This window comes from Delphinapterus leucas, chromosome 12, assembly GCF_059928025.1.
Source record: "Delphinapterus leucas isolate spDelLeu-1000000601 "Yukka" chromosome 12, BTC_Dleu_Yukka2, whole genome shotgun sequence".
NCBI classification, from domain to species: Eukaryota; Metazoa; Chordata; class Mammalia; order Artiodactyla; family Monodontidae; genus Delphinapterus; species Delphinapterus leucas.
Genome location: NC_143140.1, coordinates 19,621,887 through 20,714,621, shown reverse-complemented (window position 1 = coordinate 20,714,621; position 1,092,735 = coordinate 19,621,887). Strand labels below are relative to the sequence as shown.

At 37.8% G+C, this 1,092,735-nt stretch overlaps 4 protein-coding genes, 1 long non-coding RNA gene, 2 other non-coding genes and 3 pseudogenes across 11 annotated transcripts; 5 read left to right on the top strand and 5 right to left on the bottom strand.

The window, feature by feature from the left end:
• Positions 1-80,039: 80,039 nt before the first annotated feature.
• Positions 80,040-207,462, top strand: PHIP (PHIP subunit of CUL4-Ring ligase complex). 4 transcript variants are annotated; one of them, XM_089921755.1, is made up of 40 exons: positions 80,041-80,309; positions 80,425-80,483; positions 80,627-80,656; positions 80,846-80,905; positions 94,508-94,658; positions 94,756-94,854; positions 114,433-114,593; positions 127,924-128,145; positions 128,424-128,524; positions 132,744-132,814; positions 134,267-134,367; positions 134,465-134,505; positions 135,291-135,389; positions 136,204-136,357; positions 136,790-136,924; positions 148,370-148,498; positions 150,105-150,330; positions 154,202-154,339; positions 155,230-155,413; positions 158,879-158,996; positions 164,419-164,559; positions 167,228-167,304; positions 169,926-170,157; positions 174,443-174,562; positions 176,022-176,129; positions 176,701-176,825; positions 176,956-177,038; positions 179,968-180,079; positions 180,259-180,320; positions 182,729-182,884; positions 183,946-184,066; positions 187,462-187,587; positions 190,582-190,651; positions 190,985-191,038; positions 191,305-191,454; positions 195,516-195,668; positions 196,259-196,422; positions 196,878-197,137; positions 197,660-197,857; positions 201,964-207,462. In XM_089921755.1, the coding sequence occupies exons 1-40, from the start codon at positions 80,270-80,272 to the stop codon at positions 202,599-202,601; spliced, it is 5,469 nt and encodes a 1,822-aa protein (XP_089777881.1). In that variant the 5' UTR covers positions 80,041-80,269; the 3' UTR covers positions 202,602-207,462. The 4 variants fall into 4 exon arrangements, with proteins under 4 accessions (XP_089777884.1, XP_089777881.1, XP_089777882.1 ...); XM_089921756.1 differs by having other exon boundaries at positions 80,042-80,309; positions 201,967-207,462; XM_089921758.1 differs by lacking the exons at positions 197,660-197,857; positions 201,964-207,462 and adding an exon at positions 196,528-196,598 and having other exon boundaries at positions 80,040-80,309; positions 196,878-196,968.
• A 35,459-nt stretch (positions 207,463-242,921) lies between these two features.
• On the bottom strand, positions 242,922-284,238 carry IRAK1BP1 (interleukin 1 receptor associated kinase 1 binding protein 1). Its single transcript, XM_089921759.1, has 4 exons — positions 283,671-284,238; positions 263,855-263,920; positions 247,906-248,036; positions 242,922-247,798 (listed from the first exon to the last, which is right to left on the bottom strand). Exons 1-4 carry the CDS (start codon positions 283,983-283,985, stop codon positions 247,528-247,530), a joined length of 783 nt encoding a protein of 260 aa, XP_089777885.1. The 5' UTR covers positions 283,986-284,238; the 3' UTR covers positions 242,922-247,527.
• On the top strand, positions 253,995-256,927 carry LOC149747841 (KANTR integral membrane protein-like; annotated as a pseudogene).
• LOC149747839 (uncharacterized) lies at positions 283,905-723,855 on the top strand. Of its 2 annotated transcripts, XR_016395129.1 has the most exons (8): positions 283,911-284,120; positions 298,441-298,688; positions 342,556-342,647; positions 514,459-514,583; positions 699,888-699,958; positions 700,514-700,738; positions 716,691-716,749; positions 718,609-723,855. It is a non-coding gene; the product is annotated as an uncharacterized LOC149747839 (long non-coding RNA). The 2 variants fall into 2 exon arrangements; XR_016395130.1 differs by lacking the exon at positions 298,441-298,688 and having other exon boundaries at positions 283,905-284,120.
• On the bottom strand, positions 367,446-503,439 carry LOC149747840 (transmembrane protein 41B pseudogene; annotated as a pseudogene).
• A 67,325-nt stretch (positions 723,856-791,180) lies between the features above and the next one.
• LOC115801817 (U6 spliceosomal RNA) lies at positions 791,181-791,287 on the top strand. The gene has a single exon (XR_004022164.1). It is a non-coding gene; the product is annotated as a U6 spliceosomal RNA (small nuclear RNA).
• A 17,290-nt stretch (positions 791,288-808,577) lies between these two features.
• Positions 808,578-818,097, top strand: LOC149747838 (E3 ubiquitin-protein ligase RNF166 pseudogene; annotated as a pseudogene).
• A 44,524-nt stretch (positions 818,098-862,621) lies between these two features.
• LOC149747837 (large ribosomal subunit protein uL16-like) lies at positions 862,622-864,005 on the bottom strand. The gene is made up of 2 exons (XM_089922284.1): positions 863,872-864,005; positions 862,622-863,051 (listed from the first exon to the last, which is right to left on the bottom strand). Exons 1-2 carry the CDS (start codon positions 864,003-864,005, stop codon positions 862,736-862,738), a joined length of 450 nt encoding a protein of 149 aa, XP_089778410.1. The 3' UTR covers positions 862,622-862,735.
• Positions 863,096-863,232, bottom strand: LOC115801809 (small nucleolar RNA SNORA70). Its single transcript, XR_004022162.1, has one exon. It is a non-coding gene; the product is annotated as a small nucleolar RNA SNORA70 (small nucleolar RNA).
• Positions 864,006-889,992: 25,987 nt separating the features above from the next.
• Positions 889,993-1,088,947, bottom strand: MEI4 (meiotic double-stranded break formation protein 4). The gene is made up of 4 exons (XM_089921754.1): positions 1,088,647-1,088,947; positions 1,048,151-1,048,686; positions 960,229-960,360; positions 889,993-890,653 (listed from the first exon to the last, which is right to left on the bottom strand). Exons 1-4 carry the CDS (start codon positions 1,088,897-1,088,899, stop codon positions 890,384-890,386), a joined length of 1,191 nt encoding a protein of 396 aa, XP_089777880.1. The 5' UTR covers positions 1,088,900-1,088,947; the 3' UTR covers positions 889,993-890,383.
• Positions 1,088,948-1,092,735: the final 3,788 nt, after the last annotated feature.

The window sequence follows — 1,092,735 nt, the reverse complement described above, 5'->3', positions numbered from 1 at the left end:
CAAGTGCCAGGGATAGACGGGCTTCAGGATAAGACCTGAGGGAAGACCTTGTAGCTTGGCAAGCTCACAGAGAAGGGAAAGGAGAAGTCGAGCTATCTCTTTTGTCCTAGAGAAGATTTGCAGCAAGAGGAGAGAGACAGAGACAGGAGGGAAGACCCACTCCTGACCACCACTTTGCAGGCAGGAGCCACGCCGGAAGGGGCGGTGCCTTAAAAACGTTGGAGAACCCTGGAAGCAGAGGGCCTTTGCTTTACTTCCTCTGTGTGACACCGAGTGGAGACATGGGGTGAGTGGCCCTGCAACGGCACTCGGTGGAGAGAAGTTATCTAGACCAAAGCGTCTGGTCTCGTGGCTCCCCTGGCCTATGTGTGGTGAGCAGAGAGTCCAGAAGTAATTGTGTGTCCTGGTGGGGAAAGCAAAGATCTGAAAAGGCCCAGTGGACCGACAAGATCCAGAGGTGAGGCAAAGAGGCAAATGGTCCGCTGGTGTGTGTCCACACGGTGACTCACAGGGCAAATGGGACCATCAGCACCCTGCAGTCACAAGTCCAGGGACCAGACCAGACACTGAACTGTAGGGACCAGGGAGGGTCCACAGAGGTCATCGTCTGAATCCAAAGCCCCTTCTCACCACACACCCACACACCCCTTACATGACATCATGACTGTGTCTTGGAGCTGAGGAAGGGGAAAAGAAAAATCTTAAATAATTAGCATCTTCCCAAAAGAGACTGAGTAAGCCACCCAAAACTCAGTTACAGTGAATCTGTAAATATAAAACATACTATCCAGTAGGTGAGATGGGGTGGCGGGGAAAGTTATTGGATTTGCAACTCCACTGCAAACAGAAAAGGATTTGAATGCCAACCCTTCCCTGGCTGCTATGAGGATGACGCGGGACGGTGGTCGTGAAGGACTTTGGAAAGTGAGGGCGCGCACTGCGGGTGGTGAGGAGGCAGCTGTGGACCCTGCCACGCCGGTAGGACCAGACAAGCAGTGGGCACAACTCAGCCCTGGGCCAGGAGGCCAAGCGCAGACAAGAAGCCAAGTTCAGGCCAATTACAAGGTATCAGGTAGAAGAAAGCAGGAGTCTAGAGTGGCACATTCAGGTGAGAAGTTGTTGAAGGGAAGCCAAGTGGCAGCAGAGGACCAGGTCTGAGCACGACCTCCCTACTGAGAAGACTCGGAGGTACAGTCTCCAGGAATGACAACTGGCCTAGGGCTACCTGATGTTTTCCTTAGTTACATGTATGATGCAGAAAAGCAGTTTCACTGAAAGTATGCCCTGAGTGTGACTATTAGTGGCCTGGAGAGCCTTGAATTAAAGTTAAGAATCATGGTGTGACTATTAGTGGCTTGGAGAGCCTTGAATTAAAGTTAAGAATCATCTTATCACTTATATGCAGAATCTAAAAAAAAAAAAAGATACAATGAACTTATTTACAAAATAGAAACAGACTCACAGACATAGAGAACAAACTTGTGGTTACCTGGGGTTGGGAGGGGAGGGATAGACTGGGAGTTTGGGACTGACATGTACCTACTGCCATATTTAATATTGGGTTGGGCAAAAAGTTCGTTCGGGGTTTTCTGTAAGATTCCCCCAACGAACTTTTTGGCCAACCCAATATAAAATGCCTTGGGACTTCCCTGGCAGTCCAGTGGTTAAGACTTCACCTTTCAACGCAGGGGGTATGGGTTCGATCCCTGGTCAGGGATCTAAGATCCCACTTGCCTCAGGGCCAAAAAAGCCAAAACATAAAACAGAAGCAATATTGTAACAAATTCAATAAAGACTCTTAACATGGTCCACATCAAAAATAAATATTTAAAAAAAATAAAAGAAAATGCCTTTCCGTGAAGAAAAAAAAAAGAATCATCTTGCCAGGGTAGAGAAATACAAAAAGGATAAATCATAAATCTAAGTGGGATCAGGATTATTCATTCGTGAGAAATTTTTCTCAAAGTTTAAATTGAGGAAAGAGAGCCTTTGCTAGAACCTGGCCAAAAAAAAAAAAAAAAAAAGTTGCTTCAGGAATTCTGAAGGACCAGGTGCCATAAATATAAATGGGTTAATTCATTCATATTTACGGCACCTGGTAGGTGCCAGGTTCTTTGTCAGGTAATAAAGGGGCCCTTGCTAACCATCCGTAGGAACACAGACAACTCAATTGACCTTTAAAACAAACGCACCATAATGGGGGCGGTATGGGAGTGCAGAGGAAGGGCGGGGCGAGGGGGAGGGGAATGGTAGTTTTTATCCTGAACCTGCCAGTGTGTGTCTAGTTGATCAAACATCTCCTTAATACATATTCACGGAGGATCTGCAATGTGGGAGGTTGTCCTGGAGAACACAGAAGTGAATGGGGGGGGGTGCCAGAGGGGCTTCATGGTAACATCTAAGTTGACACGCGAAGGAGTAAGCAGTGGCTGGGTGAAGATGCTCCCGGACAAGCGGACAGCACGGGGCTAAGGCCTGGAAGGGAAGAGGATTGCGCGCTGCGGGATCTGCGCATGCTTGCGCTGCACCTGAGAAAGCGCGCAAAGGGGCGGCGGGGAATGAGGCAGGAGAGGTGAGCGGAGCCCCTAAGGTGATGGTGACGGAGTCCAAGGGAGCCGGGGGAAGAGGATGGATGCAAGATCTATTTGGCGAGTGCAGGTGACAGATTTTGGGGACTGAGTGGACATCGAGACAGATGAAGAGGAGCTCAGAACCAGTCCGGTTTTCTGGCTTAAGCAGCTGGTGGTGCCTTTTACCTGAAGAAGCTACGCCTGAGACACTGCGAGCAGGTGCGTAGGGCGAAGGCACACGGAGTTCACCTGGGACTTGCTGAGTTTGAAATTCCCATGAGAAGTCCACGTGGAACCCTGGAGAAGCAGTTGGCTCTTTGGGGTTGGGGTTCTAAAATGAGATGGAGATGAAAATTTGAAACTGGTTAGCATAATTTAAGATGCCTGACTATTGAAAAACAGTGTCCGTATTCTTTTCTTTGCCTCGATAGAGCTGTCTAAAATGGTCTTTAGGGCTTCCCTGGTGGCGCAGTGGTTGAGAGTCCGCCTGCCGATGCAGGGGACACGGGTTCGTGCCCTGGTCCGGGAAGATCCCACATGCCGCGGAGCGGCTGGGCCCGTGAGCCATGGCCGCTGAGCCTGCGCGTCCGGAGCCTGTGCTCCGCAACGGGAGAGGCCACAACAGTGAGAGGCCCGCGTACCGCCAAAATAAAAAAATTAAAAAAAAAAATGGTCTTTATTTTTCAAATTGTATATCTTAAAAACAAAGTTTCAGAGTGTATTTGAAGTAGGAATTAGGAATAACAGCTGTAATATTAAATAGGTACTTAGTAATTAAAAAAGAAATCAGTTTACTGATTTAAAATGTTGGGGTCTTTTGCTATGACATGTTTTCTAACACAATTATAAAATGCATGTTTACTTTAAATTATATATTGTTCTTTATAATCTTACAATTAAAATGCTTTTATTTCTCTAATTTCTTATTAGTGTTATTGGAGCCTGGGTATAGTTTTTTTCAAGCCACAAATCAAATTTTAATCATTTCTTACAGAATTCAATTAATTTGTGAGGTCATTTCATTTTTTAATGTTTCTTTTTTATGTTTGTATTGAGATATAATTGGCATATAACATTGTGCAAGTTTAAGATGTATGTGTGGTTATTTCTTTAGTGAGTACCTTCATCCAAGAATACATGAGCACCAAAATTTTGAGTCTTTCATTGTCAATAAATTGGGAAATTACTAGCATGGAACAACCTTGATCGGTGTGACTGGGGCCTTATTTATAGCTGTGTAGTAACTTGTGACTTAAGCCCAGCAAGCTGACATACACTGGAAGTATTTTTGATTTTAAAATGCTAATCATTGTTCTTCTCTTCACAGAACCAGGTGGGTTGAAGATCAGGTTCCAAGCCTTGAGCTCTGCCTGACAACAAGGCCTGGCACGATCACTGCCTTTGCCCAAGGCTGACGCTGCTTGACTGTGAGCCCAGTGTCTACAAGGTCAGGCCCTTACTAAAACCCTGCACAACAAGCTCTGTGTTCACTGTGGGTTTTTTACTTGATGCAAGTGGAATAGTTGGGCTAGATAGAGAGCTGCCTTATGTAAATGCCTGAGAAGACAATTGTCTTGCCATGTATGAGTTTCTGTTTTATCATAATGTTACAAAACTTCCAAGGGAATTGTGACATAAACTAAGCATTTGAAATCTGTTTACCAGATCTAAAGCATCCAGAGTTCCTGTCTGCCATACATATGCATAGCTTGGCAAAGAGCCGGAGGGTGAAAACTCTGTATCAAAGCCAGTGTGTTTGTCACTTGTGAAAAGGTGAGTGTGGGCAACTACTATTATGAGCATGACATGAAAATACCATTTGGAGTTTCATCCAAATGTCAGAGAAACTTTGAAATTGTTCAACTTTGTACCATTGGCAAAACTTAATCTTCTAGATCCACCAGCTGTATTCATAAAACTCTAGAAACCAGGATAAAGTCCCAAAAGAAAGAGAAGGGGTGGGGTTTAGTGACATATAGAAAATGTGGCTTACTTACCAGGAAAGAGAGATTTTGTTTTTACTTTCTTACATTATCTGGGGACAATTGATTTTTTTTTTCCGGTTTCAAATTATTTATTTAAAAATAGAGTATGAAAAAGAGATGTAGAAATCTATCAGACTACATTTTTGGAAGTAATGATAAAACAGAACATTTGCAAAGCTGTAGTCATGTAGGTGTGCATTCAAAAATCACACAGCACTCATTGGGCTTTTCCTGGGAGTAGAATTAATGCTGAGAAAAAATAAATGAAGGAAGTAGAAGATAAGGCTCATATGTCAACATTGTTTTTACAGCTAAAACAATTGTTTGATTTAAATCTGACTTTCCTGATGCATTTATTCAGATATGTGTGTATAATGTGAAATGGAATTTTGGAGTCACCCATTTGATTTAATGTAGACTGCCAGGCCATTTAAATAGTGTTCTTGAATGAAATTTTTTAGCCTGAATTATCCAGTGTAACATTCTAGTTAATTAGATATCTTATTAATACATACTTACTGAGCGCCTACTACGTGCTCAATTGTTCTAGAGGACGCAGAGAAATGTGAACCACTGTCCCTGTCTTGGGAGACTTTATACTCCAGCAAGATAATAACAATGTATATGTAAACAGCAGTCATTTACCATTCAGGCAGGGTGCGATGAGGGCCAAATAGGTTGAAGAGAGAGTGAATATCTTTGAAGTTCAGAGGAAGATAAGAGATCTACAGATTGTGAGGGTCTAGAAAGAATTCTGAGAGAAAAAGTTCAGGCTTTAGAGTGAAGATTTTCGTTATTTAATGGAACATTATTCTACTGTGACCAAAGAGTTATCTCCTACAGGAGCCCTCAGACTTGTTTGTGTTGTATAACTAATGTGGTATTGTGCATGCCATGCTGTTTAATTTTTGATGATTTTAGTCCTTAAATTCTTTCAGTTACCAGTTAAAAACCAACAAAACCCAAAACAAAATTAGTCACATGACTATGTATCTCCAGATAACGTATTTATATAAATTCATAGTTGTTATAAAAACAAGTGGTACTAACAAAAGACCCTGTAATGAATACGAAATTATATAACTCTTAATGATAATGGTACAGCTTAAATCTGAGTGGAGAAAGGTGACCAGTTGTTCTACAATTGTACATTGATGTATTTTCCTTCAGGTTTTCTTCAAATTCACAAGATCTTGTTTCTCACTTAGGAATTCATATGACCCAGAGTCACTATTTTTCATACAAACAAAATAACCACACTTTTCAATTTTCAAAAGAAGTTTCCTTTTGCTAACCCAAGAAAATCCAAATAGATCAGATTGTTCTCAGTTCTCGCCAAGTGTTAATTTCTGGCCAAAGATTCTGTCATAAAGGCTGAATTTGGGGGAGATTTAGCCCTAGGGTAAAAAAAAAAAAAAGAAGCAATATAAAGGAAATGATAGTGTAATTTTAAGAAGAATATTATAGCTATGGGTACTAATTTATTCTTCTAAACTGCCTCAGTATTAGGAATTGGTCTAAAACAGACAAACCCTACTAAATTTGTATTGGATGATTGCTCAGCTATTACATACGTGCAGAGAGGTGGTATAGCATAGGGGGTTAAATGCCCAGACCCCAGACCCTAGAATCCAACTTGCCTGGCTTCAAATCCCAAATCTGCTGCATTTTTAGAACATTACCCTGGGCAGATTGCTTCAGCTCTATCGTTTTCTCAACTGTAAAACAGGAATAATAACAGTGCCTGTTTCAAAAATAAATTGATACACGGCAAGCAATTAAAATTGTACCTAGCAAAGAGCAATCACTAAGTGTTAGCCATTTCGTATTATTTTGCTTTTATATAGTGACAGCTGCAGGTATACTGTTTTTTGACTTTTCTGTCTAAAACCCCTTTTCTTTCCTCTCCTCCCGCCACCCTCATTCCCATCTCCTAGACTGTTTGTCTTTCATTCTCATGGCCATTTTCATTGCCTAACACAGTGACTTCACAAAGGTGCTCCTAAAGATTGAATGAATGAATGAATGAATGAACCAAACCCCTAGTTCTTTTTTCAGTCCCCTCAGAATAATCCCTGGCCCCTGACCCTCTCCTGTAGTGGAGAGGGAGCCCTCCTTGCTCCCATAAGCACTTATGTGCACCCAACTACTACAATTAGGCTTGGTTGATCTGTATATGACTCTTTCTCTTTTTCCTTTAGGTTTCTTCATATTCACAAGATCTTGTTTCTTACTTAGGAATTCTTTGGACCAGAATCTGTGAGCTTCTTGAGAGTAGTGGCTCTCACCTGCATTGCCTGATGCTTGGCAAATGATTGATTGATTGAATGATGGTACGAATGAATGATTAGATTCATCCCAACTGCTCAGCAGAGGCTGGAGAGTCTCCCATCACTTGTCAACCCCCAAGAATTGTAAGCACAGGCCAGTGGTTCCTCTGTAGCATGGCCTGACCCTGGGAAAGGGTGGCAGGAACCAGCAGCACAGAGCTCTGCCTGCCACTGTCTGACCACAGAATGAATATGGTCTCTGGAACTTCTTATACCTTCATACCTTTGTTTTACAAATGAAGAAATTAAACCTAAAAAAGTTTTAACTAGCCAGGATCTCCTAGTGTATTAGAGAAACAACAGGAAATACAGCCTAGGTCTCCTGGCTTGTACTCTATACATATTCACACAAAGAGATTTTCCATATAAGGCTTGCATGTTCCACTGAAAGCGAAGGAGTAACAAGTGAATGGAGGAGGGAAATAGGATAAGTAAGAAATGTCCTTGTTTTTCTTATTCATTATTCTTTTTTTTAATATAAATTTATTTTATTTTTGGCTACCTTGTGTCTTTGTTGCTGCACGCAGGCTTTTCTCTAGTTGCGGCGAGCAGGGGCTACTCTTTGTTGCGGTGCGCGGGCTTCTCATTGCGGTGGCTTCTCTCGTTGCAAAGCACAGGCTGTAGGCACGCAGGCTTCAGTAGTTGTGGCACTTGGGCTCAGTAGTTGTGGCTCGTGGGCTGCAGAGTGCAGGCTCAGTAGCTGTGGGGCACAGGCTTAGTTGCTTCCCGGCATGTGGGATCTTCCCAGACCAGGGCTCGAACCCGTATTCCCTGCACTGGCAGGTGGATTCTTAACCACTGCGCCACCAGGGAGGCCCCTCGTACTCATTATTCTTAATAAAAAGCCTTGCTGGTTAAAATATCCTCCCGCACGAATGTTTTAACTACAAATGATCAAAGCCATATATAGTAATTACAAATAAATGTCATGGTATCCTACATTTTAGAATCTAAAAACATGCACTGCTTTTGCCTGCCCAGAATCTTGTTCCCTTTCTGGTCACCACACCTCAATTTCCCTTTGGAGGTCTATGTCTTCCCAACTGCCAGCCTTCTTTGTGGTAATTTCAGGGAAGACATCCAGATCCCCCGGTCAAGGTGTGGCCTTGTGAACTTGGTTAGGCAGATCAGACTCTCTCCCTGTGAATCTGGTTCCTGAGCAGAGCGGTTCTGAGACAGAAAATGGCGAGCACAGATTCATTCCAATAAGCTTTCTAAGGATGATGTCCACGGATTCCTCCTACCTAGATTCCTGGAACTGTTCTAGGATCTGTCCTTACCAGGATGGCTCATCAGCTCTATCTTTGATTTTGGAAGCTAACCGATATCCTTCCAACAAATTTCTTTACTGTTGAAGTGGTAGAGTTTTTTTTCATTGCTTACAACCAAACTCTACTAGTGGTTGGACTGCAAGTTGGTTTGTGTACAAACCAAACTAGCAGAAAAAGAAATAAATGTGGAAAAGGTGTGTGTGTGTGTGTGTTTTCTGCTAAGTATATAACTGCACAAGAGAAAACAGACTTTGTGCTACTATATATAGAAAGTGAAAACAGGTCAACTATGATTTTACCATGGAAATCTGTCTTAAGATGACCTTGACTTTTAATTACTCAAATGAAAGCTTTCCTTGCATGATTAAAGTTGTCATACTCTTTTTTTTTTTTTTAAACATCTTTACTGGACTATAACTGCTTTACAATGGTGTGTTAGTTTCTGCTTTATAACAAAGTGAATCAGTTATACATGTACATATGTTCCCATATCTCTTCCCTCTTGCATCTCCCTCCCTCCCACCCTCCCTATCCCACCCCTCTAGGTGGTAACAAAGTACCAAGCTGAACTCCCTGTGCTATGTGGCTGCTTCCCACTAGCTATCTATTTTACGTTTGGTACTGTATATATGTCCATGCCACTCTCCCACTTTGTCACAGCTTACCCTTCCCCCTCCCCATATCTTCAAGTTGATTCTCTAGTAGGTCTGTGTCTTTATTCCTGTCTTGCCCCTAGGTTCTTCATGACCTTTTGTCTTTTCTTAGATTCCATATATATGTGTTAGCATACGGTATTTGTTTCTCTCTTTCTGACTTACTTCACTCTGTATGACAGACTCTATGTCCATCCACCTCACTACAAATAGTTCCATTTCGTTTCTTTTTACGGCTGAGTAATATTCCATTGTATATATGTGCCACATCTTCTTTATCCATTCAGCTGTTGATGGACAGTTAGGTTGCTTCCATCTCCGGGCTATTGTAAATAGAGCTGCAGTGAACATTGTGGTGCATGACTCTTTTTGAATTATGGTTTTCTCAGGGTATATGCCCAGTAGTGGGATTGCTGGGTCATGTGGTAATTCTCTTTGTAGTTTTTTAAGGAACTTCCATACTGTTCTCCATAGTGGCTGTGCCAATTCACATTCCCACCAGCAGTGCAAGAGTGTTCCCTTTTCTCCACACTCCAGCATTTATTGTTTCTAGATTTTTTGATGATGGCCATTCTGACTGGTGTGAGATGATATCTCATTGTAGTTTTGATTTGCATTTCTCTAATGATGTTGAGCATTCTTTCATGTGTTTGTTGGCAATCTGTATATCTTCTTTGAAGAAATGTCTATTTACGTCTTCTGCCCATTTTTGGATTGGGTTGTTTGTTTTTTTGATATTGAGCTGCATGAGCTGCTTGTAAATTTTGGAGATTAATCCTTTGTCAGTTGCCTCATTTGCAAATATTTTCTCCCATTCTGAGGGTTGTATTTTCGTCTTGTTTATGGTTTCCTTTGCTGTGCAAAAGCTTTTAAGTTTCATTAGGTCCCATTTGTTTATTTTTGTTTTTATTTCCATTTCTCTAGGAGGTGGGTCAAAAAGGATCTTGCTGTGATTTATGTCATACAGTGTCCTGCCTATGTTTTCCTCTAAGAGTTTGGCAGTGTCTGGCCTTACATTTAGGTCTTTAATCCATTTTGAGTTGATTTTTGTGTATGGTGTTAGGGAGTGTTCTAATTTCATACTTTTACATGTAGCTGTCCAGTTTTCCCAGCACTACTTATCAAAGAGGCTGTCTTTTCTCCACTGTATATTCTTGCCTCCTTTATCAAAGATAAGGTGACCATATGTGCGTGGTTTTATCTCTGGGCTTTCTATCCTATTCCATTGATCTATATTTCTGTGTTTGTGCTAGTACCATACTGTCTTGATTACTGTACCTTTGTAGTAGAGTCTGAAGTCAGGGAGCCTGATTCCTCCAGCTCCGTTTTTCGTTCTCAAGATTGCTTTGGCTATTCGGGGTCTTTTGTGTTTCCATACAAATTGTGAAATTTTTTGTTCTAGTTCTGTGAAAAATACCAGTGGTAGTTTGATAGGGATTGCATTGAATCTGTAGACTGCTTTGGAAGAGTCATTTTCACAGGGTTGATTCTTCCCATCCAAGAACATGGTATATCTCTCCATCTAATTGTATCATCTTTAATTTCTTTCATCAGTGTCTTATAATTTTCTGCATACAGGTCTTTCGTCTCCTTAGGTAGGTTTATTCCTAGATATTTTATTCTTTTTGTTGCAATGGTAAATGGGAGTGTTTTCTTAATTTCACCTTCAGATTTTTCATCATTAGTGGATAGGAATGCAAGAGATTTCTGTGCATTAATTTTGTATCCTGCTACTTGACTAAATTCATTGATTAGCTCTAGTAGTTTTCTGGTGGCATCTTTAGGATTCTCTATGTATAGTATCATGTCATCTGCAAACAGTGACAACTTTACTTCTTCTTTTCCAATTGAATTCCTTTTATTTCTTTTTCTTCTCTGATTGCTGTGGCTAAAACTTCCAAAAATACGTTGAATAATAGTGGTGAGAGTGGACAACCTTATCTTGTTCCTGATCTTAGTGGAAATGGTTTCAGTTTTTCACCACTGAGGACGGTGTTGGCTGTGCGTTTGTCATATATGGCCTTTATTATGCTGAGGAAATTTCCCTCTCTGCTTACTTTCTGAAGGGTTTTTATAATAAATCGATGTTGAATTTTGTTGAAAGCTTTCTCTGCATCTATTGAGATGATCATATGGTTTTTCTCCTTCAATTTGTTAATATGGTGTATCACATTGATTGATTTGTGTATATTAAAGAATCCTTGCATTCCTGGGATAAACCCCACTTGATCATGGTGTATGATCCTTTTAATGTGCTGTTGGATTCTGTTTGCTAGTATTTTTTTGAGGATTTTTGCGTCTATGTTCATCAGTGATATTGGCCTGTAGTTTTCTTTCTTTGTGACATATTTGTCTGGTTTTGGTATCAGGGAGATGGTGGCCTCGTAGAATGAGTTTGGGAGTGTTCCTCCCTCTGCTATATTTTGGAAGAGTTTGAGAAGGATAGGTGTTAGCTCTTCTCTAAATGTTTGATAGAATTTGCCCGTGAAGCCATTTGGTCCTGGGCTATTGTTTGTTGGAAGATTTTAAATCACAGTTTCAATTTCAGTGCTTGTGATTCGTCTGTTCATATTTTCTGTTTCTTCCTGGTTCAGTCTCAGAAGGTTGTGCATTTCTAAGAATGTGTCCATTTCTTCCAGGTTGTCCATTTTATTGACATATAGTTGCTTGTAGTTATCTCTCGTGATTCTTTGTATTTCTGCAGTGTCAGTTGTTACTTCTTTTTCATTTCTAATTCTATTGATCTGAGTCTTCTCCCTTTTTTTCTTGATGAGTCTGGCTAATGGTTTAGCAATTTTGTTTATCTTGTCAAAGAACCAGCTTTTAGTTTTATTGATCTTTGCTATTGTTTCCGTCATTTCTTTTTCATTTATTTCTGATCTGATGTTTATGATTTCTTTCCTTCTGCTAACTTTGGGATTTTTTGTTCTTCTTTCTCTAATTGATTTAGGTGTAAGGTTAGGTTGTTCATTTGAGATGTTTCTTGTTTCTTAAGGTAGGATTGTATTGCTATAAACTTTCCCCTTAGAACTGCTTTTGCTGCATCCCATAGGTTTTGGGTCGTCGTGTTTTCATTGTCATTTGTTTCTAGGTATTTTTTGATTTCCTGTTTGATTTCTTCAGTGATCTCTTGGTTATTAAGTAGTGTATTGTTTAGCCTCCCTGTGTTTGTATCTTTTACAGATTTTTTCCTGTAATTGATATCTAGTCTCATAGTGTTGCAGTCAGAAAAGATACTTGAGATGATTTCAATTTTCTTAAGTCATACTCTTTTATAAAAACATATTATGCAATATTATAGGTTTCTCTCTACAGTATACATTTTAAATTTAGGTTCTTTGTAAACTGATATATTTCCCTTACAAGTTAATATTTTAAATAAACTGCTTTGTTTATATACATAATAGTAAAACAGTAAAACATCAAATTCGTAAATTAGAGAAAATAATATGTAATTGTAGCTTAATTTATTCACATTTATTACATTAAGCTACAAATCCATTGCCCTTTATGAATACATAGATATATGCAAAATTCTCTGTAAATCCTATGTTAATTATTTCACTATGAACTGTAGCTGTTCTTTAATTTTTTTTTTTTTTTTTTTGCCACACCGTGAGGCATGTGGGATGTTAGTTCCCCGACCAGGGATCAAACCTGCGCCCCCTGCATTGGAAGCACGGAGTCTTAACCACTGGACTGCCAGGGAAGTCCCCTGTTCTTTAATTTTTAATTCCAGATAATAAATTAAATTAGAAAGTTCATAAAAGGTGTTCATGTAGAAAAGCATTTATGAAAAATTTCTAAGAATTAACCTACAAGATTAATCATCTATGTTCTCTCTGAAAAATGATTTTTTTTGGAATAATGTGACACAAAGGTCTTCAGTAAATAACATGCAGAAATTTTTACCATCTCTCCTTTTGGTTGCGAAGTTTTAAGAGGTGTCATCTATTTAACTCTTGGGTGACTGTATTTTTTGCAGGCAGAATTTTACATCAAACACTGGAAATAATTCTGAGGCAGTATTTATAATGGTAGCAAAAAACTACCTACAAATTTGCCACAAAGTCTTTACAATGCCTGTAATACACATTTTGTATAATACATATACACATATTCTAAAACTTCTTCTAATAGTTAATATATCAGCCTCTTTTGGCATACTCCTGAATTTTTAAAAATGCATACAAGGCAACACTAGTTTTTATTTCTTCCTCAATACAGGAACCACATACATAATATTTACAACTAAGCAGAAAAATTAAAAAGACATGAGGCTGATACAATCTCCCTTCCCTTATTTAAGGTTGCTTTCCATTGCCTTTCACACCCTGACCTGTAGAATAGGCTGAAACACTGGTCTTCAGGAAGGGTTGACTTTGACGTGATGCGTGCAATGTTGTTTAGCAAACGTTCTCTGATAACACTTAGTAAAATGGTTTGGTGAGTTGGCAAAATCTTTAAGAAGACAGTCCTGGTTTCCTTAAATTCTGTGCTTTGTGATTTGTGGAAACTACTAGAAACGTGTGTGTGTGCGTGTGTGCGCGCCCATTTAGTTATCTGTTTGGTGTTGCTCTTTTGTGCCAGTTTTCAACTGAGAGGGAACTTTAAAAAACAAAAGATTTTCTATTGTTTGTGAGATAGAAATCTTTACTTTTAAATGTAAACTACATATATATATATATATATTAATTATTTTTATTTATTTATTTTTGGCTGCATTGGGTCTTTGTTGCTGTGCACAGGCTTTCTCTAGTTGTGGCGAGCAGGGGCTACTCTTCGCTACAGTGTGCGGGCTTCTCATTGCAGTGGCTTCTCTTGTTGTGGAGCACAGGCTTCAGGGGTTGTGGCATGTGGGCTCAATAGCTGTGGCTCACAAGCTCTAGAGCACAGGCTCAGTAGTTGTGGCAAATGGGCTTAGTTGCTTCGTGGCATGTGGGATCTTCCTGGACCAGGGCTCAAACCCATGTCCCCTGTGTTGGCAGGCAGATTCTTAACCACTGCACCACCAGGGAAGCCCCTGTAAACTATATTTTAAGATTTGGGAAAAATATATCCACCAAACTATTAATTCATGGTTACACTGGTGGAAGAATGTTTTAGGGAGGGAAAGAGCAATGGTCAGGAAGGGGAGAAAAAGAAAGGAGATTTTTATTTTTAACTCAAGATTTTTTCTTTTTTTGGTTTTTCAGTAATTTCTTTTTCATTTTGCATTTCTTTTTTTAAATTGAAGTATAGTATTTTGTCACATGTTTTTTCTGCATCTATTGAGATGATCACATGATCTTTATCTTTCATCTTATTAGTATGGTGTATCACACTGATTGATTTGAGGATATTGAACAATCCTTACATTCCTGGGATAAATCCCACTTATGATCCTTTTAATGTATTGTTGAATTCAGTTTGCTAATATGTTGTTGAAGATCTTTGCATCTATGTTCATCAGTGATATAGGCCTATAATTTTTTTGTAGTGTCTTTGTCTGGTTTTGGTAACAGGGTAAGGCTGCGCTTATAGAAACAATTTAGGAGTGTTCCTTCCTTTCAATTTTTTTTGAAATTGAGGGGGAATAGTATTAACTCTTCTTTAAATGTTTGGTAGACTTCACCTGTGAAGCTGTTTGGTTCTGGCCTTTTCTTTGTTGGGAATCTTTTGATTACTGATTCAATTTCACTGTTGATAATTGGTCTGTTCAGGTTTTCTAATTCTTCCAGATTCAGTCTTAAGAGATTGTGTATCTCTAGGAACTTATTCATTTCTTTTAGGTTGTCCAATTTGTTGGCATATAATTGTTCATAGTAATTTTTATGATCATTTGTATTTCTGCAGTGTCATTAGTAATTTCTCTTTCATTTCTGATTTTGTTTATTTGGGACTTTTCTCTTTTTTTCTTGATGAGTCTGGCTAGAGATTTATCAATTCTGTGTATCTTTTCAAAGAACAAGCTCCTAGTTTCAGTGATCTTTTCAATTTTTTTAGTCTCCTTTTCATTTCTTCCTGCTCTGATCTTTATTATTTCCTTCCTTCTACTAACTTTGAGCTTTGTTTTTTCTTTTCCTAGTTCCTTTAGGTGTAATGTTAGATTGTTTATTTGAGATTTTTCTTATTTTTTGAGGTAGGCCTCTGTTGCTGTAGACTTCCCTCTTAGAATTGCTTTTGCTGTGTCCTTTAGATTTTTGTACATTATATTTCAATTTCATTTTTCTCAAGGTATTTTTTGATTTCCTCTTTGGTGTTTTTGTTGTCTAGTAGCATGTTTGTTTTTTTTTAGCCTCCAAGTGTTTGTGTTTTTTCCATTTTTCTTCTTGTAATTGATTTCTGGTTTCAAATTATTGTGGTTGGAAAGGATGCTTGGTAAGAATTCAGTCTTTTAAAATTTATTGAGACTTGTTTTGTGGCCTAGCATGTGATCTATCTTGGAGAATGTTCCATGTGCATTTGAAAAGAATGTGTATTCTACTTTTTGGATGGAATGTTCTGTATAAATTTATTACGTTCTTCTGATCTAATGTGTTGTTCAAGTCTGTGTTTCCTTAGTGATTTTCTATCTGGTTGATCTATCCATTTATCCATGATCTATCTACTATTATTGTATTACTGTCAATTTCTCCCTTTATGTCTGTTAGTATTTGCTTTATATATTAGGTGATCCTATGTTAGGTGCATAAATATTTATTAATGTTATATCTCTTCTTGGATTGACCCCTTTATCATTATGTAATGCCCCCTTTGTCTTTTGCTATAGTCTTTTTTTAAAGTCTATTTTGTCTGATGTAAGTACTGCTACTCCAGCTTTCTTTCTGTTCTATTTTCATGGACTATATTTTTCCATCCTTTGACTTTCAGTCTGTGTATATCTTTAGATCTGAAGTGAGTCTCCTATAGTCAGCATATAGATGGGTCTTGTTTTTTTTAAATCCTTTTATCCACCCTGTCTTTTGATTGGAGCATTTAGTCCTTTTCCATTTAAAGTGATTATTGATAGGTATGTACTTATTACCATTTTGTTAACTGTTTTCTAGTTGCTTTTGTAGTTCTTCTCTGTTCCTTTCTTCTTCTTTTAGTCTCTTCCCTTGTGATTTGATGATTTTCTTTAGTGTTGAGTTTGGGTTTCTTTCTTTATATTTTTTGTGTATCTATCGTAGGTTTTTGGTTTGTGGTTACCATGAGGTTTATGTATATTGACCTATATATACTAGATAGTTTTAAGCTGATAGTTGCTTCAGTCTGAATGCATTCCAAAAGTAGTAAGTTTTTACTTCTCCTCCACCTTTTATGTTTTTGACATCATATATTACATCTTTTTACTTTGTGTGTCCCTTAACTGCTTGGGGTAGTTGTAGTTGATTTCACCACGTTTGTCTTTTAACCTTCATCATAGTTTTTTAAGTGGCTGATCTATTGCCTTTACTTTATATTTGCCTTTACCAGTGAGAGTATTTCTTTCATATATTTTTGTATTTCTAGTTATGATCTTTTCTTTTCCACTTAAAGAAAACGTTTAATGTTTTCTTGTAAGGCCAGAATAGTGGTAATAAACTCTTTTGGTTTTACTTGTCTGTAAAACATTTTATCTCTCCTTCAATTCTGAATGATAACCTTGCCAGGTAACGTATTTTTGGTTGTAGGTTTTTTCCTTTTAGCACTTTAAATATGTCATGCCACTCCCTTCTGGCCTGTGAAGTTTCTGCTAAAAATTCAGCTGATGGACTTATGGAGGTTCCCTTGTACGTGCTAGTTGTTTTTCTCTTGCTGCCTTTAAAATTTTCTTTTTATCTCTACCTTGTGCCATTTTAATTATGATGTGTCTTGGTGTAGACCTCTTTGGGTTCATCATGTTTGGGACTTTCTGTGTTTCTGGAGTTGGATATCTCTTTGCTCCCCTACATTAGGGAAGTTTTCAACCATGATTTTTAAAATAAATGTTTTACCCTTTCTCTTCTTTTCTCTTCTGGGACCCCCATAATGTGAATGTTGGTATGTTTTATGTTGTCCCTGATGTTCATTAAACTATCCTCATTTTTTAAAAATCCTTTGTCTTTTTTTTTCTCTTCAGCTTGTGTAATTTTGACTACTCTGTCTTCCAGATCACTGATCTGCTATTTTCTATCATCTCATCTACCACTGATTCTCTCTAGTGTATATTTCATTTCAGTTATTGCATCCTTTAGCCCTGATTGGCTATATATATAAATTTTTTCTAATTCTTTTTTGAAGTTCTTACTGTATTCATCTATTCTTCTCCCAAGGTTGGTGAACACCATTATAATCATTACTTTGAACTCTTCATTGGGTAGATTGCTTATCTCCATTTTGTTTAGCTCTTTTTGAGGTTTTTGGCCATTTTTGTTCATTTGAAATGTATTCCTCTGTCCTCATTTTGCCTAATTCTCTGTGTTTATTTCTATGTACTAAGTAGGTCTTTTATGCCTCCTGATCTCAGAGAAGTAGCCTTATGTAGGAGATGTCCTACAGAGTCCAGCAGCATGGTACCCTCTAGCCACCATAGCCACATGCTCCAGGGGTGTCTCCTATGTGGACTGTGTGCACCCTTCTGTTGTAATGAGGCTGAGTGCTCTAGGTGTGCTGATAGGTGGGGCTGGTCCCTGGCCAGCTAGCTGCAAGGCCCGATGACATCTGACTGCTATGGGTACACTGGTGGGTGAGGCAGGCCCCTGGCACTAATAGGCTAGAGGGAGAATTTCAAAATGTCTCCCACCAGCGCTGGTATCAGTGTGGTAGAATGAAATTCCCTCCAAATGGTTGCCAATAGCATCTCAGTCCCCAGGAGGTTTCCCAGCTGTCTCCTGCCTGTCTGGGAGGCTCTCCAAGATCAGCAAGTAGGTCCAACCCAGGTGCCATTCAAACTGGTGCCTCTGTGCTGTGACTTGGATCGAATGTTTTTGTGTATGCCCTTTAAAGAGCAGAATCTCAGTTTCTTACAGCCTTCCAGCTCTCCTGAATGTAAGCTCCATTGGTTCTCAAAGTCAGACATTTGGGTACTCAACTTCCCAGTTCAGGACTCCTGGGCTGGTGAGCCTGATGTGGGGCTCAGACCCCTCCCTCCTTGGGAAGGACCTCCGTGGTCGGGATAGCCTTCCGGCTTATGGGTCGCCACACCAGGAGGGTGGGTCCTGACTAGATTACATCTCCACTGCTCCTACTCATTTCATTGTGGTTCCTTCTTTATATCTTTAGTTGTGGGAAATCTTTTCTGCTAGATTTCAGGTTGTTCTCAGAGATAGTTGCTCTGCTGGAAGAGGTAAGCTCGGGATATTCCTACTCCATCATCTTGCTCCCTCTTCTAACTCAAGATTTTTATTTTTAACTATATTGTTTGGGTTTTTATAACAAGCGTACACTACCTTTATAATTAAAAAATAAATGTGAAAGTGTTTAAAATTTTATTAATATTGTAAAACAAAACCCTATAAAAACCAGAAAAATGTATATTTTTCATTCATTCTTATTGCTTTTGAAGTTTGATTTTTAAATTTTGATTAAGATCTTTACAGTCATTTCTATAAAAATGATTAGTACTATTACTAACAATAATGGTGATAGCAGTAGCTGCCAGGGCTTGGGTTAAGTACTTTACATTTATTATTTATTTCATTCTCATAAAATCCTATCAGTAGAGGCAGAGCTAGGTATGGTGGGGTTTGAAGTTTATGTGATTGGGGGAGGAAAATAATGAAAAATTACCAGGGCCCTTCACAGGGCCTTGGAAAGGAATCTGAGCAAATAAGAGGCCTTGAAGCCAAGCTTCATAGGCTTCCTAAGAAATCCACCTCTACTTATCATTCATGAATTAGCTTCATTATATGTGCAATAAACTGAGGCCTAGAAAAATGACTTACCTAAAGTCATACACCTAGCAAATGGCTGAGCAAGCTGATTGCAGTATTTTATTATTCTAATAGAATTATCCATATCTCAGCAATTTTTGACCCAAAGTATTTCCAATGGAGAGTTGGAGAGAGAACTCAACTCCTGCCCAGCTCTGAATGCTACAGAGATGGACCACCATCTCTTCCCTTCTTGATTACAGCACTAAATTCCTAACAGGCTTGCCTACCTTTCCTACCATTCTTCTTCTTCTGCATTCCAGTAATCATCTCGTCTTCTCTTGACTTCTAAAACAGGCCACATTCTCTTCCTCCACGTTTTTCCACAGATCATCCTTTTCCCTGAAACAATTTTTTCTCTGCATCTCGACAATATCTGCTTATGCTGCAGGTTTCCAGTTAATATCCTGTTTTAGTGAGTTGTTTCCAGATTCATAAGACAGGCTAGGTCCCCTTCCTGTATGTTCTATCATAATAATCAATTCACTTTATCGCATTTATTTGTTGAATGCATCTTCCCTGTAAATTCTTTGAGATACAGAGGTCTTATCTTCTTCACTCCTGTGCTCTCAGCTCCCCAAGTTGTACCCCAGGAATCTACAGGCTTCTAAGTCTCTATACTTTCCCTACCAAAGCCCAGGGAATCTTTATCTAGTCTGGGAGGGGTTGAGAAAACTTCTCTTCTTACACTTTCTACCTTCTTCCCAATACTTTGTCTTTGCCAAGGCCAAAGTTTTTGAAACTCAAAAGCAAAGAATTGATCCCTCTGTTCTCTGCATTCTGCTGTTTCATCCTTCTGCTGAGACAATGTCAGAAAAGTATGGGGTATAGGAATGTGTATGTGTGGGAGGGGACCAGTCAAATGTTATCTCAATTGTCAGTCCACCTCACATTCATAGCCAGCACCTGCCCCAAAGATGACACCTGTTCTCCATGATTTCTGGATCCTGTGCTGCACTGCCTAGATTCCCACTCCATGACTAAAGGTCTTATTCACTGGGGAGACAGCGATTTTGCCTGCTGACAGTTATCAGCTTGCAGCTTTCTCTGGGAATTGCCCTCAGCTGTAGAGAGCCTCCTTGCCTAGGTTCAAACCTCTTCCCTTCGATATCTCATATCCAGTATAAAGAAGGGTCCCTTCTGCTAACCTAATCCCAGGAGTTGGCTGAAGTCTTGTGACTGCATTACAGCCCATCTTCTTCCTGGCCTCCTTCCCTTCCATCTGGCCTCCTTCCCTTCCCCCATTGGTGTCAATCCCAAGACCAGTTCCCATAAATTTTCTGCATGCAAATCTCTATCTCAAAATCTACTTCCTGGGGGACTTATCTTGCAACAGACACCTTTAGACTCCTTCTATCTGTCATCATATATATATTTTTTCATCCATCTATCTCTCAGTTCCAAACACCTAAAAGTGGTGGGAGAAGTTTAGGTTGTTTGGAATCTTCTCTCAAACAAGTCACATGGGAAAAGCTATAGCTTATTTCTGTTCATTTTAGGTTTTGGATACAGTCAATGGGATACTATTGCAAGGGGAGGGAAAAGGTAAGGGAGAAAAAATTTTGCATATTTACTTCTTCCTAGATTGCATTGAGGAGGATTTTATGTAGCTATATTGGGAGAACCTGTAGGATTAAAAATAAGAAAGAAGTGTAAATGAAAGTTGCTGACAATTTTTAAGTACAAATTATAAAATCTTATCAAGTTCTCTAAAAACCAAAATAACTTAAGTCATCTTGAAGAGTAGAGCTGATGTATATATGCAGATTGGGAAATACCATATGCCAGGACTTTTAGTGTCAACTGCTTTTCACTGGAAAACTGAAGAAAATCAAGTTGAAGAAAAGGTAAGACTAAAAGAGACAACATTCATTGTGTTTTTAGGTGCAAAGGAATAATAATGTTACTTTTTTCCTGAAAGTTGGAAGGATCTTAGAAGTCATAGTCCGTAAAGCTCTGGCCAGTGCGGGTATATCTTCGGGGAGTTATTTAACTTTTGCTTAGGATACACAAATATAATATTAATTTTATATTTTCTTGTTTTGAAGTTTAATTAATAATCTTTGCTAAATATTAACTTGAGGCTATATGCACTACATTGCTTTTTCTTATTCCTCAATTGCATTCATATTGACACTTTTACCTATCTTCTATTTAATCTTGCCCCTGGGATCTATTACGCTTAGTTAGCACAGTGTCTAAAGGAGATAACATTGATTTACTTTGGTTTGCCCTCATGCTTAACCCACCCATGTTCATGATAGTTCAGGTTTTCCCTCTTTGCTGCAAAACTACAAAACAGAGGTGGAGAGTGTCCAAGTGATGTAGTATAACAACTACCCTGAGCATTGCCTCATTATGGACGGCAAAATTTAGTAAGTGATTTGCCTAAATTCACATGGCTGGAGAATTATCCTAAGTCGTATCTGATTTTATGAGCCACTGCTTCATAACTTTTAAAGCTTTTCACTTCAGGTCTTGACTGACTTCTCCCAAAACAGCCTCTGTGCCCTTAACTTTCCCTCTGTGTTTAAGTAACTCAATTCCATAGCTTTTCCTTCTTTCCACATAAAAATGCTCCACACTCCTTCCCACAGCGCGCTGTCTTCCCTTCCCCAGCCTTCTCTCGCCACTCAGCACTTTATCTTTGTTATCTCCTAGACCTTGCAAACTGGATGACTAGCTGCCAAATAAAATCACAGGAGGAAAAGATAAAGCATCTCATCTTTCTCTCTTTGAGCCTTTGCTCTCTTCCACTTCCTCGTCCGGGAGTGTTCAAGTTCTCCAGTTTCCCCAGGCAGGCCCGGTGCTAAAAATAGCGCACTCTGCGTGATGTCGCTGGTGGCATTTCCTGGGGTAGAAGAGTCCGAGTAAAAACAACTGGTGAGATGAGATGATCAAATTCTGAAGCGAGTCTGGGGACACCCTATACCTCTCCCCGCACCCACTGCTGGGATGCTGAGACTTCCGTAGGAATTGGTTCATGGTCGCTCTGGGACGGATCAGATCAAAAGGAACTAGCGTGTTTCTTCTTCTCAGATGAGAGGGGCGTAACTTATCATTGTTTCAAGGGCATAAAACAAGTGTAATCGTAGAAATGTAATTCGGGCCTGTCTGTCCACCATACCGTTGTTCCAACTAAGTGGAGAAGTTTGATGAGAAGTAAGTGTTCATTGAACTGCTAACGTTTAAAAAACGTAATTAAATTCATTGCAAATTTCTTCTCATGCCTACATAATGTTTTAGGGGCCATTTTAAAAGGAAGATTCCATTAAAAAAAAAAAAGCCTTCATGACAGGACAGAGATGGAAATGAAATGACAAAAAGAAAATATATGTAAATCCATACACTCCCCAGCTCTCTGTTATTATGAAATACACTTTTTCTACAAAAAAAAGCTATATCATTTTTTTCTGATTATAGTAATAATACATGTTTACTTCTAAAAATTCAATCTGATATTGAAGAAGAAAGTAAAAATTACACAAAATCACCCACACTGAGAAAGCCAGATTGTATGTGTATGCATAACAATCCTTTTATGCACACACACCTAGGTCAAAGCCCTTCAATTCATATCCCTCCCCACTGGGGATTCAGAAATGTGGCCAGTTGGGGCCAATGAGGTGTGAGAAGAAACCTGCTGAAAGGTTTTATCCTCACTCTAAGAATGGACCATTGGAAGAAATTGGCTGTTTTTCTCCTGGCCATTGTCAAGTATAGATGCTGCTTCCAGAGAAACTGCTGTAGCCATCTTGATACCAGCCTTGAGAAAGCCAATTCAAAAAAGTGGGTAAAGATGGGAGAATCACAGAGCATGATTCTGATAAAGACACTGGGTCGAGCCACCCTGCCTCTGGACTTCCCGGCATGTGAGCCTATAAATTCCCTTATTGTTTGTATGAGTTTGATTTCTTGGTACTTGAAGCTGAATGCATCCTAACTGAGACAGGTATATTTTGCCCTAAGAAAAAGTTTATTTATATAAGGTCAATCATGTATTTTCTTAATAATTTCTGGGTTATTAACTTGCTTTAAAAAGTATCCTCAACATACAGGTTATATATATATACAGTCTAAATTTTATCTTTTTAAAATTTTTTGTATTTTTTATTTTTTAACCTTTATGACTAATGCAGTGTCTTTAGATATTATATAACATCAGCTCTGCCAAAGATGTCTTGATCTCAGACTTTTAGCCTCCAGAACTGTGAGAAAATAATTCTTTTGTTTAAGCCTCCCAGTCCGTGGTACTTTGTTATGGCACCCCTAGCAAACTATCAATAATATATCCACGCTCACCCTCAAGCCCAAGCAATCAATGATCCATATAGTATCATTATAACTTTGATCTTTCTTGAATTTTATATAAATAGAACCACACAGTATGTACCATTTAGCATTTGACTCTTTTTACTTATAATGTTTTTGAGATTCATCCATGTTGTTGCTGTATTCATATTTTATTCCTTTTTTTTTTTTTTTTTTTTTTGCGGTACGCAGGCCTCTCACTGTTGTGGCCTCTCCCGTTGTGGAGCACAGGCTCCGGATGCGCAGGCTCAGCGGCCATGGCTCATGGGCCCAGCCGCTCCGCGGCATGTGGGATCCTCCCAGATCGGGGCACGAACCCGTGTCCCCTGCATGGGCAGGCGGACTCTCAACCACTGCGCCACTAGGGAAGCCCTATTCCTTTTTAATGATGAAGAGTTTTCCATAGTATGAATGTATCACAATGTCTTTATTCATCTTCCAGTAGATGTGGCCATTGTGAAATAATGCCCCTGTGAACACTGATGTATGTTCATGTGTGAGCATATTTCACTTCGAAAAATACCTAGAAGTGGGATTGCTAGATTCTATGATAAATATACTATTAATCTTCTGAAATACTGCCAATCTGTTTTCAGAAGTTGGTATCTGTATCATTTTGCAGTCCCACAGCAAGACATAAGAATTACTATTGCTTCCCATTCGTGTAAACACTAGATGTGTCAGATATTTCATCTTTATTCTGGTGGGTATGTTGTGATATGTGATTGTGATTTTGATTTGAATTTTTTCTGATGAATTGTTATATCGACCATCATTTCATGTGTTTATTTGCCAGGCTTATATCTTATATTATGAAGTATTCAAATTGTTTGCTCTTTTTAGATTAGGTTGTTCATTTTCTTATTACTGAGTTTTGAAATTTCTTTATATATTCTGCATACAGATTCTTTATCCAGGATGCATTTTTCTTTCTTTCTTTTCTTTTTTTCCTTTTTTTTTTTTTTTTTTTTGCAAATGAGTTGGAGAGTACGCAACTGGAAACAGAAATAATACTTAAAAGGTAAATGCAGTGGTCAAGGTAAAATATCTTGTGTTTGTCTAAGAAAATGGTTAAGGAGATGAGACATGAGTTGGTTTGAAGGTTGCTAATAGGTAAAATCAATAGGATTTAGTGATTGGGAATGTGGTCAAAGGGGAGAAGTAATTGTTGAGGATTTTTTTTTTTTAAGAAGATGTTGGGGGTAGGAGTTTATTAATTAAGTAATTAATTTTTGCTGTGCTGGGTCTTCGTTTCTGTGCGAGGGCTTTCTCTAGTTGTGGCAAGCGGGGGCCACTCTTCATCGCGGTGCACGGGCCTCTCACTGTTGTGGCCTCTCCCATTGCGGAGCACAGGCTCCAGATGCGCAGGCTCAGTAGTTGTGGCTCACGGGCCCAGCCGCTCCGCGGCATGTGGGATCTTCCCGGACCAGGGCTTGAACCCGTGTCCCCTGCATTAGCAGGCAGCTTCTCAACCACTGAGCCACCAGGGAAGCCCGAGGATATTTTTAATGTAACAATTTGGATGGTAGCACCCACTTAGCATTGGAGCATGACTGTTTTGGAAGTGGCTGATGGATAGCATAATTATGTTTTTGGACACATGGAGTTGATATCTTAGTGAAAATGCAAAATGGGCAATTGAATACATATGTCTGGAGCTCAGGTGAGAAGTGGGTATAACATTTGACATATAAAAGAGAACTATTGACATATAAAAGAGTAAATAAATCTTTGATGCAAAAAAAGCTAATGCAATGTTTTTATGTATCATATGAGGTAGTGGTTCAATTTTAATTTTTTTCAAATGAATAGCTAATTATGCTACTTACTAATATAAAAATAAAATGTACTCATTTACTAAACCATTCTTTCCCTTTTGAAGTGAAATAGCACACTTATCCTATATGGTACTCCCATGTATTCTGCAATTTTTGTTTTGTTCTGCTAATCAATTGGTCTATCCCTATGCTAATAACAGCCCTTTTGATTATGCTGACTTTATAACATTTTAATATCTGGCAAGGAATCTCATCATGATTTTTCATGTTTGTACATTTCTTAGCTTCTCATGGACATTTATTCTTCCATATAAAATGTAAGATAATTCAATTTTCTAAGACCATAGTGATTTTAACTGAAAATTTATTAAGTGTGTCACAATATGGGCAGAATTAACATATTTGTAAAATTAAGTCTTCCCTTGCAAGAACCAGATATGTTTTTCCATTTGTTCAGCTCTTGATGTAGCCCTTTAATAAGATTTTATAGTTCTTTTTTATAGGCTTTGTACCTTTCTTGTTAAATTTATTTCAAAATATTTTGAATTTTTTATATTATTGTATGTGGCTTATATTTTCCATTTCTAATTCTATCTGATTATTTCTAGTAAAGAACCACTATTGCTTTTGAAATAGATATTGTTTCTACAGGCTTGTTACTAAATTCCCTTATAACAGTTTTAAGATAGTCTCTTGGGTTAATATCTAGAATGATGTTTGCTCTTGGTTTTACATAAGTAGTATTTATCATATTTAGATTGTTTCCTTTTATTCTTATTTTGATTGGAGTTTCAGTAGAAACGGCTGCTGAATTTAATCAAATGCCTTTTCAGCATCTATTAGGAACATTTTAATCCATTAATATACTGTTGTAATAAGTTATGCTGTTAAAAGAACTCTCATATTGAAAGAGTTCCTGACATGAAACTATCTTTGCATCTTGGCAATAAACTATACTAGTTCACCACTGACACACTACTGGACTTTATTTGCTAGATTTTTATTAATAATTTTACATCTGTATTCTTAAGTGAATAATTGGACTATTATTTTTTTTCTCTTATTATTATTTATCTTTATTGTTAACATTATGCCAGCTTCATAAAATATATTAACAAGCTTGATATCATTTTCTATGATTTGGAATGGTTTAAATAACATTGGAATTATTTGTTCTTCAATAATTTTAAACGTAATAAATGTACTTATCTTTTGTTTACATAATAAAAGAGCCCCACAGTCAGCTCTTGGTTACACCTGAGAATAATACACTCTAAAAATATTACAAATGGTTGATGTAGAAAAGTAAATGGATATGTTAAATTAAGTTATATGAACATCAGAAAAGTAACTTGGGCTTCCCTGGTGGCGCAGTGGTTGAGAGTCCGCCTGCCCATGCAGGGGACACGGCCGGTCCGGGAAGATCCCACATGCCACGGAGCGGCTGGGCCTGTGAGCCATGGCCGCTGAGCCTGTGCGTCCGGAGCCTGTGCTCCGCAATGGGAGAGGCCACAACAGTGAGAGAAAAAAAAAAAGTAACTTAACTCCCCATCTCTTACCCCATGATAATGGCTCAAGGTGTGTAGACTTTCACTCCCCTTGAAAACTTTTTACCTTTTCTCTCTCCAATTCTACTCTTACTGATTTTGCTTAGAAAAATATCTTTTCCAAAGTGACTTTAGGACTCTTGATTCATAAATATCCACAGGTTTTGCTTAATTGCACCTCCTTTTATTCTCCTCCTCACTGCATCGACTAAAATGTGGCTTTTTCTTTTTTCCTTTTCTTTTCTTTGGCTGTGCCACATGGCATGTGGGGTCTCGGTTTCCTGACCAGGGATTGAACCCGTGCCCCCTGTAGTGGAACTGTGGAGTCTTAACCACTGGACCACCAGGGAAGTCTCAAACGTGGCTTTTTCTTGATAAAAGTTCCTGAAAACTCTTATTTTCATATGCATACATTATATATATATTTATTCATTTTCAGATTCTTTTCCATTATAGGTTATTACAAGATATTGAATATAGTTCCCTGTGCTATACAGTAGGTCCTTGTTGGTTACATATTTTATATATAGTAGTGTATATATTTTAATCCCAAACTCCTAATTTATCCCTTTCCCCTTTGGTAATCATAAATTTCTTTTCTATGTCTGTGAGTCTATTTCTGTTTTGTAAATAAGTTCATTTGTATCATTTTTTTTAGATTCCACATGTAAGCAATATCATATGATGTTTGTCTTTCTCTGTCTGACTTACTTCACTTCATATGTTAATCTCTAGGTCCATCCATGTTGCTGTAAATGGCATTATTTCATTCTTTTTTATGGCTGAGTAATATTCCAGTGTATATATGTACCACATCTTCTTTATCCATTCGTCTGCTGATACACATTTAGGTTGCTTCCATGGCTATTGTGAATAGTGCTGCAATGAACATTGGGGCGCATGTATCTTTTTGACTTAGAGTTTTCCTCAGATATATGTCCAGGAGTGGGATTGCTGGATCATATGGTAACTCTATTTTAGTTTTGTAAGGAAGCTCCATACAGTTCTCCATAGTGGTTGCACCAGCTCACACTCCCATCAACAGTGTAGGAGGGTTCATTTTTCTCCACACCCTCTCCAGCAAAAGTTCCTGAAAACTCTTGAAAGGAGAGGCTGTCATTTTCTCATGTTCTCCGTCTCAGCAACAAGTTGTAGGGGTGGATAACCTTCCTAGACTACTAAGTTACCAGTCTTGAAGGTCATGCCACAGTTATGCCATTCTCCTCTCCTCATTGTCATTATCTTATTATGTCATGGCATCAACTGAGGACATCATACTAGCTCATGATTTTCTTTCCTTTGTTTGTCCTCAGCATCTTGAGACTACGCAGTGCCCACATTTATGATTCACCAAATCTCTCATCTTAAGTTTCTTAACCCCTTTCCATCAGCAGTGCTCATCTCCTTACACCTCAGCACCCATCTCCATGGCTGTATAATCTCTACCATTATAACAATTTATCTTTAGAGAGCACTTTATGCCAAGCACCATTCTAAGAGCTTTATATATATTGACTCATTCAGTCAACACAAAAATCCTTCAATGGAGCTTAGTATATCCTATGAGGAGACTGAGGCACAGAAAAAAACATGACTAACTTGGCTAATACCATATATCACTAGTGAGGGGCAGAGCAGCTATTAAAACCCAGACAACCTGCTCTTAACAATCACATTATACTACCATCTTGATAAGCGTAACTCCATGTCTTTTAACCACCTTTACACCAATAACCCTGATAAACTTTCCCTTCAACCCACTGAAACATACAGTTTTTTGTAGTCTTTTTCTCTATCAGCTTCCTTCTGGCTTCACTTTCTTCCTGTTTGCATCAAATGCTATTGTCAGTCACTTCACCTCTACTTTCCCAAGCCTCCCTAATTTTTTTAGAGATCTCCTCTTCATACCATGACTTATTTTCCAAACCCTCATATGAGCATAATTATTTGCTTTTACTCTCAGGCTGGCAATCATTGCTGTAGAAAATGACAAACTCATGTTAGCTGACTCCAGTATAAATTCATGAGCTACAGACCCAGCTGAGCACTTACCTCTGCTCTGCATTTCTTTCCTTTCTATCTACCCCATTCTCTTTCCCATTCTGTATAGTAATTTTCCCCTCAGCAACTGCTCGATCATTTTATTTCCCTTAATCTTGCAAGTCACCTTCTCAGCAGAAGACTTAATTTCCAATATCAGAGGAACGTAGTAGCCATCAAGAATAAACTTCTTTAACTTCCTCTTTTCTACCTCCAAATTGTTCTATATTTTATCCCTCCCTAAACTTTCCTACATGTTTTGGAGGAAGAAGTAGCCCCATCTCTCTGTGACCTCTTAACTTATAACCTTGAATCCATCCTCTGCCTCCTTTGAATTGTATGCTCATTAAGTGCTAACTTTTAAATTTGTGTTTCGGTCAGGATCAGCTGTGCTATGCTGTAGTAACAAAAACGCTAAGTTCAATGACTAAATAAAAATTTTTTTTAATGTATTCCTTCCACCAGATCTACTGTGGATCTAGGCAGCCCTCCAGGGCAATTGTCTTTGATGTGGTGACTCATGAATTCAGGCAGTTATGATCTTGTGGTTCCTCACATCAACATAAGGCCCCCCTTGGTTTCCATGACAGAGGAAGAGACACTGGAAAATAACACAGGGGCTTTTCACTATCTCAGCCCAGAAGTAACATTAAAATTTTGTTTACAATGTTTTGGCCTGAACTATTCATATGACTTTGCCTAACAGCAGGGGAGCTGGAAATGGAGTTTTCCTTGTGCACAGGGAAGGAAAAATATGAAACAGATTTGAGGGCCACGTAGAATTGTTTCTTTTACCTTTTGTATTCATCTATCTCTCTCATTTTGCTGAGTCTTTTGCCTCTATCCCAAGTAATGCCAAGTCTAAACCACCTTGAGAAGTGGCCACCCACCATTTCATCTGCATACCTTCTCCGATGTATTCCCCACATTTCAGCCACACTGCACTGCCTGATGTTACCCATATGCCCCCTGCATTCACGTGCCTCCTTGTCCCTCCTGTGTGATTCCAGCTTCCATGCATATAGATGCTCCTTCCTGGAATGAGCTCTCTACATCCCTTGCCTCTTCAGCACCCCTGCTCATTCTTCAAAGCCACCCTGAATTGTATCATCTTTCTGTAGCTTTCCCTAAGTCCTGTAGACAGAAAGAAGGCCCTCATATCTGCAATTTATGAATAACTCTATTTTAACCTATATCATTGTGTATTATAGTTATTTGCATGATTTCTTGAACTTCCATTGTAACTATGAGATCATAGTGAGAATAATCATATTTTATTTACCCATATACTCAGCACCTTGCAAAGTGGTAGCTGGCATATAGAAGGCTTTCAGTAAATGTTTAAATGGCTGAGTAAATCAGTGAATAGTAAAATTTCTGAAAACTGATAGGGTGTATGTTGCAATTTTTGAGGTATTATTTATGTTAGAATTGTTTTATTTTTTTCAGACAACATAATAATTATTTATTTTAAAAAATTAGTTGATAGCAGAAGTAGAATGAGGCAAAGAATTACTAATAGTATTATAATGTATTATTTATGCAACATTAAATAAACATAGCATGACGCAAACTACAGACTAGACAAAGTATCCATTTCAAGGAGTTAAAGTACGTCTTGATATTTATGATAAAATGCCTTGCAATAAAGGCTGAGGTGCTCTGGCATGTCTCCCATAATTGGTGATTATGTTTACAACATGAGTAATATAGAAGTGAATTTTACTCCTGTATGAAGTATAGATGTTATAAATGAACATGTCCCCTCTAAGATATGATATTAATATTGGAAAAGAGTTGATTAATTAATTAATAATAATAATAAAGCTAACCAAATGTTTAAGGAAAGGTCTTTTTAAATATTCTGAGGAAAATTATAATTATTAGTCAGTTCTTATAGTTTAAATTTGAAATAGATGATAAGGCTTGGGTTATGAATAAAGCTAAAATATTAGAACATTATTTCAACCATTAATTTTGATGATTTCTGTAATGCTTATTCACTTGATTATCACATCCTACCACTTTGTTTGAATTGCAGGACAAAAATTATTATCTTCTGACCCTTTCTTTTGTCCTAAATTATAAGCAAATAGACAAGGGGATCCGGGCCAAATAAAACACTGGTTTTTTTTGTTTGTTTGTTTTGTTTGTTTGTTTTTCTTGTTCTGGGTGTGTGTGGCTCGCGGGCTCTAGAGCACAGGCTCAGTAGTTGTGGCGCACAGGCTTAGTTGCTCCGTGGCATGTGGGATCTTCCCGGACCAGGGCTTGAACCTGTGTCCCCTGCATTGGCAGGCGGATTCCTAACCACTACGCCACCAGGGAAGCCCTAAAACACCATTTTATTCATTCACTTATCAAAAGTCATGCCATATAGAATTTAGCCAATGTGGCCCTTGCTTTTCTTAGAAAATACTTTTTAAAACTAAGTTTCTTTCATGTATTAAGTTCATCACAGTCCCCCAAAATGGAGACTATTGATTATTAAGCTTCCCCCACTGCCACCCCTTTTTTGTTAACACATCCTGGTCCAGACTCTGGAACTGGTTGGAGGTAGTTGGGGAAGAGCCAGGAAACAGTCAGGACAGGTGGCTAAGCATGCAAATATTTATCAAGGGTTTGCCCTGAAATGGGTGTCAGAAACCAAAAGGATTCAAAGTGAGAAGCTGAAATCAAGGATCAAAGTCAAGCTGAGCCTTAGCAGACAGAGACATTGAAAAGAAAAGAAAAAAGAAGACCAAGCAAGAGGAGTCTAGGTAACCAAGGTGGTGAGCGAAAAACACAGTAAGGGCTTCCCTGGTGGCGCAGTGGTTGGGAGTCCGCCTGCCGATGCGGGGGACACGGGTTCGTGCCCCGGTCCGGGAAGTTCCCACGTGCCGCGGAGCGGCTGGGCCCGTGAGCCATGGCCGCTGAGCCTGCGCTTCTGGAGCCTGTGCTCCGCAACGGGAGAGGCCTGCGTACCGCAAAAAAAAAAAAAAAACAACACAGTAAGGGAGAGAATCAAGGAGGGGGCAGAGTAGTTAGCTGGGAATGAATTAGTACCAGAAGGATAGTTCAAAGAGCAAGAGTGCTTGTTTAGAATTCTTCAGGACATCTCATTCTGCTTCTACTTTTGTTTATTCCTAATCCCCCCATCCTGGGGTTTTGATCCCAGTCCTTGAAGGCATGAAGAATGGCTTATGACATTTCAACTTTTACAAACATTTTCTTTCTCTCCAAGAAAAAGTGCAAAGGTCTTAACATTTCAAACTCCAAAGGTAAAAGCATGCAACTGAGAATTCTTTTTAACACTGAGGAATTGTTTAAAAATTCATAGATGCCTTTTACCCCCTATATATTGTTTCAAATTCCATCCTACAAGAGGAATATATCTATATATACAAGAGGAATATATATGTGTTTGTGTATGTATATATATGTGTATATATATATATATATATATATATATATATACACATATATATACACATACATACTTTTCCCCCCCGGAGGGCAGTAACCAAATACTTGTCAATCATTCTGTATGCTCTATTCCATTTCACTTATTCATTCATCCTCTACTAAGTAAGAATGAATGGAAAGTATTCAAGTCAACTCTTTGCCATTTTGTTTATCTTATAAAAGATGATGGTCCGTTAAGGAAAGAACATATAAATCTACACAACCAATGGTCATATCTTGCCGTTACTATTCCCCTGGCAAAATGAAGTTTCAGATTCATTTCCAGGAGAAAACTTGGGCCAAGAAATTTTGCATGGTGGAGCCTTCATGAAATCATCCCTCCTTAGATAACAAGGAAAACACAGCCCAGATGGTGTCTGTGAATGCCTGGAGAGAAGTGGGCATCCACTCTTCCCTTGTGTGAGGCTGGCAAATGAAAGTCACAATGATAGCTACCTTCACTGGGCACTACTCTGCAGCGGGCACTGACATGGGCTCTTGTTTAAATCTTCACAGTAGGATCCTGACAGGATCCTATTAAATAGGCATTACCATCAACATGATTTAAATGCAAGCAGAGGCTCAGAGAGGTTTTAAAGTTTAGTAAAGGTAACAATGCTAGTGAATGGTGGAATCGGAAGTTAAACCTAGCTCTGCCTCCAAAATTATGATTCTCACCTTAGGCAAGGTATACATTTACTCAGCTTCAGTTTCTTCAAATGTCAAATGGAATTATTAATTTAACACAGATCCTGGCACACAATCCCAGGTTGTCCAGAGATAAGATATTTGACATGAGTGTGAGGATGACAAAGATACTGGCCTGTCTGTTCCAAGAGTAGGGAGAGCAGTATATTCCAACTGATTTCCTCCCCAAAGAAGCACTTCTGTAAGAGGCATGAAGAAGTAGTGGTTAAGAGCACAAAGCTTCCATTTCCTCATCAGTAAAGTGGGGATGGTAATATCTGGCTCATAGGGTAAATGAAATGATATTTTAAAACTTTTCAGCCCACAGCTTGCACATAGTAATCAGTCAAACATATTATAAATTATTAACACTATTATTATTATTATTAAAAAGCTATGTATCAATCTTGGATTAGAATTATCAGAAGCAATAATGCTGTTAACAGATTCCAAAATTAGAAAACTCCTAAGTAACTGTAAGTTACTCTCCAAACACAACAGTTTTCATATCCCTAATTTGCTGGAGAATTTTGCTTTGTAGGATCTACCTTTCTAAGTAGAGGCCACCCCAGATGGATGATGACTCCCACTGACTTGTACTCAAGGTGCTTGATTCTGAAAACATGATTGGCCAGCTTTTGGGGCATCCACACATGTTTGTCTGAAGGAGTAGGGATCTCTGAGCTGAGTCTGGGACCCAAGGATGCCGTGGTTGTCTCCCGTTCCCACTCTTAGCCACTATCAAACTGGACATATTCACAGAGAACCCAAGAACCCACAGCTTTGACCTGGGCATAATTTTGGCCACAGAACAATTTCACCTAGTGAAGACTTTCTTAAATTGTCAAAGCAAGTTAAACAGAAATAATAGGCAAATGATTTGATTGTAATATATTAAGACCCAACTTAGGCATTGTTTTTTTTATAATTTAGACTAGGTGAGCATACCCAAAGTAGAAATGTAAAATACAGCTTGAAATATATTTCTGATCTTTCCAGGGCTGTGAACCTCCATAGGTAAACCAAATAATTGCTGAATCAAACGATCCATTATTCAGAACTTCGTTATCACAGAGTGAAAGTCCAGATCACATTGTACATCCACATTTAATAGTGGAATTTCATGGCTTTAATGAATAAGCGAAAGTGAAATATTTTACTACTTCCACGAAACATTCAAATATCATACTCCTACTCAAATTATTTATTATTATAATGATGCTTTTTATAAAGATCAAGTATGAGTAACCTGAAAAAAAAAACTTAAGCTGTTTCTAAGGGCATAACATTTAGAAACAACATATGGTTCTTGTAGTCAAGAATAGGTTCCTTAAATTAGCCAAAGACATTCACAGAGAGATGAGTTGTAGGAAATGGGATCGTGGGCAAGAGGAAAAAAATTGTCATCTCTCTTCTCTCTGCTCTTCGTCTTCTTTGCCTGGCTGAACGTGGTTTTCATTTTCTACCCAATTCTGAATGTAAAAATAAAACAAGTGTAAGTCTCATAATGCAAGGTCTTTGAATGCACTCACCTTTTGTTTAGTTACTATCTTAAATGTTATTAAAATAGAAGAATACACTATATCATAAAATGTAAATATTCCATTCATTCATTCAATCAGCATGCATGGATCCCTTCTCTATGCCCAGGGCTGGGCTCTAAGGGGCAGCACCTGTTATCTAGTCACTGTTACAATCCAGATCAGGGGAGAAGGCCAACCTAACATGGCTCCTTTTACTCTCATGTTCTCAACTCTTTTCAGTATAGATAGGATCATGTAACTTATTTGTTGAAAATCCCTCCATGGCTTCCGTGTCAATAGAATAAAATCCAGACTGATTACTTTGTTTCATACAGTCCTGTACGATCACACCTCTGCCTCTCCAGGGTCAGCTCTTGTCCGAATCATCTACTGGCATTCCTTCAGCCTCTCACACTTATTTGCCTTGCTTTTTTCCATCATAGGGCTTTATACATATCTCTCCTCTATCTGGAGCATTCACACAGACCACACACACACACACATACCCCCACACACACACATACACACACACCATCACTGTCTCCTTTTCATTCTTCAGACTTCAACTTAAATATCACCTCTTGGAGAGACTCTCCCTGAAACTCATGTGTAAAATAAGTCACTTTCTCATGCTTTCTCTTATTCCCTATCGTTTCCTTCATTGCAATTTATAATCATATTGCTTACTTACACATTTTTATGTGTGTTTCATATATATGTGTGTATATATACATATATATGACAATTTTAATTCTAAATCTTGAAAGTAGGTAGGTAACACAGTTATAATACTTTAAAAAAATCAGTTAACTAAGTTATTTGCCTCATACAAGGTTGAATTAGGCCATGTGGAAAGTTCCTTTGCATAATCTCTTCAGGACTTTGCATTTAGTTATTTCCAAGCTAGTGTAGCTAACTTCTAATTTTAAAGGAATTGTAGACATAAATTTATTATTTTTCCCTTTGGAGAACTTTCTGATAAAAATTGGGTTGCTTTACTATTTAAATCTCATTATAGCAGTGGTCAGAAGTTCCAATAACAACTCTCTCCAAGGATCTGAGGTTTGGCATCCACCAATTCACTCTCTTTTTAACTCGTTTCCATGTAAGGAGTATGGGCTCATTCGCTTCACAAACCTAATAATTATATAGGCATAATGCTTCTCTGTATATATCACACGATTAATGGGAAAAGAAATCATTCCATAACAAATATGTATTAAGAGTCTACTGTGCGTCAACTATTATGGCAGATGTGGAAGGATGAGAATCAGCCTGGGAAGGGAAATCAGAATCAAGAAGGGAAAACAGAAAAGAAAACATCATTTCAATGCAGAGCGAACTACAAGGGAAGGATGTACAGGGTGGCACAAAGATCTGCTTAAGCGAAGTCGGGGAGGTTTCCTAGAGGAAACATTTAAACTGGGGTTGGAAGTAAAAGTAAGAATCTGCCTGGTGGATTAGGGTTGGAGAGTGGGTAGGAAGAAATCAGGATTCATTCCATATCCAGCAGAGGAAACATTAAAATAAATGTGCAGGGGCATGAAATGATGTGGTGCACAAGCTCAGCTTGGAAGAAACAACAAGTTTAAACGTTAGAATAGTTAGTTAGGCAACTTATTGGGTGCTTACTAAATGTCAAGCACCTTGCTCAATTTGGGGGATTCCAGAAGTGACTGAGAGGGACCCTCAAAGAGATGAAAGGTTAGCCAGGAAGATCAATATTAAACAAATGATTTCAAGTGTGTTATGTGCTTCAGAGAAGAAGTAAGTATAGGATGCTAGGATAGAACACTGCTAAGTCTGGAAGGATAATAATCTTGACATACCAACAAATGTTGTTCCTTTCCCTCATGTTTGCCCGTCTTTGCTTCCTTCCATAAATGCCTCCTTTTCCTCCAAATCCAATTCAGGTAGCTAGTTTTGTTGCCTAAGAATAACATTTTGACAGTATGGAGAAAAGAAATAATCTCCGTGGCTTTTCCTGGCTTTGCTATCAATGGTATAATACTTTAAAATCATGGAAGTGGATGATTCACCTAGAAGGGACAAAGGGTATAGAGTGAATAAAGGATGGTGCCTAGTATGCTCCTTTGAGAAGCACACAAAGGAATTTGTGAAAGAGCTAACAGACATAAGAGTAAAACCAGACAGTAAGAGAGAGAGTAGGCGAGTTAGGTGGAGAGGTAGGCAAGGCTCAGCTCAAGAAGGATCATGTAAATAATATGAGTTTTGTTCGAGATGGCTCTCCCTCAACAGTTCCTTGGTCACCCCTTCTCTATGGCCAAACCTATTATATTCCTTTTGCCACTTCTCTATGTACATTTCAGAAACTCCCTTTATTTACTCTTTGTTCCACACCCTCTGCCATGGGGCAACACTTCTCTTACCCACACTCAACTGGCTACTGTGACTTACTCAGCAATCTTTACTGTGAATAGTGTAGGGTCACTAAAAGGTCTATTTTCCCCCACTCCTTTTTTTCTCCTGTTAAACATTTTTGTTAGCTTTACTGAAGTTCAATTTATGTAAATAAAGTCCACCAAGTCTATACTTCAGTGAGGTTGGACAGTTGGATATAGTAGTGTAATCACAACGACAATTATGATATAAAACTTTCCATCACCATGAAAAGTTATTGCACGCTCCCTCTGTGGTTAATTCCTTCCCCCCCACCTCTTGAAAAATACTGATCACTTTGCTGACTCTATAGCCTTTTCTAGAATTTCATGCAATAGAATAATAAAGTTTGTAGTTTTTTGTGCGTAGCTTCTTTCACTAACTGTAATGCTTTATAGAATCATCGATGTTGTTGCATATATCAGTACCGTGCCTCTTTATTGTTGAGTAGTAAGTAGTCCAGTATATAGATATATCACAATCTGTTCATTCATTCACAAGCTGATGGTATTTGATTATTTCCAGTTTGAGGCTATTATGAATAAAACTTCTATAAACAGTCTTATACAAGTCTTTATGAAGATGTGTGCTCATTTCTCTTGGGTAAATCTCTAGGAGTGAAACTTCTGATTCATATGGATGTATAATAGGAGTAGTAAGAGTATATATATATCCTTGCCTTGTTTCCAAATGGAAAAAAAGCATGTAGCCTTTCACCATGATGTATTATTAGCCATAGGATTTTTTGTAGATGCCCTTTATAAGATGGAGGAAATTTCCTTTAATTCCTAATTTTCAGGGAACTTTATAATGACTGGGTGTTTAATTTTGTCAAATGCTTTTGTCTTCATCTATTACGAAGGTCATATCATTTTTCTTTTTAGTTTCTTAATACAGTGAATTACATTGATTGATTTTCTAATGCTGAACCAACCTTGCATTCCTAAGAAAAACTACACTTGGTCCTGATGCATTGCCTTTTTATATATGTATATAACTGTATTCAATTTGCTAATATTGTGATGAGGAGTTTTTGCATCTATATCCTTGAGAGATACTGGTTTGTATTTTTCCCCCTTGTTATGTCTTTGTCACATTTTGTTACCAGGATGATGCTGCTAGCCTTATAAAATAGGTTAGAAAGTGTTCCCTCTTCTCCATATTTTGGAAGAATTTGTATTATTTCATCTTTAAATACTTGATATAAATTGACAGTGAAGTCACCTGGGCCTGGAGTTTTCTTTATGTGCAGGTTTTTAGCTATAAATTCATTTTCTTTAATAAACACTGGCTATTCCAGTTATTTATATCTTCATGAGAAAGCTTACTTTGTGTCTTTCAAGGAGTTTGTCCATTTCATTTAAGTTCCCTAATTGATAGGCATAAAATTGTTTATAGGTACTTATTATACTTTTAATATAGGTAGGATCTGTACGGTGTCCATTTTCATATTCTTGATATTGTTAGTTTTGTCTTTTCTCTCTTCTTGATCAGCCTGGCTAGAGAAGTTAATCAATTTTATTAATTTTCCCGAAGAATCAGCTTTTGCCTTGACTTCTTAAATTGTTTTTCTGTTTTCTATTTTATTAATTTATGCTGTTAAGTATATTATTTCCTTTCTTCTACTTGCTTTAGGTTAAATTTGCTCTTCTCTTGCTATTTTCTCAAGTTGAAAGCTTAGATCATTGATTTAAGAACTTACCTCATTTCTAATATGAACATTTAATGCTATAAATTTCCCTTTAAACACTGCTTTCACTAGGTCCCACAAATCTTGTTATGTTGTATGTTCACTTACATTCAGTACAAAGTATTTGCTAATTCCCTTTGTGACTTTCTCTTTGACTGATATTTATAAGTATGCTGTGTAAGTTTCAGGTACATGAAAATTTTCCAGATAGCTTTCTTTTTACTGGTTTTTAGCTTAATTCCATTGTGGTTAGAGATCATATTTTGCATGATTTCAATTCTTTTAAATATACTGAGGCTGTTTTATCACCTAAAATATGCTCTATTTTGGTGAATGTTCCATGTGCACTTGAAAAGAGTTTGTGTTCTGCTGTTTTGGGATGGAGTGCTCTAAAAATGTCAATTAAGTCAAGTTGGTTAGTAGTGTCGTTCAGGTCTTCTATATCATGAGTGATTCACTCTCTAATTTTTCTATCAATTACTGAGAAAAGATTGTTTAAATGTCTAACTATAATTGCAGTTTTGTCTGTTTTCCCTTTCAGTTCTATCACTTTTTGCTCTATGCATTTGAAGCTGTTATTAGTAAACTGGCTCCTTATCATTATGTAATGTCTATTTTGCTTTTTCTTTTAAATTGGGGTATAATTGCTTTACAATGTTGTGTTAGTTTCTGCTGTACAATGATGTGAATCAGCTCTATGTATACCTATATTCCCTCCCTCTTGGACCTCCCTCCCCCACCATATCCCACCCATCTAGGTTGTCACAGAGCATCCAGCTGAGCTTCCTGTGCTTTATAGCCTGTTCCCACCAGCTATCTATTTTACGCATGGCAGTGTATATATGTCAATCCTAATCTCCCAATTCGTCCCACCCTCCCCTTCCCCACCATGTCCACATGTCCATTCTCTACGTCTACATCTCTATTCCTGCCCTGCAAATAGGTTCATCTGTACCATTTTTCTAGATGCCACATATATGCGTTAGTAGACGGTATTTGTTTTTCTCTTTCTGGCTTACTTCACTCTGTACGACAGATTCTAGTGTAGTAAATTCAGCTTCTTTTGACCAGTTTTTTTCATAGTATATTTTTCCATTCTTTTAGGGTTTTTTTCATCCTTTTTTGTTTTAACTTACCTATGTGTTTATATTTAAAGTGGGTTTCTTGTAAATAGCATTTAGTCAAGTCTTGCTTTCTAATCTAATTAGAAAAATCTCTGTCTTTCAACATGTGTAGTTAATTGGAACTGCACTGTCCAGTAAGGTAGCTCCCAGCCACATAAAAAATTAAAAGATTTTTTCTGGATATAGAAATATAGGTTAGGGCTTCTCTGGTGGTGCAGTTGTTGAGAATCTGCCTGCTGATGGAGGGGACATGGGTTTGAGCGCTGGTCTGGGAAGATCCCACATGCCGTGGAGCAACTGGGCCCGTGAGCCACAACTACTGAGCCTGCGCGTCTGGAGCCTGTGCTCCGCAACAAGAGAGGCCGCGATAGTGAGAGGCCCGTGCACCGCGATGAAGAGTGGCCCCCGCTCGCTGCAGCTAGAGAAAGCCCTTGCACAGAAACGAAGACCCAACACAGCCAAAAATAAATAATTAATTTTTTTAAAAAAAGAAATATAGGTTAAAAATTTTTGTTTTCTTTTGGTTTCATTTATTTGATGAAGTTCCTCCATTATCTTCTGGCCTGCATGGTTTCATATTAGAAGTCTGCTGTCATTTTTATCTTCATTTCTTTGAATGCAATGTATCCTTTATCTCTGGATACTTTTGAAATATTTATCACTGATTTTTAGTAATTTGATTATAATGTGTCTTGATGTACTTTTCTTCATGTTTGTGTTAATTGAAGCTCATTGAGATTCCTGGATCTCTGGATGTATAATTTTCATCAGAGTTGGAGAAATTGTGGCCATTGTTTTCTAAAATATGTTTTCTGTTTTGCCCTTTCTTTCTGGTACTCCAATTATACATATATTATTAGATTGTTTGATATTGTCACACAGCTCATTAATCTTATGTTTATTAAAATATTTTTTTCTTTCTCTTTATTTCATTTTAGATAGTTTCTCTTGCCGTGTCAAGTTCACTAGTCTTTTTTTCTGCCGTGTGTAAATACTATTAATCTCATTCAGTTACTTTTCATTTCAGATCATGTATTTTTTCATACCTAGAAATTCAAATTGTTTTTCTTTAATACCTTCCGTATCTCTCATCTTCATGTTCATATTTTCTTTACCTTCTCAAGCATATAGCATATGTTCATAAGAGCTGCTTAAACATCCTTGTCAGTCAATTCTACTATTTTCTCATCTCTGGGTCTGTATCTATGATTGATTTTTCTCCTGGTTATGGGTTGCATTTTCTGCTTCTTTGCATGTTTGGAAATATTTGATTGGATGCTGACAGTACTAATTTCTACATTGTTAGATGCTGAATTTTGTAGTACTCAAATATTGCTGGACTTTGTTGCTTGAAATCAGATTGATCCTTTAAAGATTTGCTTTTAAGCTTTGTGAAGCAGTCTAGGCTAACGTGTTCCCATTACTGAGGCATCTTTTTTCTGAGGACTCTACTTAATGCCCATATATTAGGAGGTTGTTTCACTCTGGCTAGTTAGAACACAAACTATTGCCTGCCTGTGTGAGCTTAAGGACTGTTTAGCCTATTCCTTCCTTAGAGTATTTTTCTTCAGTCTCAGACAGTTCCTTTCATATATTCACAGATCAGTATTCAGCCTCAAGACTTGTGGGGAACCCCTGAAAGATCTCTGTAGCTACCTCCCCACCAAAAAAGTTCTCCAATCTCTTTAGCATTTTTCTTCACAAATTCTAGCCACCTTCATCTCTGGACTCTAAACTGTGTCTCTTCAACTGAGCAACACTGCCAGGCTGTCTCTCACTCTTTCTAGGCAGTTAGCTGGGGCAATCAAAGGACTCACTTTAATAGTCTGCCTTCTCTTAGGGATCAATGTCCTGCACTGCCTGTTGTCTAAATGTCTAAAAATTGTTTTTTCCATTTCTAATTGTTTAAAGTGGAAATTAATATACTCTTTTGCTCTATCATGTCTAGAAGTGGATGTAGCCAACTTAAAGGCATAAAGAACATGGGAAAATGTATAGTTAAGTCACTCTGGTGGGCAAATAAAGTATTAACTGGAGGACAGTGAGACTAGGGACCAAATCAGGTTAAGATGCTAGTAGTCCAAACAACAGACAGCAAGAGTATGAATTCTTGGCAGTAGACATTGGTAGGTGTAAGAAGTGATGGATATAATAATTATTTAGAGTAATGGGGTGTAGTGACTGGTTGAATCTGGGAAAATCAAATGATATAATGAACACAAAATCATTTTCAAACATCCATTTAAACATTTATTGAATAACACTGTATGCCCAGCACTATGGTAGGTTAAAGACTGAAAATATAAACAAGACATAGTACCTGGGCTAAAAGAGTTAACAGACTTATAAACATAGCTATAAAAACAATACAGGAACTGCCATAATGAAAGTACAAACAAGGTGCTGTATTATATAAATAATGAGCAAAAACAGCTGAAGGGAGTCAAGGAAAAGCTTAAAGAAGAGGTATATTTGAGGCAGTTCTTAAATAGTAGGTGAAAGTTTTTCAGGCAGATAAGGAAGGAAAGAACATTGCAGGAAAAGAATAATCAAAGCATAGTGATTTCCAGGAACAAAATCACTGTGGATGAGTGCAGAATATGCTGGATAGGGACTTCCCGGGTGGCGCAGTGGTTAAGAATCCACCTGCCAATGCAGGGGACATGGGTTCGAGCCCTGGTCCGGGAAGATCCCACATGCCGCAGAGCAACTAAGCCCTTGCGCCACAACTACTGAGCCTGTGCTCTAGAGCCTGTGAACCACAACTACTGAGCCTGCGTGCCACAACTACTGAGCCCACGTGCCACAACTACTGAAGCCTGCGTGCCACAGCTACTGAAGCCCACACGCCTAGAGCCTGTGCTCCACGAAAAGAGAAGCCACCACAATGAGAAGACCACGCACCACAACAAAGAGTAGCCCCACTCACTGCAACTAGAGAAAGCCCTTGTGCAGCAATGAAGACCCAATGCAGCCAAAAATACATAGAATAAATAAATTTAAAAAAAAGAATATGCTGGATAACCAAGGTATATAAATATCAAAGTGTAATATAAAAGCAAGATATTATTGTATCTTCAAGGATTGATACTCTAGACATATATGCCATATGAAATATATAAATAACTTTTGGTGATGTCATGGTACTCAAAGTAGACTCGGTGTCATTATTTACATAGAACAGAAAAAAAGTCAATATTTATGCCTGCTTCCAATCCAGGATACAACAAATGCAATTACTTAAAATGTCTGCATTCATGTACCAAAATAATGTTCAGACAATCCATGCACTTTAGAAGAAATAGAAATAAATATTTGAAATGGCTCTAAGGAGTAACGAAAATTTTATATAGCATTCATTTTTTAAAGTTCCCTCTATGTAGGCAAATGCCATTGGCAATCATTGCTACACATCAAAATAATGTTCTTTTTGTTATGTGCCTCCATATCCCTAAGAAACATGCAGAGCACCTTCTTGATACTTCAGCTTTAAGCATTCTGATGTTAATTTTGACAATCTACCTGTTGGAGTTCTCATCTTCAAGGGTGCCTCTTGTTCTCCAGTCAAGACCCTCTCTTTAGTCCTCTCCAGAAAATAAAACCTCCAGTCTGTTGCCATGTAGGAGAAGGTTAATCACCTGCAGTGCAGAGTGGTGAGTGTGCTCTGGGTGTAACTGCCTCTCAAGCAGACTCTCAGCCAGTCTGTTGTTGCCCAGCACTTACCTCCTCTATCAGAGGTGCCAGACACCAATTCCTGTGCCTTCGTGGGGGGGTGGGGGGCGGGGCTGGGGGATTCTGAGTCCTCCTAAATCAGGCTACCTCTTGGCTTCTCCCCACAGCAGCCTCAGCTCTCCTGGGTCTAATAAGTTAGTTGCCATTCATCTGTCTTCTTTCAGCTTCCCATATTCTGGTGCTATTGTTTTACTCTTGTTCTCTTTGTCCTTGTGGCTTTATAGCTTCTTTTTAAAAATCCATTTACCATCACTGTAGTGGTCTTAAGAAGGGAGCTGAAAAATGCATGTGTTCAATACTTCCTCTTTCACTGGAAGTCCTTCAGCTCATTGTTTTTTTAGTATTATATGTGTGGGGTTTTTTGTAATGCACATAATATATTTGTACAATAATACATATATCATTTATAAATAAAAATCTACTGTCTCATTGCTTAATTTCAATTATTTTTTTCTTCTTCTTACGGATAATGGTATGAGATAAAAGTTTGAAAACCACTGCTCTGATGGGCCTCTAAATGCTGGAGTCCTCCAGGATTCAGAGCTTGGCATTTTCCTCTTTTTGTGTTCCTACTCCCCCAGGTGATCTTACCTAGTCCAAATGTCTGTGACTCCAAAATGTGTATGTTTAGCCTTGACCTCTGCATTCAGCTCCAGAAATCCAGATGCCCTTTTAATATCCTCAGCTGTATATCTAATAGGTACCTCAAATTTAACATCCAAATCAAAGATCTTGATTGCCACAACCCCATACCCTCCACAGACTGCACCTTGCCCAGGCCACCAGATATTCAGTCAAGAATTTGTATTAAATACCTATAGATTCCAAAGCCTGAGAATACAACACTAAACCAAACTGAAAAGAATGCTATCATGCAGCTTACCTCCTCCAGGTTGCAGGCGTGGAGGAAGGAGGAGGAGACAACAGAAAAATTTTAAGTAAATATGTATCTTGTGTTTTATTTACTTACATTTATCTAGGTTAAGTGCTATTGAGAAAAATAAAGCTATGCAAGCAGAATGGATGGTCTTTGTGTGTGTTTTCTGTTATCTCTTCTTTCCAGCTTCCAAAATGTTGTCATTAATGTCATCTCTTTTGCTCTTTTTGTCTTTGCGACTCCATGGGCTTAAAATACAGTCATTAACTGCTATTTAGTGGAGTTTGAAGAAAGTGCTGAAGGAAATGCATGTGTTCAATCCTCCATCTTCACTTAGAAGATTCAGAGTGTAAAGGGAATGTATTTATGAGAAAATGATATTCAAGCCGAAACCTGAAAGCAGTGAGGAAGTAAGCCATGTAGCCATCTAAAAAAAGAGCATTCCAGATGGAGGCAGTTGCAAGTGAGAAAGGTCCTAACGTGGGAGTGTGCTTAATGTGCTCAAGGAACAGCAAGGAACCTACTGTTGCCGGAGCAGAATTGAGAGGTAGGATGGAGAGGGAAGACGATTAGCAAAGGAGGCTAGAGAGATGGCAAGGGGCTGGATCATTTATTGGAGGCCATGTATGAATTCTGAATTTTATTCAGAAGGAAGTGGGAAGGCTTTGGATGATTTTAAGCAGACAATATTAAATTATGTTTTAAATAAATCACTGTAGCTGCTGTACAATATCCTGTTGGGAAATGAAGGCAGAAACAGAGACACCAATTAGGAGTGTATCGGCAAGAGATGATAATGACTTGAGCTAGAATGTTGGCCATTTTTGTGGTGAGAAGTGGTAGGATTCTGGATATGCTTTGAAGTTAGAGCCAATAGAATTTTACTGCTGGATTGGGCAACAGAAGAGTCAAGCATATTCCAGGGTTTTTGACGTGAACAAATGGAATTATAGTGTCACTGAAATGGAGATGGCTATAGGTGGAAAAAATATTTGGGGGGTTGAGGTCAGGGGGACAGGAGCTCAGTTGGACATGTTAAATTTGAGATAACTCTTATACAGCCAAATGGTGATGTCAAGTGGCTGCTGGATATACCAGTATAGGGTTTGAGGGAGCAGTCAGGTGGAAGATACTGATTAAGGCTCATCAGTGTATGAATAGTATTTAAAGCCACAAGACTTGATTAGATCAACAAGGGAGGGAGTATGGATAGAAAAAGTGAAGAGCTTCAATGATTGAGATTGGAGAGGTTCCACATTTACTGACTGTGAAGGTGAGCAAGAACTCATTGAGGAGACAGAGGAAAGAGCAGCCAGTGAGACAGGAGAACAAAGAGAGGATGGTGCCTGGAGGAGAAATGAAGGTGTTTCAAGAAGCAAGTAATGGACTCCGTTAAATCTGCTAAGAAGTTGAATAATATGAAGTCTGAAAAATGATCATTTGATGAACAGTATGAAGGTTACTGACGACCCTGACAATGATAATTTCAGTGGAACTGAGGGAGTGGAAGCTTAAGTAGAGTGCTGCAGATACTGACTGATGACACAGGAGAGACAGGTGTTACCTTTTGGAGCAACGCTCATAATTAGGCAAGAAAGACGGGATCCAGAGTTTAAATGGAGATGGTGGGCTTAGGTGGAAGACCAGACAGTTCATCCATGGTAGTTGGAGGAAGGGCAGAAAGGGTCATTTTAAGTAGGTTGGCAGATGTATCCAGAGGCATGAAAACTCACTTTTCATTGAACTAGAAAGCAAGGTCATGATTAGATGAGAAGACAGACAATGGAGAATTAATGGAGGTTAGACACTGCCCGGCCCGCAGAGCTGAGGTGTCAGTGCAGCCATTTCTCACTGGGCACTCTGATCTGAAGTGCCAGGTGTGAGGCCTCTGCATGAAGCACCCTGTGAACAAGTGAAACTAGACGAAGCACAAAGGAAAAGAAAAACACAAAAGGGGGACCTTCAAGATGGTGGAGGAGTAAGACATAGAGATCACCTTCCTCCCCACAAATACATCAAAAATACATCTACATGTGGAACAACTCCTACAGAACACTTACTAAATGCTGGCAGAAGACCTCACACTTCCCCAAAGGCAAGAAAATCTCCACATACCTGGCTGCATGGATGACAGGGTCTTGGTGCTCTGGCCTGGTGTCAGGCCTGAGCCTCTAACGTAGGAGAGCTGAATTCAGGACATTGGACCACCAGAGACCTCCCGGCCACACATAATATCAATTGGTGAGAGCTCTCCCAGAGATCTGTCTCAGCGCTAAGACCGAGCTCCACCCAACGGCCAGCAAGCTCCAGTGCTGGACGCCCCATGCCAAACAACTAGCAAGACAGGAACACAACACCACCCATTAGCAGAGAGGCTGTCTAAAGTCGCACTAAGTTCACAGACACCCCAAAACACACCACCGGACGCGGTCCTGCCCACCAGAAAGATAAGATCCAGCCCCACCCAAGAACACGGGCACCAGTCCCCTCCACCAGAAAGCCTACACAACCCACTGAACCAACCTCACCCACTGGGGGCAGACACCAAAAACAACGGGAACTATAAACCTGCAGCCTGCGAAAAGGAGGCCCCAAACAAAGTAAGTTAAACAAAATGAGAAGACAGAGAAATATGCAGCAGATGAAGGAGCAAGATAAAAACCCACCAGACCAAACAAATGAAGAGGAAATAGGCAGTCTACCTGAAAAAGAATTCACAGTAATGATAGTAAAGATGATCCAAAATCTTGGAAACAGAATGGAGAAAAGACAAGAAACGTTTAACAAGGATCTAGAAGAACTAAAGAGCAAACAAACAATGATGAACAACACAATAAATAAAATTTAAAATACTCTAGAAGGAATCAATAGAAGAATAACTGAGGCAGAAGAACGGATAAGTGACCTGGAAGATAAAAAAGTGGAAATAACTACCGCAGAGCAGAATAAAGAAAAAAGAATGAAAAGAACTGAAGACAGTCTCAGAGACCTCTGCGACAACATTAAACACACCAACATTTGAATTATAGGGGTTCCAGAAGAAGAGAAAAAGAAAGGGACTGAGAAAATATTTGAAGAGATTATTGTCAAAAATTTCCCTAACATGGGAAAGGAAACAGTCAAGTCCAGGAAGCGCAGGGAGTCCCGTATAGGAAAAATCTATGGAGAAACATGCCAAGACATATATTAATCAAACTATCAAAAATTAAATACAAAGAAAAAATATTGAAAGCAGCAAGGGAAAAGCAGCAAATAACATACAAGGGACTCCCCATAAAGTTAACAGCTGATCTTTCAGCAGAAACTCTGCAAGACAGAGAGAGTGGCAGAACATATTTAAAGTGATGAAAGGGAAAAATATACAACCAAGATTACTCTACCCAGCAAGGATCTCATTCAGATTCGATGGAAAAATTAAAATCTTTACAGATAAGCAAAAGTTAAAGAGAATTCAGCACCACCAAACCAGCATTACAACAAATGCTAAAGGAACTTTTATAGGCAGGAAACACAAGAGAAGGAAAAGACCTACAAAACAAAACCAAAACAATTAATAAAATGGTAATAGGAACATACATATCGATAATTACCTTAAATGTAACTGGATTAAATGCTCCAACCAAAAGACATAGACTGGCTGAATGGATACAAAAACAAGACCTATATATATGCTGTCTACAAGACACCCACTTCAGACCTAGGGACACATACAGACTGAAAGTGAGGGGATGGAAAAAGATATTCCATGCAAATGGAAATCAAAAGAAAGCTGGAGTAGCAATTGTCATCTCAGACAAAATAGACTTTAAAATAAAGATTATTACAAGAGACAAAGAAGGACACTACATAATGATCAAGGGATCAATCAAAGAAGAAGATATAACAATTGTAAATATTTATGAACCCAACATAGGAGCACCTCAGTACCTAAGGCAAATACTAACAGCCATAAAAGGGGAAATTGACAGTAACACAATAATAGTATGGGACTTGAACACCCCACTTTCACCAATGGACAGATCATCCAAAATGAAAATAAAGAAACACAAGCTTTAAATGACACATTAGACAAGATGAACTTAATAGATATTTATAGGACATTCCATCCAAAAACAACAGAATACAATTTCTTCCCAAGTGTTCATGGAACATTCTCCAGGTTAGACCATATCTTGGGTCACAAGTCAAGCCTTGGTAAATTTAAGAAAATTGAAATCGTATCAAGTATCATTTCCGACCACAATGCTATGAGACTAGATTATCAATTACAGGAAAAAGATCTGTAAAAAATACAAACACATGGAGGCTAAACAATATGCTACTCAATAACCAAGAGATCACTGAAGAAATCAAAGAGAAACAAATGACAATGAAAACACGGTGAACCAAAACCTATGGGATGCAGCAAAAGCAGTTCTAAGAGGGAAGTTTATAACAATACAATCCTACTTCAAGAAACAAGAAAAATCTCAGATAAACAACCTTACACCTAAAGCAATTAGAGAAAGAAGAACAAAAAACCCCAGCGTTAGCAGAAGGAAAGAAGTCATAAAGATCAGATCAGAAATACATGAAAAAGAAATGAAGGAAACAATAGCAAGATCAATAAAACTAAAAGCTGGTTGTTTGAGAAGATAAACAAAATTGCTAAACCATTAGCCAGACTCATCAAGAAAAAAAGGGAGAAGACTCAAATCAACAGAATTACAGATGTAAAAGGAGAAGTAACAACTGACACTGCAGAAATACAAAGAATCATGAGAGGTTACTACAAGCAACTATATGCCAATAAAATGGATAACCTGGAAGAAATGGACAAATTCTTAGAAAAGCACAACCTTCCAAGACTGAACCAGGAAGAAATACAAAATATAAACAGACTACTCACAAGCACTGAAATTGAAACTGTGATTAAAAATCTTCCAACAAACAAAAGCCCAGGACCAGATGGCTTCACAGGCGAATTCTATCAAACATTTAGAGAAGAGCTAACACCTATCCTTCTCAAACTCTTCCAAAATATAGCAGAGGGAGGAACACTCCCAAACTCATTCTACAAGGCCACCATCACCCTGATACCAAAACCAGACAAAGATGTCACAAAAAAAGAAAACTACAGGCCAATATCACTGATGAATACAGATGCAAAAATCCTCAAAAAAATACTAGCAAACAGAATGCAACAGCACATTAAAAGGATCATACACCACGATCAAGTGGGGTTTATCCCAGGAATGCAAGGATTCTTCAATATATGCAAATCAATCAATGTGATAAACCATATTAACAAATTGAAGGATAAAAACCATATGATAATCTCCATAGATGCAGAAGAATCTTTCAACAAATTCAACGCCGATTTATGATAAAAACTCTCCAGAAAGTAGGCATACTGGGAACCTACCTCAACATATTAAAGGCCATATATGACAAACCCACAGCAAACATCACTCTCAATGGTGAAAAACTGAAACCATTTCCTCTAAGATGAGGAACAAGACAAGGTTGTCCACTCTCACCACTATTATTCAACATAGTTTTGGAAGTTTAGCCACAGCAATCAGAGAAGAAAAAGAAATAAAAGGAATCCAAATTGGAAGAGAAGAAGTAAAACTGTCAGTGTTTGCAGATGACGTGATACTATACATAGAGAATCCTAAAGACTCTACCAGAAAACTACTAGAGCTAATGAATGAATTTGGTAAAGTAGCAGGATACAAAATTAATGCACAGAAATCTCTTGCAAAATATACAAGCAGTTCATGCAGCTCAGTATCAAAAAAACAAACAAACCAATCCAAAAATAGGCAGAAGACGTAAACAGACATTTCTCCAAAGACAATATACAGATTGCTGGAAAACACATGAAAGGATGCTCAACGTCACTAATCATTAGAGAAATGAAAATCAAAACCACAATGAGGTATCACCTCACACCGGTCAAAATGGCCATCATCAAAAAAATCTACAAACAATAAATGCTGGAGAGGGTGTGGAGAAAAGGGAACCCTCTTGCACTGCTGGTGGGAATGTAAATTGATACAGTCACTATGGAGAACAGTATGGAGGTTCCTTCAAAAACTAAAAATAGAACTACCATACGACCCAGCAATCCCACTACTGGGCATATACCCTGAGAAAACCATAATTCAAAAATAGTCATGTACCACAATGTTCATTGCAGCTCTATTTACAATAGCCAGGACCTAAGTGTCCATCAACAGCTGAATGGATAAAGATGTGGCACATATATACAATGGAATATTACTCAGCCATAAAAAGAAACGAAATTGAACTATTTGTAGTGAGGTTGATGGACCTAGAGTCTGTCATACAGAGTGAAGCAAGTCAGAAAGAGAAAAACAAATACCATATGCTAACACATATATATGGAATCTAAAAAAAGTAATGGTTCTGATGAACCTAAGGGCAGGACGGGAATAAAGATGCAGACATAGGAAATGGACTTGAGGACATGGGGAGGGGGAAGGGTAAGCTGGGACGAAGTCAGAGAGTAGCATTGACATATATACGCTACCAAATGTAAAATAGATAGCTAGTGGGAAGCAGCTGCATAGCACAGGGAGACCAGCTCGGTGCTTTGTGACCACCTAGAGGCATGGGATAGGGAGGGTGGGAGGGAGATGCAAGAGGGAGGGGATATGGGGATATATGTATACATATAGTTGATTCACTGTGTTATAGAGCAGAAATGAACACAACATTATAAAGCAATTATACTCCAATAAAGATGTTAAAAAAAAAAAGAAGTAATGGAGGTTAAAGGAGAGAGAAGAACGTATAAAATATTTACCGAGGAGAGCAGGACGGTGAATTACCTAGGAAATTATAGTAGGATTGCATGGCAGGACAAAGGCCCACTTGAAGTTTGAGGTCCTGAAGCGAGATCGGTCAGCTTGTGCACGTGCTTTTTCTCCATCCATGTTTCATTGCTCAGGTGCAGATGAAGAGTCAATGGAGATATATTCACCAGGTTTGAGGTTTTGCCAGGCAAATTTGATGGAGAGGTGCAAGGGAGCTGAAGGTGTGCAATGTGGTGGTTATACAGTGATGCGCCATCTCAGCAAATGCACTCTTACTCGCTTGGTTGTTCTATACTAAGACATAGGAGTCAACTTTGATTCTTCCCTTTTTTCATTCCCCACAACCATTCCGTCAGCAGGTCCTATTGTTACTTCCAGTATATAACTGGCATCTATCACTTTTTCTCAATCCCCATGGTCAGCACCTTGGCTTAGCCACTTGCCTCCTTTCGGTGCCAGGGTCTTGGCTGTCTAACTGGTCTACCTGCCTCATTTCTTACTATCCAGCAATCCATCCTCCACACGGCAGCCAGAGTCACCTTCTAAGATCTTCATCAGATTATACAGTCCCTTATTGCAGCCTTTAGTGACTTCCCACTGGACTTCTGTTTTAATCCAAAGGTGGCCACCAGGGTCTCTCCTCCTCTGCCCAGTTCTCCAGCCTCTTCTACAGCTGCTTTCTCTGATGACTGCTCTATTCCAGCCACACTGGCCTCATCTCTGGTCCTCAAACATGCACACTCTTTTTGTCTCAGATTGATGAAAATTTCTCACTCTACCTGAAATGCTCTTCCTCTGACTCGTTAATTGGTCACTGTTACTCATTCTTCAAGTCTCAGATCTAATTATAACTTCCTCAGAGAAGACTTCCCTGAGCTTCGTATTAAAAGCTCTTTTACCCATGATGTATCACATCACCCCGTTTGTTTTAGAGCCTTATACATCTGAAATCATGTTTATACATTTGTTCACCTGCACACCCCAACTAGAATGAGGTCGCGGACTCTGTCTCTTTACTCTCCTGCCTAGTCTTAGAGCAGTGGTTCTCAAACTTATTCATCTCAGGGAATTTACACTCTTAAAAAGCATTCAGGGGCTTCCCCGGTGGCGCAGTGGTTGAGGGTCTGCCTGCCAATGCAGGGGACGCGGGTTCGTGCCCCGGTCCGGGAGGATCCCACATGCCGCGGAGCGGCTGGGCCCGTGAGCCATGGCCGCTGAGCCTGTGCTTCTGGAGCCTGTGCTCCGCAACGGGAGAGGCCACAACAGTGAGAGGCCCGCGTACCGCAAAGAAAAAAAAAAAAAGCATTCAGGAACCTGAGCAGCTTTAGTATATGTGACTTACATCTATTATTATCTACTATATACCAGAAATTAAAACTGATAAATTTAGAAAATATTTACGTATTTTATTCCTTTATTTTAAAACAATAATACAAGAGGGAGGAGATATGGGGATATATGTATATGTATAGCTGATTCACTTTGTTATAAAGCAGAAACTAACACACCATTGTAAAGCAATTATACTCCAATAAGGATGTTAAAAATAAATAATAATAAATCTATTACATGTTAACACAAATAACATTTTTATGAAAATAACATTTTATAATTCTATTTTCTAGAACAGAAAAAATAGTGAGAAGAGTGGTATTATTCTTCATTTTTGCAAATATCTTTAATGTCTGGTTTAAGAAAAGTGGATTCTCATATCTCTATCTGCATTCAATCTGTTGTGATAGATTGTTTTGGTTGAGATATATGAAGAAAATCTGTCTTTACACTGACATGTAATTGGAAAGGGAAGAATATTTTACAGACTTTTCAGATACCTGTGTACAGATCTTCCTCAGCTTACAATGGGGTTATGACCCGATGAACGCATTGTAAATTGAAAATATCGTAAATTGAAGATGCATTTACTACACCTGACCTATCAAACATCATAGTTTAGCCTGGCCCACCTTAGATGTGGGCAGAACACTTACAGCAGCCCACAGTTGAGCATAATCATCTAACACAAAGCCTATTTTATAATAAAGTTTGAATACCTCATGTAATTTATTGAATACTGTACTGAAAGTGAAAAATGGAATGGTTGTCTGGGTACAGAATGGTTGTAAATGTATTGATTGTTTGCCCTGGTGATCGTGTGCCTGACTAGGAGCTGCAGCTGCCCAGCCTATCTAGAGAGTTATTATAGGGCATACCACTGGCCCAGGAAAAGATAAAAACCCAAAATTCGAAGTACAGTTTCTACTTGTGTATCACTTTGCACCATGATAAAGTTGAGAAATTGTAAATTGAACCATCAAAAGTTGAGGACCATCTGTATATGTTTAAAGAAGTTCCTTAAAGGCTAGTTGCAACATGGAATCTGAAATCATATCAATTAAATTTTTCACTGTGCACTGAAATTCATTGGTCTATTTTGAAAGTTGAATGGATCAGTGCCTTTGCATGGTTTTGTAACTTCATGCATTTGTCATTTGGTAACTAGTTTATGCAGATTTTTCAAGTGTTGACAAATTTTATTCGGCAATATCAAAAAAGATCACATTTTTTCTAATCTCATCCGAAAAGTCTTTAAATATTGGGGAGCCTTCAAGCCCATGGTGGTGGATAAAAATTCTCCAAAATTCTGCTTTTTATTTGGAAGTTTTCGTTTTTTATTAGCATCATCTGCTTCTTTTCAGATGAAATGCTCACTTTTCGCATTTTTGAGAAAAGATTTGCCAAATGCCCAATTCTGATCATCATAGTTTGTCAGCCATTTTTTCAATTATTAATGATGTTCCGTGAAAAAACTAATTCAGTTTTTAAATAACAGCAAAAGTCCTCTTCCTCAAGATGACCATTGCACTTCAGTATGCATACCTTCCATTTTATCACAAAATATTAAAAAAACATCTTCAAGGGTTAGATCTGACAAAATTAATAATATTATTGCCTCAGCAAGGAGATTCTTAATATAACTGGTATTTTTAAATTTTTTCACTATGAATGCATGTTAGTGAGGAACACAATGACTGTGCACACTTGTGCTACTGCCTTGATTCATGCTAAGACTCCAGCAGTTTTACCCACTATTGCTTTTGTACCATCCATGTAAATGTAAACAGAGTGCAAAAAGCAAATAAATCTTAGAATTGTTATGAATATAATCTTATCTCACAGACCTCTTGGAAGGGTCTCAGGGACATAGGGATCCACAGATCACAGCAGAACACGTGATACCAGATCACATAATGGTAGGAAGTTTTAATAAAAATTTTTAATATAAATGAGGGACTCGATAATTCTACTAGCGTCCATTATTATTGGTTCAGCAACTCTTTATTCTAAAAATAATTAGGCCTTAGAATTTATCATTTTTGACGCATTTTATAAGGAAAAAAATAAGGAATCATTTAATCAAAAGTACCCATCAAGGACTCCCCTGGTGGCGCAGTGGTTAAGAATCCGCCTGCCAATGCAGGGGACACGGGTTTGATCCCTCGTCTGGGAAGATCCCACGTGTCACGGAGCAACTAAGCCCGTGTGCCACAACTACTGAGCCTGCACTCTAGAGCCCAAAAGCCACAACTACTGAGCCCACATGCCACAACTACTGAAGCCCGTGCGCCTACAGCCCAAGCTCCAAAACAAGAGAAGCCACAGCAGTGAGAAGCCTGCACATCACAACGAAAAGAATCCCCTGCTCAGCGCAACTAGAGAAAGCCTGCGCACAGCAGTGAAGGCCCAACACAACCAAAAATAAATAAATATATTAAAAAATATATTTAAAAAAAGTACATATCAATATCTATCTTTACATGGAGCTGTGTAGACACTGCACAGATGAAGTTAAACAGATTTTGTCTTGAGGAGTTTATAAACACTACAGACATAAAGGGCATAAACAGGGCCAGTAGTGAACATGTACATTAAATTAGTTAATAATGCCAATTTGTAGAGGGATAACTACATATTAAATGAGATATCATTAATGCCTTAGCCCTCAAAGGAGAAAATTTAAAACACTACCAAATGGCATTAAAGATCTGAATAAATGGAGATCTACCCATGCATATAGATGGAGTGACTTGACAGTGTAAAAATGTCTACTCTCCCTGAATTACTCTCAGTCCCAATTCAAATGTCAGTTGTAACAGACAAATAGATGAATGGAACAGACATAAGAACAGATAAAGAAATAATAGCTAAAGCTATACTATTGTATGAAGGGAACTCCTAGAATCAAAAAGACTGAAAACCCTAGAGAGATGGAAATATATATGAATAAATAACAAGTATATTATCTCAGTAAGTAAAGAAGAAAATCAATGAGATACTACTTTACACCCATCAGACAAGGGAAAATTGCCCAGTTCTATAATGCTAAGTGTTGATGGGGAAACAAGAATTCTTTCACACTTGAACACTGCCATTTTGGAGGACAATCTGGCACAGTAGTTGCACATATACCAATTATGTAAGATTATACAATCACACTCCTAAAGGAAAAAAGGGAGAATCCTTACCAGAAAAAGCACGTAAGAGAATATGTTTTTCACAACATTGTGGAAGCAGGGAATTGGAAACAACCTTGTTGTCCACCACCAGAGGAAGAAAGCTGTGGGTGCATGCTCCTGAAGATGACACAGCAGTTAGAAACAGCATCTTGATTGTGTTGATGGTTTCATGGGTATAAGCATATGCCCAAACTTATCAAATTGTAGACTTTATATACGTACAGTTTATTTTCTGTCAATTACACCTTAATAAAGATGTAAAGAAATACATGGATTAGAAATGATAAGCCTCCTTCACTCTTCCCCACCCATAAGAAATCTCTTTGGAGATTATTAGGGTGTCAACTCATAATTCTTAAATTTGCTATAAAGGTAAAGAATCCAGCATTTACCTAGACACTCCTGCACAAACTGTATTTGAAGGTAAATCAAATAGTTGGTGAAACAAAGTTCTTTATAGAAAATCACAACTAATAAATGCAATAGGAGAAAAGAATGATAAAATCTCTATTTTCCATCCTACACTGAAATAATAGATTTTTAGACAACTATCATCAATGGTCCCTAAACCATGAGGTGAGAGGTGGATGAGGAACTTAGCATAATTGGCAAGTCAGGCCAACATCATCTGAAGGCACTGATTAATCTAACCAAAGGCATATCATGTGCCTCCCATCATGTTACACTAGGAAATACATGGTACTATTCATGAAGTATTCTTACCAAGAAAACAAACAAACAAATGAATCAAACCAAGCCTTTAAATCTAACCACTAGGTTAAACAAGGAACATTTTAAATGATGCCTCACGGACACAATCAGCCAAAAGACAAAATGTGGGAAATAATTTAGAAGAAATAATCCAGTTTCTACAAAGAAAGAAATATATATTAAAAAAATGTGGGGTGGAGGGTTGTCAAAAAAGAAAAAAAAAAAAGAAACAGCGTAGCTCGTAGAAACGTAATGCTTGGTGAAAATGGAAGAAAAGGAGTGAGATATATTTATGTACGTTTAAAGTACATACACACAAAATGACACTACATATTTCCAAAGATGCGTTTACACTTAAGAGTGTACATTAAACACATCAGAGCAGTTACCTGTTGGGGAGGGGAGGATGGGAGTGAGGAATTTGATAATAGGAGGAAATCCATTTAAAATTGCTTTTTTTGCCTTGCCTAAATCAATGATGATACTGTGCCATGAGCCAAAGAATAAGATTAATTCACCCTCTGTATGTATCCCCCCCTCCTCTAAAAAAGACAAGAAAGAAAATTATACATATCATAGGATGGTAACAAATTCACATGGTCTGCATATTTGGACAAGGATAATTAGAAAAACTTGCTACCTACCAATTTTATGATTAATCAGGAAAATTAGCCAGAGAGCTGTAGAATTCTTGGGAGCTGAAAGAAGATCTCAGTAAAAGCTTTTCTAGTTCCCAGATTGCCAGTATATCTATTGCCCGACCATACCAAATTGATTTGTGTCAATTCTTCTTTGGAAAAGTCATCAACAAAGGAGACTCCACATCTTCTTTTAATAGCCTGTTTTAATATTTAACAAACAACCCTCTCAGGAAATTCCTTCTTATCTCTGTACTGTATTTTCACAGTTACTTTCCAGTTAGTTCTCAGAGAAGATGGATAAAAGTTGGTCTACATTTTCCTTATGATAATGCCTCATGTATTAGGAGGTATTATTGTCTCCAGACTAATTAATTTCAACTCCTTCTACCTGTCCTCTTGGGTCTTATTTATTCACCACTTTAATCATATTATTAAACTACTCCGAACTTCTCCACTTCACAGCATCGTCAAGGTAAGGAGACATAAACTGAATGCAATACTAACTCCACAATGGCCCAATGTGCGACTAATTGAGAGAGAAATTATTTCCAACTATTGCTACCAGGAGTCCTTAAAGATAATAACTAGTGGCTGGGAGATCTCATCAACCTTTTTCTTTATGCATTTTAATTATAACAATTCCTTACATGTATAAATGTTATTGTTACAAAGAACTGTCTAATTTGGTCTTCCAACAACTCTATAATGACAGGAAAGATGTCACGATTCTCACTGCATAGATGAGTAATGTAAAGTGCAAAGAGGTTAAAGTAACTTGCCTGAGGTCACTGAGCTCTTAGGCGTTGGAGGTAGGACTTCTGATTCTAAGCATCTAGGAAGCAAGCTTGATTTCAAGCCTGTGAAATGCTCGAATGGGAGGCAGTACAGAGCAAGAGAAAGAACATTAATTTGTTGCCAGAGGACTTGGATTGAGACTCCAGTTCTGCCACTGGCAATGGTGTGACCAGACAGGGATAATAATAGGGTTGATGTGAACATTATGGTTAAGGTGCACTCTATAAACTTTTTGTTTGTTTGGTTTTATAAATTTATGTATTTATTTTTGGCTGCATTGGGTCTTCATCGCTGCACGCGGGCTTTTCTCTAGTTGCGGCTAGCGGGGGCTACTCTTCGTTGTGGTGTGCAGGCTTCTCATTGTGGTGGCTTCTCTCGTGGAGCATAGGCTCAAGGCGCGCGGGCTTCAGTAATTGTGGCACGTGGGCTCAGTAGTTGTGGCTCGTGGGCTGTGGAGTGCAGGCTCAGTAGTTGTGGCGCACGGGCTTAGTTGCTCTGCAGCATGTGGGATCTTCCCGGGCCAGGGATCAAAACTGTGTCCCCTGCACTGGCAGACAGATTCTTAACCACTGTGCCACAAAGGAGTCTCTAAACTTTGATTTTTCATGTTTTCTTTGTTCTGATGATTTGAATACATCTGCTTTAAGAAGCTATTCCAAAATAACTTTCCTTTTCTTCTTTTTAAGAAGTTATTCCAAGGTAATTTTCCTTTTCTTCTCTGTTCCCACATCACCAGTTTAATTCTTCTTGAAAATATGGTCTTTTGATGTTATCAGTTGTTTGGTTTTTCTTCCCTTTGCACCTGGAGCAACATTCCCTTGCTCCTCTTGTATTTTAGATATTTATTAACAAAATTGGGAAATAAGAAACACATTCACTCTGACACTTTTGTCCTTCCTTAGATTACATAATCAGCCTCAAAATATTAATTGACTATGGACAAAAAATGAAAAGCAATAGATATTTGTACTCCCTTATATTTGTGGGTTTTGAAGCAGTAAAAGAGGGAGCAAATGACCACAGGCATTGAGGGAAAAATAATTAATATCATGTAACTTATGTGAGTCTGATGACTCTTTAAACCTTTAAAAGTTAGTGTTGGAGAGCAAAACCTCAGAACGTGTCAATGATCCACTACTGCAATACTTTATTGAACAGAATTGTAGTAGTCATACACCAGATTTTCCCAACTAGAGTGTCACAAAGTCTTCACAATTATAAACAATGCGTAAACTTTATTTCTTGCTATGTAGGGAATTTCTGGAAGTATCTGATTAACACTCCACTTCTAGAAAAGTTCCTCTTTTCATCCACATAATTAATCGGTCCAGGGCCTCTGTCCATGTTTCCAAAGTTTCCAGAGAGTCAGTGATTACTGACTTACTTATGATTCGGTTATTCAATACTTCCTTGGATTACATGAGCCAGTTTATTTTTTCTTTTGTATTAATGTGGTAAAAACTGATACCTCTCTCACCATCCAACTAATACCTGCTACAACTAATGTTTACATGGTTGAGGTGCTGTCTGTCAGATGGGATGCTGAGCTGAGCTGGTCATGTGGAAATATGTAGAATAGAAAGTGACATTAAGCTGGCAACAAAGCAAAAAGCATGCAGCATGGGAACATGTAAAAACTTTACCTAGTGAGTATTAAAGAGTACACAGTCAGGGCATCACCAACATAGTATTGAAAGAACCATCAAGTGAAATGTCTGATAACTGTCTCTGCTTTTATAGACACTGTGAGATATTATTATACAGTTGCCATTGACTGTGTTGTAATTGTTGCTCACTTTAGCTTTGCTTCAAGTCTTTAACTGTTTCAATGTGCTGCCATAGCTAATATTAAAAAGTGTGACTGGAAAATAGAAGGTATGAGGACTCAGACTGACAAACAAAGTAGAAAAGAAAGAAGTTGAAACATACCATATTTTCTCAGTTCTAGTCTTTTCTCTCTTCACATTTAATGTGTCTAGAGTTGGAATGTATTTTACAGTGATAATTCCTTAAAACCTGCCAGTCATCAGGGAGGAAAAAAAAAAAAGTACGTTGTCTTGTCATTGTCTGCGTATGTGCAAACGTGTGTTTCGAAGGAATCTGTTCAACTTGTTATTTACTATTGAATTTTAAGTTAAATGGGGATCTTCTTTTTGTGAAGTGAAAGCCTTTTACTAAAGCATTGGACATTTATCTGTCAAAAGCTCCCAGCTGGCTTCTAAGAGAGGTAACTTTTCATTTACATAAAAACCCTGTGATTTTACTGAAATAGAAAGTGCAGGAAAAACACTGGTATTCCTCAACATGCCTATAAATTCTCCTGTCAAGTCTTAAGATGTTAAAGAGGTAAAGGTTTGAGCACGAACTATGAAATGTAGCGGGTCACCAATGCAGACCTCTTAGATGTCAGCCATGCAGAAGATTTACTCTCAAATTCTGATTTGCTGCTGAAGGAAAAAATATATATACATGTAAATATGTGGCTAAAAGAATGATATTATTGGCAAGTTAAAATAAACTATTTTTATTTAATATAGTTTTTTTCCCCCTTGAAAGCTACTGTAAAATGGGTGAGGTGGCAACTTATAATTGAAGGATTCATGTATTTTTTTCTGTGTTTCTAACAGATCGCTAGTTGTGACTCGAGTATCTGTTTTTCAAATACATGGGTCTAAAAAAAAATGTCGTTGAAATAAATACCCCCAGCTCCAATTGTAATTGCTTAACAAATAATTTTATTCTCTTCATCTTCTAAAACTTTCAGGACATCATTAGTTAATATACACTGAAGCTTGAAGGTTTTGTAAGTTTCTACTACCATATTTTTAAAATTATCTTTTTTAGAAAAAGTTGGAAAATTTTTTATGAGAGGTTTTCACCAGGAAGTTTACTGAAAACAATTGGTGATGATTAAATGTTTCATTGCTACTTTAGGAATTCTTTTTAAACTCTCACAGAGATTGGAATTAATTGGGATTGAAACAAGAATTAATCTCCAGCCTCAAAACATTTGAATGACCTGGCTCTGAAAAAAAATAGAAAACTGTATACTTACTTTGAGGCTAGTGATAACTGAGATGGAGTGATCATTAGTAAGGCAAATAGTAAATATAGCTGGCCATGCACTGGGTCTTATATACCCTTGCTTTTCTTTCAGTATCAATGGACCTGACAGAATATTTAAGTGATCTTTAGCTCAGAGTTGCAAAAGTGTTGAGACTTTTTATTTTAGAATCTCTCACTTAATTGAATTCTATAGCCTATCTAGAATCTGTGGTCTATGTCAAGAATACATAGCTTTCTTAGATCTTTCATATTCTTGTTTTATGAATATGTGTCTGATGTGTTAATGTTAATACGCCCTTTTGTAAAGTAAATTTCATTATGTAAAGATGTTTAATTATTTTTTTAAGTAATTGAATACCTTTGTTTATCAGGGCCCTAGTAAAAAGCAGTGTGGATTATTGTAGCTTGATACTAACAGATCAGATTCAGTGCCTTTGATCGGCTTGGATTTCCACAGGCATGGATCTTGAAATAGTCTCCATATCATGCTAAGATACTGCTTTAAAAAACTTGTCGCTTTTTCCACCTGTGCCACCAACTGCCCACCATTGTTCGAGGGAAGCCATGTGCAGGCATGACCAGACTTCATTATCTTTATCATTGTTATTATAGTCCATAAGTTAAGAGAATACATTCAAAGCATTTCCTACAATCATATATTACCTTTGAGATTACAACTGCTTGTATTAGATTTAGCTGCTTTTCAGCTGCCACATTTTATATCAGTATTGCATAGGTAAATGATCATTTCCTTCCAGGGAGAAAAATACTTTACCCAACACAATGGGTACAATGGACAAACTTAAATAATGATTTAAATTAATAACTATAGAAAGAACATATATGAAAGGTGGGTTTTCATTTACAAAAAAAGACTTGGTATTTTTTTAAAAATCAATATTTACTCATTGTATTAAAAAAATTTTTTTAAATGTAGTTCTTACCAAAAAAAAAAAAAAAAAAAAGACAGAGAAAGAGAGAGACTTAGTAGAAAAACTCAGAATATATAGCTCTATTTATTATATTGGATAATTGGCAAGTTAGATACATCCTCAAATATTAATGCGGAAGATGCTTCAGTGATCAAAGAAAGCACTTCCCTCTTTAAATAAATTTTATTTTGGTATATTACTGACTCTGTTGTTATGGGTGAACTGCTTTTTAGATATACACTGCTTAATTCTTGAATTGAAGAAACCAAAATGAGAAACTGACAAAGGGAGAACTGAGTATAAGTTGAGTCTGAGACATGACAGGAAAATAAAAAGGTGAACGGATGATGGAAAATATTTTTAAAGTATGACTTCATTGTTAATGATTCTTTTCACAAGAGGAACATTCCTAGGTATGAAAAATGAAACTCAATGGAGCTTTAGATCAAAAGATGGTGCTTAATAAGCATAATTAAAAAGTAAGGAAATGGACTTTCTCATGAACATAATCTGTTTTGGAGGTTCTGGATTGTTAGAAATGACATAGAAATAATTACACTTCCCCTATATATAAATCAAGATAGAGTGAATTATTCTAGAATGATTAAAATGACTAGTCTACATCCTGAGACCTAGTGTTGCTTGACCGAAAAGAGGAAAGTAGCAAAGAAATGGTTTACTGTGAGAAAGAATGATGTGAGGCCTGAGGCCCACTCTGAGGCCTGAGTGATCTAGATTCCTAATTTATCCTCAGAGGATAATTTTATGGGGATATCTTTCTCCTGTGCTTTTACAACGGGTCTGATTGTTCCGTTCTACTCTGCTATGCAAGTACATGGAGGACTCATTTAAAAACTCTCTGTGTATCAAATATAAGTTACAGATTCCATGTACAGAAAATATGAACACATATACAAACATGTGCACACAGTTACAAGATGTTCACAGATTCCTAAGCTCTGTGTACCTGCTTCCAGGTTAAGAAACTATTTTGCAATGTCACATATGCTATGAACTTGCTGTAAGCACAGCCTTTTCTCTGCCACTGAAGTCTATATAACTTCCATAATATGATAGTCTCGCCTGCCAGTAGGTAAAATGCTTGCTCGAGAATCGAACAGCAAAGAAGAGGAGCTTTGTCTGCCAGTAGTAAACTCCAGAGGGGTGCACACCAGTACACAAAAGGAATGAACAAGCCTTAAATATTAGACAGTCTGTCGTCACTGACAGCCCCAAACAAGTCAAACCTCAAATTTGTCTAAGGCTCAAAGTTTAGCTCTTGATTTTATGGTAGATTTGATAGACAAATGTATGCTTTATATAAGTAACTGTAGAATAATTTATATTTTTCTTCTTTTAAATGGTTAAAAAATATGTCTTTATGACATTCCAACAACTAACTAACCCTAGGGGCAAAAAAAAGGACATAAAAAAGAGTATGGCTGGTTTCCAAGCTTTTCTGCAAAGAATAGTGCAGTGATGAAGAAGAATTAGCCACAGCAGTTAAATCTCTTGCTTAGATTTTTTTTTTTCACAATTAGAGGATGCACTCATCATACAAAGTCTTACTGTCAAATTGATCCCATTAGCTTACACTGAACACCTTTTATGAAACTGATGGGTGAAAATTATATAAGTCAAGCACCAAGATGAATACAAAAGTGAAAAGCTTTTTTCCCCCTTGGGGAAAAGTCACGTTTTTTACAGCGTCAAAGTTTTAAAATATTACTTAAAAATTAGCATAAAGTAAGAGAGATAAGTTAGTCAAATTTGGGTGAGTTAAATATTTTAAAAGTTGAAGAATGGACTTCTGCTTTCAGCCAAGATGGAATAGTAGGGACTATATTTACTTTCCTGACCGAAACAAATGAAAAACTGAATAAAACATATGCATCATTGGTTTTTAAGAAACTGGACATCATGGAATGAGTGATAGTGATTCTAAAAAACAGGAGACAAATGAGATGAGCACCAAGATGGTCTCAGTTTATTGCCTACAAACAGTTTCTAGATCGTGGCACAGATTGGAAGAATTCAGGTGGATACTGGGTAGTCTCTCTGAGTTCAGAAAGCATAGCTGGAGTCCAGGGAGGCCAAGGCTGCTAGAGTTTGCAGGGCACAGAGGAGAGAACTTTATAAACGGAGATATCCTACACATACTAACAAAGCTCACTCAAGAAGAAATAGATCATTTTAATGGTCATCTATCTATTAAAGATATGGAATTTTTATAGAGAAAACCCCAAGTCCAGATGGCTCTATTGGTGAATTCTACCCAAATATTTTTTAAAAGATAACAATCTTACAAAAGCTCTCTCAGAAAAGTAAAAAAAAAAAAAAACTTTCCAACTTATTCTATGAGACCAGCTTTACTCAGATATGAAAACCAGACCAAGACTTTACAGGAAGAAAACTACAGACTAATATTTCTCATAACATAGATGCAAAAATTCTCAACAAAATTTTAGTAATCTGAAGCAAAAAGTGGGTTCCAAGTGGGTTTCTTTTCCCTCAGGAATGCAAGGTTGGCTTAACATTTAAAAATCTATCAATGTAATTCATTACATTAACAGACTAAAAAGGAAAACCACATGATCATCTCAGCTGGTGCAGAAAAGCATTGAACAAAATCCACATCCATTCCTGATTTAAAAAAACAAAACAAAACCTCTCCACAAACTAGGAAAAAAGGAAACTTCCTTAATCCAATAAAGGGCATTTATGAAAAGCCCACAGCTAACATCAGACTTATCGGTGAAAGACTGAATTCTTGTCCCATAATGTCAACAAGGCAAGTATGTTAGCTCTCAATATCTCTATTCAACATTTCATTGGAGGCTAGGGTAAGCAAAAGAAATAAAACGTATGGAGTTTAAAAATAAAGTAAAACTGCCTTAATTCATAGGCAACATGACTTTCCTATCAGGAAAATTTTATGGAATCACATTAAATGTTTTAGAACTACTAGAGCTTAGTGAGTTTGAAGCATACAAGATCATTATACAAAATTCAATTGTTTTTCTGTATGCTAGCAATGAAAAATTAAAAATTGAAGAAAATTTTGACGAAGCAAAGGCAATTCAGTGGAGAAAGGATTATCTTTTCAACAAATGATAATAGAAAATTTGGATATGCATGTGCAAAAAGTAAATTTGATCAGCATCTCACATCATATACAAAAATTAATTCAAAATGGATCAGAGTACTTAATAAAATCTAAAACTATAGAACTTCTAAAAAAAACAGACTAGAAAATCTTGAGTTAGGCAAAGGTTTTATAGATATGATTCCAAAAGCATGGTCCATGAAAGAAAAAATTGAGCTTCAGCAAAATTCAAAATTGCTCTTCAGAAGACACTGTTAAGAGAATGAAGAGACGAGCCACAGATTGGGAAAAAATATTTGCAAGTAATCATTACATATATCTCATAAAAATTTATATCCAGATATTTAGAAAAACATCTCCCAGGTCTCATTAATAAGAAAACAAATAACACAATTTTTTAAATGGCTGAAAGATTTCAATAGACCCTCCACCAAAAAAGATATAAGGATAGAAAATAAATACATGAATGATGCTCAATGTCATTAGTCTTTAGGGGAATGCAAATTAAGACTATAAGATACCACTCTGTGCCTATTCAAAAGGTTAAAATGAAAAATAATGACCATACCAAGTTTCGTTGAGAATGTGGAGCAACTGAAACAATTAAAAAAAAAAAACAAAACAAAAGTTAGGCATATCATTTTGAAACTACAGCAATCAAAGATAAAGGAAAGATGCCACAAGAAATCAGAGGGAAAAAAAACCTTACCTATAAAGGAAAAGGGATTATAATTACATCTGACCTCTCCTCAGAAACCAAGCAAGAACAGAGTACAGTACAATATTTAAAGTATAAAGAGAAAAAACCCATCAACCCAGAGTTCTGTACCCTGTGAAATTGTCTTTCAAAAGTGAAGGAGAAATAAAAACTTTCTCAGATAAACTGATATTGAGGATATTTGTTGCCAGTAGACCTGCCTTTTTTTATGCTAATATATGAGTGAAATGAATGTTAGTAATGATACAAGGGACAAGAGGGAGGAATTAGGATTATCAGGATTACTTTGTTATTAAAAGGTATTCACACTACCCATGAAGTAGTGTAGTTATTTGGATTTGGATTAGTTGAAAATGTATATTTCAAACTTCAGGGCAACCACTAAAAAAAATTAAAAAGATGTATAATTGATATGCATAAAGAAAGGAGAGAAAATGGAATCATATAAAATGTTCAGTTAGAACCACAAAAGGCAGAAAAAGAGTGGAAGAAAAAAATAGGAACAAAGAACAAGGGCAACAAATAGAAGACAACAACAAATATGGTAGACATTAATCCAACTATATCAACAATCACTTTGAATATCAATGGTCTAAATGCACCAATTAAAAGACAGAGATAGAGTAGATCAAGAAATAAGACCTAACTATATATTGTACACAAGAAACCCACTTTCAATATAAAGATACACATAGATTAAAAGTAAATGGATGGAGAAAACTATACCATGCTAACGCTAATCAAAAGAAAATAGAAGGGACTTCCCTAGTGGCGCAGTGGTTAAGAATCTACCTGCCAATGCAGAGGACACAGGTTCGAGCCCTGGTCTAGGAAGATCCCACATGCTGCGGAGCAACTAAGCCCGTGCGCCACAACTACTGAGCCTTCGCTCTAGAGCCCGTGAGCCACAACTACTGAGCCCACATGCCATAATTACTGAAGCCCACGTGCCTAGAGCCCAACACAGCCAAAAATAAATAAATTAATAAATTAAAAAAAAGAAAATAGGAGCAGCTGCATTAATTTCAGAGCAGACTTCAAAGCATGGAAAGTTATCAGAGATAAAGACAGGCATTACGTGATGATAAAGGAGTCAATTCTCAAAAAACAAAATCCTTAATGTGTATTTACCTAACAGCATAGTGTCAAAGTATTAATACATGAGGCAAAATTGACAGAACTTCAAGGAGAAATAGATCCATTCACTATCACAGTTGGAGATTTGAACAGCCCTCTATCAGAAGTGGACATATCAGCAGGCAGAAAATCAGAAGGATATAGTTGAACTCAACAACACCAAAAATCAACTGTGTATAACTGACACCTATATACTGCTTCATCCAACAACAGCACACTACACATTCTTCTCAAGCTCACATGGAACATTCACCAAAAGAGTTCATATTATGAGCCATAAAACATACCCTAATTTAAAACAATAGAAATCAAACAATGTCTGCTCTCAGACCACAATGAAATTAAACTAGAAATCAATAACTGAAATATAACTGGAAATTCCCAAAATATGTGAAGATTAAACAACATAAATAACATAGGAGTCAAAGAAGAAATCTCAGGAGAAATTTTAAAATATTTTGAACTAAAGGAAAATGAAACACATAACTTAAAAATTGTGAGATGCAGTGGAAGTAGTGCTTAGAAGGAAATTTATGATATTGAGTGCAGGTATTAGACAATAAAAAAGAGCTAAAATCAATAACCTAAGTTTTCACCTTAGGAAACTAGAAAAAGAAGAGCAAATTAAATCCAAAGTAAGCAGAAGAAAAGAAATAATAAGAATTAGAGCAGAAATCAAGGAAACTGAAAACAGGAGTTCAGTAGAGAAAATCAACAAAATCAAAAGCTGGTTCTTTGAAAAAGATAGGACATAAATCACTAATATAAGAAATGAAAGAGAGGACATCACTATAGATCCTATAGACATTAAAAGGATAATAGAGGAATACTATGAGTAACTCTATGCTCATGAATTTGACAAACTAGATGAAATGGACCAATTCCTTGAAAGAAAATTTGCCAAAACTCATACAAGAAATAGACAATCTGACTAGGCCTATATCTAGTAAAGAAATTGAATCCATAATTAATAACTTTCTAAAACAGAAAACACCAGCCTTCACTGGTGAACTCTACCAAACATTTAAGGAAGAAATTATGCCACTGGTCTGCAATCTCTTCCAAGAAGCAGAGAAAATACTTCCTAACTTAAAATATGAGGCCAACATTACCCTTTACCAAAACCAGACATTGTAAGGAAACGACAGACCAGTATCCTTAATGAACATAGATGAAAAGATCTCTATCAAAATATTATTTCCTATGTACCAATAATGAACAAGTGGAATTTGAGATTAAAAACACAATACAATTTATATAGCACCCCAAAACACAAAATATGTAGGTATAAATTAATAAAATATGTACATGATCTAATGAGGAAAACTACAAAATTCTAATGAAAAAAATCAAAGAACTAAGGAAATGGAGAGACATTCCATGTTTATGGACAGAAAGACTCAATATTGTCAAGCTGTCTGTCCTTCCCAACTTGATCTATAAATTCAATGCAATCCCAGTTGAAATCCCAACAGTTATTTGTGAATATTGACAAACTGATTCTAAAGTTTATACAAAGAGGCAAAAGACCCAGAATAGCCAACACAATAATGAAGGCCAAGAAATTGACACTACCCACCTTCAATACTTACAAGCAACAGTAATTAAAACAGTATGGTATTGGTGAAAGAATAGACAAATAGATGGATGGAACAGAATGGAGAGCTCAGAACCACCCTTCCCCTACACAGCCCTCACAAACATAGTCAACTGATCTTTGACAAAGGAGCAAAAGCAATCCAGTGGAGCAAAGATAGTCTTTTCAACAAATGTTGCTGGAACAACTGAACTTCCACATGCAAAAAATTGAATCTAGACACAGATCTTACATCCTTTACTAAATTAATCAAAATGGATCATAGACTTAAATGTAAATTATAAAACCTAAAAATCTTAGAAGATAATGTAGGAGGAAGTCTAGATAACCTTGAGTATGGAGATGACTTCTTAGATACAATACCAAAGGCACGATTCATGAAAGAAATAATTGATAAGCTGGACTTCTTTACAATTATAACGTGTTTGCTCCATGGAAGACAATGTTAAAAGAATGAAAAGACAAGCCATGGGCTGGGAGAAAATATTTACAAAACACAATCTGATAAAGGATTGTTACCCAAAATATACAAAGAACTCTTAAAACTCAATAAAAAAAACACACAACCCAATTAAAGGGCCAAAGACCTTAATGGACACCTCGCCAAAGAAGATATATAGATGGCAGATAAGCATATGAAAAAATGCTCAACATTATAAGTCATCAAGTAGATGAAAATTAGAACAACAATGAGATACCACTATAAATCTATTAGCATGGCCAAAATCCAGAACACTAAGAACGCCAAATGCTGGTGAGGATGTGGGGAAACAGGAACTCTCATTCATTGATACTGAGAATGCAAAATGGTACAGCCGCTTTGGAAGACAGTTTGAAGGTGTCTTACAAAACTAAATATACTCTTATTATATGATCCTGTCATTGCACTCAAAATTAATCAAAAAATTTGAAAACCTATTTCCACACAAAAGTAGGCACACAGATGTTTGTAGCAGCTTTATTCATAATTGTCAAAACTTGGAAGCAACCAAGATCTCCTTCAGTAGGTGAATAGATAAATAAATTGTGGTACATCCAGTTAATAGACTATTATTCAGTGTTTTTTAAAAATGAAATATCAAGCCACAAAAAGACATGCAGGAACCTTAAGTACATATTTACTAAGTGAAAGAAGCCAACCTATAAAAGCTACATACTGTATGCTTCTGACTATATGACAGTCTAGGACAGTCAAAACTATGGAGGCAGTAAAAAGATCAGTGGTTGCCAGGGGTTGGGGGTAATGGCGTTAGTGACTGTTCCAGATTAGAGGAGAGTTGAGAGTTACATTACATAAATGCAATGTGAGATATCTGATTGGACTCTAGATCAAAAAAAAAAAAAGAGAAAGGAAGGAAGAAAGGGAGGCAGGGAGGGAAGACGGGCAAGCTATAAAGAAGATTATTGGGACAATTGGAGAAATCGGGATATGTGTGTGTATTATGCTATATTATAGTACTAATGTTAAATTTCCTAAGTGTGATTAATACATGTGATCCTGCAGGAGATTCCCTTTCACTTGGGAGATTCATTCTGAAGAATTCAGGGGTTAACAACAGCAACAAGGTACTTGCTGGTTCTGGAATTCTAGAATTGTTGAATAAGTTTGTGTTCATACTACTCATTTTCATCCTGACTTTATTATATTATATCCCTTTTCAGTTTTCAAAGGTATTAATATTTTTAGTCGATTTTCTCGCAGCAAATTTTCTGTATCTTTATGTCATTTTAATTATCTTTCTTTAGATGGTTTCTAACCTTATGGCCTTATGTCTTCCTTGAGGCATGGCGACTAGAACTACACAATATTTCTAATGCCGACATGTAGTACCATGGATAATGCTTTCTGATACTCTTCCTTGCAGCACTTTGCATGAGTGTTTGGTACAAAAGCTCTTTTGGACAATGTTTTACAGGGAATAACCTAAAATGACAATAGATCCCCTGTCTAGCAGTCCATTTTAGGATCCTGCCATTTGATATCATTGGGTTGGCCCTTTTCTCCCCATAAAAGCTTACTATCAACTGAAAATTAATCAATTTTTATGTGTATTTGTATGCCCCATCATGCTCTAAAAATAAAACTTGACTAGCTCCAGTGTTGACTCTGGGGACAGCAGCCATTAGGTCTGCTCTTCAGAAACTTACTAAATTCTTCCTTTGCTACTATTTATTTCTTCCTTACTAAAATTTACTCACATATAAGTTAAATAAAACATTGATTTTATGTGTATATGTGCCTTACATCTTGGGTACATACCTACCCATACACCTAAGTGTGTTTTTGGTACAAGAGGAATAACAAATAACAGTACAGGCTGGAATGTAGTAAAAAGAACATGGGCTTTGGAACAAGACCAATGTCCCCCCGAATCCCAGTTCTGACTGGTTGAACCATGATACCTCTATGGGCATCTATGGCCTCCCAGGCTGGCTGTAAAGAGAATGCATTACACTTAAAGTAGGTCTTCAGTCAATATTAGGCCTCCTTTGTCTTCTTCCATCTGATAAAGTATAAAAATAGTAATAACTAAACTTACTAAGCCCTTATTACGTTACCTAGGCTGTGCATGAAAAGGGATTTGTGCATACTAATAGCACAAGAGGCAGGAGACTGGCTAAGAGTAAGCGCTCTAGAACCAGCCTTCCTGGGTTCAATTCCTGGCTTTACCAATAATTAGCTTCAGGACTCAGGACAAGTTACTTCTTTACTCTGTGCCTCAGTTCTCTCATCTTTAAAGTGATAAGATAACAACGGTATTTTCCTTGTGAGGGCTAAGTGAAATAAAATTTGTTATTACTTAAGAAATTGTACTTAATATATGTTAGCTTTTGTTATAAACAGTATTATTATCTCATTCAATCCTCACAGTAGCTCAGTGAGTTAAGTGAAATCACTTTTCTTATATTATTTGTGGGAAAATGATGATAAGTGAGGCAAAATAATTTGCCAACAACACTCAGTAAAAGCCAGAAATAGGACTTGACTCTTTATCAATGATATTAACTCTCAAATTTCTCCTTATTTCTCTCCAAGCCAATTTCTTATGGGGGTTGTTTAAATAGTCTGATATAGGAACTTGTCACAAGGCTTTTTGAAAGTTTAAATATAAATTTTCTCTTTAAATCTCCTTAGTCACGCTTATTTATCCCCTCAAACAACTCTAGTAAAACCAACAAACATCATTTCTAGTGCAGAACTCATGTTGACTCCTCCATGCTAAATTATTCTCTTTTCGCTATTCAGTTATCCTACCCTTCACCAATAACCTCAGAAAGATTGCAAGGCTGACTGAAATTTGAAAAGGAGGGTGTGAGTTTGGATAAATCATTTAATCTTTGAAAAGGTATTTGGACTAGATAATCTCTAGGATCCCTCCAGCTCTAAAATTTAGTGATCCTACACGCAGCATTGCCATAATTATGGATGTAGTAACACAGACCCTCTTTTCCATTTGCTATAGGGGCCCTGCTGATGCACTATTCCATTTATTTGATATCTTATTTACATGTATGTTTGTTTTCCATCTGATTCTTTAGGGCACAAGATATAAGATGGAGACAAAAGATACGTAAGAAAAATGTACTAAAAAAGACAAGTTAAAGTTAAGTGGCAAGGAGGGGAATGACCTAAAGTCATTCACGTTAGGTTAGGCTTTCGTTTTCTTTTTGTCATTATTTTCATATTGTGTGACCTTCTTTTAGTGACCATTTTATCCCTTCATTTTACATTCAAGTAATACTGTACTAAACATTCTGAAAGGGCAGAGCTGATATCCAAATATCACATGATATTCTGGTGTTTCTTTAAATACAGCACCTATTTTGTTTGCTTCCTTTCAGTGGGAAAACTATCAGTGGTTCCATGGGCCTCTGCTAGCCCTGTGAAGTCATGGTGAACTGGGGTCATTGTTGGGATCCATCTTAATATACCTCCAGAAATGACCATAGTTTGTTTATCTGATAAATACATTCCAAGAAAAAAACCACTGAATTTATTAAGTACCTGTTGTATATTCTGATTGTTGCATATAATGGGGATACAGAAATCCAAAATTCAGAGCCTGTCCTAAAAATTCTTAGTCTAGTCAGAGCAACATAAAACTATGATATACCTGAAAGCTGTGCTACGATAGCGACACACAGAAGACGTTCTGTGCTACAATAGAGGATGAACACCTAGAGGTTTGTTTTCTTGGAGGAGAGGTATACAGGGTTACTCAAAGAAGTGATGATTGGGGGTGTCTTGAAAACTGCGTCACAATTGGTCTGATTTTGAGATCAAGATTCCAGAAAGAGGGCCCAGCATGTACAAGAAAATGAAAGAAAGGCATATCGGGGAAAATATTTTCATACAGGAGTTTAGAGTATTCCTGGTCCAGTGGGTAAAGGTGAGTGTGGACAGGTTGAGGGGGTTAGATTATGAGAGATCACACATGTCATGTTAAGGGTTGTCCAGGAGCTCATGATACATCATTGGGTGGGGTTTAAGTAGTTGAGTGGTATGATCTGATTTCTCAACAGCATACATTTCCAGTTATAAGAGAACTTCTTAGAAATGGTCCCAAATGACCATATCCAGCCAATCAATTTCCAGGGCTTAATATGGCATCTAGAATATGGTAGATGTTCTACAAATGTTTAAAATATGAGGTGGTAAATAAATGAATGAATCAATCAATGAAAGAATTAAGCTAGTCAGAATTTGTTTCTAGACTACATACCAAATTATTTACAGGGGTATTGATGGCATTTACTTTAAAGCAAGAAAGGGGGTGGCTGGAGGATAGATAGTAGAGGATTGTCCAAATGTGGATAATTATGAATGCTGGGAATCTGATACCTGGGGATCATACTGCCATTTTCTTCACTTTTTTGGAATGTTTGATATTTTTCCACCACAAAGAGGTTTAAAAACTTCTCCCGAGTTAAGGAGACTTGATTTCTAGACTTCAAACATTAATGTGTTGATACATAAATATATTAGTTAAAAAGAATCAAATTTTTAAAGAATGGTAATATATGTATGTATCCTGCAGCACTATACAAATTTTTGGCATCAATGCAATTCTTGACCCTAGGTTTGTAAATTTTCAATCTAATTTTGACTTGAGATCTTCTTGACTCAAATCTCTTCATAGTTTATATTGTAGAACTGAAACTAATCTGTCAGAAATTAGTTAAACTTTTAAAAAAGATGGAAATCATACACTCATTTCAAAAGGCGTTTCCAAAAATGCTTTCACATTAATCTATATCACACTTGATTATTTCACAAAATTTTGTTACTTTGTATTACTAAAAATAACAGTGGAATTTAATCCTGCTAGTATTCATCAAATATGAATCTTTTATACTAAAAGCAATTAGGTTAAAACACAAAAACAGTCTATAAGTGCTGTTCATTTTTATTTCAGGAATGTGAATTCCTTGTAGTTAAAATGTGAATGGTATGTATAGCCATTGATCCATATCTCTTGTAGTCCATTCAATAAATTGTTATTGCTGCTAAATAAAGTCAGGTTTTAATAACTGATAATATCTGGAGATTGGCCAGACTATCACAGAAACCTCTGCTTTCCAGGTGTAGCCATCAGCGGGGGTCTCAGCTGCTTCAGATTAGCTCTCATCTCTACTGTCAGCCTCTAGTGAACAGGGCTCTCCATGTGTTGGACTAAAAGTACACAATGAGGGTCAAGGTGTAAGCCAGTGTTTAAATGATGATTCTTCAGCTGATGTACAGAATGCTGCAATGAGGATACTATAGCAGTAGAAATGGCACATGGAGACAAGGGAGAGATATTAAAGGTAGACTTTGGGTCCTTACGTCAACTCAAAAATTTTTGCCCAGGAAACAGGAAGATGGCTTCACAGAAGCAGTACAGGTCACTGGAACTTGTGACTGAAGCTCCTGTTTCTTTTTCATATTTAAAAAAATAAATTTCTATTAAAATATTCTCTTAGTAATAAAAAGAAAAAGAAGAGGCCACATGAGAAACTGGCTGATTGAAAGGGGAAATGACCTTTGTAATTATTATCCTAATAAAAGAATGCAATATTCACAGGCATGAGGGAAAAATATCTTACCGTTGTTGTGCCATGGAAATTTGCCATTGTGTGTTCATCCCGGATTTCTTTTTCGAACATTTTTATGGGCATGATGGGATCTGGCTCTGAAAATGAAGTGAATTTCCGACCTAAATATTTCAAAGAGGTGAAGTTATGCAGCACCAGAGAGTGCTTTGAGTCAATGGCAGTCCTCTTCAGTCACTATTAGACTGGAAACTTCACAAGCTAGAGTCAGAAAGATGCATTAATTACTTCAAAAATAACTTCTAAAAAAATTAGTAATTCCTCTAACTCAGAAAATCTAATGTCTAAAGAGGCCACACTTACCTTGACTTTGGCAAAAAATACTGAAATAGGAAAAATTTTGTAACACAAAATTGTATATATACTTCACAAACAGAAAATGCTTACTGCTTGGCACTTCGTTTCTCTCCTTATGAAAAAGTAAAGAAAGGCTTTTTCTTCCCTCCTTTTCATACCAGGTGTGTAAATTGTTTCTCTAGTCTTTTGTAAAATAACCAGGAGGCTGAAAATAAGAGAGGTGGAAGATTTTAGTGTGCAAGTTTCAACTATAAGAAACGAAGAATAGATTCATCTTCATATTTTTAGAGCTTTTAGGATATATCCAAATTAATTATATATCTTAATTCCTATATTTGGTTTACCATTAGAACGAAAGTTTCAATGATGGAAGAGAAGGAAAATGTTATAGAGACGCTGAAAAAACTGAAAAGGTGAGGAAGCAGGGGAAGGTGAAACTCTTATACATACACTTACCCCAAACCCCAAAACAATGAATGACAAAACAAGTATAAAGTGTAACATGTGCAAACCAGAGAGGTGAGGATGGTAAGACAAAAAGCAACATATTTCTTCGTTCTCATATGATACCACTTACTCAATATTCTTAAGAAAGATGTTTCCTAATGATATTCAGTGACAACACTTCTAATAACTGTTGAGAGGAAATAATACATATGTTCTTACCAGGAGATTCCATTTAAAGGCTATATTAGTTTTTCTATAAATCATTGTCAGTTGGAAGTTTGGATAAGCATGAAAAATTCCACTATAACCACTTAATATGCACCTTTATTCGTACGTGTTCAAATGTAAGCATGAAAACTTTGAATGCAATGGAATTTGTAGGTGTAATCTCAAAATCATATTCAAAGGTTCTCTTTTTTCTCTTAAATTTTTAACACACACATCTCATTTGAAAGATCTACTTGGTATCAATATTATTTTAAATTTTATAAATGTGTAACAGAACTCATTCTTTGGGCTAGTTAGCTAATCACCATTTCAACAAATAGGTATGATTATATCCATTGAAGGAAATAAAGCAACAGATGCATGAGTCAAGGGGATCTTTGCCAAGTATGTGTGTATATATACATATATACGTATACGTATATATATATATATATATAAATGAAGGCAATTTACAAATAAGGTGGTATAATGAGACATGCCTTTCTATAGGAATTTAGAAAATGGAAACACCATTTTTGATTACAAAGTCAGCTTAAATCTAAATTGGCTTCATTCTCAATTTTGAGTTGGATCTTACTTTTTGTACGTCTTATTCTCATATTTGAATCTCAAGGCAGCCTGTGGGCACTCTGGTGGTCAGATCTTATTCTTTTAAACAACCATTCTCTTTCTTCACTAACAGTGTCTGCTTTGGTGTCCTTGATTCTGATTATGTAGAAGTTCCTCACTAACTCGACAGACAAACCTCTCCCTTTCCATGAATAAAATAATTTTTCTTCTTGGGGGTTCTCAAAGTTTATGAATTCAGGTACATATGAATGCAAGTGGCTACACTTTCTGTCCTCAAATTCCATCTTAGAATCGCATTGATCATATATGCTTTATTTAATACACCACCACTAGCAACTTTTCAAGTCTCTGCATCCCTTCTCCTGAGTCTACCTTCACTTCTTCACTGTTCCCTGTTCGATAAAGCCCACTCTCAATCCATTAGACATCATCATATAATAGAACATGCCTACAGACTTCTCCTTTAAGTTTCCTGCCATCCGGAACAGCTCTTTCTACTTCATCCACCGTGTTGCTCCAAATCTTGGGGGAATGTGTTCTAAAATTGTTTTTCTCCTTTAATCTTTGTAGCCGTACTGTGAACTCATGAAGTGATGTGTGTGTATGTGTGTGTGTATATATACATGTTTTTTTTTAATGAAGATATGTATTTCTCCTTACCATGCAAACTAAGACATTTAAAAACTAAGCTACTAGAATAATTTAATTTGGAGGAAAAAAAGTTGAGTGGTAAATTACTAATAACATTTAAGTAAGTAAGGGATTATATGATTGTTGATAACCAGCTAATCTTTGTTACAGATTAAAAGGTTTCTCAGTGAGATATAAGGGAGACCATACAAAGTGTTGAATAATGAGTTGGCTTACTGAAGTTGGTTCTCTCTATTCTTTCTGTAGCAGCCAAATAGTATATCTACTTACATGGTTCAAATCTGATATATATTCAAGCTTTGTGAAGGAAGAAGAATATGTGTGTTGAGAGGGAGAAAGTCAGACCAACATGGACAAAACCAATATTGGGGAGCAATCCAGAAGGAGGAAAGTGGTGTGTGAAACAACACTCTTTTGACAATTGTATTTTGTTGTTAGGGCAGGTGAGGACCGAAAAAGAATGTGGTTTTTGAAGAAGAGTGTTTTCTACTTTTCCATTTCTACACTTTATAGGACAAAGCTTTTGCTATTAAAAAAAAGCATAATATCACACACACAAAAGATTTAATATATAATCTTAAAAGCTGTAATTGTAAAGTTTTTTTGAGTTCACCATACTAGTGGGAGCAAACTAAATTTCATAAATGTGGTTGAATCTTTTTACTTATAAACGATCCCATCTTGTTCCAGAAAGAACTTGAATGGTAGCATTTGATTATTTCATTAGAATAGTAACTTATCACAATCAAGACAGACTTTCTGTTAAATGTTTATCTTGTTTCATGTGTTGCCAAGTGAAGCAATGAAGCAATGAATTTCCCAGGAGCTTTTACATTTCACGAAGTTTGTAATCTCCTAGACACTGTATTATATAAAAACAGTAGTTGTTGGCTTTCCAAACTTTTACTATTTTTTTTAGCCTTCTTATAAAAAAAAAAGGTATGAAAATCTTTTAAAATTGACATTTTATTTTTGAAGTCCATGAAAAAGTTAAAATAAACAAATAGAAATGGATATAGATGAAATTTGAACTATCCTTATATGTAAAAGTTAGCTGACAATGCCACTGCCCTGGGAACTAAAATTTAGGACTTCAAAGTAAGATTTTCTTCCTATTTGATATGTGCTGACTTTTTGTGTACACATGCACAATACATGACATAATAAACCCTATAGTTAACGGATGATGTCAGATTCCAGAAATGTTTTATGTTTAAAGAAATTAAAATGTTATAAAGGAGTATTTGTCACATGTGAAGAACTAAGTAGATTTCAAATTAACATCTATTGTTAAAAACAAATAATTTATTTGGCTGAAAAGAAGTTTTAATTTTTAGCAGGTAACCTATATTTTCTTATTACAGACTGATAGCTATAAATTAGTTCAAAGGCAGGCTCACAACTATCTTCAAATTAGGTCTTTGAAAAAGAAACTATAAACATTGTCAAAGGTTAGTCAAAATGACAGGAACATCATATTCAGAAAATTTAGAAGGAAATTTTTCCGTAAAAATTTTTTAGGAGCTAAGTACTAGTAGCATACTTAGGAAAAGCTTCTAAATGAAAAGCATACATGAGATATTCATACTAGCTTTCCATATTTCCATACTACTCACAAGATATATATAGAAAACTTTACCCAGAGTAATATTATATTCCATGTCATAATTTGGTTTCTTTTCCTTAGCAAGGATAAACATCTATTAGTAAGAATCAGACTAATGCAAACATTTTAAAAATCACAAAATTCTAACTATAATGTTTAGTTCCTAAAAAATCTGTTTATTTGAAGAACATCGTAATGTAAAAAAATCACAATTATTTGAAGAATATGATACTTTTTTAAAAGTTAAGATAAAATAGAAAGCATGTGTCACGGAAATAAACAGAATTGCAAAAAGGCATATTAAATGTCCATCTTTTCAAACCTAACCATCTAGAAGCAAGCTACTTTACCTATCATAGTTACAATAGAACTAATGTCTTTAAAAATGCAAATATTTTTAGTACTTGAAGGATAGCCATTTCAATAAATAACAATGACTCTGATAACCCTACAGCAATAGGACAAGTCATGGTAACTTCCCTTTTTTAAAAAATTTGGTTAAGATTGTTATAAAAGGCAATTTTTACATCCTATTACTCCAAATAGGTTTAGGTGTTTTTTTCCTTTCTCACATGTACGGTGATTTCTGGCTGTTTCAGTACAAGGCATCACACCGGTGCAGTCTTGCAAGGCAGCCCAAGGCAGTTGCAGCAAGTATTTCCCACTAGGAATGTAAGGAGCTAGGAGGGTACAAGGGTTGAGGAAGCAATCTAGAAAACCACAATGCAGCTTGTTGGTCCTTTCCCCATAACTAACCTTTTTAGACCAGGTCCATAAAATGCAGTTTATTATCTAAATTTTTTAAGGAGACTCTTTTGTTAAATGTTAACAAAAGAACGACTATCCTAGTTCCCTTTAAAATGCAATCCTTAAAAAAAAAAATCAACTCTCAAGTCTTTTTGAAAAGTGCTTAAATCCTCTGGAGATAAATATCACTTGGTGTCCTTGTTTCCTAACAAATGGCTTTTTCCATTGTTTCCATTAATTTCACCCATATTCGTTTTTTAAAAAACAAGGCCCTTATCCTCATCAGCAAAAGACAGATGTATGATTTAGCATATAAAACCGGTAATTACATAGTAATTTATGAAAGATTAATTTTTTTCTCTTTTCGTCAGTCTCCAAGAAGTCTTCCCGTGATCAACTGTAAACAGGAATGGTTTACACCTCAAATTAGAAGCCATTAATTAGCATGACGAAGTCAACTGCAATATACACAGATAATTTGAATTATTTAATCACCAATCACCTTGGCTAAAAGCGTACTATACTCTTTCGTTATCCTTCGGTACGTTATTGATCTGTCAGTATATTACCTCTAGATCAGTTAGAGATAAATATTAACGTTCTTTCCTTTCGCTCAGGTTTACATTATTCCTTCTTGTAAACACTTAGAAAAGCTTTAAGGTTCTTTAATCCCAAATCCCTAATTAGCTATTACTAGCCTTTTTGTAACGAGGAAAAAGAGTATCTGAAGTACAGATCAGGAGTTCGCTTTGCCCATATAACAATGAAAAACATTTTTAAAATGTACGCTTAAGGCAATGGCAGTAATAAAAGACACGAAGAGGTGGCTTCAGCAAATAACGGGCTTGCAAACGCAAGTGCTCAACAAAAAGCGCCTGAACCTCTATTGCAATATACAGCCCTCCAATAAATTACACAACACTTTGCATAGGCTGCAGAAATAACGCAGGACAAGACTTACACAGATGCCAATCCGCAGCATTTATACACATGCACATGGCAAGAGCAAAAACCAAACACTATCATTCAACTCGGGCAGGGTAGCGCGATCCCGAGTTTGCCCAGCGTGAGAGTGCTGTCTGCGTGTGTGTCTGTGCGCGCGCGTGAGAGTGAGACCCATCCTCGGGGCATTTCCCCTCTTTGGGCAGTTTTGCTTCATTTGTTTCCTATTTCTGCTACATAGAAACTAACTTCCATCTCAGCCCCAGCCAGCGCCGCTGAATAGAGCCTGTGCTGCGGCTCCGTGTGCGTCAGATCCCTCCGCGGAGCCGTCCCCGGCCCCCTCCCTCCCGAGGTCGGCCTCCACAGAGAAAGCGCCTTCCAGCCAACCGGCGGCTCCGGCTCCGACATCTTCGACTGGAAATAAATAAATAAATCGCACCTTCGGTCGGAGAGCCGCGGGCGGGGGTCTCGCCGAGCCGGCTGCGGGGGCGCCGGGGCCGCGGGGTCGGAGGCACTCCTTTTTCTGCGCCGGGGGCGGGGGCGGGGGCGCGGGCGCGGGCCGAGGACAGGCCGAGCCCGGGGCCGCGAAGGCGGCGGACTCCTTTCTGCGGCGGAGGGATCCGCGGCGGAGGCGGCGGCGGCGCCTGTAGCCGCTGCCTGAGAGTTGTTGTTTCCTCCTCCTCCTCCTCCGCCTCCGCCGCCGTTGCTTGAATGGTGGAGCCGAGGCTCGGCTCGTGAACACACAGTGACAGCTATAGGGCAGGCGGCGGCACCATCCCCGCTTCCACTCGGCGGCGGGGTGTCCCGCCGGCGGCCCCGAAGTGACCCATAAACATGTCTTGTGAGAGGAAAGGCCTCTCGGAGCTGCGATCGGGTAAGTCGGGGGGCTGCCGGGGCCGCTGGCACCGGGCGATTCCGCCCGCGGTCCCCCGCCCCCCGCCGCCCGGCCGCTCAGCCTGTGTGTCTCCCCGTCCCTCTCTCCCGCGCAGAGCTCTACTTCCTCATCGCCCGGTTCCTGGAAGATGGACCCTGTCAGCAGGCGGCTCAGGTACGGCGGCGCGCGGCGCGGGCCGGGCCGGCGCTCGCCGCTCGCGGGCGTGGGGGAGGGCGGCGGCGGCGGCGGCGTTGGCGGCGGCGGCGGGGCCGCGGCCCGGGGCGCGGGGCTCAGCTCTCCCCGCTTTGTTGTTGCAGGTGCTGATCCGTGAGGTGGCCGAGAAGGAGGTAAGGGCGGCGGCGGCCCGCCGCGTCCCGCCGCCGCGCGGCCGCCCCTGGGCCGCTGCGCCGCCGCCGCCGCCGCCGGGGCGCGGGGCGCGGGGCTCGGGGTCCCAGGCGGGGCGCGGGGAGGGCGGGGGAGGGGCGCGGGCGGGCCGGGGCCGGGGGCCGGGCTCACGGGGCGTCCTCTCCCCGCAGCTGCTGCCCCGACGCACCGACTGGACCGGGAAGGAGCATCCCAGGACCTACCAGAATCTGGTGAGACATTCACGTCGCGGAGCAAAGAAACTTTTCCCCGAGTCGAATAAAAATTGAATTTCCCGCAATTTTTTTAGAGACAAAAACTTGGCCCCAGAACCTGAAAGCTCCGAAGGCCACGGAGAGGGTTGGGAGGCCGGCGCGGGGGTTGCGGGGGTCAGTGGCCGCGGAGACCCGCACCCCGGGGCCGAAGGGGCTGCCGACAATTTATTTGTGATATTTTGTTAATGTGCTAGAAATAAAGATACGTCATGAGTGTTGTGCAGTGCAAGGCCGGAGGAGGAGGGGCCGGCGCGCGCGTCCGTGCGGGCGCGGGGGCGCGCGCGAGGCGGCGGCGGCGGCGGCGGCGCGAGGAAGGAGGGCGCGCTCGCTCGCCTGCTCGCTCTGCACGCGCGCTCGGCTCGGCTTTCTCCTGCCGCACACAATAGCTGGTGACTAACTGCTCCGAAGTGGCATTAGCATTTCACAAGCCGCCTATTCAGCCTCTGCGGAACCGTGGCAAGACGTTATTTTTTTCCTCTTCCGTTTTTGTGGCTTTCCTTTACCTTCAGAGCTAGGTTTTTTGTTTTTTTTTTTTTGTTTTTTTTTCCGTCGGAGGGGTTCGGCCGGCTGATGGTCGTTGGCCAGCGGGCGCATCTTGCATCTACGGAAGCTTTTTTCGCAGAAGTATAAAGCGTGTAACACCCTAAAGCCAGAAGTTTAACAGGCTTTTTTTCATTTTGCTAATTTTCGCGTTAGGCCCCTCGTTAAATTAAAAGCTGCTATTGGAGGCCCCTGAAGAGTGTTGATTTTTTTACACGTACACTTACTGTGGAGTGGCGATTGGCAAGTAAATGTTTTTCAGTTTTACAGCGGGATGTATTTTGTTAGTCGCTTGAAAAATACCTCTCTTAATTTTGTGGGTTTCCGAATTGAGTATTTTAGTCATTTCTGAAAATTGATTTCTAAAAGTGGTCCTGACCCCCTTGAGTATTGTGAATGGAACAGTGGGGTATTTGTATTCGGGAGTTCTGCTTTCCGTGTTAATTTCTCCTCCTCCTCTGATTTAGGTTGTATGCGTGTGTGTGTGATGTGTGTGTTAAAGCAGTCACTGGGGCCCATCGAGCCTTTGAAATTTATGCAGTGCATTGATTTTTCGGAGACATGTTTGCAGCTGATGTTTTAAGATAGTTATAATGTTACTTCAAGAGGGCTTCTGAAAGGATCAGGAAGTTTCAGCTAGCTTTGAACGCCTTCAGCGAGATTGAGGAAGGCATGACATGGTTTTTGATGGCTCCTGTTTCATTTGCATATAGGACATCTAACTTTTGTGTCTAAATGTGTTATGATTTAGTATAGGTTGTTGGTAAGTGCTCACAGCTATTGAAATAAGCAAGCGTACTTAGGTTTAGTTAAATGAATAGAGAGTTAACAGCGCATTCATTTCCATACTGTTAGTTTTTCAAGTACGTAGTGATTTCAACTAGTCTTATTCAGTACTTGGCTAAAATGAATGGAGTTTGAAGCAAACTCCAAGATTCAGTAACAGCAGTGTTTAATTTTTTGGTTTGTAAATACTTGACAAAATCTTAAGTGGATTTCCACGTATTTCTTGTTATTTAAAGAATTATCATAAATATTATAATATTCCATTTTTAAGAACTGGACAGACAGAACTCATCTTTGCCTCTCTTTTAACCACACCCATCTTTGCGTTTTATAAAACCCCACAAACCCCAAGTCACTGAAGGTTGCTGTGTTCTTTTTAACGTGGAGACTATTGGTAACGCTATTTTTATGTTTTTTAAATGAAGCGGCCAATGGTATCTGGCCAAGTTATGAGAATGTCTAGTCCTTGTAGGAATATCATTTTGTTTTCCAATAAAAACAGGGTTACCAGTGTTTTTCAGCTTTTTTTGAGCGAGTTTCTTACCTCTCATATATTAGTAAAATGAGTTTATATTCCTAGTCTCTTTATCAGACTTGACTTAGGATACCATAAGCAGTGTCTTTATCAGTGTGTTATTTATCAAAATCCACCTATTTTGTATGGAAGTGTTTTTTCTTGCTTAGAGTATTTTCAGACCTTTTTACCAGAGCAGTCATGTTGGCACGCTCATGAGATAGTTAAGAATTCTCATTAGACTTCAGGGTTCTCTGGCTCATTTTCTCATTTCGTTCGTTCAGCATATTACTCACTCTGTATCAGCTGGATCCGAGGCACCATTTGAGGTACTTTCATACCCATCGAACTATATATCGAGGTGTGTGGTATTTGGTTTAATTTTGGTTGACTTTGTTTGACATTTAGTTAGGCCTAAAGATATTTTAGAACACTAGGTATTTAAGTACGTTTTTGTTTAATAGTAGGATTTTGAAATTTTATGGTGAGCTAGGTGAGCACATGCAAAGTCTCTTGTACATCATTCTCTGTTGTCTTAATTTATTCCTGAGACTGAAAAAAAATTTTATTTTGTGTCCTATTAAATTTAATTTACATAACGTTGGTTTGAAGATTATTTTGGTGAGTGAAGCCAAAGTAATAATTATTGTTTGTAGTTTCAGTAGTGTTTACCTCTACCTGGAAATTTTGTTGCTTATGTTAACCGATAAATTGGGTAATATTTTAAATGGTTTTAAATGGGAGAATTTGTATGTCAAATTGAAATTTCTAGAGAACCTCAAATTACAGCAATTTAGGATGGGGTAAAATATTTGTATTTGTGAGCTTAAAACAAGCATAGATCAGCATCTGCAGTCAGGCTGCAGATAAAATCACAGTGGTTGAGTTTTGACCAAGCAGAAAGTGGAGTTTTAAGAGCAGTTTAAAAGTTTACAGAGTTGAAATAAACGTATTATTATTTTTTTAAGTGTCATTGGTAAAGGTATTGTTAAACAGGATTATGGTTATTGCTGTCTAAAGACTTAAAACATTTTTAAAAGTGGATGGAATTTGATAGGAAGTTAAAGGGTTTAAAAATTTTTTTGGCTCAGTGGTATATGTTTAATCAGATTTTCTATTTTTAAAAAGTATGAGGTTGCTTTTAAAGTAAAAGGGCATTTTTTAAGCTTTCATTAGAATTCTTATTTTTTTAAAAGGACTCAAGCGTAAGGAGGCAACTTTACAGAATAAGAAAACTAATTTTTGGACAAAGAGAAAGCTTTGTCATTTATTTATTTCTTAGTTTGAATAGTGAAATTAGTTGGTTTATTAAGTTTAGCTCTCTAGTTGTCACCTTAAGTAGTGGCGACATAATTTAAGTTGCATATTTATGAGATCTTGAGGCGGAATTTATAAGCGTTTTTTGCCAGATTTGGGACTCTGATTACATTTCTTGCCTATGAGGCATTATTTTCCAAAACTGTGTTCTTGTTTTGCTAATCTGTTATGATATAATATTATTTTTTTGTAGTGGTATTTGCTTTTTAAAAAATGATTCCACTTTATTAGAAATCTTTGTATTCAAGGGAAAGGATTGGGAATCAGGAGACTGCGGGTTGTGATTTTAGCCCTGCCTACAGTTAGCCTGCAGGTTAACCTCTGGCAAGTCAGGAATTTCTCTGGGCCCCTGTTATCTCTTTCTTGTCAGATAAGCGAATTGAAATCTGATTTTTGACTAGAAGTCGCAATGCATTGTTTCTAAGAGCTCAACTTTTTCATTTTGGAGTTTCATTATCTAAAACACAGAAAAGTAGACTTAGACAAATCATGCATTTTAGTAAATTGTATAAATGCTTTTTGTAGTGCTGTTCTTAGTTTGTAGAATCATTTCTCCTTGAAAAGATGAAGAATTTTGAGACACAACCACTTTGTAGACTACCTCTTTATAATTAATATGTTTTCACCATGGTTTAAGTACTGGTTTTCATAAATTATTGGCCGTCTTAAATTCAGAGATGAATAGGAACCATAAATAGGATTTTCTTAAGTGTTTATTTAGAGTATGCTTATTAATGTGAAAGTTAAGGTATAAAACCTAGGAGACCAGTTTTAGAAAAAAAAAAAAGATAACATATTAAATGTTTTTGAATCAGGGATTCCCATTCCCATTAAAGATAACATAGTACTGTCAAAATTTAACCAGTATCAATTTTGGAGGGGGGTGGCATATAATGAATTAAATGTGTAGTAGACTTATTTCCTTTTTTAATAGAGTATCAGTGAAATAGTAAGCTTTGCTTGGTAGTCTCCATAACACGGTTTTCGTGTCTCATAATCATTATAATGAAGAAAAAATGTTAGGCGTGAAGGGAATAGCACATATTGAAGGGCTGAAGTAGGCAAATCTTCATCCTTTCTTATACATGCAATTATTCTATTGATACTTATACCATTATTTTAAAGAGTTTGAGGCATTTACAAAAATTTTAAAATAAATACCTGTTAAATTCTTAATACTCCTGAATAATTGTAAAGTGGCATGAATATAAAGGGGGAGTTGGATTATCCCCTCCCAAACTGCACAGTGGTGTTTTATGATTGTTATGAGGCAGAAAAGTACTGTTGGAGTCTGTTTCCCAATCTGTACAATGGGTTAATAATAGCTCCTACTTTGTAAGATTATGAGAGTAAAACCTGACTGGTAAAAATCAAATACTATGTAAGGGTTTGTGTTTGCTATTATCAGAACTTTAGTAGTAGTAGAAAGGTTGTTCCTACTATAGCTTTCTAACATTGTATAAAAATTTAAGAAAAAACATTTTTATTTCAGAAACAAGTATGCATAACTTTCTGAATATAGTAGTTGCCATATAAAACCGGCTGCTTAAAACTTTAGAAGGTACTAGTAGTATAGTTACTTTGTAGATTCAAGAACAAAACAATTAAGCCTAAGATACAAAGAAAAAAGTATAGTAAGTATCAAAAATAAATCATTTTTGAAACATTGTGGGTAGATTTCTAGAAAAAATTTGTTGGTCTGTATAGTGATTCTAACTATGACTGTATTTGTGGAACAGTTAACATTAAGAAATGTTTGGGTGGTTGAAATATGCAGAATTGATTAGAGGATATATGAAGCTCTTTCTTTTGGTAATGATCAGATGGCACTTAGGAATATGTGAAGGGAGCTTGGCTGTTGCATCTGGTTCCTTCTGTACAGAGATTTTTGTAATTTAAAATCATCACAATAGTTTGTATTTTTGGAAATAGGAGGAGATACTTTGTTTTGTAATGTGGCTTAAAGGTATTTCTGTTTTAAGCAGAGTTTTAGAAGGACCGTTTTAAATTTATTCTTAAGTGAGTATTTGGTTAAATAAATCCTATGAATGTCAGTCTTTTAGTCCATACAGAATTTCTTTGTCAGATAGACAAGTTTTTTGTTTCTTTTGTCTAGAAACTTTTCTCACCTCTTGCAGCCATTCTTCTTTTTCCTCAATTTTGTGGTTATCTATCGTATCACTACAGAATTATAGCAGATAAAATTGTATTTTACCCAACTTATTTTGGACAATACCAGGTAGGTGAATTTCATTCTTACTAGTAGTTTCCACATAGAAGTTTTAGAATTCATAGAAAAATATCCCTAGTACTAAGCAAAGTGGCCATTAGTTAACAGAGTACTAAGTACATACATTTAGAATAATTTCGTATTTTAATGTACTTCCCTTTCAGGAAAGAAAGTCAAGCATTAAAATGAGTGTATTAGAGGAAAAGATTTTAACAGCAAATTTGTTTAGAATACTTCAGTTGCTTTTGTAATTGTACTTAAAAGTGATAAAGACTATTATATAATAGGAACCAAATTGAAAATTCTGGAAGTTTTAAATGTGTAAAGTTTCTGTCTTGTTTGTGAGAACCTCTTTTGTTGACATATGAGTAATTTGTGAAAACAAATTATTTTGGAATTAATAAATACGTTGTTGAGTATATGGAATATAGAGGAGGGTAAGCATTTTATAACAGGTTAGGGAAAATGACAATTTTTTTTTCATTATGGCATTTGAGAATTCAGGGTACTAAAAATAAAAAATTGTGGTATTGAGCAGTGAAATACAAAAGTTTGAGAACCTTTGGTCACTACGGAGCAGGGAGACATTAGATGTGAAGCCGGTCCACCTTTAGTTATTTGCCTCACACACATGTACACACGTATATGCACATACACAAAAGCGGCCTTATTTAAGCTCAGGGATCACAGATAATGAAAAGGATGGTTGGATGAGAAGTTTTTGATATTAGGAAAATTGGGGTAGCAACATTGGTGTAATGTAGTTTCTGATTTAGTTAAAACTCATTTAAATTGTAAGAGGAGTGAGATTTGTAGTATAAGGCTTAAGTTATTCATGGCAACATGGGTGATAGCAGCCTGCTGCAAAGGAAGCACATAAGGAATCCGTTTATTCTGGGCTCCAGATGGCTGTGGTCACAGTAGCATGACCCGTTTGGTCTCTGTCTGGATAAAGAACAGGCACATAGCCTGTCTTGGCAGAGGTTATAGTATAAATGCAAAAAATACTTACCTTTACTTGTGTCACTTGATTCTGGTTTAGTTTTGGGGTGTGGAAGTACTAAATTCTAGTCAACTTGGAGGCATACGCATTTTCTGAAACTTTACACTGCCGTTATATGTGTGATGTTAGTTATTTTGAGTATGGTGTTTGAAACGGAAACATTACTAAAAATGAAACTGATTGTTCTCTTAAGATTATTTATATTGGCATTTTAAGAATAAACAGTTTAAGAATTTTTAATCTTAAAATCAGTGGACAATAACTTTTTCAACAGAATCATAGGTTTAAGTTTTAAATTATACTTTACTAAGTAAATAATGTTTTAAAGAAGATTTCTTATTGCACAGATTCTGCTTAGCAAATTTGACTTGATTTAAAAACAAAACTTCAAAATGTTATTTTATAAAGTTAAACTTTGTCATTTTGTTGTGTTTTAAATTATTTTTTATAGAGCATCTTTACTTTGTGGTTTGTGGAAACCTTAATTCTGGATAGAGTTTTGGGGTTTTTTTTAAACAAATATAGTCAAATTGTAATGAATAAAATTTGGAAGAGCAATATTGCATTTTATTTATTTGACAAATATGTATTGATAATTGCATTGATAATTCTAACTGAATTATTATCTAAATGAATTCTTAGGTGGTTGACCAAATTCTGAATATAAGACACAGTCTTTCGAGCATGTTTATTCATAGTTATTAAGAGTAAATAGACCACCAAGATTAATTTTGAGACTTAGTGAGATTCTATATTAATTTTATTATACTCTTAACTACAAATAAGTCATAAACTTGTAAGAGTCCTAAGAATTGTTACCCAGCTTAGAAGATTTGGCTTGAAAAATGGTTACATGGGTTTTATTTAAGTTTGGTAATCATAGAGCCTGCTTGACAGTGTGGGGGAAACTAAAGTTTAGAGAAGGAAACTATAGTGTTATAGAAATAACACTAAACTCGGAATCAGAAGACCTCGGTTTGATTACTGTTTCTCCTACTTTCTAAATGTGTGACCTTAACCTTTGGGCCTCAGTTTTCTTTACCTGTGAAATGAGGAAAATACTTAACCTTATTTGCTTGTGAAGATAAATAAATTTTGAGCATACTTGGCACAGAGTAAGTATTCCATATTTTTTTTCTATGTGGAAAAACTATTACAGTTTTAAAAAAATGCTCAGAAAATGTAAACTTGTTTTAAAAAGTGTAGATATAATTTAACCTGCACTTTGTAATAATGGTAACAGGTTTATAAATTGTAAGTTTAGAAGTTTTGAGAATTTTAGGGACTGGATTTTAGTAATAGGCCTTATAGAGTGATTAAACAGTGAATAGGGTTTTTAAAAATTTATGATTTTGTTTATATGCTAGAATAGACCTAAAAATAAGAACCATATTCTATGAAGCTGACCTTTTAGAGCTCAGAACCATAGTAGGAAGCAGAAGCAACTAGCCTATCAGATCTGAAAAAAATTGTGAGAAAACAGATGTGGGAGATCTGAAAAACTGTTTTAGAACCAGTCAGGTGTTTGGGACCTAGGGATAAAGTAAAGAGCCTGGTCAAATCAGATCGTTTTGGTGCCAAACATTAGGTGGATCTTATTTTCATTAGGACTTCTTAATTACATCCTAGAGGAAGGACTAGCATTTCTAGGTCTCACAGGTAAATCAAGTAGTTGGAATGAATATATTGATCTAAGCTCACTTTTAAAAGGTCCTTAAAAAGATATCCAAGTTTTTTTTCTCTGTTTAGGTCTAGAAGGATTTTTTTCAACATGAAAGGTCAACTTTTAAAACATTTCTTTCTGGCTCACTTTAATGCATATGTTGAAAACTATTCAAAATGTCTAATTTATAGCTTGCTTGCACATTGATATATACATATATTTGAGGCAGTAGGTACTTTGGAGGGGAGGTAGGGGACGGGCTGTATGATTGTGGCTCTGGAGTTAGATTGCCTTGGTTTGTCTCATCTCTGCCATCCACTAAATGTGTGTGACCTTGGGAGGGTTCTTTTATCTTTTTGTGCCATCATTTCTTTATTAATGGGAATAATAATAGAACATACCTCTTACGGATATTAAAATCATTAACTCAGCTTTTTCATGTAAAACAACAATTACCACAAGGCCTAGCATTTAGTGTGCAGCCAGTATGTGTTAGCTATGTTAGTATTATTAATATTCATCACACTTTACCATTTGGTCATACTTTTTTGTGTTGAATATCTTTAAGAGCTTGAAAGCAGCTCTGGTCCTGAAAAGTAATGGGTATATTAGAATTGAGAATGTCAAGTTTTGTTTTGTTTTTCCTTAATAATAGTGTATGGACAATTACTGAAAATCCAGATATAGACATTTTTGGATAAGGGATTTTATTACAATATTGTTTTGACTTTACCTTTTAATTATTTCCTAGTAAATTAAAAGTTCATTCAGACTAAAAAGCTTAAGTTAATATTAAAGATACAGGGTTCTTAATAATTTGAAAATTAAAAATCACATATGTATAGCCATGAATGAGCTATTTTAATTTTTTAAAATTTGTTTTTGTTTTTATATTTTAAATATTGACCATAAATACATGGATTAATATTCATGAAGAATGATGTTGAGAAAAAGATAGTACCAAAAAATAATTTTTATTCATTTTTTAAAATATGTATTGGGGATGTGTGTATATATATGATGCATCTAGGAATGAAAGCTGATGGTCCCTGTTCTCATGTAGTTTACGGTAAAGTGGAGAAGAAAAACATTAAATCATTACATTGTTAAAGGTATAATCACGAACTGGTACATGAGTTAAGGAAAAGTCACCAAAGACTGTTCACCTAAGATAATGTACCTAAACTGAATAGGGTGAAGGAAAACAAAGGAAGTTCATTGAAGGGAAGATCTGAAGCAAATAGAAGAGTTATCTGGGCAAGGGGACGTGGGGAAATGCTGAGAGTATATACCACATGGAAAAGCCTGACAGGAGAGAGTGCAGGTAAAGAACCTGAAAGACAGCCAGTGTGTCTAAATGTGGAAAGAAGTGGGGTCTGGAGAGTGTAGGGCTGGGAATGTGCCAGATGAGGCAGAGAAATAGTAATGGACTGTACATGTACTTCAGGGCTTGTAGACCATGTTAAGGATTTGGATCTCCAGAGAGCAAGGAAAGCCTCTGGAGTGCTTTAGGTAGAGGTGACCTGACCAGATCTCTGTTTTGGAAAGAGCATCCTAATTGCAATATAGAGTATAGATTTGAATGAGGTTGTAGAAGGCATGAGTGGATGTGGGAAAGATGGGAGTTTATAGCAAAGATGATTTGAACTTGGATTGTTATTATGGAGATAGAAACGGGTAGATGAGTTTAAGGCTAGGAAGGAAAAATTCAATTGGAGTTGGTGACTGCTTGGATATTTGGAATGAGGTGGGAGGGAGGAATGAACAGTGTGAAAAACGTGACTTCTTGATTTTAGGTTGGTTAGATGGTGTTGCCAGTCACCACCGTAGGGAACTTTTTTGGTGGTGGGGGGCTGGCATGAGTATCATGAGTTTACTTTTGGATATGCTGAGTTGAGGAGGCTTTGGGACGCCAAGGAGGGGAGTCTTTTAAGAAAATCTGATGTGCAAGCCTAGGCTATAGATACAAATTTGGGAAGCTTTGCATAAAGATTGTTCAGGGAGAGAGTGTAGAGTGAGAATAAGAGAGGGTCTGGAACTGGGCTCTTGGATCTCAGACCTTAAAGAACCTCACCCTTTAATGGCTAGATAGAGAAGTCAGTTTTTTTCTGCATATTTTCATATATTCATTTATCTAATAATTAAGCACTTACCTGTAAGTACTGTGTTAGGTACTGGGTAGACAGGTAAACAAGTTCTAATCCCGTGTGTTCTTAGGTAGGACATGGATAAAGTAAATTGGCAATTTTAGTATAGTGCAGGGTCTTATGAACCCCAAAACAGGGCAAGATAGTGGTAGGGCCTATATGTGTTTTTTGGGGGGGGAAGGGCATCATAGCTATCATTAGATTCCTCCTGAGGTCTAGGTATCAAAATATATTAAGAACACTTAATATGGTATGATAAGTACCACAGAGTTCTGGGGAGTGGGGTAAAGGAATGTTTGGGAAGGAGTTTAATGTGCTGTGGAAACACAAAGATAGAATGTCCCCAAAGAAGAGGCAGAGGCAGGTCATGGAAGACAGTGAGGCATAGACTGACATGAAGGAGAGTGAGGTGTGGAGCTGCAGGGTAAAAATTTCTAGCAGAGGGGTCAGTTTGCACAAGGTCTCAAAGCCAGAAAGCATAAAATTCTCTCTCCTAACTTTAAAATGAAAGTTGATTTTGAACAATTGAAATATACTAGATAATCAAGGAAAGATTTAGTTGGAAAAAGTGGATTCATAATATTTTATTAAGAAGATACAGTTCTGCAGTGAAGATTTTCAGGTTCACTACCTGAATTGTATTTTGCAAGAAGACCCTAAAACAGGATCATCACGAAACTAAAGTTAAAAAGTAATGAACTTTCTTGTTAAACACTTTAAAAAGAATTCCAGTCAGTTTTAAAAAGTCACATTAGAATAATTATCATGTACAAGTTTGAAAGTCGAAGGGACCCTATAAATATTGTAGACTTTTACTTTAAATTTTTAATTATTTTAGGGAAGGTTAAAGTATAAATACAATTGTAAAATTTTATATTCTGCTGTATTTTCTTCTGAATGCTTTTTCTGTTTAATCATACTAGTGTTTGAAAAAGTATGTTTTGATTCAAGGTGATAATATTAGGGAAAAAAGGGTTCTATAACTAAAGGAGTTTGTGAAATAAACAAAATTGAAAAGATATATCAAGATTTTTCAGAGGCTTTAATGTCATTGTGCTTTTGTGACTCTCCAAAGCTTCTCCAAAGAGAAGCATTCTCCAAAGAGACGTAGTATGTATAATTTGTATTAGAACTTCTTTCCCAGAAGTATTCATTCTACCAATAATTATTGACCATCTGCTATGTGCGAGACTCTTTATTATTTTAAATTATCTTTTCGAAGTGTGGCAATATGGCTACATATTGTCTCTGTGACAGTATATTATGATAAAAAGTAAGGTAGGTTCCTCTTAATTGGCTTGAGCTTAGAAGAATGAATATCAGCTAATTTTTTAAAAAATATCATTCACAGTCTTTTGCAGTTAGAGTATAACAGATACTGCAAGATGGAATGATTTAATCCCTCACTTCCCCCCAAATCTGTCTTACCATAAGGAATTCATACTAAAATTGCCATTACTAAGTGGACTTTTCTTTTAAGTTGTCGTGTCTTTTTTAGGCTATTCTTGGCTATGAAATTTTCTCAGACTTTCCTTGTTATTTATTTATTTATTTTTAATTGAGGTGAAATTGGCATACAACATTATTTTAGTTTCAGGTGCACAACATAATGATTTGATATTTGTATATATTGTGAAATGATCACCACCACACTAGTTAATGTCTGTCACCATATATACTTCAAGCATTTTTTTCTCGTCATGAGAACTTTTAAGATCTTCTCTCTTAGCAACTTTCAATTGTGTAATACAGTATTATTACCTGTAATCACCATGCTCTTCATGGTGGCTTGAATGTTTTATAACTGGGAAGTTTTGTACCTTTTAACTCCCTTCATCCATGGGAGTGGATGAAATGTGTAAAGGGAGTCAAAAGGTACAAGCTTCCAGTTATTTTTTAAAAAAGAATCTAAGTGAATTTGAGTAGCAATTCTCAAACTTCTTCACCTCAGCACCTCTTCACATTAGTAAAAATTATTGCAGTCCCTTTGTTTATGTGGATTCTAATCTATTCATATTTAACATTTAAAAATTAAAACAAATTTTAAAATATTTTTATTCATTTAAATATAATAAACTCATTCCATATAAGTAAAATTTTTTTATAACATAATTATGTTCCTAAACAAACCAAATTTGTGAGAAGAGTGGTATTGTTTTACACTTTTGGGGATGTTTAGCGTCTGGTTTAATAGAAGGCAGATTCTTACATCCACATCTACATTCAGTCTGTTGGAACATCACACGTCATGTGGCCTCTGGAAAACTCACAGTACACTCATGAGAAAATGAGAGTGAAAAAGCAAATAACGTCTTCATATTATTCATAATTTATTTTTAAATTTTTTGGCCGCACCGCGTGGCATGCAGGATCTTAGTGCCCCCGACCAGGGATTGAACCCATGTCCCCTGCAGTGGAAGTGCGGAATCTTAACCACTGGACTGCCAGGGAAGTCCCTATTCATAATTTTTACCTGAAAAATCCCTAGGGGTCCACAGAACACACTTTGAAAACGGCTGAACTGGAATATTTCGGTACTACACTGAGAAATTTTTTGTAACTTGATAACCTAAATATAAGTGAAAAAATAGTGTACTTTTTTTAAAATTTAATTCTCTTTACATTATTATGCAAATATTGTCTATTTACTAAAGACTTCCAGGATGGATAATAAAAATATAGCATTTTATATCTTGGTTTTGAATGTTAGCATAAATTAAGCAGTACTTTGAAGTTGTTCCAAAAAGTGCTCAAACTTTGTAGTCGGTAGATTTATAGTCAAAACTTGTTTCATTTAACACTTGGAATTTGGCCTTTCTCTCTGTGAGGTTTTTGGTATAAATAAATTATAAAATTCAGCATAGAAATCATGTAAGTGTTTTTAGATTTTATAATGAGAACGTGAACTATCAAGTTTCTTTAATCCTGAACTATTCTGGAGATTTTTAAAAAATAATGTCGAAATACAAAACGTTTATTATATTTGTAGTTAGGTGATTTTTTTGTTGTTTGAAGTTTTTGAAAATTGTTAAACTGAAACATACCATTTTAGGTTATAATGCTGTAGGTTTTTTCATTGTTCAGTATTTGCTCTGACTAGCATCTGTTAATTTATAACTTGCTGTATTTAGGTTACATTAATTCTTTAGCATTTTTCCTCCTCAGTGGGGCAAATCATGGTTGGGTAGCTGTTTTATTCTGTGAGTCAAGTAGTTTCACAGAATAAATGTGAACTTTTCCCCCAAGTAAAATGAAATGTTGACTAGCCAGAAAAAATTACCATATTTTTTAAAGTTTATTTACTGTAAAGAATTGTATCACTTTATTTAGCAAATATTTTATATGTCTTTCACATAATAGGTGAAGTATTATAGACATTTAGCACCTGATCACTTGCTGCAAATATGTCATCGACTAGGACCTCTTCTTGAGCAAGAAATTCCACAAAGTGTTCCTGGAGTACAAACTTTATTAGGAGCTGGAAGACAGTCCTTGCTACGCACAAATAAAAGTATGAAAAATTTCTATTAGAATTTAGATGTTTTTTTCCTCACTTTTCGTCTTTGTGTCTTATCTTTGTATCCATTAAAAATGTATATGTTTAATAGGCTGCAAGCATGTTGTGTGGAAAGGATCTGCTCTGGCGGCATTGCATTGTGGAAGACCACCGGAGTCACCAATTAACTATGGTAGCCCACCCAGCATTGGTGAGTTGCTTGAGTTCATTACCAAGTTGATATCCTCTCGGTAAAGAGCTTTTGAAAATAAAAATGTTTTTACCTGCTGCGAAGTCAGAGAATTTCATATTATGTACGTTAGCGTTCAGAGGAAAAAGCTCTCAGAATTTTTTTCTTATGTTAGTAATCTATAGTGAAGAAGTCATAATAATGTGTAATTATGGATTGTATATATTGTACCTATCTAAGCTAATTAGCTCATTGGTATTTTTACAAAAAATTGTTTATTAAGATGTATATCATTAGGCTGATTTAATGGGCAACTGTTACCATAATACAGATTAGTTGTACTGATGGAAAAAAAAATAGTTTTGTTATTTTTATAAGTAGTCATGCTTTTTTTTTGGCTTTAAAATTTCAAAGGAGGAAAACTGGTGCAGATAGGTCTTCCTCTTGAAATGGCCTCTAGATTCATCCCTTTTACCTCTACTATGAAAATGCCCTTGTCTTTCCCGAATTACTATAGCATCCTTCAAACTAGTATTGCTTCCGGTGTCTTCTCCCTCTCTCCCTTTCAGGTCATACTGCATAACACTGTAATTTTAATCTTATTTAATATGTCACTCTTCTGCTCAAGGTGGTATATGAGGTAGCTTATGCTATTTTAATGTTGTTGCAGTTCCTCTACCACCAAGTCTATACTTCTGACTTTCAGAGACCTTCATGTTTTAATCATAGCCTCCTCTCCTATCCCTACCCTCCTGCCTAGCCAGAAATGTTATTCTCCCTCTTTCTTCCACCTATCCAAATTATACTTATTTCTTCCTTTTCTGGATAATTACAGTCAATATTACTGTTTTATAATTCATCAGTATTACAGTTTTGTATAACTTTCATTTAATGTTTATATAGAATATATTTTTCTGTTGTTTTATTTTCAACCCTTTTGTATCCTTTTATTTTCCATATCTTAAAAAATAGCGTAGAAGTTGTTTTTTAAAAATACAATATGACAAATTTTGTGTTTCACCTGGGACATTTTGTCCTTCATATTGCAATTATTGATATATTTGGGTTTAAATCTAACTGTTGCTGGGAAGATGATCTCTTTTTCTCTGGCTGCTTTTAAGATTTTCTGTCTCTCGTTGGTTTTCTGCAGTTTGACTGTGCTGTGTCTTAGTGTCAGTTTTTTCTATTTACCAGGCTTGAGATTTATTAGGCTTCTAGAATCTGTAATGTCTTTTGTTGGCATTGGAAAATTGTCAGCCATTATCTTTTAAAATATCATGTCTGCTTCATTCTCTGTTCTCTCCTCTGGGACTCCAGTTAAACAGATGCTAGACCTTCCCACTTTTTCTTCTCTGTTACCCTCTCTTTTACGATTTACATCTTTTTCTCTGATGCATTCTGGATAGTTTTCTCTAACCTGTTTTCCAAAGGTATGCTATGTTTGTATGGTGGGTAATCATGGATGATGTTTTTTTTTTCAACATACAATTGTCCTGGTTAAATGATGATTTCTGTATAGTCTTACTATAACGAACAACTATTAAAACAACAAAGGATTTGAGACACTAGAGTTTATTTTCAGTTGGAACATTATGCTAGGAGGTTGAACAGTTTTCTTGAAAGAAGGGGAAGGTAAATTTAATAGGAGCTTCCCCTCTAGGGAAAAGTTTATCCTCTTTTTGAAAAAATGCATATAATAAGGGGAATATGTTACGTTCTTTCAACACATTGTCAAGCAGCCCTGTGGTAGGCAATGAAAGTGCAAAAATGGTTGATAGTAAATAACTTCCCTCTTAACATTTGCTATGTGAGTAATTACTCTGTTCTAGTCACTACTCTAACCATTTTCCATTTATTTTCTTTTTTAAAACCTTAAATGGTCTGTAGGTAGGAAATATTCTTACTTTACAGAGAAGGAAATTGAGGCATGAAAAGGTTTGGTGACTTGACCAAGGTTACACATTTAGTGAATCGTGAAGCCACAGTGACTCCCATCATGCTATGCCTTATTCTTAGTTAGCTAATAGTAACACTCGGCTACTCAAGAAAGTTGGTATTAGTCACTTTTTGGAAAAAGATACCAAATACTTATAAAGACAGATAAAAAATTTTAGGCCAGGTCATTTATGGTCAGATCAGTAAATATTGCTGACATGGATATAGGGGATGTAAATATGGCAAAAATATCTTGAGTTTTGTGTCACATCAGAGTGACACAACTGGTATATTGAGGTAATATATTGAGGTAATAGAATTAATTACCAGGCAGGTAATTGTACCTTTCTGAAAGAGTTTTATTTCATTTTTAAAGTTTATGATAAATTTTCTTCCCATTCAAATTTTCAGGAAAGTGTTCTTTATATTTAAAAAAACACCTGTACTAGAATGCCAGTTTTACCTGCTTTCTTGTTTTATACTCACACATAGTTTTTGACATCTCTAAAGAGAAGCTGGACTAATCAAAACGACTCTACTTATTAATAGTCATAGTTTAGTGTCATGTCTCATCAGTTCACCTTGGTGACAATCTTGGATGTCCTGTCATTGCTATAAAAGTTTGACTAGATGGTAATGGAAAGAAAAATTCAGTAGGCTTTTTGGCAGAATAGTTTGCCTGCATAGTGATACAGTGTATCGTTTCAAGTTATCACAGAGTATGAGTCAGAAGATTTTTTTTTTTTAATATGAACGTTCGTATCTTATTTTGTTGATTGCTCTGCCATTTTCTGTCTGGCTACCTCTAAAAATTTTCCTTGCTCTTTCCTTGGCAATGTAGTATTACCAAGGATCAATGTAAATAAGAAAAAAACCTTAGCTTTGTAGTTTTTCATAAAATATGGGTTGAAATGTTTAATGTAGATTCAGATATTTAAGTTTTCCTTGATACATTTGGGAAATAGGGTTTTGTTTTTTTGTTTAACAAACTTCTAATTTTGAAATAAGAAATTCGTTGCTGAAACATTGCCCAAAGAGCTCCTGTATACCCCTTATGCAGTTTTCCCTAATGTTATAGACCTGTATTACCTGGTATTTCTTAAAACTACTCCACCAACATTGGTACGTTATTATTAACTAAACGCCAGACCTTATTCATATCTCACCACATTTTTCCACTAATTACCTTTTCTTGTTCCAGGATCCAGTCCAGAATACCATACTGCACTTAGGGTTTGCTCCGTTTTTTAAATTGAACTTTTTGCTGTAACTCAGAAGATCATTTAAGTTCAGGGTGATGGTAAATTGGATTTTCCTTTCTTAGATTTTTTTTCCTGTAAGGCCTATATATTCTGTTCCAGTCTTTTGAATCTGTTTTCCATTACCATTGCCATAGCCACATGTTGGGCCTTGGTACTTTTTGCTTGGAGCTCTACGTCATTCATTCACTTAGCAAGTAAATATTGAGTCCCTACATTATATCTGATACTGGGTTAGATCTGGAGTTGCAAGATAAAGAAGAACATGGGCTCTGCTTTCCTAGAACTTACATGTTACCTGATCTACTGCCTCCAGTCTTGTTCCTCTACCCTAGGACTTAGCTCTAAACCAGGGTTTCTTAACCTCAGCACTGTTTACATTTTGGGCCACATAATTCTTTTTTGTAATTGGCTGTCTTGTGCATTGTAGGATGTTTATCAGCATCCCTGCCTGTATCCATTAAATGCTAGTAGCAATTCCTTTCCTGAAATCTTGACAAGCAAAAATGTCTCCACACATTCCCAAATGACCCTGGGGTAAAATTGCCTCCAGTTGAGAACCACTGCTCTGAACTTCGTAAAATGCAAATGTGATCATGTCATGCCTCCTTTTCCCCAGTGACTTTGAATAGTCTCAACTCTAATGTGGCTCACAAAACTGACCTTTTCCCACCTTTTCCTCACCTATACTTTGTGCTATAGCTTTGTATAACTATTGGGCAGTTCTTAAAATCAGCCATTTGTCTTGATCCCTTTCTCTCTGCAATGTCCCTCATTCTATGAACATTTATCTATTCATCCTTTAAAACCTAAATGTAACCAGGTAGGATTAAGTGCTTATACAAATCTCTACTGTAGCTTTTATCACATAGTCTTGGCTATTTATTTACCTTTTTTTTCCTACTATACTGTTAGGTTCTGGAGGTTGGAAATTACATTTTAGTGCTCTTTGTACACCCAACTCCTCAGCGTTAGTATTAAATAAAGAGGCAGTAGGTAATTGATGTAATTGGTGAACTGCAGTGGGACAAGAAAAGTTCAGAAGTGGTAGGGGGTAAAAAACAGAATAGGTGGTTGGAAGAAGAGAGACTTGGTCCAAGGATAGCTTTGAGGTAAGCAAAACCCCCAGACACTGATTTTTAGGAAATCAAGGTTTATTAGTGAACTGGGTTATCAATTCATTACACTTGGAATATTAAAACCCATACCTGTATAATTTCAAAACCAACTCTTGAGTTTATCTCAGTGCTTTCTTATCCTGTTGTATTTTGTTACCTGTTTATAAACCCTGACTACTTTGTACCTCCTATTATTTGATGTAAATTGTGAAAATTGAACTGGAATTCAGTCTCAGGGCAGGAGAACCAAAGTGGTTGGCTCCTTTCCAGCCCTTTACAACCTCCTTTAATAATGTTTTCGAAAGCAAGAAAACCAAAAGATACTACTAGTCCGTTGTTATCACTAGTTTCAATTTTCTATGGAAGATTTGTGAATGTGTACTTGGCATGGCCACGTTTATTTTCAAAGGTACTAACAGATCTCTGGTACTGTCCTTTCTTACCTCCTTACCCATATTATGCCTGTTTTCAGATATAGTTTATTCTGTATTTATTTGCCTGTGATAAACAGCCCTACTTCAATAGTAAGTGACATGGTGGGGGGAGAAAATAGGAAAGGAGATACCTAGATACATTAAGTCTGTTTTTAAAGTTAAATGTGGAGATTCATTTAATGCATGTTTATCTTGTGGAAAAGATTGTATTAAATTAAAGCAGTCATTTGCTAATTGCCTTGTTTGCACTTTTCTTAGGTTTACCATGTTAACAAAGTAAACTTTTTCTCTCTAGATTTTCCAGTTTTCATCTTTTATGTTGTTTTGCCTAGGTACTTCCATATGTTTGTTATTTTACTTGTTGCTTCTGCAGCACGGTTGCAGTCTTGGTGAGTGGAAATAAGGAGTATTAGGGAACCTGCTTCTTAAAGATGTATGCGTGTAAGGAAACAGCTTTGCCTTGAAAAACAGCTTTACTACACAAACATCCAATTAATGCTAAAAAGCCTATACAGTAGTTCCCCTTTATCCATGGTGGATATGTTCTAAACCCTCCAGTGGTTACATGAAACCTCAGATAGTACCGATCCCTATATATACTATGTTTTTTCCTATACATACATACCTGATAAAGCTTAATTTATAAATTAGGCACAGGAAGAGATTAGCAACAATAACTAATGATAAAATAGAACAGTTACAACAATATACAGTTGACCCTTGAACAGTGCAGGGGTTAGGGGCTCTGGCACCTCCATCCCCTGCAATTACGTAATACTATAGTAAATATTTATTGAAAAAATCCTAATATAAGTGAATCCATGTTGTTCAGTGGTCACCTATAATGTAATGAGTTTTGTGAATGTGGTCTCTCTCAAAATATCTTATTGTACAAATTTAATGCCTTTTTTTTTTAACCTCAACCAAGCACTTATCACACAGTGTGGCTATAATTTTTGTGGTTTGAAGTCTAACAGCAAAACTAGCACAAATTTCTTATTCCTTCTTCACGATTTCACGGATAGAATATTGTTACTGTAGATTTTAGCAACCTCAGCATAGGATTTTTTCTTTCTTTCTTTTTTTTTTTTTGCCCACGCCACTTGGGTTTGCAGGATCTTAGCCAGGCCCCAGCAGTGAGAGCACCGAGTCCTAACCACTGGACTGCCAGGGAATTCCCAGGATTTTTTTGTTTTGCTTTCCTTACTCACTTGAGAATTTTCACCTTTTCACTTAAAGGAAGCACTTTACAGCTTCTCTTTGGCTTATCCGAATTGCCTGCATTACTACTCTTGCGCTTCAAGCCATTAGTAGTAAAATAAGGGATACTTGAACATAAGCACTGCAATACCAGGGACAGTCAATCTGATAGCCCACAGGATCTGATAACTCAAATGGTTACTAAGTGACTAAATGGCCAGGATATACTGGGTAAAGGAATGATTACATCCTGGGTAGCATGGACCTGGAGGGCGAAAGGTTTTTCATCATGCTACTCAAAGTGGTGTGCAATTTAAAACTTAGGAATTGTTTATTTCAGGAATTTTCCATTTAATATTTTTGGACCATGATTGACTACAGGTAACTAAAACCATGGAAAGAGAAACCATGAATAAGGGGGGAGTACTGTACATTAAAAGGAGTTTTAAAGCTTGTCCACATTTCTGGTTTTCTCTGAGGAAAGTAGTTTGAACAAAGGCAGCAAATATTCACTTAAAATTAGGTATAAATCTTGACTGTGTTCAACATGTGTGGCCTTAGGCAAATTGTTTAACTTTTCAGCCTCTCAACCTTCTCATCTGTAAAACGGAGATAATATCTACCATATCCAGTTATTTGGAGGCTTAAATGAGTTAGCAAAGTGAGGCACAAAGCAGGTAACAATAAATGTTACTTTCTGCCCTTTCTTTCTGTAATTATCATTTAGCAGAATGAATTATTTTGCTGATAAAGCTTGAGTACGTTTTTTTTTTTTTTTTTTTTTTTTTTTACGGTACGCGGGCCTCTCACCGCTGTGGCCTTTTCCATTGCGGAGCACAGGCTCCGGACGCGCAGGCTCAGTGGCCATGGCTCACGGGCCCAGCCGCTCCGTGGCATGTGGGATCCTCCCGGACCGGGGCACGAACCCGCGTACCCTGCATCGGCAGGTGGACTCTCAACCACTGCGCCACCAGGGAAGCCCTTGAGTACGTTTCTAAAGAGAAGGTTCTTTTCCCTTCTCATTTTCACTGTTATATTTTGCCATATTTCCAATATTGTATTTGACTTAACTCTGCAACTGCTAATTTCTTAACATATCTGGCACTGAGCTAGGATCTGGAGTTGTAGGGTTAATTTTTTACTTATGTGACTATATTTCTTACAAAACTATTAGAAAGATTGTTTTATGTTATTATAAACCTTTGAGCTTCAGCATATAATGTCTAATTTAATATTTGGCATATAATTCAGTAAATCATAAGATTCTAATAATCTGTGGCCTCTTTCCTGTTCATTTATTCTTTCCCTAATATTTCCTATTCAGTCTTGTTCCTTTTCCTGCCTTCTGTACGATCCATACGTTAATCCTTAGTTAGGTGTTCTACTCATCACTTATTTGAATATATTTATTTCAATCTGTTATTTTCTCAGTAATCATTTTTTCTTCCAGAACTCATTTTCTTCTGCGATTTTAGTCTTCTGCTTTTCTAGTTATATAGTTTTATAATTTGTGGTGTTCTTTAACAATTTCTGATTTAGCTATATATGTATATATATATATTTTTTGGGGGGTGGGAGAGGGTCTTGGTTTTTGTTTTTTAATCTGTCCCCTGGATGATTCGCATTTATTTACATTTGTTTTCCTGACTACTTTTAGGGTCTGGAGGGTAGAGGTTACGTTTTATTGTTCTTTATAGACCCAGCTCATCAGCATTAGTAAATATTAAATAAAGAGGCAGTATGTAAGTGCTGTAATTGATGAACTGGGGTGGAACAAGAAAAGTTAATGACATTCAGGTTTTCACTTGTCACAGGTTTTTGTTTTGTTAACTCTCTTCTCCCTACCCCCTCCCTGCCCACCTCTTCTTTTCTTTGCTTCCTAAGAACAGGTAGCTGTGAGAGACTACTAAAATGTATTTGCATTTTTGGTTTTTAAGGGAAATAAAGCTAATGTTTATTATGCCAAAATACCAAATATATAAAATAGACATTATTATTTACATTTTTTTCTTTTGCTTAAATTTCTTTTCAAATTATGATTGACCAAAAAAGGGAAGGCACTTGGAAGAATGACAGTTTCCTTGGGTGAGTTTAAATTGTTGCTCTTGTAGCTGTGTTTTATTTTCTTTTGTAAATCGTAAGATGAAATTTGTTTTTAGGTTATAGATGTGATGAGAGGTCTTCTCCCCCGAACCCCCCCTCCCCCCCTTGTGATGTGTCTGGCAAGTAATTTCAGTAGTAATTAGGAAGCGCTGGCCATTGCCTTTTTTAGTTTGCATCGTATATTTTTCCAGATTGATTATTGGGTTTGATGTTAAATTTCACAGCTCTGTAAGTGAAGCAAGTTATTATATTTTCTTCATGAAGTCTCTGTTTACTTTGAATTCCTTCAGGGAACCTTTGAAGTTAAGGATTAAACATCTTCCTAGACATCTTGAAAACTGGGAAGTCCATGATTAGGCTGAGTAGATATTTACATAAACAGCAGCAATTTGTTCAGCTCCTTAAGGGAGATGTAGGGGAAAAATGATCTCCCACAAAAGTCTTTAAAATAAAAGAAAAACTGTTCAGTAAAATTTGCATTTATAACATCTGACGATTTGACTGTTTAAGGACAGTAAATATAGATGTTAGTACATAGTACCTTTGAGTTTACAAAACGTTTTGTTTTATTTGCTTTTCGTAGTAACTCTGCAAGATACCCCTACTTTATTAATGAGAAAACTGAAACTTAAGAGAGGTAGTAACTAACTGAGTTATATCCCTGGTTATTTTGTTTCTGATCTTCTTATGCATTGAACTTTATATCACATTTATATAGCACCTTTTTACCTGTTCTGTGAAATTCTTTTTTTTTTTTTTTTTTTTTTTCTTGCGGTATGCGGGCCTCTCACTGTTGCAGTCTCTCCCGTTGCGGAGCACAGGCTCTGGACGCGCAGGCTCAGCGGCCATGGCTCACGGGCCCAGCCGCTCCGCGGCATGTGGGACCTTCCCGGACCGGGGCACGAACCCGTGTTCCCTGCATCGGCAGGCGGACTCTCAACCACTGCGCCACCAGGGAAGCCCTGTGAAATTCTTTATCCATTAGTCTTGTTACCACCTGTGTCCATTTGTTGATTTGGGATAGGAGCCTTTTGAATTATGCCCCAGTATAAGAACTCTAGAAACAATAAAACGTGGTGTGTTCTCTCAAGTTTATATCTTGCCAGATAAATACTTAAATTTGAGAGAAAATAGTTCCGTGAGAAAACCTTTGTAATCTTGTTGGCGCACTGATTTAAGATTTTCTAAAATGAAATTTTGTTTTTGGAACCCTCTGATTTCTTTTGTAAAATCACCTTTTGCTTTTAGTTATATACCTTCTGATCTGTTCTTTTTGTAGTCAAGAGATAAAACTGCAGTTATCCCAAAGCAAATCTTTTACTGTATTACTCCCACTTCTTTCTCCCTAAAAAACTTCAACTTATTGTCCTCGGGAAATAGCCCAAAATGCCTCGCATAGCTTAGAAAGCACTTTGCAGTCCGCCTTCGACCTTCTTGGTCTCTCCAAGAAGGTCTCTCTTTGACACTTGCCCCTTTGTGCTCCGTGGGCTTGTCACACCCGACTTCTTTATGTAGCTTGAGTGTTAATGCTCTTTGCAGCCTCGGACCATTGCACATGCTCTTCCCTCCACCTAGGTAGAATATTCTCCCCTCTCACCAACATTCTCTGGCTGTTCATTTTTCAGGTCTTAGTTTAAATGTCAGTGTTTTAGAGAAGTCTACCCTGACTCCCTGATATCCTCCTGCCCTATGTGTTTAGGACCCTCTGCTGTATATTTCAGGATTTCCCTGTACCTTCTATTTGATGACACTTATCATTGTTATAAGTCCTTGTTTCATGTCTTTCTTCCCTGCTAAACTGCAATCTCCATGACGGTAAGTTCTGTCTTTTCTTTTTCTGTTATATCCTTTAGCTCATACTTGGACCATGTAGGTGCTCTATAAATGTTCGTTGACTCAAAATTGAATGGTTAAAATGTTTGGGGAGAAAATAACAAAACTAACTTTTTAAAAAATGAATTTTTATTGAAATAACTATTAAAATATTTTAAAATATTTAAAACTGAAAATATTATACCATTGTAGTATTTTCTGTATCATCACACTAGTTTCCAGGAAAGAAATGAGGAGGAAGAATAATAGAAATCAAGCAATTGTAAAATTCTAGTAAATTACCATCCTAGTAATTGTAATGTCTGTTTTTTTGTTTGGTTTTTTAGTGCTTATTTTGGTATTTGGCTTATGATATTTTTTGCTTAACTCTTGAAATCATTTTTTCACTTTCTGTATTTTATTTCAGTTACTATTTGAGTTCTCCTTTTCAGACATTATTCTTATTTGTGATACCCGCTAAATCTTAAGAAACACGGTGTCTTTCAAATGGGAGTTACAGCTAAACATTGAATTGAATATGTAGAGATTTCGAGGGCAGCTACTGTGCATACTAATTATTTTAGATACAGTTGTAAAATAAGGAGAGAGGCTCTCTTGGGCGTTATGTCACCCAGGTAATTATTTCCCTTTACTCTTGCATTCTCTCTTGCCTCCCCCCCCCCCTTATTTTGTGGACAGAAAAGCTAATTACAGGATTTTCCTTCAAATGTTGCGATCCCTTGTACTTTAAAGTTGGGACTTCTGTTCATTATAGTTACCGTTTCAGCATTTTATTTGTCTTGTTCATATGTTGCTTCCTTACTAGTTACTGGTGTAGTATGATAAAGAGACCAGATGGTGCTGTAGAAATTAACCAACCTGTGTTGAATTATTTCCCAGATTATCTCTGGCCCTCAAATTATGAATATTTGGTTGTAATTTCCTACTAATATCTATATTAGTAACCCCAGAAGAATTATTGTGGCGAACTTTTCAGTTGTGGCTCTAAAGAGAATTAAATGTTAGAAGTTCCTCCTTATACGATTCCTTCCCAAATAAAATTGAACCTAAACTACCTTTGACATCTTTTACTTTAAAAACTTAATGGGAGGGCTTCCCTGGTGGCGCAGTGGTTGAGAGTCTGCCTGCTGATGCAGGGGACACAGGTTCGTGCCCCGGTCTGGGAAGATCCCACATGCCGCGGAGCGGCAGGGCCCGTGAGCCATGGCCACTGAGCCTGCGCGTCCGGAGCCTGTGCTCCGCAACGGGAGAGGCCACAACAGTGAGAGGCCCGCATACCGCAAAAAAAAAAAAAAAAAAACCCGCATACTGCAAAAAAAAAAAAAAAAAACTTAATGGGAAAGATTTTAGAAACAAAACTTATAAACAAAATTGATGGCCCTTTGTATTTTATGGCTTTCGAATCAGACTAGATGTGAATTCTTTGTAGCCTGTCATTCAGTCCATGGTCAAATAGGCAATGGTTATTCTCTGTAGTGTAGTATACATTCAAATACTTTAATATACTTTCTTTCTTTTTTTATGATTAAATGAGTTTGAATTCCTTGCATCTTTATCCCTGGACCTGTTTTTATCAGTCTTGAATTTAAGTTAATCTCCTTAGACAGTTCATATTTTTCATATTGCTCTTTTGACCTCCTCGAGGTAGATTGAGCTATACTTTATTTAATAAAAAATCAGGATGTATATATGCTCAATAGAGAAAACTTGGAAAATAGAACAGCTCAAAAATTAACCAGTCTCACTGGTTGTCTGTTATTAATACTTTTGCATGTTTCCTCTCAGTCTTTTTTTCTAATATTTGTCTACCTAGCCAGCATGGTAAGAGTGCACTCTTTGGAATCAAACAGCCTGAATTCAAACCTGGGCTTCACCTCTGGGAAAGTTACGTTTTGTCCTTCAGTTCTGTTATTGGTAAGGAATATCCCCAGTAAGGAGGTAATAGTAGTAGCCATGTTAAAAGATGTGTGAGGATTAAATGAGAATATATGTAAAGTTCCTTGAACACTGCCTGGCATGTAGTAAAGTACTCAGTAAATATTAGCTATTATTTTCCAGATCTGCTACACATCATAATAGTTTTCCACAGCTTTTTTTTTCTCCCCACCACAAGCACAGCAGATAAGACTTTTTTTCTGTCAGATTCTTGAAGTCCCAGTAAGAACCTCTCTCTCTAGCTTCAGTCCCTGGTGACTTTTGTCTTCCTTTATATGCATTTTCTCAAGATAGGTGATTCTTGGCTTAAGCATAACTTCTTTTTTAGAAAATTATATAGCTGTTTTTTTGTGATCTGCACGGTTGCTTCATCTCCTTTTCATTCCAACATTTTTGTGATTCTTTAACAAAAATAAAATGTTATGTAATTTCACGCGTTAGCAAATACCTTATACCACACAATACTTTATTTAATGGAAATCACCAACACCATGTAGAGACAACTTTTTGGACTCGTAGTGAATTTGGAAGGTTATTTCTATAGAAATTGCCCTCTGAGTGCCTGATCATGGATATATGTAGCATTATTTTGTTGGGAAAACTAATTATTGTCTAAAGAGGTAAATCATTTTAGAATTTGTTTTCACATGGTCTTGCTTACCTGTTTATCATTATTTTTGTACAGGCATACTTCAGAGATATTACGGGTTGGGTTCTAGACCACCGTGATAAAGTGAATATCACAGTAAAGCAAGTCACACAAATATTTTGTTTTCCCAATGCATATAAAAGTTATGTTTACTCTGTACTGTAGTCTATTAATTGTGCAATAGCATTAAGTCTGAAAAAAAAAGTCGGTGTCTTAGAAAATAATGCTGTTGGAAAAATGGTGCCAGTAGACTTGCTCAATGCAGGGTTGCCACAAACCTTCAATTTGTAAACAGAAATAAAACGCAGCAGTATCTGCAAAGTACAATAAAGCAAAGCACAGTAAAATGTTTGTAGTTCACTTTAGTTCTGTAGGTTTCCAAAGTTTGGAGAGCCTTTATTAACACAGATTGTGGAGATTAAAATAAAATCTAGGTACTGATTATCCAGAATCCACTCTTTTTTTTTTTTTTTTTTTTTTTTGCTGGTATGCGGGTCTCTCACTGTTGTGGTCTTCTCCCGTTGCGGAGCGCAGGCTCAGCGGCCATGGCTCACGGGCCCAGCCGCTCTGCGGCATGTGGGATCTTCCTGGACCGGGGCACGAACCTGCGTCCCCTGCATCGGCAGGCGGACCCTCAACCACTGCGCCACCAGGGAAGCCCCATTCTCTTTTGTACTTTAATTTAGGAACTGTTTATATGGTTATTAATTACAAGTTACAACTACTTTTGCATTTTATTTACAGAAACTCTGGGAGCTTTCCAGGTGTTTTCTTTAACCAGAATCAGAGAATAAAATTGGTCAAAATATAGTACAAAAATGAATCTAATAAAAAAATTTTTTAAAAAATTAAAATCTTCTAGTAAAATACTCTGATGTTTCCTATCTGAGTACCCTTTTTTCTGTTATCAGAAAAGGGTCTAGGTTGCACCTTCTGAAATTACATACTCTTTCTTTTTGCCTCCTCATTTAATTCTTCTACTGCCACAAACATTAATTCTCCAGGTTTTGGCGTCTACAGCCACATGCCTCTCCTTGCATTCATTATGCTGCCAGCTGGGCTCTGCTTTCATGTGCTGGCAAAAGCTGTAGGCACTAGTCCTGGGCCCTCCAGTTCTGATTGTTAAGGCGGAACAGCTTTCCTACTGGTCTAGATATTGTATAGCATGTTATGTTGTTCATAAGAGTTAAAACAACAACAGCAAAAAACCCTAACTTGTGCATTTTTGTTAATTCATAGTAATTTTAGTATTTTTTCCCAATTCATCTTTTTTAACAATGACTAATTTTGATCTTGGGTAATTTATTGCAGTTGCACCATGTGCCCTTGTCAATTTTTGTTTATTGATTGATTGATTGGCCACGCCATGGGGCTTGTGGGATTTTAGTTCCCCGACCAGGGATTGAACCTGGGCCCTCAGCAGTGAGAGATTGGAGTCCTAATCACTGGGCCGCCAGGGAATTCCTCCATTTTTTAAAGTACTTAGTAGGATGGTCTTGGAGGGTATTATGCTAAGTGAAGTAAATCAGAGAAAGACAGGTACTGTATGATGTCACTTATATGTGGAATCTAAAATAATTCAACAAACTAGTGAATATAACAAAAAAAAAGTAGACTCACAGATAGAGTAAACTAGTGGTTACCAGTGGGGAGAGGGAGGGGGGAGGGGCAATGTAGGGGTAAGGAATTAAGAGGTACAAGCTTATGCATAAAGTAAGTTATAGGATATATTGTACAACACAGGGAATATAGCCAATATTTATGATAACTGTTAACTGGAGTATAGCCTTTAAAAATTGTGAATCACTGTATTGTACACCTGTGACATATAATATTGCATAACAAGTATACTTCAACTTTAAAAAATGGAAGAAAAAAAAGTACCTGTCAGAAGGAGGAAACCTTTTGGAGGGAGGTGATAGTATTTCTGCTTTAGTTCTTTCTTATTTGCAGAGATTTTGTCACATATTTTTCTAATATGCTCAGAAATGTAGTCACTAAGGTTATTGCAGATGCTCTTTTCTGGCAGCTACCCATTTTTTCCCCCGTGAAACTTGGTTCAAATGATACAGATTTGTATAATGAGGAAAACTGAAGTAAATCTGCTTATGTTTATCTTTTTCTAAAATCATCTGCATTGAAAACTTCGGCCCAGCTATAGGACCAAAGTACCGTGTTCCTGGATAAACAGATGTCAGTTGTTTATAAGTGAATGAAATTAAACTTATATTTCCAACAAATTAGTTTTTTTTTAAACTTTTCAGTCATCTTCAAATTAGATAATAATAAATCAGGAGTAAGATTTTTTAAATGGACACATGAAGAAGAATAGCCAGATAAAAGCTAAAATGCCATTAATTATAAATTAAAAATTTTGGTAGTATATAAATAGACATGCCATCAGCAACCTAGCACAGAAATATATATAAGATAATTTAATTGAATAGAGAAGGATTAGTTAGTGAAAAGACTGGAACAAATAGTTGATTAGGGGAATCTTTAGAGACTCACCTAGTAACATACTAAAACTCCAAATACATTAAGTAGTTAAGTGAGAAATTTAAACCACAAAAAAGTAAAAGTCAGTGGGTATTTATTGTACCATTGGCTGATAGAAGAACCTTCATATTAAAGTACTAGAACAAGTTACAGAAGAAAAGAAAAATATTGATAGAATTGGCTATGTAAGTGTGAAATCGTGAGATGTCACAGAATAGCATAATATGAAAACCAAGTATATTTGTGGAAAATGTTTCTGGAAGTATAACTTGAGAAATCAAAGTAGAGAGAGAATAACTTGCTTAAAATCTCCACAGTGTCAAATTTAAATACAAGTCTGTCAGACTTAAAGCCTAGCTTTTATTTCATTAAGGAATATGGAGTAGCTATTAAAATGCTGTTTATGAGGGAAGTCTCTGCAAAATTTTATGTGATTGCTTTAGGTGGTAGAGTTATGTAGACTTTATGTTCTTATTTTCTACATTGAGTATGCATTAGTATTATGATTAAAGAAATAAATCAATTCTTGAAAAATAATTTGGTGTGAACTAGGAAGAAATGGCTTGTGGAGAATTTTATTACCTAGGATGTATCCACAGAAGTAACAGTTAAGACCCTACTGGCTAGATATATCTAGTTATATATAGTAGTTACACCTAACTTTAAGAAATCGTGGGCCTTTTGTTTATCTTCAGTAATTAGTTCTATAGACTTGTGCACATAGACTTTGTTTCAAAGACTGTTCTGAGTGATTTGCTACAAATGACACTGTTCACAATTTTGCTCCTTTTCTCTCTTCAGAGAGAGTAATACGTCAAATGGATAACAGTGATTTCTGGAAGTTTTATTTCACTTTACTGGTCTGTTCCCTCAGAAGACATTGAGTAAATATTTTTACCTATCCCTTTGCCTCCAAATTAAGTAAATTTAGCAGGGCAGTTGAAATGAAGAACTGTTTCAAGATACTTTGAATCTATAATCTGTCCAATAAAGAAATCCATTTTTGTTTTTATTTCCTAAGCCAAATTATTTTATTGATGTGTAATAAATTTATTAAATCCACCAACTATATATTATCAACGAAGTGCCAGCCACCATTGTCAGCTTTTAGGCCAATCAAAGAACAAAACAGATGAAAAATCCTGCCCATGTGGAGCTTATTACGTTGTAGTGGGGGGAGGCAGGAAATAAACAGTGAACATAATTAGCAAATAAAAGGTGATAAGTGATGGAAAAAGAACAAATACTAAGCTACATAGAGGCGGGTCAGGAGTAATGGGTGGTGGTTGGGGGTGGGTTGTAATTTTCAAGAGGCTGATCAGGTTCTGCTTCATTGAGAAGGTGACAGACATCTGAGGACAGATATGAAGGTCAAGGAGTTAGCTATATGTGGGAAGAGTTTTCTGGCCGGGGGGACAGCGGGTGCAAAGACCCCAAGTCAGGAGCATACCTGATGTGTTGGAAGAATGGGGGAGATTAGAATGGTTGGAGCAGACCAAGTAAAGGGGTCAGAGAGGTGTAATGGGGGACAAGATTATGCAGGATCTTGGTAGGCTGATGCATAAGGAATTTGGTGTTTATTCTGAATCAAGTGAAGGACATTGCAGTTTTGAACACAGGAGTGATACTATAGGGCAACCGGTTAGGTCGCTTTTAAAATCAAAATTTTTAAGTTTAAAATTAAGATTCACTCCTTAATAGAGGAGATGACATTTAAACTGGCCCTGGAGGGTAAGAAAGAATTTTGCTAAGTGAAGAAGGTAGAGATTTGCTTTGGCAGGCTTAATTTAACGATATTTCACATCACCATACTTAAGAAAATAAATGTACTTTTAAACCAAAGTCATACATGTTACTTGATTTAAGGTTAAAAGTATAATAATGTCATATAAAGAACTTATTCCTTTATGACCTCTTATATCTGTTTAACCATGCTCGTTTTAAAAATTGATGTTCTAGTTTAATAAAATTTAAGGAGTTCCTATAATCCAAGAGACATTTCCTTTTCACTCAAAAATCCAATTAGTCTATTAAGAGTTTCTTTTGAAAGTAAATGATTGCCATTTGCCTTTCTGCCATAAAACTGTAAATTTAATTGAATCATCTTGTGTTTCTTATTATTAACTGAGATTCATTTATATACTTTTTTATTTAAAAGGCTCTACACTCAGTTGTAGGAAATACAAATAAGACAGTTTCTGCCCTTAAGGTACTTAAGATCTGGTAGGGGAGATAAGACATTATGCAAATGGTATAGTAAAAGAAAATGTGAGTTCATTGAATGGGAGTCCTACAACATCCTCCTCTCTTCCTTTATAAAAATTCTCTACCTATTTGACCTGGTCAGGCCATCTTTAAATCCAGTCTCAGTTGAACTTCAACTATTGAACCATACTTATATTTTCTTCTCTAAATCCCTGTATCAAGTTTGAACCACCAACTTATTACCTGGGAACTCTACATACTGTATGTCATATCTTTTGGTACTGTTGACCAAGTTGGTAAATTGGTTGAGAGCAAGGACTCTGCTAGGTACCTTTTCCCTTATTATGCAGTCATAGTATAGATATCTAGTAGTTAATTGGTAACCAAATATAGGGTAGGGTGGAATATAGTTTTAACTATAAAGGTATTTCACTTAATGTTTCTGAAAAGTTTTACTTGAAACGTTGACTTAAAGTAACTTTTCGAAAGGGATGTTCTTTTTCTCAGTCGATTCTTAAAATGAAAATAAAGATTTAATCCGAGTTTAGGTAAAGATTCAGTAAAAACTATGTTTAAGAGAGTAGTAACATTTTCTCTTGAAGGAAGTATTTTTTGCTTTATCAACTCTGAATTATAAATAGTCTTTATAACAAATTCATCTAAAAAAATCTGACATATGTAAAAGTGCCTGATCATCATTAAAATAATGGTTTTGATTTTGTGGTTATCTCCAATAATCATTTTTATTCCTGAACAGTGTTAAATATTTTTTTAAAATTTGACGTTTTGAGAATTTTGTAAATTTTGTATGCAGGGAATTAAAGTACGTCTTGGTAATGCAGCACTGTCAACATTTGTGTTACATGTCATCACTTATTTTCTTATAAAACAGACAATAAGTGAGATGTCATTCATTGATCCTCAGTGTTTGGATAAGATCATTTGAGTTCTCGTTTGGCAGGACAGTTGATGCCTGTGGTTTTGTGTGATCTTTGCTCCAAATCAGTTTGGAGCCAAAGCACAGGAGGATGTCTTTCACCAGGCCATTTCTATGCATAAGGAAAAATGTATCAGGGTTTATTAGAAACTTATTGAATCACTGTTATTATATAACTAGTTTAAGCCTAAATATGCTAATTAACAACTTTCAACATTTGTCTTAGATATTGCAGATGTTGAAATAGATTGTATCATAGGACTTGTATGCTGTGAACAGCAAGAGATGTACTCTATCAGAATATAAAATGATTGATGTAGTAAAAGAACATATAAGCATAATGTAACTATTCCTTGAATTATTATTGCTTTAGAACCTGCAAAGTATTCTTCTACGTATCTCCTCACCAGTCCCCAAGATTTTCCTTTTTGCTTGCAAATGTAGTGTAAGCCAAACATTTATTGTATGTGAATAAAATAATAAGCACTGAGATTCTTTATGATACGTCTGAGATATTCGTATTTCATCAACTTTAGGGCATAATTGTAGGCTCTAAACCTAGGTTAAATAGTACTTTGTACATATATTTAATTTTTTTGGGGACTAAATTTAAGTGAGAAACCAGTGTTTATTCTGTCCAATGTAGGTGGCAGTCACAGTCAGAAAGAAAGCCTTGTATTTAAAGATAATCTACAGGTGAATAATGTGCCTGCAGATCAGTCAACATGTATTTATTGAGTGCCTTCTTTGTCTATAATTATTGGTATAGAAAATAAGTACAGTAGTAATTTAGATGGAAAATAACATTTTGGGCTGGAGTCAGCATCTCAGGCTTTGGGACAGAAGATAAATTTCAGTCATGTCTTGAAAGATGGTTGAAATGGGTGAGGTGAAAAAAGAGAGCTCTAGGTTCTAGAAAAGGAATCATTATGCAGGTCTTTGGCAAGATCCCCAGTTTAATTATTTTTTTAAAATAATGCAACAGATTATTCCTCTGTCTTCATTTGTTGCAGAGTTTTTAAAAACATCATTCAGTGTGTCATATTTAGAGTGTTCACGAATTGCTGGTTGATGAAAAGTAAAAATCACTGGATCCAGTTTTAACTGCTTTTGTAAGAAAACCTATCTCATAGGGGCCTTTGAAAGAAATAATGTCATATAAAGTGATTCTGGTTTTTAAAAAGCACTAGCCAGAGAGTATAGAAGTCTGAGTTTTAATCCTAGCTTCATGCCTTACTTTGTGACTTCAGACAGGTCGTTTAACTGAATTTACTTGTTTGTAAAGTGAAGAAAATAGTGCCTGACTTATTTCAGGTGAAATAATGGGCTCTTATGGACTATTTTGAAGACTTTTAACTAGGAGCCATATACCTTAGAAAGCATCTTTATTTTTACCAACATATGAGAAACTGAAATGTGTGAATTCATAAAAGAGGATGATTAAGAAAATTAATTTCTGAATTATACTTATTTCCCCCCCTTTTCTTGGTAGCGGATACTTTGTTTTCAAGGAAGCTGAATGGAAAATACAGGCTTGAGCGACTGGTTCCCACTGCAGTGTATCAGCACATGAAAATGCATAAAAGAATTCTTGGACACTTGTCATCTGTGTACTGTGTAACTTTTGATCGAACTGGCAGACGGATATTTACTGTAAGTAGTTTTTTTTTTTTTTTTTTGCGGTACTCGGGCCTCTCACTGTTGTGGCCTCTCCCGCCGCGGAGCACAGGCTCTGGACGCGCAGGCTCAGCAGCCATGGCTCATGGGCCCAGCCGCTCCGCGGCATGTGGAATCCTCCTGGACCGGGGCACGACCCCGTGTCCCCTGCATCAGCAGGCGGACTCCCAACCACTGTGCCACCAGGGAAGCCCACTGTAAGTAGTTTTTAAAGTATTATCTTAATTCATATATGGAATTGCAGAAACATTGCTTAAAGTTGAACTTTGAAATAAAACCTTTGTTTTTTCTTTTAATGAAAAACAAGAAATTCAGGTAAATTAGCTTACTGTAACAGAAGGTTTTACTTAAGGTTGGACTTCAAGTTTGGAACATTCTTGAAAGACATGTTGTAGCACTGTTACAGTTATATTACGGTCCTCATGGATAAGTGTAATTTCCAACATTACATGAAATAATGCAGTGTGACCTTTTTAAAAATGTCATACAGTAGTTTTAATTCTAAACCAAGGACATTTCACCCAAAGTGTGTTAAGCAAATTAGGGGACTCTGAGAAATTTCCCTTAAAGCAGTGATAGAAAAAATTCTGAGCATATGTAACATTTTCTCCTTTTACCTTTTATCCTTAGCACCTCATTCTTCAGTGTATCTCATGTGTTCAGTCTCTTAGATTTGTTTGTTACTGTTTCTTTTATTAACAGAGAAAACAGAGCTTTTCAGCTTTAAGGGAGAAAATTGCTTTTGGAAATATTTCAATTTATTTTTAGGTGCCTTAACTATTATATCCACTAAGGGTAATACTTACTACACTATTATGGTTGTACTTACCATTAAATACTACTTATATTAAATACTCTGCTGAAGGTATACACTCATTCACAGGATTCCTAATTTTAAATGGGAAATGGAAGTTAACATGGAAATTCCTATCTCTGTCTTCGAAGAGAGCAGCTGCGAATTTTATACAGTCACAACAATTATAGATTCCTCTTTTAAGTAAATATGCTTGTAAACTGAGATTTATTTATGTCTACTTTCTCTCCTTTACCCGTTCACCCAGTCCTCTATGAAACAGCTAAATGGCAGGATGTGGGAAAGGATTTCCATACATATCTTTTCCCCGGTTCTAGAATCCACTTCAGGCGTTTGCAGATTATTTCCTACATTAGTGTTCTCCCTTTCACCTTCTCTTTTATCTCTGCTGTTCTCTATGAAGCAGAATAAAACTGAAATTTTAAAAATTTTCTGATGGGTTATTGTTTTTAGAGTGGGGAATAGTTATCCCTGTATTGGCTAAAGTCCTTGATATACCTGCAACAGTAATTTGCTCTCAGATGGTAATGGAAAATTACTTACAGCCTTTTTGAGTTCAGTATATTATCATTTAAATTTAGCTCTCAAAACATAAAGTAAATTTGGCATCTCTAATGTTTAAAAGGATTCTTTCAAAAATAATAATAAATTGAAAGAATGAGAAAGACACATTACATTGTGTTTATACTTCATTTTGGTGAGTATTAAGTTATGCCGTTGCACTGAGATTATAAAAAATATATAACCTCTTACTTAATTTTTGATGTCTGTAAAGTACCTTGTGGGAATTCTTTCTTTGAAAATGAGAGGAATGGTAAGCATTTGATTGTCGTACTTTATGAAGCACTGTGTATGTGTTGATTTGAATTAGACACATAATCTCCCACAACATTTTGAGGGAAAAAATGCAGTGAGACAATACACTGTTGCTGGCTCATGAATTAGTAGAGTAATAGGCATAGAGTTGGGCGAGCACTCTGAACCAGGGGTTAGTAAACTACTGCCTGTGGGTCAAATCCAGCTTGCCACCTTTTTTTTTGTAAATAAAATTTTATTCAAACACAGGCATGCTCAGTGGTTGCTTTTGTACGACAACAGCAGTGTTGAGTAGTTACGACAGAGACTGTATGGCCTGCAAAACCTAAGATAATTGTTACCTGGTCCTGTACAGAAAAAAATTGCAGCCCTTGTTCTAGATATTTAATTCCTACTTTTAAGAGCATTGAATGATATGTGAAGAGGGAAGCAATTTTCTGATTGTTTTCCTTTAGTTGAAGATACATAAATAAAGGCAGAAAATTATCACTGTACTATTTTATATGGTCTTATCAAGAGTCTAAAAATGTTGATGTTCTATGTATGTGATATAATCTGCTAATTGTGCCAAACTTATATTCTCATTTGTAATTTTTTACCGGTGATTTGCAGTTACAAATTCCAAAATGTTGCCTTGTGACAAGAAATGCAAAGATATGAGATCACTGTTACTTAAAATTTCTTTGTATTTTTATGATTATCACCTCGAGTTAGAGTACATATGTGTTTACTATTCATGTTATTTTATTCCACGGGGAACACATTAGCCACTAACTACTGCTTTGAAAACCAGTCTTGAAAAATGATAGGATAAGACTTTAGGATAGTAGATTATGACTGAACAATGAAAGATTCCTGTGAGAGAGTGACACACTGTTGTTATTTATTGGAATAACAATTCAGTAATGGACAGCTCAATATTTCCTTTTAATGTATTCAGTATCTGAAGACATTGTACACTTATTATTAAGTCCTAGTGTTAGATATATTTGAAAGCTTTTTCCAAGGGACTCATTCCAAGGGACTTTTGAGTCCTTTCTGGGTAGGCGCAGCTAGAGACAGTATAGTCCTGTGGTTAACAGCATCAGCTTTGGCATTAGGGGGCTCTTAGTTCAACTCATAGCTTTACCACTTCCTAGCAGTGCAGCTTACAAAGATTACCTCACCCTTTTAATCTACAGTGTTCTCAGCTGTTAAAAAAAGAAGGGAAATAGATAATAGTAGTACCAATCCCACAGGATTTTTGTGGGATTGCATGAAATGATGCATGCAGTTAGTATAGAACAAGATATACAGGAAGCAGTTATTAAGTTTCACTTGCTGCTTTTAATTTTATAGATGGATTTAAATGAATTCTTTCCACTTTATTTTCTTACCTAACTAAAATCTTATTTATAAATGCTGTACAAGATTGAAATCATTGTGATTGATAAGTGAAATTCTGTGTTAGGAAAAATTTTGTAGTAGAATATTTTAGTAATGGACATTTCCCAGTAGAATAATGAGAAGAACCCAGGGAGGAAGGTAGCATAATTAGCAAGTCAGACTACTCCCTAATTCTCTCTCTTTCTTAGTTTTCTAAAATTTTTTTACTTGATTTCAGAATCATTGCGTCAAATAATATTTGCCAAAGAAAAGCAGAGTTAATGAATTCTCTCAGTAGTAAGCCATTCACTCATAAAAGTATGTTGAGGACCATACAAAAAATTTCCCCTCTTTTTTCAGAAACATAAAATGTACCTCTTCAAATTAAGGCAAAAGAGCATAAACTGTTTATATAAATTCAGTAATTTATAATAAAGACTATGAGTTTATGCACTCCTTTAATGAACTTCAGTCTTTTAGGAGGCGGACTGTTCTAAAAGCTTAGGATATAGAAATGACAGACATAGTGTCTGCCACTGGAGAGTTCACAGAGAGTCAACACACAATATTGATACAATGTGATAAGCTTGCTAGAGGCAGCACAAGATGCTGAGGTGTACTATAGGAGAGAGGTACCTAATTCAGTGTGTGGTAGGAGATGGTAAGAGAAAATTCCTAGAGAAGTGACACCTCAACTGAGCTAGGTATTCCAGAGTTAGGGAAAGGCATTTACAGTCATTGGGAGAATGTTAACATGCAATTGTGTATTATTGGACATGGCAAAGAATAAATATGGACCACTGCTAAGCAAGAGCTGGAGATGTTGTTGGAGGACAAAATCATTAAGTTTCTTTTGTGACATGAAAGGATGTCTTTCCTGAGGGCATGGAGGAAAAGTGATGGATTTAGACAGAGGAGTGAGCAGAATTTCTCTTTTTAATGATCTCTTTGGCATTATTGTAGAGGATGGATTGAAACTAAGTCTTTATACGGAGGTATTGGTGAAAAGGTTGTAGCAGTGATCCATGAAAGATTCACAGTGGAAGTAGGGATGGAATTAACAGATTAAAAATAGAATCTCTAGGATTTAAAAGGTTCATTTGAATGTAGGGAGGAATGTAGGGAATGTTTTTTAACTTGTGTGACTGGTTAGAAAGTCGTGTCACTTACTGTGGTAAGGATTTAAGTGGAGAAGTTTGTGAAGGTTGGGACATGTTGAATTTGAGATACTTATATAGATTGCCAAATAGAAATGCTCAACAGGTTGTGAGAGCTCAGGAGAGAGATCTAGGCTAGAAGATTGAACTGGGGAATCGTTGAATATGGAAATTGATTTTTTTACCTCATATGTGTAATGTACAAAGGCTGAAACTTCAACTTTAAAGCAAACTAAAGAAGAGGAGAGGAGTCAATAATTAAGACTGAGAAAGAGCTGCCTAAGAGGCCGGGAGAAAAATAGAAAAAGAAGTGGTGTCTTAAAAGCCAAAGGATTAGTATTTCACGAAAGGTAGAAAAACGTAAAGTAAAATTAGAACTGAAAGGCATCTTTTGGATTTGGCAAGGCTATTAATGAACTTAAGAAAAAATGTTTTATTTTAGTTTTAGGGGTAGAAGTGAGATTGCAATGCACAAAGGAAGGTTTGGGAATTGAAGAATTAGAGACGGTATAGATTAATCTTTCAAAACTTGACAATTAAAAAAAATAGGCTATTTTCTGAATGTGGTGTATTACCACTGAACATACTTTTATTGTATTGTATTGTCCTCTGTGTTGCAGTGAATTTGTTTAGAGGTCTGTCTCTATTAAGTTGTGAGCTTCCTAACAACAAAGCCTTTTCCTTAAACATTTTTAGGTCTGCAGTGCTTTACAGAATATCTGGTGCATACAGTAGGCAGACAACAAAAAGATGAATGAATGAACCAGTCAGTTAGAGATACAGACGTGAATAATGTCCTTTCTTGTAAGAAACTTCTGTTAGGGAAGATATATACAAAAATGTCTGTAAGACAAATTCCCTTCTTCTACTGTGCTTCATTTACACTGGTCTTTTTCTGTGTTTCAAACTCGCAAAGCCCATTTATGGCTTAGAGCCTTTGTACTAGCTATTCCCTTTGCCTGGAATTGTCTTCTCCAAAATATTCCTGTGGCTGATTCCTTTTTTAGCAGTTCTGTTCAAACACTGCTTTCTTAGCGACTTTTCCCTGACTGCCTTCCTTCCTCATACTCCATCAGTGTCTATCACCTTATCTTACTATATTTTTCTTATAATATCTGTCACTGTGTGAAACTTATTTTTTAAAATGAGCTTTTATTGTATTTTCTTACTAATAAGCTCCATGAGGACGGATAGGACCTTGACTGAGTTGTTTATGACCACTGATTAAAGTAGGCATCCATGGGTTATACTGATGTAAATAAGTGAGAAAGAAGGGAAAACTCCTATTTACAGTGGAATGCCAACTGATAATTGTAGAAAGAATGGTGGTTTGGCGACTATCATAGTGGTGGTTGATTCATTTGCGGGAGGCTAAGACTGGTAGATGCTGGTTTGAAGATCTTAGCGTAATCTTGTATATGTTCCCCCAAGATACCAAGTTAATTAATTAAAAGGGGAAAAAGTGCAACTTTCCAGGGGAGAAACATGGGAAACATTAACAAGACAAAGTTATTAACTTTACTAGTGGTGGGATGGGTTGACATTGTGTATCCTCTGAAGTGGTACACTGAGGAAAACACAGCATCTTGTCTGTGGGATTCCTACCAAGACAGTATGATCTGGGTCTGGTCATTAATGAACATTAGACAGACTGAGGTTCCGGGTCATCCTATAGATGTAAGGTCTGTATTCTTTATGAACTTCTGAGGACATGAAACACAGAGAAAGCCTCAGGGAAATACTCCAGATTGAAGAGACTTAAGTGACAATACAACCAAAATTTAACATGTTGCTATATGGGGTCTTAGGCCAAAAAGGAAAAGGGAACATTATCGGGATAGTTGACAGAATTTGAATGGGTCCTGTGGATTGGATGGCAGTTTTATCAATATTGATTTCCCAACTTAGGTAGACGTGTGTCTTTGTTTTAGAGGAAGGCACACTGGGATATTTAGAAGTGACGGGGCGTCAAGTCTGCAGCCTACTATTAAATGGTGCAGAAAAAGACTAATGGGTGTGTGTGTGTGTGTGTGTGTGTGTGTGTGTGTTGAGAGAAAGGAAAGAAAGGTGGTGATGGAGCTGATGCAGTGGATTGTTAATAGTTGATGAATCTGAGTGATGGAAGACATTGGTACTGCTCTTGAAACTTCTGTAAGTTTGAAATGCAAAATTACTTTTTAAAAGTACATGGGAGGTAGTGTAGGGATGATGCTGTATATTCAATAAGTTTGGTAGTAATGGAAAGGAGAGCTAGAGTACAGTAATTTATAGGAAGGTAAATTTTTGAAAAACTGGGTCAAGGGTAAGGAACTAGGAGCACAGATATAAGAGGAGGTACTTGATGTACAGTGGTCTTTATGGAGGGTAGGTAAATGAAGAAATAGATACAGAGCAGTCTATTTGGACTGCTTAGAAAGATAGATGATTAGGGTTACAATGAACAGATTCTGCTTTTCAAAGTGAAATATTTTGCCTGATAAGAGTCTTGGTTAGGGAGTGGGACTGGGTTCTAGAGATGAGTGATCAAACCTGGTGATAAGGAAAGAGTGATGAATGGGGGAAAAGGATTGCTGATTAGCCTTAGCCTTCCAAACAAACAGGAGTTACGAATTTGCAGTGTTGCAGATTTAGTGTCCTTGTCTTCTTTTCCATAATGGTACTTGGTATCTGGGAGCAGGATAAGAGCAAGTGATGATTACATTGATACAAGGTTAGTCATTGGTGGTTTAGGTGGACAAGGGAGTGAGAAAATTTGGCATGTGTTGAAATGATTGACACTGAAGTTTAGGGTAATTTGTAAGGGAAATGAAATAGGGGTCTGATAGATGGGTAAGAAAGAAAATCAATAGCCTCTTCTCGAAAAAAACATTGAACTAAATTTAAATTACAAGCACTTTTAGCTGCCTGAATAGGCTACTTTTTAGCTTGAAAAGAAAATGACATTATAGTATGCATAACCATATACACGGTGTTTTAACATTTAATTCTGTTGTTCTAATGACATCAAGAGGTGAAATCTGACTCATAAGCTGTGCAGCAGTAGCGAGAAATGAGAATTCTCTTTGTTGGTTCTGCCAAGGACTGCCAAGTTCTCCAAGACACTATAAGATTAAAAATCACGTAATTTATCTTTATGTCAAAGTAGTAATCTTTGGTTGGTCTCTTCAATTGATGCTTCTCTTTTAGCAGGGAAAGGTTTACAGATCTACTTTTTAATTTTAAGGTCATCTGAGCAGAATCAACCTGCTGTACCGTTTCCAAATGTGTGCGGTTTTCTGCTCACAGAAGTCCACAATTCTTTGTCACTTACTGTTCCATCCTGTAAAGTAGCTTTCTTCATCATTGAATGGTTCACATAGTTGTTACCTCTAATCTTCTAGCTTTAGTTTAAATAAATAAATACATATATACATAAATAGTTCAATTAAGCTCTTTAAAACTTGTCTTCCAGAAACTTGAAATTTGACCTTAGGTTCTGCTTTAGTTTTTACATAGAATTTAAGTGATTGAAGAAGGCCCTGTGTCTGAAGTTGTTTCATAAAATTTTCATATCAATAGGTAGGACGTTTTTTGTAGATTTTAAGGAGCATTTTAATACCCAAGCGCATGACAAAGTAGAAAGCCATGTCACAGAGACCTGTCGAACTTCCTTTACCAGAATACCAAAAGCAAATGTGTACAGTACATTTATTGCCTGGGCTTAACTATAGAGAATGTCAGCGTTTGTTTTTATTTATCTGAAATTTGCCTCTCACACTTTTTATTTTGAAGAAACTTTGAGTTTCCAAAAGGGATTCACAAAATAGGAACCTCTTTTAGATAGACATAAAATGAGAATTACCTGCAGTGTAAGAGATCTAGTTGTACGCTGAAAGGGCCATTAGTGCCAACAGTCTACTTAAAAGTATTAAAGAAATAATGATTCCAGAGTAAATGTCTGATTCCGTTTCCTTCCTCTTGTCCTAAGCTACAGAGTATGTTGACAGTTTTAAAGGCACTTGCCTTAATCATTTTGTGTGTGTGGCTTTAGGTGTGGCTGTGGAATAAGAAAATTTATAGGGTACTTTAAATTCGTAAGTTTAGGCAAATCTAAATTTTGTTTAAGTTCCACCCTTTATCAAGCCTTTTCACAAATAATATCTACATTGTTGTTTATTCAGGATAGAGATAAGGTGCTCTTTCAGCTTTCTTGGCTTTATCTTTGCATTGATGAGATGTCTTGACGTTTAAGAGAAAGCAATGTAAATTTGGTATATCTCATTTGTTTGGGGATTTATGTAAGCCAAAGCTACTTGTTCTTTTTGTTATCTTTATACTAGGTTTGATGTAAACAGACAAATGATAACATATTAATGAGTACTCTTTCATGGTAATTATGACAATTTTACATTATTGAAAAGTGACACTAATGATCCACTACTGTCTTATATTTGCTTGGCATTAACCACTAGCTTAATATTATAATTTGATTAAAAAATGAATTCCATAAAAGCATCTTCAGTTTTCACCAGTTCGTGTATTTCTTAAAACTTATCGTGGTTAAAATATTATAGTGACTATGCCTTGTCTGCTTAAAATTCTTCAGTAGCTTCCTTACCAGGTTAAATTCAAACTCCCTAACAGGCATTTAAAACCCCTACCTTCTATTACCTTCCTCAGATAAAACCTTTCCAGCTTAATTTTTGTTTCTAGTTTCCCACTTATACTTCGTACTCCCAACTTTTCTCACCTTGCCAAATCCCCAGTCCTAGCAGCAACATCTAGATGTTACTGAAAATAAATGAATACTTCGTTTTCCCCTAGGCATTAGAACTTTGCTTAAAAAACTTGTCAGTTGAGATATTTTTCTAAAATCATGCTATCTAATTTTAGCAGGAAGTTCACTGTTGCTTCCAGGCTTTTTCCCTTTTTCTTATTGCTCTTAAAATTCCACCACATTTTCAAACTTTGCTCACCTTTTTTTGGTTCCTTCTTTGTTTCCCCCTTCTCCACTTGAAGGAAATAATCTTCAGATATTTGTCTTACTTGCTAAGGTTAGAATCATCTAATTTCTTTGCTGCTTGCATTAAAATTGCTATCTCCACCATACCTCTTCCCCCTTCATGAAGCCTAGGAGCCTATGTGTCCCTCCTACCAAGGCTGACCCCTGTGCCTGTGTTGTCCATCTCTTTCTTTTCACCATTTAAATAACATTACTTTTGCTTTAATGTCCGTACTGTCTTTAAAGTTTTGATTGAAAACTTATAATGTCCTACTCTTTGGTTTATTATTGACTTTACTAACATTTGAGGTAGGCTTCTGGGAAGAAAGATCATTTGTTCAAATTCTCTGCATTTTGGTGTTTTTAAAAAGAGTAGTTTTATCAAAGTTTAGTTCATCCTTCCACATTCAACTTAAACACATTTATGGTGCTTTAAAAAATGTTTTCCCAGTAAATTTGATTTTTCTTCTTGTCTGCAGTCCTTTTCAAACAATTATTTATGTGTACTTGTATTTCTGATAGTCATTTTAAAAGAACTTAGTTGAATTTTGTCAAATCATATTTAGTTTCACATTTCCATTAAAAACAGATGAATGATCACAAGTAATGAATGATGAAATAGAAGTTGCCTGAGGATGCTTTAGGGTTTGGTTTGAAATTCTGCCAGGAGTTCTGTGAGCAGGGATAAGGGTTGGGGATAGTATACTACTTTATATCATAAAAGAGGATAGTGAAGAGAGTGAAAGTACGATGAAAAATTTCTCTCCTGCAATTTAATGGAAGAAAAGAAAGGTTAGTTGGGATACTACACACTAGGGGGAATTGTGTACAGTGGGTTTTTTTAAAACAAAAGTTTTGGTTTTTGGTTTTGTGGGGTTTTTTTAGTACTTGTCTAAATAAAGCAGAATTATAAAGTAATATTAAATTAGTGAACTTAATAAACTCAATAAGAATATAGTGGGGCTTTTTGTTCAATTTTAATTAGTGAAAAGTCACTGGAAGCTGAGTTTAGATAACAGGTTGCCCCTGTCCTTTTCATTGAAAGCTGGCATTTTGGTCAAAAAGATGTGTGGGTTTTGTTTGTTTGTTTTTTCTGTTAACATGGAAAATATGTGCTACACCTTCTACAGTAGAATATACAGCAGACTCTTAATTCAGATACATAAGAAATAATGAGATGACATGATTTTACTCTTTTCATATATTCTGCCTGTATTAGCATACTTAAAATTTTATTTTTGTTGTGAATGTAGGTCAGAGGCAAATATTGCCTTAGTTTTTAGAAGGTAAGCAAATGAAGTGAATAAATTGACTTAATTTGTGGAATTTAGAGAAATTGAGGGTTGAATAAATGTTTTAAAGCCTTTTTTGGTTGTCCAACAAGTACCTAGTGCACTTCTTTCTACAATGCCAGGTGGTATTGTAGACCAGCTTTCTGGAAATCACAGTCTACACACAGGCTCCTTCTTCATTTCCCACAGTTGGCAGGGATGTAATCCTCATCCTTTTTGTTCCCCCAAATACCTATTGTAGCCATCTCTTCTGATCCTTCTCTTCTAGAATAACAATATTACCATTCTCTCCTGCCTGTACTATTTTAACAACTTTCATCTGGCCTCCTACTTTCTCGCCTAATTCATACTGATGCCAGGATGATCTTTGGAAAACAAATCTGATCCTGATATTCACCTGCTTGATCGCCTTAAGTGATCCCCATTACATACCATACGCCTTCGTATCCCATAAAAGGGCCTGCACAGTTCTTCCCTGACTTCATCCTCTCGCCTTCACCTCACACTTTGTTAGCTTACAGACTACTTGCAGTTCCCTGAACTTCTCACATTTTCATGCCTTTGATCATACTTTTCTCTCTAGTTGCCATCTGGAATATTCTTTTTAAAATAATAAGAATATTATTAAAGTAAGAATAAGAATACTACCAGCAACAAAAGCAGTAATAGTAGATAGTCCACATATATATAAAAATATGTATATGTATAGCTTTTACTCTATGCCAGGCGCTCTGCCTTCATTTACTCATTTCTTTTTTGCGACAACCCTATGAGGTAGGTGTAGATTAGAAGAATGAGGCAAAGAAGGTACATGTAACTCTTCCAAGGTCAAACGTGTAGAAAGTGGTTGCACCAGGTCCCATTCTCTCGCTTAATGGAATTCTAGATACGGTTGGATTTACTTCTACCTTTTTACTAATAGTTTCTATTTGTGCTATCTCTTTTTTGTTCTTCTGCTTCTCTTTTACTGGCTTGTGTTAGAGAGACATTTTTGTTTTGTTTGTTTGTTTTTGCGGTATGCGGGCCTCTCACTGTTGTGCCCTCTCCTGTTGCGGAGCACAGGCTCCGGACGTGCAGGCTCAGCGGCCATGGCTCACGGGCCCAGCTGCTTCGCGGCATGTGGTATCTTCCCGGACCGGGGCACGAACCCGTGTCTCCTGCATCGGCAGGCAGACTCTCAACCACTGCGCCACCAGGGAAGCCCAGAGAGACATTTTTGATGTAATTTTAATTCTCTTATTGATCTTTTAACCATTTTTTTTCTTGACCTCTAGAGTCTGTGCTCTTAAGCTACTACATTGTATTGACTGTCCAAACATCACTGCTTCTGGATTCCTTTCCAGAGTCTACCTCTCCACGTTTGAGGAAGAACAGACTGCTCTCCTTTTAGATCTCTACTGATTAACAGTATAGGACTTAGGACATGTTATTGCATTTATATTCTTCTGCCTTGCTTTATAAGGACAGGAATACTACGTCTTTATTCATCACCCTTGAATCTCCAGTGTTTGGCACATATTTAATCGCAAGGCAAATGGATAAATGAATGCATGAATCACTGAATTTTAAAAAGGAACCTTGGAGATCATCCAATTTAACTTCCTTATTTTATAGATGAAGAGCTTGAGATTAAGTGAACGTGATGGGAATACCAGATTTTCATGTGAATAATTCACCAAAGTTAAGTTTTATTACTAGTCTTCAGTGGTTGGTAACCAATTTAATTTGCTTCAAAGGTCAGTCAGAAGAACTGGTTTTATAGTTAATTGAGAGTGCTCTAGGTAGTGTTGGCAGAATGTGGTTTAAGGTACAGCATTTAACATATGCTGTTAATACTGTGTTTGTGATCATTTATATGTCATGTCTGTCATCAGTATGAAGCGGATACTTCTCTGTGTCACTTGCTTTTGTAGATCCTCTAAGTACTTTCTAATATCAGATAAAATTGTGTGTGTATTTTTTAACAAATTAGATTGGAAGATTGTAAAGAATTCTAAACTACAGTCTTTGCAATCTTTTGATAAATTTTGAATCTGGGGAATGGATATATGAGGTTAATGGTAATATTCTCTACTTTTTGTATGTTTAAAACTTTTTAATAATAAAAACTAGGGGGAAATAGGTTGGTAAAAGAGTAAACTTTGAGCTATAGGATGAATAAGGAAAATTAGAGAACAAAAAAAAGTCTAAAAGGTCTTACTGCTGCTTTGGCTAAGTGAAATTGAAGTGTTTATTTGTAAATATAGGAATTCATAGGAAACTCTGTATTCTTTACATTTTCTTCCTGAGCTTATGCTGCTGCAACAAACAAGTAATATATATATATTTTTATTGACTTCATACAGATAAAATTAATTTTTTTCTTATAACTGATGGGTAATTTTATATGTAATGTATTTAGCTGAAGATCAGTGATGGGAAACTCATGTATCATAGATTTTGGCTTCTTAGGAGAAAAAACCTCAAATATGCTTCCTTTCATTTTTATATTAACATAGATAGGATTAGTCACTGTTGTGTATTACATTTGTTTTGCAGTTATAATTTTGTTATTTTAGATGTTCAGATTCTTTTACAAGGTTCTATATAGAGGGTACCATATAGGTAGTGGGTAGGGGACCATAGGTAAATGTTAGCTATTGCTAACATCCTACTTTTCCTGTTAGATGATGGGCACACAAGTATTCTTTATAAGTGAATAATTTAATAAAGTAGTCTTATGTAGAGGAAAATTCATAACACAAGTATTTAACACTTTTTAGTACTTAAAATTATAATTGTTGGGAAGTGGATGTAACAGATATGATTTTTTTTTAATCTGTGTTAAGAATTCCAATTAAAATTTAGAGTTAATTCTATTAATATCCATTTTTATTTTAAGGGTTCTGATGACTGTCTTGTGAAAATCTGGGCAACAGATGATGGGAGATTATTAGCTACTTTAAGAGGCCATGCTGCTGAAATATCAGACATGGCTGTAAACTATGAGAATACAATGATAGCAGCTGGAAGTTGTGATAAAATGATCCGAGTCTGGTGTCTGCGAACATGCGCGCCTTTGGCTGTTCTTCAGGGCCACAGTGCATCTATAACGTCACTACAGGTAATCGTTTTAATCTCTGCAAAATCCTTGTTATAATTTAAAGTAAATTTTAAGAAGTCACTTTTATTATCCATTGTATAAAGCCAACTAAAATGAAAAAAGGAGTATTTCTCTTTTCTTTATAAGTACATGGACTTTAAATAACGTGGTAGCCATGACCTTCGTCAATTCTGAGTGTTCTGTCACTGTTAGTGTTAGTTGCTGTTTGTATGGTCAAGATGGGTTTATTATTTGGACTGTGTTACTCTTGTAAAAATTTTTTTTTCTTTGTTTTTCAGTTCTCACCATTGTGCAGTGGCTCAAAGAGATATCTGTCTTCTACTGGGGCAGATGGCACTATTTGTTTTTGGCTGTGGGATGCTGGAACCCTTAAAATAAAGTCAGTTGCTCTTCTATTTCATAGAATAAATGTGTATAATTTAATGGTTGAAATCACAAAAGTATGAAGTAGTCAACAATAGGAATAATTTTACTTTTTTTTCTCCTTGAGTAAGTAACAAATTCATTTTGTCTCTTCACTGACCTCTTTCATTTTTATGCTTTCCTTTTTGTTTTCATGCTTTAAAGAAAGATTTTTAACATGTTTATTTCTTTTTTCTCTTATCTTTTTTCCTAGCCCTAGCTCTTTCAGAATATACCTGTCTTATTACCACTTCTGTTTTGTATGCTGCAGTTACATATCAGTAACTCCTTTTGGTACTGAGAACATAATCTTCAGAGTTCCTAGTTCTGTAGAAGAATTGTAATTATTTCTGTTATCGCATCTATAGACTGTATTTTATTGTAGATCTAGGGAAATTTAGGAAAATGCAATCATTAAATTTTCACTAAACTACATCAAGGTAGATAGATGCACCCTTCCCTCTGCCCCATAATAGCATTTTGCATTTGTGCTTTCACCTATAATAATATCTTGGTTTATCAAAATAAGTTGTCTGCACAATATTATGTTTTGATTAAGGACACTGAGGCAAAGAAAAGTTAACCAACTTTCCCACAGTTAAAAGTTTTTAAAAATGGCAAGGCCAGGACTGTAACATTTCCCTGCCCTCTGGTTCTGTGCTGTGTCATGCCACCTCTTAAGTGGATATAGTGGGAGAAGTGCTGTATTTACCCCATGGAAATCTGTGAATGGGGAGGTAGTGCATACAGTGATTCCATAGTGTTGAAATGGCCATCTCTGAGCTCTCAAGGTAAAAAGTCATTTAGATTAGATATATCTCAATAATTGTTTCTGACATCTGTTTATAAACTATCAACCCAAATTGAGTTATTTAATAAAATAATTTGTGTATGTCTTTGTTATTTCGAAACAGTAATGTTTAGATAAACCTCATATGTGTGAACATTCCTGAATAGTGCCTCTTATGGCAGGGCATTTAGGGGGCTGTGGCAGCATGGGTAGCATAATACAGCAAACTATACTTCTTTTGCAGAAAGGATTGTGATCAAAGACTTGGCTCTTGGGAGAAGGCAAGCTGATTTCACTTTAGTTGCATTCTTAATATTTAGAATAGTAAAGGCTTTCTGTAGGCATTTAGATAAAAGTTGAAATGTTTCACTGGAGTATGGACAATAGCAGTAGTTAATTGTTTTCTCCTTTGAGTATTCTTTACCTCCTTATGATCTGATTTTGATACCTTCGTCTTGTCCTGTCTTGTTTTTGAAGAAAAAGTGATCAGCAATTTTCGAATCAACATAGGAAGAAAAAATGTGTTTACAAAATTAAGCTCTCACTTTGTGCTTCTGGAGGATTACATTGCTAAGTACAGTAATATTTATTTGGAAGTGAGAAGTGATGTATTCCATATAAATGATTTTTTTCAGAACCTTTATGTAGATTCACCCATAAACCCACTACCCTAACAATTTTTTTCACATAATTTTAATAGCTGCATTATATTCCATTGAGCTGTTCCATACTTTGCTTAGTGATTTTCCTATTTTTGGACATAAACGTTTTTTCTAGTTACTTATAAGTAATATTCTATTTGTTATTATAATTGTCCCATGAAAACTTTTAGCTTGAGTTCAGGCATAAAAGTAAGAGTAATTTTCCTCACACGCAGACTTTGAAATGCCTGTTTTCCTTTCTTTATGTGTACATGGTTGATAACTGCCGAAAAATGCGGCCTTAATTACTAATCAGAGGCAAAAATCGTATTGAACGGTAATGCTTTTGAATAATCTTTGGGGTAAGTGACTTCAGCAACCCAGTCTGCATTAATTGAAAGAATCAGTTCTATCAGTAAATGAAATCTGTTTTGGAAACCCAAATCTCTTAATAAATTCACTTTTATATAGGGTTTATGTATATGGTAACAACTCCCACTAGTAAAGACGCTGCTTCTTAGATGAGTAATTTGAGTGGCTGGTTGACTCGAAAACTGGCTCAAGAGATTTCTGAGTAGGAGGAAGGTGTCCAAGCCTAGACAGATGTGAGAAAAGAATTGGAATCCTAAAATGTGCAAATGATAATAATGATTACAAATTTTTATTAAGCACTTAGTCTGTCAAGCCTAGTATTAGGCACTCTATAACTGTTATCTCATTAATTCTTATGACACCCCTATGAGGAAGGTATAATTATTATCTTCAGGACAGATAGGAGAGAAAACTGAGGCAAATACTGGAAGTGCACTGTCAGGACCTCCTCTTAACCACTAGGCCAAACCAAATAGCAGTTATTTCTTGATGGACCATCTTGAACTGGTTGAACCTACTAAAATACTAATAATGCTAATAATAATTTACTGAGTGTGCTGGGCACAGAACTAAGCACTTTGTGTGCATTAAACTCATCTAATTCTCTCTGGGACTCTGAGATATGTTCTCATATTTACCCCCATTTTACAGATTAGAAGACTGAGGTACAGAAACGTTAACTTGCCTAAGGTCACACAGATAAGTGGCAAAACTGGGAACTGAACTCAGAGAGTCTTGAGTTCTAGGCCTTGTCTCGAAATAGTTCCTCAAATGTACATTTAAAAATAAATTATGTGTACCTGCTTATCTGTTTTTTTCTCTTTAAAAATATTAACATTCGTTTGAAATGACAATCTGTATGATTATTTGCATGTTCTGGTTATGAGTGCTAACTAACTGGTTGTTTGGCACATGTATGAGCAGTTGTGCCAAAACTTAATAAAAATGCAGCTCCACAGTCTACAAGGTACTAATGGAAGTAGTGCATTTAGTTGCCTTTATAGTTTCAGATAAATTTACTTAGAGTTAATTTTCCTCTGAATAAATGTTTAGGTTTTAACTGTTTTAGTAAGTTTCTCTTTCTCCATATCAGTTATGCTCAGCTGTATCAGAGCCTGTGAATATTAAGAAAATTTACAAATTTACTTTTTAAAATTTTAGAAAATAGTTTTTGTTGTGTTCTGTTGTTCTGAATATATAATTGATAGATCAGAGGTATTTTGTACTTTTTTTCCCTAAATGACCACAAGACGGAAACCGTTCTGTGTTCAGTAGTTGTGGATTGTGAAAGTTATGCAGTGCACTCTGGTTGAAGGCTCTAATTATTTTTTAGTTCTCTCTCCTAATATTCTGAGGAAAAACTTGGTCAAAATATATGTTAAGAAGGGCTTTAAATATGATCACTGTATTGGAACATTATGTATACATTGTACATATATTGGAGCTGGTATGGGTAAAATCTGTAATTTAATTTAGTATAGTTGGCACTAAGCATTAATGTCAATAGCATTAATATAAAACATATGATCTGTAATATAATTATACAATTAATGTAAGTATAGTTGAGTGTGACCTATTTTCTATAGATCACTATTTTTTTTTTTTTTTTTTGTGGTACGCGCGCCTCTCACTGTTGTGGCCTCTCCCGTTGCGGAGCACATGCTCCAGACGCGCAGGCCCAGCGGCCATGGCTCACGAGCCCAGCCGCTCTGCAGTATGTGGGATCTTCCCGGACCGGGGCACGAACCCGTGTCCCCTACATCCGCAGGTGGACTCTCAACCACTGCGCCACCAGGGTAGCCCTATAGATCACTATTTTAAATGAGCATTATAGTTGATGTGAGAGTCAAATGTCTTCAGATTTTCACTAGAATGTAAGATTCTTAATTTTTGGAGTCTTAAAGGGCATATTTTATAGAAAGTAAACAGAGGGAGATGTTTAATTAACACTGTCTAATACTGAAAAAGTTTGTTGATTGATGGTGTATATATGCCAATGAGACAGCACCTATTTTGCTAATGTTTACAAATGACCTGTATTTCCTTATATATTTGTGCATTGCTATTCTGCTGTATAAAACTGAGAACCTGTTAAATTGGATTAGATGATTAGAAGTGAGTGTAACCAATAACTACATGCCAGGTGTGACAGTGGCTTTGTTTCATGTGTGGATTGTCGTATAATCAGGAGCTTCTGCAAAATCTGTATCTAAAGTTTCCACAAGATCCTGCTGATCATGACATATAATGATTTTGAACTTGTTTTTAGGAAGGGAGCCCTCTGTTGCTTCTTATTTAATTTTGTCCTTCTGTAGTTATTTTTGGAGACAGCTGAGTTCTGGTGTTGCTGGTCCCTTTGAGATATTTTTAATTGGTTATTTTTTGTATTACAGTCCGAGACCTGCAAAATTTACAGAGCGCCCTCGGCCTGGAGTTCAAATGATCTGTTCTTCTTTTAGTGCTGGTAAGATTTTTTTTTCTTCCTAATTCTCCACTTAAAGTTGTATACGTTTTATTCTCCACTTAAAGGGTTCTAGTGGAACACATAAAATTTTGGAAAATACTTGCTGTTTTAATATAAATCATATTCTCATGCGCATACCAGGGGATGATCGTAAATTAGTTTATAAGTATTTGAACTTTGCTGAAGTTTAGCTTATATACTCATTTGATTGAGTGTATAAATGATTAAGATTTTTCTTTAAGAAGACCATAATTCTTTGGTAGGAGGGATAAAATAGTTTCAAAATTGACTGTTAAAGAATAAATCTTTGAATAGTTATCTCTTTGAAAGAATAAATCTTTGAATAGTTATCTCTTTGAAAGAAAAGTATTTTTAAATCTGTTTTATATTTTTATGGATTTTGGAGTCACACATAGCTAAGTAAAATAGGTTGATAGATATTTGTACATCTTTATTAATTACTTTGCTCCAGATTATTCTTATTCGCTCTTTAAAAAGTAGCAGTATAGCAATGCTAAGATTCCAATTATGTTTTGAGTTTATGTAGCATCATTTTGAATGGATATTAGAGTCTTTTTAAACAAATTATGAACTGGAGATTTTAAGCGAATTGATGAGAAAATGAAACACGAATTAATGTTCCTAATACCAGTTCCTTCCACGTTTATTTCCAGTTTTACCTTTTCTTTTCCTTTCATAATTGTGGAGAGCAGTAGTACCTGAGATAAGAGATTGCAAACTGAGGACATGAATCTATTTTTGCCATACTAATATCTAAACATCTTTAATTACTAGCTTCTAGATTTCCACTGCTACTGCCATGAAGACAGTTTTACTTCTAGTAGTAACGTAATTATAGGCACTACATATGCTTCAGAGTACTCTAGATGCAATTATATATAGCACTGTCTTCAGCACTATGGGAGGGTATTGATTCCAAGAGAGAGTAAATTGCATATACAAATAACTGTAATGCAGAGTAGAATGTATTTGCTACAGGACGAAGTCTGAGTGAGAGTTCAGAGGAGAGCAGGCGTATTTGATTGCAAGTCTGTAAAGCCTGTAGTGAAGGCGCTGGGCCCTAAAAATTTGATAGGATTTTAACAGATGGGAAATGAGGCAAGAGAGGGATTTCAGCAGAATTAAAAGACATGTTTTCTAGTAATGGTGACTGATAATTTTAACATGATTATGTAGTTACTTGGTGAAATCATTTGTTAGAAGAAAGCTTCTATAAATATTGAAAAATTCTTTCCAGGCAAAGCTTATGTTAGCAAACTTTCTTAATTTCAGGTTAGGTGTATTATATACATTAGGATAAGTATGAATAGTTTTAGAATGAAATATTAGTCATTCAACATATATTATGATAATGTTGCTTGCATTTATTATTTAATTCCCAGAGATTCTGACATTGTGTCTCACTCATAAATGTTTGGTGTTATTCCTCAGGTGGAATGTTTCTGGCCACAGGGAGCACAGATCATATTATTAGGGTTTATTTTTTTGGATCAGGTCAGCCCGAGAAAATATCAGAATTGGAGTTTCATACTGTAAGTATTGCTGAAAAGAGTTTAGATGAGTACAATTTAAATGAGTCTAACGGTTTATATTCAGGATCCTCTTTTTTGTTCATCTGTTTATATATAGGACAAAGTTGACAGTATCCAGTTTTCCAACACTAGTAACAGGTAAAATAATTATTTTTGTTTGTCAAATTTAATTCCAGTTTTTAAATTATGAAATAAAGACAATTCTTATGGTCAGGTTTTAGTTAGATTTGTATATTAATTAGCCACCTAAAATAAAGATCTTGACTAGTTATAATGAAAAGTCAATATAGCCTTCACATGCCTGTGAACACGGCTTTATGTTTTATCTGTAATAATGTTAGTTTATTTGGCCACTGTTTTTTTAATAATAGGGACTTTTATCCATCCTACATATTTTCTATACATATCAAAGTGTAAAGAAACTTAGTAGAGATTGGAAATGTATCATAATGTAGTATTTGAGGCAGAACTGTTTATGGATGATAAGCTTAGATGACATTGTATAAGTTTTCTCATGTTCTTGTTTTAAATTTAAAAAAGATATTTCTACGCCTGATTAGGATGAGTCAGATTCTTTAATGTTGAAAGGAAAATCTGTGTTTTTCCATTGGAAAATATCAATTCTCTTTCTAAGGTAATAAATAGTGGCCTTGAATCACTTTTGAATGTTATTTGTGAGACCTAGCTGTGCACATTAGATAGAATCTGTATATGTATTTAAAAATTTTAAAGCCCATGAAGTTTCAGAAATTCTTAGATTTGCAGAGAATATCAGATAGAGTAATTTCTATTATATTAGAATGCTGTGTAAGTAAAGATGAATGCTGTCTTTTTTAGCATTTTTAAAAACATAACTCTATTGGAAAGTGCACTTTGGTAGAGCACATATGATTTTTTTATTTGGGGGGTGGGCTCCTTTGCAGGTTTGTAAGTGGCAGTCGTGATGGGACAGCACGTATTTGGCAATTTAAACGAAGAGAATGGAAGAGTATTTTGCTGGATATGGCTACTCGTCCAGCAGGGTAAGAGATGAAATTTGAAATATTACGTAGATATAGCTAGAACATTTAAAGTTGTAAAGCTATATTACAGGTTGGTGTGACTCTCAGCCTGTAAGTGTATGTATCATAAACCATGTTAAAATGTTTACTTTTCTGTAACAACTAGAGGTGCTTTTGGAGATGAAGATGTTGATTTTTATAAAATGAATTTTTGCCCTGTTTGAGAAGACCTGCTGCATTAATGATTCCTTTCAGTTCAGTTTTGTTAAGAGGAGGATGAGAGTACTGTAAGAATAGCTGCAAGTTTTACTAGTTTTTTCAGAAAGCAGAACATATTATAATGTTCCGTCTGATACAGGGATGATGTGCTATATTCACTGGTTGTCTCCAGCCAAGAGAAATTATACTACACGTTGTAACTGTTATTTTGGTTTGAATATTTTATCATTTTTCTCTGTTTGTATTTGTGTGTAGTAGTCCCGGAAGGGAGAGCAAAGTAGTTAGCAGGGCATGACAGCAACAGTAAAAGATGGCGAGTGAGCAGCATGGCTCAGAGTTCCTGGATCCAGAAAGATTTAAAGCCAGTAATATTTACTCAAGGTCATCTATTACTAAGGACTTAGGAGTGCTGGAATCCTGATTTTGCTGACTCCGTGCAGTGATTTTTGCCATCGTTCTTTGTTGGTTCAAACTATTCTTAATTACCATGTTAAACAGTAGTTAGTTATCCATGTTAATAAATGTAACCTATAAGAAAATACATTTAGGTTTTTGTCATATTCGTATTTTAATAAATAATATCAGTGTAAACAAATACTGCCTCCATCACTTTCAGCCAAAACCTTCAAGGGATAGAAGATAAAATCACAAAAATGAAAGTAACTATGGTAGCATGGGATCGGCATGACAATACAGTTATAACTGCAGTTAATAACATGACTCTGAAAGTTTGGAATTCTTACACCGGTCAACTAATTCATGTCCTGATGGTGAGGAAAAAAGACTAATTTTTATTTGGTATAAACTGAAGCTGATTGTAGAATAGAATATTTTCATTAAGAAATAAAGTCTTTTGTATTATCTGAGATCTCTTGTTGGCTGGGTAACAGGTCTTTGTGGGAGAATGGAAATAATCTTTAAATGCACTTAAACAGGTTTGCCTTAGAAATATACATCTTGCTATTTTTTTAGTATGTAGGGCTGGATCAGTAAATAATATTCTCAGGTTTCACCAAATGATAGCAAATCCCTGGACAGTGATACTAGCTCAGCTTTGTTATTATACATCGATAAATTTGAAGATTTTTACCACTTTAATAATTCTTAAAACTCATATTTTAGAAATGTTGTCCTGTTGGTGTTTGAGTTTTCTTTTTATCTTTTAATATTTGTAATGCTTTGCCACTTAAAAAATATTTCAGGGTCATGAAGATGAGGTATTTGTTCTTGAGCCACACCCGTTCGATCCAAGAGTTCTCTTTTCTGCTGGTCATGATGGAAACGTGATAGTGTGGGATCTGGCAAGAGGCGTCAAAATTCGATCTTATTTCAATATGGTAATTATCAGTCTCTTCATTTTATGGCTGTTAAAGACCTGGGGAGTTCTTGACACAGGTCCCCTGCATATCACAAAGGAAATCCATTGAAGAAACGGTTCAGACATTGTTTCCACTTTAAGTTTTAAAAAAGAGTTATTATTTATTCCATACTTCTATTGAGATACTAAATTTAAAAGAAAATTGATATGTCTGTTTCAATACCTGTATATTGTGATAACTAGTTTAGTTTTTAAAATACTTTTAATAGTGAAACTTTTATGAGAAACTCACAAGTATGAAAAGACAATATAGAGAAGAAAAATGTTTGGAAAACCATGTGAAGAAATTATAAGTAAATATTTATATTGTGTTATTGTATTTCATCAGCAGTCCTCCAGTGCAGCAGAATTTGATTCAAATATATCCATTTTAAAATTAAAGCCAAAACAACAGATATTCTTGCCTTTTATCAAGTTATGGTACATTAGGTATTTATTTGGGTTAAGCCCTTTTCCCTCCACATTTTGTTTCTTGTATAGATATTTAGCATATTTTGCTGAGTATTTGAATTGCAATGGTTTAATATCACACACAACTCATGCAGTTTCCACTAACTAGTGTATGAAGGCAAAAGCGCTCCGCTCCTCAAATGCTGCTGTTGTGTATCTAGGCATACTTTTTTTGTGTACTTCCTGTATATCAGGGCTGCCTTTCAACAAAGAAAACAAAAAGGAAGGCATGTGTTTCTACTATTTCAGCATTTTTAAATTAAAAATTAATTATAAAAACCTCTAGTAATAAATCATAAAGCAATACAATTAATAGTGTGTGGCCAGAATTATTTTGCAAAAAAAACTATTTGACAAAAAACAGTCATTTGTAAAATGTAATGGCTTGTGAAAAATTTCATAAAAGTGACACTACTTGATTGATAATCATAATAAAGTGACTTCTATGTAGTAAGCAAGCAGAATATAAAAGGAATTTTTATTAGTGAAGAAATTAACTTTAGCTGTTGTTGTGGATATGCCTTAGTGTACATAAGGTAAGATACAATTGGTCAAATTCTTATTTTTCTAAAAAGACAGTGTTAATTATTTGGGGTACAAGTGTTAGTGATAGATGGATTTCCTTAGTGATTATTTGTATAGAGAAGAATTTTTAAAAAACGAATCTTTAAATATGCTCGTAAAGAATTTTTTCTTTTCTCCTCCTCTGTCCTTGTGTTTCTGATTTGCTTCTTTTTGGAACATCTCTGCTGAATAAGAAAATAAGTCATATCTCAGTTTGCCTTTATAGCTTCAAAAGAACACAAATTGTGGGCTATACATGTTAGTTTCATATTTTCAAAGGTCATTGATGTATTAGTAGAGTGTTTGGAGGGAAAGTGTTCTCTCATACTTGAATATTGCTTTCACCTTTAAGTTATAAAGGTGAATTTTTCCTCATCAGGTAAGTTGATCACACTAATATTCCACATATCAGTAGATATAAAAATTGCAGCACCTTGAGATTGAAGTGACTTGCTCTTAGACCAATAAAAATTAGTGATATAACCAGGAGTAGAAGTCAGCCATATTATGTTGTATGCTCTTTGAAATTAGGTAAGGAATTAGTTACATTACTGCCTCAAAAAGTATTATTTGCTTAATAAGAGTTTTAGATAAAGCTATTTTCCTGTTCTTTCTATGAATAATAGAGAGAAAAGCCTCTAAAGGGTGGAAGAAACCAATTTTTGTAATAGTAGAACTGGATGGGTATCTATTGAATCTTCAAACTGAGAAAAACAAAACATAGACTAAAAAGGATTAAAAATATATCTTGCATTTAAAAAGCTGGAACATAAGCTACCCCTCATCACATTAAAATACAGATACTCACTTTAATTTTTTGCATGGTTTTTAATAGCTTCCAAAATTCTTCTACTTCGAAAATACTTAATACCTCATTTGGGTCTCATGAAAACCTTGTAATATAACTAGGGTAGATTTTATTGTTACTGGTTTTATGAATGCAGAAACCGTACAGAGATGAAGTGATTTGCCCTGGTTTACGTAAATCACAAAGCTATCATACGGGCATTTGGGGTTTAAACCCATGATTTTTGTCCCCTGCTAATGTGTTCTTAATGCTATCTCTAGCTGTGGTTGGTCATTACATAGCTAATTCCCCAGCTGTGTCCAGTTAGTGATATGTCCAGGGGGAAAATGTTTTCATAGTGATAGTAACTTTGAGTAGATCTTTTGAGATCTTATTATGTAGCTTGATGATTTTTCTGTCTCTTAATTTACAAGTTGCCTAAGGGCCCTACTTTTTGCTCTTCACTCCTTTGTTCACTTCATTTTTTTTTTTTAATCTATAGACAGATAGAAGATAAAGCATCCAGCATTGCTATTAAGAAAATAAAAACCATTTGAGGGAGAAGTAGAAGCTTGTGTTCACTGTCTGCTATCATGAATGCTGAGTTTTGGCTATAGTTATAACTATTTGGTTGTGTGTAGCTAATCAGTAAGTTTTTGAGTTACTAAAATAACATAGAAGTTGATCAAGTACAAATTCAATCCATGATATTAGATTGTACTAGTAATCATAAGTTCAATTTAATAAATACCTTTTGATCACCATGTAGAGGGATTCGTTATAGTATCTTGGATGATTTAAAGATGAATAATTCTAGTGGAATATACCCCATTTCTAGACTAGAAATTGTAAAAGTTTACACAAAGTATTGAGATTAAGTAATATTTCATTTGAGTTTTTAGATTGAAGCTTAGAAGTATTGAATAAATTCACTATTACACCTATGGGCAGAAAATAAGGAATGTAAACTGTACCTTTAAAAGAGCAAAAATTCTATATACAAATTCTTAAAAATGCAGGTTTTTATCAAGTGTATTTTGAGAGTACTGCTTTAATATTAGTCTTTTTATGATAATTGAATTTTCTACTTGAAATTTATAATGCTTTGCGAAAAGTAATGAAACCATGTAACAAATAATTATTTTATGTTAATCAGCATTTTACTGCACTTTTCTTACCTATTACAGAAGTTAAAAATCTTTAAAACATTTTTAGAATAAAAAATATATCTTCAGTGGTTTCAAAGGTTGAATGTTTTAAAAGTCCATGTTTGACGTATGGTAATTGCATTTTAATAGATTTATTAATAAAGTTAATAAATTTTAAAATATTTTGATACATTAACTTTTTATTGTAGTATGGCACGTGATATTCATCATTCAGATAAATTTTCTGATTCCTTTTTTCTTTTTCCTGTATCAAGTACAGTTTTTAAAATATTTTAGCACCACCTAAATCTGTAAACAGATTAAAAGATTTAAGATTGAGAGTTGAGATAAAAATATTTAATTTCTTGTAAGCTTACATAATCCCCTAATTCATTTCATTTCAAAATCTTATAAATTCTCAACTTGCTGGTGGTGGTGTCTAGAAAAACTGATGGGGTTATTTTCCTCATTTTTATTGCTAGCTTTCCTCTTAATAGAGGATCTGAATGATAAAAGCAGTTGGGGGTGGGTGCTGGGTTTGTTTTTGTTACTTGTAAGAAGTGTATGATGAGATGGTATAACTCAGGGTATCAAATGGGATAGACAATACATGCTCCTTGCACTCCCCTGCCCCTCTGTTGTTTCATCTTTAACTAAAAATAAAATAATGTAAACTTTTAAAAGCATTTGTTGGAAAAGCATAATATGTAAGGTGGAAGGCTAGAGCCTTTCTTTCCTCTTTTTTAATGAACCAGAGAAAGGAGCTAAAGAGAATATTGTAGAGAACGTTGTGAACATAAGATAACTTTATTCTTTAAAAAACCTAAATTCTAGGCCTTAAGCTATACTTATTTAACATTCGTCTACTAACTCTGTCAATTATTCATGTTTCAGCTGAATAGATCCTATATAGCTTGAGTATTCAGGGCAAAAGTTGAGTATTTTGGGATATTTTATTGAAGACTGATAGTGTATATTAAGAATATTTCAAACTATTGATGTATAGTTGAACAAGCCCATGTTCTGTCTTTGGATGTGACAGGAGGTATCTTGTTTTGATAAGAGTTGTTCTAAATTCTAGTTAAAAGGCTGTAAACTCCTATTAAATGCTAAGAGGCAGATAAATTATTTCGCAGAATAACTTGAAAAAGTGTGCAAACTCTCTGAACTAAAGTTGAGGGTTTTTGTATTATATTCCCCATCCCCCCAAAAGAGGTAGGCAAGTTTAGAAGTTTAATACACCCATAAATGTTCCTAAAATACAAAGTTGTTTTTTATAGCCTTTTTTCCCTTTAAATTTATCACAGTACAGCTAAGTTTTAACTACAAGTTTAATGAAATGAGTATTAACTTAATTTGAAAAGATATGAAAAGTGACTTTGAAATTTCTTAGTACTAGGCCATTTTATGATTAGGTAGAAAATAAAGATGTTTGGAGGGGGATTTGTAGCTTTCCTCGTGTCTCTGGCACTTTTGCTTTATCTTTTCTGCTCTCTTTTCTCTATTTCAATTGTTCTAGCTGTGTCTGTCTGTCTGTCTCTTTCTCTCCATATCGTTCTATTTCTGTAATGTTATTCAGAGCTCTAGTTTGTTGCCTTTTGTCTGGTTTTGATTTTAATTGAAGAGTACAGTGTCTCTGGCTAGAAAGCAATTTTACTGAATTTGATTTTTGCTTTGCGTTTGTTGTTTCATGGGTAAATTCCAAATAACAGTTTTCATTTATTTAATTAAATTTTCCTTATTTTTTATAATTGTTAACCTTTCTTTTACTTGAGATTTTAAAAAAATGTTCCAGTGTCCACTAATCCAGAACAATATATTTCTCCTTGCAACGTTCCAAACAAGCAGAGGCTGCCAATCCACCACTCAGAATTTTTGCACATGCATACTTCTGACATTAACATGTTCTCAGTGTGACCTCTAGTTTAGTTTTGGACAATTGTAGCTGCATGTATCTAGGAAAGGGAGAAAGAAGCTTGAAATAGGTGTATCTCGTATCGTGTTCTCTTGTGAATCAAGATTTTAAGACCTTGCTTTCTCTTCCTCTCTCTTCCTCCATCTCTCTTTCTCCTTTCTTTTTCTCCTTCCTTCCCTCTTTCGTTCCTTCCCTTTTATCTCATTACCTATCTATCATCATCTAACAGGATGTCATATACCTGCACTCTGTTTGTTAAAAGGATTTTTCTGATACTTCCATTCTTTGTTTCAGCCTCTCTGCATAAGAAATTACCTTCAATCTTCTGATTGTAAACTTCAGTTATTGTCATTTTCTTTCAGGTTTCTGGGGTTCTTTAGATTCTGTCTCTTTCTCATTCTATATCTTGATATCAAAAACATATCTTAATATTTGTTGCCATGAATGTGAGCTTGTCATACTATATTATATTTGGTGAATTACTTTTTTTTATGTAGTAATTTTGACATGTTCCATGAGTTGCTATCACAAGGATATTTTGAGATTTGATAGTTATAAGGGAAAGTATGTAAAATTACAGAATGTAAACATGCAGGTGAAAACATTTTGATTAGCAGATACTTGAGTGATTTTGTACATAAACACAGAATATGGGAAGAGTAGGACGTGGTCCTTCTTTTGTTTTTGTTTTTAATCCAGCTTGCAGTTAAGTTGGGGAGATAAAATATACCTGAAAAGATAAGTATGGCTAAATAGTTTGAAGTGGTAGTGTGGCATATGAGAAAAGATAATTGGTATATCTAAAAATGTAAGGATAACTTCAGGGTGGATGGTCAGAGGAGGAAGAATTGGAATTATGCCTTGAAAGATAAATAACAGTTGTGTCAGAAGATAATTTTATAAGTAAGAGGAATATTATATAAATAGCCAAATAAGAAATGTTAAGACATGTTCATAGAGTAATTTGGAAAGTTTTTCTGGAATAGACTTTGAAAAATGGGTGATAAAATGAAAAGCATAAATTGAAGTGGCTTGTTGGTGCCCTCAAATTACTTGTAAACATAAAGAATAGCTAACCTAGTGGGGGTTTTGGTGAATTACTTTATATTCTAGAAACTTAAGAGAAAAATATTTTGGTTGCCAGTGGTAGTGTTTCAGGTATGAAATTGGATAGGTGGGGGAGACCAGCTTTCATCAGTGAAGTCATGATGAAACATTGTTAGCGACAGGTAGTAAATTTGTGAAAGAAAAACATACATAGGACTTGGTGTTCTGTGATGATAGAAGGATTAGAGCTAGAGAGTGACAGAAAATTTAATAAATGTGTTAAGAGTATTGAGCCTAGGTGATCTTGACAACAGTGATACTCTTAATGGAAATATGAGAGATGTGAAAGAAAACGGATTTTTTTAATATGTTTATCGTGATGTAGTGTTGGACTTTTTGTGGAAATGGACAGCCAGCACTTGGAGATAGACTACTTGGAGAGGCTAGTTGTAGAGAGAAAGAAGTGTAGTCTTCCATGTAGAAAGATGTCATGGAGATAGAGAGGACAGTGTAGAGGGCTTAAAACTAAACATTTAGAAATACAGTTGACCCTTGAACAACATCGGCTTGAGTTGTGCAGGTCCACTTACATGCGGATTTTTTCAATAATAAATACTATAGTACTACCCAGTCCGCGGTTGGTTGAATCCACGGGATGCAGACCGTCAATACAGAGGAACTGCGTATATATGGAGGGCTGGCTATATAGTTATATGTGGATTTTTGACTGTGCAAAGGGTTGGCGCTCCTAACCTCCTTCATCATTTAAGGGTCAACCTTAGTCATGTTTAGCAGAATGGAGAAGAGATTACAATCTCCAGAAAGTGTGTTGGGAAGACACCATGCTATGTCAGAGAGGCCAAAGGAGGAGAATCAGTTTCAAGGAGGACTTGATTAATAGTATTACTTCCCTCAGAGAAATCAGAATATGGGTAAACAAAATGGTGTTAAATTTGAAGATGAGTTATTTATTTTAGTAATACATTTTTCTTTTGATGAACATTAGAGTTGATTCTTCAGAATCACTTTAATATATCTACTGGTTTTATTAAGTCAGTTACAACAGTTTCCTTTTTTATATAAACTTATTTATCTTGGCACCATTTATTTTAAATAGCTATCTTCAATTCATATGTAATAATGTTACCATTAATTAAAGAATTTTCAATGTTAAAGTAAACATTTGTTTAGGAATAATCTTTTAAAGTAACTTGATGACACCTGGACTGTTGGAGTGTGGATAGCTTCCCTTAAGATATATTCTTGGTTTACACTGTTACTATAGTAGTAATTAGAAGGTGACCTAAGCATATTTTAATCATAGGTATGACAATGTCTATCTCCAGTATCTAGGGTACATTCTTAATTAAGTTTATTTTCCCCCAGGTTGATAGCTTTAAAGGTTCTTTATACATAAGACTTTCTAAGGGTAATTCTTAGCATAAATTTAGCTTCTCAGCTCTTTTATTCTTGGAATATGAATCTATCCCATAAAATTATTAGGATATTTTGAAAGGTTCCTCATTTGAAATTGTGGAGTATTTTCTAGGTGAGATACTTACTCCCTTCTAATCAATGGTATATTTTAAAAAATGAATGAGACCCCAAAATTGACTGTGGTCATAGACTTGGAATAATTCCATAAAAGGATGATTCTGCCTAAGAAAGCCAGTTTTTTAAGCATCCTGATTTGTGTTGAGTTCCTTTAGGAGTACATACTTCTCATATTCATCTCTGTGTGTTCCTCACAATAGATGTAATTTAGACCCTATAATTTTAGTCTGTATTCTGGTGCTTTTAGCATACCTCATTTTCAGATTGTCCAGTTCTTCCAAAAAAGGCTTCCTGAATATTAGGTGTTAGGATTTTAGAAGTGGTGATCTAGTGATCACCACTGAAGTTAAATCTAGTGATCATTTAAATGACCTTTATCATTTCGCAGAGATATTAAGTGATTTACCCATTACTAAAGGAGAGGTCTCTTCAGTCTTAGGCGTCAGTCCTCTGTCTCCTTTAATTATTCATCTTTCTATTTCACAAGAATTATATTAGAAGTTGTGGATTGTATTCTGCCTTGAAAAGGGTACTAGTATTCTTCATTAAATATGACAATTCTGTCATCATCAAAACTCTTTAATTCATAAGTTTTTGCATTGATTTTTTTCCAAGTTCAGTGTAAACTTCTAAACTAACAAGATTGTGCTGCTCATTTCTTGGAAATATTTCTAGAATTCTTTAGTCAGTATGAGAATTTTCCTACAAAGGAGTCATTATTTTAACTTGTCTGGTCTTTTCATCTCTTACTTTAAAAAACAAAACAAAATAACCTTATCATAGTTGCTGAATGTATTTTTCTGTTTTCTTTTAACTCCTATTCTTCTTGAAGTTTTTACACTTATTAGTGAATATTACCTCATGGATTTTCTCAGCTTTCCTTACTGTGGTTTAGCAAGTATGAGTTTTATTATGTGGTCTTTGTTTTCATATGTCCCAAATAATGTTTAGCAAGCATACTTGATACTATTAGGGGAATAGTTCATCTAAAATTCACTGATTTTGAAAATTTGTTATTATTCATTTCTTTCTGTTTTTAAACTTACTAGAGCATGCTATAAGTACTAGCATAAGTTATGTACAATGTTAAATTTTATGTTGACTTTTTCTATTGAGCATTTAATTTTATGATAGGTTCATATACCTTTTTATCTAAATGTATTTTTTAATTGAAGTGTAGTTGATATATAATATATACGTTCATATAACTTTAATATGAATAGAAAGGATACCTTTTAGTTTTTGAATGTAAATCTCATTGCTTTTTAGTTACACATGCATACTCAAATAGTGCCTTCATTATTAAATTTTTTCTTTAAGAATTCTTAGTCATAAGTATTCTGACCCTGGTTTAAGAAGATGAAATCCCTTTCAGAGAGAAGTATTTAACTATTTTTAACGGTTGGCTTAGGTAATTATAGCATAAATCATAAAAATAGCTAGGGTATATTTAGCTGTATAGGAAAGTAAAATATTTTCCTACTTTGATCAACTGGAAAGGCTAGACGGCATTTTGTAGTTAGGGCTGTTTATTATCTGAGGAGCTTTTTCTGAAGATAAATTTGGTATTTTACATAGTAAGGTTATGGGCACCTTTTCTAATTGGTTTGTAAGTAAAGCAGATCCATTGTCTTCTTTAATAGTTAATCCAAATAATGTACTTTCGAAATACACTTTCATATTCTCCATATAAAAGTCACTCTGGAGTTATACAGATGGCTTATACCAAGAGAATTTGTACCATCCTGCCATACTCACAGTGGCATGTGTTATTGTATAGCAACACAGTGATCTTCAATAGGATTGCTATTTTTTCTTTGCTTTTTTAGAGCTTTAGAAGTTCTGCCTCTCCCAAGTATTCTCTCAGAGATCTTCTACTAACAGTAAATGTGGCAACATTGGTAGGTAGCATGGGTATAGGGTTGATTAATCCTCACCACCACTCCCCCACCGCCACCTCCCCGAAAGAAGAATGTAGAGCAAGATGGTCTAAACATTATATAAAGGATACCATGCTTATGAACATCCATCAGACATACTTTGGCATTGCTGAGTCAGACTCTCAGATCTCTTCCTCTGTTCTACTGTATACTTAGAATTGTAAACTTAGAATAGTATTACAGTTCTGGGAGCATTTATTATATTAGATTTATAAAGTAGTTGGGGTTTCTTTGTTTTTTTTCTCTGTCTTTTGTGAAATTTTGAATGAATTGAGGTAAATAAAACATCTAACAACACATGGCTAAGACACTTTTAATTCTTTGGTCTTGAGTTTTTTATGTAAAATTCCATATAGAGCTAAACTTTGTTCGTGTGATTAGGTATTATAACAGTTCATGTAACTTTTTATTTCCCTAGACAACACTGAAAAATAGAGATGTGAATCCTGACATTTCGCTTATATTCTTTCGTTTTTGGAAAATACGAAGCTATATAGCTACTAATGCCCTTAGGTTAATCTAGAGAAGTAGTTCTTTCTTGTTTCTGAACAGTTTTAAAGTAGACTTGGAATCAGTTCCCTTTCTCTGTTATCTTATCCTCCAACTTTCTTCACAACCAAGAAATGATCCTGTTTCACTTACTCATTTTCTTGCTTTTATGTTATGTCTTTTAGTGTATTAGACGTTAGATTGCTTCACCAGTTTTCTTTCATGTGATTAAATTTTAAGGAAATTTATTCTTATTTCTTTTCCATTATTATCACCGTTCAAAACAGCATTAATAACCTGTGTGCTCATTCCTTCTTTTCAACAAGCCAAAGGAAAAATTAGTTTTCTTTTTGAGGTAATCCCATTTGTGGTACTATATAAACTTCTTAGGCAGAGCCCTTTCTTTTAGAACAACATTTTCTCTTTTGACCAAAATGCAAACCTTCCTTGAAAAATCAACTATTCTTCAAAGTTTTAATTTCACTTCTGTACTTGGTGAACTGTACATTCATCCCTGTGCCATATTTTTAACACTAAAGAAAGAAAATTACCACTTCTCTCTTTTCCAAGCATTTACTGGGATATTGGGATATTACTAATAAAACCAATTTGTTCTAGATCAGTGGATACCGGAACAGAGAGGAGGTATTTCTTACCTGATAATGTGTGTGTGTTCCGATTCTGCTAATCCAGAAATCCAGTCACATTTGTTGAAAATCATCCTTAGTTGTTATTTGTTAGGGAGTCAACTCCCTATTTTAGTTGTTTTCTGAAATTCAGTCCCTAGTTGTGCTTTAGATAGGGTAGAATTTTTACCTCTTTCAGAATACTGCTAAAGAAGTTTTCAACTGGAACATAGTCTGAAGAAGCACTGAGAGCAAAAAAATTCAGAGTGGTGATTGGCCACCTCTGTTTGATTGACAGGTTGCAGGGAGAAACCCATTCGTTCTGGATTAATGGAACTGGAAAACAGAAAACAATTATCAGGTAAAAAAAACCTTTTCTTTAACCTTTGAAATTCACCATTTAAAAAATGAGTCAGACCATCAAGGGAATTTATTACCAAGAAGAAAAATTTAGTGTCTTGTGAGCAGTGATCTCTGGCTATTACTTCAAGAGTTACCAAAAAATTGCTACAGTTACTCCACATTGTCAGCCTTTGCTGAAAGGGCTTGATTAAATGCAGATGAGATGGACTGTAAGGTGCAATTTCATTTTAAATCCGGGTTACAGACATGAAGCAGAACTATGGGTGGGGGAGAATGGTGGTGTTTTATTTCCTGACTTGTGTCTGGTCTATGGATAAAGATAATACGTTGTTTTTCAAGGCTTTTAATCTGGCACTTTTCATGAATATTCACAAATATTGTTACTATACTGTGTTTGTTATATCTTCACTTCATTAGGATATATACTTACATATCTTTTATCATAGAATTTTAGTAACAATAGTGACCAGTTCTTTATATTTTAATGGCAGTTTTCTGATTGTTGGTTAAATACATTTCAGATTGAAGGCCAAGGACATGGTGCAGTATTTGACTGCAAATGCTCTCCTGATGGGCAGCATTTTGCATGCACAGACTCTCATGGACATCTTTTAATTTTTGGCTTTGGCTCCAGTAGCAAATATGACAAGGTAGAGTACGATGACTGTATATCTACTCCTTATAGTTGTTTGTTTGTTTTTAAATCCATAGATGTTTAGGGGTTGTATTTTGGGGAGGGAAGTGATAATTTTATATTTCAGAAGAAATAACCTTTTACTTAGCCTGCTAGAAAGGTCTAGATTGCAGTTCTTAGGTTGGGGTATATAAGATGGGTGTTGGAGATGTCCATAGAGGGATTTGTTGAAATTCTGTAAAATGTTTTACTTATATGGAGAATATGCATTTGTCTGCGGTACAATTCTGTGGCTTTTATGTGGTTCTCAAAAAAATGTATGGCCTGGGCTTCCCTGGTGGCGCAGTGGTTGAGAATCCACCTGCCAATTCAGGGGACATGGGTTCATGCCCCGGTCCAGGAAGATCCCGCATGCCGTGGAGCGGCTTGGCCCATGAGCCATGGCCGCTGAGCCTGCGCATCCGGAACCTGTGCTCTGCAACGGGAGAGGCCACAGCAGTGAGAGGCCTGTGTACTGCAGCAAAAGAAAAGAAAAAAAAAAAAAGTAAAAAATGTATGGCCTACTGTGATGGTAGTTAATATTTTTAAATATTAAAGGCCCTATCTGAGATTAGTGACTAAAAGATTTAAATTGTTTATCTGTGGTAGAGTTGTTTAAAAGGTTATCATAGTAAAAACTGAAGCGTTCAGGTTTAAGAAATTCCAAATTAAATGATAAAATTTAAAGTTACAGATGTGTCAGGTATGAGTTCGTGTTAATAATTTTTATATTCAGAAATTTTAGAGAAAATGCTTATTCTCCTAGAAAATCATGTCGTTAATTTTTTATATTATTATTATATAAACCATGCTTACTGTATACTTACGGATTTTCTTAAATTGTATGAGTGGTTTCATTAAAGAGTTTAATTCAGAGAATAAATTGATTTCTCGTTGCAAAGTGCTAAAACAAATAATTACCATATTTAGTAATTTTAAAGACAAGATAAAGCATGATAGCCCTGGGAAAGTAAAAGTACTGCTGAAAGATTTATGCCTAGATTTAATTTTACCATTTAATTTGAAATTATGTAACTTACTTTTAATGTTTTTTTTATGAATACAGTCTCTTTCTATTCCAGGGAAACTTTAAAGCAGCTACTTTTTTTTTTTTTAACATCTTTATTGGAGTATAATTGCTTTACAATGGTGTGTTAGTTTCTGCTTTATAACAAAGTGAATCAGTTATACATATACATATATCCCCATATCTCTTCCCTCTTGCATCTCCCTCCCTCCCACCCGCCCTATCCCACCCCTCTACGTGATCTCCCTGTGCTATGCGGCTGCTTCCCACTAGCTATTTTACATTTGGTAATGTATGTATGTCCATGCCACTCTCTCACTTTGTCCCAGTTTACCTTTCCCCCACCCCGTATCCTCAAGTCAAAGCAGCTACTTTTCTAATCGTAAAATTTAATGTAGAACATACAAAGATTTATTTACAGTTAATTCAAGAAAATAATATTCTTTTATATTATTGTTTAATACCATGATTTATATTAAAATGTTTGCCTTCCATTAGAAATCTATAATGATAAATTTTTCTTTGTCCATTCTTTTATGGGCCTTTCTTTTTATAGATAGCAGATCAAATGTTCTTTCACAGTGATTATCGGCCCCTTATCCGTGATGCCAACAATTTTGTATTAGATGAACAGACACAGCAAGCACCTCATCTGATGCCGCCGCCTTTTTTGGTTGATGTCGATGGTAACCCTCATCCATCAAGATATCAGAGATTAGTTCCTGGTCGTGAAAATTGCAGGGAGGAGCAACTCATCCCTCAGATGGGGGTAACTTCCTCAGGTAAATGCTCATTTTAATTCCATGCTAAATTTTCCTTTTCCTATTGAAATCTTATAAAATTGATAATTGGGTAGAACTTTGTTTTTAATTGTTTTGAACAGATGAGAAGTAAAATGATTTTTATAATTCTCTAAAGTTCTTTGAATAATGCTTAAGTATTGCAAGACAGTTAAGAAGCATTGGAGGTTTAAAGCAATAATTTTGGTCTATATCTATTTATAACCTTCTGAGGACTAATAGGGTAAGTCTATATTTGGTATGAGATGAGTCAGTTCATTTATTTATTCATTCAGTAACATACATTGTGAATCTCCTCTGTCACTGACACTTGCTAAGCTGTGGTATTCAGCAGTGAACTAAACAAATGCAATCCTTGCTCTCGTGGAGTGAGTTAGATTACTAAACAGTTATAAACAAATACATAGTTAAAAATTATGAATAATTATTAAAGCAAATAATAGTATGATGTGAGAGAGAGAATAAGACTAGATAGCCTAGGGGACTTCCCTGGTGGTCCAGTGGCTAAGACTCTGCTTTCCCAATGCAGGGGACCTGGGTTCAATCCCTGGTCAGGGAACTAGATCCCACATGCCACAACTAAGAGTTCGCATGTGGCAACTGAAAGCTCCTGCATGCGACAAACGAAGATCCCATCCTGCATGCCGCAACTAAGACTTGGCACAGCCAAATAAATAAATAAATATTAAAAATAAATAAACGACTAGATAGCCTGTTCATGTTAACGATTGTTTTAAGAAGTGATCAACTTTTAAAAGTTTAAGGAAAGTTAAGATAGGAATGAAAAGTGTTGCTGTTTTGGAGGGTGAAGTAATGGAGGGTGCAAGTTGAATTAGTTGAAGAATCGAATGGGAGTTGAAATGGAGACAAGGTCTACAGGCTTCTTCCCTGCTTTTGGCAAGAAGAACAGCACTAATTTATTAAGTGAAAATAAATGGAAGGACTGTAAAGAAAGTTAAACCAGTTTTGCAATTATGAATCTTTGTTATATTTTAGACTAGAAAAATGTTTATGAAAACAGTTTAGGTTCTCAACTAGCATAAATGGACAAAACTTCTAAGTAGATGTGAAGGACATTATGGGATGTAATATATAATGAGTTAACTTTTAAATAATGAATTTAGAATCTGTAAGCAGCACAGAAAAATCAATCATCTCATTTTCTTAAAGGATTGGGCATGTGAAATTATAATAAAGAATCTAGAGTATGTGAAACTAAAATGTTTCAGTACGTGGACACAGCATGAACTCAATCCGAGAAAAGGCAGGATTTGAGAAATCTAGGCAGGCATTCAGATTAGAGAATTCACAATTGTTAGAGAAGTCTTGGTCATAGGACTGAAATTAAGATAAATGTCTTCATTCCCTTAGTGGGGAACTGGCAAGAATCAGATCTTTCCCAGGTCTAGTCAGGTACCTAGGCTGGGATTTCAGGCACAGGGAAATAAGAAAAGGACTCATTTATTAAAATATCAGTGCTATTTAATTATCGTGATTATTCTTCCCTTCATTTAACAGTTTTTAAAGGGCTTTCATAAATAACACTCATTTAATCCTTTTATCTGTGGTGTCCCAATTCTAAAAATTGAGAAAATGAAAATTTAACAACATTATGTCTTGTTCAAGTTAAAGTACACGGAATCGTAGGGACTCACATCCAGCTCTGACTCCCAGTCCATTGTTCTTTCTTCCATGCCAAGCTGCCCTTAGAGTAACAAGTGGACTTGATCTTGAAAATGAAATAGACACCAGTTATAGTATCGGGCTACAAGAGAACCCAGAGCAATAATTATGGCTTCAGAGTGAGTCACAGAATTTTTAAGTGTTCTAGTAGCTCACAGAATTCAGGGTAAATATCATTTCCTTCGTTATTTTAGACTTGCCAGGTACAAAAATAGAACAAAAGAAAAATACTTTTTGAAAAAATTTTAGCATCATTTCTAATTATGTTTCTATTTGCAAATCTAGATCTGTAGTAAAATTTATTTGGGGAAATAGAGTTAGGTAAACATACATGTTGGATATTGTAATAAGTTGGTTTGAGTGCAGTTTTGTTATATCTACACTGAACAATACACTTTAAATGTTTTCTCAGTTGTAAACTTGAGCTGTGTCAGATTCAAACATGAGATGTTTTCTCACCAGTATACCAGGAAAGAGGCGTCCATAGGCATTTTAATTTTTACCTCTGTTCACTTTTACCACTTTGTAGCTTTGTGACCTTGGTCAAGTTATTTTATCTCATTGAATTTTAGTTTTCTCTTATAAAATGCAATAACCTTATGTGCTTATTAATACATGTAATTTCCTCTTTTCTTATACCTTCATACTACTACTACTTCGTTTCAGAATATACTTTGTATCTTACTAACCCACTCTAAAAGTCTGATCGCATCAAGTCCTTGCTTACATTCCCACACACCCAATATTAATTGCTGTTTTCTCTCCTCTTGTGGCAATGCCTTTCATATATCTCATAACATAACATTTTCTTATTTGTTCAGCAGGATTGAGCATCTTTATATGCCTAGCATTGTTCTAGATTTAGAATTAGAATATTAAGATGGATAAGAAAATTCATGCTTTTGAAGAACTAATAAGTAGTGGGCTTCCTTTCTATATTGGGCTGAGTACTAAGGTATGTACACAGTCAGTCCTCCGTATTCCTGGATTCAGCATCTGTGGAGTCAGCCAACCCCGTATAGAAGATATTCGGGAAGAAAACCCCAGAAAGTTCCAAAAAGCTAAACTTGAATTTGCTACTTGCAGGGAACTATTTACATAGCATTTGCTATTACATAGCATTGTATTAGGTGTTTCAGGGGTAGTCTGGAAAGATTTCACATAGGAAATATGGAGATGCCATTTCTCTTGGTGCTTGAAGGATGTTAGCATTTATCACATTTGTACTTGAAGTGGTCAAAAGCTCCAAAGCGTAAAGGTGTATATCCTATTACGAGAGTAAAAGAGTCAGGTAGTCTCATATCACTGGTGTGGGTGAGAATTGATGTTGGAGGAAAAGCAGGATGGGTTAAAATACACCAAGTTCCTCCCTACTTCAGAGCTTTTGTATTAGCTCTTACCTTCTGTCCAGAGTGTATTTCTAGCTCTTCACATGGGTGACTAATTCTTTTTTTTCTTCAAGTCTCACTCAAATGCTTCCTTTTCAAAGTGGGCTTCTTTGACTTTTCTGACTCACCATAGGTAGTTCCCATTTCTCTTCTTCCCCATTTTCTCTATCTCATCACCTTCTTTATGTTGACAACATTTTTTCCCAATCTTCATTTGTGTATGGGTTTATCATTCAGTTTCCCCATTAGAACGTTAGCTCCCTGATGGTCAGGGACCGTGATGTATCTTGTTCACCACTGGATCCTCAGTTTCTTGGTGTAGTTCCTAATACATAATGGGCACTCAAGAATTTGTTGAATGAAGCAGTAAAGCTTTTTGAGAAAGTGGGTAATCAGATTTGCCTTTTTTAAAAGAAGATCTAAGATGAAATCCTTCTTTTGCCACTTACTAGATATATGACTTTGAATAGTTTTTTTGATTTTCTTATCTATAAAGTAGAATTAATAATACCCATGGGATTGTGGTATTGTAATGATTATATGAGTACCTGAATCATGGTAAACACTAAGTAAAAGTTATGTCATCATCATCATCGTTATTTTTAATGAAGATTGAAGGGGGCATGTTTCCTTTTTTTTTTTCTCTCTCTCTCTCCCGTCATTCACAGTTGCTCATTTTAGGTCTTTTACTCAAGCAAAATTAATGTTTAATTATGGACTCAAAGTGAGGTTGATAAGTAACATGGTTTGAAATATCCTTAGCATTTTTGTGGTTTACATAGGACTGAACCAAGTTTTAAGTCAGCAAGCAAACCAGGAGATCAGCCCACTGGACAGTATGATTCAAAGACTACAACAGGAGCAAGACCTGAGACGTTCTGGTGAAGCAGGTATCAGTAATACCAGCCGTTTAAGTAGAGGTAAGCAGTGATTCTTAAGTGAAATATTTAAAAAATTGAAGCAGTCTAAACCTACAGCAGTAGAGAAGCAATTAAACAAATATGGTAAATCCATTATGTGAAATATTAGGCTGCCAAAATGATCATGGTCTTGAAGAATATTTAATGACCTAAAAAAATATTCTTAATATAAGGTTTCACACTATGGACAATGAGTTTATTAATGTATATATTCTTCCAGATCTCGTATAATAAACATGAATAATTTAGAAAAATGTTAAAAATAAATTTATTTAATAATTTATGGAATACATTCAAAGCCACATTCTCGAACATCTCACCATCCTTAATGTTGTATATTATTAAACTTTAGAGAAAATTTATGAACCATAAATGTCCTTGGGTTTGTGTCTGTTTTTGCTTCTTATATAGTTTTCCCAAAAATACACAGTGGGCAATTTTTTTTTAAGTAATATTAGGTTTTACATCTTTGGAGCTTAACGGTCCATAGTCATGATTCATTAACTTATCTAGTCAACTGAATAGCCATGTTCTGTTTTCATTAAGCTTTTGCTTGTGGTTTAGCTCCTAATTTGGTGATGTGATTATTTGCCACAGCGCTGTGAAGTTTCATGTGGAAGACAGTATGGATTTTTTTCCCCCTGGTGTGTTTGCGTGTGTGTGTGTGTGTGTGTGTGTGTGTGTGTGTGTGTTTCCTGTTAGAAGCTAATGGAGAAGTGTCTCTAAATAGAACTTACTGATTATTTGCCACAGCACTATGAAGTTTCATGTGGAAGACAGTATGGATTTTTTCCCCTGGTGTGTTTGTGTGTGTGTGTGTGTGTTTCCTGTTAGAAGCTAATGGAGAAGTGTGTCTAAATAGAACTTACTGTATTAATTTTTTCACTTAGGCTCTACAAGTTCTACCTCAGAGGTTCATTCACCACCTAATGTAGGACTAAGGCGTAGTGGTCAAATCGAAGGTGTACGGCAAATGCATAGTAATGCACCAAGAAGTGAAATAGCCACAGAGCGGGATCTTGTAGCTTGGAGTCGAAGGGTGGTAGTACCTGAACTATCAGCTGGTGTAGCCAGGTAAGGAAGGGGAATTATGAATTTTTATGTACCACAGTTGTTTGTATTCATTTTGAATTACAGTCTTCAGAGTACCTTTTTAGCTCTAATTTGTTTTAAATTTATCTGCAGAGCTAATGTTTTAAACTATTCATGACTCTGGAGAAAAGTTAAATTTCAGTATATGTCCCTTTCTGGGATGATTCATGTAAATGATATGGGGGGAGTGTTAAGGTGAATGGGGGGGGAATTATAAATTTGGCTTGAACAAATATGAGATTTTACTGAGTAGCATATTTAAATCTTAGTTTGTCTTGTTTAACTGTATCTTAAAACACATTCATAGTTTGTTATAATTTATTTTTCTGTGGATTTTACGAATCATTCACACCACATCATTCAGAGGCATAGTGAAAATACATTATTTACTGGTAATAGATTATATAAGTATTTTTAAATATTTTTTATACTTAAAAGTATACATATGTAAATTAAAAAGTATTGATTTATGTAATCCTATTCTAAAGGTCATTGCTATGAGGGACATTTATATCCAATTCCTTTCGATTCTTTATTAATGAAATACTCATGAATGAGGTCCATATGAGCCCCAACTAATACTGACTATATATTACTGTACTATAACAAAAAACATAGGAAGATGAAATTTGATTTTAGGATTTCCTAGTTCTTAAAAGAGTAATTATATGATTAAAAATATTTGTAATCTGAATGTTTATATATATTATGCTTTTTTGATCGGACAACACTCAAATTTGTGTTAGGTTTTAGGATTATACACCTAAAGCTTGAATTTGAACCATAACTTTATCTGATGACAAATATACCCAGATGTTCTTTAGCTGTGTTCCTGTCTACTTTTTAATTCTAATGTTAAGGTTTGAAGAGGGTGCAATAAATAATACCCATCATTTTAAAAATAGTTCTGAAGGAGTAAAAAATAACACAAAAGAGTAAGACAGGAAATGAGCATATTTTATTATTCATACGGCTGTGAAGAACGTGACTTTTATCTGCATGAACGTGTGCTTCCTAATACTGAACCCCAGCGAAAGGTACCACTGGGCCACGGTATTTCTCCCCATGTGAGGCAGCTGGTTTGCTTCTTTAAAGTGCAGAGAAGAATGTATACATGGCAAACAGGGCATAGAACTGGGCCATGCTAAGCTGGATTTTCCTTCTAGAGCATCCTAATTAATTAGTTCACTCCTCCCCTAGACAAGAATGAGTAAGGAGGTGAAAAGCGTCCAGGAGTGGGTTGCTCGTTGGTGGTGGAGGTCCCTGCACATGGAACAGTGGGGAAGATTTGTTTCTCTCCAGATATTCGTCACCTTTTTATCTCTCTTTCTTTGGGCTTGACCATTGAGTGTATGGTCCAGCGAGGCTGTGGCCATTACTTCAAAGGGTATTCGGCCTTCCTGGAGCTTTGCATTAAAATTAAATCCAATCCCATAGCCAACAAAGGATTACTATCTATTATATATAAAGAACTCTCAAAACTCAGCAGTAAACAAAGCAATCCAATTAGAAAATTGGGCAAAAGCTATGAACAGACATTTCATCAAAGAGTATATACAGATGGCAAATAAGCACATGAAAAGATACTCAACATCATTAGCCATTAGTGAAACGCAAATTAAAACTTCAGTGAAATAATCTATGTACCTATCAGAATGGCTGAAATACAATGACAGCACCAAATGCTGGGAAGGGTGTGGAGAAACTGGATCCCTCGTGCATTACTGGTGGGAATGTAAAATGGTGCAGCCACTCCGGAAAAGAGTTTGGCATCTTTTTAAAAACCTAAACATAGGACTATCATATGATCCGTTGATTGCACTGTTTGGGGATTTATCCCAAAGAAATTAAACTTATTTTCACACAAAAACCTGTACACAAATGTGTAGCAGCTTTATTCGTAATAGCCAAAACCTAGAAACAACCCAGATGTCCTTCAGTGGGTGTATGATTAAACAAACTATGGTATTTCCACACCATAGAGTAAGACTGCATTAAACAGGAACAACCTGTTGATACACAACTTGATTGAATCTTCAGGGAATTACGGTGAGAACCAGTCTCAAAGGTTATGTATTAATCCATTTATGGACTACTCTTGAAATGACCAAAGTATAGAGATGGAGAACAGATTAGTGGTTGCTAGACATTGTGAAGAGGAAGGGCTGAGGAGGAGAAGAAGGTGGCTATGATCATTAAAAGGGCACCGCAAGGGACCTTTGTGGTAATGGAAATGTTCTTTCTGTATCTTCACTGGGCCAATGGATACACAAACGTACACATGTGATAAACTCGGAGAGAACTAAATACAAACACACACACATGAGTGGAAGTAAAACTGGGGAGCTCTGAATATCAGTGGGTAGTATCAATATCCAGATCCAGGTTATGACGTTGTACTACAGTTGTGCAAGATATTACCATTGGGGGAAGCTAGGTAAAGGATACAAGGAACCTCTTTGTATTATTTCTTAGAACTGTATGTGAACCTACAGTTATCTCAATAAAAAAGTTTAATTAAAAAAAAACAAATTAAGAACAAACAAAATTAAATCCAAGGGCATTCTTTTCACAAGATTCAAGTTCACTCATTTCCATTCAGAATCTTGACCAGCCTCATTAGAGATTCTGCAATTAAGTATAAAATGACAACATTGATATACCCAAGTAATAAAATGTCAACATTATAGAGCTCTTCCAGGTTCGAATATTAACTCCCTTCCAACTGTGATATCTCCAGGGAAAAATTAAAGTTCAAAGATTAAATACGCTTCCAGTTCAAAAACCTTAAAGTTTTAAGGAATTAAAATTTTTTAAGAATTCTCTTGTCCTTGTGAGTTCAGGTTCCATGAAGTTAAAGTTCACAGTTAATGTTCCTCAAAACTTATGTTGCTCAAATTCAGCTTGATACCTGAATAGAGTTGAAGTTTTTTCAGTGGCTGAAGCCCGACCTGCCTTTCACTGGAGAGAATGTAGTTCTTTCAGGGCTTCGGGAGTTAATGTTAGTTCTACCTCAAGGGTCTGTTGTGCCTTATTATTTTTTTTTAAATTCCAGCTATCTGTATTGCACATAAGATTATCACAGCGTAAGCCCAACACTGACATAAGTTTTGAAGAATAAATAAATTCTGTTTTTAATCCTTGGAGCAGTTACCTTAGGAGTAACCGTGTTCCCAGATCCTAAAACTTTATTTGCCAAAGACTATAGTAGAAACGGTAGTATCTAGTTCAAGTGGACAGAGTCTGTCTTTCCAGTATTCCAGTCATTTAATGCTCAATGTCCAGAGCTCACAATCTATGAAATTAAACTCAGAAATCTTTATCACATGCCTCATCTGAAAAGAAGGCATCAGGAGTAACATCCCCTCGCTGATACCTAACATTCCCTTTGGGGAGAAATCAGTTATAAACATTACAGATTATATGTGGCTTTTAATTCTCTTTCAGTAGGCAAGAAGAATGGAGAACTGCAAAGGGAGAAGAAGAAATAAAGACTTACAGATCAGAAGAGAAAAGAAAACACTTCACAGTTCCAAAAGAGAATAAAATGCCCACTGTCTCCAAGGTAAATAGTAATTACTTAGATGTTTAATATTTGCTTCATAAGTACAGTGACCATTTTGTAATTAAAGGCCTTTTTGTAATTAAACCTGTTAATATTGTAGACAGGATATTTAACTAATGAAATAAAGTTAACATAGCTAATTCTCGATTATCTTTGGATTATCTTTAAATCTTTAATATTACATTTCCTACTTTCTGGCATACCTTTTCCCCAAATGCCAATTGTAATATGCCTGTTAAATCTAATAAATTACACCTTAAGCCTAAGCAAGATCTTTTTTTTAGTTCTGCCATTGGTGGCACACTGTAAAACAGTGTTCTGGTTTTATTTTGTCCTACACTTTTTTTTTTTTTTTTTTTTACTGTTTTGCACCTATTATTGCAGGTAATTAAGACAGCTATGCTGCTATAAATAATAGTTCTCATTTTCTCCATTAAGATAGGTAAATTATCCCTACTAGTTTGCCTTGTTGGTTTGTCTGTCATCCTACTCTGGAAAAACTTTTCAGTCCAGTGGATTTCAACTGGTTATGCCCTAATCTGGGAGAGATATGTACTTAACCTTCTTGAGTGTCAAGGGTTGACTGGTCTCTAGACCCAGCTTTGTGCTCCTTCCTCTTATTTGAGTTCCTCAGACCTTCTAAAGTAGTTTCCTTTATTATAGCTACCTTTTCTGTTTTGTGACTCTTCAAAGGACTCAAGTAGTCCTTTGCAATTATTTTATGTTTTCCTTTACTAAGGGTATCATACCTTGGCATCAGTAGGACCCTACACTGCCACAGTTTCTGTTAGTATAATCTGAAATAATCTTTTCATTTTTAGGTTTTTGTTGTTGTTGTTGGTAGTGGTTTTTTTCATGGTGGCTGGAAAGCATACCCTTTTTTTGGTATCCTTGGCTCTGAATCCAAGGATGTGGGGACATAATTCATATAATGATTGTGAGCTTCTATTGGCTGCCACTTTTATGGATGGAATATGGTAATATCTGTAAAAATTAAAAGGATGTGCTTATCTTTTAATCCAGTAGTGGTACTTCGAAGACTCTTTTTTTAGAAAGAAAAGCATTGATGTGAATGTATGTACTTGTGTCTGCATGCAGATATTTATAGTGTCTCTGGTGGCAAAAACTGGAATAACTTTAGTGTTTATTGGTGGACGAAAGGTAGGATGTCATGACATATATATACCCATGGAATACTCTACAGCTTTTTAAAGAAATGAGTTAGAGCTCACTCCGTTGCCTTGGAGAAACGTTCATGATGTATTTGTTAAGTGAAAAAAAGCAAGTGGGACAGTAGTGTTTATAACATACAAAAAACATTTGTTTTTCAAATTTTATGAGACTGGAGAAAGGTTTGAAAGCACCTCCTGTTGATAATCACAGATGCAGAAGTTATGAGATGCTACCTTTCATCTCAGAGTTGCATTATTTTTTTTCCTCTAATAGTAGCGGGTACTAACTGTGCAGGGGGGTTGTATAAATTAATACAAAAAAAACTGTTTAGAAAGCAATTATAAAGTTGATTTTTGATAATAGGTTTGGTCCCCAAATTATAGTGCCTTAAATTTACTTAATTTCTCTTAAATACTTATTTATTCCCCTTGAGAGAAATGTATTTCTCTCAGATTTAAAAGCCTCGGTAGGTGGTCAAGATCTGGTTTGATGCCCTCTGTGTTGAGCACTGAAGCTCTTTAAATATTTCTGATTTTCTTATGTGTGAATTAGACTTCATGCCTCAAGATGTCAGCATTTTCATATAAGGCTGCAAGATGGAAGATCATATCAGTGAGGAAGGTGCAGAGGGTACATATGCTCCTGAGGAAGGTTTTTTGAAGTTTTTCTGCAACATTGTGCCAGATATCCCATTGACCAGAATTTAGTCACATGAAATTCTGACAATGAAAATTTCATTTTCTGTGCAAGAAGCGGGGAACAGATGTTGGTTGACAACCAGCTTTTTCTTACGCATTATACATTAAGGCATTAAAAACATGTTCTTTGACTTGGAATTTATTCTAATGAAATGCAAAATTGTGGATAAAGCTTTACAAAATGAAACAAAAAGCAATTTTTAATGAAATAGATTTGTGTAGATAAATAATATTTAAATGAAAGAAGCAAGATCCATTACATTCTTAACAATAAATTACTCAAAGCTTATGAGATTATAGTTGAATATTATTTCCTTTTTTACATATTTTCCCAAATTTTTACAAAATTACAGAACCCTTCAGTAATTCTTTTAGAGAATCTGTGTGGAGTAAATCTTGTATCCTTGTATGTGAAAATGTCTTTTATTTCACTTGGCTTTTACAAGTTAACAGCCCCAGCAAGAGTAGAGGTAAAGTGCAGGGAAGAAGTGACAAGACTGGGGAGGGAACTGGAGAGTGGAGGTGATGGAGAGACAGAGACTGGTTGAACTCAGGTTTGCAGTATTATAGGTCTTGAGGTACACAGCCCCATCTCCCCATACACATACAGACTCTTTTTTAGGAGACAGGGCAAGACCTAGATTTTTTCTTTTTCCCTCCCTTCCCAAGTGCCACCCAATACACTTGTGAAACCAGAGCCAAACATACTCAGATATTCAACACAGCATATTATTCTGAGAGAGATAAGAGAGGATATTGGAAACATGATGTAGCAGCAAGCTGTTTTGGAGAGGGTTCTGTTGGAGAAATTGGGATGAAACATCTTGTCTTTGAAATGGAGAACTCAATGGATGGGTTGAATAGAGGAATACAAAACACTGAAAAATAAGTTAACAAGCTGGAATGTCAAGTTGAAGAACTCTTCAGAATGCATCAACAAGGGATAAATTGATGGAGAGAATGAGGGAAATGTGAAAAACATGTATGTGTATGTTTATGTAATGTGTATGTTGTATACACAGAGAGATTAGAAGTACATAGTAAAAAAAAAAAAGCTTTATTTGGTAAGAGTCTTCAAAGAAGAAAAAATATACAGAGGGAGAAAAGAGTTGGAAAAATGATCCAGAATTTCCTAGAATTAATCTCTAGCTGAGCAAATGCATAGCATGCCAACTAGAATAAGGAAAAAAGAATACAAAATTAAAAAATTTAAAACCTCAATTAAGCACATTATAGTAAGATTTGAAAATATCTAAAACAGTATTCTGAAAGTTTCTGGAGAGAAAAAGGGAACCACATGAACTTGAACTTGACTGATATTAGACTTTGTTTGTTGTTAACAAAATGGATTCCACTGAGCACCCTACAGCCAGAAGAGTTAAGAGGAAATTAAAGAATCAACACCCACATTAGGAAAATTGTCTGCAACCCCAACACAGTCGTGTTTTTGCTGATTTCTTACTGGAATGGTGACAACGTGCTGGAGCCAAGTGCTAATGTGCGGTGGTTCAAGGGGTGGAAAGTCACCCGTAAGGATGGCACTGCCAGTGGAACCATGCGGCTTAAAACTCTGAATGGCATCCTGCCACCGACTTGTCTAATGGACAAGCCCTTGGTGCCTGCCCCTCCAGGTAGTGTTGGTACTGTCCCTGTGGGCCAGTTGCAGACTGGGGTTCTCAAATCTGGCATGTGATCACCTTTGCTTCAGTCGTCATTACAGCTGAAGTTTAAAAAAAAAACAGTCTGTTGAAGTGCACGTGAAGCCTTGGATGAAGCTCTTCTGAGACAATGTAGACCTCATTGTCAAGAACGTGTCTGTCAGAGCTGCTAGCCATAATAGCTTTGTGGTTCCTGACAGCAAAAATAACCCATGAATGATGGAAGCAGCCAGCTTCACAGCTCAAATGATTATCCTGAGCCATCCAAGCTAAGTCAGTGCTGGCTGTGCACCCGTTCTGGATTGTACCACAGCTCAGCTCACACAGCTTGCAGGGTTGCTGACCTGAAGGAGAAGATTGGTCACTGTTCTGGGAAGGGGCTTCTGGAAGATGGCCTCAAATTCTTGAAAGGTGGTGGTGCTGCCTGCCACTGTTAGGTTCCTGGCAAGCCCCCTTGTGTGTTGAGAGCTCCTCTGACTGTCGCTTTGCTGTTCGTGACATGAGACAGGCAGTTGCTATCGGTGTCGTCAGATCAGTGGACAAGAAGGCAGCTGGAGCTGGCAAGGTCACCATGTCTGCCCAGAAAGCTCAGAAGGCTAAATGAATATTATCGCCAGTACCGGGCACCCCAGTCTTAACCAGTGGTGGAAGAACTGTCTCAGGACTGTTTGTCTCGATCAGCCATTTAAGCTGAATAGTAAAAGACTGATTGATAACAATGCATCATAAAACCTTGAAGAAACAGAGAATGTTTTGTGGACCATTTGTTTTTCTGTATGTGGCAGTTTTAACTTACTAGTTTTTAAATCAGTACTTTTTAATGGAAACAACTTGACCAGAAATCTGTCACAGAATTTTGAGATCCATTAAAACAAAGTTAATGAGAAGAGAGAAAAAAAAAAGTGAGGATATAACTATAGGTTCAAAGGACTGAGGATATAACTAATAGGTTCAAAATTATTTTCTGTCCACACTTTAAAGATAGTGTTCCTTTTTCTTATTGTATGATTTATTGCATGATATGTTGTATATATAAGTCTGATGTCAGTCTCTTTTTTCAAAGGTAATTTTTAGTATTTTCCTTCTATTTTTTTATATTCACAAGTTGGGGTTTTTTTTTTCAGGTGTAAATTCTTTTTGTTTAGTTTTTTCCATCATATAACCATGTTGGACTTTCAGTTATTTTGATCAGTCTTAGTTGTTTTCTCATCTGCTGAAGAAGACTTTTCTCACATTTGCCTGCAGCAGAAGAGAGAGCTAGTCACCTGGTGTCCAAGTCTCATAGTGATCGGTTAGCTTTGTGATCACCATTTTGTTTTCTAGTTTGCCTCTGCCTTATTATGTATGCCTCCCAGTCTGTGGTCCTCTTTCTTATATCTGTTCTATAGGTTTGGCGTAGGTACAGGAGAGTTCAGTGTTAGGCTTAGTCTGTTATTATGAATCCTCATCAGAAAAAAAAAGTTTTTATAACCTGTCAATCAGCAAGTGAATTTCAACATATCATAAACCTGTGTTTTAACTTAATGTTAAGATATTTGAGGCGGTACTATACTTTAGTCTACTTATGGGATATCTTAAATATGAATGGGTTTTTTATCATTAAAAAATACAACTTTTAGGGCTTCCCTGGTGGCGCAGTGGTTGAGAGTCCACCTGCCGATGCAGGGGACGCGGGTTCGTGCCCCGATCCGGGAAGATCCCACATGCTGCGGAGCGGCTGGGCCCGTGAGCCACAGCCGCTGAGCCTGCGCGTCCGGAGCCTGTGCTTCGCGGCGGGAGAGGCCACAACAGTGAGAGGCCCGTGTACCGCAAAAAAAAAAAAAAAATACAACTTTTAAAGTAAAAGGTGTTCTTTAAGCATACTCCAAATAAATTTAATTTACTTTTTTCCAGAATCATACTCATGAACATTTCCTGGATCTTGGAGAATCCAAAAAGCAGCAAGCAAACCAACACAATTATCGTACGAGATCTGCATTGGAAGAGACTCCCAGACCTTCAGAAGAGATAGAAAATGGCACTAGTTCTTCAGATGTGAGAGCTCAGCACACTCATAGATTTCTGTTTCCATTTTTACTTGTTTTTTTTAATGTAACTTTTATTCTTTGCATTCATTGTTATATTTATAGATGTAGCTCAAACATGGTTTGTCTAGGTCTTAAAATGGTAGTGATAGTTGAAGGACCGTAGCGTGTGTTCTGGGCATGGCACAGATATTCATAACCTCAAGTCCACAAAACAAATGCATGTGAATTAATTATTCCCATTTTGAGGGCTCTGAAGTTCAAAGATGTTTAGATTACACATTTACCTAACTATTAAATGGTAGAGCAGGGATTAAACGCACATTCCTTTCACTCCAAAACCAGGTTTTTGAAATGGTACCATGAAGCTCTAGTCTGTAACTGTAACTGATCAATAGACATTTGACAATTTTGGTTAGTTTTTAATCTCTGTACCAATTTATAGCTTTCTCAATGTAAATTTTTAAAATATTCCTTAGGTACAATTATTTCCATAAATACCATTGTCCCTACTAAATTATATATTCTTTCAGCAAAGGGAATCCATTTGCAGTCACAAATCAGTCTTATTTAGCAATTACAATGGTCTTCCTTCCCCTGTCGCACTCTCCCTGTTACCCCTTCACTCACAGTTAAGTCAGAGACTCTATGATCTGAGATGTTGACAGCTACACATTTTTGAAGTCATGTTACGTTTTGCAGTGTTAGACACGTGTGGGGATTCTCCACATATATTCTCTATGGACAGGGCAATATTAGCACACACAGAGAGTATTCTAACCATAATTTAAAAGTAAGTCTCCAGTGTTTTCAGATCCTTGTATGGCCAGAACAAAACGATACATTCAATCTGGCAAAAAAAGATAAAATATACTCATTATATAAACTTGACACATAACAATTTAGATATGCCACAGAATGTAAAATATATGTGTGCTATTTATTTGCATTATAAAATATTTATTTTTGAAAGATTTATAATATTACTCTTAAATATTAAGTTTCTATAAAATTTTAAAAATATTAATTCAGCTCAAAATGTATTTCCAGGTACGTCTGTTACGTAAGAAAATTCTACTAATTCTTTGATTTGTCTTCAAAACTAATTTGTTTATGCCTTAAATTTGTAGAGGAGAATAATAATAAGAAAAGAATATCAACTTTGGCACAATATATTAGTTAAAAATGAAAGAATCCGGGCTTCCCTGGTGGCGCAGTGGTTGAGAGTCCGCCTGCCGATGCAGGGGACATGGGTTCATGCCCCGGTCCGGGAAGATCCCACATGCCGCGGAGCGGCTAGGCCCGTGAGCCATGGCCGCTGAGCCTGTGCGTCCGGAGCCTGTGCTCGGCAATGGGAGAGGCCACAACAGTGAGAGGCCCGCGTACCACAAAAAAAAAAAAAAAAAAAGAAAGAATCCTGGGTTTTTGGTTCAAATAATTTGTACTTCCATATAGTACCTTTTTATTTTGTATTTAGAATGTAGAATTATGTTTCTGTTCTCCCCCTTTAAAGAAGTAATATACTAAGAGTGGGAATAATCAGATCACTTGTTTAGATTTTTTTTTTCAGTTATATTGAGCAAAGGTTAAATTTGCTAAATAAAATTTACTCTGGATTTTGATCTTTTCATATTTGCCTAGTTTTCAAAGCCCTGTGGAATAGTTATGTAATACATTCTTCATTTTTAAGCCATCAAAACAGGAAAAATTTTCTCCCCAAGATATAACATTTAATTAGTAAAAAAATACATTTCATTATCCTTGTGAAAAATGATCTGGATGTGCCCAGCAGTTAGTAACACTGAACTGTTCTTGTGTAGAGTGGGGTCTAAGCTTTGAAGTAAAATGACATGAGTTCAAAATAGGCTTTGCTGCTTATTAATTGTTCTGCCTTGAGTAAATTTCTTAGCCTGGTTAAGCTTTAGTTTCTTTTATTTAAATGACTGATTCTTATCACCAGCACTGTTTGTCTAGATCAAATGGGATGATATATACAAAGTGCTTAGAACAGTTTCTGACATATACTAAAAGCTTAATGAATGTGAGCTGGTATTTTTATTGGAGCAAGATTTTGTGCCCCCCCCCAAAAAAAAACCAATTTTTATAAAGAAAATGGCTTCACAGGTAGTATCCTGTGTTAACCAGTGAATATTTACTAAAGAGAAATCAGAGTGTTTGGGTAGTTTTTAATCCTCTCCATTTGTATAAAATAATACCTGAGTTGGAATATCCTTTTTTTATATGATAAAGCTATTTTAATAATAATAATGAAAACATAAAAGCTCCTGAATTTAAGTTTCTCAATGCATCTATAGAAAAAGAAAACTTAAATTTTAAAAAAAGCCCAAGAAGTAAAGTTGATATCAAATATTAATTTGGTATCACCCAGTCTAGAAGATGTGTTATGAGGCTTTTTTAAAAAATGTTAATCCACCCAAGAGATTGCTCTGAATCCAGTATTATTAAGTATTTTATCTTTGGATACACTTAATATTTGGATACATGCAATAATTTTTGTATAGAAATATGAGGCCTGTGTTTTACAACTAACTTAAATCAGGTTTTAATATAAATATCCTAATATGATTCATACTATTAGATATCACTGATATTTTCTGTAATCATAGAATGTTATTCTGTAAAGCTATACAATAAAATATGTATTAACTATCTCTTAGGAAGGTGAAGTTGTTGCTGTCAGTGGTGGAACGTCCGAAGAGGAAGAGAGAGCATGGCATAGTGATGGCAGTTCTAGGTAATTTAATGAATTTTTATTCTTCCAAATGTAATGTAAATTCTTTAGAAAGCTGCCTTGATTCTTAATGTTAAATTCTTTTCTATCAGAAACATATTTCAGAGTCCCTTTGGTTTTAAAGTTGATCTTTCTTCAGAGTTTTTTTGTAGTTGTCCAAAATTTAGATTTCCTTTGACATGTTTTCGCTAGTAGAAAAAAATTTTTGGATATTGTAACTGGATCTACAGAATGATGCTTTTAACTTTTTCTTAGTTGATATTTTATCTTCTGAATGCTGTTATATTTGTAATACTGAACCACAAGCTAGCTTCATTACTGGCTTTGAGAAATATTTATGCATTAAATTATGAAAGTAATGAGATTCTGTAGTTAACTTTTTTTTAATGGAATTTGTTGAATGCTAATAATATTTCCTTCCAGCAATGAGAATAAACTTTCCCTTATTCCTGTTGTTCCCACCCCATTTGATCACGTAAGCGAGGATTCCTTCAGCTCCTTCTACTTGTGATTCACATTGTTACAGGGCTTAATGGCCTTGGCTGACCTTGGCGAGGTCTCAGCAGCAAGAAGTAGAGCCTTTGGGAATGGTAATTATGTTTAGCCCCTGATAGTTATTCCCTGGCAGAACTAGCTCTTAACATTGCCAAAGAAACCAAGAGCCTGTATTTAAGAATTCTTTACCTCTTTTTGTCATGGACTTCCCTATTTCCACAGTAGTTGCTCCCAGTAATGATATGCAAGTGTTCATTGTTATGTCTGGTGGTTTTCTGTATTTGAAAGAAGACAGTAGAAGAAAAACTCACTTTCTTTTGGCTCAGCGGTGGAAATAGAGTATAGGCATACATTGGTGATATCTCAGGTTTGGTGAGATCTCAGATTGGTGATATCCCAGACCACCACAATGAAGAGAATATTGCAGTAAAGCAAGTCGTGTGAATTTTTGTTTTCCCAGTGCATATAAAAGTTATGTTTACACTATACTGTAGTCTGTTAGGTGTGCAGTGGCATTACGTCTAAAAAAAATAATTAAACATTTAAAAACAGCATTAATCCGAAAATAATACTATTGGGAAAGTGGCACCGATAGACTTGTTGCCACAGAGTTGCCACAAACCTTCAATTTGTAAAAAACACAGTGTCTATGAAGCACAGTAAAAACAAGGTATGCCTGTATCTCAAACCATGAAACAACATAGAGGTTCTTGTTTTGAAAAAGCAATGTTGGCTTCAGCAGTTGGGGAAATTGTTGTGAAGTACGTAGACCTCTGGGGTTTGTAGTCCGTGCTGGTGGCAGCCGATTTTCTGTAAGAGCTGAGTGCTCCAGAGAGTAACAACAGTGAGTATTTGGCGAGTGCCATTTACAGTGACCATGGCTGGGGTTAGAGTAAATAAATGCTCCTAAGTTGAGGATAGCCTAGGTGGCTATTTGCCCTGCAGATGTGTTCCCACATATCCAGAGTAGTGTCAGAAATATTTTTTATTTAAGTTCTTCAAAATCATTTTTAGTTTTAAAATGAAGTCATGAAATCATACTAGAAAACACCTTAATTATTTGATTCTTATCTGTGATGATTATTTTTAGGGAGATAATGGGTAAATTACCCATAAAGGACACTCGGACCAGAGGGACAAGGTAGTAGAATAAAACTCCAGAAAAATATGCCTTCAGTGTTATCAGCAATATGTTTAGAGGAGTGAGGATATACATCAGTAAATCTAGGCAACCTGATTATTGATTTTAACACAGTATAATTTAGATTCCATTAAGGTAATTATATTTATAAAACTATAAAATCAAGTAATGAAATATTCTCATGTACTAAAATTAAAACAGAAGATAACATAATTGGATTCTTTATTTTGCAACATCAGTTTAGTAAAACTTAGGTCTGTTGAAGGTGAACTGAAAAGAAAGCTTGAGTTTCCAGTGAGATACAGCCAATGGCAAACACGATTGGTAGTGATACATAAAATATTAGGCCTGTGTTTTTCTGAATCTTACTTTGCTTTGAGGCATAAGATACACTTAGGGTGTACACTGGAGATGCCGTGCAAAGTTGGCAGGCTCAGTCTTCCCGCTGGGTAGGAGGACTTCTGGCCCTGTTAGTTCGGTATCTAGCTACCATGAAGGCATCAGGGCTCTACCATGGGCGTTCCCGTGTCAGGGGGCCCACCTCCCCTCAAAAAGGAATCCCTATGCTTCTTCCTCAGTGACAGTACCTCCTGTGCTATCTAGGGCTATCTTTCTGTTGTTGCTAGAATTGAGGAAAGTGATGCTGTGCTCCTCATTTTTGTATACTCCACAATATTTTGAACACGTGCAGCACTCAGAAATCTGTATGTTTGCTAAAATCATAGAAGGTACTTAAGTTCATTGTTTAACTAGCACTACGACCTTATTTATCTTAAAAATTTTTGGAGATACTTAAGTAAATTAAGCCTACAGACTTCTAGGAAACTATTTAGAAGATGAGTTGAAAGTTAGGAAATATTTTTAGTTCATTTAGTATGTACTGTTCTGTCATTACTTTTTATGATGATCTTTCTTTACGTTTTCATACAACAAAGTCTTAAAAGTGTATCTTGTCTGTGTATTTTTTAAATCTCTTCTTTCCTTCTAGTGACTACTCCAGTGATTATTCTGACTGGACAGCAGATGCAGGAATTAATCTGCAGCCACCAAAGAAAATTCCTAAGCATAAAACCAAGAAAGCAGAAAGCAGTTCAGATGAAGAAGAAGAATCTGAAAAACAGAAGCAAAAACAGATTAAAAAGGAAAGAAAGAAAGTAAATGAAGAAAAAGATGGACCAGTATCACCAAAGAAAAAGAAGCCCAAAGAAAGAAAACAGAAGGTTGATTTATATATATATATATATGTATGTTTTCTATAAAAACACAGCACGCATTTTAAAAGTGCAGCTGATGAACATAAGCATTTTTCAGGTGTAGAGCAAGTAATAGAAAAAACTCAGAAGTACGCAGCAGTAAACTAAAATATATTAAGATCTCTTTAGTTTCCTCAAGTTTTTAAATGTTTAGCATGTGAGAGTATTTACTTGTAGAATTACCATATTGTAAATATTGAGCACTTAATCGTATAACATGAGCAGATATTTTTCTTGAGACTCCAGTGGGATTTGTTTATTTATGTTAAAAAAATAATGCTACAAAACACACAGTTTATTAGTCTTTTAATTGCCTTTACTTTTCAACCATCCTTACTGTTACTGCTGAAAATACTACTGTGGTAACAAGCCTTCATTAATTTACAGAGCATGTGAGCCATCACTGGTCCTTAGGTCAGTAGTACTGGTTTGATTACTACGTCTTTAGTCTGTGGATACTTTGAGACAGATCAGAAAAAGCAAGAGATGAATGTTAATGCGAATAATATCTGTTAGCTGTTACGGAGTCGGAATTCTTTAAAAACAAGAACTGTTTAAATTTTGCTCTAAAGTAAATGAAATACAAGGGACACGTTTTGTATTCCCCAGAAGATTATAAATTCGAGGCACATTTGGTTAAACAAATGGAAGATTTTTTTAAAACCTCTGCCATTTTTAGAATCAAATAGAAGTTGTTATCTGTAGAATTAAATACTATACTAGGAAGACGGTAGGGTCTTTATCTTTAGAGAGCTTTGAAAAATTTTAGGACTACTTCTGTCTTAAGTGTTTATTTTATCTGCATCCATTGAGCACTTGTTTGTTTCAGCTTTATAATTATGGATTACTTTAATCTGCATTCCTCAGCCTACTATCCTTTTTGTCACCTCCTTTGCGTTTGTCTAGGGGATATTTACCAAAGAGAGTACCACACATTAGCCACAATATTTCTCTTCTTCCTTGTCAGTGATGATAAATGTAGGCTGACCTATTACTTTACATAGTAGACAGGTAAAACCGATTTAGTCATGTATCTGGCTAATGAGGTAAACTTTTTTTCATCTCAAGACAGTTTTGATGAACTTTTGAGGTTTGCAGTGTTACCTCACATAATTCTTTTATCCCAGGAGTGCAGTTTACTTCACCTGGTCCCCTTTTATTTGATGATTATCCATAAACTAATACCTCAGGCTCCTTCACACATGCTACATTTGGATCCACTGTTACTGTTTGGCATATTTTCATTTCACTGTTTTGCTTAAAGTATTACCCCAGGGTCTGTCTGCCACTAAATTTATGTGGGACAGATTTTAAAAAGCATAAGGTTAGGATCTTATAGGCTACTCCCTGTAATTTGGTTTTTGTTCACATGGTTTGTTGTCAGCCTATCAGTGAATCTAACAGTAGATAGAATTGTTCTTATTCCTTAGTCGTCTTATCTCAAGTAAACACAATATTTCCCTTCTTAACGCATAGAATTGTAGGGCTGAAAAGTAACTGAGACATCATTAATTAGTTGATATTTATTGCGTCTATGAAAAAAATGAAAATATTTTCCATATGATTGTTTGAATTAAGCAAAAAAAAAAGAAAAAACAACCCAGTTAGGCAAATATAGAAAATGCTCATTAAAAAATAGAATTCTCGAGAGATACAGTAAAGTTATCTCAGATATTATCTGACATATATCCCTTATGCTGTTAGGAGCTCTGGAAATCAGAGCGATGAATTTTGATCTAGTGCCTGCAGTTTATAAAGCAATACAGTGGATAAAAAGAAGTGTAAGACGTAGTACTTGCTCCAGAAACAATGTGTGACTAACAAGTTGTTTGAATCCCGCCCCCCCCCAAAAAATGGAATAAATATCACATGATAAAATATGTTTGATTGGCAAAGTAATTTTATACATAATAACTCAGAAACCAAATGGGGCCATCTTATCTTAGAGTTTCACATAAGCTTTCCAGAAGAAATAAGATTTTAGGTGGGCCTAGAAGAATATCCATGGATAGAAAGGAAATAAATTAGTTACCTGTATCTCCAAAATTAAAGAAATCGCAATTCATGAGGCTGGAAATTTAGAGACATGTCAAAGCATTTTATCCCCTAAGTGGTTGTAAGTACTAACTGACAGAAATCTACTTTAACCAAAACTTCTAGGTTCCCCAAGAATTGTTGAGGAATTGTCATAATGTTTATCATAATGATTCTTGTCTATGCCACAGTCTTACAGTTATAAATATGATTACTTCTATTTAATATCCAACTTACCTGGCTTCAGGTAAGAGTTGTTAGCCATCCTAATCGACATTCTGGGAAGAAATGCTTGCCTTAGTGTATTAATAGTTCATATTGAGGCTGGAATAAGTAATTTTTAGACTTTTCCTACCTTTTTTCCTTTTTACTAAGTCAAAGGAAACCTTTTTCAAACACTTTAACTGAACACCTCATCATATGTAAGAGTGATATGATCTGTGGATCTCACTCTGTGATGTGCTCAGTGCATAACAGTAGTGGCTACTCAGTAACTACGTGTAGATAAAATAACTGTTCACATGTCATGTGGCTTAACATCTCAAATCTAACACATAGCAAAATTTATTTTCTAAGCTTTCCCCTCTAACGTGCTGCACTTCAGCCTTCCTCATCTCAGCAGTGACAACTCCAGTTGTTTACACCAAAACCCTGTAATTCTCCTTTTTCTCTCATTCCACATTCAGTCCATCAGGGAATTATTATCATGGCTCTGTCTTCTAAATACATTCAGCACTTGACTGTTTTCACCACTTTTGCTATCATGCTAGTGTCAGCTACCGTGAACTCTCACTTGTATTACTGCAGTAGCCTTCCATCTCTCTTCCTGCTTCTACCCTCATCCCCCTAGCCTCTGTTTTCTAAAGCAGGGATCAACAAACTTTTTCTGTAGAGGGCCAGCTACTCCACCATTGTAGCCTAAAAGCAGCCCTAGACAATACATAAACGAATGGGTATGGCTTTGTTCTAATAAAATTTGATTTATAAAAGAAGATAGTGGGCTGGACTTGGCCGTGGGCCATAATTTGCAGATGCCTGCTGTGATGCATCCAGAGTGATCCTTTTAAAATATGTCAGATCCTATCACTCTTCTGCCTAAAATTCTCCAATGGATCCATCTCACGTATAGTAAATGCCAAAGTCCTTTACTCCTCCCTTACTCTCCAGAGAGAGTTCTCCTGATGTGCTTAACTGAGAAATACAAAGGTGGTTAATAGGAAGGAGAGTTAATAGGAAAATGAGTATTAAGTAGCAACTATAGCATACCTGCTGCAGATGGTGTTCTCGACACCCATTGTGACCTTTTTCCTTTTCATGAACTTTCATTAATTCACAGTGATAACTACCTTATAACCACCTTTTTTTTTTTTAACAAACGCAAGAGAATAAAATTTAGAAATCTTAGTTTACAAACACTGAACCAAAACATTTTTAATCAGCTGCATGAAGTTTCTGTCTCTACTTACATATGTTAGGTTTCAGCTCAAAGTCCATTTTTCCAAAGTCTAAGGTAACAATATCCAGGCTATGACGGCCACCTGTAGGTGACCAGAAAATTTTAAATTTTTCTCAAAGGCCTATTCAAAAAAGTAAGAGACCTGGCTTGACAGCATTCTGTTTGAAAAAAAAAAAAAAAAAAATCTGAAAAAAAATTTTTTTTAGAAGCTTGTGTGTGAAATGGCTACTTTAAAAGGAGTAAAGGAATGTTCTTGGGCTATGTGGAAGTATAATGCCCAGCCCATGGAAACAGTTAGCCTTCTGTATCTTGGCACTGCTCAGCCCATATGAGAGTATCTTAGTTAGTTCTTACTAACACGCTTATGACTAGGATTTTTTAAAATAAAATATCGAATATGCTTCGGTCTGTTACATGGAGTGTTTATGAAACTGATAGAATTTTGAGAGGAAAGAAAGGAGACAGAGCTTATACTTTGGTGTTTATGGGAATATCTTGTCATCTAGTTTTGTTTTGAATATTGTCTGTAGAGCTTTGGTTTATCTAGTTCTTTTTTTATGGAGTGATTTGGAGAAATCGAATATAACTATACTGCCACTGCTGCCATCTTCCCAGAGTAAGCTTTTTAATACTTAATATACATTTTTGTACAAAGATCCCTTCCCCTTTTATTTCTTAAACTACCTTTGTAGTTATTTTAAAGGGCAGATTGATAGATTAATGCTTTCATGATAATATTACTTTATATTGTTTTACACTTAGAGATTGGCTGTGGGAGAACTGACGGAAAACGGTTTGACGTTAGAAGAATGGTTACCTTCAACATGGATTACAGATACTCTCCCCCGAAGATGTCCATTTGTGCCACAAATGGGTGATGAGGTATTTTTTAGCTTTTAAAAAATATCCTTTGTTTCATTCAAGTAACTTTAAATACTTTTTATAGCTCTTGAAACAGAACTCCAGAAAATTGCAGCAGTTTTATAAAGTATCTCATTTTACATATTTGTAGCTGTATATGGAAAAAGGAAAATTAGGAGGAAAGCTTTACTGATAATCTTTTGAGGCTACTGTAAAAATTGCAATAGCAAATTAAATATTGTAAGAGAATAGAGGTTTCGTTGACATTTTAAAAGCTAATACGTATTTTTTAATAAGAGGATTTTATGGCCAGTTTTCTTTTTCCTAAAATATATTTATATGGTAAAGGAAAAACAAAATTCAGCCTTTTGTTTTTAATTTTATTTCAAAGAAGTATTTTATTTAAATAACTATAATGTTCATAATATGTTCCTTGATCTTAAAAAAATCTATTATATTCAAAATATCATTTCATTTTTAAGAAAATATGGTGGCTGGCCATCATTTTGGACTATGTTCTTGTGAATTTGAAATGAAAATGTAAGATTAGACCAAACTTTTCCACTCAGGAGTTCATGTCTCCTTGTTTTATGTGTAAATGTTAAGAGGCAGGGTTATCTGGTGTTCAGTAGATTCATAGTAATAAGTTAGGAGTTAAAATAGAGGCTTCTTTAGCAGAGCACACTAACAGTAGAAGGTGACAGGCAGTTGACAGTTCTAAAAAAAAAAAAAGGAAAACAAAACCTTTTTAATGCAAGAGTAATAAGTAACTCTAAAGTTCCAGGCAGCTGGAGCAATAATAATATTAATGAATAGAATGAATGTGTGTAACCTAATGGGTATCCCAAAATATTGCTAAGAACTTAATAGCATTTTTTGAAATTCCAGCAGCATTTTTTAACAAGCTCAACTATTTATTGTGGGAAGTGTCGTGGGAAGAACACTTGGGGTCAGACTGCTGTATTCACGTACCGGTTCTCCAGCGTGGTAGTCAGGAGTCACTTAAATTTGACCTCCGTAAATGAGGATAAATATATGCCTTGCTCTCTTTATAATGACAAAATATATGTGAAAATATATATGAAAATATATTTTTCATTTTAAAGTTTTCTGCATTTGTACAAACTGCTTGCTATAAAAGTAGGTGAATAATCAACTAAACATGACCCCTAGTTACAACTTACTTTATTATGCAACATAAATTAACTTATTTTGAATCCAAAAATAAAATGGTGAAACCAAAAAGCCAAAAAATAACTGCTTATCCTAACCTCTTAATGTTATTTAGAACACTGTGGTTATGATTAAGTGACAGTAGGACAGCTTGAGGAAAAGAAGGGGAAAAAAAAAATCAAAATATTAGAATTTTTTTTAGTTTAAGGGACATTAAATTCTCTCTGCAGTTTCAGCTGATACCGTGCATCTTGCGTCAAAGGAAACACATTCAAGTTTTAAAATTGTGATTTTATTTACTTTTTAGGTTTATTATTTCCGACAAGGACATGAAGCGTATGTTGAAATGGCCCGGAAAAATAAAATTTATAGTATCAATCCCAAAAAACAGCCATGGCATAAAATGGAACTACGGGTATGGTGTTTATAATTTAATAGTCCAAAAAGATGCGATTATAGAGGAAATTGTATTGAGTGTTACTATTTTCACTATAAGAAACTGTATCATGAAGATACCTTTTCTAATTGGAACAATCTGGGGAGTAGAAGGTGTTTAATTTCTAAAGAAACATAAGATTGAATTTATATATTCCAGTAGTTTATAAATTGGGAATAAAATGTAATTATGGTGAGAACTGGACAACATTAACATCTAAGGCAAACTTCATCTTTGTAAATTTGGAAGTATTTCTAGGTTTATCAGCAGTAGTTTAAAATTATTTCCATGTCCTTGGAACTGTGTTAGAAAACTCTTATTTCGATAAAGTTTTCCTTTTTCTTTTTTTTTCTTTCTTTTGTTTTCTCTTTTTTAAATTGACATATAACTTGCATACTATAAAGTACACCGATAAGTACACAGCTCAGTGGATTTTTACATATACATACAGAGTAATCACCTAGATCAATATTAAAATGGATAACTTTTTTTATTATGTTTAGCAGTTTATTTTGTGAAGATGGTTTCTTATTTTCTGTATCTTCCTCAGGAACAAGAACTGATGAAAATAGTTGGCATAAAGTATGAAGTGGGATTGCCTACCCTTTGCTGCCTTAAACTTGCTTTTCTGGATCCTGATACTGGTAAACTGACCGGTGGATCATTTACCATGAAGTAAGGACTGTTGAAAGAGGCAATAGTTTCTTAGTATTGTAGATTATTTTTCAAGATCCAGATAAATTTGAATGCCTTTTAGATATTTGTAAGTATATGACCTAATCAGTTTGTTTCTGTTTGTACTTAGGTACCATGATATGCCTGATGTTATAGATTTCCTAGTCTTGAGACAACAATTTGACGATGCAAAATATAGGCGGTGGAATATAGGTGGGTAATTTATTTAGAAGCTGTAATGTTTGCTTTATCTAATAAGTGACTTACTATTTTTCATAATTTAGGTAAAGATAATCAGAAATCTTGCCATTTGCAGGGATGTTAATAAGAAAGTAAGATGTTGTGTCAGGAATTTATTTATTTATTTTTAAGAATGAAAATACTTCTAATTTAGGTGATGCTGAAATTCCAGACATTTTCTCTCTTACATTTCTTAACTATGTATAAGATTGTTTATAGCTATTCCTTCTGCTGTTTTATGTGCTGAATTAAATTCTTATACAAAAGAATTAATGACAGAATTCAAACTTGAAGCAAAAGTAGTCTTCCAGTTCAAAATGTTTAATAATTTGGACTGGGACTAAAACTGAACTGACATTTTTCTTTTATTGGTTAACTCTGTTAAAATTAAAGCTAATATTGTAATCAAGACTCAAAAAAAAACTCTAAAATCCTTAGAAGTCTCCAGGCATTTAAGGTGCATTAATTTATGTACAGATGGATGTGCTATTTTCTAGAGTATTCCTTTTAAAAATTTCAGACAGGACCACTGTGTCATCTTGGAGTAGACTCTGGTGCCCCTATGGCTTATTTGGTTTGAAAAAGCACATCAGTTGACGTGGCATTTCATCCCTCTTCCAGTGCCATTGGAAGGCCTTTGTGTGGTGATTTGTTGTCTCTTGTTTGGTCTTGGTAAACGTAGAAATTTACATGTGTGCTGTAAAAAGAAAAATTATGGAAATGCAAGTCATTAAAATTAGGGACATGCAAGTTACAGAAAAAAATTTACATCCCATGTACCGTTTCTCTGGAAGCTTTGAAAGATGTGTTCCATCAAATAAGGGAGAAAAGAAAAAGACACGGAATCTCTGCAGGAGACAGGAAATTCAGAACAGGAAAGCAACAAAAGGAATTCCCAAATAACAGTCAACAGAAGTCTCAGGATAGCAGCTGTTTAGCAAGTCTGTAAAGCAAACAGTCCAGAAAACATTGTCCTCTAAGAGTGAAATCATCAGGGAAAAAAAAGTGAAATGGATAAATTGTATAAGATGTTTGACTTTGTGGGAAATTATATATTGAAGAGTGTTTTATAGTTTGAGCTATTAGAGAATGTGGGAAGACATAATCATAAATTCAGAGAAAACCAACCATAAGAAAATGAAGCAGTTATACAAAATTATATAGGAAAGGAATTGTGTGCTATTTGGCTCATTAGCAAACAATATTTATACAGTGTAGTCATGACAGAGGAAAACTGAATTAAATTAAATTAAATGCACATACCCTTTATATACAATTATAGGGAGAGAGACCAATACTTAATGTCTAAAATTGATGAGTGAAGAAATAGCTATATACTCATAATTTAGAAAACCGTAAGTAAATTCAAGAAGAAAGAGTTAAAAGTTCTTCTTGGTTTTAGATGTAAGCCTTTGGTACATATGATTTTTAAAATTATTTACATGCGTTAGTTGATAAGATCAATTTCATCTCTTATTTTTGAGGACACGCATCCGCCAATAAATTGGCGGAACAAATATTAGCAGTCAGAGTCCAGGAGAACATTCTAGAAATGCACTGACAACCTAAGCAAAGAAATACGGCAAGTATTGGACAAATCAGATATTTCAAATGGATGTACATCAGAATGTTATCATTTGGATCTTATCATTTTTCTCCCCTAAATTTATAGATTACTATTTCTTCTAAAGTTAATACTAGTTAGTCTTCTATTTCTGAAGATATTTACATGTATCTACCAACTGCCATTTAAAATTACATCAATAATAATTACTTCAGCTTGTCCTCAGGTATGTTTTAGGCTTGCTCTGGTAGAGTCTATTCCTTGCTTAACTTTATTGTCATTAGCATGCAGTATCGTTCATTGTGGTCAGGCACACATTATCCAGTTCTTCCTCTTTAGCGTACCGTCATCTGTCTAGGTACAATAGGATTGTAAGAAATAGCTTTATGAAACTCATTATTATGTTTACTGTAAGGTGTCGGAGGTGTCAGTAATGCTGTTTATTAAATTATGTATTAGCTTCTCACTAAGGGTAGTGTCACTAATATGCATCTGAGGAGCAATTAGTCTAGTAATAGATTATGTTTCCCTCTTAACATTGGCCGATGGAATGCTTGAATTTGAATCTAAATTTCATCCCAGTGCATACCCACTCAGAGTATATATATACACATATATATAACTCAACAACATGCAGTTGTGTTCTGTTAATTTAGCCTGACTCCAGCTTTCTGTCATTAAATTTCTTTTCTTTTTTTAAATACATTTTATGCTATATAGTTGGCCCTCCATATCCATGGGTTCTGCCTCCACAGATTCAACCAGTCTTGGATCAAAACTATTACAAAGATTAGTTGTTTTTGTTTCTTTTTTATTTGTTTCTATAGGAAAGGGAAAGTGAGTGTACAGATAAGTGTTAGTAACTTAAGGGTGATTGAGTCAAAGGAAAGCAGGTTGGATTGTTGTTGTTTGGTTTGTTTTTAGGCTGGACTCTTAATTGTTGGTTAGAGGAACTTCCCTACAGAAAGTAAGAATTCAAGATAGACTATAAATATTTTGGGGGAAGAAATTATCTGTGTTTTTATTTGAATGAAAAATTTGTGCATAGTCCTAATGATGTGCTAGATTGGTAAAAACGTTTAAGATAAGAGTGAATTTCTCCTTACCGGAATAAAATGTAAAAAATGGTGCTGAAAAGTCAGTCACACTTCAGGTGTGCTTATTAAATAACTTTTTCCCACAGTATTGCTGATTTTATATATTTATTTATTTTGGAGTGTGTAGGTCATTTTTCGTAGGTCTTTTAAAATCATACAGGCAATTTAAGTATCTTGAAAGAGGAGTAACAACAGCAGTGTTTCATTTCAGAGTAATGAGATGGCTTTTATTCTTGTCCAGGTGACCGTTTCAGATCAGTCATAGATGATGCCTGGTGGTTTGGAACAATTGAAAGCCAGGAACCTCTTCAGCCTGAGTACCCTGATAGTTTGTTTCAGTGTTATAATGTTTGGTAAGGAAGTATTGTATTTTTGTTCAGCCTAACTTGTTTTGAATGTTTTCCCTGCCTATTAATAAAATGATAAAGATACTACTTTTAAACACTGAAGTAATTATTTTTACAAGGTGATTTTATTAAAATTGCAATGCAATATTTAGATTTTTTAATATAAAGGTTTTCCTTCCTTTAAGCTGGGACAATGGAGATACAGAAAAGATGAGTCCTTGGGATATGGAGCTTATACCTAACAATGGTAAGTGTATGTTAAGCTTTTTGCGTCTGTATTATGGAATTAATTTCTTAAATAAAAATCTGATTTGCTAACTTGCAACTACAAAGAGTTCTTAATGAAGACCAAGTAGAAAATATTCATTCCACGAATATTTATTACCTATTATTGACCCTGGAGGTAGGGGAGGCATAACAGTGAAAAAATTAGACATAATCCTTGCCCACTTGGAATCTGTAATTTAACAGGGAAGGTTGAAATTAATTACAGCAAAATATGATACTGATTTGTTAATTATTATTCACTCTAGAACAGGGGTCCCCAACCCCCGGGCAGCGGACCGCTACCGGTCCGCGGCCTGTTAGGAACCAGGCCGCACAGCAGGAGGTGAGTGGCAGGCGAGGACCGAAGCTTCATCTGCCGCTCCCCATCGCTCGCATCACTGCCTGAGCTGTATCCCAGTCCCCCCCCAACCCCCCACCCCCACCTCCCGTCCGTGGAAAAATTGTCTTCTATGAAACTGGTCCCTGGTGCCGAAAAGTTTGGGGACTGCTGTTCTAGAAGATGAGCACTTGGGATCAAAGATATTTTTGTAACTCCAGCAGAATAAATACAGTGTAATACTTAGAGTTCAGGCTTTTGAGTAAGACTTAGATTCCTATCCTAGCTCTGCTGTCTTTTATCTATGTCATCTTGACAAGTTCCTTTAAATCTCATAACTCCAGATTCTTAGGATTCAGCTTTTGAAACTATGTAAACTAATACTTTCCTTATAGGGCTGCTATTAGGATTAAATGATATCATATGTGTAAAGTGCTTATTGTAGAGCCTGACACATGTAAGGGTTCAATGAGTAGGTAATTATAATTAATAATAATAACCATCATCTTGCATATGGCCTGCCGCATTGCCTTAGGATTTGGGAGTTAGCCTTAGGCAGTGAGTATGACATCTTCCTGGAACTGAGAAAAGACCAATGTGGCTGAAGCCTGGAGATCGCATTTTCTTTCTATTTCATTGTCCATGTTTGTTTCAGTTTTAAAAAAATACAACACACACAATTGTATATGCCTAAAAAGGTTTAAAAGGATATATACCAGATTATTAATAATGGTCATTTATAAAGCGTGGGGATATGAGGACTTCCACAAATTATCTTTTACATTATTCTGTATTGTTTGATTTTTTTAATAGTATGTTACTTTTACTATCATGTAAGAATAAAGATTTTAAAAAACAAAAAGAAAAAAAGCCTGACTTGTAACATAGTAGAAATAATCATTTATAAATGGAGTTCCTCACTAGTTATTGTATTCTAAAAAAGCAGAGAAAAGACAATGTGGGAAAACTAAACCCAATCTGGTAAATCTTAGAAATGAGAAAATGGTCATGCTGATTTTGTTCAAAACTAGTACTTTCTAGAAATTATCACTTTGAGATACCAATACCAGTAATGTCTTTTTCATCTCATTGCTAAATTAGAGCTGTTTAAAATATCTTAATCAACTTGTAAATGTGTTACATGGCTTTTCTTCTGGTTTTAGTTCTCTCCTTTGTGAAGGTTTGAATTTGAAGTCACATCAGACTATTGTGAATATGAGAGAAATGAAGCTAATCGATGTTGTAATGCCTGGGGTATTTCTTGAAATGAATTAGTGACAGTAATATACTACTTGTCTCCTACCTGAATATATTGCTATGTGGAGGGGGTGATTTTTGTTGTTTTTGTTCTATTTGGATACACGTACATAGGCACTTATAGAGTTTAATTACATTTTGGGAGGAGGAGAAATTTTGTAAACAAGTAGTAGCATATTTCAAAATGTTTCTCTCATGAAGTCTAGTTCAAAGAAAAAATTGCTTGGCAGATTTGTAGATTTTATGTCACCACCACCCCCTAATGATTCTGTTAAAGATTCAGGCATGCAGAAAGCATACCTTCATCATTTAAGAGCAAAAAGTGTAAGAATCATCTGTCAATATTCATAATTCTCTCTGTTCCCACATTTTAAAAAACTGAGCCTTTGATTGAAGCATTTCTGAAAGAATACCACTTTTGCTCAGTTTCACCTGTGTGTTTTATCAAAGTAAACATGGAGATTATACATTATGAAATGATTCAGAAAACTTTTAAATTTGCACCATTTTATAGGAATACTTTCTCCTTCACCTGTAACTGATAATAGAGCAAGTTGTCAGGTATAATTTTGGAGAAGTAATTATATGCTCATCTAGAGAATTATGAAATTAATGTTTTAAAGAATAAATTTTATTGACCCTTGAAACATACTTTCCTTTAATGAAAATAAAGAATATACTTACCATTTACAAAATTATACTTTATAACAATATTAACTCTGATTTCTAAAGGTAACCTAAATATTAGTAAATTACCACATATTTTCACTAAATCTGCTTTCTTTCTATTTCAGCTGTATTTCCTGAAGAACTAGGTACCAGTGTTCCTTTAACTGATGTTGAATGCAGATCATTGATTTATAAGCCTCTTGATGGTGAATGGGGTTCCAATCCCAGGGATGAAGAATGTGAAAGAATTGTTACAGGAATAAACCAGTTGATGACACTAGGTAAATAATAGTAACACATGAGTATAGATAGAAGATGTTGCCAGAAAGCAAAGGAAAGGAAAAATACTATTATTCAAGCAAAACTTTTTTCCATAATATCATGTCATTGTTTTCAAACATTTTTAAGTGGTATTTTTTTTTAATGCGATTTTACGCAGGGCTTAAATATCTAAAACAGTTATAAATGAGGTTGCTCTAGCTGAATTTCAGAGTAAGGGACCCCAGAAACACCAGGGGTACCGTTGAAAAACCTAGATCCTCCAGAACCTAATTTTAAAATCCTTCACATACTCACGCTGACATGATGCGACTTGAAAGAGGAGGGCTGAAAGCTGAATTATATGGGTAACTGTACCAGTTTTCCTCTTAACTTGATATACGTATACACAATAGAATATTTGTAAAGGAAAGGGAGAGGGTATATGAACTGCTTTGCTTTATTTAAAAAAAACAGAAAAAGAACAATGACCACAAAGCATGATTATCTGAACTTTTGGTGCCCAAAATAACTCTAAACTAGTGTGGTGGTTTGTATTAACCTAGACTTTCAGTAAGGAATGAGCTTTAAAGAGTCTAAGGGAGAAATTAACATGAATAAGAGCTGAAGATATTGGAGACACATGTTGGATGATATTTTCATCTGAAGTCTTTTAAAATATGGGCAACACTTAATTATTGTCTCAGATACTATCTTAGGTAATTTTAGTAATTATGTCAAAACAATTACTGTCAAACACATAACATAGATTCAGGAATGGCCTGGTTTTAATTATAGGAATACATGTAGATGTTCTTTAATATGTCAGTTTTATATATTGTCTGTCATCTCTTTTCTTCTAAGGAGTCCATAAATAAATACTCCTAGAATTTTGCAGTATAAATGTAGACATAATAAAAAGTGAGACTATGTGTTAGCTAAACTGTATGTATTTTCTATCAGAAGATAGTGGTAGACTAATGGTTATGTGGATTAGAACTTAAGGCTTAATTCAAGCAGAATTTTGAAGTATTTTAAGCAATACAAAAATAAATTTATAAACGTATTTGTTTGTTTATCTTAGATATTGCTTCAGCATTTGTGGCTCCTGTGGATCTGCAAGCCTATCCCATGTATTGCACTGTAGTGGCATATCCAACGGATTTAAGTACAATTAAACAAAGACTGGAAAACAGGTTTTACAGGTTAGAACCATTTGCTGTAGCTACTAACAAAAGAAGGCTAAGTGATTCTTTCACCCTTTTACTGATCCTCTCTGGCCGTGTTTCTCAAACTTCAGTGTGCATGCAAATCACCTTGGGCATCTTGTTAAAATGTAGAATCTGGTAGTAGGTTTAGAGTAGGACCTGAGATTGCGTTTCTCACAAGTTCCCAGTGATGCTGGTGCTGCTGGTCTATAGACCACACTTAGAGACAAATATGAATTGATGGTCACTGTCTTTGTATTGTATTTTATGAAACAATCCAACGTATTTTATTTTCTCCTAGATATCCCATTGAAATATTTGTTCATGGATTTTTTCATAGAATAATATTAAAAATTGGGTGTTCTCTTATTTATTTAGCTTATGAATACTTCTGAAAAATGAAATTAAGAAAATTTTGGGTACTTTTTATAGTTGTAGCTTAGTTTGAAATATAACTAGAGTTTTAAAAAGATGCAATTTCAGTTAATTTGCATATGCTGGTTAACAATTTTTGTAAACATTGAGTTCTAATGTTGGGCAGGCTTTGTAGGTTTATTGCCTAAAATGTCTTATCAAAAAGTGAGGTTAAGGGCTTCCCTGGTGGTGCAGTGGTTGAGGGTCCGCCTGCCGATGCAGGGGACACGGGTTCGTGCCCTGGTCCGGGAAGATCCCACATGCCGCAAAGCGGCTGGGCCCGTGAGCTATGGCCGCTGAGCCTGCGCGTCCGGAGCCTGTGCTCCGCAACGGGAGAGGCCACAACAGTGAGAGGCCCACGTATCGCAAAAAAAAAAAAACAAAAAAACAAAAACGTGAGGTTAAGTCCATTGTTTTCACGTAATGAAATCAGACTTTTAGCTTTCATATTTCATATGACTTTTGCTTACCAGGCCAACAACATTTTAACTTAAATAATAATTGCATTAAAACTTTATTTTTGTGATCAGTTTTATAGTACTGCAGTTCTTTACATTACTATTTATTTTAACTTAGGGAAGGTTTTGTTTGTTTGTTTGTTTGTTTGCGGTACGCGGGCCTCTCACTGTTGTGGCCTCTCCCGTTGCGGAGCACAGGCTCTGGACGCGCAGGCTCAGCGGCCATGGCTCACGGGCCTAGCCGCTCCGCGGCATGTGGGACCTTCCCGGACCGGAGCACGAACCCGTGTCCCCTGCATCGGCAGGCAGACTCTCAACCACTGCGCCACCAGGGAAGCCCCTTAGGGAAGTTTTTAATCATATTTTGTATTCATATTTTTCTGTGTAAAATGTGCCTTTAGTTCTTTTTAATACTTAAATTGTAATTCTAATTTGATACTGTGTGTACCTGGTGCTGAAAACACCATTTGTTATTCCTTACTGACTAAGGTAGGGTTTCTCAACAAAAGCATTACTGACATTTAGGGCTGGAAAATTCTTCATTATGAGGGGCTATCCTTTGCCTCTACCCTTAAGTGCCAATAGCAGCCCCTAGTTGTAAAAACCAAAAATGTCTCTAGACACTGCCAAATGTCTCCTGCTGGGCGGAGTCACTTCACCGAGAAACACTTGGAATAAAGAAAACTAAGGCATTTGGACTTTACGTTCTGATCTTGTTAGGTATTTCTGCTGCTGCTTCATTAATATTTGTCAAAAGTATTGAGATGAGGAGGAAATCACCTGTGATTTGTGCCTCCCAGCCGTCGTCCTCTCGAAGCACACTTCTTTAAGTAAATCATTTTCAACGTTAAAGGTTTAAGACAGGAAATGGAGAAGAAATTCTTAACTATATCCTTATTTCTCTCTAAGCCCCTAAGTTGTTAAACCTTAGGAGTTACACCCCGGGCTTCAGAGATGGAACAAGATGTGGGAGAATAAAAGGGAGAGAAAGAATTGTTTTCTACACACTAGTAGTTGGACTACATCTAGAAAGATAAACTTCTGCCATCTCTCACCATTGTTAAAAATATACTTTCTCATAGAAATACTGCTCAACATGAGAATTGCTAAGGTGTACTGTATTTCAATATACATTACAGCTTAATTAGGCTTTTTGGCATTAGCCTAGCTTAGCCAACTTAACCAACTTAAGAAGAAAATCTTTTGGAACAGAGTCCTTACATAAATTAGAAAGTGCCTGATTTTTAACTAAATAATGTAGTTGTAGACCTGAGTTATGTTCTTATTTCATAATAATGATGCCTGCATGTGCTATTTCACTGTTTCGAGCTTTTTTGCTTCTCCTCTGCTCATTGGCTTCAGACTTCTTACAGTTTGTAGTTTTCCTCTTTGATACTTCTAGTTCAGTCTTAAACCACTGTCAGTTTGCCCTACTGATATTAAATCCTCATGCCTTATCTTACACACAGTTTCTATAGGGTACTCTGAAAATGGCCTGTGATTCTTTTATTAGAATGAGCCTTGTAAATGCTATTGGAAATGCACAGAAGCTTTTCTGTATGCTTCTGTATCCACAATTATATGTAATTCTTTAAAAATTCCATATAATTGTTTTCTGTTCAAAAATCAGTAACATTTCCTGAGTATTTTCTTCCTTATCATTTTAAGTTGGATGATATTCTAGAATCTGCCTTTGGATTTTTCTTTAGTTACTGAAATAAAATAATAAAACACCAAAATTTTAGTACAGTTGACTCTTGAACAGCATGGGTTTGAACTACACGGGTCCACTTATACACGGATTTTTTTTTCAATAAATACGTACCTGTAGTACTACATGATCCATGGTTGATCGGAACCTTAGATACGGAGAGCCAACTCTAAAGTTGTATTCGGATTTTAGACTTCAAGGAGGGCCAGTGCCCCTAACTCCCCCATTGTTCAAGGATCGACTGCATTGTCTATTTAGTGTAAAAAAAAAAATTAATTTTCATTTCGTTAGGTTTCTTAGTAAACTAACATGTTCACCATATTTTTATATTTTTGTATCTCATAAGCAAGCTGTTAGTTAGCTTTTCATTTTTAAATGTCATTTGATTACCAGTAATAGAATTAGATTGAAATTGCTTGGTTTCCTTTTTTAAGTAAAAGTCAGATATGCTTATTACCAAAAAATTACACCATACATGAAAGGAATATGTAAAGCAAAAACTAAAACTCCACTGTTTCTCTCCTCCTGCTACTCTCCTTATAGTCTTTCTCCCTAAAAGAAGGCCCTGTTGATAGACTAATGTGTCAAATCCAGACATTTTCTATGCCAGTACATAACGTTACTACTCTTTTCCACCCGCCCAACACAAATGACGTTCTGTTTTTTTGAAAACAGCTTTTTAAGGTGTGAGTTTTGTAACTGATTTAAGACTGCAATTAAAAAGTCTGAATGTCTTGGTTTTAAAATGTGTGTATGTATTTCTAAGTATAAAGAGATTAATAAGACTTCTGCATTTTGTTTGTTTAAAGGCGGGTTTCTTCCTTAATGTGGGAAGTTCGGTATATAGAGCATAATACACGAACGTTTAATGAGCCTGGAAGCCCTATTGTGAAATCTGCTAAATTTGTGACTGATCTTCTTCTACATTTTATAAAGTGAGTATTTTTCCACACTTAATTATATTACTGTAATAATTAATGGCAGTATTTTAAAATGTAAAATGCCAAAACGTAGAATACAATCATTTTTTATTATACATCATGTCACGTGCTGTGCTATAAGCATAGTTCCACTCAAAATAGGAAGCGTATGTCTGTCTAAAGAAGCAGCGTTTAGTTCACTGGCTGATAATAATTACAGAGTCAAAGAGATTGTGTTACAGTTGTGTTCTGCAATTCAAGTAAGAAAATATGGATCTTTCTCTAAATCCAATGTTCAATAATAATAGCAAGCTTTTACTGAATGTATAATGTTTTACTTAAATTAGCTCTTCTAAGTCAGATAAAAATCTTACAGGTGGGAGAGATCATTATCTGGAATTTACAGTTAAGGAAATTGAATCTTTTAGAGGTTAACTTGTTTAATTTTCACAGTAAATGAGTGTCTGCCATTTGATTTGAGAACCTTTCATCTTAACATTGTATTGCCCCTATCAAGTTTTGGAACAAGTATTCAAATACATCAGCAGGAAACTGAATTTAACTTTCAAGGTTTTTCTTCTTCAAAGTCAGGTTTACTTCCTCATTCATTAATCCCATACCAACAGTGATGATAACTACAACTTCTTAAGACAGCAGGACTTTTACTTCCTTGTCTTATGGATTTTATGCATTCATAGAATGAATTGAGTCTTCTAAATTGAAGCCAGAGGAATGAATCATATGTATATTTTCTACGAAATACAGCTCTGAATTCATACGAAGTTTATTTACATTGGATAATTTTTTCTCATTAAGAGAATTGGGTATTTTATAATTTAAGTATTCACCTATTTTCAGCTTTCATTTTTACATGAAGGGATTATTGAGGCTTTTTTTTTTTTAAACATCTCCAGCTTCATTCTCATTACTCAGCATAATCATAGGGTCCCTTTTCTTGGTATTAGGTGAGTTTGTTTTTGTTTGTTTGTTTTGCTAAGGAATGTAGGTAATTGCAATATAAATAAACCACCAAAGAAAATTCGTAAGATAAACTTTATGCCCTTCCTCGACCTTATTTCTCTAAAGAAAACTGTTGCCTTCCAACTGGTTTCGGGGCTGTTATTGCTAAGCTTTTGCTGCTTTTCAGTAAAATTGATAATCAAGAATTAATAAGATAATAAAAATTAGTTATCCTCAGAAAACTATTTATATACTTGGTTGTAAAAGTTTATAGTATCTTAACTATAAAGTTTTTAATCTGTAATTTTGTGTTTTATATATGTTATGTACATCTATTTTTCCAAAGAGATAGGAATCAATAGAATCACATGATAAGAGTAAATTCATATTTTAGTGAAATAATTTAGATGAAACAATTACTTTTACATTTGGAATAATCTGTGAAATTGTATTTCTTTCAAATAGTTACTTTGAAATGCCTTATAAGAACAGATTAAAATAAAATAATAAAACATTTACATTGTATATATCTAAAAGTAAATCCCTGGCATTTTTTAGAGGTATACAATTTGTTAAGAACCATTTTTAGCTAGCGTTACTTTTCAAGATTCCTAGTATGTCTTGAAATTTTGGTAATGGTACTTCTTAATTGAGTTATTTGGCCAAATTTCAAGCAGTAGTTATATTCAAAGTGTTGTAATAGATACTTGGAGATAGAAAGAAATGCATAATTATCCTCTTAATACAGTTTTGTAGGGTAGATAAATCTGTAACTATAATATAAGGAAAAAGTAAAAGGAGTTTGTATGAATGCTTAGATGAGGGATAGGGTCACTTCTGGCTATAAGGGTGGGATTTCAGGTACAGGGAGAAGTATGTTAAGATGTTCTGGACAAGGTAGATACTGATTCAGAAGTTAGATGAAAGGAAAGCAGTTCCAGGGGTGAGGAATGGCATGATGGAGGAAGGTAAATATTTGTTAAGGGAATCGAGTAACTGAAATCAGGTGAAGTAGAGAGTACATGAGCAGAAGTAATAGGGATACAGTGTGCTAAACTCGAGTTTGGACCATATCGTGGAGGGCCTCGAATGCTGATCTGAGGAACTATACTTAAAATATGAGCACAGGGAGCAAGGAGCTATCGAAAATATTTGTACCTGAGAATAGCATGGTGCTTGCTATGCCTTAAAAATATTAATTTGACTGCAGTGTCTAATGTTAACAGATAGGGAGGAGACAAAAGGCAAGGGACTGTTGAAATTTTTTTAACATGAGAATAACATGATGCAAATTGCCCTAAAAATATTAAACTGACTGCAGATTGACTTCTACAGCTGACCAAGTAAGAGGTGATGGAGGCTTACTTTATGGAAGTGAGAAAGAGGCAGATGCCAAGAGATTTTGAAGGTAGAATCACAGAACTTGTCCAATGATTGGGTTTATGAGGAGGAGGCAAGGGAAGGAATAGTGAAAAACCATGCATTACTGTAAGAATGGTTGAAAAAAACAGTTAAAAAGAAAAGGGAGAAAGTGGAAAACAACAGGTAGGTTTAGACATGCGGAATTTTAGATGGTGTCAGGAATCTCAGAAGAGTCAGACCAAATTATAGGAATTTGGAGTTCACTAACACAGATAAACTGCAGATATATAAGATTATCTGGTCAAAAGGTATAGAAGATGGCTAAAGACAAAATTTTAGGGAATGCCTACATTTAAGAATAAAAGGAAGAAGGAATTAGAAGACAGGAGGTATACTAGCTATTCCTTGTAGACTGAAGAATGAAGGAAGGCATTCCAGGCCCAGTAGTGAACTGAGCAAAACCTGGGAGATGGGAATTGGGCTTGGTGTAATGAAATAGGCCAGAGTGGAGGCTTCACATAGAGTGGAGGGGCAGGGGCAGATGTGTGTGCCATAGGGTTTTGGAGTCAACTGATGAAGAAGCCTTCAGCTTCAAGTTTTATCTTAAAATCTTGTTTTACTAACAGGTTAAAAGGACAAAAATCTCATGACTCCAGTCTTGTATACTAACATTTCTTTGTTATTTAGGGATCAGACTTGTTATAACATAATTCCGCTCTACAATTCAATGAAGAAGAAAGTTTTGTCTGACTCTGAGGTATTTAATATTTCATTATGATTATTACTACATTGGTTATGTTCCATATATAAAAAGAAATTTACACACAGTAGTTTTCAGGTAAATGCTGTTATGAAAATTATTTTTGCCTAATGCTGTTGCTAACTTTTTTAAAAAAAAATGATTCAGAATTGTTATAATTTTTTTTAAACGGTGGGTGGAGGGAGACTTTTTAATGAGTCAGTAAAGTGTTCCAGCATCATATATACTATGGGTTTTCCAAAATGTAAAGGAGATAATTGGTATTAAAAAACTATAGAATATAGTGAAACCTAGAATATTTTATGAATCTGATAAATTCTTGCTTCAAAGGAAGAAGAAAAAGAAGACACTGATGTGCCAGGAACTTCTACCCGGAAGAGGAAGGTACTAAGTTCTTTGTTTTAACAGAAGTGCCTTATATGAATTAAAATGTATTAAGCATTTTTTTTTACTCTTACTATTTTTAAAGACAGATTAAGTATTAACTTCCAAATCAGTTTCCATCACAACAATGCATGGTTTTCAGAACTAGGTGAATGATGTTTTCTTTTATTTGAATCACTGTATATTACCTCATTATCCAAGATTAAAAATAAAAATTTTATTATATGTATTATTTTATTAATATTATTTGAACATTTTCATTTTAGGACCATCAGCCTAGAAGAAGATTACGTAACAGAGCACAGTCTTATGATATTCAAGCATGGAAGAAACAGTGTCAAGAATTGTTAAATCTCATATTTCAGTGTGAAGATTCTGAGCCTTTCCGCCAGCCAGTAGATCTTCTTGAATATCCAGTAAGTATTTTTTTTTTTAATGTGTTTGCACATAGCTTTTTTTTTTTAATTTATTTATTTATTTTTGGCTGCGTTGGGTCTTCGTTGCTGCGCGCAGGCTTTCTCTAGTTGCAGCAGGCAGGGACTACTCTTCGTTGCAGGGTGCAGGTTTCTCATTCGCTTGTTGTGAAGCACCAGCTCTAGGTGTGCGGGCTCAGTAGTTGTGGCTCACGGGCTCTAGAGCGCAGTCTCAGTAGTTGTGGCTCACGGGCTCTAGAGCACAGTCTCAGTAGTTGTGGCTCACGGGCTCTAGAGCGCAGGCTCACTGGTTGTGGCGCACAGGCTCTAGAGCGCAGGCTCAGTAGTTGTGGCGCACAGGCTCTAGAGCGCAGGCTCAGTAGTTGTGGCGCACTGGCTCTAGAGCGCAGGCTCAGTAGTTGTGGCACACTGGCTCTAGAGTGCAGGCTCAGTAGTTGTGGCACACGGGCTTAGTTGCTCCTCAGCGTGTGGGATCTTCCCAGGCCAGGGCTCGAGAACCCATGTCCCCTGCATTGGCAGGCGCATTCTTAACCACTGCGCCACCAGGGGAGTCCCCCAGTAAGTATTTTTGAAAGTACTTTCTTTATTTGTCAGTTTGATTTTGATATATATATAAAAATACATATACACCTCTTATACATGACAGTTTACTATTTATTTTTATGATTATAGTTTACTTCTTTTTTATTTCATACACCTTCTCATTATCCATTTGGCTACATAGAGCATCTAAATTGAACAGTGTGGTAAAAAAGAAGTAACCCTGAACTAAGACTCCAAAGAATTGGGTTATTGTCCCAGCTCTGCCTCTTACCAGTTCTGCAGTTTCAAGCAAGTTATTTAGTTTTCATATCTGAGTATATATTTACTATTTTCTTTTCCACACTAATTCTGTGAATTTACTATGGAAATTATTTGGGAAGCAAGAATAATTATACCTGTCTCTAACCTTCCTTACAGGTTTATAGAAGTGGAATGAGAATATTACTAGTTATTTATTCAACATTAAAATAGTTTTTACACTGAAGCACTATATATAAATGTAAGGTGGCACTACTATATATGTAGGTTATGCCAATTTATGATCTTTATGGAATTCGTGGTAAAAAGTTTGAGTATCAAACATGTTACAAGTATTTATTTTTGCATGCAGTCTTAGCAATCTAAATTTCACTTCAAGTGATTTTTTTTTTATTCCTTTTTTCAGTTACTAAAGATTGTATATCAGATAACATTCATGGTTTCAAATTAAAATTAAACGTTTTATAAGAGATCATGACCTGGATGTGGTATCACCAAAGTCTTTATTATCTGTTTTTTTATGTATGTGTTCTAATTTGCAATGATGAAAATAGAGAAATTTCATCAATAGATAAATATCATAAATGACTTGTCATTTTAAAAATCAAGCAACATGTAATCTTAAATGTAGAAGATAAATCTTTAATTCCAGCAATGTGATAAACAGGACTAATTCAAACCCTACCATCCAAAAAACCTCTTAGAAGAACTGAGCTAATGCTAAAGTGCTCTGGTTTTCATTTCTCTTTGTTTTTGAAACGTGTGGATTTCCTTTTGTTTCTTGCAAGCCCAAGTATGTATTTTTTAATCTCTAAGCCCAGGAGTCTTCACTGGAAACTTCTACCAGATGTTTAAAGAACTAACACAAATTCTACACAGTCTCTTCCTCAAGATAAAGAATGCTTCTACACTGATTCTATGAAGCCAGTGTTACCCTGATGTCAAAACCAGACAAAACAGTACAAAAGAAGAAAGTGCAAAAATTCTTAATATCAGCAAATAGAATTCAGCAATATATGAAAATGATTTTGTACCCTGACCAAGTGGGTTTTTTCCCCAGGGATATAAGGCTGGTTCAGTATTCAGAAGTCAGTCAATATGTCAATAATTCATTACTAAAGAAGAAAAATCACATGATCATATCAGTGCAGAAAAGGCATTTGACAGAATTCAGTACTCATTTCTTTTAAGAATGTACATGTTGGGTATGGTGTGGTAATCATTGTGGCCACAGGAGGAAACAAGAATGAGTCTTGGAAGAAAGAAATTTATTACACTTAAGGTCCCAGAGAGGGGTTCACCAAATACCACTTAGGGCCACAGGGGAAAGCACAGGGTCTTAGTTACATTGCAGAAGACAGGAGCGGGGGCTTCCCTGGTGGCGCAGTGGTTAAGAATCAGCATACCAAAGCAGGGGACACAGGTCTGATCCCTGGTCCGGGAAGATCCCACATGCCGCGGAGCAACTAGCCTGTGTGCCGCAGCTACTGAGCCTGCGCTCTAGAGCTCGCAAGCCACAACTACTGAAGCCCGCGCACCTAGAGCCCGTGCTTCACGACAAGAGAAGCCACCACAGTGAAGCCCGCGCACCGCAATGAAGAGTAGCCCCTGCTCGCCACAACTAGAGAAAACCCTCGCACAGCAACGAAGACCCAACACAGCCAAAAAACACAGGGGCAAAGGACAAGCTTGGGCCAGAGCCTTTACTGAGGTTTCCATGAGAAAGGCAAGGCAGGGCATAGTCAACAGCTTAAGACTGGCTACTTTGAATTACTCCAGTTGGTTTGGGGGCATAGGGGTGGTCTCTGGTTGTCTGATACCTGACCCTGGGATGATTCGTGGCAGAGGACATACTGGCTTGGTGTGTGAGGGTTGCTTAAGGACATGGTTGGTTTACATATGAAAGCTGTATTCCCAGTACAACCCTTTGCCATCTCTAAGAATTGCCTAGCCCTTGGAAGGTGGCAGTCTCTCCTTAGGTCTGTTTGGTCCCCAAAATGCCACAGTATCAAGAATACAAAAATAAGAAAATTAATATAGTTGGCCCTGTGCTGAATGGATGCCAAAAAGACAAATACATAATCTAAGAAAACAGAACACCATTAATAATAAAAACAGACTTAAAACTAGGAATAAAGGGGATCTTCCGTAACTTGATAAAGAACATCTGTTTAAAAACCTATAGCTAACATCATGCTTAATCATGAAAAACTGAATGCTTTCCCCCTAAGATGGGAGTGGAGCAAAAATGTCCATCCTCACAGCTGCTATTTAACATAGTACTGCAAATTCTAGCCAGTGCAGCAAGACAAGAAAAGGAAATAAAGGGCATTGCAGATTGTTATGGAAGAAATAAAACTGTCCCTATTTGTCAAAGGCAGTAATACTGTTTGCTTTATGGTCAAACATATTTGATCATAATTTAAACTTGATGGGGCAAAGTCAAGTTACTGTATTTCGAAAAATACAGTTACATACTCTGGGGCTATGGAAAAGGTATAGTATTATTTACTCCTTTAAAGATACCATATTTGGATCATTTTATCCTATTCTGTTGCTTTTTTCTCCTTTCATTTGCCTGTTTTTATTGCTTTATCTTATACAATTGTATATACAATATACAACTGATTAGGTGGAGACTTTGGGTGACTGCACTTTTCCTCCGTGGAATGAACTGCAAAGACTTTGTGACAGATATTTACGTTCATAATTCTTGATTACTACAAAGTTCCCAATTATAGTAATTGTAGTACCGCAGTTGAGGTTACTAGAACTCAGGCCTTCACGTACATGGGATGTTAACATATTTTTATTGTTTTTATCTCTTAATTTTAAAGGTACAATTATTTTCAGTGAATTAGCAGCCTTTAGAGTTCATGGGTAGTATAAAGTTTTGGGTTTTTTATATCAAACTTGTAGTTGTGGAACTGAGTTTTTTCGATATTCTTTTAATCTCCTTTTTCGAACACAGCTCTAACCTTTACCTCTTTCTGAAGGAAAAAAAAAGCAGAATTTATAGGTTCTTGAATGAGAGAAATCCTGTGTTGATTGCAGTAAAAGGTAGAGGACATGAAAAAAATAAAAATGACTTCGGGAATAAAGGGAGCCTTGATGAGGGAAACGAGGAATGATTATTAATAGTTCTAGGACTTGCAGTCATCACAGAAATTGAATGTGAATCCCTGTTATGAGAAGTAATGCATTATTATTATTATTAATATGACCTGTTTTCCCTCTCTTAGGACTACAGAGACATCATTGACACACCAATGGATTTTGCTACCGTTAGAGAGACTTTAGAGGCTGGGAATTATGAGTCACCAATGGAGTTATGTAAAGATGTCAGACTTATTTTTAGTAATTCCAAAGCATATACACCAAGCAAAAGATCAAGGGTATATAATTGAATTGTTTTCTGTTTAAATGAAATGAAATTAGTAGAAAAGTATGTCGAGTAACTAAATGCTGCTTTTATTTAAAATTTAAAACAAAATTGACAAACTTTCTATTAGGTTCTTAATGGTATTCTAGTGGAAAAAGGAATTCACATCTTTCTGTTTTATTCCTTCTATGAAAAAACACTAATGTCACTAATGTTTAGGAATGGTTACTTTTCTTGAAGGTAGTGTAGTTGAATAGACATCACGTACACATTGTCCTGATATGTGTTAGAGGTACGTGTGCTTAACTTTTCCAGCTGTTTTTTCTGCATTAGTGGAAAGGAGCATTTTTTTCCATATAATGCTCATACGAGTCATAAAAATGAGTAAAACTATAAATATCATTTACCTTTCTTTGTCCAAGAAATACAAAAATAATTTAATTGTAATAATGTTTCAGTTTTAGTCTTTGTCAAAAGAGATTGAGAAAAAGCAATGTTTTAAATTCTAAAAACTTTTTGTTAGAAAAATATTTAAATTATTATCTCAAAGGAACAGGCATTTCCTTTCAGGAATGTTTGAACAGTTTTTTTTTCTTTCCATAGATTTACAGCATGAGTTTGCGCTTGTCCGCTTTCTTTGAAGAACACATTAGTTCAGTTTTATCAGATTATAAATCTGCCCTTCGTTTTCATAAAAGAAATACAATAACCAAAAGGAGGAGGAAAAGAAATAGAAGCAGCTCTGTTTCCAGTAGCGCTGCATCAAGGTATCTGATTTCTTTTAAATATCATCAGCTGATCTATAACTTTGTCATCTAAATGATAGAACTTGGTGTTTTTTAATACTTCCTTTACTATTCCCTATATTGCAGAATGATATATTTGACATGCAAGTTCCTATGATGTGGAGGATTTTTAATCTTTTAACTAAAGCTATACTAGTGTAAGTGCTTAAATTCAAACTGCTAAATCTGTACAGTAAAACAGCATTTTTAGGATAGTGATGGCATCATGCTTTCTGTCATATAACTATAGCATTTACAGCGATCCTTCACTAAATATTCACTTTTCAAAGGCTCACAACCATATGAAATCCACTACAAATCTCATATTTTAACATATTTCATAACAGTACAAATATTGAATCCAACAGTATTATAAGACTGTTTTATTCATCCACATAGAGCTAAAAGAATGACTAATGATACTATTTTATTTACAGCCCTGAACGGAAAAAAAGGATCTTAAAACCCCAGTTAAAGTCAGATACTGCTACCTCTCCATTCTCTGCACCTACACGATCAATACCACCAAGGCACAGTGCTGCTCAGATAAATGGTAAAACGGAATCCAGTTCTGTAGTTCGAACCAGAAGCAATCGAGTGGCTGTGGATCTAGTTACCAGTGAGCAACCATCCACTTCTTCAGCAGCGAAGACTTTTATTTCGAAAGCTAACACATCTGCAGTGCCAGGGAAAACAAGTAAGAATCAGCTACAGTTTCTAAATTGAAATATATATAATGACTTTTGTAACTTAAGCATTTACTTTGCCAAATGGAATATATTGGATTTAGTAAATTCCGTCAGACATTGTTGGTTTTGCTTTTCTTTATTGTTTTTGCCCGTTTTTCTTTTAATTTTTTTTGATAAGGAAAAGAATATTGAGGTTTAGGAATGTCAGTATAGGATAATGCTCAAAAATGGCAACTCTGATCCAAACTGCCTAAATTTAAATCGTAGAACCCAGACTTGCTAGCAGTTTGCCAGCACTTCCCTTCATAATCTTGCAGTGACTGGACAGCTTCTGAAAGGTCTGAGACTATTATGTACGCCTTTTTCCTTTTTGAAAGTAGATTTCTTATGGAAGCTTTAAGCATCGCCCCAGGTTTTGTCCTGTTGGCTAATTCAAACAATTCACTTTAGAGGTAATCCCAACCTTCTTGCTTGTTTTAAGGTTAAATAATTTAACTCTTAGCTTTTAATCTTTTGTATGTGTGTTTTAGTTCTAGAGAATTCCATGAAACATTCCAAAACCTTGAGTACTCTTTCAAGTCCTGGTCAGTCCAATTTTAGTCATGCCACTAGGAATAATTCTACAAAAGAAAACATGGAAAAGGAAAAGCCAGCCAAACGTAAAATGAAATCGTCTGTGCTCTCAAAGACATCCGCTCTCTCGAAGTCATCAGCTGTCATCGAGCAAGGTACCGTAGATCTTAACAAATGGTGGTTCTATTGGAGATAATATTTATATCCACTTTTTAGGTTGCTCATTTAAAAGTCACACATTCTGTATTAGTTGATATATTTACTGAGACATCTTTTGATATGCAGCTTTGTGCCAAAAGCAAACTGTATTGTTACTAAATTTTAGAAGCCAAGAAAAACTTGCCCTATGAAAAATAAAAGCATTTTCTGTCCTATGAAAAATAAAAGCATATTCTAAAATCAGAGGCTTTTAATGATATAAATTTAGTAGTTTTTAACTTCAGTATTACAAAACCTAGAAAAGTATATCCAAGAAGTTTAAATAAAGTTGAATTTAGTTAACCCAGTATAGCACTTCTTTAGAAAAATTTTTGAGTTGTTTTTATATCACAAAATTCAACACACTGACCTTTAAATAATAATTCATTAGGATTGTCTATAGCCACATATCTATTCTAGCATACAACTTTTGACCCCTTAGAGTTATGCTTCCAAAGTTCTTTTGTCTTCACATTTTCATTGTAAAAGTTTTCTGTTTGAAAGATGAAGAAAGTAACTGATGAAATACACCCTACGACATGTTAAAATAATTATGGCTTCTTGACAGCAGACAGCTCAAGAATAAGCATTTTTCGTCATGACTTCCAGAGTGCGTCTAGACCATTTCGTTTTCAGTATTCCCCCCAGAAACCTCTCACAATTTAATTTTTCTACTGCAACGACCTCATTTTGATTAATGATATTGGGATCTTCCCACCTCTATAAGTTTAAAATCATCATCCAAATCTACTTATTTCTTTCTGCCTCCTTAACATCTCTGAGATCCATTTCCTCCTCTCCATTCTCACTTCCATGGACTGTCGCACTCTCCTAACTGGTATCCCTGCCTCAGTTCTCAACTCTACCTTATTCAGTCCATCTTCCACATTTAAGTCAAAGTGACCTTTCTGATCACGTGCACACAGACACACACACAGAGAATTAAGATCCTTCCCTGCCTTTGAATCATACGTGGAATCAGAGTTGAATGTTTTTGCCTGTTATACAAGACTCTTCATTGCTTGGCTGTTGTCTAACATTCAGCTGTCCTTACTTTTCTGTCTCCCTTTGATGTCCCAGCCATCCTGAACCACTTGGAAGTCCCTAAATATTGTTGTCCTTTCTTCCTTCTTTGGAATTTCTTTTTTCCTACTAGTTTAATAGTTTCCTGTTCATTGCCTTTTGTGGCCCTTATAATGTTGATAGAACTATTCTTTTTTTACGTTGTCTGTCTCCAGTAGAATCTGAGCTCTTGTGCTTGCCCATGCTCATTTTTTAATTGCCTATACTTAGTATATAGTGGACAATCAGTGTTTGAATAAATAAATAATTTTGTATGTGAGTGTTTTATATTTGCTTCCTTTCTGAACTGAATTCAAAGTTTTGAATGGTATATTGGCCTTGCTTCTGTTAGTCCTGAATCCTAGAGAAATCAAATGTATATAGAGAATTGGTTCTAGCATTATGATAGGGGAGGTCCAATAGCCAATTTGATTCATAGTTTTTGAGTATTACAAATACATAGGAATACCAGTACAGTATAGAAATATAATAAGCTACTATGTAACCCATTAATGATGACTTATCATATAAATATTGGCACTTGAATTAACTATCAGAAACGAGCAGTGCTGTGCAATTGAAATATAATACAAGCCACATATGTTCTAGTAGCTACATGTCGTAACAGCAGACAGGTGAAATTATCAGTTTTAATACTGTATTTTATTTACTCCTTTATATCTAAAATATTATTTCAGTGTGTCATCAGTGTTTCAAAATGTACACTGCTTCATATTCAAATTTAAACTTAATTAAAACTTCAATTCCTCAATCGCTTAGTTACATTTCAGGTGCTCAGTGGTCATGTGGTTAGTAGTGGCCTCATTGGATAGTACAGGTCCAGATGAGTGATTTTTAAAACTTCTTTTTAACTCGAATTCCTTTTTAAAAGAACTGCATTAGTTCTGAACCTTTTTAGGTTACATATTGCTTTGTAAAGTTGGCCAACCCTGTAGTATTTTTTCCCTAAAAAAATGCACATAGGCATATCCACACAAACTTTGGACCATTTCAAGGAGCTCCTGGAGTCCTTGAAGCCAGTCTGTAGAACTTTTGTAGGGTATATGAACTGGATGTTTATTTGCCAGTAGTCTTAATGTAAAACAAATTAAAAGATATACAGAATCTTACAGAATCCTCAGGCAGGTTAAGGGTACTTGTTTGTTAGAAAATACTTTTACTACTTTATGCACAGACACGTTTCTCCCCTGCGCCCCTCCCCTCGTCATTATTCAAAACCACTAATCTGAAGAAAGTCATTTGTACTGTGGGGTCAGGAAATGAGGGCTTTGCCTTCTTCCTCTGCTATTGGCTCAGAGACTTCTTCTCTGAGTCTCTTGACAGTTATTTCCCGAAGTTTGCAAGGCACTGTACAGTTCAAGCCCAAGACATATACCATTATGAAGAAGCATTCTCTTTAACAGCACTTTCCATCTCTTTATGGATTTCCTGTAAAATACTGCATTGCAGATCTCCCATCACAACCAAAACAAAAAACTTCAGAATTTTGGAGGAAAAAAAGTTAGTGGTGGGCTTCCCTGGTGGCACAGTGATTGAGAGTCCGCCTGCCGATGCAGGGGACACGGGTTCATGCCCCGGTCCGGGAAGATCCCACGTGCCACGGAGCAGCTAGACCCGTGAGCCATGGCCATTGAGCCTGCGCGTCCAGAGCCTGTGCTCCGCAACGGGAGAGGCCACAACAGTGAGAGGCCCGCGTACTGCCAAAAAAAAAAAAAAAAGTTAGTGGTAATGCATGTTTGTCATCTTTTTCGTCATCTGAAAGGGTAATAGCTTTTTTGTTTTTTTTAAACCATAGAAAGGCAGTTCATCATGATGTCCAGATTCTACAGATTTGGAATTTAATCTTCAGAATTTTTTTTTATTTTTTAATAAAGCATAATGGTCTTTATCATGGAGTTTGTTATAATGGGATTTTAATCCTGATAATAGTTGCACACATAGTGGATTTGATTGATATGTGCAGCCAGTATTGCTTATGATTATAAATCAGTCATTTGCCATTCAGTTACATAAGGAGATAGGACTGTTCCAAAAAGAGCCTATGAAGAAAACTGCCATTTAGTTGCTTTTTTATTTTAACCCTTTTTTTAAAATTCTGTGACCAAGAGTAACTTATATCTACTCTTGTAAAAAGGATAGATGAAGAATATCAAAGCCATGGTAGTGTTTATGGAGAACAACTGTTATAAATTATTCCAGTAGATGTACTTCCAAACCCCTTGCATAGGAGTTAGTAGGAAAGGAGATCCTTTTTACTTCTGAGGAACATGAGGAAATATTTAGACTATAAATTCTTCTCTGATATCAGAAAGGTCATGATCATCATCACATCTAAGAGAGGATTAAATAAGAGTTAGAATCATTCCAGTCTTGATAGCCCCTTTTTCCTCCACCTGTAATAGAAAAAAATGATTAGAGGAAAGTAGAGGGGGATGATAATGCTTATTTATTCCGATTACCAAGTTTAAAGGTCATGGATTTTATGCTAAGATTATTTTCCATGATGGAGCTGCTTGAAGGCAGGAAGACAGAAAAATTCTGTGTTAATGAGGGAAACAAAGTGCTTTGTGGTGGTGAAGTTCCATACAAGTAAACAGGGTCATTTTGTGTAATGAAAACAATGCTCATACATTAGAATGTGTAGTAAAGGTAGTAGGAATAAGAAACCTTGGCTAATCCCAGCTCTGTCATAATTTACAGTATTAACTTAGACAAGTAATTTATTTGCTCTGAGTTTCATTTCCCTCCTGTCAAGTCATCAGTGACTTCATTAAGGATGCTTCTCCTCTGTGAGTTTTAAATAGAAGATAAATAATATCATTAAACCGTTAGCCTTTTGTCAGTTCTTTTTCTCATATTAGTTAAAAAAAAATTAGGATTATGTCATTACGTATAAGTTTAGCAGTGGACTTATTGACTGGTTTGAGGGTCAAATAAAAAAGCAGTTCCATATATTAAGTGCACTGTTGTTCCCTTTCAGCAGATTGTAAAAACAATGCTCTTGTACCCGGAAGCATTCAAGTAAATGGCCACGGAGGGCAGCCGTCCAAGCTTGTGAAGAGAGGACCTGGAAGGAAACCTAAGGTGGATGTTAATACCAGCAGTGGTGAAGTTACACACAAGAAGAGGGGTAGGAAGCCCAAAAAGCTACAGTATGCAAAGCCTGAAGATTCAGAGCAAAATAGCATGCATCCCATCAGAGATGAAGTAGTTCCTTCTTCAACCTGCAATTTTCTTTCTGAAACTAATATTGTAAAGGAGGATTTGTTACAGAAAAAGAGTCGTGGAGGCAGAAAACCCAAAAGGAAGATGAAGACACAAAAACTAGACTCAGATCTCATAGTTCCTACAAGTGTTAAAATGCTAAGGAGAAGTAACCGAAAAAAGACAGACGATCCCCTGGATGAGGAAGAAGAGTTTGAGGAACTTAAAGGCTCTGAACCTCACATGAGAACTAGAAACCAAGGTCGAAGGACAGCCTTCTATAACGAGGATGACTCTGAAGAGGAGCAAAGGCAGCTGTTGTTTGAAGACACTTCTTTGACTTTTGGAACTTCTAGTAGAGGACGAGTCCGAAAGTTGACTGAAAAAGCAAAAGCTAACTTAATTGGTTGGTAACTTGCACCAAAATATTTTACTTCAAAATCTATAAAGCAGGTACAGTTAAGGAGTATGTAGAACTATGGCTTCTGCTTCCTTGCTGCTATGACAGATTAGGGAATGTTATGATTTGATTTGCAAAAAAAACAAACAAACTTACAAGACACTTCACTTCTTTAAATGAATATATATATATATATAAATATATACATATATATTTTAAATGTTCGCTATTTATTGCCCTTAGATAGGTTATGCATTTCAACATTCATTTCATTTACTGTTCAAAACAAAGGAAATTGAGGCGTTATAATGAATTCCCAATTTATTTCTGAAGAAGACAGTTCTGCTATACTCTTAAGGAGCATAATATTCCTAGTGATAGAGCATTTTATGTTAAAATGAATTATTTTTGACCAAGCCAGGTACATTTCTGTTGATACAGAAGTCTTGTCCCTAGGAGAACAGATGTTACCAGAGTAGCAGTAAATTAAGAAATGTGTTTCCTCTAAAGATAAATATAAAATTCCCACCATTTGATACCCTGAAAAGTTTAATTTTAATTATAGAATGTTCATCTACAAAGAATCTAGAGGAGGCTTTTGCTGTATTCCATTTCTGCCAAACTTAAGAGAAAATGTACTGATGCAAAGGAAACATATCCACATTGGAAAACATTTGACTGTCTAATTTTTCAGACCTTGATTCTTATGTCAATCACTCAATCTCTGTTTATTGTGCCAAAGACTGAGAATCAGTGCAGTGGAAAGCCTGTTTTTGACTGTCAGGACAGCATACACTTTTTCAATATTGGAAAGGCTATATATTATTCTAAAGAGCAAGTTATTAAAGAGTTATGCTGAGGTGTATCTTTTTTTGGTACTAATAGTAGAAAATAATGCACTGGTGGGTCCTTTGACAGAGATGTTTTAGAGAAAATGTTTAAGTGGTTAAAGGATTCAAGGAAAATACAGGAAAAAGGTATGGGATTTGATGTTTACTTGTTAATCCGGATTAATGTCATTTCTAAACTTTAGACATATCTAATAGGCTAAAATGACTTACAAAGAAATGTGTCTGTGTGTGTATGTGTATATATTGATAAATGGGTATAATTAAATATATATACAAACACATACTTATATACTATTACCCAGGTATAAATTCTTTTTTCAGGATTTTTTAGATAGTGGTAGAATAAAAATAATTTTAAAATGTCATACTTTATAGTTTAATTTTAAGGGGAAGATTGGTTATTTTCAATTATTAAAGGTTTAAAAATAGGCCAAATCACTTTTTATGCAATCATGTTTTATACAGTGGTCTCATTGCACATTGTGTTTTTTCTGCACTTTTTACGGTATCCTTATCACGCTGGTATGTCAGTATACACCCTAAAGAAAAATTCCATTTAATGATTGTGCCTTGTATTCTATTATTTTTTGCATCATTAGTAAAATTAAGTTGTCTATTGTAAATGATAACTATATGACTTAGGAGAATGTATTGCTATATGTACTGCTGTGGAAAAGGAAAGCAGTTATTTATTTGTTTATGGTACAGTTAGTTATTTTATACCTTAAAAACCAACATAAATACCATTTCTATTGTTTAAAGATTATTGTCCATTTTTTTTTAAAGTTTAAAGAATGTAGTATTTTGTGAGGACTGGTATGGTACAAAAATGTAGCCAAAATTTTCAGATACTACATTTTTAAAAAGCGAGGCTGGGGAATATATGTATCAGCATGACCCTGATATAGAAAAATAAAGTCTTTAATTGAACCTTGGCAAAATAACATTACATAATTATTTCTATAATATTTCTGGTAGGGATAAATGTTAGCTGTCATCTGATTGTCTTGAAAAAGGATGGAAAGTGATGCATTTGGGCTTTTTAGATTGTTTGTAACTAAATTTGTACAGAAATCCTCCTATGGAATTAAGTAAACCATTTTCCAGATCTTAACTGGATTGCTGTGATTTTGCAGTTGAAAATAATTTCAAATTTTTCAGGTTTTTTGTATATTTATTTTTTTCTAACAAATATATTTAACTATATAATTAAAATTCAGTAGTTAAACTCTTCATAATGCAGAAATGGATGGCTTGGTTGTATAGTAAAATGAGTCTCTCAGCTACACCAGTATTGAAAATAATAGTGTGTATGTTTGAAATTTAAGTCATTAATTTGTTGCTTTTGAAGGCAGTCTATTTGAAACATGTAATTTCCTGATGTTATCTGCATTGTGTTAGAAAATAAGACTATAAAATCCATTTTTGTAAAAAAAAAGTATGTGTACAGTTTTAAGGTGTGTACAGGAAAAGGAAGAGCGTACACAGTCTTAAGAGTGAAATATACCGCTAGTAGGGTGTATTAGTTCTAACTCGTGAGCAAAAAAATGAGTATTTACCATCTTACCTGCAACAAGTAAATGTATTATTCCTGTTCTAAAGACACTATATATTTATGACCTTATTTGGATATTATTAGACACTGGTTACTTAGTAAGGCAGAAATGACTTGGATCAGATTCTTTATAATTGAAACACTTAAAAATGTATTAGTAATAACCAGATATATCTAGATTTTATTTTTTTATAATTTAGCTTCTATACATTGCAAAAGTTGCATTGAGAAATTTAAGTCATCACCATAGTTTTGTTCTGTTTTACCACTTGGAAAATATCTTCTTTGAGACAGTAACACCATATATATACTGTTTATAGGTCAAAAGGAAATGTTGGCAGTTGTTTTAGGTGAGCAATAAAAGAATTTTAAGTTTCCTGAAAGTTTCAGAAATATAACTTCTTATTACATTCGTAGAAAATGTAAATCAGTTTATGTATTTTTAAGTACCTAACCCTAATATTCTCTCCCTCCACCCCAACATTCTCGAGTCCCAATCAAATCTTATAAAATTACAAAATGTTGCAAATCAGCAGATTAAACAGTCAGTCTAATTACAATCTCGTAACTCTGGGCAGTAGACATACTTCTTAAAAATTTTATTCTTTGCAGTCTGCTGTTGTGACATTGGACTGTTCTCTGCATATATTCATGAACTAAAGATTTGGCCTTGCTTTCATTGTTTTTATCATTGTACAACATCACAAATTTGAAGACTATTTGGTAGCACTGTAACAACGATCTTCCTCCTTAAGTAGAATAATTGTATAGAATATTTGTGAGCATGTTTAGGTCACATCTGAGACACGAAGTTTGGTTGAATCTAGTATCACTTGGAAATGATGTAATATACACTGATCAGCAAAAAGATCCTTGTGCAGCATGTATGTTAACATCTAGAACTGTCCCTTATCTGCAGTGCAGTAGATTAATCAGACATTTTAACAGAAGTATTCAAATAACATTTTTACCTTATATATTAGCAACATTTACATGTTTTGAAATATGATTTGTAATATAAATTAGTTTCTCCAGTTTATAGCGTTTAATTCTAGCATTCCATTTTATACATGCAAACATACCTCTCTCTCAGATGTCAACTGGAAGCAATTTTGACTGTTTTCTACCTAATGAAAACAAATTGTTATTCTGAATGTTTTTGTCCACCTGAAATTTACTGTTGAGTAGGTTGAAAGGACCAAGATACTTGAGTGTTTAAAAGGGCTATAATTGTTCTCATATGCAGGAAATATATGATTTTAAAAGTCATAATAGGGGAAGTACTTTTATGTTCTGTGAATTACACCCGTATTTAGTTGTTTTTTTGGTTTTGTTTTTAAACAGGTTGAGAAGTGGTTTAGTTAAACTTAGGCGACAATTTATTTTCCTACTAAAGTCAGAAAATATACCTTTTCCTCACTTCCCTCCTTGCAGTTCCCCTCATTTCCCAAATTTCCAAGTGATTTGAACTAAATATTACATTTACTAAGAAGCTATTTTTGTTCTTAATTATACTGAGCTAAGGACTCCAGATGGAAGGTCATTTTGTACTATGTACAATACCCAAGAAGAGGTCACATTGAGTCAGAAGACTGTAAGTACCGCTTTTGACGCTCCAGATATAAACCTTGTACACACTGTAGTAAAACAATTAGAAAATATTATGAGCTATAAATATATATTATTTTTAGTTTTGATAGCTCTGTGTTGAAATACTTTTTTAATGCAGATAAAATCATCAGGAAATTAACCTTATATGGCACAAACCAAATACATAATAGTGGGTGGCTATGAGTTTCTACATTTAAGGAGCTAAGAAAATAGGTTTGAGATGATATATAGTACACACACCTATGAGGCAGATGCACACACGCTTGTTACTGTTAAGATTGTGCGTGTTGATTGAAAGGCTACAAATTGCGACGAAATACAAAGTTACATTTTTGGACCATATTAAAACTGCAAGAAGATGGGGTCTTATTTAAAGATCTTTTAGAAAACTGTTAAATCCTGTCACACGATATTTAGACGTGTAGAATGTAGCTCAATTTTAAAAAGTAACTGACCTAGAGAGTTAATGTTGAAACTGACACATTTGCAAATTAAAATGCTTATTTTGTACAGAAAACAATGTTAAACACAAGCAAATCTGTTGTATGTAATAAGTAACAGAGTTTAAAAACAAATTAATTATTTAGCTTTATTGAGGTTTTTGGTTTTTTTCTTTCTGGAAACCTGGAGTATCATGTTATAAACGGCAGTCTCACACCAGAATAGCAGTGCCCTTTGTTTTTGTACATATTGATTGGACCTTTCTTTACTGTTAGGTGGACACTTTCTATGTTAGTTTTGAAGCATAATTCTTTGAATCCTTTTATACAAACTAGAATGTATGTGTAAGAATTCCTGTCCCTGCAATGTAGTAACTACAAACTTATTTTTAAATAAATAGAAAACTTGTTTTTCTAAGCTATTTTGTAGAGCCTCATGATTTCTTTATTTTTTTTGGTAACACATAAAGCACTAAGTACATAATTTCAAGAGGTATTATGTAAATGGTGGTACATTAGTGTCTCCAGTGCCCTGTCTACTTGGCAAAATGTTAAAATACATTAGCTAATTAAAGGATTGTGGGTACCCTAATGTAACTTAATTCCAAAATAACCAAAGGTTAAAAATGTCATTTGCTTTTCAATGTGTACACTTAAAACTATATTGATTTGCTGCTATGCATAAGTTACTGTACTGGGTATAATACTTCAATATTCAGACTTTCTTCTCTAAGATATATTTCAAAGAAACAGTTTACATAAGTATTTTCTCAAAAGTGTGAAGTGAAATTTCTGGGAAAATTAAATGGAAGAATGATGAAAACATTTCATTTGTTACGCAGTTATACAAAATGAGATTCATAAGGCTATTGCTGTTTTTCTAGAAATTTGTTCAGATTGGTATACATTTTTATTGACATCCTGAGAATCCCAATTTTAGTATAAAGAGTGCATAAGGCTACGATAAATGAAACTCCAATTAAGCACATGAGATAATTTGTGAATTTGTAGCTATTAGTGATCATTTCTCCTTAAGAAATTTGTTTAAATGACTTTGTATAAAATAAATTTCTAAGTTGAGGAAAGCAGGTAAGCATTCCCAGGTACCTTTTTTCTTTCTAAAGTATGCTGATACTAATACCTAGTTTATACTTAGGAGAACCAGCAAAGAAAAAAATTATTTTTAGCAACCACTTTTTACTAGTTTCTCTTTTGTAATAACATCAACTTTATCTTCTAGGCTAAGCGTTTCCATTATTTGAGAACAATAAGATTAAAAGCCAAAGCTCAAAATGTCTGTTTTTGCAATAGAATACCTTGTATTTGTAATCTTTTGCATTTAACATGTTTTACCATATATAGATTATTCTTTTTGGTTTTGTTTGGGGGAAAAATAGTGGAAAAGATTCATTTAAGTACCTTTCTGTCTAATATATTGGACATGTTGACAACACAGTGTAACGGGATGAACTGGGGTTGGAGTTGGGTCATTTCATCTCTGAGTTTCACTTTCCTCATCTGTAAAGTTAAAAAAATTGATTAATCTGCAATGTCCAATTCAATTCAAATAATTTATGATTATTTCTCATGTGTATATTGTCTTTACTCATGACTCAATCTTGGCTTTTCTATTTAGTCCCTAAAGAAAATATGCCATTTAATGTGTAGCTTTCAGGCAACCTGTGCCTTGTGGCCATGACCTGATTGTAGTTATGAGATCTTCTGAACCCTTAGTTACAACTGTGCTATTGCAACACACTATAAATTGTGAGTTGAGTTGAAATATTTGTTTACTGGTAATAAAAAGTACTAAAGTTTGTGATTTTCCCAAGGGCCCTCTAAAGAATCTCAAAGATAGTTTTAGTGTAAAACACATCCTGAAATTTTTATTTAAGGTCCAGTCTTGGGAAAGCAAAGCCAAAAGAGTTTGAGAAAATTTAATCATGGGTGCCTGAGAATAATAGTTGTTTCCCATTTAATTAAAAATGAAATAAAATATTTAAATATAGAAGGCAGAACTCTTTTAAGAAAACTTAGATCTTTGGCAAGTGGAAAACGTTTGTTCCTTGCTTTGGCCTTTGTTTTAATAAAAAGGACATAAAGTCAAAGCAAAGCAAATTACTCTGATGAGATATGGAGAATCTGAGCAGATTATTTAGAAGTTAAAGAGCAACTCAGTCTTCTTTCAAGCTCTTTGAAAACAAGATTATTGTAACAGAAAACCAAATTCTACTTTGGTATTGACATAATACTTAGCAATAAAGGTTTTTACAAGCTCTTCCCTCCCCCTCTTCACCTGAATAAGTGCATCAAAGGGAGGGTAACTGTCAAATTTTTAACGCACTTTATAGTTTCTTTTCAGGCTCTTCTCTCTGCTACTTGTATATACTTGTTTTTCATATTTTGGAACAAATAGACACTTCAGGACAAAACTCTTTGTCCTAGAAAAACTCATTCCATTATCCTGATATTCAGTTTTATTTCTCTGTCACTATTTGTTCTTGGTCTCAACTACCTTGAATTACAAATTTCAACCAAAGTAACTAAATTCGATTTCAGAGAAAATTGGAAGGAAAGTAATTTGAAAACTGTCAGGTGCAAGCATTTTTGTAGAATAACAAACTCATGAATACACATAACTTCTAAATCTTAAAATTGCAAAAATAAACATGTTCATTAAATACATGACCCAAATATAGCCACTCCATAGTATATAAATATAAGCAGATGTATATAAACTTGAAATCATGCTTAGCAATATTTCAGTATTGAATTTTATAATTAAATAGGTACCCAATGATTAACCATTAATTCTGTTTAATATTAGTCCAAAGTTTTAAGTTACCTGAAGATCTTGGAAATTATGTTCAAGCTGACATACTACAGAACATAATTACTGTTACAAAAACATTTGTCAGAATTATGATTCAGTTCATTTGAACACATATTTTATGTTTTTAGCTCTTCCAAATATTATGTAAGAGTAGTGTTAGCTTTAGTCAGTAGACCAGCATGAGAAATTTAGGGGCTTCAGATTAACTTGTCTCTTCTTGAGATAGCAGACCCACTTTTCATTTTTAAGAAAAGCAAAATAGGGCTTCCCTGGTGGCGCAGTGGTTGAGAGTCCGCCTGCTGATGCAGGGGACACGGGTTCGTGCCCCAGTCCGGGAAGATCCCACATGCCACGGAGCGGCTGGGCCCGTGAGCCATGGCCGCTGAGCCTGCACGTCCGGAGCCTGTGTGCTCCGCAACAGGAGAGGCCACAACAGTGAGAGGCCTGCATACTGCAAAAAAAAAAAAAAAAAAAACCCAAAATATTCTTGCATTATACTCCATATTTATATAGAAAAGACAGCCATTTTTTTAAAAACCAAAGTTATTAAATAAGTTTAATTTGTCCAAAGATTCATCAATTATATAATTGAAATTCTTAAAATATTTGTGAGCTTGTTGCTTCTGTAAGACTGTTTTTAATGTCTCTTACTTAAAATACTAGAAATTTAGTTTCTCTATTTTCTGTGAATTTGGGAAATATTGTTTATAAAAACACATTTATCTGTATAAACCAATCAGAAGAGAGCTCCTTTGAAGTCCTTTAAGAGATGTTTCAGTTCAATTTATTAATACTTTCTGGTAGTAGGAAACCATTTCATACTTAAGAGAGTAAAGGCTTTTGTTGGCTACAGACAGAAACACAGATCTTATAGCTTCATTTCTACAACTTTAGTCAGTAACAAGTCAAACATAAACGCTGTCAACTGAAAAAAAATAAAAAGCACAACCTAAAAGTTGAGAACGGTGTTTTGCTCAGTGGACAAAACTGAGGACTTAAGCCCAGGACACAGGATCTCAGATAGCTGAGAAACTGCTCAGAAGAGGTAAGGGAGGAGCCAGAATATATAGGAGTTTTTGCAACAAAAACCAGGTAGTCAGAGCATCAAAAGATTAAAGAAAAACAGACATCTCAAGTTTCAGAATTTAGTGCTTTTCTATGTATGGGAAGATGCAAGAGTCTGGGCTCTCTGAAATCATTCCTTTGATATGCATCTCAGCTATCTGGGGCCAGGATCCTGTGCTTTCTCACCCTGAGTCTCCTCAGGGTACACCGTTGGGGTGGCTGCAGCAGTCGACTGCTAGATGGGGCGCATCCTGCCTCCACCCTGAGTTCCCTCAGGACTCACTGCCAGGGCAGCTGTAATGTGGTGGCTTAATGGCTGCCTTTGTTTACTGATATGGCAGGTGGCATTCTTAGTTCACAGTGCTCCCTCATGATCATAAATTTGACCAATGTTTGGGAGGCATTTCATGAACAATTTTTGTCCCATGGCACTGAGAAATTCATCCCAGATCAGGCGAAGATTTTTTTTTTTCCGCACTGTGCGGCACATGGGATCTTAGATCCATGTGGGATCTTAGTTCCCCAACCAGGGATCGAACCCAGGCCCCCTGCATTGGAAGGTGGAATCTTAACCACTGGACCGCTGGGGAAGTCCCCGAAGATTTTGTTGATATGCCATTCCAGGGGCTAATTTCTGGATTAGGCCTGGTTGATAATTTAAAATTCTCTGGGTGGTGGAGACATGAGGACCTGCTGTCTGCACAGTGTCTGGGTGCTGGGCTTCTTCCTGTACCTCTTCTCGCTGCAAACCCCAAGTATCAGAAGACAGGCTGCCTAAAGTCATACTGAGCTCACAGCCACCTCAAAACACACCCCTTGACAAGGCCCTGCCCATTAGAGGGACAAGACCCAGCTTAACCCACGAGAGGGCAGGCACCTGTCCCTCCCACCAGGAAGCCTACACAAGCCCCTGGACCAACCTTGCCCACCAGGGAGCAGACACCAGAAGCAAGAACTACAAGCCTGCAGCCTGTGGAAAGGAGACCACAAACGCAGAAAGTGAGACCAAAAAAGAAATATGTTACAAATGAAGGAAAAAGATAAAAACTCACAAGAACAACTAAATGAAGAGGAGATAGGCAATCTACCTGAAAAAGAATTCAGAGTAATGATAATAAACATCATCCAAAGTCTCAGAAAAAGAGTGGAGGCACAGATCGAGAAAGTACAAGAAATGTTTAACAAGGAGCTAGAAGATTTAGAGAACAGAGATGAACAATACAATAACTGAAATGAAATACACTAGAAAGAATCAACAGAAGAATAACTGAGGCAGAAGAACGAATAAGTGAACTGGAAGACAGAGTGATGGAAATCACTGCCACACAACAGAATAAAGAAAAAAGAATGAAAAGAAATGGGAACAGTCTCAGAGACCTCTCAGACAATATGAAATGCATCAACATTTGCATTATAGGGATCCCAGAAGGAGAAGAGAAAGCGAAAAGCCCTGAGAAAATATTTGAAGATATAATAACAGAAAACGTTCCTAACATGAGAAAGGAAACACTCAAGTCCAGAAAGAGCAGAGAATCCCACACAGGATGAACCCAAGAAAGAACATGTCAATATACATATTAATCAAACTGACCAAAATTAAAGACAAAGAAAAAATACTAAAAGCAACAAGGGGGGACTTCCCTGGTGGTCCAGTTGTTGGGACTCTGTGCTTCCACTGCATGAGTTCAATCCCTGGTTGGAGAACTAAGATGCCACATACCATGTGGTGCAGCCAAGTAAATAATAAATAAATTTAAAATATAAAAGCAACAAGGGAAAAGCAACAAATAACATCCAAGGAAATCTCCATAATGTTATCAACTGAGTTTTCAGCAGAAACTCTGCAGGTGAGAAGGGAGTGTCACAATATATTTCAAGTGATGAACGGGGAAAACCTACAACAAAGAATACCCAGCAAGGCTCTTATTCAGATTTGGTGGAGAAATCAAAAACTTTACAGACAACCAAAAGCTAACAGAGTTCAGCACCACCAAACCAACTTCACAACAAATGCTAAAGGAACTTCTCTAGGAGGGAAAGAGACCAGCAACTTAAAACACTTCTGTATACATATAGACTGCTAAATCAAAACCTCTTGGGAACAGCAAACCCAAAAACTACAATAGATACACACAAAAAAGTAAAAGCAACACAAACACAACACTAAAAATGGTCATCAAACCACAAGAGAACACAAGAGGAAGGGAAGAAAAATGACTTACAAAAACAAACCCAAAACAATTAAGAAAATGGCAATAGAAACATACATATCGATAATTACCTTAAATGTAAATGGATTAAATGCTCGAAGCAAAAGACACAGACTGGGCGAATGGATACAAAAACAAGAATTGTATATATGCTGTCTACAAGAGCCCCACTTCAGACCTAGGGACACATACATACTGAAAGTGAGGGGATGGAAAAATATATTCCATGCAAATGAAAATCAAAAGAAAGCTGGAGTAGCAATATTCATATCAGACAAAATAGACTTTAAAATAAAGACAGTTACAAGAAACAAGGAAGGACACTATGTAATGATCAAGGGATCAATCCAAGAGGAAGATATAACAATTATAAATATATATGCTCTCAACATAGGAGCATCTCAATATATAAGGCAAATGCTAACAGCCATAAAAGGGGAAATCGACAGTAACACAATAATAGTGGGGGACTTTACAGCACTTGCACCAATGGACAGATCATCCAGACAGAAAATTCAAAAGGAAACACAAGTCTTAAATGACATATTAGACCAGATAGACTTAATTGATATTTATAGGACATTGCATCCAAAAGCAGCAGAATACACTTTCTTATCAAGTGCACATGGAATATTCTCCAGGATAGATCACATCTTGGGCCAAAAATCAAGCCTTGGTAAATTTAAGAAAATTGAAATCATATCAAGCATCTTTTCCAACCACAATGCTATGAGATTAGAAATCAATTACAGGGGAAAAAAAACTGTAAAAAACCACAAACACATGGAAGCTAAACAATATGTTATTCAACAACCAATGGATCACTGAAGAAATCAAAGAGGAAATCAAAAAATATCTAGAGACAAATGACAACGAAAACACGACAATCCAAAACGTATGCGATGCAGCAAAATCAGTTCTAAGAGGGAAGTTTATAGCAATACCATTTTACCTCAGAAAACAAGAAAAATATCAAACAAGCTAACCTTACACCTAAAGCAACTAGTGAAAGAAGAACAAACAAAACCTAAAGTTAGTAGAAGGAAAGAAATCATAAATATCAGAGCAGAAATAAATTGAAATAGAGACAAAGAAAACAATAGCAAAGACTAATGAAACTAAAAGCTGGTTCTTTGAGAAGATCAACAAAATTGATAAACCTTTAGCCAGACTCATCAAGAAAAAAAGGGAGAGGACTCAAATCAATAAAATTAGAAATGAAAAAGGAGAAGTTACAATTGACACCACAGAAATATAAAGGATCATAAGAGACTACTACAAGCAACTACATGCCAATAAAATGGACAACCTAAAAGAAATGGACAAACTCTTAGAAAGGTTCAACGTTTCAGGAAGTTTTCTTTTCTATTTCAGGAAGAAATAGAAAATATGGAGAGTCAAATCAGAAGTACTGCTATTGAAACTGTGATTTAAAAAACTGCCAGCAAACAAAAGTCCAGGACCAGATGGCTTCACAGAATTCTACCAAACATTTAGAGAAGAGTTAACACCTATCCTTTTCAAAAAATTCCAAAAAATTACAGAGGAAGGAACACTCTCAAGCTCATTCTATGAGGCTACCATAACCCTGATACCAAAACCAGACAAATATATCTCAAAAAAAGAAAAGTACAGGGCAATATCACTGATGAACATAGATGCAAAAATCCTCAACAAAATACTAGCAAACTGAATCAAACAACACATTAAAAGGATCATACACCATGATCAAGTGGGATTTATCCCAGGGATGCAAGAATTCTTCAACATACATAAATCAATCAATATGATACACCACATTAACAAACTGAAGAATAAAAACTACATGATCATCTCAATTAGATGCAGAAAAAGCTTTCGACAAAATTCAACATCCATTTATGATAAAAGTTCTCCAGAAAGTGGGCATAGAGGGAACACACCTCAACATAATAAAGGCCATATATGACAAACCCACAGCAAACATCATTCTCAATGGTGAAAAACGGAAAGCATTTCCTCTAAGATCAGGAACAACAAGGATAGCCACCCTCTCGTCTTTTATTCAACATAGTAGAGAAGAAAAACAAATAAAAGGAATCCAAATTGGAAAAGAAGAAGTAAAACCGTCACTGTTTGCAGGTGACATGATACTATACATAGAAAACCCTAAAGATGCTACCAGAAAACGACTAGAGCTCGTCAATGAATTCAGTAAAGTTGCAGGATACAAAATTAGTATACAAAAATATCTTGCATTCCTATACACTAACAATGAAAGATCAGAAATAGAAATTAAGGAAACAATCCTATTTACCACCACAATAAAAAGAATAAAATACCTAGGAATAAATCTACCTAAGGATGCAAAAGACCTATACTCATAAAGCTATAAGATGGTGGTGAAAGAAATAAAAGATGACACAACAGTTGGAGAGATATACCGTGTTCTTGGATTGGAAGAATCAATATTGTGAAAATGACTATACTACCTAAAGTAATCTACAGATACAATGCAATCCCTATCAAATTACCAATAGCATTTTTCACAGAACTAGAACAAAAAAAATTAACAATTTGTATGGAAATACAAAAGACCCTGAATACCCAAGGCAATCTTAAGAAAAATGGAGCTGGAGGAATCAGGCTCCCTGAATTCAGACTATATTACAAAGCTACAGTAGTCAAAACAGTATGGTACTGGCACAAAAACAGAAGTATAAATCAATGGAACAGGATAGAAAGCCCAGAGATAAACCCATGCACCTATGATTACCTAGTCTATGAAAAAGGAGGCAAGAATATACAATGGGTAAAAGACAGTCTCTTCAATAAGTGGTGCTGGGAAAACTGAACAGCTACATGTAAAAGAATGAATTAGAACATTCTCTAACACCATACACAAAAATAAGCTCAAAATGGGTTAAAGACCTAAATGTAAGACTGGATACTATAAAACTCTTAGAGGAAAACATAAGCAGAACACTCTCTGACAAAAATCACAGTGAGATCTTTTTTGATCCACCTCCTAGAGTAATGAAAATAAAACAAAAATAAACAAACGGGATCTAATTAAACTTAGTAGCTTTTGCATAGCAAAGGAAACCATCAATAAAATGAAAAGAAAACCCACAGAATGGGAGAAAATATTTGCGAATGAAGCGACCGACAAGGGATTAATCTCCAAAATATTCAAACAGCTCATGCAGCTCAATATCAAAAGAAAAAATAACCCAATCAAAAAATGGGCAGAAGTTCTAAATAAACATTTCTCCAAAGAAGACATACAGATGGCCAAGAGGCACATGAAAACATGCTCAACATCACTAATAATTAGAGAAATACAAATCAAAACTACAATGCAGTATCACCTCAACCAGTTAGAATGGCCATCATCAAAAAGTCTACAAACAATAAATGCCAGAGAGGGTGTAGAGAAAAGGGAACTCTCCTGGACAGTGGTGGGAATGTAAACTGGTACAGCCATTATGGAGAACAGTATGGAGATTCCTTTTAAAACTAAAAATAGAGCTGCCATATGATCCAGCAATCCCATTCTTGGGCATGTACCTGGAGAAAACCATAATTTCAAAAAGATACATGCACCCCAATGTTCATTGCAGCACTATTTACAATAGCCAGGACTTGAGAGCAACCTAAATGTCCATCAGCAGAGGAATGGATAAAGAAAATGTGATACATATACACAATGGAATATTACTCAGCCATAAAAAAGAATGAAATCATGTCATTTGCAGTGACATGATTGTCATACCGAGTGAAGTCCGACAGAAAAAGACAAATATCATATTATATTGCTTATATGTGGAATTTAAAGAAATGGTACAAATGAACCTATTTACAAAATAGAAATTGTGTCACAGACCTAGAAAACAAACTTATGGTTACAGGGCGGGGGGAAGGGGGAGGGAGGGATAAGTTGGGAGATTGGGATTGACATATACACAGTACTATATATAGAATAGATAATTAAAAGAACCTACTGAATAGCACAGGGAACTCTATTCAATACTCTGTAATGACCTATATAGGAATAGAATCTAAAAAAAAGTGGATATGCGTGTATGTATAACTGACTCACTTTACTGTACAGCAGAAACTAACAACATTGTAAATCAACTATACTCCAATAAAAAAAATTCTCTGGTTCCTGTCTTACTAGTATATTGTTATCCAGGAAATATTTTCCCTGTTGCTTCTTCCCATACCTAGAATCACACTATTACGATTATTTTATGAGTCATAAATATGATCTATTTCCTCAAGATGTTTAGCCATCATTAATTTTGTTGGAGGCCTATTTACACATTGTGTAATGTAAGAGATAACCTTATAAAATAAGATATAAGTAATACCGCTAGTAACATTAAATAAAATCACAGTGAGGCTGGGAGACACAAAGCATAAACAATTTGAAAACAAAGAAAAAATTAAAACAATGATTAATATAACTAGTTGTAATCCAGTTGCAATAAGCCATGAAGCCCACAGGAGAGCCAGCTGGAGAATCCAGATTCTGGAAGGATCAGGTAGAGAGAAAAAGATAAACGTTCCATCTTTGTTTACAAAGGTATACTTTATCAACTTGTTGTAGGTCATAGCATAAGAAGAAAGGTTTTCCTGAAAATCAGAGATTAAAAACTACTGTATTTCTCAAGAGTCACAAAGTTACAAATCATATTTATCAGTTCATTTAGTCCCATGTAATTAATTCCTATTTATCTGAATGAAGTCATCAGGTTTTCCCTTAGAGTTTTGTCATTTGTTATTTAGTTCAGTGGTATTATCTAAAGGCTATCAGAAACTTATATTTGTTTAAAAGCGCTTTTATGAGTCTTCTTGAAGATCTTCATTTTTTAAAGCATCAGTGTAAAATAATGATTGTCTATAAAGGTCAAAACTTAAAATGGCATAAAGATTTGACTACAATAAAATTGGCAAGAAACTTGGATATTTCTGTGACATACAACATTTTAAGATTACATTATTTCAAGGTATATGAGATTTTAGGAGTTCCATATAAATTTTGGAATATCTATATTAATGACATTTATCCATACACTATAAACTAAGATTCACCTCCAATCACTTGGCAATGTTTTTCAAGTAATTTAACATATCAAATAAGCCTATTTAATTTAACATTCCTCTGTGAGATATCTCAGGGTTCCTTCAAAGCATCCTAGAGTTAAGTTGGAGGCTAAAAGAACTTTAGTTAGAATTTGATATTTGGGAAGTTTTGTTTAAAAAGTTTTAAAACACAATAGGATCATAGGACACTGTGAAACAATACTTATTCATTTAACCAAAATAATAAAAAGATTTCAAAAATCAAATACAGATCACTTAAAGGCATGAAAGCTCAATCTGTTATCAAATAGGAACACTCAAGAAACTTTGTTCTCCTAAACAAGAGAGAAATCAAATACCAGTCTTTTACTAGCTTACTTTTAACAAGATCCATTTACTAATTTAAATTCAATCTAAATTTAGCTAATCCTGACCATGCTTAAAACTTTCTCAGGGTCCCTTTCCACAACCTTCCATCATTTTCTGTAACCATTAGTTTGTCCCTTATTTTTCCATCCAAAAACAAACAGCTCTAAACTTACTTTCTTTTCCCTTAATAAAATGCAATTCCGTTCCTCATACCTTCTATACTGAAGACACACATTCTACTTTCCTACTGTATACTGAAATGTTTCCTTATTATTTCTATTAGCTTTAATTACATGTTTAAATTAGAATCTTCAACTCTTACAAACCTTAATTTCTAGTGAAAACTAAGAAGCAAGCAATTAACTCTTTTACATTAGCATTCTGTAGATTGTGAACATAATACCAGGGACAATTTCTAAAAACATTTGCTTTCTTATAGAGAACACCTCAGTATAGCACCAAACATATTCATTAATAGTCTGAAATACCTTTAGTTTCTCTGTTTAGTAATTGATGTCTCAGTATTTTATATTTTGGGGAAATGATCTAGCTATTCAATAAACTTCCATCATTTAACTTAAATTAGTGTAACCCTAGAATTTTAAGTTACCAAGTATCTGGAGAGATCATTTTAAGTAGACATTTTAAAAACATAATTATTTTTAAAGAGTTCACCCAAAAGCTCTTATTTGCATTTAATTTACTTATAAGAATTTTATATATTAAACTGGGGTAAATAGAGCAGACTTGTTTGGCCTTTAATGTTAGGGACCAGTAGGGGATCCCTTTTGGCTCATTTAACCTTAGGTACTATAGTATCAAAACCTTGGTTTTTTAATCCCATAAATGTTCATTTTATTTATCCCATTTCAAATAACCATCTAAAGATTTCTTTATCCGTTTGGGATAAATCTTTTTAAAGTTTCTACATTGTTGGGAAAAAAATATCTAGGCTTTCCTTACTTTTTTTTTTTTTTTCTTGCTATACGCGGGCCTCTCACTGTTGTGGCCTCTCCCGTTGCGGAGCACAGGCTCCAGACGCACAGGCTCAGCGGCCATGGCTCACGGGCCCAGCCGCTCTGTGGCATGTGGGATCTTCCCAGACCAGGGCACGAACCCGTGTCCCCTGCATCAGCAGGCGGACTCTCAACCACTGCGCCACCAGGGAAGCCCTCCTTACTTTTTTTTTTTTCCTGTTAACATTAATTATTTTAATGTTTTTATTAGCATCTGTAATACCCATTGAGGGAAAGCAAAGACCGCAAGTAAATCTTCCCAAACCAGTTTTTTTTAATTTGTGTTAAACTAAGGAAGTTCTTAGGTTAACCATTAGATTTCTTTTTTCCACCTTTAATTTGATTTTTTATAGGTACCAATAAAGCTGCTGTTTATAATGGGAGCTCTTTAAAAATTTACAAATTTAGAAGTTTCTCCAATTTAAAGGATCCATCATGTGGCTATTAATGGATATATATTCATAGTGATTCAAACCAATAGGATGCAAGAGGCTTCCCCATAAGAGAGTGGGGAGGATACCACCTAAATAAGACCCAGAAAGTTTACTCCAAAAATAATATGGCAGAGGTCAAGGTTTCAATACACACACACACACACACACACACACACACGCACACACACACACACACGCACACACACAAGATCAGGTAGAACATTTACATCTCAAAGACACAGGAGGAGAAAGGCAAGTTCCCCCTACAAGGCTTTTGTTTAAGGTCAGAAATCTGAAAAGATATTTTTATCAAGCTGGCTTTCTAAATTTAACTGTATATGCAATAAAAGAGCCCCCTTATTTTCAGAGTGAGATTTCCTTTAATTTCCAATTAAGTAAGTACTCGAAAGTTTGGGGGTTTTTTTGTTTTTGTTTTTTGCGGTACGCGGGCCTCTCACTGCTGTGGCCTCTCCCGTTGCAGAGCACAGGCTCCAGATGCGCAGGCTCAGCGACCATGGCTCACGGGCCCAGCTGCTCCACGGCATGTGGGATCTTCCCGGACCGGAGCACGAACCCGTGTCCCTGCATTGGCAGGCAGACTCTCAACCACTGCGCCACCAGGGAAGCCCAGTACTCGAAGGCTTTGTACATACATAAATTTGGCTGGGGTATTAATTGGAGGCTGGCAATATGTCGCTCCTTTTTCTTTTGTTTTGAAAGTTTTATTCCCCATTCAGAGGTTGGTTTGTCAAAATAAAATCGCTAGTGTAGTCAATTCAAGGAAAAAGAAGAGGCCCGTCTTCCCTCTAATAACTCAGTCCAACCCTACTCAGTGTTTAACTGAGCAAAGTGTTCCCAGTCCTTCAACTGAGGATAAACCACTCAGTGTAAACTGAGTGAAATCTTCCCAGTGCCTTTCACTGAGGATAACCCAGGTACCCCTTCTTGAAACTAAGTTTCAAGGATAACCTACTCCTCCAGAGAGGAGTTTAACACCACCAAATAAGACTTAGGATTACCAACCAATAATGGGAGATGCTAGAACCAGGACAAACTCACACAAATTTGTCTGGACTCTCCAAGGAGGTGGATGGGCACAAGAGGCCTCTGCTGGTACCAAGGCTCCAGATCCCCATAGAGTTCAGGCAAAGGAGAGAAGTCCTCTCTGAGTCCCTTCATAATTAGTCACCAAAACTTTGACCAAAAAAAAATGCACAACCTAAAAGTTGAGTTATGTTTTTATTCAGTGGACAAAATTGAGGACTTAAGCCCTGGACACTGCATCTCAGATAACTCTGAGACTGCTCGGAAGAGACAAGGGGGGAGCCTGGATATATAGGGGTTTTTTGCAACAAAAGACCAGGTAGTCGGAACATCAAAAGATTACTGTTAGTAAAACAAAACCAGATATCTTATGCAACAGAAGATGCAAGAGTCTGGCCTCACTGAAATCATTCCTTTTACATGCATCTCAGCTATCTGGGGCCAGGATCATGTGTTTTCTCATCCTGAGTCACCTCAGGGTACGCCATCTGGGGTGGCTGCAGCAGTTGACTGCTAGATGGCAGGCATTCTTTGTTTCCATCCTGAGTTCCCTCAGGGCTCACTGAGAGGGCCCCTGTAATGTGGTGTCTAAAATAATTGCAGTTGTGTGTTTTGACTGGTCTAGTGGCTCCTGGAAGGATCAGGTCAGGGGCTTGCCTTTGTTTCAGCTACCTTTGAACTTTCACAGGGCTGAAGTGGCCCCCTGGGTGGCGTTTGTCAAAAGGATTTAAAGAAAAATGTACTAACCACAGCTGCCTGAAGCAAGGCGGAACAGATGGGGTAAGCAGCAGGCAGACTGAAAAGCTTGGAAGGAAGATAATACATGGGAGAATAAAGGCTTTGAAAAACTTCTATGTATACTAGATGGTCTAGGAGGCAATATGCATGCCAGGGCCGCATGCATGCTCAGAGAGGACCTGAGAAGATGCTAAACTTTCACCTGTGTCTGACCTTCAGGCTCCTCACAACAGAAAGTAAAGGCTATGGCAGAATTGTAAACAGGCTGCCTAAATCATGAGTCCATGTCCCAACACAAAGCTAACCTGGGAGGTACATCTTGCGGGGGAGAGTGAGGGCCCTAATTGTTTAAGAAAATCTGTCAGATCAATAGCTGACCCCTAAATTAATAGAACGGAGATTTCGGTGGCCACACATGACAAAGAATACAGTCTTTACAAAAATAGTTTAAAAAACTAACTAAACAAACAACTATGACATTCAACAAACAGAAACAAAAAACCCCGGGGGCTGGGGGGAAGAATCTGATTTCCAGTTACTAGAATAGAATATTCAAAATGTCCAATTTTCAACAAAAATTGAGGCATGAAAAGTAAGAAAATATGGCCCACTCACAGGAAAATAAAATTGCTGGGTTAGATACAAAACTGGTTAATGTTTAACAGAGCAATACCACAACTTTGTAGTTCTGTTTTCCATTGAACAGAAATGATATTTAACTCTACTGGACAAAATCTAAAAGTTAACCTGTAACTTCACTTAATGTGAAATCTTTAAGCAAAATCTTAAAAGTCATATGAAAAGGACTTCATATACTCAGCTGAAACTCTCACACCCAAAGGCTTGTGAAACAAATAATTTCATCAAGATTTCTGGTGCTCTCATAATATAAGGGCACCCCTATTAAACCATGGAGGCCATATTTATCCCAGAGAAATAACAAACATATATGCCCACTTTGCTCCTGGTTACAGCTGTATCCTAAAGACTCTGAGGCCCCAGTTTTGTTTTTTCAGATGAGTCACTAATTTTGCTAATCCCCATGGCAACCTATTTCCTCTTTAACCTTAACCAGTCCCCTCACTTATTAAGACCACTTGAATAGATCATCTGGAATATATTTCTCTTATTATTATTAAGGAACCAATTGAATGCTAATAAGTTCTCATAGTGGTCAGAGTAGCCATATTGTTTTACAAAATAAGTGATATTAGTTATTTCACTGGACACCAAGCTACAATAAAGTTTGGTATATAAAAATAGTGTAAAACTTGGAGCAAATGGAACAAGTTTCTCCTCCCCCTTTTCAGATATGCCATTGAATAAACAATTTTAGCTTTTCTAAACACTCTGACCATTTCTTTTCTAACTCTTTGTTCACTTAAGTGTAAATTTTCTATCCTAGCTGTCTTTGCAAACTACATGTTCTCAAGTGCCAAGCTCATGCTGCTATTAATAATGATGGTTAACATGTGGTGATTAAACCCTTGGGTCAATATACATTATTTATATATATATATTAGTTCATTTAGAATGCACAACTGTGAGGTAGGTACAATTATTATTCCTATGTTAAATTAGGAGAAACTAAACATCCAGAGATTAAGTAATTTGCACCCCCCTACCAAATGAATTGACTGGATTAATGAGTGGTTTCCATATATGATTTATAATATTGGTTCTAAAGGCAATTCTGCCTAAGGTTGGGTCTTATTATAAAAGGCCAGTATACAGACCACCACAAAGACCTTTTTGGACTACCCATAATCAGTTTCTGGTATCTAGGATTTAACAAACTTCACCAGTCTGGCATAGATCACTTTACTCTTTTTTTTTGTTTTTTGCGGTACGCGGCCCTCTCACTGTTGCGGCCTCTCCCGTTGCGGAGCACAGGCTCCAGAAGTGCAGGCTCAGCGGCCATGGCTCACGGGCCCAGCCGCTCAGCGGCATGTGGGATCTTCCCGGACCGGGGCACGAACCCGTGTCCCCTGCATCGGCAGGCGGACTCTCAACCACTGCGCCACCAGGGAAGCCCGATCACTTTACTCTTGTTACCAAATCCAAGCTGGTACTGCTCGCCAGCACAGCTTGACATCAGAGTCCACTAGGACATGAGGTAAGCCTACAGATGGTGCCCATGAAATCCCCAGAAAAGGAGACAGATATATACATATCTCCCCCCCTCTCCAACCCCAAGGTCTAGGAAATGTTAAGTCCAGAAGTGTGTGGTGACAGCACTCCAAGGAAGGCCAACACGGATCGCATTTAAAAAGGGACACTGGGGGCTTCCCTGGTGGCGCAGTGGTTGGGGGTCCGCCTATCGATGCAGGGGACGCGGGTTCATGCGCCGGTCCGGGAAGATCCCACATGCCGTGGAGCGGCTGGGCCCGTAAGCCATGGCCGCTGAGCCTGCGCGTCTGGAGCCTGTGCTCCGCAATGGGAGAGGCCATAACGATGAGAGGCCCGCGTACGGCAAAAATAAATAAATAAATAAATAAATAAATAACTAGACAGACAGACAGACACTGGGACACCTGATCTAAAACAATAGCCTCTGAGGCAAGAGGCCCAAAAGGGAATTCAGCCAATTCTTAAAGTTTTTGAAAACAGGACTGATTAAACAATGCAGGTCCCTGTGCAACACAAAAAGCCAAACTCAGTAGAGTGTCACTTTGTCCAAGACTTGAGGGTTATTAATGAAGTCGTCCAAGACTTGCACCTGTGGTACCTAATCTGTATACTGTGCTCACATCTATTACAGGAGAGTACAGCTGGTTCTCAGTTCTGGACTTGAAAGATGTTTTTTTCTGCATTCCTACTGCAGAAGAATCACAGCAGCTGTTTGCTTTTGAATGGCAGGACCCAGAAACACTGGTAGCCCAACAGTATTGTTGGACAGTCCTGCCTCAAGGATTTAAGAATTCCCCTACCGTGTTTGGGGAAGTGTTGGCTAGGGACCTTAGAAATTTCATATTGAATGAAGGATTCTGAACCCTACATATGATAAATGTGTACAAAATACCATCAGAACCCTGAACTATTGTGAATATAAGGTCTCCCAGAAAAGGATCCAGATACATAAGCAACAAGTCATATATCTGGGCTTTGTCCTTTGCCAGGGACAGTGGGATATTTTGCCTGACAAAAAAGGAGATTGCAGGCTTGGGAACACCCAAGATCCACAGACAACTGAGCGGGTTTCTGGGAATGGCCGGATTCTGTCGGATTTGGATCCTGAACTATGGGCTCATGGTAAAGCCCCTCTATAAGGCTTTAAAAGGGACATGATCTTGAGTCCCTTACTTGAGCTAAAGAACACCAAACACCTTTTGAAACAATAAAAACAAAATTAGCCTGGGCCCTGGTTTGGGGACTACCAGATTTAAAGAAACATTTCAAATTGTATGTTCATGAAAGAACAACTGGTGATTAATTCAAACTCTAGGGCTAAAAATAACCCAAAGACTGCCATCAGACCTCCCCAGAGGGGGACTCAACACAAAGCAACCTGCCCCACCAACGACTGGCAAATAGACTTTACTCAAATGCCTGATATATGGACACTTTTTCAGGATGGGTAGAAGCATATGCCACCAGACAGAAAGTCTCTGAAGAGGCTAAAGCTCTCCTTAAGGAAATTATCCCCTGATTTGCATTAAGGCATTGAAACTACATTCATCCCGGAGACTGCATTCCACAGGAAAAACTAAGAAAATGAATCATACATTAAACAGGAGCATTGCTGGACTTCCCTGGTGGTGCAGTGGTTGAGAGCCCACCTGCCAATGCAGGGTACATGGGTTTGATCCCTGGTCTGGGAAGATCCCGCATGCCACGGAGCAACTAAGCCTGTGCGCCACAACTACTGAGCCTGTGTTCTAGAGCCCGCAAGCCACAACTACTGAGCCTGCATGCCACAACTACTGAAGCCCGCGTGCCTAGAGCCCACGCTCTGCAATAAGAGATGTCACCGCAATGAGAAGCCCATGCACCGTGACGAAGAATAGCCCCCGCTTGCTGCAACTAGACAAAGCCCACACACAGCAACGAAGACCCAACACAGCCAAAAATAAATAAATTTATATAAAAATAAAAAGGAGCATTGCTAAAATATGTCAAGAGACTAATTTAACTTGGGATAAGGCCTTGCCAGTTGCCCTGCTATGGATCAGAGTGGCTCCCAGAAGCAGGCTTAAATTAAGCCTCTTTGAAATATTGTATGGTAGGCCATTCCAGGTGTCTGCCTGGGCAGGAGAATCTATAAAGTCTTTAAAAGACCTAGCAGTTGCCGATTATGTTAAAACTCTGGACACTATACCAATCTCTGTTCATGAGTTTGCCTCCAGCAGATCTGCCTATCCAACTGAAGTAGCCTTACATCCTTTCCGACCTGGAGACTGAGTCCTCCTGAAAACCGGGAGCGAAAAAGAGCCTGAACATCAGCTGACTGCAAGGTGGACAGGACCACATGTGGTATTACTTACCATGCTCTCATCTGTCAAGTTAGCTGGGTTGAAGCCATGGACTAAAGCAGCACCACCATCATCAGAAAATGACTCAACTCCCGAGAGGCCTGGGGAAAAATGGGCTTGTGAACCTATTAAGACTTAAGGTTGCTCTTTTTTAAACATATTGAGATGGTAATTTCACTGTAGCTGGAGAAGGGTCGACCTATTTAATTTTGTCCAAATAAATAGCACAGGAATTTAGTATATGTATTGGGAACTGGAACCCAAACCCCGAGATTAGAAACCAGACAACAAAATGCTCAGGGATTTCATCAGGTTAAAGTAGTTGTAGATAAAAAAAGAAAAAGGATTGTACTATTGACTAAAGATTCTAAGGAATATTTGTTGCCCCCTTTCAACAGGAAGTAGCCAGAGTAGGGTCTTCATCCCCCTTCCCACAAACGGATCACTGACAGTGGGGAATTGTAATAGGGAAGAACCTGTGTATTCTATTACTTGAGCATTCAGTTACTTGAGCATTTAATTTACAAAGGAGATCTTGGCCCAAAAGAGGGATTGGACATTCTGGCATATATAAGAAACTATGGGGCTTCCCTGGTGGCGCAGTGGTTGAGAGTCCGCCTGCCGTTGCAGGGGACACGGGTTCGTGCTCCGGTCCAGGAAGACCCCACATGCTGCGGAGCGGCTGGGCCCGTGAGCCATGGCCGCTGAGGCTGCGCGTCCGGAGCCTGTGCTCCGCAACGGGAGAGGCCTCAACAGGGAGAGGCCCGCGTACCGCAAAAAAAAAACAAAAACAAAAAACAAAAAAAAAACTAGACGGGGCTTACCTGGTGGCGCAGTGGTTGAGAGTCCACTTGCCGATGCAGGGGACAGGGGTTCGTGCCCCAGTCCGGGAAGATCCCACATGCCGCGGAGTGGCTGGGCCCGTGAGCCATGGCCGCTGAGCCTGCGCGTCCAGAGCCTGTGCTCCGCAACGGGAGAGGCCTCAACAGGGAGAGGCCCGCGTACCAAAAAAAAAAAAAAAAAAAAAAAAGAAGAAACTATGTTTCAGGGTGATGTCCATCAGAAAGTTAATCAGCTCATTCCCCACTGTCAATTTTACTGGGGGCTCCTGTGGGGAAATTGAAATTGGGCACCTCAAGCCCAAGGAAGCTCCTGGGTCTGTTCATTCATCAGAATGAGAGGCTCTTGTCTTTCTCTTTTTGTTTCTTCTTATGTTTTAGCCTAGGGAGATCTTTTTTCCAACTCCCTTCTTCCTTACAGTGTTCCCTCCCCAATGGGTTACTTGCCTTCCAGGAATCCAATGATGCTGCCAGAAAAGTGTCCTTTCATTTGACATCTTCTTTATTCTGTCGTTGTTCTCTGTTGAACACTTTAAAAGCAGCATCTACCAACTGATAAGGGCTCATTCCAAAAGCAGCATCTAATTGTTGCAACTTTTTCCTGATATCTGAGGCGCTTTGCCCTCCAAAAAGGTCAAATTTACCATTTTAGTATGTTCAGGGGCCTCAGGATCTGCACTAGTATAATGTCGAGACATGATAGATCTTTTCCAAAAATTCAGAGGGGTATTCATTTTTTTTTGCTGAATTCCTTGAATTTTTTTCAAACTCTTTTGCTTTGGTTCCCCCTTTCAAAGCCCTGCCAACTAACAAGTAGGGCTCTAATAAGGGCATTGCTCCCTCCCTGAGGTCCCAATTTGGTTCAGCTGTGCGTACTGCCAAGTGAGCTTCAGGTGTAGAGGATCCTGTCTATAAGGAGTGTTGCAACTCTTCCAATTAAAGAAGCCTGAGAAAACCAGCCAGCTGGTCATTTACATTAAGCCCCCTAGGAGATAACAGTGTAAGGGAAATTGGCCTGCTTTGGGAGTGGCTCCTGGCCCAAATTGGGTGCCCTGTTGGATCTTAGATGGTGGCAATACCAGATCAGGTCCCTGTGCCCCAGAAATTAACACAGGCTTTTCTAATTGTTCCCTAGAAGGAGAGTGGAGTCCTGAGCCCCAGTATCAGGAATTGGGGCTGGATAGGAAGGGGAGGTGGTGCAAGGGGTAGATATATTGGCACAGTGGCCAGAGCAGCTGAGACAGTCAGCTCGGCTGGAGGAGTTAAGGTCTGAAGCAATATATCCTCACTCTCATCCCCTTCCTTTTCTTATTTTCCCTGACGTAACGGCACAAAAGCTCGCACATAAAGGATTTCATCATTTTTCTCCACCTCTTCACAGAATAGCTATAGAGCCATTCAAAAGCCACTGGAAAACCATAAATAGCGACTGGTCATCTCTAACTATTCGAAGTGTGCCTTTTTGGCTTGCCATCAACAAACCGGGCTGAATTCTGGGATGGGGCTTTTATCGATCTTAGGAGCCTAGCGGAATCTTTCTTTTCTCCCTGGGAAAAGAAACAAACAAGGACAGGTTTTTTGGTTTGTTTGTTTGTTTTTTGTTTTTGTCCTGTTCCTTTCCTCCATTTGACATCAGTAGAAGTTTTAAACATCATAAAACTGACTTGGCTGTAACTGGAGAAATGGTCCAAAACAAAATGAAACAAAATACCCAGAGGACAAACAGGAAACCCTAAATAAATCCTCAGGTTTGGTCTTGGGGTTTTACATATACAAATGACACAGAAGACCACAGATGACGTAATTAACACAGCAAGGCTGACGGTACACGGTGCACAGGGTCCCAAGATAACCCTGCCTAAACCCCTTGTGGAGATCCTAACAAGTACTGTGGCCACACAATCTCACAATAAAATACCATCTTCCTCTCACTCATTAGTTCATAGCTGTAATCAGATCACTTATCCAAAATGGGCCTCAAAGGACTTTCTTCAGGGGTAGTTGAAACATTCCCCATTTTTTAAAGACACAAATACAGGACAAACAAACAAACAAAAAGGCACACACAAATGCTAGCATCCAAAGAAACAAGCAAACTGGTACACAAACTGGGCAACTATTTCCTTTCTGTAACAGGGTAACCTGCTGAAATTAGGGAAAAATTGGCTTATTCTGGAGAAAAAAACCCAAATGGAGAGGACACAAAGTTTCTGGTTGTACACACTGGAGTAACTTACCCTACTGTATGGAACTCGTCAGCTCCCAGATGAAAACTCTTTGCTCCCACTGCCAAGTGCTGGGGCAGCCGGTGGCACTTTGGGGAATTTTGAAGGGAAGATCCACAGGACAAGCGGTCCTGGCAGCTGCTTGGGCCTTACCCCAAAATTCCCTAACTGGGGCTGTCTGGCCCTGAGTAGCAAGGCTTCTAGCTGGCTTTGCCAACATTTGTTACCAAGTCCAAGCTGGTACTGCTTGCCACAGGACAGGCCAATAAATTGAGAGACGAGTTGACATTATTCCTTTTTGAGGCAAAGGAATATAGCAACCTTAATCAGACAGCTAGCAGACCCAGTCACGTCTCAGAGAACCATCTCGCCTGCATTAGAACTCGGGCATCTTTTATACCAAAAGGGGAGGGAGTAAAGTCAAACATTTCCTGGTTCCCATCAGCCTCCAGATGGGATGTGTTTAGTTCTTCCTCCCTGCAGTCATTCACAGGTGGGCCTGGTCAGGATGTTTCCCGTGAGCTAAACAAAGGTACTTTAGCTTAATGCTCATTACCTGGGAGGCAGGGTTCCCAGATATGGGTCACGATGTGTAATTTAAGCATATAGGCAACATCCCTTTAGTGATTAACTTGTAATAGAATACAAATGTTCTTCACTATTACCCTTTTAATTGAATACCCAGCAGATATTTCTAGACATATGTCCAGGTCTTCCAAGAAATAGATGACAAGTTGGGATTAAACATACAAGGATGTGAATAAGGAAGTGCTATGAAAGAAAATTGGGAAGGAGCCAGGAGAGGCAGGGAGATCCATCAGACTGCAGTGTAAGTCTGACCCCAGTGAAGCAGAAAGGGAAGTAAGGTGGGGTGAAAGCATCCCAACTGCTGTGCTGTCTAAGAAAGGTTCAGCTGGACAAATGGGAAGTCCTTGTGTCAAAGTTGCCCAGGGAAGTGTGAATGCACGGCACAAATGCAGCGATGGAATTCAGAGTGCAGCTTCTGGGGCTCCGGTCTAGGTTCCCTGTAGATGGAGTTCTTCAAGCCCCATTCTCATGGCTACCATGACATGCTTAAGAGTTTGGGGCTTTATTTTAATCATGAGGTCAATGTAACACTTCTACTTACATGATTGCCATTGATTCTAATCGCTTGATGTATACATTGTTAGGAATGCTGACTGGCCGTCCCTGAATAATTTTCTCTGCCTATCTCAGTTGCTTTTAATGCATGATATGCGACCCAGTATACAAGGATCCATATGATCCTACGGAAGGAAATGTGGAGCATGACGACAATTCTGCCAATAATAGCTAAGCTATGAAAACTATAACCTAATTGTTAGAATTAATTGGTACCAATAAAATGTATTCAGCTTCTGAAGCCAAATGTCATAATCACCTGGTAAGAGAGTTTTCCATTATCACAGATAGGTAATGGGTGATTCATTGAAAATCTTGAAAGTAGTTCTATATATGCCATATTTCACAGCAAGCTTTGAAATTGTTAGGGGTGTTGCCTTGAATTAATTTTTTACATGAAAGAGGTCATCAACCAGAAGACTGCAGACAGGCAATGTAGGCAAAGTGGCTCCACTGAACATAAAACAGAAATATCAGATTCCAACTTCATAAACAGAGCTTTTCAGCCTGAGAAACATTATTATTATTATTTTTTTCACTCAGTGTGGATGCTTGCTGTGGTGTGCAAAAGCCAGACATTTTATTTTGGAAACATGAAGGCTTATAATAAATAACTTTAATGTGCTGGATATTGGCAATACCAAAACTCAGATAATGGCTTATCTATAAACTTAACATTCATTTCAGTCAAAACTTTAAAAGAAGCTACCCTCTGGGTCACCCTTTTCATAATTCTTGTTATTTGAGAGGAAAGTTAAGAGAGACACAATTTTCCTTGAATTTTGAGAAAAATAATTCTCTCTTACTTGTAAGAGAAATTACCTAGGAGTAATTCTAGTAATTTCTAGGAGAAATTACCTAGGAGTTAGATAACAAATATATTAATTAGTTGATCTCTAATTAAATCAAGTTTCTTTTCATTTAGAAGAATGGTTAAAATGTCTTATATTACAAATGAAATTTTATTTGGGGACATTTCATATGACTCAGGCTTTTTGGCATAGTATATATTGTTACAGTTACAAATATAGATTTTAACTTTTGTCACTAAGGAGCAGCTGGAAAATGTCAAAAGACACAAGGTTATGTCATCTGCTCACTTCCTATTTACTTCTCCCTATTTTACTTACTATTTTACCTAATGTCAGTTTTTTTCCCCCCAAAATCTAAGAAATGCTATTTTTTTACTCGTTTGACAGAAATCATTGAAATATTGCTAGAAAAAAGAAGGGGCCATTTCATTTAACTAAGTCTTAGTCATTCTCATCACTTTTTTGATCTATTTTATCTTTAAACGCTATTTTATTTTTTATTTTAAATTCTTTTATTTTCCCCCAGACTTATTAAAGTATAATTAACAAATAAAAATTGTATATATTTAAGGTGTACAGCATGATAGTTTGATATGCACGCTGTGAAATGATTACCGCAAATTTGCTCATACATCCATCACCTCACGTAATTATCTTTTTCTTTCTTTGTTTTTGGTGTGAGAACAGTAAAGATCTACTCTCTTAGCAAATTTCAAGTATACAACACAATATTATTAAGTAGAATCACCATGCTGTACGTGAGATCCCCAGAACTTATTCATCTCATAAATGAAAGTTTGTACCCTTTGACCACCCTCTCCCCATTCCCACCTCCTCCCCAGCTCCTGGAAACCACCACTCGACTGTCTTGAGTTTGACTTTTTTAGATTCCACATATAATAAGTGAGATCATACGGTATTTATCTTTCTTCCTCTGTCTTATTTCACTTAGCATAATGTCCGCCAGTTTCATCCATGTTGTCACAAATGGCAGGATTTCCTTCTTTTTGGTGGCTGAATAATATCCCCTTGTATATAGGTACCATATTTGCTTTATCCATTCGTTGATGGGCACTTGCGCTGTTTCCGTATCTTGGCTATTGTGAATAATACTGCAATTAACATGGGGAGGTGCAGATATCTCTTTGAGATAATAATTTCATTTCCTTTGGATATATACCCAGAAGTGGGATCTCTGGATCACGTGGTAGTTCTGTTTTTAATTTTTTGAGGAAGCTCCATACTGCTAAACTCTATTTTAAAGATGCAATCACCTCCATAGTAATAACAGTTGTGCCATCAATCATGTTTCACAGTCCATTGTATACCAGTTGTATAATGTGCTTATATAGCATGCATATACATGTGCTTGTAGAGGCATTGTGGGTTATAAACATCCAAATATCTGTGAAATAAATTGCATATACTGTATGCAAGTGTATACATGGATATCACATTGTTGTTTAACAAATAAGGAGCCTGAGTACTCTCTCATATCTTTTATTCCTACATTTTTGGTGGCTGCTTTCTTCCTACGTTCTTTGGCTGTTTCTTCATACGACTGTAATTTTGTAATACTTCCAAGATTTACTCATATTTTACACAAGGTATACTTCATTCATTTCCACTTATGTATAATATTTATTGTGTGAACATCACAATTGAACCATTCTGTTTGCCATTAGACATGGTGGTTGTTTCCAGCCTTTTGTTGTTATTAACAACCCTGCTATGGACATCATTTCCTGTGTTTGCTTTTGTCCCTTGACAACCCATCCCCTGCACTGTTGCTGGTGGTGTGTGTGTGTGTGTGTGTGTGTGTGTTCAGTAAATCCAATTCTGATGTTACTCTTTCACTTAAAAATCCTTCAACCTAGAGGCTTAGCAGAACCACCTGAAATAATATTCCAGATGACCTGGAATGATCTCGAGATAACTCCAGTAACTGAAGCAATTCCTTTTAAGGATAAACATCAAAGATCGACGTTGCTCAGGTTGCTACTCCTCTTTCTTTCTGGCAGCGGAACCTACCCTGTCCCTTTGTACTCTGGCACTACAGATGCTCTAAATCTGATCAGAGGTGAAAATGAATCTCTTATCACCAAAGTTTTCCAGGAAGAATCAAAAGGAAATCTTTCTTTGGGAGGCTGTCCCAGAAAAAGCTACGATGGTGAAAAGAGCCCAGGGGAGTCAGATGTTCCTCGTCTGGAACATGCACTGCCATTTATGAACTGTAAAGTCACTCGACTTTCTGGATCTCTTTGCACATCTAAAAACAAGGCAGTTACGAGTTCTGAATGGCCCTGCCTTCTAGACTGGTGTAGAGGATCAAATAAAACCTCCATTCATTCCACAAACACCTACTGTGTCTCAGTCACTGTGCTAGGTCCAGAAGCATGGATGGCCCCCTTGTCCTAAAAGACCTCACAAGCCACACAGTGATTCTCAATCATGGCTGCATACGGGAATCACCGGGAGTGTAAGTTTAAAAAATATGGATGCCTGAGTCCCCTACATCCTGGCCATGCGAGATGAGACACATTTTTTAAGCTCTTAGCCTATGCTGCATGTGTATGATGGGAATAACAGAAGCCACTTCATAGGGTGGTTGTAAGTATTAAATAATTCGTAACACCTGCTTAGCCCCGTGCCTGGTACAAAGTAGCAGGTGATGAACTGCTGGGAGTGGGGTGGGGAAAACCGGTAACTACGTAGCTGGAGTAGTGATGTTTGCTACAATGGAGAGAAACATGCAGGTGCTCTGAGGGTCATCTCACTCTGCTGGCTGGGATGGCAGTCCTGGAGGATGTGATGTCAGAGGCGACTTTTTAACACAAAGGTGAGTAAATTAGCCAGATAAGCCTGGTAGGCATTGGGGGTGGGGAACATCGCAGAGAAGGAGTCTGGAATTCTTCTGGAGCGCGCGAGGAGAAGGAGGGGTGAGATTGCGGAGAGCACAGGGGTCAGATCTTGAGGGGCCTTGAAACCACGCAAGGGGGGTGGCCTTTAATGCTGCTGGCCACCAGGAGCCACCAAAAGGTTTTAAGCTGGGAAGAAGGCGATCAGGGTCGCGTTTACGTTGGGTCACTGCATCCTGGCGTGGCTTTGCGGTGATTTGAGACGGGAGGAGGGTGATCAGTAGGGACGGTGGCCTGGGATCAGGCAGCTGCAATAGAAACGGAGTAAAAGGCCTGAGAAGAAAGGGCGAAAAAGAGGTAAAAACCACGGCCCTTGCCGGCGTTAGGAGGGTGAAGGGTGCGGAGGACACGAAGGCCATCCTGACCTTTTGCGCGAACAGTGGGCAAAGCAGGGAAATGGCACGGCCTAGGGCTGGGGGTCTCAGCACGAGACGGGGGCTCTGGGTGGACTACAGCAGATCCCGCCGAGGGCCGGTGAGTCTGAAACGCCGGAGGCCTGCAGGCCGAGGTCGCGCTGGCGCGGCGCCTGGGACCGCGAACGACCGGGCGGAGCGCTCCCAGCGCAGCGCGCCCCCCGCAGCCCTGCCCACAGAGCGCCCGCTCGGGGAGCCGACCGCGGGGACGGAGCGCGTCGCCCCGGGGGCTGATCCCAGCCCGGGAGGGGGCTCTCCCGGCGCGCCGGCCGGGATCCCGGCTTCCCCGGGGAACAGGCCCGCGCCGCTCCGTGTGGATGGAGAGCCCGCGTCGCAGCGCGGCGACGCCTGAGCCTCCGCTCCGGGACTGCTGGACGGTAACTGGATTGAGGCGGAACCAGGGCGAGGGCGGCTCCTTCTCCTTCGCCTTGCGTCATTTTAGGTGTTTTGGGGTCGAGGAAGAAGGACCTGGGGGAGGGCGAGTGTTTGTCGAGGTTAGTTTTGGTTTGGTTTGTCCTTTGTCGTCTGCATCTTTCTCTCTTTTGTTTGATGTCATGTTTCCTCCTTTGCTATCACCCATTCTTCACTTTCTTTAGGTATCTTGGAGCTGTTACACAACCTGTCTACCCCTGTATATTTATGATTCTTCAAACAGTAACTATTGACTTTACCAGAAGTGGATTTTTTTTTTTTCTGTCAAATGTTGTCACCAAACTAACTAGTTTACGTGAATAGTTTACTCAGGCGATTATGTTCTGATGCTGATTCACGAGCTAAATTCTGGGATTTGTATTTCTCTAGAATGTTCCATAATGCCCGGGAGTGTGGTAGGCACACAGTTGCCTTTCAATATATTCTTGATAATCTGTCACTTTTTAAGATTCATAATGTAATTCTTTTGTTTTTTTATTTATCTCAAAAGATTCTGTGTTCTGACTCAACACACCATTTTACCTTAGAAGTTTTCAACACTTTTTAATGAAAATCTTTTATATTCCTTCGCATGCACTCATATGCAGCAGCTAGCGATTGAGATAATGAAGTTAAGTTGGTTTAACAAACCTATCTCAACGAATAAGTGAAGGTCATTTTAATTGATCTGTCACTTTTGTATGCAGAGAGAAAGCAGTATCCTCTTCTCATTCCTCTTGTGACCTGATTAGAAAGCCCCCCCACCCCCAAGCATGCCCTCATTCCCTCTCACAGATCCTGCCCTGCCTCCTAACTAGCAACACCAGTTTCTCGCATTATGGTCTAGCAACCCCTCTCCCGAGAAACTCCTCAGGCCCATCCTTAGTAGCACTTGAATAAATGTCAAGGTCTGGGCACCTGGCTTTTCAGCCTGCCTTTCAGACTCTGCATGTCCATCCTTTGTGACCCACCCAAGCCTTCGCATTCTTTTCGTTCTCTTCTCTTGTGTTGTTACTGGAAACAGCATGCAGTAATGGAAAGATGCCATTTCAAACAACCATATTATGAAAAAGAGCAAACACATAGAAATAACATCAAACATCTGGTATTTAAATTTCCAAATGTCTCCCGCTCTAGTTTTGTTTAGTTTGTTTGAATCAGGATCCAAATAAGCTCCAAATAATTGGTTAATATATCTTAAGTAATTCCTAAGTTCCCCTCCATCTGGACTTCATCTCAGCCTCTGGACCACTTTCTGCCGTTACTGAAGTAAATTATTACCTTTTTAAGGACCTTTTCCTAGAGGGTGAAATGGACTCACCAGTGATGTCTGGACTTAGAGTTGTGGAATTCCTCGGCATTTTGTATGCCTTTAAGAGCCCAGCATTTTGGCTTGGAATCAGAAAGTGGAAGAGAGCATACAGAGACAAAACTCATTCAGCGGCATCCTTGATGTACTTGAAAAACATACACATGTGGGACTTCCCTGGTGGTCCAGTGGTTAAGAACCCGCCTTCCAATGGAGGGGACGCGGGTTCAACCTCTGGTCGGGGACCTACGATCCCGTATGCCAAGGGGCAACTAAGCCCGCGCGATTTATAGCCTGAGCATCACAACTAAGACCCGATGCAGCCAAGTAAATAAAAACAAAACACACACACACACACACACACACACACACACACAGTGGATTTGCTGCGAGAAGCTAGGTTAGAATCTTTACATTGCAGGGATGTGCAACCCCTCAGCCAATGTGTTACTTGACTGCTTTCCCTTCTTAAGTCAGTAGTTTTCCTCTTCTTCAATATACACTTTTCCCTCTTCCCATTTCATACTTTCTCTCTCGTCCCCAAACTGGCCTTCATGCTATCATTCTTTCTAATTTTCTACTAATGCTCTAATACCAAAGACTGGCTGACCACTCATCAGAGATGCTGTAGAAGAAGTTTGGGTTTAGGTAGAAAGTGGACCCAGATTTGACCTCTATGGTCCAGCTCTAGAGTGCAGGTAAATCAGGAAACAAACCTGATGCTGGGAAAGAAATTGAAAGGAAGAAAAACCAGTCAGACCTCTGCCGGTGAAGAGTCAGCAGATGGCGGCTTAAAAATTTAGTGCACATTGTTTCTGCCCCACGACGTGTCTAAATCCAGAAGTTCTTCTGGTAGATGTACACACTGCAGTGGTAATGTAGGCACCTGCATTACACTGATCAACAACAAGTGCTAGCTAACTCAGACTGAGAATAGCCCAATTCAGCAAAGAAGTCCAAATTAGGCTATCTCAATATTTTTTTTTCTGTATGTGTGTGTTCTACACATATACAAAATAAACATTCTCAGTGCCAACTTCTAAACTTTTATTGTTTTAACTGTGGATTAAATTGGTCTTAGGAATTTCAAGTTACCCTTAAGAAAGGATATTCTTTTCCTACTGAAGGAAGCTTTTCTTGCAGTCTAAGATTTCTCTTTAAGCTACTTTTACCAAGTTTATCAAGTGAGCTTTTATCTGGGCTCACAAATGTAAGAAACCTGTTAAATGAACCCAAGTTTTGTGGAAAGTCGGGTGCTTGAATTAGGGGAAATAAATTATGCTATTTATCATTCATTTTAAGAAGAGTAGTTGTAGCTGGGAAGAAACCTAATGACCTGGTAATGCTTCTAGTTAGCTTTCAATCCAATACCCCAAAATAAAAAGTAGTAAGTTATTGAGTTCAGAGGTGGTAATTAAAAAACCTCTAGTGTTTCATATGTAAATCTTGCTAAAGGAGTTTGCACAGTGAAGGTGAATGAACATATTTTTCTTTTTGCCTGATATACTACATAGAGAAGCATCCTGGCAGACTTCTCACGGTGGAGATTCCTGAAGATGGTGTACTGATGGTTCTGTAGGCTGAACGCCTCTAGAAACTCTACTGACTCAGGTATGCCAAGGGTCCTGCTTAGAGTCTTCAAGGAATCAAAGGGTTGTACTGTACTGTAATTCTTGTATTTTCTTTCATCCTTAAAAAAAATAGCTACCGTCCTTCAGGGGAGAACTTTACACATCATTTAAGATAATATTTTGGGATTGTGGGAGCAGAAAATGGGTTACTCAATGTAGTGTCTTTTGGCAAATAAAAGATATTAAACAACATGTGCACAAAAGTGTTGAAAAGTAAAGTCCAAGAATAGAAATCCCTTAACACAATGATATAGTCATCCTTCTGTAAATATTAAAAAAAAACAAAAATGAATAAAGATCAGTACGCATTCTCCTTTTGTAGTGGAAGCTCCGTAATTAAATCTTCCCTCCTTATCTTTTTCTTGGAGGGGGGGATTGGGAGGGTGGCTCAATAAATTATAACACTACCTCTACTTATTGAGATTAGCACGGTACTTTTCAATAACATTTGGTTGATAAGAATACTTGAAAATTGCAATTAGCTTTAAGAACAAACAGGAACTCTTCTTAAAATCTTTTTAGAAAACTAGCTTGAGCACGGATGGGCAAATGGGGGCTCAAAACAATTTTGGAGAAAAATAAAGTCAGGTGGTTACCTTGGATGACAAAGTGTAACTTCTGAAAAGTATTTACTTTTTAGCTTTATCTCAAGGAAAATGAAGCAAGACTATGAGGGTAATGGGAACATGATCTTAGTCTGTTCTTTGCCCACTTTCACATATCATTTCCCTATATAGTTGGAAAAGAAACCAGATTATTTAGTAAAAAAAGAATATTTAGCATTCCATATACTCGAGGGTAGTTTATTGCAGCATACATGTCTTACTCTCAGCTTTTTATTGGTGTATACTCTCCTTACCTTTTGGGGGAAAGAAATTACTGAGTTACTCTCCCTATTTCAGACAGATCCTGTATGTCACATCAGTGAGGGCTGAGGTGGGGGATTGCAGTCAGTTTTTTGGCCTCGCCAAATCTGGATTTTACCCTGAGTTTTCTTTTGCTTTCTTTTTTTTTTTTTTTTTTTTGTAGTTTTGTGAACTCTTGGGACATCAGAGAACTGTAGTAAAATATTATTATAAAATCACATATCAATGCTGAATATTGGTATATAAGACTTTAGAATTCCTTTTTACTATTAGCTCAATTTTGACCCTACAGGGTGAAAAGCTCCACAGTATTCCAGAGGTGACTGATTGCCCCATAAGGTATATTACACTTTTTAAAAATAGTGTGCTCATAAAAGTTTTTTCTAAACAATAAATTTTGTCTGATGTATATTCCTTTTAAACATGTACAAAATGAGAAAAAGATCCTTTGTGGAAAAGACAAATTGGCTCTAATGGATAATAAAACTGTAATAAAAATGCAGAAAAAGACTATGTAGCTAGATTATACTTTTCTGATTAAAAAATTACATTCTTAAGATAAAATAACCTATAGTTCTGACACCTGATTTCTCACACAACAGAAAACTTACTGGGTATGATATGGACTGTGTGTGTGTGTGTGTGTGTGTGTGTGTGTGTTTTATGTATTTTAATACTCTTGTTTCATGGAAGAGGTCTATTTTCTCTAACTTTTACACAGATAAACTCAACATGGTTGGATAAAAGACAAGTTCCTCTCTCAGACATGATAGCTAGACTTAGGTAACAAGAAACGTCATTTGCTATATATTAATATGCGTTATGCCATTTGTTGTTTTAAAAGCATTTTATTTCTTTCTTTTTAAGGCTTTCTGACTGTTGGAATGGTTTTAGATGGTCATCCCAGAGAATGAAGGCATGGATGACTCACATGAAGCGCTGGTTGTTAAAGACAAGGTGGGAGCATTTATAAATCTGCTTTCAAATTTTGCCTAATCTGACTCCTGATTTGCACATACTCTTTCCAAAATATATTTTGAACTACGATGCCGTGTATAAAATAAAGGAAGTTAGGAATGGTCTTTTCTGACCATCTAGAAGATTCACCAGGCTTCTAGTAATCTATGTAAAACTTATTAATTCCATGTTATTCCTGAATAAATATTTTAAAGGCCGGGGAGCTAAGAGTAGGGATAATTACTTCCTATTTAAAAAAAGGAGACAGATTCATTTTTAAAATAAATTTATTTATTTTATTTATTTTTATTTTTGGCTGTGTTGGGTCTTTGTTGCCGTGCGCGGGCTTTCTCTAGTTGCAGCGAGCGGGGGCTACTCTTCGTTGCGGTGCGTGGGCTTCTCATTGGGTGGCTTCTGTTGTTGCAGAGCACGGGCTCTAGGCGCACAGGCTTCAGTAGTTGTGGGACTTGGGCTCAGTAGTTGTGGCTCATGGGCGCTAGAGTGCAGGCTCAGTAGTTATGGGCACACGGGCTCAGTTGCTTTGCGGCATGTGGGATCTTTCCGGGCCAGGGCTCGAACCTGTGTCCCCTGCATTGGCAGGCGGATTCTTAACCACTGCACCACCAGGGAAGCCCCTCATTTTTTAAAAAACTATACTGTTAGTAGTAATAGGGAAGTGGCAAAGGAGCAGTCCCTTTTATTTTGATAATTTATATATCTATGTATCTACATCTATATATACAAATGTTTATAAGATTTTTCAGATAACAGTGTAAAACCATGAATTTAAAAGCATCAAGGCCACTTGAGAATAAGAAGTGTTCTAAAAATAGTAATTGGCATAGGGATATAACTGACCACAGACATCTAGCAAACAGAATGGTTTAAGGGATTCTACAGGTGTAAGAAGATTATCCAAAGTTCATTTCAAACCTTGAAAATAAAAGTCATTTATTTTTGACATTTTCATGCTGTTTCAATACTGATTTTTTTTTTAATGAAAAAGAATGAGAAAAACTGTAAGAAATAATTGTAACTTGACATTTATTCGAACATTTGTCCTGGATTGTTTTAGGCTTGGCTGGAAAGGGGATATATTTTGGACAGGGTATGAAAAAAGAATTATGATGCAGGTAGCAAAATATAACCTAATATAACTGTTATTAAGACTTGATAAAAGTTTTTTTAACACATAATCCACTTTTCCCCAAATAAGTCATGAAAACCTCACCATCCATGATAATTCATCTTCTCAGTGGCAAAAATGAAAAGATGTCAGGCTTTATTTGCGATATGCAGACTCAGTTAAGGGCACCTATGTGCAAGATTTTGGGCTGTTTATCTTGACTATGTATGACTGGAGAGAGAGCATTCATGAGAAATAGCAGTTTGTATGTGAGACAGGGTAGGAAGGGGAGAAGAGTATTCAGAATTCTTTTTTTTTTTTATAGATAAAAACCGAAACAAAACTTTGATTTCTTATATGTTTTATTAATTTCAAGCATTTTAATTTTAGCTTTTGTCCCTTCTTCTTAAATGATGTTGCTTGCAAGTGTAGCATTACAACTACACACATTCCTGATCATGATTTTAAAAAATTCTTTGTATTCAGACTTTACATGTTTCTTTCTAGTCGTCATAAGCTCTGGCAGGTAGCAGGCTGCAAACTGCAAACTAAGCATTGAAGGAACTGCCTCCACATATACTTCTGGGAGTGATATGACAGCCTCTATCATGCCTGCTATCTTCCAAGAAGTTCATTATTCTCTCAACCCCCATATTCCTTTCTGAACACATAGAGAAGCAGTAGTTGGGTGGCTCTATAGACACTGCTGGGGTTTCTGCTCTTCTTGCCGTCAGGGCTGCGGTGGTGGAGTGAGGGTTAGAATCTCTCCAAGTCTCAGAGCTGCAGGTGTTCTCATACTTATTCAGTCGTGTGGTTATTGCAGGGTTATGTTTCCAGAGTTGTCACCAAATAATATGAAAAACCATTAGTTAATATTGGACAATGAAATGTCTAATCATTTGGATAAACATGTCTAAAGTGTTGGATTTAATGTTAGTGAGATCATCAATTCTCTATTTATTCAAATGAACAGTTGAATATTTTATTTATTTACTAAAATAAGTTTTATTTATTTATTTGGGTGCACTGGGTCTTAGTTGCAGCATGAGGGATCTTCGTTGCCGTGTGCGGGATCCTCATTGCAGCATGCGAGATCTTTTAGTTGCAGCATGCATGATCTTTTTAGTTGCACATGCAGGATCTTTAGTTGCAGCATGTGTGATCTTTTAGTTGTGGCATGCGGGATCTTTTAGTTGCAGCATGCAGGATCTTTAGTTGCAGCATGCGGAATCTTTAGTTGCAGCATGAGAACTCTTAGTTGTGGCATATGGGATCTAGTTCCCTGGCCAGGGATAGAACCCGGGTCCCCTGCATTGGGAGTGTGGAGTGTTAGCCACTGGACCACCAAGGAAGTCCCTGAATACTTTAAATGAATGTAACGTTTAAGAGTAGTAACATTTGGGGATGCTATGAATTCTCAACATTCCTACAGAATGAAACAAATATAGTCATTCCTCAAATATATGCCGATCTCTGTGGTTTGCAAAATTTTCAAAGGTTTCACCTACATATTCATAATGGATTCTTTGCAGAACACATCAGTCTACATCACTGCATCTTTATCATTTTAGGAATAGGTACATTGAAGAAGAAATCTGTGCTTTCCTTGCAGGTATTGAGCTAGTGGAACATTTGCTATATTAAAATAATTTTGTATTGTATTTGATTGACATTCAACTTTAAGTTAATTATACCTCACCTCCTACTCCAATATAGAATGTAATACTTTAGACCTTTCATCATTAGTTTAGCATAAACTAAGAAAAATTTTCTTTTGATGCTATTTACTTACTTGGGCTAGACTTGATTTATCTGAATCATTACACTCACTCTTTTTTTTTTTAAACATCTTTATTGGAGTATAATTGCTTTACAATCGTGTGTTAGTTTCTGCTTTATAACAAAGTGAATCAGTTATACATATACACATGTTCCCATATCTCTTCCCTCCTGCGTCTCCCTCCCTCCCACCCTCCCTGTCCCACTACAATAAACATGGCTGATTTGGTAAAAAGAAAAAGCATAAAAACTGTTTTTGTATGAGATAAAAATTCATTATTGCTATCAACCTTCTAAAATAGGTTTTGAAAGTAAAATTAATGGAAACATTCAATTTAAGCATCCGTTTATTAGAAGTTGTAAGTTAACTGAATTTATTAGATGCAGTTTTACAGCGGTTGCAGTCAGAATTTCAAAGAAAGCAACTTTCCCTGAGAGTTTGTCATGGCCTGTTGGTGAGCAATGTGTGGCACAAGTATAATCACTCTCAGTGGTGACAGGAGGGTAGGGCAAAGGTCCTCACTTAGAGCTGATCCAGTAGAAAATATGCCAACACAGCATGAACTCCATGTGGTAACTGGTCACTGAGAAGACCCTCCGCGGAAGAAAATTGAACAGGATGGTCACCAACAAGGCATCTTTGCCTTAAGTTTTGCTAATGTTGCTTGTCTGGGAGAAAGGTGGTTATGTAAATAAAAACAGCGAACTAGAGCCAAACAACAACAGAAAACAAAAAAACAGCCCATAGCACACTCTCAGGGAAAGTTGCTTTTGAAATTCTGACTGCAACCACTATAAAACCGCATCTAATAAATTCAGTTAAAACTTTTAATAAATAGATGTTTAAATTGAATTTGTTTCCATTACCATTAATTTTCAAAGCCTGTTATAGAAAATCATATTTGTACTTGACTCTGGAATCAGTGCCCTGCATTTCCCTTCCCCATGTCCATGTGTACCAACATTGAGGTACTCCGCTATAAATGCTATCCTTCTGATTTGGGAATAAAGCAGAATCACTGACAACCAGCTTTTCCTCTGCTTAGCCTTTTATTAGCCAGGTACTAGGAAATGTTTAAGACATAGCCCTACCCTTGAGGAGTTCATAGTCTTGTATAGAAACTGATGAAGAATTAGGATGTAATGAATGTGATTAGTGTAGATTTTTCTGTTTGAAGTATTGGAACTATTTACCTGTTTTTGGGTCTTTTGTGCAAAATCGTTTGTAGAAGGGAAGGAGCAGAGAGGATGACAGAATCTCTGTATTTAAAAAAATGGACACACACGCACACCCCCCCCACTGCCACCAGATGGCAACGTGATATTTGGAGGATTTTTTCTAAAATTCAGGGATCACTGCCTTGTTTCAGGATCATTTAGATTAGTACTTTCTCCTGCCACCTAGGCTTTTAATCTCTTAGTGTGGAAACTGATTTTAGTTTTTGGTTCACTTATTTGCCTTACTAATTGTATCAAGCATATGAAACCCTGATAAATCAAACTCTGTGTAGCAAATAATATGTTTTTGATGAGCTGTTTTGTTTTTTCACTGTTACGACAGTACCAACTTACATCTGAAGTCCAAAGCCAGCATTTGCTCATTCTGAGGTGGGACTGGTGAGCATCCATAAGTGGCATGGCTATTTGGGAGTACTTTTGGTTGGGACACTGAAGCCAGGGCTCCAGAGAATATCCCCCTGCTAAACAGGTTATAAAAGGATGTTATTCTTTTTAATAAGATAGTACAAATAATTCCTCTTGAAAAGTATCTATTACCTCACCCTGAGAAGCGTTTGACTTGGATAAGCCACTGTTAATTCTAGTCTTTTAACGTAACTGAACATGTTAAAGTGATTTAGGCCACAGGAGATTTTATGGCTATTAGAAACTATTTGGCTGCAAATATAATATGAATAAAATAATAAATGTTTTTTATTTTGATTAAACCGATTTATATAGTTTTTTTCTGGAATGAATCATAATACATTTGTCTTCCACAAAATTTTGTAATGTAGATAATATGTTAACTCCCACTTTTGACCTCATAATTCATGTTTTTATTGTTTGTAGGCCAGTGAGAAGAATTCCTCATTATCAAATTCTCATCAACAAGTCTGACAGAATTTGCGTCTCCTAAACCTACATTTCCAAGGAGGTCATAACAATATTTATGGAATATGAGGCACAGAATCTTAAGTTAAAAAATATTTTTCCAGGTCTCATTTGCATTGAACTCAAATTAACTGTCAAATAAGAATACTGATATAAGTAAGGTAAATACTACAAAAAATGTAATCTTTAGCATGTAGCTGAATGGAATCCTAAATTTTATCAGTAATATTCAGAAACCTTATTTTAATAGTATTTCCTTCTAAAAAGGAGCTTGGAACATAGTGGGTTTGTTTCAAATATCCTAATTAGAAAGAAATTTTCTTTCAGAAAACAGCAATTGCAATTTTTTGCTTTCTTGAAAGATTTTCTTTAAAAAGGGGTTCAGAAGAAAGAAATTGTCAGGATTAAGGATTAAGTTCGGGATAGGTTTATTCTAGCAGGCTTTGTGGCACAGGTCCCCTAAGTAATTCATTGTGATACTCCAGTATCTGCCATGTGTCAGAAATTAACTTGCCATTAACTGACAACTAAATTTGATACCCTTAGTCTTAAAGTACACAGGATGTCATACATAAACCAGTCCAATCTTTGAAGGATTACTTCTCTTAGATGCTCTACAGAATTGTAGGACTGTCCATTTTATAGGATTTTTTTTTGAGGCAACATCTTTAAAAATGCCTGTAAATTCTAAAAAGTGTTTGCTAACTTAAAATTTGTTTTTAGGTATTTATTGCTAAGTTGAAAACCTTCTTTACCAAATGTGATGGAACCAAAGACACAACGAAGCCATGGCTAAGAAAAATCAGCCCCCGTGATTAAATTTTATTGAGTATGAACAATTTTTTTCTTGATGTACAGACTCAATAGTACTTTTCTACCCAACTGGATAAATAAAAGCTAAAATATAATTTATTTAACTCTTTTTGGAAATAAAACTTCAACATACCTTAAACTGGTTTTCTGATAAGTTTATTTTTAATATGACTATTTAAAAATTCATCTTAATGATAGATTTGGAAAAGCCAACTTTTACTTGGGTTGACAATAATCAAAGAATGCAGCTGGTATAGTGGCTACCATTTACCAAGTAACTGCTATGTGCTAGGCATTATTCTTGTGGTCTTACAGTTATCAACTTTAATCCTTATAGTAACACTGCAGGGTAGGTATTATTAGCCTCATTTCATTGGTGAGGAAAGAGAAGCTTAAAGAAATTAAAGTGCCTTGCCAAGTTTCTATAACCAGTACATTGCTCAGCAGATATTTGAGAGCCTACTCTGCGTTGGCCCTGTCACTATGCTAAGACTGAGAATGCAGCTGTGAATGAGAAGGACAAAATCTCCATTCCAAAGGAGCTTACATTCTAGTAGTAAAATCAGGATTTTAAAATAGCGGTGTTGGATTCTAAAATTTTTCTTCTTAGCTTCCACACTCCTTCCCACCAAGGATACTACAGAAGAGATAGATTAAGCGGTTTTAGTGCCACTTAAGAAAGTGGGTGGGGATGAAAACTACATACTGGAATACGTTATAGGAAAGAAACATTGGTATATGAGTGTCAAGCTCTATCAAAGGAAAAACCCTAGGGCTTAGCTGTATGGCAGGGAATGGAAAGCCTGTGCTGCATAACAGACTTGGCTTAGGTAGACACACCTGCAGATGGTGTATAATGCAATAGCAATGATATGTACTTGCTCAGATAGCCTTAAGGATCAGTATTTTCTCAGTGTATGGCCCTGCACTGTCCAACACGGTAGCCATTACCTACTTATGGCTTTCGAGTCCTTGAAGTGTGGCTAGTGCAACTAAGGAACTGAATTTTAAATTAAAAAAACATTTTTAATTTAAAAACTGACACGTGATCCAGTTACTAGATCTTTCAAGAATGTCTGGAACAACTGGGTGTGTGAATCTATTTTTTCCACCTATATTTTAAGAAACTTAAATACAGATCAAGTATTTCTGATGAAAATTTAGCATCTGAATTGAGATGTGCTGTAATATAAAATACACACTGGATTTTGAAAACTTAGTATAAAAAAGAATATACAATATCCATTAATTATTTTAAGAATAATTACATGCTGAAATGATAATATTTTGGATATACTGGGTTAAATAAAATATTAAAATTAGCTTCAACTGTTTTTCACTTTTTAAAAAATGTATCTACTAGGAAATTTTAAATTACATATATGGATTGCATTATATATATTTGTACTGGAGAGTGCTGGTATAATCAAAGGAGCCCTAGTGAAAAGAGTCTGGTCCATATATTATTTTTATTTCTGTCATCAAAATATTTTCTTAGTATATCTCATTACCCTTTTATCAAAAGTTATGTATTGCTCATCATTCTTTCTATGAATGTTAAGAATCATGTTAATAACTGTGTCAATATTTTGTCCTGTAGTAGGAATATAAAATTTACACATACACTTATATGAACTGTCACTATGCAAGTGTGCACATATAACACATTTATTCCCAAAGAGTATTTCCCATAGTAAGTTTTCAAAAACAGAAAGTAAACATAAGTATTCTGTGGAACTATATTCAAGGATTGACAGGCTTGGGGGAGAAACACTTTATATACTACACAATATACATATATTCAGGACAAAAGCAAACATTATAAAAAGTATAAAAATAGACAAAAAGATACAAACACAGTATATTTTGGTCAGAATTTCAGATATGTTTTTTTTTCTTCTCTCTCCCCTTTACTTCAAAAGTTATAAATACTTTGGAAGCAGCATGTATTGTTGCACTTTTGATTTTTTGTTGTACAGTTAACGAACCTGAGAGTCTGGATGACTGGTGATCATCTATTTGGCCTTCCCATTCTTTCATTTCTTCTTCTTTGATTAATAAAGGTTTTCCTAGAGTTTGGCCAACAAGATTACAGACTTCTTGAGCTTTGCGCCATGCATTTTCTACAGCAACGACACAGGCTTGCCGTCTTAGGAATTAAATGCAGAGATTATTAATACGACAGTCAACAAACCGCAGCACTGAATAGTTTTGTTTAATTGGTTGATAATTAATTTAAAGACGTGCTTAACTTACCGAAGATTCTCAATAGAACCTGGAGTATGATAGAACTGGGGTTGGCTGATGACAACAGCGCTATCTAGCTTTTCAACAAGAAAGTTACAAATATTTTGCATTTTTCCAAATTCAGTAAATGTAATGCAGACCTATAAATGAAATGACAATTGAAATTATTTTCATGTCTGATGCTTTATTTCAAATCTTTCTCTAAATGTGAGTTAAAAAAAGTAAAGCCAGGTTACAATGAGGTCATTTTATAGTATGTAACAGATATGAAAGACCTACTTGGTACTTATAACAAAATTTTGTTATTAAATTTATTTTTGCTTATTAATTTTGTAATTTATCTAATGTTGACTTGAACATTTAAAACTTCATTTTAAATCAGTCAGAGACTTTTTATGAAAGAGAACTGGAGGGTTTCCCCTTCAACTTTATTATTCAGCTAAATTCTAACCCTGATAAATGTTTCATGACTCTTTAGTCATCTATGCCATTAGTTAGCTTCCTGATTAGCAGTAATTACTTCATACTTCACTGCTGTCATTTGAGGTATGTTTCTTCTTCCAAAAGTTATTTTCAGATCTATATGCAGAAGTTCATCTCTTTCACTATGTCCTCTGCCTTTAAATATGTGGAAGCAGCAAAGAGAAAGAGAGGGATGAGGTAACCTCCTGAGTCATCTTATACACTGAAGAACAGTTGCCTTTAATCATAAATGTTATCCAGGGAAGACTGATGTTCTATCTGGTTTCAATACTAAGTGAATAATGTCTTTTATAATCAGTTTGTCAATTTCTTTTTTTTTTTTTTTTTAAAGCTGACTGGGATTTTGAGTGGGATTGCAATGACTCTAAATATAGATTAAGGAAGACCTGATACCTTAATGATACTGAGTCTTCCAAATCAGGAACAAGGTATGTTTCTTCATTTATTTAGGTCTTCTTTAATTTCTCTTAGCAATATTTTGTAGTTTTCAGCATACACAGTTAAAAGATCAGATTTATCCCTAGGTATGTTATATTTTTGATGTTTATTACCATTAGATTTTCTACATTGATGGTCATGCTGTCCATGAATAAAGACAGTTTACTTCTTACTTTCCAGTATGGATGCCTTTTATTTCTTTTTCATGCCTCAGTGCACTGGCTAGAACTTCAAGTACAATGTGGGATAGAAGTTGTGAGAGTAGATACGTTTGTCTTGTTCCTGATCTTAGGCACAAAGCAATCAGTGTTTCATCAATAAATATGATGGTAACTGTAGATTTTTCATAGGTTCCCTTCGTCATTTTGAGGAAGTTTCCTACTATTTCTAGTTTGCTGAGAATTTTTATTAGGAATGGATGTTGGACTTTGTTAAATGTTTTTCTTCATCTACTGAGATCATCATATGTTTCTTTCTTGTTAATATGATAAACTAGATTGACCAGTTTTTGAATGTTGAACCAACCTTTTATTCCAGGGATGAACCATACTTGGTCATTATATATTATCCTTTTTATATATCACTGGATTTGATTTGCTAAAGTTTTGTTTATAATTTCTGCACATAAGTTTATGATGGACACTGGTCTGTAGTTTTCTTTGCTTGTAATGTCCCCCTGCCCTTCCCCCCTCCCCCACCGGTTTTGTTATCTTCTGGTTCCAAATAATGAGTTGGAAAGCATTCCAGCTTCTTCATTTTCTGGAAAGGTTTGTACAGAATTGGCATAAATTCTCCCTTAAATGTATGCACTTTTTAATTTCTCTTTTAACTTCTCCTTTGACCCATGGGTTATTGAGAAGTATGTTATTTAAATTTCAAATATTTCAGTTCTATCATTTTTGCTTTAAGTATTTTGAAGCTTTAATATTAAATGTATAAGTGTTTAAGACTGTTATAGTCTTGATTGACCCATTTATCATTATAAAATCATCTTTATCTGGGTAATACTCTTTGCTTTGAAATCTACTCTGTCTGATATTATCATAGCCACTACAACTTTCTTTTGGTTATTGTTAGCATGGTATATCTTTATGCACCCCTTCGATTTTTTTTTTTTTTTTTGCAGTACGTGGGCCTCTCACTGTTGTGGCCTCTCCCGTTGCGGAGCACAGGCTCCGGATGTGCAGGCCCAGCGGCCATGGCTCACGGGCCCAGCCGCTCCGCGGCATGTGGGATCTTCCCGGACCAGGGCACGAACCCGTGTCCCCTGCATTGGCAGGCAGACTCTCAACCACTGCGCCACCAGGGAAGCCCTGGTTTTTTTTAAAGGCAGGTTTATTAAGGCATAACTTATAGAGAGCAAAATACACTCCTTTTAGTATACGTTCTATGAATTTTGACAGATGCATTTACTCATGTAGCTACCATTATGATCAGTCCCATCAACTTCCTCAAATTCCCCTGTGCTCCCCACATCCCAGCCCCTGAAAGCCACAGATCTGTTTTTTTTTAAATAGTTGCAATTAATTTTTTTAATTTAATTTTTTATTTTTTGGACAATTTAAAAGGTTACTTTCCATTTACAGTTACTACAAAATATTGGCTCTATTCCTTGTGTTGTAAGTCTATGTCCTTGAGCCTATCTTATACCCAATAGTCTGTACCTTCCACTCTCCCACTCCTATATTGCCTCTGCCCCCCAACACTGCTAACCATTAGTTTGTTCTCTACATCTGTGAGTCTGCTTCTTTTTTGTTTTATTCACTAGCTTTTTATATTTTTTAGACTTCACATGTAAGTGATATACAGTATGTCTTTCTTTGTCTGACTTATTTCACTTAGCATAATGCCCTCCAAGTCCATCCATGTTGCTGCAAATGGCAAAATTTCATTCTTTTTTATGGCTCAGCAGTATTCCATTGTGTACACACACACACACACACACACACACACACACACACACACATACACATATATATATACACCATAGCTTCTTTATTCACTCATCTGTTGATGGACACTTAGGTTGCTTCCGTATCTTGGCAGTTACAAATAATGCTGGATGAACACTGGGATGCATGTATCTTTTTGAATTAGTGTTTTTGTTTTTTCCAGATATATACCCAGGAGTGGAACTGCTAGGTAATATGGTAGTTTTATCATTTGCAAATATTTTCTCCCATTCAGTAGGTTGTCTTTTCATTTTGTCAATGGTTACCTTTGCTGTGCAAAAGCTTTTAAGTTTAATTTGGTCTCATTTGTTTATTTTTACCTTTATTTCCTTTACTTTAGGAGACGGATCAAAAAATATTGCTGTGATTTATGTCAAAGAGTTTTCTGCCTATGTTTTCCTCTAGGAGTTTTATGCTATCCAGTCCTACATTTAGGTCTTTAATCAATTTTGAGTTTATTTTTGTACATGGCGTTAGAGAATGTTCTAATTTCATTCTTTTATATGTAGCTGCCAGTTTTCCCAGCACCACTTATTGAAGAGACTGTCTTTTTTCCACTGTATATTTTTGCCTCCTTTGTTGTAGGTTAATTGACTATAAGTGCAGGGTTAATTTCTGGGCTGTCTATCCTGTTTCATGGATGTGTCTGTTTTTGTGCCAGAGCCATACTATTTTGATTACTGTAGCTTTGTAGTATAGTCTGAAGTCAGGGAGCATGATTCCTCCAGCTCTGTTCCTCATTCTTAAGATTGTTTTGGCTATTAGGGATCTTCTGTGTTTCCATACAAATTTTAAAATTATTTGTTCTAGTTCTGTGAAAAACGCCATTGGTATCCTGATAGGGATTGCATTGAATCTGTAGATTGCCTTGGGTAGTACAGTCATTTTCACAATATTGATTCTTCCAATTCAAGAACAGAGTATAGGTGTTTTTCCTCCTTAGGTAGATTTATTCCTAGGTATTTTATTCTTTTTGATGAGATGGTAAATAGGACTGTTTCCTTAATTCCCCTTTCTGATATGTCATTGTTAGTGTATAGAAATGCAACAGATTTCTGTGTATTAATTTTGTATCCTGTAACTTTACTAAATTAATTGATGAACTCTAGTAGTTTTCTGATGGCATCTTTAGGATTTTCTATGTATAGTATCATGTCATCTGCAAACAGTGACAGTTTTACTTCCTCCTTTCCAACATGGATTCCTTTTATTTCTTTATCTTCTCTGATTGCTGTGGCTAGGGCTTCCAAAACTATGTTGAATAAAAGTGACAAGAGTGGACGTCCTTGTCTTACTCCTGATCTTAGAGGAAATGTTTTCAGCTTTTCACTGTTGAGAATGATGTTAGTGGTGGGTTTGTCATATATGGCCTTTATCATGTTGAGGTATGTTTCCTCTATGCCTGCTTTCTGGAGGGTTTTTAATATAAATGGATGTTGAATTTTATCAAAAGCTTTTCCTGCACCTATTGAGATGATTATGTGGGTTTTATTCTCCAATTCGTTAATGTGGTGTGTCACATGGATTGATTTGCAGATATTGAAAAATCCTTGCATCCCTGGGATAAATTCCACTTGATCATGGTATATGATCTTTTTGATGTACTGTTGGATTCGGTTTGCTAATATTTTGTTGGGGATTTTTGAATTTATGTTAATTAGTGATATTGGCCTGTAATTTTCTTTTTTTGTGTGTGATATCTTTGTCTGGTTTTGGTATCAGAGTGATGCTAGCCTCACAGAATGAGTTCCGAAGTGTTCACTCCTCTGCAATTTTTTGGAATAGTTTCAGAGGACAGGTGTTAACTCTTCTCTAAATGTTTGGTAGAATTCACCTGTGAAGCCACCTGGTCCTGGACTTTTGTTTGTTGTGAGTTTTAAAATTACTGATTCAAGCTCGTTACTGTAATTGGTCTGTTTATATTTTCTATTTCTTCCTGGTTCAGTCTTAGGAGATTGTGCCTTTCTAAGAATTTGTCCATTTCTTCTAGGTTGTCCATTTTATTGGCATATAGTTGTTCACAGTAGTCTCTTATGATCCTTTGTATTTCTGTGGTATCAGTTGTAACTTCTTTTTCATTTCTGATTTTGATTTGGGCCCTCTCCTTTCTTTTCTTGATGAGTGTGGCTAAAGGTTTATCAATTTTATTTATTTTTTCAAAGAACCAGCTTTTAGTTTCATTGATCTTTTCTATTGTTTTCTTCATTTCTATTTCATTTATTCCTGCTCTGATCTTTGTGATTTCTTTCCTTCTACTAACTATGGGTTTTGTTAGTTCTTTTGCTTTAGATGTAAGGTTAGGTTGTTTACTTGAGAGTTTTCTTGTTTACTGAGGTAAGCTTGTATTGCTGTAAACTTCCCTCTTAGAACTGCTTTTGCTGTGTCCCATAAGTTTTGGATTGTCATGTTTTCATTTTCATTTGTCTCTAGGTATATTTTGACTTCCTCTTTGATTTCTTCAGTGATCCACTGCTTGTTTAGTAGCATATTGTTTAACCTCCACGTTTGTGTTTTTTTGCAGTTTTTCTAAATAGTTGATTTCTAGTCGTATAGCATTGTGGTCAGAAAAGATGCCTGATACAATTTCAATTTTCTTAAATTTACTGAGACTTGTTTTGTGGCCTAGCATGTGATTTATCCTGGAGAATGTGCACACGGAACCATGTGCACTTGAAAAGAATGTGTATTTCGCTGCTTTCTACTGGAATGCTCTGTATATATCAATTAAGTCCATTTGGACTAATGTGTTGGAGAGGATATAACAATTGTAAATATATATGCACTCAACATAGGAGTACCTATATATATAAAAGGCAAATACTAACAGACATAAAAGGAGAAATCAATGGTAACACAATAATTGTAGGGGACTTTAAAATCCCACTAACATCAATGGACAGATAATCTAGGCTGAAAATGAATAAGGAAACACAGGCCTTAAATAACACATTGATCTGTTTTTCTAAAACTTTATTTTTTTAGAGAAGTTTTAGGCACACAGCAAAATTGACAGGAAGGAACAGAGGTTTTCCATATATATACCCTTCTACCCCCCACACACATAGTCCCCCCTCACCATAATCAACATTCCCCACCAGACTGGTACATTTGTTACAATATGTGTACCTACTGGGTTGACCAAAAAGTTCTTTCAGGTTTTTCCATAACACCTTTGGCCAACCCAATACACTGACACAGCATAATGACCAGAAGTCCATAGTTTACATTAGAGTTCATTCTTGGTGTTTTATATTCACTGGGTTTGTACAAATGTATGATGACATGCATCTATCATTATAGTTTCATACAGAATACTCTCACTGCCCTAAAATTCCTCTGTGCACCCCCTATTCATCCCACCCTCCCCCTAACTGCTGGCAACCATTGATCCTTTTACTGTCTCCATAGTTTTTCTTCTCCCAGAATGTCATATAGTTGGAGTCATACAGTTTGTAGCCTTTTCTGATTGTCTTAGTAATAGGCATTTAAGGTTCATACCTATTTTCATGGCTTGAGAGCTTATTTCTTTTTAGTGATGAATAATATTCCATTTTCTGGATGTACCAGTTTATGTATCCATTCGCCTACTGAAGGACATCTTTGTTGCTTCCAAATTTTGCGATTATGAATAAAGCTGCTATAAATATCCATGTGCACGTTTCTATGTGAGCATACATTTTCACCTCCTTTGGGTACATACTAAGGAGCATGATTGCTGCATCATGTGGTAGGAATATGTTTAGTTTTATAGGAAACTTTGTCTCCCAAAATGACTGCACCATTTTGCATTCCCACCAGGAATGAGTGAGAGCTCCTCTTGTTCCACAACCTTGTCAGCATTTGGTGTTGTCAGCATTCCAGATTTTGGCCATTCTAATAACTGTGCAGTGACATTTCATTTTTGTTTTAATTTGCATCTGGCTAATAACATATGATGTGTATCAGCTTTTCATATGCTTATTTACCATCTATATATCTTTTTTAGTGAGGCATCTGTTAAGGTCTTTGGTTTATTTTTAATTTTTCTTTTCTTACTGTTGAGGTTAAGAGTTCTTTGTGTATTTTGGATAGCAGTCCTTTAAAATAAGTGTGTTTTGCAAATATTTTCTCTGGGTCTGTGACTTTTCTTATTATTCTCCTGACATTGTCTTTCACAGAGCAGAAGTTTTTAACTGTAATGAAGTCCAGCTTACCAATTATTTCTTTCATGGATCAATGCCTTTGGTGTTGTATCTACAAAGTCAGTGTGATACTCAAGGCCATCTAGGTTTTCTCATACGTTTATAGTTTTGTGTTTTACCTTTAGGTCTATGATACATTCTGAGTTAATTTTTTGAAGCGTGCAAGGTATCTAGATACTTTTTTTTTGTATGTGGATGTCTTGTTGTTCCAGCACCAATTGTTGAAAAGTTGATTGTGCCCCATTGTACTGCCTTTGCTTCTTTCTCAAAAATCAGTTGATTATACAGGAGTCTATTTCTTGGCTCTCTATTCTGTTCCATTGATCTGTTTGTCTGTTCTTCAAACACTACTACACTATCTTGATTTTTGAAGCCTTTTAGTAAGCCTTGAAGTCAGGGAATGTCATTTCTCCAACTTTGTTCTTCTCCTTCAATACTGTATTGGCTATTCTGGTTCTTTTGCGTCTCCATATAAACTTGAATCATTTTTTTTTTCAATATCCCCAAAATAACTTACTGGGAGTTTGGTTGAGACTGCATCAAATCTATAGATCTAGTTCAGAAGAACTGACATCCTGACCATATTGAGTCTTTCTATCCATGAACATGGAATATCTCTCCATTTATTTAGCTCTTCTTTGATCTAATTCATCAGAGTGTCAAAGTTTTCCTCATATAAATCTTGTACATATATGTTGTTAGATATACACCCAAGTATTTCATGTTTTGGGGTGCTATGGAAAATTGTTTTTAATTTCAAATTCTACTTGTTTGTTGCTGGTATGTAGGAAATATTTTGTTGAATATTTTTGCCTCTATATTCATGAGAGATTGGTCTGTAGTTTTCTTATCTTGTAATGCATTTCCATAGGATTTGTGGTGATGTCTCCTTTTTCAGTTCTGATATTAGTAATTTGTTCCTTCTCTTTTTTTTCCCCCTTTAGTTTGGCCAGAAGCTTATCAATCTTATTGATATTTTCAGAGAACTAGCTTTTGGTTTCACTAATTTTCTCTATTGATTTCCTGTTTTCAATTTCACTGATTTCTGCTCTAGTTCTTATTATTTTCTTCTGCTTACTTTGGACTTAATTTGCTCTTCTTTTTCTAGTTTCCTAAGGTGGAAACATTATTTATTTTAGATTTTTCTTCTTTTTACTATATGCATTCAATGCTAAAATTTCTCTCTAAGCTGCTTTCACTGTATCTCACACATTTTGATAAGCTGTATTTTCATTTTCATTTAGTTCTAAATATTTTAAAATTTCTCTTAAGATTTCTTCATTGACCCATGTTATTTAGAAGTGTGTTGTTTAATCTCCACGTATTTTGGGACTTTCCAATTATGTTTCTGTTATTGATTTCTAGGTTAATGCCACTGTGGTCAGAGAGCAGACATTATATGATCTATCCTTTTAAATTTGTTAAGGTATAAGTTTTGGCCTAAAATGTATTTTTTGGTGGGGGGGGGAAGTAAAGGTTTACTGCAGGGCCAAGCAATGGGAATGGGTGGATTGTGCTCAAAAGACCCAAACTCCAAATGTGTTCTATCTTGGTGAATGCTCCATGAGAGCTTGAGAAGAAGAATACTGTTTTTGGAGGAAGTAATTTATAGATGTCCATTCTATCCAGTGAATTGATGGCACTGTTAAGTTCAACTAGGTCCTTACTGATTTATGCCTGCTGAATCTGTACCTTCTTGATAAAGGGAGTTGGAGACTCCAACTATGATAGTGGACTCATCTATTTCTCCTAGCAGTTCTATTAGTTTTTGCCTCATGTAGTTGGGGAATGCACGTTAAGGAGTTTTTTTTTTTGGCTGTGCCACCACGCAGCATGTGGGATCTTAGTTCCCCAACCAGGGATCAAACCCATGCTCCCTGCACTGGAAGTGCAGAGTCTTAACCACAGGACTGCCAGAGAAGTCCCCAGGGATTGTTATGGCTCTGGGAAAATTGCCCCTGTATCATTACCTAATGCCCTTCTGTATCCCTGATAACTCCTTGTTATGAAGTCTGTTGTGTCTGAAATTACAATAGTGACTCTTGCTTTCTTTTGATTAGTGTTAGCATGATTAATTTTTCTCCATGGATTTACTTTTAATCTATATATGTCTTTATATTTAAAATGGATTTCTCATAGGTAACATATAGTTGGGTAGTGTTTTTTGATGCACTTTGACAATCTCTGTCTTTTAATTGCTGCGTTTAGACCACTGATGTTCAAAGCATTACTGATATAGTTGGATTAATATCCACCCTATTCTTTACTGTTTATTTGTTGCCCTTGTTCCTTTTTCTAAGTTCTGTCTTCTGCCTTTTGTGCTTTTAAAAAAATTTTCATTTATTTATTTATTTTGGCTGTGTTGGGTCTTCGCTGCTGTGTGTGGGCTTTCTCTAGTTGCTGCAAGCAGGGAGTACTCTTTGTTGCAGTGCACAGGCTTCTCGTTGCGGTGGCTTCTCTTGTTGCAGAGCACAGGCTCTAGGTGCACGGGTTTCAGTAATTATGGCACACGGGCTCAGTAGATGTGGCTCGTGGGCTCTAGAGCGCAGGCTCAGTAGCTGTGGCACACAGGCTTAGTTGCTCTGCGGCATGTGGGATCTTCCTGGATCAGGGCTTGAACCCATTTCCCCTGCACTGGCAAGTGGATTCTTAACCACTGTGCCACCAGGGAAGCCCTTGTGATTTTAACTGAGCATTTCATGGTTCCCTTTTTTCTCCTTTCTTAGCATATCAGTTATATATTTTTAAGCTTTTTTAGTGGTTTCTCTAAAGTATGCAATACATATTTACAGCTAATCCAAGTCCACTTTTAAATAACACTATACCACTTTATGGGTTCTGTGAGTACCTTATAATAACAAAATAATCCTAATTCCTCCATCCCATCTCTTGTATCATTACAGTCATTCATTTCACTTATATATCAGCATACACAAGTATATATATAAGAAACATGCATAAGCATACAAAATTGAATATATTGTTGCTATTACTTTAAACAAACTGGTATTCACTAGATTGATTAAGAATAAGAAAAATATCTATAACACAGGGAACTCTGCTCCATATTATGTAACAACCTAAATGGGAAAAGAATTTGAAAAAGAAGAGATACATGTATCTGTATAACTGAATCACTTTGCTGTACACCTGAAACTAATGCAACATTGTTAATCAACTATAATATAAAATAAGAAGTTAAGAAAAAGAATAAGAAAAATAAAAGTATTTTACCTTCACTTACTCCTTTTTTGATGTTCTTCTTTTCTTTACATAGATCCAGGTTTCTGATCTATATTATTTTCCTTCTTTCCAAAGAACTTCTTCTAACAGTTGTTGCAAGGCAGCCCTAATGGTAACAAATTCCCTCAATTTTTGGACTTCCCTGCTGGCCTAGTGGTTAGGAGTCCGGGCTTTCACTGCAGTGGCCTTGGTTCAATCCCTGGTTGGGAAAGATCCTGCAAATTGCATGGTGCGGCCAGAAAACAAAAACCAAAAAACACCCCCACCCCCTGCAAAAACAGTCTTAGTCAAATTCCCTCAATTTTTGTCTGAGAAAGTCTTTATTTCTCCTTCAATTTTGAAGGATACTGTGTAGAGAACTCTAGGTTGGGTTTTTTTTTTCTCTCAACACTTTAAGTGTTTAAACTCCACTCTCTCTTTTCTTGTATGGTTTCAGAGGAAAAGTCAGATATAATTCTTGTTTTTCTTCCTCTATAGGTAAAGTGTTTTTACCTCTGGCTTCTTTCACGTTTTCTTCTTTATCTCTGATTTTTTGTAGTTTGAAAATAATATGCTCACCAGTAGGGGTCTTTCTGGGCATTTATTGGGGAAATTCTCTGTCATTATTGCTTCAAATATTTCTTCTGTTCCTTTCTCTCTTCTCCTTCTGGTACTCTCATTATGTGTATGTTATACCTTCTGTAGTTGTCCCATAGTCCTTGGATATTCTGGGGGTTATTTTTCCCCCAGTCTTTGTTCTCTTTGCTTTTCAGTTTTTGAGGTTTCTATTGAGATACCCTCAAGCCTAGAGATTCTTTCCTCTACTGCATCCAGTCCACTAAAAAGCCCATCAGAAGCATTCTTTGTTTCTGTTAACAGTGTTTTTGATCTCTACTATTACTTTTTGGGTCTTAGGATTTCAATCTCTCTGCTTATGTTGCCCATCTGTTCTTGCATGGTGTCTACTTATCCATTAGAGCTCTTAGCACATTAATCATATTTGTTTTAAATTCTCAGTCTGATAGTTCCAACATCCCTACCATCTCTAGTTCTGATGCTTGCACTGTCTCATCAAACTGCATTTTTTGCCTTTTGGTGTGCCTTGTAATTTTTTCCTTGATAACTGGACATGATATATTGAGTAAAAAGGACTGCTGTAAATAAGTCTTTAGTAATGTGGTGGTAAGATATAGGGAGAGGGAAAGTGTTCTACTGTTTTATGATTCTCAGTTTTTTAGTGAGCCAGTGCCTCCAGACTGAACTTCACAAGTATTTCTGAGTTGTTGTTGTTGTTGTTGTTTTCTCCTCCTCTTTAGGTAGAAGATGGCTAGAGTGGATTGGATTTCGGTATTTCCCTTCCCTCTGGTTAGTTAGGCTCTGATAATATACCAGCAGGTTAGGGTCTGCTTAACTAGTTTCTCCTGAGGACAGACTTTCTTAAGAAGAACAGAGTACTCTGGCATATTTCAAAATGGTTCCTTTTCCCCTCCCTCTGCCAGACACACTAGGGAAGTTTTTTCCCATCTTCACAGTGAGAACCTAGTCGAGCACGTGGAGGTAAATCTCACAAAACTGTGGGTCCCCCTCTATGACTGGATCCTCTAGAGTTTTAATTCTCAGAGTTGTCCACACTGAGCCTCCAGGAATTTGTCAATTATGGTTCAGAGTTTCCTACCCGGGCACCGTTTCTGGAGGTGGTTTCTGTTGTCTCTGCTCTAGTAAGCTGTGACTCACTGTGTTTGCCTGTCTGTCTCTCCAGTTTGGGGGGTAGCAGTGTGCCCTGTATGCTCACCTCTCTTATGGATCCTATAAGAGTTGTTGATTTTTCAGTTTTCTTTCAGCTTTTTACTTGTTAGGATGCAGTGGTGACTTCTAAGCTCCTAACACGTAGACTAAGAAACTGAAAGTCTGCCATTACTTTTAACCAGTTGGTGCCCTCATATTTAAAGTACATTTGTCCTATGTAGCAGCTTCCCACTAGCCATCCATTTTACATTTGGTAGTGCATATATGTTAATGCTACTCTCTCACTTCATTGCTGCATAGCACAGGGAGATCAGCTCGGTGCTTTGTGACCACCTAGAGGGGTGGGATAGGGAGGGTGGGAGGGAGGCAGATGCAAGAGGGAAGAGATATGGGGATATATGTATATGTATAGCTGATTCACTGTGTTATACAGCAGAAGCTAACACACCACTGTAAAGCAATTATACTCCAATAAAGATATAAAAAAATAAATTCTATTAATAAAAGAAAAAAAAATAAAGTATGTTTGTTGCAAGCAGCTTACAGGTGAGGTGTGTTTTTTTATACAATCTGAAATATAAGACTTCTAATGGAGGTATTTAGAATATTTATATTTAATGTGATTATTGATATGGTTACATTTAAACCTCTGATCTTGCTATACTATTTGTCTCATATTTTCTTTTTTCCCCCTCCCCATTTTCTGCCTTTTTTTGGGGGGATTGAGTATATTTTTATTATTCTATTTGATATCCTTCATTGGCTTCTTTGCTATAACTCTTGTTGTTGTTGTTAATTTAGTGTCTGCTTTAGAGTTTATAGTATATACATGTTTATCACAATCTACCTTCAGGAGATATACCATTTCATATATAAGAAACCTACAATATTCTACTTCTATTTCTCCCTTCTTGACCTTCATGCTATTGCTGTTGTATGTTTTACTTTGACATATGTTAGAATTCCTAAAGTTCGTCATTGTCATTTTTGCTCAAACAATTATCTTTTATATAGATATAGAGATATAGAGATGATATAAGAAAAATATCATATCTACCTGTGTAGTTACCATTTTCAGTGCTCTTCATTCCTTTGTGTAGATTCCTATTCCTTTTTAGTACCATTTCATTCCACCTACCCCATTTCATTTAGCATTTCTTGTATTGCAAGTCTACAGGTAATGAATTCTTTCAGCTTTCTGAAAAAGTCTATAGTTGGCCTTCAATTTTGAGCAGTATTTTTGCTGAACACAGGGTGATAATAACAAACTATAAGATAGGAGAAATATGATTTAAAAGCCCCAAGTGAGAAAGACACTGTTTTAGTTGTAATCATTGTTTATGACTGTAAGCTCAACAGAAGGGAAGAATGTGATGCAAGTGCCAAAGTGTTCAGGCGTATATGTGTTATTAGAAATGAACATTCCAGAATAAGGAAGATAATCATCTTTCTCTAATATGGAATCACAATTAGGACACGATAGTTGTAGATGCTTTAGGAGGAAATTGGTTAACAAAAGAGAGAGCTTGTCATCTAAGAAATGACCAAAGAAACTGGGGATCCTTACACTTGGAGAAGAAAAAAGTAGCATTAATATGATACTGAACCTCAAGTATATACTTCTAGGAAGAAATATTTGTTTTGTCTTTGGAGAGGTACGTAATTAAAATGGATAAGTACTAGTAAGTCAATTATTGGTTTAATGTTAGAAAATTGTATATTGATTAGATGTCTGAAAATGGAATTGGCCTTTTATATTCATACCTATCTATGTATAAAATATTTCACAACAAAGATGAAGAGTTAAAAGAAAATTAGATGAGATAACGTATGGAAAACACCTGACACACGGAAACATGCAAGGAAAAGGAGGGGGGAAACTGGTTATACTATTTTTTCTATTTAATAGACTTTTATTGAATGCCTACTATATCCCAGGTTTTTAAAATCCCTCCAACACTGAAATTGTAACAGGAAAACAACATGAGAAGTGGAAAGAGTAGAGATATAAGAATTGCAAAGCCAAGGTTTTACTCCAACCCCAAACATACAAACACCCACCCACCCTTAAAGAACTCACTTAGATAATTTCTAACTTTCAATATCTTATCTTTAAAATAAGCTGAAGCAGCAGGGTAGGCGGGAGGTTAGAAAAAGAATCTCTGAAGTGCCTTTCAGGATGAAAATTTCAGATATTATGTGAAAAGTAATGTTCTACCATCTAATCTTAGTCTGTATATTTAACTACCTGCGAGAATATTGGTATACATCAGATATTAGGTTTTGGTGTTCACTATAGCCATAGCCATAAAGCCACACATTGTTCTTTATGCGCAGGTTGGCATACTTTATACCTCATGACCCTACCGTCCTGGTCTCTGCTGATGCTGACTTAAGGGCAATCATGTATTAGACTATACTATATAAGAGTTCTGGCTACTGGGGAGCCCTATACAAAATATAATCAGATTCTCTCTTAAGAAATTCAAATACAAGACATTAAAAAGGTAAGTACAGCAAAAGGACGAGGAGTAGAGTTTAGCCAATTCCTCACTTAGCCATGTCTTACAACAAAATAAGCAGCTCTAAAGCACACTCTGTACGTGGTGGGTCAGTCCCTAGAATAAATCAGTCTGAAAAACTGGCCAGTTTTCCATGAAGCCTGGCTGAATGTTTGCAGGGACTGTTCCTTTTCCTCCTCGTGTACTTACTAGTGTACCCTCACAACAAACCCCATTAACTAAGATAACCAGAGCCCATCTATGTCCACTACAACCTGAAGTCCAAACAGGTAATAACTACTGGAGGATGCTAGAACAACTCCCAGTCTTTGACTTCCATAACATGGAATCTTACCAGACCACTCTTCATCCTGTTTTGAAAGGTATGTTTTGGTCCCCACTACTACAGAATAACATTTGCCAAATGGATCCCTAAAATATCATAAGATGGTTAAATTTTAAGTGAAGAAATTATAAATTTATTAAAGTAAGTATAGGGACAACAGCGTGTTATGGAAATTACTATCTCAAGAGGTAAGAAGCCAGGATCCTAATTTCCATTCTAATTCTTATAATATGATCTTTGAAAAATCTGAGCCTAAGCTATCTAAGCCTAAGGTCACACACTTAAAATTAGAAAAAATAATTTATTATCTGCCTGAAGGTAGGACTAGTTGATTTCTTGAGGTATTTTACACCTCTAATGGCAAAGATTCTCTGATTAGATAAACAATATTCCATTCTAATCTCATTCCTGTTTGTTTCCTGGGGCAAAGGAGGCAGCCTGACTGCCCCAAAGTACCCCAAGATGTTTGGAGCCAGGGAGAGAGAGCAGTCTTGTAACCTAGCCACAAGTACATATAACATACTCTGGTGTCATAAAATCCTGATCATACAATCTTTAAAGATAAATAAAAAGCTCAACAGTTTTAGGAACTAAATGTTTTCATTAATTGAGTGTACAAAAATATTTTGTTCTTTTTAATTTGTGCAAAGGTTGAGTAGTTTTTATTTTTAAATAAACCTGAACACAAAACAATAAAATTACATTGTGAAACAAAAGAATGTTGAAGAGTCTTTCAATCCTTTATTCTATGACTATTAATTTGCTATTTATCGGAGGAGAAGAAACTTTTCTTTTGTAGTGCTTCCTGCTCACTAGATGATAACATTACTAAAATTTTATTCACGTGGCAATTAAATGCTACCTCCCTCTGCTATTTTTATTCCACTTCAAAACAATTTCTCTTAAATCTCATTAAATTTATTTTAAAAGCTCACCCAGATATGTAACACCAAAAATGATTGAGAAAAATGATCTTTTATCAATACCATGAGAAGCATTTCTCATATACACTGAGTTTCAAGAATAAAATTAAATGCAAACTGTCCCCACAAGTCGTGCTGTTTCCAATTATTTAAGATAAGTACATACCTCTGCTTCCATGTGATATGCATTTTCTACCCTTTGAAAATCCTTTGTCACAGTTACATTTTCTGACTGAAACAGAAAGTACAAGAGTATGATTACTAAATGTTTGGCTACTAAATGCAATTACTCTAAAACATAAAGCATAAACCTGAACTTATTAAAATCAGAATGACAAAATATGCAGAAAGAACTGGTTTGCCTGGTGTTTTAAAACTTTCCTAAAAGTAACATAAAATAAATTCAGAAACTTATACATATTTGCTGAAATTTCATCATAATTGTCACTACACTTGTAGTAATTTTTACATTAGCTAGTACAAAAAGTATGAACTTAGGGTGGTGTATACATATATATATGAAGAATTATTTGTACATAAAGCATTCTGAATGTTGTAGGAATGTTAGAGTTTTAAAAATGTTTAATTTACAAATAATACAAATTTACTGAACATATCGTACACAACTTTGGGCAAGTTACTCAACATTTTTGAGATTTAGTCTCCACATTTATAAAATTAGGTTACACTACATGTGAGGTAGGAGGTAGACTGGCCCCAGGCTGAGCAGCTGGAGTGTGTCAGACTGAGCAATTGGAGCTTGTCTCCCTACCACACCCTGGCCCCTGACGACATTTCAAGGAAAAAGATAACAGCAGGAGCAGAGAGGAACTAAGCTCTGCTGCAGTAAAAAGATAAGATGACCACGTCTTCATTCTTCAGGTCAAGGAGACCTCCTCAACTTCACATGTACAGAAAAGTTCCTAGGGGATCAAAAAGGGAGGGAGCGCTAACCCAAAATATGTTCTGCCAGTCTCCTAGAGACCCTCACACTGGAATCCATCTTGGCCAAAAGATGCGCATGCACATTAGACAGGACCCTGAGTCAGATCGGATATGGGGAACAAGCAAGATGATTGGCCAGAGGAAAACAAAGACCTGGAAGATGGTCCCTACATAAGCAATTTAAACCACGCCTTTAGCGCTCTTTATTAGCGAAGATGCCCACACTCTTCTCTGAGTGTGTAGCTCTGCTTTGCTTCTGTCCTAAATAAACTGCTTTTCTTTGTGCTCTACCACACGTACTGTGCTTCTAATAAACTCTGTGTCTGCTTTACAACCTTGGTCTCTGTAAAATTCGTTTTTCAAAGAGGTCAAGAGCGAGGGCTCTGCTTCTAGCCACTAGCCCCTGGTGGTCTAGTGGTTAGGATTCCTCGTTTTCACCCAGGCAGCCCAGGTTCGATTCCCAGGCAAGGAACTAAGATCTTGCTTCAAGCTGCCATTCACTGCTGTTACCCCAAGATCACATGGGACTGTTTTGAGGATTTAATGAAAAGTTGTAAATAAAATGCTTGACACAGAAGGCACTCAGCAAACACACATGCTATATACCATTATGATATAAATATTTCCTGAAATACTGGACCCAAGCCAGTCTGTTCTTAGAAAAGTAATATTAATGCTTTTTGATTCTCTGGGTAAGTATAGGTTATATAATTCTGGTTAAAAAGTTAAATTTCTTATTTACATTTCAAAAGGGTTTTAAAATTTAGTGAAATGAATTCTTGACCTACTCCCATCCTTGGGGATAGACAGAACTTATATTTTATAAATTTTTGCATCTTTTTTTTCCCACTATTGCATTGCTTTATTTGCTGACCCCTAATAAATCGAACAGGTTATGATATTTGCTACAATCATACAATGTTGGAACTTCAGGGATGGAGCTATGGTCAACTCTTGGGCCCCACTGGTCTTTAAATGCAGTTTGTTTCTTAGATCATGGGTCCTTTGTGGCATTGGTAAGGTCACTGCCAAGAGTGACACATAGGAATTATTCAGTGCATGTTGGCCAACCAATTTCCCCTTAGGTGGATTATTTTTTTGGCTTAATCATGTCAAATACATAAAATACATATCAAAAGTTACATAGAAAATACATTAAAAATAGATACACCCCTCAATATTATTGCCAATGGTTGTCATGAAGCTTTCCCTTATGTTTTCTTTTAGTAGTTTTATAGTTTCAGGTCTTACATTTAAGTCTCTAATCCATTTTGAGTTGATTTTTGTATATGGTATGAGATAAGGGTCCAGTTTCATTCTTCTACATGCGACTATTCACCATTGTGAACATTCGATAAAGAATCCACTGTTGAAGAGCCTACCCTTTTTTTTTTTTTTAACATCTTTATTGGGGTATAATTGCTTTACAATGGTGTGCTAGTTTCTGCTTCATAACAAAGTGAATCAGTCATACATATACATACGTTCCCATATCGCTTCCCTCCTGCGTCTCCCTCCCTCCCACCCCTCCAGGCGGCCACAAAGCACCGAGCCAATATCCCTGTGCCATGCGGCTGCTTCCCACTAGCTATCTACCTTACGTTTGTTAGTGTATATATGTCCATGACTCTCTCTCACCCTGTCACAGCTCACCCTTCCCCCAAATTTTTGTATCTTTAAAAATATATGCTAAATAAAGAATATTATGCCCAATAATGATTTAATTATAAGTTATTTGGTAAGGGATTTAGCTGCACCTGAATTTTAAGGTATACACTAATTTCAAGCCATTATATGACCTAGAAAATTCTAAAAAGCTTTAACCTGAAAATCTGAACTTAAGTTCTAATTATAGCTCTGATGTCTGTTACCATGAAAATATTCATTTTTTATGATGAACGTAATATTTACTCATTGTAGAAAAATTACAATATGGATATAGATAAAATAAACCAGTACTGTATACATTGTTTGAAGTTGAAAACATGAAACTTGAAACATAAAGCATTTCTGTCATTTAATATTCTCTTATGACATGTAAACATATCTTCTATTTTCTTGGATGTCTTTTTTTCATTTTTCCCCCACTTCACTTAATAAATACATATAAAACTTCTGATTAAAAAATTATTAGAGAAATAATTTTAGGAAAGGTAGCTGAAAAGAAAGTAGCTTTTACTGTTGCACTTAACAATGTTATTGCTTTTATAAAAATAATATATGCTAATTAATGAATATCTAATACTAGAGAAAAGAACAAAGTAATAAGTCTCTAAACCCAGCAGTATTAAAATTTCAGGGCTTCCCTGGTGGCGCAGTGGTTGAGAGTCCGCCTGCTGATGCAGGGGACACGGGCCCGTGAACCATGGCCGCTGAGCCTGCACGTCCGGAGCCTGTGCTCCGCAACGGGAGAGGCCACAACAGTGAGAGGCCCGCGTACCGCAAAAAAAAAAAAAAAAAATTTCAGTAAACATTTTAAGTCATCTATCAATGCATATAAACATATCTATGTATAGTCTGTCTATGTATAGACTTTTCCATAAATGAAATTATACTCTACATGCTGTTCTGTAACCTTTTAATAACCTTTATTTTAGAAAAAATTAAAATCTACAGAAAAGTTGCTAAGATAGTATACAGTTCCATATAGCTCAGTTTCAGATTTCTCTGATGTTATCATCTTTTATTACCATGGTGCATCTGTCAAACTAAAAAACCATCATTGGTATATAACCATTAACTAAACTCCAAACTTTATTTGCATTTCACCAATTTTTCTATTAATGTTCTTTTACTATTTCAGAATCCAATCCGTGATACCACATTGCATTAATTCATCATGTCTCCTGTAATCTAAGAGAATTTCTCAGTCTTCTCTTGTTTTCATAAACTTGAAGGTTTTGATCAGGTATTTTGCAGGATGTCCCTCAATTTGGGTTTGTTTGGTAGCTCTTCCTCATGGTCAGACCACGGTTATAGGCTTTAGGAAAGAAGCGCCCTTCTCATTGCAACATATCAGGGGGGTACATGATATCCATGTGACATTACTCATGATGTTAACCTTGATCACTTGGTTAAGGTAATGTCTGACAGGGTCCTTTACTGTAAAGGTACTATTTTTCCCTTTCCATGTTTTATTCATAGAAGGCAAGTCACTAAGTCTAGCCCATATTCACTCAATAACTACATTATTTATTTTGTTGCTCAAATTGTTCTAGCTTTGGCTATTGAGACTTCTTTCAGGTTGGATCTTATATCCCTTTGACATCCATCCATCCTTTTATTTTTTGAGCACTTCCTTACTTTCTGGTGCAAGATGCTATAGGCTCATGTTGTGGTTTCCCTGCCCAGCCCTAGAATCAGCCACTTCACTAAGAAGCTTACCACCTTTTCTTTGAGATTGCTATTTAGAATCAAGACCTGGGTGTTGAGACTGCTCATCACTACTCAAGTGTCATTCTGTGTAGGCCCCCTCAGTGGACAGAGTTTGATAATACATTTATGTGTACAAACTCACATATACACATATATCTACAATTGTTTCTGTATCTATCCATCTGCACATATTCCAAGCTAAACATGAGTTCACCTTGATGTTTCCAACTCTCATTAAGAACCACAGAGTTCATTCTAAACTTCCTTTCTTATCTGTAACTTCCCTCTACAATAGTGAGAAACCTGGCTCCCATCACCCACCAACCACTTACTATTTTTCAAGCCTACTATACATATAAAGCAGTTTCAGAACTGTTAACCAGCATCCCCTTGGAAAACAAATTTACTAACTGGAGGATAGTATTTACGTATCTTTCATCTTTATCCTTAGTTTCTAGTAAAACACAATTTTCCAGACTGACTTAGGACACTCCTCTCACCTCCCACCCCCATGTTCAGTGCAGTTATTTCACTCATTTGTAATAGAGTTAGGTTCATCTGTCACAGTCTGGATTTTGTCCTGGAACTGATCTTTTTTCGATGTCTTTTTTTTTTTCAATTTGCATACATTCATGTTCTCTCTTTGTGATTTACAGTTTTATGGGTTTTGACAAATGTATTCACCACCCCAGAACCACAAAGAATAGTTCTTTCCCTTGAAAAGTTCCTCTGTGCATCTCCTTTATAGTCAACAACTTTGCCATCCAACAACCCCTGTCCACTGATTTATGTCCCTATAGTTTTCCCTTTTCCAGAATGTCACATGAATGGATCATAAAATATAAACCTTTTGGATCTGGCTCCTTTCACTTATAATATCTAAGATTTGCCCATGTTCTTCTGTCAATCAATAGCCTGTACCTCTTTATTGCTGAAAAATTTTCCAATGCACGGATGTAACAGTTATCCATTCCCCTGTTGAAGACATCTTGGTCGCTTCCAAGTTCTAAAGTTTTAGTTTTAGCAATTGATGAATAAAGCCGCTATAAACTGCTTGCACAAATTTATATGTGAACATAAGTCTTTGATTCTCTTGTGGGTTAATGGTTCCCATGGTAGTCTAACTTTATAAGGAACTGTAAGACTCTTTCGAAGTGGCTGTACCATTTTGCAATCTCACCAGAAATGAATGAAAATTTCTGTTGTTCTACATCTTTGCCCGCATTTGCTATCATCAATGATATTGGATTTCAGTCATTCTAATAGGTGCATAGTGCCATCTCATTGTGGTTTTAATTTGCATTTCTTTAATGACAATGTGAAGGATCTTTTCATGTGTTTACTTGCCATCTGTATATATTCCTTGGTGAAGTATATGTTCAGATATTTTGTGCTTTTTAATTGAGCTACTTGTTTTTTTATTATTGAATTGAGTTCTTTATATATTCTTGATGCAAGTCCTTTATCAGATATGTAATTTGCAAATTATTTTCTCCCAGGCTGTAGAATGTCTTTTTTAAGACTTTATTTTTTTGGTGCAGTTTTAGGTTCACAGCAAAATTAAGTGGAAAGTACAGAGATTTCGCATACGCCCCCTGCCCCCCACATGCACAGCCTCCCCATTATCAGCATCCCCACTAGAGTGGCGCATTGGTCACAACTGATGAACCTACACTGACACATCATGATCACCCAAAGTCCACAGTTTACATTAGGGTTCACTCTTGGTGTTGTATATTCTGTGGGTTTGGACAAATGTATCATAATATGTATCCACCACTATTGTAGCAAACAGTATTTTCACCACCCTAAAAATTCTCTGTGCTCTGACTCTTTATTCCTCCCTCTCTCCCAAACCCTGATCTTTTTAATGTCTCTATAGTTTGCCTTTTGTAGACATGTCATATAGTTGAAACATTAACATATGTAGCCTTTTCAGATTGGCTTCTTTCACTCAGTAACATCCATTTAAATTTCTCCCATGTCTTTTCATGGCTTGATACCTCATTGCATTTTGGCACTGAAAAATACTCCATTGTCAGTTTATTTATCCAGTCAGCTTCTGAAGGACATCTTTGTTGCTCCCAAGTTTTGGCAACTGGATTGTCTTTTCATTTTCTTAACAATTTCTTTCACAAAGCAAAAGTTTTTAATTTTGATAAAGTTCAATTTACATTTTTGTTTGTTTTTTCATGGATTGTGCTTTTGGTAATGTAACTAAAAAGTCATTTTCAAACCCAAGGTCACATAGATTTTCTCCTTTACTTTCTTCTTCTTTATGTTTTACATTTAGGCCTATGATCCATTTTGAACACATTTTTGTGTAAGATGTGAAGTACTTGTTGAGGTTCACTTTTTGCATATGGACATTCAACTGTTATGACACCATTTGTTGAAAAGACTCTCCTAACTCTACTGAATTGCATTTATACCCCTAGTGTTTTCCTCTCTGAGGAGGAAAAAATTCTTAGAAGCATTTTCGTTTAGTTTATCCCAGTGACTCTTAAAGCAAATGTGTGTAGTTTAAAGGCAATATACGTAAGATAGTTACCTTGCTTATAAATGTAGTAACATATTTAATAAACACTGAAATTCCAAATATTATAGGGAATAAGGAAATAAAAATTGCCTCTTGGCAATCAGAATATAAGCAGTTTTCAACACGACACAGACAGAACCAAAGTTTCTAACAGAAACTAACTGAACTGCAACAGCAAAAGTGATTAACATTCTTTCTCTGCTTGATTGCTGCCTTTACAGAAGCCAACTCTATCCTAACTTTAATCCTCTGGGTTTCCTGTGAAAAAAATGAATAAAATAGCCAATCACCAAACTGCCCCTTCTTCACTGATCCTTCCTTAGAACCACTCACAGCACAAGTCCAAAACCTATAAGAGGTCTCTCCTTACTCCCCCTTTCTGAAACACTCTTAAGGTCCTTTGAGATGCATTCTTGTTTGCTACATCATGCTAAATAAACCTAAATTTGTTTCGCTACAGATATATTCCTGATGTGTTTAGCTGGTGGGATCCCACACAAAGCATGAGATTTTTTTTTTTATCTATAGGGCAGTGGAACTCAACCAGAGGGTGCTTTTGCTCCCCACAGGACATTTGCTATGTCTGGAGATATACTTTGATTGTCACAATGGCTTGGGAGAGTACATGGCTGTGATGCAGTGATTAGACAAAGTGAACAAGTGTCCTTGTTTACCAGGAACTGAGGAGATTCCTGAGACATGGGGCTTTCAGTTGTAAAACTGGGACAGTCCTAGGTAAACTGGGATAAGTTGGTCACCTTATAGGTAGTGGCCAGGAATGCAGCTAAAATATTCTACAGTGCACAGGACAGCCCCTCCCAACAAAGAATTATCTAGTCCAAGATGTTAATAATAGTGCCGACATTGGGAAATCCTGCCATACTGGTGATAAACTAAAAAATATTAAAATATACAAACCTAGTCCATTAAGTTTTCCCAAGTAAGCTACTGATATTTTATATTTAAATACAAAAGACAGAGTTTTAAAATACAAAATGGTCAATATAAGAATAACTATTTAAATCTATGAAAGAAGCAAGGTAACATTCTAAATAGCCATAAAAAACCGCATGTTATTATAGGAATAAACTTAAAAAGGGTAAACAAAAGAAAACCATAAAAGTTTACAGAAAAAAAGCTCAAATGGACTAGGAAAACTACTGTAAACTCAGCAATTCTCCTGAAATTAATATATAAACAATACAAAATATGAACAGATATTTTATTTATAGAATAAAATATAGAATTTTCCATTGTCTGGATTTCCTGATAACATCCCCATGGTGTCGTTTAACATGTCCCTTGCAGGAAACCTTTTCAGTAGAAGAGTAATGAGGGGAGAACTTGCCCTACAAATGTTTTACAAAGATGTAATAATTTAATGTGGTACTAACACAACAAGGTGACCAAAAGAACTAAAAAAATCTGAAATAAAGAATGTCTGAATACCACAAATATAATACCAGTAACATTTCAAAACAATAGGCACAACAAACAATATGGAATCCTCATGTCTACATTCTGCCCCTACTCTCTCTGAGCAGCAACTATGTGGTTCAAGGTAAGCCCTGACAGGTCTAAACCATTCAGGATTACACATCTAACTTGCCACAGAATTACGTTAAAAAATGGGCAGAAATCAAATCTAATCTAATTAGTGTATAGCATTTCTCTGGCCACAAAGACAAGTTGAGGTTGTCCACTTAGAGTGAACTACAGGAATTTTTATTTTTACGTGGTTGCAGGAAATAAGAACCATTGTCTTTCTCTTTATGGTACCGTATGTCATGAAAGGCTTGGGAGTGGGGCAGTCATTTTGGTATCATACAGAAAGCTGCAGGTAAAGCCAAGAGAACTACATCAAAATAGAGCCTTGACCATTGCATAAGTGAAAACCATAATACAACTTGACCATAAGGTCAAAAAAAGCAATAATTTTTATTTTTAAGGGCAGTTGAGTTACATTCTTGCACATGCAGTAAGGGAAAGATAGACTTCAATAAATGATTTCGATATAGAAATACAGACTTCAAAAAATGATTTCGGTTAGTACAGCAACTTACCCATTTAGGAGAAAACAAAACCCTTTTCCTTATAACAAAATAAATTCCAAATGTAGTAAATATTTAATGTACTACAAAGGGTCCCTAAAATTTCCAGGAAATATTAGTTAATGGTTTTATGGCCTCAGGCTTGGGAAGGACCCAATAAGCATTACACCAAAGTCAGAAAACATATTGAAAACATTAATGAATTTGACTAAATAAATCTTTAAAATTTTGAACGTTTAATACTGTAAACAAAGTTACATGGCAAATATGAAATTGGGAAAATGTTTGCACTATATGAGGGCTATTGATAATCTTAATTTTTAAAGTTCTCATAAATTAGTAAAGAAAAGATAAGAGAAAATTGGCAAAATATTATGAACTGGCAATTACATGAAAAAATTTTAACCTCAAATGTAAAAAACCAAAGCATAAGAAATAACAACATTTTTTGGACTACTGAACTGGCAAAGTTAAGAAGAAAATAATGCCTACTGTGCCAAGGATATATTTCTAGTGAAGAATATATTTCTTCCTTGAGTGTAACTTTTCATAAGCCTTAAAAATATGCATAAGCCAGGAACTAATGTCAAAAGAACATAATGAATAACATGTACAAATACCTAACAAGGATATTCATTTTGTCACCATTTTTAATAATGAAAAACTGAAGCCAACTCATATGATATGTTCAGTCTATTCCCACCACTCCCTATCTTTATTTGGGTGCACCCAGAAAGACTCTGAGACAAGGATTTGAGTACAAGCAGTTAATTTTTAAGATGATTCCAAGAAACACCACAGCGGAGTAGGAAGTGAAACAGAGAAGGAAAGAAAGCCGTTGAAGGGTGTGTTGTCAAGCAGTCACTACTGTGGGCAACTGAAACTTACTCCTGCAGAGAAACTCTAGGAGCTGGGGTAGAACACATGCCTTAGAGCTATCCTCCCCAAGGGTGAAGGAATCTGGAGTCTCTTTCCACTCACTACCCTCAGCTGTTAGTTGAAGGCTGCTGGAGCAGGGGGAGGGGCTGCTAATTTTCTGGTAGTGTTTTCGGGCCCACCTGTAGGTAGAGTGGCTTCCTGCAGCCAGGGAAAGCTGTCAGAGAATGCACAAGTGTTGGCAGATATAAGGCGGGCCTGCACGTGCACCAATGTGAAGAGCCAAGGGAAGCAAATGTGGGGTATCAACAGCATCTGCTGCACCCTCTACCTGAACCTCAGTCACCTGCTGCCAAGACAATAAAGCAGCAACATGGTATAGTGGTTAAAGAGCGTGGGCTCTGAGGTCAAAGTTCTTGACAGGAGTCTAAACTCTACCCCTTCCTACCTAGGTGATCTTGGTCAAGCTACCTGCTAATAATCACTCTGGTCCCGAGAGTTCTCATCTGTAAAACAGCCACTGAGATACCAGTCTCATACAGCAGGAGTGAACATCAAATGAGATAACATTTGTAGAAAGTCTAGCAATAGTAAGCAGTTTTTTATTATCAATAATATCCAACCCCTCAGTATGGCACACAAGGCCTTCCTCCGTGCTCTGCCTACAGCTTTCTTCCTCAGTCTGATCTCGTAATTCCCCTGCATTTTCTCCAGGCACTCCTGTGTTCTAGCCATGCTGAACTGCACATAGTGCTTTGGACACATACGCTTGCTGCATTCTCGGGTGGAACTGAAATGCTTTCCCTTCAGCCATTGTTTAAGACTTGATACAAGTGTCACTTCCACTATGAAATCTTTCTGGAATTCCTCAAGTAAAATGAACATTATTCCCTTTCTTACTCTGCTGTACTGTATCACGTACATACTTTCATCACAACACTACATATTAGTCTAGTCCTGTAATGAGACTCCTTCAGCACAGTGCCTAAGTTTTACTCATTCTCTATTTCTGGTGTCTAGCAACATGCCTGAGGCATCCATTACACATTTATCAAAAAATACAATTATGAATAGGCAAACATTGGAGCTTACAGCCTATGGGGGGAACATACAAACCAGAAAACAAAATAATTACATGTCGTGTTAAATGCTATTTAAAAATGAAGTGATAGAGATGTTTAATTAATGTTTTATGGTTGAATGGTAAATACTGCTTAGAACTTTAAAACATTTTTCCATGAAAACAACACTAAAAATGAGGGTTATGCCTTCACATGTGAAACTATATATCACCATAAAACTATATGATCTACACGATTGTTGAACTAATAGTTTATTCATTTAGTGCTTCATTCATTTTTTTCTTTTATTCATTTAAAAACCATTTTCTAAGTACACATTATGTGATATGTATGAAACATAATCCATCAATACAAAGCAAACAAGAGACAAAACGGTCTGTGCTCTGGAGAGCTTCAGAATTTGGAGGAGAGACAAGGAGAGCAACAATTATAATATAGAGTGATACGTTTTATTAAAGGTGGGGAATGGAGTGTGGTATGGCAGGGACTAGTGCTACGTTAGGAAAAAAGTGCTAAGGAGGTGAACTTGGGCTGGATTTTAAAGGAAAAAAATGGGAGTCAGTTAACGAGGGGAGAGAGATGACAGGAAATGACAGAAAGTTAGGCTCCATCTATTAAGCAAAAGAATTTGGAATATGAGGGTCCCTTTAAGCAGGGGAGTGATGTTTATAAACCCAGATTTTAAAGTTTAAAATGAATAAAGACTTTGTGAAGACACATTATAATTCATCCTGGAAAGTAATATAATTTAATTTTTGCATATCTACTGAACAAATTATTTACATGACTGCTTTCCTCCATCAGCAGAGATAACTGGGAGATTAATGACCTTTGTATGTCTTGTCTTGAGCACTAAGTCTAAATGTAATTATAAATTGGATGTAGTGATTTACTTGGTTTTACATATTAGAAGTTACAGCCATGTGAGCTCCGTGTACATTTTAAGTAAATAACTTAAGATTTAGTTACATTATTCAAACAGGCCTGTAGCACTGGCAGCAGCTTTTTTGAGAAAATATTTTTTATATATTAATTCACTTTATTCACATAATTTATAATTAGCATTAGAATTCTTCTAAACTGTAAAATCATTTAGAGACATCTTTTCAAAATGTTTTTTAAAATAACTCTATGTTTATAGATGCAGTACAAATGTATTTTCTCCTTAAAATAAAGACTTGCTTTTTCAGGGTGTGTCATTTCTAACAAAAGCACTTTCATGAACTCAATGTTCGGAGGGCATAAATCACAGCTCTGGCCTTTAGAGTCCTACTCTCTAAAATGAGTGAACTGAGACAATGACCCATGCTGTGCTTTCTCATTCTCTTTCATTCTAATTATCCGGAGCCTAGGCTAGTTGGAAGAAACATAGATTTTGGTTTCAGGAACACAGAAGTTCAAATACAGCCCTGGCTGAAGTTCAGAGCATTACTTAACTTCCTTAAATCTGCAAAGTGGGGATATTAAAACCTGCCTAACAGGGCTGTTGTGCTGATTAAATAAGGCTGGTTCATTTTTTTCTTCTTTTCTTAGAAGTAGGCTTAAAACAAGATTTATTTAGCTATGTGTCTCATGGACATCTCTGGTAAGTAGAAGTATTTCATATATGTGGCATCTACAATATACTGGCTTAATTTTCTTTTTAAGCTACAAAAGAAAAAATTTGGAGAGATTTTTTGAGTCTTTATAAAAAGAAAATGGGTGCAATTCCACACCCCCTCGCGGGCCCCACGTTATTGTTTGCATAAAAATACTGAAGTATCACTTCATGCAAAGCTTTACCGGGGGAAGACCTTCAAGATGACGGAAGAGTAAGACGTGAAGATCACCTTCCTCCCCACAAATACATCAGAAATACACCTACATGTGGAACAACTCCTACAGAACACCTACTGGATGATGGCAGAAGACCTCAGACTTCCCAAAAGGGTCTTGGTGCTCCGGTGGGGAGTCAGCCTATGTCTCTGAGGTGGAGAGCTGAGTTCAGGACACTGGTGCACCAGAGACCTCCCGGCTCCATGTAATATCAAAGGACAAAAGCTCTCCTAGAGATCTCCATCTCAATGCTAGGACCCAGCTCCACTCAACAACCAGCAAGCTACAGTGCTGGACACCCTATGCCAAACAACTAGCAAGACAGGAACACAACCCCACCCATTAACAGAGAAGCTGCCTAAAATCATAATAAGGTCACAGACACCCCAAAACACACCACTGGACGAAGTCCTGCCAACCAGAAAGACAAGATCCAGCCTCATCTACCAGAACACAGGCACCAGTGCCCTCCAGGAGGAAGCCTACACAACGTACTGAACCAACCTTAGCCACTGGGAGCAGACACCAAAAACAATGGGAACTACGAACTTGAAGCCTGAGAAAAGGAGACTCCAAACACAGTAAGTTAAGTAAAATAAGAAGACAGAGAAACACACAGCAGATGAAGGAGCAAGATAAAAACCCACCACACCTAACAAATGAAGAGGAAATAGGCAGTCTACATGAAAAAGAATTCAGAGTAATGATAGTAAAGATGATCCAAAATCTTGTAAACAGAATGGAGAATACAAGACGCATTTAACAAGGACCTAGAAGAACTAAAGAGCAAACAAACAATGATGAACAACACAACGAAAGAAATTAAAAATTCTCTAGAAGGAATCAATAGCAGAATAACTGAGGCAGAAGAACGGATAAGTGACCTGGAAGATAAAAGAGTGGAAATAACTACTGCAGAGCAGAATAAAGAGAAAACAATGAAAAGAACTGAGGACAGTCTTAGAGACCTATGGGACAACATTAAACGCACCAATATTGGAATTACAGGGGTCCCAGAAAAAGAACAGAAAAAGAAAGGGACTAAAAATATTTGAAGAGATCATAGTTGAAAACTTCCCTAATATGGGAAAGGAAATAGTCAATCAAGTCCAGGAAGCACAGAGAGTCCCATACAGGATAAATCCAAGGAGAAACACACCAAGACACATATTAATCAAACTATCAAAAATTAAATACAAAGAAAAACTAATAAAAGCAGCAAGGGAAAAACAACAAATAACATACAAGGGAATACCCATAAGGTTAACAGCTGATCTTTCAGCAGAAACTCTGCAAGCTAGATGGGAGTGGCAGGACATATTTAAAGTGATGAAAGGGAAAAACCTACAAGCAAAATTACTCTATCCAGCAAGGATCTCATTCAGATTCAATGGAGAAATTAAAACCTTTACAGACAAGCAAAAGATAAGAGAATTCAACACTACCAAACCAGCTTTACAACAAATGCTAAAGGAACTTATCTAGACAGGAAACACAAGAGAGGGAAAAGACCTACAAAATCAAACACAAAAACAATTAAGAAAATGGTAATAGGAACATACATATCGATAACTACCTTAAATGTAAAGGGATTAAATGCTCCAACCAAAACACATAGACTGACTGAATGGATACAAAAACAAGACCCGTATATATGCTGTCTACAAGAGACCCACTTCAGACCTAGGGACACATACAGAAAGTGAGAGGATGGAAAAAGATATTCCAGGCAAATGGAAATCAAAAGAAAGCTAGAGTAGCAATTCTCATCTCAGACAAAATAGACTTTAAAATAAAGACTATTACAAGAGACAAAGAAGGACACTACATAATGATCCAGGGGATCAATCCAAGAAGATATAACAATTGTAAATATTTATGCACCCAACACAGGAGGACCTCAATACATAAGGCAAATGCTAACAGCCACAAAAGGGGAAATCGGCAGTAACACAGTCATAGTAGGGGACTTTAATACCCCACTTTCACCAATGGACAGATCATCCAAAATGAAAATAAATAAGGAAACACAAACTTTACATGATACATTAAACAAGATGGAATTAATTGATATTTATAGGACATTCCATCCAAAAACAACAGAATAAAACTTTTTCTCAAGTGCTCATGGAACATTCTCCAGGATAGATCATATCTTGGGTCACAAATCAAGCCTTGGTAAATTTAAGAAAATTGAAATCATATCAACTATCTTTTCCAACCACGATGCTATGAGACTAGATATCAATTACAGGAAAAAATCTGTAAAGAATACAAACACATGTAGGCTAAACAATACACTACTAAATAACCAAGAGATCACTGAGGAAACCAAAAAATACCTAGAAACAAATGACAATGAAAACACGATGACCAAAAACCTATGGGATGCAACAACAGCAGTTCTAAGAGGGAAGCTTATAGCAATACAATCCTACCTCAAGAAACAAGAAACATCTCAAATAAACAACGTAACCTTACATCTACAGCAATTAGAGAGAGAAGAACAAAAAAAAAACCCAGAGTTAGCAGAAGGAAAGAAATCATAAAGGTCATATCAGAAATAAATGAAAAAGAAATGATAGCAAAGATCAATAAAACTAAAAGCTGGTTCTTTGACAAGATAAAATTTATAAACCATTAGCCAGACTCATCAAGAAAAAAAGGGAGAAGACTCAAATCAACAGATTTAGAAATGAAAAAGGAGAAGTTACAACTGACACTGCAGAAATACAAAGGATCATGAGAGATTACTACAAGCAACTACATAACAATAAAATGGATAACTTGGAAGAAATGGACAAATTCTTAGAAAAGCACAACCTTCCAAGACTGAACCAGGAAGAAATACAAAATATAAACAGACCAATCACAAGCACTGAAATTGAAACTGTGATTAAAAATCTTCCAACAAACAAAAGCCCAGGACCAGATGGCTTCACAGGCAAATTCTTTCAAACATTTAGAGAAGAGCTAACACCTATCCTCAAACTCTTCCAAAATATAGCAGAGGGAGGAACACTCTCAAACTCACCCTATGAGGCCACCATCACACTGACACCAAAACCAGACAAAGATGTTACGAAGAAAGAAAACTACAGGCCAATATCACTAATGAACCCATATGCAAACATCCTCAACAAAATACTAGCAAACAGGATCCAACACCACATTAAAAGGATCATACACCATGATCACATTGGGTTTATCCTAGGAATGCAAGGATTCTTCAATATACGCAATATCAATCATTCTGATAAACCATATTAACAAACTGAAGGAGAAAAACCATATGATCATCTCAATAGATACAGAAAAAGCTTTCGACAAAATTCAACATCGATTTATTATAAGAACCCTCCAGAAAGTGGGCATAGAGGGAACTTACCTCAATATAATAAAGGCCATATATGACAAACCCACAGCCAACATCGTTCTCAATGGTGAAAAACAGAAACCATTTCCTCTAAGATCAGGAACAAGACAAGGTTGCCCACTCTCACCACTATTATTCAACATAGTTTTGGAAGTTTTAGCCACAGCAATCAGAGAAGAAAAAGAAATAAAAGGAATCCAAATTGGAAAAGAAAAAGTAAACTTGTCACTGTTTGCAGATGACATAGAGAATCCTAAAGATGCTACCAGGAAACTACTAGAGCTAATCAATGAATTTGGTAAAGTGGCAGGATACAAAATTAATGCACAGAAATCTCTTGCATTCCTATACACTAATGATGAAAAATCTGAAAGAGAAATTAAGGAAACACTCCCATTTAGCATTGCAACAAACAGAATAAAATACCTAGGAATAAACCTACCTAAGGAGACAAAAGACCTGTATGCAGAAAACTATGAGACACTGATGAAAGAAATTAAAGATGATACAAATAGGTGGAGAGATATACCATGTTCTTGGATTGGAAGAATCAACATTGTGAAAATGACTATACTATCCACAGCAATCTACAGATTCAATGCAATCCCTATCAAACTACTAATGGCATTGTTCACAGAACTAGAACAAAAAATTTCACAATTTGTATGGAAACACAAAAGACCCTGAACAGCCAAAGCAATTTTGAGAAAGAAAAATGGAGCTGGAGGAATCAGGCTCCCTGACTTCAGACTACTACAAAGCTACAATAATCAAGAGAGTATGGTACTGGAACAAAAACAGAAATATAGATCAATGGAACAGGATAGAAAGCCCAGAGATAAACCCATGCACATATGGTCACATTTTTGACAAAGGAGGCAAGAATATACAATGGAGAAAAGACAGCCTCTTTAATAAGTGGTGTTGGGAAAACTGGACAGCTACACGTAAAAGAATGAAATTAGAACACGCCCTAACACCATACACAAAAATAAACTCAAAATGGATTAAAGAACTAAATGTAAGGCCAGACACCATCAAACTCTTAGAGGAAAACATAGGCAGAACACTCTATGACATAAATGACAGCAAGATCCTTTCTGACCCACCTCCTAGAAAAATTGAAATAAAAACAAAAATAAACAAATGGGACCTAATGAAACTCAAAAGCTTTTGAACAGCAAAGGAAACCATAAACAAGATGAAAATACAACCCTCAGAATGGGAGAAAATATTTGCAAAGAAGCAACTGACAAAGGATTAATCTCCAAAACATACAAGCAACCCATGCAGCTCAATATCAAAAAAAGAAACAACCCAATCCAAAAATGGGCAGAAGGCCTAAATAGACATTTGTCCAAAGAAGATACACAGATTGCCAACAAACACATGAAAGAATGCTCAACATCATTAATCATGAGAGAAATGGAAATCAAAACTACAATGAGATATCTTCTCACACCTGTCAGAATGGCCATCATCAAAAAATCTACAAACAATAAATGCTGCAGAGGGTGTGGAGAAAAGGGAACCCTCTTGCACTGTTGGTGGGAATGTAAATTGATACAGCCACTATGGAGAACAGTATGGAGGTTCCTTAAAAAACTAAAAATAGAACTACCATATGACCCAGCAATCCCACTACTGGGCATATACCCTGAGAAAACCATAATTCAAAAAGAGTCATGTACCACAATGTTCATTGCAGCTCTATTTACGATAGCCAGGACATGGAAGCAACCTAAGTGTCCATCGACAGATGAATAGATAAAGAAGATGTGGCACATATATACAATGGAATATTACTCAGCTATAAAATGAAACGAAATTGAGTTATTTGTAGTGAGGTGGATGGACCTAGAGTCTGTCATACAGAGTGAAGTAAGTCAGAAAGAGAAAAACAAATACCATATGCTAATACATATATATGGAATCTAAAAAAAAAAAAAGTTCTGAAGAACCTAGGGGCAGGACAGGAATAAAGACGCAGACGTAGAGAATGGACTTGAGGACACGGGGAGGGGGAAGGGTAAGCTGGGACGAAGTGAGAGAGTGACATGGACATATATACACTACCAAATGTAAAATAGATAGCTAGTGGGAAGCAGCTGCATAGCACAGGGAGATCAGCTAGGTGCTTTGTGACCCCCTAGAGGTGTGGGATAGGGAGGGTGGGAGGGAGCCACAAGAGGGAGGAGATATGGGTATATATTTATATGTATAGGTGATTCACTTTGTTATAAAGCAGAAACTAACACACCATTGTAAAGCAATTATACTCCAATACAGATGGTTAAAAAAAAAAAAAAGCTTTACCAGGTTGGGAGGAAGCCCTGTTTTTCACTTGCTAATTCCGTGGTGCAGAATAAAACAAATGATTTGGTGTCTAGCACACTACTTAGGCAAGCATTTACATCTAATATTTCATGTTTAACACTTCGTCATTTCAACGTTAAAAACAAAATTATTGCAGCAAATATCGCCAAATAAAACCCCATTCAATTTGAATTCTTTTATTTTACAAGTCTCTGCAGCTGATAATTACTTTCATCAAGAAGGATGGGCCACACCTCCTAGAGAAATGGAAATAAAAACAAAAATAAACAAATGGGACCTAATGAAACTTCAAAGCTTTTGTACAGCAAAGGAAACCATAAACAAGACCAAAAGACAACCCTCAGAATGGGAGAAAATATTTGCAAATGAAGCAACTGACAAAGGATTAATCTCCAAAATTTATAAGCAGCTCAGGCAGCTTAATAACAAAAAAACAAACAACCCAATCCAAAAATGGGCAGAAGACCTAAATAGATATTTCTCCAAAGAAGATATACAGACTGCCAAAAAACACATGAAAGAATGCTCTACATCACTAATCATTAGAGAAATGCAAATCAAAACTACAATGAGGTATCATCTCACACCAGTCAGAATGGCCATCATCAAAAAATCTAGAAACAATAAATGCTGGAGAGGGTGTGGAGAAAAGGGAACCCTCTTACACTGTTGGTGGGAATGTAAATTGATACAGCCACTGTGGAGAACAGTATGGAGGTTCCTTAAAAAACTACAAATACAACTACCATATGACCCAGCAATCCCACTACTGGGCATATACCCTGAGAAAACCATAATTCAAAAAGAGTCATGTACCAAAATGTTCATTGCAGCTCTATTTACAATAGCCCGGAGATGGAAACAACCTAAGTGTCCATCATCGGATGAATGGATAAAGAAGATGTGGCACATATATACAATGGAATATTACTCAGCCATAAAAAGAAACGAAATTGAGGTATGTGTAATGAGGTGGATAGACCTAGAGTCTGTCATACAGAGTGAAGTAAGTCAGAAAGAGAGAGACAAATACCGTATGCTAACACATATATATGGAATTTAAGAAAAAAAATGTCATGATGAACCTAGGGGTGAAACAGGAATAAAGACACAGACTTACTAGAGAATGGGCTTGAGGATATGGGGAGGGGGAAGGGTAAACTGTGACAAAGCGAGAGAGAGGCATGGACATATATACACTACCGAACGAAAGGTAGACAGCTAGTGGGAAGCAGCCGTATAGCACAGGGAGATCAGCTCGGTGCTTTGTGACCGCCTGGAGGGGTGGGATAGGGAGGGTGGGAGGGAGGGAGACGCAAGCGGGAAGAGATATGGGAACATATGTATATATATATAACTGATTCATTTTGTTGTGAAGCTGAAACTAACATACCATTGTAAAGCAATTATACTCCAATTAAAAAAAAAAAAAAAAAAAGGATGGGCCAAAGATTCACTCTGCCAGGTACTCGCGCCTTCTAATGCCACCGATGACACAAAAGTGTCCCAGACGCTCCCCACCCCCCAACCCCCGCCGCCGGGTTTTCTTGGGCAGGCCAGAAGCTCCTCGCCCGCGGAGCTCTCACCTGCACGCCCTGCTGCTGGAGGGTCTGCGTGATGTAGTCCAGGCGGCGGCAAACGCTCTTCTTGGCCTCGGCTGCCGCCTCCTTGGTGCTGCTCATCTGCACGACCACCTGCGCCCGGTCGGGGGTCGCAGACACCTCCGCAGTGCCGCTTACATGCACCTCGCGGGTGGCAGTCTGGGTCTGCGCTGAGGAGAGAGGGCGGCGGAGGCCGGGCAGCGTCTCTCCGCCCGAGAGCAGATAGTTCTCCCGGCCCCGGTCAGCCCAGGGAACCAGTTCCACGAATACCCGGGACTGAGGGGCCTGTTGCACCGACATAGTGAGGGCAGCTGGGTTTCCATAGCAACTCAGAGCCTACGGCGGCCGCAGGGGTCCAAGCGCGTCAGGGATTGCTCCTGCGCGGCGCAAAGAATGCCGGGATGAGGTTGGAGGTCCAGGAGCTCGTGGCGCGAGGTACTTAAATCCTTGCGGAGCATCTTAAAGCGTCTCCTTTACAAGTTGTTGGCTGAGCGGGTCGCTCTGGTTTTTAACTTGTTTACCTTACGGCCTTTATAAACCGTAGCGAGGTTTCTCTGCGGCCTTCCTCTCAGTGAGCTCCCATTTCCACGCGCTCCGTCGGCCTCGGCCGGCCACGTACCTTGCCGGCCTCGGAAGTTTCCTGATAGGCCCCGCGGCGCTTTTATCTTTCTCTGATGCCAGTCTGCGATTGTCACAGCTTTGTCTTTCCTTTTGTCTGACTTTACCATTTTACTTGGGCACAGCTTTTTGGACCGCGCAGCACCTTGGATCGCCAGAGATTTGTGTTGGAATGAACAGCTCTTTACTAGTTTGATCTTGGAAGTTGATGATTCCTCGAATCTCAGTTTCATCGTCTATAAAGCCGTGTTGATAATACATTCACATTTGCAGTGTGGTTATAAAGTGTTTGCCATATGGAAAGCAGAAAATAATGGATAGTAGTAATAGCTAAAGCTTTGGCATGCTTTTCAAGTCTCTTGAATTTTCTCTAAAATTCCTGGAGTGGTTCTGGCCTTGAATAAGGAGAGGCGAAACTCAAGCGGTAGCAAAGCACATACAACATGGACATTACAGGGCCTGTACTACTTAGTTCTTGTCAATACCCTTTGCTTGGCACAACAACAGAATCCTTAACCCAGTGACCTGCATTAAGTAGGTTTTCTTCTTACCAATAAGTAATGATGTACAAAAATAGACCTCCTATACCATGAGGAAAAAAATTTTTTTTTGGATAACTAATTTAAAAAAAAAGGACAACTGTTCTCTTGAAAGGAGCCTGAACAAGCCAACTGACAATCTTCAGGTAGTTTCCTTTCTATCATTTTTCTTTTATTTCTAATTAGTATAATTCAATTAAATCAGATGGTACCCCCCCCACCTTCATTTGGCTTATTACTGGGTGAAGTAGTTTTGTATATATTTATTTTGATGTTTATTATTAGCTAAAAACAATTATATGTTAGTATTTTAATTTAAAAACTTTCCCACCATAATTTTTTAAGTAATTTGGGTCACCCAAAATAATGTTTCTTGAATTTCGTAGAAAATTCTTTTTCTTTAATGATAAATGTGGAAAAATATAATCTCCAAAATGAACTATTGAATGAATGAATGTCATAAGTAAGAAGCAGTAGGAGTTTTAAGTGCATATAAATATTTAGGGTATGATAAAAGTAGGTTTTAAATAAATGGGAAAATGAGTAAGTGGTACAGGGATAATTGGTTGGCTATGTGAAAAAAGAATTGATCTGGATCTTACATCATGCACTAAAAATAAAATTCAGATGACAAAAAAATAGTAAGAGAACATGGGTGAATATATATATAATTCTGGGAATGAGAAGAACTTTCTAGGAATGATTTCAAATGCAGCAACTGTAAGAAAAGGTCTGAAAAATTTGACTACACTGAAACAACTTCAGTATGTGAAACAAAACAAAAAGATGAGGGGGCAAATAAATTGGGGAAAATATTTGTGTAAAAAGCGAATAGTCAATGTTTAGTGAGCTCTTACCAGAATAAAATGAAAGAAAACTGCATAATGAACACAGAGGCAAACCGCTGGTTAGTCAGGGCTGCCATAATAAAATACCATGGAGTGGATGGCTTAACAGAAATTTGCTTTCTCTGGAGGCTAGAAATCCAAGATGAAGGTGTTGACAGGTTTAGTGTCTCCTGAGGCCTCTCTCCTTGGTTTGCTGACAGCCTTCTTACTGTGTCCTCACATGCCTTTCCTATGTGTGCAAGCATCCCTGCTGTTTCTTTGTCTTCTTATAAGAATACCAGTTCTGTTGGATTAGAGCTCTACCCTAATGACTTTATTGAACCTTAATCTCCTCTTGAAAGACCCTGTCTCTAAATAATCATATTGGGGTTTAGCACCTCAACGTATGAATTTGGGTGGTGGTGGGGACACAGTTCAGTCTAAAACACAAGCTAGTAATGCAGAAACACCAGTAGTCTATAACGAGAAAAAAAATTTAGTAGTTAAAAAATGCAGATTTTACAATAAATATCCTTTTTGTTGGCCTGTCATTTTGGAAAATGACAAAAGAAGTAGGAATGGAGATGGAATAGATAAAAGATTAATTTTGAAAGAAGAATGGAATAGTTCATGGTGAAAGAACTATATAGTAAATAAAAGAGAAGGATAAACCAAAGCTGACTAAGGTTTCTAGTCAGGAGAACTGGGAAAATGAGAATGATAAGAGTATGTCCATTGTTCAGCTAACAATGACCTAGTTCTCCTTTAGAGTCAATGCTGAGCCTCTAGCAATCATTTTTAATAACATGATTCTTGACTTTGTACTTTACACAATTTGATTAGATGTACTTTACACAATTTGATTAGATGCAGAATAGGCACTTGATTCCAGCTAGGCCAGTTAGAGGTTTTTTGTTTTTATTATTCATGGGAATCTATATTTACACCAAATTTTAAAAATTCAATCTCTCAGATGGTGGACCATGACACACACACACACACACACACACACACAACTTTGAGAGATAATAGATTTGCCATTTTTCACATACCATTTCTAGTACAGAAGCAGAAAATGTCAGTGTGTCAATGTATAGAGAAAAGGAAAGAAAAGAGAGAGGAAGTCACTCAGAGAGGAGCAGAGATGAGATTAAGAATCCAAATGCAGTTCCAATTTATGTTTATAGAATTTTCCTTAGTCCTGTCTTCATTCCTGGAGTTCTATAAAATATTCCTGTATCCTTATCGTAAAATCTCACCTGCCTTTTTTTTAATGCATAAGTAGGTTGATTGAGTTTTATGTTATCTTAAAACTAAGCATTTTGACTGATAACAGTGGATAATAGAGGAGGATTCAAAGAACACTTATATAGCTTTCAGCCATAAGGAATTTATAGAGCACCACACAAAGTGGATCATTAGGTGCACAGTTTAAAGCTTCACTCTTGGAGAAAATTTTGCTTTTCACTGTCATTCAGTTGAATGATTGTCATGCAGCTATTTTGCATTTCCAACTAGAACCTGTTTATCTAGGCAGCCTACCCATAAACCTATCCATAAAACCACAGGCTTTTCCCTCTTCCTTTAGCATTTTATACAAGAAGCCCTATATAACCATTGGTATGAGCTGAGAATGGTGTTATAGTGGAACCTTGGTGAGTGGCATGGGAGTCTGAGTAACCTCTTCATTGAGCTTGCTTATGTCCTCTGGTCCTGGTCATCCTTCCTTTTGTTAATGTGATGTATCACATTGATTGATTTGCAGATATTGAACCATCCTTGCATCCCTGAAATAAATCCCACCTGACAATGGTGTATGATCCTTTTTGTGTATTGTTGAATTCAGCTTGCTAATATTTGTTGAGGATTTTTGCATCTATATTCATCAGAGACATTGGCCTGTAATTTTCTATTTTGTAGTGTCTTTGTTTTTGGTGTCAGGGTAATGGTAATTAATTAATAATAATTAATGATAATGTGACCTTGTAGAATGAAAATGGGAGTGTTGCCTCCTTTTCAATTTTTTTGACTAGTTTGAGAAAGATAGGTATTAGCTCTCCTTTTTATATTTGGTAGAATTCCCCTCTGAAGCTGTCTGGTCATGGAATTTGCTGAGAGTTGTGTTATTTATTTATTTATGTATTTATTTTATTACAAGTTCAGTTTCACTAGTGATTGGTCTGTTCAGATTGTCTATTTCTTCCTGATTCAGTCTTGAGTGGTTGTATGTTTTTAGAAATTTATCCATTTCTTCTAGGTTGTCCAATTTTTTGGCGTATAACTGTTCATAGTATTCTCATGACTTTTTGGATCTCTGATATCAGTTATTTCTCCTCTTTCACTTCTCAGTTTGTTTATTTGGATTCTCTCTCTTTTTTTCTCGATGAGCCTGGCTAAAACTTTATCAATTTTGTTTATCTTTTCAAAAAACCATCTCTTGGTTTCATTGATATTTTCAATTTTTTTTTGGTCTCTATTTTATTTACTCTGTGAACTTTATTATTTCCTTCATTCTGCTGACTTTGGGCTTTGTTTGTTCTTCTTTTTCTAATTCCTTTAGATAGTAAGTTAGGTTGTTTATTTGAGATTTTTCTTGCTTACTGAGGTAGGCCTATATCACTGTAAACCTCCCTCTTAGAAGTGCTTTTGCTGTATCTGATAGATTTTGGAAAATTGTGTTTCTATTTTCATTTATCTTCAGGTATTTTCTGATTTTCTTTTTCATTTATTCATTGACCAAATAGTTTTTTAGTAGCATGTTGTTTAGTCTCTACATGTTTGTGTTTTTCCCATTTTTCTTTCTATAATTGAGTTCTAGTTTCGTATCACTGTGGTCAGAAAAGATGTTTGATATAATTGCTATCCTCTTAAATTTGTTGAGAATTGTCTTGTGGCCTAGCATGTGATCTATCCTGGAGAACATTCCATGTGCATTTGAAAAGAATGTGTATTCTGCTGTTTTTGGATGGAATGTCCTGTATATAGCTATTAAGTCCAGTTGGTCTAATATGTCATTTTTAAAAACATTTTTATTGGAGTATAATTGCTTTACAATGCTGTGTTTGTTTCTGCTTTATAACAAAGTGAATCAGCTATACATGTACATATATCCCCATATCTCCTCCCTCTTGTGTCTCCCTCCCATCCTCCCTATCCCATCCCTCCAGGTGGTTACAAAGCACCCAGCTGATCTCCCTGTGCTATGTGGCTGCTTCCCACTAGCTATCTATTTTATAACATGTCATTTAAGACCGATGTTTCCTTATTGATTTTATGTCTGGATGATCTGTCTGTTGACATAAGTGGGGTGTTAAAGTCCTCCACTATTACTGTGTTACTGTCAATTTCTCTCTTTATGTCTGCTAATATTTGCCTTATATATTTAGATGCTCCTATATTACGTGCATATATGTTAACAAATGTTATATTCTCTTCTTTATCATGATCCCTTTATCATTATATATTTCCCTTCTTCATCTTTTGTTATAGACTTTGTTTTAAAGTCTTTTTTGTCTGTTATGAGTATTTCTCCTGCTTCTTTCTTGTCATTTCCATGAAATATCGTTTTCAATTATTCACTTTTAGTCTGTGTGTGACTTTAGTTCTGAAGTGAGTCTCTTATAAGCAGTGTGTAAATGGGTCTTTTAAAAAAATTTATCCAATCAGCCACCCTATGTCTTTTGATTGGAGCATTTAGTCCATTGACATTTAAAGTGATTATTGATAGGTATATGTACTTATTGCCCTTTTGCTACTTATTTTCCAGTTGTTTCTGTAGTTCTTTACTGTTCTTTTCTTTAGGTTCTTGTGGTTTGATGATTTTCTTTAGTGCTATGCTTGTGTCCCTTTCTGTCTTGTTTTTGTGTATCTATTGTAGGTTTTTGAGATTATCATGGGGTTCATATACGTTGACTTATAAATATGTCTACTTGTTTTAAACTAGTAGTCATTTTAGTTTAAACACATTCTGAAAGATATATCATTTTTACTCCCTTCCCTCACATTTTTTGTTCTTGATATATTTTAACCTTCATGTTTATCCCTGTATTATTTGTTGTAGTTATAGTTGATTTTTACATTTTTTGTCTTTTAATACTAGCTTATTTATCTGATTCATCCTCAGCCTTTACTATATATTTGCCTTTGCTAGTGGGATTTTTCCTTTCCTATAGATATTTCTTGTTATAGCCTTTTCTTTTCCACTTAGAGTAGATCCTTTAACACTTCTTTTATGGTAGGTTCAATATTGATGAACTCTTAGTTTTTCCTTGTCTGAGAAGTTCTTTATCTCTACTTCAATTCTAAGTGATTATCTTGCTGGGTAGATTTTCCTAAGTTGGAGGTTTTCCCTGTTTAGCACTTTAAATATACCATGCCACTCTTTTCTGGCCTGCAAATTTTCTGCAGAAAAATAGCCTTATTGGGCTTCTCTTGTATATGACTCTGTTTTTCTCTTGCTGCCTTTCAAATTATCTCTTTATCTTTTGTCATTTTAATTACGACATGTCTTTGATGATGTCTGTTTGGGTTCATCTTGTTTGGGACCCTCTGTGTTTCCTGTACCTCACTATCTGTTCTTCAGGTTCAGGAAGTTTTCAGCCATAATTTTATCAAATGCATTTTTGGCCCTTTATTGCTTCTCCTTTTGGGACCCCCTATAATGTGAATATTGGTACTGTGTTGTTGTCCCACAGGTCCCTTAGACTATTTTTAAAAATTTGTTTTTCTTTTTGCTGTTCTTATGGGTGATTTCCATTATTCTATCTTCCAGATCACTTATGAGTTCTTCTGTATCACCTAGTCTGCTGTTAATTCCTTTTCGTGTGTTTTTCATTTCCATTATTGTATTCAGTTCTGAATGGTTCTTTTTTATATTTTCTAGTTCCTTGTTAAAATTCTCATTGTGTTCATCTATTATTTTCCCTTATTCAGCTAGCATTCTTATTATTCATGCTTTGAACTCTTTATATGGTAAATTTTTCATTTCTGTTTCATTAATTGTTTTTTCAGGAGTTTGCTCTTGTTCTTTCAATTGAAAAATTTCTGTCTTCTCATTTTGCTTAACTTTCTCTGTCTCTGTGAAATTTTTTCAAACAGTTAACCTATTGTGGTCTTGAAGGAGTGTCCTTGTATGGGAATGTACCTGTACTGTCTGTATGTATCCAGTGGCTTTGTTGGAAGAGCTGGATCTGACATGAGCATGAGTCAGTCTTTCCCCAAGGTTTGCTGGAAGCTGTCACCTTGGTAGGAGGTAGGGCTGGAGATGAAGGGGCAGAACCTCTTGTCCTGCTCATGCTTGGTGTCCCAGATATACTATTTTTATCTTTTGATGGATTTCTGCTGGACTGATTGTATGTTTTGGAGTGTCTGACAGGACCCATCTTTAGATGGGCAATTCTGTACATCTTCAAAAAAAATCTGTTAGAAGAGAATGGAGTAGTATATTCTAAATGCAGAGGTAAAAATGAAATTGAACATGAAGTGTGTATTAGTTAAACTGTCCCTCAAGAATGAGGGAAAAATAGAGATTTTTTCAGACATACAAAAACTTAGGGAGTTTACCAGTTACAGTCTCTCACTAAAATATTATCATAGAATATGCCTCTGTAGTATTAGTAATTCCAGGGACTTCCCTGGTGGCGCAGTGGTTAAGAATCTGCCTGCCAATGCAGGGGACACGGGTGTGAGCCCTGGTCTGGGAAGATACCACATGCTGTGGAGCAACTAAGCCCATGCGCCACAACTGCTGAGACTGCACTCTAAAGCCCACAAGCCACAACTACTGAGCCCATGCACCATAACTACTGAAGCCCATGTGCCTAGAGCTTGTGCTCTGCAACAAGAGAAGCCACCATAATGAGAACTCCGAGCACCACAACAAAGAGTAGCCCCTGCCTGCCACAACTAGAGAAAGCCTGCATGCAGCAAAAAAGACCCAACACAGCCAATAAATAAATTAATTAATTAAAAAATTAGTAAGTCCAAAGGGAAGGCATGGCATAGAAGAAACAACAACACAGAAATTGATAACATATGTCGAGAAAATTAATTACTTATTAAAAAGGATTTCTTATCTCTGTGTAAGTAGAACCACAGGATATAAAATTTTCAAAAAGGGAAAGGTGCTTAATAATGTCAAATGGTACAGATGGGAAAAAATTTGAGAATGGAGATAAGTCTATTGAATATAATATTTAGAAGATCATTAGTGACTTTCAAAGGATTGTTTCACTAGGAACTGAATGACAAGGGTTAAGGGATGAGTGAGTGACTAGAAAAAGGTAAATATTTGTTAATACTGTCTTAAGTTAATACTGCCTTCTGTTTTGCTTTTTTAAGAAAAAATAATTGTATTCAGGCTTTCCAGAAATGAAGGGAGATAATATCCTATTTTATCTCACAAATACCCCAGACACTTCAAATAGCTCTCCTTTTTGTCTTTTTTCATTATTTCCATGTTTGTTTTTTGCTTTATTAGAGGTTGCAGATGTTTATCTTCTGGTACCTGAAATGATATATGTAGAACAGGATAGTGGGCATAGTGTGTGCTGTGTCCATGGAGATTACTGCCAGTCATATTTATTTACTTGTCTCCCCTGCCCAACTTACACAGAGTTCCCAAGTCTAATGATTATATCTTCACCTTGAAAGTTACAAATTAGAGCCACCCCAGGACCAAGCCCCACCCACCAGTAGGCCAGCACTAGCCCCAAGGTGCCCCTAGCCAAGCTGTGCCAGGACCGAAGCCTTCCCACCAGTGGGCCGGCAGCCACAGTACAAGGCAGGGTCTGGCAGCCAACTGGAATGTGGGACAGCCACCTACCAGCCTATTTGTAGTAGTTGGCCCTGCCACAATAAAAGGGCCCACACAGCCCACATAAAGGGCACCCCTAGAGCATGTAGCACTGGTGACCAGAGCAGAGTGTGCTGCTGGGATCCACAGGACATCTCCTATATGAGGCCACTTCTCCAAGATCAGAGAATGTAACTGACTCACCTAATACATAGAAATAAACACTGAGAATTAGGCAAAATGAGGAGACATTGGAATATGTTCCAAATGGAGAAACAAGACAAAACCTCAGAAAAAGAACTAAACAAAGTGGAAATAAGCAATCTACCCAATAAAGAGTTCAAGGTAGTGATCATAAAGTTGCTCACCGAACTTTGGAGAAGAATGGATAAAAATAGTGGGAATTTTACTGAAGAGTTAGAAAACAGAGCTGAAGAATACAATAACTGAAATAAAAAAAATACATTGGAAGGAATCAAAAGTAGATTAGATGATATAATGGAATGGATCAGAGAACTGGATGACAAAGTAGTGAAAATTACCCAAGCTGAAGAGAAAAAAGTTTCTAAAAAATGAGAACATTTTAAGAGACCTTTGTGACAATATGAAGCATACTAACATTTGCATTATTGGGGTCTAAGAAAGAGATGAGAGAAAGAAAGGGGCAGAGGACTTATGTGAAGAAAAAATAGATGAAAACTTCCCTAACTTGATATAGGAAACAAACAAATTCATGTCCAGGAAGCACAGACAGTCCCAAGCAAGATGAACCCAATGAGGGCCACACCATAGTACATTCTAATTAAAACAGCAAAAATTAAAGATAAAAGAGAATCTAAAAAGCAGCAGAGGAAAAGCAACTAGTTACATATAAGGGAACACCCATAAGAAAACCAGTTGATTTTTCAGCAGAAACTTTGCAGGTCAGGAGGTGGAGAACTCCAAAGGAGTTCTTCCAATCCAAATTGGAAAGGAAGAAGTAAAACTGTCACTGTTTGCAGTGATATTATTTGTAGAAAACTATAAGTACATACCAAAAAAACTATTAGGAATAGTGAATGAATTAAGTAAAAGAGCTGGATACAAAATCAATATACAGAAATCTGTTGCATTTATATACACTAGTAATGAACTATCAGAAAGAGCAATTAAGAAAACAATCTCACAATCGCATCAAAAAAGAATAAAATACCTAGGAATAAATTTAACCAAGGAGGTGAAAGACCTGTACTTAGAAAATTGTAAGACATAAATAAAAGAACTTGAAGATGACACAAACAAATGGAAAGATACAATGTGCTCATGGATTGGAGCAATTAATATTTTTCAAATGTCCATACTACCCAAGGTAATTTACAGATTCAATACAATCCCTATGTAAATACCAATGGCAGTTTTCATGGAACTAAAACAAATAATTTAAAAAATTGTATGGAATCAGAAAAGACCCCAAATAGGCAAAACAACCTTGAGAACAAGGAGCAAAGTTGGGTGTATCACACTCCTTTATTTCAAACTATACTACAAAGCTATAATAATCAGTGGTACTGGCACAAAAACAGACACATATCTCAATGGCACAGAACAGAAAACCCAGAAGCAAACCCACATGTCTATGGTCAGTTAATCTATAACAAAGGAGGCAAGAATATACAGTGGGGAGAAGACAGCCTCTTCAGTAAATGGTGTTGGAAAAACTGGACAGCTACATGTAAAAGAATGAAACTGGACCATTTTCTTGCACCATATAAAAAAATAAACTCAAAGTGAGCAAGACTTAAATTTGAGACCTAAAACCATAAAACTCCTAGAAGAAAATGTAGGCAGCACCCTCTTTGATATCAGCCTTAGCAATATTTTTTTGGATGTGTCTCCTCAGGAAAGAGAAACAAAAGCAAAAATAAACAAATGGGACTACATCAAACTAAAAAGTTTTTCACAGCAAAGGAAACCATCAATAAAATATAAAGGCAGCCTACTGAATGAGAGAAGTTATTTGCAAATGATTTATCTGATAAGGAGTTAATATCCAACATATACAAATAATGCATGCAACTCAACATCAAAAGAAGAAACGATATGATAAAAAAATTGGTAGAGGACCTGAATACTGAATAAACATTTTCCCAAATAAGACATACAGGTGGCGAACAGACACATAAAAAAATGAGCAGCATCACTAATCATCAGGGAAATGCAAATAAAAACCACCATGAGATACTACCTCACACCTGTCAGAGTGGCTTTTATCCAAAAGACAACAAATAACAAGTTTTGATTATGATGTGGTCAATCATTAGAGATCTAACAGGGCACAGTGAGGTAGATGCTAAAAAGTCATCACAATTATCAAAGAAAAAAGATGTAAAAAATTTGATAAAGTAAGAGAGAAATACCATGGGAAAGAAAACACAGAATTTGGAAGCTAGAAGAAGCATAGTCTGATTTTACAGATGGACATACTAGAACAAACCAAAAAGTGTTTAAATTTACATACCCCAGATTATGGGGTGGAGGCAATCTAATGATCTTTCTACTGTGCCTTGCTGCTTCCCAGCAATCAATGATTATCTGCGCTACATAGAGGCCTACTGCTATTGTAAAAGCTCTTTTTCAAAGCAAATGAACAAATAATCTGCTTCATCTCTAGCCTTTCTTGACTTCTATAACACTCTATTCTTCTTGTTTTACTTCCTTCTCTGGTCATTTTTATACTGTATACTTTACTGACTTCTTTTTCTGACTGACTCAGTCCTCAGCCTACTTCTTCTGTCTAAATTTGTAACTATTTTCATGTATTCAGTTTTCACTTTTACTGACTCAGTTTTCTTATTTGTAAAATGAGAGAACCAGAGTAGCTTCTTTTTTACTTTTAAAAGCTGGGTCAATGACAATATAAAATGATGGATGTCATAAATTTTTATCTTAAAAGCCAGCATTGTCTGAACAGACACTTCACCGAAGAAGATGTACAGATGGCAAGTAGGCATATGAAAAGGTGTTCAACATCATATGCCCTTAGGGAATTGCAAATTAAACAACAGTGAGATACCACTACATCCCAATTAGAATGGCCAAAATTCAGAACTCTGATAACAGCACCAAGGGTTGATGATCATGTGAAACAACAGGAGCTCTCATTCGTTGTTGATGGGAATGCAAAATGGTACAGCCACTTTGGAAGGCAGTTTGACAGTTACTTCTGAAACTAAACATTTTTTATCATATGATCCAGCAATTGTGCCCCTTGGTATTTACCCAAAGGAGTTAAAAACTTAGGTCCACACAAAAACCTGCACATGGATGTTATAGCAGCTTTATACATAATTGCCAAAATTTAGAAGCAAGCAAGATGTCCTTCAGTATATGACTGGAAAAATAAACTGTGGTACATCCAGATAATGGAGCACTATTCAGTGCTAAAATGAAATGAGCTACCAAACCATGAAAAGATACAGAGAAACCATATTACTAAGTGAAATAAACCAATCTGAAAAGTTACATACTGTTTGATCTCAACTATATGGCATTCTGGAAAAGGCAAAACTATGGAGACACTAAAAAGATCAGTGGTTGCCAGGGATTAGGAGGGAGGGAGGGATGAATAGGCAGAGCTCAGAGGATTTTTAGGGGAAACTATCCTGTATGATAAGACAATCGTAGATACATGTCATTATTCATTTTTCAAAACCCATAGAACGTATAAAACCAAAAGTGAACCCTAATGTAAACTATGAACTTTGAGTGATTGTGTTGTGTCAGTGTAGGTTCATCAATTGTAATGAATCTACCACTGTGGTGCAGGACGTCGATAATGGGAAGGTTGTGTGTGTGTATGGGGACAGACTTTCTATGGGAACCCTGTATGTTCTGCATGATTTTGCTTTGGGCCTCAAACTGCTCTAGAAATACAGTTTATTAATTAAAATGAAAAACAGCGTTGTGTTGACAGTATTTTAAAAGGCAAAGGTATTTAGGGTAAAGTGACATGTATTGTCAGGATATGAACTGGAAATTTATGTCCTCTGAAGCTTAGTTGCTTTATATTTAAATGAATTATATGTATAAATATATGTATATATTTCAGAAAATATTAATAACCACTGGTACTAGAGTTCCACTTAGGGAACTGTCTTCATTTAGGAAAATGTCTTGATAAACTTCCATGACTGTGGAAGGTGAGGCCTTTTCAGTGAGGTGTAGAAGGAGAGTGCAATACAAAGAGAGAACTAAGCAGTTATGCATAAAGAAGTGAACATAGATGTGGAGGAGGAATGCCAGGAAGAAAGACAAGGGAGGATGGAGTTAGAAAAAAGGCCATAAAACATAGGTAACAGGCTGAATCTGTGGAGAAAGAAAGAAAAATTCCTATGCCACTATGGTGGCATGGTAGCTGAGAACTTTAAAGGCCTTTTGACAATGTAACAGCTCATGGCATTGCAGTGTCTATGTGATTTGGGGGAAATCAAGGAAAGAAGCTCTGTACAGAACAAAGAGAAGCAATCATCTCTAAGAGGTGAGGTGTATGAAATCAGTAGTTCAGCAGAAGTAAGAGCTACGGTTGACCATAAGAAAGCAAGTACATGGGACTAAGGGCAATGGAATTTCTCATAGGAGCCTTTCTCAAAGAGAGGATGAGGTTCCAGTTGACAGATCAGATGACTGGATTCACAGGACGATTATGGGGATATTTGAAGGTGTGCAGCACACATGGTAGTAAAAATTTAAGTAAACACACAACTTCCAACGGTCTTCTATAGTCCTGCCTCACTTTTCAAGCTGAGACAGCCTTGGCTTTGAGGATTATCTCTGAGTAAGGTAGTAGGGAAGCTCTGATGGAATAAAACTCTTACCCGGTACCTAACAGAGCATGGCAGAAAATTGCCTCTCTGAAAATGCCATTCACCCAGATACAGAAAAAGGTCTAACCCAAGTCATGTCCCCATAAGAATAGAATTAAGACATGTAATCTTTTCTTTTTCCAGATTTGTAGAAACATGGTAGAGTCACATGAAGCTTAGAAAGTATCATATTTTTGAGAACAGTAAAAGATTGTCCCAAGGAGGGTTAAGGTTAGATAAGTAACCTTCTGAGAATGGCAACAGAACTGAAAAAGGAAACAAATTATGTTCTCTCAGAAACGTGTTCGTAAGATTTAGTAGAGTCAGGAATACTGACTAACATGATATGGAAGTGCTCCTAAGATGCAATGAATACAGAAATAGAGAAAAAAAACATAGCAAATGACTAGCACTATTGGCTCTTCCCTTTTTCACTATCATAGTTACCATCCTTTTAGATAACTTTCCTGTCTGTTTGCTTCTAGACTTTCTCACCCAAACCAATTGCATAATTCAATGGCCACTAAAAGAAATTTGTTCACTTGCATCAGTAATTTAGAGCCCAGCCTGATCTTTCATATCAAATTCAAGTTTCAAGTCTTTGAACCTCCATGTTTCTTATTTGTAGTTCTAGTAGTTTTTGCCTATCTAATCTTTTGATGTGTCTTGATTTCTATCTCATTTATAGCCAAATTAGCTTAATGATTTCCATATATATCTTTTTGTATACAGAAATATATAAAAATTGTTATACAGAGATAACAATTTTATCTACCCTTCATAGCCAGCTCACTAGGCATCTGCCTATGAAGAAAATACTCTGCTTTCATCTTAATCACTTCATGTTCTGTCCTTACCATTTGCTTAATCATCCCACTGAGGTCAGTATACTGAGGTGGTGACAGTTCCTGTGAGTTCTGCAGTGTTACTTAGAAAGAGCATGGGCTTTTGGGTCCTACAGACCTGTGGTTGAATGTTGTTTTCTAGATCTGTGACCTTAGGGAATTTATTTGAATGTTTCAGAGACTCAGTGTCCTTATCTGTAAAATAGAGATAGTAATATGTACCTGCTGCAGAGACTGCTAATGTTTCCCTTTTATTCTTGGGCACAATAAATATTTTTAGCCTCTCTTGCAGACTGGTGTGTCCAGGCCTGAATTCTGGCAATGGATTGAAATGGAAAGAAAAAGCACCACTTCCTGCTTGGCTTATAAAAATCCCCCAAGTGCGCTCTTCTCTTATTTTCTCCATCTGCTGGCTTACTGGGGAGGACTCCAGAGACCTATGAGAAACAAGAACTTTAAGACAGAAGGAGCTTGGAACAGAGCCTGCTGCCACTCCTTTGCCACCCCATCAGATATAAGCAAGAGATAACATTTATTTTGGTAAGTCACTGAAACTTGGAGGATGTTTGTTTCAGCAGTTAGCCTACCCCAACTAATACACCTTTAGGATTATTATAAAGATTACACGAGGAATCTTTATAAAGTATCTGACATAAATTAAGTGTTCAGTAAATGACAGTTATTGTCACCATCATCCTTTACATGTATAAGCATGTGAGTATTCAGGCATTGCAGGTACCAGGATTCCCCCAAATGATCAGACCGACAGGATCTGAGTTGGCAGGACTGACTTCTTGCTGCTACTCTTACAGTTAGACCCATTGATATTTCTCAGATTCCTTGGAATTATAAATGATTAATTCATTTAGTTATAGATTTTTAAATTCAGTTATAGTTGACATATAACATTATATTAGTTTCAGATATACAATGTAAATGATTCGATATTTGCACTTATTGAAACAATCACCACGATACATCTAATCAACATCCAGCTATAGATTTTGACATCACATATTTAATCCTTTTGTTGGCCTGTTCATTTTATTCTCTGTCATTGTACCATGTGATACCCCTAACTTAAGTCACATGTTTTATACTGTGATTGTATACCATTTAGGATCCAGGGGAGAGAGACTAGACTAGTGCTGTTCAGTAGAAATGCAATGCAAGCCACAAACATAATTTAAAATTTTCTAGTATTGATAGTTACATTAGAAAAGTTTAATAAAACCCAGGTGAAATTAATTTTAATAATTCATTATCTAACCTAGTATATCCAAAACATTAAAATTTCAACATGTAATCAGTATTCTTTGCATTCTTCTTTTCATGCTGATTCTTTGAGATCAGTGTGTATTTTACACCAACAGACTGTTTTGATTTAGACTAGACTGATTCCAAGTGTTCAATAGCCACATTTGCATAATGGCTGCCATATTAGACAGCTCGGGAATGGGCAAATGAAAAGACCTATCACCACTTCTGAAAAAAAATCTTCAAAGTCATGTGCTACATTTTCTTTGTAGAGAGAGGATAGCATTATTCTTATTGTTCTGGGAGACTAGACGTAGGAGGGCAAACATTCAGATCATCAGGTTCAGGAGATGGACATTTTACTTATAGGTGTCATTTATCTGGAGATACAAGTCAGGAACCTTCTTTGTAGCTCTATCTTCTGTGGTACTTTGTACATAGAAGGCTCTTACTGAGAGTCTTCAATGGGATGATCAATGTTCATACAATTATGTATTCAACATTCATAAATTTATAATAAAAATATTTATAACTTTTACAGGAAAACTAACATTTTGAGCTTGTGTGCTAAGGGAAGCCATGCAAGATCCTGGTATATGGTAACCCCCAATGTCTAAGTTAGCGATAAAATGTTTATTTTTCTTAAGGAAAAACTAATTACTCCTGGCCTCAGTTTTCAAAGGAAATTTAACATTTTTGTATAAAACATAGACTTCAGAAATCCATTACTGTATATTGAAATGCACATCTATCCTTGTTTAATGAAAGCATAGGAATTAGTCACTTTCCAGTGTATAAAAAAAGAGTTTAGTTCAAAGACATTGGATTTACCAAAGTAAAGAGTATTTGAATAGAATACTTACTTTAAAGGTGACAGGCAGTCACTCCTAGGAAGGAAATAATATGTTGCAAGTTTGAAAGAAAATGGTTTACATAAGGTGTTATTTCATGAAAAGGAAATAATGTCTTTGATATTCAAAGCACCAAAAAAGAATTTAACACACTGTGCTAGAGAAACCAGAGATAACATTTGATGGTTAGAAAAGATAGGGTTTTAAGAAAAAAATGTTACCTCGTTTTCCTCTTCCATCACAGAAGGGAGATTAGATATATGAGGAGTTAGATATTAGATATATGGGGGAGTTAGGGGGAAAGTAACATATACAAATCAGATGGTATAAGGAAAAATTAATAGAGCTAAATGCAGATTGTTAAATGATAATGGAAAGTGGTCATTTTTTTTAAAAGATTTATTTTATTCTTTATTTATTTAATTAATTTATTTTTGGCTGTGTTAAGTCTTAGTCACGGCACGTGGGATCTTTCGTTGTGGTGCACGGGCTTCTTTCTAGTTGTGGCATGCAGGTTTTCTCTCTAGTTGCGGCATGTAGACTCCAGGGTGCATGCGCTCTGTAGTTGTGGTGCACGGGCTTAGCTGCCCCACGGCATGTGGGATATTAGTTCCCTGACCACGGATCAAACCCGCGTCCCTTGCATTGTAAGGTGGATTCTTTACCACTGGACCACCAGGGAAGTCCCAGAGGTCATGTTTAGCATAACTATATATTTTTAAAACTATAGTCATTATGTTGTATAATATATCCCCAGTACTTGTTTATCTTATAAACACACTGTATATTAAAATTAGAGTGCACTGTCGGTGGCAATGTAAATTGGTACAGCCATTATGCAAGTTTCTCAAAAAATTAAAAATAGAACTACCATTTGATACAGCAATCATACTTCTCCACTGTCATTTCCAGTTACTCCTTACCCACCACACTACAGAGAACTGAAGACTAGGCTTGCTCTTAATGCAAAAGGCATGGCTTCACAGTCATAAACTTGGAATAGAGGACTAGCTCAGCTGTTTTACTTCCGGTAGGAGACAGAGGGGCTTTAGATGAACTCTCCAAAAGCAAAGCCATAGGTTTGGGGAGATGTTCTCTGGCCTTCAACTTGCATGTAGCTATCAATTTAGTAGTTGATTCATTAGGTGACTTAGAATACATTTTGCAATGTTTTATTCTTGGAAAATTTATCAAGAAGTTACATTTATTAATTTTTTAAGGTCAGATGATTCTGACCTTAAAAAAATTTGCTGATTACAATTATTACAGCCTTGCTTTATATCATTGGATTGTTTACTTTCAAAATTGATTCTCTCTCTTTCTTTCTCTCTACTTTTGAAGGGGCCAGGAAAAGAAAGTTTTGGGTAAGAAAGTTTTAAACAAGTTTTTTGTTACATGAACTTAGGCCTTAAGCACTGTAGTTATAGTGCCTGATGGGTAAAATTGCCTTGCCTTTAAGGAAGATTCATAATAGTTAAAAAAAAAATTAACCCTTATGAGAAAATTTCAGCATAAATTGTTTGAACCAATGAAAAATTCAGTTCTTTAATTCATCTTTTTGTATCTTACTTCACTGGCTTTAACTTAAGAAGAATAAAGATATGTAGAAAATGAAGCAATATGATTTCTCAGAAAGATATTGACAGTTTCTTTTACTTTCATTATCAAAATAAGTACTTTTCTTAAGTAGGATGAAAATACTGATTCACCTCTGTAAAACTTCAATCACTACTTTGGGTGACTAGTACCCTGGATTTGCTGTGGGTCTCTTGGAAGTTTGAGCTATAATGGCCCCTTGACACAAGGAGCAGCAGACTGTACAAGTCTCCTGACAGACAAAGTAGGGAGAGCAGTGAAAAACTTGGATTTCTAGCGAGAAGACAGCAATGGAACTGTTCCTTGACTTCCATGGTTGTTTGCCACAACTCTTCAAAAGTTTACAGTCAGAATATTTATTCATAAAGCATGAAATATACAGTCATGCCTTTTACTTCTAATTGTGGATACCTAAATTATGCAATTTTGGCCTATTATGGCTAATCTGGAAAATAATAGTTTCATTATATAGTATCATCTACAGACTCCTTGGACTGTTCTAGAATTATATGACATGAATGCTAAATTTTTATGACATTTAAGTATGGATGCTCCCCATGGTATTTAAAGCTAATAATAATAATCCCCTAAATTCACATTTTAATGAAGCAAAAAAAAAGAAAACTGATTAGGTTCAAGTGCATAAAGTTCATGCTGCAGGAAATGTTGTTTACTAAATTCTTCCGTTTACTAAAAAATTAAAACTGGCTCTTTTAAGGAGCCATTTCTGCACTGAGTATGGAAAGGCATAGACACTATATTAAAATATAGGATAATGCATATGTTTAAGTTTTGTTGTCTCCAAAACACTTTGGTATTGACTGGTTCGTGTATGAAAAACATGAGTTTCTATGCCATCATGCTGACTAGAAACTTCTTCAGATTGTCCAGTGGCTTGAGAGAACTTGAAGTAACATTTTAAGCAGTAGCTCCCCAAAATGTACATTACTTAGTAAGTTTTGTACTTAAATATTACTGTTTTTCACATGATTTTAATAGGTATGTTTTAAAAGACTTGCTCCCCCTTATTCCCTGTCCTCGGTTGTATTATTTTTCCCAGCTATTCACGGCCTTTCCTGCAGGAGAATTGTACTTCCCAGCCCCAGGCTTGGCCATGTGCTTTTCTTCGTGAGCATGAATGATAGATACATATTGGCTAGGCAGAAACATTACTTGCCATCAGTCATTCCACTGTTGTTCTTTTCCCTCTGTCACAAGAAGTGTGCATCATGGATAGGGGTTGTTCCTTCAGCTTGGATCCTGGAAAGATGTGTGGGACAGAATCACAGCCAATCTGCAGTCAGTTTATGATGTGATGTGGGCCAGAGATAAACCTTCATTCTTGTAAACAACAAGATTTGAGGGTTGCTTTTTAACCACAGCAGAAACTAGCAAAAGCTGACTTCTCAGACTGTAGTTATAGCCCTTGTTGAAAGAAAAAAAAGGGGGAGGCTAGGAGGTTATATAACTCAACTCTGTTCCACCAACCTCCACTTCAGCCTACAACTGCTTGGGTCCAATCCGCCTTTTTTTTTTTTTTCTTGAGAATTTGAACAAAGAGACATAGACTGTTGTGTTCAGTTACGGTGTACGTGAGTTGAAAGGTCTTGTAGAGCAAGGGTTAGAGTTGGCTCCACAAGCTAAAGTTATGAGGCAGCAGAACGTATTAGTGGAAGCTAATGCAGATTATTATAACAGTTAACATTTACTGAGAGCTCACTTGGGGCCAAACGTTACTTCAAGCACATTCTATCTCTTTTGATCCTCATATCCATGCTATGAGCAGAGCCATGTTGAAACTTACAATTGCAGTAAGCACTGAAAAGATTATGGTGCTTTGTCATCCCTCCCCTAATGCAAGCACACACCAAATGGAATTTCATATAACTATTAGTTGTTAATATCACTACTTTGATAACCATTTTGACGCTTTTTCATATCCATTAAAAATGTTTTATCATTTCATCTTGACAACCCTGCTTTACTGGTACAATGAGTACATCCTTATTCTGCCTATGGGGTAACATATCACTGCTTTTGAGGTAGGTACTAATTATTATTCCATTTTACAAATAAAAGAGTGAAAGCTTCAAGAGGTTAAAAGTTTGTCTATGGTCTTATAGATAGTAAGGGTTAGAACTGGGTTTAGAATTGAGGTTCAAACTCAGATTTATTAGGTATCAAAATCAGTGTACTTAGCCATAGCAGGAAAAAAAAAAAGAGATTAGTGGCTAGGCAGCTCCTGAGAGACAGCAAGAAGGATCTATGCTCTTGATTTTCCAGTTTCTCATTCCCAAGCAGCCTGGCTCTACTTAATATACTGCCCTTATATGTAGATGGGGGTTAGGGGATGGGAGGGGGAAGGGAAGCCAAGAAAAGTGCCCTCATCCATTTGCTTTTAGTGTTACTCTCCATTAGAGGTATCCTTAAACAGTACTAAATTTTACTAGATTTTAGTGAAATGACTGTTCAGTTTTTGCTAAAGCCCTCTTTCACATTAGGCCACAGACACGAGTGCAAACAGCTAGGCTGGGGCAGATTGAATGACAGCTACTCAGAATGTGTAAAAATTTGGCAAATAAGACTTTGTTACTTGATCAAACTTATTGTGCCTGGTTCTTCTACTTCTTAGAATAAGTCCTGTCTTCTGTTGTTCCTCAGTCCCTCATGTAAAAACTTGTGTCTTGTGTAGTGACTCAGTTTCCCAGATATGCCTGTACATTTCTGACCCCAAATGGTAGTGGTAAGAGTGTTTATTCTCTAATCAGACTGCTATCAATAGCATCACCTGCTAGGCATGACCTTGGGTAAATTACTTTTCTAAGTCTCTGTTTAACAGTACCTACCACATTGGGCTATTGAGTGAGTGAATACATAGAAGTTTCTGGCACAGGCTGAGTGATGAATGAATGTTGACTGCTTGGTTATTTATTGTCTACATACAGTGCCTAGTGTGCTTACCAGCTGATAATCCTTTGAAATTACTTTGAGGCCTAGAGTTTCCAATCCAATAGTTTAGAAAGCCCAGAATCTAAGTTCATCAAAATGGAGTAAGTCTTTAAGGTATTTGGGGTTTTCTCTTAAAAGGGAGTTGAAATATTGAAAGGATCTTCCAAAGTCAAGTCTCCCCTGAAGGCCCCTGTGTTGCTGCTCTCTCTGGTCAACATTATTCTGTTTCACTGCCAGGCATGGTGCAAAGGAGTTCCTTACACTAATTGTAGCTGGATTGATCCTGCTTAGGGATTCCCTATAGGGACTAAAATTCAAGACCTTCAGCTGTTTAATTATGATCTGATGTCTTAAGACTTGAAGTTTTGCTGTATCCTTCCCTTCTGCAATTTATGGGCTTTTGGTAATTGGTGGTGCAGTAGGGAGCCTCTCCCTGTAATCACAAGGCATGGACCAAGAATTCTCAGTTCTCTATCATCTGTAGGCACAGCGCCTCAGCTGTTAAGAAGCTTCAGCTAGGGGTATCTATAGCATGCAATCATATTGACTAGAGTTTAGACCAGTGATTTTCGAACTTCAGTATACATCATAATCACCTGGAGGGCTTGTTAAAATGTAATTTTTGGTCTTTGTCCTCTGAATTTCTGATTCATTAGCTCTGGGGAGGGTCTGAAAATTTGCATTTCTAACAAGTTCTCTAGGACATGATATTGCTGGTCCAGATACATAGAAATATTCCTATAATTGTTACGCTAAAAAGTGTTTAAAAATTTAAATTGTCTGCTCTTCATAGGGATTTTGCCGTTGAAGAATCTTTTTATAAACCAGTATCATATCAGATATGGATATATTTGACTGACAGACACAACTGTATAAAAGTTATTGAAAGGGACATACTGAATTTGCTCTCAAACCAAGGTATATAGTTACAGCATTCATTTGTATGCTGACTGCTTTTTATTTTGTAATTATAAAAGTTAAACAGAAACATATTTGGGTGAAGTACAAAGATAAGAAAAATTGGATTTAATAATATGAAACAGATTTTTTTTAGTGATTGAAATTTTGTATTTAAAAGTATTTTTTCAACTTTACTGAAGTATGATTGACAAATAAAAATTGTACTTATTTAGGTTGTACGAGTTGTTTTTTTTTTTTTTTTTTTTTTTTTGCGGTACACGGGCCTCTCACTGTCGTGGCCTCTCCGTTGCGGAGCACAGGCTCCAGACGCGCAGGCTCAGCGGCCATGGCTCACAGGCCCAGCTGCTCCACGGCATGTGGGATCGTCCCGGACCGGGGCACGAACCCGCGTCCCCTGCATTGGCAGGCGGACTCTCAACCACTGCGCCACCAGGGAAGCCCATGTACAAGTTTTTTAAAGGTATACAAGGTAGTATAGTGAAGTGATGACCACAATCCAATTAATTAACATATCTATTATATCACAAAGTTACCTGAAACAGATTCTCAAGAAGTATAATGCAGTTTTACTTTTGGGGGCTATATTTTTATAGAAATCAAAATGGGTTATGACCTAATTTGAAAGGCCTAAAATAACACTGCTGAAACTTACATTCTTTGCTGAACACTGATGAATGAGACTTAAACATATTTACTCCTAACAAGTCAATGTGCTCAAGAGGTATGTGAACTGATATTAATAACAAACATGTATTAACTGTTTATTATATGCCAGGCATTGTGCCAGATTCTTTCAATATATTAACTTTTCATTCTCACACAGTCGTTTAAGATAGATATTAATGTACTCATTTTAAAGATGAGAGGACTGAGGCTCAGAAAGTTTGAGTGACTTGCTTTGGTCATATATCCAGGTATTATTTGAGGGAAATTCTCACTCTCAGGTTTTAGCTTCTAATCAGTATTCGACATAGATTTTAGATCAGGGCAGAATTGAGAAGTCTCTGCATTGTCACTTTTTAACAACCTTTCCTCCTTCAGAAAATACACTCTTACCCTTTAAGTACGCAGGTTCTTCCTGATTTCTAGTCATTTATCTCTATCAAGAGGTTTCATTTTTCATTTGCATGTGAGAACACTCACACTAATGTGTTCACTCTGGCCTTTTAATCTTCTGTTAATTAAAGGCTCTGTTTCCTATTGAAATTTTAGGCAGTATTGTGCAGGAGACTTGTTTTTTGAGCAAAGTAAAATTCTTATCTCTGAAATCATGTAATTCCTGAGGTTTTGTCTAAAAGCTGACCTGCTTGTGTTATATTAGGATTCTTTGGAGCTTAGGAAAGAAACAGTGGGATTCTTGGTTCTGTTGCATTCTTTCTTCTAGCTGTACTCCTGAGGAGCTCTATGAAATTGGCCAAGTCACCTATCCTACTTACATTGCAGATTCCTCATCTACCTTTTATTCTGTGCCTTCATATTTTGATACTTCTGTAGCATGATCTTCTCTCTGAACACAATATTTAAAAATCAAAAGTGCCAATGCTTTCAATCATCAGACTTATTTAAAAAGCAAAGAGACAGTGTTGAGGACTAGAGTTGCTTTTCATGCATCTTATGCATGCCTCTAACTTACTTTAGAGCCTAATTTATTGTGTTTATTTCTTATTGTAGGGAGGTAGTTTTTGTAAGAACTATTCTGTTCTGGTGTTTCCTTTTTTCTTCTCACCAAGCATTCTATGAACATTACTCTTGAAATGCTTGATCTGAGCTAAGTTGACAAGTGCATACTTTCTTTCCTGAAGCAAAAGCCCATTAACACTTCATAAGGTTTCAAACCATAAAATTCCCAATACTCCAACTATTCTCTCCAATTCAGATTGACAAGTTTCCCACTCCATCAAATGCTTGGTAAAAGTGCATGATCATCCGTGTCTTCAGAAAAGTATGACACAAAAAGTGCAAAGCAATACATTTATAAGTTTTATTTCCAGAGTAGCAAAAACCAAACCACAGGAAAATTGCATTATGTGTTCTTTCAGTAATCAATTTATTCATGAATTCCACGTTTATTGAGGGCCCACTATAGATGGGACACTGATGCTGCAAGACTCGGACCGTCTGTTATAACATTTGAATGTACACGATTTTTACCTTGACTTTCTTGGTAGCTATACAGATATTTTCATCAGGATAAAAAAGTGAAAAATGTATCAAAGTAGTTTGAAATAATATTCTCTCCTTGTATTGCAGTCTCCTTCTATACCTCACTCTAAAGACCTCACCTTCCACACTCACAGAAGTTTATCAAGGCATTTGCCTAAATGATGACAGTTTCTTAAGTGGAACTCTAGTACCAGTGGTTAATAATATTTTCTGAAATATATACACATATGTATACATACATTTCATTTAAAAAATAAAGCAACTGGGCTTCCCTGGTGGCACAGTGGTTGAGAGTCCGCCTGCCGTTGCAGGGGACACGGGTTCGTGCTCCGGTCCAGGAAGACCCCACATGCCGCAGAGCGGCTGGGCCCGTGAGCCATGGCCGCTGAGCCTGCACGTCCGGAGCCTGTGCTCCGCAACGGGAGAGGCCACCACAATGAGAGGCCCGCGTACCGCAAAAAAAAAATAAAATAAAGCAACTGGTAAAATCCTCTGTGTTCTGCCTATTCATCCCTCCCTCCCCCCAACCACTGATCTTTTGACCGCAGTAAAAATTATGGAGACACCATACTTTTGCCTTTTCCAGAATGTCGTATAGTTGAGATCATACAGTATGTAGCCTATTCAGATTGGCTTCTTTCACATAGTAATACCCATTTAGATTTCTTTCATTTTTTTTTTTTTGGCTCAACAGCTCATTTTAAATTAGTGCTGAATAATATTCCATTGTCTGGATATACCAGTTTATTTTTCCATTCACCTACTGAAGGATATCTTGGTTGCTTTCAAATTTTGACAATTACAAAAAAGTTATTATAAACATCTGCATGCAGGTTTTAGTGTATATTTAAGTATTCAGCTCCTTGGGTAAATGCCAAGAAGTGTGTTACTGGATTGCATGGTAAGAGTATGCATAGTTTTGTAAGAAACCATCTAACTGGCTTCCAAAGTGGCCGTGTAGAATTTTGCATTTCTGTCAGTAAGGAATGAGAATTCCCTTTGCTCCACATTCTTGTCAGCATTTGGTGTTGTCAGAGTTTGGGATTGTGGCCATTCTAGTAGGTGTGTAGTGACGTTTAATTGTCATTTTAATTTGCATTTCCCTGATGACTTATGACGTTGAGCATCTTTTCATATGCTTATTTGCCATCTGTGTAACTTTTCTGGTGAGTTCTCTGTTAAGGTCTTTGGGCCATTTTTTAAATTGAGCTGTTTATTTTCTTATTGTTGAGTTTTAAGAGTTCTTTGTATATTTTGGATAAGAGTCCGTATCAGATGCATCTTTTGCAAATATATTCTCTAGGCCTGTGACTCATGTCTTGCTGCCTTAGCATCGTCTTTAGCAGAGCAGAAGTTCTTAACTGTAATGAAGTCCAGCTTATCAATTGTGTTTTTCATGGATCATGCCTTTGGTGTTGTATCTGAAAAGTCATCTGCATACCCAAGGTCATCTAGGTTTTCTCTTGTGTCATCTTTTAAGAGTTTCATAGCTTTGAATTTTGCATATATGTCTGTTTTTGTGAAGGGTGTGAGGTCTGTGTCTAGATTAATTTTTTTGTATGCAGATGTTCAGTTGTTCTAGTGCCATTTGTTGAAAAGACTAGTACTATACTTTTGGCTTTACAGTCCCTGAAGCTTAAGTACCTTTGGGTTTTCAGTAAAAGTGGACATGGTAGCATGGATGGTAATAATAATGATGAAAATATCAATATAAATAATTAGAATAGTCAACATTAATATAAATGGTAGGAATAATTATAATGATATTAATATCTAATGTTATTATAATAGCTAATGTTAATGGTATTAATAATTTGACCTATGTATTAATAATAAAATAGCTGCTATCAATAGCCCTTACCATATGCTAGGCAATGTTCTGTGCATTAAACATGCATTCAGTCATATGGCTTAAAAGCAAAATGCAAGGGAAGCCAGAAGGAGAGTTCTTGAGAGGCATACTGAGAAGTTATAAGGCATATTTTTTACCTTTTAAATAAAGCACTGATGATGAGCACTTGTGAATTTTTGAAAATGAAAGGTTTACTTTTAAACTTTTATTTTTATATATATTTCTTTTGCGGTACGCGGGCCTCTCACTGCTGTGGCCTCTCCCGTTGCGGAGCACAGGCTCCGGACGCGCAGGCTCAGCGGCCACGGCTCACGGGCCCAGCCACTCCGCGGCATGTGGGATCCTCCCGGACCTGGGCACGAACCCGCGTCCCCTGCATCGGCAGGCGGATTCTCAACCACTGCGCCACCAGAGAAGCCCTAAACTTTTATTTTTATACTTGAGTTCTATAGCTTTGGTATCAACTAAATGTCATCGCATATGGCAGTACAACTAGGTTGTTATCACATTTGTTTCCCTTTTGTCAATAATATATCAAGAAAATAGTGAGAGAATATAGGACATTTGTCAGTAAATTGTATTTGCCTTTCACTGACTGATTTACTGAAAGCTTAGCTTAGGAAAATATTAAGTATTTTAATTTAGATTTCACTTGGGGGCTTGAAGAAGTATCACTCTCCAAAATCAAAGTTATTGCATCAAGTCCTTTTCTTAGATTAAGTTATCTACTATACAAAAAGTGAGTTGTAATGTATTCTTATTAAAACTGCTTCTTCTATCACAATGTTATATTGTTTTCATAACATTTAATTGTTAAAATATACATTGTATTAGAAAGGTGAATTTATAGTAGAATAAATTTTTTTCTATTTTTTCCCTGATTTTTCTTTTTTCAGGTGAATCTTCTGTCTTATGTCTTTACTGATAATCACTGTTGTGGTTCTTATGCTTTATTGGTAATTGACCACCTGTTCATGTCTGCATGTTGGAGATATGCTTGCTTAGCTACCTAAGTGTAAGACTGAGTTAGGCACTCAGGAGTCCAGTGGTAAATCATCTGAGTCATTTACAGTTTGGTGTGAATGAGCTTATCATATCCTTCTCTCAAAGAAGGTTTTTATAAGGGAAAGAGGAAGAAGATCCTGGATATCTTTAAAGGGTAAATAGAAGACAGCAGTGGAAGTGGTGGCTAGAGCTGAAGCCAGAATTAATCTTTGTGATTTTGTTTAGCACTCACTGTACTAGAATGTTAGTTTTGGATGAGTCTGCCATTAAACCATTAGGTAACAAAGTGATTCACAAATTCTGAATTTTCAGAAAGAGTATTTTAAAACATAGTTTTGATTATTTTGAATTCTGCTCAGTGTCTCTGCATAGCTTAATCTGCGTCTGCTATTTTGATAATTTTGAATAATCCATTGCCTCTCTGATTATTTAAATATTTAACTCTGGTTTATGTCTAATAGCATCGTAACTAGGATTCTTATCATTCATACTATTATTTTTTCTGCTTTCAAACATTCTTTACTGTAGATTTTTCTTCAGAAATTTTAGAAAGTACTTTTCAGGTAAAAGACTGAATTCTTTTGTTTTAACTTTTTATTTTGGAAAATTTAAGACATGTACAAAAGTAGATAGAATATCATAGAGTATATCCATGTACCATCACCCAGTTTCAACAGTTACCAGCTCATGCCAATGTTATTTTGTTTCTACCCTCACCAACTTCCTCTGTTATATTATTCTGAGGCAAAAGCTAGATATGTTATAGTTTCATCGACACATATTTCGCTAATAGTGGCCAAGTAGTTTTTAAAATCATGATGAAGTCCTGATTTAAACACATTTGATGTCTTTTAGTCCACTACAGTAAGTATCTTATTGAGGCTTAAATTATTCTATATTTGACTGGTAGGTGCCTCTCTTTGGGTTTTCAAGCTTTTTTGGTACATAGTCCCCCTTTTCAGAGTCGTTGATCATTTCCTTGCTATCTGTTATGACAAAATGTATAGACTCATCTTATACATTTCCTACTCCATACTTTTGGTCAATCCTTCACTGAGTTCTGGTTCTTTATAGTGAAGAATGGAATTTCAAGACAAGAATTTGGGTGCAAAGGGTGCTCATTGTTCCAAAAAAGACTTTCATTTCGATACTTATAAGCTTTACTTTTTGTATTCTCTGATTTATAGTATTTATTTTACATATTTTTGTATAAATGAATTACTGTATTTCTTCTGTTATGTGAAGCCATGATGTATACTATGAACTACCCAGTTAATGGCAGGTTTTTTGGAAAAGAAAATCGCCTAAAAATATTAAATGTCTGTAGAATAAATATCCATTTAAAATATTCATGCTTCTTTTTTCAGTATCCCAATGAAAATTTGAGTTAAGGGAGTCTTCACATTTATACTCTAAAGATTCTTCTCAATTAATTTTTCCTATTAGCAGTTATGCATAGCTTTGTGGTGTCACATTGTTCTTCATAACTTCTGTTCATGATCTTGCCATCTTTTTATCTTGCCTCCTTACCAGCACTCAGAATTTTGAAGAACTGGTTTGAGGCTCGGAGCTAGGCAAGTCTATCTGTTTGAATAGTAGGGAGGAGACATGGGAGGTAGAGGCAGAGATGCTAACAGAATCTAGGTCTGCTGATCTGCTGGTCTGGTGTCTGAGCCACATCAGGGAGGGCTCTTTGCACCTCCTTCTCTTTGCCGTATCCTGTCCCGTGCTAAATGAGGTGTAGAGGCAAGTAAACACTAAAATGTAAATAGATGATGAAGTAGTTGGCATGGGATGGAAGTCCAAACAGTGCCACTCTCCAGCTGTGTGATTGGGTAAGTTAGTCTCTCCAAGTCTTAGATGGCACTCTTTACCCCATTACTCTGTAATATTTTCTTTAGAGCACTTCTACTACATGAAATCATCTTTTTGAAAAAGTATCTGAGGTGTATCTTCTGTTTATAAAATTCCACGAGAGCAGGAATCTTTTCCTCTACTGACTCCTCCGTGCTTTGAACAGTCCCTGGCACAAAGTGGGTGCTCAATAAACATTTGATGAATTATTGCTGAGTTTTTGAGAAGGTAAAATAAAATAATGAATGTAAAAAGTTTGGCACTATGACTACCACCCAGTGAGTGCTTGATAAATATTAAAAAAAGACTCTGGAGGACATACAGATACTTCCATTCTGATTCATCATCATAGCTCTATAAATCTAGCTTATGACAACATAAAATAGTTAATAAATACTTTTAGTAAATGAATGGAAAGATGAAATAAATGAATACTGTTGTTGCTATTGGAGCTGATTTATGGAATAAGCAAATGATATTTAGAAATATAGAAAGATGTCCCAGTATTGATCCAAGCATCGGGTATTTTTCCTTTCTAAATATGATCAGTAGGTCATTATAAATAATAGGAGGAATCCCTTTATAGTGGACATATTTCTCCCTTTATAATAGTAATTTTCCATATAAATATTTCAGAATTGAAAAAAATTATAGTCTGAATTGTGTAACTTCTGCTTGTTTACTATTTATACTTGTTGATTTTTCCTTATGGATTACATTATTTAATGGATAAAGGACAACAAACTCCTTTTGCCTTAGCATATTTTCCCATTTTGATATATCAAGGGAAAAAAAGACCAAATAAAACAAGCCTCTGTGGCTCAAGTTAGCTATAAATGAAGTCCCTCTCATTCTCCTTATAGAAAATGCTCTAGTAGATCTAGAATCTCTGTGTCAAAGTATGGCCAATACTTATGGCTGTGAATGGAAGAGGGGTCAGGTGGTTCCCTCACTTTATTCAGTTGTCAGGCGACCTGGTTGCTCCGAGAAGCCCGAAGCCTGCTTGTAGAGACAAGATTTCATTGGTGGAAGACAGGATTGTTAGAATCCTTACTCCTAGTTGAGTTAAGATGGAGAGGGGAAAGAATTTACATTGAAAAACCATGCTTCAACCTAGTTGTCCTGTGGTACTTGAAGATTGCCCCGCCACTATAACCTGAATAGAGAAGATTGATGACACTGATAAAAATTAAAATTAAAAACTTAGGTACATCATAAGACACCATAAACAAAGTGAAAAGAGAAGCCACAGACTGGAAGAAGATATATGCAATGTATACAATAAACAAGTGAGTAGTATTTAGCCTAAGTAAAGAATTCTTACAAATTAATAAGAACAAGATAAACAACCTTAATTAAAAAGTGGGCAAAGAATATGAATAGGCTATGATGGAAGAGAAAATCTGAATGGCTAATAAACATATGAAAACATGCTCCATCTCACTATTAATCAAGGAGTGGCCAACTAAAACGATAGAGAAATACCTTCATACTATTATATTGACAAAAATCATAGTGTCTGACAATATCCAGTGTTGGTAAGGATGTGGGGTGGAGCAATTAAGTCTCTTGCAGATTACTTTGAGGATTATAGACTGGTTAAACTGTGTTGGAGAGAAACTCGGCAATAGGTAGCAAAGTTATAGACGTGCATGCCCTTCAAGCCTGCAATTCCACTTCTAGGTATAAAACACCCTAAAGCAGTGCTTCTGAAACTTTAGGAGAGAAACAAATCACCTGGGGATGTTGCTAAAATGCAGGGTAGGATTCATCAGATGGAGCCTAAGATTCTCCATTTCTAAAGAGTTGCCTGCTGGTCCTTGGACAACACTTTGAGTAAAAAGACTCCAGAGCAGTGCTGTTCAATAGTCCAAATTTATGAGATGATGAGAATGTTCTCTGTGCTGTCCAATAACTACTGAGCACTTGAAATATGGTTAGAGTGGGTGAGGAACCACATCTTTTATTTATATGAATTTAAGTAAGTTTAAATAGCCACCTATGGCTAGTGACTACCATACTGAACAGGGTAGCCTAGAGGATATCCTGAGAACTTGTTAGCAATGTAGACTATCAGACCCAATCTCAGACCTGCTGAATCAGAACCTGCATTTTAACAAGATCCTCAAGTGATTTATATGCACATAGAAATTTGAGAAGCACTGTCTGGAGAAATTTCTGCTATTCCAGAGTCATGTGTGAGACTATGCATTTCAATATGTTAGTAGTGTTACAGTGGACAAACTGTGGTACTATTTAACTACTATACAGCAGTTAAAATGAATTACTATGTGGATGAACATGGATAAACCTTATAGTAATACAATATTGAATAAAAAAGCTATCTTTATGTGAGAAAATACATATATTATGATACTATTTTTATAAAACTTTAACATAAAAGAAACCAAGCTATATATTGTTTAGAGATTTATACATACATGGTTAAATTATAAAAACATTCTTGGAAATGATAAGCACCAATTTTAGGACAGTTCCATTCATTTAGAAAGGGTTGGTAAGAGTGGGAAAGGTAATGGGAGAGGAAGAATGCTGAAGACTTCACTGTATTTTACTGAAGCTACATAATGGGTATACAAGTGTTTGTTATTCTTTATACCTTGTTGTTCACCTGAAATATATATTTTATATCTCCACCCATAATGGTTAAATTTTAATTTTGCACTGTTGATCCACTCTAAGTTTGGTGATTCTGAGGGTCATCAGAAAGTTGAGAAAACTTTTTGTGAAAGTTCAGTCACTAAAGTTCTCTTCCTAATTTTTCAGGCTAAAAAGTAAATCTTATTGGCAAACAGATTTAGGGTTTCCATATGACCCGAATTTGGATGAATGCCTTAAAAATTGCTTATATAGTTGATTCCAAGGCTTTTTACTTTGAGGTTGGTAACAACACCCAAAGAACAACAGATGTATTAATTCTGGAAACACTTTTTTTTTTAACTGCTGATTCTTCCTAGCACAGAAGTACCAGGAGCTTAATAGCTCCACTGCTTGATTTTATTAGCTATTTGTACTCACAGCCCTTGAAGAGTAAGGGCACCAGAGCGAATTTTTGCTTTATTTGCTTTAAATATTTCAGCAATCAGCCCCTCAGATAATTTCTTGGTGCCCTGGCTACTATAAATTGTCATCTTTGTATTCTGGAGGTTCAAAAATTGTCATTTATGTTATTCCCTTTGGAGTTGACTCTTGGTTTGGAACACAGTTCTCTGTTTCGGATGCATTCAATCTGAATATATTGTTTTCTTGATATCATCTATCATTATGCTTTTTAATACTTTCTCTGTATTAGAATCATCTGGTGATTTTTTTTTTTTAAAGCATGGGCTCAAGTTTTAAAGATTCTGCTTTAATTGATCTGGCACTTTAATAAAAGGCTCATGAGGAGATTCAAATTTGTAGCCAGGTAGAGAGGCACCAGTTTCTTGTATGTATTTTCTTCTTTGTTGCACAATATTTATTAACTTTCCATCTCTGAATTCCAATATCTGTGTCCCTTAGCACCATGAATAGGATGACATCAAAGTAGAATTTCCTCAGCCTAGTCCTCTGAATTCAGTACTCTGAATTGAGGTTTGGAAGTTCAGGCCAACCTTGCAAAACATAGAATTAGAGGAATGACTTGGTTTATTTAGTAAGTAACCCTGTTAGCTCTAGGAAACTAAGGGAGCCTTATGTGGCTTTAGGCCTAATTTGGTTTAAATTGACTAGGTCATTAAAATTGATTTAACAGTAATTTGTATAGTCACTTTTATCCTAGGAAACCAGGCTGAAAACTGATCTGTTATGTGTATGTATTCCTGTATGTGTCATTGTCTTAGCAAGAAATGTTATATATCACTATGACTAAACTTTGTTTAGTTTTTATGTGGTCTATTGCTATTTGCGGAAGAGTTATTTTATTTATGTTCCTTTGTGACTTTGTTGATCAATTTTTATAGTTTACTATATAATGAAGAACATGGTCATTGTTCAGAATCTATTCCTATATGTTCAGTGTCTTACTTCTCTCTATAAAAAAAATTATTTAAAAACTTGGAAGGTGAGTATGTGGGACAATTGTTATTATTTTCCTTTTCTTTTTTTTCCCCTGAAATGATTAGTACAATGTGGTCTTTTCTCTTTTAGACTTTTTCTTTTGAAAATTTTTATTCTGAAGGGCGAAGCTGCGGCTCCTACCTTCTCTACCATCCATACCTCTTGCTAAAGAAGTTAAGTAACCGTCAAGGTAACCGTCAAGTGATTGAACAGTTAGGATCTTAATAATTATCACTTAGATGTTGAAGAACTGATTGAATATATTAACATTTCTAGATTTTGTATTAAGATAATTAATACTCTAACAAAAATTATTGACACAGAACCTAATTTGTGGAAGGACTTTTTCCTTATAGAATAAAAGACCTAGAGGGACTTGCACGTTTTCTCCACCCTCATTTTTCCAGCAACCGACGATCCCAACTATATTAGTTAGCATTTCAGTTTTTACTTTTTGATATTATTTTATTTTAAAAGGTAGTACTGACTTAGACAATCCAGCAAAATACAGAGAAGAAAATGAAAATCACCCATCATCCCATCAGGGGTTACTCTTAATAGACGTCTAGAAATGGAAGTTAGTTCCTGACCTGATTTCAGGGGTTATTATCTTGAAAGTCATAGATTCTACTTTTTGAGTATCATTCCTGTTCCAATTTTGATCTTTTTTCCTCACTGAGAACAATAACTTAATTTCCTCTTAAAACCTTAAATAGTTTGAAAGAAGAATTTAAACATGACACTCGTGTATGTCCTATGCGAAATGAAGCATATCCATTCAATCTTTGCTCCTAATATGGATATTCCCCATCTACTGGGCAAATCTGTACATCTTTTGGATCTTTCCAGTTTCTCTAAAACACATTTAAATTTGTGATACAATGAAATTAGGACTGGACACAAGCCTGTGGATAGAGAAAGATGAGTCAGCAGTATTCTGATAATTTGTGTCCCTTCCCCAGCCCTACATATCTTTCAGAATTCAGTTGAAAATTCACCTTGTTGAGGATGCTTTCCTTAGCTGATGCCCTTATGGGGTCTACTACACTCATCTTTGTGAGGATGTTTTGGAGAACTGCAGGGATAGGGAGTGTGTCTGCAATTTTCCATTGTACGACCTCTGCTCTTTATACCTTAGCTCTCTAAAATTCAGTTGGTTTTATATTGATTTGTTCTTGTAAATGACTCTGTGTCCTTTAGCCCTTTCATTTTTTTTCTCTGAAGGACATGTAAGCTCACTTTAGGGCCACGGGAGGAAAAGGGCAAGTCAATTGTTCTGTTTCTTTAATATTTTTTCTTATTCCCCTTTCTTAACTCCCCAGGAGCTAGTGTGGATTATGTTTTTGGTGCTTATTTATTAAAGTTGAAAGAGTCTGACAAAGACCAGCCTGCTCTATTAACAGTGGCTCCCTGGGCATGATTTCTCCCATTTGTTGTGCCACTCATGGCATTTCTTTGTGTGTTTTTCCTTATTTGCCAGCAACTTCATCTTTTGCAGCAATTATCTTCTGTGTGCTCTGGGTTTTGGAAGTGTTCCTTTGAAGAGGTTTTACGGATGCCAGTTACAGTGTACTACAAGGTTTACCCGTTCTAGACCATTCCCATTAGTTATCTACTTGGGATTTTTACTCTGGGTGGGTTGTGTGAGAACTCAGGCTCTACATCTGCATGCAACACAGGCCAGGTGCTCTGATTTCTTAGAAAAGATTCTGGTTTGGCCTGGGCCTGGGATACACTGCCCATATCTGTGTGGGTCTTTACATTGCTGGGAGATGTTCTCCTGGCCAGGCCTCTTCTTGCCTGTGCATTGGGTCTGGCATCTCCACTTCTGCCTTCTGGGTATATTCATTCCAGTTACTTCTGTGAAGTGCTCATAAGCATTATTATTGGTTCTCTGTCTATGGCACTTGAATATTTCCCTTTCTTGCTTCAAGTATTTATTTTCTTCTCTAACATTTTACCTAGTATTATTATGTGTTTGGAGAGGGAAGCTTCCACTTTCAGCTTAACCTACCATGTGAACTTAAAGTCTTAATTATAGATCAATGTTAATCTCATTCCTTATGGTAGATATTGTTTGTTTCTTCCCACTACAGATTTCTCCCTTGTATCTTGCTAATTTTGTTCACAGTGACTGTGCTGAACTAAAAACTCTTCCCCAGCTTCCTTTGCAGCTAGAAATGGCCATGAGACTAATAATGAGAATATGGAGAATAGATGTATCTAGCACTTTCTTTTTTTACTTTGTTCCAATCTTGGCGCTATTTTATTGTTTGGAACTATAGCAACGATTTTGTGATCATGATGTGACAAGCATGAGGACGAAGGTCAGTGTACCAAGGATGGTGAAATGGAAATCTAGAAAGAACTTTAGGAAGTGATGACATTGTTGAGAAATAGAATCAAAAGCAATATATCCTGCTTGTGTAGACAAACTTTTAATTGTTTAAGCCATGGTTAATTGGCATTTTTATTGTTACTTGTGGATAAACACATTTCTACTTGTTATATTTCTCTAATAGTTGGGATATTGGCATTAGATAGTCAAATAAGAGTGGGGAGACTCTCCTACTGACAACTTTCTAAATTGCACTGCGTTATATGGTCTTCTGAATAGTAATTGACTAGTGATGTAATAAAAAAGAATTGTCAGGATTTATAGAAAAAATACAAATTTGCCTACTTGCATTGTTATTTTTATATTAAAATGCTGGCATATGTTTGTAATTACACATTAAATTAAAATTCTTCTATATAAAATTGGCAGCTTATTACTTGGCTGGTTTCAGGATAAACTTGTTAAAGTCTGTTGACTTCTGTTGCTTTAAAGGGTAGAACTGTGCTTTGTTTCTGCTTTATTTATACAATTTAATTTCCATCTTTTGCACTACTCATGCATTTGAATAATATATAATGCTACATAGCATTTCAGTTTACAATAAACTATATATGAGATAATAAATATGACCAGAATAGAAAGTTTAAGAAATTAATAGGAAAGGAATTATAAATAATTTGCTAAATGACCAAACTTAAAAAAATCCTGCTGTAAATAAGTGGGAAATGGAAAAATAGATATTTAATTTTTATGTGGAAAATGTGGTTGATATACAACTTCCAGAAAGTGCTTTTATTTTTCCTTAATGTATATTCCTCCTTTTGTGCAGTGACAAGACATTACATAAGATGGCAGTAGGAGATTATAAATGTTCCCACTCAGAGAGACACGAATCAGCCAGTGAAGTATAATAAACACAATTATATAATAGCTATTTTGGATTGCCAATTTTCTCACAATTATTATTTTCCTTGGCTGTTCATCCTCCTTTTTAATGGAACGTTATTAAAGGAATCGTATACTGTGTTATATTTTCGTTCACTTTTCTCTGCCTAACTCTCTAAAAATTAAAATTTTGCTGAATTTTGTGGAGCTGTGATTTACTAGAGTAAATCAGGATTTCTTACAATATTTTAGCATCTTAAAAATATGAGTATTTTATTGCCCACTGTAAACCCCACTAAAAGGGTATATTTCCAGAGATTAACCATTTCCTTTTTGTTTTTTTCCCAAGGGTTACTGGATTGGATTATTTTTTAGAGTATACCATTATTTTAAATCTTAGAAAATTAATATGAGATGAGCTAGGTTTTCCAGGGTGTAGTTAGGTATGAGATTGACAGTAGGCTTGATGTCCTTTGCAGCTTTCCAAAAGGATGAACAAATTGCTTTGTGCCGCTCTGCATCTGAGAAGCCCACATGTGAAGATGACCCATAATGATTGTGTACTGATAAATAGTGAAGAAAAGTTGGAGGGAAATTTTCTAATATTAAATTTGCACTTATCTTTTCTGAAACAACTGCAGAATCCCTAACATCAATCCGTAAGCACCAGGGCATCATCTGAACATGGACAACACTGCACATTTGTCGACAAGCCAAGTTGGGAATGGAAACATTGTATCTATCTATGTAGAATCTTTATGTGGATTTGTTGTCATCCGTGGAGAACTGAGATCCACAATCCAATGAATAAATTACCATGGGAGAAACACTTCATAGGTGACAAATGTGATCTTGTTCAACTCTTACATTTTGATTATGCAAACTGCCTTTCAGTTCTCCGTATTAACTTTCTAGAATACTAAGGAGTATGGCATTTCTTCTAAAATAATAAACACTGAGGATTTGGGATTCGGTGGACTGGTGCATAGCTTTGTTTTACCACATCATGTACATTAAACCCAGTAAAATGTGCAATTAAACATATGAATTTATAGGCATATTACAAACCTGATATATAGCTGGAATTTTTAAAATAGACTTTATTTTTCTTAGAGCAGTTTTAGGTTCACAGCAAAATTGAGCAGAAAGCACAGAGAATTCCCATTACCCCCTGGTCTCTCACACAGAACCTCCCCCACTATCAACATCCTGCACAACAGTGGTGTATTTGTTACGATTGATAAACCTATATTGGCTTGTCACAGTAACCCAAAGCCCATGGTTTACATTAGGATTCACTCTTTGTGTTGTATGGGCTTTTTGTTGTTGTTCTACGGGTTTTGACAAAAGTATAATGTATAATAACATGTCGTTATAGTATCATACAAAGTAGCTTCACTGCCCTCACTAGGCTCTTTGCTCCGCCTATTCATCCCGCCCACCTCCTTAACCCCTGTCTCCAAAGTTTTGCCTTTCCCAGAATGTCATAGACTTGGAGTCCTATAGTATGTAGCCTTTACAGATTGGCTTTTCTCACCTTAGTAATATGTATTTAAGTTTCCTCCATGTCTTTTCATGGCTTGATGGCTCATTTCTTTTTGGCACTGAATATTCCATTGTCTGGAGGCACTACAGTTTCTTTTCCATTCATCTACTGAAGGATATCTTTGTTGCTTCCAAGTTTTGGCAATTATGAATAAGGCTGCTCTAAACATCTGTGTGCAGGTTTTTGTATGGACATAAGTTTTAAACTCCTTTGAGTAAATGCCAAGGAGTGCTATTGCTGGGTCATATGTTAAGAGTATGTCTAGTTTTGGGAGAGATCACCAAACTGTCTTCCAAAGTGGCTGCACCATTTTGCATTCCCACCAGCAGTGAGTCAGAGTCCTTGTTGCTCCACATCCTACTCAGCATTTGGTGTCAGTGTTCTGGTGTTTTGTCATTCTAACAGTGGTCAGACTGAACTTTGAGACCTGCAAATTGGCAGCTATTAGAGCATGTCAGTAAATAACTATAACAAGCCATAATTTAAGATGAAATTGTAGGGTATGATTGCTATTATTATTTTAAATTTGAATTTTGTAGTTTTATGTTCATTGCTTTCTGACCATTTAAACTTTATTATTAACCAATTAAAAAGTATAATAGAGTTTATTTCTATTCATTACATGTTTATTATTTCAAGTGTATGTATTAACATTTTTTGATCTTTTCTTTCCGTAGTTGCTTAATACTTCTTTAAATATTTCATAGTGTTACAACAAAAATTTATTTTTAATTCAATAGTATTATATTAACATTTTACCAGATTTTGTTAAAGAGTTAGCAATAAAATATTCTTGAATAGGGGTTTAAAAATATTTTTAAAAGAAACTGCATTATTATTCTGCTTGTGGTCCTAGTTTCACAACCTTTATATTCAGACCCCTGTCTTTTTCTATTCGACATACCCACAATGTACCAGTACTTACCTGTGCAGCCTCAATGAGCCACATGGCTCCACTCACAGTTCCCCAGCAAGCTTCCCAGTGAGTATCGTACAGTATCATTTATAGTTCTTTCCTGGGCGGCTTCTCATAGTGGAGGAATCTATCAATATTGCCTGTTACTTCAGTCTTAAACTATTTCCAGAAATTCTGAAGGAAATCACTGATATTGGACAGTTTCAGCAAACTAATTATGCTTTCATTTTACTAGCCTTAAAAAAAGCAATTTCTCATATAACTGTGGAAAAATCTAAAAACTCAGTTTTTTGAGGTCTGAAACTCAAACTCAGCCAGTGCTGTCAACCCTGAAAATATGTGAAATGATTAATGTGGTGTTTCCACAGAGTTTGCCTGGGAAGTAAGTAACACTAGGATGCCCCATCTGAAAAGGGCAATGATAAGTTGGTGGTTTGGGGAAATGGCCCAGTGGGTGTTAAATGCCAGGTCCTTGATGTGGATCTGAGGTGCAGAAAATTCCTCAGGCTTTTGGAACTACAAGGAATTGGGGATACTCCTGCTTCCTTAGTCTTCTACTAAGGATATTTCACCTTCTTTATAAGAGAAACCCAACTTAGGGAGCCATTTCATTGAGATCACAGGAGTCCTTTCTTGGGATTTTGATCCTTAGTGGACAGTTTTCTCTTTAGCTTCTGTTTACTTTGCTATACCTACCTCAGTGGGGACACTAATTTGAGTTTTGCCAAAGGAAAAACCAGTGTAATCAAAAGACTTTGATTCAATTCAACTGTCGTATTTGGGTACTTGGCCTTCAAGGAGGAAGAGGTGTTTTCAGGCACAGAAAACAGCCTAAGGAAAAATTTGGAGACTTGAAAGAATATTCTATATTTGATCAATGGAAAATAGTCTGGTTTGTCAATAATACTGGGGCTAGGGCCTTGGAAGGAGGCCAGTAAAAGGAAAGATGGACTTCTAGATCTCAAAAACAGAAGTGTCTTTCAAGTAAAAGGCACCTCCAACTCAAAGACCTTCTCAGCTGTGTACACTTTTGCTCTTCTTTTTCTTCACAATTTCTTCCTGTCAGTTCTATGCAGTTGGTAACTGAATTACTGTGGTAACTCTGGCCTCGAGGGACAGTCTTGACACGGGCCAGAGTCCTGTGACTCATGCCTACACCTGCCTTTCTGTTCCTGTTGCTGTATCTTTCTTTTACTCTTTTACTTGAGACTCTCTTGACTGAATTCCACTTTGCTCCTCAGATACTTTGATTTCTTCTGGCTTGGCTCCTAATGCCCTTCTGTTTGCTTACTAATGTCTGATTGTGTATACTAGATGGACTTTCTTTCCCTGGCTCTCAGCCCTGTCTGGACCAGATTCTGTCTCCACTCTACCTGTACCTCCCCCGGTGCTCTAGCCATAATTCTCTCAGGCAGAACTAATTCCTCACATAACTTGCTATTGACTTCAACTCCCCGTTTCCTGTCTTAGAGTATAATTTCTCCCTCTCCTTCTCTTTCTTAATTTTTCTTTCTCCCCATTTTCTCTCAGTAAGTTTCTCTATGGCAAGACCTAATTTATCTTCATACTTTACAGGATTGCATATAAAAATATTCAGTAAGTGTTCATAGAGTTGAGTTCTATTTAACAGTTGAAATTTTAATTTCCTGTTCTATACAGTAAATTAAATTACCGCATTGCTTTTTTCTCTTCAGGTTAATTAAGATATTATTAACAAATAAAAATTGTATATATTTAAGGTGTGCAACTAGATGTTTTGATATATGTATGCATTGTTAAATGATCACCATAATCAAGCTAATTAGCCTATCTTTCACTTCATATAGTTACCTTTTTCTTTTGGTGATAACACTTCAGGTCTATCCTCTTAGTAACTTTTAGGTATACAATACAGTATTGTTAACTATAGTCACATTGCTGTACATTAGATCTCCAGAACTTATTAATCTTGCATAACTAAAACTTTGTGCCTTTGAGACATCTTCCTATTTTCCCACCCCCCAGCCTCTGGAAACCACTATTCTGCTCTCTACATCTATAAGTTTGACTATTTTAGATTCCACATATAAATGAGATCATAAAGTATTTGTCATTCTACATCTGGCTTATTTCACTTAGCAGAATGTCCTCCAGGTTCATCCATACTGTTGCAAATGGCAGGATTTCATTCTTTTTTAAGGCTGAGTAATATTCCATATTGTATGTATATATCACATTTTCTTTTTTTTCTTTCCCAGTCTTACTGAGATATAATTGATATATAACACTGTATTATTTTTAAAGTATACAACATAATGATTACCACAATAAGTTTGGTTAACATTCATCACCTCTTGAAGTTACAATTTTTTTTGTTTGTTTTTGTTTTTGTTTTTTGCAGTACGTGGGCCTCTCACTGTTGTGGCCTCTCCCATTGTGGAACACAGGCTCCGGACATGCAGGCTCAGCAGCCATGGCTCACGGGCCCAGCCGCTCCGTGGCATGTGGGATCTTCCCGGACCGGGGCACGAACCCGTGTTCCCTGCATCGGCAAGCGGACTCTCAACCACTGTGCCACCAGGGAAGCCCCAATTTTTTTTTCTTGTGATGAGAGCTTTTAAGATGTACTCTCAGCAACTTCCAAATATACAATACATTATTGTTAACTATGGCCACCATGCTGTACATTACATCCCCAGAACTTAATTATCTTATAACTGGAAGTTTGTGCCTTTTGATCATCTTCACCCATTTCTCCCACACACCACCCCAATTCTTCTGGCAACTACCAATCTGTTTTATGTTTCTGTGAGTTCATTTTTTTTTTATTGATAGATTCCACATGTAAGTGAGATCATACAGTTTTTGCTTTCTCTGTCTGACTTATTTAACTTAGCATAGTGTCCTTAAGATCCATCCATGTTGTTGCAAATGGCAGGATTTCCTTCTGTTTCATGACTTATTAATATTCCATTAGGTATATAACATCTTCTTTATCCACTCATACATGAATAGACACTTATGTTGTTTCTGTGTCTTGGCTATTGTATATAATGCTGCAGTGAACATGGGGATGCACATAGCTCTTATAGCTTGTCTTTTGGATGACAGCCATTCTAATAGGAGTGGGGTGGTATCTCATTGTAGTTTTGATTTGTATTTCCCTTATGATTAGTGATGTTAACACCTTTTCAAGAACCTGTTGACTATTAATATGCCTTCTTTGGAAGATTGTTCAGTTTTTCTGCCTGTTCTTAAATGAAATTGTTTGATCTTTTGCTATTGAGTTATATCCATTCTTTATATTTTGGATAGTACCCCCTTATCAGATATATAATTTACAAATATTTTCTCCCAGGTTGCTTTTTCATTTTGTTGATAGTTTCTTTTGCTATGCAGAAGATTTTAAGTTTGATGTAGCCCCACTCATTTATTTCTTGCTTTTGTTGCCTTTGCTTTTGGTGTCAAATCCAAAAATCATTGCCAAGTCCTATGTCAAGGAGCTTACCCCCTGTGTTTTCTCCTAGAAGTTTTATGATTTCAAATCTTATATTCAAGTCTTTAATTCAGTTTGAGTTGATTTTTGTGTTTGGTGTAAGAGAGTGGTACAGTTTCATTCTTTTGCATGTGGCTATCCAGTTTTTCCAACACGATTTATTGAAGAGGCCATCCTTTGCGCGTTGTATATTCTTGGCTCCTTTGTCATAAATTAATTGACCATATATATGTCAAGTATGTTTATTTCCAGGCTCAATATTCTATTCCATTGAGCTATGTGTCTATTTTTATGCCAATACCATGCTGTTTTGATTACCATAGCTTGAAAATATAGTTGAAATTAGGAAGTGTGATGCCTTCAGTTTTGTTTTTCTTTCTCCAGATTGCTTTTGTTATTCTGGGTCTTCTGTGGTTTCATAAAAATTTTAGGATTGTTTTTTCTATTTCTGTGAAAAATGCCATTGGAATTTTGATAGGAATTGATTTGAATCTGTAGACTGTAAAATGGACATTTTAACAATATTAATTCTTCCAATCTTGTTAATCTCTTGCTGTGTGCTAATATGCATGGCTTGGCCCAACACACTGTAGTGATACCACTAAATTATCCTGGTAGCCATCTGAACTGGTACCTAGATCCTTGAAAAAGCCCTTTTTCAGCCTCCTAGTTTCAGCTAGTCATGCTCAAAATGCCATTTTTATGTTTCATTATGAACATTTGTCTCATTGCTTTGCAGTAATTTGCATACACGGCCACCACTGGACTTCTGAGGCAGGAGTCACAAACAGCCTGTCCATCTTTGGCCATTAATAACTCTTAGTTATCTGAAGTGTCAGACCTGCTGATTTTTTATTATCTGGGAAAGCTGATAGCTCCTGCATGTCCCCCAGGATCAGTTTTTGATGCTCAGAGAATATGAACCAATATGAACATTTACATAAGCTACACTTGATAAAGTGATTCTTTTGGGAATCCTAGGCATGGTATTTTATTAGCCACGTGTAAATGGTATCTAACTTGCTTATTTTAATCACCTTATTTCTGCTCTTCTTTTATGATTTTGAAAAGGAAGGAATAGATCTCTATGTGAAATTATAAATATGTTTTCTTCTTGGCTTAAATTAAACAAATGCAATAGGAATTTTCTACTAATAAACTGTGACCACCTTTGAGTTCTCAAGTAACATAAATGTGACACAAGAATTCTCTAGAACAGAGGACATCAAACTTTGTTGACTGCATACACATATCTGTAAAAATAGTTGAGCATATATCCCAAATATAAATTTCTTAAAATATTAATGTTTTAATTTAATTTAATGGTACTTATATAGAATTTACTATGTTGAATGCACTGTTAGAGTTTCACAAATTTTAACTAATTTTTCTTCATAACAATCCTGTGAAATTGGTGCTATTATTATTACCATTTCACATATAAAGAAGCTGAGGCAAAGAGAGATTAAATAAATTGTCCACGTTAAAGCAGTAGTAAGTAGCAGAGCTTGGCAGTCTGGTTCCACGTTCATGCTGTTAATCAATCCATTAACCTGCCTTTATAATAAATAAAAAATAACTATAATGAATAACGCTATTATCTTTCATACGTTAAAAAACAAAATAAAAATTTAAAAGAATAAGGCAAAGGGGAATGAAAATGTTTAAAAATGTCAGGTTAATTGTAAGAGCTGTATGTTATCAATGACTAAATATCATAAGAAAGAATATATACACAAAAACATTTGTAATTGAAGGATTGTGGATATAATTTAAATTGTTGATTGTTAATTTCAAATTTTTTGACCAACTCTTTATCTGATCTAATTATGTCATCTTTGTTTTTAACCTCATTATATGGCCAATGAAGAACTCATACCAGGAGTAGAACTTTCCATGATGCCATTTCCTTGTTCACTTACATCTTTGTATCACTAGTATTATCTTTAACATGTAGTGCCTTTGTGGGAATATTTTAAGGTAATTTGTCCTTCTTGTGAAGGTTAGTTTAGATAAAACTCAACAATATAATCTGCAAATCCTCCAAACTGGTCTCTTGTAAACCATTCTAGGGTGTGCATACTGAAATCAGAGAATAAATGCATGAGGGCACCACCATTTAGCCCTCTGTGCCTGGATCCTTCACACTTCCTTCAGGACATTTTGCTGACTGTATGAGATTTGAGGCCTCTGGCCCTACTTACTGAACAAGGATGCAGTGATAATCCATACATTAAATATAGACTCATTTTAGTTTTTATTTTTAGAAAAAATAGAAATGGAAATTTGAATATTTTTCTGTACATATCCCCCAAAGGATTGTCTTATGCTTTTCCTGGGGGTATGCACATCCTCCTCTTGGTTAGAAAACCCTTTAATGCAGATAAAGAGGTTACCTAAATGTAAGGACTCAAATATGAAGTCATCTGAATATAAGGACTCAACTATGAAGATACTATTATGGCTCAGAGAGGCAAAGGAGGGCTTGTAAACATGAAGTACAGTAGAGCTGCAGCAGAAGTCTGGCCTACAAATAAAGATACATATTGTTAACCTACTAAAAAGTGAGAAAAGTTTAAGTTGCCCTAGCTCTTTCTGGTAAAAAAATCTTTTTTTCCTTCCTCCCTCCCTCTCTCTCTCCTTTGTTTGTTTCTTTGTTTGTTTCCTTCCTTTCTCTCTTTCTCTCTCTCTTTCTCTCTCTTCCTTCCTTCCTTCTCTTCTTTCTTTCTCTTTCTTTCTTTCTTTCTTTCTTTCCTCCCTCACTCTCTCCCTCCCTCCCTCCTTCTTTTCTTCCTTCCTTTTTTCCTTGTCTGTCAATTCCTTCATGGTTATGTTTAATCTTCAATTCATATCTTTTGGTTGAGCTCTACAGGCACATTGTGGAGTTAACAAAATTGGACACACCCCATTGCTTCTCTCTTTACATTACTGGGCTGGGATCCTTCACTTACTTCCATGCACTAATGAGTCATGAAATATTAACTTCTGCTCATATAATGCAGGGAGACCATTGGGGATTTGTCTGAACAATTGAGAGAGGAATGGAGTGCTTGTCTTACAAATTAGTTCACTGAAATACATGAGATTTTTCTTCAGGAAAAAAAAACCAAAACCCAACAGTCAAAAAAGTTGTATGACAAGAACTAATTGCACAGTTTAAACAAATAATTTTTAGATAAGTATGATATTATTTAGTCACTATTTAGATAAAGAAGATACCATGTTTTAAAAAATAATAAAATGCTAATTTCTCTGTAAATTGCATGATCTCTATAGTTTTTCTCTTTCTCACCAATCTGAGCAAAGAAATTTCTCCCTAACAGTTTGATGTTTTTCACTTTCCTAACTGAAGACTTTATTCTACCTTTTTGTAGTTCAAGAAATTTATCTCAGAGCAATGAATAAGTCTGTCATTATCCAAATGTAAGCATATTTGCATCTGTTTGGATAAATCAAAACTGAAAGTATCACAGGGAAACTGAAAATTCTCTTTTGTTTGTTTAAATTTAAATATGGGTAGATAAAATATAATTTCAAAAGGACACTTCCTTAAATCTGAAGTGTTACTACATCCTCTATAGTGCAAAGATATTTTTGATAGATGTTGACCAATGCAGAATGAGTGGCACAATTGAATAAAGTCACAAGTTATACTGTTTTTGTAATGTGTTCATCATCCATTTTCACTAAGAGCAAATGGCACAAATATTCCTTGAAAATACAGAGTTTGACTGCTTGATTCATACTCACATGTTTTTCAAAATAATTCATGCATGTGAAAAATCAAATAGTATAATGAACTGTTGTCCTCTGCCTGCCCCCTCAAATCCCCAGTCTACTTTTTCAGAGTCAAACATTTTTATTTTTCTTTCAGCTGTTTCTTCTGGCATTTTCCTCCATATTATCTGTTGATTTCCCATCAATCTAAGGCTCTTAGAATTGGTGTCTTAATTTTTTTCCCCATGCTTTATTTTCCAGCCCAATACCCTTCTTTTTTTTTACATCTTTATTGGAGTATAATTGCTTTACAATGTTGTGTTAGTTTCTGCTGTATAACAAAGTGAATCAGCTACATGTATACATATATCTCCATATCCCCTCCCTCTTGCGTCTCCCTCCCACCGTCCCCATCCCACCCCTCTAAGAGGTCACAAAGCATGGAGCTGATCTCCCTGTGCTACACAGCTGCTTCCCACTAGCTATCTATTTTACATTTAGTAGTGTATATATGACAATTCTCCTCTCTCACTTCATCCCAACTTCCCCTTCCCCCCACCACACTGTCCTCAAGTCCATTCTCTACATCTGCATCTTTATTCCTTTCCTGCCCCTAGGTTCATCAGAACCTTTTTTGTGTGTTCCATCTATATGTGTTAGCATACAGTATTTGTTTTTCTCTTTCTGACTTACTTCACTCTGTATGACAGACTCTAGGTCCATCCACCTGACTACAGATAACTCAGTTTCGTTTCTTTTTATGGCTGAGTAATATTCCATTGTATATATGTGCCACATCTTCTTTATCCATTCATCTGTGAAAGGACACTTAAGTTGCTTAGATGTCCTGGCTATTGTACATAGTGCTGCAGTGCACATTGTGGTACCTGTCTCTTTCTGAATGATGGTTTTCTCAGGGTATATGCCCAGTGGTGGGATTGCTGGGTCATATGGTAGTTCTATTTTTAGTTTTGTAAGGAACATACATAGTGTTCTCCATAGTGGCTGTATCAATTTACATTCCCACCAACAGTGTAAGAGGGTTCCCTTTTCTCCACACCCTCTCAAGCATGTATTGTTTGTAGATTTTCTGATGATGGCCATTCTGACTGGTGTGAGGTGATACCTCATTGTGATTTTGATCTGCATTTCTCTAATGATTAGTGATGTTAAGCATCCTTTCATGTGTTTGGTGGCAATCTGTATATATTCTTTGCAGAAATGTCTATTTAGGTCTTCTGCCCATTTTTGGATTGGGTTGTTTGTTTTTTTGATATTGAGCTGCATGAGCTGCTTGTATACTTTGGAGATTAATCCTTTGTCAGTTGCTTCATTTGCAAATATTTTCTCCCATTCTGAGGGCTTTTCGTCTTGTTTATGGTTTCCTTTGCTGTGCAAAACCTTTTAAATTTCATTAGGTCCCATTTGTTTATTTTTGTTTTTATTTCCATTACTCTAGGGGGTGGGTCAAAAAGGATCTTGCTGTGATTAATGACATAGCATGTTCTTCATATGTTTTCCTCTAAGAGTTTTATAGTGTCTGGCCTTATATTTAGATCTTTAATCCATTTTGAGTTTATTTTTGTGTATGGTGTTAAGAAGTGTTCTAATTTCATTCCTTGACATGTAGCTGTCCAGTTTTCCCAGCACCACTTATTGAAGAGGCTGTCTTTTCTCCATTGTATATTCCTGCCTCCTTTGTCAAAGACAAGGTGACCAAATGTGCATGGGTTTATTTCTGGGCTTTCTATCCTGTTCCATTGATCTATATTTCTGGTTTTGTGCCAGTACCATACTGTCTTGATTACTGTAGCTTTCTAGTGTGGTGTGAAGTCAAGGAGCCTGATTCCTTCAGCTCTATTTTTCTTTCTCAAGATTGCTTTGGCTATTCAGAGTCTTTTGGGTTTCCACACAAACTGAAAAAATTTTTCTCTAGTTCTGTGAAAAATGCCATTGGTATTTTGATAGGGATTGCATTGAATCTGTAGACTGCTTTGGGTAGTATAGTCATTTTCACAATGTTGATTCTTCCAATCCAAGAACATGGTATATCTCTCGACCTGTTTGTATCCTTTTTGATTTCTTTCATCAGTGTCTTATAGTTTTCTGCATACAGGTCTTTTGTCTCCTTATGTAGGTTTATTCCTAGGTATTTTATTCCTTTTGTTGCAATGGTAAATGGGAGTGTTTCCTTTATTTCTGTTTCAGATTTTTCATCATTAGCGTATAGGAATACAAGAGATATCTGTGTATTAATTTTGTATCCTGCTCCTTTAACAAATTTGTTGATTAGCTTTAGTAGTTTTCTGGTAGCATCTTTAGGATTCTCTATGTATAGTATCGTGTCATCTGCAAACAGTGACAGTTTTACTTCTTCTTTTCTGGTTTGAATTCCTTTTATTTCTTTTTTTTTCTCTGCTTACCATGGCTAAAACTTCCAAAACTATGTTGAATAACAGTGGTGAGAGTGGGCACCCTTGTCTTATTCCTGATCTTAGAGGAAATGGTTTCAATTTTTACTGTTAAGAATGATGTTGGCTGTGGGTTTGTCATATATGGCCTTTATTAAGTCAAGGTAGGTACCCTCTATGCCCACTGTCTGGAGAGTTTTTATCATAAATGGGTGTTGAATTTTGTCGAAAGCTTTTTCTGCATCTATTGAGATGATCATATGGTTTTTCCCCTTCAATTTGTTAACATGCTGTATCACATTGATTGATTTGCGTGTATTAAAGAATCCTTGCATTCCTGGGATAAACCCCACTTGATCATGTGTGTATGATCCTTTTAATGTGGTGGTGGATTCTGTTTGCTTGTATTTTGTTGAGGATTTTTGCCTCTATGCTCATCAGTGATATTGGCCTGTAGTTTTCTTTCTTTGCGACATCTTTGTCTGGTTTTGGTATCAGGGTGATGGTGGCCTCGTAGAATGAGTTTGGGAGTGTTCCTCCCTCTGCTATATTTTGGAAGAGTTTGAGAAGGATAGGTGTTAGCTCTTCTCTAAATGTTTGATAGAATTCACCTGTGAAGCCATCTGGTCCTGGCCTTTTGTTTGTTGGAAGATTTTTAATCACAGTTTCAATTTCAGTGCTTGTGATTGGTCTGTTCATATTTTCTATTTCTTCCTGGTTCAGTCTTGGAAGGTTGTGCTTTTCTAAGAATTTGTCCATTTTTTCCAGGTTGTGCATTTTATTGGCATATAGTTGCTTGTAGTAATCTCTCATGATCCTTTGTATTTCTTCAGTGTCAGTTGTAACTTCTCCTTTTTCATTTCTAATTCTACTGATTTCAGTCTTCTCCCTTTTTTTCTTGATGAGTCTGGCTAATGGTTTATCAATTTTGTTTATCTTGTCAAAGAAACTGCTTTTAGTTTTATTGATATTTGCTATCGTGTCCTTCATTTCTTTTTCATTTATTTCTGATCTGATCTTTATGATTTCTTTCATACTTCTAACTTTGGGTTTTTTTTGTTTTTCTTTCTCTAATAGCTTTAGGTGTAAAGTTAGGTTGTTTATTTGAGATGTTTCTTGTTTCTTGAGGTAGGATTGTATTGCTATATACTTCCCTCTTAGAACTGCTTTTGATGCATCCCAAAGGTTTTGGGTTGTCGTGTTTTCATTGTCATTTGTTTTTAGGTATTGTTTGATTTCCTCTTTGATTTCTTCTGTGATCTCTTGGTTATTTAGTAGAATATTGTTTAGCCTCCATGTGTTTGTATCTTTTACAAATTTCCTCCTGTAATTGATATCTAGTCTCATAGCATTGTGGTCAGAAAAGATAGTTGATACGATTTCAATTTTCTTGAATTTACCAAGGCTTGATTTGTGACCCAGTATATGATCTATCCTGGAGAATGTTCCATGAGTGCTTGAGAAAAAATTTTATTCTGTTGTTTTTGGATGGATTGTCCTATAAATATCAATTAAGTCCATCTTGTTTAATGTATCATGTAAAGCTTGTATTTCCTTATTTATTTTTATTTTGGATGATCTGTCCATTGTTGAAAGTGGGGTGTTAAAGTCCCCTACTATGATTCTGTTAAGCCAATTTCCCCTTTGTGGCTTTTAACATTTGCATTATATATTGAGGCGCTCCTATGTCGGGTGCATAAATATTTACAATTGGTATATCTTCTTCTTGGACTGATCCCTTGATCATTATGTATTGTCCTTCTTTGTCTCTTGTAATAGTTTTTATTTTAAAGTCTATTTTGTCTGAGAGGAGAATTGCTACTCTAGCTTTCTTTTGATTTCCTTTTGCATGGAATATCTTTTTCCATCCCCTCACTTTCAGTCTGTATGTGTCCCTAGGTCTGAAGTGGGTCTCTTGCAGACAGCATATATACAGGTCTGTTTTTTGTATCCATTCAGCCAGTCTATGTCTTTTGGTTGGAGCATTTAATCGCTTTACATTTAAGATAGCTATCCATATGTATGTTCCTATTACCATTTTCTTAATTGTTTTGGGATTTTATTTTGTATGTGTTTTCCTTCTCTTGTGTTTCCTGCCTAGAGAAGTTCCTTTAGCATTTGTTGTAAAGCTGGTTTGGTGGTGCTGAATTCTCTTAGCTTTTGCTTTCTATAAAGGTTTTAATTTCTTTGTCGAATCTGAATGAGATCCTTACTGTGTAGAGTAATCATGCTTGTAGGTTTTTCCCTTTCATCACTTTAAATATGTCCTGCCACTCCCTTCTGGCTTGCAGAGTTTCTGCTGAAAGATCAGCTGTTAACCTTATGAGGAGTCCCTTTTATGTTATTTGTTGTTTTTCCCTTGCTGCTTGTAATATCTTTTCTTTGTATTTAATTTTTGGTAGTTTGATTAATATACGTCTTGTCATGTTTCTCCTTGGATTTATCCTGTATGGGACTCTCTGCGCTTCTGGGACTCGATTGACTATTTCTTTTTCCATATTAGGGAAGTTTTCAGCTATAATCTCTTCAAGTATTTTCTCAGTCCGTTTCTTTTTCTCTTCTTCTTTTGGGATCCTTATAATTCAAATGTCGGTGCGTTTAATGTTGTCCCAGAGGTCTCTGAGAGTGTCCTCAATTCTTTTCATTCTTTTTTCTTTATTCTGCTCTGTGATAGTAATTTCCACTATTTTATCTTCGAGGTCAGTTATCCATTCTTCTGCCTCAGTTATTCTGCTATTGATTCCTTCTAGAGAATTTTTAATTTCATTTATTGTGTTGGCCATCATTGTTTGTTTGCCCTTTAGTGCTTCTAGGTCATTGTTAAACATTTCTTGTATGTTCTCAATTCTAGTTCCAAGATTTTGGATCATCTTTACTATCATTACTCTGAATTCTTTTTCAGGTAGACTGCCTATTTCCTCTTCATTTGTTTGGCCTGGTAGGTTTTGCCTTGCTTCTTCATCTGCTGTGTGTTTCTCTGTCCTTTCATTTTGCTTAACTTACTGTGTGTGGGGTCTCCTTTTCGCAGGCTGCAGTTTTCTAGTTTCTGTTGTTTTTGGTGTCTGCCCCCAGTTGCTAAGGTTGGCTCAGTGGGTTGTGTAGGCTTCCTGGTGGAGGGCACTGGTGCCTGTGTTCTGGTGGATGAGGCGGGATCTTGCCTTTCTGGTGGGCAGGACCACATCCGGTGGTGTGTGTTTTGGGGTTTCTGTGACCTTATCATGAATTTAGGCATCCTCTCTGCTAATGGGTGGGGTTGTGTTCCTATCTTGCTAGTTGTGTGGCATAGGGTGTCCAGCACTTTAGCTCACTGGTCGTTGAGTGGAGCTGGGTCTTAGTGTTGAGATGGAGATCTCTGGGTGAGCTTTTGCCTTTTGATATTACATGGAGTCGGGAGGTCTCTGGTATACCAATGTCCTGAACTCGCTTCTCCCACCTCAGAGACAGAGGTCTGACACCTGGCTGGAGCACCAAGACCCTGTTAGCCACACATCTCAGAAGAAGAGGGAGAAAAAAAGAAAGAAAAAATAAAATGAAATGAAAGAAAGTTATTAAAATAAAAAATTATTTAAAATGAAAAAAAGAAAGGAAGAAAGAAGAGAGCGACCAAACCAAAAAACAAATCCACCAAGGATATCAGGCGCTAAAAACTATACTAAAAATACAAAAAAACCAAAAGAAACGGACAGACAGAACCCTAGGACAAAATGGTAAATGCAAAGCTATACAGACAAAATCACAGAAAGAAGCATACACACACACTCACAAAAAGAGAAAAAGCAAAAAAATATATGTGTCTATTTAGAAAAAAAGAAGGAAGAGAGCAATCAAATCAGTAAACAAATCTACCAATGATAATAAACTCTAAATACTAGACTAGGATAAACATAAAACGGGAAACAAATTAGATGTAGAAAGCAAACCCCAAGTGTACAGTTGCTCCCAAAGTCCACTGCCTAAATTTTGGGATGATTCGTTGTCTCTTCAGGTATTCCACAGATGCAGGTACATCAAGTTGGTTGTGGAGATTTAATCTGCTGCTCCTGAGGCTGCTGGGAGAGATTTCCTTTCCTCTTCTTTGTTCGCACAGCTCCCGGGGCTCAGCTTTGGATTTGGCCCCGCCTCTGCGTGTAGGTCGCCGGAGGGCGTCTGTTCTTCGCTCAGACAGGACGGGGTTAAAGGAGCCGCTGATTAGGGGCCTGTGGCTCACTCAGGCCGGAGGGAGGTAGGGTTACGGACGGGGCGAGCCTGTAGCAGCAGAGGCCAGTGTGACATTGCAACAGCCTGCGGTGCACCGAGTGTTCTCCCGGGGAAGTTGTCCCTGGATCACGGGACCCTGGCAGTGGCGGGCTGCACAGGTTCCCAGGAGGGGAGGTGTGGATAGTGACCTGTACTTGCACACAGGCTTCTTGGTGGTTGTAGCAGCAGCCTTAGCATCTCATGCCTTTCTGTTGTCTGCACTGATATCTGCAGCTTGCACCCATCTCTGGACCTCATTGGGCGGTGCTCTGAATCCCCTCTCCTCACGCACCCCAAATAATGGTCTCTTGTCTCTCAGGCAGGTCCAGACTTTTTCCCGGACTCCCTGCTGGCTAGCTGTGGCGCACGAGCCTCCTTTAGGCCGTGTTCATGCAGCCAACCCTTCTGGCTTGCAGTGTCCTGGGACCCCTCTCCCTGTGGTCTGACCTCCGAAGCCCGAGTCTCAGCCCCCAGCCCCTGCCCGCCCCGGCGGGTGAACAGACAAGCCTTTCGGGCTGGTGAGTGCCGGTCGGCACCGATCCTCTGTGCGGGAACCTCTCCGCTTTGCCTCCCGCACCCCTGTTGCTGTGCTCTCCTCCGCGGCTCCGAAGCTTCCCCCCCGCCCACCCCCCATCTCCGACAGTGAAGGGGCTTCCTAGTGTGTGGAAACATTTCCTCCTTCACAACTCCCTCCCAGAGGTGCAGGTCCCATCCCTATTCTTTTGTCTCTTTTTTCTTTTGCCCTACCCAGGTACATGGGGAGTTCCTTGCCTTTTGGGAAGTCTGAGGTCTTTTACCAGCATTCAGTAGGTGTTCTGTAGGAGTTGTCCCACGTGTAGATGTATTTCTGATGTATTTGTGGGGAGGAAGGTGATTGCATCTTACTCTTCCGCCATCTTGAAGGTCTCTCAGGACAACTTTTAAAATTTAGTGCATATCCAAAATTTCCCTTTCCCCTCACATTTGAGTAACACTTTTGCTGGATATTCTATTTTAAGTTAAAGTAATTTTTCCTCAACATTTTGAATGCATTGAATTTCATTTTAAATACAGGTGTTCTGTATGTGACCAGATTTTTACTCTGGAAGATTTTAGATTCTTCTTTTTATCTCTGGCACTCTAAAACGTCATCAAGATGTGCCATAAATAGGTATTTTCTCCTTTATGTATTGAGTAATCAGTGGGACATTGTAAACTCATGTCCTCTGTAAACTCATGTCCTCAAGTCCTTGTATATTTCCTTATATAATTCTCTTTCGATGAATTTCTCCTCTCCAGTTGTTTCTGTTCCACCTTCCTGTAACTCCTATTATTCAGATGTTAGACCCGATGGATTAATCCTGTAGGTTCCTTTTCTCAAATATTTCCCAACTCTTTGTCTAATCATTTTTATATTCTGAGAGATTTTGTTTACCGTGTCTTCTAGATTTTTAATTGGATTTTTTTATGACTTCTATATTTTAATTTCCAAGTGCCCTTTCTTATTTTTGGGTCATTCCCTTTCTTGGTGGTTTTTGTTTTTATGGATGGAATAATTTATCTTTCTGCTAATATTAATAATAAAATTTTCTACCTGATTCCAGATTTCCTTCTTTCTGTATGTTTTGGTCTCTCTCTTTCAGAGTGAAGGCTTTTCTCAGATGTTAAGTGATCCCTTGCTGTCTGTTCATATTTAAGAGTGCAGCAGTAAGGAACTGATAAGAAATGGCATGTGAGTCAGTGGGGCTGAGTTAAGTGGTGCTTTAGGCTTTTCATGAGGGGAATCCTTAAATGTAAGTCTTTTCTTTTGGTTGATTGGTTTCTCCAGAGAAAGATCCTCCAGTCTGGTACTTGGGAAATACTTGGTTGCTTGCTCTGGAGATGGATAGAAGATGACTCGGTGGGGTGGGGGTAGGGCATGTCACATCTTTGCCCTCTATTGCATTTAAGTTCCCCAAGTCTACAGCCTTTTCCCAGAGAATTAACCTCTGCTGTCCTGCCTAGTGTAGAGGCGTGGTGGCAGTGGGACTGTTCTGTTTGCCTGGTTAAGAAAGATGTTGGAAGGAACCGGTATATAGACTTAACCAGTCTTTGTATTCAGCTTGTGTATTATATCTACCTTCTGATATTTCTGAAGTATCAAGTATGGTGCCTCCAAGTCTTTGGTGTCTCAGGGGCTCTACAGATGAATTCACTCACTCAGCTCTCATCATCTCTGCAGAGACTTTGGATTGGGTCTTCTTTTTCCCTGTTAGATCAATTACCATTCTCCACGTGCTTTCCGCCTGCAATATATCTGTTAAAATATCTCATCTACTGATGCATCTCCTGCTGTTCTTGTCCTTGTGCTGTTTTCCCTTTTTATTCCTTTGCTGTCTTTTTGGAGGTATCTCAGGAGACAGAGAAGAGTACTGCATGTGGTCATTCCATGCTGTTTAATTAGACTTTGACCCTTTTTAAAGGCTCTGAACTTTCCCCCCTCACTGTTTCTGTACTTGTTAGAGCCAAAGTTAGTGCCATTTTTTAAGTTCTAAGCTCTCCCTCAGTGGTCTCACTCAGAAAGTTCATTATCCTATTTTTAAATTCCCTCAGGGTTTATTACTGTACCCGCAGTGCAGTCTTAGGCTCTTCGAAGACAAGAATACAGTTTCCAATTATGCAAGATAAGAGCTCCCTAACTGGTGTGCTGGGACATACTGGTATACCACAGATGAATATGGATGTAAGGCGTCTATCCTCTCAGTCCTTGGGAAGCCAGGCTGTTTCTGGGCCTGTGGCCTCATGCATTCCATTTATTGCTATTTGTCATACAAACAGTACCATTTTCTATGTGAGGTATGGGCTGAAAAACGTTGGGAGCACTGCTATAAAAAAATCTAGTTGGTCTTTTCATTTTAGGATTTGACATTTTGGACTATTCAATCTATCTTTACAGACTGTGAGGTTTATTCTTTGGTTAATGCATTAATAGAAGTGAAAAGACTCAAAGTATTCATAAAAAATGTATATATTTAAGTGGATTTTTTGGAGTGCATAACTAGATGAATTTAGCATTGATTTACTCTATAATCTTCTGTTTATTAGTATTGGAAATTCACTACAGATAAAGGACATATTTTAAGGAATCATGCTATGTCTTTTTTTTTTTTTTTTTTTTTTGCGGTACGCGGGCCTCTCACTGTTGTGGCCTTTCCTCTCCCGTTGTGGAGCACAGGCTCTGGACACGCAGGCTCAGCAGCCATGGCTCACGGGCCCAGCTGCTCTGTGGCATGTGGGATCTTCCTGGACCTGGACACGAACCCGTGTCCCCTGCATCGGCAGGCGGACTCTCAAGCACTGCGCCACCAGGGAAGCCCACACGCTATGTCTTAAATCCTAAAGCTGGAAGTCTTTCCAGCCTGTATAGACTGGATCCAGGAACTGGAAAGTGGGGGAAAGAGACTGCCTTTGGTTCTTCTAGCCCAGTCTTCTGCCTCTGCTGTTCTTTCTATATATACCCTAACTTTTCTGTCTTCCATAGTCCTAGTTCAAGTGCCCAGTGGGGACTGGTAATCATCAACCATCTTTCAATGTGAAATTCAATCTCCCAGGAGAGAAACTGACTGGCCCGGCTTAAGTGGGTTTCCAAACAATGGCAGTAGTTTCTCTGCAGAAAGTGATCAACCCAAAGTCAAAGAGTATGAACATGGCTGGGTGGTTTACCCCTTTCCATAGGAAAAGAGAGGTTCTTATAGTGGACATAAGGATCAGGCAAACGCTCCAAACATGGCCGCTACAAGCATGAAAGCAATTTTTTGCTTTATGACGTGTAGGGTGTTGTATCACCACAAATTTCTCACCAGAGTTGCCTCCAGATTTGAATTTATTCATTATTTTCATAGTATCAGAACTGGAAAATATATTTTTGAAAAAAAAGATTTTTTGAGAGGAGAACATATTAAAGCCATTGTTGCAAAATGTGGATGATCAGTCTGTGTGAAACAGTTTCTGGTTAAATTGTAGTGTGGCTATATACAAGGAAACTGATTATCTGTATGTGGCTTGTACAGGGCTCTGAAAGCAGTGGGCTGGATAGGTTGGAAAGTGGTGAGATGAGAGGCAGGGGAGCCTTAAATTGCAATCACCCATAACAAAAATAATGCAGTACAGGAATAAGCCAGAGAAGTGGGGAATGGAGGATAGGGGACTAAAATGATGGTATTAAAGAGGCAACTTGGTAGGAGATAGTGTTTATTGGTTTGGGCAGTAAAGAAAATGTAGAAAGAAGAGGCCATGTTTTTGACTTGGGCAAGTGAGTGGATGGTGGTGTCATTTGTTGAGATATAGAAAGTAGGAGGGGAGGAGGTAGGTTTTGGGGGAACAGTGAATTTAGTTTTAGACATTTTCAGTTGTAGATTCCTGAAGAGAATCTAGGTTCCAACTGTGTAGTTAGGAATATATATTTATAGCTCAGGAAAAAAATTTTCTACCAGAAACAGAATTAGAATAAGTTATATGTATTTTTATTTCTAAGAATATTTGGAATACCCTATTTTCTAAGTGTCCTTTATTTAAAAATTGGTTAGCTATAGATTTAAGCAATGACATGTTGTCAATAGCATTATTATTTTCACAAAACTTTTATTGATGTATAGCATATACTCAGAAAATTTTCAGTGGATTTTCAAAAATTTATACATCCATGTAACCAGAACTCAGATCGAGACAGAACATTGTCACTACCCTGCCCCCCAGAAGACCGTGCCTCCCCCTTCCAGACATGATATCTCCCTAAAGAGTAACCACCATTCAAGATTAGTTTGGTCTGTTTTGAATTTTAATAAATAGAATCATATAGTATGTGCCCTCTCATGTCTGGTTTCTTTTGTCCAACCTGATGTTTTTGATGTTTTTGAGAGTCAGCCATGTTGTTGCATGTAGCTGAAGTTGTTCATTCTCATGGCTATAAAATATTCCAGATAAAGTTGTGACTATACCCATTTTATTTATCCATTCTACAGGTGATAGACAATTGGATGAAGCAGCATTACTTTTAGGGAGGTAGGTTTTAGGGAGATAGGGAGATAAGTTGAAGCTACCATACTAACATTTTTGAGTGAAAAATGGTAAATGGTGGGCTCTGAGTGTCTTCGGAGTCACTGGAGAAGGGAACTGGACTTCTGCAAGTATGGAGGGTGATAGGTCAACCAGGACATGAAAGAAAAGCTGACTGAGAAGGATTTAAAACCTGGCAACACTCTTGTTACTGTAGTTGACATTTCTGAAATCAATGCCAAGGGGTAAAAAGTCTATCAATAGATTTTCTCTGTCTCGAAACAGTAAATAAGCGAACCACAAATAAAAAAGTGTGAAGAGGCTCTGTTGTTCTCTTGTCATTTGGGACTCAATATTCCCCATGACTGGATAAAAATGAATTCATTTTGAAAAATAATTTTAAAAAATCCATCTGCTGGGTCTGGTGATAGACATCAGGAGGCCTAAGACAATGATAGTTTGGAATTAAAATAACTTTGGATGTCTCTTTACTATTGGTCATAAAATCATTAAAGACCTGAAGGGATCACTTAAGCACTTCAATTTTACTACATTGCATTTTGTGGGGGATATTATAAGCTATAACTGTAATTGTGGATTGGGAAGTTGCAAAGGACTTGAATATCCCTCACACATGTAAAGATGTAAAGCACTAAAGTCAACTTCTCTGGAGAGACCTCCCACAAAAAACCCCAAACCCTAGAAAGGATATGCCCATCTTTGTCAATCATGTTTCCTACAGGTATCCGTTGCTCTATTTACTGGTTGATGCCATGAATTGATTCAGGTCTGCCTGAGTTCTTGAACCATTCCTTTCCAAGGCAAGATGTGTAGCCACAGTTCCAGTTTACCATCTGGTTGGACCTGGAAGGAGAGTCTTGTGTTCTGATGAAAACGTTTTCACTGCCCCAGCGATGATCATGGTTACCTCTGTAGATTTTGAGTCCAACGTTCCCAGCCATCTGTGTCTTTCTTCCCTCTTGGCATAGTGTTTGTGGGGCTAGGTAACAGTCTAGTTCAACATTACAGTAGAAGCTTTGCCTGAGAATCTGGTAGTCTGTCTGGTTCTTTCCCAATATACACAATGGCCAGCATCATGCTGAGAGTAGACAAATTGCCTGGATCCCTGAAGCTACTAGAGGTCTGGGACTGGAGTGAATGAGTGAGGTACTTGCTTCAGATGCCAAATCTAAAGAGGCATCAAAAAGTTCAGATATCAAGATAAACAGTATTTTAATGCAATATTTGAATGATCAAAATTTTGAATAATCAAAATTAAAATTTTAAATATCCATAATGAACAAAATATTAAAATTTTAAATAATGACAGATCATTATTACTGATTTTTATCTTTTGCCTTAGGCTCCAGTTGACCTTGATGGGGTACTGTTCAATGGTGTGAACTTCCCTTCCGTGAGGTTCCATCTGTCAGACTGAACTCTGCCTGCTTGGAGGTAAGAAATGTCCTAAATATCCCTTTTGGGGGATTAATTTCTTTTATTTTTGTTTACTTAATTTTATTAATGTAGAGTTGACATACAATATTATGTTAATTTCAGGTGTATAACATATTGATCTGACATTTAAATACATTGTGAAATGATCACAAGTCTAGTAACAATCTGTCCCCATGCAAAGTTATTACAATATTATTGACCATTTTTCATATGCTGTATATTATATCCCTGTGACTTATTTATTTATTGTATTAATTGGAAGTTTGTAGCTCTTAATGCCTTTCACCTATTTCACCTAACCCCCACCCTTCTGGCAACCATCAGTTATTCTTTGTATCTGTGAGTGTGTTTCTGTTTTATTTAGTTTTGTTTGTTTTGTTTTTTAGATTCCACATATACATGAAATCATACTATACTTTCTCTGTCTGACTTACTTCACTTGGCATAATACCCTCTAGATGCAGCCATGTTGTCACAAGCGGCAAGATTTCATTCTATTTTATGGCTGAATAACATTCCATTGTATATATATGCCACATCTTCTTTATCCGTTCGTCTATTGATGGTTGCTCCCGTATCTTGGCTATTTTAAATAATGCTGCAGTGAACACAGGGATGCATATATCTTTTCAAATAAGTGTTTTTATTTTCTTCAGCTAAATACCCAGAAGTGGAATTGCTGGATTATATGGTAGTTCTATTTTAATTTTTTGAGAACCCTCCATACTGTTTTTCATAGTGGGTGCTGCAGTTTACAGTATCACCAACAGTACCTGAGGGTTTAGTGGTGCAGAACTCTTTTAGCTCCTTCTTCTCTGTCAGACTCTTTACCTCTCCTTCAGTACTGAATGATAACCTTGCCAGGTAGAGTACTCTCTGTTGTAACTTTTTTCCTTTCAGCACTTGGAATATATAGTGCCACTTCCTAGCGGCCTGCTAAGCTTCTGCTGAAAAGGCAACTGATAGTATTATGGGAGTTCCCTTGTACATAGCTAGTCGCTTTTCTCTTGCTGCGTTTAAGATTCTCTCTGTTTAAGTTTTGACATTTTAATTATAATGTGTTTTGTTGTGGATTTCTTTGAGTTCATCTTGTTTGATACTCACTGTGCTTCCTGAACAGGGATGTCTGTTTCTTTCCCCAGGTTAGGGAAGTTTTCAGCTATTATTTCTTCACTTAAGTTCTCTGCCTTTTTCTCTCTCTCTTCTCCTTTTGGTAGCCCTATAATCAAATATTAGTATGCTTGATTTTGTCTTACAGGTTTCTTAAACTATCATCATTTTTTCTTTACATCTTTATTGGAGTATAATTGCTTTACAATGGTGTGTTAGTTTCTGCTTTATAACAAAGTGAATCAGTTATACATATACATATGTTCCATATCTCTTCCCTCTTGCGTTTCCCTCCCTCCCACTAAACTATCATCATTTAAAAAGGTTCTTTCTTCTGTTCGACTTGGGTGATTTTTGGTACTCTGTCATCTGGATTGTTGGTCCATTCTTCTGTATCATCGAATCCACTGCTGATACTCTCTAGTATATTTGTCATTTCAGTTATTGTATTCTTCAGCTCTGACTGGTTCTTCTTTATATTTTCTAACTCTTGAAGTTCTAACTGTGCTCATCCATTCTTCTGAGTTTGGTGAGCATCTTTATGATCATTACCTTGAACTCTTTATCAGGGTTTTCTTATCTTCATTTTATTTGGCTCTTTTTCTAAGGTTTTGTCTTGTCCCCACATTTGAAGCATATTCCTCTGTCTCCTCATTTTTCCTAATTCTCTGTGTTTATTTCCATGTATTAGGTAAGTCCTTTATGTCTCCTGATCTTGGAGAAGTGGCCCTGTGTAGGAGAGGTTCTGTGCAGCCCAGCAGCACGCTTCCCTCTGACCATCAGAGCTGGAAGCTCCCGGGGTGTCCTCCACATGGGCTGTGTGTGCCCTTCTGTTGTGGTTAGACCAAGCACTGAGAGCACACTGGTAGGTGGGACTGGCCCCCGGCCCACCTGACTGTAGGCCCCCGCCTCGTGTGGTTGCTGCAGGTATTGTGGTGGGTGAGCCAGGACCCCTGGCATCACTGGCTGTGAGGCCCAGCTGTGTGTGACTCCTGCGGGGCTGCTGGTGGGCAGGTCAGGCCCTCAGCACAGCTGGTTGCGAGACCTGGCCGCTTGCCACTGCTGCGGGTGCTCTGCTGGGTGAGGCAGGCTCCCCACACGGCTGTGTGTGAGGCCTGGTTGTGTGTGACTGATGCAGGTGTGCTGTTCGGTGGAGCAAGTCCCTGGCACTAATAGGCTAGAGGGAGGAATCCAAAATGGTGCCTTCCAGTGCTGGTGTCAGCATGGTAGAACAAGATCACAAGACCAGCTGCCACCAGCTTCTCAGTCCCCAGGGGGAGTCCCAGCTGCCTCCTGCCTCTCCAGGAGGCTCTCCAGGATTAGCAAGTGGTACTGACCCTGGCGCCTTTCAAACTGCTCCTTCTGCATTGGCACTCAGAGTGTGTGAGATTTTGTGTGCACCCTTTAAGAGCAGAGTCTCAGCTTCCTACAGCCCTCTGGGTCTCCCTAATGTAAGCTCAGCTGGTTTTCAAAGTCAGCTATTTTGGAGCTTGAATTCTTGGTACAGGCTTGGGAAGCCCAGCGTGGGGCTCAGATCCCTCACTCCCCAGGGAGGGCCTCTGCAGTTGTGATATCCCTCCCCGTTGTGAGTCAACAACCCAGGGGTGTGGGTCCTGACTAGACCCTGTCTCCGCCCCTCCTACCCATCTCATTGTGGCCTCTTCTTTATATCTTGAGTTGTAGAAATCTTTTCTTCTAGTCTTCAAGTTGTTCGCAGAAATGGTTGCCCTGTAAGTAGTTGTAATTTTGGCGTGTCTGTGGGAAGAAGTGAGCTCAGGGTCTCTCTAACTTTGCCATCTTTAGGGATTAATTTCTGATTCAACAAATACTAGTTGAGCATCTAATATGTGCAAAGCATGATGCTACGTTATATAAAGGCTAAGAAAAATCTGTAAGTCATGATTCTTGCCTGTAATTGCTTATAATCTAGCAGAAGAGATATGTATTATAGACAGGACCCAAAGTCTTACACACCATGTGAAAAGTACACAAGCAATGCTATAGTTCAGAGGGTGGAGAGTACACTTTGAGCTGGGACAATCAGGGAAAGCTTTTTAGAAAAGGTATCATTTCTAGGGACTATGTAGATATGGTGAAATTTGGACATAGAAAGCTAAGGGCAGCAGATATTTCCGTGGAGAAAAATACAGCTATGGGAATACTTAAGGTATACTCAGAAGTGGTGAGAAGCTCAGTTGGTTGGAGTTGTGGGCTTGGAAAAGGAGATGAAGCTCAGGAGGTGAAATGACACAGTTATCTGGGACTTTGACTGGCTTTAGCTTTTAGAATCCCACACGCACATTTTTGAAGGCTGGCATTACCTCCTGATACGACATGTCTTAGTCTGTTTGGGCTGCTATGGACTGGGTGGTTTATAAACAAAAATGTCTTTCTCACTATTCTGGAGGCTGGGAGTCCCAAAGCAGGTTCTGGTGAGGACTCTCTTCTGATTTGCAGACTGCTGACTTCTTGTCGCATCCTCACATCAAGGAAAGAGGAGTGAGCTAACTCTCTGGGTTCTTTTTTAAGGACAATAATCCCACTTATGAGGGCTCCACCCTAATGACCTAATTATGTCCCAAAGGCCCCACCTCCAAATACGTTTTGGATTAGATTTCAAGGTATGAATCTGGGGGGGGAACACAAACATTCAGTCCATAATGGGACACTTTGTTCTTTAAGATTTTGAGACTAAATATCACAGCTACCAACAAGACAAATGGTAGATACAAATGAGTGTTATAAAGATCAATTAAATCATGTGTTATATCAATGTCTCAATGGTTCAAATAGCTATTAGAAGTAAAAGCAGTGCTAAACAAGATGATAGAAATGAAGAATTAGCCCAAAGTCCCTTTGGGGTCTCTGGCAGTCCCTAGCTGATGTGGAGATCAAAGACGTGGATGCACAGCATTATAAGCCCCATAATGTCTCAGCGTAAAAACCAGGATTCCCTGTTCTGTTCTTTATTTGCACTTTGATACCATTAGCCATACAGATATATCTTTGTTTAAATGCTGGCTAGTAGGTTCTGACTAAAGCTAGGGACTGTAAGCCTCTAATTAGCAAGCTTGGTGAAAAAGCATTTTCTGGTATAATGCTTATTTGCTCAAAGGCTTCATTTTTTAAAAATAAATTTATTTATTTTATTTATATTTATTTTTGGCTATGTGGTGTCTTCGTTGCTATGCACGGGCTTTCTCTATTTGCGGTGAGCGGGGGCTACTCTTCGTTGCGGTGTGTGGGCTTCTCATTGTGGTGTCTTCTCTTGTTGCGGAGCACAGGCTCTAGATGTGTGGGCTTCAGTAGTTGTGGCACGTGGGCTCAGTAGTTGTGGCGCACAGGCTTACTTGCTCCGTGGCATGCGGGATCTTCCTGGACCAGGGCTTGAACCCGTGTCCCGTGCATTGGCAGGCGGATTCTTAACCACTGTTCCACCAGGGAAACCCTCAAATGCTTCATTTTTAAGCAGTACAGCAATTAGAATCTCCTGTGATAAAACTGAAGTCTGAGCATATTCTTTAAAACGATTGAAAATAAATCCAGATCCAGTTTTAGGAAAGGAAACTGGTCGTCAGATTTAAATCTGTGCCGTATCTTGTGACTCTCCTGTTGTTTTTCCTGTAACCATAAAAAATGCCTTTCTATATATTATTCCCCGAAACCTCTTGTAACACTCAGACTCCCAAAATATAACACTGTCATCTGGGTAGGGCTTTTTATCAATATTTAAGCTCTACTCATTAATTTATGTAAAACAGTGTTCAACCTTGGGTTGGTATCCCAGCTGTAGCTTTTAAACATATATGTTTAAAAATCTTTTTATTTGAAAGAAGCATTGTCAGACTCTGCTGGCTTCTCAATCCCTTGGTTAAGAATTTATAAAATCACTGCTTCTAGCAAGATTTTTTTTTTTTTGTCTTAAATTTAGTGTGTTTTTGTGTCTGGATATTCGGCTCTGAATATTCCACATGCCAACACTCCTTAAGAAGAAAACAGAAGGAGAGCAGTGAATGTGCGCTGCAGACAGGGCAGCGGGCAGTGTGGGTCTGCCCCCAGCCCTATGCAGGAGCCAACAGGAGCTTTCTCCCTGGGTTATGAGTTCCTCAGTGTGAGTCAACTCTCCTGAGTGCCCTTAGGGACAGACTAGTTACATGAAAGGGGATTTCACACAGAAATCACCTTGTAGTCCAGTAAACAGAGAAACTCAGCGATGGAAGCATTATTTTCCTTTCTCAGCTAGCTATTCAGAAGATAACTTCACAGTTAGGAAGGAAACTTTATTATCAGCTTAAACAAAGTCATCCTTTTCTATTCTATTCTCTTACACATTCTTCATTTCCCACTACCTCTGAAGAAAGGAAACACCACAGAATACATGAGGAAATAATTTTTTATATTGATAATCTCATTCCAAATATGGAAAAGAAAAATTGGACATGAAAACAACACTGCCCATCCTAATGTACCTACAAGGCCCCATTGGCATGTTGCTAGACCCTTAGGCCCCGGGCTGGGGAGCAGGAGAACTGTGAATATTTCTCTTTTGTCAGATGGTTTAATGGTGAGCTTTGTCTGTAGGGGGTGCAGGAGGGGCGCAGGAGGAGAAAGCGTGCCCCTCCTGCCGGGCTTCTGTGGGGCAAAAGGCTTCTCCAGCACCTTGTTCCTGCAGTGTGGGTGGTTCTCCCAGCCTGGTTCTGAAAGTATGGATGGTGTCTGCAGCATGCAGCTTCTCCAGATAATCCCACAGCACCAGTGGCTCCTGCAGTACCCATTGCCAGGCTCCTGTAGTATGTGGCTTCTCTGGTGTCTGGCGCTGACCGTGCACCACTTCTTTGGCACTTGGCTTTTGTAATACCTGTTGATCAGCAGCACCCAGTGGCCAGCAACTTCCCCTGAGTACTCTTTGGGTGTCTTCTCAGTGTAATGCCACCAGCAAGACACCTCTCCCATTGAATGGCTTCTCCTGGTGCTCTCTTCGGAAGCTTTGTGATGAGTTTGAAGGCATAGCACCTTCCTGTGGATAGTCTTCCCAGAGGGTGGATTTTCAGCAGGTTCTGCTTACTGTTACTTCTCAGTGACTTCAACATCCCATGAGCCATGCTCGCGTTATGTCTTTTCCAACGAGGTCTGGATTTTAGTTCTGGTGCAGGGTAGGGAGGGTGCCTCTTCCTACCTCAGCCCTAAGGGTAGGGCCTGCTCTTTATAACTGCTATTCCTGTTTTCTTTAGAGTTATCTTTACTTCTTACTTGCCGATTCCTTATTACCTCAATCTTCTGTTATATTCATAATTCCCTGTATGAAACTTTCTGTGATCAAATTGTTGCATGGATTCTGTCTCTTGATGGACTCTGACTGATGCATTTACTAAGATAAATCTTGGCGGTGATCATTTTGTGTTATTTTTTCCAGAGACATAATGTACTTTTTCGGTTTGTAGATTCAAGTCTTATTTTATTTCTGCAAAGCTTTTTTGAATGATACTTTAATATTTTCCTATTCCCTTTATTTCCATTCTCTCAGGAATATCAATTATATGTATGTTGAATTTCCTTTGCCTTTCATAGCTCTCATTTTCCCTCTGATCTTTAATCATTTTCACTTAAGTTTTTTAAAACATGTATTCTTTCAATCCTGCTGTCTATGTGCCTGCACTTTTTTCATGACTCCTGTGGTCTTAATTTTTGGAAGGGCTTTATTTTTTCTTTCACTTTTTTTTGTGTTTTTGCAAACTTATCTTTCACTAATTTTGCTGTTTCACTGTATCTTCCTTGATCTTGCATCCTTCTGTTTTGAAGCTCTACTTTATACAGGCATTTGTTTACTAAGTGTTTTATATCTATGGCTTATATTTGGTTACATTTTTCATCTATTCACTGGCAACATTAATATGAATATTCTTCATCTGTCATATGTTTTTCATGCTTCTTTCCTCTATTTTTCTATTATATATTTATATGAATCTCATGCTGATTCTCATTTAATTTTTACACACCTTTAGATGAATTGAATTTTCCCCAGACCAGGACGTTCTACTTAATTTCCTTATAGAAGAACTTTGACTGTGACAGGGCGAGAGAGAGGCATGGACATATACACACTAACAAACGTAAGGTAGATAGCTAGTGGGAAGCAGCCGCATGGCACAGGGATATCGGCTCGGTGCTTTGTGACCGCCTGGAGGGGTGGGATAGGGAGGGAGGGAGGGAGGGAGACGCAAGAGGGAGGTGATATGGGAACATATGTATATGTATAACTGATTCACTTTGTTATAAAGCAGAAACTAACACACCATTGTAAAGCAATTATACCCCAATAAAGATGTTAAAAAAAAAAAAAGAAGCTTGAGTGTATATGCCTTCTATAAACCTTTATTTTACTTCAGCCAACAGAGCCAAGTAACTTCAGATATGCGCATGATATAGAGTATATGTCTTCTACCCTGCCTTGTCACGAGGCTGCTTTGTATGAGTATGTGATTCCTCAGTCATCACTCTCTGTTGCTCTTCTCTGGGTGTGCCACTAACTTTGAACTACTAAGATTTTTCAACTGTCTGAAATTTACAGACATAAAAGTACTTTCTTGAAAGCTTCCCGCATTCCAATTTACCTTGTGCTGAACTTAGCAGCCACTTCTCATACTGGAGATGGAGATGGAGTTTGCATTCTTGTAATGACTTCCATTGGTAAACAGGTCTGTCTTTATGCTGATATTTTAATACTAAAGATTTAATGGGATTTATAAACTAAGAACTTTATGAAGACAACCAAAGTTTGTTGTCTTATATTTAGTCTCTGGAATAAGTAAAAATATTAATTTGAGCTAATTAACATGCATTAATTTTAAAAATACAAATATTATTCAGTTTTGTTATCATCTTTCAGTTCATTCTAGATAGATGTGACCCGAGGAACAGTCTCTGTTCTGATCTGTTGTCCACATGTTACTGAACCGAACCTGGGTCCACTTGCCCTCAGGCAGTAAAGCCAATCTACTGAACTGGGTTGTGGTGAAGGAAAGTACAGCATTTATTGTAAGGCACCAGACAAGGAGTCCGGGGCAGTTAGTGCTAAAAAAGCCCAAATTCCCCTATAGGTTTCAGCAAAGCAGTTTTTTTTTTTTTTTAAGTATGCGGGCCTCTCACTGTTGTGGCCTCTCCCGTTGCGGAGCACAGGCTCCGGATGCGCAGGTTCAGTGGCCATGGCTCACGGGCCCAGCCGCTCCGCGGCATGTGAGATCTTCCCAGACCAGGTCACGAACCCGTGTCCCCTGCATCGGCAGGTGGACTCTCAACCATTGCGCCACCAGGGAAGCCCAAGCATTTTTATTTACTTAATTTTTATTGGAGTGTAGTTGCTTTACAATGTTGCGTTAGTTTCTGCTGTACGGCAAAGTGAATCAGCTATACATATACATATATCACCTCTATTTTGGGTTTCCTTCCTATTTAGGTCACCACAGAGCACTGAGTAGAGTTCCCTGTGCTATACAGCAGGTTCTCATTAGTTATCTATTTTATACATAGTAGTCTATATGTGTCAGTCCCAATCTCCCAATTCATCCCAGCTCCCACCTTCCCCCTTGGTACCCATATGTTTGTTCTCTACATCTGTGTCTCTATTTCTTCTTTGCAAATAAGTTCATCTGTATCATTTTTCTAGATTCCACATATAAGCGATATTATATGATATCTGATTTTCTCTTTCTGATTTACTTCACTCTTATGACAGTCTCTAGGTCCATCCATGTCTCTGCAAATGGCACAATTTCATTCCTTTTTATGGCTGAGTAATATTCCGTTGTATATATGTACCACATCTTCTTTATCCATTCTTCTGTTGATGGACAGTTTGGTTGCTTCCATGTCCTGGCTATTGTAAATAGTGCTGCAGTGAATGCTGGAGAGGGTGTGGAGAAAAGGGAACCCTTTTACACTGTTGGTGGGAATATAAATTGATACGGCCACTATGGTAAAGAGCATGGGTGTTCCTTAAAAAGATAAAGATAAAGCAAAGCATGTTTAAAGGCCAGGTGAAGTGCGGGAGTTGCAGGGTATGTGGTCAGCTCATGCACAATTCTCTGATTGGTTGATGGTGAGGTAACAGGGTGGTGTCACATTATCAATCCTTAGGCTCCAGTAGGTCTGGGGGCTGTGAGCTCATGGTCACCAAGTAGTTAACAGTGGGTGTTTTAGCACCTGTAAAAAAACTCAGGAAATGTGTATCGGATACTGTTATCTGGGTACTTCAGAGAGACGCTAAAGCAGAGTATATGGGCAAGGCGTTTGTCCCGGGAAGGCCCTATAGGGTCCTGCTTGGTTACACACATCTTGTGTTGTCTCAGTTATTCTGATATCCCCTGTGTATCCCATAAAAGTTTGCTCTGTGATGCTTGCACTGGGTTTTTGTTTTCTCATTTTAGATCCCTTACTGTTTGCAGTCATCCCTTAGACTATGATTCTGTCAGTGATCAAAATTCATGCTAAAAAAAGGCTTTGCTTCTTTTTGATATGGTCTGAGAATTTCAGGCAGTTAAATTCCCTGTTAGTGTAGAAATAGATTTTACAGCTTGCTTGGCCCTTCAGTTTTCTCTGTAGCCCAAGATTTATTGTAATAGAGAGCCAACCTGACTCCATATTGGATCTATTCCTTTAGCTGTAACCTTTGTGCTCTGTTGCCTGTGCTTAGTCATGCTGGCTCTGTACCTTCTGTAAAAGAACGTTGACTATAACCTGAAATATACATAATAGCACTTTCTCAAGGCTCTGCCTCCCAGGCTTGACCTTTAATGGTATAACACTTATAACAGAGAATAGCATTTGTCTTGTTGGAGGTTTATAGGAGCATCATGACCAGACATAGTGGGCAGCTGCAAGAACAAAGAATTACCACATACCTTCTTGGCTGGCATGAAGAAGTTTGTAATAATCAGTCACACCCCCTCCCCTTTTAGTAAAAAAGAAGCCTGAATTCTAACTCGGGGAAGATGGTTCTTTGTGACAGTAGTCCACCATCTTCTTGGTCTGCTGGCTTTCTGAATAAAGTTGCTATTTCTTCCCCAGCACCTCTTCTTTTGATTTATTGGCCTGTCGTGTGGCGAGCAGTATAAGCTTGGACTTGGTAACATTATCTTTGTCTTGGTCCTTCCTTCTCTCACTAGTGACTGCATTTTCTGTGTTCTACCACAGTCTGCATTGTCTGCTACAATTGGGCCCTGCAGGGGCTGTATCGATGGGAAGATTATTTAAACCCCTCTTGGTGGAAATAGTCACTTCCTGTTTGTTATGTGAATTAAGTACGTGATCCCTCAACTTGCAGCAAGAAGATACACCCCTAACATCATTGACCTCTTCTGATTATCTAAGAGAAACTCAGGAAAGAGTGGAGGAGATCTTACTACTTAACTGTTTCCTGCTCAATATTATATAGATTATATTGTCTTTTCCAGGTATCAGTTTTACTTTCACAATCATTCTGATGATAATTCCTACTACAAAGGTATGACTCTAGAAGTTGGAATTTCAGACTCTTCAGCAGGTTAGCGGTAGAAATATTTTGAGAAGAATGGGAGTTTGTGTGTCATTTTATTATACAGGCAGGTAGTCAGCCACATCCATTTGTACGTAGGAGGAACCAAAGTCCAAGGGTTGGATTTTTCTCCCTTATATTGATGGGATGTGAATGGACTGTGGGGGAATGTTATATAAGAGAGGGAAGTAAAACAAGTACAAGGAGAAGCTATGGAAAAAAACCCAGTGAGCATATTTGTTGTTGCCTACCAGCAATAATGACACTTCTAGGAAATTCCCTTCCTTGGGCTTTATAGCCCCGGGAAGAGTGACAAAAATATTACACCAAGAGGTATAGGCATACCTCATTTTATTGTGCTTTGCTTTATTGTGCTTCGCAGACACTGTGTTTCTTAAAATTGAAGGTATGCGGCAACCCTTCATTGAGCAACTCTATTGGCACATTTTTCCAACAGCACTTGCTCACTTCGTGTCTCTGTGTCACATTTTGGTGATTATCGCAATGTTTCAAACTTTTTCATTACTATTTTATTTGTTATGGCCCTCTGTGATCAGTGACCTTTGATGTTACTATTGTAATTGTTTTGGGGTGCCATGAACCATGCCCATATAAGATGACGAACTTAATAGATAAATGTGTGTGTTCTGACTGCTCCATTGACCAGCTGTTCCCCCATATCTCTCTCTCTTCTTGGGCCTCTCTGTTCTGTGAGACACACAATATTGAAGTTAGGCCAATTTATAAACCTATAATGGCCTCTAAGTGTTCACGTGAAAAGAGGAGTTTCACAACTCTCACTTTAAATCAAAAGCTAGAAGTGATTAAGCCTAGTGAGGAGGACATGTTGAAAGCCAGGATAGGCTGAAATCTAGGCCTCTTGTCCCAAAGAGTTAGCCAAGCTGTGAATGCAAAGGAGAAGTTCTTAAGGGAAATTAAAAGTGCTACTCCAGTGAACACATGAATGATAAGAAAGTGAAATAGCGATATTGCTGATATGGAGGAAGTTTTAATGGTCTAGATGGAAGATCAAACCAGCCACAACATTTCCTTAAGCCAAAACCTAATCCAGAGCAAGGCCATAACTCTCTTCAATTCTGTGAAGGCTGAGAGAGGTGATGAAGCTGCAGAAGAAAAGTTTGAAGCTAACAGAGGTTGGTTCATGAGGTTTAAAGAAAGAAGCTATCGCCTTAACATAAAAGTGCAAGGTGACACAGCAAGTGCTAATGTAGAAGCTGCAGCAAGTTATCCAGAAGATCTAGCTAAGATAATTCATGAATGTGGCTACACTAAACAACGTTTTCAATGCAGATGAAACAGTCTTCTACTGGAAGAAGATGTCATATAGAATTTTCATAGCTATAGAGGAGAAGTTAATGTCTGGCTTCAAAGCTTCAAAGGACAGGCTGTCTTGTTAGGGTCAAATGAAGCTGATGACTAAGTTGAAGCCAATGCTCTTTTTTCTTTTTCTGTTTTCTTAAAAAATTTTTTAATTGTTGAAGTATAGTTGATTTACAGTGTTTCAGGTGTACAACAAAGTGATTCATTTATACATATATACATCCATTCTTTTTCCGATTATTTTCCATTATAGGTTATTATAAGATATCAAGTATAGTTCCTTGTGCTATATGGTAGAACCTTGTTGTTAATCTATTTTATATATAGTAGTCTGTATCTATTAATACCAAATTCTAAATTTATCCCATCCCCTCCCTTTCCCCTTTGGTATCCATAAGTTTGTTTTCTATGTCTGTGGGTCTATTTCTGTTTTGTAAATAAGTTCATTTGTATCATCTTTTTTTTAGATTCCACATATAAGTGATATCATATGATATTTGTCTTTCTCTGTTTGACTTACTTCACTTAGTTTGATAATCTCTAGGTCCATCTATGTTGCTGCAAATGGCATTATTTCACTCTTTTTTATGGCTGAGTAATATTCCATTGTGTATATACATATACCACATCTTCTTTATCCATTTATCTGTTGATGGACATTTAGGTTGCTTCCATGTCTTGGCTATTGTAAATAGTGCTACTATGAACATTAGGGTGTATGTATCTTTTTGAGTTAGAGTTTTCTCTGGATATATGTCCAGGAGTGGGATTGCTGGATCATACGGTAACTCTATTTTTAGTTTTTTAAGGAACCTCCATACTCTTCTCCATAATGGCTGCACCAACTGACATTCCCACCAGTAGAGTAGGAGAGTTCCCTTTTCTCCGCACCCTCTCCAGCATTTATTTGTAGACTTTTTGATGATGGCCATTCTGATTGGCATGAAGTGATATACCTCATTGTAGTTTTGACTTGCATTTCTCTAATAATTAGTGATGCCGAGCATCTTTTCATGTGCCTGTTGACCATATGGATGTCTCCTTTGGAGAAATGTCTGTTTAGGTCTTCTGCTTTTTTTTTTTTTTTTTTGCGGTACGTGGGCCTCTCACTGCTGTGGCCTCTCCCGTTGCGGAGCACAGGCTCCGGACACGCAGGCTCAGCAGCCATGGCTCACGGGCCCAGCCGCTCCGCGGCATGTGGGATCCTCCCGGACCGGGGCACGAACCCGTGTTCCCCTGCATCGGCAGGCGGACTCCCGACCACTGCGCCACCAGGGAAGCCCCTTCTGCCCTTTTTTGATTGCATTGTTTGTTTTTTTGATATTGAGCTATATGAGCTATTTGTATATTTTGGAAATTAATCCCTTTTTGGTCACATCTTTTGCAAATATTTTCTCCTGTTCTGTATGCTGTCTTTTCGTTTTGTTTATGGTTTCCTTTGCTGTGCAAATGCTATTAAGTTTAATTAGTTGTTAAGGGCTAATGCAGCTGGTGACTTTAAGTTGAAGCCAGTGCTCATCTACCATTCCACAAATCCTAGGGTCCTTAAGAATTATGCTAAATCTACTCTACGTGTGCTCTATAAGTGGAACAACAAAGCCTGGATGATAGTACATCTGCTTGCAACATAGTTTACTGAATACTTTAAGCCTGATGTTGAGAGCTGCTGCTCAGAAAAAAAATATTCCTTTCAAAATATTACTGCTCATTGACAATGCGCCTGTTTACCCAAGAACTCTGAAGGAGATGTACAATGAGATTCATGTTGTTTTCCTACCTGCTAATAGCCCATGCGTCAGGGTGTAATTCTGACTTTCAAGCCTTGTCATTTAAGAAATACATTTTTTGATGCTATAGCTGTGATAGATAGTGATTCCTCTGATGGATCCAGGCAAAGTAAGTTGAAAACTTTCTGGAAAGTATTCACCATTCTGCATGCCATTAAGACTATCATGATTCACGGGAAGAGGTCAAAATACCAACTTTAAAAGGCATTTGAAAGAAGCTGATTTCAGCCCTCATGGATGACTTTGAGAGTTTAAGCCTTCAGTGGAGGAAGTAACTGCAGATGTGGTGGAAACAGCAAGAGAACTACTATTAAAAGTGGAGCCTGAGGTTGTGACTGAATTTCTGCAGTCTCATGATAAAACTTGAATGGTTGAGGAGCTGCTTCTTATGGGTGAGCAAAGAAAGTGGTCTCTTGAGACACAATCTGTTCCTGGTGAAGATGCTGTGAAGATTGTTGAAATGACAAAAAAGGATTTAGAATATTATATAAACTTAATTACTAAAGCAGTGGCAGGGTTTGAGAGAATTGACTCCGATTTTGAAAGAAGTTCTACTGTGGGTAAAATGCTATCAAAAAGCATTGCATGCTACAGAGAAATTGTTCTCGAAAGAAAGAGTCCATCGATGTGGCAAATGCTGCAGCCATTCCACTTCGGTGACCACCACCATGCTTCGTCAGCAGCCATCAACATCAAGGCAAGACCCTCCACCACAAAAAAGATTACCACTCACTGAAGGCTCAGATGATGCTTCACATTTTTTAGCAATAAAGTATTTTTAAATTAAGGTATGTACATTTTTTTTAGACATAATGCCATTGCACACTCAATAGACTATCATGTGGTGTAAACATAACTTTTACATGCACTGGGAAACCAAAAAATTTATGTGACTCGCTTTATTACGGTGGTCTGGAACCAAATGTGCAATATCTCTGAGGTGTGCCTGTAATTTTAAAAGGCTATTTTAGAATGAGGTCATTTTTATGTGTTCTTTTAGATACCTAACACACAATGTAGGTCTAATAAATAGTACATAATTACCTCTAGGGAAAAATTGCATTTTAGATATTTGTTTTCTCTGCCACAGAACAGAATGTGAAACTAAAGCAAGACAAGGATTTATACAGCAGTCCCAGCTGTACACTTAACATGGTGCTGGAGTATTATGATAAATGTCTTCTGTTTTGCGGGAGATCAAAACAGTCCTATCAGAGATCATTTTCAGACTTTTAGCAATATTCTATTTCAGCTCTTTTTCTAAGAGTGTACGTGCTGTTATATGGATGATTATGGAGAAGCAGAAAAAATGAGGTTTAAAATCCCAGAGGATTAGACTTTGGTAGCTTATTAAATCAATAGCACCCGGGAGACTGTACATAAAATGACTTCCGTACGTAAAACCTGTTGTTTTGTACAAGATGGAACAAATCTGGTGAGGAGCAGACCTACCTGTTACCTCTGGATGGACGTAGCTACCTAATGTGTGGGGCCTTGTGCAAAACAAAAATGCAGAGCCCTTTGGAAGAGTTACAGCAGAGCATGACACCAGGTCTGCAGGGCTCTGTGTGACTGAATAGGTCTCGTGCCCATGAAGCCAGCCCTTCCTCTGGCTGTGCTTGCCCAGGGTGCCAGGGAAGTGTTCTAATCCTCCAAGTGTTACTCATCTTTCTCCGTGTTTCACTAATGATGCCCATCAGTCTATCTTGTGCACTTATATCCTCTCCCTGGTAAGATACCATTGCCCCTAAGGTATCAGTCACTGTAATCTCCGTGGGTATGAGTTTTGTAGATGCTTACAGTTGAGGGCAGGTTTTATATATGGTAAGATGGAGAGAAACTAGGAGTGGGAGAGAGAGGAAGGGTGGGAGGCCACAAGAGGCTGCCCGGGCATGGCATGAGGATCTTGAGCACATGTGGAAGGAGGTACCCTGTTGAGGGGGATCCCTGAAATGGCCTAGTAGGAATGGAGTGAAGAAAAAATGTTTTTATATTCACTGTTTTACATGGATTTTATGTTAGGTCCTTTTCAGATTGAGAAGGTGAGTTTGGGTGTCTGTATGCATATGCTAGGTGGTTGTAAACTGCAGGGATTAAAGATGAAAGGAAATCCTCCTTTAGCTACAGATTCTGGGTTCTTCTTTTATGCCTCAACAGAACCTATAGCAGTTTGCTCACTCTCATGCCTAGCAACTCCAGAGATGGTTCCTGGGAAAAGCTTGCACCCTGCCTTCCAATACACCTACTCGTTACTTCAAAGCAGACGTTGGATGTTTTTAATGTGGGAAAACAGGGAATGACCTCAAATTTTGTAGTGAAGCATCAGTTATCCATATACCTGTGGGATGTACAAATCATGTTGATCTTTTCTGTTAACATATAGAAAGGCAGGATATCAGTTACCTGTTATCACTATAATGCTATATAACAAGCAACCCAAAACACCCCAGTATTTTGCAACAATAAGCATTTATTTAATGCACGAATCCATGATTTCCCTGGCCTGGGCTGGGCTTCGCAGGGCTTGCTCATGTGTCTGTTGCAAGCTACGCAGGGCAATTAGGCAGCTCTGCTGTGTTTGGTTAGTCTTGCCCCCGTGACGGGGCGTTGGCAGACTGCTGGTTGGTATGGATATTCTTATCCCGGTGGCTAACTTGGCTTGATTCCACGTGTCTACTGTCCTGTAGTAGACTAACCTGGATATTTTTTCATGGCAATGGCAGAGGACAAGAGGTGGGCAGAGTCATAAAAGTACTTTTTCACACTTATGCCTGTGTCACGTCTGTTAACATCCCATTGGCTCATGCAAGTTGCAAGGCCAGCCTAGATTCAAATGGTAAGGAAATTCATTCTTCCTTTTTAGGGAGCAAAACTGTAAAGGCACATGGCAAACGATGTGGATAAAGAGAGTGAAGAATTGAAATCATTTATACAATCAATTTATCACAGTTGCTAATTTGGGCACTTACCAGTTAAACTAATAGTCTATCAAAAGTCTTGCCAAGACTATTAATATTTAGAGTAAAAGGACATGCTAAGTTTTTTTTTTTTCTTTGTATTTTTTAAGGTTTACCTTCGAATCAAGTTGGGTCACTCAGAAATATTATACCTGTACACCAGTTTTAAATACATTGTCTCTTAGGCCCAACCCACCGTTCTGTGCCCTGCTTTGTGAAACTGTGGTTGAACCCTATAAACATTTCTCCTTTGACAGCTGCCTTGATGCTAATCTGTCAATACAGGATGCTGGAAGGACCCTATTGAAGTGATGCTGACAAAAAGACCCTCCCTTTCCAGGCTCCAGTACTCAATCCATTGTATTCATCATGGAACTCAGTGGGTCAGCCTGTAGATGGCCCGTGGGACTGGCCTCAGGGGCCCTCATGGACTGGCTCCTGCCTCCCACCTAATGGCTGTTTCTGTGGCAACTCTGGCCACATCCTCAGGTGTCTACCTCCTTACCTGGCTGGGACATTTGTACGGACCAGATCCTCTGGCAGGTTTCCTCCCCCGTGATGTGGTAGCTCTACCCTCTTCAAAGTCCTTAGTTCTTCATTGCCTCCTTGCTTGCATCTCCTCAGCCTAGTAGTTTCTTTTCTGCAAGTGCTATATCTGAATCCCTTAAACCAGAGGTTGGCAAACTCTGATCAGTGAACAAAATAAGGGGATGTCTACTTATCAAATTAGTTAAAAATTCAGAGTTAGGATAATAGCTAATTATGGGAAAGCTGTGGGGAGGCAAGTGCTCTAATGCAAGGCTGTCACGAGTGTGCTGACTTTGGGAGGTCAGTATGAAATATATTATATGTAATTATATATGTAATATGTAATGAAGCCCTTACAATGTGCATATATTCCTTAGCTCAGAAATTCATAAAATAATGAGGATGTTTGAAGACTTACATACAGGTCTGTTTATTGTGGTTCTACAAAATCTGGGAAAGCTTTAAATATCCAACAGTTGTGACTGGCTGAATAAATTGTAGCATATCCATGAATTAGACTACTTATGCTCATGTTTGAGAATTATATTTATTAACATGGAAAAATAGTCATAATGTGTTTTAATTCTTGTGCTTGTAACAAAATATATTTTACAATATTTACAAAGCTGGGATTGGAGAGATTTTGCTGTCTTCCTCCATTTCTTCGTGAGTTTTTCAGGTTTAAATGTTTTTTAAGCTCCCTGTTATCCAGTATTAAGTGATGTCAATCCCTCTATCAGTAGGTCACCCAGTGAAACCCTACCTTTTCTTATTGTTAAGAAGGCTTTTCATCTTCTCCAACTCAATATGTGGTCTTTATTTAATATTTGTTTATATCCATTGTACTGGTCCTGCTCATGGGGTAGAATCCCAGGTATCTCCTTGGCATTGAGTTATCATTAAAGCCTGGCTTTGGTGTTTTGGGAAAGATGCTAAACATCAATGGATACCAAGAGCTCACAAGAAGATAGAGGTGATGGTCAAACACAAACATCTTCAAATTGGGGATGAAGTTTCCTGACTTCTTTAATTTCTCCTGATAAAGATCCCCCCCCGGTTATATAATATAAAATACAGAGGTATGGGGGTGGAGGTGGTATGGACAAGACTTGGGAAGATTGGGAAATATTATTCTGTGGGAGGTGGTTTCTTGAGATACATGTATGTCATGGTCAAACACCACATCCCTTGAGATTGGCTGGTGGTGTCACCGTCTGCCCTCTGAGGCCTCTTTAGCGCCTCCTAGTCTTCCTCACCTCAGCCACTACAGAAGCCACACCTACGAAGGGAGAGAGATCCAGCGTGGGTGATGGTGTACGCTATCTAAAGAAGGCCGAAGAGGCCTCTTTAAGTGATAGAATTATGGATTTTTTTCCTTTGTGTTTTAAAATTTTTCTACCATAAATGGGTAGTGTTTGTGTAAGTGTTAATAATAATAAAAGTAATAAAAAGGTATTTGGGGTTAAAAAAAAGCCTCCATTCAAAGGAACATACCTGAGGAAGAATTTCATGCCTTCCGAATTGCCCGTCTTCCTTCCAAAAATCACAGTGCTTAACTGACTACCTTTCCCATCTATGGACAAGGACAGAGTTTATGAGTATGAAAGGCAGAACAGTATGCAGTCCTGAAAAATCTTGTTTATCCTTGAACTGTCAGGGACACAGTAATGCTCAATTCTAGGGGTCACTACTCACATGTCTTTCACGTGAGCAATGCCCCATTGGGAAATGTAGAGCTGCTGTGCTCTCCCGTATATTAATTTACTTCTAAATTATTTATTTAATCTGTCGAGAATAAGAAGAAGCCCTAGGGGACATTCTAGATTGCTTCATAGTTTAATGGGTTAAAACAGTTTCTTTGACAATTGACTAACTGTCCAAATAGAACAATTTAGTTCTCTAAACCATTTTTCAATTCTTGAAGAAGGTCAGGGTCATTTATTTGATTTCTTACAAACTGGGACTCCTGGTATTAAGTTAGGGGAGGCTCATTAAAATAAATTGATTTAGAATTGTTTAAAGTTTTTGATATGTGTGGCTGGCTCTGGTGTCTTCTAGGTATTGGATTAAATATCTTAAATTGAAAATTTTGGTTTTAGTCTGTAGGGTATATAGTGGACATATATTTGGACAAAGCAAGATTAATTAAAATACTGTTGTTATATTTTTTCAATTCTAAACCTTGGAGTTTTGAGAGTGAAAATGTGTATGACTTCCTTATCAGAAAGCCACAACTTGTTACAAGTCTGAGTCTCACTGCTTCTAATTTCTTTGGGTCTCATGTTGACATTAATCTGCTCACACAGAGAGAAGGCTGGCTGGCACTGTGGAAGGAACCCTGGCATGGAGCCCTAAGATTCCTGTTTTATTATCTGTAAAATGAGAACAATGATATCTCTTTCTCTGACCCTCATTCTTTTACTTCCCTCTTTCCCTTTTAAGGTCCCTTGTGATTACACTGGGTCCAACTGGATGGGTAATCCAGGATAATCTTTCTATTTTTACATCAGCTAATTAGTAACTTTACTTCCCTCTGCAATCTTAATTCCCTTTTGCCATGTAAACGGACATATTCACAGGTTCTGGGGATTAAGGTGGACACTTCGGGAGTGCATTATTCTGCCTACTGCATTCAAACTGCTTTATCTACCGATCTGAGGTTCTAGAATCATGTGAAGAGGCAACAGCTTCACAGAGACAGTCTCCCATAATTTCGTGAGGTCAATCAAATTCATATAATAAAATCTTTCTCTCTTTCTCTCTCTGTCTACACAGACAAACACACGCACATGCACATACAGATACACATCTCCTAGGGGCTCTGTTTCTTAGATTAAGCCCTGATTGATGTAGAACCCTTTATATATTCTTAATACCAGTCCTTAGTCAGATATATTTTGGAAACATTTTTTCCCCCCAGTCTGATTGTCTTTCCATTTTCATAATGATGTTTTTAGATAACAACAGTTTTTTTTATCTCGGTGAAGTAAAATTTATTGGCCAGTGATTTTTTTGGTCTGGTCTAAGAAATCTTTGTATCAAAGTCATGAAGATATTATCCTACCTTTTTTCAACATGGTATAAGCTACTGGTCAAAGTTTTTTTTGAAATGGATTTTCAGTTGTTCCAATACCATTTATTAAAATGACCTTTCTTTCTTCATTGGATTGCTTTAGTATCTTTGTTTGGGCTTTTTTGGTTTGTCTGTTTTGGCTGTGCCATGTGGCATGAGGGATCTTAGTTCCCCGACCAGGGATTGAAACTGTGCCTCCTGCAGTGCAAGCGTGGAGCCTTAACCACTGGGCTACCAGGGAAGTCCCGATATAGTATCTTTGTTGGAATTAATTCACTATATCCACATGGGTTTATGGCTGAACTCTATTCTGTTCCATTGATTTGCTTGTTTACCCTTAGGTCAAGATCACACTGTAATGACTACTATAACTCTATAGTAAACCTTGAAATCTGGGAGTGTAAATCTCATAACTTTTTTTTTTTTTTAGAAACTGTTTTGGCTATTCTAGATTCTTTGAATCTACATATGAATTTCAGAACGAGTTTGTTAATTTCTTTAAAAAAATCCTCCTGGAATTTTGATTGGACCTGAATTTGATATGCAGATCAATTTAGGGAAGTATTCGTGTCTTACTAATGTTGCTATGCTATAAACATATAAACAAGTATCTCCATTTATTTGGGGTTTTTCTTAAATATTCTCAGGAACTGGTTTTTAGTTTTCAGTGTAGAACTTTCACACATCTGTTATTAAATTTATTCTTAAGTATTTTAAAGCTACTGTCAATAGTATTTTAAAATATTTTCTAATTGTTTGTTGCTAGTACATACAAATGCAATTTATTGTTGTATACTGACCTTGAATCCAACAATCTTGTTAAATTCATTTGTTCTAATTTTTAAAAATAGATTCCTGGATAAAATCCAAAACACTGACAACACCAAATACTGGCAAGGATATGGAGCAACAGAAAAACTCATTCATTGCTGGTGAGAATGCAAAATGTACAGCCTCTTTGGAAGACAGTTTGGCAGTTCTTTACAAAGCTAAATATAGGCCTACCATATGATCCAGCAATTGTGCTTCTAAGTGTTTACCCTCAAGCCTGCACATGCATGTTTACAGTAGCTTTCTTTAGAACTGCCAAAAACTGAAAGCAACCAAAATAGACTCCAACAGATTAATGGATGAACGAACTGTGGTACATCCATACAATGAAATATTATTCAGCAATACAAAGAAATGAGCTATCACCCATGAAAAGACATATAGGAAATGTAAATTCATATTGCTAAGTGAAAGAAGTCAATCTGAATAGGCTGTGTTTTCTGTGATTATGACTATGTGACATTCTGGAAAAAGCCAAGCTATGGAGACAGTAGAAAGATCAGTGGTTGCCGGGGGTCTGTGAGAGGAAAGGGGCATGCATGTGCCATGCAGGCCTCAGCAACGTGATGGCAGCAGGTGGCCGGGGGAAGGGGTGAGGGTGGAATGGTGGCCATGAGGTGGAGGGAGGTGGCTCATTAACCTCTGACCGGAAGTAATAGAGTCTCAGGCCTCGTGGTGTATAGCTGTTGCAGCTTAATTTTGAACTACAGAGGCTGTGGTTTTAGCAGTGTGTTTGGGCCAAGTGGAGCCTTGTCAGATGACAGCAAGCCCCAGAAGGTTTAGGAAGTAGGTGCAGCTGATGCAAAGGAGGAGGTTTTTCCCCTTTCAGTATATAGGACTTTTAGATATTAAGGCCTAGAAAAATTATGTGATGCTTGTTCTGTAAAAGTCTACAGGTCAGGACTTAAAACTACAACTAAGTTTCACTAGTGGCTTAGAGCACTGATATGTGTATTTCTAGCAGCCTGAGGTAGGTGGAGAAGAGAGGTGACTTCAAATCTGTTCCTCTTTATGTTGTTTTCAAGTCATTCTGGGCCAAGGGAGGATCATGCAGAGAGACTGACTGTGTTGTGTGTGCCTTGTTGACAGTCTTGTAGGGGATATTCTTCCTGTCAAATGGCCTCAGTCGACTCTGGGTTTGTTAGTTACATAAGCCCTGATCATTACTTTAGAATTTAACACAAATTGTAGCTTCATCCATAAGTGTGGGATTAAGTAATAAAGAAATAAGTAACATCAACGTTTCTGGTTCTTAAGAAGACGATGAATGAGCCAGGGTGGTTGGCGCCCTCCCCCAGGTCAACCTTGGAGAAACTACAAAATCAAGAGGTAAAAATGAATTCAAGGAACTAAAAACAATGAAACCCCACGAAGAAATCCTTGTGAGACTGAAGTCTCTGTTCACTTACTATGTATATAGAAGGTAGATGGCTGCAGCCCAGGGTGGAGGGTGTTAGTAAAAGGATTTGTTGGAGGAACACAGTGGATAAGATAAACAATAGAAATCTGTGGAGGGTGATTATACAGCCTAAACAAATGTGGGGAGATAGATTCCATAGGCCTACCTGGTTTCATACCCTGAGGCAGAGGCTATAGCACTGGACTCAAGGCTCCTGGTCACAAGAGTGTAGTAAACACAGGGCTCAAAAGGGAAATGGAAATGAAGAGGTTTTGAATGTACAAGAAAGTTACCTCAGATAAGACCCCGTGACTAAGGCTGACACCACTGTAAATTTCTAAATTTTGCAAGAACACAGTAATACCTCAAATGCCAGTTCTCTGAGAAACAGGTGGATTTTCTCTCCAGGTATAGTAAACATAATGTCATTATTATTATGAGAATTAAATGCAAAGATGCAACTAAAGTGCTTAGCCCAGCGCTAGGAAAACAGGGCTCAACAAATATTAGCTGTCACTTAAAATTATTTTCAAGTTTAATCTGGGGGGTAGCGTACTCCGAGAGTGGTCAACTGAACTCACTTGATAAAGCCTCTATTTTGCCAGTGTTTTTCTTCAATATGACTCTCAAAAGAAAAAGTCTTATTATAAGGCAAGAAGAAATATGATACCTATGAAAATGATATATTCTTGTAGAAAAATCTATGAACCTACAAGCAGAAGTACCCAGGAAATCCTTTTGGGATTTGGACATAAATGATACTGTTGGAGAGTAGCAGAGACTGCTTGGGCAAATGAACGTGTGTGATGTATTCTTGAAATAGATCACAGAAATTGCACAGAGGCAAGAGATAATGAAGGCAGATCTTTTCCTTATCTGGACATCTATTAGTTGGCTTATTTAGTTAAAATCAGACACTACTTTGACAATTCATTTTTGAAGGTATAAAAGTGATAAAGTGAATTGCTTTGCTGGGCCTAATTCTGGCCAACAAGGAGCTATTGGCTGGTAAAATGGAAGTGATTGAAACCTTAGGATAAAGCAGCTTTTTATTATGACAATTTAAAAAACTACAGAAAAGTGAGTGATTAAACAAACATCCATGTACTTATCACCTGGATTTAATAATTATTCACATATTGCCTAGGGATCAGTTCCTTCTCTGGGTTTCTAATACTGCCAAATGCCAATATGGAAAACATTAAGTTAGCAATAATAGTTTGATAAGTCAAAAATAAAGGAATGGAGCTATTTATCAGGATAGTACCTCTTCTTGATATTATGCTACACCTAGTATTCATTTTGCAATTCTTTTGCCCATTATGAGTGAATTCCTTTCTGAGTTTTTCATGAGTAATCTTCATGTCTATAATTTCCCCCTTTGAAAAAAGTGGGTGGTCATTCATTCTCAGTGGGATGCACTATTTTTCAATATAGGGAAAAGATCATTTCAATGAAATACTTTGGATCTGAGAATTCCATACAGAGAAAAGTGAAGCAATCGATGGTTTGACTTTTACTGATATGGAAAGTAATGATTCTGAGAAATATCTGTCTATATACAGTGCAATGGTAGGGTGACTTCTACTTCAAAATAATCTTGAATTTGTAAATAAAATAGTATTTCACCTTTATATGATACTATTCCTTCCAAGAGCTCAAAATTTTTTCAAATTTATTTCTCCATTTATTTTCATCATAGCGCTGTGATGTAGATAAGAAGGGATAGATATAACTTAATGATTAATATTCTAAAGGGAAAATGTATTTTGGGGATATTTTATTTGAAAGTCAAGAGAATATATCTTATTGTTTCTTACCAAGAATTGTAAAGACCATGAAATATATTGAAACATATAAATATATGTTTATAGTGTAGGTATCCCTTTTTTTCTTGAAAATTTATATATTGATGCTTGTAACCCATAGGGTAGAAAAATGAAACACATAAAAATACTGTATGCTTTGTTTAATGACTGTAGATGATATATGTCACTATACCTCTGAAAGCCAAGCATTTGTCTATCATAAATCCTGGAAGCATAAAATCAGCTTAAATATATGCCTTGGTAAGAGTAGTAGAGAGGGAAGAATGTTAGCAGGCTTGAGGAAGTCCTATTAGATACTAACAAGAAAGATCATTAAAGCTGTTTCAGATAATACTCTTAATAGTTTCTGACAATTCGGACCCTGTGCATGTAATTCTCATTGAAATGTGTTTGAAATCATATCTTTCATTGAAGGATATAAACTAAAGTATTATTAGGTGTAATCTATTCTTATAGGGATTATAGGTAATTTTATTTCCCTATTTATATTTTCTAGTTATTTATTCCTTATTTTTTTACAATAACATTAAGAAAGAGAAGAAATACGGTTTTTTTAAAAGTTTTTCAGTACAATTTATTCTTCCTACATTTTAATTTGCATTTATTAAGTATCTTAGAAATATTACACTCAAAGTAATAGAGCTCCAGAGAGAGGCCATTAACTAAGAGGGGAACAGTCTCAGCGTGCCAACTTCCTAGTTAGCCTGCTCGCCTCCCCATTACACATATTTGCCTTCTGGTGGTTATTACAATGTAATTGTCTTCAAAATGTGGCTGAAACTTGAATCTACCTCTGGCATCAGGCCAAGTCTGTGAATCCATGAATATAGGCCACCAAATGCATTTAGGGTACAGCCTGCTGAAGGTTCTTTCTTGACAGTCAATGATGATGAATGTGGAAAGACTGGCTATTCTCTTGGCAGAAGAAAATATACTCCACCTTAAGTGACAGCTACAGTTTTCTAACAGAAAAAATAATCAGCAAAGGGAGAGAGGATCAATGATAAGGATAGGGAAAATACTCTGAGAATAGAGTAAGTACAATATATACGTAATGGAATAAATAGTGAGGCTGCTCCTGAGTCCAAACTCTTATTTTTAAAAGTCTGATAAAAATTTACTCAATTACATTTTATACAGTAATATTTAGTGAGCTTTGTCCAAAAAGCCTATGTTTTAAGTTTGTTTGTAAAAATAACAAAAGCTTTATCACTCAGTCTCTGGTCAATAAGAAAGAAGAAAACCTGGCTAGAAATAACAATAAATAATTTCACACAAAAGGCCAGGTGACATAAGAGTAGTATATTAATTAATATATTTTCTTTGTATTTACAATAAATCAATTTGTTAATACTGTGATAGAGAAAATAATCAGTCCACATTATGTAGTAGAAACAGGCTTTGAGGCTGGTCAGACCTCTCACAATAAAAACATGCAAGGATTCTTCCACAGCTAAAGTACTTTTCAACATGACAGTGTTGGGTGAAGGTAAAACTGACAGAGTACTTTACTTTATGTCCTAGAATCAAGGAATCGAGGATATTACCAACCATTAAGCAAGCAGCAAAAAGCTGTTTAGTTTTTCCAGGACTATTTAAATATAGTAGTTACCATATGAGAATTTAATTTTACTTTGAGATATCAAAAGTAAAAACCCTAAATAGGGAAAATGCACTAATCAAAAGCAGCCCCAAACAAAAAAGCCATCAACAGAAATGAAACAAGGCATTCTTACATATCATGCATAAAAAGGATAATTACATAATACATGCTTTAATGACCAGACTAATAATAATAAATGAGGTAAATTTTACAGTCACTGGAACAAATAAACTATATTCAACCACTTAAGTGTTGTACCGACACTGCTTTTGTTTCAAAATGTAAAGGAATCTAATTAATCTAACATCTAAAAACTGCATACTTTGAATGTTTGCTTTTTCGATCCCCTTTTGAGATAGTAAAGGGGTACTGTGTAACAAAATATTATCTGAATATTAATTATCAACACCAATATGATACAATTATCATGTAATTGCCATTCTGTATATGCCCAGTGGAAATATTTTGAAAGCTAGGAAACAGATGAAAACAGACTGGTCAGAATTTTAAATTTCAGACTAATCCATGATAATCTAGAACAGAAGAAGACAAAAATAAAATTCACTAAATAGATATAGCTTGATATCTTTTCCAAATTCAGTAGTCCACTAAGATGCAACTTCTAAACAAGTCTATTACCTCAAAGGTAAAAAGGAAGAAAATGTAAATCTCTTTTGAGCTTTAGTTTTCAAGTTTATGCTCTGAAAGAAGGCCAACAACAGTCAGAACAGCAATATTGTATCTTTGCTTTTGAATTTTGTATTTGTTCTATTTTAGTTATAGTGTGGAATAGAGAGAAAAATATTAAATTATCAAGTAAAGGGTAAGTATTTCTGGCCAGTTCATGAAATATATTGGGCTAATCAGTTGGGTCAAGAATTTCCTACTATGCTGCTACATTTATTATCTATGGCCTTGGAATATAATTTAGGAGATGTCTATCATAACTACTGACGGCACTTTTCATGGTATACCAATTTCCATTTTTACTTCTCTCCTTTGCCACTTAAATGCATTATTTTAACCACCTGATAGGAAATTTTATTTTACAAATTCCCGTTTCATTTACTGAAGAAGTGATTTTAACACATAAACCTGCCAATCCTGAGAGATGATGATGATGATAGGAAAACTAAAACCCAGAGGATTATTCACTCAAATTTCTGCTTTAGTTTTTTTTGGAAGATCGCTGGCAGAATAGAAAGAAGAGCCAAAATCATTAGAACAAATACTGAGTTCCAGGAAACAGCTTCCCCTGCTGTTGTAAACTGGTACAGTGTTCCTGCCTTAATTGCTACGAAAGAGGGAGACGCAACACCTCGAAAAGTGCCAGTAAAAAGAACTTTCAATGGCACGTTTATCACAGGAGACATGAATAAACCAATTAGGCAGAAATGGTGTTATTCTCAAAAGTATAATGTAGTTAATGAGATGTTCTCTGTGACGTTCAACCTACTGTGACCATTTTACTGCTTTCTCAGTTAGGTATTTATATACAACCGGCCTCCCGACTAAAGAGGAGAGCATATAGCAGAATGAGGCACCGAGTCCAGAACACAAACAAACAAGAAATAAGGCTACTGGAAAGGGATAAAGAAACCCTGAGAGTATATTGAGAAGTACAGAGCCCGGAATAGCAAATATTCGCAAGAAAATATATGTAGCAAAATAAGCTTTTTAGAGAAAACACACGTACGAAAAAGTAGAGAACAATCAAGTGCTAAACTGTCTCACTGAGAGTGCAGAGAATGGAGAGATCAGGTTGGAGCAGCCTGAGATTTTATGAAAGAGATGAGATTTGAGCTTGGCTTTGAACGAAGTGTGATTAAGGAGCCTTGAAAGTCAGGACATAGAGGAACTGATTTTTTCCATCATCAGTCTTGACTGGGAAAATTATGGGGGAAATTCTGTCTTAGAATTAGTTTGAATATTCTCCGTTGAATAGGGGGCAAGACTTGGGGAAGAGTAGTAGAGGAGACTGGTTGTCCCTGATTTCTAGTCTCTCTCTCTCTATAGCAGGAGAACCCTGGGATTTTTTTTAGCTGGGCACATGGCCATCCATTTCCCAGCTTTCTTTCCACTGAACCATGGCCACGTCATTATGTTCCAGCCTGGAAGTTGTGAGGGAAAATGATTTGTGATACTTCTAAAGACATGTCCTTAAGGGAAGGGGCTGTAGTGTTTATCCCTCCTTCTTCTATCCTGCTGCTGCTCTATGGGAGAGGGAAACTATCTTCTATCTTTTTAAAGGTATGTTAGCTCAGGTTTGTATTTCATGCAGCTGAACCTATACCCTAACTAATAAAATTTGGTATGTGAAAGTAGAGTACTATATGTAACAGAAACTTAACTAGGTGCATTTATTTGATAGTTTCAAGGATACAGACATTGCAGAATGTAAAAGGGGGTCACATTTTTTTATGGTGTGGCAAAACAGTGGCAAATGTACCTCTGACACTTGGATGGGTAGATTATGGGCCAAGTGAGCCAATAACTCCAGCGGAAATGGTGGGGGAAAAAAAATAAATGTCTGTTGGCTGCTTCTGACCTCTTTTAAAAGGCCTGGCAACAAAGAGGAGAGCTCAGGCTAGAACTAGCTGGTTTGCAAGTAGAAATGGAGGGAAATACAACTTTGATGAAGGACTTGGTGCCTGAGGCAATCTCAGATGACTGGGGTTCTGGTGATTTGGGGCCTCACAGGGCTGAAGAAGTAAACTGATTCTGTAATACAAATTCAAGCAATTATAGAACTGTCAGTTTTAGCAGGAGATAGGAATAGGGCCACAAACATTTTCAAGCACCCCTGTTAGACTATGGGAACCAGTCTGGCTGTGGAGATGAGATTTAGGGTGTTGCCTTGTCCCCAAGTCTCAGCTGGCTTCCAGTAGCTGCCACTGCTCTAGGCAGGGTACAGAGGTTGTAAGTGAAATGTCAATCCTCAAGTCTTGAAGCAATTTTTTGATGAAATCTTTGGCTGAGTTCATCCCTTGAAAACTAAAAGACTAGAATCCTAGTAAGTTTTTGAGGGAATGTTATTACCAAATGATCCACATGTCAGGGCTGCAAAAGCCTGTGATTTTTTTTTAACCTCTAAAGCAACTTGCAAATCTTCAAACCTGCATTGGTGGGAAGTAGGTTGTGAAAGCTATGTAGCCTCACTTCAGAAGTGTCTAAGGAGGATAACGGACAAGAAAGAAACCCCTGGAAGGCCAAACCAGAGGCCTGTGAGAAAAATGGACAAGCAGACAGAAGAACTGAGGCCTTCTAGATTGGCTAATGGAGACACTTATGAGCTCTGGGAATTTGTACAATATAGGCTCACTTTTTTTTTTCAAATTTAAGATTCATTTTTTAAAGTATACATATCATATAAAAGTTTTATCTCATGAAAATATGCCCCATATTAAATAATTTTTAAGATACATAATTACTTATGGGTAATGTTTTCAGTCTAGTTTATCCATTATCATAGTCCCTGAACCTGCCTTTGTTTCCTCTCCTAAGGCTCAGTGCAGAATATAACTTCCCCCATGATGAGGGGCAAGAAATCAAGGATACTAGGAAGACCAGTCTCAGTTATCACTGATGATGCCAAGAGGCACTTAACACCATGACCATGTTATTTAAACGTAAATTAGAAGATAAGCTATATGAGTGAACTTCATGAAGTTTTTCATGTAAAGTGTATTTTATGTCATCAAAGATATTTGATAATTGGGTAGCTTTTATTGTGATTATCCTGTACCTCCCCTACCACTGAGTATATTGGGTAAGACAACTGCTTTTGTTTGTTTGTTTTTTTGGTAAATAACTAGACCACATCTGGGTCTGATATAAAGGAGGGCATATCACTGAAAAACAAACAAACAAACAACAAAACCTGGATTTTGAGCTGATGCAGTAATTGGACACAGCCTTGTGGTGGTGTCCTTTGAGGTCTAGGTGAGTGTGTTGCATATATTGGAAGAAGTATACTATGCCAGTCAGGTCTCCTTTTAAGAGAGTTTCTCAAGCAAGAGGTGCAGTCAACAGCAGCACCTTCGAGATCCACCAAACTCTTGGAGCAGAGGACACGCTCTCTCTCCCTCACTCTCTGGGTGACTCTAGCCAGTGACTGAGCATGGTGGGGTTCTAGGTGTGGCCATTGCTGCCCAACATGAAACTCATGCAAAGGGCAATGTTTGCTTTGTAACTTCCTGTGGGGCTGGCTAAGAGTGTTTTGAGTGGTGCCATAGTCTGGGCTCTTCCTGTCCAAGCCTCCTTCTTTTTTCCTTTCCTTTCACAGGCATCAGACCTACACTGAGCACTGAAAGCTTTTTGTGCCTACTCCTACACCCTCTCCCCTTTGTCTTTCACAGGCTTCTCCACCCAAAACATCTCTTGCCCTTCTAACTCTGCCTTGACCACTGTTTCCCGGAGGGCCAGAGCCAACACAGGCGCACATGCATGTTCGTTCACTGTAGAGTCAAGTAACAGCCAGTATTACATGTCCTTGTCTGTGGGATACAAGTTATTACTACTCCGCCACTCAATGGAGAATGTTCTTCGTATCACGTTAAATAGATTTTCCTTTTTGCACTTCAGGTGCCTTTGTTTTATCCTCAAGTTTTTCCAAACTCCCATCCATATTATTTATTCTATATATTCTCAAAATTTCCCTGAGTCTTTCCATCCCAACCCTCTGTCTCCTGGCTCCCGTCTCTACGAGGACTCTCTAGGACAGCTAGAGTGCGGCCATCACTTTGCTTCACTGCTCTCTTGAGTTGGGAATGACTATTTTGGGGTGGGGGGGCATGGCCTTCTTTCTTTGTTTTGATGGTATACTTTCCTATTTTCTTAAAATACATTTTCATGCCTAAGAAAGATTGCATTTAAGTTAAACTTCCGGGTCCTCGCATGTTTGAAAACGTCTTTACTCTGACCTCATTATGTTTGCTTTAGAAGTCTGGGGTAAAAATCATTTTCCCTGGGAATTTTGAAGGCCTTCCTCTATTGCCTTTCCACATCCTATGTTCTGATGAGGTGGCTAATATCTTTGATTTTCACTCCCTTGTCTTTTCTCCTGGGTAGCTTTTTGGATCATTTCTTTATACTCAGAGCTATGACATTTTACCAGGACGTGTCTAATCCTGGGTGCAGAATGAGTCCTTTTGGTCTAAAGACTGACTTAATCTTCAAGGAAATTATCAATTAGTGCTTCTGTGATAATTTTTCCCTCAATTTTGTTTTCTCTTTCTGGAATTCTTACTTGGATGTAAAATGTCTTGAAATAATCTTTCGAATCTCTCACCTTTTCTTCCATGTTTCAGTCTCCTTGTATTGGAATCGGGGAGAGTTCTTTAGATTTATTGTCTAACTTTTCTATTGAATTTTTATTTGGCAATCAAATTTTAATTTCCAAAAGTTTTCTTGTTATCTGATACTGTCTTGTACATACTGTCTTGTAGTTATTTATGAATGCAGTATCTTTTTAAAAAGTTAATATTTTCGGGGGAAATACATAATACATTCAAGAGTATTATTATGTACTTTAAATATATAACAAAATGAATCCCCATGTACCTATCACTCCAGGTAAGAAAGGAAACAGCAGCACTATAGAAGCCCCTGTGTTCTCTTCTTTAATCACATTCCCTTCCTTCCAGAGGTAGTTCCTGCACTGAAGGTTGTGTTAATCATTCCTTTTCTTTTGAAAATAGTTTTATCATCTATGTATGTATTCCTAAACATTGATTATTTAGCTTTGCCTGTTTTTTAACTTTATAAACGGATTTCCACTGCATGTTTTTCTTTATGAATTGTTTCTCTTGATTTTGGGATTGCTTATTTACCAACAACTTCCATTCTCTGTTCTTTGCAGTTGACAGTTTATATCTTTTAAAGAAAGCATTATTATCATTTTAATGAAACTTCAGCAGGGGAAGGAGGTAAATGTGTACGCTTAGTCTGTCATATTAAACTAGAAGCCTAGAGGAGATTTCTTTTTAATAGCATGTGAATCATGCTATTTTATTAATTCATACTTGTTCTTATTGGCATGTTAGCATATATACGTTTATTATATGTGATATATATGAAAGTAACAGTTTAAAAATATTTTATCATTAAAAGATGTGAAGTAAATGCTCTGAAGGGGGTAGTGGGATGTAACAGGCCTTGGGATCAGTCAAACCAGAGTTAAAATCCCTATTCCACCACCTTTTAGTTGAGAGATATTGGGCAAACCACTTAGCTTCTAAAACTCCCAGTTTCTCCTTTTGTAAATGGGGATAAAAATACCTACTTGGAGATTGGGATTGACATGTATACACTACTATGTATAAAATAGATAACTAATGAGAACCTACTGTATAGCACAGGAAACTCTACTCAGTCCTCTGTGGTGACCTAAATGGGAAGGAAATCTTAAAAAAGAGGGGCTATATGTATACGTATAACTGATTCACTTTGCTGTACAGCAGAAACTAACACAACATTGTAAAGCAACTATATTTCAATAAAAATTAAAAAAAAATACCTACCCCAAAGTGTTGTTTGATAATTAGATGAGGTAGCGTACGTGAAGGATTTAACCTAGTGCTCAACATAAAGTAAATACTCAATCAACAAAGTTCCTGTTCTTCCCTCTCATTAAAGAAAAGTGAAGCTTTTCTGTGCTAAGAAATCTCGTAAGCAGGGCTAGTTTTGTGTCCTGTGCAGTCACACCGGGCTCTGTGCTCAGAAGGACCCACGTTTGGTTTAATGCTCTACTGTCCCTGTCTTGAAATTATTAATAATTTTATCTTTGAGCTTATGTTATGTAAGTGAAGCCTGGGGCGATGGAGCATGTATATGAGCAGAAGAGGTAAATTTAATATGTTGTCCACCTTTTCTTACCACTCCATTCACATAAACTGCTCACAATGCTCTCTGAGCACAGAATTCCAGCAAATGCATGATGCATGGGAGTTTAGTGAGACTCAAGCAAACATAAGGTAAGTTTTATGTCTATGACTAAGTTGGGGTGACGACAGCCCTGAGAACACACTTTTTTTTTTTTTTTTAATGTTTTGGCTGCGTTGGGTCTTTGTTGCGGCATGTGGGATCTTTTTGTTGTGGCACGTGGGCTCTTCGTTGTGGCTCGTGGGCTTCTCTCTAGTTGTGGCGTGTGAGTTTTCTCTCTCTAGTTGTGGCATGCAGACTCCAGAGTGGGTGGGCTCTGTTCTTTGCCGCACGCAGGCTCTCTAGTTGAGGCACGCGGGCTCAGTAGTTGTGGTGCGCGGGCTTAGTTGCCCCGCGGCATGTGGGATCTCAGTTCCCCCACCAGGGATTGAACCTCTGTCCCCTGCATTGGAAGGCAGATTCTTTACCACTGGACCACCAGGGAAGTCCTGATAACACACCTTTTTTGAACTAGAACTTGTTTTGAATGCCAAAGGAAGGTAATGGTTGGGAATTCCCTGGTGGTTCAGTGGCTAGGACTCTGTGCTTCCACTGCAGGGGGCTGGGTTTGATCCCTGGTTGGGGAACCAAGATCCCGCAAGCCACGTGGTGTGGCCAAAAATAAATAAATAAATAAATAAAAGGCAATGGCATTCTAAGAAATAGAAATGTCTGTGGAAACCTCTATTGGCTGGCCCTCTGCTAGCTAAGTCCTTATGCTAGAAGTGATAATATAGAAATGGACAGTTATTTTTCTTTCAGCCCTTCTTTACTTACTAGTAAATCAAATGTAGAGAGTGTTGGTAGAATGTGCTGGTACCAAGAAATGAAATAAAAACAGTTGAGTTAGTTTTGGTCAGCGTTTCTACGTCTCTACTAGAATGAAGTACATATGCATGTATAAGCTATGAAACATGAATTATGTAATTTCAATGATTCTGCAACCAGTTAAGTCCTCTTGTGTTTAAAAACTGTTAATTGCATAATATAAACATGAAGAGTAAAACTCATAATAATTAAAAAAATAAAATTTAAATAATAATTCAATTTATTAATTTATAATAATAATTTAAAACTTTAATTTTTGTTAACTTAGATGACATTAAGTAGCAAATAAAAAACACTGTAACCAGTCAAAAGAAAGACTATGGAAGAAAGGAAAAAGCTTTACATTTTAGTAACTTCAACAGCAATTTTATCCCCAGTATTTTGAAAAAGGAACTTGTGCTTTCATTTTACACTAGGCCTTACAAATTTTGTCGTCAGCTCTGCTCACAAGAACATTTACTGACTTTCAAAGCCTGCTCTTTTTTAAAATTTTTATTTATTTTTAATTTTTTGGCTGCATCGGGTCTTTGTGGCATGGGGGATCTTTCGTTGCGGTGTGCGGATTTCTCTCTAGTTGTGGGGTGCGGATTTTTTTCTCTCTAGTTGTGGTGCACAGGCTGCAGGGTGCGTGGGCTCTGTAGTTGTGGCGCGCAGGTTCCAGAGCGCGTGGGCTCTGTAATTTGCAGCATGTGGGCTCTCTAGCTGAGGCACAAGGGCTCAGTAATGGTGGTGCGTGGGCTTAGTTGCCCCGTGGCATGTGGGATCTTAGCTCCCTGGCTAGGGATTGAACCCGCGCCCCCTGCGTTGGAAGGCGGATTCTTTACCACTGGACCACCAGGGAAGTCCCTTAAAGCCTGTTCTTTATCAGCCCAATCTGGAAAATGATAGCTAGTAGGTTGGGTTTGCAATTTTCTTTTATGGCAGATGGAGACAATATCATAGGGCACAATCTACTCTTGCTTTAAGTAATTAACTGTTTTTGCTGAATTGGTGAGTCCAGAGCCAAATAAGCCTGCTTAAATGGGAAAAGTGGAAAAGGGAAGAGACAGTAAATCTTTCATTGGGCTTCAGTGGTTTTAGGGGAAGAAATTAAAAAACAAGATTGTGTGGAGGAGGTGCCAAACGTGAATGCTTTGGGGGCTATTTGACTCCCTTATGAAAAGGTTGTGTGTGAATGTGCTTAGAAGGATCTAGAATCCAGCATCACTCCAGGCTTCTGCCACTGTCCTGCTAGGCTGATAGATACTTGGTGGCTGGAGACAAGAAGGGAGAAACAAAATTGAATTGAATGGCTGAGTTCTTTTTCTTTTTCTTTTTCCTTTAAATTCATGAGAAAGAATTCATATGAAGTTCATCATCTAATTAAAGACCAAGGAGTAACTGATGACCTTAGCGTGTCAAATTAAATCCATTTTTGTATTTTTAAAAATAGAGTTTGTTATATTTAAAATAATTTTTACAGATAAGATGCTGTAAAAGAGGAGAGCAGCCAAGGTGAAAGCCACTGATAGGAGAAAGACAAGAAAGATTAAGGATCCTGTAAGCAAGGCTGAAGGGAAGTTTCAGGGAAGAGTTTCAGGGAGGTTTTTCTTGTGATTACTTATTTCTCAAGAGACCATAAGGGTGATGGATGGTTTTAGAACTTGAGCCATGATGCCTGATTGTGTGATATTTGTTTCCCTTTAGAAAGACATTCAAATGTCACAGCAGTCTGTGTCATTTGACTACCTTAAAATGGGTAGCTGCCATTAGGTGGCAGTGTTTGCATGTTTGTGCAGTCGAGTTGTTTCCAAGAATGTTATGTTAAGCATCCAAAGAAAAGGATTAAGAAGTCAAAGAAAACCAGTTTTGTTTAAAATACAAACATACACAAGCACCTACAAACACTTTTTTATTCAGACATCAGTGCTTTGGGTATGGTTGGCATATGGATAAATCCAGAGTCTACAGGAAACATTAAAAGACAAGATCTAAATATAAAGCAAGCAAGAAAGTAAAATACTGCCTTTTTTAGATGCTGCCACTTCCTTTTAATTTTTTCTTCTTATTGACAATTGCCATTTATTACAGTGTTAATATTGCTGGCCTGTTCTTAGTCTTCACTTAAGAGTATTGAGTCCTTGTAGGGTCTTCGCTCTATGAAACTCTGGAGGCACTTTCTTGCTAGTCTGATTGTTTTAATAACTTGTATGGTGTAAGTCAGCAAGAAACAAGGTGCTTCAGAGCTAGAGGCTTCAGGCTGCTTAACTGTTTTTTTTTCTAATATCTTATTATTTTAAAATATTTATTTTTTGCTGCATTGGGTCTTCGTTGCTGCGTGGCTTATTCTAGTTGCGGCGAGCAGGGGGCTACTCTTCATTGTGGTATGGGGGCTTCTCACTGTGGTGGCTTCTCTTGTTGCGGAGCATGAGCTCTAGGCGTGCGGGCTTCAGTAGTTGTGGCTTGTGGGCTCTAGAGTACAGGCTCAGTCGTTGTGGCGCACGGGCTTAGTTGCTCCACAGCATGTGGGCTCTTCCTGGACCAGGGCTTGAACCCATGTCCCCTGCATTGGCAGGTGGATTCTTAACCACTGTGTCACCAGGGAAGCCCTAATTGTTGAAATAATAACTTATCTTCCTATATCTCTTAAAAAAAATCTCTTTAATTATGGAAGTAGTCTTTCTTTTTACTTATTTTCCACAGATAAAAACTGAAACTTCAAAAAAAGAAAGATGGGCAAGTTTTGTACATCTTTTGAATTGGCAGTTGTATAAGATAAAAGAAAGGTAACTCACTGTGAACACATTTTGGCTCCTGACGATCATCACTTTCTTTTCCCTGAATGCTCATGGATAGTCTTTTTTTTATTATTTGACGATAGTAGTAATAACAATAATAACAAACACAACTTATGGTGCTTACTATGTGTCAGGCACTAGGGGCTTTACACGTAGGAATCCATATAATCCTTGCAACTACCCTATAAAGAATTTACTAGTGTTCTCATTTTACACTCAAATAAAATGAAGCACAGAAATGTTAAGAAATATGCAGAGGCCACACACCTAGTGCGTGGTGGGTGCAGGGTTAGAACTCAAGTTGTCTGGTACCACTGTGCTGTGGTAGTTGCTTTCTCAACTTTTAGCTATAATTTTATAATTTATATATCAATTTATATTGATAAATTTTTTAAATAAAATGAAGTGTTATTGTCATATGATGTTATTACATTTGATTTTAGTCTTTGTGTTCTGGTTATAGTGCATTTTTGAAGGTTAGAATAAGAGTAAAAATATTTCATTTAAAAATTTGTGAAGATATGGAGAATTTATTACATGCTACCTAGGTTCTGAGAGAAATTAAGGTCTCCTTATTGGCTGCTATACTAGAAATGAATTGGTAAGTACTGCTATCGTGGTGCTGAATTTGACTGCGTTAAAGTGCCAGGCAGGAAGATTTTGCCTGTTGCATCTCTATAGAGTAGGTGTTTATATAAGTTTGTGTAATTGATACCAGTCAGCAATAGGAGAGTCTGAAGACAGCTCTTACAGACATATTAGAGCCCAACAATACTTTTGAGAGAAGATTGCCTGTCGGCAACCTGCCAAAAATGCAGAATAATACAGGAATCAAGAATGGAAAAGATGGAGCATCTTAATAAATATCTGTTGATTTGATGTTACTTGGTTATAAGTTATTTAAAGATTATCACTCTTGTGCCACTTCGGTTATCTCTTCCTGTGCCCTTCTTCTCATAATTAGCCAGTCTCCTCTGCTTCCTTCATGCATTTGTGCAAACTGTATTTATGCATGTTAGTGGTGCATTCTTAGGAAGAGAAGATAGTGAGATGGTACTGAATAAATGGCCTTTTAGTTGCAGTTACATAGCATATGTAGTCAAACATAAATAATCAGAAATCTCCAAATCATGGCAGTGTTTTATTTATTATATTATCAGATCCATAGGAAATTCTCCAGTATGGTTAGCAAATGAATTTTGCAGCTAATTAACAATTAAATTATTAAGCAAATTTTCCCAGCAACCAAAAGTGCAAGTAAAAAAGATCCTTTTTTTTTAGATGGTGGGGGTAGGAGTTTAGTAATTTATTTATTTATTTTTGCTGTGTTGGGTCTTTGTTTCTGCGTGAGGGCTTTCTCTAGTTGTGGCAAGTGGGGGCCACTCTTCATCGCGGTGTGTGGGCCTCTCACTATTGTGGCCTCTCGTTGCGGAGCACAGGCTTCAGACGTGCAGGCTCAGTAGTTGTGGCCCATGGGCCCAGTCGCTCCGCGGCATGTGGGATCCTCCCAGACCAGGGCTCGAACCCGTGTCCCCCGCATTAGCAGGCAGATTCTCAACCACTGCGCCACCAGGGAAGCCCCAAGATCCATTTTTATCTATCAATTTGGCAATAAAAATGAATTTTATTCAGTGATAGACGGTGTAGGGAAATGGGCATTCTCATATTCTCTTGGAAGGAAGTCAACTGATAATTTTTCTAGAAGGCAATTTAGCTATATATATGTGTCAAAAACCTTTAGCTATTTGTACTCTTTGACACAGCAATCCCACTTATAGGAATTTATATTTAGACAATTCATAAATGTATATAAAGATAATTATCTAAATACTGTTTATAACAATCCCAAATTGAGAAACAACCTACTATCTAATAATGATAATTTATTAAATTTTGATAACTGTCTAAAACAAAAATATGCAGGAGAAAAATATTCAATGACATAGAAAGATGTTTTATATCTTTTAATAATACATTTTGTATATTTTAACTATATGTCTATATATTATTAGATATAAATATGAAAGATAATATATCTTTTAACAATATATTTTAAGTTAGAAGGTTACAAAACTGTGTATATACTATAATCATACTTTGGGGAAAAATACTGTGGAGTAAAAACAACAGAAGAATATATATCAAATGTCTAGCAGGATTTATCTCTGGTGGTAAGCTTACAGGTGGTTTTATTTTCTTCTTTATGCTTTTTTAACTTTCAAAGTTCTACATAAACCTATATTATATTTGTATATGTGAAATATATTAACAGTTATATATTTTCCCAGAAAAAAGTAAACTAACACTTCATTGTTACTCTAAAAACTAGGTAATCAATTATTGTATCAACATACCTTGAAAGAGTCCTTTTACAAATAAATAGGCCAACTTCCTCTTCCAGATAAGAAAGTAGAATATATCAGACCTACTTCCACATTGAGACCAACTAGAAATGCTGGATAAATCCCAAACATTTTGGGGGGAAATGTTTGTTTGAAGATATTGGAGAGCTACAAAGCAACAAGGCTTGATGCCAGTATTTCCAAAAGAAATATAAATGCATTGAGATTAGTCCAGTATTCTGCAATGCTTGTCCTTTGAGTGATTTACTAATTTGGAAGCAGCAGTTGAGAGGTTGAGAGACTGAGCAAAAATTATGATTGAAAGACTAAAAATCTAAGTAGAACTTTCAGTTATTTCTATTCACTGGGGAGAAAAAAATTCAAATTTAATGCCCATTAAAGAGCAAGAGCCTTGATAAATCATGAAGGATTTTATTTGGGAATCCTGAAGGACTATATTCTAAGAATAATGGCAAACTGGAAAAGAAACCATCATAATGACTGAAACTGCTTTGAAATATTGATAGATCAATCATGATTGAATTAAGGTAATCAGCCTCTATTCTTTCCGACAGAAGCATAAGTAAATACTCTGTGGAAGCAGATAACATCTAAAGCCTCAGTTTATTCCTCCAATGTTCCTTCAAAATGCTTGTATTGAATTAAAAACCTTACTAAGCATACCAAAGATCAGGCTCAAAAAATGAAAAACCAAGAGAAAAAATAGACAAAAACAAATAAACCGTTAGGCAATCCAGGTACTGGATGAATCAGACATGGACTTAAAAATGACTGTGATTAATATTTTCAAAATATAAATGATGAGATAGGGAATTTGAACAAAAAAATAGAAAAAATACTGAAAAATTAAAAAAAAAAAACTAAAAACTCATGGTGAATTTAACACCAAATTAGAAACAGCTGAAAAATAAGTGAATTGGAGGATGAGTCAGCAGAAAATATTCAGACTGAAGCATGGAAAAGAAGAACACAGAAACAACACCAGAGATATATAAAACACTGTTAAAACATCTAATGTATGTGTAATTGGAGTCCCAGAAGGAGAAAGGCGAGAGAATAGAGCAGATACAGTAGTTGATGAGAAATTGAGTATTTTTCATGCAAACTAGAAGCCATCAATCTATAGATACAAGAAGCATCACAAACCCCAAGCAGTATGAATACAAAGAAAACCACACCTAGGTGCATTATAATAAAACTGCTGATAAACAAAGACCAAAAAAATAAAAGGAATAAAAAACACCTAAAAGCAGTCAGGGACAAAAAAGTCAAATTTACTGTCAAAGGAGCAATGACAACTCTGACAACTAACATCTCAAGAGAAATTATCAAAGCCAGAAAGCAATGAAAAAGTAAAAAGTGTTCTAAAAGAAAATATCTTCCAACCTAGCGTTCTTTACCCAGTAAAAATATCATTCAAATATTTTGAAGGATAAAATAAAGATGTTTGAAGTCAAACAATCAAACAAACAAAAACAAAAAAACAGAAAAAAAAAAAACTTGTTTCTAGCAGATCTGCACTAAAAGAAATACTAAATAGTAAAAAGAAAAAAATCCAATACAGAAACATGGTAATTCAGGTAGAAATGAAAAGCAATGGAAAGGGGCGGAAAACTTGTTTGAATAAAAATGGCTGAAAGCTTCTCAGACCTGGGGAAGGAAACAGACATCCAGGTCCAGGAAACACAGAGAGATCCAAATAAGATGACCCCAAAGAGATTCATACCAAGACATATTATAATTAAAATGTCAAAAGTTAAAGATAAAGAGAATATCTTAAAGACACCAGGGGAAAAACAACTTGTTATGTACAAGGGAACTGCCATAAGACTATCCCCTGATTTTTTCAGCAGAAAATTTGCAGACCAGTAGTGAGTGGCACAATATATTCAAAGTATTGAAAGGAAAAAACTTCCAACTAAGAATATCCTACCCGCAAGGTTATCATTCAGAAGTGAAAGAGATAAAGAGCTTTCCAGACAGGCAAAAGCTAAAGAGGTTCATCACCACTAAACTGACCTTATGAGAAATGTTAAAGGGACTTCTTTAAGCTGAAAAAAAAAGGCACTAACTAGCAACAAGGAAACGTATGAAAGTAAAAATATCACTGGTAAAGGCACATATATAATAAAGGTAGTGGATTAACCACTTATAAAGCTAATATGAAGGCTGCAACTCAAAAGGACTAAAATTAACTACAATTATCAGTTAAGGGTTACACAAAATAAAAAGATGTAAAATATGATATCAAAAACATAAAACAGAGAGAGAGGGAGTAAAAATGTAGTTTTTAGAATGTGTTCAAACTTAAGTTGCTATCAACCTAAAATAGACTGTTATTTATATAGGTTGTTGTTATATGTGAACCTCATGGTAACAATAGGCCAAAAAACATAGTAGATATACAAAAGACAATGAGAATGGAATCCAAACATAACACTAAAGAAAGTCATCAAACCACAAGGGTAGGGACAAAGAGAAAAATAAAGAAACAGAGAACTACAAAGACAACCAGAAAACAACCAACAAAATGGCAATAAGTACATATGTATCAATAATTACTTTTAATGTAAGTGGACTAAATGCACTGATCAAATTACACAGAATGGCTGAACAGATGAAAAAGGGAGATTCATTCATATGTTGCCTACAAGAGACCTATTTCAAATACAAGGACACACACAGACTGAAAGTGAAGGGATGGAAAAAGATATTCCATGCAAACAGAAACAAAAAGAAAGATGGTGTGCCTATACTTACATAAGACAAAAATAGACTTTAAAACAAAGACTGTAATAAAAGAAAAGAAGGGCATTACATAGCGATAAAGGGGCCAATCCAACAAGAGGATATAACATTTGTAAATATATATGCATCCAACATAGGAGCACCTAGAGGTGTAAAGCAAATATTACCAGAACTAAAGGGAGAAATTGACAACAATAGGATAATAGTAGGGGACTTTACTCCCCTACTTACATTAATGGATACATCATCCAGACAGAAACTCAATAAGAAAAACATCAATGTTAAATGACATATTAGACCAGATAGGCTTAATACATATGTATAGAACATTCCATCCAAAAGCAGCAGAATATATACTCTTCTCAAGTGCACATGGAACATTCTCCAGGATAGGTCACATATTAGGCCACAAAACAAGTCTCAATAAATTTAAGCAGACAGAAATCATATCAAGCATATTTCCAACCAAAATAGTATGAAATTAGAAATCAGTTACAGGAATAAAACTGGAAAAAGCACAAATATATGGATATTAAACAACTAATGGGTCAACAAAGAAATCAAATGGGAAATCTATAAATACATTGAGACAAACAAAATTGGAAATACAACATTACAAAATCTGTGCGATGTGGCAAAAGCAGTTTTAAGAAGGAAGTTTATAGCAATACAGGCCTACCTCAAGAAAAAAGAAAAATCTCAAATCCTTTACACCCAAAGGAAAGAGAAAAAGAAGAACAAATGAAGCCCAAAGTTATTAGATGCAAGACAAGAATAAAGATACGAGTGAAAATAAATGATAGAGACTAAAAAACAACAGAAAAATCAATGAAACTAAGAGATGGTTCTTTGAAAAGATAAACAAAGTGGATAAACCTTTAGCTAGACTCACCAAGATAAAAAGAGATAGGGCTCAAATGAATAAACTCAGAAATGAAAGAAGTTACAACTAATGCCACAGAAACACAAAAGATCATAAGAGACTACTAAGAACAGTTATACACCAACAATTGAATAAATCAGAAGAAATGGATAAATTACTAGAAACATACAGTCTTTCAAGACTGAGTCATGATAAAACAAAAAATCTGAATATACCAATTACTAGTAAGGAGATTGAATCAGTAAAAAAAAAACCTCCCAACAACCAAAAGCCTATGGCCAAATGGCTTCACTGGTGTATTGTACCAAAAATTCAAAGAAAATTTAATATCTGACCTTCTCAAACTCTTCCAAAAAATTGAAGAGGAAGGAACACTTCCAAACTCATTTTACAAAGCCAGCATTACCATGATACCAAAACTAGATAAAGATACCACAAAAAAGGAGATTATAGGCCAATATCCCTGATGAATATAGATTCAAAAATTCTCAACAAAATATTAGCAAAGTTAAGTCAATATTATACAGAAAGGATACACTATAATCAAGTGGGATTTATTCCAGGGATGCAAGAATGATTCAACATCTGCAGTTCAACCAATGTGATACACCACATTAATAAAATGAATAAACAAAATCATATAATCATATCAATAGATGTCAAAACAGCATTTGACAATATTGAACATCCATTAATAATAAAAACTCTTGACAAAGTGGGTATAGAGGGAATGCACCTCCACATAATAAAGGCCATATATGACAAACCCATGGCTAACATCATACTGAACCGTGAAAACCTAGCTTTTCCTCTAACATCTGGAACAAGACAAGGATGCCCACTTTCACCACTTTTATTCAACAAAGTATTGGACATCCCAGCCCCAGCAGTTAGGCAAGAAAAGGAAGAGATATCCAAGGTGGAAAGGAAAAAGTAAAATTGTCCCTATTTACACATGACATGGCTATATGTAGAAAACCCTTTAGGCTATACCAAAAAACTATTAGAACTAATAAATGAATTCAGTTGTAGGATACAAAATTAATATAGAGAAATCTATTCCATTTTTATACACTGATAATGAACTATCAGAGAAGTTAAGAAATCAATCCCATTTACAATTACATCAAAACAATAAAATACTAAGGAATAAATTTAACCAAAGAGGTGAAAGGCCTGTATGCTGAAAACTATAAGACACTGATAAAAGAAATTGAAGAAGATACAAATAAATGGGAATATATTCTATGCTCATGGATTGGAAGAACTAATATTATTAAAATGTCTATACTACCCAAAGCAATCTACAGATTCAGTTTTAGCTCTATCAAAATTCCAATGGCTTATTCCATAGAACTAGAACAAACAATTCTAAAATTTATGTGTAAACACAAAAGACTCTGAATAGCCAAAGCAATCTTGAGAGAGAACAAAGCTGAAGGTATCATGCTCCCTGATTTTAAACTATACTACAAAAGCTACAGTAATCAAAACAGCATGGTATTGGCATAAAAATAGACACACAGATTAATGGAACAGAATAGAGAGACCAGAAGTGAACTCACACATACATGGTCAATCATTTAGGACAAAGAAACCAAGAATATACAATGGGAAAAGGACAGTCTGTTCAATAAATAGTGTATTTTTCTTGAATAAATGCTCTCTGGGTTACTGCAGCTTTTGGTTAAGTTCTGGAGTTCTGAAAAATTTGATACTGACAGTTTTTTCCATCACTTTTATGGAGGGGCAGAATTTTGGAGTTCCTTACTCCACGATTTTCACTGATATCCTCAAGCCTATAACTTATAGTCAAAGAATATATTGCAATAAAGTTATAAAATTATTGTAGTGTATAAAAATATTGTCTACATAAGAATGATAATACAATATATCAAATATGTGAAGTGTAGGTAAATCTGAGCTTAGATAATCTTACATTCATATATCTTACATTCTTATATTAGAAAATCTAATATTCATATATTAGAAAATCTTACATTCATATATTAGAAAAAAAGAGGCAGAAAAACACTGAGCTATATATTTAACTTAAGAAGTTAGAAAATTAAACGCAAATAAGATTGAAGGAAGGAAAGGATAAAGGGAAGAAATTTATCAAATATAAAAAAAATTGAATAATAAATAATAAAGAAAATTCAAATGTTTGTTCCTTGTAAAGATGAATGTAATTGATAAGCTATTTTCAAAGTTTATAAATAATATAAAAGGAAGTTAAAAATAATCAATATCAGGGATGAAAATGACAATGTCTACTAAGGTTAAATGTAAGCATATCCAAAGACCCTGCAATTCTCCTCTTAGGTGGACACACATAACATACGTACACCTAAAGACATGCACAGTAATTTTTATGGTGGCACTATGAACAAATTCATAAGTGGACAAAATCCAAGTGTCTGTCAACGGTATAATGGATAATTGTGGTAAATTTATACTATGGGATTCTACATGGCAATGACAATGAATGGGTCATAATTATACCACAGCATGGAGGAATCTTAGAAAGCAGAAAATTAATTAATAGAGTTAAAAGAATATTTCTGTATAATTCCATTTGTTTGAAGTTCAAAAACTTATCTATGGTAATAGAAGTCAGGATAATGGCTAACTCTGGAAAGGAGGAGGTATATTGATATCGAAGCCCTGGGGGAGAGGAACAGTGCTTCAGAGTGCTCATGAAGTCCTATTACTTGAACTGGGTGATGGTTACATGGGTGGGTATATTTTGCCAAAATTCATTATGCTGCCCATGTGATTCTCTATATGTATACTTCAACCAAATGGTTTATTAAAAAATACATAAATTCCCTGAAAACAATGAAACATTTAGATTTATATATTGACAGTGGCAGTGGGAAGACAGCTTTTGGGCAGGGGACCCTTAGTTTTGCCTCTCAAATCATGTCATTCAGGTCCCTCCTCTTAGAGCTATCTTCTCACGTTCCTGATATAGGCTCCATTATTCTCATACTTGCATTTTTAATTTTACTTCCCTTGCAGGATTGCTTTAGGGAAGCTCATGGTTAACCTGTTGCCAATTACAAGGATGTTAAATACTACATATTCTGTAATATATTGAAAACATGAAATATAATTGTTTGCAAAGAAGAACAACAAAATAATTTAAAACCATAAGAAGGATAGGAGTATTTAAAAAACTTGTCTTACAGGCAGGTGGCAAAAGTTTTTAAGTATAGATTTTTGCTAGTATATGAACCTCACGTTGACAACTTATATGTCATTTCATGTTATTCAAGACCTGTGTTTAGACTTAGAGAATTCCTGTCTACAGCTTCATGTACTTACTTTTCTTTTATACAAGCACACTTCTGTGAAAACCAAGAAGTTAATAGTTAATACATTTCGTAGGTCTAGTGGAAAAAGTCTTTTATGTTATGGATCAATGGTGAATGCCAAAGACTTGCTGTAGCTAGACTTAGGTGCGTTATACTTCTCAGGAGAAAAGAGGGAGACTGGTAATAAGATTTATTACATGTAAAGTGTAGTACTTGTGTGTGTGTGTGTGTGTATGTATGTGATTAGCTTATTTAATCCTCCTAGACAGCATACAAAGTAGATATTAGTACTTCGAATTCACAGACAAAAAATTTTGAGGCTCAGATGATCTAAGTAACTTCCTACGATTGCATAGCTAGTAAATAGATATGAGATTTAATCCCTGTATGCTTGGCTCCAAGCTCATGTTTTAACTGTGATGCCACATAGTTTCTTTGAAATTATATGCCATTTAATTTTTTCATTTTATTTTCACCATCTATCCATTCATCCATCCATCTGCCCATCTATCCACATTCATATGTTGAATAAAGAGTGAGTGACAGATACTAATTTAATACAAAAATATGACAAGCCATTCAGATTATTTACACAAACTAGACTATTTACAAAGGCCTTAAGTCATGTATGAGGCATGTGGTTCTCTCTCATCACCAATACACACATATTTCTTCCTTCATCACGTACCTCATGAATTACTGGAATTCTACTTATTTTCTTTGCTTTTTTTGTGTCTGTATGAATCTCCATTTAGATTGCTGTTGAATTTAGAGGTGATTCAATGAAGATACAGGTGATTTCTACGCCTGGGGATGTATTAAAAATTGTGTCACATTTTCCTGAAGCTGTTTCAGAAAAATGTGTGTTTAATCATGAAATATCAATATAATGATCGTTTTGGGCTTTGTGGTAAATCCTTGCACTCGTGTGACTGGAGAAATAAAATGTGTATGTTTATGTTGCTGGGATTTTGATTTTATATGGACTGTTTTTCTCATTTATCCTATTTTAAAACATCTACAAGCAGTCAGTATGTTCACAAAAGGCAGAATAATCACGAGAGTAATTATACTTACTTGAGTAAAAGCCTTAAAAGTCCTTGCATCAGTGGGCACTAGATTAATTGTATATTCTATTACTTTACTAGCATTTGATTTTAATGCTGTGGTCTTGACTGTCTCTTGGCATGGAGGTCAGGATGTTAAACCTCTATTTTTTACAGTTGAAAGAGACTACTCAGGTGTCTGTTACCAGGAAAGCAAGTTCTTCCTTACTCACTGAGATTTAAAACAAAACAAAACAAAACACTAGTATAAAATATAACTGTAAAAGAGAGTCAAATCATTATTCAAAATTTTGCTGTAGTTTAAAAATTGTTTTGAGATGCCTTTTATTTCCCTGAAATTTCTCTCAAAGCCAGTTAATCAATTCACACAAGGATTAATTTCAATGTATCTTGTTTTCAACTTACTGAACTGTATTTCTGAAGAGTCTAAATTCAATAAATTCTAGAGGAGGGCTGAGAATTGGTATTAAAAATAAATCTTCCAGGGGCTTCCCTGGTGGCTCAGTGGTTGAGAGCCCGCCTGCCGATGCAGGGCACACGGGTTCGTGCCCCGGTCCGGGAAGATCCCACATGCCGCGGAGCGGCTGGGCCCGTGAGCCATGGCCGCTGAGCCTGCGCGTCCGGAGCCTGTGCTCCGCAACGGGAGAGGCCACAACAGTGAGAGGCCCGCGTACCGCAAAAAAAAAAAAAAAAAAAAAAAAATCTTCCCAGGTTGTTTTGATGGACAGCCAAGTTTGGGATCCAGTGGTATATTCAGCATGGTATTGAGGATGATGCTTAATTAGGAATGTTAATTTTGCCGATGAGCCCTTGTTGTTTCTGTAATAGGCCCTGCTTACCTGCTTCTGTCTCCTCTGAGCATCATATGATAGTTGCAGTAGTTAGGCTGGGTACACTTGAGGCCAGGAAATGGGGACTCAATGGGAGTTTTAATGGTCTTATTAGGTCTTTTTGACCCGGGAGCACTTTCTTGGGTCACAAGACTTTATACCCTAGCAAAGACCCCAGAAGCTGGGGCAAACTTGCTATTGAGGTGGCTACTGGAAACATGGAAATATGACCACTTCTCAGTAAAACAGAACCGCCCAGGTTGCCCTGGCAGACTGTATAGGTGGGAAGACAGAGGCTGAGGGCAGTGAACGTCCTGGAACGGATATATTATGTGAAGCACTGAGGCTGCTCTTCCCCAGGGCTACTTGGAGTCAGTGACTGAGTATGGCAGGAATACTTAGTTCTTTGTAGGATAAAGAAGTCCTCTGACAGTCGGCTTTGGCTTGAGGACTCCCTGATGTCCTTGCTTAGATAGCACAGCGTTCCAGGATGCTTCCCTCAAACTTGCCTCAGATTTGCATAGAGATTGACAGCTCCCTGAGCCTTCCTTGACTCCTCCCACCCCCATTTTCACTTATACAAGCATTTCTTCTAATAATACACCAGTTTTTAGTAGTTACAAATCAATTGAAAATCTGTCCTTGGGAGTTTAGAGACAAGTACCCTACACTTGCTTAGCTATCTGATTAGTCAGCTCGGCTCATTGAAGCTAATGTGAGAACAAGGTCTCTGTCAATAAGGTGTCTCAGTTACTGCCACAGCTACCCTGCAGAGAGGTAACTGGGGTTTATGATGATTTCCTCATGCTCAAATTACAATTACAATAAAAGTACTCCATTATGTCTCATGCGGTTTTATACTTAGTTATACTTTATTATGTTCTAGTTATTATCATAAGTACAGTGATTCTCTCTTTAATAGACAGATTACCTAACCAAAGTACCTTGACCTATATCTAAATACCATACAGAACAAAACCACTAACTATCATGTTTAAAGATTATGATGTGTGGGAAAAAGAAAAGATGATTTGGAGAAAACACATCCCATAGTTTTAGTTAAAATATGAATAAGTGACATTTAAAAAATCTCAAAGTATTTCCTATATGGGTGGATACATTACATGTGTGATGTGTGTCACCACACATTTACCCAAACCCATAGAATGTACAACACCCAGTGAACTCTAATGTAAATTATGGCCTTTTGGTGATAATGAGGTATCAAAGTAGGTTCATCAGTTGTAACAAATGTACCACTCTGGTGAAGAAGTTGGTAATGAGTGGAGGTAAAAAGTATATGGGAAATCTTTGTACCTTCCTCTCAGTTTTGCTGTGAACCTGAAATTGTTCTAAAAAATGCAGTCTATTTAAAAAAGAAAGAAAAAAAACTCAAAATATTTAACTTTCACTAGCTTTTAATTTGCTGGAGAAAAAAACCTGAGCTGGGATGGAATTTGTCTGTTAATTGTGTTTCCAAATGGGGTAGTTTTCTAGGCAGATTCTCATTTTCCTTAGTGTAACCCTAATCTGAGAAGTTATTTAAAGGACTAGTTGTATCCATGAAAACCAAGGTGTTAGCTTTCATTCCATGTGACTATATGGATTTCATACATATGATACCCTTTAAAGGAGGTTCTGCAGCCCAATCTTGAGGTCTGTTACACTTCCAAATGCTTGGGACAGCAAATGCTCCACTCTATAACATCTATGTAAAATAAAACCTTCACTTTTTTCTCTCCAGAATGAAGAGGGAAATTCAATCTTTCAAAAGTTATCTTCTTTTATGTGCCTATACACATACAATTTCAATTGAAATATACAATTTCACTTATCATTTGCTTCTTCTTTCACTGATGTTTGAAAATTCTATTGAGGATTAATTTCCCCCCTTCATCAGCTGCCTTTAAAATATTTTCTCTTAGCTCTTTTACAGTATCACCATGTATTCGTAATGTACAAAAGAATATGTTTTGGAAAATATATATATACACATGTGTATATCTCACTTTCTGGAGATTATATCACTGAAAGTATTATTTCAATAAAGGAGAAAATAGGCCTAAGTTATCTAAGATGTAAATGAGTCATTGTTTAATCCTGCCTCTATTTTCTAACGATGAAGAACACACTAATTTTGTGATTTCCAAATACTGACATCTTAACCCCCCCAAACTCACCTCACAGAACTCTCCTTTCTGATCTATATACCTATATGTGTACTGTCTGTCCAGTTCTCATATATGTAGCCCACTTCTTATTTATATTGACAGTTTTCCCATGCCAGTCACACTTTGAATTTTCCCAGCTTGGAACCTGTATTTCATGAGACACTGCTGGCAAAGCCCCTGTCAGGTGATGCCTGACCTCTCATTCAATGCCCTCTTGACTCAAGCTCATAATCTCCAGTCATCTCATTTTACAGGAGGAAGCACAGATACCTACAATAGCATTTAAGTAGAAAGTCTGATGGAAAGCTGCAAAACAGCCTCGTTATTGAACTGCCATCTGCTGGGAAGTCCTTTCTCAATTGTCTTCAACGACTTTACACAAGATTGACCACAGACTAAATCACTTGCTTTGTTTTCTCTAACTACGAATTTAGTCACTTTCACAGGCCCGTATGAATGGCTGTGACCTTGTACTGAAAAGTCCCTATGTTTTGGCATTTATTTTCTGAGTTGCGTGGAAGATTCTTTACTGCCAGTGAGGGTGGGCAGTAGGGCACAATGGCAGTGGGGGTCAGGGTTAGTAATTATTAGCTTGTGACCTTGAGAAGATTATATAATCTCTGATGTTTAATTTCAGAACATGAGCATAATAATACCCACTCTCTAGGATTGTTGTGAGAGTTAAATGAAATCATGTCTGTGAAGTATTTAGCCAGTGCCAGTCTCCTCCTCTCTCTTTGCTCCCTGTCAGTAGACCTCCTCCATTGCATGTATGTTCTGTACATGTGAATCTGCAGCATGATATAGTACATTCAGTGCTCACATGGCTCCTGCTCTGACTGAGTGATACATTCTCATGCATTTCACTTTGATTGTATTCCCTTCTCTACTTCACACCAACAACTGCCCCCTCCCCACTCACCACCTGCCTAGAATTGGCCAGGTTGTATGCTGACTTGTGATTATGGACTTCTTAATATCACTGCTTTCTCTATTCATTTGCCTCTTATCCTTCCAGCTCCTTTTCACTTGCCTGTCATGGGAAGAAACTAGAGATAGATTTACTGTTAATCTAATACAGCTTAAGTTTCACAACCCCTCACTGGCAAGGGCACCTTTGAAGGCTCTGGGAGGGAATCTAGTAATGCTTTTATATGGCTATATATGTTTGTAAAATTTGCAGAGTCAGACACTTTAATCACCATCAGTTAAAACTTTTCTCTTTTTTCCATCACGTTTCCCCTCCATCCCATTTCTTCTCTTGTCAGGTGGATTCGGAATTATTGTGGATAGTTTTGGGATCTGGCTAAGGGGAAAATGAGATGGATCGTCATTTAGTCTGGATTTAGTAGGCTGTAGATGACTCTCAGTCACTTCTATATATAGTTAAACTATTGTTAGGCCATCTGGTGTAGGAATGGCTTCCAGGAAAGGTCCTACTTCATCCAGATTCACGACCAAAGTGAATGTGAATGTGTTCTCTGGTGCTTATTGTTGTGAAGCTAGAAAAAATATTTGTAAATCTGTTAACAAAATAAATTTCCATCAACTTTTGTAGAAGAAAGACTGAATTATCATTTTACCCTCTCTAGAAAATAGTAGTACACAATTATCATAAAAATGGATCAAAGAATAGGAAGCAGAAGTGTAGAAAATGTATAGTATTGTACAGTTAATTAAAAGACTACTGTTATTTTTCTAGATTTTATCATTTTTATCTTGCATATCAATTTAAAAAACTTTAAAGGTGATTTATTTTCTCATTTTCAATAAAGATTAACTTGTGTATCTAATTTTATATTTTTAATATGATATTAGTTTTCATGAAGTTTTATATATAAATTTATATATACTGTGAGGCCCACAGAATCTGAATCTGCTCCTGTAGTAACGAGTAACAAGGCAAGAAGTGACTGGCTGGGAAGGTGGGGTGGGGATGGCTGTTACTGCTTGAATCTTGTAATGAGTGAGAAATTTTCTAGAATGTTGCCAATGATAACATCTCCTACAAAGAGTCAATGTTAATTAACTAGGATGGGAATGTGGACTGAAGATTGTGGCTTATTATTACAGTAAATAAGTATTTTTGCCTCACAGATATTTAGCATTTTATATAATCTAACCTAGTAGTTTTCTTCTTTTTTTTATTTTGTATTTTTATTGCAGTATAATTGCATTACAATGTTGTGTTAGTTTCTGCTGTGCAACAAAGTGAATCAGCTATATGTATACATATATCCCCATATCCCCTCCCTCTTGAGCCTCCCTCCCACCCTCCCTTTCCCACCCATCTATAACCTAGTAGTCTTTTACTTTATGACTTCTCAGTTTGGGGTCTTACCTAGTCCACCAGAAGACTATAAAAAGATATTCTATATTTTCTCCTAGCACTTTTATGTTTCTACCCCTGTATTTAGCTCTTCAGTGTATCTGAAATTTATTGTATATTTGGTGTGAGATGCAGATATTTACTATATTTTCCCCTCAAATATGGCAAGTCTCTTTACTGAATAGTATGTCTTTTTCCCCAGTAGTGAGGAACCTTTAAATGAATTTATTATTCCATCTAAATATTTGATAAATTGGTTTATAACAAATTCTGTTGAAGATTTGTTACCAAATCTTCACTTGACTAAACATGTCTAGGATATTTTGAATTGAAAAAATCTATTGGAAATTTGGAGTAAGTGGTGATTTAAGAGAAGTTGATATGAATTTAATGAGAAGAAAATACTCCAGTTTTCTGTAAGCACGTCAAATATTGAAAGCTTACTCTTCTTATTGAAAAGCCATTGAGTTGCTTTTGGTCAAACTTTGCTCCCTTTTCCCTTTTCTTTTCTTTTCTTCTTCTTCTTCTTTTTTTTTTTTCCTTTAGATCATGGTAAATAGACAAAGGGGAATTTCTGTCCTTCCTTTTAGATTTTTTTTTTTTGATGACTTTCTTCTTTTGGGTTCTCTTTCTAGTCCAGCTTTCTTTCTTTTTTTTTCTTTTAAATGAACACTATGATACTGTATTCTTTGATAAAATACCTAATAAGCTTTTTTCTTTAAATATAAGAAATCATTGACTGAATTTCAGATCTTGTTAACTTGTTTGTACATTTCTCATGTTTGTTTTGAATCTGTTGACCCATTAAGAAAGTTTGAAGAATTTTTTTGGTCTTGTACGCATATTTTGTTTTCAATGTTTAAAAAATAGTTTCATTTGATCATTAGGAAGTGTAGCCCATTCTGTTTTTAACAAATATTAACTTCCTTGAAGTTATTCAGAACGGGGAAGCTTGGGTCACCTGCAGGGTTAGTGAGTTTCTTTGATCACAACATTGTCTGCTACACTTAGTGTGTTAGTCAAGGTTGTCTAGAGAAACAGAACCAATAGGATATATCTATGTCTATATCCTATAAAATATATAATGAGGAATTGGCTCAGGTGATTATGGAGGCTGAGAAGTCCACAAACCTGTAATCAACAAGCTAGAGACCCAGGAAAGCCAATGTGTAGGTCCAGTCTAGAAGCCAGCAGACTTGAAACTCAAGAAGAGCTGATGTTTTAGTCCAAGACAAAGGACAGAGGAGACCAATGTTTGAGATCTGGCAGGCAGGAGAAATTCCCTCTTATTGGAGGGAGGATCAGTTTTTTTGTTCTATTGAGACCTTCAACTGACTGAACAAGGTCCACCCACATTAGTGAGGGTCATCTGCTTTACTCAGTCTACCAATTCAAATGTTAATCTCATCTAGAAATGCCTCACAGGCACACTGAGATTAATGTTTGAATCAAGCATCTGAGTACCTAATGGTCCAGTTATGTTGACAAAAAAATTACACTTGTTACAGGAAATGATGTCTAGAACTATAACTTAGTAGATCCCTGATTATTATCCTAGCTCTTGGCTCAATATACAGTGTAAAATTTCTCACCTTTTGAGATTATTTAAAGATTTCTATTACTTAAAAATGAATATCTAAAATATACTAGGTTGAGTTCTCTTTTGGTATTCATTTATCTTGTAATATTTCTTGTATCATTCTGAGTTGGGCATTTTAAAGTTGTCTAAATTGTTCAGTGAACATATTTATAGAGTTAAATAGTTATGATATAAATTTAATATTTATAAGCTTCTATTATTCTTAAAATTAGCTTTCCAAGGGGAGATGGATGAAATATTGTACATACAAAGATGCAATATTATAGACTTTATTTTTTTAAAAAGAATCCTTGATATATGCATTTTTATTTGATTTTAGTTATTAAAACTTTAATTTTACATATTTTACAAAAATATGTGATTACATTAGACTAGAAACTTCCCTAAAGTTTACATGGTGATAAAAAGGTATATTTAACCTCATTTATTTTTCAGCAAAGCTCAAAATCTTTTACAAATGTTGGTTCTTACTGTACTTTAGTGACAAAAATTTTATCAAAAATTTCCGTTTTGCAAATATTAATTAGCACCAGAGGGAATTCAGGGTGTAAATCCAGTGTACTGATCACAGCTAGTGTTAGGCTTAGTCACAAGTAGTCAGCTCCGAGGTATATTTTGAAGATTGCTGACAAAAAGTCCCTCTAGTCTGAAGCGCCTGCTGTTAGGAGAGTGAAGGGAGAGTTGTCTATCCATTGGTGATTGATCTTGGTTAACAAGAGTGTTTATGGGGGAAAAATTTCCTTTGAGAAGTTTAAGTATATTACTTCCTGTTTAATACCAAATTAATCAAAATAATTAGGAGGAAGGAGGAAAAGCAGGGGAATAAGCAGACTTTAAATTCCTTTTACAAAGAACAAGTTGTCACTGACCAAGGAACACTGGGACATCCTATCTAAATCCTGGTTGTCTACTCTTTCATGAAACATGTCCTCTTATGTAACTGTGTAAGTTTCAATTAAGCTTTGATGAATCTCGTGTTGGAACAAGTATACGAAAGAACAGATATCTAGGTACAGCTGAACATTTCCTTTGTGCATACAGCACTGATTTCCCCTGATGTTCTCACATCTTACAATTCCCTTTGAGGCTACTTTGGAGATTCAGCCTTACAAACATCCTACCAGTGTTTTCTCTGACATCTCGCTAATGGGTCTGCAGAGAAGATGTTAGATCTCTGGTGTTTAGCATGATTAGCCGTGGGTGATCACACACAGAGCCAAGGAAACAAAGTTCCCTTTTGGTTGGCATTTTCATGCGCCTACCATATCTTTTTGTTCCCCAAGAGACCATGCTGTGTTCCCAGCCTTGTTGCTCGGGCACCTTGTCTCCCTTTCCTTAGTATTGGGCATCTCTGGTAGTGTAATACAGTCACATGCACGCTTGCCTTCAGACTTCAAGGATCAGTCTCTGCTGTTACAAGCCAAGGGACAGCAGGGCTAGAGCTGTGTTTTCTCTAGGAGATGCAGAAGCCCTATATTCCCTCAGTTTGACGCTTGCTGCTCACTGCCTGAAATGCCCCCTCTCCTGACTTGCCAATCTTCAGTTATGTACTTCTTTTGTCCCAACATGACTCCAAGAGATATGCTGCCTTTTTGATGCTTCCTTTTGTTCTTAAACTAAAAAAAGTGTTGCAGAGCAATGAGGCCAAAACAAGTGATCAAATGGATGTGGTAAAAAACTGAGTCTAACCTCTTTTTCTCAAACACTGAGATTATTGCCTAGGTTTTCATTTTCAAAACTGTGGGCACAGCTGTGTCACTCCTGTCTTGGAGATGTCAAAAGAAATCTGATGTCTCAGCGGAGCATCAAGTGTTCGTGTGTAGTCAAATCATCTCTCAGATCATTCAGATCTGGTTAGGGTTGAAATGAGACTAAGAATATTTTCTTAGGTTTTATGGTTTCCTGTTTCTAGTGTGAATAGGAACACTTTGAACAGCTTTTGCTTCTGTGTCTCTGGTTCTTTTGTTTTCTGTTTATTGTATTTCCGGGAATGAGACAAGCACAAAGTTAAGAAACTGACAAGGTGGGGGGAGCTTCAAGATGGTGGAAGAATGAGACGTAGAGATCACCTTCCTCCCCACGAATACATCAGAAATACATCTACGTGTGGAACAACCCCTACAGAACACACACTGAACGCTGGCAGAAGACCTCAGACCTCCCAAAAGGCAAGAAACTCCCCACGTACCTAGGTAGGGCAAAAGAAAAAAGAAACAACGGAGACAAAAGAATAGGGACGGGACCTGCACCTCAGGGAGGGAGCTGTGAAGGAGGAAAGGTTTCCACACTAGGGAGCCCCTTCGCGGGCGGAGACTGCGGGTGGCGGCGGGGGGGAAGCTTCAGAGCCACGGAGGAGAGCGCAGCAACAGGGGTGCGGAGGCAAAGCAGAGAGATTCCCGCACAGAGGATTGGCGCCGACCAACACTCACCGGCCTGAGAGGCTCGTCTGCTCACCCGCCGGGGCGGGCGGGGCTGGGAGCTGAGGCTTGGGCTTCGGTCGGAGCGCAGGGAGAGGACTGGGTTTGGCGGCGTGAACACAGCCTGCAGGGGGTTAGTGCGCCACAGCTGGCTGGGAGGGAGTCCGGGTAAAGGTCTGGAGCTGCCAAAGAGACAAGAGACTTTTTCTTGCCTCTTTGTTTCCTGGTGCGCGAGGAGAGGGGATTAAGAGCGCTGCTTAAAGGAGCTCCAGAGACGGGCGTGAGCCATGGCTATCAGTGCGGACCCCAGAGACGGACACGAGACGCTAAGGCTGCTGCCGCCGCCACCAAGAAGCCTGTGTGCAAGAACAGGTCACTGTCCACACCTCCCCTCTCGGAGCCTGTGCAGCCCGCCACTGCCAGGGTCCCGGGATCCAGGGACAACTTCCCTGGGAGAACGCACGGCGCGCCTCAGGCTGGTGCAACATCACGCTGGCCTCTGCTGCCGCAGGCTCACCCCGCATCATGCCCCTCCCTGCCCCACGACTTGAGTGAGCCAGAGCCTCCGAATCAGGTGCTCCTTTAACCCCATCCTGTCTGAGCGAAGAACAGACGCCCTCAGGCAACCTACACGCAGAGGCTGGTCCAAAACCAAAGCTGAGACCCGGGAGCTGGGCGAACAAAGAAGAGAAAGGGAAATCCCTCCCAGCAGCCTCAGAAGCAGCGTATTAAATCTCCACAATCAACTTGATGTACCCTGCATCTGTGGAATACCTGAAGAGACAATGAATCATCCCAAATTGAGGAGGCGGACTTTGGGAGCAAAAAAATATATATATATTTTTTCCCTTTTTCTCTTTTTGTGAGTGTGTATGTGTATGCTTCTGTGTGTGATTTTCTCTGTATAGATTTGCTTTTACCATTTGTCCTAGAGTTCTGTCTGTCTGTTTTTTTTTCTTTCTTTCTTGTTTTAGTATAGTTTTTAGCACTTGTTATCATTGGTGGATTTGTTTTTGGTTTGGTTGCTCTTTCTTTTTATATTACTTTTAAACTATTTTTAAAATAATTTTTTGTTTTAATAAATTTATTTTATTTTATCTTTCTTTCTTTCGTTTGTTCATTCGTTCATTCGTTCTTTTCTTCTCCCTTTTTTTCTGAGCTGTGTGGATGACAGGCTCTTGGTGCTCCAGCCAGGCATCAGGGCTGTGCCTCTGAGGTGGTAGAGCCAAGTTCAGGACACTGGTCCACCAGCGACCTCCAAGCTCCATGTAATATCAGATGGCAAAAATCTCCCAGAGATCTCCATCTCAGCGCCAAGACCCAGCTCCCACTCAATGACCAGCAAGCTACAGTGCTCGGCACCCTATGCCAAGCAACAAGCAAGACAGGAACACAACCCCACCCATTAGCAGAGAGGCTGCCGAAAATCATAACGTCACAGACACCCCAAAACACTCCACCAGACGTGGATCTGCCCACCAGAAAGACAAGATCCAGCCTCATCCACCAGAACACAAGCATTAGTCTCCTCCACCAGGAAGCCTACACAACCCACTGAACCAATCTTAGCCACTGGGGACAGACACCAAAAACAACAGGAACTACGAACCTGCAGCCTGTGAAAAGGAGACCCCAAGCACAGTAAGTTAAGCTAAATGAGAAGACAGAGAAACACACAGCAGATGAAGGAGCAAGGTAAAAACCCACCAGACCAAACAAATGAAGAGGAAATAGGAAACTACCTGAAAAAGAATTCAGAATAATGATAGTAAAGATGATCCAAAATCTTGGAAATAGAATGGAGAAAATACAAGAAACATTTAAGAAGGACCTAGAAGAACTAAAGAGCAAACAAACAATGATGAAGAACACAACAAACGAAATTAAAAATTCTCTATAAGGGATCAATAGCAGAATAACTGAGGCAGAAGAACGGATAAGTCACCTGGAATATAAAATAGTAGAAATAACTACTGCAGAGCAGAATAAAGAAAAAATAATGAAAAGAATTGAGGACAGTCTCAGAGACCTCTGGGACAACATTAAACGCACCGAGATTCAAATTACAGGGTTTCCAGAAGAAGAAGAGAAAAAGACAGGAACTGAGAAAATATTTGAAGAGATTAGAGTTGAAAACTTCCCTAATATGGGAAAGGAAATAGTTAATCAAGTCCAGGAAGAACACAGAGTCCCATACAGGATAAATCCAAGGAGAAACATGCCAAGGAACATATTAATCAAACTACCAAAAATTAAATAAAAAGAAAAAATTTTAAAGGCAGCAAGGGAAAAACAGCAAATAACATACAAGGGAATTCCCATAAGGTTAACAGCTGATATTTCAGCAGAAACTGCAAGCCAGAAGGGCGTGGCAAGGCATATTTAAAGTGATGAAAGGGAAAAACCTACAACCAAGATTACCCTACCCAGTAAGGATCTCATTCAGATTCAACGGAGAAATTAAAACCTTTACAGACAAGCAAAAGCTAAGAGAATTCAGCACCACCAAACCAGCTTTGCAACAAATGCTGAAGGAACTTCTCTAGGCAGGAACACAAGAGAAGGAAAAGACCTACAATAACAAATGCAAAACAATTAAGAAAATGGTAATAGGAGCATACATATCGATAATTACCTTAAATGTAAATGGATTAAGTGCTCCAACCAAAAAACATAGACTGCATGAATAGATACAAAAACAAGACCCGTATATATGCTGTCTACAAGAGACCCACTTTAGACCTAGGGACACATACAGAGTGAAAGTGAGGGAATGGAAAAAGATACTCCATGCAAATGGAAATCAAAAGAAATCTGGAGTAGCAATTCTCATATCAGAGAATATAGACTTAAAAATAAAGACTATTACAAGAGACAAAATAGGACACTGCATAATGATCATGGGATCAATCTAAGAAGAAGATATAACAATTGTAAATATTTATGCACCCAACATAGGAGCACCTCAATACATAAGGCAGATACTAACAGCCATAAAAAGGGAAATCGACAGTAACACAGTCATAGTAGGGGACTTCAACACCCCACTGTCACCAATGGACAGATCATCCAAAATGAAAATAAATAAGGAAACACAAGCTTTAAATGATACATTAAATAAGATAGACTTAATTGATATTTATAGGACATTCCATCCAAAAAAAAACAGAATACATTTTCTTCCCAAGTGCTCATGGAACATTCTCCAGGATAGATCATATCTTGGGTCACAAATCAAGCCTTGGTAAATTTAAGAAAATTGAATCATATCAAGTATATTTTCTGACCGCAATGCTATGTGACTAGATATCAATTACAGGAAAAAAATCTGTAAAAAATACAAACACATGGAGGCTAAACAACACAATACTTAATAACCAAGAGATCACTGAAGAAATCAAAGAGGAAATCAAAAAATACCTAGAAACATGACAATGAAAACACGACGACCCACAACCTATGGGATGCAGCAAAAGCAGTTCTAAGAGGGAAGTTTATAGCAATACAATCCTACCTTAAGAAACAAACATCTCAAATAAGCAAGCTAACCTTACACCTAAAGTAATTAGAAAAGAAGAACAAAAGAACCCAAAGTTAGCAGGAGGAAAGAAATCATAAGGATCAGCTGAGAAATAAATGAAAAAGAAATGAAGGACATGATAGCAAAGATCAATAAAACTTAAAGCTAGTTCTTTGAGAAGATAAACAAAATTGATAAACCATTAGCCAGACTCATCAAGAAAAAAAGGGAGAAGCCACAGATCAATAGAATTAGAAATGAGAAAGGAGAAGTAACAACTGACACTGCAGAAATACAAAGGATCCTGAGAGATTACTACAAGCAACTATATGCCAATAAAATGGACAGCCTGGAAGAAATGGACAAATTCCTAGAAATGCACAACCTTCCAAGACTGAACCAGGAAGAAACAGAAAATATGAACAGACCAATCACAAGCTCTGAAATTGAAACTGTGAATAAAAATCTTCCAACCAACAAAAGACCAGGACCAGATGGCTTCACAGGCTAATTCTATCAAACATTTAGAGAAGAGCTAACACCTATGATTCTCAAACTCTTCCAAAATATAGCAGAGGGAAGAACACTCCCAAACTCATTCTACAAGGCCACCATCACCCTGATACCAAAACCAGACAAAGATGTCACAAAGAAAGAAAACTACAGACCAATATCACTGATGAACGTAGATGCAATAATCCTCAACAAAACACTAGCAAACAGAATCCAACAGCACATTAAAAGGATCATGCAGCATGATCAAGTGGGGTTTATCTCAGGAATGCAAGGATTCTTAAATATAAGCAAATCAATCAATGTGATACACCATATTAAATTGAAGGAGAAAAACCATATGATCATCTCAATAGATGCAGAAAAAGCTTTCAACAAAATTCAACACCCATTTATGATAAAAACCCTGCAGAAAGTAGACATAGAGGGAACTTTCCTCAACATAATAAAGGCCATATATGACAAACCCACAGCCAACATCATCCTCAATGGTGAAAAACTGAAAGCATTTCCACTAAGATCAGGAACAAGACAAGGTTGCCCACTCTCACCACTCTTATTCAATATAGTTTTGGAAGTTTTAGCCCCAGCAATCAGAGAAGAAAAGGAAATAAAAGGAATTCAAATCGGAAAAGAAGAAGTAAAGCTGTCACTTTTGCAGATGACATGATACTATACATAGAGAGTCCTAAAGATGCTACCAGAAAACTACTAGAGCTAATCAATGAATTTGGTAAAGTTGCAGGATACAAAGTTAATGCACAGAAATCTCTGGCATTCCTATACACTAATGATGAAAAATCTGAAAGTGAAATCAAGAAAACACTCCCATTTACCATTGCAACAAAAAGAATAAAATACCTAGGAACAAACCTACCTAAGGAGACAGAAGACCTGTATGCAGAAAATTATAAGACACTGATGAAAGAAATTAAAGATGATACAAATAGATGGAGAGATATACCATGTTCTTGGATTGGAAGAATCAACATTGTGAAAATGACTGTACTACCCAAAGCAATCTACAGATTCAATGTAATCCCTATCAAACTACCACTGGCATTTTTCACAGAACTAGAACAAAAAATTTCACAATTTGTATGGAAACACAAAAGACCCTGAATAGCCAAAGCAATCTTGAGAACGAAAAACGGAGATCAGGCTCCCTGACTTCAGACTATACTACAAAGCTACAGTAATCAAGACAGTAGGGTACTGGCACAAAACCAGAAAGATCAATGGAACAGGATAGAAAGCCCAGAGATAAACCCACGCACATATGGTCACCTTATCTTTGATAAAGGAGGCAGGAATGTACAGTGGAGAAAGGACAGCCTCTTCAATAAGTGGTGCTGGGAAAACTGGACAGGTACATGTAAAAGTATGAGATTAGATAACTCCCTAACACCATACACAAAAATAAGCTCAAAATGGATTAAAGACCTAAATGTAAGGCCAGAAACTATCAAACTCTTAGAGGAAAACATAGGCAGAACACTCTATGACATAAATCACAGCAAGATCCTTTTTGACCCACCTCCTAGAGAAATGGAAATAAAAACAAAAATAAACAAATGGGACCTAATGAAACTTCAAAGCTTTTGCACAGCAAAGGAAACCATAAACAAGATGAAAAGACAACCCTCAGAATGGGAGAAAATATTTGAAAATGAAGCAACTGACAAAGGATCAATTTCCAAAATTTACAAGCAGCTCATGCAGCTCAATAACAAAAAAACAAACAACCCAATCGAAAAATGGGCAGAAGATCTAAATAGACATTTCTCCAAAGAAGATATACAGAATGCCAACAAACACATGAAAGAATGCTCAACATCATTAATCATTAGAGAAATGTAAATCAAAACTACAATGAGATATCATCTCACACCAGTCAGAATGGCCATCATCAAAAAATCTAGAAACAATAAATGCTGGAGAGGGTGTGGAGAAAAGGGAACACTCTTGCACTGTTGGTGGGAATGTGAATTGGTACAGCCACTATGGAGAACAGTATGGAGGTTCCTTAAAAAACTACAAATACAACTGCCATATGACCCAGCAATCCCACTACTGGGCATATACCCTGAGAAAACCATAATTCAAATAGAGTCATGTACCAAAATGTTCATTGCAGCTCTATTTATGATAGCCCGGAGATGGAGACAACCTAAGTGCCCATCATCGGATGAATGGGTAAAGAAGATGTGGCACATATATACAATGGAATATTACTCAGCCATAAAAAACGAAATTGAGCTCTTTGTAATGAGGTGGATAGACATAGAGTCTGTCATACAGAGTGAAGTAAGTCAGAAAGAGAGAGACAAATACTGTATGCTAACACATATATATGGAATTTAAGAAAAAAAATGTCATGAAGAACCTAGGGGTAAGACAGGAATAAAGACACAGACCTACTGGAGAACGGATTTGAGGATGGGGGAGGGGGAAGGGTAAGCTGTGACAAAGCGAGAGAGAGGCATGTACATATATACAGTACCGAACGTAAGGTAGATAGCTAGTGGGAAGCAGCCGCATAGCACAGGGAGATCAGCTCGGTGCTTTGTGACCGCCTGGAGGGGTGGTATAGGGAGGGTGGGAGGGAGGGAGATGCAAGAGGGAAGAGATATGGGAACATATGTATATGTATAACTGATTCACTTTGTTATAAAGCAGAAACTAACACACCATTGTAAAGCAATTATACCCCAATAAAGATGTTAAAAAAAAAAAAGGATAAGACCTATTGCTCTGATTGTAAATAGAGGAAAATGTAGTAGTACCATATGAAACCCTGGCTGCTTACCTTCTGAGCTCTGTGACCTTGGGGAGTTCTTATCTATAAAATTCATTTTTATTTATGAAGATGATGATGATCCAGTCAGGTTCTATTGTTTTTACTAGCCCTTTGAACTTCACAAATTGATATAATCCTTCTGCTTTAGTTTTTGTGTTTTTCTGGCTCATAGTAAGTACTCACAAAATTTAACTATTAGGTTGTGCTCTTTAATATAGTGGACTCTACACAGAAGGATGGTTGGCATCTGTTGGGTGTGTACTTCCTGTCATATTCTAGAATTGTTGCTGCTTTAATCAGGGTTTCTTTGTTGCTAAAAAAAAAAAAAAAACCACTCCAGCTAGTCTTTCAAAAAAGTTTATTAAGTTACATTGGTTTATGAAGTGATATTAGCTGAAATCACATTGCTAGATTGTTCCAGGATAATCCTATTCGCTATGTTGCAGGGTACAGGTTCCAATCCATACTGCCAACACTGGATGTGCCCACTGGGAGGGGCGTGTGACTGGCAAGGAAGCCTAGGTCACATGTCTGCACTCTAGATGTAAGGACAGTTGAGGTTCTTGGCTTCTAGTTTCAGGAGAAGGGGCCATAAGGCTGGAAAGTTCCGAAACTTTGGAAAGGTGTTCAAAAAGTGCTGGATAATCAGAAAATATAATAATAAACACTATAAGCCCTTTACATAAATGATCTATTTTAATCTTCACAACTAGCTGGTAAAATGTCATCATTATTGCCCTTTTCTGGACAATGCAAGGTCTGAAATATAGTAGGACCCTTTCAAAGCTCTCAGTTAGTAAATAGCAGATCTGGGATATAGGCCTAGGCTCTCTGTCTCCAAACCTCAGACTATTTCTTTGACCTCGTTTTGCCTCTTCACAGTGGATGAGGATGGTACATTCTACCCTGGCATCCTTAGCCGGTAACCAAACAAAGTAAATTAAAATACGAACTTTTAAACAGATAGGATCAATATGTAATATGAGTTTCCTTCAGAAAACCAGTGTCAGTATACTCCAACCCAAGTAAATTCTTATTTCTTAGTTATTGCTTGATCTGAAATGATCTCAGACCTTAATATTATTAATTGGGCCAGTTGATCCTTCAGGCATAGTTGTAATGTATTTTGGATGATGGAATTTTTGATATAGTAAAGCCACCTGCCCTACCTACAGGCTCTGGGTGAGGGTGTGAGAGTGATTACTGAGTGCATGTGGTAGATTTAAAAGCTATATAGTCTTTCATATTTCTTTGTGCTCCTAGAAGCACTTTTTAAATACTTAAAGGACCTGCTCATTAATTCCCTTTTCTGAGAACTCAATAAACACAGAGAACAAGAAACTGACTCAAGGCTCCTTCAGTAAATGACCTAGGATGCTCCAAAAGCATCTGTTGATTTGGACACTACTGTTTGTCTCAATGTTCCCAAAAAATTTACTTAGAGGATTAGTGAATCTGTTATTATTATTGGTAATCATTGTATTTTGGAGGAAGCTTGGAATATTTCAAAGGGCATCAGTAAGGGAGGGTGGGAGGGAGATGCAAGAGGGAGGAGATATGGGGATATAGGTATATGTATAACTGATTCACTTTGTTATACAGCAGAAACTAACACACCATTGTAAAACAATTATACTCCAATAAAGATGTTTAAAAAACAAAACCCAAAAAACAAAAGGCATCAGTAATAGAGACAGAAAGCCTCAGTTCTCCAACCACTAACAGTGTGAGCATGGATGAAAACTTGTCCTCCAGAGGCCTCAAGTTCCTTATCTAGGAAAAGATATGTGATAGTTTATTTTTCTTTTTCACAGGGATTGTTGTGGATATTAAAAAAAATGAGATCTTGCATAATTAAGTGCTTTTAAAGTGCCAAACTACTGTGCAAATCAGAATTCGTATGAAACCTGAATGTTGAATCACCATGAGTGGCATTTAGAAAAGAGGAAATATTCTCTTATTTTAGTGTTTCCTTTCACCCAGTTTCTAACTTGCTGCTGCTATTGTAACCCAGAGGTGACCAAATCCAGGGTATTGTAATCCAAGATATACGGACTGAATGTTTCACTTTTTTGTTGGCTTAAAGAAAAACTGTGCCCCACCAAAAAAAGGTACATTCTTTGATAATTCGTCCTTTTATTAGTTTTTGTTGTTGAGGGAGGCCAAATTTGACTTTTAGCATTTCCTTCAAGGGCAAGTCCAAACTGGGACTGAGAGTGTAAAGACTAAGTTCTGAAAGGAAGGTGCCAAGAATGAAATTACTAAAATAATGGGAGAAAAGTATTTTCCTACTACTAATAAGTAAACGACAGTTTGAAAACTTTACTATGTGCTGGGTATTCCCTTAAGACCTTATCTAATTTTTACAACATTCTTCTAAGGAAGGTATTATCCCCACTCACAGATGAGGAAACTGGGGCTAATAAACGTTTAGTTTGCCCAAGGTCACATAGTTCGTAAGTGGTGGAGATGTGATACAAATTCAGGCAGCTTGAATCAGAGCTTGCTGTTTCAGCCCCCTGCTAGCCTCCAGTAAATACATAACCACCATCTGCCAAGCTAGGAAAAGATGGTTATGCAATGTCTTGCCAAAAGCTTAAGATTTTGCATGGCAGTTTTGGTAGCTGTTACTAGTTATACCTGGATATCCTATTTGCAGATCTATATCAGAGTTTTGCTACCAAACAAGACTTAATAAAAATGATACACACAGCAATAGGCTTTTTGGGTATCCAGCGAAACATGCTCATAGAAGAAGCCATCTTTGCAGATTTATTCTTTGACAGTGCAGTTTTATTTTAGCAATTACTTATTACTTGAGCATTTGCTATGCCAGGGATTGTAAAAATGTATTTTTTTTCCAGTAATATTTAGTGGCTTGGCTCTTCTAAGAAAGAAAGGCTGTGTCATATCTGCATGATTGCATGTAGTTTCTCCAGACTTTTGGAGACCGAGGAAAAAGGGTTAGTCCAGAAAGCTGGAAAACGAAGAGGAATCTCACTTGGACACGCTACTTAAGACTTAAGTACCCTGCAGGTAACCCATGCAGCCCCAGCTCTCTGAACCCACTGCCTGAGCTGAAGGTGAGCTTAACAGCAGGTGCAATACTACAGGCCCCTGCAGTAACCTGAGAGACTTTGGCTTTAAACCTGGGTAAGAAACACTGAATCATTTGAACTATGCCATGACAGACAGCAGAAGGGTCTTTATCTGAAAAAGCTCTACAACTCTGGAGAATCACCGCAATAAATGAGAAGCCCTTATGTTGTAAAAATTCCCTTAACATTCTCAAGGGATAGAGCACTACAGCTCAGAGGAAAGGAAAACCACACTAATGGAGTTTTCTTGTTCACCTCTTAGGTCAGCATCACTCCCGATATAGTCATCTTACTTTTGAACCATTAATTTCCTCTAGGGAATCGCTGTATGTTTGCTTCTCTTTACTTTTGCCTCACATACACATTTTTTTTTTCCTTTAAGAAACTAAGAAGGAATGTAAGCTTTTAGGAAAAGACCATTTCCATAGTGTTCAACTGTCTATGAAGTATTTTACTAGATGATTGTTATTAAGAATGAACATTTGATGGTAATTTATATGTTTAAAATATTTAGAAGAGAATCAGATGCCTGGCTGAGCTGTCTGTGATCTGGAGTCCAGGAAAATCTCCATTCCATATAACTTTTCTTGCCAGTGATATCCACTTGAACTCCCACTCTACTTTCTCTGGTCTTGAGCAGAAGAGTTAGAAAAAGTAGTCTTCACAAGCTCTCTCCTTTCTTCATTTCCCATTCCATTCTTAGGTCCCAGTGTCAACTTCTACTACTATATAGAAATTTCCCTCTAAAAGTTTGAGTTGTTAAACAACTTTTTCTTTGGCATCTCCCTTTCCCATCACCCTGTAATATTTCACAGTGTTGACGACCTCTTCCACCTTGAGTTACCTCTTGCCTCTGTTGCCCTACATTCTCAGTTCTCCTACCCCATTACTTCTTCTCCTTCTTTCTGGAGGAGCACGTCCAGATTATGGGAGAAGGGTTGGTTCCTTTTAAACCAGTGACTCTTCAAGGAAGGATGGGAGGATGGGAACCTAAAGATGTCCTGGTACTTTCTGGGACCCTTCAGAGTCTTGGAGAAGTCCCATAGACTTCAAGGAGACTGCCCAAGGACTGCTATCCTGTTCAGCCTTTGGAGCTACTGCCTAGATTAGCTTGTATCCCCCTGAGTGCTTCTGGGATTTCTAAGAACTTTCTCTAGTCTGGAGGCAGCAGGAACAACTCATCTTTAGTTCTGAAAAGCCTTAGGATCAGCTTAGCTTCTGTTAGCACCATTGCTATGGTCTGCATGCCACACAGGTATGGTCTAATCTCCATCTTGGAGTTGTCCTTTCATATAAGGTTATTGAAGAGAGTGTTAGTAAAAGCAACCTCTCTTACTTTGCTAAGACCTGAAAGGGAGTTTTAGTTACTTGTTCGCCTGCATGTTTCTGAGGGAATTATCAATATCAGTAAAACTGAAATTATATAATCAGGCAGAATGCAGGAAATGCTATACATAGCCCAGACCATATTGACAACGTAACCTTGAAGGCATTGATTATAGGGAAGGACAAAAATCTGTAAAATTATATTTTTAGCAGGCAGGGAATTTTGTAGAAATATCACATCCAGCTTTCTGTTACTTCAGTGTATGACTGGCTGTATGATTACATATGTGTGGCAGACACTAAGCAACAGTTTCTTCCCTCCTTATATAATCCTGAATTTGTTGTGAAGCAGCATGCCATTGTCTAAGCCAATCATGACAGTAATGTTCTTTGCCACAGAGTCAATCTCCCAGGCTCCTTTTTTGTTAGGAGGGTTATCTGACCAAGTTCTACCCAGTGCTACACAAAGGGAATTAATTCACTGTGCTGTCAAAGAAAGTTAGAAAAGGAGAGAGGGGCTTCCCTGGTGGCGCAGTGGTTGAGAGTCCGCCTGCCGACGCAGGGGACACGGGTTCGTGCCCCGGTCCGGGAAGATCCCACATGCCGCGGAGCGGCTGGGCCCGTGAGCCATGGCCGCTGAGCCTGCGCGTCCGGAGCCTGTGCTCCGCAACGGGAGAGGCCACAACAGTGAGAGGCCCGTGTACCGCAAAAAACATAAAAAAAAAGGAGAGGGTAGCCATTTCCTCCTGCTTCTGAACGTGGTCACGATACCTGAAATCATGTAAAAATACTAACATGCTGATGATGGTTGATAAGATGGATGGAAAATGTGTGTATCTTGATATTGTTGAACTGTCAGACCAACCCTTGTCTCTATATATGAACTTACTAAGTAAAGATAATGCTCTACTTGTTTTTCCTACTGTCAGTTGTTTATTCATTTATTGTTAGATACATTTCTCAATAATATGAGGTAGTCCTGTCTTAGTCATGATCACCAATACCTTCTTATAAAAAGCATTCATTTGGATTTCTTTGAATAGATTGTTCTCTGCAATCATCTTTTAATATGCTCTCCTAAATTCTTAGTCAATTTTCTTTAATACTTTGTATCAATTTAGTTGTTGACAAACTTATGAGAAAGATAATGATCACACGTACATAGCAAATGTTAGGGTTATGTCATGTGGAGAATATATCTACTTACTAATAAAGTTAGTATTATAGCTTGAAAAATTTGTTCCGAATTACTCTGGCATAGTAGTAGTATATCAATTTTTTTTTTGTCTAGCTATTAAGTAAAATGTTCCCTTTTGGAAGAAGAAAGTAAATGTGGGATATTTCAAAGGCTTATTTAATTAAAAAATCAAAGCAATGCATTTGCATGTCTTTCTACATTACTCCATTTCACCCTCCTTGACTTTTATTTATTTATTTAATAAATTTATTTATTTTATTTACTTATTTTTGGCTGTGTTGGGTCTTCACTGCTGTGTGTGGGTTTTCCCTAGTTGTTGCGGTGAGCGGGGGCTACTCTTCATTGCGGTGCGCGGGCTTCTCATTGTGGTGGCTTCTCTTGTTGTGGAGCATGGACTCTGGGCATGTGGTCTTCAGAGTTATAGCACATGGACTCAGTGGTTGTGGCTCATGGGCTCTAGAGCGCAGGCTCAGTAGTTATGTTGCATGGGCTTAGTTGCTCCGCAGCATGTGGGATCTTCCCAGACCAAGGCTCAAACCCATTTCCCCTGCATTGGCAGACGGATTCCCAACCACTGCGCCACCAGGGAAGTCCCCTCCTTGACTTTAATAACTACATATTAGTTGGAATAGATCCTTCAGAACTTGATTGTGAGAGAATATTCTTAAAGTTAAATAACAATTATGCATATTTATTCACTTTACCAGTAGGAGTGAACTGGGGTTTTGATGGTCAGTAGGTTCCTAGGATAAGATATCGTGAGATTGTCTGAAAATATATGGAGTGAAGAGAAATAAATTACAACATGTAAAAATGTGTTCTAAAATATGAGAAGCACCATACAAATGTAAAATGTTTTATTGATGAAATGAGGATATGAAGCACTGTTGGGTGCTTTGTGATCTAAAAGGTCCATGGTGAGTAGAGAGCCTTAGAGAGGCTTGTTTATTTTTTTCAATGTGAAATAAATGTAGTTATTGAATAACTTTTTAGAATTAAGTACCCAGAGAATGTTACTTGGGGATATTATTATGTTTTAAAAGCAACTAAGGTTGATTTTCTAATATACATTTAAAAACTAAGATTTTAAAGTATAACCATCCAAATTGAACCTTGTAAAACTTACAGGGCAAACCTTGTTTTCTTGTTTTCTAATGGTATATATAATATAACATATATAATATGCTATAATAGTCTGAAACCATGACACATTTTGAATATTCTTCCTGTTAGTATATACTTATTTTGATAATCACAGAAAAATATAAAGAAGAAAATATAATGTATAATTTTGCCTCATGTAGACAACCATCAGTATTTTGTTGTACTTTTACCCAGTTTTTATTCTTTGAATTATGTACATACACATATATATTTTTTAACTTTTTATTTTATATTGGAGTATAGTTGATTAACAATGTTGTGTTAGTTTCAGGTGTATAGCAAAGTGATTCAGTTATACATATACACATATCTATTCTTTTTCAAATTCTCCCATTTAGGTCATTGGGAGCTTTACTCAATGTAATATTTTTATAATTATAAAATTGGGCCCATGAAAGAGGTTTCTCAGGTTTGGCTTTAAAACATTTTCTTCCACAGTATTAAAATTCTTTGAACCCATATTAAAAATATTTATATGTTCTTTAATTTACATATAGTAAAATGCACTTTTGTTTTTTTACTGTGCTGTTCCATGAATTTTGACAAATGCATGGAGTCTGTCTTTTCCATTAAAGCCTTTAACGTATTATAATTATTTCATAATCTGGTAGTTCCAACATCTGTGTCCTATCTTAGTCTAGTTATATTGATTGCTTTGTCTCTTGATGGTGTGCTTTTTTTGTTTGTTTGTTTGTTTTTCTCTTGGTTTTTGTGTGTTTCTTAATTTACTGATGAAAGACATGCATCTTGTGTGGAATAGTAGAGATTGAAGTGAGTAGTTTTTGTGCCTGTATATGGGCACTCCTGTCCTTCGACCAGGACTTTAGCGTGGGGTTTTGAGTCAATCTCGTCTGGGACTGAGCTGGGTTTGGGATTTGTTGTTCCTTCATTACTCTCAGTGATCTGTGGGTTTCAGTGTCCTTCAGTATTACCTTCTGTTTGCCGGGGGCTCTCTTTCCAGGGGATTGTTCTAAATGCCTGCTCCATGTTTATCTTTAGGTTTTCCCTTTGCATCGTGCCTCAGAGAGGACCATTTATCATGATCTTGCCCTTCTCCTAGCAATATATATGTTACTAGTTATTTTATGTTCATTAGCCTGGTGGGGGGGTGTGAGGCCATGATTTTTACTCATGTTATTCTATTGTTGGAAGTGTTGATTGTTTTTTGTTCTGTTGTTACTTTAATATTTTAATACATTGATGTTATGAAGCACCTTTATCCTATTTTAAAATTGTGATTATTTGAGCCACTTTGTATTTGGAGGTGTTTCTATTTTGCCGGATTTGAGTTTGTCATTTCATTTTGAAAAAATATTCTTCGAGTTCTCCTTGGCAGAGCCTGGATATTATTTCTTTGTGTTTTGTAAGTTGGTAACGTTGTGTGCTGTTTGTTGATTCAGAATGCATTTATTAACTGGTGTGGTGGCTCTTGCCAGTATTCCATCTTTTAGTGCCCCTTAGTTTTAGAAGAGCTGCCACTTTTAGAGTAACTATGACCATACTCTACCCCAGATTTTGAGCTAATAATATTCTCTCCACCATCTGCAATACTAGTTTTTTAGGTTTGTATCAACCATAAAATGCTGACTCAAGTGGAATAATAAAAAAGACTAATCACATTAAAGAGTTAGGATAATTTACATTGTCTAAAGTTCTTATAAAGTGATGTAGATTTTTTTCATTGTTACTCTATTGAGAAGACATTGATGAAGATAATCAGAAGCATGAGGAGACTTGTTGCCTCTGCTTATTGGAAAAAATGCTCTGTCACTGCAGGTCTCTTGAGAAGTTGCTACCACCTTGGGATCCCTTCACCTCAAACTCCCACACTGCAAAGTGCCCTGTCATTTCCTCTTTTAACTTTTCCCTTATACGTCATGGGTTTGATAGTGGAATTCAAAATAGGTCAGGCCATTTCTCATCCCATCTTCTCCTATTTCTCTGCAAATTGTCCCTGAAACACAAATATGGAATTCTGAAGGAATATATTTTTTTCTTTGTTTCAGTAACAGTATTAGGACAAGCATTGAGACTAAAGATTTTTCTTATCCACAATCCCTATTCCATAACATTTTTGCTGTTAAGAGTACATGATATGCATCTTAAGAGTGAGGCTCTGTAGTGAGGATGACAGTGTGCTGAGTTTTAAATGACTGATGGAGAGGGGCATGAACATAGGTGAGATTCTCTTAAAGGTCTGGGGAATAAGGGAAAGGGTGGCAGACTTTTGTCCTGGGTGGATTCTTATGTTATTATGTAAAAGTGAAAGCAGCTCTGATTATTGGTGGCCCATTCTTAATACAATGGTTCCTCTTGTGTTGTGTATTTCCATAACATGCCTCCTAGTATCCAGCCTTACCTGTTGATTCTTGGTACTTACTTGAAGAGAAGTGTTCTCTCTGCCTGTTTGTTCTTCATTTTCATACAGATGAGAGGCTCCCCTTGCTAGAGTGATTTCACATTGCACATATGTTTGAAAAGAGCTCAGTGTCTCTTCTCCCTCAGGCTCTTCTCAAAGATAGAATCTCCATTACTTCTAGGTAACGATCTAGATTACTTATGTGCTAACTTGTTTGCTCCTCACATGAAACAGAAGGGTGTATGTTAAATTTCAAAAGCTTTTTGCTGTAACACAGCAATTGCATTGTGTTCAGCACATTATTTGGAGCTTCCTTTGAATTTTAAAAATAATTTCTGTTACCCTGATGTCCTCAAGTTGTAGCTCTATATTATTCACTGAAACAATACTATATTTCTTATTGTATTGATAACATGCCTACTATTTAATAATAGGCATGGTTACCTTTGAGTTCGTATTCTTACTATGTTTAAGGTTTGAGAAGAAGGTTTGGATATTTCTTAAGCAGTTCATCACAGGTGAGTTCAAATTAGGGTGGGTTCTTGTTAGAGAAATTTGTATTAGAGGTAATTAGTTGTATTGATCACTCTAGCTAAGCAGTGTATCGCAAACGTTTTGACCATAAAATATGGAAGAAATGTATTTAACCCTGTGATCTGGTGTACCTATGAATTCACACACACACACACACACACACACACGTACACAGCTGAAACAAAGATTTTATGTAATAATACTATTATATGTGATACCTCCCAATATGTTCTTATATTATTTTCTATGGACATAGATAGGATATGTATTTCTTTAAAATAAGCTGGTCAGACTGATTAGATTTTACCCACAGTGGATTGTGATGTACAGTTAGGAAAATACTGGTTTAGACTCTCGTAGTTCATATCCTGGAGTTCTTGGGGCCATAAAATTTATGGATTTGTTTTTCTAGGTATAGGATCCTTAGCTTTTATCAGATTCTCAAAAGGTCTATGGCCTCTGATGTAAAGCTACATAAAAGACAAGTCCATAGGTCTGTCCTCTCTAATTTCTCTCTCAGCTTTTACTCTGATCACTTTCCCTCTTATTTTCCTTCTCCTACTCCCCAGCTTCACTAAGATCAGATCCACCCAAGAGTTCCTTATGCATAAGGAAGTCATATATACTATATTTTTTATCAGAATATAATAGCAATAGTAAAATACCCATGTATTTTAAATCTGTTCTTTGTTAAGGACCGTATTGGAAGCTTTAAGTATTTTACCTTGAATTCCCATGGTAAATGCTGTAGGGTGGCTCTTCTTATCCCCATCCTTTTGTACATAAAAGCTGAGACTGAGGGAGGGTGAGCAGTTTGCCCAAAGTCTCACAGGGTAGAGAAGGATCCTAAAACAGAGTCATGAAACTCTAAGCAAACATATGTGGACTGCCATGTGCCTGGCTTGCTGGGAGACTTATCTATATAGGTTGTATTTTTTAGTTGAATCAGGGATTGAGGTTGTGGATGAGATAACTTAGACATGCCTGGGTTAGTATACTGGGTGGGAGCGTGAAGCTTAGTCTAGGGAACGTACCTGTCATTGCTGAGGTACCCTGAGGGAATTGCTCACTTCAGTAGGCTCAGGCTCTAGACTTCTGACTCTGGGAAATTTCTGAAACTGGTCCTTTTGAATCAAGAGCTCTTGAATCCATAGCCTCATAGAGCTGGTTTCTCAGTTCTCTGAAAAGAGCTGTTGTCAGATGAAGGGGAACGAGAGCCTTCCAGAGTGTCTCTGGAACCTGCTCTCACTCCATAACTGATTTTTCTATCAAAACATTATAGAGGAGTGATTCTGTGCAGTAATTAATATCAGAAAGAGATTCATAAAAATGAAGTTGTAGGAACTGTGGTAAGACAGCTTAATTCATTACCCTCTGAACATGTGATTTTCAGAGCAATCACTGATGCTTTTGAGTGCTTTCTTTGTGCCAAGGACTCTCCTAAGGTGAATTAGGTGCTTTCATCAGCATCATTTCTGTGTACAAATGGGGACATGAAGGCAGTGGGACATTAAGAAACTTGTCCAGCTGATAAGGGGTAGAGCTAGGATCCCCAAGCCTGTACTCTAACCTCTAGCACACAGCCTCTTAGTAGTGTCTCCTGGGAGAGAAGATTGTAAGAGGTCTTCAGCTGGCATGGATATAGGTTTGGTGCCAAGATGCGTCAAATTCAAGCTGACTATTTAGTCACGAAAGATACAGCAGCTTATAATCAGTCCCCTGGGGCACCTACTTCTTGAAATAGGCTAAGAATCAACATCAGAAATATCTCCAGCAAAGAAAGTAGATTTGCTGTTGCCTTTTTGAGACCTCTTACACTGAGAAATGCCTGCTGACAGATTTTTTTGTTTGCTCAGTGAAGAAAAAAACCTAGTTCAGTGTAAGTGAGCCTCCACAAGCAAAAAGCACCTAGAAAAAAGGCTTTATTTTTATTAACTGATGGAGAGAAGGCTACACAAGCCTTTTTTACTTTTCAAAGTTTCCATGTCTCATAGAATTTCCAACTCTGCTTTCAAATCAGAAGAGAAAAAAACAAGCTGGGAGTGAGGGAGAAGTAATTCAAAATAAAAAAGAGAACAGAGCAGCATGTTTTTCAGAACTTCAGATAAAATTTTTGTTTGAGGGAAAATTTTCAGAGAGAAATAGGAGGAAAAAAGTCTTTTGAGAACAGAACAAGAAGTAGTTTAAAAATGCAATTTCAAAGGAGTATCAAAAATTTAAAAGTAACACCGAAATGAATTTTCAGTTCCATTTTGAAATTAGCCAGGTATCCACTTTTATATGAGGTTATATTTTTCGGAGACTAAGAAGGTCCTCAATGCTGTTTAAGCCAATCTCTTATTATTTTCCTTAAATTGTTCAAATACAAAGAGATTGCTAATGTGCTGATGGGTTATCACAACCAGAGAGACTCCTGTCTAACTAGAGGACGGGAGGCTATGAGAGTTATGGGTTATAATTGTGGAAATCGGTGTTTTCTTCCTCAAGCAGAACTCATATTCCTCCCTTAGCATGGGAAACCCACTTTGTTGCTTAGTATATCCCTTAATCCCAAACAGTGATGCTGGCATTTTGATTGCTCTGTAGAAAGATTATATATGCTGATTACCCAATATTACCAGCATGCATTCTTTTTTTTTTTTTTTTTCTGTAGGGTTACTAGGTTGTGTCAGTTTTTTCTTGTTCTTTTACTTGTGTCACCTGTGGCTGACTGCAGTAAAAATAGCAACCTAGTGTCTGGAAGCGATCACAACTACCTTGCACCTGGAGATGAAATGAATAACTGCCTCTTCTGACATTCCTCTAACCATCTCTCTGTGGTGCCACGAGATGTGCTTCGGAATCAGAGTGCACAGGGCAGTCATTCAGAAAGATATGGACTGGCTGCTTATGCAAGACACGGTGAGGCAGGAGTGAAGAGGCTCTGTGCTTCAAACTAAGGTTTGGGTTGGTTCTAATCCCATTAATTACATGTCCTAGTGATAAAAAGTATATATATTTTTGGAGGTGGGGAATAGAGTAGCAGGGTAGGTAGTATTAAATTCAAATAGTTTCACAGACTTTGTAGTCCATCATGTTAAAATCTGGGTAAAATTTCCATAATAAGATATACTTTATAAAACCACTAGCTATTATGCAAACAATGTCACATAACCCTGCAGCATGCCTGTTAGGCTTATGGAATGATGTTTATTGGTGGGAAACTCAGGGAGACAGGAGAAATGATTATGTTCTGAGTCAGTGCACAGAGATGTGGCAGGACTAAATGTCAGATTCCAGGGTTGGGATTCTAACCCTTGAACCCGGGAGCCTATAAATTGTACAGTTAAGGAAGCACTGGTTGCCTTCTGACTGATCAAGATCAACAGTCTTTCACTGTGGCAAAATCTTGGCTCCCACCTTAATCTGCCAGATTAGCATTCATGGTTAGGGGAGCCCCCTGTGTACCTCTGATGTAATATGGGATTTGGAGTCAAGCCTTGCAATTGCCCCTGTGACATAATGAACCAGTAGCAAAATTCATTACCTCAGCTTTTACTATGGTGTGATCAGGACACTGTGCCCCCAGCCTTGAAGTTGACCAGGACTGATTTCCATAGCACTGTTTGTGGCTGAATTCCAAGGAGTTTTGTAGAAGGGCAACACTTTTTTCGGGGGCCAACCTGCAGGCGATTGGTCTTCCATGGATTAATTCTTACTTCTCATAGAACTTCAAAGATAGAGGAAGAAATGTAGGATGTTTGAGCAAAAAGATTGTTACCTAAAAGGGGTAGAATGTTGGGGTGGCTTCAGCTTTCTTTTGGAGACATTCAAAGTTGGGATCAATGAAGCCTCTTACTCCCCGCAAGCCCCACCATTTGCACAAGTCCTGAGATGAGTGTTAACATTCACAGGCCATAGGATTGGGGGGAAGAAGGTACAAACCAAGATTTGTTTATACCATGTCATCTTCTGCTCAGTGCATACTTCTTTCTTGCTCTCTTTCCCGTCTGTCTTCCTCTGCTCATTTTTTTGCTGTGTCTCTTTCCCGTCTGTCTTCCTCTGCTAATTTTTTATTCTCTCTGGCTCTGTCTTTTTCTCATTTATGTTCTTTTTGTTTTCTCTCTGCTTCTTCCAGTTTCTGTATGCTTATCGCTCATTTTCATGCTGGTCACACAGAGTAATGAAATGAAATTACTTTTCTTTGTAAAGCTGAAAGGCTCTTCTACTTGCAAAGTGTGCTGTCATTGAGATTGTTTTGGTAACTTATCAGTATTGAAATTTTGGAGACTCTGATGTATACCTTCTCATCACTGCCCCCACTTCTTTTTTAGTAAGTATTTTTATGTTCTGTTAGGTAGTGCTAACTCATTCAGAATTTTTAAAAAAAAATGTATCTCTTACCTTGCCTTATGCTTTTCTAACAACTGGAGTGGGCTACCTATTAGGTTAAGTTAATTTAGAGAGAAAACAAATGACTTGGATTTGTTGTTGGTAATTAATGAGACAACCAATGAACATAAGCAATGGCTCTAGTTTCCCTTTGTAAATGGTGAGTAATGGTGAGCGGTTCAAGTCCTGTCATGGTCATAGGTGCTTATATCAGCAAGAAGATGCTATACTTAGAGGACTAGGATACACCAAAACTGTCCAACTGAGTCTATCCAATCAGAAGGTTGAATTCATTGAAGCCATTTAATCCTAGTAGGAGAAATTGCTGACTGCATCTGAGTTGTTCCACTTTGATGTTTACTGAGATGTGATGAAGAAATAGTGACAGATTTTTTCTTTTTTATTAGTTATGTGTCACAATTCCTTGTGCCTGGAATCCAAGAAAAATGTAATAATATTGATTGTGTGAGAACTTAGACTAAGCTCACTCTGAGGAAGTACATTTCCCTCTCTTCCTCTGATGCCCTTCAGACAAATGACAGTGGGAATATCTCATACATGTTAAAAGCTGATATCTGCCAGGAGAATTAGTCAGCAAGTTCTAGATTTATTTCCAGTCTCCTAGGAATGTAAAATGAGAGAAGCCTTTGCACAATCAACTCACTTTAGTGCTGGGGTGGCTGAGGTCTTTATTCTGCCCAATGAAGGAATGAATGGACTGGAAGAAGGCCCGTATCACTGAGAGCAATCCTTCAAGGCTCTGATTTAGCTAAATTATCTTCCACCGAGTAGTGAGCTTCAAATAAGGCATCGTTATAACTCACTTAATTAAAATGTCTTCCCTGAGATTTCCCAGTGCTCTAAAAATTCTTCTTCAGAAAATGAATATGACAGATGGAGGACATGAAACTAGCCATATTTGCCTCTGAACCTCACATAGTGTACGATTTTGAAGAGAATTATCAGCACAAAGAACGTTAAACTATTTTCTTTGATTTAAAAATGTAATGGAGTTCTTTAATTCCTTTATTCACTCAAAAATCTTTGTTGCATGGCTACTAAACACTGGGCAACTGGGGCTCCATGATGGTGGATCTTTCTTGTGATAGGCCATCTGTAATATCATTTCATATTCCAAAGAGCACCCTGGGACACAAAATGAGTCAGGGATGTTTTAGAATGGAGGGAGGGAGGACCGCTAAAGGTGCTTTCAGATTTTGTCTCCTGAGAGTAAGCAATTTTCTAGCAGCAGCACACATAGTCACCAAAAGGTGAAGCTGAGGGTCTGAAGTGATTGTTAACTGAAGAGGAAAATGGAAGGTGATGGAACCAGTTAGACATAGAAAAATCTATGCTATCCAGGAGTTAGCCTGACTTGATAAGCAGCTGGACAATGGTCACCGAAGGTGAGACCCAAGCCACAAGTGAGGGCGAGGTAAACAGAGGGGCATGGTATTGATTGAGCACCTTTCTTAGTGTGTCATCTTATTTAATCTGCCTAAGAAACCTGTGAGATATGGGATATCCTCAATTTCTTCATCTGTCAAATAATATCATACTATTACCTAATTCTTAAAAATGATAATTTCTGAGGGTTCATATGAGCATTAAATAATATATAACATGAAAAACACTTAGAGCAATTCCTGGCACAAAGCAAGAACTCAGTGTAGGAAATAGATGATTATATAAAACTGCCTGTTTGGGGTAGGGCGATAGTAACAGGAAAGTGAAGAGAGAAAAGAAGAGAGAGGACAAAGTTGCACTGTGGAGCTGGAGAGACAGTTAGGGAGAGAACTCTGACTCTCACTACCTAGGACCATCCCTAGGAAAAAAAGGTGAAAAGGGAAAAATTGTCTAAGACTTTCTTTTCTCATTTGTCTGCCCCTCTTCAACCCTCGTCTCAAGGTCTGACTTTCCACGTGTCATGGTCTATCCCCTTGTTCTCAGCTATCCTCAGTTCATGTGTTTAAGGCTATGGTCCTTAACCCCTGAAATACTCTTTTCCCTGTTCCATTAGTCAACTCATGTCTTTGCTAGTGGAGACATGGACTTACAAGTTATTCTATCAGTAGATTTTATTGTGTATTCTGTTTCAAGGAATTATATTTCATTAGATGGCTTTCGGAGACCAAACCTTAAATCAAAGAAATGACGCTGTGAATGAGTGTTTTAGCTTCTATGCCAGGATGGCTTTAGAGGCAAATTGGGTGAAGTTAGTCTTTCCTGCTGTCATTCAGATCACAATCCATTATATCTCCTGTTTTCTGGGACCCCTCCCCCTCAACACCTTTAAATAGATTAAATTTCAAGTACATCGTTTTTTTTTTTCTTTTCTCCGGACGCGCAGGCTCAGCGGCCATGGCTCACGGGCTCAGCCGCTCCGCGGCACGTGGGATCTTCCCGAACCGGGGCACGAACCCGTGTCCCCTGCATCGGCAGGCGGATTCTCAACCACTGCACCACCAGGGAAGCCCTCAAGTACATCTTAAAGGCAGTCTGGTTAAGTTTGGAGGCAGTCCAGCTTTGACGTTTGGGAGGAAAACCAGAGAAATCCTAGTCTTTAATATTCATTCTTTTATTTTTTCACATTTTGGAAGCTCTTCATTTTTCATAGATTGTGCTATGTCTCCAGTTGTTCAATATCCTTCTTATGCAAGGAGCAGAATTAGCCAACTGTCACAGCTTCGGGGGAATGAATTTATAATATATTGTATTTTGGTGCACCTTAATAACTGGATGAATTATTTTTCATTCCCAAGAGGCTCTCTTTATTAAATGGCTATTAGACACATCCATAATGCTAATACACTTTTGAATTAGTCCTTTTGAATGAGTGCTTTTCCTGTGGCTCAGGGCTTTGCCTGTCTCCCAGTGTTCAGCTAAAGGAGAAACTCTGGATTAAGTTTTTGTAATCCTTTGTTCTTCCATTAGAGTATTCAAGTCATATTTCTAGCTGGGGTTTAGGGAGTTACACTAAAGAAATTGAAATTTTGTCCGCAGTTAAACACCTTCTGATTTATGTGGCCTCGTGCTTTGAAGTTTCCCAACATTCTTATCAGCTTACTTTGTGAAGAAAAATATTGGTCTGGCCTAAAATATGCTTCTTTATTGTATCACTTGGAAAAACGGAAAGAAGTTTTACTTCTTTGCACATCTTTTGTTTCTGCCCACTGTACAGCTGTTTAAAAGTTACCCCCTCATGTACTCTCTCCAGAATTAAAACTGAGAATAGCACTTGTTTTCATCCACAAAATATGTGACAAACTAAAATTATATCCTTGCAGTCACTGAAAGAGTTTTGACTAACCCATTAGGAATTTATAAATACGGTGTCAATTTTTATCAAATGTACTTTCTATGGAAGCAACAGCAGCTCCTTGTACTTGATAGGGAACTACCTAGTACAAATACTCTTTAAGACAGAATTTAGGATTTCTAGAGGGTCTCTTCTAAACCTCATGGAGCAGAAAGCACTCCAGGAAATGTTGCTGGGGAATATTTTGGTTTATTTTGAGATTTTCTAAGAATTTGTATACAAATCTGGCATAGGAAAACTCTTCCAAGATTTGGAATAGTTAATATCAGCTTCTAGAAACAAAATCGTTTTGATAACCATGGACGACAGTGGAATTTTCCTGAGGGCTGAAATGATATATCTAAAATAAGGACAATACTTGTGAATTCTTCATACTGTTTTGCATAGTTAGATGAATTTTCTTCTCCTTACATTGACTGAGAAGGCTTTTCTTAGGCAGTTTTCAAATTAAGATTTTATTATGCCTCCCTTAAAAGAGAACTAGTTCAACTTTCCCATTCTCCTTCCAGCACCTCTATAATTGGGTAAAATTGCACTTCTAACCCCACAAGCGCAGTATGGGTAGGGCTTGAGGATAAAAGGCATGGAAGGAATGATGCAAGCTACCTCCCAACTTTCTTAGGCCACTAATGCTGACCAGAGCTTAGAGAACTATCTTCAGAATCTATTACAGGAAACCAATCAGAATTCTGGTTTTTGATATTAAAATCAGAAAAAGGGAAAGAGTTGAACGTCTGCAACGGAAGCAATGATTAGTGCACATACGTGTTTTATTTAGATGACAGACACATTTTTCAACCTTTAATGAGATTGTTGTACTGACCAGAATACAATTCGAACTGCCTTTTTACCTTTTGCACCCCTTCAATTAACTCCTGTTGGATGGAACTTAGGTCCCCCCAAGGCCTGCTGGCAAGGATTTTAAGGTAGCCATCAGCAAGAGCATTTATGGGCTCCCTGCTTTGGTAGACATTCCAGATGTTAAGTAATATCAAGGAAAGGAATAGTTACATCCTGTCCCTCCCAGAGACAGCAGCTCTAGGAGCATGTCTGACACGTACACTGTTCTTCACATCTACACAGCATGGCGACCTTTTTTCTCTGGAGATTATTAGCCATGAAATCTTTGTTTTCTGTTCACAGCACTCTAGGTTATCTCTCGGTGCAATTTCCAGATCTGCCTTAGAATTTTACATGGTAAAAAGTCAACAAATGTATGAACAGCTAGAGTAGTCTTACATTTCATGGATGTATTATAGTGAATGTAATAGTTTGAATTAGCAAATTATTCCTCCGTAAGTACCTGTATGAGTCTGAAACTCTGCTAAGACTTTTACATATTTAACTTCACAATACCTGTGACCCTAGACAAGCATTCTCTTTTTACATGCATGGAACTGGAACATTCAGAGATGGTAACTTGCCTACCTGAGATCACACAGCAGGTAAACTAGTAAAGCTGTATTTTCCTGACTGTAAAGCCCATGCTCTAACTCAGTGTATTCCAACATCCTTCACATCAGGGCTCCAGCTGCCCCAGCAACAATCCATACCCCCAATTGCTCTCCCTGAGGGTGAGACCTGAGGGCTTTAGTATTGGTAGCACATTGATTGGGAAGCTTAGCTGTAACCCAGTATGTGTATCTTCTTCCCTAGGCAGTGCCATTGTACTTGCTTCTTATACCCAATATATTCCTGCCTTAGCACGCTTGTAAGACTGATGCCATTGTCAAGATTGGAGAAAGAACCTAGGATTTCTGAATTTCTTATTGCCCTCTGGCTACCTCCCCTGTGACAATCCTTTCTGCTTTACCCTTCCTCCAAAATTTTTATCCATTCTTCTCCATCTATTAGAACTACCACATTTATAGTATATTCATTCCAACACGGAATTAGGAGGGAGCTGCTTTAATAAATTGATTCTAAGTTGTAAATGCCTGGTACCTCCTATCTACCAGGGACACTTCTTACTAAACAAAATTAATTACTGCATGTTGTGATTTCAGCCAAAACGGGGGTGATAATTTGTGACTGAGCACTCAGAAGCCTACAGGTATGGGCTCTAGGGACAGGCAAGGGGAAAGAAACCTGGGTAGCCCTGGGTATTTCCTTCTAGCTGTCAGCTGGGCAGGGAGTGACACAGATGGAGAATTGATGAGATCAGATGCCTCAATCCAGGTAGGTCTTTAGAAGGGAGTCAGAGCAGCTTTATTCCTGTTTCATTTTCCTCTTTCCTTCCAATAATTAACCCCTTAGATACTTGGTGAGAGTGTGTGAAAATATTAATAATTTCCAGTCATTAAAGTCACTTGCTCATAAATCATGCCCGATTATGTTGCAGCACAAAACCATCATACTCATTTTAAAGAATTGGTTTAATTTACCTACCTGGAAGACCTCCTTGATGGCAGCCCCACACCGTCTCCCAGGATGCTCAGGCCTTGTGTCCTGTAGTGTAATCAAATGGCTATCTGCTTGGAATCTTGAGTCAGAGAGGAAATAACATTCCAAGGTCAGCATTAAATCATGCTTAGCTACTGGGAAATCATAGAAGCATCATGGTAGAGTATACGAGCAGTCAGAACTGGGTTTGATCCCAATTTTGCCATTATTATGTGATCTTGAACACATTTCTTAATCTTGGTTTCCTCTCCTATAAGCAAGCGAAAATAATATATTACTTTCAGGAATATGTGTGAGAGTTTAAATAGCACAATTAATGTTAATTTCCTTATAGGCTATTAATATTCAGGGCTGTGGAGCTGCTCGGAACTGGCCTTTGCATACACAGGAACAGCTTATACATACATTCATTCATTCTTCCGTTCATTTAAAAAATGTGTTGAGCACTGAGTTCCAGGTAGAGCCTTACTTAAGAGCCTTAATGGAATCTAGGGCTAATTGTATCTTAGTATTGCTTCTGATTTGCTGGCATTTTCTCTGTGCTTATTCTTATCTGGCAGATAACTAGCTGGCACTGAGCTTGAATGTTCTTTGTAAGAGAAAGTTTCTCTTTCCTGTGGATAACAAATCCCATCTTCAGGCCTATTGATGAGATAATAAACAAGAGAGGCCTTTCCTTAACTGAGAAAGAAATGTCTTGCATGTGTTCTCTTCCTGACCAGAATATTCAGGGCAGGATTTTCCTGTCTTACAAGCACTTGATAACTACTCTTTTAATTTAGTTTTACGAATGTATTTTGAGGTGAGGCAGGAGACTGTGGCAGTGAAGAGCCCAAGTTCTGATTCACTGCTCTGTTCTTCCACAATCCTGGTTTGATTTCCTAGTTGTAGAGAGCTATATTCTTTTTTTTTTTTTTTTGCGGCACGCGGGCCTCTCACTGTTGTGGCCTCTCCCGTTGCGGAGCACAGGCTCCGGACGCGCAGGCTCAGCGGCCATGGCTCACGGGCCCAGCAGCTCCGCGGCATGTGGGATCTTCCTGGACCAGGGCACGAACCCGCGTCGCCTGCATCGGCAGGCGGACTCTCAACCGCTGCGCCGCCAGGGAAGCCCTCCCACTGGCTATTTGATGAGACAGGAGTATGAATTAATAATTATGTGACAATGTGGCAAGAGCTATAGCAGTTATATTAAAAAGTGCAGCTCCAGTCCAGTGTCTGGCATAGCCAGTGCTAATGAAGCAATGGAGTGGTCATTGTGCTTTTTCCCTGATGAATTTGAGCAGAATTTATATTCATTTAGGAAAGGAAGAATACTGACTGCAGAGATGTTAGATTGTTTGTAAAGTTATAAATCTCTTAGAAACCCTCAGAAGGGAAAAGTTGCTATATAATAGTAAAATATTAACCTCAGAACGGCAGCTGGCAAGCAGGGTTTTCACGTACCTGAAGGCACATCACTGAATCTGTTGACACCAATAAAGTTTCCTCCTTGTGAAAAAAAGCGTTTTACAAAGGTTGGCTTCTTTAATGTTCCTTTTGCGTTATCCTGCAAAGGGTATTTTTCTAAGTAGTAAAGGTCAGAATGACATCTGATGGGTCTAATAACAGTTAAAATGAGTAAACTCTTTATCTTTACTCCCTGGTGGTTAGGTATGTTAATTGTTGTATATTCTCTTGGTTGAAATTACTGCAATTGTTATAAATGCTTCATAATAACTTAAGCTGATTTGTTTTCACACTGGGCATATTGATTCATTGGAACTGACACAATTAGTGGTGGGAAGTGTTCACTGAATATATTGTGAAGGCATCGTGGTTTGATGAAAGCATGTGAATTTGGAGGGTGGATCTACCTGTGTTAGGAAGTCATCTTTGCCTCAAATAAGCTGGGTAGTCCTGTGAAAATGTCAGAAAGTCTCAAGTTTGTTTTCTTTCCTGTGTAGTCATGATACTTGCAACCTATGCAGGGTTGATTTGAGAATCAAAGGAGATAACATGTGAGTGGCTACTAACACAATGTCTGGAAAATAATATGTGTTTAATAAAATGTATGTTTGCTTTTCTTTTCTTACAGCTAAGACTTTTCTACTTAGAATTCTCCTTGGTAAATATTTCAAGCTTCTTTTAGATTTTACAGTCGAGAATCTATTGACCTTAAGCTCAACATCACATGTATCTATATGATAATACTATAAAGCTAATATTTAATGGGTACATGTCATTTAAAACATATTCCCAGTACATGATTAACTTCAAAAGTCTCATTTCTTTTTTATTTATTTAGGTCCATTTCACAGATAAAGAAAATGAGATATAGAGAGGTTAAGTAATTTTTTTTTCTCCTTTACATTTTTTTTAACATCATTATTGGAATATAATTGCATTACAATGGTGTGTTAGTTTCTGCTTTATAACAAAGTGAATCAGTTATACATATACATATATCCCCATATCTCCCCCCTATTGCTTCTCCCTCCCTCCCACCCTCCCTATCCCACCCCTCTAGGTGGACACAAAGAACCGAGCTGATCTCCCTGTGCTATGCAGCTGCTTCCCACTATCTATTTTACATTTAATAGTGCATATATGTCCATGCCACTTGCTCACTTCATCCCAGCTTACCCTTCCCCCTCTGTGTGTCCTCAAGTCCATTCTCTACGTCTGCGTCTTTATTCCTGTCAAGCCCCTAGGTTCTTCAGAACTATTTTTTTTTTTTAGATTCCATATATATGTGTTAGCATACAGTATTTGTTTTTCTCTTTCTGACTTACTTCACTCTATAACAGTCTCTAGGTCCATCCACCTCGCTACAAATAACTCAATTTCGTTTCTTTTTTATGGCCGAGCAATATTCCATTGTATATATGTGTGACAACTTCTTTATCCATTCATCTGTCAATGGACACTTAGGGGTTGTTTCCATGTCCTGGCTATTGTAAATAGTGCTACAATGAATATTGTGGTTCATGACTCTTTTTGAATTATGGTTTTCTCAGGGTATATGCCAGTAGTGGGATTGCCCGGTTATATGGTAGTTCTATTTTTAGTTTTTTAAGGAACCTCCATACTGGTCTCCATAGTAGCTGTATCAATTTATATTCCCACCAACAGTGCAAGAGGGTTCCCTTTTCTCCACAACCTCTCCACCATTTATTGTTTGTAGATTTTTTGATGATGACCATTCTGACTGGTGTGAGGTGATACCTCATTGTAGTTTTGATTTGCGTTTCTCTAATGATTAGTGATGTTGAGCATCCTTTCATGTGTTTGTTGGCAGTCTGTATATCTTCTTTGGAGAAACATCTATTTAGATCTTCTGCCCATTTTTGGATTGGGTTGTTTGCTTTTTTTGATATTGAACTGCATGAGCTCCTTGTAAATTTTGGAGATTAATCCTTTGTCAGTTCATTTGCAAATATTTTCTCCTATTCTGAGGGTTGTCTCTTTGTCTTTTCTATGTTATCCTTTGCTGTGCAAAAGCTTTTAAGTTTCATGAGGTCCCATTTAATCCATATACACTTAAGGTAGTTATCCATATGTATGTTCCTATTACCATTTTCTTAATTGTTTTCAGTTTGTTTTGGTAGGTCTTTTCCTTCTCTTGTGTTTCTTGACTAGAGAAGTTCCTTTAGCATTTGTTGTAAAGCTGGTTTGGTGGTGCTGAATTCTCTTAGCTTTTGCTTCTCTGTAAAGGTTTTAATTTCTCTGTCGAATCTGAATGAGATCCTTGCTGGGTAGAGTAATCCTGTTTGTAGATTTTTCCCCTTCATCACTTTAAATATGGCCTGCCACTTGCTTCTTGCTTACAGAGTTTCTGTTGAAAGATCAGCTGTTAACCTTATGGGGAGTCCCTTGTATGTTATTTGTTGCTTTTCCCTTGCTGCTTTCAATATATTTTCGTTGTATTTAATTTTTGATAGTTTGATTAATATGTGTCTTAGAGCGATTCTCCTTGGATTTATCCTATATGGGGCTCTCTGTGCTTTCTGGACTTGATTTACTATTTCCTTTCCCATATAAGGGACGTTTTCGACTATAATCTCTTCAAATATTTTCTCAGTCCCTTTTTTTTTTTCTCTTCTTATACTGGGATCCCTATGATTCAAATGTTGGTGAGTTTAATGTTGTCCCAGAGGTCTCTGAGACTGTCTTCAATTCTTTTCATTCTTTTTTCTTTATTCTGCTCTGTGGTAGTTATTTCCACTATTTTATCTTCCAGGTCACTTATCCATTCCTCTGCCTCAGCTATTCTGGTATTGATTCCTTCTAGAGAACTTTTAATTTCATTTATTGTGTTGTTCATTATTGTTTGTTTGCTCTTTAGTTCTTCTGGGTCCTTCTTAAACGTTTCTTGTATTTTCTCCATTCTATTTCCAAGATTTTGGATCATCTTTACTATCATTACTCTGAATCCTTTTTCAGGTAGACTGCCTATTTCCTCTTCATTTGTTTGGTCTGGTGGGTTTTTACCTTGCTCCTTCATCTGCTGTGTGTTTCTCTATCTTCTCATTTTGCTTATCTTACTGTGTTTGCAGTCTCCTTTTCACAGCCTGCAGGTTCATAGTTCCTGTTGTTTTTGGTGTCTGCCCCTAGTGGCTAAGGTTGGTTCAGTAGGTTGTGTAGGCTTCCTGGTGGAGGGGACTGGTGCGTGTGTTCTGGTGGGTGAGGCTAGATTTTGTCTTTCTGGTGGGCAGGACTGTGTCCAGTGGTGTGTTTTGGGGTGTCTGTGAACTTAGTATGATTTTTAACAGCCTCTCTGCTAATGGGTGTGGTTGTGTTCCTGTCTTGCTAGTTTTTTTGGCATAGGGCGTCCAGCACTGTAGCTTGCTGGTTGTTGAGTGGAGCTGGATCTTAACGTTGAGATGGAGATCTCTGGGAGAGCTTTTGTCATTTGATGTTACATGGGGCCAGGAGTTCTCTTGTGGACCAAAGTCCTGAACTCGGCTCTCCCACCTCAGAGGCACAGGCCTGACACCCAGCCAGAGCACCAAGCCCCTGACAGGCTCAGAAGAGAAAGGAGAAAAAGAAAGCAGGAAAAATAAATAAATAAATAAAGTTATTAAAGTTAAAAAAATTATAAGAAATAAAAAAACAATATAAGAAAAAAGAAAGAGGAGAGCAAGCACACCAGAGAACAAATCCGCCAATGATAACAAGCACTAAAATCTATACAAAAAAACAAAGACAAAAATGGACAGACACAACCCTAGGACAAATAGTAAAAGCAAAGCTATACAGGCAAAATCACACAAAGAAGCATATACATACACAGTCACAAAAAGAGAAAAAGGAAAAAATATATATAAAAAAAGGAAGAGAGCAACTAAATCAATAAACAAGTCTACCAATGATAATAAGCTCTAAATGCTAAACTAAGATAAACATAAAACCAGAAACATATTAGATGCTGAAAGCAAACCCCAAGTCTACAGTTGCTCCTAAAGTACACCGCCTCAATTTTCGGATGATTCATTGTCTATCACCTATTCCAGAGATGCAGGGTACATCAAGTTGATTGCGGGGATTTAATCCACTGCTTCTGAGGCTGGTGGGAGAGATTTCCCTTTTTCTTCTTTGTTCACACAGCTACTGGGGTTCAGCTTTGGATTGGGCCCCACCTCTGTGTGTAGGTCGCCAGAGGGTGTCTGTTCTTTGCCCAGACAGGACGAGGTTAAAGGAGCAGCTATTAGGGGGCTCTGGCTCACTCAGGCCACGGGGGAGGGAGGGGTGCAGAATGCGGGGCGAGCCTGCGGCAGCAGAGGCCAGCGTGACGTTGCAGCAGCCTGAGGCGCGCCATGTGTTCTCCTGGGGAAGTTGTCCCTGGATCCTGGGACCCTGGCAGTGGCGAGCTGCACAGACTCCCGGGAGGGGAGGTGTGGATAGTGACCTGTGCTCGCACACAGGCTTCTTGGTGGCTGCAGCAGCATTCTTAGCGTTTCATGCCCATCTCTGGAGCTCGTTTAGGTGGTGCTGTGAATCCCCTCTCCTCATGCACCCTGCAACAATGGTCTCTTGCCTCTTAGGCAGCTCCAGAGTTTTTCCTGGACTCCCTCCCGGCTAGCCATGGTGCACTAGCCCCCTGCAGGCTGTGTTCACGCCGCCAACCCCAGTCCTCTCCCTGCGCTCCGACCGAAGCCCAAGCCTCAGCTCCCAGCCCCGCCCGCCCCGGCGGGTGAGCAGGCAAGCCTCTCGGGCTGGTGAGTGCCGGTCGGCACCGATCCTCTGTGCGGGAATCTCTCCGCTTTGCCTTCCGCACCCCTGTGGCCGTGCTCTCCTTCGTGGCTCTGAAGCTTCCCCCCCACCACCTCCTGTCTCCACAAGTGAAGGGGCTTCTAGTGTGTGGAAACCTTTCCTCCTTCACAGCTCCCTCACAGATGTGCGGGTCCCGTCCCTATTCTTTTGTCTCTGTTTTTTCTTTTTTCTTCTGCCCTACCCAGGTACGTGGGAAGTTTCTTGCCTTTTGGGAGGTCTGAGGTCTCCTGCCAGCGTTCAGTAGGTGTTCTGTAGGAGTTGTTCCACGTGTAGATGTATTTTTAATGTGTTTGTTGGGAGGAAGGTGATCTGCACATCTTAGTCCTCTGCCATCCTGAAGGTTCCCCCTCATGATTTTTAAGAAGGAGTTTCATTGAAATGGTGTACATAGAAACCAGACTAGTAGTTAAGGTGAAATTGAACAATAGAAGGAGGAGAAATTGAGGGAGAGTTACTTCTGTGGGTGTTCACAGGCATGAAAAGAAAAACGTGGGAAGGTAGAGGTGAGGAGCAACTTATTTAGCATCAGAAAACCTTTATCATGTTTGTAGACGAAGAAAGAAGCCAACGGGGAAGATACGAGAGATGGTGATGAAGAAAGAGCGAAGTTATGAGGAAAGTTCTGGGAGTCAAATGGGCTCAGAAGTGATAGATTGAAAGGTCAGCCTTGGAAAGGACCAAGGACATTTCATCTCTTAAGACAGAAGAGGAAGAAGACGAAATTGATAGAGATATAAAGACGTCTATAGGTAAAAAGAAAGGAAGGTTGAGGTGTCGTAGCTGAGAGCCTTTGTCACCTCCGGGCAGTCACGGTTACAGAGCCATGACACTGAGAAGAGGAAACGAACTTGGAAAAATCAAGCGGTGGATGTTTTAGAGCAGGGGTCCCCAACCCCCGGGCCTGTTAGGAACCGGGCCGCACAGCAGGAGGTGAGCGGCAGGCGAGCGAGTGAAGCTCCATCTGCTGCTCCCCACTGCTCTCATTACCGCCTGAGCCATCACCCCTCCAACCCCCAGTCTGAGGAAAAATTGTCTTCCACGAAACCAGTCCCTGGTGCCAGAAAGTTTGGGGACCGTTGCTTTAGAGTTAGTTAGAGATAGGTAGGAAGGTTACCGGGAGAAAAATCAGTGGCATAGGAGCGGAAACGTATTTTGAAAATTAAGGCATAATCAGAAAATTATGAACATAAATTATACTTTTAATGTTTCTAGATCTTTCCCATAGCAGCCTTTACTAGAATCCTTGTCATCATCACGAAATATAAAATGCTTTGTACACTAATAACCAGCTGTTTACCAGGAGTCAGCTGGCCTTTAGCTTATCTGTGATTTCCAAAGCATCTTTTTTATGTTATTTTTTGTCCATCTCTAGCTGTGTACCATGCCAATCTCTGTGCCAGGCATTTTGTTGGTTGAGCTTCCAAATGTATTCAGGCTTATGCTGTGGAAATTTGTAGTTTGTCAGGCAGATTGGGAATACCTCTCCTCTGTGAAATCTATGTTCTTTTTCTAAAGTCAAAATTCCTTCTCTTCCTGTCAAGTACCCATGTTTCCAACTCACTTCTCCATTCATTATCCAAAAGAGAAATTGAAAATTGCCACACGTAGGAAATTACATTCCTACAATGTAAATTATCTCTTAAAACTTTCCCAGTTCTCTTTGAATTTCATGTTACATTTTATTCTATGTTTCAGACTCTCACTCTTTTTGGGAAATGGAATCATTGCTGTTTTGCTTCCTCATTTTGTATGATGCTAACACAGATGGTATATAATCTCTGTCTAATTTGGCCGATAATCCTATTTCTCATAGGTTTTTCAAATATGACTCAAGTTTAGGAATATGAATTTGCCTACTTCTTCAACCAAATATCTCCTTGACAAATTCCTTGTAGTTTCCAAAAACAAAATTCTATTTTACAGAGATGTTGGTCTCTCTGCTTGAGATGATGTTCTCTACAGTTTCTGCATGGAAAATTTCTATACATCTTTCAAACCATGGTTCAAGTATTTTCTCCTCTGTACCTGTTTTTCTGATTTCCATACTCTACCCACCCTAATAAAAGTTGGTTTTTCTTACCCTGATCATTAAATATGCCCTGGTTTAGCACTTCCTGAACTGCACTGCAATTATTTGTTTAATATTTGAATCCCCAATAGGCAGTGAGGTCTTTCAGGGCAAACATCGTTGAATCTCTAATATTTAAAAGGCAGTGGGGGGCTTCCCTGGTGGCGCAGTGGTTGAGAGTCCGCCTGCTGATGCAGGGGACATGGGTTCGTGCCCCGGTCCGGGAAGATCCCACATGCCGCAGAGCGGCTGGGCCTGTGAGCCATGGCCGCTGAGCCTGCGCGTCCAGAGCCTGTGCTCCGCAGGGGGACAGGCCACAACAGTGAGAGGCCCGCGTGTCGCAAAACAAACAAACAAACAAAAAAGGTAGTGGGTATTGTATTAGAATGTTATTTATTTATTTCTAATAAAAAATTATACTGAAGTATAGTTGACATAGTTAGGTTCAGGTGAATGATACAATGATTTGACATTTGCATATATTATGAAATGATCACCATGATAAGTTTAGTAACCATCTGTCCCCATTCAAAGTTATTACAATATTATTGACCATATTCCTTATGCTGAATATTCCATCCCCATGACTTATTTATTATGTAAATAATATTTATTAAGAGGTTTGTACCTCTTAATCCCCTACATCTGTTTTTCGCTCCTCCCAAATCCTGCCATCTGGCAACTACGTGTTTGTTGTCTGCATCTATGAATCAAATTTCATTTTGTTCATTTGTTTTGTTTTCTAGATTCCATGTATAGGGGACATCATGCAATATTTGTCTTTCTCCGACTTATTTCACTTAGCGTAGTACCCTCTAGAACCATCTATTTGTCACAATTGGCAAGATTTCATTTTTTTTTTTTTTTAAGATTTCATTTTTTTAATAGCTGAGTAACATTCCGTGTGTGTGTGTATGTGTGTGTCTGTGCATATAACATCTTCTTAATCCATTCATCTATCAGTCAGCACTTAGGTTGCTTCCATATCTTGGCTATTATAAATAATGCTACAATGAAAATTGCATATATATTTCAAATTAGTGATTATTTATTTCTTTGGATAAATGCCCTGAAGTGGAATTTCTGAGTCATATGGTAGTTCTACTTTTAATTATTTTGGGAAACTCCATACTGTTTTCCATAGTAGCTCTACCAACTTACAGTCTCAAAAACAATGCATGAAGCTTCACTTTTCTCTACATTCTCACCAACACTTGTTATTTGTTGCCTTTTTGGTGATAGTCATTCTGACATGTGTGAAGTGGTAGCTCATTGTGATTTTGATTTACATTTTAGTGATGTTGAGCATCTTTTCATATATCTGTTTTCCATCTGTATGTCTTCTTTGGAAAAATGTCTATTCAGGTTATCTGACCATTTTTTAATTGGGTTGTTTGTTCTTTTGATGTTGAGTTGCATTAGTTATTTGCATATTTTGGATATTGACTTCTTACCAGATATATTGTTTGCAAATATCTTCTCCCACTCAGTAGGCCACCTGTTTGTTTTGTTGATAATTTCCTTCACTGTGCAAAAGCTTTGTAGTTTGATGTAGTGCTATTTGTTTATTTTATGCTTTTGTTGCCCTTGCCTGAGGAGACAGTTCCAAAAAAACAGTATTGTTAAGACAGATGTCAAAGAGCATACTGTCTATGTTTTCTTCTAGGAGTTTTATGGTTTCAGGTTGTACATTTAAGTCTTTGATAGATTTTGAGTTTATTTTTGTATATGGTGTAAGAAAGAAAAAAAATTATTTTGCATGTAGCTGTCCAGTTTCTCCAATGCCTTTTATTGAAGAGTCTATCTTTTCTTCATTGTATATTCTTTGCTTTTTTGTAGATTAATTGACCATGTATGTGTGGATTTATTTCTGGACTCTCTATTCTGTTCCATTGATCTGTGTCTGTTTTTGTGCCAGTGCCATGTTGTTTTGAATGCTTATAGTATAGTATAGTTTGGAACCAAGGAGCATAGTACCTCTAGTTTTGTTCTTCTTTCTCAAGATTTCTTTGACTATTCGGGGTCTTTTGTAGTTACATACAAATTTTAGAATTCATTCTTCTAGTTATGTGAAAAATGCCATTGTGATTTTGATAAGAATAGCCCCAAGTCTGTAGATTTCCTTGGTTGGGTAGTATGGTCATTTTAACAATATTAATTCTTCTAATCCATGAGCATAGTAAAACTTTCCATTTGTTTGTGTCACCTTTAGCTTCTTTCATCAATGTCCTATAGGTTTCTGAGTACAAGTGTTTTACCTCTTTGGTTAAATTTATTCCTAAGTATTTTATTCTTTTTGATGCAATTGTAAATGGGATTGTTTTCTTAAATTCTCTTTCTGATAGTTCATTATTAGTGTTAGAAATGCATCAGATTTCTGTATATTAATTTTGTAGCCTGCAACTTTACTGAATTTATTACTAGTTCTGGTAGATTTTTGGTGGTGTCTTTAGCACTTTGTATGTATAGTATCATGCCATCTTCAAACAGTTTGATTTCTTCCCTTTTAATTTGGATTGCTTTTATTTCTTCTCTGATTGCTGTGGCTAGGACTTCCAGTACCATGTTGAATACAAGTGGTGAGAGTGAGCATCCTTGTCTTTTTCCTGAATGCTTTCAGCTTTTCACTGTTGAGTATGATATTGGGTATATTTATTATATACAGCCTTTATTATGCTGAGGTATGTTCTGTCTATATCTACTGTGTTGAGAGTTTTTATCATAAATGGATGTTGAATTTTGATAGATGCAGAAATCTCAATAGATGTAGAAAAAGATTGCATCCCTGGGCTACATCTCACTTGATCATGATGTATAATCCTTTTAATGTATTGTTGAATTTGTCAATATTTAGTTGGAGATTTTTGCATTTAAGTTCATCAATGACACTGGCCTGTAATTTTCTTTTTTTGTGTTGTCATTATGTGGTTTTGCTATGTCAGGGTTATGCTAGCCTCATATAATGGATTTGGAGTGTTCCTTCTCTAAGTTTTTGGAACAGTTTGAGAAGGATAATCTATTTGTTCATATTTTCTATTTCTTCCTGATTTAGTCTTGGGTGATTGTACATTTCTAGAAATTTATCTGTTTCTTCTAGGTCATACATTTCATTGGCATATAATTGTTTGTAGTAATTTCTTATGATCCTTTGTATGTCTGTGGTGCCAGGTTTAAATTCTCCTTTTCATTTTCATTTCTGATTTTATTTATTTGGGCTCTCTGTATTTTTTCCCTGATCATCTAGATAAAGGTTTATCAATTTTGTTTATCTTTTCAAAGAACCAGCTCTTAGTTTCAGTGATCTTTTCTATTTCTTTTTTTTAAGGCCCTACTTCATTTATTTCTGCTCTGATATTTATGATTTTCTTCTTTCTATTAGCTTTGGGTTTTATTTCTTCTTCTTTTTCTAATCCCTTTAGGTGTATGGTTAGATTGTTTGAGATTTTTCTCATTTCCTGAGGTAGGCTTGTAACAGTATAAACTTCTCTCTTAGAACTGCTTTTACTTCTTCCAATAGGTTTTGTATCATTGTGTTTTAATTTGTCTCAAGGTATTTTTGATTTTCTCTTTGATTTCTTTATTGATTTATTGGTTGTTCAGTGGCATGTTGTTTAGTCTTCACACATTTGTATTTTCTCAGTTGTCTTCCTGTAATTGATTCCTAGTCTTAACTGTTGAGCATAGCCTTCAGTCTTGCCCCTCTGAGAAACCTGGGCAGGATGCCTGGCAGCTGTGGAGCACATCCCTGGGCAGGGAGCCAAGTCAGAAGCCCTGTCCAAATGATAAGCATAGCCTCTGGCTGCATGTAACCAGGGAAACTGAACAGTGACCCTGAGCAACCTTAGAGCCCAGCATATAGTCCTGCCATCATGGAACCCAGCCTACCACTCCACCCAGCAGCAGAGCGCAGCCTAAGGCCCTGCCTGATTGCTGAACACAGCCTATGGCCTGGCCCAGGAAGGGAGCCCAATGAGTGATCACACCCAATTGTGAAGCATAGCCTGCAGCCCCACCTGACCAGGGATCCCAGGTAGCATCCCAACCCAACCAAGACCACAGTCTTCAGCCCCACCCAACTGCATGGTATAGCAGGAAGTCCTGCTGACCAGAGATCCTGGCCAGTGACCTCTCCCAACAGTAGAGCCCAACCAACAGCCTACACAATTGCAAAACCCAGCCTGTGGCCTTGCCCAACTTCAGAACACAGCATGCAGCTCCACCTGAACATGAAGTCTGGCAAGTGGCACCATCTGGTCAGGAAACATAAACCTGAGAGCTCACTTGACCAGGAATGATTGCAGAGTACAATCTGCAGCCCTGCCCACATACACATATGAATGTATAAAATTCACCAGTAAAGGTAAATTCATAGTCAAATTCATATTCTCTAATACTGTAATGGTTGTGCATAATCACTTACAATTCTAGTTTAAAAGTTAAAAACTAAATGTATGGAATAACTATAACTACAATAATTTGTTATTGGAAGCACAATATAAAAATGTAAATTGTAACATCAATAACCTAAAATGGGTGGGGGGAGTAAAAGTATAAATGAAATTATAGACAAAGAAGACATTATGGCTGATACCAAAGAAATACAAAAGAGCATAAGAAACTACTATGCACAATTATATGCCAACAAATTGGACAAACCAGAAGAAATGAATAAATTCCTAGAAATATAAGAATACCAATACTGAATCACAAAGAAATATAAAATCTGAACAGACCAATAATGACTAAGGAGATTGGATCAATAATCAAAAACCTTCCAACAAAGAAAAGTCCAGGGCCTTATAACTTTACTGGTGAATTCTACCAATCACTTATAGAAGAATTGATCCCAATCCAACTGAAAGCCTTCAAAAATAGGAGAGGATGGGACACTCTCAAACTCATTTTATGAGGCCAGCTTTACACTGATACCAAGGCCAGACAAGGAAACTACAAGAAAATAAAACTACAGATCAGTATCCCTGATGAAAAAAGGTGCAAAATACTAGCAAACTGAATTCAACAGAATATTATAAGGATAATAAACCATGATCAAGTGAGATTCATCCCTGGTATGCCAGGATGGTTCAACACATGAAAACAATAAATATGATACATCACATAAATAGAATGAAAGATAGAACTATATTATCTCAATAGATGCAGAAAAAGCTTTTGACAAAACTCAATATCCATTTATAATTAAAAATATCAACAAAGTGGGTATAGAGGGAATATACCTCAACATAATGAAAAGACCATATATGACAGTGGCTTCCCTGGTGGCGCAGTGGTTGAGAGTCTGCCTGCCGATGCAGGGGACACAGGTTCGTGCCCTGGTCTGGGAAGATACCACATGCCGTGGAGCGGCTGGGTCTGTGAGCCATGGCCACTGAGCCTGCGCGTCCGGAGCCTGTGGTCCGCAACAGGAGAGGCCACAACAGTGAGAGGCCCGCGTATGGCACAAAAAAAAGACCATATATGACAAACCCACAGTCAACATTATGCTCAATGGTGAAAGTTTGAAAGCTCTTCCTTTAGGAATAGGAGCAAGACAAGTATACCCACTCTCACCACTTTTATTCAGCGTAGTATTGGAAGTCCTAGCCAATCAGACAAGAAAAAGAAAAGGCATCCAAATTGGAAAGGAAGAAGTGAAACTGTCACTGTTTGTAGATGACATGATACTATTCATAGAATACTCTAAAGACACCACCAAAAAACTATTAGAACTATTAAACAAATTCAGTAAATTTGCAGGATACAAAATCAACATACAAAATTCAATTGCATTTCTATACACTAACAACAAACTATCTGTAAGAGAAATAAAGAAAAACAATCCATTGACAGTATTATCCAGAAAAATACAATACTTAGGAATAAATTTAACCAAGGAAATGAGAGATCTGTGTGCTGAAAACTAGAAGACACTGATGAAAGAAACTGAAGAAGACACAAAGAAATGGAAAGATATATCATGTTCACATATCAGAAGAATTAATATTGTTAAAATGTCCATACTACCCAATGCCATCTATAGAATCAGTGCAATCCCTATCAAAATTCCAATGGCAATTTTACAGAAAAAAAATCCTAAAATTTGTAGGGAATCACAAATGTCACTGAGTAGCCAAAGCAATCTTGAGAAAGAAGAATACAACTGGAAGTGTTATACTTTCTGATCTCAAACTATACTACAAAGCTATAATAAACAAAAGAGTATGGTGCTAGAATAAAAACAGACACATAGACTAATGGAACAGAATTGAGAGCTCTGAAATAACCCCCTGCATTAAATGGTCAACCAGTATTTTACAAGGGAGCCAGAACTCTGTGGGGAAAGGATATTTCTTATTCAATAAATGGTTTTGGGAAAATTGGATAACAATGTATAGAAAAATGAATTTGGACCCCTGTCTTACAGTACGCACAAAAATGAACTTGAACTGGACAAAGACTTAAACATAAGTCCTGAAACTAAAACTCCTAGGAGAAAACATAGGTAAAAAGCTCCTTGACATCAGTCTTGAGATAGACTTTTTGGATATGACACCAAAAGCACAAACAAAGTAAAAAAACCAATAGGTGGGGCTATATCAAATTAAAAGGCTTATGCACAGCAAAAAGAAAAAAAAATCAACAAAATGAAAAGGTAACCTATGGAATGGGAGAAAATATTTGCAAATCATATATCTGATAAAGGGTTAATATAAAAATATATAAGGAACTCATGTAACTCAATACAAAACCACAAATAATCTGATTGAAAAATGAGCAGAGGACCTGAATAGACATTTTTTCCAAAGAAGATATACAAATGACCCATAGGTATATGAAAAAATACTCAATATCACTAGTCATCAGGGAAATGTGAATCAAAACTACAATGAGATATAATTTCACACCTGTTAGAATGACTATTATAAAAAAGACAAAAGATAACAAGGATGTGAAGAAAAGGGAAACTTTGTACAGTGTTGGTGTTGTAAATTGGTGCAGCCACGACGGAAAACGGTATGGAGATTCTCCAAAAAAATTAAAAATAAAACTACCGTATGATCCAGCAATCCCACATCTGGGGATGTATCTGAAGGAAATGAAATCACTATCTCAAAGAAATGTCTCACCGCCATGTTTATTGCAGCATTATTTACAGTAGTCAAGACATGGAAACATCCTAAGTGTCCATTGATGGATGACTGGATAAAGAAAATATGAAATACATATGTATATAAAAATATTATTCAGCCATACAAAAGCCATTTGTGACAACATGGATTGAAACTTGAGGACATTATGCTAAGTAAAATAAGTCAGACAGAGAACGACAAATACTGTATGATCTCACTTATTTGTGGAATCTAAAAGCCAGACTCATAGAAACAGAGTAGACTGGTGGTTGCCAGGGGCAGGAGCATGCGGGAAATGGGTGAAGGTGGTCAAATGGTACAAACTTCCAGTTATAAGATAAATAAGTCGTGGGGGATCTAGGGTTACTGTAGTTAACAATACTGTAGTGTATGCTTGAAAGTTTCTAGGAGAGTAGGTATTAAAAGTTCTCACACACAAAAAAAGATAACTATGAGCAATGGGTGTGCTAACTAACTTTATTGTGGTAATCATTCTCAATGTATATATATATATCAACTCATTACATTGTACACATTAAACTCACATGATATGCCAATCTCAATAAAGCTGGAAAAAAAAAAAAAACCTTCTACCTGTCTCACCCCCACAGAAGAATTCATCTCATGGGGCATATGTTTTGGGTTCCCATTCTATACTGAGGCTTTCCTATTCATGAAACTAGTGAACTTCCAAATTGCCACAAAGAAAGAAAGTGAAACAGAAAAGTAAAGAACCAGACAACATTAAATACAAACCAAAATATGAAATACTGAAAATTTTTCTGGCTTCAATATCCCACACCAGAGATGTTTTGGAAACTTGGACTGGAAACTCCAAGAGGCCAGGATGTAGTATAGTATTTTAACCAAATAGTCAAGGAGAAAAAGTCTGAAGGTTTGGAAAAATATAATTTTGAACTGTGATAAATTTAGCATACAGAAATAGAACAAGATATGGCCACCTAGCTCCAAAGAAGTGGAAAGGATAGTTTTTATGTCAGGTAGCAATATCTTGAAATAAAATTAGGGTACAACTAAGAAAGAAAACGAAAGTGGATATTGGAAAATATCTAGCAGACTCTTCCATACCTGCAAAAATAACTTGATTTACTGCAAATTTTTAGATGTAGGATAAAAATGTTAATATAATGATGATTCCCAACTAGAGATACTACCGGCCATAATAATCAGTTATTGGGTGTCCAAATACACTTCATGGGAGTATGAAATGCATGGTATATTTCCACTAATTATAATGAAGTCTATTTTGATTGTCTTTATTGTATTTTCAGTTTGTGATGAAGAGAACAGCTATAAGCCATAAAAGTCTCTTAAGTTGGTCTCTTGCACAGAAGACACCAGATTTTTCCCCTATCAATTTTGTTTAATTGAGAAAAGAATCCAATAATCTTAGCTCATAAACATTTATTTCTTGTTTTCCTCACTGTGTCTTGTATTTGTTCCCCAAACTCGGACTTTTTGAGTACTTTGTTTTAGTGAATGAAACTTTGTTTTAGTGAATGATATTTAATATGGAAACATCTACCAGAAGAATATTACCCCTCTGTGGAACCAAGAAAAATCTCACCCAAAGCAAAACTCTTATAAAATATACCATTTTCTACCTTAGTCTCATCTTACAGAGACTAAAAATAGAGGCTTCAAAGCATAAGAAATGAAAATTTACCTCAATGTAAATATTTTATACACATTTATTTACAAAAAATTTAAACTTCTCACTTATTTAAAATCGAACAAGGCTTTGGAAAGCAAAAACCCCTGGCTCTCCATTTTCCTTTAAATGTATTCTGATTTTAATACAAATCAGTTGTAGAGTGTGATATTTCTCATATAACAGTATATTAATTCATGAGAAATAGATAAAAATGGAATTTGGATTTGCATTTTATCATTAATTCTTCAGGTTTTTATTTCCTTCCTACTATATGAGAAGCACTGTGCTGAAGTTGATTGGAGAAATAATGATGATATAGATGCAGAGCCTGCCTTTCACACTGACCACAGTGCAGTTGGGAAATAGCACAGGTGGAGCGGGGATGGGAGAGCAAAATCCAGTTTCAGTCTACACTGTAAATACATACAGCCTTATTTGACAAACTGGTGAGTGTGCTCTAAGTCTATTTTAATAGGGACTGTGGGGCTTTTTGGAAATGAGCTCATTTTATGTGGAAGACAACCTAACCTAGTAATGAGGCCTTAGTTATTCAGTGGGAGGAGAGATTTCAATGTGTCAGATTCGTTTCTGGCTCATACCACCATGTACTCATGTCCATAGATAAGCCATATGGGGACACGACATGTGGTGCTTTTTAGGTAAGATATTGGGGCCTCAGAACTAATTTGGTGGCCCTGTATTTGAGTGTGATACGAAAGGGACTGGAAGAATTCTCTCTCAGTTGGAGGTGGACTGTCGGGCAGTAGGTACTTCAAGGGCCCCAAAGTGGATTCAGGTGATAATTAGTGGAAGGCAGAATAGAAGCAGTGGTACAAAGGAGGAACAGTGTACATTAGGGCCAGCAAGGAGGTGTGATTTGCTAGGTGGCTACATTTTTATTCCAGGACACTCGGAAACAGTTAGTGCTGGTGGTGGTGGTCATATACAAAGCTCTTTTGGCGGCAAGTGCATGCTCGCAGGAAATTGTAGATATTCTAAAAGAGGCATGTATAGAGTGCTATGGAAGTTCCAATGAATCGAGAAAGTACTGCCTAGGAGGGGCAATGAAAACCCCATGAAGATGACATTAGAATAGGTCCTGAGTGACATGTAGACTTTGGATATTCAGAGATGGAAGTGCGTTAGGTACACAGAGGAAAAATGCCATTTGGTTTTGGTATGAGGGGAGAGAGGCAAGAGAACACACCACAGAGTTTATTTGGGGAGAGGTTATAAAAAGAAAGAATTGTTAATATGATCGAATGTTCCAGAAAGAAGATGAAAAGGAATAAAGAGAGTATTAGATTTATTATCAATAAGAGAAAAGAGGACTGGCAAAAGCATTGAAGATTGATTAGTGAAAAAGTATAGACAATGGATTTTTTGAATAAATGTCTAATGGATTTTACTTATTGTCAATCTGAATAGTCACTTCTTGAATTTCATGGCAGGAATGTACTCAGTATGGCTCAATGACGACTATGGATCAGGGCAAGGACTGAGGCCTCCACACCAATGTTCTTCCCTCCAGATAACACTATTTCTTTAAATGGGGTGGTGTATTATATTCTTGTCGTTCAGTAATTCTTGTCCCACTGTATCCAAATAGACTTTTCTGGTGTTCACCATTTGGAGTAAAGATGACCTTGTAAATTTAATTTAATGCTATTTTAAAGGCAGCCACTAGACGGCATCACTTTTTTTAAATAACGGGAGTGATGCTGTCCTGTTAACTTGAAATAAAGCTTTCCAAAGAGGACCTAATCTAGTATAAAGGAAACTTGGTTACACTTACAAGATTCAAACTCTAATTTTTCTAATCCTAGTTCTTTCACCATCTCACCTGCCTTTGAGTTTAGTTTTTCAGTCACTGATCCCTCTTTTATGAAATATATGCTACTCCCCACCCCATAAGATACGAATTCCATAGAATGGTATAGATTTTTAATTTTTATGGATTATCTGTTTTGTTCCCCCCAAACCCCAATTTATCTTCCCTCCTTCTCTTCCAACATACACATGCATGTGTGTGTGTGTGTGTGTGTGTGTGTGTGTATACTCACTTTGGGAGGAAAAGATGAGGTGCTTGTAAATGCAATACAGTGTAGTATCTTATTAACATGGAACTTTAATCTTGCACATAACTGATTGATTTAACTTTCTTTAAAAGTTATAACACTTCATGCTTTCATTCTACTAATTACAATATTCCATTTCTCCCCCAAAATATGCAACCAACTCTACTATGCAGTTGACCAATGACAAATGAGCATGAGGAATATGAATCTAAAAATCTAAAGACAACTTTTTCATGCTTCTAGAGATAAAAGCTTCTCTATTAATTTTTGACTCTGAAAGTCAAATATTACATTATTAATTTAGGTGGAGCCCAGAGAGAATGGAAAGCTTGGTCATATATTTCTAAATCTTTTCAGTTCTACTACTGACCTTTGCCTGTCATTGGACTTTTCCAATGAGGGAGAATAAGCCCAGGTGTTAGCAATATCAGGTACAACAAAGACCTCTGACATGGGCTGGAGTAGGAAAATGCTCTAATGATAACCAAGGTCCTGCAGTCACCTTTCTTGGATAATGTGATCTTTTGTAGTCTGCTGAACTATTCCTCAGGCCATAGTAAGGAACTCTCAGGCCTCCTTCATATACAGGATTCTGTCATGTGTTTACATTGAATATATGTGGTGATATAACACTTAGGCCCCCAGCTGCAGATGGAAAACAGTGATACCTTCCAGATTTGAAAAAGAGAGAGTAGCAGTCAGATTGCTAAACCCAACTTTGTTTCCTTTCAGGCAATTTTGAAATAAATTAATTATTTGAACATACCTAACTTATTCAAATGGAAAAGTCGTATAATTTTAGTGATTTTGACTATTGAACTTCTGTTTTCATTCATTTCCTTCTACAATAAACCTTGTTGTTAAAAATACATACCATTTTATATTGAAAGCTACATTTTTGTGTTTTAATCTGAGGCTATTACTCACCAACCAGGTTAGCTGGAAAGCAAATAGGTTGGTTTTAATTTTCTGTATTCCAAAATGTTTTATTCATCAGCCACATTTCAATTCTAGTAAATGCCATTTTCTAAACAAGGTTATATGTGGGGATAGGCTTTATTGGAGGGCATACTGGGGTTTCCTCAAACCAATACATGTGTCATTTTTACTTGACGATGATGATTTTAAAAGTTTCTCTCAAAACTCTGGTCAACTCTTTCTAACATCAACATCAATTAAACTTTCCAGTTTGTTTCACATTTAGTTCAACTGTGAATTCCATTAATATCTTGCTTGAGTCTGAATAATAAAGCAGAAATATTTAATAATGATCCTTTTATGTTTTGTCTAAAATGTCTTAGATTCTTTCATGATTGTCTATCACACACCCAGTCTGATGCTAGGAACATTTTTGGATCAGATCAATGTAGATGTCGTTCTAAGTTTAGTCTTGAAGAGATGTTAATTCACAGGCACATCGTCATTTTAGCCTTGAGTATATGATCAGTCTTGTCATGGTTTCATTGCTATTTGCAGTTTTTAGTTTGACTCGGGCATTATTTTAAAATGTTTGATGTTTTTAAAAATACTTAAAATTTTTTTATACAGACACTTTGTAAAATGAATGTTCTCATCTAGCATGTAATTATGCCATATAACTGTCAAATAGTACAACATTTAAGTGGCTGTTTTAATAACACAGTAGCAGTATACTGGTATGTACCTCTTGATTATCTGGTAGAGTGTAATTATTTATGTTTAAGGTGAAGAGCGGCACTTACTTTCATGTATAAACAGCTCCATAATGGAGCACAGAAGAACAGTTATTCGACTGTCACAGTCTTAATCAGTGTGTGTCTCCTTTTAAACCTATAACCCAATTCACAGATCAATATGCCATTTAGACTTCAAAGAAAATGAAGAGTTGGTTTAATTTCTCAGTTTCCTGTTGTCTTAACTAACTTTTAGAGATCCATCAATATTAGCATACTCTAAAAGCATTTGCAAATATTATCTCCTTTTTCTTTCTCTCTGTCTCTCTATGGCTTTATAATCTATCTGATTATCTGATTTTATACTACTATTGTGTATTCAACTTTAACAAAAGGTACACATACCTGAAAGAGAAAGTAAATTATTTTCATTAGGGTCAGCTAGCATGCACTAACCAAATAAATAAGAAATTTTAATGGAACATCAATTATTTCCTGACTCAAACAAACTCCCCCAGATATTCTTGCCTGTAAAGTCAAGACTTGGAAGACAGTAATAGCTCACAGACTTCTCTTCCCTTTAACTCTCATGTACTTTAATTTTAATCATATGTTTAAACTACATACATTGTAGTCTGTGAATGGACTCAGAGAAGAATGAAAGGCTTTGCGATGCATTCCCATGCCCTTTTTTCTAATTCTACCTACCATTGACCACCCACTAAGATAGGTCCTGGGTTACTGACAAAAGGTGGAAATTACAAATGCTTCGATGCCTGTGGGTGTGTGTGTCCCTGCCTGCCTTGAGCTGGCTGGAACTGTAAGTAGTGAGTTGTTAATCATTCTGACATTCAATCATAATCTGAATGACTATATTCCAGAGATTCTTTAGAAATGATTTCTCTATTGCGTGTGATGTTGATTTTCTCATTTGATTTCATAACAATGTGAGGAAGGTCTCTTGAGTAGGGATTATAATTTTTTTCTATCTATGAGGATCAGACATGTTACGTGACATGCTCAAGGCCAATAGTGGGTAAAGACAATGCACTGAGATCCTGATCTTTTGACTGCTGTTGCCACTACTTCTCTCAGCTGCTATGTATCCTGTGTTTTCCTTGTGTCAGGATATGTGCTTTAGAAATGTAATCTCATTGAATCCGCTCAACAGCCCTTTTAGGGAGGTACTGCTTCATTTTGCAGAATCCTGTGCTCTCTCCAGCAGTTTCCTTCTGAAGCTAAAAGTTGATAAAACAACAGTTACAAATGTTGTCTTAGATTATCATTGCTTTTGCATTGCTTTTAAGATGCTGGGTTGACAACTCTTAACTTCCTTTCTCTACTTTGAGATAAATTCAATGTCTTATTTTAAAAAATTACAGGCTTTTGTGTTCATTTCTCTTCCCTTTGTAATAATGGTGTTAAAATTCACATTGCATACACCCCTTATTTTGCTCTAAATCAGTTGGAGGAAAGACTGATAGAAAATTCTCTGCACCACAAAATGTCATATAGATAAATTATAGACCCCAGAAGGCACTGGTAGCATGCTGTCCTCTCAACAAAGACAGAAGTTACTGGAGTTAGAGACAGAAAAGAAATATATTGGTTATGTGCCAAAGGATATATTTACAATATAATGGTTTGTAGGTCTCTGTGAAAGACTTAAAAGAAAAAAAAGACATGAAAAATTTACTTTCTTGTTTACTTCTACTGTAGGTTGTTAAGTGACAAAATACCTCCTGATGGCACAATGGCTGATTTTCTCTGTGTGGGTGAAGGGCCTATACATTCAACTGCAGTTCCATAAGAGACTGATTCATGCAATTTTGAGCCAAACTGCAGGCCCTCTGCCCCACCACCAAAAAAAAAAAGTCCGGAAAATACAATCTAAAACATGGGGTCTACATTTGACATGATAACATAACATTTCGATTCTGAGTTACAGTAACAGATAAAATTGAATTTGCTCTTTGATCTCAAGCAAGTAACCTAGGTTCTTAAAATTCTGAAGCTGTTTTAAGGTTGGATGTGCTATGATGATTCATTGTGTGGTAATAATGCTTAAAGTCTTCCCTGCTCTTTTTGTCACTGTATGATTTTCATTTTTGAAATGAATAAAATTGTCCCTGTTAATCACAGTCAAGAAACATATGTTTTGAATAAAGACCAAATTCTCTAAAATTAGTGAATTAATCATTATCTGTCTGTTTCTAACTTTCTGATTCTAGAAAATTGTATTTTTAGTTCCATCAAATAAACTTTATGCCTTGATCAGAGGAGGTTAAACATGAAATGATTTATTGAACTTGGCTTTCTGGCTGTGAATTGAAGAATGAGCAATCTGCAGACACACTAGAAGATGTCAGATCTATCAAGAACCATTAATAGTGTGTCGTGGTTGAGTGTCCTCACCAGATGTGGTTGTAGGTGACTCTGTCTCCCTCCCCCTTGGCTCTCAAGGCCCTCTCCATTGCTACTTCTACCAGATGTCCCTGAGCCTGTAACTAAAGCGATCCCGGCCTGGGCTCTGGGTCCCTTCCCCTCCAAACACCTTAGGAACCTCCCCCCACTGTCATCACTTCTCATTCTTTCTTCAGCTTCTTCCTCATTAAGCTGTTTTCATAGAAGCATTTAAATTTAATCTTTCTTATATTAAAACAACAGCAGCAACAAAAGAAAGAACTCTTTTACCCTGCTTCTTCTAGCTACTGCTCTACCTGACTCCTCCTTCCCAGCAAACTTTCTTCAGCCAGTGGACTGGTTTGGTGGTTGCCTTGTGCTCTGCAGCTACCTCTCCACTGCACGCAGGGTGGCCTCAGGGGAGGCCAGGAAACTACCTGGGAAAGCTAAAGGCATGATATTTCCCTAAATGCAGCAAGGCAGGTGATATATATATATTTTTAACATCTTTATTGGAGTATAATTGCTTTACAGTGGTGTGTTAGTTTCTGCTCTATAACAAAGTGAACCAGTTGCACATATACATATGTCCCCATATCTCTTCCCTCTTGCATCTCCCTCCCTCCCGGCAGGTGATATCTTAAACGTGATTTTTAAGTCTTGTTTAGCTTCCTATAGTGCCTTTCCCCTACCCGGAGAGAGAACTCAGGTATCACAGAGTTCTAAATAATTCTTTTGAAGTTTGAATTAACCATAGTTACATAACATGGGGGACTAATAAAATGGTAAGATAAGTAACTATGGAGGCAACATTTAAAAATGTATAATTTATTCATTCATCAAATATTTATTGTTTGTTATATGCCAGGTATAGTCCTAGGTTTAGGGGAGACCACGGTGAACAAGATGCTCTTTCTATCCATGCAGGCTTCATTCTTCCGGGGAGACATGGGGCACACGGGAGCAGCATCTAGAGAAATCCCCAGGCAGGAGAGGAGCTGTTTGATGAGATCAGGGGCAGGAAAACTAAAGAGGCTCAGACGAGGTCTACCAGAAGTAGACTTGACTTTACATCCTGTCTGCATACTAACTATATAACCTCTCAATGCCTCACTTTTCTCATCTGCAAAATGGGTTCCTTACTCATTGCATTGTCAGGATTACGTGAGCTAATCTCTGTAGTATTTACAGCATAATATGCAGTCACTAAATATTAACCGGTATTATTACTATTATAATTATTGTCATTAGAGCTGAGGCTGAGCTCAAGGAAAGGTAAGACTGTCTCTCAAAGAGGACCATGTTTATGTTACTCCCAAATTCCTAATTTATCCCTTCCCCCCCAGCTTTCCCCTTTGGAAACCATAAGTTTGTTTCCTTACTCTGTAGCACGGGGAAGTATACTCAATATTTTGTAATAACCTATATAGGAAAAGAATCTGAAAAAGAATATATATATATATATGTATATAACTGGATCACTGTGCTGTACACTTGAAACTAACACAACATTGTAAATAAACTATCTCATAAAAAATAAATTAATTAATTAAAAAAAAAAAAAGAGGAGCATGTTATCCTAAACTGCTCCCACCCAGCCAAATGATTCAGCTAAATGAGCACTCATAGCATTCACTGAGACAGGCCCCATTTGGGCATAAAAGAGTCCTATGGCGTTATACGTCATTCCTGCCTCTGGGTGCCCATATACCACAGAGGGGATTCTCAGTCCCTGTGTCCGGAGATGGAGTCGATGGTGGCAACTCCTGCTGAGCCTTGGCATGTGTGTTCCCCAGTTTCTATCTCAGTTGATTTTTCTAGGGGGCCAAGGAATAGAGTCGGTATTCAGAGCTTCCTCCGAGTACATCAGCATCACTGGCTCGAAGCTCAGGCTTTTGGTGTTGCTTTCCCGGAACCCTGCCTCTGAGACCTAGGAAATGCTCTCACTGGTTCACTTCCTCCAAGTCGGATGACTCAGAAGCAAACTTGATTTTCACAGGAGTGTGGTTTCTAAGTCCATTTAAAGAAATACAAAATAAGGCAACAGTAGAAATAAACTCACATTTTTACAATTTAGAAAATCAGTCTTGACTGACATATATACACTAATATGTATAAAATAGATAACTAATGAGAACCTGCTGTATAAAAAAAATAAAATAAAATGCAAAACAAAAAAGAAAATCAGTCTTATTTTAAAATGAATTCACTACTCTGTTCTCTTATTTTTCCAAGACAAGATTGTCACAGCCAAACTTTTAAAGGCAGAATGAAAGGACACTCTATCACTTCTATGACTGACAGGATCCTTCACTCGTGTCAGGGAAACAAAACCCACACTAGGGATTTTGACAGAGACAAGTTAAGGTAGGAAATTCGTTAAGTGTTGGAGAGCTAAAAAAGCAAAGAGGGGAGTAGAGGGAATGGAGATAATAACTGAAAGCAGCAGCTCCCATCCCTTGGGCTGGGGGAACAAAGGGAAGTGCTTGGGTTGTCAGAATCTAGAAGCTAAGAGGTAGGGCCCCATGGTCCTGGGACTCAGACCTCTGAGGAGGGTCGCTATCCTGCGGCTGCTGGTACCTTGCAAGGGCACAGTGAGATTGAGAATATGGGAAAAAAGCTGGAGATGGGAACTAACTGCCCCTACCAGGGCAAAGGGTCAGTGCTGCAGCAATTTGTGAGAAACGAGAAGCAAAGCGAGAGGGGCGCAGGTCTGTTTTTTCTCCTCCAGCCTTCCGTCTGCTCTAGCCCTTAGCACGGCCTAGCAGGAGCCTACTGCCCAGTGTGCAGGAGTGGATCTGTTGCTGAGAGAAAATTGTCTCTCAACCCGAAGAAGTCATTTGCCTGCTTCGGGGATAGGCACCTAGATGTACCCAGATCTCTGCAGATGCGGGGCTACTCCTCATGGAGACTGGCTGCCTGTGTAATTGCTGAGCTGGGCACGGCTGCGTTTTTGCTGTTGATGCAATTGGGGGACAACTTCGTGAAATTAGCTCCCTGGAGATGCTGCGTATACTTAACATAATTTTCACCACATTCAAATGGGACAGCCACTTCAGCCTGCAGACAAGCATTTTCCGTCTTTTAGAACAGAGAGCCTTTTTCTTTTCAGTAAGTTGACATAAACTCCTGGTCATCACTTTAGCTTCTCCTCTTTTTTTCTCCAATCCTCACATCTAATCCAATTACATTAATCTTAAATCTATCTCTCTGTATATTGTAAGGGCAAATACAATTTAAAAATAAGAGTTTTTGTTTGTTTGAATTTTATTTTTTTATACAGCAGGTTCTTATTAATTATCAATTTTATACATATTAGTGTATACATGTCAATACCAATCTCCCAATTCATCCCACCACCACCACCGCCCCCACTGCTTTCCCCCCTTGGTGTCCATACATTTGTTCTCTACATCTGTGTCTCTATTTCTGGCCTGCAAACGGGTTCATCTGTACCATTTTTCTAAGTTCCACATATAAAAATAAGAGGTTTAATTCTCTCTTCTGAAAATAAGGGAAGAGACTTGCCCCCTTCCTCTCTTTTCCTAGAGCATTTACTTTAGAAAACTTGTAAGTTCTTTCTGTGGCTATTTGAAATGTATATAAATCTTTTTAAAAGCTAAATATTCTCTTCACAGCTTTATGACCCGGGAATGCCTTTCTCTAAGACTTGGGAGCCATCTCTTTGAAATATAAATATCTAGGGAGGGAGATAGCACCCCTGTCTCTTAGTCTCTGTGTGAGGGTAGGAGTCTGACTTGGCGGGTGCCTCATTGCAACTTGTAAAACTATCTCCTTAAAGATATGAGAATTTATTCTTTTTTTTTTTTGTATAAAGCCAATTAGCAAACACAGATGGCTACCCCAGTTACCAGGTGAATCTAGGGTGAACTGCGTGTGACAAATGAAGCTGTCAAGTCTTCTTGCCTGAGTCTAGTCACTATTTATCTTGAGAACATGTCTGGAATGGGGTGTATCTTCATGGTAGTATAAAGGGTGGGGTTTCTTTCTGTCTTTGCATCTCTTAGCAGATTGCCTGTGATGCATATCACATTCTGGTTTCATGTTTATTCAGTAATAATCGTGTTTTCTTCCTCCACTACCTTTGTGGTGCGGATCTCTGGGTTGGGAGATTTTGTTTTTAATTACATTTATTTATCCGTCTACCTATCTACCTCTCTCTCTCTCTCCATTTCTGTCCTACCACATCACTTGCCATATTTACATGCCTTCAGTATTTGTCTCCTTGCTTCTCTTCCTGCTTCCTCTGCACAGTCAGCCTGTGGCCTTTTAAAAATGCAGCTCAGCTTATGTCATTCCTCTTCCTAAAATCCTGCAACGGCTCCCCTTGCGGCTCAGATGAAACCGCAAGTCCTACAAGCCCTGGGTGGTCTGTCCCTTTTCCATCCCCCAGAATTAGCTACTGCCTCTCTCCTACCTGCGCATTTTGTTCCGGCCCTGCTGACCTGTTGTTTCAACCCCAGAGCCGCCCTTCACCCCATCTGAGTTAGGTTGGCCTCATTACTTACAACATTATACGCTTTCCTATCAGCAGAGAGTTTATCGGCATTCATAAATATATGTTTATTTTTCATTGCTTGTTTTTTTTTATAGGTACAACATATTCATTCATTTATTCTTTTTTTTTAACATCTTTATTGGATGTTCATTGCTTGTTTGTTGCACAAAGACAGGAACCATGCATACTCACACCCACATCACTGTAAATCCAGTGCCACCATGGCATCTGAAACATGGTACATCCTCAGCAGCTATTTGCTAAATACATGGGTCTCCAACGAAGTTCATTTTAAAGGGAAATGTCTCTAAATATTTGTCTCCTTTTTCCTGTTTGTGCTCTTTCCCCTTGGAGGGCTGGACTGACCCTGAAGGGATGCATCTAGAACACTGAACTCCCCAGAGAATAGAACAATTTCAGTGCTTCAAAACCTATGAACCCCAGTTGAGAACTTCCTGGTTTTCTTGACTAGATCTCTGTTAGTTAAATGACAGGTCTGAGGGCCAAGGCCTGCAGCGTGGCCACGCTTTGTGGCATGCCGGGAAGACTAGGTTTGCTCCTCAGGAGAGAAAAGAGCTCTCCTCCATCTGTTAGCCCATCGAAATGCTTTTCAACGTGCACTGGAAGTCAGCACTTTACCGGACAGATCGCAGGTGCGGCAGGGCTCCCACTTCAGTAAAATGGACGGTGGTCCTGGGTTTGCTGTGGGTCTGGTTGAAGAAAGTGCTGGGCCACAACAGGTCGTGAGGCTGGCCACTGATGCGCATTTTACTGCAGAAGTTCAAGAAAGAGTGATTTTAATGAAACAGAGGCTTAGCTTGTGAAGCATGTAACTGGCCAAACAAGATTGCTTGTAGGGTAAACAGTTGGCAAACTCTTTTGGTGTTTCTTCCACTCTGGTAACTTCACAACATTGGTTACTAGTTTTATTTTTCAAATGCCCTTAACAAACACCTTGATAACCTGAATAGCATTAGTGATGACAGTGGAGAGCTCACAGCTGATGTTATTAATGAAGCACAGAATGCTGTGAATAACATGATTTGAAAAGAGACAGTATCCGCCTCCTCCCTTTCCCCCAAGGACTGAGTAGGAAGGATTCTGGGAACAAACAAGTTTGTCCTCATGCACAGACCATGAGGTTGGTCCCCATTTGTGATCTGATATTTAGTTTTGATTAAGTAGAAGGCAGAACTTTGGCTCAACTGCAGGCGGTTGGTTTTTTTTTTTTTTTTTTTTTTTGCGGTGCGCGGGCCTGTCACTGTTGTGGCCTCTCCCGTTGCGGAGCACAGGATCAGCGGCCATGGCTTACGGGCCCAGCTGCTCCGCAGTATGTGGGATCTCCCCGGACCGGGGCACGAACCCATGTCCCCTGCATCGGCAGGCGGACTCTCAACCACTGCGCCACCAGGGAAGCCCAGGTGGTTGGGTTTTGCTCGCTCCACATTGGCTGTGGACGTCACTTTCCTTGGTCTGTGGCTGGACTGCTGTCGCCCTGCTTTTTCAGAAGCCACCAGGCCTGCTGCCCTTTGATCCGGAGCAGCCAGGCCCCAGGTCAATAACGCAAGGTGAGCCTATGGTGCCGCCTATGGAATTGCTTTCCCACCGGCTTTTTCTGTCTCTGAAAGTGCTGCTGCAGCAGTTGTGGTCATTGACCCACATAGTGAAAAGTATCCAGTGCTCTCAGGGACTGCCTGTCTCCCTGCTCAGCTCCTCTCTACAGACAAAAGGGGATTCACGCCAAGTTCAACAGAGAAGCCTGTGATTTCCCCAGAGCTTCTTCAGAAAACTGAATCTCATCCCAAGGCTGAGTCCTTGGGCTTGAGCCAAAATTTAACCAATTGACTCTCTTAATACATTATTACTATAAATCTTCTATTTGACCTCTGTCTGCCTCAGCTTGGAAGCACTCTTCTACTTATAAAACCCCTTTACACCACATTTAAATCATAATTGTCGGGATTTCTGTAAGTGTGCTGCATAGAATTATCTGGAGCCTTTGGGGATGCTTCCTGGCCTAACCCTTCCTACCAAGTCAGATTCCCAGGGGTTGGGTCTAGGAACCTTCATTTTTAACAAGCTCTCACAAATATTCTTATACTTCCGAGTGAACATTTGAAATTCACTGAGGTGCATGGCACAGAAAAGATGTCCCTAAAGTAGTAACTGTTAATATTAACCTATTGATATGAAAATTCATAGGAAATAAGTTCTAAACAAAAAGTCCATTATCTTTTTTTTTTTTTTTTTTTTTTTTTGCGGTACGCGGGCCTTTCACTGCTGTGGCCTCTCCCGTTGCGGAGCACAGGCTCCGGACGCGCAGGCTCAGCGACCATGGCTCACAGGCCCAGCCGCTCCGCGGCATGTGGGATCTTCCCGGACCGGGGCACAAACCCGCGTCCCCTGCATCGGCAGCCGGACTCTCAACCACTGCGCCACAAGGGAAGCCCGACTATGGCTTTATTTTTTAATGGTGATTTTGAGTTATCGCTTGACTACTACTCATTACTACACCTCTTTATCTTATTTATTTTGTTTGCCAGATCTCTCAATATGATGTCATTCTTCCGATATTCAATAAATATTTACAATGAATAATCGATACTAGATGGTCCAGACTTGTTTCTAGTGAAAGATGAGAGAAGGACCTCTACAATGGGGTGTCTGAAAATCTGTGAATTAATACCAAATCCCTCCTCTTCTAAATTAATTTTTTTTTTTTTCTGGAAGAGCAAGAAAATCTCCAAGATCCTCTTTTTTGGGGAGTAATTTCTTTTTGGATTATGTATACATCTCTTTGCCTTGTCATGTTCATCAATGATTGACAGACTGTTTTGTTTTTTTTTTTTTTTTTTGCTTATTGACTCCACAAGACTCTGTAAGCCTCTTAAGTTGGAAGACAATAAATAAATACAATTGAAATAGGACTGATCAAACTTGCTTTTTGCAACAGACACTCTGAAAGTTTATAGTAATATATGCTTTTGGGAGAAATGCCTTGCATGGAAGGCATTTGTATTTGTATTTGTATTATCATAAACCAGCCTAATTGCTGAATTCTTTACTACCCTGAAGGGTACAATCTCAATCAATCACCTCTGTATCAGATCACCACTACTGTTGGGGGGGAGTTACAACTATCTTGCTGAAAACCTTTCCATAGGCAGAGTTGAGGAAGGGATCTGAGAGGAGCTGGAGTGGACTGGGCTGAATTAGGGTAGTTACATAGGATAAATTCTACCGGATGTGGAAGGGGCACTAAGGGACAGCTCCAACTTCAGGGAAAATTCAGAAGCTACTTTGTGCTATCTCCCCTCTCTTAGACTATAGGGTTTTCATTCTGATCTTTGGCTTTCTACCAATTTCCCTTCTCCCATCTCAAATAATGCTAACTTTGAACTCTACCCAGATCTGCTCCTTTGGGAAAAGCTCAAATTAGTTCTTACTTGTTTTACCCCCTCTTTTTGGCCCTTCTTTTCTTTGCTTCTGCCTTTCTCCAACCTCCTAAATAAAACTTTCAGCAAGATATATAGAGAAAATATTGCAAACTTGGAATTCAGACAGATCATAAGTTCAAATCTTGACTTTTCCCCTTTTATTAGCTGTTGTGGGCAAGTAACATCCTGACCCATAGAGTTACATGTGTGAAATTGTGCTGATTATATATATTGGCAATAGCTGGAAAAAGTTACCGACTCAGTCTATTCCTAGAATAGACCCGATCTTGTGTGCAGCTACTTAGAAATACATGGAGAGTCCAGAACAGTGCAAACAATTCTTATGTGTCCCCTCAGGGTCACTTCTTAGAGCCAGTTTCACTTCTTGTGGGCACTGGAAGCCCTCCTGTCTCTCACCTTTTCTTCCTTTTCTTTGCCCCTCCCCACCTAAATTCTATCCCCTTGGAGCCAAAGCCCGCTTACTTCTAAGTTACCCGGAATCTTTAAATTTCCTCGGAGTGGGAGATGCATAACCTAAACCGATTCTTCTCTTACTAATATTGATCTCTCTCCCAGCGTAGTTTTGATGCATTCTTATACATGAAGACCTATCTTCCAGGAGCAAGGATGGGGGGAGACTGAAAGGATGAAGGGGACAGAGAACAGTAGACTGAGTGCTCTCCTGGGCTGGAGGAGGGTGGGGCAGGCAAACGCATGGAAGGGCACAGAACCTGGTTCAGTTACATGCATTACGCACCCACACTCAAGAGATAGTCTAAAACAAACAGAAAACCTCACCTCATACCCATTTTTTCATTAATATCATGCATCAGCAATGTAATCTAACTAAACTGAAATTCTACTAAAGGATTAAAATACGTATGGTGGGGAATGGAAGGCACAGGGCCGTTTGCTCTGGTTCAGTGCAGTCACATGAGTACCAAATGCCGGGCATGCTGGTGATCGAAACATGTGGTTCCCTGCCTTTTTTGGAGGCTACAGTCCGGAAGACTCAAGTAGTCTTTAATCTGTATAGTTTGAGGCGATTGGGAGAGATATTTAGGTATACTGAGTCCTACAACAGCTGGATCTTTTTGACATTCATATAGGAAATCTCTATATTTTATTATTAATTCTCAATTACCAGAAGAAATAGGTATCAATTTTATTCTGTTTTATTTAATTAGAATATTTAGCTTTATATATGCTTAGACTTTAGAGTTTATAGCTAATTTAGTACATTTCCCTTTACAGGACTCAGAGGGACAATTTTCCTAGGCAATATTTGTTAAGTAAATAAAGCCTAGCATAATAAAATAGAAGGCCCCTTTAATAAATTACTTATTTGTAGTCTGGTAAAATGTTTCCATTTACTCTTCAATTTTTTTCTTTTTTCTTTAAAAAAAAGATGTTCAGTAACACGCCTTCCTTCAATTAAGGAAATTATTCTTTTATAGTCAGGGGAAGTAACAAAACATATAGACTTACTGTGTGATCAAAATTACCCAAGGAACATAAGAAAAGACATCCAAGAAAAGCTGGGAAGTGTTCCATCCACCGCTCACCATAGTTCCCTTTTTTTTTTTTTTTTTTTTTTGCGGTACGTGGGCCTCTCACTGTTGTGGCCTCTCCCGTTGCGGAGCACAGGCTCCGGACGCGCAGGCTCAGCGGCCATGGCTCACGGGCCCAGCCGCTCCGCGGCATGTGGGATCTTCCCGGACCGGGGCTCGAACCCGTGTCCCCTGCATCAGCAGGCGGACTCTCAACCACTGCGCCACCAGGGAAGCCCCCACCATAGTTCCCAAAGACTGCTAGCAGGCCTTCGTCTCTCTCCTCCTCATCCCACTTCTTTTTTCCATTTTTATTGAGATATAAATGAGTATAACATTGGATTAGTTTAAGGTGTGCAACATAATAATATTGATATATGTATATATTATGAAATAGTTACCACAATATGTTTAGTTTAACATTCATCACTTCACCTACAACTTTCTTCTTGTGATGAGAACTTTGAATCTCAGCAACTTTCAAATGTACAGTACGGTATTGTTAACTATAGTCGCCCTGCTGTATATTACAGCTCCCGAAATTATTTATCATATAACTAGAAATGTGTGTCTCTCCTCCTGAGCACATATACCCTGCTTGCCCCAACCTGCCCTGCCTCATTCCATCAAGACTAAGAGTTCCAAAAGAGGCATTCTTGACTAAGCATTACGTTTTATAACAATTGAGACTTTACAGGGAATTTGTACAGGAAATGTGGCTTAAACTCCAAACAATTTCTGCAATAACTGCTTGGGAATTCTGAATATTTCCGTAATGAGATGGGGAAACAAAATTTCTAGGTGAGAGATTATAAAATTGACAGGATCATAAAAGTATAGATAATTATCAATCTCTGAGGTTCTTAATAAAGAATAATGAAAACATAACTCTTAGAGGCTGTTATAGTGGTGTTGATTTAGGTACTCAGCGAGTATCAACTATGTGCCAAGCACCAGGCTATATGCTACATATAAAAAGACGAGAAAGATTTTCCCATCTAGGAGAGCTCCCAATCAAGCTAAAAAGACAGGTATTGAAAAGAAGCAAACGAATAATTAGATTAAAATGTGGTACCTGTTTTAGAGTGACATGGGTAAAATGATGAAAGAATAGGTTCTAAAAGTGCTAATTTATAGTCAAGTGGTAGCTTAGACAATAAGGATGTCTGGATCAACGCATATCTGCTTTAAAAGAGGGCACATCAAACAGTATTATGAGGCAATTAAAAGGAATTCTGCATACAAAATGACAGAGGAAGGTCAAAGATGTTGGTGTACTGGCTCATGCAGGATCATTTATCAGACCATCCAATTATAAACATATTGGGCAGGGTGTGAAATGTTAATGAATGATGCTAACTCTAAAGAGGTTTCCGGGGAGACAGAATCTGACAAATGAACAGGAGTTCACCAGCATATGTCCTTTAACGAAACACTGGAGTGGAAAATGCCACTGATGTTTCTTGCAGCAACAGTGGAAGCTCCCTTCAGATCGCAGGCACACTCAGCTGGATGTGGATCCCAGCTCTGCTGTTTATATTCTCTGCAACTTGTTCAACTTCTCTGACCCTTAGTTCCCTTGCCTCCCTACACTACTCTCATAGAGCTTTGAGGGGGATTCATTCATTCACACATCTACTGGGCACCATGTTAAATGCTTTTCTTATTTTATCTAACACAATCTTCAGTAACCTCAATATATTATCTTCATTTGACAGGAGGGGAAATGAAAGTAATTAGCCCAAGAACACATGGCTAGCAAGTCGTTGAGCCTGGAATGAAATCCTAATCTCTCACTCCAAAATCCAAGCTTATATAAACTACATTGTCGTTTGACAAACTGAATACATGGAGGCACTCAAAAATGTTAGTTCTGTTTAGTTAATCAATCAATGATTATTTAGCACCTACTGTATTCTAGGCATTCCACCCAAAGCCAAAGATAAAGAAGAACATATCAATAGAGATTTCAGTGAGGTAAAAAAATGATGTAATCTTCTATTTGTCAAGATAGGGAATGATAAAATAAAAGATCAGACCTCGTTTCCCATGGAAGTAATTCTTTTTTTTAAAACAAACAAGATTTCATTGAAGTAGTATGGTTGATTTACAGTGTTAGTTTCAGGTGTATAGCAAAGTGACTCAGTTATTCTTATATATGTGTGTGTGTGTGTGTGTGTGTGTGTGTGTGTGTGTGTATGTATATATATATTCTTTTGCAGATTCTTTTCCATTATAGGCTATTACAAGATATTGAATATAGTTCTCTGTGCCATACAGTAATTTCATTGATGGTTATAACAATCAATAAATACACTTAAATAATTTTCAGACATAAAATCTGTTTATCTTGATACATATCTATCTATCTATCTCTCAAGACAATATCAGAATTATGCAGGGGGCTTCCCTGGTGGCGCAGTGGTTGAGAGTCCACCTGCCGATGCAGGGGACGCGGGTTCGTGCCCCGGTCCGGGAAGATCCCACATGTCACGGAGCGGCTGGGCCCGTGAGCCATGGCCGCTGAGCCTGCGCGTCCGGAGCCTGTGCTCTGCAATGGGAGGGGCCGCGTACCGCAAAAAAAAAAAAAAGAATTATGCAGGAAAAATAGTGATAACCTGATAATTTCTGAGTTTAACAACAGCTCATTCAGGAGGACTTTTGAGGTTATAGTTGAAGGATAAATAGGAGTGGGTCAGCTGAATAGCGATTGAAACGGTGGTTTAGCCAGCAAGTGCTATACAAAAGCATGGAAATGTGAAATTAGCACAAGATGTGCAGGTAATTACAATTTGTTATTACTAGAATATGAAGAACAAGGTAATGGTTGTTTTGAAGTCAGCTGGAGAGGCAGAGAGGCTATAGTCATTTTATTGGAGGAAATTTGCACTTTTAGAATTTTCTTCATTGTATAGATTTTTGCAGTAGCAAAAAGGGACAAAAATAGACAGCAGCGTAGCTATAGAAGCATTAGCATTGATGTCAGGAATATACTGGAACAGTATAGACCAAAATGGGATGGATAGAGAAAAAGAGATCAGAAGATAATAAAAATAAAAAGACAAAAGAAGAGGGTCCAGATCAGCATTAGTCTCAAAAACTCCTGGTTAAGATATTTGCTCTCTATTGAGGAGGAACTGACGATTAACACACAGTTATGAGTCTATACATTTAAAATTATATAAAGAAACAGGAGACATTGTTCAAGTAACCAATTAATGTGTTGAGCATCTACTGTAGTTGAGGCACTGTATTAGGAACTTGGTTTACAAAGATGGATGAAACACGGATCCTGGCACTTTAAGCACAGGTGAGGAGCAATGAATGAAGCAGGTGAACCCAAATGGTGTTTGTAACTGCCTTTATGGTTCCTAGAGCAAGTGGTCTTACTCCTTACCTTTCTAGATCTTCCCATCCTGGCTCATGGCTTTTGTTCTTGTTTGGTTTTGGTAATTCACAGCGGCAGGAGAGAGAAGCATTTCCCCACCAGCCCACCTCTACAGGACCATGCTGGGAAGGTGGTCCCCTGGTCTTCCATTTAAGGAAAGAAGATCAGACAAACAGTCTTGCTTTAAACTTATTTAACACTCCCAAATAATAAAGACATGGGGTTTTGAGAAAAATCCATTTAGCATGAATTCCCTAAGCTCTAACCTTCACATAAATTATACTGCATTTTCTAGGGTATATAATTATGTGGAATCTGTACTCAAATTTAGTACTCAAATCCTAGACCAAATAAATCTAGGAAAAAGATGAAGGCATTTTTCACTTCTACTAATAATTAGCAACATAGCTAATGCGGATCAATTTTCATTAGAGGATTGAAATAATAAACCAGTTATAAACTCAGCTGTTTAAGAATCAGACATATTAGGTTTTTCTGCCTCTAGCACCATTGATTTTTTTTCTATTTTTAAAAAAATTTTTTAACATCTTTTCTGTTTTTTTTTGTGGTATGCGGGCCTCTCGCTGTTGTGGCCTCTCCCGTTGCGGAGCACAGGCTCCGGACGCGCAGGCTCAGCGGCCATGGCTCACAGGCCCGGAAGCTCCGCGGCATGTGGGATCCTCCCTCCTGGACCGGGGCACGAACCCGCGTCCCCTGCATTGGCAGGCGGACTCTCAACCACTGCGCCACCAGGGAAGCCCTTTTTAACATCTTTATTGGAGTATAATTGCTTTACATTGGTGTGTTAGTTTCTGCTTTATAACAAAGTGGATCAGCTATACGTATACATATATCCCCATATCCCCTCCCTCTTGCATCTCCCTCCCACCCTCCCCATCTCACCCTTCTAGGTGGTCAAAAAGCACTGAGCTGATCTCCCTGGGCTATGTGGCTGCTTCCCACTAGCTATCTATTTTACATTTGGTAGTGTATATATGTCCATGCCACTCTCTCACTTCGTCCCAGCTTATCTTTCCCATCCTTGTGTTCTCAAGTCCATTCCCTATATCTGCGTCTTTATTCCTGTCCTGCCTCTAGGTTCTTCAGAACCATTTTCTTTTTTTTTTGGATTCCATATATATGTGTTAGCATACAGTATTAGTTTTTCTCTTTCTGAGTTACTTCACTCTGTATGACAAACTCTAGGTCCATCCACTTCACTACAAATAACTCAATTTCGTTTCTTTTTATGGCTGAGTAATATTCCATCATATATATGTGCCACATCTTCTTTATCCATTCATCTGTCGATAGACACTTTGGTTGTTTCCATGCCCTGGCTATTGTAAATAGAACTGCAGTGAACATTGTGGTACATGACTCTTTTTGAATTATGGTTTTCTCAGGGTATATGCCCAGTAGTGGGATTGCTGGGTCATATGGTAGTTCTATTTTTAGCTTTGTAAGGAACCTCCATACTGTTCTCCATAGTGACTGTATAAATTTACATTCCCACCAACAGTGCAAAAGGGTTCCCTTTTCTCCACAACCTCTCCAGCATTTATTGTTTGTAGATTTTTTTGATGATGGTTATTCTGACTGGTATGAGGTGATACCTCATTGTAGTTTTGATTTGCATTTCTCTAATGATTAGTGATGCTGAGCATTCTTTCATGAGTTTGTTGGCAATCTGTATATCTTCTTTGGAGAAATGTCTATTTAGGTCTTCTGCCCATTTTTGAATTGGGTTGTTTGTTTTCTTGATATTGAGCTGCTTGTATGTTTTGGAGATTAATCCTTTGTCAGTTGCTTCATTTGCAAATATTTTCTCCCATTCTGAGGGTTGTCCTTTCATCTTGTTTATGGTTTCCTTTGCTGTACAAAAGATTTTTAAGTTTCATTAGGTCCCATTTGTTTATTTTTGTTTTTATTTCCATTTCTCTAGGAGGTGGGTCAAAAAGGATCTTGCTGTTATTTATATCATACAGTGTTCTGCCTACGTTTTCCTCTAAGAGTTTTATAGTGTCTGGCCTTACACTTAGGTCTTTAATCCATTTTGAATTTATTTTTCTGTATGGTGTTAGGGAGTGTTCTAATTTCATTCTTTTACATGTAGCTGTCCAGTTTTCCCAGCACCACTAATTGAAGAGGCTGTCTTTTCTCCAGTGTATATTCTTGCCTCCTTTATCAAAGATAAGGTGACCATATGTGCATGGGTTTATCTCTGGGCTTTCTATCCTTTTCCATTGGTCTATATTTCTGTTTTTGTGTGAGTACCATACTGTCCTGATTACTGTAGCTTTGTAGTATAGTCTGAAGTCCAGGAGCCTGATTCCTCCAGCTCCGTTTTTCTTTCTCAAAATTGCTTTGGCTATTTGTGGTCTTTTGTGTTTCCATACAAATTGTGAAATTTTTTGTTCTAGTTCTGTGAAAAATGCCATTAGTAGTTTCATAGGGGTTGCATTGAATCTGTAGATTGCTGTGGGTAGTATAGTCATTTTTACAATGTTGATTCTTCCAATCCAAGAACATGGTATATCTCTCCATCTCTTTGTATCATCTTTAATTTCTTTCATCAGTGTATTATAGTTTTCTGCATACAGGTCTCTTGTCTCCTCAGGTAGGTTTATTCCTAGGTATTTTATTATTTTTGTTGCAATGGTAAATGGGAGTGTTTCTCTAATATCTCTTTCACATATTTCATCATTAGTGTATAGGAATGCAAGAGCTTTCTGTGCATTAGTTTTGTAACCTACTACTTTACTAGATTCATTGATTAGCTCTAGTAGTTTCCTGGTAGCATCTTTATGATTCTCTATGTATAGTATCATGTCATCTGCAAAGAGTGACAGCTTTACTTCTTCTTTTCCAGTTTAGATTCCTTTTATTTCTTTTTCTTCTCTGATTGCTGTGGCTAAAACTTCCAAAACTATTTGAATAATAGTGGTGAGAGTGAACATCCTTGTCTTGTTCCTGATCTTAGTGGAAGTGGTTTCAGTTTTTCACCATTGAGGATGATGTTGACTGTGGGTTTGTCATATATGGCCTTTATTATGTTGAGGATAGTTCCCTCTATGCCTACTTTCTGGAGGGTTTTTATCTTAAATTGGTGTTGAATTTTGTAGAAAGCTTTTTCTGCATCTATTGAGATGATCATATCATTTTTCTCCTTCAATTTGTTAATATGGTGTATCATGTTTTATTTGCGTATATTGAAGAATCCTTGCATTCCTGGGATAAACCCCACTTGATCATGCTGTATGATCCATTTAATGTGCTGTTGGATTCTGTTTGCTTGTATTTTGTTAAGGGTTTTTGCATCTATGGTCATCAGTGGTATTGGTCTGTAGTTTTCTTTCTTTGTGACATCTTTGTCTGATTTTGGTATCAGGGTGATGGTAGCCTTGTAGAATGAGTTTGGGAGTGTTCCTCCTTCTGCTGTATTTTGGAAGAGTTTGAGAAGGATAGGCATTAGCTCTTCTCTAAATATTTGATAGAATTCACCTGTGAAGCCATCTGGTCCTGGGCTTTTATTGGTTGGAAGAATTTTAATTACAGTCTCAATTACAGAGCTTGTGATTGGTCTTTTCATATTTTCTACTTCTTCCTGGTTCAGTCTTGGAAGGTTGTGCCTTTCTAAGAATTTGTCCATTTCTTCCAGGTTGTCCAATTTATGGGCATATAGTTGCTTGTAGTAATCTCTCATGATCTTTTGTATTTCTGCAGTATCAGTTGTTACTTCTCCTTTTTCATTTCTAATTCTATTGATTTGAGTCTTCTCCCTTTTTTTCTTGTTAAGTCTGGCTAATGTTTTATCAATTTTCTTTATCGTCTCAAGGAACCAGCTTTTAGTTTTATTGATCTTGCTATTGTTTCCTTCATTTCTTTTTCATTTATTTCTGATCTGATCTTTTTGATTTCTTTCCTTCTGTTAACTTTGGAGCTTTTTTGTTCTTCTTTCTCTAATTGTTTTACATGTAACTTGAACTTGTTTATTTGAGATGTTTCTTGAGGTAGGATTGTATTGCTATAAACTTCCCTCTTAGAACTGCTTTTGCTGCATCCCGTAGGTTTGGAGTCATCATGCTTTCATTGTCCTTTGTTTCTAGGTATTTTTTATTTCCTCTTTGATTTCTTTAGTGATCTCTTGGTTATTTAGTAGTGTATTGTTTAGCCTCCATGTGTTTGTATTTTTTCAGATTTTTTTCCTGTAATTGATATCTAGTCTCACAGCATCATGATCGGATAAGACAGTTGATATGATTTCAATTTTCTTAAATTTACCAACATTTGATTTATGACCCAAGATATGGTCTATCTGGAGAATGTTCTATGAGCACTTGAGAAGAAAGTGTATTCTGTTGTTTTTGGATGGAATGTCCTATAAATATCAATTAAGTCCATGTTGTTTAATGTATCATTTAAAGCTTGTGTTTCCTTATTTATTTTCATTTTGGATGATCTGTCCATTTGTGAAAATGGGGTATTAAAGTCCCCTACTATGATTGTGTTACTGTCGATTTCCGCTTTTATCGCTGTTATCATTTGCCTTATGTATTGAGGTGCTCCTATGTTGGGTTCATAAATGTTTACAATTGTTATATCTTCTTCTTGGATTGATCCCTTGATAATTATGTAGTGTTTTTCTTTCTCTCTTGTAATAGTCTTTATTTGAAAGTCTATTTTGTCTGATATGAGAATTGCTACTCCAGCTTTCTTTTGATATCTTTTGCATGGCATACCTTTTTCCAATCCCTCAATTTCCACCTGTTTGTGTCCCTAGGTCTGAAGTGGCTCTCTTTAGACAGCATATGTACAGGTCTTGTTTTTGTATCCATTCAGCCAGTCTGTGTCTTTTGGTTGGAACATTTAATCCACTTACATTTATGGTAGTTATTGATATGTATGTTCCTATTACCATTTTCTTAAGTGTTTTGGGTTTGTTTTTGTAGATCTTTTGCTTCTCTTGTGTTTCCTGCCTAGAGATGTTCCCTTAGCATTTGTTGTAAAGCCAGTTTGGTGGTGCTGAATTCTCTTAGATTTGCTTGTCTGTAAAGGTTTTAAGTTCTCTGTCGTTTCTGGATGAGATCCTTGCTAGGTAGAGTAATCTTGGTTGTAGCTTTTTCCTTTTTCTCACTTTAAATATGTCCTGCCACTCCCTTCTGGCTTGCAGAGTTTCTGCTGAAAGATCAGCTGTTAACCTTATGGGGATTCCCTGTATATTATTTGTTGTTTTTCCCTTGCTGCTTTTAATATTTTTTTTGTATTTAATTTTTGATAGTTTGATTAATATGTGTCTTGGCGTGTTTCTCCTTGGATTTATCCTGTATGGGAATCTCTGTGCTTCCTAGACTTGATTATTTCCTTTCCCATATTAGGGATGTTTTCAACTATAATCCCTTCAGATATTTTCTCAGTCCCTTTTTTTTTTCTCTTCTTCTTCTCAGACCCATATAATTCGAATGTTGGTGTGTTTAATGTTGTCCCGGAGGTCTCTGAGACTGTCCTCAATTCTTTTCATTATTTTTTATTTATTCTGCTCTGCGGTAGTTATTTCCATGTTTTTTTTCTTCCAGGTCACTTATCTGTTCTTCTGCCTCAGTTATTCTGTTATTTATTCCTTCAAGAGAATTTTTAATCATTTATTGTGTTGTTCATCATTGTTTGTTTGGTCTTTAGTTCTTCTAGGTCCTTTTTAAATGTTTCTTGTATTTTCTCCATTCTGTTTCCAAAATTTTGGATCATCTTTTCTATCATTACTCTGAATTCTTTTTCAGGTAGCTGCCTATTTCCTCTTCATTTGTTAGGTCTGGTGGATTTTTGCCTTGCTGCTTCATCTGCTCTGTCTTCTTATTTAGCTTAATTTACTGTGTTAGGGGTCTCCTTATCGCAGGCTGCAGGTTCGTAGTTCCCGTTGTTTTTGGTGTCTGCACCCAGTGGCTAAGGTTGGTTTAGTGGGTTCTTGAGGTTCCTGGTGGAGGGGATTGGTGCTTGTGTTCTGGTGGATGAGGCTGGATCGTGTCTTTGTGGTGTGCAGAACCATGTCTGGTGGTGTGTTTTGGGGTGTCTGTGACCTTATTATGATTTTAGGCAGCCTCTCTGCTTATGGGTGTTGTTTTGTTCCTGTCTTGCTAGTTGTTTGGCATAGGGTGTTGAGCACTGTAGCTTGCTGTTTGTTGAGTGGAGCTGGGTCTTAGGGTTGAGATGGAGATCTCTGGGTGAGCTTTTGCTGTTTGATATTATGTGGAGCTGGGAGGTCTCTGGTGGACCAATGTCATGAACTCTGCTCTCCCACCTCAGAGGCACAGGCCTGACACCCGTCCGGAGCACCAAGACCCCGTCAGCACACAGCTCAGAAGAAAAGGTAAAAAAAGGAAAGGAAGAAAGAATAAATAAATAAAATAAAGCTGTTAAAATAAAAAAATTAGTAAAAATTAAAAAAATTAAAAAGTAATAAAAAAAATAGAAAGACAGAAGAGAGCAACCCAACCAAAAAACAAATCCACCATTGAGAAGAAGCCCTAAAAAGTATACCAAAAATAAAACAAAAAACGGACAGGGCCCTAGGACTAATTGTTAAAGCAAAGCGATACAGACAAAATCACGCAAAGAAGCATACATATACTGAGTCACAGAATAACTAAAAGGGAAAAACAAAATCTATATATATTAAAAAAAGGAGAAGAGCAACCAAATCAATAAACAAATCTACCAATGATAATAAACTCTGAACACTAAACATTTATATGTTTTTATAAACATAAAACGAGAAACAAATTAGATGCAGAAAGCAAACCCCGACTCTGCAGTTGCTCCCAGAGTCCACTGCCTCAAGTTTGGGATGATTCGTTGTCTATTCAGGTATTCCAAGATGCAGGGTACATCAAGTTGATTGTAGATATTTAATCCGCTGCTCCTGAGCCTGCTGGGAGAGATTTCCCTTTCTCGTCTTTGTTCTTACAGCTCCTGGGGTTCAGCTTTGGATTCGACCGTGCCTCTGCATGTAGGTCACCGAGGGCATCTGTTCTTTGCTCAGACAGGACAGGGTTAAAGGAGCCGCTGATTAGGGGGCTCTGGCTCACTCAGGCCGGGGGGAGGGAGGGGTGCGGAGTGCGGGGTGAGCCTGCAGCGGCAGAGGCCAGTGTGATGTTGCACCAGCCTGAGGCGTGCCATGCGTTCTCCTGGGGAAGTTGTCCCTGGATCCTGGGACCCTGGCAGTGGTGGGCTGCACAGGCTTCCAGGAGGGGAGGTGTGGATAGTGACCTGCGCTTGCACACAGGCTTCTTGATGGCTGCAGGAGCAGACTTAGCATCTCATGTCCATCTCTGAGCCGCTGATAGCCGCAGCTCGTGCCCGTCTCTGGAGCTCGTTTAGGCAGTGCTCTGAATCCCCTCTCCTCGCGCACCCCACAACAATGGTCTCTTGCCTCTTCAGCAGGTCCAGACTTTTCCCTGGACTCCCTCCCAGCTATCTGTGGAGCACTAGCCCCCTTCAGGCTGTGTTCACGCCGCCAACCTCAGTCCTCTCTCTCCCTGCGCTCCGACCGAAGCCGGAGCCTCAGCTCCCAGCCCCACCTGCCCCGGCGGGTGAGCAGACAAGCCTCTTGGCCTGCTGAGTGCCGGTCGGCACCGATCCTCTGAGCGGGAATCTCTCCGCTTTGCCCTCCGCACCCCTGTTGCTGCGCTCTCCTCCGCGGCTTCGAAGCTCCCCCCCTCCACCACCCGCAGTCTCCGCCCGCGAAGGGGCTTTCTAGTGAGTGGAAACCTTTCCTCCTTCACAGCTCCCTCACACTGGTGCAGGTCCCGTCCCTATTCTTTTGTCTCTGTTTTTTCTATTTTTCTTTTGCCCTACCCAGATACATGGGGAGTTTCTTGCCTTTTGGGAGGTCTGAGGTCTTCTGCCACCATTCAGTAGGTGTTCTGTACTAATTGTTCCACATGTAGATTGTTTCTGATGTGTTTGTGGGGAGGAAGGTGATCTCCACGTCTTACTCCTCCGCCATCTTCAAGGTCTTCTCAAGGAAGTCTACTAAAAGAAGATTTTCAAATTAGCCCCAAGGAAAAAATCCAGATCTGTGTGGTATACAAATGACACATTTAAAATGATTCAGAAAGGCTAAAATAATAATAGTAATAATAATAATAATAGTAATGCAATTAGACAAAAGTCTATCAGGCAAATAGAAAGAAACAGAAAAGCAGGATTGCCATTGTTTCTTGAAGTATTGGAAGTTTCTATGACTATATTTAAAATTATGTTTTTTTAAAACAAGACAAACTCCAATATTCAGTTAAAATAATCTAAAAATCTGTGACATGATTTGATTATTTAAACAGAAAATTGATAATTTAATGTTTTATATTTTTGCTCATAATGTTAAGAAATACTATGTATGTACTGAAAATGTTTCTTAGTTTGAAATCAAAGTAAGGCTATTTCAGAAGAAAATAGTGTTACATAATATGATTAGAAAAAGCATTCTCTGATACAGGTTGTATTTTTCTTATTCACGGAAAAAACCATTAACACACTTCATCCCAAAGCACAAGAGACAGCTTGATTTTTTTATATTGTGATAAAAAACACACACATGAAATCCACCCTCAACCAACTTTTAAGTGTACAGTACCTTATGACAACCGGAAGTAGAATACGGTGGATCTATTCTAAAACCTTGCTGCAGAATTATATTACTTAATATGGTACACTTCCTCATGACGAAGCCCGATTGATCTATCCTTCTAAAAATATTCTACTTTATTTCAGAAAATATTCCAGATGAACTTCATTCTCAAGTTCTTCCATAGTTTTCATTAGTGATTAATCCCTCCACATATAGCTATTTTTTATTTCAACCAAAATAGTAGTATTTTATTTGAAATTTCTCCATAATAATTCAGCAGCTTGTCACAGCTAATTCTAAATATTTTTAAACTTTTAATTAAGTACACAAAAAGATGGCCATCATTACAATGGCATATGTCACAGGAAGCAAAGTGGATTCATCTTGCTCAACTAGGCTGTGTATACCAGTTGCAGATGGTATTTTTTAAAACTGTAATTAGTTTCCAGATTAACCATGCAAAAATCCTAGTTCTCTGTGCCATGTCTCCACTGAAAATTATGCAAAGACTCTCCTCTGATTATTGGACATATCCAGATTCCTTTAATGTGGCATTCAAGCCTTTCTGAAACCTAGTTCCAACTTAGCTACCCTGCCAAGCCTCACTACCTAGGGACAAAACAAAAATGTTTGCTTGTAGTCACACATCACAGAAGTCAGTGATTGGAGAGAGTTGTGACATGTATCAGGATTCACACAGCAGGCCAGGAGAGAGTGGGAGACAGAGCCTGCACTAAGGGATTGCTCTGGCGGTGGGGTAGCCAGTCATCCTCAGGAGATGCCCAGCACCAGACAACCTGAGGTGAGGCATGAGAACTGGCTCACACTAGTAGTTTGTGAACAATAGCAGGTTCTAGTCTACAGAAGACATAGTGGAGAAGTAACTGATCAGAGTAAGAAGAGGCAAGTCATGCTCCCAAAGGAAGTAAAGGACAGACCAGGTGCTGGGTTCCATCTGAAGGGCAGCTCCAGAATCTGGTAGAGACAGAGCAGCAGTAACGTAGGATTCTAGTGCTCATGAAAAGTCACTGGATTTTTAGGTCTATTTTTGAGGATGACTTAATTTTAAGTTACATCAAGTAGCAGGGCTGGGGTTGTTGATGTACCTCTTGCCTTAGTCAGGACTGGCCCAGGACTGGTTCAATAGAGCCACTCAGGAAAGAAACATCAGAAGACTTCGGTGTGGGCAGCCAAGAACATTAAAGGAGGAGGAAATAATCAGAAGTTGACGTCTCCAACCTTGCCTCTCACTCCTCCAAACTGCCGCCTGCCTCCCTGAGTTATAGCATTCTCTGCACATGATCTCTTCCCCCCATTCTTCCGGCCATTGTGCATGGTGCACTGCGCTAAAGCGAAATGTCTTTCCCTGTGATTAGCAACTGAATTTAGTTCCACAAATGTTTATTAAACAAATGCTGCATGACAAGCACTCTGCTATAGAGATAAAAAGATCCAGTATCTGTTCTCAAGATGCTGTCTAAATCCCACATTTTCCCAATTTTCCTCCTGAACTTTCACTGTTTCCTCTTTCTCTGCTAATTTCTTAAACCATATGACTCCAGATACTTTACATTTTTAGGTCAGTGGTAATATTGTCTATCACCAACCATCACAATTGGATTGCAAATTAATATAGATATTATGTGTTGAAACATCTTTCCTCCTAGCATTGTAGGCAGGGTAAGACCTTAGTAAGTACTAGTTGATTTATTGGCTCTTTTAGTATTAAAGTTTGGTAGTTATAGATTTTGCTTGCCACTAAAGCTTTTGCATTTGCATATCTATGCGATTTTGTCAGATATTTTAAAATCTATTAAACACTTTAAAATTTTAGAGAAAAGGTTTGAACTATGAAAACAGAAGCTCTGTGACAAATGGTTCAACCTTCAAGATGATATTTATTTATATCATTAGAACTTATGTAGGGGATGTCTTAATTTTATGGTCTAATTGGCACAAGTTTGCTTTCAGGCCTAACAAAGCCCATGGCCCTGCAAAGCTGAGGAGAATTACCTGAAGTCTTTGGATGTATAATTGAATAGCTCAATCTTAAGGCAATGTTAACTTGATCTTTTTTGTTGTCTTGTTTTATTGCCTGTAACATTATTTATTGCCTGTAATGTTGAACTCACACTTATGAGTTAGATTATATTAACATTTTAAACAATTATCTTAATTAGATATTATGCAGTCACTATAGAATCATAACAAAATTTGAGAATGAGAGACTCAGATAAACTCCTTGGTCAGTTATGGAGAAAATTATAATTGGGGAAATGTAATCCAAATATAAGCTGGCTGTGAGAGACTCAATGCATAATGCAAGAAGCAATTATACTGGCCTTCCAAAAAATTATAGCACTCTGGTTTTTCCCTTCAAATTTAGAATTTTTCTTTAATAATTAATCAACTTGATATTTGAGGCTAGACATTTTCCAGTACTATTGAATTTGGATAGGGTACTCTCCTTGATAACCAAATATGACTAGATTCTCAGGTGGAATGTAATTCTTGAATAGATTTTTCATAGTGTTAAAGCATTAAAAAACATAGTTTGTATTATACAAGTTACTCTTATTTGTTGTTTTTATCTGTAGAATATTGGGTAAAACATAAGATCTTTAGTGAAATGATGTTTTTTCAATCCCTTGTACAACAGCTGTGTATATTGCACTTACTACACTTCTCTGCAAACCCCACTAAGGGTCTAGGCGTAGACTGAAGGTAATTCATTGCATCTGCTTTGTGCAAGGACTTAGTAAGAATGTCTCCTTTTTTTTTTTTGACGATTCCTACCTAGACCAACACATATATAGCCATATTTCCCTTTTCGGATGAGGTCTCATTTAAAAGGAAAAATACTCCTGTGTTTCTCCTATACTGCTCACACAGAACACTTTTGTGACCACATGTGTCGCAGGAAGCTATTTTCTGACACCACATGGGTGTCCTACCACTCATTTCAATTCTAACACTAACCAGAGTTAGTGCAGACCGACAGGTTAAGGGCTCAGTCCTACAAGACTGTCCCTCACTTCAGTGATTCAGATGCCAGTGGCAAGTTCAGGTTGTTACCTGGGCTTCTGATCAATAGGCTATAAATCAGGGTTCCCATAATCCCCTCCTCGGATTCAATAATTTGCTAGGATGGCTCACAGAACTCAGGAAAACACCTAAGTTAACTGGTTTATTATGAAGGATATAATAAAGGATACGGATAAACAGTCAGATGAAGAGGTGCATAGGGCGAGGTCCTGGAAGGTCCTGGGTGCGGGAGCTTCTGTCCCTGTGGAGTTAGGTGCACCACGCTCTGGGCCTGTGGATGTGTTCACCAACCCAGAAGCTCTCCAAACCCTTTTGGGATTTTTATGGAGGCTTCATCACGTAGGGGCATGATTGATCATTATCACGAAATCGTGACTCTCCAGCCCCTCTCTCATTACTGGAGGCAGCTCTTGGTCTTATGACCTGCCCCACCCTAAAGCCACCCAGGAGCCTATCAAGAGTTGCCTCAAAAGACACTCCTATCGCCCATGAAATTTCAAGGGGCTTAGGAACTCTGTGTCAGAGACTGAGGTCCAAGACCAAATATTAGAACAAAGAATGCTCCTAATGCCCTTATTACTTAAGAAACTACAAGGGTTTAAAAAAAAGAAAAAAGAAAGAAACTACAAGGGTTTTAGGAGCTCTGTGCCAGGAACCAGGGGTAGAAACCAATATATAGATTTTCTATTATTTCACAGACTTTCTTCCACAAAGAACTGCCTCAGTTTGCGTTATTTTCTCACGCAGATCAGTACAGCTGCATATAGGTTATAATAGTCTCTTTTTAAAATAAAATTGTTTTTTCCAGATTCCTCTTCTGTTTCTTTCACCTTTTCTTCTACCTGTTTACCTGGTAGGTGAGTAGAAGGGACATACCCTCACTCTTCCATTTGGGAGAGGATTTTGCACTTATTGAGTACCTTACGTATTCTGGATCACAGGGGTGAGTGACTGCCCTACTTTCTGGTAGAAACAGCAGCACAAACACCTGAAACACCTCAAGAGGAGGAAGTACTACAACGTGTCACCATGATTTTAAGTCCCCTGAGTGACACCCTCCTCTGCAGTGACTGGTGAGAGACACAGCACTCCTTAGGGAAGAGTTAGGGCTGAAGAAACAGGACCCAGGTGAAGCTTTAATAATAATAGCAATAATATGGCAGGTAGTAATTGTTAAGTGCCTATTTTGTGCCAGACCTTATCCAAAACACTTTCCATATATTATTTCATTCAATCTTTGGAACAATTCATTGTTAAGTCATCTTATTATACCCATGCTCTTCCTCATGAGAAAAGCCAACTATATTATTAGAGTTAGGTCCTTTTCTAATTTTATTGGTGGAGATTATTTTGTTTGGCTTTCTTTCTGAAAACCTCTGATGAAATGACCATAGATCCAGAATTGAACCTATAGCTATAAAAGTCAGATGCTGTGGAAAATGCTGACAAGACTGTTTTCTTCTTTCGAGTACTTTTCCAGATCCCAAAGGGAGGTGCGACTTCACCGAGAAGTCTTGAGTATGGTGCTTCTTGTTTTATACCAACTTCTTCTTCCAACTGAGATTGGCTCAAGCTCTCCATTTTTCATTGAACTGTCAAAGAAGCTTTCCAATGATTTTTCTGAGACTTCTGCCTCAGAAGTCTATTTTGTTTGCCATCTATTTTTTTCACAGAACCATCTGAGAAACTTTTCTTAAACTCAATCCTGAATATGGTGCCTTTCTTTCAGAGAACTTCATGCACTGCTTACAGAATGAAAAAGAAGATCCTTAGAGTGACATTCAAGGCCCCCATCCTCTAGCCCCATCTACCTTTTTAGCATTTTCACCCTTTCATTCATTCTACACTCCACCACCCTGACTATTTTTCAATCCTAAAGAAATCTTATGTTTGCTACTGAGAGGGGTAAAGAGTGCAGACTTTCTAGCCAGATGCCCAAGGTTCAAATCCTGGTTCTGCTTATTCCCAGCTGTGTGACTTTAAGCAGGTTACTTAACCTCTCTGTGCCTCAGTTTGTTCTTTATAATAGGGGTAATCATAGTAGCTATCTCCTAGGGTTATTCTGAGAACTAAATGAATGAGCTGGTAGATGTAAAGCACTTAGGACAGTGGTTGGCATAAGGAGAGTGTTATATAAAAGTCATTTATTATGTTTTACCTCTGCTCATTCATACTGTCAGATTGACCTGGAATATCTCCCATTTCTGCCTCTCACAGTTGGCCCTTCAAGAGGCTACTCAGATGCTCTCTTCACTGTTAAGTCTTTCTAGAGTCACCCCCTCCGCCTCAGTAGTTTCTTTTTCTACCCCCTCCCCATCTATGCCTATATCTTATTAGATTTGCACTTATGCCACCTGTCACATTGTGTTTGCACATAGTGTTTTCTTTCCCCCAGGCTTTGCTCTTGTTCCTTGAGGGCAAAGACACTATGCTCAGTGTTTGGCATAACAGACAGACCAATATTTGGATTCCCAGAAAGCTCGGTTCAAATTAATTGAAGCATGTTGAAGGCCCGATTACCTAATGCCTGCAAGCCTTAGTTTACTCATCTTTAAAGTGGATAAATAATAGCAACTTCATATGATTATGTCATTTTTAATCATTGTCGTGATCTTAACTCTAGCCCCCTTGATATTTTGACAAGTTTTATAGCCATTTTCTTCACTGTCCTCCTTATATATTAGTATCTAGGCAAGCATGGAAGTTTAGGAAGATTGTATAAAAAAATGGTAAGGATTTGATCAATAACTAGAAATATTAACATCATGATATACTGCCCCCGCACCCCCAAACACTTGAAATCATACAATTTCGTGGAGAACATTTTGTGCTTTTCTTTGTTTCTATGTCATGGCCTTGCTCTTTCCTTAGTAATATCATCAGTTATAATCTGAGCATCTTTTACCCCACGTCCTCTCAAAGCAAAACTCTTCATGAACCAACGTTGCAGACAAACAATCGTTGATTATTTTAAATCCTAGAAGTTTGCCGTACACGGGCATCTCACTGTTGTGGCCTCTCCCGTTGTGGAGCACAGGCTCCGGACGCGCAGGCTCAGCAGCCATGGCTCACGGGCCCAGCAGCTCCGCGGCATGTGGGATCCTCCGGACCGGGGCACGAACCCGTATCCCTTGCATCGGCAGGCAGACTCTCAACCACTGCGCCACCAGGGAAGCCCAATCCTAGAAGTTTTGAAGTTTCATGGCTTAACAATATTGGAGGACTTCTTTCTAGAGTTAATTTACTTAAAGCCTACTCAATATAATATTTCCCTTTATGCCACTTTCTGTATAGGCTGTTTTCAGAAAATCAATTAACATTTCTGTTCAGTGCAAATATCTATGAACAGAGCTCAAATGTTCTCTATGTACTTTCATCAAGTATCATTCATCTGGGTCAAGACACAGTAGCTTGTATTATCGCTTGCAACTTTCAGATAAAAAAATTAAAGATGAAGAAATTTAAGATTAGATTGAGGAAAGAAATACATAGCAACTTCATATCTCTGTACCTCTTAGTGTCTACTCATTAGGTTCAAGGTTTTTTCTCAGCATGTATTTTTTTCCCTCAAATATTCTTCTCTACCTCCATATATTTTGCAGATAATTCATTGGGAAAATACAAATAAAAAATATTTGGGGGTTATATTTTTCTATTTCAGCCATTGTTTTCCACTATAAAAAACTTTGACAGCTTTGACAACTTTCCTTTAGAAATAACAAAATGGAAGAGTAGCATAAATAAATATGTTTATTGCTGTTGTATTAGTGAAGTTCTCCAGAGAAATAGAACCAATTGGAGATCCATATCTATATCTATATCTATCTCTCTATATCTATCTATATCTATATCTATCTATCTTTTTGGGGAGGTTTATTATAAAAATTGGTTCACGTGATCATGGAGACTGAGAAGTCCCAGTCTGCCGTCTGCAAGCTGGAGAACTAAGGAAGCTGGTGATATAATTCAAGCTGAGTCCAAAGGCCTAAGAACCAGGGGAGCTGATGTCTAAGGGCAGGGGAGGATGGATGTCCTAGCCAAAGCAAAGAGCAAATTCATCCTTCCTTTGCCTTTTTGTTCTATCCAGGCCCTCAGCAGACTGGATGGATGCATGCCACATTGGTGGGGACAATCTTCTGTACTCAGTCTACCGATTCAAATGTTAATCTCTTCTGGAAACACCCTCACAGACACATCCAGAAATAATGTTTTACCAGCTATATGGGCATCCCTTAGTCCAGCTGAATTGACATAAAATTAAGCATCACAACTGTGTAATCTATAATAAAATTGATGAACAAAACTGAAAACTGCATGAATGTTTAGGGTTGGGGAAATGATACTTTTTTAAAGTTACACAATCCTAGGAGTGTCTAGTTCCCCCTCCGCCCCTGTTGTATCATTTTGTAATTTTTAGGACTTGATCAGAGAGAGGATTATGATTAGTGGTGAGAAGGGTGTTTGAGACATTTTTATTGATATAACTTAGAGTTACTGAAGATGTAACATACCAAGACAGAAAACATCCTTGATAAAGTAACATTCTCAGAGTTGAGTCTAACTCTTTGATTCTGAGTATTACTTTGCTGCAAGTATCCAAACATTCAACACACCTATGCTTCTGAAAGTTTTAAAATTTTGACTAAAACCTGTTAAATATAGCAAACATACATACATATACACACAGGTGCACGTGCACACACACACACACACACACACACACACACATACACACCTGCCAAGAAATACTCAGAATTGAGAGTTATTAACAGGTTATTTTATTTGACTCAAATCTTATTGTAAACATCACACAAAAAGTTGTCTCCATAAGTACTCAACCTTTATGGAGACAACAAAAAACTAATTTAGGCTAATTCAAAATAAATTCTGAACTGACAAATACATATAATCTATGGTAACATATAGCATAGTTATTAACACTTCACTCCAGATGATACACAGTTAAGTTTTGTTATTAATTCCGAGCTAATCTAAATTGAAATTATTGAAAACTTCTGGTCAAATGTTTGGTTTTTCCTTTCTTTTAAAATTACAAGTCTTTACTTCCATGATTTTTTAGAGTTCAATTTAAAAACATTTATTATCATATATATTGTGTAGTTTAAGTTGGCTGCACCACAGTGACTAAGAGAATACCCCCAAATAATAGCTTAAACAAGAAAGAAGATTCTTCCTCAAGTCTGGAAGCAGGCAATTCACCATTATCTGATGCCTCCTCCTTTTCATCAGAAATACAAGTTCCTTGTCATGGTCTTCATCTTCAGCTTCTGGCTTTCATGCTTCAGGTTACCTCGTGGTCTGGGATAGCTTTGGGGTCACTTCTGCATCTCAAGCAGCAGGCAATTAAAAAAGAGAACGTTGCCACTCTGAGTTAAACGAGGGTTTTATAATTAAGGGGGAATGAAGTAATGGATGCTGAGTGGGAACCAACAGGCTTTGTATCCCTCCACATAATCTGTAAGATGCAGGTTGCTAATCAGTTATTGTAACCCAAAGCTTACTTCTTTATTTGTGCCATGCTGTGGCTCTGAGCAGTGTTTGTGTATTTTTCACTCAGCTGCCTTTGTGTTTTGCCTCTGAAACGTAAGGATTTTTAACTGATTTGCTTTTTGGTGGAAGAGTAACATCCTAACTAAATTGGTATTGGAAAGAATACTTCATTATGCAGAAATGTGGATACTGTAATACTTCCTACTTAAAACAATTAAATATCTTCCTTGGCAGGCATATTATTGTAAGTCATCTCATATGTGATAATTTTAAAGACTATACAGTAGTGATATTCAGAAAACAAACACAGACACAGGATAGCTATGTCATATTTTTATTTATTTGACATCATATATCACTATTTGTCAGGTACTCATTTTAAGTCTTTTGCAAATATTAGTTCATCTGCCTTTTTCCCTGTCATTCTCTTGAGAGAACATATAGAGGAGTTTCCCAGAGGCCACACGACTTGTGATGACATCAACCCTCTGATGGCTAATGCAATGTGTGCTTGTGATTCTTGCACTTAAAACATTTCTCAGTTTTTAATTTCTTATACCGTAGATATCAAGAGATATAATTTACATAAACAGTAGCTCTTTAGGGTCCTCAAAAATATTTGAAACTGAAAAAGAGTCCTGAAACAAAAAACAATCACTGCTAGAACATTTGACTAGATTAAAAATTTGATGAACACAGTTCTTTATAATCCATCTATCAATCAACATTTTAAAAACCTGTTAACTATGTTCAGAGTATAGAGTGCTAAGGTGGAAACTAAGAAGTGTGAGGTAATAGTTCTGTCGAGATAGCCAAATGTGTGTGTGTGTGTGTGTGTGTGCGTGAATCAATGAGCTACTAGAATGATGATACTAAGTAATAAACCACACCAAAGCTAGTGGTGTGAAGAAACATGCACTTATTATTCAATATTACACACTAATCTATATAGAGTGACTGGAGGTTCTGCTGATCTTGGCTGGACTCACTCATGTATCTGTAGGCAGCCATGGATTAACTGAGGGCTGGGACTGGGAATGCGTCAGATAGGATGAAGGAAGATGCAGCTCTTCTTCCCACATCTCATTCTCGAAAAGGGTAGACCAGATAGGTTCTCATGGTTATGAGAACAAAGGTGCAAGAATGGAGATGCTAGGGCAGGCAAGGGGAAACGTGCAAGGGTTTTCCAAGCCTCTGACTGGTATCACGTCTGCTAATAGTCCATTAGCCAAAGCAAGTCACATAACCATGCTCAGAATCAACACTTCACCCACCATGAGAGAGAAAGAATTGGGCTGGCAGTGCGATCAATGTACCACAGAGTATATATACGAGAAAATATAATTCAGAATTGTGTTTGAGATGTATTTATCTGTAAAGAAAAATGTGACACCGTAACAATAGGAAGGGTATAGTACATGGCATCATGTTCTTGATTTCTTTGTTCCACAGATTCATAAATCAATCACCTCTAAAGTGAGAAATGGGCATCTCTTGCATAAGAAACTTATGATAGCATTTTATTTTTATAATTTTTATTTTCTTCATGTTTAAAATTACCTTCTCTTTAGAAAGGTTGATTTTTAAGAAAGGAAATGTAATATCTATTTTCACTATGGTGGGATTTGAGGAAGAATTATTAATGTGGTAGCATTACCAAAAATAATTTACAGAATCTCATGACTCAATATTGAGAGACAAGTTTGCTGTATAATAAATGTAAACAAAGCAATGCAGTACTAGATGGGAAATCCAACAGGTATCCCTCTTTACTGAAGGTTGGTCTCTTCATTAAACTCTACCCTCTTTCTAATCTTGAGTCCTTTGCTTCTTTGCTCCATGGTGTCTAGACCCAGCCTTTTTCTGGGGACTTTCACCTGAACTCACCTCCAACATCTTTGCTCACCAGTGAGAACCCTTAAAGCCATGTCAAATTTTCATTTCAAACTCACATCTTCTACTTTGTCTTTGTTGCTTCTTGCTAAGTTTATAGTCTTTTTACTCTGTGCCTCCTAATTTTAACAACTTCTTTGAAAAATTGTGTCTCTTACACACAGTGATTTTATTAAGATGTTGGGGGAAGCCATGCCAGATTCTAAAATGGCATTTTTCTTCATTTCTCCCATAGTCGATTTTTAGTATTCCATATGCTATTTTGAAACCATGCTACCTAAATCCCTCCTTCTGCTTGGAAGATGGGATTGGTTTAAGGACCCCACACTATAGTGTTAGTGACTGGAACTTTTCATTTAATAAAAGACAGATGGAAAGGGTGAAGAATTAATACCTAATGGTGGAATATTAAATTATTTGGAACTCATGTATGAGTTTTCTTCTTGTTCATAATAAAAACAGACATTTATTTAATGCTTTCTATTTACCAAGTACCATACTACATTATCTCATTTAATTTTTACATCAATCATTTAGTTGTTATCTGTATTTCACACTTACAGACCTTGAGGCCGTGGTCAAACAGCCTAAGGTCATAATGCTAATAAGAGGCAGAATTTCAGGCTTTAGAGATTGCAAGGATATTTCAAAGTTCCTCCCTTAAGGAGGACCTTTCCTGTAACCCTCAAGAGCACACCAGGCAAACTGAGTATTGGACTTTCAGAAAGAGATGCTCTCCTTGATCTTTCATATCAGAGTGTTTCTTTTTATCCTTACGTCTGATCCTCTGCCCTTCTACAAAGTGTAGAAGCTTCACCCTCTTGCGCTTCCTGCACTGACTGCTCTTGCCCTTAGATTCATGCTCTCCTTTTCCTTCATGACTTCCTCTGCCTTTCTCCTCACTTTTGCCTTCTCCTTTCCCTCTGTTCCTCTCTTCATCTCCTCACTTTAACTCTACTCCAGAGAATTTTTGTTTGCATTCACACTATCCTGTCACAAAGCAATTCCTTTTTATTTATCTCTAGACGTAAATATTTAAAAATTAATCATGGTTTTGATGCATTGGGCAAAGTCATGATGTGAAAGAATCTAGTAGAACCATTTTATGCAGAGTAAAGAATGCTTTTGTATTGTGAGAAATCACCTTCTAGTTTTTGGGTCTCAAAACGTTGAGATTTCCTTTACTCGTCTACTTGATAGGAATTAAAAATGGCCTTAAATGTAAGTTTTGTTTCTTGTTTTACATTACTGGTTGTTTGCTACTTCATACTCAGCATGCCTCAATCCAAATTCATTACCTTTTTTTTTCAAGGTCTTTCCCTCATCCTGCGTGGATGGTATTACTAGCTTCGTATTTGCCTAGATTAAAATCATCAGTCATTGTCACTTTCTCCTTGGTCCCCTTGCTCACATTTAAGGCTCTCTTTCTCAAACTTTTCTCTCATTTTCTTTCTCCCTCCCATTACTACTGCCCGGTCTTGGTTCAACACTTTTATTTTTTCTTTATTATTGTTGTCTTCTAACTGGCTTCCCTGTCTTAAATGCTTTTTTTTTTTCCAAAATACCCTCCATGGTTACTCATTTAAAAATGCCTGGCTGAAGCATATTACTCTCTTGGAATACTTTCAGTAGCTCACCATGGCCTACAGAACAGTTGAAGTCTATTCTTGAGGGTGACTTACCAGGCCTTTCTAACCACGCCCCAGCCTCAGCTTTCTTTTTACCCTTCCTACACCATATGCTCTGACTCATATTTACGATTTCTGCAATCCCAGCAAGCACATTTATCCCTTCCACTCCCCATTCATCACCCAGCCCGCTGTAACATCCCAGGACACTCACAAGCACAGAAAAGTTTAGAAAACTAATGAGCTCAGAAGCGAGAAGCTCCATAGGGGGACCCTGAACTGGAACAGTGGTCACCAGCACCCTCATTACATAATCGTTTGTGAATTAAATAGGCAACTTCCAGTAGTGGACTAGGCCTAAGAATCCTTGCTCTATATGACATCCCACGTGTTTGCGTCTGAGAAATTTGCCATTTCTGGCCAACTGTTTCTCTCCATGGGCTGAGCTCCACTTTTGTACCCACAGCCAGTCCACATCATGGTTCCTTCCACCATGGCTACCACCTGAAGTCCTGCTTTAAACCAGAGGTCAGTTCCCCTCTCGCCACTCCCGTTTCTCCTGGCCTTGCTGCTGGGCCTCACCCTCCAATCAGAACTTGTGGGTATCTGTACTCACCAAGATGAAGCTCAGGTTCTCTTAGCTTGCAAAGGACATTTGGTTTAAATGGATACTTAAATCAACTTCCTGTAACTTGAAAGTTTTCTTTGTTGTTAAAAGTTATCCTTCACTATACCTTTAATGCTAACTCATCTCTTCTTCCACCACCCCTGCTTGAAACTAGGGCCCTGTCTCTGGCAAAGTAATTGCAGGAACAGAATAGAGCACTGAAATATCTCCCTACTTCCCTCCCCAGCAGCTTTTCTGTCTAGATAGTTGCAGGAGAACTTGCTGAATGATGCAGATGAAATTGTGTATACGACCCTATTGCAACAATAGCGATTCAGATGCTTGTCAAGCCTGGGCAAGTTCTTCTTATTCCTTTTCGCTGACTTCTGCTTTTATATATATTTGGTAATTTCAGTGGAAGTTTGTTTAGGGTTGCTTACAATCCCTGAATGTCAGCTGTTTCCTTGTTCATGGGCATGGCACGATTCCAAATGCCATTGCTATTTTCTTTACACCTCCAAAAGAAACCAATTATCTCATCTTAACTTTTTTTTTTTTTTCTTTTGAAAAGTGAGAACATGCTATTTTCAGTCACAGGGAGGAATGCAAAAGTCTATGCTAGTGAATATTCTAGTTCAAGCCTTGCTTTCAATCCTTGAAGATTTTGTTCACTGTCAAGGTGATTATTCCTTTCTTGCTTTGCACCTCTAAAGCAGTTTTCACGTCATGCTTTAATGGCACTTTTTATATTTTATTATAATCGTATACTCTTCTGGATATGGGGTTTTAAGGGCAGGGGTCATGGTAGCAAACTTTGCCCTACAGTCTAGTGCATTATCAGATAGAGCTAATGCAGCAAACAACGGCTAACTCATTTATCTTTATACCCGTGGAGCTGAGCACAGAGTTCCTGACAGATGGTGGGCTTTAGGAATTGTGGATGGAATTGGTAAATCAAAGGCCTTTAAATAAAAGTTCTTTGGGGGCTTAGGAGATAATGAATGCCATGGAACTATACTGGCAGTCAGTACCATCTTTTGAGACCTAGGCAACATACTTTACATACAATCTGACTTTAATTCAAATCTCATCCTAATACTATTCATCAAGTATGATGGTCTTTTTTTTTTCTTTTCTTTTTAATTTTTTGGCTGCTCTGCACAGCATGTGAGATCTTAGTTCCCTGATCAGGGATTGAGCCCACGTCCCCAGCAGTGGAAAGGCAGAGTCTTAACCATTGGACCTCCAGGGAGGTCCTGATGGTCTTTCATTTACAGTGGAAAACAGAGGCTTAGAAGAGTTAAATAATTTATCCCAAGTCATCAACTATCAGAAAATAGAATAGACCCTCATCCTAGCACTCCATGAACTCAAAGCTCATATTTTTTTTTTTTTTTTTTTTTTTGCGGTACGCGGGCCTCTCACTGCTGTGGCCTCTCCCGTTGCGGAGCACAGGCTCCGGACGCGTAAGCTCAGCGGCCGTGGCTCACGGGCCCAGCCGCTCCGCGGCATGTGGGATCCTCCCGGACCGGGGCACGAACCCGTGTCCCCTGCATCGGCAGGCGGACTCTCAACCACTGCGCCACCAGGGAAGCCCTCAAAGCTCATATTCTTAGTTCAAGGGTTACATTGCTTCTCAATATATTTTATGAATGAAAAATTCCAATTTAAGTTTAAAAAAATAGCCTGACATATTGATCTGGTGTGGATATTTAAATGACAGCTTTAACTCAGTAGTGCTTTTTCTTGACACAGAGATGCATTTTCCTCGATCTCTATTCCTATGTTAATAATCTAGGCTTAAGTAAATAGTCTTTTCTTACCGAAGTTATAACAAGACGGTGTAGTATCTATTCAAGATTCTACATTTCCTGAGCTATGTCTGTGTATTACACTTTTAGTGTGTTTTCATGGATAGGGAAAGCAATGCTTGTTTCTTAAAGATTCAAAGACATATTTATTGGTTCTCTAATAGTCCACCATAGAGATAATCATAGCTTATTCACCATTTCTCTATTCACTCTATTGTTGAGATATTTGGATAATTTCAGTGTTATAAATCAATGTTGAAAATAAAATCCTTACATATAATTTTTGCATCTGATTATCATTATTAGTTTTTTGGCTGCGCCTCAGCTTGTGGGAATCTTAGCTCCCTGATCAGGGATTGAACCCGGGCCATGGCACTGAAAGCACCGAGTCCTAACCAGTGGACCACCAGGGAATTCCCTGCACCTAATTATTTTCTTAGTAGTAGAATTATTTAGAGAATACAAGGTCTTTTTAATAGCCTTCCATAGATATTTCCAAATTGATTTCAACAAAGGGTGTACATATTTACATTCACATCAGCAGTTGGTAAGAGCATGGGTTTTAGTGGTTCTTTTTTTCATCATTTTAAAAATTTGCTACTTTGATAGGCAACAAATGACACTTAGATTACTTTATTCCTATAAAGGCAGAACAATTCTTCATATGTTTAATGCCCACATATATTTCTTTTCCTTTAAGCTGTCTGTGCATGTCTTTGTCACATTTTCCATGGAGATTTAAAGTTTTTTATGTTTATCTACAAGAGTTCTTTATATTTTAAAACGTATCCCTTTGCTGTATCTGGTATATCCTCCAGTTTCTCCTTCCTCAAGTCTCTAGGCAGTTACGATGGGAACCATTTCTGCTATCTGGAATTCATTCCCCCTCCAGTTTTCCTCACTTCCTGTACCTTAGATTTTTCTTCCATTAATTTGATTTCCTGCCTTCCCACAGTCTACACCTTCAGCATATTTATTTCATCTGTTTATAACATAGACAAACATATTTTTGTTGCTTTTATGCAAACATGAACTCAATTTTTGTCAATAACATTTTATGCAAAACAATGCTTCATTAATTGAGATTATACTTCTTGTGGATTTATGTTTTTTCAGTGATTGGACAGGATAGTGGAAGAACTCACATATGTGTTCTACTATAACACCAAGAGTTATGCTTTGTTTAACCTTATTTCACTTAGATTTCACAAAAATATAATGAATTAGGCATCACTATTCCCCCTTTATCAGATGTAAACACTGAGGCTCAGAATGTTAATATTTTACAGAAACCCACAGGCCTCCCAAGGCAGGTATCTATTGTCTTTATTATGTTGCTTCTTTGCACTATATGTGTATAAAATGCCAACTTTCTAAATTAATAGTGTAGAAAAAGATTGTTCAAGGTATATTTAAATTAATTTAGACATACAGTTTTCTTTTTTTCATAGAATTATGTTAATACAAACATTTTATTGAATTAATCAAGTTATCCAAGAAATTTGAAAATAGCTTAGTTTCAGGCCTTTGCTATATTAGAATATATTAAGGTTAGTTTGCTTGAAAATACTGCGAATTCCACCTACCCCAACTGAGAGTAGCTAACCTCCCATTGTCTTAATTTGGGAGCTCTCCCTCTGCCCATGATTGAGTGGGAAGCTCTGTCAAAGCAGTGTCTGAAATATAAGGAAGCCAGGTGTGTTTTGGGGAGAGGATTAAATTCAAATCCTATCTCTCAAGCTAATAAAAAAGAATTGTAAATTCTGGGGAAAAACACTTAGTGGAATATGTCCCATGACCTTTGAGCTGTATTCAGTTTTTCCTAAACTAGAAGGCCTGGAATCTACACTCCCTGGTAAATGTGTAGATGTTTCCTCGGGCTTTTCTCAACTTTTATTTTTCAATTCACTGAGAGTACAGCCTACAGGGATTTAATCTTTCTCCATCTCTGAACCCATCCTCTGTGAAAAGGACACTGAAAATAATCTATGGTATTCCCTTAAACTCATTTGAGCCTTTTGAAACTATGTTCAATCAGCTTAAGCAGGGAACAATTGTATAAACTTAAAGAACATTGCTATATCAATAATAATATATCACTATAGTCCTATTTAGAAATAATCCTCTTTACTAAAATTTATTTCAGCATCCCTAAGGATAAAATAGAATTTAAGGTAAGATAAGATTAGTTTTAGTTAAGTTACTTGGAGTATTAATACTGCTTAGTCCTAGGCACACAGACACACAAGCATGTTCTAATTTTCTGTAAGGAAGCTTGTTTATATCTAGCTGTTTTTTTCTATTGTTCTTAAAGGCTGTTATGCTTCCTTAGAAAACTAATAAAAAGAATTGATTAGATCCTAGTTTTAGAAATACATTTGATTTTTATTGGGTTATTCTTTAACATATGTTTGCTTATTCCATATGTCTTAATACTTATTTTTTCCTTTAATACTGAAATGCAATTGTTATATGAAAATATTTAAATAGTTCACAATATTTCTCTTTTCTCCTTAATACATGCAAATAATGCTGTATCTTAGTAGCCATGTAAATAATGCTTATAACTTACAAAATATTTTACAATTAAAGTCTCTTCAAGAACAAAGTAAAACACCCTATTAGATTTTATGGAAACTTAAATTAGAGCTAATAAAGCCCTCAGATTGGGTCTGGATAAATGCTCATAAAACTGTGGCAGTTAATTATGGTTCAAATGCTTGTGTTCCTGGTGGCAAGCTTACCTCACTCTAATCTTAACTTCTTTTCTTAATCAACACATGCCTCTCACACGTCAGGAACATTTTGACCCTCAGCATAACTAGCACCTATGAGAATTTAAAGCTTTGGGTTATACCTGAAAAGTTCTATCAAATTGCTCACCTGGCAACTTTGTGCATTCATTTTTGTTCCCAGAGTCTATTTCCTACCCAGCACATAGAATGAACTTGGAAAATATAAATCAGAACAAATCCCCACCCTGCTCAAAATTCCTCTAAGTGATTGTAGTTAGAATAAAATGAAAAATCCTTGCCATGGCCTATTGGGCCACATATGATCTGGTTCCTTCTCGTAGCCCACGCTTCTTTCCCAACCACTCCTTTTTGATTCATTCTTCTCCAGCCACTCTGACCTTCTGGCTCTTCTGCCAAATAGACTGAACTTTAGTCAATTCCTGGCCCTTCACATTGATGTACTTGCCTTCCTGATCTACAGACAGCTCACTCTAGAAGTCTGTGCTCCAATATTAACTGCTTTGGGATGCTTATCCTGACCACCCATTGGAAACAACCTTTGCTTCTCCCTTATACCTTCCCCCTTATGATTTATTTTCCTTCCTAACATTAGTTACTGCCTGAATCTATAATATTATTTATTTGTTTTCTTGCTTATTGTTAGCTTCCCTCACTGGAATGTAAGCACCTTGAGGGCAGGATCTTGGTAACCACTGCATGTTCAGAGCCTAGAACAGAGTATGCTGCAGAGTGGACACTCAGGAAGTATCTGGTGAATCACTCAATTTGAAGTAAAATGAGCAATGTTTTACTCGCCTGAATCATAAGCTATTTCTTATCACTTTAGAGTGTTCCCTCTCCCAAATTAGATCTTCTATGTGCTCTTTTTCAATATATACCTCTTTATGATAAACTTCTTTTTTAATGTCAGATAGCCTCAATTAGAATTCTATTTCCAGAACTTAATTGTTAAGCAATTTCTTTCTAAAACTCTTTGTTTTCTCAACTTTATAGTAGAGATAGTAGTAATAATTACCTCAGGGCCGTTGTGAAAATTTATTGTGGATATCTCTTTATTCTTATATTACTCAACCACACAACAGCATTTGGTTTACTACATCCCCCTTGAAACACTTTCTTCCCTTAACTTTGACAATAAGCTACAGTAAGTCCCCTAAATATGAATGAGTTCCATGCTGAGAGTGCATTCGTACTCCAGTTTGTTCGTAAGTCCCACAAAGTTAGCCTAGGTACCTAACTAACGCAATCGGCTATGTAGAACTGTACTGTAATAGGTTTATAATACTTTTCACACAAATAATACATAAAAAGCAAACAAGCACAAAAAATAAAGAAGAAAATTTAATATTATAGTACAGTACCTTGAGAAGTACAGTAGTGCAGCCCAACAGCTGCTGCTTCTTAGCAGTACCAGCTATTATCCCCTCTACGTTTACACTCGCTTCCAGACATCCTGGGCTTGAAATAAAGATACCGTACTACTGTACCCTATACAGTACTGTGCAGTAAAGTACACAAAGCACAACCACTTGTAGAGGATGCAGACATGTGACAATGTATGCTAGACATGTGAACTAGCTTACGTGATTGAACATGCGAACGTAGGTTCACATCTTTGAAAGTTCACGACTCGAAGGTTCATATGTAGGGGACTTACTGTACTCACCTGATTTTCTTTCCATTTATCCAGCTCTTGCCTCTTTATTTCTGTCTGTATCCTGAAGCTAAGGTGGGCCCTCTTGTGTTTCCTTCTCCTCCCCTTTCCCCTTTCTCCTCTTCTCTCTAATATGTCAATCTTTGGTAATCTAAACCATTTTCATTCTTTACATAACATCTATTTCCTGGTATGCTCCAAATGTTTATCTCTTGCTTTGACTCCAGATTAATAAATCTGGCTGCTGACTTGATATATACACTTAGATGGATGTCACTTTACTTGTTCAAAGTTAGAAATATATCTTGCTTTACTTGCTCAAAACAGTTGTCTTGATTCTTCCCCTCCACCTCCCGCCATCCACAGTTACTTCCTTCTATTTTCTATTCGTAAATGGTACCATCATGTTTTCAGTTGCTCAAACCAAAAACCAAGTTTTATGCTTGCTGTCTGCTTTTCATTACCCACATCCAACTGACCAGTGAGATTTTCATGTTCTACCTCCAAAGTATGTGTTCAATCATGCATCTACTTTTCTTTATCTTTTTCCACATCACTGGGGAGAGAGTCTTCCAACTGGTCCAACTATGTTCATTATTGAACCACCCTCCAAATCTATTTTCCAACGTGCAGCCAGAGAATGTTCTTTCAGTCATGCTACTCTCTTGCTTAAAAACATTTCAGTGGTTTCCCATTGCAAGTTCAGTAATACCAACTTCTGTACAGGTCTACTAGGCCCTCCACAGCCTGGCCTTCCTTACCTTTCCTAATCCATGTCTTACTCATCTCTCTTTTCATCCAGATTTTAGCCTAAATGTCATCTTCTCAAAGAGAGCTTTCAACCTACCCTGTGCTCCCTGCCTCCAAGTTCTGTTATATCTCCCAACTTATTTCCTTTGTTACAGTTGCACAATCTGAATTTTGTTTATTTATTTACTGGTTACCTTGTTCACTGTCCATATTCCCTACAACCCTCATATCCATGAGGGCAGAGAACATATCTGTTTTGTTCACTGTTGTGTCCCTGATGCTTAGAACATTTCCTGGACCATTCATTCAGCAGATGTTTGTCAAATGAATAAAATGAGATAATGGATATAATATACTTAGCATTGTGTTGGCAAATGGAAAGTACTCAATAAATGTTAAGTCTTATTATTTAAAGTACTGTTTCTCTTTTACACTATGACTTCAATGTTGTATCCTGTAGTGGTGGTGAGGGAGGATTGATTATAGTTTCAATTCAGTGCTTAGTTCTAAGTCTAAGCACTTAGTCTGTTAGATTTCCTTCTCCCTTTGAATTAAGCAGCACTCTCAGCTGGGGAACTACTGGGTCATATTATAGCCTTCAGCCCTGGTAAACACAGTTTGAGAGACAAGTAGTCATGCATTAATTCATTCGTTTATTCAATTTTTGTTGAGTACCTATTATGGTCTCATGTCTACTTTAGCTTTGTGTAAGGTAAAAATGATTCAATTCATCCCAAATTTCTAAGGTCATATTAAAGGGACTAAATAAATCCCAAACTTCAGAGCAACAATACATGAATAATGCAGACAATAAGTGCAGGGAGGAAAAATTTGTTTCCCATGAATAGCGTCTGGCATGAGCCTTGAAGCATAGGTAAAGGGGAAGGTTCCCGTGATGACCATTCCAGATACTTCAGTGGGCCTTTTATGGGAAACTTCTTTCCAAATATTCTTTTTTGATTGTTTGTTTCGTATACTCCCCTTTCTGGGACAATCGTGGAACTCATCATTCAATTGAGAAATAACATATTTACCCCCAGACAATGACCAGACTGGGTTGACTCTGTGTCCATTCATTAATTCTATTTCTTTATATCCTGTTGTCACTGACTTTTTTCCCCTGGCACTTGCTCCTCCAGTCCACCTTCCATTTTACTGTCACAGTAAGTTTTTAGAAAGCAGAGACCTGTTATGTCACTCTGCTCTTTAGAATTCTTCAACAATCATTGATTTCTTTTTGGTTTGTGTGTATGTATCTGGCTTGGTTAGATTCCGGCTTTGTATTCTTGTGACACTACTTCCTGTGACAGTGGGTCTTTTGGCACAGTCTTTCCCATTGCTCTCTTCCTGTGGAATCTTGGTCTTTCATGCCTGTGTTTTCAGTCCCTAGCACAGTCCATGATGTGCATCAGGCCTCCTCCTTAGAGAGACCTTCACTCTTCACTCTAATGAATGGCCCTCCTTACCCCAATCTCTCCCTCACAGTTTGATGTTTTGTGACCTTCATAGATACTAGCATCTTGGGAACTATCTTTTATTAATGTTTAATTAAATGAGCTAGACTTGGTGAGGTGAAATTATGAAATAGTATTCATTTAATCCCTTCAAAATCCTCAAACACTGTAGGCTCTTCCTGCTCCGTCTCAGGAGATTCCTCGGACAAATCTCATAGATTTCCCCATCTAACTTAGGTATTAGAACGGTCTCGTGTTTTGTTGTCAAAAATCTTAAATTTCGATTTCTTATCCAATTTAAAAAATTCTCCCCACTTCCTCAGTTCAGAACTGCGCTTGGCCCAGAAAGGTGCACTTTGAGGGGGTAGGATTAGGACGGGGGTCTGCTCTTTTGCTTTGCCCTTATACTTTTCTTCCCTTCTCAGTGCATGGCGCTGGATGTGTTAGGGCTGAAGCTGGGGCCCTTGTCAATCTCTCTTGCCTGTCTTGGTAGATGTCCTAATCCTGACTTCCCCTGAGGTATATGCTCTACACTAGTTCCCAGAGTTACCCTGTAGAACGAAACATCAGGTGCCTGCAGTTGTAGCTGGCTGACCCACACTTTGGTGACTGCCTTCTTTTCTCTGTCATCTTTCCTTACTTCTGCACTTTGCAGATAAACTACTTATTAAAATATTTGTCTTAGGATCTTCCTCTAGGGCAGATCTCAACTACTCAACTCTGCCATTGTAAGCCCCAGAGCCGTAGATAATCTGTGAACAAGGAAGTATGCCTGTGTTAAAACTTGTCAGAGAAGTGATACAACCACTCACTATAATGGTGAATTTGCCCTTTTCTTTCTGTATGTTTATCCATTTTTGCTTTATATATTTTATTGGACCAGTAGGAGCTTAGAGCTGTAATATCTTCTTGTTGAACTGGACCTCTCGTCATAATGTCCCTATCAATTCCTAATGATGCTTTCTGTGTCAACATCTATATTAGCTGACATTTAAATAGTGACCACAGCTTTATTGTACCCAGTACTGGCCTGATATATAAAAGAAAATCTTCGATCCTTTTATATTCAGCTTTTCCATATCCTTATGTATTGTGGGTGTGTTATGGACTAAATGTTTGAGTTTCCCTAAAATCCATTTGTTGAAGGTTTAACCCCCAATGTGTTGGTTTTTGGAGATGAGCCTTTGAAAGGTAATTAGGTTTAAATGAGGTCATGAGGGTGGGGCTCACATGATGGAGTTAGTGTTCTCCATTCTCATGAGAAGAGGAAGTGAGACTAGAGCTCTCTCTCTCTCTCTGTCTGCCATGTGAGGATAGTGAGCAGGTGGCCATCTACAAGCCAGGAAGAGAGCCTTCATCAGGAATTGATTCTGCCAGTGCCTTAATCTTAGACTTAGCCTCCAGAACTGTGAGATTTAAATGTCTGTTGTTTAAACCAGCCAGTCTGTGGTATTCTGTTATAGCACCCTGAGCTGACTGAGACAGTGTGCCTCTTGTACACTGCATATAACTGAATTAAAAAATGTTTGAAATTCTCTGTATTTTACTTGGCAAGGGTTTTTTTTTCCATTTATTTTGATTACTGACATATTTGTACATGTCTCTATCATATTCCTTTTGATTTCCATTTTATTCCACTTCTTTCTTTCTTTTTTCTTTATTCTTGCCTTTTTAATCTTTTGATAGGCTATCTTTGCTTTCTTATTTCATCCTCCTTCTTCTGTTTCAGATATATTATAATATATATCTGAGTCTGAATATTATATCAAAATTCTTCTCCAAAGAAACATGAACCATAGAATATATAGACTCTAATCACCTTCTCCTGACTTACGTTATTACTGTCCATTGTTATTCTATTAATCCCACAAATTAGATATTTTCCTTTTATTTCTTAATTCAGATGATGTTTATTGAGAATTATCTACATATTTGCCAATTATTTTGCTCATCATTTCCTCTTGCATCTCATAATATTTTTGCTGTTATTTTCCTTCTATTTGGAGTACAGCTTGCTAGGTCTTTATGTAGATCTGTTGATAGCAAATACTCTTAGTTTTCGACCATCTTATTCCAAAAATTAGTTTGGCAGGTTCACGATTTTAGGTCAACTGATTCTCTTGGCATTCCAATAACATCATTCAACTGTCTTCTGATCCTGAGTAAATTCTTTAATCTCTCTAATACTTTATTTCTGCAGTTCAATGAACAAAATAATCCAAGCGTAACTATGCACTGTCGGTCTGGGTCATCTGGACAAAGAGCTTGCTGAGACCCAGGTCTTCCTTCTGTCAGTGGGAGCAGCTACTCCTGGGACTGTGTCAGTTTCTATGATACAAGAGGCTGAGATATCCCCTGGGCTTCATGGTTTCTGGGATCTGGGAGCTGGCTTTCCAGACAACTTCTATAAACTGCTGGCAACCCAAACCAGACTGTACCCAAATATAGTCTGATTATTTCCCTCTGATACAACTGCTATATTCTACATACTCTGTTAAAGGTAAAGAATATGGAATCCCAGTGAGAGTTCAGCCAAGTATCCTGCCCAGCATGTGTCACTATGAGGTAACGAGCAGGTGGGAGCCTATGCCTTCCGGATGCTGACTCTGGCCTTTGACTTTTTCCCCTTTCCCCAATAAAGCCTGTTGCTTAGCCAGTGCTGTGTGATTTTTCAGAACTCATCTTGTACCTGAGATAAGAGATTCCTCATCTATATCATGGTAGTACCAACACCATTTAGTTGATATAAAGGTTAAATGGCATCACACACGTTAAGTACCTGGTACATAGAAAGAGCTCAGTAGTTGTTGGATGCTATTTATGTTGCTAAAAATATGAAGGGCCCTTTACATTTATTGACTGCTTTTTAAAATGTTTCACCTTTAATAGTATATTGGAGTTCTATCCAAGATAGATTTCCCCCCATATATTCATATGTTGCCTAGTAACAGTCACTGGCTTTTTAGAGCAAAAAATATAATCAACAATAGTTTCTAGCCAACAGACTCTTTGCTAACACTTGGATGAAAACACTTGCTTATAAATTAATCCCATCTTGGTTATTAATTATGAAGTGCTTTAACAAACACAAAATGGGTAATGATTGTTTATAGTTTTTCATTTGAGAGAGTACACCCACATCACAGAAGCAGAAAGAATCTGAAATTAATTAGCAATTGATCATGACAGCATGTCATCCTATGCAACTTGTACAACACCTGCCCTGATTATTTTTGAATCCATGAAGGAGAACAAGCATAGCAAACTGGCCTTTGACAAACAAGCAACCTAATTAAAAGGCTATCAGGGACAGCAAATGGAACAGAAACAAATCAGAAAAAATACTGTTTGCTAAAGTCAACAGATTATTACTACAAAGCAAAACCACTGGTGCATAAAATCACTTAATCTTTCAAACATATATTATAAGTGCAGCTTTCTGTGGAGGGCCCAGTTCAGCAAATTTTATCTACTCTTCTTAGTTGCTTGTGGGTACATATGGAAGACCAGATGCCATTGCTGTCTGCAATAGATTACAGGTTATTGGGAAGGCAAGACAGGATACTAAACAGTTAACTTTAAGAAAGACATTATGGAAATGACAGGTTTGTTCAACAAAACTTTAACTATTGACGGGCCTTAAGTTGCTTTTTAAAAGTATAGGACAGAGATGAATAGAAAGTAGATGGTGATTTCATATCGGAGTCACTGCATTTTGTAATAGATGTTGTTGTCTGATATTTATGTGTGTGTGTGTGTGTGTGTGTGTGTGTGTGTGTGTGTGTGTGTGTATGGGGTTGCAGAGAAAACCAGAATATTATTATGCATTTCAAAGCTTTCTGGATTTAAAAATTTTTACTGTTGATAAAGCTCTTTATTCTAATTCTTTGCCCTAGGGCTTCTAATGAATTTCTGGTAAAGTAGTGCAAAACTTTAAGTTTATATACTATAGTAGGTGAAGACGAAGCCAGTTTTTCAGTATATCTGTGCAGTCCTGGAAGTTTACATTTGTTTAGTTTCTTAGACCACTTTTTCCTTATTTTGAACAATGTTCCAAGCTCAGGGTTCAACCATGTTCACATCTCCCAAAACATCTTGGGTCAAACGTGACCTTGACTGGAGTTCAGAAGCTGAGGCTCAGAAAAATTGGGAAGAACGCCAAAAGAGACTCAAGTTTCTTATATTGACAATAGAACAAACAGAAAAAGAATAGATGGGCTACTTGATGTCAATGGTAAAATTCTGATTAATAATAAAGAAACTAGATATTTTGCTTCTGTCTTTTCTATCAAAGTGAAAGAGAATTCTTATTAACATATCTAGCCTATGTTCGAGCAAGTCTACTGATGGCCTCATTTATAGCCCTCTTGAAGTGGTACATTCATCTTAGTGAAAAAAACATTGAAGAAAGTGGCTATAAATGAAGCTGAATATGTATGAAAATGTAAACAACAGTAGGAGGTGCTAGATGAGAGGAACATTTTTCTAAAAACATGAAAATGTCAAGTTCATAACTCTAGACTTGGGAGTTTGGTGTTCATCTTGAAAATCTAGAAAATATTATTTACAGAAATTTACTGGTATGAAATTAAATGTAAGATTCTAAACTTGGATCCAAATACAAACTTCATGAATAAATAAAGGAAGGGATTTAGCAGCATCACATATGAAGGGGAGATTTTTCTAGTTGAAATTGAAAGTTCAATATGAGTTAATAATATGGTTTGTCCAACAAAAGAGATGAAGCCATTTTCTCTTTTAAAATTTTCTTTCAGGAGATCATTTTCCTTGTTAGAGAAGACAGAAGCATAACAGAATCCATTTTCTTTTATTATTCATCAGAATTATAGCACCGACATCAAGAAGTCACTCTATCCCTTCTCTGTTTGCTTTATTGCTAAACACAGCCATTTTAGGCTACATTAAAAGAAATGTAGTGTCTAGAATGGTGACATGATATTCCCTCTGCTATCTGTTCTAACAGTATTATGTTCAGACCACACTTGGAGCATGGCATTCAATTTTGGAAACGAGATTATAAAAGCTGCATGAACAAACTGTAAATATTTCAGAGAATAGCCAAGAGGATGGAAGGATGCTTGATGCATGAGTTGCATTGCTTGTTCTCTGTGTCTACAGACAAGCAAACCAGAGGAAATGACTAAATTTAAATTTTGCCTAGATACAAGGAGAGCCTGTATCAAGGTCACTTGTTCATTTATTCATTCATTCAGTCAACAATATTTATGAGCATCCAAAATGTGCCAGGAAGTGTTCTAAGAACAGGGGATGCAGAAGTGAACACAGCTGTCAAAATTCCTGAGGGTCCCAAGGCTGGTGTGTGTGTGTGTGTGTGTGTGTGTGTGTGTGTAGGCAACAAAAAAATGCATAGCTAAACAAGAGCAATAATCAGAGAATAATAAGAACTGTGCAGAAAAATAACAACAGGCAACGTCACAGAGAATGACCCAGTGGCTACTGTTGACTGGCTGAGAAAGGCCTCTTTGGAGCTGACATTTATTCTGAGGTCTGCATGACAAGGAGATAGCTCTGCAAAAATGGGGGTTGGGGGAGGGGGTAAGGGGACCTCAGTGCAGGGACTCTACCCAGAGAGAACAAGCTTGTTGAGTTTGGGAAAACTGGGGTGTGGGTGCTGGTAAAGTATGAGGATGGTACATGAGTCACAGAGGAGGGAAAGGGCCAGCTCTTGCTGGGCTTGGCAAGCCAGAGTGAGTGGTCGGGATTTGATTCCAGGTGCTATGCGGAACCTCTGGAGGCTTTAAGGCAGGACTCTGAAAGATTGTGATTCGTGGTCTCCTTATCTCTAAGATGGGGTAATAAGATATCTTATCTCAATATATAGTTTATTTTTGTGAAAAATAACAACTTATACTAAATGCTCAATAAATGTTTATTAATGCCAATCACTATTTTTCATAATAGTAGTATACCATAGAAGCTTGTAAAGCAGATACCTTTGAGATTTAGCGAAGAGTAAAAATGCCAACTACTTTTTATTGCATGCCAACTGTATGTTTATATTATCTAATTTAATCTGTACTCCAACTTTCTGTAGAAGAAACTAACTTTTAAAGAAGTTAAGAAATTTGCTCAAGGTCACAAAGCTAATAAGGATAGAGCCAGAATTTCAATTTCACTTTGATCTCTCTGACTCTGAAGTTAAGACTCTTTTTCCATGCCAGGCAGCCACATGGAGAATGTGTGCCTTGCATTCTCTTGGTGGCCTGTGGTTGTAGCAGGTGATCCCTTCTCAAAGGCCTCTGGCTTTTATTCAGCCTGGATTTCGTGAGCAGTTTGGCACATAAATCACTACACAGTCTGCAGTAATTTATTCTGGGCATCATCATATTTGATTAAATGATCCTATAAAGTAATATTTATAATTCAAGAATTCTGTCCTCTACATCTCTCCATTTTATACATAAGCATCAAGAGGAAAACCATCAAAGAAATAGTAATCGACTGAGAGAAAGTAGTGGTAAAGGCACTGTTTAAATTCTAGATATTATTATAATTGTTATTAAATGCCTTATTGGGAGATGAATGCAGTGATAAACAGAACATTTCTTCAGCTAACTAAACTGGTGCATTCTGCATGAAAGGCAATTGTTTCAAGGCACTAATACATGAAAGATGACTGAATGAAGGGCTGCGTAGTGGGAATTGAAACAAGCCTGGGACAGGGAGGCTGGTACTTAGGTTTCATGGATTGGAGAAGCCGACAGAGATGGGATGGTCCTGCTTGGTTCTTCCTGGTGCAGGTGACCTGAACTTCTTTTACTTTTTCCTCCCCCATTGTCTCTTTGTGGACCCTGATAATACTGGCCTTTGCTTTGTCAGCATTTGGTAGGTTATGGAAATTCTCTTGTCTTCAGAGATGGAGAAATGCTGACAAACAATAAGGCAGACATCTGTAGTTAATACAAAGAAAATAAAAGGTCTGCCCTCATCTGCCTTTGCTCCTCTATCATTAAATCAATTATAATAAATGGCTTTGCTGCAGACATTGCTATTTCTTCTGTTTGAATTCTAAACATCTTTCCACTGAAACAACTGACATTAGTTAATAGGACTATTTCTAGTAAAGCTTATTCTAAAGCACTGAGGACTTTGAATCATCCAGCAGGTGTCATGCAGAATGCAGACATTTAATCTATATGCACAAATGTGTCTCTTTTTATCCTTTTCTTATTCATCTTACATTCTTACTTCCCATGAGACTAGAATCAGGGGTTTGGATGTAGAAGATTTTAGATGGTTTAGGGTTTTTTTTTTCTATATACCAAACACTATTCTAAGTTTTTCAGTAAACAACCAGAAAAAAGATCCCTGCTCCTGTTGGGTGGAGACCCTTTTAGCATGGTGATAGGCAACAAAGTATAAACATAAGAAACCCCTAAATTAGATAGTCTGTTATGATGATGTTAGAAGATGCTACTGGAAAAAGAGAAAGGAGAGTGAACACTTGGAGGAAGTGAGGATGAGCCGTTGGGTATATTTAGACATATCTTTTTTGTTCAAAAGGATCAAACACCAGTGTTCAGGGTAAAAAGGAAAAGTTAATTATGTCTGTGTCATAGAAAATGTATGAACTCAGATGCCTGTTTGTGCAGAAATGTCTAAAACAGATTTTGCTGGAGGTTGTTTTCCCCTCGGTTAACCACATGCCTCATTTTAATTACCATCGTCAATGTCTCAGAAGAGGCGCCATCTCCTCCACTGCTGGATGAGCATGTTGTATTGACATCCCCCCTTTTGTTCTGAGGAGTGTGCATTTAATCTGATTAAAACAAACATTAACTAAAACAAAAAAAATCCCCCATACTTTGATGAGAGAAACCAGAACCTGGAGTCAGGTCTCCTTAGAGCACAATGAGTCCTTAGAGATTATTCAGTCACACCTATTATGTGATACCTGGGTATTTTGACTCCAACCCAGTGGATGATGGGACTGTCATGGTCTGAACATGGGTTGGAAGAGGATTTCCAGACACAAGGCAGAATGTAAAGGAGATGGGATTTATTACAGGGAATGGTCGTTGCCAGAACAGCGGGCCAACTTCCTATTAGTCTGGGAGAGTCGTTTTCTGATTGGCTGAGGCACATATACCTTCCTTCTATAGGGTGGGAGTGGGACAGGGCAGAGGCCTTTCCTTATGTGGGAGGAGAGAGGAACAGGTCCCCTGGCCCTGGTGGGCCCAGGAGTTTTGTACCCATCGCAACATGGCAGGGAGGGCGATGAGAGTCCGGTAGGGTGTGTAACGCTGAAACTTTTTTAGGCGGGGTTGACCTTTGTCCTTGAAGCACCATTGTCCTTGGAACACCACAGGGACCACTGGAGCTGATCTGACACCTCTGACCTCTAAAACAGTGGCAGGATCCCTCAGGAATCTAATATGTCTGGAGGACACGCCCTAAAGAGGTCTTGAGTCTTAAGTGGGCAGGACACTCAGAAAAATCTTCGGGAAAGCCAAATATTTTATATTCCAGCACACAACTTCTTGAAGGAATGATAATAATTTACCCACTCCCTAGAGACCAAACCTGGGCAAACCCTTTCAATGTTTGGAGAGCTCCAAAGAGATATAGCAAAATAATAAAAATGAGCTTGTACCTCTTATAAAATATCTCAGATTGAGGTCACCCACTGTCTGAACCCTTTCTCTCTGAGGTCTAGACCTCGTTCCACAAAGTATGATCCTCAGAGCAGCAACAGTGGCATCACCTGGGAGCTTGTTGAAATATACAATTTCGGGCCCCCCCCCCACAGGAATCCGTATCCTAGCAAGTTCCCCAAATAAGATAGGTGGAGAGTAAGGCTGAGATTCACTGGACTAGAAAACTTCTCCTGACCAGGGCAGAGCAGCCCCTACTTTGAACTTGACCTTTGAATCCCGAATAAATGCCTGTCAACAGCCAGCCCCATCCTCATTCTATAGAAACTTAACTAATTCTGCCTAATAAATATTAGACCAGTTTGATTAGTTACTGTGTCTAGTGCCCAGTTTTGGTAGGGCTCTTCAGCAGATTCCTGAATGCATTTCCCTTCTAGGGAGGGGTGGATGAGGATTCAAATGGGGCAAAGGAAGATGATGCCAGTTTATCTAGACATCTTGGTCTGTGACCAACCCTTCCCTCTGCCCTCTCCCCTGTGGGAAGCCGTAATGTCTCAATGTTTTTCCCTCCCCTAGAGAGCCTGGCTCTTCTTAAGATAGCATTCAACTATTCCTCCTGTCACACATTTCACATAATTGGAAAGATGAGGGGAAATCGTATGCTGGAGGGAGCTTGAATTGGGGACAAAAATTGGGAAAATTCTCCTATTTGCTCTGCTGAACAATGATTAGTATTTAGGCTGCAAGGAACAAGGTGCTTTATTTGGGGTCCAGGGAGTTGCAATTTGGTAGACAGAGATTCGGGTAAAACCGGGAAAAAGTGTTCCAGGGAAGAGAGTCAGGGGCTTGTAAAGGCAAAAGCCACAAGGTTGTTAAAACTGTCTTGCAAGACTTGTAATTGCTCTGATGCAAATATGTATTTGCCCTTAAGGGAGGCTCTCACCAGTTACTTAGGGTAAGGGGCCGATAAGTATCTTGAGATTCTGGAACACTGTGCAGATGTTCTGGGTGCCTGTGTTAAGATAGTAAGTGGTCAAAAGTTCTGATTCCATCCAGGCTGAGGACGTGTATAAGTCCCACTTCCTTAATGGCCTACCAGCTCCATTTTAGAGCGCTCTCTTAGCAACCAAGTCTATTTTGATTTTCCTTTCCCAGCTCCAATATGTTAATTATTTTTACTTCTGTATTCTGTTTCTCTCTGAGCTATGTCGACTTTGATTTCCCAACCATTCCTGTGTCTGCCTTTCGGAGATCCAAGGCTCAACCTTGTGCACCTGATCATTAATACTGTGGCCTTGCAAAGAGCACCCTTGTCTGCCCCACGTTACCCGACTTCACTTATCAGGCATTATTCTTGCGGCTTCAGAATCTCACCACACAGGTTTGCACTCTTTGCCTCATTTGCTAGACAATAATCCTATGAGATATGCATCACGATTATCTCCATTCTACAGACTAAAACATCAAAACTCAAGAAAAAATTAAAGTGTTTCCTCAAGGTGACACACTTTGAGCTTACTGCTGAGGTAGACATATCAGATGATAGATGACTTCAAGAGAGTGAGGCCGAGGGCAGTCATCAGTTAGATCCCTTAAACCATAACTTGCTTAATAAATAATATTCTGTAACCTTCCTTCACCAATCAAGCTCGCCTTAATTGTGCTTGCACATTGCATACCCTCCCAGCTTCATGTAGCTTAGACAATATATCACAAGACTCCTTTAACCACCCCGTAGAGATAACACTTCTGATTTATAGATGCTATAGGGATGGTTGCTTAAATTGTCTTTTGGAAACATGGAGCTAGTCTTGCCCAGATCAAACCGGTCAGACCACCAACCATTCAACTGGGCCTGTGCAAGCGTCCAGTGGATGACCTTTTGATGTCAGAGATGCAAAAACCCCACCCTCAGCTCATGCTAACACTGCCGTTTTCTGAACATGCATCCAATGAAGAAGCATGTAACTCAGATACACCTGAACAGAATGCTGATTACTTCACCTTTTTCTTGCTTCCAATCATCTTTCCCCATGCCTCAGACCACCCTGCTTTTTTATTTCATAAATACCCTTGGGGAGGTGGATCTGAGACTTGGCCTCCCATCTCCTCACACTGGCTGCCTTGTGAATTAACTCTTTCTTTGCTACAGCCCTCGGCATCTCAGCCTTTAGATTGCTTTGCATCGGGCAAACATACCTGGTTCAGTAACAAGAGTAAAAATTCAGAGTTTAACCTCCTTTTGAATTTTTAAGGTGTATCATTTTAGACAGATTGTTTCACGAAATCATAGCTAACATTATAGGACCCAAACCTACACCAGTGATTGGTCTAATGCTTTACATATATTAACTCATTCTCCACAACAGTCTTATTATAGAAGCGCTATCATATGACCATTTTACAGATAAGCAGACTGAGGCACAGAAAGGTATCTAGAAATTACCAGAGTTGGGATTTGAGCCCAGGCGATCTGTCTCCACTCCAATATACCACCTTGTAATACTAAAAAATATGTAGGAAGTACTTAGGAAGAAATAATTATGGGTGTTTTTAGTTATTCCTAAAGCCCTAAAGGAGGTGAAAGTTTTGTAAAGGGCAGGCAGCTCAGTTTTAGAAGGGTCATATGCAATAATGCCTTATGTTTGTACAGAGCTTTCTTCCAAATAGATCAGTAATTCCCTTCATACCCCTGCCTACCTTCTGACCTGAGGCCTTTTTTGTTAACACGGAAAAGATTAAAGGAGTCAAGAGGAAAAATGCATTTCTCTGTTTAAATGATCAAATGAAGTGGTGATTACTTCTGAATACTCAGCTAAAAACCTTAGCAGTTAGATGTGAAACAGCCAGAGATCAGGAGGGTTTAAAACTCTCAGACAAACCTGTGAGAGATGGATCAATGTCCATTCTGCCTCGGCGCTGAGTGTAGGTGGATGTCTAATGAGCAGATATGTCTCCCTGAAACAGATGAAAACACCTTTAAAGTGGAAATTGGCATTTATGTACCTCTTCAAGGCTCAGCCTTTATATGTGGTTGTGTGCTTCCTACTCCTGTGCCAGGAAGAGGAAAAGAGTCTGGCAGTAACAGGAAGGTCGCAGGGCTGTGTGAGATGAGCTGATGTCTTGAGCTGCAGTGGAACTGACACAAACCCGACAGCTCAGCTCACCCCATTCACTTAGACAACGCACTGGGAGAGGGCTTCTGGGAAACGCACCGCAACCTGGTGCCCTGCTTCAGGTTGGTACTTACTGAACCACATTGAGGCGCTTAAAAGTAAGCCGAGGAGGAAGAGTTCTGGTATGTTCCCCAGTAAGGATGGAAAGGCACCTCAGAACCCACCCCCTCCCCCCGGGACAGTCAGAGCCCTGGCAGGGCCCCCAGTCCTGCTGACGTTTTGCTGCAGCATCAGTAGATGGATGCATTGTGGGGACTGGGGTACCACCCCCCATGGGAAATCCCCCTTATTATGCTTTGAGGGTTTTACGCTTTGCTCACGGTTTGGGAGTGGAGGAAGGAATTGGTGCAGGTCATCTCAGGATGACCCGAGTCACTCTGAGGTCCACGCCGAGATACGTGTGTTAGTTATGATACAAGTACACAGGGCTTGTTCCTGTTCAGTGGAGCTCAGCGTGGTCCTGGCTTTCAGGGATCTCCCTGAAGCCGAATGGAAGCTGAGAGGGAAGAAAGCGAGTAGACACAGAGCACGTGAGCTCATGGGCCAATCTTTTTGGTAGCTTCTGGGGTCCTCCGGTTCTGCTCACCCTCTCCGGACCTGGTGCTCCAGGATGCCCCTGGGGCATGCTCAGTGCTACCAAAGCTGTTTGAGGCAAGGCATTGGCAGGAAGAGGGCTTCTCCCTTCATTTACTGGAAAACGAATGACTACCTGGAATCCTGCTTCTTGTTTGCGCCATTACTCTGGTGTATGTATTTACAGAACACTTTTTGATATTAAAGAAATTGGGAGTGAAAGCTGGGCCATGGGCACTTTAGCTGTAGGAGGTACCAACTAAAACATCTCTTAGTCATTCTTAATGTACTATTACCTTTTTTCCTTTTTTGGGTCATATTATTCATCTTCTGATTCCTTATGAATGGGGCAAAACAATCAACAGTGCTTTATTTAACAGGTTCTAAGATTTCTCCATGTGAGCCGCCATGGAAGGCAATGGAAGGCAAGTACAAAACTCTTGCTCTTAGGACCTTGATGGGAGTACAGGATATATACATAGATAAACAAAAAGGAGCAATTATACTCCAATAAAGATGTTAAGAAAAAAAAGGAAAAGGCATTCTGTTCCCATTTGATATAAATATGTAAAATGTAGCGAGACAGCATACACACAAAAGTATCATCTTCCTAAATATCACCTTCTCAATTTTTCTAAATAAAGTAAAATTTCTATCAGAAATATAAGATAAAATAAAACCGGATTGTCCACATGGAAGCACATATCCATTTTAAGCCACTGGCTTAAAAATAATGTTAGCCACCAAAGGTTCCTTCACGACTGATAAAGGGCTATCTACATAGTTATTTTCATTTATTCTACGCTTTAAGATATCTCAAAGTGACCCCTTGTATTTAGGAAGTAATTGCCAGTAAGAAAACAGCTGGAAGGGGCATGCATGACATTTAAAAGAATTTTTATGTTATATGGGAGTATAGTTGATTAACAATGTTGTGTTAGTTTCAGATGTACAGCAAAGTAATTTACATATACATGTATCTATTCCTTTTCAAATTCTTTCCCCATCTAGGTTATTACAGAATATTGAGTAGAGCTCCTTGCGCTATACAGTAGTTCCTTGTCGGTTATCTATTTTAAATATAGTAGTGTGTGTATGTCAATGAACAGTCTTTTTTTTTTAAATTGAAGTATAGTTGATTTACAATGTTGTGTTAATTTCTGCTGTACAGCAAAGTGATTCAGTTATACATATATATGTATACATATCTATCTATCTATCTATCTATCCATCTATCCTCTATCTACATTCTTTTTCATATTCTTTTCCATTGTGGTTTATCACAGGATATTGAATATAGTTCCCTGTGCTCTACAGTAGGACCTTGTTGTTTATCAATTCTGTATATAATAGTTTGCACCTGTTAACCCCAAACTCCCAATCCATCCCTCCCTCTCCCACCCTCCCCCTCCGCAACAACAAGTCTGTTCTCTATGTCTGTGTGTCTGTTTCTGTTTTGTAGATAACTTCATTTGTGTCTTATTTTAGATTCCACATATAAGTGATATCATATGATATTTGTCTTTCTCTTCTGACTCACTTCACTTAGCATGCACACTGTTTTATATCACAAATATAAAACATGTTTCTTTAAGGTACTAGCAGCAGCAATCTAAGAGTCAAAACTCAGGATACCTTCCACTCTAACAAGGGGCATTTTGGTGTAAAGCTTAAGGACCTGGATTGCACCACTTTGTAGCTGTAGGAGCTACAAAGTTCCTAAGTTCTAGGATAAGTCATTAATAATTGCTAAACTGTCTCATCTCCTAGAAATGAGGAAAGAATGGATTCTAGGGTTATTGTCAGCATATAAAGTATATAGAGTATATAAAGTGCTTAGCTCAGGGCCTGGCTCATGATAAAAACTCAATAAAGGTGTGCTATCATTGATATATGTGAAGAATCTGAAAAGTTGGAGACTTTTCACTTTAATTTGTGCCATTTTGGTCCAGAACAATTAAGATTGCATATTTCACACAGGTATTAATTAATACAATTTAGTTTAGTATCACTACAAATTGGAATACATTTATTTTCTCCTATAAGTGTTGCCCACTGAATAGGCATGTGTGAAGAGCTGTCTTATTTGAGTCTTCTTAGAGTAGGTCAGAAGAAGACATGATTCTCAGGAAATGGACATTACTGGTTCTAGTCATAAATCATGTGATAGATAATTAGAAGTCAATGAGGGCAGTTGCCTTTTGTCAGTTTATTAAAAAGAGCCTGGAGTTTGAATAGGAAAGATGAACATACCTGTAGATTAAGCCTCTAAATAGCATTCTTTCCCAGCTACATCACTGGAGTTTGAATTGCACATATGGCATAATTACTCAAAATATATGTTCTTCTCATCTGGTGCTTCACTAATTGTTACTCGTTGCAGGTGTTCGCACAAGGTGCGGGCTTCCTTGGGGCTGTAAGAAAATGGAGGTTCTGACAGCTGCTTAGTAAATTAACAGCTGAAAATACAAAATTTACAAACTGAGAATATAATTTAACTTTCGTCATGTTTATTTATTAACTTTCACCAAGTTTTCCATACCTTCCCTGGGCAGTAAAAAGCAATTCATCAAATCTCTTTTCAAGAGGAATTCAAATCTTCCTCCACAAACCATGCTTGGCTAATCTAAGTGAAAATTGTTTTAAAATAAATACATTTAGAAATGCACTAAGGGGATACTTGAGGAAGATTGGTATAATCAGGATTAGTTCAGAAAATTCAAGATGGGAGCCTACTTTTTATTAGCTAATTACTTTCCTTCAATATGCTATTCACTCTTGGGGGAGAAATACTTCACTTATACTCTAATATTTTCAAAATTTTTATTGGAGTTCTTAGGTTATGTCATAGAAGAATATTTAATAGGTTTTATGACTCTGACCTTCAGGATTCTCCCATAGTCCCAGAGTCACAAAGCAACCCGAAAGGATTTGCTTCTCTTGGGGAAAGACAGATAGATGTATAAACTCTAGAGGTGGGTTATCTTAAAAAAATAAACATTGACGTCTCATCTTTTCCTCTTCTATGTTTAAAGTTTTAAGGCAATCTTTCAATGGTCAGGAATTGTTACTTTCAGGAAAGCCAAAGACTGTACATCAAAGATTTAGAAATAGATTTCCTGAAGAATCTGTTTCTAAGATCTGGAGATGAGCAGAATTTCTAGAAGTGAAAATGTTTGGATTCTTTCCCGTATTATAATTTTAGATATATGGAAACTCACTGGAGAGTTTGCAAATACTTAATGGATTATAATGCTTTTTGCCATTGGAGGTATGCATACTTCCCACATGCCTTACAACCAAAGGATTCTGTGATCCAAGGGTCACAACAAAGAGGGGTGGTCTTTTCACTGCAGTGGATGTAGCAAGTGGTTTGGGATGATATGTGTGAGACTTTCATTGGTGAGGAATACAATCAAGTTATTGAAATACTGTGTAATTATAGATAAAAAAGCAAAAAATAATTTTTTCCTGACAGTTTCAGGGTGGACATAGAGTCAGATTCATGGGAATGGAGATGGATTGATTCTCTGTGATAACTGTAATCATTATACTTGGAAAGCTCTAGCTGCTATTTAGGACAAGTGATTGTTCTACGGATCTGTCTGAATATATTTCAGGAGAAATATGTTCCCAAATCTAATTTGGTTATAAGTTTCACCTTGCCCCCAGTTTGAGAGTTCACCTGAGGCAGCCTCTGGGGAGATGCCTCCTCAGAGAGACAGCTCTATGGGGTTGCACTGTGTCCAAATTGAGATCTATGTTTTACATGTCAACTGGCCCAGGCACAGAAACAAGCAACAGTGTTATTTTTTGAGATAATGATCTGCGCCATTATTCATTTATTGCCCTTCTGCTCCGGATTCACCCTTCTGTTTATGCCCTGTGATAAGGCGTCTCTTCTTCACAGTGAGTGTGATGTTCACTTTTCTCTGTAAAGGGCTCTGGTGGGACACCGCAGAGAAGGGGCTCTCCTGCTGCTTCCTGCTGCAGCAGATGGAGGGGGGTGGGTGGTGTCAGTGGTGTCAGAGTACAAACATTTGGTGGAGCTCTGCCCCAGCCATGGGCCTGGAATCCTCAGCCTCCCTGCAGCCTCCACTTGCTGATAGCCTTTCTACACCCGTCTTGAAATGAGAGCTGGTGTCCCAACAGCTTCCTGCCTGTACCTGTGTCCAAAGGCCTCCCAACTGCATTGGCTCCCAGATTCCTCTGCAGCCTAGAGGGCCCCCGCCCCTTCGGCATGCCCACACCCCCGGTGTGGCATCACCTGTTCTTCACCTCCGTTCTGGAGGGTTATATCCTGCTCACCCATGAGCCTGTGGACCAACTTCAGGCTGGACCAACCAGCAAACTTTTCTGCCTTCCTTTGGGCTGAAATATACCTTCTCTAATGGGGTCTGATCCCCAGCCTTGGCAAGGGGATCCCCCTCCCAAGTTTGTTCTTCTTTGAGTACTCTCCCTCCGCCCTAGGCTACTATATAGAGTTTCCTTATATTTTGTCTTTTATCACGGTTTATTCTTTATATTAATCTTCCTCTGTTTAACCCATTATGTGATTTCTATTTCCCGAGTGAACCCAGGCTGCTACACATCAAACCTCAATTGTTCACATGGGCATAAAAAAGCGACTTCTAGATGGCATCCTGATTGAAATGGGAGACACTTTTATGGAAGCCAGTATAGTATGCTGAGTGCGATGTTTATTTTGGGTCAGCAGATGTCTCATGGTGACTCGATGCTAGAGGTGATCTGTAGATGGGTGCTTCCTGGGACCATCCTGCAGGGTTGATGCCTCCCTGGGTGTGGCCTGTAGAGAAGCCAATGGAGTTTCAAAGGCACTACCTGGGACTATGTGGCAAGTGTGAGTAATAAAGAAGAAGACAGTTATTCATCCAATAAGTTTTTACACAGTGCCTAGTATGTGCCGTGTACTGTCCTAGGTAGTGAAGATACAGGAGGGTAAAAGCAACACAAAGCAAAAATCCTTGCATTTGATTTTACTCAGATATTCCCTTCACATTATCTTTTTGCCCACCTGACACTTCAAGTGCGTTTCACATTGTACTGGTTATTGTTACAATCAACAGAATAAATCATTTCACATAAACTGATTATAGAGGTGCTAGAAGTGTGGCGGGGGGCAGTTTGCAGCCATGGGTTATGTGCCAATAGCCATTTTGAAGATAAACTTATGTAAAAAATCTTACTTTGGGACAAACATTTCAAAGAGATTTTACTGCCTTCAAATGAATGGCAACAGGTGAATGGAAAACTAAACCTAGATGGTGCTAGAAGTGTGGCGGGGGGCAGTTTGCAGCCATGGGTTATGTGCCAATAGCCATTTTGAAGATAAACTTATGTAAAAAATCTTACTTTGGGACAAACATTTCAAAGAGATTTTACTGCCTTCAAATGAATGGCAACAGGTGAATGGAAAACTAAACCTAGATGGTGTGTGGAATTGGCTTTGAATTTCTCATTAATTAAGAGTGCTCAGGGGGCTTCCCTGGTGGCGCAGTGGTTGAGAGTCCGCCTGCTGATGCAGGGGACACGGGTTCGTGCCCTGGTCCGGGAAGATCCCACGTGCCGCAGAGCGGCTGGGCCCGTGAGCCATGGCCGCTGAGCCTGCGCGTCCGGAGCCTGTGCTCCGCAACGGGAGAGGCCGCAACAGTGAGAGGCCCGCGTACCGCAAAAAAAAAAAACCCCAAAAAACAAAAACAAAGAGTGCTCAGGGACCTGGCTGTTCTAATTACATTGGTTGGGAAACTTGATCATTAGTGAAATGAAACAGGAAGCTATACCGCTTCCTTGAGAAGCCCAAATGAGACTTGGCATGGTCCATGGAAGAATCAATGTGAAGATTCCCTCTTGCCAATAGGAGGCTCAGTGGGGTAGGTGCTCACTTCTTGGATTCTTGTAGGATTTTCTTTCAGGTGTATTTATTACATCCATTTGAACTCTGCTTTGTTAGTTTTGAGAGGGACTAAATCTGTCATCAATGGTTTGATGACAGGACATTTTAACAGGGCACCTCAGGATGGCTAATTGTTGATTTTACTTCCAATTAGCAGTAACTTTGACGTGTTGGAGGGATTCACATGTGTTCACTGAAGATAATCAGTGCTTTTTTTAGAGGAAGGAACTGATGAGAGAATATTTTTAGATTCTCTTGTTTGTAGTCCAAATGGCCTGAGGTTGGAGGGAAACTGATGTTTTAACCTTTTCATTTCTGTGTTTTCATCTCTCCTGTGTGTTCACATTCTCTGGGCAGGTGTGGACCCACAAGTACACTTTTGTAGTCTGTCTCTTTCTCTTCACTTTCCTTAAAGTAGGAAGGAAGAGGGTGGCCAGTGGAGGAGGAAAACTTCTCAGGATATATGATGTGATAGGAAAAAAGATGCAAAGTTCTTTTGTTTACTCAGGTAATTCAGTTTTTCTGTAGATAAAACTTAGCTAAAAAAATTACTACCTCTTTCTGAGGTTTAATGCTACCTGATGTTTGGGGGAAATATTTACAACTCTTTACATAAGGTGATAATATTTAAAATTGTGTTAAAGTTTCATGTTATACACATTACAAATAGCTATTTCCTTGAGCTGATATTTTCATGTCTAAATTCCATGGTTAGAATTTAATTCAAAATCCCTATTTAAGTGATACTACAGAGCTGGCAAATTAAAACATGTATAGCATTTAAATGAGTGACAGTATTTCAATAAAGTGGTTATAAGGGTCTTGAACTCTGGAATCATTTTATATTAAGAATTTGATTAATCAGCCTAATAGATTTTACTTTACTGTAAATATAATTTTTAAAAAATCTAAGAATATTTCCAAAAATAATTTTATTAAGCCTTTAATGTATGTTTGTTAGAACCATCATAACCTATAGTAATATTATCTTCCACTTAGATCTTCCTTTTATCAGGCTCTGAGTGCAGACCTTGATATATTATGTAGACTCAGTAAAGGGGAAGCTGCTATTATCTCCATTTTCAAATGACAGTCTTGGTATGGAGAATCAGGAAGGGTACCATGCGTGCAATGTTGTTATTTCAGAGAACAGAATAGGATAACTGCCTTTAGAATAGAAAGATTAAAGGATCAGTGTTATAAGAAGTCCTATTATATTGAGGCAAGATAGCATGGGGAAAAGAAAACTTACCCTAGAGATCTTGATTCTAGTTTCCGCTTTGCTACTAACCTACTGTGTGAACCCGAGAAAGTCAGTTAACCTCTCTGAGCCTTGGTTTCATCATCTATAAAGTGAAGGGATTGAATTAAGTGCCCTCTAAGATGCTTCCAGTGATCACATATCATTACACCATTTGGAGGGATTTAGTTTTCATGTCTGTGAGATTACTAATAGCCAAGTACAAACCAAGGAAAGCATGTGTTTAAGTGATTTGCTATCCTCAGATTTGGTAGTCAAATTAGTAGTGTTCCAGGCTCTGCAATTTTTATATATCCGTATAGAAGAACTGACTTCACAGTTCTGACATTCAGAGCAGCAGGAAAATAGCATAATCTATTTCTCCAGGAATCAGGAAGGGAAATCTGGTGATTTGGGCAGTTCATCTTGGCTTCCGGTAAAAAGCAATTGTATCCAGGAACTTTGAAAAATCTGCTCTTAATAGCTTTAAGCAGAAAGGAGATTTAGTGGAAACAGCAACGAGAAGATGTTTTCTCCAGTCCAGTTCAGTATACACATACTGAGCTTCTATTAAAGGTCTACAACCTTTTATTTATAAATCTGAAATTCAAAAAACTCTAAAAAGCCTGAATTCATTTAGTGGGAAAACCTAACCCAAATGGATATGAGGCTACATGCATTTTTTATTTATCTCATTTTGTGTGAATACTTATTTCTCTCAAGGAAGAAACTGCACTGTATTTGGTTTGGGAGTGTCACCCGAGAACCTGCCAGGAATGTTCTATAGGATGTGGTACATGGTCTGTAATAATATTCCAAGATTGGGAGGTTTTGAGTTCCAAAGCTCATCTGGTTCTAAGGGTTTGAGGAAAGGGTTTTGGACATGTACGTGATTAGGGTGAAGGTGGGTAGAGGATGGCTGGAGAGGAACTGGGTGAAATGCAAAGGTACCCAGGATCAGGTAGTTCCCAGACATAGTCACCAATGCAATATGGCATATTTTATAGGAGAGATAGGTACAAAATTTAAGGGCACTCACAGAGCAAGTATTGATGTTTCTGCTGGGATTTCACAGAGGAGGGGAGATTTGAATTAGGTCCTGAAGGATGAGTGGGTGTTTCTCATAGGGAAAGGTGTTCTAAACAGAAAGAAGAGAGGCATGCACATTCATGGTGTCTTGGGGGCCCCTTGGCTCCTCTGGGGTTGAATTAGAGAAGCCATGGAGAGGATGTAATGGGGCTGAGTGTTTGAAAATGAAATTAGGAATATGATCCAGGACCTTGTATATCATTCTCATAACCATTCGTTGACCCCTCTTAGGTTGGGTTGCCCAGAGGCAGGCCCCGAGAGTGGTGTTCCTATGTAAAGGCTTTGTTATAGAAGCATACCCAGGAGACCTACTGGGGGTAGGGCAGCAACACAGGGAAAGGTAATATGTCAAGTAGGGAAGTATTCTTCTTGGGCAAGTTCCAGAGGTGGCTTTAGCTTGATCCTGAAGGAAGCAAGATAGCGAAATACTCCTGCACCCATCAGTCAGTCACAGGGTGAGGGCCATTGGACTGCAGTGGGCTGGTGATGTACATTTTCAGGCACTTCATCTGTCTTGGCCTGGGTTCTCCCCAAAGCAAGAGTACGTGCTGATGAAGGGGAGGTGGTGGGTGACATGGACTAAAATGGTGAATGGAGATTCTAGGAGAGGGGGCAGAGTGCCAACATTTTCTACCATAATACGGTTCGGTGACCTCTTACTGCAACTTATTGCACTGAGTACTTCAGTCATCTCATTCACTTCTCATAACAATTCAACAAGATAGGTAATATTTTCCATTTTATGTTTGAGAATTCTGAAGCTTGGAAGGTCTAGTTAGTGGAGTTGTGTGCTTAGAACCCAGCTCTTTCTGGCCTCCAACTCCTTGTGGACTGCAGGATTCCCTAGATCACCATGGCTTCCCCCCACTTTCCATCCAAGCAACTCTAATAATCTGCACACTGTTTCTCTGCAAACCCTTTTCTCTGAAGGAACTGTTCTGAACTTTAAAAAGTTTCTAAACTGCCACAAATAATGGATAGCCAACAAGTAGATATATATGCACCCAATATAGGAGCATCTCAGTATATAAGGCAAATGTTAACAGACATAAAAGGAGAAATAGGCAGTAACACAATAATTGTGTGGGACTTTAACACCCCACTTACATCATGGACAAATCATCCAGACAGAAAATCAATAAGGAAACACAGGCTTTAAATGATACATTAGATCAGATGGACTTAATTTATATTTATAGAGCATTCCATCCAAAAGCAACAGAATACACATTCTTTTCAAGTGCACATGGAACATTCTCCAGGATAGATCACATGCTGGGCTACAAAGCAAGCCTTGGTAAATTTCAGAAAATTGAAATCATATCAAGCATCCTTTCTGACCACAACGTTGTGAGATTAGAAATCAACTACAAGAAAAGTTTTTAAGAGAAATGTGATGAAACACTGCTAGAAAAATACCCTCTCTTTCATTCTGTTTGAACTTTAGTTCTACTTAATGTGTTCAAGGTCTCCTGAATCAAGTTTTATGCTACAATAAGGCAGAATAATTTCCTTATTTAAGTTTGGCCCAATTAAGAATGTTATCACATCTGTACTGATGCTTATCTTGTTGTTATTAATTTTGTTTTTCATTTGGAATTTCTTCAAAACTTTTTAGGAACCAAGTTAAGTTTTCAAAAGTCAATAAATACAAAAATATTAGTTGATACATTCAATTTCTGAAAGTTCTATATTGTGTCCAGTCCATCAAGAATTAGAGAAATTCTAATTCTGGTAGTTGGGTAGAGGGGAGTAAATTATTATGATTATATCTCATTGCTGTTACTGCAAACAAAGCAAACAAAAGTCTGAAAAAAGTTGTTTCTTTAGAAATTAGTCATTTTATATTACATTTTTAGCTGCAAAGCAAGTAAATCTCCTGAGAATTGAACTCAACAAATATTTATGTAGCATCTAGTATATGCCAAGCACTGTGACTGAGCACTGTTAAAATGGGCGACAGTGATTTCTTTGCTGACTACAGTGACAATGGCAAACTAAAACCCTGTGAAAAATATTTTCATGTGAATGATGAGCTATTAAAATGTCACTAACTGCCAAAATGGAACTCATAGATGAGTCTTCAAAATAGGACAAGTATACATAGACGCCATAAGAAGCATAATTAAGATCTTTTTTTTACATTATTACAGAATGGACTTTTTTTTCTTACTTAAAAACACTTGGAGAAGAGCATTGACTTTTAGTGACTTCTTTATTCCTGTTAGAGTTATTTCAGAAATATTATTTTATCGTCCACAGGAAACGAACAGTATTGCAAGAGTTTTCACTTTAAACGCTTTCAACCTTTTACTCAGCATCATTTCATCCCACCTCTTCTGGCTTTTCTGGCTTTTCTGGTTGTATTTTATCAGTTGTATCAACATTGGTGAGCCAAGAGAAAATAAACGTTTCTGAAAAATAAATCTGTTCCTGTATGTTTCTCCCAGACTGCCTCCCAGATTCGCCGCCAGCATCAGCACACAGGGTGGGAGAGCCACGAGACCCAGCCAAGTCAGCTGCACTAGCTCTACCAGGACCCTGAGGAAGAACTGGGATTTCCAACCTGTGAACGGTCGGTATAAAGTATTTTCACTATGCGTGTTCACCAGGAAAGAATACAGGCTTGAAATATAGTCATAGAGCCTATGTCATCTTGTCCTCCATCTCCGAGAAGGAGAAGAGCTTTCATCTCCACTGCACTGCCAGTCTCTTCCTGTCCCATCCACCTCGGGCTCCCCTGCCCTTGCCACTGTGCTATGCTGGGCTAATTCTGGCTCCCCCTGCAATTCGGCAATGCCAACACAGGTGCTGAATTTATAACCCCTTCACTTATTTTAAACCAACCCCTTCTCAAAGGGACAAGTAAAATTTTTTCTCTTCTACTAAACTTTTCCTGCCAATTCCAGGACACACAGATCTCTAATCTCCACGAATAGTTTTAGGGCCAGAATCGGTGTTAACATTTTCTCCAAACTTTTTCATGTGTGTTCATTTAATTTGTCTAATTATTCAAAGGCAGAAGCTATTTTTATTCTTTGGGTTTTTGTCTAACTACCTAGTTCACAACTGGGTGCAAACAATGCTACAAAACACAAATCAGCTCCTGTTCGCCAGGATTCTACAGTCTAGACAAGGAAAGAGGAGTGCAAATATGTGTAACAAGACTGGTGTTAGAAATGCATTATTCATTCATGTCTTCATTCCTGAGCACTTCTCAGGGGCTGAGCAACATTTTCACAGCCCCTGCAGTCCCGGAGCTCTGTCCTGTGGAGCTGGGCGGGGTGGGTGTCCGGAGGACTGCAGAGGACCGAGGTGACAGAAAGGCAGTCTCTCTCTCCCTCTGTCCCTTTGAATGACAAGAAAAGCAAGAAAGAAGGAAAATAAGATGACAAGATGATGAGTAACTATGAAAGAGATTGGGTTCTAATTTCTCCAGCAAAATCTGAGAGGCTTTGGCTGTGGAAATGTCTCTTTTCTGTAGGCAGATAGAATATCTTGTTTGCTGCCTCCCATAAGGTGGAATGTACAGAACTTACAGTCTAGGCAACTGGAGGTGTGGAGAGTAAAACTGGAAACAGAAAGACCACAAACACAACCACAACCAGGTGTCTTTACACTTTGTTTCTGCACTGGAGGCCCTGGAGTATTGGGTGCTGAACTCAGAAGCAACAAAGCCCCACGTCCTCACTCACCAGCAGGAGAAAAGTCACCTTCATTCTTTCACTCTCCAGGTACTCTATTCCCAATGCACATTGGCTTCTGCCTCCATCATTTTACAGAAATTGTTCTTTCAAAAGTCAGAAGTTGCTCTGCAAAAAGTCAGCAGTGGCCAAATGGGTGTTTTCTGTACACACGCTATCTGGCTTCTCCGTTGAACTGGATTCTGCTGGCCTCTGCTGTTCTCCTCAAAGTATCGCTTTCAAAACTTGAATTCTCTGATCCTGTGGAGTGATCCTTTTCTCCTCTGGACTCTCAGTCCTTTTTGTGTCTGTCCTCCAAGCCTCTGTTTTCTGCTGTCAGCCAGTATTTCTCATCCATCTACATACTCTCCTAGGCCGATCTCATCAGGCCTCATGGTTTAAGTACCGCCCATACGCTTGCTCCCGACAAATCTTTCTTCTGTCCAGATTCTACACCCAACATCTTCAGCTGTGTGTCTTATATGCCCTTCAAACTCAGCACAGCCTAAATAGAACAAACCAAAACTGAGGAGCCGTTTCTGAGACTTCTTTCTCTCTCACCGGCCACATCCAATCAATCCCTAAGTGTTCTAAAATTATGTCCCCACCTGTCTGTCTCTATTACCTGTGTTCTCATTTGCTTAAACTCTTGCTGGCTTCCTAGAGGGTCTCTGGGCACTCAATCTTTATTTCCCTTCAACTCCATTTTCTACAGCTAGCAGACTAGACTCTTCAAACACAGGTCGATGTTCACTACCCTTCCTAAAGCCTTCAGTATGATTTAATTGTCTACAGCATCAGTTTTCTTACTGTGGAATAAGAGGCCCTCCGTTGGCCCCCACCTGCTTCCAGTCCCATCATCTCTCCAGCCCGCACGGCTGTGTGGCATGTGGCTGACCATGTGGTTCCATGCGTCTGTCTTTGTCTGAAACGCTGTCACCCCTTCACCTCCTGGACTAGCTGATTCCTGCTTGTTATGGCTACTAGGAAGTGTCTCCAAGTGTTTCATGGTTGTGGCCCTTTCAGGGTCTGGAGCAACTTGAAAGAATAGAAAAGAAGTCAGAGGGCATTTTTTTTGGCAGGTTCTGTGAGATTATAGTAGCCACATGCTATTCTACATGACATGGCCTACATGTCAGCAAAGTCTGGATTTAAGCCTGGTGTAGACAGAGAAGCATTCACAAAAGTTTCATCAGAATGCTTCCTCAGTTTTACCCCAAAGGCTGCCCCTTCCCACATTATCATGAAAATTCATTTAGTGAAAACTGGTAGAAGGAGAGGATTTTGTTCCTATCTTTTCCAAGATACTGTTTGTCCCTTTCTATTCCAAATAGAGCATGGCAAAACTTTATGGTGCCCCCGTGCCAGACATCTGAGTGATAATTACTTAAATTTTATGTACTGGAAATGTATGCTCTTGCTTTTCTACCCTCCATGTTGGTCATAAGGAACTAAGATTAAATTAATGCCTTCAACCCCCCAAAGATCAATTAGTTAAAAATGGAGGAAACGTGAAGTCCTCCATTTATGCTTATTCTCCTGTAAGATCCCTGGGAAGAGACTAGGGACAGGTAAAATGCTTCTATCCAAATTCTTAGAGCTCTTTATGATTAATCCTGTGCCTCAGTATGATTCTTTATGTTATACCACTATTCATTCATTCTTGAAGGTTCAGTTTATGAATGAAGGTGTCTGGGAAAACGGTCATGGATTTCCAGACTAGGTTTTGTTCACTTATCCTTATCCCTCCCACTATTTTGTGAATAGCTCTATCGTTGCACTTAAAACATCTAATTGCATGTCTTTCTTTAATATCTCTACTTCTTCTATTACCGTGCATTACTTGAGGGCAGGAACTATGTCATATTTATTTTTATTGCTCCCAAATTTAGAACAGAGTCTAGTAGGTACTTAGTAAAATGCTTATTGAATGAGTATACACATTGTTTTTGGCTGCAATGAAGTTTAGGTTTTAAAGAATCTAGTAATTCTCAGTGCCTGTAGATGTCTGTAATAATCAATAAGCTCCCTCTCTATCTCAATATTTTTTTTTCTGATAATAAATTTCTTACTGTCACACTGAGGCAAGAGTTTCTGTATTTCCCAGAGGTACTAGGTATAGGGAAATCAATCACCTGGCAGTGTTCCATGGAGCAAATAGCCTAGAAGAATCTGTGTGGGAAGATTGATTAAAGATTGCACTGGCTGGGATATTGCACAGGCTGGGATGTATAAGTGACAGTGAGCTGACTTGCAAGCCTGGATAGAGTTGCCCTCAGAAAGTGAAACTGGAAATCAACACCCATTGAACTGGAACAAAAATATACAAGTTAGCTAAGGAGATGGCAGACTTACTCCCGAGGAAGAGGAACACATGACTGAAACCTGCTGAAGATGTTATGCCTGAAAGAAGGCGATATCAAGCAACTGAGGGGCTGGGCTGGAAAGGAAATGTGAAAGCGGTGGGTACTGTCCCACGTCGCTCTGGTGCTCTTCTAACCTCTTCACAGCAAGAGAACTGAGCAACAGGGGTATCCCTTCTGTGGAGACAGCTGTTTCAGGTTGCCTTTGCCAGGGTGGTGGTGTAGATCATTCCCATGGAGGAAATGGCCTGGGCAACACGAAGTCCAGCCTGGCAGGAACATAGCAGTGATGACGAGGGGGCTGGCGCAAGTGGCCAGGGGATAGACTAAGTGTTGGGGGGGGGAATGATAATGTCCCATTGATTGTAACTTTTTAGGTTATAGCGGCCACTGAAGGTAACTAAAGCAGAGACTAGTGTTAAGATATAAGATCAGACTTCAGTTTTCTTTTTAATACAGAATAAAATGAGTAACGAATGATTAGGGGAAACTATTAGAGGTTTTTGCAATACAGAAGAGGTGGGAAATGATTAAGGCCTAAAGTAAGCTGTGGACATGGGAGAGTGTGGAGTATGATCCATGTGGCAAAGTAAACACGAGACAAAAACCATAAAGCGCTTCCAACATCGACGACTAGCAACCACTCTTTCACGTCACTCAGCTACCTCAACTTCACTTTGGATAAATAGAACACCTGTGAATGATGCTGTCACTAAAACTATGAAGCACTCTTTTTTTAAATTAGTTTTCACTGTGGTAAATATGCATAGCGTGAAGTTTACCATCTTAATCCTTTTTAACTGTACAATACAGTTGCATTGAATACATTCACAGTGTTGTGTAACTATCACCCCTGTCCGTTTCCAGGACTTTTTTGTCACCCCAAACTGAAACTCTGTACCCATTCAACGATCGATAACTCCCTGGTCTTTTCTCCCCACGATGTGACGCCCGGCAGCCTCTATTCTACTTTCTGTCTCTATAAATTTGCCTGGTCTAAATACCTCGTATAAGTGGAATCATACAATCTCTGTCCTCTTGTGTCTGCTTATTTCACTTAGCATAATACTTTTAAGATCCATCTCTGCTGTAGCCTGTGTCGGAACTTTATTCCCTTTTGTGGCTGAATAATATTCCATTGTATGCCTGTACCTCAATTTGTTTATCCATTCATCCGTTGATGGACATTTGGGTTGTTTCTGCCTTTTGGCTACTGTGGATAATGCTGCTATAAACACTGGCACACAAGCATCTGTTTAAGTCCCTGTTCTCAATTACTTTGGAAGTTTTAAAGCCTTCCTTCACTGGGACAGTGTGTAGGAAGGAAGTGCCGGATGTGTGGACCATGCCATCGAGAGCTCTGAATCCCCATTGCTGTTCTCACTGCTCAGACCAGAGAGTCAGATAATCAGCTCATTCATTCTGGGACATGACAATGCCTTGCATTTCAAGGAAATGACACTTCTGTCTCTCCGAGTTCAGGACAACAACTGCGTGTAACGTTTCTCCTCACTCAGTAGGCTACGCATCCAACAGAGTCCTTCACACAAACACCTGGGCTTTTCTCCAGCAGGACACAAGCATGCAAATATGTAAAAGGTTCTGGGCTGCGAGGCTGACTCCCTGCTGTGAGAGCCTGGAGAGCACAGAGACTGAACATCTGTTTTTCGAATTGAATTGCTTTGTTTGTTAATCTAGCATAATCAGCTCCTGGTGCTGTGGCAGGCCTACAGATAGGTGGAATTAATCAGAGCTCTTACCTAACGATCAGAACCTCAGCGGCACACTCCAGTTCAGAAACAACCTAACCAGCAACCCCTTTGGGCATGTAGAATTTGCCAAAAGGCAGCCCAGAGTAAGGTTGAAGTGAAACTAGCCCCTGGTAGGTCCAGGAGTTTTTTTGTTTTGTTTTGTTTTTGCGGTACGCGGGCCTCTCACTGTTGTGGCCTCTCCCGTTGCGGAGCACAGACTCCGGAGGCGTAGGCTCAGCGGCCATGGCTCACGGGCCCAGCCGCTCTGCGGCACGTGGGATCCTCCCGGACCGGGGCACGAACCCGTGTTCCCTGCATCGGCAGGCGGACTCTCAACCACTGCGCCACCAGGGAAGCCCCAGGAGTTTTTTTTTTTTTTAAGAAAACTTCAAATCTGTATAAGTGGTTTTTTTTGTTTGTTTGTTTTTGTTGTTGTTTTTTTGCGGTACGCGGGCCTCCCACTGCTGCGGCCCCTCCCGCCGCGGAGCACAGGCTCCGGACGCACAGGCCCAGTGGCCACGGCTCACGGGCCCAGCCGTTCCGCGGCACGCGGGATCCTCCCGGACCGGGGCACGAACCCGTGTCCCCTGCATCGGCAGGCGGACTCCCAACCACTGCGCCACCAGGGAAGCCCTGTATAAGTTTTTACGAAGCTAAGATGCAGGAAGAAATGTTAAAGGTAAGAAAATGTAACTGAAGTAGTTTCTCCATTATAGAGTCCCTGAGGAGAAAAACAGAAAGAAGATTTTTAATCCTGCATGTTTATAAGTCATTAGCAGAAAAATAATTTTGGCAACTTCCTTACCTGTTTCATGTATGTCTTTCATCTCCTCAGTGAGGGTCACGGCCATTTACATCATTTGGGGAGATAAAGTTTAACCCCCAAATCCCTAGGAGAAGTTGCACAGTGACTTGAGTTCATATGAAGGCATAAACAAGTGGGTTTGGATGGGAGGGTGTGGGCAGTGGGCAGAGGAAGAGACAAGAATTACTGAATCCACTTAGGGAGAGCTGTGCTGGGAACGCTGGGAAAGGGGAGACTTAGGACGATGGGAATGAAAACAGCTGACTTTAAAACTGCTCAGAGCTAACTCTGCATGCACATTATTATTAATTTTCTTTGACATTAATGATTTTTACAGTAAGCCTTGGGGACTTAAACATATTGGAAACAATTGAGAAGAGCAGTTTTTCTCATCTGAGCCTCTTCTTGCAGTGTGTGTGTGTGTGTGTGTGTGTGTGCGTGCGCGCGCACGTGCTGTTTGGACACTGTTGTCAGGCAAGGAGACAGAAGCACAGATTCAATATCTGTTTTTGCAAATTTGTCCCTCATGGTTTTGAGGCTTCATTCAGGCAGAATTTCGTATTGCGTTTTTCCTGTCTTCACTTAGGAAACACTGGACCTTGGGACTTAAAATTGCTCCATTTGCTGAAGCTCTCCATCCCTCACTTCCCCTTAGGAAACAGAATCACTTACTGTCACAAGGGGTTGCTGGTTTGGCGACTCCCTTTCCTGTCACTGTGTCATTCTCTTATTGTACCAGTTTGGTGTGAAGAAGAAAAATGTGGACCCTAAAAATTAATAACCTTGTTCTTGGTTTGGCATGGCTTTAAGACCCGAAGGTTTTGTGGGCCCCCCTTAACCTTACCTGACAGTAATACTCTAAGAGGAGTGAAAAGGGAATAGGTTTGTTCGGACTTTCAGAGGGAATGATATTTTCCTTTATTCTGTTTTTCATTGTAAATTATAATATAATACTTTAGTGCGTTTGAATTTGTCCCGTGGATCCAACAAGGTACTGCCCTGCTTATTGGGGTTTGAAAACTACATATATTCATTGTCAAGCCAAAACAGGAGCTCCTCATACAAAAGCTCTGAGTCTCTCATTTGTTTCTTTGTTTTTTAAATGAAGGATCAGTTTGGAGGCAACTCTCCATTTGTCTGAGTTTGTTACAAGGAAAATAGAACATATAGACAGAACAATTGGGAGCCTCCATGAAGAAATTAAACTTTCTGCATCTTTACTAGGCTATTATTAATTGATAAAATGTAGTTCTCTGTAAACTTGAAAAAATATTTCCTGAATTTTTTGGGGGGTGGGAAAAACAAAATTGAGAGTATATTCAGAAGATAATTCAGAACATTCTAATATTAAAGGTAATTTGAACTTGTATCCAGGAGGCTCTTAGAAAAAGAAAATTTGAGCTACAGCAAGAAAGTATTAGCTTATCTTAGAGAACAGATCATCACTTGGTCCTGATAGAAGAGCTGGATGACCCAGAGCCAATACCATGAAAGAAATGCATCATTTTGATGAAAACTCTTGGAATGTGATGAAGTGAAGCAAGAAAATGAAAATAGGACTGGTCATTCACGTGTATGTTTCTTTCAAAGCTGGAAAAACACATTTGAAAGTTTCATAACTAACCCCAGTTCTGGCCTAAATTTAATGTGAACAGAATAGGTGGTATGTCTGTATCTCTTGGCTGAAAATTCTGCTATTTTCTTGGATTAGATACCCAATTTAGAAATTATGATCATTCCAGTGTGCATTTATTCTGGAAAATCTTTAGCCAATTACAAATGAGCTTCCAAGATTTTAGAACTATTAACATAATAAGTTCGCTAACCCATGTATCTCCAGTCTAGAACTATGCTTAACTTCTATCTGCTATTCAGCAAATATTTGTTGAATGAAAGAACTAAGTTGACAGAGAGAAGCAACTCCATCTCTACAGTGTATAAATTTAATCTCCCTGATAATCAGAATGGGAACTTTCCTTGGGGTGTAGGGGAAGTTCTGGGCATCTAGGAATTCATATGAGGACGTTTGAGGAAAGGAGAAACCCATGGAAAGACTGGTAGGTTTGAAGGTTGGAGAGAGCCTCAAAGGCAATTTACCCTGGATTTAGATTTTTCTTTAAATTCTGTCCAGTCACAGTTGCACAGAGACTAGGTTAGAGCAGACGTTCCTAAACTTTCTTCACTCCCAGTGCCGTTAGTGTCTTGGTGAGCTTTTCTTATAATATGCCCAGACCAAAAGAAAAAACTCACAGTTCCATTTATGAAGTAGGTAGGAATAAACAACTTAATAAATATTTAAGTCCTAACAACTTAATAGCCGTTTGAATACATAATGCACATACATTAAAAGAAAAAAAAATTTTATTTCACTCCAAAATAGCCATAACTACTTACTAATGAGACGTGTATGCCTGTTGAGTGCTGCACCACTTCTCAAATTTTGATATCACCGTCAGCCTCATTTTTCTTTTCACACTACCGTGTAGTACTTGATTTTTATCACAGCAACCACTGTAAATCCAGTTTCGCAAAGATATGATGTCTCGAAAGGAACATAACAATCTAATGTTAAAATTGCCCATACGGTGTCTGATGGATGTCAGGGATTGCAGTGTTTGCCTCAAAAATTCCCATGTCCCACTGCACCATGTGAGTTCACTTCAGTGCCTCAGAGCCCCTTGGGCAATATTTGGAAAACACATGATTATAGAGATGAAAGATATACAAGATAATAATAATAATGTTAACTGCTGACTCACCAAAAAGAGCACCATCATAGAGCTAAACTACATTTATTCTTAACCCAGTAAGGAAGATCAGTGTCTTGTGGAAATCTTATGAATATTTCTGAGGGGGCAGGTGAGGGCCAGGATATTTGTGAGGTTTCTGGAGTCAGTGTAAGGTCTTTCCATGCAGTAAACTGATGGGGATTTGACAGAGTTCATGACGTAATAGTTTAGAATCTGTGGCCACAGTGAAGCAAGGATTTCTGAGGGAATGTGGAAGCATAAGTAATCATTTGACAAGTCCGATTGAGTGGTCTGCTATCCTGAGAAGGGAGGTAATTAGGACTTGCTCAAAGTTCTGGATATATGGATTTGGAGGAAGTTCCTGAAATTAAAAATAGTTATTTGTACTTTCATCCTCTTGGGCAAGAGTTTTTTGGAAGAGTCCAGTTAATATAGACATCGGGCTGTGTGGTTTTGGTTCTTAATAAAAATGATAAAAATAACAATAGTTATTGAGCCTTTTTCTTGCTACCCATGGTTCTCAGCACTTTACATGCATTCTATTTTAAACTATTCTCAACAATTTCATGAGGTAGGAATTGCTATCCCTATTTTTACAGAACAAGGATATGAAAGGAAGGTGCTTGCCTATGGTCAGGGAATGAAGACAAGAAGAGCATGTGTCTGTTTTTGTTTTTGTAAACAGTGAAAAGACAAGGGCAAGTATGATAAGAGTAATTCAGAGGTTTGTGTATTTATTTTCAAAGTGTTATTTCAGTTTCATATTACTCCTGCTATGGCCTTATAATGGCCCATGGGCCTCCTTACACAGTGGCAGAGGGGCTCCTCTGTTTTGACCAGACTGTGGATACTGCTTGTTGTAGCTTTCTTGTTTGCTAATCCTGGTTGCCAGTGACCAACTACCCAGAGCTGACCTCATGCCTCACACTGCTACTGACTCTGGGAGAACTCCTAAAGAGCAGCAAAGCCTTTGGACATGGAGAACAGGCCTTCATCTGGGCAGCACAGAGGGTAGTGCACAGTCTCCTTCTTTATGGTGTGTTGATTGCTTAGTTATTGAGCCATATTACAGATTGTGACTTCATTCTGAAAAAAAAAATGCAGTGTTAAAGTGATTTGCATCCTTGCTAGCTTAAATTTTTCTTTTTTTAACTTTAGATGGCAATAGCATGTAGTAAAAGAACAACAAATTTTGATATAAGAATTTTGGGGTTGAATTCAGGCTCTTCCATTTCCAAACTGTGTTACTTAATCAAGTGACTTAGCATCTCTGAACTTCAGGTTCTTCTTTAGGAAATAATAATGACTATGTACTTCACAGGGTTGGTGGGAAGTTCCAATAAGGTAACGTTAAAATATATTAAAGAGGCTTTTAACACAGTAGAGTATTATACATATATTAATTATTATTGTTGTTGTTGTTATTACATGATTCTGTGAAAGTATGTTACAGACACTCAGTTATGAGTCCTGTAATTCTATTTCATGTTCCTTTGTGCTAATATGCTTATTCCTTGAGGCACAGGAGTTCATATACATCATTCTGTAATTCTGGGCATGTTGTAATATAACACCCTGGTGGCTCATTTACAATAGACTAAACATTTCTCAGCATAAATGCACACTGGATTGATAATTATTTCTTCAAGCTATATTTTAACTTGGTAATTTAATTTTCATGCAGGCTCTTAACTGCAGGATTTATATGTGGCAGCTTAAATACATGCCCACTGACACACACCATGACACCATGGTCCACACTCATAAATTCATCTTTAGAAAGCTTCCTCACTCTAAAGGCAAAACTCAAAGGAACTTTCAGCAGGACCATATGTTCTCTGAGGGAAAGTTGTACTCTTTGATTTCCTTTTAGTCCTTTGAGAGGTACAGCTCTCATTTACATCAAAATAACTTCAGGAAGTGAAGGAGGATATGAAGAAATACAACACTAATTGTAACATTTATTTGGCAGTTGTCAGGTTTGTCGGCATCAATAAAATAGTAATCATGCCTTTGCATATAGTGATTTATTTTGTTTTTATAGAAAAAGGGCTTAAGTAGGAGGGTACAGGATTTTCCCATGGATCCAAGGATAGGAAGGTAGTGGGGGCATCATGACAGGAACTTGAACTGATATTCACTAGGATCCAGGACAGATTTTCTTAGCATGTGCTGGTAATACATGGGACCATTTCAAGGCATCTCTCATTGTCCTTTTCTTCTCAAAGACTGTTTTTTTTTTACTCTGTTTGCATAGCTCTCTATCACAGCTTCCTCAGAGTGGGATCTTTTGACCTAGGAGCCTACATCATGTGACAAAGAAGCAGCCACCATTGACTGACTTTTCTGCTCTTTGATCCTCTTCCAAATTGCTGGAGAGAAACCCTCAATAGTTCAGCCCAGTCTTTTCATTACTAGTCCTTACATAAACTGCCCAGTGGGTTATAGCCATGGATTGCAGACCTGAAGTACAAACATGACTCCAGGGGCAGGTGGTGGCGGCTCTCAGAGAAGGGAACCTGGGCAGGATAATCACTGCCAAATCTCAAGAACATAAAATATTTGAATCATAGAAACTCTTTACTGTTGTCACAGAAATATTAGCATGCAAAAACTCAGGTTTACAGAAATCTGGATTTAGTTTACATCCTTAGTTTTATGTAATGATCACGTTTGTGAACATTGTTTTAGCCAATCCTATATAGTGCTTGGAATAGTTATTTAAAGGAATTCTACAGGTGAATCCTTTTAAAAACATCCAATCAATCAACATGTCTTTATGGAACATCCATTTTTAAGCACACTATATTGCATATATGATTTCCTATGGTCAACAAAGAATTGATTTACCTTATGTTATTTGAATAGATATGTTATAAAGGTTTATGGTTCCTTAGATGATGGGGTTCTATTTGGTCATAAGTTTGGGGGTTGCTCTTTTAGTCTGTACCTGCTGTATACAGTCTATATACAGAAGTATTGTCTTAATTCTAAAATAAGCATTTGAAAGAAGTTGAATGTGACTGGGGTCTAGTGAGCAAGGGGAGAGTGACACACATGCACAAACACCATGAAAGAATCAAGGCAGATGTCAAGAAAGCTCTTTGTGAGTGCTGTGATTTTTATTTCCAGTATGTGAATTTGCTCGTTATAGCAGACCTCACTGAAGACCAGTGCAGCTCGCAAAACTCACTCTCAAGTTGTTCCCTGACTCATTAAGTTAGTAATGGTTCTTGGAGTGGAGAAAAATCTGTACCAGGTGCAGTTAGACCCTTAGGTCTCCTGGATACTAGGTTTCTCTCTCCCAAGTAGGAGACTCGCCATTAATGTTCAGAGGAAACAACCTGTGACGCTCTGAACTTCTGTACACAAGTCACAGTGACTTATGTGTGTGACAAATTCTTTTAAAGGAAAACCAAAAGAAAGAAAGACAATGCAGGGAGAAATAGGAAACACTTAAACAAAAGCAGTGGTTGTAATTGAAATCCTTAGAAAGACAAGAAATAGTGCATCCACTACAAACAAAAAAATAAAAGCAAAAGTATGATGCTTATATAAATAAACAGACTCAGAAAGTGTTCTCGGAAATTAAAATAAAATCATTTAGAAAAACCAAATAGATGTTGAGAAAATCCCTGGGAAAATAGAATCAAAAGATAAAGAAATGGAGAATAGAAGAAAAGAGGTAAGAAAATTAAATGATCAATCTAGGAGTTCCAGCATTCAGCTCATAGATATTGCATAAAGAGAGAGGAAAGAAAACAGACATTAGGAAATTGCTCAAGAGATAGAAGACAAAAAATATTTCCAGAACTGACATACAAGGGTCTCCAAGTTAGAAGAACCCAGCAGGAGCCCAACAAAAAAGTATTCACATCAAAGCACATTTTAATGAATTTTCAGAAGTTCTAGAAAAAGTAGAGGCTCCCAAACTTTCCAGAGAGAATTAAAACAAAAAACAAAAAAAGAAAAAAGATGCACATTTACCTCCAAAGACTCTAGAATCAAAATAACATTAGAATTGTCAAAAGCAACATTGGGGTAAGAATATTATGGAGAGATAGCTTAAAATTCAAAAGGAACATAGTTTTCAACTTACAATTATATACCCAGACAAACTATTATACAAATATCTGTGTAGAATAAATATATTTCAAGAATGAAAACAATCATTATTGATTCTTGTGCTCTTTTTTCTCCAACTTTATAGAGGTATGATTGACAAATAAAAGTTATACATATTTAGGTTGTACAATGTGATTTATTTTAAGATGTACAATGTGATGATTTAATATGCATATACCTTAGTTACTGCAGAATGAGCTTTAGCAAAATGAGAGAAAACGTGAAGATAAAAGACAGCATGGAACCCAGGGAAAGAAGGTCCAGTTCTTGAAAGGAATCCTTTCTTCCTTCCTGCCTGTGTGCCTTACTTATTTCTTTTTCTTCTTTCCTTTCTCATTTTCCTTTTTTGTGTTTAATTGGAGTATAGCTGATTTACAATGTTGTGTTAGTTTCTCTTGTACAACGAAGTGAATCAGCTATATGTACACATATATACCCTCCCTCTTGGACCTTCCTCCCACCCCCCCAATCCTACACATCTACATCATCAAAGAGCACCAAGCTGAGCTCCCTGTGCTACACAGCAGGTTCCTGCTAGCTACCTATTTTACACATGGTAGTGTATATATGTCAGTCCTAATCTCCCACTTATCCCACCATCCCCTTACCCTGCTGTGTCCACATGTCTGTTCTCTATGTCTGAGTCTCTATTCCTGCCCTGCAAATAGGTTAATCTGTGCCATTTTTCTAGATTGCACATATATGTGTTAATATACGATATTTCTTTTTCTCTTTCTGACTTACTTCACTCTGTATGACAGACTCTAGGTCCATCCACATCTCTACAAATGACCCAGTTTCATTCCTTTTTATGGCTGAGTAATATTCCATTGTATATATGTACCACATCTTTATCCATTCATCTGTCAATGGACACTTAGGTTGCTTCCATGTCCTGGCTATTGTAAATAGTGCTGCAGTGAACATTGGGGTACATGACTCTTTTTGAATTATGGTTTTATCAGGGTATATGCCCAGTAGTGGGATTGCTGGGTCATATGGTAGTTCTATTTTTTAGGGGACCTCCGTACTGTTCTCCATAGTGGCTGTAACAAGTTACATTCCCACCAACAGTGTGTGAGGGTTCCCTTTTCTCCACACCCACTCCAGCATATATTTTTTGTAGATTTTTTGATAATGGCCATTCTGACCGGCGTGAGGTGATACCTCACTGTAGTTTTGATTTGCACTTCTCTAATAATTACTGATTTGAGCATATTTTCATGTGTTTGTTGGCCATCTGTATGTCTTATTTGGAGAAATGTCTATTTATGAGCTGTTTGTATATTTTGGAGATTAATCCTTTGTCAGCTGCTTCATTTGTAAATATTTTCTCCCATTCTGAGGGTTGTGTTTTTGTCTTGTTTATGGTTTCCTTTGCTGTGCAAAAGCTTTTATTGTTTTCCTATTTTTAACTTGAAAAATGGTACCAAAATTTAAATTCTATCACCTGGACTCTGTAGATGTTTACAACTCTTAATGCCACGTTCATTCCCTTTGTGCAAAATAACCTTTGGCATCCTCTTTCTTTAATGAGTCATGTGGTTATTGACAGAGTGGTGGAGAGATGATCACAAAAGTGGAGTGGCTAGGGCGAGAAACATGGTGGAGAACACTGAACTAATGAAGAATATGAGGAAAGCCAACTGAGAACTTCAGGAAGCAGAATGAAAATCAGAATAATATGTTTTCCTCTGGACAGATAGAAATGGAATTAAAGCTTGGTGGGAAAGTTTGAAGACTTCGCTTGTAAAAGAACCTCAGAGCTATCAGAATATTTCATGCTTTCATTAGAAGTTCTGCATCATCTCTTTAGAACCATGAGTACAAATTATTTACTACAAATATCCTGAGAAGCAGTTGAGGAAAATTTGTTGTAACAAACAACTTTACTGCATACCAGAGAAATCATTTTAGAAGGAAACTGGTAATTATTTTGTCACATATTGCCCTCAGATCTATGGTTAGCCTGTTTTTATACCTGTGCATTGTTCTGTAGTTCATACTGAATGAAGAATAAAGTAAATCAGTTCTTTAGCACATTGTACCTGATACTATGTTTTTGTCAATAAGCTTTCCCCTGGGGAAACATCACTTAAATGAAACCATTTATTCCATTTCACTGTATTTTTATACCAATGCTTTAATGAAAAGGAAATGGAAGAAATTGGTTTGTACTATAAGAAACTGAAAGCAGTGGGTCTGTGACCTGAGTAACTGTTTTCCCTATGATATATATTATCTGTCTCTATAGATATAATTGAGTATATGAGCATTAACTGTTAGTGATATATTTCTTAAATACACTTAAAAAGTTAGATGTTTAAGAGACATGATACTTGTGTCAGACCTTGCCTGTACTACCCACAGCTCCTCAGAAGGGGCAGAGCTATGTTTGGTTCCTTGGCATCATCTGAGTGGGTTGGAAGAATTCTGAAATACTTTTATTCTCTTCCTTCCACGTCTGTCCTGATATCCTTGTCTTCTTTTTCTTCTCTTCTCTCTTTTTTCCCCTCAAGTTTAACACCTAGATTATGTCCAGGCTTCTGTGGTGTCTGTGCACCATGTTTAATACTCAGCTAAAATTTTCCTTCACCAAAAACTGCAAGGAAATTGACACTTGCAAGATTGTTGGTTTTGAGCCAAATTATACAGTGAGTTCCACTTTTTAAAGAAACAAAGCTTGAGAGGTTCATGTGAGTAAATCTGTCTGAGCCAATAGCTAAACAGTTATTTGGAGTGCTCTGAAAAATCTTGCTCCTTTTGTTCAAGGAACAGGCTATTAAAGAGATTAATAAACAGTGGTGAATGTTAGCCTATTCAGAAGATTTATGCGATTATACTCCATTTTTCTTCCCTTTCCACCTGGCTGAGCTGACAGTTTTTGTATTTATTTTTCTGAGCGTAAGTATGCGGTGCACAAGAAGGTATAAGCCAGTAGCAGAAGAGATGAGAAATATCTAAAGGGTATTTATGACTATGGACACAAAGTTAAAACTGAGTTAATAGTTTTGAGTGTTGAAAATTCTGTAATTTTTGTCTGTGATTGTATTTTTAGAAGACATGTCATGTGTTTTTTCTTTCATAGGTTAGGTTTGTAAATGGCTTATTTATGTACGATGTGAGGTGTGGTATGGGCCTGGATGTTGTGTCCCTACCTATGAATAAAGAGATGGGCCCACTTGAATGTTAACTCTCCCATTGGCTATGTACTATCTCAAATGTTTTTACCTTCAAGCACAGATGGTTCAGGTCTTCTAGTTTTCTCTGCTTCTCAAATTCCTCAAAGTTGGTATGTCTCAGAAGTTCTGTCTCAAAAAATGTTCCTATTTTGTTCATTGTTTTTGTTACTAGTGCAGATAGCGTCATATTTCCGTTGCTAACACCTGTCTACAAGTGGTCAAATTTAGAGTTGGTTTAGATTGCTAACTGTTTAAAATGTAATTGGTATATTATGAGAGAAAAGCGGTAATGAATTTCAACTTTAAAGATTTACTAAAATAATACACAGTAATTTCTATGACATTATAATCATAGACTCAGTGAAAGAAACTATTCTAAGGAAAAAGTGAATATATAAGAAGAGATTATAAGGAAAACTTCGTGACAAAGATAGGTGAGCTCAACAGGATTGGTTTTGATTAAAGAATAGAAACAAATCATACTTTTGTAGAGGAGGCAGCTATGAAAGAACAGTTGGAGTTTGAAAGAAAATTTAAAGTGTGGAGGAACTGAATTGAAGAAGTTTATATTTATGACTGTTACATTTATGTTATCTATTCGTAATCATCCCTTCTCCTCCCCACAACCATCATTCTTACTTTATCAGTCTGATTATTTTCATCATAACATTTACTACTGCCTAAAATTATTTTGATCTAAGCATTTCTTTAGTTATTTAATATCCACCAGCACCTCTAGAATGTAGAATCCATGAGATTAGGACACTTGTCTGTCTTGTTCATGTTGCATACCTACCATGTGTCTGTGCTCAATAAATATTTAAATGAATGGACATTGTCAATAAATCTTCATATAAGGACAAAGGAGGAGTACATTAGGATGATAACAATCTCTAGAACGTATACTGCTAAATAATTTACCTAATATTCATGGTATTAATTACAACACCAATTTATAGAGTACCTGTTATGTGTTATGAACCAGGCAAAGCAATTTGTATATACAAAGTCCAATACTCACAGAAACCTGCGAGAAAACTATTACTATGCTCAGCTTTGTATGAGTAAACTGGAGCTTAGAAATATGTTTGAAGTAAGGAAGTTGATAATTACCTTGGCCATTTATTCAGCTAGAGATAAGTAAACAGATTTTGAGCAATATTTTTGACCCAGTTTTGTTAAAAACATAAAGGTTTAAAGGAATCATTTGCATGGTAAAATAGTTTTCTCTATTTATTTCAGACAATCTAGCAGCTGGAGTGGAGGAAAAATCTTCCCAGAATTTCAGATAAGCAAGGGCAAAATTTGGTGAGGTGCTGTGGGGATCAGGTGAGTGGGTCAGAGTCTTAAGGATGACTGTAAATAGTCACACTGACTGGACCTTGGGTCCACATCAAGTAGGAAGACAGACAAACCTTGGAATGACCAATAGCCTGGTACTATTTGAGAATATTTCACTGGGAAGGAGTGATCAAGTGAGGTTGACTTATTGTTTTCTCACATTTCATCGACTTTCTAGCTTGACTTCGTTCCTTACTACCCTACTGAAACAGTACTTTCCATTGTTTCACTTAGGACATTATGGGGAAATTTCCTCATCCTTTGCTCCTTTTGCATCATCTTTGTATGGAATCTCTACAGCATTAAATCTTGTTGGTTGTAAACGTCTAGAAAGTCTTCCCTTAATTTTTGTAATGCTGCATTCTATTGACTTGGTTCCTATTTCGGTCTACTTTCTTCACCTAGCCTCTCTTTCTTTATCTACCCTTAAGGTGTAAGCATCGTAAGAGATGGTAATTTCTTCTGATTCTGTGCTCATTTTCTGGGATTTATCTATGCTCAAGATATCACCATGTCAGACATAATCCCTCAAATGTCCAAGTGCCACTAAACATCTCTTTATGGATATCCTGCTAATAATTCAAACTCAATACATCCAAACCCAAATCCATTTTCCTCTTGACTTTCATGTTCCTATCTCCCAAGCCAGCTCCTACTACCTACCCTCAGTTGATGATTCTCTTGGTCATGTAGGACAGGAAGCTCAGAGTAGCTCTTGACACGCCCCTCAACAAAAGTCTAATTTTCATCTGTCACCATACCCTCTTTGGGTAACCTTTTTCACCCATTTCACCCTCCTCCACCCTCCTTCCCCACTAGTAACCACCAGCCTGCTCTCTGTATCTATGTGTTTGTTTTTGTTTTGTTTTCTTTCTTCATTTAAAAAAGTACATTACATATATGAGTGAAATATTATGGTATTTGTCTTTCTCCATCTGACTCATTTCACTTAGCATAATACTCTCAAGGTCAATCCATGTACTCAAAAATAGCAAGATTTCATCTTTTTAAGTGACTGAGTAATATTTCATTGTATAAATAAATATATATATATATATTCATATAAAACACATCTTCTTTATCCATTCATTCTTTTTTGGGCACTTAGGTTGTTTCCATATCTTGGCTTTTGTAAATAATGCTGCAGTGAAAATAGGGGTACACTTAGTTTTTTGAATTAGTGTTTTCCCTTCTTTGGTTAAGCATGCAGAAGTGAAATAGCTGGATCACATGGTAGTCGATTCTTAATTTTTTGAGTAATCTCTATAATGTTTTCCATAGTGGCTGCGCCAATTTACACTCCCACCAACCATGTGTGAGGGTTCCCTTTTCTCCATACCCTCTCCAACACATGTTATTTCTTTTCTTTTTGATAATACCATTCTAGTGTGTGTGAGGTGATATCTTACTGTGGTTTTTATTTGCATTGTCCTAATAATTAGTGATGTTGAACATCTTTTCATGTGTCTGTTGGCCATCTGCATGTCTTCTTTGGAAAAATGTATCTTCATCTCCTCTGTCCATCTTTGTCGGGAAAGCCTTTATTTCTTCTTCTATCTGAAGGATAACTTTGCTGGATAAAATATTCTTGTCTGAAAATTTTTATCTTTCAATATTTTGAACATGTCATTCCACTCTCTCCTGGCCTGTAGAGTTTCTGTTGGGAAATACGCTTATAACCTAATGGGGGCTCCCTTGTATGTTACTGTCTTTTTTTGCCTGGCTACCTTTAAAACTCTTTCTTTATCAATGACTTTTGATAGTTTTAATATGTGTCTTGAAGAAGGCCTTTTTGCATTGAGATAATTAGGTGTTCTCTCAACCTCATGGACTTCTATGTCCAGTTCCTTCCCCAGGTTTGGGACGTTCTCAGCTATTATTTCTTTAAATAAACCCTGTTTCCTTCTCCCTCTCGTCTCTTTCTGGGATCCCATTATCCTTATGTTGCCTTTCCTAATGGAGTCAGTTGGTTCTCATATAATTTTTTCATTTTTAAAAATCTTCATGTCTCTTGTCTTATACCTGAATTATTTCTAGATTTCTATTTTCAGGCTCACTAATTCTCTCTTCCATATCGTCTGCTCTCTTTCTGCTTCTTTCTATTGCGTTCTTCATCTCATTTATTGAGTTCTTCAGCTCCCAAATTTCTGTTTGGTTCTTTTTTAGAGTTTCAGTCTCTTCAGTAAAGTATTTCTTCTCTTCATTAATTTTATTCCAGAGATCATTGAACTGCCTTTCTAAGTTTTCTTGTAGCTTGTTAAGTTTCTTCATGACAGCTATTTTGATTTCTTTATCAGTTAGATTGCAATCTGCTTTAAGTTTGACTTTAAGTTTGGTTCCTGGAGAATTGTCATTTTCCTTTGGTGATATAATGTTCCCTTGGTTTTTCATGGTGCTGGATGAGTTGTTCCTCTGCTGGTGCATTTGAAGTAGTGAACACCTTTCTTATTTAGGTAAAGGTTTTACTTTGATTCTAACAATTCAGCAGGGTGGTAATAAGAGGACTTTCTTTTGTTTTTCGGTAGGTGGCACTCTAACTCAAGTTTTTAGTTTCTCATACCTGTACTGCCTCTGGCTGTATTTGAGAGTTGGCACTTTCTACCCTCCACTGCTGTGGCCCAAGGCGTTGCCAGTGACCTCTTCATCACTGCTTGTGCTTCCAGGGTCTCTGGTGCCTTGGTGCTGACAGTGTTGCTGCTGTCCCTGGCATCGTTGCCAGGGGCACTGGGATGGCAGGTACCTCTGTTGTGTCCGGGGTCATGTGGGTGGCTGGCCCTGCCACTGTGGCAGGGGCTAGGGGAGAGTGGTGGTGGTGGGGGGCCTGGTTACCTCCACCTATAGGGTTGTCAGCTTTGCTGGTGCTGCCATCATGGGTGCTGGTGGGGGGGCAGAATCATGGGCACCCCCTTGGAACTGGGGTTATGACCTGCCCCTGCTGCTGCCCTGTTCTCTGTGGCCATAGACCCCTATGTGGCTGGGGGGCCTTTGCTGTGTGTGCCACTTCCCCTGCTGCTGCTGGGTTCTCTGGAGCTGTGAGTTCAGGCACCATGGCTGGGAGGCCTGGAATTGTGGCCATAACCTCTTTTCCCCTAGGTCCACCTCTTCTATATGTTCTAACAGTCACTTTTAGATCTACATACATGTGGATCTCTCTGGCATCCTGGTGTGTTGGGCAGAGAAACCTTTGTTGAGTTATGGACGTTTTACCAGTTGCACATTGAAGAGGAGAGACAAAAGGAGAGTCTTATGCCACCGTGATGTTGACATCACCCTATGTGACATTTTAATCCATGATGTTGATAACATGGCTAACTAGCAAAATGAGGTGTAGTCTATTATCAGAAGCTAAGGGGTGGTGGGGTTACTGGTTCAGAAACATGCTTGATTTCAAGGATAAAACACCTAGGGATTAGGAATTTACATTTGATAAATACAACTGCCCCCCTCTCCACCCCCAAAAATTTATAGATTGAAGTGTGTGAGAGCTTTTTCTTCACTTAGATTAAAAACTATGCTACAAAGATGCTACAAAGTAGCGTTCCCTCAAGGTACAGAATTTTGGATGTTTGCATGCTTTCTTTTGACACATCCAAAATGGCAAAAAAACCAAACATAAATCTTTTGGGGGATGAGTCTGGCATGAATGAATAGTAAAATGGGCTTGAAATAAACGCAAGCATGCTGTGGCAATTATCTTGGACTTATGCTCCTATTACAACAATGAGTGTGATAACAATTATTAAAATGTTACTAGAATTCATATAACCTAGGACAGAGGCAAAAAAGCATCCTTTATTCTGTATCATTGTGGGTTTCTCTCTTTTTAAAATATTTTATTGAAAAAAAATCCTGCTCTCTTTTGGAGATATCTATTAAAACTATGAATATGTTTTTCTAAAATAGAGATTTATAATATAGACATCAAATTTACTTTCCTTGGGGATAACCCAAAATACATTAATGTGACATTAATGCCTATCATCTTAACTTCCGCTAAGACAGTGTAATCTATAAAAATTCATAACAAAATGAAAACTTGTTTCTTTAATTATATGCTCCTAGATCGTCTTTTTGACATCTTATCCCAGTCATTAGATTTGTAGATATTTGAGTTGTACCATTGTCCATATTCTTTTTTATACAGTTTGTGACTCTATTAAACGTCTCATTCATGAGATGATTGGTAATCCAAATATGTTTTCAATATTTTATTATTAAAATTAATTGCTTATCGGTGGTGATGCTTTATAAATGTACAGTCAGATATCAATGAAAAAGTGTAATACTGTTGAATTATAAATGAAAGTCAGTCTCTTAATGTGAATTAATAAGGTGTAAGAAATAAATTTTCATATATTTTGCTACTTCATTACCCACATTAATGCCTTAAATGAAAAGCTATTCTATGTTCCCTAAGATCTAGTTGAATCATTTGTCAAAACAGGTCATAAAAAAATCTCTTGAGATCTTCACTAGTCTTGTTATTTAATATAATTTTGTCCAGATACCACTTTTATTGTTTTTTCTTTCCTATATTTGAGATCTAGCTTAATAATTCAATGTCTTTTGAGCAATAGGCAATTCAGCTTATATCTGGATAATTTTTTTTTTCTTGTTTTTATTGAAGGTGGTACTTGGGGGCAGCTGTGAAGTACCCCTAAGAGCTTATAAATAGGGATAATGAGATTGTAGTTTGAGGGTTAAATTATAAAATCAATAGATAGTGGCTCAGAGCAGAAATACATAGTCAAATGAAAAAATAAAAAAAACAGATTTACTGGCAGGGTCAGAGTAAGACTTGACTGAATACCTAAATACACCTAAAGGAAAAATGATAGTCAATGGAGACATTATTCAGCATGAAGTTAGGAAAAGTTGACCCAGAGAAGCAGACAGAGACTGTGTCAATTCTAAACACAGAAAGAACATATTGGCTAATGGATTTATTGTGGAGATTTATGCTTCAAGCCATTACTTAAATTATATAACTTATTTTTGTTGTGATTCTGTTCTCACCAAGGACTCTTCCCATTAAGGTTTGACTTTCCTTGAGGATCTGCCTTTGGGAGAGAGAGCTGCTTTTGCTGATGTGTTTAAGGAGGTTGGACAACACTATTTCTATTTTTAAATTGGAATTCTAATTTTATACATTATTATTTATCTATTAGGTTGATGAAGTCCACCCCCTGAAAGATGGATTGACTTAATACGCTGACATTTAATATTTTTCCCCAGCTTTATTGAGATATAATTGACATATGACATTGTGTAAATTTTATGAGTACAACATGATGATTTGATATGCATATATATTACAAAATGATTACCTTGATAAAGTTAGTTAACACAGTTATTACCTCACATAGTTACCATTTTTTGGTGTGTATGTTGTGAGAACTTTTAAGATTTTCTCTCTCAGCAACTTTGAAGTGAACAATGTAGTATTGTTCTGAGTTATAGTCATAGTCACCATGCTATACATTAAATCCTCAAAACTTATTCATCTTATAACTGGAAGCTTGTACTATTTGACCACCTTGACCCATGTTCCACACACCTACTCCCTGCCCCTAGGAACCACAAATCTACTCTATCTTGCTATGGGTTGTTTGTTTGTTTGTTTGTTTTAAGTGAGATCATATATATATTGTATATATATACCACATTTTCTTTATTCATTCATTTGTGATGGGCACTTAGCTTGTTTCCATTTCTTGGTTATTGTGAATAATGCTGCAGTGAACATGGGGGTGCAGATATCTCTTCAAGATCATGATTTCATTTCCTTTGGATGGAAGTGGAATTGCTAGATCATATGGTAGTTCTTTTTTTTAATTTTCAGGGAACCTCTACACTGTTTTTCATAGAGGCTGCACCAATTTACATTTCAAGCAACAGTGTGCAAGTGTTCCCTTTTCTTCACATCCTTGCTAGGACTTATCTCTTATCTATTTGATAATAGTTATCCTAACAGGTGTGAGATGACATCTCATTGTAGTTTTCATTTGCATTTCTCTGATGATTTGTGAGCATTTTTTCATGTGTGTTCTCACCATTTGTGTGTCTTCTTTGGAAAAATGTCTACTTCTGGTCCTTTGCCCATGTTTAAATTAGGTTTTTTGTTTTTTGCTATTGAGTTGTATGATTCCCTTGCATGTATGGGATATTTATCAGATGTATGATTTGAAAATATTTTCTTTCTTTTCATAGGTTGCCTTTTCATTTTGTTGATGGTTTGCAGAAGCTTTGTTTAATGTAGTCCCTTAGTACATTTTTGCTTTTGTTGTTCATGCATTTGGTGTCATATCTAACAATTCATTGCCAAGACTGTCAAGGAGATTTTCCTATGTTTTCTTCTAGGAGTTTTATGGCTTCAAGTCTTACTCTTAAGTCTTTAATCAATTTTGAATTAGTTTTTGTGAGTGGTTTAAGATGCATTTCATTTTATGTTGTTTCATTTTTTTGCATATGACTGTCAAGTTTTCTCAACACCATTGTTTGAAGAGACTGTCTTTTCCCCATTGAATATTGTTGGTTCCCTTGTCAAATATTAGTTGACTGTATCTTTGTGGGTTTATTTCTGGGTTTTTCATCCCATTTCATTGGTATATGTGTCTTTTTTTCTTTTTTTTGCGGTATGCGGGCCTCTCTCTGCTGTGGCCTCTCCCGTTGCGGAGCACAGGCTCCAGACGCGCAGGCTCAGCGGCCATGGCTCACGGGCCCAGCCGCTCTGCGGCATGTGGGATCTTCCCGGACCGGGGCACGAACTCGTGTCCCCTGCATCAGCAGGCAGACTCTCAACCACTGGGCCGCCAGGGAAGCCCGGTATATGTGTCTTTTTATGCCATACTGGTTTTTACCATACTGTTTTGATTATTATAGCTTTTCAGTATAGTTTGAAATCAGAAAGTGTGATGACTCCAACTGTTTGCTTTGTAAGATTGCTTTGGCTATGCAGGGTCTTTTGTGGTTCCATTCAAATTTTAGGATTTTTTTTATTCTTTCTGTAAATAATGCCATTGGATTTTGATAGGGATTGCATTGCTTTTGATAGTATGGTCATTTTAAAAATATTTACTCATCTGATCCATGAACATAAGATATCTTTCTGCTTATTTGTGTCTTCTTCAATTTATTTCAACAATATTTTATAGTTTTCAGTGTATAGATCTTTCACCTTCTTGGTTAAATTTATCCTAAGTATTTTATTCTGTTTGATGCTATTGTAAATGAGAATGTTTCTTTTTCAGATAGTTTGTTGTTAGTGTGTATACATGCAGCTGATTTTTGTATGTTGATTTTGTGACCTGCATCCTTACTGAATTCGTTTATTATTTCTAATAGATTTTTGATAGAGCTTTTAGGGTTTTCTATGTATAAGATAATGTCATCTGCAAACAACCAATTTTACTTCTTCCTTTCCAATTTGGAAGAGTTTGTTTCTTTTTCTTGCCTGATTGCTCCAGCTAGGACTTCCAATACTATGTTAAAATAGAAGCGGTAAGAGTGGGCACCCTTTCTTGTTTCTGCTCTTAGAGGAAAAGCTTTCAATCTTTAATCATTTAAAGACATTTCTGTTTTTAGCTTGTATGTCTTATGGCCAGACCCATTTCTGGATGATTCTATCACCGTAAATTCAATTCTCAGACCTCTGGGAGGAAGGAAAGACAGAGGGATAGGGAAAGAGAGCGCACTTTTTGGTGAGGCTCAATTTCACTATTTCCTTTGAAAATTCTTTACATCAAATATAAAAGCACTGTGGAACTTCTTGGTCTTGCTTGAGAAATAGTGCTGAAAATTTATGCTTTTGCTGTAATTGATTCTTTTAGCTAGGTGACAGGTCAGTGGTGTATTCAATGATGTTATAATGAGATGGGCTATAACAGAGTGCTATAATGGTTTTCAGTTTCACCTACAAGTGTTTTTTTTTATGTATGTGTTGAGAGGCAATCAATAGAAATGAAAAGCCTCCATATATAAAAACGGTTAGAATGACATCCTCTTACTTTTGGTTTGTATTTTAGAGTTTGTAAAGTAATTTCACTTTAATTCTCTCTTGATCCTTTTAAGAACTATGTAAAGCATATGGGAAAAGTATTATTACTTTCAATTTGTAGATTAGGAAATTATAACTCAGAGAATTTAATTGACTAGCCAAGATCACATGACTAAGAAATGACAGCCAGCACAGGCAGATATGTCTCCAAACACTAATCCAGTACTCTTCCAATTATTTTACTTCCTTGTGTATAGAATTAAACAAAAATTTTAAAAGATGCCAAAAGCTAAATGTTGAGTAAAATTTGTTTTTATGAACTGTCCCTAAATTTGACTAAACTGTGACAAGAAGGAAAAGATGATTTATAATTAACCCATTCATGAAATTTTTATCATGCACCTGCCATGTGTCAGGTAAGTATAAGAAGTTCAATAGGGTAAAAGGCAGGTAGGGTTTCTGGTGTCATAAGAACAACAGTTTAGTGAGGAAGACAGTCATTAGGCACATAATCAAACAATTGGCTAAGTGTGATTGTGATAGAGTGACATTTAAGCTGAGAACTGTTGAAAAGAAAGTTAGCCAGACACAGGACATGGATGAGGAGGGATTTTAAAATCTAGAAACCATACGAAGTTTAACTTAATTACCTTAAATAAAAACAGAGAAAATTGACTTCTTCATACCACAACTTTTTGTCAATATACAGATTCTGACATGAGAGATAGAGGATGGGAGGAAGAAGGAAAGAGACTGTGCTTTATTTATTATTTTTAATAGCTATCAATTTTATACATATTACTGTATATATGTCAATCCAAATCTCCCAATTCATCCCACCACCACCCATGTTTTCTCGTCTTGGTGTCCATATATTTGTTCTCTACATCTGTGTCTCAATTTCTGCTGTGCATACTGGTTCATCTGTACCATTTTTCTAGATTCCATATATATGTGTTGATAAATGACATTTGTTTTTCACTTTCTGACTTACTTCACTCTGTATGACACTCTCTAGGTCCATCCATGTCTCTACAAATGACCCAATTTCGTTCCCTTTTATAGCTGAGTAATATTCCATTGTATATGTGTACCACATCTTCTTTATCCATTTGCCTGTCAATGGGCATTTAGTTTACTTCCATGACCCAGCTATTGTAAATAGCACTGCAATGAACACTGGGGTGCATGTGTCTTTTTGAATTATGGTTTTCTCTGGTTATATGCCCAGTAGTGGGATTGCTGGGTCATATGGTAATTCTATTTTTAGTTTTTTAAGGAACCTCCATACTGTTTTCCATAGTGGCTGTATCAATTTACATTCCCACCAACAGTGCAAGAGGGTTCCTTTTTCTCCACACCCTCTCCAGCATTTGTTGTTTGTAGATTGTCTGATGATGCCCATTCTGACTGGTGTGAGGTGATACCTCATTGTAGTTTTGACATGCATTTCTCTAATAATTAGTGATGTTGAGCAGCTTTTCATGAGCTTCTTGGCCATCTGTGTGCCTTCTTTGGAGAAATGTCTATTTAGGTCTTCTGCCCTTTTTTTGATTGGGTTGTTTGTTTTTTTAATATTGAGCTCCATGAGCTGTTTATATATTTTGGAGATTAATCCTTTGTTGATTTGTTTGCAAATATTTTCTCTCATTCTGAGGGTCGTCTTTTCGTCTTGTTTAGAGTTTCCTTCACTGTGCAAAAGCTTTTAAGTTTCATTAGGTCCCAGTTGTTTATTTTTGTTTTTTATTTCCATTACTCTAGGAGGTGGGTCAGAAAGATCTTGCTGTGATTTATGTCAAAGAGTGTTCTTCCTATGCTTTCCTGTAAGAGTTTTATAGTGTCCAGTCTCACATTTAGGTCTTTAATCCATTTTGATTTGATTTTTCTATATGGTGTTAGGGAGTGTTCTAATTTCATTCTTTTACATGTAGCTGCCCAGTTTTCCCAGCACTACTTATTGAAGAGATTGTCTTTCTCCACTGTATATCCTTTCCTCCTCTGTCATAGATTAGTTGACCATAGGTGTATGGGTTTATCTCTGGGCTTTCTATCCTGTTCCATTGATCAATATTTCTGTTTCTGTGCCAGTACCACTTGCTTTGATTATACTGTAGCTTTGTAGTATAGTATGAAGTCAGGGAGTCTGATTCCTTCAGCTCCATTTTTCCCCCTCAAGATTGCTTTGGGTATTCGGGGTCATTTGTGTCTCCATACAAATTTTAAGATTTTTTTGCTCTAGTTCTGTAAAAAATGCCATTGGTAATTTGATAGGGATTGCATTGAATCTGTAGATTGCTATGGGTAGTATAGTCATTTTCACAATATTGATTCTTCCAATCCAAGAACATGGTATATCTCTCCATCTGTTTGTGTCATCTTTGATTTCTTTCATCAGTGTCTTATAGTTTTCTGAGTATAGGTCTTTTACCTCCTTAGGAAGGTTTATTACTAGGTATTTTATTTTTTTGTTGCAATGGTGAATGGGACTGTTTCCTTAATTTCTCTTTCTGATCTTTCATTGTTAGTGTATAGGAATGCAAGAGATTTCTGTGCATTAATTTTATATCCTGCAACTTTACCTAATTGATTGATTAGCTCTAGTAGTTTTCTGGTGGCATTTTTAGGATTCTCTATGTATAGTATCATGTCATCTGCAAACAGTGACAGTTTTACTTCTTCTTTTCCCATTTGTATTCCTTTTATTTCTTTTTCTTCTCTGATTGCCATGGCTAGGACTTCCACAACTATGTTGAATAACAGCAGTGAGAGTGGGCAACCTTGTCTTCTTCCTGATCTTAGAGGAAACGCTTTCAGTTTTTCCCCATTCAGAATGATGTCTGCTGTGGGTTTGTCATATATGGCCTTATTATGTTGAGGTAGGTTCCCTCTATGCCCACTTTCTGGAGAGCTTTTATCATAAATGAGTGTTGAATTTTGTCAAAAGCTTTTTCTGCATCTGTTGAGAAAATCATATGGTCTTTTATTCTTCAATTTGTTAATATGGTGTATCACATTGATTGATTTGCATGTACTGAAGAATCCTTGCATCCCTCGGATAAATCCCACTTGATCATGCTGTATGATCCTTTTAATGTGTTGTTGCATTCTGTTTGCTAGCATTTTGTTGAGAATTTTTACATCTATGTTCATCAGTGATACTGTCTGTAATTTTCTTTTTTTTGTGGTATCTTTGTCTGGTTTTGGTTTCAGGAATGAGTTTGGGAGTGTTCCTTCCTCTGCAATTTTTAGGAAGAGTTTGAGAAGGATGGGTGTTAGCTCCTCGCTAAATGTTGATAGAATTCACCTGTGAAGCCACCTCATCCTGGACTTTGTTTGTTGGAAAATTTTTAATCACAGTTTCAATTTCATTACTTGTGATTGTTCTGTTCATATTTTTATTTCTTCCTCATTGAGTCTTGGAAGGTTATACCTTTCTAAGTAGTTGTTCATTTCTTCCAGGTTGTCCATTTTATTGGCATAGATTTGCTTGTAGTAGTCTCTTATGATGCTTTATATTTCTGTGGTGTCCGTTGTCACTTCTCCTTTTTCATTTCTAATTTTATTGATTTGAGTCCTCTCCCTCTTTCTCTTGATGAGTCTGGCTAAAGGTTTCTCAACTTTATCTTCTCGAAGAACCAGCTTTTAGTTTTATTGATCTTTGCTATTGTCTTCTTTGTCTCTAATTCATTTATTTCTGCTCTGATCTTTATGATTTCTTTCCTTCTACTAACTTTGGGTGTTTTTTGTTCTTCTTTCTCTAGTTCCTTTAGGTGTAAGTTTAGTTTGTTTATTTGAGATTTTTCTTGTTTCTTGTATTGCTATAAACTTCCCTCTTAGAACTGCTTTTGCTGCATTCCCATAGGTTTTGGATCATCATGTTTTCATTGTCATTTGTCTCTAGGTGTTTTTTGATTTCCTCTTTGATTTCTTCAGTGATTTCTTGGTTATTTAGTAATGTATTGTTTAGCCTCCATGTGCTTGTGTTTTTTATGTCTTTTTCCCCTGTAATTGATTTCTAATCTCACAGCGTTTTGGTCGGAAAAGATGCTTGATATGATTTCAATTTTCTTAAATTTACTAAGGCTTGATTTTTGACCCAAGATGTGATCTATCCTGGAGGATGTTCCCATGTGCACTTGAGAAGAAAGTGTAATCTGCCGTTTTCAGATGGAATGTTCTATAAATATCAATTAAATCTATCTGGCCTACTGTGTCATTTAAAGCTTGTGTTTCCTTATTTATTTTCTGCATTGATGATCTGTCCATTGGTGTAAGTGAGGTGTTAAAGTCCCCCACTATTATTGTGTTACTGTCAATTTCCTCTCTTTATAGCTGTTAGTATTTGCCTTATGTATTGAGGTGCTCCTATGTTGGGTGTATATATATTTATAATTGTTATATCTTCTTCTTAGATTGATCCCTTGATCATTATGTAGTGTCCTTCTTTGTCTCTTGAAACAGTCTTTATTTTAAAATCTATTTCATCTGATATGAGTATTGTTACTCCAACTTTCTTTTGATTTCCATTTTCATGGAATATCTTTTCCATACACTCACCTTCAGACTGTATGTGTCCCTAGGTCTGAAGTGGGTCTCTTGTAGACAGCATATACATGGGTCTTGTTTTTGTATCCATTCAGTGAGCCTGTGCCTTTTGGTTGGAGCATTTAATCCATTCCCATTTAAGGTAATTACCGATATTTGTTCCTATTACCATTTTCTTAATTGTTTTGGGTCTATTTTTGTAGGTCCTTTTCTTCTCTTGTGTTTCCCGCTTAGACAAGTTCCTTTAGCATTTTTTATAGAGCTGGTTTGGTGGTGCTGAATTCTCTTAGCTTTTGCTTGTCTGTAAAGCTTTTGATTTCTCTGCTGAATCTGAATGATATCCTTGCCAGGTACAGTGATCTTGGTTGCAGGTTCTTCCCTTTCATTAATTTAAATATATTGTGCCACTCCCTTCTGGCTTGTAGAGTTTCTACTGAGAAATCAGCTGTTAACCTTATGGAGTTCTGTTGTATGATATTTGTCGTTTTTCCCTTGTTGCATTTAATAATTTTTCTCTGTCTTTAATTTTTGTCAGTTTGATTACTATGTGTCTTGGTGTGTTTGTCCTTGGGTTTGTCCTGCCTGGGACTCTATGCACTTCCTGCACTTGGGTGGTATTTCCTTTCCCATGTTAGGGAAGTTTTTGACTATAATCTCTTCAAATACTGTCTTGGGTCCTTTCTCTCTCTCCTCTCCTTCTCGGACCTCTATAATGCGAATACTGGCGTGTTTAATGTTGTCCAATAAGTCTCTTAGGCTGCCTTCGTTTCTTTTCATTCTTTTTTCTTCATTCTGTTCTGTGGCCGTGAATTTGACCATTCTGTCTTCCAGGTCACTTATCCGTTCTTCTGTCTCAGCTCTTCTGTTATTGATTCCTTCTCGTGTATTTTTCATTTCATTTACTGTATTGTTCATCTCTGTTTGTTCTTTAATTCTTCTAGGTCTTTGTTAAACATTTCTTGCATCTTCTCGATCTTTGCCTCCATTCTTTTTCTGAGGTCCTGGATCATCTTCACTATCATTATTCTGAATTCTTTTTCTGGAACTTTGCCTATCTCCACTTCACTTAGTTGTTTTTCTGGTATTTTTTCTTATTCCTTCTTCTGATACATACTGCTCTACGTTTTCATTTTGTCTATCTTTCTGTGAATGTGATTTTCCTTCCACAGGCTGTGGGATTGTAGTTCTTTTTGCTTCTGCTGTCTGCCCTCTGGTGGATGAGGCTAACTATGAGGCTTGTGCAAGCCTTCTGATGGGAGGGATTGGTGGTGGGTAGAACTGGGTGTTGCTCTGGTGGGCAGAGCTCAGTGAAACTTTAATACACTTGTCTGCTGATGGGTGGGGCTGAGTTCCCTCCCTGTTGGTTGTTTGGCCTGAGGTGATGCAGCACTGGAGCTTACAGGCTCTTTGGTGGGGCTAATGGCAGACTCCGGGAGGGCTCACAGCAAGCAGTACTTCCCAGAACTTCTGCTGTGAGTGTCCTTGTCCCTGCAGTGAGCCACAGCTGCCCCCACCTCTACAGGAGACCCTCCAACACTAGCAGGTAGGTCTGGCTCAGTCTCGTATGGGGTCACTGCCCCTTCCCCCTGGGTCCCAGTGTGCACATTACTTTGTGTGTGCCCTCCAAGAGGGGAGTCTCTGTTTACCCCAGTCCTATCAAAGTCCTGCGATCAAATCCCACTAGCCTTCAAAGTCTGGTTCTCTGGGAATTCCTCCTCCTGTTTCCAGACCCCTGGTTGGGAAGCCTGATGTGGGACTCAGAACCTTCACTCCAGTGGGTGGACTTTTGTGGTGTAATTGTTCTCCAGTTTGTGAGTCGCCCACCCAGTGGTTATGGGATTTGATTTTATTGTGATTGCGCCTCTCCTAGTGTCTCATTGCGGCTTCTCCTTTGTCTTTGGATGTGGGGTATCTTTTTTGGTGAGTTCCAGTGTCTTCCTGTCGATGATTCTTCAGCAGTTAATTGTGATTCCGGTGCTCATGCAAGAGGGAGTGAGCGCACATCTTTCTACTCTGCCATCTTCTAGATGGTGCTTTAAATGAGCTGATCCTTGATAATTAATTACCACTGTTTCTTGGTTTTCATTAACATAGTTTAGCTGGAACTTTGAACAAAGAAAGCCCCACAATATTTGGGGATGTCTAATAGGATATTGTGCCACAGTAAAAACGATTAGTTAGAGGTCCAAATCTAATTGTCTTAATAAGCTACTTAATCATTTCCAACAGACAGGAGAAGACACAGAAGACCACAGTTCTAAGGCCTTCAGTTTTAAGTTTTCAAAAATTCATTAGTAAGGTAGGAGATTGAAAAATAAGGTGTAAAATTATTTTATGTAGAATTCTCAGTTATTGTTAATCAACATTTGTGGATTTGCTTTGAATTAGTCCTTCTTGGTAGCGTGAGGAACACTTTGATGGAGTTTCCATACAGAGATAATAATAGGCATCATCAAGACAAAGCAGAACTAACCAGAAGGTACTCTGAAAATAAAATTTTGACCATGAGAGGCTGAATAGCTTTCATTATAAATAGTGCAATAAAAAGGACCTATACCTAGATTAACTTGAAGCTTGGGGAATGAAATTTTTTTTTGCCAATTATTAAAAATATTTTAAAATGAACTTACCTTTTTAAAAGAACATTTTTATGATGGTGTCTTTTCTGATTATAATAATATGTGCTTGTGTTGGAAAGTTGGAAAATGAAAAACAAAATACTTTAGGTTTCATGGAAGAAACAATAATAGCCAGCGATTAAGTTAAAGTAACTCAACAACCAGATACTGATTACATTTTTTAAAATTAATTTATTAATTTTTTTGGCTGTGTTGGGTCTTCGTTGCTGCATGCAGGCTTTCTCTAGTTGCAGTGACTGGGGGCTACTCTTCGTTGCAGTGCGTGGGCTTCTCATCACAGTGGCTTCTCTTGTTGTGGAGCATGGGCTCTAGGTGTGTGGGCTTCAGTAGTTGCAGCACAAAGGCTCAGTAGTTGTGGTGCACGGGCCTAGTTGCTCTGTGGCATGTGGGATCTTCTTGGACCAGGGCTTGAGCCCGTGTCCCTTGCATTGGCAGGCAGATTCTCAACCATTGCACCACCAGGGAAGTCCCACTGATTACATTTTAATATATTTCCTTCAAGTCCTTTAAGAATGTGTACAGATAACTAAATATATGAAAAATTGACACAGTACTGTGTATAACATTCAGATTTTTGTCAACTATTTGTGAACTTTTCCACATAATATTAAATATTTTTGGATTTAAAATTGTTATTTCTATACACTACTATACTTTAACATGTAGATGTGCCACACACTATTTAATCATTGTTAGATATCTTGGATGTACTATTTTTTTGCCTTCATAAATAATGCTTGAGTAAACAACCTTGCTCAAGGTGTGATTTTTTTTTCTTTTTTTTTTGGTGTAGAGTCCTATTAGGAATATATTTTTAAATTAATTTTTATTTTCGCATAGTTGCTTTACAGTGTTTTGTTAGTTTCTACTGTGCAGCAGAATGAATCAACTATACATATATCTCCTCTTTTTTGGATTTCCTTCCCATTGAGGTGACCACAGTGCATTAAGTAGAATTCCCTGTGCTATATAGTATGTTCTCATTAGTTGTCTATTTTATACATGGTGTCAATAGTGTATATGTGTCAATCCCAATCTCCCAATTCCTCCCACCCCCCTTTCCCCCTTGGTATCCATACATTTGTTCTCTATGTCTGTGTCTCTATTTCTGCTTTGCAAATAAGATCATATACACCATTTTTCGAGATTCCACATATATGCGTTAATATACGATATTTGTTTTTCCCTTTCTGACTTATTTCACTCTATGACACTCTCTAGGCAAATCCATGTCTTTACAAATGACCCAATTTCATCCCTTTTAATGGCCGAGTAATATTCCACTGTATATATGTACCACATCTTCTTTATTCATTCGTTGATGGACATTTAGGTTTCTTCTATGTCCTGGCTATTGTAAATAGTGCTGCAATGAACATTAGGGTGCATGTGTCTTTTTGAATTATGGTTTTCTCAGGGTATATGCCCAGTAGTGGGATTGCTGGGCCATATGGTAGCTCTGTTTTTAGTTTTTTAAGGAACCTCCATACTGTTTTCCATAGTGGCTGATCAATTTACATTCCCACCAACAGTGCATGAGGGTTCCATTTTTTCCACACCCTCTCCAACATTTATTGTTTGTAGCTTTTTTGATGATGGCCATTCTGAGTGGTATGAGATTTCTATAAAGGAATGTTTAAAATATATTTTAATATTTATATTTAAAGAGTATGAATGTTTAAAATGTATTTATATGTGTTATAAAATTGCATGTTCATATGCCTCATTTTTTATGACAATTTGTACAAAATTTATGTTCATTTGTTTTCATGCCTAACAATATTGAATACAAGTGCACATTTCACTACATCTTATAAACATTGAAAATTACTCATTAAATTGTTTCTGGTAATACTGGCAGACTGAGCTAATATGTTTGCATTCTTCCTAACCTAAAATCCTTAAACTTTCAGAAAATGTATTTAAAAAATTAACCTGTAGCAGCACTGATGTTAAAATAAGCAAACCATTAGCAGACAAGTCTTTGGTAGAAGTTCCTGAAAATAAAAAAGCAGATGCCTTTGGGATCTCAGAGAAACAAGAGAAGAGAAAAACACAGCTCAAAACAATTGGGAAAACTATTGCAGAAAGAGGAAACAATGCCAAGGATATTTCAAGCTTAGAGGCAACACATACAAAGCCATGTGATGAGTGTGGAGGAGTTATCAACCGAAGCACTGCTTGTGAGTTTGCACTTCCATCCCTTAGATTTCTCTCTAAATTAACTAATGTGTCTGGAGTGAGCACCTGGAATCAATGCTTTGGTCTGAGAGGGAAGTAGAAAGAAAGTACATCTTCTCAGCAGGGAAACAGTTTAAATTACTCTCCATGCCCACCCTGAGTTAAAGACCCTTTTATTTTAGGACTCAGGATGCTGGTCTACAGCCCTTCTATAGGCATGCTCAGTGTAAATACACAGAGACAGCATTCAGCCTTCCTGTTGTACAGGGGAGGGAGGCCTGTTGTACAGCCAGAAAGTTACAAGGGCCAAAGACAAAGTACCCATACCTGTTAACCATGCAAATTGACATGGTCCTTCTTTCATAAATGTACACCACCAACCAAGGTTCATCAGACATTTGAAGAAAACTAATAGCATTTTCCTTTCAACATTGAATTGCCTTGGCATCTTTGTAGAAAATCAATTGACTTTATTTCTCAACTCACTGTTATGTTCCATTGATCTTTATACATCTACCCTTTCACCAGTACCAAACTATCCTGATAACTGTGACTTGAAATCATGTAGATTAGGTGCTCCAACTTTGTTCTGCTTTAAAAATATCATTTGGCTAGGAATTATGCATTTCCATACGAATTTTAAAACTCAGCTTGTTAATTTGTATAAAATGTCTGCTGGAATATTTTATTGGGAATGCATTGAATCTATAGACCACTTTGGGAAGAATGGACATATATTGAGTCTTTCAATCCATGAGCATGCTGTATCTTTTCATTTCTTTAGATCTTTTTAAATTTTCCCAATAATGTTCTATAGTTTTCACTGTAGAAGTTTTGGGCTCCTTTGGTTAAATTTATTCCTAGATATTTTGTGATTTAGATGTTATCATAAGTCAAGCTGATTGCCTTTTTACTTTTTACTGGTAGTGTAGAAAAATGCAATTGATTAACAAAATACAGTTAACATTATCTTACACGTTCACATATCTAATGTATTAATTTGAGTAATTGTTTTTGGATTTTTTTTCCATGTACAATCATAGGGGTATAGAGACAATATTATTTTTTCCTTCTGTTCTTTGTGTTTTTACTTTCATTTTTTTATATAGCTTTATTGCAATTTCTAGGACATTAATTACAATTTGACAAGAAATGGTGCATGTGGGTGTCTTTAGCTTTTTCCTATACAAGGCGTTCGGGGGCAGTTTTTCACTGTTGAGTACTACATTAGTTGTAGATGTTTATATGCCCTCTATCAGAATGAGAAAGTTTCCTGCTACTCTTATTTTGTTGAGGGTTTTTGTATGATTGGGTATTAATTTTAAAAAATTTTATTCAATTGAAATGGTTATATTATCTTCCTTATTTTGTTATTACGGTGAATTGCATTGAATAACTTTTGAATTTTAAGCCAATCTTACACTCATGGTGTAAACCCTACTTGGTTATGTTGTATATATTTGCATATACACTCCATTGATCAACTGGGTTTGCTAATATTTACTTCAGGATTTTTGCATATATGTTTAGAAAAGATACTGGTCTATGCGTTTTTTGTGTGAAGTCTTCAGCAGGTTTAGTATTAGAGTTTTGCGTGCCATATAAAATGAGTTGCGCAGCATTCTCTATTTTTTTTAAATAAAAAGCTTTATCTCTATTTTTAGCAGTTTAGCTAAAGATTGATCAATTTTGTTGATCTTTGCAAAGAAATATTTTTGGCTTTCTTAATTTTCTCTATTGTCTGCTTTCTATTTTAGTGATTTCTACTTTTATCATTATTATTTCGTTCCCTCTACAGTTGACCCTTGAACAATGTGGAATTGAACTATACAGATCATTTATACACGGATATTTTTCAATAGTAAATACTACAGAACTACACCACCGGTGGTTGGTTGAAACCTGGGGTGTGGAGGAATGGCAGATATGGAGAGTTCACTATAAGTTATACGCAGATTAATCCCCACATTGTTCAAGGGTCAACTGTATTTATTTTGGATATATTTTACCCTTCTTTTCATAGATTCTTAAGGTGAAAGCATAGGACATTGTCTTAGACACTTTATTTTTTTTTTCTAAAATAAGCATTCTACACACTGCTTTAGCTGCATCCCACAAATTGACATGCTAAATTTTCATTACTGTTCAATTAAAACTATTTTCTAATTTGTCTTGTGATTTCTTCATTGATGCTCAGTGAGCATCTTTATGACTGTTTTGAACTCTCTTTTGCTTAAATCCCTTATCTCCGTTTCATTAAGATGGATTCCTGGATATTAATCTTGTTCTTTTGTTTGGGATATATTCCCTTATTTCTTCATTTCCATTGACTCTGTTGGTTTCTGTGCATTAGATAAAATAGCCACCTCTCTCCATCCTGACAGACTGGTCTCTTGGAGATGAACCTTGTCAATCAGCCCAGCTTGAGCTCCAGGTTGCTTCTCAAACCTTTGTGATTGTCAAAGTCATCGTCTTTGTTTTTAGTGACTCCCAGTATTTCAAGTTGTGCCAAAGGGATGATCCAAAGGGATGATCACAGACAGCAGCTAGGTGCAGTCTGACTGGAAGCTCGACCCTCAGGCAGCAGCTAAGAAAGTGTGCAGTAAAATCCCTTCCAGGGAGAAACTGGGAGATGAGTGTTTGCCTGCTTCCTCTGCATTGAGCCTAGGCTTATAGCCGTGGGGAGTGCGCCTGTGCGCATTTGAAAACGGCTTCTTCTCTTGCTATAGTCTTGCGGGACTCATGAATTCAAGTCTTGTTGCATGTCAGAGCTAGGCGATTTGGGTCCATACCTTGGAAAGCAGCCATGAAAATTGAGGTGCTAGATGCGTGGACAGGTTCCTTCCAGGGAGATGCTGATGACTCGGTTTTGTTGTTGGAACGTGACAGAAGTGCCCACCGGCTCTTTCAGGCTCTGGGAAGGCTTGCAGTCAGTACCCAGAGGCTACTAAATAGAAGCAGGAGCCCGAGGCAGTAGCTTGTGAAGTCTGCAGTCAAACTCCATCCAGGCAAGAACTGGGAGATGGGTGTGTTTGTTGCTCCCTCTGTGCTTAGCCCTGCTGGCAAAGCCCGCTCACTCACTTCACCTGTTAGCTGCTGCTTCTTCACTTGCTGTAGTCTTGTGCATTCATGAGCACAGCTCCATTGGCTTTCAGGAGTAGGTGATTTAGGGGCCTGTCTCCCCTGTGGCAGCCTTAAGAGTTGGGGCGCTAGATGTGTGGTCTAAACCCTATGGTACTTAGGAGAAATTGGGAATAAGGGTCCTCTCCCAGTTGTAGGCCACTGTGCCAGGGGTGGGGTTTTTGTGAGAGTGTGTCTCAGCACTTTTGGCCAGTTGTTTTTTTTTTGTTTTTTTTTGCGGTACGCGGGCCTCTCACTGTTGTGGCCTCTCCCGTTGCGGAGCAGAAGCTCTGGACGCGCAGGCTCAGCGGCCATGGCTCACGGGCCCAGCTGCTCTGCGGCATGTGGGATCTTCCCGGACCGGGGCACGAACCTGTGTCCCCTGCATCGGCAGGCGGACTCTCAACCACTGCGCCACCAGGGAAGCCCTATGCAAACTTTTTTTTTTTTCCTTCCTGCCAGTTTTGATGTGAGTATTTTCTGAGTCACCCGCTGTATGGGAGTCATTCATTAATTTCCGGATTTCTCTCAAAGGAAGTTGCTCCATGTGTAGCTGTATATTTGGTATATCTGTGAGAAGAGGGAAATTCAGGAGACTCTTAGGTTGCCATCTTGGTCCAGAGTCTCCTTTACCACTTCTTGTAATGCAGGTCTGTGGGGGACAGTTTTTTTTTTCTGAAAATGCCTGTATTTTGTTTACCTGATGGACAAATATGTCACTACTTTTCCCCCCTAATTTAATTGCCTGCACTGTCCCTCCCATCTCAGGGCAAAGCCACAAAGAAAGGGGGAAGGAAAATTCTGGTTGCTTCTCCAATTTCGCCTACCTTCCACAGTATACCTGCTTTTGTCTATCCTTTAGAATCCTTAGTTGTTTTTCGTATTTGCCCAGAGTTTATGTTTGGTATCAGCATAAACCAGAGGGTGGGTCTGAATAGGGGTTATATCACTATATCAGAGACAAAATTCTTTTCTTTAGTTTTTGTATCTACAACAGTAGCATAATAATTTTTGCATGCTTGCCACTTTTTAACATGTTTTAAATGAAATTTATTGGAAAAGATGATTAATTGAAATGTATACCATATAAAAGAGTGATACAGAGTTATATATTGAAATGTAATTATCTCTAAAAATATTGAGTAACATAAGCAAGTATAATTTGTTTTAAAACAGAAACAAAATAGAAAAATGTATATTTGAGCATTTATATCTATTTTTAAATTTTGGAATAATTTTAATACCATGTAAGACAAATATCTTCTCATTATTCTTCTCTTTATCATTTTTTCTTGAAGATGTTATAATATATAAAGAAGCTGAAAGGAGTTCTGTTTCACTGTTTAGGTAACAGGACATAAATGAGTTTTTAATCCCCCAAGTCCTACTATGATAGGATTCTTTGACCTTTGGTTGCTTAAGTAATGTTATTATTAGCATGAAAGTCTGTTTTTGCCCATTGTCAGTCATGAACTTCATGATAAGAATCTGGGACAATTATAGAATTTACAACTTTGACTAAAACATATGTGGCCTCAAATTGAAGAGGAGAGTTAAAGTCAAAGAAAAATGACAGATGTCTTTCAAGCTGTTGCCTTGTGCTCAAATAATGGTAGATTCAAAGCCAGCTCAGCATTTCCCAGAGCCTGATATTTCATCACAGCCCTGTCAACACAGCTTGATCAATGTCTTCAAGGGAAATGTGGAGACAAATGGATGATTAACTTCAAGTATTTGTCACTGAGACCAAGCTTGGAGCAGTTCTGGGCAGTGCGATGGATATCACAGAGAAGCCTCTTTGTATCTTCCAGTCAAATGGAGTAACTGTGAAAGTATTTAATAGTATAGGAGAATCCTCATTGCTCACCTTCAACTTCCCTGAATTTTCCTGGGCAATGTTAATATTCTGCAGTGCCAAATGTATAGCCAAAAAAAGGAGCGTTAGGGACACAGAGGAAAAAGGAAAGACACACTCAGTTCAATTTACCTCTATGTTTGGATTTTCCAGAGACCATTTTCTCTTCCTGCATAATTTTACAAGATAAAACACGTACGTGTATATAATTGGATAACATGCATATGGTGGAACAAACTTAGGATTTGGATTCAGAAGACATGGGTTTTGTTCCAGTTCTACCACTCACTAGATGTGAGACCTTAAGCAAGTTACCTATCTACATGTTCCAAGTTTCATTATTCTCATCAATAAAATTGGAATAATAAAGCCTGATTCATGGGATTTTATAAGGCTTACATGCAAGTACCTGGCACATAGCAGGAAAGGCCTTATAAAGGTTTAAAAGAAAAAAACACAGATAAATGTATATTTGTACATGTATACATTTATGTGGAAGGAAAGCCTGTCTAATATAAGACAAGCCAAGAAGAGGCTATTTGCAGTACTAGTTTTACTAATAAAATTCAAATAGTAAACAATCACAGTTTTATTATATATATATATATATATATATATATATATATATATAAAGGTTTTTTAGGTGGAGTGTTTCTTCACTGTTAGGCAAATGCCACATTAATTAGTACTCTAGCAGAAAGAGTGTCAAAACTAATGGTTTTTGTTCTTTTTAGAAAGCATGCTGCTTTCTGGCTAGACTTTTCCATCCTTCAGGAGTAATCAGTTGGCTTTTTAAATAGTACAATATGATAATGATATTTATAAACCACAATTATTTTAATAAATAATCTTCAACTATGTTCAGTGTTAAAAAATATTTCTTGATATATACCTGATAAGATGACTAGTTTTTTTTTTTTTGATAACACAGCCTGAGTGGCACCTGGTGTCCACATTTCATTTAGCTCTTTTCTTCATGGCTTGTGGGCTGCACCTCTGCTCAGAGAGCTTTATCCTGGGACACATATTTGATCTAGAGCTGGGCGAAGGACAAAGATAAGAGCTGTTTAACCACATTCATGGAAGAGAAAATTCCCTGCATTTTAAATAGTCATCTTTTATAGCCCAAACTCCCATTCATTGATTAAATCTTAAAGTCAATGGTCTTAAATAGCTTAGTGCTTAGTGTAAAACTCCAATATGTTTTCTAAAAATATGATCTTTCTTAATTTCATCCACATGCTGAGATTCCTGATTTTCTGGCAAAGTTGGCTTGAATATTTTGTGAGGTGCAGACTGAGGAAAATTCAGTTCTGAAAGTAGGGGTCTTGGGAATCAGAGCTTTCAGCTCCTGGTTCAATTTCACATAAACTTTCTAAGTGGCAGCGTTCGGGCATCACCCACATCTGCTGCCTTCAGTGGTGCTTTTGTACTTCCTTGTCTCCCTGGAAGAGTTTGAAAATATGAAAATCTGTAACTGCATTCTGGGGAAAATATTTTTACTATAAAGGGCAAGCCAAGTCCCTTCAAATCATATATGTTTATATTTTTTAAAAATCTTTGTTTAATAAACTACTTAAGCCTATATTTCTTTCCTTCTGTAACACCATTCTTACTCTATAAGCAATTAGGAAACCTCCTTGAATGTATTATAATGTATATATACAAATATGCATACATGTATAAATATATGTCTATATAAATTTCATACATATTTTATACATACATGTATATATGTGTATGTATAAAGCTCTCTGTATGACTTAACATGCATGTGTGTAGAAGAAGATATTAAAACAGGGCTTTTCCTTTCCTGTCAGCTGAAGCCCCAGTGCAAAGTGTTGAATTCCAAGCACAAACTCTGTATTGACAATTGTCAATTGTCCCAGTAGATTTGTACTAGCAGAAAGACAAATACACTTGTTGGGTCAATCAAATAAGATTTCCTTTTCCAAATAATACGGAGAGAAGTTGGTACAGTCAGCAGTGGTCCTCAGGACATTTATGGAGATGTTAGCTTCCAGATGTCAGCAGGGTTGACAGTAGTGGAGGGCAATGTCTGAGTCAGCGAGAGCCCTTCAGAATCTCAGGATTAACCACATTCATGGAAGAGAAAATTCCCTGCATTTTAAATAATCATCTTTTATAGCCCAAACTCCCATTCATTGATTAAATTAAGGCACAATGGCCAACCCCATTCCCCAAGTCAGCATTCTACATGTCGTATGCTTGAGGCTGGGGCATGTGTACAAACTATACCTAAGTCATCTGGATGTGTGTTGAGAGAACCGCCTCTTCTGAGTCAGCTGTATTTATCTCATAATTCTCAGTCTTATACACAATATATAAGGTGGTTGCTGAGAAAAGCAGAGAGCAGAACACTCAGGCATGAATACATCTCTCATTTATTACCCTTGTGCTTTCCTGGCTGAATAAGTCCTGTCCAGGTAAGCTCCTGAACTTGAGGCTATAGAACAGGAAACAGGGCTGGTTCCCCAGAGCTCTCTGGAAGCTGTGTTAACAGAATCATAGACCGGCCATGGGGGTTATTCTTCAACCACCAACGAGGCTATACTGAGTTCTACTCTTTCCCTAACTTGATGGCTTATTCTAGAGTTTCACTAATTATTTTCTTCAGGTTTCTGGACATTGTTTGTGGGAATAATTCAGAGTCCTGTGCCCTAGTAGGACAGAGAAATATCTAACACCTTCCTCTGTGTCTCCATTCCCTCACAGTCCAAGGAAGTTTATCCAGTTAGGACAAGGAGTTTGCAGTCTTGTCAGCATTCTCAGAGTTCAAGTGAGGTGAAGAGGCACAACACAGATAATTTTTAAAATAAAATAGTTGACAACCATCCCAGTAGTCTTCAAATTTTACCTTAATTCTTCGTTTGGCTAGTGTTGGTAGTTAAGGGATTGACTATTTAAAATAGATAATGAGAGTAGAAATGCCTTCCTGTATCAGATGGATAACTTCTTCAGAAAATATTGAAGAAATAAAAGTACTTTTGGATAAATCTGAGACCTAAACTTTTAACAAAAATTCAAAATGGTGTAGAATCAAATAACTAGGTAACTATGTACAACCTCGATATTTTTACAGTTTTAGACGTAGCTAGTGGTCTGCGTTCGTCAGTGCAGCACTCAGTGGGACAATACCACCACTGATTTCCAGGGCAGCTCCCTGGCACGAGCGCTGCCTTGCCTTCTCAATATCACTCCTATTTCTGTGCATTCTTCCTTCCAAGTAACTTCCTTCCACATTTCAGCCTCTGAGTATCTCACACCGGTGGGTTGTTCATTATCCATACCAAATAGGTCAGTGAATATTTGTACTCTTCCACTGGAGTGAATCAAGCTACAAGGCATATGAAGAAAGGGAAAGGGAATAAATGAGACAAGTTGGCCTGGACACTCTACCTTTGTATGCATTTTCTTTTAGACACTCAACGTGGGTCTAAACACTAAATGGGCCAAAGACTGTTAATTTTTCAAAAGATTCCCAGCTTTTTCAATATCTTCTACTTTTTTTATATTATAAAAAGCAACTGAAGGGCAGTGGTTCACATGATTTTCCCTCTCTTCTTTTGCAATGACAGTTTTTTGCAGGGCTGGTTAAAGGTAGAGTGAAGAAAAGAGGAAGGTTTCTTTATTAGGCTTCTGGGCTTTGCCAGTGCCTACCTACTGTGTGATTTTGATCAGCTGTATAAAACCTCATCTATAAAATGTGATATTGCGGCTCCTCAGGATTACGGAGTCAACGAGTCATTTGTGACCTTCTACTTTGTGCTGTATTCCGGGGTTGGAGCAATGAACAAAAGAGATAAAGGCCCTGGCTTCGAGGTGCTTAACATTTCAGTGAGAAGAGCAGGATATAAATAAATAAGTAAAATATGTAATTCATCAGACGGTGATAAGCCCTTGAGAGAAAAATTAATTGAGAAGCGGGGAAGAAGTGGGAGGTTTGTGTGATGACAAATACCCATATCAGAGATGCCTTCTCTGAAATTATGATCAGGGGATATTTGAGCAGAGACCAAGGGAGGTAAAGAAGCAAAGGAATTCTTTCCTTCTCTATCGATAAACTAATGTTATGTCACTAGAATGTGGCTCCCCTAAGTCAGAAATTTTTGTCTGTTTTGTTTATTGCTGTATTTCCAGCACCTAGAATAGTATCTGATATTCAGAGAAAGTATCAATACCTAAAGAGTTGGTAAATAAATGAGTAAATGGACAAGCCAATAAACTGTGAGTAAGTAACCAGGGAGTTAGGAGGAGAGAAGAGCAATTGTCCTGGAGCCCACATGAAGAAAGTGTTTGAAGGAGGCTGTGATAAACAGTGTCAAATACTCATAGGTTGGATAAGACGAGTGGCGAGTGACGACAATAGCACTCTTGTGGTAGAATTCTTGAGCTTGTGCACTTCTCTCAATCCTGCAACACACCAGGTTGAGTGCTGACAGCTTCCCTTTTGCTTTCCCTAGGGCAGTGCTACAGCTTAAGTTTGTCGTCTCTCCCTAGCCTACAGATTTGGGCTGGCTTTCTTTGCTTGCTCACTAGCCTTCTGCCAAAGTTCCCTCTAGCCGCCACTGGGAGCCTGCACAGGGAGCAGGGAGGAGAGATGGGTGGGTGAATCACATGAGGTATCGGGGTGCCCATGGCCAGTTGGGAGGATTCACAGGAGAGGTGCCCCAGAGACTTGTGGGAGGACTTTTTGTCGGAGTCTATGACCTGGTTAGTAGGACCCATGTGTCTTTCATGCCCTCAGAGAATCTTACCTGCCACTCTCCCAGCCTCTCCCTGCCCCCTAATCATAGAGCTCAAGGCTCAGCACCCTGGATGGGGTCAGAGGGAAAAGGCAGAGTCCTGCACATCTGGGAGAGACAGGTGCTCACTCTGACAAGCTCACTGTCCCCTGCGTGAGACAGGATTATTGGGGGTGAAGAGGGCAAGGAATTAAGAGGCCAGGATTTGGGAAGTGTCAGCGAAATATCTTAGCATCCATGGATATTGTAATAATAAATATTAAAGCATAGTGTCAGTGGGTAAGATATTAAGCCAGGTGTTACAATCTTCTAGGAATGAGCTGAGACTCGGTGGCCTGGACGGCTGTAGATGACTGAATCCAAATGGGGTATATTCGTTTCCTATTGCTGCTGTAAAGAAGTACCACAAACTTGTGATTCTGGAAGTCAGAATTCCAAAATCACTGGGCTAATGTCCAAGTGTCAACAGGGCTGGTTCCTTCTGGAGGCTCTGAATGAAGGATCTATTTCTGGGTCTTTTTCAGCTTTCAGTGGCTTCCTGTATTCCTTGCCTTGTGTCTCCTTCCATCTTCAAAACATGTCATTCAAATCTCTGCTTCTATTGTCACACTCACTACCTTCTCCTCTTCTTTTCTCGGATCTCCCTCTGTCTCCCTCTTATAAGGATATTTGTTATTGCATTTACGGTGTACCTGACATGGATAATCCAGGATACCCTCCCCATATAAGATCTTTAACTTACTCACATCTGCGAAGACTTTACCATGTAAGAAAATATTCACAGGTTCCAGGGGTTAGGACCTGGATATTTTGGGGGTCCAATATCCAGCCCACCATGCGATGGTTTAGACTGATGCAGTGGGTTTCAGAGGAGCCTGGAGAGAAGTTTAATGGTCTGGAAGCAGCTGTATGGAGTAAGGAAGATACCCATTCCTACATGTTAAAAGTCAAGGAGAGGACACAGGCTCCATTTGAGAGGGATCAAGGAGAAGCAGTGGCATCAGGGAATCATCAAGTTTCCACTGGAGCAAGAAAGTGGAGGGAATTTTCAGAAAAGAGGTTCAAAATAGAGATTTTGCTGATAATCTACCTTGAACGCTGAACATAAGGGAAGTGTTTGGGGAGAGGGAGTGTGTGAGACTGGGTCAGATTTGGAGATAGGCTCTACTTGCTGTGGTTATAAAATGTTATTGAAAACTCTTTGGCCAATCTAACATTTTTTTTTTCCCATATTGGTGATTTAGTGCATTTGTCTGAATGTCCTCAATTCCCTCCCTCCCCTGCCATATCATTAAAGTCCAGTGGTAGCTTTACTAAATATAGGTTGGTGTTGACTACACTGGGCCATATTTTGCCAGTGCTCAATATGTAGATACAAGGAAAAAATTTTTTATTGTACTTAAAATTTTTGTTTTGTCCAATTGTTTTATTTGCCTTCTTTAGGTGTTTCAGTTATACCCAAATGAGCTTTGTTTGTGTATTCTCTTTATCTTCTGCTTTAAAAAAATTTCTTTTTATCTTTATTTCTTTTTCATAAGAGTAACTTCTTTCTCTTCTCTCCTCTATTTCTCTTACTTTGCTTTATATTTGTATATTCTTGTGTTTCTTCGAATTTAGTCTTCATTTCCAATTTTTCATTTTCTTCTCTTTTATTCATGAGTTCTATTAGCTTTCTTTCTTTTTTTTTTTAATATTTATTTATTTATTTTGCCTGCACCGGGTCTTAGTTGTGGCACATGAGATCTTTAGTTAGGGCTTGCAGGCTTCTTAGTTGCAGCATGCATGTGGGATCTAGTTCTCCGACCAGGGGTTGAACCCAAGCCCCCTGCATTGGGAGTGCAGAGTCTTAACCACTGGACCATCAGAGAAGTCCCAAGTTCTGTTAGCTTTCGAAAAAATTTATAGCCTTCTGCTGTCCAGTCATGTCATCTGAGATGTTCTCATCTTGACTTATGCTGTCCTTTCAGAGCTTTGATAATTTTTTAAATTTCTTTATCTCTTTCTGAAGTAATATGCTACTTTCATTTTCTTTGTAGTCATGGTTTGTTAGTGTTTTTCATTATCTGTTGTGAGATAATTTGGATTTTTTTTCATCTTTAACTTTATGTCTTTATAGGGGTTTTGATTGTAATCTTATTTTTTATTTATTTCACATGTTTACATGAGATTGCGTTTCCTGGATTTTAGGGAAGATGTTTCTGTATGGGAGGCATGGATGGGTGGAAGTAGTTTTTCCCCCTCAGAGTTCAAGAGCTTTTCTTTTTCCCTCCCTCCCTCCCTCCCTCCCTCCCTCCCTTCCTTCCTTCCTTCCTTCCTTCTTTCCTTCTTTCCTTCCTTCCTTCCTTCCTCTTTCTCCCTCCCTTCGTTCTATCTATCTATCTATCTATCTATCTATCTATCTATCATCTATCTATCTATCCATCCATCTATCTAATGTTTTAGCCACTTATACATCTCCCAGGGCTCAGCCTGATCTGATTCAGGTAAGTTTCCTGCCTCTGTATCTATATTGTCCAGAACTCTACCAGCCTTGCTCTTTGAGCTGGTGGTCTCACTGTTAAACATTCTAGGCTGCTGTCACAGTACTCTATGCTCTCTTGGTTTCTTCTGCCACACAGTATCTGAACCTTATTTCTCCTCGTGATCCCCAGTGTTCTCCCTTTTCCCAGTGTGACTTCTGCTTCTGCAGTTTTACTTTAGTGTGAATAAAAGGGAAGACTTATTGGATATTTTTGCATTCCACTGGTGATTCAGCCTCTTTTGCATTATTTGAATTTCGTTCCTCTTAGTGGTGTCCTGGAGTTTTTGTGCACTAACCTCTTATTTGGAGCCTAAGAGGACTTCTGCAAAGTTCGTTGACTGTTCTCAGATTTACTCACATAGGGTTCCATTCAGTGTTTCTGTGTTCCTCTCCTTATGGGGGTGAGTATTTAATTGGTGATTACTCTGTTCTGTGACTTATAACATCTTTCTGTATTTTTCCTCATCACTGTTAACACTGGATAACTGTTGGAGCTAGAAGAGCTGTACTGTTGTTGGTATTTTAGCCCCACCTGAATGGTTCCTTATTATCTCATTTTATTGAAGGTATCATTGGTTGTTATATTATTTTCTTGAAGTGTCTTAATTGTTCTTTTAATAATATTTTTTGCATGAAGGGATTTGAGGAGATGATCAAAAGTTTACTACACTCCTTTCACTGCCTCCAGAAGCCTGTCTTTACATATTCTTTTCTGGATGTTTGAAGGATCTTCTCTTTGCTTCTAGTGTTATGAAATTTCACTGTGGTACTTTGTGGACTCTCTCAAACGGGACACTCAGGTCCTTCTGCACCTTGAAAATGTCTTGAATGATGTTATTGGTTTCTTCTCTTTATTTTCTCAGCTTTTTATTTCTGGAACATCTATTATTTCGATATTGAATCTACTGAAGGTTTTCTACTATTTTTCACTTATTCTCCTATTTTCCATTTTCTTATCTTTTTGGCATACTTTCTAGAAAATTTCCTTCTTCTAAACTATCCACTGAGTTTTTCATGTCTACTTTTTTTGTAAACTCTGAAAGCTATTACTTTTTGTTTTCTGAATATTTCTTTATATAGCATCCTATGTATAGGATGTGGGTTCATGGATGCAATAACTTATTTCTCTCAGAATGTTAATGATAGTTAAGATTTATTATCTTTTCAAAGTCTTCTCCTCCCTACATAGTTCTTACCTGTTTTTCTTTTAGCCCAAATTACTTTTTTCCTGTTTTGGCTGGCTTTTGCCTTTGATTTTATAGGCTTTTAAAAATGTGTAGTAATCCTTGGCTGAGAGCTCATATTTAAAATTAAAACAGTGAAAAGTTGATGGGAGGCTCTGAGTGTATGGGTGGGGCTTATCAATTTCGAACTTTATTGTGGGATATTTGTTTGAGGAATGTTTGCTGTCCGTATCGTAGACACTTACTCCTGAGCTCTTCAGAGTGCCTGAGGATTTTTTTCCGTTCACCTGCCTGGATGATATGCGTGTAGCTTCCAGAGTTTGGGGAGCAGAGTGAGAGAACAGGGTGAAGCTTTCCATATTCAATACACAGTTTTGTACTTAATTCCTCTGTATGTGTGGAATCTCACAGGGTGGGAGAATTTTGATACTATCTCAAAAAATATATATCCTCTAAAGTGCAAATACGAATCACAGTGACATACCCATGAGGATGACTAAATGAACAAGACAGACAATAGCAAGTTTTTGTGAGGATGTGATGTTGGAGATATCATGCATTGCTGGTGGGATGTAAAATTGTGCAGCCACTTTTGAAAACAGTCTGTTAGTTTTTAAAAATGATAAACAGAATTACCACATGTCATAGGAATTTCACTCCTAGGTATATACCGAAGGGAAATAAAACATATGTTTGCACAAAAGCATGTACACAAATATTCACAGCAGCTTTGTTCATAATAGCCCCAAAGTGGAAACAACTCAAATGTCCATCAATGGAAAAATGGGTAAACAAAATGTGGTATATACGGACAATGGAATGCTATTCTGCAATACAAAGGAACGAAGTACTGCTACATACTGCAACATGGATGAGTTAAAAGTGTTATGCTAAGTGAAGGAAGCTTCATAAAAGGGCATATATTGGATTAATTAATGTATATTAAATGTCTAGATTAGGTAAATACATAAGGACAGAAGGCTTAATTAATCTTAATTTAAAATTTAATAAATTTTAATTAATTTGATTAATGATTTCTTAGAGCTGGGAGGAATGGGGGAATTGAGTAGTAGTTAGTGAAGAAGTCTGGGGCTTCTTTTGGGGTAATTAAAATGTTCTAAAATAGATGGTAATGACAGTTACACAATTCTATGAGTATACTATAAACTATTGAATTATATACTTTAAATGGGTAAATTGTATGGTATGTGAATTATATCACAATAAAGCTGTCACAAAATATAGCCATAGTTCTCTGTCAGTGAAAGAGAGAAACAGTAACCTCGAGCCTTTGAATAGAGAAGATCTGGGTCTTAATGCTTTTAAAGCAAGTTTTCAACAAATTCTTATTGAGTGTTCATTTAATTCAGTTCCAAAAATATATTCTTCTGCCAGTTATTCAGGTGTTTAGGGATCTATGTTTAAATGAGGTTGCTTCTTAAACTTTTCATACCAGCGGTTTCAGATTCAGCTTTCTCAATGTGCTCAATTAGTTACCATTTTTCCATCTGCCTTCCAACTTCTAAAATAGTTGCTCTGTTTTCTTCTCTTACTCTGTTTGTTGTAATAGGTTTATACCTTAAAAGACTCTTCACTGAAGTTTTAATCGAATTTTAGGAGGAAGTAAAAATACTACATGTGTTTACTCAACAAACTTTATCTGGTGGTCAATAGGCTACATTTGTTTGATTTTAAAAATTCATATTAGAAGGAAGTTTGAATTCTTAACATTTATCCGCTTTCATATCTGGGAATATTCTGATATATGTTCAACTGTCATGAGTGGCATTGGTAGTTTATAAGCAGTCAGGCAAGATGGCTTAGTGGCATTTTTAAAGTTCTTGGTTCCCTCTTTTTACTGATACCTGCATGGCTCAACAATTTTACCAGAACGGAGTACAATTGGATATATTCCCACAAGTTGTTGTTTGAGGGTTAACATAAAAATATATAAATTATTAACTAATTTACTGAATTACTTACTAATTTACTAAAATGACTAGCTAACTTAAGTGAAAACACTTAAAATTGCCTTTTTAAGTAACTCAAAAAATCCTAGCAAACTACATTAATGCGCATATTCATACATTTATATACTGAGTAATTAGCTTTTGATTTCAAGTGCTCTTTTCCTCTGATTAGCACTAAAATTCTTCTTTCTTAACTATCTGTGGTAATCATTTCTATTCTGATGTGCAGTATATTGTGTACAAAACCTCCTGTTTACATTTTAAAAGACTGTGGACGTAATTTTTAAGGCTTTCTTTTTACGTTCTCAAGTTTGAGAGTTTTCCTTGCCTCTATTTGTGAGGTACACACTGGAGAAAAGACTAAGATAAGTATCCAAATCATGTTTCTATACTGTGTGCTTCTATTTTTGTGACTATTTCATCTCAAAGTATTTTTTCCCTGGTTCGTTAATACAATCTTCTCAATTCTTGGTATTTATAGATACCTGTGTATTGCTACCTATGTATTTTTTATCAGTCATAATTCATATATTTACTTTCAGAATTGCCTCACTTTAGAATCAAAAATCCAGCAGAACCTTTGTTAAAAGCTAAAATTCTCAATTTCCTTCCTCAAAATCTATTAGATAATGAGAAGAAAGAAATTTAAATAGTTATACAAAAATTGAATTTGAGGGAACCATGTCAAGTAGCAAAATTCATGCAAACTTTGATAGTTGCTTTTAGAAAGAATCACGGAGTAGTTTTTATTAAGTTTAGGAAAGATTATTATTGAAATGTCTTTAAGATAAAATGGTAAAGTTAAGGATAAGTGATTATTTGTATGTAAGGGTCATAGAGGGATGACGATTCTTTTTATCTGTATTATAATATAGGAACAAAGCCTCTCTCTAGAACGGCTTTTACATACTTAGAACAAATAATGAAAATTACTTTGACTGTAACGCAAAATTCATATTTGGAATTCACTACTGTTTGGTTGTAATTGAGACAGATTCTTCATTTGAGTTTTTAAAAAGTTGACCAATATTTGTTCAGCAATCACCTTTTGCAGTTATACACTGTTGTTGCTATAGCTCTCTAGATGTACACAATCCTGTGTCATGCAGAAATAATTAATGAAACCCATGCCCAGAAGAACCTAAAGTGTAGTTTTATGCATATTAGGATAAGAACAATCAAATTTCATGGTTCAGGGATAACCTAATTTCTGCATAGTCGAGAAAGAAACTGCTTCTCCAAGGACAGCTTCAAGTATTTAATGGTCAGGTGCTTTGTGGAGCTTGTCTTCCTGAACTATATGTATTAGGCTGCCAGGTGGAACTGTTGTCTCGCCTTCTGTAATAAATATACTTTCATAAACAAGTAGTTTGAGTCCTAAACTTGTATAAAACCTTTGTGGTGGTTATAGCTACTATGTGAAAAGATGTATATTTACAGTACAGTGTCCAAAATGCCTATTTATTGAACTCTCATTAAAAATCAGAACTCCTTTTTTAAACATTTATTACTCCCATTAGGGACTTCCCTGGTGGTCCAGTGGTTGAGGCTCCGCGCTCCCAATGTAGGGGCCCCGGGTTCCATCCCTGGTCAGGGAACTAGATCCCCCATGCCGCAAATAAAGATCCCGCATGCCATCCCTTGTGCCGCAACTAAGACCCGGTGCAGCCAAATAAATAAATATTAAAAAAAAAATCAGAGAAGAAAGATTAACACGTGAGGGAAAAGGTAGAGAAAGATTCAAAGAAAGGCTGAGAATCTGGGTATCTAGCACAGGAATAGGTGGAAAATTAAAGAAAAGGTGTTTCAGGTAGAGAGAAGAAATGCAGGAAAGGGAGTATCAGAAACTGAGCATGGTGGGTACAGGGCACATAATTCTCAGACACCAGGACAAAGAAAATGTGATGAAAATAAAATTGTTAATCCTGTGTTTAACCAGGGCACACCAGATCACATAGAGTAACCATGCCATGGATGGTCAGACACCGCTAATGCCTTGCCATTGCCATTGGTCCCTCCTTTTGGTGCCTAATGACGCCTCCCTATGCTGACATCATGTAGAAACTGGCTCCCTGACTTTGGTGTTTGTTACTGCCGTTGTCTCTGGAGATGTTTCCTGATGATTCCTACGAATGGCCATGTTGTGCTTGGGGCATTTAGCCTGTGGTAGCTGAACAATTGCCCCCAAAGATATGCACATTTTAACCCTTGGAACCTGGGAATGTTACTTTGTATGACAAGATTGACTTTATAGATTTGATTAAGTTAGCATCTTCAGAAAGGGAACTTATACTTGATTGTCTAGGTGAACATACGTGTAATCACGAGTGTAGTTACAAGGAGGCAGAAGCAGATGGGATGACAGAAGAGGAGAAGGCAAAATGATGAACGAAAGTAGCAGCTGGAGTTGTGTGGCTGTAGCCACCACCAGAAGCTGGAAGAGACAAGGAATGGATTCTTTTCTGGAACGTCCAGAAGGAATCCAGGTGTTGACACCTTGGTTTTAGACTTATGAGGCCATTTCAGACTTCTGGCCTCCAGAACTGCAACAGAATAAACTTCCATTGTTAGCACTAAGTTTGTAGTCATTTGTCACAGCAGCAACAGAAAATGAACACAGAGTTGAAGCTTCCCAACTTGGCCAAAGTATTTTAAAATATAGGAATACTACAAGTAATTGCTGAGTTAAGTAAACAAGACTGTTATCTGCGACTGGAGACAGTGAAGGAGCCTGAGGCATTACTGATATGGCTGTTGAAATCGGTTAGAGGAAGGCAGAGAATTTGCAAAGATGCCTATGAGCTGGGTACTAAACTTAGCTGAGAAGGTGAAGATGGATCTGTATAAAATGTATAAAATGATGAATAGAAGGTCAGGAGACTAGCAGATGACAAATTAATGGCCTGTAGCAATAGTATTTGTCTACTAAATGGAGAGCAATGGAAGAAAGTAACGGTCATGTGAGAGGGCTGTCGGGGTCATGGATCATCAAGTCCTAAGTTCAGTGATTTTAAAGAAATAAAGAGAAATAAAAACCCTTTAGAAAAAAAGAGGCATTTACCAAAAGAGGTAAAGGGATACCAACCAGAACACTGAGGATGGAGGCTGTTGGTAGGGATGATAGGGAGAAAATTATGGAGAAAACTAGGCAAGGTGTGATGAATGAGAAAATTCAGACTGAGTTACAAGTGGTAAGATGTTGGTCAGACAGAGAAAGAGAAATATCGTATGATATCCCTTATATGCGGAATTTTAAAAAAATGATATAAATGAACTTATTTAGAAAACAGAAACAGACTCACAGACTTAGAGAACAAACTTATGGTTACCGGGGGGAAGTGTCGAGGGGAGGGATAGTGAGGGAGTTTGGGATGGACATGTACACACTGCTATATTTAAAATAGATAACCAACGAGGACCTCCTGTATAGCACAGGGAACTCTGCTCAATATTATGTAACAACCTAAATGGGAAAATAATTTGAAAAAGAAGAGATATATGTATATGTATGACTGAATCACTTTGCTGCACACCTGAAACTAACACATTGTAAATCAACTATACTCCAATGAAAAATAAAAAGTTAAAAAAAAGAAAAAAGATTTCTTCCATGGAAGGCAAAAGAAAGAAAAAAAGGTGTTGGTGTTTACAGGAGAAAATGGGAGAATAGGAGTGTTACAGTGAAAAGGAATGATGATGAAATGACAGGAAGATGATTCTTTGTGGAGTAAGACCACGAGAATTGAGAGCCAGGGTGCCATGTCCTGAGAGGTAATGTGAAGTCTGTGTGTAGGTGCACGAGTAGTAAGACTTTTATGGGTGCACGGCCACACACTTATGGGGTCATTGACAGCGTCCTCGCTTCTGGCGGCCGTGTGGAGGTGTAGGTCTGTATTCACAAGTCAGTGGCATTCTATGACATCCAGTGAGTAGGTGTGCTATGGAAATGGAAACAGCTTCTAGTCTGCTTCTTCTAGAAAACCTTCTGTTCACTTATGTTTATGAACTTATGCTTAAACACTTAAACTAAATCACAGCATCATTTGTTGTTTTCTCCATAAGCCTTCCTGTTACGATTTTGTTTATGATTGGAAAATGTAAACTGTCTTTTTAATAATACATGCCTTATTGATTCAGTCACTATTTGTTGCTGAAATTGAAGTGTCCTGGTCAGTGGAAAAATATTAGTTCTAACTTTCTCTCTACTGTAACTGTGACTCTAAATCCCAATCGTATATTGGACCCTCAGGATGGAAATGCATAATGACTTTATTTTATTTTATATTTTTTATAGTAAGGATTTACTATGTTTGCTTATAAGAACAGCAATTCTGGTGCAGGAATATGCCATGCTGTGATGCAATTCCATAGTCATATTAAATCCAGGTGCAGTAAAGTGTCATAAGACTTTCCCAGCCACCTTATCAAAAGCAGAAAGCACATACATTCACAGTCCTGACTCTTTAACATTCCATCAGAATGTAGGTGTAAATGCCCCTCCCTCTCCTGCCTTGCATTAGTTACCTCTGCTTGGATGCATAATTTCAACAGTGCATGATTGTTAGTAACTTGATTCCCAAATCACATGTAATTTCCAAGAATTTAAAACTACACAGGGCTTCCCTGGTGGCGCAGTGGTTGAGAGTCCGCCTGCCGATGCAGGGGACACGGGTTCGTGACCCGGTCCGGGAAGATCCCACATGCCGTGGAGCAGCTGGGCCCGTGAGCCATGGCCACTAAGCCTGCGCGTCCGGAGCCTGTGCTCTGCAACGGGAGAGGCCACAGCAGTGAGAGGCCTGCGTACCGCAAAAAAACCAAAAAACAAACTACACAATAAAATGAGCAAATGCTCCCATTTTTATTTTTATTCCTTTTCTCCTCTGAGGTCAGCAAGCCTATAGATCTAAAAGCAAAAAGAGAAAAATGCGATATGATATAAATATATTAATACAATTCAATGTCTAGTAAATGTCTTTAGTAAAACATTTGGCAAATATGTTACCAAAAATGAGAAAAATGTCCAGGACATGTTTTATGAATTGTTTGGGAAATATGGTAGTGGCCCAGTACCCAATGAATCTATACGAAATTATTCAGTTGCTAAGGTAAGCAGTTTTACATTTATCCTTCTCTTTCCACATTTTCTTTGGCAACTCTTCTAAAGAGTGATACTCATTTTGTTTTATGAGATTTTTCTACTATAAATTACTGTATCCATCATTTTGTTAAATTAGCCAAATATCTGTTTTAAATCCTCAGATATTGATAAATTATGATTCTCTCCAGGCGTCTCATACTTTAAAACGCATTAGGTTTCTATATATTACTTCTCTACCAACCTACATGAGAAGGCTAATTATTTAAAATTTTAGGATGATTATTTCACCTGGTATAGTAATTCACAGAAGTGGAGGACCATCTTTTATTTTTTCTATTATTTTACCAGCTGCTGTAGGCACCCAGCCTCCTACTCAACATGTAGACAATCACCTTACTCTAATCAGTCAATAAGTTCATCACAGAAGATCAACTATTCCATAGATTTTGACTATGAATTGAGTATAGAGATTTTTACATGGACTTAGCTAAGTTAATAGAATATTTCCCACAAAGCTTTTGGATTCCAGCTCTGAATAGCTAAGTTAATAGAATATTTCCCACAAAGCTTTTGGATTCCAGCTCTGAATTTGTAGTTGGGGTGATGGGATAGTCTGTTGACCTACTGGTCTGTGGTCTTAATTTTGTCCCCTCCCAAATTCATATTTTGAAGCCCCAGTTCCCAGTGTGATTGTAGTTGGAGATACGGCTGTTAGGAGAGAATTAAGATTAAATGAGGTCACAAGGTGGCGTCCTAACCCGATACAATTGATGGCCTTATAAGAGGAAGAAAGAGCTCTCTCCTCTCTCCCTCTGTCCACTTGCTCAGAGAAAAGGCTGTGTGAGGACTGCATCGAGAAGTCAGCTGTCTGCAAGCCAGAAGGAGAGCTCAGCAGAAACCAAATTCTGCCAGACCTTGATCTGGAACTTCAACCTCCAGAACTGTGAGAAAAAAATTCCTGTTGTTTATGCCACCTAGCCTGTGGTTTTTGTTATGGCAGTCTGACACGTGACCCATGCTCATTAGTCCCAAGATTTTGTAGGTATATTTGGTGACTGGTATGATCTCGTTGACACAGATTGAAATAAAATTGACAGTGAAAGTGGTCTTTCAATTGTGAAATCTCCCAGCAATTTAAATTATTGATCTTACTACAAATTTTTCTGTCTAATTTATATCGAAGTGATACTATAATTAAAATAAACTTACAGTTTAGTTCTGGGCTATTCACATATTGCTTTACTCTGATGGGAGTCAGGATTTTGTGGGAACTGAGGTGAGACTCTGCTTTGGTAGGATCGTGAAGCCACACTCGAAGTGGAATCAGCAACCTTGGCTCAGATCCATTTACTCTTATGTATTACGAGTGACTCAATTTAATTGAAAATCACCACCAGACATTGTTACTAGATAAAGTTATGAAATGATATGCTGTAGCAGCAGGGACTTATAGGTCTTGTGTGCAATATAAAATTTTAATGAAAAGGGCATTTAAAGATTACTGTTATATTATATCATGTAGTCCATGATTAAAACATTAAATTATTTTTACATAATGAACCAAGATAAATGCAAGGTCTGGGATTTTAAAATGACAACCAAAGAAAGCAAATGAGCTTAAATTTTACTAACAACATATTGTGACATAAAATAAACAAATATGTCTGGTGATGACTATGTAGTGCACGCCATTGAAGAACTAAATTTTTTGTCTGACAAGCCAAAAATAAGGCAGGTATTGAGAAACAGGGCATGATTTCTCCATGCTATAGACTCTGAGATGCTTGAAGATCTGATATCTATAAGAGATCCCAAAAATATATGAGGTGTTTTGGGTCTGCACGGGTCAGTCTCTAAGCATCGTCATCTCTTTCTTCTGACCAGTGATTTGTTTAGTTGTGGGAGCAGCTTGACTCCACTAGAGTGTAAGCTGTATGAAGGCAGGATTTATACTCTTTTGTGCACTGATGTATCCCTAAATCTTAGGACAGTGACAGGCCTATGGCAGATACTCAATAAATGATTGTTGCTGAAAGAATGAGGGGCACAGAAAGAGAGGAAAAAAGAAAGAGAAAAAGGGAAAAAGGAAGGAAAGAAGGGAGGGGGGAGGGAGGGAAAGAAAAAGGGAGGAAAGAAGGAAAGACAGAATAGATGCAGGAAGGAAGAAAAGGAGGAAAGGAAAGGAAGGACAGAGTGTGGCTCAAGAGGAGAGGATTGCTTGGGGTTCCTGGAATCAGTCCATTGATTTCTTTTTATTACTGTCTCCCTACTTGACTTGAGCAAGGACCACTGCTGTCTTGCTTTTTGGCAGCCATTCTAGGTTCATAAAGCCAAGCAGCCATAGAAAGGAATTGACATCATGTATGGTGGAATAAAGAAAGAAAAAAACCTGAGTTCTCTTTTCTCCTTTTCAGTTTTACTGGGATATAATTGACACGTATCACCAAATAAGTTTAAGGCGAATAGCATAATGGTTTGAATTGCATATATATTGTGAAATAATTACTGCAGTAAACTTAGTTAGCATCCATAATCTCATATAGATACAATGAAAAATCAAAAAAAGATCTTTTCTTGTGATGAGATCTTTCAGGATTTATTCTGTTAAATTTCATACATGTCATACAGTATTAACTATAGCCACCATGTTGTACATTACATCTCTAGTACTTATTTATCTTGTAACTAGAAGTTTGTACCTTTTGACCATCTTCCTTCAATTCTGCCTCTCCCCACACTGTATCTTTGGTAATCACAAATCTGATCTCTTTTCCTGTGAGGTTTTGTTTGTTTGTTTGGTTGGTTTTTTTAGACACCACATATAAGAGAGATCATACAATATTTGTCTCTCCCTGTCTGACTTATTTCACTTAACATAATGCCCTCAAGGTCTATCCATGTTGTTGCAAATGACAGGATTTCCTCATTTTTTTAATGGCTGAATAATATTCCATTGTGTACATATACCACAGCTTCTTTATCCATTCATCCATTGATGGACACTTAGGATATTTTCATACTTTAGCTATCGTAAATAATGCTGCTGTGAACATGGGGGTTGCAGATATCTTTTCGAGATATTCTTTCCCAAATTCTTTCCTTTGAATATATTCCCAGAAGTGGAATTTCTGGGTCACATGGTAGATTTATTTGTAATTTTTTGAGGATCCTCCATACATTTTTCCATCGTGGCTGTACCAGTTTACAGTCTCATCAAGAGTGCACAAGCGTTCCCTTTTCTCCACACCCTCACCAGCATTTGTCATTTTTTTTTTTTTTTTTTTTTTTTGCGGTACGCGGGCCTCTCACTGTTGTGGGCTCTCCCGTTGCGGAGCACAGACTCTGGACGCGCAGGCTCACGGGCCCAGCCGCTCCATGGCATGTGGGATCTTCCCGGACCGGGGCACGAACCTGCGTCCTCTGCATAGGCAGGCAGACTCTCAACCACTGCGCCACCAGGGGAGCCCCCAGCATTTGTCATTTTGATGATGGCTATTCTAACAGATCTGAAGTGATATCTCATTGTGGTTTTGATTTACATTTCCCTAATGACTGGTGATGTTGAGCATCTTCTCATGTACCTGTTGGCCATTTGTATATCTTCTTTGGAAAAATGTCTATTCAGGCCTTTTGCCCATTTTTAATGGGATTATTTGCTTTTTGCTATTGAGTTGTATGAGTTCCTTATATATATATTTTTTAGATATTAACCCCTTGTCAGATATATGGTTTGCAAATGTTTTTTCCCATTTTGTAGGTTATGCTTTCACTTTGTGGTTTGTTTCTTTTGTTGTGCAGAAGCCTTTTAGCTTGATGTCATCCCACTTGTTTATTTTTTATTTTGTTGCCTGTGCTTTAGGTATAAAATCTGTAAAAATTAAACAGAAACCCCAATTTATTAAATAGAGTTGAGAGAGTAGAAGGGGAAGCTCTCATACTCTGCAATGACAGAGCCCAATGGGAAGAAGAAAGACTCCTTATTTTTCCTGGTAAAGGCTCAGCTAATGAAAAGCCATGGACTCTTTGTTTCCTACAGCACTCCTAACATCCTTTCCCCTCTATAAAAGTGTTCTCCTTCCCTTGCTGTGTGGGGACTTGGAGGTGGCTCGCCGTGGGTGCAGACCCTGAATTGTAATTCTCTGCGGTTGCTGAGAATAAACCCATCTTTACTAGGAAAATATCTGGCAGTCTATTTGTTTTAAGTGAACATTTTGGTGGCCTACAAGGGGACCAGTGAAAATGCCAGATATCTCTGGGGCTGGCGAGGAAACAGGTGCGGTACCCACGTCGAGCCCAATGTCACTCACTGCTCTCTCATTCGCCCTGAGGTTTGCAGTTACATCTTTCTCCTGGATCCGAGCTCATGCCCTCTGTGTTTGAAGCTCACCAGGTTTTATTCAGGATCTATTTTAATGTTTTGTCTTTCCTGCTAAGGCCTTGTTCTGTATGCAAGTACTCCTTTGGCACTTCTGTCTGATTTTGAGATCAGACTGTTTCACTGAAGCTGGTTAGCCTTCAGCCCATTCCCTTTGGAACAGGGGTTGTTTCTTTGAAACTGTGCCTGATTTTCAGCCTTCAGTCTGTTTCTTTGGAAAGGGCTGTCCTCTGGAGACTGTCCTCCTCGGGGACCAATCTGTCTTCATAGGACTGGCTGGGATTAGCTTGCAAGCTGTTTGAACTGAGCTGTTTGTGCTGAGAGCTGTTTAAGCTGTGGGAAAATTGTTCTTTACTCTAGAGAAAAACCTCTGAGAAATGGGATCCCAGTTATCTAAGTATTTTGAGTGTGCACCTCCTGCAAGGACTCCAGCTGATTTTATATTTAAAAACCATGGTTTTTCCTTTTGCACATTTCTAATGAAATGGACTGATCTGACGAAAGGCAATTTAGAATATCAGTGGCCATTATGAGGAACTTCTAAAATCCCCAAACTTTAGTTTCTTAAAACTAAATTGGATAACAATAGCTCAAAAATGTCCAGAATTGAGTGGTATACTTAAGTTGGTTCCCAATGTTATTAAGAGTCTGAAATTGCCTCTCTGCAAAATAAGATTTTAAGATTAACTGAGGCAAACAAATGACTAAAGAAAGGTAGAAGGGCCCCAAAGCCTCAGGTTCCTCTTCCTTGACTTCATTATCTCAGGCTCCACCTCTGGCACCATCATGTTTCTCTCCCTCAGCTCCCATGATCGGATTTCACCTCCTGTACCAACTTCCTCCTTCCCTTCTATGCTGCCTATGCCTCCTCTATACCCTCAATCCCCCTATGCTAACTCTCTTGCCAAACTTCTCCTTTTCTCTGAAACTCTTCCCATTCCCTTTTCCTCTGATCTTATCAGAACCTGTCCCTTTAAAACCAAGCCATCTGAAGATACAGAGGCTAAACACTTAATTTCTTATATTCCCTGGACTAAAGCTGAACTTCAAGCCATAGTCAAAGATTTTCCCAAAGTAACTGAAGATCCTCAGAAATTTTCTGAGGCGTTTAATATAGTTACTCAAATTTACCAACCTGGATTCTCTGGCTTATATCAGCTAGTTCATATGCTTGTTGGTGAGGGCCAGGCCCAGCATTGGATAAAAATTGCTAATTAGGAAATTTCTAAAAGATCTCTAGAATTACAATTGGAAGGCCAGTCTGCTAACTTATTACATGATCAGGCTCAAGCAATTGCTAGGCTACTTCATTGAGCAATTCCTAAGGCTTTTCCAGAGCCTGTTGACTGGAACAAAATTCAGGATTGCACACAAAAATCTGATGAACCTGTTCATGATTATTACAATCGACTTCAGATTGATTTTGAAGAAAATTCTGGTGTTCTTCAAGATGTTGATTTCACCCAGGCAGCTTTAACTCTATGTTTATTATTGGACTGAACCAGGACAAAAAGTACCAGGATGAAATGGGAAGCTAGGTCCACTCCAAATTTAGTTTAGCTGGCAAAGTATCTCTCTCACATTCTAGATGAGTCACCTCAAAGGAAGGCCACCAAAATTCTTAATCTTCAGCTTCAACAAATGGAGGCTCCTAAATGAAACCAAAACCCTCCTAGTTTCTGCTATTATTGCAAAAAGCCAGAACATTGAAAAAGAGATTGTTACATATTTAAGCACTTTAGTGCTTTCAGCCCTCTAACCAGCCTTTCTCATATCCTTCCAATTCTCAATAATGGGAACCCGAAGAGCTACAGGAGCTCTTTCCAATCCTCTTTCTTAATTGGCTTGGAGAACATTTCTCCAGATTGTAGATGAATCTCTTCCAGCCCTAAATGACACTGGAGCTACACTCTTGGTGCTCAGCCCCACTACTATAAAGCAGCTCCTGCCTCAGAATTCTAAAATAGTTTAAATAGTGGGGTCTTTAATGAACCTCAAGAGGATCCTGTCTCTGAACCTATTCCTTTTTGTTTAGGCCCTTTGAGAGATACAAACCCTTTTCTTCTTAGTTCCTCCACCCCTATCAATTTATTAGGCTGAGAATTCTAAAAGGAGTATCATGCCAGAGTTTCTTTCTCTCAAAAGGGGGAAATAATTCTAGAATTTGACAGTAATCAGCAAAGTAGCTACCAGGTGAATTAAATGACTCTTAGATATATTTTATTTGTTCTGTCTCTGATGATGGTACTAGAACAAATTCTGAAAACACTGATCATTTGTCCCTATTGAATTGGCTGCCACTTTCCTTAGGGGCAAAATAGTTAACTGATTTTGGCAAAATTCACAGCACACCTCCTATTAAGATTCAAATAGATCCCTCAAAACCTCTTCTCAGAATTAATCAATACCCATAAGTAAAGAAGCAATTCAAGGAATAAAGCCCATAATAGAAGATTACAAGGCTTATTGCCTCATTATCTGTGTACTAGCTTCTGTAATACTCCCCTTTAACCAGTGAGAAAACCTAAGGGCTGAGGGTGGAGGTCCAGGATATCTGAGCAACAAACAGCATTATTATCTCTCGATACCCTGTTGTTCCTAAACCTTATACATTACCAACATCCATTCCCACCAAAAGTAAATTCTTTTCTGTAACTGACTTATGCAGTGCATTCTTCAGTATCCCAGTTGTTGAGGCTAGCTAATACTTTTTTGCCTCACTTCGGAATAAAAATAATTCACCTGAACAGTAATGCCTCAGGGTTTTACTGAGGGTCCTTATTCCTCACAAATTCTAAGTTGATCCGGATGATATAAACTTCCCTAGAGGTTCTACCTTCTTGCAATATGTGGATGATTTGCTTGTTTTCTCTCCATCTCAACCCTCCTCTGCTAAAACTTTTAGCCTTAAAGGGATGTAAGTTTGGCAAAGAAAAATTACAGTTTGCCCAATCCCAAGTTTGATATTTAGGACATCTGATATTAGAACAAGGGCTACACCTAAATCCAGATAGACTTCATGGTGTCCTAAGTTTTTCAAAACCCCAAACTAAGAACCAACTCTGAGGTTTTCTCAGTCTAGTTGATTATTGCCGAAATTGAATTCCAAATTTCTTTCTTATGGTCAAACCTTTATATATATTTGGAAAAGACACCTTCAGAAGGACTCTCTTCAACCTCACTGGAAAGGGCCCCATCAGGTACTGCTAACCAGACCTGTGCTCCCAAACTCCTAGGAATAGATTCTTGGATTCATGTGACACAGCTAAAGAAAGTACCAGACCCTGACTGGACCTGAAAATTATTTGGCAACTTGAAAGTAAAGATTTTCTGGAATTGAAACAGATGACATCTGATGAGACAGCTTTCCCGAGATATCTGTATCAGGCTTGTTGGAAGTTTGTTGCCAAACCTTTGATGATGGCATAGCACTTCAGCTGATCTCCAGTGTCTATGATCTTGATAACGTACGGATTTTACATAAAAAGTGCCTGACAGTTCTCCCTCCTACCCCTCTTTGTTACTTTAGTGTGACCTGAACAGTTTTCCAATCTGTGCACTTTCCCTTTTGTGTGAGACACTACACCAAGGAAAGGTCTTTCCTGACATTGAGGGACAAAAAGCCACTAAAACTAGAAAACCTGACTCTTACTCAGTGATGCTTTCAGAGAAAGATCTTGATCAAAAGGGGAAATGTAAAAATTAATAAATAGAAACCCCAATTAAGTAGAGTTAGGAGACCAGAAGGGGAAACTCTCACACCCTGCAATGATAGCAGAGTCCAACAGGAAGAAGAAAGACTCCTCTTCTTTTCTGACAAGGACTCAGCCAATGAAAAGCCATGAACTCTTTGTTTACTATAGCCCTCCCAACTTCCTATTCCTCTCTATAAAAGCCTTCTCCTTCCCTTGCTGTTCAGGAATTGCAGGTGGCTCACCATGGCTGCAGACCCTGAATTGCAGTCCTCTGCTGATCCCTGATAAACTCCTCTTTGCTGGAGAAATATCTGGCACCTATTTGTTTTAAGTCAACATGTCAAAAAAATAATTGCCAAGACATGTCAAGGAGATTTTTTTCCTATGTTTTCTTGCAGGAGTTTCATGGTTTCAGGTCTTACATTTAAGTCTTTAATCTATTTTGAGTTAATTTTTGTGAGCTATGTACTATATGGGTCTAGTTTCATTATTTTACATGTGAATATTTAATTTTCCAGCATTGTATCTTGAAGATATTGTCTTTTCTTCATTGAATATTTTTGGCTCCCTTGTCAAATATTAGTTGATTTTATAGGATTTGGTTTATTTCTGTGCTCTTGGTTCTTTTCCATTCATCTATTTGTCTGTTTTTATGACAGTGCCATGCTGTTTTAATTACTGTAGCTTTATATGTAGCATGAAATCAGGAAGTGTGATACCTCTTGCTTTGTTCTTCTCTCTTAGAATTGCTTTGGCTATTCAGGGCCTTCTGTGGTTCCCTATAAATTTTAGGATTGTTTTCTGTATTGATGTAAAAAAATGCCATTAGAAATGGATAGCAATTGCTTTGAATCTATAGATTGCTTTTGGTAGTATTGACATTTTAACAATATTGATTTTTCTAATCCATGAACATGGGCTATCTTTTCATTTATTAATATTTCCTTCAACTTTTTTCATTAATGTCTTGTAGTTTTCAAAGTAGAGGTCTTTCACTTCCTTGGTTAAGTTTACTCCTAAGAGTTTATTGCTTTTGTTACTTTTGCAAATGGTTTCATTTTCTTTATTTCTTTTTCAGATAATTCATTATTAATGTATAGAAACACTACTGATTTTTGTATGTTAATTTTGTATCTTGCAAGGTTACTGAATTCATTGATTAGATCTAATATTTTTTTGTGGAGTCTTTTGTATTATCTATATGCAAAATTTTGTTATCTGCAAATAGAGAAAATTTTACTTCTTCTTTTCCAATTCTGATACTTTTAATTTCTTTTTTCTTGTCTGATTGCTCTGGCTAGGACTTCCAGTATTATGTTGATTGAATAAGTGTGGTGAGAGTGGGCACCCTTGTCTTGTTCTGGATATTAGAGGAAAAGCTTTCAATCTTTCATCATAGAGTATGATGTTAGCTGTGAACTTGTCATATATGGCCTTTAATTTGTTGAGGTGCCTTTCTTCTATAACTAATCTATTGAATTTTTATTATGAATAGATGATGAATTTGGTCAAATTCTTTTTTCTATGTATGTTTCTTAGAAACATGCAGCCTACCAAGACTGAATCAGGAAGAAATAGATAGTCTAAATAGAATAATTACTACTAAGGAGATCGAATCAGTGATCAAAAATATCCCAATTAAGAAAAATCCAGGACCAGATGGCTTCACTGGTGAATTTTACCAAATATTTAAAGAAGAATTAATACCAATCCTTTTCAAATTGTTTCAAAAAATTAAAGGGGAGTTATAACTCCCAAACTCATTTTATGAGGCCAACATTACCCTGTTATTAAAGCCGGAAAAGGAGACTACCAGAAAAGAAAACTATAGGCCAATATCCTTGATGAATAGAGATGCAAAAATTCTCCCTAAAATACTAGCAAACTTAATTCAACAATACACTAAAAGGATTATGCAATGGATATGATGAAATGGGATTCATACTTGGAATGCAAAGATAGTTCAACATAATGCACATCAATCAATGTGATATATCACTTTACTAGAATGAAAGAAAAAGATCATATAGTCCTCTCAATAGAATTTGAGTTCTTGGCAAAGTTGAGCATCTTAATTAACCAAGCTTGAAGGCAGTCTTATCTCTGAATTTAATTATGATATAGCACAATACATTTTATCTTATTTAACCTGAGTTGAGTCAAAAGTTCCATTTGTTGCAGCTGAGCACTTCTTAACAGATAAAGTCTGGATTCTAGAGTTTTGGGACAGGATGCTTATGTTTAGAACCAGTAATTTCACCAGTCAGAACCTGGCATGGCAACTGTCATGAGGTTCTCTGTAATGAGTAGTAACATAGCAATAACAGTATTATTTCCTGACACTACGTTTAATCCCTGTGCTAATGTTTTACATACACTGGATCCCTATTATAACCTTACTAACTGAGTACTATTATTGGCGGCTTGCAGATTCAGAAATTGAGGATTCAAGAGTTCAAAGAAATTTTACAGTATACATACTGATTCAGGGCGTTGATCTAGGATATTAATCCATGTCAGTTGGATTCTGGAGCTCAAGCTTTGTATCCCTATACTGCACTCTCACAAACCTCCTTTTGATCTGACATTTAGAGATCTCCCTTTTAAAATTCACATGTTATACCTAGAAAAAAAATAAAAATTAAGCTCAGCTTCTCTTCAAATAATCCTTAATTCCCAACTTTTCCTGGCAATGCAAGTATACGCTTAATTACTAAAAATTCCTAGTTTTGTCACTGCCTATAGGTATTTAAATTAGGGGAAAAATGGTGCTTCAACATATATCTATATATCATAGATTTGGAAAGTTTGTGTATGGAAAACATCAGAAGTATAGATGAAGGAAATCTCAAAACCAAACACAGTGATATAGTGGTCACCTAGAAGATACATTGTTTTAAGTTTCCAAATTTCTTCTTTATTTATTTTTATTTTTAAAAAATTTTTATTGAAATATAGTTGATTTGAAGTGTTAGTTTCAGGTGTACAGCAAAGTGACTCTGATATATATATATATATACATATATATATTCTTTTATTTACATTCTCTTCCATTATAGGTTATTATAAGATATTGAATATAGTTACCTGTTCTATACAGTAGGTCCTTGTTGGTTATCTACTTTATATATAATAGTGTGTATATTTTAAACCCAAACTCCTAATTTACCCCTCCCCCCACACCTTTCCCCTTTGGTAATCATAAGTTTTTTTTCTATGTCTGTGAGTCTATTTCTGTTTTGTAAATAAGCTCATTTGTATCATCTTTTTAGATTCCACATATTAGCCATATCATACAATATTTGTCTTTCTCTGTCTGACTTCACTTAGTATGATAATCTCTCTAGATTCATCCATGTTGCTGCAAATGGCATTATTTCACTCTTTTCTATAACTAATATTCTATTGTATATATATATACCACATCTTTTTTATTCATTCATCTGTCAGTGGACACAGGTTGCTTCCATGTCTTGGCCATTGTAAAATAGTGTGGTAATGACCATTGGGGTGCATGTATCTTTTTCTCTTTTGATTTTTTTTTACCTTTAATATATTAAAAACAAATTTTATTTTATATTGGAATATTGTTGATTTACAATGTTGTGTTAGTTTCAGGTGTATGGCAAAGTGATTCAGTTATACATATACATACATGTATTCTTTTTCAGATTCTTTTCTCATTTAGCTTGTTACAGAATACTGAGTAGAGTTCCCTGTGCTATACAGTGGGTACTTGTTGATTATCTAGTTTAGATATAGTTGTGTGTATTTGTCAATCCCCAAATCCTAATTTATCCCTGCCCCCCACCTTTCCACTTTGGTAACCATAAGTTTGTTTTCTAAGTCTGTGACTCTTTTTCTGTTTTTTAAATAAGTTCATTTGTATCACTTTTTAAAATTCCATATATAAGTGATGTCATATGATATTTGTCTTTGTCTGATTTACTTCACTTAGTATCATAATCTCTAGGCCTATCCATGTTACTGCAAATGGCATTATTTCATTCTTTTTATGGATGAGTAATATACCTTTGTATATATGTACCACATCTTCTTTATCCAGTCATCTGTCAATGATATTTAGGTTGCTTCCACGTGTAGGCTATTGTAAATAGTGCTGCAATAAACATTGGGATGCATGTATCTTTTTGAGTTATGATTTTCTCTGGATATGTGCCCAGTACTGAGAATACTGGCTCATATGGTAGCTCTATTTTTAGTTTTTTAAGGAACTTCCATGCTGTTCTCCACAGTGGCTGTATCAATTTACATTCCAACCAACAGGGTAGGAGGGTTCCTTTTCTCCACACAGTCCCTCTCTCTCCAGCATTTATTATTTGTAGACTTTTTGATGTTGCCATTCAGACTGGTGTGAAGTGATACTTCATTGCAGTTTTGATTTGCATTTCTCTAATAATTAGCGATGTTGATCATCTTTTCATGTGCCTTTTGCCCATCTGTGTTTCTTCTTTGGAGACATGTCTTTTTAGGTCTTCTGCCACTTTTTATTTCATTGTTTATTTATTTATTTGTTTTGATATTGAGCTGTATGAGCTGCTTGTATATTTTGGATATTAATCCCTTGTCAGTTGCATCATTTGCAAATATTTTCTCTCATTCTGTAGGTTGTCTTTTGGTTTTGTTTATGGCTCCCTTTGCTGTTCAAAAGCTTTTAAGTTTAATTAGGTCTCATTTGTTTATTTTTGATTCCATTACTCTCTGAGGTGGATCAAAAAAGTTATTGCTGCAATTTATGTCAAAGCGTATTCTGCCTATGTTTTCCTCTAGGAGTTTTGTAGTGTCTGGTCTTACATTTAGGTCTTTAATCCATTTTGAGTTTATTTTTTTGTATGAGTTAGAGAATGTCCTAATTTCATTCTTTTACATGTAGCTGTCCAGTTTTCCCAGCACCACTTATTGAAGAGACTGTCTTTTCTGCATTGTATATTCTTGGCTCATTTGTCATAAATTAATTGACTATAGATATGTAGGTTTATTTCTGGGCTTTCTATCCTGTTCCACTGATCTGTATATCTGTTTTTATGCCAGTATCTTTGATGACTGTAGCTTTGTAGTATAGTCTGAAGTCAGGGAGCCTGATTCCTCCAGCTTCATTTTTCTTTCTCAAGATTGCCTTGGTTATTCAGGGTCTTTTGTGTTTGCACACAAATTTAAAAATTTTTGTTCAAGTTCTGTGAAAAATGCCATTGATAATTTGATAGGAGTTGCACTGAATTTGTAGATTGCTTGGGTAATATAGTCATTTTTAACAATATTGATTCTTCCAATACAAGAACATGGTAAATCTTTCCATCTGTTTGTGTCATCTTCAATTTCTTTCATTATATAGTTTTTGGAATACAGGTCTTTTGCCTCCTTATGTAGGTTTATTCCTAGGTATTTTATTGTTTTTGATGCAATGGCAAATGGGATTGTTTCCTTGATTTCCCTTTCTGATCTTTCATTGTTAGTGTATAAAAATGCAACAGATTTCTGTTTATTTTGTATCCTGCAACGTTACTAAATTCATTGATGAGCTCTAGTAGTTTTCTGGTAGCACCTTTAGGATTTTCAATGTATAGTATCATGTGTTCTGCAAACAGTTACAGTTTTATGTCTTCTTTTCTAATTTGGATTCCTTTTACTTCTTTTTCTTCTCTGATTGCTGTAGCTAGGACTTGCACAACTATGTTGAATAAAAGTGGCAAGAATGGACATTCTTGTCTTGTTCCTGATCTTAGAGGAAATGCTTTAAGCTTTTCACCATTGAGTATGATGTTTGCTGTGGGTTTGTCTTATATGACCTTTATTATGTTGAGGTATGTTCCCTCTATGCCCACTTTCTGGGGAATTTTTATCATAAATCGTTGTTGAATTTCATCAAAATCTTCTTCTGCATCTATTGAGATGATCATATGGTTTTTATTCTTCAATTTGTTAATGTGGTGTATTATACTGATTGATTTGCAGGTATTGAAAAGTCCTTTCATCCCTGGGATAAATCCCTCTAGATCATGTTGTATGATCCTTTTTTTAAAAAAATAAATTTATTAATTTATTATTTATTTTTGGCTGCATTGGGTCTTTGTTTCTTTGCCCCTTGGAGGGAGGCGGGGCTGGGGGGGCTACTTTACATTGCGGTTGCGCGGGCTTCTCATTGTGGTGGCTTCTCTTGTTGCGGAGCACGGGCTTTAGGCACGCGAACTTCAGTGGTTGTGGCTCTCGGGCTCTAGAGCGCAGGCTCAGTAGTTGTGGCACACAGGCTTAGTTGCTCTGCCACATGTGGAATCTTCCCCAACCAGGATTTGAACCCGTGTCCCCTGCACTGGCAGGCGGATTCTTAACCACTGCGCCACCAGGGAAGCCCTGTATGATCCTTTTAATGTATTGTTGAATTATGTTTGCTAGTATTTTCTTGAGGATTTTTTCATGTTTTTTCATCAGTGATAATTGCTTATAATTTTCTTTTTTTGTGGGACCTTTGTCTGGTTTTGGTATCAGGGTGATGGTGGCCTTATAGAATGAGTTTGGAAGTGTTCCTTCTTCTGCATTTTTGGGGAATAGTTTCAGAAGGGTAGGTGTTAACTTTTCTCTAAATATTTGGTAGAATTCACCTGTGGAGCCATCTGGTCCTGGACGTTTGTTTCTTGGGAGTTTTCAAATCACAGATTCAATTTCTGTACTTGTAATTGGTCTGTTCCTATATTCTATTTTTTCGTGGTTCAGTCTTGGGAGATTGTACCTTTCTAAGAATTTGTCCATTTCTTCTAGGTTGTCCGTTTTATTGGCATATAGTTGCTTTTAGTCATTTCTTATGGTTCTTTGTATTTCTGTGGTGTCAGTTGTAACTTGTCCTTTTTCATTTCTAATTTTATTGATTTGAGCCCTCTCTTTTTTCTTGATGAGTTTGGCTAAAGAGCTTATCAATTTTGTTTATCTTTTCCAAGAGACAGTTTTTAGTTTCATCAATTTTTTCCATTTTTTTTAGTCTCTATTTTATTCATTTCTGCTCTGATCTTTATGATTTCTTTCCTTCTACTAACTTTGGGTTTTGTTTGTTCTTCTTTCTTTAGTTGCTTTATGTGTAAGATTAGGTTGTTTATTTCAGATTTTTCTTGTTTCCTGAGGTAAGCTTGTAAACTTCCCTCGTAGAACTGCTTTGGCTGCATCCCATAGGTTTTGGCTTGTCGTGTTTTTGTTTTCATTTGTCTTTAGGTATTTTTTGACTTCCTCTTTGACTCCTTCGGTGATCATTGATTGTTTAGTAGCAGACTGTTTAGCTTCCACATGTATGTGTTTTTTGCATTTTTTTTTCTTCAGTTGATTTCTAATGTCATAGCATTGTGGTCGGAAAATATGCTTGATAAAATTTCAGTTTTCTTAAGTTTACTGAGGGCTGCTTTGTGGCCCAGCATGTGATCTATCCTGGAGAATGTTCCATGTGCACTTGAAAAGAATGTGTATTCTACTGCTTTCAGATGGAATGCTCTATAAATATCAATTAAGTCCATCTGGTCTAATGTGTCATTTAAAGCCTGTGTTTCGTTACTGATATTTTGTCTGGATGATCTGTCCATTGATGTAAGTGGGGTGTTAAAGTTCCCTGCTATTATTTTGTTACTGTCAATTTCTCCTTGTATGTCTGTTAACATTTGCCTTATATATTGAGGTGCTCCTATGTTGGGTGCATATATATTTACAATTGTTATATCTTTTTCTTGGATTGATCCCTTCATCATTTTGTAGCGTCCTTCTTCGTTTCTTGTAACAGTCTTTATTTGAAAGTCTATTTTGTGTGATATGATTATTGCTACTCCAGCTATCTTTTGATTTCCAGTTGAATGGAATACTTTTTCCTTCCCATGACTTTCATTCAATATGTGTCTCTAGATCAGAAGTGGGTCTCTTTTAGACATCATATATATGGGTCTCATTTTTGTATCCAAGGTTCCAATTTCTATCCACTACTCAGAAACAAAGAAACAAAAAATACAGAGATTAAAAATTGTCTTCCAAAGCAAAATATGTCCATCTAGTTTTCCTTCAAACTTAATCAATGGATTTTGATGTAAGTCAGAGTTCCAGATAGCTCCTGATCCACCACTTCCACAAATGCCAGCAATGGGAGCCCCCTGTACAGTTCGGATGCAATACTGGTTCTGAGCTGGCTGCATCCCCTTAAGTGTGCACTCTCCTTGGCCACAGCAGCCTTTGCCCTAGTGGGGAACTGAATTGGAACTATAGAGGCCAGAGCTGGTGCTTGCCAGGGGTTGAATTTCACAATGGGGAAGTCATGGGAAATTGGCTGGAGCCCCAGGCAGTTTCAATGTTTCCTCCACCTTGTTCCTGGGAGTAAGCAAGCATGTGCATGCTCTTCAGGAGTGTAGTCTTGCTTTCTTACAGTCCTCCTATAAGTCTCACTGGTTTTCACACCAGCTAAGGAGACTCATATTCCATGCATTGGACCCAGGTTGGGATGCTCAGTATGTGGTGTGAACCCCTCACTCCCCAGGGAGAATCCCCATGCCCATGATATCCCCCTCTTCTTCTGTGTTCTCTCCTAGAAACGTGGGTCCCAACAGGATTACTTCCCCCTCTCTACCCGACTCCGTGTGGATCTTTCTTTACAGCCTTGATTGTAGAAGAATCTTTCTTCCAGTCTCCATTTTGTTTTCAGTGAGGATTGCTCCGTGTGTAGTTGTATTTTTGATGTGTTCATGGGGGAAATTGAGCTCAGTATCCTCCTTCTCCACCATCTTGATCTCTTCCTCAAGAATATCATTTTTTAAAAATTTATAATTTTAACATAAGTTTACATGTTTAATATTGGTCCCAACATGATTAGAATTCATTTCAAAGCAATTCAACTTGTGAGACCAATTTTGAAAACAAAACCTCTCAGTAATTCAAAAAGGAAATTGATTACAGAATAGTTAGAAGGTCTAGAAGAGCAATAGGAAGAAGAGAGTGACTCGGCATGTAAGAAGAATATGGAGGAGAAGGAGGAACCAGAAGAGAGTGAGAGGAAGAATGAAGGGGGAAGAATGAGGAGGAGGAGAAATGTTCAGACATTAGAAACTGCCAGTGAGGGACTTCCCTGGAGGTCCAGTGGTAAAGAATCCACCTTCCAACACAGGGGACGTGGTTTGATCCCTAGTCAGAGAACTAAGATCCCACATGCTGCGGGGCAACTAAGCCCACACGCCGCAACTACTGAGCTTGCGTGCCTCAGTGAGAGAGCCTGCATGCTGCAAACTACAGAGCCCATGCACTCTGGAACCCATGTGCCACAACTACAGAGCGCATGCACTCTGAAGCCCACACAGCACAGCTAGAGAGAGAAAAGCTGCACACCATACTAGAGAGAAGCCCGCGAGCCACAACTAGAGAGAAGCCTGCGCACCTCAACGAAGATCCAGCGTGCCACAACTAAGACCCGATGCAGATTAAATAAATAAATAAATTAAAGTAAATTTATAAATAAATAAATAGAAACTGCCGATGAATGTCTTTTCATATATTCATATACCATTTTGGATTTTCTTTTTGTGACTGTAAAATGCCATCCCAATAAGTTGTCCATTTTTCTATTGGGATTCTGTCTTTTCATATTGATTTACAGGAGTAGAGAAGTACTTTATTTTCCATGCCTACTTTTTTTAGTTGTGTGTTGCAGATCTCTTTTCTTACTCTGCCTTTTAGCTCCTTTTTGGTAGCTTGTTAAATAGAAGTTCTGAATTAACTGAAGTAGAATTTAACAGTCTTTTCCTTTATGGTTCAGGCTCTTTTTATCTTGTTTGAAAAATTCTTTCCTCCCTGAGGTTATAAAATATTACTCTATATTATATTCTAAGAGTGTTATAGGTTTGCCTTTCAGATTTTGAAAATTAACCCACCTATGGTTAATTTTTATTTTGGTTGTAGAATATTGTGTCAGGGTCCATCCTGGAAAATAGAAATCACTCCAGGTACTTAAATAGAGCATTAATTAGAGAATCTATTAGAAAAATTTTGGAGGGTCTGAAGGAGCAAAAGGCAGGAGGAGGAGGTGTCTAGAGAGGCAAAAGTGAGGAGTTGTTACCCAAAGATCAGGAAGCTGCCTAATACCCTTATGGCTCAAGCTTACAGTCTATTACCACTGAAACAACTGAAGGCTATGCTGCCAACAACTACTGTTGGAATAGAGCAAGACACTAGGAGCTTACCCTCCTTCTGATGCTGCTGAGACCTGCAGCAGCTGCAAATCACCTTGTTTCCTGCCATTGCATTTATGTCATTGTTACAGGAGATGCAGAAGAGAAAAATAAAGTTTCTCACTTCCATCAGTGCTTCTCATTGGCAGAACCTCACAGAAAGAAAATTGACAAGAGAGTTTAATACACGGAGAGTGTAGGTGAGAGACAATGTACACTACCTGACACTCAGGTGGATGCCCAGGCTCCATTACCATTTATTGAAGAGACTGTCCCTTACCCACTGCTCTGCTGTGTCACCATTCTCCCACATCACGTTCATATATGGGTGGGTCTGTTTTGGGGTTCTCTATTGGGTTCCATTTGTACTTTTTTCCTATTTCTGCTTAATCATTATGGCTTTAAAATGCATTATGATACTTGCTTGATTAAGGCCCGCTATCTTGTTTTACTTCAGTAGTGTTTTGGATCTTAGTTCTTTACATTTTTATATAAATTTTAGAACCAACTCCCCACTCCTCAAGAAGAGATGTTGGAATTTTGATAGAGATTTCCTTGACTCTGTACATTAATTTGGATAGAATCGACATCTACTTTTAAGTCTTTCAAATGATGAACGTAATGTCTCTATATTTATTTCTTTTATTTTCTATTTCTCTGTAGAGTTTTGTCATTTTTCCTTGTAGTGGAGTTACACACATTTTCTTAAGTTTACTTGGATATACTTTAAATTTTTGATGCAACTTAAAATATCTTTTTTAAATATTTTTTCATTTGTTACTTTTATATAGAGATATAATGGATTTTAATGTTTTTATTGGATCCAGTAAACTTGCTATATGCTCCAATTAATTCTAGTAGTTTACTGAACTTTTAAGTTCTTCAAATAAAAATTTTAAAAGTTATAAAAAGCTGTTCAATTAATTCAAATTGTTTACCTAACTTTTCAGCTTTTTAATACTATTGACATGATTTAAAATATAAAAACAGCTTAACTACCTTTTGTTGTGTGGTTTGTATTGGTCAAATTGATTTGAGTGACCTAGTCTGCCTTTACTGGAAATGACATTTCTGATATTTTATTTAAGTAACTTTTTATGAATTGTAAATGCTTGATGACTTATAGTCTTAATCAGAAATCCCATTTTCCATTCTATTTGGAGGATTATAGAAACATCATCACTCTATTATTGGTTCAAGTTCTATTTTTTTATTGAGTAGAGTAAAACATAACTTTAACAGAGTATTATGCCATCTTATTTTACTAGACTTTAATTTATTCTGTTTTATTGACTGCTTCCATCTGTATCTTCCTAATCTCTCAATTTCCATGGTATCAATCTATGTTCCTAATCTTAGGATATATATTGTATTTGATAAATACCAATAATTGAGACAGTTGTAAAGATATTATGTTCTGAACTACCACTGAACCTAATAAAAGTCACAGATGCACCCTTATCCATTGGTAGAAAAAGCCCAATTGAATTTTATATTGCTTCCATACCAACCTTTTTATTCTCCTGTTTCAATTACATTTAATACTGATACATTTTTTGTCCTGATATATTTTTGACATTTTCTACCTTTAGTTTATCTCCTGAGATATATCAGCAATCCCTCAATGTCATTTTATCATGCACCTGAGATCTTTGCATTATCTCAAGAAATTGAGATCTTCAGAAAGAGAAATGCATTATCAAGAAATACCTAAGAAAATTTCATTTTGATTAAAGTTTATACTAAAATATGGTGTGTTCCTTCATGAAGTACTAAAATAATGCAAATGCAACTAGCTTACCGTTACCATTCAGCTCTCCACAGTTTGCTTTAAACACCTGTCAAAGCCACCCATTAGTTGTCACATTATGACAATCTAGAAAGTAATTCTTAAGTTAGCAAGAGTTCTTCTGACATATCCTCTCTTCAGCTTGTTATTAATCCATTCTCACAACAGACTTGACATTGACATCATGAGAGATGATGGACTAGCTGTGATCATTTACTGAAGCTTCTGAATTAAAAGTAATAACACCCTGCAGAGAGGAGAGAACACGTTTCATCTAAAGATTCAGATGAGTTATAAAAAAAAGTACCCTCTAAATACCTTTAATTCTTCCGAGAAGAGTTTATCTTGTCTGAAAGATTGTTAGATTGAATCATCTCCTAGGAGAAGTAGTTTTGTGTAGAATATCACAAGTGTGCAATATTGGATATCACTACCCACTACCATCAATTGTTTGTTATGTTTCTTTTAGCCTCTCAGTTCTGTTGCTTAATGTAATTAACATAATCTGTACTTTAATAAAAGGCTTCCTTTCTTAGACTTTCTGGTGCAATTTCAGTACTTAAAGTTCTGTTTTACTTATTAGGCAAAGTAAAATAATTTTATTAATTTATTTACTGCATACTAAAATACCAAATTATAGCACAATTTGCTTGTTTATGATTGAAATTTCATCAGCTTTAGCTGAATTTTCAACATTAATAAAGTGCAACTGATTTGTTCCTATCGACACTTGCACCCCAAATTAACTGCAATGTAAAGAAAGGTTAGCTGGAATCACAAATGGATTGGCTTGGCTATATTTTCTTCCTGAATTTCCTCAAAGTATGTATTCATTGTAGACAGGTGTCTTCTTGAAAGCACAATTGGATCCTTCATCCTGTGCATCTACAGGAATTGTGAGAAACGGGGAGTAGCAATTTCCTACAGTGGTGACATGGCACCAAGGACTATCTCAAGTTGTCAAAGAAGCATCAAAATATTTTCCCCAAATTCTGAGATTAGAATGACTTTCAATAAGCTTTAATAGATGAACATATGAAATTGAAGTTTTGGTTAAGTTTAATTTACTAAACTATTTTGTCTGGGTGTTATATGATGATTTTAGAAAATTTTACCTTATTTTGGCTATTTATTATACTTTCTCAAATTCAGGGTGTGTTTCAATTTCTTATATGACAAATATATGGAACAATAAAAGAGCATGTCTTCTCTGAGTGAGACTAATTGTGCATGTAACCACTGTTAAATATATCTCAAAAGTGCCCACTTCACAACAGCACAATATTTTAATTCTTCTCCATCAATGGAGGAGAACTGGATAGCCATTTCTGTTATCTCTCTAGGCCAGTGGTTCTCAAACACGGGTGATTTTACACCACCTAGGGGACAATTTAAAATATCTGAAGACATTTTTGGTTGTCACAAGTAGAGATGAGGTGGTAATTAGAGATTAGAGACAAGGGATGCTGCTAAATATTCTGTAAAGCACAGGACAGTCCCCCAATACATGCTATTAATGTCAAGGTTGGAAAATCCCACTCTGGGTTCTTCAGCATTATGCTGAGCAGATTGAAGACCGCCGAACTACTGGAGGCTGTTTATAAATTATCACTAAGAAACCATTCAATAGGAGCATACTTTAATGAGTTCTCAATGTAGTATATGAGAGGGGCAGGAAGTATGTTTTCATCATCCGTGTCACAGCAGATGGTCCCCTCTTACTAGCCAAATATACACAGGAGATTTCTGGGTAGAGAAAACATTCAAAGTGGAAGAACGAAAATTGAAATCTAAGTCTGTGTAGATCTAAGTCCATGTACTTTGAAAATTCTTGTTGCTATAGTCTATTCTTTGGGTGTGTTCATTTAAGGGTCCTCCCTGCATATAAGTGACTGAACAATTTTCTAGGTCCTTATTTTCTTCTCTCAGTTTAAAACTACGATTCACGATTAACAGTTTTTCTATTAAATAAGTTCACTACCAAATCTTATGTTGCACATACTTGGAAAAGGACATAGAGAAAGTATCGGAATAGAAGTAAATATAACAATACTTTTTAAAGATAAAAGTATTAAAAGTAGTTTCAAACAAGGAAATGAGAATAAGATCATGTTATTTCTGCTACCTTTTCTGGTAACAATTGTGCTATAAATGGGGAAGGTATCAGAAGCTTCCAGCTACTAACTCAGAATCAAGTCTGTCTTTCTGCTTGCAGCTGTGTTGGCTTATACTCTGTATTTGGCAACTGGGTTGCCTGTCTCTGAAATAGAATTTTCCCACTGGGAGAATACTTGATCCCTAAGCTCAATCTCTCTAATGCCTGAATTCTGCTTGTTTGTGTTTATTGATTATAGGCTCCTGGATTTACATGCTAAAATCTTAGACACTGCTTTGATCTCTGCTTATTTGTTTCTATCTTTTTCTATCCTTTTCAGCTGATTTTTCTGTCACATACCCAATTTTTATAATTACATCCTTAGTGGCCTTTTCTCTAAACAGCAATCTTCTACACTTACTTTTATGCTGTATACACATTTAGTATCTTGTGCACAAACACACACGTTTCTTACCCATAATCTATATTGGATCTTTTGCCAATAGAATAGTTGCTAAAATTATCAAGTACTGTGTCACAAGAAAATCATAATAAATTCCCAAAAGTTGGACTATTGCAAGCCATAGTCTCTGGTCACAATAATTCAATTAATATAAAAATGAACAAGTTAGAAAAGATTAACCCGTTTAAAATTAAATTCCTGGATCAAAACTTAACATTGAATTTCAAATTGTATTGAAATTAATTAATTATATTGAAAAATATGAATAATTTGATGAATACCAATGTGACACAGTTAAAGCTTGTACTTGGACTAAAATGTATGACTTTAAAAGCCTTAATTAAAAAACAAAGATTGAAAACAAGCCAGTGATCACCTTAAAAAACTAGAAAATACTAGAAGTAGCACAACTAAAAAAATTTTGGAGAACGCAATCAGTAAAGATAAATGCTGAGATTAATTAAATATAAAGTGAAAGAGTAAATATTATTGGCTAAACTATAAAAATAATAATTCTCTCAAGAAAGACAAAGAATACTAACAGGCAATTTATAAAAGAATGTATTATAAATGTAAATGTAAATCTCACCACTGCTCAGGGAAATATGAATGCAAATAGTGAAGTGTTGGTTTTCAACCATTAGTTCAGCAAAATATTAAGAAAAAGCATCATTTTTTATGAGGTTCAAAGGCAGAGGCTGTCATACATTTTCAGTTTAATATAAATAGCTAGCAATACTTGATGCATCAGATAGGATTTTTTTCCAGATAAAAAACGATCATAGTGTTTTATCCATCAATTCTACTTCTAGGGATCCATCTTACAGAAATGAATGCATGACTATGCAATCAGTACTGTCCTTATATGCAGGTCACAGTGGGGCACTCTCCTGGCCCCGTTCTTTAGAGAGCTCAGGCCTGCCTGCCTTTTCCTATGGGGTGGAAAAAGTCATGGCATCCTGCAGCCTATGATCCCTGGCCCCCAACCTGGATCACATTCCATATTCTGTATCCTCATGGCTCAGAATTCTCTGCCGAATGACCCAAGTTAGCTCCCAAGTTCTGAATGGGCTTTCCCCCCTGTTTGTCTTCTCTCGGCACCTCTAAGCTCAAGGAGTAGCCAACTGGAGGCTATTTGCAGGAGGAGAATCCGTAAGAAGAGTGCAGGTGGGGTGAAATGTTAGGACTTCAGTGGAGTGTCCACAGGGAGGAGTACTAGGCCTTGTGTTATAGGACTGTCCTCAGAGTGGACTGAGAAGTGGAGCAGGTGGGGGGCAAATGGCCAGGGACCAAAACATCTGAGAATTGGAAATTTCAAGCTGGACTTCCAGGTCATTGTAAGTGTATATTTGTCAAAGTAGGAAGATAGAACTTATATAACAGCTTTTTAGCCTGATTAATAACTTTAAATATTTAGACAGATGGTATGTGACCCTCTACTTGTACTCTTTCCTCAGGCCAATAAATGTTAGGGGAGGACCTGTGTGCAATGATATAGATTTGATAATATTTTTTTCAGCACTGTTTTAATTAATAATCTAATTTGCTATTAAAGGAGCAGTGGTAAAATAAAGTGTGGAAGGCATATACTATGGGATACTATGCAATCATTGTAAATAATTTTAACTTTATGAATATCAGCTTGGAAAATCACATAGTTATTGACAAAAATGTAGACCCAATGATTAGTGTGATTGCATTACTGTCAGAACAAAAATAAAAACAAATGAATGAAAGAAGCGTATGCTTGGATACACATAAAACATAGTGTGAATGGTTTCATGCCTACCTGATAATATTGGCTTCCCAGGAAAATGACCTTGGAGTAAGGTAAAAATAGTTATTTTTTTATTACCCGAACTTCTATATTTATTGAAATGTTACAACAACTATGAATTCTTTTTAAAATAATTTTAATAATATGTAAAATTCTTCTTAAAAATCAAGTAAGAAGGACATTATATGCATGCAGTTTAAAGACATGTTGAAAGAGAGTTTATTAAAATTTCCTTGCAAATGGGGGAGACAGGGCAGCAGCACAGTTCCATTCTCACTGTGGTCCTTTAAGGTAAATACTGACTCTAACCAAGGGACTAAGAATTATGGATATCCTGTTTCTTACCTGGTTCTTCCTGTAGGCTTATAGAAATGCTCCCTGTACTCCTTAATTGATTTTGAACAAATATCATTTACTTCATACTGGATTTTCCATTTGTACTATTTAAACCTATTTCTTTTTTCTTTCAAAACAGCAAGGGTGGGCCTCAGGGATAGTTTATTGAATGCTTGGTTTCTTTTTTTTTTTTAAGAAGATGTTGGGGGTAGGAGTTTATTAATTAATTAATTTATTTTTGGCTGTTAGGTCTTTGTTTCTGTGCGAGGGCTTTCTCTAGTTGCGGCAAGCGGGGGCCACTCTTCGTCGTGGTGCGCGTGCCTCTCACTATCGCGGCCTCTCGTTGTGGAGCACAGGCTCCAGACGCGCAGTCTCAGTAGTTGTGGTGGGATCTTCCCAGACCAGGGCTCGAACCCGTGTCCCCTGCCTTGTCAGGCAGATTCTTAACCACTGCGCCACCAGGGAAGCCCTCTTTTTTGTTTGGAAGACCAATCTTTATTGGTTTTCAGGGCGATTTTACAACCTTTCTTTGATCCTCATACTCTCCCTCACTTTCCCCAACCTCGGGAGGTGACTCTTTCATTGTCTTTAAGAAAGCAGAACCTACCCGATGGGACCTCAAAAGGCATTCTATCAGCAAACCCACAAACGTAATGGTGCCTCCAGTTCCTTCTCCTCCCCTAACTACAGGGAAGTCCTTCCTTCTACCCACAACCAGTCCTTGCATTTATGCCCTGGATCAGTCTGATGCCTTCGTGCCTTCAGAAAGGCTTTCCTCTTTCATCTATTTCCTCTCACTTTTGCATTATCGTATTTTCTCTATTTTCATTATACATGTATGATCAATACCTACCATCTTAAAAAAGGATCTCAGCCTCTACATCCTCCTCCAGCTCTTTTCTCCGTTTCTCCAGCAAGTTTCACAGTCAAGCTTCTTGAAAGTATTGTGTACACATCTATTTCTACTTTGCCAACCTGCATTCACTTCTCAGCTCACCTCCTTCTGGCTTCTGTTACCATGGTTCCTCTAAAACTGCTCTGTCATGGTTACAGACTAACTCCCTGTTGCCAAATCCAAAGAACACCTTTATGTCCTTATCTTTCTTTTCCTTTCAAATAAAGTTATTTATTTATTGTTGAAGTAAAATTGATATGCACTATATATGCTTCAGGTGTATGACACTGTTTTGACATCTGTGTTTATTACAAAGTGATCATCACCAAAAGTCTAGTCACCACCCATCACCATACACTTGACCCTTTTTATCCATTTTGCATACCTCCAACGCCCTTCATTTGTCTGTGAGTTTGTTTTGTTGGTTTATTTGGTTCTGGTTTTTTGTTTGTTTTGTTTTGTTTTTTTAGATTCCACATATGAGCGAAGTCATACTGTTCTCACCTTTCTTGACTCTTTAGCAGCATTTGATAGAGCTCACCACTCCATTCTCCCTGAAACGCATACTTTTTCTTTTGGTTTTCTTTTTCTCTCTCTGAAAATTCCTTTTTCATTCCTTTTGCCAGTTTATCTTCCCTTATCTGATGTTTAAGTGTTAAAGTGCCATGTTGCTTAGTTCCTCAGTTCTGTTTTTTGAGCTGCTATTTATTCTATATATACTCTCCCTGGCCAATCTCATCTGTCCCCATTTCTTTTGAGTGATATTCATATGCTAATATGTCCTAAATTTGGAACTCCAGTACAGACCCCTATTATTGAGGTCACCTTAGCATTGGACAGCTTCATTTGATGTCAAAGCCACTTCACACATAAGTACCTAAGATTAAACTCTGATCTTTCCACCCCTCCCCCAAACATCTACTCCAGTATTACATATCCTGGGAATCAGCAAAATCATCCACTGTGTTATTCAAGTGAGAAGCCAGAGAGTCTTCCTTGATTATACCTCAGTACTAGCAATTTTCCTCTATCTCTGCCACCACACAAGACTAAGTAACCATCTATTCTCATAAGGAACATTCAAGAGTCACCCAGTGGGTTTCCTACTTTTCTTTAACTCTCTCCAATCTATTCTCAAAATAGTAGCTTAAGTGCTCTTTTCAAGATGAAATCAGATCATATTACCCACGGCTTAAAAGTCTTCTTTGGCTTCCCATTGTAATGAGCACAATATCCAACCTTTAGGGTGACCTAAAGACCCTGGGCAATATCTCCCTGACAATCTCCTCAACTTAATCTCCCTTGTCCACTTTGCTCACTGTGTACAAGCTTAATTGGCCTCATTGCAGTTCATCACACATGTCCTTTCCTATTTCAGAAGCACACACTCTTCCTTTTGCCAGGAATGCTCTCCCCACAAATCCTCACATGGCTTCTCATCACTCCAGTCTCACTTTAAATGGTACATCCTCAAAGTAGCCCCTGTCTGTTCTCCCTTATTAATTTTATATTTAGCATTCTTCTTAGTTTGTACTCACATTATTATTTACATGCTTAAGTGCTTATTAACTCTTTCCCTCACTAGACTTAAGATTCATGTCTGTATCATATATCGCTATCTACATAGTGTCAAACATAGTGTCTCACCCAAAACAGGTGGCCAGAAATGTTCATTGACTTATGAATGTAAGATGAGACAGTTAACGGTATTCAGGAGAAGTATCACACGTGTATAAAAGATTTCCACAGTTTTGCATAAATAGTGCCTCATTAGAATAGTTATTAATGCCTTTTATAAACACTGCAGTTCAATTGACAAAATATAATCACTTGGAAAGCATAGCGGAGAAGATCAAAACAAACAATTTCAGACCCCATTAATAGCAGCTCAGTGAATTTTTTCCAGAGTTACTGTATTCTCCTAGCTACCTGTCTTAGATGATAAATGAGCAAGGACTACTCTGGACTGAAGACTACCTCCCGTGGTCTCTGGAAATGGGGACAAAATTGTTAGGGCACGTGTAAGGGTAATCCTTCCTTAACTCCCTCCTCCCTCCCACTCTCTTATTTTTCTTCTTTTCTCAAATCTAGGTGAGTCAAAGAAACACTCTTCCCATTGTTTATAACAATAGAACATGTTCATAGGTCACAAACCCAAATAGAGTCCATATTTGAGCAAGTGCCTGTCTAAGGGTCGTTATTGCCTATCAAGAAAGAAAACAGGATGTCTACATTTACAAGACGTTTCTGATGTGTGATTTAGAACAAGGAGGCTTTCAGTAATAGAGGAGAGGAAATGACAAAAACACATTTGACTATTGTTTCAAAGAGACTTGGAGACTCATTAGGTATAAAAAATAAAGGTGAGGGCTTCCCTGGTGGCGCAGTGGTTGAGAGTCCGCCTGCCGATGCAGGGGACACGGGTTCGTGCCCCTGTCCGGGAAGATCCCACATGCCGCGGAGCGGCTGGACCCGTGAGCCATGGCCGCTGAGCCTGTGCGTCTGGAGCCTGTGCTCCGCAGCGGGAGAGGCCACAGCAGTGAGAGGCCCACGTACCGCAAAAAAAATAATAATAAATAAATAAATAAAATAAAGGTGAGAGAACTGTTAATGATGATTCTAAGTCTTCAAACTTGAGGCACTAGGAGAATGGCAGAGAGGTTGAAACGCAGGGCTGTAGGAACCTAGTGCTGAACACCTAATGCACGCTTAATATAGACCATTTGATTGCATGTTCTTTAGTTTTACTAAAGTGATATTGCATTCTCTCTCTAGTTGTTATATGAGGAAAGAAAGTCAGGGACATAAACGGTGATGCCCAAAATGAACTCTTAATGTAGGAAGCAAAAATGAGCCTGACTGTCAGGACGGAGAAAAATTTTCCTACTTTAGACACGACACCAAAATTACATTCATGGGGACAAGGAACAAGAGCAAGCTCCACTTGCTGTGTATCTTTAATAAATGCAATGATATGTGGCTTATCTTAATGAAAATTAAATTTCACTAAATATGCACTTTATATTAGGGGAAAAACTTAAAAACAAAACCATTTGACAAAATGTGAACTGCCTTTCTTTTAGGAGTGTTATAATCTAGTTTTAGATTTAGCTGAATGTCCTAAGATAACTGAAAAACGGTCTATTGATATTACAGCATCAGCAGCAATGTCAGGAAGCTTAAGTCATGAGAAATGAGTTCCTCTCATTACTGCAGCTTTAGAAATTAACACAGACATATCCATTTTTCTACATTACTTCAACATCTGGATTACAGGAAACATTATGATTTGTCTGTTTTGCCAGTAGACACAGCCCATCAGTAATTTAAAACTAATGAAGGAGAAAATTTGAAATATCGCAATAGTCTTCCATTTTCAATAATGCCTCTCATAACTTCTAAAAGCAAATTTTCACTTACGTTTTATTGCATGAAACATATGAATTTATGTGAGATATGCTTATACTGTTATAAAATGTATTTTTATTATGTATAATCTATGGTTGAATTCATAGATTAATTCATGCCTCTAAGATCTCTGTGTCTCAAGTGACTTGGATTCCATTCTTGGAATTTATTACATTTCTCCCAGTTTAAGCCCTAAACTTTGGGCAATTGTATGCTTCCATTTTGCAAGTATTTGAAGACCAAACCACTAAGGAACTTTTAATGCCCAAGATTATATTAAACTCAGTGTAAGTCCTTGCCAGTGATGACAGTGGGTTATTCTCTGCAATCCCTTCTCACCAACTTGGTTTTTGTTTCTGGAATCATTGGTGTGGCCTTAGAATTCACTTAGAACTAGGGTGACCATACATTCCCAGTATGTCCTAGAAGTTTCTGTTAATATATCCTGTCTGAGATCCTGTTTAGTTAGTGCTTCTTTTTATTCTCAGAAGTGCCTACTTTGGTGATAAGATATATATGGTCACCCTACTGGTAGCTGAAGTTGGGGTTTCTTTGGTCTGAGAGTTGAATTGGAAAGTTCTCAGCCAAGGCAGCCAGTGAAGTGAAAAATGAAGAAATGAGAGCTAAAACTGTACAGGAAAGCTAAGATACAAAAAGCCAACAGGGGAGTCTTTAAGACATAAAAAACCTAACTCTAAATGAAATTAAAGTCAATAGTCCAGAATTTGGTCCCAGAGATGAAAACAAATGCAAAACAGATGGTGTTTTCCATGGTTTTTGGCTGGAAGGAATGCTGCATTTGAGGTTTCTTTTTAAATGACCCTGACAATGTGTCACTCAGGGCTTCATTTTTATTTAAAAGGCAGGGAGTGTTTGTGTGATGTTTGTCTTAAATGCATCATCTCCCTGGTAACTCCAAGTCTTCTTTAAAAGCCTACAAATTTTTTTCTTGTAAAACTTTCTTAGTGGGCCTCATTTTCCAAAGTATTCTGCTATATGTTTACTCAAGTTATAATTTAGCACCTTTGTTACATTGTTTAGTTATCCTTGGTCAAAAAAAGCAGAGTTGTCAGAGCTAGGAATGAAGAGCTTCTACCTTATAGAGCTCCCTCTCATTTTGATGTTAATTGTAGGTTGATGAAGATGATCATTTATCTAAATCTAGTGGTTGAAGATTTCTGCCTTCAACCCTCCATGTCCTATTTCTAATACCACTTGTACTTAGCTCATGTAATCAAAGTCCCAGGACTTGTACATAGAGAAGGATATGAGGAACTCTTTCTGAATGCCAGCCCTTGGTATGTTCCTTTGTTTTCATAGTTACTCCACAAAACTTCAGTTTCCTTCCTTTCTTCTTTTTCTTTCTTTTTTTTTTTTTAAATTTTAAGCTTCTGGATTGAATATTTTTCAACCTTATATTGGTTAGGGCAGCTAGAATTAAAAATTTTCTCCTATGACTAGAAAACAGGGTCAGAGTTTGTATCCAGTTGTCACACTTTCTTTGTGCTTCTTTGCCCTCACTATTAGCTTGCTTTTTCTGGGACACTCATTCAGGTTTTCTCCATTTTGGTTCCTTCACAATTATCCTGTACAAAGAGAATACTCTTTGAAGTGTAGGATATGACATATTCAGTGGGTACAGATTTTTTTTTTAATTTTTTTTATTTTTTAATTTAAAAATTTTATTGAAGTATAGTGGATTTACATATTATATTTGTTTCAGGTGTATAGCATTGTGCCTCATTATTTCTACAGATTATACTCCATTAAAAGTTATTACAAGATAATGGCTATATTTCCCTGTGCTATACAGTATATCCTTGTTGCTTAGTTTGTGTCTCTTAATCCTATACACCTAACTTGCCCCTCCCCCTTCCCTTTCCCTTTTGGAAACCACTAGTTTTCTATGTCTGTGAGTCTGTTTGTGCTTTGCTATATACATTCATTTGTATTATTTTTTGGGGGGGCGCCACACTGCACGGCATGTGGGATCTCGGTTTCCCCATCAGGGGTTGAGCCCAAATGGGTACAGATTTTTGATGGCCACTTTTATTTCTAACTCCTCCCATAAATAATATAAATGCTGGAGCTTTTATTTACATACAGCTCTCTCAACCTCTACCCAACAAACAGGTAAATCCTCCTCTCCAAGTCAATAGAACTATTATATGAGTTTTGAGATAATGACAGCTACAACTGAATTTTTGAGTTAATCTTTGAAAGCATGGTTTTATCTGAAGCATAAATGCAAAGTTGTGCCTAGAATATAAAAATAGTACAGCAGTTAGAATGAGAAAAATCTTTACATAAATATCCTATTGGCTTAAAATATGTAAACTTTCTAGCTCAAGTTCTAAACCTTCATTCTACCAAATTTCAATAATATGTTTCAACAGAGTGTGGTGAGCTCACTAACTCTGTCTAGGATGTATTACAAATAGAATTTATGAAATTTAGATTTTCTGTCTATTTCCATATGACATTTCTGTAACCAACATTTCATATAAATTTGTTTGTATAAGGATCAATTGAATATACAAATATAATTTCTCAGTTAATGAGAGTAAACACAAGGAAATACAAATTTAGAGTAACTGATATTCTTGTTAATTAAAGGTTGGTTAAAGTGTCACAGAAAATTGTGGAATATTTGTCTTGTACATATAGTATGGTTTGAAATCAGTTTGAGGACAAACAAGAGTAGAAAATATTATATTTTCGTCACCCTGGAAACTGGGTATGGTGGCTTGATAGCTTGAAAATTTACCAGGCCTGTTTCATGAAAGTTACCTAAATCTACTCTGAAGACAAAGACCTTATTTTGCTACTTATTAAACAAATAACTTAATCTCTTATATTTATCTTTTAATTCTGCATATTTACTAGTTAGTACAGCAAGTAGGGAATAAAGAAAAAAATTAGATTTCTATATACCTGCTCTGCAGTGTTTTGTCAAATGCCAATTTAGTTGCCCTGGCAAAAGGAGAAACTTTATGTTATGTGTCCACATAACATACACCAAAATTTTATTTGGTGAAAGATCTGGTCAAGGGTTAATGGTCAAGGAAATATTAACTCAAAATGGAGTAAAGACTTAAACATACTTGGCACGTTCTGCATTTCTAAGAATTTGTCCATTTCTTCCAGGTTGTCCATTTTATTGTCATAGAGTTGCTTGTAGTAATCTCTCATAATCTTTTGTATTTCTGCAGGGTCAGTTGTTACTTCTCCTTTTTCATTTCTAATTCTATTGATTTGAGTCTTCTCCCTTTTTTTCTTGATGAGTCTGGCTAATGGTTTATAAATTTTGTTTATCTTCTCAAAGAACCAGCTTTTAGTTTTATTGATCTTTGCTATCGTTTCCTTCATTTATTTTTTCATTTATTTCTGATCTGATCTTTATGATTTCTTTCCTTCTGCTAACTTTTGGGTTTTTTTGTTCTTCTTTCTCTAATTGCTTTAGGTGCAAGGTTAGGTTGTTTATTCGAGATGTTTCCTGTTTCTTAAGGTAGGATTGTATTGCTATAAACTTCCCTCTTAGACCTGCTTTTGCTGCATCCCATAGGTTTTGGGTCGTCGTGTCTCCATTGTCATTTGTTTCTAGGTATTTTTTGATTTCCTTTTTGATTTCTTCAGTGATCACCTCGTTATTAAGTAGTGTATTGTTTAGCCTCCATGTGTTTGTATTTTTTACAGATCTTTTCCTGTAATTGATATCTAGTCTCATAGCGTTGTTGTCGGAAAAGATACTTGATACAATTTCAATTTTCTTAAATTGACCAAGGCTTGATTTGTGACCCAAGATATGATCTATCCTGGAGAATGTTCCATGAGCACTTGAGAAAAATGTGTATTCTTTTGTTTTTGGATGGAATGTCCTATAAATATCAATTAAGTCCATCTTGTTTAATGTACCATTTAAAGCTTGTGTTTCCTTATTTATTTTCATTTTGGATGGTCTGTCCATTGGTGAAAGTGGGGTATTAAAGTCCCCTACTATGAATATGTTACTGTCAATTTCCCCTTTTATGGCTGTTAGTATTTGCCTTATGTATTGAGGTGCTCCTATGTTGGGTGCATAAATATTTACAATTGTTATATCTTCTTCTTGGATCGATCCCTTGATCATTATGTAGTGTCCTTCTTTGTCTCTTCTAATAGTCTTTATTTTAAAGTCTATTTTTTCTGATATGAGAATTGCTACTCCAGCTTTCTTTTGGTTTCCATTTGCATGAAATATCTTTTTCCATCCCCTCACTTTCAGTCTGTATGTGTCTCTAGGTCTTAAGTGGGTCTCTTATAGACAGCATATATACGGGTCTTGTTTTTGTATCCATTCAGCCAGTCTGTGTCTTTTGGTGAGAGCATGTAATCCATTTATATTTAAGGTAATTATCGATATGTATGTTCCTATTCCCATTTTCTTAATTGTTTTGGGTTTGTTATTGTAGGTCTTTTCCTTCTCTTGTGTTTCTTGCCTAGAGAAGTACCTTTAGCATTTGTTGTAAAGCTGGTTTGGTGGTGCTGAACTCTCTCAGCTTTTGCTTGTCTGTAAAGGTTTTAATTTCTCCATCAAATCTGAATGAGATCCTTGCTGGGTAGAGTAGTCTAGGTTGCAGGTTTTTCTCTTTCATCACTTTAAATATGTCCTGCCAGTCCCTTCTGGCTTTCAGTGTTTCTGCTGAAAGATCAGCTGTTAACCTTATGGGGATTCCCTTGTGTGTTATTTCTTGGTTTTCCCTTGCTGCTTTTAATATGTTTTCTTTGTATTTAATTTTTGACAGTTTGATTAATATGTGTCTTGGCGTATTTCTCCTTGGATTTATCCTGTATGGGACTCTGTGCTTCCTGGACTTGATTAACTATTTCCCTTACCATATTAGGGAAGTTTTCAACTCTAATCTCTTCAAATATTTTCTCAGTCCCTTTCTTTTTCTCTTCTTCTTCTGGAACCCCTATAATTCGAATGTTGGTGTGTTTAATGTTGTCCCAGAGGTCTCTGAGACTGTCCTCAGTTCTTTTCATTCTTTTTTCTTTATTGTGCTCTGCAGTAGTTATTTCCACTATTTTATCTTCCAGGTCACTTATCTGTTCTTCTGCCTCAGTTATTCTGCTATTGATCCCATCTAGAGTATTTTTAGTTTCATTTATTGTGTTGTTCATCGTTGCTTGTTTCATCTTTATTTCTTCTAGGTCCTTGTTAAATGTTTCTTGCACTTTCTCTATTCTACTTCCAAGATTTTGGATCATCTTTACTATCATTATTCTGAATTCTTTTTCAGGTAGTTTCCTATTTCCTCTTATTTTGTTAGGTCTGGTGGGTTTTTATCTTGCTCCTTCATCTGCTGTGTGTTTTTCTGTCTTCTCATTTTGCTTAACTTACTGTGTTTGGGGTCTCCTTTTTGCAGGCTGCAGGTTCGTAGTTCCCATTGTTTTTGGTGTCTGTCCCCCGTGGCTGAAGTTGGTTCAGTGGGTTGTGTAGGCTTCCTGGTGGAGGGGACTAGTGCCTGTGTTCTGGTGGATGAGGCTGGATCTTGTCTTTCTGGTGGGCAGATCCACGTCTGGTGGTGTGTTTTGGGGTGTCTCTGGACTTATTATGATTTTAGGCATCCTCTCTGGTAATGGGTGGGGTTGTGTTCCTGTCTTGCTAGTTGTTTGGCATAGGGTGTCCAGCACTGTAGCTTGCTGGTCGTTGAGTGAAGCTGGGTGCTGGTGTTGAGATGGAGATCTCTGGGAAATTTTTGCCGTTTGATATTATGTGGAGCTGGGAGGTCTCTTGTGGACCAGTGTCCTGAACTTGGCTCTCCCACCTCAGAGGCTGAGCCCTGACTCCTGGCTGGAGCACCAAGAGCCTTTCATCCACACGGCTCAGAATAAAAGGGAGAAAAAGTAGAAAGAAAGAAAGGAAGGAAGGAAGGAAGGAAGATAGAAAGAAAAGAAAGAAAGAAAGGATAAAATAAAAAGTTATTAAAATAAAAAATAATTATTAAGAAAAAAAATTTTTTAAAGGAAAAAAAAACGTACGGATAGAACCCTAGGACAAATGGTGAAAGCAAAGTTATACAGAGAATATCACACACAGAAGCATACACATACACACCCACAAAAAGAGGAAAAGGCGAAAAAATCATAAATCTTGCTCTCGAAGCCCACCTCCTCAATTTGGGATTATTGGTTGTCTCTTCATGTATTCCACAGATGCAGGGTACATCACGTTGATTGTGGAGCTTTAATCCGCTGCTTCTGAGGCTGCTGGGAGAGATTTCCCTTTCTCTTCTTTGTTCGCACAGCTCCCGGGGCTCAGCTTTGGATTTGGCCCCGCCTCTGCGTGTAGGTCGCCGGAGGAGGGCGTCTGTTCTTCGCTCAGACAGGACGGGGTTAAAGGAGCCGCTGATTCGGAGGCTCTGGCTCACTCAGGCCTGGGAGAGGGAGGGGCACGGAGTGCGGGGCGGGCCTGCGGCGGCAGAGGCCGGCGTGACGTTGTTGTATCATCCTGAGGCGCGCCGTGCGTTCTCCAGGGGAAGTTGTTCCTGGATCCCGGGACCCTGGCAGTGGCGGGCTGCACAGGCTCCCCGGGAGGCGAGGTGTGGAGAGTGACCTGTGCTCGCACACAGGGTTCTTGGTGGCGGCAGCAGCAGCCTTAGCGTCTCATGCTCGTCTCTGGGGTCCGCGCTGTTAGCCGCGGCTCGCGCCCGTCTCTGGAGCTCCTTTAAGCAGCGCTCTTAATCCCTTCTCCGCGCGCAACAGGAAACAAAGAGGTAAGAAAAAGTCTCTTGCCTCTTCGGCAGCTCCAGAGTTTTTCCCAGACTCCCTCCCGGCTAGCCGTGGCGCACTAACCCCCTGCAGGCTGTGTTCACGCCGCCAACCCCAGTCCTCTCCCTGCGCTCGGACCGAAGCCCGAGCCTCAGCTCCCAGCCCCGCCCGCCCGCCCCGGCGGGTGAGCAGACAAGCCTCTCGGGCTGGTGAGTGCCGGTCGGCACCGATCCTCTATGCGGGGATCTCCCCGCTTTGCCTTCCGCACCCCTGTGGCTGCGCTCTCCTCTGAGGCTCCCTATAGGTAAGTTTAAATGCTCAAATTATAGTTTCAATGAGCTATTAAATGATATAACATTATCTGTCTTTTACATGAGACTATAGGTAAAAATTATTGGAAGATTATTTAAAAGTGGAAGAAAATCTTCAAAGGTCTTGTAGAATCTTTTGGACTTTGTCTCTCCATTGAAGCAGAAAAATATGCACTATCTTAAACTGTCCCCTGGAGAAGAGGTTTTCTCTCTGCCAGAAACTCATGCCATTAATGAAAAGTATTCTTGTGTAACCTCCTGCTATTTCTTTTTCAGGATTTTAATATAGAGTGTATTGACAGATTTTCAGAATAGTGTTCATTTTGTTAATTATATGTGGAGAACAGTGTTTAAGACAAATTGTTCAGGAAGAACTTAATAAAGGGAAGTGTTGAATTTAGTTTTTAGTTACATCCATTTGCTGAATACAACTAAGGGAGTAATTTTAACTGGTCATTAATTTGAATTGCTCAAGGGCTGCTTTTCATTGAAATAATGAATCTTCAAAACTAATCCTTTGTCCTCTCCACCCCCCCACCCCATGCTCATACAGTCCTTTTTATAGAAGCTGGTTAGGGATGTCTTGTTATGAATACTAATTACCATATTAAGTTGTCATGTAGAAAGATTTTGTTATTATTGTCATTATGTGCTTAATCCTAATTTAAATTAATTTTCTCATCCTTTGATAAAAACCAGATGATTAAGTTACAGTTCATTGACTAACTCAAAAATTAAAAAAAAATACTATTACAAAATAGTATTAGCCTCTCAGAAAATAAATAGGTCTAAAGTCTTGCAGGAAAAAAAAAGAGATCCTAGTATTTATAAACTAAAAATAGTACTTACTGAAATATAGTCATTAGATCATATCAGAAGTTGGATTCTTTTCATCATGTTGAATATAATTTATCTTTATTTTAATTTGATAATTATTAAATATGGAACACAATCATCAAAATCAAGTTTTAGATACAATGCCATTCATACCTCTTCAATGAATATTTACAACGTGAAAATTGTTGTCTGTCTGTTAAGTGAGATTTTCACATATGTTCATTTTGTGTTATATATATTTGCTAGAAATATGGAGGAGCATATCAGCCTGAATTTATATATCCTGCTTCTGGAAATTTATCACATGAATTGTTAACAAAATGAAGCTGATATCTGAATTTTATAAGCCAATGATTCTGGCAAAATCACAGGCTGCTAATTAGATTTTGCAGTCTGGATTTTAGAGTATCACTTTGAATTATGTGGTGCTAAAAATATTTTTCATCCCTATTAGATTACTAGCCTAAGTAACTTTAATTTAATAACATAAATCACATCAGGAGTGCCACACATGTGTTTAATGCTCTTGTATAAATTCATGTTAACAAGCTTTATTAATTGAATCATTTTGGTTTTTTGGCAAGTCACGTAAGTAAGTGCTTGGTCAAGTACAGAGAACACATTTAAAGACAGGAAGCAAACAGTTGGGATAAGAAGAATTTAAAAAGTGTTTGCAGTGAGATACTTCAGGGATGGGCATGATGCTTTATAATACATTGTTATGAGAAGATCCAAAAGAGAAAGCACACAATGAAAACCTGAATTTGTAAATAACTGTTCAAGACGATTGGGGCATACTTCAGGGTGCATGTACGATAAGCATTTGACAGACAAAATTTTATGCCAATAGGTGAAAATGTGAATGTTCAGAGAAAATACAGTCCAAACACATGAGGAATTCATTGGTGTCTGTGCTTACCACTTCTGTTAGTTTTGCAAGGCTGCCATAGTAAAGTATCACAAGCTGCCTGGCTTAAAAGAACAGAAATTAATTTTTTGAAAGCCAGAAGTCCAAGATCAAGATGTCAGCAGAGTTGGCTCCTCCTGAGGACTCTGAGGGAGAATTGGTTCCATGCCTTTCTCCTAGATTTCGTGAGGGCTGGCAATCTTTGGTGTTCTTTGTCTTATAGATGCATCGCTACAATCTCAGCCTCTGTCTCCAACTGGTGTTCTCTGTTTCTTCAACAAACAGCTCAACATGATGGGGAAAAACACATACATATGGACTCCTAAATTCATGGCTAAATATAAAGAGGTCCTTAGTGCTGCCCAGAAATCCTACCACTTTTTTCCTAATCTAATCACCTTTCCACTTTTCTTGACAATGAGTTCACACTTTCTCCTCTTTCCTTAAATCTCCAACTCCACTTGCACCTCCTGACTCTCATTTAATAACTTTGTTATTTCACTGAGAAAACAAAAGCAGGAAAAAAAGAAAGTTCCATCTCCTATCACTACATGCAGTTACATACTTTTTTATTGTTTCATTTTTTACAGGTTTTTATCTTTATTTTTATTAGTAACATTCATTATATGTGCAAGTTGAAAGACTATTTGGGTAAGAGGAAAAAATGATTATTTATGATCTCATAATTCCAACCTAACCTTATTTCTGGCATTTATATAATTTCTTTCCAGTATGTTTTCTCTGTACTCATCTCCCTCCATCTAGTTATAATTACGTAGTTGGTAATATTTGATAGTCCCCTCCACTTAATATTAAAGAAGAGGATTTCTCTTTATTACATATTCTCCATAGCCGTCCGTGCCTTATAATGGATCATTACACTGTGACCATACCATAACTTAATCATTCCATATTTTTGAAATTTAGATTGTTTCATCTTTTTTATGCTATTTTCATGTACCACTGCTGTGAACCTCTTTAAGCATAAATACTTTTCATTATTTAAAATTATTTCTTTAGATTAGATCAAAAGGATGTATTCATTTAAATACTGTTGACGTATGCTATTGAACTATAACATTTTTAAATGGTATTACCAACCTATACTGCATACATGATACTTATTTGCCATATTTCACCAGTGTTATGAACCATTATTAATATTTTTTTGGTAACTTACAGGTAAAAAATGGTGACCTGTTTTTGAAGTATAGTTGACTTACAATATTATATTAGCTTCAGATATACAGCATAGTGATTCAGTATTTTTACAGCTTATACTCCATTAAAAGTTATTACAAGATAATGGCTGTAATTCCATATGTTATATAAATATCCTTGTTGCTTATCTATTTTATCCATAGTAGTTTGCACCTCTTAATCCATTACTCCTAACATGACCCTCCCCCCTTCCCTCTTCCCACTGGTAAGCACTCGTTTGTTTTCTGTATCTGTCAGTCTGTTTCTGTTTAGCTATATACATTTGTTTGTATTATTGTTTTAGATTCCACATATTAGTGATATCATATGGCATTTGTCTTTCTCTGACTTATTTCACTAAGTATAATATACTCTAGGTCCATCCACATTGCTGCAAATGGCAGAATTTCATTCTTTTTTTAATTAATACTCCATTGTGTGTGTGTGTGGGGGGGTATATATGTATACCCACATCTCCTTTTTCCTTTCCTCTGTTGATGGACACTTGGCTTGCTTCCATATCTCGGCTATTGTAAATAATGCTGTTATGAACATTGGGGTGCATGTATCTTTTCGAATTACCGTTTTCATTTCTTCCGGATATATACCAAGAATGGAGTTACTGAGTACTATGGTCATATGGTAGTTCTAGTTTTAGTTTTTTGAGGAAACTCCATACTGTTTTCCACAGTGGCTGCCCCAATTTACATTTCTGCCAGCAGTGTACAGGGTTCTCTTTTCTCTACATCCTCACCAATATTTGTTACTTGTAGACTTTTTGATGATAGCCAATCTGACAAGTGTGAGATGTTGTTGTCTTGATTTACACTTCTTTAATAATTAGTGATATTGAGCATCTTTTTATGTGTCTTTTAGTCATCTGTATGTCTTCTTTAGAAAAATTTTTATTCATGTTTTCTGTGCCATTTTTTGATTAGGTTGTTTGTTTTTTGATATTGAGTTGTATGAGCTGTTTATTTATTTTTCATATTAACCCCTTATTGGTCATATCATTTACAAATATTTTTCCCATTTCATACATTGTGTTTTTGTTTTGTCAGTGGTTTCCTTTAAACTGCAAAAGCTTTTAAGTTCAATTAGTTCCCATTTGTTTATTTTTCCTTTTATTATTTTGCCTTAGGTGACAGATAAAAAAATATTACTATGTTTTATGTCACAGAGTTTTCTGCTGATGTCCTAGGAATTTTTTATCGTGTCATACCTTACACTTAGGTCTTTAACCATTTTGAGTTTATTTTTGCACATGGTTTGAGGAAATGTTTTAATCTCATTCTTTTCCATGAGGCTGTCCAGTTTTCCCAGCACCACTTATTGAAGAGACTGTTTTCTCTCCATTGTGTTTCTTGCTTCCTTTGTTGTAGATTAATTGACCATAGGTGTGTGGGTTTATTTCTGGGCTGTCTGTTCTGTTCCGTTGATCTATGTGTCTGTTTTTGTGCCAGTAACATGCTGTTTTGATTACTGTAGCTTTATAGTATAGTATAAAAGTCTGTCAGGGTGATACCTTCAGTTTTGCTCTTTTTTTCCTCAAGATTGGTTTGAAATTTCAGGGTCTTTTGTGGTTCAGTATAAATTTTAGTATTATTTGCTGTAGTTGTGAAAAATATCATGGGTATTTGATAGTGATTTCATTAAATCTCTAGATTGACTTTGGTAGTAAGGACATTTTAACAATGTTATTTCTTCCAATTCAAGAACATGGATTCATTCAAGGACATGGATTTCATTTGCTAGTATCACTTTCAAATTCCTTCATCAATGTTTTATAGTTTTCAGATTATAAGTCTTTCACCTCTTTGGTTAATTTTATTTCAATGTATTCTATTCTTTTTGATGTGATTTTAAATGGGATTTTTTCTTGCTTTCTCTTTCTGATAGTTCATTATTAGTTTATAGAAAAGCAACAGATTTCTGTTATTAATGCTGTATCTGGCATATTTGCTAAATTCATTTATTAGTTCTAGTAATTTTTTGATGGAGACTTTAAGGTTTTCTATATATAGTATCATATTATCTGCAAATAGTGACAGTTTTACTTCTTCCCATCCAATTTGGATGCCTTTTATTTCTTTTTCTAGTTTGACTGCTGTGGCTATGACTTCCACATTCTGTCAAGTAGAAGTGGCAAGAGTGAGTGTCCTGTCTTGTTCCAGATTTCAGAAGAAAAGTTTTCAACTTTTCACCATTGAATATGTGATAGCAGTGGGTTTGTCATAAATGGCCTTTACTATGTTGAGCTATGTTCTCTCTATACCAACTTTGATGCGAGTTTTTCTTATGAATGGATGTTGAATTTTGTCAAATGCGTTTTCTGCATCTATTGAGATAATAATGTGATTTTTATTCTTCCTTTTGTTACTGTGGTGTGTCACGTTGATCCATCCCTGGGATAAATTCCAGTTGATCATGGGGTATGATCCTTTTTATATATTGTTGAATTTGGCTTGCTAACATTTTGTTGAGGGGTTTTTTGCATCTATATTCTTCAGAGATATTGGCCGGTAATTTTCTTTTTTTGTTGTATATTTGTATGGTTTTGGTATCGAGATAGTGGTGGTCACATGGAATGAATTTGGGAGTGTTCCCTCCTCTTCAATTTTTTGGAATATTTTGATAAAGATAGGTATTAGTTCTTCTTTATATGTTTGGTAGAATTCCGTATGAAGCTGTCTGATCCTGTAGTTTCGTTTGCTGGGAGTTGTTTTTTTTTTTTTAAATTACAAATTCAATTTCACTACTAGTGATTGGTTTGTTCAGATTGAATCAGGAATAACTAGACAATCTTGGCAGGTTGTATATTTCTAGAAATTTGTCCATTTGTTCTAGATTGTCCAATTTGTTGGCATGTCACTGTTTGTCATATTTTCTTGTGATTCTTTGTATTTCTGGCATCAGTTTTTATTTTTCCTCTTTCATTTCTTATTTTGTTTATTTGGGTCCCCTCTCTTTTCTTCTTGGTGAGCCTAGCTAAACACTTATCAATTTTGTTTATCCTTTTAAAAAATCAGCTCTTGGTTTCAATGATCTTTTCTGTTGTTTTTTTAATCTCTATTTTATTTATGTCCTCTCTGATATTTATTTTCCCCTTTCTTCTGCTGACTGCACTAGTGCACATCTGGTTTAACCTATGCTGTTCCTACTGCTCTCCTTGCTTTCCTCTCATCCTTAATTTTCCTACCCTATCAGTTCATTCCCAATGACATATTTACAAACTACTAACAATCACCTAAAAATCCACATATGCTCTTTGATCTCGTCTCACACCATCTACTTGTTTCATTTCTCAGATCCCGTTTAAACTGAAACACTCTGAAGAGCTGCCTATACTTGTTGCTTCCATTATTTTCTGTCTTATTCTCTTTTGAACCTACTCCACTCAGGATTTCATCTCAACCATTCCATTGAAACTGCCCTTGTCAAGCTGATCAGTAACCTCCAAATTACCAAATGCAGTAATTCCTTCTCAGTATTTATCTTAGATTACCTATCAGTAGCATTTGAGGAAGAAGTTGATCGCATCTTCCTCTTAGAAACTGTTTCTTCACTGGATTCCGGGACACACACTCTCCCTGTTTGTCTCCTACCTCTCTGTCTACTTTTTCCTCATCTTTCTGGCCTCTTGATGTTACAGGGCTTTAAACACCAATGATATGCTGATGACTCTAGTATATTTATCTCTAATCTTGATCTCTTCCTTGAATATCAGTCAGGCTCATGAAATGCCTGTTTGTCAATTCTTTGTGAACATTTAACAGCCTCCCCTCAATCTTAATTTGATGAATAATACTTCTGATTCCATCCCTACCCTCCTGTAACACACACACATCAGCTCTTCCTATAGTCTTCCAATGTCACCAAATGGCAACTGTGTCTACCAGTTGTTCTGGCCAGAAATGTTAGTGTCATCTTTGACTCCTCTCTTTATCTGCCACCCTGGCAGATCCTTTCTGCTCTACCTTCTAAATGTATCTGGAATCTATCCTAGTCTATGCCACCATTACCATTTGCCTGGATTATTCCAGTAGCTTCCAATGGTCTCCTTATTACTACTCTTGCAAAAGGAAGACATTTTCTAAAACTCATACTGAATAAAAATTTTCCATCTGCTTCTTATTCACTTAAAACCTGAATCCTTTACTATGAGCTGAAAGACCTACATGGTCTGGCCCACTAAAAACTCTCTTAACCTCATTTCCACTCCCACCACGCTGTACCAAGAAAAAATCAGTCATGTCTCATCTTAGGGTTTATGGATTTTCTCATTTTCTGTCTGTAATGTTCTTACCCTGGATGTCTGTGTGATTAGTTCCTTTACATCCTTTGTATATTTACTTCCATGTCTCTTTATCAAGAAATATTTATTGCAACCCCTCAATCCCTTTTACCTGGTTTATTTCTCTTTATAGGATTTGTTACTAACATATTCTGTATTAAGTTTTTTGTTCTTTTGTTGTTTATTGTATAACTTCCCATTCTAGAAGGTAAGCTCCTGAAAATAGGACCTTTGCCTGTTGTGTTCACTGATGTGTCCCCAAAAGCCTAGAATAGTGCTTGGCCATAGCAAATGTTCAATAAGTGTGTGTCAAATTAATGAAAGTTGGTTCCTGGGTTGTCCTTTAAACTTAAGACACAGAACCTCTTATGGTGGTGTCAAGGGTCGGCATTGTTAACAAGGCCTTCTAGTGTGACAGTTACTGTTCTGGATTTTTAAAACAGTTGTAATATGAAATCAAAGTGGTATATGAGGCAACAGAACTTTAAAAAAGAGGAAATTTAAAATGTATTCAACAGCAGTGGCATGTATATTGATTAGATAGTTGAGGTTAATGAGGAAGTACATTCTTAATTATTATCGAGTTTAACTTTATAAGAAATATTTTCTACTCTCTTGTAGTCCACGCAAAACGCCAAAGAAATTTGAGTTATATCTTGCGTGAAGAAATCAGAATTCGCTGCTTTTAGACCAAGTATCTTTGTTTTCTATGAGTTTTCTTTTACTGTAGGGAAAATATTAAATAAATCCACTGATAAAATATTTTAAAAGAAAATATTAAAATTTAATAATTAAAATTTTAAAAATGAATTCTAAATTTTATATATGTTAGAGCAATATGGTGTCTGTGTATTCTCTGACATATCTTAAATTTTTCTGTGATTCTGCAGTATGATTCTGACAAAGTGGTAACAGTGCTATATTTAAATATCTCTAAATTCTTTATAATATTCAAAATGGATAAGTTGTCCTTATTTTGATCCATAGATAAATTATGGAAACAAAATAGTCATTATTCTAAATTAACCAACATGAAACAGAGAATATATCAGGAGACCACTATGAATCCAGTGATCTGTCCCAGCAAGTAGTATGTTTTTCAGATTTTTCTGTTCCTAATGGCTCATCAGGCAGTATTTTAAAAAATGAATTGATGGGCTTCCCTGGTGGCGCAGTGGTTGAGAGTCTGCCTGCCGATGCAGGGGACACGGGTTCGTGCCCTGGTCCGGGAAGATCCCACATGCCGTGGAGCGGCTGGGCCCGTGAGCCATGGCCGCTGAGCCTGCGCGTCCGGAGCCTGTGCTCCGCAACAGGAGAGGCCGCAACAGTGAGAGGCCCGCGTACCGCAAAAAAAAAAAAAAAAAAAGAATTGAGTTGTAGTGTATAAACAATAGAGCTTCCTGTCAGTCATAAAGACACTCTTCAGAGAGAAATGAGATGTGCAGTTCTATCTCTTCTCAGCGATAACAGATGACACATACATTTTGGTTCACATTTTCCAACCATAATCTCCAAAGCAAGAAACTTTATTGAGAATATGTGAGTTCCATGATCTTAAAATAACCTTTGGCCTCAAATCTGCAAATGACATTAAAGTCATTACTTTTCTTGGGGCTGTGCTTACAAGGAGAGTGGTTAAAATATAGACCTGTAATTATCATAATTTTGGTAATTGGCAAATCTAGGCAAGAGGATGCTAAGCCATAAAGGAGGACTAGAGAAATCTCAGACATTGCTTTCATTTTCATCCTTGATGTGATTTGAATCATTTTTTAAAAAACAAATTTTATAATCGTGTCTTTTCCTCTAACACATCCCTGTGCATGGTGATGTTGGTTCATAGTGGTTTGAGAGTCAAGGCTTGAGAATCAGAGTCCTAGGTTTAGTTTCTGCTCTACCAATTAGCCCAGTTAGACGAAGTGACCTGCAGAAAATCTCCTAATTTCTCACATTCAGTTAACACATCTAAATGTTAGGGTACTAACAGAATTTACTAGGGTAGTGATGTCAAAAAATGGCCCCAGACTCTCCCTTCCCCCAGGGAGACATGGATTCAACAACAATACACAGACCAATTCCTTTTGTGAGAAATCCAGATACTAGTGAATAGAATCCTGCAGTTGCACCCCATATGAGTGCAAAACCAGCCACATCAAAGCCAATAGGAAAATTCGTGGCAATCACTTGCCATAGTACCTCTCTCTTCCCAGCTCAGAGCAGTGTGATCATGAGAAAACTCTCAGCTTCTGGCATCTCCCTGTGTAGGGAAAGAGAAGACTGAAATATACATCGAACTTGCAAACTTTTCAGAGGGCTGCCTGAGGGACTGATTTTAATCTTGCCTGAATCTAAATGCTGACAGGAAAGGGCAACAAATTTGGGGTCACTGAAAACAGAGGCACACACTCACTTGCCATAGTCACTTCCCCCAGCTCATCATGGAATAAGTAGAAGAAACCCCCCAACTCCCAGCTTCTCCTTGGAGAGAGAAAGAGTTGGATCATTTGTCCAACATGCTGAGGAGCTACCCCAAAGGGACTGGTTTCTGTCTCACCTGTGTTGGAATCTTGTTGGGAGTTGGTATAATCTCAGTGCTTAGGAGTCCCTGAGAACAAAAGATAGCTGAGCGTTTTGCTGCTGCTCCAGAGAATACACGGTACAGCAGACAGAGGGTGATAGAGCTTGGCAGTCTTCCTCTCAGGGGGGAAGAGAAGAGTGGGGCCAACATTAAACATTCCAGCTTTTCACTTTCTACCATAGACTTTCTTCACCTACAGACCCATCCTTATTCTGAACCAGCGTTCCTAAAGCTAACTCTGATTATGTTCTTGCCTTGTTTAGAGATTTCTTTTATATTCATGTTGCCAAAGATAAAGCATGCATTTCTTAACGTTGCCTCTAAAGTTTGTTCTGTTCATCTGGCTAAATTTCCAATCTCCCTCCTCTCCATCGCTGCTACCCTGTGCTCCAAAGAGAGTAGCTCCTTATTCACTACATCTGCCTGGGTTTTTTTAAGCTACTTCTTTGTACACATTCTTAAAAAATTTGCTTCCTGACTTCTTTACCTGGAAGAAGCTGCCAATTTGCTAAGCTCAGACATTCCCTTTTCTTTGAATCTTTCTCAAGTCGCCAGAATCAGTCACTAAATATATGTTTCCAGATTTCTCTGTTCCTGTCTATATAATAGCACTTATTGCATTGCATTGCAATTGTTAGTTTTTGTATTCTGACTGGTCTTTGAATTTAGGGCAGACTGTATCTTATGTTTAAAAGAGACCTAGTACCTAGCACCATGCTTGACACATAAGAAACACTAACTAAATGTAGCCTGGATTAATGAACATCATAAATTGGTGTGAACAAAAGATCAAGTAATGATTTTCTGAAAACAAAAACAAAACAAAACACTCCAAGTGTCTTTACGTAAAACTAGGGGAAGCTGTTGTTAATGAAAAAGTGTTGCCTGCCACATCATTAAAAAAAACAAGTGTTGCAGCCATCAAGCCATCACATTTCAGCCACCCTAATGGTGAGCCTTGAGGGAACTCAGGGTAGAAACAGGATGCCCACCATCAAGCCATCCGTCACTACAGCCACGCCCCCAACAGTCCACCCAGGATGAGAAAACACAGGATACTGGCCCCAGATAGCTGAGGTACATATCAAAGGAACGATTTCAGTGAGCCCAGACTCTTGCATTTTCACATACATAGAAAAGCATTAAACTCCTTAACTTGAGATATCTGGTTTTCTTTAACAGTAATCTTTTGATGTTTCAACTACTTGGTCTTCATTGCAAAGATTCCTATACATCCTGCCTTCTCCCATACCTCTTTGGAGCGGTCTCTCAGAGAGATCTCAGAGTACTGTCTCCCGGGCTTGAAGCCCTCAAATAATCCACCAAATAAAACAAAACTCTCAGCTTTTAGACTGTGCATTTTTTTCAGTCAACACTGTGAGACAAATGATTATTAAAGGAAGCATATTTGAGTTGATGTGGCAGTGAAAACAGCAGTTCAAAGATTCGATGTTCCTCGTCAGGAAGGCCCTTTACCTCTCCTTAGGTGGCACACACAGATGAATAGAATGGCATCCGTGTTCTCAAGACATTACGATCTGTAAGGAAAAACAGTTATGTGAACAGCTTGGTGGAATAAGGGAGTACAAAAGCTATGACAGCTGTGTATACTGGATATGTATAAAATGGGTGTGGTGAGTTCTTTATGAGGTTAGATAAGGCCTCCTAGAGGAAGTAATTAAATTAAATTAAAAATGTAATCTTTTTGAGGAAAAAAGGCAAATATTAATACCAGAACTTGTAAAATGTCAAATGGGTAATGAATGAAGTAGAGCCTTGGTTTTTGCATTCCTCTTGTAAGCCAGTTGGACATGTTATATTCATGTGCATTTATGTATATTCAAAAGCTGTATTCTGACTGAAAATTTTATTTATTACTAATTGGTGTATATTGTTGATTTTATTAAGCAACCATATTGAATTTACACAAGAGGAGAAATTGAAATATTTCATTACAAGCACTGATGTAATTATGTTGCAAAGAGATCAAAGCATGGAGTCAGGTGAAGTGATAGAGCTCCTATTGGGCCTGGCATCCTTTTACAGAAAGTTCAGGCTTTGTTCTTATTCCCATGTTCTTTAGGAATGTGATCAAAGGCATTTAGATCTCTCAGGCCACACAGTTTGAAATTGACAGTCACCTCAGAGAACAGACTCTGAAACGTCTATGGGGACATCATCAGAATAACACCAGTCAATTATTTTTCTAAGTTAAACAAATATCTCTGATAACAATCATTAAAATTCAAACAGATAATTAATAATTATACTCTGTAGCTTAGTCCCATTGAGAGAAAATTAATTTACATGCTAACAGTATTTTTAATAGTTATTTGTTGCAATTTTGATACACAGTGAGGCTAAGATGTCCATATGCATTTGATATTGAATTTTTTCCCCAAAGGATACATTTGCTTAAGGAGAAAAGTAATCATTATACATATTGAAAATCAGATGGTTTTGAACTTTACTAATGTCTGGATAAGACAAGTTCCCCAAACTTATTTGTCTTCTCTGTTAGGAGAAGTTTAGCTATTATTAGGATTTTGTACATTCATATTAACTCTATAATCAGCTGTTGAAGTTTCTTTAAAACTTCATAAGATTTTTATTGAAGTTGCAATTAATCTATACATTAAAGAGAAGTGAAATTTTTTGTCAGTTGATGAACATTGTATACATCTCTATTTGTCTGTTATTTGTCTCAATGAGGTTTTAAATTTTCCTGCAGAAAGGTCTTATAAAATTCTTGTTACATTTATTCCTAGGTATCTATTTGTATTGTTGTTATTGTTATTAATGTAAGTAGTGTCTCGACCTACTTCATTCTCACTCTGGAAAAACCTGCCCAAGATTCTTTTAGCATCATTACTTTTAATTACAATAAGAACTGGAATTAAGTGTTGACCAGAGAAAGCATAAATAATGCTGTATCCATATGATGGGATATTGTAGATAGTTTAAATTGAGTGAAAAACAGTATATACAAGAATACAAGTGAATCTTAGAAATAAAGTGCTTTTTGGAAAAAAAAGTATTTCAGAGGACTACATATACACTCAAAAAGAAACAGATTGAATACATAATGCCATAGCAATATTCACATATATGGTAAAAGTGTTTTAACAAACAGAATGATAAGCTCAAAATTAATGATAACAGTTACCTTTGGGAACAGTAAAATGGAGGATAGGTAGGATTAGGGAGGAACAAAAAGTAGCTTCAAAGGGGGAGATAATATTTTAGTCTTAGATTTGGATGGTGGTTCGTATATGTTCACTTTATTATTATACTTCATTAGTCTCATATATCTTACCTTCATTATTTTGTATGCATTAAATATTAGATATTGTTTTTTAAGGAATAGGAATAGCTCAGGCTTTTCAAAACGGTTAGGAATTCACAAATAAATAACAGATCACTAAAAATTACTGTAAATCCTTTTAGTATTAACTTGTAATCCTCTTATACAAGGCCTGTGAACACGAAATCCCTAGAAAGAGGCTTTTATGAGCTTCATATATAGCCTAAGACATAACAAGAAATATGTTTTCTTAATATATTAAATTGTTTCTGTGATTGCAAATATTATACTCTTTGAAATAAAATATGGCAACATATTATTAGAATATCAATATGGTAATATTACTTCAGGTCTTTACAAAACTATCATTTTATTCAATGAGGCCTACTCTGACTACCCTATTTATTACTGTAAACTTCTCTCCCAGCCCCCTAACCTTGATCTTCTTTTTCTTTCTTATTCATAACACTTCACATCTTTGATCATATTGTTTAGCTTACTTATGATATTTATTGTTTAATATCTATTTCCTCTCACTAGAAGGCAGTATGGAAGCTAGCTTCTGAAATGGTCCTCTATGCATTACCTCTCCTGATAGTTGTGTCTTGATGTACTACTTACCCACTTTGAATCATGGATGGCCTTTGTGACACATAGAATACTCTAGAAGTGGTTTTGTATGATTCCCAGTACTAGATCATAAAAACATTTCAGTTTCTAACTTGTCCTCTCTCGGATCATTTACTCTGGCGAAATCCATCTGTCATATCATGGGGACATTCAAGTAGCCTTGTGGAAAGAGTTACCAAGGGATGAGCTGAGGCTTCTTGCCAGCAAACAGAAAAAAACTTGCCAGCCATTTGAGTGATCCACTTTGAAAGTAGATTTTTCCAACCCCAGTTATGCCTTCAGATGACAGCATCTGGCCCCCATTTTGACCACAACCTTAAGAGAGACACTTAAGCAGAATCACCCAGGTCACCCATAAATACTTGACCCACAGAAACTATCAGAGATAATAAATGGTTATTTTTTAAGCCAGGAAATTATGATTTAAAAATAAAGCCATAAATGTGATTATAAAATCCTCTGTTAAAACCTCAGAAAGATATGAGGTGGTAACTCAAAGAACCATTCAGTTAAAACAGTTGGGCTTTGTTCTCACAGCCTCAGCTTAACCCGAAGGTAGAAAATATGCTATCTTGAAGATACTTATGGGTGTAGCTTTGTCAAGTGAAATGAACCCCAATATAATTCACAAGGGACCAAAGAAATTTGGTGAGAGTTTTACAGACAGAAACACAGCCAGCTTAATCTGCAAGGGGCAGAGAAGTACAGAATAAAAAGAGAAATTTGGATCCTCAATCATTTTACATACAGGAAGCAAACTGATAAAATTGCTTAGCTGTAAACACGTGCCGCATTTCCTGACAAAGAAGAATGATTGGAAAGGCAGAACTAAGGGCTCAGAGTATGGAGGCCATTAGGACTGGCCTTCAGTCCTAATGAAGGAACTGACAACATGTGCCTTGTGGGATTTCAGAATTGCTGTGGACCAGTGAATTTTATATGCCTCCCATTGTTTTAATTTTTCAATGAGAACGTTTATAGTGGTTATCCTTTGCCTTTCCCAAAAATTGTTCGTTGGGACTCTGGTGGATAGATACCTTGTCTTTTTAGTTCACAGGTCTTCATATTGAGAACTCAGAACTGGATCCATGGAGCCTCATTTGCACCTGACTTGATTTAGATGGTAAGTTGCTACCTCCCCAAGACAGCTGTTTGTCTCCTCACTGAATGCAAAAGTACTTTAAAGTCCTTTTACTGCCATCAAAGTCAAGGTTAATGGCTAAAATTCACCATTGACTGTTGCTGTAAGGGACTGAGACCTTCGAGGGGCTTGGGGGGAAATGACCACTTTGTATATGAGAGGAATATGAATCATTGCAAGCCAGGGAGCACACTGAGATACCTAGTCTACAAATTTGCTCACACTATTCTTCATATTCTCATCATCATGCTTTGCGGAATCCCACCCACACTGAATCATGGCTGGCCTATGTAACCAATAGGGTGTTATTAAAACAACAGATGGTGTGTGACTTCTAACGTAGGCAAGTAATGTCGTTTTGTTTGCCAATTTTAATCTCAGGTGCCTAGAAGAGTTCCTGGTACATAACAGACGTTCAATAGATATTTACTGTAAATAAAGGATAAATACTGATGACATACATTTTGGTCATTATAATAAATTATTTTGAAATAATTTGTATTTTGTTACTCTTTGTTCATGCTATCTGTGAATTTTAGCCATTACGCTTGACTTTGATGGCAGTAAGAGAACTTTCAAGTTCTTTTACATTCAGTGAGGAGACAAACAGCTCTCTTGGGGAGGTAGCAATCTACCTCTGTATCATCAGCACAACTTACTTTCTAATATACAATCATCTCTTCTGTTTTCAGCTACCACTTGTGTATATCTAACTCCTATCACTTACTGCAACACTGAAGCCTTCTGTGTTCTTGAATTATCTTACTTGACTATGTGGTATTGAGATACAGACTTTTTTATATACAACTGCATTGTGGTTCAGCTGCTATTCCTGGCAGCCAACCATTGAGCATTTACCATGTGTCATATGTTGTCATATTTAATCCTTACAGTTCTATGAGTCAGTGCTATTAACTCCATAGTAAGAAATGGAGGAAAATGAGGAAAATGGGGCATAAAGAAGTTTAAGAGATTGACAATAAGAGACAGAATTTGAACTAAGGCAATTAGACTTGAAAGACTATGTTCAGTCAACATCAGTTCACTGAGCAATCCTGTCTTAGATTTCAAGTCTAACACCTGATTTCAGATGAAAGGCCTTTAAATGCAATGAAAACAAGAAGGGTCCCCGAGGCATACTTGTTGACTTCTGTACTCAAAATGTAATTGTCTTTCATATCCGTTAGCATGTTCTGAAGAGGAAACTTTGACTTTTAAATAGAATACCTGCTAATATTTACAAAAATGCATATTTATTTTAATACTACATATAGTCAATGAAAACATTAATCCTAATGGGCCAATTAACTGAATAAATTTCTCAGTTTTTACTCATAAATATATACCAAAAGAGCTTAGCTTTTATAGATACCAACTTGCCTGGATAGTAGTTAGTTTTAATAATGTTGCCATGATCAGAATCAAGGGCCAAACCAAGCCTTTGCTATATAGCTACAGAGCCCAGTAAGAGAGGATTTATAAAATCTTTCACTAACAAAAGCTTTTACTAATCCCAGTCAACAAACTGATTTAGTACGCAGATTAAATAAGAAAACAAACGACAAAACCAATCTTGACTTCCAGATGGTTGGTCATTGAATATTGTGAGCAACCTGGTTAAGTTTAGTTTATACGTCTAGACTTAAGAGGCAGTGTGATTTATTGAGCAAAATCATCAGATTTCATCTACTAATTTTCTATAGATCACAGTTACATTTACTAAGTTAGGCCTTAATAGCTGCCACATTAGAAAAACAAAACATGACAAAACAAAATTTCAGTGACTTTAAAAAGGATTATTTCTTCTGTGAGTTTCATGTCTCACATAGGGAGTTATGCGGAGCTCTGAATGACAGAATCTCTCAGTGACCCAGGTTGATGGAGACTTCATCTCCTGTGGATGCAACATTTGGACACATGATTCAGGAGCTATCATAGAAAGGAAGAGGGATTCAGACTAACGCTTACCTGCCTGACCTCATTAGAAACACATGGCACAAGTACAAAGGAAATATATAGACACACATGCATGTTTTATATTGACCTATCTGAGTTCACTAATCTTGTCTTCTTTTGGCTGTGTCTTTCTGGTAAATTCATCTAATGAATTTAGATTTGTGTTATATTTAGATTTGTGTTATTTTTCTTCTGCAATTTCCAGTTTTTTTTAATAGATTTTAATTTGTTAGTTAAATTGTCCACATTTTAATTTATTTTTTCAATCTTTCCTTTATTTTCTTGAACGTATCAATAACAATCATTTTAAAAGTCTTCAACAATAGTGAAAATATCTGGATCACCAGTGGTGTGCTCCCATTGTTTATTTTTTCTCTGCTTCTTTTGTCTTGCTAAGTCATTTTTTATTTAATGTTAGACATTGAGGATAAAAATCTATAGAGGTTTCTGATTATGTTTTCTCCTTCCAGAGAGATTCTCTGTGTCTCTTGGACAGAGAGATGGGTAGCTGATTATCCATCAACTAACTTCAACTAGGTACTGGGTACAGTCAGTGCCACATTGCAGCTCTGAAAAAAATCCAGTCTCTGTCAAGCTCACACCTGTCCCTATGGGGTTTTCAAGTAGGAGTCTGGTGTATTTTATGTAGTTCATCTCCCTAGTTAAGGAGCCAAACTCTAATTTTTGTCTTATGAATCGTTTGCTTTTCAGAGGCTTTTCCTTTTAGGATTTTAGCCTGCTGACCCGGTTTTGGTCATACTAGCTACATGCTTGAGGCTCTCTAAATCTCTGTTTCTGCTTTCTAAACCTCTGCTTCCACATAGCAACCAGTTTTCACTGGATTTTTTGCCTCCTGTCAATGCAAGAATCATCAAAAGATCCCAAATAAAAGCAGCTGCAGAAGCAGCTTACTTTTATATTCTTCTATCTCCAGAGTCTTAGCCCTTCTATTTTTCTGCCTCAGAAGCTTCTTGCTACCTTCAGGCAAATGAATGCTATATTTTATTTTGCCTTTCTAGTTGTTAGAAACACTAGTCTGCTGCTCAGCTGTTCCATCACTTCCCAAAACAGAAGTCCTAGGGAAACATATGAAATATTTGGTAAGCACGAGCTATCTCTGGCACTGTCCGATAAATTTTCCTTCCTCTCTCATATCGAAAACAGACAACTCCTCTTTGTTCAGTAACTCCCAATGTTCCATCAAGTCACTGAATCGAATTCAAATCCATGATCTCCAAGACACATACAGTTGCATTATGAGTCATCTTGAGCTGGAGATGTGTGAGCAAGTTACCCATGCATTGCATGCATCAGTTTACAAAAATGCAGTAGGAACAGGATAAGGGTAATAAACAGTCCCACTGGGAGTAGAGAAGACTGGGCGGCACATAGCCGTCACTAGTCTATAAGCAATTCTGGAATCCCATTTGACAGATATTTTAAGACCTCCTACTCGGAGAAGGCAGAGGTTCTTTGATGAAGTTTCTGGTTCCGCTCTGGAAGACTTCTTATATCTATCATTCTCCCTCTTCTTTGGCTCTGCCTTCTGGAGTGTTTCTTCTTTTCTATTATTCTTGGCTTATCTGAAATAGGAATTGGAAGCTATGCCCAATAAAAAGCTTTCTTAACTCATTTTCCCTCCATAGTCTCGAGGATCCACAGCTTTTTCTTGTTTGTTAATTTAAGTCTGGAACAATCCAAGGTGTTTTACAGTCCAAGCTTGTGATAAGTATTCCTTTGAAAATGCAGTAAGCTTCTGATTTATTTGCTTCCAGACAGTTCCATGACTCATGATTCTGGAGTCTGCTTTAATGTTTTGTTTTCTTCTTTCATGTCTTTCTCTTCAAATACTGGAAGCTCTCTTGAGGTTCTCCAGAACATATGTGTCAGCCACACCTGTAATCTAATCTTTTCCCCATTTTATTTTATCTAATAGAAACTGGATACATACTGGCCTTTGTCTCTAAGACAGTTTTAATCCATTCTCTTACTGTCTGAGTCTGTCAGTTTTTCCAGTCATGTAAGGCCCAGATTTCTGCTTAAAAACTGACTAATTCTTCCTGTGATAGTCACTTTCTTAAAGTATATTGTCAAACACAACCAATAGCTATAATATACATTATTTCCCTGGAACTACTGTTGGTTGCAAATTGACTCATGTACTCAGAGGGTAAGAAAAGACTGAATAAAGAGGCAGACCAGATTGGTAGGTGGCAGTTTAATAAGCAAGGGAACTTACTTTTGAGGCCTGTCTTGGGCAGCTGCAAAAGGAGTAAATCTGTGAACCCGCTTCCAGAATCTTACAGCTTATATAGAGGCTTTAACTGGGTTCAGTCAGGTGTACCACTCAGATGGTCTCAGCAACATAGTGCTCTTTCAAGACTGTGTCCTTAAAAATGGCTCCCACTGTGGGAACGGTGGGCAGAATATATATTCCAAAGACTGGGGTGGGGGGTATGAGGAGCCTCTGATTGCCCAGATCCAGCTCATGTCCTGCAGATGACCTCCTGTGACAGCTACAAGTTTAGTAGTACATCATCTTTCTCTTACTTCATCGGCATTAACAAATAATATGGCATATGCATAACTGTGTCTCCATCTTTCCAGCTCCTGATGTTGGTTACCTTGCCTATGACCGTAGGTCAATGTCAAAGAGTTTAGGTTTTGTTACACCAGAAACACATTTCATGTTATATGTGTTGGATAAAATAATGTTAACTGCCACAACAGACAGACTGCAGAATCTCAGTTGTTCAATAGAACAACATTTTTTTTTTTCTTACTTACATTTCTTTTCCAATCAAGTGAGCAGGAGAAGGCACTCTACAAGTCACTCAGGGACCCAGGTTGCTTGAGGGGCCACAGCGCGGTAGGTTACTACAGGAGGAGTAGACATAGGAGGCACATTGATCTTAAGAGCTCAGCTGAGAAGTAATGTAACACTTTCATTCACAGTCCATTGACTAGAACTAGTCACAAGGCTCTAAACTAAGTGCAAGGGAATCTGGGAGAAATTGAGAAGCACACAGAACAAAAAGAATGTAGATGAGATAAACTTTTAGGTCCTCCTAGCTCCAAATTTTTATGAGTCTCTGCTTAAACAATAATCTGTGCTTTAACAGGTTCTGTACAGACAATATCTTCAGAGTATTAGAGGAAACATGATTTGTCCAGTACAGATCACCTATTCCATTTTAGAGCAATGAAAAGTCCCCCTCTCCCACACCCCACCCTCCCCGCAAAATCCCACACAGTTCTATCACATACTGAGCATTTACTCTAAATATTTGGATTGCACTTTTCTAACAGGTACTGCTTACACAGACAGTGAAGCGGTTAGATTAAGAGCAAATGAAACAAAATGGCCAACTATTTTCCCCACATTTTTGAAAAAAACTGCTAGGTAACAACTAATATAATAGAATTTCTATGAATTCAGGGACTGAAATTTCTTCATTAAGCCTCTTGATTGTGTTTACATTTTAATCAAAATTGTTCATTTTGAGGAAAGAGTAAGATTGATTACCACTGTTATAAGGAAGGCTAATTTAAATATCCTTTATTTCTATTTTCAGGTGTTATGTTGATATAAAAGAACATTATTTTCTCACTTAAAATGCAACGTTTTGTATTTCTCTACAGAAAGAAGGCAATCATTTTATATTCTCTAGCTGGTGTCTTTAACTATATTTACTTTGTATTTCTTATAGTGGTAAATTTTTTTCTATGTAGCTTAAGTGTTTAGGGATAAAAATGGGAGAGAAAGGAAACTTTCCTCCTAGTGTTTTATGCAATTTGTACAATTTGGGTTCTGGGACAAAGGGGGCAATTTCCAGATTGATTAATTGATTGATTGATTGTGTGTGTGACTGAAATATTACCTACAAGGAAAAAACAAATTCCTATCTAAATGAATAAGAACAAAATCTAAGTGCGATAATTTTTTTCTGGAAATGGGACACAGTGATAGTTATGAATAATACCATTATTTGTTTAGAAATATTTTTAAGACATAGAAATTCCTAAGTGTATAGTTTTGTAAGTCATTTGCCAAAGTTGAATAATTACTTCATTAAAGGGGAAGCCCAAGATAGTGGATGTGTGCATCACCTACAGAATGAAGTCCAGATAACTCAGCAGGACACATTCTGGCTAGTCTCCCTCCCCAACCCCATTTCCAGTTTCTCATCAGACCCAGCTTTGTGTGCTAGCATTACTAAATAGCTTGCACTTCTGCCAAAATGCCACACTACGTCAGAACTCCATGATAATGTCTGCCTGGCACTGTTTTCTGTCTTTTTTTCTATCTGAGGAACATGTTCTTTACATTATGAACACATTCAATTTATTGTTATATATTTATTATTTGATCCATGCCTGTTTCCCCAAGTAGACTGTGAACTCTGTTATCAAGGACATCACTGAGTCCCTGCATGTGATATGGTAGGCACCCAGTAATAGTCTAAAGATCCAAAGAACTGTCTTTGTTATCTGTCTTTGAGTATAGGCAATGAAGAGCTAGAATGAAGATTACTATGAGATAGTTGCCAGTTTCTGAGGGATCTGTTTTCAGTTTTCCTGTTTTCCATTTTTTACTTTTCCAAATAAATAGGAGAGACAGCATTGTTTATTGAATACTTATTATGTGCAAAGTATTGAACCATGTTTCTACAGATGCATGAGGATTCACTTTGTCTTTTCCTTTGGGGAAATTACAATCCAAACAATGACTAGAATTAAAAACATGAAAAATACACAAGATAAACATAATTTTCCAAAAACTGAATTTGTCTTACTGCCCAGGACCCAAACCAGTAAGTCAGAATGGTCTTTTTCATTGGGTTTTGATTTTATTTTTCTTTCCCCAAAGGCATTTTATGGTACCTATTTGGAATGGTTTACTGTAAAGACTAACTTGGAAATGTAGTTTCATTTCTGCCTCATTCAATGAGTGAGAAATCCAGAACATGTAGCTATGATGAGGAAGGGGAATAGAAAGAAACACTCCCCAGGAGAGCTTCAGGAGATATTTACTCCTGATTCCAGATGGGTCTCCTGACAAGTCAAGCCCCCACCATGTATTTCTAGTCCTTCTCACCCTCTACAGGACAGCAGGTCCATCCTCAGCACATGCTATCACCTTAGTGCCATTTTCTGAACCTATTTTGATTTTCTTACCTAAATATTCCTTCAGTGAAAGTGAAAAAAAAGGTAGCTAGAAAATGGTGCATGAAGATACAGAAGACTTTGACCACCTTTCCCCAAGTATGCCCATAATTGCAATAGGCAAAATTTGACCGAGAATTTACTGATCCTTTCTACTGTTGGATCCTTTCTACTGATCCTTTTAGAGTACCTGTGAAGTATTGGAACTGTTCTAGGGAATGGGGTTGTAATATTGTCAATCAATAATTCCTACCTTCATGGATTTTACATTGTAGTAGAGAATCTTACTTTCTAATGTCTACTTTTTACATTGCTATAAAATTTACTTTTCATGTAAAATCCACTCCTGTTTATGCTTTGAATCAAACTTCTAAAATAGCCTGGTGGGCACAAGAGGACCTAAAAAGTTTAGTCTCTACTTCCCTCTTTAACTTCGTATTAGTGTTTTGAAAATAACACAGATTTGTTTTCTCATAGTTCTGTAGTTCCAAAGTCCTGGTTGGCTCAATTAGTTTCTCTGCTCTGGGTTTCACAAGACTGAAATCAAGGTGTCAGCCACCTTGGGCTCTCTAGAGGCTCTGGAAAGAATCCATTTCCAAGCTCATTCAGGCTGTTGGTTGAAGTCACTTCCTTGGGGTTATAGGACTGAAGTGCCCATTTCCTTGCTGGCTGTCATTCAATGCTGCCCTTAACTTCTATAGCCATATATCTTGCTTATGGCGGCTTTCAACTTCAAAACCAACAATAGTGGATTGAGGCCTCTCTTGAGTTGAAGCTTTCTGACTTCCCCCTTTCTCTTCATCTAGCCATAGTTCTTTGGCTTTAAGTGTTCATGTGATTAGGTCAGGCTCACCTAGATAATCCAGGATGGTTTTTCTACTTTAAGGTCAGTAACTCAGTTACATTAGCAAAGCCCTTTTGCATGCAATTTAACACATTCACATGTTCTGGGAAACAAGTCATGGGTATTTTGGGAGCCATTATTCTGACTACTACAAACTTCAATTCTGGTCCTCCTATTCTTCCTCATAAAAATATTCTTTCATACATTATAAATCCCTAATCAGGTTAAATAAAGTTCTTACAGTGACTAAGTGTCTCTGTCTTCTTTAACTCACACGCTCTTCATTCTTTTAATTAGGATATTTTCTATCTGTGCTTCCTCTACGTCTCAGCTAGAAGTGCTTTCTTTATGGAGTCCATGGTACCTTTCCTGGATCTCTCATAGAACTTTGAGCCTTATTTAAGCATATGTATTATAATTAACCTTCTAAATTACCTCTTTCAGTAGGCCAGTGGTTCTATATTGTAGGAAAGGAAATTGTCTAAGTCCAGCATTAGCCCAGTGCCTGAAATAACTCAAATAATCAGGAACTATTTGTTGAATAAATATATGACGAGGCACTGTTTTGTAAGCCACTATTTATTTGTTTCTTGAATCAGCGTTAAATTCCTTAAGGAAGTGATTTTGTCCTAAGTGTCTATGTCTCTGATGCCTACCACAGTGTTTACATACCTGTAGTGGTTCAATAGAATTTACTGATTGATTGAGAGCAGCCAAAAGAACACTTGGTTTTTCATGGAATAATCAACTAGTAAATCAACTGTTATCAATTTATAGATTTCATGTTAATCAATACATTTATAAATTGAACATTTTGAATGTTTGTTTAGAGTCTGTGAAACTAAATTCAACTTACCCAGAGGGTTTATAGGCTTAAGTTTCCACTTTATTATTAATTCAACTCTTTGCATCTGGGTATAACTTGTATTTCCTTACAGTGAATGTCTATTTCTGTTCAGATTTGCTATACTTTCAGTCATTTGTTACAAATTTGTATCCACATTTTCTTATAAAAAGGATTTTAAGTTGGCTAACTTGTTCTATTTGTGTTAAAATGTCAAGCAATGCACAGTGGGTTCATTCAATTATAGAGCTCTGGCTCAACCAAATAGGTCACATCTCACAGATATAGTTTTTGTTGTTCTTGGAGTTACTCCATTTCTTTACAGAAAAAACTTTCTGTTATTCTGCTTGAACTTAACTTTAGCTAATATTGCCACATGTTTCAGGTAACAGAATAGTTATAGTCATTAAAAGCCATAAATAATTCTGTATTACCTTCTGAATGACTAAGAAAATGAGAATTTTGCGAAACCAATATTTATTTCATCTGTAGTATATCTAATTTGTGAAAATTAGAGAACCATATACTATGGAGGTTATATGAACTCTGGATTAATAAAATTATATACTTAAATAGTATACTTCATTTGCTATCTATATGGGATAACGGAGTTAACTATGTTTATTTTTTTAAAGTAGTATCATTGGGTCATTTTAATGGCTTTCCTATTTATCAGAAATTCTACCTTCAATGCCCCCAGATCTAGTAAGAAGAAACTGCTCACACTGTGAATCCAGAATCTAAGGGTCCTCAGGGATCACTCAGTTTCTTGATTCTTGGTCGTTATGTGCTCATTGCCTCAGGAAAGCCATGCAATAGCAGAAAGGAAAGGGAAAAGGAGTCTTTCAGGCTGTCTGTTTCACTAGCCCAGTCAGAATGGAAATAGAACAGAGAATAAATAAGAATCGGGGGACAAACATCATGGGTAAGAGCAGAGCATCCTCATATCTAGCTTAGGCAACATTTCACTTTTTGGGGAAGGGAAAGACATCAGGAGGCACAACTTTTGGTGCTTCTGAAGGGGGTTTTCTATGCTCTACCCCTGGATCAAGCTCCAAAGGTGGGCCAAATGGCAGCTGGATTTGAGGTTGCTGCGAGCAATGAGTACCTGTTCTCTATTTCCCTGGGTAGAGTCCCCAGAAGCTATGAGACTGCAATGGAAAAAGGCCTATATGGGGAAGCTTCCCAGAGTTCCACTGGACCAGTGTGGCCCGGGAACATAGCAATGATTCCATCTAGCCTTGAAGGGCATGGCAGTGGCCAACAGCCTCTGGACTAGAGACAGTTGCATGGATATGAATAAGTGAGGTCTTACAGCAAGCTAGGAGGAATAGCTCACAGAGACACACATCTACAAACAAGTAAGAGTAATTTCAAGACAATTTTTGGCCAGTTTACATCAAGATTCTGATGAATCCTGTGATCAGCAGTGTTTGTGTCCCTCCCAAATTAATGTGTTGAACCATAACTCCCCATGTGATAGTGTTTGGATGAGGGGCTGTTGGGAGGTGATTGGGTCATGATGGCAGAGCTCTCACGTGTGGGATTAGTGTCCTTATAAAAAAAAAAACAACCCAAAGAGCTCCCACACCCTTTCTGCCATGTCAGCAAACAGCTGTCTATGAACCAGGAAGCAGGTTCTCACCAGACACCAAATCTGTTGGAGTCATGATCTTAGACTTTCCTGCCTCCAGAACTGTGAGATATAATTTCTGTTGTTTACAAGCCATCCACTCCATGGAATTTTGTTATAGCATGTCAAATGGACTAAGATACACCTCCACATCATGCCTTCTCCCAGATTACACACGCACACACACACACACACACACACACACTCCATGACTTGACCTATGTAAGACTTTTGAAGTTTAGGTGCAACCTAGGGGGAATTGAGAGGGGAATATACAAATACACTAAATTTTCACTAATCCAGTGGAGTAGAAATTAAGCTGATTTAAAAATACATAAAATTACATTTCTTGAACACAATACGTGTGAGGACTTTGATTTTTACTCACTATATTTTAAAAATTAAAAAATGTGACCCAAAAGTTTTATGTAGTGTGCCCAATATTATGCTGCAAAGTAGAGCCAAGTAAGAAGCTAAATTTCTGACTTTCATTTTAACACGTTTCCATGACATGTCACTGACACAATTGCTAAGTGTGAAGGTAAGCTTAGTTTTTAATTGTAATATAGCCAACTCTCAGACACCTCTTGGGTGACTCTATATGCTCTTAGCATTATGTGCACTGAATGTTTTTAATTTCAGTTTACTTATCTAATACTACATATCAAGTCTGCTGATCAGTCCATTTTAGAATATAGTCAAGAATAGAGTCTAAATTTAATATTCACTTTTCTAGATGTAACCAGAGAAGTAGGGTGGATACTATACTTCATTAAGCTTCTAATTCTGTATGTTTATTTTTAAAAGCATTACTAACCTGTTAGCTTTTTGTTTCCATTTGTAGCTTGTGGTTTGTTTTCTTAGGATAATTTACTGGTCAGTACAACACACATGGCTACCAAAGGATATAATGAGAGGTTTTTTTCATTAAGCTACCTGGACGTTTGTTGTCCAGGGAAAATGTCATTCCAAATAACTGCTGCAGTGAAAGTCCCAGCTGTTCCAGTTTCATTTTTTGCATGTGACTGTCCAGTTTTTCCGACACCATTTGTTGAAAAGACTGTCCTTTTCTTGTTGTATATTCTGGGCAACTTTGTTGTAAATGAACTGGCCATATATGGGTGGGTTTATTTCTAGGCTCTGTATTCTGTTCCACTGATCTATGTATCCATTTTTATGCCAATACCACACTGTCTTGAATACTGTAGCTCTGTAACATTGTTTGAAATCAGGGAATGTGATGCCTCCAGCCTTATTCTTCTTTCTCAAGATTGCTTTGGCTATTTGGGGTCTCTTTTGGCTCCAAACAAATTTTAGGATTGTTTTTTCTATTTCTGTGAAAAATGCCAATGGAATTTTGATAGGGATTGCATTGAACATGTAGATTGCTTTGGGTAGTTTGGATGTTTGAACAATATTAATTCTTCCAATCAAAAAGCATGGAATATCTTTGTTTATTTGTGTCTTCTTCAGTTTCTTTCAGCAATGTCTTATTGCTTTTAGTGTGCAGGTCTTTCACCTCGTTGATTAAATTTATTCTTAGGTATTTTATTCTTTTTGATGCAATTGTAAATGGGATTATTTTCTTAATTTCTCTTTCTGGTAGTTTGTTATCAGTGTATAGGAACACAACTGATGTTTGTATATTGATTTTGTAACCCGCAACTTTAATGAATTCATTTATTAGTTCTAACAGTTTTTGACAGAGTCTTTGGGGTTTTCTATGTGTAATACGTCATCTGCAAGTAGTGACAGTTTTACTTCATGCTTTCCAATTTGGATGCCTTTTTCTTCTTGTTTTTGCCTAATTGCTCTGGCTAGTGCTTTCAATACTATGTTGAATAAAAGTGGCAAGAGGGAACATACTTGTCTTTTTCATGATCTTGAATATGATGTTAACTGTAGGCTTGTCATATATGGCCTTTATTAGGTTGAGGTAATTTCCCTCTCTACCCACTTTGTTGGAAGTTTTTTTTTTTTATCATAAATAGACATTGAATTTTGTCAAATGATTTTTCTACATCTATTGAGATGATCATATGAGTTTTATCCTTCACTTGGTTAATGTGGTATATCACATTGATTGATTTGCAGATGTTGGACCATCCTGCATCCCTGTATTAAACCCTGCTCTGGGATCTTTTTTTTTTTTTTTTTTTTTTTTTTTTTGCGATACGCGGGCCTCTCACTGTTGTGGCCTCTCCCGCTGCGGAGCACAGGCTCCAGACGCACAGGCTCAGCGGCCATGGCCCACGGGCCCAGCCGATCTGCGGCATGTGGGATCTTCCCGGAACGGGGCCCGAACCTGCGTCCCCTGCATCGGCAGGCGGACTTTTCAACCACTGCGCCACCAGGGAAGCCCCTGGGATCCTTTTAATGTTAAATTTGGTTTGCTCAAATTTTGTTAAGGATTTTTGCATGAGCCAAATTACTAATGCATCCAAAAATTAGAGGAAAACGTTTTCCTCAAGAGTGCATGAATCACTTATGAAAACTGACCATGAACACTCCATAAAGCAAATTTCAATGCATTTCAAGAAATGAGTTTCAAACAATCAATTATCACAGATCACAAAGCATCTCAGTTAGAAAACAAAAATATATAATATAAAATAGGAGTATAAACACATTTCTAAATAAATAATGAATAAAAAAGAAATTATGGGGCTTCCCTGGTGGCACAGTGGTTGAGAGTCCGCCTGCCGATGCAGGGGACACGGGTTCGTGCCCCGGTCTGGGAGGATACCACATGCCGCGGAGCGGCTGGGCCCGTGAGCCATGGCTGCTGAGCCTGCGTGTCCGGAGCCTGTGCTCCACAACGGGAGAGGCCACAACAGTGAGAGGCCCCCGGACCGCAAAAAACAAACAAACAAAAAAAGAAATTGTGATGTAACCTATGAAATACTTAGCATCGAATGATCACAATAGCATAAAATATCAATTAGGAAAAGAAAAAGTGTGCCCAATAAACTTCAGGGTTATAGAGCTATATTTTATGTCAGGTTCTCACATCTGTGGGGTTTATCTGCTTTTTGCATAAGTGAAAATACGTTTGAGAATTACTAAGAGTGAATCAGAGATATAAAAGCAAGAATTTGGGTATTGTAAAGGAAACTAGCCACAGTGTGAAGGACAAGACAATTAGACTTTGAACTGACACAAAGGCTACCTTACCAATGTAGAAGGAGAAAAACAGAGCTTGTAGGTGTTGCATGAAATCTCTCACAGAGGAAACAGCTCTCACACTGTCCAAAATGGGACCCAGGTGCAGGCTTCTAATGAGTGCTTTCTTCAGTGATAAAAAGGACTCATTTATTTTTGCAGGAAAAAATGGCTTCCAAAACAAAGCCCTTCCAAGAGCTACAGTGTGACAACAAAACCTGAGAAACAGGGACAGGTATGAAGACCTAAAAGACGAATTACTGTCCCTTAGGTGGCCAGCCAAAATGCTCTTCAGGTGACAGTGACAGAGATTAAGAGGCTGTGGAGCCAGGGCACAAACAAGGACAAGAACGAAATCACCCTGTGGATGGGTTTCCACATGATAGAGTGGAATCTAACTGCACATATGTTCTCAGCCCCAAAATGGGAACAGTAGTTGGCAATTTCATTATTGCAGACAAAGTATTATTAAAATGGAATATAAACAATAATCATTAAGTTTATGTTGAAAAAATGATTCATATTCATGCATTTCATATTCATGGATGGTGCTACTGCTAATGGCTGCATTAAATGTGGATAAATGAAAAACGTGTAACCAACATTTCTTTAAAGATAATACACATACTGCATACTGTGAATGAACGCACAATAATATGAAATGTTCAGACTCTACCTTAGCCTTCCCTAAAGGAGTACACATATTATTGGCATAGTAATTGGGGCTTTTTATAGAAATGATGAAAAATTTAGGGATTGCAGGCTGGAAAAATATTTTTGTTGTACAGAGATTTCTGTTGTAATGGCATATTTTGAAATGGGATTTGACTTGTATGAGAAATAGCCTCTATAAAGTCATACCCTGAATCCAAACAACGAAGAAGAGAATATAATTTTCCCATGTTGAGGGAGGGCAGTCATTCATCTTACTTCACTTTTCCCTGTGAACAGCTCGAATCTCAACTGAATGAGAACTTCCATAGTGAACCGTTTGATAGGGAATCAGGGTTCTCTTCTGTCCTGTTAAATGACTGGTTCCTGGGGGGACATCTATCTTCTGTGCTTCAGAAATCATCAGACATCTGTAAGTGGGTCTAGTCCTGTTGGCTGGTTCCCAAAGCTTTCATTCATTTTTCACTTAGGGAATGTACTATAAATGTGATTTCAGGCTACATGAAACAAGTGAAATAGAGTACGATAGTGCAGTGTGTGTACAATTGGTATTCCTGTTTGGGTATATTGTCCTAACTCTAGCCTCACCCGCTTACTGCTATTCAACAAGGTACATATTACGAGCAAGACTGTTAATCACCTCTACATTGAAAATGTAGAGAGCTATGTATAATTAAAAAAATATTGTGGGAGAAATTTTCCTTGGTTAGCTCATAAGGAACTTGAGTTTCAGAGTAGTAAAGAGGTTTATCTATTGTAGAAATTTTGTAAAATGTATTTTAATGAGGAAAATCATTCCTAATTCCACCACATGGAGCTAGCTTTTGTTATTTAGCAACTTGATTTTCTTTTTAAATGGGGAAGTAGACTTTAACAGTAAACTACATTTAAAAAAAAATTTATTTTATTTATTTATTTGTGGCTGCGTTGGGCCTTTGTTGCTGCGCGTGGGCTTTCTCTGGTTGCGGCGAGCGGGGGCTACTCTTCGTTGTGGTGTGTGGGCTTCTCATTGCGGTGGCTTCTCTTGTTGTGGAACGTGGGCCCTAGGCACTCCGGCTTCAGTAGTTGTGGCACGCGGGCTCATTAGTTGTGACCCACGGGCTCTAGAGTGCAGGTTCAGTAGTTGTGGCTCACGGGCTTAGTTGCTCCGCAGCATGTGGGATCTTGCCGGACCGGGGCTTGAACCCATGTCCCCTGCATTGGCAGTTAGACTCTTAACCACTGCACCACCAGGGAAACCCACAGTAAACTTTTTAATTGAGTTCATAATAAACATTTGTTATTGTTCTTCACAAACACTAATGATTTCATAGTGTTCCATTGTATAAATGTACAGTAATTTACAAATCTAGTCACATTTTGTTGTAAATTTAGCCAATGTCCTTCTAGATAAATATTGAACCTGTCCGAATAAATTTTCTTAGTTTTTCCGTAGGACATATTTTTGAAGTTGGACACTAGATTTAAGGGTACAAACATTTAAAAATATCACTGGTACACATTTCAAAGCTCTACTGATTTGAAATATCTTTATATTTATTCGTTCATTTATTGCTTCTTCCAACAGATATGAGGTCTTCAGTGTACAAGATGCTGTTTTCAATTCTCGGAATACATCCCTGAATATGATACTGTCTCTCACATCAAGGGGTTTACATTTTACTGGGAGAGACATACAAGTAAACAGCCAATTACAATTCAGACAGAGAGCAGCAATGTTAGGGTACCATCATCCATGAGAGCAAGTGGGTAAATGTAAATAGTTTTAGGCCCAGGGTTACTTTCAGTCTTGAGAAAGAAACAGTCTTCATGTGAAGGGAAGTAAGGTCCTCCAGAAAAGCCAGGTTTCAATTAGAGAGATTAAGAACACAGATTTTTCTGAGAGTAGACTATGAATTTCAGTAGGCACAGTAAGAATTTCAGGATTTGAAGAGAAAAGGGGAGAAAGAGAGAGATGGTGCAGCCTCTTTTGTATAGAGAGGGAGAGATGCGGGTGATTGAGGGTCTGTGGATTTTTGTGTCACAACATAAACAGGATCAAAGGGTAGTGCCAGTGGTGAGCAGACTGTGATTGTTGGGTAGAGAGAGGTGGGTTTTCATGGAAGGACTCTCTTCATACCTGAGGAGAAAAGTAATTTTCTTTAAAGAACATTAAATATTGGAAAAATAAGAATATTTCATAAAAAGGAAAATATTCTTTCCTTTGAGTGTTCTCTCACCAGCCTGTCCTCTCCTCTCAGGGTATATTCCCTACCTTTGCTGTATGTGGAGGCACCTTGTTGCTCTGGATGTAAAGGAGGAGGGGCCATTCAATAGCAGCAGGATCCTATGCTTCACTTCCATTCTGGGGCCTTTTCCCTACCAGAACTGTAGAGCCCAAAGGTGACTTCCTCTGATGAAGCTCAGAGCTCCCAATTTTTCACTCCATCTGTCATAATCACAAACACCATGGGCGGCAGTAGCATGGCTGATGTCCCCAGATGGGGTCCGCTATAGCCTGTGGCCAAGGAAGAGGCAGAGTCTGGTTTATAAAAATATTTAAGAAGTGAACAAAATCCATACTGACATAACTTCATTGTTAACCAAAATATAATTTTGCATTGCAGTTTTTAATGTAAATGTCAGTACATAATCAACTTGGGAAAGGGGTACCAAGAGATCTCCAGTGAATCATCCTGCACCACACAAGGTCCTCCCTGTTGCCATTGTGTAATAGCAGCTGTACACCTTCCTCATAATTGGGGTCATTTCTCTCTGCCAGGATGTCACTTTTTCTTGTATGTTGCTCTCTTGTTGTGTCTATGGTAGAAATGTTCTCTTTGGTGAGTCTTAGGACCGACCTTCACACCTGCAGAGCATAGAGTTGTAGGGATGGGAATCCAAATTCTCCAAGTAGGCCACTGAAAGCGAAGCTAACCAGGGCCTCTCCAACTTCCACCTCTGGGATCCTGGTCTTTTGTATTCTACTTAATGGTAAAACCCAAAAAACAAACAAACAGAAAAACAACCAAAAACAAAAGCCTGTTGTTGATTTAGGACACGTACTTCATCTTGGAAACTATTTTCCTATCGTGGCATGGTATCTTCTTCAACCTGGTCCCTCAGCTGCTCCTTGAAAAGGCCATTCCATTGTTCTATTAGGTAGTGTGGTAGTAAATCCTATGTTCATATGCCTGCTTGTTTACCTTCTGTTCTGTAAAGTGGGTTACTTGGTCCAGTGCAATGTTCGATGGGATGCAGTGTCAGAAAATGAAACACTAATCCCCGAGACAGTGGAGCTGGTTCAGTCACTATAGAAAGAAGAGTGATATGTGCTAACAAATCACTGCCACTTCCAAAGCGGAAAGAGTTCAGTGTCATCAACTTGACTCAGAGGGGCCATTGGTCTACTAGAGGGATGGTGCCATTTGGAAACTCTGTCTTGGTCTCTCCAGATGTCAGGTTGGACATTTAGTAGTGGTAGCAGCTAGCTAAGCCGTGATGAGTGAAGTCCCATGTTTTGGGGCTCAAAAACAAATCTCCATCCCTGCCCTCATGATTATTACTCCATTTATGTTCCTACTGTGTAAGCACTAGTGCAGACGACGACAGAGGTTGGCTAACATCAAATGGTTGAATCGTTATTTCTACTTGGTTATTTAGTACTTTTTCTGGTGGGGGATGCTCTCTGGTAGGGAATTGCATGTGACACAAGATCTTCATATTTTGTCCACTCCTGTAGATTATCTACATGTCTCTTGTCCCCAGTCTTTCCATTTTCTCCTTCCACACTCCTGATCAGCAAGCCAAGCCATTCTCTCTTGTCCATAAATCCATATATATTCTTATTTCAGGACACTCCTCTGTACATAAAATTGATGACCAGATGCATTTCCCAGTGTTGACCTTTGGGAGAGTTGCCCCTACTGCTTTCAGTTTTACACCCCTGAGCAGGGTTGTAATGCAGCAGGACTTAATTTTTGGCTTATAGCAACATCAGGGCTGAATCATCTGTGAACCAGCCTAGTTCTTCCTCCACTTCCATCAGTTGTGAACTGAGGGAGAGAAACTAGTGACTCAGTGGATGACATAGGGGTCAGTGCAGTTTACTTGTGCTCTCTGGTCCTATTATGCCCAATTCTTTGTATACCATTTCCCTTTATGATGGATTGCTACTAGCCTGCCCGAACACATGACTAGGTGGGCCTGTAAAAAATCCACCTATTACAGTTCTGGCTGGTTTCTGTCCACCAGGACCCAATAGTATAATAGTAATGGTTTATTCAATGGTGCATGTTTTCTGCTGAAGCTGATATGGCCTTGTTCCAGAACGCTAAGGGCCTCACTTGTAATTTTTCTATTGGAACTTGCCATAAATTCTATGCAACAAAATTCTACACCACCAGTACCCCTAAGACTGGTGAATTAAATAGGATTTCTATGGGAACACCATCCCTGTATCCTTTAAGAGTGATATTAATTTTTGCCATTTATCCTGAGATACAATACTGTTTAATTTAGTATCTTGGCCGGCGAGTGAGGTTTCCACTTGACCTGCCTGTGATATAACTCTTACCCTTCTGAGTAAGAACCCAATATGGGGATTTTGCCAACTATTAAGTTCTTGCATTCCAACCACATATTTGGAGACCAGGCAAATAACCACCAAGTAGGTCTGTAGACCTGGTGGACCCACTGTGAGCTGGATCAGTGCTAGGACTTCATATGATTTCCATAGAAATCCTTTCCCCCATTACTCTAGTGGAGGACCATGGTGGCATTTCAGGTCCTTAGGTCAACTTGGACCATATTTTCAGTAATCGTTGATGTGTCTGAATATTCTCTATTCTGCAGTGTATGTTCAGCCAAGGAAATGACCATAGTACCATTTGTGGAAGGATTAAGGGAATCATTATCATGTAAACCTTCTGTGGTGCTATAGCGTCCTTTCTTCCAAGGACTTGGACTGTCTTCCAGTTGGTGGCTTTCAGGTCTAAAAACTGGTCTCAATCCAGAAACTGAAAAGGGATCGTGACATTTTATTGGAGCAGCTACTCTCAGATTTCTGATTGTTTATTCTTGATTTCCATTCATTGTATAGATTAAGAATTCCCTAGTTGGTTGCACATCCATTTTACCCTGAAACATTGTCCTATATCATTTACTGTCATATACAGAGCTCCCAGCGAGTCTAGCACCTTTGTTGCCACTCCCATCTTGCTTCTCATTAAGATAACTGAGTCCACCTTACTTGTGATGCTTAAACACTGCCAACTGACCTCTAAGATTTAATGATGTTATCATCTTCATTGCTATCAGGAAGTATTTTCTTAGATAGCTCCTGATGTGATTCCAATGTGCTACCAAGTTTAGGAACCGTTGATTTGACATACTAATATGATTTTGACTTAGCATATGACATTGTATCTTGTTAACATATGTCAAGGGAAAAGACTATCTGTAAAATTGTACCAATTATTTTAGATCAGTTGTTTTAAAAATAGTCCCTGATTCAGGACTTAGAGTCACCTACTGATCAGGAATACATTATTTTGGACTGTGTTTGAATTATCATTTGTTTTTGGTTTGGTTTGTTACAATAAGTAACTTTACACTAAATAGTACAATTTGCAAACTAAAAATATATAGAGAGCTTTATATTCTTATATTCAAAGCGCTTTTTCCATATCAGGTTCTCCTCCATGCTGTATGTGTATAATATACATTTTAAATATAAATAATCTTATTAGGGTCAGTCCATTTCCTCTTATCATAGATAACATTTATTTACCATCTGTTTATTGAGATCACATATTCTGTCATTTCACATTTACTTGTTTCCCTTAACGTTGGGCAATGTATAATTTAGGTAAGTGTGTCCATGCTTTTCTCCAACTTCACTGATGAAACTGTTGAATAGGAAAATGTGGAGGGCAGAACCTGCAGTGTGCCTCCTTCACAGTGACCAAGACCCACTAATCAATACTTTGCGGCTGGAAGTGCTCAACCAGCATATTCCACATTATTGTTCTATCATTCGGCTGACGTTTCATTCTGTCCACAAAGGGATCATAAGAAAGTTTGTTTAATGCATTGCTGAGAGATACTAAGTCTATAGCATTTCCTTTGTTGTACTAAAACAATCATAATAGTTACCCTTTGATTAGGGGCTTTCTGAGCACTTTACTTAAATTACCTTATTTAATGGTCATCACATTATTTGAAATTCAATACTGTTATTATATTTATTTTACATGTAAAGAAACTGTAGGTATAAGAGATTAAGTGATTTATCTGTGGTAGTTCAGCCTTTGGATCCTTCTCACTCCAAAGACTGTTGCCAGAATAGCAATTGTATAAAAACAATGAACGGATAAGTAAAAATCCAAAATCATCATTTTGTGCAACTTAAAGCTACCATTGCCATAGTGCTGTACCTTCTCTCTATTTTACAGTTCTGAGTTTCTGACTTACGTTCTAATTTATATTCTTAAAATGTTTTCAGGAAAAATTGTTTAAAAATAGAGCTTCCATTTAGTTAGTGCCAATATTTTAAATAAACCATTCAGAGAGGCACCACTGGGGGGAAAATATCTTCTAAAGAGATTCTGGAAATTCCAATAAAAGCAAAATAGACTTAACTTGACAAGTATTGCAATACTAACACTTCTCTGGATATGGGTACGAAGAGATAGATAACATTCCAGTGACATTATCAAGTATATTAAAAACTTAGGGCTTCCCTGGTGGCGCAGTGGGCTTCCCTGGTGGTGCAGTGGTTGAGAGTCTGCCTGCCGATGCAGGGGACACGGGTTCATGCCCTGGTCCGGGAGGCTCCCACATGCCGCGGAGCGGCTGGGCCCATGAGCCATGGCCGCTGAGCCTGCGCGTCCGGAGCCTGTGCTCCGCAACAGGAAAGGCCACAACAGTGAGAGGCCCGCGTACTGCAAAAAAACAAAAACAAAAACAAAAATTAAACATTTGTCATCTGCTATGTCATTTTTATCAGGTATTTAACATAAATTTTATGTTATAGGTATTTAAAGGATATTTTATAATACTGCCACATAAAGTAATTTCATTATTCAATTCATTTAATAGTCATTGTGTAGACTCTAGCATCCCTTCCATTTATTTTTATGGAATTGTTAATATATGTTTAGTCAGCATGTTTTCATATAGACAAAAAAGATGTAGAGAACAGGGTACATAGGTGTTAAATGTTTTTGTAGTCCTCACATCCTATTGTACGATGCTTTGCCATAATAGCGGTCAAAAAATAAGAGTATTGATTTGGTTTGAGACCACATCTGTTCTTCTGCCATGTAAAATTTATGTTAACTTACTAGTTGGAGTGCTTTTTAAAACTATAGCAATAAACATACTTATTTCTATTTAAAAATTGAATTAAATTATTTTACTCAAATTCAATATGCAGAGGGAGCTCCATAGCATTTAAACATTTTAAAATTTTAATACTGACTAGTGAGAGAAGTCTACTCTGTATGCAGTCAGTCATCATCTCTAAGATATCATGAAGTATATTTCATAAAATTGAGAGAAAAATATATGTATGTGGTTATAGTGTTAGATATTTTAAAGGGAAAATATAACTAAATAAGGATGGGGATTCAAAATTTAAATTTTGTAAACCGACTTCCCCAAACTTAGAAAGTCTAGGTATTAGAGATAATAAATTAGCTTATAAAGTGAATTCTCCAAGTTCACATATAAAGGAAATATAAGCAAAATGTGGATGGAATATCTGCTATAACATTTTCTATAGGGATTTTCTTGAAATTCGGAAGAATATATATTTTCATACCTGGAGTATTTAGGACAAGACTTAATGGATCCTTTCATGCGCTAATATGGAGCGTAATTTTCTAAGGGAAGTATATAGTATGCAGTAATCCTCATATTTATTTGACATTGGAAATCTTATTCTCAGATCGCTTTTACAGAGCAGTGGTCCACTTTGGGAAATGCTGTCCTAGTATGACCATAAAAGAGTAAGGTGAACATATAAGAATGGTGTTAGTATGGTCACAGCATATGTACATGTAACAACATAGCTTGCTTTAACAGCATTACATAGGAATAATAAAAAGGGAGAGATGGATTTATTTCTTGGGGCAAGCAAAGAATATTAAGGAATGACAGCAATACCCATATTTTATCACCTCTGCTGGTAAGGGGTGATTTTCAAAATGGCTCAAGTAGGACACACATTAAGAGGAAATGGAAGATCCAAGAAAAGTGAGAAATTTTTAGAGAATAGAGTATGTTTAAATCCTTGGACTTTCAAAGAATTTTGAGATACAGTATTGGTGCTAGTATCAGTAAGTTTTGAAAAATCATGGAGAATATAAGAGGTGAGAAGTGGGTCAATGTTGGCCAGATACTTGAAAACAATAAACAAGTGAATTTAAGAAAATGACCTTGTATAAATCACCTAATCTCTCTTGGCTTTAATTATGAAATGAAGTAATTATTCTAAATGATTCCTAGAGTTTCTTCCAGGACTGACATTCTATGTTTTTGTGTTTCTAAAATTCCTGTAAATCTCTGGCAAGAATTATGACAAATTTTAAACAGATGGAGCCTGTGTTTGTGTGAGTGAGTGTGCACTTAGAAAGACGTGGGTGGATGATGGGGAATTTCTGGGTTAGCTTGGTGCCAGACTAGACAAGAACATTCTGCCCAATCTCCTCTAAAATGCCCATGGGAACACACACACACACACACACACACACACACACACAATAGCAGCAAGGGAACTTGAAACTGCATAAAATGATATCATATACAAAATCCAGGGAATGGTCTACTGGCTGGATTAGAGACATTGATGAATTTCAAAGCACAGCCTTGGACTTCACATAGCATATACCAGTCTCAACTGAAGTAGGATAAATGGCTTGGCAGAGAGTTAAGTGAAATAGGAGTCCGCCTCCAGTTGACCACATACCTCTGAGCCACAGAGATGATAGGGTTTTTACATTTAAATTTTTCAATCTCAGTATGTGTCCATTAGAAGAATCGGATTTTTTTTCCTTTTTTTCTCTAGAAAAGAAAGGAAGGACTAAAGGAATACACATGGAAACCCAACATGAGGTAGAAATCTTCTAAATCTTTTGAAATTACCCTTGAGGCCATCCAGAAGCAGAGTCATGTCCCATCACTTGCTTCCTTTATCTATTTCTCTTCATCCACAGTACGAGACTGTTGCTTGCGGAAGGGGGAAGAAGGGGGCTAGTTGTATTATGGGATATTAGCTTAGTGAAGGCAAGTGTTAAAAACAGGAAAAGAGACTGAAAAAAAAAATCATCACGTGCCACAAATGTTCACATTGCCTGTGTATTAGAGGGTTATGGATCTTGGAAATCCTTGTACTCTATGTTAAAGACTTAAAAAAATCTAGATCACTTCCTCCTTTACTCAAAACTTTCTCCTTTACGCTTAATGTTTACCTTTCACTGAAACAAAGCTCTTAGGATCATGGCTCCCTGGAGAATTCAAACATAATTTTTATATTTAAAATTTTAAATGGCTATAGTCAATGAAGGAAGTCTAAAAAAAAACTGTATTTAGAATCCAGATATATACTGAAACACAATAAGGAAATTTATCTACTTTTCTTTCTGCTGCTGAAATGACCTGGGATTAGTTCTTCGGTCATGATCTCTACACATTGAAGACAAATTTTGTTTGTTCATTGCTAACCTGATGATAATATCTACGTTAGCTGATTGCTTAGTTTGTACCAGTCTTTCTCTCAGTATTCACAGCAACGGGATGCCATGGTCCTCCCTGTGTTACAGATGATAAAACTGGGGATTAAATAGGTTCAGTCACTTGGTCAGAGTCACACACAGTGAGTGTCAAAGTTATGTCTTGAAACCAAGTCTGTACAGAACATTAACTCTTCACTAATACTCTGTACTGCTATGCTCTTTTTAATACTCCAGCAGCAATTTAAAAAAATAAAAAGACTGAAAACTGGGGTTTACATTATGAATATATATTTTTATCTTGGTAAGTAATGAGTAGCAAGGAAATTTCTGGAATCCTGATGACCATATCAGAATATTCAGAGTTTATCTCAATGCAGGGCAGACCTCATTTGCTCTGCATGAGAATGGAAGTAACACTGCATTTTTAGGTGTCTTAGTGGTAGTTTAACATTAGCTCTCACTGTCTAAATCTCTCCACTTTCCTTAATGTAACTGGCAATCCCTTCACCTAGAGTGCTGTTCTCCTTGCCTCTCTTGGACTAAATCCTACCCTTCCCCAAGGTCCATTTTATACACCACCATCTCCATTCACATTTCCCCTTTTTCTCTTAAATAAATGTAAATTTGCCTCTACCCCAAATAGAGAATTCATACTTCTTTCACTATTTTTAATTAACTGCCTACTACATGCCAGGCATGTGCTAGAGGCAAAGGATTTCCAAAAAATTAAAAACATGTTTTTTTCCCTCAAGGAAATTACATTTTAGTGGAGAAATAGATCCATAAAATCAAAAACGCAATGAAATGGCATGCATAAGCATTAAGGTGAGCATATAATTAATTGCCTAACAGGGTCATTTTTGCGGATGAAAAGGAAAAATTAGTAATCATGCTTGAACAACTGCATGACTGGGGACTGTGCTGGGAAGTTCAGATCATACCCAGAAGGGACCTGTGCTTATGGTGAATATGATCGTAGAAAGAGGAGGGAGGGAAGATTGCACTGTTTATTGGTTTCTGTCTTTTATTACTTTCATTTGTACATGAACCTTATTTTACCACCAGACTGTAAAAACTTTGAAGGTGGGATTCGTATCTATTCATCATCTCGTATCCCACAGTGCTCACAGAACACCTCCTTGTAGGCGGTCACTTACTTTGTGTTGAATGGATGCGCTCGTTTTCCTCTAATGTGTCAATGCTCTCTTTCTGCCAGTTTCAGAAATGTGCCTTCATTGTTCTCAGATACATTACCACTGTTTGTGCATTTGGCCATCTTTTATGTTTTAAATTCATTTCTTTATTTGCAAAGCAGTTTAATTATAATGTGTATTATTTAGTCCCTTATAAATTCTATAAGGTTTACCTGCTACCGATTAACTCTATGTGGAAGAAACAGAAGAGAACCAGCAACAGATGGTGAAGTAGTCAGAGGAGCAGGTCGGAGGATGGATTGTTTCATCCTCAAAAATGAGGAAAAACGCAGTAAAAGAAGCCCACTAGAGATGAGCTCTGGCAGTCACTCAGAGAGTCTCTGGACATGAACACTCCTAATTTTAACCTTGAGGGTGATCATCTACTTGTCCCATCCCAATGGGAGAGAGCCCGAGCTCTGTGACAAAGGGAGGGGAATTTGGCTTCCTCATCCTTTCCCTACAGCCTCAGAGGGACATGCCACCCTGTTTGGAGCAGCCCACCTTCCTGTTACACTGGGTGTGAATGAAACCTGCTCTGTGTGGAATGAGGCAACCTTTTCAGGATTCTACAGCCATCTATGCTGGAAAGATCTGGAAGGATGACCCAGTGTACCTCGATCTCACTAGAGGTCTGGGGTGGGAGGGTGGGAGGAAGGACTGAGGACCAAAGCAAGGAGGTCACTCAGCCCACATGAAGTGTGACTTTCCAGCAGACAAACCTTGGGAGTAAGTGTGATAGACTTATACATGTTTTGACAAATTAACTAGTCAAATCGTGTTGTTTTCTATAATTAATGACTGTAGTTTAAATTCTGAACAACATTTGTATTCTGTCAGGCATCCTGAGCCTTTTTGAGCCCCTCTGTGACCTCATGGAGCAGATCTCTGCAATGCAGAGGATTGAAGTTTGGATCTGGTACAAGATCTCAGCCCTGACTCTGGGTGCTGGCAATATTTCCAGCAACTCACTCGATATCCAAATCCAAGAAGTCACACCAAGGAAGGGCTGCAGTCAGTTTAAGTCGACTGAGTAGCCCATGCAAACTAGCTGTCTCTCTACTATATCTCTCTAATGGCAAACCACATTCAGATGGGAGGAAAACGTCATGGGAAGGACTCAGACTGAGTTCAACTGTGTCAATGACCTTTGACAAGTAACTTAATCTCTTTATGCTTTCCTTTTCTCATTGGTAAAACAGCAATGGTATTAGTATTTTTTTTTTAATTTTAATTAAAAAAATTTTTTTGGCTGTGTTGGGTCTTTGTTGCTGTGGGCAGGCTTTCTCTAGTTGCGGCAAGCGGGGGTTACTCTTCGTTACAGTGCATGAGCTTCTCGTGGTGGCTTCTCTTGTGGAGCATGGCTAGGTGCGCAGGCTTCAGTAGTTGCAGCACGTGGGCTCAGTAGTTGTGGCTTGCAGGCTGTAGAGTGCAGGTTCAGTAGTTGTGGTGCATGGGCTTAGTTGCTCCGCAGTATGTGGGATCTTCCCAGGCCAGGGATTGAACCCATGTCCCTGCGTTGGCAGGCAGATTCTTAACCACTGTGCCACCAGGGAAGTCCCAATATTAGTACTTCTAGAGATTGTAAATATTAAGTTAGATAAAGCATGTAAAATGCCTAGCATGTAGTAAGCACTCAATAAACTCTGGTTATGAACAATATTACTGTTAATGCTACTACTTGGTGTCCCAGAGAAGTTTTCTAGCATAAACAAGGAGGGGCAAGTCAAAGTAGGGGACATACAATCTAAGAATCAATATATTGATTCAAATATCCATTTTTTTGTATTTTTTCTCATTATTTACCAAATCTTGAGAGAATGAAATGTAATTTTTCCTTTTCTTGATTGTAAGAAAAACATCATGCTGGTCCTGGTAGTGAAAAGGTCTATCATGAAATAAGAAATGAAAAAAAAAAGCCTGCTTAAAAATGACTTACATGGAAAAACAACAATTTTCTTTTAAAGTTAAGCAAGGTAAAAGTGTCTTCATTGTGCCTCTTCTTGTCTAGGATTCTCTCCACTTTGGAAGTTACAAATCCCTTCTGCCGTGACTTTCAGAATCCTGAGGGTTATTTTTTTTTAACTCTATTAGTCTTGGGGTGAAGGGGAGCAAAAAAATTTGAGTTAATTAATGTTGTCAAATTGTTCATGCTCTAAAGGCAGAAGTAATTGGTGCATTTCTGTAACTCTAGTAAAATGTCTTTGGGAGGTAAATATTCTCCTTTTGAAGATTAAAGGTTAGCTTCTCAGCAAATTCAGTTAGTGGAACCAAGACAATTAGAGATCACGTTCTATACAACTGATGCTAGTCACCAAGGCTCACTTGGACACAGAGGCCACCACTCTTGGGGTCCCTCAAGGGTAAATCTTGTTAGAGTAAATCCCATTGCAACAAAAACATCTGAATACCCAGAAGTCAGTGGAGCCACGGGACTTCCCTGGCAGTCCAGTGGTTAAGACTCCATGCTTCCAGTGCAGGGGTCCTGCGTTCAATCCCATTTTTAGGCCAAAAACAGAAAGTCGATGGAGACAGGGGATGGCACTCTTACTGCAACAACATCACCACAAGGGAACTTGTAGTCCAACCACAGCAATAAGGGAATAAGATCTCTGTCGGAGTTTGTGGCAATGGGATTAAGCTATACCTATAGCCACATAATTTAAAATGAAAATGATGGAAAAGCAACAATGAAGGAGACAAGTGAGAGACGGAGGCTGCCATTTCCTTGGCAGCAAGAGAGGAAGTGGCTGCCTTCATTTAGAAGAACTCAATGCCCAGGTGCTTAATCAGTGTCATTCGGGTACGCATTCTGCAAATATGCGTAAAACATTTTTGATAACATGACATTGTAAGTCACTGAAATCACAGTAGCATTAGAAGTGGATGCTGTTGGCCATAGCCCAGCAATTTCAGAAATCAATAGTCTTCAGCGAGCATTTTTCAAGACATGTATAACGTAGCTTCAGGGCAACACACTTCTAAAATCAAGTGTATTCATCAAGAGAATAAAAAATAGATTCAAATAGGAGAAAAGGGAGCAAGTTAGCAACATGAAAACATTATGCAATCTGCTTAAAAAATCGCTGTAGTTGACCTCCACTGGTGGTAATTTAGAAGAGAGGCAGAAGAAAAGAAAGTCCAGCTGAGCGGGTAGAATTGAATATGTTTGCTACGATAATAGAAGGCGTCTTTTGATAACCAACAGAAAGTATATTCACATCATAAAATCTGGCACTACTTAAGTCGTTCCTCACTGCCTGGCATCTTTCCTGTAACTTTTCAGTTCTTGCCTGGTGGCCCAAACAGGTGGCTGAGAGAGGAGGGGACGTCACTCAACAGACCACAGTTCTTAATTAACAGAAGCCCTCTGAGGATATCCAGTCTCCCGCTGCCATGTCAATTAAAAGTACCAAAATGAGTTCAGTGTGTAAAGCAAAAATGCTGCTTTCTTGGCTTGAGCTATTCTTCTAAAATGCTAGGTCTACTTTTTTGGGCAAAAGAGTCCTGCATCAATTCTGGGTGTGCATTTTTGTTTGTTTGTTTAGCACAACCTAGTCATAATCAATAGACAATGTGTCCATATCAATAAGCTTTCATGAGATGAGAGCCATTCTGAAAAAGAGTTACCATTAATAATGCACTTTCAACCCTTGCTGGGAGAAGACAAGAAATGAGAAATCTCAGGCCCAGCCTCAGATCTACTGATAGCATTCCCCAGGATTTCCCTTGTACTGATGCGTATGCATATTAATTCACTCACATCAATGAGGCCTTTTCGCTGGTCTTAATTAATTTGTGGAAGAATTGTCTGTACTTTATCAGTTATGTTTAAATGTTCAGAAATACATTAGAATATTTTTGTGAAATTTAGTCTTCTGAGTTTTACTTAATGTGGAATTGGAATCACCTTTGAAATGAAGTTGAGTGCATCTTAATATAATTTCAACTTTTTTCTTCTTTCATTTTAAGACTGTAGAGTTTGATTTAATTATTTTCTTGCTTGGGAATGAGAAGTATAAGATAATTACACAGAGTAAACACAGGGATGGGTTGAGGAAAGCTTGAACCAGTTCATAAAGAGAGAAAAAGTGACGGGCTTCCCTGGTGGCGCAGTGGTCGAGAGTCCGCCTGCCGATTCAGGGGACGCGGGTTCGTGCCCCGGTCCGGGAAGATCCCACATGCCGCGGAGCGGCTGGGCCCGTGAGCCATGGCCACTGAGCCTGCGCGTCCGGAGCCTGTGCTCCGCAACGGGAGAGGCCACAGCAGTGAGAGGCCCGCGTACCGCAAAAAAAAAAAAAAAAAAAGAGAGAGAGAGAAAAAGTGTTCCAATCTTATAAGTGAGGCTGCTTACTCAACTAATTTCAAGGTCATGGGTAAGATCTAATTTTCCCTTTATCCCTCAAATGTTTTTCTACCCCATATTTTAGACAAACACCTCATGGTTCTCATTTGTCTTAAGGTATTTATACACATTCGCAAATATGTCCAAGTGGATAATACCATAGGAAAATAAATTCCGAAGTGTATTCTGAAGTTGCATCGTGTGTTCTTAGCACCTCACTTTGAAGAACCAAAGTTTAGAGCACTTAAATTCTTTCTAAGAATGGTTTTCTTTGGAATACATGGTTGTTAAGCTTGGAAACTACTGCTTGCTATAGGCTCCTCTTTGCAAGGCACATCAGCAATACAAGTGCTCTGCGAAGTCCTACAGTAAAAGTAGTATATTTTGTTTAGCTCAACATCAACCAAACCACTTATACCGCCATGATTTCTATTGAACTTGTATGGAATTCAAATAGAAAAATTCAAGTATATGTCCCTATGAATTATTTTTACTTGATTACAAATGCAAGATATGAGAGTGAGTTTTAATGAGAAGGGCCTTAGTCACTTGAGCAGAGGGAAGGGATTTGAATTGGCTGGGATATGAGCTCAGACGATATGAAGGTGAGAAAGCTCTCTTACAGTCCAATCTGGAGTAAGCCCTATAGTCTGCTTTGTAGCATAAAATGGAGCTTAGGATGGGTGAATTGCGGTGTGTGTGTGTGTGTGTGTGTGCACGCATGTGTGCATGTATTTCGTGTTAATTAATGGCTGTAGATGAGAAGAGAGGAGTTAACCAGGGAACCCACTACTTGGGTTTAGTGTTTTGTTAGCTTTTATTGACCAGGAGGAAAATGCCTCTTCTCTAGAACATCTGTGAGGACTTAGGTTGACACAGGAAAAGAATGTCCTGGGAGGACATCTTACTGAGGATGAATTGGGGATCCTGGAAATAAAATGATGTGTATTGAGAGCTAATAAATGGAGACCTAGAGCAAAGTGGTGAGCGAAGTTGGCGTCCATTAGCCAGATCTGGTTGCATTCTGCCTCAACCTTGTCTGAATGAGATTGGACACGCTTGGATTTCCCCGAGTGCCAGTTCTTTTATCAGTAAAATGCAGGAAATTTTAGAGTAATTGAAAGGGTTAGAGACTATAAAGTTCCTGGCACATATTGGGTCGTAGTAGGTGACCAATCAATGGTAGCATCATTCTTTGTTCTAACTGAGCACTTACCCGGGACCTGGGCCAGTGGCTGTGCTGAGGCTGTGGGCAAGCCTCTTTATTTAGTATTTGGGGAGTTAGGGAAAAGGTTTTGTGTGCCTCAGCCAGACACACCTGGAGAGACCTCTTAGAATTTTTTACAGGTTACTGAGATAACACAGAACAGAGAAATTTCATATGTGTTCAGGCAAATACTTAAAGGAAAATACTTACTGTTTCTTTTATGACCAGAAATGAGCATTTCAAAAATCATATTAGGGCTCAAAATTATCTCCACTTGAGAAACCTAAATTATTTCTGGCCTTTTACCTTTACACGTTTTTTAACTGAGGGTTAAGTGAAAAATAAATTCAACTTGAAATGCTAATATTTTAAAATTCTTAAAGTTATACAAGCACATTGTTGAAAGAATTGAGGGATTCAAAAGGCTTACAATTAAATGTCTCCCTCTCTATGTGTTAGTCACTTTTTTTCCCCACTAATAGTTTTTGACTATCTTTTCAAAGATATTTTATGCATGTGTCATCATGAGTGTCTATCTCTGTATACGTTCCTACCAGAAAGGTAGTATACCATATAGACTGCACTGTATTTTGCTTGTTATATTTAGAATATATCTTGGAAGTCTGCTGCTCTTTTTAATGCCTCCAGTATTTCATTGCCTGTCCATACTATAATTTACATAACCAGTATCAAATTAGGTATTTTCAGTCTTTTACTATTATTAACAATGCCACAGGAAACACTCTGATAAGTATTTCAATTTGCAAATAGCAACTGTAGCAGAGGTGAACATTTCTTGGCTCTTTCTAGGATCTAGTGTGCATTTTTCTATTTGGTAGTTTTTGCCAAATTGCTTTCTGAAGGGATTTGTTCATTTTTCTCGCAAAGTATGAAGTACCCTTTTCCTACAAAGCATATAAATCTCTCATCAGATAGGCATATCATAGTTTAATTTGCTTTTCTCTTATGAGTGTGATTTAGTACCTTTTTTAATGTATTTGAAATATTTCAGATCTATTTTTTTTTTCCTCCTGTGAACTGTTCACTTGTACCTTTGCTCATTTTTTCTTATACTGTTCACTGTTTTTGGAGATTTGCAGCAGGGTTTTACATATTAACAAAGTTAGCCCATTATCTGTAAGTTGTCAATATGTATTTTATAGTTTGACTTTGTTTACACTGCTTTTTTGTGTGATTGCTTTTTATTTTTATGTAGTCTCTTATCTATCTTTTCTTCCACATCTGAGTTTTGCATCACACTTAGGAAGGTTTTATTCTCTTACGGTTTCTTGCAGCATGTTCACAGAATGTTTTCAAATGTAAACTGTTGATTCATCCAGATTTTATTGTGGTGTGAAGAGTGAGATTTATTTATTTTTTTCCAAATAGCTTTTCAATTTTCTCAACACAGTTTGTTGAATGGTGTTCATTCTCTGCTGATATACTTTGCCAGCAGGAACAGCTGGGGTCTAGGCAGGGAAATAGAAATCACTCTAGGTAGGTATTCTAGAGAGTACTGAGAATTCATTACACAGGTTAGGGAAATAGGGGTACCAAATAGGGGACAGTGAGGCAATCCAGAGATTAGCAACAGCAGGAAGCTGATACAACTCCTACTGCCATAGTCATAAAGCAAAAAGTTAATAATCAGAGCCCAGGAGTCAGTGCTTCCATTGAGAGATAGCCATCAAGGGATGCCCAGTGAGAACCAAGATCATGGAGGTAGTGGCTGTCCTGCAGAATCAGGAGCCATGGAGAAAGACGGCACATGAAATATATCCTGGATTTTTCCCCTTCCTCCCTGCCAAGCTCTGCCAGTGCCTTTTGTTGGATGAACACATCCACAAGACTAATGACACAGGAGCTGGGAACTGTAGTTCTATGCCTTTCGCCTACGAGAAACGCAAGTGTGGGAACTTGGGGATATCTGATCAAAGACCCAGCTCACCAGCATACCGTCTGATTTGTCCCATTATTTGCCTACCCATTTACGTATCAGAACTACCTTTAATTTTATTTTATTTTATGCTGCAACTTTAGAAAATATTTTTTCAATCTCAGAAGACTAACTCCTTGTTAATTTTCAGGGACTTCCCTCGTGGTCCAGTGACTTAAACTCCATGCTCCCAATGCAGAGGGCCTGGGTTCGATCCCTGGTCAGGGAACTAGATCCCACATGCCACATCTAAAGATCCCATGTGCCACAGCTAAAGATCCCACAGGCCACAACCAAAATATCCCAGATGCCACAAATAAAAGATCCCACAGGCAGCAACTAGGACACAGCACAGGCAAATAAATAAATAAATAAATATTTTAAAAATTGAATTCGTATGATTTTTCCCATGCAATTTTTCCAAGTGAAATTTCAGATTAGCTTGTTTACTTCTAAAAAGCATCCCATCATAATATTATTGTATTCATATTAAATGTATAGATTAATTTAGGGATAACTGATATTTATAGGAAATTAAAGAGTCAGTCATATAGAGAAACAAGGTATATCTTCCTATTTATTCCAGGCTTCTTTAAGTCGCTTAGTAGAGTTTAAGGTTTTCTTCATAGAGATTATACACATTTATTTCCAGGAATTTTCCCTTTTTTGGCTGTATTGTTATTATTGTTTGGGGGTATTTTCTTCTACAGTATACTTTTATCTGGCTCTTGATGACTATGAGAAGACTATATTGTGTATATTACTTTTGTGACCTTACAGAATTTTTCGTGGTAGTTTTCAGTTGATGCTCTTGAATCATGTTTAATATCAATTTCAGACGATAGTGACTTCTATTTTCTTCTTTCCAAATTTCATAACTCTTATTTCCCATTTTGTCTAATTTTACTTGCTAGTTCCTTGAAAGCAATGTTCAAACATTTTGGTGATAGTGGCCACCATTGCCTGGCTCCTTAATGAATAGGAATGATTTCTCCATATCAAACACAGTTATCTCTGGTGGATTCTTCCCTTCATTTCTTTCCACTGGAGCAATTCAGAGATCATCTGAGTTGTCAAATCCTCACTTTTTTTCTGAATTATGTTTCAAAATATTCTAGTCTATATGTAAAGCCTTTTGTAGGGTAGTTCCCTGACAAAGTTCTTTCTTCTCCATGTTAATTAAATAATTTAGAGTTTCTGATATCTTCTGTGAATGATTTTGGTATTTTATATTTTTCTTGGAAATCATTATTTTTATGTATGTTTTAAATCTCATTTGCATAGATGTGAGCAATGTAAAACTCAAATTATTCTTCTAATTTTCTTTATGTCTGTCATTATTTATCTGTCATTTCTTATTTTGTGTACTTATTTTCCTTCTTATTTAGATGACTAAATTAACAGTATTTTGTCTATTTTATTTCTAATCAATACACATATTCTTAAGCTTATTCATTAGTTTTGCTAGTGTTCTTTATTCTAGTATGTTAATGTCTGCTTCAATCTTTACTATATCCTTCTTCCTGTTGATTTTGCACCTAAGGTGGTCTAAACTTTGGAATCTGCTGTTTGAGATCTGCAGCTGCCAGAGAACAGTGCCTGGATGATTTTATACTCCTGTGTTTTCCTCACTGTAATTGACATCCTTTTCTCAAAGCCTCTATTACAGGATTACATATGCCTCCTGGATTTGACAAAGATGAAGTTTGTCTTTATCTTATCTATTTATTGTTTTATCTCCTAGATCTCTTAAATTATCTTATCTGTCTGTTTCTTATTCTTCTTTTTGTTTTGGTATGATTTAACTTAGGAAAGGTAGTAGTGAAAATTTTCAATGCCATCTTAAACCTGGAAGTTCTTCTCTAATAAGCAAATGTTAATATTTTTGTGTTTGACACCTCTTTGTTCTAAGAAGTTCTCTTTTACTATTCCAGAACCATTCCTAGGCGATATGTCTGTTACTTTAATTTTTTTTAACACCTTTATTGGGGTATAATTGCTTTACAATGGTGTGTTAGTTTCTGCTTTATAACAAAGTGAATCGGCTATACATATACATATATCCCCGTATCTCCTCGCTATTGTGTCTCCCTCCCACCCTCCCTATCCCACCCCCCATCCCACCCCTCTAGGTGGTCACAAAGCACCAAGCTGATCTCCCTGTGCTATGCGGCTGCTTTCCACTAGCTATCTGTTTTACATTTGTTACTGTATATATGTCCATGCCACTCTCTCACTTCATCCAGGCTTACCCTTCCAACTCCCTGTGTCCTCAAGGCCATTCTCTATGTCTGAGTCTTTATTCCTCTCCTGCCCCTAGGTTCTTCAGAACCATTTTTTTTTTTTAAGATTCCATATATATGTGTTTGCATATGGTATTTGTTTTTCTCTTTCTGGCTTACTTCACTCTGTAGGACAGACTCTAGGTCCATCCACCTCACTACAAATAACTCAATTTCATTTCTTTTTATGGCTAAGTAATATTCCATTGTATATATGTGCCACAACTTCTTTATCCATTCATCTGTCGATGGACATTGAGGATGCTTCCATGTCCTGTCTATTGTAAATAGACTTGCAATGAACACTGTGGTACATGACTTTTTTTGAATTACGGTTTTCTCAGGGTATATGCCCAGTAGTGGGATTGCTGGGTCGTAAGGTAGTTCTATTTTTAGTTTTTTAAGGAACCTCCACACTGTTCTCCATAGTGGCTGTATCAATTTACATTCCTACCAACAGTGCAAGAGGGTTCCCTTTTCTCCACACCCTCTCCAGCATTTATTGTTTGTAGATTTTTTTGATGGCCATTCTGACTCGTGTGAGGTGATACCTCATTGTAGTTTCGATTTGTGTTTCCTAATGATTAGTGATGTTGAGCATCCTTTCATGTGTTTGTTGGCAATCTGCATATCTTCTTTGAAGAAATGTCTATTTAGTCTTCTGCCCATTTTTGGATTGGGTTGTTTGCTTTTTTGATTTTGAGCTGCATGACCTGCTTGTAAAGATTGCAGATTAATCTTTTGTCAGCTGCTTCATTTGCACATATTTTCTCCCACTCTGAGGGTTGTCTTTTTCCCTTGTTTATGGTTTCTTTTCCTAGCTTTTGTTTCATTAGTTGCCATTAGTTTATTTTTGTTTTTATTTCCATTTCTCTAGGAGGTGGGTCAAAAAGGATCTTGCTGTGATTTATGTCATAGAGTGTTCTGTCTATGTATTACTCTAAGAGTTTTATAGTGTCTGGTCTTACATTTAAGTCTTTAATCCATTTTGAGTTTATTTCTGTGTATGGTGTTAGGGAGTGTTCTAACTGCTTTCTTTTACATATAGCTGTCCAGTTTTTCCAGCACCACTTATTGAAGAGGCTATGTTTTCTCCATTGTATATTCTTGCCTTTATCAAAGATAAGATGACCATATGTGCATGGGTTTATCTGTGTGCTTTCTATCCTGTTCCGTTGATCAATATTTCTGTTTTTGTGCAAGTACCATACTGTCTTGATTACTGTAGCTTTGTAGTATAGTCTGAAGTCCAGCAGTCTGATTCCTCCACCTCCATTTTTCTTTCTCAAGATTTCTTTGGCTATTTGTAGTCTTCTGTGCTTCCATACGAATTGTGAAATTTTTAGCTCTAGTTCAGTGAAAAATGCCATTGGTAGTTTGATAGGGATTGCATTGGATCTGTAGATTGCTTTGGGTAGTATAGTCACTTTCACAGTGTTGATTCTTCCAATCCAAGAACATGATATATCTCTCCATCTGTTTGTATCACTTTTAATTTCTTTCATCAGTGTCTTATAGTTTTCTGCATACAGGTCTTTTGTCTCCTTAGGTAGGTTTATTCCTAGGTATTTTATTATTTGTGTTGCAGTGGTAACAGGGAGTGTTTACTTAATTTCTCTTTCAGATTTTTCATCATTAGTGTATAGGAATGCAGGAGATTTCTGTGCATTAATTTTGTATCCTGCTACTTTACCGAATTCAATAACTAGTTCTAGTAGTTTTCTGGTAGCATCTTTAGGATTCTCTATGTATAGTATCATGTCATCTGCAAACAGTGACAGCTTTACTTCTTGTTTTCTGATTCAGATTCTTTTATTTCTTTTTCTTCTCTGATTGCTGTGGCTAAACTTCCAGAACTATGTTGAATAATAATGGTGAGAGTGGACAACCTTGTCTTGCTCCTGATATATGACGAAATGGTTTCAGTTTTTCACCATTGAGAACGATGTTGGCTGTGGGTTTGTCATATATGGCCTTTATTATGTTGAGGTAAGTTCCCTCTATGCCTACTTTCTGGAGGGTTTTTATCATAAATGGGTGTTGAATTTTGTTAAAAGCTTTTTCTGCATCTATTGAGATGATCATATGTTTTTTCTCCTTCAATATGTTAATATGGTTTTTCACATTGATTGATTTGTGTATATTGAAGAATCCTTTCATTCCAGGGATAAACTCCACTTCATCATGGTGTATGATCCTTTTAATGTGCTGTTGTGTTCTGTTTACTACTATTTTGCTGAGGATTTTTGCCTCTATGCTCATCAGTGATATTGGCCTGTAGTTTTCTTTCTCTGTGACATCTTTGTCTGGTTTTGGTATCAGGGTGATGGTGGCCTCATAGAATGAGTTTGGGAGAGTCCCTCTCTCTGCCATGTTTTGGAAGATTTTGAGAAGGATAGATGTCAGCTCTTCTGTAAATGTTTGATAGAATTCATCTTTGAAGCCATTTGGTCTTGGGCATTTGTTTGTTGGAAGATTTTTAATCACAGCTTCCATCACAGTGCTTGTGATTGGTCTGTTTATATTTTCTATTTCTTCCTGGTTCACTCACAGAAGGTTGTGCTTTTCTAAGAATTTGTCCATTTCTTCCAGGATGTCCATTTTATTGCCATATGGTTCCCTTTAGTAATCTCTCAGGAACCTTTGTGTTCCTGCAGTGTCAGTTGTTACTTCTTCTTTTTCATTTCTAATTCTACTGATTTGAGTCTTCTCCTTTTTTTTTTTTTTTTGATGAGTCTGGCTAATGGTTTACAAATTTTGTTTATCTTCTCAAAGAACCACCTTTTAGTTTTATTGATCTTTGCTATTGTTTCCTTCATTTCTGTATCATTTATTTCTGATCTGATCTTTATGATTTCTTTCCTTCTGCTAACTTTGGGGTTTTTTGTTCTTCTTTCTCTAATTGCTTTAGGTGTAACCTTAGGTTGTTTTTTTGAGATGTTTCTTGTTTCTTGAGGTAGGATTGTATTGCTATAAACTTCCCTCTTAGAACTGCTTTTGCTGCATCCCATAGGTTTTGGTCATCGTGTTTTCATTGTCACTTGTTTGTAGGTATTTTTGATTTCCTCTTTGATTTTTTCAGTGATCTCTTAGTTATTTAGTAGTGTATTGCTCAGCCTTCTTGTATCTGTAATTTTTACAGATTTTTTCACTCTAATTGATATCTATTCTCATAGTGTTGTGGTCAGAAAAGTTACTTGATACAATTTGAATTTTCTTTAATTTACGAAGGCTTGATTTGTGACCCAAGATATGATCTCTCCTGGAGAATGTTCCATGAGCACTTGAGAAGAAAGCGTATTCTGTTGTTTTGGGATGGAATGTCCTATAAATATCAATGAAGTCCATCTTGTGTAATGTATCATTTAAAGCTTGTGTTTCCTTATTTATTTTCATTTTGGTTGATGAGTCCATTGGTGAAAATGGGGTGTTTAAAGTCCCCTACTATGATTGTGTTACTGTCGATTTCCCCTTTTATTGCTGTTAGCAGTTGCCTTATGTATTGAGGTGCTCTTATGTTAGGTGCATAAATATTTACAATTGTTATATATTCTTCTTGGATTGATCCCTTGATCATCCTGTAGTGTCCTTCTGTGTCCCTTGTAATAGTCTTTATTTAAAAATTTGTTTTCTCTGATATGAGAATTGCTGCTCCAGCTTTCTTTTGTTTTCCATTTGCCTGGAAAGTCTTTTTCCATCCCCTCACTTTCAGTCTGTATGTGTCCCTAGGTCTGAAGTGGGTCTCTTGAGGACAGAATATATACGGGTCTTGTTTTTGTATCCATTCAGCCAATCTGTGTCTTTTGGTTGGAGCATTTAATACAGTTACGTTTATGGTAGTTATCGATATGTATGTTCCTATTACCATTTTCTTAATTGTTTTGGGTTTGTTATTGTAGGTCTTTTCCTTCTCTTGTGTTTCCTGCCAAGAGAAGTTCCTTTAGCATTTGTTGTAAAGCTCTTTTGGTGGTGCTGAATTCTCTTAGCTTTTGCTTGTCTGTAAGGGTTTTAATTTCTCCATTGAATCTGAATGAGATCCTTTTGGTTAGAGTAATCTTGGTTGTAGGTTTTTCCCTTTCATCACTTTAAATATGTCCTGCCACTCCCTTCCTGCTTGCAGTGTTTCTGCTGAAAGATCAGCTGTGAACATTATGGGGATTCCCTTGTATGTTATTTGTTGTTTTTCCCTAGCCGCTTTTAATGTTTTCTTTGTATTTAATTTTTGATAGTTTGATTAATATGTGTCTTGGTATGTTTCTCCTTGAATTTATCCTGTATGCGAATCTCTGTGCTTCCTGGACTTGACTTACTATTTCCTTTCCCATATTAGGGAAGCTTTCAACTATAACCTCTTCAAATATTTTCTCAGTCCTTTTCTTTTTCTCTTCTTTTCTGGGACCCCTTTAATTCAAACGTTGGTGAATTTAATGTTGTCCCATAGGTCTCTGAGACTGTCCTCAGTTCTTTTCACTGTTTTTTCTTTATTCTGCTCTGCAGTAGTTATTTCAACTCTTTTATCTTCCAGGTCACTTATGCGTTCTTCTGCCTCAGTTATTCTGCTATTGATTCCTTCTAGAGAATTTTAAATTTAATATATTGTGTTGTTCATCATTGTTTGGTCTTTAGTTCTTCTAGGTCCTTGTTAAACGTTTCTTGCATTTTGTCCATTCTATTTCCCAGATTTTGGATCATGTTTACTATCATTATTCTGAATTCTTTTTCAGGTAGACTGCCTATTTCCTCTTCATTTGTTAGGTCTGGTGGGTTTTTATCTTGCTCCTTCATCTGCTGTTTGTTTTTCTCTCTTCTCATTTTGCTTATCTTACTGTGTTTGGGGCCTCCTTTTTGCAGGCTTCAGGTTTGTAGTTCCTGTTTTTGGTGTCTGTCCCCAGTGGCTAAGGTTGGTTCAGTGGGTTGTGTAGGCTTCCTGGTGGAGGGGACTAGTGCCTGTGTTCTGATGGATGAGGCTGGATCTTGTCTTTCTGGTGGGCAGGACCGTGTCCAGTGGTGTGTTTTGGGGCGTCTGTGAACTTATTATGATTTTACGCAGCCTCTCTGCTAATGGGTGGTGTTGTGTCCCTGTCTTGCTAATTGTTTGGCCTTAGGTGTCCAGCACTGTTGCTTGCTGGTCGTTGAGTGGAGTGCGTCTTAGCGTTGAGATGGAGATCTCTTGGAAGCTTTTGACATTTGATATTACATGGAGCTGGGAGGTCTCTGGTGGACCAATGTCCTGAACTCGGCTCTCCCACCTCAGAGGCACCTCAGAGGCACAGATACTCAGCCAGAGTACCAAGACCTTTTCAGCCACATGGCTCAAAAGAAAAGGGAGAAAAACGAAAGAAGGAAAAAAATAATAAAATAAAGTTATTAAGATAAAAAATATGTTATTAAAATTTAAAAACTTATTTAAAAAAGAAAGGAAGAAGAGAGCAACCAAACCAATAAACAACTCCACCCATGAGAACAAGTGCTAAAAACGATACTAAAAAAAAAAAAAGAAAATGTGGACAGACAGGACCCTAGGACAAATGATAAAATCAAATCTATACAGACAAAATCACGCAAAGAAGCATACACATACACACCCACAAAAAGAAAAAGGAAAAAATATATATCTATATACATAAAAAAAGGAAGAGAGCAAGCAAATCAATAAACAAATCTACCAATGATAATAAACTCTAAATACTAATCTAAGATAAACATAAAACCAGAAACAAATTAGATGCAGAAAGCAAACCCCAAGTCTACAGTTGCTCCCAAAGTCCACCACCTCGATTTTGGGATGATTCGCTGTCTATTCAGGTATTCCACAGATGCAGGTACATCAAGTTGGTTGTGGAGATTTAATCCGCTGCTCCTGAGGCTACTGGGAGAGATTTCCCTTTCTCTTCTCTGTTCGCACAGCTCCCAGGTGCTCAGCTTTGGATTTGGCCCTGCCTCTTTGTGTAGGTCACCCTGTCACTTTGTGTAGGTCACCTACACCTTTGTGTAGGTCACTTGTGAGGGCGTCTGTTCCCCATCCCAACAGGACGGGGTTAAAGTAGCAGCTTTAGGGGCCTCTGGCTCACTCAGGCCGGGGGAGGGAGTGGTATGGGATGTGGGGTGAGCCCGCGGCCACAGAGGCCAATGTGATGTTGCAACAGCTTGAGGCGCGCCGTGTGTTCTTCTGGGGAAGTTGTCCCTGGACCACGGGACCCTGGCAGTGGCGGGCTGCACAGGCTCCCAGGAGGGGAGGTGTGGAGAGTGACCTGTGCTCGCACACAGGCTTCTTGGTGGTGCAGCAGCAGCCTTAGCATTTCATGCCCATCTTTGGGGTACGCACTGATAGCTGCAGCTTGCGCCCATCTCTGGCGCTCGTTTAGGCGGTGCTCTGAATCCCCTCTCCTCGCACACCTTGAAACAATGGTCTGTTGCCTCTTAGGCAGGTCAAGACTTTTTCCCGGACTCTCTCCCGGCTATCTGTGGTGCACTAGCCCCCTTCAGCCTGTGTTCACACAGCCAACCCCAGTCCTCTCCCTGGGGTCTGACTTCCAAAGCCCAAGGCTCAGCTCCCAGCTCCAGCCCACCCCGGCGGGCGAGCAGACAAGCCTTTCAGGCTGGTGAGTGCTGGTCGGCACCGATCCTCTGTGCGGGAATCTCTCCGCTTTGCCCTCCGCACCCCTGTGGCTGCACTCTCCTCCATGGCTCTGAAGCTTACCCCCTGTCTCCACCAGTGAAGGGGCTTCCTAGTGTGTGGAAACCTTTCCTCCTTCACAGCTGCCTCCCACTGGTGCAGGTCCCGTCCCTATTCTTTTGTCTCTCTTTTTTCTTGTCCCCTACCCAGGTACATGGGGAGTTTCTTGCCTTTTGGGATGTCTGAGGTCTTCTGCCAGCATTCAGTAGGTGTTCTGTAGGAGTTGTTCCACCTGTAGATGTATTTCTGATGTATTTGTGGGGAGGAAGGTGATCTCCACATCTTACTCCTGCCATCTTGAAGGTCTTTTGTGCTAGATGTTTTATGTTGATCTGCTTAGTTGTGTAAACGTGGTCCTCCATTCCTTCCATTTCTGCCTCAGTCAAGTGAGGGGATTAGTTACTTTAGCTCCTGTCCTCTTCTCTCCCTCAATAAAAGTCTTAGGAAAGTCTTCCAATCTAGCTACAAGTATTGGTCTTTTCCCAGTTTCTGAACTAGAGACAGAATTGTCTGACCTTGTTTCTCCTCGTCTGACCTTGTTTCTCCTCTTCTTTGCACTGTTTCTTAGCACTGACTGCACACATGCACTTATGTCTTGTTTATCTACACTCACCAAACAAAATAACATTTCCTCAACTATGTATTAATTTTTTTACTTGTGGCAGGTAAGTAAAATCTACCAAACTTTCATTCTCCTATTATAGAGGGCTTTTGAAATCTGGTTTTATTTATAGACACTACTTGCTGAAGAGTCATTAATATTTAATGGAAAGGCCATATATGGCAATTAAGTGAAATTTATATTTTTAAGAGAATTTTAGAAAACCAATTAACCTATCAGTAATTTCTGAAGAGTTTGGAACTCAGGTCCTGGCAGCTTATTATGAAGTCTTAATAAAAGGGGAAATAAACTCTAAACATTTTATATGCTACATAAGAAAAAAATGATCACTGAAAAAATGAGAAAGCGGTGTTAAAGATTAATGCCACTATTGCTATTAAAAAAATTTATTTCTGTCTTCTCTCAGAATTGAAGACATACATTTTTGATCTGAAAAACGTGTACTGATTTTTGTCTTTCTTTTGACTCACTAAAAGGCGCAGAAAGTGGGGCTTCCCTGGTGGCGCAGTGCTTGGGAGTCCGCCTGCTGATGCAGGGGACATGGGTTCGTGCCCCGGTCCGGGAAGATCCCACATGCCGCGGAGCGGCTGGGCCTGTGAGCCATGGCCGCTGAGCCTGCGCGTCCGGAGCCTGTGCTCCGCAACTGGAGAGGCCACAACAGTGACAGGCCCTCGTACCGCAAAAAAAAAAAAAGATGCAGAAAGTGCCTTATTCTTGTGTGATTGGAATGGGTTTTAAAACACAGAGTTGACAACACTTAACAAGTGAATGGATTTGTGGCTTCTTTTCTTTGAAAAGTGCATTCTGAGAATGATCAGTCCTGTGTTCCTGAGTAATATTACAGAAGTTAAGTCTTCTGACAGTGTGACTATCTGATGATATGTTGAGTGAATGTTGAAGCTTTCTTTTCACGGAAATTTAGTGGTGTATTCTTGTACTGTACTTGAATTACTTTGATCTTTGTGAAAATTTTTCCCCTACAATATTCTTTTTTTTTTTTTGCAAATATAAAAACAACTTTGGGCCTGAAGAAAAGAAAATTGTCTTATACCAAATGGCTGTTGAGGCACTGATAAAACATGACTGAAGAAAAAGTTAGGATCACCTTTAATTTCACCTTGGAAAAATGTCCTTTCAGCTGAAAATGAAGTCCATTGGGTTTTGAATTGACAGATACCTTACCAGGGAACAGAAGAGTTAGACTCTGAACAAATCCTGGTCGTCTGTAATGGGCTTCCCAGTGGTTCCTCCTGGTATTGATATCTAAGAACCCCTACGAGTTGTTCACTCGCAGCAGATAGACACTTTGGCAGTGTTCTTTTGAGGATGCAGACAGGTTATAAACAGGCAGAAAGGAACATTCCTCTCCTCATTCCTCTTCCACAGGATAATTTCTTCTGCTTTTACTGAGTACTACTTTTTTGTTTCTGTTTCCCTCTAATGTATGTGGAAAGGTGTTGTGGAAAGTTCATTTTAGGGTGTGTGGCAGGGAGACCTGTGTTTGAATTCCTGGCTTTATCATTTTTATGCAGTATACACTCTTTGCTCTTTTGTTTCCTCATGTGTAAAATGGAAAGACAGCCTTTTCATTATAGGGCTGCTGCTTGGATTAAATAAGGTATCAAATATAAAGAGTTCCGTGTTTTGGCAGTGCATAAAAAGCAAAGGAAGCGTATTAGCTAATCACATCATTCTTCCTTCCTCAATCCTTACCTGGTTCTGAATGGGAGAAGATAGATGAACATGTTAAAGCATAAATTCAGCCTTATGAGGGAGCCAGCAAGGCTGTGTCTCTTTTTTCTCTAGCTGATGTTCTCTCAGCTTGTCCCTGTCATCCCCACATGGCAAAGCTGAAGTCTACCCATCCTCGAGGCCTCAGCTTAAATGCCTCTTTCTGTTTTGTTTGACTAAGCAAGGTTTGGTTTCCCATGATGGGCTCCTAAAATGATCTATACTTCTTTGTACACTCATCACAGTTATAATCAATTGTGCAATTATTCCCTTCTACTCTATCAGCTCCTTGGGTCAGGAAACTATCTTTCTAGTTGAGCAATGTATCAGCAATGCCTAGCATATTATGAGCTGGAAAGAGTTACTCGTTGAGCCAGTGTGCTGAAAGAGACAATGTCCAGGCCTCTGCTTTTCATTTGTCCATGCAAAGGCTGGCGGGCAGTGTCCTGGTAGCTTAAGGGTCTGTTTTCTACTTGCATCCCCTGCCTTCTTACCTCATTTCCCTCACCAACTAGAGAAATTACTCTTTAATCATCTGGGGTAAGCAGATGAATCTCCAACTCAAGCATGCTTCTATTCTCACTATGGAGATGGCATCCCAAGGTTTGCTCACCAGCAGTGTATTGAAGTCTGCCTATCCTGGCATCTTTCCATCTCACCATTTCTCCCTGAAGTTCTTGCCAAGGCCCCATTTTTGTTGTTGTTGTTACCAGTGTAACGGAAGATGTATCAGGGAAAACAACAAAATTCTCTCCACATCCTTTATATCTGACTCCTGAAAATAGAATGGAGTTATGTCTCCATGATCAATTCTGCCCAACTTTAAAGAACATGTGGGCCACAAACTCTCCCTGGGTAGACATAGCCTGGATTGTTGGAGAAGTCCATTCAACTCAGTTCTACAAACACACTCAGCGTCCCTATGGCTTGCAATCACGTGCAAGTCATTGATCTAGAAAATTATGTTCTAGATTCCAGATCTAGGAGCTCTCAGGAGTTTCTTCTTTACTCTCAGAACATGAAGTTCTTACTCTGGAAGCAGAAGGATTTAGAAGTGGTTGGGTGGCAAGGAGATTGTGAACTGTTTGCTACATGTTAAAATGCATGGGGGACCAGTGATCATAGTGAAAATCCCAGCCTGTCTCAGTAAGACTGACTAATACTTTCATAAGATGTTTTACTTTTTGCAGATTACACACCCACTTCTTTATCTTTCTGTGTTCCTCCTCAGCTCTCTTATACCAGGGGAAACATCAATGTCACTAGCAACCTCAGTCTTTTCACTAAAGTCGAGGAAGAACTAAAGTTCAGTTACTTTCAGAACATGATCACTTCCAGTAGAACTGTCCATTCATAGTTTGTTACCACCAGACAGTGAGAAAAGTACATTTTAGAAACTATATATATATATATATATGTTATTTTTTCGTATATACTCTTTATTTTTATTATTCAGTAGGATCCTAGCTCTCGGGGGTAGGGAAGTGTGGAGGACTGGCTGAATTGGGAAGTGCTCGGGACATGACTGATTGTCCTGTCTCAGCTCTACCAGTTACTATTAGCTGTGTGTTCACAGTACATAAGTTATTTCTCTGTTCCTCAGTTCCCTAACCTGTAAAATGGGGATAATAGTAGTATGTATTCCATAGGGTTATTCTGGCAATTCAAATTAATACATTAATATGTGTCTAGTAAGAGCCTAGTAAATGCTAGCTATCATAATTCATGTGATTGAGTTATGAGTGTGTTTTCTTCCACAAGGGATTTGAGTAGCTGTGTGCTCACTTGGCACTGGCAGGCAAGTGATCACACAACTGCAAGGAGATCTCATGTAAATGTTCTAATTTATTCCAGCTACAGCCTAACAGTTATTCTTTTATTTAATTATAATTTGCACTACCACTTTTCAAGGTTCCTATGAAGATGTTAAGTGGTATTAATAAGATAGCCCCAGGGTGGTATTTAAAGTAACAGAACTTCATTAGCCAATACCTTTACAGTGCTTACAATGTGGCAATCACTGTTATAAGTTATTTCAAATATTAGGTCATATACTTCTCACAATGACTCTGTGAGATAGGCACTATTATTATCCCCATTTCTCCATATGAGGAAGTACGTCAGAGAAGTTACGTGGCTTTCTCAAGGTCATCCAATTAATGGCAGAGTTAGACCAGCTAGACAATATTGAGTGACAGCATAGCAGAGTGGTCACAAGAATGGACTCAAGTCACATGACCTAGGTTTGCAATCCTAGCTTCGCCACTGATGTGCAGAGGTCAGTTATCCTCCCAAAATGAAAAGAATGAATTACATGATATCAGCATTCTGTGGTTAGCCTTCTTTAAATATTTTTTTCTTTTAAAAATTAATCCTAATTTAATGAGGAAACCAGAGCAAAGTAGCTAGGGAAACATTAGTACCTGTGCATAAATACTCAGTGGTAGTGTACAATTGGCTGTCAAGATTCCGATAGTAGATACCACATGCAGGGCGGCTGAGGAATGCAAAGTTACCTCACAGCCTTACTTTTATGTTGCATTTGTCACTAACTTTAATATGGATAAATCACTTTTGAAAGAACCACAGCAACCATGAAGGTGCCATATGTTAGATATACTATCTCTGCTGGTTGCAAGTAAATGGCCAATGGTACTTACACCATAAATATAGCCTGGTTATAACAATTAAGGAGAATCTTAGGTTAGTACAGATGGACATATTCTGTTGCCTAAATCCTATATATTTTAATTGAAGACTGTATTTCAAGACATGGAATCTATCAGGAGAAATAACCCAAGCAACATAAAAATAAAAGGGAGCTATAAAATCTGAAAAGATTGGTGGCAGAAGGTTGATTCTCTACTCTAGGTTCTGTCTTTTGAATGATCATCTTGAGTTTTTAGGGACAATATTAATCACTGCAGTTTGGTTTCTCTGATTAGTGTATGAATATAGACTTTGAATTAAATTTTACTTGTAAAAGCAATACAGATTTCAAGGTAAAGAGGAATAATTCAAAAGTATACTGCAACTATTTTAAATTGATACGTGTGCCATCTAGCCTATTTTGGTTTTTGGTAGCGACAAATAGAAATAAGAAATGGAAGATTGAATTTTGAGTTCACTGATAACAACGAAGATACAGACTACAATGGAGTCACTGACTTCCAAAGTTCATGAATCAAGAACTGGGAGAGTCACAGATACCTGAGTTACTCACACACTGAAGAAAGAAGCTCAGCCACTGTTTCATCTCCGCTTCCTGATAAAAAAACCCAGAGCTGAGGCAGAAGAAGCAAGGCGATGGTGGTGATCAGCTTGGAGTGGACACAAGTAAGGCTTATACATATCCTCAGGATATGCTCAGGAACCTTTGGAATAAAACCAGTGAACCTTTCATTAAGTGTCTAAATAATAGTGACCAGGGCTTCCCTGGTGGCGCAGTGGTTGAGAGTCCGCCTGCCGATGCAGGGGACGCAGGTTCGTGCCCCGGTCCGGGAGGATCCCACATGCCGCAGAGCGGCTGGACCCGTGAGCCATGGCCGCTGAGCCTGCGCGTCCGGAGCCTGTACTCCGCAAGGGGAGAGGCCATAACAGTGAGAGGCCCGCGTACCGCAAAAAAAAACAAAACAAAACAAATAGTGACCACAGCTACTGTCGTTCACTAAATCCTTACTCTGTGTCAGGGATTTTTGTTAAATATCCACTGAATACCATTATCTCATTTAATCTGCACAAATCCCATGTGAATTAGACACTTTTTAAATCTTCATTTTGTTGAGGAAACTATGCTTAGAACTTTTAAACTATTAATCATAGTTGCTTTAAATTTATTGCCTAATTGCAACACTGGGGTCTTTTCTGAGTCAAACTCATTTAATTGCTGTATCTCAGTGAGCTCTTCTCTCCTTGTTTTTTGTGTGTCTTGTAATTATTTTTTTATTGAATTCTGGACATCAAGGGCAGCACATTACAGACTGAGCTATAGCAGTTTTACATAGAAATGTGTGTGTCTTCTCCACTAGCTGTTAATCTGTTAGTATGGAGACTCGGGTCAGTCTAGTCACGAGTTCAGCTGATTTGGGATTTTTTTGTTGCAGTTGTTACCATCAGTGTATCACCAGCTTCAGATTCTTCTGGCAATACCTTAGGGTCAAAACCGTGTTGTGTTTTTCTTACTATTCCTTATCCACCCTCAGCTTTAGCCTTCTCTGTTGCTCTTTCACCTGACAGGAGGTCTTCCATGTCCTTGTTCTTTCCAGTGGTAGCCTGCTAGTACTCACTACTTTGTGTTTGTGATCCTGGCTTTAAGGGGCACGGGGGTTTTCTTTTATTTTGGTCCAGCTTCAAACTTAGACTAGCTTGGCCTCGCAGTTGGAATTTTCTTAGCGATACTGCCTCACTACCTAGGGAAGGCAAACTCTGCTATGGACCTGTATTAGACCTTGGGTGGGAGAGAGTTCACTGCCCCTGCCACAGTAATAGGAGACCTATTATGGTCTGGCCCCAGGGCAGTCTCTTATTCCTACTCCAGGGATACAGGTTATTTTTTACTTTTACCTTTTCCCAGCTTCATCTTCAAGTGTGCCCTCAAGTGGTTGTTTGTGTTGCAACTTCCCAGCAGTTCAGGGCTTTTGTTCCATGAAGAAGAAAGCTTTAAAAGTGGGGGTTTATTCCTTTTTTCTAATGGTGGATGTTCTCCTAATCCAAGCCTGCACAGCCATGAGAGGGTTTCTGTTCTATCCAAATATGCCCGAATTCCTTCTTTGAGCTCCAGCAGAGGTCTGTGGCGAACAGCTTGCAAGTAGTGTGAATGCCTGCTGTCTGTGGCTCCCAGGGATCCTATACTCTTATGCTAGCCCATACTTGGACCTTAGAGAGTTCTTTTAAAAAAATAGATAAATTCTTTTAACCTCTTGTATGGCACTGGTGTCTCTTCTTCCCATGCTCTGCCAGGCATGTTGCAGTGTTTGTGTCCTGTCTGCGTGGAGGCACCTGTCTTTCCTTGGATTCCAAGCTAATCGGTTGCCCTGAGAATCTCAGTTCTCTGATAGGTTCAAAAAAGTTATAATTTTGTAGTTTATCCAGCATTTTCTTGTTATTAGTGTGGAAGCAATGCTCTTTCCAACTTTCCACATCATAGGCGTAAGTGAAATTCCTAATTATTTCTTAAACTAATATTATATACCTGTCTTGGGATAGGTTCTTACAGATGTAAATAATGAGCCAAAGGTTCAAGTGCAAGTGATTTACTAAGGAAGAACTCCCAGAAGAAAACAGGTAAGAGTGTGGGAGAAACAAGAAAAGGAAAGGGAAAACGTGCAGAAAGGATACAATTTTGGTGACATCTCAGACTTCTTGATCCTTTGGTGAACTCTGGAGCACAAATTATACTTCAGAGTATATCCTGACTTGAGGCAAAAGAACTGAGTTTTGTAGTCCAATAACTGTGGGACACTAGCTGTGGGGTTCCCTGGGGTACAGTGTAGAACACCAAGCACTTCTGATTCTCTGTTAATTTGCTCTTGTGTCCAAAGGTGAGCCACTAAAGAGGGCAGGTGTGAGCTACTTGCAGCAAAGCATGCAGATCTTGAGAAATGCATGGCTGCTACAGTAACATACTGCTATATCAATACTAGTGAGTCTTAGATGCTATCTTAGTAATTTCTGTTTCAGTGACATTGATGTTACATCTTTCATGTCTTTTATTTGCAACTTTTCTATATGCTTGCTTTAGTTGTCTCTTATGAGTTGTTCATTTCCTCCAATCTTATAATCTTTATCACATAACAGCTGAGTTTAAAATATTTACATTAATTGTGATAATAGATATATTTTATTCAATTCTACCATCTGAATTTAATGTTTCTGTTCACTATCATTTTTTCCATCCTTCCTCCCTCATTTCTGCTTTTTCTATAGGACTCTATAAGTTATATATATATATATATTTTTTTTTAAGTTGTTTTTATTTTTGGCTGTGCTGGGTCTTTGTTGCTGTGCACGGGCTCTCTCTAGTTGCTTTGAGTGGGGGCTACTCTTCGTTGCAGTGCACGGGCTACTCGTTGCCCTGGCTTCTCTTGTTGCGGAGCACGGGCTCTAGGCGCAGGGGCTTCAGCAGTTGTGGCTCATGGGCTCTAGAGCGCAAGCTCAGTAGTTGTGGCGGATGGGCTTAGTTGCTCTGCGGCATGTGGGATCTTCCTGGACCAGGGCTCAAACCCGTGTCCCCCGCATTGGCAGGTGGATTCTTAACCACTGTGCCACCAGGGAAGCCCTATATTTTTATTTTAAGTAGAATTTTTAATTATTTAAATGCATAGCTAATTTTTTTTCAGCCAAATTGAGATTTTCAAAAGTTTCATCCTTTTCTCAAGCACAAGGTCCTAAATTCTTTATTTAATAAATACTTATTGAACCTAAATAGGTTCCAGGCACTAAGTCTTACATTCTAGAGATAAATAAAATCATCATGAAACATATTCTCATGGAAATGGCAAAGTTTAGTTATTTTATTTGTTAGTTTTTAATCAAATTCTATGATGTGTTTTATCTATTTCTGTGCACACTGATGTTCTTATATCTATGCTTTCCTCTAGGTAGATTAACTATATAAAAATTAAATACAGGGCTTCCCTGGTGGCTCAGTGGTTGAGAGTCCGCCTGCCGATGCAGGGGACACAGGTTCGTGCCCTGGTCCGGGAGGGTCCCACATGCCGCAGAGCGGCTGGGCCCATGAGCCATGGCCGCTGAGCTTGCACGTCCGGAGTCTGTGCTCCGCAACGGGAGAGGCCACAACAGTGAGAGGCCCGCGTATCGCGAAAGAAAAAAAAAAAATTAAATACATGGTTTACTTGTTAACTTGGTGATATTCTGTGAGTAGTAAACTCTTAATATTTGTGTGTCTAAATTTTTTTTTAATTTTTCTTCAACTCTTGCAAGATAGTTTAGTTGATATAAAATCCCAGACTGAATTATTTTCCTTCTACACTTTGAAGATACTACTTCATTATTGTTTAGCACTTATTGTGAAAGTGCGAAGAATATGTTGTTGGTTTGCTGTTCTTTTGTGGGTAATGGGTCTTTTCTTTCAGATACTTTTAAATATATTTTCTTTGTACTTCTGTATTATAGTTCCATTATACTCTGCACTGATTTGGGTTTATTTATTTATCTCACTAGTACTCAGAGTGCAATCTCATAACTTGGTTCTCAAAATTATCTCTTTGTGTGTTTCTGCTCTGCTATTCCCTTCATTCTCTTCTTCTAGAACTCCTATCAGTCACAATTAAGCCTCTCTCAAAAGTGTTCTTTATGTCTTATACCTTTTTAATATTAAAAAAATTTATTAATCACTTTGCATTTTGTTCTGAATGAATGTCCTAATTCACCAATTCTCTTTGGGGTGTTGGCTAGATTTTAATATTTCTAAAAGTTATGGGTATCAGTTATGTATAGCTTATAATAACCACTCCCTTTCTCCCTCAAACAAACTTTAGATTAAAGCAATCATTTATTTCTTCATGATTCTTCAATTTCGCCTGGGCTCCACTGGGTGATTCTTTTTCTGATCTGGTCTTGACTTGTTCACACAGGTACAATCAACTCAACTGGGGGGTGTGTTTCAAGATGGCTTCACTTACCTGTCAGGCAGTTGGTACTGATGGTTGGCCAGGGTGGCTTGTTGCTCATTCTTGTAACATCTCAGCCTCCAGTACGTTATGTTTGGCTTGTTCCTATGATGAGGGAAACATTCCGAGAGGCTGAAAGCAAAAGTTGCAAGCCTTCTTAAAGCCTAGACTTCACAAATTTACACAGCACGATTTTCCCCAAATTTTATCGGTTAGAGCAAAAACAAGCCCAGCCCAGAATCAAGGTAGTAGACAATTAGATTCTACCTGTTAATGGGAGAAGCTTCAAAGTCTTCTCCCAAAAGGGTGTGGACGGAGATGAGTGTGATTTGGGGGAGGGGCATTATGGCAGCAATCTGTTATAGCACCCACCACCTAGACCAAATGGCTCATGTTTTTCCCATATGCAAGATATACTTAGTTCCTCCCAATAGTCCCACAGTTTTACATGAGAGCATCATTATCTGTGACAGATTAGGTGATAGATGAGACTCCCCATCTGCAACTCTTCAAGTACAGGCACTCTTGATCTGGAGACTTGTAAAGTTAAAAAGAAATTATTTACAACCTATAACCCAACATACATAATAGTAAGACATGGACAGATTAACTGCAATAGACATACCCAATGAAAAAGGGGAGAAATAGAATGAGGAAGAGAGCAGTCCCTAGACCATAGCAATTCTGAAATCTAACTGTATGCATTTGTCAGAGCCTCCCTTTCCAGGGTAAGGAAATGAACCATAGCAAAGGCCCGCTTTTTCTGTGAAAGGCATTCTCGTCCTGTTTCCTGACCATAGACATTTGGGATCCCAGAGACTTCTTTGTAGTTTGAACTACTCTACTCCCTATAATTGAGCCTGTTATAACTTCCTCAGAAAGATTTTGGACTGGTTATGAATCTAATTGAGATTTACTCCATGCCCCAAAAGCCACATCCATGATTCTTTTAAAATAGACCTCTGATTACTTTGAGCCCTATGTGAGGTTGTTGTGAGATAATATCTTTAAGATTCTTAGAAATTTTCCTCTAACTATGAGGATTTACTGGGCACTCCCATAAATCTCTCTGTGTTCTTAATTAAAGGTCTTAGAGCCACACTCTTAACTTGATCTTTACTCTGAGACTGTAGCTGAAAAGTCTAGAAATATGAAATGGTTTTATTTTATAATCCAGCATAATTTATTTTATAATCCAGTCTTGATTGTTTATATTTCCTCTAAATTACACTTGTCAGCTGAATGGTTCTTTCTTTAGCTCATCTCTCTCATTCCATATTTATCATAGACAGACACAAAAAGCCAATAGTCAATTTCAGCATCCTGCCTGGATATCTCCTTGGACAGATTGATTCGTTCATGGAGAACTCTTTCTATCTTCCCAGCTATTGAAGTCTTAAGTTTTGCCAGTAGTTTTGGATCACTGATCCCCACCTTTCCACAAAGAACAGTTTCTCAGTGTTTTTCTATTTAACACTGACGGTTGCTTCACTGTCTTAAAGGGTTCACCCACCACTTAGTCCCAAAGCCAATGCCAAGCTTTTAGGGTTTTGTTATGGCAGCACCTAATTTATAGGTGCCAATTTTTGTGTCAGTTCTTAGTTTCCGCATAACAGACCACTTCCAAATTGCAGGGCTTAAAGCAACAACTATTTGTTGGTTTAATTTAGTTCGGGCTCTGTCAGGCAGTTCTTATGCTGATCTTGTATATGGGATCATTCATACATGGTTTTGTCTTCTGAAGCTTCACTGGGATGGACATTTCAAGTCGGTCTCAATTCTGTGTCTGGCAGTTGGTGTTGGCTGTTGGCTGTAGCTTTCTGATTCTTCTCTACGCGGCCTCTCACCCTTAGAGCCCAGAATTGGCTTCTTCACATGATGAAAGATTCATTCAGTGATAGAGAAAGCAGAAGTTCAAGATCCCTTAATGGCAAGCTTAGGAAGTCACACCATGTCGCTTTTGCCATATTCTATTGGTCAATGCAAGTCTCAGAGCCAGGCCAGATTAAAGAAGTGGGAGACTATTAAGGCGCTAATTCTTAATAGAAGGAGCAGGGAAATCATATTTCAAAAGGGTGTGGAATGAGGGGGTTATGATTCATTGAGGGCTGTTATCCTAACAATCTACTAGAGTGTTTATTACAATGACTATATAGCATATTTCTAGTGGATTCTTTTAACATTCACTATGTTTATTTCATACAGATTTCCTCTGATTTTGTTGAACATTTTCTTCTTAATTTTTAAATCACTTTTGTATGTTAATTTATAATTTAAAGCACCCTAAAGATATTTACTTTAAAATGTTTATCAAATACTTGAATGAATTGACTTCATATGCAGTGATTTTATGTTCTAGTGTGGATTTCTGTTTGCTTTTTTACTGATGTGCACATTTTTCTTCAAGCAATTCTAAAGTTTTATTTGCAGCTTATTTTGATTAGAAAGGATTCTCTCTCTCTTGCTCTCGCGTGCTCTCTCTCTCTCTCCTCCTTTCTATCCCTATCGCTCTCTCCCTTCCTACTCCTTTGTGATTTCTGGCTAATGGTTGGCCTGAACCGTGTTCCACACAATCAGCATCTAGAATAGGTCTATCATTTTGCTTTTTCTACTTTGCGAAGATTGTGGATCCAGCTATTTACAGTCAGTCCTGGTTTATTTCTTGTTTATGAGGCTGTGTTTATATCCTCCCATCTCTACAGCCCGCATGTTCCTACAAACCCTAGTCACAGAGAGCCATCAGCAGCAATTGTTCTTAGCTTCTTTCTTTAAGTCATGAGTCTAAATTAGACTCCAGGCAGACGAAGGACTCTTTTGGTCTCTATTGACCATCTATAACTAAATTTCAGTCTACTGCTACCTTCTCCCAAACCCGAGATTCAGCAGGCCTCTGCCTTCATTCTCCTCACTGCTTTGTATATATGTTCCTTTTCCAGTTTACAGAAGTTTATCTTTTTCTAAAGGTTGTTTGCTCTTTTGCTTTTCTCTTTTCATATTTTATTTATTGCTACTATGTATGTGCATTTAACAGGGTATAAAAATTGTGGATTTACTACACCAATTTTACCCCATTTGTTCTTAGCACTTCCCTAAATTCAGAAAAAGAAATATATGTTGCACAAATGTATAAACATTATTTAAATTTAAGCTGACGTTTAACAGAATCAAACTCTTTGTCTCTTGAGTGATGTTGTTACCGAGTCCAAGTCCACTCTGCTTGCTACATAACAAGCCAATAAATCAGGAGATGAGGTGTTGAGGTAAGGAATAGCAGACCGAGAAGATGGCAGGCTAGTGTCTCAAAAAGGCCATCTTATCGGGGTCTGGATCCCAGTTTCTTTTATAGAACAGAGAGGGGGTGGAGGTGAGGAATTCTTGCAAATATCTCCTGGAATGGCCAGCCTTGGGGATGGGATGTGTTAATTTCTTCTTTTTTGCGGCCATTCACATGTGGACAGGGTCAACATGTTTTTTACCTGAACAAAGGCACTTTGATTTAACACTCAGGCAGAGGGGCAGGGTTCCCTGAGGCAGGCCATTATGTATAGACAGTATCCTTTTAGTGAACAAAAGCAACAAAGCAACAAGCAAAGAAAGTAAAAGAAACAGAGGCAACATGTAGTCAGATTTTGTTCTTCCTTGTAACAATATTACCTCAAAATAGCATATATTCAGTAGTCTAGTGGTAAAAATGTCTTTTAAAAATGTTTCAAATATTATATTTACTATTCTCAGGGATACCATCATTTTACATGAAACGTCATATAGTACCTAATGACAATGTACCTGATGAGGAAAGTCCTCAGAGGCACACAAAGCGCTTGAGAAGTGGAAGTGTGGCTTTTAAGACTGCTAAGTAAAATCCATTCTTTTCACGGTCATGTTGTCTCAAGCCCTTAAGGCTTGTAATCAATCAAGGTTGAGGCTGTATTGTATTTATGTAAAAAAGGGTCATGTGTGTCAATAGGACTATATGGTTGTAATCCCTTATCTAACTTTTTTTCTGCATTTATTTACAAGATGGAACTGAACAGTTAAGATTATGTCCAAGGACACACAATGGCAGAGCAATAAGCAATGTAAAGAGAGCTAATTGTAGGAGAGAGGATAGTTACCTTTTGCAATTTACCATTTGTCATTATGTTCTTGTGAGCAGACTGTGGTGATGTCATTGGGGCAAGAGAGAAGGAACCGTTTTCACTTTTCCCAGGCTTTTTCTATGTTGTCAGGATGGACTAAAGAGGAAAGGCTGGGTTTTCCTAAAATTTGTTGAGGAAAGGCTGGTGTCTATCTTACTGAAATTCATAAGGTGGCAAAGAAGATGGAGGAATATTAATTTTCTATTCTCCTGACCATATTTTAAGAAAGACTGAGTTAGGAAAACTTCCCAACATGATAACACCAGCACAGTTGCTGATTAGCGGTTATATGCCTTGTTACTGAAATTTATATTAGAAAGTGGAGGTGCAGGTAATTCCAGGAAATGAGAGCCTTCTGAACAATCTAACATTTTCTGTCCATTGTACCTCAGATTGTCCTTGTTTGGTAATTAACAAAATATTTTATTGCAATTGTGTCACCCCCTGATGCGCCATCAAGGATTAGTTGGGAGAGTAAATACTCAGTCCTTGCATTGAGATGTTAAAACATGCAGTACTTTCCTGCCTTTGCTTTTCCCATAGGGACGTTCTCAGTGGGAAGTCTGGTAAGAGAACATTCTCTACATAGGCTTCCTGGAGTTTCTCAAGCCACTAGTAGCCCCTTGTTATATGTATGCAGCATTTCCTCCTTTCATTGGCTTGCACTTGATTGAGACATTGCTACATTTGCTGTTTACTATTCTCATTGTTTCTCTCTCTAGTGAATGGGTACCTTAGGCTTATCGATCTAACACTCAGCCTGTCAAATTCTATTACTTTAACGATATAGTTTTTTTTTTTTAATGCATGCTCTAGGTAAATACATCTCATTGTATCACAATGAAGCTTATTCTATTTTCTATTTGTAACTTAGAAAGTATGAAGCTGTATTTTCCTTCTAGCTATCTGGTAAATTTCAGGGTGTATGAAGGACTCTCTGGGGGTTAGGTAAATTATTTTTACATTAAGAAAAGTTGTCTCCATTCTCTTGTGTTCTCTCATAATGCAAACTCAGTTTCTAATGTGGTGAGTTTGTACCGGAAGCATAACTATGAGGTAAAATATTCTAGATGAAATAAAACCAGTTTTAAAACTTATTTGGGTGTTCTTAATTTTTAAAAGGCCTTTTCATACAAATTGTTAGAGATACAACATATAGAACTGTAAATTTCAAGTGCAAGGAAATAACCTATATAAAATACATTTATTGGATTTATCCATATAAGGTACCATTTTTTTTGACTGTTGCATTCAACTATCTCAGCATACCAAGTAATCATATTTGAAAACTCTTCAAAAGAACTTCAGTAGGGAGCTGTGAGGATATAAAAAAGCTGCAAGAGAATGTAACTCCCACCTTAACAAGAAGAAAAGGCTCATCTACAAAATTATAACATCTTGAAAAATGATTGGAGCTGAGGTCTCAAGGCAACCCAGTAGACTAAATTCCAAAGACTGTTAGGCCCTTCTGAGAAGAGATGGAACAAATGAATTGCTTCATCTTTGGCAGAACATGGGGTGAAGAAACAGCCACTGTAAAAGCAGTTAAGAAGAAAACAGTTAAAATTTAATGTATTATTAAAGGTTGGGTTTGGCCAGCATGAAAGTTTAGAACCTCTGGAAACTCCAGACCCAACAGGAGTGTACATTCACGTTCCATTTCTTTTTCATGGGCGTCCACTGGATGATTTCTTCCACAAGAAAGATTAGGGGCAGGGCAAGAAAGAGCTACCCTCAGGGGTGCGTGGGCACAAAACTTGGTCTACATCTTGAATCTTTCCATTATATGAAAAAAGAGACTCAGACAACTTGGAGAGAACCCAGGCAAAGATCCATTGTTTATAGGGTAAGGGTAGAAGCAGGTCATCTGCTACTGGAGGAGGGATACAAACAAAACCTGTCTTCTCTTGAGAGAGCAAAAGGAAGTCCCTATGGCTCACACTTTAAGCTATGCACTGAGTAAAAAGAAACAGTAATCTCCTTTTGTGGGAAGACCAAGAAATCATCCTAATTAGGTTCTCAGGTACATTGTCACTGAAGGAGCAACAAAAGCTATTTGCTGCAGAGCAAGGAGCTTGGACCCAGCCTGCTGCACATACATCAACACTACACTGATTGAAGGAAGTGTTTGGATGAAATGAAGAAAAGAGCAGGTCTATAGTACTTAGTGTGCAGTGTCTGACTAAGAATAAGGCTGGACTAGGAGAACTGAAAAGTGTCCCTCTCTGCTCCCAGTATGAGTTTTTAACCAGGTAAAAGTCACAGTACTTTACCAATGAGAGAAAGCAAGATTGTGGAGACAGCCTCTGTGGTTCTGTCAGGCAGGTCCTACTGAATGTTAAGAGTAGAACAGGAACACTGAGAAAAGTCCTTGGGAAACCTAGGTTCAACACTAAGCACAAGATACCAGCAGCCCACAGCTGGGGGAACTTGAAGTGTGTGACGTTATGAAGGAAGCTGTAGCAACAGCACATCCTAAAACCAACTCCACTAATGATTAGGTTGGCTCAATCTCCCCGACTAATGGCTGACAGAAGAACATAATTGACATGCCAAAAAGAGGAATAAGCAAGCAAAAGCAACAGAACCAGATCCAGATATATGTGAATTTAAAATAACTACAATTAGCCGGCTAAGAGATATGTAAAACATACGTGAAAAAGTCAGTAAAGAGAGTAAACAGTAGTAAAGAGTAAAGAGGGAACTATAAGAAAAAGTCAAATAGAAATACTACAAGTAAAAAAAGATGATATCAGAGATGAATAATGATTTTGATAGACTTATCATCATACTAGTTACAAAATAAAGAATTAGTAAACTTAAAGACCAATAGAAGTAATTCAAACAAGCCAATAGAAGAAAAAAATGTGTTAAAAAATAAACAGTATCTAAGACAAGTGGGACAACATCAGATGGTGTAATATAAGTGTAAATGGAATCTCAGAAGGAGGACAGAGAAATAATAGGAAAGAGAAAAAAATATTTGAAAAGATAAAATGATTACAAAATTAATGAAAGGCAACAAATTTCAGATGCAATAGCTCAGAGGACCCAGTCGAGTTTACATGCAAATACATACACACATACCTAGACAATTCTTTAAAAAACTGCTGAAAAGTCAAAGATTAAAAAAATTATGACGGAGAAAAAAGAAATATTATACACAGAGAAGCAAAGATTTACAAACAACAGATTTCTTGTTTAAAACTATGCAAGATAGAATGCAGTGGGACCACATCTTTAAAAGTCAGACTTTAAAAATTTGTCAGTCAGGAATTTTATATTGAGTAAGAAATCTTTTGAAAAAATTAAGCCAAAATAAATATTTTTCAGGAAAAAGATTCTGAGATAATTCTTACCCGTAGACTTAAATCAGAAAAAAATGTTTTATTTTTAGTGTTTTAAGGAACCTCCATACTGTTCTCCATAGTGGCTGTATCAATTTACATTCGCACCAGCAGTGCAGGAGGGTTCCCTTTTCTCCACACCCTCTCCAGCATTTATTGTTTCTAGATTTTTTGATGATGGCCATTCTGACCAGTGTGAGGTGATACCTCATTGTGGTTTTGATTTGCATTTCTCTAATTAGTGATGTTGAGCATCTTTTCATGTATTTGTTGGCCATCTGTAAATACCACATGCTAACGCGTATATATGGAATTTTAAAAAGCACTACTGATGAACCTACTGGCAGGGCAGGAATCAAGACGCAGACATAGGGAATGGACTTAAGGGCATGGTGGGGAAGGGGAAGCTGGGATGAAGTGAGAGAGTAGCATTGACATATATACACTACCAAATGTATAATGGATGGCTAGTGGGAAGCTGCTGCAGAGCACAAGGAGATCAACTAGTTGCTTTGTGACAACCTAGAGGGATGGGATAGGGAGGGTGGGAGGGAGGCTCAAGAAGGAGGGGATATGGGGATATATGTATACATATAGCTGATTCACTTTGTTGTACAGCAGAAACAAACACAACATTGTAAAGCATTTGTACTCCAATAAAGATGTGGAAAAAAATGTTTGTAAGATATTTAAAGTATGCAATGTGAAGATATGATACATGTATACATTGTGAAAGGACTTCCACACTGAGTTCACACATCCATCACCTCCCATATTTACATTTTTGTGGGGGATATGAGAACATTAAATTCTACTCTCTTAGCAAATTTCAATTTTACAGTATGACATTACCAACTATAGTCACCAGGTTTCACATTATATCCTCAGACCTTATTCATCTCATAACTGAAAGTTTGTATCCTTTTACCAACTTTTCCCTATTTCCCCTACACCCAACCTCTGGCAACCACATTTCTATTCTTAGTTTCTATGCCTTCGACTTTTTTTTTCCCTAGATTCCACTGTAAGTGATATTATGCAGTGTTTGTGTTTCTCTCTCTGGCTTATTTCACTTAGTATAATACCCTCCAGTTTCACCAGTTTCATCCATGTGGTCACAAGTGGCAGGATTCCCTTCTTTATTTAAGATTGGCATAATATTCGAGTGTGTGTGTGTGTCTATGTGTGTGTATGTGTATGTGTGTGTGTGTGTGTGTGTGTGTATACCACATTTTCTTGATCCACTCATCAATTGACAGACACTTAGGTTGTTTCTATATGTTGGCTATTGTGACTCTTGCAGCAGTGAACTGTAATGAACATGGGGGTATGTACAGATACCTCTTCAAGATCATGATTTTGTTTCCTTTGAGTGTATACCTAGAAGTTGGATTGTGGAATAATATGATAGTTCTATTTTTAACTTACTGAAAAACTTCCACACTATTTTCCATAGAGCCTGTACCAGTTTACATCTCACCAACAGTGCACAAAGTTTCCCCTTTTTGAGGATGCTGCTGCGTCCCCACCAGCATTTGTTATCTCGTGTGTTTTTGATAATAGCCATCCTAATAGACGTGAGGAGATACCTCATTGTAGTTTTGATTTGCATTTCACTCATGGCTAATGATGATAAGGTAATTTTCATGTACCTGTTGGCTATTTGTATGTCTTCTTTGGAAAAATGTCTAATCAGGTCCTTTGTCTATGTTTTAATTGGTTATTTGTTTGTTTGTTTGCTATTGAGTTGTATAAGTTCCTTTTATATTTTGGATATCAACTCCTTATCAGATATGTGGTTTGAAAATATTTTCTTCCATTCCATAGGTTGCCTTTTCATTTTGTTGATGATTTTCTTTGTCGTGCAGAGTTTTTCATTTTAACACAGTCCAAATATTCATTTGTTATACAATATTGCATCAGACTTAGAAAAGAACATACTTAAAGTGACAATGGATATTTAAAAAAAAAAAGAACTACTGTTAACATCAGACCCAGTGGTAAAATACGAAATCAATTCCTGTAAGATCTGACAAAAAGGAAGAAAACCTGCTCTCACTACTTTTATTTGAAATTGTACTGGAAAGTCTAGAAAGTGCAAGAAGCCTAGATAAAGAAATGGAAGGCATGAAAATAGGAAAGGAAGAAATTAAACTGTCTATTCACGGATACCATAATTGTCTATGTAGAAAATTTCAGAGCATCAGTCAAAATTTACTAGATTAAGTTTAGTGAGCTCACAACATGCAAGGTCAATATATATCAATATATGAATATCAGTATTTTCTAAAATTTATCAATGATCAATAGGATACTGAAATTTTTTAAATGCTATTTATAATGCACTAAAACAAAAAGTCTTTAGGAATATATTTAACAATATTCATGCAAGATATTTGTGCTAAAACACACAAAATCCTGGTGAAAGAAATGAAAGAAGTAAATTGAGATATATACTGTTGACATGCATTAAAACATCTCAAATGCATCCAAACAAATTTGCATAACTCATGTTACCTGATTTCAGGACTTATTAGAAAGCTACAGTAATCAAGATATTGTGGGTTTGGAGTAAGGATAAAAATATAGTAGATCAATTGATCAGAATAAAGAGTACAGAACTATATGTATATATATCAACTGTTTTTCAACAAAGAGCTCAAAGTAATTCAGTTGGGAAAGAATTTTTTTTATATATAAATGGTGTTGGAATAATTGATCAGCCATGCAAAAGAAGGAACTTCACCTCTTATATCATATAAAAATTAACTTGATATGGACCATAAACCTAAATATAAAATGCCTAGAGGAAAATAGATAAAAATATTTTTTACCTTTGTTTAGGTCAGTATTTATTAGAAAGGACACAATAATCACAGACCATAAAATAAAACATGTTATTAGGTATTATAAAAATTAAAAGTTTTTGGCTTTGGATAACACTCTTAGGAATATGAAGACAAGCAGAACACAGTTATGATAAAGAACTTGAATCCACTGTATATAAGGGACTCTTAGAACTCAAAAAGAAAACAAACCCAATTAAAATGTATGAAAGATGTGAACGAACACCTAGAAAATATCACAGGAACCATCAATAAGCACATGAAAAGATGCTCAATATCATTGGAATGCAACATCAGAGGAATGCACAGTAGACCAAAATATGATAATATTTTAACTATTTTGTAGTGACCAGAATTATCCAAAACATGACAGTATCAGGTTTGGCAAAAATGTGAAGTAACTGGAAATGTCATAAGTTGCTAAGCTAATTCACAAAAGCATTGCCAGTTGGAATGTAAAATGGTACAACCCCTCTGGAAAATTGTTTGACAGTTTCTAATAAAGCTAAACACACACTTATCATATAGCTCAGGAATTCTGCTCCTTGATTTCCCCCCAGGAATAATGCCAACACATGCCCCACACCATGACCTGTACGTGACTGTTTACAGCAGTTTTATTCAAAATTGTCAAATTCTGGAAGCAATTCAAATGTCCATCAACTAGTAACTGGATAAACAAATTGTGGTATAACTATACAGAGAACACTGCTTAGCAATGAAAAGGAACAGACTTCCGATACACACAGCAAGATGAATGATTTCTGAAAGCAGTATGCTAAGTAAAAGAGGTCAGGTCTGAATGACTACTTACTGTATGATTCCAGGCATATACTATTCTGGAAGTGGCAAAGATACAGGATATTGATCAAGAAGAGGTAAGAAGATAGATCCATGGCTTCCATGCTGCAAGGAGGGGAGGGGTTTGAATCCAAGGAAACACAAGGGAAGTTTTGGGGATGATGGAAATTTTCTATATTTAGATCATGTTCGTGGTTAGCTGGCTGTCTATATTTATCAAAACTTATTGACTGTGTACTTCAAAGGGGAAAATTTTACTGTCTTAAATTTTACCTCAATAAGCCTGCCTTAAAATGATTTTCAAATTACATTTACACTGGAGGAACAAGAATTCTATAATCAATTAGTGTTTATTCTCTGCTCAGTTCTGTGTCAGTTTCTCTAATGAGAAAAGTATTGCTGCCCTGGAGGAACTTACGATCCAATAAGGAAGAGAGAATTAATATATATATATATGAAACAGTTAATAAATTCATTAATAAGCGTTTGAGCACCTTCTGTGTCCTAGCACTTTTCTAGGAGGTAGGTTACATAAATCAAGATCAATGACAACCACAAATTTTTGCTAGGCATACACTCATACGCAACACACACACACAAATGTACATGCATATTGGTATGCATACGTGTATTCATTTGCTAGTGTTGCCATATAAAATATCACAGACTTAAGCAATATAAAATACCACAGTGGCTTAAGCAACTGAAATTTATTTTCTCACAGTCCTGGAGGCTACAAGTCCAAGATCAAGGTGCCAGCAGGGCTGTAAGGGAAAGATTTGTTGTAGGTCTCTCCCCTTGCTTGCAGACAGCTATCCTCTTGCTGCCTCTTCACATGGCACACATGCCCCTGGTCTCTTTCTTTGTATTTCCTCTTCTTATTAGGTCACCAGTCAGACTGGATTAGAGCCACCCTAACAGACTCATTTAAATTTAATTACTTTTATAAAGGCCCTATCTCCAAATGCAGTCACATTCTGAGGTATTGAGGGTGAGGACTTGAACATATGAACTTGGAAGGGAGACAATTCAGCCCCTAACGGCAAATATAAAACTTTTATTTCTTATGACTGTTAAATGAGATAGATATTATTATACCTTTTTACAGATGAACTGAGGCTTTGTGAGATTAAAAAAAACACATCAATAATTTTTATAGATTTTCAAAACTGGATATTTTATTCCTGTCATCATCATAATCATGACATCATCATCATTACCATCCCCATCATCATTATCACTATTTATAAAAGGAATATTTTGTATACCCTCGACATTTAAATGAGTATCATGTGAGATACAATGGCATTCATTTAAAAATTAGACAATACTATGAATTGTAAAGGGTACGTCTAGAAAGTGAATCTATCTTTATATGAAAATACAATTTAAATAGTAAAGTTTATATCATCTATACAAATTTAAAACTACTGAGAGATTGGGAAAGGCAAATATAGTTGACCCTTGAACAACACGGGTTTGAACTGGCAAATCCACTTATACTCTGGTTTTTTTCAGTAAATATGTATCACAGTACTACATAATCTGTGGTTACTTGAATCCTTGGATGTGAAACCGTGGATACAAAGGGCCAACTATAAAGTTATACATGATTTTCGACTTTACAGTGGGTCTGCCCTCCTAACCCCTGTGTTATTTAAGGGTCAATGATAAGTAATTACTAAAAGAAGGTATTATAGACAATTGTACTAAATATGTCCAACTAGTATTTTATTTTCTGTTTGAACAAGCTAGAGGAATTCACCTTAGGGAATATATTGTCAATAAAGCCTATGGGAGTCATAACCCTACACCACTTTACTATGGACTTTTAGGTGAGGGAGTTCTAGCACTGTGTGAAGCTCTGTAAAAGCCAAAACTGGGCTAGAGGAGAACTCAATAAAAGCATAGTCATCAATAACATGGATCTCTATGTTCTTATTTATTTAAATGTCACAAGCTCTTTAGAGGCAACATAATGATGATGATATAGTTCTGTGTGAATTGCCAAGAGGTGTCTTTTGGGCCTCATAACTTACAAAATATTACTCAGTTACTGCCCTGAGGGCTTTCCATCTGAGTTAAAATAAAATAAAATAATTGAAACATAAAAGAATATAAGTAGGGAGTTCTCAAAATACCTCCTAAGGTCATCATAAAGATCATTCTCCAGGAAAATGTCCCTGAACATCCATGAAATCTTTTCAAATGTTATCTTATTTCTAAAGCTAGACACATTTGAAGAGCTGTACATAGAAATATAAATGCACAGCAAATGCATGTAGGGGAAATATTTTAGAAGCAAATAACTAGCAAGACATGTCTTATTCCTTATTACTAAAAATAAATTATTGGTATTACCTATTGATTCAGTTTGAAATAATTCAACAAATACTTTCTAAACACCAACTAGGTAAATTGCCATTGAATAAGGTGCTTAGAAGATAAAAAAGATAATTGAAAATGAGCCCTTCCTTCTCTGGGCTTACAGTTTAGAGTAAGAGGTAAGACATGAACACAAATACATTGCACAGGGGTAAATGCTTACAGAGAGTATATGTGCTTTGTGAATATATGGCAGGAAAAGTTTTAGTGCTGCCCATTGAGATCTAAGTAGAGTATATCTATTAGGAAATTTTTAGCAAAGAATGTTCAAGACAAAATGAACATTTTTGGAACGGACAGAAGAACGTCAGAGTATGTTCAGACAATAATGAGGACAACAACACAACAAAAGCACTGAATCCCTGGGGGAAGAGCTCCAAGAAATATAGCTGGAACTAAGACTGGGTTTTAGGGTGGGGTGGAATACAAAGGGTCTTTGTTTTTTATAATTTAATTTATTTACTTTTTCACTATGTTGGTTCTTCATTGTTGTACCCGGGCTTTGTCTAGTTGCTGCGAGCAGGGGCTACTCTTCGTTGCAATGCACAGGCTTCTCATTGCGGTGGCTTCTCTTATTGCGGAGCACAGGCTCTAGGCACGTGGGCTTCAGTAGTTGTGGCATGTGGGCTCAGTAGTTGTGGTGCACGGGCTCTAGAGCGCAGGCTCAGTAGTTGGGACGCACGGGCTTAGTTGCTTCGCAGCATGTGGGATCTTCCCGGACCAGGGATTGAACCCATGTCCCCTGCATCGGCAGGTGGATTCTTAACCACTGTGCCACTAGGGAAGTCCCCAAAGGTTCTTAAATGTCAGACTTCAGCAATTCATAGGAAATACCTGTAGAGAGAACTAAAATGATTAGACATTCAAAAAGTCTTCAGTAAGCCTGTGAAAGTTGGTTGAATTGGGGGTGTGATTTATAGGCAGGATTAGGAGACAATTGAACAGCCTAGGCTAGTCCTCAGATTTTCTTAAATGTGTATTCGTATCAAAAAGAAACTTTTCCCCCACTTCCCAGTAGATGTATATGTATACACATATATATTTTATGGACTTCTTATGTACATTATAAAAACATTTACAAACAGAATTAGAAAGGGGATGAGAAAAAGTTAAGTAGAAATAGAAGTTCTATTATTTTCCTCTTGGAATCTCAGTGGAGCATCTAATGCCACTTGGGATATGTGCTGGAGGCAATAAGACATTAAGATGATGAAACTTAGAAATAGTGAAGTAGAAAGAAGGTGAAGTATGCAATTGTTATCATTCCTTAACTCTTTTATACAGAGGAGAAGACCTGGGTCAGCCTACTTCTAATTTCTGGGAAATTGACTTTTTAAAATCTCATATAATTTTAGATTTAAATGAGACTTCAATAAGTGTGACCCCTAATGGCTTGGCCTGGAAACCTTTGAGTCTTTTCAGAGATAAAACAACTTTTATTACAATTATGTTCAAAGACAGATGGGAGTAGAGAGATTTTATGATCTCCAGTCATGTTTAAACATTATAATATGAGACCAAATACTTGTGGCCTTAGCTCTTCTCTTGAGTAAAGGTACCTGGCCAGATCTGATAGGAGGGTAGAAAGTTTTCCTTTTGTTTATGCAAAGAGGCAGGATTTCTCTAAGGAATCTGCTAAGCAAGTGCATTAAAATATATCATTTCGGGCTTCCCTTGTGGCGCAGTGGTTGAGAGTCTGCCTGGCGATGCAGGGTACGTGGGTTCGTGCCCCAGTCCAGGAGGATCCCACGTGCCGCGGAGCGGCTGGGCCCGTGAGCCATGGCCGCTGAGCCTGCACATCCGGAGCCTGTGCTCCGCCACGGGAGAGGCCACAGCAGTGAGAGGCCCACGTACCGCAAGAAAAAAAAAAAAGAATATATATATATATATATATATATATATATATATATATAATTTCACTGAACACCTGGTGGGCAGGAGAATATAGTCTTTTCTCACTAACTAAGCTTGTTCTGTAAGAAGTTGCTTCCTTGGGAATTAATGACTGTTAGGTTAGCAGGAACGAGCCACATGTCAGAGCAGTAGGAAACTTAATTTGTCACCAGTGTAACCCTGTGAAGTCTGTGGAAGGATATATTGAGTTTGCATGATATCCAGAGAATCAAAGAGAAATTGATCAAAGTTAAAAATAAGTTTTAATGAGTCTTTTCCCATGGTTAAAACAGAACACAGTAGTTGAGTTTAATAAGTAGAAATATCACAAATCACCATACGAGTGGAATCATTGAATAACTGGGTATGTGAAAGTTCAATTTTATATGATAATTCCAAATTATTTTTCAGTATAATTTTAGCAACATATTTTCCCCTGATGCAAATAGTTTTATTTTTTTATTAATTTATTTTAAAAATTTTATTTTTATCTTTTTGCAGTAGGTCCTTAAAGAAAAGATGGGACATAGGGAAAATTTTGTGAAGAGATATGTCTAGGAATGTTTAATGAAGGACAATTCATAACAACAAAAACTGGAAACAAACCAAATTCCCATCATCTAGATTATGGATAAAATGTATCTGCACTATGGAATATTACACAGCAGAGAAAATGAAGAAACTATAGCTACAAGTTTTAAAACAGATTATTACATTTACTTGCTGTGTAAATGTAAGCAAATAAATTGTCTTCAGCATTTTCCTTATATATAAAATGGGAATCATATTATCTGTTTTGAAGGTTTTGTGCACTGAAATAATGCATGTGAAGTGTCAGAAACATGTTTAACATAAAAATATGTTAATTATTTGCCAAAAAAAAGTAGAGATACACCTTCCAAATGAATGTTCTCTTTTATGTCCCTTCAGCCATTTCCATACCCCCTCGCACCCCCAGTTTATGCGACTTCTCTGTAGGTAATCACCGATTAGAATCACTAGGTATGATTCTTTAATACATCTCAACTTTCCTGCATATTCTCCCTAAAAACACTAAATTCATGCTACCTAAAGCATGAAAAGATGAACATATATAAAACAATGATTTTAGGTCTTTGATGCTTTTCTTTTCTAGATATGTCAAATGTGCAAACTCTGCTTTACCAACCCAAGTAATTGGCTTGGTATTTCAAAGTTTCTCATGGTGACTCTGGAAATTTTCAGTCCAGATATTTTCAAGGATGCTTCTCATTATTGGAGGAAACATTATGTGCCGAACTGATCTGTCTGATTGGTTATTTCTGTCCGAGAATGCTCACATGTTTATACCAGAATAAAGAGTATGTTTATGAGATTATATAAATATTGTTAAAATCTTAACTACAAAATACCTGTTTGACAAAGTCAGACATTGAAAGCCACATCATAAGGCCAGAGGGGTAAGAAGGTAAATACTTGGGGAAGTAGGGCAGAAAATATCACCCTAAAAATCTTCAATTTTAAAATCTGACTTTATTCATCAAGTATAGTAACTAAATATAAAATTAAAGTGTAGGCAAAGAGGATGAAATGGATGTCACTAATTTAATGAGTGACGCACAATCTAATTTCAGGCACCTCCCTAGAGAATCCCCTCAACGTGTTTCTTCCCCTGTGTCAACCCAGCACTTTGGGACTCATCACTGGCCATGGTACTTAGGGTCTGCCCAACCATGGGAAGAGAAACAGCTTTCTTAGGAAAAATGGCTGTTGAAACAAAGAGACCATGGAGTAAAGAACTGCAAAGCTCATCTCATGATCCAAATACCGCTGCCTGGCCCTAGTCTCATAGTGAAACAGCAAGGTATATGTGCATGTGAGTACCTGTGTGTGTGCATGTAATATTGGGCTTGAAGAAATGGATTATGAGTTCAGAGTGAGGCCAGGGAGAGTAGGGAAGGCTTTGTTCTAAGTTAAAAAGTAGCCTTTTGAGATAAAGTATTTCATGCAAGTTTATGTTTCAAGAATAATATACTGAGAAATTGTATATTGATTTGGGTTAAATATGGAACTATTAATTTCATTAGCAAAGGGAACATATCAAAGGTGTACTATGAAAAGCTGCATTTTGCAATTTGAAAAGACTCCACAGCAAATATATTCAAAAGCACAATATTATAGTCATGTAGGGCATATTTTCTGTAGATTCCGAACTTTCAGCTGAAATAATTTTTTTCTTTCAGTGATGCAGAAACAATAAGAAGGTGTTTAATTGCTGCTACAAATAAGGCATTTACTGAATTTAAAGTATTTAATTTTTTAAAAAAAAGATAAAATCAAAGGAGAATATGACTCACATAAATTTTTTACTTCCTCCAGCAAAGGTGTATGTAAGCCCAAAACTACTGCTTTCATAGCAGCAAAGGGGAAAAAAAAGAGGAAATTTTAAAATTCTAAATCAATGGAATACGACACTCCTCTCTGCTTTATATATATAATTTTTTCTTTTCCCCTTCTAGCTACTCATTCTCAAGCCCTTTCAATGATTTTCAATGAACTCATGGTCTTTTCCACACCTAATACCTTAAATTATCGTGTTCCTCAAGGTTTCACTCAGGACTCTTCTCTGATTGGACCATACTAGGTTCATATTATCCTTATCTATGGATGGTCATACATGCTGACTTCCAGTCTTTTATCTGTAGCTCATATTTCCTTTATCAACTTCAGGATGATACTTCTGACTGCTTACCTTTCATCTTCATGTGGGCATCTCACACACTCACACACACATCCAAAACAAAGCTCATTGCACACCCCCCAAGACTGTTTCTCCTCGTATAATCTGTATTTTGATCAATGGTCTCACCATCGATCCACATACCTATGCTATAAACTGAAGAGTTATTTTACTCTCCTTCCTTTGTCCTAATCTCTTACAGATAGTTAATTACTAATTTTAGTTGATTCTGCCTCTCTAACCTTTCCTGTATTTTTCTCTATTCCACTACTCTTACCTTTATTGCCTTAGTTCAGACATGTTCCCTCTATGCCATAAAAAAGAAAAAGTAGACATAGTCTTATTTATAAAACACCCTCATGGAACATGCAGAATGCAGAATGAAAAAACTTCACTGAAAATAGAATACTTAGAGTGAAAAGTCAAGAAACTCTCAGTCTTACTACTATCGTTAATCTGCTCTGTTTTCCATTATGAAAAATATTACCATCCTCCATGTAACACAAGCCAGAAAACTGTGTTATACTATAAACCCCCCTCATTTTATTGTCATGTATTATCAAATGCCAAATGATATCTCCTACATATTCCGCAAATGTTTATTTTTCTTCTGCAGTATCACCATTATGCTAGACAAATCTGTCATTACCTCTAGCCTGAATAATTACAACATAACTTTATTTATCTCTGTCTATTCAGTGCATTCAATCCAATCCATCAGCAACTTGGTAGAAAGAGTGATCACATAAAATGCATTTATAGAGACATCTGGGTTGAGTCAGGATGGAGTGGCCACAGTCGGAATTGCTCTCCTGCTATAAACAACTATAAAAATATTCAGAATATAAGAAGCAGCTAATTAAAGGGATTAAATACACCCCATAAATGGCACAGAAACTGGAGAAGGGGAAGGCACACAAGTGGAGCTGGCTTTCTTCCTGCCCGTAGTTTTCAAACCATATGTGGGGACATGAAGCCCAAGCTGAGAACATTGGTCTCAATGGATGAAAGAAATAGAATCTGAGTAGTAGAAAGATAGTGATTTGGGGCTGCTAATGTTGCTAGAATTGGCAAGTCAGACCACTGGAAGCAGGGAGATGAAGGGAAAGAGCTCTACAAATCTTCTTAGGCGTTTTATTCAAGTCTGTGTCCAAATCCTTTCAACTAACCTTGCATCATTCCTGGGATGAAATGCACTTGATCATGATTTATAATCCTTGTTTTTTCTTTTGCTGGGGATGGAAGGAAAAGCCAGTGGATTTTTTTACATTTTATGCTTTAATTAGTAGACATTCATTTTAGAGCATTTTTAGATTTAGAGACAAATTAAGCAGATACTACAGAGTTCCTATATCTCTCTGCCACTCCCAATTTCCCCTATTATTAATATCTTGCAGTAGTGTTGTACATTCTTTTGTTTGTTGTTGAAGTATAGTTGATTTATAATGTTATATTAGTTTTAGGTATACAACATAGTAATTCAATATTTTAGAGGTTATATTGCATTTAAAGTTATTATAAAATATTGGCTATAATCTCTGTGCTCTACATTATATCATTGTATCTTATTTATTTTATACTTACTAGTTTGTAGTTCTTAATTCCGTACCTCTACTTTGCCCCTTCCCACAAACCCTTTCCCCTTGGTAACCACTAGCTTGTTCTTTGTATCTGTGAGTCTGGTTTTTTTTGGTTGTTGTTATCTTCATTTATTTATTTTTTAGATTCCATATATAAGTGAAAACATGCTGTATTTGCCTTTCTCTGTCAGACATATTTCACTAAGCATAATAGCCTCCAGGTCCATCTGTGTTTGTTCTTGCAAATGTCAAAATGTCCTTCTGCTTTAATAGCTCTCTCTCTCTCTCTCTCTCTCTATCTCTCTCTCTCTATATATATATGTGTGTGTGTGTGTGTGTATATATATATGTATATGTACACACACACACACAATTACTTCTTTATCCATTCATCTGTTGATGGACACTAAAGTTACTTCCATAACTTGGCAATTGTAAATAATGCTGCTATGAACATTGGAGTGCATATGCTTTTCAAATTAGTGTTTTCCTTTTCTTTGGGTATATACCCAAGAGTAGAATTGCTGGGTCATATGGTAGCTCTATTTTTAGTTTTTTGAGGAAACCCTGTACTGTTCTTCACAGTGGCTGCACCAATTGATGAACTAATATTGATATATTAGTATTAACAAAAGTCCATAGTGTACATAGAGTTCACTGTGTTGTACAGTTCTATGGCTTTTGACAAATGCATAATTATGCATATGCCATCAGAGAATTATTCTGAACCATTATATAGATTTACCCTTTCCAGAATACCATATAATTGGAATCACACTTTATGTGGCCTTTTCAGACTGCTTTTGTTCACTCAGCAATAAGTATTTAAAATTCTTCCATGTCCTTTTGTGGTTTGATAGCTCATTCATTTATCTTGTTGAATAATAATCCATTGTATGGATATACCAGGTTTTGTTTATCCATTCACCTATTGAAGGGTTTGTTGGTTGCTTCCAGTTTTGGTCAATTATAAATAAGGCTGCCATAAACATGTGTGTGCAGGCTTTTGTGTAGACATAAATTTTCAACTCAGTTGGATAAATACTGAGTGTGATTGCTCCATCATATATTTGTCAAGACTAAGTTGAGCTTTGTAAGAAACTTCCAAACTGACTTCCAAAGTGATGCACAAAGTGAAATGTAAAGTCACATTTTACATTCTCACCAGCAATGAATGAGAATTCCTGCTGCTGCACATCCTGGTCAGCACTTGGTATTGTCAGTGTTTTGGATTTTAGCCATTTTAATCGGTATGCAGTGGTATTTCATTGTTTTAACTTGCAACTACCTAATGTCATATTTTGTTTTATCTTATCCTGAAACCAACTTTTGATTTTATTGAGTTTCTCTGTTGTTTTCCTATTTTATTCTTTTCTTCTCTAACCTTTCATTTATCTTTCTCTAGTTCATGTTTTATTTGCTTTTCTTTTCCTAGCTTTTTGAAGTGAAAGCTTCATTGATTGATTTTGGATCTTTTTTACTTCCTAATACAAATGTTTAAAGCTCTAAATCTCCATATAAGCACTAATAGATTTTAACATGTTGAATTTTTGTTCCCATTCAGTTCAAAATATTTTCTAATTTGCATCTTGATTTCTTCTTTGACTCATGACTGTTTAGAAGTACATTGTCTAATTTCCAGTTGTTTGCCAATTTCTTTTTTGTTTATGACTACTTTTGATTCTTAAATTAATTCAATTTGGTTAGAGAACATACTTTGTATTATTTCAGTCTTTTTAAATTTATAGAAATTTTTCTTATGGCCTAGAACATGGTCTGTTCTGGATGATGGGAGCATCTCCAGCCAAGATGGCTACAGACTCCTATAATCCTTAGTTGGAGTTCTGTTAGCTTTTCTTGTATATTTCTTATTGTTGCTTACCTTGATCTATTTCTAGATCCATGAAATTAATTTTATTTTATTTTGTAGTTTTGTACTTTATTTGATGGGGGAATGGATTTGTTAGATTCTTCATGCCACCAGAGCCAGAAGTTGTCCCTTGGTGAAGCTCGTTTCTATATGAGTAGATGGTATAAACTCAACCTTTGTTCTCTATGGAGAATAGTAAATCATAATAATAATCATAACCCCAAGATGCTTGGCTTTTTGGCATAATATTATTCTATAATAACAAATTCAACAGCTTACTTTGTCCTTTGCTTCTTCAGGGATACTCTGACTGAAAGTAAGTCTTCTACTCTATGTGTTCTCTTTAGGACTTATACAGTGGATCACAAATTAAATGTTAATTGTGGATTTGGCTCCATCCACAGTTTGAGAAAAGAATCTTTTTTACAGAACTACGAGTTCTTAATTCCATAGGCTTGGCTCTTCTCAACTGTGTAAGAGCCATTTTTTACAATAGCATTTCCTAAAGATGCTGCAAGAAATGCTGCTCCAGTAAGGACTCTGTTAAAACAAAAGTTTCATATTCAAGTATATTTGGAAAATGCTGCACAGTGTATTATATTCTTGGTATTTAAAAATTTGCATTAGAATATTGAAGTCATTGAGAAGCCTGGGAATAATGAGACTTGTTTAACATTTCTTAATCATTACTTGTTACGATTAAGCAACCATCTGCAAGAGTTTGACCATAGACACATCTCCTGGCATCATGGATCCTGGTGCATGTGACTCTCAAGACTGTGTTTTCATTATTTAAAAGCCTGTGGTCAAACTCCTAGAGGAAAACATAGGCAGAACACTCTATGACATAAATCACAGCAAGATCCTTTTTGACCCACCTCCTAGAGAAATGGAAATAAAAACAAAAGGGACCTAATGAAACTTAAAAGCTTTTGCATAGCAAAGGAAAATATAAATAAGACAAAAAGACAACCCTCAGAATGGGAGAAAATATTTACAAATGAAGCAATTGACAGAGGATTAATCTCCAAAATTTACAAACAGCTCATGCAGCTCAATATCAAAAAAACAAACAACCCAATCCAAAAATGGGCAGAAGACCTAAATAGACATTTCTCCAAAGAAGATACACAGATTGCCAATAAACACATGAAAGAATGTTCAACATCATTAATCATTAGAGAAATGCAAATCAAAACTACAATGAGATATCCTCTCACACCAGTCAGAATGGTCATCATCAAAAAATGTACAAACAATAAATGATGGAGAGGGTGTGGAGATAAGGGAACCCTCTTGCACTATTGGTGGGAATGTAAACTGATACAGCCACTATGGAGAAGAGTATGGATGTTTCTTAAAAACTAAAAATAGAATTACCATATGACCCAGCAATCCCACTACTGGGCATATACCCTGAGAAAACCATAATTCAAAAAGAGTCATGTACCACAATGTTCATTGCAGCTCTGTTTACAATAGCCAGGACGTTGAAGCAACCTAAGTGTCCATTGACAGATGAATGGATAAAGAAGATGGGGCACATATATACAATGGAATATTACTCAGCCATAGAAAGAAACGAATTTGAGTTATTTGTCGTGAGGTGGATGGACCTAGAATCTGTCATACAGAGTGAAGTAAGTCAGAAAGAGAAAAAGAAATACCATATGCTAACACATATATATGGAATCTAAAAAAAAAAAAAAATGGTCATGAAGAACCTAGGGACAAGACAGGAATAAAGACACAGAGCTACTAGAGAATGGACTTGAGGATATGGGGAGGGGGAACGGTAAGCTGGGACAAAGTGAGAGAGTGGCGTGGACATATATACACTACCAAATGTAAAATAGATAGCTAGTGGGAAGCAGCCGCATAGCACAGGGAGATCAGCTTGGTGCTTTGTGACCACCTAGATGGGTGGGATAGGGAGGGTGGGAGGGAGGGAGACGCAAGAGGGAAGAGATATGGGGATATATGTATATGTATAACTGATTCACTTTGTTATAAAGCAGAAACTAACACACCATTGTAAAGCAATTATACTCCAGTAAAGATGTTTAAAAAAAAAAACCTGTGGCCTTTGTGAAAATGTTCCTTGCCCCGTTTTACATTATTGATTTGTTTCACATTTAAAGGAAAACACTAAACAATTGCTTTTTTTAGCAAGAGAAAATGCCTATTAAAGATTCAGTGTAGCTTTGAATAGCTTGATAGGATACTGATAACTTTAAAGGCAAAACAGAATACAACATAGGATATCTTTGCTTTTCTCCCCTAAGACATCATTAGGCTTCATTAAATTATTGTAAAACTGTACAAAGTGAATTTTAGAGTTACGTTTCTAGTATTGAGTACTAATATTGAGGCAACGTAATATTTTCAAGTAGAAAATTTAATATTGGCCACAAATAATTCCTACTTCTTCAACTCTCTGCAGATTCCAGTAGGAGATTCTTGAAAACAAAATTTTTTTTTGTCAAAATGACAGAGGTCAGGTTCACCTCTTTTTCTCTTTGGAAAAGTGGTGTTACATGAACAGCATTCTTTTCTGAATACAGTTCACCAGTATACCATGATTTACACATGATGAAAGTTAAAATAAGGTTACAAAATGTTTTATGCACTTGAGATATATAGATTTAATTTCATTAACTCAATAGTGCTTATTCAGGGAGTTGTTTTAAAGTTTTATTTAAAATATGATTTGGGGTAAATATTTGCTGTGTCTTCAGAGTAAATGACAAATTAATTTTTATGTGGTTTAACGTATTTGAAAAAGTCTCGAGGTAATATGTAGACTTTAGGATTACAAGACACACACACACACACACACACACACACACACACACATACACACACACACACACTAATAGGGAGATTGAAATCGATTGTTAAAGTAATGGTTTGGGATTCCCAAACTAATACTAATCTATATAGCATCTTTGTTTGTATTGAAAAAAAAGTGACCTTTCCCAAAATAATTTTATTTTGTGTGTCCAAGCCCTACACTTCTTTATTTTGTGAGTATATTTGCAGATTGATTTCTTTAACGCTAATAGAGATATTTATTCGTTTTGTAGTTAGTCAGTTTTGATTACTTATTTTTTTTCTAGAAAATGTGTCATTCTTCCTAATTCTATTAAGTTTAATAAGTTTTCTTTTTCTAACTTTTAAGACGAGCACTTAGCTCATTTATGCTTAGTCATTTTGTTTTCTAACATGTTGTATTCTAGGCGGATACATTTCTCCCTAAATACCTCCTGATTAACAGAATCCCATGGGTTTTATAACAGACTGCTTTTGTTGTAGGGCAATTTCAGACATTTCCTAAATTTCAATTCAAATTTAGTTTCTGATCTGTGAAATAAGTATTTATTTATTTTGTTACCAAATGTATAATTTCAGTTCTCTTCTTGTTTTCTTTTTATGGCAATATGATTATGAAATAAGGTTTATGTGCCAATTCTTAGCTATTCAAAACTTTTTATGGCAATTTAATAAATGCGTCATATGTGCTTCCAAATAAATTGTATTCTATACTTATTGGCTGCAGTGTTCTATATGTGTACATTAGATCATGCTTCTTATTTGTGCAGTAAATCTTCTTATATATTTTTTTATTTTTATTTTATTTTATTTTATTTTTTTCTTTGCAGCACGTGGGCCTCTCACTGTTGTGGCCTCTCCCACCGTGGAGCACAGGCTCCAGACGCACAGGCCCAGTGGCCATGGCTCACGGGCCCAGCTGCTCTGTGGCATGTGGGATCCTCCCAGACCAGGGCACAAACCCATGTCCCCTGCATTGGCAGGAGGACTCTCAACCACTGCGCCACCAGGGAAGCCCTCTTTTTATATATTTTGAGAGGGTTTTTTGTTTTGTTTTGTTTTGTTTTTGCTTTTTGGTCAACTTAATCTATCAGCTTCTGAGGGGAGTATGTTAAAATCCCCCAGTCTGCCTACTAATTTTTCCACTTCTTATTCATTTTTTTGCTTTATAAATGTTAAGACTTTGTACACAAGCTTAGGATTGTTACATCCTTACATGAATTTATCCTTATATCATCTCATACGATTAAATAATTACCTCAAAAATGCTTTGCGGGGCATAGAGCCAGTTTGAGTAGATATTAATATTACTAAGCCATATTCTTGCTGTTATTTTCGGTATTAGTAGTAGTTGCATTTTCTACTTAATGTGCACAGAGGTATACTGGTAAATGTTTAAAAACTGGCTCTCTGAAACAAAATCTCTAATTTGTAACATTTGCTTATTTCCCTGGTGTAAATACTCTCTGTGTGGCATAATGCAAGCAATCAACATGAAAGAACTGAAGCTGATGTGAAGACGTGTGCACAGCAGCTCTGGAGAGCTCTTGAGAGACTTTGTAACCTGGCTCTAGCACATTACTGACAATACATTTTCTTTCTTTTTTCTCCTTTCCTTCCTTGTATTGGATTGACCAGATTTTTAAAATTCTCTTCCTTTTCCTTTACTGGAATGGAAGTTATACCTTTTATGTTATTAACTCTGTGATTACCCTTGAATTTTTTGCCATGCAGATTGATTTAAAAACTAACCAAGGGCTTCCCTGGTGGCGCAGTGGTTGAGAGTCCGCCTGCCGACGCAGGGGACACGGGTTTGTGCCCTGGTCCGGGAGGATCCCACATGCCGCAGAGCGGCTGGGCCCGTGAGCCATGGCCGCTGAGCCTGCGCGTCCGGAGCCTGTGCTCCACAACGGGAGAGGCCGCAACAGTGAGAGGCCCGCGTACTGCAAAACAACAACAACAACAAAAAAAACTAACCAATATCTCTTATCTTCTTGAATAATCTAAGGTATCTTAGGTTGCTTTAGTTCTGATCCCTTTTCCCTACTTTCATGTCATTCCTGTCTTGTATTTTAGTTCATGCTTTTTAAGCCTCTCCAAATTAGTCAAAATATTATTTAAGAATTTTAAGCTATGTTTTCCAGTGCCTCCTTGAGTTTTCATTATCATGTATATAGCAGCTGTTTTTAAACTGTGTTCTGTGGTTCCCATCGAGATCATAAAGGTGTCCTAGGGGTTGCTAATGTAGATGTGAGAGAGGCCAGATAGGCAGTATTCAAAGTTTCCACCTCAGTTCTAAACACCTGCCTCTTTTTGGCTGTTTTATTCGTAATACTCTTTTTTTCAACTGAGATATAAGGAAAATACAATAAAAATCATAAATGTTTGTATAGAGTTTGAACAAACATATATACAGCCATGTAACCGCTACCTTGTAAAGGATAAAACCATCATTCAGCACCTGAAACACACACACATACACACACAGCTGAACTTTCTGCTTTCTTCAGGTGGGGGAACTATGTTGGTCAGGCACTGTCTCTAAGCAGAGCACAATGCAGTCTTCCATAGCGTGTTTGGGAAGCATGACATTCAATAATTAACGTCACTGCAGTTCAGACATGTGAATGATTTACCATTACTGTAGGTGGATAAGACTTTCGGTGACTGGCTAGCGCTCAGAATCATGTTCAGTGGAATGAGCCTTTTCCTGATGGGCTGCCTTTCAGAAGTGAAGGGCTTTTCTGTATGGTTGCCTTGCCTAACCATGTTTACTGGAGTGAGTTGTCATTGGTTGATTAAATACATTTAAAACTGGCTCTAGGGGTTAATTCTTATGATGACTAAAAGGCTGTCATTTATTTATTGAGGAAGTTAAAAATGAGTTCTGATTGCTCTTATTAGCAAGGCAACAGAAGATCAGTTTTTTGGTTTGCTTTTTTCTACAATGCAGGACATTTTCTATTCATAGTTCTTTTTGGTTCTTTCACAGCCAACTGGAGTAAAGCCCATCATGAATTGCTCAGCTCTTCCCCGGTGTAGTTGATTCTCCTTGAAGATGAGGTTTGTTTTCAGATCTCCTTTAAGATGAAGTTTGTTTGTGCAGGTATGATTTTTGGTTAGATTATTGATCAGCATGATTATATTATTCTGCTGTTGTCTTTGAGCTGTTTGTTGAATCACCTATCAGGACAGAAACTGCAAACAAGCATTTAAGTTTATGGACAACAGATATTAAACAACTGTGAGAAAAACAAAAATAACTATGGGATGGAAAGGCACTGTAGAAATAATCCAAGGTTTTCCTAGGTTGCCCAAGAAAGCAGAACTCAATGACTCTCTGAGTCTACTTTAGGTAGCCAGGTTGACTTTCTTTTTCATTTAGATATAGATTGATTCATTTTATGAGTAGTGTTAATTCAGATACAAGAGGATAAGTTAGTAACAGCACAGATTTTCCCTGAGGAGCTAAAAGAAAATCCTATGTTGTCCAATGATTTATATAAGGAATTTAAACTTATTTTTGTGCTATATTACTTATTACAATATTCAAATTATAGAACAGACTTTTTATGCCTACCTAGAGTTGCCTAACTACTCTGTGGTCTGTTCCACTAGTTATTATTTCTCTACAAAGAACTTCACGACTTTGGGATCTTTATAAATCTGAAGGCCAACAGAAGATATTCGGGAGTCATCCACTTGGGGAAGCCTAGTTAATAGCCTTGCAGAACAAAAAGCTGTGGTTCTGTGTGAACACTGAAGAGCATTGATTTTCACACAAGATGACAAGATGAAGAACACAGGTGCTTCCTGAGAGAAGTGAACAACTTTTGTGAAGCTGTAAGTATATTGTTTTTAAGGTGTTGTTAAGACAGTCATATTTTCATCCCCAAAATATCTTATCTCCTTTTTCTGGTGCCCTAAACTTGTATTATCTACAAGAGATTCATTATTAGTAAAGTCAGTGTAACATACCTTAACTTAGTTTTTCTTTTAAATTAGGTGACCAGCAATCACTTGGAAGAGCTATTAAAGAGTTATGGTGGTAATTGGTTCTAGTATATTTTAAAAATAAGCAAGTTTATATTATTATAAGAGGAACATGGTAGGAAAAATCAGAAGTGTATAAACTTGTAAGGAAAAAGATACAAATAAAAGGATAATAAAAGTGTGCAAAGGAAAGTGTAGTAATCAGTGGTTTCAGGTGTTTAGGAGGATCTGGTTTTGGTGGTGTTGAATGTAAGCTCTGTCCTGTCCATTGCCATTATTTATTCTGAGGATCTTGGGTTAGCCATAGACTTTTGTGGGGTTTCCTGAAGATCTTCCACTATTAGGACTTAATTAGTATAACTTACCAATTCCAGTTAAAATGCTTTCTGTTATTCTAGCGGTTTCACAGTAATGAAGACAGTGAATATTTTTGAGCAGGGGGCAAATCCTTGTAGAACTCATGAATAACTGCTGGTAAAATGGCCCCCTTTTACTGAATAGAATGGTTAGAATGTTCTACCTTGAGAATAGGGTACTCAGTCTTTTAGCTACAATCTGTGCTGTGGTTGTTTTAACAAGGGAGTATTTCAACCCTCCAGAAAATAAGCATACTATTATTTGTGCATATTCATCACCCAGAGGGAAGTCATTTTATAAAATTCAGTTAAAAATGCTCAAATGTTCTCTCAGAGCATGGTTCCAGTCTATGCCTTGCTTTTACACTTTTTCCCAGAATTATGTTACCTGTGGATGAGGCTATATTTTGTTATCCTTAAATATTTTATCCATCAGTGTTTTTAATATTGTGGACATTTTCCCCTTACTGTGATGGATCGGATCATCTGGTGGAGAATTTTGACAAGTGTTCATTTCAAGTTTTATCGGATGCTACCTTGTGATCATCCTGGCTTTGCCAGATCTTAGCCACGTGGGTCTTCCAATATGATAGCTCCCTCTGTTTCTTTTCATAATTTAGAAAACAAATTTAGGGTACCTAGGATGGAATATCTGAACCCCTCCATGGATTTGACAAGTTCCATGGGTGGTTTCCATGAAAGGACTTCAGTCAGAGCAGACTTTTTAGCAGAATGGTCGGCTAAAGCATCTCCTCTATGTGCTGTTTTCATTGTATTCTTCTTTTAGGACGGTGTTTTTGTTTGCTTTGTTTTTCATGAAGACACTTTTGTTCTGACTCTATTTATTCACAGCTGCTATCATTATTTTTAGTTACTTGACATATCCTAGAGAGGGTCACCACTGAGTGACCCGAATAGATTTGACTTCTGGTAAAGAATGGATCTTACAAGATGGAATAGACTAACTGTTGTATGTGAACGTGGTATTTCTTCATTTAATTAAAAAAAAATAAAGCCAACCATCATAATTAGCACAACAAGAACAAAAACAGCAAACCAGGATTTGTTTAAAAATGTCCAAATGATATGTTCTTGTTATGGAAACTGATAGAATTCAGAAACCAATCAGGAGATCCTCCTGCATTGGGGAGGGTAAACGAATTGCTGAAATGATCTTATACCAGTCCAGGTGGAACCATCATATTTAATGGGAATTGAAGTATGATATATGAACATTTCTTTTACTAATTTAAAGACTGTAATTGCTCTAAAATTAAATATGCCAAAGTTTAGGGAACTAATAATTTAGCCCAGAAGGTATGCAGAGAACAAATATAAACACATGTGTTTTGGAAGACTATATATATATATATATATATATATATGTATGTATATATGTATATACACTTCATTGAAAATGACATCCTAGTATGCTTAATATAAATTGTAGAAAGGTCCCCATTGTCTTCTTTTTGTCAAAAATCTCTAGAACATAAAGTAAACAATAATGATATTCTCCTTATAATGAGCTCACAAATCCTCACAAAGATATATACAAGCATACACACATATACAGTGTTTTGATAATTCTGAGAAATATTTCCTTATTTTGCTGTTAGTTGGAAAAAAATATTTTCTACTATTAATTCACATCTCATGGAATTGTAAAGAATTTTTCGTATCATGGAGAGATGTAGCATGCACCTGCAGTATTTAGCCCATGTATTTGCATGAATCTTTTCCCTCCTCAGTAATATTAATAAATACACAGATCTCTCTAACAAACCCACTGTAAATCTGTTTTCTAACACTAGTAAATTTTATATTTTAAATTGTTAGTCTTAAACTAAGATGATTACATATATGTATGATAACATTGTACACTTTAAACTTGACACAGCTTGTTTTTTTTGATATCCCATATTATTTACCGTTCTCCCCCAAACTAAAGGAAAATGTAAACAACAACACATAAACAAAAGCTAAACTGTTATGGCACTTTGTGGAAATAATACTATCCTCTTTTTCTTTATAGTTAGAATAATTATCATAATTTGTAATGCAGGGATTCTTCTATCTTATAGAAGAATATTTTCTTCTTATAGAAGAATATTTTCATGAATAATATATGAATAGTTCTAATTCTTTCACTGCAAAACAAGTCCTTCAGAAATCAGTAGCAACGACTACTTCGTGTCAAAATGTGTTAGTAAAAACAATATGGCCATATCATATAAGAAAATTTTTAAAGTTCTCAAATACATCTAGCTCAAGGTTTCAGTATGTTTTACCCTCGAACCCTTGGTGTCATGGTGAAAACATGAAAAGATCTATAAGCAGGGCTGTGCTGACCCAGGTGGGTGTGGGTGAGGGTGACGTGGCAGTCCTCCACTGGGGAGCATAGTGTGAAAAGCACTAGTTCAAAAGGCTCAAGCTTTCAGCTAAAAACGTAATGCTGCAAGAGTGAAGTAGTGTTAGCAAAAGTTACAGAGCCTGGAAATTATTGCAGAAGCATCTGGAATTCATTAGAGGATCTTCAAATTTTCAGTAGCTTATGAATTATGTGAAGGGAATTGAGGTAGAAGAGGGAGATGAATTTAAAAGGAATGGCTTTTCCTTTGCACAGTTAGAGTTAATTCATCATAAAACAGTGTTAAATTTACACAGCAAAATTTGGAGACCAAGATTTTTAAACTGTAAACTTAAAATCATGATTTGTGTTAGTGAGTTCCAGAGTCCTCCATTCAACAAGGGATTTATTATCCCGGATGAGTTCCTTTACTTGAAATTGCTTCTCAAATTATTTAGAATGCTGCCAATTGCTTAGTGCAGCACAGGTTAGGTAATTTGGATTTTAGCTCAGAGAACAAGGTGGAAAAAGGGCCCTATAGAGCATTGCTGGCATCTGAGAGGGCAGAACAGGGGCAGGAGATGGCAGCGCAGGGCAGTGTCAGGAAGAGAGAGTCCAGATAAGATGTCACCTCAGCAGAGCACTAGGTCAGACCTCAATGGAGTTTGAATTTTGTATTCAAGAAGTGTGCCCTTGGTGCTATTTCTTACTTGTTTCATAATCGGTAAAATAAAGTGGGGATAATAGTTGTAGAAGATTTGTAGGGTTCTATTGTGAAGACAGAAGACAGAACAGTGTGAAGTATCACTTCTGGTATGGCTATTACCCAAAAGGAAGGCAGAAAGACTGAAATAGGACTGGAGGGCATTGGAGATACATTTCACTCACTTTGCAATTTTGTTTGAGTCTGACTCCCCAAAGAAGAAATATTCGGGAATTCTGTTTTCTAATATCAAATGCAATGGGGAAGGATGCACAATAATATGGAACTGATCTAGAAAAGTTTGTGGTGGACAGTCCCCCAACTTGAAGATAATTGGGAAAACAAAAGAAAAACAAGATCAAAAGTCAATTCAAAGAAATCAGAAAAACTGAGTGCTTTGGTGGAAAAAAAAGCACCCCCCACTAAGACATTTGTATATTTCCACTTTGGAGGACTAATGTGACAAACTCAATAAGCTGTTGTACAGGATATCAGTCTCTTCAGAATCTCATATCCAGGCTTCTGGGTGGCCTCTGTAGGAGTATTCCCAGGTGTCTTGGGTACATAACCCATTGCCTGCTTCCTGTGACCTGCCCTTGAATAAAATCACCACTTAGTAACCCATTATGGATGAAATATATATTTTCCCCACGAAACAGTTTAATGTCGTTTACCAACTCTCATGCTCCTCCTCTGGGATCAAAGAAATATTTGATGTCACTATATCTGAGATAAGAAGTATTATCACACATGGCAATGCCAAGCCCTTCATAGATTTGGCATTAAGATATGCCCTAGTCTTTAATTTGTCCAGGTTAAAAAGTCAGTGTACTTAGAAACCAATTTAGAGCAATTCTCATTTTTTCCTCTATCCCACTGAAAAGTCCTCAGAGACACAATGGTAAACCTGCTATATGAAAAATTGACTGTTCAGCCTGTGATTCTCTTTTAATAAAAACTGTACAATGTTGAGCTAAAAAAAATATTCTTTGCTTCTACCCTATAGGGAATGAGCTTAAGCTTAGGAACAAAGGATGGCAGGAAATGTTTAGAATACTTTTCCCAGATGGTAGGGTTTACTGGAAGCTGGGCACAAGTTTTCTTCCCTCTATATTGCTGTAAGTCTACATCATTTAGGTCAAGTCGGAAATTAATGAATTGCCCAGTGTCCATCCTTTAGCACAACTACATCAGCCTCTTCTTTTCTCATACACAAAAATCCTCTTGTAAAATGACAACTGATTTCCATTGCGGGTTTAGATATGTTTCATGTTATCACCAAAACTTTGTAAATAATAGCTTTTATTCTTGGAATAAAATTTGTTTTAATATCATAAATTTAGTGTTATGTTTGAAAATCATGAAGGGTCTGGAGCCCATTTTCTACATTTTTCTTTGGGAAGTGATATACCTCAATGATATTTGCATTTTGGGGACTCTATTAAGATGCTTGGTTATAATGTTTGCAACAGCCAAAGTTTTCTTTTTTTAATTTCAAAAACAGTAAAATATGATGCAAATATAAGAATTCTGTTTCTTGAGAACACAAATATGTATCTTGAAGACATTAAAAAATTGCAAAAACAATCAGCATGTTCAGTTAAGTCATACTTGTAGTAAAACAATTGAAAATTATATTACTGTTTAGAAAGGCTATACTACTAAAGCAGAAAATTGGAAAAAGCTACCATTGGTGGGGTTTGGGGAGGGACTCTGCACCATTCATTTTATATAGTTGACCTAAAAATAAATGAAGTCTTAGAATCATCTAGGAGATTATGCCACTAATAAATGTCTCTGTCTTCCTCTTGAGTAATCTACGGAATCTTAGGTTGCTGTAATTTTGATCAAAAACACAAAACTTGAATCCATTGCATTGCATATTTGTTTAAAATGAATAAGCCGGGACCTTCAAGATGGCGGAGGAGTAAGACATGGAGATCACCTTCCTCCCTACAAATACATCAAAAATACATCTACATGTGGAACAACCCCTAAGAACACCTACTGAATGCTGACAGAAGACCTCAGACTTCCCAAAAGGCAAGAAGCTCCCCACATACCTGGGTAGGGCAAAAGAAAAAAGAATAAACAGAGACAAAAGAATAGGGATGGGACCTGCACCAGTGGGAGGGAGCCGTGAAGGAGGAAAGGTTTCCACACACTAGGAAGCCCCTTCACTGGTGAAGATGGGGGGTGGGGGTAAGCTTCAGAGCCACAGAGAAGAGCGCAGCAACAGAGGTGCAGAGGGCAAAGTGGAGAGATTCCTGCACAGAGGATCGGTGCCGACCAGCACTGACGAGCCTGAGAGACTTGTCTACTCACCCGCTGGGGTGGGTGGGGGCTGGGAGCTGAGACTCGGGCTTTGGAGGTCAGACCCCAGGGAGAGGACTGGGGTTGGCTGCGTGAACATAGCCTGAAGGGGGCTAGTGCGCCACAGCTAGCCAGGAGGGAGTCCGGGAAAAAGTCTGTACCTGCCTAAGAGACAAGAGAACATTGTTTTGGGGTGCGCGAGGAGAGGGGAGTCAGAGCACTGCCTAAACAAGCTCCAGAGATGGGCGCAAGCTGCAGCTATCAGTGCGGACCACAGAAATAGGCATGAAACACTAAGGCTGCATCTGCAGCCACCAAGAAGCCTGTGTGCGAGCACAGGTCACTCTCTACACTGCCCCTCCTGGGAGCCTGTGCAGCCCGCCACCGCCAGGGTCCCGTGATCCAGGGATAAATTCTCCAGGAGAACACATGGCGCAACTCAGGCTGTTGCAAGGTCACACTGGCCTCTGCCGCCGCAGGCTCGCCCCACATTCCATCCTGCTCCCTCCCTGCAGCCTGAGTGAGCAAGAGCCCCCTAAGCAGCCGCTCATTTAATCCCATCCTGTCTGAATGAAGAACAGATGCAGGAGGGAAACCTGCACACAGAGGCAGGGCCAAATCCAAAGCTGAACCCCAGGAACTATGCAAAAAAAAGAAGAGAAAGGAAAATTTTTCTGTGCAGCCTCAGAAACAGTGGATTAAATCTCCACAATCAACTTGATCTACACTGCATCTCTGGAATACCTGAATAGAAAACGAATAATCCCTAAATTGAGGCAGTGGACTTTGGGAGCAACTGTAGACATGGATTTGCTGTATGTGACTAACTAGTTTCTGATTTATATATTTATTTTAGTTTAGTTTTTAGCACTTGTTATCATTGGTGGAATTGTTCATTGGTTTGGTTGCTCTCTACTTTTTAAAATTACTTTTTTATTTGAATATTATTTTTTTAAGTTTTAATTTTAATAACTTTTATTTTATTTTATTTTATTCTTCTTTTTTTCTCGTTTGCATCTGAGCTGTGTGGCTGACAGGGTCTTGGTGCACCAGCCGGGTGTCAGGCCTGAGCCTCAGAGGTGGGAGAGCCGAGTTCAGGACAGTGGACCACCAGAGACATTCTGGCCCCACAGATATCAATCAGTGAGAGCTCTCCCAGAGATCTCCATCCCAACGCTAAGACCTAGTTCCACTCAACGACCAGTAATCTCCAGTGCTGGACATCCCATGCCAAACAGCTGGCAAGAAAAGAACACAACCACACCCAATAGCAGAGAGGCTGCCTAAAATTATAATAAGTTCACAGACACCCCAAAACACACCACTGGACTCAGTCCTGCCCACTAGAAAGACAAAAACCAGCCTCATCCACCAAAACACAGGCACTAGTCCCCTCCACCAGGAGGCCTACACAACCCACTGAACCAAATTTACCCACTGGGGCAGACACCAAAAATAAAGGGAACAACAAATCTGCAGCCTGGGAAAGTGAGGCCCCAAACACAGTAAGTTAAGCAAAATGAGAAGACAGAGAAATACACAGCAGATGAATGAGCAAGGTAAAAACCCACCAGACCAAACAAATGAAGAGGAAATAGGCAGTCTATCTGAAAAAGAATTCATAATAATGATAATAAAGATGATCCAAAATCTTGAAAATAGAATGGAGAAAAACAAGAAACGTTTAACAAGGAACTAGAAGAACTAAAGAGCAAACAAATAGTGATGAACAACACAATAAATGAAATTTAAAATTCTCTAGAAGGAATCAATAGCAGATTAACTGGGGCAGAAGAATGGATAAGTGACCTGGAATATGAAATAGTGGAAATAACGACTGCAGAGCAGAATAAAGAAAAAAGAATGAAAAGAATTCAGGACAATCTCACAGACCTCTGGGACAACATTAAAGGCACCAACATTCGAATTACAGGGGTCCCAGAAGAAGAAGAGAAAAAGAAAAGGACTTAGAAAATATTTGAAGAGATTATAGTTGAAAACTTCCCTAATATGGGAAAGGAAATAGTCAAGTCCAGGAAGTGCAGAGAGACCCCTACAAGATAAATCCAAGGAGAAACACTCCAAGACACATATTAATCAATCTATCAAAAATTAAATACAAAGAAAAATACTAAGAGCAGCAAGGGAAAAGCAACAAATAACATACAAGGGAATCTCCATAAGGTTAACAGCTTATCTTTCAGCAGAAACTCTGCAAGCCAGAAGGGAGTGGTAGGATATATTTAAAGTGATGAAACAGAAAAACCTACAACCAAGATTACCCAGCAAGGATCTCATTCAGATTCGACGGAGAAACTAATACCTTTACAGACAAGCAAAAGCTAAGAGAATTCAACACCACCAAACCAGCTTTACAACAAATGCTAAAGGAACTTCTCTAGGCGGGAAACATAAGAGAAGGAAAAGAGCTACAATAACCAACCCAAAACAAATGAGAAAATGTTAATAGGAACATACATATCTATAACTACCTTAAATGAAAATGGATTAAATGCTCCAACCAAAAGACATAGACTGCCTGAATGGATACAAAAACAAGACCCATATATATGCTGTCTACAAGAGACCCAATTCAGACCTAGGGACACATACACACTGCAAGTGAGGGGATGGAAAAAGATATTCCATGCAAATAGAAATCCAAAGAAAACTGGAGTAGCAATTCTCATATCAGACAAAATAGACTTTAAAGACTATTACAAGAGACACAGAAAGACACTACAGGATGATCAAGGAGTCAATCGAAGAAGAAGATATAACAACTGTAAATATTTATGCATCCAACATAGGATTATCTCAATACATAATGCAAATGCTAACAGCCGTAAAAGGGGAAATTGACAGTAACACAATAATAGTAGGGGACATTAACACTCCACTTTCACCAATGGACACATCAACCAAAATGAAAATAAATAAGGAAACAGAAGCTTTAAATGATACATTACAAAAGATGGACTTAATTGATATTTATCAGACATTTCATCCAAAAACAATAGAATCCACTTTCTTCTCAAGTACTCATGGAACATTATCCAGGATAGATCATATCTTGGATCACAAAACAAGTCTTGGTAAATTTAAGAAAATTGAACTCATATCAAGTATCTTTTCTGATGACAACACTATGAGACTAGATATCAAATACAGGAAAAAAAAACTGTAAAAAATAGAAACACATGGAGGCTAAAAGGTACACTACTAAATAACCAAGAGATCACTGAAGAAATCAAAGATGAAATAAAAAAATACATAGAAACAAATGACAATAAAAACATGATGACTGAAAACCAATGGGATGCAGCAAAAGCAATTCTAAGAGGGAAGTTTATAGCAATACAATCCTAACTCAAGAAACAAGAAACATCTCAAATAAACAACTTAACCTTACACCTAAAGCAATTAGAGAAAGAAGAACAAAAAAACCCCAAAAGTTAGCAGAAGGAAAGAAATCATAAAGAACATATCAGAAATAAATGAAAACCCAAAGAACGAAAAATAGCAAAGATCAATAAAACTAAAAAGTGGTGCTTTGAGAAGATAAACAAAACTGATAAACCGTTAGCCAGACTTATCAAGGAAAAAAGGGAGAAGACTCAAATCAATAGAATTAGAAATGAAAAAGGAGAAATAACAACTGACACTGCAGAAATACAAAAGATCATGAGAGATTACTAAAAGCAGCTATATGCAAATAAAATGGACAACCTGGAAGAAATGGACAAATTCATAGAAAAGCATGACCTTCCAAGACTGAACCAGGAAGAAATAGAAAATATGAACAGAACAATCACAAGCACTGAAACTGAAACTGTGATTAAAAATCTTCCAACAAACAAAAGCCCAGGACCAGATGCCTTCACAGGTGAATTCTATCAAACATTTAGGGAAGAGCTAACACCTGTCCTTCTCAAACTCTTCCAAAATATAGCAGAGGGAGGAACACTCCCAAACTCATTCTATGAGGCCACCTTCACCTTGATACCAAAACCAGACAAGGATGTCACAAAGAAAACTACAGGCCAATATCACTGATGAACATAGATGCAAAAATCCTCAACAGAATACTAGCAAACAGAATCCAACAGCACATTAAAAGGATCATACACCATGATCAAGTGGCGTTTATTCCAGGAATGCAAGGATTCTTCAATATACACAAATCAATCAATGTGATACACCATATTAACAAACCGAAGGATAAAAACCATATGATAATCTCAATAGATGCAGAAAAAGCGTTCAACAAAATTCATCAGCCATTTATGATAAAAACTCTCCAGAAAGTAGGCGTAGAGGGAACTTACCTCAACATAATAAAGGCCATATATGACAAACCCACAGCCAACATTGTTCTCAATAGTGAAAAACTGAAACCGTTTCCACTAAGATCAGGAACAAGGTTGCCTACTCTCACCATTATTATTCAACATAGTTTTGGAAGTTTTAACCACAGCAATCAGAGAAGAAAAAGAAAGAAAAGGAATCCAAATCGGAAAAGAAGAATTACAGCTATCGCTGTTTGCAGATGACATGATACTGTACATAGAGAGTCATAAAGATGTATGGTATATGGACACCAAGGGGGTAAAGAGGCGGGGCTGTGGGGGGGTGGTATGAATAATTGAGACTTTGGGATTGACATGTATACATTGATGTGTATAAAATGGATGACTAATAAGAACCTGCTGTATAAAAAATAAATTAATTAAATTAAAAAATAAAACCTACCTAAGGAGACAAAAGACCTGTATGCAGAAAACTATAAGACACTGATGAAAGAAAGTAAAGATGATACAAACAGTTGGAGAGATATACCATGTTCTTGGATTGGAAGAATCAGCATTGTGAAAATGACTATACTACCCAAAGCAATCTACAGATTCAATGCAATCCCTATCAAACTACCAATGGCATTTTTCACAGAAGTAGAACAAAAAATTCCGCAATTTGTATGGAAACAAAAAGACCTGAAGATCCAAACAATCTTGAGAAAGTAAAACAGTGCTGGAGGAATCATGCTCCCTGACTTCAGACTATACTACAAAGCTACAGTAATCAAGACAGTATGGTACTGGCACAAAAACAGAAATATAGTTCAATGGAACAGGATAGAAAGCCCAGAGATAAACCCATGCACATATGGTCACCTTATCTTTGATAAAGGAGGCAAGAATGTACAATGGAGAAAAGACAGCCTCTTCAATAAGTGGTGCTGGGAAAACTTGACAGCTACATGTAAAAGAATGAAATTAGAACACTCCCTAACACCATACAGAAAAATAAACTCAAAATGGATTAAAGACCTAAATGTAAGCACAGACACTGTAAAACTCTTAGAGGAAAACATAGGCGGAACACTCTATGACATAAATCACAGCAAGATCCTTTCTGACCCACCTCCTAGAGAAATGGAAATAAAAACTAAAGTAAACTAATGGCAACTAATGAAACTTAAAAGCTTTTGCACAGCAAATAAAAACATAAGGAAGACGAAAAGACAGCCCTCAGAATGGAGAAAACATTTGCTATTGAAGCAAGTGACAAAGGATTAATCTCTAAAATATACAATCAGCTCATGCAGCTGAATATCAAAAAAACAAACAACCCAATCCAAAAATGGGCAGAAGAGGTAAATAGACATTTCTCCAAAGATGATATACAGATTGCCGGGAAACACATGGAAGAATGCTCAACATCACTAATCATTAGAGAAATGCAAATCAAAACTACAATGAGGTATCACCTCCACCAGTCAGAATGGCCACCATCAGAAAATCTACAAACAGTAAATGCTGGAGAGGGTGTGGAGAAAAGAGGACCCTCTTGTACTGTTGGTGGGAATGTAAATTGATACAGCCACTATGGAGAACAGTATGGAGGTTCCTTAAAAATCTTAAACTAGAACTACCATATGACTCAGGAATCCCACTACTGGGCATATACCCTGAGAAATCTATAATTCTAAAAGAGTCATGTGCCACAATGTTCATTGCAGCACTATTTTCAATAGCCAGGACATGGAAGCAACCTAAGTGTCCATCGACAGATGAATGGATAAAGAAGATGTGGCACATACATACAATGGAATATTACTCAGCCATAAAAAGAAATGAAACTAAGTTATTTGTAGTGAGGTGGATGGACCTAGAGACTGTCATACAGAGTGAAGTAAGTCAGAAAGAGAAAAACAAATACCACATGCTAACACGCATATATGGAATGTAAAAAAAAAATGTTTCTGAACAACCTAGGGACAGGACAGGAATAAAGTCACTGATGTAGAGAATGGACTTGAGGACATGTGGAGGGGGTAGGGTAAGCTGGGAAGAAGTGAGGGAGTGACATTGACATATATACACTGTAACTAATATGAAAGAGATAGCTAATGGGAAGCAACGGCATAGCACAGGGAGATCAGCTCTGTGCTTTGTGACCACCTAGAGGAGTGGGATAGGGAGGGTGGGAGGAAGATGCAAGAGGGAAGGGATGTGGGGATATATGTATACGTATAGCTGATTCACTTTGTTATAAAGCAGAAACCAACACACCAATGTAAAGCAATTATACTCCAATAAAGATGTTAACAAAAAAATTTTTTTTTAAATGAATCACTCTTTTTCAAGTTAAATGACAATAAATTTGAGTTCCTTTGGAGCATGGAACTGTCTTGTGCAATCTGGTAATCTCTGTTGTACTTATATCTGTACTTGTCATGTATGTACTTGTGTACTTACTGATTTGAGACTTTATGACACTTTTCACCATTACCCTTCTTAATTCAGAGAAATTAAACTAGTGGACTCTCTTTTTTCTTTCCTTTTCTTATCATTCCTTTAAATAGATGAACTTACTTGTTTTATTATGTGTGGCAGAAAACTCATTATTCTTATTGAAACGTTGCTTGTACTGTAAAACTAAATGAATTCCCTTAAAGAATCCTAGAAATAGGCATTGACTGACAAATGACAATGCAGAAAAGCCTTTAGATCATTTCTTACGGTGGGTATGTTTGCCAAGTAGCTTTCTAAAATGGTTGTACCAATTTACCCATCCACTAGTGGTATATGAGAGCTTCAGGTGTTCCAAATCCTCACCAATACTTTGCTTTGTCAGTGTTATCAGTCTTTAAAGTTTTAGCTAGCTTGGTGAATATGTGCGATATTTCATTGTGATTTTAATTTTTTTTAAAGTTTTTTTTTTGATGTGGACCATTTTTAAAGTCTTTATTGAATTTGTTACATTATTGCTTCTCTTTTTTTATATTTTGGTTTTTTGGCCACGAGGCATGTGGGATCTTAGCTCTTTGACCAGGGATCACACCCACATTCCCTGCATTGGAAGGCGAAGTCCTAACCACTAGACCACCAGGGAATTATGCTTTGTGATTTTAATTTTCATTTCCCTGATGAGTAATGAGATGCCAATGCATAATATATTGGCTGTTTGGATATATATTTTTGTGAACGTGTCTATTAAAGTCTTTTGCCCCGCACATCTGTAGCTTAGGAGAGAAAAAGAACGCAAGGTATAATTTTAAGGAAATTTTGGGATTTCTTCTCAGTGGACCCTTTCTCTGCGTTACCCTGTGCCCCAAACCCTACCTGATCAGCCCCAAATCAGATTTCTGTTTCTTATATTCAGTGATACCACCACTCTCTACTTGGGCTCTATCTTCCTGGGCCGTATTTGGAAATATTCTCAGGGAGATAGCCCAGGTGAATATGAACTCATATTATGTGCTTTCCATCTTTCAAAATTCATAGTCCCATATTGGTTGCCATCCACGGCCCGAAAGAGTTGTTATACATATTTTTACACAGTTATAATGGCAGTTAATGGGGAAGGATGAATCTGATACCGGCTACTTAACTGTCTCTGGAACCACTGCTCCTCAAGTATTTTTTATTGTTCTGTTTATTCTTATTTTATAATTTTTAGTTGTGTTCTTTGGTTTTTTTCTTAAAAGTTATCCTTGAGGTTAAAACATTCATCCTTAACTTATTAACATTGAATACAAATTAGTATTTTTTCACTTTATGATAATACTTGGAACTTCAAACTTTAAAGTCCTTTTATTCTCCTTTCATCTTTTATGTTATAGTTGCCATGCATTTTAATCCTACATATATATTTGATTCTACAAGGCTTGTTATTGGTCTTTGTATAGTAAGTGATCTTTTATACTTACCTGCATATTTACACTTTCTAGTATTCTTTCTTTTTTTCCTGCAGTTCTCTATGATTTAAGATTATTTTCTTTCTACTGAAAAAATTCCTTTTGATGTTTCTTTAACTTCTTGCCGTTTCTTTCATTATTGATTACCTTATTTTTTTTAACATCTTTATTGGCGTATAATTGCTTTACAGTGGTGTGTTGGTTTCTGCTTTATAACAAGGTGAATCAGCTATACACATACATACATCCCCATATCTCCTCCCTCTTGTGTCTCCCTCCCACCCTCTCTATCCCACCCCTCTAGGTGGTCACAAAGCACCGAGCTGATCTCCCTGTGCTATGTGGCTGCTTCCCACTAGCTATTTTACCTTGGATTACCTTATTTTTTGAAGGTTAGTTTCACAAAGTGTAGCATTTTAGGTTGGCAGTGGGGGTTTTTTGGTCTTTTTTGGCATGGTAGAGGTGTCATTCTATTGTCCACTAGCTTCTGTTTTTTTCTGTCGCTATCAGTATTGGTTTTGCTCTGATTTATTGTTATTTGGTAGCTTATAAGATTTTATCTTTTTTTTAAATTAGCATTTTTACTATGATGCATCTAAGTAGGATTTACTTTTGATTTATCTTGCTTAAGGTTCCTAACCCTTCTTGAATTTCTGGCCTGATTCCTTCTGTCCATTTTGAAGTACTCTGATCCACTGTCTCTTCAAATAATGCTTCTTCCTTCAAACTCTTTCTCGCTTCTGGAACTCCCAACTACATGTATGACCTTTTTCTGATGATCTTTTCACTATGTTTCATTTTTCCTTAATTCCCTTGTATATATTTTCCATTAATTACTTTCCGTGTTTCAGTCCAAATATTTTCTATTGACATATCCTCAAGTTCACTAATTCCTTTTTTTAGCTGTGTCTTATCAGCTGTGATAAATTGGATTGTCTGAATTCATTTATATTTATTATCTGGTCTTTCTCTTTGTCCTGTTCCTTGGTATTATTGGTAATTTTTAAGTTGAATGTTCAACATTGTGCATTAAAATGTCCTGGTTGCCTCAGCACCTCCTGAGTAATTTCAAGGAACTTTAGCAATCTGACTATCAGATTCTTGATTCCTAATTTTGCAAATAACAAAGTAACACAAATGTCAGAAAGCCTTTTTATATATTAATGCCTCTCCATTACATATTACATTATATGTACCTATTAATACCTTATTATTCTATATTAAATTTATTTCTGTCACTGATGACACAAGTATTTTCCCCTTATTAAAAACCACCTTCTGTTACATATCATTTATCACTCTTTTTATGAAAGTTAACTGTAGCCAAAAAAAAAAAAAAGACCCAAACAAAAATTTAAATTTGGGAAGAAGGAACTGATACTTCACTTATACCTCATACGTTTTACAAGCTTATCAGTTTACACTGCAGAACACTTTTCCCCATTTCCTTTCTTTTTATGATTCTTTCACTGTCCCAGGGCTATCATATACAGATACAAAGAAGATTAACAATGTCCTTTTACCTTTCATATTCTTCAAAATCTTATAACATTGTGAGTTTGGGCTCCTTTCTATGTCTACTGTATTCAATGCATCAGAAAATTAGACTTTAAAATTACACTTTCTCTTTCTGGCTAGTGTCAGTCTTATGCTTGTTAGAAGAGAACATTCTTTTAAAGCCAGATTTCCCATGAAAAAAGGTTAGATTGACTTCACTGACAAACACATCCTGGTAACATGTATGCCTGAGGAAATCGTGTAAGAAACAGTTATGTCGGCCTGCTTAGAGTTAAAAAGAAACTGTATTTGATACACTTTCACATTAATATGAATACTAGGTATCTAACCCTCAAATGCTGTTTGCTAAATGTGTTTTGCAGAAGGACTTGACATCAAAAAGAACATCTAGAGAACAGCAACCCAGAGGGATGTATGCAAGGTAAGCAGGCCATCTCAGGCCTAAGGATTTGGGGTGTGATTATCTCAATTCAAAACATTCTAGGGGACTGTGTTCCCCTCTTCTAACTCTCCTCATCTTGGCTAGCACAGACCTAGGGTCAAAATCCTAACAAAGAATCTGCAAAATAATAGACCTCCAGAACTGATTTCCTCCCCGCTGCACTGAATTTCAATTATCTCACCACTACTGTAGGAGTGCAGTTTTCCAACTAACATTTCACTGAGAATGCCAGGGGACTACAGGGGAGAGGAGGATGGAGAGCCGTCTTGATCCTTCATCACTTAAAAAAATGCACAAAGATGAAAGTAGTTTGACACCTATAATCCCTTGAGAAGAAGACTGAGGACCTGGCTGTCAACTTAAATACCACTTGAGAGCACACAAAACAAATGAAAGGAAGTCAGAAGGTACATCAGACAAAAACAAAGGTTGGCACTGAGAAAGGCCAGCCCACAAGACAGCAGAGATAAGGTTTGAGACCTGGGAGCATCAGAGCAGATTTAAAATATCTGAATTTCCAGAATAATTGACTGTGAGGTTGTTATAGCTCCTTCTGTCTTTGGTGCCCTTTCCTGCTCTTTCTTTGGAAGGAAACATATAGTTCAAGCCCTACAGGAGCTCTCTTAGCACATGGTAGTGGTTAAAATTATGAAATGTGAAGTCAGACAGACCAGAGTTCAATTCCCAGCTGCCACTTGCTAGACTCAATGAACTGGATCAATGGGCTCAACCATCCTGAATCTTAATTTCTTTATGGGTAACTTCCTACTCCACAGGACTATTATATCTGTTAGCAATGGGCAGAACTAAGCCTTGTGGGTAATTCTATAGACATGTTAAAGAGATATTTGAAAGATCAACTTTGTGCTTTTGGGATGGATATTATGAAATATGGGTTGGCTGAGCTTGAGGAGCAATCTTTCTGACCATGCCTGGGTTAGAAGACATCATTTTGCTGCATTACCATGGGTGTAGGAATGAGGGCAGCATATTTGAATTTGTCACCATAACAAGATGCTAGGGCAAGCCCTGTATAAGCAGGAGAACCATTCCTATGCATTTTACAATACATGTCATCATGGGAACATGTATTAAACATGATAACAAAATTATCACCTTGAACAAAGATTTGTTGTTACCTGCTATGTTCAGGGCAATGGCTTAGGTACTGGGAATTCAACCGTCTTCAAGGTCAGCCAAGAGATGGATACCTAATTAGCACTGAATTACACCATACCTCCCCCCGCACATATACATAAAGAATTGTTGTTACTAAATTATGTTTAGGTGTGGTAACATCAGCTTTATTGACAGTGTTATAAAAAAGATCCCTAAGAAATGTGCTGAATTGTGAGAATGCTGTTGATTAAATCACAAAGAGTTCTCTTTACACAGCCTCAGGATAAAATTCTGCCTGATCCTAGTTTAAAGAATAGTTGTAATTCTCTTAAGAAATTGATTTGTTTTATCCAGGGGATATTGCGACTCTTGTTAAGTGACAGGGATTCCTTGTTTGCAACTGGTTTATGGAAAAGCAGTAAACTATGGCCCAATCATGGTAAATCTGTAGGTCACAATAATATTCATTTTAACATCGTATTGTTAAAATTTAAGTATTTTTGAAAATTTCCTGAAATATTTTCTGAAGCATCAAAAGGTACAAATAAGTACCCAATTAACTGGTTTTGAGCCATTTTCACATTGCCTGCGAGAGAAGATGGCTGGTCCTCTCACTGAGTTAAAGGAAGTGGTATCTACAGATGAGAGTCACACTGAAGAGAGTATTTTGTGCCTTCTTACATTCTTCTGCTCTTTCTTTTACCTCAATGTTACACCAGCTTTCCTTAGAAGAGAAGAGTAAAACAAAGAGGAATTCTGGGCTGGTGGCCACAGAGGAATTCTGGAAAACTTGTGGAGGTCCATGCTGAGCTTTCAGATGGAGAACTCTGGAAACTGATACCATCCCATGGGTGTCATGAAAGAACAAGGTAAGGACAACAGAAGACCTAGTCACATGTCTCCAGCACAGCATCTAATTCCCTCTCAACTTTAAAACTGTGTCCCAGTCATTATTCCGTGAATTGCATTTGTATATGATAGAGTCAAATTATTTAGCACAAAACAACTAGAGGAATAGGCTACAACAGCACTTTCAAACTATGTTTCTGAGATACAGTTTCACAAGAGCTGTTAAGGAGTCATCCTCAAATTTAAATCAAAAATTGTTTTATGATCAAATATATTTAGAATATTTTAGGTTGATCAAAGATTTTTAAAAATGTGTTTGTTTTGTTTTGCTGTAAAATCTCTCCTAATGCACTCTGTAAATATTCAGGAGGGAAATGTACTTGAATGAGTCATTTTCCCAAATTGTTTGCCCACAGAACACACTTTCTCTGAACTAAGAGCAACTAAATATCACAATAGTCTAGTGTTCTGTGGAATACAGTTAGGAAAATTATGGTTTCTAGTAAGAATAATAGAATTCTTGAAGTTTTAGTGAGTTACAGAAAACGCATCATTTCTGATAAGAAATTAAAATGCAGTAAGAACTTTTTAAAATTTAAAATAATTAATCTATAAGGTTGGACTAAATATTTTATGACAAATTTCATTCTAAATTTAAAAGTCATTTTGAAAGAAAGTTTTATATCTCTAGCAAAATAATTGGTACCACTTTAACATATGACTTCCCCCTAAAAATATACAGATTCACACACACACACACACACACACAAAAATACAAAAAAAAAGTGTATCAACACTCAGATATGTACAGAATACTTAAAAATGTTAAAAATATACAAGAAGGCTTGATAAGAGTCAGGCCCAAGTGATAGTATTAATTATAATTAAGTAGATTAAATAAAGTAATTCCATGTATAATAAAGTTGAAACTCAGAGAACAATAACAGGAATAATGCAAATAATAGTTTTGAAAATACAAAGTACATTCACAAATTTTTACAAAAAGTTTTCTTTCATTGTCCCTATACCTAAGCTCCTATATGATGGTTTTTAAGTAATACACAGTAGAAACTCCTGGGGAAAGGCTTCTGATTCAAGATGCCACACTTAGCTCATCTATTTACCTCTTCTTCTTCCCAGAACCACAGTAAAATGATCACAAGATAATATAAAATGGTTTACGTGCCAATAGTCATGAAGAAAATAGAAGGGGGTTAACAGCAGACACAGAGTCCAATACATTTCTAGGAGACGTTTTATAATAGGTAGAATAATGGCCCACAGTGATGTCCACACTTCAATCCCCAGAACCTGTGGATATGTTACCTTACATGGCAGAAGGTATTTTGCCAATATGATTAAGGTTACAGATCTTGAGATAGAGAGACTACTCTGGATTATTCAGGTAGGCCCAATCTAATCACATGAGTCCTTGAAAGCAAAGAACTTTTCTTGTCTTTGGACAGAGACAGAAGTGGGGCTGGGAGGAGGCTGCAGGGCTGGAGAGAAAACTGCAACACTGCTGGTTTTGAAGATGAAGGAGAGGGGTCATGAGCCAACAAATACAAGCAGCCTCTAGAAGCTGGAAAAAGCAAGGAAACGGATTCTCCTCTTGAGCTTTCAGAAAGGAAGGAAACCCTAGTGACACCTTGATTTTAGTCCTGTGAAATGTGCAATGGACTTCTGGCCTCTAGAACTGTAAAATAACAAAGTTGTGCTGTTTTAAGCTACTATCTTCAGGGTAGTTTGTCATAACTACAATAGAAAACTAATACATACCTAATGCACGGATACTGGTTGATGAAGCAGGACAAAAAAAGCTGTGATCCAGCATTTGCCAGCATGGGACAATGGCCAAAGAGGAAAAGAAAGAAGAAATATGAAGTTTTAGAAGATCAATAAAATGTCTCGATATCAAACATGAAGTTCCAAAAAGATGATATAGGAAACACAAGACAGGAAGTAGGAAAGAAATAATGTAAGTGAGGTTCCCAGAATTAAGTGAGGACAAAAGTCTTCAGATTAAAAGGGTCCACCAGTTGCCCAGTTCATGAATCACTGAATGAAGACCTGCTACCAGATACATCACTGTGAAATGTCTGAATCATTTTAGGAAGAAGAAATGATGCTAAACATTTACAAAAGAAGACAAATGACCTTTAGAAAGTAGAGAAAATAAGGTTGTCAAGGACAAGCAACATCAAATATTGAAGGTCAATGGACAAATACACTCAAAGCCTTGAGGGAAATTATTTTCATGAATTTTGTACAAAAGTCAAACTATCAATTAAATGTGGTGACACATAAACCTCAGACTGAAGATTAATCTGACAAGTTTTTTCATGCACATTTTCTTAGGAAGTTCAGGAAAATGGAGCAGTGAACCAAGGAACAAAAGATCTAGGTCAGTGGCACCAACTCAGAAAGCAAAAGCAGTTTCTGGACTACAGCTCAGCCACAGGCTGGCAGAGCAAAAGACCTGGCAGGCCAACCTGACCTGGAAGAAGGAGGCCTCCAAAAGGTAGCCTTTGGGAAAGAAGGGGTTAGATTCCAAATCCACCCATGCCTTATCACCTCCATCGCTCCATCTCCTACACACCATCGTCATCTCAAGTCTGAGCTAGTACAGAAGCCTCTTAAATGCTCCCTGCTTCTAGTGCCCCCATATATTCTAAATATAACATCCAGAGCTATCTTTTGTTTAACATTTTTAAAATTGAAGTATACTTAATTTACAATGTTGTATTAGTTTCCGGTATAGAGCAAAGTGATTCAATTATACATATAACTGAAGTTACATATAACTGGAGAGTCAGGGGCAGCTCCAGTCTTTATGGTCTTCCCTCCAGGACCCGGCTGGTGGAGCGGCCTGTCTGGAATATGCCAGACAAAGGCGTTCTTGACTTTTTTTTCCTGCTGTGGACTCCTGGCAATTTTGTGAAGCTTACAGACCCTTTCCAGAGCAATATTTTTAAACATAATAAAATCACATTAAACTATATTTAAGTTAAAAATATATATGTTGTATGTATGTATAATTTTCCATTATAGGTTACTACAGGATATTGAATATAGTTCCCTGTGCTATACAGTAGGTCCTTGTTGTTTATCTATTTTATATATAGTAGTGTGACTATGTTAAACCCAAATTCCTAATGTCTCCCCCCACATCCACCGCTATCCCCTTTGGTAACCATAGGTTTGTTTTCTATGTCTGTGAGTCTATTTCTGTTTTGTAAATAAGTTCATTTATATCATTTTTTTAAATTCCACATATAAGTGACATCATATGATATTTGTCTTTCTCTGGTATTTCATTTAATATCATATCTCTAGGTCCTTCCATGTTGCTGCAAATGGCATTATTTCATTCTTTTTTATGGCTGTGAAATATTCCATTGTGCATATATACCACATCTTCTTTATCCATTCATCTGTTGATACACACATAGGTTGCTTCCATGTCTTGGCTATTGTTAAGGGTGCTGCTATGAATGTTGGGGTGCATGTATCTTCTCTATTTAAAGTTTTCATTTTTTTCAGATATATAGCCAGGAGTGGGATTGCTGGATCATATGATAGCTCTGTTTTTAGTTTTTTAAGGAACCTCCATACTTTTCTCTACAGTGGGTGCACCAATTTACATTCCCACCAACAGCGTAGGAGGGTCCCCTTTTCTCCACACCCTTTCCAGCATTTATTACTTGTAGACATTTTAATGATGTCCATTCTGACCAGAGTGAGGTGGTACCTCTGTGTAGTTTTGATTTGCATTTATGTAATAATTAGCAGTGTTGAGCTTCTTTTCATGGGCCTATTGGGCATCTATATGTCTTCTTTGGAGAAATGTTTTTTTAGGTCTTCTGCCCATTTTTTGACTGGGTTGTTTGTGTTTTTTTGATATGAAGCTGTATGAGCTGTTTGTACATTTTGGAAATGAATCCTTGGTCGGTAGCAACATTTGCAGATATTTTCTGCTAGTCTGTAGGTTGTCTTTTCCTTTTCTTGGTGGTTTCCCAGAGCTATCTTTTTGACACATCAAACTGAACATATTACTCATGCTCAAAACCCAATGGCTTCCCATCATACTTAGAGCAAAATTCTATTCATTGGCCCACAAGCATCTAACAGGTTTGGCCACTGGCTGACATGAACTCCAGTTTTATTTCTTATCATTATTACCTTTCTCACATTTTTTCAACAGTAACGTCCTTTTGGGGCTCATCCAACATGACACGCACTTCTTACCTCAGTACCATCACCCTTGATTTTTTTTTTTAACAAATTGATTGGAGTATAATTGCTTCACTATGGTGTCTTAGATTCTGCTTTATAACAAAGTGAATCACCTATACATATACATGTATCTGCATATCTCCTCCCTCTTGCGTCTCCCTCCCACACTCCCTATCCCACCGCTCTAGGTGGTTACAAAGCACCGAGCTGATCTCCCTGGGCTATGCACCTGCTTCCCACTAGCTATCTATTTTACATTGGGTAGTATATATATGTCCATGCCACTCTCTCACTTTGTCCCAGCTTACCCTTCCCACTCCCTGCATCTTCAAGTCCATTCTCTACATCTGTGTCTTCATTGCTGTCCTGCCCCTAGGTTATTCAGAACCTTTTTTTTTTTTGATTGCATATATATGTGTTAACATATGGTATTTGTTTTTCTCTTTCTGACTGACTTCACTCTGGATGACAGCTTCTAGGTCCATCCACCTCACTACAAATAACTCAGTTGTGTTTCTTTTTATGGCTGAGTAATATTCCATTGTATATATGTGACAAAACTTCTTTATCCATTCATCTGTCGATGGACACTTAGGTTGCTTCAACGTCCAGTCTATTGTAAGTAGTGCTGCAATGAACATTGTGGTACATGACTCGTTTTGAATTATGGTTTTCTCAGGGTATATGCCCAGTAGTGGGATTGCTGGGTCCTATGGTAGCTCTATTTTTAGTATTTTAAGAAACATCCATACTCTTCTCCATAGTGGCTGTATCAATTTACATTCCCACCAACAGTGCAAGAGGGTTCCCTTTTTCCACACCCTCTCCAGCATTTATTGTTTCTAGATTTTTTGATGATGGCCATTCTGACTAGTGTGAGATGATATCTCATTGTAGTTTTGATTTGCATTTCTCTAATGATTAATGATGTTGAGCATTCTTTCATGTGTCTGTTGGCAGTCTGTATATCTTCTTTGGAGAAATGTCTATTAGGTCTTCTGCCCATTTTTGGATTGGGTTGTTTATTGATAGTGAGCAGCATGAGCAGCTTGTAAATTTTGGAGATTAATCCTTTGTCAGTTGCTTCATTTGCAAATATTTTCTCCCATTCTGAGGGTTGTCTTTTTGTCTTGCTTATAGCTTCCTTTGCTGTGCAAAAGCTTTGAAGTTTCATTAGGTCCCATTTGTTTATTTTTGTTTTTATTTCCATTCCTCTAGGAGGTGGGTCAGAAAGGATCTTGCTGTGATTTATGTCATAGAGTGTTCTGCCTATGTTTTCCTCTAAGAGTTTGATAGTGTCTGGCCTTGCATTTAGGTCTTTACTCCATTTTGAGTTTATTTTTGTGTGTGGTGTTAGGGAGTCTTCTAATTTCATTCTTTTACCTGTAGTTGTCCAGTTTTCCCAGTACCACTTATTGAAGAGGTTGTCTTTTCTCCATTGTATATTCTTGCCTCCTTTATCAAAAATAAGGTGACCATATGTGCATGGGTTTACCTCTGGGCTTTATATCCTGATCCATTGATCTATATTTCTGTTCTTGTGCCAGTACCATACTGTCTTGATTACTGTAGCTTTGTAGTATAGTCTGAAGTCCAGGAGCCTGATTCCTCTAGCTCTGTTTTGCTTTCACAAGATTGCTTGACTATTCAGGGTCTTTTGTGTTTCCATACAAATTGTGGAATTTTTTGTTCTAGTTCTGTGAAAAATGCCATTGGTAGTTTGATAGGGATTGCATTGAATCTGTAGATTGCTGTGGGTCGTATAGTCATTTTAACAATGTCGATTCTTCCAATCCAAGAACATGGTATATCTCTCCATCTGTTTGCTTCATCTTTGCTTTCTTTCATCAGTGTCTTATAGTTTTCTGCATACAGGTCTTTTGTCTCCTTAGGTAGGTTTATTCTTTGGTATTTTATTCTTTTTGTTGCAGTGGTACATGGGAGTGTTTTCTTAATTTCTTTTTCAGATTTTTCATCATTAGTGTAAAGGAATGAAAGAGATTTCTGTGCATTAGTTTTGTATCCTGCTACTTTACCAAATTCATTGATTAGCTCTAGTAGTTTTCTGGTAGCATTTTAGGATTCGCTATGTATAGTATCATGTCATCTGCAAATAGTGACAGCTTTACTTCTTATTTTCTGATTCGGATTCCTTTTATTTATTTTTCTTCTCTGATTGCTGTGGCTAAAACATCCAAAACTATGTTGAATAATAATGGTGAGAGTGGACAACCTTGTCTTATTCCTGATCTTAGTGAAAATGGTTTCAGTTTTTCAGCATTGAGAATGATGTTGGCTGTGGGTTTGTTATATATGGCCATTATTATGTTGAGTTAAGTTCCCTCTATGCATACTTTCTATAAATGGGTGCTGAATTTTGTCGAAAGATTTTTCTGCATCTATTGAGATGATCATATGGTTTTTCTCCTTCAGTTTGTTAACATGGTTTATCACATTGATTGATTTGCGTATATTGAAGAATCCTTGCATTCCTGTGATAAACCCCACTTGATCATGGTATATGATCCTTTTAATGTGCTGTTGGTTTCTGTTTGCTAGTATTTTGTTGAGGATTTTTATATCTATGTTCATCAGTGATATTGGCCTGTAGTTTTCTTTCTTTGTGACATCCTTGTCTGGTTTTGGTATCAGGGTGATGGTGGCCTTGTAGAATGAGTTTGAGAGTGTTCCTCCCTCTGCTACATTTTGGAAGAGTTTGAGAAGGATAGGTGTTAGTTGTTCTCTAAATGTTTGATAGAATTCGCCTGTGAAGCCATCTGCTCATGGGCTTTTGTTTGTTGGAAGGTTTTTAATCATGGTCTCAATTTCAGTGCTTGTGATTGATCTGTTTATATTTTCTATTTCTTCCTGGTTCAGATTCGGAAGGTTGTGTATTTCTAAGAATTTGTCCATTTCTTCCAGGTTGTCCATTTTATTTGCATATAGTTGCTTGTAGTAGTCTCTCATGATTTTTTATATTTCTTCTATGTCAGTTGTTACTTCTTCTTTTTCATTTCTGATTCTACTGATTTGAGTCTTCTCCCTTTTTTTCTTGATGAGTCTGGCTAATAGTTTATTAATACTGTTTATCTTCTCAAAGAACCAGCTTTTAGTTTTATTGACCTTTGCTATTGTTTCCTTCATTTCTTTTTCATCAATTTCTGATGAAGAAATCTTTATGATTTCTTTCCTTCTGCTAACTTTGGGGGTTTTTTTGTTCTTCTTCCTCTAATTGCTTTAAGTGTAAGGTTAGGTTGTTTATTTGAGATGTTTCTTTTTTCTTGAGGTAGGATTGTATTGCTCTAAACTTCCCTCTTAGAACTGCTTTCGCTGCATCCCATCAGTTTTGAGTTGTCGTGTTTTCATTGTCATTTGTTTCTAGGTATTTTTTGATTTCCTCTTTGATTTTTTCAGTGATCTCTTGGTTATTTAGTAGTGTATTGTTTTGCCTCTATGTGTTTGTATTTTTTACAGATTTTTTCCTTTAATTTGTATCTAGTCTTATAGCGTTGTAGTCAGAAAAGATACTTGATATGATTCCAATTTTTTAAAATTTACCAAGGCTTGATATGTGACCCAAGAAATGATCTATCCTGGAGAATATTCCAGAAGAAAGTGTATTCTGTTGTTTTTGGATAGAATATCCTATAAATATTAATTAAGTCTATCTGGACTAATGTGTCATTTAAAGCTTCTGTCTCCTTATTTATTTTCATTTTGGATGATCTGTCCATTGGTGAAAGTGTGGTTTTAAAGTCCCCTACTATGACTGTGCTCATGTTGATTTCCCCTTTCATGGCTATTAGCATTTGCCTTAAGTATTGAGGTACTCCTATGTTGGGTGCATAAATATTTATAATTGTTATATATTATTCTTTGATTGTCCCTTGATCATTCTGTAGTGTCCTTCTGTGTCTCTTGTAATAGTCTTTATTTTAAAGTCTATTTTGTCTGATATGGTAAATGCTACTCCAGCTTTCTTTTGATTTCCATTTGCATGGAATATCTTTTTTTCATCCTCTCACTTTCAGTCTGTATGTGTCCCTAAGCCTGAAGTGGGTCTCTTGTAGACAGCATATATACAGGTCTTGTTTTTGTATCCTTTCAGCCAGCCTATGTCTTTTGGTTAGAGCGTTTAATCCATTTGCATTTAAGGTAGTTATTGATATGTAAGTTCCTATTACCATTTTCTTAATTGTTTTGGGTTTGTTATTATAGGCCTTTTCTTTCTCTTGTGTTTCCTGCCAAGAGAAGTTCCCTTAGCATTTGTTGTAAAGCTGGTTTGGTGGTGCTGAATTCTCTTAGCTTTTGCTTCTCTGTTAAGGTTTTAGTTTCTCCATAGAATCTGAATGAAATCCTTGCTGGGTAGAGTAATATTGGTTTTAGTTTTTTTTCCATTTCAACACTTTGAATATGTCCTGCCACTCCTTTCTGGCTTGCAGAGTTTCTGCTGAAAGTTCAGCTGTTAGTCTTATGGGGATGCCCTTGTATGTTATTTGTTGCTTTTCCCTTGGTGCTTTTAATATTTTTTCTTTGTATTTAATTTTTGATAGTTTGATTAATATGTGTCTTGGCATGTTTCTCCTTGGATTTATCCTGTATGGGACTCTCTGTGCTTCCTGGATTTGATTAACTATTTCCTTTCCCCTATTAGGGAAGTTTTCAACTATAAGCTCTTCAAATATTTCCACAGTGCGTTTCTTTTCCTCTTCTTCTTCTGGGACTCCTATTATTCAAATGTTGATGCATTTAGTGTTGTCCCAGAGGTCTCTGAGGCTGTACTCAATTCTTTTCATACTTTTTTTCTTTATTCTTCTCTGCAGTAGCTATTTCCACTATTTTATCTTCCAGGTCACTTATCCTTTCTTCTGCCTCAGTTATTCTGCTATTGATTCCTTCTAGAGTATTTTAAATTTCATTTACTGTGTTGTTCATCATTGTTTGTTTGCTCTTTAGTTCTTCTAGGTCCTTGTTAAACGTTTCTTGTATTTTCTCCATTCTATTTCCAAGATTTTGGATCATCTTTACTCTCATTACTCTGAATTGTTTTTCAGGTAGACTGTGTATTTTCTCTTCATTTGTTTGGTCTGGTGGGTTTTTACCTTGCTCCTTCTCCTGCTGTGTATTTCTCTGTCTTCCCATTTTGCTTAACCTACTGTGTTTGGGGTCTCCTTTTCGCAAGCTGCAGGTTCATAGTTCCCTTTGTTTTTGATGTCTGCCCTCCGTGGTTAAGGTTGGTTCAGTGCATTGTGAAGGCTTTCTGGCAGAGGGCACTGGTGCCTGTGTTCTGGTGGATGAGGCTTGATCTTGTCTTTCTAGTGGGGAGGACCTCATCCAGTGGTGTGTTTTGGGTGTCTGTGAGCTTATTATGATTTTAGGCAGCCTCTCTGCTAATGGGTGGGGTTGTGTTCCTGTCTTGCTAGTTGTTTGGCATAGGGTCTCCAGCACTGTAGCTTGGTGGTCGTTGAGTGGAGCTGGCTCTTAGCATTGAGATGGAAATCTCTGGGAGAGCTTTTGCCATCTGATATTACATGGAGCCAGTAGCTCTCTGATGGACCAGTGTCCTGAACTTAGCTCTCCCACCTCAGAAGCACAGGCTTGACACCTGGCCGGAGCACCAAGACCCTGTCAGCCACACAGCTCAGAAGAAATGGGAGGAAAAAAAAGAAAGAAAGAATAAATAAAATAAAGTTATTAATTAAAAAAATTAATTATTAATAATAAAAAATTAAAAAGTAATAAAAAAAGAAAAAAAAAGATAGAAAAGTGCAACCAAACCAAAAAAGAAATCCACCAATGATAACAAGCACTAAAATCTATACTCAAAAAAAAAAAGTACAGACAGAACCCAAGGAGAAATGGTAAAAGCAAAGCTATACCAACAAAATTACAAAAAGAAGCATACACATACACACTCACAAAAATAGAAAAGGGAAAAAAAAAAATATATATATATATATAAAGGAGGAGAAAAACCAAATCAATAAACAAATCTACCAATGATAATAAACTCTAATTACTAAACTAAGATAAACATAAAAACAGAAACAAATTAGATGCAGAGAGCAAACCCCAAGTCTACAGTTGCTCCCAAAGTCCACTGCCTCAATTTTGAGATGATTCATTGTCTATTCAGGTATTCCAGAGATGCAGGGTACATCAAGTTGACTGTGGAGATTTAATCTGCTGCTCCTGAGGCTGCTGGGAGAGATTTCCCTTTCTCTTCCTTGTTCGCACCGCTACTAGGTTTCACCTTTGGGTTTGGCCCCGCCTCTGTGTGTAGGTCACCTGAGGGCGTCTGTTATTTTCTGAGACAGGACGGGGTTAAAGGAGCCGCTGATTAGGGGGCTCTGGCTCACTCAGGCTGTGAGAGGGAGGGGTATGGATTGCAGGGTGAGCCTGCGGTGGCAGAGGCCATCATGACATAGCAGGAGCCTGAGGCATGCTCCCGGGGAAGTTGTCCCTGGATCACAGGACCCTGGCAGTGGCGGGCTGCACAGGCTCCCGGGAGGGGAGGTGTGGATAGTGACCTGTGCTCGCACACAGGCTCCTTGGTGGCTGCAGCAGCAGCCTTAGCATTTCATGCCCATCTCTGGGGTCCGCGCTGATCGCCGCTGCTCACGCCCGTCTCTGGAGCTCATTTAGGCGGCGCTCTGAATCCCCTCTCCTCACGCACCCCGAAACAATGGTCTCTTGACTCTTAGGCAGGTCCAGAGTTTTTCCCGGACTCCCTGCCAGTTAGCTGTGATGCACTAGCCCCCTTCAGGCTGTGTTCATGCAGCCAACCCCAGTCCTCTCCCTGGGATCTGACCTCCAAAGTCCAAGCCTGAGCTCCCAGCCTTCACCCACCCCGGCGGGTTAGCAGAGAAGCCTCTCAGGCTGGTCAGTGCTGGTCGGCACCAATCCTCTGTGCGGGAATCTCTCTGCTTTTCCCTCTGCACGCTTGTTGCTGTGCTCTCCTCCATGGCTCCAAAGCTCCCCCCCACCCCCCACCCATCCGCCATCTGCACCAGTGAAGGGGCTTCCTAGTGTGTGGAAACTTTTCCTCCTTCACAGCTCCCTCCCAGTGGTGCAGGTCCCGTCCCTATCCTTTTGTCTCTGTTTTTTCTTTTTTCTTTTGCCCTACCCAGGTACGTGGGGAGTTTCTTGCCTTTTGGGAGGTCTGAGGTCTTCTGCCAGCGTTCAGTAGGTGTTCTGTAGGAGTTGTTCCACGTGTAGATGTATTTCTGATGTATTTGTCAGAAGGAAGGTGATCTGCACGTCTTAGTCCTATGCCATCTCGAAGGTTTCTCCAGCCTCTTCTTTTTAAAAACCTTTATTTTTTTTTTTCTTTCCCCCATTCCCCATCCCACATCCCCCACTCCCATTCATAACTCAGCTTTTTCTTAATATTAGTCAAAAGATGAAAGTACAAGTGTTCTATTCCATACACATCGTGCACTGAGGCATGACAGGAAACAGTGTCAGTGTTCTTCCTCCACCCATGCTCTTGACTTCACTGATTTGAGGCTTCTGTGAACTTCTTTGAGCTTTGGTGCTAATTTTGATGTTCTGTGAGCTGTTCCCCACAAGGGGTAATTTTGGCATGCTGGCGGTTCTTCCTCTTTCCTTTAGCAATAAGTCTAGGGTGAGGTGTGGAGGAGGCCTGAGGCTGGGGTGAGTTCATTTATGCCTCAGCTCATTGCCCTGTATTCGTCTGCCAAGGCTACCATAACAAAGTAACGTAGATGGATGGCCTAAACAACACGGTTTTATTTTGTCAGAGTTCTGGAGGCTGGATGTCTGAGAAGAGGTATTGGCAGGATCGATTCCTTCAGCAGCCTCTGTCCTTGGCTTGTAGATGGGCTCCTTGTCCCTCTGTCTTCACACGGTCTGCTTTCTCTGTGTGTGTGTGTCCTCATCTCCTCTTATGAGGACAGCAGTCATACTGGATTAGGGCTCATCCTCATGACCAACGTTTAACTTAATTACCTCTCGAAAAGTCCTACCTCCAAATGTAGTCATGTTCTGAGGTACTGGGGCTTAGGACTTCAACCAATTAACTTTGGTGGGAGTGCAATTCAGCCCTTAGGAGCCCCCTTCCTCCAGATTCAAGGTTGGCGTAGTCAGCCTTGGGTGTTACATCTCTCCATCTCCCTCCTCTGTTCTGCCTCCCTCTTCTGCTTTTAAGAGCTCCCGTGATTACATAGGACCCATTTGGATAACCCAGGATAATCTCCCTTTTTTACAGTAAACTAATTAGCAGCTTTAATTCCATCTGTAACCTTACTTCGCTTTTGCCATGTAATATAATATAGTCACAGGCTCTGGGATTAAGGCATGTGCATCTTTGGGGGCCATAATCCTGCCTACCCCTCTAACAAAGAACAGAATCCATCCCACTTTTCAACAAATACCGATTCTCTCCTTTAAGCCTGCTTGGGGCCAAACTCTTGGGGGAAATTTTCTCCTTCCTCTTCGTATTTTTCCTGTTTCCATTGAGGATAAGAGTGTGAGCACGTATACTTCTGCCCCCTTCTCCACACGGGGATATGGTCTTTCTCCCAGAGGCGGAGCTCACCAATCAGGCTTGTCTGAATCAGTATATCCATTTGGCTAGGTTAGCAGAGGCTGGAGCCACGGTGTCAAGGGCAGAAAGCAGACCTCACACTTCCTCTTTCCCTTAATGTCATGGATCAATAGGGAGGCCATGAACTTTTCCTCTGGCAGAGACATCCATCTCTTCTCCAACCTTCACATTTTCTTCTTTTACTTTCTGCATCCAGCCTGACAGGCCTGCTTGTCCTTCCTCATGATGAGTGAGTAAGGCAGCTTAGAACTTGCCCTCTACGGCCCTCTGTCTTTTCTTCAGTGCAAGAGGAGAAAAGTACCCCACTTTGTTTTCATCTCTGAGTCACATTCTCCAATCCAGTTTTTATCCAGACTCCTGCTTTGAGATGATTAGTTTTGCAAGTTCCCCATAATCCCAAAGCAGGAGTCTCTGGATAAAGACACTTGCAAAATCATTGTCACCCATGTTTTCTTTTGGAATTAGCATATAATTCTCCTGTGATGTCTTGTCAGCCAGCCTTTAGAGAGGAGGAAAAGAGCCTCTTAAAGCTCAAACAAGAGCATCTATTTACTCTAGTAATGCTGCTTTGTGGAAACCAGAGGTTCATTTGAAGTCTTCTAGGATTTTCTACAGGATAGTATGACAAGGATGCTGATATAGAGGATCCCCACCTGCCCCTACTTTATCCATAAACATTCGATTTTTATCAGTATGACTTTCACATAAGCTTTTAGTTGAATAAGATTACATAGTGCTGAAAGCATTGTGTTAATACTAACTGATGTTAGTAAACAATCCTATCGTGATATCAGTGCAGGTTGGTATATACTGTTAGAAAGGTCTGCAGGGTCCAAAATGTCTTCCCTCACATGCCTGCTTGGTTTCTTGGTGAGGGTGGGTGAAAGGTGGGGCTCAATGACGTCCTCTCTCTCCGTACCATCTCTCTTTAGTTGTTGTTACGGATTTTGTGTTACAGGTTTTTTATGTCTCCCTAATTCATATGTTGAAGCCCTAATTACCCCATTATCTCAGAATGTAACCTTATTTGATGGCAGGGTCTTTATAGAGGTAATCAAGTTAAAATGAGGTCATTAGGCTGGGCCCTAATCTAATATGACTGGTATCACTGTACAAAGGGGAAATTCAGACACAGACACGCATACAGGGAAGATGATGTGAAGAGACACAGGAAGAAGGTGGCCACCTGTAAGCCAAGGAGAGAGCCCTGGATAGATTTTCCCTCACAGCCTTCAAAAGGAACCAATACTGCCTAAACCTTGATTTTGGACTTCTAGCCTCCAGAACCGTAAGACAATAAATTTCTGTTGTTTAAGCCACCCAGTTTGTAGTTCTTCGTTACAGAAGCCCTGGCAAACTAACATAGCTGGGTAGTTGTGCTTCTTATAAAGGGGCCCACGGCTCTAAAGACCAAGGGAGAAGCTGTCTGAGGTAGGACAGACCTGACATAGTGTTATTCTGCCATACCCTCTTGGCCAAAGCAATCACAGCACAGCTTGGATTCATGGAAGGAGACATAGACCCTGCCTACAGATGAGAAGAATGTCAGAGAATTTTCAGCACTTTTTAATCTGCCACAGTGACAGGACAGATGAGGATACAGTGGGGGTCCTGACTTTAGGGAATTATGTCAATAAGAGCATCTGTTCTTACTTTGGTAAGAAATTGTAAACTTTATATATTCTTACTGAGTTTGTAATGATTCAATCCCAGTAAATGCACATGTGCTCATCAATGACTGGAATTGAGTTAAAGCAAACCTGGAGACCTGATTCCCTTATTAGTTACAGCCTTACAGGCAGTTCTTCTAGTGAGGGGTCAAGTCAGGGTTCTAGACCCTGACTGGAAGGGTCTAGAAAACCTGCTTTCTAGTTCCAAGCCAGCCTCTAACAAGCTGAGATACCTTGGGCAAATCAATTTACTTCTTTGCATTTCAGTTTCTTTATTAGGAAAAAGAGAACAAGGCCATCTTGAAAGCCTCTTCCAGCTATGAAATTTTATGACTCGATTAACTTTTTCACTGCATAATAAGAACTTGTTATTCCTAATAAATCAAAATTCCCATAAATGCATCTTACTGAATATTTGCTTTAAGTTTGCATCCACTATTTCCTCCAACCTGCTGCATCTTTGAAGAGTAGTGTTATTTGCTACCTTAGTTCATTTTTAATATATGTGGTCTACTTCATCCGCTCTGCTGTGCCTGCAAACTAGAATATTCTCCAATTATTTCAGTTCCAGGCTTCGTTGCTGAGGCTTAGAAACAGAGGGCTAACTTAGACAAACTGTGCCGGGAACTTTGGCCATATACTACTTGTCCACTAAACTCCGAACAAAGAACGCACATTTACTTCACTGTTCGTGTCTATTGAAGGTAACTCTGAAACTGCCCTTGCCAGGAACTGTGACTCACAGATAAAAGATCCTGTGGGTAGTGAACTCCCCCCAGAGCCATCCCACACAAAGACAGCATGCTTTTGTAACACCCACATACCTTATATTTTATGCTACAGATGGCACCTTAAGGTCCACTTACAAAGAATCATTGTCAAGCTCAGAGGTCAAATGCACTGAATAAAGTATCAATTTAATGGGAACTAGTGTTTGAAATACTTTCCTACTTTAGTAAATTCTCTGAGCCCTGTAAGAGCCTATAACAGGTTCAAAAACTCATTTACACACTCCTTGTAACAGATCCTTTCGTTCGACTTCTTTGAGTAATTGCTTTCTTTGTACTAAGCTTCAGAGCATATACTCTATCAAAGCAATTTAAAAGATCTAACATTTTTGAAGAAAACCAAATGCAGAAATCTCTCTGCTGACCTCATGAAAAGACAGAAGGCTTATCAATGAGATGTGAATATTCTGCTTCCCTTAGGAGATTAAGGAACAGAGCTGTTTATCCTAATTTTATCCAGGCACCCAGATTCCATCTACAGATTTCTCGATGACAGAGGAGAATGGTTTCATAAAAACAGCAAGATGATTGTCAATCTTAACTTCACTTCTCCTCCCTACTCTCTCATTACGTGTTTGAACTTGCCCTTCTTTTTCATATCGTTGGCATTTCGTACTTCCTGGGTGAAGCGTATAGGTTGATGAGTGCTCAGCAAGTAAGGGCCTTCTTTTGCACATACAGGCCCTCTTCCATAAAAGCCTATCCCATAACTTTCTGCCCGAACCCTGTACCACAACCTATGCTCAATGTCCAATAAGGCTAGTCTGAAGATACTCCGAAACAGTTCATGACCCTTTGCCAGGGTTATATTCTTTTCTCTCCAGTTGTTCTAGTTCATTTTTAATTTCATTCAGCTCCTGAATTTTTTCCTGCTTGCCCCTGTCTCCAGGACTTCATTTTTAGTCTTGCTTTCCCTGTGTTTGATGCTACATGATCATTATTTTTGTCTCAGCTTTAAATTTCTGGGAATATTTTTTCAAAGTAACTCTTTGTGGAAAAACTTATTCCTGCTCCAGCCCTTTGGGATCAACGTCTTGGTCATGGTTCCTTTGGCCAGTAAATTAACTGTATCTTCCCAGTGTGTTGAGGAGAGAGATTTAGCAATCATTTTGTGTAGAAGCGTGTTCCCCTGTGTTCTGTATATATTCTGGGTGCCCACCCTCCCAATCTTCTCACACCTTCTCTTATCAGACAACTTTAAAGGCTGCATTGACACAGACATCATGAGAGTGTTACTGGATCCCAGGCTTTATCTCTGGGTTAGGGAATCAGAGCAAAGGTTGCTTCTTACCTTGATACCTAATGCATTAGTGTAGAGGATGTTGTTGGCCACTGATAGCTCAGCATTGATTTCCTCTCTGGAAGTTTCCCTCTGACTGAAGGAAGTTGCCTTACCCAGATTATGCTTCTGCCACAGGGGCATCCAGAATCCTATGACTGGTTGATTCGGGGATACATGACCCAGCGTCCTTGCCCAGAATTGGAACAATATTAAAGGTCCATCCCAGCTTCAAGTCATCCCTTAGTCTCTACTGTTACTGCATTACACTCCAGCTTCTCCCTCAACCCAATCCTGTTTCCTTTGCTCCCTCATAGGTATTTTTCCCTCTGATGAACAGTCTCTGATAAAACCTGCACATAAATCTCTTTACTGGAGTTCGTTCCTAAGACAGTGGTGATCTTTTCTTGCAATTAAATGTTAATTTGGGCTCCAAGCCCATGTTTCTCAACACAACCATTTCAACAGGTCATGGCATCTTCTGTAAATTCATGTTAGTGTCATAACAATGGATTCCGTATCATGGTGAACATGAATGACACATGTTAAGCAGACATGACTGGAAGACAGCTGCGTTTACATGCTTTAAATAATATTGAGACTAAAACAGAATGTATAAATAGCTGCATAGTGCCATGAACGTTGAAGTTACTCAATACAAATCATTGCATTGAGAATGGGTCTCAGTAGACAACCTCTTAAAACATAAGAATCCTCAGTTTTCCATAAAAACTCGTGAAGAAGAAACTTCTTAACAATTTGATAGGTTAAGTGCAAGAAGCAAGGCACAAGTCAGCCCTCTTACCACAAAGTATAGTGAGTAATTTTTTTTTTTTTACAGTATAGAACCTGCTTAAAAACTATGAGGAAGTTGAGTTGGTACATAGATAAATTATCTCTAATTTATTTTTAAACTTTACACCATATTTGGAGAATATGTGTGTGCATTTGGGGCAAGGGTAGGGACTCAGGTATAGAAAAATTTCAAGATAATAGTTTAGTGCTCCCTTAGTTTTATAAATTTTAAAATAGAATATAAATATTGTATAACCCTACCCCATACACAAAGTTAAAGCTCCCTTCTAATTACGCCTATGGATGACTTGTCTCTTTAAGTTTCTCTATCTGTAAAATGGAGCTAACAATATTTACCTTCCTCATTAGGAAATGATGCATTTCCTAATGTGCATAATATGCTTTGAAGATGAAAAGCTTCATATAATTGTTAAGTGTTATTATTGTGCATAAATTTATTAGGTATCACAGGTGCAGAATTCTGAAGAATACATTAAAGGTATAATCTTTGAAGTTGTAAACCTGAATTAAATATAAAGGGAAAAACAACCTTGTAAACATTAAACACAGATGGTAATGATTTTGTTCAGATTTTTCTTGTATATAGATTGGTTATATTTTACAATTAGACAAAGAGCTAAATAGGCATCAGTTAAGTTTTAAAAATCATGTGAAGCTTGGCTTTCAAAGCATTGTCCATTCTTGGTAAAATTCTCAATTATAAAAGTTTAATAAAAGAATGCTTCTTTTTATTTATTTTGTGACTTTGGGGATTGATTGGTACAGCCTTAGGGTTTCACTCCAACACATCAACTGTAAAATTTTGGCCAAAAGGCATATGGTCATAATATTCTTGATTCTTAAATGCTCTCCTCATTGCCCAAAAAAGTATATTTTCGTTCAGTATACTCCTTCTGCTTCAGGAAAAATAAATCCCATTACTGTGGTAAAGGCCTTGTTGAAATTCTCTTGGGTTCATAATCAAAGTAACTCTTGTGTGTTTCCTGACTTTGTGCTATAGTAATGTATTTCAAGGACAGGTGAGAGATGCATTTTTGCTTAACTTGTGACAGGTGGCATTTTATTCCCAGGCAGCTATCTGCTTGGAATATTGTCTACTTCTTGGCCATGAGCACAAATCCAGAGGGACCTGGGCTCAGTCTGAACAGCAGTGTCAGGCACATTCCTGGCTTATTCCACAATCTCTGTGCTGGAGCTGGGGCTCGCCTCTCATCCACCCAGAGGGAGTCAAGTGGTCTTGAGTGAAGAAAGATTTATGTTTTTTTAGAATGAAATAATGCCATTTGCGGGAACATGGATGGACCTAGAGATTATCATACTAAGTGAAGTAAGTCAGAAAGAGAAAGACAAATACCATATGATATCACTTATATGTGGAACCTAAAATACGACACAAATGAACATATCTACGAAACAGAAACATACAGGCATAGAGAACAGACTTGTGGTTGCCAAGGGGGAAGGGAGTGAGGGAGGGGAGGATTGAGAGTTTGGGGTTAGCAGATGCAAACTATTATATATAGGATGGATGAACAAGGTCCTACTGTACAGCACAGGGAACACATTCAATGTCCTGTGATAAACCATAATGGAAAAGAATATGAAAAAATATATATATAACTGAATCACTTTGCTATACAGTAGAAATTAACACAGCATTGTAAAGCAACTGTACTTCAATAAAATTTTAAAAAAATATTTATGCCTTTTTAAACTTTCACTTTCAGCTGTTTTAAATGCAGGTATTTGGGGAATTGGGGTGGGCAGTTTGGAACATGGTGAAGAAATGTCCTGCTGAAAATTGCTGCAGAGATAAGCCCCTCCCCTCCTGCTGCTTCACTGCACTTCTGTAAGGAGTTGCCATCATTTATAACCAATCTCTAGTCAGGAGGATGTTCAGGCCAGTGATGCATATACCTGACTAACAGTGAAAAATAGTGTTCTTCCTCTTTAGAGGAGCATTGATTTGTTTTAAGGGTGAGGGCTGCTAGCACAGTAGACAAAGCCATTCACTGAAATAGGGCTTCATTGTCTTGAGAGCTGATGCATGTCTAGAAAGGATGGGATTAATTCCATGCACATTGGAAGCATCAACTCTCTATTATAAATCACCTTAAAGAAGTTCAAATGAAGGTAAGATAAAAGTTAAAGGCTTTTTGAGATAAGTAAAACTTGGGTTTGGCCAGGGTAGAGCATTAACTATCTATCTATTTTGAAGGCTGCTTCTGAATCAAGATCAGAGGTGGGCATTCATTCCCTTATTCATTCAACCAACTAATTCTTCTTATACTGTGAGACAGTGCTGTATGTCAGGACTGTGATCCATGAAGGATACAAAATGAAATCCCTGCTTTCCCAAATATTATGTCTAGGGGAAAGAATTAAACAGTGAGGGGGGTAAAGAAATCTTGTTACTATCCATGGTGCAGGTCACCCTGTCTCTCACCTAGGATGGATCATCTGGAAGCAGAAGCAGAAAAGGAAGGAGGAAGGAAGGAAGAAAGGAAGGAAGGAAAGAAGGAAGGAAGGAAGGAAGGAAGAGGGAAGGAGGGAGAGAGGGAGGGAGGAAGGAAAGGAGAGGAGAGGAGTAAAGGAAAGGGTAAAAGGGGATCACTTTTCTCAAAATGCAAAGAAAAATCTCAATAATAGCAACAAAAACAAAAATAATTTCACTCTAGAAATTCAGGACAGATGCTAGAGAAGCCCAAGTGTCCACATGTATGGCCTTTTGATTTTCCTCCCTTGGTTGTCTGTTTGGGAGGCTCTTGAACTGCTGTTCTGTCCTCCTTCACAGCTCTGATGAGTCCACTGAAGTGGACGAGGATCAAATTCTAAGAGAAGCTTTGAGACAGACCTAATTGCGCCGTGCGGCTTGTGTGATCTAAGTTCCCTGACCAGGGATCAAACCCAGGCCCTCGGCAGTGAATGCACTGAGTCCTAACCTCTGGACCACCAGGGAATTGCCAAGACAGATCTAATTTTAAAACAGATGTTATTATAGGACATGTTATTTGCAAACCAATATGCTTTTATATATAGACATTTCATTTACATTGAGGAAATGGGAGCAAATTTAAATGAATCATATCTATTTTCTTTATCCTAATAGGATAAAATGGTATTCTTGGTTTTCAAAAATAACAAAAATGAGTAGAATAAAACATGTGTCATTATCAAGTACCTACCAATGAGACAACCAATTTTGAAAGGAAAAATATTTATCAGGGATTACATAATTATTGGGGTTTCTTATGTATTTTTCTTATTTAAAAAAATGGAAGCTTGGAAAGGAGAGGGCTATGAATATCTATGACTATTTTGCTTTAAAATTATAAATACCTAGAGCTTGGATGAAGAGTTCATTAAGAGCATCTCATCATTCCATCGCCTACATCTCATTATTCCATTGCCTTCATCAACTTCTCTCCTATCAGGAGGTCTGGGTTCCACAGGCCATCCCTCCCTCCTCTGCCTTCTCCTAATCCATTCATGCTCCTAGGACACTGCTGGCCCCTCAGCCAGGTACCAGCTCTGATGGCACATAAAACTAGGATGAAGAGCTTTAAAAAAATGTAATACCTGGATTCAACCGAACATTCAATATATTATTAGCTCCTAATACTGACTAGATAAATCTTGCTATTGGTTAGCTATATATTTTAACACTGATCTTTCATAATGTAATACACATCTGTTTATCCAACTGGTATACTAGCTGCATACTGCATTAAGCACCCAATTAGACCACAAGTATCTCAAATTCTGTATCTCCCAAACTAAATGTATTGTAAAGTTTGTTCTCCTCTAGTGGATGGACATAGAGTCTGTCATACAGAGTGAAGTGAGTCAGAAAGAGAAAAACAAATACCATATGCTAACACATATATATGGAATCTAAAAAAAAAAAAAAACGGTTCTGATGAAAGTAGCAGCAGGACAGGAATAAAGATGCAGATGTAGAGAATGGACTTGAGGACACGGGGAGGGGGAAGGGTAAGCTGGGACGAAGTGAGAGAGTAACATTGACACATATACACTACCAAACGTAAAATAGATAGCTAGTGGGAAGCAGCTGCATAGCACAGGGAGATCAGCTTTGTGCTTTGTGACGACCTAGAGGGGTGGGATAGGGAGGGTGGGAGGGAGACACAAGAGGGAGGGCATATGGGGATATATGTATATGTATAGCTGATTCACTTTGTTATACAGCAGAAAGTAACACAACATTGTAAAGCAAGTATACTCGAATAAAGATGTTAAAAAAAAGAAGCCTGAGTAGCAATACTCATATCAGATAAAATAGACTTTAAAATAAAGAATGTTACAAGAGACAAGGAAGGACACTACATAATGGTCAAGGAATTAATCCAAGAAGAAGATATAACAATTATAAATATATATGCACCCAACATAGGAGCACCACAATACATAAGGCAACTGCTAACAGATATAAAAGAGGAAATCGACAGTAACACAATAATAGTGGGGGACTTTAACACCTCACTTATACCAATGGACAGATCATCCAATCAGAAAATTAATAAGGAAAGACAAGCTTTGAATGACACAGTAGACCAGATAGATTTAATTGATATTTGTATGACATTCCATCCAAAAACAACAGATTACACTTTCTTCTCAAGTGCGCACAGAACATTCTCCAGGGTAGATCACATCTTGGGTCAGAAATCGAGCCTCAATAAATTTAAGAAAATTGAAATCATATCAACCATCTTTTCTGACCACAACACTATGAAATTAGAAATCAATTACATGGAAAAGAATGTAAAATACACAAAGACATGGAGGCTAAACAAAACATTACTGAATAACCAAGAGATCACTGAAGTAATCAAAGAGGAAATCAAAAAATACCTAGAGACAAATGATAATGAAAACACGATGAACCAAAACCTATGGGATGCAGCAAAAGCAGTTCGAAGGGGGAAGTTTACAGCTATATAAGACTACCTCAAGAAACAAGAAAAATATCAAATAAACAATCTAACCTTATACCTAAAGGAACTAGAGAAAGAAGAACAAACAAAACCCGAAGTTAGCAGTAGGAAAGAAATCATAAAGATCAGAGCAGAAATAAATGAAATAGAAACAAAGAAAACAACAGCAAAGATCAATAAAACTAAAAGCTTATTCTTTGAGAAGATAAACAAAATTGATAAACCATGAGCCAGACTCATCAAGAAAAAGAGGGAGAGGACTCAAATCAATAAAATTAGAAATGTAAAAGGAGAAGTTAAAACAGACACTGCAGAAATACAAAGCATCCTAAGAGACTACTACAAGCAACTCTATGCCAATAAAATGGACAAGCTGGAAGAAATGGACAAATTCTTAGAAATGTATAACCTTCCAAGATTGAACCAGGAAGAAATAGAAAATATGAACAGACCAATCACAAGTAATGAAATTGAAACTGTAATTAAAAATCTTCCAACAAACAAAAGTCCAGGACTGGATGGCTTCACAGGTGAATTCTATCAAACATTTAGAGAAGAGCTAACACCCATCCTTCTCAATCTCTTCCAAACTATTGCAGAGGAAGGAACACTCCCAAACTCATTCTATGAGGCCAACATCACCCTGATACCAAAACCAGACAAAGATACTACAAAAACAGAAAATTACAGACCAATATCACTGATGAATATAGATGCAAAAATCCTCAACAAGATACTAGCAAACAGAATCCAACAACACATTAAAAGGATCATACACCATAATCAAGTGAGATTTATCCCAGCAATGCAAGGATTCTTCAGTATAGGCAAATCAATCAATGTGATACACCATATTAACAAATTGAAGAATAAAAACCATATGATCATCTCAATAGATGCAGAAAAAGCTTTTGACAAAATTCAACACAAAAACTCTCCAGAAAGTGGGCATAGAGGGAGCCTACCTCAACATAATAAAGGCCATATATGACAAACCCACAGCAAACATCATTCTCAATGGTGAAAAACTGAAAGCATTTCCTCTAAGATCAGGAACAAGACGAGGATGTCCACTCTCACCACTATTATTTAACACAGTTTTGGAAGTCTTAGCAGTGGCAATCAGAGAAGAAAAAGAAATAAAAGAATACAAATTGGAAAAGAAGAAGTAAAACTGTCACTGTTTGCAGCTGACATGATACTATACATAGAGAATCCTAAAGATGCCACCAGAAAACTACTACAGCTAATCAATGAATTTGGTAAAGTTGCAGGATACAAAATTAATACACAGAAATCTCTTATATTCCTATACACTAATGATGAAAAATCTGAAAGAGAAATTAAGGAAACACCCCCATTTACCACTGCAACAAAAAAGATAAAATACCTAGGAATAAACCTACCTAGGGAGACAAAAGACTTGTATGCAGAAAACTATAAGACACTGATGAAAGAAATTAAAGATGATACCAACAGATAGAGAGATATACCATGTTCTTGGATTGGAAGAATCAATATTGTGAAAACGACTATACTACCCAAAGCAATCTACAGATTCAACACAATCTCTATCAAATTACCAATGGCATTTTTTACAGAACTAGAACAAAAAATCTTAAAATTTGTATGGAGACACCAGAGACCACAACTATCCAAAGCAGTGTTGAGGGATAAAAACGGAGCTGGAGGAATCAGACTCCCTAACATCAGACTATACTACAAAGCTACAGTAATCAAGACAATATGGTACTGGCACAAAAACAGGAGTATAGATCAATGGAAAAGGATAGAAAGCCCAGATGGTCAACTAACCTATGACAAAGGGGGCAAGGATATACAATGGAGAAAAGATAGTCCCTTCAATAAGTGGTGCTGGGAAAACTGGACAGCTACATGTAAAAAAAATGAAATTAGAACACTCCCTAACACCATACACAAAGATAAACTCAAAATGGATTAGAGCCCTAAATGTAAGACCAGACACCATAAAACTCTTAGAGGAAAACATAGGAAGAATACTCTGACATAAATCACAGCAAGATCTTTTTTGATCCACCTTCTAGAGTAATGGAAATAAAAACAAAAATAAACAAATGGGACCTAATGAAACTTAAAAGCTTTTGAAAAGCAAAGGAAACTACAAACAAAATGAAAAGACAACCCTCAGAATGGGGAAAAATATTTGCAAACGAATCAATGGACAAAGGATTAATCTCCGAAATATATAAATAGCTCATGCAGCTCAACATTAAAAAAACAACCCAATCAAAAAATGGGCAGAAGATCTAAATAGACATATCTCCAAAGAAGACATACAGATGGCCAAGAAGCACATGAAAAGCTGCTCAACATCACTAATTATTAGAGAAATGCAAATCAAAACTACAATGAGGTATCACCTCACACCAGTTAGAATAGGCATCATCAGAAAATCTACAAACAACAAATGCTGGAAAGGGTGTGGAGAAAAGGGAACCCTCTTGCACTGTTGGTGGGAATGTAAATTGATACAGCCACTATGGAGAACTGTATGGTGGTTCCTTAAAAAACTAAAAATAGAATTACCATATGACCAGCAATTCCACTCCTGGGCATATACCCAGAGAAAACCATAATTCAAAAAGACACATGCACCCCAATGTTCATTGCAGCACTATTTACAATAACCAGGTCATGGAAGCAATCTAAATGCCCATCGACAGACAAATGTACAAAGAAGATGTGGTACATACATACAATGGAATATTATTCAGCCATAAAAAGGAACAAAATTGGGTCATTTGTAGAGACGTGGATGAATCTAGAGACTGTCATACAGAGTGAAGTAAGTCAGAAAGAGAAAAACAAATATCACATATTATCACATATATGTGGAACCTAGAAAATGGTACAGATGAACCGGTTTGCAAGGCAGAAATTGAGACACAGATGTAGAGAACAAACTTACGGACACCAAAGGCGGAAAGCAGCAGCAGGTGGGGTTGGTGGTGTGATGAATTGGGAGATTGGGATTGACATGTATACACTGACGTGTATAAAACTGATGACTAATAAGAACCTGCTGTATAAAAAAAAGATAAAATAAAATTTTTTAAAAAATTCAGGAAGAATCAAATAAGGCAATTGGACTGAAATGCTGTAACCATTAACTATACTTGAAAATAATAATCTCTTTACTCCAGCCTGTACTCAAAATGGTGAAAGAATTCAACAAAAGGAGGGAAAGTATATGTTTCTGACATATATTTTGGGTAAATAGTAGAATTTAAATTCAATGGAGGCAAAAGTGATAATCCCTAAAAATCTTTAAGAGAACAATATAAATCGATTATTTCGAAGTAGACTTTTTTGCTTTGAAATATCTCAAGAAGTTAGGAAGTCTTCTCTAGCTCTATGATTCTACTGAAGTTATCCAAAAACATAGCATTGTATCTAGTCCACAGTAGGACAGTTGAGATGACAGAACCCTAAACATCTGGTGGCTTCGGTTTCACAGTTCACAGCTTACATCAGTTACCAAGATCATTTTTCCTGTAGAGAGTGATAAAAACATTTCCACTTAACAGTTCTATTGTCCATTTCATACTCCGTCTTATCTGTTGTCCCCAAACTCCTCAACCACATTTACTGCAAGTATATTTTGGCAAAGGGCAGAGGAAATAATTTTATATGCCTGCAAACTTTGAGCTTGCCAGAGAGCTGCCATGCTAAAATGTATCTATATCCATGGGTGAAGTTTAAAGTAGATCTCTACTTTTGCCTCATTTCTTCGGTTTATGAAGCCTGGATTTTCTGTTGTTCAGGTACAAGGACCTTATGGTTATATAAGTAAGTATGTACAAAGGAATGTATAAGTTGAATTTGGACTGGGAAATACAAGGATGAGTCAAGAAATCTACGCATGAACTGCTCTTGCATCCACTTTTAGTGCATCGATTTAGGGAATAAAGTGTGGGGATAACTCATTTTCCCAACTATTATAAAATTTTTCCAAAAATAAATATTTTTGTTTTTCATTTCCTTGAGAAATTAAAATTCAGACAATCAGATTTCCTCTCCCCAATTTATCTGGACTCATCATCCCTACAAATTTACTCCTTACTCATAATTAATGGTATAAAAAACAAGTCTAAAAAGTTTTTATTAAATAGCAGCTCTACCCGAACTATCTTACTCTTCAGATATTTGTATGTATCCTGTTTTATAATTAGAAATTTGATTTGTTTGAAATAATGAGAAAATGATTTGCTTCTCCTTGCTCATAAAAGGCTCTTGGAAAAATTATTAGTATTCTGCAAATAATGGAAGAGGTGGAAGTTGCTGTGAAATAAGTTTCTGGTTTTAACAGAAACAACACATAGAACTATTTAATCCTCAAATGGCTTTCAAAGCATTTGTTGATGAATACTAGTTTTTGAGGACAATATCTATTAGATGTGGTTGCTGATACATTAGAGAATATATGTTTGTGTATGTGTGTATACTCATAAAAGGCATATAATTTAAAAAAATTTTTTGACTTATTAACATGGTACATATTTAAGACAATTTTTAGTGCTTATTATGATTTAAAGTTTTGCCCATTTTGTCAATTTTAATGTTTTAGTTTAGAGAGGTTTTTACTTTAAGCTTCTTAAAATTATGACTTATAGTCTTTCTGGGTTATCTGATATTCAATGAAGAAGCTAGAACAAAAGTGGGCTCAATCATCCTTAAAGTCATATGAGTATTAGAATTGTTATAAAAGTCAATTACAAGCCTGACTGATTGCTAACAATGTAACATAAAGCAAGTTAGCTGAAAAGATTAATATCCAACTTTTTAAGGGACTTATAAAAGAAAGTCCCAGTCACACAACTTATAATCAATGTCAAAAGGTATCCAAATCCATTAACTGAGTTTTCTGTTATGCTGTCAGAACAGTTGAGAAATGTCATTAATAAAAAAAAAAAAAAAAAAATGGCAGAACAGAGCCACTGCCTTGTTAACTGGCAACAACTTTGAGGAAAGACTGCCCCGTGCAGAAGGCAAGGAAGTGTTAACCACCCCACTTTGTGACTCGGTCCTACACAATTACCTGGTCATCCTCACCTGCACCGAGAGGGCTTCTCAATCTTGAATTTGAGAGGTAAAAAGCATGACATTGAAAGAGAAAGAGTTACAACAAATCTAAATAAACAGAAGCAAAGTGTTTGGAATGTGTCCAAAAGAAGGAGCTCATTTCATATAACCCTATTGGAGCCTTACAAAGATGTTGTTAGGCTCGTAGCTTTCATTTAGGAAAAAAACATGTTGCTTTCTATGAGGAGAGTTTATTAGAGGCTTTTATCAAATATTCATTTACTCAATGTAATGGAGTTGAAAAACTAGATGAAATTTTAACATTATTTTGAAAAGAATACTTTAAAAAAGTTAAGTAAGGTGTATAAATGTGACAAAAGGATTGTTAGAATGAATGACAAAAAAGGAAGTTAAAGAATGTCTGTAGATGTGTCTGTGAAGGTAGTTCTGAAATTTAAACACAAGGCTCCAGGAAGCAAACCTTGGAGAATTTCTAACTGGGTAACTGCTTGAAGTTAGATGCAGCTGTCTTCTCTCTTCTCCATCTTTTCCTGTCTCTTTCCCTCTCCATTCTTTCCTCTCCTTGCTCCTGTCTCTTTCCTCCCACAAGGTTCTCAACTTCTGGTAAAGTAGCTGTTTTGTATCCAATCTGTGAGTCAGTCATTGAATCACCAATTATTTACCAGTCTTATGGAAGCAAGTCTTTCTTTTTCTGACCAGGAATGGCAACTCCTGCTGTTCTTTGCCATAAAAAACCAGTATGCTTTTAAATTTTGTTGCAATGTCCAAAGTTACCTATTTAATTTGCCTAACTAAACAAACATTTTGACATTTACGGTGACTGTTTTTACCTTTCTGTTTCAGCACATATGTGAAGAAAATGAGTTTATCTTCTAATATGAACCAAGCTTCCAAATATTTGGTAGCAAGATTTAAATATCTAATATGGAGAATTGTTTTACTAAATTATTGTATATTCATTAGATGAAATATTTTAAGAACCTTACTAAAATGATATTTGTGAAGGTTTTATAGAAACATAGAAACTTTATGTTATACTGTTAAGAGGAAAAAAAAGAAAAAAATGAAATTAAATTTTCACTTAAATTCTATGGTCTATGAGAAGAGTGACTTGGTTTTAAAAAGCTGGATAATAAAATGCCTGATATACTGTGCCCAGACTACGCTTATTGGTGTCACACAGTATATATCTTATTGTTCAGTTTCACCTGAGATGCAATCTGGACAATGCAGGAGTTCAGTTTCACCTGAGATGCAATCTGGACCCACCCACGGAGAAGCAGAGGGAACACCATCCTGTCCCACAGCCAGGGAAGAACACAGGTAAGACAGATAATCAGACAATGGATAGTTTAGTGCTGGATCAAGAAGGAGAAACCTCCTCAGTAATAAGCAACTAGGGGTAGGGATTTTCCAATGATAATGACCTCTTTAGGAATATCATTGACAACAAATACCTGCATTTAAAAGGATCTTTGTATAATTGCAGATTTAGAGACAGACCGTTTTCGGCAAATAACAAAGGCTTTGAAAGAGGAACTTAGCATCTATGTGCACACCCAGAGGCAAGGTGTAGTCCATACAGAAAAGGAAATTGGGCTGAATGGAGATATTTCTCTGCCTCATTTGACCAAAGGTTTTCACTATGGCCTTAGTGGGAAGGAGTTGGAAATTAATATCAGACTCCACCATTATTCATTTAAAGTTTTACATGTTAAATTGGATTAATTGTATACTATTTGTCATTCCAGTTTTAATGGCCATGAATTTCTTTATTGTCTTTATAAAGAACCAAAGTTAAACAATCTCTAAAAGTGGGGTTCTACAATAAATAGGTATCCAGCCCCAATTAGATTTTTATCTATTATGCAACATTTCTGTTTTTTAATTGGTAACACCACATGCTCAACTCTTTTGAAGATGTTGACTTACACTTATATAGTTGTAAAGCATAAGATAATTAAAATTCTATTATGAATATAGATGTGGGCTGCTAGGTAGCAAGAGAAAACTATAATTCAATTAGTGGGATGAGGTTTGGAACTGATTTACTCTCCTTTTTATAAGATTTATATTATTGTTAATCTATTAATATTTATATATTATTATGTTTTAGAAAAAAGTAAAAATTTATAACAATATTATCTGTAAATTATCTTTGAGGCTGGATTTGGATGTTGACAGGAAGCTGGAGTGATGATTCTATGATTGGGTATCTCAGTATATCTTATCTGTCAGATTTTAAATTTATTTTATTTTTGAAGTGTATTTATTTATACTGTAGGTAAGATTTATTGGGATAAAGCTGTAATTTATAAAAAAGCAGCAGTCACTCATATTAGCTGGAAATGGGGGATATTTTATATTTGGCTGGTAGTAGAGTCCAAAATAGATATTGTTTTTGCCTCATTTTATGATGATCTCAGAGTAACCTTGTCTAAGGCTGGTGTTCTTTGAGATTGTTTATTTCTAACATGAGAAAAACATAGGCTAGTGGTGAACATCAGACAAGTTCTCAGATGTCAGGAGTTGCTGGTTTGTTGTTGTTGTTGTTTTCTTTCCTTCTCAATGGCAATGTCATATTCTAAAGCATTGCCATCATGTCTACTTTCACAAGCTTTAAACTTTGTGAGCTTTGGCTGAATCTGGCCAAAGACTAAGATCCCTGGAAAATAAGCTCTAAAAATCACTTAAGCAAAAAACTTTTTTATTAGCCAATTATATTTCTAAAGAGTTTCTATTTCCATTGGAAAAAATGCCGACCCCTAGTTATTACTGGGGATGGTTTCTCTTTCTTGTTCAAGTATGAGAGATATCCTTTGTTAGGATATCTGTTCCGACCTTGTTTTTTCCCAGTTGAGAGACACATTCTCAGCTGGCTTGGGAGGAGCCAGTTGCTGTGGGTCAGGCATATACTGACCGTTTCAGCGAGCTGCCCCAAGGAGAAGGGAAACGCCGATGAAATAAACCATACAGCAGCAGGAGAAGGACTGTCACTGCAAGAGTGCAGAGCCAGTCAGGTCAGAGGTCAGGACTGCAAGGAATGGAAGTCAAGTCCCCATGAGGTGGCAGGGCCCAGAGATGGGTCAAAACAAGGAACAAGAATGATGTACACGGAAGGGTGAGGGGAAGGGATAGATTTGGGAGTTTGGGATGGACATGTACACACTGCTGTATTTAAAACAGATAACCAAGAAGGGCCTGCTGTGTAGCCCAGGGAACTCTGCCCGATATTCCATAATAACATAAATGGGGAAAGAATTTGAAAAAGAATAGACACATGTATATGTATAACTGAATCACTGTGCTGTACACCCAAAACTAACACAACATTGTAAATCCACTATACTCCAATATAAAATAAAAATTAACAACAACAGGGCTTCCCTGGTGGTGCAGTGGTTGAGAGTCCGCCTGCCGATTCAGGGGACACGGGTTCGTGCCCCGGTCCGGGAGGATCCCACATGCCGCGGAGCAGCTGGGCCCGTGAGCCATGGCCGCTGAGCCTGCGCGTCCGGAGCCTGTGCTCCGCAACGGGAGAGGCCACAGCAGTGAGAGGCCCGCGTACCGCAAAAAAAAAAAAAAAAAATTAACAACAACAAAAAAAAGAATGAGGTACACGGGAGCAGAGGCCAAGAAAGGAAGTTCACCTGTGAAACACGCTGCCTCTGGGGAACTGTTTGCTTCTCCATGTTTGTTTTTCTGGGAAACGCCATCTGCTAAAAGTGGTCACATCTTCAGGTAGTCTCCTGACTCAAAATATACAAAGGAGGGAGTATATAAAAACCTCTATATATCCAGGAGTAATTTTAACAGGAAACACATAGACCTCATGAAAGATGTTCACATGAAAACGATATGGCTGACATGTTATTTTCAAGAGGCCATTTTACAAAACCTCAGACAACAGCAACAAAAGACACCTCAGAAACAAAATAGAAGATGTACTGAGAGCTGAGACCATGTATGGAGTGCTTTGAAGGTGGTACCTGACATCCAGAAATCAAAGCCTTGGTTCCAGGCAGTAAAGGTTCCTGACTATGCAGGCTTGATCTTTCCTACCTGGATTATTCCCAGGGGACCACTTTCCCTCCCTCTAGCCCATCCTCCACTTAGCATTCAGGATGACCTTTTGCCAAATAAAAGTTTGTTCATGTGTCGTCCCAATGTAAAGTCTTCAATAACTCCCCAGGCTCCTCTTTTCTATGGGAGAGCACCTCTCTAATTGTTTTCCATGATTATTCTTAAGAGATGTTTAAAAGCATTTCATCGTTTTAAGGTTCTCTGGGCTAGTAATTTAGAAAACCTTGGTTCTGCAATGATAAAGAGGCTTCTGTACCACAGGATTTTTTCGAGCTGTGATTCAAATATGGGACTCAGAGTTTCCTCGTCTCATGTTGTACATGTGAAGACCATAGTAAGACCATTTTAAGACCATGAGGACCTGGTGTACGAAGGAAAGCTGTCAGAAATGTCTCTAAGTCCAGAATCATTGATCTTGTATCTGAGGACATTCGTGATCCAATCCCTCCAAGGACACCCATCCCCATGTCCCCAAACCTGTCTGTTCCACACATGTTTTCCTGTCACTTCTTCAAGGCATCTTATTCACTCCGGCCATTCCCTTTATGCCTCCTGCGTACATCTCTGTTTTAGTGCCATTCACTTACTTTAACAGCCGTTTTATTATACGCCTGCCCCTAACCCCGGAAGATGCATTCCTTGAAGGCAGACTCCTGTCATGTGTTACAGGAGTCTGTCCAGCACCTGGCACATAGTAGGTGCCTAGTCAGTATTTGCTGACTGAATTCCAGTCTAAATAGAGGGTTTCTCCTTGCAAATATCTGCCTTTTCGTACCGACATTGCCCACTGTGATTGCCTGGACATTTGTTTTTGGAAAGAGAAAAGGAAGTCAATTTTAAGTATTCTTCTCTCCTTTATTATATTAGAAACCATTGTCATAAGTATTGCAGCACTTAGTGGCAGTTTCTCTCCAAAGGCTTATAGTTAGTCATTTTGGTTAAAAATGGCCTCACGGATAGGCATCTGGCGTGATAAGAGTTTTGCAAGATAACAAAGAAAATGCCACCAAGAAATACAGCCACAGGAACCAACTTCTATTTTTTTTTGCTCGTGATGTTTCAAGGTTAAATACTAGACTGATGAAAAACATATAGAATTATGGAATTTCAAAAGGTTTGAAGTGACTTTAAAGATCATTCGGCTCATCTCTTTCCTGAATCCCAATATTTTTGCTACCAAGTGGATGTGCATTAGGCACAACATTGGTAGGGAATTGGTAGGTTCCATTGGTAGGGAATTAAGCTCAGTCTCTCTCGTGATGCATCTGACTAGTGTGAGAGGTATTTCTATTGATTTGAAAACACACACACACACACACACACACACACATACACACATAATTCTTTTTTATTTTCTTTTTTTTTTTGGTCTTAGTTGCAGCATGTGGGAACTTCTTTGAGGCGTGCGGGATGTTTCATTGTGGCATGAGCTTCTCTCTAGTTGTGGCATGCCAGCTTCTCTTTAGCTGTGATGTGCGGGTTTTCTCTCTCTAGTTGTGGCACACGGGCTCCAGGGTGTGTGGGCTCTGTAGTTTGTGGCATGTGGGCTTAGTTGCCCTGTGGCATGTGGGATCTTAGTTCCCTCACGAGGGATCAAACCCACGTCCCTTGCATTGGAAGGCGGATTCTTTACCACTGGACCACCAGGGAAGTCCCCTTATATATATATAATTCTAATGCTGCCCTAAAAGACCATATGAGAAAATTTCCCATCCCTTTGCCACATAGCAACTCTTCAAATAATTCCTATCATTTCTTCCTCATTCCCTTCTCTAAAAATAATCAGCACAAATCCTTCAGCTCTTCTACATCTGTCCCCAGTTGGGCAGTACCTTGCCTCCTATGCTTTCTTATCTCAACAATTATTATACATTACACTTTGTTACTTTTAAAGCATGGCATACAAAAATGAATCCCAAATTCCATGTGCGCCATAGTCAGCCCTTAAAAATTAGAAACACTTTTAGTCAAGGTATTATAATTTAATCAATATTGATTTTAGACAATGACATTATACTGTTGAGAATTCTAAGGTTGTATTGTCATCTAAAACCTCTTCAGCCTTCATTTAATGCATGCAATTTGCCAGCACACATGCTGCATTATGTGATCATGAATTTTGACCTTTGGAACTATATGTGGAAACTTACATTTATTTTTCTAAAATTGATTTTTTGAAACATTTTCCCAGGCTGTTGTTATAGTCTATCATGGTTTTGTTTTCTATTAAACCTTTACTGAGCTTCTAAAATGTATAAGACCCCATGTTTGACTGTAAGGATGCAAAAATCTGATAGGACATATTCCCTGCCTTCCAGAAATTAGAATCCCTTAAGGGAAGACAGACGGTAATATCAGTAATTACAGGATAACATGGAGAAAACTTTAACCAAGTTATTGGCAAAAATGTTACGCAGTCAAGAAGGATCCTGGGAGCATGACAGTAATAACTTCCTTCCAGAATCACCTCTACAAGTATTCTCTATACACGTTTGCAAAAGTACTTGGAGTACACTTTTCTTGTTAGACCTAAGTAGATAGATGCCCTGAGGTCAGTGGTTAATTTGGGCTAAATCACAAGGGAATGTTAACAATCTAGACCAAGCCTGGATAACATAGAGGATGAAATTTTATGTGTAGCTACCTCATCCAATCCCTACTGATTAATTTTAATTCTTCTGGCCTAAGTTTACAATTATCTTCCTATTAACTAGGAAGAAGTGACCCAAATCTCCTTGACAGTGATCTCCTATGTACCATTAAATAACCATGCTTTATTACTATGTTTCTAACAGACTGAACATAATCAGTTTCATGAACTTTCAAACACTCTACTTAATGAAGCTTTCCATTTTATTTATGACATGAAGATCTGTTTTCTATTGTAATGACAAAGTATAATCTGAATATAATACTTTTAATGAGATCTGAAAAATGTCAAAAAGAGTGGGACAATTATTTTTTTTAGGTCTTTTTCGACAACCACATTTAGCTAGATCGTTTTTGAGAACTTCATCCCTGGGATTTATTGTTTTGGCAATCCTTATTTTTCTGCTTCCATCCATTTCCCTACACCACCATAGGGAAGGGGGAGGGAGAGGGGAATCGGAAAAGGACTTACCATTAGCCTTTCATTATCTCAATTTAACAGTTTTAGACCATTTCTTCTACCTATTAAGCTAGTCACATTTTCATAATTGTCTCTTCTTTGCTGGAAGTTAAATGAAAGATTTTGCTAAGCTGTGTATTAAGAGAAACCTGGGGAACATGTATGGGATGAATTCTGATTGTTCTAAATCGAGAAGAGGGAGAGAGTAGTCTGACTGTATTCGCAGGATGACACAGCATAGTGCAATTCATCAGGTCCTCAAGACTACCCTCAGGTTCAATAATTCACTAAAAAGAATCACAGAGGACTTCCCTGGTGGTGCAGTTGTTATGAATCCACCTGCCAATGCAGGGGACACGGGTTCAAACCCTGGTCCGGGAAGATCCCACATGCCTCAGAGCAACTAAGCCCGTGCACCACAATTACTGAGCCTGAGCTCTAGATCCCGCAAGCTGCAACTACTGAAGCCCGCGCGCCTAGAGCCCGTGCTCCGCAATATACTATACTGTGCATTAGATCTCTAGGGCTTATTTATCTACTCGTTGCAAGTTTGTACCCTTAAACAATATCTCTCCTACTCCCCAAACCCCCAGCCCCTGGCAACCACCATTTCACTCTCTGTTTTTACAAGTTTGCTTTTTTCAGATTTCACATATAGGTGATACCATACAGAATTTGTCTTTCTCTGTCTGACTTATTTCACTTAGCATACTCAAGGTCCATTCATGTTGTCATAAATGGCAGTATTTCCTTTTTGTGATGGCTAAGTAATATTCCATTGTATACATGTATACCACATCTTTTTTATCTGTTCACCCATTGTTGGGCATTCTTTAATTGGGTGTTACTAATTTTCTTCCCAAAGGGATTTCTTACTTCTTTTAGTTCATCAAGGAGTTCCACTTTTGTTTTCCCAAGTTTTTATAGAATCTTAAAGTCAATATTATTTAAAAGTGTTTTTTTTTTTATTTTTATGGATTTGAGAAAGAAAAGAGAGGCTGTAATCGGTTTAATCTTTTGAAACAGAAGTCATGATCTCTTTTTATACATACCTCCAAAAACTGCAACTCTCTGCAGTCTAAACATCAGGAATTAGGGAAAGAATCATAATTCACTCTTACATTTTTAAAATAGCAATTATTTCTCTTTGTAAAAGTAATATGTACTCAGTACAAAAAAATATTGAAGGAAAGTATGACAGAAATCAACAATAATCTCACCATTTAAATATTATCATTTTTGTATTAATTCCTCTTTCTCCATGTACACATAAAACAAATGTGGATATCTATATTTAAATGCTTTATATATACATATATATCTGTATTTTAAATGCATAATATTATCACTAATAAATATAACACACATATTTATGTCAATATTCTCTATGAGATAATTTTAATTGTTATATGGTATACCATTATACAATATAATCTCCTTAACCAAATCCTTGTTATAAGAAAGGTAATTAGATATTTCCAGCTTTTTGCAATTATAGATAACAGCTCTGAACCCCACTATTCATGAATATTTGCATAGGATTTTGATTAATTCCCTAAAAAAAATTTTAAGTAGTGGTACTACTAGGTTCAAAAGAATTCACATTGTTAGGTTTAATACATGTTGTCTACACTGTCCTCAAAAAAGGGGTTATCCCAATTGACCCTCCCCTTAGCATTATAGGAAAGTGGCAGTTTCTAAATATTTCCCCAACACTAGGTTTTCATATTCTTTATACTCATTGATAGTATAAAAGGGAATATATGTTTTCTCATTATTTTTTACTTTGTGGGTTGAACACATGTTATTATGATCTGCTTTTTTGTTTTATGGAGAATTGCCTGTTCATCATTTTTCCCATTTTTGGTAATCTTTCTTTTCCAATTGATTTTTTAAATCTTTAAAGAATATCAGTCATACTTCGCCATGTATTATAAACATTTTTTGCAGTTTGTGCTTTGCCTCTTAATTCACAAAGCTAATTTTTCTAATCTAATCCTTGTTTTGTTATAGTTTCTACCAGTGGAGGCAAAGGAGAAGGGGGTAAGACCCCTTGCAGTTCATACAGAAGATGATTTTTTATTTGTTTAGTTGTTTGTTTCTCATATTCTGAATGAGTTAAGAGTATAACAGAACAAAGTAAGAGAGATTGAAGATCAGAATTCAGATGTCTCAATCTGAAATGACCACCCTAGTTTAACATCTTGCAGACAGAAAACCTACAAAAACATGCTGAGTTGATGAGTGGATGGATGGATGGATGAATGAATGCTGGGAACTGATCTAAGAGCTGAGGACTTGAGCTCCAGCTATAGAAATAACAATGGAATTTAATCAACAACTTGATAAAAATCTGAGAAAGACCATGGAATAAATCTATGGACACTGTTCATAAGTAATTACCAGAAATGGATATATCCTTTATTATTTAATGATAAGTGAGGTGCTTCCCTGGTGGCACAGTGGTTAAGAATCTGCCTGCCAATGCAGGGGACAAGGGTTTGAGCCCTGGTCTGGGAAGATCCCACATACCACGGAGCAGCTATGCCCATGCGCCACCACTACTGAGCCTGCACTCTAGAGCCCACGTGCCACAACTACTGAAGCCCGCGTGACTAGAGCCCATGCTCCACAACAAGAGAAGCCACCGCAATGAGAAGCCCGCGTGCCGCAACTAGAGAAAGCCCGCGTGCAGCAACGAAGACCAAACGCAGCCAAAAATAAATAAATTTATATTAAAAGATAAGTGAGCAAAGAGAAAACATTTTCTGCAGCACAGTAAGAATTTCATCTGAATCACTGGCATTATATCCATTACCCTACAAACATGTTTTAGGAATTCTGTCTTCAAAATCCCCTTGCGTGATCCCTCTCCCACTTCCTTCACACAAGCAAACGCCTCAAGAGTGATACCACTAGCAGTAAGGCCGTTTCAAAGCCACTCATTCAAACCTTTTAAATCTGAATCCTTCTCCTACCACTGGGGCTTTCAGGGAAGGCTTTATAAAGGACTTTAAAGATTTCTCATTTTATCAGCAGAGAGAACCAACTGTCTTGGATGTTTAAGGGAGACTTTATTAAGGAATTAATACAGATTCTATCTAGACTCAGAATTTTAGAGGACTCTTGGAAATAGAATTCTCAAGGAAAACCTATCTCTGCACTATCACCAATATAATCTTTCCATGAGATTAATGTTGCTTCTAGAACAGGCATAATAATCTATTTCCATTTGTCATGAGTAATGCAGCACTATATATGCTTTCTCTCACTGCAGATCATTTGGGAATCTTATTCGATTCTTAACCCTAAATGTCATTTTAGGAATGCAGTACATAGAAGCCAAGAGATCTTCTTTTCATACTAAATTTAATCCTAATTTCATATATATATAATACCTATGAATCTTTTCCACATGTATTTTTGGTGACATCTCAACTTATGATCTCATTGATAACATACTATCTTCTTCATTAATGGACTATTTTTCCTTCTAATTCTGTCAGTTGTTCAATTTCTATTTCCCTGTTCTAGCCTTATCTTTCTGTATCCATTTAGGAACATACAAAGAATTTCAAAAGCCTTTTTGGTCTTGGTTTTACTTTTGCATTTTTCTCCTTGGACATTACTATTTGCTTTCCTAATGCTTTTTAAGTAACTTTCAATTTGCTTTGAAACACTTCCTTTTCATGTATAACACTTCTTTCTATCAAAAAAAAATTGTTTTTGGTCACTCAGTCTTTGTTTAGTTTTGTGTTTGTGAACTACTGTTGCCTTGTAGTAAAATCGGAGCCAAATGGAGCTATTCAGTGTACTTTGCACTCACAGGGCTGTAAGAAGCCTTAAAACCATGAAATGGCCAGTCCTGCAGTGCCAGGCTCTCATGGAAACCCACTGAAAATAAGATGACCTGCTTCTCGAATGCACAAACCTCAAGTTACATAGCTTTTCACTGTCTTCTAAGACACCTCTTTCCATGCCCATTAAGGAGATACTGCTTCTGCCTGCTTTTCCTCTACCATTACTCTCGAAATTTCTTCTGACCATTTATGTCCTAGAAACATGATAAACTGTGAAATTGCAGTCTGAAGGCAGCCAGGGCTTTAAGAAATATGGATAGGTGAAATTGAAAAAAAAAACACAAAACACTGTCATAATCATTATTAAAATAGAGTGTCATTCTCACTGCATATTTGGAGAATCAAAAAGACTCATTTAGGGGGCTTCCCTGGTGGCGCAGTGGTTGGGAGTCCGCCTGCCGATGCAGGGGACGCGGGTTCGTGCCCCGGTCCGGGAAGATCCCGGGAAGATCCCGGGAAGATCCCGGGAAGATCCCACATGCCGCGGAGCGGCTGGGCCTGTGAGCCATGGCCGCTGAGCCTGCGCGTCCGGAGCCTGTGCTCCGCAACGGGAGAGGCCCGCGTACCGCAAACAACAACAACAACAACAACAACAAAAAAGACTCATTTAAAGAGCTTTGTGACGGGAAGATGGTTGTTCATTCATTAATGTGCATTAAAGCAATTTTAATTGTGTCTCTACTTCCACTCCATGCAGTCACAATACATTCTGAAATTCTCAGAGTTCTTTTTCATAGAAAATAACTAAAATCTGGTATATTTAGAGAGCATAATGTTTTCTAATCACAGATTTGTGATTGTTCTCAGTATGTCGTTCCTCTAATTGGAAGCCTTAAAATAGAAATTGCAATGCTCCAAATCTAATTTATGAAGATGACAATAGTGGAATTAGAGGATGAATGCACAGATAAAAATCTCTTCTCTAAATGAAGAATAATTATTCATGCTGGAAAATTATCAGAAACAATTTTGGGCTACTCTAATAACATACTAGATAATTTGTTATATTCAGTGGGGTTGCAAATACTACTTACTAAGTCCTGTAAAATTCAATGCAGCCTACAAGTAAGATTAGTGAGGGAATATGAATTTTATATTAAAATATCATATTAGAGTTTAGAGTAGAAATTAATTTAGCAATAATATAGTCTAATCTTCTCATTTACGAGCAAATCAAGTCCCAAAGAGATTTCAAAAATAAGTAAAGGACTATATTAACAGGGAATTCGCCGGTGGTCCAGCAGTTAGTACTCTGCGCTCTCACGGCCGAGGGCCCCGGTTCAACCCCTGGGCAGGGAACTAAGATTCCACAAGCCATGGTGTGGCCATAAAAAAAGACTATATTAATAATCTGTGGCGTTGGTAAGATTAGACGCTATTTCACCTAATTTCATGCCCAGAGTGCCTGCCACGTCTTCACCAAGGACTTATTACGCCAGCAAACTTGAGAGCAGAGCTTGGTTGGTTAATAAATTAAGTCCTGGTCATTAAAACAAAAAAGGCAACTCTCATTGAATTTTTCTCTTTTCCTAGAGTAAGCTCTTTATCTCAAAAAAAATAACTAAAGTAGAGCTCATTGTTTATCAAAGCATACAAACTACCATAATTGCCTAAGCCCTTTTTGGAGATTGCTAAATTTTTGCAAATTATAAAATTGCTATTTTGCTTTACCCCTTCTCCCAAATTGAAAGCAATCTAAATGTGCGGTTTGTGGACAACTTGTGGATGTATCTATGTAGTGCAGCCACTAAAATTGCCTCGATCTAGATACCCAGTGGCTTAGCCATTTTCGTTCCTGTGTACATACCCACCAGAAATGCACACACATGTGCATCAAAATAAATGTGCAGAAACATTCATAGAAGCTTTATTCATAACCGTCATTAAGTTGAAATAATCCAAATGTCCAGTAGTCTTAATATGGATAAATAAATTCTGAAATTCCATTCATGAAATGGAATGGTACATAACAATGAAAAATGAACAAACTTCAGTTATATCCAAACAGCATTGATGCATCTCACAAACCCAGAGTTAGTGAAAGAAACCCGGACAGCAAAGGATGAATACTGTACTTTCTATTTATACAAAGGGAAAAAACAATCAAAACGAATCTCTTTTGTTAGAACTCACAATTGTAGTTACCTTTGGGGAGGAGAGAGGTGAAATGCTTTGGAGGGGGTAAAATAAAGGCTTTTGGGGTGCTGGTAATATTGTATTAATACTTCTTGACTGGGGTACTGTGACAGTTCTTCAAGTTGTTAAACTTAAGATTCGTGAACCTTTTTTTTTTTTTTTTTTTTTTGCGGTACACGGGCCTCTCACTGTTGTGGCCTCTCCCATTGCGGAGCACAGGCTCCAGACGCGCAGGCTCAGTGGCCATGGCTCACGGGCCCAGCCGCTCCGCGGCATGTGGGATCTTCCCAGACCCGGGCACGAACCCACGTCCCCTGCATCGGCAGGCGGACTCTCAACCACTGCGCCACCAGGGAAGCCCCTAATTTTTGTCTTTTTACTTGCTCATTTTTTATTAATTTATACATTTATTTTTATATTCCACCACTTGATTGGCTCCAGGAGGGCAGGGATCGTATCTGTCTTGGTCATTACTGTGTCCCCAGCATCATGCATGTAGTAGGCACTCAATAAACATCTATTGAATGAATAAATGTGAGTGTGTCTCCCTCCTGATCTTGAAGGTCCTGGGCCTTCTTTGCCCAGGTTTCATAGAACTAAGGCATCTTGTGGCTCTCCCATCCTCGATGACTTTTTTCTTTTGTCCTTCCACCTCCAGGAAGACTTCCCTGATTCCTATAGCCAGGTTAAACTCCCCTCCTCTGATAGTTCCCAGGCTTAAACTGCCTGCCTGCTCACTAATATATATATATATATATATATATATATATATATATATATATATATATAACTTTTTAATGAGAAAGTTATAGCATTCTCATAAATTATGCTTAAGTGTATTTTTAAAGAATAGAGACTGTCTCAACATCTTTCCAGGTAAACAGTGAAACATAGGCCGGGAAGGTCTATATTTCTTTTTCTCTGAGCTCCTTGAAGCTATTTTAGGCTATATCTATTGCACTCTATTTAATCATTCTTATTATCTAAGATTCAATAGGAATATCTTTGCAAAAGTTAACAAAAACTCAGAATGGACTCAGCCAGTAAAATATATAGACCATAAGAAATAAAGAGTGTGTGCACAACACTGATTGGGTACACTGCTGTGTTGTTTGCAGTAGTTCAGATTACAGCACTGACCCTCAAAGAAGAATTATTCAGTGACAGGCTGGTCCCTAACTTCAGCCTTGGCGGTGTATCAACCAAGTGAAAAGAACTGACGTTGAGTTTGATTGCTCAATTTTTCTGTTCTAGATTGAACAGCACAGGACAGAAACCAAGCCATTTGATTTTCAAGATGTATTGGCACAAAGAATCCTATGTTTCCCATTGATGTCTGTCTTTGAAAGTAACTTGAGGGTAAAAGGCGTTGTAACTTTTGAACCTATATGTTGATACAGCACAAAGTCATCTCAAAGAGGACAGATGGAAAAGGTTAAATTTCATTCATACTAATTCATGTAGTTTTCAGAAAGTGGAAGACCTTGAAATTTATCAGAACATAATTGACCTTGAAATCTAGCACAAAACTGCTGTCCCACACCTATTCCAGAGGGCTGGATCATGAAGTTCCTCTTTAGGTCAAACCAATCCTACTATTGTGAGCTGGATGCTTCACTGAGTATACTTTCTTGGAAGGAGCACAAGATAAACCTTTCTTGGAAGGTTTAGGTTTACATCACCACTAGGTGGAACAGATCTCCCAATCCATATACTTCTCAACTAACAATATATACATTAAATGTTCCACTCTTTTAGAATCAAAGTCTAAGTCTAATATTTAATTCTCTGATCTGATGTTACCAGTTATATTCTCTTACTAAATTAGATAATTCCTCTGAATCTTAGTTGTTGTTCTAACTTCTAAAATGTGAACATTTGCCTAGTGCAGTGGTTTCCAAACCTCGCTGATTATTAGAATCACTTGGACTGCATTTTAAACGTATAGATTCCTAGTTGGGGAATGAGAGCCTGTGGTCACACTTGTAAAATGTTGCCCAAGGTTGGTAACAACTGATCCACACTGAGCTTAAGATGGATTACAACTTTAAATGTAAATGATTTGTCAAAATGGTGTTCAAAAATGAGTTGCTGTTACTGCTATAGTGGTATTGCCAAGGACTTTTTTTCTTTGTGTTCGTCTCTGTGAAATTCTCTTTCAAAATGCAAATGTGCAACTCTGTAGACATGTGTAAGAGGTGACTGACTACCTTGTTACCTAACACTCCAGTTTCAGATTTAAAAAAAAGAAAGGAAAGTCAGAGAAAGAGATGGTAGCACAAGAGTTTCCTGCCATTTTCTCTGAATACCACTCGCCTCTTGCGTTCTTAATTTTTATTTTCTCTGATACCATCATTTTGGGTCCCTTGGTTTTATTTATTTACTTATTTATTTATTATTGAAGTATAGTTGATTTACAATACTATATTAGTTTCAGGTGTACAACATAGTGCTTCAATATTTTTATACTTCACTTAAATTTATTATAAAATATTGGTCATATTCCTTATGCTGTACAATATATCCTTATAGCTTACTTATTTTATACATAGTAGTTTGTACCTCTTCATCGCCTACCCCTATCTTGCCCCTCCGTATGTCCTTCTCCCCACTGGTAACTGATAGTTTGTTCTCTATATCTGTGACTTGGTTTTGTTATATTTATTCATGTGTTTTATTTTTTAGATTCCACATATAAGTGATAACACGTAGTATTTCTCTTTGACTTATTTCACTAAGCATAATACACTCCACAGTGTTGCAAATGGCAAAATTTTTATGGCTGAAAACATCCATTGTACATATATGCCACATCTTTATTCATTCATCTGTTGATGGACACTTAGTTTGCTTCCATATCTTGGCTATAGTGAATAATGCTGCAAGGAAAATTGGGGTGCATGTATCTTTTTGAATTAGTGTTTTTGTTTTCTTCAGATATATACCCAGAAGTGAAATTGCTGGATCATATGGTAGTTCTAGTTTCAGTTTTGTATGGAATCTCCATACCGTTTTCCATAGTGGCTACACCAAATTACATTCCCACCGGGGTTCTGGGTTCCTTTTTCTCCGCATCCTTGCTAACATTTGTTTTTGTCATTTTGGTGATAGCCATTCTGAGAGATGTGAGGTGATAGCTCATTGTGGTTTTGACTTTCATTTCCCTGATGATTAGCAATGTTGAGCATCTTTTCATGTGCCTGTTGGCCATCTGTATATCTTCTTTGAAAAAATGTCTTTTCAGGTCTTCTGCCCATTTTTATTTGGGTTGTTTGTTTTTTTGATATTTAGTTGTATGAGCTGTTTATATATTTTGGATATTAACCCCTTATTGTTCATATCATTTGCAAATATTTTCTCCCATTCAGTCTTTCATTTTGTCCATGGTTTCCTTTACTGTGCAAAAGCTGTTGAGTTTAATTAGGTGCCATTTGTTTATTTTTGCTTTTGTTTCTTTTGCCTTAAGAGACAGACCCCAAAAATTTATTGCTACGATTTATGTCAAAGAGTGTTCTGCCTGTATTTTCTTCTAGGAGCTTTATGGTTTCAAGCTTTACATTTAGGTCTTTAATACATTTTGAGTTTGTTTCTGAATATGGTGTGAAAGAGTGTTCTAATGTCATTCTTTTACATGTAGCTGTCCAGTTTTCCCAACACTGCTTGTTGAAGAGACTGTCTTTTCTTCATCTTATATTCTTGCCACCTTTGTTGTAGATTAATTGGCCATAGTGTGTGGGTTTATCCCTGGGTTTTCTATTCTGTTCCATTGATCTATATGTCTGTTTTTGTGCAAATACCATACTCTTTTGATTACTGCAGCTTTGCGGTATAGTCTGAAGTCAGGGAGCATGATACCTCCAGCTTTGTTCTTTTTTCTCAAGATTGCTTTGACTATTCAGAGTCTTCTGTGCTTCCATATAAATTTTAGGATTGTTTGTTCTAGTTCTGTGAGAAATACCATGAGTATTTTGATAGTAATTGCATTAAATCTCTGGATTGCTTTGGGTAGTATAGACATTTTTAACAACATTAACTCTTCCAATCCATGAACACAAGATATGTTTCCAATTCTTTGTATCATCTTCAATTTCCTTTATCAATATTTTCTTGTTTTTAGAGTATAGGTCTTTTGCCTCCTTTGTTAAGTTTATTCCTAGGTATTTTATTATGTTTGACGAGATTTCAAACAGAATTGTTTCTTGCTTTGTCTTTCTGATAGTTCATTATTAGTATATAGAAAAGCAACAGATTTCTGTATATTAATCTTATATCCTGCAACTTTTCTGAATTCATTTGGGGTCCCTTAGTTTTAAAGGATAGTTCAGTCAAATGTCCAATCCAAATGTCCTAAGAAACCATTTACCTTTTTTTCCCACTTAAGTAACATTTTTTTCCAGCCTGTTATTTTAATAATATTAGAACAACATTTTTTCTAAGAAATATAGAAATGGGCAAGGAGAATTATGTACCATAGCAAACAGTAGGATTTATAAAGTACAATAATTCCAAATTCAACCGCAAAAATTCTCTTTTTGAAAACCCTCATGGTAGGAAGATTGGTAGAAGCAAAGAAAATGTTATGGTAAAAAGCATGCAAACACATTTTTGAATATTTTGGTATACTGAAATAAAGCAACAAAAACATCGTAACAAGATAATATCCACACCAGCTTACACACATTTAATTAATAAGAAAATATTAAGAATAGCTACATGTATTCAATGTTGCTGGATTTCTAGAAACCTTCTTCTTTTGAACTTTTAATAAATACTCAAATTATGGATATTATGAATATTTAAGTGCATATATTCCATGACTTTCCTCCTTTTAAATTTTCATTTCTTTATGATTTTATCAACCAGAATTATTGACTCTCATCTCTTTGGTCCCAGTCAATTACCAAGTATTTTCCATGTACCTACTAATTTTCTATCTTCATTGCCATCCCTTTGCTCAACTGGACAATTGCGATAAACTCCCAACTGGTCAACTTTAAAATTTTCAGTAAGAGCTTCCAGTGGTCTTTGAATAATATCTGAAGTCTTCACTATGGCATATAACAGCACATAGATAGAGAAGAGATCTTATAAGTAACAATTTTACAATACCTAATTAAAACTTAACTTTTGGTTGTATAAAACAAAAGTAAACATATAATGTTCCAAGGGGACCAATTTCCCACTGTCCTACAAGGAGTAACATTCTAAAGTCAAGAGTAAAGATAAGAATTTATTAGATCAGTTTTCTACTGATAAAAAGAACAGTTACAATAAAAGATAGGGGACCTGGAAATAAAAGATAAGTGGCTATAGAAAGATAAGAAAATGGCACAGAAGAGGAATAAAAGGCAAATAATGCATATTTTGCCTACTTCAATCTTTTCTGTAGCCTTTGTCCTGGTTGTCCAGGTTCTAACAGAGTTGTACAAAAAGTTATTAAATTACCAACAATATAAACCCACGGCCTACAAAGATCTGTATTTAATTCAATTAAAATGAGGCACAGAAGTGATTATTTTCAATGATACCTCAAAGATCCTCCACATTCAGTGGAAAATGTTTGCCATTTGTGATACACTCTACTCATCCCCCATTCAGGAGTGGCCAATACCATATTCCTGCTCTTCAAGAATGGAATCTTGCCAGGTGTATTCGCATGAAGAAGAAATGATCTTAGTGTGATTGAGAAACAGAGGGAAGGTTTCAAAAACAGAGGGAAAGCAATATGGATGAGGGGAGAGTAATGGAGAGCTGGACAGTGATGTAATTGTGCAGTTTTTTTAAAAAGACTTTTTTTTTTTAAGAACAATCTCAGGTTCACAGAAAACTTGAGGGAAAGGTACAGATATTTCCCAGATATCACCTGTCCCCACATATTGTTCCCACATATCCATAGCCATCCCCATTACCAACATCCCCAACCAGAGTGGTATATTTGGTACAATTGATGAACCTACACTGACACATCATAATCACCAAGTCCATAGTTTACCTTGGGATTCACCTTGTTGTTGTACATTCTCTAGGTTTGGACAAATGTATAATGACATGGATCCATCATTACGGTATCATATAGACTGTTTTCGCTAAACTAAAAATAATGTATGCTCTGTCTACTTATTCTGCCCCCAATGCCAACCCCTGGAAACCACTGATCTTTTAGCTATTTCCATAGTTTTGCCTTTTCCAGGACATCCAGAATATCATATACAGTATGTACCCTTTTCACATTGGCTTCTTTCACTTAGTAATATGTATCTAAGTTTTCCCATGTCTTTTCATGGATTGATTTAGTTTATTTCTCTTTTAGTGCTGAATAATATTCCACTGTCTGGATGTGCCACAGTTTATTGATTCATTCACCTACTGAAGGACATGTTGGTTGCATGTAGGTTTGGGAAATTATGAATAAAGCTGCTGTAAAGAACCATCCACAGAAAGGGATAGATGTCAGATTTTAGCCAGGTTATGTGAAATCATGTCTTAAGTCCTCATTATTTTAAGTTCTTAGTAAAAATTACAAGAAAAATGACAGGAAATTTCACACTTCATTTTAGGGTCAGCATCTCATCCACTCCCTGGATTATTCAAGTTGGGTACTGGCCGTGTGGTCAGTGCTGTATGATCCATTACAGGGAATATCCATAGAGAAGAGGAACAAACCTCAAGTCCAGATGGTCAGAGGAAAGACTGGCATCAGAATGTTGAGTAACCAGAAAGATTTCAGGGTGACCTGAAGATATTATTAGGGCAGGTCAGGAAAAAGATAAGGAAAGTTGGGGACAATTACTGTATCTTTAGCTAACTTTATTTGTTCAAGCACATGATCTATAGATACGTGATATGTAATAGAGAAAAATTACAGGGAGAGATGAGTTAATTTTATGTGTCAACTAGGTTAGGCTATGGTACCAGGTGGTTTGGTCAAATACTAGTTTATATATTGCTTTGAAGACATTATGTAGATGTGGTTAATATTCACAATCATCAGACTTTAAGGGGATTACCCTCAATAATATGGGTAGACGTCATCCAATCAGTTGAAGGTCTTAAGAACAAAAACTAAGGTTTCCCAGAGAAGAAGGAATTCTGCCTCAAGACTGAGTTGCCAGCCTGCTGGCCTCGTCTACAAATTTCAGACTTGCCATCAAAGCATGAACCAATTAGCAAATCTCTCACTCTTTCTATATGTATATCCTAGTGGTTCTCTTTCTCTGGAGAACCCTGACTGAATAAAACCTCCAATGCAGATTCCTCTCTGGTTTTCTTAGTTGTCTGAAGAAGGCAGAAACCTACAACCCACTTTTACTTTTTCCCTGTTAAGGTTAGAACAGGACCAGTCTCAGCCATTCACTCTGTGCTTCCCTTCCTTTAAGTTTCACCAGGGAGACCTGCATGACTATTGAAAGATGAAGGTTCACATCTCATTGGCCAGGACTAGCTTTATGGGCCCACACAACACCAGGGGACCTGATCTTTTAATCTTAAGGGATAAATGACATCTGCATCTACATTATAGCACTCTTCTCTGCTACTGGAATGTAAATGATTGACATTGGGAAATTCATTTCAGGTAAGTGAAGTAGAAAGTTGAACATTTGCCTAGCAGATCCACTTGGGATCAGATAAGATGCTAGAAATGATAAAGACAATATTAATAATGTATATGAACATTTTTATCTCTCACTATTGACTTTAGCTTTTGATTAAGAGAAATATTTCCCAAGTCCTTTCAAAGTAACTTATGTATTCTGCAAATGCTAGGTCTTGTACATCCAAAGCAAAATGAAATAGGGGAGTCTTAATTGTCTAAATTGGGTGTCTGCAGTAACACAACACTGTTACTTTCTAGTCTAATTTGGCTGAACGTTTCCAGCCATGGGTTGGTGAGGAACAAAATGTAAACATGCCCAAATTAAATCCGGTACAGCATTTAAGGAGTGACTGTTTATTAATCTGTTAGTAGGAACTAGACCTAAAATAATTTTGTTTCTTACATATCTGAATTTGAAGCAATATACCTAGTTAGGAGCATGAGATCTGAAGCTCCACTCCCTGGATTCAAATCCTGGCTTCACATTAGCTATAGATCTTAGGCACTCCGTAAGCTCTTCCTGCCTCAGTTTGTCCATCCATAAAATGGTGTGATACTATTAACTCTTACCTCAGATGGTGGTTGTGCGGATAAAGCACGTAGAATGGTACCCAGAACACAGCAAGCACTTAAAATAGCAACTGTTATTATTAGATACTACCTGACACTTTCCAGTGCTTTTCCTCAAACAATTGCTGCATCAGTTTTTGTATACAGCAGTCAGTTAGCAGTTGATGGGTAACAATCTGGACCTAAGTTTGAGTCCTAGATCTGCAAAGAAGAGGTTAGGCGACCTTGGAAGGCCACCATCTGTAGTTTCCCGCCTAGGAAGTGGACCTAATACCTGCCATACCTATATCATTATGAAAGTCAAGTGTGATTATATTTACTGAATATAAATTATAAAATCTTATACAGCTGTAAAGGCCTGCTGTCTATTCATTTAATCAGTTATCTTCAAAATAGTTAAAACTACAATGAGATTCTGCAACTGATACTCCACAGCCGTGTGCCAAAAAAACATTTTTTAAAGTAAATATCAGAATATCCAGTTATTTTTGAGTACATAAGGGTCCATTTTCCTTACTTATCAAGGAAAGGAAACTTACCTTTCCAACCAACATAGTAGTGAAACTTAATTATTTAAACAGAGCTGGATTTTTCTGTAGTTCTCCCTCCATCTTCTCACTCTCACATTTTTTTCCTCCATTGTTGATACCCATGAGCTCCAGGAGCAAATTTGTCTAATGTCCCTTCCCTGCTTCATGGCTCATCAATTTCTCTCCCCTGTACCTGCCTGGGTGTTTTTGCTGTCCTTCTTTCCCTCTTCAGACTGATTCTATACCAGAGTAAAACAAGAGATGATCTACACAGAGGATAGTGAATATCAATCTTCCAATTTAGCCCCAAAACACCTACCACAGTGGATTGGCTTAAAGAACATTCGGGTGTAAGAAAACCTAATAGTTACACTGAAAACAACAGCAAGTTGTATTTTGATGGGACCATGTCTTCAGCTGTTTGAATGCTGTTCTCTTTCACAGACTTTTAAACTAAAATCATACCATGGCTTTATGCTTTGGACTCTACATATTTTTCTGAAAAGAGGAGAATAACAATACAAAGATTTTAAAGTTATAGGGACTTGATATTAAAACACAATGGGGAAAATCAATGCAGGCAAACTGGAACACTTTGCTATTCTCCTCTACTTTCATTCGCTATCAGATTAATATAAGAATTTGACAGTTAAAAGAGGATAATTTGAAATATCCAGACAACAATAGAAAGATCTAATTGCTCCCTCACTTAATCCAGCTAAGGACTTTTAAGGACATTTTTGCTAGCCCACCATATCCTAGTTGCCAAAAGCCTTTCATAGATATGAACAAAATTATTGGTGACTTTTTGCAACATTGTGCTCTCATTTCATAGCAGCATTAATATTCTCTTTATGCAGTTTTTAATTTTATACTGTGTTGTCAGAAGATAGGCTTAATACATGTAAGACGGTTGTCACAAATATGTGTGTAGTTAATATAAGATTATCTAATTGCTGACTATGGAACTACTGGAGATGGAATTTCTCTATAAACGGAATAAAATAAGCACTGACAGAAGCAAAAAGACACAAAAAAAACAAAACAAAAACCCCCCCAAAGCCTTTATAGCCCTGATAAGAGTCTCCAGTGTTTAAAAATTAAACGTATGCAATCTTCAAAAATCAGGGCCTGGACTTGATTTTAGAATGGTGATTAGACAATATCCAGAGGCTCTGTTTGACTGAGTATATGTCTTCTAGTCCTCTGGTTAAATAGGCTTTCCTCTCACACTTTGCTAGGCATATTATGGCCCCATTTGTCAAGCTCACTCATAGTTTCTCCAGTGTTTGCTGTTTGCTGTGCTTTCCTGCCCCATGTCTCCAACTGCAGAAAGTATAGCTCTCTCGAAGACTTAGATCAAAGGTGAATTCTTCCATAAAGACTTTCCTGATTTTCTAGTAGGAATGAATCTTTCCCTCCTTTAATTTTCCAGTTTTTTAAAACCTATTTAGTGCAAATTGTCTTATACAACTGTGACTACTAAAGCAGATTACAAATTCTTTTAGGCCAGGGACTTTGTGCATCTTGTCATCCTGAATATCCCCTAGTACAATGCCTTGCAGGTAGTTGGTTGTTAATAAATATGTGTAGGAATATTTTAACCAAATTTGTTGAGTAAAACGTCAACTAGATGAAAAAGTTGTATCACAGTTATATTGCAAGGGTTATGATATCTGGTTTGCAGTGATGAAAACCAAATGAAAGTCCCGATGAGGTAATACTAGTTAGACAAAAACCTATCCAAAGATGAGAAAGCACACTAACAATCATTGAACAGTATGTTATTTTATTTTCCTGTGGCTTCTATAACAAATTACAACACACTTGGTAGCTTTAAAACAACAAACATTTACTGTTTCACAGTTCTGGACACCAGGATTCCAAAAACAGTTTCACTGGGCTTATATCAAGGTATCGGCTGGGCAGCACTCCCTTAGGAATTTCATGAGGAGGTGTCATTCTTTGCCTCTTCCAGTTTCTTTCTGATGGTTGCTGACAGTCCTTGGATTATGGCCACATCCCTTTTTTAAAAATTTTTTTAGGTTGTGTTGGGTCTTCGTTGCTGCGCGTGGGCTTTCTCTAGTTGTGGCGAGCGGGGCTACTCTTCCTTGTGGTGTGTGGCCTTCTCATTGCTGTGGCTTCTCTTATTTCAGGGCATGGGCTCTAGGCACACGGGCTTCAGTAGTTGTGGCATGCAGGCTCAGTAGTTGTGGTTCACGGGCCCTAGAGCGCAGGCTCAGTAGTTGTGGTGAACGGGCTTAGTTGCTCCGTGGCATGTGGGATCTTCCTGGACCAGGGCTCGAACCCATGTCCCCTGCATCCCTCCAGTCTCTGCCTCTATGGTTTCACTGCCTTGTCCTCTTCTGTTTTTCTGGGGATTTCTTCTCTTTCCTTTGCTTTTTTTTTTTTTTTTAATAAGGGCATTTGTGGTTGCATTTTGGATACACCCAGATAAATAATCTTCCCATTTCAAGAGTCTCAATCAAGCTACAAAGATCCTTTTTCCATAAAAGGTAACATCTAAAGTTTCCAGGCATTAGAATTTTATATCTTTGGGGCCATTATACAGCCTGTTACAAATACCAACTAGACATGTTCCTTTGTGTGAATCTACTCAGTCTTCACAGCTGGTCTGTGAAGTAGTTTCTGCTGTTCCAATTTATAGGCAAGACCATTGAAATCCAAGAAATGGGTGACTTACCCAAAGGTATGTGTGGTAAGTGGTTGAATATTTGATTCAAACCAAATTCTGTCTGGCTCCAAATTGATTTTTTCTGTTATATCCTAGCAGTAGATACACAGTAGATTCTTCATAAATGTTTGTTGATATAAAAGGAAATCTTCATTGAGATTTTGAAGTTTGCTGCTTAATCATTTTTGTCACCATTTCTAAAAGTTCATTGATTTTTAAAACATTTTTATACATCAGATGTCTCTTCAGAAGGTGTTTTCTAAAGTGAGTACAGCGTTGTCTCCAAATGGATCACCGCTGAGAACTGGAGGCAGTTTTGTCCATGTAATTCCACATAAGGGATATGAAGATTTCATGTAAAAAATAAAAAAAGAATTGAAAATCTGAGAGGATGAAAATACACACCAAAGTCATTAGTCTACAAAAGCTGAAAGCCTCCATCTTCAGTCCCATCCAAGATTGTTGAGAATTAGCTACTATATCCCTATGAAATAATGAGGTTTCTGCAGGTACTGAGCATAAAGCTAAAATTCATTCAGTGTTATATATCTCCTTGATTTCCCCTAAGTCCTAGATGTGTGTGAAGTTGTGAAGTTATTTTTGAAAATTCAGGAAGCACCACTGGGTCATTTCCTCTCCACTAGTTTATGCTACCTAATATTAAGACACTGGTTTTCTTGGCCCATGAAGGCACGTATAATCTTAATTTTCCCTTGCTGATGTAACAAATTACCACAAATATAGCAGCTTGAAATAATACCCATTTATTATCTCACAGTTACGTCAGAAGTCCAGGCACGTGTCTCAGCTGGTTCTCTGCTTCTGATTTCAAAAGTCCAAAGTTATTGGCAGAACTGCATTCCTTTCTAGAGACTCCGGAGGTGAATTTACTTCCAAGCTTATTTAGGATGCTGGCAGAATTCAGTTCCTTGTGGCTGTACAACTGAAGTTCCTGTTTCTTTGCTAGATATTGACTGGGGGCTGTCCACGGCTTCTAGAGGCCACCTGACTTCCTTGGCTTATGGTCCCCTTCCTCCACCTTCAAAGACAGCAGTGATGGGCTGAGTCTTTCTTAGCTTTAAATGTCTCTGATCTCCCTTTTTGCCTCATGGCTCCTCCGACGTCTTCCACCGCGTCTTTTGACTGACATTTCTTCTTTCCTCTTCTTTTAAGGGGCCATGCGATTATATTAGGTCCACCAGGATAAGCTTCCTATCTTAAGGTCAGTTGAATCATAACCACGCAGTCCCTTCACGGAAGTAACTAGACTAGTGTTTGACTGAATAAACATGGGACAGGAATATCGTGAGAACATTTTTAGAATTATTCCTAAGCTAGGTGTACGGTCTCAAAAAAAGTGTACTTTTAGTCTTCTATATTTTCAGGCTTTAAAGATCAGATTACTCAGGAAGGATATATAAAACCAGAAATATGGAAATAGCTGCCTATTTTCCTAAATACAATTGAAAGACACAATAACTGAAGGTTCGAACACACAGCCACATTTTCATCTCATATATGAATAATAGATGGTGAGCGAAGTTTAGACACAATTTAAGAAAGAAAAAAAACTTCACTTATTCTCAAAATCTTATATATGTAATGCACAAGGGATAATAAGCGTGGGCTGTGTTCAAATGGAAAGAACAAACATGTACTGAAATCTTAAATGCAAGGATTGAAAAGAACAAATAGTGTATAGTGTACTGACAAAGAGTGTTAAAACACTTTTCCGTAAGTGATTTAATGAGTCATGGTAGATCACCTCAGCATTATCAACTGTCTTATCTTGGAGGCAGATCTTCTATTCCTTTCAAGTTGCTTCCTTTGGAGTCATTCTAGCTGGTGATAAGGGAATTTTCTCCAGGAGCCAATTAGACATTGAAAGATAATTCTACATGTGATAATTTAGTGCTTTCATTTACCATAATAGAAAAACATTATTACCACTCAAAACCCGATATGATTCACACCATAGCATAGTGTCCTTATGTCAGTGTTCTCACAGAATAAGAATGCATGTGATGTTGGAACAAAGATTTTTAGGAGCAGGTGAATTTCCTCCCCACACAATTTCCCCTTCAGTCAGTTGGACACTGAGTTGAGGATAGTGAGGAAGTGCTAGGGGTTGGCTGAGCCACAGTAAGGAGGGAGCCTGGGTCACTGGATGTCCACGTGGAGAAGACCTCTGAGCAATCAGGAACGCCTGCACTGGATAGTTATGTGAGCTAGAAATATCCTTCTATTCTGTTTAGGCCTTTATACACTTTGGATATGTTCTTTCCAGCAGCTGGTATCACCGACACTAATACATCTCCACTGATCCTACTGATCCTACCCTAGAGTTCATAACATAAACCACACTGCAAGTTCTCTAGTCCTTGACTCTTCAGATTACATAAATCCTTATCACTCTCAAAATTTTTTCAAGGATATCATTTATGTTGTAAAGGTTAAGAGTCTATTTTGGAATTCAGAGCTAAGAATTTGAAACAAATATAAAATTTTTTGTGCATTATTTCCACAGGAACAAAACACTTTAACACCATTTTCTTTAAGTTTTAATAATGGAAAGGCTGCAGAGCAAAGAGCAAAATTTAAAATAGTATAAAAAATACATGGACAAAAGTGCTGAAATGTTATTCTCTTGTACAGTGTTAACTAAATAGTACAGGATGATCTTGACATAAGATTAAATTTGGGCTTCCCTGGTGGCGCAGTGGTTGAGAGTCCACCTGCCGATGCAGGGGACACGGGTTCGTGCCCCGGTCCTGGAAGATCCCACATGCCGCGGAACAGCTGGGCCCGTGAGCCATGGCCACTGAGCCTGCGCGTCCGGAGCCTGTGCTCTGCAACAGGAGAGGCCACAGCAGTGAGAGGCCTGTGTACCACAAAAAAAAAAAAAAAAAGTAAATGGTAGAACTGGGCTGACACCTGAGAAAAAGTCTACAGGGTCAATAGAATCAATAATTATTAGTAATAACTATATTAACATTCATACTACTACTGCTTGTAACATCTTTTACATCTATAATATCTCAACAAGCATACATGGAATTAATATTAAACATTGTAAATATATGAGTAAACAAGCTTAGAGAGATTTCCAGCAAATGAGCCAATGTCATATAGCTACTATGCTCATGTTTCAGAATTAGGAATCATGTCCAAGTCCTTGCATCATTTTTAAAAAGTCCTGATTAGGAGTCTCTGATTCACCATAATAACCATCAACAAATAAGAGTTAGTGATAAACTACTCCATTCTGAGAATTTTAGGATTCTTTCCATAGTAGCCCATTTCAACTAGTGCTTTTACTAATTCTCATGCCACTATCCCTGGCCTCAAATAAAAAGGTAATACTGCTTTCTTGAAGATAGAGTTAACTCCTCTGAAAAATAACAAATTCCCATTGGGAAAAAAAAACCATTTGGACTTACACAGAATAACATTTTAAGATAAAAGTAAAGAATGTTACCCATTCTTTTCATTTAATAAATACAACATCCAGATTAAATGCTTTTCCTGATTTAAAGTTTCTTAAAAGTGAGTTAATATACTATTTCTGTTTACTACATTACCTAAAGTGTAAGGATTTTAAGAAAGCCAAATACTGAATTAAGAAAACAGAGCAAATATGATTTGTAACTATAGTGACAGCTTGATTTAAACTTGGTCTTTTATATATGATATTCAGAATTAGGATTATTTACAAAATCACATTATTGATTATTCTAGGAAGGCAATGAAAAATTGTGTAAATGAAGGCAAATTACATTATGCTCACACAACACTGAGTTACATTTAGTTATAGGGAGACTAATGAAGGTGGGTGAGAACTCAGATTCAAATCATTAATCAGAATGTTCATTAGCAAAACAGTCTTAAGAATTACATTATTAAATCACTCCCTTTTACATAGAATTTATTCAAGTCATTTGACAGTAATTTATCGTTGTACCAGAAACAATGGTGATACGTTATAGGTGCAGGAGGCATTTTGGAGAAATAAGACATATTATTGTTAAGTCCCTCCTCCCCTAGGGCTTACTTTCTAAGTGCTTACTTGTCTAAAAGAGACAAGAAAGAAAGCAAGGAAGAAGAGAAAGGAGGAGGAAAGAGTTAAATAACTGTCAAATGTTTACTGAATTAACTGATGAAAAATAATAATAGAAAAGAAGTGTACAAGTGAATACCAATGAACATATTCTCAATAGATCAGCCAGACTTTAATCAAGGAAACAGAACCACTATGACTGTGATGCAACCAAGAAGTTTTTATAGGAATTAGACATTGCGCAATTGTAGGAGAAATTGGGAAAGTAAGGGTTCACAAAGGGGAGGTGGAAGTTTATTTAGCAGTCACTATACATCATGAGGCACCCTCCTGAAGCAGTGGCACAGGGGCCCATGTTAAAGCTTACAGGAGATCTGGAAACAAGGACCACCCAGCTGCTGGAGTGGGCTGCAGTGGGTGTTGGTATAGAAGGAACGCTTCGGTTACTGCCTCTGTGAGTTCACAGCCAAAGCATGTAGTGGGCCTGGGAGGCTGTGGATCAGGAGGGTCAATGGACAAGAAGAGCAGTATTCAGAGCGCGGAAGAAGAGTGAGGACACACTGGGACCCATCAGCACCTCCACATCTGTCTTTCTCTGCCTCAAACCATGATGACATTTAGGGAGTGACAGCTACTGCTTCACTGGTCCAGATCTCATGCAAATTCTCTTGTGGGCAACTCCAAGCTGGGACCATACAGGGAAGAGGATTCTGAGACATGTCGTTCCAGACTAGCCAAGCTGACAAAATTCAAACTCTCCCATGAGGGCTTTTGGAGTACACACAATTTCACTTTTATCTATGCTATGTGGTATCTAGATTTCCTGTTTATAACATGTTATTTCAAAATAAGGTCATAAGCAAAAATAATTACTTTTAGAAATGATGTTAACATCAAAGTCAGTAAGTGCAAAGCCATAAACTTATAAAATCCCTTTTTAGTCTCCGTTTGGTGATTCTGCAAGTTGCTCTGCTTACTCACCTAATGCTTTGCACTTTGCATGTATCATTTCAAATTGTCATGAAATCCCCACAGAGTAGTGGCAATTTGCCAGAGCTTTTGCTCTCACTTTTCTGAAAAAGATAAACGGAGTGAGGAGAAATGTAGTGGCTTGTGCAACATTCATGGTGGGGTGAACTCCCAGAAGATGCTGGCGTGTTGACTCCTCTATTCACTAGTCTGCGCAGTGAGGACAGCTTCCTCTGCTGCAGGAAGTCAGGACAGATATCAGGGGACGGCATCAGCTGGTCTGCAAGTATACTGTGTACACTTGTGCCTTAAGTGCATGGAATAGCTCCATACTATTCAGATCATTTCTCCGGAGAACGTCAAGGACTGGAAACCACATGCAAAACTCTGGCAATCTTCATAGCATGAAAATAATTCATTGCACACTTCAAACTGAAAGAGTAGGCTTGTGCATGATTTAATAAATGCGACTTGTGGATGTTTCAGTACAAATTCACTTTATTTCAGTAATTCTCTGGAGCCCGGATATTGTTTCCGTTCTCTAGTAATCAACAGCCAGAGTCAACCAATTTGACTTTTTTTAGTATTTATTTATTTAGGCTGTGCCGGGTCTTCATTGCAGCATGAGGGATCTCCGTTGCAGCATGTAGGATCTTTAGTTGGGGCATGCGGACTTCTTAGTTGTGGCATGCATGCGGGATCTAGTTCCCCGACCAGGGATCAAATCCAGGCTCCCTGCATTGGGAGCACGGAGTCTTACCCACTGGACCAACGGGAAGTCCCTTGATTTTTTTTTTTAACACGGCTCATCTGTTATATTTAGACAGTGCCTGTAAATAAAACAAAGTGATTTGAATTGGAGAGATATTTGGTATTGAAGACAAAGTCGTAAAACTGATTTGTAGTTAAAACAGACATTTTTATATTTCCAAATCTAATATGATCCGAATCCTGTGAGATAATGTTCATACCAATGGACTTGAAGTGGAGAAATACAGTGTTTGCTTCAAGAGAATTACTACCTTAAGGTCAGGCTAAATGTATTTTTTTCCTCTACAGCTATCAAGTGGATTTAGACTGTGTCATTAAAATGAAAAAAACCTCTATATATTATCTTTAGAGATGGATGGGAAAATGCTTTAAGAGGAGATAAATTGCACATCGAAATAAACAATTTTACTAAAATGTGGAGTTTCAAGTAAAAAGTTATTTCAGCAAATAATCTGCTATTTTTATAGGAAGCATTTGGCCTCACAGTCACAGGTCCATATTTCAGAGACAATGACAATGAAGAGGTCTTTATTAATACCAAAGAACACTAAGCTGGATTAAAACGTTAAATAACTTTTTTTTGCCTGTATTTTATTTATTTTATTTTATTTTTTTAACATCTTTATTGGAGTATAATTGCTTTACAATGGTGTGTTAGTTTCTGCTGTATAACAAAGTGAATCAGCTACACATATACATATGTCCCCATATCTCTTCCCTCTCGCATCTCCCTCCCTCCCACCCTCCCTGTCCCACCCCTCTAGGTGGTCACAAAGCACCGAGCTGATCTCCCTGTGCTATGCGGCTGCTTCCCACTAGCTGTCGGTTTTACATTTGGTAGTGTATATATGTACATGCCACTAAGTACATCAGATGTACTTTCTTCATCCATAAATATGAACTAATTCTTACTTAATTCTAAGACTGTGGAGATTAAATGCGATAATCCATTAGAAAATATCTAGCATCTATTGATACATGGTGTATGTACACTAAATGTTTATTTTCTTCCTTTCTTTCTTGAGATTTACTTATTATGGCACAATTTGCAAAATCAGTTTACTTGCCTCAAAGGATTCGCTCAAGTATAAAAAGGGTCAGGCGGAACTCTGAGAACAAATATCAGATTGTATTAACATGCAACCCATTTTTGGTTCTAATATGCGAACTGTTTTCCTTCCTGTAGCAGAAAATCTTACTCCCACAGAATTAAAAAAAAAAAGATGTCACTATTGAGACCTGTGTTTCCTCCTAACCTCTACCAGTATGCCAGTACCTAAACTTATTTGATCAAATAGGGACCCATAATCCATTTATCCTAATGTTATGTTCATGTCTCTTACCATCTTCTCTACTAGTTCTGAACAAGAAAAACTTAACATTCCCCTTAGCTAGACTAAACTTCAAGCAAGTTTCTTTCTGACTGCAGGCCCCTGACCTTTCTTTTCTTAGAGCATTTATTTTAGAAAACGTGTAATTGCAAATTCTTTCTCTGCCTCTTTGAAATGTAGACAAATCTTCTCCCAGCCTCTTACCAGTTTTACAACCCAGGGATGTCTTTTTCAAGGACCTGGATGCCATCTCTGAAATGTAATCAAGAAAGACAGTACCCCTATCTCCCAGTGAGGGGGTAGCAACCTAACTCAATAAATAGCCATTAGCAAACACAGATGGCTTAATCACAAAAGAAAACATCTGAAAACTCAGGAGTGATTTTCAATGTGCTAGACACAGCCCGTTGACCAATCCCACCTTCCTATGTCCTCTAGTACTTTTCCACTAACTCACCCCAGCTCTTAAAATCCCTCCTGCCTTTTGTTTCAGTGGAGTTCTCCTCCTGGGCAGTAGTCTTGAATAAAGCCAACCTTGTCTGTTCAACTATGTCTGGTGCCATTTTTCCTTGACAGTGCCCTCCTTACCAAGTGAGTTCTATGACTCATCATTAAAATAATACCCTTACGAATATCTTGAGCTCATGTGCCCCTCTTGTGCCCAAGCCCCAAATCCAGATAATCAGCCTTTTCAATGCTTTGGTTACAGAAAAACACACAGCAAACTGATTCACTTCACTCCCTGTCTGCTGACTTCAAGTCCTAGAACCCCATTTCATCCCTTCGTTTGCCTTAAATGCCCCACACCTCCTTAGCCACACTCATTTTTCAGCAGATGGCATCATTTCCTATTCTACAGAGAAAATAGAAGCAACCGAATGAAATCTCCACCAGCTGCCACCATCTAACCACCTGCAACTGAGACTTTATACTCTGCCTTCCCAACAATCGTTGTTGATAAGCTGGCTGTTCCTAGGTCTCAGGCAGCCCTTCCACTGTGTCCCAGAAACTATTCTCCCCCAGTTTTACTCAAGAACACAGCAGTAGAAACTCTCCTCGCTTTTACCTTGTGTTACCAATTTTCACTGCTCTGCTCAATCAGTCCCATCATCCTGCAACATTTTGTAGGTACTCCCATTTAGGAATAATTAATAGCAACAACAACAGCAACAAAAGCCCTCTCAATTCCAAATCCCCTTCCAGATACTGAAATTGATTTCTCTTCCCCTTTTCAGCAAGTCTTGAGAAAGTGTTTCTAAGTTCTCTCTTCCCATCCTCTTTTAAACTTCCTGAATTTAGGCTTTAGCTCCCACCTACCAAAACTGTTTTTGTCTAGGCCACAGATAAACTTTAAATCCAATTCTAAGTAGGCAATTGATTTGACTTGTCAGCAGCATTTGGTATAAGCAATATTTCCCACACTTTCTTCACATGTCTTAAAGAACACAAAACTATTTAATTTTCCTCTTAAATAACTGACCCATCTTTCTCAGCATACTTTACTGTTTCTTTCCATCTTTCTATCCCTTAGTTAGTGTGACTGGAGCTTCAATTCTCTTTCTTCCATAATTGAACTTACTCCCTAGGGGATCTCATTCAGTTTAATGGTATTAAATACCATCTAGATGAAAACAATGCCCTAATTTTTATATCCAGCTCAGATTTCTCCCCTGAATTCAGAGTATTTATCCAACTACTTACCAGACATTTCCATTTGGCTGTCTAATGGAAATCTCGAGCATAACATGCCCAAACCAAGACTTCCTGATTTTCATTCCAAACCTGCAATTTCAGGGTCTTCACCATCTCTGTCAATGTCAATGCCTGTGTCACCTTTTCATTTGTCAGGGAATGAAGGGTGAAGGTGGCACATGGGAATTAACCTTGATTTGTCATTCTCTGTCTCACAGAGTGATGCTTTACAAATGTAAGATATTACAACTTTGTACAAAATACACTGGTAGCTTCCTGGCCCACATAATATGAAAGCCAGTGGCCTCACAATGGCCTATAAGGCCTTACCTGGTCTAATCTCTCAGTTACCTCCCTGAGCTCATCTCCTACTGCTCTCTACTCTATCCACACATGCCGCTTGCTGTCCCTTCAATATGACACACATGCTACTGCCTCAGAATGTTTAGAGTTGTATTTATTTTGTCTGAACACTCTTTTGCAAATGTCATGGCTCACTCTCTCATCATCACTACTCCCCTGGCCATCCTATTTCAAATTTCAACTTTACCCCTGCACCACTCCATCACACTATCTTTCTCCTTGCTTTACTTTTCTCCAGAACCCTTCTTAACACCTGATGTAACATATATTGATACATGCATGTATTTATCATCTGTTTAGCTTAATTTAACACAAGCCTTGTGAGAATAGAGATTTTTGTTTTCTTGGTACCTAGAAAAGTGTCTGGCACCTAAATATTTAAGAAGGAAGGGAGGGAAGGAGGAAAGAATGAACCTAATTTCAATTCCATAATATTAAGAATTATATATTATTAAGAATCAATCATCTATGTGGTAGTTATTAGAGTGTTTATTTTCTTAGCCTTCTTTTTGAAACTTCATTGCATATTTGTCAGCTCTTAGAACTTGGTTAAGATAGAAGGTAGGGGGCTTCCCAGGTGGCACAGTGGTTGAGAGTCCGCCTGCCTACTGATGCAGGGGACACGGGTTCGTGCCCCGGTCCGGGAAGACCCCACGTGCCACGTGGGCCCGTGAGTCATGGCCGCTGAGCCTGCGCGTCCGGAGCCTGTGCTCCGCAACAGGAGAGGCCACAACAGTGAGAGGCCCATGTACCGCAAAAAAAAAAAAAAAAAGATAGGAGATAGGACCCTAGCTTGAATATAAAATTCCAGGGACAGATATAAAAACACTGCATCCTCTTTCTCCCACTTATGCTGCCCTTACAACTTAATTTTATCTCAAATCCCTATCCCCTCAAACCCTGTAAAACTGTTAGAAAGAGTTCTATTCTTAGAAATTATATGAATTCAGTATCATCCTCTCTCAAAACTCTTAGCTACTAAGAGAGAATTAGACCAGGTGGTCAGGTTGAGTTTACTGCAAGACCTAATTCTTAGTAGAGTCTCCCTGGGTAAGGGTTTGCTTCTCAGTGTTGATGATTCTACATCTTAAAATTATTTAACTAAAATAATAAACAGCCTCAAGAACATATTGATTTTTTAGAGTAAAGGCACAATTTGTTAATGTACCTTTACTGTAATATAGAATGTATCTTTCCACTCATCAGGAAACATGCTTCTCTATATTTAACCTCTAATATCTCCTCCATAATAATCTTCTATTAAGGACTGTCATGTTAAACTCCTGCACTTAAACTCCTGTAATGGTTCCCTATTATTTTGCAGATTAAGTCTAAAATTCTTATAGTTATACAATTATTATTAAAGATCCAATCTCAAAATCAACTTAATTTTTTATAATTCAATTTAACTTCTGTTTCTATTTTATCATTGTGGATGAAATCTTCAGTCTCTTCTAGGGTCATCTATATATTTGTTTTTATCTGAAAAATAATATTAACTTTTACTACCATTTAATGTAGTACCCACTCCCCACATACACCATATACCTCGCAAGGATTTCTTATAGTACTCAGGTCTTAAGTTGTGTCAAGGAACGAATCGAGGGAGGGAGGATGATGTGGTCCTTTGCTCCAATAATTTGACAGTGTGATATACATCACCCAGTTGGTTTGGCTACCAGTGACTAGACACTATTCTGTGCCACGTGGAACACAAAATACTTTGGAGAAAACGTCCAAGGCTTCATCTTTCTAGACACACCACACGCTTCTCTCTGGGGACATGCTAGATACCTTCTGAGATGCTAGGTGGCTGTCCTGTTCACAAGATACAAGACTCACCAATACATCTCTCTCTTTCTCCATCTATCTTTCTTACTTTTCCCCTCCCTCCCTCTCTCTATCTATCTTTCTCTACCTTCTCTTCTCTCCACAGTTCAAGGGATCTCTTTTGAATCTAGGGGCCTGTAAGTGGGAGCTTCCTGCTCTGGTTCTCTCAACGCTAATTGTTTATACCAGGAATCCTCTCCCTATTTGATGAATCTAGATTCTGGAAATTAAACTTATAAGGACTTGTAAGTCTTGTCCTATTAGCATCTCTAACACATGCCTCCTCCAAAACAATGAGCGCAGAGCTCACTAGCTTCTTGAATGGAGAGACAAGTAAGGGGAGGGGGGAGAATTATGACTTAAGATCAATAACACAACAGTTACAGTTGGATTCCCACTTCATCTCCTCACTCATCCACACTCTGCCTGCATTCCCATAACATCAGATGGTTCAGAGCTTCCTGAATGCATTCTCTCATTCATATATCCCAATCTTTGACCAGTGTATTTGTCTTCTGCCCTGAATGACTCTTCATGTACAAACAAAAATGTGTGCAGTATGATGAAAGAGAAGGAGATAGGGATCCCACTCCCAGCACGTTCATACTTGGCCGCATCACCCTCTTCCTAGAGGAGGATGACAGTGTTAACCTCTGCATTAAATAGTGGGGAAGATTAATTATTTTTTTCAGATAAAAACAAACCTATAAATGCATGTCTATATATACATATATGCACATATATGTGTGTATGTGTCTGTACACACACATCCATGTATCTTTAGATGCAGGAATATTTTGTTTAACATTCACATAGATCTGTTGACCATTTTATGGACCCTTTAACGTGTATACACACTACTTTGAAGACTTCTATTTAACATATATTCACCTCTAACATTTTATGCATTTAAGGTGCCATCTTAGTGTCCTGGTACCAATTTTTCAGACATATTACAACTCATTATTACCCAACTTACCTTACATTAATTACTTGATGAGTTTTGGGAGAGAGATTAAGTCACTTGATAGTAATTATGATCACATTAGTGTTCTCAGAAGAGCTCCCACAAATCATTTCTTCCTGTGGCTTACCTCTGGAGGTGGATAAACACAAATGTTTTATGAAAATGGTGATTACTTTCAATATCATAGGGTAATGTTTTCTGACCTTGCTCCTGAATTCTGAGGATGAAGCTCACTATGCCCAGATTAGAGCTCATCTGTACAAACCCCCAGTTAAACCCCTTGGAAAAGAGTTTTCAATAGTAAGGATTTGGATTATTATCATGCAAGGATATTTTTTACCCCCTATCTACAATGTACACCTTTATACAGCTTTTATTTTCAGGGTTATCAGCCACAAGTAAGCCCTCAGTACAGTCTAGAGATTCTTCTAGGTTCATTGGTCAGCTCCATCTAACTTTGTTTCCAGCGTCTGCTCTAAATCCTGCCAAGGTCACTAATGATGTAATGTTGCTGAAGTATCTGATCACCTTTTGGTTGTTATCTTGACGCATCAGCAATTATCAGGTTAGTTTGCCCAAGAAGGCCATTATCTCTCTGAGAAGCAGCTCTCTCAGTAACAATACACTGACAAGTTCACCTTTACCTGTTAAGGATTCAACAAAGTCTCTTTGCCACAAGACATTTTTCTTGATCACGGTTCTATCCATACAGTCTTAACTCTCACCATTCCCTACCTCTTACCTTTTATTCCAACCATATCCAATTTTCTCAAGTCTCTAAGTTTTTGCAAATGCTACTCCTTACTGTAATGTCCTTCCCGCATCCTTCACATTTAACACACAGCCCAGATCTCTGAAAACTATCTCTGTGCACCCACAAATATCCTCCTTCCCTTGCCTGGGTCTCAGCCTTCTCCTTTGTGCTCCAAGCACCTCGTCTGTGATAACAATTTTTAACTAGTTTTATTGTCAGTTTACTTTCTGGCCTTTCCATAAGATAGTAGGTTCTTCTGTATAGTATAGGGACTTGCAAAGATTAGCCATTCAATAAATGTTTGTTGAATAAATTAAAGAATAAATCTCCATTCTTTCCCCACTTTCCCTTTTTTCCTAACCTTTTCACATTTAAGTATTTTGAAACTTTAAAAGTCAAATTATTTTTTAAAAATCAGAATCTCATAACCCCATTGTGTGCTAACATTTATAAAAATAGCAAGAGAAAACATATATTTTTGCTTTTGATTTTAATACTATTGATATTGTTGATGTTGAAAACAGAATTGTTTTCCTAAATATGTTAGAAAATGAATCAATAGATTGAATCAGATCTCTTTTAGTCATTTAATGATTTAAAATTTAAAAATAAGATACAAAACATAAGTTTTTATTTTTCTAAAATTGTCTAATTTTTTTGAAAAAAGATCTTGTCACTATTCTACATTCACCACAAAGCTGCAATATAATTTGTAGGCAGGAAGTTTTAAATACTAAGCTTTGCTTATTAATTCCTTGAATTTAAACAGCTCTTAAAAGAAAAACAACTAAATTGCAGCCAGCATGAAGAAATTGAATTCAGTGATGATTGCTATCATTAAAGCTTGTGACCTTACATTATTCTGTCATATGCCTAAGGGCATTAAAAGTACTCTAAATTAATTTTAGGAGCTACACAGTAATGTTTCCTTTAATCACAGAATCCAAGAGCAGTATGCTCCTTGGTGCTCTGCTATCATATTTTTAATCTTCATAACATGATTCTGTAATGTGTCCTGTTTATAGAAAAGTTCTGCAGATTTTTCCAGAATTATTTTCTTTTCATCTTGGTAATAATATGCATCTCTTCATACCTTCTCCCAATGCTTCACTGAAATGAGAAAAAGAAATTTTTTCTTTGCATTATATGTTCAATCAACCTGTCTACTCCCAGTGTTTAAAGATGCCTTTAAGGTTGTCAGTAACAGACAAGCACGGATGCTCATATATCTTAAAGATCTTTGTGTGCTTTCAAAATGGCAGAAACTTAAATAGTGTTTAATTTGTGGCGAGCAGTGCAATTCTCACGGTAACCATTTATGCTTCATCCCTCACTTTATGGATAGGGTAACTGAGTCCTAGAGAAGTTTAGTAACTTGCCTGAGGTCAGCCAGCTGGTCAGTAGCTGGAATACAATCTGACAGAGCCAAACTTACAGGAAATGTGGTGTGAACGTAAATAATCCTCCCACCCTTACCTTCCTCCTGCAAATTAAACCTAAATGACCAAAAAATTACTAAAACTAATGGAAAAACTTACATCAGTCTCAGACACTAGATAGAGAATGACATTATTATGCGTCCTATGTCAAATAACTTCTAGATATGATGCAGATATTACTAAAAATAAGCTTCGGAGGAGAAACATCATCTTTTGTGGAGGAAGAAGTTCCATATCCCTGAAAGCAATAGTAGAGGCGATACTAAGAGATCAGGAAATACTGGACTGTCTGCTGAGCCAGTTTCTTAAGAGTCATGGGGGCACTCAGCAGCAGGCTAGTTATGGAAAACAGCTCTTAGGTGCAGGAATTTCTCTAAAAAGAGAGTAGACTCAAACCAAAGAGGAAGTAGTATCAATACAAGACCAGCTCACTCACCACTTTTATCTGGCTAGTGGATCACCTAAAGTGAACTGCTAACCCTATTAGCAGCATTTGATTCAGTTGATTAGTTCCTTCTTCTTAAATTATTTCTTTACTTGGCTTCTGGGAAATCATAGTCTCCTAATATTCTTCCTACAACTTGTTTCCACCTCAGTCTCTTTACAGCTTACCCCTCTCCTTCCTGAATGTTTAGTATCTCAGTGCCTGTGGCTCAGTGCTGCATTCCCTTTGTCATAGGCACGCTCATTCTTGGTGACCTCATCCAGTCTCATGGCTTTAAATACCGTCTAATCACTGATGACTCTGACAGTATGTCTCCAGCCTGACTTTCTATGATGAACTCAGACACATGTCCAACCGTCTACTCAATCTATCTTCTTGGATATGTTAAAGGAATCTGAAGCACAAATACCAAAAATGGAATTTCTGAGCTTTTCCCACAAATCTGCTCTACTTGAAGTCTTACCCATTACAATTAATGGGAATTCAACTTTGTTTTTATTTATTTTTCGTGGAAAGGCATTTTATTTTAAATATAGCAGTGTGTACACATCAATCCCAAATTCCCAACCTATCCCTCCCCCCAACCCTTCCCTCGTGGTAACCGTAAGTTAATTCTCTAAGTCTGTGAGCCTGTTTCTGTTCTGTAAATAAGTTCATTTGTATCATTTTTTTTTAGAGTCCACATACAAGCAATATCCTATGATATTTGTCTTTCTCTGGAATTCAACTTTTTAATTTCTGAAGCCAAAAACCTAATGTTCAATTGGCAAGCAAATATTGGATTTTTAAATTTGTGCTTAAATACTAATTACAGTGTATACACAGGAGCTGGAACTGAGAGGATGGAGATATAGATGGGGAGACATTTCACTCTCTATGTTAATTTTTTTTAATACATAAATGTATTACCTATAGAAAAGTTAAAGGTAAAATTCCATAGGCTGAAGTAAATAGGGATACATTACTCATAGGGACAACGACACATAGATGTTAACATACTGCCTCCATGAGAAGAAAGAAAAGTTGCACGTGTCCATCTTTTACAAGGAAAAATTAGAATTTTGTTATCTGCCTTATGATCCATACCACAAAAACAACACTCTTTTTAACTTTATCATTTGCTACAAATAAACAGTTTATATAGATGAAGTGCTGAAAAAAAATCAGTATTTATTAATCAATTTCTGTGACTACTTATTGCTTCTGTGTCACTAATCAATAGTATTTATCTTCTAAATAGTCCATAACATTTAGATAAGCAATAAAACCCGAGAATTGAGGACAGCCCCAATTTGATTCTATTCCTCTTGTTTTAAATTCCATCCTTAAATTTCAAAACATCACAAACCATATTTTAATATTTACATTTTAACTGTAATCTCTGCTTACAAAAATATTTGGATTATATTTTGAAATATGCAGTTGTAAGATGTCCCCAGGAAGAGAATAATAAAATTCTAAGAATTAAAGGTACTGAAAAATTTCATCAATAATCCCATGGTGTAAGGTAGAGAGAATTAAGAAATGTAGAAATGATGGGTTTCCCTTTACTTCAATCCAAAACAATCAGTGCTAGGGAAGCTGTGGAGTTCTGCTCTCAGCTCCGACATGTAAAGAGCTTGAGCTATTTGTAATGAGGTGGATGGACCTAGAGTCTATCATACAGAGTGAAGTAAGTCAGAAAGAGAAAGACAAATACCATATGCTAACACATATATATGGAATTTAAGAAAAAATGTCATGAAGAACCTAGGGGTAAGACAGGAATAAAGACACAGATCTACTAGAGAATGGACTTGAGGATATGGGGAGGCGGAAGGGTAAGCTGTGACAAAGTGAGAGAGTGGCATGGACATATATACACTACCAAACGTAAAACAGATAGCTAGTGGGAAGCAGCCGCACAGGGAGATCAGCTTGGTGCTTTGTGACCACCTAGAGGGGTGGGATAGGGAGGGTGGGAGGGAGGGAGACGCAAGAGGGAAGAGATATGGGAACATATGTATATGTATAACTGATTCACTTCGTTATAAAGCAGGAACTAACACACCATTGTAAAGCAATTATACCCCAATAAAGATGTTAAAAAAAATAATAAGAAAGAAAGGAAGAAAGAAGAGAAAAAAAAAAAAGAGCTTGGAAGTCATCTCTCCCATGAGAATTAGGGTCCCAGGGCAAATCATCACCTGAAATCTGGGGAGAAAGGTGAATATAGAGAAGATTCTCTTACCTAGAGGAAGACATTGAAGCCATAAAGTGGCTGGAATATTTAAATTATTTTGACGAATTGCTGGAAGCTTATTTTGCACTAACTACAGGAGAGTAAGAAGCTCCTGGAGGCTACAGTCATAGCTCCCCAGCATTTTCATGGGTTTTATCTCCAGGGAAGCTACTAGGTTCTCATGGTGAAGATCAGAGACAAATCCCTTTATGCTTCCGGCAGGGGTAGTGGAAAAGTAACCATATTGAAATATGTCCAGAGCATGACAAAGGACTTCTCTCCAAGGGAAACAATTTTACCAGAACCTTATCTACCTGGGGGGAGGACAGTTAGTCAAATCCAGTCCTAACCTTCCTGTACCCCCTAAAGAGAGGGGAAAAGAAAAAAGCTAAGGACACAAAATGAAGGTCACAGCCCAGGTACACAGGCCACTCTTTGACATAAATCATAGCAATATTTTGGTGGAATCTGTCTCCAAAGGCAAAGGGGAAAAAAAGGAAAAAATAAACAAATCAGATCTAATTAAACACGTTTTTGCACAGCAAGAGAAACCATCAACAAAATGAAAAGACAACCTATGAATTGGAGAAAATATTTGCAAATGATATGACTGATAAGGGGTTAATATCCAAAGTATATAAACAACTCATAAAACTCAATGTCCAAAAACAAACAACAACAAGAACAACAACAACAAAAAAGATACAAAATGGGCAGAAGACCTGAAAAGACATTTTTCCTAAGGAAGACAAGCAGATGGCCAACAAATACATGAAAAGATGCCCAACATAGTTAATCATCAGAGAAATGCAAATACAAACCACAATGAGATATCATCACGTACCTGTCAGAATGGCCATCATCAAAAAGCTCACAGATAAATGTTGGTGAGGATGTGCAGAAAAGGCAGCCCTAGTACAGTGTTGGTAGGAATATAAATTGATGCAACCACTATGGAAAATAGCATGGAGGTTCCTCAAAAAACTAAAAAACAGAACTACCATATTATCCAGCACATATACTCCTGGGTATATATCTGAAGAAAATGAATACGCTAATTTGAAAAGACACATGCTCACCAATATTCATAGCAGCATTATTTACAATTGCCGGGATATGGAAGGAGCCTAAGCATCCATCAACAAATGATTGGATAAAGAAGAAAAGGTGTACAGGTATATCTTATGATAGCTCCAATTCAAAGACGGGTCTAGTTCTGTACAGCACTTTTCCTTCATGGGGCTGTATTTTTGTCAGGGTTGATTTCTCTTCCAACACAGCTTCGCTCTGCCCTTGATCCTAAGGACACAACATTCATCACTATGATTTGGGCTATAGAATGACAGCAGGCCCAATGCCGTTTTGCTTCCCAGGTGAGGAATGAGAGTGTACACAACATCTCAGAGGAAACAAAAATCCTCTTTGGGGCCAAAAACCTCACACCTACCTTCCTCTTCAGTTTTTGAACATAACAGCTGCTCTGAATGTAACGGAAGCAGGGACTATTGCCAGAATGAAAACAGTATTAACTAAAATAGCCTGTTGAGTCCCAGGCCAGATTTGCTTTATAAGTTAGAGCCAAGAGAACACGAGACTGTGTTGTTTGTCAGTTGGAGGTAATTTCCTGGGGTTATTTTTAAACCACGAGCAGAATTTCTCTGTGGTTGTCAGGACCTCCACGGACAGGGACTCACTTTTAGGACATACTTATTTGAGCCAGCATAATGTGTAAGCAAGAGAATTTCATTTGATAAAGCTATTAAAATAATGAATGTGGTTCACTGATTATTAAAACATTACTGTCTGACTTTGAAAAGGCTTGAAAAACTCAGGAAAGTATAAAGAGAAAGTGCAAATCACCTGTAACCTCGGCTCCCAGAGACAACTACTCAGCATTTTGGTCTTTTTAAAACACTTATAATTTTACGGAATTGAGATCTAAGCGAAAACGGTGTTTTAATTTAGCATCTTATTATGAGCATGTCGGCAGTTTTTATAGCCATCACTTTCTTGGACTGGATAAAAAGTGTCCTACAATTTTTTTTATAGTTCCTCTATGGTGAATCGTGTAAAGAAATTCAACTTTAATGTATTTATCTTGAAAACCTTTCTGGCATTGAAACCCTTAATTTTATCATTTATAATAAGCAATATAATTATTTTCTTTTCACAAATATTAATTAATAGTTTCAACTCATTGGTAAACCATATCCTCCTCAGATGAAGCAGCCACTGTTCTGATGAAAAAGATCCTTGTGTCTCTTTAATATGAAAGCTCAGTCACCACATGTAGCATCAGATGAGCTCTCATGGTCAGGTCTACGCATGTGCAAAATATGTGTGCTGTTTATGTGTGTGTATTTGTAAGTGGGATGAGGATGTTTAGGGAAAAATCATATTGGCAATTTTCTCCTTTCAGTATTTTTAAAATGACATTGAGTTCTGTGAGATTGATTCACACTCTGAGTTTCTTATGGAAGAGCCCAAGTTTAAGCCTTTAGAAATAGGTGAAAATAAAGCCTTTTCTTCTTGTTTATAGTATATATATTGTGATTCCCCTCCCCCCCAAAGGTATAATCGTCATAAAATCCTTACTTAATAGCTATTAGGAAAATTGAACCAAACCCCTAAGAAATACATTTAATGTTTACCTATAATACCCTTATTTAATATAATCCATGATGATGTAGTTTGAAATTATGAGAAGCAAAATAAATGTAATAGATAAAGCACAAAAGAAAATTAGTACAGTATTAATTTAGCTAACTTTGTACTTGCTGACAGTAACAAGAGCAACTCTTGATAAATTAAGCATATTCACATTGATTTGAAAGTATGCATACTTAATAGAGAAGCTTAACTTTGCCTACCTATTGTGTCTGTTGGAAAAATACCAATTGGAGTTTACTTACTAACAAAATATCACAACTAGTCATTATGTAAACAGAGCTTCCCTTCAAATTTCCTTCTGCTTTCTGGATGAGAAATCCATGGTAAAATTGTACACAGCACTCCTGTATTCCCTGTCATAGATTCTGTACATTAAAAAAAAAAAAAAAAAAAAGAGTTTTTCGTTCACCCTTGCATATTTTCTCCTTTGTGAGCATTTCTGACTCATCTTTTCCATGAAAGTGCTAAGCTAGTGATGTCAGGATTATCACCACTCATTAAAAGGTAACGATTTCTGAGGGATTAGCTCAGTTTTATTTTGTCATATATTCAGGTGATTTTAACCCGTTTTCCACATATTGTACTTTTGACAAACTATTTTATTATAAGTTTAATATTCTGAAAACTGGAGCTTTAAGTCAATTAAGTGATATGCCAGTAGACTAAGCGGTACATTTATAATAGAAAGGAGAGATAACAGTCCCTTCAGATATCTTGTATGTGTACTGATGATTATGATACTTGAAATGCTACTGGAAAAGAAAGAACACCAAATCAGGTATATTTTATATACAAAATAAATGTTTATAAAATAAATCATCCCAAAGAAAATATGTCTGATACCAAAATGTAAATACACCTATTTAATTTATTTTTCTATACTTCTGAAATGTTTAAGTTCATTCAGAAAGTCATTTGAGATGTAAGATGAAGTCATTCAAAAATGATCGTTTTCGTGCTCACGTCAGCAGCAGATATACTAAAATTGGAGCGATACAGAGAAGATTAGTATGGCCCCTGTGCAAGGATGACACGCAAATTTGTGAAGCGTTCCATATTTTTGCTGGAGAGGGTGTGGAGAAAAGGGAACCCTCTTGCACTGTTGGTGGGAATGTAAATTGATACAGCCACTATGGAGAACAGTATGGAGGTTCCTTAAAAAACTAAAAATAGAACTACCATATGACCCAGCAATCCCACTGCTGGGCATATACCCTGAGAAAACCATAATTCAGAAAGAGTCATGCACCACAATGTTCATTACAGCACTATTTACAATAGCCAGGACATGGAAGCAACCTAAGTGTCCATCGACAGATGAATGGATAAAGAAGATGGGGCACATATATACAATGGAATATCACTCACCCATAAAAAGAAACGAAATTGAGTTATTTGTAGTGAGGTATCTGGATCTAGAGTCTGTCATACAGAGTGAAGTAAGTCAGAAAGAGAAAGACAAATACCATATGCTAACACATATATATGGAATCTAAAAAAAAAAAAAAAATTGGTCATGAAAAACCTAGGAGCAAGATGGGAATAAAGACACAGACCTACTAGAGAATGGACTTGAGGACACAGGGAGGGGGAAGGGTAAGCTGGGACAAAGTGAGAGAGTGGCATGGACATATATACAGTACCAAATGTAAAATAGCTAGTGGGAAGCAGCTGCATAGCACGGGGAGATCAGCTCGGTGCTTTGTGACCACAAAGGTGGGAGGGACGCAAGAGGGAAGAGATGGGGATATATGTATATGCATAACTGATTCACTTTGTTATACAGCAGAAACTAACACAACACTGTAAAGCAATTATACTCCAATAAAGATGTATAAAACATGATCATTTTCTTCTTCACTTTAGATAATTGAGGATATATTTAAATAGAAGTACCTGATCAAGGATCCTTCCATTCAAATGGTGATTGGAGTAGGGACAATTTTGTCTTCTCAGGCTGTTCTTGAACTTCATTTTTTTTTAATTAATTTTTATTGGAGTATAGTTGATTTACAATGTTGTGTTAGTTTCTTCTGTGCAGCAAAGTGATTCAGTTATCCACATACATATATCCACTCTTTTTTAGATTCTATTCCCATATAGGTCATTACAGAGTATTGAGTAGAGTTCCCTGTGCTGTACAGCAGGTCCTTATTAGTTATCTATTTTACATATAGTAATGTGTATATGTCAATCTCAATCTCCCAGTTTAGCCCCCCCACTTTTGTATATGGACATCCTGGATCTTAACTACTTGAAGCGTAATTTCGTCATAGATAGAAAACACAATGATTGCAATGCAAATGTCATTCAAAAATTTTCTGCTATGAAATTTTAAAGCACCCAGAGCACATCTTAATTTTGAAATGTCAACTAGAAGGAATAGATATAAAGAAAATATATTTTCATTTCCATATAAAATATGTAATATATATTTAATTATAAAATGTAAATATGTAATTATATAATCATATCATAATCAAATTCAAATGATGGACCTTAATTCAGGGAAAATATTTTAAATTCACATACCAGACAAATGGTTGACACCAATTTTTGACAGTCTACTTGACATTTCCCCTTGATCTCTAATAAGTATTTTCAACTTATACATAAAATTGTAACACTTGATTTGCCAAAAAACCCTTCTCCTCCCCTAGATTTTTCCAGTCTCAGTTAATGGTACTTCACACATACCAGTAACTCAAACTCTGTATTACAAATATATGAACAACTTCACTGAAGGAGGTAAGGGACAAAGGTGCTGACCTAAGTAAGTTTGGAAGTCAGTGGATACTTTCAAGGCTAAAGGAAAACTACACATAACAACATACTCTGGGTGATAATGTTGTTTTCCCAGGACCGCAAGATAACAATTCTGAAACACTTCAGTATATATGCATACTGGAATTGATCAATTAATATTCTCACTGCTGGAGTGGGAGTTTACAGATAAACAAGGGGAGATGGCTAGAATTATCCATGTGGTAATGGATTAGAGTTGGAGACATCTTATGAATCTATGTACAGTTCAATACAGAGATGGATAGATAATATAGAAATATTTACATATATATGAGTATATATAAGGGTTGGTAACAACTTTGTTCTTCGACTTGGAAGGCCTGGAAGTGATGATACCTCAGTAACAATGAGCATGCCTAGCTCTTGGTTTCTAATACCATTCTCCAATTTTTCTCATGATTAGATTGTGGTTATGGGTTTGGGGAGGACACTACGGGGGTAACGTGTCATTCCCATTACATTCTATCAAGGGTACGTATGCATTTATTGGTAAAGAGGCAGATCCAAAACCGTAGCAGAGGAGCGAATTGAAAGAGCTCTGAATGGCCAAAGCTGGAATAAAATTAATACACTCAAATTTTAAAATAAATTTGCATGAGTTCATACTGATACAAATAAATGACTTATTAAAGAAATAAATGGGGGAGAGCAGACAAATGACTTATGGTGGTAATCCACACTTACGGAAGTGGTGCATGACTCCCCAGTCTAAGTGTGGCTTACAGATGGTGACTTCTCCCAAAGAGGGCAGCTTGGAAGTGGGGTGGGGGGAGTCACCTTACAATGGAGAAACCTGACCATCCACTGCCTCCGCCAGGTGATTAAAATGAATGTCAATAGTGAAGGTCATGTTGATTGAATGTGATGTGACTGACACTTTACCTCTGTGGTCGTCCTCCTAACCACAATGTAATCATAAGGAAAAGCATCACTCAAAGCCCAATTAAAAAACATTCTACAACAGAGCTGAGGAGTACTCTTCAAATCCTTCAAGGTCATCAGAAACAAGGACAATCTGAGAAACTGGCACAGCCACGAGGAGCTAAGGAGACACGACAACTAAACGCAATGACTCAATGTAATGCGATATCCTGGATGGGATCCTGGAACAGGAAAAAGGACGTTAGTTTACAAAGGAAGGAAATTGGCATAAACCATGATTTAAGTGAATACTAATGTACCAATATTTGTTCATTGGTTGTGACAAATGCAGCACGTTAGTTACATTAGTTATGTATTAATATGAGATTTTAAGGATAGGAAAAACTCTCTGTACCATCTTTGCAATTTTTCTGTAAATCTAAAATTATCCTAAAATAAAACGTTTATTTTTTAAAAAGTTTTTAAAATGTGAAACAAGCCAGACATAAAAGGATACATACCATATAGACCCATTTGTGTGAAAGTCGAGGAAACATTGTTCCAACCTCTAGTGATGGAGAGTAAGCTTATTAGCAATTGCCTGGAGCCCAGGATGGAGGCTGGGGGCTTCCTGTATTGACCTGAAAGAATATTTGAGGGTGATAAAAACATTCTCTATATTACTGTCACATCAGTGTGTGTGTGTGTGTGTGTGTGTGTGCGCGCATGTATGTGTCAAAACTCATCAATATGCATTTTATTATATGTAAATTATACCTCAATAATTTTTTTTTAAAGAAAAGAATAATCCCTTTCTAAATATGGGTACTACAGTCATACTCCTGGGTGGAGAGAATCTATCGTGTAAAATTGAGAATGTATTTATTTATTACTGCACATGTCTTAGATTGTGATAAAAAATAGCTGATGACTGATCTGCTTCATCTTTCTCCCCCAAAAATGGGTTTTTTATGATTAGAGACTTTTTCTTTTGTGATTTAGCTTTGACCTTTTTATTATGTGGCCACTTCCTTGGTGGAAAATGACCCCCTCTGAGGGCCTGGAGAAATAATTCATATAATTCATTGTGCTGTACAAAATTAAGATAATGGAAATAGCAGTTTATGTGGACAGAATATATATTTCAAATAATATAAAGAGATTCATACATGCCATTTAATCTTGGTCTGAAACCCTTTCCAATTTAATAAGATGCCAAGAGAACTGTTAATAACGGAGGGCTGGATACCACAGTGAAGCGTGGGTGCTGACTTCTTAAACTAACAGGAAAAGAACAGCTTTTTAATTGGACTGGGTGATGTTTTGCTAAAGTCACCAGGAGAAAAATGATTATGTCTTGGCAACAAAATGCTTCCTGACCATACCAATGGTAAAGAATGAAATAGAAAAAAATTCCTTTCCTCTCTGGGGACTATTGAAAATCACAGGTAGTCATTCCAGTTACATGTATTTACTGGTGTCCATGGGGTGCAGAGCAGTGCGCTAGACGTAAGGATATACTTTACTATTGTAGATCCCTCTAATGCCTGGTGGAAACCAAGTGGATGACAATCTCAAGCCAAAAAAGGTGTGTTTTCCACTCCCTTGCAGAGCCTACAAGTGATCTAGACTTCTGTGTGGGTTAGGATTTTTAAAGAATGAGGCAATATTTGCACTGAATAAAGGTCATATGTAGTTTTACTTGAAATATAAACAGATTTTCTTTTATCCTAAAAATATTCCAGCTCCAGAAACATCCTAATCAGAAAGCTGCTCATGTGAGTCAGATGTTGGAATTACCACATGACCAGTGTAAAATCTATAGGAATGCTACACAATAGAAGGAAAATGCCCTCTTCTTTTCTATCTCCCCTGTCATAATTACATAAATAAACAAAAAGATAAAATACTTTATTTTGATAATTAATACATATTTCCCTCTGATATACTGCACTTCAATAAAACTAGTGTTCAGAATTTCATTGTCATGAAAATGTTTTCATAATAATTAAGGAGGTATTTGTGGATTCAAATCAAACTTTCCTCAGATATAAAAGGAAGATATTTAGTGGTCTTGCTTTAAAAGTGGCAAATATATAGCCTTGAAATTAGTGCAAAGAAATCATTTACTAGATAAAAACTCAATAAAATAAGAATGCAAATAGAACTATCATTCTTATAAACAGGAAATTTAATACCATGTTGCCTAATGGATTCTAGATTCAAATAAAGTGAATTAATTCAAAGTACATGTTTTTATTTAAATTATCTACCTAAGACTGAATACCAAGGTATTGGAGACTATTTTCAGTGGAATGGAATAGAAGGCTATGTTTTAAAAGTAAGTAGAGGACTTCCCTGGTGACGCAGTGGTTAAGAATCCGCCTGCCAACGCAGAGGACACGGGTTTGAGCCCTGGTCCGGGAAGATCCCACATCGCGCGGAGCAGCTAAGCCCGTGCGCCACAACTACTAAGCCTGAGTGTCACAACTACTGAAGTCCACGCGCCTAGAGCCCGTGCTCCACAACAAGAGAAGCCACCACAATGAGAAGCCCGCGCACTGCAATGAAGAGTAGTCCCCGCTCACCTTCAACTAGAGAAAGCTCGTGTGCAGCAGTGAAGGCCCAGTGCAGCCAAAAATAAACAAACAAATAAATAAAAGTAAGTAGAACTTGTAAAATAAAGTTTACAAGTAGAACTTGTAAAATTGATAGGAATTTAATCAATATTGTATTGAAAGTTTATGCTTGGGTTGTCCCCTGATCTCTCAGTTCCAGTCACATAACAAGGATGGAGAAAGTTAATGAGGTAAGCATCTCAGTGTACCCAAAGTGTAAATGGAAGACAAAGTAGAAAGTCCTGCAAAAACTGTGGGCCTGCTGAGCTATGAGTCTGGAAATAGGGTCAGGGAGAAGAGAGTTTATGAAGTAAAAGACTAAAAGTGACCACATGAGGCAGGGAATGAGATGTACTCACCATTTGAAACCAGAGCTATGATGCAAATAGGAAGAGGCTGAAAAGAGCTGGGGGTGTTTGTTGCCTGGGTCTCAGGGGTCTGTAAAGGTGCATTCCAAGGGAGACATTAATTAGCCGCCTTACAGCCAGAGCCTACATCAACTCACCAGTATAACAAGAGGGTCTAGAATGAGATCCGTAGGGGCCAGATGAAGGCAACAAAGAAATGCTAAACAGCAGATATAATAGGAAGTTCCAATGCTTATTAAAAGCTTATATGTCCAGAACTGCCTTTAGTGACTTACACTTACTGCCTTATTTCATCCTAATATTCCTTATTGGGAGCCCATGCAGGACCCCACATTCCAGGTGAATCTGCCAAGAGAAACTCCAAAATGCCTTCAGAAAACAAGTACAAAGGAAGAGTGAACAATGTTTTATCACTCTAGATGGATTAAAACCTTAGATCAATTTAAAAATAACTTTTTTCATTTAGGATTTCTTCCTTTTCCCAAAACAAACAAAAAAGAAAATGAAAGAAAGAATATCTTTAAATATATATAAATAGAAATACAGGAATCAGTGCAACAGCAGCTGTTAGATATAAAAGGAACTTATTAAAAAATCCTATAAAAGATAAATATGTAAAAAGCTCAAGGAAATGTTACATTATAGTGAAACAATGGAAAATGTAGCAGTGAGCGATGGTGTTGCAAAGTGGCTATGAGCACAGAAAATGAAACCAGATGGCTGGATTCAAATCCTGGTTTCCATCTGACTGACTGTATAACCTTGAAGAATTCACTTAATCTCTCTCTCTCATTTTCTTCATGGAAAAAACAATGGTAATTATAATAGTAATATAGACCTCACTGGGTTATTGTAAGATTATATACAGTTAATATGACATACATTTGGCATATATAACAATATAATTGTAGGTTATTTTATGTAGCATTTAAAATAAGCATGTTGGATCTACACCTATCACATGAATGAAAATCAAAGTCAGAATGTTAAATGAATGAAAGGCAAGCTGTAGAATAATAAATGAATGATTCTGCTGTTGAAAAAAATTTTTAATTTCTTTATTGTATATTGTTGCATTCATGTGAAGTAACACTACATAAACATGTAGGGACAAGGAAAGAAAGACGAGATATGAAGGGGTAAAAGAAAGCTATAAAGGTTTATTTCTTAAAGATCAGAAACAAATAAAACAACCTGTTTTATATTTGTCTAATCTGAGTGGTGAATATTGGTTGTCCATTATATTTCTATAATTTCTGAATATTAAAATAACTTATCTTAAAATACGTTAAATAAACAAAATGTTCTATATTTTTCTGTACTCTATGTAGTTTAAAAATACAGGTTGTTAGGGCTTCCCTGGTGGCGCAGTGGTTGAGAGCCTGCCTGCAGATGCAGGGGATGCGGGTTCGTGCCCCGGTCCGGGAAGATCCCACATGCCTCGTGGCGGCTGGGCCCGTGAGCCATGGCTGCTGAGCCTGCGCGTCCGGAACCTGTGCTCCGCGGTGCGAGAGGCCACAGCAGTGAGAGGCACGTGTACTGCAAAAAAAAAAAAAAAAAAAAAAAAAGGTTGTTAGAACTCTTCTATAAAATAATCTGGGTCTGGCATATTTTTCAGTAGTAGATCTTTAACTACTTGTGAATTTCATGTGTATTTCAATGTGTGTGAGTATAACTAAAATAAGATTTCTGAGTCACAGTGCTGTTACAAAGAGATCCAATAGATCTTAGTACAAGGATCTGAATTTGTCTTGTTATGATAATTTGTATATTCTTAATGTATAAATAAATATGTTCGGGAATCTTAGGTTAATGTAAAACATTGAACCATGGCATGTAGAAAAGAGGTTGGTCTATGGTACCTGCTCTATAAATGGTAGTTGTTATTTATTATTTTATACTTATTAGCATTATTATCATTGTTGTAGCTGATGTTAACTCCTTTTTACATTTGATTTCCAGAAAATAAATTTCAGATCCTAATTTGATATACCATAATGCAAAAACAATGCATAAAATAGAAGTTGGGAAGAGTAGCTAGTTTCTGTGGGAGTTTAGATCTTGTAAACTGGCATTCTGACGTTTTACAGAATGTAAGTTCAGTCCTTGTGCCTGAATTGAGCCAGCAAATCAGTTTTCTGAGGCGGCAGGGCCTAGTACTACACTCCTGAACTTGACAGAATCACTAAGCTAATGGAGAGCCATGAAAGAGGGATGGAGAGTAAGTTTCAGGTAAAATCCTAACTTCACTTCCGACCGTCCATGAAATTTACAAAACTTCTGTAGCTTACCTTCTATAATGTCAGATTTCCCCAAACTTTTGGTATAATTAAATTTACTTAATAAGTTGCTTTTAAAATATTTAGAAAAATATCAATCGGTCAGAATAATTGTAGAATGCCAGTAAGAGACAAAAAAAATCTTGATCATAAAGTTTTTTTTTAATTTAATTTAATTTAATTTTTTTAACATCTTTATTGGGGTATAATTGCTTTACAATGGTGTGTTAGTTGCTGCTTTATAACAAAGTGAATCAGTTATATATATACACATATGTTCCCATATCTCTTCCCTCTTGCGTCTCCCTCCCTCCCACCCTCCCTATCCCACCCCTCCAGGCGCTCACAAAGCACCGAGCTGATATCCCTGTGCTATGCGGCTGCTTCCCACTAGCTATCTACCTTATGTTTGGTACTGTATATATGTCCATGCCTCTCTCTCGCTTTGTCACAGCTCACCCCTCCCCCTCCCCATATCCTCAAGTTCGTTCTCTAGTAGGTCTGTGTCTTTATTCCTGTTTTACCCCTAGGTTCTTCATGACATTTTTTTTTCTTAAATTCCATATATATGTGTTAGCATACGGTATTTGTTTTTCTCTTTCTGACTTACTTCACTCTGTATGACAGACTCTAGGTCTATCCACCTCATTACAAAGAGCTCAATGTCGTTTCTTTTTATGGCTGAGTAATATTCCATTGTATATATGTGCCACATCTTCTTTATCCATTCATGCGATGATGGGCACTTAGGTTGTTTCCATCTCCGGGCTATTGTAAATAGAGCTGCAATGAACATTTTGGTACATGACTCTTTTTGAATTATGGTTTTCTCAGGGTATATGCCCAGTAGTGGGATTGCTGGGTCATATGGTAGTTCTATTTGTAGTTTTTTTAACACACCTCCATACTGTTCTCCATAGTGGCTGTACCAATTCACATTCCCACCAGCAGTGCAAGAGTGTTCCCTTTTCTCCACACCCTCTCCAGCATTTATTGTTTCTAGATTTTTTGATGATGGCCATTCTGACTGGTGTGAGATGATATCTCATTGTAGTTTTGATTTGCATTTCCCTAATGATTAATGATGTTGAGTATTCCTTCATGTGTTTGTTGGCTGTCTCTATATCTTCTTTGGAGAAATGTCTATTTAGGTCTTCTGACCATTTTTGGATTGGGTTGTTTGTTTTTTTAATGTTGAGCTGCATGAGCTGCTTGTAAATTTTGGAGATTAATCCTTTGTCAGTTGCTTCATTTGCAAATATTTTCTCCCATTCTGAGGGTTGTCTTTTGGTCTTGTTTATGGTTTCCTTTGCTGTGCAAAAGCTTTTAAGTTTCATTAGGTCCCATTTGTTTATTTTTGTTTTTATTTCCATTTCTCTAGGAGGTGGGTCAAAAAGAATCTTGCTGTGATTTATGTCATAGAGTGTTCTACCTGTGTTTTCCTCTAAGAGTTTGATAGTTTCTGGCCTTACATTTAGGTCTTTAATCCATTTTGAACTTATTTTTGTGTATGGTGTTAGGGAGTGATCTAATCTCATACTTTTACATGTACCTGTCCAGTTTTCCCAGCACCACTTATTGAAGAGGCTGTCCTTTCTCCACTGTACATTCCTGCCCCCTTTATCAAAGATAAGGTGACCATATGTGCGTGGGTTTATCTCTGGGCTTTCTATCCTGTTCCATTGATCTATCTTTCTGTTTTTGTGCCAGTACCATACTGTCTTGATTACTGTAGCTTTGTAATATAGCCTGAAGTCAGGGAGCCTGATACCTCCAGCTCCGTTTTTCGTTCTCAAGATTGGTTTGGCTATTCGGGGTCTTTTATGTTTCCATACAAACTGTGAAATTTTTTGTTCTAGTTCTGTGAAAAATGCCAGTGGTAGTTTGATAGGGATTGCATTGAATCTGTAGATTGCTTTGGGTAGTAGAGTCATTTTCACAATGTTGATTCTTCCAATCCAAGAACATGGTATATCTCTCCATCTGTTGGTATCATCTTTAATTTCTTTCATCAGTGTCTTATAATTTTCTGCATACAGGTCTTTTGTCTCCTTACGTAGGTTTATTCCTAGATATTTTATTCTTTTTGTTGCAGTGGTAAATGGGAGTGTTTTCTTGATTTCACTTTCAGATTTTTCATCATGAGTGTATAGGAATGCCAGAGATTTCTGTGCATTAATGTATCCTGCAACTTTACCAAATTCATTGATTAGCTCTAAGTTTTCTGGTAGCATCTGTAGGATTCTCTATGTGTAGTATCATGTCATCTGCAAACAGTGACAGCTTTACTTCTTCTTTTCCGATTTGGATTCCTTTTATTTCCTTTTCTTCTCTGATTGCTGTGGCTAAAACTTCCAACTCTATGTTGAATAAGAGTGGTGAGAGTGGGCAACCTTGTCTTGTTCCTGATCTTAGTGGAAATGCTTTCAGTTTTTCACCATTGAGGATGATGTTGGCTGTGGGTTTGTCATATATGGCCTTTATTATGTTGAGGAAAGTTCCCTCTGTGCCTACTTTCTGCAGGGTTTTTATCATAAATGGGTGTTGAATTTTGTCAAAAGCTTTCTCTGCATCTATTGAGATGATCATATGGCTTTACTCCTTCAGTTTGTTAATATGGTTTATCACATTGATTGATTTGCGTATATTGAAGAATCCTTGCATTCCTGGAATAAACCCCACTTGATCATGGTGTATGATCCTTTTAATGTGCTGTCCGATTCTGTTTGCTAGTATTTTGTTGAGGATTTTTGCGTCTATGTTCATCAGTGATATTGGCCTGTAGTTTTCTTTCTTTGTGACATCTTTGTCTGGTTTTGGTATCAAGGTGATGGTGGCCTCATAGAATGAATTTGGGAGTGTTCCTCCCTCTGCTATATTTTGGAAGAGTTTGAGAAGGATAGGTGTTAGCTCTTCTCTAAATGTTTGATAGAATTCGCCTGTGAAGCCATCTGGTCCTGGGCTTTTGTTTGTTGGAAGATTTTTAATCACAGTTTCAATTTCATTGCTTGTGATTGGTCTGTTCATATTTTCTATTTCTTCCTGATTCAGTCTTGGCAAGTTGTGCATTTCTAAGAAGTTGTCCATTTCTTCCAGGTTGTCCATTTTATTGGCATAGAGTTGCTTGTAGTAATCTCTCATGATCTTTTGTATTTCTGCAGTGTCAGTTGTTACTTCTCCTGATTATAAAGTTTTAACATTATACTCTTTCTATTTATGTAGACATTCAAAATAAATACACTTACAATTAAATTTTATTCTGTACCTACCACATCTAAGGCACCATGCTGGGTACAGCGCCCATGAAGCTGAATAAAACAGAGGCGATCAGAGGGTACAGATGTGTAAACTAATAATCACAAGCTGTGATGTTAGTAGCAGCAATGGACGTGCACAGGAGGAAAAGCAACTTGAAAATGCTAAAGGCCAAAGCTAGAAATAAGCTAAAAAGATCCTGAACCATGCTTACATGATGGTTCATGCTTTAGTAAAAAGATAAGAATGAATTCTAATTAGTCTTTCAACTGCTGGATTTTAAATGTGTGCTTCCAAACTGCAAAAGTGTGCTTAAAAGCAGTTTCTCTCTTCATTGAATTAAGTACCTTCTCTATTATTCTTTAAACTACCAAATTTATTTTAATAAAGCCTTTCTTCTTAGATAACAATAAAGGTAAATGAGGAATTTGAGTTAATGGAAAAGTACAGCCTTTCTCATATTAACCACTTTCAGCGATTAATGTGCTGAGTGTAGAGAGCCTCACATGCCTCTGAAGTCAAGGCCAGAATTCTCCCCGAAATACGCAAGACCAGAGTGTAAGGTTTTAGTCATTTCTGAAACGATTCAATTAACTTCTATAAAGCTATTACAATATTTTTTGTTTTATATAAGAATTTCGGAGAGAAACTGGAATGATAAAATAAAGTTTAAAGTTTATTATAATTCTAAGACTAATATATACACTTAGCAACAAAATGTTCTGGGTTTTAAGCCTTGAATTTCCATTATTGTCACAGATGATAAAATAGGAACCCTCTTATCTCAAAGTTTTAACTCTTGAGTATCATTGGTTTCCTCACTTAGTAAAATTTAGCAAAAATAGTTGCATACAAACACCCAGGCTTTTACTTGACTCCTAAAAGTTAAAAGGTCATATACCAAGTTCTGGTTTCTGGTAATGGTAGAGTGGCTTACTATACTACTAATGCTAATAAACTCTGAACAAAATATTTAAAAGGAACTGGTTAAAGAACTTAATGTTCGCAGGAGCTAGAGAGCATATGACCCTTGAAGGATCCATATGATTTTCCCTTGGGGCACTCCCCAGTCCCCACAGCAAGGCAAAGATAATACTCAAGTACAAAGTCATAACTTATTGGATTTCAGGACTGTCTCCAAGCCTGGAAAACTAGGAAGGCAGTATCTCAGAAGGCAGGGCCACAGAGAGAAAACCCAAAAAATCTTCTTTCAAACTCTCCACCCATCCTTGATGGACTTATGGGCTGGGAGGCTCCAAGGAGCCCAGAGGGAAAACAATAACTAGAACTGAAAGTCTTGAACAAGGATATTAACAGCTTCCTAGTGAAAGAAAGACTGAGTTTGAAGTTGAATCCCTCCAAGTTAAAGAGGTTTAGTAAACACTCCAGGTTTTTCATTAATGCTGCAGGTGGGTTCCAGCCCCGGACTAAGGGATTCAGGCATGAAGTCAAACCTACTATCAGATATTGTGGAAGGATCCTGGGAAGAGGAGAGAGAAATGAATGCTGAGAAATAGTTTTCCAGTTTTTTCCTAAAACATCAGAAATGGTTTCTGAAAACAGTAATCAGTGATTTCTACTTCAAACTAAGGGAAAATTCTAGAATGAATTATTAAATACTTCAGATGGATTGCATACTGTACAGGGAACTCAGTTTACACTCCCACAGACTCTCACACAGCATCATTGTAAGTCCAAATGTATACCTTTTTTATGGTAAATTTGGAAATATCTGGAAATTGTAAAAAAGTAGAGGATCATAAAAACCTCTTTTAGAACATTTCCTACACTAACTAAATTGTGCACAGATGTGTGTAAAACGTAGCTCACTGAAATTTTTTGCAGTAGTAAAATATTGTAAAGAATCTAAAAATCGTCAATAAATATATCTATCAGGATTCTTGTCAGAAACAGATCGCCCATTCAATTTGATGAAGGAACAACTTAAATATGTGTTGGCAAGGCATAGGGGAAATGGTGCTAGAAACAACAGGAACAGTTATCATCTCTGTGCCTAAAGGGGAAAGAGATAGAGGGTCCCCAGAAGACAAGAAGAGAGGGCCACCTTCACAGGAGCTAGGACCTTTGGTCAAGGGAGGTAGCCAGTGCAAGACAAACCTTAAGAGAGGGAAGGGTGACTCTTCCCCTTCTCTCCAATGTGTTGCTGGTGCTTTCTTGTGGTTCAACCAAACTGAAAGTCAAAGGGTAAGGGAGTCTGTTGATGTGGTCCATGCATGCCAGCCTCCCAGGACACAGAAGAAGGTGAAGAAGGGTGGCAAATAAATCTGGAAAAGCAAATAGAAGTTATCTACACTTGATGTAAATTACAATGTAACTTGAATTATTCCATTAAAATAAATCAGTGTATTTAGAGTAAAAAAGGCCATTAGCTGAACAGGATGAAAGCATTGGGTAGTTAGGTGGGTGCATTCATAAACAGTAGATGTACGATAGATGGATGGTATAAACATATATGTGTTCTGTCTATATCCAAACTCACAGATACAGGGTATAACCATTCCTCTATCTGTATATATGAATATGAATATAACATGAAATATGTTTGAGAATATATATGACAAACTTTTAACTGTGTTACTTCTAGGGAGTTGTGTATGGGCACTGGAGAGAATGAAAGTCTTTTATGTTTTATAGTTGTGTGACTTTAAATTTTATCATGAGAACCCATTACTTTTATCATTATTTTTTAAGCACATAGTTAAAGAAGATAACCTAGGACATGAGGAGAAAAAATAAGAAAGTCATGATCACTAGGATCATGCAAAATTTCAGTAAGAAAATATTCTATTATCTAATTTAACTTTTATACGGGCTTACTAATCTTGCAGATGAGAGAAATGGGGTAGAAAAATATTTCACATTTTCTCAGGTTATCACTGAGGACAAGCTGAAGAAATGTGTTTGAGTTGATCATACACCTAGGAATGTTTGAATCCCAAACCTGAGTGACATCTTTGATGCTGTGCTCTGTCTTCTGCCCTGTTTCAATCACTTTTATATCAATGACATATCAAGTTATTAAATGACATGGTGGCTCAGACACTGTACTGAGCAAGATATGTGATCTAGTGACTGAATGAAGAGCTAAAAATGTCCTGACAGAACAACAGACCAATAAAATAATGTATCATCTGATGTAAATGTAAGGTCCCAAACTTGAAAGAAAACAAAATTACTCATATATATCCAGGATCCAGTAAAGATGGCTTAGTAGCAGCATGTGTTTAACTTGAATCAGTTCAGTAAGTGTCAACAGTATGATATGGCTCATTGCAAAACTCAATGATTGATATCACCTTCGTAAAATAATAGTGGCCAGGAGGCTAATCAGATTATACTAAGAATTTTAAAATAAGTGGAGTACGCCCAAAGGAGAACACTAATGCTGATAGCAGAGTTTTAAAATCATACCTTATGGACCCTGGTTAGAAGATTCGTCTTTATGTTACCTTGAATAGACCACCTGATGAAGAGCACAGTAGCTGGATCTGATGTAGAAGACTTGAGTCTTTTTATGTGGCCCTACAGTTAAGGCCAATGAGTCATGGATGCACAGGGAGAGACTCCCCAACTCAATACAAGGTAGACATATCTGACAGAATATTCTGACCAAAATGGACTGCCTTAGAAGTAATGAGCTTTTGGAAAATAATTTATAAATGAGACTCAAGCAACTGACACCCATCGGATGCCTTCAACCCTAGGATTCTGTGGTCCCATATACTTCCCATTTTTTCATAGTCGAAAATATGACTTCCTCTGGTCTCCAAGTCAGGACATTGATGTTAAGTTTATATTATTCTGGTTTTTATCTTCACCATGTGATGAGCACCTCAGATGTAAGGGAAATTTATAATAAAAGGACCAGTTTACTGGGCTGTTGAATTCCTGTTAACCTGCAGGTAAAATCACTTCCAGTTTTCAAAGTTCCTCCTCAACTCTCCCTTCTATACATACCTAATTTTCTATCTGTAAATATCCCTGCTTGTTTTTTATGCAACTTTTATCTTTTTCTCCTCTGGTGTCTCACTTTAAAGCCTTATGTTTCTGGAACTATTTACCTCCTCTGATTTGCCAAGTTTTACTTCTGAACTTCTCTTTGACTAAGCTGTGATTGACACTCCACTCGGACATTTCCCCTCTCACTAGCAATGCCATCTATTCTCTTTTCATTATAGATCACCTGAGAGAATATGTAGTTCAATCTTTTCAACTTTTAAATCTCTTCTTTTATTACTATCTTTAAGTTTTATTCATTTATTCCCCTTTAAAAAACATTTTTCTATATGATCTGTGCACTTGTTATCATTTTACCAAAAATGTGTTGTAATTATGAAGTATTATTTTTTACTGTAAAATATTTTATTGTATCTGAGACATATGGCTAGTTTATGTCCCCAACCATGCTTTTTCTGTATGTTTTTCACTACTACCAAGCTGTCTTTCCATGGAGAAGAGATATTCAACTCACTGATATTTAAGAACTATTAGAAAAGATACACTGCAAAACTCTATAGCTTTGCTCTAATAATTCAAGCATAATCATTCAAGGAAAGATGGTACAATCCAGTGGAAAACAATCTTACTCTTGGCCAGTCGAACATATGGAGATTCCAGAAGAATGTACAATGATTCATATATTTGTTCGACTCGTATGCTTCAAGCCATAAGGCGTTTGTGGGATGGGTGTTGCATGGGGCGTCCAAAGTGACTTTTCAAGTTTAAATAATTTGTTCTGATCTCCTGAGCAGACTTAGGGTCAACATTTTAGACTCTCAGGATACATCCCTGTGGGCAATAAGGAAAACGTTTCCTTTTTTTAAGGATTCCTTTCTCCAGGACACCAAAGACTTATGAACTCTGGTTGTTCTAGATATAGAGGTTGTCAGTAGTTTGATTCAACACCAAAACATTTACTTCTTGACACACCTCCTTATTAGATGCAGAAAGAATCATTCTCCCAATGTTGCTTTGAAATATTAAATGAGTTGAGTATCTTCAGTATGTGCTTGGGCCTCAGAAAGACAGAAAGGGAGGTGAGAAAGGAAACAAAATAGGTTCGACATAGCAATAATACATATGATTTTCTACAGTTCTCAAATTAAATATCTGGAGAGCAGTTTGATACATGCACTTGATATTCCACTAAAATCAAACCTTGAACATATAATGAGATTACCTTGAAAATAAATGTTAGAAATTTTAACAGATAAAATGCATCAAAATAAAGATTCTAACATCTAATAGAGTAAGGCTGGGAGACATACTTGGCTGTGATGGTGGAGACCAGAAGATGAGGAAAGATTATGGCCACGAAGGGACTCACCTCAGTGCTCAGAGGTTGGTGGGCTAGTGAGCATCCCCAAAAGATGCCCTTTCCCTTCTTGCCTCTGAATTTTTCTTCCTTGAAAGTAGCTATCATAGTGTATTTACCAGCAAGTTAAGATTTACCTTCAAAGTTATTGGAAAGGTGGCATTTCTACTTCAGAAAAATAACAAAAACACTATAAACCAAAACTCTACCTCAGCTTGTTTGTAAGCTTTCATGCTATATCATTTTTGTTTGTTTAGAGTTGTTTGTGATCATTATCCAACGGAGAACTTTACAGCATATTAGTTTTTTTTTGTTTGTTTGTTTTTTAAACATCTTTATTGGAGTATAATTGCTTTACAATGGTATGTTAGTTTCTGCTTTATAACAAAGTGAATCAGCTATACATATATCCCCATATCTCTTCCCTCTTGCATCTCCCTCCCTCCCACCCTCCCTATCCCACCCCTCTAGGTGGTCACAAAGCAACAAGCTGATCTCCCTGTGCTATGCGGCTGCTTCCCACTAGCTATCTATTTTACGTTTGGTAGTGTATATATGTCCATGCCACTCTCTCACTTTGTCACAGCTTACCCTTCCCCCTCCCCATATCCTCAAGTCCATTCTCTAGTAGGTCTGTGTCCTTATTCCTGTCTTACTCCTAGGTTCTTCATGACCTTTTTTTTTTTTCTTAATGGAAGTTTTGCTGAGTATGGACCTACAAATATAGCCCAGTGAAGACTTGATAATAAAATGAATATGCATAATGTCTGGCATTTTTCACAGAACTATAACAAGAAAATTTTTAAATTTGTATGGAAACACAAAAGACCCAGAAAAACTAAAACAGTCTTGAGAAAGAAAAACGGAACTGGAGGAATCAGATTCCCTGACTTCAGACTATACTACAAAGCTACAGTAATCAAAACAGTATGGTACTGGCACAAAAACAGACATGTAGATCAATGAAACAGGATAGAAAGCTCTGAAATAAACTCACTCACATATGATCAATTAATCTTTGACAAAGGAGGTAAGACTATACAATGGAGGAAAGAGAGTCTCTTCAATAAGTGTTGCTGGGAAAACTGGACAGCTACATGTAAAAGAATAACATTAGAACATTCTCTAACTACATATAGAAAAATAAACCCAAAATGGATTAAAAACCTAAATGTAAGAGCAGATACTATAAAAGTCCTAGAGGAAAACATAGGCAGAACACTCTTTGACATACATTGCAGCAATATTTTTTTAGATCTGTCTCCTAGAGTAATGGAAATAAAAATAAACAAATGGGACCTAATTAAAGTTAAAAGCTTTTGTACAGCAAAGGAAACAATAAACAAAAAGAAGAGACAACCTAGGGACTGGGAGAAAATACTTGCAAATGATGTTACCAACAAGGGATTAATTTTCAAAATATACAAACAGCTCATACAGCTTAATACAAAAAAAAAACACAAAAAAACCCAATCAAAAAAATGGGGAGAAAACCTAAATAGGCTTTTCTGCAAAGAAGACATGCAGATGGCCAAACAGGCACATGAAAATATGTTCAATATTGGTAATTATTGGAGAAATGCAAACCTAAACTACAATGAGGTATCACCTCACACCAGTCAGAATGGCCAACATCAAGAAGTCTACAAACAATAAATGCTGTGGAGAAAAAGGAACCCTCCCTCCTACATGGTTGGTGGGAATGTAAATTGGTACAGCCACTATGGAGAACAGTATGGCTGTTCCTTAAAAAAAATAAAAATAGAGCTACCATATGATCCTGCAATCCCACTCCTGGGCATATATTCCGAGAAAACTCTAATTCAAAAAGATACATGCCGGCCCTGGAAGGCAGAAGTGGAGCCGGTGGGTAGAAGGGACAGGGAGGCCAACTTTCCTCGCATTCCTGTAAGGACAGCTTGTTCAGCGGCGGAGCCATCCCACTGGCTGCAAGAATTAGAGGTTCCGCGGGGAGTACCTCCGGCCATGCCTGCAGGTGCCATCCCCCCGTGCCCACGGTGCTGCCTGCCCTTCAACCCCAAGAAAGTGGACAAGGCCGTCCACGTGGAGAAGCAGCTTTCGTCCTACAAGTCACCCTGTGGGGCTGCAGTAAGAAGGTGACGCTGGCCAAGATGAGGGTGCACGTTGCCTCCTGCCTGAAGGTCCAGGAGCAGATGGCTAACTGTCCCAAGCTCGTCCCTGTGGTGCCCACATCCCAGCCCATCCCTAGCGCCATCCCCAACAGGTCCACCTTCGCCTGCCCTTACTGTGGCGCCCGCAGCCTGGACCAGCAGAAGCTGGTAAAGCACTGCATGGACAAGCACTACAGTGACCCCAACCGCGTGGTGTGTCCCATCTGCTCGGCTGTGGCCTGGGGCGACCCAAGCTACCAGAGTGCCAACTTCCTGCAGCACCTGCTCCCCCGGCACAAGTTCTCCTACGACACCTTTGTGGACTGCAGCATCGATGAGGAGGTCGCCTTCCAGGCCTCTCTGGCCCTGTCTCTGTCTGAGAACTGAAGGCACGGTCACTGGCCCAGGCCTCCTGCCTCAAGGGACAGGCCCTGCCAGCTCCTGTGGCCCAGGCCTGCCTGCGAAGGCGCCTTGAGGGCCAGGTGGAGCCTCACTGCTGAAGGAGGAGAGGCCACGTCCCCGTCGTCACCGGCTCTTCGGTGCTTCGGGCTGAGCAGGTGGCTTCGGGGGCCCGGCCACTGGGGCGGAGTGTGGCCACTGTCTGTGTCTCAAAGCCATGATGTCCTCCCTGCAGAGAGGACCCTTCAGGCCCTGCCACGTCCACAGGCCCCGGCACTGAGCAGGGAAGTGCGGAGGGGGCCCCGGCCCAGCACCTGGCAACTCTTCCCCCTCGCGTGCTCGGTACTGGCTTTTGTGATACCTAGAGGTTCCACACTCTTCTATATTATCCGATGTGATGACCTTTTCACATTTTCTAGAGCAAAGACAGAGCAGTTACCCTTCATATTGCAATATCTGTGTTTGACTAGGAATAATAGTATTTTTATGGAACATTTACAAAATTATATTTAAAAAAAAAAAACAACGAACCGTTGTGGGATTGGTAGGGGGAGGAGAGGAGAGACAGGTCAATCGCTGTGTGCGGGGACCGAGGTCACCACGTCCCCAGGTCACCTCGCCGTTCCCCAGGGTCACTGTGATAATAACGGGAAGAAATCCCAACGCCCGGCCACTTGCAGCGACCCTCCCGCCTGGGTCTTGGCCTCGGCCCTGCTGTCACTGTTCCAAAGCTGACCACCTCCCACCCCCGGCAGGGCCATCCCCAGCAGTGGCAGAGCGCAGGGGCCGGGGCAGTGACCAGGCAGTTCAGAAGATGCTCATCGGCACCCTCGTTTGGTTCATGGCATAAATTATTGCTGTCTTTAAAAACAATTTAAATAAAATGTCCCAAAGCATAAAAAAGAAAAAAAAATACATGCACCCCAATATTCATTGCAGCACTATTTACAATAGCCAAGACATGGAAGCAACTTAAATGGCCATCTACAGATGAATGGATAAAGAAGATGTGATATATATATATATATACACAATGGAATATTACTCAGCAATAAAAATGAAATCATGCCATTTGCAGCAACGTGGATGGATCTAGAGATTATCATACTAAGTGAAGTAAGTCAGACAGAGAAAGACAAATATATCACTTATACATGGAATCTTAAAAACTGATAAAAATGAACTTATTTACAAAACAGAAATAGACTCACAGACATAGGAAACCAACTTATGGTTACCAGAGGGGAAAAGGTGAGAGGGATAAATTAAGAGTTTTGGGTTAACATATACATACTACTATGTATAAAATAGAAAAACAACCTACTGTATAGCACAGACAACTATACTCAGTGTCTTGTAATAACCTACAATGAAAAGAATCTGAAAAAGAATATGTGCGTGTGTGTGTGTTTGTGTGTAACTGAATCACTTTGCTGTACACCTGAAGCTAGCACAACATTGTAAATTATACTCCAATAAAAAATGGATAAGAAATGAATATGCATAATGTCTTTACGTTCTCCAAAGTCTTTCTCTCGGCATGCTTTTTTAACTAAACAAGCATTAAAAGGAGTTTTCCCGGGAAAGTTAATTAAACAGAGACCATGATTTCAGTATTTAGAAATTATTTGATAATTTAAAATATTTTAAAGTTAGTTATGTCAAAAGTAATACTTTTATTCATAAATTATTCTAAGTAGGGGGAAATATTTCCCAACACATGCTGAGAAGTTAACATCTGGAGGGAAGACTTCTAAATTTGAAATTACATCTACACATATTATGCCCTTGATCACAAACATTCAGGAGCTTCTCAGGATAAAGTTCACATTTTGGTGAATGATTTTATAGTCTTAATTGCCACTACTTTCTTGTATCCCATTTATCTCCCAACAGATTGCTGCTGCAATTACTACACGCTTTCCTATCAGGAAAATGTTTTTGCACATTCCTGCTTTGGACATTACTAATAGATGTTTCCCTGTCTGGATTATCTTCACTTCCTGCTGCCACCCTCAGTTTAGAACTTTCCTACAAATCTCAGTTCAAATCACATTTCCTGCTCGAAGCCTTCCTAGATCCTGGGTAAGCATATGTGATATCTACTTTTTGGAATCAGCACATTTATAGCCTGTATCACTGATTTTACCTTATAAACATTATTTTTAGCCTGTCTTGAATTTCTGACTTTACTTTTTCTTATTTTGTACCGTATCTTCCAAGCAAAGCCGTGTGTTCCACAGGGTTCCACATAACTTATGGCTCTACATAATTTAGTCTTCTATGAAACCCTGGAGGAGCCATCACAGTATTATTATGTAGGAGATGTTTAATAAATATCAACATTAAGCCAATGGATGGATTTCTCTGAGAGAAAAAAATATATAGTATTGTCAAGTTTTATAGGAATAAATTTAAATATACACTATAGTATTATAAAAATACACACAAAGACTGCCCAAATGAGAACAGAGGTTATTTATGCAGATTTGCTTTAGCAAAGTCACTATTACTTCATTTGGCAGAGATTCAAAGGCAGACAGGTAACAGAATTGAAAAAGTTGTATAGTGGAAAAAATGAGAGAAGTTTTTAGAAATGCTTTTATTGGAGGTTGCTGGCAAGGGAAGTTGAAGGTGGGCTAACTAGAAAGGAGGAATCCTATTTGGATTTCTCTGGCTAGTTCTGAATTGGAAGTGGGGGAGAAGGATTACAAAAATTGGGGGAGCTAACAATTGTTGACCAAGTTCTAACCCTTTGGAGCCAATTGCTACAGAGCTTGTGGTTTGGATTCCATGGCTGGTTGCTGCACAGGTTGTGGGTCGGAATTTTATTGTTATATGTGGTTGATATATTTAGTCTCAGTAAAATAATAGCTAACATGTTTATAGTACATTATCATGTCCCTAGCATTGTACAAACCCTCTTTCATTTGGTCCTTATGACAGCTCTGTAGGCCCAACAGATATAAACACTCAAATTTTACCAAAAAGAAGACTGAGGCTTGGAGAAGCAAACCATCTTGCGCAATGTATCCAATCTAGTAAAAGGAAGTGCTTCCATTTGGACTCACATATTCTGGATCTAAATTCAGATTTAAGAGGAAATAATTGTAAATACTTATGGATCCGACCAGGCTGGTACAAATGAGAAGAATAAAAACCCAGTGAAATTCCATAAAATTGCTGAAAGGAGGATAGTATCTTGAAAATCTAAAGGACATCTGGAGAAAATGAAGCGTCATTCAGAACGTAAGTGGAATTCTGAGAATATTTGGAAGGAGGAGACTAAGTGATAGCTAAAGATTAAATATTTCTAACAGGGGTGACTAGAAGGGAAGGAAGCATCAGCTTTTCCATTTGGAATTTCAGTTCGTTTCTGTCAACATGGATGTACCATCTACAGTGGGCAACTCTGTGCCCTCTGGGTGTTTGCAGTATAATAGGAGGGAGACACTTGGAAAAGGGGTGTTTCAGCGCACTCTTCCAACTTTATGTAAGAAGTGTGTTAGAATTTTAGGGATATGCAGAGAGAAGAAAGGGGAAAGGCAGGGGCTTACTATTTATCAAAGTGCTGTTTACCAAAGTCCAGTTAGCAGAAATAGTGCCCGAAGTAGGAAGAGTTGCAGAGAGGCAGCAAAGTGATTTAGTTACTAGCTGATCCTGCTGCTAGTAATTACTGCCTTAAGGCTGGAGAGGAAATGAGAGAGATATAAATGCTTGTGAAAATAACAAGTGGGCAGGCTTTCATGTTGGCGCAGTGGTTGAGAGTCCGCCTGCCGATGCAGGGGACACGGGTTCGTGCCCCGGTCCGGGAAGATCCCACATGCCGCAGAGCGGCTGGGCCCGTGAGCCATGGCCGCTGAGCCTGCGCGTCCGGAGCCTGTGCTCCGCAATGGGAGAGGCCACAACGGTGAGAGGCCCGCGTACCGCAAAAAAAAAAAAATAATAATAAAAGAACAAGTGGGCTTTTACACCAGCCTGGCTGGGGACGCAAGGAGCAAGCACATTTATTTTAGGATTAATCAAAATTATATTCGCTTTGCTTCCTTGCATCGTGGGTCAGCTGCCACCTCCTTTACGAGATGTTCCCTAATTACTCTCTCCCTCTCTACCTTCACAAGATGTATGCATGTTTTTCTTAGAATTTGACCGTAACTATTTACCAATACAGGCAAGTATAATGATAAAGATGGTGTCATTACCATCAACGCCATATTCATTCCTGCTCTAATACGTCCTTTTCATCTTCTTATCAAATAACAAGCCTGTCACACTCCAAAATTTGGTCATTACTATAACTTATGGAAATAACAAAAGCCAGGCAGCTTTTTTATACAGCTAATTCCTCCCCATCCAAAAGAACTCCGTTTTCTTAACTGTAAGGAAATTCTCTAAAAGCCCCTTACACAATTCCTGCACCACACTGACAGCTGTCTTTCCTATAGATTCTTGACCTGTGGCTCCAGGTGGTGTGTCCCTTCCCAAACCCCAAATTCCAGGGAGCAGTCAATCTTTCTTGGTACATGTCAGGATGCTCATAATCTAAAAGTGGCTGCTCTGAGACAAATGGCTTACAGACTCCAGGCCGGGGGGTGACAGGGACTTTTCACATTAGTGCAACGCCATCTCTACAGTTCTTACATCAACACATTCTCTGCCCACAAAATACCAAGTGAAGTGGGTATTTGGGGACTTAGTGGCTTCATTTCATCAAAAAGAAAGTTAAGCTGAAACCACTAGACCAGAATAATATATCAAGTAGAAACATTTCAGTTTTAGTTACCACTCGCATTCCCACTTGGTTTCCAGAGCACAGTTATCTGAGGGGATGGCTTTCAGTTATCCGGGCACCCTCCATTTACCCAAGGCAGAAGACCAATTTGCACATTAGGACCACTGCAGACCTCCATCAGAGTAAAGTTAGAAAGGTGGAAAGCACAACATACAAGTTAGCTAATAGATGCCTCTAACTGTGCTCTGGAAATCAAGTCTTTCTCCATGTTCCTACTCAGTTGAGCAACCAGACGATAACAGGGAAGATAATTTAGTTCAACCCTGTTGATGTGCCATCTGAAGAGGGACACATTCAGTGAAGCCATGACCCATCAGGATAAACTGAAAGACATGGCTTCAAGAATAGGATTCTTTGGTGTGGATATGCAGCAGTTCTGTTGTGTTTCCTTCACAGACATCACATTCCTTACAGCTTTAAGACACACAAGTATGGTTCCCTTTCCTAATGTGCTTCTCAGTAAGAAAATATCAGTAGAATACAAACTTTTCTAACTAAGACGACATCCACTTCCCATGACTAATCACACCCCACCCCTTCCTGCAGCAGGAATCTTTTGTTCTGTTACTATTGCTGCAACTGCTATACCAAGATCAGCTGCCCACCCCCCCATTGATTATACTGGTTAATTCTTATCTGAATCCTGAAGGTGAGGGGTTATTATTCCCATTTTGCAGGTTGGGGAGGAGAAGCTGAGGCAGCGTCACAGTGGTGAAGTCATCTGCCCCCAGGTTCCCAGTGTCTGTAGTGGAGTCTAGATGCCCCTCTTATAAGCCCTACATCCATACCTCTGTGTCAGGCTGCCTCTTACTACATACTTAGTGACATCTAGATACTCATGTTTTATAAAGAATTATGGTTGCTTAGAACTAAGGTAAAGATATGTTTTAAAAGATTGCTTCTGCTCTTCAAGCTATGGAAATGCAGATTTCTTAGGATGGAGAGAATCTTTTTTCTTGTCTGTTTGTTTTGGGGTACCACATCTTCTGGATGTCTTTAAGGCAAGTGGGCTTTGCTTCACCAACTGACTTCCTCAGGTGCATTTACTAGGTGTGTGTGGTTGAAAAAAAATCAGTCAAATCGTGGGCAATTACATTTTTAAAGCATCACTGCATACAAAAGTTTAAACAAAACGTCTGTAAAAAAGACTTCCAGATGAAAATATGTACAGCTTTTAATGTTAGAAAGACAGTACTGGAAAAGATTCGTGTGGCTGAAAGTTCAGTCAAATACTCAGGAATTTCTTTTTCTAAGACAGAATTATATACAAGGGTTTAAACAAAAAAATATTCTGAAAATAAGAATGAATACTGCATGAAAATAAGAACAGCTTTAACTGTTAGAAAAAGAATATTGCAGAAAATGTTGTAACTAAACAGTAGTTCATTAAACTGATTATGTGGGAAACATTTAAAGAAAAAGTTTCCAGAGCAGTAAGAGACTTACTTTTTCTTTTTTTAAGTCTGATATATTCTTCTGCATGTCGGTGAGGCAGTAAAAGACTATGTTCTTTAGCGTTGTCATCTTTCTTCTAGGACAAATTGAAAAAAGATATTTGAATTAACTTTTATCTTCTTTATTGATTTTCAGAATCATTAATATAAACTCACATAGAAATTTCTGAGACATCTGATCCTTTTCATTTCTCTATTCATAGCTGCTGCAATGGTAAGTGTATTACCTTGCAGAGACAGAACTTTAACATTGATGAAATGCATCATCCAGTTGTAAAGCCTACTAAATTGAAAATCAACTACGAAAATGGACTGTGGTGAATTAGGGTCAAAAAAGTTAAACAATTGAGAGAAAGGCTATTCCAGGTAGAAGATGATGAAATCCGTGGTTTGGAGAGGACAGTTATTCACCTTATATAACTATAATACATGTTAGACTCTATGGTGCCCCTTCCCTCAATAAACTGATTTTGAAATGAACGAAAAGATATCTCACCCACAGGAAGGATTTCGTGGAAGAGGTGGCATTTGAGATGTGCCTTGCAGGTGAGTAGGATTCAATAAAGAGGGACGATGCTATGTGAATGTTTCATTAAATGCTGAATTAAAGTTCTGAGAACAGGAAGCAGGTTAGTACCAAATCAGTGGATCACTTTTGCCAAGGAATCCAGTAATCAGCATAGAAGGGTCAATCTAGCAGCACGGTTAAGCCAGACCAGTGAAAACGGGGGGCAGAAAAACCAGTTCTCTTAGTAAAGAAACTGACCGTTAGTTCAAGTGAGAAGAAATAATGCCTAGAAAGAGAGCAGAGATAATGGAAATGAAATGGCAAAGGCTGCTGCTATAGAATGTTGTAGGAAGTCCCTTGATGGCAGGAAGAAGGACTGGTTGGTCGTCTCTGTAGTTCAGCCTTGAGTTTTATGTCTGGAACTTAGCAGGGACTGATTATGTTTTGAAGGAATGAATGATTGGATGACTAGCTGAAAGCCAGAATGTATATGGCTTTATATCTATTTTATGAATGTACCTATTGGAGTTTGAATATGAGTTAGGCTTACCCTGACATTAACAGAAGTATTAATTTAGGAGAAGGAGACAATTTCAGGGAAAGGGGATGTGTTCATTTTGGACAGGTTAGGTTAAAAAAGTCCAACGGGATATCCAGGTGGAGGTGTCTAACAGAGAGTTGAAGATATATTTGTTACTAAGAAAAGAGTATGTTTGTTGAAATAAATGAATGACTCATCTTACAAAAAGTGAGATTTTTTATTATTTAGATATGAGACTGTTTTTTCCTTATCTTGATTACTGTAAATTAAATTTTCCACTTGAATTTTTCTACCCTTTTTTTTTTTTTTTTTTTTTTTTTTTAGCGGTACGCGGGCCTCTCACTGTTATGGCCTCTCCCGTTGCGGAGCACAGGCTCCGGACGCACAGGCCCAGTGGCCAAGGCTCACGGGCCCAGCCGCTCCGCGGCATGTGGGATCCTCCTGGACCGGGGCACGAGCCTGTGTCCCCTGCATCGGCAGGCGGACTTTAAACCACTGTGCCACCAGGGAAGCCCTTTCTACCCTTTTCACTCTCATTCTGTTCAGGTTATCTATTGCTGCATAGCAAACGACCTCAAAACGGTGGCTCAGATGTCAACCTCAACCATTCAGTTATTTATACTCTAAGGAAATTAAAAGAGAGGCTAAAAAAAAAAAAGAGGTCAAAGACAAACAATCCCAAGATTACACTGAGAGATTATTATGTGACAATATGTCATAATGTCATAGAGTAGAATAAAAATAGATTTTAGAGTTGAACTTTACTGAATCTCTTGGTGTATATATATATATATATATATATATATATATATGCCCTGTAGCCATTTATTTAAGCAAAGGAAGGATGACAAGGTTACTATGTTCTTAATAAAATATGTTTTATGGTCAAGTTTTTTTGAAACTTTTAATGGAGTTAACTTCTGAGGTTTTATTTAAAGATACTTTAAATGTTTTTCAAGCTATTAGCTAACAACACTATAATCTCTATGTGAAAATTGTAAGGGTCCATTATTGTACTGGAGAAGAAGAGTTCTTTATTGCTTTTAACTGCTGCGCCTTCCCTCAAATAGCAGGCTGTCAAGAACCTTTCTAGTGTAATTGCAATTGTGAGTAATGGCACCGCCTACCACCTGTAGTTTTCTTTTTCTTATCTGGTCTGTGTTCCAAAAACATGTAAGAAAAGCGTCTTTGGAATTTCATGGTAAAAAGGATCTAGAAGTTTCTGAACATGCTTGATCCTAATGGCTAAAAATAAGAGCTAATATGTTCAAGTTCTACTTTGGGGCCAGTGTTTAAAAATGCACATGTCTCATGTTATCTGATTCTTATCTCAATCCTATAAGATAGGTACTATCATTACCCCTATTTTATAGATGAATTAAATGAGGCTTGGATAGGTCCTTCTCATATAAGCAAGAATTCTGTGTGAAGTCTTTTTTTCTTTATGAATCCTCCCTCAAAAATGGATAGAACAACTATATAGACAAACAAATAGGTAAAACATCCATGGACAACATCTACTACAAAATATGATAAGAAATTCTCATGAACCCGAAATATGAATGGGAGAGGACCAACTACTATTAGCAACTGGATCCATATGATACTAGAGACTGTGCGTTGGAATGCAGCAAAAAAAAAAAAACAAAAAAAAAAACATGACCCAACGTGAGCAATGGTAGTTTAGATTGGACAATCTATGAACAGAGGTGGAAACTGGGAGGGGACTTTGCAGGCTCCAATTCTAAAGTGAGGGGAAAGGGTCTGCAGGAAGACCTAATGATGTTGGTGGGTCCGGACCCTTCCAACTCACAGAACTAGCCGAATGGAGCTACTTGCAATTCACGGTCCTATACTGAAGAGAAAGTACTGGGAGGAGAATTCAAGTTGAGGTTGTTAGCTTGATTTACATCTCTAAAATAATTAAACACAAGATCCATGAGCTCTCATTTGGATTATTGCCCTGGGCCTTGCAAATGTCAGTGGTGGGTCTCGTCCTGAATATTAAGCATGACGCTACTCTCTACCTTCATGGTAGGGGTGTCAAGAAATTGCAGTACAGGTGTTCTTCCAAAAACCAGGGGATGTGAAGTCTAGGCTGTACCAGAAAATTCATTCTACTTAGCTGATCTGAGTTTGAGAACATAGAAAAATGTCACTTTTTTCTGACTGTATAAGTATAGGTCATATTTGGGTGGGTTTTATTTTTCAAAAAGTAGAAAAAGAAACTTCTTTTCAAAAAATTCCATAGTTTGTCTCATATTTTTTTAAAGGCTTTAAAGATATGCAGAGAGATAAAAATGTGATGCAATGATATTTTGCCATAATGTGAAGAATTTTCTTTGTAGTTTCCCATAAAGTGGACCTCATATCATGAGGAAAGTGATTCTTGACCATATCCTCTTCTTTCTGCACATACACACTGATGCAGTTTAAAATCTTCTTATTTATAAGTTAAATTCATTTTCAAGCCATAGTTGTGATGGAACTTTATTTTTTCACTTTCCCAAGGAGGATTCATTTGTTCAGTAAGAAAAAAAGAAGGTATTTTAGCATAGAATTTTAAAATTGTCTTCACTATTTTAATTAAAAATACATGACAGAAAAAATATTTAAAAATCATCTAGTGAGTAAGCGTCCAGGCTAGGAGCTGGTGTCTAATTACTGGGCTCTGGTTGAGCCTCCCAAAGTATGTGATTCTAACACAGGATGGCTTTTCTCACATATTTAGTTTTAAAGATTTGTCCTGAAGGGCAGAACCTCTAGGAGACTCTGTTAGTTTCCTAGGGCTGCCATAACATATTACCATGTACTTTATGGCTTAAGACAACAGAAATTTATTCTCTCACAGTTCTGGAAGCCAAAAATCTGAAATTAAAGTGTTAGTAGGTTGCACTCCCTCTGAAGGCTCTAGGGGAGAATCTTTCCTCACCTCTTCCAACTTCTGGTGGCCCAAGCATTCCTTGACTTGTGGCAGCATCATTTCAATTTCTGCCTCCATCTTCACTTCTCTTTTTCTGTGTGTGTGTCTCTGTGTCCTTTCTTCCTATAAAGATACCTGTCATTGGATTAAGATCTAGGATGATCTTATCTCCAGATTCTTAATTTAATTATATCTACAAATAAAGTCATATTGGGAGGTTGTGGGTGACTTATCTTCCATAACCCATTATGGAAGCTGACCTATAGATAAGTAAGAAATGTTTTTTCGTATACTTAAAAATCTATTAGTGAGAAAAATTATACTGTCTTCTTTCAATATCATAATTAAAAACATAAAAACTTATCAACCCATGATATTTAATAAAAGGAGACATTTACATCTTGAGTTGATTCCTAGTCACAGTATAAGTAAATACAATTTTATTAGCATGAAACAAATTTTGTTTTAGAGAAAATTGATACTTCAGAATTGTGAAAATCAGTTTCTTATACTGGGATATTGAGGGGATAATCTTGTACCCTAAAAATAAAAGCAAAGTCAGAAAATGTCAGAGGTATTTTTATAAAAGAATTTAGTTTAATGTTTTCATACTGGGTCATAGCTATATTATTATTATTATTATTAACTGTTTTTGCATTTTTCTCATTTGGGTTCAGTCAATTGTGAGATCAGTGACTTGTGAATATGAAATACAACCAGGGAACTTTAAAATAAGTGGAAATTTTCTATAATATAAAAAGGAAATTGAAGAGAAAAAACTGTTCCCTTCAATTTGAGGATCCTTTTTTATATTTTCCAAATAGGAAATCTAAACAAAAATTATCAACTTATGAATAAAAGGAAGACATCTCATTCCTAATGTGATGAGGCAGAAGAAAATTTTAAATAAAAGAGTAACAGAAAGGAGAAAATTATTGCATGTGTTATTTTTGTCTTTAAGAGGGCGTAGAGTCTTCAAGTGCAAAAGAGTAAGAGGAGGGGGAAAGAAAGAGGGAAAAGTATGGAGGTAGGAAGAGAGAGAGAGAGACAGAGAGACAGAAAGACAGAAAGAGAGCAGAGAGATGGGGCAGGGAATGTGGGAGAATGCTTTCCGTCACTTTCAGCAATGTTATGTTTGCTGCTCCTCTTGTAGCCTAGTAGGAAATACTTGTGTTTCTCCTCCCCAGGAAGGAAAACTAGCTAAAAGGGATGAAGGCAGTAAAGGCTAGAACACAGAATTGGTGAGTGTCATTTGTTTGTAAGTCTGACTACCCTCCTTTTTGATTCTTTCTCCACCAATAAGTTCCACATCATCAAAATCTTACCCTATCTCATAGAACGTTTTGCATGTAAATTCTAGGAATTAACCTTTTGGAAAGAGAATATTGGGAACCTTGTGCTCTTTCTCAGAGCTGGCTCTTAACGTGTCTAATAATCTAATTTCACAAAGACACAGATGCTCAACTAACATTTTATCTCTACCCCCATTTTCCAGTCCCCTGCAATGAGAAGGGACCATGCAACTAGTCGTGGTCAGTGAGATGTGAGCTGAAGCAATAAGTGTCATTTCTTATCCGAGGCAGGAAAAAAAGCCCTCATGATTCTCCAGTTCTGTTCTTATGCCTTGAGGGTAAGAAGAAAAGTCACATATTATTAATAGCAGAGCTACAAGTTTTAAACAGCCTGGATTTCTGAGTCACCACATTTAGTTTGTACACTGCAGAGTTCTAAGGCCCTACAGTACATTTTACATGAGTGAAAAATAAACTTTATATTTCAAGTCATCAAGATTTTGGGATGGAGTATAGCCACAGTATAAACCTATCTTAATATGTCTAATATTTCTAAGCTGTTTGGGATTTGCTGAAGTTAGCCCTTAATAGACGTGAATCAAAATCGAAAGCTACAAAGTAGGTAGCCATTAGATAAATTTGCTTTTTAAAAACTGCACTCTCTTTGATGCTTTTTGATATTTTAGTTACTGTTAAAAAGAAAAATATTCTTGTGATTCTGGGCATGGTTATATTAGTAATAATTATATCCAATTTTACTAACAGGAAGGTCTGTGATTGCAAATTCCTCTTATACTTTTCTTAACCCTCGTTAAGTGACTTTCTGCCACTTTTTAAAAGTTGTCTGGGAAAGAATAGAAATCATAAATTTCTTGATATCAAAATTTTCTTCTGGATATTTATAAATACTATATAATAAACTTCATAATCTGGCATGGCTGGATGGTATTTTTAGCACAACCAAAATTTAAACTCACATAAAAGTTTTTTTAACTTTGATGAACCTAATAGGATGGATTTGGGAAAATCACCAAAGCCCTGACCCAACCATAAAAAATCATTCTCCTTTTTCATGGGATTATATGAGAATTATAGACTATGGTCATTGTTCCTAAGCCCTGTGGGCCATTTAAGTGACTGAGCCCCTTCTTTAATAAATTTTTGTATCTGCATTGAAACATCACCTGTTAGATATCTGGATAGAAAAGGGACATATGACCCACACCTACCCACTTCTAACCAGTGAAGATTACTAGTATTTACCAAAATCACTTGCAACCCTAAGGTCTTTCGGGCATTAAACTGTAAATGTACCTCAAAGCAATAACAACTACTTGTTGTACAGGCTCTCTTAGTAAATACTGGTAACCTTCACTGGTTAAAGATAAGTAGGTCAGAGCTGTATATACTTTTCCTTCCAAGATCTCTTGGTTAGATGAATATATATCTCAGAGTAAATTCTCCCAAGCAGGAAGAACAGTCTGTCCTATAGGTAATGGAAGTCCCTCACTCCTATACACCCTTTATAATACAGTTAAATTAGCATATGCACAATTTAACACTGTTTTCAAGAAGTTATATTATCAAATAGGCAGGTGCCAATTTTAAAGGGCATCCCCTGCTGCTTCGTGTAGACATTATGAACAGGAATCAGGGTGACGTGTGGGAGGAGACTATCCCTTTGCTTCTAGAATTCTTCTAGAGCCCCCAGCATCTTTTTTTCTACTGATGACGTATTACAAGGACTGGAACAATATACACTTGTATTATAATCCCAGAAGTTAAGGTCTGTTGCAGGATTTTCTTTTTGCTGTAAATGTCAGGAAAAAGTAACCATCTCAAGCCTTTTAGACTAAGCCATGAATTAAATAAAAAAGTCAACAGCTAACTGTACTTATTACGCACATTTCCATGCCTTCAAATGTACAAATAAATGTCATTCTAAAAAAGTGTTTTATTCATTTAAATGAGAAGTGAATGGAAGCTTTTGGAGACATGAGGACTTCTTATTCCAACCAAAAATGTTATTTTTGAAAGATAAAAGGAAAATCAGTAAATCCATCATGTGTGCTTTAAAAGTGCCTCAAAAGCTACATTCCCCCGCCAGGTGGATGACTGACCCACTACTGACTGTATCTATGGATTGACCTCTTTTGCAGGAGAATTAAGGCAATATGGTACTAAAATGAATAATTAGATCTTAATTAAGCTCCTGGGCTGGTAATTAGTCGGCACTAGTGGTGGCGTGCTCTTCATTATAAACAGGCAGGTGCACGTTCATTTATTTTGGTTGTCTAGTGCTTTTTGCAGAAAGACAGGGTAAATAACCTGGGGAAATTAGTAGCCTTTTTGACTTTGCCTACCTCAATTCAGCAAGTGACTTTTACTGTTTAATTTCAGTTGAGGTCAGAATACTGAGGGTGATTTTAAAGATCAAGGAGAGAAATTTTTCATACAGAATATTTAACAAAAGAATAAACCCAACAAACTTTATCCTATTGCTATCCCCATTTCTAATTTACTCCTGCCTCGCCCCTGCCTCCACCCTGTACACAAACTACTGATAGCTCCAGCTCATTATAACCTGAGCTTCCCTTTCCCTTTAAGCTTTCATTGCCTAAGAAGTGAAAGATGATCTGAGACCACTGAGAAACAAGGAAAGCACCATAAATAGGAGCATATGTTTTGTAGCATGACCTGGTCCTGCTATGGAAAAGGAGGTTCTTGGTAGATGCAAGTCTCAACAAAAAAAGAATCTTTCTCCTGATGTGTTCTCTCACAAGAATGGAAGATTTCACTCCCTTTTAACAGGCTGTCTATGAATACTCTTTAAAGAGAAAATCATAGTGCTTTTAATAAAAGTCCTTTCAGTTTCCTTCCTAAACTGCCTCTGTTGCTTTTCCTATTGCCTGATGGATCACAGTTTATTAAAAGGATTCTGTCTACAAAGGATGAGAGAATTATAAGGCTACTTCAGGGCCTGTTTCTGGAGGGGGCAAGAATGTCATAAACTAGTATCTTTCTTCTATTATAACTTGATTCTACACTTCAACTTGAGTCTCCTTGAATCAACAATAATAAAATAAACAGACTTCTACATTCTGAAGAAAATCATTCCAGTTAAGTTTTTTGAAAGGTGAATAAAATTATAGCTAGAATATATTGTGCAAGCGTTATATATACATATATGTAAATATATATCTGTATAGATACATAGCTATTAATAATTACCTAGTAAAGTAAGTTATAACCAACAGTTGATTTTGAAAACATGATAAAATATAAACATTAATATAATAATAAAAGAATAAGAGCTAACATTTTTGAACTGATACATATAAACCAACTACAATTTTGGGTGCTTTATATGCATAGTTTCATTTAAACTTCAAAATAATGCAATTAGTGGATATTTTTACTATCTTAGTCTTACAGGTGAGGGAACAAGACACAGAAAAGTTAATTAATTATGTAGAATAGGGCTTAATAAATACTTGTTTTTGATTGATCGAATTAACTCTTTACCAAACAGGTTTATTTAAGCATGTACTTATATATTTATATTCTATTTTAAGTGTACATTTACATTATATATTACTTATGTTTTATATATTTATATATTATATCTTAATATATACTTACATATTATGTTATATATTCCTCTATATTTAATCAGATCTCTAGTTGCTAGTTAATTCAATCAATGAACAATTAGTATTTATTAAATTCTATTCTACATAGTTAACCTTGCTGTGCCTTTGTGTGTGTGTGTGTGCGTTTGTGTATACACATACACACACACACACTAAGTAGAGAATATATAAAGATATATATAAATATTTATATATACATACTAAGGAGAGGGAGAGAATTCTCATGTCCATGAGTGTCTTGCATTTTACACGTCTTGCAAGTTTGCCCCTTTTAATTCTGAACTCTTTTCTTTTCAAGGATGTCTGTATAGTAAACAGCCTTTGACGGTAGAAATAGTGTCTTTGTCTGGACCAAAGGTAGGCTGGCTTATAGCCTTGGAAGATAAAGATAGTATTATCCTCCAGAGCAAAGGACTAGCATGCTGTCCATTATGAAAGATTCATATTCGCTAAGCTCAGGGCTCCTCTCCTGTAAGGCAGTCTGTTGTGTGTGCCGGTATTACCTCAGACTCTTCACATCATTGTGGAAATTAAATATCATGCTGATACTCTCACTACTGATATTGGTACAAATAAGTCCCGTTGCCTCTGACCCACGTGTCTTGTGTCTTTTGCCAGCATCAATAAAACTGTAAGAGGCTAACTTATTAGCTTACAAATGAGGTAAACCCTCAGACCCTTCATAGGTTCTTTCCTGCTTTCTGGTACACAGATATATTGTGCCTCCTTTCTCATCTTTCTTAAGGTTCCAAAAGTAGCAAAATTCACTTACTGATACTTTTATCACTTTTTAAAAATCCCTACCAAACAGTGGAAAGGGCAAATAGAGGGGAACATAAGAGGGAAATATAACAAACAAAGGGCTCAAGAAATGACATCTTGGTCTAACAGAGACACACAGACTCTGTGACTCTGCTTTGGGTGTCTTCCTCTGTATTACACGCTCTGGGAGCATGTAGGACTGACTAATCTGCTAACAAGACCCATCTTCCCCTGAAAAGCTCATCTATCTCACCTTCCTTCTCTAATAAGGCCCTGAATATTTCCCCCATTAAGCATAGGCTGCCAGCATGGATCTAATATGGTGATAGGAAAACAGCTCTTTAAAAGAGCTATTTTGTTGAACCTTAGCAGTTCCCTGGAAACCAAGTAATAAATGCCACTCTTTTTTTTTTGGCTAATGAAACTGATCTCCTTCTTAAACCCTGTCTTTCATAATCCTAGATGTATTAGAAAAGTGATACTTCTAACAGCAATTGCTCTTTTTAGGTTTGTAACTATAATAACAGGTGTCTTCTATGATCATGTAAAGATTATTTTACTTGCACCAAAACATCACTGTGATTTTTAAGGGTGGTAATATTTAAAGTTAATATACATAAGTCAAACTAGCTGTAAGAAACAGACCTTTAAAGCATTTAGGAAAATTTTATAGTAACTTGCATGTTTTTTATTTAGACCTGAGACAACTGGTTTATTTTGGGTTTGTCTGTATGGGTTGATTTAACTGTTTTAATTAAAGGCCAGTGCTCAAGGTTTCTGTACCCTCTGCTCACCTCAGATTATCACTGACTTGTGAAACAGTCTCATCTTTTTCTGGAGGTTTGGGTAAAATGTGTCTTTGCTGTGTTAGCAAAGGTAACATAGGTAGGATAATGTCTGTTGTTCTAACAAACCAACCTCCGCATTTCAGTGCCCTAAAACAATAAATATTTATTGTTTTCACTGATATAAAGTCCTATGCAGGTGCTTTTAGTCGGTGGGGTAGAGAATTCTACTCCATACGGTCATTCAGGGACTCAGAATATTGGAGATTTTACCATCATCAACACACGTCTTCTAAGATCATCCTGGGTTCATATTCAGCTGGCAGAGAGGGAAAGCAAAACTACAAAGACTATTCTCACTTCAAAACTACCTTGACCCCAAAGTGCCATATACTACATCTGCACATATTCCATTGGCAGGAATTAATTGCAAGGCCCTAGTGATGTGTAAGGGTGACTGGTGAGTAGAATCCATGATGGGGCAGTCGCTTCTCAAAAGTAACTTCAAACTACTGAATTGGGTTATGACTCTTTGATGGAAGAGCTGTCCCTGTCTTATTCCCCACTCTTAGCAATTACTTCTCAAGCCACCTTTAAGGACCTCTCAATACTTTAATAATGTCTTCATTTTATTCTTATGAAATATTGTGAATGAGCCTGTAAATCCTTCTATAGAAACACTGATTCTGATTCATTATACTACAAATAAAGTATAAACTTACACAGGCTTACACTGGTTATGATCAGTGCACAAAATAGTATGATTTTTGATACTACTTTCAGGTACCCTTACCTGTAGTAAGCATGATTTGAAGTCCATAAAGTAAATATGTATTGCTAACCTTGTTTATATAATATATCCTTCTCTAAAAAATAATTCTAAAAAAAAATCCTTTCTAGTTATCAATCTGTTTTTTTCAGAACAATAAGCTAATGTACATTTTCAAGAAAGGAAAGGGAAATCAGTAGAGTATATTCATTCACAGGAAAACATAATTTAGTTCTCATGGTATATAGTTATTAACTACTGAATGAATCCATTGTGTTTTACAGATGGGGAAACCAAAACTAGAGATTCAAGCTGTTGCCCATGATCATGCCACCTGTGGTAAAATAAGATCTGGGAATTAGCTCTTCCAGCCCCGCGCTGCCGCTAAATACAGCTGACACCTTAGGCAGCTTAAGGCTGTCTAGAGCTGCTGCAGTGGAGCCCTCAGGTCTACTCTATGGCTACCTCTGAGTCTCTATATTGTAGGCTACAATGAATTAGAGTGCCGTTGGCTATGAGGAGTAAAAATAATAGTGGATTTTTGTGGGAAGTGATTTTATTGTTCATCTCTTTTCTTGCTATTCAACAAAATCTATTAAAAAATGAAGGGTGTAAAACTCACAAGAGAAAAAAATATTCCAGATAGTCATTGCCATATGCAAACTAATACAATAGCAATGGTTTCCATTCCAGTAGTAGATGCTTTACATAATGTTATCTCAAGGAATCATCAAATAATCCTTTGCAGTACATACTGTCAGCACATATTACCTATTTTACAGATGAGAATATAAGTGAGTAAATAAGGGACAGAGTTGGCATTCATATTGAGGAATGTCTCATTCCAGGCCACTCCCTTTCCCACACTCCTACTTTATTCTCATGAATTTCAGAGGAGAACATGCAGCTAATCTTGTATGTGGTACTATTCGTGGGAGACTTTAGGCATACTGGAGCAATGACTGATTGTTGTACATGCAATTAAATTTTTGGTGCTGAGGCTTGAATTGACTGCCAAAGTACCTGAAACATTGAAAAGGTTACGTTTTAGAAGGTGCCTTTTGATTGCCCATATATGGTAATACAAAGGTATAAGATAATTTTTAGAATAAACCTGTTTAAGGAGGTAGAAATGAGGTTCAATTAATATGTTTATTCGCATAAGAGAGCTTTCCTGAAAGCACAACACAATTTCAAAAGTTAAGTTTTAAGAAGGATTTAGAGTAAAATAAAGATACAACATGGAAATGATACCTGTCAAAATTCAATTTTTGGAAAACTAAGAATTGTCACTACGGTCTTGAGAATAACTCCCTTTGGCCAGCACCTTTATTTCCTACTTACATTAGTTCTTGATATTATACTTGTAATTATTTGTCTATTATCTGCATGCCCAGATAGACTGTAAGCTACATGAGGACAGCACCCAAGTCCGTGTTAGTCATCAACATCTCTGCCTCTGGCACAAGTTTCTTCCTCATTATGTTGGCTATTAATAATACCTGTTAAATGAATTGATGGACAAGGTACTGAAACTCATTAAAAGTACTTAAATAAATGAATACAGGCTAATGGTAAAGTTCAAGCAACACAAAAAAGTATAATGTACTTCCTACCAGGCTTCTATCACCCAAGTGAATCGCCCAGAAGAACACTTGTTCATCATTTCTTATAAAAATGTCTGAACATTTATAAGCATGCATTTACATCTCTTCTTTTTATTGAAGTATGGTTGATTTACAATATTATATTAGTCTCAGGGGTACAGTATAGTGATTCTGTATTTTTACACATTTACTCCATTAAAAGTTATTACAAGGTAAAGGCTATAATTCCCTGTGCTATACAGTATAAGTCAGACAAAGAAAGACATGTACTGTATGATATTACTTACTTGTGGAATCTAAAAAAATAAATGAATGTATATAGTAAAACAGAAACAGACTCACAGATACAGAAAACAAGCTAGTGGTTACTAGTGGGGAGAAGGAAGGGGGGAAGGGAAAGATAGGGGTATGGATTAAGAGATACAAACCACTGTGCATAAAATAGATAAGCTGCAAGGATATACAGTACAACACAGGGAATATAGCCAATATTTTGTAATAACTATAAATGGCATATAACATTGAAAAATTTTGAATATTGTACACCTGAGGCATATAATATTGTATATCAACTATACTTCAATTTTAAAAAAAAGAAATACGTATAAGCAAAAAAGGGAAAGGATATACAGATAAGCAACAGAGGTATAATGTATTTACTTCTTGGTACACTTAATTACCAGATAAATATAGTGACTTGCAATGTAAATATATTTATTTGTTTATATAATATCAAATCAACGATCTAGACAAAAGATGTACAGTTTCGTTGAATTCTTCCAGTCCCTAATAAGTCATAGTCTACATATTTCTAAAAACAAAATCTTTATATCAACTCATTTGTTTATGATTTATCTCTTTCTTATAAAGGTAGTAAGCCGAAGGTAGACCAAGACAATTGCATTTCAACATTAGTTGAGCTTTCGGGTTGTTTGAAGTCAGGAGAAATAACAGTAGACATAACATTTTACACATGGCTTACAAGAGAGGTTCTTGATTGTAGTTCTTCTACAGTTTTAGCAATGACCAAGAAATTTATTGTATCTGGGCAATGTGGGCATAAGCAATGGGTTCATTAACTAACAAGTAACCTAGTCGATGCAAACAACTCTGGCAAAAGGAGCCACAGGAGGGCGCTCTGACACTGCACAGATCTTAGTGGACTTTCTTAAGTCGAATCTTATCGTTTGGTATTAGGCGATTTAATTTTTTTTGTGTGTGTGTATAGGAATATTTTTATGAATTATGATTTAAAATAACAGGAGAATCAGTTGTGACCTGGAAGTTTTGGTTCTACATTGGTATAATGTGGTATGGAATTACTTCAGCAGAAACTAAACTATAGATATAGGATCAGTATTATCTACTGACATGTAAAAATATATGTAGAAAAACTAAAGCTATATTTTTCCTTATGAATGTATATTTGCAACCACAGTAGAGTTCATCTTATAGCATAATGTAGGATATTTCATAATCTATAGTAGTTGTACACAAAACATTCTTTGATGCACACCCAGATCTGAATCACGCTGGTCTCTTTTTATAATTCTTTTGTTTGTTTGTTTGTGCTTTTTAAAACATCTTTATTGGAGAATAATTGCTTTACAATGGTATGTTAGTTTCTGCTCTAAACAGGTGAATCAGTTATACATATATATATGTCCCCACACCTCTTCCCTCTTGCATCTCCCACCCTCCCACCCTCCATATCCCACCCTTCTAGGTGGTCAAAAGGTACCAACCAGATCTCCCTGTGCTATGCGGCTGCTTCCCACTAGCTATCTATTTTACGTTTGGTAGTGTATAGATGTCCATGCCACTCTCGCACTTTATCACAGCTTATCCTTCCCCCTCCCCGTATCCTCAGTCCAAGTTCATTCACTAGTAGGTCTGTGTCTTTATTCCCGTCTTGCCCCTAGGTTCTTCATGACCACTTTTTTTTTTTTTTTTGATTCCATATATATGTGTCAGCATACGGTATTTGTTTTTCTCTTTCTGACCTACTTCACTCCGTATGACAGACTCTAGGTCCAACCACCTCACTTACAAATACCTCAATTTCGTTTCTTTTATGGCTGAGTAATATTGCATTGTATATATGTGTCACATCTTCTTTATCCATTCATCTGTTGATGGACACTTAGGTTGCTTCCATGTCCTGGCTATTGTAAATAGAGCTGCAGTGACCACTGTGGTACATGACTCTTTCTGAATTATGGTTTTCTTAGGGTATATGCCCAGTAGTGGGATTGCTGGGTTGTATGGTAATTCTACTTTTAGTTTTTTAAGGAACCTTCATACTGTTCTCCATAGTGGCTGTATCAATTTACATTCCGACCAACAGTGCAAGAGGGTTCCCTTTTCTCCACACCCTCTCCAGCATTTATTGTTTGTAGATTTTTTGATGATGGCCATTCTGACAGGTGTGAGATGATATCTCATTATAGTTTTGATTTGCATTTCTCTAATGGTTAATGATGTTGAGCATTCTTTCATGTGTCTGTTGGCAGTCTGTATATCTTTGGTGAAATGTCTATTTAGGTCTTCTGACCATTTTTGGATTGGGTTGTTTGTTTTTTTAATGTTGAGCTGCATGAGCTGCTTGTAACTTTTGGAGATTAATCCTTTGTCAGTTGCTTCATTTGCAAATATTTTCTCCCATCTGAGGGTTGTCTTTTCACCTTGTTTATGTTTTCCTTTGCTGTGCAAAAGCTTTGAAGTTTCATTAAGTCCCATTTGATTATTTTTGTTTTTATTTCCATTTCTCTAGGACGTGGGTCAAAAAGGATCTTGCTGTGACTTATGTCATGGGGTGGTCTTCTTATGTTTTCCTCTAAGAGTTTCATACCGTCTGGCCTTACATTTACGTCTTTAATCCATTTTGAGTTTATTTTTGTGTATGGTGTTAGGGACTGTTCTACTTTAATTCTTTTACATGTAGCTATCCAGTTTTCCGAGCATCACTTATACAAGAGGCTGTCTTTTCTCCATTGTATATTCTTGCCTCCTTTATCAAAGATAAGGTGACCATATGTGTGTGGGTTTATCTCTGTGCTTTCTATCCTGTTCCATTGATCTATATTTCTGTTTTTATGCCAGCACCATACTGTCTTGATTACTGTAGCTTTGTAGTATAGTGTGAAGTCCGGGAGCCTGATTCCTCCAGCTCCATTTTTCTTTCTCAAGATTGCTTTGGCTATTTGTAGTCTTTTGTGTTTCCATACAAATTGTGAAATTTTTAGTTCTAGTTCGGTGAAAAATCCCATTGGTAGTTTGATAGAGATTGCATTGAATCTGTTGATTGCTTTCGGTAGTGTAGTCATTTTCACAATGTTGATTCTTCCAATCCAAGAACATGGTATATCTCTCCATCTGTTGGTATCATCTTTAATTTCTTTCATCAGTGTCTTACGATTTTCTGCATACAGGTCTTTTGTGTCCTTAGGTAGGTTTATTCCTAGATATTTTATTCTTTTTGTTGCAATAGTAAATGGGAGTGTTTTCTTAATTTCACTGTCAGATTTTTCATCATTGGTGTATAGGAATGCAAGAGATTTCTGTGCATTAATGTTGTATCCTGCAACTTTACCGAATTCCTTGATTAGCTCTAGTAGTTTTCTGGTAGCATCTTTAGGATTCTCTATGTATAGTATCATGTCATCTGCAAACAGTGACAGCTTTATTTCTTTTTTCCGATTTGGATTCCTTACATTTCTTTTTCTTCTCTGATTGCTGTGGCTAAAACTTCCAAAACTATGTTGAATAATAGTAGTGAGAGTGGGCAACCTTGTCTTGTTCCTGATCTTAGTGGAAATGGTTTCAGTGTTTCACCATTGAGGATGATGTTGGCTGTGGGTTTGTCATATATGGCCTTTATTATGTTGAGAAACGTTCCAGCTATGCCTACTTTCTGGAGGGTGTTTATCATAAATGGGTGTTGAATTTTGTCAAAAGCTTTCTCTGCATCTATTGAGATGATCATATGGTTTTTCTCCTTCAATTTGTTAATATGCTGTATCACATTGATTGATTTGCTTATATTTAAGAATCCTTGCATTCCTGAGATAAACCCCACTTGATCATGCTGCATGATCCTTTTAATGTGCTGTTGGATTCTGTTTGCTAGTGTTTTGTTGAGGATTATTGCATCTACGTTCATCAGTGATATTGGTCTGTAGTTTTCTTTCTTTGTGACATCTTTGTCTGGTTTTGGTATCAGGGAGATGGTGGCCTCGTAGAATGAGTTTGGGAGTGTTCCTCCCTCTGCTATATTTTGGAAGAGTTTGAGAAGGATAGGTGTGATCTCTTCTCTAAATATTTGATAGAATTTGCCTGTGAAGCCATCTGGTCCTGGGCTTTTGTTTGTTGGAAGATTTTTAACCACAGTCTCAATTTCATTGCTTGTGATTGGTCTGTTCATATTTTCTACTTCTTCCTGGTTCAGTCTCAGAAGGTTGTGCGTTTCTAAGAATTTGTCCATTTCTTCCAGGTTGTCCATATTATTGGCATATAGTTGCTTGTAGTAATCTCTCATGATCCTTTGTATTTCTGCAGTGTCAGTTGTTACTTCTCCTTTTTCATTTCTAATTCTATTGATATGAGTCTTCTCCCATTTTTTTTGATAAGTCTGGCTAATGGTTTATCAATTTTGTTTATCTTCTTAAAGAACCAGCTTTTAGTTTTACTGATCTTTGCTATCGTTTCCTTCATTTCTTTCTGATCTGATCTTTATGATTTCTTTCCTTCAGCTAGCTTTGGGGGTTTTTTGTTCTTCTTTCTCTAATTGCTTTAGGTAAAAGGTTAGGTTGTTTATTTGAGATGTTTCTTGTTTCTTAAGGTAGGATTGTATTGCTATAAACTTCCCTCTTAGAAATGCTTTTGCTGCATCCCATAGGTTTTGGGTTGTCATGTTTTCATTGTCATTTGTTTCTAGGTATTTTTTGATTTCCTCTTTGATTTCTTCAGTGATCTCTTGGTTATTAAGTAGTGTATTGTTTAGCCACCTTGTGTTTGTATTTTTTACACATATTTTCCTCTAATTGATACCTAGTCTCATAGCGTTGTGGTCAGAAAAGTTACTTGACACAATTTCAATTTTCTTAGATTTACTAAGGCTTGATTTGTGACCCAAGATATGCTCTATCTGGGAGAATGTTCCATGAGCACTTGAGAAGAATGTGTATTCTGTTGTTTTTGGATGGAAATGTCCTATAAATATCAATTAACTCCATCTTGTTTAATGTGTCATTTAAAGCTTGTGTTTCCTTATTTATTTTCATTTTGTATGATCTGTCCATTGGTGAAAGTGGGGTGTTAAAGTCCCCTACTATGATTGTGTTACTGTCAATTTCCCCTATTATGGCTGTTAGTCTTTGCCTTATGTATTGCGGTGCTCCTACGTTGGGTGCATAAATATTTACAATTGTTATATCTTCTTCTTGGAATGATCCCTTGATCATTATGTAGTGTCCTTCTTTGTCTGTTGTAATAGTCTTTGTTTTAAAGTCTATTTTGTCTGATATGAAAATTGCTACTCCACCTTTCTTTTGATTTCCATTTGCATGGAATATCTTTTTCCATCCCCTCACTTTCAGTTTGTGTGTATCCTTAGGTCTGAAGTGGGTCTCTTGTAGACAGCATATATATGGGTATTGTTTTTGTATCCATTCATCCAGTCTATGTCTTTTGGTTGGAGCATTTAATGCATTTACATTTAAGGTAATTATCGATATGCATGTTCCTAATACCATTTCCTTAATTATTTGGGGTTTAGTATTGTAGGTCTTTTTCTTCTCTTGTGTTTCCTGCCTAGAGAAGTTCCTTTAGCATTTGTTGTAAAGCTGGTTTGGTGGTGCTGAATTCTCTTAGCTTTTGCTTGTCTGTAAAGGTTTTAATTTCTCCATCAAATCTGAATGAGATCCTTGTTGGGTTGTAGGTTTTTCTCCTTCATCACTTTAAATATGTCCTGCCACTCCCTTCTGGCTTGCAGTTTCTGCCGAAAAATCAACTGTTTACCTTATGGGGATTCCCTTGTGTGTTATTTCTTGGTTTTCCCTTGCTGCTTTTAATATTTTTTCTTTGTATTTAATTTTTGATAGTTTGATTAATATGTGACTTGGCGTGTTTCTCCTTGGATTTATCCTGTATGGGCCTTTCTGTGCTTCCTGAACTTGATTAACAATTTCCTTTCCCATCTTAGGGAAGTTTTCAACTATAATCTCTTCAAATATTTTCTCAGTCCCTTTCTTTTTCTCTTCTTCTTCTGAGACCCCTATAATTCGAATGTTGGTGCATTTAATATTGTTCCAGAAGTCTCTGAGACTGTCCTCAATTCTTTTCATTCTTTTTTCTTTATTCTGCTCTGCAGTAGTTATTTCCATTCTTTTATCTTCCAGGTCACTTATCCATTCTTGTGCCTCAGTTTTTCTGCTATTGATCCCTTCTAGAGAGTTTTTAATTTCATTTATTGTGTTGTTCATCACTGTTTGTTTGCTCTTTAATTCTTCTACATCCTTGTTAAATGTTTCTTTTATTTTCTCCATTCTATTTCCAGGTTTTTGGATCATCTTTACTATCATTATTCTGAATGCTTTTTCAGGTAGACTGCCTATTTCCTCTTCATTTGTTTGGTCTGGTGGGTTTTTACCTTGCTCCTTCATCTGCTATGTGTTTCTCTGTTTTCTCATTTTGCTTAACTTACTGTGTTTGGGTTCTCCTTCTTGCAGGCTGCAGGTTCGTAGTTCCGTTGTTTTTGGTGTCTCTCCCCAGTGGCTAAGGTTGGTTCAGTGGTTTGTGTAGGCTTCCTGGTGGAGGGGAGTAGTGCCTGTGTTCTGGTGGATGAGGCTAGATCTTGTCTTTCTCGTGGGCAGGTCCACATCTGGTGGTGTGGTTTGGGATGTCTGTGGCGTTATTATGATTTTAGGCTGCCTCTCTGTTAATGGATAGGGCTGTTTCCTGTCTTGCTAGTTGTTTGGCATAGGGTGTCCAGCACTGTAGCTTGCTGGTCGTTGAGTGGAGCTGGGTCTTGACGTTGAGATGGAGATCTCTGGAAGATTTTCGCCGTTTGATATTACGTGGAGGTGGGAGGTCTCTTGTGGACCAGTGTCCGGAACTTGGCTCTCCCGCCTCAGAGGCACAGCCCTGACACCTGGCTGGAGCACCAAGAACTTGTCATCCACACGGCTCAGAATAAACGGGAGAAAAGAAAGAAACAAGAAGATAAAATAAAGTAAAATAAAATAAAGTTATTACAATAAAAATAATTATTTAAAAAAAAATTTAATAAAAAAATTTAAATAAAAAAGAAAGAAGAGAGCAACCAATCCAGATAACAAATCCACCAACGATAACAAGTGCCAAAAACTATACTAAAAAAAACAAAAACAAAAAACGGACAGACTGAACCCTCGGACAAGTGGTAAAAGCAAAGCTATACAGAACAGAAGTATACACACTCCCAAAAAGAGAAAAAGGGAAAAACTATATATATATATATATATATCTTTTCTCCCAAAGTCCACCTCCTCAATTTGGGATGATTCGTTGTCTATTCAGGTATTCCACAGATGCAGGTACATCAAGTTGATTGCGGAGATTTAATCCGCTGCTCCTGAGGCTGCTGGGAGAGATTTCCCCTTCTCTTCTTTGTTCGCACAGCTCCCGGGTGCTCAGCTTTGGATTTGGCCCCGCCTCTGCGTGTAGGTCGCCTGAGGGCGTCTGTTCCTCGCTCAGACAGGACGGGGCTACAGGAGCAGCTGCTTCGGGGACTCTGGCTCACTCAGACCAGGGGGAGGGACGGGTACGGGTGCGGAGTGAGCCCGCAGAGGCCGAGGCCGACATGACGTTGCAGCAGCCTGAGGCGCGCCGTGCGTTCTCCTGGGTAAGTTGTTCCTGGATCACGGGACCCTGGCAGTGGCGGGCTGCACAGGCTCCCGGGAGGGGAGGTGTGGACAGTGACCTGTGCTCGCACACAGGCTTCTTGGTGGCGGCAGCAGCAGCCTTAGCGTCTCATGCCCGTCTCTGGCGTCCGCGCTTTTAGCTGCGGCTCGCGCCCGTCTCTGGAGCTCCTTTAAGCAGCGCTCTTAATCCCCTCTCCTAGCGCACCAGGAAACAAAGAGGCAAGAAAAAGTCTCTTGTCTCTTTGGCAGCTCCAGACCTTTACCTGGACTCCCTCCCGGCTAGCCGTGGCGCACTAACCCCCTGCAGGCTGTGTTCATGCCGCCAACCCCAGTCCTCTCCCTGCGCTCCGACCGAAGCCCAAGCCTCAGCTCACAACCCTGCCCGCCCCGGCGGGTGAGCAGACGAGCCTCTCAGGCCGGTGAGTGTTGGTCGGCACCGATCCTCTGTGCGGGAATCTCTCTGCCTTGCCCTCCGCACCCCTGTGGCTGAGCTCTCCTTCGCGGCTCCGAAGCTTTCGCCCTCCGCCACCCGCAGTCTCCGCCCGCGAAGGGGCTTCTAGTGTTTGGAAACCTTTCCTCCTTCACGGCTCCCTCCCACTGGTGTAGGTCCCGTCCCTATTCTTTTGTCTCTGTTTATTCTTTTTTCTTTTGCCTTACCCAGGTACGTGGGGGGGGGGGGTTCATGCCTTTTGGGAGGTCTGAGGTCTTCTGCCAGCGTTCAGTAGGTGTTCTGTAGGAGTTGTTCCACGTGTAGATGTATTTCTGGTGTATCTGTGGGGAGGAAGGTGATCTCCGCGTCTTACTCTTCCGCCCTCTTTAAGTTCCCTCTCATACCAAGTTTTCTATAATTCTTTTAAAATTTCTTTTGTTATATGTGGACTTTTGAAGGACTGCCCCTGTTTTACTTCAAAATTTATATTCTTTTCAAGACTGTGTTTCTAAAGCCATAATAATGGAATGTGTCTAAACCTGTTTGGGTAGTTTGATTGCCTTTGTCTGATCTGTATCTTTGACTAAATAACAGTGGTTTTCAAAGTGGTTCCCAAACCAACAATATCAACACCACCTGTTATCTTGTTATAAGTTCAGAATTTCTGGTCTCACCCTGACTTGTGAAATGAGTATCCACATTTTTAACAAGGTCCTCAGTTTGATTAAATATACATTAAAGTTTGAGATGCACTGCTGCTGCTATACCACTACTCACCTATACCTGAAGAGCTCCTTGATTTTGGGTAGAGTTGATCATGTTTTTTCCTGGCACCACAACGATGGCATGTGACCCAGCCTTGGCCAATCAGAGCACCACAGTTGTAAGAACTCCTTGCTTGATTCAGAGATGCTTAGGCCACCCAGCCCATGCAAATCAGCATCTCCCAGGAAACCTTTGCCAGGGCTCTCAAAAGCAGCTCTCTTTGTATTAAGGTTGCTCAGCTTTCAAAATTAAGTTCCATAATCCTGATGGCCAACATTTCATTATAAAGGGAGAGCCCACCTAAGAATGAAGCCAACACAGAAGAAATTAAAGGCAAGAGATGAGGAAGGAGCAATGGGCTAGACAAAAGAGAAAGAGGAGAAGGGAAGAGGGAAGTGAAAGAAAGAAAGGGGAAGATAGCAGAAGGGAAGAAGGAAGAGGGAAGAAAGAGGGAAGAAATATTTATCATTAAGCTCCCGAAACTATCTGTGCCTTAAGCCAGCATCACCTGTGAGATTTCTCAATTACATAAGTCATTAAATTCCATTTCTTAAGTTAAAGTTGGCTTTCTGACACTTGCAACGGAAAGTGTCCTAATTGTACAGATGATAAAAGTGTTTCTATGAGGAATTTAATTACTAAACTACCAGTCAGCAGTCTCGTAGTGTGCCTTTCATTTAGAAACATGCTTTACAATGGTCAGCCTCATCCTAATTTACTTTCTAATGTATTCAACAAAGCAAGATCATGTTTTACATTCTTGAATCTCAAAACATGTGCTTTATCTTGAATAATTAAAAATGTGGTTCCTTGTGACCTTGCTCTAATGGCTGCCTTGGTAAGGATTGACAAAAATGCCAGGGATTAGTGTTTTCACTTGGTTATTAAAAATCTTTAGCCTGGGGCTTCCCTGGTGGTGCAGTGGTTGAGAGTCCGCCTGCCGATGCAGGGGACGCGGGTTCGTGCCCCGGTCCGGGAAGATCCCACATGCCGCGGAGCGGCTGGGCCCATGAGCCATGGCCGCTGAGGCTGCGCGTCCGGAGCCTGTGCTCCACAACGGGAGAGGCCACAGCAGTGAGAGGACCGTGTACCACAAAAAAAAATAATAATAATAAAAAATTCTTTAGCCTGAACTACTTCTTATTATCTTCATGATTTTTAATCCTCTTAGCACTTTCTGAAAACCTGTTTCATGATATTGACATACGGCAAGTAAATAGATTTAAAGAAGCAGATGGAAAAAACAAATCTTCCTTTCCTTCCCACACTTCCTATTCCTTGCTTTCTCCTGACTCACTTCCCATCTTTCTTCACTCCTCATCCTTTCTTTTTCTTTTTACTTTTATTCCTAGGCCACATAGTGGGCATCCTCAAATACCAAATTCTATTTTTTAATCAAATTAGAATTAAACAGTTTTTCATTTTTCCTGCACTATGAAATTCTAGTTATCAGATTGTCAAATGGATGTTAGATATTACATGTCCTCTCCATGAGAATGTTCAAATAGACCAAACATTGCAAAGGAGAGATTAGTGTTAATTCAATACATTAACATTATTGAACTAATGTATGAATTTGGAACTTATGCTGTAGATTCTTAAAGTATTTAATTTTTACATAACATTTTCACAAAAGTTGATTCATCACAAAATAGAAAGTTTCAATGTGCCACAGATATATATATATATTTTATAATAAAACACATATATATTTTCCATAATAAAATACATACATGTTACTATAGTAAGCCAAACTTTTGAGTGCTGAGTGAGGCTAACAGCAATATTAGTTCCAGAACCTAAAAAGAGAAGGTCTCCTTGCCTACATCCTATAAATCCATTTGAAGTTAGAAATACATTCTGGAGAGGAACAACAAGCGCTATTTTTCATTTAGTTAGTCAAGAAGAATTTTTTGAACACTTGTAATGTTTTCAGGTTCTGTGGTTAGAGCTAGGGAGAGCAGATGGTTAAGTCATTGTTCTTTCTTCTAAAACAATGTAATATGTTAGGGGAACTGTTGGGGGTTGGAGAGGTCTGGGAGGAGGGGGCCTTATAAATCTTTCTGGGGATTTGTATCAAAATATCCAGAAGCTTGGATTTTCTCCTTTCTCACCTCAATCTAAGGAAGTGTCAAAATTTGGAGTGGTCTTCTTGAAAAAGTTTTCCAAGACCTGGGTCCTTCCAGTATACTCCAAACTTGCCAGGATCCTCACCTACTTGTAACCAATTGGTGGTGTTTCCAAGGTGTTCTGGGAGCAGAGAAGAGGGGACGATTAGTTCTGTGTAGAGTGGAGTTGGAGAACTCAGGGGAATTTCTAAATTCTATTATGATTATTACTCTTGTATTTGAAGTGGGCCTTGAAGGATTAGAACAATAAAAACAGGTGGAGAAGTAAAGGAAAGAGCATTTCCGCCTATGGAATTAGAGACATAATGGTTGTTAAACTTTTTAAAGCTTTTGTCATTTGCCGTGCACACTCTTCAGGTCATAGACAAGAAGATAAAGGACAGAGATTCCACGATTTTCCTGTGATTTCATAGGAAATGAAACATAGGGCTGGTATGTGAAGTCCAACTTTCCCGTCCAAAAAGTATGCTCTAAACCTCCGCACTTGGCTTCATAAAGGTTTAAAAAACATGAAGTTCAAAGCATCAGGGTTGATTTTTGCTTTCACAGCTTACTATCTAAATTAAAGCACTTTCCTCAAAAATCTATTTCTTTTCTATGCCATATTTCTTCCTCATAATGAGTTCTCTGTGTGTATGTGTGTGTGTATGACCTTGTATGTATACTCACAAATGTATACATGTATGTTTGTGTGTATTGTGGATAGGATCTCCACAACCTGGGTGTCGACCCTCTGGTTGCCTCTGTCTGGATGTATTCTGTTACCAGGCAGATGGTGTGTTCTTGACAAGGCACATGCTATGGGCTAGTTTAGCAGTTTATCGAACTGTGGATGAATGAACACCAATGAAATGATCTTTCAGAATGAAAATTTCTTTCCAAAGAAAGAAAGTCGGGTGGTTTGGTTTTTTAAAACCGATTTTGATATGCAGTATCTACTTTGTAGAGAAAATAAACATCTGTTCTCAAAATGTGTTTTCACATGTGAAAGTCATGCCAAGGAATCTTCCTTTGCTCTCATTCTTCATAAGCCACTTTATTCAGTCCCAAATTCGTTATCAAAATCCTCTGACGTTTTGTTATCCATCTCTCAATTTTATTGCATGCAAACTTGAAGGGACAGAGGAAATTTCAAATATGAATAGAAAAAGGGTATGTGGTGGTTAAAGTAGGCCAGACACCTTATCTAGCCCTCTTTGGAATTTCCACCTCACTGCTCACTGAGACTTGGAAAGAGGCAGGTTTCACCCAGCTCGAAAATTCCACGCTCTGCCTTGATTGCCCACCCTGCTCTCTCTCTGTCAGAGATGGCCCTAAACGCAATGAGATATGATTTAAAGGAATGAGCAGTGATATTTTAAAGGATTTTTTTAAAGACTGAAAATAATCTGTAAATTTACTGTAGCCAAATATTACATTCAGCTCATTCAAAAGTAATTCAGGTTGTTGAATAATTCATAAAAATAATTCATACCATAATATATGCTAAGGTCAAGGAGATACATGAGAAATCCTCAGTAAATGTTAGTTATGTAAAGTGAAGTTATTTGTACAGCTTTCATTTATTTGCACTTCCATTGCCACGATGAAAACATTTGATATCATAAGTAAGTTTAACATTTCCATTTTGATCAGGTTTTCTTTGGGGGGCAGGGCCATCTTGTATTTTCACTTCCTGCTTGGTTATTATATTATCTTTATAGAACTCACATGAGAAAAAGGATTGTTTTGCCTAAATTGACTTTAAAAAGGTATTTTATGCTGCTTTCCCATACAAATATGGTTAAAGGCTAGGCTATTTCCAGGAAAAAGGCAAGGAAACATATAGCCTCAAATCCCAGTTGAGAGAAAAACCCTGTTTCAGTGGAAGTAGTTCGTTAGTATTCCCCATAAATATTATCACTAAGTGAGATTAGATCTGTTAAGTTATGCATTTTAAAAATTCTACATGTGCTTCTTTTTCCATTTAAAATTCTGGCATGTGCTGTTTTTCCATTTGCTTCCACAGGATACTTTCCCTTTGGAAGTAGATTTGTGGTCAGTGAGTATCTTTTCTGTTTATAGAATTCTGCTTTCTCATGTAAATGGCTTGCACTAGTGAAAAGCAAGGCAGTTCTACTTCTATGCAGTAGAGAAATGTGAGAAATTTTCTAGGGACAAAACAGAGAGAGGAGAGGCAGAATAGGGCAGAAATAAATAGAAATTCTTTCTATTTATTTATTTATTTATTTATTTATTTTTAAATGTATTTTTCTTTGAAGTATAGTTGATTTACAACATTGTGTAGTTTCTGGAGTACAGTAAAGTGATTCAGTTTTATATATATATATATATATTCTTTTTCATATTCTTTTCCATTATGGCTTATTACAGGGTATTGAATATAGTTCCCTATGCTCTACAGTAGGACCTTATTGTTTATATATTCTATATATAATAGTTTGCAGCTGTTAATCCAAAACTCTCAATCCATTCCCCCCCCACACCCCTTCTCCCTTGATAACCATAAGTCTGTTCTAAATAGACATTTCTCCAAAGAAGACATGCAGATGGCCAAGAGGCACATGAAAGGATGCTCAACATCACTAATGATTAGAGAAATGCAAATCAAAACTACAGTGAGGTATCACCTCACACCAGTCAGAATGGCCATCATTAAAAAGTCCACAAATAACAAATGCTGGAGAGGGTGTGGAGAAAAGGGAACCCTCCTACACTGCTGATGGGAATGTAAATTGGTGCAGCCACTATGGAGAACAGTGTGGAGGTTCCTCAAAAAACTAAAAGTAGAACTACTATATGATCCAGCAATCCCACTCCTGGGCATATATCTGGAGAAAAACATGATTTGAAAGGATACATGCACCCCAGTGTTCATTGCAACACTATCTACAATAGCCAAGACATGGAAGCAACCTAAATGTTGGCAAGTTGATGCTCATAATTTTTCATTTATTCCTGACATGATCATTTCACTGGTTTTGAGAGCTGTGGTGTTAGCAGTTATTCCAACAATTTGGCCAGAGTCCTCTTAGTAGATAAAATCCTCTAGAGTCCTGTTCACACTGCCTTTTGTTCATCGGTAGCTATGTTCCTTGTTATTTAATCAAACTATTTTCTCAGGGCATTGAGCATTTATATATGCAGAAATAAATATAAGCATTATTAGACCTAGTCTCTACATGTATTTGTTCAATCTTATGACTTATGCCATTTTAAATTGAATCCTTTTTCGGTCATAAAACTGAAGACTTACTTTAGTAAAACATCAATAAATAACACAAATACAGAAGAAGAGAGGTTAAAGGGGAAAATAGGGATTGCAGAAAATGCTTTCTCAGTGTTTATTCAAAATAGACTTCTTATTTTAGAATACTTTTAGATTTACAGAAAGCTTGTGAAGAGAGTACAGGGGGTTCCCATATACCCTACACCTGGGTTTCTCTGTTGTTAACATCTCATATTACTGTAGTGAGTTATTTGTCACAACTAATGAACTGATAGCATTACATTATTATTAACTAGAGTCCACACATTTTTCAGATTTCCCTTTTCTATTCCAGGATCCCATTCAGGCTACCACATTACATTTAATTGTGATGTCTCCACACCTCCTTTTGGCTGTGCTAAGTTTCTCACTTTTCCTCTCAGAATTGGACTGCAGTGATGGGTTTTGGGGAGGTGTATGGTCAGGCCACTCAAGATGGCTGTTTTCTTGCTCTCTGTACGTCCTCTGCCCAACCACTGCCTGCTTCACCTACACCCTATGCACAAGACTGACCTTCCTACGTGCTTACCCCACGTCCCAGCTGGTGGTATTTTTATCAAAGGGGCTGTGAAGGGCGTGCCGCTCAGCTGGTTTCCCTGGCAACCCTGAGCCCACCTGACATCAATTCCCCTATAAACTCCACTTCCTCCCCTGAGTTAAGCCTGCTGCCATGTCCTGTCCGCTGCACACCGTGGGGTGTTGCTCTAGGACCTTGCTTCAGACAGGTAAGCTCCCCCATGCATTAAACCATTGAGGTCTCTGTCGCTGACTCAGCTTTTTCTTTGGTCTTGAAGCTGGGTAAGCACAGGCCTTGTAGGCCTTCGGGGTGCAGCCCAACAATTGGCAGAGAAGCCAGGAGACCAAGGAAACTCCCGTGAGCACGGAAATGTTGGGAAATACAGGACGGGGAATGGAAAGTTGCTGAGGCTGTCCACTAACACAGGGGACCCAAAAATTCCAGGGGTAATCCCAGAAGTTTCAGGGGCAATGCCGGGGTGGCTGTCCACTAAAATATGGGGCCGAAAAGTTCCAGGGGTGATCCTGAAAGTTGCGGGGGAAATCCTGGGGTGACTGTCCACTAGTATGTGCGGCCTTGTGGTGGCTGTCCTTGATGAATGGGAGCTGCCAAGAGATCTGGAGATCAATGGCCTTAATGGCTCAGATATTGAATCCAAGCGAGACGTTTGTAATTGGTTAAGCTAGCTTTCTATTTATAGAAGGAATTGGTATTTCTCTTGTGCCTTTGAGATGTAAATGATCTACCTGGGTTCTTTGGAACTTTAATCTTAAGTGGAATGGAGAAAAAAGAGCTTTTAGGTAAACTCTATAGAAATAATTATGCTTTGGGAATGTCTGTCTAAATTAGTCTCTCTAGATTTTGGTAACTTGAAACTAAGCTAAGTTAAATAAAGAAAGTTCATTAACTCAGGAATCTCAATAGTTTGGGAACCTCTAGAAGAGAAAAACCCACCAAATGCTGAGCCTGATAGCAGGCCTTTGGCATGTCCTTCCTGGCCTTGAGAGGCCTTTTGGGAATTCAGTCTGAGACTCCTGAGGAGTTCCCCCTCAGCCAGTTTGGAGGAGCCTATGCGGTCAATTGACAAGACTTATTTTGCAAACAAATTAGTTTTGGTGTGGCTGTGTTTGGTGGAGATGAGGGTAATTTTAGCACAATATTGTTTCAGTGGATGTTAATTCTAGTTCTGTTAATTGAGGTCTGTATTTATGAAAGTTATTGTGTTAGCCATACTTTTGCCCTGATGCTCTGGATGGAAAGAAAATTATCTAGTGACATCGTCACAGAGTATAGCTGTTAGGGGAACCACTGTCCTAAACTGCCGGCCCTGGCCAGGCCCAATAGTAGCCACTTGCATGAGTTAACTCACAACAGGTGGTCCTCATAAGGTATGTGGAACTAACAAGCCACCACCAACTGGAAGAATTCGGGAAAGGTTAAAAGGAGAGAGGAGACGCCAGTCCATATGTCCTACCAACATCCCAGAATCCTCCTCTCTGGAATCCATCTTGGCTGAGTGATGCGCACGCCACCAGGAAGGACCCTGAGTCACAATGATTGTTCAGAGACAACCTGGAAACTAACCCAATTCTCATAAAACCTGAGACTGCGAGCCATGTGGCAGAGTAGTTCTCCTGGGTTCCCTTACCCCCCTGCTCTCCACCCAGGTGCCCCTTCCCAATAAAGTCTCTTGCTTTGTCAGCACGTGTGTCTCCTTGGACAATTCATTTCCGAATGTTAGACAAGAGCTCACTCTCGGACCCTGGAAGGGGTCACCTTTCCTGCAGTATAACTACTCATGAAATGTGACACTGCTTGCTTTAAGTCTGCTGCTAAAAACATGTACAATGCTTGTGTGACAGTTGGGTATAGGGATAAAATGTATAGCCTATAAAGTGTTTCCCCATTAACATACCTTGAGCCTGTTCAGGAGATCTGATAAGTTTTCCCCCAGTGTGAATGACTAGGCAAATATAAAGGAGGCCTAGCACCAAGGGACATGATCTGAACCTGGGGTAGGAGCCAGCACCCCAGCATTGAGGGATGGATATTTTGATCATCAATACTTTCTATTGAAAGTTTTACAGTCAAAAAGGGAAATGATGGAAAAATCTGTACACATTGAGGTATGGGGAAGTCATTCTGGCTTATATTCAATACATGGTTTAACTTCAATTTTACTGACCAGAGCAGCCTGTTTTGTGGTCGTTCAGACAGGCGTTGTGCATCTGCTTTGGCCATTGAGGAGGAGAATGCATTTGAAAGTCAAAATGGAGTCACTGTGGTTCAGACATGCAAGGTAAAACTAGGTGGCATGGTTTTGGACATGTTAATGTATTACTGAAAACTTAAGTTTTCTGAACTGTATTGCAAACCAGGACAAAAACCACAGGCGGGGGCTTCCCTGGTGGCGCAGTGGTTGAGAGTCCGCCTGCCGATGCAGGGGACACGGGTTCATGCCCCGGTCCGGGAAGATCCCACATGCCGCGGAGCAGCTGGGCCCGTGAGCCATGGCCGCCGAGCCTGCGCGTCCGGAGCCTGTGCTCCGCAACGGGAGAGGCCACAACAGTGAGAGGCCCGCGTACCGCAAAAAAAAAAACAAAAAACAAAAAACCACAGGCGGCTGTGGCATTATCTCTGAATTCAGTTACTGCTTGTATTTTGCTTAACTGTCATGATCTCCCCTGTGCTGGACCTGTTAGATGTCCCACATTTCATCCCTAGCCCAAGAGGAGGAAATCTATTTGAAAACTGAGCAGCAACAGTGGCCTCACTGCAAAATGAGTCGAATTGCTGGGCCTACAGCCAGATGCCATTGTCATCCTCTGAACTTCCATGAAAAATTGACCTGGCTACTGTGACTATGTGGGGACTACTGACCATGGGGGACAAAGACTCACCGTCTTCCTGGCCCACATGTCAATATATCAGAAGGACCTCCGTTGGTAAACATGACTGTACAGCTGACCGCCCATGAGCCCCCTGGGCTATGCTATGTGGGTGGTATAGGCTGGCTTCTGGACACACAAGTCCAACTAGTGGGATTAACTGTGCTTTGTTTGGAAAGACCTACCAGGTCCACCTCTGATGGCACTCAACATAACATGGGGTGGCAGACCTATGCTGTGACTGCTGACTCCTGGCTAGGCCACCAGAATGTTCCTTTTAAAGCTGGGCCTTCCCCTCCCCATGCAGGTGGCTCTGGGTTTGTGAAAACCGGGGGTGGCCTTGCCTTCCTTATAACTGGACGGGGCACTGCTGCTATTGACTCCCTTTCCTTTGACCCGGTAAGCGCTTGGCTCCAAAACTTGCCCACATCCTGGCAAATGACTGTTCTGAGAGTACTAGGTATCTTACTCTTGATGCTCTCTGGCTGCTGTTGTCTGTAGTGTATTTGTGGTGTCTGGTTGCAATGCCCCTACAAAACTGACCCCAGGGATATTGTGGAAGAGGGGTGGGCCAAGATCATTAGGGTCGGTCGTGCAGGGTGTGTGAGGGTGGAGTTCATGGTCAGGCCCCTCAAGATGGCTGTTCTCTTTTCTTATTTTTCTTTTTTCTTTTTTTTTTTTTTGCGGTACATGGGCCTCTCACTGTTGTGGCCTCTCCCGTTGCGGAGCACAGGCTCCGGACACGCAGGCTCGGCGGCCATGGCTCACGGGCCCAGCCGCTCCGCGGCATGTGGGATCTTCCCGGACCAGGGCACGAACCCGCGTCCCCTGCATCGGCAGGCGGACTCTCAACCACTGCACCACCAGGGAAGCCCAAGATGGCTGTTCTCTAGCTCTCTGTACACCCCCTGCCCGACCAATGCCTGCTTCACCGATACCCTATGCACGTGACTGACCTTCCTACCCACTTGTCCCAGGCCCCAGCTGGTGATTGTTCTAATCCAAGGGGCTGGTGAGGGTGTGCCCCTCTACTGGTTTCCCTGGTAACTAATGAGCCCACCTGACATCAATTCCCCTATAACTGGTAATTTCCCCTTCCCTTCCAGAACCAAGACTGTCACCTTGTCTTGCTTGCCTTCCGGTAAGAAAACCACAGAGTTAAAGGACCATTCTCATCACAGCATATTAAGGTAATATCCTATCAATATGACTATCACTCTTGATGTTAACCTTGAACTCCTGGCTGAGGTAGTATTTGTCATGTTTCTCCATTGTTACATACTCTTTTTTCCCCCTTTTCCACACTATACTCTTTGGAAGGAAATGACTATATGCAGCTCACACTAAGGAATGGGGAATTTTGTTCCACCCTTGTGAATGGTATTATATAAATTATTGGAATTCTTCTGGATGGGAGATGTATCTGTTCTACTGATTTATTTATTCAATCACTCGTGTATATCAATGTGGACTCATGGATATTTATTTTACATTTTGGACTATTACCCAATTCAAGTTTATTTGTTGTTCAGGTGTTCTAGCTTTGGCCATTGGGAGCTCTTTCAGTTAATTCCTGTATCCCTTTGACATAACATCATTAGGGGTTTTTGGTTTGTTTGACTGGTTTTGTTTTTTAGGGGTTTTTTAGCACTACAAGATGCTCCAAGTGTATCTTATATATCCACTGACCCAGTCCTCCAGGAAGTCATTTCTCTAAGGGGCCCTACTTCCTTTTACTGAGAATTGTATTAGAATCCAAGATCTGTGTCCCAGTTGTGCTGATTGTGACTGGAGTGTCAGTACCACTAGGCCCTCTCAGCTGACAGAGGAAGGAAATAGTGACACTGTATACACACATATCTATAAGTATTTATATCAAGCTAAACATGAGTTCATGCTAACACGCTCAACTCTAATCTCTTACCGTGTGGGTCATTCTAGAGTCCTCCCCTTGCTTGTCCGTAACTGCCCCTCCAACAGTAAGAAACCTGGCCCCTAACATCTGCCATCCTTTATACTCTCTTGATGACTGTAACTTCTTAATAAGTCTTGAAATCAGAGAATGTGTTATGGTTCTTCAATATTTTGTTGAGCCTTCTAGATCCTTTGCCTTTCCATATAAATGTTAGACACTATGCTGATATCAGATTTTGATAGTGACTGGGTTGAATAAACAGATTAATTTGGGAAGAAGTTTCATCATAAGACTATTGAGTCTTTCAGTGCAGGAACATGGACTGTCTCTCCATTTATTTAGGTATTTGATTTCTTCCATCAATGTTTTAGATTTCTGCATATAATTTTGTACATGCTGCTACATTTACACCTCAGTACTTCATTTTTGGTGCTATTGTAAATATTTTTTAATTTCAAATTTCAATTATTCATTGCTGGTATACAGGAAAGCAGTTGAGTTTTGTATTGATGTGTATGTTGTGATCTTGCTATATTTGCTTATTAGTTCCAGGAGTGTTTTTCTGCAGATTCAGTGGAGATGTCATCATCAAAGAGTTTTATTTCTTCCTTTCCAATCTTTTCTTGCTTTATTGCACTAGCTAGAACTTTCAGTATGATGCCGAACAGAAGTGGTAAGAGAATCTCTGCCTTTTTCCCAGTCTTAGTGAGGAAGTATCCAGTCTCCTATCATGAGCTACCATGTTAGGTGTAGGTTTTGTGTAGACATCCTTTATCAAGTTGAGGAAGTTCCTCTCTATTCCAGAGTATTGAGAATTTTTACCATGAATGGATGTTGGATTGTGTCAAATGCTTTTCAGCATCTTCTTTTTCTTCTTTTGCCCACTTATGTGTTGGCTTACACAGGTAGATTTTTCAAATGTTATGCTAGCTTTAGATACCTGGAATAAATCCCACTTGTTCCTAGTGTATAATTCTTTTAATACATTGTTAGATTCTATTTACTGATGTTTTGTTGAAGTTTTTGCATCTATGTTCATGGCAGATACTGATCTGCTTTTTTTCTTTCCTTGTAATATTATCTGCTTTACATGTTAAGGTAATTCTGTTTTCAGAGAATAAATTAGGAAGTATTCCCTCTGCTTGTATCTTTTTGGAAGAGATTACAGAGAATAGGTACTGTTTCTTCCTTAAATACTTGGTGGAATCATCAGTGAAAACATCTGGGTCTGGTAATTATTTCTAGAAGGTTTTAAAATATTATTTCAATTTTAATAAGCATAGAGTTATTCAGGTTATCTATTTCTCTTTGTATGAATTTTAGTAGTTTGTATCTTTCAAGGAACTGGTTCATTTTTTCTACATTATCAAATTTGTACAAATAGAGATTTTTGTAGTATTTCCTTATTATCATTAGTGTTGTTCCCTTTTTCATTTCTGGTATTGGTAATTTCTGTCTTCTCTCATTTTTTTCTTGGTTGGCTTGATTAGAAGTTTATCAACTTTGTTGATTTTTTCAAAGAACCATATTTTTAAAAGCAATGTTCTCTGTTGGTTTCCTTTTTTCAATTTCATTGATTTCTGCTCTAATTTGCATTACTTCTTGCTTTTTCCTTCTACCTAAAGCTTAAATTGCTATTCTTTCTCTAATTTTCTAAAGTGAAATCTAGGTTGTTCATTTCAGATCTTTCTTATTTTCTAATATAAGCATTTAATGCTATAAACTTCCTTCTATACACTACTTTTGCTGCATCTCTCTAATGTTCATGTTGTGTTTTTGTTTATATTTGGTTTAAAATATTTAAAAAATTTGGGGGGGACTTCATTTTTGACTCATAGGCTCTTTAGAAGTATGTTATTTAATTGCCAAATATTTGTGGATTTTCTAGCTATCTCTCTATAATTTATTTCCTCTGTGGTTTGAGAACATGCTTTGTTATGTTCTTTCAGATTTGCTAAGATGTGTTTTAATGGCCTGGAATTTGGTACATTTTGGATAATATTGCATGTAATCTTGAGAAAAATGTATATTCTGCTATTGAATGAAGTACTCCGTACATGTCAATTAGATCAAGTTGATTGATAATGCCGTTTAAGTCATCTGTATCCTTAGTGATTTGCTGCCTGCTTGATCTATCAAATAGTGAAAGGGGTGTTGAAATCGCCATTGAGAATGGATTTGTCTATTTCCCCATTTAGTTCTATCAGTTTTTGCCTCATGTATTTTCATGCTCTTGTGTTAGGTGCATACACAATTAGGATTACTATGTCTTCTTAGAGAATTGACTCTTTATCATCATGTAATGCTTCTATTTATTTCTGAGTCTTTTCCTTGTCCTGAAGTCCTTTTTGTCTGAAATCAATACTGCTTTCTTTTTGTTAGTATTAGTATGATGTAGCTTTTTCTATTCCTTTACTCTTAAACTATTAAAATATTTGTATTTTAAGTAGGCTTAACCTAAATGTGAAAAGAATTTGAAAAGAATAGATACATGTATATCTATAACTGAATCACTTTGTTCTACACCGGAAACTAACACAACATTGTTAATCAACTATACTCCAGTATAAAATAAAAATTAAAAAATAATAAAGTAGGCTTTTACAGACAACATGAACTGGGTCGTTTTTACTTTTAAAACCACTCTAACAGGGATGAAGTGAGAGGGTAGCATTGACATATATACACTACAAAATGCAAAATAGATAGCCAGTGGGAAGCAGCTGCATAGCACAGGGAGATCAGCTTGGTGCTTTGTGACCACTTAGAGGGGTGGGATAGGGAGGGTGGGAGGGAGACGCAAGAGGGAAGGGATATGGGGATGTATGTATACATATAGCTGATTCACTTGGTTATACAGCAGAAACTAACACAACATTGTAAAGCAATTATATACTCCAATAGAGATGTAAGAAAACCCACCAAAAACACTAACAACCTCTGTTTTTCAATTGGTTTATTTAGACTATGCACATTTTATGTGAATTTTAATTGGATTAATACCATATTTGAAATTCTTTTTCATTCATTGCATTTATTTTCCCCCTTTCTCTCTGACTTCTCTAGTTTTAATTGATCAATTTATATCATTTTATCTCCTATCTTAGCATATTGATTATATTAAAAATTCACTGATTGCCCTGCAATTTACAATTTACATTTTTATCTACTTTAAGTCCAATTTCCAGTAATACTATGCTCAAAGCAAGTATACTCCAATAAAATTTAATTTTAAAAAAAGCAACTATACTCCAATAAAAATTAATTTAAAAAACAAACAAAGAAAAACAAACAATACTTTACTCTTACCAAGTAGTTTAGGTACTTATAAGAAATTATTCTCAGTTTCTCCCTGCTTCCCCTGTGACATTGATATCACTCATTTCACTCATTTATAATCGCCTAATACATTGTTATTATTATTGTTCTTAAAAGTATCTTTTAGATCAAATAAGAATTAGAAAAAAAGATTTTATTTTACCTTTATATGTTCCTTCTTCAATGCTTTCCTTTCTTTATGTAGATCCAAGTTTCTGACCTTTATCATTTTCCTTCTCTCTGAAGAAATTCTCTTAATATTTCCTGATGAGTAGGTTGGCTGGTGATGAATTCCAGTTCTGTGGTTTTTTGTAAATTTTTAATTCACTTTCAGAGGATAATTTTGATAGATACAGAATTTTAGGTTTTGGGGTTTTTTTGTTTTTTTTTCAACGCTAACTCACTCTCTTCTTGATTTCCTGTTCTCTGATGAGAGGTCCACTATAATTCTTATCCTTGTTCCTCTTAAGTAAATGATTTTCCCCCCTTTTCTTTTTATGATTTTTCTTCTTCTTTTTTAATTTCCTGTGGTTTGAATATGACATACCTAAATGTAATGATCAGAACTGAAGGAAGGAATATAGAGTCTCTCATTTGAAGAGTAGGTCATCTGTAGAATAAATACTTGAGGAGAGATGGATTTATGGAAACTACATTGTACAATTCTTGCAGGTGTCACTCATGCGAAATGCTATGGGATTGATGTGTCCTGGACTTGTGGCAAATCTGGGGAGATATGACTCATTTTCCCCAGAAATAGGACTGAGGAAGAAAAGCAAAGAGAGTGGAAAGATCGTGAGCTGTCTAGTAGGATAGGCTCCCATTTAATCTCAGCCTGATTCTTATATCTGTGTATCCTTGGGAGAGTTATTTCACCTCTGAAAACTGTGTCTCATTGTCTGGAAAATAATACTCAATACCCATGTTTATTTTGAAGATCATAATACTATATAGACATACTGGAAATAAAGCAGCTGACACATAGTATTGATTTAAAAAGTTAGGTTTCTCTCCCCCCTGCCTCTTCATTCAATTCTTCCTCTTTCTCTCCTTCTTCCTCTTCATCTTTTCCCTCTCCTCCTCCTTCCCCCTTCCCCCTCCCCCCTTTTTCCTCTTCCTGCTCCTTCTTTTCCTTATCCTCCTGTTCTTTCTTCTCCTGTAACCTAAAGCACTGAATCTTCTTATCTGGGTTTTTTATTTTTTGTTTTTTTTTTTTTTTTGCGGTACGCGGGCCTCTCACTGCTGTGGCCTCTCCCGCTGCGGAGCACAGGCTCCGGACGCGCAGGCTCAGCGGCCACGGCTCACGGGCCCAGCCGCTCCACGGCATGTGGGATCTTCCCGGACCGGGGCACGAACCCGCGTTCCTTGCATCGGCAGGCGGACTCTCAACCACTGTGCCACCAGGGAAGCCCGAGTCTTATCTGGGTTTTAACCAGAGAAAGAGATCCCATGTGGCCAGACTATGCAGTTACCATATAAGGGATAGGTAGGGTAAAAGCAAAGGAAAGAAATTAGCCAGATATTTACAACTTGTGCCTGGATTGGAGGGCGGGAGTGTAGTTGTCTCAAGGCAGCGGGTGGATTGGAACAGGCTTGGAAAATAATCTGACAAGGCATAACTAGATTTTTGAAGTTTGTCAACATGTCTGGGATTACACTCTTTAGATCTTACTGACTTATTGTTATTCACTCTGGGAGTTCCAGCTTGCTTCCAAAGAGAAGGGACACAGATTTGAGCCAAAGTGCTGGAAATGGGATCAGGGCAGCGTCCTTCTATGTCCCAGACAGGTGGTGTTGGCATTATAGTAAAAAATGATACAACTCTAAGAAGCAGGTGAATCTCAGGGTGGCAGAGTCAGAACTACTTAGTAACCTAAAGATTACTCTGTTTCTGGTAGGTTTAGGAGACTGTGTTTGGTTTTATAATGAGTAATCCCCTACTGGAAGCAGGAACATTACCTTGACTCCAAGTCTAAATTCTGGATCTGCAAATGGCACTTGTATCCTTCTGAAATCACAGATATGGAAAAAATTTGAGAGCTTCCTCTAGGGTTGAGACTTGAAAACAAACATCTTTAGAGAACGACGGGCATGTTTTCTTTGTCTCTAACGCACTTGCTCAATTCTTATTATGCTTTAATGACATCATTTTATAGAACATTTTTGTCTCACACTTGCTCTCAGCCTTACCTGTATATTAGCATACCCTGAGAGACTTTAAAAAAATACCAGTGCTTAAGCTGATTTAATTTTTCTGAGGCATTGGTAATTGTTTAAAATTAATTTTTATTGGAGTATAGTTGCTTTACAATGTCGTGTTAGTTTCTTGCTGTACAGCAAAGTGAATCAGTCATATGTACACATATATCCCCTCGTTTTTAGATTTCCTTCCCATTTAGGTCACCACAGAGCATTGAGTAGAGTTCCCTGTGCTGTACAGCAGGTTCTCATTAGTTATCTATTTTATTCATATTAATGTATATATGTCAATCCCAATCTCTCAGTTCATCGCACTACCCCTTTCCCCCTTGGTAACCATAAGGCAGTGGTAATTTTTTAAAGCTCCCAGTTGAATCAATATACACCTAGGGTTGTAAACTACTGCCTTACACACTTTTCTACTGGAATTTTAGCCCATTGTCTCTTGGTTTGCCCTTTGTGGCAATGAAGGACATCTGGCCTCTGGCATCCTAGAACAGTTCTCCAAATGTTTGAAGGTAAATCCACCCCTCAGGCACTTCCCTGAGCTAAATCAACCTAGTGCCTTCACCTCACGTCTTAGAAGCCTTTCTATCCTTTTCATTATTTTTGTAAGTCTCATGAGGAATTCTTGCAACTTCAAATCTCTTGGAAGGCAAAAGACAAAAGTTTAGGAAAAAAATAGGCTTTACTGTAATTATAGTGGTAAAATTTATTACCAATTCACACCATTATTCCCTGGTCAAAACATTCTTAGAGTGTATCAATAGTTTCTATTTTTGAAGTAGTTATTGTCTATTGGTGTCAGATATAATTCAGTTTTTCCCAAAACTTATGTTAGAGATTTTCCTAGTATTTTGAAGCCTTCTGTAGAGAAGAGACGACTTATACGTTTCATTAAATTTGGGGGGATAAGAGAAGGCACTGTTGAGCAATAACTCTCAAGGAAAGAGTCTATGGAAAGCCCATTTCTACCTTATTATAGCAGCGTTTAGGTGTACTGGATTCCTGCTTTAAATTCTGCCTGAAGCTTGTCAAATGGAAGTGAAAGCTAGGCGGGAAAAGTATCTTAAATTTCAACTATTGAGCAAAGAGTAAAATTTCCCCCAAAGCAATGAACCATTTAATTTCTACAAATGTAATCTGAGGGAAAAAATATCAATAGAAGATACTTAGAAACCAGAATATGCACTCAGGCTTCAGAGACTCCAAAACTTCTGGTTCAGGGAAATCAGAAAAGAAATCTTCTCAATACAGCCTTGATTGAATTTTTGGCCTTTATTTACAAATTAAACTTAATTTGACAGAAGATTGGCAAGGACACATAGCTCTGTTGGGAATTCAAAATCTGCTCCAAAATCAGCATAGCACTATGTAAACTGGACAAGCCCTGTACTACGAAAGGGTAAAGAGACTTATTCTAAAATAAAGAGTGGATGATATTTTAAGATGCCACATAAATGCCAGTTAAAACTTACTATATGGTAGGTTTTAGGCAAGAGATCAAATAAGGATTCCTACCTACTTAGAAATAAATTTTGTTTATTTTTTAGATCAGCCCTAAAATCGAACGTTCAGAGACTGGGTGGTGAGACAAAGTAGATCGAAGAATCACAGTAATATTTTTCACAGTTAATTTTAAAATAACTAATTACAAAGAAATGTTATTGAGCACATAATAAGAAAAAGTTTTAAATTAGTCCATATCTATTTCTGTCGAGGAAATTTTAGTTGGGCCCTTTGAGGCAGATTGAACTGGAAGAGGATTTTATTTAATGTGGGGTCTGGGTTGCATGGGGGAAGGCATACAAACTGATTTTTATGACCTATAAAATTAAGTTATAAAAGTTACTGAGAGTATTGACTGAACAGATGGTATTTTTTTTTTTTTTTTTGCGATACGCGCGCCTCCCACTCTTGTGGCCTCTCCCGTTGCGGAGCACAGGCTCCGGACGCGCAGGCTCAGCGGCCATGGCACACGGGCCCAGACGCTCTGCGGCATGTGGGATCTTCCCGGACCGGGGCACGAACCCGTGTCCCCTGCATCGGCAGGCGGACTCTCAACCACTGCGCCACCAGGGAAGCCCCGAACAGATAGTATTTTGAGGGTCATCTAAGATTAATTATCATGTCAGTAACCTGCCATTTTAATTAAAAAAAAAAAAAGAATTGTTAATCTTAATATTGGTGATTAAAGAGTCAAAAAAGTATCATCTACCTAGAATGCTCTCCATTGTGTGATGTCAGACTGGTGCTGATGTCAAACCTACTGTTTTAGATTCCCTGGGATGGAAAGTTTCAGTAGACACTCAGGAAGTTATTCTTGGTCCTTTTCTCTGAGAACAGTCTCCCATCCGTAATGGTTGGTCCACAGGGACTATAGTTCTCTCACATCACCCTGATTGTCTGGCAACATCAGGTTGGCCCTGACTCACCTTGGTTAGTCATATTACCTCAGGAATGTGAACCGAGGGACAGAGCCTGGGCCTTGGATGCTGAGTCCCCTTAATGGCAGTGCTCTAGGGAAAGACCCACAAACTCTTGATGCTACGAGCCCTAGATCCTGTTTCATCCTTTCTTAAGAGTTGCTTCTTCAATATTTAAAAAATTTTTCTTACCATAAATTTCCTTTTAATAGTGAATATTTCTCATGCTGTATCTATTATTTAAAAAAATTCTTTACTAAGTAAGCAATCATGACATTAGAGCTTAGGAAAGGCTTCAAGGAGTCAGCTACTTAGTTCAGCTCCTTCACTGCATATGAAGAAACTGACTTTAAGATTTTGAGTTAATTCTAACATCTACAAGAAGTAGAGATGAGGGATGAGAGCTTGGTTCTTACTTTTGCTGAGTGTTCCATTCTAGTTCCTGTGGTTTACCCAGGTTACAACAAAGACTTATGGACACAGCACAGCCTCTTGGTCCACATATTATGATTCCTTCTCCTCATGCTAAATTTCTCACTTTTCATATTTCTTAATTTTTTTATTGCTTTCACTTTATGACTGAAGCAAAAGAACCAAGGAGTTTCACAAACACTCTATCTACAAAAACCCCAAAATTAAGTCTCATAGATTATTATTTGTAAATAAAATGTATTTGGATAGGGAGAATTCAAAATTATAAATTAATCAATTAATTCAAAATTATTTATTACATCTTTAGCGTGTACCAGGCACTATTCTAGTGTCTAGGGGATACAGTGGTGAATACAGATAAATCTCTGTCCTCTTGGAGTTTCTGTTCTAGTAGAGGAAAAGACAATTACAAAATGTAGATAAAATATACAGTCTACTACATTGGAGTGAATACCAGGAAGTAAAATACAGCAGGAAGGGAGATAGGCACGTGTGGTGTGGTATGGCAATTATAGAGAGGGTGGCCTCACTTAGAAGATGACTTTCCAATAAATCCTCAGAGAAATAAAGTAACGAGCTATGCAAATACCCGGAGACAAGCAAACCAGAAAGAGAGAATAGCATATGCAAAGGCCCTGAGGCAACACCATATCTGATTTTTGCCAGAGACATGGCTGGTGCAGAGTGAATAAAGGGGAAAATCATAGGAGATGAGGTTAGAAAGGTAAAGGAGTCTAGGAGACACAGGTCACATAGTGCCTTATATTCTACTGACTTTGTCTGTTACCCTGATGCAAAACCATTGTGGGGACTGAGGAGAGGAGAGATGTATTTTTACCTGCCTCCCTGTGGCTGCTGAAGTCAGAAGCAGGGAGACAAGCTAGGAAACTTGCAATATTCCAGAAGAAAGATAATGATGGCAGCAGAGCAGTGAGAAGTAGGAAGATTCTGGGTGTATTTGAAAGATGGAGCTGACAGGATTTATTGATGAATTAGATGCAGAGTATGTGAGACAAAGAGGAGTTAAGGAGACCTCCAGTGTTTCCACCCAAACAACTCAAAAATAGAATGGCCATTTACCAATAAACCCCCTAAGATTGAAACAGATTCCATAGGCAATGTAAAATGTAAAAATAAGACTGTGATGTAGGGTGCCAGGGATTAAGAATATTCCAAGAAAGAGTTTCTTTAGTGTCTATCATGTGCTCAGACATCACTGAGTGTGTACTCTAAACCTGTGTCTGAATGTGGGTATGTTTTTACCCCAAATTCTCAGAGACATTATAACCGTCTACAATTACTCGTCAGGACATCCTTAACCATCTTTCCAGACAAGGTGAATTGCATGCTTGTGACTCAGACACAGTGACACTGCCCATTTTTTCCTATCCAAAGGCTTGGTTTATGAGTGAAACTGATGGTTCAAATGTTCAATTTCTTGTGGCCGGGACTGAATTTGAATTTTTAAATGAAGTCCTAAGCACAGTCTTGTTACAAGTGCGTCTTGGGTGATTAATCATTGTATTTAGGACGAAAGTTTATTCTTTATTGTTATTTTGCCAAATATAGCAGAAAAGCATTTGCTTAATAGACAACAGAAAACATAAGGAAGCAGAGAAATTGATTTAAATTCAACATGTTCTCATTTTTGTGCCAACTTCAAGTACGTCTGTGAAAGTGAAAATTTTCTTCCCAAGTTAAAATAATTTCAGATGAGAGATTTGTTTTCCTCTACCCCAATAATGGACCATCTGCTCAATGGCCTTGGCTTTCTGTAAGCCCAAAAGAGCACAGTACCACGCATTAAGAGAGAAGGAAGAAGTATTTCTCTCTTGTTTAGAAAAACATTGCCCACTTCCAATAAATGTGAGCCATTCTTTCTTTCTGTTTCCAATAACTCTTAAAACCAATTGGTCAGTTTTTGCAGAATGAAGCCATCTTCATGGCTGTACATTCATTTTTGGCGTTGGAATGCGAGTAGGACCCAACTTTTCCAATTTTCTAACAAAAAACCAAATTTGTTCCTTTCACTGAAAAAAATAAGGAAGACTTTTCTTTTTGTATTGTTGTTTGGAAAGAACAACACTTTCCCATCTGAGTTTCTTCTAACTAGATTCAAGAATCATCATACTCATTAATTATTTACTCAATCCTTCCCTCCTTCCTTCCGTAAGCACTTATTAAACATCTACTAAGTGCCAGGCATTTGCTGGATACTGACAATAAAAGATGAATAAATCAAGGTCCACCTTTAAGCAATTTACAGTAAAAAACCATAAGCAACTAAATACAAAATAAGTGACACCAGTATTTCTCAGCAGGGATAATCTCCCTCTGAACTTGCTACTTCCACTCCTGTCCCCCTCCAGTCTCTTCTCTACATAGCGGCCAGAGTAATCTTTTAGGTGATGTAATTCTCATGTCCAAAAACTTCCTATGGCCTTTTATCACACTTAAATTCTGAAGTCCTTGGTAAGGTCACAGTATGACTTGGCTCAACCATCTCTCTGAATGCCTCCCCCACCATCATGGTGCTCAGGACACATTGACCTACTTACTCTTCTTAGAGCTCCCAAACATGTTCCTGCCTCAGGGCCTTTGCATGTGTTTCTGCATGCAAAGTATCCCTTCAAGTATCTGCTCAAATGCCATCTCCTCAGCATCCTTCCTTGATTGTCCCATTCCTTTGTCTATAACGAGGAAATCAGGGAAGGACTCTAATGATGTTACACCACTTTATTTTAAATACCATTTATCACCACTTGACAACATATTTATTTCTTTATGGCATAAACCATGTTCCAGATTTTAAGTGTCATGCAGGAAGGAATTTTCTTTTTGTTTTGTTTATATTTACATTCCCATACTTTAGAGATAGGCCTGACATAGAGGAAGTACTCAACTAATACTAGTTAAGTGATATTACAAGTTATGGAAGCACAGATGGGTAAGTGGATTGAGTGGCAAGCTAGGGAATTCAGGGGATAATTCACTGAAGTAGCATGTGAATAGGGTAAAAAAGGTGAGCAGAGATTTGATTGATGGGGAAGGAAAGAAAGGGGAATGTCACGAACAATATATGCATACAAAGCAGGTACCCAGTAATGTGATAAACTAAATTAACTCAGAGCATGGTGTGCTTGGGGGCAATTGTGTATCCAGAAGATACAGATGTGGCATTCATCACTGTTAGAGAAGTGACTTAGAACAGTGGAGTTTCTTTGAGGTTAAGCATCAGGGAGAACCAAGAGAGATTCTAACTCCGGATAATGCCTTGCTTTAAAACAATCTGTCCTTTCCCCTAACCTTCTTATTGATGACAAGTATCTCCATGAAGAATTTGCATTCATCTCTAATGAGTTTATGGTAATTAGTGGTTTTAAGGAATAAGCCTTCTGCCATTCTATTACTAAAATTATCTATAAGCAGACAGGTATACTCTCTGCTCCTACAGGCTTGAAATTACATCCTCTTTATCTTTCCTTCCCTCCTAGCTCCAAGCACAGTGCCTGACACATGGTTAGGAGCTCAGTAGATAATGACTAGAGCAGAAGTTTAAAATTTTTTATTTCAAATATAAATATTTTAAATGAATCAGGAGCACTATTTTGAGCATCACTACGGCATTTTTGTAAAAGGAATAGCCATCTTCATTTATCCATCTGAATTATCAATTGCCATGAGTATTTAAAATGGGGCTGTTTCTGACTGGTCAGAATGTCTGTTCATCATGTTTGCAATGGCTTTGTGTCATTGCCATCCATTAGTGACCAGGAGAGGGGCCATCTCCTCTGAGAGGGACATTCTGTTCTCAAGAGCTTTAGGAGTCCTCAGCACCACTATGGTACAAGTCACCCCACCTTTTTCTAACAACTTAGATTTACAAGTTTGTGTTGTAAATATTGGTTCTGCCACCCACCTGTATATGACGTTCCCCAGGGATGGGAATAGTTATTCATTCTTAACTCTTTGTCTAGCATCTAACGGAATGTCTTTCCTTTATTCAATTAACACATAAGTTAGGCACTGTTTACTGTGTTTTATATGGGGCATAAGACAATGAACAGAAAAACAAAACCCCTTACCTCCAGTGTCTTATATTCTAATGGGAATAGATAGGAAATAAAACATAAATAAATAACATATGTGGTGTGTGAGAAGTCGATAAATGTTAAGAACACGAAAGCAGGGAAGAAAGTTGGTGATGTGGTCAGGAGGAAGCTTGCAAGTTAACATAGGATGGTCTGAGCGACCTCAGAGAGAAGACAGCATTTGTGAACGGACCACAAGAATGTGAGGTTGTATGTTTACCTTTAGCCATTTTCAGTTGCCTGGGTACAGATGGATATTTAGGAAGAGAAATCTCCAGATATGGAAAGCCACAAGTAGAGAAGGCTTGAGGTGAGGGTGTGCCTGGAATGTTCTTGAACAATAAGGAGGGCTGCAGCAGAAGTGTGGAGGAGAAGGAAAGGAAATAGGTCCGAGAGACAATGGGTGCTCAGAAAGTAGAGCATCTTGTGGGTGACGCAAGGATTCTGGCTCTTATTAGAGTCTGTCTGGGTCACCGGAGGATTTTGAGCAGAGGAGTGACATTATTTGACTTTATAGGATTACTCTGACTTCTGTGTTGAGGATCAAGTGTAGGTGGGTGAGGCAGGACTGAGAATAGTAAGTGCTCATGGGACGCTGGTCAAGCCAGATCTCCACCAGAGATGGGAGACGGCCTGTGCATGTGAGCAGGCTTCGTTATGGGCTCCTGAGTTCCAGAACTCTCTCTTTTTTTTTTTGCGTTACGCGGGCCTCTCACTGTTGTGGCCTCTCCCGTTGTGGAGCACAGGCTCCGGACGCGCAGGCTCAGCGGCCATGGCTCACGGGCCCAGCTGCTCTGCGGCATGTGGGATCCTCCCGGACTGGGGCTCGAACCCACGTCCCCTGCATCCCAGGCAGACTCTTAACCACTGCGCCACCAGGGAAGCCCCAGAACTCTCTTAACTGTAGTCTCTGGACACTGAGCTGCCTGCCCTTTCAAATCGCCAGGACCTCTAACCTATCCTGAGCTTTCTCTCCTGAAAGCTGAATTCTGGCAAGTTTTACCTCATACGTCTAAGACATCTTTATTTTTTTTTGACAGGAAAGTAGGATTTATTGGTGGGCATGAGTAAGGAGGGGACAGCGCCATGGCTCTCACGAGCTCAGGGCCAGCCATTTGTCCAGAGAGTCATGATTAGGGATGTATCTGACCCCACAGCCATCGGGGATGAGCCGCTTTTCTCCCACCATGTTTTCAAACTCGTCTGCATTAAACTTAGTAAATCCCCACTTCTTGGAGATGTGGATCTTCTGGCAGCCAGAGAACTTGAACTTGGCCCTGCGGAGGGCCTCAATCATATGCTCCTTGTTCTGCAGCTTGGGGTGGATGGACATTATGACTTGGCCAATGTGGACCCCGGCCACTGTGCCCTGGGGCTTTCCAAAGGCACCGCGCATACCTGTCTGGAGCCTAGATTAGGGACAGCATGTCAGTCCTGAATGTCCACTGGAAAGGGCTATCTCCAAGGTCCCTTCGGGCAAACCATACAGGCAATAGGCTGTGTACACTATACCCAGGAGGCTGCTCTTTGCAGACATTGCACCCTGGGCCCTCACGGGGAAAAGAGCACAGTCAACTTAATTGGCTGCAAACATCTAAGACAATTTTTACTTTACATTTGTTTCCTTTGAGTGTGGGCAAGGCACATTGGATTAGCAAATTAAAATGTACTAATTGTACATTATCTCTCCTAAGCAAAACAGATGGTTGTGTTATTTAAAAAAAAAGAACGATTTTTTTTTTTTTTGGTGAATGAAGAAGTGTCTGAACATAACCTAATGCCAAGGTTGGGCCTTATCTAAAGTTGTGAAACTGTCGACATTTACCTGGAGCTCCTGTTCCCTCTTTTTTCTTGCTCATCCCTTCTGCAGTTAGTCTCCTGGCTGCTCAGGGCTCGCACACCTGGATATCTCCACCTTCCTCACTCTTACGCAAATCCACACGTTACAGCACCCTCTTTACATCTTGTGCTCTGCTAGGTGCCTAAGAGTTAAGATCATTTTCTCATGAGATACAGCTAAAGGAAAATGAGTACATTACCACTCTCAAGCAATGTCATTCCTTAATCTAGTTAAAATGACTAGTATATGTTTGAGCAGGTTGGTCGCAGGTAGTTTTGATTTAGAAAACTTGTTGACACCTTTCAAATCACCTAAAAAGGAGACACCCACTCGGACCAAATGAATGACCATTAGCATCCCCGGGAATACTGTGCAACCTAGGATATTACTTTAAAATGTAGGGTTTGTTATTATTCAGGTATGAGGAGGCCAACAGATCAGAGGATGATTGTTCTTGAAAAGACAGATCGTTAAAGTCACAGATGCCAAGAGGAGAGGGGCGTACCATCCCATGAGGGGCCATGTGTGGAAGCCGCGGGGTTAGATAAGAGGCTGACAGAGCAGGGAACACAAGGGCTAGCACAATAGCCTTTCCTGAGGTTTCCATAGGACAGTGTGGGCAAGCAGTGTAAGCATGTTCAGGATTGGTTAGTCTGGATCATTTCAGCAGGCTCTGGGGTCTAGGGACTGTCCCTAGTTATTTGGCACCTGGCCCTGGAGTGATTCGGGCAGGTGGAGGGTACCCAGAATGTAAGAGATCTGTGAAAGCCCGTACAGGAGAGTTGGGGTATGGGTTTTGGATTGGATGGTTTGCCTATGAAAGCTGTGCTCTCAGCCCAGTAGCTCCCTGCCTTTAGGAATTGGCCAGCCCTGGCAGGGACAGTCTCTCCAGGATCAGCAAGGGCCCAGATGTCGGAGATTCAGAGACATGGTAAATATAGACATTGATGCATATGTCCTGACTTCAGAAGATTTCATGTCTCCTGGGCATAATGACACACATCTGAGAACTCTCAACAGAAGAAAACATAAAGTGGACCTTCCCTGAGTGTGAACCGTGATAAGCAAAGCAGATGTACTGATGAGGTTTTATGTATTTATTTTTAGCCGTACCGCACAGCTTGTGGGATCTCAGTTCCCCGACCAGCGATCGAACCCGGGTCCCTTGCAGTGATAGCGTGGAGTCCTAACCACTGGATCGCCAGGGAATTCCCCTGATGAGGTTTTAAATTTCCTCTAAGTTTCACTACAAGAGAGATTTTTCAGATTATCATTATACTATTTTGGAAGCTGCCAGGCTGTAAACCTCTCTACTTGGAATAAAATCCTTAAAAGGATCTTTGACCTACTCCTGATGGTAGACAAACAGTCTTGTCCACAATAGAAGTCTAAGCAGTTTCTAACTCATACTTGCACCTAAAAGTTATGTGTCCTCTAAAAATCTCTTCATATAGAAAAAATCATTGCAGATAATACTTCAGTTACACTAAAGTGTTCTGTAAAAATGTGGCAGAAGACCACACTGCAACTGCATTTTAACTCCTCCCCCTTGATGTTTGCTGAGAAGCTTGTTATTTCTTTATTTCTCTGAACAATATCCAGGCAGCTTCAAGAGAAAATCCATTAAGGCCCCTAAATTTGCATTTGTATAGCAGTTTTCTCAATTCTTTAACACAGTATGGAGGAAAACATTATGACAGCTGCCGTGCACCCCTAAAGAAACACTGTGTTGGAAAGTAAGAGAGGTCTGTGGAGGATTTGGATTCACTTGAAAAAATCAGCTGTGGGACCTGCCAAATTGCTGCTAGCTATCGCAGACACGACGCTCATTAAGAAGCCCCACTGGCTCACAATTTATTGATTAGAGACCAAATATCCTGGAAGACTCATAAATTACTCTTTAAATGGGCTTTAAAACATCCCTCCTACATCCCACCAATGGATTATGCTTCAGATACATTTGCAACTGACTTAATCTATGTGAAAATTTATCCGTTCTTCCTATCTCATTACTTAGATTGTTATATAAAAAGATTATGTAGCTGGAATATATTTAAACAACAGAGTTTTTGTTAACAAGATATTATCAGTCCTATTAAATTCTAAAAACGATTTTCAGAGAGATGTTATTTCAAATCTAGGTTTTAATATTTGAGTGATTTGCTAAAATGCTTTCTGGATATAGGGGTTAGGGCATTCACACGGATCAAGCTACAGATATTTTTATTCTAAAATAGGCTTTTTTTAATTTGGAGGAGAAAAAACAAATCAAAGTATCAGAATTTTCTCTACCTCCCCAGGTATGAAGGATATTTAATAGTTTCTGCAAAAGCTTGAATCCAAAAAATTGTCAGCGTTCTGTGCATGAGGTATGAGAATTAAAGAAACCAACCTCTGGTTTCCAAACAGTTTAGAAAATTGAAACTAAAATGATTCCATGCTAGCAGTAAGCTGGACATAAGTAGAAAACTAAAACAAAATAAAGAACAGATGGGCAAACAACATCATGTAAACAACAAACAACGGTAATTTTTAAAACTATGAAGTTAAAAAATAGCTGGATATGGGCTTCTCTGGTGGCACAGTGGTTAGGAGTCCGCCTGCCAAAGCGGGGGACACAGGTTCGATCCCTGGTGAGGGAAGATCCCACATGCCACAGAGCAACTACGCCCATGTGCCACAACTACTGAGCCTGCGCTCTAGAGCCCACGAGCCACAACTACCGAGCACGCATGCCACAACTACTGAAACCTGCATGCCTAGAGCCCATGCTCTACAACAAGAGAAGCCCGCGCACCACAACAAAGAGTAGCCCCCGCTCGCTGCAACTAGAGAACGACCACACACAGTGATGAAGACCCAATGCAGCCAAAAATAAATAAATAAATACATTTATTAAAAAAAAAAAGAATTTCCTTCCTTTTAAAAAAAAATAGCTGGACATAGACTTAAGTAGGTAGAACAACTGAAAAACTGGAAGATGATAAAGCTGTAAAAGCATCTCCTAAGTGTCAGTCATTTATTCAAAGACAAACCCTCATTCAGAACAATACTATTGATGGCCTTTGTCGTGTTAGACATTGAAGAAACAATGGCAATCTAGCCAATGTTTTCTTCATCATGGAATGTAAAGACTATTTTGAGAAAACAAAGATAAGATATAACAAAAGGATGGCATGAGTGCACATTAAGTATGAAATACTTTGGGAGCATATAACTGGTCCAGAGGACAAAGGATGAAGACTTGTTTCCTGAGGCAATAGCACTAAACAGAGATACAGAGATGTAGATAAGGCACTGGCATTAGCGACTGAGTGATGCCATAAGATAGAGGTGGTGGTGGTAGTAGTGGATGTATTGGTTGGTTGGGGAAGTGACTACAGATAAAGGACACAACAGCAGAACAGAAGCTCTGAAGTGAGGAAAAAGATAGCAAGTCTTCAGAACTGAATGCCAGTCAGCACTTCCAGAGAACAGTATGAAGATCTGATGAGCAAAAGGCTAGACCATGTAGAACCTTAAAGCTCTCAGTCAGGAATTCCACCTTACACTAAGAGAAATGAGAAGCCATTGGTGGGTTTTAATGAAGAAGTTTAAAATCTATACTTAAAACTACACAAATCACCTAAAGAACCATGTTGGCAGTAGCATGGAGGCTGGCTTGTAAGGCAGTGATAAATGGGGGATAACTAGGTATGAGGCTATTTCATTAAATTATGTAAGAGATGATGGGGTTTTTTTGGACTAGGCTATTGGAAGTAGGGTCCAGGACTAGAGAAACGTAGAGGAAGTGAAAAACCATAGCACCTGGACATTGGCAGCATGTGAGTAATAGGAAACTGGAAGAATCAGGAAAGATTCTTAAGTTTTTAAATTGAGCAAACATACAGTTGTTGGAGGATTTATTGAGGTAGGAAACACTGGAGGAAGAATAATTTATGGAAGAGTTCATGAGTTCTGTTTTGGACGTGTTGAACTTGAAGTGTTATACAATAGCCCTGTGTCATGACTTGCAAGCTGTTAGCTATGTAAAAGGTGCAGTCAGAAGAGAGGTCTGGGCTTCTGTCAGTCAGCATGGGCTGGATTATGTCACAGCAAAATTTCAGGAAATTAGAACAAGTTTTTTTTTTGGTTTTTTTTTTTTTTTTGCGGTACGCGGGCCTCTCACTGTTGTGGCCTCTCCCGTTGCGGAGCACAGGCTCCGGACACGCAGGCTCAGCGGCCATGGCTCGCGGGCCCAGCTGCTCCGTGGTATGTGGGATCTTCCCGGACCGGGGCACGAACCCGTGTCCCCTGCATCGGCAGGCGGACTCTCAACCACTGCGCCACCAGGGAAGCCCAGAACAAGTTTTATTTCTTGCTTTTGCTACATGCCCATTGTAGATCAAGAAGGGAGTTCTTCAGATCATTTAGACACCCAGGCTGATCGAAGCCTTACTTTGTTATGATGCTGCCACCTCTATTGAGGGCTTCAGCGTTGACCGTGGCAAGGCAAGAGAGTTCATAGAAGGCATATCAGCTCAAATATATCCTGTCCTGGTGACAAGTGACATGACACTTGTCACTTCCATTTACGTTACATCAGCCAAGGCAAGTTATATGACCTCTGCTGCAGTTCCCATTTATTTTCTAGGAAGAGGAAGAGATCCATAAAGGTTTTTGTGAGTGCTAGGAATGGCTACCACAGAATTGATGATGTCATTTTAGGTGATCCTAACATATGGCCCATGTAGTGAATACTTATCATGTGTGATGCCCCAATATTTTCCCTAAATTTTGGTAACTCCTCATATTATTAATCTATCTTCACAAGACAGAGGACAGAATATTTATATTCCAGACCCGCTTGCAGTTTTAGATGCAGGCATGCGACTTAGATTTTTCCAGTCATTTGAACCCACTTGAGATTTACATTAGAAAATTAGAATTGTGAAGAGGTGACTATGAAAGGAAGAATACGCACTGTAGCACATGTGATGACAGAGACTTTGGTTCTTTCTGGGTGTGGAGGAAAGGAAGGGAGTGCAGCATCAGGCATCCAATCCTCAGGGCAATCAACCCCAAGTGGCACGGCCATGGTATCTTTTCCAGAGGCGCCCCTTTGGTGCAGTGTCATTGCTCCTGGATGGGTAGCTTCAGAATCTGATCCTCTGACTCTTCCCTAATTTACATTAGCTCATAAGTTCCCTTTAAAAATCCATTTTCTCTTTCAATAAATCAGAATATTTTACAATATTTGCAATTACAAGCCTGACCAATATGGTATTTGATTCCAGGAAAGGCAACAAGCTCTCAAAGAAATGGAAATCAGGGCTTCCCTGGTGGCGCAGTGGTTGAGAGTTCGCCTGCCGATGCAGGGGACATGGGTTCGTGCCCCGGTCCAGGAAGATCCCACATGCCACGGAGTGGCTGGGCCCGTGAGCCATGGCCGCTGAGCCTGTGTGTCCGGAGCCTGTGCTCCGTGATGGGAGAGGCCACAACAGTGAGAGGCCTGCGTACCACAAAAAAAAAAAAAAAAAAAAAAAAAAAAATGGAAATCAGTGAGTGGGTTATTTAACCTGGTTGAGCTTTGGGGTATTGAAGATCTAGCTAGTCCAGAACTGGGAACTCTGGTGGTTAATGGCAGAGCAAGTAAAAAAGTTACTTAAATCATCCTCTACAATGAAATGGCTATTGAAGACAAGACTTTGGAAAAACATGTAGCTGTTGATAAAGAATGAGTAGGGAGGACGAAGGATTACAAGGAAGAGAAGGAAGACTGCCTGCTTCTAGCTGTACTGGGGAGCTGTACTGGGGAGCTTAGGGACAGAAAATGATAAGATCAAAGTTTTAAATTCTTGGCTCAAGGCAGACGTTAAGAGAATCAGGGACTTGCTGTGTCTGTCAAAAGTATTTGTTGCAACAGCAAGATTGACATAGTTAAGAATAAAACATCAGGCCTGGTGCTCTGGGTTGCTGAAATTCAGATTAGCTTGAATTCACCTCTTTGTCAGACTCCTTAGTAATAGCATGGTGAATGGAAAAGATCTGGACACTAGAGCCAAAAAGAAGGCATTTGGGAGAACCCTAAAGGAAGAGAAATACCCAGACATTTTGTTGAGTTTTGGACACCAACTCTGAGTTTATACTACTGGCTGAGCCACTTCGGTAATTCACTAAAAATGCTGGGTTTATTGGGGGGTCAGGTGATTAATGGATGTCTCAGTCAGCTTGGTCTACTATAACAAAATACCACAGCTGGGTGGCTTAAACAACAACTGGGAGATTTTTTTCTCACAGTTCTGGAGGCTGGGATATTCAAGACCAAGATGCCAGTAGAGTCAGCCCACCTTCAAGACTCATCTAAACGTAATTACCTCCTAAAGGCTCTGCCTCCCAGTACTGTCACATTGGGGTTTAGGGCTCCAACATAGTAATTTGGGGAGGGACACAAATATTCAGTCCATAGCAAGGGAGGTTGGGCACGAATATATTTCAAAGTAGGCCCTGTGGGTTTGCAAACATCCTGTTGCTATTTCCCTAGTTCCTTGTGATAGTTGGAATAAATATAATCAGTAACTGGAATGATTTGCAGATTGGATTCATAACTCATGGAGCAAACTCTATTATGGCTGGCTAAGTAGAAGTTCCTGGACCTATTCTTTGCCTTTAAATTTAAATTTTAAAATTAAAAACCAAAGTGTTATCATATCTCAGGTGGAATTATAGGGATTTATATTCCCACCAAAGTAGTATTTGACACTAGATTTTCCTACATTTAATTAGGTATTAATTCTAATTTCAACGACTGTTTTAGATTCAGTCTTATTTCATGAGGAAAAATTTCAAAAACAGTCTTGGAATAGCACTCGGAATGCAGCTACTGATATGGTAAATACCATTTCTTACCCTAATAACTAGAGAACAGCAGTAACAGTTTGCTTTCACCTGGTACAAACAGCAGTACCTCTTTACTATCTTGCCTTCGGAACTGCATTACATCTATGCCTCTGTACCGTAATTTATTCTAGGGGGACCTGATCTTCTCACAACGTCAGGGGGCATCAACCAAGTTCACTGTATTGACATCATGAGGAAAGGAATTTGAAAGCAAGTACTCTAGATTTTCGGTGGACCAGTTTTGTATGCATGCTAAAGTTTGGGTAATAAATACCATGGAAATACAGAGGTCTGCCACCTTAGAAAAGATTCTGATTATCCTGTGGTATAGGACATGGTACCATGTACTATTTGAAGTGAAAGGCAAGTTGCTGTACCTTGCCCCGTAATTCTCTAAAAAAGAAGTACAGTGAATTTCTATGGATATTGGAGAAAATGATCACCACATTTGTGTTGGCTGCTTGATTGATTTGCTAAGGGACTCCAAGGATGCCATTTTTTAAGGGAGTCTCAGCAAGAGAAGGCTTTGTAGTTGGACCACACGCCATGAAAGCAACCCTCCAATGGGCCCTATGACAACCAATCCGATTGTGCCCAAAGTACCTGTGGCAGAGGAGGTGTTGGTGTAAAGCCTGTGTCAAGTCTTAATAGGAGCATCATAGTATAGGTTCCCAAGGTTTTGAAGCAAAATTGCAACCTCTTTGCCAGTAACTCTTTCCTTTTGATTAACAGTTTTTGGTTTTCTGGTAGAAACAAGATCATGATAGGCACTGAACAGCTAGCAATAGAGCACCAAATGACCTGATCTTATATTCATAAACTTGGTGTTATCTAATAGGCCAAGCTCTAGAACTGATCACTCCCAGCAATAACCCATCAATTAGAAATCATTTATACGTGTTTGGCCTCAAGCAGGTCCTGAAGGACAAATAAGTTGCATAAACACATTTGTCATAGTAGGGTGTCCCTGACCTTACCCCCTCCCATGGGCACACCAAAATTACAACTTTTTACAGAGCAACTGTCTACGAGAATGACCTGGAGACTAACAGAAAAGATTTTCCACGACTAAAGATACAAAGAAGGAACCACAACAAGATGAGTAGGAGGGGTGGAGATGTGGTATAATCAAGACCCACAGCCCCAGGGAAGGATAATCACAATTGCAGAGGTTCTCCCCAAGGAGTGAGGGCTTTGAGCTCCCCAGCATGGGGGGCCTGCACCAGGAAGATGAGTCCTCAGAATGTCTGGCTTTGAAGGCCAGAGGGACTTGCATACCGGAGAGCAAATCCCTATCAAAATACCAATGGCATTTTTCACAGAACTAGAAAAAAAAATGAAGTCAGTTATTCTTTTATTTTAAAAAGGGCATCAGATGTAGCCACAAAACGACAAATAAAAAATAAACAAAACCGGACAATAAAGTGATAAACAGTTTTTAATCAATATACTATATAATACAGCATAATTATTGCAATAGGGAAGGGGGTTCAGGGTAAATGAAACTCAACTTCAATTTTTACAAATGTGACTGGGCAGCAGAGCAGAATGAGGGAGTGAGGTAGGGGCCTGGAGGAGGCTTGAGCAGAGCCAGGGAAGTGAAGAAATTGCAAAGGGTTGGTCAATATAAACGCATTGAGGCCAGCTGTGTCTGTCAGCGGGCAATGTTTGAAGTTAGGATTCTTTCCCACCACAGAGACCTGGAGACAGAGGCACTGTCCTTCCTAATGATGATTACGTTTCAAAGGAATGAACTTTCAGGACCTTGAGAAGACATTCCTGAGTTAAAGGAGATACCTGTGTATCTCAAAGGAGTAGGGGAAGGATTCACAGTTGTAAGCTCTTTCTAGCAAATGCTCTAAGAAAGTCAGAGGCCCACCTGATGAGGTATTGGCTAGAACACACAGTATATGCTTTGAGCAGCCTTGAGTTTTCTTTCAGCCTAGGGGGTTAGGAGCCTAGTTCACTTGGCACCACATGGTGGCACTAATCAGAACTGGACAGCTGTCACATTAAACCCATTCAGAGGTGGCCATAAAGACAGTAGAAAAGGAATATCCTCTCAAAATACAGAAGTTCGAGCGTTCAAGTTCAAGTTCATATTTTGTGTTCTGCTTAGAGAGAGAGATGGCTGAAGGCTGGCTCTGTGCTGACTCATGAGTAATGAGCAACAGTTTGACTAGTTGGTCTGGCACCTGATGGAAGAAACTTGAAGTGTTGGTGAAAAGGAAGCTTGGGGTTAGATTTATGGACTTATTTCTCAAATGTGTCCCAAGTGAATACTCTGTAAAAGGTCCCCACCGTGGAAGAGGCTCTCAGTAATCAGTTGGACAAAATGACCTTCCTGATGGATGAAAGTCTGATCCCTTCCCAGTCACCCCAGAATCTGCCCAGTACATTCAGGAATAAAGTGACCATGGTGCCAAGGACAGTGGATTTCGATGGATTTCCCCACAACGGGGCTGACCTGGACGCCACAGCTGCCCATTACCTGATTTTTCTGCATCAGGAAACAACCCTAAGCCCCCAGTAGGGTTCTATACCCCAGGGAAGCTATCCAGTTTGGGGTGGTAAATTAATTAGGTAAGGCTGCTTCCATTATGGAATAGAAATGTGTCCTTAGTAGGATACATGCTTAATTTGGATTTATTTTTGCATCCGTGCTCATTCTCCTTCCTCCAGCACCGCCATTCACAGACTTTATGAAATACCATATTTAGTGTTAAGACCTTGCACACAACAGTTCTGTCTTTTTGAGAACTCATTTTTCGGTAAAAGAGATAAATCAGTGGGCCGACTGTCATGAAAATCATTGGTCCTATGGATACTATGACTGACGAAACGATTGCTTCCTTCTCGAGAAGGTGACGATATATTTGTTTATAGGTAGTTGCAACGGGATGGGTGGTGGCCTGTGGCTACCTGGAAGATTAATTTTGAAAGAAGGATATTAACGTCGGGTCAGGAAGAGTGGCCTGCTGTGGATCTTTGCCGTTTTTGGTCACCTAATGTCTTAGAATACTCTCCCTATTTTTTATAATCTCTATATTATGAATCCCGCCCAGCTAGGAATCAGAAAACTCACATTTGTTGACTCTTTGCCGTCTGAGTGAGGACAGACGCAGACGTGTGACCTAAGTTCCCCAATCAGACGCAATTTTGAGAGACTTGGATGCATGCATGAGAAATGCGAGGAGCTTGCTGGGTAGGGGGAAGCATAGTGGCAGAGCTCTCCCGTTCTTCAGAGGCGTCACTAGCATTTTCACTAACACATCTTCCTAGCCTGGGTACTACTTCTGGGATTAGCTTTACAGACTGTCTCTCTCACCCTCCTTCAGATTTTGTGAGCACTCTAATAGGAATCAATTCCTTCTCTGCTTAAGCTAGCTGATATGCAGGTGTTTTCAACTAGGCACTCTGACCCATAGGGCAAAATTAAGGTCACTAAAACCATGGGGACAAATATTTCTCCTAGAGAGAGAGACTGTATGAAGCGAAAAGAAGGCCTGAGAGTAGAATCCTGTGGACCTTCACGGTGACTCATCAGGTAGAGGAAGAGAAGCCAACAAGGGAGAAAGATATAGAGGTGTCAGGGAGGTGGGGACACCATGCAAAGAGCACGGATCACTGTGTCCAGAAAGGGGAGTGTTTCCAGGGGAGAGTGGTTGTGCTGAAAGGGTAATGGGGAATAACAGTCATCTTTTATTGCGCTATTTACCCGACTACCACATTTCATCATCACAAGAACCCTATCAGAGAGGCAATATTTCCTAATACGAATTGAGGAGAATGAGGATGATAGGGAAATAATAGTAGAAAATTATTTAAGTTAATGAGAAATAGAGTGTTAGTCAGAGGAAGATGTGGCGCACTGGGAGGCTGTTTGTTTGTGGTGTGGAAATTTGGAAAGATTTAAAGACACTGGAGAGAGGACATAGAATGACATAAAGAGAACGTGATACAAAATGTAAGTAACCTCATCACCTTTGATAGGAGGAGGCCAACATAACTTTATTATTATAAACTTGATAAAGAGAAGAAGATGGTTGTAGACGGACAGGCTTATGTTTGATAGCAGGAATTTAAGAGAATTCCTGTTTTTTTCTTTTTTCCAATTTCTATGTCAAGTACAAGATAAAGTTATCTGCTGAGAATGAGGGCAAATGAGAATTTGGTCAAAATTCTGAGGAAAGAAGAGGTGCTTTGAGAAAGTTCTTGAGGATGAGAGTTGAGTACAAAATGAGAAAAAAAATAAGAGGTTCGGTGTGCAGCTACGCTGAAATTGGTAACAATGAAAATATAACAGCACGATTAGGTCTTCCTGTGTGATTTTCTCCAGGAACACTCAGCAGGTGGGTATAGGACACAGAAGATGGATCACAGCCCTCGCCCAGAGTTGGAGAAATGGAGATGTAAGATACCCGCCACCATCTTTGTCAGTAGGACAGAGATATGCACACCCTATGATGAAACTCAGTATGGGCCATAGTGGTGGCACAGAGCAGGAAGTGATCAACCCCACTGGGGGACCACTTCACAGATAAGGTGCCCCTCGACTGGGTGCTTGGAAGACTTGAGGACAGGCTATGTGTGACGTGAGGAGTGTACCCAGGGCAAAGGTAAACCTGTATGAAAATGTCTTGGTTTTGATAATCAACTCCCTGTGCATTCTGAGTAATGTAGGGAAATAGGTCATAAATATTTCTCACAAAATAAATATTAAACTGGGGTTGCACATCCAGTTCCAGTGATTTAGTAATCTTGTATTGCCATCTTGTCATTGATACTGGGACCAACTGGAGAGTCTAGGCCAACTTACACGAGACGTTACTGCTACATTCAGGTGTGTAGCTAGTATCAATAAATGACGTTTCACTGTGCCTATAAAGCTCCAGGTGGACAGTAGTGACCCACTGCATAACAAACCCATCAACCAGCATTTAACCTTAGATGATTGCAAACAAAACAAACAAATGAACAAACAAAACTGTGTTTCTCAACACATGCTAAGATTTTACTTTCTAGTGCTAGGTTAGTGATGAGTATATCAGTAACTTAGTTTCATGTGATGTCTCTCATATCCAAAGGCACTATGGTAAAAGGTACCAGTTATGGTATCTGGAAAGTAGTCTATAATTTAAAGTGATGGAGATAACACAGAGAAAGTAAAATAAATCTATGGATATTAAGTTAAATTTGCTGAAATAGTCAAAGGCTGTGAGTACATGTCTAAATGTCTGAGGTATTTCCATATACGTTGTTTCTAATGTATCCTATATATATATATTTAAATACATTTATTTATTTTTTGGTTTTGGCTGTGTTGGGTCTTCATTGTTGCATGCGGGCTTTCTCTAGTTGTGGAGAGCAGGGGCTACTCTTCATTGTGGTACGCGGGCTTCTCATTGTGGTGGCTCCTCCTGTTGCGGAGCACGGGCTCTAGGCTCGCGGGCTTCAGTAGTTGTGGCGCACGGGCTTCAGTAGTTGTGGCACGTGGGCTCTGGAGCACAGGCTCAGTAGTTGTGGCGCATGGGCTTAGTTGCTCCACAGCATGTGGGATCTTCCTGGACCAGGGCTAGAACCCGTGTCCCCGGCATTGGCAGGCAGATTCTTAACCACTGCAGCACCGGGGAAGTCCAATCCTATATTTTCACACTTGCTTTTTTTTCTTTTTTTTAACCGTGAGAATAGATCACTTTCATTGTTAGTATTTAGGGAATACTTAATGAGTGTTGTATCAGAAAATTAATGGACTTTAAATGTAAAATGTTACAAAGTTTCTTGACTTCTCAAATATTATAGAATTGCATGTAGGATTAACATTTCTTTCCAACAAATATTATGTAAATTATTATATCATTCAAAATAGAAGTTGTAAAGGCTTCCCTGGTGGCGCTGTGGTTGGGAGTCCGCCTGCCGATGCAGGGGACACGGGTTCATGCCCCGGTCCGGGAAGATCCCACATGCCGCGGAGCGGCTGTGCCCGTGAGCCATGGCCGCTGAGCCTGCGCGTCCGGAGCCTGTGCTCCGCAACGGGAGAGGCCACAACAGTGAGAGGCCCGCGTACCGCAAAAAACAAACAAACATCTGGTGGCTCACAGACCGAACTGGAAAGCTGAGGATCAGGTTTAGAAAAAGGCAGAAAGCAGGCAGCAGTGGGAATCTAGGAGCAGGAAGTGTGCAACAATCTCATCAGTGTGCTGTGGCTGGGATCAATGAGCTGCAGCTGGTTTCAGTGATTCTGCACAGGAGTCAAATGTTAGAGAGGGAGTTTCCAAATGCTTCAGCTGGTGTCACGCGAACACCTTTCAGCTAGAAAAAAAGGCATCTTGATTTTTTTTAGTGTTACAAAAGACTGTGCACAATGGGACAAGGAAATTCACAAAAGAAAATTAAGATGCTCTTTCCAGAAGATGAGGAACTAACATCCCCTCTCCCGATCCCATTTAGGAGAAGGACCCAAATTCAACAGGAAATCAGAATGAGAATCAGGAGTCAGTGCAGGAAGCCTGGCCTGTGAACCACACACAAAAAACTGTCTGTCTAGGCTGCAGGCATGTGAAAGCCAGAGTCCCTGGCTGGCAGGAAGAGGTCTCCTAAATTTACCGCCATTTCAGAATGTCACTGGTTCTAGACTTCTGAATGACTGGTTTGTCTACGGCAGGTCAGCAAATGAAATTACAGAATATAATAAAGCATGTTGCAGTTTCTAGCAGACATAAATTATGGCTGACATTTATTGATTATCATAAATATAATGGGAAAGATTCAGCCAGAGATTGAGTTTCATTACGGCTCAGCTATGAGTCCACTTAGAATTCATGTAGAACATTTGGAATAAAAGGAGATAGGAATAAATAAAACTTGTTTAATATGATCTCTGTCACATTCTGTGTGACTCCGGAAAGTTCTTAAACTCTCTGTGCCTGTTTCCTCATCTGTAAAATGGGACTAATAGAAATAATAGTACTGGCCTATGTTAGAGAGTTGTTATGAGGGTTGAAGGAGGAAGTACATGTAAAGTGCCTGGTGCGTGATAAACACTAAGTGTTCGCTCATCTGCTTCTTAGTATCATTATTTTAACTGTAGAGTTCACAAAGTAGTTTTCACAGATATCATTCCATTTCATTCACACAATCCTATGGTAAGATTGTCCTTGTAAAAAAAAAAGTAACAATGAAGAAATGGAGTTTTTATTTATATGACAGGGATAGAATGATACCCTCATCTTTTAACTCCAAGTACTAGAACCTGTTACTTGTGTAAAAATACATATCGAGGGAAGACTTCCATGAAGACAGAAAAGAGACACAACTTCCAATGCTGGGCAGTACCTTGAACAATTTTAGTCTAATCATTTATGCATACATTCAGAGAAACACATTTTCCAAGCAGAAATACAGATACTCTTCATTCTTTCCACTTGAAAACTGAAATACAGGTGCTCTATGTTACAAGGAGAAACCGAGAGTATTAAATTACTTGTCCTAAGTCACACGACGGCTGGGCCCGTGATGGCCCTCTGTCCTCTGTCCTTCCGTCCACTCCACAACACATTCCCCCGCATCTGTGCCTTCCACAGCCTCTTCCTTTCTGGGCTTCACTGTTGTCTCCCTGTGGGAAAAATAGAAAAGCTCTCAAATGAAACTGGGTGCAGTGAGAGCTGATGGACAAGGCAGATCGCCCGTCAAGTCTCCATATCTCTTTTCCCAGATCAAAGGAAAATGAGTCAACGAGAACTGCCTAAACTTTTTGCGGGAACATGTCACTGAGATGCTTTAAATTATTTATTTACTTACACATCTTTTTCCTGTGATGTATAGAGTTATAAAGACATTTTCTGTCTACTTCATAGGATTCTTTAGAAATGTCAAATACTGTCAACAGACTCATACTCATCAATTTCAATCATGAAATAGAAATCTTTTTCTTTACACTTACAACAGGAAAGTATGATTTTGGAGCCAATATAGAGAAACTGTGCTTCACATGTATTATTTATTTCCATGGCTAAGACTTAGGAATTAACTGTAATCCATATACGGTTGTCTGATCTTCATCCTTGCATTTTGAAAGACTTAACCTCCTTTATCCTCGGAAAGTGTTACGCATACTGGCTTACAAAACAATCAGATACTAGAGCAGAATTTATATCTATTTCATTTAAATAAATGCCACCAATTGGATATCTCTGGTGTCTTTCTGAACTTTTATTCTTCCAAATATAAAGGAATGTTTCAATCATCCCAGTTTTACTTAATGGAGTGTAAATTGCCCACCACTGTAATTATCACGAGCACATGCTGTGTATGTCTAAAATGAACTCCTAGAAAGAGTGCCCACGGGAGTTTTCCTGTCAGGGTAACTTTATTCTGTGCACTTAGTTGCCACTTTTGCAGAGCACATCGCAGCTGAGGGCAGCTGAGTGCTCACAATGCAGGCTCTTGACTCAGTGGCTCGTTGCCTCTTTAAATCTTGGCTCTGATTTTTTTTTTTTCCCCAGCCTTGTGATTATGAGCTAATTACTTACATGCTCTGTGCTTGCTTCCTGAAGCAAGCACAGAGCACGTAAGTAATGCATGCATTACTTACAATACTCTGTTTCTCCTTGTAATATAGCATGTAAGTAATGCATTCCTAAGTCTATTATCATCCAACTGGGGATGATAATATACTTACCTCATAAGGTTGTTAGAAGGATTAAGCAAAATAATAAATGTCAAGAATTGAGTGGAGTGCCTAGCACATACCAGGGGTTCACTAAATGCTGGGTATTACAACCTGCCTTAATAAAGTGATGGTGCAAAGGCACATGGATTAGATGGTATGTATGGAAGAGACTCTAATTAAAAGGAAAGTATGTCATGAGCCAAGCTCATACTAGCCTTAGACATTATTTTTAACTTTTCACATGGAAATAATATCAATATATTCATTTGCAGTTGGAGACATCCTCACATTTCTATAGTAACTTCTAGCTCTGTGTTTTTGTTTGTTGGTTGTATAATTGGAGTTGCTGTATTTTCTCAGCCCAGTCTCCGGAACACCCTCCTAGATTTTATCAAGTTGTGAGGTAAGAAGCCTAGCCAGCTGTGGCGAGCTACACTTCTTGGTCACGAGCCACTGTGGAAGGGGACAAACCACACATTTTAATGGACCGTGGTCCCTCGTCCCAGGAGAGTGCCCCGGCTCTGGAGTCCTCGCAGAGGGGAAGTTCATGTCAGGGTAGTTCCAGGACCTGCACCCCGTCCTCAATGCAAGTTAGCTATCAACACTTAAGGACCACGAGGTAAAATATAAGAAAGGATATTTTGTTTTCCAAACAACAGACTTAGTTTCAAGAAGTTTGGATCTCTTTTTACAAAATGAATGTTGAAGTCGAGTGTGAGTTTGAAAGACAAATAAGAACAAATACATCCTTTTCCATGCTGGTGGAGTGTCTGGTGTTTCTAGGGTTCCTGAAATGATTAATCATTCATGAAAATGTCTTAGCAAGTCGTTGAAGCTAAAAGGAGTGATGGTTCTGTTCCCTCATCACATCGGGGGTGCTGTCCTTAGGTCACTCTGGAGATTACAGTAACACGGTAAAGACTCAAAGTGGTGAAAATAAATTAAGCACAAGAGCTGAGAACAGGCCATTGTTTATTATTTATTAACATCTCACCATATTCCAGGATCGAAAGAAGATAGAATTTCGTCTCTAGGGTTGAGAAATAGAATCATATATTTATAACTAAACTATATTTACTGTATGTATAAAAACAGAACTCCTGGAATAAGAGAAATATTCTGATACTATTTGGGATGCCCAATATCTCGACTTAAGAGTAACATCCTGGGGGCTTCCCTGGTGGCGGAGTGGTTGAGAGTCCGCCTGCCGATGCAGGGGACGCGGGTTCGTGCCCTGGTCCGGGAAGATCCCACATGCCGCGGAGCGGCTGGGCCCGTGAGCCATGGCCGCTGAGCCTGTGCGTCCGGAGCCTGTGCTCCACAACGGGAGAGGTCACAACAGTGAGAGGCCCGCGTACCGCAAAAAAAAAAAAAAAAAAAAAAAGTAGCATCCTGTCTGCATCTCTCTGCATGCTCCATACTAGGACTAATGCAGAAAGCTGTAATTAGTTTATATCTCTTAAACTCAGATTATAATAATTTTAAAAAATGCCACCAACAGAGAGTATTTTAGTGAAGGAACTAAAAGCTAAGTGTAAAGATGCTCATTTTTAAAGTGCTATTAAGGTTGATATGTTTATAAATTTGCTACTCATTTTAAGTAAATCATGAATAATTTAGGTTCCCCAAATCCTCCTTTGGAATTTTAAGGCACTCACTGGGGAAGTTTAAAAATTCAGTAAAGTAATTTGGGATGAATGAATTTCTACTTTCTGAATGATATTATATGTGGTAATCCCTCCTCTTCAGTAAAAAAACAATGATTATGGCTGTGGTTCTTCTTATTTTTTAATTTTTATTGGCGTATAGTTGCTTTACAATGTTGTGTTAGTTTCTGCTGTACAGCAAAGTGAATCTGTTATATGTATACATGGCAGTGGTTCTTAAACATTGATGGAGGGCTTGATCCAACACAGATTTCTGGGCTCCACCCCAGCTTTTCTGATTCTAAAGTAGGTCTGGTGTGGGGCCCTAGAACATGTATTTCTAACAGCTTCCTAAGATTTGCTGATGGCCTGGGGCCCACATTTGAGAACCACTGCTTTACATCAGAGACAACTGAGGTTAATGTTATCACTGTAAATCTGGTTGCTCAAATTGATTGGCTATGGAACACTTAACTACGGACTAAAAACAACAGAAGTTCACCAACCAGTTAAGCAGCTACAAGAGAAATTACATTAAAATATCCAAAGAAAATATTACAAATTCAGAGTGTACACCTATGAATTATAAAATGGAGTTTGATGTCTTGAATGTTAGATTCATATTTTCTTTTTACAAGCTTTACTTCCTATTAGTAGTTGATTTTTTCTTTTTTACATCTTTATTGGAGTATAATTCCTTTACAATGGTGTGTTAGTTTCTGCTTTATACCAAAGTGATTCAGTTATACATATACATATGTTCCCATTTCTCTTCCCTCTTGCATCTCCCTCCCTCCCTCCCACCCTCCCTATCCGACCCCTCTAGGTGGTCACAAAGCACCGGGCTGATCTCCCTGTGCTATGTGGCTGCTTCCCACTAGCTATTTTACGTTTGGTAGTGTATATATGTCCATTCCACTCTCTCACTTTGTCACAGCTTACCCTTCCCCCTCCCCATATCCTCAAGTCCATTCTCTAGTAGGTCTGTGTCTTTATTCCTGTCTTACCCCTAGGTACTTCATGACACATCTTTTTTCTTAAATTCCATATATATGTGGTAGCATACGGTATTTGTCTTTCTCTTTCTGACATATTTCACTCTGTATGACAGACTCTAGGTCCATCCACCTCACTACAAATAGCTCAATTTCATTTCTTTTTATGGCTGAGTAATATTCCATTGTATATATGTGCCACATCTTCTTTATCCATTCATCCGATGATGGACACTTAGGTTGTTTCCAGCTCCGGGCTATTGTAAATAGAGCTGCAATGAACATTTTGGTACATGACTCTTTTTGAATTATGGTTTTTGCAGGGTATATGCCCAGTAGTGGGATTGCTGGGTCGTATGGTAGCTCTATTTGTACTTTTTTAAGGAACTTCCATACTGTTCTCCATAGTGGCTGAACCAATTCACATTCCCACCAGCAGTGCAAGAGTGTTCCCTTTTCTCCACACCCTCTCCAGCATTTATTTTTTCTAGATTTTTTGATGATGGCCATTATGACTGGTGTGAGATGATATCTCATTGTAGTTTTGATTTGCATTTCTCTAATGATTAATGATGTTGAGCATTCTTTCATGTGTTTGTTGGCAGTCTGTATATCTTCTTTGGAGAAATGTCTCTTTAGGTCTTCTGACCATTTTTGGATTGGGTTGTTTGTTTTTTTGTTATTTAGCTGCCTGAGCTGTTTATAAATTTTGGAGATTAATCCTTTGTCAGTTGCTTCATTTGCAAACATTTTCTCCCATTATGAGGGTTGTCTTTTCATCTTGCTTATGGTTTCCGTTGCTGTGCAAAAGCTTCGAAGTTTCATTAGATCCCATTTGCTTATTTTTGTTTTAATTTCCATTTCTCTAGGAGGTGGGTGAAAAAGGATCTTTCTGTGATTTATGTCATAGAGTGTTCTGCCTATGTTTTCCTCTAAGAGTTTGATAGTTTCTGGCCTTACATTTAGGTCTTTAATCCATTTTGAACTTATTTTTGTGTATGGTGTTAGGGAGTGATCTAATCTCATACTTTTATATGTAGCTGTCCAGTATTCCCAGCACTTATTGAAGAGGCTGTCCTTTCTCCACTGTACATTCCTGGCCCCTTTATCAAAGATAAGGTGACCATACGTGCGTGGGTTTATCTCTGGGCTTTCTATCCTGTTCCGTTGATCTATATTTCCGTTTCTGTGCCAGTACCACACTGTCTTGATTACTGTAGCTTTGTAGTATAGTCTGAAGTCAGGGAGCCTGATTCCTCCAGCTCCGTTTTTCATTCTCAAGATTGCTTTGGCTATTCAGGGTCTTTTGTGTTTCCATACAAATTGTGAAATTTTTTGTTCTAGTTCTGTGAAAAATGCCAGTGGTAGTTTGATAGGGATTGCATTGAATCTTTAGATTGCTTTGGGTAGTAGAGTCATTTTCACAATGTTGATTCTTCCCATACAAGAACATGGTATATCTCTCCATCTATTTGTATCATCTTTAATTTCCCTCATCAGTGTCTTATAATTTTCTGCATACAGGTCTTTTGTCTCCTTAGGTAGGTTTATTCCTAGATATTTTATTCTTTTTGTTGCAATGGTAAATGGGAGTGTTTTCTTGATTTCACTTTCAGAGTTTTCATCATTACTGTATAGGAATGCCAGAGATTTCTGTGCATTAATTTTGTATCCTGCAACTTTACCAAATTCACTGATTAGGTCTAGTAGTTTTCTGGTAGCATCTTTAGGATTCTCTATGTATAGTATCATGTCATCTGCAAACAGTGACAGCTTTACATCTTCTTTTCTGTTTTGGATTTCTTTTATTTCCTTTTCTTCTCTGATTGCTGTGGCTAAAACTTCCAAAACTGTGTTGAATAAGAGTCGTGAGAGTTGGCAACCTTGTCTTGTTCCTGATCTTAGTGGAAATGCTTTCAGTTTTTCACCATTGAGGACGATGTTGGCTGTGGGTTTGTCATATATAGCCTTTATTATGCTGAGGAAAGTTCCCTCTATGCTTACTTTCTGCAGGGTATTTATCATAAATGGGTGTTGAATTTTGTCGAAACTTTTCTCTGCATCTATTGAGATGATCATACGGTTTTTCTACTTCAGTTTGTTAATATGGTGTATCACGTTGGTTGATTTGCATATATTGAAGAATCCTTGCATTCCTGGGGTAAACCCCACTTGATCATGGTGTATGATCCTTTTAATGTGCTGTTGGATTCTGTTTGCTAGTATTTTGTTGAGGATTTTTGCATCTGTGTTCATCAGTGATATTGGCCTGTAGTTTTCTTTCTTTGTGACATCCTTGTCTGGTATTGGTATCAAGGTGATGGTGGCCTCACAGAATGAGTTTGGGAGTGTTCCTCCCTCTGCTATATTTCGGAAGAGTTTGAGAAGGATAGGTGTTAGCTCTTCTCTAAGTGTTTGATAGAATTCGCCTGTGAAGCCATCTGGTCCTGGGCTTTTGTTTGTTGGAAGATTTTTAATCACAGTTTCAATTTCATTGCTTGTGATTGGTCTGTTCATATTTTCTATTTCTTCCTGATTCAGTCTTGGCAAGTTGTGCATTTCTAAGAATTTGTCCATTTCTTCCAGGTTGTCCATTTTATTGGCATAGAGTTACTTGTAGTAATCTCTCATGATCTTTTGTATTTCTGCAGTGTCAGTTGTTACTTCTTCTTTTTCATTTCTAATTCTATTGATTTGAGTCTTCTCCCTTTTTTTCTTGATGAGTCTGGCTAATGGTTTATCTATTTTGTTTATCTTCTCAAAGACCCAGCTTTTATCTTTATTGATCTTTGCTATCGTTTCCTTCATTTCTTTTTCATTTATTTCTGATTTTTATGATTTCTTTCCTTATGCTAACTTTGGGGTTTTTTTGTTCTTCTTTCTCTAATTACTTTAGGTGCAAAGTTAGGTTGTTTATTAGAGATGTTTCCTGTTTCTTAAGGTAGGATTGTATGCTATAAACTTCCCTCTTAGAACTGCTTTTGCTGCATCCCATAGGTTTTGGGTCGACATGTCTCCATTGTCATTTGTTTCTAGGTATTTTTTGATTTCCCCTTTGATTTCTTCAGTGATCACTTCGTTATTAAGTAGTGTATTGTTTAGCCTCCATATGTTTGTATTTTCTACAGATCTTCTCCTGTAATTGAAATCTAGTCTCATAGTGTTGTGGTCGGAAAAGATACTTGATACAATTTCAATTTTCTTAAATTTACCAAGGCTTGATTTGTGACCCAAGATATGATCTATCCTGGAGAATGTTCCATGAGCACTTGAGAAAAATGTGTATTCTGTTGTTTTTGGATGGAATGCCCTATAAATACCAATTAAGTCCATCTTGTTTAATGTATCATTTAAAGCTTGTGTTTCCTTATTTAATTTCATTTTGGATGATCTGTCCATTGGTGAAAGTGGGGTGTTAAAGTCCCCTACTATGAATGTGTTACTGTCCATTTCCCCTTTTATGGCTGTTAGTATTTGCCTTATGTATTGAGGTGCTCCTATGTGGGGTGCATAAATATTTACAATTGTTATATCTTCTTGGAATTATCCCTTGATCATTATGTAGTGTCCTTCTTTGTCTCTTTTAATAGTCTTTATTTTAAAGTCTATTTTGTGTGATATGAGAATTGCTACTCCAGCTTTCTTTTGGTTTCCATTTGCATGGAGTATTTTTTCCATCCCCTTACTTTCAGTCTGTATGTGTCTCTAGGTCTGAAATGGTCACTTTTAGACAGCATATATATGGGTCTTGTTTTTGTATCCATTCAGCCAATCTGTGTCTTTTGGTGAGTGCATTTAGTCCATTTACATTTAAGGTAATTATCGATATGTACGTTCCTATTCCCATTTTCTTAATTGTTTTGGGTTCATTATTGTAGGTCTTTTCCTTTTCTTGTTTTCTTGCCTAGAGAAGTTCCTTTAGCATTTGTTGTAAAGCTGGTTTGTTGGTACTGAACTCTCTCAGCTTTTGCTTGTCTGTAAAGGTTTTAATTTCTCCCTCAAATCTGAATGAGATCCTTGCTGGGTAGAGTAATCTTGGTTGCACGTTTTTCTCCTTCATCACTTTAAATATGTCCTGCTATTCCCTTCTGGCTTGCAGAGTTTCTGCTGAAGTACCAGCTGTTAACCTTATGGGGATTCCCTTGTGTGTTATTTGTTGTTTTTCTGTGCTGCTTTTAATATGTTTTCTTTGTATTTAATTTTTGACAGTTTGATTAATATGTGTCTTGGCATATTTCTCCTTGGATTTGTCCTGTATGGGACTCTCTGTGCTTCCTGGACTTGATTAACTATTTCCTTTCCCATATTAGGGAAGTTTTCAACTATAATCTCTTCAAATATTTTCTCAGTCCCTTTCTTTTTCTCTTCTTCTTCTGGAACCCCTATAATTCGAATGTTGGTGCGTTTAATGTTGTCCCAGAGTCTCTGAGACTGTCCTCAGTTCTTTTCATTCTTTTTTCTTTATTCTGCTCTGCAGTAGTTATTGCCACTATTTTATCTTCCAGGTCACTTATGCGTTCTTCTGCCTCAGTTATTCTGCTATTGTTCCCATCTAGAGTATGTTTCATTTCATTTATTGTGTTGTTCATCATTGTTTGTTTCATCTTTAGTTCTTCTAGGTCCTTGTTAAATGTTTCTTGAATTTTGTCTATTCTATTTCCTAGATTTTGGATCATCTTTACTATCATTATTCTGAATTCTTTTTCAGGTAGACTGCCTATTTCCTCTTCATTTGTTAGGTCTGGTGGGTTTTTATCTTGCTCCTTCATCTGCTGTGTGTTTTTCTGTCTTCTCATTTTGCTTATCTTACTGTGTTTGGGGTCTCCTTTTTGCAGGCTGCAGGTTCGTAGTTCCCGTTGTTTTTGGTATCTATCCCCAGTGTCTAAAGTTGGTTCAGTGAGTTGTGTAGGCTTCCTGGTGGAGGGGACTAGTGCCTGTGTTCTGGTGGATGAGGCTGGATCTTGTCTTTCTGGTGGGCAGGTCCACGTCTGGTGGTGTGTTTTCTGGTGTCTGTGGACTTATGATTTTAGGCAGCCTCTCTGTTAATGGGTGGGTTTGTGTTCCTGTCTTGCTAGTTGTTTGGCATAGTGTCAGCTTGCTGGTCATTGAGTGAAGCTGGGTGCTGGTGTTGAGAGGAGATCTCTGGGAGATTTTCACCATTTGATATTATGTGGAGCTGGGACGTCTCTTGTGGACCAGTGTCCTGAACTTGGCTCTCACACCTCAGAGGCACAGCACTGACTTCTGGGTGCAGCACCAACAGCCTTTCATCCACACGGCTCAGAATAAAAGGGAGAAAAAGTCGGAAGAAAGAAACGAAAAGGAAAGAAAAGAAAAGAAAGAAAGAAAGAAGATAGAAGAAAATAAAGTAAGATAAAATAAAGTTATTAAAAAAATAATTATTAAGAAAAAAATTTTTTCTAAAAGAAAAAAAGGAAGAAAAAAAATGAACGGATAGAACCCTAGGACAAATGGTGGAAGCAAAGCTATACAGACAAAATCTCACACACACAGAAGCATACACATACACACTCACAAAAAGAGGAAAAGGGGAAAAAATCATAAATCTTGCTCTCAAAGTCCACCTCCTCAATTTGGGATGATTCGTTGTCTATTCAGGTATTCCACAGATGCAGGGTACATCAAGTTGATTGTGGAGCTTTAATCCGATGCTTCTGAGGCTGCTGGGAGAGATTTCACTTTCTCTTCTTTGTTTGCACAGCTCCGGGGGCTCAGCTTTGGATCTGGCCCCGCCTCTGCGTGTAGGTCGCCGGAGGGCATCTGTTCTTCGCTCAGACACGTTGGGGTTAAAGAAGCCGCTGATTCGGGGCTCTGGCTCACTCAGGCCAGTGGGAGGGAGGGGTACGGAGTGCGGAGCGAGCCTGTGGTGGCAGAGGCCGGCATGACATTGCACCAGCCTGAGGCCCGCCGTGCGATCTCCCGGGGAAGTTGTCCGTGTATCCCGGGACCCTGGCAGTGGCGGGCTGCACAGCCTCCCGGGACGGGAGGTGTGGATTGACCTGTGCTCGCACACAGGCTTCTTGGTGGTGGCAACAGCAGCCTTAGCGTCTCATGCCCGTCTCTGGGGTCCGCGCTTTTAGCTGCGTCTCACGCCCGTCTTTGGAGCTCGTTTAAGCAGCGCTCTGAATCCCCTCTCCTCGTGCACCAGGAAAACAAAAAAGGCAAGAAAAAGTCTCTTGCCTCTTTGGCAGGTCCAGACTTTTCCTGGACTCCCTCCCGGCTAGCCGCAGTGCACTCGCCCCCTGCAGGCTGTGTTCACGCCACCAACCCCAGTCCTCCCCCTGCGCTCTGACTGAAGCCTGAGCCTCAGCTCCCAGCCCCGCCTGCCCCGGCAGGTGAGCAGACAAGCCTCTCGGGCTGGTGAGTGCCGGTTGGCACTGATCCTCTGTGAGGGAATCTCTCCACTTTGCCCCCCACACCCTTGTTGCTGTGCTCTCCCCCGCGGCTCCGAAGGCCCCCCGTCTGCCACCCGCAGTCTCCGCCCGCGAAGGGGCTTCCTAGTGTGTGGAAACCTTTCCTCCTTCACGGCTCCCTCCCACTGGTGCAGATCCCGTCCCTATTCTTTTGTCTCTGTTTATTCTTTTTTCTTTTGCCCTACCCAGGTACGTGGGGGGTTTCTTGCGTTTTTGGAGGTCTGAGGTCTTCTGCCAGTGTTAAGTAGGTGTCCTGTAGGAGTTGTTCCACGTGTAGATGTATTTCTGGTGTATCTGTGGGGAGGAAGGTGATCTCAGCCTCTTACTCTTCTCCCATCTTCCCCTTGTCCTAGTAGTTCTTTTTTTTTTTTTTTTTTTTTTTTTTTTGCGGGACGCGGGCCTCTCACTGCTGTGGCCTCTCCTGTTGCGGAGCACAGGCTCCAGACGTGCAGGCTCAGCGGCCATGGCTCACGGGCCCAGCCGCTCCGCGGCATGTTGGATCTTCCCAGACTGGGGCCTGAACTCGTGTCCCCTGCATCAGCAGGCGGACTCTCAACCACTGCGCCACCAGGGAAGCCCAGTAGTTGATTCTTAAAACAACTTAGAGCACTTTCATATTAAATGAAAGGCAAATAAGAGGCCAACATCATTTCCTATGTGTCAATCATATTCCACTCAAGGTGAAGGGTACTTCCCTGTCTCCTTCCTCTGAGCTTGACCCTTTGAAGTAACTCGGCCCAGGCATGTGGGCAGGAGTAACACTGTGTGATTTCTCAGCCGAGCCCTTTTGCTTTTGCCCAGGGTAAGCACATGTGGAAGAGAACCAAGCCCAATGTATAAAAAGGAACCTTGCCCGGTGGGAGCTGCCAATGCAGGAGAGTTTTTCAGCAGAGCCCAGATGAACTGACCCTGTAGCAACCTACAGATAGCTGAGAAGAAACACTTATTGCTGTATACTACTAAGATTTTGTGGTTCTTTGTTACATAACAATAGCTGACTGATACATTTTGTTTCAGTATTATAAAAAACGTTTTATCTTTTCTAGTGATAGAAAGCTAGAAATAACTCCACAAATGTGTGTCAGATAATGACACGATTTTATATAAATTGTTTTTTAATACCAATGACATTCAGGAATGGTAATTAACTTATATACAATATCACATACAATTAATAAAGCAAATTTGTATTTGTTGTGCCTTAAATTGCACTATAGGAAAGTAAATAATGTGTTCTCATTAAGTTAGTTGGTTATGATTTTAATAATTGAATGAAAGTCAATGAAATTGTGTGACTGGAAAATTCAACAAATACGTTCATAAGTATAAATATACTTTCAATAAATATAAAGTATATTTCTAGACAGATGTTAGACTTAATTACACATAACAACTACATTTTAACAACAGGAATATTTTATATAATCAACAGAATCAAAACATACAATTTGTTGAAAACCAAACAACATTTTTAGCAACTAGTACTTTCAAAAGGACTTGACAAATATGTTGATTATATGAAATTAAAGGCCATTAGGTTTACAAATGTTAAGAACTTTTCTCCTTCTACACTGAGTCCCCTCTAAGACAACAGAAAATTATATAAGTGAAACTATTTAAGAAAGAAAAGCTAAAAAAAATCTCATTGGGCTTCCCTGGTGGCGCAGTGGCTGAGAGTCCACCTGCCGACGCAGGGGACACGGGTTCGTGCCCTGGTCCGGGAAGATCCCACGTGCTGCAGAGCGGCTGGGCCTGTGAGCCATGGCCGCTGAGCCTGCGCGTCCAGAGCCTGTGCTCTGGCAACGGGAGAGGCCACAGCAGTGAGAGGCCTGCATACTGCAAAAAAAAAAAAAAAAAAAAACAAAAAAAACATTTATAACCACTTATTTTAAATGCTCTGTTGATAAAGTAACAAAACATAAGATCTCTTCTGTTACCTTTTAGCATCTATTACATGAAAATCTTTTAAAATCTCATTTTTTAATAAAAGACAATGGTCCATTTTAGAGAATAACAGAGCTAGACTGTATTGAGTAACATATTGTAAGATATCGTTCCGTAAGAATAAGGAGGGCATTCTCAACTGAAATTGGCTGATTTTAGTATAGAAATATGACTCATAATCTTTTATACACAATTTAAGACTATTAAATTGAATTAATGATTATATTTAGAGATGCATTTAAAATGCTCATTTAAAAATATTCTTGAAAATCTGTTAAGCACAAGATCTTCATAATTTCAACTTTAGTATGCTTCTGATATTTGGTAAATTACTAAGGACGTGAGTTACTTTCAACAGTTCCTATCTCTACTGAGTTCAAGAGAGTGCCCAGTCTCCATAAATAAAAAGTAAATAAAGGAAATGCATCAGAGAGTTGCAAAATAGTTTCATCATGCTTCTGAAGAAATTTCTTGATTTCTTGGTCCTCATGCCCCATTCTTGAAGCGTTGCCTTCTTCGGTTTCCTTCTGAAGAAGTTGTTCCAGAACGCAGAAAACAGAGAAAATATTTTCATAGCGTGTTACGTCGTAACTGGCTTGCACCTACAGATAAACAACAAACTAATGAGAACCTACTGTATAGCACAGGGAACTCTACTCAGTGCTCTGCAGTGACCTAAATGAGAAGGAAATCCAAAAAAGAGGGGATATATGTATAGCTGATTCACTTTGCTTTACAGTATAAACTAATACAATGTTGCACAATACTGTAAAGCAACTGTACTCCAATTTAAAAAACTCCTTTAAAAAAATATTGGTTGTAGCTCAGATCAGCAAAAGCCAAATAAAGAGATCAAATTTTTGAACAAAAAGTAAAATACTTGGCTTATTTAACACCTTCTATCTTCCCGTTCCTCTGATTGGAGTGGGGGGAGAGAGACCAAAAGAGAACATTTCCTCTTCCAATCTTGGTGAATGACTTTTTCTTCTCATGGTTTGCAAAGTTCTGAATCCTTTCTCTACGGTGCTGCTATAATTCGTTACTGAGATGAATCTGCGAATACTCGGCAGAGAGTCTAACACACAACAAATCTTGTGTGTTGAATTCAATGTTTCACCAAAGACTTCCAATACTCCTGTCAATGATAACAAAAGGCTCTTTGGCGGTAGGATTTTAGGAACATGTTTCGAAGTGTAACTCAGTCCTAAAGCAGTTAGGGTTATGACCTGTAAGCGACTAGATGTGATCTCATCCTGAGACTACACAAACTGGGGAAAAGGAGGATTAGATTGTGTGGAATCAGACAGATGGGCATGAGAAGAAATGCAGGTGTTTCTTGTAGAAATTATTTGGCCTAGATGGCTGAAAGTGAGAAAAATCAAAGCAAGGCCTAAAAAGTGCACAGTGGAAAGCAGAACATGAGGGGATACAGGAAGCATGTAAAGATATAAACTGGCTTTATCATTTGCTTATTAAGAAATATGTTGGAAACATTCCAACAAATTTATCCACTGTAATAACACATAAATGAAGAAACATTCTGTTAGAGCCCAGAGGAATTATCTTCAACAAGGTTATCTGATAAAAGAATAAAACATATACAGATAACTGATACTTTCTTTTTCTTGACTGAGGTATAATTGACATTACATTATATTAGTTTCATGTGTACGATGTAATGATTCAATATTTGTATATGCTGCAAAATGATCATCAAAGTAAGTCCATTTAAAATCCATCAGCCTACATAGTTACAAAATTTTTCTTGTGATATTTTAAGATTGACTCTCCTAGCCACTTTCAAACATGCAATACAGTATTATTAACTATAGTCATCATGTTGTATATTACATCCCCATGACTTACTCATTTTATAATGAAATCTACACCTTGTGACTCCCTTCACCCATTTTGCCCCCTACCCTCACCTCAGGCAACCCCCAATCTGTTTTCCATATCCAGGAGCTCAGTTGTTTATTTTTCAGTTTCATATATAAAAGAGATCACACAGTAATTATCTTTTACTATTTGACTTATCTCACTTAGCATAATGCCTCAAGGTCCATCCATGTGTTGCAAATGGAATGACTTCATTCTTTTTTACAGCTGAATAATAGTCCATTTTACATACACATATATATGTGTGTGTGTGTGTGTGTATATATATGTATATATGCATGTGTATATATACCCCACCTTTTCTTTATTCATCCATCGACAACATTTAGGTTGTTTCCATGTCTTGGCTATTTGGCTGTTGTAAATAATGCTGCAATGGACACAGGGGTGCAGTGCATATATCTTTTCTAACTAGTGTTTCAAATTAGTTAATACTAATAGAAGTGGAATTGTTGGATCATACAGTAGTTCTATTTTTAATTTTTTGAGGGATCTCCATACTGTTTTCCATAGTGGCTGCACCAGTTTTCATTCCCACCAGCAGGTGCACAAGGGTTCCCTTTTTCTCTACATCTTCACCATCATTTGTTATTTCTTGTCTTTTTGATAATAACCATCCTAACAGGTGTAAGGTGATAGCTCATTGTGGCTTTAATTTGCATTTCCCTGATGACTAGTGATGTTGGGAATCTTGTCATGTACCTATTGGCCATGTGTACATCTTCTTTGGAAAAATGTCTATTCAGCTCCTCTGCCCATTTTTTAATTGGATGGTTTTTTGCTATTGAGATATATGAGTTCTTTATATATTTTGGATATTAACCTCTTAACAGGTATATGATTTGCAAACATTTTCTCCCATTCAGTAGGTTGCCTTTTCATTTTGTTGACTTTCTTTGCTTTGCTGAAGCTTTTTAAAAGTTTGAAGTAGCCCCAGGTTGATTTTTGCTTTTGGTGTCAATCCAAAAAATAATTGCCAAGACCAATGTCAAGGCACTCACTGCCTATGTTTCTTCCAGGAGTTTTATGGGTGTAAAGCAGGCAGAGTATGTCTTGGTCCCTTTCCATTTGCTTGGAGAATCTCACTTTGGGCGTGTTTAGCTCTGCTTCCAGGTGGGCTGGGGTTCCCTGTAGTGTCCCATTTCTCTACGTTGTTTGGGACTTTGCTTTTACCAGAATTTATCTGTCTTGGGTTCCACCTTTATCCCAAATGCCTATTCTCATAATATTAATTGGATAAACTCTTTTGCTCCAAGATATTTACATCTCATAGAACATTAACTTGAAATGAACTCCTCCATTTAGAGACAGTATACATTTAACTTACACCCCTTAGCAGCCCTCCGGCTCACTGTGACTCAGATGGCATGTCTGTGGGGGAGGTCTTTCCTGTAGTTCCCGAATCTTATCACACTGGCGGCCACCTGCTCTGCCTAATCATATGTTCAGACACTTTCTGAAATAGTGCATAAGCTGAGTAAAAACTAAAATAAATGGAATTAAGATGACAGCTGATACCCTTCTACTATATTTTGGTGTAATTTTTACATTCTCACTGTCAAATTAGACTGAACAGCACCAGTGCTGGAAAATCCCCAACACAGATGAAACATACTCACCTGGAAAATGCCCACATGTTTTGCCTGAACACCTACCAGGAAGACTGAATGAAGCCCAGTACACAAGCATGATGGCTCTGTACATCCAATAGAAAGCTATCAATTTGTCTCTCTATCTGGGTCTTTCTGAACTGAAGGACCCCTGAGAGGCAGCTTCGATAGTCCCATGACTACTTCTTATACCTAATCCCATTTTATACAGTAGGGGACCTTCAGAAGAGGAAATACTTTCCTGGTAGGAAAATCACTATGTATTTTTGTAGGTCACTTTTAGAATTAAATATTTCTTATGATTATTTTTCTGTTTCTGAGTTGGGCTTGAGAAAGTCAAAGTATCCAAATATTTATTTAAATAGTAAAAAAAAAAATTTCTTTACATGCTGCAAAATTTTACTTCAAAACTTAGATTATGAAATTAAGGCTATAGACAAATGGTGCCAGTTTCCTAATTGTTGTTTCAGTTGGAATTCAGTCAGGGTTAACTTGATATTTTTATAAAGACTTATTATCCTTGAAGCAGACATATCTACTTGCTTACTCCATACCCACTTCTCCCTCATTTTTCATCAACAGAACCCCAGTTTTGTTCAGAATGACAACGGATCAACAAAAAATGTATATTTTCCAGTCTCTCTTAAGGCTAATTCTGGTCAAAGAAATGGAAATATAAGTAACTGGGTGGGGCTTCTGGGAAAGTGCTTTAATAGCAGGCAAAATCTGGTGGAATGCACTTTTGCCTTCTCTCTTCACCATTGGTCCTGCTTGGAAATACACATGTAATGCTTGGAGGTCCAGCAGCCTTGTTGTGAGCCTGAGGATGAAGGCTGCCCATGGATAAGTAGGAAGGGCCAGATTCTGGATGGCACTGTGCAGCTCAATATACCCACGCAGGATGGCTGTACCTTCCTGCACTGTGCTGGGGCTCCCTTCTTCCATTTTGGTCTTTTAAAATCGGAAGCTTGAGACTTGATCTGGGCAGGAAGGAAACTCTTAAGTTTCCTTTGTCTTGGAAAGGTGCTGCTTGCTGCTGTCTCTGACACAGAAGGGACAGAGATGGCTAAAGGGACAAAAACAGTCACACTCCTTGGCAGCTGGTCATGTAGCAAAAGGACTGTACATGTAAGGTGTGGCTTGCAGTTTGGATGCTTATATATAATGTTGAAAAATATGAAAATGTAAATAGTTCACTAAATTCAACACTTTGACAATTTAAGTGTGCTAACCAAGGGCATGCAGAAGTGCAGTCTGACTCTTTCAGAAATAAGCATGCTGCTATGGAAAGGGTAAAAAAAAAAAAACCACGACATTTTTCTTATTGCTCCAAATGTAAGAGATGAAGGAGAAAACTGTATCGTTAAAGGGCAGAAAACCAAGTCAAAGAGCATAGGTGCATGGCCTAAATGTTAAATTAAATGTTCACAGAATACAATATTGCCATTGGCTCAGTATCCCACATGCCAGATTTTATTAGACAGAAGCAATAAGTAAGCTACAATTAAAACAAGCAGTTTCTAAAAGAATGAATTCAGCACAATACTTCAAAGGAAAAGGTCAGTTGTCTACCTGATAATTAAGTGAAAAACTTACCCCTAAGTTTTAATAACTTAGCCTTTTTTATCTACTAGAAGGCGGTAGATTTCAGTCAAGGAGCTGAGGAGGATAAAAGTTAACTCTCTAGCAGCTGTTTACCAAGCAGCTTGCAGCTTCTGGAGCACACGAGAAGGTACTGAAAGAGCCCAGTGCGGTACTGCACGTGACCATGCTAGCAGCAGTGCCTGAGAACAGAGTAGGAGAACCACATGCATATTATATATCATCTATATAAAATATAAATCACACACACACACACACACAATCAATGAACTTAAGGTTACAACAGAACCCTGGCAACCTGGGTGCCAGACCCATACCGAGGGAGTATAAGGCAAAAGGCTGCTCAGAGCAGAGTGTGGTTAGCTAATTAGGGAAGATTTCCTAGGGATGAATCGTGGGCCAAGGCCCAAAGGGAGTGAGGGGTATAGATGGTGAATCTCCTCTTGATCAAAGTGTCAGGTCAAAAAGAATAAAAAGGAGTCAATGGATATTAATCCATTTTGCTTTAATAGATAATGGTATAGGTATCTGCCTAAAATGTTGCATCCTAGAGACTGGTTCTAAGAGGCTAATGTCTAATTTGTAGGTAACTTAGATGAAAAATCCTAAACTATTAAAATGACTAGCATTTAGGATCTTGATATTTTGCCATGTTTCCAGTGGGAAGTAGTTTAATCTTTCAGTATAAATCTGAAAGAGTTATACATAAAAATATCAATGAAAGGAATAGACATAACAGAATTTTTAAAAAATCTGTCATAATTAGCCTTGCTTAAAGATGATGGTTTTCTCATTAACCAATTTTACCTACTTTTCTCAAATCTGTTTCTTGAGGCTGAATATTAAGAACACAGCACAGGATCACAAATTTTCAAATAAGTATTATCTATTATCATTTATCATCATCGCCATCATTATGTTTTTACCCAAAGTGAAAAAGGTATCATCCCTATCCATAAGGTACTTTGAACCTAGAGGAAAGCTACTGGTATTATTCGAGTACTGTACTATGGTCAACTGTTGGGAGCGTTCCACGTTCACTGTGAACTGTTCCTGTAGAGATGTGTAAGAACCTGATGATGCACCTTCACCTACTTTCCTCTACCAAGAAAATCCTTCATGAATAGCAGTCATCTAGCAAATTCCTTTTTGCATAGAAGGGTGGTAACAAGGAACCTAAATGTGAGACGATTAAAGTCTTTCTGATATGAGAAGGCCCTGAAGTAGGTGTAGGTGTGGGTTAAACACGGCATCTTACAGGAAATAGGAAAAGGTCCAGTTAATTGACTAGTGTGAGATGAATCAACTTGTTCATCTATTCTAGTGGTAGGTTGGTAAAAATGACCTTCTAAGCAGTACGCCCTTTTGGTGACTAACTCAATAACATCACAGATTAAACCCCAAGTGCTTTAAATTTTATATTTGCACATTTCTCTGGGAAAATCTCCTGTGGTTTGACTCCAATTCATCCCTTTCTTGGTCATCAGAATAGCAGATTGTTGGACATAATAATAAGATAGATCCCACATCAATTTTAATTCTCAAATCTCTTTGTGTAAAGAACAGAGAGTTCCCAATATAGGGACAAAGCATTTCTTTGTTCTATGAGGTCCCCTGAGTCAACTTGAAGTAGCTTTACCCGGCATCCCCACTGCTTTCTTAGGATCTGCACCCTTAATTATGGGGTCATCAACCCCACTCAGAGAAACTTTTTCACTACTTTATACCACAATATTAAACATAGTCTCAGGCTGGAAATGCCTTTCAGGCATTTTGAGAAGCAAACAGATCATTTATTTGTCTGGACTTCCATCACAGTAGTTCTTGACAAAGCAGTACAAACCGGATGACTTTGTTATTATTATAAGAGTCTATTAAGTGAAAGAGCAGGGCTCACAGACTGGAATAAAAATAGCTGAATTCATTAAGGATGAACTTAGCTGCGAATACTTAGCACTTTATGACGTTATGTTTCTGCCTGCCTCACGCGCGCCTCCTCTCTTGCTTCAGTCCTGTTACAAGCACTGATTGGGTACCTGCACACGCCAGACCCCATGGTGAGTGCTAAGAACGCAGAGGTGAGTAGGACAGGATCCCTACCTGCAGGAGAGCTCCTCGTACGCCTCTAGGGAGACAAAGAAGTAGAAAATAATGGCAATGCAGAGTGCGTGCATGCTATCTGGGCTACAGAGGAACTCTAAAGATAGCTGAGTCACCTGTGTGAGACGACGCTGAAGGGCAGGAAACGAGTTAGTCGTGAATGATCACCCTGTAGGCTCAGCTCCTACTGGATGGGATGGCAGGATTCTTTTGCAGAGATGACTTGAAAGTTATCGTCAGCATAGGCCAACACCTGTTTGGCTTCCACCACAGGGCTCTCAGTCTCTGGTCGTTCAGTATGCACTGGGGCAAGGGAGCAGCAGAGAGCTTAAAGGGGGAGTTGGGGGGGTGTCAGCCTTCTCTGCAACAGCTCACTCGGCACAGACCCCACCTCTCAGCCTTCTTTAAGGCAGTGGAACCAGACCCATCTGACTGGCACATGCAGTCAAAGGCCAAGTCGGGCCTATATGTTAAGAAAATCTTACAGACTGTGTTTGGTTCCGTGAGGTCTATGGTTACTTTCATGCCTGACACTTATCTTCCTGAAGGAAGGCACGGAGAACAAGAGAAATGACGAAAGTATAATCTGTCATTATTATACCTTATAGCAGAGAGAATGCACTGCTTTCACTAAGTGAAGCCACCACCACCATGCAGTTCAGACACCGCGTGAGTAGAAGAGATCAGAGCTGGTGAAATGTCTGACATATATTAGAAACAGAGATCCACATGGCCGCTATTTATGGCAAACACAGGTCCAAATAGGCAGTGGGGATAAAATCAACAAGAAACTTTCCTCTTCAGGACTCTAAAGACTATCCAAGACAGCATCAAAACCTGCGCAACCAGGCAGAAGGCAGAAACCAGATTTGCTGGAGTAGAATCGATGACCACCCAGACTAAAAAAGAATCTAGAGGCTGCTTAGCTAAGCATTGATAAATGTGCCAAAGTAAGCAAGAAATGTAGATACATTTTTAAGAGCACTGGATCCAAAGCCTAAGATTAGTGACAACAGGGGGTGGACTCATAAGTGACCAGATCTTTTCCGATACTTTTGTTTGGAAACTGAAAGCTAACTTTGGCCTCACATCAATCTACTAATTATCTCCCAAAGCACAACTGAACGGGGTTGTATTTACAGAAATTAAAAGCCAACACATTTGTCCCTTTTTCTTCCTATTTTAAACATGTGTCACCACTGATTCAATGAAATCATTTTATCAGAACTTGCTTTCAAGGGCTAAGTGAAACTGCACAGCACCCAGGAAAGTCTGGAAACACAAAAGAGAAAAAACTGAATGTGTTCTCATGAACATTTATTGACATAGAGACTGTGTCTGTAGCAAAGTGAGTACTGCATTTCTTGTTCTTTTGTTCTTTTTTAAAAATCAACTGACCACCATTTCTCTTTTTTTAAAAATCAGATTTTTTGAGATATAATTGACATACAGTAAAATTTACCCTTTTTAAAGTGTTTGGTATCATGAATTTGATAACTTACTTTTAAGAACAAAGAAATGTCGTTAATAGAAATAATCTTTGAATAAAAGAAAAAGCAATCATGCTATAGCCATGTGATATTGTTTAACAACATTTTAAATGTTTTGCTAACTTCTAGTTGATTTATTAAAATATATATAAAACATTTAGTGTTTTTTTACTACTATATGAAATACTTCTATAACCATGATTATAATAACTATAATTTGTTACTTGAAGATACTCTAGAGAATTTTTTTAAAAGAAAAGATCCATATGCAATGCAGAAAGTTTAGGACAAGGCACTAGACTTCCAACTCTGAGACAGTTATCTGGTTTGACTATTTTCATTACCTTTGTGCTGAGAGGCTGCTGGGGAAACTTATCTGTTACAAAAGTGCTAAGTGGTTCTACAGAAAGCTTTGGTATGTTAGCGCTGGTGAAAGTCGCTACCTGATGACAAATGTAAAGAAAGGAATATAGAACCAGAGGACCTAACCTTCCGTGTCTCCTTCAAAGAACATCTCCTCAGTAACTACAGCCAACTGCATGCTGAGATGGAAATTATACAAAGATGACTAGAAGTATGGCTTCATATCCTTTAGGCATCACGGTTCAAGGTAAAATTACATATGGGAATAAGCATAATACAATGGGATGTATATTGTAAGAGTGTTCTTGTATTTGCATTGCTCCTGGATGAGTTACAGTCAAAAACATGAAGAATGCACTCAGCACATAATCTCAACGGAGAATGCTAAATGCCTCTGTTTTAAACTAGCAATGGCTTACAAGGAAAATTAAATACGTTATGGGGAATTAAGTTAACTTAAATGCACTGAAAATAAAACAAGTGGGAGAACAACTCAGTATACATATATTAATACACAGGTTATAAAAGTGTTTCTCATCTTTTTTAGATACATGTTGCAAAACGAAAATCAAGTATTCTGAGGAGTACCCACATTTGTAAGACAGATCAGTTAGTTTGCTTAACCAGCACTGTATGGACTTGGTTATATGCTTTATAAGCAATTATTTTCAGGAAAAAAAAAAACGTTCCCAAGTAAGTTGACTATCATTGGTTAATTTCAAAGAAATGTTTAAAATAAACACTGACCACATTTTAAATGTAACTGTATTTGTTTCTGAATTTTAGTCTGAAATTACAATAAATTTTACCTTTTTTAGAAACTAAACTATGCCGCTAACATTAGAAAAGTGATTGATTCTTTATTCAAACTTAACCCCAAAATGTAATATCTGGATCTGATATAAAAATGACATTAAAACTTTAAGATGATATATTTCACTAATACAACCAATAACCTCTCCAAATACTTCAAGAAAGTGGCTTCAGCACTGAAAAATGAATATTTCATTCAAAAACTTTTTCATACTCTAATTTTATAATGTAAGGAAATACAGCAGTTTCTTGTAAAATGTTCCACTTTGGGGGAATAAGAAGCCAACTTCTCCGGATGTCTAACTTCCAGACATCAGGTATCTTGGAATTTGCAGACCCTGAGACAGTGAAATGTCCACTAGGAGACAGTTCCTGCTGGACTGTGCATGTGACTCTGCAGGAGGGTCTCGGGTCCTCACTCAGATCCTCTCAACTCACTTCAGGGGCTCATTCTGAAGGTAACAAGGACAGAGGAGGAAGTCCTGCTAGAGGAAAGCAAAAGAAGTGAGAACTGACAGCAAGGGAAAAACTATAAAACTCAGACTGGGTCTCCTAGAATGGAAAAGGAGCTCTGTATGCTTGAATGTGCCTCCAAGGACATAACTAACAAACACTGCACAATTCAAAGCAGGTGATGGGTATGACAAATGTATAAATGAGGCTTGATTCATTCAGTTTAATAAATTGAATTTACTATGGCATTCCATTAAAATGTTAAAGTTTAAAAAGTATCTTATTCATGTGGGAAATTTTCTTATGCAGAATAGTTAATTTTTGTAGTGATTTTCGAAGACGTGATTTACCATCAAATAACGTTACTTATTTTAGCGTAACTAATATGTTACTGAGCATTATCCACAGAAAATTACTACAAAATAGTTTTTCTTGGCAAGTATACTAGAAAGTTTAGTAGCAGTGTCTTTTCAAAGATACACTGCGTTTTAAGAAAACTCAGAGAGGAGGCGGAGGGGAAAATGGCAGAAGAGTAAGACGCGGAGATCACCTTCCTCCCCACAGATACACCAGAAATACATCTACACGTGGAGCAACTCCTACAGAACACCTACTGAATGCTGGCAGAAGACCTCAGACTTCTCAAAAGGCAAGAAACTCCCCACGTCCCTGGATAGGGCAAAAGAAAAAACAACAGAGACAAAAGGATAGGGACGGGACCAGTGGGAGGGAGCTGTGAAGGAGGAAAGGTTTCCACACACTAGAAGCCCCTTCGCGGGTGCAGACTGCGGGTGGCGGAGGGGGAAGCTTCGGAGCCGCGTAGGAGAGCACAGCAACGGGGGTGGTCGGGGCAAAGCGGAGAGATTCCCGCACAGAGGATCGGTACCGACCAGCACTCACCAGCCCGAGAGGCTTGTCTGCGAGCTGAGGCTTGGGCTTCGGTCGCAGCGCAGGGAGAGGACTGGGGTTGGCGGCGTGAACACAGCCTGAAGGGGTTAGTGCGCCATGGCTAGCTGGGAGGGAGTCCAGGAAAAGGTCTGGAGCTGCCGAAGAGGTAAGAGACTTTTTCTTCCCTCTTTGTTTCCTGGTGCGCGAGGAGAGGGGATTAAGAGCGCTGCTTAAAGGAGCTCCAGAGACGGGCGTAAGCTGCAGCTAAAAGCACGGACCCCAGAGACGGGCGGGAGACGCTAAGGCTGCTGCTGCCGCCACCAAGGGGCCTGTGTGCGAGCACAGGTCACTGTCCACACCCCCCCTTCCGGGGAGCCTGTGCAGCCCGCCACTGCCAGGGTCCCGGGATCCAGGCACAACTCCCCCGGGGAAACGCACAGGGCGCCTCAGGCTGGTGCAATGTCACGATGGCCTCTGCTGCCGCACGCTCGCCCCGCACTCCGTGCTCCTCCCTCCCCCCGGCCTGAGTGAGCCAGAGCCCCCGAATCAGCGGCTCCTTTAACCCCGTCCTGTCTGAGCGAAGAACAGACGCCCTCTGGCGACCTAAACGCAGAGGCAGGGCCAAATCCAAAGCTGCGCCCCTGGGAGCTGTGCAAACAAAGAAGAGAAAGGGAAATCTCTCCCAGCAGCCTCAGGAGCAGCGGATTAAAGCTCCACAATCAACTTGATGTACCCTGCATCTGTGGAATACCTGAATAGACAATGAATCATCCCAAATTGAGGAGGTGGACTTTGAGAGCAAGATTTATGATTTTTTCCCCTTTTCCTCTTTTTGTGAGTGTGTATGTGTATACTTCTGTGTGAGATTTTGTATAGCTTTGCTTCCACCATTTGTCCTAGGGTTCTATCCGTTCATTTTTTTAAAAATTTTTTTAATTTTAATAACTATTTTATTTTACATTATCTTCTTTCTTTTTTCCTTCCTTCCCTCCTTCCTTCCTCCCACCGTCCCTCTCTCCCTCCCTCCTTTCTTTCCTTCCTCCTTCCTTCTTTCCTTCTTTTCCTCTTTCCCTCCCTCCCTTCCTCCCTCCCTCCCTTCCTCCCTCCCTCCCGTCCTCCCTCCCTGCCTTCCTTCCTTCTTCTTTCTTTCTACTTTTTCTCCCTTTTATTCTGAGCCGTGTGGATGAAAGGCTCTTGGTGCTCCAGCCAGGAGTCAGTGCTGTGCCTCTGAGGTGGGAGAGCCAACTTCAGGACACTGGTCAACAAGAGACCTCCCAGCTCCACATAATATCAACTGGCGAAAATCTCCCAGAGATCTCCATCTCAATGCCAGCACCCAGCTTCACTCAACGACCAGCAAGTTACAGTGCTGGACGCCCTAGGCCAAACAACTAGCAAGACAGGAACACAACCCCACCCATTAGCAGAGAGGCTGCCTAAAATCATAATAAGGCCACAGACACCAGAAAACACACCAACAGACGTGGACCTACCCACCAGAAAGACAAGATCCAGGCTTATCCACCAGAACACAGGCACTAGTCCCCTCCACCAGGAAGCCTACACAACCCACTGAACCAACTTTAGCCACGGGGGACAGACACCAAAAACAACGGGAACTACGAACCTGCAGCCTGCAAGAAGGAGAACCCAAACACAGTAAGATAAGCAAAATGAGAAGACAGAAAAACACACAGCAGATGAAGGAGCAAGATAAAAACCCACCAGACCTAACAAATGAAGAGGAAATAGGCTACCTGAAAATAGTCTACCTGAAAAAGAATTCAGAATAATGATAGTAAAGATGATCCAAAATCTAGGAAATAGAATAGACAAAATGCAAGAAACATTTAACAAGGACCTAGAAGAACTAAAGATGAAACAAACAATGATGAACAACACAATAAATGAAATGAAACATACTCTAGATGGGATTAATAGCAGAATAACTGAGGCAGAAGAACGGATAAGTGACCTGGAAGATAAAATAGTGGCAATAACTACTGCAGAGCAGAATAAAGAAAAAAGAATGAAAAGAACTGAGGACAGTCTCAGAGACTCTGGGACAACATTAAACGCACCAACATTCGAATTATAGGGGTTCCAGAAGAAGAAGAGAAAAAGAAAGGGACTGAGAAACTATTTGAAGAGATTATAGTTGAAAACTTCCCTAATATGGGAAAGGAAATAGTTAATCAAGTCCAGGAAGCACAAAGAGTCCCATACAGGATAAATCCAAGGAGAAATACGCCAAGACACATATTAATCAAACTGTCAAAAATTAAATACAAAGAAAGCATATTAAAAGCAGCAAGGGAAAAACAACAAACAACACACAAGGGAATCCCCATAAGGTTAACAGCTGATCTCTCAGCAGAAGCTCTGCAAGCCAGAAGGGAATAGCAGGACATACTGAAAGTGATGAAGGAGAAAAACCTGAAACCAAGATTACTCTACCCAGCAAGGATCTCATTCAGATTTGATGGAGAAATTAAAACCTTTACAGACAAGCAAAAGCTGAGAGAATTCAGCACCACCAAACCAGCTTTACAACAACTGCTAAAGGAACTTCTCTAGGCAAGAAACACAAGACAAGGAAAAGACCTACAATAACGAACCCAAAACAATTAAGAAAATGGAAATAGGAACATACATATCGATAATTACCTTAAATGTAAATGGACTAAATGCTCCCACCAAAAGACACAGATTGGCTAAATGGATACAAAAACAAGACCCATATATATGCTGTCTACAAGAGACCCACTTCAGACCTAGAGACACATATAGACTGAAAGTAAGGGGATGGAAAAAGATATTTCATGCAAATGGAAACCAAAAGAAAGCTGGAGTAGCAATTCTCATATCAGACAAAATAGACTTTAAAATAAAGACTATTACAAGAGACAAAGAAGGACACTATATAATGATCAAGGGATCGATCCAAGAAGAAGATGTAACAATTGTAAATAGTTATGCACCCAACATAGGAGCACCTCAATACATAAGGCAAATACTAACAGCCATAAAAGGGGAAATGGACAGTAACACATTCATAGTAGGGGACTTTAACACCCCACTTTCACCAATGGACAGATCATCCAAAATGAAATTAAATAAGGAAACACAAGCTTTAAATGATACATTAAACAAGATGGACTTAATTGATATTTATAGGACACTCCATCGAAAAACAACAGAATACACACTTTTCTCAAGTGCTCATGGAACATTCTCCAGGATAGATCATATCTTGGGTCACAAATCAAGCCTTGGTAAATTTAAGAAAATTGAAATCATATCAAGTATCTTTTCTGACCACAACGCCATGAGACTAGATATCAATTACAGGAAAAGATCTGTAAAAAATACAAACACATGGAGGCTAAACAATACACTACTTAATAACGAAGTGATCACCGAAGAAATCAAAGAGGAAATCAAAAAATACCTAGAAACAAATGACAATGGAGACACGACGACCCAAAACCTATGAGATGCAGCAAAAGCAGTTCTAAGAGGGAAGTTTATAGCAATACAAGCCCACCTTAAGAAACAGGAAACATCTTGCATAAACAACCTAACCTTGCACCTAAAGCAATTAGAGAAAGAAGAACAAAAATACCCCAAAGTTAGCAGAAGGAAAGAAATCATAAAAATCAGATCAGAAATAAATGAAAAAGAAATGAAGGAAACAATACCAAAGATCAATAAAAATAAAAGCTGGTTCTTTGAGAAGACAAAATACATAATCCATTAGCCAGACTCATCAAGAATAAAAGGGAGAAGACTCAAATCAATAGAATCAGAAATGAAAAAGAAGTAACAACTGACACTGCAGAAATACAAAAGATCATGAGAGATTACTACAAGTAACTCTATGCCAATAAAATGGACAACCTGGAAGAAATGGACAAATTCTTAGAAACGCACAACCTTCTTAGACTGAACCAGGAAGAAGTAGAAAATATGAACAGACCAATCACAAGCAATGAAATTGAAACTGTGATTAAAAATCTTCCAACAAACAAAAGCCCAGGACCAGATGGCTTCACAGGCGAATTCTATCAAACATTTAGAGACGAACTAACACCTATCCTTCTCAAACTCTTCCAAAATATAGCAGAGGGAGGAACACTCCCAAACTCATTCTATGAGGCCACCATCACCTTGATACCAAAACCACACAAGGATGTCACAAAGTCAGAAAACTACAGGCCAATATCACTGATGAACATAGATGCAAAAATCCTCAACAAAATACTAGCAAACAGAATCCAACAGCACATTAAAAAGATCATACAACATGATCAAGTGGGGTTTATTCCAGGAGTGCAAGGATTCTTCAATATACGCAAATCAATCAACATGATAAACCATATTAACAAATTGAAGGAGAAAAACCATATGATCATCTCAATAGATACAGAGAAAGCTTTTGACAAAATTCAACACCCATTTATGATAAAAACCCTGCAGAAAGTAGGCATACAGGGAACTTTCCTCAACATAATAAAGGCTATATATGACAAACCCACAGCCAACATCGTCATCAATGGTGAAAAACTGAAAGCATTTCCACTAAGATCAGGAACAAGACAAGGTTGCCAACTCTCATGACTCTTATTCAACATAGTTTTGGAAGTTTTAGCCACAGCAATCAGAGAAGAAAAGGAAATAAAAGAAATCCAAACGGAAAAGAAGAAGTAAAGCTGTCACTGTTTGCAGATGACATGATACTATACATAGAGAATCCTAAAGATACTACCAGAAAACTACTAGAGCTAATCAATGAATTTGGTAAAGTTGCAGGATACAAAATTAATGCACAGAAATCTCTTATATTCCTATACACTAATGATGAAAACTCTGAAAGTGAAATCAAGAAAACACTCCCATTTACCATTGCAACAAAAGGAGTAAAATATCTAGGAATAAACCTACCTATGGAGACAAAAGACCTGTATGCAGAAAATTATAAGACACTGATGAAAGAAATTAAAGATGATACAAATAGATGGAGAGATATACCATGTTCTTGGATTGGAAGAATCAACATTGTGAAAATGACTCTACTACCCAAAGCAATCTAAAGATTCAATGCAATCCCTACCAAACTACCACTGGCATTTTTCACAGAACTAGAACAAAAAATTTCACAATTTGTATGGAAACACAAAAGACCCTGAATAGCCAAAGCAATCTTAAGAAAAACGGAGCTGGAGGAATCAGGCTCCCTGACTTCAGGCTATACTACAAAGCTACAGTAATCAAGACAGTATGGTACTGGCACAAAAACAGAAAGATAGATCAATGGAACAGGATAGAAAGCCCAGAAACCCACGCACATATGGTCACCTTATCTTTGATAAAGGAGGCAGGAATGTACAGTGGAGAAAGGACAGCCTCTTCAATAAGTGGTGCTGGGAAAACTGGACAGGTACGTATAAAAGTATGAGATTAGATCACTGCCTAACAGCATACACAAAAATAAGCTCAAAATGGATTAAAGACCTAAATGTAAGGCCAGAAACTATCAAACTCTTAGAGGAAAACATAGGCAGAACACTCTATGACATAAATCACAGCAAGATCCTTTTTCACCCACCTCCTAGAGAAATGGAAATAAAAACAAAATTAAACGAATGGGACCTAATGAAATTTCAAAGCTTTTGCACAGCAAAGGAAACCATAATCAAGACGAAAAGACAACCCTCATAATGGGCGACAATATTTGCAAATGAAGCAACTGACAAAGGATTAATTTCCAAAATTTACAAGCAGCTCATTAAGCTCAATAACAAACAAACAAACAACCCAATCTAAAATTGGGCCGAAGACCTAAAGAGACATTTCTCCAAAGAAGATATACAGACTGCCAACAAACACATGAAAGAATGCTCAACATCATTAATCATTAGGGAAATGCAAATCAAAACTACAATGCAATATCTCACACCAGTTAGAATGGCCATCATCAAAAAATCTAGAAACAATAAATGCTGGAGAGGGTGTGGAGAAAAGGGAACACTCTTGCACTGCTGGTGGGAATGTGAATTGGTTCAGCCACTGTGGAGAACAGTATGGAGGTTCCTTAAAAAACTACAAATACAACTACCATATGACCCAGCAATCCCACTACTGGGCATATACCGTGAGAAAACCATAATTCAAAGAGTCATGTACTAAAATGTTCATTGCAGCTCTATTTACAATAGCCCGGAGCTGGAAACAACCTAAGTGTCCATCATCGGATGAATGGATAAAGAAGATGTGGCACATATATACAATGGAATATTACTCAGCCATAAAAAGAAACGAAATTGAGCTATTTGTAATGAGGTGGGTAGACCTAGCGTCTGTCATACAGAGTGAAGTAAGTCTGAAAGAGAAAGACAAATACCGTATGCTAACACATATATATGGAATTTCAGAAAAAAAAATGTCATGAAGAACCTAGGGGTAAGACAGGAATAAAGACAGAGATCTACTGGAGAACAGACTTGAGGATATGGGGAGGGGAAGGGTGAGCTCTGACAAAGCGAGAGAGAGGCATGCACATATATACACTACCAAACGTAAGGTAGATAGCTAGTGGGAAGTAGCCGCATAGGACAGGGATATCAGCTCGGTGCTTTGTGAGCGCCTGGAGGGGTGGGATAGGGAGGGTGGGAGGGAGGGAGACGCAAGAGGGAAGAGATATGGGAACATATGTATACATATAACTGATTCACTTTGTTATAAAGCAGAAACTAACACACCATTGTAAAGCAATTATACCCCAATAAAGATGTTAAAAAAAAAAAAAAGAAAACTCAGAGATACCGTATGCTAACTCATATATATGGAATCTAAAAATAAAAAAAAAAAAATGGCCATGAAGAACCTAGGGGCAAGTTGGGAATAAAGACAGAGATATATAGAATGGACTTGAGGACACGGGGAGGGGGAAGGGTAAGCTGGGACCAAGTGAGAGAGTGGCATGGACATATATACACTACCAAATATAAAATAGATAGCTAGTGGGAAGCAGCCGCATAGCACAGGGAGATCAGCTTGGTGCTTTGTGACCACCTAGAGGGGTGGGATAGGGAGGGTGGGAGGGAGGGAGATGCAAGAGGGAAGAGATATGGGAACTTATGTATATGTATAACTGATTCACTTTGTTATAAAGCAATACAAACCAATTACAATACAATAAAGCAATACAAAGCAATTGCAACCACTGTAAAGCAATTATAGTCCAATAAAGATGTTAAAAAAGAGAAAACTCAGAGAAAGAGTACCCAAACTATATACACAACTTATTTTAGAAAAATTGTGTGTGTATACACGTACACGCATACATATGTTTATATCTGTGTATACAATTGCATATAATTAATATGGACATAAATACTTATTTTAATGATTCATAAGTATGTATATAATATCTTTGCAGCAATAATGTTTTATATAGATAGTCTTCAAGGAATTACCTTGAAGGAAAAACATGCATAGGCTTCCATTAAATAAGAACTTTGGTTTAAAGGTATATTATTTTTCATAAAAGTGTAGGAAAAAAAGTTCAGTAAGCACATATTGTATAATGAAGCATTTGTCTGATCTCTGTCCTTGGAATATCCTGAGTGTCTTTGTTATTCATGGTGGGCCTTTGGCTCCTACTTGACATTATGCTAATGAGATGAGTCAGTATAGGGGTTGGTCACCTGCAACACCAGCCATGTAATCAAAAGATTGAGGCTTTGAGCCATCCTGACCTCTGGGGAGCTGGAGACTGAGTTCAATCATGTGGCCAATCATTCAATCAGTCACAGCTACATAAGAAAGTCCAGGAAAATGATGCTGAGTGGAACTTCCTGGTTGGTGAACACACTGATATACCTGGAGGGCACAGCACCCTGATTCCAGGAGGGGAGGGCACGTAAGTTCTATCCTTAGGACCCTCCCAGACCTCACACTGTGTGTCTCTTCATTAGGTTGATCCTGATCTGTATCTTTTATAATAAAATAAGTGTAATACTTTCCTGAGTTCTGTGAGTCATTCTGTTAAATTATCAAGCCCAAGGGGGGAGTAGGAACTCCCCCACATATGTAGCCAGTTGGTCAGAAGTGCAGACCCCTGAACCAGTGGCTGGCACTTGAAATGAGGGCAGTCTTGTTGGAGACTGTATACCCTGTGAAGTCTGCACTGAGTCCAGGTGGCTAAGCATCAGAACTGAACTGATCTGGAAGACACCAGTCTGTCTTGAAGTTGAGGCAAGTTACACGAAGGTATTCAAAAGATCTAAGAAGTCACAAGAATGTAAAATAAATTTCCCAAGATTTCTTCCTCATCTTTCACACTTGTTTTTACTGAGGTATAACATAGAATGGTATATTAGTTTCAGGTGTACAACATAATAATTCAATATCTGTATATATGTGAAATGGTCGCCACAATAAGTCTAGTTAACATCCATCACCACCATACAGTTAAAAATGTTTTTTTCTTCTGATGAGGACTTCTAAGATTTACTGTCTTAGCAATCTTCAAATATGCAATACAGTATTATTAACCATAGTTACCATGCTGTACATTACATCCTCATGACATGTATTTTATAACTAGAAGTCTGTACCTTTTGACCACCTTAACCAATTTCACCCATCCCCACCCCCCTGGCCTGCTGTATCTATGAGCCTGTTTTTTTGGTTTGCTTATTTTGTTACCATCCATCGCCACCCAGTTGACCCCCTTCACCCATTTTGCCCACTCCTAACTCCCTTCCCCTCTGATAACCACTAATCTGATCTCTGTTATCTATGACTTTGTTTTTTTTTGTTTTGTTCTTTTAGATTCCACACATGAGTGAAATCATACACATTTCACTTAATATAATACCTTCAAGGTCCATCCACGTTGTGGAATATGGCAGGGCTTCATTCTTTTTAATGGCTGAGTAGTATTCCATTGTATTCATATACCACATCTTTATCCATTCATCATCCACCAGTGAACACCTAGGTTGTTTCCATATCTTGGCTCTCATGAATAATGCCACAATGAACATTGGCATGCATGTATCTCTTTGAATTAGTGTTTTGTGTTCTTTGGATTAACACCCGGAAGTGGAATAACTGGGTCATTCTTTATTTTTCGAGGAATCTCCATACTGTTTTCCATTGTAGCTGTACCAATTTACAGTCCTTCCAAAATGTACAAGCATTCCTTTTGCTCCACAGCCTACCAACATTTGTAATTTCTTGTCTTTTTGATAATAGTCATTCTAACAAATGTGAGGTGATCTCACTGTAGTTTTGATTTGCATTTCCCTAATAATTGGTGATGTTGGGCATTTTTTTCATGTACCTGTTGGCCATGTGTATATCATCTTTGAAAAAAAAGTCTACTCAGATCCTTTCCGCATTTTTAATCAGATTTTTTTTGTTGTTGCTGTGTTGTGTAAATTCTATATATTTTGGATATTAACCCCTTAACAAATATGATTTGAAAATATTTGATTCAGTTGGTGGCCTTTTAATTTTAATCATGGTTTTCCTTCACTGTGCAGAAGCTTTTTAGTTTAATGGAATCTCATGTTTATTTTTGCCTTTATTTCCCTTACTTTTGGAGCTAGATTCACAACAACATCGCAAAGACCAATGTAAATGAGTTTCTGCCTATGTTTTCTTCTAGCAATTTTATGGTTTCTGGTCTTACATTCAAGTCTTTAATCCATTTTAATTTTTGTGTATAGTGTTAAGATAGTGGTCTAGCTTCATTCTTTCACATGTGGCTGTCCAGTTTTCCCAACAGCATTTACTGATGAGATTGTCCTTTCTCCACTGCATGTTCTTTGCTCTTCTGTTGTAAATTAATCATCCATACATGTGTGGGTTTATTTCTGGGCTCTCTATTCTGTTCCATTGATCTGTGTGTCTTTTTTGTTGCACCAGTACAATGCTGTTTTTATTACTATAGCGTTGTATTACAGTTTGAAAAACACGGAGTATTATTATCTCCAGCTTTGTTCTTTTTTCTCAAACTGTTTCACCTACTCAGGGTCTTTTGTGGTTCCATATGAATTTTAGGATTATTTGCACTAGTTCTGTGAAATATGCCATTGGAATTTTGATAGGGATTGCACTGAATCTGTATATTGCTTTGGGTAGTATGGGCAACATTTTAACAATATTAATTCTTCTAACCCAAGAACGTGGAATACCTTTCCATCTACTTGTGTCTTCTTCGCTTTCTTTCATTAGTATCTTATCATTTTCAGGATACAGTTCTTTCACCTCTTTGGTTAAATTTATTTCTAGGTATTTTATTCTATTTGATGCCATTATAAATGAGATTTTCTTAATTTCCCATTCTGATAGCTCATTATTAGTATATAAAAACAACATGATTTCTGTACATTGATTTCGTATCCTGTGACTTTCCTGAATTCATTTATTAGTTCTAACAGATTTTTTGGTGGAGTCCTTCAGGGTTTTCTGTACATGGTATCATGTCACCTACAAATAGTGGCAGTTTTACTTCTTCCTTTCTGATTTGGATGACATTTAATTATTTTTCTTACATAATGAGTGTAGCTAAGACTTCCAAAACCATATTGAACAAAAGTGATGAGTGGGCATCCTTGTCTTGTTTCTGATCTTAGAGGAAAAGCTTTCAGCCTTTCATCTTTGAGTATGATGTTAGCTATTGGTTTTTCATATATGGTCTTTATTTCGTTGAGGTCCATTCCCTCTATACCCAGTTTGTTGACAGTCGTTGTGATAAATGGATGTTGAATTTGATCATGTGCTTTTTCTGCGTCTAGTGAGATGATTTTTACTCTTCATTTTGTTAATTTGACGGAGCATGATGACTGCTTTGCAGACGTTGAACCATCCTCGTATCTCCGGAGTAAATTCCACCTGATCATGTTGTATGAGTCTTTTAATGTATTGTTGGATTCGGTTTGCTAATATTTTGTTGAGAATTTCTGCATCAGTGTTCATGAGGGATATTGGCCTGATATTGTTCTAACTAAGTGACAAGAATACAAGTAAATTTTGCAAAATTTTCACCTCATATTTCATACTCTAGTGACCTCACATGGTACTGTTTAATCAGGGGCCCCTTGCTGTTTAAAACCCTTTCACACCATCACTTAGATGTCTCTTCCTCCAGCTCAACATCTTTCAATTAGATCAAAACATGGCATAAGCAGTCCAAAAGGTAAATATTTATAACTAACAAAAGTAAATATTCCCACAATATTTATGTCTGCTTGTTGTTCTGCTTCTCTGGAGCTTTTCTGTTTTTCATCAATAATAAAATCTATGTCATTCTAAGGCACAGCTGCCCCACCAGAATAGCTTTTCTGGGATAGTGGAAGTACATCAAACAGTGTCTGTTCTCTTTGCTCTGGGTTTGCTCTAGACACTTTCAGGGTCCAAATATGGATTCTGGGTGATCGAATGTGAAGCCTCAACTACTCAGGGAAGAGCAGTCCTTAAAACAGACCCTGAGGCCCTTGTTCTCATGAACTTCCACAGATCATTCCTAGCATGGCATGTCCTCGTTGTACAGATCGAATCCAAGACAACTTCTAAAACAGCAGCACAAGTCTACACTGAAGATGGCTACAAAGGTCACTGGTAGGAGGGCATTCTTCTCTCTTCAACCACTAATGGGCCAACTGCAGCATGTAGAGAGGGACTTCTCAACCTTTACATGAGACAAGGATGCTGTTTACTGTGAAATGCTGTGAGGATGCTATGAAAGGATGCTATGAAATCAAAGATGTAAGTTTGCATGGCCTATGTGTTCTAAATTCAGCCTTGGCACAGTTTCAGAGAATACCCAGAAGCTCGATTTAAAGGGGGAATAAAACACTTATGATTAATTTCGAGTTTGGTTGAATTTAAGCCTTGTGACTTGGTGTTTTAAGTGTCGTTGATGTGCATGGTGTTTTCTCTACATAATACAAGACAATCCCTACGTGTACTTTTCATGTCATCATTTTCTAATCCCAAATGTTTGACTCAGTTTTAGAGATGCAAAAACAGGCAGTTGATATTGAAAATTTAAAAATTTGATAGCCTATAAGTATAAAACAGCATCACATTTTGTTTAATACATTTACTTAATATGAGGAAATATTATATACATATTTTATTTTGAATTCAAAAGAAATAAACTGTTTTTTATGTGTGTTAATTTGTTTTGGTTAATTTGTTTTCCCAGGTTACTCATGTTTAAAGAGACATTATAGCCTTGTCATGCCAAAGGAATATCCAGTATCCTGAAAAATTCTATCCTCAGTATCACTGAATAAATTTGGATTCTAATTGTTTTTAAATGTTGACAATTGTAGAACAGATATTTAGGTCACTGACTGTGGGATCCTCATGAGATTTCAAATGTTTTCCACCTTAAATGTCTATATGTTGCCACATCATACAGATTCTTACACAAAAACCTGGAGTGTAACCTAACCTTTAGGAGGTCCAGACCTAGACCTATATCCTTGTTGTATTAGGTTAAGCCATATCAAATTTTCTATATTTGACAGTTGTGACCTACAAAAACAGCAGTTTTATATGGTTCAATGTAATACTATATGTATGTATCCCTATACCAGTAAATAAAATGTACTTTAATGGTTCATTTGATTAAGAACAAAATGAAAACAAAACGAAAAGACAACCTACGGACTGGGAGAAAATATTTGCAAATGATGCGGCTGATAAGGTCTTAATTTCCAAAATATACAAATAGCTCATACGGCTCAATATCAAAAAAACAAACAGCCCAACTGAAAAATAAGCAGAAGACCTAAATAGACATTTCTCCAAAAAAGATATACAGATGGCCTATAGGCACATAAAAAGATGCTCAACATCACTAATTATTAGAGAAATGCAAATCAAAACTACAATGAGGTATCACCTCACACTGGTCAGAATGGCCATCATTAAAAAGTCTACAAATAACAAATGCTCAAGAAGGTGTAGGGAAAAGGGAACACTCTTACACTGTTGGTGGGAATGTAAATCGGTACAGCCACTATGGAAAACACTATGGAGGTTCCTCAGTTGCCATACGATTCAGCAATCCCATTCCTGGGCATATATCCAGACAAAACTATAATTCGAAAAAATGCATGCACCCCTATGTTCATAGCAGCACTATTTACAATAGCCAAGACATGGAAACAACCTGAATGTCCATTGACAGATGAATGGACAAGGAAGAAATCGTATGTATATACAATGGAACATTATTCAGCCATAAAAATGAATGAAATAATGCCATTTACAGCAACATGGATGGACCTAGAGATTATCATACTAAGCGAAGTAAGTCAGAAAAAGAAAGACAAATGCCATATGATATCACTTATATGTGGAATCTAAAATATGACACAAATGAACATGTCTATGAAACAGAAACAGACTGACAGACATAGAGAACAGACTTGTGGTTGCCAAGGGGGAGGGGGTGGGGGAGGGATGGATTGGGAGTTTGGGATGAACAGATGCAAACTATTATATACAGAATGGATAAACAACAAGGTCCTACTGTATAGCACAGGGAACTATATTCAATATCCTCTGATAAACCATAACAAAAAAGAACATGAAATAGTATGTATATATATGTATAACTGAATCACTTTGCTGTACAGCAGGAATTAAAATATTGTAAATCAACTATACTTCAATAAAAAATGAAATAGAAAAAATAAAATAACAAACCTCTGATCAAATATCTGTAGGTCATCTGAAATTAAAACATCCACTATAAAGTGACTATTTCTGACTTAGCTAGCTAATGGTCAACAATTAATTGCATGAAACTAACTTTTAAAGAGATTGCCATCTAAAGATTTCACCATGTCCCTTTACAATGTATTATTATGCTTACCTTTTCTGAAGACTTCTGTGCTCATCTCCTATCTATTAATTGTGCATTTTAGAAATCTATTTCAAATCATTTCAAGTATTCATTAGGAAGAGTCCTATGATTATTATTTATTGTTGAACACTTCAAGTTTGGAATACTGACAATCAATGGTACTTAATTTACTAATTAATTCCTTTTTATTTGTCACCTACAGGTAGTCAGGCTTTCAAATCAGGGGGTTATTTATTTATTCTAGTAGGGTGTGTGTGTGTGCGTGCGTCTGTGCATGCGTCTGTGTATGTGTGTGGGGGGGTGGGGAGAGAGAGTGCGTGTGAGCAAGAGAGCTATAAATGACAAAACACAGGCAGAAGCCCATGGAATCAGCTATTCTCCACCCAGTGACACAGTAGTGCTGCCCATGATGACCACTCAGGTCCCGGTGCAAAGCGGTCTTTCAAAAGTGGTCACAGCAAAGGAATTAATTGTTTGATGCATTTTATTGCTAATTTGCTATATTAAATTTTAATTATTAAAGAGTATCATTAAATGCTCTCTTTCCACTTACTTGCATCAGGTTCAACATGTTATGACTTCACCTCTATTTCACGGTGAAAGTAGTAATGCGGTTTTCAAAAAAGTCATACCATGGATTACCTTTTCCAAGCAATCTTCTGATTCTCACATCTTTTTTTTTTTTTAAATGGTGTTTCAATAAGAATAAGAGATTTTTGAGAGGAGGGAGAATCATTCTCACATTTTCCAGCGCCTTTTCCAGTGCTCCTTACCCAGTGAGTTTTCCAGAAAAGGGGGTGGACTACCCGGTTCCTGGAGCACAGCATTTTCAGCTCTCCAAATCAAACCCAGCAGGGGGACAGACTGAGTCAATGCTTCCCTCAGTCATAGCGACTGATATTTTCAAAACATTTTTCAAATGGCTAGATTTCCCATTTCTGATAATCAGTATTTAAGATGGTTATTCACGTCCTGAACTATAAGCCATCTACTTGAGTATGTATGTGAATTAAAAAGGTTAGCAAACCTAAGCATGTGAGGAAATCTTCCCTTATCAGCCATCAACTGTATGACACTCAGGGAAAACAGCATAATTTCTTTCCTTTTGAATACTGGCATTTCAACCATCGAAAGATTATCTTCCTAAATATTTGGCCAAGGAAATCTGAGCAACGCCATCTGCTAATGCACTCTTATCAGTACAACCTGGAAGAATCGTAAGAAACTTAGAAGGAAAGATATATATGTCTTCTGTTTGTAGCTAGTAACACTAAGAGTTAAGTGTGATTCCATTTTATTTGCTTCAGACAAAAAATAATATATATATATAATTACTTATATATTATATATATGAATATATAATATACATGAACAACATGAATAAATAAGCAGTTAAAAGCAAAGTGGGTATTTCTAGGATTTCCATCGGAATGTACTTTAAAACTGCATTTTTCCTTACATGTTCCACATTCCGTCCTGAGCCTTAAATCAGTGCTGCTTCATAAGTAGTATCCATTCTACAAAAGATTAATAGAGTCCTTGTACTGATGGGCATGACCCTAACATTTGACAATTTCGCTGTGCACTTCCGTTTTCCTTTCTTTCTCTTCCTTCTTTCTCTCCTCTTCCCCCCCTACTTCACACTTTTTCTATTTCTCTTCCTAATTTGAGAAGCACTGCCTGAGACACTTTGTCATTGAAGTTGTTACGGTATTTTGTCTCATATTTTGCTAAGTCATTATGTTTTATATTTTTAATGGCTTTAACTGATCAGTAAACAGATTGTCTTGGCAGCAACGTTGTGGGGTTGCTATTACTGGACATGGTACGAGGAGAGGTAATATTTAGGAGAAGGCAGTGGAAACTAATATTTATTGTCAGGCTAGGGACCTGACATATGAACTCTTATTTAAACCACACTGGGTTAGGCAGTTAGTATTATCATTGTTATTTTATAGACTAAGAAACAGTGCAACTGACCTGGGTCATGATGTAGCTGTGATCCTCCCCAGGTCTCTATGGCTCTGAAGCCTGTGTTCTTTTATATCCTGAACTCCAGTATCTGGTGGTGAGACCCTGATTTACATCATCACATTGCAGAAAAAGGATTTGAAGTAGATACATTACCTAGTCTCTCTGGATTACAGTTTCTTTGTCAAAAAATGAGGATTTCCATTCAACTATCCCTTGAATACTGTGGTTTGATCACTTCCATACGGACTAGTGGTCCCAAAGTGCCCAGATTAAGTGGTACAGGCATCTCTTATGCTGGATGATTGGCATTTTACCATGAAATACATAATTCAACGCAACTCTTAATTCTTTGAGCAGTCCTAAGATCTGTTAAATTCTGTTGCCACGGAACAGTATTACAACATTTATTTAGTATAAAACTATATGGGTCAGTATTAATCCAGTGCCTGTCATTTAGTATAGAAATCCCTTTCCAAGATTCTGAACTGCTGAACTTTTGAAGCCCGAAAAATCACTGACAATGGTTAAAACTACTCTTTGTCTAGTTTGCAGACCATTTGCAAAGCTCGTTTCACAATTTCAGAGACGTATAATGGGGTTTAAAGGCTCCTAGATCTTTAGCAAAAAACTAAAGCTATTGTTAAACTATACTTTGTTCATACTTATCACACAGTCAGTTATTCAAGGAGTCATTCATTGACATAACATTTCCTAACTGCCTATGGGCCACATAAAATTCAGGGCCTCTAGGTAGTAGTGAACCAAAAAGATGTAGAATGTGCCTCGTGGACTTTACAGTCTAATAAAGGAGAAAGAAAAGAAACAACTAAATGTGCACGCACGCACACAAGCACACACACACACACACACACACACACACAGAGTGATGAGCACCACGAAGAAAACAAGTGGAACGCTGTGACAGATCGGCTTAGGAGATGGGGAGCTACCCACGGTGGGCCCAGCAGCGGAGGGGGAGCCTATGGAGGGGCCACCTTTGTGAAGGACGTGGGCCGAGCATGCCAGTAACATGAGCTGGGCTGGGTACCTGGGCCCATGTACACACCTGGACAAGCTGAACCCCATCCTTTAGCCATGACCCTTCAGCTTTTAAAGGAACCAGATTGATAACAGGCAAGACCTTCTACCTCCCTGCCTTCTTGAGGGCTCACAGAAGACAATTTTGCCTTCCTGTGTAACATTTCTCCTGAATGTAACTTTTTATGTTATGGTGTAACATCTGTATCTAAATCTACAAAATTAAATTGAAATTAAAATGTGTATATTCTACAGCATGATTATAATTTCTCAAGGTTTTTTGCAACGGACTTAGGGTTCTTTCTGGTCTTTTTTTTTTTTTTCCTAGTAGGACAAAAGAGCACCAGATGTCAAAAGCTTACAATCCTAGCCCTGACTTTGCCATTTGCTCGATAAAGTCCTTTCTCTCCCTTGAGTTTTGTCTCTTCATTTGTAAAAAGAAGGATTGGCTGTGAGGTGTGTAAGTACTTCAAGCCATCTCCAGCTGTAAATTCTATGATGATCAGAAACGAGGTAAGGCTCTGAGTGTTAAGGAATCCAACTCATGGTGCTAAGTCTACAAATATGAAAATATGTGTAGGAGGTGTGTTATTATTACTATAGAAGTCTCCTTTAAACATAATTCATAGGCATTTGCCCAAAAAATGCTTAATTAACTGATGAAATCTCCCTCAGAGGAAACCTACAGTTTTGAACCTAATCTAAAACGATGGTATTTCAGTAGTTAATTTAAAAGGAAGAACTAGTTTCAATAATTTATTATCAGAAAGCATTACACTAACCAGATATTCACTACAAATTCAGGACACGTTTTAGAAACTACACTTCCCTGCTGTAAAAAAAAGAACTTTTACTAACACAACTACCTAATGAAAAACAGCATATCACGACTTCGCTCAGTGTAATTATAGTTTTGCTGGCTCTGTAACATTCATGTTTGTAAACTGTTTGAATGGCGTGTAATTATCTGTTTTCTCCTAAAACTCTCCCTGAACCTCTCTGTTAATGTCAAAAAAAAAAGTTCCAAAATTAAAGGCAGTCAAATTAAAGCGACATCCATTTAACTTCACAGTTTGGGCACATCGCTTTAGGAAGTAAAGTGATATTCAGCAGTATTGCATAACTCACTCTACACTTCATTGACGATTCTTTTGTTCATCCCCCTTGGCATTTAAAACGGGGGTTTAGGGCTTCCCTGGTGGTGCAGGGGTTGAGTCCGCCTGCCGATGCAGGGGACACGGGTTCGTGCCCCGGTCCGGGAAGATCCCACATGTCGTGGAGCGGCTGGGCCCGTGAGCCATGGCCGCTGAGCCTGCGCGTCCGGAGCCTGTGCTCCGCAACGGGAGAGGCCACAACAGTGAGAGGCCCGCGTACCAAAAAACAAAAAAACAAAAAAAAACCACGTGGGTTTAACACGCATCATTAAAATGTTTACATTCAAAGGGAACCAATTTACCCACGTCCCTTCTGTCTCTCCTCACCCCATCTGTTCTTCTGCCTGTAGCCCCTGCCCGTTTCCTCTCCGGGGGATGGCAGGATTGCCCTCAGAAGCCTCCCTGTGGAGCAGTTCCACATTGTGCCCAACCTTACCTCCGGAGCCCTCACCAGGTGGCGTGTCCGGCAGCGGGGAAGAGCAGGGGCTCCACCAGCCCCATAAATCCCGATTCGGCAGGTACGCACTGCATACCCATGCCACCCCATCCACTCAGCCATTCCCGTGCTCACCAAACATCTACCCCCAGCACTCTGCAGCCTCAGGACTTCTGTGCTTGCTGCCACTCTCCCTGATGGTCCCCTCACTGAACAGTCACAAGAGTCCATTCCCTTGCTTCATCCAGGCTGGTGTTCCAATGTCACCTCTGCAGGGAGGTCCACCCTTCCTGATGACAGGGACCCATTCCGTTCCATCTCCTCACTGCATACTTTTCTTCATAGCACTTACTATGGGACATTATTTATATGTAGCTTTTTTTTTCATGTAAGGTCCAGGAAATACTTTGTCTGGCTCACTGCACAGTATTCCCACCATGTAAACTGGCCTCCAGTACGGAGTCACCATTCAGAATATAAAAGCTGAATGGGGAGTGACTTTTCTGAGGACCTCCGCTGCCTAAGGCCGGGGTCCCCAACCTCCGCGTTGTGGCCTCTTAGGAACCGGGCCGCACAGCAGGAGGTGAGCGACAGGCGAGGACCGAAGCTTCATCTGCCGCTGCCCGTCGCTCGCGTCACCGCCTGAGCCGTATCCCAGTCCCCCCACCAGTCCCGTTCCGTGGAAAAGTTATCTTCCACAAAACCAGTCCCTGGTGCAGAAAAGTTTGGGAACCGCTGGCCTAAGACACTGGGCCAAGTGGGAGATGCAGCCAAGAGGAGGCCGCATCCCAACAGCAGGGGAGCAGAGCCCAGACAAGGACCGGGGCTGCACCAAGCACAGGGCTCCCTTCAGGTGCCAGTCCCTGCTTTTCCACACCGGGGGCCTCACTGTGCTGCATCTGGGCACTGCTGGTGGGGATCTTGGGATGACCCCAGAGTCAGGGCAAATGTGAACACCTCCTTCATACGTGGCCTAGACGTTAATCCAGTCTTAGATTCTTTCTCTAGAGACTTTGCTCAAGAGCTCTGTCTTTTGACTTACAAGACAGGGGACAAGAACTTTGGAGGTGGGTTCTTACCTTCCTTTCTTTCTCATTACCTTCAACATCTATACTTTTTCCACTTTTGAGTAGAAATCACGTAACTGTTCTTTTGGAGAAACAAGGGGGCATTGAGGAGAATTTATTGCACACTGCTCTAGACTGTGCCTTTAATAGCTTGTTTGATTAATTTTGCAAAGTAAAAAAATACAGTTTTAAATATATACACACACACACACGTATGGACGTGGAAGACTTCATTTACATGTATATTACTGCTGGTGTGTAATGGGTTAACCTACCCAAGTTTTCCTTTTCTTCAAGTATGTGCAGTGCTGCTCTTTTCACAGAGGCCCTGCAGTCTGATTGCCAAAAGTACATAATATCAGTGTCTGAACATACACTGCTACTAGGGAAAGCAAGGCAAACTGATAAATGTTCTGTATCCTGAGTTTTCTTATATAATCTAAAAAATTAAAACTACTGTACTTACTTGCATAATTAATGAAATTAGTATAATATTTGTAACCAGAAAAATGCTACCTCTACTCATCAGTTGTGTATCTTTCCTGCTGTTGGCAACTTTTCTTTTTAAATTTTTCCTGCACATGTGCCTTCTGAAACTCACTGGCCACAAAACATGTCCTGGAGTAGTGTTTCCCAAACTGTGTTTGATTAAAAGATGCTTCATCCCAAGAAAATAAAAATATTTCATGGTCAATAAGCTTGGTAATATTCATAGTAAAGGCTCTGATAAGTTCTTCAGCAAATACATATGAATAACTTTCTTTAAACCAACGTTTCCTATACTTTTATTTTGAATGCCTTATTCACAGAACAAGATCTAGTGAGACAATGATCTGTGGGGTATTGATTTGGGAAACGCTAGTTTCCAAGCCTTTTGGGTCATACTCTTCTTTCTGTTATCCTTCCCCTTTTTCCTACTCCCAAGTCTTTGCATCTGCCATGACACTACCCATCACTTAGAGCCCATTACAAACATTCTCCTGGGGGATTACCCTGCGTTCCTTCCTCCACCCTCTCTGCCCTTCCTTCCAATAATTATTTTTCCCACATCTACTGTGTACCAGGCTCTGTGCTTGGCTCCCATGATGTAAGATCAACAGACTGATTACCCTTGAGGAGTACTGGGGATGTAGAGGAACATGGAACCCAAGCTAAGCTGATAACTGGGCTGAACAAGTATGAATTAGGGAAGTGATCCAGATAAAAGGGGATACAGGACTGTATGTGTGTGTAGAGGAGTAACTGGGGGAGGGTTACTTGGTGCACATGACACATTATGTGCAAAAATAGCTTGACCCATAGGGATCTGCAGATTCCCCTGCCCTCTCTAGAACTTTCTCTAGGGAGAAAGTAGGGAGGTGGGGTGCGAAGGAGAAGGATGGAGAGGTAAGAATTCATGTGATCCCAGAGGGCTCTCTGCATGTTAGGCATACTGAATTTATCCTCTAAACCAGAGGTTCTCAACCTAGACTCCGCTTTTGCATTACCTGGAGCTTTTAAGAAATGCTTATTCATGCAGCCGGCATTAATTCAGGGGGCATCGAGAGGAGAGTCTACTGCATAATGCTCTAGATTTTGTCTTTAACAGTTTAATTTTGCACAGTTAAAAAAATAAGGTTCTATGTATCTTTTTTGGCATGGAAGATTTATTTTATTTACATGTATATTATTGTTGGTATATAAGGGCTTAACATACCCAAGTTTTTCCTTTGCTTTTAAGTATCTGTATCGCTGCTCTGTTCACGGAGGCCCTGCAGTCTGACTGCCAAAAGCACGTTATATCACTGTCTGGAGTAGGGCCTGTTTTTTTGTTTTGTTTTTCAAACTTCACAGGTGATTTAATATGCAGCCAGAGTTGAAACCGCTGTTGGATGCCTTGGAAACTTTGAAAGCTATTGAAAGATCTTGAAAAGTATGAAACATGATCAGATTTATACTTCAGAGATATTACTTTAAAGGAAAACAAAAGATGTCTACGATTGCAGAATGATGTTTAACCCTGAGAATCCCTGGCACGCAGAAGCTATCCAAGAAACATTTGGTGCAAGAATAAATAGGAAACAAACAAAACGTTTGTGGTAGACACTGGAGCCCTTGCTTTCCAAGCTGGTCAAGGGAGGAGTGGCAGCAGCAGGAACAGAGCTCTCTAATAAGGAAAGAGGGCAGGACAGTATAATCTCAAATCTGACCCTTTTTGTCAAAACCTTTCTCTAAGGGCTGCCTGGTACCCAGGGTAGGGGCATGAGGTTGGAATCAAACAGACCTGGTTTCTAATTCCTACCTAATACATACAACTGTTTACTTTTGGATGAGTTATTCATTCTCTTTAAGCCTCAGCTTTAATATCTGTAAAATGGGGATGAAGATAAGACAAATGAGGTAATGGTTAAGAATCATTTAGTCTAATGCCTGATATAGAATGAAAACTCATTAAGTGTTCACAGAAAAAAACCTTATGACTGACACGTACTTCCTGGGAATTCATCAAGGAGTTTCTCCCCTTTCTGTTCTATGTGTAGCCACCAAACACACCAACTGTAAAGAGAAGCTTCACCTACAAAGTATAGCTGTTGGCATACCCTAGGCATATGCTTAGTCTTTCTTAAAGCAAACATCTTGGGATGCCAATATGGCAACACAAAAACATGTACATAGCTCAAAACTTCGCCCAAATGCACTTCTAGGTGAACAGTGAAAGTAGCATGGTACAGAGAGATTGTGGAAGGCCTGGAGAGGTCAGGCAAGTAGATGGTATGGCAGGCTGCAGGACCCATTATCAAAGGGTCTAAACCAAAGAAAGCTATAGAGAATACGAATATTATAAAACTTTGTGGCTGTTTTAATCATTATAAAATGTCAACCTCATAGAAAATATAGTATTTATTCAATTGTCTATGAAATATTCACAAAAGGTGATCATATATATTATATATGATTCAATATACAAAGTAAACACAAAAAGAAATACATAGGCCGCATGATCTAACCAGAACACAATAGAAATAGTAATTAATAATAAAAATATAAATAACCAAAAATAATAGTTAAGATTAACTAAATACTACAAATACTGCTTTGGGCATTTTATATGTTTTTGTTAATTTAATGCTACCAAACACCCCTTGAAGTATTTATTACTATTGTCTGCATTTTACAGATGAAGCTTAAAAAAGATGAATGACTTGTCCAGCTAATTAGAGGTGAAGACAGCACTGAAATTCAAGAAGTCTTATGTCAAAACTTTCAGTTTAACTGCTATTCTACACTGCCTCTCAAACTCTTGGAAATGAAATTTTCTTTCTCAGAGTGAAACTTTAAGTTAAAATAGTTTTTTTTTTAAAACAAAAGAAATGCAATTCAAGAAAGAAGAAAAAATAAAGTCAAAAGCAGAAGTTAATGAACTAAAGACTGAAAACCAATACACATACTAAAGATTCAACATGGTTTTTTTTTTGAGATGTGCACAATAATAACAAATGACCACATACTCTAATTATAGAAAAAATAATTAGCAATACTGCTTCTACTAGTAAGAGTGATGACAATATGAGAGCCAACTGTTATGCAGAATTTACTATGTGCCAGGCACTGAGCTAAATGCTTCAATTTGTACTGCATCAATTAATCCTCACAATAAACCTTTATGATAAATACTCTAAAAAAACTCATTTTACAGATGAGGAAACTGAGTCTCAGAGAAGTTAATTAACTTGCTTAAGTTCACGCAATTACTAAGTGCCTGCATCAGGTTTTGAACTCATGTCCTTTTGATTCCAGAGCCCAATCTCATATGATTATACATGTAGCTACTCAGAGAAAACAAATATCTAAAATTAAGAACAAGAAAGTACATGTAACAAAGTAAGTGAAGAATATTAAAATTTATTAGAGAATACTAGGAAAAAAAAATTTTGTGGCACAGAAGTCAAAATCTCTATTAAATGAATGATTTTTACCAGGAAAATGGTATTGACTCAAGCTGATGTAAGAAGGAGTTTAAAAATGCATAACCATAAAAAAATGGGAGCTGCTGTTTTAAAACAAAACAAAAACCTTTCAATAAAAGAACCAGGCCTAGATCGTTTTATACGTAAATTTTATCAAGCTTTAAGAGGCCGATAATTCCATTACTATGTAAATCTTTGCAACCCATCAAAAGGGCACTAGGGAACAAGACTGACAAATGAAGATGGCATTACAGAGGGTGAGGCAGACAATAAAGTAACCGTTACAATGAAGTAACTTTAGATAAGTTCTATGGAGGTGATGGGGTTGAGAGGAATTCTGCTTCAGATGCTACTGCCAGTACAGCCCCCTCCGAGTATGTGATATTGCTCTTGGAGCAATGATGGGACAGGCAAGAAGCGGCTGGACATGACAAGATAGGCAGAAAGCGGCATTCAAGGGAATAACAGAGAATAACAAGGAAAAACACCCTGTGGCAGGAATGTAAGGAACATGAACGAGAAACAGAAAAAAGGACAGAACAAAAATATTAACAGTGAAGAGGGAGAAGGGGATGAGATCATTCTGGAGAGGCAATTTCAGTCATCCAAGTGACAGATGGTGGTAACGGGGGAGATGGTGAGATGGGAAAGTTGTGAATTGTATTTTGGAAATGCCGACATTCAATATACACGTGTAATATGTTATATATATTGTATATGTATACATACATACACGTATATCTATTTTACTCTGTATATGGTCAAGGAGGCATAATGAAATGCAAAAAAATATTCTTCTATAAGTGGTCTGATATAATGATACGAAATGTAATAAAAGAAACTCTGAGTTTAGACTGAGATATGGTTTCTTAATGAAAAGATGCTTCTTTATGAAACAAAATCATTCTATAGCATTTCAATCCATCATGATGACCCCTGTTAACACCTCTCTGAGTGGGAACAGATCTTCTAGTAAAGTACACTGACCAGAATGTTGGTTAGTGGAATGGAAAAGAATAGGCAACAAACTGTGCCACAGAATCTTTGAAATTGTCACTTCTAAGGAATCATTAGGAGTACCTCCAAATTATTGTCTGTGTAATTGGAGAATCTGTATCAAAGCAATAGGAATCATTCTTCTATGATGAAGTCAATGTCCCACTCCTCTGAACAACGCTTTCTCTAATCAGTTCATCAGTAACAACTTCCTATCCCTTTCTTCCAACTATTTGCTGAATAGCAACCAAAACTAAACTGTATCCATATTTAAAAATAGGTCTTTTTCTTTTTTTTGCGGTACGCGGGCCTCTCACTGTTGTGGCCTCTCCCGTTGCGGAGCACAGGCTCCGGATGCGCAGGCTCAGCGGCCATGGCTCACGGGCGCAGCCGCTCCGCGGAACGTGGGATCTTCCCGGACCGGGGCACAAACCCGTGTCCCCTGCATCGGCAGGCGGACTCCCAACCACTGCGCCACCAGGGAAGCCCTAAAAATAGGTCTTTTAAGAAGTCCGGAATTACCAAAATGAGAAATTCTGTCCTGAAGATGACTCATTGTATTATAATTTTGAGATATAGAGATGTTCCAAATTATCACAGCATAATCTGAAATTTCTGCTCATGAACCTTCTCTAAAAGAACTGCTTGAGGATGTGCTTCAGCAAATGAAAAAAGGATTCTAAAAAAAAATGTGGATATAAAAATGGAATACACACTAAGGAAGGCTCCAATGACAGTATTTTTCGGCAATAAAGTATTTTTAATTAAGGTATGTACATTGTTTTTTAGACATAATGCAATTACACACTTAACAGACTGCAGTATAGCGTAAACATAACTTTTATATGCACTGGGAAATCAAAAAACTTGTGTGCCTGGCTTTACTGCAGTTGTCTGGAATTGAACCAAGCTGGCTGTAAAGTTCACTAGGAAGAGAAAATTAAACTTATCAGTAAATAGATGAGTGAAGTTAAAAAAAAAGAACCATATTCACATAACAGCAGAGTTCTACAAAGCCTCATGCTGTCCATCAGATACATGGCAAGTCAGCTGTATTCAAAAGGCCACACACCATTTAGGATTCAGTTTGAGACACCTTTTATTCCCTCTATAAAAGCAATAACAGTAACACCAATTGGTTGTAAGATTTAAAATTTTAAAATATTCTAAAAATATCAAAATTAGTACTCTCTTTGAATTCTATATAGCCTGATTAAGTAATGTGTCTATTAATTTCTTGAATTTTCATTATTTGCCAGGTATTTTCTCCTTTACACTTAATGACCTTCATTTGAATCTTACTGTAGGGTGTCCAATGTCCTTTCACATACCTGATTTTAGCATCTGCATGCAATAGAGGCATTAAGATTATCCTGCTTTATAAATAAACAAACAGCCCCAAAGTTTAGTTTGTCCAAATCTATGTAGCTGTGAGTGACACAGGTCTAAGCCTAGCTCTTGCACTCCACACTCCGAAGCGCTGAGGGGCCAATGCAGAAGACCTTGATTTATGGTTGGAGATCAAAGGGCATTCCCCAAACCACATAACATGCTCCTGGGCTCTGTCTCTAAATGGGTTATCATCAGTCTGTTTCCCTTCTCCATCTCTCAAATAGTTACCAATGTTAATTTCATGAAGCCTGTCCTTCCTGATACATCTGGGTAACCCTTCATGTGTACAATGACATAAATAGATGGGGTTTCATGGGAACATAAGACAGGGCTACCCAACAGAGTCTGGGGAGAGTCAGGTAGGCACCTGAGTTGAATTTGAAGGATGAAGAGTCAGCAAAGAGAAGGAAGGCTGGGGTTAGGGAATGACATTCTAGCAGCGAGGGAGTAACCAAGGCAAGGATGTAAGAAAGAGAACACCGCCGGTCAGTACACACTGTGCCAGACTGGCTGGAAAGGCCAGTTCACACAGCAGCTTGTCTATCATGCGAGGGAGCCTGGGTTTAACCACGGGACTAATGAGGTGCCGGGGGAATGGATGCAGGTGCAAGAGAAGTGCTGTTTATCGATAGAGCCCTGTGGGAGCTGGGTGAAGAACTGATGCCCAGGGTAAAATTATGAGAGTAAGGAAATCCTATTAGGAGAGAAAAAGCAACTTCTTCTCCCAAAAATACAAAGCGCCTATTCTGAATTCTAATTCTTTGTTAAAGTTATAGTTAAGACAGCTGTCTCAATCACCAACTCCTGATTCTACTGAGATGAGTAAACCATTACAGTTATGTTTCCTTGACAGTGTGATTTCTTTCCAAAGGGAGAGTGGGGAGACTTTTTTGAAACTACCTTTTTAGTGATCGCAGAGTTTTTCTCCATTTTATCTTAGCAAAACAGAAAGTCTTGTTAAATTTATCTGCTTTGAACTCTCCCAAGAAGAAAGCTTACTAGTTAAGGGCCCTGAGTTTGGAGTCAGATAGACCTGAGCCTTACTATCCATGTGACCTAAAGCAGTTTATCCACCCTCTCTGAACCTGAGTTCCTGAGCAGTAACGCGAAAATAATATATATCTTGGGGGGCTTGTAATGTTTAAATGCAGTAATTTTCTTAAGTACTTAGCACAAGTCCCATACATAGGAAGGGCTCAAAAAATAACAGCAGCTATTATTATTATTATTATTGAGGTAGCATAGATTGATACCTCAAATCATGAGGGTTTGAAATTAGTAAGGTTTGAATTCCAGCTCAGACACCAAGTTTCTGATCTCAAAAGTTATCATCTCATCTGCAAATTGGAAAAAAAATTATACCTACACCAGAGGGTTGCTTTGAAGATTAAACGAGACAATGTAAGTCAAGCGCATCTCTGGGCTGGCACACAGCAAGCAGTCAGGGCATGTTTACACTACCATGTTCACCACCACTACCACTACCCCTGTCATTAGTAACCTCTTCTCAGCTCAGTCATGAGTATTACAGGCCAGACACAAACGTCTTCACATAAGCCCTTTACATAAGCTACTGAAATATGGCTATTACTGGGGCAAACATATATTTTGGCCAAAATTACTTCCTTTCCTTCCTCCTTATCTTTGTTTATAACCATGTGTTTTCGTCTTTAAAGAAAAATACTACTTTTTTTCCTTATTAAAAAAGACATACCACATGATCCATGAAAGAAATAATTGGTGAGCTGGAGTTTATTAAAATTAAAACCTCTGCTCTATGAAAGGCAATGTCAAGAAAAGACAGCAAGCCAGAGGCTGGGAGAAAATATTTACAACAGACACATCTGATAAAGGACTGTTATCCAAAATATACAAAGAACTCTTAAAGCTCAACAAGTAGAAAACAACCCAATTAAAAAATGGGCCAAAGATCTTAATAGACACCTCACAAAACAAGACACACAGATGGCAAATAAGCACATGAAAAGATGCTCAACATCATATATCATCAGGGAAATGCAAATTAAAACAACAAGAGATCGTTATGCACCTACTAAAATGGTTAAAATCCAGAACGTTGACAACACTAAGTGCTGATGAGGAAGGGATTCTCATTCACTGCTGGTGGAGTGCACAGTGGTACAGCTACTTTGAAAGACAGTTTGGTGGTTTCTTACAAAACTAAACATATCCTTATCACAAGATCCAGCAATTGTGCTCCTTGGCATTTATCCAGCAGAGTTAAAAACATGTCTATACAAAAACCTGTACACAGATGTTTACCGCAGCTTTATTCATAAATGCCCAAACTTGGAAGCAACCAAGGTGTCCTTTAGTGAGTGAATGGATAAATAAACTGTGGAACATCCAGAAAATGGAATGTTATTCAGCACTAAAAAGAAATTAGCTATCAAGCTACGAAAAGACATGGAGGAACTTAAATGCACATTACTAAGTGAAAGAAGTCAATCTGAAAAGGCTACATACTGTGTAATTCCAAGTATATGACATTCTGGACAGGGCAAAACTATGGAGACAGTAAAAAGATCAGTGGTTTGGGGAAGGGGAAGAGATGAAGAGGCAGAGCACAGATTTTTAGATCATGAAACTACACTGTATGATGCTACAATAGTGGGTACATGTCATTATACATTTGTCTAAACCCACAGAATGCACAACACCAAGAGGAAATCTCAATGTAAACTATGGACTCTGGGTAATAAAGATGTGCTAGTGTAGGTTCATCAATTGTTTTCTGGTTTTTATATTTGTGGTACGCGGGCCTCTCACTGTTGTGGCCTCTCCCGTTGCGGAGCAACGGGCTCCGGACGCGCAGGCTCAGCGGCCATGGCTCATGGGCACAGCCGCTCCGCGGCATGTGGGATCTTCCCGGACCGGGGCACGAATCCGCGTCCCCCGCATCGGCAGGCGGACTCCCAGCCACTGCGCCACCAGGGAAGCCCTAGGTTCATCAATTGTAACCAATGTACTACTCTGGTGGGGGCATTGATAATGGGGGCGGCTGTGCATGAGTGGAAACAAGGGGGTATATAGGAAATCTCTGTACCTTCACCTCAATTTTGCAGTGACTGTATAACTGCTCTAAAAATAAAGTATATTTTTAAAAAGGCATGCATAGTATAATGGAAATTTAGAGAATGTAGATTAACAAAGAATAAATAAAAATCATTCATAATCCATCACTCTACAATTACTGCTGACATTAACATTGTATTGTACATTATTTCACTCATTTTTACATTTGTTTCTGTTTTTTTCTTATTTTAAAAAAAGATTATTTCTAGGGCTTCCCTGGTGGCGCAGTGGTTGAGAGTCCGCCTGCCGATGCGGGGGACGCGGGTTCGTGCCCCGGTCCGGGAAGATCCCACATGCCGCGGAGCGGCTGGGCCCGTGAGCCATGGCCGCTCAGCCTGCACTTCCGGAGCCTGTGCTCCGCAACGGGAGAGGCCACAACAGTGAGAGGCCCGCGTACCGCAAAAAAAAAAAAAAAAAAAAAAAAAAAAAAGATTATTTCTAGACAAAAGTCTTATATTGAGCACGATGGCCAAGGCTTTCATCTCAAACACTGAAGCAAACAGTTGGGGTGACTGATACCATCTCTCGTTTAGATTTAAAGGGTAAATTTAATAACATGTCTTTAATAGAGCAAATTCTCAAACAAAAACCTTAACCAGAATCCAAAGGATTTAGAATCCTCATTTAACTTGTTCCCCCCTGCCTCCATGCTGTGCTTTTAGGAGAAATATTAAAATAAGAATACGAAAAGAACACATGATTTATGTTTTAAGAGGAAGTTCACGGTCACAAAGAATCACTATTAATGCAGTCTCTTTAGTTCAGCTAAAGTCCAAGGACAAGTGATATTCACCAGCATCACACTCTTCAAGATTATCTAGAAAATATTTAATTATGTTGAATTGATTTGTAGCTAAACATAAAATCCAATTAACCAGAATAGCCCATTACTTGAATATTCCAATAAAATATTACATAGTCTTTGAAGAATGAGAGTCATCAAAAATGGATCTTCTTTAACATAGCTACCTTTTAGACTGTACTTTCTAAGACTCTCATTATTTCATTTGCTAATCTTCTAACAGAACCTATTTATTTATTTTTGTCTGTGTGCCATGCAGCTTGCGGGATCTTAGTTCCCTGACCAGGGATTGAACCCACGCCCCTCCCAGTGGAAGCAGGAGTCCTAACCACTGGACCACTAGGGAATTCCCTAACAGAACCTAATTTAGACCCTGAAATAGAAAATTCCTGAGACATACATTCAAGGATTCAGGCCAACCTTCGGATTTAACTCTTCTGGAAGAGACTGAGCTTTAGTATTTTGACAGAGAATAAGAATTCTGCAGACCTTGATCTGTCACAGAGTTTCAGTATAGTTTTCAAAGCACCCAGATACACACTGTCTCATGTGCTTTTCACAGCCATTTAAGTTATGTAGTGAAGATATTGTTATCTTTCACTTACAACAAAGACACAGATTCAGAGATATTAAATGGCTTGTTTCCTATGGGCGCAAAACACTGAAATTGCAGAGTTAGCACAGTATTCTTGCTTTTCCTACTGTGAAAATGAGCAACCTTGGGCAGGTCACAGAATCTCCTCGGAGTTCTTCTTTCACTAGTAAAATGCAGGGATCAGGCTAGATGACCTTTTATTTCCCACCCAGCAGTATGATTCTATGAGCTATCACCCTCTAGAGCACAACGCTCTTGGGCCCTAACAGGTAGTAGGAAACCTTATTTTGCTGGAATTAACCTTTCTTACTGACTTTATTGATCCCTTTTCCTCTCAAAGTGTGGTTCACAAACTCCTGGGGGCTGAAGACTCCTTCATAGTGTCTGTGAGTTAAAACTATCAGAATAAAAGTAAGAAATTATCTTTTTCACTGTGTTAATATCTGTTAAAATTATACAAAAGTGATAATGGGTCAAATTGTGAGCACCTAAGCACCAAATCAAAGCACCAAACTATCTAAGCAGGTACTGTTTTCTTCATCATCTAGCAGTCCAAACAAAAGTAAAAAACAAAACAACAACAACAAATGCTAGATTCAAGAATGTGCTTCATGGAGCAGTAAAATTATTCATTTTATTAAATAGCCATGCTTGAGTGCACATCTTTTTAATCATCTATATGACAAAATTGGAAGCATGCAAAAAGCACTTCTGCTGCATGCTTAAGTATGATGGTTTTCACAAGAAAAATGACTTGGGTGATTGAGTTGCAAGCTGAACTAACTTCTTTTTAGATGGAACAAATTTTTACTTGGAAAAATAGCTATTAGAAAACTATGAATGACGTGAAACCACCATTTCAAAGAAAACAAATTACAGTATTTGTTGCTGATGCTAAATTCTAGCTTTCAAGCAAAAATTAGACATTTGAAAGATTTGTGTCCACCACAATGGGCTGGAAAGTTTTCTAATATTTAGAGACTTTTCTGATGAGATCAATGGTAATATTAACAGATATAATTTTTTTTTAGTATTGTATAATGAAATGTGTCAACATTTAGAAAGTTTATGTAACTCAGTGAACCAATATTTTCCAAATAATTAATGCATGGGTATAATTAATGCATGGGTAAAAGGTCCATTCAAAGTGCAAGCTAGACCAAAGGATTTGAAGATAACACAGTATGAAAAGTTCACTGTTGTGATTTCTAATCAGTTGATGCCCAGAACAAACACGTCTGGTGTTTCTCATCTTTTTTCTTGTGTGCTTCCCCATTCCTACAATTCCGTCCCATTTTTCACTGTGTCTCTATAGTCTCATTCTTTAAGGTCTATCAAATCTTGCATATAGGAAGCGCTAAAGAAGTATGTATTAATTTGTGTTAAATTATAACACAAATACACAACAAGCCAAATCTTTGAAATCTCACCTCACTCAAGAAAAACAAGTGCTTATTGCCCATTTCCCATAAGGAATTGGGGATCCAGAGGTGCATGTAATACACGTTCTCCCTGGAGGACAGACATGCTTCCTGCACACTCTCTACCTGGGAACCTCCCACGGCAGCCCAATCCCCTGTGGTCTCTTACTCCACATCTTGGGCAGCAATCACTTGAAGCCTCTGAGTTCTATGTCTATGTCTGTATGTTAATATATGTTGGCATACACTTCACTGCTCGGGAAGACCAAGCCCTTTGAACGCTTGCTTGACTGGTTCTAGTGCAATGAAAAATTCACTTGCTCCTTGCCCACAGTTGAAACGTGAAGACTTAAATTACTTAGTTGCTGTCTTTCTGTAAAAGTTTTTGCATTTATTTGTATCGCATCTTGATTCAAAAAGGAATCAAAGCATACCAAATTGTTACATATATATGCTTTACACATACTTTGAATTGTGAACTTCGACTTTCTCCCAGGTAGGGACACGTGCTACAACACCCTCATGACGCTGTGCAGTGGCTGCTACTCCCATTCAGCTGGCCACACCATCACAAGGGAAAACAATCAGTATACTTAAAACCATTCTGTGTCCATACGACCATTCTGTTTTTCACTTTCAGTATAGTATTCAACAAATTATGCATGAGACATTCAACAGTATATTATAAAACAGTATATTCTGCCAACTGTAGGCTAGTTTAAGTGTTCTGAGCGCATTTAAGGTGGGCTGGTCTAAGCTCTGAGGCTCCGTAGGGTAGGTGTCTGAAATGCATTTTTGACATACAACATTTTCAACTTATGACAACCCATCGTAAGTCCAGGAATATATGTACCTCCTCCTCTGTGACCCCAAAGAAACCTGGCTCTGAACTAACAGTGGCACCTCCAGAGTTTCCTTGAGAGAGGAGTTTAGACAAAGAGAAGGGGGTGGGATAACATAGCAGATCTGGATGTGCTGTGTCATGGCCACCAAGCTCTTCCCAGACATCCCAGCAGAGCTGAGCCCAACGCCCACAGCAGCGACCTTCATAACGCACCCTCACCACCCTCTCTTCTCTACTTCTCATCCAAAGATTTTTCATTCTTTCATTCATTTTCTGAGCTTAGACGTACCCAGTGCTCTTGCAGGCACTGATCAAAGAGTCAGGCACCTGTCTCTCAGGCCCCTTTCCTTCTGTTTTTCTGTCATTTGACTGATTCCTTTGCCCACTGAATGAACCACCTAAGAATAATGAACCATACCTCGAATAATTTCTTTGCCTAGTCAACTGCGATAAACTTCACCACATTCACTATAACCAAAAGCTACAAGTGGGTGCCCCAATTCTAAAATCTTAAACTCTAAACTTCCACACGCAGGACACAGCTTTCCTTCTTTCTGTTTCTTTCTTTTATTCACCAGACTTAACACTTGACACCCCAGGCCATCCAAAACACCTCTCCTTATCACTGTACCTTTTAGTTGCTTTTGTTTTTTCCCTGTTTTACTGTGATATAATTGACATAACTTTGCATTAGTTTAGGTGTTTTGCCTAATGATTTGATATATATTTTTATCGTGAAATGATTACCACAGTAAGTTTAGTTAACATCCACCACCTCACGCAGTTAGAAAGTCTTTTTTCTTCTTCTTTATATATATATATATATATATATATATATATATATATATATTTTAATTTTATTTATATTTTTGGCTGCGTTGGGTCTTCATTGCTGTGCACAGGCTTTCTCTAGTTGCGGTGAGCGGGGGCTACTCTTCGTTGTGGCGCACGGACTTCTCACTGCGTTGGCTTCTCTTGTTGCAGAGCACAGGCTCTAGGTGCGCGGGCTTCAGTAGTTGTGACACGTGGGCTCAGTGGTTGTGGCTGGTGGGCCCTAGAGCGCAGGCTCAGTAGTTGTGGTGCACGGGCTTAGTTGCTCTGCAGCATGTGGGATCTTCCCCGACCAGGGCTTGAACCCGTGTCCCCTGCATTGGCAGGCGGATTCTTAACCACTGCGCCACCAGGGAAGTCCCAGTTTTTCTTTTTATGATAAGAACTTTTAAGGTCTACTCTCCTAGCAACTTTCAAATATACAATAGAGTACTGTTTACTATAGTAACTATATTGTATCTTATACCCTAGAACTTATTTATCCTGTAACTGGAAGTCTGCATCTTTTGATCACCTCTCCTATTCCCCCCAGCCCCTATGTGACAGTATGGTATTTGTCCTTCTCTCACTTATTTCACTTGGTATAATGCCCTCAAGATGCAACCATGTTGTCAAAAATGGCAAGATTTCATTCTTTTTTAATGGCTGAATAATATTACATTGTGTGTGTATTATATGTATATGTACACTATATCTATATATATTTATACCCCGTTTTCTTTATCCACTCATCCACGGATAGACACCTTGTTTCCATGTCTTGGCTATTGTGAATAATGCTGTAAAAAACATAGGAATGCAGATTCCCATTCGAGATCCTGATTTCATTTTCTTTGAACACATACCATAAGTGGGATTGCTGGATCATATGGTAGCTCTATTTTTAGTTTTCTGAGGACCCTCCACACTGTTCTCCATAGTGGCTGCACTGATTTACATTCCCACCAACAGCATACATTTTCTTCACGTCCTTGCCAGCACTTCTTATCTCCTGTCTTTGGATGATGGCCATTCTAAGAGGTGTGAGGTGATGTCTCATTGCAGTTTTGTTTTCCATTTCTATGATGATTAGTGATGTTGAGCACCTTTTCATGTACGCATTGGCCATCTGTACGTCGTCTTTGGAAAAATGTCTATTCAGATCCTCTGCCCATTTTTCAAATCAGATTTTTTTTTTTTGCTATTGCATTGCATGAATTCTTTATGTATTTTGGATATTAACCCTTTACCAGGAATATGATTCGCAAATATTTTCTCCCATTCCGTAGGTTGCCTTTTCGTTTTGTTGATGTTTCCTATGCAGGAAGCTTTTTAGTTTGGTGTAGTCCCAGTTTATTTTTAATTTTGTTGCCTTTGCTTTTGGTGTCAAATTCATTTCTTTCTATTTCTTCAATAAGTACTTTTTAAAGTACCAAATATGTACCTTCTCAGAAAAATACAGAGAGCCATAGATCAGCCTTTCACCTGAAATCATTCTTTTTAGATCCTCAAAGGATTTCGGCACAAAGTGAACATGGCGAGGAGATTTAGATTCCAACATCCTTTTCTTTCTTTTTTTCCTTTTTAATTTTGAGTGAATCACAGCTTAGAAAACAAGTGGTATGTGTTTCAGGGTCAGTGAGAGTTGCTGATTATGGGTTGATTCCTTTCTACTTAAAGTGAAAAATCCTGATCTGATCAACACATTTCTTTCTTTCATAGGTGAGTTACAGAGAGAGAACAATGGATAAGACATTGTCGCTAACCTCAGTACATTAAAAAAAAAAAGCATGTGAATGATACTGGATTCTAATTATTTCCAATAAAATGTGTTAATGTCTATCATACAGAGACAGGAGTGGGAAGGATTTGGGTGCCCTTGCCCTTGGTGATTAGAGAAGACTTCCAAGAAGGCATTAGGTTTCAATTGCATCAGAAAATTGTTCAGAACAAATATAATTTTACTTGCCACAGGGAGCAAAACAATCAGGAAAGGATACATTATTGAAATACATTTGGATTTTCTCATGACACTGAAGTGACTCTTATAATTTCTTTTCAGTACTGATAGATCTCAGTCTGACAGCCGTTAAAACTGCAGCAATACATTCTCCCACTTATGGAAAAAAGAAAGAATTAATCATATTTAATTGACATTTTATTGCTAGCCTAGCCAAGTAGAGTGGAAAGAACTGGCTTTATTTTCGGTACTTATTCAAAACTTCTCTTACATTAATTGTACTGTAAGGCACAGAACTGTTGTGACAGCCACTGTTCACCTGGTCTCCCCACAACTTTTTGCTCCTGCATATAACGAATGACTCCATATACCGCATGACTCCATATACCGCCTCAGAACTTGTAGAAAGAGCCCCACTGATTCTTTTATTTAAGCACATTTAAATGTTTTTATTAACTTTCCAAAATAAATGAATAAGGAAATGTTCCCTCACTCCTTTCAACTCCTTATAAGGGCACAGAACCTTTAAAGGTGATAGGAATTCCTGTTAAAAATGACTTCCCCAAGAGTCCTCCAGTTTTGCACTAAAGAATCTGTGATGGCAAAACTCTAAGCAAGAAGCTGACTGAGCAGAATAGAGAAACATAATCCATAACCTCCCCCTAAATTCTCCCGTACTTGCCAAACAACAGGCTGGGGGATCAGGGGGCGCTGGTGCCATGCACATGGCAAGATGTGGCAGAAGCTCTGGAAACCGTCAGTGCTTGACACTCTAGTCCTACTGTTTCTGGTAAACTCATCCAAACGCTATGGTCAAGGCTACCAGAGTCCATGTCGGGTCAACAGAAAAGCACTGACCACAGGTGCCACAATCTGCTCTCCAGGACAGGAGTGGGAGGGGTGTTTCTCCTGTCATCGAGTGCACTGACCAGGGACAAAGGACATAGGCAATTGTGGGAAAATTCTGGTCAGATCCAATGATACTTTTCTCATTAGAAGATAAGGGAAAAGGAAAAAGGCAATTAAACAAACGAAAATATAGATCCCATGAGAAACACTTAGGTGACACAAGAAAAGGGATAGCATCCTAAATACAAGGAGGAAGCGCACGATGGAAAAGACTTACTAAGGAGACCAGACTAAACAGAGGGAAGCGGATGTGGTAAGCTCAGTGGTAGGCAAGGATGTGTACCATTATGAGGGGGGAAGCCAAGAGAAGATAAAAAGGCAAGCATATTTAATTATGGAAAGCATATAAAAACTGAAATAAAAATGGAATGTGGTGAAATGATGAAAATTTATGAGCACTAAAATTCCAAAAGGAAAACTGAAATCCACCACTGAAGATAATAAACTGAAGAAGCAATACTACAGAAAATCAAATCAACAATGAAGGAAGAACTTGAAAAGTTCCACTTGACATATAATGGGTAAGGACAAAGAAATTAAAATAATAATAAAATATGATACATATAGAGAATGTCAACTATAAACTACAATGACTGGTCTTTTTGAAGACATAATTTTTAAAAATGTTTCCTCGAAAAAATTCTCAATGAAAATCTATACAGTTTTATTTTTGAACTTGAAAAAATTTATTCTCAAGGCCATTTAGAAGTATGAACAGGAAGACCACCTAATAAAAAGTGTTATAACAATTGGGTATTAAAATATCTAATAAAGCTAAGGTAACTAAGTTAATGTGGTGGTAGCGTAGGAACCTACAGGTTAGATTAATAAACAAACGCTGTATGTGAAAACAAAGTATAAACTAAAGGAGGCATCACAAACCAAAGGAAAGGCGTTAGAGTGATTCAACAAATAACTGGGAAGTTGAATTCTTTTTCCACTTGGAGCCTCAGTTCACTCTATGCATCAATATATTTTCCAAATATATTAAATAAAGGTAGAAAACTAAGATATGAGATGAATCACTTTTTAGCAATATGATGAACCAGGCTACCAAATTAACCCTCATGCTACAGAATACCTAAGAGTATTAAATAGATACATTCCCCCTCATAGACCCATACAGACACACAAACCTAGAATTAACAAGAGGAGGAGAGGGGCTGAACTGTCTAGAAAATAAGGATCAGCTGTGGGAGTCCGAAATAACAAGAGCGAGCCAACACCAAGAGCTGATCTGCCTGACACTGCTGAAGCTGTGCTACTGGGGAATTTACCAATTCCTTGCTGACAAACATTTTGGGTTTTACCTGGCTACCTCCACACAGGATGGAAGACAAAGGCTGCTGCCTGTACAGGGTGAGATTTTGGAACTGAGGCAACCACACGAGACTGAAGCCATCAAAAGTCACCGTAAGTAGGTGAACTAGGGGAAAAAAACAAAAGGAGAGTGTGAAATCTTCTCTGCTTCACTTGGTTCCCAGTGGATAAGACAAAAGGAAAAAGAATTTCTGAAAATTCGGAGTTGTAAACCAACCCTCACCCCGGCTGAAGACGAAGTTCGCATCTATTTTAACACTTATATGGACTGTCTTATTCCTTGAAGGTTAAGCAGTCGTAGGTCCTAAAGCCACTTGCATGTTGCTTTGTCCAGGAGTCTAGGAAAGGGTGTGGAGATCTTGGCTTCCCTTTCATTTTTTACTATCCATACGATATAAATATATTTATGGATTATATTAAATCCATATAATATAAATCTATATAATAAAATATAAAACCATTGCCTTTAACTTCCTTCCTCAACGTGTGGCAAGGAGTGGGGGATGGATTCAGGCATGGTAAGTGTTGTAAATATAACAATAAATATACTCTGATATATTCACTGCATATTTAAAATTTTTGCATCAAAAAATTTACCAAATTACTGATTTCTGTGTAATTATTTAGTGTTTTGTATTTGTCCCATCATTCTTTAACATAAGGATTTCAATTTACAATACACACTTCTGAATTAATAAGCAAAAATTTAGAGAGCTGAGAAAGCTTGATCAATCATGGAGAAATGACTAGCCTAGATCTTCAAGACAGAGGAAATTAACCCCAATGTGTTCATGTATTGCTAGAAGGCTTCTGTTAGGTTTTCAGAGTTTGAAAGATTGTGACCTTTCAAGGTAGACAGAGAGATTTGGTTTGCAGGTGTGAAAATACTCAGAAATTCCACATTTAAATTTTAGGACATGGCTTTGTGATCACGAACTCTACTCTTAAAAGAATTATTCATAGCATGATTCAAAAAGTTATGAACAATGATTGTGTCAAGAGAAAAACAGAAGCAGATTCATGATCCATTCTAACGAGCATCAGTAACGTCGCTATGCTTTGTGTGGGCATCTGCTCTATACAACCCTTGAGATGTTCTCCAAACTAAAATGGTAAAATGGCCAGAAAAGTGGAGTGACCATGATGCAATCTGGTTGAACAATACCCATAAACCACATGTTGGATTGGCTGCCACTCTTAAGTCTTTAATTCAACTGCCTGAACACAAAAAAACATACTTCTCACCAAACAGCAACTGCATCTGATTTTAGAATTAAGCTCAGAGGAGTGGATTTTCCAAAGCCACTAAACTAGTTAATGATGGAGCCAGACCAGAACCCAGGGCTCCCAGCTGGCACTCTGCTCTATGTCCCCGCATTTCCCCAATTCTATTACACCTCTGTCTTCATTATGATCAAATCATGAGTAAATTAATAATTACTTGAAAATGTCATTTTTAAGAATAACTCATTTTCATACTTTGAGTTGCCTTTTCACAGCCTCTTCAGATATGGCTTCTGAAATTAGAACATAGAGGCCATTAAAATACTCACAAGTACACAGTAATGTATGGCCTTTAGTGATAAATCACCCTGGCCTTTATCTTTCTTACAAATTGATTATGCCCTCTAGCATGAATTAGACAGGGATTCAAATGGTTATTTTGAACTACTTGTTCTTTAATAGGTTTTTTTAAATAAAAACGTCTGCCTATGTTTTCATAGCTTTCTCCTTGGTTGTTTTTTCTCAACAGGCCTATGGCTTTGAATTTAAACAGAAAAAATGCGTAATTAAAGTTACCAAACATTTAATGAGGATATTATGGTAATAGAGAAGATTTTGCAAAATAAGGCATCTTAAATAGATCTAAAGAAATTTTACTTTTAGACAAAAATAAAGGAAAACATCCACTTATTTATCCAGTGTTAACTTCTCAGTAATATTATCTAAGTGGAAGCCATACTCCATAGAAATGCTGTAATGGTGTTTTATTTTAAATACTCACCACCTGCATGCCATTCTACCACAAAGCATTTATTTGAGGTAAGCACAGTGTCCAAAACTTTAGCAGGTTTCTAAAAGGCTAATTATTTTTACATCCCACCACTACAGAAACTTATAATAGTCAAACCTGTGAAACCAATCTTGGAAATAGAAAAAAACAAAAACAAAACACATGCTACCTAATTTCTCTCAAAGACAATCAGAATTTATGTTTGCTCCTCCCATCTCCCCCCTATCCTCTCCTGCTCTCATTTCTCACTGCTTTTTGCCAGAGACGCTAGGTGTCTCTCAGTTTTAACCACTCATGCTACTGGTGCACATTGACATGACCATGACCATTACAGAAGGCACTGGAGAGAAAGCAGATACAAAACCAAACATCTATAGGATTCCTGCCACACTTTCCAGCTCATCAAGGCCCTGCTCCCAGTCTGCTTGCCAGAGATGTTTCTGCCCAAGCTTTTGGGCAGACACCGTATTCTTTTTTTTTTGTTTTGTTTTGTTTGCGGTATGCTGGCCTCTCACTGCTGTGGCCTCTCCTATTGCAGAGCACAGGCTCCGGACGCGCAGGCTCAGCGGCCATGGCTCACGGGCCCAGCTGCTCCGCAGCATGTGGGATCTTCCCGGACCGGGCCACGAACCCGTGTCCCCTGCATCGGCAGGCGGACTCTCAACCACTGCGCCACCAGGGAAGCCCCCTGTCTTAAAATATAGCCTCCTTATTCCTCTCTTTTTCCCCCTTCCACTTCTTCTCTCTATAATACAATCTATTTGTTGGGAAAATAAGTTGTTTTTCCTATACAGGCTGGATTTTACCAAAGGTTTCCTCATGGTTAATTTAACATGTTCCTCTGCATTGCCTGTAAGTTTGTAACTCATTCTAGAGCCTTCAAGTTTGATGTGTTGACAAGACAGACTACTTCAGAAGTCACGTGGCATTTTAACCAGGCATCTGATTCCAAAGCTCATGCTCTGAGCCAAAATAATTTCACTTACCCTTGGAGCCATCTCTTAAAAAGATCTAGCCTCCATGTGGCAAATGCCCCAGATAACGTTCATCTTTGTTGCCAGTTGAGCTGATAGATAGAAGTTTTTTCTTAATAAGGAGTAGCTACAAAAAGGCATTCAATGATGTGGAAACGTTTAGGCCAATAGTATATTTTGACAAATTTTAAGCCTTATTTCATCCTTACCTAATAAATTATTATTTGCATCAAAAACACTGGTAAAGGAAAAATTGCACTAATCTAAAATAGAGCTCATTATCGGGAACTTCTAAGTCCTTGTTAAATAATTCAAAATAAAAAGGGAAAAGACATACTGAGGACCCCTAATCCCTATATTGTCCACTTGAGCACAGTTTGATGCAAACTCTATTCTCACTGATGGATTGACTGCTGACTGCACCAGGCTTCCAGATCCTAGAGATGATCAAAATATGCATCATTTGAGAAAACAATATGGTTTCTCTCTCAACTGAAATAGGTCAGCTGTTTCTTGCTCTGAGCTACGATTACTTTTCTCTTTATCTTACTAAAAATGATTATTTTGTTGCCACATTTTGCCCTGATATAAAAAGTTAGTTTACTTTGGAGAAAGTATGCATAATCTCATTCCAGATTCAGAATCTTTAATTCGCATGTTCTATTTTTGTAAATGAGTTGCTTAGCTTTTATTTTATTTAACAAGTTAAACAGACATTTGAAAAGTAAAAATGCTTCCTGATGTAAGCAGGTGAGTTTTTCAGCTTTCTTTTGCTAATATGCTTTACTTCCAATTTAAAAAAATCTGTTTTCATGTAGAAATTTCATTTGCTTTGTAAACATTAGGCTTATAAAGTATTTAATATGAGTAGGCATATAATACTCTAAATTCAGATTTCACCCCAACCTTATCAATATTCCAAAAGCATTGCCATTTCTAATAGCTTGGCTACTACACCCCAAAACACGCTGAGAGGTATAAACTGTACATAAGGAGAAAATATTTCTGTAAAAAAGCCATTAAAAACTGGTTTCATTTTAAATGAATATAGTTCTGATGCTCACAGACTTTTTCTTTTAGAATCTATTTTGTATTTTTAATTGTGAAATATTTTTTCAACATAAAAATATTTCACAATATAAAAAGCATAGCTCTTGAGTACACAAACTATATATTTTCAACACTCATTGATATTTTTCTTATATTTACTTCAGAGTCCGTATTTTTAAAAGAAACTTTAGAAGTATGAGTATACTGGAGAACTGTTTCGTGTGTGTGTGTGTGTGTATGTGTGTTTAAGTTGTTTTGTGTATATAATTTTCAAAACTGGTTTGAGTATCTCTCCTCCTTGGATACTTCCTTCTTCCTTATAAGTCAACATTTATGCTTTCAAAATTTATCACTGTTGACACATGAAGACCTAATTTATTCATTTCAACTGCCACAAAATATTCATTTTTGCCATACCACATCCAGCCATCTTTTGAAAAGGGACAATGTTATTTCCAAGTTTGAGCTACTTCAGAAATGTTAACATGCACATCCCTGTACAGGTGTCCTTTGTACAGTATACAAAGTATTTTAGAGCATATATATCTTTAACTTTACCCGGTGATAAACTCCATTTCCCCACACAATCACTAACACCTGATATTGTTGCTAAGTTATCTTTTTTTAAAAGTTAATATCAATAGAATTGGTATGAAACATGTCATTGTTTTCTAGACTTGCATTTCCTGGAACCGCTGAGGTTGATCATCATTCAGGTTAATTTTCCTTCTGCGTTTTCCCTTCTATTAAAGTGCCTTTTCATATTGTTACCTCACTTTTCTATTGGATTGTTTATCTCTTCTTATTCGTATGCAGTTCATTGTATAATATATAATATTATATAATTATAATGATAAATTTTACAGATTTTTTGAGGGAAATACCATAACCCTATTTACCATGTGAACAACTGAAATATACCTTTATAAAAACATTTTCTTTCTCAGCTGTCTTGGTTCCATAAACAATTCTAGCACGCCGAGGCCTTGGGAACGTGACAGCCAGTTGAGAGGAAGAAGACAAAGCTGCTGGTACTTACTGGGGATATGCCCCCTGGGAGAAAGACAAGAAGCTGATGACTAGGCCTATCTCCTCCTCAGGTGGACCTCCTGTATTTGCTAGTAGGAGGAAATTTTATCTATGGAACATCCTTAGTTGGACATTCCTAGCAAAAGGATTACTTATTTAAATGGACCCAGAATCTATGAGACAGAGCTCCTTGAAGATGGTCATACAAGCTGTAAAATTCTCCGGGTTATAAAATGGAGATGCTTAACAACTTAAAGCTCCCTCTGTGTGAGACACCCCGCAAAATCTCGCTTGGGGACCTCATCTACTGTTCGAGGATAGAGAGACACATCTCTCCACAAGGACCCTGGGAAACACAGAGAATGTCCCACATCTCGCTCTGATCCACCTTTGCCCTGTGATTTTCTATCTCTTTGAAATAATTAGTTACGCTGGTATTGAATGAGGTCTCTCTGATTCACAGGATTCAATGTGACAATCCAGTCATGAGCGTGCTCACACGTATGGGTAGCGATTTCGCCTGGATAAGCCTGACCCTCACTGGACCTCTGTATTGTCTACTTTCTGCCTTGTTTCTGGACTCTCTATCTCTGCCTATCTGATTTTACTTGAAACAACATAGAAATGGTCTTTCTATTGATTTCAGTTTCTTCAAAAAATATTATCCTTGCTACCTTCCTACTTATTCTCACCTCAAGGCAACTGATTTGTTAATGAGGCCCAAATTGGAGCCAGGATTGGAGTTAGGATTCTTCAACGTTCATATAAAGTGTAAACTAAAGAGTTATGCCTCTTTTTCCATGTTGCCTTTCTGCATTAACAAAATGCTCCACTTTTGTTAAAATTTAAAAATAAAATATACTGATAAACCAGCTTTCAGTAGTATAATATTTTTGTAATGCCTGATCAAAAGGATGATTCTGTGAAAATCAGGTACCATCTAGATCTAGACAAACCTATAAACTTATTAATAAAATTCTAATAAATAAAACAGAAAACTCACTAAAAACATGTGTATTGTTTTTTATAGAGATATCCACCCCGTGCATTCTCTGTAACTATTTGTGTACCGGCTGGCTTTTCCTAGATGGCAGCTGCTTGAATTCTATCTGAAAAGAGGAAGAAAGCTATTCAAAGAAGGAGTTAACAAAATTTTCCAACACAAAGTCCCAATGGCATAAGGATAAAAAAATTAAAATCAATGTCTTGCTTTTGTTCTCTGTTTTGAACAGCCAAACAATGCAGGCCCTTAGAAAATCAATATGTCAGCAGTCTATGGACTCCTATGGGAGCCACCTTTTCAAAGTTATTTTAAAAACAAATAGAAAATCAAGGTGATTATGTCACAAGGTGGTGAATATACAGTAACTGTGGTGAGAAGATTCTGTCACTCCAAAAATGAATGACAGACACAAATTCTTAATTTTAATCAATTGATAAAGAAAAGACTCTCCAACAGGAGAATACAAAAACCATAATTTGTCAAGATATTAGTACAGCTTTATGCTTAGCATCATGTAAACAATTTTTTCAAGACCTAAGAAAACTGCGCATTCAAGTAAGCAAAGCTACAGAAAAGGATAACAAAATAAGAGGATACAAGCCCACTTTATCATAAATCTGGTTCACAGATTACAGATGAAGGATATATTAAAATTGACACAAATATATTATCTACTATAATTTTACCTCTATAAAAATAGGTGAGGCAATATACATATCAGATGAAGACAAGTTAAAATAAAAACTGTGCCAGTGAAATACAAAGAACTAAGGTGGGCAGTCAGTGGCTTATTTATTTTATAACTGGAGGTTTGTACCCCTTAATCTTGTTCACCTATTTCCCAGCTGCCCTGGCAGCCACCCATTTGTTCTCTGTATCTGTAAGTCTAGTTTTGTATTGTATTGTTTGTTTGTTTTTTAGATTCTCTATATAAGTGAGATCATATGGTATTTGACTTATTTCACTTAGCATAACACCCTCTAGATCCATCTGTGTTGTCCTAAATGGCAAGATTTCTTTTTATGGCCAAGTAATAGTCCATTGTAATAGCTATTTTAAACAAAAAATATATGTAAAAGCCCTGGAGGAGTATGAAATGTTTAGAATAGTGTTTGATATACAGTAGGGCTCAGTAAATATCTACAATAGTAATTATTATTGAATTTCCACTAATTATATAAAACAGGATCTCTCCTGCTTCTGATATACAAACACATTGGAAATGGAATCAGATTCATATACACTGAATTATATATATTTATAGTTTTTGACTTAATGACCACTTAGAAAACTTTCTATCACTAAAAACTAAAATTGTTTTTCATGAAGTCCTTGGTGACATCTTTGCATTCATTATGATATCAACAAAGAAATAAAGTCTTTAAAGTGAGCTAAAGCACTCACTTTATAAAAGCACTGAGAAAATTATGTTATTATAGTTATTCTGGATTCAGAAAAAACTCTTAAATTTCAAATAATGTATTTTAATTGAGGTATAGTTTACACACAGTGGAATGCCCAGAACTTCAGTGCCTATTTTGATGAACTGTGACACTTGCAGGTGCCCTTGTAAGCACACTCCAGTCCTTCCTGTCCCTTTTTAGTCAATCCCAGGCCCACCTTCGAATCAAGCACTACTGTGGCATCTTCTGCCATACATTAATTTTGCCTGTTTCAGAACTTATTAGAAATTTAGTCAAACCATGTATGTTCTTTTGGGTCTGGTTTATTTTTCTTAGTCTAGTATGTTTTAGGTTGATTCACGCTGTTGTGTGCATCACTGACTCAATACATTTTATGGTTGAATAATATTCTATTAAGTATGTTTAAGATAATTTACTTATTGATCCTCCTGTCAGTGGAAATGAGTCATTTTCAGATTAATACTCAAGCTTAAAGATACTATGAACATTCACAGACAATTGTTCTTGTCAACGTAGCTGCTGAATTGCTAGGCCATGTGGTAAGTGTATGATTGACTTTCTGAGGAACTTCCAGTCTGTTTTATGTGCTCACTAGCAATTTCTGACTTCCTACAAGCCCAGTAGAATTTGGTATTGTTAGCCTTTTAAATTTTAGCCATTCTTGTAACTGTCCATTGTATTTCTCTTCTGACTAATCAAGCTGCACATTATTCATGTATTTACTGTCCATTAGTATATATTTTTTCATGTGTTTAAATCTTTTGCTCATTTTTTTATTGAATTGTTGATCCATTCTTTCCTGATCGAATTACCTTAAGATATGTCTACAACCAGCTGGCTATATGTGTGTGCTCTATTGCAGGATTATCTACTTGGTAGCTTTTTGGTAAACTCTAGGATTTTCTCTGTTCCTGGTCATGTTGATTCTACATATAGTTTTACTTCTTCCTTTCTCAAAGTACCGCAGCCTTATTGCAATGGCAAGGAGGTCCAGTACAATGATAACTAGAAGAGATGAGAGAGGACATCCCTCCCTTGTTTCTCATCTTGGGGGGAAAGTATTTAGTCTTTCACCGTTGGTATATCTGTAGGTTTTTCATAAAAAACAAAATTTCTTAAGTTGAGGAAGTTTCCTTCTATTCATACTTTTGTATTTTTTCTAAAAAATCATGAACGGGTGGTGAATTTTGGCAACTGATTTTTCTGCATATACTCGGATAATATGGGTTCTCTGTTAATATTATGAATTATATTGATTGTTAATGAATGAGAAAACAACATTGCATTCCTGGGATAAATACCACCTGATGATCATGTACTATTTTTTTGTATGCTGCAGCATTCTATCTATTAATATGCAGTAAGGATTTTACTTCTGTGTTCATCTGAGATATTCTGAGTTTGTTTTGGTTTTTCCTTGTAATGTGAGTCTGGTTTTGATACTGAAGTACTTATGGTCTCATGAAATGAGTTAGAAATGTTCCCTATACTTCCATTCTCTAAACAGAGTTTGTGTAAGAGTGCTATTATTTCTTTCTTAAATGCATGATCATTTGGACCTGGACTGGGCTTTGTAGGGAAGTTTATAAATTTAAATACTTTATTTAATCAGCATAGGGTAATTTAGGTTTTCTATTTCTTCTTGAGTCAGTTTTCATAATTTTCAAATTTCAAGGACTGTGTGTTTAATCTAAATTGTTGAGATTACTGTCAAAATTTTTTTCATATTTATATTTATCTATTATATTTTTAACAGCTTTATTGGTATACAGTGCTTTTATATTTATGTTGAAATTTCCTATTTTCTCCTTATTATTCATATTTTCCTTTTTTTAATTGAATGAAAGGTTCCTTAAATTCTATAATGCTTTACAATTTTCAGAAGTTTCATACACATGATTTTATGTAATCCCATAATAACCCTTTCTTTCTTCCTACCCCTATGCTGCCGCTATCCCTTCCTTCTCCCGATTGGTAACCACTAGTTTGTTCTCTGTATCTGTAAGTCTGCTTCTTTTTTGTTTTATTCACTAGTTTTTTTTTTTTTTCGGTTCTTTTTTTTTTTAACATCTTTATTGGAGTATAATTGCTTTACAATGCTGGGTTATTTCTGTATAACAAAGTGAATCAGCTATATATATACACATATCCCCATATCCCTTCCCTCTTGAGTCTCCCTCCTACCCTCCCTATCCCACCCCTCTAGGTGGTCACAAAACACCGAGCTGCTCTCCCTGTGTGATGCAGCTGCTTCCCAATAGCTATCTATGTTACATTTGGTAGAGTATATATGTCAATGCTACTCTCTCACTTAGTCCCAGCTGACCCTTGCCCTTCCCTGTGTCCTCAAGTCCATTCCCTACCTCTGTGTCTTTATTCCTGTCCTGCCTCTAGGTTCTTAGGAACCACTTTTTTTTCTTTTTTTTTAGATTCCACATATATGTGTTAGCATACGGTATTTGTTTTTCTCTTTCTGACTTATTTCACTCAGTATGACAGTCTCTAGGTCCATCCACCTCACTACAAATAACTCAATTTCATTTCTTTTTATGGCTGAGTAATATTCCATTGTACATATGTGCCACATCATCTTTATCCATTCATCGGTCGATGGACACTTAGGTTGCTTCCATGTCCTGGCTATTGTAAACAGTGCTGCAATGAACATTGTGGTACATGATTCGTTTTGAATTATGGTTTTCTCAGGGTATACACCCATTAGTGGGATTGCTAGATCATATGGTAGTTCTATGTTTAGTTTTTTAAGGAAACTCCATACTGTTCTCCATAGTGGCTGTATCAATTTAAATTTACACCAAAAGTGCAAGAGGGTTCCCTTTTCTCCACACCCTCTCCAGCATTTACTGTTTGTAGATTTTTTGATGATGGCTATTCTGACCGGTGTGAGGTGATACCTCATTGTAGTTTTAATATGCATTTCTCTAATGATTAGTGATGTTGAACATCCTTTCATGTGTTTGTGGGCAATCTGTGTATCTTCTTTGGAGAAATGTCTATTTAGACCTTCTGCCCATTTTTGGATTGGGTTGTTTTATTGATATTGAGTTGCATGAGCTGCTTGTAAATCTTGGAGATGAATCCTTTGTCAGTTGCTTCATTTGCAAACATTTTCTCCCATTTTGAGGGTTGTCTTTTCGCCTTGTTTATGTTTTCCTTTGCTGTGCAAAAGCTTTTAAATTTCATTGGGTCCCATTTGTTTACTTATGTTTTTATTTCCATTTCTCTAGGAGGTGGGTCAAAAAGGATCTTGCTGTGATTTATGTCATAGAGTGTTCTGCCTATGTTTTCCTCTAAGAGTTTTATAGTGTCTGGCCTTACATTTAGGTCTTTAACCCATTCTGAGCTTATTTTTGAGTATGGTGTTAGGGAGTGTTCTAATTTCAGTCTTTTACATGTACCTGTCCACATTTCCCAGCAACACTTATTGAAGAGGCTGTCTTTTCTCCACTGTATATTCTTGTCTCCTTTATGAAAGATAAGGTGACCACACGTGTGTGGGTTTATCTCTGGGCTTTCTATATTGTTCCATTGATCTATATTTCTGTTTTTGTGCCAGTACCATACGGTCTTGATTACTGTAGCTTTGCAGTATAATTTGAAGTCAGGGAGCCTGATTCCTCCAGCTCCATTTTCCTTTCTCAAGATTGCTTTGGCTATTCGGGGTCTCTTGTGTTTCCATACAAATTGTGAAATATTTTGTTCTAGTTCTAGGAAAAATGCCACTGGGAGTTTGATACAGATTGCACTGAATCTGTATCTGTAGAGTACTTTGGGTACTACAGTCATTTTCACAATGTTGATTCTTCCAATCCAGGAACATGGTACATCTCTCCATCTGTTTGTATTGTCTTTAATTTCTTTCATCACTGTCTTATAGGTTTCTGCATAAAGGTCTTTTGTCTCCTTAGTTAGCTCTGTTCCTAGGTATTTTATTCTTTTTGTTGCAATGGTAAATGGGAGTGTTTCCTTAATTTCTCTTTCAGATTTTTCGTCGTTAGTGTATCGGAATGCCAGAGATTTCTGTGCATTAATTTTGTATCCTGCTACTTTACCAAACTCATTGATTACTGTAGCAGTTTTCTGGTAGCATCTTTAGGATTCTCTATGTATAGTATCATGTCACTGCAAAAAGTGACAGTTTTACTTCTTCTTTCCTAATTTGGATTCCTTTTATTTCTTTTTCTTCTCTGATTTCTGTGGCTAAACACTTCCAAAAAGATGTGGAATAACATTAGTGAAAGTGGGCATACTTGTCTTGTTCCTGATTTTAGAGGAAATGCTTTCAGGTTTTCACCATTGAAAATGATGTTGGCTATGGGTTTGTCATATATGGCCATTATTATGTTGAGGTAAGTTCCCTCTATGCCCACTTTCTGGACAGTTTTTATCATAAATGGATGTTGAATTTTGTTGAAAGCTTTTTCTGCATCTATTGAGATTATCATATGGCTTTTATCCTTCAGTTTGTTAATATGGTGTATCATATGGATTGATTTGCTTATATTGAAGAATCCTTCCATTTGTGGGATAAACCCCACCTGATCATGGTGTATGATCCTTTTAACGTGCTGTTGGATCCTGTTCTACTAGTGTTTTGCTAGAGGAACTAGCAGAATGAGTTCCTCCCTCTGCTCTATTTTGGAAGAGTTTGAGAAGGATAGTTATTAGCTCTTCGCTAAATGTTTGATACAATTTGCCTGTGAAGCCATCTGGTCCTGGGCTTTCGTTTGCTGGAAGATTTTTAATCACAGTCTCAATTTCAGTGCTTGTGACTGGTCTGTTTATATTTTCTGTTTCTTCCTGGTTCAGTCCATAAGGCTGTGCTTTACTAAGAATTTGTCCATTTTTTCCAGGTTGTCCATCTTATTGGCATATAGTTGCTTGTAGTAATCCCTCAGGATTCTTTGTATTTCTGCAGTGTCAGTTGTTACTTCTCCTTTTTCATTTCTAATTTTGTGGATTTGAGTCTTCTCCCTTTTTTTTCTTGATAAGTCTGGCTAATGGTTTATCAATTTTGTTTATCTTCTCAAAGAACCAGCTTTAGTTTTATTGATCTTTAGTATTGTTTTCTTCATTTCTTTTTCATTTGTTTTTGATCTGATCTTTATGATTTCTTTCCTTCTGCTAACTTTGGGGTTTTTTTGTTCTTCCTTCTCTAGCTGCTTTAGGTGTAAGGTTCTGTTGTTTATCTGAGATTTTTCTTGTTTCTTGAGGTATGATTGTATTGCTATGAACTTCCCACTTAGAACTGCTTTTGCTGCATCCCATAGGTTTTAGGTCGCCGTGCTTTCATTGTCATTTGCGTCTAGGTATTTTTTGATTTCCTCTTTGATTTCTTCAGTGATCTCTTGGTTATTAAGTAGGGTATTGTTTAGCCTCCATGTGTTTGTATTTTTTCCTCTAATTGATATCTAGTCTCATAGCATTGTGGTCGGAAAAGATATCTGATACGATTTCAAATTTCTTAAATTTACCAAGGCTTGATTTGTGACCCAAGATGTGATCTATCCGGGAGAATGTTCCATGAGCACTTGAGAAGAATGTGTATTCTGTTGTTTTTGGATGGAATGTACTATAAATATCAATTAACTCTATCTTGTTTAATGTGTCATTTAAAGCTTGTGTTTCCTTATGTACTTTCATTTTGGATGATCTGTCCATTGGTGAAAGTGGGGTGTTAAAGCCCCCTACTATTACTGTGTTACTGTCAATTTCCCCTTTTATGGCTGTTAGCATTTGCCTTATGTATTGAAGTGCTCCTATGATGGGTGCATAAATATTTACAATTGTTATATCTTCTGCTTGGATTGATCCCTTGATCATTATGTAGTGTCCTTCTTCATCTCTTGTAATAGTCTTTATTTAAAAGTCTATTTTGTCTGATATGAGAATTGCTACTCCAGGTTTCTTTTGATTTCCATTTGCATGGAATATCTTTTTCCGTACTCTCAATTTCAATCTGTATGTGTTCCTAGGTCTGAAGTGGGTCTCCCGTAGACACTATATATATGGGTCTTGATTTTGTATCCATTCAGCCAGTCTATGTCTTTTGGTTGGAGCATTTATTCTATTTACATTTAAGGTAATTATCAACATGTATGTTCTTATTACCATTTTCTTAATTGTTTTGGGTTATTTTTCATAGGTATTTTCCCTCTTTTGTGTTTTCTGCCTAGAGAAGTTCCTTTAGCATTTGTTGTAAAGCTGGTTTGCTGGTGCTGAATTCTCTTAGCTTTTGCTTGTCTGTAAAGATTTTAATTTCTCTGTCAAATCTAAATGAGATTCTTGCTGGGCAGAATAATCTTAGTTGTAGGTTTTTCCCTTTCATCATTTTAAATATGTCCTGCCACTCCATTCTGGCTTGCAGAGTTTTTGCTGAAAGAGAAGCTGTTAACCTTATGGTGATTCCCTTGTATGTTATTTATTGCTTTTCCCTTGCTGCTTTTAGTATTTTTCCTTGTATTTAATTTTTGATAGTTTGATTAATATGTGTCTTGGCATGTTTCTCCTTGGATATATCCTGCATGGGACTTTCTGCACTTCCTAGAGTTGATTGACTATTTCCTTCCCCATATTAGGGAAGTTTTGAACTATAATTTCTTCATATATTTTCCCAGACCCTTTCTTTTTCTCTTCTTCTTCTGGGACCCCTACAATTTGAATGTTGGTATGTTTAATGTTGTCCCAGAGGTCTCTGAGATTGTCCTCAATTCTTTTCATTCTTTTTTCTTTATTCTGCTCTGTGGTAGTTATATCCACTATTTTATCTTCCAGGTCACTTATCTATTCTTCTGCCTCAGTTATTCTGCTCTTGCTTCCTTCTAGAGAATTTTTAACTTCATTTATTGTGTTGTTCATCATTGTTTGTTTACTCTTTAGTTCTTCTAGGTCCTTGTTAAACGTTTCTTGTATTTTCTCCATTCTAGTTCCAAGATTTTGCATCATCTTTACTATCATTACTCTGAATTCTTTTTCAGGTAGACTGCCTATTTCCTCTTCATTTGTTTGGTCTGGTGGGTTTTTACCTTGCTCCTTCACGTACTGCATATTTCTCTGTCTTTTCATTTTGCTTAACTTACTGTGTTTGGGGTCTCCTTTTCCCAGGCTGCCAGTTCATAGTTCCCGTTGTTTTTGGTGTTTGCCTCCAGTGGGTAAGGTTGGTTCAGTAGCTTGTGTAGACTTCCTGGTGTAAGAGACTGGTGTCTGTGTTCCGGTGGGTGGGGCTGGCCTTGTCTTTCTGGTGGGCAGGGCTGGGTCCGTTGCTGTGTTTTGGGGTGTCTGTGAACTTAGTATGATTTTAGGCAGCCTCTCTGCTAATGGGTGGGGTTGTGTTCCTGTCTTGGTCGTTGTTTGGCATGGGGCGTCCAGCACTGGAACTTGCTGGTTGTTGGGTGGAGCTGGGTCTTAGCATTGAGACAGAGGTCTCTGGGAGACCTGTCTCACCGATTTATATTATGTGGGGCTGGGAGGTCTCTGGTGGTCCAATGTCCTGAACTTGGTTTTCTCACCTCAGAGGCTCAGGCCTGACACCAGGGTGGAGCAACAAGACCCTGTCAGCCACACGGCTCAGAAGAATAGGGAGAAAAAATGAAAGAAAAATAAAAAAAATTTAAAAAGATAAGTAAAATTTAAAAATTAGTAAAAGAAAAAAAATAATTAAAAAAAAGAAGAGAGCAACCAAACGAATAAACAAATCCACCAGTGATAACAAGCGCTAAAAACTATATTAAGATAAACATAAAAATCAGAAACACGTCAGTCGCTGACAGCAAACCACAAGTCTACAGTTGCTCCCAAAGTCTACTGCCTCCATTTTGGGTTGATCCGTTGTCTATTCAGGTATTCCACAGATGCAGCGTACATCAGGTTGACTGGGGATTTAATCCGCTGCTCCTGAGGCTGCTGGGAGAGATTTCCCTTTCTCTTCTTTGTTTGCACAGCTCCTGGGGTTCAGCTTTCGTTTTGGCCCCGCCTCTGCGTGTAGGTTGCCCTCAGGCGTCTGTTCCCACCCAGACAGGACGGGGTTAAAGGAGCCGCTGATTAGGGGGCTCTGACTCACTCAGGCCAGGGGCAGGGAGGGGTACGGAATGCAGCGCAAGCCTGTGGCAGCAGAGGCCAGAGTGAATTTCAACAGCCTGAGGCACACAGTGTGTTCTCCCAGAGAACTTGTCCCTGGACCATGGGACCCTGGCAGTGGCGGGCTGCACAGGCTCCCCGGAGGGGAGGTGTGGATAGTGACCTGTGCTCACACACAGGCTTCTTGGTGGCGGCAGTAGCAGCGTTAGCATTTCATGCCTGTCTCTGGGTTTTGAGCTGATGGCCGCGGCTCGCGACCGTCTCTGGAGCTCATTTAGGCAGTGCTCTGCCTTCTGTGGGCAGACAGGGAAGGAATCCCTTCTCCTCGTGCACCCTGAAACAATGGTCTCTTGCCTCTTAGGCAGTTCCAGACTTTTTCCTGGACTCCCTCCTGGCTAGCTGTGGTGCACTAGTCCCCTTCAGGCTGTGTTCACGCAGCCAACCCTAGTCCTTTCCCTGGGGTCTCATCTCCGAAGCCCGAGCCTCAGCTCCCAGCCCCCGCCCGCCCCGGTGGGTGAGCAGACAAGCCTCTCAGGCTGGTGAGTGCTGGTCAGCATGGATCCTCTGTGCTGAAATCTCTCTGCTTTGCCCTCTGCACCCCTGTTGCTGCGCTGCCCTCCGTGGCTCCGAACTTTCCCCCTGCCCACCCCCTGTCTCTGCCAGTGAAGGGGCTTCCTAGTGTGTGGAAACCTTTCCTCCTTCACAGTTCCCTCCCACTGGTGCATGTCCTGTCCCTATTCTTTTGTCTCTGTTTATTCTTTTTTCTTTTGCCCTACCCAGGTACATGGGGAGTTTCTTGCCTTTTGGGAAGTCTGAGGTCTTCTGCCAGCATTCAGTAGGTGTTCTGTAGGAGTTGTTCCACATGTAGATGTATTTCTGATATATTTGTGGGGAGGAAGGTGATCTCCACGTCTTACTCCTCCACCATCTTGAAGGTCCCTCCCTGTTGTATTTTTTAGATTAAGTGATATCATATCTGTCTTTCTGTCTTATTTCACTTAACATAATCCTCTCCAAGTCCATTCATGTTGCTGCAAACGGTAAAATTTTATTCTTTTTTTATTGCTGAATGGTATTCTAGTGTGTGTGTGTGTGTGTGTGTGTGTGTGTGTGTGTATGAGATCACATCTTTATCCATTCATCTCTTGCTGAACACTTAGGTTGCTTCCATAACTCAGCAATTATAAATAATACTGTTATGAGCATTGGGGTGCATGTATCTTTTCTAATTATTGTTTTTCAGATATATACCCAGGGGGGTTATATGGTAGTTTTATTTTTAGTTTTTTAAGAAACCTCCATACTGTTTTCTATAGTGGCTGCACCAATTTACATTCCCACCAACCGTGCACGAGGGCTCTCTTTCCTCCACATCCTCACCAACATTAGTTACTTGTTGTCTTTTTGATGATGGCCTGTCTGACAGGTGTGAGACAATATCTAATTGTGGTTTTGATTTGAATTTCCCTGATGATTAGCTATGTTGAGCATCTTTTCATGTGCCTGTTGACCATCTGCATTTCCTCTTTGGAAAAATGTCTATTCAGTTCTTCTGCCCATATTTTTATTCCAGTTGTTTGGTTTTTTTGATGTTGACTTTTATGAGCTATTTATATACGTTGGATATTAACCCCTTATCAGTCACATCATTTGCAAACAGTTTCTCCCATTCTGTGGGTTTTTTTTTTCATTTTTCTTTTAACACACATATATATGTGTGTGTGTGTATGTATGTATATATATATATAAATAACTGTCTTTGTCCTTATATGCTGATTCCATTATTTCTGTCATTTCTGGTTCTATTTCTATTAACCAATGCTTTTTCTCATGGCTATGAGTTACACATTCTTTCTTTTTCACATGCGTGATGTCTGAATGGACGTAGACATTAATGATATCATATTGTTGAGCTTCTGTATTATGATGTTCCAGCAGGCAGCTAATCTAGCTGTGAATCAGCAAGAATCTTCGAGGTGTGCTTCCAAGCTCTGTTAGAATCCCTCCAGCATAGCCTTTTCCTAGGACTGTAAAGTACTGTACCGCTAAGTTGTAACATTTTAAGGTCTCTACTGAATGCCTTATTAAGTAAGATCTTGCCATTATATCTGGATAGAATTTGGATGGTCCCAAGCACTGTGTGAGGTTTGGCCATTATGCAGCTCACAATTTCTTTGTAATATTTCTTTCCCGAGTAGTTTTTCTTTGCTTGGCCTTGTGAACTGTCCTCCTACACATGTGCAGCTTAGTATTCAACAAATGACCCAGAAAACCTCTGTTCAAATTTCCTGAGTTCTTCTTTTCAGGGTTTTCTTCTCTCCATGACTCTGACCCAGAAATTCTCTGCATCAGTTCTCTGGAACTCCTCCAGTCTCTGCCCCATCAGTTCAGTGAGACTGCTGGGACTTGGCTAGGCTTCACCTGTGCCACAGTCCAGAAAGGGCCTCCAGGCCCAAATTCAAGGCAATCACGGGGCTCACATAGTTCGCTTCCCTTATTTCAGGAATTGCAATTTTGTACTGCCTATTGTCTGAAATTCACTAAGTCATAAATTTTTCCAGAGTTTTAGCTGTTTACATTGGGAAGGCTACTCTGTTAACAATGAACTTTATGACTTTTTAAATACTTTTTAATAAGTTCCAAGAAATTTTATTTTTTAAAAATAATTAGACATTTTATTATGCTTTTTCCAAAAAATCATCTTAATATGCAAGTTTGAGATGCAAATCACCAATAAGAGTTGAATGCAGTTAATGCAATCAAGTCAACTTCTGAAATGTATCTCCATGAATCAGTTCCAGAAAATAGTTAATGTTAAGTTTTATATCAGAGGTCAAAATGTATACAGCAATGACCTGTATGTCCAACAATAAGACTATGTCTAAGAGACATAAAGAAAACTGGAAAGTCAAAAAATATGACTTCAATATTTATATTTATAGATTTTTTGCATAATCCATATTACATATAATATATATTACTGTTTATATCTGATGAAAAATTAAATCATTTAAGCCTGACATTTATAATAGTCAGCTAACATCTAATATTAAAATAAAGCTTGTCTTCTTTCCTTGTTTGTACATCTGCCTCTCCCATTCCACAGTACTTTTCCCTGAGTCCCTGTTCTCTTTCTGACTATGATTTCATGATTGCCATATAGTGATATTCCCCTAATTTTTATGTATGTCCCCTCCTTTCCCTCAAGTTTTAATTTCATATTTCCATCTGCCTATATTTAGATTACTTCAATGTTTCCTCATATTCAATATATACAAACTCAATTTTTTCTGCTCACAAAGAAGCATTGCTTCCCATTTACCTAATTCTTCTTAGTGATATTTTTCCTATCTCTTAGTTTTATAATATTAATTTTTGCACTGATTCTTCTCTCTCCTTCACATTAAATCTTTTCTTGACTCCTTTGGATAACACTTCTTATATACAAGTGGTTATTTCTACTCCTGCTTGTGGAAGACTTATTACATTGAGAGTCCCGAATAAATGGCTTCCCTGCATTCACGCCCTTTGCCCTGTATTCCCTCCTATTCTGACACCATCTCTTACCACCATGTTACTGAATTTCTGAGCCTTACATGTGATAGACACCTTGGACTGACTACATCATTAGTCATTCTATCATCCTTTTAGAGTAAAGAAGCTGAAAAAGCATAAAACTACATTTTCTGTACTTCCTTGATGCTAGGGTTCTGAATATGTTGTTGACTTAGAAATAAACGCACTCACAAAAACTGAATTAGTTGAAACTGAATCACACAGTGAGACTGGACAACACAGGGCATATATCTGGCTGTTGTACCCTGTAGCAGGACTGTTTTATGGACGCTGTGTCTGTAGTAGTAGCTCCTTGAGTCAGCAGGCAGCTTCCTGGTCATGACAGCAAAGGCAGCAATTCCTTTGGAGCCTATTCCTATTCAGCTGGGTAGTTGCGGAGGTCATTCATGAAAGTATGGCCTAGTCTCTTCTTCAACTATTCCATAGCTATTCATGTATCCTTTTCTGCTTAAATTGGCTGGAGTGAATTCTGTTATCCATTGTTAAGAATGCTGATGAACAGTTTCCTTGTCTTTAAACAAGGATACTAATATCTTGAAGGGTTACTAAAAGGATTGAATGGGACAATTCGGGTAAAGCATAACACATATTGCCCGCCAAAAACTAGTTCTTGTTGTTGTGTTATTGTTACTCTTATTCTAAAGTGGCTTAACAATCAGAATGCCTGGGTCTGAATTATGGCTCTTAGCATATGTTCTTTCTGCAACCTTGGTCAAGTTGCTTGACTGCTCTAAGGCTTGACTTCTTTATCTATAAACTAGGTAAATAATATAACTACTTCATGTATTTTGGTAAAAATTAAGTGAGAATATGTAAATAAAATTTTCTTTTCTGTGTTTTGTTATTTTCCACACAAATCTGATTCCATCAAACTAATTTCCCATATTGCTTCCTATTTTTAATGCCATGACCTTACCTTGTTTCCTCAGAATTCTGAGCACACTTTTTAAAACTAACACGCAGCGCCTCAACATTATGTATTCTCTCCTTTTCAATTCAAATCCATTTTTCAAGCTGTTCCTTTTTCATGAAATCTTTTCAGGGACTTGCAACCTACCTTGATCACTTCCTTGATCTTGGAGCTCCTACAAACGGCACCATGCATTTTAACACTTCACTGGTTTTTTTCCACTAGTAAATGTGCCTTATTTCTTTCTCAAATGGATTTTTAGCTCCTTGAGATCAGTAACAACTACCTGTTAAAAATACATCTACAGAGCTCTTACAAGGGTTCACCATTTAACAGTCACTTGAAAAACTGCTGACTAGATGATTTACCATGACACTGATTGAATTCAAGTAGATTATATAATATTTTGGAATATGTTATTAAATATAGAGAACTTAGACGTAAGAACTTGGTTAAAAGCATTTAATATTATATAAATATATATATATATATTTCTCTTATTTTTTCTCTTTACCAAAACATTTCTGTCTCTGATTTCCTTTATTTGTGTTTAATTCTAACCACAGAAAGAATAATATTAAGTGAGCTGAGAAAGTGAACACATAATATGCCACTGTCAACATTAGAACATGGGAATGACTTCTGTTTCTTAGACACATTTGTCAGCAGTGACATAAGAGTTTGCACAGATAAAAGAGCATTGTTTTCAACCTTGGTTGCACACTGGAATCATCTGGAGAACTTTAACAATACCAATACCTGCGTCTTAACCCCACAGACCTCCATTTAATTGGACTGGCATATGGCTTGGCAACAGAATATTTAAAGTTAGCCACATGAGTGTCATGAGCAATTAGGAATAAGAACCACTGGTCAGAGGCTGTTCTCCATTTATCATCCTCTCCTGTTCACTTTTCTCTCACTGCTTTGCTTTAGGAACACACTGCCTTCTTGGAGAGGTTTAAGGCCATTCCTTTGCCATCACTAGTGACACCTGTGGCACATATATACCAGTAAGGATGATAAAATGGCATTATTTTGAAAACTATTTTCTGAAAATATCTTTCTGTAATTTCAGCAGGCAGCAACAGTATTCATGTACGTTAGAAATAAGGTAACGACTAAAATATCAGCCTGGCAAAAAGAGAGGGGAGGAGAAAGGGAAAGAAAAGTCTACAGCTGCATTAACTATAAATGAAAGTTACAGTGTCAAGTTATATGTACCTGATTGATGGCGCCCAGATCATCAGCGAAGCTGTTTACTTCTGACAGAAGCAGAGATATTATAGATTTTCTCAACAAGCTGCAACTTCCCAGGGTTACCAGACTCTGAGAGACATAATGCTGCACCTGAAACTAAAGATCAAAATGAGTAGATTTCTATTTTCTATCAAGTTAGCTCAAAATATATTTAATGGGCACTTTCTAAAATTTACTATTGAGCTCCATGCTGCAGGGAGTACAAAAAGTGTCAACATAATTCTGGGTCAGTCTCAAGCAAAACTGTGAAACAGACAGATTATCATAATAGAAGTAATGAAATTTTATAGCAGTTAATATTTTGAAATGTGTGACAAGGTGCTAAAATGGAAGTTTTAGCTGAAGAACCAAAAGATCATTATCATTTAGATAGAGTACATACAGAATGAATCAAGATGATAAAACAGGGCTTCCCTGGTGGCGCAGTGGTTGAGAGTCTGCCTGCCAATGCAGGGGACATGGGTTCGTGCCCCAGTCCGGGAAGATCCCACATGCCACGGAGCGGCTGTGCCCGTGAGCCATGGCCACTGAGCCTGCGCGTCCGGAGCCTGGGCTCCGCAACGGGAGAGGCCACGACAGTGAGAGGCCCGCGTACCGCAAAAAAAAACCAAGATGATAAAACAAGACTCTCAAGCCCTTACCCACTAAATATATTGGGTGGGCCAAAAAATGCCTTCGTTTTTTTAAGTAAAAATAAAAGACACAGCTTTCCTTTTCGCCAAGAACTTCATTGAACAACGTATTCACCCTTTTGCTCCACTACCTTCTGCCATTTTTCAGGCAACTTCATAATTCCATCTATCCAAAACTTTTAATTTTTTTGAGCAAAGAACTGTTCCAGGTACCGTTTACAGTCTTCCAGGGAATGGAAATTTTTTCCATTAAGAGAATTTTGTAAAGACCTAAATCAATGGAAATCTGAAGGTGCAATGTCTGGTGAATACAGTGGATGAATCAGAACTTCCCAGCCAAGCTGTAACAATTTTTGCCTGGTCATCAAAGAAACGTGTAGTCTTGCGTTATCTTGATAGAAGATTATGCGTTTTCTGTTGACTAATTCTGGACACTTTTCATTGAGTGCAGCTTTCAGTTGGTCTAACTGGGAGCAATACTTGTTGGAATTAATTAATTGTTCGGTTTTCTGGAAGAAGCTCATAATAGAGGACTCCCTTCCAATCCCACCATATACACAGCATCAGCTTCTCTGGATGAAGACCTGCCTTTGGTATAGTTGGTGGTGATTCATTTCACTTGCCCCACGATCTCTTCTGTGCCACACAGTTGTACAGTATCCACTTTTCATTGCCCGTCACAATTTGTTTTTAAAATGGAACGTTTTCATTACATTTCAGTAGAGAATCGCATGGGAAATATGGTCAAGAAGGTTTTGTTCACTTAACTTATGTGGAACCCAAACATCAAAGCGATTCACATAACCAAGCTTGTGCAAATGATTTTCACGCTTGATTTGGATAAGTCGGATTTGAGTATGTCGGCTATCTCCCGTGTGGTATAACGTCTCAATTACTGTTTCGATTTGATCGCTATCAACTTCAACTGGTCTACCCGACCGTGGAGCAGCATCCAGCAAGAAATCTCCAGCAAGAAACTTCGCAAACCACTTTAGACACGTTCAATCAGTCACAGCACCTTCTCCACACACTGCACAAATCTTTTTGTGTGTTTCTGTTGCATTTTTACCTTTCTTGAAATAATAACGCATAATATGACAAACTGTTGCTTTTTATTCTTCCATCTTCAATATTTAAATGGATACCCAAAAATTCACCAATTTTGATGTCTTTTTTTTTTTTAAAGCACGCTGATATGACAGCTGTCACATACAGTCTTAACAACATTGTTTCCAATGAAGTTAAAGACAACTAAGTGCTACTAAAGCCATCTAACGGAAAAAAATCAAACGAACCTTTTGGCCCACCCAATAGATACGGAGATACAGAGGCAGAGGTGGATAAACAGGGTAAGAGGAAAAAGTTTGAAGACGTTTTTGAGGGAAGTCCCACCTCCACGTTGCAGAGGGATAGGTGTGGGTGTGGGCGTGGGTGTTTATTCTCCACTAGTCAAAAGTCTAAAGTCATGGGGCTTCCCTGGTGGTGCAGTGGTTGAGAGTCCGCCTGCCTATGCAGGGGACATGGGTTCGTGCCCCGGTCCGGGAAGATCCCACATGCCGCGGAGCGGCTGGGCCCGTGAGCCATGGCCGCTGAGCCTGCGCGTCCGGAGCCTGTGCTCCGCAATGGGAGAGGCCACAACAGTCAGAGTCCCGCGTATTGGAAAAAAAAAAAAAAAGTCTAAAGTCACAATGTTTTAGAGTGAGGAGAAAGAAATGTGGGACTCTGAATTTTCATCTAGAGGCAGCAAAAGATTTCGTCATTAAATAAATTTCAAAGGATTGTGGGAGACAATAAACTATATCCCCTATAGTTAGTAGGAGAAAGGCCATTTGATTATAATTCACATCAAGTTGCATATAACTCATATCTGGAATTTCATTAAATCTTTCCTTTAATATATCTGGGACAAAGGAGGCTTCATGGAATATCTCAGAACACAGAAACAGCATCTGCCTTGCCATTGTTCTCTATGGGCATAAAATCAGACTGAGGAGACACTGCTTTTATATGTAAAATGTTTAAATGACAATGCTTAAATAACTAATGCCAGATGAAACTAGGAAATGCCATCTGTGTCCTTTACGATGTATACTTAATATAGATATTTCTCACACTAACATTTTAATAGTATACTTTAACTTTAAAAGTTAATCAGTGACACTAAGAAAGTGAATGGATTATAGACTTCAAAAGAAATTTCTATTATAAATCTGGACACGCATAACTAGTTGTTAATAATTTTTGAAATCAACTTATCAAATTTAAAACTAAAACCACATCAATTTATTATCATAGAAAATCATAGTTATTTATCATTGTTATTTCCTAACAATGTAATTAGCGAAGACTCCCATCTTTTGTAACTCTCCAGTATGACTTATTAGATGTCACATGTCTTACAACATTTTAATTTGTACCTGAAAAAACAGTACTTTTACCTAAGTCCTAAAAAACTTCGGTTGAGTATTTCACTGATGCTTTAATTGTTTATTTATCTTTTTTCCTCAATATTTAATCTTTAGTAGATAACTTAAAGAGAACAAAAATTTCACCATAAACTGAAAGGGACTTTACAGAATGGGGATGAAATGAAAATGTGACAGGGTAGGCTAGACTCTGGAGCCCAACACCGCCTGAGTCAAATCCCAACTCCATGCTTACTAACTTGTACTAACAACTGACTTAACCTTTTATGTCTCAGCTTACACATCTGCAAAACAGTGTCTGGGACAGCACCCACTACATAGAGTCGTGCATATTAAGTTAGACAGCAAAACTGATTAACATAGGGTCAAGCCCCTAGCAAGTGCCCAATAAGTGTTAAATGTTATAATGTAGGATAATAAGGTAAAAGCATTGAAGGTTATACGTGTAATTCATTGACCCTTAAGAAGTTAAATACTAGAAATAAAATCCATTTGTCTAGAGTTAATACGGTCCTTTTAGAGGACATTGCTGAGAAGGAAATTTCACCACAAAGAGATTTTCCACAATACAGCTATGAACTGTGACTGTCTCCCCAGTATGACTGAGGTTCAAATGAGAGCAGACTAAGTATAGAGCCATTAAGGTGATTTAAAATTCTGTGAATATTATTATAAAATGGCCTCTCTTCTTCCTTACATTTTAATTGTCACTTGCCCTTTTGTAAATGCAGTGGAACTTTGAGAGAGGCTGACATGGAGGCCTGGGCTCACATTATGCATGCGGCAACTGCAGCGGAAACCATGGAAGGACCTGCCAACACCCACGCCATCATTTTCTACTCTAGCACATCTTTCTGCATTTCAGGGACAGAGGAGCTAGAAATAAATTTCCCCAGATTCCTCTGCAGTTAGGACTTTGGATGAGGTTTGAGTTCTGCCAATCAGAGCACTCATTTGAGAACCGGATTTAGCAGTGCATTACCGAAGAAGAGAAGCGGGCTCAGGGCATGCGTTTTGCTAGCGCAGACTGTAGCAGAGGCGGCACAGTTCTGGCTTATCCTGCAGCTGGTTCAGAGACTTCCTGCGTTTCCAGGTTCTTAATCCTAGTAGAAGCAGCGGGATGCTATCTTGGTGACTCACTGGTTTAGGGAGTCATTGCTGTAAACTCAGTCTTCCCAAATGTGCTTGGATCTATATATCCACCTGGAAGGTTCACAGAGCTCCATGCTACATTTAAGTCTTGAAATATTCAGGGGTGGAAATTCCTACCACATGCCCAATAAATTTGCCTATCTGACCTGTTCAGGACATTGAAGGATCTTGGAGAATAACAGTGAATTATCACAAAATTCATCGGGTGGTGTTTGTAATTACACAGTGCTAATTCCTGTTCCAGATGTAGCTCCCTGCCTCTGATGCATATTAGACAGGTCTTGATCTGGGGGTTTGTATTCACCTAGGAGACAGCAGGGCACTTTTCCTGTCCTATTAAGGCTATGTCAACTTGCTGGCTCTGGGCCATTATTTAATAGTTCATAGGATTCTGAACATTGAAACGTTCCACAGGATATCGAGCCAGTGCACTGTACTGATGACATCTTGCTGATATGGCAGGGGTTTTGAGGGCCCCGGTAAATCACATGCATTCCAGAGAGGGAACCCCAGAATTCAGGTGCCTGATACACTTGGGCAGTTTCTGGGTCTGAGGCATGTTGGAATACACCCCTAAAGTGAAAAACATGTTGCTTTAGATGTACTTACTATCACTAATAAACAGATACAATGCTTGATGGGTCTCTGGATATTTGAGGCAACATATATTTCTTTGGTTTTCTACACAGATGCATATATTGAGCAACCACAAGGCTGTGAACTTTGAGAAGGGCCCAGAGGAGCATATTAAGATCTCTAGCTGGTCTACGTTGGGGAACAACAGGCTCTGCCACATGGACCTTATGACCAGTAAGAGCCAATATTCCTGGAGCTAATCAGTATACCTGTAGCTGACCCTAATGAGACAATCACAAGGGGGGGGGCACTTGGGTTTGGGAAGAATGTCATAACTTTCTTGACAAGTAAATATTACCCTTTATAGAAAAAAGAAAAACTCCTCGCTTATGCTATTTGGCCCCAGTAATGACTGAATGAGTGCCTGACAGTGGGACACCAAGTGACTATACGCCCAGAGCTGCTCATCTGAACTGGGTGTTACCTAAGGTTAGGTATACACAGCAGTACTCCATCATCAAGTAGTTGTACTAGATACAAAATGGGGATCAAGCGGGAACTGAAAACAGAAGTAAATTTTCCTTGAACAGTTAGTTCCAACTAGAATACCACTTCTTATAAGGTTGAGTGATAGGAAACTTATGTTCTAAACCAGTGACCGATATCCGACGCTCTTTCTCCCACATCCAGAATATACAGGTTCAGGAGCCAAGGTATGAAAGTCAGACTGGGAACTCTCAATATTACATCTAATGATTTATTGGCAAAGTGTTATTCCCATCCTTGTGGCATTGGATTTTGTCTTAGAGGTCTACATAACCAAGTGAAAATGGTTCCGACCAAAGGACCGAACAATGGCTTCGTGAACTGGAAGCTGAGATTTCCACCTAGCTACACGGATTTCTTTATGCCACTGTACCAATGGCAAAAAAGAAGTTCCTGTGTTGGCTGGTGCAACTGACCTCTATGGTGGAGGAAAACAGGCATTTACAATGCCATGTCAGCAGGGAAGATTACATCTGGAAGCCAGGGATTGCCCTCTATTTCTGACACGTCCAAGTGGCAGAAATAAATAGGATACTACAGCAACCTCATGAGGCAAGATGACCAAAAGGTCAGATCCTCCAGGGATGAAACTCTGGGTAAGCCAACTAAGTGAGGTTCTGGCTGACGGCAAAGGGAGAATGTAATTGGCAGTGGAGGAAGAAAATCAATACAAATTATGGAATTATAACCAGTTACAGAACCAAAGGCCATGATGGGTTACTTTATTCCTTCTTTGTGGGTATGTGTTTATTTTATAATTTAGTCCATGAATTACAAAGTATCAAACTAGAATTGTGACTGAACTAGCATAGGGATGATCATCACATCACACTATATCACACGAAAAGATCGAGATTGAATCCTTCCTTTTGATAAGAGGTCTATAGATTTTTGTTTCTATAGAGCACTGGTGCATTATGTTTTCACAGCACGTTGCTGTTGCTACTGAGATTTGGTGGAAGTTTGAATATGGGAAAAAGGGAGTATATGAACACTGAATAATTAGAGGAGCAGTCCACAGCAGGTAGACTGGGATCACCACTCAAATATTCTTCAAGCATGCTTCCAGTGCTAAAGAGGCTAAAACTCTCTTTTAGGGAGGGTTCTGGATATAATGTAAATGTTTGTAGTAAGTCGATCTTATGTAAGACATAGTCAGAATTACTTGAGGTGAAAGGCAGGTTGCAGGGCATCCTTTTTTTTTTTTTTTTTTAAAGAAGATGTTGGGGGTTGGAGTTTATTAATTAATTAATTTTTTTTTGCTGTGTTGGGTCTTCGTTTCTGTGCGAGGGCTTTCTCTAGTTGTGGCAAGCGGGGGCCGCTCTTCATCGTGGTGCGCGGGCCTCTCACTATCGCGGCCTCTCTTGTTGTGGAGCACAGGCTCCAGACACACAGGTTCAGTTCAGTAGTTCAGAATCACGGGCCTAGTTGCTCCGCGGCATGTGGGATCCTCCCAAGCCAGGGCTCGAACCCGTGTCCCCTGCATTAGCAGGCAGATTCTCAACCACTGCGCCAGCAGGGAAGCCCCAGGGCATCCCTTTTGAATGATGATATGGTTCCTAGAAGATGCAGCAGGATTCTGGAACAGATGGCAGAAGTGTTCCTGATTCGGGAGATTCCTGATGATGACAGAAGTGCTATCGGTCTGGGACTGGCAGCTTTGGTAACTTCTATCTCTGTGCTGCCTCGATCATGGCAGAAGCAGCAGCAACCCTGATTCTGTGGTGTGGTTTACAAGAAGAGATTTTAAGACAAATTTCAGAACTGTGCTTAATGTGAGCACTGATCCCAAAGATACAAGTTCAGTAGAGAAAGAGAAAAGAGTAAAAAGAACCAAGCAGAGATTCAAGAACATGTGAAATAAAAACTCAAGGCAGATGAGCTCAGGAGCAGAATGAAGATGACTGAGGAAAGAGTCTATGTACTTGAATACAGGTCAGTAGAATTTATGCAGCCTGAGGAATGAACAGAATCTCAGGGGCGCATGGGACAATATACACAGGTCTATCAAGTGTAATTGGGATCCAGAAGGAGAAATGGGTCAGAAAAGGCAGGAAATGTTTGAACAAATAATGGCTGAAAACTCCCTGAATTTGGCCAAAGACATACATTAAAGAATCTCATTGAACCCAAGCAATAAATATAAAAAGAAAAAATAAAGCCTAGGCATATCAGAGCCAAACCCTTAAAACTGTGGATAAAGAGACAAAGTTGAGAGCAATCAGAGAAAAATGACACCTTACAGGGCACATAATACAAATAACTGTGGACTTCCCATCAGAAATTAGGGTGGTTTGAAAAGACTAGATTATTATCTTTAAATTGCTGGAAAAAAAAGAAATGTCAACCTAGTATTCTATATCCAGCAAAAAATCCTTCAAGAATAAAGGTAAAATAGATATTTTCAGATAAAAAGTAAGAAAATAGGTAACCAACAGAGCCACAGTATAAGAAATGCTAAGATAAATTACTTTTATGCTTAGTAGAAATGATACTAGTGGAAAATTTGAATCTTCATGAAGAAACGAAGGGCATCAAAAATGGTAACTATTTGGGTAAATGTAAAAGTTTATTTTCCCCTTAATTTCTTCAAAATACAAGTAAAAATATATACAATATTGTCTTGGATGTGGATTAATATATGTGACAATTATAGCATAAGAAATAAGGGCACGAGCCAATGGTCAATTTATCGCCTCTCAGCTCCAAATTCACCCTTCAATATATGATCAGCGACAACAGACAGCATTCTTTTAAATATCTCTCCTTTACATGAGCAACACAGCAGGTTTCTCAGCAGAGGATACTGAGAAAGGATTAACTGCAGGAGAAGGAAGGTTTCCTGCTGTTTCTGGCTGCTGCACAGCGGGCCAGTGGCGTGGATGGGAGGACATCTGGTGGAGCTCAGCCCCAGCTGCCCATCCAGAACATCAGGTCCCCTGAAGACCTTGCAAGCTCACCCTAGCCTTGCGATAATCCTCCCATAACCCTCTCTCCACAGAAACCAGCAGCCTGAAGTCCTCCTGCCCTGGATGCCTGCTGCAGGCATCAGGGTGGCTCGTCTGCAGCCCAGAAGGTTCCTGCCAAGCTGACCCTTCCTCTGTGGCTTTCCTGTGACCTGGAGGGTTTCCTCTGAGCCCCCACTACCTGTGTACACTCACTCCACTAATTGCTGACCACCTGAATCCTACTGTGTGAAAATACAACATATCGACACTTGTGTAATACAGCTGAAGATGCTCTTGGAGGCAAATTTAGGGGGGAAGCACGGGAAGAAAAGCCTAAATCAAAGTAACTGATCGTTCACTATTTCTTACCTTCATTCATCTGGAAAGCAGAAGCTAAGTTGCCTTTGAAGGTCTTAGAGATTATATTGCCCACCTCTCATCAGCCAACAATGACTTTTGCAATTTGATCTTTTTTTTTTTTTTTGGATAACAGCTCTCCATTTGCCACCCTCCCCCAACAGCCCCTGGCAACCACTAATCTACATTCTGTCTCTACTCTGTCTCTATAGATTTACCTATCTGGACATTTCACGTAATAGAATGATACTACACGTGGTGTTCGTGTCTGGCTTGTGCCATTTAGAATATTTTTTCGAAGTTCATAAATTCTGTAGCATGTATCAGTATGCCATTCTTTTTAATGGCCAAATAATAGTCCATTGTATTTATGAATATACCATTTTTGTTTATCCACCCATCAACTGACGGACATTTGGGTTCTTTCCACTTTTTGGCTATTAGGAATATTGCTGCTATGAACATTCACGTACATGTTTTTAGATAGATACATGTTTCAACTCTCTTGAACACACACCTAGGAGTGGAACTGCTCAGTAACATGATAACTCTATATTTAACTTTTTGAGGAAATGCCAAACTGTTTTTCAAAGTGACTACACCATTTTGTATTCCCACCAGCAATGTACAATGATGAGTTTCTCCACATCTTTGTTATATCCTCATCAACACCTGCTATCTTTTTTATTTTAGCGATCCTACTGGATGCGAAATAGTATCTCACTGTGCTTTTGGTTTGTACTTCCCTTGAGGACTAATGCTTCTGAGCATCTTTTCATGTTGTTTATTGGCCATCTGTATATTTCCTTTGCAGAAATATCTACTCAACTCATTTGCCTATTTTTATTGGTTTATTTATCTTTTTTTATTACTGAGTTTTAAGAGTTCCTTATATAGTCTGGATATAGGTCCCATATCAGACATATGACTTGCAAAAATTTTCTCCCATTTTGTGAGATGTCTGTCTATTTTCCTGTTATCACTAATAGCACAAAAGTTTATTTCTTTTTTTTCTTTTGGCATCTCTGTGTTTCACATCTAAGAAACAAGTGCCTAGCCCTAGGTCAGAAATAATTACTCCTATGTTTGCTCCTCAGAATTCACAGTTTTAGTTCTTTAACCTATGATCCGTTTTGAGTTAGTTTTGGTATATGGTCCATTTGCATGTGGATATCCAGTTCTTCCAGGACCATTTGTTGAAAAAACTATTTTTACCACACTGAATTGCTTTAGTACCCTTGCTGAAATCAACTGTCTACAAATTTAAGGGTTTACTGACAGATCCTCAATTCTATTACATTAATATATATACATATCCTTAACCCTTACTCTTTGCTATAGATTTGTATTTAGGACATGTGAATCCTCCAACTTTGTTCTCCTTTTTGAAGATTATTTTTGTTATTCTGGGTCCTTTTTTTTTTGCAGTACGCGGGCCTCTCACTGTTGCGGCCTCTCCCGCTGCGGAGCACAGGCTCTGGACGCGCATCAGAGGCCATGGCTCACGGGCCCAGCCGCTCCATGGCACGTGGGCTCCTCCTGGACCGGGGCACGAACCTGTGTCCCCTGCATCGGCAGGCGGACTCTCAACCACTGCGCCACCAGGGAAGCCCTCTGGGTCCTTTTTATTTCCATGTGAACTATAGTGTCAGCTTGTCAATTTCTGCAAAAAAATGTGGCTGGGATTTTAATAGGGATTGTGTGGAATCTCTAGATCAATTTGGGGAATATTACCATCTTAATATAATCCCTGAACATGAAATATTTTTCTCTTTGATTTCTTTCAACAATGTCTGGTAGTTTTTAGCAAGGATATCTTGTACTTCTCTTGATAATTTATTCCTAAGTATTTTGTTATTTTCATGCTAATATAAACAGAATTATCTTAATTTCATTTTAGAATCAAATCACTTTTTGAGTATGTATTTTATATATAACTTCCCTTAATATATATTTTTCTTAAACATGTGCAAGAAACAACTAAATTATCAATACATTCTTCCTATAGTATATAAGATAAATCAATAAACCTAAGAATTGTGGGTGGGAAGCAAAAAAAAAATTACATACAGCATCTCCTTTGGTTCCCTTTTTGCTTCAAAAATATTAACTTCAGCCATTAAAGATAGGAAATGAAATTTGTAACAGAATTATATCATCAAAGTGGTACTGCTGTGTAGCATTTTCATGAATATTTGGGATATACAATACTATGGATTCTGTAATCATCTCTATATTCTCTAAAATGTCCATCACATAACCTCTCAGGAGGCTCCCATAACTTGGGGTATAACTTGCCTATCCCTCTGCTGCTACTATAGCTACTACTAAGATACTTAGAACTATTACTACTACTATCCCCACCTCTGAGAGGTGAGATAATCTGGTCACTAAGAGTTCAGACTCTGAAGCCAGACGCCTGTTCAAAACTTGACTCTGCAAAGTACTCCCTATGTGACCATTGGGAAGTTACCACACTTCTCTTCACCTCAGTTTTCTCACTTGTAAAAGGGGGATAAGAGGAGTTAAAATTTCATAGGCTTGTTTTGAAAAATAGATGAGTTAATATACATAGGTACTTGTAACAGTGCTTGGCACATAGAAATGCCCAATAAATGTCAGCTATTTTCAACTCCAAGAAAAGAAGATAACAAAATGGAAGTATGGAGATGTCTTTTTTTTTCATCTCACCTGCAGCTTTATGAAGCACTTACATCTCCTCTACCCTATTTCTTCTCTCAAGGAGGAGAAGTGCAGGAATGACTGGGTTCTGGACTGAAGTGCCAAAGAAGGAACAGGTTGGGTAAAGAAATAACAGGATCTGTGCCTTTGGCTCTAGCTCTCAGGGAACATCATCTCTTTGTGACTGCAGTGATAAGAGACTCTCAGAGGGTGCCTATCTCCTGACTAAGAGTACAACCCAGTTAAAAAAAAAAAGAAGGCGGCTTCCCTGGTGGCGCAGTGGTTGAGAGTCCGCCTGCTGATGCAGGGGACACGGGTTTGTGCCCCGGTCCGGGAGGATCCCACACGCCATGGAGCGGCTGGGCCCGTGAGCCATGGCCGCTGAGCCTGCGCTCCGCAACGGGAGAGGCCACAACAGTGAGAGGCCCGCGTACCGCAAAAAAAAAAAAAAAAAAAAAAGAAGGGAAAAAGGGTGACAGGAGGAACACAGTATGGCCAAGAATGCCTAGATCAAGCACTATTGTTGACTAGAGATATGCACATATGCCTGATGCAGGTACATCCCAGTCCTTTAAGGCAACGTTACAGGTAGGCCTTAATTATAGTAGGGCTTTTGCTCTAAAGACAGTGCATAGGTCTGTGGGCAGAATTCTGGAAATCTTCTCCTCAGAGGCGCCACTAAGGAGAAATCTACAAACTAGAGCTTAGCAGGTTTCCAGAGGAGAGACCTAGTGTTGGATAACACTGGTCGGCAGGAGGGATAACTCCAACGAAGTGTGTTTAGAAAGACAGTAATAGTAGACAAGTTCAGACCTTGTCAGAAGAACAGCAAGAAGTGACAGGCACCCTGGCAATCAAGTTCAGTACAAGAGAGAAGGGTCTGAGCAGAGGTCGTGTTTGAAAATCCATGATCAGCTGTACACTGCAGGATCTCAGTGTTGAGGATAAAGTAAGAAATTGGGAAGGCTGACAATGCAGGGAACCAAGCAGAGAGAAATAAGACAGGAACTCAGTTCCCATGCCTGCCAGACATGGGCAAAGCACAAAATATGCTTACTGGGATTAGAATGGGAGGTCTGCAGTTCTAGAAGCACTACTGATTTGCGATGAAATTATCCAGGGCTCCTCGAATCCTCGCCATGGAACAGCCGGGAGCCCAGGGCTTGAGGAAGAGTTAAGCACACAGATATGGGTCAACTGACTGCTGGGGAAATAGGTAGAAGGGGCAAAGTCCCACTATGTGAAGATACTCAAATACTTCATGTATCACGGAGCTTCAAAATAAAGCAAGGCTTTAAAAACAATCAAAAGGTAGGCAAACGTTTGATTAAGTTTAGGGCAAGGAGTAAAAAATGTAAAAAATGGTGGTACAGGGCTAACAGATGACCCCAAAAAACCCATTTTTCCCATTCAAAGGGATGATCTTCAAACTGGAGATAATAAAAAACAGTATAAATAGAAGATAATATAATGCAGAATTAGAAGTTCAAATTCAGTGATTACTGGGTAAAGCAGATCTAAGTGCTTTGTAAAGCTGCAGATGTGATGAAAAAAAAGACATACTGTGAGAACTGAACTACTTGAACTGAGCTCAAAGTTTAAAGAATTTTATCCTAAAGTACACAAGGTACTTGTAAATGTGACGGATGATATATTCATGATAACTGTTGAGAAATCAGAAAAAAAGGCCCTAAGGAATAGAAATGGGCAAGTGACACATGGATTTAAAAAAAAATATGAGAGTAGACGTCTTGATTCATAGAATAATACATATGTGGATACTGGGACAATTCTAGACATTACTATGCAGAAAATTTTTGACAACTAAGAGAAGCATACAGAGTCCAGGAGAAAAGTGCATCAGTTAATAAATGTCAGGCACACTAACCTTAATCCCTGTCCTGTTATGATAGAGTTGGTATACTCAATCAAAAGAAGTCCCAGACGTAGAATGTATTGATTTCAACAAAGGCTCTGAGCAAGCCTTTAGGATTTCTTGTGGTTATAATAGGGGCCCTATGAGTTTCAGGCTGGTTGAATGAACTGCATATGAATTGCATGTGTGGATTGTAACTGCAGGGGCTCCTCTAACATCATGCCACAGTATTTGGTCCTTTGGTCACATTTTTAATGAATAATTTGAACAAAATCTTGCAAATCAAAATTTAAACTATGCAATACTGGAAGAGACAGCTAGTGCTGTGATAGCAAAATCAAAATTCAAATGAACTCCCTCAGCTACAATAACTAGCCCTAATTAAGTGAAATTTAATAGGGATATGTGAAAAGTTATGTTTATTTAAATTCCTATAACTGCTGAAAACAAGAATTGTAGCTAGAGATATTGAAAATATCTTTTTTTAATATGCTAAGTACCTACTCAGGTTGGTGCTAAAGACAATTAACATTCAGAAGAATCCAAAAGGTCCCAAAAGGGAACAGTGGTACCTTCATAAAGGTCTTCATATTTCCTATAAGATTTCTCAAGTAGGCTCAGACATGGGATAGGCAGTGACTTGTTAGACTTTGTCATTTTGTTCAAGCCAGTGTGACTGAGAATCTGGAAAGGTGTGGGGCCCTATCCAATAGACTTTAAAACAGCCATCTGCCTATATGCAGATGGCTTATTTATGAAACTTCTCAAAGGCAGGAGATTAACTGAACAAAATTTCATTTCCTTATCACTTGGGACGGTGTGACATTTGAATGGAAGTCAAAAGTAAATAATAATAATAACATGGCATTTTAAACGCCGAAAAGGATCTGAGGGGGTTGTATAAATTCTATGCTTTGTCATTTATTCAAATGGTTCCTATCCTGAGTCACTGACATGTGTTTAAAGATGTACATGCTAGTAAGAGACACATCATATCACACTTCACAAAAGAATAACAGCAAACACGTGAGTGCTAGCAAGTTCACACTGAATTCTGGGAAACAATCTGAAGAAAACAGTTTGAGATCAAAGGTACATAATTATCACTGAATAACCAAACAAGTAGTAGAGATTGGTTATATGGAAGGACTGCCTTGGAAATGCATTAGGATGCTGAACCACGCCTTCTATTTCTATGATATCTATTTGTATAACTCTACTAATGAAGGAAACTAAGTTAAACCAACTAAAAATGTCTATTAGAACAACAAGAACTATGCTAGTTTCTTCTGCCTAAGAATTTAGGCAAAAGAATTGGGATACTCCATTTAGTATCCTGACAACACTGATAATGGCATTCCCCATTTTAAAAGAATTTGAAAAATGAGGCAATTAAGGCTCAAAAATGTTAAGGTTACACGGTGAGTGGTAGAGTCTAGTACTAGACTTAGACTTGTTTTTCAACTTGAATGCCTATTATCTCTGCTGCCAGTAAAGTAAAACTTACAGGATAACATGGCAACAGAGTAGCAGAAAATAATATCAGTAAAAATACACTGCAACTTATTAAGCTTTTATGTTGCATTATGCACAGTGCTTAGTGTCTATATATTATATCATTTAATCCTCAAAACAATCCTAGGAGGAGGTGTAACCTCAATCTAAATAATAGGAATTCGGTTGAGAGAGAGTAATCTGTTCAAAGTTAGATCAAATACACATTAGAATCAGAATTCTCTTGTGCTCTTAACCATTGCATACCTAAAGCTATCATATTCCAATCTCTCATGGAGGCATAATTAATCCGAAAGCCTCCAAAGAGCATTCATGGAGAATGTTCAACCACTTGCCATATATATATATATATATATATATATATATATATATATATATATATATTTTTTTTTTTTTTGGTACGCGGGCTTCTCACTGTTGTGGCCTCTCCCGCTACGGAGCACAGGCTCCGGACGCGCAGGCTCAGCGGCCATGGCTCACGGGCCCAGCAGCTCCGCGGCATGTGGGATCTTCCTGGACTGGGGCACGAACCCGCGTCCCCTGCCTCGGCAGGCAGACTCTCAACCACTGTGCCACCAGGGAAGTCCACTTGCCATATTTTGATAAGAATGTTATTACCATTTTGAATTAAAGATACAACTGCTGGACTATAAAGTATCGATTTCTGTTACTAGACCAACACGGGAAACAAGCTGAACTGTAAGGGAAAAGAGACTCAAATACACAGGTACAGATGGTATCAGCCCTAAATCTGGGTGGACAATGCAGTGATAATTGTTTCCTACTTCCTGAAACATCTAACATTATATTCACCCCTTTATTTCCCTAGTATTCTATAGTTAACATGCATTAATTGTATAAAACAAGAAAACCAAAGTCTATGTAGAACAAAATATATATATTCTAGGGAATGTTACTCCAGGAAAGCTGGGGAAATAAACAGGTATGAAAACCCTCTTCCCATAAATGTTACAAGCACACCTATGAAACTTCTGAAATAACCAAAATATTCAGCAATATAAACTGTAGCTATTAATATAAATCTGTATTATCAGAATGGAGGTGACCACAGTAGTCAAGCAATTTAGAGGTAGAAATGTCCAGAGAATTGACCTCTGGAACTAATCACGGCTTTACACAAACCATATGAAGGGCCCTGCCACCTCCCTAGCCCTCCAGGATCTGAGCAGTGCTGATCTTGGAAGAGAAGCTGTTTTACAAAGATCTTAGAACTTCAGCGCAATAAGAGTGAAGGTAAGCCATCCAAACTCAATCGAAAGTAAATCACAGTAAAACATTTCCAAGGCTCTCACTCATATGAAAAAATATATACTACAAAAGTAAATATGTTGTAGAGTTTAGAGTAAAAGTTACTGCTGCAATTAATTACATAAAATGATTTTTTTTAAACAACTGCATGTGTTAAGATTTCCTATGAGGTAGGAGATTATTCATGAAAATGCCATGATTCTAAACAATAGGACACAACAAAATTAAAGCTATAATAGTCAAAAGTAAATGGTCATACATTCATTCATTCTTTATAGCAAACTTCGACTGAGTGTAGACCTTGTGCAAATGACTGAGCTAGTCCCCACGGTCACTTAGAATTCAACAAAGAATAAAATAAGATTACTTTTGCTTTAGTGGTTACTTCTGCCTATGGTGGGCAAGATAATTTAAAAAGCTTTCAAAATGCAATCCGATTTGATCCTGATGTGAAAGGATTCTTTTCAAAAAGTTTAAAACGTGACTCCTACAAATTTGGAGTGAACACATCAGTGGTGTATTTGTATCATTAATGAGAGTAAATAACATTTGAGGAATTGAGCATTGGCTTTAAAGAAAGAATACTGTAATAAGACTGCTAGGTTAGATACAAAACTGGTTAATACCTTACAGAATAAATCCCTAACGTAACTTCCAGGCTAATCTTTTTCTTTTCTTTTTATAAGGTTTGAGTTTATGCATTTATGCATTAACACAAATGGCTGTGCCTAGTAGGGCTTATCTTTTCAACTGTACAGAATCATTTGCATCTATACTAGACAAGAATCAATGTGTTAATACGCAACTTTACAGAGTTAGGGCTCTGATGAAGTACATTCCCAGACATTTCAATACTCCTTGGGTTACCCTATTAGATAAGGCCCTAGTATGTCACTAAGAGGATGATCAGCCAACCTCTTGTCTTATTTCTAGCTCTTGATAATGTATCTTAACACTAGATAGAGCAGTATATGTTAATGCATTGTTGAATTCTTAAGAAAGAAAGAAGGATCCTCAGAGGCCAAAAGACAAAGAGGAAATAAAGAGAAAAAAGATGAAGTCAGACAATTAACTTTTAGAAATGGATAAGCTGGGGCTGCCTTGTCAGTAAACAAGTACTAACAGCACAGAATTCTCAACTAATGACTGGGCACTTCTGATGCAAGTGAAAGCCTGAGATTCCCTAGATTAAGTCTAAAGGGCTAAAGTACTAATGAAAGGCATCCTGGGAAACATCCACTAGCAAAAGAAACTTCCAAATTAGTAATAATAATACCAGTGGAAGAACTAGTAATAATCACCTCTAAGGACGTGCAAAGTCAGCTATGTCTACATGGGGTCTGCAGTTCAAATTTATACTACTGGGTATTCCAGGACCCCAAGCTGAGAAAGTCAGCTAATTTCTTCTGGCAACTAGAAGATGCAAATATAAAAACACTTTTTTTCTAGCTTTACTGAGATATAATTGATATATAATCTTGTGCACGTTTCAGATATATAATTTGATGATTTGATGCACTTACATATTGTGAAATGATTACCACTGTAGGGTTAGTGAATACCTCCATCACCTCACATAATCACCATTTCCTTTTTTGTAGTAAAAGTTTAAGATCTACTCTCTTAGCATCTTTCAAGTATATAATACAATATGATTAACTATAATCACCATGCTGTACATTAGATCTCTAGAACTTGTTCATCTTATAGCTGAAAGTCTGTACCCCTTGATGAACATCTCCCAGTTTCCTCCACCCAACAGCCCTTCATAAACACCATTCTACTCTCTGTTTCTATGAGTTCAGCATTTTTAGAATTCACTTATAAGTGATATCATATGGCATTTGTCTTTCTCTGTCTGACTTATTTCACTTTGCATAATGCCCTCAAGCTCCACCCATGTTGTCAAAAATGGCAGGATTTCCTTCTTTCTTGTGACTGAATAATATTCCATTATATGTATATATGCCACATCATCTTCACCTATCTTCACCCATTCATCTATAGATAGACACTTATGTTGTTTCCTTCCTTATCTTGGCCATTATGAATAATGCTACAGCGAACATAGGAACAAGGATATCTCTTCGAGATCCTGATTTCACTTCCTCTGGATATATAACCAGAAGTGGAATTGCTGGATCATATGGTAGTTCTGATTTTAATTTTTTGAGGAACCTCCATACTATTTTCCCTACTGGCTGTACATTTTACATTCCCACCAAGAGTGCACCAGGGCCCCTTTTCTCTACATCCTCATCAACATTTATCTCTTGCCTTTTTTATGACAGCTGTTCTAACAGGTGTAAGGTGATATCTCCTTGTGGTTTTGTTTTGCATTTGCCTGTTGATTTGTGATATTGAGCGTTCTTTCATGTACCTGTTGGTCATGTTTATGCCTTCTTTGGAAAAATGCCTGTTCAGTTCCTCTGCCCATTTTTAAACAGATTGTATGTTTTTTCGTTATTCAGTTGTACAAGTTCTTTATTTTCTCCCATTCTGTAGGTTGCCTTTTCATTTTGGTGATTCTTTCTTTTGCTGTGCAGAAGCTTTGTAGTTTGATGTAGTCCCACTTGTTGAATTTTGCTTTCGTTGCATGTGCTTTGGTGTCATATCCAAAAAAATCACTGCCAAGACCAATGTTAAAGAGCTTCTTCCCTGTTTTCTCCCAGGAATTTTATAGTGTTAGCTCTTATGTTTAAACCTTTAATCCATTTCAAATTAATATTTGTGAGTGGTATAAGATAGGACTAGGGGTCTGATTTCATTTTTCTGCATGTGGTTACACAGTTTTCCCAACACAATTTGTTGAAGAAACTATCTTTTCCCCATTGAGTCCTCTTGCCTCCCTTGTCAAATATTAGTTGACCATATATGTGGAGGATTTATTTCAGCTCTGTATTCTGTTCCATTGGTCTCTCTATTTTTATGTCAGAACCATACTGTTTTAATTACTATAGCTTTGTGGCATGGTTTGGAAATGTGTGATGCCTCCAGCTTTGTAACTTCTTTCTTAGGATTGTTTTGGTTATTTGGGGTCTTTTGTGGTTCCATAAGAATTTTAGGATTGGGGTTTCTATTTCTGTGAAAAATACCATTTGAATTTTAATAGGGATGCCATTCAATCTATAGATAGTTTTGGGTAGTATGGACATTTTAACAACATTAATTTTTTCTGACCCATGAATATAGAATATTTTTCTATTTATTTGTATCTTTAATTTCTTTCCCCAACATCTTTAAGTTTTCAGTGTACAGATTTCTCACTTCCTTGGTTATACTTATTCCAAACTATTTTTTTGTTAATTAATTTCTGGCTGTGTTGGGTCTTTGTCACTGTGCATGGGCTTTCTCTAGTTGTGGTGAGCAGGGGCTACTCTTCATTGTGGTGCACGGGATTCTCATTGTGGTGGATTCTCTCATTGTGGAGCATGGGCTCTAGGCACACAGGCTTCAGTAGTTGTGGTGTACAGGCTCAGTAGTTATGGCTTGCAGGCTCTAGAGCACAGGCTCAGTAGTTTTGGTGCACGGGCTCAGTTGCTCCGTGGCAGGTGGGATCTTTCCAGACCAGGGCTCAAACCCGTGTCCCTAACATTGGCAGGCAGATTCTTAACCACTGTGCCACCAGGGAAGTCTCCAAACTATTTTATTGTATAATACATTTGGGAGTGTTCCAGCCTCTTCAATTATTTGGAAGACTTTGAGAAAAATTGGCATTAATTCCTTAAACATTTGGTAGAATTCACCAGAGAAACTACTACAAAACCACTCTTGAGGAAAACATTCCCAACTTAGTTCTTCAGGATACACACAGATTAAATTCAAATATGGGCTTATAATAAAAACTGACTAAATAAACTAGAAAATAAGCCATCATCCATTAAACAGCAATAACAACGTAACGAATTTGGATCTCTGAAGACTTCAGACATAACTAGATTTATGAAATATAGGCTATAAAGTAACTATGAATGAAATGATGAGATTTGAAAAAATAAAAGTAATTGAAGCTGAAAAATAAAATATTAAAATTATACACAGTTAATGAGAGAAATAGCAGTTTAGTCACAGTTAAAGGGAAAAGTAGTAAGTTAGAAATGGATATAAAGAAACCATCCAGAATATAGAAGTACAGAAAAGAGAAGATTTTTTTTTGGCCATGACACATGGCTTGTGGGATCTTACTTGCCTGACCAGGGACTGAACCTGGGCCACAGCAGCGAAAGAACTGAGTCCTAACCAGTGGACCACCAGGGTATTCCCAAGAAAGGATGTTTAATATGTGAATAAAGATTAAGAGACATAGAGAATAGAATGACAAGATATATATTTATAGAGTTTTGCTTTTTTTTTAAAGAGAGAAATCTGGACAGGAAACAATATAGGAAAATATAAAGGAAGAAAGTTTTCCAGGCATAAGGAACAACAAGAATTTATAGATAAGGGAAGCATAATGTATACTAACAGAAAAGAACAGGCTGACAACATACTTCCTCAATAGCAACAATTAAAGCCATAAGTATTTGGTATATTACCTTCAAGATACCTAGAAATAATTGTGTGCCTAGCAGAACTATTCTTCAAGAACAAAGAGAAAATAAGACAATTTTAATGACTAAAACATGATTTCAACACTTAATTGTACTGAAAGGACCTCTGAAGGTTGGACTTAAAGAAAAAGGAAAATAGTCCCAGGAGTCTCTTTTGTTTAGTATTCTGAAGAGGTCTGTTTCCCTTTTCTTATGTCTATTTATTTTAAAGATTTTTTTAGACATACTTTTATATTCATTTTAACCTGCATCAAAAGAAAGCTTATCCCAATACTGACATTCGTTGGATGTGTTAAGTAAAGCCACACACTGCATAGTGAGAAAAGGGATAACATGGTAAAAAAATAAATAAGGTTTATGCTCTCAGAAAGCTCAGTAAAAAGCAAACACAAACTTAAATAATACATGGAGGAAATAAATGAAGAAAAGAAAATAAGCAGGTACATATAAAGGTTAGATATTGTGAAAATCAGACTTTCTTGAAGAAGAAAATAGAACAAATGAATCAGAATAAATTCTCAAAGCTCAAAGTAAATAAATCTTCCTAGAAAAAAACCAAAAGATCAGATATAGGAAACCAAAGGACCTCTTCTTCCAAACAAAATCGATACACTAAAACCAATATCAAGATATATGTAGGAAATATTAAATCCCAGTTAAAAAGAAAGGCCCTTATTATTTCCTTCCTAAGGCAGTTTTTGGATCTCTTTAATGGAGGAAAGCTACCAGCCAATTTCCAGTTCTCGAGCATCACTTAAAAGTATTTCTCACATCGCAGGTTAATGTATTCATAGGGGGAAGACAAGGGCAAAGTGAAGAAAACTCTGGATGGAAAGAACTTGGGGTGATCAATGGTTAAACTTAGCCTTTTGGGGAAGAGCCTGGACTCTAGAGCAGGAGCTCGCACCTCTTCATTCTTTGATCCATGAGTAAAGCTTTCCTTTGCTTCTCAACTGAACTTGGTCTCATTCTACTGACGCAAGCGACACCAGACAGAAGGACCAGCTCAAGAGGATCCCATTAGACCACTGCATTTATTTTTCTCAAGTTTGTTTTTCCCTTCTGAGAAGATCTCTTAACAAGCATGAGCACCAAAAGTACTTGTTTTTGACTTTAGTCTTCACTAGCTCTTTAAAAAAGCCATTATAGGGGAGAGACCTTCAAGATGGTGGAGGAGTAAGATGTGGAGATCACCTTGCTCCCCATAAATACATCAAAGATACATCTACATGTGGAACAACTCCTACAAAACACTTACTGAACACTGGCAGAAGACCTCAGACTTCCCCAAAGGCAAGAAAATCCCCACGTACCTGGGTAGGGCGAAAGGAAAAAACAGAGAGAAAAGAATAGGGACGGGACCAGCACCTCTGGGAGGGACCTGTGAAGGAGGAAAAGTTTCCACACACTAGGAAGCCCCTTCACTGGCGGGGATGGGGGGAAGCTTCGGAGCCACGAAGGAAACGCAGCAACAGGGGTGCAGAGGGCAAAGTGGAGAGATTCCCGCACAAAGGAATGGTGCCGACCAGCACTCACCAGCCTGAGAGGCTTGCCTGATCAACCGCTGGGGCAGGTGGGGGGTGGGAGCTGAGGCTCAGGCTTTGGAGGTCAGACCCCAGGGCGAGGACTGGGGTTGGCTGCATGAACACAGCCTGAAGGGGGCTAGTGCACCACAGCTAGCCAGGAGTGTGGCCGGGAAAGAGTCTGGACCTGTGGAGAAGCAAAAGGCCTTTGTTTTGGGGGTGCGCGAGGAGAGGGGATTCCTTCCCAGTGTGCCCACACTAGCAGAGCACCAACTAAGTGAGCTCCAGAGATGGGTGCGAGCCGCGGCTATCAGCTTAGACCCCAGAGATGGGCATGAAATGCCAAGGCTGCTGCCGCTACCACCAAGAATCCTGTATGCAAGCACAGGTCAATACCCGCAACATCCCAGGAGCCTGTGCAGCCCGCCACTGCAAGGGTCCTAGGATCCAGGGACAACTTCCCCGGGAGAACACACAGCGCGCCTCAGGCTACTGCAATGTCACTCCGGCCTCTGTTGCCTCAGGCTTGCCCCGCAGTTCAATTTGACAACTGTAGCCCTCCCTCTCCCTGGCCTGAGTGAGCCAGAGCCGCTGAATCAGCTGCTGCTCTAACCTCCTATCGTCTGGGCAGGTAAGACTCCTGCAGGCAGCCTACACGCCGAGGCGGGGCCAAACCCAAAGCTGAGCCCCAGGAGCTGTGCAAACAAAGAAGAGGAAGGGAAATCTCTCCGTGCAGCCTCCACGAAGACTCAGGAGCAGCAGGCTAAATCCCCACAATCAATCTGATAAACCCTGCATCTGAAGAATACCTGAATAGACAACGAATGTTCCCAAAACTGAGGCGGTAGACTTTGAGAGCAACTGTAGAGTTGGGGTTTGCCTTCTGCATCTGATTTGTTTCTCGCTTTTTATTTATCTTAGTATAGTATTTAGTGCTTATTATCATTGGTGGATTTGTTTATTGATTTGGTTGTTCTCTTCATTTTTATATATATATATATATATATATATATATATATATATACATATATAGTGTTTTTCCTTTTTCTCTTTTTTTGAGTGTGTATGTGTAAGCTTCTTTGTGTGATTTTTGTCTGCACAGGTTTGCTTTTACAAACCTAGGGTTGTCCTAGGTTTCTGTCTGTTCTTTTTTGTTTGTTTCTTTTCTCTCTTCCTTTTCTTCAGAGCAATGTAGCTGGCAGGGTCCTGGTGCTCCAGACCGGTGTCGGGCCTGAGACTTCGAGGTGGGAGGGCCACATCCTGGACACTGGACCACCAGAAACCTCCCGGCCCCACGTAATATCAATCAGTGAGAGCTCTCCCAGAGATCTTTGTCTAAACACAAAGACCCAGCTGCATCCAAGGGCCAGCAAGCTCCAGTGATGAACGCCCCATGCAAAACAACTAAAAAGACAGGAACACAACCACACCCATTAGCAGAGAGGCTGCCTAAAGTCATAGTAAGTTCAAAGAAACTCCAAAACACATCACCAGACATGGCCCTGACCACCAGAAGAACAAGATAAAGTCCACCCAGCAGAACACAGGCACAAACCCACTGGGGGCAGACACCAAAAATAACGGGAACTACGAACTTGCAGCCTGCCAAAAAGGAGATGCCAAAAACAGTAAGTTAAACAAAATGAGAGGACAGATATATATGCAGCAGATGAAGGAGCAAGGTAAAAACCCAATAGAACAAAAAAAATGAAGAGGAAATAGTCAGTCTACCTGAAAAAGAATACAGAGCAATGATAATAAGGATGATCCAAAACCTCGGAAACAGAATGGAGAAACTACAAGAAACGTTTAACAAGGACCTGGAAGAACTAAAGAGCAAACAAACAATGATGAACAACACAATAAGTGAAATTAAAAATATTCTAGAAGAAATCGATAGCAGAATAACTGAGGCAGAAGTACAGAGAAGTGACCTGGAAGATAAAATAGCGGAAATAACTACTGCAGAGCAGAATAAAGAAAAAAGAATGGAAAGAATTTAGGACAGTCTCAGAGAACTCTGGGACAACATTAAATGCACCAATATTCAAAGTATAGGGGTCCCAGAAGAAGAAGAGAAAAAGAAAGGATCTGAGAAAATATTTCAAGAGATTATAGTTGAAAACTTCCCTAATATGGGAAAGGAAATAGCCAATCAAGTCCAGGAAGCACAGAGAGTCCCATACTGGATAAACCCAAGGAGAAACAGGCCAAGACACATATTAATCAACCTATAAAAATTTAAATTCAAACAAAAAATATTAAAAGCAGCAAGGGAAAAGCAACAAACAACACACAAGGGAAACCCCATAAGGATAACAGCTGATCTTTCAGCAGAAACTCTCTAAGCCAGAAGGGAGGGGCAGGGCAAATTTAAAGTGATGAAAGGGAAAACCATACAATCAAGATTACTGGATCAAGATACCCAGAAAGCATCTCATTCAGATTCGACAGAGAAATTAAAACCTTTACAGACAAGCAAAAGTTAAGAGAATTCATCACCACAAAACCAGCTTTACAACAAATGCTCAGGGAACTTCCCTAGGCAGGAAACACCACAGAAGGTAAAAACCTACAATAACAGACCCAAAACAATTAAGAAAATGGTAATAGGAACATACATAACGATAATTACCTTAAATATAAATGGATTAAATGCTCCAACTAAAAGACATAGACTGGCTGAATGGATAGAGAAACAAGACCAGTATACATGCTATCTACAAGAGACCCACTTCAGACCTAGGGACAAACACAGACTGAAAGTGAGGGGATGGAAAAAGATATTCCATGCAAATGGAAATCAAAAGAAAGCTGGAGTAGCAATACGCATACCATACAAAATAGAATTTAAAATAAAGAATGTTACAAGAGAAAAAGGAGGACACTATATAATGATCAAGGGATCAATCCAAGAAGAAGATATAACAACTGTAAATATTTATGCACCCAACATAGGAGCACCTCAATACATAAGGCAAATGCTAACAGCTATAAAAGAGGAAATTGACAGTAACACAATAATAGTGGGAGAGTTTAATACCCCACTTTCACCAATGGACAGATCATCCAGACAGAAAATTAATAAGGAAACACAAGCATTAAATGACACAATAGACCAGATAGATTTAACTGATGTTTATAGGACATTGCATCCAAAAACAGCAGATTACACTGTCTTCTCAAGTGCACATGAAACATTCGCCAGGATTGATAACATCTTGGGTCACAAATCAAGCCTCGGTAAACTTAAGAAAACTGAAATCATATCAAGCATCTTTTCCAACCACAACACTATGAGATTAGAAATCAATTACAGGGAAAAAAACATAAAAAAACACAAAAACATGGAGGCTAAACAATACAGTACTAAAAAATCAAGAGATCATTGAAGAAATCAAAGAGGAGATCAAAAAATACCGAGAGACAAATTACAATGAAAACACGACGATCCAAAACATATGGGATGCAGCAAAAGCAGTTCTAAGAGGGAAGTTTAGAGCAAATAAACTGAATCTAACCTTATCAAATAAAAAATAAAAATAAAATAATCTAACCTTACACCTAAAGGAACTAGAGAAAGAAGAACAAACAAAACCCAAAGTTAGTAGAAGGAAAGAAATCATAAAGATCAGAGCAGAAATAAATGAAATAGAAACAAAGAAAACAGTAGCAAAGATCAATAAAACTAAAAGCTGGTTCTTTGAGAAGACAAACAAATTTGATAAAACTTTAGCCAGACTCATCAAGAGGGAGAGAGACAGACACCACAGAAATACAAAGCATCCTAAGAGACTACTACAGGCAACTCTATGCCAATAAAATGGAAAACCTGGAAGAAATGAACAAATTCTTAGAAAGGTATAACCTTCCAAGACTGAACCAGGAAGAAATACAAAATATGAACAGATCAATCGCAAGTAATGAAATTTAAAGTGTGATTAAAAATCTTCCAACAAGCAAAAGTCCAGGAACAGATGGCTTCACAGGTGAATTCTATCAAACATTTAGAGAAGAGCTAACACCTATCCTTCTCAAGCTCTTCCAAAATAAAACAGAGGGAGGAACACTCCAAAACTCATTCTATGAGGCCACCATCACCCTGATATCAAAACCAGACAAAGATACTACAAAAAAAAGAAAATTATAAACCAGTATCACTGATGAATAGAGATGCAAAAATTCTCAGCAAAACACTAGCACAAATAATTCAAAAACACATTAAAAGGATCATACACCTTGATCAAGTGGGATTTATCCCAGGGACGCAAGGATTCTCCAATATACGCAAATCAATCAATGTGATACACCATGTTAACAAATTGAAAAATAAAAACCATACGATCTCAATAGATGCCAGAAAACATTTTGACAAAATTCAACCCCCATTTATGATAAAAACTCTAGAAAGTGGGCCTAGAGGGAACCTACCTCAACGTATTAAAGGCCATATACGACAGACCCACAGCAGACATCTTCCTCAATGGTGAAAAACTGAAACCATTTCCACTAAGATCAGGAAAAAGACAAGGATGTCCTCTCACTGTTATTATTCAACACAGTTTTGGAGTCCTACCCACGGCAATCAGAGAAGAAAATGAAATAAAAGTAATACAGATTGGAAAAGAAGAAGTAAAACTGTCACTGTTTGCAGATGACATGATACTATACATAGAGAATTCTAAAGATGCCACCAGAAAACTACTAGAGCTAAATAATGAATTTGGTAAAGTTTCAGGATACAAAATTTATGCACAGAAATCTCTTGCATTCCTATACACTAACAACGAAAGATCAGAAAGAGAAATTAAGGAAACAATCCCATTCACCACTGTAACAAAAAGAATAAAATACCTAGGAATAAACCTGCCTAAGGAGACAAGAGACCTGTATGCAGAAAACTGTAAGACACTGATGAAAGAAATTAAAGACAATACAACCAGATGGAGAGATACACCATGTTCTTGGTTTACAATGATTAACATTATGAAAGTGACTATACTACCCAAAGCAGTCTACACATTCAATGCAATCCCTATCAAACTACCAAAGGCATTTTTCAGATAACTAAAACAAAAAATTTCTCAATTTGTATGGAAACACAAAAGACCCCGAATAGGCAAAGCAATCTTGAGAAAGAAAAACAGAGCAGGAGGAATCAGGCTCCCTCACTTCAAACTATACCACAAAGCTACAGTAATCAAGACAGTATGGTACTGGCACAAAAACAGAAATACAGATCAATGGAACAGGATAGAAAGCTCAGAGCTTAACCCACACAATGTGGTCACCTTATCTTTAATAAAGGAAGCAAGAATATACAAGAGAGAAGAGACAGCCTCTTCAATAAGTGGGGCTGGGAAATCTGGACAGCTACATGTAAACGAATGTAATTAGAACACTTCCTAACACCATACACAAAAAAAAAACCTCGGAAGGATTAAAGACTTAAACGTAAGGTCAGAAACTATTAAACTCTTAGAGGAAAACATAGCTAAAACACTCTATGACATAAATCATAGAAAGATCCTTTTTCAGCCTAGAGAAACGGAAATAAAAACAGAAATAAATTAATGGGACCTAATGAATCTTAAAAGCTTTTGCACAGCAAAGGAAACCATAAACAAGATGAAAAGACAACCCTCAGAATGGGAGAAAATATTCGCAAATGAATCAACAGACAATGGATTAATCTCTAAAATATACAAGCAGCTCATGCAGCTCAATATCAAAAAAAAACCAACCCAATCCAAAAATGGGCAGAAGACCTAAATAGACATTTCTCCAAAGAAGATATACAGATTGCCAACAAACACAAGAAAGAATGCTCAACATCATTAATCATTAGAGAAATGCAAATCAAAACTACAATGAGATATCATCTCACACCAGTCAGCATGGCCATCATCAAAAAATCTACAAACAATAAATGCTGGAGAGGGTGTGGAGAAAAGGAAACCCTCTTGCGCTGTCGGTGGGAATGTAAATTGATACAACCACTATCAGAACAGTATGGAGGTTCCTTAAAAAACTAAAAACAGAACTACAATATGACCCAGCAATCCCACTACTGGGCATATACCCTGAGAAAACTGTAATTCAAAACGACTCATGTACCACATGGCTCATTGCAGCACTATTTACAGTAGCCAGGACATGGAAGCAACCTAAATGTCCATCGACAGATGAATGGATAAATAAGATGTGGCACATATATACAATGGAATATTACTCAGCCATAGAAACAAATGAAATTGAGTTATTTGTAGTGACGTGGATGGACCTAGAGTCTGTCATACAGAGTGAAGTAAGTCCGAAAGAGAAAAACAAATACCATATGCTAACACATATGTAATCTAAAATAAAAAACAAATGGTTTCAATGAACCTAGGCACAGGACAGGAATAAATATGCAGAGGTAGAGAATGGACTTGAGGACACGGGGAGGGGGAAGGGTAAAGTGGAACGAAGTGAAAGAGTAGCATTGACATATATACACTACTAAATGTAAAATAGATAGCTAGTGGGAAGCAGCTGCATAGCACAGGGAGATCAGCTTGGTGGTCTGTGACCACCTAGAGGGGTGGGATAGGGAGGGTGGGAGGGAGGCACATAAGGGAGGGGATATGGGGATATATATACACATATAGCTGATTCACTTGTTTTACAGCAGAGGCTAACACAACATTGTAAGGTGACTTTGCTCCAATAAAGATATTAAAAATAATGAAAAGTTTAAAAAATAAAGTAAAAAAAAATAAAAGTGCCATTATCAAAAAAAAATGGTTAATCATAATATCCACATCACATTGAATTAAGAGTAGATTAAGGAGTTACTTTTTTAATCCTAGGAATAATACCAGAATGTAATACTAATATCCATTAGAGTTCTGATCAGGTAATAATTTTTCTAAGTTTTGAGCAGTAATATGATTAAGACAAAAAAATCACCTATATAAAATATTTAAACTACAGTACCACAACTTTAAGTAAACTAAAAGTGAAAAAAAACTGTGAGAAAAAAAAATCTACTAAATATGACAAAAGAGTTAATGGTGCTAGTCAAAAAGCACTTAAATCAGTTAAAATATTATTGAGTACCCAATGATTAACAGCAAAATATTAATAGATAATTCATACAGAAGTAAACAGAGATAATACACCCTACTATATATAAAATAGATAACTAATAGGGACCTACCGTATAGCACAGGGAACTCTACTTATACTCTGTAATGGCCTATATAGGAAAAGAATCTAAAGAGTGGATATATGTATACGTATAGCTGATTCACTTTGCTGTACACTTGAAACTAACACAACATTGTAAATCAACTATACGGCAATAAAAATATTAAAAGAAAGAAGTAGACAGAAATAGTAGATACAGTAAATATATATTAAAAAATGTTCTACACCTCAAAATAACCAAATTTAAATTAAAACAAGGTATCACCTCATTAAATTGGAATATAATATTTAAATAATGTGAACGAATGAAAATACTGTATATTTACACTGAAACTGTATTTTTTTTTTTTTGCGGTACACGGGCCTCTCACTGTTGTGGCCTCTCCCGTTGCGGAGCACAGGCTCCAGACGCGCAGGCTCAGCGGCCATGGCTCACGGGCCCACCCGCTCCGCGGCATGTGGGATCTTCCCGGACTGGGGCACGAACCCGTGTCCCCTGCATCGGCAGGCAGACTCTCAACCACTGCGCCACCAGGGAAGCCCGAAACTGTATTTTTTAAACAGCTAAATACCCAGCAATGTAGGAACAGTAAGAGTAGGTTGTATCCATTAAATAAGTACCATAAATATTAAAATTATATAATAACACAGAATACTTATAATACACAGCAGAAAAGTATAAAAAATAATGGTGTAAAAAACTGATGGTTTTAAAAATAAATTTTTTAAATGTGTGTATATTAACAATGACCAGGAAGGAAATTTTAAGTTTCTAAAGAAGAAGGATTGTGAAAATTAATTCAGTGTAATTTGAGAGTTGTACTGATGTTGACATTTCTGTTTAAAAAGCTCAATAAATCATGAATTTAAGAAGCCAATTAGATTGATATAAATGTAACTCATATACTGCTATACATCTGAGACATACAAATTTTTACCTTATGAAAAGATATGAAAGATAAGACTCCTATTTTGACAGATCCTCTAATGCATTCCAAATATGATATAAAGGAAAATTAGATATAAAATAAACTTTTCCAGGGACACTGATTATAAACACTAGTTTCCAATGAAAACTTAAGGCTATGCAGCAAAGTAAATTTTCCAGACTAGTGGGTAGGTGGCAGAAATCATATTTAAAAAAAAACAAGACAAGCTCTAATTTAATAAAACTTTGAAAAAGCCTTGTTCTGTTGGCTTCAATGACTTGGTTTATAGATTGTGATGAGCAGGTTCTTACACACTGGCTAAGGGCTCTGCAGCCCATGAGCAATGAGGTTCAAGTCACTATCAAGATGACAAGGCCAGTGAGCAGCAGGAGAAGGCACTGCCCGAGTGAGGGACAGGAGCGCTGCCTAGTGCAGCCCTGAAGAACACGGTAAGCCACGGGATACGTGAGATCGCTTCCCGTGTTACCTGAGCTCTGGGCTCTAAAAGCCAGTCTGCTTGCATTATTCTGGCCTATTTCAGGGAGGAGAAGAAAAGAAAAAGAATGAAAAAGTAAAATCGAGTTTCAAGAAGAATCAAAACATTGTCAGAGTAGTTAAGAGTAAGACTAGAGAAATAAGAAGAGGTTGTAGAGCCTACAAAGGCTAAGCTAATTATTGCTCTGAATATGGCACATGGCAGACTTCCTTCAAGATGGTACAGATTCATAGGGAATGAACAGAGAGCAGGCCAAGTCCAGAGACAACCCAGCTGGCCATTAATGACAGTCAGAACTCAGGTCTGCAGAGGTGTAAACAGAAAGGCAACTCTGATGAGGATTCAGGTGGCTAAGGTTACCCTGGATGTACGAATTGAAATCTAGGGATCCTAAGCTCAAGGATGCCCCTCGCCCCTCAGGGAACTATAGCATTCAATCCTCACAAAGGGAGACATCTTTCAGAAAGATGCAGGAGACTGTCAGGAAGGTCAACTTAACCCACAGGGTGCGAGAAAGTGTTGTCTTTATTACCTATATTTTTTTCAGTACCTGAGTTATACCAAGGATAATGTACATATAGTAATAATAAAACTGAGCTACAGATAAAATGCTGGAAAGCAGGAATATTTTAAAAAGTAAAAACAAATAAACAAGCAAACACACACACACACACACACACACCAGTGTCATCCAGCGACAAATACAGGATGAATTACAGCTTCACTCAATAACATGATCAGATCTTACAGACATAACATTTTTCTCAACACATTAAAGAATATTTAGGGTATTTTATTTGCAAAAAGTTCAAAAACAGACAAAGCTAAACTATATTCTTTAGAAACACATGCACAGGTAATATAACTATTTCAAAAAAGAAGGTTATTGGTGTAAAAGTCAGAAAAGTGTTTATGTCTGGTGGAGAGGGGGTGCCGGTCAAATTTTATTTCTTGACCTGGGGTGGTGGTTACATGGGTGTTCATTTCTAACCATCTGTTAAAATGTGAATGTGTGTGTGTGTGCGCGTGCGTGCGTGTGTGTGTAACAAAGCACTTTTCTGTATATGTTATTTGGAAAGAAGAGGCCTAAAATTTAATAATGCCGCCATCATACTCTTGCAAATGCAAGAGAACATGACAGAAACTGAGCCCGGGAATGTGTGGGTCAGTATAAAGGGCCAGCCACTAAGAAGCTTGGTAGAAGACCCGGGACTTTAGCACATTCGACAGTGAGTCTTCTTGTGAGATGACACTGAGCAGCATTTTAATGAGGAGAATAAAATAGGTGTCCCTGTCTACTAAACTCAAGTAGAAAACCATATGGGAAAAGCATGTACAGATTTGATGTTTGGGTGTACACTCTTTTGGATACTTCTGACAGATTTTGCCCATGGTCTGAATCTAGAATTTTGGCTGACATGGTGTTGTTTCACTTAGCCACTCCACTGTCCCTTCGCCACCCCACAGGGAAAGGGAGCAACTAGGAATTTGTTTACAGCTGGAACACGGTCTAGCTCTTTTTAAGGCTCCACCCATCTTTTAATCAGCATTCCCTGTAATTGGCCCCTTGTTCTTCTATAGATGAGAAAACAAAAGATAAACTGATAGTGATTATAAAAAATGGAAGCAATGTTGGCTTCTCTAAGGTACTGATAACTTCTTTTATGTATCCAGGATGCAGGAAAGTCAGAGTCTGGGGTCAAAGGTAACAGCAGTAACAGTCTGGGAGGTTGTGTCAGGAGAGGCGCATGGGAATGCCTGGGATGATTTCCTCTGACTCCTGGGGCTTGATCTGATTTTGTTTCTCCTCATCTAGGTCTCCACTTTAATTTGGTCTGTGGGCTGATTTCTACTGAGCTGAAGGAGATTCATTGTCCATCAGCGGCCAAAACTAATATCCAAATGTGCCCTCACTATGTACAAGGCTGCTCAGAGCTCTGTAGGGTGTCTCCATAATACCTTTTAGGTCACATCTTTGAACACTTTAAGTATGGAGCTAATATTTTATGACCAAGACATTTTTATTAACAAAAAGTGTTACTGCTTCTTTTTCTTAGTGGTATTTTAGACTATGAAATTCTCTTATTTATAAAAGTTTGCTTTGTTTTGCTCTTGATTTCCATTTATTCTAGTGTAGCAACTCATCACTTACTCCTTTCCATTCTCACAATTTCTGTATACTATCTTGCTGTCTTCATTAGGTAGCTTCGGTTTTATGGTTTCCTCCTTACCCATACATAGCAATGTGCGTTGTTATTCTCCCTTCTGTAGGCACTTAACTGTAAATACAATTAACTTCCTAAATAATATACGTAGCTGAACTAAGCTAAAATACTACCTTGCCTAGATGTTTTAATACACTGTCAACCTGACTTTGGCTTCTTATTCATTCTCTTGTAAGCAGATATTTTAAATTATTAATAGTAAATATTTAAACAACTGTTGGCAAATTTTGAGCCTAAAATTTATCATTTCATAATTAAATAACCCATATCCAATTCTATTCAATCCAATTTGATTCTGTTATTTAGAATACTAAATCAAAGCTTTACATCAAATAAGAGCCAGAGATGGATTGTCAATACAAGTACTCTAACATGACTTCAAGTAAGCGTTTAAACAGTTTATTCCCTAAGTGATGTTTTGAGCTGTAAACTTATTGCAGTTGTGAATACCAATGCTTGGAATACTCTAGTGTTTAATGTTCAATTCCAACTTGTCCTAATGAAATTCTCACCATCATCTGAATACTGTCATCATCGTATTTATCTTTTAAAGACTACATTTGCTTACTCCTTCACGCTATAATTCATATAACAGCTCTTTTTCACAAAAAATCAAAGACTGTACTTATTACCTGGTTAGAGACTACAGAGAATAAAAAATAAACATTAACTTTGTTATTCAACGTAAACTCCCAGGCACCATTATAATTCTGTGCATTATTACAGATCTTCCTTGACTTACAATGGGGTTACATCCCAATAAATCCATTGTAGTTGAAAATATCATTAAGTCGAACATGCATTTAATATACCAAACCAACCAAATATCATAGCTTATGCTAGCCCACCTCAAACGTGCACAGAACATTTGCATTAGTTTACAGTTGGGCAAAATCATTTAACACAAAGCCTGTTTTACAATAGTGTTGAATATCTCATGTAGTTTATTGAATACTCTACTGAAAGTGAAAAACAGAATGGTTATATATGGGTAAATCACTAAGAACTTCAACAAGGAGAAAATATGAGAAAGTTCATAACAGAAGTAACAGACCTGAAGAATACAATAACTGAATTGAAAAATACACTAGAGGAGTATATGAACCAGTAGACTATATGAACAGCAGACTATATGAACCAGGAAAGGATCATGAAGGCAGAGGAACTCACCCAATCAGAGCAAGGAAAGAAAGAAAGAGAAGGAAGGAGGAAGGGAGGGAGGGAGAAGGGGGGAGGAAGAAAAAAGTGAAGATAGCCTAAGGGACTTATGGAACAACATCAAGAGGACTAACTGTCAAATTAAAGGAGTTCCTTAAGGTGAAAAGAGAAAGGGGCGGAAAACTTATTTAAAGAAATAATGGCTGAAAACTCCCATAACCTGGAGAAAGAAAAAGACATCCAGATCCAGTAAGCTCAGCTAGTCCCAAAAAAATAAATCCAAGGAGGCCCACAACAAGATACATTATAATGAAAAAGTCAAAATATAAGGACAAGAAGAGAATCTTAAAAGCAGAAAGGAAAAAAACATCTTGTTACAAACAAGGGAATGCCCATAAAACTATGGGCAGATTTCTCAAGAGAAACTTTGCAGGCCAGAAGGGAGTGACACAATATATTCAAAGTGCTAAAAGAAAAGAATTCCAATCAAGAACATTCTACCCAGCAAAGATAAGAGTTTTCCAGCCAAGCAAAAGCTAAAGGAGTTCATCACCACTAAGCCAGCCTTACAAGGAATGTTAAAGGGATTTCTTTAAGGTGACTAGCTAATAAGTAACAAGAAAATATATAAAGTGTAAATCTCACTGATAAGGTTAAATATATAGTATATATAGTGTATTAATCACTTATAAGGCTAGTATGAAGGTTAAAAGACAAAATTAGTAAAAGTAACTGTAATTACACACTTAGGTAAGGAATATACAAGGTAAAAGGGGCAAAGTGAGAGTAGCATTGACATATATACACTACCAAATGTAAAATAGTTAGCTAGTGGGAAGCAGCCGCATAGCACAGGGAGATCAGCTCAGTGCTTTGTGATGACCTAGAGGGGTAGGATAGGGAGTGTGGGAGGGAGGCTTAAGAGGGAGGGGATATGGGGATATATGTACGCATATGGCTGATTTACTTTGTTGTACAACAGAAACTAACACAGTATTGTGAAGCAATTATACTCCAATAAAGATTTATTAAAAAAATATAAAACATGGTTGGGGGGAGAGTAAAAATGTAGACCTTTAGAATGTGTTCAAATATAAGTTTTTTATGAACTTAAAATAGACTTTTATAAATATTAGTTTTCATATAGAAGCCTCACATTAACCACAAAGGTAAAACAATGGATAAACAAGAGACAATGAGAAAGAAATCTCAGCATACCACTAAAGAAAGTCATCAAACCACAAAGGAAGAAAACAAGAGAAGAAGGAGCAGAGAAACTGCAAAACAGACAGAAAACAATGAACAAAATGGCAATAAGTACATACCTATCAGTAATCACTTTAAATGTAAATGGACTAAATTCTCCAAACAAAAGACAGAGTGGCAGAATGGATAAAAAAAAAAAAACAAGACCCATCTATAAGCTGCCTATAAGAGACTTACTTCATATGTAAGAACACACACAGACTGAAAGTAAAGGAACGGAAAAAGATATTCCATGCAAATGCAAACCAAAGGAAAGCTGGGATAGCTACACTAATATCAGATAAAACAGACTTCAAAACAAAGACTGTAATAACAAAGAATGACACTACATAGTAACAAAGGGGTCAATCCAACTACAGAATGTAATATTTGTAAATATTTATGCATCCCATACAGGAGCACCTAAATATACAAAGCAAATATTAACAAATCTAAGGGAGAAATAAACAGCAATACAGTAATAGTAGGGGACTTTAACACCCCACTTACATAAATGAATAGATCATCAAGACATTAAATCAATAAGGAAACATCACATAATAAATAACGCATTAGAACAGATTAACTTAACACGTATATACAGAAAATTCCATCTGAAAGCAACAGAATACAAATTCTTCTCAAGTGCCCTGGTACATTCTTTAGGATAGATTATATGATAATCCAAAATACAAGTCTTAACAAATTTAAAAGGAATGAAATCATATCAAGCATCTTTACCATTGTGGTAAAGATGGTATGAAACTAGAAATCAATTGGAAGAAAAAACTGGAAAATTCATAGATATGCAGAGATTAAAAAACATTCTACTGAACAATCAATGGATCAACAAAGAAACCAAAATCAAAACTTAAAAAATCTTAGACAAATAAAAACTGAAATACAATATACAAAAACTTATGGGATGCAGCAAAAGCAGTCCTAGGAGGGACATTCATAGTGATAAATGCTTACCTCAAGAAACAAGAAAAATCTCAAATGAACAACCTAACTTTACACCTCAAGGAACTGGAAGAAGAACAAGCAAAGCACAATGTTAGCAGAAGGAAGAGAATTACAAAAATTAGAACAAAAATAAAGACTGAGAAAAGATCACTGAAAACAAGAGTTGGTTCTTTGAAAATAAAAAATTGACAAACACTTAGCTAGATTCACCAAGAAAAAAAGAGAGAGGACTCAAATAAATTAAATCAGAAACAGATGATGAGACATTACACTGATACCACACAAATACAAAGGATCATAAGATGGTACTTTGGTATCAACAATGGTAAGATAGTATAAACAATTATATACCAACAAACTGGACAACCTAAAAAATGAAAAAATTCCTAGAAATAGACAATCTTCCAAGATTAAATCATGATGAAGTAGAAAATCTGAACAGACTGATTGCTAGTAAGGAAACTGAATCAGTAATTAACACTCTCCCAACAAACAAAGGTCCAGGACCAGATGGCTTCAAATTCTACCAAACATTCAAAGAAGAATTAATACAAATTCTTCTAAAAGGCATTAGGGAAGGGAATACTTCGAAACTCATTTTATGAGGCTAGTATTACCCCACTACCAAAACAAGACAAGGACACCCACCAGAAAAGAAAACTACAGGCCAATATTCCTGATGAACATAAATGTAAAATTCCTCCAAAAAATACTAGTGAACTGGATTCAATGATATATTAAAAGATCGTACACCATAACCAAGTGGAATTTATTCCCACTTGGTTATTAAGATTTACTCCTAAGGTGACATTTTAAATGCCCTTCTAGAGAATATTTTGAAATTACTTCATCATCTCTAAATCAATAAGCTTATCATAAACAATAGCATCAAAATACACTGTAAAGAATTCATTATGCTAGACAGCATTTTGAGTATCCTCTCTAGATTAACTCATTCAATCCTCACAGCAACCTTATGAAGTAGATATGATGATTTGCCCTCTTTTACAAGATTAAGGAATTGAAGTTCAGAGGGGTGAAGTGACTTTCCCAAGGTCACACAGTAAACAAACGGTGAAGCCAGGATTCAAACCCAGACCGTCTGACGTCTGATACAAGAGTCTCTTTTCTTAACTACATGCCAACCTACCAAATACATATGTATACTTGAACAAATCTGTTTTCCAATACTGGAGATGCATCTATAAACAATGGAATGATGTCTCTGATACCTATTTACACAGCTTTAATCAACTGTTAAAAGAAAATTGGAGTACAACTGAGCTTTAATTAAACACTCTTGAATAACCAATCATGCAATCAATTTCAATATAAGCAGTTCTGATTTTAAGTAAATAGATTTTTTCCCTTCTCTTCCCGCTCACAGCAAGAGATCTAATCAAGAAGATATATTCAAATGCATTAATTTGGAGACAGATCATCGATTGTTACGATATAAAAGGAAACCATTTGTCACATCCAAAGTACAAACAAGGATAGATTCTGCTGCTTGTGCACTAGAACAAAAATGTATTTCATTTCTGGACCCTTCCTTCTATATTTTGTGACCTACTTATGTATTGACCTTTGAATATTAAGAATTCAGGGTGTCTATGACTTGTATTTTCCCTTTGATAGCAGTAAGACTCTACTAATGGGGCCAAAATGAAAAAGGCCCCCCAAAATCTGAGTTTTAATTACCTTTTACATTATAAAAGTAAGAGCCTAGGAGCTTCGTATAAGCTTGACATTAACAATGATGTTCAAACAAATGCTTGCTAAATGTATTGACTAACTTGCCTTTACCTTTTATTCCCTGGCACTAGGCAAATGCCTTCTTTCCCTCTTGCCACGCTCATAAACAGCTGTATTCCTATGATCATACCCCTCAAGATGCCTTCCCTGGCAGCAGCTGGCCTAGAGATCAGTGTCCAATCATGGTGTACCGAGACACACTGCTCCTATTCCCTGCTTTCCAGAACAGTTACGGTTCTGAGGTCCAAACAAGGCTGCCAGAGTCTCGACCAGGTGGCCTGAAGGAAGACTTGGAGATCCACTCAAGCGTTAACCACAGAGTTTCGCTGCTTGGCACTAAAAATGCTAGACCATCTGCCAGGTACACCTCCACACTCATGAAAACGATTTTGTCATGTCTCTCCTCACATGGGAAGGTTCGGTGGACATTAATGAGATTCCACATCTGATCGCAGGCAACATATACAAGCTGGACTTGCTCAGCATGCACTGACTTAACTCACTCTAACTTACATTCATTTATGCATGTCCAGCAACATGGCTCTTCTACTTGGCAGGTGTTACATTTCTAATGTCACCAATTGCAACTGCATATGTTATGAGGGAATTCCTTCCTCCCTTCCTTCCTTCCTTCCTCCCTCCCTCATTTTTTTTTTTTTTTTTTTTTTTTTGCCACAGACTGTAAAGGCAGCAAATATCATCGTGTCATACAACCAGAGCTGCCAGACTTAGCAAATTAATAGAGGAAACCCAGTTACTTTGAATTTCAGGTAAACAAGGAATAGTTTTTTAGGATAAGCATGTCCCAAATATTGCATTTCATTTGGTAACTCTACATGCAACATGATTATCTGAATTTGATAAAAGATATTTAAGCCCTGGTTAGTAGGTCAGCTTGATTTAACAGAAAGACTAGTGGACAATATGTCAAAAGATGGGTCTCTCAGCCTCATTCCACCTCCTCCCATATGCTAACTCTCAGTTTATCCCCTCCCTCTGTGAACTCCAGTCTTCCTTATAAAATAGGCTGAATGATGCTTTTCCTGTCAGTCTTACAGGGCAGAAAATCAACTAAATGAACAGAAGTGAAAGAATTCTAAAAATTGAATGTAAGACAACCTTATCTATGAGTCGTTATTAATCAGTATGTTTTTAATAAGAATAGTTGACATATTATCTTTCCACATAGAAACAATTCATAACTTACCTGTTTGAAAATAAAGCTAGCACATTAATTGCTCAAACTACTTCAGTCTGTTTCTCTCCAAACCATGCCATCCAACTACTACTGTAAAGGTCACAAGGGCCTCCTTAAATAAGCTAAGTAAATCCCAACCCAGTAGTCTCCATTACTTATCTCTGTTCCCTTCGTTCACTACAACTTATTACAATGTGTGAAACTGTTTTATGTATTTATCCACAAGCACGAAGCACACTGCCTGGCACACTAGAGATGTTCAATAAATATGTTAAGTAAGTAAACAAAGGTCACTAATTGGTCCTCATCTAGCTTGTCCTCTGTAGTCGACACTAAGATGGGTCCCCAGATCCCCGTCCAATGAAACAGCTGTTGCCCCAGCTGGTAGGAATGCTCTTGGCAGATAGCCTTCAACGGACAGTGTCTTCAGACACTGCCTCAGCTACAGGGAGCTACCTCACCCAAAGTATCAGCCCTTCTCTGGGCACCCACACTCCAGTGGGAATACAATGACCTGGCCTTTTGGCCCAAGCTGGGAGAGCTCTGAAGGACCATCCTAGCTGCGGAGCTCCACTGAGGGGTCAGCCAAGGTTGCTGTCGGGCCTACACAGTGGCTCCACTTCTCCTGTAACCCTCCTTCCTAACCTTCTCTTCCACAGATTCTGATCCCAAAGACCTCCTGGATAAACACCCTGCACGTTACACTTCTCCTCAGAATTTGCTTCCCAGAGAATTCAACCTGCGATAGTCTCACAGTAGCTTCTAACAGAGATGGAACTCTCTCTTAGAAACAACCTCCTCCCAAGATTTTCATCTTTTGCCAGTTCTCTTTTCCCCTCTTACAAACATGAAGGTGCTAGAATTACCAGAGCCAGTCCTCCTGGCTCTCTTGCTTTTAATTTTATTTTTTAAATTGTTTTACATTCTCTCTTTAGTTGATCTCAACCATTTCTATATTTCTTGATGTTAAGGGTTCCCACACTGATCTCTAATCCACACTGCTCTTCTGAATTTCACGTTTGTACACTTCATCTGAATGGCATCCCCATTTGGAAACCGTCATCTGGAAGCAGGGACACCCTTGCTGCCTTTCAATTGATTCTTCACATGCCAACCACTGATCTTTAAAAAACAAATCAAACCACATTATTCTTCTACTTCAGTGGCTTTCCATTGTACTTTTAGGTAAAAATTCAAACTACTTTCAAGACCTAAAAGGAAGCTGAGGGCTTCCCTGGTAGCGCACTGGTTGGGAGTCCGCCTGCCGATGCAGGGGACACGGGTTCGTGCCCCGGTCCGGGAAGATCCCACATGCTGTGGAGCAGCTGGGCCCGTGAGCCATGGCCGCTGAGCCTGCGCATCCGGAGCCTGTGCTCCGCAACGGGAGAGGCCCACGTATTGAAAAAAAAAAAAAAAGAAGCTGAATACTTTTCATATCAGTGAACATTTGCTCTTCATATTCAATAAGATTCATAATTACCCAAACTGGGATGCTTTAGAGAGTGACTCAGAGTGCTGTTAACAATTACTCCAAGACAACAGACAATAAGCAGAACAAGCCCAGGCAATCGGAGATGTATGTTCAGTTTATGTATAAGATGTCCACTACATTGTTTTCAAACTTTCTGAAGTTAGAGAATGCCTACAGCTACTTTTAGTGTCCTAATGTTCACAGCTCTTAGTACTGATTTAGGTCCCAAATGCAGTAGCTACATACATTTTGTGTGTGAAACCATAAAGACAAGATGTCTCATGGAGACATGGCGTTTAACTAAGCTGGTGCTTCACAGCCTTTGGTGCTCTTCAGCATCACTGCTGGGACATTTTCAAAATGTATGACCATAGGATCTTTCCAGAACCACAAAATCAAAATGTCTGGGGATAGGGCCAGGCATGTGCATTTCGGAAAACCTTTCCAGGGTGAGAACCATTGCACAACTCTATGACTGCTTCAGCCACTTTTTAAGTTAAAAGGCAAATGCACTAAAATTGATTGTGAACCCTTATCTGCAGTGAGAGTATTACTAGACTTAGCAGTACTGATTGCGCTTAGACTAGTGCTTGGTTTTGCTTTAGAATACTCCAGCAATAAGAGTATTTTTTAGGAGTGAAGACAGAGAAAACATGACGGGCAAATGTTGATTACTGGTGAAACCGGGGGCTCATTACATGGCTGCCCACCCTTACAGTAAGTCCCCTACATATGAACCTTCAAGTTGCGAGCTTTCAGAGATGCGAACGTGTGTTCGCATGTCCAATGACATAAGTTAGTTCACATGTCTGGTGTATATTGTCGTGTGTGTGCATCCTCTACAAGTGGTTGTGCTTTTGTGTACTTTACTGCACAGCACTGTATAGAGTACAGCAGTACGGTATCTTTATTTCAAGCCCAGGATGTCCAGAAGCAGCGGTGATGAGGCTGGTACTACTGTACTTTTCAAGGCACTGCACTGCAAGATTAAAAATGTTTACTTTTTGTGACTGTTTGTTTTTTATGTATTATTTGTGTGAAAAGTATTATGAACCTATTACAGTACAGTACTATATAGCCAATTGTGTCAGTTGGGTAGCTAGGCTAACTTTGTTGGCCTTACAAACTGGACTTATGAACACGCTCTTGGAACAAAACTCCTTCTTATATAGGGGACTTACTGTACTTTTGCGTATACTTAAAGCTTTTGATAACTAAATGCTTAAAAAATAAGATCCATTGGTAAAAACGAACAAATGACTGATTTACTAAAATGAACAAAGTCCAGCTATTTCTATTTCTCAAATAACTTTAATTTAGACCCTCTCTTTACTACCTCTCTTTCCACTATCCTTATTTAAGGCTTTTATTAACTCTCACCTGAAATCTGAATTTACTTTTTAACTCACTCTAATATCCCATAATGAATATAGTCATTCATTTTCTCATTCATTCTTCAAAATGCCTCTATGAAGCAGCATACTATTTGCAAAGAACTAGGATATGACAAGAAGCTACTATCCTCTTAATGCTGCCAACCTGATAAGTCATAAATCCGATGAAGCCATTTTCCAGGGAAAAGAAAACAAAACTATCATCTGTGAAAGAGGTGGGCAAACCTTTACTGTAAAGGGTCAGATAATAAATATATTAGGCTTTGTGGGCCATAAGAGCTCTCTGGCAACTACCCATTCTGCCATTATAATGCAAAAGCAGCCATAGATAATATATAAACAAATGTGTTGATGTATTTCAATAAAACAAGGTGACAGGCTGAATCTGACCCACTAGTATAGTTTTCTAACCCTGACCTGTATTAAACAACCAAATTTCTTTAAAACAGTAATCTAAGGTACTTCATGACTACCCCAAACCACACTTATAGTTGTATTTCCTACTACTACCCCATGTCTGGAAGCTCACATTTTTTATGTTGCCACAGATCTGGGTAACTCTTTGGTTGAGCACATATTAATACTCCAATACCCAGAACAAATATAACTCTGTAGGTGAATCCTGCCCCATATTTTAAACATTCCTTGAATTTTGGTAACGTTAACAGCACCCCATAAATGTATATATAAAATGCTGTGAAAGTACTTATTACATATTACAGATTCTCTAAGTTCTTATCTCCACCACCACTGACCTGGTTAATCTGTAATCATAGGGTCTCTGAAGGGAATTTCTGGGTGTTTTAAAACATCAATAAATATAGAATCATGGACAGTACCACTTCCGCCTCCCAGAGTAGATACTGCACTTCTTCTAGGAAAAGACAACCAAACAGTACTGATAAAATGGAACTTTATTTCTCTTTCTTAAAGTCCAAAGCAATATATATGCAGAAATAGGACTTCATGGAAATTAACAGCATGACGCATGTGCACTTTATGTATGTGCTTTCTAAAATCATTCCTTTTGTCCTGTTTGTTTTGTTTTTTTTTTTGCCAAGACCCTAATGAGGTTTCTGAGCGTGTTTTTTCCTCACACTCAGTAACCTGAAACAGGCCAGATGAAAGGGACAGTTAGAGTCAGGTTATTCATCCCTCTTCTCTTAGGAAGAAGCATTCCTAACATACCAGGAAAAGGAGAAATCATTCTATTTTTAGGGATCTCAAGAGAAAGCGATTTTACAACCTCCTCTGGTAATCTGTTCTAACGCTTAACAAATTTTGCTGTCAGAAAACAATCTTCGTAAGTCCCTTATGCTACAGAATAAAATGATTTTTTTCTTGCTCTGTTCTTGGGGGAAATGGAAAACAGTTTATATTACCTGTGTAAGAGACCTGAATATGTTTAAAACCTGTATGAAATTATCCCTAACCTATCTGCCATCATCCTTATAGAATTTTTCATTTCTTGAAGCAATAATCCTGGTTCCAAACTGCAAGGTATTTGAAACTTAATTCCAAATATTTATTTTTCTTGTCTAACATACTAGTACTAAGTAACAGCTTATACTGGCTTTCTTTCCCTACATGTTATAAAAATAAGATTATTCATCAGACTGTAAAGTTCTAATTATTATTTAAGAGAAATTTTAAAAATTAGAATTTAAAATTCACCTCCTATCTTTTGCTTAGCCCCTGAGCAATAATGTTCCCCCAGCAAAGTTTTTTTTTAACTTGAGAAGATTCTTCAAATATCCATTTTTATATAATAATATCTAACTGAAATAAATGAATATGGCATTATCTAAAGTAGGAGGTTTGAAAGCACATGAAGTTATAACGATTCACCTTCAATAAGAAAAACATATAGCGGTAATGAGATAGTGTGCAGAATACGATTTCATTCATATTCAAGACACCATTGTTTGAGTTAATCAGAAAGCTAAAGGGATGACGGGGAAGGAATTCTTATTTGTGTCTAAGTCTTATCATTCTTCACTACTTATACTTTACTTTTCCAACCTGAAGACATTTTCTTTATCTTTCGCATCCAAGATCAAAATATCTTCTATTATTTTATTCTACTTTATTGTATAATAACAAAAGTTACAAATAACACACTGCTCAACAGGATTTCAAAGTGTTTTATCATTAAAATGTCATATGCCTAATAGTGATGCTGAAAGTACAGATAAAGCCTGCTGATCAATGACCTATAAAATATATTTGATTGGCATATTATACCAATATTAAGATCTATAGGATCTCTATGAAATAAAATTGACAGATGATTCTTATCGTAGGAGACTAGAAAACTATCACGTGTAGATCAGTGCCTCTCAAACCTGGATATACTTCAGAATCACTTGGGAAGCTTTTAAAAGCAGATTGATACCTGAACCACATCACCCAGATATTTTTATTTCTCTGAGATGCATCCTAGACATCAATATGTTTAAAAATTGGCCAAATAATTCGAATACACAGCAAGGGATGTGAACCACTGATGGAGCTACACAACAGAGAAAGCACTATATTAAAAAATGGAAAAAGAAAGGAAGGAAAGAAGTAGAGAAAAAAAAAAGAAGGAGAGAAAGAAATGGTCTGGTAGAAAGGGGCAGTGTGCTGAATTGAATAGACAGGCCAGTGAGAAATGAAGTTGTCAATGGCTAGTTTCTCTGTCTCTGCTGGGAACCACTGCCTTTATTGTTTCTACTTTTCTGTTTACTCCATTCTCCTCTGTAAAATCTGGATGCTACCATTTTCCCACAACTCAACATTCTGATCAACCCTTGGATTGTATAACCCTAAAGTTCTAGTATTCACCACCAGCTGACTTCAGTATCTTGTTCCAGTTCTAAATTCCTGGAGAGCAAACCTGTCTTTACTCACTTGAATTAAGCATCCTCTCCTGGTCAACTTATTAGTTGTAACCAAGAAGGAAGCAGGTACAAACATGGCTACCTACACCTATCCATCACCATGATCTGTGGCTAGGGGAAGATTTTCTTAAATGATGTTAGAGAGATGAACTAGAATCTAAGGACTGTTTTCCATTCTGAATATATTATTATATATTTTATTATTATATATATTATGTATAACATATTATTGTATATTATTTTATATATATATAATATAGTATATTATATATATTCAGGTTTAGCCTGAATAGGTTTGTCCACTTTGCCAAACTTTGCTATTTATGGCTGACTCTAAAACTCATAGAGTGTACAATATGTATGATCACCTTGAATTCTGCAAGCTCAAACTGCAATATTCCCAACTGGTCCATCCGTAGTTCAGCATTCCCAAGGGTCAACTGTCTCTAGCTTGATTCTTTGGCTTTTATTTCTTCTGCTTATATTCTCAGTTATTACACTCCTACTAACTGCATAAAATCTCGTCCAATAAAGCTGGAATAAAACGTGAATGGCTGTAATTTTGGTACACCAGGTGAACTAATGCTCAAGTAATCACACTGACAGCACAGATAACAGAATATTTCCATCACTGCAGAAAGTTCTATTGGACAGTGCTGGAATCCTGTTCTATTATCCAGACATCAGTATTTTACTGTATTGTAGGTTTTCTATGCTGTACGTAGGTATCCACAATTATTTTCTTCAATTTTAGTTTTGGTTACCGTACCAGAACATAATGAAAATACAAAATGTTTCAAATGCTTGGTCCAGATATGATCAACTCCTGATTTTTAAAAAAAATTTTTTTTAAATTTATTTTTGCCTGCACTGGGTCTCCGCTGAGGTGTGCAGGCTTCTCACTGCGGTAGCCCCTCCTGTTGCGGTGCGCGGGCTTCAGTAGTCGTGGCACATGAGCTCAGTAGTTGTGGCTCACAGTCTCAGTAGTTGTGGCCCACGGGCCCAGCTGCTCCGCGGCATGCGGGATCCCCCTGGACCAGGGCCCGAACCCGTGTGCCTTGCACTGCCAGGCGGATTCCCAACCGCTGTGCCACCAGAGAAGCCCTCAACTCCTGATTTTTTGTGTGTGGATATCCTGAGAGCTTTGCCCAAAAAACCTGTCCAATTCATCATCACTGTTTCCGATAGAACATGCGAGCAACCTGACCATCTCATATCTTGGTTTAAATTGTTTCTTAAAAAACTATGGCTTCCTCGTGTTTGGAAGCTTTAAATAAAAACGTTTTTAAAGAAAGCTTTAAGCAAAAATACAACATCTAAAATAACAGCTAGGAAATAAGCAGTCATATTATTTAAAAGTCTTTTCAATACTCACCATATATTCTTCCCAAAGTATCACAAGTCATGGCTACCTTTCTGCAACTAGAATGCAAATGTCATACTATTCTAAGTCTACACTAAAAACTACACTAAAAAAAGACGTTTTCTTTTTACATATCTCAAATGTAATATATAACAGATGCTAATGTCCCACTTTCAAGTTGGTTTGTAGCTTGGAAATATTGCATGGAATTTTTGCCACCTACGTATTTCTTTTTTTAATTATTGAAGTATAGTTGATTTACAGTATTGCATTAGTTTCAGCTGTACAACATAGTGATTTAGTACTTTTATAGATTATACTGCACTTAAATTTATTATAGGGCTTCCCTGGTGGCACAGTGGTTGAGAGTCCGCCTGCCGATGCAGGGGACACAGGTTCGTGCCCCAGTCCGGGAAGATCCCACATGTCGTGGAGTGGCTAGGCCTGTGAGCCATGGCTGCTGAGCCTGCGCGTCCGGAGCCTGTGCTCCGCAACAGGAGAGGCCACAACAGTGAGAGGCCCGCGTACCGCAAAAAAAAAAAAAAAAAAAAAAATTTATTATAAAATATTGGCTATATTCCTTGTGCTGTACAATATATCCTTGCAACTTATTTATTTTATACACAGTAATCTGTACCTCTTAATCCCCTACCTATATTTTACCCCTCCCCCTTCTTATATCCAGAATAATATTCAGAAACTTGCCAACTTGATTTCATCAATAACAGGTAAATGGGATCACTCTGAATAAAAGTGTCAAAAATCTATAGATCCCTAGTGAATAATTTAAATTATGGAAAAAGATAACACATAACCTGTATATTCTGAAAGGTAAAAAGAAACTACTTAAGAGGAAAGTGAATTTAATTTGGTTACTCATTTTTAAAGCAATTTCTTCTAAAACATATAAGAAGTATACTTTGAGCTGAATTTTTTTTTACCAATGTGAGTGATATCTTCCTATTTTGAATTTGGTAACACCATTAACCATGTCAGAAATAAAAACAAAATACTACTACTAAAACAGTAAAGAAATATTTGTACAAAACTGATACTAAATGAAAAGGCATACATATGGTAAGTTAACCATAGACAATTTTTAAAAACATCTAAAACTGAGGAGAGGGGTTGGAGCAAATCAGTAAGACTAGTCTCATTGATTTGAACCTGCAAGTAATGACTATTAAAGACAATGTTATAAAATTCGTAACTGTCCTAGCATCAAAATAAGCATTTTTATCCCAAACAGTTCTGTTAAAGACATAAAGTATTCAATCCACACTCCCTCACCACCATCCCCAGGTAACCACTAGCCTTCTTTCTGTCACTATAGTTTTGCCTTTTTCTAGAAATTTCATATAAGTGGAATCATACAATATGTAGTCTTTTTTTGTATGGAATCTTTCACTTAACATGATGTTTTTAAGATTTATCTATGTTGTAACATACAAGTAGTTTGTACCTTTTTATTGTTTAACAGTATTTCATTGTGTGGATATACCACAATTTGTTTGTTCATTCACAAGCAAATGTACATCTGTGCTGTTTCCATTTGGGAGTTGTTATGAAAATTCACAAGCAAGCACTATTATGGTCTAGCATATAGCCTATGTTCATGAATGTATCATGTGTACTTAAAAAGAATGTGGAGTCTGCTGTGTTGGACAGAGTTTTCTATATAAGTCAGTTGGGGGTTGGTGTTTGATAGGCTTATTGATTTTCTACCTACTTGTTCTATCATTTATTGCAGGAGGAGTATTAACTTTTCTTACTCCTTTTAATTCTGAAAGTTTTGTGGTTCTGTTATTCGGAGCGTATACATTTATAAATGTTATATCTTCCTGATGTACTGACACTTTTATCATTACGAAATGTTCCTCTTCTCTCTAGTATTATTCTTCCCTTCAAGTCTATTTTGTCTGACATTAACGTACCCACTCCAGGTCTTTTATGCCTACAGTTAGCATAGTGTATATTTTTTAATCTTTACTTACAAACTATTTATGTCTTCGAATTTAAGGTGCCTCACTTATATTATAGATAGCATACAGTTGAATCTTACATTTTTGCCTAGTCTGATAATCTCTTAATTAAAATGTTTAGTCCTTCACGCTTAATGTATTTAAGGTTATTTATTAATAATATTTAATAAATTTATGTTCAATGTTTAATATAATAGTTAAATGATATTAAATATATAAAATAAATTATTATTTAACTATTCAGATGTTGGGATTTAGTACTGTCATCTTGCTTTTTGATTTATATTTGTCTCATCTCTTTTTTTGTTCTACTATTCCTTCTTTATTGCCTTCTTTGTGTCAAATGTATAGTTTTTTATTTACCTGTCAATTTTTTAGTGGCATTTATGTGTTTGTTTTTAGTGTTATACTGAAAATTATAATATGCATCTATAACTCACCATGATCTTCAAGTTACTACTGACATTTCCAGTACAATACAGTAAGCTTCCTCCAGTTTAGCTCCATTTTCCCCTTCTTGTACTATTGTTAAAACATACATATTTACTTATATTAGAAACACATTTACAGTATTTTGTACATAAGTGTGTGTTTATAATTTTTACTTTACTGAGTCATTAACAGAAGAAATTAACAGAAGAAAAATATAAATATATTTCCTCACACATTTGATACTTCCAGTACTCTTAATTCCTCCTAGGATCTCAGTTACATCTGTAGTCACGTCCTTTCAGCCTGAAGAACTTCCTTTAGTGATTCTTTTTTTTTTTTTAATTGAAATACAGCTGATTTATAATATCATGTTAGTTTCAGGTGTACGGCATAGAGATTCAGTTATTTCTTCAATTTATATTCCATTATACGTTATTACAAGATATTAAATATAATTTTTGTACTATACAGTAAACCCTTGTTGCTTAGCTATTGTTTGTATCTGTTAATCCTATATTCTAATTTGTTTCTCGCTATGCCCTACCTTTGGTAACCATAAGTTTGTTTTCTGTGTCTGTTTCTGTCTTGTATATAGACTCACTTGTATTATGTTTTTAGATTCCACATATAAGTGATATGATATAGTATTTGTCTTTCTATGTATGACTTACTTCACTAAACGTAATATTCTCTAGGTCCATGCATGTTGCTGCAAATGGCAATATTTCATTATTTTTAATGGCTGAGTAATATTCCATTGTGTGTGTGTGTGTGTGTGTGTGTGTGTGTGTGTGTGTGTGTGTGTGTATATATACCACATCTTCTTAAGCCAACTGTCTGTTGATGGGCACTTGGATTGTTTACAGTTTTTGTTTTTTCTGTATATATACCCAGGAGTGGAATTGCTGGGTCATATAATAGCTCTATTTTTAGTTTTTTAATGAACTTCCATACTGTTTCCCAATAGTGGCTGCACCAAATTACATTCCCACCAACAGTGTAAAAGGGTTCTTTCTTTTCCACACTCTCTCCAGTCATTCTGACAAGTGTAAGGTGATACCTCACTTTGATTTTGATTTGCATTCTCTAATAATTAGTGATGTTGAGCTCCTTTTCATGTGCCCATTGGCCATCTGTATGTCTTCTTTGGAAAAATGTCTATTTAGATCTTCTGCCATTTTTTGATTGGGTTCTTTTTTCAATAGTGAATTGGATGAGCTGTTTGTATATTTTGGATATTAACCCCTTGTCAGTTGCATCATTTGCAAATATATTTTCCGATTCTGTAGGTTGTCTTATTGCTTTCGTGGAGGTTTCCTTTGCTGTGCAAAAGCTTTTTTGGTCCATTAAGTAATTCTTGAAGTGCAAGTATGCTAAAAACAAATTCTCTCCAGTTTGCTTTATCTGTAAACATCTTTATTTTACTCTAGTTTTTAAAATTCTGTTATCTCCTAGACATAGAATTTTTGTTGTCAGCTTTTTCCATTCAACACTTTAACTATGTCATTCCATTGCCTTCCTGCCCCTTATTTTTGATGAAAAGCCAGATGTTCAACATGTCATTGTGTCTTTCTTCTCTTGCTGCTTTAAATGTTTTTCTCTTTGACTTTGCTGACAGTAGTTTGACTATATTGGGTCTATGTGTGTTTTTATTTATACTTATCCTATTTGACATTCAGTGAGCTTCTTCAATCTGCAAGGTAATGTTTTTTTCATCAAATTTGTATTTGTTTTCTACAGAAAGCCTCCATTAGCAGAAATAAGAAGTGGTTCCCAAAATTTTAACTGGAATCGTTTATGAATTGATGAATCTAGTAACCAAAACATAAATCTTGAACAAATATACATAATTACAAATCAACTGGAGAGAACTGACATCCTTCCCATATTGAGTTTTATTATTCATGAATCTGGTATAGCTGTCCACTTATTTTACTTCCCTTGTTAATGTTAATCTTTTTTCCACAGAGATCTTACATAAATCTGTGTTTCCTCCTGTTTGTTTTTTGTTGCTATTGCAAGTGGACTTTTTTCCTATCCAATTTGTTAATTAATCATTACTGGTATAAAAACCTTTGAATCTGAATAATGACTTTACATCTAAGAACCTTCCTAAATTCTGACTTTACATCTGAAAACCTTGTTAGATTCTAGTATTTCTAATCTGTACATTATCTTGTATTTACTACATAGATTAATCATATTAACTACAAATATGGACAGTTTTACCTCTTCCCTTCTAGTTCTTAGTACGTATTTCCTTTTCTTGTCTTACTACATTACTTAGCACCTCCACTAAAATGCTGTATAGAAGCAGTGATACGATTTCTTATTTTAAAACAGGCATGTTTGAAATTGATTATCAAACACTTCTACTTATAGCAATGTTAGAGTGTTTATTAATATAGATTTATTAACAAATTTTTGACTGGAGACATACTCCAGCCATAGGCATTAGTTTCTGCAAAAATCCCCCAGTCAATAATGTGTTAAGGGAGACCTTCAAGATGCCGGAGGAGTAAGACGTGGAGATCACCTTCCTCCCCACAAATACATCAAAAAGGTATCTACATGTGGAACAACTCCTACAGAACACCTACTGAACGCTGGCAGAAGACCTGAGACTTCCCAAAAGGCAAGAAAATCCCCACATACATGGGTAGGGCAAAAGAAACAAGAATAAACAGAGACAAAAGAATAGGGACGGGACCTGCACCAGTGGGAGGGAGCTGTGAAGGAAGAAAAGTTTCCAAACGCATACATGTGGAACCTGGAAAAATGATACAGATGAACTGGTTTGCAGGGCAGAAATAGAGACACAGATGTAGAGAGCAAATGTATGGACACCAAGGGCGGAAAGTGGCGGGGGGTTGTGGTGTGATAAATTGGGAGATTGGGATTGACATATATACACTAATATGTATAAAATGGATAACTAATAAGAACCTGCTGTATAAAAAAATAAATAAAATAAAATTCAAAAAAAAAAAAGTTTCCACACACTAGAAAGCCCATTCACTGGCGGGGACGGGGGGTTGGGGGGGGAAGCTTCAGAGCCACGAAGGAGAGCACAGCAACAGGGATGCAGAGGGCAAAGTGGAGAGATTCCTGAACAGAGGATCAGTGTCAACCAGCACTCACCAACCTGAGAGCCTTGTCTGCTCACCCACCAGGGTGCGTGGGGGCTGGAAGCTGAGGCTCAGGCTTCGGAGGTCAGACGCCAGGGAGGGAAAAGGGGTTGGCTGTGGGAACACAGCCTGAAGGGGGCTAGTGCGCCAGATCTAGCCGGCAGGGAGTCCAGGAAAAAGTCTGGACCTGCCAGAGAGGCAAGAGACCTTTGTTTTGGGGTGCATGAGGAGAGGGGATTCCTTCCCAGTGTGCACACAGAAGGCAGACCACAGCCGAAGCGAGCTCCAGAGATGGGCTTGAGCTGCGGCTATCAGCACGGACATCAGAGATGCGCATGAAAAACTAATGCTACTGCTGCTGCCACCAAGAATCCTGTGTGCAAGCGCAGGTCACTATCCACCCCCCCACCCCCGCCCCATGGGAGCCTGTGCATCATGCCATTGCCAGGGTCCTGAGATCCAGAGACAACTTCCCTGGGAGAACACACGGGTGCCTCAGGCTGGTGCAACATCACACTGGCCTCTGCTGTCTCAGGCTCACCCCACATTCCAATTATGACTGCAGTACCACTTCCCCCCAATGGCCTGAGCAACTAAGAGAGCTGCAATAAGCTGCTGCTTTAACCCCCTCCTCTCTGGGCAGGTAACAGACTCCAGAGGGCGGCCCACATGCAGAGGCGGGGCCAAAACCAAACCTGAACCTCAGGAGCTGTGCAAACAAAGAAGAGAAAGGGAAATTTCTCTGTGCAGCCTCAGGAGCAGCAGATTAAATCCCCACAATCAACATGATACATCCTGAATCTGAAGAATACCTGAATAGAAAACAAATGTTCCCAAATTGAGGCAGTGGACTTTGGGAGCAACTGTAGACTTGGGGTTTGCTTTATGCGTCTAACTTGTTTCTGGTTTTACGTTTATCTTACTTTAGTATTTAGTGCTTAATATCACTGGTGGATTTGTTTATTGGTTTCATGGCTCTCTTCCCATTTTTTTCTTTTTTTATATAAATATATATAGTTTTCTCCTTTTTCTCTTTTTGTGAGTGTGTATGAGTATGTTTCTTTGTGTCATTTTGTCTGTATACATTTGCTTTTATCATTTGTCCTAGGGTTCTGTCTGTCCGTTTTTTTGTTTCTCTTTTTGTTTTCTTTCTTTCTTCCTTTTCTTCTGAGCCTTGTGGCTGGCAGGGTCTTGGTACTCTGGCTGGGTGTCAGGCTTGAGCCTTCGAGGTGGGAGGGCCGAGTCCTGGACACTGGACCACCAGAAACCTCCCTGCCCCACGTAATATCACTCAGCTAGAGCTCTCCGAAAGATCTTCATCTCAGCACAGAGCCAACTCCACCCAAAGGCCAGCAAGCTCCAGTGCCGGATGCCCCATGCCAAACAACTAGCAAGACAGGAAAACAACCCCACCCATTAGCAGAGAGGCTGGTTAAAGTCATACTAGGTTCACAGACACTCCAAAACATACCACCAGATGCAGAACTGCCCACCAGAAAGACAATATCCAGCCCACCCACCAGAACACAGGCACCAGTCCCCTCTAGGAGGAAGTCTACACAAGCCACTGAACGAACCTCACCCACTGGGGGCAGACACCAAAAATATGGGAACTATGAACCTGCAGCCTGCAAAAAGGAGATCCTAAATACAGTAAGTTAAACAAAATGAGAAGACAGAGAATTATGCAGCAGAGGAAGGAGCAATGTAAAAACCCACCAGAACAAAAAAATGAAGAGGAAACAGGCAGTCTACCCGAAAAAGAATACAGAGTAATAATAGTAAAGATGACCCAAAATCAAGGACACAGAATGCAGAAAATACAAGAAAAATTCATCAAGGACCTAGAAGAACTAAAGAGCAAACAAAAAAATGAAATTAAAAATGCGCTAGAAGGAACTGATAGCAGAATAACTGAGGCAGAAGAACGGATAAGTGACTTAGAAGATAAAATAGTGGAAATAACTGCCACAGAGGAGAATAAAGAAAAAAGAATGAAAAGAACTGAGGACAGTCTCAGAGACCTCTGGGACAACATTAAACTCACCAACATTTGAATCATAGGGATCCCAGAAGAAGAGAAAAAGAAAGGGTCTGAGAAAATATTTGAAGAGATTATAGTTGAGAACTTTCTAACATGGGAAAGGAACAGCCAATCAAGTCCAGGAAGCACAGAGAGACTCATACAGGAGGAGAAACACACCAAAACACATACTAATCAAACTATCAAAACTTAAGTTCAAAGAAAAAATATTAAAAGCAGGGGAAAAGCAACAAATAACATACAAGGGAAACCACATAAGGTTAACAGCTGACCTTTCAGCAGAAACTCTGCAAGCCAGAAGGGAGTGGCAGAACATATTTAAAATGATGAAAGGGAAAAACCTACAACAAAAATTACTCTACCCAAAAAGGATCTCATTCATTCGACGGAGAAATTAAAACCTTCACAGACAAGCAAAAGCTAAGAGAATTCATCACCACCAAACCAACTTTACAACAAATTCTAAAGGAACTTCTCTAGGCAGGAAACACAAGAGAAGGAAAAGACCTACAAAAACAAACCCAAAACACTTAAGAAAATGGTAATAGGAACATCCATATTGATAACTACCTTAAATGTAAATGGATTAAATGCTCCAAACAAAAGACAAAGACTGTCTGAATGGATACAAACAAAAGACCCGTATATACGCTGTCTGCAAGAGACCCAATTCAGACCTAGGGCCACTTACAGACTGAAAGTGAAGGAATGGAAAAAGATATTCCATGCAAATGGAAATCAAAAGAAAGTTGGAACAGCAATACTCATACCAGACAAAATAGACTTTAAAATAAAGACTATTAAAAGAGACAAAGAAGGACACTACAGAATGATCAAGGGATCAATCCAAGAAGAAGACGTAACAATTGTAAATATATGTGCACCCAACATAGGAGCACCTCAATACATAAGGCAAAGGCTAACAGCCATAAAAGGGAAAATCGACAGTAACACAATAATAGTAGGGGACTTTAACACCCCACTTTCACCAATGGACAGATCATCCAAAATGAAAAAAAATAAGAAAACACAAGCTTTAAATGACACATTACACAAGATGGACTTAATTGATATTTATAGGACATTCTATCCAAAAACAACAGAATACACTTCCTTCTCAAGTGCTCATAAAACATTCTCCAGGATAGATCATATCTTGGGTCACAAATCAAGGCTCAGTTCATTTAAGAAAACTGAAATCCCATCAAGTATCTTTTCCAACCACAACCCTATGATACTAGATATAAATTACAGGAAAAAATCTGTAAAAACTGCAAATACATGGAGGTTAAACAATACACTACTAAATAACCAAGAGATCACTGAAGAAATCAAACAGGAAATTTAAAAAAACCTAGAAACAAATGACAATGAAAACACGAAGACCCAAAACCTATCGGATGCAGCAAATGCAGTTCTAAGAAGGAAGTTTACAGCAATACAATCCTACCTCAAGAAACACGGAAAATCTCAAATAAACAACCTAACCTTACACCTAAAGCAGTTAGAGAAAGAAAAACAAAACCCCCCACAAAGTGAACAGAAGGAAACAGCATAAATAACATATCAGAAATAAATGAAAAAGAAATGAAGGAAATGATAGAAAAGATCAATAAAACTCAAAGCTGGTTCTTTGAGAAGACAAAATTGATAAACCATTAGCGAGATTCATCAAGAACAAGAGGGAGAAGACTCAAATCAACAGAATTAGAAATGAAAAAAGAAAAGTAACAACTGACACTGCAGAAATACAAAGGATCATGAGAGACTACTACAAGCAACTATATGCCAATAAAATGGACAACCTGGAAGAAATGGACAAATGCTAGAAAGGTACAACCTTCTGAGACGGAACCAGGAAGAAATAGAAAATATAAACAGACCAATCACAAGCACTGAAATTGAAACTGTGATTAAAAATCTTCCAACAAACAAAAGCCCAGGACCAGATGGCTTTACAGGTGAATTCTATCAAACATTTAGAGAAGAGCTAACACCTATCCTTCTCAAACTCTTCCAAAATATAGCAGAGGGAGGAACACTCCCAAACTCATTCTACGAGGTCACCATCACCCTAACTCCAAAACCAGACAAGGATGTCACAAAGAAAGAAAACTACAGGCCAATATCACTAATGAACATAGATGCAAAAAACCTCAACAAAATACTAGCAAACAGAATCCAACAGCACATTAAAAGGATCATACACCAGGATCAAGGGGGTTTATCCCAGGAATGCAAGGTTTCTTCTATATATGCAAATTAATCAATGTGATAAACCATAATAACAAATTGAAGGAGAAAAACCATATGATCCTCTCAATAGATGCAGAAAAAACTTTGACAAAATTCAATACTCATTTATGATAAAAACCCCCCAGGAAGTAGGAATAGAGGGAACTTTCCTCAACATAATAAAGGCCATATATGACAAACCCACAGCCAACATCTTTCTCAATGGTGGGAAACTGAAACCATCTCCTCTAAGATCAGGAACAAGACAAGGTTGCCCACTCTCACTGCTATTATTCAACACAGTTTTGGAAGTTTTAGCCACAGCAATCAGAGAAGGAAAAGAAATAAAAGGAATAAAAGGAATTGGAAATGAAGAAGTAAAACTGTCACTGTTTACAGATGACATGATACTATGGATAGAGAATCCTAAAGACGCTACCAGAAAACTACTAGAGCTAATCAATGAATTTTGTAAAGTAGCAGGATACAAAATTAATGCACAGAAATCTCTTGCATTCCTGTACAGTACTGATGAAAAATCAGAAAGAGAAATTAAGGAAACAATCCCATTTACCATTGCAACAAAAGGAATAAAATACCTAGGAATAAACTTTCCTAAGGAGACAAGGGTCCTGCATGCAGAAAACTATAAGACACTGATGAAAGAAATTAAAGATGATACAAACAGATGGAGAGATATACCATGTTATTGATTTGGAAGAATCAATACTGTGAAAATGACTATCCTATCCAAAGCAATCTACAGATTCAGTGCAATCCCTATCAAGATACGAAATGCAATTTTCACAGAACTAAAACAAAAAATTTCAGTTTGTATGGAAACACTAATGACCCTGAAGAGCCAAAGCAATCTTGAGAAAGAAAAACATAGCTGGAGGAATCAGGCTCCCTTACTTCAGAGTATACTACTCAGCTACAGTAATCAAGACAGTATGGTACTGGCACAAAAGCAAAAATATAGATCAATGGAACAGGATAGAAAACCCAGAGATAAACCCACACACATATGGTCACCTTATCTCTGACAAAGGCAAGAATATACAATGGAGAAAAGACAGCCTCTTCTATAAGTGGTGCTGGGAAAACTGGACAGTTACATGTAAAAGAATGAAATTAGAACACTTCCTAACACCATACACAAAAATAAACTCAAAATGCATTAAAGACCTAAATGTAAGGCCAGACACTATAAAACTCTTAGAGGAAAACATAGGCAGAACACCCTATGACAAAAATCACAGCAAGATCCTTCTTGACCCACCTCCTAGAGAAATGGAAATAAAAACAAAAATAAACAAATGGGACCTAATGAAACTTAAAAGCTTTTGCACAGCAAATGAAAACAAGCCAAAATCAAGACAAAAGACAAGCCCTCAGAATGGGATAAAATATTTGCAAACGAAGCAACTGACAAAGGATTAATCTCCAAAATTACCAGCAGCTCATGAAGCTGAATATCAAAAAAACAACCCAATCCAAAAATGGTCAGAAGACCTAAAGAGACATTTCTCCAAAGAAGATATACAGACTGCCAACAAACACATGGAAGAATGCTCAACATCATTAATCACTAAATGCAAATCAAAACCACAATGAGGTATCACCTCACACCAGTCAGCATGGCCATCATCAAAAAATCTACAAACAATAAATGCTGGAGAGGGTGTGGAGAAAAGGGAACCCTCTTGCGCTGTTGGTGGGAATGTAAATTGATACAGCCACTATGGAGAACAGTATGGAGGTTCCTTAAAAAACTAAACATAGACCTACCATATGACCAAGCAATCCCACTAGTGGGCATATACCCTGAGAAAACCATTATTCAAAAAGAGACATGTACCATAATGTTCACTGCAGCGCTATTTACAATAGGCAGGACATGGAAGCAACGTAAGTGTCCATCGACAGATGAATGGATAAAGAAGATGTGGCACATATATAGAATGGAATATTACTCAGACATAAAAAGAAATGAAACTGAGTATTTGTAGTGAGGTGGGTGGACCTAGAGACTGTCATACAGAGTGAAGTAAGTCAGAAAGAGAAAAACAAATACCGTATGCTAACACATATATATAGAATCTAAAAAAAAATGTTGTGATGAACCTAGGGGCAGGACAGGAATAAAGACGCAGACGTAGAGAATGGACTTGAGGACACGAGAAGGGGGAAGGGTAAGCTGTGACAAAGTGAGAGAGTGGCATGGACATATATACACTACCAAATGTAAAACAGATAGCTAGTGGGAAGCAGCTACATAGCACAGGGAGAGCAGCTCAGTGGTTTGTGACCACCTAGAGGAGTGGGATAGGGAGGATGGAGGCAGATGCAAGAGGGAGGGGATATATGTGTACATATAACTGACTCTCTCTCATACAGCAGAAACTAATACAACATTGTAAAGCAATTATACTCCAATAAAGATGTTAAAAAAATTAATGTGTTAAGATTTATTAAGATTGCCTCTTAAGAAAGTTGCTGATAATTTAGTGAACAAATATTATTGTGTATATTCTACAATCAAGCTTACCATTATTACAATTTTCTCTTAATGAGAGTTTGTTGATAATTAAGTAATTATGCATGAACTCACTGTCAGTTGTCACCATGACAGTCACTCAAAATTCAGTTAATTTACATATTCCTCATAAAAATTTCTTCTCTCCACTATTTCTCCCTATAGTGAATTGTCTCCCACAGTTCCAATTTAAAAAAAAAATAAGGAAACAGTTTAACTAAATAGTTCCCAAGCTGTAAGTTTTTTTGTTTGTTTTTTCTACTTTGAAACAGAAATAGTGGATGCTTGAAGAGCCATTTCGGTTTGTTGAGTAAGAGACATCAAAGGCAGAAACAGGATGAAATACTGGCTGTGCATCAGATGTTTTAGTGCCTCTCATTCAAAAGTAAATATGCCACAGGTATTAAGATCCTAAAACTGTATATCTAATGGGAACTATGAGGGTGATTCTGAGGTATAGTGACAACTGGGGATCTCTGGGCAAACCAACAAAGCTGATGATGACCTTACATCAACTGCAGGAAGAATGACAGCTCCTTGTTCAATTTCCCGCTTTCTATCTAGCTGCTTATTTCTCCACTTTCTCCTAATCCATTTCCTCCAAGCTACATTTGCTAGGTTATTCTTACCCTAGGGCCAAAGGTCTTCCTTATAAAGAAAACTGAAAAGTCTACTCACCTCTCCTGCCCCCAAAATACAAAACTAGTAATTTCTCCCATATTCTCACAAAAATAAACTAGCAGATGTCCAGTGGTACGTGCACACACAATCTCTGTCACAATGTCTTGCTTTTGCTTGTCCATTCTACCTAACTCCTTTATAGAATCATGTAGCAGAGTCTGATAAGAATGAAGGAAGGAATAGTGAAATGTGAGAAATTTCTAGCCTGTGTCCTACCGTTTTCCTTCTCAATGACCTCTTATTCTACTTGCTATGCCTTCCCTCATTCCTTAGAGTTTACTGCAAATGTGTAAAGTATGATACCTCTGGATAGCAACTTAGGCCTATTATCCCCAAGCTATGATCCGTAGTTGTGATTTGCATTGAAACAAATCCTCACAAGGATTTTAATGATGAATCAGCTTTTATGTATCATCTCTCACTCCAGAGAGAGCTGCATTAATAATAAAATAATAGAATTTGCATAAAGCTTCAAAAATTTACAAAGTGCCACAGCTACACCATTTTATCCTTCTCTAATCCATTTTCAAATGATAAAATGCAATGACACAGGTTACTTGACTTTCCGAGAAGTGAAAAACTCTCTCACTTCCCACTCCAAATCCCTAGTGACTTCCTATATTCTATACTAGCTTAACCCAAATGTTTATCTGTCGGAGAAATTGTAGAGCCAGTATGTTATTCATAAAGGTAACTGGGAGAAAAGGAAAAAGTATGGACAATTTCTAATATGCCTCAATCCTGAGTCAGCAATGTGCCTTGCCACTGATTTCTTGGAAATTCTGGATAATTACCTCATTAGAAGGTAAGAGGAAGAAGTAGGATTTATGAGTTGCCTAGAATGAAAACTTAACAGGACCCACATGGTGGGTTATATTTCCTCTTCTATTTATCATGGGGTATAAAGGGAGAAATAATGCATGTAAATATGGTACTCTGAAAAAACAACCTAGGGCACGTCAATTTAATTCAACATTTACATTTAACAATGCTCCGCATCCAGTCGTTTGCTGTTACTTACCAGGTTGCAAATTTTAAAAGAGCTTCTTAATAACCCCTGTGATTGAATTGTTGTTCTGCCAGCGTTAACTGACACTCTTGCACCTAAGAATGTACAGTGTTTCTTCAGCATTAATTCCCTTGGTATTTAATTAATTCATGGAGAATGAAGCCTCATGTTCATAAACTTGAAATGCATCAAGGGCATACATTAATCTATTTTTAAATAGCATTTGTCCATGAACAGAAAATCTCTCCTGGTTGCTAACTCAGGTTTTGTCAACGCAGTAGCTGCCACAACCAACCAGCTCACAGTGGCGGCTTAGTAACAGCTTTAACTAGCCGACACACAAACACAGCATTGAGAGATCAGTGTTCATTTCAGCATCTGAAAACTTCAGGACCCACAGCCCATCATCTAAAGAAAAATGCATCTGATCAGTTACTAAATGGTGTGTGTGTGTGTCTGTACGTTTGTGCACGCGCGCCTGCATTTTGTTTTTAAATAGACCACCCCTCTGGCTCAATGGTTCTCCATCGTACTGAGTGTTAGGATAACCTGTGAAACTTTTAAAGACATCAGATGCCCAAAATTCCATTTCAGTGGGTCTGGCATGGGATTCAAGCACCAGTATTTTTTTAAAAAACAAGTTAAGGACCATTGTTAATTTCATGTCAGTCAGTAGAAATTATGTGAAGATGAATTCTACACTCAAGTTCTCTATAATTCTGTCCAACTTGATTTCTCTCACGTCAATTATTTAAGATTAGTTTGCTATAAAAAGGAAGTTTCGGTACTGTTTCTAGGGAACGCATCTCTTAGCAAAAGACTGAAACTAAGCATTAGTAAACATATTTATAAGTAACTATGTATAAATCTTCATTTAAATGTAGCATGTATTAGTGTTTAAGTGTTCTTATCTTATTTTATTATTTGATTTTACTCTGAAGCAATGAAAACAAGATCCGACTGATGATATTTACTTTCTAGTATCTTCCTCAATTTTGTGTTCTTTCTCAAAAAAAACTGCTTTGCATAAAATAACAGAAATATTCATGAAAATGGCTAAAATAAAAGAAAATAATACTTTGGATAAAAATGTATGTCATATTTCTGAATAACTCTCTTCCACAGTACAATGTAAAACTCCTGGTGAAGGAAATTAAGAGACCTTTCTAAACCTTTTCTGGTTTCAATTATCTGAATATATATTATTTTTATATTTCCTGTTTGCCTTATGTTGAGAGATCAGCTTCATCAGATTTTTTCATGGCTTTTATTAAGACTCATGGAAAAAACTGAACGCATTTGAGAAGTAAACCAAGCTGTTTATCATGAAGGAAGGCGTGGGGGCTTTTAAAAAATTATTTTGCCATTTTCCCCTTTTATACCCTTAGGTCTATCACAGATTAAGTATATATTATTACATATATGCTCACCTGTAGTCCAATTCATCCAACTAACTCCTTCTCTTAGATGAGCCTAAATTCATTGTTCTGTGATTGCTAGGGAATAGGTTGGAGGAAAGCCCCCATCTTTCAGACAGTGATCCCAGGAATGTACATGAAAGCTCAAGTCTTCTGTTTCCCAGACAAATACATCTCATGGTTTCCCTTGAAAGTGCAAAGCTGCAATGGACAGCAACACAGGAGTGCAAGAAAACAACAGATTTACAAAGAAATATAATGACTCCTTCTGAGTTTCAGGTAAATGCCCTAAGGAGAAATGAAGTCAACTAAGATGGAGGCTTATTACTATATGTGCTATACTAACTCAGCAATAGACTGATACGAATTTGAAGTTGCTAGGCCTTTGGTGAAAAACAAAAGGCCTGTTGGTGAAAAACAGTAAGCAATTTTACATATGTTCAGTAAGTTACTCATTCAAAACTCATAATTAGTTACTTTTATGTGCAAAGCAATGGGTGAGCAATGGTCATGCTTCTAGTTCAGCCACAGCTACATACAAGAACCCTTTTGTTTATACACCTGATAATAAATGGACTAAAACTGTCAAATTAGAGAACTGGCCCCAATCTTCCTTTATTCCAATTTCAGGTGCACCCTGTTCCTTACCCCTTGAAGTCAGCCTGTGACTTCTCTCCTCTAGACCTCTTCCCTTATCAAAACAAAAAGATTCAATATCATTTGGCCAAGATCTCAACTACTGTGGTATAAACTTTCCCACATAATTTTAATTTTATCTTTTGTGGTATAAGAGTGTTTGCCTCCTGTGAAAAGAATTGCAGACAAAACCGAAGAGATGAAAGTTTATCAAATTGGGTATTTTAAGCACATGTAGTTTACTTTACAACTCAGTCAAGCTGTTCTAAAAACCTGAGTAGATGAAGATATTTTTCTGAGATGGAAATCCTTTCCCTTATTGTAAAATCACATCTTAGGCTGATACGGAAGATTCATCTACTTCCATGGTTTTAGGGTATCTAGACCAAAAGGGACTCAGACTCTCTCCTCGTTTCTCATCTTTCCCTTAAGCCTAACCAACAACTCCCTAAGGGAATTATAAATGCCAGAATCCCGACCGACCGTATTCATAACATTCCTCCCTCTCCATTCTGCCTGCCTCCTGAGGGCTAACACACAGCAGGTACACAATCCATGCATGTGGCTCCAAAACCCTCAGGAACCAGGGCAGACAGAAGGTGAACATTCTCCTCAAACACTTCTGCGCTTAGGGTATGGGGAGGAAAGAGATTCTCTGAGCTTAGAGGACAGACACCACACCAGTGGAGCACAGGTTACTAGGAGCTGGGCATAAGCAAACCACAGCTTTGGGAAGGCAGCCACTGTCTTGATGAAGAACAGAGCCTGCTGAGTAGGACTGCCTGGGTCAGATCCAGGGTCTGCCTAGCTCTGTCTATGGAAAAGTTCTTATACCTCTTTATGCCTCAGTTTCTCCATCTATAAAATAAGGAAACACCTTTCCTGGGTTGTTACAAGGATTACGTGAAATGATCTATGCAAAGAACTTAGCAAGAATTCAATAAATACAGTACTTCATTACTGGAGAGTTAGAATCAAAATTTATTTTTTTAATTCAGTGCACCTCACACTTTCATATGTATATGAATTACCTGGGGATCTTGTTAACATGCAGAATCAGATTCTGTAGATCTGGGAGGGGGGTTGAGAGTCTGCATTTCTAACAAGTTCCTAGATGATGTCAGCATGGCTGGTCCCTGGAACACGCTTTGAGGAGTAAGGCTTTAATGTATTTAGGAACAAGCATTCATGTGCTATGGGGGAGAACAGCACACAGTATTTGGAAAATCTAACTGCACTGATGTGAACAGATCAAAGGCATTAGGAAAATAATACAGAAGAGGGAAGGCAATGTCTGTCCAGCTCTATAAAAACAATCTTGAATTATCACACAACACAATATCAGTATAATTTTTACCATGATTTACCTTAAGAGTACATTCTGCATATAAATATTAATCTTCATATGTGATGATTATTTGAGCACATTTGGTGATTCTGGCATGATGGTCTTGACATATACTTTTAACAGAAGGAACATTAGCTACTCACTCATTAATTATTCAGTTCAATAAGACTATATTAGAAATAGAACTACTTAATTCAATTAGACTATAATATGCCAGGGACTGTGCTGAGCCCTCAACTTAGTTTCAAGCCCAGAACTGAAAGGTCATGATATATAGAGAAGAGATGAACATTAAGCCAAAATTACAAGTGAGCTAGAGAAGCAGATGAGCAGCTTTACACCTATATAGCCTGAAAAGAGCAACCATGAGAGGGTCACAGAAAGCACCTTGCTTTGAGCTGAAGGGGTTGAGGTTGAGCTTTAAGGAGTCTCCGTTCCTCGCAACCTCCCGAGAATGCTGTTACTTTCCAGGACACATCCCTATCAGGCGACTACTACCTAAAACTCTAACGCCCAGACGTCCCCAAGTCACTTCAAGTAGCTACCATGCCATTCCACAACGGTCATAGGTGTTTCTTCACTAAGACATAATGCTTTTTGTTTGAAAGTGTTAAGAATTCCTCCTATGAACATGAACAACTATAACCAGCTCAACGCCATGTTCTTCTGTTGTGTGTTTCTAAGAGTTTCTGAATAAAAGTGTAGAACTAAAGAATTGAAGTGTGGAAGTAAGGGGGGTGTGTGAAAATAGCATTTGACAGAGAGAACTGAGAGATAGAAGCCCAGGAAAGCGGCAAATTGTGACCAACAAAAAGACAGCTGTGGTAAACGTCGTAACATCTTTCCTTACACACTAGTCACAGAAAGAGCAATCAACAGGTTCCAGTCAAAAGCCCGCCAAAAGTTAAATCCAAATATAACAACATATTTTAGAAGAATAAATAATTTTAAATTATTATTTTGAATTATCCATAGTATGTTTCCCCAGCATTAACTCAAAAATTAAGGTGTCTGTGTACAAGTAATAAAGTGACCACCAGTACATTAAGATTTGAGAGCATCCTCAGTAAATGCATGGCAACAGCACTAAGTTTATCAAGTTACATACGAACAACATGAGCTTATGATGGACACCTTTCAGCTTCCCCGTCCGAAAGCTCTGAGTATCACGCAGCAAGACAACCAACCCCTTCTCTTTGAAAGATGCTCTTCTCTTCACTTCCATGACAATACTCGCTAACTTTTCTGCTACTGCTCAGTGCTCTAATTCTTTATCTCCTTTTCAGGATCCTTCCTGGCTCCTAGCACACCAAATGCCCAGGGCTCCTAGGGCTCTCCCTAGGCCCTGCTCAATTTCTGCTTATGAGCTGTCTCCCACAGCTTTAAATAACCTCTATACGCTGATGAAGACTCAATAATCTCCAGGCCGGTTCTCTCCTTTGGGATCCAGGATGATAAAGCCCACTCTGCCTTGCTAAGCACATATCTTACAGTCATCATAAAACTCAGTACTTGGTCTGCCCATCCCCACTCCTACCCCACTCCTCCTCCGGGCTGTCCTCCTTGAATCTGTAAATGGCACCTCTATTCACCTGGTTGTTAGCGACCAGAAACCAAGGAATACTGCTGAATGACTACTTCTCCCTCATCCTCCATGCTGTCCATAGCCAAATCCAGTGGATTCTCCCTCTAACATACTTTTTTCAGTTTTTAATTTTTTAAAGTGTTGCAAGCAGATACTGTCCAAGAGTTGTACAGCATTTATCCCAAAGACAGTGGTACCCTACCCCTCTCCACCATCATTCTCATTTGAAACTATTCTAGTTGATTCTTTTGGTATTTACCCTCATGATTATAAATAACATACTTCCTTAAAAACACTGATTTTCCATTATAGAAGGGACTATCTTTCTTTCCCCTGCACTCATCTCCATTCTCCTCCTCTCTCTCTCTCTCTCTCTCTCTCACACACACACACACACATTCACACACACATCCACTTTTCATCCATGATTTTGGATAGATGTCCACTCTGTGTTTATATTATTGTAACTACATAAATGCTATGCACAGCCAAACCATGTAGATTACTATACATTTTTCCTTTTCTGCACATTCTTCCCTGTAATTAATAACTGTCTAGTTTTATTCATTGGCTAATTTTTTATGCACGTAATAAAAATTCACCCCCACACTCTTTTTCAATTGTCTTAACCTGCTCTGAAGATGTTCCTACATACTCCACATTCTGTCAGTCTTGCTTTCTTAAAGGCTCGTGCCTGGAACTTCTGACCGACTCCACAAGGTTGCTCTCTAGGCCTTGTGCCACGCTGCCGTCCTGAAACTGCCTTCAGCATAACCTTCCACCATGTGTTGTTTTCAGTTTCCTGTATTTCCTGCCTTCTACTCCTGGTTCACTAGCTCATTTTGTGACAGAACAGCATCAATAGTGTCCTGAGAGAAAATACATATATGGGAGGTATAATCTGAGACCTAATATGCCTGAAAATATCCCCATTTACTCTTATACTTGATTGATAGTTTGATCAGGTACCAAATGCTGAGTTGGAACTCAATTTCCTGGAAAATATTCGGTAAGATTTCATTGTCTTCAATTCTTCCACTATTTTTGCTTTTGAAAAATCTGAAATATGTGTATTCCTGGTATTTGGCTCATAAAACTGTAAATGTGTTTCCTCTTCTCTCTGGAAGCAGCTTTTTTCTTTGAGATAGTATTTAGAAATTTCACAGTGATGGCCTTAGTTTAAGTCTATTTTCATCCAAGTACAGGGTACTTGGTAGTCTGACAACCTAAAAATACAGGTTTTTCACTGTTAGGAAATTTCTTAAATTGTATCTTCAATGATTTCCTCTTATTTTCTTATTCCCTCTTTCCAGAGCTCTATAATTCAAATGTTCGATTCCAAAAATTGGCCCTCCAGCTTTCTTTCTATTGCTCCATTATTTTCTATTTTCTTTCTTCCTTTACTCTCTGGAAGATTTCCCTACCTAAACTTCCAAACCTTTAGTAATTTTAATTTTAAAAGTCTTATTTATTCCCTGAAAATTTTATTTTAAAGCACCATTTTCTTTTTCGTTACAAAACATGCTTTTACCTTTCTGAGACCATTAAATATATATATATATAGATATATAATACATATATTTGTGTGTGTATGTGTGTGTGTGTACACACACATATATACATATATATTTTACTTTTAAATTTAACTTTTGCCTCTCTGCCTGCTCTCTGAATCCACCAAATTGTTTTCAGGAACTGACTTTCATATTAGACACTTTCCTCAGAAATCTGCTAATTCTGCTTCATAAGAGCCACGACTGAAAGCTGACTGCAAGCTCCCATTTGTGGGTGGGGCTAGTGCACTATAAGCTTTAGTACAGGATCCACTGCTGTTTCCCTTAGGGAAACTTTGATTTCAGTGCATTCGTGCTTTTCCTCTTGGGATGTTCAATTTCCCCAGAAAAGATTTCTCATTTGCCATCTGAGAGGTAAAGGTCTTGTTGCCAGTGTTCTGGAGCCAAATGGGAGAAGAAAGTTGGGGAAGTATCAGCAACCGTACACGTAGGTTTATTTAATCCCCGTTTAAAAAGAGTACCTTTACCCTCAACTCTAATTTCCAGAATAAGATGCCTTATCATTATTATTACTACTACTGTTTCCAGAGAATAAATCCCCAGGCTTTTGCCGGTTGTGGGAGTGGCACATCCCTGCCATGTGTGGTAGGGGAGGGGATCCAGGGCTCTAATGCTTCCAAAGCACACTTCTGACCAAACCTCCTTATTCTACCTACCGCCACCTGGTCTCCATTTCCTCTTCCAAAGGTAACTAGCAGAGCTACTTTCTGAGTCTTTGGAAAGTCTACTGTGTAAACTAGTTTGGATAATAGCTTTCTCAAATGCTCCTTTACAATTCTGTTTTCTTGGACCCACTAAGGCATTTACCAATTGTCCAAGTCTTCTCCAGCTTCTAACAGTTTGTTGCTATTGTCTGGTTTCCCATTTCCTCCATATGCTTACGCCTTTAAAAAGTCCTTTACTATTGTTTTAATCAGGGTAGAAGACAAGTTAGATGTCTGTCCTCACTCTACCAACTTTAAGGAGAAATCTTCCAGCACATACTTTTGTCCCCAGTATCTATTTTAAATCTGTATAACTCTTTTCATTTCTACCTCCACCAACCTAGTGTAAGCCGTCATCCACTCTCACCTGGACTGCAACAGGGCCTAAATGGTTTCTCTACCTCCACCTCTTGTTCCCTTTCTAATCAATGACTTCAGAGGTATTCAGAGTGAGGTTTTGAAACCTAAAGCAATGACTTCCATTGCACAGCAAATAAAATCCAAACTCCTTGCAGCAGCCTATCCAAAAGATGCTGCGGGCTGCAAGTTGCAGAAAACCCAACTCAAACCACTTGAAAGGCTAACGAAATGCACTGACTCCTGTGAGTGGAGACTGAGGAGGCTGCTCTGGCTGCTGACCGGCTCTGGTTGGATTTCCTGTGGTTTTCTGGACTGGACCCTCCTTTATGTAGCTACTCTGCCCTTCAGATGCCGCAGGATGATTGTGAGTCCCAGCTTTACGTCTCCTCAAGACAGTAGCCAGAGGAAGAGATGGAGAATTGCTTCTAGGAATCTCTCAGAGAATGAGAAGAAACTTCCCCAGAAGCCCAGAGAAACACATGCATGACCTGTACATAGGTAGAGAGAGACATTTTAATAAAATCAAAGGGTAATAAGAGTGGAAACGAACAGTGGGTAGGTGCGGTAGGCTAGAGCATGGCCCTCAAAAGATATCTACATCAAGTGCCTGTAACCTGTGAATGCCACTATCTTATTTAGAAAAAGGGTCCTTGCGGAGGTGATTAAGTAAAGGATCTTGAAATGAAGAGAGAATCCTGGATTGTTCAGGAAGTCCCTAAATACCATCACCAGTATCCTCATAAGTAAGAGGCACAGAGCTTGGACACACAGTGAAGAAGGCAACGTGAAGATGAAAGACAGCAGGATGCAGCCACAACCCAGCAATGCCAGAAGCCACCAGGAGCTGTCAGAGGCAAGGAACAGACTCTCCCCTAGCATCTCTAGACAAAAACCCCTTTATTTCAGATTTCCGGCCACCAGAACTGTGACAGAATAAATTTCTGTTGTTAAGCCTTCGAGATTATGGCAATTTGTTTCAGCGGCCCCAGGAAATACACACAGTAGGCATCCTCCCAATCCATTAGAGTCCATACTTTCCCAAACTCATTACGCAGCTCTCCGCCCTTCTCTCTCTCAACTTGAGCACACGTCACCTTCCAATCACTCACCCATCCTGTCTCAGGGGCACATGCTGCAACCACTGTCTCAAAAGTCCTTACTCCAAATTCCCTCTCATTTTACTTAAATGCTACTTCCTCCATGAGGCCTTTCATGTCCCACCAACTTAAATTAGATCTTTTCTTTCATCCTCTCCCCTTGCACCCTGCTCATTTCTTTTTTGCATACCTGTTACGTTAGTTTACAGTTTATGGCTATCTCATTAGCTCCCTAAGTCAGTGACTGTGTCTCATTAGTCAACCACAGTATATCCAGTATCTCTGACAGAATCCAGCCCATTAAAGGGGTCTGTGTTTCACATTACAGACCTCACACTCAAAAAATACCATGGGAAAAACAAATAAATGAGTTAATGGTTAATTATATGCTCAAAGTAAAATGTTCTGCTTCAAAGTCATCGTTGCCTATAAATAAAGGAGAAGCAATTTAATGTTCTCAGAATTCTTTGATTTTTCCAGGTCTCACATTTATGATTTAAGCTTTTCCAACCCTTATGAGTACTGATAACTAAGTGGGGTGGGTACTTTAAGCAGATTCTGAACTCAGTGGGAAAAATAAACTATAAAAAAAAGATAGCTTCAAATTCCTATTTACAAATTTATAAAGAGCAAAATTTAAATGTATTTCACAAAACTTATTAAAACAGGAAGGAAGATGTTTTAATTTTTATGTAGACACAAGCAAAACCACATAGTTTATATACTCAATTAGAAATTAGTGCTATACGACTCAATATACAATCATAAAGTCTCCAACAGACTGTTATTTATAGCCAATAAAGAAGGAACAAGTGACCCTATATTATAATGCAGAGCAGTTTTTTTTCTTTCCATTATTGCTTTCTATAAACATAAACCTTTGTACAGAATAAAATGCAGCAACTTACCCAAACTATACATATTCTTCTTATAAAACTGAGAGAAATATTGCTAAGGTCTTTGATTTCTAATGAATATTTTTTTATCCCATAAATTGAAGTCAGTTTACTTCTTTTGCATTTAGGACAAAAACGTATGGATATAATTTTTAAATTAATGATGGAAATAATATATAGTAGAAAAGGGGAAAAATCTGTGGTCACATCTATAGGTTTGAGACACAGGTGTTCCATGACTGGTTAATTAAGTAACTTTACTGAGTCCTTTAACCTACCTATCCTCAATCTTTTCCCCTATAAACTGAAGATAGTAATAACAGCCATGACACAGAGCTGTTGACAGAAGAGATAATAAACTCCATGTGAAACCGCTTCACAAGTTATGAAGTATAATATGAAGATAGACTGCAGTTAATTATCTTAGGAAGTGATAAACTATACCTTGAAAGTAAACTGAACCAAGTTATGCTCTGTCTATTCCTGTTTCCTCTGAATGAGTGCTGCAAGTTAAACACTACTTACAAAATCCAAGGAATGTCTGATTTATGCAATGGTCAAACGAGTATTAAGATTTTAGTTTATGACACAACTTGTTTCAGTAAATGCTTATTAAATTAAACTACAACCGCAGGAATATTGGCCTAGAATTTTTTTTTTTTAAACACAGCTCTGCAAAAAAGATGCAAAGGGGCATGGAGGCTTAACCTTAGACACAACTTCTGTTTCCCCAGGAGTGTCCAAAAAAAAAAGCAGACTGTGAGTAGCCTTTAAAATCTGGCAGGTAGGGCTTCCCTGGTGGCGCAGTGGTTGAGAGTCCGCCTGCCGAAGCAGGGGACACGGGTTCGTGCCCCGGTCTGGGAAGATCCCACATGCCGTGGAGCGGCTGGGCCCGTGAGCCATGGCCGCTGAGCCTGCGCGTCCGGAGCCTGTGCTCCGCAACGGGAGAGGCCACAGCAGTGAGGCCCGCGTACCGCAAAAAAAACCAACCAAACAAACCCCCAAAACTAGGAAACACAGATTGGTGAAAAAAACCATCTTATTTCATGAACCGTACGTATCTTCAGATTTACCTATAAACTGCCTGAAGGCCACATCATTGGTGATCTAAGCAAAAAGGACAGTCTGAGGGGAATCAACAGCTAGCAAATGTGAGAGCAGAAACATAACCTAGACAGGAAGGGATGGGTGCAAAGAGTAAGTGAAACCAAGACACTCAAATAGTTAACTTACAATGGATTTTTTTGTTTTAAGATTTTTTTTTTTTAAGTGGACCACTTTTTAAAAAAAATATCTTTCTCGGAATATAATTGCTTTACAATGGTGTGTTACTTTCTGCTGTATAACAAAGTGAATCAGATATACGTATACATTTATCCCCATATCTCTTCCCTCTTATGTCTCCTTCCCAACCTCCCTATCGTACCCCTCTAGGTGGACACAAAGCACCAAGCTGACCTCCCTGTGCTGTGCGAGTGCTTCCACCAGCTATCTATAGTATGTTTGGTAGTGTATATATGCCCATGCCACTCTCTCATTTTGTGCCAGCTTACCCTTCCCCCTCCCCTTGTCCAAAACTCCATTCTCTATGTCTGAGTCTTTATTCCTGTCCTGCACCTAGGTTCTTCAGAACTTTTTCTTTTGATTGCATATATATGTGTTAGCATATGGTATTTGTTTCTCTTTCTGACTTACTTCACTCTATATGACAGTCTCTAGGTAAACCCACCTCACTACAAATAACTCAATTTCTTTTCTTTTTAAGGCAGAGTAATATTCCATTGCATATAAGCACTACATCTTCTTTATCCATTCATCTGTCGATGGACACTTAGATTGCTTCCATGTCCTGGCTATCGTAAATAGAGCTGCAATGAACATTGTGGTACATGACTGTTCTTGAATGACAGTTTTCTCAGGGTATATGCCCAGTAGTGGGATTGCTGGGTTGTATGGTAGTTCTATTTTTACTTTTATAAGGACCTTCTATACTGTTCTCCATAATGGCTGTATCAATTTACATTCCCACCAACAGTGCAGGAGGGTCCCATTTTCTCCACACCCTCTCCAGCATTTATTGTTTGTAGATTTTTTAATGATGGCCATTCTGACCGGTGTGAGGTGATACCTCATTGTAGTTTTGATTTGCATTTCTCTAATGATTAGTGATGATTAGCATCCTTTCATGTGTTTGTTGGCAGTCTGTATATCTTCTTTGGAGAAACGTCTATTTATGTCTTCGCCAATTAGTGGATTGGGTTGTTTGTTTTTTGATATTGAGCTGCATGAGCTGCTTGTATATTGTGGAGATTAATCCTTTGTCCGTTGTTCGTTTGCAAATATTTTCTCCCATTCTGAGGGCTGTCTTTTCGTCTTGTTTATGGTTTCCTTTGCTGTGCAAAACCTTTTAAGCTTCATTAGGTCCCATTTGTTTATTTTTATTTCCATTTCTCTAGGAGGTGGGTCAAAAAGGATCTTGCTGTGATTTATGTCATAGAGTGTTATGCCTATGTTTTCCTCTAAGAGTTTTATAGTGTCTGGCCTTACATTTAAGTCTTTAATCCATTATAAGTTTATTTTTGTGTATAGTGTTAGGGAGTGTTCTAATTTCATTCTTTGACATGTAGCTGTCCAGTTTTCCAAGCACCACTTATTGAAGTGCTGTCTTTTCTCCAATGTATATTCTTGCCTCCTTTATCAAAAATAAGGTGACCATATGTGTGTGGGTTTATCTCTGGGCTTTCTATCCTGTTCCATTGATCTATATTTCTGTTTTTATGCCAGTACCATACTGCCTTGATTACTATAGCTTTGTAGTATACTCTGAAGCCAGGGAGCGTGTTTCCTCCAGTTCAGTTTTTCTTTCTCAAGATTGCGTGGGCTATTCAGGGTCTTTTGTGTTTCCATAAAAATTATGATATTTTTTGTTTTAGTTCTGTAAAAAATGCCATTGGTAGTTTGATAGGGATTGCACTGAACCTGTAGATTGCTTTGGGTACTATAGTCATTTTAACAATGTTGATTCTTCCAATCCAAGAACATGGTTTATCTCTCCATCTGCTGGTATCTTTAATTTCTTTCATCAGTGTTCTATAGTTTTCTGCATACAGGTCTTTTGTCTCCTTAGGTGGGTTTATTCCTAGGTATTTTATACTTCTTGTTGAAATGGTAAATGGGATTGTTTCCTTAATTTCTCTTTCAGATTTTTCACCATTAGCATATAGGAATGCAAGAGATTTCTGTGCATTAATTTTGTATCCTGCTGCTTTACCAAATTCATTGATTAGCTCTAGTAGTTTTCTGGTACCATCTTTAGGATTCTCTATGTATAGTATCATGTCGTCTGCAAACAGTGACAGCTTTACTTCTTTTCTGATTTGGATTCTTTTATTTCTTTTTCTTCTCTGATTGCTGTGGCTAAAACTTCTAAAACTATTTTGAATAATAGTGGTGAGAGTGGGCAACCATGTCTTGTTCCTGATCTTAGTGGAAATGGTTTCAGTTTTTCACCATTGAGAACAAGGTTGGCTGTGGGTTTCTCATATATGGAGTTTATTATTTTGAGGTAAATTTGCTCTATGCCTGCCTTCTAGAGGGTTTTTATCAAAAATCGGTGTTGAATTTTTACTAAAGCTTTTTCTGCATCTATTGAGATGATCCTATGGTTTTTGCCCTCCAGTTTGTTATTATGGTGTATCACATTGATTGATTTGCATATGTAGAAGATTCCTTGCATTCCTTGGATAAACCCCACTTGATCCTGGTGTATGATCCTTCTGATGTGCTGTTGGATTCTGTTTGCTAGTATTTTGCTGAGGATTTTTACATCTATGTTCATCAGTGATATTGGCCTGTAGTTTTCTTTTTTTGTGACATCTTTGCCTCATTTTGGTATGGGGGTGATGGTGGCCTTGTAGAATGAGTTGGGGAGTGTTCCTACCTCTGCTATATTTTGGAAGAGGTTGAGAAGGAGAGGTGTTAGCTCTTCTCTAAATGTCTGACAGAATTCACCTGTGAAGCCATCTGGTCCTGGGCTTTTGTTTGTTCTAAGATTTTTAATCATAGTTTCAATTTCAGCACTTGTGATTGATCTGTTTGTATTTTCTATTTCCTCCAGGTTCAATCTTGGAAGGTTGTGCTTTTCTGAGAATTTGTCCATTTTTTCCAGGTCGTCATTTTATTGGCATATAGTTGCTTGTAGTAATCTCTCACGATCCTTTGTATTTCTACAGTGTCAGTTGTTATCTCTCCTTTTTTCATTTCTAATTCTATTGATTTGAGTCTTCTCCCTTTTTTCCTGATGAATCTGGCAATGGTTTATCAATTTTGGTTATCTTCTCAAAGAACCAGATTTTAGTTTATTGATCTTTGCTATCGTTTCCTTCATTTCTTTTTCATTTTTTTCTGATCTGATATTCATGATTTCTTTCCTTCTGCTAACTTTGGGGTTTTTTAGTTTGTTTTCTCTAATTGCGCTATGCATAAGGTTAAGTCGTTTATTTGAGATGTTTCTTGTTTCTTGAGGTAGGACTGTATTACTATAAACTTCCCTCTTAGAACTGCTTTTGCTGCTTCCCATAGGTTTTGGGTCACTGTGTTTTCATTGCCATTTATTCTAGGTATTGTTTGATTTCCTCTTTGGTTTCTTCAGTGATATCTTCGTTATTTAGTAGTGTACTGTTTAGCCTCCATGTGTTTGTATATTTTACAGACTTTTTCCTGTAATTGATATCTAGTCTCATAGCGTTGTGGTCAGAAAAGATACTTGATACAATTTCAAATTTCTTAAACTTACCAAGGCTTGATTTGTGACCCAAGATATGATCTATCCTGGAGAATGTTCCATGAGCACTTGAGAAGAAAGTATATTCTGTTGTTTTTGGATGGAATGTCCTATAAATACCAATTAAGTCTATGTTGTTTAATGTATCATTTAAAGCTTGTGTTTCCTTATTTATTTTCATTTTGGATGATCTGCCCATTGGTGAAAGTGGGGTGTTAAAGTCCCCTACTGTTATCGTGTTACTGTCCATTTCCCCTTTTATGGCTGTTAGCATTTGCCTTATGTATTGAGGTGCTCCTATGTTGGGTGCATAAATATTTGCAATTGTTATATCTTCTTCTTGGATTGATCCCTTGATCATTAGGTAGTGTCCTTCTTTGTCTCTTGTAGCAGTCTTTATTTTAAAGTCTATTTTGTGTGATATGAGAATTGCTACTCCAGCTTTCTTTTGATTTCCATTGCATAGAATATCTTTTTCCATCCCCTCACTATCAGTCTGTATCTGTCCCTAGGTGTGAAGTGGGTCTCTTGTAGGCAGCATATATACAGGCCCTAATTTTGTATCCATTCAGCCAGTCTCTGTCTTTTGGTTGGAGCATTTAATCCATTTATATTTAAGGTAATTATCGATATGTATGTTCCTATTAACATTTTCTTAATTGTTTTGGGTTTGTTATTGTAGCTCTTTTCCTTCTCTTGTGTTTCCTGCCTATAGAAGTTCCTGTAGCATTTGCTGTAAAGCTGGTTTGGTGGTGATGAATTCTCTTAGCTTTTGCTTGTCTGTGAAGGTTTTAATTTCTCCATTGAATCTGAATGAGATCCTTGCTGGGTAGAGTATTCTTGGTTGCAGGTTTTTCTCCTTCATCACATTAAATATATCCTGCCCCTCCCTTCTGGCTTGCAGAGTTTCTGCTGAAAGATCAGCTCTTAACCTTATGGGGATTCCCCTGTATGTTATTTGTTGCTTTCCCCTGGCTGCTTTTAACATTTTTTCTTTGTATTTAATTTTTGATAGTTGGAGTAATATGTCTTGGCATGTTTCTCCTTGGATTTATCCTGTATGGGTTTCTCGAGCTTCCTGGACTTGATTGACTATTCCCTTTCCCATATTAGGGAAGTTTTCAACTACAATCTCTTCAAATATTTTCTCAGTCCCTTTCTTTTTCTCTTCTTCTTCTGGGACCCCTATAATATGAATCATGGTGCATTTAATGTTGTCCCAGTGGTCTCTAAGACTATCCTCAATTCTTTTCATTCTTTTTTCTTTATTCTCCTCTGTGGTAGCTATTCCTGCTCCTTTATCTTCCAGGTCACTTATCCGTTCTTCTGCTTCAGTTATTTTGCTATTGATTCCTTCTAGAGAATTTTTAATGTCATTTATTATGTTGTTCATCATTGTTTGTTTGCTCTTGAGTTCTTCAATTTCCTAGTTAAATGTTTCTTGTATTTTCTCCATTCTAGTTCCAAGATTTTGGATCATCTTTACTATCATTACTGTGGATTCTTTTTCAGGTAGACTGCCTATTTCCTCTTCATTTGTTTGGTCTGGTAGGTTTTTACTTTGATCCTTGATCTTCTGTGTATTTCTCTGTCTTCTCATTTTGCTTAACTTACTGCATTTGGGGGTCTCCTTTTTGCCAGCTGCAGTTTCGTATTTCCCGTTGTTTTTGGTGTCTTCCCCCAGTGTGTAAGATTGGTCACTGGGTTGTGTAGGCTTCTTGGTGGAGGGGACTGGTGCCTGTGTTCTGGTGGATGAGACTGGACCTTGCCTTTCTGGTGGGCAGGGCTGCATCCGGTGGCGTGTTTTGAGGTTTCTGTGAACTTATTATGATTCCAGGCAGCCTCTCAGCGAATGTGTGGGGTTGTTTTCCTGTCTTGCTAGTTGTTTGGCATGGAGTGTCCAGCACTGTAGCTTGCTGGTCGTTGAGTGGAGCTGGGTCTTAGCATTGAGGTGGAGATCTCTGGGAGAGCTTTTGCTATTTGATATTATGTGGGGCCAGGAGGTCTCTGGTGGACCAATGTCCTGGACTCAGCTCTCCCACCTAAGAAGCTCAGGCCTGACACCCAGCTGGAGCACAAAGACCCTGTCACCCGCACAGGTCAGAAGAAAATGGAGGACAAAGAAAGAAAGAAAGAAAAATAAATAAATAAAATAAAATTATTAAAATAAAAACAATATTAAAAATAAAATTTTAAAAGTAATAAATAAAAAAGAATGAAAGAATAGAGCAACAAAACCAATAAAGAAATCCACCAATGATAAGAAGCACTAAAAACTATACTTAAAAAAAGAAAAAAAAATGGACAGAAAGAACCCTAGGACAAATGGTAAAAGCAGAGCTATACCAGACAAAATCACACAATGAAGCATACACATACACACTCACAATAAGAGAAAAAGGAAAAAATATATATATATTTAGAAAAAAAGAGAGCAACCAAATCAATAAACAAATCTACCAATGATAATAAGCTGTAAATACTAAACTAAGATAAACAAAACCAGAAACAAATTAGATGCAGAAAGCAAACCCCATGTCTACAGTTGCTCCCAAAGTCTACTGCCTTAATTCTGGGATGAATCGTTGTCTATTCAGGTATTCCACAGATGCAGGGTACATCAAGTTGATTGTGGAGATTTCATCCGCTGCTCCTGAGGCTGCTGGGAGAGATTTCCCTTTCTCTTCTTTGTTCGCACAGCTCCCGGGGTTCAGCTTTGGGTTTGGCCCCGCCTCTGCGTGTAGGTCGCCTGAGGGCGTCTGTTCCCCGCTCAGACAGGACTGGGTTAAAGGAGCCGCTGATTCGGGGGCTCTGGCTCACTGAGGCCGGGGGAGGGAGGGGTACAGAATGCGGGGTGAGCCTGCGGTGGCAGAGGCCGGCGTGATGTTGCAACAGCCTGAGGCACGCCATGTGTTCTCCCAGTGAAGTTGTCCCTGTATCACAGGACTCTGGCAGTGGCAGGCTGCACAGCCTCTTGGGGTGGGGTGAGGTGTGGATAGTGACCTGTGGTTTCACACAGGATTCCTGGTGGCTGCAGCAGCAGCCTTAGCATTTCATGTTGGTCTCTGGTGTCCTTGCTGATAGCCATGGCTCATGCCTCTCTCTGGAGCTCGTTTAGGCAGTGCTCTGAATCCCCTCTCCTCGCGCAGCCCGAAACAATGATCTCTTGCCTCTTAGGCAGCTCCAGACTTTTTCCCAGACTCCCTCCTGGCTCACTGTGGTGCACTAGCCCCTTCAGGCTGTGTTCACACAGCCAACCCCAGTCCTCTCAATCCCTGCGCTCCGACCGAAGCCGGAGCCTCAGCTCCCAGCCCCCACCTGCCCCAGCGGGTGAGCAGACACGCCTCTCAGGCTGGTGAGCTCCAGTCGGCACCAATCCTCTGTGCAGGAATCTCTCCGCTTTGCCCTCTGCACCCCTGTTGCTGTGCTCTCCTCTGTGGCTCCGAAGCTTCCTCCCCACCCACCCCCCGTTTCCACCAGTGAATGGGCTTCCTAGTGTGTGGAAACTTTTCCTCCTTCACAGCTCCCTCCCAGAGATGCAGGTCCCATCCCTATTCTTTTGTCTCTGTTTTTTCTTTTCTTCTTTTGCCCTACCCAGGTACGTGGGGATTTTCTTGCCTTTTGGGAAGTCTGAGGTCTTCTGCCAGTCTTCAGTAGGTGTTCTGTAAGAGTTGTTCCACATGTAGATATATTTCTGATGTATTTGTGGGGAGGAAGGTGATCTCCACATCTTACTCCTCCGCCACCTTGAAGTTTCCCGCTATGTGGACCATTTTTAAAGTTTTTATTGAATTTGTTACAACAGTGCTTCGGTTTTATGTTTCATATTTTTGGCTGCAAGGCATGTGGGATCTTAGCTCCCCAACCGGGGATTGAACCTGCACCCCTGCATTGGAAGGCAATGTCTTAACCACTAGACCACCAGGGAAGTCCTTAAAATTGATTTTCTATAATTAAAATAGGAAGAAAAATCCATGATACCTGCTAATAAGCTCATCGGTCAGCGGGAAGCTGTGGCCGTTGTAAGGGTAAGTTTGTGACACCACAAAATGAGGCCCTGCTGCCTAGTACATGGAGGTGCTTCAGGAATGTCATTACAGTGTCAGTAAGACAGAGCTGCTCCTTGGGAAGGTTTTATACACAGAAAAATTTGACCAAAAGACAGAAGATGGTATTTAAGTATATAGGAGTATATGAAGCATAACTTGTCATTTACTTTCATTCTCTTATTTTCAATTCACAAAATACTTCATTTTGCTCCTGGAATGAGCTCAGCATTATATCAGGAATAGTAGAGAAAACAGGATATGGCCCTTCCTCAGGAGAGCATATGATACCTGATATTATGCTAATAAGCACTTCATTTGCATCTACACATTGAAAATTCCCAACAGCCCTATGAGGTAATCACATTTACTGTCCCCATTTTATAGATGTGGAACTCAATATCAGTTATCTAAGGCCAGCACTAGTAAATAAAAGTTTGGGCGTGCTAACCTAAGCTGTTAATCTCTGTGATAAAAACATTTGACAGGTTTAATAAAACATTAAAAAAAAATTCAAGCCATACTAGATAAGCTGAAATAATACAGCATATGGCAAACTGAAAAGTGAATTATGTAGACAATAACCACTGCAGAAGTTCAGAAGAGGAGCCCATTTCAGGATCAAATTGAAAAGACAGAATTTATGAGTGAAGTAAGATTTGAGTCATGTTTTGACGTATTTATTTGGGTGGGGTGTGCAAGTCAATCTCAATGGTTTTCCCAGATGTTGTTTACTTTGGGGATCACAGCATCGTTTCGGAATCACATGAAAAGGATGAGCGCCCTCCTAGGAAAAAGAGCACATGCTCCAACACACAAAATTGTGCACGTGATTTTAAATTGTACACCTTATACCTCAGGGCTGCAGAAGAAACTCGAGTTATTTAACAAAACAATAGAAGAACCTTCACTACCTGGACCTTCTCATCTCGTTAGGCGCATGTCTTCCAAAGCTCCACTCCTTCCCAACCGAACCCCCCAGACTGCAGCAGTTCCAGGGCTCTCCAAGCTTCCCCCTGCCTCAGTGTCTCTTGTCAAGCAGCTGGCATACCTCTCCCAAGTTATCTTTCAGGGGGCCCTTCTAAATCTTGCCCATCTTTCCAGGTTAGTTCAAGGCACTGGAAAGCCTCAAGTATGAAAAACAGTGATCAACTAAGATGGGGAAATCAAGACCAGAAGAAAATAGAGGCAAAGCAGGGAACAAGGAAAATATAAAAGTTTTACACATTACTGTACATAAAACAAGAACTGGGAGCTATGAAAAGGAACAATCAAGAGAACAGGAACTCATACAAACGAAAAATATTTCAGCAGAAATAAAAATTCAATAGAATGGCTAAAAGAAAAAGTTGAGGAAATCTCCCAGGAAAAAGAAAAAGGAAAAGAATAAACAGTACAAGAAAAAAAGATAAGAAATCTAGAGGATCAGACCAAGAACTGTCCTAGACAAAGGATACAGAGAAAAGGCAGAAATATATGAGAAAAACTATTCAAAAATTTTTCAGAACTGAAAGATGGAATCCCAAATTCAAAGACCCACCAAGGACTCAAGAAAAAGGCCCACACTGAGGTACACCATCTGTAATTACAAAACAATGGAAACAGGAGAGATCCTAAGTGCTTCTGCGGGTGTGCGAGGTTGAGGGATAGATCACGTTGAAGGAATTACAATCAGAATTACACTGGAAATCTCATTAGGAACACTGGAATCCAGAAGTTAGTAGAAAAATGTTATAAATTCTATGGAAAAAATGATTTCCAACCAGAAATCTATCCTAATCCACCAATAAAGTTTAAAGTTGGAATAAAATATTTTAAGCAAACAAATATTTTTCAAGTTTACATCCCAGGAATCCATTCTAAGTGAGCTCGTAAACAATGTGCATCACCTAAATGAAGTTATAAACTAAGGAAAGGAATATATGAGATCTAGGGACTCAGAGACACAGCACAAAAAAGCAGCAAAGGGAATTCCCAGGGTGGTGATTAAAAGAAGTCCATGGAATAAAGCTGATCAGAGACACAGGAAGCTCAGCCCAGATGAGAACAGGAAGATGAAGGGCTCCAGAAGGTGTATCTTAAAATAAATAAAAGATGGAACTGATAAGTGACTTAATTTGTTTGGCCATACTGAGAGGATGTTTACAACCCTGTCAAAGTATATGAAAGAAGCATCAATTATAGGTATGCAGAAAACTAAGCAAGTGGAAAAAAATATCCTAAGGAAAAAAAAAGCTGTAAAAATAGGAAATGAAACCATTGTATATTAGATGTGTTGGTGTTAAAAATTACATCTTTATAATAATATAAATATGCAGTAACATATTTATAATAATACAAATACATCATGGCATATTTATAATAATACAAATACATCATGGCATGTTTATAATAGTACAAATACGTCTTGGCATGTTTATAATAATACAAATACATCTTAGCATGTTTATAATAATACAAATACGTCATGACATATTTATAATAATATGAATATGTAATATTTACTTAACCAAAACTATGACAAAATTATGATTGAGGAGAGCAGCCACATAAGACATAAATTTTTGTCTTCTATGATAAAAAGTGAACAGATAAAAAAGAAAATAACTTGAGAAATAGGAGCATAAGCATTTTGTTTAAAAGCACAGGTGTAAGTGGGGGCAGAAGAGGAGTACAGACCTGGCCATGGTGGTCTCGGGTTAGCTCTTTGTCTCGGTGGACAGAGGGCTAGCTCTTTGTCATTATAATATGGAATAGTACATATTTTAAAAATACATTCACAGGTTTCCACTTCTGGAAAGTGGACTTGCGTATCTCTCATCCTCTCACTAAGTACTAAAAACCCTAGGCATTATATTTAAAACACACCCAAGAAGACTGACAGGTGGACAGGCTACGAACCTTAGGACCAAAGGAAGGACTAGGTGGTGAGTTCTCTGGTTTTCTTTTTTTTTTTCTGTAATTACTTAGGTTTTTGTTTTGTTTGTTTTTTTAAATTGAAGTATAAGTTCATTTACAATGTTGTGTTAGTTTCAAGTGTACAGAAAAGTGATTCAGTTATACATATATATACATGTACATATACATATATATATATTCTTTCTCAGATTCTTTTCCCTTGTAGGTTATTACAAAATACTGAGTATAGCTCCCTGTGCTATACAGTAGTTCCTTGTCGGTTATTTTACATATAGTAATGTGTATATATCAATGCCAAACTCCTAATTTATCCCTCCCCACCTTTCCCCTTTGGTAACCATAAGCTTGCTTTCCATGTTTGTGGGTCTATTTCTGTTTTGTTAATAAGTTCATTTGCACCATTTTTTTTTAGATTCCACATATAAGTGATATCATATGATATTTGTCTTTCTCTGACTTACTTCACTTAGTATGACAATCTCTAGGTCCATCCATGTTGCTGCAAATGGCATTATTTCATTCCTTTTTATGGCTGAGTAATATTTCACTGTGTATATATACCACATATTCTTTATCCATTCATCTGCCAATGGTTAAATATTTAGGTTGTTTTCATGTCTTGGCTATTGTAAACAGTGTTGCTGTCAATACTCGGGAGCATGTATCTTTTCGAGTTATGGTTTTCTCCAGATATATGCCCAGGAGTGGGATTGAGAGGGTGTGGAGAAAAGCGGGAATGTAAATTGGTGCAGCCACTATGGAAAAAGGTATGGAGGGTCCTCAAAAAACAAAAAATAGATCTGATTTCCTTTTTGTCTCGTTTATCCCACATTTGGAAATAAAAAAGCCAACAACCCAGAAATGCCAATGGGTACGGACAAAAACAACAACAACAATAAAAGTCTGCCCCCCTAGCCAAAGGACAGAAAAGGGGCATCCTAGCAAGATGGAGAGCTTTAAAAGATAACCTCCCTAAAGCTGCCAAACATCACAGGAAAAGACTGTGGCCCAGCCCCCTGTGGGAGCAAAGGCCACGGGAGGAGCCTAGACCCCACCTGCACCAGCTACAGTGAGACCCCCAAACCCACCCCACCAAGCACCGCATGGAGCCCTGAGGACACAGAGTAAGGACAGCCTGGCACTGGCCCAGAGACTGGATTCTGATGGAGGATAAATCCGAGTCAGGAGCCCCTGCACAGTGAGACGTGTGCTGCGGTGAATTCACGGGAAGGGTATTTAATCAGCCAAAGGAAAGGGAGACGGAGGCAGGGGACGAGGGAAGCTTCTCCAGGGAGCTGAGCCTCAAGCTCCGTCTGGAAAGCCAAGTGGAACTGGCTGGAAGGCAGAAGGGCCTGGAAGGTCCTGCAGCACAGAGGGCAGGGACAGAACAGCAAGTCCTCGGACAACCACAAACACGTCTGCCTGACCGGGTGAAGAAGGTTTAGGATGGAATGGAGAGAGCTAAGGCCAAAGAGGCTGGATGAGGCCGTAGGAAAGGGCCCCACGGGCTGCGATGAGGAATGTGCCTCCTCGCGGATCCAGCGGGGCCACCGCCGGACTCCCAGCCGTGAGGCGGGGGATCAGACGGGGCCAGACGAGTCAGGACTCTGGCAGGAAGGGATGAACATCAGGGAGCCGGCAGCAGGTGGGAAGAGGACTCTGTAGGCGATACCTGCAGACATCTGGGTCAGTCTTCCAGATTTGAGGATTGTGAGGAGAGAGAAGGGAGCGAGCAAGCACAGCCACACGCCGTCCTCATTCGAGGGGCTAGTGTGCACAGCACTGCTAACTAGTTTTCTGAGCCTCATCTTTCCTATCTATCAAGTGGAAATAAGAATGGCAACCACACGTATCTCACAGAGTTACTGTATGAAAATGGGGAACACAGCTTATTACATCCCATTGCTGCTGTATCAAACTACCGCAAACTTAGTGGCTTAAAAGAACATACATTTATTCCGTTACAGTTCTGGGGGTCAGGAGTCTGAAGGGGTCTCACTGGGCCAAAGGGAAGGGGCTGGCAGGCCTGCAATCCTTGTGGAGCCCATTTCCCTGCCTTCTCCAGCCTGCATTTCTTGGCTCTCGGCCCCCTCCTCCCTCTCTACAGCAAGCAGCATAGCATCTTCAAAATTCTCTCTGATTTGGACACTGACTCTCCTGCCACCCTCTTTCACTTACAAGCACGCTTGTGTGTACTGGGCCCAAGGTGGGTAATCCAGGAAAACCTCATCCCAAGGTCAGCTGATAAGCAACCTGAAATCCCACCCACCTGCTGTCATGGAAGGTAACATATTCACAAGCTCCAGGGATTAGGATGTGATTATTCTGCTTACCATACATACAAAAGATTCTAATTTAATGTCTATTTGATAATCAGTTTTTTTTTCAATTTCACAACTAATACATCTGAGAGTTGTTTTATGGTTTAAAAAAATAAGAAATCTGAAGAATATGTGTTCTAAGTAACTCACTATTATGTCTCTAAGATTTAGCAGTGTATGCTAAATATCTAAAAAGCTCAATGATAACTATAGGTTTTGATATTTAACTTAATATAATCATTCCCATCTCTTTAAAACAAATGAAAATTTAAGACGAAGATACCACTGCAAAATCTAAATAGAACTATAAGCATTCTAGTGTTAAACTTCCATGATAGTAGAAATAGGTGGCCATACAATGCTAGAATTAGCTCATGCTGTTTCTAATCATAGAAATAAACGCATGTCGAAGTCTGGAAGTATAGGAAAGGTCAGTTTGTCAGTCAAACAAAGGGCATTAAATAACTCAAAGGGAAACCTTCCTGACCCCAAGCAAGTACCCAGAGGAATGAGGAAGGTGCCATACTGGAGCCTGTAAGTAGAAGACAGTTCAACCCAAGTTAAGTCACCATTGCATCCCAGGACCCCTAGAACAGGCCCATTGCAGACCCCTGGAAGCCATCTGGTTTCAAGATATATATCTTCCATGCCTGTCAAATGTCACACTATAGATTATACCTTCAAGTCCTACACCTAATGATTATCCTAAAAATATAATACAGACATGGAACTAAGATAACAATTCCTAAAAAATTTGTTATTAAATAAACATAATATAAAGTTCCTTAAAAAAAAGCACAAAAATAAATAGGATTTATCCAAATCTAAAAAAATCAGAAATCATATACTTTCCCCTAAACTTATTAATAATTTCAACGAAGCTAATATCAGAGAATTACTCAAAATAATTTCTAAGATATCTCATTTCAATCTCCTATTTCTTGAACATATGTATATATATATATACACTATATATATATATGTATATGCAGCTCTAATATAACTGATATTCATCATGATGATCTCAAGATTTTGAAAGATACCAAGTTCTTATTGGTATCATTAAAGAAAGACTAAGTTATGGTCAGAATAATTTTACTACTGAATGTGTTGAGAACATGTTGTTGAATATTTAGATTTTATTTAAAACCTGACTGTACATGAATTATAGATACATGAAATCCCTCAGTCAGAATATTAAAGTATTCATACCACACCTTTTCCTATCACATTGCACAAACACAGTTTCACTTTAATGAAATCAATAGCAGGGCTCACGTTTTTAACCAGTATAATTTAATTAAACACTTCCAATCTATGGAAACAAGGTTTTGCAAAATAAGTACTTTTTCCCCCTAAACTAGGATATTTTGTTTTAATAAATCAAGAATAGTATCAATAAAAAATATAATAGTAGGAGCTATCCTATATTTCGTGTCAGAATATATTCTTTCTTGAGATTTTGTTTATTACTCAAGGAAAGCTAAAAAAAACACAGAAAAGCATTTATAAAGAGTAATTGTTAGTCAATTTTTCTACTAAAGAAGTTTTGTGAACATATCTGGAACAAGATGACAATGGTAATAATAATAATGATGGTATAGTAATAACGACAAAGGTTTGAATGATTTAGTCTAAGATGCTTTTGCTGGGGAGAAGAAAAATCCCCAGAGATAAAGTCATTAAAACTTATTTATGAACCATCATCCTAACTGTGAATGCAGTGAGCAATTTTATGATCCTACTTTCTCTAAATGGCAACAATGACCTCTCCAAGAAAAGTAGAGGTAATTGCAAGCAGAGGACAGCTTAACCTTCCCAGATAGACACAGGACCAAGACAACAATTAGATACTGGCTAAACAACAAAGCCTCTCATTCACTCATTCTTCCACTGCTGACCAACTATTCAACAATGGCTTGTACCATGATAAATGGTATGAAAATACACTTCAGACCCACCTGTACCATCACAAGTTTCTTCTATACATACAGTTCCCAACTCTACTCTTGTGTTGGCCAATCCTTCAGTGAGAGAAAGACTAGACTGAAAAAATATTTGCATCATCTGGTAACTGATAAGGAATATGAATGCTAGTATCTCGAAGGCTCCAAGTCACACAAAACCTGTTTAAAGTAGTTTTAAAAGAAGAGAGCAAACATATGCAAAAAAACAGATTTAGGAATATTAAGTATTCGAGGTATTTATTGATGGCTAAGAAGCTGATTATATAACGCAGATAGATACCATGGAAAATCTGATATTTAATTTCTGATTGACCATATGAGGTAGAAAAAATTTTCAGTTTCCTAGACAGAAAATTCAGTATCTTTCAAAAATGCCAAAAGCTTAATTGTAAAGTTTTCTATAATAGTGATCAAATCATACCTTAATAGAGAAGGAAAGAACAGATGGACGTGCAACAAATTAGCTTATTAGTTCAATTTTGTCAGAATTTTGAAAATTCAGGTAAAGCCGATATTGTACAAAAACTCTGAGCATTAGATAATGACACTGGGAACAAACATGAGACAGAGAGGTATCAGAAAAAATAAGGTCCAACAACCTTGTGAACCTTTACCCAATGAAATGTAGTAAATAAGTTAAATGGACCTTTTGGTCTCCTCTGATATTTTTAGTAGTCAATTAAAAAAGATTAAAATATGAAGGCATTTACAACCATCCCAAAGGATAAGATAGTGAAGAAGATAGAAAGTAATACCAAAAAGAAACTCTCCATTATGTCTCAAGAGCCAAACAACAAAACAACTTCAGGTTACCTCAATGTCACCTGTAAGAAAAGAATCCCTGAGTCAACTTTTCTAAGCCATGTTAAGTAAATAAGAAAAACAAAAACCAAAACAATGCCATATAGTATCTGTTCCTCAGCCAATGTATTCTATTAACCCACATCTGCAGTGGGTCCATGGGGTATTATGCCACTTACAAGGGAAATTCTAACAGAAGAGAAAAACAGTCTTTGACCTTCAGGCATCTGCTAGTCAATGCCAGAGAAAGAACAAACTCAATACAGTACAGGTAATCCATCCTGAGGAATTTAATGGTCATAGACGTTACAGATTGGAAAACCATAAGTATAAGTGGTGTTCTGAAAAGCATTGAGACTTTTTGAGCAATAGGAAGTAAATGTAGGCAGGGGAAAACAAAAGAGAAGCATCCAGGGCTTCCTTGGTGGTGCAGTGGTTGAGAATCCGCCTGCCAATGCAGGGGACACAGGTTCGATCCCTGCTCTGGGAAGATCCCACATGCTGCAGAGCAACTAAGCCCACGTGCCACAACTACTGAGCCTGCGCTCTAGAGCCCGTGAGCCACAACTACTGAGCCCGCGTGCCACAACTACCGAAGCCCGCGTGCCTAGAGCCCATGCTCCACAACGAGAGAAGCCATGGCAATGAGAAGCCCACACACTGCAACGAAGAATAGCCTCCACTCGCCGCAACTAGAGAAAGCCTGCGCGCAGCAACAAAGACCCAACACAGCCAAAAATAAATAAATTAACAAAAAAAAGAGAAGTATCCAAAGATACCAATAAAAAAACAGGGAAGGTAACTCAAAGTGGAGAAGCATAAACTTGAAAGCATAGGCATCTATGGAGAGAACAAAGCTGTGGCATCAGAGGCCATAGCTGGGTCGTGAGGACCCAAGCAGATGTTGCTGGGTCAGAACTCCACATGGCTGCAAAACAAGGTCCAGATGGAGACTGAGCCACGAGGCCAAGGGACCACAACAGGCACTACCCAGTGGGCGTGCTTGCCCAAACTACTGACATGGTATTTCATACACAGAAAAGATGTATTACTTACCCGATTGATATGGTTGTTGCTTAAAATAACCTGTAGCAGGGTCTTCTCGAATTCTTCCAACTTCTTGGAACACTTTTTAAGAATATGATTAGATAAGTTACGATCACCGATCAGTCTAGCTAAAGTATCCACAGCTTCGATCCAGAAGCTTGAACAAGGAAGTTTGGGTTCTCGGTAAAAAGTGATCAAGCCATCCAGCAACTGAAAAACAGAATCGGATACTGTGGAAGAGGCGTTTTCAAAGTGGCTTAAGTCTGTTTTCAGACTCTCTGACTCGGTCAAGGTCTTCAGTCCAAGCAGATGTTGCAAGAACTGCATGTGAGAAGACAGAGGCTTTTCCAGAGGAGCACAAGGTCTGTTCACAATGGACAGTGGTGGGAAGGGGGTGGAGATGCAGCTCTCCCCAGAATGCTCGGTCATCTCTGAAGGTTCAGTTCTCTGATCATTTGATAAAACGCACCCAGAATCTTCCAGCAGAGTCGAAGTGTTTTCAGAACTTCTAGGTTCCTGAGCCTGCAACTGGGAAGATGGACCTCCTGAAATAGAAAGGAACAGAAGTGTTATCTTTCTGTATCTTTTTTTTTTTTTTTGCTGCACCGCACAGCATGTGGGATCTTAGTTCCCTGACCAGGGATCGAACCTGCATCCCCTGCTTTGGAAGCACAGTCTTAACCATTGGGCCACCAGGGAAGTCCCTAACATTTCTTCATATAAAAACTAAACATTGATTTTTCTAACTTAAAATACTAAATGAAGCATGAAATATATATTAAACATTTGAAAAGCAGTAGTATAAAAATTGATAGAGGAGAAACTGTGAATGAAATTGCTTAGACTGACTGCAGACAAGGTCTTTATCTGGTAGAAAGCACAGATGATTCACCCATGTTTTGTCAAGTCACTATCTCCCAGTCAAGGCCATGCTTGAAAGATACAGAGGAGAGACCACGAAACCTGAAGGAGGTCACTGTCTGGTATAGATTCCAACAGGTATCTGCAAAACAACAGGTGTATGTAAGATAGAGATATGCTCAGGGCACTATGAAAATAGGAGGAACACTGAACAGCCCACCCCAGTTAGATCAGTGCCTCCTGGAAGAAGTGGTGGTAGAACTAATTTATAACACATAAGCAAGAATTCCAAGTTAAAAAGTTGGGGGAATGGAGGAAGAGAAGAGAATTCCATCTACCAAAGGGTATGCACAAAAGCACAACTTAAGAAGGAAAAGAAAAGCACTGTATATATAAGGACCCACCAGTAGTTTCATGTTCCTTTTACAGAAAATATAAGGTAAGATATTAGGTTGGAGAAATATGTAGAGGCCGGTCACAAAAGATCTTAAAAGAGATATTAAGGACCTCAGAATTTATATGTAGAGTGTAGAGTGAGCGTAAGTTGGAAAAATTATCTATATACCCACACATATACCTAATATATAAAAATAAATAAACAATGTATATATGTATGTGTACTTATTTATAATTATTAAGTATATCTGTCTATATCTATGTATATATATGTATGTGTGTGTGTGTGTGTGTGTGTGTGTATGTCACAGATCCTTGAAACTATATATATAACCACCAGAATTTTCCGACATCAGCTGAGACATACTGCAGTTCAGGCTTAACTTAGTAACTTCGGGTCATTTTGTGACAGAGATGCCATCGTAAACACAAAAAGGCTGTTGTTTGTAAAATGATTATCAGTAAAACGTACACACAAAATTCTCACTGAATGTTCTACAGCACATGCATACATCTATGCAACCACATCTGAGAAATACTGACGTCAGCAGTGGAAGCAGAATGGGACAATAAACAGTATAACGTAGGAAAGTGAAATGGTCGCGTTTTCATTTCACAGATCACTCTATGGGCTTTGTGAAGGGCACACTGGAGAAGGACCCAGTGAGACACTGAAAGATCAGCTCAGTCACTCCTATCAGTCCTGATATCAAGTGATGAGAGAAATGAAACAAGCAGTTACAGTGGAAGACTGGAAAGGAAACACAAAGGGAAGCCAGCTGACTGACTGACAGGCATTAGAGTAGAGTAGGAATAAATGCATCCTGTGATTCTGAATTAGGTGACTGGGTGGACGACGGTGCTACCAAGTGATCAGTAAAAATACAAACAGAAAAATGGCTTAGGAGAAACAAAGAGAAGCTAGTCTTGGCCATGTAAACTTGGAAGCAACCAGAGGAAATCTAGGTGAAGATATTCACCTGGAAACTGGCCACACGAGCCAAAGGATGGGGAAAAGGTCTAGACTGAAACTACATTTTAGGAGCCATCAGTGTGCAGGTGGGATGTGGAAGGATGAAAATGGTAATGATCACTTGGGGAGGGGATGAGCAGTGGCCAGAGCAGAGGCTCCAAGAGGGACCCTGAGAAGCATCAATCTGAGGGCTGAGTACAGAAAAGACAATCACCAGGGAGACAGAGAAGAAACAATTAAAGAGGTACAAGCAGAATAAAAACAACAGTGTCATGAAAGGCTAGGGAATAGTTTCAAGGAGAATTACATGCAGGAGGGAAGTCCAATAAAATGCAGAGCTAAAAAAACACGTCGGAATTACCAGCTAGAAAATCACCAGCGATCAAGTCCAAAGCAGCTTCGGTCAGTCGGGGCGGTGGGCAGAAGCCACAGTGAGCAGATTGAAGCGTGATGGGGAAAGTCACAAAGACAGTGAAGAGTGGTGAAGGCTTCTGAGGACCTGGGTCGGGACAGCTTAACACAGAGAGTAACTGCAGGCAAACATGGCCGGACACACTGGGAGAAACATGAGCAACTATAGATTATGAAGAAAAAAGCTGGAGAGGCAAAAGCTGGAGGCAGGAGAGAAAATAGGTGGGGCGGGACTCGGGAGCAGGCGGAAGGAGACTGAGTCGAGGACCAGTGGATGGGTTGCACTTACTGATGAGGAAGGAGTTTCCCCACACCCACCCCCACCCCCCCAGGCTGAAGGAAATAGGATGAGAATGTACAGGGATGTAAAAATACCCCTGGCACATAGGAAGTGAAAGGAGATCTCATCCAAGTCTTTAAAATTTTTTTTTTATTTTGGAGACGGGGGACACTAGTTGAACAGGACATAAAAACAATGGCAAAAGCAGCATCCTCTCCCTGCCCCAGCATAAACTGGAAATCTATCTAATTTACTGCTCTTTTTTCCTTCAGTAAAATGAGAAGCTGATGAGGCAGAAGCAGAGGATTAAGCTGTAATTTAGCATGCATTCATTTAACAAGTGTCTACTATGACCACTACAAGTGTGCAAGTGTGTGCTTGGGAATTATCACTACAGTATCTGTACTCCAAGTTAGGAAGGTGATGCAGCCAATCCCCAAATGTGGTGGTGCCCAGAGCAGTGAACTGTCAGCAACATGTTTAACGACACGTGGCTGTTTCTATATTAAAACAGGCAGACAACATGTTCCTTTGAAGCCAACAGACATTTCCTTTTTCGTAGGAGCAAAGGAAAAACATTTGAAATCACTTCTCAAGACATCCATCTCACACTTCACACAAGTAAAACAGGGGGTACTACGGTAATTATTCAGGTAGATGACATATTTCTTTCACAAAATTCAAAAAGGTTCTCCACTAAGAAAGTGAACATAAGTTTAAATATTTTATTAACCTGCTCAATTTTCCAGCAAAGTAAGCTGAACTTCACAGGTGATGATTTCAGGGAAGACTCATAAAATGAATTCTCCCAACAACTAAGTTGGGAAGCAAAAGCTGCTTTCTTGTTTCTGCTTCTCACTCACTCCTCACTGGCGTGCCTTTGGGCAAGTAATGATCATGCCATCTCATCTCCAGGTGCTCACAGGTGCAAATTTGAAGGGAGTAGTTCTAGACGCATGGGCTCTGGTGATAGGAATACACAAAACCGAGTACCATTCTTCCTCTCTGGTTTGTTTCTGTGTCCTCAGAGAAGAGTGATAAGGCCATATGCTGAGGATGACAATTACTAAAGTCATGCTACCAAATCGAAGAAAAGAATCTATATTCACATTTCACTTTACAAAGTAGCTCCAGGGAATAATTCGATTGTTCAGAGGAACCCTGACAAGTGTGCTGTTATCCCTAATTTACCAATAAGGACATAAAACACAGGCTCAACTTGATGAAGAGGCCTGAGAAAAGCCACACAGTGAGCAAGGAAAACCAAGCCTCCTGTTTCAAGGCCTTCCAACCACGGCAAAGAGGTCTGTGTGTTTCCATACCAGCTTCTGTACATTTCCACTATGGCATTCATCAATTTCTTTTTTTTTTTAATAAATTTATTTATTTACTTATTTTTGGCTGCATTGGGTCTTCCTTCATTGCTGCACACGGGCTTTCTCTAGTTGTGGTGAGCAGGGACTACTCTTCGTTGCGGTGCGCGGGCTTCTCATTGCGGTGGCTTCTCTTGTTGTGGAGCACGGGCTCTGGGCACGCGGGCTTCAGTAGTTGTGGCGCGCGGGCTCAGCAGTTGTGGCTCACAGGCTCTAGAGTGCAGGCTCAGTAGTTGTGGCGCATAGGCTTAGTTGCTCCATGGCATGTGGGATCTTCCCAGACCAGGGCTCGAACCCATGTCTCCTGCACTGGCAGGCAGATTCTTAACCACTGTGCCACCAGGGAAGCCCCCATCAACTTCTATATGTTATCCACTTGTTTCTGGGCTCTTGAATGGCAGAAGTCCTGTCTCTTGTCATCTTTGTGGTCCCCTCACTGAGTAATGTTATCATCTGTAGAAGACACCTTATCAGGGGAAATGCTTAGGGCGACAACCTGCTGCTGGCTGAGACAGGCCTCCTCTCATCCCTCAATATTCACGGTGCACCGCGATTTTACACCAAACTGCGACAATTACATACACAGATAAGAGAAATCAAACAGAACAGATAGAAAGACAGAAAGAATATGGTTATTCCAATAATAACTGATAATGTCTCAGAGTACTTGCTAACAAAAAGCCAATAATTTACTTTTTATAGTATCTACTACTTCTGGTAACCAATAACCAATTAATTTCCTCTTCTATTTGTCCTCAGTGATGAAACTGTGGAGAAATGCAAACAGCATTAGCACTGGAAACCAACACTTTCAGGGTGGAAACCCCTCACTGCCTACTAAATAAAGTAAATAATAGTGGGCAAATGTTCCTATTGTATATATTCTTATAAAATGAAAAAGACAAACAGGGGGAAAAAGCTTTCCTAGAGAGGATTAAACATTTTCAGTGATACTGAATATATTAACAGGTTATAATCTTGCAATAGTCATAAATGAAATATTTATTCATAAAACAAGATTTTTAAATATCCACCCTTATTTGGGTAACACAGAGCATGGAAACAGAAAAGGATCCCTGTCTCTTTAAATGAATCTTACATAACCACAATCAGATCTCACTCATTTGCTTGGATGACTTTTCTCAACATAAATCGCAAAGCATGGCTAACAAAGGAGAGGAGAGAAAATGAAGCCATGCTCCTGCAACTTTTTGTAATTCCTGTTGTTCCAGGAGGGATTAAGGTAAAGCAGAAGTCAAATGATGCTTCTTTCTTAACTTGTTATTGGGCTGAAGGGACTGAGGACTGTAATTTCCCTCCAAGTCACTGGATATGATCTAATTAACACGTGTGTTATTAGATTTAAAAGAGATAATAAACTACACACACACACAAACTTATCAAGGACAGTCCAGTACATATGAAATGCAAATATTATCTATTATTGTTAAATGATTATAGATGTCAAGAATCTAAATTATGCTGAAGTGTGAAACCATATACAAAAGTACATGAAATAAGATAGCAATTAAAACTACATTCTGCCTAAAATATTCTACAGTCTCTCCCATACACTGGATCCCACAGACCTTCTATTCCACTTTACTGGACCCTTAACTCTTCCATTTTCTTGCAGTTGTTAAATTCCACTTTAATCCACTTACCATTTCAGAGTGGATCGCAAGCATACTTAACAAAACAGAGCCAGTGCCCTCTTGCCACACATCCTGCCCTAGAAATGCTCACCCTTGAACAGTAAATATCTATTCTGCTGCCCCCCCCAAAATATTCACACCCACATCAACTTTCATGCCTTTTCTCATCCATTTCCACAGTTCCTACTTCATTTATAAAAGAACCAGCTGTTTAAAATGCATCTTTACACCTTGCAAACCCCATGAACTCTATGTTTATAAAACTGAACAAGTCATCTTCACACTCGCACACACACACAACACAATTTATGTTTCTCCTATGTGCTATCTATGTCAGCTGACAGCAGGACTATGCCTCCAGTCACCAGGCCTGGGGAGAGGAACCAGCCTCACCCCCCTCTTTTTCCTATCCTACACACACACTGCAATGCCACATTATATTGGTTCTACCTTCTGCACGTGTGCAAGTCAGGACCCTCCAGAGAAACAGAACCAATAGGGTAGAAAGAGAGACAGAGAAGTAAATTTATTATGAGGAACTGGCTCACATGATTATGGAAACTGAGAAATTCCTAGATCTGCATTCAGCAAGCTGGAGCCCCAGGAGAGCTGAGGTGTGAGTTCCCGTCTGAAATTCAGCAGGTTCCAGACCCAAGAAGAGCCAAGGTTTCAGTTCAGATTGAGTCCAAAGGCAGGAAAATACAGACATCCCAGCTCAGAAGCAGTCAGGCAGGAGGACTTCTCTCTCAATTTTCTTAAATTTACCGAGGCTTGATAATGTGACCCAAGATGTGATCTATCCTGGAGAATGTTCCATGTGCACTTGAGAAGAAAGTGTAACCTGCTGTTTTTGGATGGAGTGTCCTATAAATATCAATTAAATCTATCTGGTCTATCGTGCTATGTACAGCTTGTGTTTCCTTATTAATTTTCTGTCTGGATGAGCTGTCCATTGGTGTAAGTAAGGTGTTAAAGTCCCCCACTATTATTGTATTACTGGCCATTTCCTCTTTTATAGCTGTTAGCAGTTGCCTTATGTATTGAGGTGCTCCTATACGGGGTGCATATATATTTATAATTGTTATATCTTCTTTTTGGATTGATCCCTTGATCATTATGTAGTGTCCTTCCTTGTCTCATAACATTCTTTATTTTAAAGTCTACTTTATCTGATATGAGTATTGCTACTCCAGCTTTCTTTTGATTTGAATTTGCATGGAATATCTTTTTCCATCCCCTCACATTCAGTCTGTATGTATCCCTACGTCTGAAGTGGGTCTCTTGTAGACAGCACACATACGGGTCTTGTTTTTGTATCCATTTAGTGAGCCTATGTCTTTTGGTTGGAGCATATAATCCACTCACATTTAAGGTAATTATCGATATGTATGCTCCTATTACCATTTTCTTAAATGTTTGGGGTTTGTTTTAGGTCCTTTTCTTCCCTTTTGTTTCCCACTTAGAGAAGTTCCCTTAGCATTTGTTGTAGAGATAGTTTGGTGGTGCTGAATTCTCTTAGCTTTTGCTTGTCTGTAGAGCTTTTGATTTCTCTGTCGAATCTGAATGAGATCCTTTCTGGGTAGAGTAATCTTGGTTGTAGGTTATTCCCTTTCATCACTTTAAATATATCGTGCCACTCCTGGCTTGTAGAGTTTCTGCTGAGAAATCAGCTGTTATCGTTATGGGAGTTCTACTGTATATCATTTGTCATTTTTCCCTTGTTGCTTTTAATAATTTTTCTTTGTCTTTAATTTTTGTCAATTTGATTACTATGTGTCTTGGCATGTTTGTCCTTGGGTTTATCCTGCCTGGGGCTCTGTGCGCTTCCTGGCCTTGGGTGGCTATTTCCTTTCCCATGTTAGGGAAGTTTTCGACTATAAGCTCTTCAAATATTTTCTCAGTTCCTTTCTCTCTTTCTTCTCCTTCTGGGACCCCTAAAATGCAAATGTTGGTAAATTTAATGTTGTCCCAGAGGTCTCTTAAGCTGTCTTCATTTCTTTTCATTCTTTTTCCTTTATTCTACTTTGCAGCAGTGATTTCCACCATTCTGTCTTCCAAGTCACTTATTTGTTCCTCTGTCTCAGTTATTCTGCTATTGATTCCTTCTAGTGTATTTTTCATTTCAGTTATTGTATTGTTCATCTGTTTGTTCTTTAATTCTTCTAGGTCTTTGTTAAACATTTCTTGCATCTTCTAGATCTTTGCCTCCATTCTTTTTCTGAGGTCCTGGATCATCTTCACTATCATTACTCTGAATTCTTTTTCTGGAAGGTTGCCTACCTCCACTTCATTTAGTCGTTTTTCTGGGGTTTTATCTTGTTCCTTCATCTGGTACATAGTCCTCTGCCTTTTCATCTGGTCTTTCTGTGAATGTGATTTTCATTCAACAGGCTGCAGGATTGTAGCTCTTCTTGCTTCTGCTATCTGCCCTCTGGTGGATGAGGCTATCTAAGAGGCTTGTGCAAGTTTCCTGATGGGAGGGACTGGTGGTGGGTAGAGCTGGGTGTTGCTCTGGTGGGCAGATCTCAGTAAAACTTCAATCCGCTTGTCTGCTGATGGGTGGGGCTGAGTTCCCTCCCTGTTGGTTGTTTGGTCTGAGGCAACCCTGCACTGGAGCCTACAGGCTCTTTGGTGGGGCTAGTGGCGGACTCCAGGAGGGCTCAAGCCGAGGAGTATCTCCCAGAACTTCCACTGGCAGTGTCCTTGTCCCTATGGTGAGCCACAGCAGCCCCCCACCTCTGCAGGAGACCCTCCAACACTAGCAGGTAGGTCTGGTTCAGTCTCCTATGGGGTTACTGCTCCTTCCTCTGGGTCCCGATGTGCACACTACTTTGTGTGTGCCCTCTAAGAGTGGAGTCCCTGTTTCCCCCAGTCCTGTCGAAGTCCTGCAATCAAATCTCCCTAGCCTTCAAAGTCTGATTCTCTGGGATTTCCTCCTCCTGTTGCTGGAACCCCAGGTTGGGAAGCCTGATATGGGGCTCAGAACCTTCACTCCAGTGGGTGGACTTCTGTGGTATACGTGTTCTCCAGTCTGTGAGTCGCCCACCCAGCGGTTATCAGATTTGATTTCATTGTGATTGCGCCCCTCCTACCGCCTCACTGCAGCTTCTCCCTTGCCTTTGGATGTGGGGTATCTTTTCTGGTGTTCCAGTGTCTTCCTGTTGATGATTGTTCAGCAGTTAGTTGTGATGTCAGTGGTCTTGCAAGAGGGAGTAAGCACACGTCCTTCTACTCTGCCATTTTGAACCATCTCTAAATTTAATAATAATCACTCACTTGTACATTGAACAACTTAAAAGTAATGTTTACACTACCTGGTGGCCAATTTGGAAAAGCTATTTTAAAATGAATTCATCTTCTAATAGACAATTTTCAGTTTAAAGGAACTGTTTGACTTCTGCCTCTGGAAGGGTATATTTTAGCATATGACAAAGCATGTTTAAGAAATTCTGACCAAGAAAAGGCTGCAGTTTTGTTTAATCCCTCTCTCGAAGCCTGCATTACAAGTCTAAATTTGAATACACCAAGACAGGCAGTAATAACAAATGCATGAAATTATAAACTAATGAAATAACTGTCTTAGCCGGACTGTCTTCGCTGCATGAGAGTCACAAAACAAAACAGTGTATTTGTGTGCCTGGCTGGTTCAGGACCATATGACAGTATGATTCCTCCTGCCTTCGATGCTCAAACTCTGGACTTTCCTGGTTATCCTGATACTCTTTCTCCCAAGTCATCCTCTAGTTCCCAAAGTAAACCATCCTCATGGCTGTGCCTTTGGCTTTCCCCCCCTGTTCTAACTTCCTAGACATCCCCACCTTTCCTACAGCCTCAAAGAATTCCTTTGGGCAGATGATTCCCAAACCTCTATCTCCAATCCTACTCCCCTCCCAAGCTCAAGCCCCGAGGTATCTTGATGTGACCTGACCTCTCAACATTAAACCACAAATGTCCAAAACAAATCATCACCTTCACCTACACTTGGTCCAGCTTCCAAACAATGGTGCTACGACTTTCCAGTCTCCAATGTTTGAACCCCAAGAGTCAACTCTGACTTCTTCCTTGACCCCTCCTTTACACTCCACTGACAAATAACATGACCCTCCCTCACCCTTCTGCTCCTCAGAATCACTAAATTGGTTCCCCTTTTAGGGCCTTTATGCTGAACATTCGCTCTGCCTCGGTTGCTCTCCCCACAACCCATTCCTAATTTTCTCAAGGCTGGTTCCTCCTTATCATTCAAGTGTCTGTTTAAAGTCACTTCTTCAGGGAGGCCTTCCCTGACCACTCAGTCTAAAGATGTCACCAGATCAGCCTCTGTCACATCTCCCTGTTTTCATTCTCTGAATCTCCTTGTCACTGCCTGATCATTTCTTGCTGGTAAAATCTGTCTCACCCACAAGAATGTGGGCTCTATGAGAGTCTTGGACTGCCTGGTTTACTGCCATAGCCCAGAGCCTGGAATACTGAGTAAGAGTCCAATAAATATTACTCAGTAAATAAAAATCTTTTTATATCACCTCTTTATTTCTATGCCAAAATAATTACATGTCAGACGTGGGCTATGACAATGATGTTCCCATCTTCAATCTCTTCCCTCCCCAAACAATTCTAAACACGCAGCCCAATTACACTGCCTGAATAATATTATCCCTCAGGTCACCTAGAGGAATCACTTTCGGAAAGAATACTGCTTGGCATGTGCAGAGCACACACCCAATAAATGTTGGTTTCTCTTCTATTCTCCTGCTGGAAAATCTCCAAGGGCCCCTTACTGCCTATAGAATAAAGTACGTTTCCCACTGGCTGTCACACCTCTTCTTAATAGGCTCCAACCTGGTTTTTCATCTTATTTTCCAGAATACCTCTTCATGCCCCACATGCCCTAGTCAAATTAAACCATTTGCCAGTAGTAGATTCTTGTGTCCCTAATTTACACTGTTCCTTCTTGCCTGAACTACTCTAGTATCCATAGCTTTCTAAATCCTACCCATCCTTCAAGGTCAGCAACTTCCTCCAAAAAGACATTTAAGAGACCTAGTTCTCTAAGGCAAAAGAATCACTTTCTCTCTCCTCTGAACATCAGTATCAATCTCTGGACCACAGAGTCTCCCTGGGTACAATACGTGATACGATTTTGTTCCCAATAGACTCAGCAGGGCTCAGACCTTATCCCTCTCTGTCATCCTCACTTCGTTTGTAACTGACAGCTAGTGAATAAAAAGGGGCTGATTAAATGTACAAGAGAATTTCTCTAAAGAAAAGAATTACTGGGATAAAATTAGGAGCTGATAAGAAGTGCCTTCTCCTTGGATGCAATCATTTAGGGGTCAGAGACGTGCAGTATAGGGAAAATGCAGAGTCCTAATTCCTAACAAATGGGAAGTGTGAGGCTGAGAGATGGTGGGTACTTCTACTGATGCCAGTATCACAGCCCCATAGAATAACATGAAAACTATGAAAAGACAACTCACTATCAAGTGAACTGATGACTCTACTGGCATAACTTCCACTCATCAGTGTGTGGGTGTTATGAATACCACGGGGAACTGGCAAAAATAATAAAATGACTGAAGTCAGCAATATACCACATTCACTGGCCTCCTAATACTGTGGATGCCAAACCACATAGCTCTCTACCATCTCACCCGTTACCTTTCCTGTTGAGATCCCACACACCTTCAATCTCTCCTTGACCAAGCCTCTTCCAAGAGAATTTGCCTGAATTTGTCTTCCACCAAACCGCTGAAAGCACTGCTTTGACTTCAGCTCTTGGCCTCAGGGCTCCCCCTGCTCACAGAGCACACTGCTGAGATGGCGCCTTGAAGCTGGCTTGGTCCCCTAGCCTTCCTGCTAGACAACTGAAATTGACATTCATTTCCACCAGATGTGTCCTCTTCACTCTCTTTATCAGAAAACAAAAGCACTGAGATCTTTTACCCAGTTCAATGTTTCCACAACCATAAAGGGAACACACTAAACATAGGCCTTCCTAGGTACGGTAATCAGTTTCCGTGGGAGGACGCTAGGACCCTGAGTTTTACAAGAACATCTCAGAGGAGTCCCATAATTGAGAAAACTTCAAAAGCACTGCTGTGCTCTGCTCCCAAATCACGCACTCAGCCCGCTTCGTTAGTTTTTTGCTGGGCTCAAAGCCTCCCGCCTGTGTCTAAGAAGCTACACTGACAATCCTACAGCAGTGGTTTTCAACCTTGCTGGACATTACAGTGACGTGCATGCTAGACCACACCCCATGCCAAGGACATCAGAATCTCCACGGCTGCGGACCAGATATTAATATTTTTTAAAACTCCCCAAGTGATTCCAGTGTCAGGAACATGACCTTAGATCAATTCATGTTTGTTCTGCTTTCTTAGGAGAGCAGGGGAGTGGGCTGTGCCCCCTTCGTGCCATCTCCACCCCTGCCTTCCAGCCTCCTAGAAAAGCCTTTCTCCTTCCTCTCTACACGTTCATGTTTAATTCATGTTGAACCTTTCAGAGTTCAGCTGGGATGCCACTCCCTTTTCAGGGTTCACCTTTACCACAGAATTTTCTCTTTTGTAATTGGAGAGCCTCATATAGCCTAGCTGTCTGCTTCCTGCCTTATCCTAAGACAGTGGCACCTGCCTTATGGACTGCAGCGTTGGATTCTACCCAGCAGCCCTGCCTCTCCTCCCATTTATGTTCTCCACACAGCAGCCAGGGCAAGAAGCTTCAAACTCCTGCTCAATACCTACCAAAGGATTCCACTCTCCTTAAAGTCCCATCCACTGGAACAAGCCCCACATAACCTGTGTTCCTGCCGTGCCTCAGGCCTCCTCCCCCGCCTCTATTCCTCACTCTGCTCCCCAGCCATGCCATCCACTTTCTGCTAACTAAGTACACATGCTACTTCCTGCCTCGGGGCCACTTGGATGACCCTGCTCCTTCAGGAGTCAGCTCCATCTCCTCTCCTTCTCACGAGGTCTCACTGACAACACAGTCTAAGTCGGCAGCCCTACCCCATCCCCAGACACTACATCACTTCAACCTGGTTTAGCATCTCCACAGCTTTTAACACTCTCGGAATTTTTCTTGCTTATAGGTTTACTTGCTATTGTCTGTCCCCGCCCCCACTCCATAGGAATATAAATTCTATTTCTTCTGTTATTTTCATCACCACTCCAGAAATTAAGTTTCTGTGGAATAAAGAAATTAATGAATTAATCAACGAATGAATAAACATGAATAAATATAACTTAAAACAAATTTATATACATCACATGTAGTATCTTTACAAGTGACTACCTCAAGAGCTCTTGCCTCTCTAATCATACCATAAACTTATAATGGCACCAAGTAAACCTCTTCTCCTTTTCCAGCCTTGAAAGTCAAGCACTGTACTGAGCAAATATCATCTTTAGTATGTACAAGTTGATATTTCTTGCTATTTTAGAAGATCCTCTGTACTGTATTCAAAAAGATATGTGTTTTTCAGCATATTACACTTTCTTCCCAAGTGCTCATGGAACATTCTCCAGGTTAGGTCATATCTTGGGTCACAAATCAAGCCTCAGTAAATTTAAGAAAAATGAAATTGTATCAAGTATCTTTTCCAACCACAACGCTCTGAGACTAGATATCAATTACAGGAAAAAATGTGTAAAAAATACAAAAACATGGAGGCTAAAAAATATACTACTAAATAACCAAGAGATCACTGAAGAAATCAAAGGAAAACTAAAAAAATACCTAGAAACAAATAATGAAAACATGAAAACCCAAAACCTATGGGATGCAGCAAAAGCAGTTCGAAGAGGGAAGTTTATAGCAATACAATCCTACCTCAAGAAACAAGAAACATCTCAAATAAACAACCTAACATTACACCTAAAGCAGTTAGAGATAAAAGAACAAAACCCCCCCAAAGTTAGCAGAAGGAAAGAAACCATAAAGATCACAGCAGAAATAAATAAAAAAGAAATGAAGGGAACGATAGCAAAGATCAGTAAAACTAAAACCTGGTTCTTTGAGAAGATAAACAAAATTGATAAACCATTAGCCAGACTCATCAAGAAAAAAAGGGAGAAGACTCAAATCAACAGAATTAAAAATGAAAAAGGAGTAGTAACAACTGACCCTGCAGAAACACAAAGGATCATGAGTGATTACTACAAGCAACTATATGCCAATAAAATGGACAATCTGGAAGAAATGGAAAAATTCTTAGAAAAGCAGAACCTTCTGAGACTGAACCAGGAAGAAAAAGAAAATATAAACAGACCAATCACAAGCACTGAAATTGAAACTGCGATTAAAAATCTTCCTTCCCAGGACCAGATGGCTTCACAGGCAAATTCTATCAAACATTTAGAGAAGAGCTAACACCTATCCTTCTCAAAGTCTTCCAAAATATAGCGGAGGGAGGAACACTCCCACACTCATTCTATGAGGCCACCATCACCCTGATACCAAAACCAGAAAAAGATGCCACAAAAAAAGAAAACTACAGGGCAATATCACTGATGAGCATAGATGCAAAAATCTGCAACAAAATACTAGCAAAGAGAATCCAACAGCACATTAAAAGGATCATACACCATGATCAAGTGGGGTTTATCCCAGGAATGCAAGGATTCTTCAATATACGCAAATCAATCAATGTGATAAACCATATTAACAAATTGAAGGAGAAAAATCATATGATCTCAATAGATGCAGAAAAAGCTTTCAACAAAATTCAACACTCATTTATGATAAAAACCCTCCAGAAAGTAGGCATAGAAGTAACTTACCTCAACATAATAAATGCCATATATGGCAAACTCACAGCCAACATTGCTCTCAATGGTGAAAAACCAAAATCATTTCTGCTAAGATCAGGAACAAGACAAGGTTGTGCACTCTCATCACTATTACTCAACATAGTTTTGGAAGTTTTAGCCACAGCAATCAAAGAAAAAGAAATTAAGGGATTCTGAATAGGTAAAGAAGAAGTAAAGCTGTCCCTGTTTGCAGATGACATGATACTATACATAGAGAATCCTAAAGATGCTACCAGAAAACTACTAGAGCTAATCGATGAATTTGGAAAGTAGCAGGATACAAAATTAATACACAGAAATCGCTTGCATTTCTATACACTAATGATGGAAAATCTGAAAGAGAAAATAAGGAACAAATACCATTTACCACTGCAACAAAAAGAATAAAATACCTAGGAATAAACCTACCTAAGGAGACAAAAGACCTGTATGCAGAAAACTATAAGACACTGATGACAGAAATTAAAGATGATACCAGCAGATGGAGAGATATGTTCTTGCATTGGAAGAATCAACATTGTGAAAATGACTATACTACCCAAAGCAATCTACAGATTCAATGCAATCCCTATCAAACCACCAATGGCATTTTTCACAGAACTAGAACAAAAGATTTCACAATTTGTATGGAAACACAAAAGACCCCGAATAGCCAAAGCAATCTAGAGAAAGAAAAACGGAGCTGGAGGAATCAGGCTCCTGGACTTCAGACTATACTACAAAGCTACAGTAATCAAGAGAGTATGGTTCTGGAACAGAAACAGAAATATAGATCAATGGAACATGATAGAAAGCTCAAAGATAAATCCACGCACATATGGTCACCTTATCTTTGATAAAGGAGGCAAGAATACACAATGGAGAAAAGACAGCCTCTTCAATAAGTGGTGCTGGGAAAACTGGACAGCTACATGTAAAAGAATGAAATTAGAACACTCCCTAACACTATACACAAAAATAAACTCAAAGTGGATTAAAGACCTCAGTGTAAGGACAGACACCATAAAACTCTTAGAGGAAAACATAGGCAGAACACTCTATGACATAAATCACAGCAAGATTCTTTTTGACCCACCTCCTAGAGAAATGGAAATAAAAACAAAAATAAACAAATGGGACCTAATGAAGCTTCAAAGCTTTTGCACAGCAAAGGGAACTACAAACAAGATGAAAAGACAACCCTCAGAACGGGAGAAAATATTTGCAAATGAATCAAGGGATAAAGGATTAATCTCCAAAATATATAAACAGCTTATGCAGCTCAATATTAAAAAAACCAACAACCCAATCCAAAAATGGGCAGAAGACCTAAATAGACATTTCTCCAAAGAAGACATACAGATGGCCAAGAAGCACGTGAAAAGTTGCTCAACATCACTAATTACTAGAGAAATGCAAAGCAAAACTACAATGAGGTATCACCTCACACCAGTTAGAATGGGCATCATCAGAAAATCTACAAACAACAAATGCTGGAGAGGATGTGGAGAAAAGGGTACCCTCTTGCACGCTTGGTGGGAATGTAAATTGATACAGCCACTATGGAGAACAGTATGGAGGTTCCTCAAAAAACTAAAAATAGAACTACCATACGACCCAGCAATCCCACTACTGGGCATATACCCTGAGAAAACCATAATTCAAAAAGAGTCATGTACCACAGTGTTCATTGCAGCTCTATTTACAATAGCCAGGACAATGTTCATTGCAGCTCTATTTACAATAGCCAGGACATGGAAGCAACTTAAGTGTCCATCAACAGATGAATGTTTAAAGAAGATGTGGCAATATATACAATGGAATATTACTCAGCCATAAAAAGAAACGAAAGTGAGTTATTTGTAGTGAGGTGGATGAACCTAGAGACTGTCATACAGAGTGAAGTAAGTCAGAAAGAGAAAAACAAATACCATATTCTAACATATATATGGAATCTAAAAAAAAATAAAAAAGGTTCTGAAGCACCTAGGGGCAGGACAGGAATAAAGACGCAGACATAGAGAATAGACTTGAGGACACGAGGAGGGGGAAGGTTAAGCTGGGATGAAGTGAGAGGTGAGAGAGTGGCATGGATATATATACACTACCAAATGTAAAATAGATAGCTAGTGGGAAGCAGCCACGTAGCACAGGGAGATCAGCTCGGTGCTTTGTGACCACCTAGAGGGGTGGGATAGGGAGGGTGGGAGGGAGACGTGAGAGGGAGGAGATATGGGGATATATGTATATGTATAGCTGATTCACTTTGTTATACAGCAGAAACTAACCATTGTAAAGCAGTTATACTCCAATAAAGATTTTTTAATGTGTTTTTTTAACCAACTTTCAGTTACCTGTAGTCCTCCAACCCCTAAACATGTACCTGAATTTTTACATTTACTGTATCACACCTGAACAAGCACAGCAAAAAGTCTCTTATTTTAATTCATCTTCCAATGTTGTCACCTTCAATCCCACTCTCTAAATTACATCCATCTTATTAGGTGCTGAACGACTTCTGAGTCTGCAATTGCAGGCTTTGCCTGCATGTGGCCGTTGATCTGCCTAATATAGAGCCAAGCACATTTCTGTCTAACTGACGTGCACCTGTTCAGATCAAACAGACAGAGACCTCAGCCAGGAAACTGCTACAGGGATGCTCCAAGTCCGAGCTGCATCTGTGGAGATAAGGCCTTCCTCTGACTAGGATATCTCTGAAAGCCTGCCTCAGATAGGCTACTGGTTCTGGTTTCAAGATTTTATTGTATTTGTTAGTTTCCATCTGACATATCAAAACCAGTCTGTGAAATCTAGACTTTATTAAGAAGCTATCAAAAACTTATTGGGCAAGAAGATAATCATTTCTTTTCCCTAAAACCTTGCTGACAATCTCAGATACTAAGGAAACTGCTTTTGATGAAATAGAAGGAAGAAAAACCCCACAAAATTCAGGCAATTTTTCTAGGATCACTTAAAATATAATTTTATTTATACCCATAATGGGCAATACTACCTTCCAATGCCCCCTTCTTATTTACTTCAGAATCAGTAACAGTTCAATCTTTCCCCAGGTAACTGCTAAACATGTATCTTCAAATAACTCAGGCTTCTCCAAGGAAATAATCTCATAGTCCTAGGATACACAAAACATTCATAAAATCCCCTTTAATCTTCAGTTCTGATGACTAAAGACAACGTTTCTCCCCAGGGAAGATGATTATAATACGAGCCATAAAACACACCAGTCCTCCTACTAGTGCCTTTCAGAGCCTTGATGTATGTACTTATCGTCCCCCAGGTTCTGGGAGTCCCCATGAATTCTGCTGACCCAGATGGGGGGACTCTGATCCAAGACCCTCACTGACCCTGCAGGGCTCAGAAATCAGCACTCACATCTGAGACATCCTCTCTCCCTTTCACATGGAGACGTCACTCCACCAGGACTCTGACAATGGATCTTGCTGGTACCAAAAAGACATTTTTAAATGTTGGTTCATTAAATACATGTTTCCTTTCCCTCTCAAAATGTGAAATATTTTTGACCTCATAATCAACTAAATCAATAAACAGCATATACATGTATCACTGTTATCACTGTTAAATAAAAAGTTCTTTCTTCAAACCACCAAATTTCAAAACGTTGAATCCAACTCTGAGCACTCTCTTTTTCTTCTCTCCCTACAGCCAGTTATTTGGTAAGCTGTATTATTTTTGTTTGTTTCAAAATGCATCACTTTGCCCCTTTTCATTCCCTGTTCCAGCGTCCCAGGCCATGCTCTTCTCCTTTCGTGCTTAGAACACTACCATCTTCTCCTATCAGGCTTTCCTGCCTTCAGTATAGTTTCTCCCCCTCACCTGCAATCAATACCTTGCTGCTGGACTAACTCCAGTCCAAGTGCATAACTTTTAATGTCTCCTCATTATGGAAAATAAAGCCGGAACTTCATAAAAGCAATCATATATTCTGGTCCTGGACACACCACATCCACACCACGGGATGTTCTTTTCTTCCTGGGCTGTGTATTCCCATTTACTGAAGTTCTACGTGTCCTTCGAGGCTCACTCACATGCTCTCTCTTCCCTTAAGTGTTTCCTAATCACATTATGCCAGTTACTTTTCTATTATTATTCACGAAACTCATTGCCTACTGCATGTGGATGGGTTTTTCATATATATTCTACTTCTCTAGGCAAAGATGCTACTGAACAAAGGACCTCCTGGTCACTTGAATAAATGGACAGTCAACAGTTTCCACCTTGTTTGACCTCTCGCCTCATACATTTCCTCATTCTCAAATTACTCTCTTCATTTGGTTTATGTGATATTAACTTCAGATTTTCTCAAAACTAATTAGCCTCTTTTCTCTTTTCTATTTGCCAGCTGCTGTGGTTTGAATGTTCACGTCTCCTCCAAAATTCATAGGTTGAAATCCTAAGCCCCAGTGTGCTGGTTTAGGAAGTGGGATCTTTGGGAGGTGATTAGGTCGTGTGGATGTAGCCCTCATGAGTGGGATCAGTGCCCTTACAGAGAGGCCCCGGAGAGGTCCCTCAGCCCTTCCATCATGTGAGGACACAGCGAGAAGGTGCTGCCTATAAACCAGGCAGCAAGCCCACACCAGACACCAAATCTGCTGGTGCCTTAATTTGGGACTTCTGAGCCTCCAGAAGTGTGAGAAATCAACGCCTGTTGTTTATGAGCCACTCAGTCTGTGGTATTTTTGTTATAACAGCCTGAAAAGGCTAAGACACCCACTTTTCCTCTCACCATTGTTCTTCATCCCAGCTGACGCCAAGCTGTTCTCCTCTGTTGCCCAGTTCACTGCAGTGCCTCTCAGTGGGTCTGTGCCCACCCAGCCTCAGCCCTCTGCAATCTGTCTCAGGCTGAAGCCCAGTGATCTTCTCCCACAATCATACTGTGTCACCCACCTGCTCAAAATACCTCAATAATGGTTTTCCAAGTATCCAACAGTGTCTCTCAGAATGGGATCTAAGCAGTGACCTTTTTCAAACTCTTCAGGTGATTCTAATGTGCACCCAAGTTTGGAAACCACTCCTCTAACTATATTTACCTCCACACCTCTGTGTTTTGTTTTGTTTTTATCTAGAACATTCTCCTACCCCTTATAAACCCGCCTATCCTGACTACTATTCAATCTCCAAATTTTAATTTAAATGCCTTCTCTGATGCTTAGATCAGATCAGATTCCTCTGAAATGGGCTCCACAGGACCTGTTATTACACATTAACTGTCTTCTCTTTGTGACTGTAAACTCCAGACATCAGTCTTACACTATATCCTAAGCACTCAACACAGTGCCAGGCACAAGGTGGGTGGTCAGAGGTCCCTGCTAAATGGATATTATAACAGCATTACAAGAAAAGGGTTAGGAAAGCTCAGAGGTGAAAAGATTATTTCATCATGGGATCACATAAATTATCCTTTTCTTTAAAAACTCACAAGACTATCTGAAAATATGAATAACAGCCCTAGACTGACAGACAATTCATAAATAGAAAAACACTGTAATTGGCCAATTTTGAATTTCATTTCACTGTGGAATAAAACATTTGAGGGATGACATAATAGCTCATCATATGCCTTAAGTATGTGAGCTAATTATAGGCTTGTTACAAAGACCAAGAGTCATTCACATGCCACTGTCTGGAGACACACGCATTTTTAGAGCTAACATTCTTTTTTTAAGTACAGTCTATCTGCCAGTAAAGTCCCAAATGACAACTCTGTAAGAACATATGGATATGGCCAAAAGTCACATACTTAATTCTGTAGAGTCTGTTCCCTAGTATAAGGAGACAAGGTAAAAATAGCCTTAATTCTGATAAAAGAGGCATAACCAGAGAGAGCTCAAATAGTCAATTATTACACTGTCAATTATGGTTAAAATTTATTCTTTGGTAAAAAGGAAAGCTCAAAGTCAGTTTTCTGCAGACACCTTATTGCTAACCAAGCAGAACTCATTTCCACTGCTTTTTACTATTGTGATCTTCCTGAAAATAAAGTTCACTCTCAGGAGTTCTGGTTTCCATAACTTGAAAGGCTGAGTTATAAAGCAGTACAGCACAGCTTTAGTATTACAGTTCATCCATCCATCACTCATTGTAAAAATCAGTGGTCTAGGAAATTAAATAAACTTGACCAAAAGTGCAGCATAATCTCTTGCCATTAAAAAAATGAAATGAACACACATTTTTCAGGGAGAAAATAAACCAAACTAAGTATATCCTGTCTTGCCAGACCAGAGGATTTCACAGAGCTTATATTGTATTCAATTTAATTCATCAGATATGTGTTGGGTGCCACTATGTAAAGGCACTAGAATAAGGCGTGAGAGGACTCAAAGGGTAAAGAAGGCAAGGCCTCCTACCATCAGGGAATGAGAAAAAGGCAGGCCAAGAACAAGCTCTACCACAGGCAAAAATGCAGCATTGTCAAACTGAGGTCCATGTGATGCTACAGGAACCTGAAGGAATCAGTTCTGACCAGGGAGAAGCCAGAAAGACCTCATGTGGTATGAGTGTCAAGGGATCACAGAGCTTTCCCCAGGGAGTCTTTTGCAGAAGGAAGGAGCATGGAGGAAGGGCACAGAGGTAGGTGCGTGGGCAAGGGCTGTGTGAAGGTAGAGCTGGAGCAGAGGGAACGAAGAGGCACGTAGAGACGAGCATGTGGGGCTGAGAAAAAATTCTGGGTTCACGACAGGAAAGGACCTGAATTACATCTGTTCCTACACAATGGAACACTATCACTGCTTAAAAACTGATCTTAACTGTGCGTTAGGAAAAACTGCAGAGGTAAAATGGGTGGTAGATGACCTCCAGGGTGCTCCTACAACGTTCAAGGAGAAATAATGTTTTCAGAAAAGACAGAACTCACAGGGCTCCTTGTGGAAGGAGTACACTGAAAATTGTATGATTGAGAAATGAGAACAAAAGAATAGAAACGAGATTAGAATTTTTAATAACAATATAGAGACAGGGCAGAGAATGAAAATCCAGTTCCATTAATATAACTCCCAAAATAATGAGACAGGGTAACAGCTAAATTCCTACAGAATGTTCTAAAGAGTTTACTTACTCCTAACAGAATCAGACCTCCAGGCCTGCAGCACATCAAGGAGCTTCCACTTCTGCTACCTGACCAAACTGAAAACATGGCAATGATGCCAATCATTCAATTTTACTACTGGAAAAAAGAAAACTTACACACACCCTTAAACCTTTGTTCTTTCCTTTCCCACCGGAATAACCTGCTAAAAAGCTAGATTCAGGTCTTTGCAAGACAGAATTAAACAATAAAAGTCTCAAGTCAAAAAACAAAACACAAAAAACAAGAAACTTAAGTTGTTCTGCTGTTAAGGAATCAATGACAATTCCCATCAGACCATCAAGCCGAGGAAGAAAACTAGTATTTGTTTTCTGTCTACGTGTCAAGAAGCTTGGGGCCAAGCGCTCCCCATTAAACCTCACCACTGCCCATCACTATCCCCCTCCTCATTTTACAGAGGAGGAAAGTGAGACTCACAGAAGGATAGTGGGTTGTCTAAAGGAACTTAGCCAATGTCGGTAGAACTGAGACTCAACCCAGATTCCTCTAATTCCCAAATCCATGCTCTTTCCAGTAAGCTCTCCACCTCCAGAATTTGTCCTCAGCAACCTTCCCCCCATCAATAATACCTCCTCTTCCTGTGCTGGTTCTTTTTTCATTCATTTAAGTATGTTCATTCTTAAATTAATCACTGAGCACCTACTGGGTACTAGACTTGCATGATGACCACTCATTAGTGTATTCAGGTGTTTTACACTAAGCATGGTGCTCTAGGCATTGCCCTTTTCCTCATTCAAACATGTCAGAATGGATGTTAAAATCACATCATTTCCACTTGCTTACAAGATGCCTTCTGGTAAACATAAATCCATGATATTCAAGCCACAAAAAGTCAGTGTCTACTACCTTCCAGTGAAGACTTTAGCTAGTTGAGGGGGAAAAGCATTTACTTCAGAACTATCTGGAAGATAACATCCTAATTAATTAATTTTCGTAGCTGAGAATTCTTGGTAAAATTGTTCACAGCATTAAAAGCAGAATATATGAATTAAGACCATGCTGCCACAACGTTTTTAGTGTAATTTTAATTAAAGCATTATGTAGTTGTGTGCATATATTTATTAAGTACTCTATTAATTAAATAGTTATTTATGAATCATACAATAGGAAACATCTCTGCACCAACTGGTATAGGGTTTCTCAGTAGTATACCACAGTATTGCTAAGATTTCATCTCCAAATGTTAGTCAAAGGGAGGAATAATACTTGATTCTTTCCTAAGAGGTATCTTAACTCATCATGAACTGCAGAGTATTACTGCTCATTCAAGGACCCTGAACAGTACAGTAATCACAGCAATAACCTAAGAAGAGCATTTTAAAAGCATACCACAGAGTGTTCAATAAGCCGTATACTAAAGCGAACAAATAATACTGGAGAAAGAGCAGAAGTACAAGTATTCCCTAATTTAAAAATGATATGCCTGTGATATTGCTTTTGGAGCTAGAAGAAGCTGTCTACTGCTACTGCTCTCTGCCCTTACAGAATAAAGAAAGAGGAGATTGAAAAAAAATGCCATTTCATTTAATAGTTGCTCACCATCCACACCAAAGAGCTTGCGAACCCCACCAAGGGCCCAACTCCAATCCTAGTCAGGTCACCAGCACATCCAAACACACACACAGGCAACTGGACAGCCCTTCCCCAGCTGCCTACACACCCACCATCCCCTCCGCCGGTATAACCCATGCTCCCAAATATCTCATAATTACGGTAAATTAGTGTGGATTAAGTCTATCACCAGGTAACTCCCGCAAAGGGCCAATATCAGTGTGTTCTACTCTTTCTAGTCAATAACTGCAGCATTCCACAGAGAATATGCCAAGAAAACAGGGGCATTAAAATTACATGGGATTAGTAATGAAAACTGGAAATAAGGGCATTTGGGTTGAACACAGAAAATAAAAGTTGGCCTTAAAGCAGTGTTTCTCAATCTTGGCTGCACTTTAGAATAACATAGGGATAGTGAAAGAATAAGGATACCTCAGTCCAACCCCCAGAGATTCTGACCTCATCCGTCTGCGGTGCAACCCAGGCATCAAGATATTTTCACGGCTCCCCGGGGATTTGAATGCAGGGGCAGGATTTAAGTCACTACCGGGAACTCTGGCCTGATGTCTACCAGCTCTGAAGAGGAAAAGCCTTTCAGAAAGTCACTTAAAAATAAAAACAAATTTTACAACTGTACATTGCACATCTGATTAAACATACTTTACTTTTTTACACAGACCTATGGGTACAAAACGCCTAGGTGCATGTGGCATTTGCTGTCTATAAGGGAAGTGAGCAGCTAAGTTTGTCATCACTGTGTTCACCATCACAGATGCCTGTGCACGGACTCAGTGCTTCTTTAAAGAGAAGCTTCAGAAGGCCTGGAAAAGTACAGCTCACTGAGGCCCAGAGCCCTCCGGGCCACCTCCTCTGTCTCCCTCACACCATCAGACATGAGAGAGCTGCGTGACCACACAGAACAGCCACCAGCACGGACTTGGCCTACTTTGGACCAACTCCTGCTTGGAAATTACAGATAGGAAGAGACGCTCTGTGGTTCACAGGGGAAAAACGAATCAGATCAGGATAAACACTTCATAAAATACACAGATAGAAATAACTGCAGAGTTATTAAAGGCATAATGATCAACAAAATTAGATATTAAATATGCAAAAAGCCATCTTATCTCTATGACCTGGGTTGAAGAATAAGGTCATTCTAACAAAAATATTATTTTAGATAAAGAATGGACAAATTACTCCCTCTTGCAAGAGCACCAGAATCACAACTAACTGCTGAACAATCATCGAAAGGAAGACACTGGAACTCACCAAAAAGGACACCCCACATCCAAAGCGAAAGGAGAAGCCACAATGAGACGGTAGGAGGGGCGCAACTGCAGTAAAATCAAATCCCATAACTGCTGGGTGGGTGACTCACAAACTGGAGAACACTTATACCACAGAAGTCCACCCACTGGAGTGAAGGTTCTGACCCCACGTCAGGCTTCCCAACCTGGGGGTCCAGCAAAGGGAGGAGGAATTCCAAGAGATTCAGACTCTGAAGGCTAGCAGGATTTGATTGCAGAACTACAACAGGACTGGGGGAAACGGAGACTCCACTCTTAGAGGGCACACACAAAGTAGTGTGAGCATAGGGACACAGGGGAAGGAGCAGTGACCCCAGGGGAGACTGAACCAGGCCTACCTGCTAGTGTTGGAGGGTCTCCTGCAGAGGTGAGGCATGGCTGTGTCTCACCATGAGGACAAGGACACTGGCAGCAGAAGATCTGAGAAGTACTCCTTGGCGTGAGCCCTCCCAGAGTCCACCACTGGCCCCACCAAAGAGCCCGGGTCGGCTCCAGTGTAGGGTCGCCTCAGGCCAAACAACCAACAGGGAGGGAACCCAGCCCCTCCCGTCACAGACAAGCAGATTAAAGTTTTACTGAGCTCTGCCCACCAAAGAAACAGTCAGCTCTACCCACCACCAGTCCCTCCCATCAGGAAACCTACACAAGCCTCTTAGATAGCCTCATCCACCAGAGGGCAGACAGCAGAAGCAAGAAGAGCTACAATCCTGCAGCCTGTTGAACAAAAACCACATTCACAGAAAGATAGACAAGACGAAAAGGCAGACAGCTATGTATCAGATGAAGGAACAAGTTAAAACCCCCCAAAAACAACCAAATGAAGTGGAGATAGGCACCCTTCCAGAAAAAGAATTCAGAATAATGATAGTGAAGATGATCCAGGACGTCAGAAAAAGAATGGAGGCAAAGATTGAGAAGATGCAAGGACGTTTAACAAAGACGTAGAAGAATTAAAGAACAAACAAACAGAGATGAAAAATACAATAACTGAAATGAAAAATACACTAGAAGGAATCAATAGCAGTATAACTGAGGCAGAAGAACGGATAAGTGACCTGGAAGACAGAATGGTGGAATTCACTGTTGCGGAACAGAATAAAGAAAAAAGAATGAAAAGAAATGAAGACAGCCTAAGAGACCTCTGGGACAACATTAAATGCAACAACATTCGCATTATATGGGTCCCATAAGGTGAAGAGAGAGAGAAAGGACCCAAGAAAATATTTGAAGAGATTATAGTTGAAAACTTCCCTAACATGGGAAAGGAAATAACCACCCAAGCCCATGAAGTGCAGAGACTCCCAGACAGGACAAACCCAAGGAGAAACACGCAGAGACACATAGTAATCAAATTGGCAAAAATTAAAGACAAAGAAAAATTACTGAAAGCAGCAAGAGAAAAACAACAAATAACATACAAGGGAACTCCCATAAGGTTAACAGCTGATTTCTCAGCAGAAACTCTACAAGCCAGAAGGGAGTGGCATGACACATTTAAAGTGATGAAAGGGAAGAACCTAAAACAAAGATTACTCTACCTGGCAAGGATCTCATTCAGATTCACTGGAGAAATCAAAAGCTTTACAGACAAGCAAAAGCTAAAAGAATTCAGCACCACCAAACCAGCTCTACAACAAATGCTAAAGGAACTTCTCTAAGTGGGAAACACAAGAGAAGAAAAGGACCTACAAAAACAAACCCAAAACAATTAAGAAAATGGTAATAGGAACATACATATCGATAATTACCTTAAATGTGAATGGATTAAATGCTCCAACCAAAAGACACAGCCTTGCTGAATGGATACAATAACAAGACTCATATATATGCTGTCTACAAGAGACCCATTTCAGACCTAGGGATACATACAGACTGAAAGTGAGGGGATGGAAAAAGATATTCCATGCAAATGGAAGTCAAAAAAAGCTGGAGTAGCAACACTCATAACAGATAAAATAGACTTTAAAATAAAGAATGTTACAAGAGACACGGAAGGACACTACATAATGATCAAGGGATCAATCCAAGAAGAAGAAACAACAATTATAAATATATATGCACCCAACATACGGGCACCTCAATACACAAGCTATAAAAGCTATAAAATACAAAAGCTATAAAAGAAGAAATCGACAGTAACACAATAATAGTTGGGGACTTTAACACCTCACTTACACCAATGGACAGATCATCCAAAATGAAAATTAATAAGGAAACATAAGCTTTAAATGACACAACAGACCAGGTAGATTTAATTGACATTTAAAGGACATTCCACCCAAAAAGCAGATTACACTTTCTTCTCAAGTGCACACAGAACATTCTCCAGGATAGATCACACCTTGGGTCACAAATCAAGCCTCAGTAAATTTAAGAAAACTGAAATCATATCAAGCATCTTTTCTGTCCACAACGTTATGAGATTAGAAATCAATTACAGGGGAAAAAAACGTAAAACTCACAAACACATGGAGGCTAAACATTACGTTACTAAATAACCAAGAGATCACTGAAGAAATCAAAGAGGAAATCAAAAAATATCTAGAGACAAATGACAATGAAAACAAAATGATCCAAAACCTATGGGATGCAGCAAAAGCAGTTCTAAGAGGGAACTTTATAGCAATACAATCCTACCTCAAGAAACAACAAACATCTCAGATAAACAATCTAACCTTACACCTAAAGGAACTAGAGAAGAACAAACAAAACCCAAAGTCAGCAGAAGGAAAGAAATCATAAATATCAGAGTAGAAATAAATGAAACAGAAACAAAGAAAACAATAGCAAAGATTAATAAAACTAAAAGCTGGTTCTTTGAGAAGATAAAACTGATAATCCATTAGCCAGACTCATCAAGAAAAAGAGGGAGAGGACTCAAATCAGTAAAATTAGAAATGAAAAAGGAGAAGTTACAACAGACACCGCAGAAATACAAAGCATCCTAAGAGAGTACTACAAGCAACTCTATGCCAATAAAATGGACAGCCTGGAAGAAATGGACAAATTCTTAGAAAGGTATAACCTTCCAAGACTGAACCAGGAAGACAGAAAATATGAACAGACCAATCACAAGTAATGAAATTGAATCTGTGATTAAAAATCTTCCAACAAAGGTCCAGGACCAGATGGCTTCACAGATGAATTCTATCAAACATTTAGAGAAGAACTAGCACCCATCCTTCTCAAACTCTTCCAAAAAATTGCAGAGGAAGGAATACTCCCAAACTCATTCTATAAGGCCATCATCACCCTGATACCAAAACCAGACAAAAATACTCAAAAAAAGAAAATTACAGACCAATTTCACTGATGAATACAGATGCAAAAATCCTCAACAAAATACTAGCAAACAGAATCCAACAACACATTAAAAGGACCATACACCATGATCAAGTGGGATTTATCCAAGGGATGCAAGGATTCTTCAATATACTCAAATCAATCGATGTGATACACCATATTAACAAATTGAAGAATAAAAACCATATGATCAGGCTTCCCTGGTGGCACAGTGGTTGGGAGTCTGCCTGCTGATGCAGGGGACGTGGGTTCGTGCCCCAGTCTGGGAGGATCCCACATGCCGCGGAGTGGCTGGGCCCGTGGGCCACGGCCGCTGAGCCTATGCGTCCAGAGCCTGTGCTCTGCAACGGCAGAGGCCACAACAGTGAGAGGCCCGCGTACCACAAAAAAAACCCAAAACAAAACAGTATGATCATCTCAATAGATGCAGAAAAAGCTTTTGACAAAATTCAACACCCATTTATGATAAAAACTCTCCAGAAAGTGGGCACAGAGGGAACCTACCTCAACATAATAAAGGCCATATACGACAAGCCCACAGCAAACATCATTCCCAATGATGAATAACTGAAAGCGTTTCCTCTAAGATCAGGACCAAGACAAGGATGTCCACTCTCACCACTATTATTCAACATAGTTGTGGAAGTCCTAGCCATGGCAATCAGAGAAGAAAAAGAAATAAAAGGAATACAAATTGGAAAAGAAGAAGTAAAACTGTCACTGTTTGCAGATGACATGATACTATACATACAGAATCCTAAAGATGCCACCAGAAAACTACTAGAGCTAATGGTAAAGTTGCAAGATACAAAATTAATGCACCAAAATCGCTTGTATTCCTATACACTAATGATGAAAAATCTGAAAGAGAAATTAAGGAAACCCTCCCATTTACCACTGCAACAAAAAGAATAAAATACCTAGGAATAAACCTACCTAGGGAGACAAAAGACCTGTATGCAGAAAACTATAAGACACTGATGAAAGAAATTAAAGATGATACAAACAGATGGAGAGATTATACCATGTTCTTGGATTGGAAAAATCACTACTGTGAAAATGCCTATACTACCCAAAGCAATCTACATATTCAATGCAATCCCTATCAAATTACCAATGGCATTTTTTACAGAACTAGAACAAAAAATCTTAAAATTTGTATGGAGACACAAAAGACCCCAAATAGCCAAAGCGGACTGGAGGGAAAAAAAAGGAGCTGGAGGAATCAGACTCCCTGACTTCAGACTATATGACAAAGCTACAGTAATCAAGACAATATGGTACTGGCACAAAAACAGAAATACAGATCAATGGAACAGGATATTAAGCCCAGAGATAAACCCACACACCTATGGTCAACTAATGTATGACAAAGGAGGCAAGGATATACAATGGAGAAAAGACAGCCTCTTCAATAAGTGGTGCTGGGAAAACTGGACAGTTACATGTAAAAGACTGAAATTAGAACATTCACTAACACCATACACAAAAATAAACTCAAAATGGATTAGACACCTAAATGTAAGACCAGGCACTATAAAACTCTTAGAGGAAAACATAGGAAGAACATTCTTTGACATAAATCACAGAAAGATCTTTTTTGATCCACCTCCTAGAGTAATGGAAGTAAAAACAAAAATAAACAAATGGAACCTAATGAAACTTAAAAGCTTTTGCACAGCAATGGAAACCACAAACAAGAACAAAGACAACCCTCAGAATGGGAGAAAATATTTGCAAATGAATCAACGGACAAAGGATTAATCTTCAAAATATATAAACAGCTTATGCAGCTCAATATTAAAAAAACCAACAACCCAATCCAAAAATGGGCAGAAGACCTAAATAGACATTTCTCCAAAGAAGACATACAGATGGCCAAGGAGCACATGAAAAGGTGCTCAACATCACTAATTATTAGAGAAATGAAAATCAAAACTACAATGAGGTATCACCTCACACCAGTTAGAACGGGCATCATCAGAAAATCTACAAACAACAAATGCTGGAGAGGTCGTGGAGAAAAGGGAATCCTCTTGCACTGTTAGTGGGAATGTAAATTGATACAGCCACTATGGAGAACAGTATGGAGGCTCCTTAAAAAACTAAAAATAGAATTACCATATGACCCAGCAATCCCACTACTGCACATATACCCAGAGAAAACCATAATTCAAAAAGGCACATGCACCCCAATGTTCATTGCAGCACTATTTACAATAGCCAGGACATGGAAGCAACCTAAATGCCCATCAACAGATGAATGGATAAAGAAGATGTGGTACATATATACAGTAGAATATTACTCAGCCATAAAAAGGAACGAAATTGGGTCATTTTTAGAGACGTGTATGGACCTAGAGACTGTCATACAGAGTGAAGTATGTCAGAAAAACAAATATCGTACATTAACGCATATATGTGGAACCTAGAAAAATGGTACAGATGAACCAGTTTGCAGGGTAGAAATTGAGACACAGACGTAGAGAACAAATGTATGGACACCAAGCGGGGAAAGCAGCGGGGGTGTGGTGGTGGGATGAATTGGGAGACTGGGTTTGACATGTATACACTAATATGTATAAAATGGATAACTAATAAGAACCTGCTGTATAAAAAAATAAAGAGAATAAAATTCAAAAATTCAACAAAAAAAAAACAAAGAAAATATCTCTAAAAAAAAAAAAAGAATGGACAAATTATACTAAATTCCAGGGGAAGTTCTAGATATAATCTGTTACTAGAATAACAAGGGAGGGAGGAACAATGCTTAAAGATGCTTAAATTCTACATATTCTCTTTTATTAATAAGTTAGAAAAACTCCAAATACAATTAGAAGTATGTAGAAGTAGAAGGATCAGAGGCATTACTTAAAGTTTTACCAGTTTCTTTTTTACCAAGTGGTTACTTTTCAAATTGATACAAAATGTTAACATTTTACTTTTTCACCAAGTGGTTACTTTTCAATTGATACAAAATGTTAACATTTTATCTGTTACATTTTACACAGAAAATCCCACCTTAGCTGGAAAATTATTTCTGCTACAAATATTTACAAGCCTAATCAGAGTCAATAATTTAAAAATCAAGCCAAGGAACGTCTTTGAAAATCGACTGCGTGTAAGATGGTATTGAATGAAGCACCAAGGGAGGACACAAAGGCAACTTAGTCTTTGTTCTTTGTGTGACATTAATTAAAAGAGTAATGAGGAATGTTTAGAGCTGGGCGTTGAAAGGATAAGAACTAGCTTGCTCTGGCAGCAATCTTTTTCTTGTTTACGTCAAAGCACAAAACTTGGCAGACGTGGTCTGAATGAATTAAAAACACACAGGCAATATTTCTCTCTGACTCTGAGAGAAATGGGAGCGACCGAAAACAAGAAAAATTATCACACACTTACCATGAAATAACTGATAATGTGATAGGACGGATCTGCTGGTGGCTGAGAGCAGCTCCCAGCCCCGTTGTCCCCTTTACAGCGCACACCCCAGCCAGGCACTCGTCCATAGATTTAATTTTCACAGTAACTCTAAGAAAGGCTTACAAGAAATTTAATTTTTAAAAATCACAGAAATGAGGTCTCTAAAACAGGAGATTCAACTGAAAAGACCACAGTTTAGGTGCAGTATGAGAAATATGTAATGATGCCCTTCCTCCTGAATGAGGGCTGTACCTGCATATTCCATTTAGGAATTCATTCAAGTTCATTTGATAACCAGGTTACCTGGTTCGGCCCTCAGAATCACCCAGAATACAATGTAAGTACCTGTGTTTATAGTTCTACATGTGTGACAGACTTTACTTATGACTCAGTGTTTTTTGTCTTGTGGCCTGCACCATGCTAGCATTCATTGTTGGCAATATATTTCTTTTTATGTATATTACATTATATTCTTTTTGAAGGATTGGTAAAATATTATCAGAATTTAAGATTTTCTACTAGTTTTTAGAATACAGTATATTGCTTCTCCTATGCAATATTTTCCCCTACAATGTATCTCTAAAATTACTTGAAATAGATATAAGAAATATTTTCCCCTGCAAAAATGGGAGCTGTCTTATACAACTGTACATATATACAGAAAATATGGCATATATTCAGGATTGCACATAGGGTGCTTATGAGGAAGAGATGAGGGAAGCAGGATGGAGGGAGGAGGAGAGGAGAGAGGGGTAAGGAGGGAAGAGAGAAGTTCTCCTAGAACAAGAATGTACAATACTCACTCCTTGTATTCCTATTATGCTTACACACATATTTCACTGAACGGTATGGAACAGTATCAAACATGGTTGTTAGAGTCATGTTCATGTTACTATTTTATATTTTTATTCATTTTCTCTAAGTTCTACTACCTGCCTCAGCTCAATCAGGCTCTAAATGAATATTTTCTCAGTTCTTTGGTGACTGAGGGTATCAGCTGGTATTAAGGAAACTTTCAGAGTCTTGCCAGCAAATCCCTTGATGTGTGACATTCGGATGGTTTGACCCTTTTTCTGGAGAGGTCTCACTATGCTCCCTGAACATATATTTCACGTTTATTTGTTTGATTCAGTGGTTTCAGTGGTTCTCAAACTTCAGTTTTCAGCAGAATCACTGGGGGGCTAGTTAAGCCACAGATGCTGGCTCTCCCGCCAAGGTTTCTGATTCAGGTCAGGGGTGAGGTCTGTAAATCTGTCACATCTCCACCTGATGCTGACACAGCTGGTCTGGGGAGCACAATTGGAGAAATACCTGTTTAAGAAAACACCTTCAAGTACTAGAAAGGCATGGTTCAAGGATCCTACGGAAATCCCACTCCATTTACCATCCATTTAACCTCAGGCAAGTTAGCCAACTTGCTTTCCTCATTCCTTTATCTATACAACCAAAGCAAGAGGTAGGGAAAGACGTAGGGAGGATTCAGACCAGAGCTGAAACAGCAGGGAAAGAAATGTGAGAATGAGACTCCAAAGGCAGTTTGAAAAAAGAAACAACACAACCAGAAGTCATTAGGAAGCAGGGGCGCTGGGTGGGCCGGGAGAGCTTTAAAGCGAAGGAACTCCTTGAAGAGCTGCCAGGAACGACTCAGAGAAACACAAATCAAGGGGCAGCGACTCCCTCCTTCAGAAGAGAGGGCGGCTCCTTTTGGGGCCCAGGGCCCGTCTCTCCCTCTCTCCGTGTGTGCTCTGTAATTCTTCTAGGTTTAGGGCCCCAAGCCACCTGGGATTCCTTTGTTATCTTCCTTTTGTATCTTCCCCTTTCCTCTCTCTGCCAATTCCTTCCCACCAAAGTACCAGTGGGCTAATGTCTTTTCCATCCTAAAGAGAAAACTTTCCCTCCACCTTGCACGCCCCGCCCCCAACTGCCAACCTATCACTTCTCCTTCCTTCACAGACCAACGCCCCACCAGGGACTCCCCAGCCCCGCGGCTCCTTACCCGGGAGCTCATCAGAAATGCACAGTCTCCAGCCTGCTCCCATTTACCCTCATCATCTGATCTCCTAGCTTTGATAATGGAATTGATATTATTCCATCAATTTTCCCACTCCAAACTGTAGCCCACAGCTACCTACCTGGATTCTCTTCACTGCACACTGAACTTATCCAAAAAAATAAATTTTAGGATGTGTAGGATCCAAGTATTGAATCCAAAATCCTCAAGGTACTTTCATATTTCTAACAGAATCTTGAAATTTGAAAACCAACAGCAGGACATTCAAAAAACACAAATAAAACCGAAAAAAATTAAATATAATCCTAAATGAAAGGACTAGATGAAAATTTGCTACAGGTTAAACTATTCCAAAAATATCACAATGAGTAAAGACCTAGGAATACACAAGTACTTTGAGCAGTTTTAGCTTTTGTTCCGCAGAGGGGCCCTCAACATTGTCACGCTTTGTTTATTCTGTTCTGATTACATGACTGTGTGCCTGCACAGCTCCCTCAGAGGAAGAGCCCTGATACTCACCCTACCTGAGTCGGTTCCCTTTCCTAGGATGCTGGACCTCCCTCTCTGATTCTCCTTTCATCATTACAGGGGTTTGGTAGATCTCCAGAAATGACAGATCAGCAAGGCCACTTTGTTCGAGGTATTAAATAACACCCACATAAACCTTTTCTAAACATATTCATTCAAAAATGTCACCAAGGAGCCCTTCCATGCCAGGTATTGTGCTAACCTAGGAGTGCAGTGGTAATGAGAAAAGACACACTCCCTGAAAGCATGGAGTGTAGGCCCTACAGGGAAGACAGGCTGATCAAACCACTGTAATTTAGCTCAAAAATGCCATAAACAGTACAGAATATCATGGGGACCCCTAGCAGGGGAATCTGATCTAGTCTAGGGAGGTAGTCAAGGAAGGCAAAAGAGATTTTAAAACTACATCAGCAGAAAAGAATACTGTAGTGCACAACTAGACCAAAAGGAGAGGGAGAACACATCCTCCCAAAGAGAAATCACGTGTGTACAAGCCTGGAGCTGAGAGAGAACAAGGTGGATTCAAGTAAGTGGAAGAAATTTCGCATGTCGCCGAGCAGAATGTGGAGGACACAGTGGTGAGAGGCTGGGCTGGAGAGGGAAGCAAGTACCACACTGTGGAGAGGCTTGGAGCCCGTTTTATGGGTTGAGGACTTCATCCTAAAGTAAGTGAGAGGACCTGAGACTAGGCTGCAATATGGACTTGAACACAGCAAGGCTACAACCACAGACATGGAGTCCAGTTGGGATTTTTCAGACAAGACCTAGACAGTGGTACTGGGAATGCAGAGAAGTGGAGGGAATCCAGAGATGCACCCCAACTAGGGCATCACCTGGACATGCCAGATACCTACCTGAAACCCAGCTTAGGCTGCACCACACAGTGACATTCGGAGCCTGGTACAGGAAGAGCATGGGAGGACGGATGGCCTCCACCTGGAACACTCCGCATGTGAGACGCCAGGCTGCCCTGCCCAGTCCCAGCCTCTGCGGCTCCCTCAGGCCTCGTCCGTGTGCCAGGACTTGTTCGGCCCTCCTGATTCCCTATCTCCACCATTCCCACCAGAGCCAGCGTCTGAGATGATAAGGAAGGTGTTCACATTTCTAAATTATTGCGGTTACTGTTAAAGCCATTTGATACTGAGCTTTTTCAGCCTTAACTTTAATTTCTTTGCATGTTGACAGTGGTCTCTAATATCAAAAGTTTAGTTCAGTTTTTATATATAATGAGTAAAGCATTTCTAACGTACAATTATAAATTTACTTTAAATTACTGTACAGACTTTCATTAGAATCCCTACTAAATTAAGGGTGTATTCTCTGATGTTTATGTATATTATGCATGTGTGCTTTAAATCAACTGCAATTTTAAGCAAATTCCCATTATTATTATATTTGACAATTTATATTATAGGAGCTCATGTGAAGAAGGAAATGCTATGCATTCATAGTCTATGCTCTTTCAGCATCTGTAAAACAGGGAAGGCCCCAACATATAAATGCTGAGCTCCATCTGCAAGTCTGTTATTTGTGGTGTCTCCCCATTATGTGGTCTGCAACAGGGTGAGAAGGAAGGGAGGGGACAGAGGCTGAGTAGGCGGGGCCAGAAGAGTGGCAGCTGGGAGCCAAGACAAACCCCGAGCAGGGTGGCGGCGATATCCAGCCCCTGCTCTGATACCTCAGCAGCACCAGTCGGCTGAGAGCCTTTGCCTGAATGCAAATTTACAGGAAATGAGAAGTGGGGTCTGGGGTAGGCAGTGCTGCAGTGATGGGAACAGCAGAGGAGGCTGGACAAACTTGAAGAGTGTCAGCAAGAAGGACGGTGAAGCTTCCACAGCCATCTGGTTGTGCTGGTTGCTCCCCAGGACCCCAAACGGACAAGAGCTGAGTTCAACCTAAACTGATGGTGCTGCCCTGCCCACCACGCTCCCCAGCTCCAAGCCCGTGATAACTGAGCCCCAGATTCAATGAGTATTTACTAAATAAACAGACAAATCGATGAGTTAATTTGGTTTGATTTTCTCGTACTTTTTAACTTTAGCTAGTTGCTCATCCAGTAACCTATGTATCATTTATGAAGATACTGAGTGCCTATGTTGTAGGGGAAAAAGCATATGCCTGACAGGACATCCATCTCTGTCCCTCCTGTAAATGCCAAAGCACTGTGCAAGTCTCACAGTAACCGTCCAGGTCCCACCAGCACATTCACACACACACTCAAAGCTTAGATCTAAATCTGCTCACTGAAGTCCTAGGCCAGTCTTCCCACTAACAAGGCCCTGTGCCTGTCGTCACATCCCTTTCAAACCCTGGTCAACATTTAAGAACAACCACTAATGTCTTCCTGGCCAATCTCTATGCTCTGTGTCTCCCTCAACTACCTACTCAGACCCCACCTAAATGCTCGCAACAGTATAAGGCCATCATTTAACAGGAAGCTGTTCTAGATAAAAGAACACTTTTTTCTCTCTCTCTCTCTCTCATTTTCTCCCCTATAAATCAAGAAGATTCTTGGGGAAAAAAAGCTCTCTAATTTATTCATTATCCCCACCACTTCCCCACTCTTTAAGTTAGGATGTGTTCAGTTACAAGGAAGAGAATTATGTGAATAACAGTGGCTTAAACCATTATTTATCTTTTAAAACAAAATTCCTAATAAAGTGATCCTAGAGTTGCTTTGGCTGGTCAGCAATGACAAGAAGGACCAAGGCTCCTCTCACCCTCCTGCTTATCATCCTTACCATGTTGACATTAATTTTTCAATATTGCCACATGGTTGTAAAACGGCTACCGCAGCTCCAGGCATCACATCTTCATGTGGCAGTGCCCGTACAGGAAGCAAGTGGTTGAGGTAAAAACATTTTAAAATTCCTACCTTTCACAAGCCTCAATCTCTTTATACAATGAGGTGAATCTTTACCAAAAGCTCTAAAGATTCCTCTTTAGCTTCCACTGCCCAACCACAGAATAATACTGGCAAAACAAGTCTAAGCCTTTCATAGATTAACCCACTAGGCATGGGCACGTGTCTGTCAAAACAAAATTGGAGTGTTTTAGTAAAGAAGAAGGAAGCTGGCTATTGAGTAGACAGCTAACCTGTCTGTCACACATCACCCAGAAGATTTTAAGAAGTGTGACACCAGATGTCTGGGCTTCTTTCATCCATCCATCCATCCTCCCTCCCTCCCTCCCTCCCTTCCTCTAATAAGAAGCATTTAGGTAAAATTAAAATGTGGCTTAATTCCAAGAGCAAGTTCTATTTATCCCTTCTCTATATAGTCTAGCCCCTTAACAAATACAATAAAGAAGAATATTTCCCTTTAAGAAACTACAGAAAAATAAATCAGAATAAAGAAATAGCTGAGTTCCTGAAATGCTGTATAAACCATATCATACTTCCTTATTTGCTTACTTTGCCATCTCAGCTCTGCTTTATCTAATTCTGGGTTGTTCGGTTGCTTCAATGGATAGCTAATGCTGTAGATTAAGTTCCCCAGCCTCTCAGTCCGTCAGGAAGGATTCCATTCACCATTTTTTGAGGGCCTGTAGTCTCCGAACACTGGAGAACATGCATGTGTAAAGAAACACATAATATAAATACACAAAATATAAATACGCCTATAAAATAGTTTGATTTTCAGCGATGGAGTTTTCTTAGAGCAAGGCGTGTCAGTCTTTCAAGTCATACATCTTTAAAAACCAACTGTGTTCCTCCTTTATTTTCCTATCAATCTAATAGCCCCCCTTTCTTAGGTTTTTTTTCCTTTCCCCTTTAATACTGACCCTATTTATCTGAATCTATCCATTTATTCCTCATTTTTCAAGTTTAAGCTAACAGATGGAGAGTCAGGCTACTTGCAAACATCTGCACTGAAACGCTTTACCTGCAACTCTCGCTGCGAGTGAAAGAGATTTTAATTACATGACATTCGAGAATTCCTCTCACAGGCACTGTAAGTGAAAGATTTCAGTGTAAAAACAAGTCATCCTGGAGGCTCTCACCATCAGGTCCACTCACGTCCCAAACAAATCCCACACCCCACACCGCAGCGGTGTTGTAAACAGACCCTTGACGGTAAACAACAGCTCTGACACCATGGATGCTTATGATATTCACAGTTCAATATTACTGGGAATTTTTACATGTGTGCCATTATATCAGTCATATGACTGCACAAAAAAAGTTAAAAATAATTATGTTTGCCATTCACAGATATTCTCAAAGAGGCCATTGCCTAGAAAGACGAGAGAGACTAAAATGTGGCTATAAATCATGTAACACTGTTTCTGCTCACACAGTGATGAGATTTAGTAACACCATGGGTATCGGGTTAGCAGGGTTTGCCTGAACCTAGCAAGTACCCTACTACCACCCATGGCAGGCACCAGTCCGCTACACCTGCACATCCTAATATGACAGTCACAGTCTTTCCAACGGCTCCTTTCCCTCTGCCCACCCTGCAGTGTTGGAACCTGCAGCCTCCCTGTCAAAGCTGCACCCTCCCTGTAGCCTCATCCACAGTGATAACTTCACTATCACTTAAATACCAAGAAATCCTTACTGTCAGTCTATATTTCCAGTCTGCTCATCCCCTTTGAGATTTAGGACCATACTTCTACCTTCCTTCTAGGTAATGCCTATATACTCAGGGATATGTTCAGAACACTCTCAGACAGACCTGGACTCAACCTGTCATCCTATAAGCTTTTTTCTGTGTTCACTATTTGGAGTCAAAGCATCGCAATCAATTTAATGAACAAGAACTAGAAACCTCAATTATCCTACACGCCTCCAGCTCCCTTAAAACCCCCTCTTAACTCATTCACAAACTTCTGAAGTTTCTACTCTGAAACTGTGCATTTTGGTTCTCCCTATCACAGATCTAGTTCAACACATCACCCTTCACGTGGGCTTGGTAAACCCTTTTAGAAGCTGCCTCCTTGCCTCCAACCACTGCCACAGCCAAAGCATCCTCTACGCTCCACTTCATTTGACAGATATGGATTGAGCACCTTCTGTGAGGCAGGCTTTGGGGTGGGTCTTGAGTAGAGAGTGGTGAGCAAATCAAAGACCCTCTCCTCAGCAAACCCAAACTCAAGTCAAAGAGATCAAGCAGCAACCAAGTAAGCAAACAGATACATAACCCATAGGGGGGTGTTTGGGTAAAAAATAACTGTGAGTGGTGCTATACCTGTAGTGATCACTGAGCAGGGGTCACTTAGAATAAGACCTCTAGGAAGGGAAGAGGCAGCCACACATCAGAGAGACGAGCACAGCAAAGCTCCGAGGCGAGAAGAGCCTGCACAGGCTGGAAGGAAGCCCAGGGACACTGGAGCTGTGTGCAGAGCGGGAGGGTATATTCGTGCAGGGGAGCAGAAGTGAAATCACCGTGGCGTCAGGAGCCACAGCCACAAGGGGGAATCTAGTGCGAGGCACTACGGGAAGTCAGGGAAAGGTTTTAGGCAAAGGAGTAACACGATCTGATTTACATTTTCAAATAACCGGCAGAATTACATTTCATAATCACAATGTGAGGGTCAGTCCTCTGAGTTAAAAAGGTGAACGGCTCCTGACGAAGGAGGCGCCCATGTGCTCTGGTTTGTCCTAGCGGGTCCTGGTCTTCCCTGCTGTCCTCGTGTCATTATTACAGTCCCCCTTTCACGCTCTCTCACGGGTTCTATGGAGATCACACGTTGTTTGGCCAACTCATTGATAAGGAACATTCCTCAGGCTGACATCCAAAGCCCTTCTGAGCGTGGTCCCTACTCACCTCTCTGCCTCTCCCTGTCAGATCTCTACCTTACGGTGCTCTGGGCTCTGGGATGTCCCGCTGGCCATGGTGAATGGGGCATATATTCTCCCCGCTGCCCAGCTCACGCTCCTGCCTCTTGCTGCAGGCTCTGACCACCTCACTATTATGGACAGACCCGCGAGGGCCAAACCTGAGAAGCCCTTCCAGAAACCAGGCAGAATGAATGGCTTCCTGCTCTGCTCTGCACTTTGTCACTGACTCTATGATAACGTTCATCACAACTGGGCTAATTATCTATATATAGGTCTTTTTTCCCTGCTGGAATGGTAGGTACTTCACGGTAAGGGCAGCACCTCTCTCTATGTGTTTTTGGGTCCTCATCACCCACTGCATGTCTGGTCCAGAGCTGGTACCTGATACAGAGCTGCTGGATGAATTATGTAATATAAAAGTAACATAAAATACAGATTAAAATAATATGGATGAGTGAGATTTTTAAATTAATTTCTCCAGTAAACTTAAAGTATTATTATTGCCTTTGCATCTAGACAATTTATTCTCCAACTCCATCCCCATGTGTAATGCAGCCCCATCGATTAGAAAGTGACAATAAGTTTTTCATGAATGATTAGAAATAAAAAATCTTTATAGGGTAAGAAGAAGAAGTCTAATTTTAGGAAACTAAACAACGGTGTCTTGGTAACAAATTTCTAAATAACTGTGACGCTGAAATAAAACAGACTGATACATCCCCAGGTTTCATCCACTCACCACTCTCAAATGATCCTGAACAAATCCTGCTCAGAAGTTGTTTTTGACGTAATTGCAGAACTTCAGCTTCCAAGGCTTTGACTTTTGCTCTCCACTTTGATTCCTGCCCAGACACCGTCCTTGCAAGATGCTCTGTGTATTCTCTGCTGCTTTTGTCTGCTGGTTTTGAGTGGATAATTGCCAAGGCCAGAGCCAGCTTTGAAGTTCTCAAATACCATGCTTGATCATCCATCCTGGCTTTTGTCCCTATCATGTAATGAGAAAAAAAAGTTACAGAAATTCCTTGCAGTACATTTCATTTGCTCAAAATTGATTTTGCAGGATAACACTAGTAAGTTTACAACTTGAAACCAAGTAGCAGAAAAATTTCTCAGGAATTGAAGACAGTTTGAAAAAAACATGCAGAAAAGAAATGCAAACACATGCACATTAAGTGTATTAAGATTCAAAACAGTGGGTGAGGATAATCTGACAATTTCTTGGAATTCAAAAAAACACAAATTAATTCATTTAGTGGTTTCTAACCAGAGACACACATTGAAATCTCTGAGGGAGCTTTTTTTTTTTTTTTAACATCTTTATTGGGGTATAATTGCTTTACAATGGTGTGTTAGTTTCTGCTTTATAACAAAGTGAGTCAGTTATACATATACATGTGTTCCCATATCTCTTCCCTCTGTGTCTCCCTCCCTTCTGAGGGAGCTTTTTAATATATATACCTGGTCTCATCCCTCCAAAATTCTGACTCGGCAAATCTGGGGTAGGACTGAGGCTTTTACATCTTACAAAGAGTTCACTGTGTAATCAGAATCACTAAATTATATCCTTCGTTTAAATGTAAGCGCTTCTACTCCTCTAATCCACTCTAAGTCTTGAAGTCAGTGCCCCCCAATCCTGGATTCCTTCGTGAACGTCTACCCACTATTCCTGCTTCTCACCAAGCCCCTCTAATCTATATTTAGAACAATCTTTCAAATATTTGCATCATTTTAGCTATGACTCTGCTCTGACTCCACACCTCCAAAGCTTTCCAATTGCCACCGTGAGGATACTTTTCCAAACCAACACTGTACCACAGTCTGACAATTATGAGGACAACATGACACTACGTTCATTGGTCTAATACAAATGAAGTATAAGGCCCTGTGGACCTCCACCATGCTTTACTGAATTTAGGGGCTTTGCACGTAAAACATGCTACATAAACATTTTTAATGAATGGTTAAAAAGTACAATGGTGCAGAAAATTCAGGACTTTCAGTTGCCACATCTACATACTAACATAATTTCAAATTCCACACTCCCACCTTCATTTCCTTCAGTTTCTCAAGGCTATTCTCCACCATGGTTGGATCACAGTCATACAAATAGATGTACACAGTCCAAGGTCATTCCCATTCACTTCTCTGCTCATGAATTTTCCGCAATTATGATACCCTGACAGTCTTACAGCTAGCTGCCAAGGCCCTGTGTGCACCTTTCAAAGAACAGCTTGAAAGGCTGCATATCCAATCTTACCAGATGTATTCCCACCCTCTACAATGAGTACCTATCTGATATCCTATAAATTTTCCTGAAAATATACAATCTAACAGGTAGCATAATGCTGTTTTATTATAATCAGAGATGAACACAAGAATGCGTGTACAATATGTTCATTACAGGATTATTTATAATATTTAAAACTGGGACCAACAACCATTTCAGTAAATAATCATATACCATACAAATGATAATTACATATCCATTAAATACTGAATCTTCAGAGATATTGTTATTAGCATGGGAAAGTGTTAATGATGTGCTGAGGGGAAAGACAGTGGGTTCATGAAATTATATGTAAAACCCAATCATGTACAAAAATTAAGTAGGACTTCCCTCTACTGGAGAATTATTACTGATTTTTTTCTCATATTTCTCTAAATTTTCCTGATTTTCTGCATTGAATATATATCTACTATAATCAGAAAAAAATTTATTAAAAATGGATTTCTAAAAGCAAAATACAGCTGCCATTTTCCCAACTTTCGCAGCTGGAGAATACACCAAGGACTAGATACTGTTAAGACGGACAAACTAATAAGAGTTACAGCTCCACTTATTTTAGCTGTCACAGCACCCCTTTCACTTGGCTGGCTCATCCTCCATCTGTTGTGTCGGCACGGGAAGCAGGAGAACCCACCTCTCAGCGCTCCACAAAGGCACGCTGTGCAGAAAGCGCACAGGGACGGATGTCTCTCCCTAAGGAAGGTTAACACGTATATACAACAGTACTGAGAGAAGATAACAAAGGTAATAGTAATTAATAATAAGTGACCTATTTAAAGTGTTTCTGTTAGAAAAGAATCTGACATTCAATTATGAATGGTGGGAATCTTGGCTAAAAAAAAAAAAAGAAAACAGTTTATTAGCATAAGAGGACAAACTTCTCTGATAATAATACACAGCAAACTCCCTGTCATTTTGCGGAAATATTTAATTAACTGATTCAAGCAAGCTGATTAATTAAATGTTCTGATTTTTAAGTCATCATATGTGATTTGTTAATAGTCTTAAAACCATGCTGAGTATCAGTGAATGGAAAAAAAGATCGCATTATAAAGTCCTTCTGGATCAAAAATATCCCAGGGTCACGTTTCTGAACATTAATCAGAAAGAAATGTATCATAAATAAACAGAATGCGACTGCTAACAGACATCTCTGGTGCAGACTCTATGGTATAAATCACACTCAAAACACACACAGAACCACAACCTACACCCAAACAGAGCAAGCTTTTAAGCTCCTTCCTCATATTTGTTTTTTTTTTTTTGTACATGTGTATTATAAATATATGCCTTCTTTATTTTAGGATAGCATTCCTATCCTCAAAGTACCATTTGCAAGGTGAAGGTAATTCTATTTCCCCTAAAATTTCATGGAGAAAAAGATGAGCTTCCTAGATATATCCTCTGTTTAACTGAGAAAAAAAATCAGAAGTAACTTTCAGAAAGACTTTTGTAAATTCAATTTATGCTCAAATAATTATACTAAATAATTAAAATGAACATTTAATGTTGCTCAATAAGGTATTTAGTGTCTTTGAATCCTTAACAGCTTAAAATATAAAATTTTAACAGTCTTTTTAGAATAGTGCATTTGATCAAATGGGCTTTCTTTTTCTTGCATTTGGGAACAGTCCTCACCATAACAAAGTTCCCCACTGGGCTACTGAAAAATCTAGTCATTTTCCCTCTGTCCTCTACTCTCCTTCAGGCATGCGTGCAGAAACAGCTACTCAGCAAACAGTATTTTAGCAATTTTTATCTACCCTATTTCTGCTACCCTCATTTTCCCCTACTGAACTTAAATTTGTTATCAACTAACCAATTCTCTGTACTGTCAAAACTATTTTAAATTATAATCCTGAATTCTGAAGTTAGTTCATCTCCAAGATCATTGATGAAAATTCTATGAAGAGCCCCAGATCACTCATATATAAGAGGAATGGAAGTTTAAATTAGATAACCATTCAGGAAAATATTTTCCTAATATGTACCAAACACCTTCAAAACATTTATCCCCCTTTGGCCCAGCAGTACAAGTCCTAAGGTTTTATCTTAAAGAAATGACCAGAACTACAACAAAACTTTATGCAGATAGATGGTCTTACAGGATTACTTATAACTACTGAACAAAAAACCAAAACCAAAACAAAACAAAATAAAACCTGTCACCAGCTTCAACATCTAACAATCGAAATGTATTAATTAAATTGTCACATATTATACAACTTAATTGAAAATGTTTCTGAAAACATTTAAAAGTATGGGAAAATATTTCCCACATGATGTTAACTACAGATGCTAATGTTAACTACTAAATGCAAAACCACAATGAGATAACACCTCACACCTGTCAGAACATCTATCATGAAAAAGAACACAACAAATGTTGGCAGGGATGTGGAAAAAAGGGAATCCTTGTACACTGTTGGTGGAACTGTAAATTGGTGCAGCCATTATGGAACAGTATGGAGGTTTCTCGAAAAACTAAAAATAGAACTATCGTTATGACCCAGCAATTCCACTCCTGGGTATATATCTAAA

Bases quoted from the DNA above. Each gene is read 5' to 3' on its own strand.
- LOC149747837 (XM_089922284.1), bottom strand. From the start codon at position 864,005: ATGGCCCCTCATGGGATGGTACGCCCCTCTCCTCTTGGCATCTGTGAC. The intron at 863,052-863,871 runs GTAATATCCTAG...TCCCTAATCTAG, and splicing joins AACAAACCCTACATTTTAAA to GCTCCAGACAGGTATGCGCG.
- MEI4 (XM_089921754.1), bottom strand. From the start codon at position 1,088,899: ATGATAGGGACAAAAGCCAGGATGGATGATCAAGCATGGTATTTGAGA. The intron at 1,048,687-1,088,646 runs GTGAGTGGATGA...TTTCTATTTCAG, and splicing joins TTCAGGATCATTTGAGAGTG to GAGGTCCATCTTCCCAGTTG. The intron at 890,654-960,228 runs GTACATATAACT...GTTTATCTGTAG, and splicing joins ATCTGGGCGCCATCAATCAG to GTGCAAGCCAGTTACGACGT.
- IRAK1BP1 (XM_089921759.1), bottom strand. From the start codon at position 283,985: ATGTCGGTGCAACAGGCCCCTCAGTCCCGGGTATTCGTGGAACTGGTT. The intron at 263,921-283,670 runs GTGAGAGCTCCG...TTTCTGTTTCAG, and splicing joins TCCAGCAGCAGGGCGTGCAG to TCAGAAAATGTAACTGTGAC. The intron at 247,799-247,905 runs GTAAGTTAAGCA...TTAATTCCTAAG, and splicing joins GGTTCTATTGAGAATCTTCG to ACGGCAAGCCTGTGTCGTTG.
- PHIP (XM_089921755.1), top strand. From the start codon at position 80,270: ATGTCTTGTGAGAGGAAAGGCCTCTCGGAGCTGCGATCGG. The intron at 167,305-169,925 runs GTAATTTAATGA...CTTTCCTTCTAG, and splicing joins CATAGTGATGGCAGTTCTAG to TGACTACTCCAGTGATTATT. The intron at 196,423-196,877 runs GTATCTGATTTC...TTTTATTTACAG, and splicing joins TCCAGTAGCGCTGCATCAAG to CCCTGAACGGAAAAAAAGGA.